The sequence below is a fragment of the Ursus americanus genome, chromosome 1, assembly GCF_024610735.1.
Source record: "Ursus americanus isolate L20-20 chromosome 1, mUrsAme1.1.p, whole genome shotgun sequence".
NCBI classification, from domain to species: Eukaryota; Metazoa; Chordata; class Mammalia; order Carnivora; family Ursidae; genus Ursus; species Ursus americanus.
Window position 1 is genome coordinate 63,035,038 of NC_142127.1, and position 1,062,628 is coordinate 64,097,665.

The window sequence follows — 1,062,628 nt, forward strand, 5'->3', positions numbered from 1 at the left end:
AATAGATGGACCTATTGTACAGCTTAACCATTTTTTATTTTTATTTTTTATTTTTTATTTATTCGACAGAGATAGAGACAGTCAGCGAGAGAGGGAGCACAAGCAGGGGGAGTGGGAGAGGAAGAAGCAGGCTCATAGCGGAGGAGCCTGATGTGGGGCTCGATCCCGTAACACCGGGATCACGCCCCGAGCCGAAGGCAGACGCTTAACCGCTGTGCCACCCAGGCGCCCCAGCTTAACCATTTTTTAGAGAGTTTGTTCAGTTTTTAAAAAATAAATCTGTCACATAATATAACTGACTCAGTAACTATTTCAGAGATATGATAGAGAGAAAACATTTGGTTCAAGATAAAAAATTCACAAGCACTATTTTCATGGGGGTATATTAAAAGGAATGTAAATATGCTTTGTCTAAAAACTACAGAACATCACACTAATAAGTAAAATTATATAACTTGTTTAATCTTGTTTCATATATAATCTTGTTTCAGATAAAAAATGAAGTGCAATGGGAAATTAATATGACCAGGAACTCTTAGAGAAGTGTAAGCTTTCAATATTAGAGGCAAACTCTCATCATTTAATGGAGTAAAGTTAGCTTGTTTGTTTTTTCCATAAATGTTTTTCATTTATGAATAACTTGCAGCATACATAGATATCTGTAACAATTCTTAAGAAAATATATTCTTCATAATGGTGCTATCATTTCCCTCTCCAAATTAATTCTAAGACGCAGTATCTTAAGAGTAAAACACAATATGGTCAGGAACACACAGCTCAGATGATAAACCTATTGACCTATACCCTATTTACACTATTTGCATCTACTTACTCTACCTGCCATAATATCTCGTATTTTTCTAAGTTTTTAAAAAATATTTAGAACCTTATGAATACACTTAAAAGTTTTGTAAATCACAATACAGTGTATTGTGTATGCTGTAAATCACAGTGTAATTTACACTGTAAATCAGATGTAAATCACAATACAGTCAATAATGTTTAATTGAAAATTCATGTTATACAAAAGAATATAATATTATTCATTTACAGTTTTGTCCACATTAAGAGACTGAAATCCCCTCAGACAGGTATAAACATGAGTAGTCTTGTACTGTCCTGATGGGATGTCCTTTGTTTGTGGTATTACTCAAGTTGTTGCTGGTTCCTTTTTGTCGTATGTTGTTCTTTACACATGCTGATTTGAGTTGCAATGCCTCTTTTACATGAATCATTGTTTTCAGCAGAAAGTTCTTACCATAAGTTTATGTGATATCTCTCTATTTTTAAAAAGAATGTTGGTTAGTCTATTGTTTCAATATATTGTATAAAGTGTCTACTACAAATTATATGTTATACTATATATATATATATATATATATATATATATATATATATAACATAAATATATGTAAAACAAGTTGTGTTTCTACTGGTGAAGTACTGCACTTTGTGGGTTTGTCTCTCTGCCCTGGTTTCCCTGTTCCTGCATTTACATTCTGCTTGCTGATTTTTTGGTGACCTGAATCTCCTCTATCTTCAGCATGTTCTACTCTTAGGGTGAAATGAAAATAGATAGTCAGAGTTCCTACAGGAAACAAATAGCTCACATACATTTAGATAATTCAAAGAGTTTATTCCCAAAAGTACTAATTACAAATTTTGGGGGGGGAACACAAGAATAATGTGGGATCTAGGCCTAACAGCAACTTACTATCAGTACCCCTATGCCTAAAGTGGCAAAAGGAGGGAGGAAACTAGAATCCAGAAGAAGAAAAAAAAGTCATGATACAGCAGACCACCTTGAGAGGAGCCACTTTGTTGATGGGACCTTTATGTGAAGGACATTGACAGTTCAAGGGAATTTCGCAAAGAGAGAACCATGGGGATACATACTTTGATATGTCTCTCCTCTCCTCTCTCTCCTTGTCTCTCTCTTAGTCTCTCTCTATATTTCTGTCTCTGTCTCTCTGTCTCCTTTTCACTTCTCGCCAGGACTCCCCAAAGACTGACTTGAACCGCAAACTAGTGTAAATGGTGATCTTATTGATGTGTTCTATAGGGATCAGCCTCCTGAAGAAACAGGGCATAGTAGAGAAAGGAGGTGAATTGAATCTGAAAGAGCAAATATACTTAGGCCAGTCTACTCTTTTTGCCCTTCAGTGTCCACTCTTGTTTTCTTTCTGAAGTTTTTCTCTCCATTAGAAAGCATGAAGTCTGATCAGCTACCTTATCATCAAAGGGTGCCATTAATGAGTTCTTATTCTCACCTAAAATCTAAAACTAGTACTCTTGTGTTCTCCACATAAAGTGGTAGAGAAAAAAAAGGGATGTTGTAGAAAATAACTTATTACGTACATAAAAATATAGCTACTATAGTCCCTTTCTCTGTCATCATCAATGAGGCTAAAGTTGACAGTTACAGCTGATTTCTGCCACTCTTCAATGATTCTCTTACCCCTTGCCTCTACCAAATGAGACCATTTACCAGTGGATAAGCCAAACTTTCATTTCTGCTGAAACTGAGTCCTAACTGGTCTTACATCTACTGTGTTCTTAGAGTTTCCTAAGAAGGAACACTACTGGGCAGGGAAACACTAAAAGGCACGTAAGCCAAGGGCATCTCACAAACATAGTCCTCATTGGCCCCATTGAGTAGGAGCAACCCAGTTTCCCCCTCGTCATCAGCATCAAGCACCATGCACAGTATAGTGACCTTTTCTCTTCTGATTGGTTCAATGGCATAGAAGATCAAAATGGCCAGGGGTAGTCTCAATTTCTGTTTTTAGGAACCATGACCAAGACCAGGGAAATACTCTTTCGTTGGGAAATGGTACCTCTAAATCTATGGAACCAGAGGTCCTGTCGATGGAAGATGTATAAATTATAGTAGTGTATCAGAGAAGGTCATTGCTTTGGAATCACAGAGCTGTGCATACTGCCAATGGAGAATTTGGCACAATATGTTGGCCACTTGGTTATGGCATATTTAGCAATCTGTAGGATAGATCCTGGCAACACAGGGTTTAATCACTCAGGAATCATTTTAATTGAGTTTTCGGCTTACCATTCTGTATCAAGCATGTTGCTCCTGGGATATGTGACATATGGCAAGCCCAGTGAATTTTATGGGTATGAGCTCATTGCTACACCTCCTTTGTCAAAAAATATGCCCCTGGTCTGTGAAGATTTTGTGTAGCATAACATAATCGTCAACAAAGAATTCTATAAATCAACCAAGGGGTGGGGCTTGCAGAAGCACTGGTGTTCACGAAGGCAAATCCATACCCACGTAGGTGTCAATCCACAGGAAGATACAAAAAAGAGAAAACAGAAGATATCTGGCATTAGTTACTCTGAGAAGGGTTTTAAGATACATACATAGTCCTTTAACCAAAAATATATGTCATACTAATTTCTTTGTAATACTGGTTCTTGTATTTTTAGATTTTTATCATCAAGTAACATTTTATTCAGAAAATAGGTGCTTTACAGAGAATACTAATTTTTAATTTTTCTAAGGCAACTGATAGATAACTCTTCCACTTACTTTACCCATAGGAAAGAAGGAATATTTTAACATCTACAAAGAAGGAAAAACATAATATTGGAATAAAAGGTGATTATTTGAAAGAAATAATGAAAAACTTAGTTTTCTTATTTTTCTGTGATGATTTTTAAAAATCACAGACCAATACCTGACTGAGATATTAGAACCACTAATCTGTAACAGTATTTAAGATCATTATGTTGTCCTAACATCCCATCACAACTCCAGCATGGCATAAGGTAAAACCAGTGAATTCCATGGGCATGAGTTCATTGCTATACTTCCTTTCTCATCAGAGTGACTTCTTGGGAACTAACAGTTCAAGGCTGTTACTGATTAACATTATGCCTGTACATATAGCCGATATTCGTATTGAGTGATGTGAGAGAAAAAAGATTTAAAGGGTTACTAAACCTCTTAAAGAATCTCAAGTGTTATAGCTACTGTTTCATATCAATCTAATTGTTGGATAATTGATAAATTCTAAAATCTCCATTTATCTGATGTACACCCTGATGGTATAAGAATATAAAGCAACACCAGACTGCTATCATGCCTTCCTCTAGCCTGTCAATTTACATAAAATTTTAAATGCCTGTACACACCATGAGAAATAAGTTTAGTGGACATATTCATATTTCCCACCAACTTTATTCTGGTCTCAACATTATATCAAGATACATCAGGCAAAAATTCACTTTTTCATTTACGTTCTTAAGGAGAGAGCCATCAATTTACTTAATTTACATATGTAATACTATGCAAGGGGAAAGATGGTTCTATGGAGAGTTACAGTAATGAAGCAATTTCTTAAATTTAAAGTTAGAACAAAGCTTATCTATATCTCCGAAGAATAGAATATTTATATTATGGTGGATTTTTTATTTATTTTTTATTTTTTTTAAGATTTTTTAAAAATTTTATTATTTATGTGACAGAGAGATAGCCAGCGAGAGAGGGAACACAGCAGGGGGAGTGGGAGAGGAAGAAGCAGGCTCCCAGAGGAGGAGCCCTTTGTGGGACTTGATCCCGGAATGCCGGGGTCACGCCCTGAGCCAAAGGCAGACGCTTAACGACTGCGCTACCCAGGCACCCTATGGTGGATTTTTTATTTAGAACTTGGAAAGCCTTAGGATAAAAATATGGAATTTTTTTGTTTAGAAATTTCAAATGCTCTATGGCGTAATAGATGTCTGGTATATGTGAAACTGTGTTGCAAATAAGAAATATAGTGATACCTAATATAAAACATATCAAAGTAACCTCTGCTTATGTGCCCTCAGAAGATAGCCATTCATCTTTGAAATTAGCCTTATTTCCTTCAGGGTCTAGGCTAACTCTTATTCTTTTGATTCTTTGATCAAAAGCAATGAAAATCTGAAAAAAAAATTCAATATCCTGTGCTGGAATTCTTCATGAGTTGGCATCAAAAGCTTAGCGTAGAAAGTATGAACTTTAGAATTTGACAGATCTGGGTTTTAATCTTGCCTCTGCCACTCAGTAATTCTGGGACCTCTGGCAAGTTACATAAACTCATTGAGATTGAGATTTCTCATCTGTGAAATGAAAGCACAATACCAGCTTTGATGTCTATCTCTAACATTCACCAGCTGCGTGACTTTGGTTGCACTATCTCAACACTTCGTGGCTCATGTTTCTTATCTGAAAAATTATTATAATAATAGTAACTCCTTCCAGAGACAGACTAACCAAATGGCTAATAAAGAATCCTTCCAAAATCCTGTACCTAATTATATATTCATAATTTTATATTATTTGTAACCTCTCATATTGAAATCTTCTGGCCCCAGAATATCTGTATCCTCTTCTGCCCACTTCCTTGGGAAGTTTTGATATTATTATTTTTCATAATCATCATCATTTCCCAGGATTAGATGGCATTATGGATTGTGTTTGGATCAAAATAGGTGTTCATGTAGACATAGGTTTAATAATAATATTAGCAGCATTATCATTGTTATTCTAAAAAGGCAAAGTGATCTCATTCACCTTGATTGTACAATATTTGCATGTGTAATTTATAATACTTAAATTGTTTAACTAAAGGAAATTCCTAGTCCAGTTAATTATCATTTGCAAAAATATCCATTTGTGTATATTTTGTTAATTAAATAATAATGGTTATTTTTACTGTCATTAAATTTAACTAGCACTTACTGAATGCTTGCTTGGTGCCAAGTACTCTGTAAGTGTAACCTATAACAATGGTAGATAATACAGTAATAGTAATTAGTCCTGACTAATTAGTTGACTACATTTGGAATTATATAGTTTTTTAATCTTCATGATGACTTCTATGGAATTAGTGACAGAGTGCAATAAGGCACAAATAAATTATGAGATGTGCCAAAGTTTTACAACTTGAAATGGTAGAGCTAGGATGTGAGGCACATCTGCCTGACTCTAGGGATTATATTATTAAAATACTCATGTATAATGGCACTTCATATTTATGGAGAACCTAAAAGTATAACCATGTCAGACAGAAGCATTGATTTACTTTAATTATGGAATGTCCATTTTTTGCTAATGTGGCTGTTCAGCAGTCATTTCCCCCTTCCTTGGTGACTCTAATTTCCTTTTCAGGTGTTACTTCATTCTCACTTTGGACTGTCTTAGTGGAATGTCGATCAATGTGTTTTGTTCTCTTCTAGGATCCATGTTAGTACCTAGGAAGGCAGAAGGAACTTTCTCATGGGAAGGACTCTGTATCTGATTGAGTCTAAACCCTGTTCTTTAGCTTCTAGTGAGCGGCTTTGCTGTATTTTCAAACCCAGGACTGATTGGATATTTGACAATCAAAAAGCAAGTCTTTATAACAGCTTTCAATGTGGGTGAATAATAATAATTATAAAAGACAAGCTGTAAACCTAAATTATCCATGGTGGTAAAGGTAGTGCAAAGTGAGACTCATATGACAACTATTTCTGTTAAAATATTATTGCTTTAAAAAGTAATAATCAAACAAAAAAGTATACTCTTTCTTGGATGAATGAAAAATATCATGGCTTTCCGTTACAGTAAAAAAAATTATAAAACTGAGACTCTAGAATAATTTCTAACCAGAAGGGAAAAGCCATCTCATACTGAAGTGAAGGCTGTCTTCTATGATGCCACATAGTTCATTACATCATTCCTAACCATCGCCGTGTTTAGGAATATCTAAGTTCCTTTATGTCCTCATATTGTCAATATAGTACACAATCCCCAAACTATGTAATACTCTGACAGATTGCATAATCCATTGGATACATTTAGAATAAAAATTAAAATTCCTCTGAACAATCATAGAGAATTCCTGTGTCATGTCTGGAGGCTGTTAATGAGCAGTGAAAGGAACTTTAATGAAACTGTATGATGTGTGAGCTTGGTAATTGCTGTGGCCAAATTCTTTAAATTACAGCAAGGCTTCTAAAGGGAGATCCAAATACTCTTGATTAAAGGAGGCATGCTTCAGCAGATCTGCAGGGAACATTCAGCTGTGTGGCATCCTATAACCACTCGTGAGTTAGCTTACAGCACGTTGTATAAAAAATGTAGACAGAATTTCTTTTAATGAAGGGTATTTTATTTGGTAGCATACAGTATTGACTTGTGGAAAGACAGCACTTTTCACCCTTTTTTTAGCCTTCCACAATATGAATTTATGCAATAATTATCTGCAGAGTCTGTGAAGCAGAGAAAATTTATTATTTTTTTGTTCATGTTCAACAACCAGAATGCTCCACTACACCATGTTCTACTGGCTTTTAATGACCTGAAGAATGCTCAGAAGGGACTGCCAAGCAAACTGCTTTTGGTAGTCACACCAATGGCCAATACGCCTGATGGAATAGATCTAACAGGCAAGTGGTAATCTCTTAACGATGGCTCTTAAGGGGAAGAATAAAATCTATCTCATGTGTAGCCTTAAACATTTCCTGGGACTCGAGAGATTACTCTCCAGTAAATGGCATTTTAGAAACAGTATTGGGGTATGAGGCACAACAGGCAAGATGAAAATCAAGTGCAAAATCAGAGAGCATTAAAAAGGTTTTATTTTAAAATTTGTCTAAAATAAGCTGTAATTTGTTATATTTATATTTGTTCACCTTATTTGTGCCTTTTCTCTGTAATATATGAGTATATGAGTCATGTACCTAAATGGGCATATAATTAATTTTGATTTGTGTAATAAATTAATGGATCCAATTTGCAGATTATCCATGTTAGTATATTTTTGAACATGACATGATCATAACTGATATGAAAATATGAATTCCCTAAAGAAACACTATGGATTTCTCTATCAAATAGATGTATTAATATCAATATCTATATGATGATCAATATTGTATTAATATTTCTCTAAAAACATTATAACAAAAAAGAATCAGTGTTTGCAATTTGAAAATAATATTTTGTTTTTAGTAATTTCTTAGATAAGGATTTGTGAACCATAGTATGTACTACTTCAAGACACATCTTTTTGTCTATATTATATTCCCGGTCTCCCCAGTTGCTCTGGTGTCCTGCATGGACGACAGCACTTAGATTTATGGATGAACTCTATACCTCTGTTTGTCACAGATCCTCGAAGAACTCTTTCTTCTATGGAACTTGTGTCAGAATTAAGCATTCTCAGTACATAAATGGTGTAGTAGAAAGAAAATAAAGAAAATCTTGTAACTCTCAGAGGCTAAATATAGCCTGAATGGAACATTATAAAAGAGAAGATTAAGTTGTTTTCTGGAAATCACAGGTAGGAACTGAGAGGACTAAATTATAAATTGTGTTAGAGATTTTTTTTTTTCATCTAGTCAGTAAATTCTGGCCAAATGGTCCCTGCAAGTTATATGATTCAGGGTTTAATTCTTTAATAGTACAGACAACTTTAGGGTGACAAAAAAGGTTAAATAAAACAAAGGCTATTTACACAGACAGACAACCAATTTAATACTTTAATTGTCTGAAAGAAACCTGGTATATTTATATCTTGCTAGCTAGTAAGCTATCGATATCTCAAAAAAAGGATTTAAAAAAACGACTAGGTGTATTTTATGAGTAATTGTTATACCAAAGTGAGAGCTGAAGTTTCTGAATGTTATTAGCGACAGCAGTCAGAAGCTGAAAGGTTTCATGTAATATCCGCAGCATTTAATCTGAGAGTAAGAACTCTTTTATCAGTCAGAACTCTGTAGCTTCTTGATGCAAATTCCCAGATTAGGTGAATTATCTCCTGGTTTTGAATTGTGGTAAACACAAATGCAGTATCATATCAGTAAGAATAATGACTGTTAGGAGGGTAATAATACCGGTCAATGAAGTATTTGTCAGAATGAAAGAGTCAAGAGTACCTCTTATGTTAATACCAAATGTTTATTACTTCCATTTTTCTTCTTCTTTGTCGGGTATTCCTAATTTAGGACATTTTTTCTTTCTTTCCAAACACATAAAAGTGTAATTTAGGAAATTACTTCCATGTCTCTTTGGGAATTATCTTTACTTTAAAATGGCAAAAATCTTGATTTTCAGTATTAGCAGGTGTTTTGAAACAGCTAACAACACATCTTACTCGGGAAAAAGTGAACTTTAAGACTATGTAGATAAGTTGATGAATTATTTGGTTGCTCTGTGACTTTTTATACCTGAGTTCATCTGATGAGACTACTTTTAGGGATTTGTAAGGATGTGATGTCATGGAGTCTAGAGACTGTTTTCTCTCCTAATTGCTTCCTCAGCATTTTACATAATCACCCAGCACGCAGTATGGCACACAGTGAGCATTTAGTTTGTTGTTTTGTCATTATTTTGTCATTATTCCCCACAAATATAAAAATCATAAACAATTTCCATAACTTTCTAATTACTTTTATATGGTAATATTTTATCCCTCTTCAACCTCTAGAACTTTTGGATGCTCTTAGAAACACCAAAGAAGACGATAAGTTATTTTTATATTTCCCATTTAATTTACTTTTTCCTTGAATTGCTGGGCAAACTCAAGGAATATGAGTTGTTATTCTCAGCAGACAATCTCCAAAATGACCAAAGCTAGCCTGAATTTGTAACCTAGGGACAGGTTTTCAGGATACTCGGAAATATGGCCTCACAACTCTGACTGTATGCACCAGAATAAAAAGAAAAATGTATTGTTTGAGGGAGAGAGTCTTTTTTTGTCCGAACAGTGAAATTATTGTCTTTGAAGTTCAGTTGAAAACACATACTATCGAATAATGTATTTCTATAGTGACAACCTCTGGGAATGCCATATTGTACAAAAATTGCTGAGACAAAATTAAAATTTCTATATTGTAATATTTGTGATTTGGGAGCCCCTGCTAAAAAATTTATGATGTGGTCAGGGGACTACAACACATGGAAATTTAATAAAAGCAAAACTTTAACAAGTTGAAGAAGTAATTGGCTACACAATTTTTCTTTTTTCTTTTTTTAGTTTAGGTATTTATTGATTATTGCTTAATCAATGACTAATATTCCATCATATATTGATATATTCTGTTATCTAATGAAGAGTTCACTTTGCCATTAAAAATGTTTGAGGAGGCCTACACTGTTCTGTGTTCAAGATCATAATCATTTATTATAAGGGCCAATTTTTGATGTATGGATTCTTTTCTTTCTAGGTCCCCATATTACTCTTTATTGGAATATTAAGTGAAGTAGACTATGTTGACTAAATCAGAAAGGATAGCTGCTTGAAGCAAAGACTGCCTTGCCAAAGTAAATAGCTGTTAACCAAGCATAACAAAGATAATGGAACAGTCCAAGTGATAAGAACACCAAAAATAAAAGCAATAAAGTGTGAAATTAAAAGTTAAACTGAGGAGTAAAATGGGCAGAAATGGACTTCTTTTTAAATCAGAGTAAACCCAATTAAGGCCATCTGTTTGCTAACAATACACACTTTTGCATACTGCTGGTGATGTATTTGACTCTCTCCTTAAAACCTGATGGTACAAATGTGATATATTTTTTTAAGATTTTATATATTTATTTGACATAGAGAGAGAGCACACAAGCAGGGGGAGCGGTAGGCAGAGGGAGAGGGAGAAGCAGGATCCCCGCTGAGCAGGGAGCCTGGCATGGGGCTCAATCCCACGACCCTGAGATCATGACCTGAGCCAAAGACAGACACTTAACAGACGGAGCCACCCAGGCACCCCCCGCCTCCCTCAACTGTGATATTTTTGCATCTCTTCCTGGAGCAAATATACAGAGCAGAGGTTTTACAATATAAAGTAAACTATAGTTTCCCCATTTTAAAGCAAAATAGACTCTCACAAAGTTGCCACAGAATCTCCAAGGCAGGGAGGGAGAAGAGTGGGCACCTGTCCCTCTGTGCTTAGTTATATTGGAGTTAAACACTCATGGTTCCAGGAAGGCAGGTTTGGAAGAGCAAGTGATATGAACATAGCATGAACATGTTAGAATAGGTATAGTGAGTGGCCCACTTCCTGAGAGACTTCTGCCATTGAGGCATGATAGTCTGCTTCCTGTGGGAATTCTGTCATTCATGCTGCAAGGCCTCCCAATGGCACTGTTTTTCCGATTCTGAAATGACAGTGATGGAGATCATTAGTTGACTTTACATAAACCACTATTGACTAAAGGACTCAGTTGAGCATGGTGGTTATAAGCACAATAGCTAGATGGGTTTCCTTATTAATTACTTTTCTGACTCTCATTTTCCCTCTTTCAGAATGGAGGTCCCAATACAGGGTTCTGTGCGGGTTAAACAAAATGAAATAACAAATGTAATATCCTTTTGCTAGTGTCTGGAATTTGAAGGCCTTTGTTAAAGTACGCAGATACCTGGGGTCCATAAGACCTATCTGTGTTGTGGGTTGACTATTCATATGGATTTTGAAAGAAGAACCTGGGAGCTGTTGAGTATAAGCATAATGAAAAAAAGCATTTAGGAGTGAGGGTCACAAAGATAAACTCTTTTCACATGTCCTTTAGAAGGTAGTTATTAGGACTTTCACAGATCAAAGAGAAACATTGATTTTGATCATTGAGCCTTTATATCTGAAACTGTTTCATTTCCTTGTCGGCTGCTGCTGGCGCAGCGATCCTGGCTGTGGCAATGCTGTGCACTAGTCTGAATTGTCCGTCCATCAGTGTGTTGGCTATTGGTCTGTAACCATTGGCCATTTTGCCATTTCCTACTTTTCGTCTTGATGGTCATTCTTTTTGTGTCCTTTAGCATTCATCTGATAGAAGAATGTATTTGAAAATATCTTTCCACAAATTAATGAGTTCTACATCTCCTAATTAATGACCAACAGGAATATCTGGATCTGGAAAGCATTCTAAATTTATGCATGATGAGTAAGTAAATACTTCTTAAATATCACAATATTTTTAAAGAAGTAGGATTATGGAATATATTATATTTTTAGATGCATCATAATCAAAAGTATTCCTAGAAACAGCCTAAAGAAATGTTAGAGAAAATTAAGACATCAGTTTTTAAGAGATTGTGTGGTATGGTTTAGTTTTATGGCTCTCTAGTTCTACTGACTAAAATATGAGGAGCTATGTAGTTCATTAGTGATACTTGGTGACTATGAACATTATAAATTTCTCTTAAAACTGTTGCTTTTAAAGTGCTCCTGGGTGGCTCAGTCTGTTAAACATTTGACTCTGAATTTTGGCTCAGGTCATGATCTCAGGAGGCTGGGAGGCAGCCCCATGCTGGGCTCCCTACTCAGCTTGTCTCCCTCTCCCTCTGCCCCTCCCCTGCTCACTTGCATGCACACGCTCTCTCTCTCTCAAATAAATAAATAAATCATTTAAAAAATGTTACTTTTAGATAATGGTTAACAATATGATAAATAGGGAGGCAGTGGAAGACATAGCATGTAAGAACAGTAATGAAGACTGAGTACCTTAGTGAGGAACATGCTCAAAAACAAAAATTACATAGAATAAACCTAATAGAAGATGTGCAACTGGAAACAACAAAATGATGCTGAGAGAAATTTTAAAGACCTAAGTAAATGGACAGATACTTCGAGTTCATGGATTAGAAGAAGTCTCAATATTATTAAGATCTTAATTCTTCCCAAATTGATGTATAGACTCAATGCAATTCCACAAAAAATTCCATCAGGCTTCTGTATACAGATTTATAAACGAATTTTAAGATTTTTATGGAAAAGCGAAGAACCTAGAATAGCCAAAACAGCTTTGAAAAATAACAAGGCTGGAGATCTTACTCTACAACATATAAGACTTACTAAAAGTTACAGTAATCAAGACTGCTAGGTACTGGCAAGGATAAATGAAAGGAAGAGAATAGAGACTCTAGAAACAGACACATATGTATATTATCAGTGGATAAACAATGAAGGTGCTAAGAAAGTTTAATGGAAAAAAGAAAACTCCTTTCAACAAGTGATGTGAAGATATAATAGCACCTGCCTTTCAGAGTTGTTGTGGATGTATTATCTATTATTGCTTAACAAATTACTCTAAAATCCAGCAGCTTTTATACAAAAACATATTATCTTGCACAGCTGCTAAGGGTTAGGGGTTCAGGAGAGGCTTAGCTGGGTCCCCTAGCTCAGGGTCACTCCAAAAGCTACAGTCAGGGTTACAATGATCTCATGGATCGAGCAGGGCTGGAGGACCACTTCCAATATAACTCACATGATTGTTGACAGGTCCCCGCCTCTCTGGCTTTGACTGGAGGTCTTAGTTCTTTTCCATAAAGCCTTTCCATAGGAGCACTCACAACACTGAAACTTGCTTACTCATAGGGAGTGGTAAGAGAGAGAAAGAGAGAGCACCCAGAATGGAAACTTTGCCTTTTAATAATCTAATCATATAAATGGCATACCATCATTTTCTCTGCATGCTATTGGTGAAATAGAACAAACCCAGTGCAATGTGGGAGGGCACTGAACAAAGGTATGAATACCAGGGATATGGGCATCACTGATGACCATCTTGAAGGCTGCTACCACATGGGAATAAAGGAAATTTAATACATAAAGCACTCAGAATAGGGCCTGACACAGCAGAAGCACTAAACAAACATTACCTTTTCCTACGGCGACTACAAATTATTTTGATTATTTAGTGACAAAAATAGAACATTACCTTTAGGGTATTATTTTTTAATAAGATTTATTTATTTATTTGAGAGAGAATGTGTACGCAAGTGTGGGAGAGGGGCAGAACAAGGGGGAGAGATTTTCAAGCAGACTCCCCACTGAGCTGGGAGTCTGACTGGCTCGTTCCCAGGACCCTGAGATCATGACCTGAGCTGAGATCGAGAGTCAGGTGCTTAACCAACTGAGCCACCCAGATGCCCTTACATTTGGGGTATTATTATTGTGCTTATGACATATTTATAATTATGACTTTCTTTTTACACCAATTGAAGGATAATTAGTAGTTAGATGTTGCTCCCAAATTTTAAGTTCATTAAACTGATGTTAATGCAGAGAAATTATTTTAATATTTACTGTAAGTTCTCAGAGTGTGGTTGTTGCATGACTATAGGGACTGTAATTTCAGCACCAATGAGAATTCTGAAAATTGTCTTCATAACTACAGGCTGACCCTGATTATATTGCATTCTATGTTGAACCTTTATCCTTCTAGACTTTGATAGATAATGCCAAGTGGCAGTTTTCGGTTTGTGTCAGCAAGTAGAGTCAATGTGCCAGCTACAGCTGAGATGGTGTTTCGGTACAAAACAATTTGGATGCCAGGGTTAGTGCCTTGCTTCCTCTGGGTCAGCTCTTCTTTCTGACTGAGCTGTTACTGGCTCAGTGCTCTCATGATATGAGGTCATAATAAATGGAAGTCATCGTGGTCAATTCTTGCTGCACACATATCTTCATGCAAAGAGCTGTTCATTTTATTGCCACTTAATATCTTCAGAGTCAGAATCATGACCTCTTGGAATTTTCAAAAGTCAAATGAGTGGATTTACGGTATCTCTGGATGTAATAGATCTACTATAAAAGTGAGGAATCCTAAGTCTTTAGATTTGAAATAAATTGGTCCAAAGTTAAGTGAAGTGTTTCTCAAATGGTACTTCTAGAGGATGTAAATAGCTGTTACATGATGTCATAGGCATTTGTAATTTCTTGACCATCTGCAAATCATGTTCCTTTCACAATAAGTTCTTAAATTCTTTTCAGTAAATTACTTTTCTCTTAGGGTACATTAGCCTAAGCTACCTAGAAAACAGGGCCTGAGCAAACTTTCATGCTAATGTTTTATTGGTGAATGTTATTCAAATGAAGAAAATTTAGGAGAAAAGGAAATGAGGTAGAGAAGGAGGAAAATAAGCACAAGCATTTCCAACTCCCAAGAAAACTCAGATGTTGGCTCAGTCATGAAGAATACCTCCAGAGAGGCACTCTAAAACCACTGTTCACTGACTAGCACTATTTCCTGTCTCCCCTGAGATAAAGTCATCCTCTAGTGTTATGTGCTCCACACTTCTGAGTTGTGCTTTCTATCTCCTTGACAGCATCTGGAGGAAGACAAGCCTCCATTGGTTTTGTTTCCTTGATGGAGTTTCTGGACTCGCTCAGTGATGCTTTTAACGGAGGTCCTGGGAAACTGTTTCTCACCCCAGCACAGGCTGAGCCAATGTTATGTGTTAATAAGACTGTATCTTTATGACTGTGTGAACTATGAGAACTGCCATGTGAGGCTACTGGCTGGGAAATAGGTCAATGAGAAGAAGCCCTAAAGGCAGGTGGTGCTGAGCTATTCTGTAGTAGGCATAAACCAGGTCCGTATACAAGATATGTTTTTGGCAGGAGGGGGAGGGAATTTCTACCGAAGTCAAAGGACCAATCAATCATTCCATCTCCTTGTTCAGGCAGAAATAGTAAAATGAAGTACTTGTCTACGTATCAGGATTTGCAAGAGTTTCAAAAATTGTGTTTGCAGCCCTTGGTCCCTTGGCCACTTGAGGTTATAAAAGCAAAGTTGAAAGGATTTTCAAGGTAAAGTTGTAAATTTGTTATGAGGAGATCATGCCTTCCCTTTACCTCAGACATAATAAAGACTTAAATAAGACTACTTGGAGAATTTGATAGATTGCTGAAGTTTAGAAGTTTAGGGGACAAATGAACTCCTATTTCCTTCCTAGGAAAAACAAGAGTTTGTGACAGCAAAGTAGCAGTCTGGGGTAATTTGGGAAAAGAAATCCCACTAATGACTGGTCAAATGGCTGGGTCTATCATGGACTATTAGAGAAAGAGAGAAAATGAGAACGAGAAGGGCCCAATTAAGAGAGTTTATTTGGACCAGAAGCTGACAGGGGAAGTCATAAGTATACAGGTAGGTCTTAAATTTCCTTTACAGTGGAACTAATAGATTAGAGAATTTCATTTAAGAAAGACCCCATTATCATTTACATCTTCTCCCACATATCTCTCCAACCCTGGAGTTGTCAGATGGGGTAGGAGAAGCTGGTCTGCTTAGGATATGGAAGATTTTTAGCTTTGAATTTGAGAGTTTTATTACACCTGTTTGTGTACATTAATTATAGACTGAGGCTGTTTCAGCACTAAAACAGTCAGGGTGGTTTTGTTAACAAAGAGTGACTAGCAATGGGGCTGCCCAGATTTAATTCTGGACAGAGATGAAAAGGTCTCATGTAGTGAGTTTTCAGGGGCAGTCTTAAGAAAAAAAACAAAGATTGTTTTATATTGTTTTATAATTGTGCCCTAGGACTCTTGTTCTCTCAATTTGCTGAGTAACGTAATACTCATTTTCTTCTGTCCTATTTGTAGAAATGAGTTAAGGAGACTTCTTTATTGTTAACTTTTAATAGTGAATTATTATTCCCACCATGGGCTACTTTTTTATGCTTTTTTGCTCCATTATTTCCATTAAAATATTTTTTAAAATATTTATTTTTTATTACAAAATTTAGTCATTGTAAAGGAAGCTTAAAAATACAGAAAGTCAGGGGCACCTGGGTGGCACAGTTGCTTAAGCTTCCAACTCTTGGTTTCAGCTCAGGTCGTGATCTCAGGCCCATGAGAATGAGTCCCGCGTCAGGTTCTGCGCTTAGCATGGACTCTGCTTAAGAATCTCTCTCCCTCTGCCCCTCCCACTCATGCTCACTCGCTTTCTCTCAAATAAATAAATAAATCTTTAAAAAAAATACAGAAAGTCTATGAAAAGTATGTAAAAAATTACTCACAAATGCTCATCCAGGGAGAATAGCTGTTATCATCTTGTTTTATCTTTCAATAGATATGTTTATATGTACACTAAATGAATATTTTATACACGCTATCTTTTTAAACACCACTTGTGGTCATTTCCCCCATCAATTTTAAATGTTCTATTGTATTTCACTGTAGGAACATCTAAGTTTATTTAATATTTCTGTATTTGGGGGCATCTTAATTGCTTCCATTTTTATTTTTTATTTTTTTGAAGATTTTATTTATTTGTTTGACAGAGAGAGAGACAGCCAGCGAGAGAGGGAACACAGGCAGGGGGAGTGGGAGAGGAAGAAGCAGGCTCCCAGCGGAGGAGCCTGATGTGGGGCTCGATCCCAGAACGCTGGGATCACACCCTGAGCCAAAGGCAGACGCTTAATGACTGAGCTACCCAAGCACCCCAATTGCTTCCATTTTTCAAAGTAACACTGACACAAATATTCTCAAAGACAAGATTTACTTTGATTTATGCAGTAATACTTTTCCAAAATTCATAGATATTTATTTACTTTTTGTATTTGATGCTCATATTTTTTGTTTTTTCTTTTGTTCATATCCTATGGCATATTCCTTGACTTCACCATTAGTTCAATATTTTTTTTTCTTACTCATTCTTGGATAAGGAGAATTCTATCAGATGTGGGTAGAACTGTGCTGGGCACTATAAACCATTTACTTGAACACTTGGGAATCATTTTATGTCTTAAGCTTTAGGTTCTGCTCTTTTTCCAGTGATCCAGCAATAGTTTCAAGGAAAAAGCTGGAGCTGGTGTATTCCTAAAAGGAAAACTTGATCTATTTTTTGTCTCTAAACTTTAGTATTATGGGCAAAAGTTATATAACTTGGACTTGCCTCTCCTCAATGTACATATTTTGGCCTCTTTCTTATTCTACTATTAATAACAAGAACTAAATCAATTCAAGGGCAGCTGGCAACTCAGTTAAGCATCCAACTTTTGATCTCAGCTCAGGTTATGATCTCAGGGTCGTGAGCTGAAGCCCTGTGTTGGGCTCCACACTGGGCATGGAGCCTACTTTAAAAAATTAAATAAAAGGAAAGGAAAAAAGGCACAACTAATTCAATTCAATATTCTAGCAATCTATCCAGAAGTAACAATGGGAGTGTCAAATAGTGATTCAGTTGTTTGTTGCCTGATGGCAAACTTTGGAATATTTAGAGATAACATTTTAAGATTTTTTAAATTTTTCCCTTCTTGTGAATGCATATTATTTCCAAACATCCTATTTTAACTGGCAATCTATTCTTAAGCTAATAAAATACCTTAAATAATTTTGACAAATGCCTCTTATATTAGAAAAAACAATGATGGAATTACTCATATTAACTGCATCATAAATCTGGCTTTGTTTCTCATTTCTAACTTTCCTGAAGGTAATTCATTACTAATACATTGTAAGTTATACAGTTGTCCTTCAGAATCTTAATAACCATATCATTCTGGATTAAGATGCTTGCCAGTCATTGATCTCAAATTCACATCTAATGTCTGAATTCAGTTTACCATGATTCATGATTAAGTTTATTCATGATTTTTATTAAAATTAAGTTTATTCATGATTAAGAAGCAAATTGCTTCTTGATAGGGCCCATTTTGATCTCCCTACTTCATACACAAATGTGGCATGATTCATAGACAAAATCTGGCTTAAATTAATCATTCCTATTATATTTATAACATAAATTTATATTACAAATATAATATATTTAATCAATATTTTCCAAAATGAGGCTTTGTTGAAAGCATAAATAACAAATTTTAACAACTTGTTTAGATAAGAGCAAATGAAAATGTATCAAATAAATGCATTAGGATAAAACATTATTGTTAACTTAGGGGTCACATATAAAGACATATTCCTTACTGGACTTCTACAGACCTACAATTTAATAATTTGTCTTATAAGGTGTCACTGGTATTATCATCTGAACAGTTCACATGATAAAAAACTAATTAATACATTTTAAGTATAAATCATGTTCTTGTAATTTGTATCGCTTCCTGATGGAAGGCAGAAGGAATTCTAACCCTGAGAAAAATTAATATTCAAGAATAAAGTTTAGTTATATTTTAATACAGAAATTCATAGAGATCTTTCAGAGAGTTTCAGCAACAGAAATTTTATCTTTAATAAATAGAGGATATAGACAAAACATAGATGGCTTCACTGAAGCAAATGTTAGATGACTTAAAGGGATATAATAAGCTAAATATACCATAATGATGCAATTTTTTTTAAAAAATATGATTATCCAGATTTTGGAAAAATATAGAATTCTGTCTTTGCAATGAATTGATTATATAAAGTAGCAATGTATAATGTAACATGGAAACAATATGGAAAACATATATAGAGCTAAAATAGAACAAGTCAATAGTATACTTATTTATTGAAGTATGTGTTAATTTTAAATGGTGTTTAACTTTGATTTGTAGATAAGCAGAGTTGATACTTGAGCTAAACTATTCATATAGCAAAATTTGTGTTTTGCCATTTTTATGATGTTACAAGCTTTTTTTTTGCATACTATATAGGATATCTTTGTCATTAATGAAGCATACCTTTCAAAAGCCAGGAAATTCACCATTTATGTTGCAAGGCATCAGTGTATAATAAACTGTGATTCAGAAGATTTGGGTTTTATTGATGATTTTATGACTAATTCACTAGGTAAAAAAAAAAAAAGAGGAAGAAAAACAACAACAAAAAACCTAAGCAATTCATTTTTTTTTTCCTTAAAAGACTTTATTTATTTGAGAGAGAAAGGGAGAGAAAGCACAAGCAGGGGGGAGGGGTAGAGGGAGAAACAGACTCCCCACCAAGCAGGGAGCCTGACATGGCACTCGATCCCAGGACCCTGGGATCATGACCGGAGCAGAAGACAGATGCCTAACCGACTGAGCCACCCAGGCACCCCTAAGCAATTCATTTAACCACTCTACTTTGAGGGCCCAAATATATAAAATTACATAGTTTAGCCTCAATAAGTTTTTAGTGATCTGAGTTGTTTATAGTAATCTGTTTTTAGTAATCTGAGTTGAAAAATGGGAGAAGGAAAACTAGCTCATTATATAAAGTGTACATCACTTGATCAGATGAAACCGATGCAGCTGGGAAGAATTTTAGGATAGATCTTTACTACAGAAGCAGAACATGAAGAACAACAAAGTAAGGTATAATTCTGACTCTTGCTTACTGCTAATCTGTTAGGTTATTGAAAACAAGTCTATCCAGTTATTTAAAATATGCCTCTTTCTTCTTGATTTTAATTTATATTATAATTCATTTTCATTTTTCATATATACATATACAACACATTAATTTAAATATGGAATATTTGTTATGCAAAAATTGTATAAGCTGTATTTTCTAGATGAGAAAATACATTTAATAATCTTGGAAATAATTCAATAATAAATTGTAAGACATCTAGTTTAAAAATCTAATGTTGAAGTAGACTTCTCAAAAAAGTTTTTTTTCTGCAAAGAAATATTTAGCAATACTGTCATTATGTTCTGATGAATTGACTCTGTTGAAGGAAATGCTTATTCCCCAAACCTCATTTTTCATATGGGAAAGAAAACTTGCTGCTGCAAAGTAGAAAATGTTGGAGAGTATGATGACTATCTCCATCCTATTTCTCCACATCCTCACCCTTACTCCTCATAAGTCATGTCTTCATTGGAGTAGTGATCCTGGCTTAATATTGGGCATTGAGAAATTAACCCTTCTGGGTTTTTTTTTTTTCTTTAGGAAACCCCTATTTTTAGATGCACTTGTTCTGTGCTCATATATGTGAAATATGGTCCTGAACAAGCTCTATTCCTGCAGGGTGGGGGCACAATGTCAGGGTTTATTTGGGAAGAAGAGTATTTGCAAGCCCATTTGGCCTGGGAATAACACTTCTGTCACCAATCAGCTCTCTGCATTTTTATCTCTGATTATCTGACCTCCTACTTCCATACTTCAGATGGTGCCAAACCTTTAAATATCATTGACTACAACAAATATACTTGAATGTTTTATACCTTCTTGTGGTATCATGAAATCTCTTGTGTTAACACCTGCCTATAAAATTGTTCGTACTTCTGGCTCTTGGGAAAACAGACTCTGAATGGGGAATAATTTAAGGAAATTTGGGTAAGGAACTTAACATCAAGAACTTGGTTCTTCTCTTCCCTAGCCCCTAACTGAATAGTTTGCCCTTATTCCCTGCTCCAAAGCACATACCCACCCAACACCCTGGGACTTTTGTAATGTGTTTCCCCCCTATACTTAATCCTTGCAATATCCCCCCCCCACACACACACTGTTTAGCATCTTTGTCTCTGTAAGCTGGGTTTTTGTCACCTATCATAAAAGTTCTCTAGGGGCGCTTGACTGGCTCAGATGGTAGAATGTACAACTCTTGATCTCAAGGTCGTGAGTTCAAGCCCCATGTTGGGGATAGAGCTTACTTAAAAAACAAAAAACAAAACATTTTCTTTTAAAAAGAGTTCTCTATTTCTGATGTCCTATTATCTACCTATTTGTACTATTATAATATGTGTATTGTAAACATGATAATACTGGTATTGATTATCATAAATATGTGAGATAGGTTACAGATGAATTGGAAACACTAATTTTGGGGATTCCTGGATGTTTGATCTTTGATTCTTTGCTAAAGTAAGGGTAGTAGGATTTATGATGATTTATTTAAATTTCTAAACTTCTCCTAGAAATCCTCTAAACTTAGTTTCTTTACTGAAGGTTTGCAACCAATCTAACCAGTTAAGTCAGTCTGGCAGATTATGTAGCCAGAGAGGCATGAAAGCCATGCTTGGGACTTCTTGTTTGAGGTCTCCCAAGCTAAGATTGTACAGATCTTGGTGGTCTAAGCTGTAGACAGAGCAAGGTCAGGGTGTGTAAATAAAGGAGTCCTGGGAAGCTTGCTCATGGGATGTTTCTTAGAACCCCATGCTTGCCTGTATTCTCTCTTTCATTTGTCATTTATTTTTAAGTAAGCCCTATGCCCAATGTGGGATTTGAACTCATGACCTCAACATCAGGTGCTTACCAGTTGAGCCAGTCAGGTACCCCATCTCTTTCATTTGTCTTTAAATAAAAGCCAACATAAGTGTGCTATGTGGAATAGAGGGAGTCTTTTCTAATATCTTTTCTAATATCTGGATTTACAATTAAAACCCCCTCAGGATATTATTCTTATGGGGGACAATTGGCCTGAAGAAGTCTTGGACTTGATTAATGGTAGATTGACTGTTTTCTTAACCATTCAGTAGACGTATACATTAAGTAGAGAAAGCTCTATGATTAGGGAGGTGAAAAATTATATTTAGTACAAAAATAGGATAAAGTTCATGCTGCTATTATTAGATGGTGTAGCTGTCTGTTTAATTCCATACCAGACCCAAACATTTGGGTATTACAAATACCCATAATAATAGTTTTAATTATCTATATAATTTCTTACTATATAATGTTATAAGGCAAGTACTATTGACAAGCTAAGAATTTTGAGCATTTGTCCTAAGGAGGCCTTGACTATCAGTTGGTAGGTCGACTGTGTTGGGAGAATTTAAGGAGGCCTGGGATTAGCCTTAGCTCTCCTGCTGAAATAAGAAATACACATTTATGACACTGCTCTGGTCACAATATGAAACATATTGATTAACGGTGTTGCTTTGTGACCATGAGTCTGAGGAGATCTGTGGGTGTTTGTACTAGCTTGTTATCATCGTTTATTGATTACAGTGAGACTGATGATTTGAATTGGGTCATAGTGAGATCCCTGGAGGGCTCTGTTCTTGAGACTGGAATAGCCTACAGAATGAGCACTTGCCAAGTATATATCAGGTTTCCTGGTTTTGAGACATTTTATGCATATCTGCTTTCTATTGTCTGGTGATGGTTGCCTTTGGCTGTTACGCTCTATCATACATCTATCATCTATTACAGTGCTTTCTTCATGCCCAGTTCCTACCCACTTAGATCCCTTTATGTTGCCTTTTCTAAACACGTGGATTCATTTAATCTTGAGATCTTAACTTTTACTAGGACAACTGTACTAGGTTCATTCTTTGGAGAATAAAATCATGTATCTTATAAACCTAATTGGAAAAAAATAACTAGGGGCGCCTGGGTGGCTCAGTCATTAAGCGTCTGCCTTCGGCTCAGGGCGTGATCCCAGCGTTATGGGATCGAGCCCCACATCAGGCTCCTCCGCTGGGAGCCTGCTTCTTCCTCTCCCACTCCCCCTGCTTGTGTTTCCTCTCTTGCTGGCTGTCTCTCTCTCTGTCAAATAAAAAAATACAATCTTTAAAATAAAAAAATAATAACTAAACAAAAAATTTTGCTCTTTTAAATCCATTACTATACAACACAGGCCCCTTAAAGGGACCTAGAATTAATCACTTTTGTTATTCTAAGGCATCTATATTAATATCCGAAACCAAAATGTATAGATTTCTGATTGGAGAACTATGTTAATTTGGAATTTTGGATCACAAAACTTAAAACTGGAAGAGAGTTGTATTGATGATTCCTAAAATAACTCCTATAGTGAATTAATTTAGGATATATCTATGAAGTCAATCTGAAAGTTTGTACCTTTGAATTGCCTCTTGACAAGAAAAGAGGGACTTCACAAAACTTTATCAAGCTCTAATTGTTTGGTGTATTAATAAATTCAATTGGGAACATATTTTGTGCTATAAAATTGGTTGAAATCTGCTAAATTTAACTTTGGTCTAAATTTGTATTTATATTTAATTTAAATAGGTCTGTGCGAACTTGTATATATTGTCACTTCATGTGAAAAAATCCTAAAATCGTTTTCATGTCTTCAAAATATATTACATTTAAATTAATCGATTTAAATTTAAGTTGATTCATGATCAATTAAGGTGATCATGAATATATGAGAGTAAGAATATCTAAAAATAATTTTGGGAGTAAATTAGTGTAAATTTGTTCAGAACAAAGAACAGATGTTTAAATCATTGCAAACATTCTTAAACAGAATAAAATAAGAGAAATATGTCCAACGTTGAGCAGTTAATTTAAAACATACTTAAAATTCACCCACAAATGGTTTATTTCCTTTGAAATCATTTTCCCTCTATACTAGCTAAAACTTTCATTATTTTGATTAAAAAAAACAAATTAATCAATCATATTTTTTTAAATTGCATAATCTAAAATGCATTTTCTTTGGCCAAATCTAGAGATTCCTATCAAATATAAAAGGCTCTTACGGAGATTGTCAAAGGGAATTTACTCAGGGAATGAGATTAAAAATGGTTTAGCTTTATTTCATGTCGTTCTTAAGAACTGAATTATCTTTTTGCAATGTCCATGTTTTCCTACATTCCTCAGGCTATTTTAGTTTCTAAATTCTTAGTAAAACAAGCCTTCTTAGGACAAATATTTTTACAGTTCTGTGAACTTTTCTTAGAAACTTACTTCAAAGCATATAAATCATGGTTTCCTAATTGCTATTCCAAACTACTGCATAAACAAAGCACATAACGTACTTTTTAATGAAACAGAAGAAGAAATGGAAAAAAACCCAAGTAAACATACGTAAAACTTAAATCATAAGAGAATTTTTCAAATTATAGATGACAATATAGGCAATTCCATTTTAAAATAGCAGAATTCTACTATATTTGAATGACAAATGTATTTCTCCTAAAATTCCAAATTTATTTCTCCTACAGAACCCAATTAGTCTGAATTTCATGTTGTACAAACAAGACCAAGAATCTTCTAAAAAAAAAAAAAAGGCAATCTTTTTTCCTTTCTTGGCCACAACCTGAGCACTGTGGATTGAACTTCTATTTGGTTCCTTCAGAAAGAGTGACCCAGACTAGCTTGGTCCTGATAACACAAACTAAAGGGAGATCCACTCACCCTTCACAAACAGAATCCTGAGAAACAATAAACGCATTCCTGTTTTTCCTGCTGCTAACGTGTTTGAGAGAGGAATAACTACATTTATCTCCTCCTCTTTTTACTTTTTGTTGTTATTAGATACAATTAACCATAATTTGACATTATACTTATTATTACTGCATTAAATAAATTCTGACCAAAAATCCATGGTGATTCACAAATTAAAGAACTTGTCTTTACCTTACTTTATCTGTTAGAAAATTTTGGAGCTACCAAATCACCATTAAAGAATTAAACTTCAGTCATCTGATGCTCCATGTTGAAAAAGACTTGAGGGTTATAGGTAAACAATGGGCACTTCATCTATATGACAAGGAATAGAACCTTTCAGTAAATATTTTAGATTTTGTTGATTATGTGGTCTCTGTCCTGACAACTAAACTTTGCTGTTGTAATGCAAAGCAGCCATGGAGTCTACATAAATGAGTAAGTGTGTTTTTTTATGTAAAGTATTTACATAAATAGGTGATGGGCCAGATTTGTCTCTTAAATCCATTTACTTTTTTACCATTTCTATCACTACCAATCTAGTCCAATCCTCTCCCTTCTATATCACTACAATAAGTATCTTTCTTCCTTATGTAATGATGAACTCTCTTTTGAAATACAGTAAGTGTTTTATTTTTGAATGTCCCTGCATTCAACCTCTGTTTGGTTAACTAATATCAAACACATGCTATATATAGGGTAGAAACAGAATTAAGTAGAGAGAATTAAAACTTATAAAATGAGAAGAGCGAAAAAAAAAAAGTCAGTGTTTAGCTTTTATGACCAATGAAAAAACTTATAAAAAATTCCCTAGTAATATAATAATGTCAAGTTGGAAGTTTTCCCTAAATTCATTAACCTCATATTAACAAATTATGAGCCAGGACTAGTGCCCTTGAATATTAGGGCAAGAGATAAAGAGAACTCAGACTATCATGGAAGTGGGGTGGTTTGGGCAGAATCCTGTCCTTATTAGAAGGTGAAGGACAAAGGATCCAACATGAATTCCTTACTATCTCCACTATGTGAGGAAAGTCAAGGATGATGTGTGCATGTTTGTGGTTCTGGTGGATGGATATGATGGTATTTCTGGAGATACAGTAGAAACTTCTAGAAGGGTAAGAGGAAACATAAGAACACTGGAACTAGTGACTCAGTTCCCTAGATGAAATCCATGAAAGTGCCCATTTGGCCTTGTGCTATATCCTACAATTGTAAATATGGGTGATGGCAGTGGGTAAGAGAAGAATGTAGGTGACACGAGTGATCCCACATGAGTTACACATGTTCCACAGAGCATTGGATGCATTCTCATTTCCTAGTTAGCAATGGTGGGGGGATTGCTGAGGGATGGAACAGAAATGCTGAGAATATTTGTGGATCTAAAGAATGTTAGAATTAAAATAGGGAGCCACAATGTTCAGGTATAGCCAGAGTTGGATGAGAAGTTTACAGCAGAATAGAACCATTTATACTTCAGTAGCTATGAGCCTATGAGGAAGACCATTCTGCCACAGAGACCAGTGGGGACTCAAAGAGCAATATGAATGCTTGACCCCAGAAACCCTCTGGAGAGAAGCAGAGGAAGGAAAAAAGAAAACCAGAGTGAGCATTTAATCAGAAGAAACTGTTTTAACTCTTTCATGTTTCTAAAATACAAAGAAGTGGTAGTATTGTGTTACTTAAATTATTATCCTTTTTACTACATTCTTTCTGGTATCTTTTTAATAATTGCTTGCTTTAAGGCATGCAATCACGTCATATTACAAACCTACACATGTCATCTTTCCACTGAAAATACATAAGGTTTTCCCATTGCTCTTGTAAGTACACAAATTCTTCCCATGGCCTACATAGTGACACAGAGTCCAATCCCTACTTCTATGTCTAATCATATATTTCACCCTGCTATGTACCTCCATTTCAGCCCTACTGGCTTTCTCTCTTGTCTATGCCTGACATGAGGCATTTGCCCTTAATGAACCTTCACATAGAATGAAATGTTCTTCCTTCTTTGCCTGGTTACTCTTTCATCGAATCTTAATCTTGATCATCTTAATCTCTCATACTCAAATTTCATTCATTCTGGAGCTATCATCTTAATATTTGACTTGACCATCTACTACTTGTTTTGTTATATCTGTTGAACACCTTTATTATTTCTTATTTAAAATATGCCTTTTAAATTAAATTTCAATAAGCCATAAAAACCAGTTATTAAACAAAAGAAAATTCACTTTCCATAAATAGATATTTAAAAAATATTTTTAAAAATACTACCTGGACATAAAACACTATAGGAAAGTCATGGAATAGGATGAGAAGAAAGTAGCATCAACAATCCTCCCATAGATTTAGAAACAAAACCCAAGTAAGTTGCCCTAGTTCCCTGGCCCACAAATTTATTCAAGGCCCTATATCTCCTTTGTGGTCTATCTCTTATCTGATGTTAGCCAATTATCTTTGCTTCACCCTTATGAGAATTATCATATGTAAACTGCATTAATTTTAAGTTGTTTCCCCTATTTTATTATACAGTATGAATCCAATGTGACACTACTTTCTATCTCATGCAGTGGTGAATAACTGTAGATAGATAACAGATATTTAAGTATTTTAAGTTAAAAAATTAAAATTAAAATTACTTTTAGTTTCAGGTCTTTTGAAGGAAGAAGGATAGAAATTTTTAGGATCATAGGAACATATTCGTATCTTACTGAATTCCACTCCAGAAACCAATATTGCACTGTATGTTAACTAACAAAATTAAAAAAAAAAAAGAACATACTTATATCTTAACTGCAACTTTATTTCAACCTAAATACCCTCCATGTATCATGTGTGGAAAATAATAAGCATTTGATAAAGACATCCTTAATGAATTAATGGAAATGATTTCTCATTTAAATATGAAATTTTTGCAATGATTGTTAAGATTACCAAAACAATTTCATGATAAACATAAGTCATGTCATTCACACAAAGCACATATTAAAAGGAGAAATGATATTTTGTGGAAGTAATTATCATGGTGACAATACTGATCCTACTGATCAAAGTTCAGCTTAGTTTATTAATCTTAATGGCATTATTACTCCAGTGAAAAATTAGCTTCTATTTCACATAGTATATGCACAATTTCATGATCAGGCAAAATGCTTTATAATACAATAAATATATAGCTAGAAAATGATTTGGGAAAATTTCACTGTAGATTGCTTTGTGAAAATTAATGGTCTGTCTGTAAATCTGATACATATAAATACATTTCTTATCAGAAAAATACCAAAGCATTTTAGTAATATGCAGTGTAGTTCACTCACTTTTCTACTCAATTTTAGCCAAAAAAAACAAAGTAAAATAAAATCCACCCTTCAAATCGTAAATCATATCAAATGTAGCTCTTTCAAACCCACAAACAGGGGTGCTTGGGTGGCTCAATCAGTTGTCTGCCTTCAGCTCAGGTCATGATCTCAGGGTCCCGGGATTGAGCCTCACACTGGGCTCCTTGCTCAGTGGGGAGTCTGCTTCTCACTCTCCCTCTGCTGCTCCCCCTGCTTGTGCTCTCTTTATCTTTCCCAAATAAAAAAATAATAATATCTTTCTAAAAACCCCACAAACACAGTTGAAGTGGAAATGTTGGGGTTCGGAGCAAATGGTCAAGAAAGAATTATTGAGACATCTTCGGTGCAATAAGTGCTTTTATTAAAGCACGGGGAAAGCACAGGAACTGTGGGCAGAAAGAGCTACAACGGAGTTGTGACAAATGGCTGATGATATACTTTCAAGTTGGAAGGGACAGCACAAGCCTCCAAGGCATTTAGGAAACAAGGTTTCCAGGACCTTGAAGGGGCTAGCTATTGTTAGGAAAAGGTCATGTATTACTATTTAGTAAAACCTCAGCCATGAGACCCTTCAAATGTGTATCAGTGGGCCATATGCTTGGGGGATGACTGCCAACATATATCTGGGGGGAGCGGGTAGAGACAAAGGAAATTTCCAAAGGAATTTCCATAAGGTTAAAGTAGATTCACAGGATCCTGGGGTGTCAGGACAATGTTAAGCCAAGACTGCCTTTTGCTCTTAGCAAAGCGTCCACACTGAGGCAGCTGAGCTCCCAGAGGAAGGTCACTCTGCCTATTTCAAGGACTTGTCAATGGACTGTAAGTAGCAAGGAAATTTAATTTTTTTCTTTTGCCTTTCGTTCCCACATCAATAGTCATTAAATCAGCATCCATCTTCAGAAACAGAATTTCTGAATAGACAGCATAGTCTTTCAGGCACTGTTTATATTTTTCTCTTGCACCATATCAAGTTATATTATTATACCAATACAGATTTATATGTATATTTTATAAATGTAACGAATTTTTAGAACATCAAGCAAAAGACCAAAAATATATATTCATGTTTAGTAATTATATTGAAAGTACAATTAAAATGTAAACACCCATTATTTCATTTATGCCTGAAAAAGAGCTGATTCTGAAACACTGATTTCACCCAGTTGTAACTCTGGAAAGGATCATCTATGTAGACTCTGATTCCTTTAAAAAAAAAAAAAGCCAAATTTGAAATCAATAAGTTATTTAAATGATTAAAAAGGTAAAATGACATTACCCATGTAGGTTTCCCCTATAAGCTCTAGGATTTAAAAAAAATGATCTCAATCGTACAGAAAATTTGCACAGGCAGTACAAAAGACTTTTCTTCTCCTTTAACCACTTGAGACTAGTCAGCCTGGAATATTTTCTTGCAAACAAGGACATTCTCATAAATAACCATATTACAACCATCAGAAGCAGGGAATTAATGTTGATATATCACCATGACCTAAAAATCATCCCATCTGGTTTTCACCAAATGTCACAATAATGCCTTTTATAGTAAAAAGTCCAGTTCAGAATCACAAATTGATTTTAGTTGTCACATCTCAATAATCTTTCTTGGTCTCTTTGCTCTTCAGTCTTTCCTTGACTCCTTTTGTTGCAGCGTGGCAGGGTTCTTGTCTTGCAGACTTGAAGAATGAATCTCTCCTTTTTTTTTTTTTTTTTTGACACAAAAGGGTGAAGTGATAGTTTATTAAGTGAGTTGAGAACAGAAAGAAAGCTCTCTAGCGTGAGAGGGGTTCCTTCATGGTCACCAAATAATGTAGTTTTGGAATGTTGGTGAGGTCCGGAGCTGATGGCCAAGAAAGAATTCTTGAGACGTCTTTGGTGCAAAAAGGTAGTTTTATTAAAGCATGGGACAGGACCTGTGGGCAGAAAAAGCTGCACTGGGGTCATGAGGAGTGGCTCATTATATACTTTCAAGTTGGGAGGGAGTTAGGGTTAGTGTAAGTCTCTAAGGTATTTTTCCAGGATTGAGGGGACTAGCAATTTTGGGATAGGCTGGTGATGGGTAGTAAGGACGGCATGTATTGCATGGTGTACTGGGTGTTATACGCAACTAATGAATCATTGAACTTTACATAAAAAACCAGGGATGTACTGTATGGTGACTAACATAATATAATAAAAAAACATTAAAAAAAAAAGAAAAGGTCATTTTTATTGTCTAATAAAACCTTAGTCATGAGACTCTTCAGATATATATTGGTGAGTCGTATGCTTGGGGGATGATTATCAACATGTATCATCGGGGGAGGGGGTGTAGAGATAAAGGAAGTTTCCAAAGGAATTTTTATATGTTAAAGTAGACATACAGGATCCTGGGGATTGGCTAAGATTGACTTTTGCCCTTGGCAAAGTATTAACATCTAGGCAGTTGAGTCCCTAGAGGAATGTCACTCTGCCTGTTTCAAGGACTTGTCAATGGGCTGTAAGTAGTAAGGAAATTTAATAAGTTTTCTTCTGCCTTTGTTTCCCACATCACTTTGACCTTGACACATTTTAAGATTACAAGGTATTTCCTTTATAGAAGATCCCTCTGTTGGTGTTTGTCTGATGTATCCTCAGATTAGATTAGATTCTTTATCTTGGCAGGATTGTTACAGAAATAATCCTATGTTCTCATTACAGTCTATCAGTTTGCACATGATTTTAATTTTCCTGTTATTAATGAGTCTGTTTTGATAAAAGCAGGCATTCTTGCTTATTCCCAAATTTACATGAAAAGTTTTCATCATTATTGATGGTATGTGCTCTAGGATATGTGGACATAATTTAATACCTTTGTAAAACTATACAATTTTCATTCAATTTATAGCATGCTAAGCATGAAAGGATATCAGATTTTTTAAATACTTATTTTGCATGTATTGAGTTCATTATATGATTTTTCTCCTTCATTCTGTTAACATGGTGAATAATATTGATGGTCTTCAAATTCTTAACTACATTTATATTATAAAGGGTATGATCCATTGTCCTCATTTATGTATTACTGGATTCAGGGCTAATATTTTGTTTAGAATTTTTCATTATCTATATTTGTGAGACAGATTGGCCCAATTTTTCTTTTAATCTCCTTGTCAGGTTTTGATGTCAAGGTTATGCTCACTTTATATAATGAGTTTGGAAGTTTTCCCTCTTTTCCTATTCTGTGGGAGATTTTGTATATGATTAGTAGCTTCTCTTAGGAAACCATATGGCCTGGAGTTTGTTGTGAGAGGTTTTTAGTTACAGATCCAAATTACTTGAAACTATATGGGACTGTCTTTCCCTGTGTTGGAGGAAAAAAAAAAAAAAAAAGCAGATCCTGAGACACAGATTAGATGAAGGTAATTTAATTAGTACCCCATAAAACAGGAGTGAGGGAATTAAGAAAGAGGAAGAGGAAAGTCAATGTAGATTTGCATAACCAAGCTGTTAAATACTCAGAGTACCTGAGGTATGATTTCGTGGAACCTGGTAAGTAGGTATGAAAAATGCACCTCAGAATTGTCTGCCTTAGTCCTGGAGATGAGATATGTTCCTTCATTAGCTCTTATGCCACTTTGGTTAAGGGTTGTCAAATGGAATGTTAACTTCCTCAAACTTATACACCTGAGTTGTATATACTTGGGAACCTAGAAAAACTCAACCACATGGAGGTGAGGCAGGACAAAAGTAGTTAAACATTTTTCAAATTTTCTGTTTTATCTTGTGTCAGTTTTACTATAGTTTAACCAAAAAACCCCCCAACTTTTGGTATTGTTAATTTTCTCCATTGGACATTTATTTGGCATTTCACAAATTTTGGTTTTTGTTTTTATTATTGCCTCCCTTCTATTTCATAGTGTTTAATTTTTGTTTTTCTCAGTGTTTGATGTAGATAATTAGATCTGATTTTCAGTTCTCTTCATCTCATGTAGTCAGTAAAGACTGTGCAATTGCCATTAATCCTATATCAGTGCTGACCCTTTTGTTTAATGGGTTCCATTTAACAGTCATTCTTTTCAAAATACTTTTTACTTTCCAATACGATTTCCTTGTTACCCATGGCTTTTTATTTTGAAGTAAGTAATTTAATTACAAACTTTTGGGTATTTTCTGTTATATTTTGTTTCTGAGTTCAAGCTTAATACCATTCTGATAAGAAGATACTATGCTGTGTGTAATTTAACATCTGTGGAGGGTTATAATCTAGCTCAGCATTTGGTCTATTTTGGTAAATATTCCAGTGCTCCCGAAAGGAGTATGCATTCTGAAATTTCTTGGTATAATGTTCTATATATGTCAATTAGGTCAACATGATTAATTTTGTTTCTCAAATCTTTTATATCCTTAATAAATTTTTTGTCTGTTTGCTCCCTCAATTCCAAAAATATAAAGCGCTAATTTTTCCAGTATGATTGTTGTTTTGTCTCTTTCTCCTTGTAAATTATGTTAATTTGTCTCCATTATACATTTAAGACGGTGTTATTAGCACATGAAATTTTAAGAGCTTTCACCATTACTGCATATCCCTCTTTATCACTATTTTTTGTTGTTGTTGTTTAAAGCCTATTTTTATCTGATACTAATGTAACTATGATGCGGAAAACAAAGGCAAAAGAAAAATTAAATTTCCTTACTACTTACAGCCCATTGACAAGTCCTTGAAACAGGCAGACATTCCTCTAGAACTCAGCTACATCAATGTTAATACTTTGCTAAGAGCAAAAGTCAATCTTAGCCAATCCCCGGGATCCTATAAGTCTACTTTAACACATAAAAATTCCTTTGGAACATCCCTTATCTCTACATCCCCCCCCCCCCCCCCCGCGATGTTGACGATCATCCCCCAAGCATATGACCCACCAATATACATCTGAAGAGTCTCATGACTAAGATTTGATTAGACAGTAATAGATGACTTTACCCAACAATAGCTAGCCCCCTCAAGGTCCTGGGAACCTTGCTTCCAAATTCCTTAGAGACTGACACTATCCTTAACTCCCTCCCAACTTGAAAGTATATAATGAGCCACTCCTCATGACCCCAGTGCTGCTCTTTCTGCCCACGGGTCCTGTCCCCATGCTTTAATAAAACCACTTTTTTGCACTACAGACGTCTCAAGAATTCTTTCTTGGCCGTTGGCTTCGAACCCTAATGTCTTTCCTTCATCAACTATATCATCTTCCTTTTGGTTGAATTTGCATGCATTTTAAATGCTTACTCTCAATATTCATGTATTTTTGTATTTAAGGTATGTCTATTATAAGCAGCATATGACTGATTTTTTTTAATCTGATGTTTCTTTCATTTGGAATACAGTTGACCTTTGAACAACATGAGAATTAGAGGCACTGACCCTTGCACAGTTGCAAATCTGCATATAACAGTTGACTTCCTAAAAATTTAACTACAAATAGACTATTGACCAGAAGTCTTAACACAAATAGTCAATTAACACATATAACACATATTTTGTATGTGTGTTATATACTGTATTCATACAATAAACTAAGCTACAGAAAGGAAAATGTTATTAAGAAAATCATAAGGAAGAGAAAATACATTTACACTACTGTAAAAAAATCCATACATAAGTAGACCCGTGCAGTTCAAACCCGTGTTGTTCAAGGGTCAAGTATATTTGGTTCAATTGCATTTATTGTAGTTATTGGTACATTTTGTTTAAATCTAACATTCTGCTATATTTTTGCTGTTTGACCCATCTGATTTGTATTCCATTTTACATCCTTTAATATTTTTTGCTTTAAGTAACCATAGACTTTAGTTTTTTTTCCTATTATCTTGATTTTTTAACAACCTTTAACAATTTTTAATGATTATACTACAGATTCCGCGTCATATCCCTGATTCATTCCTATTTAATGTATAAATTAGTACTTTTATCAATTCTCAGAGACAGCAAAGACACTGGAACATTTTACTTCCACTTATCCTTTACCCTATTAAAAATTATTTTGTGTATTTTAACTTTTTAATATTCACGAAGGAGCAGAAATAAGATATACCCAGTTTCCTTTACTTGAGTTTCTGAATCTCAAAATTGTGATATAATAAAATATTTTTGAGTTTTGTTTTATAACTGCAGCAATAGCTAACTGGCAGAAATTTTGATACCAAAAGCAGTATGATTCCATAGTAGAAATCTGAAACATAATACAATGAGTTTGAGACTCAGCAATAAGGAAAAGCTAGAAGGGCTGCCAGGAGACTTAGTAAATTCTGGAACATCCTCAATGTATTTCTTGGTGAATTTGAATGCACTGTAGAAACTGTTATCACTGATATGATATATGGGCTTATGACTAAAATCCCCACACGGTTTGTTCTATTGGGCTCTACAAGGATTATTTAATAAACTGATCCATATAAAACTGAACTCACTTTCAGTATTAAATCGTAATGTATATTAGGCCTTGATCAGCATGAAAAAAACATAACCCTAAATTGTCCATTAGCCCTATAGCATAGTTTCAAGTTCATCAATAGTCTTTTTGAACTCATAATTATTAACATTATATCTTATCCACATTTCTACCTTTTTAGTTTTCCTTTAAATAATTGAGGCCAAATAATGTTATGCAATTAATAAGACAATGAAAGAGGTTATTCAAATAAATGACCCTTTAAAATCACTTCTATATATATTTTATACATTAGGCATGTGAATTCTTACAAAGTAGAAACTGAAGCTCCTCTTAAACTAGATAAAATCATTTAAAATCATTCTTTTGCAAGCACAGTGTGAAAACTTTTCAACTTTTTTTACTGACATTAGTTTCTTTTAAAGAACTGAACAGATTCAGGTATACACATTAATAAGACAAAAATAGACAGTTGTTATACGGACTCATTTATAGTGAAAACCTAGTGTCTTGATAATCATAAAATAAAACTAAACAAAATTATAAAAGCAATAGCATTATTTTAAAAGAGTGAAGAAGAAAGTATTGCTTCAAAAGATAAAGAATATCACAAAATTTTAAATGGGGTCTATTAAAATTTTAGAGGAAAGATGTATCATTTAGGAAAGAAATTATGTTTTAAAAAATCAGTTATTTTCAACTATCTGAACAAATTGTATATTGTTCTGTGTTGAATAATTGAGTGTTATGGCAAATCTTCGACCTCTTTCCACTCCTTAAGTTTCTCTTGTTTAGTGACAGTGAAGCAGAAATTCTAATTAATCAAAAGGCAGTTTGGGATGATGAATTTTGTTTACAGAAAACCTAGTGAAGCTGCACTGGTCAGAAAATGAGTCATTATCTAGTAAAAAAATTAGTCAATAGGACAAGTGTCTCTGTCAACGATATGCACATCTTTTAATAATTAAAGTTTCTTCCTTCAATTTCTGCAGATTTTACATTTCTGCCATCTGTTTGAAGTAGTCATAGTGTTGATGTCTAAACAGCTCATGCACAGCATTTTTCACGTATAGATTTTCCTGAGTCATAAAGTGTCTTTAGCAGACAGCTAAATGGTACACTCATGTTCAAGCACTAGGCTTTAGGAGGAGTTCTCAGAAGAGAATATAGTGACTTGTGATAGTCAAAATTGCTGTTAGCCAAATCGTCCCATTTTCCTCCACCTCACTACCTTTCAGACTCATAGTAGGATTGCACTCCTATCTCATGTTTGGAAATAGTTTGGTGCCTCGTTTTGGTCAATGAGTCATAAGTATTTAATTGCTGAAGACAGCACTCGGTATTTACTTGCAACAGCAGGAACTCTTAGAGCCTTCCCCCTTTGTCTGACACTGAGGCCAAAATCCCAGTGCAACTGCAGCTCCTCCGTCATCCCGAGTCCCTGAGTGATTGCAATAAGTAGAGATCCATGATGGACATGGAGCATAAACAAGAAGTAAATCTTTATTGTTTTATGCCTCTCAGATACTAGAGTTGTTTGCTACAGCAGCAATCCTCAGCTGTAGCCCGCATCACCCATGATTTTCAAACTGGGTTTCTATCCCTCAGAGAGTTAGAAACTTTGTTTTGCATAGACACAGGAACATATTGTTTTGATGGAGTGATATTTTGTGTCAAGGGCTCCAATATCAGGTGAATTTACTGTCCCTAAAGCACCTATGTATCTTTTTTTTTTTCCACATTAGTTCAGCTTCTTGTTTCTTTGTACCAAGAAAAAGTTAAATTTTTGAATAATAGGCTTAGTGCAGTCTTGCTTTAAGTGTGGTCTATCATCAACAGCACCATGATTAGTGAGTTTGCTTATTAAAATGTAAATTCCCCCAAACCTCATGCCAAAACTATTGAATTTGAATCACAAGAGTTGAGATTGTACAGAAAATCATCATTTTAAACATGTTCTTCAGCTGTTTCTAGTATATATCAATGCTTGAGAATCACAGCATTATGGAATATTTTTATATGAAAAATGATCACATTAGAGGACTAAAGTATCAGCCAACTTGTGTAATTTTTAGAATTAAGAGGACTGATGATTGATAAACTTATAAAACTGGGTCAATAAACAGTATTTTATATGCCAAATGGGCTATCTTTCTTTTCGTAGCCCTGAAAACTTGTAACAGTTTTGTCTAGTTTAATTTTTTGCCTACACACTAATTATTAAATTTTTTCTGTGTCTTTCTGTATCCAAAGAATTCAAAATGGTGACATGTTGAATTTACATAAAAATATAATCAGATCTGTTGTAGAGTCACGATTCAGGTTTTTTTCACTTATCAGTTGTCAAATTCTTAAGACAATCCTATCATTTTCATTGTATAAGATGTAATAAGTTGCTCCTCATCCTTCCATTCTCAGAATAGTTTAGGGACTACAGTATGATGTCATCATCCAAATTGATGTTGCTCTACCATGGCAAAGTCTGAAAAGTTATTTTGTTTCTTATATAAAACATTATGATTTTATCATAATTGTACTACACATTTGCAAGTAAAATCTACATTATTTACACCTTTGATGTCTATTGGTCTCAAAGACATCATTTTCAACCAGCATGAGATTGATTAGTGAAATTTTATTGGTGGAGAAAACAAATGTTCATGCAGATATATTTTTGCAGTTTGGTTAGGATGTTGTGATAAAGACAGATATAGTCTATTTACATATGTTACAAATTGCCATTCTAAGGTATTTTAAAGGGAAGTAATCAATAACTAAGTGAATCTATTTAAGTGAATCTGAGAAAAAAAAATCCTCATCAAGGTGCCTCTATAAATATCCCTCAGATAGGGGCGCCTGGGTGGCACAGCGGTTAAGCGTCTGCCTTCGGCTCAGGGCGTGATCCCGGCGTTCTGGGATTGAGCCCCACATCAGGCTCCTCTGCTGGGAGCCTGCTTCTTCCTCTCCCATTCCCCCTGCTTGTGTTCCCTCTCTCGTTGGCTGTCTCTCTCTCTCTGTCAAATAAATAAATAAAATCTGAAAAAAAAAAAATCCCTCAAATAAGCATCCAGATGAAGTTGTCATCCTTCCTTGTGTTACAACATAATAGTTAACACTACTTTTAAAATTCCTTTATGTAAGTTATCTCACATATTTTTCATGATGACTCTATGAAATGTGTACTATTTCTATCTCTGTTTTATACATGGGGAAACTGAGGCTCAGAGACATTAAGTAAATGTGTAAATTGGTTTGTTTTTTTCACCGTTCAGATTAGTGAATGACTTTTCCCTAATCAGATTATGAAGTGATAGAAGAATTATTCTATAATGATCACTGATGATTTGTATTGGCAATTTTAATGTTACATTAAATACATAGAAGTTACACACTTTTTCTACACAAGAAAATTGTACAAATATATACCAGATAAAAGTAAGTAAAAAAATGTCTTTCTGGTCATGTTTTACAGGAACACTGATCATACAGTATGAATTTGTTTTTTCATGATTTACTGATTGATTTTTCTGAACATGTAATAAATACATATAAAGAATTCCTGGCATGTACCAATGTTTTATGTGTTAGATATACGTCAATGAACAAAACAACAGTCTTTCCCTCAAGGATTTTGTATTCTAAAGAGGCAGTGATCAGTGAAGGCAGACATTAATGATACACATAATTAATTATATCTATTGCATGTTACAAAATTATAAAAACTATAAAAAGGAAGAAAAGCACAGCAGGGCATACTGAATTAGGAATACTGTGGGTGGGAGGTGAGATTGAAATTTTAAATTAGAGTGCTCCAGAAGGTGCCACTGATGGTAAACACTGAGCAAAAACTTGAAACAGGCTTGGAGAAACAGGTTCTATGAAAATGTTAAATGTCTGGTCCTATCAAAACTAATAAAGCATATTTAAAGATATTTAAATACTACTGTCTCTCTATTTCATAAATTCTCATATGCATTGCCTCTCACAATTTAACCTCTCTAAAATAAGAATACATGTTACCAAAGTTTGTGGTTTATAAGATTACAATTCCTAATTGGATTAGGGGCTGACATAACATGGTTGTGTGAAAAATTCTGTTGATTGTGGTAAAAATAAGAAAGAGCCAGGGCCACCTGGGTGACTAGTCCGTTAAGCATCTGCCTTCCATTCACGTCATGATCCCAGGGTCCTGGGATGGAGCCACATCAGGCTCCTTGCTCTGGGGGAAGCCTAAGCCTGCTTTCTCTGCCTGCCACTCCCCCTGCTTGTGTGCGCGTACGCTCTCTCTCTCTCTCTCTGTCAAATAAATAAATAAAATCTTAAAAAAAAAAAAAAAGAGCCAGCATGAGAATATCTTAGATTCCCTAAAATATGGGTATATCAATCCAATATATGTGAGTTGATGCCATAGCTCAGCAGTTCAGTAAAGAAGCTTTGGGGCTAGATTTAAGGGTTTGTACTCTGACTTAGCCATTTATTCGTTGTATGATTACTGCCAAGTTATTTAACCTCTCTCTACTTATCTCCTTATTACTTAAAAGAGTTAATGATGGTATTTATGTCACAAGGTTGTTATGAAGACTATAATACATGTAAATTCAAAGCCCTTTAAAGTCTCTGGCACATAGTAAGTGCTTTACATTTGCTAACTGTACTCACCTTCTCCCACAACCTGAAAAATAAAATCTTGCATCCAGCAGATTAGAATTATGATCTTCCTCAGAATATTTTCACTTCAATGGAAGCATCATTTCATATGATTATCTTTTTTCTACTTGGGGAAATTTATAGAGAGACTTTTTATTTTCTTAATTGTTTTGTAATTTTGTTTGTATTATAATATGCCTTTAGTACTTTATTTTAAAGTTTTATGTTCATGAACATAGTCTTAAATTGATTGTTTTTTGTGGAGAAGATTGGGTCTGTCTCATCTATGGCCTGAAGGATGCAAAATTTTTAATGATGGTAGTATTTATGGGAGTAAAATATTTCATGATTGGAAAACAAATAGCTTGCTGAAAATAAGCTGACATTAAAATGACTACAAAATAAGGTATCTGAGACAAGATACTAAGATAAGTTAGCTACTGAACTTTTTCCCATGATCTAAATGCTAACATATTTCTTTTAAATAATTCAATCCAAATTATATAAAGCAATTAAAATAAATAAAAGAGGCTTCTTCATTTCTTATTCACTTAAGTATCTTTCCTCTGATTCTAAAAATGCATGAATCACTTGATCAATGTTGACAGATATTCCATTCAGAAGTCTCAGTATTCATGATAGGTATTTATATCTAAATTTAAAAAACCTATGACAAGAAAAGTATTATTTCCATTAGAACATGACTATTTAATAAATCACTTTTTGATTTTATATAATTATTTATTTGGAGAGGGAGACTCAGAGAAATTGAGAAATGACTTAGTCACATTAAAGGAAATCAAGTATTTCTATCAAGGAAATTTATAAACTTCATATAATAATACCATATTACAAAATTATGCCATACTTTATTATAATATAATATTCTATTTCAAATGAATGTAACTTCATTTATAATATCAAGTGAAGAACAGTGTCTAGAACAAAAAATGGTTACTTTTAATCTTAAGTATTTTTTTACAAGATTTTATTTTTATTTATTTGACAGAGACAGAGATAGTGAGAGAGATAGCTAGAGAGAGCATGAGCAGGGAGGAGAGGGAGAAGCTGGCTCCCTGCTGAGCAGGGAGCCCCATATGGGACTTGATCCCAGAACCCTGGGATCATGGCCTGAGCTGTAGGCAGACTTAACCAACTGAGCCACCCAGGCGCCCCTAATCTTAAGTATTAATATGTATTCTTGATTAATGGTAAAAGTATTGCTTTTATTTCTCTAACATTTAGGGTAGGAATTTCTAGTCAGAAAATAAAAATAAAAGGCAATCAGTAGCAAGAATCAGCAGTGAGTACAAAATGTTTACAATTGCTTTTGCTTTTTAAATATTTCCAGGAAACTGGGGTACCTGGGTGGCTCAGCCCATTAAGCGCTTGCCTTCGGCTCAGGTCATGATCCCAGATTCCTGGGATGGAGCTCTGCACCGGGCTTCCTGCTCCGTGTGAAGACCGCTTCTCTATCTCCCTCTGTCCACCACGCTGCCTACTTGTGTTCTCCCTCTCTCACTCTCTGTCAAACAAACAAACAAATAAAATAATCTTAAAAAAATATATATATATATATTTCCAGGAAATCATGCTGCCAACATGACTTAAACGATAATGGACAACTGTAATCATCAGGATGGCTTGCATTATTTCTTAAAATAATCAGAGTGTGATTTCTCTGACAACTCATAAAATAGAGTAAAAAGTAAAAGTCTCGAGACGCCTGGGTGGCACAGCGGTTAAACGTCTGCCTTCGGCTCAGGGCGTGATCCCGTCATTGTGGGATCGAGCCCCACATCAGGCTCTTCTGCTATGAGCCTGCTTCTTCCTCTCCCACTCCCCTGCTTGTGTTCCCTCTCTCGCTGGCTGTCTCTATATCTGTCAAATAAATAAATAAATAAAATCTTAAAAAAAAAAGTAAAAGTCTCATAGAGAGGTGTTTGTACTACTTGTAGTGATTTGTGTCTCCTTCCTTATATCGTTTTCTCCAAATGAACAAGGAAACGGGTAGAATTTTGTTGCCCGCATAAAATGCCATGGATTATATTCATAAAACAACGCAAGTTCTGTGTTTATAATCAGTCTGTCTCAGTTTATGAAAATCCGATCTTAAAATTATCAACTTGCAAACTGAGATATATTTAACTTTTTAAAGGATCCTCACAGTGTTTCTTTAGACAATTCTCTTTCAACATTCACATTAGAACTCATTTTCTCTCACTTCTGACCCCACCTCAGTCATTTTTCATGTAAATGTTCACAGACATATTGGATTTTAGCAAACAATATAGATTCCAGCAGCTAATACAAGCAGACCTAAATTAAAGACTTGAGTTGATTGTATGTGGTGCACCTCACTAATAACAACAACAAAACGAACACTGACCAACACGCAAATTCAGAACGAGGTTTGACATGTGAATCAGACAGACGACGTTGAATATGCGGCTCTGACGGCGTCAGACGCGCGGGTCTAACAGTCGTAAGTGCGGGTTGGATCGATGACGTAAGACGCGCGGATCTAACAAACAATGTCGTAAGTGCGGGTCTGACCTACGACGTCAGAAGCGCGGCTCGAGAACATACAGCATTGTCGGTGCGGATGTGACTGACGGAAGACGTGGACTGGGCGCATCCAGGAGGTGACCTGCGGAAAGTCAGTCTGAGAGAAAACACATGGAGGGCAGAGCAAAGACCGCCCTGGCAGAGCACGCACTATGCGAAGAACGCCATGACCTAAGGAGCTAACCTCATGGACCCCTGTCTGGAATAAGGTGAGGGTACTTGATGGGGTGCGGGAGCCACCGAAAGTTGTCTGAGTCACAGAGTGGCAGAGAAGGGGGCTATGGAAGGAAACACGAAGAGCTCCCTTTTTGGCAACCAGGTGCCTGTGAATGTGTCTTAGAAGAGGTGCCCCTGGAAGCTACTAGCTATTTTAGGTTTGAGGGCTGAAAAGGGTTGAAGTATGAGCCACACGGAGAGGGATGAATAAAGGGAGGGAAAAAGGAAGCGGGGATGGGAGGGTGAGTGGTGGAGGGAGGGAAGATTGGGGGGGAGAGGGAGACAGGGAAGGAAGATCTATTGTAAACAAAAGGAGGATGAAGAGTACACAGCAGAATAATGTTGCCGTGGGTGAGAGGAAACTCATGCCATTCAGTTGTCTATGGGCTTAACGTACTGAATGATGCACAGCCTCTATGCATAATGATCTTATGGAAGAGACACAGGTTCAAGGGTGAAATAAGACAATAAAAGATGAAAAATGAGTGGTGCTCAAGAAAGAGGAGGAAGAAAAACATTAAAACAGAAAAAGTGAGGTCAGGGGTGCCTAGGTGGCTCAGGTTGGTTAAGCATGTGTCTCCATCTCAGCTCAGGTCTTGATCTCAGGGTAGTGGATTCTCTGCTGGGTGTGGAGCCTACTTAAAAAAAAAAGAAAAAAGAAAAAATGAGCTCATATTTACTACAGGAAGAGGGGGAAGGATATATATGAAAACAAAGCAACAGGGAGAATGTGTTTGAAAAGTTGATTTTCAACTTTATTTTAAGAAGAATAAAAATAATTTTAAGTAGAATAAAATAAAATAAATTGATGTGGAAGCAAAAGGAGATACAAGATATTAACAGTTTGTGTCGTTAAAGAAGAGGAAAAAATCATGAAGAAAATACCCCAAGAGATAACTTAAGAGAGCTTTCCTGAAGTCAAGGAAGTGTGGATCCACATATTGAAAGGTTGTAGTATATTCTAGAGATAGTCAATATGGATTTAACAATCCCAAGAGCTGTCCTAATTTTATGAGACTTTGAAGAAAAAGAAACAGTCCTCTAAATTTCAGGTAATAATAACAGGAAAAATAACAACAGCAAATATTAAGGGGAAAATTCAAATGCTTTAAGACTTTGCCAAACAAAATGAAACGTTTGAAATGTAGCCATTGTGTCTGAATGGAAGTAAGTGCAGGAAAGAGAGGGTGATGTGGAGTGAATTCAGAGGCGAGCAGGGTCCAGATCATATTGAGATTTTAAGTTGTAATATGAGATTTAGATTTTCATTCTAAGTGCAGTGAGAAGGATTTGGGAGATACTGTTGCAGTGGTCTAGGCAAGAGGTGGTAGTGATGGGAACTAGGGTGAAAGCAAGAGCTATGGGGAGAAATGGATGGATTCAGGACATGTTTTTTGAAAGTAGTGGCGACAGGACTTGGTTACTGTGTGTGTGACAACATGGAGAGCAGGGTAAGAGGAAGCATGGGAGTGAGCAGGTTTTTGAATTGAGCAGCTAGGTTGTCATAATGCCATTTAATTGAGATGCAGAGTCTGGAGAAGGAACAGTGTTAAGGGTAAAGAGTTTGATTTGGACATGTTAAACTTGAGAAGTTAGGAGTTAGGATAATTAACAGCTGATATTCTCCTAGGAACCTGTTAATGAGAAGGGACATTTTTCTAAACAGAGCAGATATGATTTAGTATACATAACCAAGATGGAGTTTCCTACTAGAAATCATGGTTTTATATTGAGTAGGCCCTATTTTATATGAGTGGGAAATTCAGGAAAGAGCCCAATCTGAAACAAAACAAATGAATGAATTGTTGGAAGGAAACCATTGCTTTGACAGCATGGTGGTCCCTGATGACTTTGACAAGGGTAGTTTCAGTAGTGAAGTGGACATTTGGCTGAAGAAGGTAAAGGGGAGCACAGGAGATCAGGATGAATAGGTAGTCATCATAGACAATTTGATCAACAGAGATAAGCGGGGTGGTAACTAGAGAGAGATGAGGAATCAAAGAGTTTTATCATTTTTTAAGATGGTGCATATTGAGGCATATTTATATACTAGTAGGACTGATTCAGTGTAGAAGGAGAAGCTGATAGTGTAATAGAGGAAAGAGTTACTAGAGAAGGGCTTTTGAGTAAGCAGGAAGAGGTGAGATGCAGAGTACAAGTGAGGGGTTGGATTCTGATGGGGGAAGGGACACATCAAACATTGTACCAAGAGGCAAAGGACATGGGTGCACAGATGGTAGGTTGAAGATTTGGTGGTAAGAAGCTGAGGAAACTTGTCTAATGCTTCCATTCTCCATAAAATATGAGTCCAGTTTGTGAGCTGAGAATGGGAGAAGGGAGAGGATGTGAGAAGCTTGAAGAGTGAAGCAAAAGTGTGAAATCTTTGTTTCTGAGAACAGAAATGAAGTTTACTTGGGAAGCTTAGTGGTACAACTTGAGATCTGAAGACTTGAATTTACACTGAGACCAGTCAGCACAATATGTGCTTTTCCTGTAGGTTCACACAGCTCTGGGGGCAGGTGCAGGTTAAATGGAGAGTTGGGTTTAAATTTAGTTGATTTTGCCTAGTGAATACAATGGAAAGGAAGCTGGGGAGTTAATGATGGCTGAATAGCTTTGAATTTCAAGATGAGCCAGGAGGAGTGAGGACACAAGAGAAATGATGGACACTGAGAATATGGTAGACCTGATGTTTTCACAGGGACAAGGTCAAAGAAATTTTGAACAAAGATTACTAAATCATATGTGGATGGTCAGAAAGTAGAATAATTGCAAACAAGACGTTGGAGGTGGAGTAGTTATTAAAGATGGCAAGATCTCAGGAGGTAGAGTGAGGGTAAATGTTACTGGAGAAGATGATGTCAAGGAATGAAAACCAAGGAATAGAAAGGACCATCCATGTTTCACTTGCAATATGTTCCCAAGCAGACAAAACTTAGGTGTGGTATTAGATGTCAAGATAGTGGTTATTTGGGAGAAGAAGGAAGGACAGTGACTGGGAGGGGCATATGGGGAGTTTTCTGGGAACAGGTGTTCTGTGTCTTGATCCAGGTCCTGGTTGTGTTCACTTTGTGAAAATTCATTAAGCTGTTACTTTATGATTTATGTACTTTCTTCTATATTTATTATAATTCAGTATAGAATTAAAAATATAAACAACAAAAAAATGAACAAAGATTATAATAAATTAAGTTTCATTAAAGAAGCAGAGTGCCTTCAATAGAAACTGTTGTTTTCTTTCCTTGCATTTTTGGATAAAGTGCTAATATAAACTAAAAACACTTACTAAAAAATTAAATTAGCTAAAAATGTTTAAGATGAATAAAATAAATGAAATATTAGAGGGGTACTTAAAAAAAACTTCAAGGGAGAAGCTTTTATAAAAAGAAGGTTAAACTGTATATAATGTTGAGTCTTATTGACTTTTCTGTAGACCGGTAGTATGTTTAAGCAGTAGACTAAAGTTCTTAAGAAACATCTGAAGGAACTGAAAAGGATATGTGAAAACTCACAGAGAATTATCACATGCCTTGAAATAAGAACCTATGAGGAAAAATTACCTATTTCGATTATGCCAGATAGACTATCTGGGAGGTAAATTCTGAATACATATACAATAAAAAGACATGATAGAAAGATACAACAGTAATGATAATTCTTCTGTTTTTCTGTTGGGAATTTAGTTCTGATGCAATAGGATTCTTATGAAAAATAATTTTGGCATCTTATGTGTAAGGATATAAGAGGTATGATTTATATACTGAAAGAATCAGCTAAGAAATGAATTCTCTGGCAGTTTAAGGGTGATTTCATATCACTGTAATCTTGGGATGCAAGCACATACCATAATCTGCAGTTGAATATATTTTCTGTGGCCAATAATTCTTCTAGATCTTGACCCAGAGTCCACTTCTGAACAAGGCTGGAACAAATCTATATATTACACCTTTCTTTCTTGCCAGCTCTGCAAGAGTTAGATATTGAAAACATATGTAACATTTCTGAGATGTCACTCCAAGAATGTTCCTGGATACCTAATGAAATCATATTATGTGTGTGCACACACAAAAACTCACAGGCAATATTATTTGGAGATTGTCTTTAGTTAATAAATGAGCATATCACTATACTGAACCTGAATAAAATATCAGAGAAATAGAAAGTATGCCTCTGGTACAAAAACTTTAGAGAGAACACACACACACACACACACACACACACACACACGGAAAAATAAAAAACAAAAGATAATAATAGATATAAAATGTACAAACACTGAGATTTTCAGAATAAGAAAGTCTGTGTACTATAAGAAAGAAGCATTATTGGAGCATTGGCTTCTTGAAATATAAACAAAATTTGGAATAGAGGAATTTTTAGAGAGAGGCCTGTATTCTATGTTCAGTGGGAAGGAATAATCAAGATTTCAATATTAGGTGTTAAGGAAATCGGTTGGCAGGGGCAGTTAAGATAAATAATAAATGGAGATCTAGTTAAAAATATGTATTATATGCTATGACGAATGAAATGTTTTTTTTTTCCCTAATATCTTTTAAATAGCCACATGTAGGTGATTTTGATGATGGTGGTGGTAACAGTGGAATGATGTATTAATGGAATTTGCAATTCAAGTTTGGGATTGAGAAGTGATACATATTGTTTGGAATCTAAAGTATTAATAGTTTGTAAGTTAGAAAAATTAAGAGAATACTGCAGTGTTGCAAGAACTAGCATAATCTACTCCATATGATTCTCTCTTCACATGTAAAACCACTTTTTATTTGCAGCTTCTAATGTAAGTCTTAGTATTTCCAATACCATTTAAATTGCATTTTAATAATATATATTACATATCTTTATATTTGTAAATACTTATTAATTCTAGATAAAATTACCACCAGATGACAAAATAAAACGTACAATTTCTCATGAGCCAGAAATTGGAAAAATTCCATATATGTAACTAAAAACAAGAAGCTATAATCTAAGAAGAACTTTTAAGCTAAATAAATTAATATAGTGAATTATATTCAGTATATAGTGAATTAATACAGTATTCTAGGTTCTTAAGTTCTGAAAGATATTCAAAATCACAGCAAATATGGCTGAAATCACTTAATTTGTTATTTATTTTAAAACAAAAAATATAGTTATATATCATCAAGTCTTATTCTCTAATATTATTTCTTATATCTGTAGAACTCATTTCTGTATTGATTTTCAGCCAGGGTAATAGTACTTCTGATTTTTCTGCCACCAACCCGTAATGTGTGGTCAAAGCCAGTAAGGTTTAGGCTGTGGCTACTTTCCTGGCAGTGAAACTGTGATCGCCCTACCTCAGTAAGTTACTTTTTCTGTGTTCCTTTTATTTTCACTGAATAATTAAAGGTAGCAATTTGGCAGCAGACACTGTTCTAGGAACCAGGGCTGTGCACTCTATTATGCTGTGCACTTTAAACTTCTACACTTTCAAAAATTAAGTAATAAATATTGAATATTGATTAAAATGATATACAAAATGGGTTTGTATTTGGAATGATCACTAATGTTTAGTTTATTAAAATATGTTATATAAGGGCACCTGGGTGGCACAGTGTTTGGGCGTCTGCCTTCGGCTCAGGGTGTGATCCCGGTGATCTGGGATTGAGCCCCACATCAGGCTCTTCTGCTATGAGCCTGCTTCTTCCTCTCCCACTCCCCCTGCTTGTGTTCCCTCTCTCTCTGGCTGTCTCTATCTCTGTCGAATAAATAAATAAAATCTTAAAAAAAAAAATAAAGAAATAAAATAAAATAAAAATAAAATATGTTATATAATCCTAACTGTTTTTGGCCTAGTTACTTTCTATTGAACTAATAATTGGAAAATACTTTCAATAATTTTTGATAAAAATATTTTTTAATTAATGCTAAGAAAAATATTAACTTATTTTATAGTTTGAGGTAAATGTGTTTCTTTAAAAAAAAAAGGGGGGGGGGCGCCTGGATGGCTCAGTCCTTAAGCGTCTGCCTTCGACTCAGGGCCTGATCCTGGGATCGAGCCCTGCGTCGGGCTCCCTGCTCCCCTGGGAAGCCTGCTTCTTCCTCTCCCACTCCCCCCTGCTTGTGTTCCCTTTCTTGCTGGCTGTCTCTCTCTCTCTGTCAAATAAATAAATAAAATCTTAAAAAAAAAATAAAGTAAATGTGTTTATTGAAGTTGTAGGGAAATGTTAGAGACATGTCCAATTTGCATTAAAGCTACAGTATTCAAATCATCTACAGCATGCCCAACAGACATCCAGATATGTGCAAGGTCTTCCTGCAGTATGAATGCTCACATTTTTATTATGTCTTCTATTGCCTATGGGTTTTAAGGCTATTTGAATAATGTCATCTAATCTTAGCTACTTAACCGAGTAAATGAAATGTCAGATTTCAATTTAAATTTAGATCCATCTTCCATGAGAAAAAAAGACTATTATAAATAATTCTAGGATTAAATTCCAGGAGTAAAATTATCAAAATATCTATCATACAGAATCATTGTAGATGTACTTTTAAAAAGGCTAATGAAGTATAGCTTCCTTTTTCTACCATCGTCTGGGAATGAAAATTTAAAGCTAACTATTTTTTTTAATTAAAATTTATAGCAATTTCTTTATTGTAACTCACTAGGGAGCAAGTTAAAATCTTGAGATAAATATCAAAATGTAATCAATTTCTTGGCTTTATACCTACTAAATATGTCATATTTGCATTGTTCTCTTCATTCCAAAGTCATTACTAAATTTTTAGACTAGTCATATTAATAAAAAGTAAATATGCTATTATGAACAATAATATTCAAAATCACAAGAAACATAAATATGACTGGAATTGCTTAATTTTTCCTATTTACTTTAAAACTAATAGTTATATACTGTCAAGTCTGATTCTCTGACATGATCTCTTATATCTGTAGAGCTCAACATTTTATTGAGTTTCACCCGGTGGGTCATGGTACTTCTGATTTTTCTGTGTGTGGTCACAGCCAATAAGGTTTAAGCCTGTTAGTGAACAAGGTGATCCCTCTACTTCAGCAAGTCACCTTTTTCATGTTCTTTTTATTTATTCAGTGTACATTTAATGGCATCAACTCATGCAATACACAGTGGAAATACCTTATATATAGGAATACAGATAGAAAATGAATGAGTGAACAACTGCATGAGATAATTTCACATTGTGATGACTGCTGTTAGGATAGTTACCTCTCTTTGATAAGACTATGGGGTATTGTGCTACAGATTGAATGATCTATTGAACTATATCAGATGAGATGGTGGTAAATATATGGTTTAAAACCTGAATATTGGAAAGAGAATGGGTAAGTGAAGAACAAGAGAGTAGGAGCTTTTCAGGAGAGACAACAGATAAGAAGACCCCAAAGCAGGAAAGAACTTTGGGGATATAATATTCAAATGGCTTTGAGGCTGGTCCTTAGGATAACCTTTAGAGCTGTATAAATCTTGTACCGTAGGGAGAGCGATTACCTGCTTGAGCATACCATTCCCTGAAATACGGTGAACTTGCTGGGCCAGTGATGGACAAGCAATCGTTAAACCGATTACCTATTGGTATCTTTCTGCTCTTCAGTATTTCACTCCCATGTGTGCCTGTTCTATTTACTTCTATTTCCCTTAATTACTATCTTCTCCCTCTTCCAGATGGAACACTTGAAATGTGCAGCAGAACATCGAAGAGCCTTGTTGGTCAACCTGCCTGTCATACAGCGTATTCTGTGAGAACAGTGAGATACTGAATGGAACAGGTGAGTCAAATTATGTCTGTTACAAAATTTGCCTGAGAGATGTGCCACTTATTTATATTTTTATTTGTCCCATGAGGTATTAGAGGAAATACAAAGGTCATTTTCCTGATCGTCTGATTGCCCAGGGTCACATAGCTGATTTTAGGCTTCCACTAAAGGGTTGATAGAGGCAGAAAGATGATGGGCATTTCAAATTTTTACACAAACTTGTTAGAGTCTCTATTAAAAGGTTAGATTGGGAAGGAGAGTTGAGTTATTTGCATAATGAAACATTAAGAATTTATTTTTAGATTCAAACAGATTATGCTATTTTTGACCCCAATTAACGTGACTAATCAAGAGTGGACTGCATTTCTTGTACATGTCGCATTTTACTGATAGTGCTTGTAAGTGGTTGGTGGACATTAGTTACTGGCAGTAATACTGCCTTTAACAGATCTATGACTATTTTTTTTTACTGTGTGGTGAGTCCCATGAATTAGAATTGTGCTATTAAACATGGATAAATCTACTGTTGCAATGGTATTGGTGAGGGAGGCCGAGAGTGATCAGGTTATTGGCATCTTTGTGAAATCTGTTTCTTAAATTTCTTAAAGAGACGATTAAAGGCTTCACATAAGCTAAACATTAAAGAGATTGAACTTATTAGCTAAAATCCAGTGCATTCAATCATGATGAGGAAAATACAATTTGAGGTATGAAAGTATTTTTCTCCTCTATTTAGGACTTTTTATGGTGTCAGGTCCCATGTTTGACTGAGGAACAAAGACTCAGAAGCAAAGAGTTTTGAAATTGTTTAATTATTTCATCTGAATGTGACAGCACTCAGAGAAATATTCATTTGCTTTTATCATGTCTATCTTTGTAGTAACAGGACACGTGTATTAATCAGTGCCCATCATACTTAGGCTATCCTGGACTAAACCTGAAAAAAACATATAAACATGTGTGCAAAAGAGTCAGATTACATCTTCCATCATCTATAATCCTTTTCCTTAATACAATTAAATTGTATATTTAACGTATAGAAGGTCACTGTATAATTTTATTTTCACTCATTACTACATAGTAAAAATATTAAGTATTTATCAAGGATTAAAATACATAAACTACTTAAATTCTTTATATTTTATCATATATTTAAACATATACATATATTACCAGTAATAAGTCTTACATATTGAAAATGTAAATATATTTATAATATTAACCCCTGCATCTAATTCTAATGATAGAAAAATTAATGGAGAAATATCAGAGAATATCAATGTCATAATTTAGAAGCTTCTGTAGTGTATTTATGATGGTGTATATATACACAAATGCATGTGTAACATATGGAATTATGAATCCAGGAAACAGAATATATAATGTACAGATTATTTTCAAATATATTTGAAATATTTTAGTATTTAACGTATAGGAGTCAGCAAAAATGAATCTTAATACATTAAAAATATGTTATTTTTCTGGAAAAAGGCAATAAAAAGAGATGAACTAGATACAGCTTATTTTCTATTGCAAGTGAAAAAATACATTTGTACATATATCTTCCGTTAAAGAGGAAATAAGAGAAATAATAAGCTATTTAAATTGAATCGTAATGTAGTAGATAACAAAATGTATATAATGGGCCAATACAGTGCTCAGAGAATAATATATATTCTTAAATTTAAGAAGCTCAAAAACAATAACCAGAATTAAAAAACAAACTCAAAATAGAAGGAAGATAATAAAAAAGATAAAGGTAACTGATAAAAATTAGGAAGCTTTGGTTGGTTTACAAAACTAAATGATTGGCAACATTGTATAAACTGTCATAGACCATACAAAATTTTGTATAATACATTACCTTTTAGAAGGTTAGTATTCTCTGATATCAAAAACAGACAAGCACACAAGAGAAATGTACACTGTTTTATTTTTGAAAATAGAGACAAAAATCATATGTGATTTAATAACTCTTCCTGTATTACTTGTCCTCATTCTCCTTGGGCTATCAGGTTAGGGAGGGCATGTTCCTCTCACAGCAGAAGCAGAGCACATGAGGGCAAATGAAAACAATAAGTCTTATGGTTTAGGGTCCAAAAGGGTACAGACTAATTTCCACCTACTGGCTATTGGTAAAAACTGTCAAAACAAAAACAGATATAAGCAAACAAACAAAAACAAACAAAAAAACCCAAGTGGCATGCCTAGCCCAAAGTCAGAAGGTAGGGAAATAAATTTCTCTATAATGAGGCCATGGAAAGAGTGTGGATGTATGGCGAATTGAACGATCATGCCAATTAATTCCTTTAGCTACAGAGCCTCATCATTAGAAAATAACCTACATTAATAGATGAGAATAGAAAAGCATATAACCAACTAAATGTTCAAAAAGCATTTGCTAACATTTAACATACATTTATAACAAATTACTAACATATTAAGAGTGTCTTAATTTCAAAATAGTGCCTACCAGAAATCTACCATGGATAGCCAACTTAATGTTGACACATTAGAAACATTCCTATTAAAATAAGAGAAAAGGCAAGGATATTGGCTATCACAGCTTTAACATTTTACCAGAAAAAAAAAAAAAGAGTTTGAGGACAATATAATAATGGTGTAGAGCAATGCCTTATCCTAGGTCAGTTCCTTCCTGGGGTGGCAGAGATCCAGTGGTTGATGCTGACACCAAACAACTTTGACAGGTCATTTTAGCATCAGCTCTCCCCCATGGGGTTGGAGGTGACTTTTGGACCTACATTGCAACTTTGCTTCTTTCTCTGGCCAGTTCTGCTTCCTTCCTTTTAAACTTTACATGTGTTAGTTCCTGATAAACATTCTGTACACAAACCTTTGCCTCAGAGTATGTTTTCTAGAAAATAAAACCTGCCACATACCATAGACCAAATTTATACCATATCAGGGATATTTTCTTACCTTGACGACAAGAGAAATAGGGTACAAAAGGCTTGGGAAATGGCTTGGCCGTTTAACCCCATCTTTCATAAGATAAATAAGATGACTGACTGTGAAACCTGATTCAAAAGTCCTGGTGGTCAATTCTTTGTTCTCCTAAAAGCCTACCCCATTCTTAACTGTTTCATAAAAATGTCCTTGATGGACAGAACTAATAGAAAACTATATTTGGATATATGTATTTTACTTATATCAAAAGTTTTAGTTAGAATAATTTACGTTAAATAATAATCTGAATACTTTTTTTGGCAAAGTCAACTTAGAAAATGGAGAACTAATTAAAACTTTAAGTATGGAATAGCTATACTTGAGATATTATTTTTGTTTCCTTTTTAGGGAGAAAGGGCTTCAACTTTTTGGTTTGGTTTACAATTAAAATATGCTTCCAGTGATCTGATTTATAATTTTCTTCTATACATTCCTCCTCCATTTTAATAATAAGGAATAAAAATAAAAAAATCATTCAATAGAGTGCTTTTTCATTAGGCTGAAGAATGTGTCACTGGGTGTACTGATTACTCTAGGTTTAGAGCTTTTAACAGGCTTCTTCTAAGTCTCATTAATCTGAGAAGTGGAACATCAGAATAACCTACTATCTCCTAGAGTAGTTTTCCCCAGTCACTAAACTATCTAATAATCTGGTATGCATTCCTTTTATCAGTAATATGTCCAGAATGACAGCCCAGCACTAAGCTAATTCAATCTTGAAGAATTTTATTACTGTTAATTTCAAGACACTACTGCTTTATATCAAGCTTCTCTATGAAATAGCTCTGGATTTGGAATTAGGCCACCTGAGTCTATGTCCTGGTTCTTTCCTTTACTAGACAATGTGATCTTTGATAACTCATGGAATCTATGCTTTACTTATTTAAATCTGCCTGGTTATAAAGAGTATTTTCAGTGGGCTTACAAAAATAATATAGAGTATATAAATATAGTTTTTTTTAAAGATTTTATTTATTTATTGGACAGAGAGAGACACAGCGAGAGAGGAAACACCAGCAGGGGGAGTGGGAGAGGGAGAAGTAGGCTTCCCGCTGAGCAGGGCCGATGTGGGGCTCGATCCCAGGACCCTGGGATCATGACCTGAGCCGAAGGCAGACGCTTAACGACTGAGCCATCCAGGTGCCCCTAATTATAGTTATTATATATAAACATATAAAATAACAAGGTAAACAAACTTTTTAATGGTTATGATAATTATGTGAATTACCTTGGAAAAATTACCAAATGTATAAAATGTTAATTTTATCAGTACCCATATCATTGAACTATGGCAGGGATTAAATGGAAAACACAAATAACAACATTACATTACATCAGTGCTCAGTAAGAGTTACCTATCATTAGTATAAAGTTGTAAGGAGTAGGGGAGAGTCTATCTTAAAGAATGAGTAAATGACTCCATTTCAGTTGTCCATAACCATCAGCTCCCCTCCCGCCCCAGAATAAGGGTTAAGACAAAATAAATGTAGAAGAGTAAATGTGATGCAAGGAAATTTAATACATAAGAAATAATTTTATTCAGAACTATTTTGTAAATGAATATGTACAGTCTTGTCATTGAATCTTTCTGTGACTTTGTTTTAGTTCATTCAGACAACTATAACAAAATAGTACAGACTGGGTGGCTTATAAGTAGAAATTCATTGCTCACAGTTCTGTAGGCTGACAGTCCAAAATCAGAGTGCCAGTATGGTTGGGTGAGGGCCAACTTCCAGGTCACAAACTTACTGTTGTGTCCTCATGTGGTGGAATGGATTAGGGAGCTCTGTGAGATCTTTTTTAAAAGAGTACTAATCATATTCATGAGAGTTCTACTCTTAAGAACTAATCACCTCCCAAAGGCCCCGCCTACTAATACCATTACCTTTGAGAGTTAGGATTTCAACGTATGAATTGGGGGGGGGGGCAAAAATTCAGGCCATGGCAGACTACTTCTGTAAATTTAAAAAACTAGAAAGGGTGATTTCTGTGATTTCTTCTAAAATTCCTTGATATGTACAAACACACGCTATTCCATTTTCTCTAGGAGGATATGAAAGAAAGTGTTAGATAAAGAAGCAGATGCATGATTCTTAAGATTAAATATAAAAGAGCCAGAACAGGAAAGTTACTGATTTATTTCACAAAAATAGATGTAATTTTTACTTGTATTATATTTGTGTATTTTCTTTTTCTAAAGATTCATTTATTTTAGAAAGAGAGAGAGCGTGCACATGTGTGCACATGCCGGTGGAGGGGCAGAGGGAGAGAGAGGGAGGATCTCCAACAGACTCTGTGCTGAGTGCGGAGCCTGACACAGAGATTTGATACCACAACCCTGAGATCATGACCAGAGGAGAAATCAAGAGTCGGACGCCTAACTGACTGAGCCACATAAGTGCCCCTATTTATATATTTTCAGTAACAATAAATAAGCTATTGGAATAAAAGTAAATGATGCTTTTTGTTTGCATCCTAGCAGAAACTGAGCTCTATTTAGCTTAATAAAAATGAACTGTATTACCCTTTTAACTAGGAAAGTCATAGATGGCAATAGCAATTGAAATAAGCTTTTATTCACTATTAAGACTTACCTGGTCTCTCATCTTTGCTCTCCTTTACCTGTTGGCTTCTTCATTGGAGATGTGGCCACAGACAACTTTGAATTAACATCCTGAATCCCTTGTCAGAGAAGAAAGGGACTTTTATTACCAGCTCTAGTATGAAAAAATTGTGAGTTGGATTCTAATGTTTCAGCAAGGGTCTTTGTGACCAAGGATCTTTTACCACAGGATGGAAGTAATGGCAGTAATGGCTATTTAGGGAGCTATTGAACAGTCTCTTCTGTTATATATTTATGGTAGCTGAATAGAATATTTTTAGGTACGAGGAAGTGAATGAGTAGCATGTCTATGTACATTTTGTTAAACTGGGACACTACTAAGAATGAAAATATTGATACTGAGAATGAAATGTGAGAAGTTTAAAACAGGACTATACTAGGCCCATAGGGAATACAGTCATCTTTTGTGTGACTAAAAGAGGCTGATAATTGTGGAGAACTCGAAAAACATTTTCCGTTCACTCCAAACCAGCAATGTTGGTTCCTATTGTTAGATCTAATTTATTAAGAAAAGCTGGAAATGTACATTTTATGTGAATTCCAGACTTTTCTATCATTCTCAGTTGATTCTTTTTTTTTTCATTAACACTGCTGTGTTGACAAATCTGCATTCAGTTTGTGAGAAAGAAGTTTGCTGCTCTTGGTCTAATAAAGCAGACAAAATTATTTTCACTCTTTTACTGCCTTACCTGCAAAAATATTTAATATTTCAAGTATTCTTGTACATCTCTATCCTACATACATTTTAACCTGAATAATAATGTGCACATAAACTTAATTCATAAAGATTTATCTTGTTGTACTGTATTATGGTCTAAAATGTAGTTTGCTGACATGTCTTTCATGAAGCAAATTATCCCCTCAGGCAAGCAGTGCTAGATACATATTTTCAAATACATGGAGCTAAGTAAATGTGTACATGGTGTGGGTTGAAAAATGGGTGAGGTCCAAAGGGAAATGAGGTGGCCTTTGATAACAGAGTGAGTCCAAGGTTTCTGATCTTGTGCTCTGCTCTCATCCAGCTCTGCTGATATCATAACTGGAAAAGTGTGAGTGGACTATTCAATAAAACAGAAGTGACCTCAAAATATTTACAGCCTTCTAAAAATTATTTTGACTTTGGCACCTTTTAAATAGCAAAGCCTTGGGACAGAGCTCTTTTTGTTCTATCCACCATGACTCCTAGAGTAGAGCATTTTACACTTCAGTTAACTCTCACAATTTATTATCCCCAAGTACTATGTCTAACTGACATATCATCAAATATTTTTGAAGGAGAAAGCTAAAGGTCTATGGATGGATGATGGAGGGAATTGGAAGCCAGGTAAACCACATACATGGATCATTTCATGAATGTTAGAGATAATAGCTAGGACTCTGAGGCCGGGGACCCGTGATAGAAGGATGAGAGTGGGAGTGAAGTGCTAAGGCTGAAAATGTGACTGTTGAATGACAAGTTGTTCAGCATACGGGGGGAAATATCACCCATGTATTAGCTTTTAAATTGCATCCTTCCTATATTTTTTGATGTCCTCTATATATTTTTCAGGGGAATAATTGTTGTCAGTTACAAAGGCTGTTGGTAGTCATTATTATTATTTTTTTTTTTTGAGAGAGAGAGAGAGAAGATGTGTACATGCACGAGCAGGGGGGAGGGGCAAAGGGAGAGTGAGACTTAAGCAGGTTCCATGCTGGGCAGGGCTAGATCTCATGACCCTGAGATCATGACCTGAGCCAAAACCAAGAGTTGGATACCTAATGGACTGAGCCACCCAGGCACCCAGTGTTTTTGTATTTTTTGGGTAGTACCCAGTAGTACAATTACTGGATAACGACACCACAATAAAAGAGAACTATAGGTCAGTATCTCTCATGAATATATATGTAAAAATCCTCAACAAAATATTAGCAACCTGAATCCAACAATACATTTAAAAAGTCATAAACCACAGTCAAGTGGGATTTATTCCTGAGTTGCAAGGGTGGCTCAATATTTGGAAAACAGTCAACATGATACTTCACATCAATAAGAGAAAGGATAAGAACCATATGATCATTTCAGTAGAGGCAGAAAAAGCGTTCGACAAAGTACAACATCCATTCATTATAAAAAACCCTCTACAAAATAGGTCTAGAGGGAACATACCTCAAATAAAGGCCTTATATGAGATACCCATAGCCAACATCATATTCAATGGTGAAAAACTGAGAGTTTTTTCCCTAAGGTCAGGAACATGACAAGGATGTCCATTCTCACCACTTTTATTCAACATAGTACTGGAAGTACTAACCACAGCAGTTGAACAACATTAAGAAATAAAAGACATCCAGATTGGAAAGGAAGAAGTAAAACTCCATTCGTAGTTGACATGATACTGTATGGAGAAAACCATAAAGACTCCACCAAAAAGCTACTAGAACTAACAAATGAACTCAGTAAATTCACAGGATATAAAATCATATAGAAATCTGTAGCATTTCTATACACTAATAATGAAGCAGCAGACAGTGAAATTAAGAAATCCCATTTACAGTTGCACCAGAAACAATAAAATATCTAGGAATAAATTTAACCAAAGAGGTGAAAAACCCGCACTCTGAAAACAATAAAACACTGATGAAACAAATTCAAGACTATACAAAGAAATGGAAAGACATTCCGTATGCATGCTTTGGAAGAACAAATATTATTAAAATGTCTATACTCCCCAAAGCAATCTACACATTTAATGCAATCCCTATCAAAATACCAACAACATTTTTCACAGAACTGGAACAAACAATCCTAAAATTTGTGTGGAACCACGAAAGACCTTGAATAGCCAAAGCAGTCTTGCAAAAGCAAAATAAAAGTGGAGATAATCACAATTCCAGCTTTCAAGTTATATACAGAGCAGTTGTAATTAAAACAGCATAGTACTGGCATAAAAACAGACACAGAGATCAATGGAATAGAATAAAAAACCCAGAAATAGATGCACAATTATATGGTCAATTAATCTTCAACAAAGGAAGAGTAAATATATAATAGAAATAAGATAATCTCTTAACAGATGGTGCTGGGAAAACTGGACAGGTACATGCAAAAGAATAAAAGTAGACCACTTTCTCTCACTATACACAAAAATAAACTCAGATTGGATTAAAGACCTAAATGTGAGACCTAAAACCATAAAAATCCTCAATGAGCTCATAGGCAGCAATTTCTCTGACATCTGACATTTGTCTTCTGAGGCAAAGGAATCGGAAGCAAAACTAAACTGTTGGGACTACTTCAAAATAAAAAACTTCTGTACAGTGAAGGAAACAATCAACAAAACTAAAAGGTAATCTATTTAATGGGAGAAGATATTTGCAAATGATATATCTGGTAAAGGGTTAATCTCCAAAATATATAAAGAACTGATACAACTCAACACCCAAGAGACAAACAATTCAGTTAAAACATGGGCTGAAGACGTGAACAGACATTTTTCCAAAAAAGACATACAGATGGCCAACAGACACATGAAAAACTGCGCAACATCAGTCATCATCAGGGAAATGCAAATCAAAACTACAATGAGATATCACCTCACACCTGTCAGAATGGCTAAAATCAAAAACACAAGAAACAATTGTTGACAATGATATGGACTAAAAGGAAACCCTCGTGTACTCTTGGTGGGAATGCAAATGGGTGCAGCCACTCTGGATAACAGTGTGGACGTTCCTCACACTGTTTTAAAATAAAATAAAAAAATTAAAAATATTATTCATTTTTATGGATGTGTATTTTTAGTAACTAGTTTTTATAATTTATTACATTTTATCTTTATATTTTTTCATTTTGCTCTATATTCACATTAAATATAAGTATTTACAACTTAGTTTCTATTAATTTTTCAAAGATATATGCTCTTGTTAGCTTCTTTAATTTAATATTTAAATGTATAATTTTGTTTCCATTAAAAAAGTATTCAGCTACACATAGGGTTTTATAAATTGCATCTTGTTCATGAAAGAATTTGGATAAAAGTAAATCGTGTACATAATGGAGACTTGGTAAGCATCACACTGTTTTGCTCTAATATTAATTAGAAAAAGGAAGATGATGACTGATGTACTTAGAGATGCTCAGCAACTATCCCCAGAGTTCTCAGCTTCAGCAAAAATCTCTGTGCCCAAATTGGATGTAGAAACAACTGGACAGCTGGGCCTCAGAGATGAATTGATGAAGGCTGGACCAATGGGCATTTCAGAGGCAAGAGGTAAAGGAAGGGATGAACTGGATGGATGTTCCTGGCTTTTGATGTGATGCAAACTCCAAGAACTTCTTCATAGTCATAGCCATAAGTGTTATAGGAATCCTCATTGTGACAGAGGTGGAATGGAATTTTAGGGTTAGAAATTAATTTGCTTAAAGGATGTAAAGTAATGTGACATTTTTGCCTAAGTTAAGGGCTTAAACATAATGTCTATTAGAATTTCAGGTACATCTTTCCCTTAAAGTATCTAACTTTTTTTTTTCATTGTTTCTTACTTGACTTACAAAAAGTATAGGGAATTTTTCTTTCATATTCCCAAGCAGTAACCCAAGTCTTAGAAATGCTCTGAGTTAAAAAGATATATATACGACAGAATTCATGGATCAAGTAAGGTGCTCAAAAGAAAATTTTTTCTCACAATTTTTTTCATGGATACGTCATAATTTTACTTATTGTGTGGAGTTTTTTTTGTTTTGTTTTTTTTAGCCAAAATCATCTCTGCAAAGTCTCTTCAAAGAATTACTAGAACAGGTCTCTGAAGCAGGTCTCTGCAAAGAATTGACTAGAACAGGGATGATAACCTTGGAGTCATCATTAGCATTCTCAAGTTTTATTACTAACCATCCGGTGTATTGTGTGTTCCTTACTCAAGGTCAGTTGTATGCATCATTGTAGTACCATCCGTTACACATTTTTCGAATTGCATTTAAAAATGTCAGTAAGCTGAAGTAAGCTTTGTTTCTAGATAGATGGATAAATAGATGAATTCATTACCATTAATTTGAAGAGTCCGCTTGGTTATGCATTGGATAATGAGATGCACTGTAGTTTTAAACAATTTAAAAGAAATTAGAGAAAGCCTGACTGTGGACCTTAGGAGCTAGCGGGGAGGGAAAAACCAGAAAACAAGGAATAAGCAATATGCAAAGGAAGAAAGGCTATTGCAAATACTTATTCCCTTTTTAGGATCATTATCTGAAGCAGTTAAAGGATGCACACTTCTACAGCATTCATTTACACTTTACAGATGTTTTAGTACATTAAGCAAGAAAAATAAATAAAAGTCATGTAAAAGGAAGAAAGAGAGTTTTATTATTCCTCTTTTCAGATAACATGATTATTGAAAATCTGTAGAATCTATAAATACAAAACAAGTAAAAGTAATAACTGATGTAATCAAAAGTAAGTTATTACCTAAAATTATCAAAAAATAATCAAAAGTAAATTATTATTAAAAATTCTCAAAAATATTAATTAAAAAATTATCAAAAAATAAGAAGTCCCGGGTGCCTGGGTGGCTCAGTCGGTTAAGCATCTGCCTTCAACTCAGGTCATGATCCCAGGGTCCTGGGATCGAGCCCTGCATTTGTGTCCTTGCTCAGCAGGGAGCCTGCTTCTCCCTCTCCCTCTGCCTACTGCTCCCCCTGCTTGTGCTCCCTCTCTCTCTGTCAAATAAATAAAATCTTTAAAAAAAAATTAAAATAAAAAAAAATAAAAAGTCTCAGTATATAAAGTCAATGATATCAATTGTATTTCCATATTAAACAATAAGTAATTGAAAATTTAAAATAATATTTCTAATGTACAAATTTACACTGTACATTTGTAAAAAGTACAAATGTAACATATAATATGTAAAATTTACACACTGAAAGCAGAAAACAATGCTGAAATTGTAAAAGACCTAAATAAATAGAGAGATATATTATGTTCCTTAAGTGTAATACTCAATATTGTTAACTTGTCCATTCTCCATAAGTTCATCAATAGATTCAATACAACCTCGATCAAAAGTACAAGATCTAAAAAAAAAAAAAAATAGTACAAGATCTACTTTAGAGATGGACGGGGTGATTCCAAATTTTTGTGAAAATGCAAAGGTCCTAAAAAAGCTAAAGTCATCTTGAAAAAGAACAAAGCTAGAGAACTGATGCCATTTGATTTTAAGATTTACTATAATGGCACAGTAATTAAAAGTACAGTAATTCAAGCAGTGTATTATAGATATGAAGATAGACACATAATGATAGAGCAAAATGTGGAGTCCAGAAATAGAATGATCCATGTTTGGCCAACTCATATGTAACAAAGGCACCAAAAAATTTTGATGGGAAAAACTCAAAGATAAATAGTGAATAAGTAAATATCATATGAGGAAAAAAATAAACCTCCAAAGCTACTTCACATGATACACAAAAAACTATTTTGAGATACATCATAGACCTAAATGTTAAATCTGAAACTATAAAAAATTTGGAAAAAAATATAGGAGACTATCTTTGTAGCCTGGAGTAGGCAAAATTCTCTTAGAAAGGAAAGGAAAATCTCTAAGCATATTAAAAATTGATAAGTTGAACTTCATCAAATTAGACTACTCTTCAGAAGACAACCTTGAGAAAATGAAGACATTGGAATAAAATGTTATATATACCAAACAATTTGTATCTAAAATGTATAATGAATTGTTACAACTGAAAAAAATAACACCCAATAAGAATATACAAAAAATTGAACACACATGTCACAAAGATATACAAATTTCCAATAAGTACATGAAATAATGCTCAATATTATTAGTCATCAGTGAAATGAAAATATAAACCACTTTGACCTAAACCCTAAATGTCTGCCAGAATGACTACATTTAAAAGGCACTCATTTAAAAATGTTAACAAAAATATGGAGCAAGGGGAAGTCTCAAACGTTGCTGGTGGGGTTGTAAATGTTACAACCATTTTTTTTAGAAGTTTGTCAGTTTCTTGTGAAGTTTGACATATATTTACCCTGTGACCCAGCAAGTCCCCTCCTAACCAAGAAAAATGAAAATGTACATATATACAAAAGGACTTATGAATAATTTTCATAGTAGTTTAAATTATAATAAGCAAAAATTGGAAACATCCCAAATGGCCATTAAGAGTAGACTAGATAAACAAATTGTGGTATATTCATACAACTGAATATGACTCAGCAATAAAAATTTAAAAAATTCTGATATACATAACAACACGGATGATTGGCTGAAACATTATTTTGAGTGAAATAAAAAACAGACGTAAAAGAATACATACTGTGTGATTGTACTTATAAAAATTTCTAAAAGAGGTCAAGTTGTTAATGGTGATTTTAATTATACCAGTGTTTTCCTCTGGAGAGGGATGGTGTGGGGTCAGAGATTAGAAAGTGGCATGAGGGAAGTTTCTGCAGATGGGAAATAGCCAGTTTTGAAAGAAGTGTAAGTTAGAGGACTGTATGCATTTTCCCGAAAGATACGTATATTTTATTATATGTGCACTGTAATTCAATAAAAATATTAAATAATATAGTGGAAGCAAGATTCAGTATTTATAGGTAATAGCCAATCAGAAGTGCATGTTACTAACCAAAAAAAAACAAAACAAACCACACACAATTTTGTTAGAGTTTCCTATCATATATCAAAATAATTTCTATATAAATAAAATTTACATTTTATCTCATTAAAATCAAAGGCAGCATATATGAGAAATCTCTGTATACAATATATCTTCACTGTAATTCCTATCCACAACAACATCTGCTCACTTTGACAATGTGGTCTTATTTTTTAAAGATTTTATTTTTTTGAGAGCCTTCTAAAAAATATACTACTAAATTGTATTTAATCTTTGTTGCCTTGATCCTTTTGCATAATGTATTTAGTATCCTTACCCCAATTATAGTATTGTTTTAATTGGAAAAACTATATTAAAATCATATATGTGATTATAACAGCTTTGAAAGTAGAGAAAATTAAGAAAATATTCAATCATGAGTGATTTTTTTATGAATTAGCTATGTAGTTGGCTTGTATTTATGTCTAAGAATACGTATATTAAAGTTAATAATTATATATTAATTAAAATTAAGTATAGTGATTGTACCAGAATATTACATTAATTTTGAAGCAATAACTGTCTTTGAGACAGTCAAGTGAGCCAATATATTTCTTTTGTATCAATAATTAAGAAATTTTCATTTTTTCAAATGTCATAGTGATAATTAGTAAGCATGAATTAATATAAATTTATTATATACTCTTCCTTTTTTTAAAAAAAAGATTTTATTTATTTATTTGCCAGAGAGAGAGCACAAGCAGGGGGAGCAGGAGGCAGAGGGAGAAGCAGACTCCCTGCTGAGCAAGAAGCCCAATGCGGGGACTTGATCCCAGGACCCTGGGATCATGACCTGAGCTGAAGGCGGATGCTTAACTCTCTGAGCCACCCAGGCACCCCTTATATACTCTTCCTACAGAACTTGCATCTTTTTATTCTACTGAGTGTTAGTATATATATTCACAGCAAAGGAATATTCATTTTTAAAAATATATGTTTTTCTGTTTTTAACTATAAGCTCATAATAGCAGTAATACAACAAGATGATATTCTTTTACTATAGTGATAAATGTATATATTCATATATGTGTATATATATCTTAAAATATCATATATCTCATATATATAAAATCTTATAAAAATACTGCTTTTTAAAAAAATGCAAGGTATGACATCCAGTGAACTATAATACAAAGGAAAGAAGTTATAATATTGGAATATGCTGGTTCTAGTTCATGCTCTGCCTCATGTATATCTAAATCTATCATAAACTTTCTGAGCCCTGATAATTTGATGTTAATAATATCTATCTCACATGGATGTTGGATGATTGCGTATTTTGCATATTTTGGGGATCATATGTTAGAAAGATTACACTGGAAAGACCCTTGTAAACTTTAGAATTCTGTGAAGATATTGGGAATTGTTATGTTTTATTATATTATACTATATTACATTAATATATATGTTATATATAATGTTTGTATGTGGTCATGGAGCAAGGCATGCTGTTTTATCATTATACTTTTTACTAGAATGAAGAAATTACAATTCTAAATTATTGACTATAAATAAAAAAATAAGTATTATCAAATACATGTTATTTTCCAGGCACTACTCTAAATAGCTATTTTTATTAAGTAATTCTGACTTAAGAGAGGATACTTATTTTATCCAGTTACACATCTGTAACTGTGTTCTAACCACAACAGTATGCACTGTGTTGTATACTATAAATCTTTTATACATATTAATTGCATTGATTCAAAAAAAGATCATTGAACAGAGACCATTAAGTAGTCATTTTTAATATTTAGAATAAAATACCACATTGCTTTTTCTTTTCATTTATTGAAGGAAATTATTCTTGTATATCCTTTCTCCTGTGTTTAGGGAAAGTTTACATAAGTTATTAGTTTATCTATTTCCTTTGACACATCAAAATGTATTCAATTTTGAGGAGATAAACCAAATAGTTACTTACATGCATTTATAGGAGAATATTTTTTGTCTCTTTCAAAACAAACTTGATTTTTAGAGTTTAATTTCACACAAGCAAAAGAAATCAGAAAATCTAAAACCAACAGCAGTGAAGAAATAAATTGGGAAACTTCCACATTGAAGATATGATGGAATAACATACACTAGGTTTACCTTACCACCTTAAACAACCGGAAAACTAGGCAAATATATGGCATGGAGGGTGGTAATGGTGGTAGTGAAGCTTTTCAGATATTGGACAGTAGGTAGCACAGAGCAGTGATTTCCAGACATACTAAGGCTGAGAGAATTCATTAACAGTGAGCCAATACTACCATATACATTTTTAAAAAAGATTAGTTATTTATTTGAGAGAGAGAGAGAGAGAGAGAGCACACGCATACTCGAGGGGGAAGGGAGGGAAGGTGCAGAGGGAGAGGGACAGGCTAACTCTGTTGAGCATGGAGCCAGATGTGGGGCTCCATCCCAGAACCCTAAGATCATGATCTGAGCTGAAATCAAGAATCAGACACTTAACTGACTGAGCCATCCAGGAGCCCTAATACTACCATATATGTTAAGGAAATCTTTCAGGAAGATGGTATACAAATGAGATGAGCCCTATGACTGCCCAGCTGACTGGCTATGGGAAATTTCCAGTACGCAACATTAAGATTGGGAGCCCAGATAGAGAGAGGCAGTCTTCCTGAATTTAGGAGATAGAAATTGGAGCTTGGGAAGGCCAAAAGAGCTAGAATTTGTGGGGAAGAGTACTACAGAAGAGAGATAAAGATGCTTCAGGGAGGTGGGGGGAGAGAGAGAGATTGAAAGAGAGAGAGAGAGAGGAAAGAGTAGAAGGGGGAGGGAGGAAGGGGAGAGAAGAGGAGATAAACTAGAGGATAGTGAAGAATCAGGCAAGTGATTCTATCATATCTGGTGTTGTTGCGAGTATAAATTAATCACTTTAAACAGCAATTTGGCATATAATTTCACTTGTACACACAGCCCAACTCAGTATTTAAATTTTTAGTTCCCAGAGTGAGTGGCAAAGTTGCATGAGGAAAGATGCATAAGGTTGTTTTTTTCAAGAGAGAAAGCAGCTTACTTGAGATCTGCGGAGTATTCATTTTGTCTTTGGCTGGGCATTGACTGACACACGGTTGAGAGAAAGCTACTCCTCTTTCATTTGTGATATTAGTAATTTGTATTCTCTTTCTTTTTCATCTTCATCAGCCTGGCTAAAAGCTCATTGATTTTATTGGTCTTTTCAAAGAACCAGTTTTTTGTTTCATTTATTTTCTCTATTGATTTCCTATTTTCAATTTCATTGATATCTACTCTCATGAGAGCTGATTGGAGTTGAGTATTTCCATTCCCTTAGTTAGATTGGGCTCTAGTAATACTTCAGCCTGTTAGGCTCTGGTTAACTAGTTTCTTCTGAGGGCAGGCCTTGTTAAAAATGGAGTGTTCTTTCTAAAAAAAATTTTTTGCCACGTTGTGCCTTTCCCTCTGGAATTGTAAGTTGAACACAACGCTAGGACCTGTTTACACTGTGAAGTGGGAATTTTTACAGAGAACATACTGGAGCCTTTCTCACTGTTAAGCAAATAATGCCCTTGTGAATGTATGATCTTTGGAGAAACTCCTGTAGTTTTACCTGCTGATGCTGTCTGTCTTGTTGGAGAATAAATTTTGGATGCTAAAAAAAAAAAAAAAGAATGGCGTGTTCTAGAGTATTTCAAAATGATTTCTTTCCCTCGTTTCTGCAGGAAGCACAGGGGATTTTTTCTCTGATATTTACTGTAAGAACCTGGACAATCTAGAGATAAATCTACAAAATTGTGGAGGCTTCCCTTTGACTGGGTACGCTTGAATTTTTAGCTCAGAGTTCTTCACATTGAGCCTTCAGCAATTACTGAACTACGGTTGAGATTTTTCTATTCTGGCATGGATTCTTGTTGCAATTTCCACTTGTGAATCTCTACTCTGGGAATCCATGACTTGCTATTTTCATTTGTCTTGTTTCTCCAGTTTTGGGCAATTATACCTCTTAATCCCCTTTACCTATTTTTGTCCATCCCCTCACCCTCCTCCCCTCTGGGGAGCCATCAGTTTGTTTTATCTATTTATGAGTCTGTTTCTGTTTTGTTTTGTTTGTTTGCTTTGTGTTTTAGATTCCACATGTAAGTGAAATCATACGGTATTTGTCTTTCTCTGTCTGACTTACATTTCACTTAGTATAATACCCTCTAGGTCCATCCACGTTGTCACAAATGGCAAGATCTCATTCTCTTTTATGGCTGAGTAATATTCCATTGGATATATGTATACTACATCTTCTTTATCCATTCACCTGTTAATGGATTAATTTAGTATTCTTCCTTATAGTTGAGAATTTCTAGAAAGTAAACAAATGCTTTTCTGTAGCATATCTCCTTTATTCATAATAGGGATTACTGTGCTGTACTGATTTCATGAAGCATTTCTTCAAGCATTTATACTTACAAATTAAATTTCAGAATGCCCTTAGACATCATGGTGCAACAAAGGAAATTAATTAGTGACATGCAGATTGACTGATGAGACTAATAGAAAGTTAAGCAACCAGTAGGTTTTGCTCAGCGTTATTTCCAGGAGGAAACATTTAGAGAGATGAATTGCAGTAATAGAATTTTGATTTTTAACAGATGTATTCATTCATAATATGCATAGTCATATTATTTGTAATAATATATATGTGTATATATGTACACATTTATTTATGCATATCATACCTATTACGTTTTATTTAGAATAATATTGTGTGTATATATGTGCATGTACATATTTGTATTTATATATGCACACAAACATACACACACCTACATTTATAGATGTACTACTTAGTGTTCTGCAGCATATTTCATAGTTACTCAAATGTTGGTGAAGTGTATACTAGTATCTTTTCTAGAGAAGAGAAGGAAGAAGTTCACTAGAGAGTCTTAGTTCCTTTTTCAGAGAGTTTATATCCTTGAGGACACTTCCTTTGGTAGTTTGCATGTCTCTCGTCAATAGTAATGGTTTATCTTTCATGCTCCAGTGGGCACCCCCATACCTTATCACCCAGTACTCTTTTTAGTCAGCTTTAGAAAAATTGTAAATAGGTCAGTCTTCCAAGAAGTACTTTGTGTGAAAAAATATTCTTGGATTATTGGTTCTGTTGATACTTTTCTTCAACTGGTCTTAATACCTATCAACATCCCAAGTTTATAAGTACTCCCACATACTCCTAATTCTTTCTTTATCTACATATTTTAATTGATTAATATATCTCATTCCAATCCTTATTATAATAACTATTTACCATGGATCCACAGCTCTGTTAGACAAGAAGTTACCAGTTGTATCCAGATGTCTAGAAACACAGAAACAGGGAGATAGGGCACGATATTCCCTGATGTTCACGTTTCACTAAGATGGCTCCAAGGACCCCAAGAAAGATTCCTGAGATGCAAAACTAGCAAGAGTCTTAATTAATATGTTACAAAGAGACAGAGAAAGAATTTATAATTACAAGTTTAAATTACAAGGAAGTGCTATAAGAAAATGGAGAGGGAAAGTGTTCTTTTTCACATTTGGTGCTAGGGAAATTTAAATTTTTAAAAGATTCATTATTACTCCTAACTCTTGTCACAGTTTGTAATATTAGCTTAATTTCCTGGCAATTCCTTATACCTCCCTGAAGCATATTGTGTTTGTACTAGGCTCCACCATACCTTGATACTTCCATGATTTTACCAATGTAATTTTTTCCTTCATAAAATGTCCTTCCTTTCTTTGTCTTTCTGGAAAACATATAGGGATTTTTCAAGGATCAGGCCAAATGGTACTTTCTTTATACATTTGCAAAGATCAAAACTGTTGTATCTTGTGGGAAATATATATAAAAAAGTAAAATCATACTGTTTACCAAGCAAAGATATATCACAACATACCAATAGTATATTTCTTATGAAAGAGATGAGTTTGATAGATTTATATAGAATAATACTAGACATATGATGATCAAATAGGACAAATGGGAATAGGTCCATAAGAAATCTATAAATTTTAATGCTTTTTTTATTTGGACCTAACCAAGCAGGAAGTGAATATACAGAATGGGAGAATAATGCACATATAGGTTACTGCAAAATCTCCATAACTGGAGGAGGGAAGAGAGTCATGATTCTGTATATCAGCTATGAACGTAAGACCACAAGCAGCTGCTTCTGATCTCTATGTTGCCCTTCAACTTTCCTACTTCAGGGGCTTCATAAACACAGTAAGATGAGTGGGGTAGGGATTTGAAGTTTCCCAATTTTTAGTGAGTCATTATAAAACTGGCCTCTGCAACGTATTTATAAATTATGATAAATATGCTGGCAATTCACTTTGCAGTATAATCAGCCACATTTCAGCTGAGAGGTGTATGTGAGCCTATATATCTTTGACTTTTCTGAGTTTTTATTAGAAAGTGATTAGTCATTCTGTTCTTCAGCTTTAACTAACATCATGTCTAAAGCAGGAAATTACGAAGCCTTACGTTTATTTTCCTAAGAATAAGATTTCATTGCTTTGATTATATATTTAAGTTTGCAACAGTCTACAAGAGCCTTAAATGGTTAGTTTTTATCTCTATGGATATTTTTAAGCATTGGTTGTCGAATATCAGCTACCATATGTACTGCTAAGTATTTTCTTTTCTGACAAACAAAATAAATACTTTGTCTTAAAAAGCTTTTTTTAGAACATTGAAACAACTGAAAATACATTGAAACAACTGAAAATATGATAGTGAAAATTGATAATATTTCAATGATAGAAAACAGAATGGCCACATTGGAATGAATTACAGAAAATCATAAACCATTTTCTAGTGGTTTGAGATTGTGACCCGACAGCACATGGAAGGGAGAAATAGATAATGTGAAATCTAGACACAAAGACCTGGGTATCTGAAGAGATGTTATGGGGGTGTAAGAAGGGTATTCAGTCCTGATTCTAAATAAGGCTCCAGCACTGATGAGCTGTTTGTCATTGAGTGGGTTGAATTTCATTCTTGGTGCATATACACTTTCCCATCTGAGAAAAATTTGTCTCCAAGAGTTGTAGAGAACTGAAATGAGACCATATGTAGTAAATGGCATCTGAAATGTCTTAAGATCTTAACCAAATATACTTCTGTTTTCCCCCTTTTCTGAACCTTCTGCTAGGAATATACCTAATGTTTTGTGCCCTAGCAACAGTGCAAGGGGGATTTATTCATGAAAAGAACAAGTAACTTGAGGCACCAGGCTGGCTCCATTGGTGGAGTATCTGACTCTTGATCTTAGGGTCATGAGTTCAAAGCCCACTTTGGGTATAGAGAGTACTTAAAAATTAAGACGAAAGAAAAGAACAAATAACTAATATGGATGATCCGTATCTTGTTAATTAGCAAAGCTCCACTTAACTTTATTTATGATGTATTTTTTTTTAAATTTAGCTCTGACACTGGTGAAGTCATATTACATCTATACAATTAAGAGTAAAATATAAAGAAGATAATAGTACCTACCTTATAGAGTTACTGTGAAGATCAAATGAGCTTATATGTTAAAAAAGAGAGAGAGAACAAAAGCCTAAAACATAGTAGGTACTCTTTTTTTTTTTTTTTAAGATTTTTTATTTATTTATTTGACAGAGATAGCCAGCGAGAGAGGGAACACAGGCAGGGGGAGTGGGAGAGGAAGAAGCAGGCTCCCAGCGGAGGAGCCCGATGTGCGACTCGATCCCGGAACGTCGGGATCACGCCCTGAGCTGAAGGCACACGCCTAATGACTGTGCTACCCAGACGTCCCAACATAGAGGTACTCTTAAGTGATATTTTTGATTGGGCTGCTCATACGGTTGATCATGACAAAATTAATGATGATGATGATAATGATGAAGTTATCTCTATATTTTAACACTGAATAGAATATATTTCAAGCTTATTTTTTAATGTGTTTATTCTTATAAGGGTGAAAAAGCAATTGATGATATAAACCATACATTTATTAAAATATTCAATAGTTTGTCACTGGATTCTATCTTCCTTACGTGAATATAAACAATCACCCTTTAAGCAAGTAGATCTTAGCTTGGTAGAGTTAGTCTGAATACTGGAACTTAGGAGCAAACATCTCAATTATAACATTAAATGATGATAAAAACCAAGTGTATATATTCAGTGCCAGTTTTATGCTGTTGGCAAAATTGCTCATGTTTAACTGACTGTTGAGAGAATGCTGTTTATGCAGTTGCACTAATGATGATCCCACTGGAATCAAATGAGTCTTTGTGTCAACCCTTCTGATGGAAACCCTGCACTACTTCACTTCTCTCCTTCTTTCTCATGTACCTTTCATCATATCATTAAATGTGTCTCCATAGAAACAAAAAGCATTTTTCTTAAAAGACAAGAGGTGAATGATTCCTGCCTAATCCTATTATTATTCTTAAGAGACTTTTATTTCAAGTGAAAAAGCTTTCAGAAGCAGTCTGTACTCTGCAATTAAGAACAGGGCAGTTTAATCCTTGCAATAAGGCCAAACCAAGAGCAGTTAAGAACTATTTTATTAACTTCGTAGAGGATTTATGGCTATATAACATTAAAGGGTGCCTCATAGTGAACTGAGTTCCAGGAAAAAAATAGTCTATTTCAACCACATATGAAAGGTCAGAAAACCCCCTGAGGAGTGTATGAGATATTTGGTCTTCTTAAGTACCTATCAACAAAACGACACCATGTAATATCTGTGTTTACCACAGGCTGACAGTCTATACCAATTCTTACTTGTTTAAGATTGACTTTTAAGATTAATAAAAATGCTGATAATGATTTACAGTTTCTGGTTACTTAGTGCCGAAACTGTATGAATCAGGGGCCATCTCCCCTCAAATCCATGAAGCTTTTGCATATTTTTGTTTTCATTATTGTTTTCATGTATTTATATGGTTTATAATCATAATGTAAAAATATTACATTGATTCATCTATATCCTTTCAAAAGCATCATACAAAAATCACCAATGATCTCTCATATACTGTACCCCAATATTTAGGGCTTTCTGTTTTTCATAAGCAGCTGCCTGTTTCCTGCTTTCCTTTATTGCCACTTAAAAATGTATGGATAGGTGTGTGGCATCTGTATTTTGCAGATGAGAAGTTTATAGAGTGCAGTGAGAAGTTTAAAACACACTATTAGAAACAAGTCTACAAAAATAATAACAACACTTCATGCAGATGGTTATCAAAAACTTCACAAATTGGTACATTAGATTATTGGAGTTTTGAGAAGATTGTAAATGCCTTTAGGAGTAGAGAAGTCATAGGGGTGTGTATGTGTATAGCATGCATGTATGTATATATGCTGTGTGTGTATGTGATGTAGTTGATTAATTTAAGATATTTCTCTGGGTTTATGCAGCATGTTTGATTTCAGTCAAAATTACAAGGAAAATACAAAAGGAAAGTTTTCGGTTTCTTCCAGTGTAATTGTTATCTTATTACATTTTCTTTGGTAAAGTGGGTTGTGTTGGAGTGGGGTAATCAGGTGTATACTTCCTTTTATTTTTTTAAGAGTCTCAGAAGTGTAGTGAATTCATTTTTTTTTTAATTAAAGGTTGAAAACTAGAAATGATGCAAAAGAATAAACGGCTGTAAGCAGGTGAAAAGACAGAAGCTGTTGCAATCTCCCTTTCTTTGTTTAGCAGTGGAGCCTTAAGTTTTAGCTGGATGCTGGACCACTAGAATGTAGACTTTATTACAGCAGGATGAAGACATGTGACTAATTCTGACTAATGTAGTGCTGATTGAAGCAACGGATGCATGACCTTGAAATGAGGGGATGTACCCTCACTGTCTTTTTCCTCTTCTCACTGGCTCAAACACAGCTTTGGTTGTGATTCCTTGTGGACTAGGTGAATTTGAGTAATGCCATAAAGTGGCTGAGCAGTAAGTTAGAAGGAAATTGAATCCCTGACATATTGATATTCGTTATATCTCAGGTCACTGTTATTCTGATTCTTTGTTGCAGCAGCTAAACTTGTGTTCTCATTAATGTAGAACACTTTATATTTAAGTGCAAATATTCATTCACTCAATTAACCAGTACTTACTGAGAGTTAACTATATGCCAACAGCTGATTCTTTCATGGTAATTGCATTCTTCTGTGATAGGCAGATAATAAAAACAATTTAAATAAGTGTGGAAGTAAAAGCAGGTTGTAATAAAGAGGGGCTTTTCATTTAGACAGTTTTGTAATTTGAAACACTGGAAAATTAGAGTTTGGAGATGGTGCCAGTGTTTTTAGGAGTAGAAAATGATAACAATACCCAACTTATAAACTAGATAATAATGTAATATTTGAAGGGAATAAAGTATTGAAGGTATGATATTGTCAGAAAAGCAACAAGTTCAGAATGACTAAAGGACACTTAAAAGCCATAAATTGGTGGGGCGCCTGGGTGGCACAGCGGTTAAGCGTCTGCCTTCGGCTCAGGGCGTGATCCTGGCGTTATGGGATCAAGCCCCACATCGGGCTCCTCTGCTGTGAGCCTGCTTCTTCCTCTCCCACTCCTCCTGCTTGTGTTCCCTCTCTCGCTGGCTGTCTCTATAAAAAAAAAAAAAAAAGCCATAAATTGGTGATAAGTTTCTTGTGGCATGGGAGATATTTATAAATTGGTATACATTTTTATAAATGTATATGAATACATGAATAAATATAAAAGTTATAATATGATGCAAATAATACATAATATCAAGGCAATTTAAATGTTATCTTAAAACATAATATTTAAAAATTATAGGGGCGCCTGAGTGGCACAGTGATTAAGCATCTGCCTTCGGCTTAGGGCGTGGTCCCGGCGTTGTGGGATCGAGCCCCACATCAGGCTCCTCTGCTGTGAGCCTGCTTCTTCCTCTCCCACTCTCCCTGCTTGTGTTCCCTCTCTCACTGGCTGTCTCTATCTCTGTCGAATAAATAAATAAAATCTTTAAAAAAAATTATAAAACCATCAAAAAATGCAAAATAAACTCCTTAATGAAGGGATGGAAATTCAAGCTAATTGGATAAGGGTAGACAAATATAACTTATGTTTTTAGCTGTAAAATTTAAAATCTAAAGAAGAAATAGAGCTTCACAAAAAATTTAATATGCGATTCTAGGAAGACATTTGCATACATCTCTTTTAAAGTAATACGTATTTATTTAATATTCTATTAAACTCGGTCAATATTTATAATGTATTTTTATGAAAATAATCCTTTGATGATGTAGCTTAAAATTAATCTATTTTCTGTTATGTTATTTAAAAAATAACAGTTTTTACTCTTATGTCATGAAGAGATGCCTGAATATTTAATTGACCAATTCATAGCATGCACTAAATGAAGATAAAATATTAAGCTCTTTTCAAAAAGCAAAAATACCTTGAAGAATAATTCTGACTCATTAAGAAATCAGGCATTGAAAATCATATCATGATTGTCTCCAGAGTGAGTGCCTTAAAAAAACCCAGTAATTTTTAGTCCATGCTTTTAAGTTTTTTAATTTAAAAAACCATTTTTGCAAGTTCTTCTCACTCTTGTTACAAATTGAATCTTTTATTTCGTTGAGTAGTCTAGTCAAAAGCTTAAAGCAATTATACACAGATGTGAAATCTAACGACCTCTAATTAGCCTCATTTCAAGCCATGCCCTTGACAAAGAGCAGCATCTACTCAGGAAAAGAATTAAAGGATAAGCAGATGCTCAGTAAGTATTTGTTGAATGAGTCATTTTAATACCTGTGTCATGTCTCAACACTGAACACAGTTTAATTATACTCAACTGAATGTTACATTATTCAGATGGATCTTGTTGCTATCTTTATAAGGAATTGAACAAAATATTTTATACATAGTTATTAATTTACATTTAATTAGAAATATGTTTGAATATATAGAGGCCAAATTCAAGACTTCTGGTGTGTACACAATTATAAAATACATCCTATTAAATTGATGTTATCTAAAGCCAGTCCCTCTGCTTGGTCACTACATCTTATCCTTTCTTCCACTCAAGAATTTTGATCCTACAATTATTTTCTCTCATGTCATAAATTTCCCCTTCTCTACTGGATTATCCCCAGCAATATATAAAAAAGATATTATTCATTCCATCTTTTAAAAAAACAGTAAACAAACAAACTTTTGTTGCATTTTGTTGCTTCTCTTTGCAGCAAGGCTCCTTAAAAGAATTTTTGGAGCACTTGACTGACTCATTCGGTCCAGCATGTGACTCTTGATCTTGGAGTCATGAGTTTGAGCCCCACGTTGGGAGTAGAGATTACTTAAAATTAAAAAAAAAATAATCCTCTACATTGTCAGTGTCTGAGAACTCTTCTCTCACTTCTCTCTCCAACCACCCAAAAAAGTATTTTCCCACCCCAACTCCAATGAAACTACTCTTGAACCCTGTATTGCAAATGATTGATTCTTTCAACTCATTAATCTACTGTGTGCCTTATCTTGTTATGGTTTCTTCACTTGGCTCCTGAAATGAACATTTCATTGCTTTTATTCCTACTTCACTGTGAGGCACTTTTTTTTTTTTTCACTTGTGTTTAATGATTCTTTCTCTTTCCCTAGAACTCTTAAGGTTGGAGTGATCCACCCCTCAGTCTTTGGCCCTTTTCTGTGCTACCTACACTCTTCCTTTGCTGATTTCATTTTGTCTCCTGATATTGTAGAAACATTTGTATGTCGACTATTTTTACATTTATATCTTTAGGACATTTTCTCTAGCTCCAGTCTCATGTATCAACTGCCTTTCTTGATAAAGCCGATAGGCATAGGAAACACAACATGCCTGAAGCCAAACACTTCTGATATTTTTTTCCTAAGCCTATTCCTACCACAGACTGCCTCCATCTCAGTGATGACATCTTTATCCTATATATGTCTTTTTTTTTTTTTTTAAGATTTTATTTATTTGACAGAGAGAGAATGAGAGCACAAGCCAGGAGACAGAGGGAGAGGGAGAAGCAGGTTACCCTCTGAGCAGGAAGCCCGTTGTGGGGCTGGATCCCAGGATCATGACCTGAGCTGAAGGCAGCCGCTTAACCCACTGAGCCACTTAGGTGCCCCTATCTTATATGTATCTTACGACAAAAACCTAATGTCATTCTTGAATCTATTTTTTCTCTCATATCACAGTTTGTCATGAAATCATATTTGCTTTTCCTTCAAAATATACCTATCATCAGACCCCTTTTCACCATCTTCGCTTTGTTCAAGCTACCCATCATCTCTTCTTTGAATTAGTTTATTAGCTTCTTCATTGGTCTCGCTGCTTTCCAATTTGCCTCCCTACTTTGTATTATCAACATAACACTCTAAAGTGTGATTTTGATAAAATGCGTCACATGATGGTACTTCCTCTGCTTGAAAGTCTTCTGAAGGCTCCCCATTTCACTTGCTGCAGATTTTGAAGTGCTGCAAAGCCCTTATGAGTTGATCTCTCTTGTTTCCTCTCTCACTCCATCTCTTTTTACTCCCTTTCTTGTCCACTCCTCCAGAAGTAGTGGCCTTTTTCTTTAGATGTACTAAGACAATAGGTACACTTCTAAGCCCCCTTCCTGCAGTAGTTTCCTCTGAGTGGAACTCCCTTCTTTGGACATCCGTATGATTTACTATCTCATATTGAAGTCATTGTTCAAACATCACCTTCTCATTCCTGCTTACCCTGGCCATGCTATATAAAGTTGGTACCCAGCACCCCTCTAGCACTGCCAGTTTGCTTTCTTTTTTCAATAGAACTTATTACCACCCAATGTACTTTATTTATCTTGTTTACAAAGTTAAAGCCAGGCATTCCTGGGGCATCTGGGTGACACAGTCAGTTAAGCGTGACCAGCTCTTGGTTTCGGCTCAGGTCATGATCAGGGTCATGGGATCGAGTCCTGTGTTAGTCTCCTCACTCAGCATGGAGTCTGCTGGAGATTCTCTCTCCCTCTCCCTCTCACTGTGTCCCTCCCCCTGTGTATGCACTCTCTCTTTCTCTCTCCCTCTCTCTCTAGAATAAGTAAATAAATCTTAAAAAAAAAAAAAAGTCAGTCATTCCTAGCTAACAAGTTAATTCTAAAAAAGCAGGAATGTGTATCTGTTTTGTTCATTCTTGAATCCTAAGTACCTGGAACAGTGCCTGACACATAGCGTACACTCAATAAATAGTTGTTGACTAGACAAATACTGTTATGTTAAATCACTTCACTTTATATTGTATAGAAGAAAAAAAAATTATCACATGCATTCAGTGATTAGTTAATATTATTCAAATATTGCCAAATGGCTGTCCAGTGGTGCATCATAATAAATGTACTTTTACTTAGCCTGCAGTACTCTCTCTTGTTTACATTGTTGTCATGGAAATAGAAAAACTTAAAATACTTGAAATTTCTGCTTGATACCACTTATAAACAGATTATAGCAAATCTAATAACTATAATCAGCTCCTTTAGCACTTGAGGAAACCTCTAGCTTCCAGTTATAGAGACTTAGGTGATCAAGATTCCAGCCCTGGGTCATATACAGGATAACTGTATAACTTTGGGCAAAGTAATTTGGAGTGCACATCTTTCACTTTTGAAGTAGAGGAAATACTTGCTGTATAATATTTATAAGGTGGTTAGAAATATCAAGATTATGTAAAGAAAAAACTATAAACAAATATAAATGCCCTATGGTATAATAAATTTTATTACAAAAACTATATATTTCAGTTTTTGACACTTCATACTGATATATTTGACAGGCTTCTCTAAACTAGTATGAGACAGTAATGAACTATGAAGACTTTAATGGTTTAGAAATGTTTAGGAACATTTTCAAGTATACCGTATATATTTTTAAATCCCATTGTAACTTTCTTAATAATTGTGTAATTTGAAAATTCCGTTCTCAATTGAGAATTACCCAAAACTAGAAGTGAAACAAATATATCTTCATATTTATTCCAAATGTGTTTATAATACAAAATGAAACAAGTTTCCTTTACTGATACTATAGTAATGGAAAGAACAAACTTCAATGCAGATTAGTTTCTAGTAGATTATCAGACGTTTAGATTATCAGATTAGAATGCCAAGGTTTATAATATATTATTAAATAAATAATATCTACATAGTAATATTTATAGTTATATATTTTATAGTATGTATTTATATTTAAATATAGTTATATTTAGAATCATAAATAATCTTTAATTTATTCAAAGTTCAAGATTTAATTTCAGTATACTTTCCTCTAACAGTAATTAAGGTCCTTACAATTTATAAAACCTTCATATATTTTATCTTCTTACAGTCTCACAACTGCTGATAAAAAAAAGTATATTAATCCTGTTTTATGGAAGAATATTTTAGTGACGTCTGACAATAGCCACATTTACTATATCTTTATATACTGTATCAATATCATGGTTCAATATTCTTTGCATCCTTTCTTATTTTATAAGATTTATATGTGTTTTTGTCTGTATATATCTTGAAAATCTTGAAGTCTTGAAAATCTTGAAAATCTTATTTTATAAGATTTATATGTGTTTTTGTCTGTATATATCTGTGATTTAGAAAACTTAAGTATGCATAGCAAATACACAAAAATAATTGATAATTACCATAGTAGGCGTTTAAGAGGGTATACCATGTCTCACTTACTGATCCTTTTTTTTCAGTTTTATTGAGAGATAATTGACATACATCACTATATAAGTTTAAAGTGTATAGCATGATGGCTTGATTTATTTATGTTGTGAAATGATTACCACAATAGGTTTAGTTTGTATCTTTCATCCTGTATAGATACAATAAAAAGAAAATTCTTCCTTGTGATGAGAATTATTTGAATGAACAACAACTAATTCTTTTTATATAAAAATAGATCCCAGAAATTACCAAAGAAAGACTGATTCATCCCTGTGGATCAGCTACCTCATCTTCAACAATGTTTCTAAACAACATTATGGCAATATTATATTTCCTATATGCATTATGTATACCACTTCTACCTCTAGAAGGGAACTGAGGTTGATTACCTTTATAAATCTATTATACGTTGGAAGGAGGCAAGAGACAAAACCTTAGTGATTTGATTTTATAAAATATAAGAAAGTCAGACATAATAATAGGATCTCTTTCTTTAATATATGATGCCTAAAATTATTTCTAAAACAAAAAAATATATATGTGAAATTATTTTTATATGACTTCATTAATTCAGAAATTTCATTTGCCTAGAAAACTTGTTGCATATAATGTGTTGTTAAAACCGTAATAAAAACTATTTTTCACATCATGAACCATCTTGCTGGTGTTTTCATTAATATGAAAGCTATACATTTTAATCCTTCTGTAAAACCAATGGAGTACTTAATATATAAAACCCAGATGATCTTTGTATATATTATAAAATAACATTTAGTAAGGAAATGGTTAAAATGCAGACTGTGAAATCTTTATCCCTTTTTCTCCATTTACTATTTGCCAATTCCTTATTCCTTTTAATCCAGTTTTCTCACATGTAAGATCATATTAATAATACTTGCCTTATATGAGAGACCTTAGCCTGATACTTGGCACAGAACAACATTTTAATCCACCCTTCCTTCCCTCCCCCTTTCCTTTCCTCCCTCCTGCCCTCATTTGTAAAGTAGAGGTTTTGATACCTACATCCAAGATTATTGTTGAGGATGAAATTTTATAATACATGTAATAGCATTTGTCAACTATGAATTAGTACATTTTAGGAATTAGAATTTTTAAAACTTCAAATGTTTAATTAATAAAAACCAACAATCATTGATTATTCATTATGTGCCAGGGACTTTTGAATATTTTGCATGCATTATCTTATATAAATCTCAGAGAAACCTACTAGAAGAAGTACTATCGTTAGCTAACTTTTACAGTAAGTACTGTGGTGCAAACTGCTATTTAACTTGCCCAAAGTCATCGACCTAGTAAAGCAGTAAACTCCATACAGGCGTATCTTGGAGATAGTACAGGTTCAGTTTCAGACCACTGCAATAAAGGGAATATTGCAATAAAGTGAGTCAAATGAGTTTGTTCGTTTCTCAGATCATATAAAAGTTACGTTTAGGGGCGCCTGGGTGGTTCAGTTGGTTAGGCATCCGACTCTTGATTTTGGCTCAGGTTATGATCTCAGGGTTGTAAGATTGGGCCCCGTGTCCGGCTCCATGCTCAGTGCAGAGTCTGCTTGAGATTCTCTCTGCTCCTCTCCCCACCCCACTCATGCTTGCTCTTTCTCTCTCAAATATATAAAATCTTCTTTTAAAAAAGTTATGTTTATACTATACTGTAGTCTATTAATTGTACAATAGCATAATGTCTAAAAAACAGTGTAAATACCTTAATTTAAAAATACTTTATTGCTAAAAAATATTAAACACCATCTGTGCTTTTTGCTGGTGGAGGGTCTTGCTTCAGTGTTGATGGCTGCTGACTGATCAGGGTGGTGGTTGCTGGAGTTTGGGGGTGGCTGTGGCAATTAAAATAGACAACAGTGAAGTTTGCCATAGGCACTGACTCTTCCTTTCATATATAGTTTTTCTATAGGATGTGATGCTGTTTGACAGCATCATGCCCACAGTAAAACTTCTTTCAAAATTGGAGTCAATCCCCTCAAACCCAGCCATTGCTTTAATAACTATGTTTATATAGTATTCTAAATCCCTTCAGCAGCCATTTCAACAGTCTTCACAATGTCTTCACCAGCAGTAGATTCCATCTCAAAAAACCACTTTCTTTGCTCATCCATAAGAAGCAACTCCTCATCTGCTACAAGTTTTATCGTGATATTGCAGCAATTCAGTCCCATCTTCAGGCTTCACTTCTAATTCTTGTTCTCTACCTATTTCCACCATATCTGCAGTTACTTCCTCCACTGAAGTGTGAATCCCTCAAAGCCATCCATGACGGTTGGAATCAACTTCTTTTAAACCCATATTAATGTTGATATTTTGACTTCTATGAATCACACATATTCTTAATGACATCTAGAATGACAAATTCTTTCCAGAAGGTTTTCAACTTACTTTGCGCAGATCCGTCAAAGGAATCATTACCTATGGCAGCCATAGTCTTATAAAATATATTTCTTAAATAATAAGACTTGAAAGTTGAAATTACTCCTTCATCCATGGGCTACAGAATGAATGTTGGCATGAAAACAACATTAATCTTATACATCTCCATCAGAGCTCCTGGGCGACCAGGTGCATTGTCAATGAGCAGTAATATTTTGAAAGGAATCATTTTTTTCTGAGCAGTAGGTTCAACAGTGGGCTTAAAATATTCAGTAAATTATGTTGTAAACAGAGGTATCTTCATCCAGGCTATGTTGTTCCTATTATACAGCATAGGCAGAGTAGATTTAATATAATTCTTAAGGGTCCTAGGATATTTGGAATGGTAAATGAGCATTGGCTTCAACTTAGTCACCAGCTGCATTAGCCTCTAACAAGAGAGTCACCCTGTTCATTGAAATTTTGAAGTCAGGCATCAACTTTTCCTATTTATGAAAGTCCTAGATGGCATCTTCTGCCAATATAAAGCTGTTTAATTGCATTTACATGGAAAATCTGTTGCTTAATGTAACCACCTTCATTAATTGTCTTAGATCTGGATAACTTGCTGCAGCATCTATATCAGCTCTTGCTGCTTCCCCTTGCACTTTTATCTTACAGAGACAGCTTCTTTCCTTAAACCTCATGAACCAACCTCTGCTAGCTTCAGACTTCTTATTCAGCTTCTTTACCCCTCTCAGCCTTTAGAGAATTAGAGTTAGGGCCTTGCTTTGGATTAGGCTTTGGCTCAAAGGAATCTTATGGCTATTTTGATCTTCTATTGAGACCACTACAACTTTTGTCCCTATAAGCAATAGTATGTTTCACTTTCTTATCATTTGTGTATTCACTGGAATAGCACTTTTAGTTTCCTTTGAGAACTTTTCCTTTGCATTCACAACTTGGCTGACTCATAGAAGAGGCCTAACTTTTGACCTGTCTTGGCTTTCGACATGCCTTCTTCACTAGCCTTAATCATTTCTAGCTTTTGATTTAAAGTGAGAGATGTACAACTATTCCTTTCACTTGAACACTTAAAGGCCATTGTAGGGTTTTCAGTTGGCCTGATTTCAATATTGTTGTGTCTTGGGGAATAGGAAGGCCTTAAGAGAGAGCGAGAGTTGGGGGAATGGCTGGTCAGTGGGGCAGTCAGAATACATACATTTATTGGTTAAGTTCACAGTCTAATACGGGTGCAGTTCCTGATACCCTAAAACAACTACTATAGTAACATCAAAATCACTGATCACAGATCATTACAACAAATATAATAATAATGAAAAAGTTTAAAATATTGTGAGAATTACCTAAGTGTGAAACATAAAGTGACCAAATGCTTTTGGAAAAATGATTCCAATAGATTTGCTTAGTGTAGGGCAAACCATCAATTAGTGATAAATGCAATATCTGAGAAGTACAGTAAAATGAAGCATAATAAAATGAGGTATACTTATATTAAAATTCAGGTACTATGACTGCAGAGCTTATCCTAACAAGTGTGTCATGCTACCTAAATAATCACTGCATCTGCCGTCATATCATTATTACTGTGATAATGGTCACTTCCTGTTACTCCAAGAGCTTAGGCAACAGGTATATGTACATAACAGCATATAGGTAAGGCAGTATTCAATTATACATTTCAGTGAAATTCTTACGTAAAAAATTAGAATGAAAATATATTTTATTATGTATATTGGAAATGCTGTATAATTGAAATTGGTGGTCTATAATAGTTCTAAGAAAGATTCTCATTTCATATTATTAAATAATTTGAAATATAATAGCATGAATAAAATCCATGTAGCTAGTTGTGGCTAAAAAAAGGAAACAAATGAACTTACTCTGAATAACTTTGGTTAAGATATATCTTTATAAATTTTATTTTGTGGGGTGCCTCAGTGGTTCAATTAAGCATCTGCCTTCGGCTCAGGTCATGATCCCAGGGTCTGGGATCGAGCCCTGTGTTGGGCTCCCTGTTCTGTAGGAAGCCCACTTCTCCTTCTCCTACTCCCCCTGCTTGTGTTCCCTCTCTTGCTGTGTCTCTTTCTGTCAAATAAATGAATAAATAAATAAAATCTTTAAAAAAAAGTTTTATTTTGCTACTTCCACATTTTATTGAATTAGAAAATTTTTATTACACTTAATACTGAAAACAAATATTCAGTGATTATTAAATCATTAAACAAATAGACATATTCTGTACATAAGTGAAAAGTGAGCCTTTTTACTTTGAAATACAATTCTCTCACATTGCTTAACTAACATGAACTACAAAGGGAAAAAAGTATATACCAGTGAAGTAATTTTCACAACTATCAAAAATTTAAATGAACAGCTTCAAAGGCTATTTAATTTTATTTTAATGTGTTTACAAAGGTTTTCTTTCTTAATTGCACTTAACTTTCCTGCTTTAATAAATCTGTACTTTTTTTTCCTTTTGAACAGGCAAATTCTGCTGCACTTCCATACTGCATTCCTTTTCATATTATATTTAAAAAAATTTTTTAAATCAACCTCACATTTTTTCAAAAACCTTAATTATGCTGCATTAGTAAAGGTCCTTGACAAAAATTTGTGTCCAATCAAGATATATAGGAAGAAAGCAGGTTTGATATAGTAGACTACAGCCCAGTTGAAGACTGGCTCTAATCATAAGTTATAGATGCCTAATTTATATACATTTAATGCATAGACCTATTTGGGATGGTCAGCAAACATTTTTTTCTAGTGGTTTTCCAGATAATTACATTACATATCAATTAGTAACCAGGCTACTGATTACTACCAAACTTGGGTAAATGACTAAATAAACTAATGATTCTTTTCCCTGGAATTTTTGGACTTATGACTAGGTGATACAGCCATCTCTCTCTCAAGCCTGAAGGTTTTATGCTCAAAGGCTTTTTAAAACCATGTTTACTACCATTTCATCTAAAAAGTCAGAAAAAAGCTGGTTTTCTGAATATAAAAGAAGAGGGAATCAAAAGTTCACAGCTAGAGACTGGTGAAACAAGGTTTCTCAAGACCAGTTTCTACTTTTTCCTAAGGCCTAGCAATGTTCCCTTTTGATTCATGAAGATTCCAGTGTCCTTGTAATGATTCCTGTTCATGCCTAACTGGTTTACATTATGATTTTGGAAAGCACATGCAAAAAAGAGTACACATATATTGTGGGCCATCACGTTTGTGTGGATTAGGCAGTTTAAATTTGTAAGAAACACACATCAGGTTACTTCAGTTAATGAGGAGTTATTTTAAGGAGAGACCAGATAATAAGGAAAATAAGAAACACTCCCAGCACTGCAGAGCTAGACATGGAGAAGTGGTGCCCCATTCATCCACTTTCAGGTTATGATTCAGAGAATAGCTCTGGTGATCTGTTGATAATCTAAGTAGTGAATTCAGACAAATTGCTCTGCCTCTCTAGAAGTTTCTTCTATTTCTCAAGCAACTCTCAGTAACATGGAAATAAAGACTAGCAGTGTATTTATGGAACTTCAGTGACTTGTGGGTATAATGCAAAAACTAGTTTTATCAGAATGAAACTACTGATAAGGAGCTGTGGATATGCCAGACATTTTGAATCTGCTAGAAATGGATGTTGAAGGTGAGGAAGAGGTGATATAACCAGTAGATTCTTAGAAGACCTGTCTAGTAGTCTTCTTTTTAAATGCTAATGCACACTTGGGTTTTTACTCAATTTATTTACTTTATCTGGATGATCATAAGCAATTAAATAGCTTATATTACCATTTCTGAAAATTCTGGCAATTTTGAAATCTGTACCTTCAGATCCGATTTTGACAGAGCTGTCGAGTTATATACAAAATATCTTACTGAATTTCTGTGCCTGGATATTTCAGCATCTCAAATTTAGCACGTTTAATCTTGAACAAATTATTTTTCAAACCAAACTCTTAGTCCTCTTTTATACTTGCTATCCGTGTAATCACCACAGCTTGAAAACTGAGGACCATCACAGAAATCTCTCTTTTATTTGGGATTAATCAATAAATCCTTATCAGTTGAATGTTTCTGACTTCCAGTCTCTTCATACCATTGCTATCATCATAAGTGAGCCCTAGATCATCTTTCATTTACATTTTTTAGGGTAAATGAATAGAGTTCTTAAGAGCATGAGTTATAGGGATACACACCTGGGTTCTATTTACAACTATACTACTTATTTACTCTATAATCTTCATGTCTCTGTGCCTTAGTTTCCTAGACTAAAATAGAAAAAAAAATGTAGTACCTATTTCAGGTTTCCTGTGAGGAGTAGATGTGAATACATGTATTGTTTAGAATTTTGCCTGACAGTTGAGTAAGGGCTTCATTAATTTGACTTTTATTTTGCATTCCTCTTCCTGTGATTCCATCTCCAGTCTTTTCAGTTCTTCCACATTGCTGCTCTAATTATCAATCCAAAAGTACAACTTGACCTTCTCAAAACCTTTAACTGATTTTCACTGCATACATAATAATATCCTGAGCCTATCGTATGGCACACAATGTCCTTCATGGTTTGTCCCAGCCCGCTAATCCAGCATTGTCCGTCCAGAACCGACACTTTAGTATAATGATCTAACAGGGCTTTCCTGGGCATATACTAGGTCCTGCCTGGTGCTTTTCCTTGCATATATTCCACTTCCTTCCCTCACCTCTCTGTTGAATTTCCTCAATCTTTCTAGTAAATCATATTGATTTATTCACTAAGGCTTCAACTATACTTTTTTCATTTCTTCCTTTGATCTTGTGATATATTTTTCCTGATTCTTGCCTAAAAACGTCCATATTCAAGATTTCCGGATTAATTTATTTTTTACTTAATCCTTTAATTATGGTTCTGTATTAAGACAGAGATCTGTGAATTGGACAGTTTTTTGGTGGTTTCTTGCTTTTTTCATTTTGCTGTCATCAGTGGGAAGTTATTGAGGGATGTAGAGCAGCAGAGAATCATATTGAAATGATACTTTAAGAAATGTATCCTTGAGGAAAAAGTAGGATAGAATAGAGCAGAGAGCCCCAAACTGTCTCAGTTCCAGGTCCCTACACATCTCAGTAATTTTTAAAGGCCCTCCCAGACCAAAAAAAAAAAAAAAAAAAAAACCTAATGGTTCTGTTTATTAAGAAGTTATGTCCAAGCCACAGAATAGTAATAGTTCACATGGCCTCTAACAAATGTTATCATATTTCCCTTGAAAATTTAAAATATCCTGGGGTGTCCCAGTGAGTTCATTGTGGTACCCAATGCACCTCAGGTCATAATTTTTAACCACAAGATCAGAAGTATGTAAACAGGAAGACTGGAGACAGGAAGACCAGTTGAAATAGGGTTGACAAACTAGGACCCATGGGTCCAGTCTGACTCACTGCCTGTTTTTATAATTAAGTTTTGCTGAAATAGAGCTGTGCTCATTTGTTTTTGTATGATTTTCATGCTAGAACAACAGAGTTGAGTATTTGAGAAGAGACCATATGGCCCACAAAGCTGAAAATAATATTATCTGACCCTTTACATACAAGGCTTGCCAGTCCCTAAATTAGGAGGTTAGTCCAATATCAAATTATGATGTCCTAAAAGTCTGAACCAAAGAGAGAGACTTAGAAATTCAATTTTATTGTATTTAATTCACACACCTTTGACTATGATATGTTAGACACCCTGGGGAAGTTATGAGAGATTTGTCATTAAGTTTATGTTCTGTAGATTAAAATTTGAAATCATGGCAATTTTAGGTATTTAATATTTTTTTCTTAAGCTCTCTTAGTAAGTGTCTCAGGAAATTATATTTCTGCCAAAGGTCAATTTGTTAATCATAACCATCCTTTTTATAGTTGGCGGGCAATTAAGATAATTTTGAAACCAGTTTCTTTCACAGCAAAGCTGATGTGCTGACATCTTCAGGAAATTCAGACTGCACCCTCTGTTCACTAATGTTATCAATATAATTTTAAGTAGCAGATATAGAAAGCCAGCTCAAAACATTTTCTGATAGACTTATTCCCTGAACGGCCTGTGATGATGTATCAACTTAGGAGAAATTTTCTCTTTTTTCTCTAGAAAGCATGCTTATTTAATACTTTCAGGCACAATTGAAAATATCCCTTTTCTCTTCTAAAAATAATTTTAGAGACTGCATATAATATAGTCATCCCATAAAGCTGTCATTGGTTCTTACCCAAAAAGCTGTGTCATTTATTACTCGCTTCTGGGTTTCAAAGGTACTCTGCAAATAATGCATCCAAATTTACAGATAGAATCTTAGGGGTTTGTTTGCAGTATTTTTGTAGGATTGGCATGATACCTAAGCCAGGTATAAATATAAATTATTTGACTTTAGAGATAAAATTCAACTTTGAATCTTACTCTGTCTCCTATGGGAAGAGTCTACTTTTGATTGTGTATGTGTGTTTCTGTGAATGACAGAGATTAGATGCAGATAGTTTATAGCACTTTACTATGAAAGTAAATAGAGTAACAAAATTTGTATTTGTTGCTGCAAATAAAATTAAAATTATATCTCAGAAGATAAATAATATACATTAAGAAGTCAATGACAGTTGTCTAACAGTGTGTTTAGCAAGGTATGCATTAGTAGTTTTTATGGAGTTGCTTATTGCTTGAAGGATTTTCTTTGCTTGTTTAATGTAGGAATATTTTTAGGGAAAAAAGCTTAAACTCTTTCATATTTCATAGATAAAACAGTATTTTTATTTCTAACATTTATTAATGAGCACTGTAATATCACTAGTAGGATTGTAGACAAATGTGGATGGATGATAGACTTGTTGGAAATTCCAGTACCACTGGAAAAATGATGAATGGAAAAATTCTAGGTTCTGGTTCTTTGGAGTATCTGTTAGCTCATACTGCTGCATAAGTCACTTCCTGTTCTGTAACTTTCACTTCTCTAGTCTCCCATCCTCCCAGTACACTTTCATTTCTTCTTGCTGAGCAATCCTGCATCTTCTCTTCCAGTTGCCAGCACTGAGTCCTCAAAGTTATCTTTCTTGCCATTTATTTATCTTCTCTCTCCAGACACTGAGATATTCTGGGCAAATTGTGCCTTAGAACACTATTTATCTGTTAGATGCAATTGCTTTTTCACCCCTGCCAGCAATCAGCATTGTCATTTGCAGTGTGTTTTCAGCATCCTTGCAGCCCTCTCAGCTCTCAGCCACCCTTGCTAGAACTTCAACTACCACATCCTTTCTGTCCTCCACCAGTGCCCCCACATCTGATTAATACAGCGAGAAAGACCAGTTAATCCTCTTTGCCCAGATCATATTGGTTTCAGACATTATGCACTGATCTTTTTTTCAACTTAGAAGATATTTTTAGAAAGATATTATAGTCCCTGAGTTCAAGAAATCAGTGTTTTTTTTTTAAAACTCTTTATATGATAGGCCATTTTTAAAGCACAACCTGAGGACCCACCATATTTGGTGCCAAATGGTGAATTATATACTCAAAATTGTGAAGTGCCTTTACGATTAATTTTCCATTACCACAAACTACATTATTTCATTTTTATAAAACAGAATAGCAAATACCAAAAACTCACTTAATCAAAGAACAGAGTACCTTTTCAAAATCATTGTAAACATTAATTTTAAGACTCGAACTAGTGAGTAATCTTGGGTTTACATTTTACATTTGAAAATATACCCAAATATATTTTCAGATGGATTTTATGACTATAAGTCAGAGAATCTAGTCATATAATCAAGGTTTCTATAATATATGCCAAAGTAGAAGCATAATTTAACTAAAAATAATTTACAAAATTATCTTTCATCTTCAATTATACTAAATCTGTGTTTAAGTATGGCTTATAATCAGTGTCTCTTTAGGTGTCTTTAATGTGGATCTAAATAAGACATTAATAAATTAAACATTAAATTTTTTTTCTTGAAGAGAAACAACTATCACTTTATGTCCTTTGAAAACATTACAATTCCAGTTTTCAATTAAATTCTAAGACAAATGTACAAGAGTGACTGACTTTTTATCAGTAACTTTACTTGTGGCAGTAGATTCATCTATAAAACTTTTCAGCCTCAACTTAGAAATCGGGGTATCACAGCCTCTCTTTTGGGAGAAGTCTTCTGAATCTGTATTTGAATAGAAGAATACATGTAGTTTTACTCAACTGGTTTTGACAAAAATCACACTGGATGCCTGTTTTAGGATAAATCCTTTGATTTTTTTTTCTTTTTTCTGTTTCCTTTATTCTCTCTGTTGTTGTCCTACTTTTAGTTCTAATCCATTTCCTGCTGCAGTCATATGTTTAACAGGTGTTCAGCTGTATGTTTAGCACAAATGCATGCACGCAAACACACACACACACACACACACACACACGCACTACTTGCTCTTTTCAAACTTTTCAGCCTTTGGCTCTCCTGGTTCTCGGGCCTTTGGACTTAGAGTGGAACTATACCATCAACTCTTTTTGGTCTCCAACTTGCTGACTGCAGAAGTTGGAACTTTTCAGCCTCCATGATTATGTAAACCAATTCTTGGTTCTGTTTCTCTGGAGGACCCTGAATAATAGAGGATAAATTAATAGAGGATAAATAGGAAATTAGGAATCAGAAGGCTAAAAAATAGATTGGGTCAGCTCATGGAAGGCCTTTAATGTCATATTAATGGACTTAATGTACTTCTGTTAGGTAATATGAAGACATCAGAAGTTTCTTAGAAGGGGTGTTACATTAAAACACACACACACACACACACACACGCACATACACACACAATGTTTTAGAAAAATCCTTTAGGCAAGAGTGGACTGAGGTATGGTGATAATGAGAATGCTACCACAAAAGACTTAGTAAAAACTTAAATGAGGTCAACAGACCTGGACAAACCATGGGCTAGAGAAGATCAGAAAAATAATTCCAGTCATTGATTTTAATCTTAGGTGGGAGTGGAGATGCAAATGCTATTCACTGAGCTCACAGGACTAAGGAGAATCTCAGCATAAAAAGGCAATGAGCAAATACTTGCATATAGGTTGCAAAGAAACCTATAAACCAAACCTAGCCCATTATTTTTTTTTTAAATTTGCCTGACAGGTTTTTAAATTTTTAATTTTTTGACTAACTCAAAAACTGACCATTATTGCAAAAATTTTTTCTGTTTTGGACATTTTAACATGAAAATGAATGAATTGCTTTCTTGCAGTTTAGCAAATAAGTGGAGCTGAGTATCAGCCCCCTCTGTCAAACAAGGCATGGTCATGACTCTTTCACAGACCCCTTTCCTAGACTCTCTCTGAGACCCAGGCAGAATCAGGAGACACCTTGTAATTTTCATACATCACATAAATATCCCAACCACAGTTGTGGATTGAGCATCTACCTTTGATTGTAAGTAATCTGAGGTAAGGGACCACTCTATATACACCCTAAGTGTTTAAGGCAGAGCCAGGATCTTGCCCGCACCATAACTGAATTCGTTATTTGGTTGAACTAAAGCTTTAATGACCATAAAATGGAAAGATTGATTACAGCCTGGCCTTATTGACTTCTTCTTCTTTTTTTTTTTTTTAAAGATTTTATTTATTTATTTGACAGAGATAGAGACAGCCAGCGAGAGAGGGAACACAAGCAGGGGGAGTGGGAGAGGAAGAAGCAGGCTCATAGCAGAGGAGCCTGATGTGGGGCTCGATCCCATAATGCCAGGATCACGCCCTGAGCCGAAGGCAGACGCTTAACCGCTGTGCCACCCAGGCGCCCCTGGCCTTATTGACTTCTAATCCCAGGTTGTTTAGCGAGTGTCTTATTTTTTGAGTCTCAGTTTCTACATGGTGAAATGAGGATATTAATAGTACCAGCTCAGAGGGTGGTTATGAGGAGTTTATGAGCTATCCATGTAAGATGTGCTCAATACCTTGTTTCAAACAATGACTAAGAACGTTTAGCCATAATATAAGATGAAGTCAAATGTAACCTCTAACTACCTTGTGAAAAAAAAAAATGAAAAGGGCAAAATTATAGTCTTCTAAATTGTAAGTCTTTCAGCTTTACTTCTTGGGCAAATTTTCTATTGTCCATAAACACGAGCAAAAATAATTTTACTTTCCTAAGGGTGTAATCAAATAGTTTTCCTATATTTAACCCATCAAAACCTTCACCATATAATGAAGTATGACAATTTTGAAAAGTATACCATGCATTAGTTTGGAAAATTTTGTCACAAGAGCAGTTGGCTGGCTTTATATCCACTTATATATATTTATGGTGAGTGCCAGGGGCTTGTTGCTTATTATTTTATTTTGTTTGCATAGTGTGAATGCAATTTAAAAATTCATACTGTATTTTCAGCAAATGAATAACAGATGTTGAAATTCAGATGAATGCATTATAGGCAATAAATAGTTCTCATTTATATAGCAAATATATTATATCATTATATGTATAATTAGAACATTTGAAAAAAAAAGTATCCACATCACAAAGAAGAATAAAGTTACTACAATCTAATATATATTGAAATACTATTTTAATATTTGGATAAAATAATTGTCTAATGAGAATATTGCAATGGGTAGAACATCTCAGAAACTTGAAAAAAAATTTCTTCTTTTATTTTTTTTTTTTAAGATTTTATTTATTTACCTGAGAGAGAGCAAGAGAGAAAGCGAGAGAGAAAGGGATGGGGGAGGGAGAAGCAGACACCCCTCTGAGTAAGGAGCCCTATGTGGTGCTCAATCCCAGGACCCTGAGATCATGACCTGAGCCAAAGGCAGATGGTTAACCAACTGAGCCACCCAGGCGCCCCTCTAATGTACTTTAATTTCATGAGCACCCCTTTAACGTTCTAAGCCCTCTTGCTCTTTTTTATTTAATATTTATGTATTTATTTTAGAGAGAGACAGAGAGTGCTCTCCTGCGAGCAGGTGAGAGAATGGGGGGAGGGGCAGAGGGAGAGAATCTTCAAGCAGACTCCTTGCTGAGCTTCAGGAGTCTGACATGACTCATGAGGTCATGACCTGAGCCGAAACCAAGAGTCCATGGCTTAACCAACTGAGCCACCCAGGTGCCCCCTTCTTCCTCATTTTTAAATGAAGTAAAATGAAGTGAGAACATATTTGATTTTGTTCTTTTCTCTAATTTGTTCCCTTCTCTTGATTACCAGATAAAATTTAGATTCTCTATAACGAAATGAAAATCCATTGTTTGCAGACTCTCTTAATTTCAAACTTAACTATAGCAAAGCACTTAAAGAGATTCTTTTTAAAAGGTGCTGACACTGAATCGGAAGGTGATCTCATCTCAGTAGAGGCAGCAGAATTAGACCCATTAACTTCAATTGGAATTGAACAGCCACCGTGGGAAAGCTTGTCTAAGTGAAAATGAGTTTAGTCAAATTTAAGGCAAGGTGTATGAGAACATCTGAAAGTGTAATGTGATGCAAAGTATTTCAGTGTGGCCTATTAGTCACACCTAGAAGCCTGTTTTAAAAGTCTAGACAGACAATAAAAATAGCTACCAGAGAAAAATAAAGAAACATTCTAGATGCCCATGGGATTTTCCATTAGTGGGTAAACGATTTAAACTAGCCATAAACCACCCCTCCACTATCAAATAGCTTTAAGATGGTTAATTTTAGTACAGAAGTCACATTTATATATTTTCTTAAAATGTGGCCATATTATTCCTCAGAGCCTTATGGCTTTTCTTTAGACAAGAAACATTAAAAGACAAAAAAAAAAAAAAAAAAAAACACAAAAAAAACCCCTAAGCACCACATTTAAAAACTTTGGGGGAACGTGTCATTTAAAGAGATTTCTTTTCCCAGTCTTGGAAACAAATAATCGATCTCTCATTGTACTTTTGCAAATTCAGAACTTTATGTGTATATATTGCTATTTTTTCTACTTGTTGGAAGAGGTGTTACTTACATGTAGATTATATAACCATCCACCTCTGTAGGCACACGTGCATGTTCCTATTGATATACCCATCTATATATATTTGGGAGCCAATTCTTAGAAAAGGTTATGTTAAAAGGTAAACTAAGGGACCAAATTTTCAGGAGTTTATTTGAGTGTATGTCCCTTTGAATCAGGCAGTGCCAAACCAAAGGTAGTTAGGAGAATTCCACTGACAGTAGCAGGAGCTGGGTGTTGGGGGGTGGGAGGGAGATGCGTAGGAGGATTTATACAGAAGACGAAGCAGCAAAGCAAGGAAATTGATTAACCATGGTTTAAGCAGTTGCTTATTTGGGGAAATTGGCTGTTTGCGATTGGTTGTTCTTGTTTGATTTTCTCAGGTTTGAATGCATTGACTCTGGCTTAGGTTTTGGTTTGCTTACATCAGTTACCAAGGCATTATAACTATCTCAGTCTAATGGCCTCCCTGTTTAAATACTTCAACAATTAGAAGACTGGAAGCAGTGTTTCTGTGCCTATAACCTCTTTCCATTTTCCTGCCATGTGGGGATTAGGGCACACCTGGTTCCCCTGCAGAGTACAAGAGACTCCTTTAGCACTGATTTATTTAACTTCCTCATTTCTACTAAACACAATCATCCCCAGGATCAATGGAAGAAGGAATTTGAATCTTACAAAAGCACAAATTTGATCTGCATGAGCTATAATGCTAGGCAATGGAGCAAACCATGAAACTGTTGAGAGAGTTTAGCCAACTCTTGATTTGGCCTCTTTACCTAACTTGCTATGTTCCATACTTGTGTTTGCAAAAAATTGTCATTCCATGAAGATGAAACTCCAGAGAAAGCTGAAAGAGATTAATTTGTGAGATCAGACTAGGAACATAAAACCTGCAAACCTGGAAAAATGATTCAAGGTAAATGCAAAAATTCATTTAGAAAGCGTTTAGACAGTGCAACTGCAGAAGTCAAGATTATATTTTTATTCTTTAGAATTAAAGAAATCAAAGACAGATTTGGTTATGATAATAATTACAGTAGTATCAGTGTTTTGACCAGAGATATTGCCCATGATTTGAAGGACATTTCGTAAGAAAAGCATCAGTCACCTTATAGTATGGCAGCACCTGACAACCAAAATATATATTATAGCACTTTTCATATTTATCAGAAAACATAAAAATAGACTCTAATGAGGCTTATGTAGTTCTCTGTGTAGCCAGTCATCAGCCACTTTTAATTTTTTTTGGAATTTACTAATATTTCTTAAAATCATATGTTAAAAATACAAATACAGGAAAAGTAAAATCGATGAATTTACCTCAAAGATATTTATGTTTAAAAGAGGGAGTAAAAGCAAAAGAACTACTTTAGGTAATTATATTTATTTATCACACATTTATTTTTACTTTACCATCCAGCTATAGAGAACTCCATTAGAAATACAAATTAAGAAGAGAAAGGCTGATCAGAAAAATGAATTTGTGTTGAAATCAAATGCTTATTTTTAGAATACTTTTAAAATGTCAATATTATCAAATTAGTTAATATACATGTTTTAAAAATAAAGTTGATCTATGTGACTAGTAATAAAAACAGTGCCCCTTTTATTATCCCTTATCACTCCTATTTCTGCTCCCCAGAGACAACTGTATTGACCATTGAACTTGTCTATCTACCTCCAGATTGCTAAATAATACATTTACACTGACATTTTGTGGTTTTTCAATATTAGTTCTTATCCATGGCCTCTTACTACAGAAGATGGGTGTTCTTTCCCTTGTCTTTACACTCCCTAAATATTCTCATTTCCATCTTCTCCAGATATATCACATGTGTTTTAGGAAGCTAATATTTATTGCTTAAATGGTTTCTAATGGAGATGTCACAGTGAATACTCTGTGTAATGTGTTTTTCCTTGAGTTAGCGTTTGTCCCCCTCATTGGCTTAATTGCTACTAATAAATTCCAAAAATGTCCTATAAAATTCCTCTCAAATATAATCAAACATGTATGGTAAACTATTATTTTTATTTTTTCCGTATATTTTATTATTTTGCATAAAAAATTTCCCATAACATTTTCCAATGTTTTATTACTATCTTGCTCCAATTTGGACCCTTTAAGACCTGTTGAATACCCAGACTTTATTTCTTCTAAATTTTCTTTGCCTCATTTAGTAATAATAGCCACCCTTTCAGGGTTCCTCTAGGATGTGGGAGGTTTCAGGCAAAGTACTATGTTGCAAGCTTCCTCTTTATATAAACAATTCCATTAAAAATATATATAACAGAGTGCATGGACTCCTTTGAATTATATTAACTTATTGATGAAAATTTAAGATGATTAGTAGATAGAATTATTACTCATTACTCATGAAACTCTAGCACCCATTGTGTTGCTTGTGAATACTGGTTTTCAAAGACTCTCTCATAGGTTGGTATTGTGCTTAACTGATGACTACAAAAACACATCTTAGGGAATTAAGGAAAACAGGAATGTTAATTAGTTTTCTTGTCATGTTGAATTTATCATTCAACAAGTATAGTGTAGTGTAAATGCAAAACAACACATCTTCCAACCCTATCTCTTGAAGTCTAACGGGAACTGTTTCATCCCTAGAATCCCTAGATCTCCCACAATGTTGACCACATCCCTGTCTTTCATCATATTGGGTGGATGCTTATGGGGGGTGGATGCTTATGGGAGACAAGACAGGGAAAATACATCCTCCTTTCGGCAGGGTTTAAAATCTACCTGGGAGAATACATCATCAATACAGTGATTGAGGCAAGAAAGGACATCAATTACAAAGGCCTGTTAAAGGGGCACCTCAGTGGCTTAGTCGGTTAAGAATCTGCCTTCACCTCAGGTCATGATCCTAGGGTCCCGGGATTGAGCCCCATGTTAGGTTCTCTGCAGGGAGACTGCTTCTCCCTCTCCCTTTCCCTCTGTACCTCCACCCTTCTCGTGTTCTCCCTCACACGCTCTCTCTCAAATAAATAAGTAAAATCTTTTTAAAAAAAGGAAGGAAGTAAGGAAAAGAAAGGCCCATTGATATTATAGAGCAGTGTGGCCTTGCACCCTCAGAAGAAATAGGGCACAGACACTCGTGGAAAAATACTTGATGTGTGTCACAGAGCATGGACAAAGGGTTGGGTTAATGTCCTACCTGCTAGCACCTGAAGACATACAAGGTAAAGGATTCCTGTTCCCACCTCTGGTACCTGTAGGTGCTCTGACAAAAGGTAGCATCACTCTTAACACATTGATCAAATGGGAGCCAGAGTAGGGCCCACTAACTAACACAGTTCTTGTCCAAAGGCCAACCATGGACAGTTGGTAGTTCAAAGTACTGAACTTATTTTGTCCCCAGTGTAAGAGTCCTGCAAAGTCCATCTCCACAAGCTGGAAGCCCAAATTAAGGAAAAATATCAAGGTGTTAAGTTTACTCATGTGTTGATTGCTTTTTCTTCTTTCTTAAAGCACATATGTACAGAGAAATGAAAATGCAGAAAAAACATGGTGGATAATGGCTGCATGAAGGTATATGGTAGGTTAGTAGATGGAATCAAGGTCAAAAGTGATGGGTTGGCCTTGATATAAGTGGAATGTCTTCCACTGTAACAAAAAGGGAAGCAAAGAATATAGGAATGAATTTGGAATATGTTAGGACAATGAGGTAGCACTTATTTGATTGCACCTGTTTTTTCAGTGAAATATAAGAGACATCATCAGATGTGAGAATGTGTTGTAGGCTTTGATGTGAGGAGTCTGAGGAGAGAGAAGGAAGTATGCATATCCTCTTTAAAGACTATTAAGTAAGGAAAGGTGTGTTTAAGTCCTTATTGTTATTATTAAATTAAATACACAGTGTTTTGGGGCAGCTGGGTGGCTCAGTCAATGAAGCAGCTGCCTTTGGCTGGGGTCATGATCCCAGGGTCCTGGGGTCAAGCAAGCTCCTTGCTCAGCGGGGAGCCTGCTTCTCTCTCTGCCTGCCGCTCCCCTCTGCTTGTGCACTCTCTCTCTCTGACAAATAAATAATTAAAAATCTTAAAATAAAATACATAATGTTTTAAAGAATATCTTTAGTTATAGTGAAAAGATAGGAGGGATGGGTTATGAACCATTGAAAATGGCATTGGTCTGGTCATTGTCATCTATCTTCTTATATTAGTCACTTGTAAGATAATCCAAACCCTAATGAATCCCAATTATTTACTCATTAGTAGAAGTAGGCATCAGGCCAAATCACTCTGTTTCTTTTAAATTCTCTTTCTTACTCAATAAGGTTTTTGATTCTGGGTAACATAAAGCTTTGTTTCAGATGATGGGGAAGATAAATTATTCAATACAAGGGCAAATTTAAGTATATAAGTAAAGTCATAGAGAAAGGAATACATATGAAATTTTCAGAGGAAAGTGAATGGATCAATAGTAATAAAGGCTTTACTGTCTGGAAACTCATAGTTCCAAAGCATGGGTGAATTTATAATAAATTCTTTATTAGCCTGATGATTATTTGGCATAATGGCATGGCGTTAAAGGTAAAAATCTAGAAATAATTCCTTCTTTGTGATCATTTTAGGTAGGCACTGTGAACGTATCTTGCACGCAAAAGGGAATGAATTATTCCTTTACTCTCCCTGTAAGTGCTTAATCTTTAAAAGCTTAAATCAAAAATATGCAGATATAACACAGATCGAAACAACTATAAGGTTTATTGACTATATCTCTTTGTTGCAGTATTTCAAAGCACAGTAGTGCTTATAGAGATCACATTTATTTATACAACTCAAAATAACACCTTTGCAAACTATAAACATTAGTGCCCACTTCCATAGAGCACTAGCAAACTATAAACATTAGTGCCCATTTCTTTCCAAAAAACATGCAGCCATAAGATATCTAGGTCTCTGCCCAAGAAGTGGTATCCAGTGTCTCATTATGAATTAATATATCATCTTCAAAGAGCGAGGTAGAATTGTTTCTTATCAAGAGAATCACTCATGTCTTCCAGGCCCTCTGTAATATTAGTGAAAAATATCAAAAACATATATATAAACTAAGCCTCGTAGAAGGAGTAATACATATAGAGGAATAAATAAATGAAAAATCATTTCAGTATTAGCAACTGAAATACTAACATACTTCCTAAATAATATTTAGGAAATAAACATTATTATTTTTTTCCAGAAATGGAGCTTTATTTCTTTTTTATATATAATAAAATATTTGCTACAGATTGACCTGAATATATTACTTTAAAATAATTGTTTCAGTTATATTATTTCACATTATACTCTCACTACAATGTTATTTTTAAGTCCTTGAATAACATACAATTATGTATACAGCATCTTCTATGAAAATGCAATTTGAAATATAGTCCAAATGTTGCATATTTTTTAAGTAAAGAAAAGGATAGGAGCATTGTTTGTTTTTAGACTTCTTATGCTTGGAACTTGCAAACAATATTATTTGGGAAAGACATGGGTGATGATATTGTAGTAGTAATTTTGATTGCATCATACCATGCACTGATTTGTATCTGTGTAGAAACTAGTGAGGGAATTTAAAATGACTTACTGTGGAAGAAAGCTGACGCACTCCAGGAGAAGATGTCCTTAATAGAAAATATTATATTTTTATTTGGAAAACTGTATCTGGAAATACTCAAAGCAGCCAGCTGTGAAAGCTTTCTTCAGAAGAGCACATATGAAATTTTCTTTTCAAATGATTTGAAAAGAAGGTACATTCTGAATACTTATATATCAAAGAGACCAGAAGCTTTAGAAATGTCTAAAATATACATGTTCTATAAAGTTATCCTCAGATATTTGTATCTGAGAAAAATCAAAAGTACATATAGGTTTTTTTCAAAAGTTTGTCTTCTGTACATCTCTTTTTGATATGTAAGTTGATTTGAAAATATTTTTTGGAGATGCTCTCTAACAGACCCTGTAATAATTTGACTTGGAATACCTACGAAATTTTTATTTTGAATACTTTTTAAAGGCAGTGACTCTATTAAATATATTTAGGCATTACCCAGCTTTCAAATTTGTTTCTCTCTCATCAAGAATAAGACATAAATGTGAGGGTTGTATTTTTAGTAGCAGCTGCATAATTTCATTACAGATCGGTCTTTGCTTTTCCCTTTTATTTAAAATAGAAGAGAATGTTTTCTTTTCAAGCTATGAATACAGTTATTTTATAATGTTATTTTTCTCCATATTATGAAAATATAACGATGTGGGGAACAAAGGCAAAAGAAATGTAGATAAAATTAAATGTCTTTATAATCTGCAGCCCACTGACAAATACTTGAGGCAGGCAGAGTATAACATTCCTCCAGGAACTCGCAATCTTAACCTTAATGCCCTGGTAGAGGAAAAAACAACCTTAGCTTGACAATAACCAGGCCTCCAGTATCCTGTGAGTCTTCTTTAGCATATGAAAGTCCTATTGGAAACTTCCCTTTGTCTTGACCTCCCCCAACTCCAAAGTGTATAATCAACTGCTCCTTACAACCCCAGTGCACCTCTTTCTGCCCACGGGTCCTGTCCCTGTGCTATAATAAAAACCACCTTTTTTGCATCGAAAATGTCTCAGGAATTCTTTCTTGGCCTTCAGCTCTGATCCCAACATTTCCACATCATATAATAGAAGAACATACTTGATATTCACCCTGTATAACTCATTGACTTTATCTTAACTTTTAGTATAAAAATTTTATTGAAGTATAGTTGACACGTAATGAAATGCTCAGATCTTAAATGTATCATGTAATTAACTTATACAGATTTGTTACAAATGCATACTTTCGTGTAACCTACACCCCACCTACATACAGAAATTTTCTCCATCCAGAAAGTTCTCTTGTACTTCTCAGTCCCTTTACTGATACAGTTATTTGAATAATGTCAAGATTAAAATAGGACATTTCTCAGTTTCATATCATATTGCCATAGTATAACATTACTAATAGTGATTTACAAGACAAAACTGAATAACTGATATTCTAAAACAAGTATAATGCAAACAATAACATGAGACAAAGCACTAGATTGTGATGTGGTGTGTGAGCCAAATGAAATATGTGGATCAAACTCCCAATTCACTATTGTATGGAAATAAATTATCCTTGTTAACTGTAGCATCATTTAGATGAGATGAGTGTATTGGGTCAAAGCTTTGTTTTATGTGTTTTTGTTTTGTCTTGGGATGTCGTTTCTCTTGACTGCATAATGGTGTGTTACATGGGCAACAGAGGGTTTGAGCTCAATAATTTTACAATGTAATTGATAAAAGTCAGCTTTGTGGATTAACTGCTAGAGGTCCATTAAACTGTTGATCAAATTGTGTTGATCAACTCTAAATTTTGCATTGGGTCCCCTACAAAACCACCTGAGGGCACTCTTTGTCTTGTTAATTTGTGAAACATGGATACTTTGTATTACAGAGTCAATGAATGATGGCCTCTCTTTCTTGTTGGACACAAGTTTTTCCATGTCAAATCTTCAGCCTCATCCTGGAAGAACTCCACTTTCTATAAAAGCTATACATTATGTAAATGTATCTTTGTAAATGACAAACATTTTTACTTTGTATAACAATGTACATTTTAGGACAACTGTGACATGATACAATTTAAAAATTAACATGTAGGAAGAGTTTTAAAACAACAGAAAACAAAGCAACAAACATTCAAAAGTCCGTTGGTTTTAACTTCTATGATGAGACTTCAAAACAGATTCTAACTCAAAGATGTTCTCTCTCAAAATTGTTAAACCCTCCCTGGAAACTCTTTCTGTTTGTGCTCAGCTTTATCTGCACAACCTACTTATAACCCTTTTCTTCCTTTAGTTCCTTTCCCCAACTTTGGAAATATGGTACCATTTTTTCAGGAAAAAATAATTGTATTACAAAACTGTTAGATAAGAAAGCAGATCTACAGAAGCTGAAATCTTAATTTGGTTTAAAACAGAGTTAGAGATTTTAATTAAGAATTCTTTCAGAGGTAGAGTGACAGAAATATGCAAGAGAACTCTAAATTTTGCTAGTATTTATTTTCCTTAACAGCCAGATCTCCAACAACTACTTTGCCTAATTTTTAACTTATTAGGAAAAATGGTTAATATCAGCAGGAGGGGAAAAAGAAGATTGATTTAAATAACTCTTTAAAACTTTTAGAATTACCCTGAGAAGGAAAGAAAAGTAGGAAGTAAACTGCATAAGTTCTCTTTTAAAAGTCTTTTCTTAATGGTAGACATGAAGATAGAATAAAAATTGTAACAAAGTAAAGATAAACATACAGGAGACTTCAGGGGCTCTGTTGGTTAAGTGTCTGCCTTTGGCTCGAGTAATGATCTCAGGGTGTTACAGGATTTTGTGTCCCCTTAGTGCCTGAGATTCTTGGTCACGCTGAATGAGTGGTGGGCAGCAAAGCAAAATTTATTGAGCAAGAGTACAAAGCTCCTGGAGAGGGAGGAGAACCTGGGTGGGTTGCCCCTGAATTTTCTGAGTTTAGGGGTTTTTATTAGCTCTTTTGAGGAACTATCTTAAGCAATCAGGGTGTGTTGAGTCGTGCCAATCAGGGCTTTGGTCTCATATCTGTCTACCTATTAGGTTAACATCCACGTGCTAATGGTCTTTTTATTTTTTTCTCACATCTGGGGGCTTAGGTCTTAACTGACCCTTGCCCATGATATTGACAAATGCTTTTTGTGGTGAACTGTTTTATATTAGGAGGTTTGGCAGAAGTCTTTTCTGCAAAGGCTACAAAGGAGAATGTCAGAGCAGTCCTGTCTAAGCTGCAAAACAGGATGTCATAGCTATTTTATTTTTAGCTGTCCTGACTACATATCTTCTTGTTGGGTCCCCAGCCCTGACTATGTAACTGTCCAACTAACTCCTAATAGGAGTCCTGAAATTGAGCCCTGCGTTGGGCTCCCTGCTCAGTGGGGAGTCTGCTTGTCCCTCTCCCTCTGCCCCTCCCCCAACCCATGTGTGCACATGCTCTCTCTCAAATAAAATCTTTAAAAATAAGTAAATAAACAGGAGACTTCAAAATTACATTTCAGGAAATTTTCAAGCACTATTTAGGAGTAGAGCCGTGAACTGAAATGTAAAAAGAGCCTCATCTACTTTTTTAATAGATTCAAACTAGAATTAGGGAGGTTGGGCAGAAAAAAAAAATTAAACCGTGAAATAGCCAAAATAGAAAATAGGCAATATATAGTTCAAATGTTTACAACATATTCCAGCTGTCTTTCTATTACTGACTTTTAGTTTAATCTTACTGTGATCTGAGAACATATTTGATATGATTTCTATTCTTTCTTCTTTTCTTTTCTTTTCTTTTCTTTTCTTTTCTTTTCTTTTCTTTTCTTTTCTTTAGATTTTATTTATTTATTTGACAGAGAAAAAGACAGCCAGTGAGAGAGGGAACACAAGCAGGGGAAGTGGGAGAGGAAGAAGCAGGCTCCCAGTGGAGCAGGGAGCCCAGTGCGGGGCTCGATCCCAGGACCCTGGGATCACGCCCTGAGCCGAAGGCAGATGCTTAACGACTGAGCCACCCAGGTGCCCCTGATTTCTATTCTTTTAAATTTGTTAAAGTCCAGAATGTGGTCTGTTAGAATATCAATTAGATGAAATTGACTTCTTTATATAGCTGCACTGAATTTAATTGACATTATAAAAAACTTGACTCAGAATAAAACACATTTTTGTGAAGCTTACGTGGAAAATTCACCAAATAGACTGCATTCCAGATAGCTGAAAAATCCCCAAATATTGAAAATTAAAAAAAAAAATACACTTCTAAATAACCAATATGTCAATGAAATCTTCAGAGAAACTGGAATATTTGAACTAAATGGAAATGAAAATAATACTTACCAAGGACACCCTGGTGGCTCAGTCTGTTAAGCACCCACCTCTTGATCTCAGCTCAGGTCTAGATCTCAGAGTTCAAGGCCTGCATTGGGCTTCATGCTGGGTGTAGAGCCTAGTTAAAAAAAAATACTTATCAAAATCTGTGGAATATGGTGAAAGCAGTGCTTAGATGAAAATTTATAGCACTAAATGCATATGTTAGAAAAAAAGAAATGTCTAAAATCAAAAACCTAAGCTTGTACCTTAGGAAAATAGAACAATTTAAAACCTAAAAAAAAAAAAAAAAGCAGAAGAAAAGAAATAGTAAAAGAGCAGATGTTAATAACATTGAAAGCAGGCAAATAGTAAATTTAAAAATCAAAAGCTATTTCCATGAAAAGATAATTAAATTAATAAACCTTGAGCAAGGCTAATCAAGAAAAAAGAAGACACAAATCATTAGTATAAAAAAGAAAAAAATGAAAGAGGCCATTTCATGGAAATTCAAAGGGTAATAAAGGAATATTTGTATGCCCACAAATTTGATAACTTACGTAAGATGAACAAATTCCTTGAAATATACAAACTACCAAAACCCACAAAAAGAGAAATAAATCATTTTAATAAGTCTGTATTCATTTTAAATATTGAATCAATAATCAAAACCTTCCAAAAAAGACATCACCAGGCCATGATGGTTTCTCTAGTAAATTATACCAAACATTAAAGAAAGAAATGATATAGATTCTCCATAATCTATTCCAGAAAATAAAAGCAGAGGGATATTTTCTAATTCATTATATGATGCCGGTATTATTACCCTAATATTAATTATGTCAGATTGATTGACAGTGCTGTTCAGGTCATCTATATCCTTGCTGATTTTCTGTCTGCTTGATCCGTTAGTTACTTGATGTAGGAAAGATGGGTTCCAGAGCCTACAGCCAAGAAAGAGTTCTTGAGACGTCTTTGGTGCAAATAGGTGGTTTTATTAAAGCACAGGGACAGGACCCATGGGCAGAAAGAGCTGCTTTGGGGTTGTGAGGGGTAGCAATTATATACCTACAAATTGGGAGGCGGTTAGGGATAGCATAAGTCTCTAAGGAGTTTCAGAAACAAGGTTTCCAGGACCTTGAGGGGCTAGCTATTGTTAGGAAGAGGTCATCTATTACTGTCTACTACAACCTTAGTCAAGAGACCCTTTAGATGTAGATCTGTGGGTCATATGCTTGGGGCATGATTGCTAACATGTATTTTGGAGGGTTTAGAGATAAAGGAAATTTCCAAAGGAATTTTTATATGTTAAAGTAGATTTACAGGATCCTGGGGATTGGCTAAGATTGATTTTTACCCTTAGTGAAGTATTAACATCCAGGTAGCTGAGTTTCTAGGGGAATGTCTGCCTGTTTCAAGGACTTGTGAATGGGCTGAGAGTAGTAAGGAAATTTAATTTTTCTTTTGCCTTTGTTTCCCACATCATTAGTGACAGAAGGATGTTAACATCTCCAACTGTATTGCTCAGTTTGTGTATTTCTCTTAAATTCTTAAATGTTTTCCTCATATATTTTGACATATTTAGGATATATCATTGTGTAATGCCCTGCTGATCTTATCTGTGATACAACTCACCATTTTTAATGGTCAGCTTTGTCTCAAATTAATAGTTACTCTAGGGTTTTGGTGTTTTTGTGTTTGTTTGTTTTTGTTTTTTTGTTTTAGCATTGAATATCTTCATCCCTTTACCCTTAACCAATCTGTGTCTTTATATTTAAAGTGCTCATCTTGTAGATAGCAAATTGTTGGGTCTTGTGTTTTATTTACCCAGACATTCTTTGTCTTTTCATTGGTGCATTTATACTATTTCCATTTAAATTATTATTTATATATTTTGATTTAATACTCACTGTTTGTAATTGTTTTTTATGCATTGCATTTATTCTGGTTTTTTTTTTTTCCTCTTCTTTTTCTGACTTCTTTGGTATATAATTTCATTCTCCTTTTTTTTATCAAAATAATTACACTCCGATTTTTCAAAAAAACAATTGCCTTCAAATTTACAGTATGCAGTTTTAGCTAATCTAAACCTACTTTCAAATAACACTATACTAATTCATGAGTATTAAGGTATTCCCAATTCCATTCTGTCATCTTGTAACATTGCTATCATTTATTTTACTTAGCCCTATGCTATATGCTGTATTTGTGCAGTAAGTTGTTACTATTATTGCTTTAAAGTTATCTTTTAAATCAATTAAGTATAAGCAAAATAATGTTTTATTTTTATTATTCTTTCTCCAACCCTCTTTATTTATGTAGGTCTATCTTTATATAGAACTTTTTTTTTTTTTTTTATGTAGAATTTCTTTCAACATCTCTTTCGCAGCTGGTCTGTTGGAGATGAATTCCCTCAGTTCTTATTTTTCAGAGAAATTATTCCTCTTTCAATTTTGAAAGATGATTTTGTTAGACAGAATTCTAGACTGGTGATGTTTTTTTCTTTCAACACTCAAAATATTTAGATCCATTCTCCTCTTCCATGCATGGTTTCTGATCTTAAAGGAGTCTACTGTAATCCTTACCCTTGTTCCTCTTCAGGTTAGCTGTTTTATTCTTTAGGATCTTTCAAGATTTTCTTTTTCTTCTCTTTCTCCATTTTGGATATAACGTCTTTGAAAGTGTGTGTGTGTGTATTGACATTTTTCCTGCTTCATGTTCTCTGGGCTTTGTAGAATTAAGGTTTGGAGTCTGTCCTTAACTTGTAAAAAGTTTTCAGCTATCATTACTACAAATATTTCTTCTGTTCCATTATTTCTTTCTCTTTCTGGTGTGCTGATTATGTACTATTTTATACAGTTTGCTATTTTTCATAGTTCTTGACTGTATTGTTTTCATTTTTTTCTGTTTGCATTTCATTTTGGGAAGATTCTGTTGGCCAACTTCAAGCTCACTGATTCTTTACTCAGCAATTTCAAGTCTACTGATGATCCTGGTGAAGGCATTGATCATTTCTGCTACTATAAGTTTAATTTCTATAATTTCCTTTTGATTATTTTTTAGAGTTTCCATCTTTCTGCTTATACTTTAATGTCTTTTTTCCATTTAAATCATTAATGTATGAATTACAGTTATTTTAAATTCTCTGTCTGATAATTCCAATATCTATTAAATCTGGTTCTGATATTTGCTATACCTGTTCAGCCTATTTTTTCTTGCCTTTATCATGATTTCTGAATTTTTTATTAAAAGACATATTTTATCAGATATTAGGGACTGAGGCAAATAGGCCTTTAATGTGAGGATTCATGTTAATTTTTGGTAGTAGTTGTACTCTGTTTAATATTTCTTAAATTGTAAACACTAGAAGCTTCGCACTCCTGTAGTGTTCTTGTTTTTTATCTCCTCTGATTTTGAGCTTCCCTTTGTCCTGCCTCAGAGAATTTTTGTGTCTTGCAGTTCTTTCAGCATTAATCTACTGTTATTATTTTTTAAAATTATTCATTTATTTATTTGAGAGAGAGAGAGAGCATGAGTGGGAGGGACAGAGGGAGTGGGAAAGCAAATCTCAAGCAGACGCCACTCTGAGTGTGAAGCCTGACATGGGGCTCAATCTCATGACCCTGAGATCACAGCCAGAGATGAAACCAGGAGTCGGACACTTAACTAACTGTACCACCCAGGTGCCCCTTAGTCTACTATCATTATACTCTTTTTTTTAATTAATGTAAAAGTTATACAGAAGTCTGTCTTGAAGACTGTTTTGGAAGTTTATAGTTTATATTCTTTTTATTGGAGTATAAATAACATAGAGTGTTATATTAGTTTCACATGTACCATATGATTCAACAGTTCTGTACATTACTCAGTGCTCCTCACAATAAGTGTACTCTTAATCCTTTTTATCTATTTCAGCGATCTCCCCACCCTACCTCCTTTCTGACAATCACCAGTTTGGTCTCTGTATTTAAGAGTCTGGGTTTTTTATTTCTTTTTTTTTGTTTGTTCACTTGTTTTGTTTCTGAAATTCTGCAAGTGAGTGAAATCATATTGTCTTTCTCTGACTTGTTTTGCTTAGCATAATTCACTCTAGCTCCATCCATGTCAGGGCAAATGGCAAGTTTCTTTCTTTTTGATGGCTCAGTAGTATTTCATTGTGTATATATATCACATTTTCTTTATCCATTCATCAGTTGATGGACATTTGGGCTCTTTCTATAGTTTGGCTATTGTTGGTAATGCTGCCATAAACATCAGGGTGTGTGCCCCTTCATATCAGTATTTTTGTATTTGGTAGTATTGCTGTGTTGTAAAGTAGTTCTGTTTTTAACTTCTTTTTTTTTTTTTTTTTTATTCGACAGAGATAGAGACAGCCAGCGAGAGAGGGAACACAAGCAGGGGGAGTGGGAGAGGAAGAAGCAGGCTCCTAGTGGAGGAGCCTGATGTGGGGCTCGATCCCATAACGCTGGGATCACGCCCTGAGCCGAAGGCAGACGCTTAACTGCTGTGCCACCCAGGCGCCCCTGTTTTTAACTTTTTGAGGAACCCCTATACTCTTCTCCAGAGTGGTTTTACCAGTTGTGTTCCCACTAGCAGCATAGGAGGGTTCCCCTTTTTCCGCATCCTCGCCAACACCATTGTTTCCTGTGATAATTTTAGCCATTCTGACAAGTGTGAGGTGATATCTCATTGTAGTTTTGATTTGCATTTCCCTGATGATGGGTGACATTGAGCACCTTTTCATGTGTCTGTTAGCCATCTGCATGTCTTCTTTGGAAAAATATTTATTCACGTCTTCTGTATGGCTGAGTAATATTCCATTGTGTGTGTGTATGTGAGTGTATGTGTGAGTGTGAGTGTGTAAACCACATGTTCTTTAGCCATTCATCTATGGATGAACACCTGGGTTGCTTTAGTATCTTGGCTATTATAAATAATGCTACAATAAACATAAGGGTGCATATCTCTTTTCAAATTAATGTTTTTGCTTTTATTGTGTAAATATCCAGTGGTGGAATTATTGGATCATGTGATAATTCTATTTTTAATTTTCTAAGGGACCTCTATAGTGTTTCTCACAGTGGCTGTACCAGTTTGCATTCCTAAGAACAATGCATGAGGGTTCCTTTTTCTCATCCTCACTAACACTTCTTATTTCTTGTCTTTTTGATTCTAGCCATCCTGATGGTTGAAAAGTGCTATCATTGTGGTTTTAACTTGTATTTCCTTGATGATGTTGAGCATCTTTTCATGCACCTGTTGGCCATTTGTATGTCTTCTTTGGAAAAATGTCCATTCAGATCCTCTGCCCATCTTTAATAAGATTATTTATTGTTTTGGTATTGAATTGTATAAGTTCTTTGTATATTTTGGATATTAATCCCTTATCAGATATATCAGTGGCAGATATCTTCTCCCATTTAGTAGGTTGCCTTATTGTTTTACTGATGCCCTCCTTCACTGTGCAAAAGCTTGTTTCCCTTGCCTCAGGAGACCTAGGTAGAGGCTAATGTCAAAGTAATTACTTCCTGTGTTTTTTCTAGGAGTTTTCTGGTTTCAGGCCTTACATTTAGGTCTTTAATTCATTTTGAGTTTATTTTTGTGTATGGTATAAGAAAGTGGCCCAGTTTCTTTTTTTCTTTTTTTTGCCTATAGCTGTCCAGTTTTCCCAGACTATTTGTTGAAGAGAATGTCTTTTCCCCATTGTATATTCTTGCTCCTTTGTTATAGATTAATTGACCATATAATTTTGGGTTTATTTTTGGGCTCTCTGTTCTGTTCTGTTGATTTTTGAGTCTGTTTTTGTGCCAGTATCATACTGTCTTGATTACTACAACTTTGTAGTGTATCTTGAAATTTGGTATTGTAGTAACTCCTGTTTTGTTTTTCTTTTTTAAGATTGCTCTGGCTATTTGGGGTCTTTTTTGGCCCCATACATTTTAGTATTCTTTGTTTAAGTTCTGTGAAAAATGTTGGTATTTTGTTAAGGATTGCATTAAATCTGTAGATTGCTTGGAGTAGTATGGGCATTTTAATAATCCAATATTAAACGTTCTTCCAATCCATGAGCATGGGATATCTTTCCATTTGTTTGGGCTATCTTCAGTTTCTTCCAACAGTTTTTGAAGTATAGGTCTTTTCTCCTTGGTTAAGTTTATTCCTAGGTATTTTATTATTTTTGGTGCAATTTTAAATGGGATTGTTTTCTTAGTTTCTCTTTCTGCTACTTTCTTGTTAGTGTATAGAAATGTAACAGATTTCTCCATATTGACTTTATATCCTGCAACTTTACTGAATTCATTAATCAGTCTAGTAGTTTTTTGATGGAGCATCTAAATACATAAAGCAACTATTAACAGACATAAAGGAAGAAATTAACAGTAATACAATACTAGTAGGGGACTTTAACACCCCGTTTACATCAATGGATAGATTGCCCACACAGAAAGTCAACAAGGAAACAGTGGAATTGAATGACACATTAGACCAGATGGACCTAACAGATATATTCAGAACATTCCATCCAAAATCAGTGGATTAGACATTCTTTTCAAGTGTACACGAAACATTCCACAGAGTAGATCATGTGTTAGGCCTAAAACAAGTCTCAATAAATTCAAAATGATTGAAATCATATCATGTATCTTTTCTAACCACAGTGGTATGAAACTAGAAATGAATCACAGGAAATATCTGAAAAGAACCTAAATACATGGAGGCTAAACAATATGTCACTAAAGAATGAATGAATCTAGGGGCACCTGGGTGTCTCAGTTGGTTAAGTGTCTGCCTTTGGCTCAGGTCATGATCCCATGGTCCTGGGATGGAGCCCCACGTTGGGCTCCTTGCTCAGTGGAGAGTCTACTTTTCCCTCTCCCTCTGCTCCTCCCCCCTGCTCATGTGCATGCTCTCTCTCTCTCTCAAATAAATAAATAAAATCTTTTTAAAAAATGAGTGAATCTAACCAAGAAATCAAAGAGGAAATTAAAAAATACATGGAGAAAAGTGAAAATGAAAACACATTGGTCAAAATCTTTGGGATGCAGCAAAAGTGGTTTTAAGGGGAGGCTGTAGCCATACAGACTTACCTCAAGAAACAAGAAAAATCTCAAGTAAACATCCTAACCTTACACCTGAAGGAGCTAGAGAGAGAAAAAAACAAAGCCCAAAGTCAGTAAATGCCCAAAACCATGGCAAAGATTAGAGCAGATATCAGTGAAAAAGAGACTAAAAATACCCAATAGAATAGAACAATGAAACCAGGAGCTTGTTCTTGAAAAGATAAGCAAAATTAATAAACTTTTAGACAAACACATAAAGAAGAAAGAGAGGGGACTCAGATAAAACCAGAAATGAAGGAGAAATAACAACTTACACTACACAAATACAAAGGATTATAAGAAAATATTATGAAAAATTATATGCCAAGTAATTGGACAACCTAGAAGAAATGGATCAATTCCTAGAAACATATAACTTTCCAAAGCCGAATCAGGAAGAAATAGAAAATTTGAACGACCAATTGCTAGCAATGAAATTGAATCAGTAATCAAAAAATTCCCAATAAATGAGCCCAGGACCAGATGGTCTCACAGTTAAATTCTACCAAACATTTAAAAAAGAGCTAATACCGTTTTTCTCAAACTACTACAAAATATAGAAGAGGAAGGAAAGCTTTCAGATTGCTTCTACAAGGTCAGCATTACCTTGATAACCAAACCAGACAGAGACACTACAAAGATACTGCATGCCAGTATTTCTGATGAACATAGATGCAAAAAATTCTCAACAAATTCCTTTTCCAGTTATTGCAGCTCCAGTTACCACAGCCAACAAAGGTGGCATTCTCTAATAAGGTGGTGCAAGAAGTCCTGCATAGGAACTAGTGCATGGGCTGGAAGTTTTTGGAGATGGTTGAACTGAAGATTGGCTAGAAGTACTATGATCCTCAAAAGGACAAACTCTCCTCAGGAATCGTCAAGCTTAATTCCTCTCCCCACCCCAATTCTCCATGTGTTCTGGGGACCTGCAGCACTGTGATGAGGCCAAGAATGTGGCTTGGCTCATGTGGCCTATGTGGATAATGTCCCACATGGATATAGAGGTGCTGAGGAAACTCAACAAGAGTAAGAAATTGGTCAAGAAGCTGGCCAAGAAGTATGATGCCTTCTCGGCTTCAGAATCTCTAATCAAGCAGACCCAATGTATACTGGGCCCCGGCCTGGCAAATTCCTTCCTTGCTGACCCACAATGAGAACACGATGGCCAAAGTCAAAGCAAAGTCCACAGTCAAATTCCAGATGAAGAAGATGCTGTGTTTGGCAGTGGCCATTGGCTATGTGAAGATGATAGATGATGACCTTATGTACAATATCCACTTAGCTGTCAATTTCTTGGTGTCATTGCTCAAGAATTGGCAGAGTGCCCTGGCTTTATGCATTAAGAACACCATGGGTGATCCTCTTTACTAAGGCACAGCTTAATAAATCCTAATGCTACCGTTAAAAAAAAATCCTCAACAAAATAATATCAAACCAAATCCAACAATACATTAAAAAAATCATTCACCATGATCAAGTGGGATTTATTTCAGGGATGCATGGGTGGTTCAGTATTTGCAAGTCAATCAGCATGGTACATCACATTAACGAAAGACAGGATAAAAAAACATATGATTATCTCAATAGATGCAGAAGAATCATTTGACAAAGTGCAACATCTATAAAAACTCTTAACAAAGCAGGCTTAGAGAGAACATACCTCAACATAATAAAGGCCAAATAAGAAAAATCCACAGCTAACGTTATACTCAATAGTGAAAACCTGAGAGCTTTTCCTTTAAGATCAGGAACAAGACAAGGATGTCCACTGTCACCACTTTACTCAACATAGTACTAGAAGTCCTAGCCACAACAATCAGACATGAAAAAAAAAGGCATCCAATTGGTATATAAGAAGTAAAACTTTAACTATTTACAAATGAAATTCTATATATTAAGTTATTTTGGTGTGATGTTGTGTTATGTGGAAGAGAAGGAGGATTGTATAAGCTTCTCATTAAATCTTAGTCTTTTGGTGGGCCTGTGCCTTTGGGAGGTGACCTTCGCAAGTGTTTCTCAACTGGTATAGGTTTTTCCTTCCAGGCTCCAGTTCTTTTCCCTGGCTGCAGAGTTCTAATCAGTTTACTTGAAGTCCTCACTCCTGCTGTGATTTTTTCCCCTTCTTAGGTAGGACGAGAAGGCTGGAGGGCTTAGAGTCAGAGGAATTCCATTCCCTCAATTGGGGTAAGGCTCTAAATTTCTAGAAGGCTTCTCTTTTCTCTCTGTCAGAGCTGTGAAGAGATCTTTGAGATCTCCTTCACTGTGAGAACCTGATGGGGTTCTGGGAGGGGCAGACCAGAAATGTGTGTGTTTTCCCCCAAGACTGTTGCCTTTAAAAATTTGTCATTCACACTAGTCCTCATTAGGCTACTGAAGTTAATTAAAATTAGGATTTAACCGTTCCTAGAAATTTCTGCTCCAAGTAAGTAGGTCTTGGTTATTCCTCTCTGTATTTAACTGCCTTTCCAGATTTAAAGTGACAGTTTGCTCTATGATCTCAGTTTTCTGATGGATCCAAGAAAAGTCATTGATTTTTTAGTTTTTCAGCTTTTTCTTATTGCAAGTAACAGCTTCTAAGTACTTTACATTTCAAAGTTGAAAACAGAAGTAATCCCATTTATTTATAAACTTTTCACTGTTATACTTTTATACTAGTTAATGCCATCTTGTTCTTTGCAACTTCTTTATCTTTTTTTAAGGATTTATTTATTTATTTGAAAGAGAGAGTGAGCAATAGAGAGAACATGAGCAGGGGGGAGGAGCAGCAAGAGAGGGAGAAGCACACTCCCCATTGAGCAGGGAGCCCCATGCAGGGCTTGATCCGAGGACTCCAGGATCATGACCTGAGCCCAAGGCAGACGCTTAATTGACTGAGCCACCCAGGTGCATCTGTGACTTCTTGGTTTTAATTCATATTACTAATATCCTTCCTAATTACTAAATCTTCCCCTTCATTGAGAGTGGTTATTATTCTTGAGCTCTCTCTTCTATTTACTCACTTTTTTTACAATATGCAAATTTCTGTTTATTGTCACATTCCATAGCAGTGATACAAAACAGATGTGTAGTATTTTTGTCCAGGAGCTTATTCTCCCCTTTGCTCTATCACTTAAGATGAAGCTGGGTAGGTTTCTCAGGAGAGAATGCTGCCCAGACCATGATTTGTACCCTGCCTTTGAGAAAAGTTGAAGAATGGGGGAAGAATACTGTAGATAATGAAATACACACATTACTACCACCCTAACTTGCAATTTCATCCTTCAGAGAAATCTGCAATTCCACTCTCAGAGTACTCTCTTAAACTTTAAAAAGTTTAGGCCTTGAATGTAGTTTATAGTAATCCTAGTTGATAATCTCCTTTAACTTGAATCTACCAGTCCTAGGAATATAAGGATGGAGGGAAGAAGGGAGGGATTTTCAGGTTTATCTGGTCTACCTGTAACCTTTTCCCTCCCTGGCCAGGTTTTGGTGCTGTCTTGATGTTACTCCAACGAAACCTGGGTGGCCTTGGCTATGATAACTGGTTTTTGTTATATAGTGGGAAAAGGTCAAACAGTAATACACCCAAGGTAATGTGGGGAGAAAAAATGAAAAATGCACAAAAACTGCATCCAATATATCTCCTGACTGTAATGTCCCTGCTTTAGACTGTACTTTCTTCCTTGCCAGAATGGTTTCTCAGAGTTTAGTATTAGTTTTTTAGAATGCTTCTCTGTCTTTTTCTTTTGTATGATTTCCAGAGTTAAGCTTGGGGCAGAAAGCCAACAACATGGACTATTTTCACATTTATTCCATGTGCCAATATAAATTTATTAAAATGTAAACTAAATACTTTGCTTAGACTGCTTCAAAATGGAATTTTGCCTTTTACCAGTACGAATTGCTTATTAGAACTTTGCTACCTAAACAAAATTTGTCTTAAATAAGACAATTGTGTATTAAGGAGAAATTGGCTTATTGAAATAGTCATTTTCTGAAATGGTAAGTAGTCTACTGTTCAAGGCTTTATCAAATATTATCTATTGGCATTTTTTCAATAATTCTAGGAAATGAATGAAGACAATATAAAAAGGTAATACTCATTTTAAAAATCACTGTCCGAGAATCTTGCCTTCACTGTAATGTGGAATTTTAAATCTAAATTTCTTCTGTTCCATTGATCTATGTGTCTGTTTTTATGCCGGTATCATACTTTCTTGATTACTACAGCTTTGTAATATAACTTGAAGTCTGGAATTGTGATGCCTTCAACTTTGCTTTTCTTTTTCAAGATTGCCTTGGGTATTTGGGGTCTTTTGTGGTCCCATACAAATTATAGGATTGTTTGTTCTAGTTTTGTGAAAAAAGCTGGTCGTATTTTGATGGGGATTGTATTCAGTGTGTACATTGCTTTGGGTAGTATAGACATTTTAAGAATATTTTTTCCTAATCCATGAGCATGGAATATTTTTCCATTTCTTTCTGTTATCTTCAATTTCTTTCATAAGTGTTCTATAGTTTTCAGAGTACAGATCTTTTACCTCTTTGGTTAGGTTTATTCCTAGGTATCTTACAGTTTTTGGTGCAATTGTAAATGGGATCAATTCCTTGATTTCTCTTTCTGCTGCTTCATTATTGGAGTGTAGAAATGCAATAGATTTCTGTATGTTGATTTTGTATCCTGTGACCTTACTGAATAGAAAACCCAGAAATGGACCTACAACTATATGGTCAGCTAATCTTTGAGAAAGCAGGAAAGAATATCCAATGGAAAAAAGACAGTCTCTTCAACAAATGATGTTGAGAAAACTGGACAACAACATGTAAAAGGATGAAACTGGACCACTTCCTTATACCATACACAAAAATAAATTCAAAATGGATGAAAGACCTAAATGTCAGATAGGAAACAATCAAAATTCTAGAGGAGAACACAGGCAGAAACCTTTTTGACATTGGCCATAGCAACTTCTTACTAGATACATCTCCTGAGGCAAGAGAAACAAAAGTGGAAGTAAACTATTAGGACTTCATCAACATAAAAAGCTTCTGCACAGCAAAGGAAACAGTCAACAAAACTAAAAGGCAACCTTCGGAATGGAAGGATATATTTGCAAATGACATATCTGATAAAGGGTTCATATCCAAAATCTGTAAAGAACTCATCAAACTCAACACCCAAAAACCAAATAATCCAATTAAGAAATGGACAGAAGACATGAACAGACATTTTTCCAAAGAAGTCATCCAGGTGGTAAAGGACACGTGAAAAGATGTTCAGCGTCACTTATCATCTGGGAAATATAAATCAAAACCATAATGACATACCACCTCACACCTGTCAGAATGGCTTAAATTAACAACGCAGGAAACAACAGGTGTTGGCAAGAATGCAAAGAAAGGGTAACTCTCTGACACTGTTGGTGGGAATGCAAACTGGTGCAGCCACTCTGAAAACAGTATGGAGTTTCCTCAGAAAGTTAAAAATAGAACTGTCCTATGACCCAGCAATCGCACTACTAGGTATTTACTCAGAGGACACAAAAATACTGATTTGAAGGGGTACAGGCACCCCGATGTTTACAGCAGCATTGTCAACAAGAGCCAAATTATGGAAAGAGCCCACATGTCCATTGACTGATGAACGGATAAAGAAGTTGTGGTATATAATATATATATATATATATATATACCACTATATATATATATATCACTATGTATATATGAATATTAGTCATCAAAAAGAATGAAATCTTGCCATTTGCAGTGACGTGGATGAAGCTAGAGTGTATTATGCTAAGCGAAATAAGTCAGGGAAAGACAAATACCATATGATCTCAATCATATGTGGAATTGAGAAACAAAACAGATGAACGTAGGGGGAAAAATAGGCAAACCAAGAAACAGACTCTCAACTATAGAGAGCAAACGGAGGATGGGATAAATGGGTGAGGGGCACTTTTTGTGATGAGCCCTGGGTGTTGTATGTAAATGATGAATCACTAAATCCTACACCTGAAACTAATATAACACTGTATGGTAACTAACTGGAATTTAAATAAAAACCTAAAACTAAAAAAAAAAAGTTTAAGTTTAAACAATTTATATGCACTGTGTTCTGATTTATTGTGCAAATGACACTGAAAACAATTTTTTGAAGCATTTAAAACATAGCTAATTAAATTCTTCCAGTCATCAATATCAAGAATCCATTAAAACACCACTTATAATGCATTAAGGTTGTAATAATGTACCAAAATATTTTTCACAACAAAAATCAGAACAGCCTTTTTTAAAAATCTCTCAAAAATCTTAGACACCCATACTTTTTTTAACTGTATAAATTCATAGATTATAATTAAATATTCTGTTATTAATAAATATAAAAACAACAGTTTTAATAGAAGCAAGCATACAAGCTTGCATGTATTTGTAGTGTATTATTGCTTACCAGAAGAGATGGCTCTGTGATCTTATTTCTGATAAACTTTACATTTTTTTCCTCTCTTGTTTTTCATGTTTGCTGTTGGTCAGAAAACGCAAGTGTTCCAATTAACGGGGGGGAGAGTATCAAAACAAATCTGTGAATTTAATAATGCTTGAAAGATCCAGGATTTTTAAAAATGTGTATTACAATATCTTAAGATTATAGCTTTATCATAATTTACAAAGGTCTCTCATTTGTTTCTCAGAGAGAGCAACTTCAGAAAATAAATCCACTGCTAATTTTCCCTAACGACTCTCTGGCAGACTCACTACTGTAAATCAGTATATTCAGTCACATCTCTTTTAGATGATCTTATAAAGTCAAAGACTTGTGGAAGACTGGACCATTACCTAACATTTTTGGGACACTTTTAACAGTTAATTTTCATAATTCAAAAAAAGATGAATACTGAGGAGAAAAGAATAATACCAGTTTATTAGCAAATTTTTTTTTTTTTTTTTTTTTTTTGGTAATCTCTACACCCAGTGTAGGGCTCAAACTCATTATCCCAAGATCAAGAGTCACATGCTCTACTGCCTGAGCCAGCCAGTCACTCCTATCAGCAAATGTTTTAAACTACCAGCAAATGATTTTATATAGCTTAATTTTGCATCAATATAAAATAGTTTAACCAAAAAGAAGGCTACAAAATTCCATATACAAAAGAGATAGTGTGGGTTTAGACTCATTTTCTTTATCTGTGGAATTCAGTTAGCTATGGCTTTGTGATTTAATGGTAAAATGCACATTGCTTATGATCTTCATTCATTTCTTTTTTTTTGTCTTCCCCATAAACAGATATTTATTGATCTTTTACTATATCTCAGATAAAGCCTGGGAACTTAAAACTGTGAATAAGGCAAAGAACTTGAAGTCTACTGATAGAGGCAAATAAATAAATAAATAATATTTAAATATATAAAAATTAGATGAAAATTTGGCCTTGCTATTAATCACGCTATGCAATAGATACTGCTAAGGTTAACAGGAAACAGTGTTTCTCCCAAGTCTATATTGTAACATTTAAAGTCTCATAATTATCCTCTTTATTTGAGTGACTGTTTTCTTGCCTCCAACTCTCTTTGGTTCTCAATCGAGATTGCTGGAAACTCATTATTAAGTTGTTCTTGCTTCATGACAACAACAAATCCAGACCTGATCTGTGCAAATGTTAACCCGTCCTCAGAAACATTTATGGCCATTCCTGCCTTTATGAAAACTCTTTCCTACTACCTCTTACCCGGATGGCCATGGTTTCTCTGGTGAGCAATCTCCCTTGTTGCAGCAACTTAACAAACCTAACTTTCTGGATTACATATTGTCCCTGATAGTTTTTATTAGGTGAGTTTTACTAATACTGAAATGAAAATGCTTATAAAATGCTAGATTTTTTTAAAGCTATTTAATAACATGGTTTCTGTTTTATATTTCTTTCCTTTGTAATTTTTTTGTATTAAAATGAGCAAATAGTAAGGACACAAGCAACACTTTGATTATTTTAAACTCAACTAAAGGGTCAAAAAGCACATAAATGTTAGAAAAGGGAGATTTCTTGAAATTGTCAAAAATGATGATAGATAAGGCAAATAACATACTAATCAGGAAATCAAAACATCCTCTGTAGTTTTTAATTCAAATACAAAGTAATTTAAAATATAAGTAACAAGTTCAATGTCAAATATATGACTTTGTCATATAAGTAAAATTTCACCATAAGCAAAAATGCTATTTGCTAATAAAAATATTTTATTAAATATTTAATGTTTCTCTACTTAACCAAATTTTATGAAATTGTTGAGTTTCAGATAAACCTGTCTTTTACATAGTTGAGAAAGAAAAAAATGGTATTAGATATAGATATAACAGTAGATTTGCAAATGTTTAGAATAAAAATTGTTTTTTTTCACAAAATTCCTATCATTTTGTGCATTTATGTCCATGGTCATTCATTTTTTTCAGTAGTTTTAAGCACTTATTATAGGTCAAGTACCATGACAGATATTGATGATACTGAAGCAGGAGAGCAAGGTTCTTGCTCACGTAGTCGAAGAATGAATATTGCAGACAGGGGAGAGTGAGCCAGGTGTTAGAATTTCATTAAGCAGGGGCGCCTGGGTGGATCAGTCGTTAAGCGTCTGCCTTTGGCTCAGGGTGTGATCCCAGAGTCCTGGGATCGAGCCCCACATCGGGCTCCTCTGCTGGGAGCCTGCTTCTTCCTCTCCCACTCCACCTGCTTGTGTTCCCTCTCTCGCTGGCTGTCTTTCTCTCTGTCAAGTAAATAAATAAAATCTTAAAAAAAAAAAAAAAAAGAATTTCATTAAGCAAGGATACAGAAAAAGCTCTCAACAGTGAGAGGGGTCCCAACCGGGTTGCCAATGTGTGCCTCCACTGACAGTCTTTTATTTGGAACTGACTGGGGAGCTTGTGGCCTTACCACTCTTGTGATATGTTGGTTTGAGTAAGGACTGGCGATAACATCTTTAATGACTTACTTCATTTTTGGGGTCTGGTTATTCTTTGTTGGTCACAGTGTGACTGCCATATAAAAAGACCCCACCTCCGATGCCCAGGGCAGGGTGGGCTGGTTTGTTCCCTTATCTCTGATTTCCTTACGCCTCAGCATTTCTGGGAATTTGGGTGAGCCTGATCACCTAGTCTCCTACCCAACTCTCCCTACCTTGCCCTGCTGTCCCTTACTCAGTGAGACCCTTCAGATGTATATCGGTGCATCATGTACTTGGGGGATGATTGCCAACATGTATCTTGGGGGGGGGGGTAGAGATAAAGGAAGTTTCCAAAGGAATTTTTATATGTTAAAGTAGACTTACAGGATCCTTGGGGTTGGGATTGCCTTTTGCCCTTGACACTAGCAAAGTGTCAACATCCAGGCAGTTGAGTCCCTGGAGAAATGTCACTTTGCCTATTTCAAGGACTTGTCAGTGGACTGTAAGTAATAAGGAAATTTAATAATTTTTCTTCTGCTTTTGTTTCCCACATCAATACAAATATGAACAACCATTTGATGAGCATTATATTACTTTTATAAAACACTATGTATGCACAGGTGACTGAGGAAATTTTCTAAGGCTTTGGAGAAAGGTTTTACTATTGGGTGATATGTGACAGTTCTAGCTATACTACCTAAAAGAATGGAAATATTGACAGTACCAGTACTAAAAATTTCCATGTATCAAATGTTTACTCTGTGGTCTGCACTATGTTAATATAAAGAGAATTTATATGCATTGCATCACTTAATCCTCATAAGTACACTGAGGTAGTTACTATTATGATGGCCTTTTTAAAAATGAAGGAGATAATATTTTTATATATTTTTAAATATTTGTTCAAGGTTATAAAAGAGACCTGGAGTCAGGACATGCTGCTTTTGAAAGAATGTGCTAATAGTTGTAAAAGAAGTCAACTGCTCTGCATTTCCTCCTGATCAAGGGGTTAAAATCTAAAATGAGAAAAGGATTTTCTGCTTGGTGCCAAAAGATAAAAACAAGAGCACCCTGACATAAGGCCTGGATAAGAGATGGCACAGGGAGCATGGGGGATAATGAATGTGTGTGTGTGTGTTACTGGAGGGTTTCTTACACTCTCCAGAGTGAATTATCAAACAAAAAAGAATAAGCTTTGTTAATTTAAAGGAATTATTTTTCTAGGGCAGCATTTCTGCATTTGGTTTCCCAGAATATTCATTCACTGAGATAATGATTGGGGGTATGGGAAGAAAAAGAAAGTGAATATTTTTCTGGCCGAATGCATTTGGAAAATATGATGCATTGTTCGATATTCACAAATTCCATTAGCATATTAAAGATCCCAAGAATTTCAGTAGTATGAAAACCTACTTAACTCAGTATTTATCATCCATTCAATAATTTTTCAAAGAGTTAGTGGTATTAATTTGCTGCAAAACATGCTTTGGGAAATGTTGGTTTATGGATACATGAATATGTTTAGGAATAAGAAACAAATACAAATTCAAATTATTTTTTTACATAAGGAAAAGTTTTAACTTATTTGCAGTTTCTTAATAAGTGCAAGTTTTAGAGAGTATGCTTGAATTTTACATATTTCTCCTAATGTGCACATTAGGTGATAAATGCCTCTGGTGACAGTAAGAGGTCTAATAAAAATACATCAGTTTTAGAATAAACAAGGGATCAATTAGTAAATGTGCTGTGTTCTCTCCTGCTGAGAATAGAAGTCTGGCTGACAATAATCTACACATATACTTGATTTATGGCTCTGTGCATTGTTATGCCATTTTGTAATAAAGTTTGGTAAATTTTATGACAAGTAAACCCGTTCTAACTATATATTAATCCTTTACAAAAATTGAGAAATTCTCATTGATATGGATTTTGGGTTCCAGTGGATACGGACATTATATGGTGATTATCTTCATTAGGAACTCCTGTGGGAAGTTAACGAGATTTTTCTTAAAATGTGCTTCAGGAAAATTTTACTTTCTTCTCACGGCAGTTCACAAATGAAATGATAGTTAGATGCCTTAAAGTAAGGGAGCAAAAAAAAAAAAAAAAAAAAACATATAAAAGAATTATTTTCAATAGTTTGAATTCAAATTAAGCTAAACCTTAAGTGAGTAGGCCTTTGTAGTATACCCTTATTTTCCCCTAACTGATAAATATGCATCATAAAACTCAGGTAGAAGATAATGATTTTAAAAAGATGGTGATTATATAAAGTCTTGGACTATTATTATTTTTTTTCTTTAGACTTTAGGAACTGTCAGTGGTTTTCTTTTCAACCATGAAAATGACTTGGCAGGATTTCTGGTGCCAAATAGCTATTCAGATACTATTTTATACTATGTAAAAATTTGGCCAACAACATAATTTCCTTCTGAATTTATATATGGGGCACAGAGAAAGCATTTTAGAATATAACTTTACTTAATCAAAATTACTTATTTTGTAGTTACTTAGAGGGAGTTTCTCTCTGTGCATGCACACATACACACACTTTATGTTATATCATATGTATTCTCTATATTTTTATTTTTTTTCAAGATTTATTTATTTCAGAAGGAGAGAGAGAGAGAGCATGAGTGGGAGGGGCAGAGGGAGGGGGAGAGAGACCCTGAGTACATGACCTGAGCTGAAATCAAGAATTGGATGCTTATCAAACTGTACCACCCAGGCACCCCATGTATTCTATATATTACATATATAGTATATGTATATATTATATAATATATATGTAAAATATACGTATTTGTATGTATATACATATATGCAAATATATGTATGTGTATGAACAAATGCATACATATGTACATATGTTAGTTTAATGTTGTTTTTGTTAACACAGAACTATATTTTGTCCATATCATGGTGCTCAAGTACACTGTGATGATGAACAATCTTATTTTATCATCAAACTTGTATCAGGGGTGTGCAATTAAAAATTAACAGTAAAAATTCTCTCTACACTAATTCAATAAAAATGAGACCAAATGTAAACTTACTGCATAGTTATCATAAATGCCATTTTTATTGACGAATATTGACTCAAATAAAATCAAGAATACATGTTTTATAATGTACCTCCATTTGATTTTACATTTAATTTCGCATTATTTGGGATCATGTTACTACTTAGTTGAAAACAAAATGAAACATTTTCCAGTGCCTGGGTGGTACCATTGGTTAAGCTTCTGACTTTTGGTTTTGGCTCACGTCGTGATTTCAGGGATGTGAGATCGAACCCCACTGAGCCCAGAGTCTGCTTAAGTTTCTCCTTCTTCCCCTCCCCCTAGCACTCTTTCTCTCAAATAGGTAAATAAATAAATAAATCTTAAAAAAAAAAAAATCCAACATTTTCAATAATTTCTAAAGTAAAGGTTATTTTTCTGGAATTTTATAAAGCAAAAAGTTCATTAAAGAATATGTAGATTTCAATAGAACAAATTAAATTTTCTACATTATATTTTCTGTTAAAAGTAATATGTTACATACTGAAGGGGTAAGGAAGATAAGTAATTCATTAATATCTTTGATCAAAGATTTCATTGACTAGCAGTGAAATAAGTTTATGTACAAACAAGGAAAACATGCATAATGAAACTCTCACTAAAAATTCATAATACCCAAAATATGTAGGATGTAATAAAAATTATTTCATATTTCAATTGTATACCTGTTTTATTTTATATATATTTTGTATACATCATGTATATAATATTATATATCATATATGTATTTTTAAAATATCAAGAATCAGGAAAAACAACTTGAATGAGAAAAGATCAACTAATACCAATACTATAATTAATTAAGATTTTAGAATTATTTGTCAAGATTTTTAAAGTATCCCTGAGTCTCTGTTTATTTATAATTATTTATTGCTTCAACAAACAGTTACAAATTCTCTTGAAACAAATGAAAAAAAGAAAATCTCAACAACAACAAAAAGGAAATTATATAAAAGAATCCTAATGGAAACTGTATAACTGAAAAGCAAAATAATAAGAAAAAAACCACTGCTGGTGGGCTTAACAGTAGAGTAGAGACAGCAGAGGATAGAGTAAGTGTACCTGAGGACAGATGAGTAGTTTACTTAATCTGAACAACAGAGAGAAAAATGTTTTGGAAGAAATGAACAGAGCTTCTGGGACTTGTAAGATAATAATAGTAGATTGACATTTTTATTATCAGAATCCCTGAAGGAGGAGTAAGAGAGTGGGGCTGAACACATATTCAAAGAAATAACAACTGAGCACTTTACCAAATCTAGAAAAAGACATAAACTTATAGATTCAAGAAATCCAGAGAAATTTAAATAGGATAAATCCAAAGAAATACCCATGAAGATGTATCCTATTTAACTTATGAATACTAAAGACAAAACATTTTAAAAACAGCCAGGGAAAAATGACACATGTGTAGAGGAATATAAATTTAAATAGGAGTATATTTCTTTTTTTTTTTTTTTAAGATTTTATTTATTTATTTGAAGAGATAGAGACAGCCAGCGAGAGAAGGAACACAAGCAGGGGGAGTGGGAGAGGAAGAAACAGGCTTCCAGCGAAGGAGCCTGATGTGGGGCTCGATCCCGTAATGCTGGGATCATGCTCTGAGCCGAAGGCAGATGCTTAACGACTGAGCCACCCAGGCGCCCCAGGAGTATATTTCTTATTTGAAATTATAGAGGCCAGAAAGAAGTGACACAACATTTTAAGTGCTGAAAGAAAAGAACTGGCAAAATTGCATCATCTATCCAGAGAATAGTCTATACAAGACCATGTAGAAGCAGGGAAAACAAGGAGAAGGCTGTTACGATAATGCAGGAGATAAATGATGGTAAACCTAGAAGTCAGGGTTCTTATTTTTTTTGACTACTGTTGTTTTTACTCTGAATCAAGTTTTGTATATTAGTTTGTTAGAATTCATCAGGGAATAGGCATGAATTTGTGTTTATTATTAATGTTTCAACTTTAAACACATAATTAAGGAAAACAGAGTAGAAATAGTGACAAAAATGTGACAGATTTTTTAAAAATAAAGAACATAAGATTAAAAGGATTTTCCTAGAAGCCTAAAAAATGGCACAGGAAAAAAGTCGTTAGAGGTTATTCAACCAAAAGTAGGATTTAACAAATCATGTTAAAATTGGAGCTAATAGGAAAATACTCTGTATCTCTTATATTTAAGAAAGGCAGTGCTACAATTGGGATTTTTCCTAAGCAATGTTAAAATTTTTTTTTGAATTAGCAATCACTTTTTAATTTCACTTATGAGGAGATATGTATTGATGTTTAGTGCTCCCATGATTAAAATGAATTAAAGCCTGAATTTATGAATCAGTTTTTTCTTCTGTAAATTAATAGAGAAACATAAGCTCCATGTGTATACAACAATCTAAAATGTCAGGATTGTGTATGATTTATTTTAAAGATGAAAAAGGAATAATTGTATTAAATTTTTTCAATTAGTAAGACACATTTGCATTTTATGTGATTAAGCTAATTTTGCAGAGAATCACTGCTTTATTTTTATTTTTTAAAAGATTTTATTTATTTATTTGACAGAGAGAGCAAGTATAAGTAGGGGGGAACAGCAGAGGGAAGGGGAGAAGCAGACACCCCCCCCAATGTGGGATTTGATTCCAGGACTCTGGGATCATGACCTGAGCTGAAGGCAGACACTTAACCAACTGAGCCACCCAGGCATCTGAGAACATCCTGCTTGAATTCATCAGTTTAAGCTCTTAGTCAATCTCTGTCTTTGACTTTTCTCAGGAAATATACACGTATTCTTAGTTTTTTAAAATTGGAGAATTATAATAACTAGAAGAAGAATTACATATGTAGATTACAGAATTATATAGTATTCTGATGCGTAGGAGTGTGTTGACCCATTGAGACTAAATCTTCGTTTACAGAGATGTCAACAAAGAATGGAAATTGTCTAGACCATTTCCCTAGACTTTGAGGGATGCATTTTTGCAAGGGTATTTATGATGGAAAGTTTCTAGAAGCTCATTATCAAGATAATTGATAAAAAGAATAATTAAATGTCAATAAGCCTTTGTGTCTCGTGTTATAACTCAGTAACAAGTATATATCATCATTTCTTTTAATATATAACCATCTCAAAAAAGTTTATATAGGGGCGCCTGAGTGGCTCAGTTGGTTAGGCATCTGCCTTCAGCTCAGGTCATGATCCCAGAGTTTTGGGATTGAGCCCTGCGTAGGGCTCCTTGCTCAGTGAGGTTCATGCTTCTCCCTCTCCCTCTGCCCCTCCTCCTCCTCCTCCTCCTCCTCCTCCTCCTCCTTCTTGTCCTGCTGTGTTCTGTCTCTCTCTCCCTCTTTCTCTCTCTCTCAAATAAATAAAATCTTAAAAACAAAAAAGTTTGTGTAATTTGTTAAAGTTTGCCATATTAAATTATCTTTATAGCATATTGATGGACTTTAGATTAAAATATTTTTTAAAATAATTGAAGTGCTTTGTAAGTAATTGAAGTAGTCAATGATATATATACTAGATGGAAACCATCTATTTACTAAATATTTTACCACCTTTGATCAAATTAAAGAAGGATCAAATACCAGGTCAGAGCTCTAATGAGACATAAGTTTATTGTGCTTTATTCACATGGTTATTTCCTTCAGTGATTTGATTTTTTCTTTCTTGCTTTCCTGGATTCTGAAAATCTTTAATGGGACCTTCACATTGATATATGAGTTACGAGTTATCTCTATGGTCAAAGTCTTGAAATCATTGATTACACAAAGAGTTTAGCGCTAATAAAGAACAACCATTTTCAGGTCTTTTTTTGCTTTCTTTTATTGCTGTAAAACACCAAGTTTCTATTCAAATGAATACCTTTTAAAAGTTGCTTTGCATTTATACATTTGAAATCATATATATATATACATATATATATATGATATATATATGTATATATATATGATATATATATGCACACACACACACACACACATATATATATATATATATATATATATATATATACACACATATATATTACTTACCATGTACACATTTTGGAAGTATATGTAGAAATATTTAGTTATATGTGCAATTCATTAAGCTTCTATGAAATTTGAATAAAGCCCCGCATTAATATACTTTATGATAGTCCATATTTGTTGTAATAGGATTCTCTTTTGGCTTTTGGCCTTTATCAGTTCAGTACTCAAATGGGGACAGCCTAGAATGGGTGGGGATTAGGGAATAGTGTCCTGATAACTCAGTTGTGTAAATGTGTCACTGTCTTTACTTTTTGCTTCTCCTGAGAGTATATACTGAATGAAAAATAAGTTTTTCATTAATATGACTTTATGTTTCATGCAGTGCAATAGTTATCACGTTTTAGTTCTTTTAGTGCTTCTTTTAAAAAAATATTTTATTTATTTTAGAGAGAGAGAGAGAGGGCACCCACAAGTGGGGAGAGGGGGAGAAGGGAAAAGAGGGAAGGAGAGAGAATCTGAAGCAGACTCTGTGCTGTACTGAGCACAGAGCCTGAGGTGGGCCTCGATCTCACAACCCTGAGATCACTACCTGAGCCTAAACAAAGAGTCGGATGCTTAACTGACTGCGCCACCCAGGCGCCTCCTTTTAGTGCTTTTTATATAACTCTATTTTCTATGAGGAAAAAAAGTACTTTATAAACTGTTTTTTTTTAATTATTGGTTATCTTATATAAAAACTGAGTCCCAGAGTCCCAAAATACTAAAATAAAGAAATAATATTCTAGACTTATTTTAAAAATGTTCACTGATACTTGTTTCAGTTAATTATATTTGTTATATGTGGAAGGAAGAGCATGTCAATGTGATCTTACCATGTTTATAATTCAGTATCTCATTTTTTCATTCCATAAGAAAGAGAAAAATAAGACACAAGTTAGTTAGAAGGGTTCGAGGCTAATATCATGTACTATATTTAATTTTGTAGATTAATGATAAATTTGGCACTAATATGGTCCTGATGTCTAGATTTTTGTTTTGTTATTAGCAATCTTGAATAAATTATTTCCTAAATCCCATATAATTTCCCCAAAAGTAACATGCAAGCATTTGAAATGCTATCTATATCTTTCCTAACCTTAAGAAATAAAAAGAAAGTTATATTATGCTAGCTTTTAAAATAATATTCAAGAAGAATCAAGTCTACTCACTTTACATTACAATGGCCTCAGACACATATAAAAGTGACATATTTTTATGCTAATAGATACTAAAGTTTTTTTCCTATTAATTTGCGGTACTGTGCAGAAAATACAGTCACAATGTTGCAACTGTACTTTTTACCTAGTAACAGGAAGCACAATGCAAATTAAAGGCAAACTCTATTAAATTTATTCTCAGAAATCAGAACACATTCTACCTTAGTTCTAGACATTTATAAGCTGAAGTTCTAGGCACCAAGGTGGTGGCATAAGCATGTTGTCCCTCAACATTAGTGTTTTTCAACATTGGTAAAGCATTTTTCTTTGTTTCCTTTTCAAACTTTTTTATGGCAAGAGAATGACTTATAGCTTTAAGTAATACACTCCAGAATGAAATGGTGTACTTTCATTTCTATTATTGACTTTGGGATATATATATCTCTAAAATATTATCAGATACTAAAATATCAATTTGCTTCCTATATTCTATGAGGGGACAAAGTAAGTATTAAGTCTCGTTTTACTTAGTAATTAAATATAGTCCATTGATAAATATGATGCAAAACTGCACGTTAAAAGTAGAGAATGATCAGGTCTAATACTTACTCAAATTCTAGATATTTTGAATGTTTTCCTCACTCAGGTGAAAGCAGAACATCAATAGAGGTAAAAGAAAACATTAAAAATAAGATGGTAACGGCCAAAGATAGAAAAAAAGAAACAATTTTTCTATTATCATTAATTACAATTGAAAAAATAAAATCATTCTTTGTATTTTTAAAAATTCTGTTCTTAATAAAAAAATTGGGTCATTAAATTCCCATTAAATTACCATTACACCAATTATTTGATCAGTTTCAGTATGAATCTATTCATATACAAGGTTACTTATGCAAATATGCTTATTTTAAATATGAAGGCATCTAACAATCTAGTGAAGACCAAAGAATTAAAATTAGTTATTTTAAATAATTTAATTATTTAAAATATTTGTTATATTGCTCACATTTTTGAGTTTAGAGTATTGTGTTCTTATATGTGAATTTCTACTTTTACAGACAATATTAGTTTCCTGTTGCTTCTGTAACAGATTACCAAAAATTCATTTGCTTAAAACAACATAAATATATTGTCTTGCTGTCAAGTCAGAAGTCCAACACGAGTCTCAACAACATAGCATCTCTGTGACCACGTTTCCGTAATCATATATTTTTTCTTACTCTTCTGCCTCCCTCTTCATATGCATATGTTATGATTTAGTAATTCCACATATGGAATGTATCTGATAAGAAATCTGTTCATTTTCATAGAACCACTGTAATAATACTCAAAACATAAAAATTTCCAAAATTCCTTTTAATAGCTATAATGGATAACCAAATTGTGATGTGTCCTATCAATGAAATTATAGCAACTTCACACCACAATATGGCTTGATTTTCTAAACACAGTGTTGATCGTTAAGCTTGCAAAGAATTCACAAGTTTCTCATAAAAGAAAGGCTGAATAAATAGGTATGTAGCCATTTTGGAGAACAATCTGGAAATACATGAAAATAAATGTCTTACTTGGTATATATTCCATATTAACTCTGCCATAAGAACTCCAGAAAATGTATTATATGGGTGTTCCTTGTATATCTGTATGTAGGAGCAGAAAGATGGAGAAATAGAGGAATTTATCACTAGGGATGTGAAAAAATACATAGTAAAATTTTGCAGTAGATATAAATCTCAAAGCATAATTTAAATAAAAGTAAGAAAAATGAGACATATATAAGGTCATCTAGGTACATTTTTCATATATACTTTTAAATGTACATAAACATGTAGAAGATGAACTGAGTACATGTAATTTAGCAAAGAGTGAATAGTAGAACATGATTAGGGTACTGGGACAAACAAAATATTAACGATAATGATAAGTAAAATAAAAGTACATAAATATAAAGCATTGCTATATTTTAGATTTATTATAATAGCATTCAATAAACGAACAAATAGAAAAAATTAAAACGAGAACATGTGGAGAAAGACAATTATCGTATGATCTCACTGATATGTAGAATCTGAGAAACAAGGGAGAGGATCATAGGGGAAGAGAGAAAAAAATGAAACAAGACGAAACCAGAGAGGGAGACAAACCATAAGAGACTCTTAATCTCAGGAAACAAACTGAGGCTTGATGGAGTGGAGAGGGGTGGGAGGGCTGGGGTGGCTGGGTGATGGACATTGGGGAAGGGTGTGTGTTGTAGTGAGTGCTGTGTATTATATAAGACTGATGAATCACAGACCTGTACCCCTGAAACAAATAATACATTATATGTTAATAATAAAAAAATAAGAAAAAAAAGGAGAACATAGAGAAAGTGATATTTTAAACATGATTATATGTCTTAGTTAAAACAGTATTAATGGTATCAGATAAAATAAATGCCTTTATAGGATTGACTCTTGAGGATTGCAGTTTTTAAAGTACATTTCATCTATCAATATGGCGAAGCATTATTTCAAAGGTTGGCAAGTTTCCCAGTGTGTTCTGCATACCTCTTATTGGATTGATGCTTGTTAGATGCTTGGACATAGATACGTGGCTGTGAATCAAACCTCAGCCTTGCCTGGATATGTATATCTGAGAAAGGGATTTGTGAAGGACCTAAGTAAGCTACATGCAAGGGCAAAGACAAACTGTGAAAATTGAACAGAAAAATAATTCTAACACTATATAAAATCATTACTGCAGCAGAAGTATAGATTCTTCAAACCATCTCTAAAGACCCAGACAACACTGAATTTTGAAAAGTATTTATTTTGAGAAAGAAAAAGAAAAGGAATAGGGCTGTTATCATTATCTGGCCTCTGTTAGAAAAGATCCATAATAAAAGAACAAAGCAAAGAGATTCAGATGCTTTCAATGTAGAACTTAGACTGAAAATCTCTGAAATTATAGCTACAGAACGTTATTTGACATGACAGTGTTGATATACTAATTTTTCTAACAAAAGTTGCATGAGGGAATCTTAGCCATAGCAAGATGATATATTCAGTTTAGGAGAATTCACAAAGGGCTTCATAATGGGAATATAGCCAAAAAACCTGGGAAAAACATTGAGTCTTAAATGTCTAGATAATTTTTTTCAAAATTAAAATAATAAATTTAGCTACTTAAGTAATTTCTGAGTTCTGTTTTGTAATTGAAAACAAGGGACTTAGCATGAATTGATGCTTGGAAGTATAAAAGCTTAAACCATTCATGCTACTTTTACTGAACATCTAATATGGAAATGTACCGTGATAGGTTCCTGGACACAAATGTTAATCCGTAAAAAAAGGAGAGGTTTCTCTTTTGGTTGTCCTATGTTGGCAGGATAGAGACTGTATGAGAATTTTTCTCAAGGTCTATTTTTACCTGTTATTGGTCAGGAGACAATAATTCACTTCATGTAGAGTAAACTTTTCAAAGTGTGGAGGGAATAATATAGTTTCCTGTACTTTTGAAAATAATATTTGAAACTCCAAAAATTAGTCTATAACATATTTCACTTTCACACATTGAAATGTATGTATATGTATATTTGAATAAGGAAAAAGAACATTTGTGTGAGGTGACATTCTTTAGTGCTTTTCTACAGACTAAATAAAGGCTAGAGATGCAATAAATGCTGAGAAAAAATTGGTAGAAGCCAGCAAGTCTCTAGATGCACAACGGACTATTTTTACTACCATGACATGGTGACTGGAAAATCTGTCATATGTAACACTGTTCCAGACTTTTTCCTTTTTATTTTTTTCCAACATTTTATTTGGAAATAATTTCAGACTTACAGGAAAAGATACAAAACTACTCAAAGAATTTCTGTAGACCCTTCACAGAAGGTTATATTAACCTAATATTGTTTATCAACCCCAGAATTTAGTACCTTAAAACAGCAAACATTTATTTTCTCACACAGTTTCTGAGTGTCAGGATCTGGAAGCACTTTAGCTGAGTGTTTCTGGTTTAGAATTTTTCATGAGATTGTAGTCAAGTTGTTGACTGGGGCTGAAGTCATCAGAAGGTGTTGGAGAATCTGCTTTCAAGTACTCATGACTGCTAATAAGACAATTTAGTTCCTTGACTCACTCAGTATGTGGGCTTCTCTATCCAGATGCTCATACAGCAGGGCAGCTGGCTTTCCAGAGGGGAGGAGGGGGGGGAGAAAGGGAATGTGAGGTTGAGGGAGAGAGAGAAAAATGAGTTTAATGACGTAATCTCAGATTTCTCCTCCACCATTTCTTTCACTTTGATTTTGATAGAAGTATGTCAATAAATCCAACCCAAAATCAAAGGAAGAGGAATTGCCCTTTACTTCTTAAAGGAAGAAGTATCAAAATGTCCACAAATATTTAAAGCCTCCAGCCCAGATTACTGAAGTGTTAATATTTTATCCCATTTGTTTTATCATTCTACCTCTCTTATTATTTACATTTTTGGGGGGGAAACTTTTCAGAGTAAGTTATAGACATGATGCCCCATTACTCCTAAAAACTTCAGTGTATATTTATTAAAAACAAATGTATTTCTCTACATAACTGTTGTATAAGTTTCAAAATAAGGATATTAACATTGGTACAATATTATTATCTAATATTCAGACCTTATTCAAGTTTTCCATTTGTCCCACCAATGTCCTATGTTACAAGAAAAAAAAAAAAAGTCTGCTCTTGGATCAGTCCAGGATTACTCATTGCATTTAATGGTCATAGTTTTTTCCCCCCTCTTTTCTCTTTTCCTTTTATTTTTTTTCTTCCCCTCCACCTCCCTCCCTCCCTCTCTCTCTTTCTTTCTTTTCTTTCTGTCATTCTTTCTCTCTCTTTCTTTCCCCCCTCCCTCCCTTCCTTCATTCCTATTTTTTCATTTTATCATTATCTTTTTGCTATCATTTAAAACAGTACCTTAGGCTTTCTTGTTTTCCATGCCCTTAACTCTGAAAAGTAAAGAACATTTATTTTGTGCGTTGTTGTTCAATTTTGGTTTGTCTGAATATTCCTCATGATTTGATTTTGGTGATATGTATTGGCAGAAATACCATGTATATGAATTTTGGTGCTCCCCAGAGCATTATATTAGAAGGTATGTGTCTATCTCTCTTGTTATTAGTGACCTCAATTTTGATCACTTGGTTAAAGTAATGTATACCAGATTTCTCTACATTAATGTTACTATTTTTCTCTGTGTAGGTAGTAAGTATCTTACAGCAGATACTTTGAGATTATGTAAATATACAGTTGCCCATCAAAATTTGATTTCTGTGTGATGATTTTTTAATTGAAAATATTATTACTATGATCATTGTCAAGTAGTATTTGCCCATATAACCTTAGGCTAAATATCTACAGAAGTATAGACAATATTGAACTCTAGTTAGCTGGTTTGTTTCCACAGTAGTATGAATAAGCAATTTTGAAACTGTGAGTGTTCTAGGATTGAGAAAACAAGTAAAGATATAATCTGTAATAGGTTCCATACTTCTTTCAGAGAATTACAGATGCAGAAAGGGAAGAAAATCAAATGTATCCTGTGTGTGTGTGTGTGCACGCACACATGTATACATGTATTTCTTGATTCATTTCTCTTAGAGGGTCTCAAATCAGTGACATCCCATAGCAAGGTTTATATTTAGTACTCAGAACCCATATTTGATTTCTAAACCAACCAAAAATAAGCAGATTACTTGGCAAAATTGCTGATTTCAGGGCTGATGCTTGGAAAGAGTTTGAAATATCTTGCTATGCCAGAAATAGGGAAATGCTCAAAGAATGCTGAAAGCATGGCAAAAGGACACAGTAGCCAGCTTTATGGGTCTTCCAATGACCAACTGATGAGTACTTTGAGTGTCAAAATATGTAATAATAGTTAACAGATTATAGCACATAAAATAAGTTAAAAATTCTTGAATAATTAAATGCAAAGAAGGGAAAGCTCTCTCACAATAAACAGAACTAATAAATGTAGAAGTAGTGAGGGAATTAGAAAACCCTTTCATATTTTAATAAACCCCACAAAATGCTCTTGGTAGGTTAAGCAATAAAACAATTTGTGTTCAATTCATCTGCTAATGATGAATTACTCTGGGATCTGGTTCTTACTTGGATAAAATTAGGGACAGATATTGTACAATTCCCAGCTTGCTAGTTTTCTCCCACAATTATTAACCATATATGAACATCAGTAAAACTGATATATGATTAAAGGGATAATCTTTAGTCACTATAAATTATTTTATTGTATATAACTCACACTTATACATAAATAACATAAATAATACATCATTTATACGAATATTAATCTATACTAAATAACACTGTCATCAATTACATATTGCTTAAAAACACCTTGTATTCGTGTCCTCATACTATATATAAGATCCTCAATCTAGATGAGTGCTACAATTCATGTTCCACTTACAATAGAAAATCTGATAAATGTTGCTGTTACTTTGCTGACAATTTTATCTCTGAAGAGTGAGCAAGAGTTAAGGGAACCGGTCCTATGAACAATTACCACAAAAAAAGAAGTGCGGGTTGGTGATGTGAAAGTGATGGAAACCGAGATACTAATCATATCATTAAGTGCCTGAAATAGTTGTGAAAGGTAGTATTCATCATTGTCAGGATTGTACAATAAAGTTGAGGAAGGAACATTGTAAGATTTTAAGAAAAATTTTCAGATTTATCCCATTACAGAAAAACATTTCTAAAAACATGAATTTATGACATTTTGCCTTAAAATTTGTCAGATTTCCCATTACCTGCAAGATAGTCTGAAGCTCTTGGCCAGAGCTTCAGGCATTTAATGGTATAGTCTTACCTAATATTTTACTTGTATCTCTCAATTACCACAATGCCCCATTCAATTTCTATAAACGCATGTACACACCACACCAACACCACCACCCCGCTACACATATACCTATACACCCATACACAAAATTTATACATCTATGTCCTTGCATTGTGTATCCTCAATTTTCTAAACACACTCTGCTCTGTGAAATCTCTGTTCCTTTGGAAATTTCTTCTGCCTGGCATGTTTTCCCACTCCAACTTATCTGTTTGTCAAATCCAATGTTTTTTTCAAGATTTCTAATATTTTTGTCTCTATGTAGTCTAAACGTCTTCTAGGTTCCAATTAGTCTCTGCATCTTCCTGGTTCTCATTAGTTTCTGTAGCTTTCTTAATACATATCAAAGAATTTAAAAGAACTCTGTGTAGTCTCTCTTAGATGTTATATTATGAGCTTCTTAACATTAGAAGCTGTGACTTTCCTCTCCTTTGACTTCACAATGACATTCACACTGTATAGATCAGACTCCATAAGTATTGTTTATGAGAATCAAAATTTATTTTCTGCCCATATAGTCACTAAAATGTAAGGTGCATTAAGACAGAGTAGTACATGGCCTTTAGTGATTGATTGGTAAACATTATTTCAATAAGTATAGTTGAATATATACAGATGTTATCAGTAATGGAAAAGAGAGGTAAACGTCAGTATAGACCATTACTCTTATGCATGGTATGTTCTGGAGAGCTTGGATTTTAAAAAGTTAAGTCAGAAGATGTAAAGGCAGAAGCCGACTGGGCTGAAAAGTATGATTACATCAAATTGTATGAATTTTCAACGGAGCACCATTAACATTGATAGATTATTTCTCAAACTAAACTGTGGAAACCAAAACTAGAATAAGTGCTTCAAATGGGGAAATAAAATAACTTTCACCATAGACTTCTACATAGAACAAAAATTACCCTTCATAAATTATGGCAAAATAGAGACTGTTTTAGGCAAACAAAAATTTAAGAAAAATTATTACCAGTGAACCCACATTAAAAGAAGGCTAACGGACAATTGCAGACACAATATTTACAGATGAAAACACGGTTTTAGAAAGGAATAAAGGAATGGATTTAAAAAGTAAATTCAAATAGCATGTCATATGTAGTTTAAAATATATAAAGAGCTAAGATATAGGAAAATAATAGCATGAAGTATAGGAAGGTATTAAATGGAGTTGAAGAGTTTTAATATCCTCTGTACAAGATGCAGACAAAGTAGTAATATATATTAGACTTGATGAATCAAGGCTGCATGTGGCTGTAAAAATAGTTTAGAAAGAGAGGGAAAATAGGGGCGCTTAGTTGGTCAAGTGTCTGCCCTGGGCTCAGGTCAGGATCCTGGGGTCCTGGGATCCAGCCTGCATTGGGTTCCCTGCTCAGTGGGGAGCCTGCTTCTTCCTCTGCCCCTTCCTGGCTTGTGCTCGCACTCTCTCTCTCTCTCAAATAAATAAATAAATGAATAAATAAAATCTTTAAAAAAAAGAGAGGGAAAATAAAATAGTGCATTAAAAATACATAAATGGCAAGAAAAGAGAAATACTGGAAGAACAGTTGGGGAAAATAGAAAACAAATAGTAAGATAACAGAAGTACACCTATTTGCATTAGTAATTAAATAAAATGTAAATTAAACTAAAATATTCCCATTAAAAATAAATGTTAAAGTTTGACCTGACCTAAATATATGTTCTTTATAAAAACACAAATAAATTGAAAATAAAAGTGTAGAAAAAATATATTATGCAAAGATTAATCAAAAGAAACTGTCCAAAAAATAAATTTTTAAAAATATTATTTTAGTAATAAAAGTAAATGCACTGTTACATACAACAGCATGGGTGAATCTCAGAAATAAAATATTGAATTATATAATCTATAGGTCCATTCGTATGCTCTTCAAAAATAGGCATAGTTAACAAGATGGTGGTTGAATGTGAAGATGAAGATGATAGGGATTGAAAAGGAGAAAATGGGGCATTTGTATTGCCGGTGATGTTTTACTTCTCATCCTGAATGGTAATTCCACAGATACGTTCCCATTGTGTTAATTCATTATGTTACACGTTTATGAATTGTATTTCTTCATATGTGTCCTATTTCCACAAAATGTTTATTTTAAAAAGTAAGTTGGTGTGAAATTCATAAAGAGTTTTAAAAAGGTTGATTTATTAAAGGTAATGTAAGGCCAGAAGTAATGCATCACACAAAATGCATGTTTTAGGGGTCTCTATATTTGTGGAAGAGATAGGTGGCAAAAATTGGCTTAAAACTTTTTAGGAACCAAAATTAAAATGCAAAATTAAAAACACAGATTGTACAGTGTTCATGAATAGAAGACAAACTGTGGATTAGGGTAATACAAATATTCCTGATACCGAGACCACAGAGGAAATTCTTATTCATCCTCAAAAAATAAAAAGAAAAATGTACAATCTACTGAATATTATCTCTAACAATGATGAGTTTCAGAAAATTCTGAGTTTAATTCATTAAAATAAAAAAAAACAATATGGAAGGGATTTGGGGGAGTTGGTTTGAAGCAAAATCCTATGATAAAATTTTTTAAATAGGCTTATTTGGTTTATCTAGAGTGAAATTCAATATCTCACTAAAAAGAATTGGGCACAATATTTCTTTTAACTCTACTTTTATCAATCCACTCTGTGAAGGTCACATTCGCTAACAAGTACTTGGAACGCTGCTCTTCTGTGCTGCCCGTTTGTGCTGGGCCATATGCTGCAACAATCAGTGGAACAGAAGGTGAGATTAACATCCCCTATGAAATGTGAGGGGCCCAACAAGCGCAGGTGCCTGACCAGAAGGCCAGGCATATTCACACAGAGGTGGACCAGGATAGTTCCTGGTAAGTTTCTCCCCATAAAATAAAAGCTTAGGGTGTCTTCCAGCATATATATGAGTAGATAATAATGTCCACAAAGTTCTGTGGAATCCAGGATGATAGCAAAAGTTTGATCTGGAAATGTTTCTGTAAATGAAACATCTCCAGTATTACCTCTTTCTCCCCTTCTTCTACCACCATCACACTATCAGTAGCCCCTAAGAAACATTTACTGTATTATTTGCCTTGCTAAATTCACCATGATTGAAAGCTTACATATATTATCCACTTGGTACCTTAAATACTCCAATAGTAATGGCAATGGTAATAGTTACCAAATAATAAAGACTCACTGTGTTCCAGACACAGTATTAAGATCTGTACATAATTATCTAATTTCATCTTCCCAACACTCTAAGAGTTACCTTACTAGTATTATTTCTGTTATATATATGAAAAGAATTAGAATATGGAAAGGTTAATAATCATACAGAAATAAAGTTCAAGAGTTAAGGTACAAACCCAGGTGCATATGATTAAATTTGTCATTTAAACTGAAGGTATTGCTGTTATATTTTAATTATTGAGAACACTGAAGTTTAAAAAGGTGGCATAAATAGGCCAAAGTCATGTACATTAAAAAACATGTAGGGGAGAATTAAATTCAGTTCTATTTGACTTGCAAAGATTGACATCAAGGACATATTTATTTGATTATAATAAACCAAATGTTTTCATACTAAGCCTAATGTATATATTACATTACTGACGGTTCTTCTCTGTCACTGACAGTGCAATATTTATGATGTTTCAGGATCTCTTCTGTATTGTATGATAAGTCTCTGCATATATTCTTCTATTTATGGCATCCATAGGAGGTATATTTTCTCTTTATTACCATTTTACAGATAAGAATATTGAGGCTTAGAGAAATTAAGTAACTTGACCATGATCACGAGGCTAGAGATTCAGGTCTGAAGAATCCAGGATAAAAGATAATTGGCAAAATTAAACAACCTCATTGAAAAGAAATAATATATGATCAGGTAGGAAACACAAGAATAATTATAAATGTTCCAGCAAATACATTTCAAAAAGTGATTCATAATAATCAAATAAATGTAAATTAAATATCACTTATTGCTTTTCAACTCTCAGTTTGGTAGAGATGCAGAAGATTTATTGTTTCCAGTGTGGCACATGGTATGGAAATGGAGACATCTTTATGCTGCCACAGACAATCTGACAACGTATATACAATTCTAGGGGCGCCAGAGTGGCTCAGTCAGTTGAGCTTCCAACTCTTGGTTTCTTCTCAGGTCATGAGACTGGGCTCTGTGGAAGTCTGCTTGGGATTCTCTCCCTCTCCTTCTTCCACTCCCCTCACTCTTGTGTGTGCTTGCTCTCACTCTTCTGTCTCAAATAAGTAAATAAGTCTTTAAAAAATATATATATATAATTCTATAATAATATGCAGTTTCTTTGATTTAGTAATTATTCTAAGAAATTGACTAAGGTATGTATATGAGAATTTCCATGAGTGTATTAATCATTATAACAGTCATAATAAAACAGACAACGGAATTTGGCTTTCAAGTAGGTACTGATTAAAGAGAGCCCAAATAACTTAGTTATTATTAAAGTTGCTTGTATAAATTTTTGAAGAAATAGAAAAGGCAGACCAATATATTAACAATATTTATTTTGTATCACAGCACTGTATTCATTTCCTAGGGCTACTGTAAAAAATTACTACAAAATGGGTTGTTTAAAAAACAAAAATTCATTCTTTCATGGTCCTAGAGGCTAGAAATCTAAAATTAAGGTGTTGGCAAGGCCATACTTTCTTTTAAGACTAGAGGGAAGAATCCTTCCTTGCCTCTTCTTAGAGTTAGGTGGTTGCCAACAATATACTCGCTATTCCTTAGTTATAGATGCATCCCTCCAGTCTCTGGCTCCGTTGTCACATGGCATTCTTCTGGTGTTTCTTTGTGTCACTGAATGCCTCTTCATAAGGATACCGCCACTGGATTTAGGGCTCACCCTAATCCGGTATGACTTCATCTTACCTGATTATTTCTACAAAGAAATTTTTTCCAAATAGGGTCACATTTACAGGTACCTGGGGTTAGGATTTCAGTGTATCTTTTTTGGAGGAAATAATTCAACCCAAATAGGCAATTTAGTAATTAAATATTAGAAATCAGAAAATTTACTTTTCTTTAAGGAATTTACTTTAAACGGGGTGCACAAATAGTAATAATAATATTAATAATAATATCTGGAAATTAAGTTTTATGAATTAGTTTTTTCACCCAAAATATATTACTTCAGCCAAAATGGTGGTTTGGAATGGATCCTGCATTTATGAGGCACTAGGACATTTTGATACATTTTCCTGTGGAGATTGAGATATGTATTCTAGTAACAGTTTCTAAATCAACTAGTATATGACAAAAGGACTTTGTCAGTCACTTAGCTAAATTGGTCAACATGAGCTTCCTAATAAACGTTGTCCTTATTTGATGATCCCTTAGAGACTATCAAAGGAATTTTTTAAAGAACTAAAAATACTCATGAAAAGAACTCTGATAATTCAACTCAGTTTTTCCCCCCAATGAAAAGAAATAGTAGGAACAAGGACTTCAGTGTTTCCTTTACACACCCACAAATAATTTACACTGCTCTCCCTAATTTTTTAAATATCATTATGCCTTTTTTCCAGTTTTATTGGGATATAATTGACACATAACGCTGCACGTATTTAAGGTGTGCAACATGATCATTTGATACACATATTATGAAATGACTACCACAGTAGGGTTGGTTAACAATACCTCATATAATTATCTTTTTTGTGTGTGTGGTGAGAACTTTTAAGATCTAGTTTCTTGGGGTGCCTGGGTGGCTCAGTCTTTTAAGCGTCTGCCTTTTGCTCAGGTCATGATCCCAGAGTCCTGAGATCAAGCCCCTCATCAAGCCCTGCATCCAGCTCCCTGCTCAGTGGGGAGTCTGCTTCTCCCTCTGCCTCCCCCTGCTTGGGCTTATGCGCTCTCTCTCTCTCTCTCAAAGAGATAAACAAAATCTTAAGAAAAAAAAAAAAGATCTAGTTTCTTAGGAAATTTAACTATAACGAAAAAGCCAAAGAAATTGAAATGCCACCTCAAAAACCTGTGTTATTCATCTATAAAATTATGACTGGGGATTTTGAATAACCTGCCTTCTTTCAACTCAGTTCTATTAGTGCAGTTGCATAGATGATTTCTCAAGTGATTATAACCTTTACCCAACACTCAAACACTATGTTCCAGTGTTTGATATGCAAAGTATCCCAGGTGGTATGTGATAAATAAAAGATTACTGTCCTTGGCTGTTGCCACCTTTACAAGCATGCTGCCCACAAATACCAAAACCTACCATAAAATTATGTGTGTTACTGACAATTAAAGTCCAACAAATATTCCCTTTCATTATGCTCTATGCATTTGGGAACTTTGAGAAATTTTAATGCTATCAGTAAATAGTATCTATTTTAGGAGGGAAAATAAGCTGCTTAGTAAAATTAAAGTTTTCTCTCAGCAAAGTATGATATATTAATTACTGGATTAGGCTCTGGATGTAGGCAGGTGAGAATGCATGGTCTCTGCCCTTACAGAGCTCACATCATGATGAAGAGAGCAGAAATATGTGTAAGTATAGTATATATGCTTATTGACCATGTGAAAGATAAATAAAATATGTTGGGAGATCACAAAGTGAAGAGGGATAAATCCTGTTTGAGGCATGCAGAGATTCTTAAAAAAACCAAAAACCAGGAGACTTTTGCTCTGAACTTTGAATGATACATAAAATATCTTCTGATATGGTAATAGGAAGAATATCCTGGTGGAGCTAACTGTGATCAAGAATCTGAAGGTACAGAAGTGCAGGGATGCTCTGGAAGCAGTGGTTAGTTTGCTTTAATGACCTTTTGAAGAAAGGGCTATAACCGAAGGGGCAGGTCACGGTGGTCAGCTCATAAAAAGCTTTATTTGTGGTTAAGGAATTTGCATTTTGTCTTTCAGGCAATGGAGAACCATTGGAGATTTACTACTATTCTTAGATAGCTATTTATTGAACACCTATCACTGTACTAAGATACAGTGATATATTCAGGAACCAGAGTGAAAATATACTGTTAATCTTATATTATTGAGGAATAAACAGAAAATTAACAAGAAAAGAAACAAATGAGATGATTACAGGCTGAGATGCGTACCATGGGTAATGCAATAGAAAATAACTGTGGGAGGTCTTTGAGTGCACATTGTCATTGCCATGCTGGGCACCAGTATGGTGGCAAAAGTGATGTGGTCCTTTACTAATGGATTGAATGTAAACTCAGTGAGGTAGCCAGAAAGTAGACAATTAATATGACAGCTTCAGAAGATTTTGTAGTAATGCGGCCGTCCTCACAAACAGAAAGGAACAAGAGCTGGGAAGTTTGTATTGTAAATCTTCAGATGACTCTGATTACCCAGGCATGATGTGTTATTCTCAGATTACCCATACATTAAATGATGCCCCAGACCAATAAGTTGTTTTCTCTCTAAGGTTCATGAAACTTCAAACTACCAAACACTTAGAAGTTTCTTTTTTAAATCTTTAGATGAATTAAAGAGATAGGTAACATATTATTTTACCAAAAGTCTAGGCTTATTTTTTTCTTTTTTAAATCTAGGCTAATGCATGCATTTAAATCAATAAAATAGGGTGCCTGGGTGGCTCAGTCAGTTAAGCACCTGATTTTGGCTCAGGTCATGATCCCAGGGTCCTGGGATCGAACCCCACATCCTGGATTCGAGTCCCAAGTTGGGCTCCCTGCTCAGCGGGGAGTCTGCTTCTCCCCCTCTCTCTGCCCCTCCTCCTGTTTGTGCTCTCTCTCTCTCACATAAATAAATCTTTTAAAAATTTAATAAAATAATATGATCATAAATATGAAATACACCCAGTCAAAATTGATACAGAAATATAACTTACAGCTTGTTTGATATTTTTCTAATTTTAATTTTAGAAAAACATTCATTGTTATATTTAGGAATAAAATTTAATTTGTCCTTGGAGAAAGATTCAGTGTCTTTTTCTTGGTGAGGTAATAGGAAGAGAGCCTGTATCAACTTTTTGATTAAAGAATCACATTAGTTATCATAGGTAGCTCTAGAGTCACCATTGCTCTTACATGTTTTCCATAGCAAACTTTGAAGTGATGAAAATCATTTTCACTAATGTCCTTAAATAAGAATTTATTATGTCTTAATTTAAAGACATAATTTTTATTCCTCATGATGTCTCTTAGCAAGTTTTTCTACAGTAATGGAAGTTTAAAAGCAAATTGATATCTGATATCAAGTCTATTTAAACTGTACCTACGTTTATGCACTGTGCTATATGTGCCAAGTTTATGTTAATGTAGGTTTATTTAATCATAAGAAAGTCACATTTTTCAAGAAGTATAAATGAATAAAAATTTTCTTTTTACATATGAAAGTATCCAATAAATATGAGAACTTTCTTGCAGATTTGGTTGATTACTCTTCAAATTTCTGCCTCAACCTATAAGCCAGAAACTATATTTTGTAATCTAACTGATATAGTCCAAGGTAAATAGGGAACATGAGTGAAAAACACATAATTTATTCAGCCACTTTAATGATGAAGTATCTCAAAAAATCTTATCTTAGAAAATGTATTAATGAGTAATATTTTTTGAAAGTTCTTACACAACATTGGTTAATCAATGTTGGTTAACCAAATCATACAATTGCGCATGTGCATATACCATCAGAACAGCCTCTAAAGCCTGATTTTTTTTTAAATTGAGGCAGAATTGACATAACATATTAGTTTCAGGTATACAACATAATGGTTCAATATTTATATATACTGCAAAATGACCACCATGAAGGCTGATGCTTCTGTTACAGTGTCATTAGATCTTACAGAATGATGCTTTCTTTTAAAGTGTCATGGATTTTAGAAATAAGAGAATAAAGTGATGGTAAATAGAAGGGAAGTGGGTGGGGGGATGGGTTAAATGGGTGATGGGGATTAAGGAGTGCACTTGTGACGAGCACTGGGCGATGATATGGAAGTGTTGAATCACTATATTGTACACCTGAAACTAATATTACACTGTATGTTAACTCACTGGAATTTAAATAAAAACTTAAAAAAACATGCTATAGATATTGTAGATAAAAATTCATATTCTATTTGCTTATTTAAATATTCTTCAAATAGAAATCTGATTAAGAAAAAGCTTAATCAGTCTTTAGTTTTTATTTATTAGCTTAATTGATTTTTAAAGCTGATTAGATACATCAGAATTATTCAGATTTCGTTGTTTTGGTGAGCAAATGTGGTTCCAGTAAAATTTTCTGACTTTTTTTTTCTTCCAGTCTTTTATTTCCCCCATTAATACACACACACATAACTATATATATTTAATATTTTTGCATCCATAGTTCCTGTAAATTTTAAGTACTATTTTTTATTAACTTGACATGATATCAAAAGATATTTTCTGACATTTTAATAGGAGGGGTTTCACCTATTTTATAAAACACAGTGATATGAACAGATAAAATATCTGAGTAGAAACTGTCAGGCAGGGATGCCTGGGTGGCTCAGTCGGTTAAATGGCTGCCTTGGGCTCAGGTCATGATCCCTGGGACCTGGGATTGAGTCCCACATCAAGGTCTCGTTTAGCAAGGAGCCTGCTTCCCACTCTGCCTGCCATCCCCCCTGCTTGTGCTCTCTCTCCTTTCTCTCTCTGTCAAATAAATAAATAAATAAATAAAATCTTAAAAAAAAAAACAGGCAAGAGGAGTAATACAGGGAACTCATATATCCCATTTAGATTCATAATTTGTTGACATTTTGCCCCATTTCCTTATATGCATACAAATAAATAGATGGGAATTTTTCCTAATTTTTGAGAAAAGGTTGGAGATACTGTGTTCTTTGCTACTGAATGTTTTAGTATGTATTGTTTTATGGGCAAAGGAAGTAATTCTCTCACATGACTACAGTATAATGATCAAAATCAGAGAATTTTAGTAACATATGTCCGTATTATAAGCCATATTCCGTATTCAGATGTTATCAGTTGTCTCAGTGACATCTTTTATAAATTATTTTTTCCCTGATTCAAGAACCAACCTAGGACTGCACAATTTATTTAGTTGTCTTATTTGTCTAGCCTTCTTTAATATGAAATAATATCTAGATTTTCTTGATCTTCTTGCCTTTACCAATTTTCGAAGAGTGGAAAACAAGTATTTTATAGATTTTTATTCAACTGGGATTTGTCTTGTGAGATTCAAGTTATGCATTTTTGGAAGGAATACCAGTGGCGTGATGTTGTTTCCTTCTCAATGCGTCATATTAGAGGCACATGATGTTGGCATGTCCGAGTATTGATGATGTAGTGGTATACTCTCAAAATCTCTTCCTTGTTCAGAGTTGAAATTGGGTGGAAAGCTGATGGTCAGCTTCTCTCACAGTATCTTTTCAAGGATTACAGGCCTCAGATAGGACTTTTAAAAGAAAAACATGTGAAATGGTTTTTCATAAAGTAAGATAGTTTCATAAGTTCTGCCTATCCAGTACAGGACTTGAGGCATAATGATACTAGTTTTGGGGGTCTGAATCCTTTCTTAATAGGCTTCTAGTGAACAGTGGTTTTGCTGAACAAAAGTGAATAACATTAACATTTTTTATAACATTTTGTAACACCTGTTCCTTCTGCAAATTTCAGTGTCATCATACATTGGTTTTCAGTGTATTTCTGAGGTTGTAGTAGTTTCATCCACAATCAATTTTTGGGTTACTATTACTCTTTTATACTCCCCAACAATTAGTGATCATTTATGTCATTTCCTGTGCAGGACACTCATGCTAACAGCATAACAGCTTATGTATTTCCCCTGCTAGAGAACTAGCTTAATCCTGGACCTGTCCCTTTTCTTTAATCACTAACTGTAGTTTCACATTTTCCCACTGATCTTTACATCCGTCTTTCTCTGCCATCTGGTTTCCAGTATAAAATAATATCTATCTTAGCTTTTTTGCTGATGACCTCATATCTTTGTTTTCTTCTCTTTTGCCCAAATTAATTGAAAAGTATAGAGTTTCCCAGAGCATATTGAAAACTCTGGAGAAACCTGAATTTAGTCATAATGTGCGTTTACATGGCTTCTCCCAGAAAACTCTCATCCTTGTCTAAATCTACTCACTTCTCTAATGTTTTACCTCAGTAAACAATGAAGTCTCAATACCTAACTCATTCTGCTTCTAGGCTAGAGAAATGGTGTCATTTCTTCTTTAAGTGTTTGGGAGAACTCACCAGTGAAATCATTTAGGCCTGACATCTTCCTTTTTGGAATGTTATAGTAATTTCTTTTATAGATATAGTCCTATGCAGATTATCTCTTTTTCCTTTTATGAACTTTTTGAGTTTGTGCCTTTCAATGAATGGGTCCATTTCATCTAAATTATCAAATTTGTGGCTAATGGAGTTCATAATATTTTTTTAATGTTATTCATCAGTAGTGATGACCCCTCTTTCATTTCTGATATTAGTAACTTGTGTGTTCTCTCTTTGTTTCTTGGTTAATATGGCCAGAGGTTAACAAATTTATTGATCTTTTCAAAAAACCAGCTTTTGGTTTCACTGATTTTCTCTTTTGAGAATGAGAAACTTGTAGTGTTTCACTCTGAGAACCATTGTGGCTCCAGAGGCTTCTGCTCCATGCAAGCTGAGTCTCTAGACTGCGAATCTCTGTATTCACTTGTATGTAGATTTTGGGATGGGGTTTGGCTTGCAAACTCAATTCACTGATGTTTCCAAGAAAAATTATTTCCGTTTGATCAGATATTTTCCAGTTGTAAGGAAGGAAGTGACAACTTTTAAGCAAGCTCTTTAAATGTCAGAGCTGAAACTGTGAGTCTCTGAAGTGTCCTTTGATCTATAGTTTAATTTCCCTAGTGGCCGTAATGCTGTACTCACATCTGTTTATACCATGCTGGACTGCACCTGAGAGGGTATTTCTAACTTGAGGTCTGCCCCTAGTTCTACTCATGTCTTTGCACCATTCTGTCTTTAGGGCAGATAGCTTGGTGTTTTGGTCCTGCTTTAGTGCAAATGTGATTCGTGCAAAGTCAGACATCACATCACAGGTCAATAAATGTGGTAAGTAATTCCCTTCAAATGTAACTCCTTGTATTTTCTTGCATTTTCTAGATACAGTGCACTGTCTAGACATTTAGAAAGACATACCACTTTAGACGATTGTGAACTCCCAATGTGTTAGAAGGACAGTGCAAAATAATCCCCTCACTCTTTTCACGAGTTATCTGTCATACCACACTGAGGCTAGCCCAGATAGTGTTTAAAACGCTTCTTCTAGATTCCAGTCTACTCCTTTGTTATCTTTTCTCAATCATCCCTTCAGTCTTTTACTCTCTCGGCTTTGCTCTTTGGGTTCCCAGCTCCATCCTAGATGTGCTCATATTCTGGGTCTCCCTTTTGACTCTATCATCCAGTAGCAGTAGCTGTTCCATACTGGGGAGTATATTAGGTCTTTAAACTTTCCAGACAAGAGAATCTACAAGAAACACAGAATTGATTGCCTCTAATAGAATGATGTTGACACTAGAATAAAATACACAGCCCATGCTGTGATCTATAATACCTTATGCAATCTAGACCCAACCTAACCCTCTTTTCTGCCCTGTTTCTTAATCACCCTGACCTCCTTACTGTTCCTCAAACACACTACAAAAACTCCATCTCAGGAACTTTGTGCTTCCCTGCCTACAATGTACTTCCTCTTGGCTTCCTCCCTCACTTCATTCTTGTCTCTGCTAAGTGTCACTTCATCCTAAAGTTCTCCTTTTAATAATTTGTACAATTAGCTGCTTCTCCTGAGCACACCCACACCAATTATTTTCTATCCCCTCATGTATTCTTTGGTTGAACAAATGAACATATTATGCCATTATTTTTTTCTTTATTGTGTTATACTAAAAAATCCTTCCTTGCTAGAAGAGAAAATAAGAAGTAAAATCCCACCTAGTGTATTTTTTTTTTTTTAAAGATTTTATTTATTCGACAGGACAGAGACAGCCAGCGAGAGAGGGAACACAAGCAGGGGGAGTGGGAGAGGAAGAAGCAGGCTCACAGCGGAGGAGCCTGATGTGGGACTCGATCCCATAACGCCGGGATCACTCCCTGAGCCGAAGGCAGACGCTTAACCGCTGTGCCACCCAGGCGCCCCCCACCTAGTGTATTTAATAACGTATTGCAAAAAGTAATAGCAAGAAAAGGAACAGGTGTTCTCAGAGGAAGTAATAGAGGATATGATACTAGTTTGGGTTGCCAGAAAGGTTTTTTAGAAGAAATTTAATATGAGATTTAAAAAATGAGCAGAAGCCAATTATGTGAAAATTGGAGTGATAAAGATTTTCAGGTAAAACAAATATCCCTTGGTGGGAAAGCACACAGCATGTTAAGTACCTAAGAGACCCTTAAGGATGAAACAATCAGTAGGGAGAAACATATCATGAGACGAGTTTGGGGAGCAAGGTAGGGGTCAGAACATAAAATGCCTAGTAGGTATATATATAATATAATTTTTAAGCGGATAAGAAAGCCATTGGACAGTTCTAGGCAAGAGTAACAAAGCAATTTGTGTTTTAAAATTATCACCTTAGCTGCTTTGTGGAAAATGAAATGGAAAGTGACAAGATAATTAGAGATGAGACTAGTCAGGAGATTATTGCAGTACTCCAGATGAAAAACGATAGTGATCTGAACCAGAACTGAAGAGAAAGGGATGATGTATATTTTTGCAAAATAGAATCAAAATGCCTTGGGTTGGACAGATTAGATGCCTGGGAAAGAAAAAGAGGTGTCAAAAGTACCCCAGCGCTAACTTGTATGGGAGGTTGATGAAGGCCAGTTACTAATTTGGAAAAGTTTGTAGAATAAAAGCTCTTAAAAAGAGGCATGGGGGAAGGGAACAAATCAACAGTTCAGCATAGTTGTATTAACTATGAAATATCTTAGAAACAGCCAAGTAGAGGTTTGAAAAGTTAGTTAGATACACAAGTATAGAGCTTGCAAGAAGAGTTTTAGCTAATGAGAGATAATTGGGGGGGTAGTTTTTCTTATACTATCTTACATATTTCTAAACAATTTACTTTCCAAATATGATATAGCATAATATATCAATAATTCCAGCTCTTTCCAACAGGGTGCCTTATTTTGAGTATAGTGTAGAACTGGAAGAAAAGGACTAATAGTTATTGCATGTAGACTACTTGCAAAACATTGATAGATGTTTTATTCTTTTCTCAATAATGCTATGTGTTTAATTATTTACATTTCACACATGGAATAACTAGGACTTAAACAGGTCAATTAAATTGCCCTAAAATCACTCATAGTATAAGTGGCAGAACCAGGATTCAAGCTCAGGTTTTTGTTATTAAAACCATTCTATTTCTATACCCCCGCAGTATAAATACATACTTTTTTCTTCCTTAATGAAAGTTAACAATAATAGTAAATGTTTCCAGAATGAAAGCAAATACAGTGATGATGCTATAAGAATGTGCATAATTAGAGCTAGTGAAATAACCTTCCTTCTTAGAGACTATGACTGCTTTGAAGTACAGCTTATAAATGTTTTATCAGAGCAGTTGATGAAATGGTGATATGAGTTAAGCAGCATTTTCATTTACTTCCAAACATGAGAATGTATTTTTTTCATCACTACTTTTTTAAAGTTTGTTTGCCTACAATTTCAAAGAATCTAGAAAGTAAGTTTGATTATCTTAAAAACCACACACATAAGAACTGTGTCTTAGTAGCCTTTACTTATTTTCAACAAAGACACTTGGTATTTTAGGGGATTAAATTATTCCTCAAGATAAGAATTAACTACTTGATCAAAATTCTGGTACTGTTTATTGTTACAATTACCTGGAGGGCTGGTATTTGCTATTCTTGCTATTTTTGAGGGGGGACAGGGGCAATGAGAAACATTGTCTCCTAAGAGGATTTTTCCAGAATGTGATCATGCATTTTTTACAACATGAGGAATTCTATTCTGTTAGCTTACATAATTCCATCTCATTTGGGATATGAAGTGATATTCTCTATCTTTCTCCAATGAGTTTGGAGGAAACAAAATTATAGTATGAACAGACTAGAGATACCCCTTTGTGTTCTTGCTCACATACGAAAATAATTTATTTTATTATCTTTCTGAAAATATTACAATAAAATTAAAACATTCTCTTTGACATATCTTCTACCTTGTGTAACTGGAAGAAGTTGTTCTGTTTCATCTGTACATTTCATTCTGTCCTTTCATATTTCAATGGAGCATCTAAAATAGTAAGAATAATACTGAAGACATTTTTAAATACTGAAATTCTTTTTGAAATGAAATTTTATTATTTTTATTTTTTATTGCTCTATTAGAAAATCATTTTAGAATACTAAAATTTTAGAATTAAAAATCATATAATAGGGAATATAGTCTATAATATTGTAATAATGTTATATGGTGACAGATAGTGACTACAGTTATCATGGTGAACACTGAGTAATGTATAGAATTGTTGAATCAGTAAGTTGTACACTTGAAACTGATGTAACACTGGGGGTTTTTTGTTTTTGTTTCAGGTTTTTACGTAAATTCCAGTTAACATAAAGTGTAATGTTATTTTCAGGAGTGTAACATTGTTAATTATACTTTAAACAACAAAGAAATAATTTGGTGTAAAAAAAAAAAAAGAATAATACCTATGCTCCACCCACAGAAATTCACATTTAATTGGTCTGAGAGAGGAAAAAAAAAACCAATCATATGAAATGGGTTTTTTGTTTTTGTTTTTTTACTTTGAAAGAAGGAGAAAAGAAAAAAGGAGGATGAGGAGGTATCAGTTGTTGAGAGTTTATAATATATGCCTCTGAGAGATGACATGTGATTTTTTTTTTAAGATTTTATTTGACACACAGAGAGAGAGAGAGTGCACCAGCGGGGGAGCTGGCAGGCAGAATCAGAGGGAGAAGCAGACTCCCCGCTGAGCATAGAGTCTGACCTGGAGCTCCATCCCAGAACCCTGATACCATGACCTGAGTTGAAGGCAGACGCTTAAATGACTGAGCCGCCCAGGCGCCCCAACATGGACATGTGTCATTTTAATGCCTTGCAATTTAGGAATTTTTTTCCTGTTATAAAGGTAATTAAAGTTAGGCTCAAAAAAATTAAATAGTTAGCCCCAGTTGACACAATTAGTAAGAAAAATGGTTGTGCAAATTTCACATTGTACTCTGAAATGAAGCAGTTGTCTTAACATATTCATGAATCACTGATATTGAATAGATTCCACTCTTTGCTCTTAGTATGTGCTTAGAGATATGTGGAAATCCCCAAATCTACATTGTGGAAGTGGAGAAAATAAAGTCTGTAAAATAAAAGAATTAGTGCCAAGGTCATTTGACAAACAAACAGAGAATCAGCTGTTCTTACCCTGATTCTTTATTCATACAAACTTCAACTTGACAAATATTGTATTGCCCAGTGAACACTGTGTAGATAGACTGTTCTTTGTTCATCCATTCATGTCTATTGGTCTTTTATTGGTGTTTAATATTGTTACAGAAACATCCTTTTTTGGCTCATATTTATCTGATATATCTTTTTGCATTACTGTTTTTAACTACTTTGTATTCATTTGTTTGAAATATTTCTTTACTACATAAACTATTGCAATTTCTTTGTTTTGCTAAGTCTTAGAGATTCAGTCTTTTGAATGGTGGGTATTAGTCCAGGTTCTTTTGAGGCAGAACCTGACGTGAAATTATTGAAGAAATGGTCTTAGAAGAATCCTATTAAGGAAGTGAGGGAAGCAGGATAGAACTGGGTCAAGGAGCTAATCAAAGGTGTATTTAAGTTCATTCTACTCTAACATTGATCAAATGAGAAGCTCTGAATCATAGAATTGCCCAAACTTGAGACAAGAGGCACAACTCTTTGTACTCCATATCAAAGTCATTATCTGTGGGCTACTTCCTAGCTAAAGGGCATAAGTTTCCATGCCTTTCTTGGTAAAGTGATTTTGGACATGAGCAGTTTTCAGAGAACAGTAAAGCTATGAGCCATCAGATGCTGATGTTCACAACAGCTAGGATATGGCTGCGCTGGTGATAAAGGGTTTGTGTGGGTAGAGCCCCAACGACGTCTATGATAGTCTACCGCACATTGCTCGAGGCATCTTACTTCTCACATTAGTTCATTCCATCTGGCACAGTTTCTCTAAGATTCTTCAGACACAATACCTGAGGAAATTTTTAAATTAAGTATTTAGGAATATATAATATCCCTGATTTTAAATAAGGCTGTTACTGATATTCATTCTGTCTCTACTACAAATTCTAGATTTCCATTCCTTCAAGGAAAATTTCTCTTGGTTTGGGTGCCTTGTCTGATGGAGTGAACCAGACGCTCATACCTGAGGTGATTGAATCCCCAATTATCATGCCCGTATAGAGCCAGTTTTGGTGTTCCTGTCCATGTAAAGACAAAACTGTGAAATAGAATGTAAAGTGATATCCTGGTTTATCACTTAGTTATTCATTGTTTTTCTTTTTGCCCTCATTATATAGTAACAGATCTACCTCTTCTGATGATGAAAATCTCTTTTCTTTGCCTGCTAATTAACGGTTACAAGGAGCCCAAGGTAAAGAGGAGGCTATTATAGCTTTAAATTTAGTGGGGTTATTACTGAGTCCCCTGATGGAACTATTCAGTCAACCAAATCTTCTAGAAGCACAGAACCTATTATTATAGAGAAAAGAAGCACAAATTCCCCAGGTACATTAACAGGAGTGTTGGAGAGCAAGGTCACTCCTATTTCTACCCCTTGTTTTCTATACGTAGGTAGTCTATGTATTAGGAAACAGAACTATGTAATGAATATTGGTTTAAGGTATGTACCAACACAGAAGGACAGTGCACAATCTTTGCAGGGTATCACAGTCAAGCAGATACTCAGATGTATTTCAAGAAAGTGTTCCAATACTATAAAGCCAACGGGAGAGTTGTATGTGTTAGAACCCATGAATACCATAATTATCTGCCCATGATTACATCCCTTGCCCTAGAGTGGATCCCTTGGCCCAAGGTGATGTTATGTGGGATCCCACACTGGTGGTGTGCATGCTCTATGAACTCTTGGATAGTGGTGCTGGCTGAGGCACTGCTGATTAGAAAGGGAAGCTTATAGCCAGAATATATCCCATACAGAGTGACATTGCCCTTTTCAGAGAGGAAGAGATTCAATGTAACCAGCCTTCCAGCACGTGGCTTGTTGATCTCCTCATGGAATGGTATGGCATGGAAGGTTCAAAGTTTATTATTTCTGTTTCTTCCTCTGCCCACTTGGTAAATTTGTTTATTTAAATTATTTATTTAATTTAATTTATAAAAATTTACTGGAATAAAGATGTTCGTAATATTCTCTTACTACCTTTTAATAGCTAGGGTATCTGTAGTGATATCTTTTATTTTGTATTTCCTAAAATTTCGTTTTATTATTTCCTTTCTTATATATTCTTGTATATTCTCTAGGTTTATTTTCTTTTGTGAATGACAAATTAAGCTTCTTGTGACAATGTTAGATTGTTTATATTTTAAGCTACTTCTGATACAGTGGAGTGGGTGGGTTGTGGCTCAGATATTACACACCACTGAGATTTAGACAATATATTTGAATGGACATTTCTACATTTGCTATATGCCCTTAGGACAATTTACAGAGACTTTAAATTATGGTTTTTTATAATTTTATCTAGTTAAAGTGCTTATTAGAGAGATTCTACTGCACTCCTCACTCCTCTATTCTAAAAGTTGTTTCTGTTTACAGACTTTTTAAACTGGATATAAGTTTAGACATACATATTCATTTAGAAAGGAAGGAATTTACCTCTAAGTGACTTATCCAGGGACACAGAGTTAATTTAAGACAAAGGCAGCACTAACCTCTCCTTTTTGAGAGTGGCACATCCAAAACATTTCCCATTCCTCAGTCCCGTGCAGGTTGAATCTTTTCCTTGCAGCCTGTTTGATTCTCAGAATTTCCCTCATTTGCCAGTGGCTGCTTGCTCAGGCTGGCTCCTCTATCCTTTTGATATGTCTCCATCATTCGAATATCCTTTTACTTTCCAGCACAAAAAAAGATATTTTATATCCATGTACTTTCTCCACCTCAGCCCTGGAATCAAGCATTTCTCCTGGGGGTCCTGGTTCCTTTCTAGAGCAATTTTAAAAGGATAAGTATAATCCAAATGCCGAGAACTATAATGAAACTTTCTTTCTCTTTTTTCTTACTAAAATATTTTGGTAAATTTGTTTCCTACAGCCCACTCCAAATTTTTCTGAATCAGAATAGGCTTAGATAAATTTATCTGAGTTTGACTACAGATTATTTTCCTATTGAATCGAGACTTGCTGTCCTGCATTTCAACCAAGTTCTAACTAAAATAACCCATTAACTTGTATCTTCTTTGGGATGCCAGTTTTCAAAGCTATAACATTGTCATTTACTTCTAGGACTAAGTTATCAAATTTAAGAGGAGGAGAATAGAAGCTAAAGCTTAAAAATATGCAAGTCTATTCATTTCAGGAAAAAAGTATGTTCTACAACTGCAGAAATTCAGTCTATAACATTTCTTTTACATGTTTTAGCTTTGTGAAAGATGATGCATAAATGCATTTACTTAAGTCATAAAATCAGAAAGTATAAACAAAATAGACTTGAAAGGGAGAGGGAATTTGTCAATATAGTTTCTAAATTTTATCATAAATATGAAAAGATAATAATCTTTAATAATTTAAAATTATTACAATAAAGAAGAATTTTTACATCTTTATAATTTATGACTTTAAAAATTGTTTCTTAAAATGAATGAAATTACATTGGGATGTATTTCAAGGCTCCTTAAGTTTAACCTGTCAATCTAATATTGAAAATTCATTTATTTTGGTTTATTTGATTCATTACTAAATTTTATTTTAGATTTTGTCTTCATGGTACTCGTTTCAGACAGATAGTTTTATTTCTTCATGACACATTTTTTTTTATGTTGGAATGAATGCTCTTTTCTATTATTTACTAATTAACTGTCTTTTTGTAAAATAATTTTATGGCTTGTCCTCACCTCCACTTGATAAGTTTTATTTATTGAATTTGAAGCTCTAATGACAACCTCCATAAGTATATAATCTGCTTCTGAGATTCTGTGTTATAAAATTCTAATCTATCAGGTTTTTAAAAATAATTTTCTCTCATTTACTACCAAAATGCCAAAGCCATAGTCACTGAATTTCTTTGCAAATATGAAAACTAATAAAAACCATCAGTAATCTTTCCTAGATGCAGAAACAGATAGAAATATGGCCATAATTTATCAAATCATAATATTTAAATTTAGAAGACGATTTTCTTCTACCACTTGATATTTAGCTAAAATCTTTCTACCACTTGATATTACTTCATTCATTCATGATCTTAAATCTTTCTACCACTTGATATTACTTCATTCATTCATGATCTTAAAGGCTGAAATTAAAAGAATTTGTGGTTTGGAATCCCAAAGACATAAATCCTGCATTTAAATACTTAATGTATAACATTGGGAAATCATTTAGCAAGCTTTATCCTTTTGCAACTGAAAAATAGGATAATCACACATACTTTCCAGAGTTGTAATAATTAGATTATTATGGTAATGTAATAAATATGAAATATACTGCCTACATTTGCTTGTACATTTAAGTTATTATTTTATTCTATTTTTGGGTTACTTTTTAAGTTTATATTTATTTTTTAGTAATCTCTACACCCAGTGTGGGGCTTAAACTCACAACCGTGAGATTAATGTGGTGCCCCCATATTTATTTTTATTAATGAGTGTCCATTATATGCTTAGAGATATTTTCTTGTATAAGCATTTGTTTTTCTTTTAATATTTACTTATATAACAAAATTTACCTGTAATAATAATAATAGTTCTCCACCTTGTTCTCTTACTTTTGAACATTATAAGGTAACACTGGTTACCTCACATACTCTTGAAGAAATGACAAATCACATTAAAAAAAATACATACTCTTGAAGAAATGAAAAATCACATTTAAAAAAATACATAATCTCAACTGCATTTTTAGAGCTTATCGTTTGTAATTACTTTCTACTTTGTATGTCTTTTGTGAGGTTCCTGCTTTCTAAAACAGTGCTCACATAGCTGTCAAAACTAAACTATGCAAAGGAAAGGTCAGACTTCAGTGGATAATTCCTGTTTCCATGGAAACTGACTTGATTTAGGAAAGATCTGTGAGTGCTTATAAATAATCATGGTATCCAGAACTTCATTGCTTTCCTTTGACAGGTGTAGTGATCTCACCTGAGAAAGAGCTAGTTCTTAGATTATTCCTAAATGAGAATTTCAAATATTGGTACTAATTTATCTTTAATTGGCATCTATATATTCTATGCAGTATCACACTCCTCCAATAAAAAAGTCACCATTAAAGTGAATCAGATAGTTTCATTGAAGCAAACTACCTGATTTTATACGTGCTTTTTCACCAGTGGTCACATTTTTATGTCTTCCTGGAAGATTTTATGCTTCTAGGAAGATTAAGCAAGATACTGAATGGTTTAACCTTATATCCGTTGGATGTTTCTTTGTTTTATTGTTAAGGAAATCTATGTTAGGGATGCTAGTTCTTTCTGTATTTTAGACAATAACATAGTGAAATATCAATTACGCTAAAGCCATGTAGAGCCAAGAGAAAGCCATTTGAATAGGATCAATCATGAATTAGAAAATATTGTGGGGTACATTATTTTAGAGACCATCAGTAGCAAACAAGGTGGAATTGGGTTGGCACCATTTTCATCCAGCAGTTGATATCTGGAGAAAATTATTCATATCTGAATTTGCCTGTTTCCACAGTAATATTTTGATTATTAAACCCACGCTGATAACAAGCCACTTGGAAAAAGGTGTGGATGGAAATGCTAGTTACTTTATTCCTATTTTCCCCCCTCTCTCTTTCTTTTTCAAATTATTTTGTTGTTGATGTTTGTTCTGTTATTTCCTTTATTCTTTCTTAAATTAGCCAAATTGTGGGCACCTGGAAGGCTCAGTCCATTGAGCATGGGACTCTTGATTTTGGCTGGGGTCATGATCTCAGGGTTGTGGGATCAGGTCCCAAGTTAGTCTCCGTGATGGGCATGGAGCCTGCTTGGGATTCTCTCTCTGTCTCACCCTCTCTTAAAAGAAATTAAGAGTTTTATGTGAATAAATATAATTAATGAGAGAAGTCATAAGAATTCTATAAAAATTACTCAGGAATCTTCATGTAGATATGATGTTGCTTTCAGATGGCATCAAGGCATTTTGCTTTATCTTCCTTTTTCTAAATATTCATTAAAATTCCTTTGAATGAATCTTAACAAACTTGAGATGGAAATAACTTTGAAAATATAAAATTTGTGTCAATCATTTTTAAGAGTCTAGGAGGAATGTCTACTAAAAATAATTGACTTGGAGCTCAAATGGAAATTATAATTAGTTGTTTTACAGCTGGAAATAGTTTAGGAAAAACTCTATAATGTAGAAGGAGAAGAACAAATTCTTCCCCATGACTACCCCTTGTTTCAGATCCAGTTTTGTAGAAAGCACCAAAAAAAAGAGTAATTTCCTATCTTATTCTTTTGTTCTGCTTATATTAGAAATTGAGTTAGTTTTAATTGATGATCCCATTAAGAGATGTGGCCTGATGTAGAAATGTTCAGTCACTTGATCAAAACCATCAGTAAGCAGTAGAGCCTCCATTGGAACTCCATGCTCCTTCACAGTTCAAGACTCTTTCTTATGTACAACTCAAGGAATTAATTATACTAGGACTTGCAAGTAACAAAAACTGAATCCACTCTAAAGAACTAATTCTGAGAAACTGATTCTTTAGCTGGGAAAAGAAGGTGAGGAAGAGAAATGTTGTATTTGAATAGTGGTCTTTAGGTTTGTATGGAGCAATACTCCGAGAATGATAACCATTTTCTTAGAAGCTCTTTGGAAAGTAAAACAAGGGGGCTGAGCTTCTTGTGGACATTTAATTTTGGGGTAGTATACTTTCCTGATAGACTTTGTAAAGACAATGTATTATCTGTTTGGATTTAACAATCAGTCAATCAAGTTTTGAATGCCTAATGCTGTATTAAGAAGAATAATTAAAGTGAAATTCATATTCTCTCATGTTTTAAAAGGACTTAGAAATGTACTTGTAGAAATAAAATAAACATATTCAAAACAACAAAAGAAATGTGGCCTGTTATAACAATTACCCCTCTGTGGTAACAGCGTATTGTAAACTCTTTCAGCAGGGCTGATACTGATTTTGAGATGCACAAATCAGAGGACTGCTTAGTATTTACAATGTTATAGTAGTATTCTAAATGATAGATCACAAGCACCTGGACTGAGAGAAGAGGGGGATAAAAAAACTGGTATGAGAGATGCTATGACAGAATTCTCTAACTTTCTTCTTTCCTTTGCATGACCAGATCCTACTCATCCTTTAAGATGCAGTTCAAAATGAAAATTCCAGCTGAATTTGAAAGAATGATTGCTGTCTTTTCTCTTTCAAATTACTTTGTTCAAATTGCCAGTATATTACTTATCAGAATGTAGAGTTAGGGCCTACCATATTCAACTCTGTAGCCTTAGAGTTTGCTATTGTACCTGTCAAAAAGTCGTCATTCAATACATGTTTGCTGAATTGAATCATATGGTTCAGTTCTTTTTTTTTCCCTTAAATCCAGTATTTGCGATTTGAAAATGAAATCTATAAAGATTAAAGAAATTGAGGTTAGTTACGGTCTGACTTTGCAACGGTCTTTCAAATAGAAAGGGTCTATTAACAGAGAAGCCTGTGACCAGATGTTCTTTATGCCAACCAAAGTCACAATAAAATAGGTTTAAACGATAAATAATAGCTTCAGACACTGAAAATGTGACTTTGAAAAAAATTGTCCAACCATGTTTTGAGGAGTTTTCTAAAAAATATATGATGCATTCTCATCCATGGGCACAATACTCTTTTAAAACTGTGCAGAAGCAATGTGCTGTCTTCTTGTACAAACTAATCTTTTAGAAGGTTTGTATGTTTGTTGGCTTAGTATTCTTCAACATAGCTACTCAAACTGTGATCAGTTCTTATCACTACTATTATTTTACCATTGTAAGTGTTACAAAGATGATATGTATTTGTGTGTGATGTCAAGTCGATATGGATATATGTGTGTTTCTTAGCACTATTAAATTGTCAAGTATACCTGCAGCTTTCACTTTAGATTGTAAGGTAGCCTTAACTGAGCAAGATAGATAGGAAGGGGAAATGTTATCTAAAGAAGCATGCCTAAAATGAGGCTTTTTCATTTTAACTTCTTGTACTTGAAACTTTGACTCTCAACTACAAATTATACTTTAAAAAGCATTATAAGCCAGTGTTTCTTTTTGTGGAAAAAACAACAAAAATATTAGGGTTAGAACTTAAATCATGTAAAGCCCCTAAAAATCAATCAGCTTTGGTGTCTGTAATATGTGTTAGAGACATATTCAGCCTCACGGAAAAATAAAATTTAAATTTACTAGTCAGTTTTAGAATCCATAGAAATAATTGCTTGCAGTATTATAAATTAAAAATTAATCAGTGTTTTCTTTGCTAATTCAAACATGAATTTTACAAATTTGATCCTCATGAAATTCATGATATCTCAATAGTATTCCAGCTTGTTCTAGAAGCTTTTAAAAGTCTTTCCAAAATTAGTAAGAGATATGGACACATTCTGTCATATTCCTGTACATGTAAATAGGCCAACATCACTGTTATTTCATTTACAGAGAGAATATGTAATCCATTTAGGACCACCTATCAAACTTTTACCATTGCACTATTGTTCAAGGCGATTATATGTAAGAGCAACAATTTCTATGATTCTGTTTCTAGTGCCAGATATTATTTGCAAGATACAAAAGGAGAGACACAAACCAGAGATATATTCAGGAACTCATCAGTTGTAATGGAGCATATCCCAATATTATCCCAAACAATATCCCAAATTGTTAGTTATCAGGAAAAAGGATGACATTGAGAAAGGAGAAAACAAAGTGAGAAATATTCACACAGAGAGAAAATAGATGGTATTTGGAAAATGAAAATAATTTATACAATTTTCTATTTTTAATTTTTTAAGGAAGGAATATATTAGTATTCAAAACTTCATATATATGCATGGATATTATATTTGTATATTCAACATACATATATTTATTATATATATATTTATAATATGTATATAATCTGTCCTGCTGATTATGTATACAGAACCCACTACTCACTTCTCTTTCTCTTCTACTTAAAAATGTATTTTGAGGGTGCCTGTGTTGCTCAGTTCGTTAAGCATCCGACCCTTGATTTTAACTCACGTCATGATCTCAGGGTTGTGAGATCAAGCCCTGTGTTGGGCTCCACACTGGGCATGGAGCCTGCTTAAGATTCTCTCTCTCTCCCTCTCACTCTGCCCACCCCTCTCTTAAAAAATGTATTTTGGGTCCTTTTAACATATCTCCAGTATATGAACAACTTAGAAGTTGTCTTTCCAGTCCATATGCAAAAAAACAAATCAAAACAAAAACCCATAGACACAGACCTTACAGTTACAAATAACTCTAAAAGTATCATAGATCTAAAATGCAACACTGTAAAACTTCTTAGGAAACATAGGAGATAATTTATGTGACTTTCAGTTTGGTGGTGAGTCTTTAGATACAGGAATGGTCCGTGAAAGAAAAACATTGATAACTTGGACTTTATTAAAATTAAAACCTCTGCCCTCTGAAAGACCTTTTTGAGGGAATCAAAAGACAAGCCAGAGACATGGAGAAAATATTTCGAGCACATATCTGATAAAGGACTTGTATCCAAAATATACAAAAAGCTCTTTAAATTCAACAATAAGGGAAAAAATGAAAAATCGTTAAAAGATCTGAACAGTTACCTCATCAGACAAGATAAACAAATGGCAAATAAGTATATGAAAAGATGTTTAATATTATTTGCCATTAAAGAATTACAAGTTAAAACAAAAAGGAGATACCAGTATATCCCATTAGAATGACCAAAAAAAAAAAAAAAAAAAAAATTCCTTAAGAACCTGACAGTACCAATTGTTAGGAAGATGCAGAGAAATAGAAACCCTCATTCATTGCCAGTACAGACACAAATTGGTTTCATCTGTTTTGAAGACAGTTTTGTCCAACATATTTGAAAACATCCATACAACACCTGCATGCAAAAGTTTATAGCAGCTTTATTGCTAAATATGAAGTATTGGAAGTAACTAATTGTCCTTCAGTAAGTGAATGGATAAACCAACTGTGGAATATCCACATTATGGAATATTATTCAGCAATAAAAAGAAATGAGCTATGAAGTCACAAAAAGACAGAAACCTTAAATGCATATTGTTATATGGAAGCAACCAATATGAAAAGGCTACATACTGTAGGATTCTGATTTTTGACATACTGGGATTGGAAAAAAGTATAGCGATGATAAAAAGATCAGTTGTTGCCAGGGTCTCAGGGGACTTTAAGAGAGCTGAATACATGAAGCACAAGGGATTGTTTAGGGCAGTGAAACTATTCTGTATATTACTCTACCGGTTGACAGATGACATGCATTTGTCAAAACCCACAGAACTTTATAACAGGAAAAGTGAACTTTAATCTACACAAATTAAAAAAATATATTTTTGGATGTCAAAGGATCCCAGGGTGGAATGCAGAATGTGATAAAATAATTGAACTGTCTAATAAATTTATGAAACCACCTCATAATGAAAGGAATGAGGAAAGGATGCTGGCTTAAGTAACTCTGAAATTTAGTAGAATATGTAAAAATAAAGGCAAAAGAAACTATACACTATATTATGTATTCTGTGTTAGGAATTGCACCACTACTCTACATTTATACTGGGGTTGAACAGTTAAGTGAACGGATAGTGGATAATGGGAGCCACATTTCTCACTGTTGTAGTAGGAGGTTCAGATAAATGAGGGAAGGAGGCAAGAATAATCCTAAAACAGCAGAACTTGGGGGAAAAGTTCCTCTGAACAATTTTGATTGGGACTCATAAATTTTACTAAAACAAGTTTTTATATAAAAATACCATAACAAATTAGTTTGGGTCACTTTTCTAATACTCAAACCTAATTCTTTTATTCCTTTTACTAAATACTCAAACCTTAATTCCTTTTCTTACTAAAGTTCCCTTTGAAAATGCACAAATACTGCCTCCCTTTGGGGCACTTCAGAATCTAAATTAATTATGCTAATTATCTCATGCAGGTCGTGACCCAATTAAATTTAATTAGTTGGTCTTGTTAAATCTAAACATCATCCTCTGGGAGATTTAAACTTTTGGGTCAACTTAGGTGGTGAATTCAAGTACTTATCCTAACATATTTAAGCAGTGATAATATCACATATACTTGTTCAAATGTAGTGTGTGTAGTCATCTAACAATTGGTTTTTCCCTTTATCCACTGATTTTGTTAAAATGTAGGTTTCTGGTGGAAATTTACTAGGGTAAATGTCAAGGTTTTAAATAGTAATTAAATCCTTCTCTTTAGATTATAGTCACAAAAAATGTAAAGCCAGGATAAATAATGTGACTAAAACTCTAACTGCCTAACAGAATTTTTTTACATGCTTATTAATTTTCCCATTATTCCTGGAATGTTGTTATGTGTACTGTTGAGTCATTCTTAGCTTTTGTGACACTTCCATTCCCTGGTTTTCTTACTTTTTGCTCTCTTGCTGTTCCATTTCATGGGGCATTATTTTCTCAGCTGAGCATAATTAGTACTTTAAGGGTTCTGCCCTGGTTTCATTGTTCTCTCTCTAATGCTCTCCCAGAGAGATTTTATTTACTCTACAGATGACTGTAATTACTACATAGGGCTGGAAAATGCTAGATTTTTACATCTTGAACTTCACTTTGTACTTCAGACATGTATCCAACAACCTGCTAACATATCAACATCGGCTACACATAGTCATCAAAACTCAACAGGTTCAGCACTCTGTTCATCTACTCTGCCTACTCTCATTGTCGTATTCTGGGCCTAATCATTTCTCATTTGGACTATTTCAGTAACCTTCTTGTCTCAACTCTTAACTCCCCACCCACCCCCATTTCATTGTCTCCTCTAACAGCTCCAAATAATTATCTAGTTTACTCAGTGTGCAGTTTCAACTTGTTAGTGTCATTTCCTTCCCTTTACCTGGAATGCAGAAATCACTCTCCATCACCTACAAAACAGAGTCTAAGCAACTCAGCAAGAATTCCCATCTAGTCTTCCATCTCCTAGCAGGACTCCATTTTGAAATAAATTCCCTAATGCTACCAGGACAGACTCCCTGACATAGCTGTTACAGTTTTGAACTTCTCTTGAGTGTGTGTATACCGCCCTCTATGCCTCACATGTTCTCTTCAACTTTTTAATGGTTTTTATATGCAGATAGCATTGTATTAGATGCTAAGAATAAGAAAAAAATGGTGTAAGCAAGGCAGATATGAAGAGAGAAAACCAGAAAATCCCCCTAAACCTTTGTCTTTGTCCTATGCCATTCTGTTTCCACTAGCAATCACTAGTGTAAAAAAAAATACATCATATCTTCCAGACTTTATTATTATACATGCACACATTCATACTCGTACACACACATTTTAGCAATTTGAAACTTTTAACAATATGTATTTGCTTATTTCATGCCAATACTACATGTTTTTTTCTTTAACATTATGGAGTAAACCTTATAGTACATGCAATACAATTTTATTATTTCTCTATTAACAGACATTTGATGTTTTTCTTCTAATTTATTGTTATTATAATGCATGAGTAGTATTATCTTTCTACTAATCAAATCTACTCTAGTAAAAAAAAATCCATTCTGATAACATGCCTTCTATAAATATCCATTGCTTACATGTTTGATATATTTCTATATATAGCATTTTCTATTAAAAAAACTCTTTAAATAGCTTTTTGTAAATTAATTTCTCCCATATTATTAGAAATAAACTTGACACTAATTAGAGAACTGGTGAGCAATTGCATGCACATTTGCTAGATGTATACTCTTAAATTATTTTTTCTAGGTTTCAAGTTTGTCTAATTTTTGAAAAAGATTTGAATTAAACAACAAAAATGTGATAATTATTTAATGCTAGTTAGATTAGTTAGATTATCATAGGAATATTATAATTATATATGATATATAATACTACAAGTAAATGATATGTAAGATCTGCTATATATTAAATATGTTTGATAATTATTAGGTGTTGAACACAACAAGAAGGAAAAGAAAAACAGGTCTTTGTATGTAAAGGAAAGAAAATTAATCTTTATTAATTTCATTAGCTCTGTTGGTGTACATCAAAGCACCATGAGTTTTAGAACATACATGTTATGTTCTCAGTTGGCCAGATTGTAAGTTTTACTGGTGTTTGTTTAAAAAATAAACTGGAACTTCATCAGAATAAAAACCTTCTGCACAGTGAAGGAAACAACCAACAAAACTAAAAGGCAACCTACTGAGTGGGAGAAGATATTTGCAAAAGACATATCTGATAAAAGGTTAGTATCCGAACTCTATAAAGAATTTATCAAACTCAACACCCACAAAATTTTAAAAATGGGCAGAAAATATGAATAGACAGTTTTCCAGAGAAAACATACAGATGGTCAGCAGGCACATGAAAAGATGTTCAACATCACTGATCATCAGGGAAATACAAATCAAAACTACAAAGAAATATCACCTTACACCTGTCAGGATGGCTAAAATCAACAATACAAGAAACAACAGGTGCTGGCAAGGTTGTGGAGAAAAGGGAACCTTTTGCACTGTTGGTGGGAATGCAAACTAGTGCAGCCACTCTGGAAAACAGTATGGAGTTTCCTCAAAAAGTTGGAAATAGAACTACCCTAACATCCAGCAACTGCACTGTTAGGTATTTACCCAAATACAAAAGTACAAATTCAAAGAGATACATGTACCCCGATGTTTACAGCAACATTATTTACAGTAGCCAAATTATGGAAAGAGCACAAATGTCCCTCACTGATGAAGGTATAAAGAAGATGTGGGGGCACCTGGATGGCTCAGGTTCAGGTCATGATCCGAAGGTCCTGGGATCGAGCCCTGCATCTGGCTCCCAGCTCCGTGGGCAGCCTGCTTCTCCCTCTCCCACTCCCCCTGCTTGTGTTCCCTCTCTCTCTATCTCTCTCTCTGTCAAATAAATAAAATCTTTAAGAAAAAAAAAGATGTGTATGCGTATACACACACACACACACACACACACACACACACACACAGGAATATTACTCAGCCATAAAAAAGAATGAACTTTTGCCATTTGCAATGACATGGTTGAAGCTAGAGAGTAGAATGTGAAGCAAAATAAGTCGGTCAGAGAAAGACAAATACCATATGATTTCACTCATATGTGGAATTTAAAAAACAAAACAAATGAACAAAGGGGAAAAAAGGAGAGAGAGAGAGAGGCAAATGAAGAAACAGACTCTTAACTATAGAGAACAAATTGATGGTTATGAGAGGGGAGGTGAGCGAGGGGGATGGGTTTAATAAGTGATCGGGATTAAGGAGTGCACTTGTGATGAGCACTGGGTGTTGTATGGAAGTGTTAAATCATTATATTATATACACCTGATACATTACACTGTATTTAACTGGAATTTAAATAAAAACTTTAAAAAAGAAGCAGAATTAAAACATGTATTACCACAATTTTAAGGATCAGTAAACAGAGGCAAATACTGCAAAAAATAAACAAATAAAAATTTTAAAAAATGAAAAGGTGAGAGTAAACATCTGAAAAAGGTATATTGGAAGAACAGACAAGTTTGACGATATGGATAATCACAGATTTTCAAATAAACAAAGCCCTCCTATGTTTACTACAGAAAATCTAAATTTAACTAAAAATTAATAAACTTTGAATAACTAAATATCTTTTTAGTGTTATATGGATGTGAAGATGTTTCAACTTACCAGTATTGTTGGAACAATAGTAGTGATATTGATGGTTTGCATTTTGTTTGGTGAGGTGGGGAGAGTTCTTCCCTTCGGACTGTTTACACAGCAATACTGTGCCGACAGAAACAGAAGAGTATAAAAAGCCCCAGCCAATATGGCAGATTGTGCTTTCTGGTTCCAAGGTCTTTTGTGCAGACATAGGCAATTCCTGATCATAGTGAGAAAGAGCATCTGCTATGACCCTACAGAGGGAAGTAAATCTCTGTTCAACCTTTTGAGGTATTAACATGAGGCACCCTTTGGCTGGAATGCATATCCCTACTTTAATACTGTTTCTATATTGTATTCTTCCTTGAACTAAACCAAAGATTCATAAACATTCATAAGTCATATTGATGCCTGTGAATTTTCTTTAGCAATTGAATCCCATCTGAAACTTTTAATTAATTTATCTAACCACTCTTGTGGAAAGTGATGTTTGAATTTTATCACTGATAGTAAATGGTTCCTCTACTTTTCTGAATAGTGATAGCACTTAGATATTACTTAGTTATGATATTAAACATCACCTAATGCTATTGAAAAAAATATGAAATTTTTATTCATTTTGAACCTTTAATTTTATGGAATACAGAGAACATGCCACATATTTTTGGTTGGTTTTGCAAGATTTTTTTCATAATCAAAATATTATATTAACAATTGAAAGAAACATTTAAGAGTTTCTTAATAATTATGTCAATAACAATGGTAATATTTTTCTTAAAGAGTTAAATATGATACAGTTATAGAAACAGATCACTTATTATTAAGTTAATGCTTATTTTCTCTGAAATATATTGACCAGTAATCATTAGTTTGCCATTGGCTATAAGTCTTTCCCATGAAAAATTCTTTCGCTAACCTAATATGAGGGCTCTACTATTAAACTACTTTATCAACATCATATATGTAATATTTGGAAATATCTTTAAAAATCATGCCAACGTCTGCATTCAGGTGGGATAAAGTAGTTAGCTGAGAATAAACTGAAAAGCCAAATAAATATTTAAAAAACATATATATGTATATATATATATATATATCTCCATATATATGTGAAAACATACATATATATATACACATACATTTGTACATACAGATGGAGATCTACAACTGTTATCAATACAAAGTAAAATTCTAGAGAGTCTTTCATAGTTGATCTGGATCTCTTCTACCGTCCCTGGTTACATTTATTAATCCTTTGCCTTGCCTAGAAGCTAAAATTCTGGAGTCTGCTACTGAGGGAGAGAGAAAACCAATTGGAGCTTTTTATAGGTACAGGGGGCTGGGTGGCGATGTTGGCAGGGGGAGACAAGAAAACAAACAAAATACCCTCAATGCTCCATGCTGCATAATACTGCCTAGAAGAGACATCTTAAAGATAAGGACACAAATAACATTGAAAATAAAGAGATGAATGAAGATATACTAGTAAAATTGAGGCAAGGAAGCAAACATGAGGGTAGCTTTACTAATATTGGAAAAAGTGGGCTTCAGGTAAGGGAGAATTTCTGGAGATGAAGAATTTTGCATGATGGTAAACAAGTCAATGGAAAAAGACAAATAACAGTTCTAAATTTGCTTGCATTCAATAATGTGGTTTCAAAATATATACAAAATATATACAAAAATAAAAAATACAAGTTATATACAAAATATATACAAAAATCAATGGAATTAAAAGGAAAAATGGACAAATTTATAATCAAAGTAGAAGACCTAATAAACTTCACTGAATACCTGGTAACAATAAGGAGACAAATACTAAATTATCAATCTTCTATGCTATAGGAGATTAGAAGAGCTAACAAACATTAGCACATTGCTGTGTGTATATATATGTACTGTCCCCAGTAGCCTCAGAATTCACATTATTTTCAAATTCTCAAAGATCATTTACCAAAATTGGCCAAATGGTGACATATGAAGAAAACTTCAACAAATTTTATTTTTTTATTTATTTTTAAGATTTTATTTATTTGACAGAGAGAGAGAGAGCACAAGCTGAGGAAGCCAAAGAGGGAGAAGCAGGCTCCCCGCTGAGCAGGCAGCCCAATGCAGGACTTGATCCCAGCACCCTGGGATGACCTGAGCTGAAGGCAGATGTTTAACCGACTGAGCCACCCAGACGCCCCATCCTCAACAGATTTTAAAAGACTGAAATCATTTACGGTATGTACTCTGAATAGAGTGGAATTAGGGAAAATTTAGTAACGAAATAACTAGAATACCCCCAACTGCCAAGAAACTAATCAATGTGTTATAAATTATCCATGGCCACAGAAAAAAAATCACAATGAAAATTTAAAAATACTTTAATCTCAAGACAAGATATATCAAACTTGTTGAACGCAGCTAGCACAGTACTCTGAAGGAAATTTGTATTTTCAAATGTATAAATGAGGAAAAAAAAACAGTTTTCTAAATTTCTAACTCAAGAAGGTAGGTAAAGAACAGAAAATTACACCTAATGTAATTACGGAAAAAAATTAAAAGCTAAGAGTATAAATTATTGGAAACAAAGTATGAAAAAAATTTGAAAGTTAAGCTTCAGCCCTCTTTTAGCCAAAATAGCTGAAATTTCTAGAAATGCTCATTAAGGAAAAAAAAAAAAGCCAAAACCTGGCAAGGATACTACAAGAAGAAGCCTAAATTAGAGTAATCTCTCTCATGAATATAGATGCAAAAATCTCATGAATATAGAAGCAAAATATTAGAGAATTAAATCCATTGATATATGAAAACAATGATTTAAGCACTTAACTCCAGAAGCTAGAGATATAACAGAAAATGAAACTTGAAAGGAATGTAGAAGAATGAAAATACCAATGAAGTGTGATTTAATTCAGCAATGCAAAGGAGGATTCAGTTTCTAAAATCAGTCTACATAACCAACATTAATCAACATTAACTAAAAATCATTAACCCAAAAAAAAAGAAAAATCATTTGAACATCTCAATATATGTAGAAAAGCATTTGGTAAAATTCAACAACCATTTATTCAAGGAAAAAAAACAAAAACAAAACTAAACTAAAGTTTCTCAGTAAATGAGAATAAATTTGATCAATAAGCTGACAGAGAATATCTCCAAATTATCTCCAGCAACTATCATGTGTAAAGCTACACACTAGCTATGGAGACCTGTAATAATCTATAATAATTAAAACAGTGGGCTATCGATGCAATGATATTAAAAAAAAAAAAAACAACTAAGAGAACTGAGAGTTCAGAACCTGACTCCTATATATATTGTCACATGATATGTGATGATACTACTATGCAGTGGACAAAGAATGGTCATATTTATTTTTTTTTTAATAGAATTTATTTTTAAGAGGACACCTGGGTGGCTTAATCGTTAAGCCGCTGCCTTTGGCTCAGGTCATGATACCAGGGTGGTGGGATCAAGTCCCACATCGAGCTCCCTGCTCAAGCCTGCTTCTCCTCCCACTACCCCTGCTTGTGTTCTCTCTCTCACTGTCTCTCTCTCTGTCAAACAAATAAATAAAAATTTTTTTAAAAATTATTCTTGAGAGACACCTGTGTGGCTCAGTTGGTTAAGTGTCTGAGTCTTGATTTCAGCTCAGATCATGATCTCAGGGTCCTGAGATTGAGCCCCTTGTCAGGCTCTGTGTTCAGTGGGGAATCTGCTTGAGGTTTTCCCTCTCCCTGTCCATCCGCCCCTCCTACCTCTCTAAGATACGTAAATAAATCTTTAAAAAAGAAGAACTCATTTTTGAGAGTAGTTTCAGGTTCACAGCAAATTGATTGGAAAGTATAGAGTTCCCATATATCCACTTTATCCCACATACAACTTCTACTATCAACAGCCTGTACCACGCTGGTACATTTGTTATAATCAATGAACCTTCACTGACACATCAGTATCACCCAAAGTCCACAGTTTAGACTTCATTCTTGGAGTCATATATTTTCTGTGGATCAGGACAAATGTATGATGACATATATCCATATTGTAGTATCATACAAAATAGTTTCTCTGCCCTAGAAATCCTCTTTGCTTATTCATCCCTTCCTCTCCTCTAGCCCCTGGCAATTACTGATCTTTCTACTGTCTTCATAGTTTTTCCTTTTCCAGAATGTCATATAGCTGGAATCATACAGTATGTAGCCTGGCAAGGATATGGAACAGCAGGAACTTTCCTTCATTGCTGGTGGGAATGCAATATGGTACAGCCACTTTGGAAGATAGAGTTTCTTACAAAACTAAACATACGCTTACTATATGATTCATCCATCACGCTACTTGGTATTATACCAAAATGCATTGGAAACTTAAAAAAACCTGTGCACAATTCCCTAATAATACAAGTGTTTTAAAGTGTTTTAAAATGTTAAAGTTTTCTATGAATTTGCCCATTTCATTTCAATCTTCAAAAAACCCTGCACACAGATGTTTTAGCAGCTTCATTTAAATTGGCAAAATTTGGAAGCAGCAAAGATGTCCTTCAGTAGGTGAATGAATGAATAAACTGCATTATATTTAGACAGTGGCACATTAGTGCTGGAAAAAAATGAGCTGTCAAGCCATGAAAAGACATGTAGGAACATTAAATGCATATTACCAAGTGAAAAAAGTCAGCCTGAAAAGAATGGTCTTTTCAATGAATGGCATTGAATGGGCAAGGGGGTTCTTAAATGGGACGCAAATTTATTAAACATAAAAGAAAGAATAATAAATTGAACTTGATTAAAACTTCTGTTAATCAAAGGAAACCATTAGAAGCATGAAATGTCAGGACATAGAATGAGAAAGTGATATTGGCTATATACATGTATCTTTAAATGGAGAGTGAGATAGAATCCCAAATATGATAAGGCTCCAAATATGTAAAAATCAAAATGAAAATGACAAAAAATATAGATCATGGGCAAATGACATTTTGAAAAAATTCAGAATGGCTAAAATAAAATGAGTGACCCTATCGGATTTCATAGCTCTGTTATGTGTCAGCTTGTCTAGGCTGAAACTCATCTCCCAGAGTTCACCTTCGTGTTTGTTTCTGAATAAGGTGGGCCATAAAAGAGCTTCTTGAGTGAGATTATGGGGTTGATTATAAAGCGATAGCCATGTCATAGCTTACACGTCACTGATCTGCTGATTCACCTTGACATCATAAACAGCGACTTGACCTGCAAATGCTCCACCTTTCATTTGATTCTCCTCTAATTTTTATGACTCCTAGGACAGATATGTGTCTTTACTTTAATGATCAAGGCCCTTGGTTCTGCAGGACAGCCCACCACCAAGCTTCCTATTCCTAGGGCTTCTAACTTGTCCACCAAGTGTTTGTGAAGATGTGCAGAACCGGAACACCTGTGCATTGCTGATGGGATTATGAACTGAAACAACTACTAACCAGCATGCCCAGTTTGTTGTGACCCAGAAGTTTTACTTCTTGCTATAACCCATCAGAACTGCATTTGTATATTCACCAAAACACATGTATGAAATATTCATAGTCACAGTATTCATATTAAACAGTAACTGGATCTACCTAAATGTCCATCAACTCTAGAACTGATAAATAATTTGAGGTATTTTAATAAAGTTACATTCTGTATAGAGATGAGAATAAACAGATTACAATTTTATGGAACAGAAACATAATGTTGAGTAAAATAAATCAGTAAAGGTTACAATACTGTTTTATTCCATTTTAATCAAGTTCTGAAACAGGCACAGTTTATAGAGTTAGGAATAACAATCGTAGTTACTTTTGAAAAGGTAGCCATGATTATAGTGACACAGAGGGAATCTTTTCTGAAACAAATAATATTCTCAAATCTTGTGCTAGTTTGCCTAAGTGTGTTTATGTAGTTTGTGAAAATTTCTGTATCTGCACACTTAAAATTTGTGAACTTTTGTATCTTTATCTATAAAAATACTTCCATACAAAGTTTGCAAAGAATAAAGGAAAAACCTGGTGGATGGTTGTGTGTGTGTGTGTGTGACGATCCTCACCGAGTCTTGATGCATATACAGCCTCGAAGGGATCAGTGCAGCCTTTTCAGAAATGAGGAGCTTGCCTGATCCTTGGGTCTGAGGAAAAACAAGACTGACTTGCTGTTTTTTGTAGCAAGAAGCTGGGGGCAGGGCCAAAGGAGGACACCAATGCTCTTTTTTTTTTTTTTTTTTTCTTTTTAAGATTTTTATTTATTTGTCAGAGAGAGAGTGAGCACAAGGAGGGGAGTGGCAGGTAGAGGGAGAAGCAGGCTCCCTGCTGAGCAGGGAGGCCCAAGGCTGAGGCTGCAAGACCCTGGGATCATGACCTGAGCCGAAGGCAGACGCTCAACCGACGGAGCCATCCAGGCATCCCAAGGACACTAATGTTCTAATATCAAGAAAGAAAATGCTTTGCTGTGCCATGAGTGAATGAATGACCAAATAACAAATAAAAATGAAATAAAAATAAAGGCAGCATGGACTGAATGGAAGCTGGAAAAGTTCTAGTTTCCTCACTGCTGTGTAGGAGGTATAGACAGAGAAATTCCTCCACCGTAGGCTGGAGAAATGGTAGCCTGTAATTGTTTCACATCCTTCTTAGAGCTGGAGAGACAGTTGTGACCTCCAATAAGGCAGTCTCTTTGGAGAGTTTTGGAGTCTGTTGTAATCCATCTGTGCCCTCTTGGCAATTTGCATTACCTTCCTCTAGGGGTGGAGGAAGCAATGGAGAGGTAATTTCACTTAAAAAAAAACAACCAACCAACCTATTTTCTGCACTGTTATATGTTTTACAGAAATCTGATTACGTTTGAAAATTAATAGGTCATCTTTTCTTTTGTCACCCATTCCACCATTTATTTCCCTTGAAAACATTAATTTAATGGAAATTCCATTTTTAGCCCTCATGAATATTCTGAGGGATTAAAATAAGTTGATTGGTAAATATTAGAAATTTGCATGCCTCTGACAAAAGAATTTTAGCATGATTAAGATATGTTCCTTTAATATTCACCAAGACTGAGGAAAATAAATACATGTAATTTGTCCTTAAATGCCTTTTTGAAAATATTGTAGGAACCAGAAAAACTTACAAGTAATTTTAAGTCTGATTTTAATCAGTTGTGTGGCCTTGGGCAACTTATTTCCTTTCTGTACCAGCCTTCTCCAAATTGTTTTTGCTCAAAACCAAGGGGAAATGTGACTCCTTGTTCAAATAAACTTTTTTTAAAAACAAAATTTTAAAAATGAAATTTAAAAAAAATATTATATTAAATAAATTAGGATTCATTGTGGGAAAATTTCAGAATTTTTAGCACATTATTTTGCAATATGAACTTCTGCCAGAGGAATTTAGGATGCAACTTCTCCCAGAGGAATTTAGGATGCAACTTCTCCCAAACTTTTTAAACATAAATTCCATTTTTCATGGAACACATATAATTTAGGTTTTCTTTTGCAGGAAGAAGTTAAAAACATTGTTTTAGTACAAACTGTGTGTTGTTATATAAAATCATTATAAAAATATTTTCTAAAAATGATTAAAAAGCCCAAGAAAACTAGGTTTCATTGGCAGATTAGTCAACTAAATAAAGAATAAGAAATGGCTTTGTTTATTTTGCCATTTCAACTGAATGTTAAATTTTATCCAATAGAGCAACCACATCTGGTTAAAGTACAATTGCTTGTCAATGGCATCATTGTATCATGATAATCAAAGACTACTTATGAGAGAAACTACCAGTCAGTTAATCAACACTGAATTATTAGTGAAGAAATTGACAAGATATTCATTCATATCAAGAGCTAAGGAGATTTGTCTATATATCATGCATGAGTTTAGTGGATTTATTGTCAAAGTGTTGTGAGTGTATTGATCACCTGTTCCAAGTTATATTTTCTTAGATTATTTATAAGATTAATTATCTCTGCCGTTGTTCATATTAAAGTGAAGATTTCACATAGTGTTTGTAGACTTCATTTTTTTTAATTTTTAAAAAATTTTTAAAGATTATTTATTGAGAGAGAGAGTGCGAGCATGTATGCATGAGCAGTGGGGAGGGATAGAGGGAGAGGGAGAAGCAGACTCCCCACTGAGCAGGGAGCCTAGGGAGCCCAAGGCAGGGCTAGATTTCAGGACCCCTAGATCATGACTTGAGCTGAAAGCAGATGCTTAACTGACTGAGCCACCTAGGCACCTCTTTACAGTGTTTATAGACTCTAAAGGAATATGTTTTAACAGTGACAAATTGATTTAGTGAACAGTGACTTCTAATTGATTTAGAAGTTTTTAAAAATATATTTTGTTTTTTATTTTTTAATAGGTTCTCATACAGAGGACAATGATGCTGAATATTTCTTGTTTTTAAATTCAGTGAATACTATTGCTATTATTCCCTATGATTGCATAGTGGATGGTATAAGTTGTAAATACAAATTAACAGCCTGCAAAACAAATTCATCTCCTAGATGGGTCTTCTCTGGCCTTCATCTTGTTCAGCTTTTATTTATTTTATTTATGTGAAAATACACATAAAAATCCTGGATAAAATATTATACAGCATGATTGAGTGAGATTAATTCTAGGAATGTAAGACTGATTCAGTATTTAAATATTCATCAGTGTTAATCTGTCATATTAACAAAATAAAGACAAATTACTTGGAAGTTCATTTTTGGCCTGGTAAACAATACTCACTTATTAAAAGTCAAACAAAGTTGTGAAATGACTGAGAAAGTAATTAGTTTTATTTACATACTGGACAGATTTGGCAATTATGATTTTAATTTTTTTTTCACAAATCAAGCTAGTCTGGAGAAAATAGGACATAATTTTAATATTGTCACTAAGAAAAGCATAAAACACATTAAATAACTTGTTTTGTTCTTTTTCTTAATTTACTGCTTATGTACTGTATGGAAAAATTAAGAGTATTATACATAATACAGATATACTATCTTGCAAATTTATACATAAGCATTTCTATCTGGAATATATTTGCATGATAGCAAAATAGATAATATTTTTACCCAATTAATACACAGGTACTAAATCTGTATTCTGCCTTTCATAAGAAATGCTTCCATTTGACAACTATTATTATGTTTTTGACTTGCTGACTTTAAAATAGTCTAGTGAGGGGTGCCTGGCTATCTCAGTCAGCAGAGTATGCCACTCTTGATCTCGGGGTTGTGAGTTCAAGCCCTACGTTGGGTGTAAAGCTTACTTAAAAAAAAAAAAAAAGGTTGAAATGTTCTAGTGAATCTTAGCAAACTATCTTCCCAACTCTAAATAGAAGCCACATTCTGGGGTGCTGGGGTGGCTCAGTTGGTTAAGCATCTACAGTCCGTCAGCTCAGGTCATGATCTCAGGGCTCTGGGATCCAGCCCTGCATCCAGCTCCCTGCTCAGCAGGGAGTTTGCCTGTCTCTCTGCCCCTCCCCTTGCTTGTGTTCTCTTTCTCAAATAAATAAATAAAATCTAAAATTAAAAAAATAATAGAAGCCACATTCCATACATTTATCTGGGATATGTAAGTATTTGCAAAATTGCTTTTTTCTGTGTGTTTAAGGTCATTGTTAAATATTATTATTTCTAAATCATTATTCTAAATTAACTTTATCATTAATATTTGAGGAAAATATTGGCAAGACATAAATTTTTCACTGTATGATAAATGCCATACTGTTAAGACTAAAATATATATATAAGAACAAAGGAAATGTGACCAATGAAGACATAAAAAATGAAAGTCTGAAGAAATATGTGCTAGTGTATTATTTTCTACATGTTAGTCTATAGACCTTTGATACCTGCCTATTGAATAATCCAGCATTCTAATATTCAGTGATTTCCCTATAATTTCCAGCTGCAAAAATATGTTAAGTTTTTTGAAATGTGAAAATGAATCACACATTCTGAAAGATAAAGTGGTTGTATAGGTCAGCCAGTAAACTAGCCTACAGACCCACCATCTTCTCGTTTTGAATATAAGGAAGACTGTAGATCTCTGACGAATATATATTCATTATGCAAATAAATATACAAAAATGCGTATTCCCTGAGTATGCCAAAGCACAGATCTATCATGAAGCTTAGACAATTTTAGAGCAAGCCCAGGTCAGCTCTTCAAGCCCCATCATTATGCTATTGAAGAAACTAAAGTCCAAGGAGAGTTCAATTTTTAGTCTCTTCAGAAGAATCACAGAGATACTTCCAAGGAACAGATAATGCAGCCAGACTCTTTCATGTATCCTCACATTGAACCATAAATTCCTTTTTAATGTTTGCTTGTATATGCTGGGGATTCTCTACAAGACCAGCTTTGGAGTCATTTTAGCAAAGTGACCTTTGGCTTTAAAAGCAGGATGTGGGATAATTACAAAAGAAATAAGTTGGAAACCATAATAATGAAACCTGTGTGAGACAAGAAAAGGCATTTCAAAAAGAGATTGGACAGGGGTTATTTGAATAGCCTGACTACTAGATACACAGTGTGCAAAGGGAGGTTGAGAGAGACTCTGAAAGCAAAGCTTAAAGACAGACATGTCTATAAGTGGTTTAGTTGTTGATTTACATGAAGACATATGAGGACTTTTAGTATTACCATCCAGAATCTCTTTGATCAATGTGATTTTGGAGAAAGAACATGTATTAGCAAATGATAGGAAAACTCTTGTCATGATGCATGATTTTACATAAATCAAAGGCTGAATAGGAGAAAAGCCTTATGAATCTTGTTATACATTTATAATCAAATGACTTCGAATGCTGATTTATTATAAGTGAAGGTAAATTGGAACAAAAAAGGTATTATCAATATGCTAAGTGTCACAGGAAATCAATGTGGAGGAGTGAAACAAAGAATTTTATCATGGTGTCTGGGGGTAAAAGATTTTTCATCATTCAATCAGATGGAGAAATGAGCATGAATTACTACAGTACTAGATGGACCCTGGTCTCAAGTAATTATGTATTTGTAAGTACGTCACTGTTTCCATAGGGATTTTCTTTTTAAAGCTGAAAAGAAATATGATGAAATCCAGGATTTCATCTTCCAAACACTTGCTTGTAGAGACATTCCAGGTAATACTAGTCTTCCTACTTACACTAGGGCTGTACTGCTCCCTTCTGGAGAAAAGGAAACTCCTCTAAGAAACTTCAATCCTCCCTCTTTAGATAATACAATGTTACCATGCTATTCAGTAAAATATAAATATATGATATGATCTGTTTATATTGGACATATTAAATGATAAAAACCAAACCAAATCAGGAATCAAATTAAAAGACCAGATCCCATGACCCGTTAACTGGCCATCAGAGTATAAGGTCAGTACTGTATTCCCATTACCAAGAATAATACCTACAGTGGAGTGAAACTCAAAACAAATAACATCTCAAAAAAATCATATCCTGTTTTAGAATTTTTTTGTGTCTTCACATCGTGATATAATTCCAACTCCTTGGTATGGCATTAAAATTTCCCCATAATTTGATCTTAACCTGTCTTTCAGTCATAACATCTGGTTATGCCCATCATCCAGGCTTTGCTTCAGTCTAGCTGCTAGTATGTTTCCAACCACATGCTTTCTGTTCTTATGTCTTCTCACAAATGGTTCTCATTCCCTAGAATACATTCTTTCTCTCCTCTATATCCACTAGTCAAAATCCTTCTCATCTTTTAAAATCGAATCCACAGACTAATTCATCTGTGAAGTCTTTATCAGTATTCCATATCAAAACTTGTCTGTTCCTTCATACTATTTTAATTTCTTTTAAAATACAGCAATTTACGTTACCACCCTTATGTTATATTTACATTATCTGCCCCTCAGTTTCTTCTTGTTCATCTTTGACAGAGATCCCTTCTTATTTATCTTTGTACCTTTATCCCCCTGTCATTCAGTAGAATAAATGTTGAGTATATTATTTCACAAAATCATAACAATATTTTGTATTCAAATTGAGTTAGCTGAGTTGAAATTATTTAGCAGTGCAGATGGATTACAATATCAGGTTGAATAAGGTTTATAACACAGGGGAAAGCATTAACAGTTTTCACTAATTACAGTTCAGGCAGCTAATGGTAGTCATTGATCATAAAATCAGTCTATAAAAATGTCAAATTCTGAAGCATGTTCTCTGATGTGTGTGTCTGTGGTAGATTGAATAATGACTCCTCAAATGTTCGTGCCCGAATCTTTGGAACCTGTAAATATATTACCTTACATGTAAAAAAAACATTTTGTAGGTGTGATTAAGAATTTTAAGAAGGGGAGAGATTATCCTGGATTATCCAAATAGGTCCCATGTAATTTTAAGGGCTCTTGTATAAGGGAGGCAAGAAGATCAGTTGGAAAAAAAGGAGATGTGATGATGGAAGCTGAGGTTGGAAGCATTTTGAAGATGAAGAAAGGCACTGTGATCCAAGGAATACAGGCTGGGCTCTAAAAGCCAGAAAAGGCAAGGAAATGAATTCTCCCCTGGAGTGTTAGGAGGTAACATAGCCCTTCAAGGACACTATTTTTTTCAGCTAGATAAGACCTGCTTTGACTTTTGAATTCCAGAGCTATAAGATAATAAATTTGTGTTGTTTCAAGCCACAAAATTTGTGATGATATGCAATAGGAAACTAATACAAGGTGTTTCTCAAGTGTTACGATGTAGCTTTTATGCATATCAGGCCTATTCATGTAACTACAGTTGGATAAGCATGTAAATTGTGACACATATCTTAGGTCTTTCAGATTGAATGTTATCATTGAGTTATTATAAATGTTAGGTCATTAAAGATATTTAAACTTGATATGGAGTATTTGGCCTCTGGAGTTGTGATACTGACTTTTAAGGTAAAACAATGGTTCTTTTTTTTTTTATTATGATATGTTAGTCAGCATACAGTACATCATTAGTTTTTGATGTAGTGTTCCATGATTCATTGTTTGCATATAACACCCAGTGTTCCATGCGATACGTGCCCTCCTTAATACCCATCACCGGGCTAGCCCATCCCCCCACCTCCCTCCCATCTAAAACCCTCAGTTTGTTTCCCGGAGTCCATAGTCTCTTGTGGTTCATTTCCCCCTACATTTACCCCCTTTCATTATTCCCTTCCTTCTCCTAACAATCTCCCTGCTATTTCTTATGATTTTTGAAAAGCTTATAGAACAATTAATTTGTGTCTCTGTATTTATCCATGACAAATAATTGGTTTTCACTTGTTTTATTATTAGGCAGATTATTAGAAATTTGCCTATAAATACATAAAGGTATAGCCCTTAACTTGAATTTAAATGACTCGTTAATGCGTTTTCGATCAAGTTACAGCTTTTCCTATAGATCTCAGATATCAAGTAGCCAATTGGAATATTCACTTACTGTTGAACAAAGAATTAACTCAAATATTTTTGCAAGCTTACAGTTTGCTTAGAGTACAGAATACATCTTAAGGGACCACCATATTTTATAGTTATTTGTAATTTTACTACTTAAACTTTAGTTTGTGCATGTGTGTGATATTTCATATGGTATTAGAAATTTGTAAGCACACTATTTTCTCTAAATCTGTACTTTAAAATTTGAAACACATTTTATGTTTTTATTGCTACAGGAGCAAAGCTTTAACAAGTACAATATCTTTAAATATATAATTTGAGTCAAGCAAAAATGGCATTTTATGTATAGACTTTGGCTTTAAAAGCATTTGGGGGACTTCCCTTTAAATATTTTGGAAACAGCGGTGCCTGGGTGGCTCAGTCAGTTAAGCGTTTGACTCTTGATTTTGGCTCAGGTCATGATCTCAGAGTTGTGGGATTGAACCCTGCACTGGGCTCCGCGCTGTGCATGGAGCCTGCTTAAGATTCTCTCTTTCTCTCCTTCTGCCTCTCTAAAAAACAAAATAGGTATTTCAGAAACATAACCTGGAACACTAAGTCATAGGTGATATACCACTGTAAATAGTGTATATATTTAGTATAAATAAATAATCTCCTCTTCATATCAGAGGTAGAGAATGAACCACTTCCAGCTACTGCCAAGGTACCTTTCCGGTAAAAGAGGCTGGTCCTCTTTTTCAAAGAGATGAGGTGATCTCTCTAGGGAGGAGTGAGGACTGTTATTCAGAAAATCGTGAAAAGAATGAAAGGAAGATAATATCCTTTCATAGAATGTGGGTGGATCCAAGGATGACAGCATAGAGGTTGCAGCCTTCACAGAAATAACTCTCAACTCAGCCCTTGTTAAAGAGCTTAATTTCTTTGAAATAAATTTAATACACTAGTTATATTTGCTACTTCCAAAATCACATTTATGTATCTAACTTTTCACCAATAATTTTCCATCATTCTAATTTACCTACTCAAAATACTCATAAGAAATATTTTTTTCACTTTGCCGAAACTTCTAGTCAGTTCATTTTACCACCTTTTTGTTAATCAGTATATCCATTCTGTAATTACTTTTCTTCCTTTTCATCTTAGGTTCCATCATTTCTGTTCTTTATTTGTTTGCCCATTTCTCTCCTTTCTTGCCTGAAGAAAAATCCAGTCCAGTTATTTTTGCACATATAAAGCTGAGCATTGATTAAGAAAATTATACAACCAAGAAGACTAGCATTTTTGTGTAATTATAATCCTGAAACTCAGTGATGTCCTACAGTCCTTTCATCTTTTTGCATGTGTTATTTGGAAGATTAAAATAATCATGAGGGAAATCTCTCGACTTTTCTATGGCTCATTCTGAAAATAAAGCTATTTTCTGCACCCACCTACTCCTTTCTTCATGTGTTCATGGAGAAAGTATGCCACCTCTTCCCAAAGCCCAGTACTTCTACATTTACTTGTAATTTTTTCCTCTTCCGTTTTTAGGGGTTTTGTTGCTTTGCAATGATTTCCTCTCTATATTGCATTATCAGTTCTCCCTATCTTCTACTTCATCATGCATTAGAAAAAAATCCCCTAGTTCACCTGTTTTAAACAAACAAACTTGGATCCTGTGTGGGGAAACAAACAAAACTAAATCAGCAAACAAAACCTTCTTATTGGCTCTGACTGTACTTTGACTACAATCCCAATACTTTATCTTGACCTATAGGCACTACATGTTCTTGGACCCTGCTTATATCTCTAATCTTGACTAATGTTGTTTTGTTCCTTGCTCAGTACATATTTGCCACACAGCTTTTATGTTCTTCAAACACTGGAATATTTCCACTGATGAATATTCCTGAGAGTTCCACTTGCTATGCGCATCATGGCCATTCCGAAGTAAACTGGACAGCCAAGCATTCCTGCCTTAGAGTCTTTCTTCTTCCTCTTATTACTTGCTAAGGTAGGATTCCTTTGTGGTAGGAGTAGCTAGCAGTAGCTCTCCACTCCAGATTTTGCCTTTGGACCATAGTATGGCAGGGTGTTCCTCACATGATACCTCAAAACTAACTTAGGTCTAGTGAGAAAAAAAAAAAAAAAAAAAGGAACATCAGATCATTTATCAATGTCATAATCCGTGAGGCACTGGTTCTTTAATAATGTCAGTCAGACGTTTTGTTACAGAAGCTGGGATTATTTATAATCTCATTTCCAATCTAATTAGTCATAAACAGAATGTAGGGTTTGGAGAGAGTAGCTAGAACTGTCCTGTGGTAAAAGGGGTACAGAAAGAAGGGATATAAGCCAAGTTAAGGTAAAAGAAGAGAAATCCTGAGCTTCCGGGACATAGAGTGATAGCCAGGGAATGCAGAAGTAGTAGCTTCAAGAGGTCAGTCTGCCCCATTTCTTCTTCCAAGCTACTTGTGAGCATAATGAGTACCAAGAGGGGTGAGCTTATTGCTCCCAGGTTCAGATGGATTTTAGCATCAGTGCAACCAAAAGACAAAGCTGTGGATGAGGAGAAGACATCTAGTGAAGTTCAAAATGGGACATCAGATGGTTATCTGAAGTGACCTCTTTCTCTTTTGGAGCCAGTTCCCTATATGAGTGCACAATTTAGGAAGTATCAAGCAATCAAAGGCAAATGACCAATTACACACAAAAGAGTGCTAGAAGAGTAATGTTCACTAGAAAAAACTCACCAAGAAAAAATGACATTAAGTATTTTCATTGCATTTTAGGACAGTTCATAAAGAATTAATAGGACTGGACATCAGACTTTGGGAAAAGAAGCCAGATCCTTGAACTATGGGCTACATGATTAGGTGAAGCACCAGCCACTCCCTCGTTGGGATCAGTTACTGGAATCCAGCAGCAGTAAGACATGTCAAACACTTGGTGCCAGCCCTACTGTACATGTCAGCTTTAATGAATGGAGGAACACCAGTCTCTATCCCCTCATTTGATCATGAGGCTGGTGCAAAAGCCTTAGCTATAACGAGTTTCTATGGAGATTTTCAGGAGGCCTGTACTTTTTAGGGAGAGTTCAACCTAGAGGAATTATTCCTGGACAAGTTCATCTTTACCTTTCCACAGATTATTGTGTCCCATACATATAAAACCTTAAAGGAACATGTAAAATATACAGGTCTAGAAGGATGATAACCAGATATCTGCAGATAGAAATACTGTGAATGAGTAAAAATACATTGCGAGAACATGGCCCTCCTAGGAAATGGAAGAGAGGTGAGGTAGTGAGTTTGCAGAGTGACTGACGAGGCAACGCTGTGTTCATGGAAATGACCCATTGAAAGCTCTATGGGCAGAGTTGACAGTACCAACCTGTTATGTGAAGTGGCCAGTGAAAATGGAAATCATAGCAGCAATTTGTAAGCATATTTTTGAGCTGTTAAAATACAGACAGCAGAGTAATTGCTTACCTAGATTACCTACAAGTCAATTATAAAGGAAATTCATTTATGAGGCAGAAGTTATAGTGAAACCTCAAAGAACTAATCAGTACTTTAAACTTGCAAGGTCAAATGTGTGTTCACCAAAATGAAGAACGTCCAGTTAGCCTTCTGGACTTTTTAGACAAACTTCCTTACCAAGACGTTGAGGTAGCTTCATGGTTTCCAATAACTAGGACATGGAGGTCATGATCTCATGCTGCCCTAGACATGATTCTAATATTGAAATATGTAATCTCTAACTAAAAAATGCTTAACAAATGAGGGATTATTATTATTATCATCACAGGTACCATGAACTCTGGAGGTGGTTAGTTGCAGTTAATTTAGTGGTTCAATGAGTTCCAGAAAAGTTCCAGTTTTTTCATCTTTCTACCTTGCTATTCTCAATATGTTGGTTTTAATCTTTAAGCTTGTACTCTCCTGTAAAATAAATGCCTATAATGTTTCCAGGCATCTCAGTGTCACATATTAAATGCCCAAAAGTCAGAAAGGGAAAAGAAAACACATTCCTTCATTGTGAGCCTTTCTTAAATTAAGAAAATGCTTTAGGATCTACCAGTATACATTGTCTCAGTTTTTATCAGTCAGAATTAAGTTACACACTTGTCCTCAAAGCAAACAGGAAGGAAATTATGGAAATTTAAATTTTGCCATGCAGGTGTCTTTCCTGGCTGTCAAATACTTTAATACAAAAGAGATTCTTTTTAAAAAGAAGAAGTGCAGAGGAGTGAGACAAAGAAGAAATAGATGGGCTAGATCAGGTATCCCATGTTTCTACAGACTGTTTCCATGGTAAATCAGTAGCACTTTCTGCATTTTTTAAGGCATTAATATTTGGCTTTATAATCTGATTATTTAATTTTTGTCCTTTTACTAAACAGTAACTATCTTGGCAGTGAGGCTGTCTTATATCCTTGAAATGATTACACTATCTAACATAATGCTATGCAGAGGGTAATTCCTTAATAAGCTTGTGTTTAGTATTTCTTTTATTATTTTTACAATTTTATTTAAATTCAATTAATTAACATATAGTGTATTATTAGTTTCAGAGGTAGAGTTCGGTGAATCATCAGTTGCATATAACTCCCAGTGTTCATTACATCCTGTGTTCTCCTTAATGCCCATCCCCCAGTTACCCCATCCCCCACCCACCTCCCCTCCAGCAACCCTCAGTTTGTTTCCTATAGTTAAGAGTCTCTTATAGTTTTTCTCCCTCTCTGATTTCATATTCCATTTTCCCCTCCCTTCCCCTATGATCCTGTTCTGTTTCTTAAATTCCACCTGTGAGTGAAATTATGTAATTGTCTTTCTTTGATTGATTTATTTTGCTTAGTGTAATACCCTCTAGTTCCATCCATGTTGTTGCAGATGTTAAGATTTCATTTTTTGTTGGCTGAGTAATATTCCAGTGTGTGTGTGTGTATGCATATATATATCTCACATATTCTTTATCCATTCATCTGTTGATGGACATAGGGGCTCTTTCCATAGTTTGGGTATTATGGACTTGCTGCTATAAACATTGGGGTGCAAGTGCCCCTTTGGATCACTATGTATGTATCCTTTGGGTAAATACCTAGTAGTGCAATTGCTGGGTCGTACGGTAGCTCTGTTTTTAACTTCTTGAGGAACCTCCATACAGTTTTCCAGAGTAGCTGTACCGGCTTGCATTCCCACCCACAGTGTGAGAGGGTTCCCCTTTCTCTGCATCCTTACCAACATCTGTCATTTCCTGAGTTGTTAATTTTAGCCATTCTGACTGGTGTGAGGTGGTAACTCATTGAGGTTTCATTTGTATTTTCCTGATGCCCAGTGATGTTGAGCATTTTTTTGTGTATCTGTTGGCCATTTGGATGTCTTTGGAGAAATGTCTGTTCTTGTCTTCTGCCCATCTGTTGACTGGATTACTTTTTTTGGGGGGGTGTTGTATCTTTTGAAATGATATACAGGTGTGGCTCGTTTTGTACAAAATAAAGTTCTTCAAAGTTGTGAGCAAATTAGTGCTTTTAAGTCAAATCTTTATATCCCCCATATGTTTTATTGTAATTAATAAAGCCTGTTCCACGTTAATATTCAGTTGGCAGTGTCTAATATTTTAAATGTGATCCAGTTTTCTTCAGATAAATCTGTCCAGTAATTAATGATCTGGAAATACCTGGATATATGAGGAAAGTTTAGGAATTAATGGAATTTTGGCTCAGTTGTTAAGCGTCTGCCTTCGGCTCAGGGCGTGATCCAGGCGTTCTGGGATCGAGCCCCGCATCAGGCTCCTCTGCTGGGAGCCTGCTTCTTCCTCTCCCACTCCCCCTGCTTGTGTTCCCTTTCTCACTGGCTGTCTCTCTGTCAAATAAATAAATAAAAATCTTTTTTAAAAAAGGAATTAATGGAATTTTGAATTTTTTGTAAAATAAAAATCATTTTGTATCATGAAGAATTGTACTGAAAGCAGAGCTTACTTGAATAAAAAGGAGGTTTCAAATTTGTCTTTAAATCAACACACTTATATTAAAATATCCGAATTATGTTTCCAAATATTTATAGAATTTTATTTTAATGTAAGGACTTATAAAGGGAGATTTCAAACTAGGGAGGTAGAATTACTATACTATTGGGTAATTTTAAAATCCACAATAAAGACAGAAAAATATAAAAGACACTTTCTTTCTTTTCCTTGAATGTTGCTATACTCACACCACATCAGTATTCTTCTGTTAGGGGACTCAAATTTCAGAACTGAAATAGATGGTAGCAATCCTTTAGTCAAACCCAATATATCATTACAAACTTTAATGTCACACATACATGAATATCACATAAATAATAGTATCACATAGACATTATTATCACACATAATAGTATCACATAGATACTATTTAATAGGAATAAAATCAAAGTCACCATAGTAAAAAAAAAAAAAGGGTAATCATATCACAAAGTATACTGATTTTATTTTATTTTTTTCCGGCATAATGAATTGTTTTTTATTTATTTTTATTTTTTAAAAAATATTGAAGTATAGTTGACACACATTGTTAACATTAGTTTCAGGTTTACAGCATGGTGATTTGACAAGTCTATATGTTATGCTGTGCTCACTGCGAGTGTAGCTACCATGTGTCACCATGCAGTGCTATTACAGAACCATTGACTATATTTCCCCACACTGTGCCTTTCATCTCCATGACTTATTCATTGCATAACTGGAAGCCTGTACTTCCTGCTCCACCTTCACCCATTTTGCCCATCCAGCCCCTGCCCCCTGGCAACCACCAGTTTGTTCTCTGTATTTAGGGGTCTGTTTCTGCTTTTTTTTGTTTGTTTTTTAGATTCCACTTGAAATCATATGGTATTTGTTTTTCTCTGTCTGATGTATTTCACTTAGCATTATACTCTCCAAGTCTATCCCTGTTGTCACAAAAGGCAAGATCTCATTCTTTTTATTGCTGAGTAATTTTCCATTTTATATGTATATATACCACATCTTTATCCATTCATCATTTTTTTCCATCTGCAGATTTTATTTAATTTAATTTATTTAATTTTTTTTAAATTTAATTTAATTAAATTTAATTTTTTTAATTTAATTTAATTTATTTAATTAATGACAAACTTTTTTTTACCACTTTTAAAATTCAAATATAATTAACAGTGTTATATTAGTTGCAGGTGTACAATATAGTGATTCAACAATTCTATACATTACTCAGTATTCACCACAATAAGTATATAAGTGTACCCTTAATCCCCTTCATCTATTTAAGCCATTCTCCCACCCACCTCCTTATTTGTTCTTGATATTTAAAAATTAAGGTTTTTTTCTCTTTTTTCTTTGTTTGTTTTTTAAATTCTGCACATGAGTGAAATCAAATGGTGTTTGTCTTCTTTGACTTTTTTCACTTAGCATGATATCCTCTAGATCCATCCATGTTGTTACAAGTGGCAGGATTTAATTCCTTTTTATGGCTGAGTAGTATTCCATTGTATGTGTGTACCACATCTTTAACCATTTATCTCCTGATGGACAATTCAGTTGCTTCCATAATTTGGCTATTGTAAATAATGCTGCAAAAACAAAAATGCATGTATTTTTTCAAAGTAGTGTTGTTGTCTCCTTTGTTTAAAAAAAGATTTTATTTATTTATTTGACAGAGAGAAAGGGAGAGAAAGTACAAGTAGGGGAAACAGGAGAGGGAGAAATAGGCTCCCCACTGATCAAGCCCCGGATAGGTCAGGACCCTTGGATCATGACCTGAGCCAAAGGCAGACAATTAACCTCCTGAGCCACCCAGGCGCCCCAAGTGTTTTTGTTTTCTTTGGGTAAATACCCAATTGTGGAATTACTGAATCATGTTATTTCCATTTTTAATTTTTTAAGGAATCTTTATACTGTTTTCAATAGTGGCTGCACCAATTTACATTCCCACTAACAGTACATGAGGTTTCCTTTTCTCCACATCCTCACCAATACTTGTTATTTCTTGTCTTTTTGATATTAGCCATTCTGATAGGTGTAAGGTAATATCTCATTGTGGTGTTGATTTGCATTTCCCTGATGATTAGTGATGTTGAGCATCTTTCCATGTGTCTGTTGTCCATCAGTATGTCTTATTTAGAAAAATGTCTATTCAGGTCATCTGCCCATTTTTAAATCAGATTATTTTTTTGGTGTTGAGTTGTATAAGTTATTTATTTATTTATTGAGTTGTATAAGTTCTTTAATTATTTTGAATATTAATCCTTTATCAAATATATCACCTACAAATATCTGCTCCCATAAGTAGGTTGCCTTGTCATTTTGTTGATGGTTTCTTTCATTGTGCAAAAGCTTTTTTTTTCTGGTGTAGTTTCAGTAGCTTATTTTTGCTTTTGTTTTTCTTGCCTGAGGGAGGCATACCTAGAAAAAATGTTGTTAAGGCTGACGTCAAAGAGTTTACTGTTTATGTTTTCTTGTAGGATTTTTATGGTTTCAGGTGTCATACTTAGGTCCTTAATCAATTTTGTGGTTTTTTTGTTGTTTGTTTGTTTTTTTGTCTGTGGTGTAAGAAAATGGTCCAGTTTCATTCTTTTGCATGTAGCTTTGTAATATATGTTGAAATCTAGGCTTGTGATACCTCCAGCTTTGTTCTTCTTTCTCAGATAGTTTTTGCTACTCAGGGTCTTTTGTGATTCCATACAGATTTCAGGATTATTTGTTTTAGTTCTGTGAAAAGTAGTACTATCAATATTTTGATAGTGTCACTATTTGCAAGTCACATGATACTATACAAGAAAACCCTACAGACTCCACTAGAAACTATTAGAAGTAATAAATGATTTCTGTAAAGTTGTGGGATACAAAACTAACATGCAGAAATATGTTGCATTTCTATACAGTAATAATAAAGTAGCTGAAAGAGAAATTAAGAAAATAATTTCATTTATAATTGCACAAAAATAAAACCTAGTAATAAACTTAACCAAGAAAGTGAAAAACATGTACACCGAAAATTATAAAACATTGATGAAAGAAATTGAGGATGTCGAACAGAAAGGTATGTCATGCTCATGGATTGGAAGAATGTTAAAATATTCATATTACCCAATGCAATTTATAGGTTCAATGCTATCCTTAACAAGGTATACTGACTTTAAGTAAAAGTAGTTTTTTTTTCTCATAAAACCACAATTATTTTATAAATGTAATATTACGTACTTGCAAGTTGTAGTTTCTCAACAGCAGCATGTTATAGTTTATGGACTTTAAATACTAATAAGAAAGTTTCTTAAAGAATATTACCAGGATAGAAATATGTTATTTGTGTTTATGATTCAGGATGGAAAAGAAAAGAAAAGAAAAGAAAAGAAAAGAAAAGAAAAGAAAGAAAGAAAGAAAGAAAGAAAGAAAGAAAGAAAGAAAGAAAGAAAGAAAGAAAATGTAAATATTATGAAAACCATGTGTAAAAGTTTTAGAAGAAAGAATGCATCTTTCTGAAAACCTTGGAACTGAGTTATCATGTTGTGACAGTTTTGGCTTTTTCACTGAAATCCCTTGCTGTCTTTTTCCTGTTTGTAAAAGTAATTTTTAAAAACCACCTAAAAAATGGCTAGTGGCCACTCAAGCTGTTCTATTTAAGGAGATGATTTAAGGAAGTTGCCAACAAGAAAATAAAACTTTGTTTTTAATTTTTATTTTTAATTTGTAGTCAGTAGTTAAATAAAATACACTTTACTTCCAAATCATATTTATTACCCAGAGCTGACAAGATTCTGTCCAAACAGATGTATGATTTTAGAATCTAGCCAAATGAGCGTGCTACATTCCACCCTTCTATGGGGCTGAGGATTGGTGGGGGTGGAATTGGAGGGGTATGCCAGTGAGAGAGCATGTAAGGACATGTTACATTTGAAAAAACAAATTTACTGCAATATCAAACTTCACCTTCCATGAAGGGAAGTCATACTGGCATTTTCAGAAAGTGTAGAAAGAATGCAAAGAGGTGTCACCTTGTTTCCTAGAGAGAACATTCACTCACATTAGAGTCACCTAGGAAAACCTACAAAGTGCCAGTATCCAGGACCTATCCTTAGATTTTCTGATTAATGTTTCCATGGTGGGGTCTGATCATACATAATTTTAAAAAGCTGTGCCTGTGCTAGTATTTATAATCTGCATTCAGGATTGAATAAAACAATCCACCCCATCCCCACTATGATAGTTAATTTTATGTATCAACTTGATTGGGCTGAAGGATACCCAGATAGCTGGTAAAACATTATTTCTGTATATGTCTGTGAGGGTGTTTCTGGAAGAGATTCACATTTGAATCCATAGACTGAGTGAAGAATAATGTCCTCACTAATGAGAGTAGATTTTATCTAATTCATTCAAAGCCTAAATAGAACAAAAATGTGGAGTAAGGGCAAATTTGCTCTCTCTGCTTGAGACAAGACATCTACTATCTTCTGCCCTCAGACACTGACTCTCCTGGTTCTCAGGCTTCCAGACTCAAACCAGGACTCACACCCTTGTCACCTTAATTCTTAGGTCTTTAAACTGGAACTGAATTACACCACTGGCTTTTCTTGTACTCCAACTTATATATGCTAGCTTAACATTTAATTTATCAGTTCCATTTCTCTAGAGAACCGAAACTCTTACGCTGTCCCCACAGAAAGAACTACTGTAGGGAGAGTTACTTGGGTTTTATCTGTATCTGTATTATATATTTGACATATTACATTTACTCCTACCACCTCCAGGTTTTCCAAACCATTCCTCAATGGCCTATAGCAACTCAAATTAAGAAGTCAACTCTACCACACACATTCTTCACAGTTGTGTGGAATGTAGAACATAACTCAAAAGACACTAATATACTAGAGAAATAACCTCACCATGATGAATAAAAATATTAGATGAATAAAAACATTATATGGGAATTTAGTAATACAGTGATTCCTCCATCCTGCTTCACTCCTTTAATTAATTGGTTTGTGTCTACTTGAGTTCCAGAGTATCACCTGTACATACCACTATTTTGATAATTTCATGCTACACCTAAAACAGGTGTCATTGCTCTTCATCTCAAAAGACTGCATATTGTTATCATTTGAGAGTGGCCTCCAATTTCATATTGTCTTTTTCAAATCCCAGCTCCAGGATTATTTCTAATTATTTCTAATCTTCCCCAAGAGATTGTTCCTCAAGAGGAGGGAAAGGTGGAACTTGGGCATTTTACCTCCATGCCTTATCCCTGTGTTTAATTCCAATTCCCGAGATTCTTGAGGCTAGAAGGGATTTCCAACTTTCTCTCATATGTTCTGAGTTCTCTCTACTGTATGGGTTAAAGATTAAATCCATTATGATTGGCTGTTAATATTAAGAGGAGCTCAAACAATTGACTTCAAAAATTTCCTTTGCAACAATGTCTTTCAAAATATTCCCTGGCCAAAGTCTCACACATACATTTCTAGATGTCGGACATCAAATATTGACTCTGATTCTTTGTATTTGTGCTCTGTCAATCCTAAAGCTTCCTGAGGTAAGTGGATAAGAAAAATCATGAATGGTTGGGTTTTGTTTTGTTTTGGTTTGGTTTTTTTTTGACTATTTAATAAAGGTAGCTTTGGCCACTTCTTAGTAAAAAGAAGTAATAATTTCACTACAGCCCTAAAATTTCTAGGAATGGATTAGATTAATCTCAAAAGGATTTGATTGCTAAAATTTTGTCATTTTAACAGCCTCAGTGTTTAATAAAAAGCCACTATCGGAACTAACTTCATCCTATATGTCCAAGACACAGGAGACAAAAAAAGTGGGGAAGAGAAGGCTTATTTTTAACCTGAGAGAGAGAGGAAAAAAATAGAGTCAAAGTTCTATTTCTAGCTCAGCTACTGATCATCTGGGCAATTTCCTAAGATCACTTTCTGTATGAAAATGATGATAAGAATACCTCATAATTGAGATTTTTTGGAGTGAAATGAAATACTGAATTCAATGTACTTGTCACAGTGGTTTGTACATTGTGAGTGCTCAGTAACTGGTAGCAATAAGAACAATATTATAATAATTATTAATATTAATACATTCATTATTATTAGGAGGGGATTATAATCACCTACATGAAAGGAAACACTGTAATTTACACTTCCCACCTAATTCAGCATTTCCCACCTAATTTAGTGAACTAATGTTTCACTAAACATTAGTTGCTCTTATTCTTAGAATACAGTGCCTTTCATGTATTTGATTGTTTTTCTCTGTTGATTATCAAAGAACCTTAAGACTTTTAGTTGTACTTGATATTTTAATGTATCATAAATCAGGGAAATTGTTGACATCAGACATTAATTATCCTTAGATCATTATACTCTTCGACAAACCAATGGTATCTATGGACTTTATCTCCAGGGCTATATAAATGTATATGAAAGTGTTATAAAAGATTTGCAGAGTTTCTGAAGCATATTTATGCATACAATAGCAGTCTACAATCCAGAAACCTAGAAGTCCCACCTTCATAAATAGAAATATTTCACAAAAAAAATTTTTTAAATTATTGTTTCTAATTCTCAGTATTATGTAATTATGCAACTAAGTTATGACCTTAATTCAGAAAAAGTCTGAAAGTCAGCTTAAGAAAAAGTCACAAAACTGTGTCAGAGATGTGTATGTTAAGTGTGTGTGTGTGTGTATGTATGTGTGAGAGAGACAACAACAGAGACAGAAAGGGAGAGAGATGGGGAGATTTCATATAAAGTTGTTTTTCTCCAAAGTGATACATAATTTTTAAATTACTGCATTTATTAAGGTGATTTTTAGTCTACTTTAAAGAATAGTTATGGACTAATCATAAAATTGTTGAGAATGGTAGAATATGGGTTGACCCTCCAAACTGAACATTATACTGTAAAACTACAGAGGGATACTCACTGAAGAATATACAAATATGTCAAATGAGTAAAAGGGCAAATAAACAATTCTATGTATTTGGGGATTTAAAAAATGGGCCATTTTAAAGTACTAGGGAAAATGGAGCTAATGATACAATTAGCTAATGGAAAAAAATAAGTTGGATACCTACCACACATCATTTGCCGAAGTTAATAAGAGATGAGCTAAACACTATCAGTGTAAGATTAAAGCAGAACAGGGGCACCTGGGTGGCTCAGTCATTAGGCGTCTGCCTTAGGCTTTGGTCATGATCCCAGCGTTCTGGGATCAAGCCCCGCATCTGTCTCCCTGCTCGGCGGGAAGCCTGCTTCTCCCTCTCCCACTCCCCCTGCTTGTGTTCCCTTTCTCGCTGCCTCTCTCTCTGTCAAATAAATAAATAAATCTTTTAAAAAAAGATTAAAGCAGAACAAAACATAGGTGAATATATAATCTTGGATCAAGTATTACTTTCAGAGCAAGATCTTAGAGATAGATACCAAAAGTCACAAGTTAGTGGCAGTCAAGGCAGCATCAGTCTACAGATCATTTTTGTTTACAATTCCAGGATGTTTTTAAAAAGTATACAATATTGGGGCATCTGGGTGACTCAGTTAGTTAAGCATCCAACTCTTGGTTTTGGCTCAGGTCATGATCTCAGGTTGTGGGATTGAGCTCCACCTCCCGCTCTGCTCTCAGTAGGGAGTCTGCTTGAAGATTCTCTCCCTCAACCCCTTCCCCACTCTTTCTCTCTCTGTCTCAAATAAATAAATCTTTTAAAAGTGTACAGTATTTAAACATTATAAAATTTTGAATACAAATATAATTAACTGCTTTTTTTTTGTAAAAATAAAAAGACTAACTGGCAAAACTGGACTAATATTTCTGTAGTGCACCCATAACGCAGAGCTGAGTTCAGGGTTCCCTTCTAGAAAGAGGCAGGAGTTATCCTGTAAGATGTATCACTGACATGCTTTGCTTCACTCTTTTTCCTTCCAGCCTGAACTCTGGGCTTTTAAAATTGAGATCTTGGTAGAGATCATATTTGAACAAAATATTATAAGTCAAACTAAAATAAAAGCAAAATGAAAAAAAAAATTCAAGATATATGATAGCTTAATATTTTTTTAAAGACAAATCTCGGATGAATTAGAAAATAAGTATTTCATTACAAAAGTAATTCAATGTAGAATCTACCCTAGTGTAATTTTAATTATGTTAGGTTTAAGTTATATATACGTTTCACATTAAAAAATTATATTGTAGTTTTTGAAAATGTAATTTTGCAGTGTAGCAGATGTTATGGGCTGATAAGTTATAAAAACATTATGATTAATCTTCTATGCCATGTTTAAAAAAAAAAGAAAGAAAAAATATTTAGAAGTATGTTTGCAGGGTTGTGTATGTTAGCAAAGAAGTCAGGCATCTGACCTAACACTGACATTTCCCATATTTCTACTATAATTAAGAAAACTTTTACATTAATGTAAACTCTATAAATTAAGAATAGTTCCTTATGAATTAAAGATATTCTCTAGTTTTTACTGTATATGTGCCTTGAACTGACCTATTTCCTGTATTTTTTGAGCCCAGTTCCTGAGTGTTCCCTTTCTTTACATGAATTTTCCTATGTCCTTGCAATAAATGACTTCATCTTTGTTACTCAAAAAAAGTTCCCATTGTGAATTATGTCTTCTTTGTATTAAATAATTTCATACACACTCTGCCAGAAAATAAGCTGTTGAGTATGCCTTCTATTTTTTTTAGATTAACATGCATTTTTATCTTAAACCGTTTCACAGTTGATTTTATTTCCAAAGATTCTTTTGACCAGATTCTGTCTTGTGTAGATAATGCTATCCTCCTTTCTTTCCTCACAGATACGTAAATTAATTTTTTAAAGATTTATCTATTTATTTGAGAGAGAGAGAGAGAGAATAGGGGGAGGGAGAATAAGCAGGCTCTGCACTGAGCATGGAGCTTGACACAGGGCTTGATTCCAGGACCCCAAGATCATGACCTGAGCTGAAACCAAGAGTCAGATACCTAACCGACTGAGCCACCCAGGTGCCCCTAGATATGTAAAACATTTTTAAGCACTTGTTGGGCAGAGCCATAACAACAACAACAAAAAAAAAGCAAAAATTCATAGCATTTTTTGATCCTTTCAGACTTATAACAAAATCAGTAATTTATAATTATATGGAATTAAGTGTAAATCTCTCTATATATTTATTTACATTATAATCTCTTGAACTAAATAAAAAGTTAAAAGTAAATTCAAATATAATTTTTTTTTTTGTTTCCCATTTCCAACGCTGGGCTAAAAACATCAGAAAATGTTTTCCCTGTGGGGCGCCTGGGTGGCTCAGTTATTAAGCGTCTGCCTTTGGCCCAGGGTGTGATCCCAGGGTCCTGGGATTGAGCCCCACATCAGGCTCCCTGCTCCTCTGGGAGCCTGCTTCTTCCTCTCCCGCTCCCCCTGCTTGTGTTCTCTCTCTCGCTGGCTCTCCCTCTCTCTCAAATAAATAAAATAAAATCTTAAAAAAAAAAAATGTTTTCCCTAAATTTTAATCAGTAGTTTTTCCATGTTTCAATAAAGACTCAAAGTATATGAACATTGAATTTCAAGAGAGTAGTTTCAATAAAATAATGTATTAAAATTTTAGGTAAAATATTTTAAAAATATGTAGTGTTACAAACTTCGCTTTCAAGTTTAGAATGTTAAACATGTATTAGAGTGACAGGTTGAAATATACACGTACTTTATGGATATGCAAACACACACACACATATTTAACTGAAGTCTGAGACTATGAGTTTTCTGTAATATTTATTCTGACCCATAGCAATTAGCCATATTTCCATGATTCTGATGTTAATTGAATAAATAGATTCAAAATCTATCTGGCTTTATTCAAATAACCTTTGAAATGAACTTAGAATAAGATTTTTTTAAAAAGGAATATTGTGAAAGCTATTTGTGATTTTTACATTTCTCTTTCCTGACAAGTGATTTTTTTTTTTTTTTTGGTAATACTCTATTGCAGTTTAACCTTTTTCTGATCTGTTCAGCCTTAGAGAAAGATGTTTATTCACCAAGCCAACATACACCTAGTAATCATCTGCTACATTCCAGGAACTGTTTAAGGCACCAGGTGTACAACTGTGGACAACACAGTTTTTCCCCTTTAAGGATTATATTATAGCTGTGGGAGGCATGCAACAAACTAATCAGTGCATATGTAGTAATTTAGATCACAGTAAGAGTCATGGTGAAAAATAAAACTGTGTCTTAAATGGGGGTGGTGAAAGGGGTGGGGAGAGTAATGTTACAGATGGAATGGTCAGAGAAGATTTCATTGATGGCATTTGAGGAAAGATCTACAGGAAATAAAAGAGACTTGTGAATTTTGGGGGAAAGAGTGTTCTGTGTTGCACCAATTTTGGTCACAAGCATCATCATTAAGACTTGTCATTTCCACTATCCATAAAATCAGGGGGCAAAACTTCTGATTGGCTCTAACACTTCATACTACCTGTCTGCTACCTCCTTCACATGAAATATCATCTATAACTTAAAATAATTTGAAATATATAAAAGATAGAAAAATAAAAAAGGAAGAGGAAGAGAAGAAAGGAGAATTGAGAGAATGGATTATTGCATAATACATGTGTTCTCAGAAATAAGAGTAGAGAAGTAATGGAAAAATGCATTTTTTGGTTTTGCATGGTACCCTATAAGGCTTGTATACTGTTAGGCTCAGTAAATTCCAGCAGTTTGAATCTTTACCGATGTGGAAAAAAAAAAAAAAAAGAAGATGTTTAGCTAAGAAAAAGAGGGAGTTTTGGGAAGTATACCAACACCAAGTTTGCTCCCATGTTGTGTGCTGTCGTACTCTATCAATAAAACAGTCAAATGTGGAAGTGAGTTACATGTTCATATTTCATAATGCTGAGACATGGTGAGAAAGATGAATTGACGACATCTATCTTACCCAGATAGATGAAAATATTACATAACTTTACTCTTAATGAAGTGCTTCTTATTTTCTTCAAAGCAAACCTTGTGACTCTCCTTAAACTACTATTTATGTTTGAGATGAAGGAAACCAATTGCTTTATCCCTTCATAAGCTAAACACTTGTAAATCTGCTGCTCTGAGTTTTGACAATATTTGAATACTTATTGATCCTAACATAGCACACAAACCTCCAAATGTTTGCCAGTAGATAAAGGTTTGCGAAGATTACAAACTTCAATTAATATTCTAAAGAAAATATGCACTTTTCATAGCCTTGTTCCTCCTAGTTTACTTCTTATATAATCACATCATTTAACTTTTTATTTTGGAATGGAGGTCACAGCTTTGTTGCATATCTTCATGTCTTTTTTATTGGGTAGTTTTTATTGGGTAGTTCTTTCTGTTCTTATTGTGTATTCCATTATCTAAAAATAATGACTCTGTGCCTACTATGTACGCAGCTCTGAGGCTATGGTTGTGTGTAAGGTAGATATGGTTCACACTGTTACACAGCTCACAGAGTAGTGAAGAAAATCCTCAAGTCAACAGCAGTACAATGATTGCTGTGATGGAGTTAGTATAGCTTATCATGGGAGCTCCTATGTGTAACACTTACCTGTAACTTCAAAGGGAAATGGGCAAGGAAGATTTCTTGGAAAAAGGGACATCCAGGCTATGACCTAAATACAAGTAGGTAATTGCCAGGAGAAGCAGCAGACATAGCATGTTCAAAGACTAAGAGAGATAAAAGATAGCGCATTCAGAAAAATATAAATTGTAGAGGAGGGCTGGATAATACAGTGCTGAGAGGTGTGGTGGAAAGCAGAGCCAAATTCTGTGGAAGATCATGAACCAATTTAAAGATTTTAGGTTGAATCCTGATGGGAACCACTGAAGTTATTGAGGGAAGAGGGAAGGGGTAATGTTTAAATGCATTAAATAGGTTGGAGGACGTTAAAGTATTCTTGCAACAATCCAGGAGACAGATGCTGAATGACAACTAAAAAGTTGGTGATGTTTAAAAGGTAGAACTGATATGTTTTAAGTGATGGATTAAAATGTTCAAATAAAGAAAAATGGACCCTAGGTTTCTAACTCAAGCAAGTAGGTAAATTATGACGTTTCTCCCTAAAATAAGAAACAAATTCATCTTGAGACATGTTGAATTTGAGGGGTATGTGAGATGGAGTTGCCAACTTACTTTTAGATAAATAAGACAGATTCAGGAGATATGCAGGCTAAACTATATTGATTTAGGAAAATAAATGGTAACTGAAAGAGTGAGATGGTCTCATACAGGGTAGTACCTTGAGGAATTGAAGTTTTTTGTGGGAGAAGGAAAGATAGAGGGAGAGAAAGAAGGAAAGAGAAAGACTGAAGATACAGAAGATAAACTCAGGAATTAAGTTCTTTGAAAAGGCTGCACAAAGTGAAATCCAGGTCACAAGTAGATGAAGCAGCCTTGATGTTAGAAGAATACTTCTCCCATTGTCATGGGCAGGAAGGAAAAAGGGATGATTATACATGTTTGTGAGGTGATGTCAGGAAGTGGAGAAAGTCCTATTTTCTTTGTTCTGTAGAAACCTTTGGCTGAATATTTTAAGGAAAGAGAGGTAAAGATTTGAAGAGAGTGGAGAAAGTTTGAAATGTTCACTGAGGAGAAAGGGGAGAAGATCTCACCAAGAAAACAGGGAGGATTCCAAGAAAGAGTTGAAGGATGGATTAAATTTGGAGGAGATTATTTTATATTTCTATAATTGTGCATGTTTACTTGATTTTTCTCCAACATATACATCACTTTGGGCGCACGTTTGCACATGCACACACACACGCACACACGCACTCACACACACGACATGTTGCCAGATGGAGGTAATGAAAAAAGAAATTGAGAGAATTAGAAAAAAAATCTAAATATTTGTCAGTGGAATCTGAACAGAGTAGGGAAGAAAATGAAGAGAGAAGTGGGCTGTGGGAGATAAAGGGAATAAAAGAACAGAGGCAAAATGAAGTTGAAGGACACATATCCTGGGAAAAACTAAGATGTTTGAAAAGATAGGTAGTTGTAGACACAGAACATTTTCTGGGCTTAAATGTTCAGTTATGGTGGAGATATGTCAAGTAATGAGAATTTCAGGGGTGTCACTGTGAGAGTGAATTTCTGGAGAGGCCTAGAGTTGTAGGTTACTGGTGATGAACCCATGCATGAACTGACAACAATGGCATCGAAGGATTCATCCATGTATTTTTAAATCCTCCATAATTATGATGGAATGAAGAGAAGAAAAAGAATGCAAGATAGACATTTAGCCTGAAGGGAATAAAAGGATGTGATCAGGGAGCATATAAATGTCAACAAAATGAAGAGAGAGAATGAGGCAAGAAACTGGCAGTTAACTCTCAGAAATAGAGCTTTTAAAAGTATCTTTATGTATTTTTACAAAATTTCTGATGCTAGTGATTTCTCAAAACACTCTTGTTTTTATTAGCCTAGAACAGTGACTGTAGCTTAAATAACCATTTTCCTTCCTTCCTTCCTTTTCTCTCTCTGTCATTATTATTCCTGCTCTGGAAGTAAGAACTCTTGATAGAGTTCATTTCATACTGAACACTATTTTTTTTTCCTAAGGGACAGCTGTGTCTTACATTATTGCGGATAGGGCATTCCTGTATAGAAGACTCTAAGACAGAGTTTAGGGTGCAAGTGATTACTAGGGAAGACCCTTGTAGTAAACACCTGTGACAGGGAGGCAAAGGCAGCTGGATTAGGTAGAGGGAGAAACTTGAGTTGACATGGAGGGTAGAGGACAGTCTTGGCAGACCCCATGGCAGATCTCTGAGGCTAAAATGGCCCGTTAGAGTTGCTCTCCATGGGCCTTTTTATTCGTGTTGATATCAGTTACTTGATGTGAGCCATCCTGAAAGGGGTACAACCTTGGGCCAGCAGATCTCTGCCTCTGAGACAATCCTTGAAGGTGCTGGTGACTGACAGCTTGTCTCCCCATACTCTTCCGGAAGATCAGGCAAAATGTTCCTCCTTGAAGAGGGATCATTCAGTGCAGAAGGACCTGTCTACCATGTGTCATCTCATGTTTCATTGAATAGGAATCATCAAAATGAATGATGTAATGTGCTTTGTACATAAAGCAGTTTAGTTATTGATATACTTTATCGTAAGTCGATAGAATCATTCATTTGCTAAGAAATGAATACATTATATTAAATGTCACAAAAATACTAGTGTTATGCTTTGAAGTAAAAATTTAAAGGCTTATATTTTATGCCATACACCTAATGAGTTGAAATTGACTTGAGATTTATGATTTGTAGCAAATATACCTTACAGTATGAGTAAAGATGCAACATATACTCAGTGAGTACTATGGACTGAATGAACATGGGAGACTGATATACACTGTCCTATGGGGGGATGATAAACTCCAAGAAGAGTTGTAATTATGTTGTTTTTCATTTGTGTAATCAAAATTCCTGTATTTAATTTTTTTATCTTTCCTACTTTTTAAAATATAAGCCTTTTAATCTTCCAGTTAAGATATTCCAAGTGACTAGGCAAAGAAGTAATTACTGAGAGGCAAAAAAAAAAAAAAAAAAAAAAGATTAAGAAATAGAGTATGTTTTGTAAATTGCCTTGTAAAAGGTTTATTTTCAATATGCATTATTTCTTTTGTGAACATGTAAATAGATACTGATGATTAAAAGTCATACTGATAATATTTATAATAATTTTGTAAATAAAAATGCCAAATAAGACTTATTTCCTTGAAAGCTTGAGTATTTAAAACATTTTATAGTTGATTACGCTGGAAAGGTTAATTTCTAATATAAATGAATGAATCATACTATACATATACCAAATGTATTGAAAGTCAGTTTGCTATGGAAAAGAAATTTTGAAATTATGATCTGAATTTCTTTTTTTTAATAATAATTTTTTATTATGTTATGTTAGTCACCATACAGTATATCCTTAGTTTTTGATGTAATGTTCCATGATTCATTATTTGCGTATAACACCCATGCAATATGTGCCCTCCTTAATACCCATCACCGGCCTAGCCCAGTCCCCCACCCCTCTGAAGCCCTCAGTTTGTTTCCCAGAGTCCATAGTCTCTCATGGTTCATTCCCCCTTCTGTTTACCCCCCCTTCATTCTTCCCTTCCTTCTCCTACCGATCTTCCTATTTCTTATGTTCCATAAATGAGTGAAACCATATGATAATTGTCTTTCTCTGCTTCGCAGAGAAATACAATTATAATCTGAATTTCTAATGCAATTGATTTATACACACATTCAAGCCTTGATGTTGGCAAATATAGGGAGCCATACTTGTCCATTTTTCCTGACCTGAAATCACTCTTAGCGTCAAATAATCTTGGAATGGTGCTTCTGAAAGCACCATTAGCTGAACTTCACATTTGTTTTCATCATCACTTCCACCGCAAGACTGATGTTTACAAGTGAGTCTGGTGGTGCAGATGGACAAAAGCCTGAAGAAACTTTCTGTCACAACTCCCTACCTCTACTTTTCCCTATCTCCATTCTTGACTCAGCTTACAGTCGTTTCAGTTTATTAATTTATTCCCTTATTCAGTCATTCGTGGAACACTCTTTGTGTACGTGCACAGAGTGTCAGCTATTCTAGAACTACACAGCCCAATTACAGTAGCCCTATGTAGCTCTTTAAATTTAAATAAATAAAATAAGAAATTTGGTTCTGTAGCCACACTAGCCACATCCCAAGTGTTCAGTAACTATATGTGGCTAGGAGGCTATTGTATTGGCAAGCACAGATATGGAACATTTCTATTATCATAAAAAGTTTTATTAGACAGCCCTTTTTCTAGTGCCTAGGAATGAAGAGATAAAATTTGAAATCTCTGCCATGAATGAGTTCACAGACTGTTAGAAGAAAATTCAATACAGAAAACTTCAAAGTACTCTTAGATAACAAAGAATAATCACCTAAATGAATCTGGAGAGGGATAGAGAATCAATGAAATGAATCCTGAGTTGAAGCTGGGGGTTGAGGAAAGGTGTTTCAGGCACAGGGCGTACCTTATGCAGTGCTCTCGTGGATGAGAACCAAACGAAAAACAAAACAAAACAGAAGTGCAACACTTCAGGCACAGGCAAATAATTTGAAATGGTTAGAGTGTAAAGTGATCTTGGATGAGGTTCTCCAAACAGGTTTGTGTGTGTTTCTGTGTTTTTCCTCTATAAATGGGAATAGAAATACTCTAAAGGTTGATGTTAAAATTTATTTTTAATATGTGAAGCACTTAGTTTCTGGCACTAGCAAGAATTTATAAATATTAACAACTGGTAGTATTAGCATTATTATATTTTCATTAAGATTTTAAAAAATTGGAAGTATGATCTGGAACTTACTCCAGAATCAGAAACAGAGGTATACTTCTGATTAGAATACCACACTTAGTGATATCTAGGAAGAGTATAAAACTGAAAATGTTCTGGCCTTTCTCTTTCCTTTTTTAGGTGCAAGTGGTGGGAAAAGCAGAGCACTAGAAATGCTGGTGGAGGGTGGAAGAACACAAATAATAAAGGAGAAATGAAATCTAGCTTAGTGTAGATTGAGCCAAGTATTCTATTTTTTGCATGTGTGCCTCTGCTTTTATTTTATTTTTAAAAGTAATCTCTATGCTCAACATGGGGTTGGAACTTACAACCCTGAAATCAAGACTTGCATGCTCTATTCACTGAGCCCGCCAGGTACCTCTGTGCTTTTAACTTGAAAAAAAAAATTTTTTTTTGAACTTGGTAAGAAAAAACATATCAGAATCATAAATTTAAAAGAAACTGTGCTTGGACTTCGACTTTTTTTTTTCCTGGCCTTACAGAATCGAGGTTTAAAAGTGCCAAGAATATCCTAAGACAGACTGTTCTTATAAGAATTCCAGTCGACTTTTTCAGACTTGAAAGGTTTGGGTGGTTTGGCTAAGAGTCAACCAAGAATCAAACATCTTAAATGTTTATTCAGACTGAACTTTTGAACCATTTCATGTTGTTCTTTTTCTACTACACACCAATGATAGAAACCAATACTTTTTTTTCTTCTTTTTTTTTTTTTTAGCTAAGGTAAATATCATGATGTAGCTCAGTTTTTAAAATGAATTTCCTTCTCCTACATTACATGAGAGTATCGTGATTCTCAGATCATTCTGTACTAGTTTTAAAGTGACCAATTTAGTTCATTAAGCTATTTTGCCTGGTGATAGAACTTCAATAACATGTAAAGTATTTTTCTCTCCTCAAGAAGCATATAATATAAATTTGTGGAATTTTTTTTTGTAATTGATTGCAGTGAAGTCATTGGTTCTATTTGTAATTCATTGAAAATATGAGGGTTCTGATTTTATATGCAAACTAATTTTAGGGGGTACAAAAAACCTTGGAATTTTCCATTTGCTTAAATCGTTGGTAATTATTTAATATGCCATACTATAGTTGAGGCTACCTTATCAATTATTTCAATCACAATCCCCCAGGTCACAGTCCAGAATTTATAAATCAAAATCTGCAGGAGATGGAACCTGGTCCTGAGCATTTTTAAAAGTATCACAAGAAACTGATGGACACTCTTATAGAACAATAGTTTTTAACCCCAAGAGACTGATTTCACTTTGGTTTGTAGAGGAAGCACTAAAAACTATTTTTGTAAATATATAAGATAAAATTGAAAACAAAATACTTATTTATGCCCTAATCTTAATGCAATTTATATAATATAATAATATGTATTTCAAAATACAAATCTTGGGTAGTATTTCATTAGGTGACATATTACATTAGTAAAATGCTTTGCACTTTTATATATTTGGATTTGAGAAAAACAAGATAATATTCAACTGAAGAGTGTTGGCTTTTAAAAATTCTTAACATTTCAAAATCAATAATAAATAAGTATAAACAAAAAGCAATTGTGAATTTAAAACTTTAAAATAGAGACTGATACAGGTTCATGTTATATTGATTCCAATCATGCAGAACAGCGTTGATTTAATTTCCAAAACAATGAAATTTAGTAAAGTTTTTAACACAATAAATAACAAACTACTCTCAATATATAGAGTAATTGTATTTCTGGAAAATTGAAAAATATTAAAAACACTTCGTGTTTGCATCTAAATTGAGTTACAGAATTATGTTCTCTGATTACTATAAACATATTTCATCTACATGGATAGGAGCATTTCCTGTGGAAATGAGAAAATTTTGTGGGAATATCTTGAGCATTAAAACTTTATCATGGTACCAAATCACTAAATGACAGGGTTATTCCTTATATCAAGTGTGTTACCTGAAAATACCCCACAAATTCCCAAAATGTCCCATGGAGCCGGTACCATCCACTTTGAGTACTCTACTTCTTCAAAGGTAATCTGGATTGCCACATACATTTTTTTTTTCTTTCCTGTGTTCAACACTAAAGTCAGTGTTTTCTTCTGGGGTTCTTAGGAAGCTCTGCTAATTTGGGAAGTGTCAAACCAGATGACTGACCTCCAGACTGCAAATTGCCCAGACTTGACGCTACTGCTATAGTAGATGCTGTTGGGGCCCCATTCATATGCACTTGAGACTCATGATTTGTCAGTGATGTCTTTCTTTCTGCCTGAGAGCTTTCTCCAGACCCACCCACTTTACAGGCTGAAAATGACCTACATTAGGCCTTTAGTGATCATCTCTCATTCAATGACAGAAGTGAATTGAAAGATAAATGTCTTAGCTTTCTTGAATCTTGGATCAGACAACCAGCAGGTAGCATAGTTTTCCCTCAAAATTTCAATAGAAACCTATCTAATTAAAGCACCTTTTACTATTTTATTTCCTTCCTTATTTTACTTCCCACTCCTCTACAGATCCTTCTTGCAGTTAATTTGCAATCAAATATTTTTCTTGGAGCATGCATCTAGGGAACTTCTAAAACAGGTGGTGAAAGATAAGATTCTGGAATTGGACCACTTGCTATCCAGATGTCAACAAGAATCCCCTTGCTGATGGTAACTAGGATGATAATAATCCATGGCATCCTGTACAATGCAATTGCTGGCATGGATTAGTAGAGAACACAGGTGGAATGCTAGCAATGGTGTATGTAATAGCGCTAGTGCTTGAAAGAATGAATGTGATGCTTATTATATGGATTGTTTTCTTGGTGATTATTAACATCACAGACATCACAAGATAGTCACAGACATAGATTAGCAAATCAAATAATTTAGAATATAGTATGAAATGCAGAAAGTATCCTTGGCAGCACTTTAGAAAGCCCTTATGTGGGGCGCCTGGGTAGCGCAGTCGTTGGGCGTCTGCCTTCGGCTCAGGGTGTGATCCCGGCGTTCTGGGATCAAGCCCCACATCGGGCCCCTCCGCTGGGAGCCTGCTTCTTCCTCTCCTACTCCCCTGCTGTGTTCCCTCTCTCGCTGGCTATCTCTCTGTCACATAAATAAATAAAGTCTTAAAAAAAATAATAAAACCCTTGTCTTCTGTAGTTAGAGGTAAGAGTGTGTTGAAAACTAGGGTCTTAGTTGTAAGAGATGCTCACCACAAAAGAAAATTTTAGCCATAAGCAGCCTCTCATGTTGAAGCCTGAGCCCTGATAAGGAAGGAACAAGACCCTGAAGCCAGGATATCTGGGTAGAGATGACAGAGATCTTTATACTCCTAGATGTTTCTGGATAGTCTCAGCAGGATGGAAGGTGCCATCTTCCTTGCTAAGGAAGAGTAACCCATGATACCTGGAGATGATGAAAAGATCTCACTGAAGTTAATGCCTTGAAAAATGATTCTTTGCCTCTTTTGATGTGTCTCTATCTCCACTCACTGCTTCTAGACTAATAGATAGGGTCAAGTCTCAACAGAACTCCAGTGGAAAAGTATAGTTCTTGCTATGGAAAGAAGATTCTGTACCAAAGGTCCTGGCTCATATGTACCAGAAGGAATCTGAAGAACATGCTAGGGAATGGATTTTGAGGGGGCTGGACCAGGGAAGGTGAATAAAGGCTGATAGGAAATTTGTTTGTTCATATAGGGACAGTCACTCATCATTTCGAATTTAGTAATGCATTAGGAATACTGGAGATAGGCTTAATATGTTTCGAGAAATTGTTCCTTGAAGCATAGAAACACCAAGTAAATGAGGCAGAGATGTCAGAATTGTTTAAGCAGAATTGAGAAAACTGGCAGATGCTCAGAAAAGTGAGCGTGGTAAAATAGACGTATTAAAGAAGATCGGAAAAACCACCATCTGACAATGTACTGGGAAGACACAGGAAACAGTCTCTTCCTAAGAAAAATAAGAATTAAGTTAGTAGAGTGACATCATTTTTATAAAGTCAATAGCAGCTGTTCTTTGTACCCTCTTTATTTTAAAAACTGTATTAATGGACATACAATCAGGAATTAATCAATTTGTTGAGGTAACAATGGAAATTAATGAACAGGATGGCTATTATTTAAAAATAAAGTATTAAAATGTCAGAAGTGTTCTTGAAATGATGAAGCAGTTTGTCCAATATCATATAGCTGGCTCGTGACTAAACTGGGAGTTTAATTTATATAATCTGACTTCAGCATCAGCACATTTAATGATTATTGTGGTTATAAAAGTACATATTCAGTGTGATAATGTCTGTGTATGTATTATACTTTCTAAATCACTGAAGTATAAAAATATTCAGACAATGAAGTCATATGGCTTATATGCTAGAGTTTCCAATTTATGTCTCAGATCACATAAAGCTTGACTTCCAGATGGTAACAAACCAATCAAACAACTGACAGGGGCCAAGAGGACTAGTGGCACCACCACTGAGTCTTCTTTTTCCTACAGGCTCATAATGAAAATGCCGTAGACCCTTCCCTTTCTCTTTTTGCTTTTCCATTTCTCAATCCTCATTAAAATAACTGCATTTGGGGCTTTATTACCTCTTACCTGGTTGGTTTAACAAACTCCTACCATTTTTTCTTGCATCAATCAATCATAACTATTAGAGCTGAAGTTGAAAAAGCACCACTATCCCTTGCCAGTCCTATGCTTGGAAAACCCATGAGCTTCTGGAACAAGTTCCCACTTCTCCGCCTGCCATGTGGACCTTGAGATCTCCCTCACTCCAGGTCCCACCATGTCCCAGCACGCTCTCCGCCAGGGCACTGGATGTCTGCTCCTTGCATCTGCCATGGGTTTGCTCAAAGAATTTTTCCACCTGGAGTGTGCCCATCTTCTCTTGATGTATTCAAATTTTACCTTTTCTTCGGACCTTGATTTAGCCTCTCACCACAAAGATTCATCATTTCATGTTAAGCTACAGTTTTTTTTTTCTGTTAATTATGCTTATCATATTTTATTTGGATTATTTTTTCAACCAGATGATTATCGATTGTTAGAAATGGAAGAAACAAGAGATTCTTTAATTCCACATGTTTAAGACGAGAGAACTAAGGTCCTCAGTGTAGCAATACTTAGGTTTATATTTTATTTTTCTTACTTTTTATTTATTTTTAAAATTTATTTATTTATTTTAGAGCGAGCACGTGCAGGCAGGGGTGGGGTTTGGGGAGGGAAGAGAGAGAATCTCAAGCTGACTCTGGTGAGTGCGAGCCCAACAAGGAGCTGAATCTCAGGACCCTGAGATCATGACCTGAGCTGAAATCAAGAGTCAGATGCTTAACTGACTGAGCCACCCAGGCATCTCTTAGGTTTATATTTTACTACATTGTTTTCATTTCCAGATATATACTTTTTATTTTTCTTTTTACTCTATGGCATATAATAGTTACCAAATAGTTACTGATTGAGCAGTGTTTGTTGAACATAAACTTGCATTTTTTCCTAGGCTAGTGTATATCAGAATCATAATGGAGAGCTTGTTAGATTAGTTTGCTAGGCCTCATTCCCAGAATTTCTGTAGGTTTGGTGTGGAGTTTGAGAATTTGTCTTTCAAACAAGTTCTCCCATTTGCATTGAAGCTGCTGACCCAGGGACCATGCTTTGAGAACAACTGGCCTAGGCTATTAGCTGATAAATATAACAGTTGTGAAAAGCATAACACCTCTGTCCTAGAAATTTCTTTCCCTCTTTATTTATTTTTAAATTTAATATAATTGGTATAAAATCAGAAGAAAAAATTAAAACACACTTGCTCTTTGTTATTTTTTTTTCTTATTTTTTTCCATTGTAAAAAGTGGAAAGCATAGTTGAGTATAGTTGACAATGTTACATTAGTTTCAGGTGTAGAACATAGAGATACAACTTCTCTGTACGTTATGCTTTGCTCACCGCAAGTGTAGCTGCCATCTGTCACTATACAGTGCTATTACAATATCATTATGTCTATTCCCTATGCTGTGCCTTTTATCCCATGACTTACTCATTCCATAACTAGAAGCCTGTATCTCCTGCTCCCCTTCACTTATTTTGCCCATACTAAATCCTCTGCACTCTGGCAACCATCAGTTTGTTCCCTGTATTCATAGGTCTGATTTTGCTTTTTGCGTGCTTGTTTTATTCATTTGTTTTGTTTTTTAGATTCCACATGTAAGTGAAATCATGTGGTATTTGTCTTTCTCAGTCTCACTTATTTCACTTAGCATAATACCCTTTAGGTCCATCTATGTTGTGCAAATGGCGTGAGCTCATCCTTTTTTTGTGGCTGCAGAATATTTGTGTGTGTGTGTTTGTGTGTGTTTGTGTATACCACATTTTCCTAATCCATTCATTAGTCCAGTGGACACTTAGTCCTATACCTTCGCTGTTGTAAATAATGCAGTAAACATAGGGGTGCATATATCTTTCTGAATTAGTGTTTTCATTTACTTTGGGTAAATATCCACTAGTGAAATTACTGTGTCATATAGTATTTCCATTTTTAATTATTTGAGGAACCTCCATATTGTTTTCCACAGTGGCTGTACCAATTTATATGCCCACCAACAGTGCAAGAGGGTTCCTTTTTCTCTACATCCTCACCAACACTCATTATTTATTGTCTTTTTGACTTTAGCCATTCTGACAGGTATAAGGTGATATCTCACTGTTGCTTCAATTTGCATTTCCTTGATGGATTCATGGTGTTGAGCGTCTTTACACATGTTTGTTTGACATCAGTATGTCTTCTTTAGAAAAATGTCTGTTCAGGTCCTCTGCCCATTTTTTAATCAGATTGTTTTTTTGGTGTTGAGTTGTATAAATTCTTTATATATTTTGGATATTAACTACCTTATTGCATGTATCTTTTGCAGATGTCTTCTCCCATTCAGTAGGTTTTCTTGTTATGTTGTTGATAGTTTTCTTTGTTATGCAAAAGCTCCTTATTTTGTTGTAGTCCAAATAGTTTAATTTTGCTTTTGTTTCCCTTGCCTGAGGAGACATATCTAGAAAAATGTTGTTCTGACTGATGTCAGAGAAATGACTGCCCTTCTTCTTTTCTAGGATTTTTATGATTTCAAGTCTCACATTTAGGTCTTTAATTCATTTTGAGTTTGTTTTTCTGTGTATGGTATTAGAAAGTGGTCCAGTTTCATTTTTTTGCATGTGGCTGTGTTTTTCCTAGCACCATTTATTGAAGAGAGTGGTGTTTTGTTGTTTTTTGTTGTTGTTGTTGTTGTTTTTTACTAGTATGAAATCCCTATCAAAACCCCAGTGACATTTTTATTGAAATATATTAACATACAGTTTTATATGTTTTATATTAGTTTCAAGTGTGGACTATAATGATTCAACAATTCTATACTGTCTTTTCCCCATTGTATATTCATTGCTCTGTGTTCTTTTGATTTTAGATTACCTGACTCATTATGTATAAAACATTGTATTCTTTGCTTTTTGTAAATTTTTGTAAATTACAAACAAATTTACATGCACTATTTTGACAATTATGATAATTGAGGTGTTCTTTTTCGTTACATTAGCAATGAAAAAATGCTGTATTCAATTTTAATTAAATATTTCCCTTCCTAGGTTAAAAAAAATAATGTCTAGGTTAAAGTCATTTATTATAACTGTTTACAAATTGGTTCTTTATTCCTCACCACTGAGAGAAGTCTACTGATAGGCTGGAATGTCATACCTCTTAGGACTTTCTCAGAGTTACAAAGGCCAGTTACAGCAATGCATAAATGAACAGCCTACAGAAATGACCTCAGGTCATATGAAGAGAATGACCTGCCTCTGGAATTTTTCATGGCTAATGTACCAAATTCAAAACACTCTCTGTCATCTATTCTTAGGAAAATTATTAAATAGAAATTGTCCCTGTAAATCTCTAAAGAAAATCATGCATCTATAAACAGCAAAGCTATTAGGCAGGTGACAAATACATGTTTTCTAACACTATTCCTAGAAAGGCTGTATCTGACATCTGTTATTTATGTTTATTTTTATCTTATACATATGTTCAGATTGCTTTAGATATGCCACCATAAATATAACCAAAGGTTTTTATCTCAGTAGCACCTCCTGGAGCAAATAAAGTTTGCCAAGGAAGCTGGCAAAATCAGAACCTGCATCTACACAAACACTGGAGATCTGAGATTCATTTATCTATACATCTTATACCTGACCCATGCTTAATCGCAGGATAGGAAGAAAACATTTTAAAGAAAACGTAGTAAGTTTATATATAGTATATTCCTCAGTTTTGTTATGAAGCATATTCAGCATGTTCATCTTTTATACAAAGGTCTGTTGAATGCCGACTCCCAAAATATCAACAAAACAACCTATTGAAAAGATGCAACTGAGATTTTTGCTTACTGTAGCAAAGGAGAATACTACCTTAACAGAATCTTAGGATCATTTCAGAGAAAAGAATACAAAGATTAGATACTGAGATTTTGAAGTCCCTTGTAAGGCAGGTCTTTCAATGTGAAGACTTGGTTAAGATTGAGTAAAGATCATGATATAAAGTTGAACCTTGAATAATGTGGACATTAGGGCTCCTAGCCTCTGCACAGTCAAAAATCCATGTACAACTCATGATTCCCCAAAAATGTGGCTACTAATAGCCAACTGTTGACCAAAACCCTCACCAATAATATAAACACTTGATTAACACATATTTTGTGTTTTATGTATTATATACCATATTCTTACAATAAAATAAGTTAGAAGAACATGTTTTAAAAAATCATAAGGAAGAAAAAATATATTTACAGTACTGTATTTATGGACATGATAAGTTTATGTCATCTTCACAAGATGAATCATCAGTCAGTACCTACATCAATATTGTCTTCTATGAATCAAAACACTGTAGACATTATATATATTACTAACACTAGACATCAAAAATGAATAATGTAAAAAAAGTTCATTATTATTTATGGGTGTAGTGACCCATGCATTGATAATGAAGAAACAGAAATACGGTTGTTTTATGGTATAGTGTAACCAGTATGATTGCTTTGTGGTAGCTCAGCCACACAATAATGAAGGAATTGTTACAAAACTTTTCTAGCATATAGTATTACAGTCATTTTCATCATCAGTATTGACAATATTGCTACTGTTTTTTAAAATCGCTTACCTCTGATGATAGGCTGATATGCTGTCTCTCCAATTATAAGAGAGAGAAGCAGGCATACTGTACAGTAATGTAATTCTTGGAAAGCAAAGTTATAAAATAGTAAGTAAATGAACACATTATTAATTTTATGTTAAGTATCATTCACCTTATGCTTACATAAAGATAGGCTGTCCACTTCTCTACACATCGTGCACATGATGTTCCAAATGACGACTACTTAGGCGATGATGATGACACAAAGCTTTACACAGTTCTTGCTACACAGCTATTAGGTTTTCACACAAAGACACATACATACACAACAGATAACTGTATGGCATGATGATTATTTACTATTCATTGAGTGGAAATGGATCATCAGAAAGGTCTTCATCCTGATCATTTCCATATGGAGTAGACTGAAGAGGAAGAGGAAAGGTTGGTCTTACTATCTTGGGTAGCAGAAGCAGAAAAGATGGAGGAAGTGGAAGCAGAGGTGAGAGAGGCAGGCACACTTAGTGTAATTTTGCAGAAATACATCATAATTTCTCTTTGACATTTTTTTTTTTGCTTTTTCTTTTCTCTAAAAATGTTTCTATATCTTGCTAATACTTCTTCCACCACCTGCTTTCATTTCAGTGTCCATATCATAGAAGGATCCATGTCATAAAAGAAGTCAAACACATAGTCAGAAGCCTTCAGTCAGATTGTCTAATGTCAGTTTGTTTTCTGGCACGGTTTGGAAGCACTCATCTCCATCAAGCCATATTCTGTTAATTAGCTCTTGAATTTGTCCAAGAGCCGTATCTTGAAACAGTTCACCCCCCCTTTTTTTTCCATATCTGCACTCTCTTTTGTGATTTCTTTGATTGACTCTGTTGTAAATCCCATGAAGTGATGCATAACATCTGGACATGGTTTTCTCCAGTAGGAATTTATTGTTTTGGACTTGATGATTTTCATAGCTTTTTCTATAATAATGATGGCATCTTCAGTGGTGTAACCCTTCTGGACTTTCATGATGTTCTCTTTATTGGGGTTCTCTTCCATAGCATTGACAATCCTTTCCTTAGAGTACAATACATAATGAGCCTTAAAGGTCCCTATGACCACTTAACCTAGAGCCTGAATTACAGACATTACATTTGGGGGCAAGTAGGCCACTTTGATGCCTTTGGTATTGAACTCATGGGTCTGGGTGGCCAAGGACATTTTCCAATATCAAAAGAACTTTAAAAGACAGTCCCTTATTGGTAAGGTACGTCTTGACGTCGGAGACAAAGCATCAGTAGAGTCAATCCAGAAAAAGAGTTCTTGTCCAGGCCTTCTTGTTGCAGAACCAAAAAGACTGGTGTCTGTCTTCTCCCCTCAAGGCTCAGGGATTAGCAGCTTTATAGATAAAGGCAGTCCTGATCATAAACCCAACTGCATTTGCACAAAACAGTAGAGTTAATCTCTCCCTTCCTGCCTTAAATCCTGGTGCTTGTTTCCCTTCCTTACTAGTAAATGTCTTTTGTGGCATTTTTTTTTTCTCCAGAACAGGGCACTTTTGTCTGTATTAAAAACCTGTTCAGGCAGATACCCTTTCTCCTCCATGATTTTCCTAATAGTATCTGGAAACTTTCCTGTCTCTTGGCCGGCAGAATCTGCTTCTCCTGTTATCTTGACATTTTTAAAGCCAAACCTCTTTCTAAAATTATCAAACTATCCTTTGCTGGCATTAAATTATTCAGCTTTAGATCCTTTACCTTCTTTTTGCTCTAAGTTGTCATGTAATGACTTCGCTTTTTCTTGGATCATATTAAAGTCTATAGGTATGCCTTTCTTACAGCAGTCATGCACCCACATAAAAGCTGCATTTTCAATACAAGATAAAAAGCTATTTCACAAAAAGTGCAAGGGTTTTTTGCCTGCTGGCATAGCTGCAGTGATGGCTTCATGAATTTCCTTTTCTTTTTTTACAATGGTCCTTATGCTGGATTCATTTATCTTGAAATGATCAGCAACTACGGTCCATATCAATCAATTCACCTTTTTCTTGTAATGTCATGACTTTTCTCTGCTTCTTGGGAGTACTTCTAGCATTACTGGTGACACTTCATATGGGTCCTATGGTGTTATTCAGGTTTTACAGTATTGCACTAAAATGATATGCAAGGATGACGAGAGATCACTTGTCACTGCAAAATGTAACTTATTAGAGAGAGGTAAGATGATTAGCTCACACAGAGATGACTAGTGTCACGTGGCATTTTAAGTGGATACTCACAACACTTGAGCTCACTGCAATAGCAATGGGAAATGGCTACAGAATTATTATGGTAGTACAGTATGCACTACAGTTAATTTTATGCAGTTATAACTTAATACTACATTTTTACAATTGTTTACGTTTCTCTGAACTACAAATGGCACAGTGTATGGTCTGTAAGTGTTTGTGTGTGTAAGTTTTGATAAATTTTAACTATTTTTAATTGATTTATATATATTTTATGGTAGTAAATGATAAAATGGACTTGCATATATATACATTTTATGCATTCATGACATTCCTAACATTTTCTTAAATTTTTTTCAATATTTCTAGGATACGTGATTTGTCTGCAAGTTTTTTCATATTATGGTAAATCTCCAGAAAGTTTTTCAATGTATTCATTGAAAAAAATCTGCATTTAAGAGGACCCACATAGTTCAAACCAGTATTGCTCAAAGGTCAACTGTAATAGTTCAGCGTCAGTGGACACCGCAGGGTGAAGATATTGAGGTAAGGAATCTAAAGAGTCTTGAAGTGTTAAATGTTGCTTGATGCTTTTCTATTGAAGAGTTTGATGGCTCTTCTAGGAAATTACTTGAATAAACAGTAAAGCAATTCTCCATATTTATCTTCCTGGGCAGGTGTTTTCTGGAATTACAAAGTGAAATTGATGAACATAGTGGAATGCCAAAGTCATGTTAATGTATAGTAAGCTGTGTAGTTGTTTTGATTCTCAGATCACTGCTAAATGAAGGATGACTCTCCTTCCTCACAGAATATTGTCTCTGATCTGGCACTCAGCTCTACCTTCTATGAGTCTGTCTGCCTCTGGTACAGAATATGATATTAATAGTAAATCTTATGGGCCCATTCCTACAGTGCCTTTTTTTTTTTTTTTTTTGTAAAATAGGTCCTTTGGTCAAATGATATTTCATATGCAATTCCACATTTGTGGATCAGGCATTTTGTAATCTACAGATAATAGTGCTCGCTGACATGTTGTGGATGGGGGGAGGGGGGCAAATCCATATTGGGAAGATTAACTATTCTTATTAGGACAAACCACTGACCCTTGCAAGATGGAAGGAGACTAATTTAGTTGCTTTACACTCAAGTGACCAAGAGTCTACTTGCACCCAAGTGACCTCCTCAGGGAATGGTGCCAGATCTGGGGCTTAATGTTGGTTTCTGTTGCTGAAAGATTAGACGTTCAGAGACCATCTTTTGAAAGTAGGATTCCATGCTGGTAGGCCCATGTGTAGCATCAATCTCCATCAGTGTGATCAGTCTGTTCATGTGCCCATTGTCGCAGTCCCATGGTGACCAATGGATGAGGCTGGCTAACAACAACTGGCCAAGCCATTTAGTTATTTGGTTGTTCAGTGCCTCTGTCGTGGTGAATATATTCTGGTAAATGTTATTGTATGATGCAGATATTTTCACATTCTCTACTTACAGCCAGATATCTATTCACATGCCTCTACCCCAGAATTCCTTATGCCAAATTTTCCATTCCCTTTCCTTCCAGACCACTCACAAAATAGCCAGGCCATTGATGACTGCCCAGAAATCTATATATATTCTCATCTCTGGTCACTTCTTGTATACTAAATGGGTGACCAGTTACACTATAACTCTTTTCATTGTCCATCAAAGTCACTCATGTGACTATAGTGCAGCTGCCATCCATTTGGCTTGCATCCATATATCTAGCTAACATATCTGTAAACCAAGTTTGGGACCTTTCTACTCCTTTAGCTGGTTGTACAGAACCCTCTTCTGACTACATGTAGTAGCAAAGGGAAGGACTCGGTGCAACTATGGTGGGTGATTTGGGAATTCTGACACCTACACATGCAGTTTATTTGTGCCTTCTGATCCTACTGAGATTAGATCTTGGATGTCCATTTCCATTTCACAATACACTGCTGTTGGGCCTGCCGAATTTTTTGACTCGAAGGATAAAACAAAACACATCTCACAAAGGGCATTCAGTATACATGGTAAAGTGTTTATCTCTAGTAAGGCCTAGTAACAGGCCAGGGACTATTTCTCAGGAAGCATATAATTCCCTACTATGGATGATATAATCTTGCTCTAAATCTCCAGGGCACTACATTGTAATTTTTCCAGTGATGCATTCCATCAAAAACATAGCATCTTTTCCCACCGCTGACATACCTAATACCTCAGGTCTGGTATCATATGGCCCTAGCACCAGCACTGCTATCATGGAAGCTTTCACCTGCTACTGAGACCTTTTCTACTCCAGGCTTAACTCAAGGCTAGCAGGTTTATATTTCATCCAGCATTTTTAGGTGTGGGATGTGATGCCTTCACAACAAAAAGAGGCTTATCAGGTACTATGGGTTTTTTTGTTTTGTTTTGTTTTTAGTGGTAAATGGTACAACACAATTCTCAAATTTTGGACATTGCAAATGGCTAAAGAACATCATCCATGGCATGGGGAATTATGAGTTTTTCAACTTCTGTAAGAGCAGAGATCTGCAAAAAATGGAGGAAGACCATCCTATACCTGAGTTCAGGACCAACAGTTCCAGAATTTCTGAAATGTTTTATTTGTGGGTACATTTGGTGCCACTTACCATGCCCAGTGTATTGGGGTGCAGTCTGATATGAGATCTAATTCCTCAGGTCTAATACCAGGAATGTGTGAAACACACACACATACACACACACACACACACACACACACACACACACACACTTTTAGAGGAAAATAGTGTGTATTTTATAAAGAAGATGATAGTGCTTTGGACGTTAGAGAATAAGGACAAAATCCCACTCAGAAGACATGGTTTAGTCTTGTCTTTTGTTGCTCATGATTTTCTTCTTTCATCCCCTGCCTCTCCCTAGCCACATTTCCCCCTAACACTGGGCCACTAAAACTCTTAAATGTAGCAAAAGTATAGCTATCACATCAATTTCCTGATCCTCTTGAGCATTGGAGCAAAACATGGCATGGAAATAAGCCATTGCCATAGGAAGTAAACAGACTCAGCCTCTTCCAGACGTAGCATAGATTGATCTGGTTATATACCGGTGTAGTCATTTCCTATTGCCACTTCAACAAATTGTTACAAACTTAGTGGCTAAAAAAACACATATTTAATCTGTTACTCTAGAAGTCAGAATTCCAAGTCAATCTACCTACTCTGAAGTCCAGGTCTGAGCAGGGTGATTTGTCTTGGAGGCTCTAGAGGTCAATTCATTTCCTTACCTTTGCCAGCTACCTATTATCCTTGGTTTATGGCCCCTTCCTCTATCTTCAAAGATGGCAGCATAGCATCTTCAAACTTCTCTCCTTCTCTTCTAATGCCTCCATAATCACATTACCTTGTACTTTCCTTGTAGCCAAATCTTCCTTTGCTTCTAATAAGGGCACTGTGATTATATTTAGGGCCCATGCAGAAAATCCAGGATAATTTCTCATCTCAAATTCTCAATTTAATTACATTTGCAAAGTCCTTTCTGCCATATAAGGTAACATTCACAGATCCCAGGAATTAACGTATAGATATATTTGGGAGACACTATTCAGCCTACTACAACCAGTTATAAGCAGAGTTGTCCAGTGGGCTCCTTCAATTATATCTAGTCCAGCTTCTCCTTTATAAAATTTGATTCATCTGTAACCAGCTCTTCAAATTGGAAGAAATGCCCTCTAACCAAACACAAACTCAGTAAAGCAAAGAAAAGAAACATATGCAAACTGTTGGATATGTATCCAATGTTGGATGTATGGATAGAAGACTATTTCAAAGGTTTCATCCTTAGTTACCTTTGTAGTTCATTGACTTCAAGAAAGTTTTATAAAGAAAGGAAATACAGTGAATAGTTTGGAGTTATTTTCCTCAAACCACGACATATATTCCATTTATTGTGAACATCTAAATTAGTAGCTAAAGATAAAATTATCAATATCCTCTTTCTATTCTTAGTAATCAGTTTTCTGACTGTAATTATAATTTTATTTATCCTTAATAATGTTCTCTAATAGTATGTGAAAGTGTTGTATATTGTGCTAAGTACAGAAAGACTCTATACTAGTATAAAATACAGGTAAGACTGACAATCTAAGAAGATAACATTAGCATATTAAATTCTTTCAAGATTTGAAACAGCATTAAATTTATATTCATTATATTACTGAAGTGAGAAGATACCTTTAAAAAGTTCCTGTCAATTATATACCAATGGAACATATGTTCATAAAGAGTTTCCAACTAAAGGCCATTATATACATAACTTACTAGTGAGTATCGTCATTGAATATCTCACTATTCTAAAGATACAACAGAAATGAGTGAGAAAGGAAACATACAGGAAAAAAAAACATGTTTTCTTGCATAAAGAAATTTATATTATATTTTAAGCCTGCAGAACTATAATACTTTTTCATATATACCTTTAATGATTCCAAGATTACTAAGACATGGTCTATTATTAGAAACAAAGTGGTAAAAAAAACACATAAAAAAGACAAACTATGAAAGCTAGTTATTATGGTATACTGAATGAGTAAATGAGTGAATGGATAGCAGTGCAAAAGAGTTTCCTACTTTCATGTGAACAAAAGGAAAGATAGTCTTTATTTACTTATTTATTTTCTTATTTGGAATTGTAGCTTGCATAATTAAGAAGCATTGCTTCACAATACTGGCAAACATTAATAGTTTAAACTTCACAGAATGCATCATTTGATTTCATAGTGACCTAGTATTATTCTGTAATATACCATGGGAGAGATTGCTAGCTGGTTACCAGATCCATTTCTTTTTTAATTCATGAACAAAGTTGAACTATTTTTCCTAACTTTTTTTTTTTGTTAGATGAAGTCATATGACTTTTTTCTATCCAATGGAATATGAGCGAGGTATACCACTTCCAAGACTTCTACTTGGGATTCTTTTTGCCCTTTCCTTTTTAGTTGGCTTAATATAGGTGGGCGAAATGATCTTGGAAGCCATATGTTGATGATGGTAGAGCAGCAAAATGGGAAATATGTGTCCTGTCTTAGAGAAGCACCGTCCACTGATCAGGACTTGAGGAACGTAGAAAATAAGCTACTGTCTTGTTTATTAAGCCATCATACATTTATTTGTCACTGCAAGTATTACACTAAACAGAATAATTTGCAGTTGTTTGATTGAAAAAAAAATTCCGCAAGTAAGCACATATTCTATCTTAAAGAAATTAGGCTGAATCAGTAGGTTATGTGGCAGGGTTTCAGGGTTCTTGTCTCACAGAGTCAAAAGAATGAATCTCGAGGACACAAAAGGGTGAAGTGTAGTGAAAGTTTATTAAGCGAAGGTGAGAACAGAAAGGAAAGAAAAAAGCTCTCTAGAATGAGAGGGGTCCTGAATGGGTTGCCATGGAGGGCTTTTAAGAGGGCTTTTTTAGTTGGTCTTTTATAGAAAACTGACCAGGGAACTTGGTAACTATCTTGTCTATAACATTTGAGACAAACAAGCTGAATTTGTAAATATCGTGAACTGTCCCGTCTATATTTAGAACAAACAAGGTGGATTTGTTATGTTCCCTTTTCTCTGCTAAAGATCTCGTCTATAACATTTCTCCACATCTGGGATTTCTGTGAGCCTGGTCACATAGCCCCCTGCCTGGGCATAGTCAGGGGAGTCAGGGGCCTCCTGTCTCTCCCTGCCTGTACTTTAACCCTTTCCATACTCAGTTATAAATTATGCCTCCGTCTTGAAAGAAATATGAAAGGATATTTCCTTTGTTTTTATAAAATTGGTTGAGGTAACAGAAATTAATAACTTTCTGAGATCAAAAATATTTAAAGTAACTTTGGGCAAAACAAAACAAAGAAAAATGGAGCAGGATGAAGACAAACAAAATGTAAAAACTAAAGAACTTCTTACAAGCTGCCAGATGTTTCTAATTCTTTATTAAAACTATAAACCTGCCTCATTATTCCTGTAGACTATTTGCATACAAAGTCCTAATAGTGCTAGCCTGGGGTTGTTAATTTATAAAATCCACCACTCTGAGCTCGTCCTATTGCAAGTTAATATTCCCAGAGTGCACTGGGCAGAGACACATTCTTCTAATGTGTAGTAGAGGTGGACTACGTTAGCAGCCTTATTTTTTTATTAACCTGACTTTCTAACCAGTGAGATAAGGGCTCCTTGGCTTAATCTCAAGTGTCTTTGAAATGTTAGAAAGCATTTATATAAGAAGACATTTTCAGGAAAAACACCACAGGAAGTAAATTTCTTAGTATATGCTGAAAATAACTTCAAAAAAATCACAGCTATGAATCAATGGAGATTAATGAAAGTATCAGGCAATGTAAACATGCAAACCCAGAAAAGGCATGTACAGTGTGTCTCCTATTCTTCAAAATGCTTCAGTTTGGGTAAAGCTTTTGTAAAAACTTGACTTAAAGCAATACCAATTCTCTTGGGCTATTTCTAAGAGGAAGAAACATATTATGACCGTTGCTTTCAGTTGCTCAAGTGGAAAAAAATGTTACAGTGTCTAGTGGAGCTGCCATTTATCATCATAGATGTTAGAACAAATGAATAGAAATAAACAAGCAACAAGGAAAAAAGCTAACATAATATATACCTAAAGAAAGAAGTTAATACGGTCTTCACACATGATTTCTTAAAGATTTTACAAAGTACTGATTTAGTCTTTTGAAAGTTGCCATTAACAACTTCGCTAGCGATATGCTAATCCCACTGCCTGGCAGATGGAATGCTAATGCTTTGGCAACTGGCAGGGAAGGATCCTCAACAAATTGCTTGTTACTTCATTGTGATTTTGAAACATCCTCTGGAGGATAACTGTCATTATACTCCTTAATGTTACATTATAACTCATAGATTCTGACATTGTTATTTAGCTGAAGCAGGGGGTTATTAGCTAAACTGCTGTGAGTGTTTTATCTCTTGGAGAATTCCAAAAAGCAAATTGATTAAGTAAGTAAGCTACAGCATGAGGACAGATCAAATTCCTCTAGTGATGATTAACTCTTAGACAAACTATTTTTTGCTTGTTTGTTTTTGATCAAGATCAAGTCAGTCTGTTGACCTGTGTGTACATAATAAGTTGTATATTTACCCAAATGGTGGCTTCAAGACATACTTTTTTAAACCATCTTTTGGCAAAGTATCAATATCCAATGAACTGGTTATTCAGGAGAAGCAGCTGTTTCAATCATCAGCAGCTCTAATTAGTTGATATGTGTGACTGCTCTGGCTTCACACAATAATAGCACATCCTGGTTGCTCAATAATTATTAAAATCAATTATGAATACTGGAAATAGCAAAATGAAGAGGGCATTATTGGAGCAGCTGATGATTTGAGGACATATTTTAGGCAAATTCCAAACTAATCATAATATGCAATATAGAAAGGGAGGAAGGAAAGGACAAGGAAACTTCCTCATTAAGGGAGCTAGTCAGTAGCATACTGGAGCCAGTTTCTACCAGCTTACAAGAGCTAATTGTTAAATTTCTAGGAGTTATAATTATGAGTCAGTTATTAAACACAATCATTATTTAAAAATAAATTACATAAATTTACAATGAAATTAACTATACTAAAGTTGTAAGAGTTTAAAGTCATCATTTCCTAATTGTTTTACTACGTTTAACTTTTTTTATTCTCCTTGACTTATTTATACCTATTATATCTATAAAGGGGAGATACTGTATAATGGTGTTCAACTGCATGTACATCTCTTCCCAGTTCTGCACTCAGTAATGATTCATAAATATCGAAATTGGCCATAGCGGGTGGGCTCATGAAACCATGGAAATAAGCAAATGCTGCCGTTTGATATTTAGATATTTGCAGATATTCATCATTCTGTTGCAAATATACAGGTCTATTTCAGATCCCTGTAAGCAAACATAGAATCTATATGCTAAATTCTGAGTTGGCAAATACCTGGAAAATCTTAAATGTCACAAGAGTTACAACTTATAACAGTCACCAGTTTTATTACTGAATTTACTTGATAAATTATTTTGAAGTACATTCAGATAAGCACATTTGAATGCATATCTTAGAAATCTTCAACGAAAATTTTTTTGTAATAAATATTGTAAAATAAGAGCAAGTCTAATAAAAGGTTGAAAGTTGTTCTTGATAGATAAAACCAACTGAATTTCTCAAATCATAGTAACACCAACCTTGTTTTGTAATGACATAATGTTCATGAAAATGTAACAAGCTAACCGAAATAGCGAAAACTGATAATGTAGAAGTCCCATCTGAAGCAATACTTCTCTAATAGACACAGATGAAAATTCTTCAGACTTCACCACTAAGCTGTTATTATTGTTATTTAACCCCCCCCCTTTTCCAAGTTTTTATTTAAATTCCAATTAGCTAACCTACAGTGTAATATCAGCTTCAGGTGCAGGATCCAGTGATTCATCACCTACATATAACAGCCAGTGCTTATCACAAGTGTCCTCCTTAATACCCATCACCATTAATCCCATCCTCCACCCACCTGCCTCCATCAACCCTCAGTTTGTCCTCTATGGTTAAGAATCCATTTCTTGGTTTTCTTCTCTTTTTCCCTTTGCTTGTTTGTTTTGTTTCTTAAATTCCACGTCCAAGTAAAATCATATGGTATTTGTCTTCTTTCAGATCAATTTATTTTGCTTAGCATAACACTCTCTAGCTCTATCCACATCATTGCAAATGGCAAGATTTCATTCTTTTTTATGACTTAGCAATATTCCATTGTGTATATATACACATCTTCTTTATACATTGATCAGTCAGTGGACACTTGGGCTGTTTCCATAATTTGGCTATTGTAGATAATGCTGCTATAAATATCAGGGTGCATATATCCCTTTGAATTAATATTTTTGTATTCTTTGGGTAAATACCTAGTGGTGCAATTGCTGGATCATAGGGTATTTCTATTTTTAACTTTCTGAGGAACCTCCATACTGCTTTCCAGAGTGGCTGCACCAGTTTGCATTCCACCAGCAGTGCAAAAGGGTTGCCTTTCTCCCTATCCCTGCCAGCACCTGTTGTTTCTTGTATTGTTGATTTTCGCCATTATGACAGGGGTGAGATGATATCTCATTGTAGTCTTGATTTACATTTCCTTGATGATCATTGATGTTGAACGTCTTTTCATGTGTCTGTTGGCCATCTGTATGTCTTCTTTGGAAAAATGTCTATTCATGTCTTCTACCCATTCTTAAATTGGGTATTTGTTTTTTGGATGTTGAATTGTATTTTTCCTTCTTCAATAATCCTATAATTGATTTTAAATTTTAAATTATGTGCACTGAACCTGTACAAAAATCTAAATTTCTTCACAATTCTCTTTGAATATTGTTCTAAAAAGTCTGATTTATTTAGTATTGTTCTGATTGTAAGCCTCTTAGTCATCATCTCCTGTCTGTAGTTTGGGAAAGAGAGAACTATATTTGTGATTTGTTCAGTTTAATTATCAAACCTACTAGATAAAATTGCACTCACTGCCCTTCCCTTGAAGTGTAAAAGTCCTTTGTTAGGTTAGCTTATTGTACAACTCCAAGGAATACTGTCACTTGCTCTATTCCCCTGCTTTGCTCTTCTTACAACAGAGTGCTTGATGTTTCCTTAGCAACACTTGCTGCTCTACTCTGTTTGATTTTCTTCAATTTCAAAATTAATCCTCAACTAAATTGGCCAAAACTATGATGTTTATTTTCTGCAAGATAATTTGCACTTCAATCAAAGATAACCAATCAAGTGGTGGCATAAAAAGCTGTTCTCTCTGTCCTTTTTCCTTCGGTCACTAACAGAATTTTTACATTGTTCAAATTATTTGCCTAAACTTTATTGTTTGAAGTAATTGGTACAGACTAGAATCAATTTTGAAAATTTTTTAAGGGGTTCAGGTTTAAATGTAGAAAAGTAAGAACGTATAGTAGCCAGTTTTCAAACATTGAAAATAAGTGTTGTCCTCCAAAAGGTCTTTAAGAAATTGAATTTAAAAATACAATTATTGTTTGTCCTTTTGAAGTAATCATAACAATGTTGGATATTAATAATAAATGAATTTACTCTAATTCAATCCATTGAAAATGGAATCCTACTATCTGATTCCCCTCCCCTCTTTTTGTTCCAACTTTACTCCCTATCACAGAGGCTCCCTTTGCTGAAGGCTGCATTGTTTCAGTGCACTGTTTTTCTGGGGGTTTTTTGAAACCAGAGATAGGAATGCAAAACAAGTCTATTTAGGATGGATTGTCAAAACAACATCTGGGTTTGACAGATTTTGCTTAAATTGCTGATTGTTCAGCATTTGAAAATACTTTTAGTCTTTTTTTTAAACAAACATGAACTTTGCTACTAAGACATCATAGATAAATAAAATCCATTCTGTTCTTGCCTTTTCAAATGTGAATTAATCCAAAGACCCTTAAACAGAAAAAAAAGAACTCTAAACCATACACTCACTGCATAAGGATCTAAACTGTCTGGGTTCTAAATTTGGAAATCTGATCTTTTTTCCAGTGGATAAATCTAGTTAAGAAGTGTGTGTACATGTGTATGTGTGTGTTCATTATTTTATGTGCATATTAATTTTAATTTATTGAAATAGAAAGTCAGATAGATACTGTTATGTTTGCATACTATAGTTTTCCATTCAACATGCAAATAAAATATAGTTGCTCGCTGAAAATATGCTATGATCATTTAGTGAGTATGAAATTGTAAGCCTTAATTCTCTGAGCCCGTAAATACATGGAGTAACTCAGTAGTGTTTTAGGTTTTTTTACTCATAGACAATAATATGAATATAAATACAGCAAAGATCTAACTTTTTTTCTACCTGGAATTAACTCATTCATCTGAATTTGAAGGTTAGTCAATAGAAGCTTCACAAACTGGAATGCAAAGAGAAAAATAATTTTAGAAAATAACAGAGTATACAAAAATCTGTGAGACAATTTCAGAAAGTGTAATATATGTGTAATTGCAATACCAGGAAAAATGAGAGAGAATTGAGAAGAAATATTTGAAATAGTAATGACCAAGAATGTCTTAAAATTAATGGAGGACACCAAACCACAGCTGTAGAAAGCAGTATAAAGACCAAATTCCACACAGGTGAGCATATCATATTCAAACTGCAGAAAACTGAAGAAAAATAAATTCTTGTAAGAAGCCAAAGAAAAAATATATTTTACCTAGAGAGAGGAACAAGAATAAGAATCACAATAGACTTCTATGCTATAATTAAAAAAAATATATATATATATATATATATATATATATATATATATATATATATATATATTTAAAGATTTTATTTATTTATTTGACAGAGAGAGATAGCCAGTGAGACAGGGAACACAAGCAGGGGGAGTGGGAGAGGAAGAAGCAGGCTCCCAGCAGAGGAGCCTGACATGGGGCTCGATCCCAGAACGCCGGGATCACGCCCTGAGCTGAAGGCAGATGCTTAACGACTGCGCCACCCAGGCGCCCCATAAAAAAAATATTTTTGATCTTTGTCTCTAGTTCCTGGCACACAACTCCTAAAACCTTTGAATTGTTCTCAGTGTTAGGAGTGTCTTATTCAGGCTAATGAGGTGACATATATATTCTAGACATGTACACACATCTATGTGTATATATATATCTTATACATGTATACATATGTGTATATTTGTGTATGTATATACATATATATATTTAAGCCAACCTTTCCCTTTGTTAATTAAGCACCGTTTATTCACATCTACTGCTTGTAACCTTGAAGTTCATGCATATAACAAATGACAAATATTAGTGAGAGTGAATTATTTAGTTTCCCAAATAAGAATACTTATATCTGTGGGGCGCCTGGGTGGCACAGCGGTTAAGCGTCTGCCTTCGGCACAGGGCGTGATCCCGGCGTTCTGGGATCGAGCCCCACATCAGGCTCCTCTGCTATGAGCCTGCTTCTTCCTCTCCCACTCCCCCTGCTTGTGTTCCCTCTCTCGCTGGCTGTCTCTACCTCTGTCAAATAAATAAATAAAATAAAATAAAATAAAAAGAATACTTATATCTGAATAAACATTGTCCTTTTAAATGATGTACTTGGGGGTTTATACATTTCTTCATCACTCAAATGTTTTGAGACTCTTCTTTTGCAAATTGCAAATAACTTACAATCAACACAGGAAATCAGACTGATTACATAACAGAACAGTCCATACAATAAATTACATATTAGTTTTTCAGCTAAAGACTACATACCTTACACTGATAACCCAGTGGACTCAAATGACAAGTTCAAATAACATTAAATATGCTGTCTAAAAAGTGAATTGTACCCTGCAAGATTTACCTGCATTGGACACATTTAAAGAAATGGACCATAAGTTTTTAAGATTAGTTCCAAAAGTAATTCTTAAGAGCAGTTATATTAAAATATAAATAGGACACACTTTGGCAGTGTCTGCCAGTTATCTTCTCTGCTACATGCCTCTTTCATCCTCTCCTGGAGCCACCAACATGTTTGCACTATATGATACCACCCATTTATAGGAAGTGAAGATCATTGGGACAAATAGATACATACCCATGCTGGGAATTTTGAGGTGGTTACATTGTACCATGAGAAAGAGAAGCTGAGAAAGTTAATCAGGAAAAGCAACAACAACAAATGGTGAGAGAGAAAAAAATTATGTATTTCTGGTTAACAGAATTTTCCAGTTCATTTTTCTAGACCTTACCTTGAACTTCGCCATATCCCTAGAAATTTCTGTGAGTGCTATAGACTATTTGTGATCTCCTCAAATTCAGGTTAAACCCTAATGCCAGAAGTAATTTTATTTGGAGGTGGGTCTTTGGAAGGTGATTAGGTCATGAGGGTGGAGTGTTCATAGATGAAATTAGTGCCTTTATAAAAGAGACCTCAGAGAACTCCCTTACCTTTTCCATCATATGAATTTGTAGTGAAAAGGTGTCCATTAATGAACCAGGAAGTGGGTTTTCACCAGACACTGAATCTGACAATATGTTGATCTTGGACTTTCCAGCTTCTAGAACAGTGAGAAATAATTTTCTGTTGTTTATAAGCCTGTTGGTCTGTGATAAAACACTTCAAATGGACTAAGACAATGATACATCCCAGCATGACATAATAAATCCTTCTTTTATTGCATTAAGTAGTTCATATTATCAAGTTGTTGCCAAAGTGTCTTGATTAATCCTATCTTCATACTGTAGGATTGCTACTCAAAATGTGGCCCATGGACAGATACTCATACGTGAAGTATTTGTTATTGTCAATAATAACTTAAGGAGCATGCACCGGATTATAAACCAATTACTTCATTAGGCACACTGTTTATGGTTCAGCCGACTTTTACAAAAACATTTATAGCAAAAATTTTTTAAAGAAGGAAGCAATTAATTGATTTATATTCTGGCACAATTCTGTCATCACTTTGCAGGTCTATAGATAAAGAAATCACATAAAGAAATTGAATTAGTAATTTAAAACAGCCCACAAAGAAAAGCCCATACCTAGTTGATTCCCTGATGAAGTCTGTCAAAAAATTTAAGAGGAAATACCAGTACTTTATAAATTCTTACAGAAAAGTGAGGAAGAGGGAATACTTCCCAACTTATTCTAAGAGGACAGCATTATTCCAATACAGAAGGCAAACTAAGATGTTACGAGAAAATAAAACTAGAGATCATCTTCATTAATATAGATGCAAAAAATCTCAATGAAATATTAGCAAACCAAATCCAGCAAAACATGAAAAGGACTATAGCATGACCACGTGGGATTTCTTCAAGGTATGCAAAGTCAGTTTGAAACTTGAAAATTCATGTTACATATCATATTGATAGAATAAAGGATAAAAACCACACAATCATTTTAAACAGGCATGGGAGAAGTATTTGACAAAAGCCAATACCCATTCATGATAAACTCTCACAGAAAACTAGAAATAGAAGAGAATTTCCTCATCCTGATAAAGGGCAAAATGTGAAGTTATGAATCTTTAATGGTAAAAGACTGCTTTCCCTTAGTGTCGGGAACAAGGTTGGGATGTCCTTGTCAACACTGAATGGGAGTTTTTAGTCATTATAATCAGGCAAGAAAAAGAAATAAAATGCATCCAGATTGGAAAGGAAGAAGTCAAGCTGCCTTTATTTATAAATGACATGATTAAAAAAAAATTAATTCCAGCATTGTCAACATACAGTGTTTTATTAGTCTCAGGTGTATAATATAGTGTGATTCAACAATTCTGTACATTACTCAGTGCTCATCAGGATGAGTGTACTCTTAATTCCTTCATCTAGTTCACCCATCCACCCACCCATCTCCCCTCTGGTAACCATCAGTTTGTTCTCTATAGTTAAGAATCTTTTTCTTGGTTCGTTTCTTTTTTCTGTGTTCATGCTTTTTTTTATCTTAAATTCCACATATGGGTGAAATCATATGGCATTTGTCTTTCTCTGACTGACTTATTTCACTTAGTATTACACTGTCTGGATCCATCCATGTTGTAGCAAATGGCAAGATTTCATTCTTTTATGGCTGAGTAATATTTCATTGTATATACACCACTTCTTCTTTATCCATTCATCTATCGATGGACACTTGGGCTGCCTCCGTAATTTGGCTATTGTACATAATGCTGCAATAAACATAGGGGTATATATGTCTTTTCTTTTTTGTATTCTTTGGGTAATGGAATTACCTAGCAGTGGAATTACTGGATTGTGTGAGTTATATTTTTAATTTTTTGAGGAAGCTCCATACTATTTTCCACAGTGGCTGCACCAGTTTGCATTCCCATCAGCAGTGCCTGAGGGTTCTTGTTTGTTTCTTCACATCCACACCAACACTTGTTGTTTGTTGTGTTTTTAGTTTTAGCCATTCTGACAGGTATGAGGTGATACCTCATTGTGGTTTTGATTCTCATTTCCCTGATGATTAGTGATGTTGAACATGTTTTCATGTGTCTGTTGGCCATCTGTATGTCTTTGGAGAAATGTCTGTTTAGATCTTCTGCCCTTTTGTAAATTGGATTATTTATATTTTTGGTGTTAGTAAGTTTCTTATATGTTTGGGATACCAGCTCTTTATTGGTTATGTCCTTTGCAAATACCTCCTCCCATTCAGTAGGTTGTCTTTAAGTTTTGTTGATTGTTTCCTTTGCTGTGCAGAAGCTTTTTATTTTGATGTAATCCCAATAATTTGTTTTTGCTTTTGTTTCTCTCGGCTCAGGAGACATACCTAGAAAAACGTTGTTACTACTGACTTCAGGAAATTACTGCCTGTGCTGTCTTCTACGATTCCTATGGTTACAGTCTACATTTAGGTTCTTAATCCCTTTTGAGTTTATTTTTGTGTATGGAATAAGAAAGAGGTCCAGTTTAATTCTTTTGCATATAGCTGTCCAGTTGTCCCAACACCGTTTGTTGAAGAGACTGGGTTTGTTTTTTTTTCCCCCATTGCATATTCTTGACTCCTTTGTCTAAGATTAATTGACCACGTAATTGTGGGTTTATTTCTGGGCTCTCTATTCTGTTCCATTGATCTATGTGTCTGTTTTTGTGTCGATACCATATTGTTTTGATTACTACAGCTTTGTAGTATATATCTTGAAATCTGGGATTGTGATACCTCCAGTTTTGTTCTTCTTTTTCAAGATTGCTTTTGCTATTCAGAGTCTTTTGCAGTTCTATACAAATTGAAGGATTCCTTGTTCTAGTTCTGTGAAAAGTGCTATTGGTATTCTGATAGGGATTGCATTCATGCCATCAGCTTAACCCATTTTCTATTTTACATATTTTAATTTCTTTTCCTTTTTTTCTGTTATTTTTGTCCCTTTGTGGCATCCATTAAATGAATTTTGAAATCTGTAAAATTATCCATGTTACCTGACATTTTCCCAGATTTTTCATCTTGTACTTTTCTATGTATCTTCAAAGAATCCCTCAGTTTATTCTTAGAGACCATTAAATAATTTTTCATAATGAGGAGGATTAATAACCCAAGTTAGAAATCATCAATAAATGTGAGTTCCCCATCTTTAAAATTATAATTTTCATTGTAGTGTTCTTGGTCACAGTCGCAAAATATACTTTCACTGCAAAAGGGGTTGGGATATAGTGATATATTAATGATCCTCACATACTTTGTAAGAAAGTATGATTTCTCACTAAATTTATACATGTCCCTTTTTTCCTCCTCCAAAGGCCCAACATTTTAAAAATCATCTATTTTTCACAATTACGAAATTCATTAGGAATATCACACATTTTTTGGATTTTCTTTTTGCATGCTAAGGAATGTGATTTTTTTTTTATTTAACATTTTCTCAAAATGTAGATATTTTTCCTCTGAAACATTAAATATCTTTGAAATGAAATATAGTCCACTGGAAAACTTACCTTACCCAAAGCTAATAAACCTTAAAGACCATGCAAAATCAATTAAATTGTCTATGTCCTATGAAATAAATACATTATAAATGCAAATGAGAAGCTACTTCCATTAATGATAAGCACAATAAATACAACAATGAAACTCATTGAACAATAATTATAATACATCTTAGACTGAGAACTTGCTGTAATGAAGTAGAATGTCAGAGGAAAATTAAACCTTTATTTGAGAAAAAAATTGTATATTCCGGACCCAACACTTCTATGACTCTAGGAAGTCCCAAGTGTTTTTCTGAATTAAGAGTAGAACCAATTAAAACATTTCCAGAACAGCATAGCATTTTTGTATGGGCTGTGATATTTGCGTGTTTTTCATACAATCAAGAGGTACATGTGTAAGCCATGCAACAGGTGAATCTTTGCAACCTTTAGCAAGGTGAATTAACTGTTTCACCTCCCTGAAACAGGATAGAATTATTTTAAAAAGCTATTAAGTAAAACCGTCCTGAATAAGGAGAGTCCTGTTCAGGTTCCAACTGCAATGGCAATTTACTTATTCTAGTCTACATCATGTCTCACCAACGTCTTCAGTACTAGCATCCATTAAAGACACATGGTAGGAGTAACATTATCAATATCGAAAAGTCTTTATCAAGATATAAGTCTTCATAAGGATATAAGGATAATTAACACATTAGACATAGAATATAAGAAAAAGAGAAGACTAACATAGGGCTCCAAGATTTTTCTTTTTACCTGAGCATCTAGAAGTGTTGGTTTGCCATTTATTGAGATTAAGTAGTCTATAGAGGGCAAGGTTTCCTGGCAAGATGGCCATAGTTGGATTCAGGAATGCTGCATATTAAGTAGCTTTATTATTCTTTACTGCAAACTCCCTCCTATCAACTTCTGTGCAGACGTTAGCTATGTAGCCTTTGGGATGCATCTCTTGTGGGAGAGGTTTAACAGATCTTCCTAAGAAAACTGGAGATGAAAGTAATCCAAAATGTCTGCCTGGGCAACTGGTCCCCATTAGTAATTACCACTCACCTATATGACAATTTTCTGTTTTCCATGATTAAGGGTTCTTAATTCATTTTTATACCAGTTGCAGTAATGAAGGTGCTAAATTGTTTGAAATTAATTAGGACTTCTCGGTTTTTCTGTTAAATATTTACTGCATAGGTAGTTCACGTTAAGGCCATCATAGCAGTGGGGAAAATTACTCTTATACAACTTCCCCAAGCACATTTTACTTATTAAGAGAAAAATTATTGTTTTACATGTCAATAGAAGAAAAAACTGAGCTTCCAGTATATTTAATAAAAAGTATATTATTTTATTGCTTTCTTTTATCATTTAAAGACCTTACAAATTTAATGTCACTCAATATAATTTCGATATTACACCAGGAAATAAGAAACAAAATCAAACTGTATTTACTCTATTCATTTATACTGGGTTTTTTATTTGTTTGTTTGTTTATGAACATAACTGTATGAATGAAAAGTGAGCAGAAAATCCAATTAAAATGAATAAGTCATTTGTTTAATAGTAGTGGAAGTCTGCTGAGGTAGTGAAAATTAGGGCTGAGAGTCCAGGGAATAAAAGATCTGAGAGAAAAATTTTGGATGTCAGAGTATAATGTAATAAAAGGCTCACTTTCAAATGCTCAAAGAAAATAGAAGCCCACTGAAAACTCTGTACACAGTGAAATATCACTCCAAAATGAAGGTAAATGAAGATGATTTCAGAACAACAGAAACTGAGGGAATACCTTTCCAGCAAAACTCCCCTTAAAAAAATTCTAGAGAGAGATTGTCAGGAAGAAGGAAAATGATCTTAACAGGAAACACTAAATCTGTGTAAGAAAAAGAAAGTTACATATATGGGTTAATATAAAAGACTAATGACTATGCAAAACAAGAAAATGATATGTTATCTGGTTTGAAATATATAGAAATTAACATATGACAATATAAAAGGTAAGGGGATAAATGGAGTTAAAGTTTTCTAAAGATTCTAACATTAACAGGATGTTGGCAAAACAATTGTATTTTACTGAATTAAAAATGTTATATGCTTTTAGCAATAATAGGAAATTGGTTAGAAAAATTAATTCTAATAGACTGTAATAGACACATAAAAGGAGCTGTATCAGTCAGAGTCTAATCAGGACAGAACCCACACCACTTATTTTAATGCAGGTGATTTATTAAAAATTTAATAAAAGAACAGGTATATCTCAATGTGTATTAATCAGAATTCTCCAGAAAAACAGAACTAGTGTTCATATATGCATCTTCTTCAGATGTATGTTCTTATATATATCTTCATATATCCACATAGTATACATATACAAAGCATATGTATGCATATATAATTATATATATGTGTGTACATATATGTGTGGGAGAGAGAGATTCATTATAAGGAATTGGCTCACATGATTATGGAATGCTGAGAAGCCCCTAAGATCTGCCTTCTGCAAGCCAAACACCCAAGAGAGCTATTGGTATAGTTCCAGTGCAAGTGTAAAGGTCTGAAAACCAGGAGAAGTTTCTTTCATTGGTTTAAGTTTCAGTCAAGCACAGGAAAAGACCAGTGTCCCAGCTTGAAAAGAGTCAGGCAGAAAGCTTCTCCCCTTATCCTACCTTCTGTTTTACTCGGGATAGTAATAGGTTACTTGAAGCCTGTCCATACTGAGGAGGGCAATCTTTTCGTAGTCTACCAATTCAAATGTTAATCTCATTCAGAAACACCCTCACAGACATACTCAGAATAATATCTAATCAAATATTATCTGGGTACCCATAGTCAAGTCAAGTTGGCACATAAAATTAACCATAGCATGAAGAGTATTCTCATACCTCTATTATAACTTTCATGAGAGATCAACTAATTGTAAATGCCAGACAGACATTTACATACCTATAGTCTTCATAAATTGATCTGTACCTGTGCTTATCAAACTAGTTGTTTGATAAGTATTCTCAAAAAATTAATGACTATTATTTTGCTCACAGATTAATACTGAGAAGTTTTAATACAAGGGCTTCTAAACCATTGAAAATAAATGAACTATAAGGCCTCTGTCATGTTTCCCTGGCTTTGGGATCCTCTAGAAATCTTATCAACAGATGTTAGCTTTGAATATTTGATAAATGACTCTTTGGGGACAACTTAATGGAAAATAAAGAATTTAAATTTAATCAAAAGATTAATTTCTACAAATTTACTTTTCAGTAAAACTGTTAAAATATTTTTTCCAAAGTTCTGAAACTCTTCAGTTACAGTTGTATCTTTCTTATAACACAGGCAAATTGTGTTCTTATTTTATAATGTCATTATTTTCTTCACAACAAAATAAGTGGCTTCAACAAAGCATAAACTTAAAAAGAATTCTACAAGAATTTTTGGGGAAAATACAGTAGTAAAGAATTAAAGAAAGTGTACTGTAATGACCTTAGGCCTGTCACACCTTACAGTACTCACTTTTTCTACCAACTAAATAGGAGCTGTTTACAATGGTTTTTACCTGCAAATGGAATATTAAAATAAATCACATGCTATGAAAAGTGTCCATGAAATCTGTTTGAGTATCAGGATACTTAAATGTATTTTACTTAAAACTAACTTACTGGGGCGCCTGGGTGGCACAGCGGTTAAGCGTCTGCCTTCGGCTCAGGGCGTGATCCTGGCGTTATGGGATCGAGCCCCACATCAGGCTCCTCCGCTGTGAGCCTGCTTCTTCCTCTCCCACTCTCCCTGCTTGTGTTCCTTCTCTCGCTGGCTGTCTCTATCTCTGTCAAGTAAATAAATACAATCTTTAAAAAAAAAAACTAATTTATTTATAATCGAAAATGAAACAAATTATTCTGTTGTCCTTGAACACCTACAATAAAATGCATGTTTTCGTAGTTAAGCATTAAAGTCTCATTAGCTATCATTAAATGCACCAGACATCACACCACTAAGCAAATGTCAAGTATAATGGAATAGTTGTGTTTCTGCCAAAACAATTTTTTTGCCATTATTGTTAATAATCCACATTTTGTTTAGTAGACTGTTACCTTTGTAGGACAGTAACCATTTCAGATACATTTCTCAAGGTTCCATAAAGATGAAAAAAGAAGGCATAAAATAATAATTTCTATTATACTCTTCAGGGGCATTGAATAGCTGAGATGAGCAGGAACTTCTAGCAGAGTCTTCTCCTAACTAAGATAACCGTTTTCTTATTCATTTCTTTGCCTTAATCATGCAAGGCTGGCGTATTTCTTTTTCTATATATTACAGTCTTGGGCTACGTTGTATTTTCCATGACTTTAAGACTGAATAGAGAGAACACAAAAAATAAGCTTACCTTTTGCAAACATCTGAAAAAAAAAGTAGAGATTTAATTTAGCATCTTAAAAAAATGACTTCTGGACAATGTCTGCTACAGTGAGGAAAACCTATCCTGATCTGCAGCTAGAAATACCTTCCCAGTCAGCTTACAGGTGTTTAATGTTCTGACTAAAATTGAATAATAATAAAAGCTAGAAAGTGACATTCTATAGGGTAATAATGGTATATATTTAAATGTCAAACTCTAACCATTTAATTGTAAAACAGAATAAATCTGGAATGCAGAAAAGGATTTAGCTATTCTGTCTGGAGCTGAGCTGGAATGGAACATGAGTGAGGTGAACATATGTCCTTTTTTCCTGGGGCATTTTAAGTTAATTCTGATGCTCCGGTGTAAATATTAATAGTATCCTCTCTTACAAAAGTATCCCAGCTTGTATGATAAAATATATTCGTGGACCATGCTAAGGACACAGACCTGTTTGTCCTGTCTCTCCTTTCTGTATGTCTCATGGCATTTTCAGTCAACACTCCTGGGAAATGTTCTCTTCCGATACATTAAAAATAATCTCCTCATAAAGATTTGGGACATCAAACATGTATGATGCTCCCATAGCAACTAGCACTCCCTTCTAATTTATTAACAGAAGATTGTAATAGCCTCTTTACCTACCTTTCTCCTACAAAAAAGTCTGAATCCCCTGGTGGCATCAGGGGTATTATTAAATATTGTATCACAAGGATCTGGCACAATGGCTGGTAGAATAAGATCTCCGTGAATGTTTGCTGAAACTGTGAATGAGGTAGATTGTATTTGGGGTTAAACATATAATTGTCTTTTACCTCATTTTTATACAGGTTAACAAGCCATTATCTTGTTGGCTAGATACTGATTTGCATCAGGTAAATCTTTGCCTCATGCTCAAAAAGAGTCAATTGACTTTGAAGTATTTGTACTCTTTGTTTATTTAGTATTGTTAGATAAAGCTGTTGAGGTCTCTTTGAAGTATTGACTTTCAAAGCAGGTTTCTAAATATGCACAAATTTTTAACTAGTCATTCTCCATTTCTTCAAAATATTCAGCTTTTTAAATAACTCTTACCTTAGAATGGGGGAAGGAAACTGCTTAGGAATATTCACTTGTTATGGCCAATTGTCAAAGGTGATAATGCAATGTACCTATGAAATTAGATTTATCCTATCTGCATTTAAAAGAAAACTACACTTACTACTATTTGTCACACAATTACGAACTCTGTTTATATCAGAGGAAAGTGTGACATAGGCAGAATTCACCCAGAAGTTGATATTACTATAAAACAACCAAAAATTTATATGGAAAGTAAGTCTTCAAAACACATTCAAGAATATGAGACTTTATAGACTAAGACAAATACCATATGATTTTACTCATAGGTGGAATATAAAAAAAACCCCACAAATTAATAAACAAACAAACAGAAATATAAATATAGAGAACAAACTGATTGAAGGTTGCTAGAAAGGAGAGGAGTAGAGGGATGGGCAAAATGAGTGCAGGGGAGTGGGAGATAAAGGCTTCCGGTCACAGAATAAAAGGCACAGTGTAGGGAATACAGTCAGTGGTACCGTAATAGCACTGTGTGGTGACAGGTGGTGACTACACTTGTGGTGACCATAGCACAATGTACAGAGAATTTGAATCACTATGTTGTACACCTGAAACTAATGCGTGTCAACTATACTCCCAAAAAAGAAAGGATGTAAGAGACTTCAGTTTGATGCTATCATAAGACAAAATTGGAAACAGAAAATAGCATCTTATTGGATAAAAAAAATTCACATGTATATGATTTAAGAATTAAAGTGAACTATTTTCCTTTTTATCTTTGTTTTATTAGCTTGAAAACCCTTCAAAATATTTTGGGACATTATGTGAACATCATAGGCTCTAGATTTCCTCTAGGGCTATAAAACAAGTACTAACCAGTTTTGAAATAAAGCTTTTATGCTACATGATTCACTTTTCAACCTCTCAAGTCAGTGAATCTTTTACATGATATTTCATCATTTGTTACACAAAAGCACTTGAGCTGTGGTATGTTTTGTTTTTGTTTTGTTTTGTTATTCACGCTTTGTTTCATAACAGGGCTTTCTGAGCTCTCTCAACTTAGGTGAGGTTTCTGTGGCAGAACTCAAATCTGAAGCAGGTTGGAGAAAATCTTGACTATAAGTCTGTACTGAAATTTAAAAGCTTTGGGCTGAGGGTGACTTGCTGGTTATTTATTTTACTTTTAAAGGTGATTTCTTTGTGCTGCTAATATTTAAATATAAGGAGACTCCCCATACCAAAAAAAAAAAAAAAAAAAAAAAAAAAATCTGGACTTGCATTTCAGAAAATCCAGCAATGCTAAGCCAGTCTCACAGGATGTACCTGGCTAGAGCTGAACTTCAGCAGCCAGTTAGCTAGTAATAGTTTCCCTCCTGGGCCTACTTCAGCCCTGTATGTTACATTATGGAATCTGTAGGCATTTGAGGTTGCCAACCTTGGCCTTGGTTGAAAGTATTTGTTCTGTTCCACTGAAACGAGTGTTTACCGTGGAGGAACATGCAGACATAGAGAGGGCAGAGTTTTTCCCCAAGCCCAGGAAAAAGCATACTTGATTTCACCAGGGCTTTGTACCACTCATTAATTGTGTCTCAGATGGGGTTGCCAGACTTAGCAAATAAAAATACAGGACATTCAATTACATTTGAATTTCTAATAAATAATACATATATCTTAAGTATATACTATCCAATATTTTCAGTATATTTTTTAAAAATGTGCTCTTTATCCAAAATACAAATTGAACTTGGCATCCTGTATTTTTCTTGATAGACCTAAGTAAGCCCTAGGAGATTGCCAAGTCCTCAGAGGAAAATGGTCAAGTTAATGCGCCTAGGGGGCTTTGACTTCAGTTACTGAAATTTTGCCCACAATGACAGAAGTTCTTATCCCAGAGTGGACCGAATCATGTGTCTTTAAAGGACCACATAAACTTGGCAGAGAAGGTTCTTATCAGTGACTGCGATGGTTTGAATGAAGGAACGTTCTACATTTTCCAGGTGCTTCTCTAGAAGATCCTCTAAGTCTAAGATAAGGATTGAATTTCCGGCCCGGAAGGGTGTGTCTTAATGAAATTTAATTTGATGGAAAAAAATAAACAGACATTTCTTGTACACTTGATTGTGTATATCAGGAGTTACTTCTGAAGCATAGAAATTGTATCTTTTCTGAGAAATTATCACAGCATAGCTACACTATCAATTTGCTGTATTCCAAACAGGTATTATTCAACGTACTATTTCAGATTTGATTGTGATACTACCTAAAGCGAATACTCAAACCAGTGACTACTTTACATCATATCCTTTCAGTGAGTCACACAGGAACACTAATTCTGCCACTTAAAAAAATCGTACTGACAGTAAACCTGTATGCTTATTCAAAATCAAACTTACCAGGTTGGATAAATGAAATATAAAGCAAATGAAATATATAGCAGATATATAAAATAAAATATAAAACAAATGAAAATATATAAAAAATAAACAAATACGTTGAACTAGAGCAAAGACATGCTATTAAGTCATGCTGCATCACAGCTTAAAGTAATACCAAGCTAGCAATCTTTACTCGTTTATCAGTGATAGAAAAAACATCTATAACATTGTCTGGTGAGATGACACATACACACCATGCATCCTCTGTATCGACAGACACATCTTCATTATAGGTGGTGTGTACCCATAAGGAATTATACATACTCAAGATACATTTTGAATATCCATATAATGGAATTTCATATATAAGCAAAATGTTGACATGTCTCTGGAAAGATGCATTGATGGGTTTTGCAAAATGGGTAATGCATCTGAATGTAATGCCCTAGGGCATAAATAGCTGGCAAATTTCAGCCTTGCTTTGTAGAGTAAGTATGTTCTTGGGGCAAATAATGTAAGTGGATTTTATGATCTGTAAATGGAGCGTTTTACATTAAATTAAAAAATATATATATATGTATTTAGCTTATATATATATGTATATATATACAAAAGGAACACAATATTTAAAGGGGTCTACAAAGCCTTTGATCAATCTTTTAAAAATAATTACCCCTGATTTGTTATATAATATTCCCTCAATTCTAAGTTGTACTTTTTTTCACATTTAGCATTTCTGTAATCAGGATAGTCTTATTTTTTGGTGGGTGTATTGAATTTAGTGCTTAATTTCACTCCCAAGAATCTATTAAATTGATGATATGTATTTAGTAATAAATGAGTATTGTATATAGAGGGTAGGAAATTTATGTTTATCTAAAACAAGTTGGCTTAAAAAAAATCACAAAACTATTGAGCCTTTGGTGTGGTCTATTGATCTTCAAAGTCTTGAAAAACTTAAAGCCTTTTGAAAGTTTTCTATTACAAAACAGTTCTGATATAATACATTTCTGTATCTGATCAGATTTTACTATTATCTCCTAATGAAATGGATCATTCATTAAGTGAGTCTCTGCCTCAGATTGATTTGACAGCCAAAATGCTAACATAGCATCTGTCTATCATGTAGAGAACACAAAATGTGAAGCCTAAATTAAATCATCTTAAGGGAAGTAGGAAAAAGTAAAGTCTACATTCTGATTCCGTTTTTCACTTGTGCTCTTTTTTCCCTACCTAAGGTTGCCAAATGTGTATCTATTTTCCCACATAACCTACCAAGAAATGACTAGGAGAAGTCAGCCCAATATGACCTATAAAATCCCTAAAATTAACTGGAGCTAACGTTTTTGAAGATTTATTAATCTTACATTATGGGCTGCTATTATTCCATGACTAGCTGTAAACTTAGAATTTAGGTACTCTTGAAATGGTCCATGATAAATATTACCAGCAATATTTCTCCTAGGAATATTTCAGGACTAGGTTGGGGTGCTAAAACACTTCCACATGTTGTAGGGCATATTGTAATCACCACAAATGTTGTTGAAATTTTAATGAAAAAGAGGTCATTTTCTTTGATGCCCAAATGCCATCTCAATAACTTAAATAGAAAAAGCAAATTAGTAGTCGACAATAATGTTAAGTGTATTTAAAAATTTTTGATTGATTAAGAAAAAGGACAAGGAAGTGACATTTGGAGATAGTGGTGTTAATATATGCTAAGAGAACTATGGATGTTGTTACGGGTGTAAGTAGGAGGCGTGAACCATAAGCAAGCACTGTCAGTGTGGTATTATGTATATGCTTTCTCTGAAAACAGAAGAGGAATTGAAGCTAGGCTGAAATCAGCATGAACTAAAGAATTCTCCTTGCAGCTTGCTCAGAGAGAGTTCACTTGTGTTCCTGTTTAATGTAATCAGTAGCCCCTTCTTTGTAAATTAAAAATAAATCCCCTTTGCATACTAATGTTAAAAAGAAGAGAAAGAACACCCTATCTTTCTCAAATGTAATTAGGCTTTCAGTATGTTTCTTTCAACATCTTGTCCCTAGAAACATGGAAATGAAGGGGGAAAGCTGTCATACTCCGTTGGTCCAATTGGTAACAATTTGAAAGTAAGTTCTTAGCTAATTGAATTGGCCCCCAGCACCAAGTAAATTTACAACTGTGAAATTCCTCTACTAATTCAAGTCCTTTTAAATTTTACAGCTCCAGAGAAGTTTTAAAAAGTTAAAAAAGAGTGAAAAATTTTGAAGGATCATTATTTCACATTGGGATATATTTAAAAATTCAATTATTAATACAGAAGAGGTACTGAAATAAAAATTGGGAGAGTAGTTTTGTACACCCCAAATTTATACAATTCAGAGAGCTTGAGAAATGTAACTCTGAATGGAAATTTCCATAAGACTATTTCTGAGAACAGTATTCCTTCATAATATTCCTCATTGGGAAAAATCACATGGTCAAAATGTTTTGGGCACTACTGTATACTTTATCCATCTGACAGTAAGGAAACCTGTTAATAACCTGTTCTACATGACTTTTCCAAACACTTTTAATCTATATGTTGGTGATTCTATATATAATAATAATTCTAAGCATTAGTAGACTTAATCAGCCCCTTCTTTTTGGAAAAATATTTTTTCTTGGTGTCAAGGACACAGCTCTTTCTGGTTTTCCTTCTCCCTCAGAACAGACCCTTTTCAGTCTCATTAACTGGATCATCCTCCATTTCCTGAAGTATAAAAATGGGTCACTCTTGGGGTGCCTGGGTGGCACAGCGGTTAAACGTCTGCCTTCGGCTCAGGGCGTGATCCCGGCGTTATGGGATCGAGCCCCACATCAGGCTCCTCCGCTGTGAGCCTGCTTCTTCCTCTCCCACTCCCCCTGCTTGTGTTCCCTCTCTCGCTGGCTGTCTCTATCTCTGTCGAATAAATAAATAAAATCTTTTAAAAAAAAAATGGGTCGCTCTTCCTCACTACTTGCACTTAAGCCTCAGGTGATCTCAAAGAGTTCTACACATTAAGTAGCATCTATTAAAAATATGAGACCAGTATTTATATATCCAGGGTAAAGAATCTTCTATGGTCAAGACTGGAATGTTTAATAGACACCTCAGTCATATTATAACTAAACTGAAATATCGTCATCTCCAAAATCTGCTTTTTCCCCAATTTCCACAATATATTTTTTATTAAGTTAATTAGCCAACATAGAGTACATCATTACTTTTTGATGTAGTGTTCAGTGGTTCATTAGTTGTGTATAACACCCAGTGCTCATCACCACATGTACCCTTCTTAATGCCCATCACCCAGTTACCCCATCCCCCCACCACCCTCCCTTCTGCAACCCTCAATTTGTTTCCCGGAGTCCAGAGTCTCACAGTTTGTCTCCCTCTCTGACGTCTTCCCATTTAGTTTTCACTCCCTTCCCCTATGATCCTATGCCCTATTCCTTATATTCCACATATTAGTGAAACCATATAATAATTGTCTTTCTCTGCCTGATTTATTTCACTTAGCATAATCCCCTCCAGTTCCATCCATGTTGTTGCAAATGGTAGGTATTCATCCTTTCTGATGGCTGAGTAATATTCCATTGCATTTGTGAACCACATCTTTATCTATTCATCTGTTGAAGGACATCTCATCTCCTTCCACAGTTTGGCTGTTGTGGACATTGCTGCTATGAACATTGGGGTGCATGTGCCCCTTCTTTTCACTACATCTGTATCTTTGGGGTAAATACCCAGTAGTGCAATTGCTGGATCGTAAGGTAGCTTTGTTTTTAACATCTTGTTAATTTACACCTAACTGGTATAAGGTGGTATCTCACTGTGGTTTTGGTTTGTATTCCCTGATGCCAAGTGATGTTGAGCATTTTTTCATGTGTCTGTTGGCCGTTTGTATATCTTCTTTGGAGAAGTGTCTGTTCATGTCTTCTGCCCATTTCTTGACTGGATTATTTGTTTTTTGGGTATTGAGTTTGAGAAGTATTTTTTTAAAGATTTATTTACTTATTTTAAAGAGAGAGAGTGGCGACGGAGGCAGAGGGAGAGGGAAAGAAAAGAGAGTCTCAAGAAGGCTCCATGCTCAGCAGGGCTTGATTTCACGATCCTGAAATCACGACCTGAGCTGAAGCCAAGAGTCAGATGCTTAACTGACTGCACCACCTGGGTGCCACCCACAATTTTCTTAACCATAGTTTCTTCCATCACTCTCCATTAAAATGTTAGGGTTAAAATAAAACATCTGAGTTCAGAAAACTAATTTCAGCTCTACAGTCAAAACACATCCTATATCTGTTGACTTCTAAAGAAGTTCTTTGCTATTACCTCATCCAGTCACTACCTGCCTGAATTATTGCAGCTGACTCCCAGCTAGTCATTTTGCTTTCAGTTTTACCCCAGTGCAATCTATGTAGAAGAGACAGCGTACATCTTTTAATATGTAAATTGTTTATTACTCTCCTAACTCAACTATTTGAAGGTGCTATAGAGTAATCAAAGTAGGCAGAAAATCAGATATCAATTCTTCAAAGAAGAAAACTACATTAGATCAGTCACGTGTATGTGGCTTTTTGCCTGAAGGTGCTCCCTTTAGTGGAAGGTAGTTAGAAACGAAAGCTTCAGTGCTGAAAAGGAGATTTATACCTTTACTTATATTAGAAAAAAAAAGTTTTAAGTATAGGATTGAACTTAAGTTGCACACTGAGAAGTTTGAAAAAGATGACCAGGTAAACCCAAAATAAGTAAAAGGAAGAATATAATTATATAGATCTGTTAAATAGGAAATGGATAATTAATAGAAAAAATAATAAAATTAGTAGTTTACCCTTTAAAACTAACAAACCAGTAGCAAAACATATCAAGAAAGGGGAGGGGGAACAATTACTGATAACAGAAATGAAAGAGAAATAACACTATAGATCCTGAAAACACCAGAAGAGTTATAATAAAACATTTTAAACAACTCTAAGATAACATATTCAGTGACTTAAATAAAAAGGTTGCTATTTTTTAAAAGTATAGATTATAAAATCTGACAAAAGTAGAATTGAAAATGTGAAAACTCTGTATCTATTGAAGAAATGGATATATTTTTTAAAAATGTTCCCATAGTAAATTCCAATCCCAAAATATTTTCCAAGTGAAATGTATCAAGCATTTATTTAAGAAAAAATGCCAGTCCTACATAATCTTACCTCGTTTCTGAAAATAAAGGAGTAAACATTTCCTTATCATTTAATGAGGGCAGTATATCTCAGACTCAAACCAGAGAAAAACATTTGCAGAAAAGAAAAATTGTAGAAAAACATTCCTTATGATCACAGATATAAAAATCTATAACAAAACATTGTCAGATTGACTTCAATAATATGGTAAAAGGAAAAGTCATTATGACCACGTCTGTTTGTTCCAAGAATGTAAGGTTGGCTTAACATTTGAAATATCAATCAGTATAATAAATAGTATTAACAAATTAAAAGAGAGAAAACATATTGTCATTTCAGTAAGTGCAGAAAAAAGCATTTGATAAAATACGATGCCTATTTAGGGTAAAACATTTCAGAAAACTGGAAATAGAAGGAAACTTCCCCATCCTGATTGAAAGATAATATGGTTGATAAGTATAAATGACTGAACACTTTACTTTCCTCCTCAGGATGAGAACATGGCAGGGAAGTCCATTTTTACCACTTCTGCTCAACATTTTTCTTAAGTCCTAAATAGTGCAATAAGAAAATAAGATAAAATAATAAAGATTGTGAAGGAAAAGATAAAAGTGCCTTTATTTGTAGAAACCATAATTATTTATGCAGAGAATCCTGAGGAATCTACAAAACAGTACAACAGCAATTAAGTGAATTTACCAAGTTTCAAGGTGTAAAGTCAATGTGCAAAACTCAACTGTGTTTTTTTATCCTATCAGCAAATATATGAAAACTAAAAATAGTCATTTAAAATAGGATAGAGAAAAAAAAATTTTTTTAAATATGATAGAAAATCATAAAGTACTCAGAAAAAGTTTAAACAAAGTTGCCGACTTCAAAACATAGCTAAATGAAATATAGGCCATATTCAAGAATTAGAGATTCGATATTGCCAAGATACTAATTTCCAAAAAGTACATAGAAATATAATGAAATTCTAGTCATGATCCCAGTGGACTCTTTCCTTTTTTTTTTTTTTTTTCTTTAAAGGAAATTGGAATGAGGTTTCAAAAATATATAAGAAAATGAAAAAACAAAAACAAAAAGCTAAAATAGCCAAAGCAATTATGAAAAGTAGAAAAACATTGGAAGACTTACATAACTAAATTTCAAGAATTACTGTAAAGCTTCAGTAATCAAGACAGTGTGTTTTTGGCATAAAGATAGAAAAATGGATCAATGAAACAAAATAGAAAAGGCCTAGAAGCAAAGACAAATCACTAGCAAAGGACATAACCTAGAGCAAAGGTGAGTAATCAGAAGCCCATAGGCCAACTCAGGTCCACTGGTGGTTTTTATATGGCCTATGAGCTAAGTAAGGTTCTTAATTTTAAAATGGTTGATAGGATGCCTGGGTGGCTTAGTCAGTTAAGCTTCCAACTCTTGATTTTGGCTAAGGTCATAATCTCAAGGTTGTGAAATGGAGCTCCATTCTGGGTGGGGATCCTGCTTAAGATTCTTTTTCTGCCCTTCCCCCCCCCCCAAATAACAGATAATAAATAAGGAAAAGAAAGAAAGTGGTTGAAATATATGAAAAGGAGAATATTTTGTTACACAAGAAAAAAAAGAAATAAAGCTATTTTTTTTTTCAAAATTTTTAACCCATGCAAAATGGTTCATCTACAACATACATCTTTATGGTTGATATTATGAAATTAATTGGAACTGTTGTTCCTGAATAGAGAACAATGGTTAAATATGAGAAGATAATTATTGCCAGCAATACAAACTGGCTTTTATTTTCATAAGGCAAGACATTTATTTTGAAATCCAGGAGCCTTTCAAAGAAAAACAGCACAGCAGAACTAATGATTTCTGGGAATACCACCTAATTTTAAAGATATTCATATAAATCTCTGGACATTTCATGGTTTTAGAGGGGACCATTCCAGGATAATGAGCTATGAAATGGCAAACATTAATCTCTACCTAATCTTTCAGATAGAAAATTATTTCCCTTAGGCATTTGATACAGCTAGATCGCAACTGACTATCCCTGAAGTAAGTAATATTTTGGATTTTTTTTTTTTTTTGGAAAAAGCCTATAACTTAGTGATTTCAATTTTAAAATATGGCATAGAGCCACAAGACCAGAGAGGAAAGATCAAGGTCTTTTAAAGTATGGAATTTTCACATTTGCATTTGAAATCCACAGAAAGCACACAAAACCTAGCAAAGCAAAAACAAAATCAACATCACTATCTTAAGCACCGTGCCTGAAAAATGATCGTATTAGGCTAAAGTATTTTAATTAAACATTTATTCTTACATTTTTTATTCATTTCTTATGAATGCATTGTTTAAATCTCCTCTCAAAAGTAGGAAATTGAAACTACCTTTTATTTACTGCCATTACTTAGCTTCCATTTGCTGTTCACTAATCTCAGATTCTATATTTTGATGTGATTAGATGTCTATTGATGTTTGGGGAGATGCTTGTTTTGAGAATTAAGTACTTGGGTGCACATTATTAAGAATAAAATAGTAATCCTCTAGACATACGTTAGTCATGATAAAGAAATCTGTCTTCCCATTGATCCCCAGGCAATTAGTTTTCAGTGGCTTGTTCATCTGTCTATACTGATTCTCCTTCATCTCTGCTGCACAGTTTTGTGTGCTTCACCCCTAAACCTGAAAACTTTGTTGTAAAAAGAATAATAGTAATAAACTTAAAATTTTTTTAAAGTATTTTTTTCTTTTCTCCTCCTTCTACGCTTCCACTTCCTCTTTCTCCTCTTCAGGTTCACAAAATTGAGTTAATTCCATCAAAATGTTTTCATCAATGCATTCAGGACTCTGGCTTTTTATGATGTTTTACCATCATAGTGTATCCCCCTGTTTATCTCCATCCTCCCTTAGATACACACTAACATATCTGATAATAGCACATAAGAATACATAGTGTTTAAGATTGTGAAATCTGGAGCCAGATAGTCAAAGTTTGAACCTTGGCTTCAACATACACTAGCTATGTTAATGACCTTGCACAAACATTTGACCTTTCGTGTTATTTATTTTCCATACCAGTTTCTTCTTCCGCAGCATGGGTGTTTTATACCTTCTTCTTAGGTTGTTCTGAGGCTTAAGCGGTTTACATTTTAATACATACATACATAGATACAACTAAACGTTTGCGTATGTGTGTATATATAAAATATATAACACATGTATATGCCCATATATATTTATACTTGCGACATATACTTTAGCTGAAACTCTGTTCTTTTATATGTGCTTCCCTAAAAATTATTTCCATGAACCAGTATTTTATGCAGTTTCTTACAATTTTCCCTTGTTCTATGTAAATTCATTGACTGCTTCTAAGTGCCGAATAGTAATCCCACTGTATGAGTCCCCTATATATGACATTTTCATTAAGATGGAGATAGACAGAAACAGCTGAATTAAGCACTTATTCATCCATGTGTCCATACTGACCGATATGAGAATGTAGTACATACCCAATGTGTTTCTGATAAGACATAAAGCACATCACACTTTGTTTCAATAGTACAATTAGATTAGATTCTGTAATGGATGTAGCGATTTACTCCCAGAAGAGTGAGAGGGTGTTGCCCCCACAGTTTGGCCAAAACTTTGTATTATTAGATGTTTTGCCATTCAGAGATGTGGTTACTTAAGCCGTCACTTAGAATGTATTTATATACATGATTTCATGAAAGCGTTCAAGTTTATATTTCTCCATTAAATGAACCCTTCCCCCTAACAATTTCCCCGGTGATTTGTCCTTAACAGCTTTGTTATATATTAAATTGCTATAGTATTATAATTAGATTTGTGGGGAATGCATTGACTTTATAGATCTATTGTGGAGAAATTTATAGGTTAAAAAGTTATGCTATTCAGAAATTTGTTATTTTTTCCACTTATTCAGAGCTTTATTATATCATTTGGTAAAAATATAAAATTTCTGTATAAATATCTTTTGCATTCTATGCTAAGTAAAATCAAGATTTTTTTATGGATTTTGTTGCCAGGCAAGGGATATCTTATTTACTTTATTTTTTTAATGACATATTTGAAACTTGCAGATAGGGAGTAATATAATTAAGATTCAGATACTTATAACTTAGTTTTGCTAATTTAAACATTTAATTATATTTACTTAATTATTTTAAGCAATAAAATGTTAGTTGGAATACTCTTGGGATTCCTCTCAATCCCTCATTATTTTTCCTTTTTTTCCTAGAGTTAAGAATCTGAATTAGGTAGTTGTCATTGCTATGTATACTTTTTATACTTTTGCTGTACATGTATTTTTAAGGTTTTTATTTATTTTTTATTATTTTTTATTTTTTATTTTGTTTAAAGATTTGAGACAGCCAGAGAGAGAGGGAACACAAGCAGGGGGAGTGGGAGAGGAAGAAGCAGGCTCCCAGTAGAGCAAGGAACCTGATGTGGGGCTCGATCCCAGGACCCTGGGATCACGCCCTGAGCCGAACGCAGACACTTGAGGACTAAGCCACCCAGGCACCCCTTTTTAAAGTTTTTAAAACACAAAATAAATAATCTACTGCATTAAAACTTTATTGTTAAACAGAAAGAAACAGGGAAAAGGGAAAAATAAACTAATGTGTTCACTCAGAGTTTATTTACATCACAAGAGAATAGTAGCAGGTAAAGTTTGTGAGTGATCATTTTCTCCCAAACTGGGCATGTGTTTTGACTTCATTCAAATATTAAAAATATATTTCATAAACCACAAGTCCACCCAAATATAATGTTTGGTATTTCTAATATTTAAAATTGATGTAGGCAGCATTTAGACAGGTGTCAGGAAGCTCTTATTTTCTTGGATCATAAAGATCTAGGACATTAGAAGGAGTGCAAGTCCATGGGGGAAAAAAAGCATAGAAAAATGCCACACAATCCAAGTTTGTATTTTGATCTTCACCTAATATTTTAGCAGATGAGTATTACATACCACAAACTATTTTTTTCACCACAAGTTATTATAAATATTCTGAGGCCACAATTTAATGCACTGCACTGAGACTGAAAAAAAATAAAAGCTTAAATATGTTGCTTCTTAATTTTTATTTTATTGTCACTGAGAACTTTATGAAGGGAGATATAGAATTTCTGATTTTTAATTTATTTTTTCAATATATGGCTTATATTTTCTGCTCGTGTACAATTTTCCCTGCTTTATTGGATGTTTTATTTATTTTTTTTCACACCCTCCAAGTCATCAAATATACTGTCCTGCATTTGGTAGTGGTCCAAATGATGTTTTTGCTTATTGACTAGTTAATTATGAAACTCGATCCTCCCCTAGAGAGCCAGAAATCAGGTAAAGTTTGGTTTTCTTGATGATGCTTTTCTCAGTATATCTCAGTATTTCCTTTTTTCCCCCCTTTCTCTATCAAGATTTTGTCTTTCTGGTTTTTATTTTTCCTTCTCGTTCCCTCAACCCCCACTTTTTATGAAACTGCTGTTTTCTTTCCTTTCTTCTCTAAGTTTCCAAAGAAAATGTAAACTTGTGGTCAAGGTCTACATGTTTCATTTAAACTACTGTCATTTTCAAATTAGTATTTGCAATTTTTATACCCTCATGGATGAGAAACACGACTTTTAACCAAAATATCTTCTAGAAATGTGTGTGTGAGTTTATTTGTGACAAGAAAAGAGAATATTAACATGTGAAGAAGCCTTTGAAGAAGCTCGCTTTGGCTCAGACATTTTTCTTCCTTTCAGTTAAATATTTCTATTAGAGATAGAGATGTGCCTCTCAGTAAGTAAGCAAGGTGAAGATGATTATAATTAGAAGTGACTATGTAATCATACTCAAATGAATGTTCTATCATTTGGTACAGTGAAATTCAGTCTTAACTGGTATTTAAAGAGCCATACTAAAGTCTAACCCAGAGAAATGAGCTATCTCCCATTTGTTTTTACTAAAGCCTTTGTGAGGAAGAAAAAGAAAAAGAAAAGGACATTTCCTAATATATTGAAACTTTAATCCTAGGTTATAAGGGATTTGGAGATTACATGGTCTGGTTCTTGACTAAATCTAAGAACAGACCTATGTCCAGTAATAGGTCACTGCAATTGAGAACTACTAATTACTGACACTTTCTATGATATAGCAGAATGTGAAGTAATAATTAATTTTAGTTATTTTTTCTTATTAGTTACTAAATTAATTTTTATCTTGGGGACAAATAACGTGGTTTTCAAGATTTCTAGCTTGGGAAATTTGAGACTTTCCTTTACCCCTCAAATGAATCAATATTTAAAATATTGTATGCCTGTTTGAACAGCAACAAGAACTTAAATTTTTTGTTTCTGGGTAAGAATTTACATATATATACGATTATGTGTATATGTACATACACATTCACACACATATAAAACACACACACAACATATTTGTCTATGTATGTATGTACCTACATAAATAGATAAATTATTCACATCCCCAAAATCTTTGGATCGTTTTTTTCCAGTGATTTGATCCACCCACCTCCCCTCTGGTAACCATCAGTTTTTTCTCTATAGTTAAGTCTGTTTCTTGGTTTGTTTCTCTCTCTCTCTTGTGTTTCATTTGTTCAGTAAGCCATTTTTTTCAGAAAGGATCTATCCCCAACAGACTTTGAGCTCTTGAATATCTAAAATTAACTTTATTATGCTTTCATATGTGAATGCTCATATAATAAGCTACAAAGGTCTAGATATAACATCACTTTTCCATCTTAACTTTGAAGCCTTTGCTTGATTGATTTTAAATATTTCTCTGCTGAAGCTTGATGTTCTTGTGATTCTTTCCTATGCATATAACATTTTTTTTAAAAGATTTTATTTATTTATTCGACAGAGATAGAGACAGCCAGTGAGAGAGGGAACACAAGCAGGGGGAGTGGGAGAGGAAGAAGCAGGCTCATAGCAGAGGAGCCTGATGTGGGGCTGGATCCCATAACGCTGGGATCACGCCCTGAGCTGAAGGCAGCCGCTTAACCGCTGTGCCACCCAGGCGCCCCCCTATGCATATAACATTTTGCTCTCTGACAATAGTAACAATTCTATCTTAACTGCACAGTTCTTAAATATCACTAGGGCATATCTGGTTTTTACTCTTATTTTTATTCATCTAGTTCAGGTCTCAGCTGTTCATTTCAAAATTTAGACTTTTTTATTTGATTTTCTATTCTACTTACCTCTGTCCTTTTTTGGCTGGAACCCAGTACCCCTACTGATTTCTTTTTTTTTTTTTTAAAGATTTTATTTATTTATTCGACAGAGAGAGACAGCCAGTGAGAGAGGGAACACAAGCAGGGGGAGTGGGAGAGGAAGAAGCAGGCTCATAGCGGAGTGATGTGGGGCTCGATCCCATAACGCCGGGATCACGCCCTGAGCCGAAGGCAGACGATTAACCGCTGTGCCACCCAGGCGCCCTCCCTACTGATTTTTATTAGCATTTCTGGATGTAATATATATTTGTATTACATTATATATAATATATACACATTATATGTATCAACATACATGTATATAAGGGACTCTTTAGAATTCTCTCACTTTTATTCATTTTTTTCTCTGATTTCTGGGAAATTTTTCTTTCTCAGTCTTCTAGTGTACCACCTTCAGCAGTGTCCATTCTTTTTGTAACATAGATACACAAATATGTCTTTTCTTAAATATCAAGAATTTGGGGTATTTATATTTTAACTTCCACATTTTCTAAAATTCATTCTTTTCTTATTCCATAAGTGTAATACTAAAATTATTGTATTAAATTATATTGTTTCCCCCTATTAACTCTATTTCTTCATGATTTCATTCTGTTAATTAACTTCAATGTCTCCATTCCATGGTCTGGATTTAACACAATATCTAATTTGTAGTTTTCTATGTGTCTTGTAGAGGTCTTATAGGAACAGTGTATTTTCTTCCTCCATTTGTGAAAACTAATATTAATCATAGGAGACTTGTTTCAGGCTTCCCAGAGAAAGGTTGAGCTGTGTGGCTGTGTGGATATGATGAGCTTATGTTATGGGGGTTACCATCTCCATCCCTGTCTGGAACAATTCTTGCACCCACTTTGGATATCTCTTGGATGCAATCTTCTTCTGTACAGAACTGTAGGTACAGCTTTATCCTGGATATACTTACAAAAAATGATATTTTTTTCCACCTTCATTTTCTCCTTTACTGTTTTTGTTAAGATATGAGCTTTCATAATCTCTAATCCACTTCTCATTTTTTTTGAGTATTGAGGCTAAGCACTGTCACTGGGCACATCAGTCACATTCTTTAGAAAGTAGTGCCTGAGAATTAGTCAAGGACAAAATTCTTCTGATACAGAGGACAGGTCCTCTGATATAAGTGTTCTAAAGACCACGTTTACATTACTTGGATGGCAACCCCACTCTTCACCTTGTTGACTTTCTTTCCACGTGAAACTACTCTTTCCTTTGCTGGCCATTCTTTTTTTGTTTTTTTTTTTTTTTTGAGCTGAGGTTTTCTCTTTTCTAGTCCATACCACTGGTCCAATTCTGTCCTCTTTCTGTCTTAAAGATTCCATAATTTCCAATCTACTGGATGGGAGGAGATATGTGTTCTATCCACTAACATGACTCACATTCCCCAAGTGCAGGAGTTCCTTACATAGCACTTATGTCCCTACCTTAAAAGATAGGCTCTTTCATTTTTGAAGAGCTCCAATCATTAGAAATTACCATGAAAAGAATAGCGATTCTAGGATACTGAAACACTGGGGCAGAAGTCTACCAATAACTTTCATTTTATCCCTACACCTTTTCATTTAGAAGCATTCTCTTTGATCCTTAACAAGTATAGATGCTTTGAAGACTCTTGCCTTTTCTTTATAGATCAGAGAAAAACACTTCAACTTGAGAGAAGTTATAATGAAAGGTTAGCCCTTTTTCCTTTATTTTTTCTTGTTATATTTAGAAGAGGCCACCTTGTATGAGAAAATGTGCAGTGAAAATTAAGTATCATCACAGAATGAAGAATAAAACTACTCTTTTATGGGCTCATGCACATTTGAAACCAGCTGGCAGCCCGAATTCATAATTTCTAGCAATCCACTTATGTAGAAATTTATATGACTTGGAGGTCAATCCCAGAGTATGCCTTCAGTGAGTGAATAACTTTCAGACATTTGCAAATACAATACAATGACAGTTCCCTCTTTAAAGAGCGGATGCATATCACTCTATGCAAATTTATACAGTGTCATGGAACCCCGACTTTCTATGCCAGTAACTTGCTAAATAAGCAAGCATATGCTAACACAGAACTCTCACAACCAGGTAAAGGGTGCCTTAAAAAAAAAAAAAAAAAGGCTAGACAGCACAGAAATCCTGTTTCCTAGTCTCCATCACTCTTTCAGTGGATGTTAGTGGGGCTGGTAAGATACATTTATCAGATAACCTTAAGGAGGGGAGGCATAGGCATCTGCATAGGCATCTGTGGTTTTTGTAAAGCTTTTTGGGTTATTCTTGCTGTTTTTCCTACTTCCTAACCTACCCTGTAGAGATGTGGACTGTGTCTGTTATTCTTAATTCTGTCTTTTTCCTATTTCTTTATTGCTTAAGAAATAAATTCAGTAACTATTTCATTGAGGCTTTTTTCTCAAAATCTGGGCACGTTTACAGGACAGCCTTCTGCTATTATTCACATTAAAATAATAAATATATGACTCATCCGTACATGTAATTACTGATCCACATTCACCCAGTGAACTTTGAGCACTTTAATTTTTCAGTAATGCTACTTGAGCATACTCATTTCAAAGCTTGTGAGTATGAAATAACTAACCCTTAACGTCTTTGAATAATTGCTCCTGGGGTTGAGCATGAGGCATTACAATGAAATGTCAGACCTTCAGCACTTCTTTCCATCAGAAGGAGAAGAAAAGATCACTTTCAAGGGAACTACAAAGCTGGGGAAACAGATAGCAAAGACACCTGACAGCAATTTATAGTTCATTCTTAGGCTAACGAAAGGTAGTAGAATGACAGTTTATTTTTTAAAGAGTTTTTCTTAATGAACATTGGTTGTACATATTTCTCTGAAGGAAACTGCAAGCCCAAAGTCTAAATAATTTGTTGTTTGAAAATATTAATTAAATAATACTAGAACAAAGTTTAAGGATTATCATATAGAATTTTCCTTATAGAATAGCTATCAAACTAAAATTTAATAATAATCTTATAGTATTTTTGTTTGTATTTTTAATTCTACTGTCCAAAAGATCACATTATAGGCTAATGATTATAGGCTAATGAAATATTATTGCTGTATTTTCTTGTATTTATTTAAATAATACTTAACCATCTTTGACAGATTAAGAATGCCTCCCTGTTTTACAAAAGCAATTTAAAGAAATTCACCAAAGGCTTTTGTTATTCATTGTAACAACTATTCTGTTCCCCCCCCAGCCCCACCCCCACAACCAACTGAAGAGTTGAGTTACTCTCTGCTGATCAGAAGTCTGAAGTGGGGCATATTAGGAAAATTACCAATTACTATAGACTGTACAAGGGGGAAAACTACATTGTTCAGCTAAAATAAATTACACTGCATAAAGTATTTAAAAAACATGAAGTGTTTAACTGACCACACCTTCTACGATTTCATTACAAGTATTCTGATAACTATTTACACATAATTATATTTAGCCACAGTCATGTTTTTCTCATTAAAACAACTCAGTACTTTTAGAGATCATGTTTTCATAATAATAATTAATACATATTTCAGGCCCCTGATTTTTATCTAGTTCTATATATAACATAAAAAGCTGAGTGTCTTCTATTTTTTTATCATGTTTACTTTACCATATTCTCAGCATTTAACATAGCTCAGAGCATTAAATGTTCATAATTTTAAGTGTGATTTATGGAATTAATGAATATATTCTATATTTAAAGCTGTTTGATATCTAGCTACACAGCTCATTAAACAGTAAAATAAAAGTAAACTAACAGTGTGAACTAAATCTCAGGAAGAAGCTTGAGTATAAGCAGAACAGTAGGTTTAATACTTTTAATAAAATATGCTCCCCATTCGTTCACTAGAAATATATGATATATATAAGTGTGTGTGTATATTTCAGAACTAAATTAAACTCCAATAATGTAGTCTTTGTAAATATAAAAAATTCAAACTGAAAAATAAAATCATTTTAATTCAAAGAAATATGAAATGAGAAATAACCCAAAATGTCGTCAGTTATTTTTAAATACTTGCAGTATGCTGTCAATATGGGCAAAGGTGCACTAACAAATTAACATAACTTAATCGAAGACCAGGCTCTTAGAAGAACACGACATATTAAAAAAATTTTTTGAATGAAGTCTTAAATGAGTGCCGTGTTCTTTGGAGTAAACCAAAATTTGTTTTTGGAATATTTGTCAAGGTATCATAGATGAAGTGAGAATCTAAGGCAACAACCACTTTTCAACATGGCCAGTTACATCTCTTTAATGTCATTAAGGTTGATGTGTTTGGATTCCCCATTGACTACAGCAGTATTTTTTAAAATTGTGAGAATGCTGGATGACCACAGGAACATGATTTGAGGAACTGGTACTAAAGGAGAAGGAAATCTTAAATGATCACAGATAAAGGCAATAGTATCTTACAATTCTTTCAGAAACAGCAGGCTTAAGCACTTCGGGAGCATATTTGCAATTTCTTAAATTCCCTGAAATATCAAATATTTGAATTATCAGATACAAATATCAAACCTTTATTAGCTGATATGTGAGTTAGCTGCCAACATACAATAAAAGTAATTGGTATAATGAAGAGCCCAGATGTCCATCGACGGATGAATGGAAAAAGAAGATGTGGTGTGTGTGTGTGTGTGTGTGTGTGTGTATATATATATATATACAATGGAATATTACTCAGCCATCAAAAAATGAAATCTTGCCATTTGCAACTATGTGGATGGAACTAGAGAGTATTATGCTACATGAAATACGTCAATCAGAGAAAGATAATTATCATATGATCTCACAGATATGTGGAATTTAAGAAACAAAACAGAGGATCATAGGGGAAGAGAGGAAAAAATAAACAAAACAAAACCAGAGAGGGAGACAAACCATAAGAGACTCTTAATAATAGGAAACAAACTGAGGGTTGCTGGAGGGGAAGGAGGTGGAGGAATGGGGGAACTGGGTGATGGACATTAAGAAAGGCATGTGATTTATTGAGCACTGGGTATTATAGAATCCCTGAACTCTTCCTCTGAAACCAATAATACATTATATGTTAATTAATTGAATTTAAATTAAAAAAATAAATCATTCAAAAAGTATTTGGGGAGTCCATTACGTGCTCAGTGCTAAGGAAGAAAAACAGATACCGTGCACAACATATACCATGGTTTCTACCCTCAAGCAAATTGAAGTCAAATAAAAATTTTTTAAAAATCATGAAATGGAGAACAAAATCTTATGGTCAGAAGACAGAGATACAGCAACTGCCAAAACAAAAAAATTAATTAAAGAAAGAAAGAGAGAGAGATTCAAAGCTGGTGATTGTCTTGTAAAAGAGACAACTTTATGTAAATTGTTTAAAAAAAAAGCAACATGTCAAAACTCATTATCTTTATCCAGTAATTCCACTTCTAAGAATTTATTTCAAGGAAATTATCAGATGTGCAGGCAGTGATTTATGCTGTAAGAGATTTCCTATAGTTTTATGTCTGATTTAAACCTAAAACAGTGAATTAGTTAAATATAGGTAATCTTAAATGAAATATTATGCAACTGTTAACACTGTGTTTGAAAATGAATCATCATTCCTCAGCATTCTGGCGTTCCCTCCTCTCTTCCCTTCACAGCTTCTTCCCCACAGATTGCTATTAATTATACAGTTCCCTTAGGAAATAATTATAGCTTCCAGAGCGCACACTCCCACTAATGAATTCTTTACATGTGGCCTCAAGATTTCCTCGTATTTTCTACTTTTGGCTTCTTCTACCAAAATTGATAATAGTAACTCAGCAAAAGTGAGGAGGGGTCTCCCTAGTCTCCTCACGTAGGCCATGGTAGTTATGGGTTTTGCTTGTCTGGGGTGAGGTCTTTATAGGTTGCGGCAGATCTTTATGTTTCAAAACTTTAATATTATTGCCTATGTATTAACGAAATGCCTTTAAGAAACCATATCATCTGAATCTACTTCTGTGTTCTGAGTGTAATCTTTTGCTACATTATCAGTGCTATAATGGTATATTGATAAAAATTTATAACATCTGAGTTTCACGGCTTATGCAATATGATTGCAACTATGCAGCATCCATTAAACAAGATATGTTGGTTGCTCCTCTGGTGCAAGGCTTAGATGGGATGAGCACAGCAGGTCTGGCTCCGATCTACCATACTGGAAAAATAACAGGAATGGGTAATGAAATTGATGAGTGTACTCAGCAGGTAGAAGGGGTATGTATCAGTGTACTGAACGAAGGGCTGAGAATCAAGACATCTTGATTCTGGATCTTACAAAAAGATAGAGAGTTCATGTTTACCCTGTGATTCTTTTAGTAGAAAAGATAGCGCTAAAGTAATGTGTTAAAAAATTAAAATAAACATTTTCTTGTGAATTCTGTACTATGGAGGAGTGTGTATGTGTATGTGTGTGTGTATAAGAGAGAGAAATAGAAGGAGAGACAAAGAGGAATTGAATTAAATGAACTATAGCACTTGGAGACACTGGGCCATTTTACTGTTAAACACTAGAGAAAAAGAAAGATTTCCATTTATGCACAAGAAGCCATCATGGCCTGAAAAAATTAATAGAGATTTATATTGGAGTAATTACAGCAATGGTTAATTAAGCACAAGAAGATTTAAGGAATGATGTGGCCTGTGAAAGTGAGTGTTTCAACACAGCTAATTGTGCCATCTGGCATGGTAAGCCTTGTGCAGCTTGCACCTGTCTGTGTGACATAAGCCTCAGATTGCCAGCCGCTGATGCCACAAGGCCACCAGCTCCGCGCTGCCATCAGAAGCAGGGGGTTTATTTCCTTAGAACTTCCAGGGTGCTGGGCCTTGACAGCCATAGGAAGGAAGGAAAATGCTGCCTTATACCACAGCTGGGTACCCAAGTAAATTTCCTTTGGAGTCCTCCTCCACTTCACAACCCAGGACAACACAAGAAACAGCCACACCTCCTATTTTGGAGTGGTCGCTGCGCTGGGCACAGCAGCAAGAGTTCAGGCCCTGAGTTAGGAAGTGCTGACCTCAGGCTTTACTCAGCTATCTGAGGCTTCAAAGGGCTCTCACTAGTGCTAATGCCAGTGGGGATGGAGCCCAGCACCAAAGGACCTACCTACCTATCATCCAGCAAAAGCCAAAGACTCTAAGAAGGTTTCGTGAATACACGTACGTGCACCTTGGAAATCTTGTGCATAGGAATAATAGAGAACCGTAGAGAAAGACAGAATAACCTGCTGAAATCGCAGGCAGGGATCTGAACTTTATAATCTGAGATGACTGACTTTGTCCCCTTAGGCATCTGATGCCTGCCCCATGCTAATCGCATACATAATTACTTATCTGGCCCACTAGATAGTGACTCCATGAGGAGGATTAATAAGCCGTATTCATATTTGTACCCTCAGTGTCTCATTGTATTTATAAACACATAATAGATATTCAGTGCTGCTTTGTTTAAAGAGTAGATTTTCAGTGAGTTAGAGCACAGGCCCAGAAATGAAAGGCATTCAGGAGGCAGGTAGATAACATAAATGTGTGAATCCATGTTGTGTAATAAAAATGGATGGCGGGAAACTAGTGTCAACTTCAAGTGGGCATGCCATATCTATTACTATATAACAAACCATCCCAACACTTAGTAGGTTAAATAATTACTTTAATAAATCATAGTTCTGCAGGTTGTCAATTTGGTCTGGGCTCATCTGGGTGGTTCTTCTGCTGACATGTCCGGTGCTCACACATGCACTACTCCTGAAGGAAGTTGGAAGCTGATTGTCCTCAGATGGCCTCACGCAATGTCTGGTGTTCACCATGGCAAACACAGGTTATGTTTCTTCATCAAGTATTAGGCAAGTCACAGCTTCTTCATGTGGGCTTCAAAAGCAGCCTCAGGCCTGCTAATGTCCCATTGCCTAAAACAAGTAAATCTTGATGGAAAGAACTAAAATTTTGTAACCATTTTTTCATTTTACCATGAAAGACATTCAAATTTTGAAATGTTCTAGAAATTAAAATACCCTTCTGTCCACATATATAATCATACTCAACTTCTAGCTTCTGCTAGAAGAGCTTTACACCTCTTCTCTAAATAACCATAATTTTTTAAACTGAGAAATTTTTGTCTTGGTATAATTTGAATTTCTCTTGCTATGCACTGAATTGTAAATCACCCTTTTTCATGGACTTTTAGTATTTCAGTCTCTAAGCCCCTTCAAATGGCACCTGACATGCTCATATCTTACTGTGAATTCTACTTTGCAAGGGATGTCAGTAGAGAAGGGTTCTCTTCACAGTGTCTTGTGCACAATGGTGCCAAAGTATGTGACTCTGTACTTCTACATACAGTTATTCTCCAGTACCATCTGCTGCTTTATAAAAATGCAAAAGTGAAACTTTTCTGAATCATCATAATTACAGTTAATAACTTACTTTTTTGCCAACCAGAAAAAACCCTTGTTTGGTCATGAACAGTAGCACACCTGGTAAAATGAATGACAAATCAAATAATTGGGTATCATCCTGTAACCTATATATTAAAAGATACTGCATTTAGGATACATTCCAAGTTTCATCTGTTTTTTTAATCTGTTTGCAATTCCATGGAACAGTACCAAATATTCGAACATGATTTAACAGATCCTATGAACTCTCATTTTCATTGACTATTCATCTCATCTCATACCTTCCTTATGAAACTATCATGGCATTTCAAAACCCACATCAAGAGAGGGCTACAAAAGAAAACAAATCATTGGTTAAGCTATATTTTCTTTTTAAATAACAATCTGTTATTTTTCATTATTGAATATGTTCTTCTGCAGCATACTATTTCAATTTAAGATTCAATTAAAATCGACACAATGAAGCTATGTGATAGATTGTCAAATAGAAGCATCAAGTTTCAAATCTTTGGCATATGTATTGTAACCTATGTTTTCTTAACATTCAAGATATGTAGACTCTGGAGAAAACACCTGTGAATTTTTTGTAGTCCATAAATCGCAGTATTTGAAACATTGTAGTATGTCATAAATAAGAAAGTATATGCAATAAATGAAAAATCACACTGCATTAAATGAGGGCTCTCATTTTGACAAGGACTCATACCAAAAGAATGATCTGACAATTAAGAAAAAATATTTAACTTAAGCCTCAGGGTAACTGAGTTAAGAGGGGCTAGAAATTTTAGGAATGTTTTATATTGCCTTAAATGGAGTTAAGGGCTAACTCAACTGAATAGAAACAGTCCCTGAATGTGTATAGCCCTCTAAGGAAGGCTGCCTACTACAATGAAAATGCTGAGAACCAGCATGGTGATTATTAAGTAAGCTATATCTTCATATAGTTATTGACTTTTATGACTCAATAAAATCACTTCTCCTTTACAAAACTTAAGGTGGGCTTATTTATTTATTTATTTATTTATTTATTTATTTATTTATTTATTTGAGAGAGAGTGAGCGCGGGCAGAGGGAGAAGGAGAAGCAGGTTCCCCATTGAGCAGAGAGCCCTACATGGGGTTCGATGTAAGAACCCTGAGATCGATGTAAGAACCCTGAGCCCTACATGGGGTTCGATGTAAGAACTCAAAATTTTTTGTAAAAAATATTTGAAAGGTGGAGAAAATTTTACACTCCTTCTAAAGAATGATTTATACATACTCATAAAAAAGAAAGAAAAGAAGTTATTAAAAAGACCACTGTAAATGTGGTATAATGCAAACTGACTTTCATAATACTTCTGTCCTTGCACTAATTTTCATTTTCTTTTCTCCTCATGATTCTGTTATTCCTCTTTGCTGTATACATGCTCATCCATGAATCCTTATCTCTTTGCATTAGTCTTGATACTATACACCACGGAATTCTCAGGATCATTGTCTTCAGTAATTCACAAATCACCCTTAATAGGTCAGAGAGTTTCTAACTCAAATACGATTTAACTGATGTGTGTTCAGCCATGTGCATAGGGAGCACTGTGTACTCCGCACAGTGACAGAATTATTATTTGGTTTTACTCTTTGCCAAAACCAAGGCATGTTGTCTGTGAAATGCTTACTGCAAAATGTTGCCTATTGCTTCAGTTTGGGGAAAAGGGCATTTATAGACCTTTCTGGCTTTGACGTAGAAAAATAGTATCTATATCTGCCTGTTGCCCAGAAAGTTTTCTACATTACTCATTACTTTCTGCTATCACCTTCCGTTTTCAGATATCTTCCATCTGAGCTACAAATGTAAATGTAAATGTATTTATTCTCCAACTAGGGAGGCTTTGCTGAGGTTTTGCTATATAATGGCTTTAGGTCCATTACATATTAATTATACACACACCAAACACATATAAACCCAAATTCTTAAAATACTTCTAAAACATCTTTTATTCCTCCATTTTCTGCTTTGAAAGAAATGTTGAGGGAGGGATGTATATACACTTGTAATGAGTCTTAAGATACACCACTGGCCAGTTAATAGGTAGACAATAGGTAGACATCGAAAATGGATTCTGATTAAAACAGAATGCCCTTCATAATGTGGGTGGATCTCATGTATTCAGCCGAAGGACTAAATAGGAAGAAAAGGCCGACTCCCTCCAAGTAAGAGGAAACTTCTCCTGCCTGACTTGTATTTGAGCTGCTTTGCCTTTGGACTTGAACTGAAACATCAGTTCTTCTTTGGTCTTAAGCCTGCTGGATTTTGGACTAGAACTACACATCAGCTCTCCTGGTTTCCAGTTTGCGTACTGCAGTTCTTGGGACTTAGCCTCCATAATTGTGTGAGCCAAGCCCTTATAATAAATCGCTTTCACACTGGTATGGAGGCTGACAAGTCCCAATCTATATATCCTATTCTATATATTTATATATCTCAACCTGTATATGGATATCCATCCTAAACAGATATGCAGATATCCATCCTGTTGCTTCTGTTTCTCTGGAGAACCCTGAAACGTGTTCTAATAAATTATTTGCATAAAAAGAATACTTGCCTTCTGATTGGTAGAGGGTAAATGTATTCCATTTTACATTTACATTTTGCCCTGGTCACGCCTCACTTTTCTTACACTAATATTTTAGTAACCCAGAGATTTTACTCTTTTTTTAAACAATTTTATTTATTCATTTGAGAGACAGAGCACAAGCTGGGGGACAGGCAGAGGGAGAGGGAGAAGCAAACTCCCTGCCTAGCAGGGAGCCTGATGTGTGGGGCTCGATCCCAGGACACAGAGATCATGACCTGAGCTGAAGGCAGATCCTTAACCATCTGAGCCAGCCAGGAGCCCCCCAGGGATTTTATTCTTAATAAAACAAACTAATTACATGCAGAGAGCATTTGTTGGTAGTGAGTATTCCAACTGAGAATACTGTGTCTGGGTCTTAAATAGCAAAAATATGTGTGTACATATTATTATAGAGAAAGGGAGATAGAGAAAAGGAAAGGAGAGAGAGAATAGGTACGTACCTACCTTGGGTGGGTACACATGTTGATCTGTCTATAAGCAGTATGTCCTTTAAATCATTAATGCTAAAATGTTCTAATGCTTTTTGAGTGGTTAAAAAAATAAAACATGTTAACATGATCTAACACTTTTTTTGGTAGCTAAACCCTACACGATCTAACACTTTGTTTCTTTTTCATGTATACCTACTTCTTGATTCCTCTTAGGTTGCTCCCCCCCACCCCACCTCCTCTCTTTTTCTCCCCTAAATCTGTTACTTAACAGCATTTCAGAGTTCACCCAGTTAATTAATAATGAGTATCAATTTCCCAAGTGATGTTGTTCAAATATCTCTTCTGTAAAGTTCCATATGTGTCTTCTTTTACAATATGTATACTCCAGGGTGTCACAAACTTTGCCATGCAATCATCAATTTTTCCAGTGCCTCTTGAGGAATTCAATTTGATGAACAGCTTGTCTGCATCATTATCATATTCTGCCCAAGAGGGATTTATTTCATCAACTCTCTTGTGTGGAAAATGGGGATAATATAAAAGTAATGGTACCATAACGGTAAGGGAAAAAATTAGCAAGAACAAAAATTAATTTTGAGTAGTAAATTAATTAGGTACAAATTTCTCTCTCTTTTTTTTTTAACTCATTACCAGTCTGCAAATTTATCATTCTGATGGTCTAAGTTGAAATAAAAATGACATTACTGATTTGCTGAACAAAAGAAGGACATGGAAAATCTGACAGCATGCTAAAAAAAGAAAAAAGAATTATTGCCTTTTAATATTAATAGAGTTAGAGTAAATTTTTAAATTGCATTTTATTTACTGATTACTGTCCTGACATAGTGCTTCCCATAAAGCATCATATATTTTATCTCATTTGATCATAAAAATTACCCTGTGAGGTAAATTTTATTGTCTTTATTTTAAAATGAGGAAACCAGGGCTCTAAGACGTTAAGTGATTTGAGGTCACAGAGTAATGATCAGGGAAACTTCATTTTTAAAGCCCTTTAAAAAATCTTCAGCTACTCAAATGCAAGACAAACCACAGTCGTGAAAGGAGAATATCTGCTTAGATTAAATAGGAAGTAAGGTAGTACTTGGAAAACGAATGGAATCTAAATGTTGAACACCCTGGTAAGGCAGTGGGCTGGGTATTTCATATTTGTATTTTACAATAGAAGAGAGAGTAAATAATGTTAACTTTGGTAACAGTATTACTACTTTTACTTCCTGTTTCCTTTCAGAAACATTAATTTTGAAAATAAAAGAAATGAAAATTAGCTATAATGTCTTGAATAAATAGAGCTATTGACTATCTTTACTTTTTCCTAAACTCATTCTATCCAATTGTGAGCCTACATGGAAATAAGTATGTGTATGCATTTAACAAACTTCTACTTTTTTCTTCTGTTTTGCAAATGTGTCTCTAATTTTATGGTATTTTAACATTAAGAAGGATTATTTTCTTTAAAGATTTATTGATTTTAGGGAGAGAGAGCTCCTGCATGCATGAAAGGGGGGAGGGGCAGAGGGAGAGAATCTTCAGGCAGACACCCCACTGAGCACAGAGCAGGACCCAGGAGATCATAGCCTGAGCAGAAACCAAGAGTCAAAGCTTAACTGACTGAGCCACCCAGGTGCCGTGACATTAAGAAGGATTATTAAAAAGTTAGGTTAAAAATAGAAGCAGTGGATATCACCATTAAAATAAAGTTTTTTACAGAGCTAAGCAATTTAATGAATTAAGAAGAGAAAATACAAGATGGAGTTAAAACATATTTTTTCAGAATGTGGTTGTTTTACTACAAAATTATATGTACATTAAATGAAAAACTTAAAAAATTATGTAAAAAATAAGAAAATTGCCAGAGGTGAAGAGAGTGGGGGAAGGGGTAAAATAAGTAAGGGGGATAAAGAGGTACGCAAACTTCCAGTTATAAAATAAATAAATCACGAGGATCTGAAGGACAGCATAGGGAATATAGTCAATACTGCTGTAATAATTATATATGGTGACAAGTGGTAACTAACCATGGTGATCATTTCATAATGTATTTATATAAATGTCAAGTCACTATGTCATATACCTGAAACTGATATATTATTGTATGTCAAATATACTTCAGTGAAAAATAAAAAAAAAATAACAGGTGTTGTGGATTTAATTGTGTCTCCTTAAAATATGTTAAATTCCTGGAGCAACTGCATGGCTCAGTTGGTTAGGCATCAACTCTTGGTCTTGATCTCAGGGTCATTAATTCAAGCCCTGTGTTGGGCTCCATGCTGGGCGTGGAGCCTACCTGGAAAAAAAAAAAAAAAGTTAAACTCCTAATACTTAGTACCTACAGATGTGACCTTCTTTGGAAATAGGGTCTTTGCAGACCCTTTGCAGGCTATCTGGTGGGCAGCAATTAATGAACATGGATACCACCCCTGTGTGGCCATGTCTGTTTTGTCTAGCTGATACAGAACCCCTGAAAGATCTATTAATATAAAAGGGCTTGTCACAGACCACACCATAGTGTGGTATAATTTATATAAAATATAGATATATGAGCATACATGTCTATGCAAATATGAAAAGAGGGAACAAAGAAGTCATAGTAAATTGTTAACAGAGGTTACCACTGGTGAATAGTATGTGAACGAAGGAGATGTAAAAAGGGAGCAATAGAAATTAGAAAGGTCTTCTCATTCTTTCATCTATATGAAGTTTCTTTTTAAACAATATTAACATATTCACAAAATAATTTGGTAGTATGCAAGCTATAAACTTGAAGTTATAATTCTGACTTTCTACTTTCCCAGCTCTTATAACTGACATATTTCTTTTGGAAACATTGTTTGGCCTGCTGACTTAATGCTGACTTAATCTTATGCTTTTTTATTGGTAGTTGACATTGTCACAGTAAAATCTGTAGTGAAACTTGAAATAAATTTATTATTGAAATATTTATTATAGTCTGTTTACTTCATTAGTGTAAATTTCTAAATATTCACTATCTAGTCTTATTACAAACAGTGGATCCATAGAAAATGACATGGTAGTTAAATGTTAAGAAATTTATTTGTAGCATGAGAGTGAAAAAAGAGAACTTATTTGTACTGATTTAAAACTATCTTACAAAATATTTATTTAGGAATGAAATATTTTGGTCTCATGCCAATTACCTACAAGTACCAAATGTTTGAAAGTTCCCTGTAGTTTGACTCAACCTGAAGTCACATTAAGGAATACCAGTCAGAAAGCAAACATATTTGAAAAGCAAGTTAAATTTTTATAGAGAATTCTCAAAGAATGCATAAAGGGGATATGAATAGTCATAATTACAGTAAACTTTTGTTGTAACTATCTTTTTCTTGAAAGTTATTCTTAATTTTTCTTATCATCTTTCTCTTTTTTTCTAAAAACTTGAAAATCTTCCTCCAGTCCAGTCTGTGTGGGGCTTCTGTGGTTTCAGCCTACAATTACTTTCATTTCAATGCTAATCTTTTTCCTAAGTGAAGTAATTCTCATTTGTTTTGCTTTTGTACCCAACAGCTAGGATGAATGCATAAAACCAGAAGACAGATCAATACCACTCCTTTCTCAGAAACCCACTTTGTAGTTTTGGCTCCCTGACTTCTGAAATTCTTCTCTTTACTCACTCAGTTACTACATAAAAGGTGTGAACTGAAAAATCCATAGACATAACAATAAAAATGAGATTAGCCTGATGATCAGCAGATCAAGTTTGATACATTTCATAAAATGCAAGTAAAATGCCTTCGCCAAGAAGTGATTGGTCAAAAATCCAAAATTTTAAGCTTATGCAGTGATAATATTCTGTTTTACTTTCAGTTTGATAAGAGTACTGGTTGGCCAAAATAAGAATTACTGTAGCTATTGTGTAAAACAAGTCTTCAGTAAATAAATGAAGTAGGCCAATTGTAATGATAGTATTGAAAATTCTAGTATAACTACAGTGAATAAACAGGGTTGATGGGTATTAAGGAGGGCACTTGTTATGATGAGCACTGGGTGTTATATTAAGTGATGAACCGCTAAATTCAACTCCTGAAAAACCAGTATTACACTATATGTTAACTAACTAGAATTTAAGTAAAAATTTGAAACAAATTCGAATGTTTCTTTTTTTTATTTAAATTCAATTTCAAGTGTAAGTTTCTTAATATATATTTACTCTATGTTTTATTTTTTATGTGTTTAAATGAGTCATATAAATATATATTTTTTATTTGAATTATTAAGATGCATTTAATTAGGTTTATAGCCAATGTTTAATCTTTTAATAAGAATCAGATTTCTTAGTCTTGCTTACTAGTTGTGTAAATTTAGTAAGTTAGATATGAAACGAAGTACAAGTATCAGTGAGTGTTATGCACCAAGTATCTGACACAAATTTTAGTGCAAATATTTTCACACTTTACATGAATCATTAACCTTTTCAAGATCTTAAGAAGTCTTGAAAAGAATAAGGCTGTCAAAGTAACTAATTCAAGTAAGGAACAGCATGTTGTGCCAAGACTCCTTACCTGTATGATTATCACTGCATTTGTCCAGATAAAACTGTATATATCTAAACTTTACTGGTGAACAAAGTTTAAACTTAAGCTGGACTCCCTACTTCATTTGTTTTTTTAAAGATTTTATTTATTTGTCACAGAGAAAGAGAACACAAGCAGGGGAAGTGGCAGAGGGAAAGGAAGAAGCAGGCTTCCTGGGAGGAAAGAATCAGGGAGCCTGATGCCGGGCTCCATCCCAGGACCCTGGGATCAAGACCTGAACCAAAGGCAGACGCTTAACTGACTGAGCCACGCAGGCACCCCGTCCCCATGTCAAATAATTAAACTAGCAACAGTGCATAGGATGGATTAGAAGGAGAATTATTGAAACTGACAATTGAACAACAATAGTTCTTCTCAAATACTTACTGAAAGAAATGGGTATAAAATATAAATAAGATTGGCTGTATATTGGAAGTGGTGGTAGAGAGCTTAAGGTAGAAATCAAGATTTTGAGACAATGACCTGAGATAACTATACTGCCCATAGTAGTTTTTACAAACTTTTCTTAGAAGATTCTTTTTTTTTTTTTTTAAAGATTTTATTTATTTATTCGACAGAGATAGAGACAGCCAGCGAGAGAGGGAACACAAGCAGGGGGAGTGGGAGAGGAAGAAGCAGGCTCATAGCAGAGGAGCCTGATGTGGGGCTCGATCCCATAACGCCGGGATCACGCCCTGAGCCGAAGGCAGACGCTTAACCGCTGTGCCACCCAGGCGCCCCTTCTTAGAAGATTCTTAAGAACTATGGTGGATAGGATCATGGTGTTGAGTAGTAGTATGGCTTAGACAAATAAAGATCTCTTTAAACTCTAAGATTCCCCCCAAGAAATTAAAAAAAAAAAAAGAAAACATAAACTCTAAGATCCAGATACTGTGTTTGTTTCTGATAGTATCTTTCATCTCCATCAAATTGTAGTCACCTTTTGTACATTTTTTCTGCACCTGCCTTCCTCTTCTTAACATTTATTGTTTCTATTTTATACCTATAACCTAATACTTCTAACAAATTATCTTTTATTATACATCTCTGTTCATATATCTATTTCCCTATTTGACTTTTAATATTATGATTCTAGTGATCATGTTCTGTTCACTTTTGTACCCCTAATGTTACCTATGGACACCTTTGAGTTATACATTCTCACCATATATTTGAAAAACTGGCAAACTGTCTGAACATCAGTATTCTTGTCAAGTTGATTTTCTTTCATGTAGAAAGTTTTATTTGACTTTGCTCCAAGTTTCAGACAAACAGGAATAAAGCAAAAAAGGAAAGACCCATATACTAATTTCAACCTCTTTTATTTTGACTTAAATGCACTCATTCCAAAAACATTTTATTACTAGTAGTAAACTATTAGTAACAGGATACTCTGGGAATATTCTCATAGTATAATTTAAAACTCAAATGGTAATTTAAACCTTTAGGAATCAAATCTTAGAATATTTTATAGTGGAATAATCTTGAAACAGTTCAACTAAGTGATGTAATTAAATCTTTTGTAAATTCTACATTTAAAAATTTAAATAAAAAAATTATTAAAATTAAAGAAAAAATAATTCAAACCGCTAGCCTGGCAAAAGTTCACAAAAATAGTAATCTTTGTCACATTAGCAACTTCTTTATGAGTGGCAGAGAGACATTTAGTGAATTTCAACTGTGTCATAAAATGTTCTCATAATATTTTTCCAGGCAACCTGCCTTCGACAGAGGCCTCCAGTTGTGAAATACAACACAGTGATATGTAATGGAAAGAGTAGTGAGCCTGTCCATCCTGTGGCACCAGCCCTGTCATGAAGTAACTAGGATACTGGGCCTCCACTTCTATCTGGGATAAGATTAGAATGGAGGGGCGCCTGGGTGGCACAGCGGTTAGGCATCTGCCTTCGGCTCAGGGCGTGATCCCGGCGTTATGGGATCGAGCCCCACATCACTCCGCTATGAGCCTGCTTCTTCCTCTCCCACTCCCCCTGCTTGTGTTCCCTCTCTCACTGGCTGTCTCTATCTCTGTCAAATAAATAAATAAAATCTTTAAAAAAAAAAAAGATTAGAATGGAATACTTAGTCTTTCCAAATCAATTATAATTAATTATAATCAGATTCTTTTTTATACAAATGTGATTTCCATAGATCAAAATAGGCAAGATGATTTTTATAATGTTCTTAGTTACTTAGGTAATTGAATTTATATCAGAAATAATTAACACTTTGGCACACTTTAAAATGCCTCTTCTTTAAAATAAATTATATGAACTCTTAATCAGTGAGGAACAATAGCTGAGCCTGATTTGATCAGTGAGAAGAGTACATGCTTTATTATTTTATATTTTGAGGGAAATCTGTGACACATGTTTAAGTCATACTATTTCTTTGAGGTCATTATGACAATTAAATTGATTTTTTCTAAAAAATAAATAAGAAAGTTAAAAGCAGTAGCTCTTACACCAGGACAATATTTTGATCAAAACTATTGTTACTTCCCATTCATATTATCTTAAAATGGATTTGTCTTTATAGTGTCATTTAACTTACCATGTGTAAATTGTCATAGTTGAGATAACAATCCTGGAATTTCTTAAAATTTTTAAAGAGAAGCTAAAAGTTTATTAGTTAATTAATTATAGATATTAATGAGAAGTGGACTAAACTCAAGGACCTAAATATAAAAACTCTTCAGAATATTATACAAAAATTATTTTATAAATAAAATTCTTAATACTTTTAAGACTTAAAAATGAGTCTAAACAATAACAGTAGCAACAAAACAGCCAAAAAAAGAAAAAAAAAAAAAAAAGAAAAGAAAAAGAGCAATCCTCTTATGGACACAATTTAGGCAATAACATAGAAATTCATGATCTTTAGACTATACAATATAGTACAAGGCAGTGAGTGCGCCCAGTTTTCTCACCAGTAAAGTGAGGAGCTGTATTACTTAATGACTTCTGTATTTTTGGCTCTACCTTTTATGTTTTTTCAAAAATTAAAGTAGAAGAAAATAGAAAAGAAAGAGAAAAAGATTAGTCCTTTTTCTATGTGTTGGGTAACATCGATAGCAATTATATGATAAATTTATACTTTAATCTAAAATTGATACAGACTATTTTCATGTTCTTAGTCCAAATCATAAACTTCTCTGTCAATATAACATTTCCCTAACATACTGATAGCAAGAAGGTTTAGCTAACATTTTAGAGTGAGAATCAAATTCCATTCAAAAATTTAAGCTATTTGTTTTGACCTTTCCCTAATACTTTTATGAACACTAGCCAAAAGGGCATATATTTTCCCTAATTCGAAAATTTTGCTCCTACCATGTTATTTGTACTGCTCTCTACTAAGATATTTACTGGAGGTTTTGAAGTTCAAATGGATTTCTGGGGAACATTCTAAGTTTGTACTTTCCAGATCACTTGGAATCTTATTGACCATCTTAGTAAATAGCTTTTTCATGGCACTTTTAATGTCTTTTAGCACTTTAAAAACACCTCTAGGGATTTACAGTAAGGTATTGAAACTCCCCTCCATATCCACTCTGGTAGTAAGGCACTAGACTAGAGAGCTCCTCTGTTCGCTAGCCCATATATCTACAGTTCAAATAATCTCAAAGAATTTGTGTACCTCAAGTATGCCTCTTTGTCTTTGAGGGTTTTGTTCACTTTTTCTTGCATCTAAAGAAGCAGTGCTTGGAAAGACTCCTTGACTTCATAAGGAGAATGGTTATTATTTCGGTAGATTTAGTACCCTTTCATTATCTCAGGCAGCAGTGAAAGTCAATGCCCTACCCAGATAGTTCAAGAGTTATTCTTACCCCAGTTTTTCCTGAATTCTCCTTAGGAGATGGGAGCACATAAAACAATTAGATTTCATAGCAATGACACAAAAAAGGGTCACCACACTCATCCTGATTACATGGGGGTATGGACCAAGGTCAGTCTAAGTAAAATAATCCCTGAAAATTACTGATCTAAGGAATTCCAGGGGTTGACACTTAAGATGTGTTCTCTGAACTAATCCAGTGATCCAATGATAAAGTTTTAAAAATCAGCTTTAAGGGTTTTGTGAACAGGTAAAAAATTTATTCTTTCTGACTAAAAGGAAAAGAAATCAATTAAGAAATATCAAAACCCAGCCATTGTGTTAACTTGGAAGAATATTTAAATTACGGAAATTATCCTTAACAAGTTATGATACTATGTATCTTAACCAAAACATTATCTGTGAAGTTTAAATGTAATTTAATTCATCATATGTATTATTCTGTCTTGATTGTATCTTATTAACTACTTTTTACTAAAAAGCAAGACTTTTAGGAAATGTGTATCAAAGTATTTATACCAGCAGATGCTTTTTTACATATTGCCACTGTTTTAAGAGATAAAAAGCATTAGAATTATATAAGGATAACATGTTCCCCAGAAATGAATGGAAACAAATTTAACACATTTAGATTTGAAGATTATTTCTAAAGCTGAATGATTGGTATGGCAGTTTTGTTTTATTTTTTTTTTTAAGATTTTATTTATTTATTTGACAGAGATAGAGACAGCCAGCGAGAGAGGGAACACAAGCAGGGGGAGTGGGAGAGGAAGAAGCAGGCTCATAGCAGAAGCTGATGTGGGGCTCGATCCCATAACGCCAGGATCACGCCCTGAGCCAAAGGCAGACGCTTAACCGCTATGCCACCCAGGCGCCCCGGCAGTTTTGTTTTAAAACACAGATTGGTTGGTTGCTTCACTCATTTTTAAGAGCCAAACTGGTGCCTGTTGGGGTTTTATGAAATGTAATGCTTTATGTTGAACTGATCATTAAAGATAAAATTGTGGATTTCTGTTCTTCCCGAACGACCTTAGAAATAGTACCTTAAATACTGTGGGCAGGCAATGGATATGAAGTAAATTTATGATATATACAAGAAAGTTTTCCAGAGTAATACTCTTCCACATTGGTATGCTATTTTTCTTGATAATTTTGTTTGGGAAAAAAGGAGGAGAAATCAATCACATTACTGTAGGAAAAGAGTATTAATCATGACAAGCCTCTTATCCATCTTGTACTTATGTAATTGAGAGCAGTTTAAAAAGCCTTCCAAATATCTTCCAAGTTTATGTTTCAAGAAACTGTGCCAAAGTTCAGAAAAGGGTGCATAATACAGTGATTCCTAAATTCCTGACTTGGGATTGTATGGCCCCATGAGTCTACTGGCCTGAATCCCACAGAGTTCTATTATTTCTTCAAAAACAAACTCCTACTTCAAGTTTGTATGGCTATCCACATTAAAAACGTTACTGAGTGTATTACAAGCTTCAAAAATTTCTCACGACATCTATAGTAAAACTAAACAAGGGCTCATATCAAAATTAATTCCAACTTGAAGGCAAATCTCCATTTCTAAAACAATGTATTTCCTTATGAAAGATAACGGGAACTGCCATTTAGCATTTCAGCAAGATTTGTCAAAGGCACTGCTATATTTCAGAAATTTTAATTGAAACCAATAACTCACTTTATTTAATATTTAGTCCACACTTTTACATTATTTCCCAAACAATTAAACAAAATGTTTTCTGAGTTATTGTTGCTTAATTTAAGAATGGCTCAATTAACAGGGGAAGTATAGAATACATTACAAAATATATTTATTATGGCTAATAAAAGGTAGAACATATTTTATTTAATTAAAAGCTATAACTCTTACATATTAGAATATTTTCCATCCGTAGAAATCATAGAGAAGGAGAAGGAAGAAAAAGGAAGATAAGAGTTTTTTTCTTATCCATCCTTAGAAATCATGGAGAAGTAAAGGAAGAAAAAGGAAGGTAAGAATTTTCTACTAAAAATGATTCCCAAAATAGCAATTATATTTCATTCTACGTTCCAACTAGGACTTCCCAAAGCATTATGTTGAGAAAGGATCTAAGGCCATAACTGGAGTCAATGGAAAAGAAAACACTGATTTTATTAGCAGTGTCTGTCCTGAAAAGAAGGGGGTGAAACGGAAGCACAGAACCCTATTCCTTCAGACAATTACTTGGTGAAGTACTAGGGTTGAATCTCTGAATGCTCTACCTGATTCTGAGTTTTATATGAAAATTCCAGTTACTCTGAATGAGAAAATTGTTAACTCAAATGCAAATGAAAACAGAAAAAAAAAGGAAAGGAAAGAAAAATGAACAAACCAACAACGTCTCAAATTTGCCCAAGAAAGAACTTATATCCGTGGTTAAAACCTGGGAAGAGCAACAAAGAATGTGTGGATTTTTTTAAAACTTTAAAGTTACACTAATTTCTTCACAAAAATCGTTTGTGTTTCTGGGCAAGTCAAACATCATGTATCTGAATTAGCTCAGCTTAACATAATAAAATACAGACATTTCCATATGTAGTATTTTCTAACAGCATTTATTAAGCGTGAGTGAAGAACATTGATTTTATAGGAAGTTAAAAAATATGTGAAAATATATGCTTCCTTTTCAGAAAAGTCTCAGGCACTGCTGCACGTTCTCTTAGTTCCACTTATTATCCCAGTCTTTACTGCCATGACTACCTATGAACAGACTTCATCCAGCTTTATTTAGCTGTACTTAAATAGTACTTTGACCTGACCCCATATAGTGGACTGCTCACTTCCCTACATAAGACTTCACCAATGCCATAAGTATAGAGGAGTTAATGTCCACAGAGCCATCACTGGACAATGGCAAATGGGAGCCCCCCATCCCCACCAGGAAAATAGATACAATTTATAAGGCTCCTCAGAATGTCCTGTTGTGACCGAGCACTAGTCTCCTTTGATACCTTTGCATTTATTTTCTTTTTCCACTTGCTCCACTCCCTGTATCTCCAGTCTTTTTTTTTTTTTTTTTTTTTGTCTCAAGATTTCCCTTCAGAGAGATTTTGGTTAAACTAGTTAGATGTAATGGGTTAAAAACTGAAACCCTAGGATGGAATTTTGGAGCTAGATCACTGATAGGTCATTAGGTGATAAGGATCCCATTTCTGGTGTAGACCCATGATTTTAACCCCTGATGAGCACTAGCATGACAATTGCTAAGCTTCTCCCTGAAGGTGTGATAAAGTGCCTATGCAATATAAAGTGGTAGGATATACACTATCTTTGAAATATAAACAGGATGGAGACAATGGTAATTCAAACTTTTTAATTGCTTTACAATTTTGAAAAAAAAAAAGGCAGGTGCAGATCAGTAACTATCAATGCAAGAAGCATTGTGAAGGACAAAGTTTCTATAGTGATAGTGGGATATATGGAGAGACTCTTATGTCATAGGTCAGACTATGCTGAAAATCGGGCCTAGATCTAAGTTGAGGGGAGGAGGTGCTACAAAGGATATGGCATTTATTTTTTCAGTAGGTTTCCAATTTCCAAGTCAATGTCTTCTTAGGAAAAGAGTAAGACCTTGAAATCTGGGGTGGAAACTTCAGGTGGATAATTCTGAGAAACTCAAAACTGTGTATTTCATGGAACCCCAAACTTGATGGGCTGTCAGAAGCAGCTTCTTCCTCTACAAGCAGAGAACAGTCTTCCTTGTTTGGAAGCACTGTGGATACCCCATCTTAAGCAGATTTCTCACAAATTGTTGCCTATCCTCCCCAATTTTTGTCTCTCCACATCATAGATTGTTTGTACATCATTAAACAATCTGAACAAAAAGATGTGTGTCCAAGTCCAGAAGTAAATAGCAAACTCTCCAAAGGAACTGTAGAATCTAGCTAACGTGTACAGGCAAGAGCTAGAACAAATACATTTGACTAGAAGATGAAGAGTAAGACTGGAAAGGGTATTATTCAATAACTTGGGAATATTCATTCTTGATTCAATATTCAGTAAAGGGACACCTAGAACCAATTATAATACTGTGCTGGGTTAATCCTCTTAAAGTCTGTACACAATGATAGCCTAGAGTAAATAAGGTGACTATTCAAGAGCTGCCTTGCTAGAATATTGAGGAAGAAGTCAGAAGGCCCAGAGAGGTGAAAAAGTTAAGATGGATTTATTATGGAAAATCAGAAAACCCATCACCTAACTATCTACTTCTTTTCTTCAGGAGCATGACAAAATGTTCCCTTTTAAGTCAGTACAGAATGCTTTGAAGGTGTTGGGGGTAGGGTAGAAGAGATGCACAGGCATCTTTATGAAGCTCAGTAGTGGATTTCTGTGCGGTGGTATGAGCAGATAGAACTCGGCATCCCTTTCACAGAAGTTTGGAATGTCAGAGGCCAGGTGGCAGTACTTAACCACCAAAGGCAAGTTAGATGTAATTACTATAATGGGCAGCAAGGTCAGAGTAGCACTGGGGGTGCCTTGACCCTCAGGGATCTGTGGGATGATTGAGAGATCATGCTGTTCCAAGCACAGCTGATAGGGTGTTATGTAACTTGCATAACAAGAAAAAAAAGTGTTGGCAAGCAGAAGGCTGATGTCACCCACCAAAATGGAAAGTTACAGGTTTTTTTGGATCCAGATATTAGTCACTGCCTAGATCCAATATCCATTGATTGAAGAGAATGGTGGGTCCCCTTGAGGAAGGACACAGTAATATCTCTATTAGTATATAAAATAAGCATCCCCGTTGTCTTTACCCAAAGAGATCCATGACCATTTCCCGTCTACTGAAGAAGGGAGATTATCCATACTTTTTGATGGCTTATTGGATATAGAATCCAAGATGACACTAGTAACAGGGAATCCAGAATGTTACCTTAGAACACTGTTTGAGTGGGAGTAATAGAAGCCAGTTGATAAATGATTTCCTGACCCAGGATCATCTCACACTAAAATGCACAAAGTCTTCAGATTTCCCCAGTTATCATTTCCCTGGTCTCTGAATTCATACAACACAGCAGCTGGCACAAGAGCTTTCTTCACATTGCCACATTCTCTGACTTAAGGAAGAAAAGCTGTTAAGGTAGTAAAGGCTAAGCAAAAGTACTTAGAACTGCTCCATCTCCCCTGGAGACCAATATCATTAAAATGAAACAATACTGTATCCCAGATGGAATGAAAGAAACTTTGATGGCTTATTGGATATAGAATCCAAGATGACACTAGTAACAGGGAATCCAGAATGTTACCTTAGAATGCTGTTTGAGTGGGAGTAATAGAAGCCAGTTGATAAATGATTTCCTGACCCAAGATCATCTGAGACTTAATACAAAACTACAGTAATCAAAACAATGTGGTATGGTATAATGACCAAAAGATAGATAAATGAGACTGAACAGGAAACCAGAAATAGGACCATGTGGTTATTTGATTGTCAACAAAGTGCCAAAATGTTTCAATGGAAAAATGAAATTCTAGTCAACTAATTATGGTAGACATCCACATAGAAAAAAAAATGAATCTTGACCCACATCTTACAAAATACACAAAAAGTAAATTAGGAAATGTATATCACTATTTAAAATATAAAGCTGTTAGGAGAAAACATAATAGATTATTTTCACAATTTGGATCCCAGAAAGTAATAACCATAAAGGAAAAAAATGCATTAGACTTTACCAAGATTAGAATAATCTCCTCAAAAGACATCATTAAGAAAATGAATAGACAAACCATAGATGAAAGAGGATACATGTAATGCATATATTTAAGAAAAAAACTGGTAATCTTGAGACACCAAGAACACCCACAATCAATGATAAAAAGTTAAACACTCCACTAAAAATGGGTAAATGATATGAACAAACACTTCACAAAATCATGTCAGCACATAGCCCCTACGTACATAAAAAGTACTTCATTAGGCTTTGGGAACGTAGATTTTTCATCCAAAATATGACACTATTATGCAAACACCAGACTTAATTGAGAGGTCTGTAGACTTTAGTAATGAGAAATGGGGACAGTAATGAGGATGATCTTGGCCTGAAAGAGGAAGGGCTTTTTCTTCAAAAATAGGAGGAAGAGCAGTCTAGAAAGAATTGTGAGGAGCTAGATGATTTCAACCACCTTAACCACATTTCCAGATCCTGAGTTACATGGAAAGTGAGAGATGAAATAGGTGCAAGTTGAAAATATAGAGGAATTTGCGGATCATTGAACGGTGGTTTTAGAGAGTATTAAGAAAAGAATTTGGTAGTGATTTTAGAGTTAAGAGGCTGAGAATACAGAGCACCATGGGTATAATATTAATATAATATAATATAATATAATATAATATAATATAATATAATATAATATAATATAATATAATATATATAATAATATAATAATATACAGGTGAATAAATGACCAGAAGGGTCTTGGGTGAGAGATACGGAAAGTTAGGGTTAGTTCTAAGACTGTGTGCATGGTCTGGTGGTGCCATCACCCTGCGAGCAGGTAGGATTCTAGAGAGACCCAGTCATGGCAATGAAGTTCTCAAAAATCAACACAAATTACTTTTACATATGCATTGTTGAGTCACAAAATGATTGGACTAATCATTAAACATTTAAAAACAAAATTTTAAAGAAAAGAAAAATTTGGAAAATCGATCAACAAAAACAGACTAAGTTGGCAATCATAAAATGCACCTAATTTTGAAGATTAATTTTAAAATTTAGTAATCATATTTTACTATATTTCAAGTACAAATACAGTGTTTGCACTGTATGTATTATTAAACATTTTTCTATTTTTCCCTTAGTCGAGTAGAATATTTTGGTCTCAATATGAATACATTAAGTAAAATGTGGTAACATGTCAAAACATGGAATTTATAAAATAATTGCAAGAACTAACAAAAATTACTATAGTATCTCCACAGATTTTGACTTTAAAATAATGATCCATAGAAAATTACGTTTAGCTTAATTATACTTAAATCAAAATCAAGGAATACATTTCTTGTATTTCTCAGTGCTCCAACATTATTTACTATTTCCCTAAGGCATTAAATTTATTCAGATGCTTTTTGCATTATTAATGTTAATAGTGAGATGTATTGCTCTCTTTTGTAAGAAATTGAATAACTGATGATTTATTTTCTAGTAAGGCAAACTGGTGTTACCACAAAATTATTTTACCATTAATTGCAGTAGTCCCTTTGAGTCTGAAGGTATTCCTTTACATATTTAAATTAATAATTTTTAAAAGCAAACGTAAAATTAATATTAGGGTGAACACATGATACGATGAACACTGGGTCTTATACGCAACTGATGAATTATTGAACTCTACATCTGAAACTAATGATGTACTGTATGTTGGCTAATTGAATTTAAATAAAAATTAGGGTGAACGTATGTCCTAGTTTGCTTTAGACAGTCCTGGATTATGCCTATTTCCCCAGTGTTCTTTGTGGTTAGTACCTCTTTTTACTCTGCAAGTGTCCAAGTTTGTGTGATAAATTATTATCTTACATAAAATACTAAGGAAATCTAAGCTTCATAAGAGATATCAAGAGATGGGATGCCTGGGTGGCTCATTTGGTTAAGTGTCTGCCTTCAGCTCAGGTCATGGTCCCAGGGTCCTGGAATTGAGCCCCCCCATCGGGCTTCCTGCTCAGCAAAGAGTCTGCTTCTCCCTCTCCCTCTGCTGCTTCCCTGGCTTGTGCTCTCTCTCTCTTGAATAAATAAATAAAATCTTAGAGAGAGAGAGAGAGAGATACCAAGAGATGTGTTTGAACTTCTGAAAGTGGGAAGCCTTTTCTAAGGATGTTCCTATTTTTTTCCTCTCATGTTTCTGCCTCAAACATGCACACGCGTTCAAACTGCTTCATGGTCGTAATCATGAAAGGCTGTCCTCCCTGGGAGGAGAAGAGACAGAAAACCTCTTGGGAAAATGATATGATAGGAAGTGCAGGTGTCTGAGTGAGATCCCAAGGAAGAGGGGCAAAAGTACTCAGCAGAAGAGAAACAGAAGCAAAAATGCTACATGCATCAGAGAGGTGGGCAAAATAAGTGCCACCACGTAGTGGGATGGTAAACACACTTGCAGCCCATTCTTTTTTCCTCTAGGAAAGGATGGAAATCATTTTAACTTCTTGCAATTGGACTCCAGTTTCTTCTTAAAAAGGTATGGTGATTATTGTACCAAAAGAAAGGATAACGTCTGCGTAACAATCATTGACCTCTATGCAAATAATATTTTTACCTCAAGATTTCGAGCAAAGCCTCATTCCTAAGATTTAATTAAAACATGTAATGTCTCTAAAATGTATATTTTAAGGACTCATCATTTAGTAGTAACTGCATTCAGATTAACCTACTCAGACATAAAAATATTTTTATTTACCACCATGATTCTTTAACTGAGTAAATTCTGTAACTATTCTAGAGAAAAAAGAAATTATCTTTGAAAAGATATTTGAATTACTCACATCTATAACCATAATATTGTTCAATATGAATATATTACCCCGAGTCTAAAAAGATCTCAAGCATTTCATTTATTTACCATTATTCCATATAAAATAAGAATTATATATATATTTAAATAAGATTTATATGTAATATATATAACAGGTCCAATTACAAAAGTATCTCTATTTTCAAAATGAGTGAAATAAGCTTTAAATATATTATTCTGATGATTACATATGCATCTTCTCTGAGGTGTCTCCCATCTATGTCAGCTGAGAGCTGACACTATGCAGAGTGTATTTTTCTGCTTTGTCCTACCATTGAGCTTAATTATGGAAATTGGTTTTGTCCTTTTTCCTTTAAACTTGTCTCTTCATACATTTTGAAAGGACCTTAGTATAACTGGAATATTCTGTCAGAAACACCTAAGTATTAGCCATCCACCACTCCTAGCTCAGGTATGTTTACACTAAGATGGAGAAGTCCATTTGCAAAATGACTGGTCAAAAAATGATGCGCTCACGTTACAATTTGTGTTCCTAATTCTCCTCTAAAATCTCTGCTATTGTATTACCTTTTGTTCTCAATAAAATGTGTGTTTTCATCATTTTTAGAAAGTCAAAAATACAAATACAGGACTGGAGGTTTGGGTTGCACGTGGGCATTTGTCCACAGCAGTGTTCACACTGGTGTCAAGCTGAGGTGTTGCGTGTGCATCATCACATTTGGTTCTCAGCACAGTGATTGGCAGGGTGTTCCCCATGTATGCAAGCAAGAAAACGGAGGTGTCAAAAGACTAAATGACTCACCCAAAGTCATATATCTAGGGAATGACAAAACTGACATTCAAACTGGTACTTACTTTTATATCAGTCTGTTCTTTGTGGCATTTTAGGGGGGCTATTGGGGTGATGGTGGGAAACTAGAAACAACTTCAATTACACTAAGGGGCTGGTTAAGTAAATTACTATATAGTCTTAATAGAATGAAGGGCTGTAGAGATGTTAAAATGAAAGAATGACCAAAAAAATTATGACAGGAATGCAATCCATAAGCTGATCGCATTGGTTATTTCTAGGAAGTGTTTTGGGTCAACCTGAGAATGACAGGAAAAAAGGAATGTGTGTGTATGTGTATATGCGTATGTGTGTTTATGTATCTATTATTCTTATAATGTGCTATTTTTATTATGATACATATATTCTTTTATAATACATGTCATTTTTATGTTTTAGTTTTAAAAGGGGGAAAGAAAAGTCCTACACATTCAAAATTGCTGGCTCCACAACCTTTCCTCTTCCCATTAAAACACAATTCATCTAAATGCTGTCCTTCTTGGTGAGCTATAAACAGTTCATACAAGAAGAGAAAAATGGTTCTGCTAATTTACCCTGACAGCTGGCTCTAAGTATGACAGCACTCAGGCTGCCCGGTGGACTTTCCTGACAACACGTTAGCAAATGGAAATTGGTTCTTTTGCGGTACAGGTGACTCATTCTTTTAACTTAGTCCTAGTGTCACTTGTGATTGAACGACCCTAATAAAAGGAGCGTATGTTTTCTTCTCACTCAATGTTAGTGACTCCAAATAATTAAAAGCTGTGAAATTAAAAATTGATCATTATGATTTCTATGATATTGTCTATTTCTTGTTAGTTGATGTAGTTATGATAAATAGCCCCTTATCTCTAGTGAGAAAGGTTTAAGCTGCATAGGCAGTTCACCTCACTTTAGACTCTACACACAGTTAAACTACTGACAGCCAACTGCATTGCATCCTGTTTCAATTCCAATACTCAATGCTGTGACATAATAATTGTGTCACCAGTTCAACTTGCTTTGAAGTTGATCTGATATTTGGTTCAGAGAAGGTCAATTCAGGCACAAACTGAAGAAACCTTCTAAGCGCAGAAGAGACAAATTACATCAGAGAAGAAATTTAACATGAATGGAAAAAATAATATAGCTCTTAGGTATTGCATAGACTTGCTGGTGATTTTCCAAAATGACCTTGCTCTAATTACAGAAAGGCAAAGTAATACATACACGTATAATTTAGATGTAGGACATTAGTATTCAAAATAACATCTTACGAATTGCATTGTGCTAGTTGTGATCAGACCAGGAATTAGACTTCCTGCTGATTTCCTACCCACATTAAATCCATAAACCAGCTTGCTTAAAGTCCCTGGGAAGAGGGCAAGCAAGTGCCCCAGAAATGCACTTTTCACATATCTGTTCTCCCACTTTAAAAGACTCTGGGCTACATAATAACATAAAGAGCCATTTTTCTCTCCAAACCTTTTGATTGTAGTAGTTCCAACCAAAAGAAAGTTTTCTTTTTCTTTCCCCTCACCCCAGTGCACACATACATACATCAGGTATATATCATACCACTATAACCACTGGAGAAGGAAAGAGAGAGTACAAGACAAAAAAAGAGTTTTGACTTTTTATTATTTCTCTAACACCTTTAGTTGTTACAATTCTGAATTGTAAACTCAGACATAATCAATGGTAATAGGTGTCTTGAGTGCAAGAATAAATGCATGATGCAAGAAAATATTCACTCCTGGTATTAGAGTTACACATTTGGGTGATTGTTAAATTTCAGTTCATTATAACTTTAGGGAGATAGCATCAACATCAACAACTTTATTTATTTATTTGTTTATTTATTTATTTATTTCTATTTTATTGAGATATAATTGACATACAACATTCTTTATCGATAACAAGGTTAACCTGAGCCCCCTTGTAACACCAATTATATGTCAAGTGAGTGTACTGAGGATTTTACCTAATTATCTCATTTATTCCTCAACCGTGTCTATATAAGTAGGAACTACTTATCCTCGGTTCAACAAAAGATACTTCAGTAGAGTAGATAAAGTGATAAGAGGAAAGGTATGCCAGGCAAAACGCAAAGGGACACTAAATGGTAATATGAAACTGAAGAGTTCCAAAAATGTAACTAAGATACAAATCAAAGTTTTCATTGCATTTAGTGACAAAAGTACTTAAATAATTCTGTTTTAGTGCAGTGGTCAATAAAAGCAGGTGGTAATAGCATATGAAAGGAGTTGGACAAAAAGTAAATATAGTTAAGTTCCATAAGTCTTTTAAGAAGTCAAGAAATTGGTCTTAAAAAGAAGAATATAGACAGGTCCATATGTGGAGAAAATGGGAAAGAGCCAGAAGAGAAGTTGAGAATTCAGGGAAGGAAGAGATGATTGAGAAAGCGCAGATCCTAAAGACAGAAGGGAAAGTGATCCAAAGAACAGATGGTGGTGTTGGTTCACTGCTGTAACAAGAAGGAAAATGGATGGGTGCCTGTGCAACTGTGTGAGTAGGGATGATAAAAAGAAACTGAGAGATTTCTTAAAGTCTTTTTTTTTTCCTATAAAGTAAGAGGCAAGAGTTTCTGCTGACTTCTAGGAGATGCAGGAGGATCAGAGATTGGAGGGTTATTGAGAATGCTTGACACTGCCTTCATGAAGACAAGGAGAGTCCTAAGGAGATGTTGTAAAATTCTCAGCTAGTATTGAGAATTCAGACCAGATTATTGATCATAAATCTTCAGTGGTGGCAATGTACAAGGTCATATTATTTGCTACATCTTTGCTTCATTACCTGGAGGTGGGTCCTGAGGAGATGAAGAGTTGGATTCCACGAGAATGTGGTTGAATGAAGACAGGAATCCATCAAAATCCTTGAGAACACAGGCAGCAACCTCTTCGACCTCGGCTGCAGCAACTTCTTCCTAGACACCCTTGCCAAAAGCAAGGGAAGCGAGGGCGAAAATGAACTATTGGGACTTAAAAAAGATAAAAAGCCTTTGCACAACAAAGGAAACAGTCAACAAAACCAAAAGACAACCAACAGAATGAGAGAAGATATTTGCAAATGACATATCAGATAAAGGGCTACTGTCCAAAATCTATTAAGAACTTATCAAACTCAACTCTGAAAGAACAACTAATCCAATCAAGAAATGGGCAGAAGACATGAACAGACTTTTCTGCAAAGAAGACATCCAAATGGCCAACAGACAAATGAAAAAATGCTCAACGTCACTCGGCATCAGGGAAATACAAATCAAAACCACTATGAGATACCACCTCACACCAGTCAGAATGGCTAAAATTAGCAAGTCAGGAAACGACAGATGTTGGTGAGCATGCGGAGAAAGGGGAACACTCCTACACTGTTGGCAGGAATGCAAGCTGGTGCAGTCACTCTGGAAAACAGTATGGAGGTTCCTCAAAAAGTTAAAAATAGAGTTACCGTATGACCCAGCAAAATTGCACTACTGGGTATTTAACCCAAGATATACAACTGTAGTAATCTAGGGGCACCTGGGTGGCTCAGTCGTTAAGCGTCTGCCTTCGGTTCGGGGCATAATCCCGGCATTCTGGGATCGAGCCCCACATCAGGCTCCTCCACTGGAAGCCTGCTTCTTCCTCTCCCACTCCCCCTGCTTGTGTTCCCTCTCTCGCTGGCTGTCTCTATCTCTGTCAAATAAATAAATAAAATCTTTAAAAAAAAACAAAAACAAAAAACAAATGTAGTAATCTGAAGGGGCACCTGCACCCCAATGTTTATAGCAGCAGTGTCCACAATAGCCAAACTATGGAAAGAGCCCAGATGTCCATTGACAGATGAATGGATAAAGAAGATGTGGTATATATACCCAATGGAATATTATGCAGCCATCAAAAAATAAAATCTTGCCATTTGCAATGACGTGGATAGAACTAGAGAGTATTACACTAAGTGAAATAAGTCAATCAGAGAAAGACAATTATCATATCTCACTGATATGTGAAATTTGAGAAATAAAGCAGAGGATCATAGGGGAAGAGAGGAATAAATGAAACCAGATGAAACCAGAGAGGGAGACAAACCATAAGAGAATCTTAATCTCAGGAAACAAACTGAAGGTTGCTGGAGTGGGGGGGGGGTGGAAGGGATGGGGTGGCTGGGTGATGAACACTGGGGAGGGTATTTGTTGTGGTGAGTGCTATGTATTGTATAAGACTGATGAATCACAGACCTGTACCCCTGAAACAAATGATAGAAAGAAAGAAAGAAAGAAAGAAAGAAAGAAAGAAAGAAAGAAAGAAAGAAAGAAAGAAAGAAACTCTTAACTACAGAGAACAAATTAATGGTTACCAGAAGGGAAGGGAGTGACAGGATGGGTGAAGTGGAGAAGTGGATGATGGGGATTGGGAAGGGCACTTATTCTGATGAGTACTACTCAATGTGTGAAATTGCTGAATCACTATATTGTATACAGGAAACTAATATAATACAGTATGTTAACTGGAATTAAAATAAAAACTTAAAATTTTAAAAAAAGAAAAAAAACCCAATGTGGTTGAATGTTAAATCCCAGTTCTAACCTAGAGAGGAAAGGGCATAAGCAGAGACTGACTTAAAGCTAATGAATTTTAAGCTACAGGTCCCCTCTCTTGTACAGGTCAATTTGAATGTCTGCAAACAACCCTGGCAATTTTGTACTTGTGATTTATATTTTTATACTATTTTAATTTTTTAAGGTATTTATTTATTTATTTATTTATTTATTTATTTATTTATTTATTTAGAGGGTGCACAAGCAGGGGAAGGGGCAGAAGGAGAGACTCTCAAGCAGACTCTGTTCTGAGTGTGGAGCCCAACTCAGGGCTTGATCTCATGACCCTGAGATTATGGCTTGAGCCAAAATTAAAAGAGTCAGAAGCTTAACCAACTGAGCCACCCAGGCACCCTATATTTTTATACTATTTTTAAAAGGGTTCCTGCAAATAGTTCAAAAGCACAAAACCCCCAGAATGGAATGAAGCCCCAGAAAATGAAAACGGTAGGAATGACAATAGGGAGGGAAAAAAAGTAAGGGAGTCTATGAATTGGATTTTCTGATGAGAATAAAGTGAAAGTGGTGGGACTGAAAATACAAAAGAGCTAGGGGAATAGAATTGTGTCCTTGAGAAGTAGAATGAATGAAATCATGATTTCACATGAATTACTTATGACAAACTGTGAATTTGTGTTCTCTGTTCTATTCCCCTGGGATTCTTTTCAGTTTATTACAATAAATATATGGAATCTATTTTTGTAATTTCTTAAATAAATAAATAAATGCTTTATGGAGAACACTCAGTGACCTGTATATGAAAACCCAATTGAGAAATCCTTTTATAGATTTTTAACATTTTTTAAAGTAAGCTCTATGCCCCAAATGGAGCTCAACTCATGACCTCAAGATCAAAAGTCGCATGCTCTACTGACTGAGCCAGTCAGGCACCCCAGAGAAATCCCTTTAAGATTTACTTATAAGAAGATATTTATATCTAGTGAAGAATAGGATGCTCACTCTTTTACAGTAATAGGAGTGATATAAGTACTGTGTTCCCCTTTCTGGACCTAAAGTTTAAAGCTAAACACAAAACCCAATCAAAGCAATAATCTTAAAACACAAACATGCATTGTTCATACTGCCTTAATTCTTTATTTTCTAGTACTGGTAATTACCTTTGTGAGAGGACTTACATCATTATTAGATCAAAAGAATAAGTTATAAATGAACATGTGAAGGAATAATTGTCAAGAAGAAATTATCACAGCCTTTTAATTCATATAAACTAATTATGTTGTTTCTAAATTTAAGTTGAATTTTACAAAGCTGAACAATTACTTCAATAAATGTTAATATTTTTGACAGCTGAACAGAATAAAATGCTTTTACAGCATTTGAGGGAAAGGTACCCTAGTTAGGAACACTCCTTACTTGATACTAATGCATACATAATATGTATTATTAGTGCTCCTACTGTTTTGACTTCTTGGCTGACAAAAGCTATTATTCTGAGTAGGCATATTTCAGTTAAGCCATCGTTGCATAGATCAACATCAACAAGAAGCAGGAGAAAGGAGATGAAACATCATTAATGGAACCCATTGTTCACTTTCTGTTTAACCTTCTGAGAATTTAATCAAGTTATGCATTAGTGACATATATTTCTTTACTCAAAATTTTAGTTCAGAGTTCCCTTCCTTCCCTTCCTCCCCCTTCCTTCCTTCCTTCCTTCCTTCCTTCCTTCCTTCCTTCCTTCCTTCCTTCCTTCCCTCCCTTCTTTTTCTTTCTCTTTCTTTCTTTCTTTCTTTCTTTCTTTCTTTCTTTCTTTCTTTCTTTCTTTCTTTCTTTTTCTTTTTCTTCCTTCCTTCCTTCCTTCCTTCCTTTCTTTCTCTCTCTCTTTCTTTCTTTTTCCTTCCTTCCTTCCTTCCTTCCTTCCTTCCTTCCTTCCTTCCTTCCTCTCTTTCTTCTTTCTTTCTTTCTTTCTTTCTTTCTTTCTTTCTTTCTTTCTTTCTTTCTTTTTCCTTCCTTCCTTCCTTCCTTCCTTCCTTCCTTCCTTCCTTCCTTCCTTTCTTCTTTCTTTCTTTCTTTCTTTCTTTCTTTCTTTCTTTCTTTCTTTCTTTCTTCCTTCCTTCCTTCCTTCCTTCCTTCCTTCCTTCCTTCCTTCCTTCCTTTTTTCTACCTCAGAAATACAAAGAATGCTCAGTGATAATTTTCTTAAGTCTACTTTAAATGCCACATATGACAAAAATTTCAGAAGATTTTTGTCCAGGACAAAATTCTGTCATATATCATTGGATTTGAATGCTGAGTATATAAAAGTTTTGTCATGAAAACTGATTGGATTCAGTGTTTAAGAGTGAAAATTTGGGGCGCCCGAGTAGCGCAGTCATTAAGCGTCTGCCTTTGGCTCAGGGCATGATCCCGGCATTCTGGGATCGAGCCCCACATCAGGCTCCACCGCTGGGAGCCTGCTTCTTCCTCTCCCACTCCCCCTGCTTGTGTTCCCTCTCTTGCTGGCTGTCTCTCTCTGTCAAATAAATAAATAAATAAAATCTTTAAAAAAAATGAAAATTCATCATTTTTTTCAAGATTATTTATATTAGACCTGTCTTTTCCTATGAATCAATACTATGCAAACACAATATTTTCTACATTAGGTTTTGGCAGACTTACAGTAATTTTTGCCTAGCAAGTGTTCCAGGAATGTCCTGTAATAGTCTGCCTATTGAATTCAACGAAATCTTTCTTAGAGTTTACTTAAAATTAGCAACTGTAAATATACAGCCTATTTTCATTATTCACAGATTCCATATTTGTGAATTTGCCTTCTTGCTAAAATTTATTTATAATACCAAAATCAATTTTTGCAGTGCTTTTGCAGCCATTCAGGTACATGTGCAGAGCAGCAATATGCACATTCCCAGCTGAGGTCAAACAAGGTAAAGCTCTGCTTTCTTTTTTAGCTCTCATATAATAAATGAGTGCAGTTTAATCGTGCCATGTTTTTTATTTCTGTGCTTTTGTTAGTAATTTTGTTACTTAAAGTACCCCTCAAGCATAATTCTGAAGTTCTGTCTAGTACTTCTAAAAACAAGAAAGCTCTGATGTACCTTACAGAGAAAATGTGTGTGTTAGATAAGCTTTGTTCAGGCGTGAGTTGTAGTGCTGTTGGCTGTGAGTTCAATATTAATAAACCAACAATATATGTTAAATAAGGTATCTTCAAACAGAAAGACATATAAAACAAGGTAATGAATTGATTGGTTGATATGACCAGAGGCTTCAGGAACCTAACTCTATATTTCCCCTGGGAGCAATGGTTCAGTGTTCACTAATTCCATGTTCACAGCAACTTTTTTTTTTTTTTTAAGATTTTATTTACTTATTTGACATAGAGACAGCCAGCAAGAGAGGGAACACAAGCAGGGGGAGTGGGAGAGGAAGAAGCAGGCTCCCAGCGAAGAAGCCCAGTGTGGGGCTTGATCCCAGAACGCCAGGATCATGCTCACAGCAACTTTTTAGAGCATAACAATTGCAACTAATGAGAATCAACTGTATAACTAAAACAACCAAATCTTGCTGAATAAATTTTCTACCTCTTAATTTTCCTATCATGTTTTGTCAATAAGGTATCTACAACTTGATTTTTATCCCTTAAGAGAAAGGTTTAAGGAATGCTCCAAGCATTGTGAAGAATTTTATTGGCAGATACTTGCATGCTTTTTGGGAAATGCAAAGCAAATATTGTTTTCTCTCATCTAAAATGTCTCAGTGACCTTCCATGCCTTAAAAGATGCAGTGTGGGTTCCTTGGCATGCCTTAAAAATCCCCATCACAGGCTAGGCTAATCCCTTTCTAACTCCCAAGCACTTTTCCTGTTCATTCTCCCTTTTACAGCTTCTGCACACTCTGAATTTCCTTTTTTTGAAGCCCACCAAGCAATGTCAAATTCCCCAGCCTCAGCACAAGCTGTCCCTACTGCCCGTAAATGACCTACCTGATGCTTGTCTGTCTGTTGAACTGCAAAAGTTCATCAGAATTCCAACTCCAAAGTCACTGCCTCTGGGACAGCTTTTCTAACTTGCCAGAGCAGAGGTTATCATTTCTTTTGTGCTCCCACAGCATCCTGTAGTTTCCTTTTTCATGCTCATCTTCCTCATTTGCATTTGGAGGTGCTGCAGTATGGTGCAGTCACATGTTAGACATATGTAACTCTGGGAGATGCATTTAAAATATAGTGTAAGTGTAAATTCAAACCTACTTTCAAACTTAATCCTCATGAAACAACAACAGGAACCTATGCATTTATATTAAGATAACAGATTTGGCATTCAACAGAATGGAGTAAACTCTTGAGAAGACATTACTCCAGTATCGAACACTCATTATTTGACCCCCTTTCTAAGAGCTCTATGGTAGACTTGTGGGGAATTATTCTCCCACCACAGTGCATGGGGCTTAGCAGGAAGGACATTACCACCATGCATCTTCTACCACAGGCATCATTTGGAAATTAAATTTGAAATTAATCTCATGAGTCAAGGACATTAGGGCAGAATTGAATAATTGCAGAAACAACAGTATCGATGTTGGGGTATTAGCAGGAATAGTAGGAGTAGCCTCTATTGTGATGTTAGGTTTGGATGGTCAGGGTGATTCTACAACATTTGATAGGAAATAACTGAGGGGGTGCCTGGGTGGCTCAGTCGTTAAGTGTCTGCCTTTGGCTCAGGGCGTGATCCTGGACTCCTGGGATGGAGCCCCGCATCAGGCTCCTCCACTGGGAGCCTGCTTCTTCCTCTCCCACTCCCCCTGCTTGTATTCCCTCTCTTGCTGACTGTCTCTCTCTCTGTCAAATAAATAAATAAAATCTTAAAAAAAAAAGCTTAAAAAAAGGAAATAACTGAGAAATTGATAACTATAAAGTGATTGTAATCATGAGGATAGTTTAATGGTAGAAATCCTTGTGAAATACATAATCTCAGCCACATATAAATAATAAAAGCTAAGACTTAATGAAAAGCTGAAAGAGATAATAAATATATGGTCCAGTCCATTCTTGGAAAATGTGTGAGACATGAATTCTAGGGAAATAATATAATTTGCCCAACATCACATGGTCACTGGAAAAGCTAGGCTAAAAGCCAGGTTTTTGAGGTTTTATTCATTTATTTTTTTTTAAATTAACATATAATGTATTATTTGTTTCAGGGGTACAAGTCTGTGATTCATCAGTCTTACACAACACGTAGTACTTTTAAGGATTTTATTTATTTGAGAGAGAGAGATGCACACAAGTGGGGGGTGTAGGGGCAGAGGGAGAGGAAGAAGCAGACTCTCACTGAGCAGGGAGACTGACATGGGGCTCAATGCCAGGACCCCAAGATCATGACCTGAGCCAAAGGCAGATGCTTAACCGACTGAGCCACCTAGGTGCCCCTTGAGGTATAATTTAGTACCATATTTTATGATGCTGTGATACTTTTCAAGTAATTTCTTACCCATTTTTATTTCCAGCATGATTTGAGGGTCTTCAGTTTTTTATTTCCCCACTTAAAAAGAATGCCCTATTATGTGTCACCATTTTTTAGAATGAAGTAGAGACATTTTAAGAGTTCCATAGATGTCATATATGAATCTCAAAGATAATCACATTCTAGTTTTAATATTTAAATAAGAAGTACAGAATGTGTAATATAATATACACCCATATTAAAATTAGATTGCAATTAGAACTGTAATTCAAAAATTTTGATAATAGATTGTCCTACATACTACTTTTATATATTCACTCATTCTATGGAGTATTCTTTTTTCAAATATCTCTATTAATTTCATGTACATTTGGTGTTTTTAAGAGAAACATTTGGTCACTTTATAACAATGGCATCGGATCAACTTGATAAAAAACAGCTCGAAGTAAAACTTAATTCATGACATTTATTTGGGGCCAAAATTTTTAGGCAAGTTCTGAAAGTTCAAAATTCATGAGGCAGTGTAATTTACAGATCTTATTCTTTTAAAAACCCAATCTGGACTTAATGCCAACATTTTCCCTATCTCTATATATTATTTTATATTCCGGATCCATTAAAAGAATTTTGACAGAAATTTTTTTCAACCAAAACCATGGTCACAGAGGGAAATTAAAACTCCCTGAGAGTGGAGTTATTGCAAACCTCCCTGCTTCCCAGTATACACAGGTCCAATCCACCAGCTGCTCGGTTCTAACAGGCAGACATTGCATAACATACTGAATTACCTATAACATATTTGTTTCTAGAATTTGAGTAGGTGGTTTTTTTTTAAACCTTTCTTAGTTTGTTCTTGCTTACCATAAAGTTTGAAATATCTTACATCATAAGAAGTAACGACTATGAAAGTTTCAGCTATAGCAAAATAGGCAAAAATATTGAATTATTTGAGTTTGTTCAATTGACTAAAGGCTAAAACCAAAGGACAGTTTGATTTCAGAGGATGTCATAAGTATATGAATATGTGGTTCCCCAACCAAATTATTACTTAAATGTACAGATGCCCCTGTGTAGACCTCTGCTAAATGCAAAGATCTGCTCAAACCATTGTTTGATAGTCAATTTCTCTGGGAAAAATGAAATCAGTAATGTGAAACCAAATGCAAACTATTATCAAAGTAGAAGTATGAAAAAGGGAGTAAGTAGAAAAGATTTAAGATCATCAGAATTAAAGTATGTCCTTCCACAAAACCTACTCAGGGAACCAAACAATGTATAATACTAACATATTGTATATGTGGTAGGATTGTTCCGGAAGTACATCTAACCTTCCCCCCCAAAGAGATTTTTCTCCTAGGTAAAAGAGTACCAAAAATGTATTTGGCAATGCTTGAGTCAATGTTTGTCTAAATAGAACCTTTCTCTTGATTAATACTTTGCCTTATTCACCCATTTTTCTCCAAATAACTGCAGATAAAGGAGTGTTCTTCTGTATAAGTTAGGATACTTTTGTGCTGCCAAAATAGAAGCTCCTTATCAACCACTTTAAACAGTATAAAATTTTAAAAATATATATTGTCTCTTTAAACAAGAAAACCAGAAAGAGAAGCTTCTCCAGAGATGGTTGGTTAGCAGCTTAGTGATGTCATCACAAGTCAGGTGTCTCTCTGCCTAGTTTCAGTGTGACATTCCAGCAAGCCCAGAAATGACCTCAGTTGCTTTACTGAAATAAGAATTGTACCTGCATGAGAATGAACTTTGGTCAAGACATGAAACATACTGATTAAGACTGTAGCTTTGTAATCATAATTTTAGATTGTTTGTACCAGCTTGTAGGCATTGTTTATAGATAACAGTGAGATCGACAATGTGTATCTGGTCTTGAGACTGATGTTCCCCAAGACTCCTGGAAGGTTCTCCCCACTGTGCCAGTTACAGAGCAAGGATATGCTTAGGTGATCAGCAGAGTATAACAATTACCCGATCGGAACTATTTGGGGCACCCTGCTTTTGAGGGGGTTCCAGGCACATGTCAGGTGGTTCTTGATGCAAGAGAGAAAGCATTATCAGTTAAGGCCCTTGCAGAGGGAGGAGAATTTAAGTTTGACCTTTGCCTCCTTGGAGCCTGGCTGTGAGGAAGCCTTTGGTTGTGATGAAGGTCTTCAATACTGTTGTTGTATTGTGTCTTTTTTCTGCGATAAAATGTAATTTGTAAGCATTGTCATTTGGGGTCCTGTGAGTCAGGACCTGAACTGTGGAGTATCTCCTGTTTTGGGTATCAGGTGGCTCACTTGCTTTACTCTAGTCCCAGCCTTGTGAATCTTCTTCTCAGTCAGCCCTTTCTGTTACCACCAGTGAACTCAACTTCATGCTCAGTCTAGTTTACTACTGTCACAAATGCCTACCAGTGGTAGTGGAAGTTCCATGCTTTCTTGTTTGTATGTAGCAGGAGAGAAAAAGTCAATTCCAACAGTGAACTAACAATCCTTCCCCTAATTTTCTTAATTTGGTAAATAACACCCTGTTCACCAGGACAATGCACGGCCTCAGACGGTTTACTAATTAGGGTGACTCTATAGAGCAGGTGTGAGGGCAGATATCTGGAAAGGAAACATAAAATAACAACAGTGTTTTGTGAAGAAGAGGAGGTCTATTGTAACTTGGGCATCCCAAAGTGTCCACTATACCTTCCTACTGGCAGAAACACTTGAGTTTAAAAGGAGATGGATAAGTGCAGCTTATAAGTCAAATACCAAATACTTCTAACTAAAGTTAATATTCTCCCACGTTTCATTTTCATGATTCAATTTACAGGCTTAATTAAATAGTTTAAGTTTTTCCAAGAAAACCTTTCTATATTAATGATTAATATAATACCATTCACATAATAAAAGATTAGTATCAAGATGTAGTAACTAATAACATAGTCTAAGGCAAAGAATTTTGACTAATGACAACAGTGCTCACTAAAATGGCAGGTGTAATTATCATTTTTTTCTACTGATTTGTGTAAATCAGATAATTGAAAATTACTAATAATTTCTTACTTCAGGTAAGTTATTTTACATGACTCAAAAAATGTACTTAAAATTAACCTAAAGGCTTATTAAAGATCCAATTACCCCACACTAAAATCTTACTCATTTGAGTTCAAACCATTTAAAATCCAAATCACGTATGGTAAGGGTACCGTTTAAATTGTTCATGATATACTTCACCGACAACTACTCAGTTCAATGATTATTCATTTTATATTGCACTGTATACCTGGAGGATTATGAAAAATGCCACTTTTAGCCTATAATCAATATAGAAAATAAAGAAAATGAGAGTATTTTTATAGTTAACACTAAGGGGCAGGATATTAGATGTATGGAGTGCAGTAAGAAAAGTAAAAAGATATAGGAACAAACTGGAGCGAGAATGACTACCAAAAATAATGAGTCTAACAAAGAAATTATTTACATAACTTAGATATTTATTGTTAAAAATCTTCAAATTGATATATAATATTTTACTTTACATTCCCATGACTTATTTTATTTTATTTTTAAATTTTTTATTATTTTATTTTTTAAAAGATTTTATTCATTTATTTGAGAGAGTGAGCGAGAGAGAGAAATATGAGCAGGGGGAGAGAGAAGGAGAAGCAGGCTCCCAGAGTGGGCTCCCGGCAATGCGAGGCTCAATCCCCAATGTGAAGGTCCCCAGGACCCTGGGATTATGACCTCAGCCAAAGGCAGACGCTTAACTAACTGAGCCACCCAGGTGCCCCCCCCCATGACTTATTTTGTAATTTGCACATCTTGACTAACCCTTTCATTTGTTTTGCCCATCCTCCCGAATACCCTCCCCTCTAACCACCACTGTTCTGTTCTCTGTATCTATGAGTTTTGTTTTGTTTTGTTTGTTCATTTGTTTCCTTTTTAGATTCCACAAATAAGTAAAATGACATTGTATTTGTCTTTTTCTCTCTGCCTTATTTCACTTAGCATAATATCTTCAAGGTACATCTGTGTTGTTGCAAATGTCAAGATTTTTTTTTCTTTTTCACAGCTGAGTAGCATTCCACTATATATATATATATATATATATATATTTATATTTATATTTATATTTATATACATATATACCATTTCTTCTTCATCCATTCATTCATTGGTGGTATTTATGTTGTTTCCTTGTCTTGGCTCTTGTTAAGAATGCTGCAGTGAACATTGGAGTACATGTATCTCTTTGAATTGATGTTTGTTTTCTTTGGGTAAATACCCAGAAGTGGAATTGTTGCCTCATATGATAGTTCTATTTTTAATTTTTTGAGGAACTTCCATTACTGTTTTCCATAGTGGCTGCATCAATTTATATTCCCACCAACTGTGCACAAGAGTCCCCTCTTCTCCATATCTTCAGTAATACTTGTTATTTCTTGTCTTTTTTATAATAACCATTCTAATAGGTGTGAGGTGGTATCTCATTGTGATTTGGATTTGCTATTGCCCTGATGATTAGTGATGTTGAGGGCCTTTTCATATGCCTGTTGCCCATATGCCTGTTTTCTTTGGAAAAATGTCTGTTCAGATTTTCTGCTTTGTATTAATTGGATTGTTTGTGGGGTTTTCTGTTGTTGTTTTTGAAGTGTATGAGTTCTTTATATATTTTGGATATTAACCCCTTATTGGATAAATGATTTGCAAATATTTTCTCCCATTCAGTAGGTTGTCTTTTCATTTTGTTGATGGTTTCTTTTGCTGTGCAGAAACTTCTTAATTTGATGTAGTCCCAGTTGTTTTTGCTTTTTTTTTTAATCTTTGTTTTTGAAGTCATATCCTAAAAATCATTGTCAAGATTGATGTTAAGATGTTCACCACTAGTGTTTCTCCTGGGAGTTTTATGGTTTCAGGTCCTATATTCAAGCCTTTAATCCATTCTGAGTTATTTTATATGTATGGTGTAGGATAGTAGTCTAGTTTTTTTTTTTTTTCTTTTGCATGTGGTCGTTTAGTTTTCCCAACACCATTTATTGAAGTGACTGTCCTTTATCCATTGTATATTCTTGCCTCCTTTGTCATAAGTTAATTAACCATTAATTAACATTTTACAATATTAGTTCTTCCAATCCATGAACATGGAATATCTTTATTTATTTGTGTCTTCTTCAGTGTTTTTCATCAGTGTTTTCAGTGTACAGGTCTTTCACTTCCTTGGTTAAATTGTTCATAGGTATTTTATTCTTTTTGATGCAATTATAAATGGAATTGTTTTCTCAATTTATCTCTCAGGATATTTCATGATTAGTTTATACAAATAAAACAGATTTTTGGATACTAATTTTGTACCCTCAGACTACCAAATTCATTTATTGGTACTTACAGTTTTTCAGTGGAGTTTTGAGGGTTTTCTATATATACAAGCATGTTTTCCTTTGCTGCCATCTTGGGCCATCCCAAATTAATACTTTTTGGATCTTTAGGTGTGAATAAATTAATGAACACAATAACCAATTAAATAATACATAGAACGTCAGGATATAGAAAATAAATTACCTCATTCCTTATCAGTCCTATTCCTACTTTGTAAAGACTTTTAGCCATTTGTTAATATTTTTGATAGTTATATCAAAACTCTAAGTTATATACATATTATTCTACTTGGTTGGTTTCAGAAGACATGACTTGTCTTTTTATGAAGAACACTTCAATCCCTTACATTAGACCTCTACTTGCCACATATTCTCAACTCTGTAGAGATTTTATAACTATTTTAGATTTATATTTATTATTTAAAAAATTTTATATGTTCTTCTCAAACCTCTGTTGTTACTCAGCTTCTCATATTATCATATCAGGATAGAATAATTTCTCTTCTTTGTCCCACCTTTTGTCTGTATCCTGTTACTTCTACATTCTGTCCCATTGTATCTATGCCTTAACAATAACTTATAGGTTGAAAACCAATAAATAACATCTGTAAGACATTTTTATATAAATATGTAAATGTTCACCACCTGGCCCAGTTTTACTCTAGGATTGCATTTTCTTCTCTGGGAGTCTGATGTCACACAAAACTTGATGTCACCTAAAAGTGAATATCTCTAACATCAAGGCTGAGTCGTCTTTCTCTTTTACAAAGTCAGTTGCTTAAAATCGTGCCACATCTCACTACTTTATATTTGAACTATGAGTTCCTTATAAAGAGCTTTGCTCTTCTTTAAGTCTCTGTTGTTTTGTTTTGTTTGCTTTATGTGGACTTTACAAAGCGCCTGGTTTTCAGCTGTTTTTACTACGTTATCTATTTTATAGATTCTCCTACTTTTTCTCAGTGGCCTGCTGATCTGATCTGCATGGGTCACTCCTGATGCCTCAGTCTAGCCTCCCTTTCCTGCCTTCTTTGAGCTACTGTTTCCTGGAGCCCATTAACTTCATTATTCAAGATATTCATAGAAACAGCATGTGGAAGATTTACTCGCTAAATCTTTCATGTCTGAAATCATTTTTATTTTGCTATCATACTTCACTGAGTTTGGTTGGGTAAAAATTCTAAGTTCTAATTTAATTTTCCTCAGAAATACGAATTATCTTCTAGCATCCGATCTTAATGAAAAGATGCCTAAGAACATTTTAGTTCTTGTCCTTTTGAAAGCGATATTTTCTTTTTTCCTCTCTGGAAACTCTTAAGTTTTCTTCTCTTTGTCTCTAGTATTCTGAAGTTTCAAGATGATGTGCTCAAGTAGAGATAGATGACATTTTACTCATCGAACTGGATATTTAGCAGGTCTTTTCAGTGTGAAGACTCATAATTCCTTCATAAATAGGAAATTATATTATCTTTTGATAGTTTCCTGCCCTCTATCGCTTTAGTCCTCTTTTTCTATGATTTCTAGTAGTCTCATAGTAAATTTCCTGGACATTTAAATTTTTGCCATTTTTTAAAAACTCAGGTGAAACTTTTTTTGTTTCTCTATTCTACGTTGTGAGATGTCCACTTAACTCATTTTGTATTCCTCCAGTGTTTATTTTCAATATCACTGCTCTTATTTTTAAACCTGAAATCTCTTTGTTATTTCTTTGTTGTTCCTTTTTTCTAGTTGCCATAGTTCACACTGTGTATGTGCCACATTCCCTCATGTCTCGGGGGATAACCATCACTCTTTTCCTTGAATTATGTTTGTTTTATGATCAGTTGATTTGTGGTGTCCATTATCTTTTTTTTTTCTAGTTGAAGTATTCTTTTTTAAAAATAACTTTTTGAAATATCTTTTTTTTTTAAGATTTTATTTTTTTATTTGACAGAGAGAGACAGTGAGAGAGGGAACACAAGCAAGGGGAGTGGGAGAGGGAGAAGCAGGCTTCCCGCCAAGCACGGAGCCCAATACAGGGTTCAATCCCAGGACCCTGGGATCATGACCTGAGCCAAAGGCAGACGCTTAATGGCTGAGCCACTCAGGCGCCCCTATTGAAATATCTTTGACATATAAAAATTATATATATTTAAGATAAAACTTAGTGTTTTGATATATATATATATACATATGTATTATATGTGATGTAACACTATATCTGATGTGTGTATGTGTGTATTGAAAGATCATCAGAATCAAGGTAGCTAACATCCATCACCTCTACATGGTTACCAGTGTGTGTGTATGTGGGAGGGTGGGATTTATGATCTCTTCTCTTAACAAGTTTCAAGCATATAATACAGTATTGTTTAACTACAGTCACCATGCTGTATTCTGGCTCTCTGGGACTCATTTATCTCAGATAACTGAAACTCTGTACCCTTTGACCAACATCTCCTCATAATTCCATCCCTCTCACTCTAAGTAACCATTGCTCCACTCTCTGTTTCTATGCGTTTGACTATTTTAGATTGGGTGGCCCTTGTCTTGTCCTTCATATTACGGATCTGCACATACCTCCAGTGATTCTTGATGGTCTGGTTTAAATTTCAGAAAGAACTGGGTACCTGTTGTGGATTTCTTCTGTCTTTGTATTAATTGGTTTTTGTTTTTGTTTTTGTTTACATCATTCATCTCTCTGAGGACTTTTCCCTACTGCATCTCTGCAGTGAGAGACAAAGAAGGCAAGGGGTGGGAAGTAGTCCTCTAACTAAAAGCTGGTATGATTCAAATTCTTTTCAGGAGAGACCCCAGTTTCTGCTCTTCAAGTACTAATTGCCTGCTGGCACTCTGTGGGTTAGCCATGTAGGGGTACACTGACGAATAGAGTGGTGCTTCACACAGCCCCCAAATTAATTTTCCTGTTTAAAGCCGCACTTTCCACTCCCATCTTACTCAACAGTCTCTGAGCCCAGAGCTGCTGATTTTCCCTCCACTGCAGGTTCTTCATAACGTGTTTTGGGACGCAGGCATCTAGGTAAACTTCATCTTCCACCAGACCTCATTAGCATTCTCTCTTCCGTAATGCCTTTGCAATCCCTCCTCCTTTGTTGATCATCCTCCCCAGTCGTTTTGGTACACAAGCTTATTCAGTTTTGTCTGTTTCTACCTGTACTCCAGGATAAGAGGCAAAAAAAAAAAAAAATGTTAGCCATTTTGACTTTCCAAGACTAGGTTAAATTATATTCTTTAATAACTGTTTCTCAGATTATTTCTTAAAGTAATTTGTTATCTAAAACAAATTTATATTAGATCCAGCTTAGATATACTAAGGATATAAATTTTAAATGCTGATTTTATAATGTGTTTCTTCCATTGTGGGAAAAGCACTTTTTCCTTTACAGTATGGTAAAATCAATCCCTTCCTCAAAATAAGTAGAAAATCTACCCTGTCCCTGAATCTGCTGAAGATATAATATACACAATTGTAATTATTTCACCAAAATGGAAAGAAATATACAAAGTCCTAAAGCTCAGAAAACTGAGCTGGAGTTGTTGAAGAGCCTTTAATAGGCAAAAGAAGGCCTTTTTCTGAGATTAACAGAAAATATGTTATAATGTCCTTTGATTTAAAAAAAAATCACATAAAAAATTACATACTGCAGCTATATAGGAAACTATAAGATTGGTCTTTGAATCCATAAGAATAAGAACTGTGGTTTAGTCAAGCCTTAGAGTCTTGAAACCAAATTAAGTGATGCAAAGCCTTGAAGTTTGAGGAAAAACAGGTCATCTCTTTATTTAGATACACCAAGTCTATGGAATAAATAAGCATGATATAATTTCAGTAATTACAGTTACCACTTTGTGAGAGTTATTATCTATGAGATGTTGTTTTAAGCACTATGCTTAACTCTTTGAGGCAGATATTATTATTCTAGTTTAACAGATGAGGTAGTTAAAACCAAAAATATTAACTAATTTGTGCAGGTGGCATATGTAGTAAATAGAGTAGAAACTACAATATAATTGTTTTCTATTCTGGCTACATTTTAGAATTCCACCTGAGAAGCTTTAAAAGGGAAAAAGAAGGAATGAATGGCTAGACAGATGGCAGGAGGAGGAGAGGGAAGGAGGGAAGGAAGGAAGGCAGGGAGGGAGGGACGGAGGAAGGGAGAGAAAGAAGGAAAGGTCCTACCATTTTCCAAGACTCTGATTTAAGTGGTTTGGAAAACATTCAAGGCATTGGCATTAATTTTGGAGAGATTTTTGGTGCATTCTAATGTGCAGCCAGTGTTCAGAACCACTGTCCTAATCAGTACTTCTTGAGCTTAATATCTATATGAATCCCAGGGGGAAGCTATTAAAATGTAACTTTTCACTTAGTAGAGGATGTTGAAGCTATGAGCCTACACCAAAATGAATCGGACCATAAGCAAAGTCACCTTTAAAGTATTTTGTATACGATACTTCACTGAGGCACCACACCTAGGAAGATCTTTTGTTAGTAAGAAAAAGACTTACGGTAAATAGTGAAGAGATTTTGTGCTCAAGGTGAGGCAGAAGGAAATTAAGGTAGGAAATAAACTTTAGATAATAATTGTTGGTATTGAGTAGTAAACAAGTATTTAAATTATAATTCCCAAAGATCCCTTGAAGATGTTAAAAAAATTACTTTGATGATTGTTAAAGACAGGAAGCAGACTATTCAAGAGGACTACTACAATGGGGTTTTGTTGTAGGGAAAAGGGATTCAGCTCAACTACAAATACAAGGACTGTAGAGATTTGTAGCCAAGGAGAAGGGTGGGGATCAGTGGATGGAAAATTACTAAGAGGAAACATCAAGGCCATGGGCATTCTCGGAAGCTCAACAGGATTCTTGCTGAATGTAGAACAGGGTGATAAGACAGTGAGGGTGGGAATGAGGAATAAGAGCAGGAAGATATCAAGGATGGAGGATTATCAATAAACTGACCTAACAGGACTCTTCCTAAAAATGGAGTAATTGGGACAACAAAGCCCAAGGTCAGGGTCTAGTCAGAAAGAGGACTCAGAGGAGCCTGACTCATGTTTGGTCAAAGAGAGAATCTTTGTCAAAAGGCAAAATAAGTCGTAATAGAGACCCTTGTAGTTAATTGTATTGATATGTTTTATTTATTGGACTCTCAGAACACTTTTAAATAAATCAATGGAATGTAATTAGGGAAACCCCATAAGACTAATTTTAAAAAGAGGTAAGTCTTAATAATTAAAATCTGACACAGTTCCTGTAAAAAATCCAAATACTTATTAAAGTCTTTATTGGAAGAAGGCAAGTAATTTTATTGCCAAAGATACAATAGGAAGGAGTTTGTGGGCTGCCTTAGAAACAATGTTCACATTGCAATTACTTTATGAGTGACAGCCCCAGAAATGATGCATGCATCTCAGCAAATTTGTTTTTCAGAAAAGAAAAAACTAATTAGTGTGAAATGATATAAATGTCAATAAAATATAAAAAATTGATATGACTCAGTATCTTAAAAGAATTTGAAAAATGTTCCATTCCTGGATAAGTAGCAATTAGTAAATAACAGACCAAAGCAATCATTAGTTTTCTATTCTTTCCATCTTGTAAAATATAAAAAGTAAGAAATAATTATAAATTGAAAGAAACTAAAAAAGAAAAAGTTCAACATATTACATAATGAGACCTTCGTTAAAATAATTTGAAGATTGGTTATGTCCTAAAGGAGTGATTAAAATTATCTTGCTTTCTTTAATCACAGTTTAAGGTATCTCTCTGAGGACTTGGCACAAATTTTAGACACTACTGAACAGGAAACCAAGATAAAATAGAAGCAATCTGGAACTGAGCCCTGAGAATTATAGAGATCTTGGTAGATTTCTTCGTTTGATTAATTTCCAGTATCTTTCTACAACACCTGGCTTAAACAATTACCATTATTCATTCAGTATCATAAATACTAAATACATTCCTTGAAAAGAAAGCCCATTTTCTGAAACTAAAGTAAACCTCAGAATAAATAAATAAAATTTAAAATGTTAAACATTTAACACAATGTAATCTGTAATTACTTGGAATTTTTATAGACTGTCATTAGCATACCACTTAGTTATAATAAGATTTCAAAATATTGAGGGGAGAATAGAATAATATTTTGGCATGTATAATTACCAAATGGATTGGATAAACTGTTGAGTATATATCAGTAAAAACAGAACTATACACAGTAAAGATCCTGATTCTATTGAGATTATTAGGCAGTTATTATACCTCTCCCCACAAATATAAAAACATTTCTACTGTGTTTGGATAACCTACTCTATGTTGCTAGAGGATATCTACAAGGTGACATCTTTTAACTTAGTCGAATGTTTCCATTAGTAGACATATTTTTTACATTACCGTAAAATAATTTTAATTTTTCTCCCTCTAGGAGAATCTTTCTAAATATCGCCATGTTCTCACTGCCATTTCTCAATATTGTGTTGTGATACCATTTCTGATTTTTAAAGTTCTTTTCCCATGGCTACTGAGAGAGAAGCCATGTCTTTGTTTCCATTGTTCTTTAGTATAATCTGGCTGAGAATAGGCTCTAACAAGACACTTAAACCTGCTGTTTAAATTAAGCACTTATAAATTGTTGGCTCCAATGTTTAAAACTTTACCCTCTTATTGTAATGAATATCAAGAAACCATGTGGTTTCTCAAATTTCACATTTGTTGTGTTCCTTTCCCTAGCAGTCCCTCTATCATTAATTATGGGACATGCTTATGTGTAATCTACTAGGCTGAAAAGCCACCTCTTCTTTGTACTTGAGAATGTTATATATAGCCTAGACTCATCTATATAACATAAATAATAATAGAACTTACCTCTAAGAGTTTGGGGAGATTAAAAGACAATACTTAGAAAACAAAACAGTTTTTGGAAGATTGAAAGTAGCCAATATATAAAATATCTTTATGATCATTACCATAATAGAAGGCTCTTAAATATTTCAAATCTATTATAATTATCCTTATTTAATCACTGATTATTTCAATTAAGCTCTTTCTTTTATGGTGACTTTATCATACACAGGCTCAGTTTCCTTCATTAGAGGACACCACCCCATTTTCCCCATTTGTTAGACTTTGTCAGATGGCGAAGATCAGAGCGATGATGAGGTTACCCTCAGGTGACAGATTTGCAAAGATTCAAGAGAAAGTAAGGGAATGAGAAACAGTTATGGCAGACCTTGAAGAACTAGAACACACACACCTACGTTCAGAGGTGGGGTATAGGAAGACCGAAGTCTGAGGCCTGAGCAGCGAAATAAGCAATCATTTTTTTTCAGCCATAATCAGAGTTATCACTTACTTGCAAGAACCTCTTCCCTCGGATCCGCTACCTCAAAGGCATTGTGATCATTTTTGTCATTGTTAAATGTTTGTGCCTTTTTTCTTTCTACTTTCAAGCCACTAATTCCTATATTCTTTTCTTTGATCATTTCTTTCTCCCTCCCCTTCTGATCTAAGAATGTCTGAGCCATTCTAATGTATATTTTTATGCTGCTTTGATATATCCCCTCGAGTAACTATAGAAAATTTATCTTCTTCCTTGTACAACATTTCTAATTCATTTGAAGCTTTTCTAGGTTTTTGACCTGCTAGCAGAGATTGTTTTGCTGTATTATTAGCTACATCATTTGTTGTGCTGAGATGGTCTTCTTACTGTGATATTTTTCATCCTTTTTTACTATACTTCCTTTAAAAATATAGAACAACAGATAGATACAGAGATAGATCCTTGCAATAACTCTTCATCAGAGGCAAAATAAAATATTTTTGTTCCAGAATGACTACATCTGTTGTTTCATATTACATTTTCTAACAATCGTGGTACAGTATCATACAAATTATTTATTGTTTAAAACATCTTAGCTCGGTAGTGCCAGTTCTTATTAAGAATATTTTTTGGTAATGGGTAGTATCTCAGACAGACTTTTTTTCATAAATTTAAATGATAGAACTTAATGAAGCCCACAATTCTGAAGTATCTACAACATGATTTCTTGATGACTCCTTTGTTGTCATAGGACCATATTACTTTTTAACTAGCTATATTGGATTTAGAATTTTTTTGTTGATTAGGTCTGTGTCAGTAGACATGACAACACAGAGGCAATCTTACTTAAGCAAAATGAAATTTGTTGCTAATAATAGCATGCCATTTGAGAACTTATTATGTACTGGATACCGTTCTAAGTGTTTTCCATGAAGTAATAATCATTAATTTACTTATTCATTCAAAAAATATTTTTTGAATGTCCAACGGTTAGAGGAAGGGCTCTTGCTAGTGCTAATTTCATGTGCTTGGAATGCAGCAGTGAACAAGATAGATAAACTTTGCACTTTCATTGAGTTTACATTCTATTCAGTGAAACTGACCAAAAGATAAATATGATGGATTAGATATTTTAAAATGCTATCAAGAAAATTAGTGCTGGCAACAAGAATAGGAAATTCTGGAGTGGGATGAGCGGTATAATCTTATATAAGGTGGGTAGTGAAAAGTTGATATTTGAGCGAAGACCTGAAGGAGATGAGAGAGTGTGAGATAATGAGTGAACGGCCTGCCACTCAATGGTACCATGTTTGGTATATTCAAAGAAGATTGTGTAACTGGAGCTGAGCAGAGGAAGTGAGGGAGGGAGAAGCAGAAATTGATGCAAAAGAGATAACAAGGAGTGAAGATTGGACAAATTGAGATCATACAAGGCAACAGTCCTCGACCCTGTCATATTCAACACCCCTTTCTTTATAATAGCTACAGATGCAAACCAAATTGTTTTAGGAGCTAAGATACTACAGTGATGTGAGTTTCTAAAGTTGTGGACATCACTTGTTAAATTATCAAACAGAACTAAGTATAATCTTCCCTAAGTAGTCTAATCATGGTATTCTTGGAAAATTCGGTGTATGAAAACTATTAGAAAATACTTCGGTTATATGTAAAATAGAACTAGTTTCTAAGCTCAGAAACATAAACAAGTTTTTCATTTTTATGAAGTTATTATTCCATTTGAAAGCTGTGGAAGGGGACAGGGCTGTTCAGGACTACCGTACATCTAGTAGGATTTCTGGGATCCTTAGATTTGGCTCAATAAATGTCAGTGGAAGTACCCTATCCTTCTTTATTGTGATAATAAAATTTACCCATACTTTTCCAGAACTCCTCTTCAAGAGCAGTGCCAAAGGCATAGGGCCTTGATAGAACATTTGTATTTTAGTCTGATCTGACATATCTTAAAAGAATTGCTGTGGCTACTGTGTTGAGAAAAGTAAGACAAGAAAGGAGCCAGGAAGACCAGTTCTGAGTCTACTGCAGTGATCCAAGCAAAATGTAATGATGGCTTGGATCAGGCTTGTAAAAGTAGAGGAGCTGAGAAGTAACTGGAATTTAGATGTATATTAAACAGAGTTGAACAGAGTTACTGTTGAATTGCATGTGAAGAATGAAAGAGAAAAGTCAAATGTGAGTTTAAGTATTTCAATTCTTTGTGTTGCCCTATAATAACTAAAAGGATAGAATTATAATTTACTTAAATTTAGTTTTCAAAGGGACACCTTACAGGGAGGAAATCAGAGTTTGATTTGTGCTAGGTTATATGATTTTCTCGACAGTCCAAAGAGATAACTATTATTATTCCTATTCTACAGATGCTGAACTGAGACATAGTATCTATAACCATTAAATGGCAGAGTCCAGGACACAAATTTATTAGATTTTGGCACATAATCTTAAGCCCTAACTGAAAAAAGTCCAGTGTAGGAAAAGTCTTTAGACATGGTTGAATTGAGAGGGTCAAATGATATCATAAAATATGGTCTTATTCTCCCCTTTTCTCAGCTTTCTTTTCTAGCAATTCCATTTTCAGGTAGTCTCCTTTCATGGTACCAAAAGGGCTGCCAGAACTCTAGGTTTACATTTATTCTTTGTGACAACTCAACCCTCTTGACTCTGAGACTAGGTTTGAATGAAGTGTTCAACCTGTGGCCCAAAGAGATGTGATGGTTTAATGGTCACTTATCTACCCCCACCAAAACACATTGGCTAATCATGTATGGTAAGAAATTGTCTAGGAAAAATATGTTGCTTTTTTCCAAAGGTGGAATGATGATGATGATAGATGATAGACAGACAGACAAACAGGTAGATAGATACAAACAACAGATACCACTGAAGACATCGTGAAAAAATAAGTACATAGATATATCCATGATATGTTGTCAAAATCCCTATTTAGTCCCATTCAGCACTCTATCTCTATAATAATAATTCTGTTTCTAATATAAACTGTCAAGAATTAATCGACTAAATATTAACACTTGTATTGACATACAATATATCCAACATTAAAAGTTATGAAAAGCAAGCACACATACACAGTTTGTATCCCAGCAACTGACACAATAGGGATTAAAAAGAATGTCTGCTGTATTAATAATTAATAATTAATGGGTAAAGGAAGCCCTCCTTTTTTTCTTAACACTTTATGGAACTTACTTTCACAATATTCTTCTCAAAGAATCCAAGGTTTTAGACATTTGAGGACTTTATAGCACAATAAAATTAATGATGTATACCGTTGATTCTAGGCAGAAGGTACTCCTGAGAGACACTGAGAATCCAAATAGATTGTATAGTCACAGTGAGGGAACTCTATAAAAAAGGTCAACAATGAAAGTGGTAAGGCATGGAATTTCAGAGTCTGTGCATTTTTAGCTTCTAAAAATGGGCATGGTTTTGTTTTTTACTGTTTTGGTTGATAATGTAATGTTTAATAATAATGTTCTCATATAAGGACAGTTGCATCTGGTAGTTGTTTTAGGATTACATAACATGGTCTAAGTCTTCCGTAGATTTTCATGTAAAGCAGTTCTCTTTGTTTAAATAATGAGGATAAAATATAAGTTTTTTTAACCTCAACCTAGGTATCTCATTTCTGATGCTCATAAGCAAAATTTAGCAGTTGCCTCTAGAAGTTTTTGTTGGAGATATATTAGACCATCTGTTCTGTTTGCTCCCTATACTTGGAGATAAGTAACCCCTGGCATCAGTGGCAGCTACAACAGCTGCGATTTTGCTTGAAGTATGCTAGTTGTACTATGAAGATTCCAAAATCCTAGGGTATCATAATTTCTTCCAAGGTCAAATCCATTTACACCAAGGTCAGTAGATGATTCTCTGAAAATAGGGCAAAATAATAGTTTAGGTCCTAATAATCTAGTTATGATGATCATCAACCTTAGATATTAAAATTTATTTTACAGTTTAAGTAGAAATTCCCATACTAGTAATGTAGGCACAAGTCAATTTAATAGATGTGGATAATCAAAATAAATCAGATGTTTTACAAAAATCTCTCTGTACCTTTGTGAGGGGTATGTAGCACACATGAAATTCGTCTGTTAAACTCTTTATTTCTCTTGGGGCAGCTGGCTGGTTCAGTTGGGGGAGCATGCAACTCGATCTTGGGATCGTAAGTTCAAGTCCCACACTGGGTGTAGAGATTACTAAAAAACAAAACAAAACAAAACAAAACCATTAAAAAAAAAAAACAAACTTTGTTTTTCTACATCTCAACACCTCAATGTCATTGCCTATTGGACAGTTAGTAAATTCAAGTCAAAATCACATTTCATAGGGTTGTCTCTTCTACTGGGTTTTCAGTAATCTAGAATATGTGGTGTTGGGTTCACAGGAACACCACTTCTCAAAGCCACATAACTTCTTGAAATCAGGTGTTTCTGTTGCTCCTATGCCACACCAGAGCACAGAGATGCTTTGCTGGGCTCTTAATACTTTCAGTGTTCTGGCCTGCATACTCCCCTCTGTTTTTTCCATTGCAGCCCCCATTCTCATGCAGTCTATTTGGAGGGTCTGACATCTAAGACTTTGTGGTGCAGGTACTTCTGCCACAGGTAGACAGTTTGATCAGTGCTCACGCCTTTCCTTCCACACTTCTTTCAAACCTGTGTGAATAGCCTCTGTCCTTGAACAACTTGAATCTATTCTTTTCTAGAACAAAAGTCTGATGGAAGTTCTTTCTGGAAGTAGTGTGACAGTTTTGTTTTGTTTTTCAAATTCCTAAGTCAAAATAACGGAGTATATTCTGGAGATAGAAAAGTTTGCCACTACTTTTCATCCCCTTGCAGTGAAGCAAATACAAAAATAAACTACCTTTTTGCTTGTAGATGTACTCACAATACGGGGGGAAAGTACAAAATATTTTATAAAACCTTTTATTTAAAAATATTTCTCTTTTGCTAAGAGGCATTTTATATCCTAAATTCTCCTGAATGAGTTCCTTATGGGTAGGTTGGATGATGAATTATGTGGTCATCTTATCTATGAGTCATTTAAATTCCCCTTTGTGCTGTGAATTCTTTAATGGTAAAACCATTAACATTAAGAATCAAAACTATTTTGTATTCAAGTGAGAAATGGAGTTTGGGTTGAGCCACCTTAATACTTTAACTGACAGTGTGAATAGAGTCTTCTAGATCTTTATATTTTTGTATTGATGAACAAACTTGAAGAATCTCACTAAGTATTGTTCATCATATTGTAAGAATCTCTCACATAATGGGTAAAAGTATGATTAACTATTTTGCCCTACATACAAGCAAACAACTTACAAATTTTCAGAATTTATTTCTACCCAAGGATAAGGACAGGCTTTGAAATACTGCATTACTAGGTAAGACTTCAATAGATATTCCTATAAATACAATCAGAACCTTGCCTGAAAAACAAGCTGTTGACACTTTCTAATCCTACAAGGAGGACTGAGTAGTAAAGCTCACCTCTCATTCATTGTCTCTTTTGGGAAAGAGGTTTGGCAAATAACTGATGAATATTAAATGACAGAAATCAGTATTAATTCAGTCTAATTATTTTAATGGATGGCCAGTGGAGTGAACATTATACAGACTTAGGTGTCTATTGACGATACAAGCTTGATTTAGAGAGCGGGCACTTTTTTTTTTTAAGATTTTATTTACTTATTCCAGATAGAGAGCAATTGAGAGAGCAGGAGCAAGGGAGCAGAGGGAGAGGGAGAAGCATGCTCCCTGCTGAGCAGGGAGCCCAATGCAGGGCCCCATGTAGGCCTCCATCCCAGGACCTTGGGATTATGACCTAAGCCGAAGGCAGACGCTTAACCAACTGAGCCACCCAGGCGCCCCGAGAGGGGGAACTTTATTTCAAATCAGTCTGCATGTGGGCAAAGTGAATTGCAGAAAACATTCTGGAAATTCACAGGTCTCAGTCCCCTGTTGAAGACTGTTTTTTTCATTAGCCTCTCACGTAGATGTAACAGTTTTCGAAGATTATATATAGGTTTATAATTGAAGTACTATCCCATATTTAATTCTTCTGGACCAGAATTCTGGAAGCTAAAACATCATTGAATACTTCACTAAGTTTATTGTGTTTACTTCTTCCTTACTCATTACCCCATTTAATAAAGAACAACATGTAACTTCTTTATATTACTTGTGTTGGCATGGTATTTTTTACATGTTAATCTGTCAGAGCATAAAAATAAATTCAGCTTCATTCTCATAACAGCAGACAGAGGAAATTGCTAAAGGCCACATGTACAAAAATATTCATTATTTTTTTTTAGTCTCCCCACAGCATCCTGCAGATTCTCTTTGGTGTCACTTGGATTTATTTTAGTTCACACTGTTCAAGGATAATGGTTGAAGCCTAACAATGAATTCTGTAGTGAAGTGAGAAGATGGTGTGACTTTCAAAAATACAACAGCTTTTGTTTCTTCAATTAAAAGGCCCCCCCTTCATTGCAGGGATTTTTGGCATGCCTATATTTCTATGCTTTTGTTTATTGGTCACACAAATGGGAATATATTATTTAAGCAACAAGCAGAGAATGGGGTGAAATAAAAGCATGACACATGGCTCCTGGTTATAAGTGCCCTTACAAGCTAATTGGGGAGATCAGACATTTATACATTTATACAAATACCTCATTCAAGTTGCTCTGTGTGTGTGTGTGTGTTATAGAAACATATATAGGAGGAATTACACAATTCTGCTTTCAAGATCAGAGAAAGTATCTCAGAGAAAGAACATACTAGCTGGACTTTGAAACGTTGAACTTTGAATCTGAAAAATTGGTGATCAAGGGTAAGGGCAACTAACTGTCCCAATTTGCCTCAAGACTAGGGGATATATATATTTTTTTCAGCATGTGTGACTTTCAGCACTAAAACCGGAACAAACTGGGATGATTGTTTATCCTTACTTAAAATATGTTTCTTTCTAGCTTTTATCTTCTTTTCAATATGATTCCCATTTTTATGTCATGCCTTTCTAAACTCAGTCTGTTTGAAATATTAATCTAACAGCCCATTAAACTCAGTCAAAATCAGTTGAAGGCCTTTTCCCCTTCTGTGTGATCTGGAAATGCTTAATCTTCACTCTCTTCATGGGGTGGGGTGGAGAGATACTACGTTCAGTCTCCCTAGTGAGTCGAAGAAAACACAGCAAGGTAATAATGTTAAGAATAATAATAGCTAACACAAATTGAGTTGTTGTTAATTATTGTATGCACATTTATGCATTTCGTACTTAAAACAACCATTCAGGAGATGGGGATATCTGTGAAATGGGGATAATGAGGAAACCCAGGCATTCAAATATTAAGTAAGTAGCCCAAATGCTAAAGCTGGAAGTGAAAACTAAAACAATATGGCTCCAGACTCAACATTCATCATTATGCTATTGCATTTCCATATTAAATGCCAGAATTGTATATCCTGCCTTACTTGGAAGAAAATCCAAGGTCAAAAGAGGGCTGTTGTTATTGTTTCTGTGGTTGTTTAACTTTGTATTCTTTCTTTCTTTTTTTAAGATTGAAAGAATTAAGAGCATTTAAGATTGTGAAAATGGTTAAAGTCCAGAAAGCAGAAGGGATGCTGATAGAAGTTACAAGAGAGAATTAGCCGGGGGGGGGGGGGGGGGGGGGGGGATTGGCCTTGAAGATTCTTCTTTCAATGGAGGGAGGGAGGGAAGTTTAGTACTGTTATTTACCAGACTTTGTAGGATAAAGAAATGGATGAAAGACAAAATACAGAGAATGTATAAATAAGAATAATCTCAGTTAAAGGGAAATGCTGTGATTTTCCATATCCAAAATTTCTTCTTGTTTTATTTGCGAAGGAAGGAGGGAATGAAAAGGATAGATTAGGTTGATATATAAGGCTTTCTAGGATGAAATGCTTTTAGTCAAGCTCCTTGCTCCCTCTGGAGCATTTTTAACTACCTTTTCAATTTCAATTGACAGTATCTTCAATTATTAGTGAAACTCCTCTTAACATCCAGGACACAATCTGTTTTTCCTTCTACTTCTATGAACTTACTTCCCTAGTATATTCCTGAGATCTTTCTCTTTCTGTCAAGTGGGGGTGTGTCCTAAAGATGTATTCTTGTAATTTTACCATTCATTCATACACAAACTCTTTCCCCTCATCATGTGGTAATGTCAACTCATATTTTTGCTTCTCATTAACTATTTGTTCAGCTAAATTAATAATTACAGAACTATAAATCTCTGATTTGTCAAAATTTGATGAGATAATTTTATAGCAGATTCTATTGCCGTAGTTTTTACCTAGAAAAATAATTGAGGGGCGCCTTGGTGGTTAAGCGGCTGCCTTCGGCTCAGGTCATGATCCCAGCATCCTGGGATCAAGCCCCACGTCGGGCTCCCTGCTCAGTGGAGAGCCTGCTTCTCCCTCTCCCTCCGTCTGCTGCTCTGCCTACTTGTGCTCTCTCTCTATCAAATAAATAAATAAAATCATAAAAAAAGAAAAATAATTGATGGTTACTGAAAATTACTATTTTTCTCCTTCTTGGCGGACTATAAACAATCCATTGTTAATTGGTTCTGTAGCCGTTATCTATATGTAATTAGACATTTAAACATCTGAAATATCCTGCCTTCTTGAAATTTATAGTTTTAGTAACTTTTTTGTTTATTTAAAAATTTCAGTGTTCTTATTCACATTTGTAGTGGCAAGCACAGCCCAAATATTTTTTCTAGATCCAAATCTACATTACCCACTTGAAAATGAATTTGAGTTGCCTGTACAAATCCTAGAAAATAATTAATATTACACTATCAAAGGAAAAAGAAACTTGTTTTAAAGGAACAAACACTCCAGTGACTAGAGCACTTTTCTCTAATGATTTGTAAAAACAAGGTCTAAACCCTGGACAATTTGCTGCAAAGACTGATCATGGTTTTGTGGTTAAAAGCACAGACTCTGGGCCTACATGACCTGGGTTCACATATGTTATTAGAGAAATGACTTTTAGAAATTTACTCAACCTCTGTAGCTCATCTAAAACGGGGATAATAAAACTATTTCACAGTAAGCATTAAGATATAATGAATTATAATAGTACTGACAAATAACAAGCACTCAGCTATCACTCTTACCTGAGCAGTCAATCAGCCATTACTCCTTTATAAATAGTTTATTTTTTACTTTTCATAAGTGAATATAAATAAAGCAGAATTTCAGTTTCCATTTGAACCTTCTAAGATGTAGTGTTTCTGGGGCACCTGAGTGGCTCAGTTAAGTGTCTGCCTTTGGCTTATGTCATGACCCCAGGGTCCTGGGACCAAGCTGTGTGTGGGGCTCTCTGCTTCTGCTTCTCCCTCTCCTCCCTGCTTGTGTTCTCTCTCGCTATCTTTGTCTCTCTTTCTCAAATAAATAAATAAAATCTTAAGAAAAATAAAAATAAAAAAATAAAATGTAGTGTTTCTATACTCATCTGTCTTTAATTCTCAAGAGGCGAATAAAATATTGTACCTAATGTATGTATATTTAAATGTCAGGATATAGATATTTAATCAAATAGCAAAAACTGCTGTGAAGATTCTGTTCTACATACACACACTTACTTTTATGGCACAGCTAATATCAGGAGCAGCAATCTGGTATGATGAAAGAACTGGGTCTTTCCTAGGACCAAGGATTAAGTCTTTTTTTCTGCCATTTACTCTTTGATCTTGATTAAATAGTTGAACTTCACAAAACCTCAACTATTTCATCTTTAAAGTAGAGAAAATAAAATCTATATTGCAGTATTGTTAGAAATAAAAGAACACAGACTTTATTAGTTTGCTAGGGTTACCATAGCAAATACCATGGACTGGGTGGCTGTCACAGAAATTTATTTCCTCACAGCTGTGAAAGTCAGAAGTCCAAGATAAGGTGACAGCAGGACTGGTTTCATTATGAAGCCTCTCTCTGACTCACAGATGGCTATCTTCTCCCTCTGTTTTCACATGGTTGTCTCTCTGTGTGAGCATACATGTCTGATGTCTTTCTCTCTGTCCAGATTTCCTTTCTTACAGGGGTACCAGTCATTGGACTAGGACCCATCCTAAAGACCTCATATGAACTTAATCACATTTTTAATGCCCTTGTCTCCAAATACGGTTACGTTTTGAGGCACTAGGGATTAGAACTTCAACATAAATTTGAGGGGAAATATTCAGCCCATAATACTCTTCCTTCTGAATCCCCGAAATTCACGACCTTCTCACACAAAAAATACACTCATTCCCACTTCAACAGCCCAAAAGTCTTAACCCATTACAGCTTCAACTCTTAAGTCCAAGATCTGTAAATGTTACCTAAATCAATTGTGGACGTGATCAAAGTAAGATTCATCTTAAGGTACGTTTTTCCTCTGGCTGTGAACCTATGAAACCAGATAAGTTATCTGCTTCTAGAAGGTAATGGTGGTACAGATATAGGGTACATATTCTTATTCCAGAAGGGAGAAATCAGAAAAAAGAAAGGGGTCACTAGCCCCAAGCAAGACTGACAACTAGCAAGGCAGATTTTATTAGATAGTAAGGTTCATTAGGATGACTCTTTCGCTTGACATGCTGTTCTCAAGGCCAACCAGGGGAGCAGCCCCTGTCTCTGCACCTGGACAACAGCTCCATTTCGTAGGCCCTGAGCAGTAGCTCAGGCCAGTGGAACCAAGAAAACACATCCAGCCCTCAGGCCTGTGTGTGTTCCGAGGTACTAGGGGTTAGGACTTCAATATATGAATTTGGGGGAGACACAGTTCAGCCCATTACATGCACTATTTTCTTTTTAAAGTGCTATACAATTAAAAAAATTTAACATGTGAGCATCTTTGTTACTTTAAAGAGACAAAAAAGGAGACCAAGCAGTTAAGTGAATAATTTAGGATACACTGATAGTTAGAAGCACAGCCAAGCTTAGACTTTTTTTCCCTATTTTTCTGGCCATCTTTCATAATGTACCTTTGTAGATTTCTTTTCTCATGTGGTTCCCTTAATCTTTAGATTAAACTTATCTTTCTCATTCTCATATTCTCCTGGAACAATTCCCTTCACTGCCATGGCTTCAAATATGACAACTATACTTCTGCTCAGGATTCTGCCCTCCATCTCCATCCCAGTTCTGTCACTGAGTTCCAAATCCCCATATCCAAATGACCACTGGACCTCTCCTCTTGGATGCCCCAGACTCCTCAAGTCCAGTAACTTTAACCCTTAAAGTATTGTCTTTTCAATTCCTATGTCCCCATACTCCTTTGTTCAAATAAACATTCAGCCCATAATACTCTACCTTCTGAATCCCCCAAATTCACGACCTTCTCACACAAAAAATACACTCATTCCCACTTCAACAGCCCAAAAGTCTTAACCCATTACAGCTTCAACTCTTAAGTCCAAGATCTGTAAATGTTACCTAAATCAATTGTGGACGTGATCAAAGTAAGATTCATCTTAAGGTACGTTTTTCCTCTGCTGTGAACCTATGAAACCAGATAAGTTATCTGCTTCTAGAAGGTAATGGTGGTACAGATATAGGGTACATATTCTTATTCCAGAAGGGAGAAATCAGAAAAAAGAAAGGGGTCTCAGTAACTAGGCCGTATGTTACCTTATCTAAGCTAGAAATGCTGATAGGATTCTTAATTCCTTCCTGTCCTTTACTCCTCATATACAATTAATCACCATGCCTCATTTCTTCCAGCTTCTTAGAAATCTTAAATATGTCCACTCCTTTTCATCAACTCTTCTTCAGGTTTTAAAATTCTTTGTTTTGCCTTCTGGCTTTTTCCCATGATATTCTTCTGAATAGGAAAATATATAACCAACTTTACAGGTAACTAATCTAATATCATAATGTTTTGATATACACTTAGAAATAATGCCTAGGGAAACTTTGATAATTACACTGGGTTAGTTTCCTCTCCACACGCTCTATTCCCACCTCACTTTAGCTATCATGGCACTTACTGCCCTGAATTATTAGAGCTTGTTTACTCATCAGATCTCCACCCACTCTACCATTAGACGGCATCTTTCTGATTTGTTAACCAGTGTTTCTACAGCAGTACTTTATTGAGAGATAATAATCACTTAAAGGCTACATGTGAAGAATGAATCCTGGCCCACAAGATTTTAATGCAATATTCATTGTGTTTTGTTAGGTTGTCACATCTTGGGCTAAAATTTTTGAAACCACAAGGAAGAAAATGTATATAAAAACAGATTTTATTTTTAGTAGTACAGTAGAGGTAACAGGTAGGAAACAATGTTATTTTCAAATTAGGAAGTAGGATATAGTATATAGAGGTGTATCATTATTAATTTTGTGTCTCGGTTTTTTTTTTTCCTTTTGCCTGGAAAGCAAATTGAGGGATATAACCTATAAAAGTGTCTCAGTTCATTTTGCCTGCCCTGTCACTTTTACATTTATCTGAGGTTTTGAAAAACTGATGCTTGAAAAATGTAGACATTGAGCAACATTAGTGTTCAGTTACAAAAAAAAATTGTGAGCAATAGGAATAGTAGCGCAAGGTAAATGTGAGGACCATAAAGCATTTTAAAAATTCATATAGGAAATAATGATGGGATGAAAGTGACATAACCAGCCTGAAAAGTGGTTGCCAGTAGGCAATATTTAAATATATTAGCAATTCTGACAGGGCAAATGGGCGAAGAGTTATGCATGAAGTTGTCTTTTGCAGAGTAAGCTGCAATCTGATTACTGGTAGGTAGAACTACAAGGAGACCTCAGAAAACTCAGGTCAAACTTTTTGTGAGTTATCTTAGCAATGACAGTATTCAACTCTAAGACGAATGCATGGAATAAAATATATATAGCGTATATGTATATATATCGTGTGTATACACACGGACACACAGAGACACATACACACTATCCTAGGGTGTTTCAGAAATTAGGGAGATGAGAAAGTTTATTAAAATATATTCTATTTAAATATTTTATCAATGTCATAATATGTTAATATTTTATATTAAGGGTTTTATATTTTGATTTGAAAAAAATGGGATGCTCATTCTACTAGCTGAAGGCATCTGCAAAGAGCTGGGTGCAGGCATAAAGATGTCTGAATCTTATAATAGGGTAGAAAATCAGGTGGGAGTAAGCATCAGTATCTGGCTTTGTTCTTTATTTCATATTCTGTGCTGACCCTTGTTTGTAAGGCAGCACTGAAAGATGCTAAAATGAAGGTGATAGGCAGTGTCCAGACAGTGAGGCATTTGTCATTGATTTTCATACCAAATAAAAGACATGCTACTAGTATTAAAGTGTATCTCAAATGCCTGAGTAGGGGTGGTGCACTTTCTAGAAGTTAAAAAAAAATTAACAATACATAGAAAAACTGTAACAATAATAATAATAAATCCTTCACTCAATTTTCTCAAATTTGAGAAAATATGAATATGTCATTGTATCATTGGTTCAGATTCCTACCAGAAACCTGATCAGCCTATTTCACTGGATGATTGTCATTACCAAGATGCTGTCTGGAGTGTAATAAAGGAGGTCTTTTTCTCATTGATGTATAATTGACATAACATTATATTAGTTTCAGGTGTACTACATAGGAATTCAATATTTGTATATATCATCAGATTACCACCACAGTAAGTCTGGTTTACATCCCTCACCGTACATGGTTACAATTTTTTTCTTGTGATGAGAATTTTTAAGATGTACTCTCTTAGCAACTTTCAAATATGCAACACAGTATTATTAACTATAATCACCATGCTGTACGTTACATCCCCCATAACTTACTTATTTTATAACTGGAAGTTTGTATCTTTTAAAGGAGGTCATACTGAAAGAGAGAGTACACGTGCCATCATAACATACCTCTCTTCCTTAAGTAGTAAATCTCTCCAATGCCACTTTTGACTTCAAGATGATCAGGATAATTCAGAAGACCACTAAATAATCTTCCGTCTTAAACAACTTTATCTCCCAGTCCACCCTTATCTTGACAAAAGTCCTTTCGGATGTTCTTTCCTTGGATCCCTGTTTGCCCCATCCCAGTAACCTTAAAGCCTAACTCTTGATTAGGCGAGGTTTCTGGAACGGTGTGGAGGCACCCGTTCTTATTAATTCCTCAGTCACGTATACTAAAAATAACTACCCTATGACCCTATGAGACGGAGTGATTTGTGTGTTTGTTGGACAAGGGGGTGAGAAAGGAGGTTCTGTATGAATTCTGGGAAGGTCACTAATCACAATCACCGTTCTAACAAGCTGAAGTTGTATTTTCTTCATATCAGCAATTGAAAAGCCTCTTACAAATTGATTGGCCTACAGAATGTTGTACATACAGTATATAATTTGTTTATAGATACTCAAATTTATATCATAAATACCATGTTGTTAAGCTCTTATTATTTTGGGGGGAGACTAATCTCTAGAAAGATATTCTCGCATTTTAGATCGTCATTCCTAACAATGAGCTTGCGTGTATGTGTTTCTGCGTGTGTATGTAGGTGTGGGTATATACCTATATATTCATATATTATAAACAGATATATATATGTGTGTATATATATATGTATATATATATATATATGCAATAGATCATAATAGAGGCCATAAATAGTTTTAAATTTAGTGAAAATCTATAAAGGTATTCATTAGGCCTTCTCTGAACCTTATGACTTCCACATTCACTGCCTTAAAGTGAATTGATACCTTTTCTGAAATTTCCAGGACCAGTATATTAACTTTGTCTAATTTAATCCCTAGGAATATAGTAAAATGAAGCATAGTAAAATGACCGAAGTCATTAATTTCTTTCATTTATCAAGAATTGGCTAAAAAAAATCTAAATTCTGAAAAAAGGTGAATAAAGAGTATAAAAATCATAGAAGCAGTGCCCAAGATTCCAGTATTTGATTTAAAAATATCCTGTACGATAAGCTCCTGCCCATGCCACCAGATTCCAGCCTCCATATAATATCCATGTCCACGCTCCCTGCTTACATTCTGAGGAGGATGTGGGTGAATGAAGGAATTTATATCCTTAGGTTATAGGAGAAAAGCCTTCCTCTCACATAAAGGACTTTGAAATAAGTGTAAATAAGTGTATCTGGGTTGTTCTTTGAAAGATAACTTATAAATCAACACATAGCTTCTAGATGTTCAAGGTAGCAAGATTGCAAGTATTATAACTAAAGGAAAAGTATATCAATCACAATAAGATAACAATGGAAGCCTTGAAAAAGGTGAGTTATCAGAGCCTTGCAAACTCCATCAACATTAATTAAATATCCTGTCCTATGGCAGGTTTATCCCTTTTATGGAAATAGATGTATTAGGATATTGGATCATAAAGCTATTACACATTAACATCATGTAATTCATTGTTCTTGCTCTCAAACCAAATTTACCAAGCCCTTGTCTGATAACTTAAGCACATCATTTTCTTAAGTCTAGGGCAAATAAGTAGCTTCCTTAAGTCAGGCTGAGCTAGCCTTCATAGACACTAAATCTGTTGATGTCACATTTCTCATTTTAATTTAATGCATGAGTCCTGATTTATATAGTTCACCATGTATGGTTGAATCTTCCTTAGTCATTCAGTTTAAGTACGCTGGCAAAATAACTTTTCTGGACTTGCCTCCATGAGGTAAGGATCAGGTAAATACCATTTTACTCAGTCTCCTGAAATCTAAAATTTTCCAATTCTGATCCCTGAACTCACTGTCCACCTATCTTTAAAATGTCAAAAATGCCTACTTTGTTGGTTTGTAATGGGTTTTCAATGAAATTACATACAAAACAAGGCTGGCGCCATGCATTTTACATATGGCTCATGTACTTTTACTTCTCTTTCTGAACTTAAAAGCTCACTCAACAACCACTTTAATATTGTAGCCCTCTGGTGCTGTTATTATCACAATTGGAAAAAATTCAAAGCGCTAAGCTAAAGCTATATGGTATGCCAGTCTGTTGTTGTTTCAATAGAATATGCTTTTTTCAATTATAAAAATAAAATGCATATTTAATTCACACACATAGAAAGCTATAAAAAGGGAAATTAAAATCACTCAGACAGTAGTGCACTGATAAATATTTAACAGGCTCTTTGAAATGCATGCATTGATACTTAAGTTTCTGTAAATTTTAGTGATATACAAATAACACTCAAGTACACAATAGTCTTTATTGTCAGTTCTTTCTAAACTATTAATTTTCACAGAATGTTTTCATGGATTTTTACCAAACTCCTTTATCTGTAGGAAAACTATGGTTGTGGGGCACTGGATGGCCCCGTTGATTATCTGACTCTTGATTTCGGCTCAGGTCATGATCTCAGTGTTGTGAGATCACGTCCCGCATTGGGCTTCCTGCTCAGCAGTGGGTTGGCTTGAGATTCTCTCCCTCTGCCCCTCCCCATGCTTGCGTGTACTCTCTCTCTCTTTCTCTCTGTCTCTCTCTAAAATAAATAAATAAATCTTAAAAAAATATGGTTGTAATCCAACCATAATTCAACAAATGGAGTTATAGCCTAAACATCTAGTCCTTTTCCCAATAAATGAATTGTCGTTAAATCTTATTTGTGATCTGCTGTTAGACTCTTTCTTACCTTTTGCAAATTATATTCATTAACGTGAAACATCTTTCAGCTTCAGCGCTAGACATGGCACATTTCAATCTGCACTATTAACATGATCTCCATCATTTTCTTAAGTCTAGGGCAAATAATAAAATATTGAATCAAGGCCTGATTTGTAACATTTGCTCATCAAGCTATCTGAATGGCATCACTAGATGTAAAGTTAGGGAAGTATGCCCAGACGCACACCATTATACGTTATTTCAAACAAATAAATAAAGGGGGCACAAGTAACCTCAAGAGCATAAATAATAATTTCCCTTAAATGCATTTTTTTTTCTGAAGTACATCTGAAGTGGGTTTTTTTCCCTGGGTTTTGTGGGTGGTAGATTCTCTGTCCATTATTTTGCTGTAGTAAGAATAAGATTCTATTAAGAGTAAGAACAAGATTCCTATAGGAATCGAGGTTCATCATGTCCACCCATAAATTCATTATTGCTCTATTGATTTCTTACCACATCACTCCATTGTTTTCTTGTGACTGAGAAGTCCAATATTAGGGATTTTTGTTCTTTTGTCAGGAACTGCTTTTAGTCAGAAAAATTTAGGATTTTTGTGAGCTTTTAATTTATAATTTTTTTTTGTTTTGAGAATGTATAGTGTGTTTCATTTTTATCTAAATGTGTAAGCTCTGCTTTATCATTTTCTCTTGGCTTTCAGGGTTATTTTTTAATGTTGGAAAAATTATCTTCAGTTATGTTTTTCATTGTTTTCCTCTCTATCCTTTCCTTCTTATATTCCTATTAAACAAATTTTAGAGCTACTCAACCCACCACTTCAGATAAACTCTTGGGCATACCTCTCCACTTTTGGTGTTTGTGCTATTTGAGGATATAGTCTTTTTTTTTTTTTTTTTACTTTTGAAGGAGTTTGGGGAGCATTTTGTATAGTGGCTAAAAAAACATCTTTGAAAGAAAGGCCTTGGTCTCTGATATTCTCAAAGACTACAATTCTAGGTGTTACTTAATACCTAAATTCTCTCATTTTCCCTGGATCCATTTTTTGGCAATATTGTTGTTTCCAGGTACTCGATTTGTGTTCTTAGATTGCTCCTTTATTGTAATATCATTATTGCAGTATTATTGTTCCTAATATTGCACATAGCAATCTGTTATTATTTCTCAGTGCAGTATTTTCTTAATCATACATCTCTGAGAATTCAATTAAATGATTTTAAAGTGATAGTCAAGTAAAAACTATTTACTTCTGGGGCCAGTTATTTCATTTTCCATCTTATTTTTATCATTCATACTTTTGTATTTCCTTGATTTAGTAGTGCTAGGCTATTTCTTCATATTTATAAATGATGAGTCAGACTGATTAACACACATATGGAAACCTCCACAGTTGTGTGTGTAATATACATATTACCCAGTTGATTTTGCCCATGCGTGCTTTTGCTCTGCTGGGTCTGTGGATATAATGAAGCATGCTCTTTGGTTAGCAAACTTTCCATTAGATCATACAAAAAAGAAGGCAGCTACCAAAAACGTATAACTCTTTACCCTGGGAATGGAGCATTTAGTTTATTTCACTCCAGCGTGGAACCAGTTTTCCTTTTTTTTTTTTTTTTCCTTTCTTGCTCTCATTTTTGTGGGTATCTAGACTTACAGAGGATCTGCTAGAGATATTTATATCTTCTGTGTAGTAAAATTCTTCAGTCTATGTCTGTTAATTTTGGGCATTTATTCTACCTTTGACAGGTATTTCCCACCTCCATATTTCTTCTAGTTCTTTTAGAAATATAGTTTTACATTCCTACATGCTCTATATGCATTTTATTTTGGAGTAATAAACAAAGAATAACAATATTATTTTTTTCTCTAAGTGATTAGGCAGTTACTTTAGCACATATATTAAATAGGTCTCTTTTTTCACTAATTTGAAATGCCACTTTGATAATAGCTTTGCAAGATGCTACTATTAGAGGAAACTGGGTAAAGGAAACAAGGGATCTCCCCATATTATTTCTTAGAATTGCATATAAATCTACAATGATCTCAAAATAAAAGTTTAATTTTGAAAAATAAGATGTTCCTCTGAATATTAAGTATTTAACTACATGTGTAGATTTGGGGAAAATTTTATTTTCTTATTAATTTTTGTATTGATTTAATTTTATGTCTAATTTTATATTAGCTTCAGACTCAGTAGGTTTGGGTTTTTTTTTTTTGCTTTTAGAAAAAAACAGACAAAAATATAGAAAAATATAGTATAAATATAGAGAACACATAAATTATGAAAAATGTCAATAAATTATAAATTTCATATGGTACTAGATAGGGTAGTATTTATACACACGTTTGAAAAGATAGAGATATAAGGTAAATATCATAAAGATTTTCTACAAAGGGCTAAAGTAACCTTTCTAAAAGAAGGCCATGCTTAAAATACATGCAAAAAATTTTCCTTCAAGCAGGGAAACTTGGGAACACCTCTCAAATTTCTTTGTAAGTTAAACATTGCAACTTAATTGCAAAAGAATTTAGGAGCTCTTCCAGGGAAAAGGGTAAGTGATTATCATATGGATTTGGAAATTGAACATGAGAAGTTACATGGAAAATTTCTGTAACTCTATGGGAGCAATGAGAAAGCTAATCCTCCTGGGTCTCCTTGGAGGATCCAGTAAACCAGTAAATGTGCGCGTGCGCGCGCGCACACACACACACACACACACACACACACACACATTACACATCATTGAATAGCAGAGGCTGATGAAGGTAAATGGGGAATCCCAGTAACACCCACATTATAGGTATAAATAAGCCCATGAAATGGAGATCCCCAATTTCAATGTAAAATTTAGTAGAGATGAATCACTGAGGAGCAGAGGAAAGAGGTTTATAAAATGAACAGGCTACAGTATCCTTTGACATTCTCTTTTGGACGTGCAACTTAAGGCAGAGATTTTCAGTTTCAAGTGAAGGAAATCCAATCAACATAGTTAAAGCTAAACCTGGGGTGGACTGGAAGGATATAGAATATCTCCTAGAATTAAATGAAGGACTATAGGAACAGTGCATCTCAGAAACTTTATAGATTGGACCTGAGGGTTTGATCCTCTAAGACTCATTCCACTCCACATAAGCTTCCTGGGTTCTCTCACATGGTAAAAGACTTGGTACCAAGGAAATTCTTGGAAATACACTTAGTACTTGATGCTCATAGAGAAGAGAGAATTCTTCTTGCTAGTCCTGCTTAGAAAAATCCCACAGAGAGACTCTACTTGCCCTAACTTGGATCATATAATTATTCCTATACTAACATTTGGCCAGATTGATAAGTACTATTATTGGCCCCACCTACATCTGTAAGCAGAGACTGACCCCACCAAACTGTAAGTAGAGGGGAATGTTTGGGGACGATCAAACTGATATACACTACAGGGACAAAGTTAACAAACAAAATCATAGAATAGTGCTGCAACATATTCTGATGACAAAAAGAGTGAGAAAATAGAAAATCTTTCTTTCCTCTTTGCTTTTTTTTTTTTTCTATGCTTTTCTTCTTTACTTACTTTAATAGATAGTCCTCTTTTCTTTTCTAAAAGACTGGTATTGAGAATTCAGTATAATGGCTCAAATGTGTTAGTTGGGGAAAACTTCAGTAGACTCCTTATACACCTTATACTTACGCTTAACTACAGCAAATATAGAAGCTAATTGTAATATTTTTTCAATACTGAAAACCAATAGTGCACACTAAATAACATAGTCTTTGTTAATAAGTCGTGAAAAAATTAAAGTACTGCTCTGGAACTCTTGATTAAATGATGGACATGCATTTGTTTTTCTTCTGGCATCAGTAATCACTCACTACAAGTATGAGAATATTTGTATTATTCAGTGTACTTGAAAATAACTTATCAAATGTTTTACATTTTATATACTGTTACCATCTGTAATTGAATAGATACAATGTGGAGATTATTAATTAGGCAGTGATTTGGGGCTAATTTATGTGCAGCCAGTGGAATATGCTAGCTGGAAAGAAAACCAAGAAGACCACATTGAAATTTTAATTTATAGCTCTAATACTACCTACATGCAGAGATTTACCTCCATACTATACCATACTTATATTATACCCCTCTATGCCTTCCAAATTATGGAATACAATGAAATACTAAACACAGAAACCATTTTCTGTCAGAGAATGGAAGTTGGGGATGTCTTTTGGAAACTCTCAAATCTATCAGAAGTGCTTCATTTGGAAAACTTTTTTTTTTTTTTTAATTGGGAAAATGACTTTATTTTCTTTGGGGGTGTGGGCAGATGCCTTGTCTCAGAACTTCTGGAATCACTTCTTGGTGCCAGCGTCCTTCATGACTTTGAGAACATTGAAGTACAGTCTTGCTCAAGGGCCAGCACTTGCCACTGTGGCAATCCCTGAAGCAATCTGGACATCCCTGAAGCAGGGAGCACATGCATTGACATGTTCTTGTGGTGTTTCTCAAAGTGGTTGTACTTTCAGATATAGTGGAAGTAGTCTCCATGGATGACAGTGGTCTTCTGCATCTTCATCTTGGTCACCACACCAGACAGAATCCGCCCTCAGATGGAGACATTACCAGTAAAGGGGGATTTCTTGTTAATATGGGTGCCCTCCATGGCCTCCTTGAGCATCTTCAAGCCCAGACCAATGTTTTGTAGTATCACAGGAGCTTCTTGCCAGTTTCTCCAAGCAGGACCCTTCTCTTATTTTGAAAGATGGTTGGCTGTTCTCGGTAGACACACTCAGTCTCAATGCCCACCATCTTACCAGCTGCCTGAAAAAAAAAAAAAAAAGCAGAAAACATTTTAACTACAAAAACAAAACAAAAAAAAACAGTGTTTCCTTTTTTTCCCTTCTAAGAATCACTGTGTTATTTATTCATTGTATTTCTTTAACGAATTAACTTTGGTAAACTTTTAATATTTTCTTAGTGGCAATAAACTTCAAGAAGAAATCTTTATATCCCTTGCTGTGGGCTATTGTGATTTTGGTATTAGTATCTAGAAACCTATTTTCACCCTTCTTAAAGGTGTTAAAAATAAATCTTCTAGTCAGGGAAAAAGCCTCTTGGTTAAATGAATTAAACTGTCCTCTGTACCTAGCAGGCACCATAAATAATCCATTAAGAGTTTGGGAAACTTCATTCCCACATACATTATATTATCTAATGCACAGCTGGTTTACTACATCACCCCGGGTTCTAAAAGACACAAAAACTTCAAGGTCTGTGTCTATGCCAATCCTGTAAGAGATTCAGCAAAAGTTAATTAGTTCAGGCATATAACTAAGAGTTACAATTGTTCATCATTACATTCAATATACTAATGTATTTTTTGAGATAAAAAAAATGTGCTTTCTGTTTGGAAAACTCAGACTATAGTTCAATATGTAAGAAAAATTCCATAGGTAGAAGTATTACTTAAAATGACAACAGAAGAGAGAAAACAAAAACAAAAACTTGTAAAATACCTACTGAAATCTTCATAAATACAAGAGAGTCATATAAGAAAACTAAGGTACAAGTATTATTTTAAAAAAATGATTCATTGAGGGCATTATCGGTATTTATTTTTATTTATTTTATTTATTTTTTAAAAAAATTTATTTATTCATTTGAGAGAGAGAGAGACAGAGAGAGCACAAGCAAGGGGAGAAGCAGAGGGAGAAACAGACTCCCCGCTGAGCTGGGAGCCAGACATGGGGCTCGATCTCAGGACCTGGAGATCATGACCTGAGCTGAAGGCAGATGCTTAACCATCTGAGCCACCCAGGCGCCCCAGTATTTATTTTTAGAACAACAGTTCTTAAATGTATTTATGTTTAGAACAACAGTTTTTATAAACTACAATAATATTCTGAAAAGCAGGAAAAGATAAGTTTTGGAAAGTCAAAACCAAAGTTCATGTAAGGAAAATGTAAGGAAATTCATGAACAGAAATGTTTTCAGAGTCCCAAGTACCTGTGTTCTTCTACTGCTCTAGAGAGATGTATTGTTTTATATGTACTTTTAAAATTTCCCTGATTTTCACGTGCTTTCCTCTAATAGCTGTATGAGGTGATTAGATAGAATAGTCATTATCACACCCATTTTTAAACTTAATTTTGGTTTCATTCTTCTTTTTTAATTGGGGTATAACTGACATAACGTTATATTGGTTTCAGTAGCACAATGTAATGATTGGATTTTGTATATATTGTGGAATGACCACCACAATAAGTCCAGTTAACATCCATCACCATATATTTTAACAAGTTTTTTTCTCACAAGGAGAACTTTCAAGATCTACTCTCCTAGCTACTTTCAAATATTTAATATAATTATTAACTACAGTCACCATTCTGTGTATTACATTCCCATGATTTATTCATTTTATAACTGGAAATGTGTACCTTTTGACCCTTTTACCCATTTTGCACACCCCCAACCCCACCTCAGGTGACCACCAGTCTTTTTCTGTTCTCTGTATACATGAGCTCAGCTTTATTTTATTGTTTGTTTAAGATTCCACATGTAAATGAGATCATATGTATTTCTCTTTTTTCTGTCTGATTTATTTCACTTAGCATAATGCCTTCAGGGTTCATCCATCTTGTCATAAATGGCAAGATTTCATTCTTTTTTATGGCTGAATAACATCCCTGCATCTCTGTCTCTGTGTGTGTGTGCACACGCACGCACACACACCATATACCACATCTTTATCCATTCAGCCACTGATTCATGTTTAGATTGCTTCCGTGTTTTGGCCGTGCCGTGCTGCAGTGAACATGGGGGTACATCTATCTTATTGAGTTAGTGTTTTTGTTTTCTTTGTAAATTGTATATTCTTCTGGAATTATTGGATCATATGATAATTCTATTTTTAATTTTTAAAGGAATTTCCATACTGTTTTCCATAGTGGATATACCAACTTACATTTTTACCAGTGGTGCACAAGAGTTCCCTTTTCTTCTCTTCCTTACCAACACTTGTTTTTTTTTTTTTTTTTTTTTTTTTACTTTTTGGTAATAGCTATTCTAACAGGTGTGAGGTGATATTTCATTGTAGTTTTGACTTGCATTTTCCTGATGATTAGTGATGTTGAACACCCTTTCTTGTAGTTGCTAGCCCTCTGTTTGTTTGAAAAAATGTCCATGCAGATTCTCTGCTCATTTTTTAAATCAGATTGTTTGGTTTATTGCTATTGAGTTATATGAGTTATCTATTTTGAATATTAACTTCTTATCAGATATATGATTTGAAAATATTTTCTCCCATTCAGTAAGTTGCCTTTTCATTTTGTTGATGGTCTCCTTTTCTGTGCAGAAGCTTTTTAGTTTGATGTAGTCTCACTTGTTCATTTTTGTTTTTATTGCCTTTACTTTTGGTGTTAACACACCCATCTTAAATGAGAGGAAACTAAGAAGTTTGTCGCTAAAATATTGGGCCTGGAACCCAGTATTTTTATTCTAAAGCTAATATGCCTTATAGCTTAACGTGCTCTCAAATTTTTAGATACAGATACAATAGTATGAGACAACATCAGTAACATTGAGGAAGCTTAAATTTCCTCAGTCTGTGTTAATATATTCCTAACAAAATCTGCTTTATCTGGTTCTTTCTTTTTTATCAGCCCCAGAAGCATCTCTCATTTATGAAGCCCTTCCTTTGTAATGGGTGATACATAAATTTGTAAAACATAAAATATCATTAACAATGATTTTAAATAATAGTTATTTACTTCCTGGTTGATTTACTTCACGAATTTTTCTTTTGGATAATAAGTTCCATATTGCTAAGGTCATAATCTCATTACCTCCTAATTAAAACATGCACAATTAAGTTGACACAGACCTTCAAAACATGGGCATACCCAGAATCAGAAATGATATGGATTCATCAAATTTCAGAGCTGATTTCATATGAGGATGCTAAAAATCTTATCTAAGTCAATAGCAAAAAAATGATTTTTTAAAATGTATTAGTGATTTTAAGATAGGAATTTCAATTACATTCACACAAATCAACTTAGATATGGCTAAAATAGGAATAGTTCATTAAAGGTGTGAGATTTTACTCATAACAATAGTATTTGCTCAATTCCATGCAGTTTAATAGGCATTGAAAAGATGTGTATCAGATCTTGCTTTAAGAATGCTTACTTTATTAATTTATTTTTTAAAGATTTTGTTTATTAATTTGTCAGAGAGAGAGCACAAGCAGGGAGAGTGGCAGGCAGAGGGAGAAGCAGGCTCCCCACTGAGCAAGCATCCTGATGAGGGACTCAATCCCAAGACTGTGGGATCATGACCTGACCCGAAGGCAGATGCTTAACTGACTGAGCCACCCAGGTGTCCCTAGAATGCTTACTTAAAAAACAAAAAAACAAAAAAAACAAAAACTGATTTAATATTAACCTGTTGAACTTTTTAGTTTGTTTTTATATTCTCCAAGACCCAAACATTGTATTTCATTTGCAAGAGGGATGAAGATAGTAGCATTTGTTGCTTACCTAAGTGCCCAACCACTTTATAAATTTTCATCATCTTTTATTACAGTTAAACTTTCCAGTGATACCTGTCCCTCCTCCTTAAAAGTGTTTCTTAATATATTATGGATCAACGTACCAAAAGAGTCGAGAGTCTACACTGGGAAACCATTTCATTCTTCAGGTAGCTGAAGTAAGATCACCACATTAAACCTTGTGCCTGCCTCAAATCCTGAACAAAATTGCAACAATACTGAGAATATAGATAACATATATAAAACATTTCTAGAAAGTGAGAGAGAGAGAAAGAGAGAGAGAGAAATCACCTTTCAGTATGTGAGCAGTGAGTATTGACGTTTATTATTCACTTTCATTGTTTGCCATCCAATTGCCAATTTCCGCAGGTGGAGGAGTTGGTGGGTAGGCACACAGGAATGCTTGTGAAGTGACAGCGGGCTGCTGTTAACTGCTCTGTGTCAGTTAGCGGTTTTCCTCAATTGAATGGAACTAATACACGATGAATTTATCTGCTTAAGAAAGTGTGACATTCTATTCTAGATAGATTTTAAAAACAAACAAGTGCTATCAGAAATATTTATTCAGTTGAAAATATTGTGCCTAAAGGATAAAAAAGATGAGGGAAAAATAATGTAATTTCTGTTGTACTAAAATAACTTTCTATTAGTCACAAATAGTCATTCTTTTATTCTGGATAATCTATATTAAGTAAAAATTAAATAAGTAGTCCCTCATGTAGGAAGCATCCAAAAATGATACATACTCATTTTATGACTTCTTTGAATGTACTTTTTTTTTTAAAAGAAGAGGCCAAGATTGTTGTCTTTTTGGTACATAATTGGAAAAGTGTATCTTGAAAAGGGGAACTGAAATTCTGACAACCTAGACCTGAACAAGAGTGAAGGAAAGAAAGAAAGAAAAAAAAAAGAAACTCTTGTGTTTATTTCTTTATTCAGTCAACTAACATTTACTGAGCACATTGAGTACCACTAGATATTGGACATGGCTTAAAATGATGCATCAAAACCCAACCCACGAGAATGTCACAGCAAATGAACAAACAACTCCAATACAATATAAACAAATAAAGAATGTGCTGAGGAAGCAAAAAGGAATGATCAGTTAATTCTGTTGGTGTGGGTGTTGATGAATGTTTTACATTAGAGGTGATACAGTGCTGAATCCTTTAGAACATTTGCCAGGATAAACAAGGAGGGAAGAGAATTGTGAGCAATCATCATGACATTTATAACAACACCATGAAGAGAGAGCAAATACCATTAAGAAAACTATTAGAAAAAAACTTGTTTTTAGAAGTATTCATATAATCCACTGATTCTGACTTCCTCAGATATTAAGGGTCATCCTTTTTTCAGCACAAATAGGAATACTTAAGGTGGGTTAATCATGTTTATAGCCACAGAGATGAAAAGGATACCCTCTGTGTGAGATTTCCTAGAATGAATTGATGGACCACTATAAGGATCCAAACAATACTACTGAGAAGCCTCTCCACTCAGTTGATATCAGACATCCATATCCATCTACTAAAACCCAGTGTTAATTTGTTGCAAGTTAACTCTCAAGTTGCCCTTGACACACACTTCCTCTTTTGCCTGCCAAACACATCCTTATATACATAGGACCAAACACACAGAATGGGGAAAAAAGAGACCCACATCTAGAATGCTGCTTTCTTTACTAATATCATCAGCTCTAAGGTGGTTTAGTGTGGAATATTCTTTTTCCTTGGGACACCTAAATGGGTTTTCATAGGTCAAACCTCAGAAATATCCCAATTAAAAGAGTCTTTTTGCTCGAAATTTAGACTGTCAACCTAATGGAGTTAGGCTCCTTCTTCTCATTTTACATGCCTAATCACCCACGATGTCAGGTCTCATTAACACATTGAATAACCATTTTCACCTCTTTGTGTCATCAGTCTTTAGAGAACACTGCCTTTATTATCCCTTAGTATATGGAAAAGAGATTTGTAGTCACATATGTTTAGGGAACTCTAGATGCAACACCATTAAATAGATTCCTTTACCACAGAAGTCTCAGGACATTTACTGTACTAATATGCTAGTACAAATTATGAATCTTTGTGAGGAGATGACATATAGTAGACCATGGTTCCCCCTTTGGCAGAGAAAGTAAGTAGGCTAACTTTTTAGGAACAGACATGGGAACAGTTTCACTGAGATCCTCTTCGCTTTCTTCCAATTAGCACATCCACTGGCTTCACAGAAATTAGCATCACATCACAGTCTGATTAACAATCTTCCCACTGTATCTATTTATCTTCAACTATGGATGGTAATAGTATATGAAATGGAAAACATTTGATAAGTTGTTTTCAAGTACACTGAATAAAGGTAGAACAAAATTCCTGTTTTCAGATTTTATAATAAATGGGCCCCTCCTAGTAAATGATCTCTATCCTCACACTGTTAAAGTCCCATTAGTTCACCTGAGTGAAGGTCTCTGAGGCAAAAACAATAAATGGCCATTTTCTCATTCAGTCACATGAGGCTGACCTTCAATAAATATGATACCTGAGTAATTGATAGTTATTGCTGATAAAAGTAAAAAGTAGTGGTGACTAATTTCTTCTGAGGGTGCATGCATGCAAAATATTTTTGATTTATTAAAAATACACAATCAAACAGAATAAAATGTTAGTATATATAATTCCTAATAAACTTTGGTTTGAGGAAAAATTGGCAAATATTCACTTTATGCTCTAAAAATTATATCCTTGATAGATTAAATTTGTATTTAATTAAGAACAATTAAATTCTCATGAAATTCAAGTGCTTTTTTGTTCCACAAATTGAGACAACCTTACAACCATGACATTATATATATCCATTTCCCTCTAAATAAGTCATTTATATGTGTTTTACCCTTGTCTAAACTTTCTTAATCTCCTATAAAACTGCTTTGTCTTGACCAGTATTCATATCTCACATCATTTTCTCTTGAAGTTCACGCAGAATAATTTCATTCTACTCTCTTCTGCAGTCTTCATTGTGTATCACCTAATAATCAATGAGAAAGTTGACATTTGGGAAAAAAAGAAGCAGCGTTGAATGAGGTCCCCTTTTGTACATCTCTTCACCTGAAAACAAGCACCAGTCACTGCTGACTGGCGTGGCTAAAATTTAGAGAGGGAATCCACAGTGCTTCTAGCAGAAAAAAACAGAGAATGGAATTTTTAGGGTGACCACAACAGTTGGAAAGAAAAGGAAGAAATAAAGAAAAGGAGAGAAACAGAGAGGGAAAGTCCCATGTTCTGGATATAAACTCTGCCCAAATCTCTGACTGACCCCCTAAACTATGCATGTGTGGGCCAGTCTACCAGGAGCCCAGCCAAGCTAAAAAAAAAAGCTGAACAGATTTCAGTGCTATTCATCAAAAGGAAGCAGGGTTAGAGATAGGGTTCAGTGAAGTTAATTGCCTGCTAGAAACAAAAACAAGCAAATAAAAAAATCAATAATCTTTTGAGAAACACAAGAGAATCTATTGTCTCTATCACATCCAATGTATAAGGGTTCCGGATACAACTGAAAATTATTGAACACTCAAAGAAACAGGAAAATGTGGCCAATATGCAAGAGAAAATACGATGAAAAAATGCCAGTCCCTGAGTGTCTCAGATGTAGTAACAGGCAGAAATTCTAAAGCCATTGTTATAACTGTGCTCCGGAAATATACTTGTTGTGAAGGAACAAATACAAATCCCAGCAGAAAAATGGAAGCTATAAAAAAAGAACAAAATGGAAATTCTAGAATTAAGAATTACAATTACTGAAATATAAAAATTATTCAGAGGGCTTATGAGCAGATCAGAGATGATAAACTATGAGTCATAAGTCTGACAATAGAGCAATAATATTGATTCACTCTAAAGAACAGGGAGGAAAAACATTAGAAAACAATTCAGAAGGTCTCAGGGACATGTATAAGAATATCAAGAGTTCTATTCTGCATATACCAGGAGAGAAAAGAAAGAACCTGGAACAGAAAAAGTATTTGAAAAAAATTATGGCCAAAATATTTCCGAATTTATTTTTAAAAATTACAAATTGAGTCTTAGCAAACCAAAGAAAGGTATATCTGAGAGGCTTTCCAGTTCCACAGGTAAAGAGCTTGGAAGTCACCACTTTGTCCCAACAATAAGTAAAAAGCTGAAAAGACTGAAAATCAACAACTCTTCTCAAATATTTAAGAGAGGAAAGGACACAGGGAAAACCACTGCCCAGAGATTAGAAAGAAAGATGCAAATACAGGGAGTCATGGCTCCCAGACTGAAACAGGCACTCAGGACCTGAAACTACCCAGGAAATGGTGCCAGGGTAAGAACACCCAAACACTTAACTGATGAATGGCTGAAGGCCCAGCGTGGGCAACTCTGAGAGTTGAGAGACTCAAGAGGACCCCGTCAAAGGGAGAACCCCACAATCCTATGAGATTCACCCTGAGCTGCTCAACCAGTTCCCACAGTAAATATCAGAGAATAATCCGCTCCTGCTTCCAGCCGGGGTAGAGAACAAGAATCATTTTGAAATACATCAGAGCCCTCTTGTTCTTAAGAAAGCCTGCCCTCAAGGGGAACTAGTTAACCAGAGCCTGATATTTGGTGTATTATCAGAGCTTAACTGACCTGGGGAAGGGAAATTCTTTCATAAAAAGTGACATAGTCTCCTGTCATTAAAGTTAGGTAGCAAGTGAATAAAAATTCACATGGAAAGATGATTTTAAAAAAATAAGTTGGAAGCACCTGAGTGGCTCAGTGGGTTAAGTGTCTGACTTGATTTCGGCTTAGGTGGTGATCTCAGGGTCGTGAGATCCCAGCCTGGAGCCTACTTAAGATGCTCTCCCACTCTCTCTTTGCCCCCACCCCCTGCTCTTACGCACGTACACATGCGATCTCTCTCTCTTGCTCTCAAAAAATTAAAAATTAAAAAAAAATGAAAAAGCAAGTTAAAATATTATTTCATTTTTATGAAAAAGTGCCAAATGAGTGTATATGTAAAAAAATTAGAAAATTATTCAGTGCTTTCAGTTGTTTATCTCTAAGCAATAAGATTATGGGCTCATTTTGTTTTTAAAAAGATAATTTTTTATTTTGCTTTTTTTGGGGGGAGGAGGGGCAGAGGGAGAGGGAGAGAGAATCTTAAGCAGGCTCCATGCCATGGAGTCTGAGGCCAGGATCCATCCCACGACTCTGAGATCATGACCTGAACCGAAATGAAGAGTTGAATGCTTAACCGACTAAACCACCCAGGTGCCCCTTTATTTCCTATTTTTAATGAATTGTTATTAATGTACTTATTTTATAAGAGAAATAAGTGAAACAAAATCATTGTTCTTTTTTTAAAAGCAAACTCATATCCACAGAACCAGATATAAGACTGAGAAGATTTATTGAGTTTACAGATTAATCTTGGGAAAAACTCCTAAAAATTTCTACTTCAAACAGTTAACATCTGATATGCCCTAGCCCAATTAATTAAAAGTATTTTTCCAATAATTAAGCTTAGCTCAACCTAGGCTTTCGATTATCCATTTGGAAACATGCATAATTAGGAATTGATTAGATATATTATATGTAACATACATATAAGTACATATGATATATAATAGATGTATACTATGAGTCATATATTGTTTATATATACAACATAACATATGCATGTATATACATATTTTTGTATGTGTGTAGTTTACCAAAAATTTCAACAAATAATGATATTTAAATCTGCTTATAAAAATAATACTATATCGGGGCACCTGGGTAGCTCAGTCGTTAAGTGTCTGCCTTCCGCCCAGGGCATGATCCCAGGATCCTGGGATCGAGCCCCACATCAGGCTCACTGCTCCACTGGGAGCCTGCTTCTTCCTCTCCCACTCCCCCTGCTTGTGTTCTCACTGGCTGTCTCTCTCTCAGATTATTTCCTTATTTATAATTTCAAACGCTCCTGTCAGGCCCATGTAGAAGTAAGTAAATTTATTCTTGGTTCATTGATTTCCCTCAAAGTGAAACAACTACTATTGTTTCATGGCTCAGAACAAGGTAACTCATGGGAAATTCCATGTAATCAACTAGTAAGTAGCACTTACTCTGAATTAGATCCTAGGGAATTAACTAGTGACCAATCAAGTAAATTTTACTGTACCCAAATTGCCAGGATTGATTTGTTCCAATTTCATACATGAGGTAAAACACCACCACCTCCTCAAACAGAGCTCTAGAGCCAGCAGTTCATTATTAGGTATTACATAGAATCATCACCAACCTCAAAAACAACAGGAAAAGGCCTCTTCAGAAATGACTGCTACCAAGATTCCCATAGTGTCTGCAAGACAGACTTGATGGTTGCTCATTTCCATTCTGGTGTCAGTTACGAAAACAAGAGCAACAGTATAAGAATATATTCTTTCTCCATTAATACTTTTAATATGTAGTCATGAACAGAATGTTGGTAGGAATATCAACTTTAAAGGCACTCCTGGTAAGGGCTCAGAAAGAAATTAGGAAAAAGGGTCATTTAAAACTGGAGGAGAGGTATCTTTGTTATATAGTCACAGACAACCTGGCTGAGCGTGCCTTACTGTTGTATAGAAAGCAGAACTTGTAAGTGATGAACTTGGATATTTAGCTGAGGGGAATTTCAAGGGACATGTTGAAGGTGTGGCCTGGATTCTTCTTGTTGCAAATAGTAAATATAAGAACAAGATAAATTGAGAAATGAAATGTTAAGCAAAAAGGAACCAGCTTTTGATAATTTGGAAAATTCTCAGTCTATCCAAATTACAGAAGACACTGATATTAAATTCACTGGTAGGATAGTATACTCTGGAGAGAAGGCCAAGCATGTGTCTGGACAAGCATTTAATGAAGAAATTAGATGTGTGACTCTGTACATCCACCGAACCATCTCAGCAAAAGCCAGGAATAATGATAGGGTAATCCAAGAGGGATCTGTGCAGGATAGAGATGGGGTAATTTAAGAAATATCTGTGGAAGACCTTTTTGTCTAATGCTGTGAATCCCCATGACATATACAGAATACCCACAAGGTTTTAGAGAATGTTGTATCAGTAGAAGGACTTCTAACTTGGGCCGAAAGGGACAGGGACAGAACAAATGAAAGGACACAATGTGGCCGGACTTCCAAAATTGTATAGTAGGAGACAGTCTGATATTGCTACTCAGGTACAAACGTGCCGGGAATGGCCGGCAATCCCTGTACCGACAGATGAAAGATTAAACTATGCTGTGAAAGAAAGGAGAAGTCAAGGGGGTCAAGGCTTACAGACAAAGACCCTTTGCCTTTCTTTGTTCCCGCTCTTATTGGTCCTTCAGGATAATTACAAATCTTTATCACTGTTTCTCAAGCACGTGATGTGTGACAAGGGGTCTTACTGGAACTAGGAGGATCTGTTTACAGGAAAGATACAATATGCTAATCTGCACGGTCTACCAGTTCTGCTAAACATAGCCTAGGGGACAATGCATGCATCTCTTCGATCACAGGGCTGCTGTTTGGGCTAAGAAAGCTTTGGGGAAGGCATTGCTATGGCAGAGTGGTCACGCAGGCCTCAGCATTCCAAAGGCCTACGCCCTTCTCCAAACCTTCCCTGCCCCCAGTGGCCTCTGTGTTACATTTTAGCAAGCCAGATATTATGGCTGATTTCATGCTCTACATTAACCCCAACACAAACATGTACTATCCTTCAAGAAAAATGAAGAATGGCATAGAAGAATGAGCCTCAGGTATAGTGGCCCACAGAGACATGAGCACAAAGGCCTGTAGAGCTACAACTCCAAAGCAAAAGTCAGAAGCTTGTGTATAGATACAGAGGTTGGAGGCATGGACATACAAGAAGTAGAGACCTACTGAGCCCCCAGAGGCTTATGAAGCTGCTGTGGGGACAGAGACTGTGGAGCTGTCTGAGTGCAAGGGCTATGGAGCTGCAATAGATCTAGATAACAGAGCTGGGGGTGTAGAGTGCAGACCTCTGAACCGCAAGGCATTATTCCCAGTCCTAGAAATCTAATTTGTCTGTTGGGTTTTGGATTTGCTTGGGACCGGTGATGCCTTTATTCCTTCTATGTTCTCCATTTTGGAATAAGAATGTTTAGGGGCACCTGGGTGGCAGAGCGGTTAAAGCGTCTGCCTTCGGCTCAGGGCGTGGTCCTGGCATTACGGGATCGAGCCCCACATCAGGCTCTTCTGCTATGAGCCTGCTTCTTTCTCTCCCGCTCCCCCTGCTTGTGTTCCCTCTCTCGCTGGCTGTCTCTATCTCTGTCGAATAAATAAATAAAATCTTTAAAAAAAAAAAAAAGAATGTTTATAACTGTTATCACATCCCTATCCCATCATTGTATCTTAGAAGTAGCTAGCTTGTTTTCTAGTTTCACAGGTCCACAGATGGAGAGGACTTTTGCTCCAGGATGAATCATATCTAGTGTATCACTCATACCCAATTTTGATATTTTAGAGGATGACATTTGGGAATTTTGAACTGATGATATTTAAATGAGATTTTGGACTTAGAGTTAATGCTGTATTATGTTGAAACTTTGGGGAGTGTTGGGATAGAATGAATGTATTTTGTGTGGGGATCAGTTGTAAATTTGGGAGGACTAGAGGGTGGACTGTAATGGACTGAGTGGTGACTCCAGAAGATATTTTCACATCCTTATCCCGAGACCCTATAAATTTACTTCATTTGGAAAAGGGGTCTTTGCAGATGTAATTAAATTAAGGATCATGGGATAAAAAACTCATCTAGATTATCTGAATGAGCCTTAAATCCAATGACAAGTATCCACATAAGTAATGCACCAAGGAGGAAACCCTGTGACCATTGAAACTGAGATAGGAGAGATGTAGCCACAAGTCAAGGAGCAACTGGAGCCACCAGGTGGAAGAAGCAAGGAATGGGTTCCTCTCCTAGAGCGTTCAGGGTTCGTGTAACTTTGTTGACATCTTGATTTTGACTCCGGATTGAGAGATTGCATTTCTGTTATTTTAAGCCACCAAGTTTGTGGTAATTTATTGCAGCAGGCCTAGGAAACTAATACAACACTATAGTCCTTGACTGGGAGCTAGGAGAAAGGAAGTCTTTTTTTAGTCATACACTCCTTCAGTGGAGCTTCCATCACGCTGAGTGTAGGAGTTGGTGGCAGCACAGATCATACTTGTGTCTGTAGTGGACACAGGTGCCACATACTTGGACTGCTCTTACTGAATTTTTGTAGACTCTCTTGAATAAATATTTATTTTTGTTGTCCTTAGGACAATTTCCAGATACTTTAAATGGTGATCCAGAAGTGGATCTCCCCAAGCTTTGTGTTTGTTTCTCCCTAATACAGACTAAAACACAAATAAGTGAAATAGAGAAGTTCAGTTAAAATGATCATTTGCTCTGTCAGTATATGGTCTTATTTACTCACGTATATTTTAAAAAATTAAATGCCATACTAGTCTGTTTAGTTGAAAATATGTAATTTTCTTTTACAAACTCATCTGGCAAGAACATAAAAATGCAATTTACTTGAAATGAAGTAATTTTCAGCAGCCTTATATTTTTTTTATTCCCAATGGTATGTTCACAATAGTGCGATCTACCTCTCACAGTCTTCCAAACTAGAGCCCTCTTAGTCTTTGAGTATAGGCAAAACTGGTGTGTTTTTCTTTTTTTCCCAGAAAGAAAATAATCCTAGGTCTGCCTTTTTATAGTTTTTATAAGCATAGAATCTGGATAATATTCCATCAGGGCTAAAATATGTCAGGCTTTAAAATTTTTATAATCCCAATCAAAAAGATTAAAAAAATCTATTTTGCCATCTGCTTGATTTTATCTAAATAATGCACATATCATTTCAGTCAGCCACCCAGAGTTCTTGCATTTTAGGAACTCTTAGGAGTATTAATATTTTATTGTCTTTTTCCAAGTCTTGCACAGAGTGCTATAGAAATGATTGCTATTCCAGAGAACTATGCTGAGATATGCTATTTATCTAGTATCTCAAAAATCAGAACTCTGCTTTCAAATCAACTCAGATCCTGAAAAAATTACAGGCATAAAATATATTTTACTTACAAAGATGTTAGACATATTCTATTTTTAATTATTCCAATGATAAGAAACAAACACCTAGTGAATGTCTTTACATTTTTGATAATATGCATTCAAAAAAAGTACATTGTGCAATGTTTCTTTTTCACTGCTATAACACCTCATCATCATGTAATAGTAAATTTCCATAGATTCCCAGAAAATAAGTGGTTCACGAGCCTTCTTAATCATACTCCTCGGTGTTTAATTACATCATAGAGCTGTTAAGATTTATTAATAGTTGAAAATCATTTTGAACTTGAAGAGTGTCACAACAGTCTGATCATTAATTTATATGGAGAAATGAAGACACTATAAACAAAAATTGAACTCTTTCCAAGACCAGGTGCATTTTAAAAGTGTAAATACAGATATGCAGATAAAGTCTATGTTATTCTAACCCATAAAAATTATGTTTTTATAAAATTATGATTTATTACTTTAAAAACTAAATTAGAATAATTAGCAGGTATATATTTGTTCAGTACAAGACTCAATGTATAAATTTTGGGCATTCTTAGGTTTTGGTGGTTGATATGAAGGAATAGCTTCAGAATCAAAATTTCTTCCTTGTATAATAAATTCTAACAACCTATTTCACAAACACAGGAGAAAAAATAAGCGAATGAGTAGTTGTGTCATGCTATTCATTTTGATATTTTTTTGGAAATTTATTCTGTTTATCAAAAGAAATAAAACAACAAAAATAATACATTAATACTAAATCAAAAATTTGAGACATAATTCATTCTGGCCTCTGAGAATCCAATTTGAACTAAATCTTCAGTTGAATGATGAAGAGCTTTGACCTCATGACCGACTAACAATGTGATAGAAATACCAGTATGTAAAAAATCCAAGTGTATGCAGAAGTGTGTCACACATGATCAGTATTACATGTTTTCATGCATGTATATATTGTGGGTGTGTATTTTCTTTCTATATTACTAAATAACCCAAGTTCAAGATTATTTTTTCCTTCACTAATCAAAAATTCTCAAACATATGTTTCTTAAAAGCCTGTATCATAACCAAACACTAATAGTACTAAAAAAATACATCTGGAGATTAACAAGAATTTGGTCAAAATTTTAGTTAGTATTGCAATTATTAATACAGAAGTGAAGGTTTCATTTATGGGAAGAAAAGGCAATTATGGGGCCCATAATGCATAACAACAGATGTAAACTATTAGAAAATGCTACGGTACTACATCCATATTTACAGGGATTTCATTCTATTAAACTCAACTGAATGCTTAGCTCATTGTTCACTTCTAGGCTTTCCCTTTAGATTGGTTTTGAAATTAATTCCAATGTATATTCTGATCAATATAAATGGATCTGAAATAATGTTTTCATAATGTTTAGTCAGAATTTTATCAGTCACAAATGCAGAATGAATGTTCAATAGAGGTAATTGGCATAAATTTCAACTGTGAATTCTCTATATTAAGTAGGGTCAATTGTAACAAAATTCGTCTCTGAACAATATAAGTTAGTAAGAGATAGAAAAGTCATGTAACTTGGGGGGCAACTTAGATTTTTTAGGGGGGAGGTATTCTCACACGATGTATTTCTAACTTAATTTTGTGTGCATGATTGTGTATAGCAATGTGTATGCACGTGAAAATTTGAGAATCACCAAACTACTACAGTAAAAGGAAAAAATTGAAAGTCTCTATCCGGGTACCAGAACTTCCAAATGATCCTACCTTTAAGATAACTATTTAATCCATAATGAATAATGGAAGGAGACTATGTAGATGACTAGAATAGGGTTCCTGCTAGCTTGATTTTAACATCCAACCTCTGTATCATGCAGATGCCAGAGCTTAAATAGCTCTCATGTTTCTAGAGTAAGTACAGAATGGGTACTGAATTCTAAGAGCTTGGGCTTTCTCAGTGGATTTACTCTGTTATGATATCTTAATTATTATTCCTCTTTCATCCTCATAAATGTTCGTACATTTTTTAGAGCCACCACTCTGATGTTACTTGAACACACAAGGCTTTTTTTTTTCTTATTATGTTCAGTTAGCCAACATATAGCACACCATTAGTTTTTTTTTTTTTTTTAAAGATTTCATTTATTTATGTGACAGAGAGACAGCCAGCGAGAGAGGGAACACAGCAGGGGGAGTGGGAGAGGAAGAAGCAGGCCCACAGCGGAGGAGCCTGATGTGGGACTCGATCCCGGAATGCCGGGATCACGCCCTGAGCCGAAGGCAGACGCTTTAACGACTGCGCTACCCAGGCGCCCCAGCACACCATTAGTTTTTGATGTAGTGTTCAGTGATTCATTAGTTGCATATAACACCCAGTGCTCATCACAACACATGCCCGCTTTAATACTTTATTCACTTCATGGACTTGCTGTTTCCTCCTCCTCCTGAAATATTCTTATCCATTAATCCGCATGGTTCAATTTTTCTTCTTCAGCTCAAATACTATCAAAAGACCTTCCAATACCAGTCTACATAGAATAGCCCTCCCCCAGCACTACCTATTTATGTTCTTCATTTTATTTTCTAATAGCACTTGTTATTATCTGATGTTTACTTTTTAGTTTGCAGTTTATATCTCATACTATAATTTAAGCTCCGGGTGTTCATGGATTGGCTACTTGTTTGCTGCACATTCCTAGACCACAGTAGGTGCCAGGGCCTTAGTTTTCCATAAATAATTGCAGGATGAAAGAATAAATGCAAAATTAAAAATTGAATGTGGATTAAATAAGACCAAAGTGTTGTAATCTATAGTAAGTTAAGTGCATGCATTAGCAACTCCACTCCCATGCGTTCTCCTGTGTGTTTGTGTATACATACATGATCCTTATTGCATACTTCATTTGAGAACATGAAACATTTGACTCACACCCTCAAATTCTTGTGCATTAGTCTTTTTAGTATCAAAGAACCATTACATACATATAAACGACTGTATAAAGAACAAAAGAATAGAGAAAATCAATGAAAGCTTTCTTTGAAAAGATAAAATTGACAAATTTCTAGTCAGGCTAATTTTTAAAAAAAGGAAAGAAGACACAAATTACAATATCAGATAGGAAAGGGTGGTCATGACTACCAAGGACATAGACATTAAAAACATAGTAAAGAAATACTACCGATAGCTCTATGACTACAAATTCAATAACTTAGATGAAAGGGGCCAAATCTCTAGAAGATACAAACTAGCAAATATACATAAATTCAACTAAAAATCATAACACTTTATTAAATCTATATGTAATATGGACCATCTAAGTTTCACAACTGATCATTAGAGTCTCAGTCTATAAGGGTGGGTGAATAAATCTTGTTACAAATTGGATGCAGCCATCAAGTATATGTTCTGTTTTCAGGCATAAAACTGACAGAAATAGGAGGCAGAAATTATTTGCAGTGCTGGAAAAAACCTAATGCTTAAACAATTTCTCATACAAACCTACCTAAATGGCTAAAATTTCACCTGTAGATGTACATTTTGTGACTGTGCTAAAACATGTGCATTTCCAGGAGATACAACTATGCAGTAATTGGTACTTGGAGAAATAACACATTAGCCATTTCCAGTCAATACTACTGTGGTGTAGATTAGGTTATCGGATCGTGGAAGAGGAATGAGACAGAGGATACAATTTTTGGCAAAGATGAATTAAGTAAAATAAATACAAAAGCAAAAATATGTATAGTAATTTTTCAAGTAAATTCCCTCAATGGACATTATTGCCTTCAGTCCTCCATATTTAGCTCCTATAAACATCTCATTTTGATATTTCCTAAGACTTTTCAAATGTACTTTTCCCTTCAGTTCCCTGAATGATTTACAAACCCTTTTAAGAAGCATGGCCTCTTACCCTGCCATGTATTTGCACAATATGTCCTGAAATGACCTTTCACCACTTCACCAAACTAAATAGACTCCATTCAAGTATCCCCTGAAGATTTCTGAATTCATTTCTTCCAAACATGTCATCCTATGTTTGCTTCTAGAACCCTATCATATAGAATACAAATTAACTAAGACTGAGACACCTTTATGATTAGGGACAATATTTTGTTTTGTTTTGTTTTTGTGTTAAGACATGATCACCAAACCCAGGATCAGAATAAAGAAGGAGCTCAAAAACTGCCAAAGAAAAAGTGAATGATCTGAGAGGGCATGAGCTTTAAAAACCAGATGTGGATATTTTCTAATTCGGGGGAAAATGGTGTGTTATAGAAAAGACAAATAGGTCTGTCATCAGAGCATGTTGACAACTAGTAAGACTAATTTCTGCTAATATATAAAGGCACACAGCTTCATGGATAGCATGGCCCTAACTTTGAGTTTAACGTTGATTAGAAATGGAAAAGCTGCACACAAGATTAAAATAGTTCAGTAGAGAGGGTAGAGCTTCCAGAACTAGAGCCATGAATGCTTTCAGAAGGGCAAATTAGAAGACATATAGGTCAGGGGAAATTTGAAGAGACTTCATTCTTCATCCAGAAACTGGCAAAGGCAGGATCTAAGAGTTTTGAGAAATTTACAAGGTAGAAATTCATCAGTTCCAGAGCAAAAAGTAAAAGAAAAAAAAAAAGAAGAATGAGTTGGTAGAAATGGTTGGGAAGGGGAAAAGGATAATATCACAATAGAAATCTAAGCACGTTCTGGAGAAGATTGAAGATTGCATAAATCTTGGCATAACTTTCATGGAGATCCTCTTTTGGACTGAAGGATGATCGGTTTCAGTCATCAGTCAAATCAGTTATCAACGTAAGATTGTGCTAAACATTGACAACATGAAAAGAACTAAAACATTCTCAAATAGCATTTAGGAAGGGAGCATAGAGAGAATCCCAGGCCCAGTTCACTATTGAGAAAAGTCCAGGAATATCAATGGTTATCATTAGTTTCCAGTTATCTAGTAATAATTTATATGTGTTTCAGAGAAATAAAAATTAGGGTATTTTAGAAGGTGCTCCCCTTTCTGTAGAAAAGCCAGAAGGAATGAACTATATGCAAGCTAAATACTTAAGTGATGCTGGAGAAAAGAAGGAATGAAAAAAAAGCTTACCTGAGATTGAGACTTGGATCCAGGGACTGAAAAAACAGAAATGTATTGTGAGTAATGAATAAATAACTGAAAGAATGAAAAATGAAAATGCATCAAATGTCATTTAGTCACCAGACTTCACATCAGACATTTGCACAAGTGTAATCTCAGTTACTCCTCTCAAAAATTGTATGGACTAAGAATTTTGTAGATAAGATCATTCAAGCTCAAATGACTTGGCTAAGATCATCTAGTCAGGAAGTGACACATCTGTGTCAGAAAAGCCAGATCTTCTGATTACAAGTGTCATTCTGTTCCCTCCATTCCTTCCTGCATTTTCCTTTCTATTGTGTTCTACTGAAGGGCAAATGGGTATTTGAAATCTCTGAGACGGCTGAGAAAAAAGTAATAAAGAATAATTTTACTTGCATCTCAATTTAGCTGGGAACAAAATCTCAATCAAAAATGTCATCAGAATGTTTCTTGGAATTATTTAGCTTCTGTATTTTTTAGAATAAACTTGTTGATTGTTTCTCATTTAAAGCCATTAATATTCGATTGTCAAATGATAAAATTGTTATTATTTGAGGAAGCATTTAATTCATCGTTTCCATTAATTGTTATGAATATACCTCTTTAAGAAACTCAATATATATGCTTAAGGGAGATAAAATAAATTATGTAAATTGAAATATAAGTTTTATTTATAATTTGTTAATTTGAGGGCTCTGAAAACCTATTAGATATTTACAGTGTGGAAATATAGTCATTTTGCATTTGAGAGGACATTCAGCAATGCTCTTTTACAGCTTTTTCTCTTTAGTACTTGGAAGTAGACCTAGAAGCAAGTATATCGGAGATAATCATGAAATAGATGACATAAATGATTTAATCAAAAATCACACACAGGATGTATATTATTAGTCTTAGAACATTAACCACAAAGAAAAATCTTTATTATCTTCAGCCAAAACATTGAGATATTAAAACACTCTCTGAGTGGGGGCGCCTGGGTGGCTCAGTCATTAAGCGTCTGCCTTCGGCTCAGGGCATGATCCCGGCGTTATGGGATCGAGCCCCACATCAGGCTCCTCTGCTGGGAGCCTGCTTCTTCCTCTCCCACTCCCCCTGCTTGTGTTCCCTCTCTCTGGCTGTCTCTTTGTCAAACAAATAAAATCTTTAAAAAAAAAAAAACACTCTCTGAGTGAAAGTAATTATCTCTATTGTATGAAAATAAAAACTGGAAGTTCAAAAGTTAAAACATAATAGAACGAGAAAATAACATTCAACACGTTCTAAGGAAAAACAAAAATTTATTTTTATAATACTATAGTGGTTTATATCATTTTAATGAGGCTATATATATTTTGATTTTTGTACTTATAAATATATTAATCGGAATCATGGATTCAAAAGCATAGAAATTCAGGATTCTTTAAATATAATCAGCTCGTTTTTCCAAGTGGTATTATCAAAAATTTGTATATAGATGTCTATGAATTTTCAAAATTCTAGAAGAATTATTTATGAATCAAAACAAACTGATAGACTTTTACTTATTACTTACTGTTCTATTTTATAAATGCTGTAATTTAGACAAAACAGTAATAGAGCTAGTTGACAATTGCAATTGGAAGCAAATAACAAATTAATAAAGCAATTAAGACTAATTAAGTATTTAAATAATTAAATATGTATGAAGAAAAATATGACAATATGTTTATAGTTTATCATTTTCTTCCTGTCCTCTTACATAGCAATTTATTTTCACTCCTCTTTAACCCTTTTATTGGATATTTAAATTTTGAAGGCTATATTTTTATGTATTCTTAAGAGACTGAAATGTAAGACATTTTAAAGGAAGAAAATATATACAGTCTAATTAAGCAGGCATTACATACATTTAATTAAAAAATAACTTTGGCATGGGTCTTTCTGTCCTGTAAGAAAATAGAATATTTTTCTGTTCCCTTTTCAAATCATACTTCTCTGAACTGCCTTCAGGATTTAGGATATATACCTGTTCTTTTATGTAATAGTAAACCTGAATACAGACAAATATAAAGTTCTCTTTGACAAGCAGCTTTGCTTTTATCAAACCCACATTACACTGATTTCTAGGGTCAGTCAAATGTGATGACATTAATGTAAATACCCTCTCCATGAAAGTGTTTGAACGTGGATTATTTAGAATTTTACTTACTAGCAACAGCAGGTTTTTGGATTTGTAGGGATTAGTTTCCATCTCTCCTAAAATGTTCCTCTTTGTATCTACAGGCTTGTTTTGGTAGGCCAGCTGGATGTCAGTCAGGTTCTTTACATCTCTAAGTTTATCATATAGACTTTCCCTGTCTAAAATGTCATCATTTTAAACATTTCAGAGTACATTGGATATTATCATAAGGTAACTCTATCTCAGGGAAAATCATTTTACAGCACATATGTAATTTGGATTTGTTAAATCAAAGTTGAATTCCAAGTAAGTTGTAGTTTCAGTAAAGAAAATGGAAAAGTCATATTTAACTTCACTGCCTTTTTTTCTGGTAACATCTTCTTGCATTCTGAAACAGTCTTATTTCTAAAAATGAGTCATTTTCTTTGTATAAGTTTTTGTAACAACCTACATGTAACCTTGAGAAACTCAAGTGTAGTTAGTTCATCCTTTTCTAGGCACCTTAGGGATTCTTCAAAGATCATCAAACATTTTAAGGAAATAATGGTGAGATTCAGTCTCTATGTGTGTGTTACCATCCCCTTCTCCACTATGCCCAATCCCAAATTATTTTCTGCATATCATGCCAAATAATTTGTTTTGATCAGTTGTCTTCCTCCTGTGTTTATATGTGTCCTGACATTAAAATAACAAAGTCGTTGAGCCTTTCATTTTTGGTGATTTCTGGGTAATGCTGGTATTAGTGTTATAATTGTTCTTATTTTCATTATTTGAATTCTAGGAAATTCTTGGAAAACTAGCCATAATATTCACAATATTAAAATCAAACTAGCATGAAAGGCTAAATACAGAAATAGACAAGGGCCAAACCATACATGACGATAGAACTATGACCCACAACTTCTGCAGCAATCAGCTCACAAAACAAATCCACATCTCTGCAGCAATCAGCCCAGAGTGGTCAGGATTTGGTCAATAACTGTCAGCTCCTCTAATTTTTGCTCTTGCTTCCACAGAGAAAGCCAAATATGCTCCCAAGCCAATTATGTAGGATGTTCTGCTCATACTTAACCCACTTCTAGCTTTCTTGTGCCAATAACCTCTAATCAGGGCATACCTGAAGCCTTTCCCTTTTTCCACTATAAAACTTTTCAGTACTTCTGCCTTTTGAGTTTCTGCCAAATGCAGGTGACGCTGGCTGCTTCTCATGCTATAACAAGCTCTGAATAAACAGCCTCTGTCTATTCTCATTTGGGTGATCTTCATTTATTTCCACAAAGAGTGTCTCAATACAAAGTGCAACAGTTAATCCATGGGCAAGTCAGACAGATTGTTAATACTCACGGATACAACGCACTAAAGTTTTACCCTGAAATTGTATCACTTGGAGTGATCCAACAAAGGATGATCCATTATTGTAAAATGCAAATCATAATGGCTAACAACAGTGGCCAGAGGTAAAAACAGCAACTATGAAAGGCAGATAGTCTATGCTGTCTTCATTTAAGACTAAAAACAGGTGTTTTGTTTTGTTTTGTTTCTTTCTTTCAGTCCCTATTTTTTGGGGTTGGCTTTCAGTTTGGTATTTTCTCCCTAACTTCCTCACCTGAAAAATGGGATTTTTCATCCTAGGGCAGTATCTCTAGGATGAGGGACTTTTAATGCTAAATGACATTTTTACTCCTAAGGAGGTATTACCAGGATGAGGGACCATCAAATCTGGAAAACTGGTTACTCTATTTTTTTGTTGTTGTTTATCATGTTATCATCCAACCAGTATTACAAGTTAGAAAAATCTGTCGGTCTTCCATGATTCCTGTTTGTTTCATCCTTCATATCCAACCAGTTTCCAGACGTGGGTTCTATCCTCCTGAGGCAGGTTCATCATAAATGTAGTATAAACTTTGCGGCCTCTTGCGTGCATGGACCCCTTCCAACACTCTGAGACGGGCTCTACCAATGTGCTCATTATCATATGTTATAATTTTTCAAAAGTAATCATCACCGTCAGTTAAGATGGCTGCCTCCACAGTGATTTTCCCTCTATCACACTTCCCTTCACGTGGAGTAGTGCCAGGGTGACCACAAAGCATGTTTAGAATCCAGCTAAGAGGCAATTCAGTTGGCAGTACTTCAGTGTTGTTTTATTGGAATATATCAGTGTGGTTTATAGTCACTTCTGTGAATGGTTATATAATTGCTAGCATTCCTGTTGTAGGAATGGCTTCCAGAAGTACTCCTTCCACCCACTATGCTGACACACCCAACATATGTCACAGCAGGAAGGCGAAAAGCCTTATATAAATGTATTACTGTGTGAAGGTGCCTTCTGGCATGGGCCACTGAGGCTGTGAGAATGGAGGCCAGTGTGGCTTAACATGTACAGAACCAGAAGCTAATATATGGGAAATTCTTCTGATTTTCAAACATAATTTTAAAAGAATATTTGGTTCCCATAAATGCCTAATCAAAACAAAAGTTATTTGTGGTTAGAACTATGATTCATAAGGGAGCATGCACAATTACTATAAGGCTGCCATATTTTTTTCTTCCTTTTTTTGATTAAAAAAATGCTTGAAGTAACATTTATCAGAATTCCTGTGTTTTGAGGGCATAGTCCGCAGCAGAACTATCAGCAGCAGACACAAGTATCAATTTAAAATATCAATCATCTGGAAAAGAAAAATTCTTAATTTCCTCCAAATCTTTCCACAGAAAATACTATGAAAAATTACTGTCATATGAAGATATTAAAGACTATACATCCATAAGTTTATATATCTATTATATCACAGATATATAATATATGTATTACATATCTGCATTAGAGCTGTCTCAGGAGAGTAATTCATAGAAATATTTGGTTATTTTTCTGGATTTTATGAAATTTGTAATATTTGTCAGCCTTTCAAAGTTAGTCATCTACTATGATTCTTTTCTCCTTATAAATAAATGTTTGCTTTCATATATAATTTTATATTTGTCATTTTTCTTAGAGAGAGCTCTCAAATTCAAGCCTCAAGCCTCACAAAGCTGGGTCTAGACATCTCTAGGATGTGTCTCTTCCCCTTCACACTATTTGCTGTGGTTCAGGAATTCATTCTTTCGCATACAAGCTAGGCACCAAACAAAATGTCTAACTAGAAGCTCTGCTTACTTCAGTCTGTCCTCCCTGCTACCATGAGGGTTAATGTTCTAAAATACAAATTTATTTATCACCATGGAATGCAAAACCATGTCTTTCACATGGTGCCAAGAACATTCCACCATCACCACTTACTGAACCAAGCTCCCCTCACCCATGCTACTTGAACTGTCTCCTCACAGGGGACTACTCGCATTCTCTCACCTTCGTGTTTGAGTATGATGCTCCCTGTCTCCGTGAGGGAAGATTTGATTAGTCCTTCAGGGTCAACCTCAAATATTACCTGCTCAGTGAAGATTTGCTCAGCTTATCCACTACTTATATGCTCTCAAAACATCTTGTATATTTTTTACTTCACATCTTTCACTTCGTATGGCATTTTCTTACTGATATGTATGTATCTCCTATTAATTAGTAAGTTTTTTGAAAGCAGGGTCTTTAATATATCACCATATCATGAGTGGAACATGATGCTTGCTTGACTTAGCATTCATTCATTCATTTCTTCATTCATTAATCATATGTATCTCTTATCTTACCTGCCATATGTATCACACATTGGTCTGGTTACTAGAGATGAAACTTGTAGTAAACTCACAGTAGAATGAATAAATGAATAACTATCTTCTGATTTTATCATAAAGATAAACGTATTGCATGTTTACTTCAGGTCCCTTCATGTCATGTCATAGAACTGACAGAGAATATTTCCTCTTGTGTTCAAAGTAGTGGCTGTGATATAAAAATAGAACTGAACTAGGATTGAAAGACCTGGATTTGAGGTTCTGGGGTATACTTAATGTCTGGGGATCTTGAATAAGTCCTGTGAATATCTCTGGTAACAATTTTCTTCTTTTTAAAATGAAGAAAATATTTTATATCTCACTGACACAAAGAATTAAGTGATATAATAGATGTGGAAGTGCTTTGTTAACAATTGTTTTACGCTAATGTTAAGGTCCTATTGCTTTCAGATGAAAGGTGTTACTGCTCTTCTGCATCTGGCAATATCTCTCATTTACACTTTCAACAGCAAATCACTGCATTTGTCATTTACTGCCCACCTAGAATGAAAACCACCAAATATCACTTGCTCAATCAAACTTCAGTAACACTCTATTCTCAGAGATAGTGAAATTGAACTGAATCTAAATGGGAATATGTTTTGCTAAATCATAGTCACAGTCCTAAATGTGAATGTCAAAATGGAACTATAACTCTTGGTAGAGTCAAGTTCAGTATTTATCAGACAAAAGGTAGCATTTTACCTCACAATTTTTGTAAGTGTAAAATATGTTTAATATTTTTTCTCTTTTTCTCTTTAGAATTGTTGGGGTCCACGTTAGAAGAACAGGACCTGGGAAAATACATATTCACCCTGCTTGATACTTCTGTTCACCCTAGGTAAGATTACATGTGTTTCTATTATCATCTTTTAACACAGCTGTACTCTTTGTAGTTAACAACCAGCTAACAACAGAGGATTTCTCTAAGTCAGCCAGAGAAAGACAAATACTATATGACTTCACTCATACGTGGAATTTAAAAAACAAAATAAACAAATGATCATGGTAGAAAAAAGAGAAAGGCAAACCAAGAAACAGGGTTTTACCTAAGGAGAATAAACTGATGGTTACCAGAGGGGAGGTAGGTGGGAAAATGGGTTGAGTGGGTGATGGGGATTAAGGAGTGCCCTTGTGATGATGAGCACTGAGTATTGTATGCAAGTGTTGAATCGCTAAATTCTGCACCTGAAATTAATATTATGCTGTGTTAACTAACAGGAATTTAAATAAAAACTATAAAAAAGGGGAAGAGAGGATTATCTCTTGAAATTTGAAATAATCTATGAACTTCTTAAAAGAATGTCAAGCTATACCACAGAAAGTTATTGTGTAGGGGTACCTGGGTGACTCAATTGATTAAGTGTCCTACTTTTGGTTTCTGCTTGGGCCATGATCTTGGGGTCATGAGATCGAACCCTGTGTTAGGCTCTGGGCTCAGAGCAGAGTCTACTTGAGGTTCTCTCTCCCTCTCCCTCTGCCTTTCCCCCCCACTCACGCGTGCACATGTGCTCTCTCTAAAAACATAAGTAAATCTTAAAAAGTTATTGCATAACATTTTTAAGCTTAGAAAAGTAAATAAATAGAACCTTGTATGGTAGAATAATATGTATCCTATCAGTACTTTTTCCCTATTCTGCTAAGAAATCCCCTACTCTGGGACTCCTAGGCGGCTTAGTCCATTAAGCATCCGACACTTGATTTTGGTTCAGGTCATGATCTCAGGGTTGTGAAATTGAGCCCTGAGTTGGGCTCCATGCTGGGCATGGAGCCTTCTTAAGATTCTCTCTCTCCCTTTCCTTCTGCCCCTCCCCCAATAAATAAATAAATAAATCTCAAAAAAAAAAAAAAAAAAAGAAAGCCCCTATTCTTTTTTTTAGGGAAATGGTTGAACATTCGCTCACACACATTTCACAGTGGAATTAATCTAACTACTCATGTTTTCTGAGGTGAGCATGTGAACTAGACAATGTCAACAGTCTTTCTCTAGGATATTTGAAATAGAGAATTAAAAAAATAAAAGAGTTGTGTCGTTTTCCACTGGTGAAGCTGAAAAGATGTGAATCTTGGAGCTATTAGAGGCCATAATTGCAACTTAATTAAGAAAACCATACAGAAAGGTTTAAGGTAACAAATACACAGAGACAAAGAGACAAAATACTACAAAACCTGGGAGATACAAGAAATCAAACTCTCTTAGCTAGACAGAAAGCAAATTTCGGAATGAACTACAATCAGATGCTAAAACTACAAGAAGAGAGGATATGTCTGAGTAATAAGTCAACAGAAATAAGAGACTAAAGTTAAAGAGATTAGTTTAAATAGTTGTTGGACCAGAAGATAGGCCCAATGAGATAAAGCATATTCCAGAAGATGTGCCAATTTAGCATATTCTTGTAATGCAAACTGCATTGAATATTCAAGGACACTACGTTTATTTAATTCAGCTGTTCTTACAATCAGTTTACACTGAATCAACCACGTGACCGTATCCTCTCTATCTCCAGTGGTATTCTGAGCTTTGGTTCTATTCAAAAACAAGCAACTTGTAGTCTCTTCTCTCTTACAATGGATACAGTGATTAAAGACACAACAGTCATTTTCAGACCAAGAGGATGGCAGGAACATGCTAAATATGGTAAAGCAGGAAGATAGGAGATTGAGCCCACCCCTAGATGGTCTCCTTGAGCTCTCCTTGAGCAGTTGTGCCACCCCTAGATGATTTATCTTTGGAGATTTTGTTATGTTAAATGAATAATCTCCTAAGTGTCTAATCCCCTACAAATCTGGTGTTTTGTCTGCTGTTGCTTACAGTTAAATGCACTCCAGTTATAACAACAAGGGTTTATTTCCCAGCCAGATTCCTGGAGCCATATGAGTCTCCCTTCTTCAGCATCAGCAGATATTCCTACAAAACTCCCAAGAGTAGCCCTCTCTCTTACAAGATCCACGGTCTTTCTCCTAATATTTTAGGTGGCAGGTGAAAGTAAGATAATTATGCCTGACTATAGTCAGTTTTCCCTCCTTTGGAGTAGCAGTGTTCATAATATGCCATCAGTTAGTGAAATATTAAGAAACCAATACATGATTTCGATGGACTCATTTGATTGCTATGACATACTGAAGTGATTGTAAGTCATTTCATCACACTACAGAGGAATTTAATTTTCCACATCTTTAATCTTAATACCTTGGTTTATTTAAAATCAGATAACTCAACTATTTCAAAATTAATTTTATTATATAAGTCCATGTAGTTTGAAAGCAATTCTTAAAAGTTGATTTGGTCTTCCTTCTATTATAATTGATCTAATATCAAATGTGATTAGAGTCTAAAATTGGCATGACATTTTCAAAAATAAATAATAATTTCTTTTTAAAGGGAAATAGTTGCTAAGTCATTTAGAAATTAAATAAATATTCTTTCATTTTTAATTTTAAAAAACAAAACCATATTTCATCAAGAATCATTATTATCATATTTTCTCTCTCTGGTCTTTTGAAAAATGGTCATGTCACCTCAGAGTCATTCTGTTAGAGTGATTGTAACATTAATTAAGTGCCATGACTTTCTTTAACTCTCTTTTCTTTTTCCGTATTCATTTATACTAGTAAGCATTGCATTATATAGGTACTATACTGATATTTAATTTTATCAGCTCTGTATTTCCCTTTTATATTAAAACTGACTAAATATTATGTTCCTCCCCCCCCAAAAAAAATTCATGTATTGAAATCCTAATTTCCTGTGTGATGACATTAGGAGGTGGGGTTTTGGGAGATTAGATCATGAGGGTGGAACCCTTATGAGTGGGAATAGAGCCCTTACAAAAGAGACCCCAGAGAGCATTTTAACACATTTTCTACCCATGTGAGTTTACAGTGAGAAGTCTACAGTCTGTAACTCAGTAGAGGGAGCTCACCAGAACTAACCATGTTGGCACCCCCATCTCAATGGACTTTCAGGCCCCAGAGCTGTGAGAAATAAATTTCTGTTGTTTGTAAGCTACTCAGTCTATGGTACCTTGTTACAGCAGTCTGAACTATGACAGCACTCTGAACTATAAAGTTGAAATGACTAGTAATGAGCTCCTTACTTATAACCATTTTCAAAATAGGAGCACATGACTATCCCATAGTAAGAAAATTACGTGACTTTCTCCCACCTTTCTCTCATGGCTTGAATTCACATAGTTCACCTTCCTCCGTGACTGACCTTGCCAGCTGAAATACTGCTCCACACAACCAAATCACAGTACATTTTCCCTCATTTCTCCTATTCCTTATCCTTTCCCTTTTCCCACATCTAACAATTATATCTCTATATAAGCTTCATTGGTCATGTGAATTTGGAGATTTCTTGTATGAAAATTTGTATTTTTGTTCTTTGTCTCATTTCCCAAATAGTCTATCAAATTCCTGCCTAACTTCTAAAAACCAATTCAATTATCACAAGGTAGCATTAATGTACCTATATGAAAAGAGAAATAGTTTTTGTTTCAGTGAGCTTTTAAAACATTTCATAATATATTATTTACCCATTTGTAATGGGATCATGTGTTTGAGTGTCTGTTTCCCAACTAGATTATGATATTTATCCCTAACTCAGAAATGTCTCTGGTACACAGAAGGTTTTGATATATTTTGACTGAATTTGATTGTAATAGACTTGAGATCTGGACTAAGTCTTCTACTTCCTTTGTAGCTCTTAAGGAGAGTTAATAGCACTCAGAATATATTTAGCAAATGCTGAAAAACAGAATATGAGGCTAGATTGAATATCTGGCCTTAAAATTGACTAACCATTGGTCTTTCCATTCTAGAGAAAGAGTTAGTACATTCTCCTTTATTCTTCCTACTAATTAACAACTAAAAATCCTGGACAAAATTAATAAATATCAGAGAAATAGAAAAGCAAAGAAAAGAAGGCAAAGTAGGAATTTTATGATTTGAGGAATGTCCTGAAGTGAATTCTGTTTTTTGTTTGTTTTGCCTCTTGTATATCCTAGGTGGATTAATAGAGAAACACATAAACTAGAAATGCCAATGCAAAAAGATTTTTCTTTAAAGCCCCAGGAAAGAATATCTTCTTTACACAAACGCAGGGAAAAGGGTGACCCTGTAAGATATAACTCTTTTGACTCCCCTCCAGGTGTGGAATAATAAGATAAAAGCTGTGCTGTGCCTCACTGTTTCCCCACAGGGTGCCATAGAGACTTTGGACAGAATGCTGTATTCCATCCCTGCCCTACACTAAGTAGGCAGCATTCCTACCTCTTCCCGCCATGCGTTGTGGAAATTGTGTGTCAGAGCCCTAATAACAATCCCAGACTGCACTAACATGAGCAAAGGTGCATTCCCCTCCCTCCACACTGAGCATTGTGGCTGCAGATACTGGAATTCAACTATGTGGATAATCCCAATCTTAAATTAAGTGAACATCAGCAAAGAAATAGCACCCATTCATCTCTCTGCCATGTACTGCGGAGACTGTGAAATGGGAGTCTTGTTGACTATTTTAAATGAATGACCATAAAGATGAAGCACCCAATTTCCACCCAACTAGAAAGTGAAAGTCATGCATAGGGAAAGGAAGGGAGCTGCAGAAAGGGATTCTGTGTATGAAATTCTGGCAGATTTCAGAGTGACCTGTGCATGAAACCAATTAGAATCATAAAGCAAAATATTTGAAAACCAATCCATGGTGCAGAATATTACCAAGGTTTCAAATTGGTCACTCAGTGAAAAGCACAGAAGCAGAGCAGACCAGAATGGCACTGCAAAGGTTTTGAAATCTCAATTAGCATTTAAACCACAGCCCACAAAAGTGGGCCAGGATATGAGCCTGAACTTCAGCAGGTAGATTATGTACTGAAATAGAAGATATAAATAGAAATAGTCTTATAATATGACTGAAAATTTCCAGAATATATTCCAAAATTATTCACCATATTGACAATCAGAAGCATCAATTGGAATGAGAAAAGAAAATCGACAGCAAATACAAGATATATCAAATGTTGTAATCATAAAAGGTATCATAAAATACAAAACTATGACAAGTTAGGAACACTCTGGAATCAAATAAAAACAGAAATTTTGGCAAAGAAATAAAAGATAGAAAGGAAAAAAACAAATAAAATTTTAGATTGCAAAATATTCTTTAGAGTGCCAGAACAGTTTTCTATCCTGATTTTAGTGGAAGTTACACAAATCTATACATGTGATAAAATTTTATAGAATTATACACAGCAAAATGCAAAAAGAAAAAAAGAAGTGCATGTGAAAACTGGTGAAATCTTAATAAAGTCTGTAGTTTAGTTTATAATTTTGTAGCAATTTCAATTTCCTGATTTTGATAGTTGCACTATGGTTATGTAAAACGCTATCATTATGGGAACCTAGCTGAAAGGTACACAGGAACTCTGTACTGTTCTTGCAACTTTATTTGAAACTAAAATTATTTCAAAATAAAAGTTTAAATTGACTCAGTATAGAATTTGGGATGGTATTTGGTGTGAATTCTTTACTTTAAAGTCTTTTTCCTCATCTTACCCTATGTCATCTGTTGCCTAACAACCTCCTTTCTCATTGAGAGGCATTACAAATGGAAAAGTGCCACTAACTTACTTCCCACTGACTGTAAAACAATCATATTATTGCTTGGCAACTAGCCCAGGGTTGGACAAGCAGTTAACTGAAAAAACAAAACAAAACAAAACAAAAAACTCAAGTGTAGTTTTTATTTGAAATTTCCCCTGAACCAGAAGGATGTTCATCACCTCAGGATGGGACGATACATAGTTTGATAGAATATAAGCATGGGTATAATTTTCCCATACTAATATAGGAGATTTCTTGTCAAGAAATCTGTGTTAAAACAAAGCGTTTGGAAAAAGAAAAAGTGTTAGAACAAGATACTCTGAAACATTTGATTTACATACAATCAATATCGTGGAAACAGGTCAAATTTAAACAAGCACTATAAAAATTATTCCCTAAGCAAGCTATTGTTCCATTTCAACCAAGGAACCGATTCTATTTGGTGGCAGTATATTCTCATCATGACTAGTGAAACTCTGAATTTTAACTATATAAATAAAGCAAATGAAAGACATAAAATGACAAATTTACTAAAGTAAACATAAACATAAAGCAGATGGCCTCATATTCCTGCAAATTCTAGATAAAACTAAACGTGTTCCCATCAAATTAACTTATCAATGTGTCTTTACTCAAAAATTTCCAAAATTCAAGTTATGACTCAGTTTTGTAAAATAAGCAGCACCTGGGAAGTAGTGACGAAAATAAGTTTATTTCAAGTTTATTACAAGCTCACATGTAAAAAATTAATAATGGTAAACTTTACCTGAGCCCTATTTCCCCAGAAAAGTTGCTTGTAGGAAATCCCCTTACGCTTAGGTTTTTTGAGATCTTCCCTTCCCAGCATTTTGTGTTCCAGGAAACAATTTACCATAAAGAACCACATTTTTCCGTAAGACTTAGGTAAGACTCACTGTCTGCTCTTTCATTGACTCCCATAAGACCTGGAGACAAGTTTCTGAAATATGAATAATAAATACTAAACATGGACCCTCTGGATTCTTAGTCTAAAGAATGACTAGCTGTGATGAGAACTGTGTGTCTCTCTGAAAAGAGCTAGACACAGAGATAAGCATTTCGCATTCAGGTAACTGATGGTGACTTCCCCTGATTGCCAAACCATCAGAACTCTAAATCGCCCTATTCACAATAGTCTACTCTTCAGATCTGGAGTACTTTCCCTACTGCAACCAACCGAAATGTGTCTCTTTAATTTTGTCTTTGACAACATAAAATGCAATGAGATGTTTTGATTTTTGTTGTATAATATAGTGTTTTGTATAGTAAATGATTCTTGTGATAGTAAATTTTAATGTGTCAACTTAGGCCACTGGGATGTCTAAATTAAATATTATTTCTGGTTCTGTCTGTGAAGGTGTTTCCAGATGATATGAGTATTTGAATCAGCGGTCTCAGCACGTAAATTGGCCAGTATCCAATCTATCGAGGGCCTGAATAAAACAAAAAGCAAAGGAACGGGTCTTTGTTCCTTTACTGCTTGTCCAGCGTGAGCTGAGATATCAGTCTTCTTCTGCCCTTGCACCAGGATTGACACCGACAGCTTTCCTGGCTCTCCAGCCTTTGGACTCAGACTGGAATTATCCCACCAGCTTTCCTAGGTCTCCACCTTGCAGACAGCATATTGTGGGTCTTCTCAGCCTCCATAATTATTATGGGAGCCAATCCCTCATAATAAATATAAAGGGTTTTTTTTTTTTCCTTTGGAGAACCCTAATGCAATTCCAATGCATGATTTAAATTTTAATAAATTCTAAACTGGTAGCACAGATTCTTATTAATATACTTTAGAAAGATTGCAAGATAGAACCTAAGCTGTATAAGATGACTTGCCACTTCAAAAGCAATCATGAAAACAACTTTAAAACTAATTTAGATCTTAAGAAGCCATTCTCAGGCACTCAGAATATGTCCTCAGAGAATAATATCATAGGTCAGGCAAACAAGAAGGAGATTTTCCTGTCAATTTGAGCCTATACCATTAATAAATAAAAGAGAGCTTTCTTATTTAGAATTTGTAATTCTGCAGTAATTATTCTGAGTATATTTGGGGTTAAAGTAAGTCCATCTTTTTAAGAAAGCAGAATTGGGAAGAGACAAAGAAACTCTTTTAGTCTTCCTCCTCTTTTTTTTTTTTTTTTTTTAAAGATTTTATTTATTTATTCGACAGAGCTAGAGACAGCCAGCGAGAGAGGGAACACAAGCAGGGGGAGTGGGAGAGGAAGAAGCAGGCTCATAGCGGAAGAGCCTGATGTGGGGCTCGATCCCAGAACTCCGGGATCACGCCCTGAGCCAAAGGCAGACACTTAACCGCTGTGCCACCCAGGCGCCCCTAGTCTTCCTCCTCTATGTGCAGTGAAGATATGAAAGATTTTGATACTGAAATCTTTTTTTTTTTAATTTTCCAAAGACAAAACAAATAAATAAACAAAATGGAGTGGGCATTGGAGTTTACTGAAAAGAATCAAGTGCTGTGTTGTGCCTAATAGAGAGAGAGAGAGAGAGAGAGAGAGAAATTTCATTCATTTTTGAGGGGAAAATCTGTAAGTGGCAAAAGATATTTGGTGGAAAGCGTGGGCATAAAAAAGGGAGTCTACTGAAAGTGGGAAAAGGGAAGTGTTGATTGAAAACAGTGGATTTTCCATCATCCATTCATCAAGGATTGTTGGGGTTAATGTAGAGCATGAAATCATCAGTAATACCTGGCTTGCTAATGTGTAACATGGAGGCCACTGGGGGCAGGGAAGGTTTGGAGAAGGGCGTAGGCCTTTGGAATGCCAAGGCCTGCGTGACCACTCTGTCATAGGAGTGCCTTCCCCAAAGCTTTCTTAGCCCAAACAGCAGCCCTGTGATCCAAGAAATGTATGCATTGTCCCTTAGGCTATGTTTAGCAGAACTCGTAGAACATGCAGACCCCTTGTCACACGTCCCATGCTTGAGAAACAGTGATAAAGATTTATGATTATCCTGAAAGACTGATAAAAGCAGGAGCAAAGAAGGGCAAAGGGTCTTATTCTCTAAACGTTGACCCCCCTGCCTTCTCCTCTCTTTCACAACAAAAGTTTGGAGTAATCTTTCATCTGACGGTACATGGATTGCTGGCCATTCCCAGCGAAGGATGAAAAGATAATATTTTCATCGGAAACTGATGCTGATTTTGTGACTCTTACTCTTCATCACTCTATAATGGTGGCTAAAGCCTATAGGTTACATGCTTCAATATCTACTAAGTCTACCTCCTCTCCATTTGCATTGTAACTCCCACAGTCCAGCTCACCATTATTTCTCACTTAAATCATTGCCACAAATCTCCTCAGATCCACTCTAGCTCCTACTCTCAACCAAATCTCTCTTTTTTTTTCATTATGGTTAGAATTTTTTTTAATTTCAAATGTGATTTTCTTTTCTTACATACTAAATACCTAAATGTCTCACATTGTTTTTTGATTTAAAGTCTAACTTTATTAACATGTCCTATCTAATGTTAAAATTCTTCCTGCTTCTCCCAAGATCATTTCTAGCCATTTCCATCACTGAATACAAATTAGTCACTCTATGCTTTTGTTTCTATAACTGCTATTCCACAAGGTCATGGCACATATTATTCCCTCTGCCCTCGAATGGTTCTTTTCTCACTTCCTTTTTTTCCACCCTAGATTATTCTTAGTTATCTTCACTCCTCCACAGAAGCTTTCCCTGATCATTCCTCATCTCAAAAATTAGATTCAGTTTATATAACTCACATAGCAATGTTTACATTCATGGCATTCATCAAATTATAAATAAATACCCATATTTTTGTTAAAGTGTGATATCAAGGCAAACTGGCAGAAGTCTTGTTTGCATGACAATTTCTTTAGAATTCACCTGTTAAATAGTGAAGACCTTGAGTACTAGGATACCAAGATTAAGACCTTTCATTAAATTCATAGGAGATTGTCAAAAGACAACCGCTTGATGGAGGGATACTAAGAATGAAGGAAGTGTCTGAATGACCAGTCAAAAGTGCTTTGACTCAGCCCAGGGATATTGTTCCATATTATTAAGTGGATAAAAGAGGGTTATAGAAAATCTAAAAGGACAAATTACCCTTTGCAGAGCAAAATGAAATAGCTGTAAATGTTGGCTGAGTGAGACACATTCTTTGGCAGCATTAGAGAAAAGATCAGCATTTCAGAAAAAAATTTGTAATTCAGAAAAGCAGTAAATTGTAGAGCAAAACTAGCAACAGAAGTCAGAAGGATTTGACAACTATTTCTGGGAGCCGTTGTTGACCATTCTGGAGTGTTTTAGGAAATCTGGAAACAGTTATGTGAGCCATTAAATTCTTTTTCTTTTCTTAAAAATTTAATTAGCTTTGTGTTGGAATCCTGTGAAATGTAATATGAAATGTTACTAAATAAAAGAATTACTCAGATAATTAAAGAAAATTGATTTTTGTTTCCAGTGCAGCACGTGTACCTAGGGTTTTATCAGTGTAGAAAAGTATATAGCCCTTGTTGGAAAACTTAGCTGGGGGGATGGAAGTAAAGGGGACTCCTAGGATGGGAGGGGAACAACCCTGATCTGAGCTTGAATTAGTAAGTGTGGGAGAAAGGTAGGTTTTTCCTAAGGAACATTCCAAATATGATTGCCTAAAGGAAGAGGAGAGAGGTAAACCAGAGAGTCTACTGTGTTGAGCCAGGGAGTCTGAAAAGGGGAATAAGACTGGTATCTCAAATTCTTGATATTCCCTGGCCAAAAAAAAAAAAAAGGGGTGGGGGGAGAGGGGAGAAAAGAAAAAAAACAAATCTCTTGATAAAAGCATCTTCAGTTCAGGCCCCAGTGTTCACACATGTTAAGATCAATCAAATATGAGCTTTTATCGAAAATAGTCAAATTTATAAAAATAATCTTTTTGAGGGAAAGATTGCCAGTAATTTTATATACATAAAATATTCAAAGAATTAAAAGATGCAATCATACATTTGTGAAATATTTAAAGAATCAAGAAATGCAATGACAAAAAAGAAAAAAGAAAAAAAAGATAATCCAAAATGACCAGATAAATTTGAAAATAGACCAAATAGAAGTTTTAGAAATAAAAATAAATTTATACATAACTCTCGCCAAAATAAAAAAACTCAATGAGAAAAAAACAAATTACATTGGCCTAAAGGAGCTGGAATGTATATCTAAAGTGATAAACTAGAAACTATACCTGAAACATTACCCAAGAGGCAGCACAGAAAAGTAAAACTTTATAAAAATATAAAAGAGAATTCAGAAGAATAAGGAAGAAAGAATGAAATTGTCCAATGTATGCCCACTTGAAGGCCCAGATGTAAAAACTAGAGCAAATGATACAGATCTAAACTTTGAATAAATAATAGCTGAGAATTGTTCAAACATGGTAAAGGACATAAGTCCACATATTTGGAGGCATTATGTGAACAGTATAGATAACAAAAAATCCATACGTAGACATGCTGTAGTGAAATTGCAGAATGTAAGAGAAAATGAGATGACAGTAAAAAAGAAGATAGAGTAAAATGTCTGCTTAACTACAAAAGAATGACAACATACAGAATTCTCAATAACAAAAAAAATGAGAGCCAGAAGTATCTTTTAAGGACTGAGTAGAAATAACTGGCAACCTAAAATTGAATACTATCTAAAAATATCTTTCAAGAACATGAGTAAAATAAACTCATTTTCAAAAAAATTGAAAGAATTTACTACCAACAGATGAATGTTAAATTTACTTCTAAAGGGCATACTTCAGAAAGATTGAAAAGTATCCATCTTGGGATGAGAAATCCATGCTTCTTGGCTGAAAAGTAGCTAAATAAGATATAATAGTGGTCCTTGGGAAAGATCTTAGGCAACTTGGTAGGCAACATTGGAACTTTAGAGTACATTGACTTCTCCTTTCAATTTTATTTAAGGTATTCCAACTCTGCATTTAAGACTAGCATAATAAAGACCATCTATGTAAAACCCAAGCAGACATCATCCTCAATGGTTAAAAACTGAGAGCTTTCCCTCTAAGGTCAGGAAAACAAAAGGCTGTCCACTCTTGCCACTTTTGTTTGGCATAATACTGGAAGTCCTAGCCACAGCAATCAGACAAGAAAAAAAAAAAATAAGAGGCATCCATATCGGTAAAGAAGAAGTTAAAATGTCACTTCTTGCAGATGATATGATACTATACATATAAAATACTGAAGATTCCACTAAAAAACTACTAGCAGTAATAAACAAATTCAGCAAAGTGTCAGGATACAAAATGGGTACCCAGAAATTGGTAGCATTTCTATACACTAACAATGAAGAGAAATTTTTAAAGAGAAATTTAAAGAGAAATTGTCTTTTAAAGATAAATTAGGGGCGCCTGGGTGGCACAGCGGTTAAGCGTCTGCCTTCGGCTCAGGGCGTGATCCCAGCGTTATGGGATCGAGCCCCACATCAGGCTCCTCCGCTATGAGCCTGCTTCTTCCTCTCCCATTCCCCCTGCTTGTGTTCCCTCTCTCGCTGTCTGTCTCTATCTCTGTCAAATAAATAAATAAAATCTTAAAAAAAAAAAAAAAGATAAATTAAAAAAAAAAAAAACACCATTTACAGTTGCACCAAAAAAAAATAAAATAAAATACCTAGGAATAAACTTAACCAAAGAGGTGAAAGACCTGTCCTCTAGAAACTATAAAACACTGATGAAAGTAATTGAAGATGACACAAACAAATGGAAAGATATTCCATGCTTATGAATTAGAAGAATTAATATTGTCAAAATGTCTGTATTACCCAAAGCAATCTAAAGATTCAATGCAATCCTTTTCAAAATACCATTAGCAATTTTTGCAAAACTAGAATAAATAATACTAAAATTTGTATGGAGTCACAGAAAATGCCAAATAGCCAAAGCAATCCAGAGAAAGAAGAACAAAGCTGGAGGTATCACAATCCCAGATTTCAAGATATACTACAAAGCTGTGGTAATCAAAACAGTATGACACTGACACAAAAAGAGACACATAGATCAATAGAACAGGATAGAAACCCCAGAAATAAATCCACATATTTATGGTCAATTAACCTAGACAAAGGAGGCAAAAATATGGGAAAAGACAGTCTTTTCAATAAATGGTGCTGGTAAAGTTGGACAGCTACATATAAAAGAATGAAACTAGACTACTTTCTAACACCATACACAGAAATAAACTCAAAATGGATTAAAGACCCAAACATAAGACCTGAAACCATAAGAATCCCAAAAAAGAGAATACAGGCAGTAATTTCTCTGATATCAGCCAGAGCGACATTTTTCTAGATATGTTTCCTAAGGCAAGGGAAACAAAAGCAAAAATAAACTATTGAGACTATATCAAAATAAAAAGCTTTTGCATGCCAAAGAAAACAATCGAGAAAACAAAAAGCCTACTGAATGGGAGAACATATTTGCAAATGATGTATCTGATAAGGGGTTAATATCCAAAATATATAAAGAACTCATACAACTCAACACCAAAAAAAAATCCAATTAGAAAATAGGCAGAGGACCTGAATAGAGATCTTCCCAAAGAAGACATGCAGATTGCCAACAGATACATCAAATGATGCTAACATCACTAATCATCAGGGAAATCAAAACCACAATTAGATGTTACCTCACCCCTGTTAGAATGGCTAAAATCAAGAAGACAAGAAACAAGTCTTGGCAAGGAGAAAAAGGAATCCTCATGCACTGTTGGTGGGAATATAAATTGGTACAACCATTGTGGAAAACAGTATGGATGTTCCTCAAAAGATTAAAAATAGAAATACCATATGATCCAAATATTCCACTGCTGGGTATTTACCCAGGGAAGATGAAAACACTAATTTGGAAAGATATATGCACCTCTGTGTTTATTGCAGCATTATTTATAATAGCCAGGATATGGAAGCAACCTAAGTGTCCATCAACAGACAAATAGATAAGGAAAATGTGATATATATATATATATATTATAAATATTACACAGCCATAGAAAAGGATGAGCTCCTGCTATTTGAGACAACATGGATGGACCTCCAGGGTATTATGGTAGGTGAAAGAAGTTAGACTGAGAAAGACAAATACCATATGACTCCACTCATAAATGGGATCTAAAAAATGAGTAAACAAAGAAGCATGATCAGAGCTGTAAATACAGAGAACTGATGATTGCTAGAGGGGAGCAGGGTGAGAGGTTGGGCAAAATGGATGAAAGGGAGAGGGAAACACAGGCCTCCGGTTATGTAGTAAGTCATGAGAATAAAGAGCAGAGTATAAGGAACACAGTCAGTGATATCATAATAGTGATGTAATTGGACAGATGGTAGCTATACTTGTGGTGAACACTGCATAATGTATAAACTTGCCAAATCACTAAGTTGTACATCTGAAACTAATGTAACATTGTGTGTCAAATGTACTGAAATTTTAAAATAAATAAATACATAAATTAAAAAAAAAAAGGTCTAGGCTCACAATGGGAAGCATCACAGGTGTCCCGCTGAGGATGGTAGGGAGTGAATTTGGAAATGTTAAGAAAGACTTTAGGAATTAGGGTTCCTCCAAATTCTTCAGTACCTCCTAAATAACCTATCTCAATAAGCAGAATTCTATTTTTTTGCTTTTTTTATTTGATTGATTTAAACATAGTCCAGAGTTTCTTTAGAAAAAAAAAAAGACATTAAGCTCTTTTTTTCAGAATGAGACCACTGAACTCCAAGTATAGAAATTAAACATGCATTGGGGAATTTCAGTAGTTGAGTTACCTCTGCAGATAGTAGGTTGAAAAGAGTATCAAACTGAAGGACAAATATATTGTTATGTCACATGTTTAAAATTTCTTCAGAATATTTTAAATGTGGAATGCCACACTACAACACAAGCAAAACAATTGTATTTCATATTAGTGCCATGAAACCAGAGATCTGGTTGTTGAACCCCAGTGGTGTCCAGTGCTTTGCTGAAAGAGAAGTAAAGGATCATTTTTAGGAATATGGCTTGTAAAATAAAATAATGTTCTGAAGACTGACAATAGAAAGAACTGAGATTAATCTCTTCAAATTGAAGAAACAATATATATATACACACGCAAATGTATATAATGGTTATTTTCCTCCTGATTAGACATTTTCCTTTAAGAATGCTGAAAACATTTCTTTTCTCATTATTATCTTGCTCCTAAAACTGAGCACAAAGGTGTGCTTAACATGACCAGTATTTCGAACATTTCTATTGGTCAGTTTGGCTTACTGATGATGGATTATTTTAGTTCTCCCCAAATGAAACCAAGAGATGCTGATAGTTAGTTTCCTATAAGTAAAGGACCTGCGTGGCTTACTCAGTGAAGCGTCTGACCCTTGATTTCGGCTCAGGTCATGATCTCAGGGGTGTGAGATGGAGCCTGCTTGCCCATCTTGCTCTGCTCTCCCCCCCCCCCACCTCTCTCTGTCTCTCTGTCTCTCTCTCTCAAATGTAAATAAATAAATAATAAATTAATAAATACACTCTTTTTTTAAAAAGAAGTAAAGGAAATAACTGAAGCTGCTCAGATATTGTAGACTCATAAACCACTATGAAAGTGAGTATCTCAATTCTCTAAAACATAGTTGAAGCATCTATGAAGACAGTGAGGTAAGGGAATTTAAAAAAAAAATCTTAAAATTATCTTCAGAGCAATCACCAAAGGGGTAAAAATTTAATGTTATTCAAGAAATGATTTTATTCAAGAAAATCAATTACCCTGATAAATTAGCTTGCTTTAAAGTAGTTTGGTTCCCTAAAATACAACTAAAGTAAAAATGTCCTACTTGCAATATTTTGGATTTATTATTTGATAATGAACATGCGCTTAACTATGTGAAAAGCAGCGCAAGTTCGCAAACAATAAAGTAAAATCATTAAGATTTGTGGCAAAAAATATTTTTGAAGATCATGTGCATATGACAAGGAATCAGGATTCTATTCAGCAAACATGTAATGATTATCTGATATTTGAAGGGATAGAAAAAATGAAGTGTCAAGTCCTCGACTTCAGCAAGCAAGAAAAGACATGCTGACAACATTAAGAAATAATAACAGATCAAGTGGCATAAAGGAAGTACAAGTGAGTCTGGATGAGTTTGAGTGATGCGTTAGGTTAGGCCTTTATCATAATTATCTCTTGAACATAAAATTGAATAATTTGTGATAGCATATGGCAAGAAACTTGAATGAAGTCAAAGAGGAAGAAAAGAAAATGTATGGAGCTAGGAAAGCAGAAAGTATGTTCTGTGATCTTGCAATAGTCTACTTAGGTAGAGGTCGACGCGGTGAGAAGTTGTAAATAATTAGGCTGGAAATGTAGGTTAGAACTAGATCATCCACTGAAAAAGAGCAAACAAGAAATAAAACAGAAATAAGAAAAAAAATGAATAAATATATAGTATGAAGTTAGGTAGTTATAACTACTACAAAGAAAAAATAAGGCAGGGTCAGAGGATAAAGAGAGAAGAGGGGTGCTATTTTAAGTTGAACAAGAAGAGATCTAAATTGTGTAACAGGTGATTCTGCCGCTGGTGGTGAGAGCACTGAAACAAAGGGACTCCTGGCTAAGGACCAAGTTTTTGACAGATGGTTGATTGAGTACAGTTACGTCTGGTTCATAACAGCTGGAGGGACTCTAACTCGAGCCCTCGGGGTGCAGCGGTGATGAAGAGTGCACAGCCTCTGGAGACGAGCTGCTTGGTTCAAATCACGCTGCACGGCTTTTCGGCTCTGTCAGGACTGGCTAGATAACAGGGGACTTCTGATGGCTGAATGAACTGCTGTAAAGCTGAGAAAGCATTGTTTATAAAATAATAACAATGCAACAAATGTTAATTGAGAACAAACCAAAATGGTAATATCATGTAAGGTGACTAAAGAATTAACTTTAGCACAGGCATAACATTTTTAATTTATATAAAGCCCACTTCATCTTCACTTAAATCTCAACTCTTGGTAACTCTAAGCTTGCTGTTGTTTAAATCGGCCTCTCTGTTGGTTCCATCCTTGCCTTCACCTGGTAATTATTTCTGCTTATGCCTATTTCCCTAGAGGTGTGCTGGCCACAGGGGTAACTCACACATCCTTTGAATTCACTTGTTTAAGATTTTCTATTTTAACCTCTGCCCTTGATAAGTTTCTGTTCTGGTAAGTTTTGGTTTGTTTTGCTTGTATATCTAGACATGCTTTCCCACTTGACTGAATGAGAAACTTCTAGGTTTAAGCAATAGAACACGGCTCTTCTTCACCTTTTACTTGGATCTTAGAGCACACTGTGAATTTGTTCTAGATTTCATTTTCCTCTAGGGGAGAGCTTATCTATTCTCCCTTCCTTTTCTGCTCTTTGCATATACTTCTTAAGGAACTGCTTGCCTCCAAAAACAGTTTTCAGGGCTTACAATGGAATGAGGACACCTTTTGTGGAAGGGAACCTTTAAAATGACACCCCAGTGATTTGCTGCCGCCTACTATTCATGGCTTTATATAATCCTCTCCCGTTGAGTGAGGGCTGGATTTAGTGACTCACTTCTAGTGAATAGAATATGGCAAAAGGGATGTCACTTTTTAAGATTTTATTTATTTATTTGAGAGAGAGTGTGTGTGAGGAGAGAGAGCACGAATCAGGGGAGAGGCAGAGGGAGAAGCAGACTCCCCACAGAGCAGGGAGCTCAACACTGGGCTCTATCCCAGAACCCTGGAATCATGACCTGAGCCAAAGGCACATGCTTAACTGACTGAACCCCCCAGGCACCCCTGGGATGTCACTTTTGACATTAGATTATGAAAGAACTGTGGTGTCTACCTGGCATCTACCATGAACATTGTTTCTCACACTCTCTTGATCTCTTGTTCTCTCTAGACCCTCAGTCAGGGAAAAACAAGCTGACATGTGAATGGTCCTGTGAAGAGGCCCAAGTGGCAAGGACCATAGTCTTCAGCCAAGAGCCAGGAGGATTTGAAGCCTGTTAATAATGATGTGAGTAAACTCAGAAAGGTATAGATGACTGCAGTCCCAATTGACACCTTAACTATGTTCTTATTAGAATTTCTGACTCAGCTAAAATAAAACCTACTCTAGTCCATTAATTTAACTGGATAACATAGGCTTTATTGTAAGTGTGAAAAATTGGAGAGAGTCTAGGTTATGTAAATAAGTGGAAGGTCCTGTCTCCAGCCAATTGCTGATGTGTAGAAACACGGGCCCTTCTGCCGGTGCTTCTGACTTTCTCAAGAAGAGTCAGATATACTTAGTTTAATTTTTTATGTGAAATTTTTCAATGTTGACAACCAGTGATATGTCCTAAAAGACCCTATCTATAGTCTAACCACAACACAAGTTGTGGTTATGCCAGCCAGTTTTCAGCCTCTATCTAAATGAATATTACTCTCTGAGCTTATTTAACCATTTTACTCAATTTTATTTTAGTTTTATTTAAAAAAAAAAAATTACTTTCCAGGCAAGGTTTTAGCTCTCCTGGGGTAAGCATGTAAAGGGAAAAGCCTAATTGGTTAAGAGGACAACTACACTGAGGTAAACTTGACTGTGACATAAATAAAAAGAAACCCAAAGGAGAAGAGACACTCAAGAAGAGAGTTATATCATTCATCCATCCATGTACCAGAAGATTCTACTTTTAAATGTCAGCCTATGAAGTCTTGGGTTTTAAATTATGAAGAAAAGCTGGCTGTTTCCACATGTAGCTATTGAGATGTCAGTTCCATTGAGGACATACTGTTCCTGGGCTTTCCGATTTTTATTTCTTTAATTTTATTACCGTTTTTAAAATATTTTCTGGAAAATATACTGGCCAACTGTCACACTGATCAGTTAAGAGTTATGGACAGTATTATATTTATTTTGTCTTACATTCTTTGAGTATTTTTTAAACCTTGGAACACAATGATTTTTCTGTTTTCTCCTAGCTTTCTCAGCTATTCTTTCCTACCCAAATCTAACCATGTCCTTGTCTGGTCATTTTCTTTTTCCCACTCAAAAATATTTTTATTTTCAAACAGTTCCAAAAATAAAATAGTCATGAAATTGTTGCTATAATTTAAAGTACTACCGCCTCAAAAGAAAAGGCTATTTCAATACTTAAAATATTTTTAATTTTTTTCTAACTCAATACTTTAATGTATGGGCAACATATGGGTTGTTTATTAAACAAAAAAACTCCTTACTACCACTTTCCAAATTATCAATTATATGAGGAAACAAATTATCCTTACCTTATTTGTTTTTTTAAAAGGTTGTAACAGTGAAAATATGCCTCTAAAAACAAACCTCTGCCAGCATGTCCTAGTTTGATAGGAATGAGAGTGGACATTATATTTAATACTTTCTGAGCTTTCAATCAGTCAATCATAAGTGTTCAACCATATATTAACAAAAAGAGTCCACAAAAACTTTTTTCTGTAGAATAAATATAAAGAAAAATTCTATTTCTCATGCAAGCATACAAAATTTCAAGAGCTAAACGTTACCGCATTCTAGTTTATTCATGTCTTAGCAAAATAACTTCAGGACAAATATTTTATCATATGATCTACAATATTTTATCCCAAATCAGTTGTGACTCTCCAAGTTCTTCTTTTTATTTACTTACTATTTCAATGGCATGGCCTAGATTATAATACTTTCCTAGGGAATTTGTATTTTCAGGAAATGGGTTAGGTAAAAAATAAGAAGAAATATAGTGCCTTTTTATTGCAATGAAGCAAGCTGAAATAAAATTCAATTTAATCATTTAAGCAACATTTTAATACTTTTTATAGACATGACTATGCAGAATATAAATATCAGTCCCTGTTAGATCAGCAGGTTAGAAATTACATTATAACATTAAATTCTTTTTAAGAGAAACTGGATTTACATGATGCCAAAATAACTGAGGAAAGGGAAATTTGGGGTTGGTCATCTGTGTTTGGACTCTTCATGTGTCATGTGTTAGTGTCCTTTTGTTCCTCCAGAAGTTCTACATATCATACAGGTATAAATTAGAGCATTGATAGCTCCTGTTCAGTAATGGGACAGTATCAATTAAACACAAGTGTTTGGTGGTCTTGGTCATAGAACAAGAAGTAGGTGTGGTGATTAGTCCTGGGATAAATTTTGTTTACGATTTTAAAATAATTATAAACTTAAAGGTGGAGGTACCCAATAAAACAATTAAGTATGAAAGCTATGTGATGAGAGAGGGATAATTACTGTATTTTAAATTGTGATTTTAATAGATTTCCACTACTGGAAGAGGTGATCAGATTTTTAAAAATAGAGTAAAGTTAAAACTAAATGCAAATGCACTGAAGCTTTGGGGATGCAGTCTCAGATACATCTCATTTAGTGCTTTTGACCTTCCTACGGGCATAGGATTATATTCATATTTTAGTGATAGGACACTGAGCCCTAGGTCAGTTAATAAGTGGACGATGCAAAATTCTGAATTAGCTTTTTTCACCCAGGACTGTGTGTGCTTTACCTCACATATGAGAAGGGAAACAGTACAAAATTAAATGGCAGTATCAGACAGAATATGACTACATACCCGCCCCAAACAATTGCTGAATAATATGAGGAAATGATTAACTTTACGTGTCAACTTTACTAAGCTCAGAGATGCCCAGGTAGCTGGTAAAACATTATTTCTGTAAGGTTATTTCTGGAAGAGATTAACATTTGAATCGGGAAAACCAGTAAAGGTCTTCCTCACCAAATCAGGTGGGCATCATCCAATACTTTGAAGGCCTGACTAAGACAAAAAAGGTAGAGGAAAACTGAATTTGCTCTTTACTTGAGTTGGGACATGCATGTTCCTCCTGCTGTTTACATGAGTGCTCCTGCTTCTCAGGCCTTTAGACGCGGACTAAGTTTCATCCTGAGCTTTCCTGGTTCTCCAGCTTGCAGATGGCAGATAATGGGAACTCTCCACCTCCATAATCACATGGGAACTCTCCACCTCCACAATTCCCATGACATCTCTCTCCCTCTCTCTCTCTCTGGCCCCCAATCTCCTATTGATTCTGTTTCTCTGGAGAACCCTAATACATATGAGTAATAAATATTCTGTATAAATATTGAATATGTGGTATAAACTGCTAAAAGTTAGGCTAGATCCCCCTGGAAAATAAGCCCAAAACTTAAATCAATGATATTTCATGCAAAGAAACTAGAAAAATAGAAAAATTGAGGAAATAAAATTGAAGTAAGTGGATAAGAATAGAATCAATGAAGTAGAAAACAGAAATCAGTAGAGAACATACATGAAACCATGGTCTGGTTCTTTGGAAAGATAAAATTGATAAACCTCTAACCAAACATCAGGAGAAAAAGACAGAAGAAATAAATTACCAATGTAAGGTATGAAAGAAGTGATATCACTACAGATGTGTAAGTTATTAAAATGATAATAATAAATATTATGTACAATGCTATGTCAGTAAATTTGAAACTTTGGTGAAATGGCAAATGTATTGAAAGACACAAACTACCAAAACTGATTCAAAAAAGACTTATTAGATAATCTGAATAGTTTTATATTTCTTTTAAAAATTGAATTTGTAACTAGAAACATTTACCCAAAGGCAGTGTTAGGCCCAGATGGCTTTATGAGGAAATTGAATGAGTTATTTAACAGAGAAATAATACCAAAACCAGAAAATAGAAAAGTAGGAAGTACTTCCCAACTTATAATATGAGGCTAGCATTGATTTTACTCTAATACCTGGAGAGTAAATAAAAATCCTTCATAAACATAGATGGAAAGATCTTTTAACAACAATTTAGCAACTCAAATCCAACAATATCTAAAAGGGATAATACATCATGACTAAGTGAGGTTTAACCAAGTAATGCAAGTTCAGTTTAATATTAGAAAACCTATCAGTGTAATTCATCACATTAATAAACTAAAACAGACAAGCCAAATGGACATCTCAATAAATGCTGAAAAAACATTTAACAAAATCCAACAATCCTGATGAAAAGCTCTTAGTTAACTGGTAATTGAAGGAAACATTCTTACCTGATTTTTAAAAAAATCTATAAAAATATTAATTAACATTATACCTAATGGTAAAAGATGAATGCCTCTGTGGGGGGTTGGGTAAAATAGTCTATGGGGATTAAGGAGAGCACTTGTGATGAGCATTGGGTGCTGTGTGGAATTGCTGATTCACTATGTTGTACATCTGAAACTAATATAACACTGTATTTAACTATACTCAATTTAAAAAAAAAGACGAATGTCTTCCCCTAATATCAAGAACAAAGTAAAGATGTCACCTCTCATGTCTTTATTCAACAATGTATTGAAGGTTCTAATCAGTAGAGTTAGGGCAAGGAAAAGGAATAAAATCATGCTAGTGGGAAAGAAAGAAAAAAACAGTTTTTACTCCCAAATGACATGCTCATCTATGTAGAAAATCCTATGGAATCTACAAAAAGAAAAAGCCACTAGAACTAAATACATGTGGTAGCCAATTTGTAGGATATAAGATCAATATCTAAAGATCAGGCATGTAGGGGCTCCTGGGTGGCTCAGTCAGTTAAGCGTCTCCCTTGGGCTCAAGTCATGATCCCAGGGTCCTGGGATCAAGCCCCACATTGAGCTCCTTCCTCAGTGGGGAGCCTGCTTCTCCTCTCCCTCAGCGTGCTGCTCCTCCTGCTTGTGCTCTCTATCGAATAAATAAATAAAATCTTTTTAAAAAATCAGGCATATAGCTACACAGCAGCAACTAAAATGAGATACAGCAATAAAAAAAAACCTATTTATATAGCGTCAAAAATATGAAATAATTAGGAATAAATCTAGCAAAAAAATGTGTGAGACCTGTACATTTAATACTACTTAACATTGCTGATAAAAATAAAAGATTGCTTATATAAAGATCCACTGTGGTCAGGAATCAGAAGAATCAATATTGTTAGAAAGTTAATCCTCCCCAAATTGATCTAGGAAATCCCAGCAGACTTTAAAAAATGGAAACTGAGAAGCTGATTATAAAATTCAAATGGAAAAAAAAAAAAAAAAAAAAAAAAAAAAAAAGAAAATCAAAACAAAAAACAGGACAAAAACAAAAAATCCCTAGAAAAACTAAAAGTACTTTGAAAAAGAAAAAAATTAGAAGACTCATATGGCCTGACTTTAAGACATACTCTGTAGTTACAGTAATTAGACACCACGGTTTGGTTTCAGGATAGACAAATGGATGGAACAGAATTGAGTTCATAAATGTACTCGTAGAACAAAATGTTTGTGACCTTGATTTGGCAAAGATTACTAAGTACCACACAAAAATTTTATGCATAAAGAAAAACATTGATAGATTGAACTTCGAAATTACAAACTTCTGTTCTTCAAAAGACATTACTAATAAATTGAAAATACAAGTGACAGATTCAGAGAAAGTATCTGAAAATCTGGTTCTGATAAAGAACTTATATCCACAATATATAAAGAACTTCCACGACACAGTAGTAAAGGGGGGGTAGGGAATTACTGAATTTTTTAAATGGGTAAAACATCTAAATATATATTTTACCGAAGAAGATATACAGATGACAAATAAGCACATGAAAAGATGCTAAATATCGTTATACATTACGTATATGCAAAACAAAAAGCACAATGAGCTACTACTCACCTGTAAGTATCTAAAGTTTAAAAGACTGATCATTCCTAATGTTGTCAAGGATATAGTATAACTAGAATTCTCAAACCATGTTGATGGGGATGTAAAACAGTACAACTATTTTATGTTGGTTTCTCTCTTTTTAGTGCTTTCAATTGTAATTGAGTGTTTTATATGATTCAATTTTATCCTCTTTCTTGATGTACCATGTATAATCTGTTGGGGTTAATGTACAGCATGAAATCAGCCATAAGACCTGGCTTGCTAAAATGTAACACAGAGGCTACTGGGGGCAGGGAAGGTTTGGAGAAGGGCGTAGGCCTTTGGAATGCTGAGGCCTGCGTGACCACTCTGCCACGGGAATGCCGTGGGAGATGCCTTCCCCGAAGCTTTCTTGCTTTCTTAGTCCAAACAGCTGCCCTGTGATCGAAGAGATGTATGCATTGTCCCCTAGGCTATGTTTAGCAGACTGGTAGACCGTGCAGATTAGCATATTGTATCTTTCCTGTAAACAGATCCTCCTAGTTCCAGTAAGACCCCTTGTCACATACCATGTGCTTGAGAAACAGTGATAAAGATTTGTGATTATCCTGAAGGACCAATAAAAGCAGGAGCAAAGAAGGGCAAAGTGTCTTCCTCTCTGAACATTGACCCCCTTGCCTTCTCCTCTCTATTTTACAGCAAAAGTTTGGAGTAATCTTTTATCTGTCGTCAGTACAGGGATTGCTGGCCATTCCCGGAATAATCCTTTTAAGAAATACTTTTTGTAGTTGCCCTAGGGTTTATGCATTTTTACATGGTTTGAGTCCACCTTCAAATAATGCTATACTACTTACTGTGTAGTCTAGGAACTTTATACCAGTATTTTCAGTCCTCCCTCTCATCCCTGTGGCATTTCTCTCCTGCATTTCACTTATCCATGTACTATAATTACCCAATAAATTGCTACTGTTACTGCTTTTAACAAACAGCTGTCTTTTTTTTTTTTTTAAGTTTTTATTTAAATTTTAGTTAGTTAGGGGTACCTGGGTGGCTCAGTCAGTTCAGTGTCCACCTGTTGGTTTCGGCTCAGGTCATGATCTCAGAGTCATGAGATTGAGCCCTGCATTGGGCTCCATACTCAGTGGGGAGTCTGCTTGAGATTCTCTCTCCCTCTCTCTCTCTGCCCCTCCCGCTCATGCTCTCTCTCTTTTTAAAAAAAATAAAATGATCTTTTATAAAAATTTTAGTTAGTTAACATATAGTGTAATATTGGTTGCAGCAGAGTTTAGTGTTTCATCACTTACATATAACACCCAGCACAAATGCCCTTCTTATACCCATCACCCATCTAGTCCATCTCCCACCCACCTCCCCTCCAGTAACCCTCAGTTTGTTCTCTGTAGTTAAGAGTCTCTTATGGTTTGCCTCCCTCTCTTTTTTTTTTTCCATTCCCTAAGTTTCGTCAGACAGCTGTTTTTTAGATCAATATATATTGAGGAAAAAAAATTAACAATTTTAATTTATCTTTATTTTCTGATGCTCTCCCTTTCTTTATGTAGATCCAGCTGTGTGACCTGTATTTTTTTTTTTTTTCTGCCTAATAAACATCTTTTAACATTTCTTTCAGGGAAGATCTGCTGGCGATATATTCCCTCAGTCTTTCTGTGTCTGGGAAAATCTTTATTTCTCCTTCGCTTTTTTTTTTTTTTTTGGTAAAGATTTTATTTATTTGAGAGAGAGAGAGAGAAAGCGTGAGCAATGGGAGGAGTAGAGGTAGAAGCAGGCTCCCCACTGAGCAGGGAGCCTGACATGGGGCTTGATCCCAGGACCCTTGGATCATGACCTGAGCCAAAGGCAGATGCTTAACAGACTGAGCCACCCAGGTGCCCTTTCTCCTTCACTTTTGGAGGATACTTTCATTGGACATAGAATTAATGTTGGCAAGGTTATTTTTTCTTCTAACATTTTATAAAGATTTTACCCTACTCTCTTCTTGTGTGCTCCAATTCTGATGAGAAGTCTAGTGTAATTATAATTTTTGTTCTTCTGTGGGTGAGATGCTTTTCTTTAAGACTTTTTCTTTGCCTTCAGTTTTTGCAGTTTCAGTGTAATATCCCTAACTGTGAGGGGGTTTTGTTTGATTTGGTTTGGTATTTACCATACTTGGTTTTCTCTGAATTCCTTAGATCTGTAGTTTGGGGTCTACCATTAATTTTTAAATTTTCTCAGCCATTATTACTTTAAATATCTCTTCTCATCTGTTCTTTCTTCTCTATTTGACATTCCAGTTATATATATATTATAACTTTTGAAATTACCCCACAGTTCTTAGATGCTCTGGGTTTTTTGTCTGTTTAATTTTTTTCTTCCTTGTTTCAGTTTTGGAAGTTTCTATTAAGGTATCTTGAAGTTCATTAATCATTTTCTCAGCTGCAGCAAGTCTACTGATAAGTATATTCAAAGGTATTCATTTCTTTTACTGTGTTTTTTTATTTCTGTCATTTCCCTTTGATTTTTTTTAAGATTTCCATCTCTGTGCTGTCATTATCCATCTGATCATAAATGTTTTCAACATTTTCCATTAGAGTCCTAATTATATTAAACATAGTTATTTTAAATTCCTTGTCTGATTAATCTAATATATGTGTTATATCTGAATCTGGTTCTGATGATTGTAGTGACTCTTCAGACTTCACTTTACTTCACTTTCTTGACTTGCCTGGTATTTTTTGTTTCTGGTGTTAAAAGTAGGATATGTTGTATTGGGTGATAGGTAATGGAGTAAATAAGCCTTTAATGTTAATCTGGATAGGAGATGTGTTGTGCTTAATATTTGTTACAGCTATAGATAACTGAACTTTTCAAATTCTTAAAGTGTGCTCAGTTTTGTCTTGGCTTTGACTTTGGGGTTTACCTTTGTGCTATTCCTCAGGTAAAATCTGCATCTTTCAGCTCTTTCCACTGTTATACTGAAGGCATTTTAGAGTGGCGATGAGAGGGGGTGTTCTATAATCTTCTTTTTAAATTTCAATATTTTAATAAGCCTATATCTCAGAGTAAAGTCTTTCTGGGAGTTTTTGTTCCTATTCTAGGGATATAGCTTCCCCCCCCCTTTCCCATAATCCTTTTCCTAGTGCAGCATTCTCAATCTATTTCCTTGAAACCCTCTTCCCTATTCATTATCTTCCCCCCTGCCCCAGGTGGGACAGAAGGCTAAAGAAGGTTGAAGTGGGTGGAATTTTGTTCAACCAGTTGGGATGAGATTTAGAAAAATTTTGTGGAAAGCTTTCTGGTAACATTCTTCCCTCTAGAAAAAGGCCTTTGTTAAATAGAAGGATCTAGGTGGTTTTACAATGGCTGTTCTTCCCCTCCCCTTTCCAGGGCCAGGATAATTGCCCCAGTTCCTCACCATGAGAACACTCTGGACTTCCTGGACAGAAAGTTCATGAAAGTGTGGGGAATTCCTATGACTACAGCCTTCAAGATTTTCCCTTTCTCACAGTTGTCTGTATTCAGTCTCCAGCAATTTATCAAAATTACTAGTTAAGTAAGTGGTTCTACCAAGGTATAGTGTTGAGGATCTTCTGCCCCATGTAAACAAATCTTGGATAATATATTTCTCTGAATTCATCTCTGTCTCTAGATTTCAGATTGATGGCTTTCTCTGCAACCTCTGTTCTCTGATGGATAGGTCCAAATATGGTTGATTCCCCCCCCCCCCCAGTATTTTCATATAAGGAAGGGAGGGACAACTTTCAAGCTCTTTACCTATCAGAGCTAGAAACGGAAGTGGCACAACTGCTTTGGAAAACAGTTCGTCACCTTTTTAAAAAGTTAAATATAGATTTACCATATGATCTAGCCATTCCACTCCTAGGTTATTTCTCCATGAGAAATTATAACATATGTCCATACAAAGACTTGTACATAAATGTTCATAGTAGAACTGTTCATAATATCCAAAAACATTAAACCAATGCAAGTGTTCATCAGTTGGTGAATGGATATATAAGTTGTGGTATATCCAACCAATGGAATACTACTCAGCAATAAAAATAATCAAGTGTTGATACATGTAATGGCATGGGGCAATCTCAAAATAGTTACGCTGAGTGAAACAAGTCAGACAAAACAAAACACCTATTGAGTAATTTCATTTTTATGAAGTTCTAGAGATGGCAGATTAATCCATATGACAGAAAGCAGATTAATATCTACATATAAAGGGTGAGGATGGTTAGGTGGGAGGAATTACAAAGAGCACAACGAAACTTTCAGGGCTTATAGCTATGTTTTCATGTTCACCATAGTGATAGTTTCATAGATATACACATATGTTAAGAGCTATCAAATTACACTTCAACATACACATTTTATTTTTTTTTTTGCCCTAACGCAGGACTGCTGACAAAAAAAAAAAAAAAAAAAAAAAAAGCTGAAGTCCATAAATTCTTATACTTCTCCCATCAGAGCAGAATCTAAGTTTCCACTCCTAGATTACAGTTGACCTTAATTCATTACTTCCAACCAAAAGAATGTGGGAGATTTGTACTTCCATGTCTTTTAATGTTAGCTTAGAAAGGTGATACAGTTTATGGCTCATTATGTTCTTCCTTGGACCCCAGTCACCATTTGTAAGCATGGAAAGACAACATGTAAATGTTTTAGCCAAGAGTCCAGATAAAGTACTGATAAACAGCAGCATCAGTTCCCAGTTGTATGAGTAAATATCCCCCAATGACCCTCGTCCTCAGCCTTCAAGCTGCCTCAAGTGACACTAAATGGAGTAGCAGTGGGATTTTCTTATAGAACCTGCTCAAATTGAAGATTCATGAATAAAATAAATATTTTTTGGTATTAGCCACTACATTTCAGACAGGTTTGCTACCCAGCAAATGATAATTGGAGCAGTTATTTATTGACTTCATTTGTCCTTTCTTCATTCCCTGTTAATATTAACAGGTAATTAATGACTTCTGGTAAGTGTGAGTATGTATGTGTGAGAAAGGATGTTGACTATTTAAAATGTAGCAAAAAATGTATCATTATATGACCTAATTTTAATATGACAATTTCATGCAAGCAATCTTTTGGGCTTTTATTCCAAACACCTGTATTTTCTTTGGAGGAAATCCTATTGATTACACTGAACTTAATGAAAATCAAGCCTTCCTTCTAAATCTTCTAGGGTTAAAATAAATTTAAACCACTCTTTTGGAATTTCATATATATATGCTTGTTTGTGGGGGAGAAAAGGTACTTATTTATACATACAAAATCCTAAAGGAAATTAATATATTTCCTACTTTCATTTTTGAGACCCAGTATTTGTAATTCTTATGACAAAGTGATTAGACTATTTTGAGGTGGTTTGCATTTTTAGGTCTTGATTTATTACATATTTATTACATCCATCTAATCCCTTTATCTAATAAATTAAGTCTAATCTGAAGTCACATCTCTCCATATTATCTAGAATTATCTAGAACATCTGAACCAAACTATAACCAACCACATGTTGTGCAACCACCAGCAACACCTAAGCTCAGTCTCTGTCTGATCTTATTAGATTTTAAGTTTCTTGGAGGTTTGGTACTTCTCACTGTTAAACTATGTTATGTTTATATCAGGATAATCTGGGGAAATTTCATATAAGTTATGACATTATTGTGGATTTTAAAGTGGGGATAAACTTTTAATAGGTATTTTATTGAATCATATAAAACCATAGAGCATTTTGTAGATCAAAATAAATACATAATGCTAATTTTATATCATTCTACCTTATTACATAGAATGACAAAAGCCTCACTAGTGACACTAAAGGCTTAAGAAAAAGTAAGTACAGAGTGAGGAAGCATTTGTGTCTTAGAAATAAGAGAAACATATTATATTGCACACTGTCATAGAAATACTTTTGATTTAGTGAACAGAATTTTAAAAGATTATGTCAGACTGACTTGTTCCAATAGGAATCAAAGGGTATCCAAGCAATTGAAGCTATGAAAGTTACTGTCATTTCTCAAATAATTATATCCCACCATAAACAAATTCAAAAACCTGAACTAGAATGTATGCAACTAAACCATTTCTATTCAGAGTATAAAATTGTACTGATTCAATTAATACAGAAATATAGATGTCCATATAGTAATTTATGAAGTTCTGGTATGTATAAAGTTTATCTACCTTATTTTTGTTTATTAAAATGGTAACATTGGTGATGACTCCCTTTCAGTAGACAATTCAGGCTTTCCCAGGTACTTGACACAGGTATCCAAGATGATAGATGCAGATAGATTCATCGGCAGTCAGATACATAGATAGAGGTTGGTAGTTAGGTAAGTTGGTAGGTAGGCAGGTACCTACATAAAATGCATTTTACACACACTTGCAAACATAAGATACAGCAATTCTGAGTCACTACTATTCAAATATATGCAAACATGAAGCTCACCTTATTCTGGTTGTCTCTAAATATCTATCCCTCTTTGATAAAGAGGAAACTAAAGTTAGTTCTATTAAACAGACAGAGTCCAGTCCAAAAATATTTTAGTGGAGAGGTTAGAATTTCAGTGATGATCCAGTTTCAGTCTTCAGTTCAGGTTTCACTTCTCTTGTTATAATCCCTTCATCTTCTCCATGGTCCTACATTTAATTTCACAGAATTCACCTGTGTTATTTTGGAATAGCGTTGTAAGGAAGAAGAGTTAAAACCTGTTTAGGAAAATTCATAGTTGTGTGGCTGGCTCAGTGTGACTGCTCTGCCGGTAGAAAATGCTGGTGTCTTGAATTGTCTTATTACTGGATATTCCAAAGGATTGCCTCTAATGGACAGTGTATTCAAGATTTTTAGGCTGGCTACTGAACATCGTTTGCGCAGCCTCAGATGTCAGAAACGTTGACATGGGCATGGGCTAGGGGGTTCTTGGACTTCCTGAGCATGCTGTTTAATGGAGAGAGAGCTTCCTGTCAAAGATAATCCAGGCCCCAGCTACCTTCCAGAGTTTAAGCTAAATTCACAAGAAACGTACCAGTCCCTGCAGGGATGTGAATCTAAAGTCTACCACTGCTTGTCTGGCCCCAGGCAGGTGACTTGTCCTTGCTGTGCCCCAATTCTGGCACTAAGCACAATTGAGAGCTAAAGAAGCTTTCAGTAGTATTTTCTTTTTTTTTGTTAATTTTTATTTATTTATTTGACAGAGATAGAGACAGCCAGCGAGAGAGGGAACACAAGCAGGGGAAGTGGGAGAGGAAGAAGCAGGCTCACAGCAGAAGAGCCTGATGTGGGGCTCGATCCCATAACGCCGGGATTACGCCCTGAGCCGAAGGCAAACACTTAACCGCTGTGCCACCCAGGCGCCCCTCAGTAGTGTTTTCAACTGTGACCTTTCCCCAGAATAATCTAACACTTTCCCATTAATCCTTAGCAATGAGCACATCAGAAGGAAGGTATGAGTATTTTACATACCTCTATTAAAAATGGAGAGCATTAGGAATAGCCTGGCAAAGTCAGTCAGCATAACAGGATTTTGAGTATTTTTTGGGATAGATGAAGTATGTCAGTCTCAACTGCACTAGCATAAGATTACGGAGATTATTCTAGTATGCACCACCAGAGTTTAGAGGTAAAAAGCATGGGTTCTGAGCATGCCTAGAACTGAATGCTTGCAGCAGCCCCTGGCCAAGAGCTTATGCTAAGGATATAATAGGAAAACATGTCTGTGACCCTGCGGGATTTAGCATAAACGTCAGAGCATGAGCAGTTGGGAACGCCCAGCTTGCTCAGGGTGGAACACCGCCTCAACCGAAACCTGATTGCTCTTGACAGTAGCCCGCGGGGTCCATAGAAACATGTTTAAGAATAGGCCTCACTTGCTGAATGTTACATCATCTAATCTCGTGACCTTCCTCGTGATGTACTACTATTCACTAGGATCACGAGACTCCCCTTGATTGTATTTGATTGTTTACTGCCAATAAATACGCGAGGTTGCAGCTGTTTGGGGCAATCGCACTCTTGGCGGTCGCACTCTTTGTGGTTGCCCCCTGCACCCACATTTTCTTTGGCAGCTAACCTGTCCGTGCCTCGTCCTTCTCCCGAATCATGCTGTGGCTCCACAGGCAGTGTCTTGGCAAATGCTGTTCCACTAGTTGCTGTGTGCCCTTAGGCAAATAAGTTAACTTCTCCATGATTTAGTTTCCCCATCTATATAATGGGGTTATTAATGGGGCTTCTTCATCAGGTTGTCGTGATGATTTAAATATTTAATTTATGTAAAATGCTTACAAGAATACCTGACACGTAGGAAATATTAAATAACTGCTTTTTTGACATTAAAAAAAAATTTAGGCAATGAAATATCTTCACGGAATACACTGAACATATTAACAATGATCTCATGGACAAATTAAAAACATAATTTATGATAATTATGGAACAATTTGAGAGTAGGCTGTGACCTCTATCTGTCATTGAGTTTCACACCAAAAAAAGTTCTATTTCTTAAGCCTAATACCCAGTTTTTCCAGTGCAGTGTCCAAAAGGACTGTTAATATTATTGGTTGAAAATACATTATGAATTATGTAGAGCTAAGCATATTACTAATTACATATTTTTGCTAATTATGACCAATTGCTAATTATTACTAATACTCCATTTACTCTAAGTAGTTGTCCCTTGGATTACATATCGAATGTAACACGTGATCTAAATATACATTTGAACTTGAGAAGAATCAAACTCATATATAAGATAAAAAGCTTAGCTTTTCAACTAAGCAGATTTGGTTTTTTAAAAGTAGTGTATAAAACACTGCCTTAAATGAACTATGAGAATTTTTAATTATAGAGAAATCTGATCTTCTACAAATATTTTTTTAAAAGAAAAAGAATACTGAGGAATAGAACATTTTTCCTTAAACTCTTATTTATTAAAATCTCTAAGGCAGTAGTAGAATTACTTATTGGCTGCAAGATATGATTATATACAATTATATTATTTGCACCCGTTCAACCCTTATTAATCATTTCTGTGGAATTGACATTTGGTTACCAATCCATTAGATTTAGCCCAGGCTGAACTCTCCACTATTCTTTTTTGTGCAGATTTAAAAGGACAGGCATAAAATTCCATCTGAGTCTATTCATGAGACAACACTGACCAAATATAGACCAGTTCCTCACAGTTTATCCTGGAAAGGATTGTGTCAAAATTTCTTCCTAATCTCCTGATGCTAAAAAATGAGAGACAAATAGCAGTGTACTTTTTTTGGAATGGGGAGCCAAAAATATTGAGAATATATTGAACTCCCAATTATCATTTTATATTATCCAAATTTTGGATTGTAAAAGCATAGCTTACCCATTATTTTCACATTAAACACATATTCAACCAATCAATTTTTAGTATTCACCACAGGGAGTTGGTTAAATATCTCAAACCTGAAGATTCAGTCTTCAGATCTGGAATTGTTGACATCCTGAAAACATTTCCTGAAGTTAATAGTGATATTGATATTAGTAGATATAGCACAACATAAATTAAAATACAAATTTTATTATATGTGAAGAAGATCTCATTTTTAATCTCCCTACCAAAAAGATTTCAAGATATTTTTCTTCACAGGACATATGTTATTTTCAATACATTTTAACACATTCTGAAACAGAGACGTCAAACAACTCTACACAGCATTAACCTTGTGATACTGGCTAGGGGAAGCTAATTCAATTACAGGGATGAGCAAGTAACCTTAATGAATGAAGAAGACAGTTGTTCGGGAAAACAAGGTGATTCCTTCCCTTTGAGCAAAGCAGCAGCTTCTCAGCTTCAAATAATTGCTGAGTGGGGTTGTTGGAATTTTGGAATGTGGAATGTAGGTAAATCTTCACTTTTTCACAGGAAACTGGAAGCCCATAATTTCCCTGATTTTAATGTTGGCAACAATTCTAGAGAATTTTAATTATGATACAGGACAAACAAAACATCTTTGCAGGCCAAATTAAGCCAGCTGGCCACCAGTTGGTGAGTCCACAGCAACACTCATATTTTCCTGCCTCTGCAGGTTTGCTCATAACATTCCCTCAGCTGAGAATGCACTTTCCACTTAGATTTCTGCATGTAAATCTCCCAGCTAAATGTCTACCATCTGCATGAGCTCTATCTTCTGTTTGTTCGCTTTTTAAAGATTTTCTTTATTTGAGAGAACGCAAGAGGGCTGGAGAGGTGGGGGGAGGGGCAGAGAGAGAGGGAGAAGCAGGCTCCGCACCAAGCAGGACGCCCAGCATGGTGCTTGGTTCCAGGACCCAGGATCATGACCTGAGCTGAAGGCACACGCTTAACCGACTGGGCCACCCAGGTGCCCTTTCCGTCTAAGGATGGAAATAATGTGTTCTCCCTCAGTGTTTGTCAAACACTTCCTCAGTACTTACCTACCACTCATTTCACATATCTTGAAAATGATTGTCTCATATCTGTGCCCGATTTTAAAACCATTAACCATAAAAGCATGAATGATTTCTTATGAAACTTAGTATCTACATTCATTTAGTACAATACCTTTTACATAATAGAGTTTAAGTACACAATGAATGAATAAATTCCAGCATTAGTGTCTTTGAAGTAAGCTAATGTAGGGTGGTGGGAACAAAAATTTCTGTTTTAAAATAACTTCATACTACTAAAGATTTATACTTTAACTTCTTCTGAATTCATTGGGATAGGTGTTGAGGCAATGGGGAATATGTGATTATACACAAATGGACATTTAGGCTTAAACCATTTTAACAGCTGACAATAGCAATTCTAAAAATAATCCTTTAAATTAGTAGAATGAAATATGTTTAATGCCCAGAAAGATCAAAAAGCAATATTTTTCTAAAATTAATATTTGCAATAACAGAATTATCTTATGATTTAATACAAATGGTATAGCTTTATCAAACTAGATAATTTGTATTTGAATAGCAATCTAAGATGGCTCATTACCTTCCCTTGAATTATTTCAGATTGACCTTCAGTTAGACAATGACATTGATTCCGTTCTTGAGCTCTGAGTTATGGAAAAACCTTTATTGAACACATATCCCTCCTCTATCCTTTCCCACTCTGCTAATATTTCAAACCTAACAGAAAGAACAAAGCAATCAAGGTGCAAGATTAGGTACAAAAATTTCCTGTAAAGAGGAGATATAGAGCCTACTTTTCAAGAGTACTTTAATAATTATAAATATATGAAATAAGACTAACAGCAACATAATAAATTTAGTAACCTACATGTGGAGTTCATTTATGGAAGCAAGTATCTCCAAGAACTTATAGGCAATAAAACCTTGACAAGCTCTAAATATTAATGCAGCAAGCTCTTAAAAAGATCCATTTCAGGACAATTGTTAGACCAGACATGGCAAAAAAACCTAATGTTTAGAACAATACTTTTTATTTTATATAACATTACCTACTTCACAAAATATTTCTTATGTGTTATCTCTTTTTATGAATACAACTCTGCCAAGGAGATAAAGGTAAAATCTGATATCGGTTTTAGAATGAGAAACCAATGATTAGAAAAATTAGGTGACTTGCAGGGTTTTAACTATTAGCAAGTAATGGAAGCAAAGCTGGGCCCCAGTTCTCCTAATAACATCTCTAGGGTTCTTTCTACTCCATCCTCTAGCTAATCACAGATTTAGAGTATAATCATGGAGCATATCAATATACTTTTGTGGCAAGAGGGGGGATTAGTTTTTCTTTTTTTAATTTAATTTAGTTAGAAATTGCTAAAATTACCAAAGATAAAAATTTATTTCTTCATCAAAGGACCTGGATGGAGCATTTGTTAGTACTTTCTAGGCATCTACTCAACACTTCTCCAATGGCTCCAGATTTTTCTTTGATGAAGGTGTGCTTCTAGGGAAACTGAATCTGCTCAGCTCCATTTTTAGAACAAGTGTCCTGAGTTAAGCTAATCAGCACTTCTTTTCCTGTTTCTAGTGATTGGTTCAGTTGAGGCATCTGACCTACGCTGCTGCAATCAGACTGAAACCAAAAGATTTTCTGTGAATGGTGGAGAAATTCACTCTTTCTTCCATCCTGAATATACTGAAGAAAAATGGAAATCTTGGAAGGCTGGGATCACCAGGTAAGATAAACTACAGAGATAGAAAGTGAGCCCTTGGTGATACTAAGTCTTGCATGACCTGCTTCACTTACATGAACCAGTAAATTATTTAGGCAAGTTCAGATCAGGTTTTTAGTCATTGGCTACTGAAAACATCCTGATTATTGATGAATTCATTAGTTCTGAACCGAAAGTAGTTCTAGTCATTCTCAGTAATCTATTCTTATGTTTAAAAGAAACTGCTCTCAGAGATACGATCAAATTCCCTAGACGGTGAGTAGTATATTACGACAATTACTGACTTTTATTGTATACAGATGCTTAAACAAAGCTTGACTTCTTGTTGAATTCTCAGTGAAGTAATATGACTGGCTATCAGGAATCTTTGTAGAAGGAATCTTTGTTTACTTCTTAATTCATACTGTAGTCTCAGTTCCTCCAACGAAATAGTGTGAATTCCTTACGTTTTTTAGTAAGACTTATCTTCAAGACTTTACTTATGGGTCTACTGTATTATCTCCTTAATGAATCCACATAGTTAGTGAACCCTGAAAATGGATGAACTACAAATCTTGAACTCTGTGAAACATTGTGGGACAAAATAAATTGAGAAAATCTGTACATTTTCAAGAATAGATCCATCTAACGCTGAAATTTGCTTTTCTAATATCATATATCTGAAATAAAGCTTCTCTGTATTTATTGCATAGAATAATTCTCACTAATAGTTTTTGTGTAAAATAATGATTGGTTCTTAAATGACAAGATATAACAGATTCTTTGGGTATTATTTCTTTTTTCATTTTTTAAGTCTTCCCCTCATATTTTGCACAATGCATTCCTTAATAGATACCAAATAAGCATTCTTAATGAATCACCTAATGTTCTTAATGGACATCAATCTCATTATTATAGAATAAGCAAAGCAAGATTTTTGAGAAATAATATGTGATTGGAAAATATTTGGTGATATTGATTCATGATGTATCAGTGAGTACCTATCATTTTCCCTAACATCTAAGTCAGTAATAAACATAATAGCAACAACTTATTGGGGACTTATGATGAGCCAGGCACTGTTTTACCTATATTAACAGTTCATTTAACACTTATAATTATGCTATAAAACACATTACTATTTGGTCCATTTCATAGATAAGGAAACTAAATGTCTGAAGTTTCTATATAGAATTATTTAAAATTCTTGACAAAGGATTACGTAACTAGTGAGTGACCAGGCCAGGTTTCAAACCCTGGCAGTCTAACAAATGCCATAAAATCTGGGAGCATATGCCACTGGCATCTTACAGGAAGCATAGAGGGTTCCCAAGAAAGGGATGTGGAATTCAGGCTTAAATAAGAGCCTGTATCCTGAAACCAATATTGCGCTATACGTTAACTAACTAGAATTTAAATAAAAATTTGAAGGCAAAAAGTGTCTATAAAACTCATCCTGTACTGTACTGTCTGCCTCCTCTCCATGTCTATTCTCCATTAATTCCCTTAGTCCAACAGCACTTGCTTCTCTTGCTTCGCCCCCACCCCCCCCCCCCACAAAATGTGTCTATATCATCTATAGTTTTGGATGTTTCTGGTTTGTAATCTATCTTTTGTGTCCACATTTGTGGTTTTTTTTTTCCTCTTTCTGGGTCAGCACAAATAACATGGATTGTATTGTAATCTAATATACTTGAAAACCCTGGTAGTCTGGCACTCCCATCCTCCTGCTTTGTTACTCTGATTCTTTCACAAGGAATTTTGTAAAAGTAACACCACCAGTCACCTGAGTGGCCTCCACATTCCAAACTACAAGACTCTGGGTTAGGTCCAGTTTTCAGGGCTCTTGGTTTATAGGGTTTGAAATTTACCCTGTGGGTATTAACTTTTTATAAAAGTCCCAGAGGGTGATAATTTAAGATAGCTCTTCTCTCCCTTTCCAGAGCTAATCAGAATCTTTGGAATAAGGAAAGTGGTGATAGATGGGGAAAATGCTTATTACTTGAAAGGAATTAGGCATTTTTCTCTTTGAAGTGCAGAATAGTCTGACCATTTGGGGGTAATCTGGAACATCAGCAGGAGAGGCTAGTTCACAGCTTTGCCCAGTTCGTCACAGGACTTTCTAGAGTTACCCCAGTATTTTTAATTGAGGGCTTGGAATGCAGAGAGTTTGCAACCAAAGCATATCTCAAGTCTGGTCTTAACTAACAAACAGATCCCAGCTATAAACCATGAGTACCAGCCCCTCCCCAGAGGATTGGAGTTACAGTGCATCTGTTAAAGCAGCAATTTGAAAGCGAACAGAAAAGTTAAAGTTTACAGTCTACCTTTTTAAAAATTCAATATAATTATGCTTTGTTACAGTTTCTACAAATAGATTTTTACTGAATTGTTTCAGGAATGTTCTGACTGACTATAATTGTATGGCTGTGTTGTAATGTCATTCAGCTACTTGGCTTCGGACTCTGGAATGACTGAACAGGAAAACAAATGACCTAACTGAGTGCAGAATTTAGTTTGTTTGGGTGATAATCAGGGCCTTACATTTTTATGGCTGTTGGAATTCCCTTGTCAATATATTTATCTGAGAGCTGTGCTTTTAACATCTGGAACGTATATGATCATGAGCGTGTCTTTAAAAGGACAAACTCTATTAAGATTACCATTAACATGACTATCAACTTTTAAAATGATTGATGTTTAGTTAATGCCTCAATGCTGTGTCTTAGAACTTCTAAAAATATAACATGACTAGATCCTTAATACTAGACTATAGCTTCACGGCTGTTGCCATGTGGAATGATAATCAGAGTCGGTCAAAAAATGATCTATTATTGTACTAAGTAAAATACAACCAGGGAGCCAACTTGGCACACTAGCAAACAAAAAATAAATAAATAACTGAGACAAACTTTTGGTTTAAAAACATCAGATAAGGAATTCTATTTGCTCAAATGTTTCCTTTGAATTTATAATTGCTATTATTAACATATTTTTTTAAAAAAGTCAAGAATTTTTTTCCTTCCTACATAATTTCACCCACACTTCTTTGATTATATGTTCTAAGATAATAATCATAGTTGCCAGTAGAGGCTTAGGAATTTTATAAACATCAATCAATGTCACAGCTAGAAGTTGATGAATCAAAGAATACAGCCATAAATTCCAAAGTGCCTTCCCTATGACACTACTCAGTCATTGCATTAAGAATCATTTTAGATTAAAGTAAAAGGCACTGCGTCTTTATCAGGGCCGACAGGGTTATATTATTATCTGGTGTAAAAGAAGAAGATGAGGAAAGGAAGGACAAAGTTCCTCCAATATCTCATTTGAAAAGAGATTTAGTTATAACCCTTATTCGGCTTCTTCACCCTCAGGCAAAACCAGCACAGCTCTTGGGCTACAGAAATTCTGGTGAAGTGAAATAGAAATACAGAGTGAGGGGTCTTCGGGCCTGTAGATTAGAAGCAAGGGGGGTGATTTGCTCTGTAATCTGCTAATCTCAGGTCTCACTTTAATTCCCACATGTTCTAATGTGTGGGGTGAAGTGGAGGATAGGGGCGCCTGGGTTCATCCCCTCTTGAAGAAGGCTTATTTAGTGCAGGAGCCATACGACATGGAAAAGTAGCCAAACAAATTAGAAGCTGCGGTTTCAAAAGATACAGTCCATAGAGGGTTCCAGGGAGGACAGTATGCTTTTAAATTATTTGTCCCTCACAGTCCAAGTCAGAAACTCTAAAACATTGCCAAGTTGTATCCTTTACTCACAACAGAACTGAAGTAAGAAATTGAGCTCTCTGTGGTGGTTAAAGTATGTTATTAAAGTTTCGTACACCTAGAGCTGAAGCACTGAGCCTGGAGAACATAGATGTTTCTTCTTCAAAACTGCAAACATTCTGTAGTTTCTGGCAGTAAAACAGTATTACTTGTGGAGTCTAGATTACCTTAAATGTCCCACATCAACTCCTGTATATCTTGGAATCTATGCAGCTCAGGGTTAATTCCTACTAACTGCCTTGAAAGGAAAACTCATGAAAAGACCTGATGGGCTATCTCTAGATTCTCAAAAACATATTAGTTTTAAACTTTCAATAGTTGATTGAAGAAAGCAAGCCAGTGTCTCACTACAGGGCGTTGTTTACCTAGCTCACACAAACGACCGGTTTACAAACTCTTAGCTCAGTGTAGCCTTTCATAGTCAACCGGGTCTTATGTAAAATATTCTTAATATCATCTTTGCCTAAAACAGAGGTTGTCATGGAGACATCATCATTTTCTACTGGCCGTAGTTGAAATGTGTGAAGTCCTTGGTAAAACTAACAAATTCTTCTCACACATCCTGTCTTTCTAACAAGGCAAATTTATGTCACATGGCGTAAATCATCTAGAAGCAGTCAACTCAGAGATTAAAAACTATACAGTATATTTCTGTTACCTGGGCACTGATTGCTCTTTTACTCTGGGGGAGACAGCATCCTTCAGTAAATTAACTGAAGAACTCACATTTACCCAGGATAGTGTTGACTTAGATGCTTCGACATGACACAGTTAATTCCCAGATGTATCCATGTTTTCCTGAATTTCATTTTGCTTAACCCTCTGTGAAATAAAATGTAAATATCAGGAAGAAAAGAAAATATTATGAAACTGAATATGGCGATTTAAAAATAATTGTTAGAATTTTTGTGAGTGAGCAATTCAAAATAAAACAAATTCTATCATAACAGATTTCAAAGAGAGTCTTTGGATTCAGTTTCCAGGGCCAGTAAACTGCTGCGTTTGTGATATTTCATTCAAATTGATAGTTTTGGGAATATCTCTCTGAAATCATTATAGTTCTGATATTCCTATATTGCATCTACTATAAAGTGCATAATCTCCTTAGACCGAAAAAGCCAAATCAGGTAATTCTTGCCATTATAATTGTTTTTTTTTTTTTTTTTTTTTTTATCTTTTCCTGAAAGACTAATTCAGTTGTCCTAAACTATTTATTCTGGAAACTTTTAAGATAATCTCAAAATGTAGTCTAATTTATTTCCATGAAAATAAGACCTTATTCCCCTAGGTTATAAATACTTTTACATGTTGAATATCACCTTAATATCATATTTGGCTTCTTTCTCAAAAAGAATGAATCACTCAGTTGAATATTTTTCATAAGAAGCATGCAGATTTTAGACACAATTATGCCACTACTGTGTCTAAGCTCTCTCTCTCATCAAGAAAATGGCTCAAAATAGAATAAGCTCTTCACTATGCTCATTGATCTCGCCTTGATTCCACAAAGAGATTCTGTGTTCTAGCATGTACAGTCTTAAAACAGATCCTGTGCTATTAATGCGTCAACAGAGCCTGTATCATAGGACTTTAAGACCCAAACTCAGAAGGTTCTGACAAATAAAATTCCTTTATTATATGCCATAGTGCATGAATTAGCTCCACCCTTGCTTTTACAGTATCTGAATAATTTACAGACTATTTTAGATTAATACCCTATATCAGGTAGACAAAGCTAGTGTCCACTTGTATGTTGGTGGTTTGATTTATGATAGAAAACCAAGACTCAGTATAAAAAACAAATTAAACACTTGGCTAATTATTACCAGAAAAAACAATTTAGGCGGAATGAAATGAAAATTAAATCATATGTTTTGAAAGAATTTGTCAAAGTTTAAATTAATATTAAAATACTCCTTCTGACAGGTTAACTAATGCTACCATTTTGGGATATTTTGCTGTTATTCATCCTAAAAGTTTCACTAAGATACACTCTACCCCAAAAAAAAAAAAAAAAAAAAAAAAAAGAAAGAAAGAAAGAAAAAGGAAAATGGGGGAGGGGAGTTCAAATATTTGTGGATGTTTATGAACAACAAGGTGATAAAATAGTAATGGCATATCTTTAAAAAAATTATGTCAAAACCAGCGCTTCCACTTTTAATGTTGCAATACATTGAAAATCTGCCCAAGGAACTTGGCAGTGAAAATGCTCTCTTAATTTTAAAAATAAAAATGGCCCTTCCCACAAGTTCTGCTATAACTCAATTCTCTTTGGAAATAAGATGGTCTTTTACCATGTAGTTTTCATTCTTTGTAGTTACTTTTACCTCATCTGTATTATTAATATAACCTATTTTTTGAAGAAATTTATTTTGCTCCTTTTAAATATTAGTAACCCTCCAGTTCTTGTGGTGCTGGATTATCACTTTTTAATTTTACTTTATTTTTTATGTATTTATAAGTATGTTTGTATATATTTATTTATTTAGTCTCATGCTATTTATTAAAAGACTATAACCTGCCCAGGACTATGTTGTGGACAGAAAAGAGCACACTTAAAAAGCTTTCCCTAACTGATTTGTGAATTGTGACACCCAGCATCCCCTAGCTTGAGCTCCCAGACCAGACACCTTCTGTATCCCAACGGGGTTCCTGCAGTCCTGTGTTCCTCAGACGCAGATGCTTTTTTCTCAGTTGTGGGACAGTCCAGTTTTAGTCTGAGGAAATAAACCAATAGACGTGCCAGTTTGCCATTTTGTCAGCTCCTGTCATTTTTGTAATTTAGTATTGTGAGTCACTTTAAATCCATTTTGAAATTAGTCATGGTGTAATTGTGTTTTCTTCCAAATGACAAAAATTACAGTTAATGTCTTTTCCCAGTCCCTTCATATTATACCATTTTTGGATACCTGTGAGTAATGTCAGCCACCATCTCCCTTCTCCTACAATCTGTCCATACCTAAACAAGAGCAGCATCCCTGACTCTTCAGCACGTCAATTGACCGTGTACTAAAAACAACTCCATTCCCCTTTATGATACCTGACCCTTTTGCTCACAGTAAAATTCCTACTTCAGCTTCAGGTCAACTCTAAGTCAAAGGACCATAATGATAACATTAAATTATGGCCAAAGTAAAATAGATTCCTTTCCAGGCTAATATGACAGGGAAGGAGAAAAAGACTTATTATACATAAATCACAGCAATAATTAGAACTTATCTTATTTAGCTGTTTCCCCAGGTACTATCATAATATGAAAATGTCCTAATTTTGGTAAAATTTTAAGATTATTTATATTGCATAACTAATATGATTTAAGTTATCATTTGGGTTGAATTATGTTCTCAAAACTTCTCTATTGGATTTATTTTTATAAACAGCCGCTGTTTACACTGTGTTAATTCCTAACGAGCTTGCTTATTAGGTGGAATTAAACAGTTTCTCATTTGCTTATAGCTTGTAGTAAAAGATACACAGATTATTGAACTAACTTTTGAAAAACATATGTGCTGAGATTGCTCTCCAACATATCTTTTAAAATTAATTGTATTTTTAGTAATCATCGTTAATTCAGTCTAAAATAATTTGTCGCACTTTTAAAACATGTAAACATTTCCAAGGACATTTGGAGTACATTATATCTAAGAAAAGCCCCAAAAAAGTAAAATTTTTTCATGCATAATGTTTTATAGTACATCTCAAATTTTTGTATTTGTGTTTTCTTTTTACCCACTGCAGTCTTTCTAGTAGTCAGTTATACACTGTGTAGGGAGAATTTTTAATATTTAGTCATTGTTTTACTCTGCAAACATATACTGAATTCTAACCATATACTATGAAATATGCTAGTCACAAAGAATACTGAAACGGAAGAAAGGAAACACATTGAGCATATGTATAAAGTAGGTATTGTAAGGTATTATAAATTATATTACAAGCCTCTTATATTTACTATATCATATTATTGGATTCCTTATATATTATAAAGCATTATTTTATACCATATTTTATACCACAGTACTGCATAAGGTTTTGTAAAATACTCCAAGTGGGAAATATGATATGCGGAATGATGTAACAAATATCTATGTAGCCATTGCTCAGCTTTAGATAATTTAATGTTTTCATGTCTTTGCTTCATATTTTTTTAAATGAGTGAAGCATTACAGATAAAATTGAAGCTCTCTGCACAACTCTCTTGGATTCTCTCTCCTCCTCCTTTCCCCAGAAGTATTCACTAACTTGAATTTCTGTTTCAGTATTGTAAGTCATGATTTTATACTTTTAATACATAGGTATTCTAAAACAATACTTGGCATTAATTTGCATATTTTTTATACTTCAGTAAATGGCATTCAACTTTATGTAACTTAATTCTTTTCCCACATCAATATTACGCATTTGAGATTTACCTACATCAAATTAATTCTAATAATTTCCAGGTGAAACCATTGATTTGTGAGAAATTTTATGTGTTTCCGTATTAGTATGTGGGAAGCCTTTCTCTAGGGTGTATTCTTGGAAATGGAATTGCTTGGTAGGGTATAAGGTAAATTTAATCTGTAACCTTTCCAGAGCAGCGATACCAATTTATTCTTCTCTCAACATTGTATAGAAGTTTATGTTTCTTTCCATCCTTGCCAACTGTTGTGTTTTCAGAACTTTATATTTCTTGCCAAACTGATGAGCATGAAGCAGTAAGTTGTCGTTTTGATTAGTGGAGAAATGGATTGCTTTTCACAGGTTTATCAGCTTCTTGATTTTCCTCTCATGTATATATTTTCTGTTCATATTCATAGACCAGTTTTCTATAGGCTGTTGAGGGTTTTTTTTTGTTTTTTGGGTTTTTTTTTTTTTTTTTGCATTTTAAATACCAAAGGTCTAAAAACAAAGGTGCCCATAGATAACCAGCTAAAGCACCATAATAATTTATAGAAGCTTTTAAAGTCCTTAAGGTTGTCATGAAAACTAAATCAGCTAAAGTATATAAAGCATTTATCAAGCCTGGCACGTGATATGCACACAATGACATTCACCACAACCATCATCATCTTCATTCTATTGTCTTATTATATATAAAATTACCATAAATATGGGTATCTATTTCCAGACTCCATACTTAACCACCAATTCTCTTTGGTTATTAGGTAACTGGTATCTATTTTCTATTCCTTTAATTTTATATTTTTGTATGATTTTGTTTTACATGTGTGCTTTGTAACAAGCATATTACATGACTTTAGTTTTTCAAATACACTTATTTCTAACTTTATATGTACATGAAACATAGTTATACTCAAGTGATTACTAATATATGTAGGCTTAATTATCTTAACCTTATTTTATAATTTGTTTGATTTCATCCTCTTCTTTTAATTATTTTTTCTACTTTCTTGTCTACTATTGAACTGATAATAGTTTTCTGTATCTTCCTTTTCCCCTGTGATATTTGGAAGCCATTCTTTCTATAGTTGCTTTTATGTTTTTGACATACATTCTTAACTATAAATTTTTCTGTCAAGGTCTAAAGTAATCATTTTTATTCTCCTCCTGAACACTGCAAGTTCAGCATGCTCTAATTACTCATCATGTGGCTCTTCAATCTTGATATTTTTGTCTGTAGTTTCATATTTTGATTAACATAAAAAATGTAATTCAGTTTTTCAGTAGAAATAAATTGTATTTTGTTTTCTTTCCCACCCTCACTCTACATTTCTTTTTGCATAGTGAGTAGTTTTTCTGAACTGTCTCTAATCATCCCTGGGGCACTGTAGTTCGCAACCAGATCTAGTGAGTATGCTTTATGGGTTCCTGCCCCACAGGGATATTAGAGATACTGTGGGTTCAGTCTTCAGGGTGGCGCTTAGCTCAAGTTACGGACTCAGGGCTGAATGCTCCCTTCTCAGTCTATCACACTAGCCAGCAGAATCGCAGACAGAAGATAAAATGACAAGCATGTTGGGGCTCTTGGCTGGCTCCATCAGTAGAGCATGCAAGGGGCTGTGGGTTTGAGCCCCATGTTGGGTATAGGGATTACTTTAAAATCTTAAACAAAAACAAATGACTAGCATGTTTTTGCAGCCTTATTTTATAAGTGGCATACTGCCAGCTACCTTATACCTAAGCTATAAAGCAGTGTGCCTGGTTTTGATCACTCTCAATTCTCATGTTTTGTTAAATATTTTAATACCCATTATCCCAAAGGGGCCAAACCATGATATACTTCTGCTGGTTTCCAGATCCCGACCCTTCAGCCTCACTTACTCCTTTGCATTTCTTTTTTTTTTTTTTTTTTGTTCTGGCATTTATTTATTTATTTATTAAACAATTTTTAAATTTATTTATTTTTTTTAATAATGATTTTTTATTATATTATGTTAGTCACCATACAGTACATCCCCGGTTTCCGATGTAAGGCTCGATAATTCATTAGTTGTGTATAACACCCAGTGCACCATGCAATACGTGCCCTCCTTACTACCCATCACCGGCCTATCCCATTCCCCCACCCTCTCCCCTCTGTAGCCCTCAGTTTGTTTCTAACCCTAACTCCTTTGCATTTCTGGTTCTATTACTGGCTCACAGAGATACCTATCTTATTTTTGAGGCTCGTATGTCTTTTAGATGGGCTCAGGTTTTATTTATTTATGTTTGCCTTTGGGTGTGCAACAGAGAAGAAGCATCAAACCAAGAACATCCTGTGCCATTGTTAGCCTAAGTCTTGAATCGGTTCTTCTAATTCCGGATATGCTTAAAGTCCAAATTTCGTATTGACGAAAAGAACTATGACTTATACTTTATTTTACACAGTCCTTCATGAAACCGTGGGGTGCTTAACCATGGGGTGCTTAACAATGAGGATGATTCAAAATAAATGACCAGTTGATTAGTTAACTGTATGGATATTATCAAGGTGGTTACTTTTTGTGAGGGAGCAGTCTCTATCATATTACCTGAAGTATATTAATGAAATTTTATGATGGCTATGAGTATGCACTTATATAAAGGCAAAAATAGATCCTCTTTTTTTTCTGTATCAAATTAAAAAAAATCACACAGTTTGTTAAGTAGAATACTTGACTTGTATTAACTTACCATAGACATATAGTTGTTCAACAATCGCAGTATATTAGAAGATGTAGCAATGGTTAGATGAAAAAGGAAAAAAAAGAGTCTATGCTGTTCTAGTTAAAATTATAATTACTACTTTGATTATGTAACAAGATTTAATTTTAGGTAAGATCACATATTTACATTTATTTTTTCTTGTTTCCAAAATCAGGTATAAAATTTTCTAAACTCCTCCTGTCATACACTGACCAATTTAAACTTATTCAGCTTCCTTTAAATATAGACTTACTTTCATCACTTGTTGGAGGCAACAAGTCTACTACTTGTTAATAATGGGCTGTTTTATCACTTTTTTGTGTTTTTATGTAATTTCTATGCTATTAGCTATGTCCATTTCCCACTATTACATTATATACTTGGCAGCAATTATCTTGATTGATTTAGTTATAGATAGGTACTGCTGCTGAATACAAAAGTTATTAAAATAAAACCTTACATGTTTCACCCCTTGTTTAGAACTTTAACATATATTAGCTCATTGAGTTCTCAAACCAACAATATGAGAAAAACAGTCTAAGCATTCTCCCTGCACTTTATAAATGAAATACAGTGACCTCAGATAATAATCTGTCTACCTACCCACAGCAACATTGGAAAATAACATCCCGATAATTTGGTTCAAAACCGTTTTCCTTCAGACATTGCAAAAATATTGAAGTAAAAGACAAATGATAACGGTAAGATACAACTGACTCTAAATTACAATGAAGATCATGAATTACTTGGGTTTTGTTTTTTTTTCAGATTTTAATTTTAATGAGACTTTCTGTACATAGATAACCATTCTTTCTTTCCCCCTCTAATGGTTTCTGGCCCGGTCAGTTCCGCCAGAGGTGGTCCAAGAAATGTATGCTTTTCCAGTGACACCTCTTGGTAGGAGTCTTCCAAGGACTCAGGCCTGAACTGTTCTCAGCAAGGGTTCAGTAATTTTAAAAAAGAAGGGAGGGTTCCAATAATGAAAAATTGTAAATGTTAGAAAACTAGAACAATAGGGGTGCCTGGGTGACTCAGTCGTTGGGCGTCTGCCTTCGGCTCAGGACATGATCCCGGCGTTATGGGATCGAGCCCCACGTCGGGCTCCTACGCTGGGAGCCTGCTTCCTCCTCTCCCACTCCCCCTGCTTGTGTTCTCTCTCTCTGTGAAATAAATAAATAAAATCTTAAAAAAAAAAGAAAACTAGAAAAATAATTGTATTACTTGTAAAGAAAGGGTGTATGTAGTTCTCTACTGAGAACATTGGAAATTACTTTCGGGCAAGAAAATAGATGGGTTTTCCAATGTTTTTTGATAGGGAAGAGTTATATAAACAGAAAAAGATTTACTCACTTGAATTTTTTTAGCAGCAGTAAAGACATGGGTCAGATTGTATATTACATAAATGATCATATACATACAGATATATATTATAGTATTAAACTTTGTGTGAAGTAAAAATGGATACACCTTTGACATCTAGGATGAATATATGCATGTATAAATATAGGTATTCTTCATCATACTGAAAAAAAGTATCACATATATGTCATACATACATTTTCAGAGTGCATGATACTTGGGGAAAAAAAAAGGAAGCCAAACCAACTAGCCCCTGCTCATGTTAATGATTGTGTAAGAATGGCAAGGAGCAGGATAAATTTGAAAATTTATCATACAATACAGAGGTTTCCAGTGTGTCTTTCACAATATTATTAACTAGTTCATACTAAATTATGTAATACAGGTTTAAAAAATAATTACCTTTCCATATATTTTGAGGCAGTATAAAATAAGTTAAATTTAACTGCCTGTGAATAATTTCTAGCTAAAATGATTCAGATTGACTATATTTTCATAACCTCTCATTCCTAATTTTCCTTATGGACTCATACTTAATGTTGAAGGTCATATATTTGTCTTTTAGTCTTTATTGTTTTCCATTTGCATTATTATGGCAATTAAATGAAAACAGTGTCAGGCAATAAGATGTATTAAGTACAGTATGCCTGAGGATATAATATTAAACACAGATTCTGCTGTTACTATCAAAGTGGATATTAAAATAACAGTGCTACTTTGAGGGTAATGCTACTTTGGAGAATATTTTCTAATAAGCTCACCATAAAATGACGGATAATTATACTGACCTCATAAGGTTTCTGTGGAATATACTTAATAAGCTATTGGAAACTCTATTCAGATATAAAGTTTTTCAAGACTATATCATAATCATGATTATTGTCAAAAACCACCAAAAATGAATATGATTTCTTGACAAAATTAAATCTAGCAATGAGAAAAATAGACAATCTAACTACACATTATTTGGTTTTTCAAATAATGACCTTGCTTACTTGATAATAAATGCTCCAATCACATTCCCTCTAAGAGGTTGGGCATACATAGATTTAATGTCAGAGTCTAGGTCAACGAAAACAACTGCAGTAATTATCATTATTTCACCATCATCACAGTTGAAACACTTTGAAAAATTAAACATTAAAAATAGTAGACATTTAGAATACCAGAAAGTTCTGTGACTGAAAATGTCCCATTGGCCTTAAAAAAAAATGTAATTAGCATGTCTCATGCCTACCTCAAGAGCCTTGTCATCATCTTATTTTGTTCATTAAGCTGCAGAATAAGAATGCGAAGATCATTAATCAAATTGATATCATGTATATGTATATATAAATGACAAATGGATGTGCAGGTAAGATTTAGATGACAAATGTGGAGAAAGCCCTAACGCAATATTGAAAGTTTTAGAGCTTTAAAAATTCAAAGGATGACCTTTAAAAAGATACTCCCCGTATGGTTTTTAGAAGCCATAAATAAACATTAGAATCTAATCATATTAGTACTCATAAAACAAAACTATAGGTATCAGACATGATTGTCTTCAAAATACAGGTAGAAAATTCATGCAACCTGTTAAATAAACAACATCATCATGCCCTTAAATTTGTGACATTTTCATTTTCTTCAAAATTTTTGTCTTAGAAAATCATGACTCTGAAATTAAAATATTTTTATTTCAGTTCTTCTGAATATCCGCATCTTGTGAAATCAGTCATCCATGCCTTCTTACCACCCTGAACAGTGTGGGACAACCACCATGTCCCTTTTTCAGCTATACCCAAGCCCACTATCAGTAAAACAGAAGCAACTGGTCATTAGGCAGCTCTAGAATTTTGCCTGGCCTTCATCTTACTGAAATTCACCCCCAGTGACACCTTGTTTTATTTTGATTTGTTTTTCACGTTACCCCTTTGAATGTGCTTTTGGTTTGTGGAGCTTACTTTACTTGGGAAACCTAGGCTAACATCATGGCTACAGTAAAATATAGCTCATTACATTTTCCTCATCATGCTCTATTATTACCTCCAAAATGTGTGCTTTTCCACTGCCAACCACTTCCAAAAACTAGATTCTACATTTATTATTCAGAATAATGACCATCCCCTATACCTCAGGGTCAAATTACCTTTATTAGACTGGATGCTTAAAGAAATATGCACATATACAGTAGTGAGTGCATGGATGTGTGTGTATGTGTGAAATGTGAACATTAGCAAAGGAAGCAATGAGGGATAACTCCTAATTTACAAGGCTTAAAGTACATTTAAATACAGTGAATAACCCAAATTATCATTGTCCCTGTGAAAGTTATGAGTGAAGCAATCAAGCTCCAGTGTCATGGCTTTATAGGTCATCTTGGCCCTGAGAACAGTGGGGACCTCTTTTAAATTCTGAGCAACTGAATTTATTTTGAACTATAAGGAGTGCTACCTGTGCCGTATAATTTTGGGAATACCACACGATGACCTACTCCCAATGACTATCATGGTGATACTGTAAGAAATGTCCATCACAGAGAAAATAATATTTATTCACCCCCAATTTATAAAGCATGAAATATATATTTGGGAAAATACATAATCTTTAGAAGATTCAGAAGATCTTTAGGAACAATACATGTTACTCTAGGATAGGGAAAAGTCCTGGCAAATGTCTGTAGTCTCTTCCATTATGGCAATATTTCCCAAAGTGTTTTCTGCAATATGTTAATGAATTATATAAATAAGATTCATTATCAAATAATTTTGGAGAAATAAATTAAGTTTCATTGGAGCTTTTTTTTGTGTGTTTTTCTATGTTAATGTGCATCTTGCAAAGGTATGTAACATTTTCCAAACTCATTTAAAAACGATTACTTTTGAGACCCACATCATTCTTTGATACTGGAAAGTTAAGACACTTTTGAAACGTAAGAACTGTTAAAGGGAAACGTAAGAACTATTAAAGGGAAACTGTTAAAGTGTTGTTTTCTGGTGAAATAAGATTTCATCTCTATTAATCTCTTTGGTTTCTGTTAAGTCCAGTCTTTCTTCCAGGAGCCAAAAACATCACATTATCCCTTTTTTGCTCCCCACTTTCATTCCGTTTGGACACTCCCACCTAAATGGTGAGATGAGACAGCCAGGGCTATGGTCCTGCTTTGGAGGTACCCTAGACTGAGAAGGGTTGGCACAAGAGGCTCTTGGTGTTGGAGAAAATTATCTGGCTTCTTGTTCCAGTCCTCATGCTCATTTGCTTTTCTGCCAACTAAACTGCTTTTCTCATTAGGGGATAGGATTAATGGACATGAGGCCAAAATGGTCATTTACCTGCTTGAACTTGGGCTTGCCTTTAGGCTTGCCATGGAGTCCTCCATTTGACCCTGTATAGCTAATATAGGCCTTCCAAAGGTATTTTGTATCTCAGCCTAATAATAATAATAATGTTTATTAACCAGGCCTCCAAATCTGTGCATACATCTCCCTTAGGTGTCTCATAGGGCAACAGAAGACAAATTAAAGATAGATTATTAGTGCTCCAGGCTATCTCAACCAATTTCTACAATAGATTCTTAGAAAATAGTTGTTGATGAATCAGTCTTGTATCATCTCTGTATGTTTTGCTATCAGTGCCATACTCATAGCCACCAAATTTCAACATCTCTGACCTTTCTGTCCCATACCTTAACCTGTAATTCAGTGCCATTTCTTTTAAAAAGTTCCCCAGATTTTCTTAGTTTGGGTATGTTGCTTTTATGAATAATCTGTTTACACATTTTCACTAGATGATGAGCTTATTGAGGCAAAGAACTGAGTTGTTCACCTTGGTGTTCACAGAAACCATTATAATAGTAAATGTATGTTGACAAAGAAGGACAGAAACAAATGTGGAAATGAGTGAATAAATAAATTAACATATGAAAGAGTTCAAGTTTTTCTTTATAATTTTCCGATCCAGTCTTAATGACACTACACTTTTACCTCAACTATAACCATTATCTTCTATAATGAGTATCTTGTTCTTTGTTTTTCCCTTTTCAATCCGTTACATCCCCTGCTGTCTTACTTATTATAATACTTCATCTGTCTGATCATTTCACCCTTTTGTATGAAAATTCTCAGTGATGCCCAAATGATATAATCAGTGATAAAATCCAAACAGAAACAGACACATACTCAACCTCTATCTTGTATAATAAGAATACATGTTACCTGGAATGGGATAAACCATTCTCTCTCTCTTTCATGATGTCACTAGCTCTCTCACGGGTCTACTGTCTTCTCTGAACTCTTTTTCTGTCCATCAGATTCCTGAGCCCATTTTTATTTTCTAGCCATAGCCATCATGGCCCCTTTAGATTCTTTTCCAGATCATGACAGTTGTGCTTTAATCTCCACCACTCACTGGCCTATTCTTACTGTATTTCTTAACTCAAACTCACTGGCCTGGCTTGATCATTTGCACAAAATATGTTAATATTTGCACAAAATATTTGTTCTCTGAGAGCATGGAAGGGAAGCAGCGTCTTGTGATTAAGAAACAGGACCTGTAAAACCCACCTTAGCAGAGCTGTGGGCAGAGCAGGTGATCTAAGAATAAAATGCGGAATGAAAAGCACTAGTGCTAGATTCAGTTGACATGGCTAGCTGTCACAAGCTCTCTGTCCTTGGGCAAGTTTCTTAATCTTTGTTACCTTGATATCTTCATTTGTATACTGGTGATTCTCATAAGATCAGCCTGGAATATGAGAGTGCTCTGGCTGCGATATCTGCCACCCCACTGATTGCCAGGGTTGATTCATCTGATCTGGATGGCTAGGCAGATGTCCCCTTCTTTCCTCACGGCTCCATGTGCATCCCTCTAGAACATGTGTGCTCGGTGGGAGAGGACGACCTTCCCTGGTAGGAGAGGATGGTTGTTGGGTCAAGTGTATGTGAGAAGTATATAGCACTCCTCTGCTAGGACCTCCAAACTTGTTCTCTAATACGACCAACTTCATAGGATTAGTATAAGCATTAAATGACCGCACATAGTGCATAGAAAATAACAAACCAGGGGCACCTGGGTGGCTCAGTCGTTAAGCGTCTGCCTTCAGCTCAGGGCGTGATCCTGGACTCCTGGGATCGAGTCCCACATCGGGCTTCTCCGCTGGGAGCCTGCTTTTTCCTCTCCCACTCCCCCTGCTTGTGTTCCCTCTCTCGCTGGCTGTCTCTATCTGTCGAATAAATAAATAAAATCTTCAAAAAAAAATAATGAAATGCAGATTCTGATTCAGTAAGTTGGGTAGGAACTGATATTTGTTTTTATAAACAATTTTTTTTAAAGTAAATAAAATCTTTAAAAAAAAAGAAAGAAAAGAAAAGAACAAACCATAATATGCACTATAAAGTGTTAAAGCGTCAATTATTTTCTAATCCTATCAAGGCTTAGGTGAAATAAAACTTCCAATCCAAACTTATCTGCAGCCCCCACTCACTACCATTCCTGGGACAACTGAAGTACAACTATTATTTCTCCTCTGGGATTGTCCTCCCTCTAATATATTACCAGTTCAGGCTTTCTCTCTCATCCATGTCCTTTGCGCCTCCTACCTGGGGATAGCGCGTATCAAATATTTGTTTAATTTAACTCTATTCAAGTGGAAATCCCAGTTTTGAATTATGAATTTTTGGCAAGTACAGTACTTTCACTATTTGCAAGAGATATGTTTAATATTGAAGAGTATGATTAAATCTTTGCAATCCTTTTTTTTCCCAACTTGGAAATTGCTGATCTGATAATGGAAATTTAACACCTCATCTGGTCATTAGCCTCTCTCTGTTAAGAGCTTAAATGTTCTCCCTTATTTATTAGATGAAGATAGAGTTAATGTGTACGACTAATACTGGCAAATTCTGATATTCCAACTCATCAGGCTCCCGTTACGAATAACCATCTTATAGAAGACTTGCAGTTGTTTAAACTAGAATGAATAATTGGAATAAAATGTCCAACTTACTAGTTAAAAAGATCAATTACTTGAACATAGTTAAAGAAGAGTACTTACTCTAATGTAGTTGAAGTTGTATAAATGCTCGTTAAGCTTTACGTGTAATGGTATTCAAGTCTCTTATCTCAGGAAATATTTGTTTATAACAAATTCTTAGTTTCCAATGCCATCCATCTTCTATGTTTTTAAGTTTTTATATAAATTCCAGTTAACATACAGTGTAATATACTTTCAAGTGTAACTATCCATCTTTTAAAAGGAGGAAATAAAATAGTCAAGATATATTAAAAACAAAAATTGCAAGGTGTCCTAATGGTTAAAAATATTCTTTATTGCATAACTAATCCTAGTAGTGGTCAACATGTAGATTCTGACCACTCCTTCTTTTAGAATACAAAATATATTTCTGGTACTTCTTGAACAAAAAATTAACCTCTTATTTAGATAACGAAAATACAGTGAAGGCATTTCATTGTCCACAGACCCGCTAGACTTTTTATCTATCACAGGTATAGAATCCAAACTCATCTTCACATCCAATGAAAGACTCCGTTGGTTGATTTTAAAAAATGATTTCTTATACGACAAAAACAGGAATGAATAAAATCTTGAAAGACTGAATAATAGTGGCCTATAGGAGAAAAATCACCCATCTGGCACAGGATACCAGTTATTTAAAAGTGAAAATGTCATTATCAGTTAATCTAAAAAGACAACACACTCTGACTCCAGTTAACCTAAACAGAAGAGTGAGAATGGCATAGGGAAACTGAGACAATTGAATGCAAGCCTGGAATACAAGGCCATAGCAGGAGCCAAGTCACAGATTATGCAGGATTTGACCATTTTCCAGATGTATGCCCGCTGCTACCACCACTGGCACTAAGAACATCTGAACTCTACTAGCACATAGCTAGACCCTCACTGTCCCCACCACCACACTCTCCAGTCTGCTGTGTCTGACTGGCCCCACTTCAAACGATTCTCAATTGAAATATATTCACCACAGATTTCTACATATTACAGGTTGTATTTTACTTGTTAAAAGTTAAATATTTTACTATACTGAGTGACTCACAAATCATTCCTATAGACTATTGTGGATTTTTCAATAATTATTACATTTAGAAAGACCATTCAGTGTGTGTGTGTGTGTGTGTGTGTGTGTGTGTGTGTGTTTGTAGTTTTTTTTTTTTCTTTTTAATATTTTCCCAACTCTCGTATTCCATAGCTAGCTAGAGAACCTAAAGATGATCTGGAGGGGATAAAAACACAATTATATTTAATTGGAATTTGTATCTCAATAGCAAACACAGTCACAATAATTCAATAAAGAAGACGGTCAATAGTCATATACGTAAAAACTTATGACTCAATAATGGCCAACAGAACTGGGGAAGAGACAGCTTTTAAAGTACGTGAATCATCTGTATATCAGTATATATCTATTCAGATAGATATATAGATTAGGTATAAAAGAACAGATACATTTGATATACACAAAGGCTTAAAAAGGAAACAATGAGTTTAATTCTAGAGCAGTGATTTTGGAATAAAAAGCTATTTGTATCAATGAAGCATACATTCTGTGTTATTTTTTTGAGGAAAGATAAAGAACTGTGGTTAATATCTCCTTATGTGATCAGGAGGAAACACGTCAGCCATGACATGTCTGTAGCTGGGAGGTCATCCCGTAGCAGCAAAACAGACTGGACCACATAACTGTGGAACCGACAGTCTTGCTCTCTATCACAGTGTCCTGGCCCGGTGAACTCAGCTCTTAAATATACAGGCAGTGGTATGCTGCTAAAAGATTTAACAATTAAGCTTTCTAAGTGCAGTTCCAATGCAAGTGTTGGTTGGTATATGTGTAACAAAGGTGTATACCAAAATTTTAGTTGTTTGTCAATAATGTGAATAGCTACTTTGCTTAATTAGGCCAATAATGTTTGAATACTAAAGACTGTGTCCTCCATATTTTTTTCTATTGACATTGTGAAATCTACAGAATCCACACCCTCCAAAATTGACACTTCATTATTAGCATTTTAACTTATTACATCTAATTTGAGAATTTGTTCGGTTTATAACTTATCAAGATATTTCTACTGGATGTATATATCTAGTTTATACATGTGTTAAGATGGTGATTCCATTTTTACTTCATCTTTCACCAAATAAGTTTAAAGAAGATTAATGAATACGGTAATTATTTATAGAGATAGTACTTTATATGTTTATATACAAATACAAAATATTTTTCAATAACTGGTTGACTTAATACTTTGTTAAAACTTATTTTAGTAAGTAGTAAGAAACAAATATAAAATAAGTCACTAAAGTGTGATTCTGGGTCTCTTTCTCACCAGGGTCCCTTTGAGAATGTAAAGAACATATAAATATACATGCAACATTTGGAATTAAATAGTTGAGGATGCAATAATCCCAATATTTTAAAAATTCACATACACATATGTATGCACTGTTTCCATCTGACGCAAGCATTTATTTATTTTACTGAAAAACAAAGACATGCTAAGTTCCTTTTCCATAGCCCAAATGGATTTATACTTCAAATGAATAAAAAGCACAGTGTAAATAACTAATACAATTTAACACTTCCTATCTTTTCCCAGAAAATTAAACCAAAGTGTCTAATCAGTCCAATGTGTTTAAATGGACAAAACCTGATTTAATTATGTGGTTTCTTTCTTTTTAAAGTGTGACTTGGTACAAGATGTGACTCATTAAAAGTTGTGATATACCCTGCCAATAAAATCGAGCAGATTGCACATTAAAACCGGGTAATTTAAGTTAACATACAAGACATAAACTCACACATTTCATTTTGAGCTTCTAATCAATCAGACATCAAAGGGAAGACAAATATTTGAAGCCAAATGCTTCAAATCAGCATACACACGATATGTTTTAAAAAGCAGACTTACTTCATTATTTTAGCACATGCAACACTGTTAAATGCTAAATCACAGAGGAAATTTTTCTCTTACCTTGTAAAAGGAGGCATCCATACTGAAGCAAGAGTCATATTCTTAGCATTGTTCAAAAACATAAAATCATGCCTAGAAACCAGGATGACAGCATATAAAAATAATACAGGGGCGCCTGGGTGGCACAGCGGTTAAGCGTCTGCCTTCGGCTCAGGGCGTGATCCCGGTGTGGGATCGAGCCCCACATCGGGCTCTTCTGCTATGAGCCTGCTTCTTCCTCTCCCACTCCCCCTGCTTGTGTTCCCTCTCTCGCTGGCTGTCTCTCTCTCTTTAAAAAAAAATAAAAATAAAAATAAAAATAATACAAATGTGTTTCCTATTCCTTAAGCTACAATCTAAAATAGTGACAAAAATACAGAAAGCTACTGTAATGGATGTATGTCTGGATTTTTAACTACCAATTTTTGAACATTCTTCTAAATTGGGAGGAATATGTTTTGAATTCCAAAACAGAAAACCAAGCGGTCACGTAGTATCTGTATTTAGCCCCATGTGACTGAAGTTATACTCAATTATACAGAATCAGGTAATTGGTGCTTATACTAGGAGTCTTAGTGGCAAGGTGAAGGTTTGGGCTAAGTCTAGAAGCAATTCAGTGGAGTCAGGGAGAGTCCACTTGCCACATCCTCCTGTGGCTGTCTAGTTATTCTGACCAAGCATGTATTGGGTTATAAAGGTAGCTGTGTCTTCTGCTGTCCCACCCTTCGTAGCTGCCAGTATCCCATTTCTGATTGTCCAGCTGTGTTGTTGTTTCCAAGAATCACTCCATATCCATCAAAAATTTCATTTGGGACTTAATTTAGGAGTGTTTTCTGTTGCTTAAAACTGAACAGTCTTACTGATACGTATTTACAGAATAAGGAGAGTAAAACTATGTGGCCATCATATGAAAAAGGTCAATAAAAGTGCATTATATCAAAATATAACACGTTTCAAGAATGGATGGTAAATATAAATAAATGGGAAAAGATGGGAGAAATAGCCTTATAAAATGTCCTTAGCCCATAATAAACTAAGTAAAGTTATTAACTCCTTTATGATCAATCCAGAAAGATTTTCTGAAGTAAGTGAAATCATGTTAGACATTATTTAAGGGAAAGAGAAAAGGAGAGAGAAAGTCAGAAATTTTGGTAATCTTTAATGGAAAATAATTCTAGGCATGTGACATTACATTGAGAGAAGAAAGAAAATCAAAGATGGGAATAAAGAAAAAACATGACATTAGGCTTCCTGGGAAGAAGTTCAGAAAATTGTTTGGATTTTTAAAAAGAAAGAAAAGGAGAGGAATGCTTATTTAGTAGGAGGGTTTGATGTATAGAATAAGGACCTGGGACTTGATCTATAGTGAAACAGAAAGACAGAAATAAACTTCCAGGAGCTAGGAGTGGGTGTGATATGTTCAAAATAACCTGTACCAGAACACCTGTGGCAGTAGAAACAAAGGTAGATTGCTAGGGCAGAGGCTCAGGGGATGAGACGAGAAGAGTATTATAAGAATCTCTTGTGAAATGACCATTTCAGAAATTTTTCTAGAAGAAATGACATCTAGGACAGTGCTGAGGATGGCAAAGGTAGGGGGTCTGGGGGAACTAAATGAAGAAGCAGCAGGATATTACAGTCAAATGTATATGACGATCAAAGGGAGATGCGCTGAAAATCACTTTATGTCCTCACCTGAGCTGTCAGCAAAATGATACCTTTTTATCCAGTTAGTCAGGTGTTATACAAGTAGGAAAAAGCCAGGAAAAAATGTGAGGGGAATTGATCTTTATCTTATGTAGGTGAAGTTAACAAAAGATCACCCAGTCAAAATCAAAGTGCAAACAGATGCTTAGAGAACTGGACACAAAACATGAGTGTGAGGTCGAAGAAGTAGGATAAAAGTTATCTCTAAATCAGGAGACTTGAACTTTATGGATATGATGATCTGTGGTTGCTCAGGCTTCAAGATACATCCCCGCTTCTGGCTCCTGCATTGGGCATAGTCTTTCTTCTCACATAGAAGTAAGGGAGAAAACAGTGGTCACAAAACTTGAAATCGGAAGAATAAGACTTCTTAGGCTGACCACTGGAAGTATAAGGATGTTCTTATTATTAAAATCTGTTAACTGTGGATCAATCTGAAAGCTACGAAAGTAATTACTTCCTTCTGCTTTTGGTGATATAACTCTGTCAAGCCAAAACCTTATTTCGTTTTTAAGCATTAAGCTTAATATGTAAAATCCCTGACAAAAAGTTCACTGTGTCCCCTGATTGAAAGTTTTATCTTAATATTTAAGTACACAAAGGTCACCTTGAATAATATGCCAAAAGCATCTATTATTTTCAATGATCAAAATTTTAACCAAGTTCCAGCAAAAAGGGGAAAGAATTTCAGTCTATAATACCAAGAAGCTCTTACTCTTAGTTAAAATAGATAAGCTGGGGGCGCCTGGGTGGCACAGCGGTTAAGCGTCTGCCTTCGGCTCAGGGCGTGATCCCGGCGTTGTGGGATCTAGCCCCACATCAGACTCCTCCGCTATGAGCCTGCTTCTTCCTCTCCCACTCCCCCTGCTTGTGTTCCCTCTCTCGCTGGCTGTCTCTATCTCTCTCGAATAAATTTAAAAAATCTTAAAAAAAAAGTAAAAAAAAAAATAAAATAGATAAGCTGATAATGTGAGGGCACCATCTTCAGAGTGTAAGATGAAAATCTCTAAAAGAAAATGTGCACCTTTTCATCTGCATTTGTTGTGTGTAATTGAATGTGAAAATCCACATTTGGAAGTGTAGAAGAAAATATCCAGGAAGATGCCAGAGTAGTGTGAATAGACCAAAAAGAAAAATGTTTTATATTGGTATGTCAGGGAAGTTTTCTTCCAAAATATTGCAATAAGCTGTGTCCTAAAGAATAGTTAGAATCTGGCCAAGTAAACAGTGGCCAAAAGAACATTAAAGATAAACCAAATTATATGTGTAAACACATCAAAGAAAAAAAGACCTGGAGGCCAGCAGAAAATTTAGAGGGGACTGGAGTGTAATGAGTAAAGAGAAAAAAGTGGCTTCAGGTAAGTAGTTACAGGTAAAGCCAGGTAGAACATGTGAAGGATTTGAATTATTTTTTGAATTATTAAATTATTGAATTATTAAATTGAATTATTAAATTGAATTATTAAAATAAGGGGGATATAAAGTTGAGGTTATCTATGGAAAGTGGTAGAGAAGAGTGAAAACAGAAGCAGGGAAACCAGGAAACATATTGCTATTCCAAGACAGATCATGGCAACTTGGATTGGTAGTGGAAGTGAAGAATAAGAGGAGGATCGATTAAAGTAAAAGGATTTATTGAGGGATTTCAAGTCAGAGTTCAGAAGGGAGAAAAAAGTGGAGGACGATACCAGGATTTATGGCCTGAGCAACTAAGTGGGGTAGGAGTGGTGGTAGTAAATGGATAGCAGAAATTCAGTACTGAATGTGGAAAATTAGATGAGTTTGTAGGTTATACATGTGATAATGTAAGTGAACAGCTGGCTATAGCAGACTGAAAATGAAGAAATATCTTCCCGAGAAAAATGAATTTGGAAGCAAACATATGAAGGGCTTTGAGAGCTTATCAGAGTGGATAAAGGTGAAAAGTAAAATGCAAAGATAAGTATGCATAGGATTGAGCCCCAGCATCATAGGAGAGGATTAAGAAAGGTCAGACAGGTAAGAGGAACACCAGGAGAATGTGCTACCTCTTTTCATAAATAGAATGTTTCTAGAATAGATTCTTAGGCTAGGGAAAATCTCAATAAGTAATAAAATTTAGAACATGTTTTTAGTAAACTGATATAAAAATATAAATTAATATCAAAATCTCAAAAACATGATCCAAAAAGAAAAAAAAATGATAAATTGGACATTTATTCAAATTTAAACGTTCTGTATGTAGAAGCCATTGTTAAGAGAAAGGAAAAAAACATAGATTGGGGGTAGATATTTACAAAACATACATATATGTGTTAGGATGCAAAGTAACAGAAACTCATTCGTTGTTGGTTGGAATGCAAAATGGTGCAGCCTCTTTCAGAGACAGTTTGGGTGTTTCTTACAAAACCAGATATAATTTTATAATACTATTCAGTAATTGTGCTCCTAGGTATTTGCCAAACTGGTCTGAAACTTTGTGTCTCCACAGCAATCTCCACATGAATGTTTATATAGCAGCCTTATTCCTGATTGCCGACAACAGGAGGCAAGCAAGCTGTCCTTCAATAGGTGAGTGGATAAATTGTGGTACATTCCTACAATGGAATGTTATTCAGCAGTAAAAAGAAATGAGCTATCAAGTCACAGAAAGATATGGATAAATCCTAAATGAATATTGCTAAGTAAAGAAGCCAGATTATAGGCTAGCTTGACGGCCAAGTATCTGATGTTCTGGAAAAGACAAAACACAGAGACAGTAAAGAGATCAGTGGTTGCCAGGAGATCAAATGGCAAGAAGAAGGATAATGAATAGAGAAGCACAGAAGATTTTTACGGCAGTAAATCTGCTGTGTATGACACTTTTGCAGTGTTCATGTGATACTATCCATTTTTCAAAACCCATATAACTTTATAGCACAGAGTGAATCTTTATGCAAATTTAAAAAATCATTAGGAGATTAGGGGATCCTAGAATAGAATATAGAACATAACCAGACAATCTAGCCATATTAAAACTATACAAAACAACCTCACTGAAGGAGGTAGAGATGAAAAGTAGTAACTTTGTAATGAGTGGACTCTGCAAGGCTAAAGGCAAAAGAAACAGTAGTTAAGAATTGTAGTCTAGTTGATAAGGTTGATCCTCATGGGGGTTGGCTTAACAATTCTGATGCTATTATACATGTATACAAGATTTGAAAAATTAAGTAAGGGAATGGTATATGGTGTGACCTGGGTTTATTACTTTTAGAATGGGAGATTACAGATAAACAAGTGGAAGAGGGTAAAATTATCCATGTGGTAATGGATTAGAGTTGGAGACATTAGCACAAACTCACGTTTAACTTAATATAAAGATAGTTACAGATAGAAATACTTATAGATATGTGTATATACAGAAATAAATATAATACACACATGTAATTCTTTGCTCTGTCATCTGAGAGGGCCTAGAAGCAATGATACCCCAGTAGCAATGAGCACACCTAGTGCCTAGATCTTGGTTTCTAATATCATCCTTTAGTAAAGGAAACCAGGATCTTTGGAGAAATGGCTTATTCTAGAAAGGGGGCAGGAAATATAGAGATGAGCCTGTAGCAACTTACAGTGTCAGAAAATAATTGCTTAAAAAAGAAAAAAAAAAAAAAGCCCACAATGAGGGAGTTATGCCAAAGGAACTCAGAAGCTAGTTGAAAGAGCTACCAGTGGCCAAAGCTGAGACAATTTGAGCAAGAAAATAAATGAAGTGGTATATTATAAGCCACTGTATTAAATAAATATTCATGAATCCCTACTGATTTAAATACATGATTGAACAGATTTTTAAGATGAGAAAGAATAGAAATCTCCATTGCAGAATTCCAAATAATTAATGTATATACTGTGCCCTCAAAGAGATCGAGAATAACTGTCACTTCTTAAGTGTGGGTCATGTATAGTGACTTCTTTCCAAAGTGTAGAGCATGCAGAAAGGGAAACAAAGAAAAGCTTTGTAGTAGAGAAACTTGGCAAACACTATCTCACGAGGTGACCAAGGCAAGTCACATTAGTAGTATGTACCTTTGCTATGCTCTGATGAAAAATGGCATTTTACTTCTCTGGTCTTCCTTCCTTCCTTCCTTCCTTCCTTCCTTCCTTCCTTCCTTCCTTCCTTCCTTCCTTCCTTCCTTCCTCCCCTCCTTCCCTCCTTCCTCCTTTCCTTCCTTCCACCTACAACCTCAATCTAACCATAAGAAAACATCAGATAAATACCAGTTTAAGAACATTTTATAAAATACCTATCAGTACTCTTCAAAAATGTTAAAGTGTTCAAAAACAAGAAAAGTATGAGAAATTTTCACAGGCAGGTGATACTTAAGGGGGCATGACAACTAAATGTAATGTGGTATCCTGAGTGGGATTCTGGAACCGAAAAAGGACATTGTGTTAAAAACTAAGGAAATCTGAATAAAATATAGGCTTTAGTTAATAATGTATTGATATCATTAGTTGTAGCAAATGTAGCATACTAATATAAAATGATAACAAGTGGATAAATAGTATAGGGCTTAGGAAATCTCTGTACTAACATCACAAATTTCTGTAAATCAAAAATGGTTCTACAATATAAAGTTTATTTGAAGAACAGTACTTAAAAGAGGAAATTATATACTCTGAAGGTGAAATATTTTATCCTCAAAAAATTTGGAAGGAAAAAATATGTATTTTGGAAAGGATACTGCAATTGTATATACGTGGTATTAAGGCTGGTGTGTGATATTTAAGTACAGCCTAAAGCTAACTCCTTGGCTGCAAATTCTTTCATCCTCCAAATATATTACATATACAGCCTTTTGAAAAGATGTGTCAGCAACTTCTGCTGTTTATGGATTATTCCCCAAAACAATGAACGTCTTTGAACTTTTCCTCTGCTGCTGGTTCTTTTTGCCTTTTTAATGAAGATCTTGTGTGTCATTGCTTTTACCTATGCCATTATTTTTCAAAACAATGTGTTTATTATACTTTCCAAATAAATCAGAAAATTATTCCTACTTCAGTAAGAAAATGCCACCACATAATGAATTCACTTTATTTAATTATTTTCACAAAGTATTTTTTATCTGAAACCAAAATAATGTATTTTGCTTTTAAAAAATGATGTACAGATCTTACCCACTGGTATATATTGTCTTAAATATATATGAGTGATAGATTATCTTATTCATGAAAACATAAGAAAATGCATTTGTTCCAAGCTCTTAGTTTTAAAATGATGCCAATCAGGGCACCTGGGTGGCACAGCGGTTAAGCGTCTGCCTTCAGCTCAGGGCGTGATCCCGGCGTTATGGGATCGAGCCCCACCCACATCAGGCTCCTCCGCTATGAGCCTGCTTCTTCCTCTCCCACTCCCCCTTCTGTGTTCCCTCTCTTGCTGGCTGTCTCTCTCTGTCAAATAAATAAATAAAATCTTTAAAATGATGCCAATCATGAAAGCCAAAAGATTGCACAAAATGAAAAAGCTGTCTTCATGATTAAATATTACTATGTTTTGGATATACATAATTAAAAATCCAATAAGCTATAATTTTTAAAACTGAATATTTTGGTAAGGTTAAGAATGTCTGACTAGTTGCTGATTATTTGAATTGCATTGATCCCATTTTTTTTCCTTGTTCACCTTGTGAAGTTCTTTAACCAAAGAAAATAATACAGTGATTAAGTGAAGCCTAGTGAAAATCAAGCCTTAACAAAATTGTTAAGATGGTGCATATTAAAGCATCTGAGGGGTGCCTGGGTGGCTCAGTCAACTGAGCATCCAACTCTTGATTTCAGCCCAGGCCATGATCTCAGGGTCATGAGATTGTGCCCCACATAGGGCTCTGTGTGCAGCATGGAGTCTGCTTGAGATTCTCTCTCTCTCTTTCTCTCTCCCTCTCTCCCTCTTTCCCTCTCCCTCTCTCCTCCCTCCACTCACCTCTCTCTCTGATAAATAAATAAATAAATAAATAAATAAATAAATAAAATCTTTAAAAATTAATAAAGCATTTGATAAACTGTGAAGTGGCATGCAAACAGTAATGTTTAATTATATTTTCATCCCTCTGAGAATAGGAGTTAGAGAGGTGGGAAACCAACAGATCATTAAAACTGCTAAGGACATTTTAGGTCAACTTTTACAATGCCAGAATTAAAATGAAAATAAAGCCCTCAAAAAAAAAAATAACAGGATGCTTTCCATCTTGTAGCTTCTAGCTGTAAACTTTAAGGGAAGTTCTAACATCATGTTCTTTCACAGAGTGACCTGGAAAGACTCAAGAGAGCCTTTATAAGTAATCTCTGCCTTAACATTTCATTGAACTACCTGAATCCCGGAGTACTCACTTCTATTTTTAAAACTTTTTTCCTCCCTCATGATAAGGTAAAACCAAATTAGATTAGATTATCATATCTTCCAGTTTCCCATTGTGGATGTTTTCATGGAGGTTGTGATTGTGAAAAGTTTCACAGTCAAGCACCATTTGCCCAATAAAGCTCATACACACAGCTCCAATTTTCTTTAAAGACTGACTTATAAAACTGCGTAAAATGTAGAAGTGGGGCAGAAATAGGACTAAAAGTAAAATGACACTTAATAACATTTAAGAATACTTGAACTTTTTGTTTTAAAATAAACCCTATTGAGGATTTTTGTTTTATTTTCAATGTCCTTGTCCTCCCTTCAACTTTTTCAAGGAGTAGTAATAACATTTATAGTAATAACAAAAATAACAGTAATATCTTACCTTATGTTATAACTCAGCTTAAAAATCCTATAATGTTATCAGAAGTCCAAACTTCTTAACGTGACTCATGCTTATTATTCTAGACTCATCACTTTGGGGACCTTGTTGCACTCTGTACTTGAGCCATTCCTAATTGGTCATAATTCTGGACATATGGAATGTTGTCTTTAGCCTCTGGCCATTTTTGTGTTTTTTTCTCTACCTTTCCTTCTTGTTAACTCTTATTAATTCTGCAAATCTTGGCTAGAAAATAGCTTTTCTTGACCCTTAAATTTGGATTAGATGACCTTCTTTGGGTCTGGCCTTCATAAAACCCAGTACTTCCACTCTCAGGGTACATACAATGTTGCAAAATTGCCTTTGTATTTATCTGTATTTATTTATGTACAAGAACCTTGAGTGACCCTTGTCTCCAGTGTGTACCTATTACATTATGTCATGCCTGATGCACAGGAGATGATCAATAAATACCTATGAATCAATGAACGGATAGATGGATGGAGGAATGGAGGGATGAAATAGTCATGGTATGTTACTTTTCAGGACTAGTTGACTTGCTTAGCCTTCACCATTCAATTATACAAGTGTTGGTACGTAACTATTATTGGCGTAATAGTGCTGCGTGATACATCCGTGAACATAGTGCTTGTAATGCCAAGGTTACATCAGGGCTTCTGAACCTTGTCACTACTGACATTTGGGGCCAGAAAATTCTTTGTTGAGGGGGAAGCCTCCATTCTGTGCATTAAAGGATGTTTAGCAGCATCCCTGTTCTCTACCTGCTACATGCCAATAGCTTCTCAGTTACGACAACCAAGAAATTCTCCAGACATTGCCACATGTCCTCCAGGGGTCAAAACTACTCTTGGTTGAGAACCATTGGGTTACAGTGTATTGGTTTATACAGATACTAAGCTGGTATTTATGATAAAGTTGTAGTGTTAGATGTACAAGATGATAAAGGAGATACAAGGAGCACATGAATCAGCTTAGGGCACTAAGGAGAAGAGAAACTCTTCAAAGTGCTAGAGAACAAATAAGACTTGGCTCCTGCCCACAAGAAGGATATGATGTAGTGATTACGGGAAGAGGGCAAATAGGCCATTAAAATGGAATGTGATAAAAGCAGTCACAGAAGCAGAGAATGATACAAACACGGAAGGTTCTGTAATTACAATGTCATGCCTCCACCCCCGAAGAGTTACATGAATAAGGGAGAAGAGTTACAAGAGGGCAAGGATTATATTTATTAGCGGTGAGTATTTACAAAGCACTCGCTGTGAGTTTTGGAGTCCAGAGATGCTGTAGAGGGCATGACAAAAAACACACAACTTGGTTTCTGCTGTCAAAAAATAGTAAATAATTGTTGAAGGATATAATACTTAGAAAAACTGTTAGAAAATAATGGAACTCTAGGGGTGCCTGGGTGGCACAGCAGTTAAGCGTCTGCCTTCAGCTCAGGGCGTGATCCTGGTGTTATGGGATCGAGCTCCACATCAGGCTCTTCCGCTATGAGCCTGCTTCTTCCTCTCCCACTCCCCCTGCTTGTGTTCCCTCTCTCGCTGGCTGTCTCTATCTCTGTCGAATAAATAAAATCTTTAAAAAAAAAATAATGGAACTCTAATCCTCGTAATGCCATATATAGAGATAGCAGTTCAGGAAAGGGGACAATGCATGTGGGCTGCAGTAATGCAGCTTAATGGACAATATGGGATTTGCCAGAGGGTTTAAGAAAAGAAAGGCAAATGGGGGTGGTAGACGTGTCCAGGTAATGAGGAGATGAAAACACAAAAGAAAATCCTTCATGATGAGAATAAGCAGGATGCTGGAGCTGGGAATATGATACTAAGTAATAGTGAAGGGTTAAAGTATGTAAGACAAGGCTTTGAAGGCAGGGAAGCTGTTGCAGTAGACAGGTTAGAATCAATGCTGGTTCTTGAGTAGTACGACAGTAGAGGTAAAGGTGGACTTGAGTATAGTCAAATAGGAATCTGAAATATTGATTCATAACAGAAAGAAGGAGACAAAATGATAGTTACAGTAATCCAGGGTGAAGTGGCTAAGCCTGGGCAAGGCTAGTGAGAGCGGGTCTGAATAGGAAGGGTTAAATCAAGAATTGGAAACAATAGAACTCAGTAAACTGAATTGTTCACTCCTTGGTTTTCTTGCTTAAAAATTCTGCGAAGTTTGGCTTTGAAGAAAATATTGTGACTACAGAAAATGAAACAATTGGAAAAGAGAGGTGATAAAGGTCAAGAAAAATTCAACTAAAATAAAGGATCCTTTGTCAGGACCAGTGATTCTCAAATCTGACTGTATTTCTGAGGCCTCGGGAGATTTTAAAAGATACTTATGCTCAAGGACCAACCCGCAGAAGCTGATTTATTGGCCAACAAGAGGCTCTCTATTAGATGGTTTTAAAACTTCCACAGGTGATTCTTATGTACATTTAGGGCCAAGAACTTAAGGGTCTGGACTTGCCTGTTGACGTCTTCATCTGTCAGTGGTCACTGCCACTCAGCTTTCCGTTAGGTACACAGTTTGTCAGTAGGTATTCACAAATGGTGAGCATTGGCCCTACTGCCTTTCCTCTTTTGTATTATGCACCAACCAATGACTTCTTTAAGCCTCCTTTTTCTACAGAAAGTTAATATAACCTTAAACCTCATAATGAAATAATCAACAGACTGGCAATATCCCAATAGTAAGCATTCCCAGCTATTGGTAATGGTTCTCACAAATTTAACCCACACAAAATGTTTCAGAATGAGATTATGTTTTTTCAGTGGAAATCTGTTTTCCCTTTTCCTTATGAATGCAGAGGAAATGGAGTGTGAAGAGAAAGAATACAAGGAAGAGCTGCTCTTTTTTCGTCTCACTCCATTGATACATTTTTCAATGTTCAACAAAGACTTCTTTAAAGAAGAAAAAGTTAGTCATTGGGTCATGGTGTATTCATGCCCGTTCATGCCTCTGTGCCCCTCCAGCAGTACAACATGTTCTCCTGATGAGTTTAAATTTTCAATGTTGGCATAACATGACTAGAAAAATATATGAGGACAAGATCCCAAACCAAAGCTCTGAAATTCATTATGGGAAATGTGCAAAAGCATCCCACTCAGCAATGCAGTACCAAACATAGATGGCATTGTACTTAAATTAGAAATTCTTTCATGACACTTGGAATGTACTTATAATTATGCAAATTTACAAGGACACATTTATTCACATTGTTCTGGAATGTTAAAAATTAAGATTCATTTTGAACCAGTAATGACAGAAATGATCTGTTTTAACCAATACCTTCCTTTACTCTAATATGATGGGGTTGTTTGAATCAAATCATTTTGGTCAAATTCTCTTTTTAGCTACTTGGTGGAAAAACACATTTTCAAGGATAAATAAATGATGGTTTAAAAAATGCAAATATGGGGGGCGCCTGGGTGGCACAGCAGTTAAGCGCCTGCCTTCGGCTCAGGGCGTGATCCCGGCGTTACGGCGTTACAGGATCGAGTCCCACATCAGGCTCTTCCGCTATGAGCCTGCTTCTTCCTCTCCCACTCCCCCTGCTTGTGTTCCCTCTCTCGCTGGCTGTCTCTCTGTCGAATAAATAAATAAAATATTTAAAAAATAAAAAATAAATAAATAAAATAAAAAATGCAAATATGATCAGGTTGTTCCCTTACTTAAAAACATTTTGTGTCTTTGCATTGCTTTTGGTCTAAATTCCAGTAATCTTAAACTGACCTGTGAAGTTTCCTATCTCTCTCGTTTTATTGTGTGCCACTTTTTCTTTTGTCTTCTAGATTTTAGCTCTTCTTTCACTTCTTCAGTTGTCAGTGTCCCCACCAGCCTCAAAGCTTGAGCCTGCCAGGTTCTACCCGGGACTGCCTCACAGTCTCAGTGAGCTTATCCTAACTAACTACATTCTTTTTAGGGAAGAGCTCACTGTCCTGACAGACTAGGGCAGATATCAGTTGTTTATCATCTTGAGATCTTTCCCTTATAATGTGTGATAGTATGTAATTACTTGATTTGAGACTTGGCATCCTGATAGCAGGGGTCTGATGTGCTTATTACATTCCCAGTATTAGCCCGGGGCCTGGCACATGGAAAGCACAGAAATATTTACTGAATGAACTAATGATTTGAGGGTTAAGCATGGGAGCAACTGGATGGGAGGTCTTGTCCCAGAGGCTCCAATTTCAGAGCACAAAAAGTAACACTGATATATGTTAGCATTCATTGTAGTTTGTTGCCATCCAGAGATTAATAGATACTTAAAGGGCCATTAAAGTGGTAGGGACTCTCAAGCTCCATTATTTTGAAAGCCCAAGGAGAATCATACTCTTATACTGAAAAATGCTGCATAAAATGATCAAAATACTGAATCTTTTTGATTGTACCATATGATGTCATATCAGTACTCTAGCTTATGCTCATCAGGATCTCTGATTAGCTCTTGTGTACGTTTGATTAATGCCACATGGGGGAAAGCATTATTTAAGGAAAGCCATTTAGAAGACAAAATCCTTTACCACAAGATCCCCAAAGGAGAAAAAAAATAGAAGTATCTCTGGAGATAATCTGGAGGTTTGGGCAATAAGGCAGAGAGGTAGGGACATCAGCTCCCACATCTCAGCTGAGCCAATCCCAGCTATGTAAATTTGGACAAGTTTCTAAAAGTAACTGAGCCTCAGTTCCTAATCTATAAAATAGGAATAGTGATCTACACTGTGTATATGTAAAGTACCTAACACAGTGCCATGCCAGAGAAGTTACTGTCAATAATGAGTGCTAATGAGGATAGCGATAGCAGAATTAATAACTCCAGGGGTCATGGTTAACCAAGAAGCCCCTTTTACTAAGGTGTCTTCAATGGGATCTAGAAACAGTATTTTTGTCTTGCATACTTTTCATAAGTTTAAACTAAGCAGATAGCAAATATAGTTCAGGGAGGGAATTTTTACTATCTTAATTGACCATCTCATGTTTCAGTAAAAATTATATGAACTACCTGAAATCTAATTTTTACCACTTTTTTTTACATTTAAGTTACTTTTATCCTGTGAATTTCTGGCCATTATAAAAATAAATCTAATCCAGTTTACATATTTCACGTACATTTTTTATTGAGCTATTTTAATTTGGTAAGTTTGTAACTGCTATTTTTCTAGTCTGAATGATAATGGCACAATTTTAATAACTGCTCAAAATTACAAAATATTTCTCAATCAATTTGTATCTCATAAACAATAATATTTTCAAGTGGATATATCTATAAATTCAATTATAAATTATATATATATAAATTATGTATCTATAAACTCAATTATATTGATTAGGTAAAAGGAAAGACAAAGATACATTTTAATTTATTAGAAGAAAGTTTTATTGAGCCACCATAATAAAAAGAAAGACAATGGTTTTAACATTCACATAAGGCAAAAATGATTCCCTTTATGTTTTTGAAAAGGAAGATTTCCATGTCTCACAAATGCACTAATATTTATTTTTACCCTGTATTCAGTTATAAGTCATTATGAAGATTTTATTTTCAGGTTCTCAAAGGTGACACCAGAGCCCTAGGATGCAACAAAAGATATTCACTGAGTAAGAATTGTGTGTTTTTACTCCAGATACCAGTATGAACATTAAGAAAGGGGTTTCAGAGTGTCTATAAATTCTCTGAAAACTATATCCCAATGGTGGTGCATGTTTGCATTTTCTAATAATACATCAGAAAATTAAAGGAGTCTCTGTCCCTGGTTATTTGAAGTGAAGGCCACTTTATAAGAGGCACTGTCCTAGCCTAGAAGACACATTTTCTGCACTCATGACTCTTACATCCTAGAGCAGACTGACCAAAAAACTGTAAGTAAACCAGTGTATTAGTATGCTTCATTTATAATGTAAAACGTAGCAGCATCTACTTTACATTCATTCATTCATACATTCATTAAACATCTATCGAACATACAAGATACCAGGCTCTTTTCCAGGCCCTGGAGATAAAGTTATGGAAAAAATATAAATAAATAAAAACTCTCATTGCAGTTATATCCTAGAAGTGGAAACAGACAATAAACAAGACCTGTTTATATATATATATATATATATATATATATATATATATATATATATATATGTATGTATATATATATATATATATATATATATATATGTATGTATATATATATATATACACATGTATATATATATACACACACAAATATAAATACATACATATACATACATATAAATACATACATATATATATATATATGTATACATATATATATGTATTTCCACATATTCAAAACCAATTAAAGAGACAAAGCAGAAAAACAACCTAGAGACTGTGGTGGCCGTGGAAGAGGTTGCACCTTTAGACACAATGGCCAAGGAAGGACTCACTGAGGGGATGATATTTGAAAATGAATTGAAGAAATTGTTTTGAAACGAATTATTGCCTATCTGGAAGGAGAGCATTTCAGGCAGATGGAATAGCAAATACAAATTGAAATAAGGAATGCAAAGGCGGAAGCTTGCCTGGCTTATTCGAGAAGCAGCAGGAAGACCTATATACATGGAGTGAAGTAAGAAAGGGGCAAATTTGTAAAAGATCAAGTCAAAGAGGTAGGAAGGCATTATTGGTTCTTGTAAGAACTGTGTTTCTTTCTTTTTTTTTTTTCAGATTTGATACTTTTATTATTTTTTTTATTTATTTTTTTTAGTGTTATTATATTTTAATGATTTTTTATTATATTATGTTAGTCACCATACAGTACATCCCCGGTTTCCGATGTAAGGCTCGATGATTCATTAGTTGTGTATAACACCCAGTGCACCATGCAATATGTGCCCTCCTTACTACCCATCACCGGTCTATCCCATTCCCCCACCCCCCTCCCCTCTGAAGTCCTCAGTTTGTTTCTCATAGTCCGTAGTCTCTCATGTTTCATTCCCCCTTCTGATTACCCCCCCTTTTTTTATCCGTTTCTTCCCCTACCGATCATCCTAGTTCTTATGTTCCATAGATGAGAGAAATCATATGATAGTTGTCTTTCTCTGCTTGACTTATTTCACTTAGCATTATCTCCTCCAGTGCCGTCCATGTTGTAGCAAATGTTGAGAACTCGAAGGACTGTGTTTCTTATCTGACAGATTGAATGACTTTGGAAGGTTTTGAAGAAAGGAGTAACATGAATTGACATTATTCAAGTCTCACTCTGATTTCTGAGCTGAAAATATACTCTAGGAGGACAGACATAAAATCAGAGTGACAGGCTAGTTAATAGGACATTGCCATCATCAAGGCAACTTATGATCATTACTCGGGCAAAGTAATAACAATGGAAATGGTAAGAGGTAGTAAACTCTGGATAGATTTTGAAGGCAGGGCTAACAAGATATGATAATACATCAGATGTGGCATATCAAAGAAAGGAGTAAAATGACTACAAGGTCTTTATCCTGAGTAAACTGAAGATAGAGTTGTCATTGACTACTATGAGGAAGCCTGGGATACAAGCAGGTTTGGGAAGTGTGTCATTCTAGAACCTTGATTTTTGACCTATTGAGTTGGAGGTAGCTACTAAACATCTAAGTACAGTTGTCCAGTTGACAGTTTGATATATAATTTTAGAGTTCAGGGGAAAGGTTTTGGCTAGAGCTGTAAGTTTGGGAGTCATCAGTATACACTGGGTATTTAAAGCCCTGGATTTATAGGTATTCACAGAAATAATGGATAAAAATTAGAGAAGAGTTCTAAGGACTAAGCTCTGAAGCAATCCAAAATTTAGAGATTAGGGAAACAAGAAGAACCAGCAAATTTGGCCAGTGAGCTAGAGAAAAAGGAACTAAACATGAAACCCTGAAAGTTAAGTGAAAAAAATGTGTATTAACTTTGTTACATACAGCTGAAAGTTTAAGTTAAATGGGACTGAGAATTGACAGCTAGATTTAACAACATGGAGGTCATTGGTAACCTTGACAAGATCATGCTCAGACCTTAGGAGGGGTGAAACTTAATAGAGAATTGTAGGAAATAAATTTATATAACAAGTAACTTCCTTTTCAACGATTATTTCTGTAAAAAGAATAGAAAAGAGGCAAGGTCTGCAAGAGAAATAGAGTCATGAAAGGGCTGTTCTGTAGGAAGGCCCTGTTTCATATGGTTGGCTATATTTATTTTGTTCTTCATGCCCCCTAAAAATGAAACAAATAGGTTTTAATTGAGCTGGAGTCAAAGCGTTAGTGGCAAAAAACATTGGTAAAGACTTTTCTAAATATAAAGTGACCATTTGAAGGATTTTTGATTCTAGAAGCACGTTTTGGTAGCCATTCTCTTGAAAACATAATGCCAAGCACTAATACATTATGTTTTTCTTCTGTCCCTCTCAGTTGTAATTCACATCTCATAATGACACTGAAAGAGAAGTAAACACTACATTTTCCTTAAAGAAACCAGTGCCTATTCATGCATCATGTCATCTCTTCCTTTCTCCACAAGATAAACATCGAACACTGACGACCTCATTCAATCTTAGTGATTGGCACTATCTATCTAGAGGGCAGAATTAATACTAGGAATGCTATATATTTCACTAATTCACTCCCAGTTAGGGATAAAGTAGATCAATAAAAGTTTTAGTGGAATTGTACAGCTTTTGAATTTATGTAGAAGTCTCTTCTAAGTCAAATCTACAAATGTTCTATATACAAATTACTATAATTAAGCCTAAGAGATAATTTGGTAGCTAAGTAAATGTATTTTTTTCCTCTTATATGACTTCACACTTAACCTGTGATTATGACTGGGTGTATTTTCATTTAAAAAAGGACTTTGACCTTACATTTGAAGATTTTGCTTCCAACAGTAGGAGTCTCTAGTGAGCTATTTGTTGTGGTGCGATTTTTAAAACAAATAGCTATACATTTAATACTTACTCTCAGTACTTTGTAGTATATTCATTCCTTTTTATAATTTAGATAAAATATTTAGATTAGTTTTCTAATTTGGCATCAAGAGATAACAATAATTACCGCATATTAATAAATATACTTACACACATGAGCTTTGCAAGGTCAAGAACTTACTGAATTTTCTAACACTAGGGCTTAAAACAGAATATGATTTTTCTGGAATGATCATTCAGAATGCAGCAGAAAGGTGAATGCTGAGAGAATTCTTGACATATAGGGACTAGGTTCAACTTTTGGTATATTTCTACCATTATTGGGACTGTAGTGGTAGAAATCTCTACCCAGGAAACTATCCCTAAGAGTCAAAACAGCAACAAGAAGTTGTTGTTTTTTATGCCTTCTTTATATCTATATTCAGACTAATCTCTGTGTCTTCCCCTTTACCCATGCCTCTAATGAAGTTCAGAGTTCTCTAGCTGTTATTTCTCTAGGTAATCTACTGATACTTCTACCCAGTACCTTATTATTTGCCCCACAGCATCATAATGTGGTTTGTAATAGAATTTAGAATATATTTTTGCTACTGAAAGTTAGCTTAGAGACAATCTAGGCCCCTCTGTTTTGTTTCAAAAACACTAAAACCTAGAGAATTGGGGGGATTTGTTCAAGTTGAGACTTTGGAAAGAGGCAAAAGCAGGAATTGGCCTAATGTCCACTTAAAGGTATTTGGAAGTTATTACGTTCCAGTTACTCAAATAGCACTTATTCCAATGCCTGCTTTTAAATCAACATAATCAATTTTAAAGCATGCCAAAGAATAGCAGGAAAACACAAAATGCATTCTAAACTCAAGCAAGGCTCCACTATGGCAGATATGCAGACCACGTGCCTAGAGTAAATATGAATAAAATGAGAACATTGTCAATATGACACATATGACTCATAAAACCTGTGCGCTGAAAATAAGGTATATCTAGAACTCTGACAAATTGAAGAGTGAAATCACGAATAATAGCTACCAAATGTAATGAACCACTGTGGCAATGACCCACCCTAAAGTGCAGAGAGAGAATAGGTGAAGAAAAAGCAGTCAACAGAGAGACTATGGCAGTCTCCATTATCACCATTTTTTCACCTAATCATAATAATAAATGATTCTGTAGCTTAATCAATTCTAGAAATGGATAGAGTTTATCATACACATAATCAGTAGTACTCAACCTGTCTGAAGAAAAAAAAAATATGTCAATGTAAGGAGATTTATTAGAATGGCGGTCTTTGTTTCTACAAAACTCATTTATTTGGCTTCCCTCCTTTCCATACAGACTTCTTTATTAACATACCTGTCAACTTCTTTGAGAGCACAGTCTCCTGGAGAATAAGGATCCAATATTAATTAGGATATGGGATCAGAGATTGGAGAATCTGTCCGTTTTTACCCTGTGTACATAAGAAGCTCTATCTAAATCTGAAGATCGTAATCCTTCTGGAATTAAAGGAAATCTTTCTATTCTGAGGCAGAAGCAATATATGAGATTTCTTTTTTGCCTAGATAAATTTACCTTACAACTAATCGCCTCTCTGCTCCCTTTCCGTATTCATTGTATGAATTTGTGTCATGGCCAGTTTGGTCTCTAGGATGCTCAGTTATTGGGGGAACAGTGATTTGGAGGTGAGGGAGCATGGAGTAATCTGGTGGCCCATGGTGAGCTACTAGGCACCCTGTCTTAAATATTTTGAGCTTTTAAATGTTAATAACTCCCTCTCTCAGCCCTCTCAATATTCTAGACTTACAAAGCTGAGGTACAGTTCATAAAATTTATTTATTCCACTCTGCATATCCTCACATGTGAAGCACTAGCTTTCTTGTGTCCTTTCAACTTTTCATAAATCCTACCATAAAGCTGACGCAGATTTTTCTTCAAATGTGAAAGTTGTGAAGTAAACATGAAATACTAAAACATGAGAAGAAAACAGCATAAAAAACAAAACAGAAAAAAAAGCTGGCTCTACTTATTTGTTTCTCCTAAATGCTCTCAAAAAAACCTCTCTCCTTTGGCTTCACTCTCACTGTACAGTCTCCTTTAACATACTCACCACCTTCTTTGAGAGGGTAGTGTCCTGGGAAATAAGGGTTCATTATTATTCTCTTGTTTTCCTAGAATCTGGCACAATGCCTGCTATACAATAGTAAATAAATGTATAATAATGAAAAAATGAAGGAATGAATTTAATATCCGACAGAAAGATACAATCCATTCTTTCTTATGTAGCTCAGGATGCTGATAGGATCTGGGTGAAGTCATTATCAATAACGAAGAGCATTGATCAAGCACCTATTTAGAGAATATAATCCTATTTAAATAATGAGCAAGCGTACTCTCTGTTTCTGAACCAGAAGCCTCCTTCGATAGAAAGTATTGAAGATCAAAATAGTATTCAAGGTAATTTGTTATAAGTACATTAAAGGAGGAAGACACATAAATGAAGAAGATATGGGAAACTGTAAAGAAAGAAAATCCAGATCAGTTTCTTATATTGGATTCCTTTAGAGTTCTGACTCAAAACATAAAGGTCATAAATTTTTTTGAAGATTTTATTTATTTATTTGAGAGAGAATGGGAGTGAGAGAGATCACAGAGGGAAAGGAAGAGAGATAAGCAGACTCCCCGCTGAGCAGGGAGCCCAAGGAAAGGGGCTCCATCCCAGGACCCTGGGATCATGACCCCAGTGGAAGGAAGACGCTTAACTGACTGAGCCCACCCAGGCACCTGTAAAAGTCATAAATTCAATGTTTGCCTTGTATGTTGATCAGAAAAATCTTAAAATTTTAAACAGTTTACTTTATAATTCAGTGTTAGGAAATATTGACTGTCTTTGCTTCCATTACTCTTGGACATTAGACAATTTGAATCAATGTTAATCATTTATTCCAACATCTGTGTGACTGTAAAAGGAAAGACATCACTCTTTGACATGATAGTACTGCATTGTGATACCATTAAAACTGCAGACAATTGAAAGAGAGCAGGTGTTTTCCCAGTGAATGTTTGTGATTAGCAAAAAAATCACTTCTCTTATATTCAAGTATGCCATTGCAATGATTAGGCAGATGGTAGTTTGGAAAATCATAAAACCTCCGTTTAGTCAACGTGTGTCCTTCACTGTGAAATCTGTAAGCACTTTTTAATGGGCTCTGTTGAATGGCTGAGTGTGTGTTATCTCTGGTTCTCACAGATTTCATTGACTTCATTAGGACATTTCCATGGCACAGGCTGCTATTTGTCTTTTTTTTTTTTAAATCTTAAAGGTATCATCATCACCAAACTATTGTAAGTGCCATGTCTCCAGCCTCTTTTTAAATACTACAGAAGGTCTAAATGTTTTAAAAAGTAAAAATTAGGGGAAAATTCTGAGGAAAACAATCATTTCACTTTCCAAGCTTCTAATCATAGCTTAGGACCAGCACCCATCCCCCCCCACCCCCGCCAAGAAGCCCACCAAGAGTAACCCCATTAGAACAGAACTCCAGGAAATGCCAAGGGATTTAGGAACTCAGGGTGACACACTCCTACCTCTCAGGAAATTACAAAGATCTTGGGAGCTTTGTGTCAGGAACCAGAGAACCATATATATTATATATGTATATATAATATATATTATGTGTATAATATATTAATAATATATTGTATTATTACATATTATTAATATATTAAATATTATATTAAATATTATTTTATATTATATTTATATTATTTTATATATCTATATATAAATATATGTAATATGTATATTTATATATAATTATATATTTATATTATTAATATATTAAATATTATATTATATTTTATCGTATTAATATACACATACATTTAATATACATAATATTTCTTGTTATTTCAGTTCGTTAAAAGCAGAATATGCTAAACTACAATGGAGATTCAAGAAAGCAATAAGTGATCGTAACTGCTGATTTGGCATGTGTAAAGCTTTATGAGTGAGGTGGCATTTTAAAGAATGGTGGAAGTCGAGATATCAAGAAAAAGTAAAAAGAGTAGGGAGAGGTACAGAAGCAAGAACACATAGTGTGTTCAGGAAACATGCAGGTGTTCAGATTGACTATAGCAGAGCATCCATGAAGAAGAAGAAGAAGAGATGAATCTGGAGAAGCAGGTGGAAGTCAGATCACTGAGTGCCTTAAAATACAACCTGACAGGTTTGAACGGTAGGCAGTGAGGAGTTATTGGCAGTTATTTCTCTATTGTTTGTTTCTAACAAATAAGTGAAATCATTAGAGTTCTGTTGTAGAAAGGCTACACTTGCAGTCCTGTGCAGTATGGAATAAATGGAAGTAGAAAGAAAACAGGAGACCATTACTCTATCCTGTGCAGAAACAAGCCCTGAATCAAAATGATGATAGTAAAAACAGAAAGAAGGGAACTAATGTGGGTGAAATTATTTCCCTTTCTGAGATCTTGAAAGAAAATCTTCCCACATTTATATTTACAGCTATTATCTTGCCACATTTACCAATGAAAGTATGTCATTAACATTTTCTGCAATCATTTATCTTTCTAAATACTAAAATCATTTGCTTGCAATATGAAATTTTATTTTCTATGCAGTCTTTGTATATGGGAAAATGTTGTGAGGGTTGGAAAAATAAGGGAAGTTAAAAAAACATTTGGTGGTCAAACGTAATTATATTCAAAGTTTTGTATTTGTTGTCTCTCAAAGATGTTTTTAAGGATCAGCTTTGGGCTCCAAACTGGTAGCTAAAAGAATATAATAATAGCTTTTGGACCATATACATGTAGAGTAGACAGCCTGTGAAAGAAAAGAAATTCAATACATAGTGACAAAGCTAATTTCAGTAATGAACCAGAATGCTGCAATAAATTGTTGGGAAATTAAAGAATAAAAACAAAGGCTAGCCATCTGAGAGTATAGAACTCAATGAAACGAGATAGAGAGAAGTGCCTTTCTTCATTCATTTATTCATGATCTCATGAATTAGCCATGGCCTAGACAATACAGTTAGCAGAAAAGTGAATTTAGTGTATTTCTAATCAGAATTATCAATTGTTTAGTATGAAAAACAATTTTGAAATGTTTTCTTAATATTAAAGTATTTGTAAAGCATAAGAAAATTACCAAGATTCAAAACAATATTCCAAATAATTATTTTCTTTAATAAATCTATACCATAAATAAAATGTATGAGCAATGGTGTTCCTTAGAGCACTCCTTCAAGTGGTTAAAATTTGGATACCATGTAAATTCTAATTATTTTGGTTATATACATGTTGCTATTTACATATTAATTACACCTTTGAAAATCATTTTATAGTGGTCTGTTTATCGATATGAGAACATATTAAGTAATATTAAATTTTTAAAGGTAAGCTAAAATTTGCATAATTTTTATTCTCTCTAGAGAATATATATGTGTATATATATTATAAAATTTGTAAAGATATCTTTTAGGATCTTATTTATATCTGAATGAGGGATTAAGAATGATTTTTACTTACTTATATATATTTTCTTAATATAATTTTGTAATTGGAAAGAAAACTATATATTTTAATTCTGTCAATTTAAATTAAGTATATTTCTATTTTAAGGGGTATTTGAATATGTAAAATTTTCAAGTAAAATAATGTGGGCATTCTTGGGGTGCCTGGGTGGCTCGGTTGGTTAGGTCGCTGCCTTAGGCTCAAGTCGTGATCTCTGGGTCCTGGGCTTGAGCTCTGTGTCGGGCTCCCTGCTCAGTAGGGAGTCTGCTTCTCCCTCTCCCTTTGCCCCTAAACCTCCCCAACTCGTGCTCTCTCTCTCTCTCCCTCTCTCTCTGTCTCAAATAAATAAATACAATCTTAAAAAAATAATAATGTGGGTATTCTTTTAGACCAGTTTAAATTGTGGTGAAGAATGAAAGGAAGCACACAAAATTTATTCTAACTCAGGCTTGGTCTACAGTGGAAGAAATGTACATCACATGAATAGAATATAAATGAAATGACACCATTGATATATGTAACTGTCATGAAACCCATTGCTGTCAAAGCACAAAGAGGAAAGTGAGGCACCCCCAGAACTTTAACAAGATGAAAAATGAAATCTAGTAATGATAGCAGTCAAATATAGTAAGATACCTGTGGGGATAACCAACTTTAAGAAGTAGAGGGTAAATGGATGAATAAAACACGGGTTTCGCCAGATTTATCAGAGAGATTACAGTAGACTTAAAAAAAAAATCATCTCCAGCTAATCTAATCCTAATAATGGGTAAGGAAGTATCATAGTCCATTCTAGAAACAGATGAAGCTTCCTATCGCATAACAGAATTTGTCTTATACAAAATATTTTCTTAATATAATCTTCTCTTAAACGACCCTTTAACTAAACTCATAAAGAAAAAAAATAAACCCATACTTGATCTCATCTTTTACAAATGAATTGTTAACCGTACCTTTTATTACTTTTTTAAAACTTCTTCTTTTAAGATAATTGTAAATTTACATTTAATTGTAAGAAATAACTCAGAAGATACCCAATGCTGTTTCCTCAGTTTCCCCCCATGGTAAGATCTTGCATAACTATAGTACTATAATGCAACCAGGAAATTAACATTGAGGAAATCCATTGAACTTACTCAGATTTCAGTAGTTTTATGTGCTATCGTTTGTGTGTATGTGTATATATTTAGTTCTACCTGATTTTGTCACATGTGTAGATTTGTTTCAGTAGTTTTATGTGCTATCATTTGTGTGTATGTGCATATATTTAGTTCTATCTGATTTTGTGACGTGTAGATTTGTGTGACCACCATCATGGTCAAGATACGGAATGGTTCCATCATAAAAATTTCTTCAACTGTGCTTTTAATGCCACAGCTTTTTTCTTCCTCCCCTGATTCTGACTCTTGCCAGCCACTAATCTGTTCCCCATTTCTATAATTGAGATTTCAAGAATACCATATCAGTGGAATCATAGATGTTATCTTTTGAGATTAACTATTTTCACTCAGCATAATTCCCTTGAAATCCATCTGAGGTGTTAGAAGGATCAGTAGTTTCTTTTTTGCTGAATAGTATTCAGTGATATCAGATAGAGTGATTTCTCCCACTTTATTATCTTTTTTCAAAATTGTTATTGACTATTCTAGTTTGTTTGCCTTTCCTATACATTTCAGATAATTTTATCTATACCTAAAAGAAAGAAAACTTGCTAGAATTTTGGTAAGAATTATACGAAACTTATAGATCAATTTTGGGAGAAGTGGCATCTTTACTATATTGAGAATTCCAAACCATGAATATATTACGTCTCTCCATTTATTTAGGACTTTTAAAAAAACTACTTTCATCAGTATTTTGTAATTGTCAGTATAAGGATACCATACGTATTTTATTATGTTTATACCTAAGCATTTCATTTTTATTGGCACAATTGTAAGTGTTCCACATACATGCAATACTAGCATATAGAAATGGATTGATTTTTGTGTGTTGGTCTTATGTCTGGCAACCTTGCCCAAACTCATTTATTTGTTCTAGGAGGTTGTTTATTGTTGGTCTGTTATTTTTGTTTTTGTAGCTTTCTGGGGATTTTTTGATGTAGACCATCACATCATCTACAAATAGTAAATTTCTTCCTTTCCAATCTGTATGCCTTTTTTTTTTTAGTTTTATTACCTTTAAAGTGTGATATTATGGATAGATAAGTAAGGATACCAAATTTCTAACAATATATAAATATACATATATATATATAAAATTTGATTTCTTATTTAAAAAGATAGTTAAATAAAATGAATTATGGAAAGATAACAACAGTGTAAACGTTCTCTCAATTGTTTTATTTTATAGTCACTTGAAGTCTATACCAAAAAAATAACATTAATAACATTGGCAACGAAGTTCAGTTAGCAAGTTTTGCTTAACTGTAACAAGTATGTTGTTAAAAAAAAAACAAAACCTTTTTCTTCTCTCAGTAGCAACTAATTTCTTAGAAGCAAATCAGAATAAACAGATTTATATCTAATACTTGAATCTATTATGGTTTATAATTTTAATCAAGAGATTTTCATTTAATCAGTTCAAATAGAAATGAGTAATCTTATTACCGCAAATTAATTATAATTGAGAGTTTGCATCTCATATGAAATTAAAGCTCTACAAATTCTTGTCTGTAAATGTCTAAATGAGAGAAATAAAGTAATATTAAAAAGGATTCCATATTCTCTTATAGAAATACCTCCAAAAATAAAATTCCATGCCATCTTAGCTTTGCTTTTGCCTTTATTCCAGGAACTCTTGCTTCGCCAAATAAAAGGAATCGGGGTATCATAGAGTACACTTATTATTAACAGGTCTAGGAGAGCACACCCCAAAGTATGGTACATAAAATATCGGCTAAGAGAGAGATTATAGGACAGAGGTTTTCACTGATTAGTTTAGTTTGGAATAAAATGTAAATCCCTTTTTGAGATTATTATCTATTAGCTTATTAAATTATCTGTGAAGTCCTACAGTGCTGAAACCTATTTGACTGTTTACTTCATTGTTTTTCTAATTTATTCAACCATTAAAGACTACTCTGGAAGAATAAACATAGTTTATTAGAACTCATGCTAGGAAATGCTAACATAAATGCTGGCCTCACTCATTGAGTAAGTACTTCGTTCTCAAGGGTTTGGAAGGAATTTCTGCAGTATTTTTGGGATTCCCTTCCCTTCGTCTCAATCACTGCTTCTTTGGATATAACTTCACCATCTTGTACCGTAACATGGTCTCTGACTGGAAGACTACTAAACTATCTGAAAACCGTGTGTGTTAGTATATTGCTGAACAAATTTTACTGTGTAAATGCTTCATGGCTAACATAGTCAACAACTAGGAGCTCTGATACACATAGCACAGTGTTCAACAAATGTTCGTTTTCCCCTATACTCATTACCTCTGTCTCCAGTACTTAGACCCAACCAGATTATAACTGCAAGCACCTCAGGAGTTGTGACAGCCTTAAAAAGCTTTCAGGACCCAGCAAACATTCAGCTTCCCAAATATCATACCACTTGAATGACCAGTCACTCTATGAAGAATAAAGACTGTCTGTTCAAACAAATGACATTAAATTCTAACTGTTTTAGTCAGTTTTAAAGAAATACTAAGATTAGGTTAATTTGAAACTATCTCTCAATTTTGTTATAGATATAGCAGCAATATACCATCTCATACGCTTCCAAACTCCAGCAGTCTGATACAGTGAATTAATGTAAAAATTTCATATCACTGCGGGGCGCCTGGGTAGCGCAGTCATTAAGCGTCTGCCTTCGGCTCAGGGCGTGATCCTGGCATTCTGGAATCGAGTCCCACATCCAGCTCCTCCGCTGGGAGCCTGCTTCTTCCTCTCCCACTCCCCTGCTGTGTTCCCTCTCTCACTGGCTGTCTCTCTGTCACATAAATAAATAAAATCTTAAAAAAAAATTTCATATCACTGAGAACTGTTGATTGTGTTTCTATCAACTTATTTGCCCAATATATTATTTTAAAGTAAACCACAACATGAAGGAATTACTTTTAAATTACTTTATCAGCTTCCTCTAATCATTCTAATCATTATTGTATTTGTCAGCCTTTCAAAAATCAAATTCCTCTTAATGAAACATTTGCTGCACTTTATTCTCTGTTTATATTAATGAAAAATTAGTGAATATATCTCTCTTCTAAACACTATCACACCAAAATCCAAACTCTTCATGTGAAACTGTCCACTTCATTATCTTAGTAATAACCATTAAGTCAGCTAAGTCCTCTTTCATTGAAAATTTGTCAAAAACATTGACTCAATTTAAAACAACCCTGGCTTATATTGTGTGTTTTTGTTTTTTTTAATAGTGTTGTAGTTACATAGCCATTTCTAGGTTTCCTAACTCTGGATGACATTTTTTCTGGTTCACCCTTTATAAGTAGCCAAACCAACATTTGACATTTGAAAATCTAACAAATAATAAAAGGAAAGTGAATTTTTCTTCTATACATATGTTTGACCCTTAGATTATCTTTCCTAAGGTTTATAAAACTTCACTTTTTGCTTACATTACTCTCAAAAAAGGATTAATAGTTTGAGGCATTGAAGAGACGTTTTAATGCGATAATGAAGTAAGAAATATCACTAACATTATTATGAAGCAAAAATATTTAGCCTGATCTTATGTTCTTCAGATACAGAAAGGAAACTCCTTTAATCATGCTGGTGCATTTCATGTTTTATTTTCAGATCGCATAAAATGTTTTCCCTATTAGCTAAGGAAGTGTTTGTGTTTACATCTCAAAAAATATCTGGGCCTCATAGTACATCCAGAACTGGAGCAGATCATTCCAATAATATTCAAGAGCAAGCTTGGTAGGATTTTCAAGAATCCAAGTGTTGGGCCCTACTAATTAAAATGGGTATTTTGTAAAAATGTGCTCAGGGAATTAAGGGTTATGAAATAAAAGATTATTAGAGCTATAGGGACGCTTGTAGATAATTCTCTCATTCTGTCATTCTAAGAAAAAGACTGTAATATCTGCCTCATTATTGTACATTCTAACAAATGAAAGTAACTCTTCAACAAACCTGTTTCATGGCAAAATTATCCAGACATATTAGCCTCATATTCAGCTACCACACTTGGAACCAAGTATTGAGACACTCTTAATATGTTCTGGAACTCTTGGGTTATCCGGTTGAAAATGTATGGACGATGAATTTGGACATTGAGGCTATAGGCTGGAGAAGCTCTGGGTTGCGTAGTTCCTTAACAAGTATAAAGAAGTATTTTTACCAACATGTAATACTTCAGATTTAAAGCATAGGGTATTTTGACTCTTTCGCCTACAAAGAACAAAAACTTGACCTTTAACATTGGGGTCACTCCCACAGTCCTTGTTCCGTTGTGTAACTGCCTCCGTAGGTATCGGCAATAGGGTACCAAAATAAAACAAAACAAAAAACAGCTGAGCTAATCAAATGTTTTCCCTAAAAATTAGTAATTTTAAACTAAATCGTATAGATACTGAGTTCAAGGGAGTTGAGTTACATCAATGGCAGGGTGTTAGGGGAATTTTCATAAAATCTTGTTTTTTCCGTATCTCGTTGCCCAGTATTTTTGGGATTCCCTTCCCTTCGTCTCAATCACTGCTTCTTTGGATATAACTTATAATATTATATAATATATTATATTATAATATTATATTCCATTGGATTGGAATCAGTGATAGACCCAAGTATCCACAATAGATTCATATTCTTACATATGTTATTTGTAACTAAAAGAATCTTACCTCTCACATAGAAATGTACAATTTAATCAAACACTGAACAATCAAAGCTGAACAATGTGGACTGAGAAAACTAGAAACCTGGATAAATTGGGGAACTATGGTGATGTTTAAAAGTTTTACTCTATAGCACATTATTGAAGAGGCTTCACTAAACTTTGTAGTCCTTCTTTAGGTTGTTTTTGGACAATATTTCTCAATCTCCACTATATATATATATTTTTTCTCTGCCTAATAGCATCTGCTGAAACAGAATTTCCACTTGCTTGGGACCTTGACTTATTATAACCCCCCATAGTTCTATCAACTTTATGGCTTTTTCTTAGCTTCCATTCTCATTAATAACTATGTTTTTATTTTCATAATTTTAGTTAAATTTGCAATAAGGAAAATTACCTTTTTTTGCCTAGGTTGCCATAGACTGTTAGACAGTCAGTAGAATGACTACCCTTAAGTTAGCTGATAACCCTTTGTTGATCTAACTGTGAGATCTCAGAATTTATATAGTTCACCCATTTTACCATTTCAGGCCCATCTAGTACAATAACAAAGGATTACTAAGTTCAGAAGCCTTTGAATTAGAGAGAGTTGAACTTAAAGGAAATTAATCCAAAGCTAAAAGATAATTTTGTTTTAAAATACATGGGCAAGAGGTGTGCCTGAGTGACTCACTTGGTTAAGTGTCTGCCTTTGGCTCAAGTCATGATCCCAGGGTCCTGGGATTGAGTACCACACCAGGCTCCTCCGCTAGGAGCCTGCTTCTTCCTCTCCCACTCCCCTGCTTGTGTTCCCTCTCTCGCTGGCTCTCTCTGTCAAGTAAATAAATAAAATCTTAAAAGAAAAGAAAAGAAAAGAAAAGAAAAGAAAAGAAAAGAAAAGAAAAGAAAAGAAAAGAAAAGAAAAAAAATGGAGGATTCTAGATTAGAAGGCAAATTAGTCAATAGACAAGTGGAGTGAAAAATGAGGAGCATGGTCTAGTTATGGCTGTATTTCTTATTTAAAAATATCTAGATTCAGAAAAAATATTTGGGCGGTTTTCAGCTGCACTAAAGATATGATAAGCTGAAAATGTATATATCAAAGTAGTTGAAAACCCATAATAAAAGTCTTTTGTAATACATACGAATAAAGAAAGTTTCTTGGCAGTCATATATTTATTGTTAGATGTTTGTTTTACCTAACTTGAGAAATACATTTAAAATGAAGAAATACCAAAAAAATAAATAAATACAATGAAGAAATATCAAAGGGTGTCATAGAATAATGAAACAATAAACTGCGATCCAAATATGAATTAATTCAATTAAATGTTCATGGTTTGTACAAATCACTTAATCCATTATTTCAGAAGGCAGAACTCTTCATCTACACACCTCTTGTAATGACTATTCCATTGACCAAAATATGGAACTACTCTTTTTAAATTGTTTGATATGCAAATGAGTAACTCCAATGTCAGCAGCCATGTCATGTTCCCTTCCTTGGATCCTGCTGTACAAAAATATTAGTAAGCAGTGTGTAATTTATTGATAATTTGATAATTTTGTATTGATTGCTGATAAAATATATCAAAAGTCCACAGCCAGCTCCCTGAAATCCTTTGTAGGATTTCTTTTTCTCCAAATTTCCCTCTGTAGCCATGCTACCACAAACAAGTCTAGCCTAGCTTACTTCACTTTTACTCATGAAGGATATAGCCTTTCTTTTTCCTGTTTTCTTCGTCCTTAACCTTTTTTTTTTTTTTTAGGAGTCCTGTATTACGAAAAGTTCTCCCCCATTTATTATAAAGAGTTGTTCTCTAGCTCCTACCTATTAGTTACATGCCCACACCCATCACATTGCTATGGGAAGCCTCTCCCATTAATAGTGTCCATTCTTCTTAGAAAGCAAGAAGTAGGGGCGCCTGGGTAGTGCAGTTGTTAAAGCGTCTGCCTTCGGCTCAGGGCGTGATCCCGGCGTTCCGGGATCGAGTCCCACATCGGGCTCCTCTGCTGGGAGCCTGCTTCTTCCTCTCTCACTCGCCTGCTGTGTTCCCTCTCTCGCTGGCTGTCTCTCTGTCACATAAATAAAATCTTTATTAAAAAAAAAAAAAGAAAGAAAGCAAGAAGTAATAAAGAGAAGTTTCATTTGCTATGCTAGAAAATTTATTTTATAATTTCTCTTTAACAATTTTTGCTTTCTCAAACTGTTTTCTCTTGTTATATCTTGGCTATGCCTCTATTTTGTCATTCATCACAAAGACAAGTTAGGAGAACATGTAGGTTGAAAACAGTAATTAAATTTTCAGTGAGATCATGAAGAGATAAGAGAATACAAGCCAATATTATCAGGTAAATGCAAGAATAAAATGCATTTATCTTTGCAGAGAATGTATTTGGGAATAGACTCAATGATATCAGCTAATGCGTGTCCTAGAAATATTTTGTACTAAATGAAAACACAATTTATCAAAATTTATAGGATGCAGCAAAATCAGGGAAACTTACAGCATTGAATGCGTATATTAGAAAAGAAGAAACATCAGAAAATCAATAATCTGAGTTTCCTCCTTAGAAAGCTTGAAACAGAAGAACGAAGTCCAAAGTAAGCAGAAGAAAAGAAATAATAAAAATTAGAGCATAAATCAATGACATAGGAAATAGGAAATTAATCGATAAATTAAACCAAAATCTGATTATTTGAAATGATCAGTAAAATTGATAAACTTCTAGCCAGGCTAATCAAGGAAAAAAGAGAGATGGCATGATTACTAATATCAGAAACAAAAAAGGGGTCATTGCAACTGATCCCATGACATTAAAGAATAATAATGAAATACTGTGAACAACTCTGTGTCCACTTGGATGAAATGGACCAATTCTTTGAAAGACACAATCTATAAAACTCAAAAAAGAAGAAAGACAACCTAAGTTGGTCTAAACTATTAAAGAACTTGAAATTTTATTTAATAAACTTCTAAAACAGAAAACACCAGTGCCAGATGGTTTCACTGGGTGAATTCTACCAAACATTTAGGGAAAAAAATTACATCAATTTTGATAGTTTTATTCACTTTTTACATTTATTTAAACATGTTCTCTATTTTACCAAAAAAAAATTTTCAAGTAAATGAGAATTGTGTTTTGTTGGTTTTTTTCCTCAATTTTTTAAATTTCCTACAGTTTTTTGAAAATATATATAATCATTATATATGAACTAAAGAAATATATTAATAAAAACTTGTATATATAAAAAAGAAAAGTGAATTTCATATATATATCTTAGAAATAAGATATATTTCATCAGAATACCTCTCTCTTCAAGGTTTTGGGACAGTAATACATATAATGCATAAAAACAATGAGAGAAATTATGACTAAATCAAACATTTCTGACTTTTAAAACAATTTTGAAAGATGTAGATGTTACAAAGAAAACTAAATTCACTAATGTCTTGCTAAGTCACAATAGAAACTGAAGAACTTCTCTATGGCTACATTTTTTAAAAACTCTGTTACAATAAATACGGATTTTTGTAATACTTTATATTTTATTTTTCTCAAAGCTAATTATGTAAATAAATCAATGTACAACATTTCTTAACAATGACAATGTGATGAAATTGCATGTATATTATTATACTCCCTGGAAGTTCTACAAAATTCAAAATAATTAAAATTACTTTGATTTATTTAAGTTAATATATTTATTTTTGAAAAAATAATGAGAAGCTGAAAGTTTTGCTAATTATTACCTTCTAGTAGAAGTTATTAAAACTTTGGGGTATGGTGCTCAGCTTTCTATATTATACCTCATTTTTCAAAGAGAAAGTGACAATTATTCTTAGAATGACTTTGGTTCCTCCAAGAAGTGTTGTAAATAAACCAAAAATGTTTTCTCTTTCCTTATTAATTTTTAATTTTCATTATAAGCTTCTGGAGAATGCTATAATCATTTCTGTTTGTGTTTAATTACTATCAGAATATTTCCTTTTTTATGCCTAATGTAGCTGGGAACTAATTTATCAGTAGTGCAGTTGTTAAAGCATCTGCCTTCGGCTCGGGGCGTGATCCCGGCGTTGTGGGATCGAGCCCCACATCAGGCTCCTCCGCTATGAGCCTGCTTCTTCCTCTCCCACTCCCCCTGCTTGTGTTCCCTCTCTCGCTGGCTGTCTCTCTCTGTCAAATAAATAAATAAATAAAATCTTAAAAAAAATAAAAATAAAAATAAATAAAAGAAGTTAATTTCCTGATCAACCACGATCAGTAGTGAAACAGACTTTAAACCTCACTATAACAAAGACATTGTTTCTTTGATTTACTTAACTGTGGTGAAGATTTAATATCTATGTCCTCTTTCAACTCTATTTTTCTATTTGTTAACATGTATAATGGTAGCTCTCAAGTAATTTTTTTTCTGCTGTGTGGTACACAAGTTATAAGTTTCAAGGAGAAGATCCCTTCCATCTAATTTTAGCTTTACTAAATATAACAAAACCCTTTCTTCCCTACTCATAAAGCATCTGAATGTCACTGAAAGTGACATTATTGAAGGAATAATTTGAGTCCACTTAAACTTATTTGAGATATAACTTATTCAGAATTCTTAATACCTTTTTTCTTTTTTTTTGAGAGAGAGAATCACTGTCAACATGCCTCACAATTGATTAGAATAAAGCTTTAAGTGAATAATTTGTAACAATATGGCACTATTTAAAGTGATATTCACTATTACATTATGAATAAAAGTGAGCCCAAATAAAGCATATCATTTTTTAAGACATGTATGAATTGTACAGATAAGATAAATAAAAAACTACATTAACACCAACTCATATATATTTTATCACATTTATCACTCAAATTCTTGTATAAAATCCCCCCAGAATTATTTCTTCATTCTCCTTATAAATTTCAAATTCCTATCAACTATGGGACATTGATATTTGATTATCACCTTCTTAGAGACAAAGATAATAAAGACATGCTGTGGTTAGAAAAAATAAGGAGCATGTAGTTAATTCAATAGAGAAAGGTAGGAAAACAAAAATGTTAGTAACTGAAGATATCAAAGTACCAAAGACATGCCGCATTCTGTGACCAAATTGGTGCTTTATATAATTCACTCCTGTTTCTCAGGAGTGCCGGAAAAAAGTTCTGCAAACTGAGTGGCTTAATGCAATAGATCTTTATAATCTAACCGTTCTGAAGTTTAGAAATCCAAAATCATGGTGTCATTGGTAAGGCCATGCTCCCTCCAGTACTTCCAAGGACAGATCTTTCCTTGCCCCTTCCAGCTTCAAGTGGCCACAGGCATTCCTTGGCTTGTGGAAGCAGAATTCAACTCCCTGCTTCCATCTACACGTGGCTGTCTTCTCCCTATCTGAGAACATATCCTGGGTTTCCCAGAAAAAAAACCTGCAAGTAGGGCTGGAAGGGCTTTCCGCATACCCCAACTACAGGCACTGTATAGACATTAATACCTAGCCTGCCATCTATCTCTGAAGAGAATGCAAAGTCCTAAATGAGACAGGAGAATTAAGGAGAATTCAAGTAAGGGTATGCCCTCAAAGTATTCAAACATACTAATGGCGGGGGGGGGGGGGGCGGGGGCAAAGACAGAGAAAGACAGAAAGCTGCATATAGCTTAGAAAAGACAGAAGAAAACAATTTAAGAAAGAGGGAAAAGTAGGGGCATATGGGTGGCACAGTCGGTTAAGCATCTGACTCTTGGTATTGGCCCAAGTTGTGATCCCAGGGGTCGTGAGATCTAGCCCAGAGTCGGGCTTCACATCAGCATGGAGTCTGCTTTAGACTCTCTCTTCCTCTCTTTCTGCCCCTCCTCCCTCTCCAATAAATAAATATTTTTTTTAAAAAAAGGAACAGGGAAAACTAAATAATAAAGAGGTAGATGATAGAGAAATATATAAATAGATAAGCTAATGTCAGGAAAACATTGTCAAGCATGAATAAATTTGGGAACTGTAACAGCCATGAGCATTTCTTAAAGAACTAAAAATCCAAGCAATTAACAAATGAAAATAAATTATTTGAATTAGAGAATTTATAGAATTTGTGGTAAAAAGACTGACTGTGAGCATTGAATCTATTTAAATATAAGATGAAAACTAAAATCTATTACAACTAAAATGTGTCATGATTATGGCAATGGATGGTATTTAAGAAAGAAAACTACCTTTGACCTTGATACTAGGAATATGCCATTTTATATACCACCTGAATCATTGGGATGTTGAAGATGTAGAGAAGAAAATGTAACCAGCACATGACTACTAGGTTTTGTGAAGATCCATATATATTTAGATTAATGTTATTAATGTGGTTAATGGATTCCTCAACTTTTAGAGTCAACCTATTTACAATATATTGGAAAGTTAATTCTCTTATAGGTTGCAGTATAAATGTTACAATTTAGTCTGTTGTCCTTATTGGCAAGAAGAATAAGTGGAAAAGGAAGTAAAGGGATCAGAATGTCTCCCAAACCTCAGAAATACGAAATACAAAAACACAAAAACAAGAAATACAGGCAAAAATTGATAGAAAAAGAAATAGTAGAGTGAGCATATTTAAATTTCAAGTGTAACCAATTGTTTAAAAGGCTAATAACAACTATCATATTTGGGAGGGGGAAAGGGAGGTGAAGATGTAAATAGTTCAATCTTTATATATTTTATTAGGAGATTACTGGGTTGTAAATTGTTAATGAATTATGGAAAAGAGTCATAAGAATTGTACTGAGGTATGGAGGCAACTGGGAAAGGAACTAAAATAAAAATTGTTTAAAAGTGTTACCCTTGGGGCGTCTGGGTGGCACATCGGTTAAAGCGTCTGCCTTCGGCTCAGGGCGTGGTCCTGGCATTACGGGATCGAGCCCCACATCAGGCTTCTCCGCTATGAGCCTGCTTCTTCCTCTCCCACTCCCCCTGCTTGTGTTCCCTCTCTCGCTGGCTGTCTCTATCTCTGTCAAATAAATAAATAAAATCTTTAAAAAAAAAAAAAGTGTTACCCTCTGCAGCACAGTGCTGAGGTGGAGAAAGAAGAAAAAGTCATTGCTTCCTATTATAACCATTTAATCAATGTTAATCATTTATACATATTATCCTGATAATTTTAAAAGAGAATTTATCCATTTCATAGTTCAGTGACCAGTTGCAAGCCAGGGAATTTAAGGTGGGACAAAAAATTTAAGCTAACTTTTCTCTAAGCAATAGGCATATTTTGGCTTTACAGTAATATAAGAGGAATTTTACTGTTACTCTTTGAATAAAAATCTGATAAAGGGTGAGTTTCTAATGCACTTCTATTGGTGTATGGGATTCTAAATTTCCAAAATGCTCCCAAGTGGTACTAATACTGTTGGTCTGGGAGCCAAACTTTAGGGAATACTATGCTAGAAAATGTAGGAGATGGGGTGTCTATGTGGCTCAGTTGGTTAAGCCTTCGACTCTTGATTTCAGCTGGGATCATGATCTCAGGTGGTGAGATCAAGGCCCGTGTCAGGCTCTGAGCTGCTTGTAGAGCCTGCTTAAGATTCTCTGTCTCCCTTTGCCTCCCCTGGGCCCTACTCTCTCTCTCTCTTTAAAAAGAAAAAAAAGAAAAAAAGGAAAATGTAGGAGGGTGTGGGTGCAAGGGACCAAGAGTAAATGTGTTCACCCCAGCAAGGAAGAGACATTCCAGTTTACACAGACAGGTATATAGATGGAAGAAGACAGAGAAACTTCAGAAGGCAAAAAGTGATATTAGAGTATTCTTACTGGATATTCTCAGTTCCCCCAATAAATAGGTGAAATATTACTTAAATATTAAAAAAAAAATAAATGGAGTGAGACCAAGACTTGCACACAGAGGACGTGTTTTGGAACAGCTGCCATTGGAGAAGACCATTGGGCCGTGGTTCGCAAGTTAGACTGTCCTATAAAATGCCCTGGAAATGTTTCAAAAATTCCACTGCTCAAACCACACACCAGACAAATTAATTGGAATCTCTTGGGTATGTCCCAGGTATCAACATATTTTTAGAGCTTCCAAGAATGAGAATCACTGTTAAAATGACCCCAAGTCAATGTGGCAGCTGTCAACAATTTGAGGCAGGTGGGAGTTACGATTCTCCTCCTCTAGACCCTCACTACAAGGTGGTGTGTTACCATGACAATCTCAGATGGAAATTTTCCATGGTTACAAGAAGGTGCAAAAATAGTTAAAGCCACATTAATGAAATATAGATGAAGCCTCAGCTTTCTATCCTTTTTAAGCACACCAGCTAGCATCTTGATGAAAAGTTCAATTAAGGCAAATTTAACAAATATTTGCTGGCAAAATATGATCATCTCATATGATTCTGTCTAGTTAGATGAAGAGAAAAACAGCTAGCCAAGTTAAAGGGGACAAGTCTTCACGGAGCCTTAGCGCAAGGGTGCTAGTCCAAAGCTCTCTGCTTGCTGAGCTCCCCAGATTTTGATACGCTGTCAGTGGGTGCTTATGCGTTATTTTTGACCAATCACATGCTTCATACAACACTCATTTTACCAATGAAAATTTATTTTTACCATTCCTTATGTTAACTAACAAATTCTCTAGTGCAGACTTAAATAACAGTAATTGGATGCCTTGCTAGACTGGTGGCTGAAGTGTGGGCCTTTGATTAAAATCTTTCAAATGCTAATTACCCACAGTTGAATTGAAAACAACTGATTCTGGTAATTAAAATTTAAATAACACTTTCTAAAATATTAATATTAGCAAACATCATCCTGTCCCTATCTATGTGAGAGTGGGGGCTATTTGGGATTATTTGGTTGTTACGACCACATAACTGATGGGTACTTAGAGAATGGGGGCCAGAGTTGCTACAGACACAGCAAGACACAGAGTAGTTTCTTAGAAAAATGAATTGGATTGAGTTCTGCACAATTTCAAATTACCTGCCAGATAGTCCAGTAAATGGATATCTTATTTCTATATATTTGAGCCCAGACTTCATCTCTGCTTTCCATAAAAACATAACATATTTCTGCAACTTCTTAATTTTCCCGCAGTGAAAGTAACATGTGAGTCAGGGGCAATACTTGCTTTGTTCAAACCTCTATGAAGAATTTCTTGTAATGACAAAAAATGATGTCACCAATGGTTGAGTCACCAATCCAACACATATGTATCACCCTGCATTTGTGACTGTTGGCGATCACAATGATATTAAACATTAGTGGGAAAATCTGGCCATTTCAGTATGCCTGTCAGTATAAGTTGTCACTAATGCATTTAGTTGTATTATAACTTTCTTTTTATTTCTCTTTTATGTCACAGCTATGTTTCATTTATGTTACAGTCTTCCGATTTTTAAAAATTCTATATGTAAGTTGGTAATACTATTTATGAATCTCATTTCATAATACTAAAGAGAGAGTTAAAAATACTAAGTCATTGTGCTACACTATAGATAATGTAACAGTTTTTGAACAGAGCTGTAGAATAAAGTTGTACACACAGTGAGAACTCAACAGAAAATAGAGAGCATGCTTTCAAAATGGCCTTAATCACATTGTTTTGTGATTTTTTTCCATCAATGCTCATTAGTTGATCTATAAGCATAATGGTTCCTGAAGATTACGGCAGGAAAAAAGGGATGAGAATCATTTTGTCTAAGCACTTTAACTCATCTAGCAAGATGAAAAGCATGTTAGATGTAATGCATGTATGGATAATCACAGGGAGCAGTAAAGATTTTGTTCTCTGTCAAAGCAAAAATTGTACAAGACAAAGTTAAACAGGTAAGGAAGAATGTATTCAAGGCTGTTGCAGTAGAAGAGAGAGAAGAGAATGCAGTATGAACTCAACTCCATTTAAACAAGAGACCAGGAGAGTTTTTGAAAAGCTGGGGTAGAGTATCGTGGTCATTTGTGTATGTTAATTGGCCTTACCCGGAGGAAAAGTGTGCCCCTCTCATATGTTCATGACAGGCGGTAGTTTTATAACTTACAGCAAGATACCCACCTCAGTTAGGCCTCTACCTCCCATAGAAACTAGGAAATAGGGATGCTACATCCCTTGATGTTTACATTTCAAAGAGATAGCAACCAGGTTCTTGAGAAGAATATTCCTGGGTTGTGAAACTTTAGGGAGAAAGAAATAATATACAATTGCAGGTTTCTAAACAAAATGCTCTAGGAAAAGGGAGGTCCATGCCTAGAGTCAGAAAGGAGCCCATCTAAAGTTTAGTCAAGCTGAGGGAGACATTAAGGCCATCTGGGTCACCTGCAGATAACCACTCCAAGAACCATTAAGCTTATTCCAGTGATACTGCAGTTAGCTCCAAGGTATTTAGAACTCTTTTGGATGAGGCCATGGCTACATTTTGAATCATTGATTTAGGTTTCTTGGTCTAACTCCTCTACTTACTAAAATTTTGTGAATAAGACAAAGACCAGTTTCCACAAAGGTTCTATCAGCTGTAAAGATAATACTACAGCTGATAATAATGTACACACGGATGATAAGTTCAGCTATGCCTATTAAAAATTGTTATTGTGCTATATTTATATCTTAACACACAGGGTGAGTATTACACTTATTGGTATGCAAGTATTGCCCCAAATGCTATAATTTTATCATGATTTACCCTGTTAACATTAACAATATAAATAATTTTTTAGATGACTGAGCAATAACATCAATTTCCCTTTATAAAATTAAGCTTCAAGAGAGAGCATGCACATTTTATATACTCTTTAAAGCTGTTATATTTCTTCTATACTTCCATTTAAAATAGATTTTTAATATAATACTTTATTGGTAGACCACTGAGAATTTACTTCAGAAAGGTGCATTGCATTTTTAAAGTACAAAAAAATACAAAAAGAAAACAGAAAAACCTCTCATTATTATCTCCACTTGAAAATATCTGTTTATGAAAGGCATGAAGTTGAACAAAAAGTTTTCTTATGAAACTATTGGGCAAGGATTCATTTATCCCTAAGGATAGAAATACTTGTATCTGTGTAGACCTGGCTTTATAATAGGTGTAATATTTCTAAATTTGCCAATAAGTTCCATTAGAGTTTTCCCCAGGTATATCCCCAGACACCAATAGTAAGCATTTGAAAAGGAACCGTTATGTTTTTCTTCCTCCCTCTCTTTCTTATTACTTATGTGCATCATCTGTGCTTCATATTTGTCCCTACGCACTTGGTTTAAACACAGTTCTTATAATACAGCATTTGGGAGCCAGGGTGTATTTTCTGAGTCAAGGAACAAAACAAAACAACAAAAAAAAAATTGCAATGTGCACTTTTCCCTTCCAAATTCTTATTGCTAATCTTTCTTATTTAGCCTCTTGAGTAGATGTAACTCTGTAGGTTGCAATGCACTCTAGAGCCTGATACAAATTAAAAATTATAAAGAACATAAATAAGGTGATAATGTTTACATTACAAGTGAATGTTATGAAAAGCAAAATCACCCAGTGCATTTGCAATTGAATTTGATCATTATTTTTTTAATTTTTTTTAAAGATTTTATTTTTATTTATTTATATGACAGAGAGAGCGAGAGAGCACAAGCAGGGGGAACAGCAGGGGGTGAGGGAGAAAAAGGCTCCCCGCTGAGCAGGGAGCCCGATGGGGGGCTCGATCCCAGAACCCTGGGATCATGACCTGAGCCGAAGGCAGACGCTTAACCATCTGAGCCAACCAGGTGCCCCTGATCATTCTTTAAAATTCAATTGATGGGGCACCTGGCTGGCTTAGTTGGTTAAGCATCTGACTCTGCTCAGGTCGTGACCTCAGGGTAGTGAGACTGAGCCCCAGGTCCGGCTCCACGCTCAGCATAGAGTCTGCTTGAGATTCTCTCCCTCTCCATCTGTTCCCACCACCCCACTGCTTGGCACATGTGTGTGCTCTTTCTCTCTCTCTCTCTCAAATAAATAAATAAATAAAATCTTTTTTAAAAATTTCAATTTATTTATCCTCAACTTCTCAGGAATAATAAAACAAACATCGTGTAAAGTGCGGCTGGCCACCTGTGTGGGAAATGGAGGTCTGAATAGCTGTGAGGGAATGAAAGTGGCTCTTGCCTAACTCTGAGGCGGCCCATTGGAATGGCCGAAGCAGTAGGTTTATTTACAGGCCGGCGGACATGGATCTGAACCCCAGACATATCATCTCTTGGTGGGGATCTACGTATTTGTTTCATATTGGAAACAAAGAATGACTGTTAGTCTCTTGTCTACATTCAAACATTAGGATGTGATTGTTTTTAAACTGTTCTTCCCCGTAATGTTATTTACATCAGGAGTTTGCATTACTTAACCATCTTTATTCTTTTACAATCATTTGATAAGTCTGTCTCTCTCTTTTTAAGTTTCTTATATTCTTCTTTAGTTTTGCAGTTCACGCTAAAAAAGGAGTAGTGTACATAAAACTCGTCAGTCAGAAATGCATGATCCACTGGGCCACCTTGAAACATATGGTTTAGTGGCAACTACGTGGTTCTGATGTCTCCCTTGACCCAAATCTTTTTCTCCATAAAACCGTCCAAAGATTCTACCTGTAGGAAAACAGATGGCTTTTTCCTTCCCTCTGTTTTTTTTTTTTTCTATTTTCCAATTTTTCCATATGTAATTGTCTCAAGTCAGCAGCTTCACTGTGTTTAGATGCCACTAACCCAGGGGTAATAATAGAATCATATTAACATTAAAAAAAAAAAAAAAAACGTTTCTTCTTTGTTTTGATTCTCTCCTCTCTGCAAGAACTCCAGCTCCCCTAAATTCCTCCCTGATAGTTTTCATTTTCTTTGGGATAGTGTCTTTTAAGTGCTTACTGAATATTGATCTTGGTTGTCTCCTGCTGCATCGGTGGGTTTTGACACTGTTGCTGTATTTCCACGTGGTATGTACTGCCAGAGCCATCAAGACTTACACCAAAGGCATTACCATTCATGTCGAAGGCACCGAGACCTGATGCCCAGTTCTTAACCTAAGTGTCAGCTGGAATGGACATTGTGCACTGTACCTTCAGTCCAAACATTGCTCCTCTGCTTTAAAAGACACCAGAGGTGTTTTCAGCATCTGTTGTAAAGTATAAAAGCCACTAGAGTTTTTCTTTCATTGCAACTTTCTCTCCTTGGACTGTAGACGTAAGTCCGTGGATGTGGGGCACAGGATAATCTCATGAGAGCCTACAGCATTACCTCAAATCAGTCTTCTGATACTGAGGCAGTGCCTTTAAAGCAAACTTGTACTTCTTCACTCTTGTATTTTAAGCTGATTTTTTTCTCCAAGTAATTTCTTTGTTCTCGAGTAGATAGACGTCCAGGGAGATTAATTTTCCTAGTGCCACTTACCCCAACACAGGCCCTTCCACAATAGGTTTAATAAAGAGCCGGGTCCAAGTTCTATTCCGAGCTGCTTTGGGGTTTGTATAGCACCGTTCAGTGAAAGGACTTCTTAAGCTCCATATAGTACGGTGGTTTTTTGTTGGTTGGCTCGCTTCATTTCATTTGGTTTTCCCACAGGTAGACGTAATAGTAGTTAACAGAGGGAAAAAAAACAGTAGTTATTTCCTGATCACTGGGAGTTCTTGGTCTGAGGTAGACTAAAGGGAATACCAGGTTCCCTGTGGTGCACTGGAAACAGAAAAGACTAAAGAAGCTCAGCCTCAGGGAAGCAAGAGACACGTCTCCCAAGGGGCCACTAGCAAATTAAACAGCTTAACCCCCAAACAGCAAAGATAATTTACGTTCACGCTGTAGGGCTTTATTTCATATTTCAATTATATCTGTAAGTGTGATCAATTCTATACTTAATTACCATCTTTTTCATTTTCTTATATTGTTAGATATGAACATAATGTACGAGTTGGCATAAATAATGAGAATTGTTAGATTTAGTGAGTTACATAAACTGTTTTAAGTTAGCAATAGGAAAAAGCTTTGCTTCGTGGATAAATACATCATGGATCCGATCAAATTCGTTACATGGAACTGATCGCATATTACTCCGTTAGGCAGCAGGTGAAGGCCATTCTGTGTACCAAAATTTCAAAACTATCCTACCAATTATGAAAGAAAAAAATTAGCCTAATGGGTGATTTTGTGGAAGGACAACTTACTTTTCAGTGAGCATATTCTGCAGCTTTCAACAGGTACTCTCCTTCACATTTTGAAAGTAGTCATTCATGAAAGAAAAAGTAATAATTATTACATATATATAATTATTACATATATATATATATTTCATTTATTTTATACACACGTACACACATACATGCTGGGTGACCTTTAACTTGGGCCCCATCAGTAGGAATTGCTTTGGTAAAGCTGTGTGTCCTTCACATGTTTGTCACTGCAGCACTAAACATCACTGAGGAGTATGGCCTTTTATTTTGCCAGCTATTCCTAACTGGCAGAATTGTTCATCATTTCCATTGCTGATATGTTAATAATACATAGCGATTCTAAAAATTAGACACTTTTCAACATCAGCATATTTGCAACATTGAAATGAGAATTCTTGTGCTCGGCTTCCCTGCTAAGAGTCTCTGATACTTGGGTCAAGGCTTTATTTAGTACCTCAGTGTTTCATATATGTTTGTTTTACGTCTGCGCGGTATTGTGAGCCTCAAATTATAGAGCAAATGGAAAAGTGCTTTAAAGCTGTAAACTACTAGGTGGTGAATCGATGATACCACTGCAATTATTTCTGTCCTGTATATTTCATTGAAGTGTATGTTTCTAACTTCAAAGTTTAGGGAACTGTAAGGCATTTTGGAATGCAATACTTCGAACTTACTGCTTATCAAGTGTTATATAAGTGGAGAATATCATTGTAACTTCCATTATTTTGCAAGTATTTTGAAGAGCAGCTTCACTGAAGGGATCTTTTAAGACATATTTTAGGTATTATTAGACTGACGATAACTTCAGCACTCTGTGAATCTTAGAAAAATGACAAAATTATTCTTTTTCATTGAAAGATATTATATTTGGGGATCTCTTTGGCTAATTCCTGATAAAAGATCCCCCAACATTATGTATATATTATCATATCATAGATCATAGTATCGTATATATTATCATATATATCAGACTCATAGAAACAGACTGGAAAGATGGTTACGAGGGACTGAAAGGTGAGGGAAATGGGGGGATATAGGGCCAAAGGGTTCAGACTTCCAGGTATAAGATGAATAATTTCTGAGGATCTAATGTACAGCATGGTGACTATGGTTTGTATTGTATGCTTGAAAGTTGGTTTAATATTCTCATCAAAATAACAACAGGAATAAAATAGTAATTATATGAGGCGAAGGATGTGTTAACTAACCTTATTGTGGTAAACATTTTATAATATATACATGTATCAAATCGTCACATTGTACACCTTAAATTTACACAGTGTTATAGGTCAATTATATCTCAATGAAGCTGGAAAAAAAAAATTCCCAAATAAGGTAACATTCTGCTCTACTAGGGGTTAGGATTTCAACATGTCTTTTGGGGGGGGGAGTGGGGACACAATTCAACCCATAACATCTACATTATTATTGAAATTATATATGGCAAGATAATGGTAACAAAGGTGGTAAATCCTAAGTCTATGAATTTGCAATAAATTAAATGCTAATGAATATATTTATAACTCATAATTTCCTTTTTTTAATATTTATTTATTTGAAGGGGGTTAGGACAGAGGGAGAGGGACAGAGGGAATTAAGCAGACTCTGTGCTGAGCACAGAGCCTGACCTCGAGATCTCACAACCTTGAGATCATGACCTGAGCTGAAATCAAGTCAGACACTTAACCCACTGAGCCCACCCAGGTGCTCCTCATAATTTCTTATAAGGAAGTGAACTGTGCCATTCCATAAGCTGGAACTTTTAATGCAATTGTTATTGGAATTGTATCATCTTATGGAATTAATTTGAAAGAATTGACATCTTTATGCTATTAAATATCCCATTCACGAACACAGTATTACTTTTATACACTCAAATATTATTTTTATGTTTTTGAATTAATATTATCTTTCACAATGGTCTTGATCATTCTTGTTTGATTAATTTCTAGAAAATTTGTACTTCCACTGATGTAAATTGGTAGTGAAGCCTTTAAATTTATAGAAATTAATAACGTGTGCCCATAAACACCTCTTACTCCCCACACATACACATGTACATACATACACATCGACATATTTTGAAGACGTTACAGACTATATTATGACAGGGGTGGGAATCGGAGTAAGGGTGGATATTAAGGAACAAATAATAAAAGAAGAAAATGACTTTGCATGGCTTTTAATGTTGGTTTGCCAGGAAATGAAGAGGGTGATTAATTGAGCCTTCTGCACTAAAGGGAAAATAATTTAATTGCTAAATCAGTTGTCTCTTTATGATTTTGACAACTTTGAGATGCAAGGGAAATTTTTACATCCAATGTGGTAACAAATATAGTGAGAGAATAAGTTTCCTCTGACTAATTAGTCACATTGCGATAGTCTTTTAAGATGATACCATCAAAGAATAATAGCAGCTCTACAACTGAAAAGAAAAAATGTTCTTTGTTGAAGGAGCAGGAGGAGAAAATGGAAAAAAGATTTTCCTACTTTGGCTTTGCTATGCTCACTAGGGGGTCTTCTTAGTTTCAAGTCACATTCAGACCCGTCTGGTCACACTTAATAGCAGTCTAGTCAGAATAGTTTAGGTCAGAAACCACACCTTCCAGAAAGGCAGCACCAGCCCTTTCCATGGGAGTTGACCTCACATGGTCTCTGCAGCAGTCCATCCACAAGCTCTCTCTTTTTGTCCCCAGATGATAGCACAGGTGGAAGGGAGAGACCTTCTCATGAGGTAGACGTGGAGGCTGCTTTGGCTTCAAAGCCTAAGGAGCCGATGCCTCTTGTAGTATCTCCAAAGGCACAGCTTCCAGATGTTCACAAGCAATAGGCCCAGTTTCAGAAATCATTGTAATTGGATCAGTGTCAGATGACATAATCTCTTAACAGATTACCAAGGGAAACAAAAATAGAGCGTATATTCTAACACATGGAGGAGAAAATATTTGACAATCCTTCAAAGGACAGTACAAAGTAAAAAAAAAAAGAAGAAAAAGAAGAAAAAAACAAGCAGCAAATGTTGCATTCAGCCTGAGGGTAAGATTTCTAATTTGCTCTGTTCTCCTTCTTCCTTCTTAGTACCCTCTCTTCTTATTGAGCCTTCACCTTTAAGTCTTAGGTCCTATTTACCCACATCAGACCATGAGAGTCATCATGCTTCCCCCAGTTTGGCAGCAATCACCTTAATGATAACTATGAGAACTGATGTAATTAAGTCTCACTACATAAAGCAATCTAATAATTAACTAAAGACGTAAGAGGAATCTACTGGAAGTTCATTTGAATAACTCTTTACGCTGAAAAAGAAATACCATACAGTTTAACTCAGTCCTGCTGTGTTCATCCTTGAATCAGAGCATGGCTCTCTCAATACTTTCATATTTCCCAAAAGCCAGCGTGCTCCTCAATTCCCACTTCACTGTCAGCCCTCTCTCAGTGTCCCCTAGATCTGATATTATCGTTGATTGCTCTCCTCCCTGCATTCTCTGCCTTTACTCGGTCACCACACCGTTCATTCATACCTCACATATTCTTGCATTTCCTCCCTTTCTTTTCCAATCTCTCATTTCTCATTAGCAAAAGCTAATGTACAGATTGTTTTCAGTCTCAAGAAAAAATGTGGCGTGAAGAAGGCTTCTGGCCCGTGATGTGGGCATTTTAAAAGGGGAAGGAGAGAATCAGTCCAGTTTGATCCTGTGGAAAAAACAAACTGCCAATTGCTGACTTTCAATGAGGTGCTGAAGTTCCGGTCACTGTGTTCCCTCTGTGCTGTCCTTCAGCCTCGGGGTCAGCAAAACGGGCACTCTGGGATTCTTTGCAGAACCAAAAGGGTAAATTACAATAAATCATTGATATTCTGTTTCCTGTCTTACATTGTGACCCCTTTAAGAGAATGTTAGTGTAGCTTAGGGATGAGACTCTGGCACTCAAACTCATGACCACTATAGTATCAATAAGGCCTTACAAATGATGCCGTCTCTGTAGTTTGGGAAAGATAATTAACTAATGTTAGAGCGGGACCTTGCATCTTATGAGTCATCTACATACTATAATATTTTATCTGGGGGCTTGGATTCTTCAGTGGTGAATTAGGTATGAATTATAATTGAAAATAAGAGAAATAGAGGGTGCCTGGGTGGCTCAGTCGGTTAAGCGTCTACCTTCAGCTCCCATCGCCACCCCAGGACCCTGGGATCAAGCCCCATATTGGGCTCCCTGATCAGCGGGGAGCCTGTTTTCTCCCTCTCTCTCTGCCGGCTGCTCCGCCTGCTTGTGCGGTCTCTCTCTCTCTCTTTCTCTGTCAAATAAATAAAAAATATTTAAAAAAATTATTTTAAACAAAAAAAAAGAAAATAAGAAAAACAAGAAAGAAAAAGTTCTTCTTGAAACTTAACACTAAAAGCCCAGCCTAGGTTATGCTCATGGGTGTACATGATTTCACTCATGGATGAACACGATTTTTAAGCTTCTGAATTATAGATCATTGTTAATTTGTAATATGCTTATTCTTAGAAGAAAAGCAAAATGGGGCACCTGGGTGGCTCAGTTGATTAAGCTTCTGCCTTCAGTTCAGGTCTTGATTCCAGGGGCCTGGGATGGAGCCCCCATTGAGTCCTGCAGCAGGCTCCCTCTCCCTCTGCCTGCCACTCCCTCTGCTTGTGCGCTCGCTCTCTCTCTCTGTCAAATAAAAAAATAAAATCTTAAAAAAAAAAATAGCAAAAGAAGATGGTGGAAGTCAAATAACTATTTATGAATTTTTCTATTAAAAGAGTAAGATTTTGCCCCCAGAAATAATGTGCTGTCTTTAACTCTTTAGTGAACTCTTCCAGTTATTTTCCTTGATTGTTTTCTGTTGGTATTAAGAGCTTAAGTTACTTCATTTCATTTATATTTTCCATTAATATATTCAGTCAACACCCTTTAAACTATAGAAATTCAGCTCCATTTGTTCAGTAATTTTTCTAACTTGCCATCTCCATTTCTTTGTGTTGCATTTTTCCCCCAAAGCTGATAATTTTTCTCTTCTTATATAAAGCAACTTTTATTTGCTGATTCTTCTGTTCCTAGAGCAGTTAATTTTCTATTCATAAGGTTTCTCACTATGTTTTTTAGTAACCATTTATTTTTTCCATAAATCTTGCAGTCTGTTGCTTTGCTTTTTAAAAATCTTCTAAAAAATATTATAATGGGGGTGCCTGGGTGGCTTAGTTGGTTAAGTGTCTGACTCTTAATCTCAGCTCAGCTCTTGATCTCAGGGTCGTTAGTTCAAGCCCTGCATTGAAGCCTACTTAAAACAAAATGAATTAAATAAAATAAAAAATATTATAATAAAATTGATAATCTCTATGCACAAAAACTAAAAAAATAAGCAGTTAAGAGGTTTACTTTGCTAGGAACTCAGAGACCTCCATTTTTGTACTGAAGAGTGCTATATAATAAATTCATTTTATAAAATCATGACTTCACAGAAAATGCAATGCATTTCCACATGTTCCAGTAACCCTGGATGCCTTTGGCCCAGTAGAGGTAGTAACAGGTTCTGCTTGGATTCATTCTGGAAAACAACAAGGCAGAGATCACAATTCTTCCACTCACAGCAAGTGTCTCACTATGGGACCAATACATGCTGATGCTACAGATGTTAGTGGACAGCGAGTGAGCATTTATGTGCAGAGATCCCAGAGAATGGCCTTGGACTTGCCATTCTTGGTGTTCAACCCTGTGATGTTCAGAGCACAGGATGGAAGACTAGCCAGAGGGAAGGCCGCTCTCTCAGCAACCAGGAAATGACTAGAGAAAACTTATTTTATGAAAACTGCCACATTTTTTTTTTTTTAAGAATAAATGTAAGCACCCACCTGATATTCTGGGCCCTCGGAAAACAATGAAGCTCTGTTTACAGCATCAAGTTGGGTTCGCTTGCTGTTTATCCTTGAATTGAATTTTTAAAGCATAGATATCATCTGGAAAACATCCCTTCATTTTAAGGAAAAACAAAAGAGAAACCCAGGGAGTTTAATTTATCAGCTCCAGATTACCCAGCTAGTTGAAGTCAGAATAGAAATAGAAATAGAGCAGACTTCCTGACTCTAAGCTCTTTCCGTTCCATGTTACTCTCTAAAAATGGGAAAATGGGGTTAATTTTGCTCTAGATTGAATCACTGTCTTTGTGAAGGGCAAATCCCTGACCAACAACTTAAAATGGATCCTGGGTCCTCATTATGTTGACCCAAGAGATAATAAACTCATACTGGTCATAGTTACCCTCTTTCCCCTGTTTTGAACAGCTCATGTAGTCATTAACCCCATGACATCTGATTCTCTGTTTCTCTGTAACTTCACTTAAAAAAATCCTCCTTTGCGCCTACAACAAAATCTTGCAGTCCCTTGAACACACCACACCAGGCATGATCATACCTCACTTAATCTCCTCTAAGTGGGTAATATTATTCCTCCAGATACTTGGATGGCTCACTTCCTCACTACCTTCAAGTTTTTGCACAAATGTCACCTTATCTATGAGGACTTTCTTAATCACACTATATAAAGTAGGCCCACCCCAACTCTAAGATTCCTTATCTCTCTTCTGTGCTTTGTTTTTCTCCATAGCCCTTATCTTATTTGATATACTGTTTTACATATTTATTTGTTAATTGTCCTATCCACTAGAAATATAACTTCTTTGACGGAAGACTTTTGCTCATTATATATATTGCTATGTGCCCAGAACGTAGAACAGTGCCTGATACAGTATGTGCTCAATAAACATTTATTGAATGAATGAATTAATACACAATGCTTTTCCCCCAGATACACATTTCTCCATTTTCCTTCACCACTCAACATATACCACCACTATTTTTCATTTAGGACTTTAAGGCCTTCCAACAATAAAGAAATAGAAAAAACTTGAGATTAGCTGAACCACTATGGAGTAATTACATCAGCAAAAAGACAACAATGTATTAGGTCTTTGTTGGATATGTATACATTATAGGAAATGAAACAGAGATGTCAAATGTAGTTTCTCTCTACCTTGCTCCCAATGGCATAAAGTTAGATCTTTTCTCAGAACTCCCTTAAGTTAAATAAACATCCATCTTGCCATTTATTATACCATGCTTTATATGTTTTTAAATGTTGGTCTCTGCAACCTGAATATGAGTTTCTTAAGGTCAAAGATGGTGCTACATTTTTGTTTCTCTCGGGATAGTGACTTATACATAGGAGATACTAGTAAATGTTTGCTTAGTTGACTGAGTTGAACATTACAGTGAACGTAGGACAAGAACTCCATAAAGCCTTGTATCTCTAGAGTTTCAGTGCTTGGAGGAATGTCTGCAAAAAGGAGGAGGCCAATAAATGTGGAATTAATAAAATAATAAGGAAACAGAGTCGAAAAAAGACAAAAATATAGAGTAACCAGAAGATTGGCAAGTGATCCATGCCAAAAATGAGGGAAAAAAAATAAAGCCTTAGACAGAAACAGAGAGGCTTATCCAGAAAAGACTAAAAAAATAGATACATTATTATCTCCTCCTGTAATTTTTTATGGACTTGCTACATTTATAACAATCCACTTCTCATCATTAATGGTCTTCCCCTTGTCACTGTCTACCATGCAATTCTGCCCAAAAGGTTTCACTCTTCTTTATTCATAGAAAAAATATACCATGAGCCAAAACATACTCCAAACCTTATTTGAACTATTTAATCCCTAAACACTCTCACTGAGATTTTACTTTACAATTAACTCCAAAGGGCCCCAATTCCCTATGTTATTATTAATATTTCAAGCAACAATATCAATACTCTTGCTTCAAATAATATTCACCTAAAAGAATTTTCCATGAAATTTTTAAGCTAAACACTCTTAATTTATTGAACATGTCATAATAATTAATTTTTATCAAATTCCCTCTGAATAGAAGCTTCAGGTCTCACAGATCTATCGTTTAAAAACATTAACAAATATCTATAGAGTGACCCTTGGAAATCTATTATTCTATCAGGTACTTGTTAACCACAGCAAAGGAAGTGTGTATAGGCTCTGAAATAAGGACTTACCTGAGAACCCAAATCCTATAAACCCAGCTAAATTAACTTTACTCAAACCAATTTGATCAGGGAATCATCTGGCATCAGAGGCATTTGCCTCTACTAGCAAAAATAGTATCCTAGACTGTTGTTGGGTTTAACCAAAAACAGCAGTAGGATACAAAGGAGAGTATCAACAATGAATATCCTGGTGCTTCTAAAGGAATATATGCTGACTTTATTTGAGCTGTTATATGTATAATCGTAAAATAGCACTGACCAATAAGAAATCAATGGCAAACTCAAAATCATTTAATAAGTACACATACAACTTGGGTGTTAGGAGGTTTTTTGTTTGGGTATATATATATATATATATGTCATATATATCAATAGCAAGTCACTATTATTTCCCAAAAGAGCTAAAGAAATAGGCACAGCATAGCTAAGGTAGAACTTTTGCACACAACGCATTTATAGTTTAAAAAGTTACGTTGATGCACTTAAGTTAGAAAAACTTCAAGCTTTGAGAAATTAATATATGTTTGATGGATAACAGAGAAAGAAAAAAAATGTTTGAGGCAACGAGAACAATATAATCATAATTAAAAACTACTGGAATATATAGAGGGAAACAGAAAACTTTCCAGAAATACCTTCATCACATAAAGCTCTTTTCTTCATTAGGTCACTTATTTCTTTTATTTACAAAACTACTCAGTAAAATACATGTGGGGTGTTTAAAATCCCCAACTCTTGTATCTCTATTCAAAATCCTTAATTACTCAATCCTCCTTATGCACATCTTTTGATTATAGTAGTTTACAGTCTTTCTTAGTTATGAGTTAATAATAAAATTATTTTTTTCACTCAGTAAACTATTTTTAAATTATGAGTCTTTTTTTTGTTCCTATAACCTTTCAGTTTCATGAATGTAGTAAAGAAATAAGCAAGTTCTTTAAGCAGTTTTAAAACACACCTTTTTACAGAGGGAAGAATATTTACTTACAAACTTCGTTAAAGAAAAACATTTTCATATGCTAAGAGATTCTCTCCACTGGACATAGAGGTAAAATAACCAAAAAAGGAAAATAGACTTTTGTTCAAGGATTGATAGTTGTTTGAAAAGCTTATTGTACCTCCTTGGTTATCTTACCTATTTCAAAGGAACATAATCTGCCCCTTAAAAAAAATATTGTATGTTCCACACAGATTCCAAAGCTCAAATCCTGTGGGGTGGCTGATGCTTCTCCTTGAGAACTAAGGAGTCTATTCTCCTGTACAGCAAGATTATCGTTCCCTTAGGAGCTTAATTATCCTGATTTGCCCATCTATTGAGACTCCTGTGTTTCTGCACTAAGAAGGGGTTCTAGAAAGTAATTCAGTTTACTGCACAATTGACAAAGGATATTTTTGGATTTTTCATAACAATCTCTTCATTAATTTCTCCTTGAAAACCTGTTTGCTAGTCTCCTCATGCCCAAGACCAATAAAAGCTCTGCTTACACTGAAATGTCAGTGTCACGTAATATTTCAAAGTCAGCTGTTTTTTCCATGCCTCACATCTCCTTAATCCTGTTTGTGTGCCCCACTGATAATTTCCTTCACTACATATACTTTAGAGTTTGCCCTCTTCTCTTCTCTGACTTTTCCAAGTCTTATCTTTTCTAAAAACATTTTCTAGTCTCTCTGGAAACCACATTCCATGTTTACTAAGCTCTCTTCTGAACTCAAAACTTTTCACAAAATCCTCCCTTTGTCTCCACTCTTTGGCCTCAACTAAAACATACATCTTCCCTTGGAATGATCCTTACACTGGAGCCCTTTCTGGAGAAGCTATTCCTACATTCCACATTCCATAAGCCATTTGGCAGTATGAATCACTACTTCATTCCCTAGTGCTACCATTAACCTACATCCTTATCAGGCTCATAAGGTCACTGGAAACTTCTCGCCTGAGAAATGAAATTTCTGTAACCCTAAATTCCAGTATTATTCTCCAATGTTGACTGTTTAAGACCTCAATACCATTGAACTGAGCTTTCATTCCCTTAAACCATCTACATTTGCAGCCCTATCTTCTTTCTCATCAGTACCCAGAACCACTTGAGTTCATCTTTATTCTTTTATAACTTCCTGGTAACATTCTCTCTGTTCTCTGAACATGCCAAGTTTATTCTCACCACTGTGTTTTTGTGCAAGTCATCTCAGCTGCAAGTGGCAGAAAAAAAGAAAGTCTATTAAGCAATAGAACATATAATGGTTTATATAAATGGAAGTCAGAGGGAGATCAAATTTGAGGAGTGTTCAATCCAAAGGTAAACACTGTAATCAAGTTCATGAATTCTATACACCTTTTTATTCAATCATCCTTCATGCTAGCGCCATTCTAAATCTAGTCCTTATATTCCAAGGACATCTGCCAGTTGGAATCATGATGAGATGCTTTCTCATTAACATCCAGAATTGGATTTTCATCACCCTCCAGGAGAGCTATAAACTCCCTTTCTAGAAACTTTTATTAAGCCCTCTTTTCATTCATTCCATTACACAGAATCATATACCTGTTCTTAAGTCAATAACTGTAGCATGGCAGATGGTATTACTTTGATCAGCAGTAATTAAGACCCAAGCCTGACGCCAGAAATGAGCATTTGGGGAGGCATATCTATCTATCTGTCTGATCTATCTATCTATCTATCTATCTATCTATCTATCTATCTATCATCTATCTATTATCTATCTATCTATCAGCTATCTATGCTAAAGGAATGTTCTTATGTTAGGTATTCATCCAGTGTGATTCAGGAATAGAGTTGAAAGAATCTGTGGAAAAAGATGATACATATGTACCTTAGAACAGTGATTTACAAACCTCATTTTTGAGGGGGTGGGGAATATGTTCTCCAAATGAATGTTTGTACATGGGCTATTTGAAAGATCTCAAAGGAGACTCCTTTTTTTTTTTTTTTTTTTTTTTTTTAACAGAGGGTAGGGATTAGTAATGGTTCCTCATCCACCTAAGAAACCTCTTAAGGTTAGCTTGAAAATGCTCTGGAGAAACCCTGGTGCCTCATAGGGTGCAATTTGAAAACCACTGTCTTAGATTGTTTCTTGAATGATGTTTAATTATCTCACCGAGATTACTAAGAGCAGCTGCTTATTAACTAATATGAGAATAATGTCTAAAGTTGAACTAGTCACTGTTATTGATTGGGAAAAAAAAGTCTGTATATTCTAAATACCAGGCATGTTGTTATCATAGTTGATATTTAATTATGAAAATTAAGAAAATCACTGTGAATCTACTTCAAATGCAGAACTTTCCGATCCCTGCATAATGGTAAATATCAAGACTGCCCAGAGATAGAGCCGGTACTTTCTCATGACTCATAGGATTAACTCTATCTCATCAAAATCCAACTGGAGTTAATTTATCTATCCTAACCAGAGGAAATTCTCCATTGGGCCACCTTGTTGTCTAGCCCTCACTAGACTGTGTTTAGGACCAGAATTTTTGTTTTGTTTTGTTTTTGTTTACATCACTAAATACTTGACCATATTGAGCCTAAAAGACTCATTTACATTTGGAGGTATTTACATTTTGAGTACTTGACATTTTGATTCAAAGTTTAAAGACCAAACCTGTAGCACCTACATTTCCCTGCCCCATGCATTTCCACCATTCATTTATTATTGAAGAGATAATAAAATGTCACATATCTTTAGTAATCGGTCCAGACTTTCTACAAGGACATTGCTTTCCTGGAAGAATAGTCAGAGATCAGTCTCATGGGAAAGTTAATAAAATGTATTAAACTCAGATGTCTAAATTGTTTTTTTTTTTAAGAGCTAGCAAGTCTTGATACTGCCCATCAACCTTTTATCAGAGACAACCACTGTGATTTAAGAATAAAGTGAGCAGTAGAATTATCCACTTGAAAACGCCTGATTTCTGCTTCTTAGACTTTAAAAACTGTACAGAACTTTTGTCTGCCCAAGTCACCCCAGTGTCTCTGAATAGAAATGAAGCCAGGATTACATTCTAGTGATGTAATTCTAGCCCTCAGTTTAGTTGTTATTATACAGGTTCATTTGTTTGCTTATATGAAACAAAGTCAGGAAAGAAGATGATGAGATACAGGGCCTGCGTTCCACGTTTCTCAACTTTTGGTTCATAGCAGGCATAATTAATCAGAGATGCCCCCTCCTGATACAACCTATTTGCCATTTCTGATTTAATACATTAAAAATAAAAAGTGAGATGTTTTGGAAGATATAACACCTATGACAAAAAAAAAAAAATCCTATAAACCAAACCGAACGAGGGACGGTGGGTTTCTATAAGGAAATAATCACTTAAAACTAGAGAAAGCTGACGTAAGAAAAGAACAGGAGAGAAGTACAAAGGTTCACAAGTATATGAAAATGTTACTTTAAAAAAATATTTAGATTTAAACAGTAAATATATAAAACAAAAAAAATTAATGTGGAGAAAATGGAAAAAGTTAAGAATGGGTATTAAGAGAAAAAGTAGAAAGACCTAATTACTTGGCATGTCTTAGAGACATCGCAAATTAATAAATCCAGAACTTAACTTCTGATCTTCATCTGCAAACTTAACTTTTTTCTCTTGTTTCCAGTCTCTGATACTCATGCGTCATCCGCTAACCTTGGAGTCATGTTGGACCCCTCCCAGCTCCTCACATTCTTACTTTCCCTGTATCTGGTCCCTTCTGTTGACTGTGCCTTACAAATGTGTCAGCAATTTCTATCTCCCTGCTTCCACTCTGGTTTATCCTCTCTCACCTGACCGGTTCCAGCATCCTGAGCAGGATCTACAAGGTCCTGCATAATACAGTGCTCTGCGCTTCTCAGTCTTTTAACAGGACACTCTCCCCATTCTCTCATTGCCGGCTCTCCTGGGCTTCCCTCATTTGGCCACACCTATTGGACTGTTTGTCCTCTCAAAGCTTTTGCCTGCACTTCCTTCCGCCTACAGCATTCTTCTTTGCCTAGGGAAGTGCTGCTTTCTTTCATGGCTTAGCATTACTTCCTAAGGGAAGCACTTCCTGAATGCCCGGGCTTGGCGGAGTTACCCTCGTATATGCTGCTGTGATCAACTGAAAATCTAGTTTTAAATTATATAGTTATAATCATCTATTTTTTTTTTATTTACTTGAAGCAATTGCTTATTCATTTTCATAAACAGAGTGGCAGGAACATGTCTGTTTTGTTCCAAGCCAGCACTTGGGATCAGGTATAGTTCCTTGTACGAAGAAACTACAGGTACTCAGTGAAAACTTTTGACTTCTGATTTTGAAAACAATGAACAATAGATGGAAAAGTTGAAAAAGGGAATTTTTTTAAAAGTAGGTAGTTTAACTGGGGCTTAAGAGTTATTGTTAAACTGATATTCTGTACTGCTCTCATTCCCCACCTTATTTAGTAAACTGAGCCATAGGGGTTTATTCATTTGAGAATATGATACAACAAACTATTTTTAAATTTCTCTTCTAGTAAAATAGCTAATGAGAACTTTGCCATCAAAATGACAGTGAATGACACGAAAAGACGCTCAACATCACTCATCATCAGGGAAATATAAATCAAAGCTACAATGAGATACACATCGTACCTATCCAAATGGGTAAAATTAATAACAGAGGAAACAACAGGTGTTGGCAAGGATGTGGGGAAAGGAGAACCCTCCTACACTGTTGGTGGGAATGCAAGCTGGTGCAGCCACTCTGGAAAACAGTATGGAGTTTCCTCGAAAAGTTAAAAATAGAACTACCCTATGACCCAGCAATTGCATTACTAGGTATTTACCCAAAGAATACAAAATACTGATGTGAAGGGATACCTGCACCCCAATGTTTATAGCAGCATTATCAACAATAGCTAAACCATGGAAAGAGCCCAAATGTCCATCAGGTGATGAATGGATAAAAGATGTGGTATGTGTGTGTGTATATATGTATATGTGTGTATATATATATATACATATATATATGTGTGTGTGTGTGGCATAAATATACATTTATGATGGAATACTACTCAGCCATCAAAAAAAATGAAATCCTGCCATTTGCAATGACATGGATGGAGTTAGCATTATGCTAAGCGAAAGATAAATACCATATGATTTCACTCATATGTGGAATTTAAGAAACAAAACAGAGGATCATAGGGGAAGGGGCAGAAAAAGAGAGAAAGGGGGAAGCAAACCATAAGAGACTCTGAACTATAGAGAACAAACAGGATTGATGGAGGGAGGTGGGTGGTGGATGGGCTAAATGGGTGATGGGTATTAAGGAGGGCAACTTGGTATGATGAGCACTGGGTGTTATATGTAAGTGATCAATCACTAAATGAAAAAAAAGGGCAGTGAATGAGTAATGAGTAAGTAAGAATCAAAAAGACTAGAGGGGAAAGAATGCAGTAAAGAGAAATCTAAGACCAGCAATTGCTCTTTCGGGGAGCTCAGTCTTCCTGCAATCACTCAATTAGGCAAGGCAAGTAAGCCCAGTGTGGTTTTTTTTTCTCACAGATTTCTCCAGGTTAGCAAGTAAGACTAATAGTTGTTTGTTGTTTTTGTTCTTGTTTTTTTATCTCACCCACTTTCAACAACTGGATACCCAGGATCAATGCCAAACTCAGAAATTAAAATGGCTATTAGGTGACTTTAATATTCATCATTCTCTACCCAACAATTTTTAGTATATTTGTATCATCTAATCAATACCAAAAAAGTCCCATTATATTCTTATTGAGCTCCCCGCTTCTCCTTATCTAACTGCTTTGTGATGAATAGTTAAGACATATTCTTATTTGACAATAACCCTTTTCACCTTTTTTTTATTAAAAGACTATCTGCTCAAATATTTGATAAGAATCCTTCAAACAGAAACTTCATCACCATGGTTCCCAACAATTAAGTTTTTATGTGTGTGTATTGGAATATATTTAACTTAATTAATTTAACTTAAATACGCAACAATTTCTAAAGTTATTAAAAATCACATTAAAATCTAAAATATCATAGGAAAATTTCCTTTTAAACGAAGAAAGATGACTCTGAAGGTATAGCCAAGGTAATTTAATGTATTTTGTCATCTAAGAAGAGAACCTTTGTGGATCTCACAATAAAAGTTACAACTGTTCCATCTGATCAATAGCTAAACATCATAGTTTATTCTGTAACTGAAAAGAGAGCCCAATTCTTCAGAGAAAGCAGCACAAAACGACTAGATAAAACAAATGTGTGACAACTCATCCTTTGGGGATTACGTAAGTGATGGGCAGAGAGTAGACAAGAGGGCTTGTTGAGAAACTACACACACACACATACACACACGCACACACACACTCACACACTCACAGATAGGATTATCCACATTTATCCGACTGTGCTATTACATAGATTGACAGTTGAAGTTGGAGTAGTGCAACAAAGAATTCTAAACCGAAGTAAATGTTAATTGAGTTTGAAGAATAAATGCTCTTCCTTATTCTCTAATCCAGGTTTAATCTTGAGAGGTGTAGAGAAAAGGAAACAAAAGACAATTCAGTCATTTGACCTTCAGAACAACGTCTTCACTTTAAGAATTTACTACTTCTATGCACTGGCTTTTCTATTTCAAACTATTTAGATTTGTTTGGGTTTGCCAAATATTAAATGGTGTATTAGATAAACTCACAGGGAAGCAAAGCTTTCTAAAATGTCTATTAGCAAAAAAACAAGCCATGCTCAAGTGTGAAAGTAACTGCAGGAAATGTAACCAAGTGAAAGGTAATCAAATTTGCATTACTCTCCCCTGAGTTTCACTCAGGAGCCTACTAGACCCGAGAAGACTGTACCCTCCAGCCAATTCAACCCTACCAATTAAAAAAATATCCTTACATACAGCTAACGATCCAAGATAATGCTAAATGTCAGGGTCAGCTTAAATGTATGAAACCCAAACTCATTTTAGAAAATAGCTTCATTTTTCTTCCCATCCGTACATCTTCTTAACTGAGATGTCAGCAAATACAAATTAACTTACATAAGCTTCGTGGCCTACAGCTCTCTCTAAGCACCCTGGATTGAGTGATATTAAGAAAAAATTTCAGATTAATTAAACTCCTGTCTGAGCCCATCCAAAGGTAAATGTAGCAAAAGGAAAACTAATTTACTTTAATAAGGCAAAAAGAACAATTTGTGGGCTTCCTCTCTCCATCTAGGAAACGGAAATGCTCACAACTGTTCCCTACGCCATAAAATGCAACTCAAGGGGCTGCTGGCTGGCTCAGTGGGTAGAGCATTTGACTCTTGATCTCAGGGGTTGTAAATTCAAATCCCACATTGGGTGTACTTAAAAATAAAATCTTTTAAAAAAATAAAAATAAAAAATATAAATGCAGCTAGATGGATCAAAAGAGTGAATGGATGCAGAAATCTTTACAAACATAAAGGACTGTGCAAAAGCTAAGTGATGGTATTGTTCTTCTGTTTATAGACGTCATCCAAGTCTAAGCAACATGTAAAATAATAGGATAGAAAATTTGCCGTTGTTTTTACCTATATGAACATTTCACCCAGCACAACCTCTTTTATCAAAACTTCTTCACAGAAGTGATGGTTTTAATCATTTCAATAAGATTTCAATTTAATAGCTACAGTATTCATAATATTACCATACCTAATTCATACTGCAATTGACCCTTGAATAACACAGGTTTGAACTGCGTGGGTCCTCTTATACATGGCTTTCTTTTTAGATAAATACAGTACAATACTGTAAATGTATATTCTCTTCCTTATGATTTTGTCAATACCTTCTTCTCTTTAGTTTACTTTATTGTAAGAATACAACATATACACGTGACATACAAAATATGTGTTAATCAACTATTTATGTAACTGGTAAGGCTCTGATCAACAGTAGGCTATTAGTATTTAAGTTTTGGGGGAGTCAAGTTTTACAGGAATTTTTTACTGTGAAGGGGGTCAGTGCCGCTAAACCATTGTTCAAGGATCAACTGTATTTCCTTGTAACTAGTTTGGTAAATGGATTCTGATTCTGAATAATTTATCCTAAAGAAATCAGTTGTAGGGGTGCATTACTCAAGGTGAAACATTCCTCCACCCATAGTTGTCAATTTTGTTCAACTTTTTTTAAGGTTCATTTTAAAATGTACTGTTTCTAGTATTTTTGGCTGCCCAGCATGTGAACTCCTTTTGAGAGTTTTCTCAAAATTCTCCACCTTTAAGTCTTGATGGGAAGTAGAGCCTACACCCCACTATTGAACCTGAAATACTAGAAACCTGCTTTTCTAGCCACTCTGACAGCTCAGACACTCCGATGCATGGAAAACAAAATCTAGAGATACAAACATAACTTGAAGAGATTTCTTTAGAGAGGAGTGCCACCAAAATATAATTACCATGGGTACGTGGCAACAATGGCAAATATGTTGTCATTATCCTATATCAACAGTACCAAAGATAAAAGCTATGAAAACAAGTGTTCAATGGTGGTGTCATCAGAGTCCTCCTTGCCTTGTTCTGTCATGATTTTAACTGTGACCCTGATTGTATGATTCCCATATCACTCTTCCTTTTTTTCCAGGAAGCTCTACAGTCATTCTTCATTCTGTTAGCAACCCAATATTATTTTAATAAATTTCTAAGTCAACCAAACTTAATTGGTATTGATACATGAACAAAGATGACTATATCATATATTTATATATAATATATATAACTACACTATATTTAATATAGTTTAATATATAACTAAATTACATTTATATAACTAAACATTTTTTTCTAAATTTCCTATTTAGTAGAGTGTATAGAAAACAAAAGAAATAAGGTGAAGAAAACATATAATGGTATAAAAATAACAAATCAGCAGTAACTAGCTGGCTAGAGAATAACATGGAGAGATAATAATCATATTTATTTATGGAAAACTTGGTGTCAGATGCTATGCCAAGCACTGTACTAACATCTCATCTAATCCTCAAGGTATTATTAATATTGTGGATGTGGATGAGAAACTGAGGCTTATGACGGTCAGTTAATTGTTTTATTCACACGATGAATATAAAGATCATATGTGAACCTGATTCCAAAAATGAGCTCTTAACCATCATAACAGTCCCACTATGTTGTACTTACAGTTAATTTGTTAGTCACCAAGAGTGTATATAGAATGATCGCTTTCACACTTATCAACAGTAATTATAAAGGCAAAGCAAATATTGGAAATGACAGATTTAATGCAAATTCTGCTTAGGATCCTGAATTTAAATTATGCCGTAGCAAGAAATCTTTTCCAGTTCTCCAGTCAGTCATTTTGATTTGCCCATTAGTAGCTCTTTATAAAAGCCATACAGTATAGCGTATTTAAAAAGAGTAAGTTGTAAGTTTTCACTGAATAGATTTATGATGCAATAAAAAAGCAATTGAGTAAATTATTTTTATTCTCCAGCTTAATACATATGTTTATTTGTTTTATAGAAATGCATAAAATCTCAGTCAATCAGAAGAAAATCTAAAAGTGGTCCATTTTTGCCTTGTCTATGTGGTACTTTTTCCATATTGATATATATCCATGCCCCAGCTCAGCAAAATGGAAACATAGAGCTACTTCACCGAGTTTCTGACACCACTCAACCTGATCCCTGGAAGTAGTCAGGAATGTCACACCTAAGACAAGGCCAGAGTTAGAATTGTAGAATTTACCTCTGCTCTCCTAGCCTCCGTAACCATTTTGTCAATTCATTTATATATGTAAATCATTTACAGGTAGAATCATTCTTACTAACACTGTTAATAAGTTTTGTTAATAATGACCACAGAACAGAGCCATGCCTCCTTAGAAAATCATAGCAGTTCTGGGGTGAGAAAGCCCCCTCACTCATAAGGGAACACACATGCAAATATTTGAGGAATTCATTCCAATTAATCTTTATTACTGTAAGAATTTTAAACTCATTATGTTGGGGAGAGGCCTTGGGGAATGCAGCAGTGCACGGCCCTCACAGGGCCGCCACAATGACTGAGGGCAGAGGATCAGGCTCCCCGGAGAGACCGAGACCTGCGTGGAAAGGGTTCAGAGCCAGCTAACCCCAGGGGACAAATGGTCGGTATTCGCTGACCCTTGAAAGTTGTATTTGGCATTCCCACTACATACAAATGAGATAATCAGGCATAGCACTCAAAAAATTCTTCTGTAAGAGAAAGATGAATGAATGCTACCACACCAAATTATGGAGGTTTCCCAAAATGTAATTTTTGAAAACATTTTTTTCTGAAGAAAATTTGTCACAATTTCTCAGAATATTACTTTACTTTGTTCATATGCTTCGTAGAAAATAATCAGTATTTGGATGTGGAAAGTAATTACCTTATTGCTGACTCTTATCCGAAATGGTTAGACTTAAGATTAACCACATCAATGACCAAAAAAAAGAAGTGTTTTTTTCTTTATTATAATCAGATCTTTTTAATTTTGCAACTTAATCATGAGCCTTATTCAACAGACAAAGATCTTAATGATATAAATTGTTTAAAAAATCAAATTTATCTTTAAAGCACAAAGTTTTGCCACCACTAAGGCTAGTAAATAAAAAGTATTCTAGATTGCAAAGACAGATCCACAGTCAACACCAGAAAAACAATCTTTGGGTCCACAGTTTTTGTTCATCTACATTTGAAGACTATTTCGTGTGCTGGAATGGTTGGAGTTGAAAACACATGGATCTAGAAATTATGCTAAACGGTATGCATAAGAAATGTACCATGAAGATGAAAATAGACAGAATGACCATTAATATTCCTGACTCCAAAGGAAAACCAGTGCCATCTATCATATTGTAATGAGTTTACATAACCCAGGAGTTTTTCAAATAAGCCTTGGAATGAAAGGAATCCTCTAGGAGAAGACTTTGTTTTCCATGTTCTCAGAAATCTGTCATCTGCACTTGGTAAACTTCACATTTACTGCTTAGTTGTTACAAATTAATTTGGCTTCTTGTCATTTCAGATGTTTTTTTCCTCGCCTGCATTTGAAGCATCTAGTGTTGAATTTTCAAGTCAAATGGTCACTCATATAAACCTTGTTATTCTAAGTCTCAAGTCTTTATATTCTATATTGAATATAAATGTGTGTAAATGTGTGCGTGTGTGTGTGTGTGTGATACGGAGACAGAGAAAATGATTCACATTTTATGTGATAAGTATAAACTTCTAAAGGAAAAATATTCTAATGCATAAAATTTATTCTAATACATAAAAAATATTCTAATTTATCAGCATCACACATTTTATTTATTTTTATTATGCCTTTCTGAATCTATAAAACTATTCTTAAAAACTATTAAGTACTTTTTCAAGAGAATGTTACTTTTCTTTGTTGCAGTAATAACTTAAACCACTCCAAGCATGGTTTTCCTGTGATTCTGTTTCTTTAGGCCTGGGGCTTGGGTGGTGGTTCCTTGTATTGTGGATAATTTTCTAAGAGCAGAAGGTGAAAATTTTTTGTGTAATCCAGTCTGAAATCAAGGAATCTAAGGGGGACTAGACTTCGGAGATTGTTGTAATACATTTCTTATAAGGCCAAATTCCAGTATCGGAGGTCATATTACATTTGAGTAGTCCAATTTACTGGGGATTTTTTTCTTCATATTGAGTTGAATCAGTGTTGCATTGGAGATACATAATTTTTATTTTTTTTCCAAGATAAAAGACCCTCCTCAGTTTTTCTGCAGTTCTTCATGTGAAATCAGGCGACGTACTACCCTGAGCAACTTCCCTGCTATCTCCTTTCCATCTCACATTTTAGACTGAAATAGAGGCTTCCTCCTCTATGCAGTTCTAGGTCTCTATTCATATTTCCATCATAGTATGTAGGCATTTTATAACTATCTATGTGCAGATGTCGTCCTTTCCAGACTGTGAAATCGGAGAACCTGTCTTATTCAGCATTTAACCTTAGTATCTTGCATTACGACCACCACTTGGCAGATACACATTCAATAGTTACTTAATTAAATTGATTATCTGCCACATTGCCACACTGAGAAATACCATAGTACAAACAGGGGAAGATTTATTGAATACTTGGTATGTGGCCAGGCACTGTCTAAGTATCAAGAACTACAAATGATCTGAGATTGTTTTCCTACTTACAAACTAACAAGTTAGCTTACCACAGTTTCAAAGGTAATAGCAGAGGGGTGCCTGGGTGGTTCAGTCAGTCGAGTGTCAGACTTGATTTCCACTTGGGGTGTGATCTCAGGGTCATGGGATCAAGCCCCAAATGGGGCTTTTCAGTCAGTGGGGAGTCTGCTTGAGATCCTCTCTCTTCCTCTGCCTCTCCCCCTGCTCACACACACTCTCTCTCTCTAAAAAATAAATAAATAAGTATTTTTAAAAAAGGCGGCAGAAAAGAATAGACTTCAGGGTCACAGACAAAGGACTTTTATTACTCATGGCACAGCAAGCAACATAAGCTTTAGATTTGCATCTGTTTTCCTTACTTCCCAGGACCCACGGGAGCTATATGTGGACTCATGAGGATGCCGCCCACACAATGGGTTTAAGTCACAGCTGAGGAATCCCAAGTTTAAGAAGTCCCTAATTTTTAAAGAGTGTTGTTGCAAACCTGCCTAACCTTTGTTAGGCAGAGATATTATCTTTAAAAGATAATAATCCGGACCCTGCCCTCATGGGAGACATCTCTCTCTCTCAAGGCTGTTTCCTCTACAAACATCCTTGAAAAGACAGTCCAGAACAAAAGTTAATACAAGACACACAGAAGACATATGGAGAGTTATTTCCCAACAAGAGGCGTTTTACATCCATCAACTCACTTATGCTTTACTTCAACTTCATTTTATCCCCCTTTATAGATAAGCACACGACCAAAATTGCCGTGCCATATGTAAAGAGAGTGATGACGGTGATTGGATGGCTTTTCTTTGCCTGCTGCTTATTATAGGATTTCAGAAAACCTTATATCTCACCATTTTGATTTAATGAGTGTTTATTATGTGCCAGGAATTATTTCATGGGATTTTATTCTCTTTAAAACAACTCTAGCATTTAGGTATGATCGGAATAAAAACTGTGCCTACTTCACTAATATGGTGTAACTAGCAATTGAGTTAGTATCTGAAAGCACTTTTCTTAGTACCTGGCACCTAAGTGCTCAATAAATCATACATATCATTTCATAGAGTGTAAGAAGAGGCATGGAAAGATTAGATGCTCATGCAAAATTATAAAATTATAAGTAGCAAAGCTGACATTGAAATACAATGTCAGTGAACAGACATTTCTCCAAAGAAGACATACAGATGGCCAATAGGCACATGAATAAATGCTCAACATGACTCAGCATCAGGGAGTAGAAATCAAAACCATAATGAGATACCACCTCACACTGGTCAGAATGGCTAAAATTAACCACTAAGGAAATGACAGATGTTGGCAAGGATGCAGAGAAAGGGGCAGCCTCTTATACTGCTGGTGAGAATGCAAGCTGGTGCAGCCAATCTGGAAAACAGTATGGAGGTTCCTCAAAAAGTTGAAAATAGAGCTACCCTATGACCCGGCAATTATACTACTGGGTATTTACCCCAAAGATACAAATATAGTGATCTGAAGGGGCACCCGCACCCCGTTGTTTATAGCAGCAACGCCCACAACAGCCAAACTATAGAAAGAGCCCAGATGTCCATTGACAGATGAATGGATAAAGAAGAGTGGTGTATACACACACACACACACACACACACACACACACACAATGGAATACTACTCAGCCATCAAAAAAATGAAATCTTGACATTTGCAATGATGTGGATGGAACTAGAGGGTATTATGCTAAACGCAATAAGTCAGAGAAAGACAATTATCATATGATCTCACTCATATTTGGAATTTGAGAAACAAAACAGAGGGTCATAGGGGAAGAGAGGAAAAAATAAAACAAGATGAAATCAGAGAGGGGGACAAACCATAAGAGACTCTTAATCTCAGAAAACAAACTGAGGGTTGCTGGAGGGGAGGTGGGTGGGGATGGGGTAACTGGGTGATGCGCATTAAGGAGGGATCGTAATGTAATGAGCACCGGGTGTTATATAAGACTGATGAATCACAGATCTGTACCCCTGAAACTAGTAATACATTATATGTTAATTAATTGAATTTAAATTTAAAAATTAAAAAAAAAAAAAGAAATACAGTGTTTGACTCCAGGGTCAGTTCTCCTGAACAGCACAATATAATGGTGTCACTCATACCTGCTTCTCTGCCTTTATGTCGCACACCATCTCTTCTGTAAGACACTTCACTTTTCTAACATCCCTCCAATTCTAGTTCTGATTTCTTTACATTCTTGACACTTCACACAGCCATGTGAATCCCAGAATAATGAATGATGCTTCTCTAGAAGTTAGATTCTCAGTCCTCCCTGACCTTCTCACGTCCTTTGGGCATCTCTCCAGATACAGCACACCACATGTTGGGCATTGAAACACTTTTCCTAGTCCTCATGTCCCTAAAAGAAGGCTCTGCAGTGCAGTGACTCTCAAACTGCTGGAGGTAGCCTCAGTGTGGTAGGAAATAAATCTAATATGTCCGAAACAGCATCTTAATGAAATAGACTGAAACAGAATAGAACAAAAAAAATAGAAAATATTAGAGTGCATCACACTTGAGAAAGGTAAAGAATGTGTGTGTGAGCGTGTGTGAGTCTCAGTGTAAACTGTCAAAGGTTTGAAAGCCACTTCTTCACTAGAATTGTGTATGTAGAAATCCACTTACTGATAAATCAAACCTCTTTACCCTGGAATCTAAACGTCTGGTACTAATCTTTAAAAAAAAAAAAAAAAAAAAAAAAACACGACCCTTTTCAAACCTGTTAAGCGAGGATAGCAACTTATCATCATATTGCTACAAACTATTTACCAAAACCTATTTTTTTTTCAGTATCATTTCCCAGTGGCATATTTTCCAGTAAGCCGAAAGCCTGTTTTATAGCATTTTGAAAGTCATTCATTCACCTTTTGCCATCTTCCTACAACATCAAGGAGCTTCTGTTCAGGCAGTAACACAACTAATCTGACTCAGGCATTTTGACACGGTCTTATTCAGACTGCGAAAGACCTTAGTATTAACAATAATAAATCTGGGGCGCCTGGGTGGCACAGCGGTTAAGCGTCTGCCTTTGGCTCAGGGCATGATCCCGGTGTTATGGGATCGAGCCCCACATCAGGCTCCTCCACTATGAGCCTGCTTCTTCCTCTCCACTCCCCCTGCTTGTGTTCCCTCTCTCGCTGGCTGTCTCTACCTCCGTCAAATAAATAAATAAAATCTTTAAAAATAATAATAATAAATCTATTCCTTTTACTAGGTATAAAAGCATAAAAGTTTCATGCTAATAAAAAATTCTTCTCGTAGGTGACCATTTGTCTTTACGTTGCTCACACACAGTATGCTTCTTAACTAATTACCTTGCAATTTCTTCACATACTGAGATCCATCCTTCAAGGAAGTTTTCCTAATTTTCATTAGTGATCAATTAGGAATCATCAATTATTCTATCATTTATCTGATTCTTTCAATACCAGCATTCCCTTTGATGGAATATTCAGATCCTCCAAATGTATAGGAGACATAGAGATTATTAATTTAAATATGAGGAAAGAGCAGCTCGGGGACTTGAAATGACTCACACAGCTTTCTCAGTTAAAAGTGTCGGTAGTCTTCTCTACTTCTTTGAATTCCTGTGTGTATTAGTTTCCTACGGCTGCTGTAACAATTACTACAGATATAATAGTTTAAAACAACACAAATTTATTATTTTACAGTTCTGGAGGTCAGAACTCTGAAATGGATCTCACTAAGGTTGTAAAGTATGAGCAGGGCTGCATTCCTTCTGGAGGCCTGCATTAGAATCTGTTTCCTTGTATTTATCAACTTCTAGAGGTCACCGACATCTTTAACTTATGACTCCACTCATCTGTTTTCAGAGTCAGCAACCCTGGGCCAATTCTGTCTCATGCTGCCATCTGTCTGTTTCTCTTCTGTACCTCTCTTCTGTTTATAAAGATCCTTGTGATTATATTGAGCCCATTAAGATAATCCAAGATAACTGCCCAATGTCAAAGTCAATTGATTAGGAAACACAATCCCATCTTCAACCTTAATTTCTTTTTTTTTTAAGATTTTATTTATTTATTTGACAGAGAGTACAAGCAGGGGGAGTGGCAGGGAGAGGGAGAAACAGGCTGTCTACTGAGCAGGGAGCCCGATGTGGGCTTGATCCCAGGACCTGGGATCATGACCTGAGCTAAAGGCAGACGCTTAACTGACTGAGCCACCCAGGGGTCCCTCAACCTTAATTTCTCATTGCCACATAAACTAACATATTCACATATTCTCATTGCCACATAAACTAACATATTCACTGGGCATCTTTAGGTGGCCATTATTCTGACCACCACACCAGGCATGAGATAGACTAACTATTAATACACATACTGTTATATGTAGGGTACTATGAGGAAGGTACCTTATGAGGAAAAAAGCCCTAAAGATAGAAAGAAAAGGATAATGAATAATGAGATAGAAATAAGGATAGGTATGGATGTAACACATGATCCCATTCACTCACCTTGGGTACAAGTAAAATCATTTTCCTTCCTAAAAATTTCAGCCTCCTAAATGCCAAAATTAACAAGAAGTTCGAAAATTCTTTTTCATTTTACCTCTCTGCCCAGAATTATTCAAGAACTTTAAGGGTTTACTCAGTTTCAGTTTAAAAGGAATATTCTTTCTTCCAGCATTCTGGAGGTAAAGGATTGGAAAATTAAATCAGGGGAGAGAAGCCTTCATTTTAGTTGCCCTTGTTTGAGTGATTGCCAACACAATGGAAAGAAGGTACAAACTAAATTAAAAGATATGAAAGCTAAAGAGAAATTTATCCATTAATGAAATTTAAGAAATATTAAAACTCTACCTAGTACCAAGATAAACGAAAATACCAGGTCTAGTGAGTTCAGGCAAATCATATCCCAATCTGCAACTAAATGTTAAAGAGTACAAAAAAAGAAGGAATGGCCCCCAACTCATTTTATGAGATGACAACTACCTTAATACCAGAATTTAACTAAGAAAATATAAAAATCCAATTCATCTATAAACATGGTTTACATTTTTAAAAATAAATTATTAGCAATCAAAATCAAGCAATGGAAAAAAAAAACTAAATGGTCAAGTTTTGTTTAATCTCCAAGATGCAAGAAGATATGAATTTCAGAAAATATATTAATATACTATTTTGGGGGACACATGGGGGGCCCCTGGGTGGCTCAGTTGGTTAAGCATCTGCCTTTGGCTCAGGTCATGATCTCAGGATCCTGGGATGGAGCCCCACATGGAGCTCTCTGCTCAGCGGGGAGCCTGCTTCTCCCTCCGCCTGCCACTCCCTCTGCTTGTGCTCTCTCTTTGTCTGTCAAATAAATAAATAAATAAATAAATAAATAAATAAATAAATAAATAAATTTTTGAATATATATGCTTTTTTTTACTTAGGAATTAAGGGAGAAAAATCATGTTATGGGTCAGAATAAATGAGTTAGATTAAAATTTTAATAAACTCAAGAAACATGTTTCTTTTCTAAAAGAAACAAGTAAAAAATTTGCTAGCAAAAAGGGAATAGGACTTCTTTAATACTACTATAAAGGACTTTACAGAAAGCTACAGCAAATGGGAAATTTAATGGAGATTTTTTTTTATTCTCTTTAAATCAAGAGTAAGAAAGGGGTATCCACTATAGCAATTACTTTTTGAAATAAAATGAAGGACAAGGGGAAACAAGTATTAGGATTAGGCACAGAGAAAGAGAGAAAGTAAATTAATTCTCTTACAGATATTTTTCTTTTATTAAGACTTTATATTTTGGGGGAAGTTTAAAATTCACAGCAAAATCGAAAGGAACTTAGAGATTTCCCATATACCCCCTGCCTCCACATTTGTTAAAATTGATGCACCTACATTGACACATCACAAACACCCAAAGTCCATAGTTTAAGTTACAATATACTCCTGGTTTTGTACATTCTAGAGGTTTGGACAAATGTCTAATGACATGTATCCATCATTGTGGCATCATACAGAGCATTTTCATTGCCCTAAAATGCTCATGGTCCATCTATTCATCCTTCCCCCCACTTTAACTCTTGGCAACCACTGGTCTTTACTTTTTCTATAGTTCTGCCTTTCCAGAATGTCATGTAGTTGGAATTACACAGTATATAGCCTTTTCAAATTAGATCGTTTCACTTAGTAATATTCATTTAAGATTCCTCCATGTCTTTTCTTGGTTTGATGGCTCAGTTTTTTAGGGCTAAAAAATATTCCATTGTCTGGACATACTACAGTCTATTTATCCATTCACCTATTAAAGGACATCTTAGTTGCTTCCCAGTTTTAGCAATTATGAATAAAGCTGCTATAAACATCCATGTGCAGGTTTTGGTGTGAACATAAGTTTTTAATTCTCTTAGGTAAATACCAAGAAGCACTATTGCTGGATCACATAGTAAGATATGTTTAGTTTTGTAAGAAACCACCAAATTGTCTTTGCATTCCCACAACAATGTATGAGAGCTGCTGTTGCTCCACATCCTCATGTTGGATGTTGTGAGTGTTCCAGATTTGGGCTATTCTAACAGAATGTAGTGGTATCTTATTATTGTTTTAATTTGCATTCCCCAGTGACACATGATGTGTGGCATCTTTTCATATGCTTATTTACCATCTGTAAATCTTCTTTGGTAATGTGTCTGTTAAGATCTTTGGCCCATATTTTAATCAGGTTGTTTGTTTTTCTTATTATAGAGTTGTAAGAGTTCTTGGTATATTTTGGATAACAATCAGATGTGTATTTAGCAAATATGTTTTCCCAGTCTGTGTCATATCATTCTCTTGACATTGTCTTTCACAAAGCAGAAGATTTAACTGTGGTGAAGTCCCTCTTATCAATTATTTCTTCATAGACCATGTCTTTCTAAAAAGTCGTCACCATACTTAAAGTCATGTAAGGTTTTCTCCTATGTTACCTTCTAGTTTTATAGTTTTGCATTTTATACTTAGGTCTATGATCCATTTGGGGTTAATTTTTGTGAAAACTGTGAGGTCTGTTTTATTTCCTCTTCTTCTTCTTCTTCTTCTTCTTCTTCTTCTTCTTCTTCTTCTTCTTCTGCTTCTTCTCCTTCTCCTTCTCCTTTTTGCATGTAGATGTCCAGTTGTTCCAGCACCATTTGCTGAAAAGACTATATTTGCTTCATTGTATTACCTTTGCTCCTTTGTCAAAGAACAGTTAATCATATTTATGGGGGTCCATTTCTGGCCTATTTTGTACCATTGCTCTATTTTCCAGTACCACACTATCCTCATAGAATGAGTTGAGAAGTATACTCTCTGCTTCTAATTTCTGGTAGAAATCAAAAAGAACCGGTATTATTTCTTCCTTAATGTTTTAAATTCTCAGCCTGATAATTCCAAAATTCCTCCCATGTCTGGTCTGATGCTTGCACTGTCTTCAGATTGTGTTTTTTTGCCTTTTGGTAGACCTTGTAATTTTGTCTTGATAGGAGGTCATGGTGTACTGGATAAAGGGAACTGCTGTAAATAGGCCTTTAGTAATATGGTCAAGTGTGGGAGGAGAAGCATTCTATAGTGCTATGCTTAGGTCTTGGTCTTTCAATGAGCCTATGCGTCTGCACTGTGAACTTCACAAGAGTTTCTCAGTTTCCCCTCACCTCCACGTCTTAAGGTGGGAGATGGTGGCTAGACTGGGCTGCAGTCAGGCATGTCCCCTCCTGTAGGTCCGTTAGATTCCGATAATAGCCCAGCAGTTTAGGCTCTGGTTAAGTAGTTTTTCCTGAGGACATACTGTTAAGAACAGAATACCCCAGTTATTTTAAAATGGTTCTTCTCCCATTCCCCTGCAGTACCCAGGAAGGGATTTCTGTCTGGTATTTACTGTGGAAACCTGGCTGAGATTCTGGTGGTAAATCTCACGATATTGTGACCACCCTTCTCCATGACTGGGTCCCCCTGGAGCTTTTCTTTCTCAAATTTGTCCATACTGAGCCATCGGAAATTCATCACAGTTCAGGTTTTCATCTCCTGTCATTGATCTCTGTGGTAGCTTTGGCTGGTGAGTCTCAGGCCTGGTAAGCTGGGATGGCCTGTCGGCCTCTCCAGTCCTGGGGTTTGTCCTGGATCCTTCCTGCTATTACAGATCCAGAAAGAGTTGCTGATTTTTCAAACTGTTCAGCTTTTTACTTGCTGTTAGAACAGAGTGGTAACTTCCAAGCTTCTTACATGCTGAACCAGAACAGAGATTCATTACAAAGAAAATTCAAGAAAAAGTAAAAAGTATTAAAATGACTCTATGGTAACCTTAATAATAAAGCCTTCCTGGACCAATCCTAGCCCCCCATAACACACACATAGTCACACTTCACATCATCATTTTTTGTCTTGCTCTGTTTTGTCTTTGGCATGTATCACTACTTAATGTTCTATATGTTTTATTCATGTATTTTGTTTCTTACAACCACTAAAATATTAAGCTCCATAAAGGCAGTGGTTTTTCCCTGATTTTTCCCACGCTGTACTCCCATTATCTGTAACACTGCCTGAAGCAGAGTGGGTATTCCACATGGATTTGTTGAGTGAATGAATAAAAAAACGAAAGAATGCAGAGAATGGTTCAACAAGGTTACTATAAAAATGAATTGTGTTCTGTGTGCCACTAACAAACATTTAGGGGTGCAATTTTTGAAAATATATTATTTACACTAGCCACAAACATGGTGAGATACTTAGGAGTATGTTAAACAAAAAATAAGACCCAAATAACTGTCTTTTTATTTATATGTTAATTAGGGACTGTTAACAAGAAAACCACAGGCCAAAAGGGGGAAAAAAAGTATACTTTAGGTTAAGGCCCCAAGTCAGTAAACTAAGACTGAACAACTAATCTACTGAAGTTTAAAGCCTGCAGGAATGTAACCTGTAACCAATCAACATAGAATTTCTGGTCAATAGTAGAAATTTTCTGATAGATCCCTTTTGCTCCCCTTCGGAGAGCAACCTTGCCTTAACAATGCATTTCTTATAAATCTCTGTTGTCTTTTTTTCTTTTTTTCTTTTTCTTTTTCTTTCTTTCTTTTCTTTTTTTTTTTTTTTTTTTTTTTTTTGCCTTCCCTCTGCCTTTCAAAGCATTTCTTTTGCTCAGAAGAGAAACTTCTGTGGAGTGGAGCTCAAAGTGGAGCTTTGCGATGATTATGAATCATTTGATATGAATCAAATGATTGTGAATCATTTAATAAAGTCAATTGGATCTTCAAACATACTTGGTTCACATTTGTTTTTTAACAAGACTAATCAGTGTCATATAGGTATCCACTCAACTCAAATGAATCCATAAATTTAGTGTATTTCTAACCAACATCTCAACAGGGCTTTCAATAAGGAGTGATTTAAAACAAATGGTGAAGAGCAAAAATCCATAAAAAGCAAAGAAAAAATTTAAGAAGAACAAAAAGTGGAAGAATTAACCCAACCAGAAAATAAGGTTATTTTTAACCTTAGTATTTGAGATTGTATGGTTATTATTGCAGAGTGAGACAAATAATGAAACAGAATACAGATATTTGATAAACAGAATTTCAGTTAAAGTAAAAAGATGGATAATTTTATAAACAGTGCTAGAAAAATTGGTAATCTGTATGGGACAAAATAATGCTATATTTCTATATCATCCCATATAATAAACACTCACATTTCAGCTAAGTAAATACCTTAAGATAAAGAACAATTTGGATCATGTCTAGAAGTAAGGGTAATACCCTGTATTTATGACCCAGGTAAAAATGAATTTATTAAACAGACATGAAATGTACAATCTCCAGAAAAATTGATAATTTGATCTACACTGAAATTTAAAATGTTAGTACTATAAATAATTTCATAAAATGTGAAAAGTCTAGCCATTATTAATATTTGGAAATATTAAGGTCACCTACAAATCAATAAGATAAAGAAAAGCACTCTAATTAAAACTAAAGCAACAACAATAATGGCTAGGAACAGGCAAGCCACAAAAGGAGAAACCCAAATAGTCAATAAACAGATGAAAAGCTGTTCATCTCTCTAGTAATTAAGGAATTGAAAAATAAGACCACAATAAATTGTCATTTCACAGTCAACAATTGGGAAACATTTTCTAAATGCCTAGTATTGGAGAGGAAGTAGAGATAAAGGAATTCTCACACATTGCTGAGGCAAGTAATAAATTTGTAAAATTTCTTCTGGAAAGCAGTTTTGCAGGAGGGATCTTGTAAAGTTAGCAGTATATTGTAAAATGGGAGGTTTATGTGGTCTAAGACCGAGTATTTTCACTCCTAGGGATATATCCTAGAGAAACTTAGTCGTTTATATACAAGACACCTGCATAAGAAAGATTTTTAAAATCATTTTATAATAATAGGTAACATTATTATGCAGCATCTTATTCTACTAAATATTTTACCTATTTTAACTCTTTTTAGGTTTCACAAAAACCTTCTGAGGTAGATGCTAATCGTATTCCCTTTTATAGTTGATGAACTTGAGACATACAAAGAGTAAGCAATTCACCAAGTTTATATAGCTGATAAGTGGTGGAATAAGGATTTTTAAAGAGCCAGTCTAGCCCCGGAGTCCGTCATCCTGACCTATACGTTATACTCTCTTGAAAGCCTAAAGGGAAATATTTAGAAACAACCTAATGTCCATCAACAAGAGAATAAATAAGTATAGTCATAAAATAGAAAATTTTGCATTAGCTTCATCTATTAATACGGATGTAAGTTAAATCATAATCATGAACTAAAAAGTTACAAATGAATATGTCAATTCATTATCACTTATATGCCAGTATACAATATATAAAACACATTATATTTTTGTGGGTATGTAAGTGTAACAAAGGTAATATATACACAAGAATAATAAACATCCAATTTCTAGATAACAGTTTAGGAAGGAAATGGAGTCAGGGAAGACTACACAGGAGATTTCACATTTATCTTAAGGTTAAAAAGAAAAAATCCAAAGCAAGTCTGGCATAACATTAAAATTATGAAGTGGGTCCTCAAATGTTTCTTGTATTGTTTTGTAAAATGTTTTGTGTGAATTTTTCATAAAAATAAGAAAAGAAACTCATCTTGCCACAGTCTGTGCTACTTTTATTTTTGTTGTCTTCTTGATTTGTGAAACATGTTGAAATGGTATTTGCAGGAAGGTAAACCCATCTACCCCCAACCCTATTATCTTATTCAGGGCTAAGGATCCTTTACATATGGTACTCCTAAGGTTGTGACTTACCACATCGTGAGCTCCGCTCCCACTGATTGCTAAATCAGAAGCGGAAGCAATCTTGGTCATGTGCGGTGTTGAACCAGCTCTCCCCACCATCCATCATTCTGGGCCCTGATTCCTACTCCAGCCGTCCCAGTGAGTTTCCTTAGGGAACATCTAGTATCCTTTGACTTCAAAAGACCTAAGTAAGGAACAGCTTCAATCTTAAGAGTGTTTATAATAATCTCTTCTGTAAAAGAGTAGGATTCCTCTACCCTTTGTCCTGAAAGCCTCTGCAGGTGTTATGCAAATTTTTCCTTCTCCTTCTGGGAGACTGACCTCTTTCTACCAAGAATAGGAAGGCAACAGTCTTTATAAGGAAACAATGGCAAGAGAAGCAGCAACAAAGTTCTCATTAACCCTAAATTCCTACCATTAAGATGAGTCACTTAAATGATTCGAAACAAACCCCATCTACTCCAAGATGACCCACTGTCTACCCCAAAACTGACTGCGAAGCTGTTGACAACTTTTAAATGGCGGCATTGATTGCTCAGTTTCTGGATAATCAGGTTCCCACCAATATGATTCATCCATATTTAAATTCTCTCTTTAAGAAAATCTGAGTGTGGTTATGATGATATTCTGTCTCAACCTTTCAAGTCATCTGCAATTTATAAGAGGTGATTTTTATTGTGGTAAAAAAACACATTTTAACAGGAATTTGAAACTTTAAGTGGAATGAATTCTGCTTCTGCCGCTCAATTTCAGGCATCAGTGAGCAGGTGGGAGATTTGCCCCCTTCCTCTCAAGGCTTTGACTTTGCTTATGTCTAAATCGAAAGACATTCTTTTACTAATGTATTTTGTTTTGTGTAATTAATTAAAATTTCTTCACCTCAACATATATCATTTCTGCCTAAATAACATTTATTTTTATATAGGAAATAAGTATCCAATATTTATCTGTTGTAATAATTTTTAAAAATGTATTCACCTCTTTTTACAATACTGTTTAAAACGCAAAATAGTAATGATTTAATATGCACTTATACAATTTCATAGAAAACTATTCTTTTTCTCCCTTTTTGTATTTCGATAGGATGTCAAGATGTAAAATAATATCGTTTACCATTAAGATCATGTTATCATGAAATATAATTTATTTTTAAAGCAAATACCATTTCAGATGTGTCTCTATCTTAAATGATATAGGCTTACTCGTAAGCCTATATAATTAAATCTACAGTAATTAATCCTACAAGAAAATAAAGTGTGCACATTTATTTTTGAGAAGGCAAAAGGGATCCTCATCTTTTGAGGATGACTATAAATGATATGCCCTCCACAGTATAGTGTCTACCCACAAATACTTCAAATTTCATTGTGACTCTGACACCCTTCATTTTACTGATGGAAGAGTTAGGGAGGACAAACCCTCTATCCATTTCTTTTCGATCTTAAGAATCATATAGACATTTGGGCAGAAGTCAAAACCGTATTATTCTCCAGACAAACTCTTCAGGAGCTTCTTTAATGATTCTGATTTGGCTCTGCTACATGCCTGTCATGGAAAGATGTGTTTGGCAGATGATATCAGGTTGTAATCTGAGTGCATAGCTATTCATGTTAGAAATATTTATACCTAAGAATCGTATGGTTTTATTATAGGAACATCAGTATTTGGCAAGCTCTAGATATAACTGTGATTTAATAACATTTATCTTCAATTCATTCAGTAAACAGTGTCAAATGCCTACTATACATGGGGCACTAATTAGGTGTTGAGGAAACAGTCTGATAAAATTAGTTTGACTAGAGGAATCTTAGTTTCAGGAGGGAACAAATGTAAATAAACAAGTATAAAAAATAAAATATTACGTGAAATAGTTTAATGAAGTGGATAAAACTTTGCCATAATGCTCTATGGTAGAATGTATAATTATGCATAAACACTCACTGTCCTTTCAAGTTAGAGAATGGAAGTCCTAATTTCCCTAACCAATTAATGTCACATGTGGCCATATGAGTTGACTCAGCAGTGGAATGTGAGCTTAAGCGATAAGACATCACACAGGGACGGAAAGTTTAAAAACCAGTGTGTAGTTTATCATGTTCTTTTTCTTTCTGCCACTTTATTGATGTTTCTACCGGAGGGACAATATCATGGATCCTAAAGTAAAACCACTGAAGGAGAGTGATAGCTGACCCGGAATGAACATGTAATGTGATGAGGAATAAACCTTTGTTAGTAAGCCCCTGGGACTTGGAGGTATTTCGTTCCTGCAGTATAAACTGTCCTGTCCAGATCAACAGAGTCCTATAGAGTTGCACAGCATGCGTGGTAAGGAAAAAGGAGAATGAGCAGAAAATCACAAAGATGAGTAGTACTACAGATAATTTTTAGGTGCAGACAACTCTTCAAGATGGCTCAGAGGTTTAAGTCGTTTCAGATATTCCAAAAGAGCTAGGTAGACAGTGGGAAGGTGTTAGGGAATCGTGCAGGTGGTATTTCTCAGTTTGAAGTCAGTAATTTGGAGTTTAAGCTTCAACTTTCCTTTTCCCACCCCTTATAAGGTTTTCTAACCAAGAATAATTAGCAGATTATAGCTCTTTACTGGGAGATAAATGAACAGAAGGGGGATACAGCTGCAAAACCAGGATGAACAACACTTCCCAGAGTTTGTGTGCACAAATCACCTGGGGATTTTGCGAAAATGCACATTCTGAGTCAATAGGTCTGGGGCCAGGCCTGAGATTCTGCATTTCTAACAAGCTCCCACCTGATACCTGTGGAGCCAATCTTGCATCACACTTTTGTGTAGTTCTATTGTAATGATGTTTTGTCTGTGACTTACTCATTACCTTAGTCAATTGGCGATTTACTATACCTTTTCCTGCACTAGCAAACTTTCTTTATAGGTGATAAAGCAATGAAAATAATATAAATCTCCTTATTTATGTTACTTAATCTATCATTTCAGTTAAATGGAGTGAGAGCTAGAAAATGAAATGGAGTGGAAAAAGGTATTTTCTCAAATAACCACTTCAGAAAAATTAGGCAAGCAGAAAGAAAGAAAATGAACACCCCTTTATCCAAATGATGGTTTGTTCTTTATTAGGCCACAAAACATTTTCATTTAAAATGTCTAGAATAATTTATGTAATAATAAGGCAGTGTGGTCCTAACTGGCTAGTTGGCTTGGAGTAATAGGATGAAATTTTCATGTCTCCATCTGTAAAATGAATACATTGGATAGAATCAGTTATTGCCCCAAAATTCTGAAATTGTACAGGAATTTTTATACCTTTACCCAACATTAACATAAAACAAATATTGGTCAATGGATCTAATAAAAGTTGAATTCCAAATCCCAAATTATCAAAAGCAAAGGAATATAGAATTCCGATATCTTAATGAGGGAGAGTAGTAGGATGCAGGTTTGAATACTAGCTCTGCTACTTCCTGACTGAGGAAGATTCTGTTTTGCTTTAGTTTCTCATTTAATATAAAGTATAAATTATTTATAAAATATAAAGTAAAAATTTACCTCTGAGGATTGCTTTGAAGACTAGATGTTTCCTTGTATGTCAAAACCATGCCTGCAGTTTAGCAAGCTACTTATTAATCATCAAAAGTTAGAAAGTAAATGAAATCTGAGAGGAACCTGAACAGAAACACTAACAAAAAAGAATAGCAGTTTCCAGGGGCGCCTGGCTGCAGTTTAGCAAGCTCCTTATTAACCATCAAAAGTTAGAAAGTAAATGAAATCTGAGAGGAACCTGAACAGAAACACTAACAAAAAAGAATAGCAGTTTCCAGGGGCTCCTGGCTGCCTCAGTCTGTGGAACATGCCACCCTTGTTCTCCCAGTTGTGAGTTCGAGCCCCACGTTGGGTGTAAAGACTACTTAAAAATAAAATCTTAAAAAAAAAAAAAAGAAAAAAAGAATAGTGTTTTCCAACTATAATCATTAAAATACCCTGCAAGTTTCATTGATTGTAAATGTGACCTGAGACTGATTAGATACTTTAAATTGTTGTTGACCGTACAAGGCTGAAAGTGAGACGCATTGCAACACAGGTTTTCTACTTTTTTTTTTTTCTTTACATCTCTAACAGAAGCATGAAAGTAAAAGCAAAAACTCCAAAATCCAATGCCATTTGTAAATGAATCCTGACCAACGATAAAGGGTAAACAAGAACTCTGACGCTTTATATCACCAAAGTCAACAATAATGATCTCCTAAAAAGGAAGGAGATGTTCTTAACAGAAGCATGAATTTTGAAGTTTTTAGCGGAATGTGTGTTTTGTTTTGTGCTTTCTTGAACAATTTAGTAGTATTGTTTGAAATTTACCTTTGGAATTGGAAGCATTCAATAAAAATCAGATGCAGTAACCACACTTCAGCTTTTAGCTAAAATGAAGTGACCTGAACAAAATGTACCCTCTTTACTGAAAAGAAAACTTTAAAAATCATTTAAAAATTAGTTTTTAAGGACATTGGAAATCTAGCAACTAAGGACAGTGATCTCTGAAAGGACACAACTAAGATAAAGCTTATAATTGCCTACCTTCCTACCTGGAAAGACTTGATGGACCTTGATGCCAGGAGCGGAAACTCTGGGAGGACTTAATGATTTCCCTGGTGTGAGCAGAACTGAGTTGGAAGTCCAGGGAGGTAGAGGTGGCTGGAGATCTTAGGGCTGGGAATGGAAGGAGCAATCTTCCCAGAGAGAGCTTCAGAGTCTTGTAGAATCACCCACTTCAGTTTCAGATGAGTACTGATCAGCACATGTCCGTGAGAAAATTATCTAAGGCCAATGCAACAATCTAAAAAAATTGGAAGGAATAATCCCTGGCAGCTCACACAAAGCCAGTAATAGTTCCTTTTCCCAAGCCACAATGGAAGAAACCTCACAATCCCTGGTAAAATGGCTACAGCACTCAGAAGGGTTCTATCTCATTGGCAGAGCAAAATGTTGCTTTGTAAAGGCTAGCAGTACTTAAAAACAAGACTCAAGTGATCAAATAGTTTCTAAACCGTCCCAGAACAAGGTTCAAGAATACTTATAAGGAACAAATAAATATCTACCACCCAAGAAGGTAAGATGCATGTTGGGCATCCAATCTGGCATGCAGCAAGACATGAAAATCTAACCCAGAATGAAAAGAACAAATCAATCAATGGAAACTGACCCAGAAATGATGGATGATGGAATTAGCAGTCAAGTACCTGAAAATAATTATTATAACTGTACTCCATATGTACAAGAAGCTAAGGGAAAGAGTGAACATGTTAAGTAGAGCTAGGAATATCAAAAAGATAAAAATTGGAACATATAAAGGACATTCAAAATTTAATAATGAGAAAACAAACCACCTCATAAAAATAATGAGCAAAACATTTGAGCAGTTTGCCAAAGAAGATATATGGATGGAAATTAAGACTATGGAAAGGCTCAATATCATTAGTCATTAAGAAAATGCAAATTAAAACCTCAGTGATATGTAACTACAACCCAATAAGAAGTTCAAATTAGAGACTGAGCATACCAAGTGTTAGCAAGAAAGTGGAACAACCAGAACCCTCATATGCGGCGAATAAAAATGTAAAATGCTGCAACCACTTTACAAAACATTTGGCAGGTTCTTAAAAAGGTAATATTCACATACCATATGACCCAGCCATTCCATCCCTAGGTATTCAGCCATGAAAAAAGAAAGTGTGTATCCATACAAAAACTAATGCATAGATGTTCATAACAGCTTTATTTAGTAGCCAAAAGATGAAAAATAAATATTCTACCAGTAGTTGAATGAATAATCAAATTGTGATATATCTAAACCATGGGATACTAGTTGGCTATTAAAAGGAATGGCCCATTGGTATTCATAACAACACAAACAAATTTCAAATTAAGTAGGCTGAGTTAAAGAAGCTAGAAGAAAAGGATAACATATGATATCATTTATTTAACATTCTAGAAAATGAAACTAATCAATAGTGACAGAAAACAACCCAGTAGTTCCTTGAAGATGGGGAAAGACCGTGAGAAATAGGAGAGATTTAAAAGGCTTATAAACAGACTTCTGTGGATGATGGATATGTTTATTATCTTGAAGATGTTGATGATTTTTCAATTGTATACATGTCATAAACTTATCAGTTTATATACTTTATGCCATTTATTTTATGTCAATTATGCCTCGAAAATCTGTTTTTTAAAAAAAAGTACCAAGACAAAATCACATGTAATTCCTGCAATAGAAAAGATAACATATATATATGTTATTAATACATAATATGTTATATTAATAATAATATATAATGTAAAATGTGATTTATGGTGAAAAAGTTCTCTTCTGGAAGAATTGAAGACAAGATTTTTAAATTTTAAATTAAGGACAGTCTTTTCACAAGTAACAAATATTAACACATTTTTTAATTGCTATGTGTTAATATTTGTTACTTGTGAAAAGTACTTTGTGAAAGTAATTTACTGTACTTTCAGGCTGCTGGTGAAGTCTTTCATGAGACAAATTAGTACTATTAATGATAAATCTTGCCACAGCATCGGGATTCTGTTCTATACTGATTCTAGTGACTACGTAAAGAGAATGATGGAGAGAGACTCTCAAAAGGCAAAGGACTGAGAAGATTTCTTCCAATAATTCTTCTGCACACACATTTTTAAAGGGCAAGATAATGAATGTTCCCCAGCCAAGGAGGAGGGACAGGAATTAAGGACTTTAAAATATTATAAATAAAAGGAAAGTCCCTGTCTTCCTTACCCCAATTGTGGGATTAATCTTCAATAGGACAGGAACTCAACTGCTCACAGGAGAAACTATCTTTCTTAGACCTGTCTTGCCCAGGTTCAATATTTTCCAGACAGTGATTTTCCATTTAGAAGGGATGTTTATGGGAAAATAAAAATTAACAAACAAACAACATATAAGCTTGGAGCCAGACAGACTTGGATTTGAATCTTGGATGTTCCACTCATTAGCTGAGCCTTAGATTTTTAATCTGTGTATACTAGGATCGTTGTAAAGATTAGAGAAAATGTGTACAAAGCATGAAAAATCAGAAGCTCTAGGAAGATAGCAGCCTGAAATTATCTAAGCTTCTCTATATTCATTTATTGATTCATGCATTTATTCATAGGGGTCACTACTTATTTTAACCTAAACTGTAAATCAGATGTCAGATACTCTTGTCAATAAATGAGTGGCATCAGTGAAAAAAATAAATCTTCCTAACCTTGTTAACTTACAGCATGGGAGAATCACAATTAAAACAACTATGGTAAAATAATAAAGCAAGTTAAGGGAGATCACTGGTGAAAGGATGAGGCATTGGCATTTGCCAAACACAAAGTCATGCCTTTGCTTCAGAGCAGCTTTTCCCCAATTACTAATCAATGCAAAAGTACAAGAGATCCAGCTCTCTTACCCCCACTCAGAATGGGCTATCTCAACTCCAAAGTTTTTGGCCTGAAACAGAAGCCTTTGTTGGGACTGTAATAGTAGCTCCACTTTTCCTCTAGCCAATTCTGCTTCCTTTCCCTTTCTTCATTGGGTGTTGATCTGAAGAGCACTTCATGGTAAAGGTCCTGTACACAAATTCCCCTTCCAGGGAAGCCTTGTCAATAATGGTATACCCTGGCAATGGTAGCTGAAATAGAGTGAGAAGACCAAATGCAACCACTGACCTGTGGCGTGCAGTACAAAGAAGAGCAGCAAAACATGGGGTGGACTCCTTTATTGCAACACAACCTTGGAGGAAGAAACTCTAAGGATGCATGTATATGCAAAACAATTTCTGGAAATAATGTATAACCTTGCACTAAAAATATCTGCAGATAAATTGGAGTACAGGCACTGTCTAGGGGAAGAGACATCTCATGACGAAACACAGAAACACTAACAAATGGAAAATGTGAGTGAGGATAAGAGACTTCAAGGACAGTAGAGGCAGCTTATATAGCATTTAAAAAGTAACAGTTGCAGGAGAGAAAAAAATACAGAGAGAAAAGGCAATGATTAAACAAATAGTAAAATAAATTTTCTCCTAGCTAAATAAACATTTAAGCTTGTTGATTAAAATGCTTCATCAAGTTCCAAGTAGTATTGATAACAAAAGATTTATATCATGTTATATCCTAGTAAATATTGTTGAACTAAAAAAATTATGAAAAAAATTCTACAAGCTCTTAGATAAAAAGAACAATTCACTTACAGAGAATCATATGTATCCAACTTCTCATCTGCTAGAAAACATTGCGTTAATACTCAGACTACTGAGAAAAAAGTGTGATAGCCTGAGAAGAGCAGGTATCATTCTCCTGGTGAAGAGAAAGATAGTTGTGGATATCCAAGGATTCAGAGAGTTTATCATCCACATTCATCATCTGAGAAAAATAGTTAAGAAAAATAGAAAAATATTATAATTAAGGCACAGAATTCAAGATAAGAAAAATAAAAAGGAAGCAAGGGTTAGTAATAACACTATATATGGATAATGATAGAGTATCTAGGAATATGGAATATAAGTTTTTAATTTAAAAAAATCTTAAGCACCTGGGTGGCTCAGTTGGTTAAGCTTCATCATGATCTCAGGGTCGTGAGATGGAGCCTTGTCAGGCTTTGCACTCAGTGTGGAGTCTGCTTAAGACTGTGTCTACCTCTTCCTCTGCCCCTCCCTCACACCGTTTCTCTTTCTCTCTCAAATTTATTTATTTGAGAGAGAGAGAGAGAGCACAAGCAGGAGGGTGGGGCAGAGGGAGAAGGAGAAGCAGGCTCCCTGCTGAGCAGGGAGCCTGAGGAGGGGCTCTATCCCAGGACCCCGGATCATGACCTGAGCTGAAGGCAGATGCTTAACTGACTGAGCCACCCAGGTGCCCCTAAATAAAATAAATCTTAAAAAAAAAAAAAAAAAAAATTCTTTCTCTCCCTCTGCCCCTTCCCCCCATCTTTGCGCATGCATGCTTTTTCTTTCAATCTCTGTTTAAAAAAACAAAACAAAACAACAACAAAAAAAAAAGCTTAAGACAGAAAGGATGTGTTCCAAGAGAAACTATACAACTTGTGAAAACTAAAATATCTGACTGCCTTAATAAAATCTAGGAGTAGAATTAGAAGCAGAGAAGGAAAGGGCAAAGTGGTTCTGAATGTCCAAACAGATTAGGGGGATGGGGTGGAAGAGAGATTCCAAGCACTATATTATTAGACTGGAGAGTACAGGGCAAGGTGGGCAAAATAGGTTGTCACAGAAGAAATGAGTTTGTATCTGTTTTTTTTTTTTAATATTATGTAGATTGCTGCTTATCTATGAGAACCAGTTAAGGAATTTTAGCCACTAAGAAGATGGAAATCCAAAATAATGAGGTAGCAGGGATAAATAAATAATAATGAAATTACATTAGAAGGAATGAAATTTTTAAAATCAAACAAAAACCCAAAGCTTTATATATGTGTATAAATGCATATATAAGGAGAAAGATGTACAAAGACATATGGTAGGAATATTAAGTGTCTCACCTAGAAACCATTCAAATTATTGGTGGAATCATTGTAGGAATAGTAGTACTAGTAGTAATAGCAAAATAACAAATGGAGTGTTTTGTGACAAGATAGAGATCTCTAATATAGTAAATATAATATAAATGATATAACACATAAGATATAAAACTATGTAATATAATAACTTTATGCTTTGTCAGCTTGGTTGGGCTATGGTCCCCCATTATTCCATCAAACTATAATCTGGATGTTGTTGTGAAGGGATTTTATAGACGCAAAGTTTCTAACCAATCAACTTTAGGTAAGGGAGGTTATCCTCAGTAGGCCTGACTTAATCAGTTAGATGGCCAGGAAAAGCAGGCTGAGACTTTCCCCAGGGAGAGAAGAGATTCCTGCCTGTGAACAAGAGCTTCAGCCTGTGCCTGTGGGGTCCCAGGCTGCTCATGACCTTCTTTCCGGAAGGCCTGCCCTGCAGACTTTGTACTTGCTTCATCAGCCCCTACAGCTGCATATGCAATTTCTTGTAATGAATCCATATACATCCTACTGATTTTGATTTGTGGTTGAACTCATATATAAAATAATATATTATATACAATACAATATATTAACTCACAGATATATAGATAGACATTTGTTAGAATTTTATAAGTGGAAATATATCATAAATGGTTTTCTTAAAAAGTGAGTCTGTTTAAACTTCACAGATATGCATAGTCTAATATTTTCTAGAATGGGACCTATCATGACTTAGTAATGCATTGTTCTAAAGTGATAAACATTACTATTAAGAAAGAGAAACATTTCTTTTTCATCAAACTACAAAAAAAAATCTTAATTATTGAATTTTAGGGGCACCCGGGTGGCTCAGTTAAATGTCCGACTCTTGATTTTGGCTCAGGTCATGATCTCAGGGTCATGAGATCAGGCTCAGCACTGGGCATGGAGCCTGCTTAAGATTCTCTCTCCCTCCCCTTTTGCCCCTCTCCCCACGCTTGCCCATACTCTTTCTCTCTTCCTCACTCTCAAAAAAATTATTGAATTTTATATGGTTTCTTGTTAAAGCCAATTACTCAAAAATTTGAACATAAATACACAAGTCTATTTTTTAAAGATAGATTTTATATTTGAATCAGTTAAAACCACAAAGATTATTAACATTTCTGTTTGTATTATCATCAATTCAGGTAAATAGGTATATTTATTATTATAATAAAACATCAACTCTCAGTTTTTTAAAATGCTATATATTTGATATTGGATTAAGTAAAATCGTATGTCCGACCATATGAAGCAGTAGTAGCTAGTTTGTTCAAGACCAGAGTCATGGTGCTCTCCCTACCTTTAATAGACAACAGCTTTTTGAAAGAACCAGTTTATTCTTGGAATCTCCATTTTGAGGTACTTCTTTTTCAGAATTTCTTTTGTCCTTCTTTACCAATGTTCTCTACATAAAATGAGTTCAGGTTTTTTTACAGTCATTAAAGCACTAAAAAAGAAAATGTGTAATATATGCAAATTAAAGCATTTTTCCAAGGTTTTTCATTGTGCCATGTCTGTGAATGGGAAGATGTATACATGCAAAATCACCAATTTAGCTTATAAAAAAATGTTTTAGAAGCATTGTCTACTGTTCTAGATTTTTTCTTTCTTCCTAAATATGGATAAAATAATATAGAAGAAGAAGAGTGGTTTTTTCCCACTAAAACTTCTTAGCCAAAACCATAATATACTGGAGAAACATACTGGAGGAAGATATTTGCAAAATGACCAACCAAAGATTAGAATCTAGATACATAAACTTCCATAAAGCAATACACAGTTGCTTTATTATGCACAATTTAAATGGAAAAATGAACAAGTTTTAAACATATCATAATGGATATATATCTAAACATGTTAAAGGAAAAAAGCAAATTCTAAAGGTTTATTCATACCTGGTATAATTTATGTAAATTTAAGATCAGAATAAATAATAGTATAAACATATGTAAATGGAATACCTGACTCCAGAAAGGCAGACACAGGGATTGGTTGGGGAAATGGGCCCATTGTTTGTTTGTTTCTTTCTTTCTCTTTCTTTCTTTCTTTCTTTCTTTCTTTCTTTCTTTCTTTCTTTCTTTCTTTCTTTCTTTCATGACAAATCTGAAACAAATGTGACAAAAAATGAACATGTTTAAAATCTAGAAGATAGAAGTACCTACTTCAGGTTAATTAAAATATTTTCACTATATTTAAATGTTAAATCATATGGCTTTTGTGCCATGAAACACTATTTATGTTGCTTTGAGTTATTCTAAGCAGCAAGCAAAAATAGATTATTACTGAAAAAAATGTAGTACCTGACACCATTTTTGTCTTTCAAACACTGGATTTGTAATTTTGTCTTTAATAAAAAGTATATCAATGCTCCAAAGAGTTAGTTTTTACATTTTATGAGAATATTTTTAAATGAAATCTGACAAAATGTAGTATCTGATTCTGTCTTTAAATGGAATATGTCAATATAAAGAATTAAATACAAACATTATTCTATTTAAAATCATAGTGCATACCACTTGCCTGTTCTCGGTTCCTCTTTTCCTTTCCTCCTTCTGTTCTGTGTCAGAGGAAACTACATTTCCTAGAACCCCTTGCCCACTGACTTTAGCTAGTGTGTAGTATCAGCCAGAGCATGGAAGACAAGATGAAGTGAGAATTCAGGGTATTTTACCCTGCAATCCCTTTCCATAAGTGATTACCTTTCCTGACATCTCCAGCAGTGGCTGAGTTTTCACTGTGGCCATTACCCACCAAACAATCCCATATGGCATGGATTGAGGTCTTGCTCTACTTCAGCTTCTACTAGCCCTCCGCACTCCCAGCTTCCAGTAGGTGGCTCGGGCTTCTTGCTTTGTCCTTCCAGCCTACTGATGACGACAATTTCTTGTGTTCCAAATTCCTGGATTGTCTCATCATCTTTTATTTGGCTTTGCACTTCTTTCACCTTGGAAGCATTGTCTGCTAAGTTGTCTCTGAAATCCAAAAGTGGTTTCTGTTTTACTGATTTGATTCTGTCTGATAACATCAGTATTGTCAAAAACAAAAACACCAAATTGCATTGCTATTATTAAAGCTGCTACAAACAACAAGTATAAAATATATGGAAAATGTGAGATAGAACTCTTTCTTTGGGAGTTCTTACTCAACTCAAGGCAGGAAGGAACTTTCCCAGTTCATTATCTGCATTCATACATCATATTTATCTGCACTTGTACATCATTGTGAAGTTCATTAATTTTTTTCTTCACTCATCTATTCATTCAGCAGAATATTTGTTGAGCATCTTCCTTGTCCATAAATTATGGCAGGTGCTGAAGATACAGAAGTGAACAAAACAAAGTTGTCACTTTCAGGGGACTTATAGTATAACTCTTCCAAAGTGCTATAAAAAATGAAATAAGATAATTCTTATTTGTTGTAAAATTTGTTGTAAAATTAATGAAATAAAATTATCAGTAGCTATCTGTTATAGACTAAACAGTTCTTGTGTCCCTTCAAAATTCTTATGTTGAAGCCCTGCCCCCGCCATGGGATAGTATTTGGAGATTGACCTTTGCAAGATAATTAGGGTTAGATTAGGCCACAAGGATAGTAGTCTCATGATGGGATTAGTAGCGTTATAAGAAGGGGGGGAAGACCTCTCTCTCTCCCCCCTCCCTCTTCTCTCTTTGTTTGCATGCAAGCACCAGGACACGGCTGTGAGTAAATAGCAAGAAGGTGGTCTGCAAACCAGAAGAGAGCTCTCACCGGGAACTGAGTGGGATGGCATCTTGATCTTAGACTTCCCAGCCATCAGAATTAGAGGAAATAAATTTCTGCTGTTTAAGGCACCCAGTCTATGGTATTTTATCATGGCAACTATCCCCTCCTAGTAATAGTTCTATCCCATTGGAGGTTAGCAAAAATATGTGTATTTTATGAGGATTTCAAATTCAGCCTACCATTTCCTAATTGAAGTAAAATAGCTAGAATTTTTCATTTCCATTAAGAAATTCTCACTTAATATATTTCGGTAGATGACCAAAAAGTTGTTTCACTGAAAGTACAGTTTAAATTCCCACACTTGTTGGCTTAGGAGAGAGTTCCAGATTACTCATAAGGATTCCAACCTTCTGATATCATGACCCAAGTACAACAGCATTCTTGTTCCTTTATTAGAATAAGCCCTAGTCCATTCATTTAGTAGGTAGCCTAAGACCTCAAAGCCAGATTCTCAGGTCAATTTAAAGCTGTTAGAGTAAACCAAAGATAATCACATATATGTATCCAAAAAAGTTGATTTTTTTTATTCATTATATTTGTTTGTTTGAGGGTTATTGGGTTTTGTTGTTGTGATTATATTCCGTGGCATATTGACTATTATGGCCAGGCTGCAGACTGCTTCACTCAGTTGGATTTTAAACAAAGTTCGCAGTTTTCAGCTTTTGACTATAGTCTATTTGATTATTTGTTTATGACAATGTTATTGTGTATTTTTCCCCACTGTATATTCACTTCATTTTTTGATCCTCTTGTGTAACTTTCAAAAGAGAAATAATGTGATAGCTTAGAATAGATATTTGACAAAGCATGCATTTTATTTTAATACCCTATTGCAATAAAGAAAATTTTTGATGTGGGAATTCTTTAGAGTGCCTCTAAATTTTCAGATTTCATTATATACAATCTGATGAGGGAAAACCCAAAACAATAAAAAAAAGTAGTCCCTCAAGACATAGTTATTTACTGGTGAAAATACTTTTGGAGTAGTTATGCCCAATGCATTGCTGTGTTCAGTTTATTTTTCTTCCTTTCTGATATTTTTATGCATTCAATATATATTTTACTTTCACTGTATTAGGTACTGGTAGATACAAAAGTGAATCAGAATTACAACCTCAAGAAGTCCTCAATCATGGGAATGACTGGATATTAAGAAATAATTCCAATGTAGTATTATATATGTAAAGATGGCGTGAGAAAGGCAAAGTGTTGGTACAGAAAGAAGTGATGAAGTTTGCATGCAGGAGATAAGGAGATAGAAATATATGTCATCATTGAAACCTCCAGAGAAAACATAACTATGATCTTTTTTTTATAATTTTTATTTTGTTATATTAGTCACCATACAGTACATCCCCAGTTTCTGATGCAATGTTCCGTGATTCATTATTTGCGTATAACACCCAGTGCACCATGCAATATGTGTCTGCCTTAATACCCATCACCAGCCTATCCCAATCCCAGCCCCCTCCCCTCTGAAGCCCTCAGTTTGTTTTCCAGAGTCCACAGTCTCTCATGGTTCATTCCCCCTTCTGTTTACCCCCCCTTCATTTTTCCCTTCCTTCTCCTAGTGATCTTCCTATTTCTTATGTTCCATAAATGAGTGAAACCATATGATAATTGTCTTTCTCTACTTGACTTATTTCACTTGACATAATCTCCTCCAGTCCCGTCCATGCTGCTGCAAATGTTGTGTAATTGTTCTTTCTGATGGCTGAGTAATATTCCATTGTATATATGGACCACATCTTCTTAATCCAGTCATCTGTCAAAGAGGATCTCGGTTCCTTCCACAATTTAGCTATTGTGGATGCTGCTGCTATGAACATTGGGGTGCATATGGCCCTTCTCTTCACTACGTCTGTATCTTTGGGGTAAATACCCAGTAGTGCAATTGCTGGATCATAGGGTAGCTCAATTTTTAACTTTTTAGGGTACCTCCACACTGTTTTCCAAAGTGGCTGTACCAACTTGCATTCCCACCAACAGTGTAAGAGGGATCCCCTTTCTCCACATCCTCTCCAACATTTGTTGTCTCTTGCCTTGTCAATTTTTGCCATTCTAACTGGTGTAAGGTGGTATCTCAAGGTGCTTTTGATTTGAATTTCTCTGATGGCTAATGATTTTTAACATTTGTTCATGTGTCTGTTAGCCATTTGTATGTCTTCGTTGGAAAAGTGTCTGTTCATATCTTCTGCCCATTTTTTGATTTGATTATTTGTTTCATGGTATTGAGTTTGAGAAGTTCTTTGTAGATCTTGGATACTAGTCTTTTATCTGTAGTGTCATTTGCAAATACCTTCTCCCATTCCGTGGGCTGCCTCTTAGTTTTTTTGACTGTTTCCTTGGCTGTGCAGAAGCTTTTTATCTTGATGAAGTCCCACAAGTTCATTTTTTCTTTTGTTTTTCTTGCCTTTGGAGATGTGTCATGAAAAAAGTTGCTGTGGCCGATGTCAAAGAGGTTACAGCCTATGTTCTCCTCTAGGATTTTGATGGATTCCTGTCTCATGTCGAGGTCTTTCATCCATTTGGAGTTTATCTTTCATAACTATGATCTTTATGCTGATCTTGACATAATATTTTACTACTAGAAAAGGTATAAATATGTGAAGCATCCAAACAGCATATGTCTGGGCAATGCAAGTGATTTTCTATTTCTAAACAAAAACAGAGGAAAGGATGATAAGGCAGAAGAAGTTCAAGAAGGAAGGTCTTTGAATTCCTGTACCATCATTACTGTCTTTTTGCATCAGGATTCTTCTGGTATCAAGCAACAGAAACTCTCAACGTAAGCTCAATATAAAAAGGAAATTCATTTTTTTTTTTTTATGTCTCAGAAATATCCAGAGCTAGCATCAGAAAAAGAATCTGGATACTAGATCCAGGTGACATTTATTAAAAGCAGTATTTAGCAATCATAAAATGCTAGAGATTCGGGGCACCTGGATGGCTCAGTTGGTTGGGCATCTGCCTTCGGCTCAGGTCATGATCCTATGGTCCTATGATGGAGCCCTGAGTTGGGCTCACTGCTCACTGTGGGGTCTGCTTCTCCCTCCGTCTGCCACTCCCCCTGCTTGTACACTCTTTCTCTCTCTCTCAAATGAATGAATGAATGAATGAATGAATGAATAAATAAATAAATAAATAAATAAAATCTTTAACAAAATTGCTGGAGATTCAGGGTGATGTGCTAAGATATTTGAGAGGATTGGTCAGCTGCCCCTATGGCTTCCAGTGACCACATAGGACTTGCAGACCATGAAGATACAATTGCCTTGGCAAGAGCACTGTCACTAGTGAGGAAACCAGGGAGACTTGTGAAGCCATGCTCTCTGAATAGCCACCAATCTGATTTCTTACATTATCCTTTGCTGTGTTTACACTCTTTGAGCCTATAAATATAAAATCTAACTTCTGAAAAAGCTGGAGTATTAATTGAAGTGCTCATTTTCACAATGTGTCAAAGCCAGTGCTCTATGGGATTAATTTATTTCTTACGAAAATTTGGGGTGTCATTCCCAGAAGGACAGAGTGTTAGGTAGGCAAAAAACACAAATCCACTCAAGTCTAACTGCTTAATGTGTGTAGGAAACTGTAAATACCTTAAGGACAGGGAAAATACACAAAAACTTCCTAATTTTCTAGATCACTCAGAAGAAAGCTGAATTAGAATGCATAAAATTGTTAAGATTTTATTAAGACCAACTAACTTGTTTCCTCCTTTCGTACAGTATTTTTCCCTGAATCTCAAAGGACTTATTTTCTATTTTACATATTTTATTACTGACATTTAGAGCCTAAAAATATGCTAAACAATTTAATGTGCAAAAGTCTTACCATCTTAATTCAGTTATAACCACTCAGAAGATAGGCTATGTTTTCTATTCTTTTCCATCTCTAGCCTCTACTACAGTCATTAATTAACTTAATCATATATTTATCAAATAGAGAATAATACTATGCATTAGGCAATGTGCTGCTAGATATACAAAGATGAATATGACAATATCCCTTACCACAGATTTCAAATTAACTGTTTTACACTATTGCTTACCACAAGTTCATCCTATAGGAAGAGTCAGATTATAACAAATGAAAACCCTGCAAACAAAGAAATACTCATTAGTGTATAAAAAATGAGATCACAGAGAATGAAATAAACGTTATCCTATTATAGATGAAGAAATTCTTAGAGCAACCTCACAGATGAGAAGATTGTCTAGACTTAACTCACAGATTCGAAGTTTATTAGACTAAGTCATATAATATAAACTGGGTTTACTTAAGAAAGGAGGAAAAACTATTTCGGTATGTATGTATGTATTGTGGGTCTGCTGATGAGAATTTCTTTTGTATTCTCTTTTTCTAGGAAAAAACTATTTTTCCTTAAATTTTGGAAGACTTTTTTATGGGTATAGGATTCTAGGTTGGGCTTTTTATTTATTTATTTATTTATTTTTTCCTGGGCCTTATTAAAATGTCATTCCATTCCATGCTGGTTTTCATAATTTCTGTTACAAAGTCATCTGTAAGTCTTTCCATCACGCTTTTAAAGGTTATGTGCCTTCTTTTCTAATTAGTTTTAAGATTTGTCTTGGTTTGGTTTTCATTAATGTTAATACAATTGTCTAAATGTGTTTTCTTTGCATTTATTCTGAATTAGTTCAGCAAGCTTCTCAAATCAGTTTTAGAAAAGTATCAGCCATTATTGCTTCAAACATTGCCTTCTCACTCCTCTTCTAAAGTCCCAGTGCTAGTAAATAGTAGAGGTAGAATTTGATCACCACCAAGAAAAGATGACTTTGTTAACTATGTTTTTAACCTCTATGCTATAATATGTGTTTTAGCTAAAAATACAAGATGACCTTTTCTATTTCCAACTTTGTTCAAAAGAATCAATTTTGCGAGAATTTCCTCAAACAGCATTTTCTTTTCTTTTCTTTTTTAAAATTTATTTTTTTATTCGACAGAGAGAGAACACAAGCAGGTGGAGCAGCAGGCAGAGGGTGAGGGAGAAGCAGGCTCCCCACTGAGCAGGGAGTCCCCCGTGGGGCTCAATCCCAGAACCCTGGGATCATGACCTGAGCCGAAGGCAGATGCCCAACCAAGCCACCCAGGCACGCCATAAGAGGGCATTTCTAACAACGTTAGTTCTAATGGTTTGATTCAGGCTTATAATAGGCTCAGAATTTCTATCATATATTGTTTAAGAAAATGATTTTAAATCTATAACAATGGGGAAAGATTTTTACTTATACCACAATTTAGGAAACATTATATAATAATATTAATAAAGAACAACTATTTACCCCAAGAAATATCATAACCAAGAAGAAAATGAACAAGTGTTAGAGCAGTATTTGAATTAACAAAGAATTTACTAATAATCTCTGTGTACTTTACACTAATATATCTACAAAAAATAAATTCATTTCCAAAATATTTTCAAATTTTCAGATATCCTCTAAGTAATAATATCATTTTTCTGAAGGATGTTGCATATTTTTCATGTGTTTAGTCTCACATTTCTTAATTTGGGATTAATATAACAGGAAAATTTATTGTCACGTTTAAAAAACGTGTTAAATTGAAGCCACAGGGAAACATATAGTAGGAGGAATGAAAACATGAATTTAAATATTTTGATAATTGCAAGTATGTGTTTTCTTATCAAAACAAAATTGCAATGTTTATTTTCATTTGGAAAAGAGTAAATTATCTTACATTATTATTGTAATTGCCTGAATTCCCATTAGCAGTCTCTAATGTTGATGTCTACTTACCTATTTTATCGTACATACAGAGCTAGCATATATACCAAGATGTTAGGTATTTCAAGTATAGATGGCCCTTGAAGTAGTAAAATCTTTGTCAAATTATTTATGAAAACAGTTTGTAGCTTTATTTATTTATTTATATGAGAGTGAGAGAAGGGTGGGGACGGGGAGAGGGAGAGGGAAAAAGAATCTCAAGCAGGCTCCCTGCTGAATACAGAGCCTGATGCAGGGCTTGATCTCATGGCCCTGAGTACATGACCTGAGCCGAAATCAAGAGTTGGATGCTTAACTCACTGAGCCACCCAGGTGCCCCAAAATTTGTAAGAAACTTTTGACCTGCACCTGGCTAATAGAAACTAATATTTTAAATGATACAAAATATTCTGAAAAAAAACCCACCAAATTTGCAAAAATAATTTAAGACTTTATTTTTAAGTGTGTATTTAAATATTGTCTTGTTTTAAAGATCTGTGAAAAAAAAGAATTTTTTTCTTACTAGTTGAAATAATAAATTATAATACTCTTGACTTAACTAAAATTGTGACCTACTTGCACTTTTAAACATTATTTGAAGTAGATGATGAGACATTATTGTTTCAATTATTCATGGGAAAATTCAAGTATTGTGCTAACAGACACACACACAAAAATAGATTCCCTCATGATATACTTTGCTTGAAGAAGAAATTTTAAGTGTTAGTGTCATAAAAACACATTATGCTTTGCCTAAAGGCATTTAAGTAGTTTCTGATGTTTGGGCATTATGTAAATGATTTTTCTAAATATCTTTGAGGATTTTCATATTTATTTTAATATCAAATTGGATTTCATGATGCCCACTAGGCAACAGAAGTTTTTAAGCTTATAAACTATATCCATTTTGTATTTTATTTCATTCTTCCATCACATAAAGTTGACATATACAAACACTTCCTCAAGTACGTGTGTGATTTTCTATATTTTCTCATGTTCCTTCTGTTTCCAGTGACTGTAAAATGTATTTGGAAATGATAAAGAATATTCTACATGCTAAGTTCTATGCTGTCCTGAATTTAATAAATCCGAAACCAAAAATACTCATACAGATTAAAACTTCTCTATCATTAGAGTTACATTCAAATAAAGTCCAGTGTAAATAAAGATAAATCTTTCTTACATCTTATAAAATATTAGTTTAAATGTCTTGAATAGGGCGCCTGAGTGGCTCAGTTGGTTAAGTGTCTGCCTTTGGCCCAGGTCATGATCCCAGGGTCCTAGGATCAAGTCCCACATTAGGCTTCTTGCTCAGCAGGGAGTTTGCTTCTTCTTCTCCCTTTGCCCCTCTCCTGGCTTGTTCTCTCTCTCTTTCTGCCAAGTAAATAAGTAAAATATTTTACAAAAATAAAAAATAAATAAATTTCCAGAATATCTTCATTTTAACCCTCCAGATTTACTCTCCATCTTTTTATCCTGCTCTGCTCCTTAGAAGACTGACATTTCAGGGCTGCATCCAGTTGCTCCATTGCCTTCAGCAGGGCAATGGGAAGCACCAGCAGATGGGAATGTGGGAGGAAAGTGATACTGGCCCATTTATTCCTCCTGTTCTCTTCCTGCCCAGTTTCCATTTGGCTGTTCCCCTTTACTGAAGGTCACAACTTCTATTAGGCATTGTCTGCATATAGTTATCCTCTCTAGTTTCTAGTAACCATTCCCTTTCCTTCCTCTTACCTCTTTAGGTCTATGGGTAGTAATGGCTTCCCAAAGTATTCCCAAAGTATATGAGGGAAATCCTTTCTTTCTTCAAAGCTTCCTTCCTTTCTTTCTCCCTCCCTTCCTTCCTTTCTTCCTCCCTCCCTCCCTCCCTTCCTCTCTCTTTCTCTTTCTTTCTTTCTTTCTTTCTTTCTTTCTTTCTTTCTTTCTTTCTTTCTTTCTTTCTTTCTTTCTTTCTTTCTCCTTTCTTTCTCTTTCTGAAGATTTTATTTTTAAGTAATCTCTCTACCCATTGTGGGACTTGAACTCACAACCCCAAGATCAAGAGCTGCATGCTCCATCAACTAAGCCAGCCAGGCACCCCAAGGGTAATTCTTTCTTAAACTCTGTCCACACCTTTATAGTCTGTTTATTAAACTTTTCTCAAATTATCTGGTTTGAATGAGCTATTTATTTCCTTCCAGGACTCTGACTAATACATACAGCTTCTCATAGAACTTTCTAAAATATTTATACAGGCTAATATTTTTGGTACTCATGGAATCTTTATGTAAACTCAAAGTCAACCCATTGCTAGTTTGTCATACAGCATGTAGTCTAAATTGCCATTAACTATGCATTTCTCTTTAATATCTCATCAGCTTCTATTGTATTATCTAGAGTCAATGTTGTTCAGTAATAACTAGAATGTTCCTTTACTGTTTACCTTCCCTCATGAGTTTCTTACTCTTATCCTTTTCTGAAATTCTTTCACTTGGCTTTATTCCAATGACTTTGAATTTTCTCAATAGCTGAGCTCAAATATGAACTTAAAATAATTAAAATAATAACTAAAATAATTAAAAGGTAACTTTAGGAATACAGATTAAATAGGTCCCTAGGATGTGAGGGTGATCTGGCTGTGACATTTGTCACCTCATTGATCACTAGGGTTCATTTGGCTGATCTGGCTGGCTAGGCAGGTGTCCCCTTCCTCCCTCACTGCTCCCTCCTGAAGGGTGTCCCTTCCGAAGCTGTGCACTGGGTCCAAGAGAACAACCTTCTGGGATAGAGGAGAACCATTCTTCTGTCAAGGGTATAGGAGTAACTGTGCTTCCTTGCTAGATCTTTTTTTTTTTTTTAAGATTTTATTTATTTATTTGATAGAGAGAGAGACAGCCAGCGAGAGAGGGAACACAAGCAGGGGGAGTGGGAGAGGAAGAAGCAGTCTCCCAGCAGAGGAGCCTGACGTGGGGCTCGATCCCAGAACGCCGGGATCACACCCTGAGCCGAAGGCAAACGCTTAACGACTGCGCCACCCAGGCGCCCGTCCTTGCTAGAACTTCTAAACAAGCTCTTAAGGTCCATTTGTAGGAGATCGTGGGGTAGTCAGGCTTCCAAGACTCCAGACACATCCAAATGAGGTGCTGCATGTGGCCGTCTGTGTTTCTAAAATAAATAAATACATATAAATAAATAAATCCCTGGAGGTACCGACATAATTTTAATTTCCTGCATACTATCAGAGATTTACTGAGATAAAGCAAAGCTGTAAGACCCTATAACAGGTAACTTTTCTCTGCAGGAATGCAATAAAGAATTACATCACTCTAAAATTCGTCATTTCTATACCCTCTTGTATTTAGCTGCTCAGATACCCAATAACATTAAGCTCGATATAAAGGGAACCCGAGTCCCTTAATTGATCTCCCTACTTCCAATTTCACACAGCTTCAGTATCTTCTCTAAACGGTCACCATAGTACAGTTTTTAAAACAAAATCATCTAAGACTTCGATAGCTCCCATTACAAAGATTTACAAGATAAGTTCAGGACCCTCACTGAATACTCACCAACACAATAAGCTCTTTACACTGCTCCGTATTTATCTATTTCAATCTTCTCAGCCTTTGATCATGACATTCTCTCTGCCAGAAATGCCTTTCTCCATCTTGCCTGCCTGCTGCACACACAATCACCCTCCAAAACTCAGCTCAAATTGTGACAACATGCCTGGTTTCTAAATTATTAGCACATCCTGTCCCCAACACTAAGGACTATATTTTTATTTTAGGGCTTAACCTGCATTTATTTATTATCCTCTGCTGGGCTCTGAGTTCCTTAGGGCGAAGACTGTGCTTATTCATTGTCATTTCCCCTGTACCAGCTCAGTGACTGGCATTAGAGGTACTCTGAATAGTGTATGAATGATGATGGGGCTCTCAGAGCAGGTCCGATCTCCATCATTCCCGCTCCCTAGCAGTATCCTTACTCTGGTTCTTTGAGCAGACGGCATTTTAAGATTCAAACTAAACTCAGTTAAAAGGTGATGTTAGGTGAGGCAGAAGAAATGCCCTGCCTTATAAAAGAATCCCAATTAATAACTGTAAAAATTGTGAGGGCAAGAGAAAAATCACTATTAGAGCATGACAGTATAATTACTGCAGGTAAGATCTATCAGTGCAGTTTAAAAGGATTGGGCAGAAGTCTAGGGAAAATAGGATATGCGTATAGTCTCAAAGTATCTTTTTCCAAATATTTATAAATTACAAAAAGAAAAATGGTAGCTTTAAAGTGGGAAAACCTGGCAGATATCACCTAAACCAAATTAACATCACCAGTAGGAACTCATGTCAGTATGTGCCTCCAATATGATACAGTGAGGAAACTCTACCTCTGTGGTCTCTGTTCCAATACGGCATGACCCCAGTATAATCATGACAAAACAACAGACAAACTTGATTTGAGGGCCATTCTACAAAATATTCAACATTCACTCTTCAAAATAGTCAATCTTATGAAGGCTAAGGAAAGACCAAGGAACTGTCACAGATAAGAGGAGACAAAGGAGATATAAACGTTATGTGGAATTCTGGAACAGAAAAAATACATTGATAGAAAAAACTGACAATATCTGAATAAATTCTATAGATTAGTTAAGAGATAAAGATAAATACATAACTGGAAGTTGGTACTTTTTGACCCATGGTTTAAACTTCTAGTTATAGGGGTGCCTGGATGGCTCAGTCAGTTAGGCGTCTGTCTTCAGCTGGGTTCATGATCCGGGGGTGCTGGGATGGAGCCCTGCTCAGCCCAGAGTTTGCTTCTCCCTCTCCCTCTGCCCCTCCTCGTCCCTCCCCGTGCCACCCCCACCACGTTGTGCTCTCTTGCGCACACAGTCTCTCTCAAATAAATAAATAAAATCCTTAGAAGGAAAAATATATAAACTTCCAGTTATAAAATAAATAAGTATTGGGGATATAATGTACAGTATTATTGACTGTAGTTAATAACTCTGTGTTGTATATGTGAAAGTTGCTATGAGCATAGATCTTGAACGTTGTGCCATCAAAAGTGAAAGAACTTAACACTACGTGTGGTGATGGCTGTTAATGAGACTTATTTCAGGGATCATTTATCATATATCATATGTCATATTTACACATATCATTATGTTGCACACCTGAAACTAATGTAATGTTGTATCTCAATTTTATATAAGTAAAAACATTTAAAAATAGATAAATAAAATCCTTTTTTCTCTTGACAAAAAAATGCCAGAAATATATTTCACTTCTCCAAAGGAAAATCCACACTTCTAGTTTGATTTTTAGCCAAAGCTATTGTTTTCCTTTTATTTTGGCCCGCATTGATTCAGTTTCAAGACAAGCCCTCATTAATATATCAAAAGTTTGAAGAGTTTTACCCGTTTACTTGGACAACCATTATTTGTTTTAAAGTTATTTGCCGCACTATGCTAAATAACTAATTTACTAACTCTAGTAATTTTGACAACTCTGTTTCAGAAGTAAGGAAACTTTTATTAAAGGAGGGGAATTTACTTGCCCAGGATTCCACAACTGATAAGTGGCAGAGCACAAATTTGAACCCATTATTTTATGACTCCAAGTCCATGTTTTAAAACTCTATGCTGTGCTTCTTCCTTCAAAAATCAATAGTCCAAAACTCACATTTATAAAAAATATCTAAAACTGAATTCAGTAAATAAAAATTTAAGCCATGACAGCTTTCTCTAAACTTCTAAGAACTATCTATGCAATCACTCACTAACCCTTCATTAATTCTCCCCCCAAACTCATGGCACAGAACAATTTTTAATGAAAACAATTTAATTTTATTAATTAGATACTTTATTATATTCTTCACTTGTACACTGTATAGATTTTCAAACAGACATTGTATAGGTAGTGGTGTTCATTTAAAAGTCTTTAGCAATTTATTTTTATGTGGAAAATGGATGAGCTTTGCCTGGACTATCAGTGTATGTGAAAGATTTGTGTAATTTCGAAATTGCTTCTAGAGGGTTTCATTTTTGAAATTGAACAATGGGCTTATGCAGTCATACCCTTTGAAAACCAGCCAATTTCCATTGAACTGATAGCACTTTATCTGTGTATATTCTCAGGTTGTCGGGTTAGAGAGTGTTGACGCAGAACCAACATGACAAGTCTCTGTTCTAGCAATTCCTGCCATAGATTGCCTTTTGCAGAAAAGCCACTGTTAGAATTATTTTACCCATGTAATGAAAAAGAGACTCAGTGAGAGAAAGTCTTTTGTTGTTAGATTGTGATAGGAACCAATGTCCCCTTTGCATTTTAAAGCGTGATGACGTTTCCCCAAATCACATTATGTCAGACCTAAGAATATAGGTGCCTTTCTTTGCTTTGTTCTGCTTTTCTGTCAGTCTCTGTCATCAGGTCTGGGTAAATTCTGATACAGGATTTTGAAGGGAACTTAAGAAAATATTCTAGTGAAAGATGGCAAATCATAATTTTCAAATAAAGTTTTCTTTTGCCAGAAAATATTTTTTAGACAACCTAGAATGTATCATTTGTTTCCAATCTTATTGAGAAAAAAAAATAACGTTCTTCTATTTGCAATAAAATTCTGTTTATTTTTGTATTTTAAGTATGAGTCTTCAAGTGGGCAAAATATTTTCTGAACTCAGCAGTTTTTTGTGCAAATAAAACGGCTTTGAGCAAACTCTCCAGGCCTGCAAACACTGGGGCAGGAGAGCACATCTCAGGAGACTACTCCTGGTCATTAGGCTACACCTTTCCAATAAAGCACGTCCAAGGTTTGCTCTCTTGGTCATGACTGGCTTTCACCTACCACTCATTACGGTCTCGAGTGCTTATGAACTAGAACACTGGAAGTGGAGACCTGATCTGGATTGAAGTCTGTGTTTTCCCTCATTTCTACTGTAAAGTAGGGCTGTTGCATTCTAAGTGTTATTTGTATTCGGTGGTTCTTGTGGAATAGTGATTCTTTCACTCTTAGCAGTAACCAGGGAACCTAACAAGGGGCAGTGTAATGTGTTGGAGGGTAAAGATAGAACATGAATGGGTGCAGAAGTCTTTTTAGGTTGGAAGTGCATCTTCTGTTTCAGGATCAGAAGAAAAAATTTGAATAGAGAAGTGATTCAAGTAAATGGATATATATATTTAAAGTAATTCTAACAGAAAAGTGTTGGGGTCAAAAGTAGGAAACAAACAGCTGATGAAAAAATTTAACAGAATGTTTCCAAAGTTCATGTGGGAAAATAAACTTGAGAAAATACTGATAAAATTTTTAAAGGGAAAATAATGAAGAAGAACTTGCCTAACAGACATTTTGTAACAATTATAGGCTGAGGTCATTGATCCTGATTTATTACAGGAATATACCAAGAGGTAAAAGGGAAAGGGCTGCTACTAGCCTATATGGTGTCTTTGTGTCAATTAAAGAAGCCCCCTGCTGCCTTCCAAGGAAGCTGTGCAGGTGCTTGGTTAGAACCTGAGGATGTCTCTGTAGTTAGAAAAGACGCCCCTTTCCTAGGCTCATGGGCTGCACGGGCTTGGCTGGCATAGGAGCTTGGCTTGCTTTCAGTCTGCACTGTGCCTTTTTGGGCTCTTACTGCATTGTGCATACTGTCTGATTACACCTGGAAGTTCTTCATGAACAGACACTGTTTCATATTTCAATTAATGTATGATAAGGATTACTTCTAAAATCACTGGAGAAAGAATGACTCAATCACCTAGGTAATTATCCTGGGGTGAGGGTGAGGGAGAACAAAAGCCTTATCTTAGATTTCATATGAAACTAAATTGGGGGGGGGGGGAGTAAAAAATAAAACTACAAAATACTAGAAGAAAATTAGGTGATTAGTTTGGGTGGAAGGTCTTTATAAGCATTACCAAAAAACCCCCAGAAACCATACAAGACTACATTTAAAGAAATTCTATATAGTCCAAAGGAATCAACAAAATGATTTAATTTTTTAAATTAAGTTTAAGGAAACACCTTATTTTTTGCTAGAGATTAATACATACATTAAAGAACACTTAAAAATCTATAAGAAAAAGAAAAATATACAAATCCACCCGGAAAAGAGAAAAATGAATAAAATATACAAACAGCCAGTTCATAAAAGAAACTACAGATGCTTACTAACTCTATGGAAACATATTCAGCTTTATTAACAGTGAAAGTTAAACAATAAAACAATAAGAATTCAAACAATAATTGAGCTAAATTTTCATGTAGATTGTTTGAAAACTTAAAGGTGTTTGGAGAAAAAAGTAACAACCAAGATGGGGTAGTTTACACAGTAGAATTTAGATACATTAAAAAGCATAAAAAAATGAGTATTTTGCAAGAAACATAAAATTTTTAAAAGATCCATATTAAAGCACATTAGAATGAATGCTGGTGTTGGGTTAGGGAATGGGAGAAAATGGAGATAACAGCTCCTCATGAAATGAAATCAGGAGGGGACTGTGGGAACTTGCAGGATGATGATGTATCAAGAACACTGAGAAGCATGCTTCACACAGCCACCAGTACCTGTTTCCTTACTAACTAGGTAGCGCAGGTAGTCAAGAAAATACAAGTGCTGCATGCTGAAGAAACGGCACTCACTTTCATACTGCTCCTAAGAGTGTACATTTTTATTAACTTTTCAGAATTCGCTTGGCAATATGAATTCCACCTGTGAGGAGTGGCCAAGTGAGGTGAACATCTGCACTGAGACTGAGATAGCGGGATTGCAGTGGCCCAGAGAGGGGTCAGGAAGCCCAAGTGCGGTGAAGAGGGTGACCTTGTGGAGGAGTGGCCTCGTGTAACAAGTCGGAACCCAGCAAGATGCAGAAGAAATCACACAGAAGGCAGCCTGGCCATGTGCTGGAGTCCTAGGGGCCTGAGGATACAGAGTCTGTCTGAGTTGTTGCCCCTAGCAAGATGGTGAAGATATTCCTGAGGAGAGGTGGCCTGGCCACACAGGGGAAGGACTGTGACAGCCCTGGGAAATTGGTTATAGACCAGGCTACTGACTAAATAAGAAAATATAACTAGATTTTCACTGGAGGAGAAGGGAGTTGCAAATACGAAATTTGGAATTAGAGGTAAGGGTATGAGCTCAAGATTTTCAAAATGAAAGATACAGAGAGAGAGGCAAAAGAATATATACATGTATACATGTGTTCCCTGGTTTTGGCTACTGAAAGGGACTAAGTAAAGCAAAAAGCCCAATAGTAATGACACAGCACCTGGAGCTCAGATTGTAAATACCATCCTTCAGTGAAGGGGACTGGTTTCTTTGGAGCAATGGCTGATTCCAGAGCTGGGCTGGGAAAACGTAAAGTGAGACTTTTTGTGCCCCGAAGTGAGGAAGTGCTCCTGGACGACGGAAACATGGCCATGGGACACACCAGTCAGCTTGAAAGGACTCACTCTGGCCAAATCTGACAATTTGAATCCCAAAATAAACCATGAAAATAACAGAATATAATCATTTGAATAAAATAGCAAACAATGGCCTATACTAACATAAATAAATAAATGAATGAATTGAAAGTTTGATGAGGAATGAAGTAGTTACATAATTTCAAAGTATCTCTTCAGAAAATATCTACCAATTATAAAGGGAAAGAGATGATTGTTATAGAGGAGATGCCTGACAGGGACCATCAGCTTAAGTGAGGATAATCCATAATGGGACCCATCAAAATTGGATGCCATATGATAGAACTATAAAATAGAACAAAGTATTACACTTCATGTTTTACCCAAAGATTCATACCCTGAGTCTAACATAAATATACATCCAGATGGCCATAGTTTGATTATAATGGCAAAAAAATATATTAATAAATTCAGGTAGGGGACAAACCTACGATATATTGTTAAATTATTACTAAATGGTAAGTATGTACCATTTACTTTCCTGTGAGAAAAAGAAAAGAAGCGGCTATAGGTACTATAGGCTATAGGTAATGCCTTGATTTCCTTGCTAAAATATTTTTCCTGGGTCTTTACTCATTTGCTCTTGGAGCGGTATTGCAGGGTATTTGAGAAATACATTTAGGAATAAACTTGGAAAGAATTACTGGGTGTGCAGGGTTCAGCTACACCCTTATCTCTCTCTCTCTCTCTCTCTCTCTTTCTCTCTATCTCTGCCTTTGCCTTTGTATCTTTCCCTTAATCTCTTTCTCTCTCTCATAGATCTCAGGAAACGGAATTTAACTCCTTTTTCAAAGACATCTCCTTCTCAGTAGGGAGACCAAGAACCATGTGACTGAAACTACTATTTTGACTGCTCATTTTTAGATCTACCAATTCAAAGCAAGTCTCTGTCAATAATACAGGCAATATTTTTGCTTCCGTTTTAAACTTTTGTTTTATTTCTCAATTTTTCCCAGCCCAGGAGTTGAGAAGGGATGTTATTTATTACAGAGTCTCTCAGGGACCTCAATAATACTTGGAGGGCACAGAGCTAATGTTAGCAATGTGTACTCTTGGTGGTGAAATATTTCTTTTTTGTATTGGCCTTATTATTATTATTATTATTTTAATTTTTGCAATGAGTTTCATATTCTTAATCAAGAGGACAAAAACAGAATAAGAGATAAGAGGATGGAAATGAGAAAGTAAATGTAACACATTAATTTTGGAACCCAGATCCCCTAGGAACTCAATGAATAAAATTTGGCTGTTGTTTCACATAACGAAAAGATATATGCTCTCTTTTCAATTCACACAACTAAGATTTTGAATTACATCTTGGTTTTTATTTTCTTTGAAAAAAATTGTCAGATACTCTAAATGGTGGGTTTGCAGTAATATAGAGCTAAACAACCAGCATGTTTTTGTGTATTTTTAAAAAAATATTTATTTATTTTAGAGAGAGAGAGAGAGAAGAGCGCAAATGGGGGGGAGGGGCAGCAGGAGAGGGAGAGAGAATCTGAAGTAGACTCCATGCTGAGTGCGGAGCTGACACGGGACTTGATCTCAGGACACTGAGGTCAGGACCTGAGCAAAAACCAAGACTTGGATACTTAACCGACTGTGCCACCCAGGCACCCCGTTTTTTGTGTATTTTTGTAATAATCAACAATAAAATTGTTATTCTCAACATAAAAAAAAATGTCGTTTTTTTTTTCCTTGTCAAGGTTCTTTCAGCTCAATAAGAGAAACTTCAGACTGGCTTGAGCCAAGAAAGTAATTTAAAAAATATTGTAAAGGTGCTAAATCTGTATGCACAGTGATTAATGTGAAGAATTTTCAGATAGAAATCTGAGTATTTGCAATGGGCAGAATTCGGCATATTGTAATGGTAGTGGCCTGCCTGGGCCTCGGAAGCCCTCCATGCAATTGCTTTTCTTTAACAGAACTGATTTAAAGTCTTGTTCTATTTGGTTGTAGTGTTTTTGAAAACTTGGTTCTGGCATCCTTGAGATTTTTATACCTCTAAGCCGTTCCATAAAACAGTTCATATCAAAAGTTGGGCTACAAAAATTACAAAGCAATAGCAAGTTTAGAGAATATAAACATTGGGAGAAAATATAAAAATGAGTAACTTTTAGCACTGTATGCAATGATTGAAACAAGACAGTTATGGGGATTCATGCATCCCCATTCACCCATCCGTGATGGATGCACTTGACAGTTATAATCTTTTTCTCTTTTTTTGGCAACTTCCACCTCTCATGGAAAGGGAGCATAGAGAAGGCTATAAAAGGTCTTCTAGATATTATTTTAGTGGCTAATTTAGGGGGAAGCTGGAGTAGTAGAGAATCCCCACTCAGAAAGAGAATATAGAGTCTTATCTCTGAGAGTTGTGTAAAAGTCCACGTGACTTTTGATACTAAGATGAGAAAGGGTTTGGAAAACTTCTCTTTAGAGCCATCAGGAGCAAATGACCAAGAAGTACATATTATGACATTTTTCATTAATTCATAGGATAGTGCTTGTAATATTTGATCTCTGCAGTCTGATTTGTTCCTATGCCCTGCACTTGTTCAAGTGTAGCTGGAATATATTGAAGGCTGATCTAGTGCCCCAAACAGGGGCAGCGAATTCTAATGGTTTGTATTCTTGTATTCTTGTGAATCTAGAGTTCTCCATCAGAGTTTTATAATACTGTGTTAAGAGAAAAGATCCGTATATTTATAATGACATGATATAAGTATGGATTTGGATAGGTAGTCAAACTACTTATTCCTAAATCCTGGGCTAGCATTTGATTTATTTTCATAATATTTATTGTTTATAGTAGTTATAAATTAATTGTTTACTTACAATTATTTAGAAATAAATTAATTGTGTAAGGTTATTTACAGAAAAAGCAATTAGCATTGTCCTTAGACTGTTTTTAATAAAATTATTTTACTGTGTGCTTGACCGTTGTGATAAAAAGGGAAAACATAGTTAAAAGAGGACCCGACCAAGTATGAGGAGGCCTGATTTTTGGTCCTAGCTATAGCACTTCCTAATCATGAGATTTGGGGTAAGTCAATTAAGATACTAGGACTTTAGTAACCTTGTATTTAAAATGAGAGAGTCTGACACGAGCTAGGTGATCCCTAAATTTAGTTTCCATTTCAATATCTTTTTTAATGGAAAAAGCATTGGGAAGAAGAAAACTGATTCAGTTAACAAGGTCTTTGGGGGAAATTTCCGGTACCATCTTTTCCTAATTATAGTTAAATACAGTGGGATGTAAGAACCAAATATTTATTGAGTGCCTTCTCTGTGCCTGACACTACACTATTTTAACTCCTGTAAATATGACCGTGACTCTGTGAGTTTGATTATATAATTCCTTTTGGCAGTTGTAATTGTGTTGAGTGTCCTAGGGCACAGAATGAGTAAGTATGGAGTCTGGAAGGGAATCTGGCTGATTCTAAGCCCTGGATTCCACTGTAACACATATGTATTTGTTAGCCTTACAAAATGCTTTTTTTTTCTTTATCCATCTATTTTCACATTCAAATGAAAATCTAGCAAACTAAATTCTGAGCAGCGTCTGGAAAAATGTTAAGGTCCTCACATCCTTTAAGAATTGTTTATATGAGGATTTAGATGAGGATATATATGTTATATGAGGATACTTCCCCTCCTTATCCTTCCTCCCACACAAAAGGTTTACCAGTGTCAGTAAGAATGGTTTGTTGTGTTTTCCCTCAAACCCTATACATAAGTTCTGAATTCTGATGTGCACATATGAATGAAGCGAGTGAGCATGATCTGGTGGTTGAAGCAGTCTTCTTTTTCTTTTATAAGGCATAGTAAAGCGTGGAGATTCAGACGGAGTTAAAAAATTAGGAAAAATGAAAAATGTCTGTGCAGGTACGGTCAGGACAGCAGCAACAACTGTGTCAATGCTTTGCTGATAAAGATTGTAACGAAAGCACGTTCTACTCCTGTGTGTGTGTGTGTGTGTGTGCTTCTTTTGACACTTTTTTCTTATTAAGCCTCAGAAGTGTTTTAAAATTGTGTTAGGAAACACAGATTAGGGAAGGCAAACAGTCCCCATCTCGAGCTTTAGGGAGGAGGTTCAAAAGGAAACTTGGCGGGGGACGAGGCTGGGGGTGGGGGAACTGTTATTGCTTCTGTCCCAGCTAAGCACGGGGTAAGGTAAGGCCTCTCCTCCTACAGTCGGGTTTCTGTCACGTTTCACTTTCTCCCTTGGGTCCCGCCTGCAAACGCCTGACAGCCCAGTGGGCCCATAGGAAACGACCATCAGAACCTGAAGCAAGTCAGAGAGCTCGAACACAGGCGTCCCGTTAGGAAGTGTCCAAGGAGACCGCCAGAAGTGCGCCAGCCGGAGTCTGAGCGTTCCCTTCTGGCCGAGAGGGGGAGCCCCACGTTCCCAGCCGGGAGCGACCCTGAGTCCCGAGCCTCGAGCCCCAGCCGCCGCCAGTTTTAGCTTCAGCCGGTTAGGAAGAGGAGGGAGGGGGCAGAGAGCGCGAAGAGGGAGGGGACCCGGGCCGAAGGGTCCCGAGTCCCGCACCGTGCTGACGTCGAAAAACTTTCCCTCTCGGCCGCAGAAACGGCGCCCCAGCCGTGTAGGAGCGGAGACCGCCCGGCTCCGAGGACGCGGCAGCTCTCCACGCCCCTGCCCGAAGCCTGACCGACTGCATTGGTCCGTAAGGTATGGAGAGACTGCGATTTATCTGGGGTCTTCCCCGGCTGCAAGCCCAGCCTCCCCGTCAGGTAGCGTGCAGTCTCTCTTAAGCTGACATCCCGAGAGGAGGCGGGCGGTGGTCAGCACCCGCCGCGGGTGCCTGGGAAGGAGGGCGCGGGGCTGCGCGTTGCCGCTGCCGCCGGCGGGCAGGTTGCAAAAATTAGGGCAGTGAAAGGCGCTGGGAGTCTTCCAGCCTGAAAGGAGGCGAAGACCTGTTGACGACTGCCATGGCAGTGCTAGAGGGATGACGAGGAAGCCTAACGAGGTCGGGGACGCATCGGGCTCGCGGCTCCCGGATCCTCTTCCTAGCCCTTTGTGGTAACTTTGGGCCGGGTGGCCAGGGCCGGTGGGCAGGAGCTGGCGGGGGTGGGGGGGCGAGTGGATCAGCACCGCTGAGGGCGCGCGAACCCGACGGGACTGAGCCGGCAAGTCATCGCCGGGTCACAACGAGGCGACCCAGGAGCGAAACTTCTTGCAGCGTAACCTCCCTTTTGTTGGCTCCAGGAGAGAGTGTGGGCATGGGGGCGGGGAGGCGCGAAGCTGCTAGGCCGGCTCAGGATTCTTTAAAGCCGGGGCTGGGAGGGCCCCGGCTCAGGGGCGGCGCCCGCACCGTTAACCTTTGGCTGGGTGGGTCAAGTAGTTCCCTGTGGCGGGAGCTGCGTTCAGAGGGGAGCACGGCGCGGCGTGGTGATGAGACCGTGGGCTCTCGATCCCGCTGCCAGGCTCGCTCGCCCGGGTCCACCTCCCCGTGGGCTGGCTCACTACACCGAGCAGAACCCAGCGCAGTCGGATCTTCCCTGTGGCTCCTGGGGCGCCGCGCCGACTTCCCTGTGTGCGGGAGGGAACTCTGGGCAGGCTGGTTTTCTTGGAATGTGTTTACGATGTTGAATGGGACTTGAACAGGAAGCCGGACGCTGCAGTTGGAACTAGCGTGCGGGGGTAGAGTAAGGAAGGCGTAGCTGGTGTTGGACTTGGAGAGTCCGCTTAGCATTTGGGCAAACCCCTCATAGGTGCAGGATGTCAGTCAGGGTGCATCTTCCTGGGTCCCAACAGTTTTTCTCAATTGAGCTCGCTTTACTTTCACGTACAATCAGGCATTTTACATGTACTATTTCAGTCTGCAAGTTTGATGAAGTATAATGCAATCCATTAGGAAGTATTTAATTGAGGTCACTTTCGGACCTGCTTTTTTAGAAAAGCAGTGTTGTAGCAACACAAGAATAAAAGTTTCTGGGGAGTGTTCTGGTCATGGTTTCGCTTGTTAATTTCTAGGAGTGGTAGGAGACCACAATACTGACGATTTTGTGTCTGTGATACCAAATGGATAATAAAGTGCTAAAGGAGGGCGGTAATGAGAGTGAATGTTCGCGGGTAGGAAAGTCTGAGAGGACTTGGAATATTTTCAGATTTGCAAATCTCCCCCTTTCTCTGCCAGTCTTTCCCTCCTTCCCCCACATAAACAAGTAGCCTTGCTAGAAAACCCACCAATTGGGAGAGCCCAGTCGCTGGCGACTCCAAGCCTTGCTGGAAACAGCAGACAGGCTAAGGTACTGCCCCATTGCATAATTAAAAGGTCTCCTTGAGCTGTCCAGGAGTGTTTTCCAAGTTTTTACGACTGACAAGGAAAGAAGAGAGGAACCTGGCCGGCAGCCAAACCAGACTGGGCTCAGTAGCCAGGCATGAAAGAGACTGGGGAACTTGCAGGGGATAATTGGAAAGGAGCTGTTGGGTACTTGGGTTTAAACAAGGGGTTTCTTTTGCAATGAGAATTTTTAGGTGACTAAGATCAGTCTTCTTGGCAAAAAAAACAAACTAAGCACAGAGTGCAGTCGGATGTGACAAAAGAGGGTGAAAGAAGTGCTCCAGGAGGAAAGTTTGACCCTCAGCCAGTGTTGCAGTGGAATTGCTGGGGGCCTGCTGCTGCTTGTGCTGGCCATACTTGTTCATGTTCACATTTGGTTGCCATTTGTCTTCTCAACTTGGACTAGGCTTGCTGCAACTTCAGTCCCTTGACCTTCTTTGTTTTCAGAGCCAGTAAGAATCGAAGACTTGGGCTTTGAGCAGATGGTTTTCCACCTAAATTGAATAATTCAATTAGCTATTCTCAAATGGCACCGATTTGGGTCATGGAGTTAAAGTGGAAAACGTGTTTAGCATGTCTTCCTTGTGTTTGTCTGAAGTGACCCCCATAAGTAGATCTTGCCCTTTCTCCTGAAGGAGTAGAAGTTGGGGTGATCTCACTATTTCACACAGTATTTACCCAATTCTTAAGGCCCTGCTGCTTCCAAGTTCCAGATTAGCCAAAAACTCAGAGCCTTGTCTGCAATTCAGACCCTTCTTTTATGTCTTAAATTTGTGTCCCCATCCCTCCTTCCTTCCCTACTTTCTTTCCTTCCTTTTCAGGGAAGTTGGTTTACTGTTGTGAGTTTGGGGGTTGAATGGTAGAAAACGCTAATATGGATTGTATTTACACTGGATTGGTGAGTTTGAGATTGTGAATATCAGTATGCCCTCTGAGACTGACTTTATGAATCACCCTTGGCAAAGTGTTTTCCCTATGATTTCAGTTTTTCCACTTGCAAAGTAAAGAAACTTTTCTTTACATAATTGCAAGTTTACTGTGAGCATTAAAGAGATGAAACTATGTTAATAGGTTTTTAGAAATACAAAGGTCATAGAGTTTCTTACTCAGTTGATTCAATTGAGATTATAGGGGTAAAATAGTAATATTTATATCTAGTATACACGTTATAGTGACATATCTGTATTTAATACAAAACAGTCACTGCTTTTGCATGTGAACCATAGCTTTAGTTTAATCAAATTTTAGTCTTTCAGAATATTGGGTGAGATTATGTTATGGTTAAAGCTGAGTCATTCTCTCAGAAAAATACAATCAGCAAATTAATTTATTTTTCTTTTGTTTATATTTACAGTCAGGACCAGTTATTTTTTAAGTCCAGCTCAATTTTGCCTTTATGAGAAGTTACCAAATATATTTGCAGAATTTGGCTCCCTTCTCGGAAATAACACTTGAGGGACTAAAATTACATTTATGGTGTACAAATAAACTTTCTTTTCCCAAAGGCCACAACAGTTTCCTTTTAAGAGTTTGGAGGGTAGATTTAGGGGCCTTTCATTAATTGATTCAACCAATATTTGTGGCATATTTTTATGTCTAAGGAAACAGCAGGCTTGGATCAAATCCTAGCTCTGAATTAGCACTGCGATTTTGTTCATGTTATTTTACTTTTTACCAACGTTTTACTGACATATAGTTTATTGTCCACTTGCTATGTATAATGTATGAACTTGTTTCACACATGATAATTGGGAATATTTCACTTTTAGTTTGACATGTCAATTAGCAACATAAACTACCTATTTTTATAGCTTAATGTAGTATATTATATGCATGGATGTTTATTTTTCAGGTGAACTGGTCAATGTATTAGAGAAAGAAAATAATAAGTATGGCTAAGTTGTTTAAATAAAATCTTTGGTAAAATACTTGATCGTAAATTATTTAAAAAAAATTTTTTTTTAAAGATTTTATTTATTTATTCGACAGAGATAGAGACAGCCAGCGAGAGAGGGAACACAAGCAGGGGGAGTGGGAGAGGAAGAAGCAGGCTCATAGCGGAGGAGCCTGATGTGGGGCCCGATCCCATGACGCCGGGATCACGCCCTGAGCCAAAGGCAGATGCTTAACCGCTGTGCCACCCAGGCGCCCCTTTAAAAAAATTTTTAAGAGATCTTATTTATTTATTTTATTTGAGAGAGAGCACGGGCAGGTGTGCATATATTGGGGGGAGGGGCAGTGGGAGAGGGAGAGAGAAAGAATCTTAAGCAGACTCCACACTGAACATGGAGCTGTCTCACAACCCTGAGATCATGACTTGAGCCAAAACCAAGAGTCTGAGGCTTAACCGAATGAGTCACCCGGGCACCCCATTAGACTATCTTACTAATAGTGAATGTATAAAAAGTAGGAGTATATGGGTGATAATAGTTGAATTTATGGTTATATTAACAAAATGGGCACTTTTTTTATTAATCAAAGAACAAGTGAATGTTCAAGGATATATTAGGGTAGTAATTTTACTGTAGAATATCCAGTTTTGCTTTTGAATTTAAGTTAAAAATCTTGAAAATCTTTAATCTCTATTGCTGATATTAGATAATTTTTCACTTAGCAGAGCATTTTGTTTGTGAATCGTCCTGTAAAATTGCGGTTTGTTTTCTAAAACCTCTAATGGGCCAAAAAAAAGTTATTTTATTTGAATATAATAATAAATTCAAAAGTAGTTATTACAGGAGTCAACAGTATGGTTACCTGAGCCCTGGTACCTTAATGTGTCAGAGGCTGGTGGATCTAATTGTGCTTGCCTTGACACATTTAGAGATCAAGAAACTTAAACTTGTTCCTATGGGAGCTTAAATATGTTCAGATTGGAAGAGGAAAATGGTATAAATTTTGATTAGAGAAATCTCTTTGCTTTCAAGCAGTGGAAATATGAAATTGAAATCAGGCCTTTATTTTAAAGATAATGGCTTAAAGTCATTGTTCCAGTCATTGTTTTAGGCTTAGAAGGTACTTAAAACTGTTTTTAGGCTCTTGTTTGCAGTTTTGTATTTGTTTTATACTGAGGAAATGTTTTCAGGCACTCTAATGATACTTACAGTTCATGATTATTTTCTCCAGAAGTCAGTTAATCGACACAAATATTGTACAAAGGAATAAATGCCAATTTTCTACTTTCATTGAAATGGTATAGTTATGGAAAATTTGGAATTTGTTTCATCCTCCAATATTGTATACTTAAAGATAGTGTTGGAAAGGCAGATCACATAGTATGAATAAATTAATTTATGTAACAATTATATTTCAAAGATTTAATACTACTTTTTAGAAAAGTTTTGAATAACACTATATATTTTCTAGGGAACACCTAAGGGAGCATATCTAGATACTAATAGCTGCTTTTATTTCATGTTTGTATTTTGCTATTCACATTGTATAAATATATCTACATATTGTTTTCATCATATACCTTCTGAAGAGGAAGTTCAGAACATATCCTAGAAATTTCCAAGACTTAGGTGACTAATGCCTCTCTCTGTCTGTATATATAGATTTACCTCTATATAGTATTTATATCTCTATAAAGTATTTATATGTACATATAATTATGACACATACATGTTCTTTGATGTTTATGCTAGATATATTTTTATAGAGAAAGTAACTTTAATTAATTGATATTTCTAGGCCAATTTTAACCATTAATTTAAAATCTTTTTAAGATAACTGTTGCTAGAGATTTTTTATTTTTATTTTTTTTTCCCCAAATTCTAAAGGAGCTTTCAGGCTTTTATTTATGCCTGTACACATAGAGAAAAGTAGTGGGAAAGATCTGCTACCCACAGTCTGGGTTAATGGCTCTGATGGTAGCATAATCATGGAGGCCTTTTCCACTTTTTTAAAAGTAGAACGCAGACAAATGTGCAGTTAAGTACTGGAAGAAGGCGAATTCACCGCTGGGAAGGTTTCTAAGTTATGGTGAGGTGAGAAGTGGGTGTTACGTGTGCTGTTTTCCTGGGATTGTATAGCTTTCTTTTAGAATTATCAGATGTTACAGTTGACTTGCTTCCTGAAACTTCAACCAGAAGTCCTCTAAGAATTTCAGGGAACTTCGTAAACTGCCAGAGCTACTAACAAAGAGCAGGTTGAATGATCGGGTGCAGTCTTCAGTCCACTCTCCTGTAGAAATGGTGATAGTTACTTAAATGGCTGAAACCAGCTTGTTGAGAGGTTTGGTAGAAGAAACAACAGAGCATAAATTACCTACTAACTGAATCATTAAGGATTTGGCTGTATAACATTGTCACATAGTTATATAATATTTCATGAAATGATTACTAAGCTCTCTTTCTCAGTTTGTAAATGAGGTAATATTGATCTTACACAGCACTTCAGCTAAGAGCAAACAGAACCATCTCTGCTGTGGTAGCAAATCTCCAAATTTGAAGTAATTAAAATTTGATGTAAGAGAATGAACTTGATTTTTGCCTCTCGATTTCTCTCATCGTTTACAACCATTAAGAGAGTGCTGTGTTTTAAAGTAAAAATGTAAAAGCAAATAGGTTAATTTACCCAGATTTCCACTTGGCGTGAGTTAAAACATAGGGTGGTAAGTATTGAAAAGAGTTTTATTTAAGAAGAGTACTTTGTAACATATTTTTAAAGGTCAATATGAATTCTCTGTAATCTATTTAATTTTTTTTGTCTTTGTGCAACTCTCTAGTAAATACTCTCTAGTAAATTTGGTTAATGGTGGAACTCTCCTAATAACCTCTTTGAGGATGTGCACTATTATAACCATAAACATGTCCTCCAACATAAATACTGATCATTGCTGGTAGCAAAAATACAAAATTTGGCTTATTGTAAAGAACAGTTGTATAACTGAATTAATTTCTAAGTGATTTAACTCTATGCTGTATTTAGTAATGGATTATAATTACTCAGAGGACACTGCTTTTGAACTCAAGTCTAGCAAAACACAGTTTGAGAGAATTGTTAAAGAGTCATATTTGAGTAAATGAGTTGTATTTGAAATTGTCTAATGACATCTGAAATGGTAAAAGTCTATTTCAGATCTACAAAGTAGCATTTCTTTATAAGAGTAGATATTGTTTTGAAATTTTGTGAATTGTTATTTCTGTTTTAATGCATCATTGTGCCTCATGTATAGGAGAAGGGCTTTTAAAATTCTTAATGGCAACCTAGTAAGAACTCTCATATTGCCAATATTGTCTTTAATCTTTTGAAGGAAGAACCATCACTAAGTTTATAACATCTGAGTTATCATGAGCTTCATTGCTTAGATTAAGTGGACTAGGAAATTTATGATTAACCTGGAAAAAGGAAATTTCCTAGAGTAGTGCAGAGAAGGCTTTAAAGAACAGTTTTGTGACTTGATATAATAAATGTTTATTTGGGACTTCCTTATTCAGTGAGGTACTGATTTTCTTTTAAGTTGTCATAAAAATTTGCAACCTTTTTATCCCCCTCTTCTCATTCTGGAAAATGTGACTGTTTAAATTATGAGTTGACAAATAAAGGGATTCTGATATGATCCAGTTGAATTTTTTTTAAAGATTTTATTTATTAGAGAGAGAGAACGAGCGGGGGAAGGGGCAGAAGGAGAGGGAGAACCAGGCTCCCCGCTGAGCCGGAAGCTCAGTGGGACTTGATCCCAGGACCGCGGGATCATGACCTAAGCCAAAGGCAGACCTTAAGTGACTGAGCCACCCAGGCACCCCAATCCAGTTGAATTTAATAAATAGTTATTGAACACCACTTTTTAAAATTTTCTGTTGTTCTCTCCTAATTTTTAGTAGTGACAGTGAGGTATCTCAAGCTAATTTAAATAGGCTTATATAGAACTTGTTATTTCCCTAAATTCTGTGCTATAGTGGAAAGGATATTGAAGGAGTAGGGGATGGAGTTCTTCATCAGCATTAGGCACAGTAGATCTGGAAACAGTGTGGAGATGATTGTTGGGCAAAGGATGAAGATGAGTTGCCAGGCAAAGAAGGAGGGGCAGGCAGTTCCAGACAGACCAAGTGGCAAAGGCAGGAGATTTAGGACCATGTAAGTGGTTTAATAGAGTAACTTGTGGATTTTGGAACTGTAGAGATGTTTTTCCTTTCTGTCTTCATGTGGATGAACTTAATCATTAGTAGTTACATATGGAAGTTTAAGAACTTTAACTGGATGAATTATCTTAAAAAACTGTTATCTTACTTTTATTTCTTTTTCCATATCTCCAGATCTAACTAATATGTAATTGGAGTCAGTAAGGAGCTGAGTATCCTCTCCCATTTCACACTCTAGGGTGTCCATGAACTTGGATAGGAAACAACAACATCATTACTCTCATGAACACCTAACACACACACACACGCATGCACACGCACACACACACATCTTAACAGTACCTGTAGCTTTCCAGAAGTTGCAGCTATTTATTATCATGTCTAATTGCTTTGGCTGCACATATTTTGAAATATTATTATGTTTATGGCTAGTTTGAAATTACGATAATAATTACATCTGCTTCTAGGGATTATTTTTTCCTATGTGGGTATATCTATAGACATGTAGCTATAAAACAATTAAACAATTTGTTTTGATATATTTTAATAACTGTATTTTAAGTCTGTTTCTTTTACATAATTTATATTTTACTTTATGCATTTAAAAGTGCTTTTTGAGAAGGAGTTCATAGACTTCACTAGGCTGCCATGGATTTATGGCACAAGACAGACTAAGAACCCCTGGATATCTGTACTGATTTTTAAAGAGGTGCCAGGTGGTTTTGCTGTCATTTAATGAGGTTAAAAGAAATTAAATAAATTATTTAACTTAGTTTTATGTGTTAGTTATACAGAGATATTCTAAATATTTTTGAAAGTAAATTTTTAATAAATAATGTTTATTTTCTAGATTATGTGCTTTATTCATGAAGCATGTGTGCAGTTTTTGGTTATCTTGCTTAGTGACAGTTCAACAAAGAAGGATTTATATTTCATTTCAGAACATGTAAATTTTAAAAACAGATTTATCTTTTTCACTTTATAGCATTAACTATATTTGGAACGGTTATGATTTAGCTGGGAATTTTGCCTTGTGGTGCTGGTTTATTTTTCATATATAAATGTTTGTCTCTTCTACTACACTTTAAGTTCCAGAAGAGAATTAGGTATGTTTTACAAGAGAGAATAGGTATATGGGGAGCATGGGTGGCTCAGTCAGTTAAGTGGCTGCCTTAGGCTCAGGTCATGATCCTGGAGTCCTGAGATCTAGCCCTGTGTAGGGCTCCCTGCCCAGCGGGGAGTCGGCTTCTCCCTCCCCCTCTGCCATCCTCCCTGCTTGTGCTCTCTGGCTCTTTCTATTTCTCTGTCAAATAAATAAATAAATAAATAAATAAATAAAATCTTTAAAAAAAGGAGAGAGAATAGATATGTTAAACAGTTCTTTGTATCTTCTGCTTGGTAACAACTTTGCCAGTATTAGCAGTTTCCTGTGAATACTAAGGAAAAAATTAATTTATATATATATGGAAGTGATTTTTTTCATGCATCATGGAGTTACTTAACATGTATTTGGTTATATGATATGTATCATTCATGACCACTTTTGGTGAAAAATTTAAATGCACACCAGTGATTTTTAGAAAATAAGAATGTAGAATACATAAAAGTATAGCAAATTCCTGTATTATGAAGGGAAACTGTAATTGAAGCATATATGATGTAATTTATTACACTATAATTCCTTTCTTCTTGCTTGGCTTGACATTTCTCTGAGATACCTCCATTTATAAAATTAGTCTCTTATTGATATTTATTTGAAACTGATGATTCATTTTTTTTGAAATAAATAATAAAAGCAGTCTCTATAAACTTATTAATTTGAGATAATTACTATATAGAGCTTCACGTTCATAAGTCAATTTTAGTAGGTGTGGATCACCTTAAAATTTCAAGGAGTGGGTGCAATGTAAATGTTTTGTATTTGAAAACTGACAGTAATTTCAAGATCACAGTGCAAGTTGACTGTCTTTCAGTCTGTTTCTTGTTTTTGGCTCTACTTTGTGTCTTCTCTAATGGTAAGCGTCAAGTTATCATTGTCACTTCTTTATGTCACTCCCATGCTGAGATCTTCGGGTTCTCTTGGAATGACACTGATTAGTTTAAGCCATGTGTGATCCTTGACCTGAAGTTAATTCTCCTTTCCATTTCCTGCACATTGATTCATGAGTGTATTTTCACTTCGGAGAGTCCTATCCTCTTCCTTGCTGGGGCAGACAATATTGGTTGGTCGCTGAAATGATTTACTTATTCCGTTTTGTTCATAGAAATCTGGTAGTAATTCAGATGTCTACTCTACCCCACATGACTCCAGGGAAGGCAGTTCATTCCTAAAAAAGTGAAATTTTAATAGCCTAAGTTAATAATCATGGTGCTTCTGTTCCCTTTGTTAGTGATTCATTATTGAGGGGACCCTTTTTCCTTATCCCAGTCTTTCTCAATTACATGAAATAATAGGACTGAGGAGAAGTGTCTTTATACTTAGCAAGGGAATATTGGATAAGAAGGTAGTGGCAGCTCTTGATACTGGTTCTTTCTGGAATAGATGTTTGAAATTGCTACAGAGGGTCATCCTTTGTCCACTAGGCAATCTAGCTTGAAGGCAAAACAAATGCATTAATGATAGCAGAAAAAAAATGTAAAGAATGCAGGTGTTTGATGGCATTATTGGGTCCATAAATCAACCTACCCTATTTCTGGATTTACTATTGTGTGAGATAATGAAGTGCTTAATTTTTCAGGTGAATTTGAACTAGAATTTTCAGTTACTTAAAAGAGAAAATATCTTAATTAGAACAGTTATTAAGTGGTATCTTAATTTGAAATGAACATTTTAGAAGTAATAATTTAGGTAATTAAAGAAAATGTGTAGACCACTTGAACTTTGTAAACATTGGATGTGATTATTGCTTTTACTCTATAAAAAGTGTTTTATTACTTAAATCACCAAATGTTATTATGTCTTTAATATAGTTGATAGATTAATCAGCTCAAGTAAATTTATTCTGAGATGAGTAAATTCTACATACATCTCAGAAATACCTTATTCAACAAAATAAATTTGAAATAGAAACTTACAATCTTAACTTACAATGTCATTTTATAACATTACAGCACTTTATTTGATTTGTGACTTCAGAGTATTAGAAACATTAAATGTACATTAAGAATCATTGAAAGAATCTTAGCGCCTCATCTGAATAATTTAAAGCTTGGAGTCTTGTTAAAACTAACATAAGTATTCGAGTATAAAAAAATAAAGCTGATAGGAGTAAAATTAAAGAAAATTGTGAAGTGCAGATCCATTCACGGAGGTATAAAAAATGCAGACGTATAATACACTTTTAAGTAGGAACTAGTTTTATAAAACTCTAGTTCACTGACACCATTAACAATTTATTTTCTGCCACCATGTTCTTGAGTTAGTTTTTTTGATGATTTAACATTATGCATATTGGTTTTTGTAATGTGCTGTATCAAGGTATGGGAGATACATCTGAGTCTTTGCCCTTTTGCTTTAATGATGGTAGGAATTACCCAAAGCTGAGAATTGACAAAACCATAGTGTAATATATTTTAGAGCACTAATGCTGCCCTTAGCGAAAATGATTGTTAACCAGTGGTTTAAGCAGGAGTTGGAGGCAGCAAAACCAGGAATAATCGAACAGTGTCAGAGACTAAGCAAGTGTCACCATGGGCATTTTAGTTGGGGTGAAGGGGTGTGAGAAACAGAACGTAAAGGTTATGCAGACAGTGCAGGTGAAGAAGAGCAGTTGGTGAACCTGCAGGTAGAAATGTTTCATTTGTTGAAAGCCTACGGTAAAGCAGAGTGGCACTTGGGTCATTGGTTCAAGAAAGAACAGGCTGTTGTATTAGAACCCTCTAATGTGGATGTTGAAAGCATGGAGAAAGCATTGGGTTAGAGAGGAACATAGACAGCAAGTAACTTGAATACCAAAGGAAAATAAGGGAGACCTCAGAAGAATAGTTACGGATGTTGATAGCTAAAGTAACAAGACCTACATTACTGTAATTGAGATGTGCATATTAGTTTTTTGCATAAAAATGCAGTAAACATGCTTGAGATGCTTCCTGTGTGAGATCAAGACCTTCATTCAAAGCTAGGCCTGAGAGCCCAGATCCTACAAAGTGCTGCGATTCTCAGAGGATTATTGTTCTTAAAGAAGCTGTTGTTCAGGGATTTCCCTGGGGGCATCCCTTTGCCCTTAGGGACTAAGAGTGCCCTCTGACCTTTTCCTGGCTTAAAAGGGCACCACATTCTTGTGTCTTTTTGAATATGAATAAATTATTCTTGGTATGGCAATGAATACAAAGGGACTCTGCTTATTTACTTTGGGAATTTTGGTAGAAAATTTAATTTGGTTTACAGCAGATATAAAATGAGGAAGAGGATAAGTATCCAGATAATTCAGATACCAGCTTCCATTTGTAAAATAATCAGATAAGTGAAAATAGTTTTCCACCCCTTAAATTGTCTCTGTCCAGTAGGATCTTTGTGGAACCTGCACTCTTTTCTTAACCTATTATACCTATGACTCAACACCAAAAGTGATTTTTTTTTTTTTTTAATGAGAGAAATGATAAGAATATAACAGGGCTCAGGGTATGCTACCTCAAAATACGGCACCTTGACGTATCAGATATTTCAAGCTGAAGGAATTTGAGAAGTGGCATGTGAAGGAAGGACTCTCTGACCTTCCTCTGAAGCAGGTATCTCTGTATCCTAGGAGGAAAGAACATTCTTATCTCTGAAAGCAAAGGGACACTGGGAGGAATCTGAATGATCTTGCTAAGCTTCCCCAAGTTTACTGTATATACACTTAGCTCATAATCTTTCTTCTATCATATCTTTCCAAGACTGTAACTCTTCTTCAGACTTAGCATAAAAACGGTCACATACAGGTTTAACCATTTCTTTAGGTCTTCATTTTCTTAAGAAGGCCCCATGTCATGCAAAATTTACAGTAAATAGATTTATATGTTTTTCTCTTATAAATCTCTCTTTCGTTACAGGGAGTCCCAGTCAAGAGCTTAGAAAGGTAAAGGAAAAAGATATTTCTCCTCCTCTACAAATAACATTTATAGAGTGCTTACTATGGCCTAAGCATTGTGCTATGTTTTTTATAATTTATACATGATTACAAAACTTGTTTAAGTTTCCACAGCTGGCACACAGCGGACCAGGAAGACAGTTGGAGGGGAAGTAACGTATGTAATTACCGTACCAGCTGAGGGAGTGTGCAGTTGATGCGCAGCAGTCGTCCCGGAGGATTAGGCCAGCCCCGGTAGTTCTCTTCACTGGTGTGAGCGCAGTGCCTTGAAATAACCTGACCGCCTAGACGCCTCGATGATGCTTGAGTCCCCTCATGTTTGCCCAGCTTGATGAGCTGCTCGTCTCCCACTCTCAGACATGGCAACTTGGAACTCCTATGTGACAAGATGTTTGTTCATTTTATCCTACTTAGTTAGATAAAGCGTAAAAATTAACCCGTTGCCTAAATTGTGTCTGCTTGTTGCTTTGGCTTTTGCTTGATTTGATTTGTCTGGAGGGTTAACATATTGAGTGTGAAAATCTGACATTTTCTTAATCCCATTTTCCCCTGGTTTTGTCAAAATGATAAGGTTTGAGTAAATAAAGCCTAAGACGTAAAATCATTAATATTAATAGTTTCTAATAGCACGACAAATACTTTTCACTTAGGTATTTGACAACATTTTCCTTCACTGAGAGGGGGAACTAGATGACCTCAAAGAACATTTCAGCCCTTAAGGTAGCCTAAGTTTTATTTTTAAATAGTTTAAAAAAAAAACAAAAACAAAATTTCCTTTTTTTTAAAAGATTTTATTTATTTTGGAGAGAGAGCGAGCGAGAGAGCGGTGTGCAGTCACATGAGCAGGGGGAGGGGCCGAGGGAGAGAGAGAGAGAATCTTAAGCTGACTCCCCACTGAGTAAGGAGCCTGATGTGGGGCTTGATCCCAGAACCTTGAGATCATAACCTGAGCCAAAACCAAGAGTCAGACACTTAACCACTGATCCACCCAGGCATCCCCCTCCAAAATTTCTAAATCAAAATATCATATTCCAAGTTTTCCTAGTTTTAATATTTGATTTTTTTTTTTTTTTGGTCTTTTTTTGGTGAAATAAACTGTTAGGCCTTTGACCCCTTGTGGTATTTTATAGTGTGGATATTATTAGAAGGTTCTCTTGAATACTTGGAGTCACACACAGGAACTTTGACATATACATGTTAGGGGAAAGACATCTCTGTAGGAAGCAGTGAGAACAGAGAGAGTGTTTCAAGCATGTAGGAAATCTTAGATAAGGAGTAAGTATATGATTCAGCCATGGAACTAGAAGCCTTAAAATAGAGCTAGAGAATAGAGTGGAAGGGAAAGAAGGACTAGAATTGCTGGAGATGAAGCCAGGGAGTCAGAGATCAGATCTTATGGAGCTTTCTAATCCAAACTTTGTGCTTCATTCAAAGAACAATTAAAAATCCTGAAAGATTTTAACAGTATGGTGACAAGATGTCATCTACATTTTATATTTGAATAGATGCTCTGCCAATAAGCCTAGGCAAGAGAAGAAGGTAGCCGGTGATGAGAAATGAGTTTATAAGAGAGTTATTGAAGAGAAAAAATCGGTACATTTTGATGATTCGTCAGTGATTGTGGGGAGTAGGCAAGAGGATGGTGTAAATGTTGATTCTGTAGGAGAGTAAAATTATTTTATTTCTACCTTTCTAGGTTCCTGTGTGAGACTGAGTAATGAGAAAAAAAGATTACCAAGAGAAAAACAAAAGTTTAATAACAAGTATGCCTCCTGTATACGTGGGAGATACCCGGAAAAACTGAATAACTCCCTCAAATGGTCCAAGGCATCACCTTAAATACCATCTCCATCTAAAGAAAAGATGTTGGGAGGATAGGGATCCAGTTACAGGAAGTTTCCAGGAAAAGCACAGTAAACAAGTGTATGGCTATTACACAGATTTAGGTCAATGTCTTCTCTGTTGATAAGAGTTTCTAGAGATTTGATCATCCTTCTCTTCCTGCTGTGAGAAGGCGACACCTTTTTTCCTAATGGAGAATGTCCTTATAAATGTAAATGTCCCTTACAAAAGAATAACTTCTACTTGGTTTTCAGAGCTCTCCCACATCTGCTGTTTCTTAAAAATAGCCAGCTCAAGATAATCCTTATGCCAAAGGCATATTTTGGGGTGGCAAATTCTGCTCCCCTTCAATTCTTAAGATTTCTGGTTTTGGCAACCTGGGTGTTTAACTTTTTCAACAGAATAAATGTAGAATTATTGAAGGAAAATAATGATTTCCATTTTGGACACATTTTGATGTGTCTGAACCATCTTGTTATAGATGTCCAGTAGTCATACAGTAACACACACACACACACGCATCTGTAGCAGGGAAGTTTTGTGTGGGCTGGTGATACAGGTGTATATGTGGTATTTGTGTGCCTTTTGTTGAGGCCACCCCAGGATGGCCACTTTTGCATGAAAACTACTCTGAGCTGAAGGCAGCTGAGACTCTATGGGCTCAAGAGAAATTTTGCTCCTCTCTTAAATACATAGAAGAATCTAAATTGAGGATCTTTCCTAGAATATAGATTGTTAGCAAAGATAAGTTTTGTCTGAATGACCCACGTCTATAGAAGGATAAACATCTAACTATCAAACATCTGCTCCTCTTGCCCTTCCTTTGAAGTCCTAGATCCCTACTCGCTTCTCCTTAGTTTGGGATGACCTAGATACCTCATTCTACCCGATTGTCTTTGGGCTTTACATGTCTGTGTGGATTCCCCCTGTATGTGCTATTAAATTTGATTTTCTCTTGTTAATCATCTTATGTCAGTTTGATTTTAATTAATTTATTTTTATTTATTTATTTATTTTAAGATTTTATTTATTTATTTGACAGAGATAGAGACAGCCAGCGAGAGAGGGAACACAAGCAGGGGTAGTGGGAGAGGAAGAAGCAGGCTCATAGCAGAAGAGCCTGATGTGGGGCTCGATCTCATAATGCCGGGATCACGCCCTGAGCCGAAGGCAGACGCTTAACCGCTGTGCCACCCAGGCGCCCCAGTTTGATTTTTGTTTTTAGTCCAGCTAGAAGGATCTCTGAAGGGGACAGGAATTCCCACTCCTTGACAGTATGTATGTGTGTATACACACACACGCACACACACACACACACACATAAATTTTCAGATTTCAGATTACAAATATGAGTTTTTAGCTTACAAAGGGTCATCAAAACAAAAGATTATATAGTGGGAAGAAAGTTTATGACATGGCTCAGAGAAACATTAATATTTTAACCAGGGTAGAAAAAGCAAAGCCTACAAACAACACTAAGAAGGAATTATCAGGGAGAAGGAAGAAAGCCCAGGAGACTGTGATGTTGTTATAAAAGCCAAGATTAAAAACAAAAATGATTTTGAGGAAGGGTTGATCAACAGTGTTAAATAGTATAGAAAGTCAATAAAAAAGACACAGATTAAGTGTGTTGTGTGTCCAGTGTACTTGACATAAAGGTCATTGGTGATTGTGGTGAGAACCATTTTGATGGAATTATGTGTGTGGTAAGTTAGTTGTGGAGTATTTAAAACAGCACCTGAAGATAATTCTTTCATGGCATAAGTCTGTGTGTGCTGTAGGAGAGGAAAATTTCTTTACCCTTTTTGGTTCTTTTGGGCAGTCTATTAATTAAATTGACATAAGACAGATTAACAGGAGAAAAACAAATTTAATTATGTAAGTACAGGAGCCCCATAAAAAATATGAGACCTAAGGACATGTCAGTCAGTTGAGGTTTATATGCCATACTGAGCTAAAGAGTAGGATGGGAACCTGGGGCGTCACAAGGGAGGAAGGTAATCCACAGGATAATAAGAACAACAGATGTTTGGCAATTAGATGCTCACAGATATTTGACATTAGATGCTCACTCTGCCATACAGAAAGGTCTTTCAGATAAAAAGTTATCTCTGGTAATAGCCCTGTTTTGGGGCCAGACCCCCTTATAAATTCTTTTAGGTAGTTAAGGGAGAAGTAAAAATTTGTCCTGAGTCTGCTGGGTCTTCATTGCTTTCAGCTTGAAATAATCCACATGCCAAAGTGGCATATTGGGGGGTCATATATTTTGTTCCTTGTCAGTAGAATAGGAGAGATAGTATATAAACTGAAAAGGGACTTGGGTTCCACTACAGAAAGGGTTTCTTTAAAATGGGAAGGACTTCATTATACTTAAAAGAAAAAAAATTTTTTTGAATTTATTTAAATTTAAAAAACAAGAACAGCTTGCCAGCTTCTCCACTGCAGCCACCCCCCCACCCCCCCACCTCTGGTAATCACCAATCTATTCTCTGTATCTATGAGCTTGGTTATTTATTTGTTTATTTTTAGAGTCTACATATAAGAGAGATCATATGGTATTTGTCCTTCTCTGTCTGACTTGTTTCACTTAGCAAAGTGCCATTGAAGTCCATCTTCATTGTCACAATGGCAAGATTCCATTCTATTTTTATGGCTAAACAGTATCCTATTGAATATATGTAACACCTTTATCTATCAATGGACACTTAGGTTTTTTCCATGGCTCAGCTGTTGTAAATAATGCTGCAGTGAACATGGGGGTGCCTGTTATCTTTTCAAGTTAGTGTTTTTGTTTTCTTTGTATGAAGACGGATTCCTGGATCATATGGTATTTCTATTTTTAATTTTTCGAGGAACCTCCATACTGCTTTCCACAGTGGCACACCAATTTACATTCCCACTAATAGTGCATAAGAGTTTCCTTTTCTCCATATCCTCACCAACACTTGTTATTTCTTGTCTTTTTGATAATAGCCATTCTGACAGGTGCGAGGCTGTCAGTGTGTCTTGAATTTGTGTTTACCTGATGATTAGTCATATAGAGCATCTTTTCATGTATCTGTTGCCCATCTGTATGTCTTCTTTAAGAAAAAATGTCTATATTCAGATTTTCTGCTCATTTTTCTTAACTGGATTTTTTTTTATTTTTTGCTATAGTCTTACGAGTTTTTTTAAATATATTTTTGCCACTAGCCCCTTATCAGATATATGATTTGCAAATATTTTCTTCTGTTTAGTAGGTTACCTTTTCATTTTGTTGATGGTTTCTTTTGCTGTGCTGAAGCTCTCCTCATTGTGTATTAATTGGCATTTTTGTTGTACATTAATTGACCATATATGTGTGGATTTATTTCTGGGCTCTCTGTTCTATTCCATTGATCTGTATGTCTGTTTTTATACCAGTACCATACTATTTTAATTACTACAGATTTGTAACAGAGTTTGAAATCAGGGAGTATGATGCCTCCAGCTTTGTTCTTTCTTAAGACTGCTTTGGCTGTTTGGGATTTTTTATGGTTCATACAAATTGTAGGCTTGTCTGTTGTTCTTCTGTGGAAAATATCATTGCTTTTTGTTTGTTTGTTTTTTAAAGAAAGAGAGTAGGGAGTGGGAGAAGGAGAATTAGACTCCCCGCTGAGCAGGGAGCCCGATGCAGGACTCAATCCCAGGAACCCGAGACCATGACCCAAGCCAAAGGCAGACGCCCAACCAGCTAAGCCACCTAGGCACCCCTCATTGGTGTTTTGATAGGGCTTGCACTGAACCTATAAGTTGCTTTGGGAAGTATGGATATTTTAATGATATTAATTCTTCCAAGAGAGATTTTTATTATACTTAAAGCAGTTTTGGCAAATAGTGTCTATAGAGACCAACAAGTGTATGATGAAGTCATGCTGGGTGGTTGGTACTCTGGTGAACTAAAGAGCACATAACCTCTGAAGGGGGTAGTCCCTCCTCAGCTGTTTCCAGCTGTAAGTATGTGAGAACGTAGACTTCCTTGTCACATCTGTCACTGTGGAGAATTCGAAAACATGCAAACTAGAATAGTATGTTAGAATTCCAGGAAGTACTGAGGACCACTTGAGATTTACTGTAGTTGTGTTTATTATAGCTTTATGATTTTTTCCCCTTTAGTACTCTTCTTAAATTATAGGTAAGTATAAGAAAGACAATTGATTTTTTCCTAAGTGTACAATGGAAGGTTAATGTAGTAACAGAGTTTTTAGTCGTGTGCTAGAAGGGTTAAAAAAATGGACCAAGCACTGAACTATTAGAAGAGAAGGGACATGAGGGTGGGAAGGGACAGATTGATAGGGGAAAGGTGAGGGGCCAAGAAATGGAGAAAGGTCTTTGCATTATAGAAGACTGTGGTCAGATTATTTGATGTCAGTTTTAATAGTTCTAAGTGCTAAGGCCAGTGGAATGCTTGCCTGAAGAAGTAAGGAGAGAAGATGATTGGGTATGAAGAATTAAGAAACTGAGAGGCCCGTACATTGGATGAGGGAGGGAAGGAAGAAAAGAGGGGTGGGAGAGGGTGGAGGAGCCCTCTAGGAAGAGTGCTTGTGCTCTAGTGTCTATCTTATGAGGGCACTAATCCTATCGTGAGGGCCTCCCCCTCATGACTCTAAACTTAATTATGCCCCAAAGGTCCCATCTTCAGATAGCATCACACTGGGAGTTAGGGCTTCAACATAGGAATCTTGGGGATAGGGATACAATTCAGTTAATATTACCCAGAAATACATTGGGTTTACTCTGAGAGAGTGATGAGACTTTATTGCTCAGGTGGGTTAAGTGAGAGCAGATATTTTTATTCCAATCATGTGCTATAAGCCTGCTTTTATTTACTATATACTCTAAATTTAGCACTTCACATTTTAGAGTATTTGATACTTTAAACACATATACACCACTATTCATCATAGTTTTGCATGGTCAGTATAATGCATTATTGAAATTTCTGTATTATAGATAAAGCCTGAGCTTTGACTGCTTCGGAGATAGGATTTGATATTTACAGTCTGGATGCTCTTCAGCAGACAAATTAATTGCATAAGGCTTCTCTTTCTTAACCTGTAAGATGGTACATATAGTAATTTCACATAGTTTCTTGAGAGGATTAAACACATAACTGTTTCATGTAGTACACTGGCTGGCATTTTGTAGGTGGTCAGTAAATAGCAGCTAGCATTATTATGCTGATAAGTAATTTTTGTGCTGCTGTATTTAACTGAATGATAAAATATAGGCTATTTTCTTTCTGATTAACAGATATGCTATTTTATGTAAATGAATGTATCTTAAACTATAAGTACAAATGGAATAATTTCAATGTAGTATGTTATTTGAGACTTAGATAAAAAACTAGAAGGGTATAGAAAGTGTCTGATTTTGTCTACGTCTCTATCAAAAAGTTATGTATTTTCCGTAAAAAGAAAGAAAGAGAAATGACATTAGTTTGAAACATTCTGTAATTTGAACTGAGATCATCTTCTCTTTGTAGAATAATTTTTGTTCTTTTTTTTGGTACACAAATGAAATACCGTGGCAGAAAATTTGTAATATAAAATATTAATGTGAACCACATAAGAAATCCTTAATCCTAAAATTACGCAGGAGAAAACTCTTTTTACCATTTTTAGCATGTATAGATCAACACTTACGCAATTAGTACATGCTATCAAAACACGTTTAAGAATGCTGATGAGTAGTAAGAAAGAATAATGATCGGGCCATTTTAATGACATTTTTCTTAATTTTTAAAATACAGTTGGGTCACTTACAGCATACTGGTTTGTAATTTGACTTTTTTCATACAATATGCAGATGTCCAGTAACTGATTTAGGTGATGTACTAGGATGGAGGCAGGAAGAACTTGAGGAGGAGAATCGTGAGATATAATTTCATCATTTCAAATCATGTTAGTATTAAAGATAAGTATGGAATGCTGCGGATTGTTGACATCTGAACAGAAAATCAGTAATCAGAGAAACATAAAGCAATTGGCAGTGGTTTCTGGCAGAGTCACCCTTTTTCTCCAGGAGACAGATGACTGAGAAAGGATGAGTGCATTATAAACTGATTGGCACCCATCTGTGCCCCTTTGCTTCATCTTTCTTAGCACTCTCAAGATTTGGTTGATTTTGATCGATTAAATGTGTCAACGGTGACTAGAGGCCTACAAGTTGGATCATTTAGGTCATTATTTTCTGCATTATTTTCTGGATACATATTAGCACCCACATGTGCCTGGATTCAACTTATTTTGGGTCTGAGAAAAGGCCGTGTCTCTGAGGCTCTTCTTGCTGTCTACACAGGCATTAAAGTCACTTGGATCTCAAGGATGGAATTTATTTTTCAGGGCTGGTGTTTAAAATGCATCATTTCCATCAAGGGCTAAGAGCATGCTATGTTTTGTTTTGTAACCTTGCACGTGAAACCAATTATCACAAAAGTCTTTCAGAGATGAATTCTGCTCTTTAAGGTATTAAAATGAAAACTTTACACAAATCAGCTTTTGACCATTTTTCCCCCAATCCTTTTTAAAGGAAATGTCTCCTGGTTAAAATTTTGAAAACAAAGAACTATACAAGGAAAAAAAACAAACCCACAAAGCAAAAATGTACAGGGGCTTTGTTTTGCCTTTATTTATGTACCCACCCCCCTCAGTACATCTCAAGTATTGAATTTTTGCAAGAAAAGATAAAGCGAAGTGTGAAGTTTGTGGGATGATATGGAGGAGGACCTCAGATGAGTTATTGAAGACTTCCCGAAATACAGGTAAACCTGGCCTCTTACCGTATATTTTCCTGTCGTGTATAGTCTTGCCTGTGGATCCATCATTAGGGATCCTGGGGAGATTATTTTCTTGACTATAAAATGAAGATAATAATATAAACCTCATATGCGTCCCTGAGAAGTATAAAAGCCAAAATCTTTAGTGACACCAGCAGATTTTCCCATAGCTCTCTCCTGCGCCTCCGCCTGTCCCTCCAAGATTTTGAATTCACCCTGTGTGTGGGATTTGGAGAGCAAGGCAGCACTGGATTTCCTTAGTCTCCTTCTTAACAGGTCACCAGAAGGATTCTGAGAATCAAATAAATAGTTAAAGTTCCTATCGTTACATTGTTACTTCTGAAATTGTTCCTTTCCACAGTTTGAATCCAGCGGCATTTTTTTTTTTTTTTCATTCTTGTATTTTGTGAGATGTAATGTCATGTGTAGTCTCTGTGTTAGGGAGAAATTAAGTTATGTTAGCTTTGGATTCCAACCCAGTGTAAGAAAGAAGCTTCTGAAATGGATCTAACTTGTTGATTCACTAGTGATGTTTTGTTACTGAACCTGTTTGGAGAAAGGCCGAATAGCGGTGAGTCAGGGCTACTGCAGAAAAATACGCTGTAGCTTGTTTGTAGCTTGAGGCATTGCACCCTAGATTCCCAAGGTCCAACCATGATAATAATTGAAATTTCAATGGGGTGATCAGTCTCCTGGAATAGTATTTGTAAAATAAGGGAGAGCCAGTAGTTTTGTGCTAAGTGGTTTAAAGCTAAGGATTTCTCCATTCAGTTGTGCAGACCTTCATTCATTCAAAACAGTTTTCAAACTAGTGTTATGTGCCAGCTGCTGTGCTAGATTCCTCCGAAGCACCCCAGTGTCAGAGAAGCATTGACTAAAGCCTAATCTGCCTGTTGCAAGTGGACTTTCTTGCAAGTCTCAAATTCATTTGAATCCGATCTTACTCCATAAACTTTGTGTCACAGTAAAACTAATGTATTTTAATTACAATGAGGCAATACGAATCCTCCAGGATTGTGGGGTCTTAATCCTGTGACTTTGTTTACCCCTTGGCTCGATATATTTCGCTGAGTATATTCATGCCTCTGTCAAAGTGCTGTCACTGTGAAGTGTGTGGAGTCCTTCAGGGTTTTCAAACAGAACAGAATAAAGAAGAAGGAGGTAAGGAACATGATAAACTTTGCACTTACGAAACCTCAGCTTTTGGGCAAGATGGAATGAAGATGTGCGAAATAGCAATAGAAGCTAACTTAAGAAATGTTAAAATAGTCTAGATGAGAGCTGATGAGGGCCCAAATGTAGGAGATAACAGTGGGATCGGAGAAGAATGAATTGGAGTGATGTTTCATTTATAGAATGTTGGCTGCTAGGTGTGGGCATTTCAGGAAGAAGGAATAAAGAGAATCATGTGCAGACTTTGAACGACTAGATGCTGCTACTTTTCACCAAGACAAGGACATACGGAACAAAGAATGTGATTGGAGGAAAAGACTGAGCATTCCAGTTTGGATTTTCTGAGTTTGAAGTGTTTGGGAACGATTATGGGGGAAATGCACTACAGTAAATTGGATATGCTATTTGGAAATAAAGATACATCCTGGGGTGTAGGTACATATTTGAAAGTCGTTGGCAAGGGTGATTGTTAGCGCCATTAGATCAGACCTTGGAGAGCACTGGTAGTTAGGGGAATCAGAAAATGAAAGGCAGCAAAACAGACTGAGAAGAACCCAAATATGAACCCAAAGTCTCCATTCCAAACTTAAATCTTCCCTGCCCAGGAGGTAGATAATAGAGATCTCAACTAAGTAGATAATAGGGATCTAAATCATTATACAGGGGATGGAAAAGAAAGGACTGACTTGCCAAATATTTTAAAAGAACTATTCTGTGTTGTTAAAGACCAAAAAGACCAAATTGCACCTAATCTAAGACAGGCATTTCTAGAATCGGCCAGTTTCGCTGACCAGGACTTTCATGTTCATATGGCTTCATCTTAGAAACTGAATAAGGATTTCATAGGTTTGGCAAAGTGAACCTCAGTCCTTGGTCAAAAGAAGATATTACAGACCTCCCTAGGTTATCCCGAATTCTCCAAGGACTACCTCTGCAGTTTGTTTCCACAAACCCATTCTTAAATGTAACCACAATTGTATTGTGGAGTTACTTATTGTTTGTGACTTCAGTTTGGGCTTTTCTGAGTGTCGCACCATCTTGAATTTGACCAATCATTGAAGTAGGAGTACCTAGAAGTAAATATCAGTAAATGGAACCAATTTTGACGAAATGAATTTTCTTACATTAATGAAAACTAGTTACTAGGCAGTTATATTAATATTATTAGAAAAGCATTTCATGACAAACATTATAAACCTGCATCTATATATTGAATATAGTTATATTATTAAACATTTTTATTTTCTTAAATCAGACTTGATTTTTATAAACTAATTTTACCAGAAAAATAAAGAATTGAGAAAAAGAGCATTGAAGGAGACTTCAAACCCTACTTCTATTTTGGTCTTTTTAGTTTCATCAATGTAATTCGAAAACAGCATACCTATAGTTGTTACTCTCTTTATATTGTAAGTGTTTATTTCACCAGAACTGTAAAAGATACCTGAAGGCTTTTTATTTTTCTTCTTTTTCTTTCAAAAAATTTGTCATAAAAGAGAAAATAAAAAAGATAAAATTTATATAAAAGGATCTTTATAAATTAACATGGTAAGACACTGTTCTCGGATATAGTACTGAAATGGAGTCTTGTAGTGCTTTCTGTAGAGTCATTTTTAGCGTGTTTTTACTTGTAGACTCTTGAATTTTCTACTAGATTCTTGGTACTAATTGGATGACCTTCATCAGGTTACTTAGTCTCTGTGAATGGGAGGGGATGCATGAGAAATAATTGTGTATTTAAGTTACTTTTATGCTTGTAATCCTGTCTCATTGCAATGGAAGCCCTACAAGAACAGGAATTGCTGTGTACTTGCTTGTTCCCAGGGACCCAGAATCTACCTGAGTGTCTGGCGTAGTTGTCATTCAAATATTTGATGAGTGAATGGAGAAACAAGGAATTCAAGATCTAGTTTCCTTAAGAGAAAGTGTGCTTCATCCAACATGTGTATACTAAAGTAATGCCTTGGAAAGAGCTGTTAGAAAGATGCGAATGTTGGTTAATGAATGGGGCAGGAACACACCTGGGCACTGACGCTTAGCCTATTACTTGAGGGCTAGGAGTAAGTTTTTATTTCAGAGACGATAGCAGAAACAATCCAATCTGTACTGTGAACCATGTAGCTCTGTAAAATTTTGCCTTGGCCATCTCACTGCCTCCTCACACTGCATGTAAAGGAATGACCAGATTTTCCATGGCCTACTTTTTCTAATTATTTAGGATTCTAAACATGATTTACCCACATGAGGACTTTAGTCCTCAAGAAAACGTTTCTTTTCAGGTTGAATGGGAATATTCTGAGATTGAATGAAATAGAATTTGTACTTTTAAAAAGTACTCTGAAAGCAAAATGTAGTTGATACTATCCAGTCAACTAGTATTTCAAGGAGCGATTTAGGAAACAAATTCTTAGAAGCAGGGATAACTAGAGAGAAATATATTTAGCATAATTTAATAGTAACTTGGTTTGCATGTGTTTGTTGAAGTAATTACATGGATTTATTTTTATATCTTTTACGCTATTTCAAGTTTATTTCTGCATATTTGGGTGCAAACTATCAAAATGTTTATGTATTGAAAAGTGCCCCTTACTAATAAAGTTTAAGAAATAAGGACTATGGTTTTGATTTATTAGTTGATGTCATATTAATGGATAACTCTACTTGAAAAGTGAGGACATGGATTTTATTTAGAACTTATAATAATAAACCAAATCATATAAGCATATGACTAAAGCATACAGTATGTTTTTATAAAGACATAGTTATATTTTAAAATATGCTATAAACTATTAGCAGAAGTGTTATTATTTTTGTATTGTGGTGTGATATCACTTAGAAAATGATATTAGATGGAACAAGAAATATTTTTCTGTAAGTGAAATTATAGTTCCATAAGGAGATTGATTTTGTGATCACAGTGTTTTCATTTCCACTTTTCCATTGTTAATTTTTTACACATTGGCAAGCTAATCTTCAACATCGGCCAAAATGTCACTTGTCTATTTGTTAGTAAATTACCCTAATTGATGAGTGAGAAAAGTTAATGATATCTGCCAAATTTTTAGGGGTGAAATAACTGATTACCTCCTAATTCATACTTTGTCCCTAAAATGGTATGTTAATAAATGAGAAAAACCAGTCATAAAATAGAAAGTGCAGTTGTTCCTGCTCATGATTAAATAAAGCAGGATAGAGAAAATTCAAAGTATTTCTTTAACTGTTTATTGACTGTTGCTCTATATACTATTATAATGAAGCAGAGTAACCCTCATAAAAGTTGCAAAACAAGTTTGGAATCCATTTCAAAGGTGGTAAACATTTTTTTAAAGAATTATTTACTTATTTTGGGGGGCAGAGAGGGAGAGAGAGAGAATCCCAAGCATACTCTCCACAGAGCACTAATGCGGGGCTCTGTCTCAGGACCCTGAGATCGTGACCTGAGCCGAAATCAAGAGTCGGATGCTTAGCCGACTGAACCACCTGGGCGCCCCAGTAATTTTTTTTTTTTTAATAACTATAAGGAGAATCTCTAAGTTCCTTAAAATGTGCTAATGGTATCTGTTGGTTAATTTCCAGACAGGTATCAACATAAAAGTGTCAATTTAAATTCCCAATAGTAAAGATGGTGCGCTGATGGCTTCAGCTGTTCTTTTCCATATGGAGTAAACTCCATATATGGAAATTTAACTCAATACATCACTTAATTTACGAGTGATATTTGTTTTCTAAAAAGGTTTTAAACCTATGAAATAAACTCTAGGAGTTTATAGGGGTACGATTAAAGCTGTTGCTACAACTTTTAAACAGTTTGTATCTCACATAAAGCAACGTTTTTTATTAAATATTTGCAGACTATAGAAGAATTTTTGCATTTTGCTTTTGGGGAAATTCATTCTTTAAAAAGTAGTAATTATACATGAATTCATTCCCGTTTTAAAAGATTCAAATACTCCCAAGACCTAGAGAGCAAAATATGACTATTTACCTTCCTGCCCCCCTTATATCCATGGCCCTCCAAGGTAAAAACTGCTAATAGTTTAGTATGCATCATTACCACATCAATTCTATTTACAAACACCTTGTTAAAAAATAAAAAAATGGGATCATAATATATATTCTTTTAACTTGTGTTGGAAGAGATTAACATCTTTGGAAGTAAAGAGATTTGATTTGTGAGTTCAAGGTCACTTTTATTTGGACAATCTATCCAGGTAGCACTGCTGCCCATATGAGTCTCTCCCCCAGTACTCTAGCATTTTCTTGGCATGGCATCTATGAGGAATGGGAAACATGTTCACTAGAGAGTAAAATAATTGTGTGAAAGTCAGTTCATTCATCAACAAGCCAGAAATGTAGCTTAAAAAAATAGGCATCCTTTTTTCTTTTATAAATGCTTGTCAAGAGCTCCTGGGTGGCTCAGTCAGTTAAGCTCAGGCCATGATCTCAGGGTCCTGGGATTGAGCCCCTGGTGCAGGCTCTGTGCTCAGCTGGGGAGACTGCTTCTCCTTCTGCCCCTCCCCTCCTTGTGCCCCCGTGCTCTCTCTCTCTCTCTCTCTCTCAAATAAATAAATAAATAAATAAATCTTTAAAAAAATAAATGCTTGTCAAGTTTGCTCACATTGTTTTTGTATGTTTGTGATCGTTACTAGTTTGGCCCCATATTTGCATTTCTCATATTAGTCATACAGTAAATGTTAAAAAATACATATTTTTCTTTAATTGATTCTGATCTTTCTTTTATATTTTATCTTCTTTCCTATTTGACCTTCTGTGCTTTTCCTGTCTTCTCCCGTTTTTGACCCTAACATTTTAGGAAAGCATGTTTTGTGGTGATGTGTTTAGGACAGAATTTCTCAACCTTGGTAGTTTTGACACGTAGGGCCAGATCATGCGTTGTTGTCCAGTGGGGGAAGAGGCTCTTCTGTGTATTGTAGGATGTTTACCATCATCCCTGGTCTCTGTCTAACCCCAAACCAGTCCGAAACATGTTTTGAAGTCATTAAAGTTGCGATAAGTACCACACTATTAAACCTTCACTCCATGTATGTATAATTGACTTTAACTCGCTTAATGGTAGATATATGTGTTGCATATTAGGTAGAAATAATGTGAAAGTATTTGCTGCTGAAAAGCTCTCTCTAGCTTGAAAGAAATGCCCTCACTTACCTATGAAATCAGAAACCTGAAATCAGACCTTTCTTATGTCTTGACAAAAGTTCATTTAGCACTTTACTTCTTTGGACTTTAAAAAGAAATGCATTTGGGCTACTGCAATTCCACATATAAACATGTTTCCAGAGGTGGTAAATGAAACAAAACAGCCTTCCAGAATAGACACTGCATCATTAGATCTAAATACGTATGGATTTTTCTCATATAAAACCCCTCAACGTTTATCTTCAAATATGTGAACATAATATTCAATTTAAATGGAAATAACATAAACTAAGATTTTAACAGTTTATCTAAAATTTGCAAAGCTCAGTGAAACTGTTTTAATAATGAAAATCCCATCCCATGTAATATCTAGGATTGTTTTCAGACACCTTTATCTTTGAAACTTAACATTTTGGTACCTCTCCCAAAAATGGGCCAAGAACAAAAAAAACTGACCTTCACAATGCAATTTAGGCTACTTCAAACAGTGTTTCCTGTATCTTTAGACCTAAGGGTCTTATTTCCGCCCTTGGTATATATTCTCGTTTAATTAATTTCCTGTTGATTTTAAAACAAATTTGTACTATAGGCTATTTTAAAAGAATTATTTATTTCCAGCTTTTCCCAACATGTGTTTAACTCACTTCCTTTACAGAAACAATACTTAACCTTTTTTGAAGTTAAAATTTGAATATGAAATCCAGCACTGTATTAATTTTAATGTATCAACTTAGTTTGCTATTTTCAATACATCTATTACAGAAATCTGTAATATCTGATTCTGCTTTTATAATTTCTGTTTTTCCTAATCCAGCTTTAAATATTTGAAAATGGCAGATCCAATAGAAAGATGAAGTATTTTCTTTGTTTTCAAACTAATATAAATCACATTCTAGATACCAATATTATATTTAATACTAGTTCTGACTAAAGTAATAGACTTGATTCTCCATAAACTTGAGATCAAGTAAAAATTATTAAAAAGTAATACTCTGATAAAAATATGCCACTAAGTTTATTGGATATTAAAATCTGACTGTGCAGTTTCCTGCTAAAACAGTTATTTTATGTTTGTCTTTATTTTATCACTGGAAATATTTGAGTATCGTTTGTGTAGCTTTTAATATTTTTTTCAAATAAGCCTTTTTTTTTTTTTTTAAGATTTTATTTATTTATTTGACAGAGACAGAGACAACCAGCAAGAGAGGGAACACAAGCAGGGGGAGTGGGAGAGGAAGAAGCAGGCTTCCTACCGGAGCAGGGAGCCCGATGTGGGGCTTGATCCCAAGACCCTGGAATCACAACCTGAGCAGAAGGCAGGCACGTAACGACTGAGCCACCCAGGCATCCCTCAAATAAACCTTTTTTGGAAACTTAAATGTACTTAAGAGGAAAGTATCCTGTTGTGGTCTGTAGTGTATATTAAATAGTAAGACAAAAAGGGTTACAGAAAAGGTTACTCAGGAATCACTTAAAGTCATCTGTTATATCACCTACCACATTTTGGGAAACACTGATTTGAAGGAAATAATTTGTGAATCATAAAACTTACCCTTTGATTTACAGAGTCTTCAGATTATAAGTAGGAATTTTCTAGAACATGACCAGTAATTCTTCTGCCTCATTATTTAAATTTTTTTTACATAGTGATCGCCATAAAATGCTAGCATATAATTGAGTTTAATATATTTATGTCTTGGAAATGTTCTTTGGGGAGGTGGTTGATGTTGGCTGTTAGGTGGAATTGCAAAGGAAGTAACAGTATGGCTTCACTGTTCTGTTTTCATGACATAAATACGTTAGTAATACCTTAGAGTAAAGGAGAGAGTTGAACTTGATTCTAGCTTGTTTGATTCTAAATTTCCACAGGAATAACATGAAAGACAGTTTATAGTATGTGGCTGGGTATAATATTCGTGGTGGATAATTAGGCTCCAAATTTGTAGCTATTCTTTTACCAGGCTATTCTTTCTCTGTTCTGGTTCCTCACAACACTGCGGATCTTCCCCCACCTTTGTTATTTCAGCTGTTTCACGGAGGTTTATCTTGGAAATGTATATTGACTAAAGTTTCTTCTGCCATCCTCACTTAGCTCTTTGTAGTAGAGGTCACGTTTATTTAAAATGTAGACTTTATGGCTGAGAGGTACCTTAGAGCTGCCAATCTCCATTCCCACTCCCTCTCTGACCCTAATTCTGGCCTTCACTGCTTCTTGCTGCGCTGCTCGAAACTCCTTCTCAACTTTTCTCTTAGCCGTTGCTGTTTTCTCTCTCTAGTTCATTGCAGCTCTGATCTTGTTTCTTCCTGGTCCAGAGGCTTCGGAGTCTCCCTCTTTGCAAAGACTGCTTTCTCTCTCCTTTCTGTTTCCACCACCATCTGCCTCAGTCCACAGACATTCCCGATTACTCTTGTATTCTATACTGACTGGACAATCAATGAATGCTTCGGAGATCTTATCTTTGCTTTTGTTGTCCTTTCTTCTCGTTCACTTACTGTTTTTGAAAACCAGAATAAATGCACTTGTCTATTAATATCTCTACTCCTTTCCAGGTTCAGTCACATTTTTACCTCTCACCTTAGACATTTTGGATTCCCCTTTAACCCTGCACAAACAAGACGTGATACTTGTTTTCTCTGTGAATTGCCATTGTACTACTTCTTTCCTCCTCCTTCGTTTTAATAGTTAGATGCAATCTCATTGTAGAGGAAAGGCATGGATTTGATTTTATTTTTTATTTATTTTTTGGAAAGGCACGAATTTTAGAGTCAGACACTGATCTGTTCCCTGTGTAACTGCCCTGAGCAGGGACTGTGTTGGGATATTATTCTTCTACATTTTAGGGACTCCATTCATTGCACACAAAATTGCAATTGGCAATAAATGTTTGAAGGATGAATAACCACTTATTTATGAGGAAATGTTATTTTAATATTGATTCAAACAGTATCCTGAAGAATCTTAATGTTTTTGCCACCCACAGAGAAATACTTTCCTTCTCCAGTAAAGTGCACGGTTAAGGAGTTTGTGTGTGGGAATCAAGTGAAAATGCACCATTGAGGTGATATTTGAAGATTGTTTGTGTGGGGGGAGGCGGGGGGAAGATAGGGAAAGAGACGTTTTATTGCCATTGCTTTCCTGCTGTTTTCAAATCTGTACGTACCCATTAAATGTAGTTCACTCCACTGGCTTTTAGAGTCCTCTGTGGTCACTTAAGATTCCTGATGCCAGTTTCCAGTTGTTGTAAGGGGGAAATTGCTATGGCATGGCATCCAGAGATGATGGGACATCCCAATCTCGTGCCCGTCTGTGGTTTACCTTCTGTGCACCAAGTTGCCATCCAGGAAAAAACCTAGCATGTTTGCCAATAGATACCAAGTGATTTATTAATTTGACAATAATCTAATAATTGAGTTAAATGGTTAGACTCCTGAATATAATAATATGTAATAATTTGCTTTTATATTTTCTTATATCTTCAGTGGAACCTTGTTATCGCAATATGTATGACACAGTAAAATTTAGTACCATGTATGTTTGTCTTAAACTTAGTCTAAAGGGCTAATGACAAAACTAGGAAAAGGGATTTAATTATAAGACATCCTAATCTCTAAACAAGTCTGAACCCTCGGGCTGCCTGTGTGGCTCAATCCGCTAAGCGTCTGCCTTCTGCTCAGGTCATGGTCCCAGGGTCCTGGGATCGAGCCCCAAGTCGGGCTCCCTGCTCTGCAGGGAGCCTGCTTCTTTCTCTCCTCCCTGCTCGTGTGCTCTTTCTTGCTATCTCTGTCTCTCTCAAATAAATAAATAAATAAATAAAATCTTAGGAAAAGAAGAAAGAAAGACGCCTGGACCCCCAAGCTGTTGATGCACAAAGGTGTCTGTGATGACTCTGAACACTTTCTTGTATTGACACAGGACTAAATGAGTAAATGACTGTATGTCAGTGTTATTAATTAAATTTGTCGAAGAGGTTCTGATGCCCCTGAATCATTTTCTGGGGAACATTCTGGAATTAAACCTGTAACAATAATTGCTTAGTGAACATACAAAGTACCAACAAACTTTTCAATGCTGTTCCTTCAAGAAGAATAATATTCAAAGGAATCTCTTTCCAATGATACGTGAGGACTTTTTTCTACCTCCTTAGATGCCTGTTTATTTTTATTAGAACTTTTAAGACACTGAATATTGCAACTTAGGATCCTTTAAGTTTATACCTCAGCCTAATTACTTAACCAATTAAAAAACTGATTTCTTTTAGAAGCTTTGTCTCATTTCTGATCTAAAATCAATGGCAAGTGTATTGGTTGGTGCTAAATAAAGCTATTGCATACTGAAACTTTTATTATTAATATGTATTTTCTATAACTTAGTGTAGTGGTATCTATGTGCATATCCTTAAAGTGGACTATACCAAATTGTGTTGATATTCCGTACCTTGGGAGATTCTGGAGCACCAACATTTGCCAGAAATACAGAAGTCCATGACTATAGTGGGTGGACTCCTTAGGGAATGTGGTATAATTCCTGATTATAGTTCAGACTGGTAGCTTTGAGTATGATGAGATATTATAAGGAAAACAAATAAAATATTTAAGTAATGGCTGTTGTTATTTTACGCCTTGTACATTCTCATGTCTGGTCAAATATAATTATTTTAAGTTTTATTTTCTTTTGTTATTTCTGCCAGAGATTCATATTTATACTTAGGAGAATTATGTCAGAAAAAAACCCCATGGTTTTCTGTACTGAACCAGTATATTCATCATTGACTGTCACTCTCCTAAGTTTTTGAGTGTTCCTTTAGATAATGGTAATGATGCTATTAGTCTTTCTTGGATTTTAAGAGGAAGAAATAAGTAGTTTGAAATTTCACTTTCATTTTATTTTATGGTGAATTTTTTTTGTGCTAGCTTTCTTTTTATAATTCTTTATTTGGAAATAATTTCAAACCTAGAAGAAATTTGCAAGAATAGTCGAAGGGATTTCCTTTACCTGTGTTAATATCTTATTTCATTTATTTTATCATTCGTGCTCTCTCCATGTTTTTGTGAATGTATGTAATATATTTACATTCCTTTGGGAATGTATGTAATATATTTGTGTAGTATATACACATATGTATATGCGATTTTTCTCAACCATTTGAGGATGAGGGTTTTTTGTTGTTTCTCAGTAAGCTTTTTTCTCTCCTTTGTCTTTGAATATCCATGTTGGTGATTTAAGTAAGACATATTAGTTCTGATTTCGGTGGTAATAATCAAACAGCGCATTCTGATAAATTTGCGTTTCCATTATTAGTAATTTTTATTCTTGTTAAAATTTTTTTATGCTCAATTTATAGGACCACTAGGGAATTTGTAGAACAATGGAGCCAGTATGTGCTTTTTCTCCTATCTACCTTTGAGGTATTTTGGCTAATAGTCACGGAGCAGGGGATAAAGGGAGGAGTGGTACCTGGAGAGGATGGTAATAACTCTCCATAGGGATAGCGTCGACTGTTTGGAATCGAACAACTAGCTGACCTTGTCACTTAGCATGTAGTCATTACTTTCATTTTAAAGGTAGACTTCAGTCTGAAAGTTATATACTGAGTACGAATATTTCTCAGCTCTTACTCTTCAGAGATCCTCGATGTTTGAGTGTTTAGAATAATGCTCTGTTTTGCCACTCATTTCATTATTATTCTTGTATACATTGCTCCAAATGACAGAATATGTAAGTCCTCTATATCTATCTTCTGTATCCTTAAAATACAGTTCCATAAGGACTGTGCTAATACTTTCTCTGCAGTTTCTTACTGTGCTAGAGTAGGCTTTTAATACATGCTGACTGATTTAAATGATGATGTGCCCCACACAGCTGCTCTGTTTTTGTTAGCTTATGCCTTAAATCTGTGGAATCAGCAAGGTGGTGTCCCAGATGACCGGATGGGATATTTGACGTTTTCTGTACTTACGTTATACATGTTGAGTCTAGAGCTAATATTTTAGTGTGCATATGTAGACATATACACACATATATATAATCTGTAAAAACTCTAAGAGTTTAATATTTTAGTAACAGATATGTTATTTGTACATCTGCTGAATGCTCAATACTTTTACGTATATTATCTTTAATTTTTACTAAAATCTTACAAAGTTTTACAGAATAGAAAAATGAAGCTTAGAGTCAGAGTTTGCCTTTTAGATAATAATACCTCCCTTCTTGGGGAAATGGAAGAATTAAGACAGCACGTCTGGAGATGCTCACACAGACTCGGCACAGAGTAGCCCCTCAGTGAATGACCGTTTCATTTCTCTCATCAGTGCCAGTGTCTCAGCTCGTGGCATAGCCGAGGGTCTGCCTGATCTGGACCTACAGACTGTATCGATTATCTTTGCTACCTTCTGAAATACAAATGGAGTGACATAGTTTTATATTTCTGTATTCTCAATTGTTGCAGAGAAGCCAGGTGTTAATGACCTGGAATGTTTCCATCATTGGCTTTAACTTCCCAAGCAGCCCTTTTATTATGAGGGTTGACACTGTGCTTCATGCTGACGACACTGTTCCTCGAAGCTCTGCAACAGATGGTGGCTGGTGTATAGATTCAGCACGGTCCCTGGACTGCACCACCGGCTCAGGAGACGCCTGCACTTCCACACTCTGCTTGTACAAGGCGTCAGCCTGTGGTGGAGAGCCGTAACTTGTAACACCACACACACGCACACACATACACACACACACACACACACACACACACACACACACACACACACAAAGAGTCTTGTTACAGTGGGTTGAGGACTTGGGCTGAACTCTGTTCTCTGTGTGGCATTTGTATCATATTTAAAAAGCATATGGCCAGAGAGCTATTTCACCATCAGGCCAGGGAGCAAATAGCCGGGTGTCAGATTCCAGATAAACCACAAGTTTACATTTTGCATTGAGAGCATTTTTATCAGAGAGTGTTATGTTTTACAAGTGCTCACATGAGGGCAAGATGCCTGGTGCACAGAACATGAGTTTGGTGAGTGCCCCAGGGAATAATGGTAGGGAGAGGAGAGTCCTGTGCCAACAAAGGACTTTTTGTTTCACAGAAATTTTTATCATTTTGGACAGGATTATTTGAATCCACTAATGGATGTACAAGGCCTGCTCTGCTTGTGCCTATAAATTGGGAATCCTTTCTATGTGACATGTGGGAACTATTTCTTTGAGAGAAAAGAGAAGCATGTTTGCTTTTCTGATGTGCCTTGTAGGTTTCCCTGGGACTGCTCAGATGACAAAGCTTTCAGGGATAGAATTGGGATTGCAGAGGTGATTTACTGTGAAGTTAATGGACCTTCGGCTTCAGGGCCCCCTTATTTTCCCAGGCTCTGTCCAAAATCCTGGGCCTTACTCACATGTTCGCATGTGAAATTCACAATTGATTTAAACTAGTCAGCTAAGATTGGGGTCTTTTGTACTCCCCTGCCCCTCTGTCATATTTTCCCTAGTGCAAAGTGTGTCAGAGTGGCCACTGGCAATTTTGGAATCTGGCTAACAGGATGCTGAGCTGGAAGTACATTTATTTTGGGCGTAGTGGGATATTGGGATATATTCGTGTGACCCGTATGAAAGTGTCATTTTTGGAGGTGGAAGAGGATTGAACATTGGCAATTTCATATGGTCATATGCGGCCTATACACATATACTCAGTGTATAATTAAGTTTTTTCCACTGTCCTGGTAAAGGAATGTCTTTCAGGAATCTTCCAACTGCTCACTGAGTCTATGTACGCACTGTGATGAGTGAAACTACGTGGCCAGAGGTCATTTTGTGATATGCATGTGTCCTAGAGCATCTGGCACAGGAAATGTGGGTAGGAACGAAACAATGACAAAACTTTGGTTGAACCTAATAGAGGAAAGATTGAATTATCTTTCTAGTCTCTCCTTGGAGAATATGAAAAGATCTGTGAAATATGAAGAGGCAAACAAAATGTATGAGTCAAAGCAAAACAAAATAAGTATAAAAAGTATACAAGAAAGTATGCCAAAGCATATCTAGTAATTATTTGAGAACATAGGCAATTTTTCTGGATTTTATTATTTTTGTAATAGCTGTCAAATTATTTATTTGCAGTATTTTGAAATTTATTTATCTATTTACTTATTTATTGAGAGAGAGAGGAATCTCAGGTGGGCTGGATGCTTAGCACGGAGCCCCATGAGGGGCTTGATCCCATGACCTTGAGATCATGGCCTGAGCCCAAATCAAGAGTCAGATGCTTAACAAACTGAGCCACCCAGGTGCCTTGAAATTTATTTTCTCAAAGGGTTCCCTTACCCCCATTGTATAAGCTTCAAAGTTTATAATACATGGATCTGCCCCTGAAAGGGAAGCATATGGAATGGGGGCCCAATAGCAAACAGGTTTTCCCTAGGAACCCAAAGATCCTTTTCAGAGATTATTTTTATAACTTCTTAAAGTAGAGATCGATTATAGTAACATAACCGATTTCCTTTCAGGAGAAAAAGGGATATCATAGGATGAAAATAGATTTTAAGAGTGATACTCGGGTATGTAAGATTATGTTTCTAGGGTTAGGACTAGAGTACATTTCAGAAACCATAGCAACCCAATCTATTTCTATTTTCCATCAACCTTGTTTAGCACCATCTTTCCTTTCAGGAAAATGAAGACAGATAGGAGTCATCAGTGAATGAGGTTCTTCTTTTAATGAAACTGGGAGCAGGTATGAAAGATCTTTTTTAAGGGTATCTTCTTGTATTTTTCACTCTGTTTCTCCTAATGATATGTGACTCTGATTGTTTTTTGTTTTTTGTTTTTTTTTTATCCTTTTCTTTGGGGGTGGCCTGGGAGGTGCTACTGGAATCAGCAAATATACTACTTGTTAATAAATTCTCCACCAACATGAATTCTTCAATTTTTAGATGTAAAACAGATGTTGCTCTGTCCCATTGCTTTATCTTATCCTCTAATTGCACCATCTTTGGGGAGTCTGGGAAACTCTAACAAAAGAAGTAATGCTTTTCTTATTATTGCACACAAGTGCCCAGATGTCACAAATAATTTAGAAGACCAGGGAGTCAGAGGTTCTACTAATGTTTGTTCCTCAAAGAGCTTTTCTTTAATGAACCCCTGCCAGGGGGATGAAATGTCTCATGAGAAGCATTGCTTGATTTATTCATGGTGGATACCAGTATGTAGGATGGATATTTAAACATTTAATACTCTCTTACCTTTCAGAATATAGCATATGTATGGCTTCTTGTTCCATCGTTTCTTTTATTAGAAACATCTGAGATATACATCAAACATGAATCAACTCATCATAAATCAGCTGTAAGGCATTAAGATGTCGGGAGAGGGGACCCTCAGTGCAATGCCACTTAGGATCTTACCTTTTTTCTTTTATATTTCCCTGTCTCGGTGAGTGTGATAAATACCCGGATCTGAGGCGGGCAGGATGCCTCCCAATTTACTCACCGTATCAAGTTCTTGAAAGCCTCCTTAGTCTCTGCTTTGGGATGACCTTAGTGTCTGCTGACTCTTCTGACTTACAACGAGAGGTGTTTTTTGTTTTGTTCTGTTTTAAGGAAATACAGTTTGTATAGCATCTTTACAGCCACATTCAATGGTCAGTTGCCCTTGCATCATACTAATTCATTCAACAAATATTTGAGTGCTGGGGAGAAGTGGAATGAAGTGGTAGTTTGGCGTCTGTTTTCTGCCCATCTCCATCTTGCTCTCTGTCCTGGGAGACAAGTTAATATAGACCATATTAATGGGCCCCCTGGAAAGAATGCTGAGGGAGGGAGAGTGTGAGTTCACCTCATTTATTCTTTTAGCTCTTTAGTGTGGTACGCATTTCCTTCTAGGATCCTGGCTGATAAAGATGCTAGTCAAGAAATACCTCTGTGATGCTTTGACATTTTCAGTGACATATGAAAGATGTGAGGAAAATGTGTAGAAAAACTGTGTAGAAAAACTCTTTTCTCGGAATGTTGAATGGGCAGCAGAGTGGACTCGGTGGTTGGAATGAAGTAAGCAAGTGGGAGAATAATAGGAAATTAAGTCAGAGAGATAGTAGAATGATGTGGGAAGACCATAGAGTGCTTTATTGGGCCTATTTTCATTGTAAGATTGGAAGTCATTGGAGGTGATGAAAGGCTTATAATGTGTCACTCTGGCTACTGTTTGGAGAATAAACTGTATGGGGGCAAATGTAGAAGCAGACAGACTGGAGACTACTGAGAAAGCCAACGGTGATGGTAGTGGCAAATGTAGTGAAAAATGCTGGGATTCTGGATGGGTTTTGGAATACAAGGACAGGATTTGGTGATTCACGTAGGATGGTAAAAGAGCAATTCATACTCATACCAAAGTTTAGCAACTGGATGGATGGACCTAACATTTCTTTGTTTTAAATGTTTTTTTTTTCCTAAATTTTTATTTTTAAAGTAAACTCTACACCCAACGTGGGGCTTGAACTCACATCCCCAAGATCAAGAGTTGCATACTCTACTGACTGAGACAGCCAGGTGCCCCCCACCCTTTTTTTAGAAATTGTTTTTATGGACCTATCATTTCTGATATGAGGATGCCCATTTGAGGAAGAGTTAGAGAGGAAGATTAGGAATTTGATTTTGGATCTGTTAAGTTTGAGATGCATCAAAGTAGACGTATTGACATATAGATGGTATTTATAGTTGAGACTTACTAAAATTACCTGGACTGTTGATTCTCAAATTCCTTAGTTGGGTATTTGTAAATACAATTTTCATTGTAAATATATAATGCTTGGGTCAGCCTGGTTAACCTTTAAAAACAACATTATATTTTCTTCTTTCAAATTTTTATTTAAATTCTATTTAGATAATATACAGTGCAATATTGGTTTCAGGAGTAGAGTTCAGTGATTAATCACTTACTTGTAACACCCACTGCTCATCATATCAAATGCCCTCCTTCACGCCCATCCCCCATCTAGCCCATCCCCTACCCACCTCCCTCCATCACCCCTTTGTTCTGTCTTTAAGAATCTCTTATGGTTTATTTCCTTCTCTCTTTTTTCTTTTTTCCCCCCTCCCATATGTTCATCGGTAAAAGCAATATTATTAAGATTAGAAATGATATTTTATAAAAAATAAAGAATGTATATATTCTATAATTAAGGTATATATGACATAATCACCTATAAATGTGCGTAACCACTAAAATACTGATGTGTGTATGTAAACTCATAGGTAGACATATAAAGTGTGTATGACACAAAGACTATGTTTGAAAATATTATTTGTCTTTTTGGAAGGCGTTTTTTTTTTTAATGTCAGAAAGTGAGAGTAATCACTGATTTTCCTGCCAAGCGGGGAATTAAATTATAACTCTGAAAAGAGAACATAAGGAATGTTACTGCAGCTATCCTTGAAATGTCAATCTACTTTTAAAATGCAATGATTTTAGGCCATTTGTTTACAATATGGCATCTCTATATGTAAAAATTTCAAACACTTGGCCGTCTGTGATTTATCTCTAACTTTTTAGGATTTTGAATACAAGGCATTTGTAGTAGTAAAGAAATCTTTGCTATCCAAAACACTAGAGCAGGAGTCAGAAGTGTGGTTTTCCAGGGTAGTTACTTTGTCACCAACTAGCTACGTTGATTTACAGCACTTAACCACTCTCTGGGTTTAACTTTTATAGACTTAACTTCTGTAGGTTTTTTGCTTGAAAATGACAAGGTTAAATTAGATTACTGGTATTACTGTAGTTCCAGAGAACCCCTCCAGACTGGTAACAATGGGCCAGGTATACCTAAGACGCCTTGGTCCTTCACCGTTTCTTTTTCTTTTTAAGGTTTTCTTATTGTTACTATTTTGATGTGAGCTCCAATATGGGACTTGAACTCATGACCCCAAGATCAAGAGTCACATGTTCTACTGACTGAGCCAGCCAGGTGCCCCAGTCCTTTACTTTTTCGATCAGGGCCTTTAGCTTTTACTTTCTCTGCGTTAGTGTTACCAAGGAAGACATTTTTGAGCTGCAGGAGCACCGGTTTAAAAGTCTTTAAAAAGCAGTTAGTTGTTAATTTTTTCTAGAAAAAAAAATTTCAAGTAGTGACGTTCAGAGTTGTTCTCAGCAGTGAGAGCTGTCTTACCTCTAAACCACTGCCCAAAAAACATACCCAGCCAGTTTTGTAACTGTCTTCCCAGGTAACTATTCTTTTTTTTTTTTGCCTCTGAAGTATAATTTAGCCTTAACATTCTTTAATTACAGTGTTAGGATCTTACAGTTGAGACCGACCTTAGAAATTATCTCTTTCAACCTCTTTCCTGATACAGAATGACCACCACATCCCTGAGGCTAGTTATTCAGAATCTATTTGCAGAGCGCCGTGGGCTCATCCACTGGGATGGTAACCCATTCCATTTTGTAGCAGCTCATATTCTTTCTTATGTGCTGCCAAGATAAATACCTTTGAAGCCTTCATTTTTTGGTCATTTTACCATAGTGATTTGAAAACACTATCTGTGGTTAGTGGCTCTCAAAGTATGCTGTACATAAGAATCACTCAGAGGGTTAAGATGAATAGTGCAGGATTCTCTATACAAAGATTGTTTCAGCAGATGAAGAGAAGAAGCCCAGCGATCCACATTTTCAATAATCATTTTGTGTGATTGCAGTTCTAGATTATTGTTATAATTCAACAAAGAATGTGATGAAATGGTAAATTCAGTTATAAAATAGTTTGTATAATATGATTCTATTTTTGCATGCAATATAATCTTGGTGTAAAAAAATCAGTTTAGGGGCTCCTGGGTGGCTCAGTCGGTTAAGCTGTTGACTCTTGATTTTGGCTCAGGTCGTGATCTCAGGGTCCTGGGATTGCGCCCGTGTTGGGCTCCATGCTCAATGGGGTGTCTGCTTCAGGATTCTCTCTCCCTCTGTCCCTCCCCCTGTTCCCTCTCTTAAGTGAATGAATAAATCTTTAAAAAAAAAAAAATCAATTTGGGCAGATATCCTGAAAATGGTATCAATGGTTGATTATTTGTGCTTGTTGGGATTGTGGCCAATTTATACTTTTACTTGTCTTGACAGTCTAATATTTGATTGCGTAGTACTTTTATCATTAAAAATAGGAAATTTTAGGGGCACCTGGGTGATGCAGTCAGTTAAGCATCCAGATTTTGGTTTCGGCTCAGTTTGTGATCTCATGGTCGTGAGATTGAGCCCCGAGTTGGGCTCCGTGCTCAGCAGAGTCTGCTTGAAATTTCTCTTCCCTCTGCCCCTCTTCCTGCTTGTGCTCTCTCTCTCTCAAATAAAGGTTTTAAATAAAGAGTGAGCTATTGCATGAGTGCCACCCAGGCACCCCCCCCAATGATAGTAAATTTTAATGAGTAATTATCACCCCCTCTTCTTATCATAAAGGTGATTTTTATAGAACATGGAGAAATGCAAGGATGAAAGAGACCTTCCTAGCCTGGCAACATTCTTATTGCTCCTGGTTCTTTCAGGGCACATTAGAGTAAAGGTCCTTTGTAAAACATACTGGCTTTTCTGATCTTGAAACAGAGGATGGTGGTCAGCATTGGTAGTCCTATCATTATTCAGTCCAGATTTCATCAGTCATTCATCTGTTCTTTCTACCAACATTGGTGTTCTAGGTTCTGTGCCACTCACCAAGGCTATAAAGCGAAACTTCTGCACCAAATTCCTACTATAGCAGAGGAAGCAAAGGTTGCATATAAAAGAACTGCCTCTCTTTGGGAAGTGGAGGGAGCTGGCTTCACTTAAGCGTTGTTGAATGAAGTGAGCCTTGAGAAGTGAGGAACAGTCTTATCTAAGCAGATGGAGTGAGGGGTGGGTGGAGATTTTTCCTTGAGGAGCATATGCAAAGCCAGAGAAATGTGAGCTTGTGCTTTATAAATGGGGAACTCTAAGTAATTTGATATGGCTAGAGGACTGGCTGCCCCTGAGAGGATTCCAAGAAGTAATTTGGACAGGTAAGCAGGAGTCCAATCTTGCAGTATCTTATATGCCATTTTAAAGAATTTGGGAATTTAGGCAAGTAACTTGATTAGCTTTATACTGGTGGTAGCCGTGTGGCAGCTAGATTGGAGGGGGTGGCTGGAGGTGGTGAGACCAATTGAAAGCTATTCTGGTACTAAGAAAAAGTGTTAGAGGCAAAAATTGTTAAGGGGTTGGAATACCAGGACATCCTGACTGACTGAGTCCGGGGATAACTAAGAGGGAGGAAGCTGGCATGACCCCTAGTATTTCAAGGAAGGTAGCTGGGTGGATTGGATTCTAGCACCATTTTTGCAGGGTAGAAGATAGGGGGATATCAGCCCTAAGGGTTGTTTTCTTAATTTCCTCCTCCTCCTCCTCCTTCTTTTCTTCCTTCCTTCCTTCCTTCCTTCCTTCCTTCCTTCCTCCCTCCCTCCCTCCCTCCCTCCCTCCCTCCCTCCCTCCCTCTCCTCCTCCTCCTCCTCCTCCTCCTCCTCCTCCTCCTCCTCCTCCTCCTCCTCCTCCTCCTCCTTCTTCTTCTTCTTCTTCTTCTTCTTCTTTTAAAGGAGATAGAAGTTGATTGAATACACTGCAAAGGAGTGGCAGGCAGGACAGCCAAGGAGAGACTTCTAAAGGTTGTTTTCAGTTTAGAATATTACTGCTCTCTCACAGTATAGAAGGAGCAAAAAGTACATGGCATGTATAGAAGACAATAAAATATCTGAATTCACCATCTGGACACTTGTTTTCCGTGTGCCCATCTCTATATTTAATTTCAACATTTCTAGGTCTCAGAAGATTGCTGTGCCCTGGAAAGTCTTTAGTGTATGTGGTTTCATAAGTTTTCATTTGGATGCTACTTCCCCCTTTGTCTATGTAAATCTAGAGATAACTGTGAGGGAGATAATGCCTTTAGAAAAATCAGAAAGTCATGCCAAGAAGGAACCATTTGGAAAGGGGAGGGATGTCAGAGAGCAAGGATAAGTTTCAGGAAATGTTGGCTATTCAGTGATGACAGATAATTTAAATTTAAATGGCAATGTCTAGTCAGCTGTTGTATTTGAATGGCTAGGATCTGTGCATATTTACCAAACAAGAGCAGAATATGCCTATGATCTCTGTGGTACATTCTGCAATTCACAATTTGATTTAGATAATTTTACATAAAGAAATAGACTCTAAATGAGCTTAAATGATTTTTCCATGTGTTAGTGGTAGCTGCTAATGCAATGTATCTACTCTGTTGATTTGCAAAAGTAATTTTTTTTGTACCTAGACTAAAAAACAGATTGCTGACAGATGCCCTGTATCTTTCAAGCAGCTTTATTGTATATTTCTAAAAGTAACATATGCTTTTATAAAAAAAAGATTAAGGTGTGGAAATGGAAGTAAAATGTAAAAGTCTACTTACTTTCCTTTACTCCAAGTTGATGAGTATCCTTCCATATTTATATGTGTCTGTATAAATTATTTCTCAGTATTTCTTAACATATAGTATTCAAAGGTTTTGAGAAAAGATTATAGAGGTAACAGCCATGGAAAATATCCTGTAATTTAAATCTTGATAGTCAAAAGTAGTCCAGCTCTTCAAGCAGGTGACAATATTTGGGGCAACGATGCTTATCTGTTACTAAATAATTAGCAACGGGTTTAGGTCAAGCCAGAATTAATTCTCTTTGTAATTTTTTTTTTCCTAACTCAAAGGGAATAGTAATCTGATATGGCATCTCTTAATCTGTAAACTCTATCTGCAGATTCTTTTCTAATCATCCCAGGAACCTACTAACCGAAGTTTAGTCCAATAAAAACAACTGGTTGAGGAATAAAAAGAAGAGATAACTCTTTAACCTTGGGCATCTGTTACAAGTAGACTTACTTTTGTACTCCTCAAGAGTGGAGAAGGTTGTGTGTTACAAGCCAGTGTACATGACCTGCGGTTAACAACTACTAGCGTCCTCTTGCTTGGACTTAACACACCCATGCTGTCACTCTGAATTCTGTTAGGCGCTTGGCCCTCTAGCCGATAAACAGCAGTTTGAAACCAGATGATTCTCTGAGATCTCTCCTTAAGACCAGCTGCAGTTTGGAATGACCACTCATTGTCCTGGAACAAGCAGCTTAGACCCAACTAGCCACCCGACGGACTCTCCCCATACAAAGATGTTTCTGTCCCACACAGGCAAGGACTCCCTGTTCTCCAGGCTCAGCTGTGGGGTCTGCTGAATTAATCAAAGCACACTTAGACCACATTCCCCCAAGACCAGCGGATTTCTACAGCGACTCCACCCTAACGCTGTGAACTCTTGCCCTTTTACATGTTCTTCTGATAGCTGGGGATCTGAGAGCAGTCTGACCCTCGCAAGACAGTTAGTAAGAATGTTCTCCAAGGCTTACTGATGAGAAATGAGGATTTACGTGTCCTTTTGCCTGTCGGAATTGTATCTAACCTTTTTAAGCACCAAGAATTTCGTAAGCGCTGAATTTGATGCTGACTCTCACTGTTTCATTTAGCCCCAATATCATCCGTATCAAACACTCAGAATTATTTCTGTTTTACAGAGAAGGAAAGGGAGAGCGTGGTAGGATAGGAGTGTGTGATGGCCTGGGAGGGCAAGTGGTTTTCCACCACGGCTGCAGCTTGAAATCACTTGACAAGCTTTTTTGCAATACAGATTCCCGGGTTTATGCAGATGAATTAGAGTAGAACAGCTGGGGTTGGGCTTTGGCATTGGCATTTTAAAACAAAAAACTTTCTCTCAAGTGATTTCCCCTTTGCAACTAGGATTGCGAATCTTTGTCCTAATTTGTCTGACACTCATACCTTATCAAATCATGGTCCCTGGGCCAGCAGCATTTTCATGAGGTGGAAGCTTGTTAGAAATCCAGAATATCAGGATTTTCCCAGACCTACTGTACAGAATCTGAATTTTAAAAAGATCCCTAGGGAACTCTTTGTACCGCCTTTGCAACTTTTCGATAGAGCTAAAGCTCTTCTAAAATTAAAAATGTTTATTAGAAAAAAAAAGATCATGTTTGGGATACAGAGATCAAAACCTTCCCTCCAGAAGCTCAGTCTTGCAAGAGAGAAACTTATTAAAAGGCAATTTGCTAACAGCTATAATGGAAGTAATGTAGAAAGTGCTGTCACTTTATGGGAGGAAATGAAAAATGCTGCTTACAGGAATTAAGTGAAAATTGCAAAAGGAAGGTGATTTGAAGGCATTCCAGGCCGTAAAGGACAATAGCTTTAAGAAAAGTTGCTAATAAAGGAAATTAAAAAAAAAAAAAAGAAAGAAAGAAAGAAAGAAAAACATGAAACTGAGCTTTGATGAATATATACTCTTTGGTACACATGCATATATTTTTTTAAATATTATAAATCCTAATCCAAGACTAAGGATTAGTGCCAGACTAAGGAGATACCACAATAATGGATAGGTTCTTTCTCTTTCCTGAGAAAAGCAAAGTAATTAAGGGAAACTAATCGTTTGTAGCGTTAGCACTTTTGAAGGGGGGTGGCGGATAGACCCTGTTTTGAAATTCTCTGTTCTTGGGACTGTTGAAACCGTACTCTACCTTAACTTTTCAGTTTCTTAGAGGTGCCATGCTTCATTTCTCCGTAGGAATTTTTAGGGTGCTGTTTTCTCTGCTGGGCATGTCTGACCCTTTCTTCTACTCCTGGTGAATTTCTCCTCATCCTTTAGCTAGGATTCTGCTCAGAATCACTTCTTCTAAAGAGCCTTTTCTAATTTACATGGTGAGTTACCATTCTTCTGGATTTTTACAGCATCCTGTGTTCATGTTCTTGCTAATTTTCTTTTTGTCTGTGTCTCCCATGAAACAGTACTTTGAAGGCAAGGGTTATTTTTCAATAATGTTTGATTCAGTAAACGCTTTGAAATTAATGAAAGACATGGAAACAATAGCCTCTTTTTGCCCTTAGTTTACAGTGACAAGATAATATTTGGAGATGGCAATCAGAGATTGAAGTGCTCGTAGCATTAATAGGTAGGAAGAAATTTAGAGACTTCCACCTGTGCATAACTTGTGCCTGGCAAGTAGCAGATTGCCAGTGCATTTTAGTCGCTTGAAAGAATGAACATTCTCATTTTATACATGAGGACTCTGATTTAGATTATGTTAAGGATACGTCTCTTTTAGCATATTATTAAGATAATGTGAACTCAGACATGGATCATTACACATATAAATGAACAATAATTTTTATAACTTCTAATTTTTAAATGCCTCTATATGTCAGGTGTTACAGAAATAACATATATGTGTAATATACATATGTGGTCACATTTCATTCTCTGAAAAACTTAAAAGGCCTATATTAGATTTGGAGAACAGATTTGGACTCAGAAATACATGATTCTAGAGCTCATGCTCTTTTCCTAATCAGTGTTCTTTTTGCTCTTCCCTGCTGCCTCCCTTTCTTTATGAAGCAGCTCCCACCTTTGTCTTGGTGGAAATTGTAAGGCTGGGAATCAAAGATTTGGCCTTTGATCACTGAGTTGCTGTGTGATCATATATAAATCACTGAACTTCTCTTCTGCAGTCTCCACATTTATAAAGTAGACCTGTTAAACTATATCAGGGATTCATTCATTATGCAAAAAGATTTGGAAGGCTTATGTGTGCCAGACACTGTTCTGAGTGCTGAAGATACAGCAGCAAAAAGAACAGACAAGACCCATAGTTCTGGGGCACCTGGTGGCTCAGTTAGTTAAGCTTCCAACTCTTGATTTCAGCTCAGGTCATGATCTCAGAGTCCTGAGATTGAGCCCCGTGTAGGCTCTGCACTCAGCGCAGTCTGCTTGTCCCTCTCCCTTTCTTGCTTGCTCTCTCTCATTCTCTCTCATACATACATACATACGTACAGTCTTAGAAAAAAGAGATCCACAGTCCCATAGAGCTTACATTATGGTGATTGAGGCTGAAAATAAATAAGTAAAGCAAAATCCAGTAGTGATCAGTGCCATGAAGCAAATAGAACAGGGTGGTGAGGAAGAATGTGGCTGGAGTGGGGTGTGAGGCCATCCATGGAGAGGGTGGTCTGAGGAAGTAACATTTCCTCAGGAAGTAACATTTAAGTTGAGAACTGAAAGCAGGAATCGGCCATGAATACATTTGGGCGAGAGAGTGCTGGGCAGAGGGAGGCTCTGGGCCAGAGAACCCAAAGTTGCAAAAGCTCTGCATGTTGGGAGCACCACCAAGACCAGCGTGGCTGCTGGGAAGAGTGGGAGGCTGGCAGGTCTAGATCATGAAGTTAGAGTAAATGGTAGACACTGTACCTCCAATGCCAGTGTACAGATACTCCACGGAGATCCATGATGGTCTCAAATCTTTGATGCCCTTGACATCTTTGATGTTGCCTTCCAGCATTTGCCACTTTTCATGTATTTGGGAAAGTCCTTCCTTGTTAGTAATGTCCCCGAATGGAGGCCAGAGACCCGTTTCTCCATCCTCTTGCATCAAGGACACGTGCAGAGGAGCCGGCTCTGTCGCATCCACCCAGGCCAGACTTCGAATTGGAACCTAGTGCCAAGAAACCTGCACCATGGAATCTGTTCTAGCAGTGATGGTGGCTGATACATTTCATCTGCAGGGGCAGCTACAGCAGAGTTTCTAGCATGGCAGCTGGTGCCCAGATCCTGGTTAGCCAAAGGGACTTCGGCAGCAGTGCCTGGTGCTGGTGGCCGTGTCGAGCACACCGAACCAGCCCTGTGCTGTTACTGTAGTGCTGTTACTGACTGCATAGCCATCTCTGGCCATCGTGGAGTTTCTGTGGATCTCTAATATCCTTCTAGATGTTTCTTTTTATTTAATTTAACTAGAGCACATTTCAGTTGTTTGCAGTTAAGAACCCTGGGTCAGTGCCCTGAACTTGAAAGTAAGGGTCAAGGAGATTTACTACCTATGTCTGAGAAGCATTAGATCAATGAGATTCATTCCAACTCTAAATTCTTGGGCTAATTAGTGGCAGAAATGACCTGGAGGTATAAACACTGCTTATTTCAAAACCCTGTTTTCCATATTTTTATTTGTAAAATTAGTATCTGTAAACTTGTCTCTGTTATAGAAGCCTACTATTTTATTCTATGCACTCATGGGAAGTTGGACTCATTATTCCATTATATTCTTCTGGAAACCTCTTATGGGTCCCTCCTTAACTTCAAGAGCAGGACCTAGTACAAAGATACTCCCTTCTTCTTCTTCTTCCTCTTCTTCTTTTTTTTAAGATTTTATTTATTTGTCAGAGAGAGAGAGAGCACAAGCAGGGGGAAGGAGAAGCAGGCTCCCTGCTGACCGAGGAGCCTGAAGTGCGACTCGATCCCAGAACCCTGGGATCTTGACCTGAGCTGCAGGCAGACACTTAACCAACTGAGCCACCCAGGCATCCCCAAAGATACTACCTTCTTGACTAGACTTTGGATCTCTCCAGGCTCCCGGATACATCACTGATAAGGATTACATTGCCCTGGACAACAACTCTCTCACCGAGAGCCCCGTTGTCAGTAAAGCCAAACAAGTATTTAATTATTAACCACAGTCCTAAACATACATGCTTTGTAGTGTCTGTTCAGTAGTTATTCTTTCAGTAAAACATGTAGCTAGCCATTTATGAGGTCTACTGTGCTGCATTTGAGAAAGGGCTTCTAAATTTTAAATGGTTCTTAATTGCCATACAAAAGTAAGGTGAAAATATGCTTACAATTACCACCGCCCCCATCCGCTCTATACGCATGCCAAGCTGGTCTTGGAAGAGTTGTTAAAATGTAGCTACTTCTCTAAAAGGGCTTTCCGTTTTCTGCCTCCCTGGCCATCTCTCCACTCAGTACTGAAGTTCTGAATCTTTACTAACTCCTGCCAGTTTTATTTGTTAGAAGCTATTCTTATATTTATAACTGAATCTGTTTTCTTTTTTTATTGACATGTTGGTTGGATGCAGTGCTCTTCATAAGGACTGCTAGCAAAGAAAGTCCCTCTTCCAGCTTGTTTGTAGGTAAAAATGGTGATTGATCCTTGGAAATATTTCACTTGTTTACTTTAATGGAAATTGTTCATTGTTATGCAGAGGAGAGAATGAGGCACCCCATTTTTTCTTATTTAAAGATCTTACCTCCTGTGATACCAGTAGACACTTTTAAGAGTAGTTTACTTTGAATATCAATTGAAAAGTAGATTTTTGACTCAAAATTGTCTTTCTGTCAGATATAACCATTAGGCTTATGCATATTTAGGCTTCACTTTTGCCAGTGAATTTTCAGAGATTTCCTATTTAGTTCATGCTTTGTCAGTACATTTTTGGTGACACATTTCCGGTAACTTGAGTGTTATCACCTAGGGATATATGTTTGTCTTTATGGTTTAGAAACAGAATGCTTTGGGTGAAAGATTCTCATTATGGAACATCTTTTCTGATTGTTACTTCTTCCTCTTCTTTCTTAAGATATGACGCACATTTTAAGTTATATATTATGACTGGAGATATCATTTGTTGCCTCATTAGGGACATTATTAGAAATTGAAAGTAAATCTTCTAAAGAAACATTTTAGCCAGGTAACGGGTACATGATAGTTTATTGTGTTATTCTGTTTACTTTATACATGTTTGATTTTGTTTATAACGAAAAGCTAAAAAACCACCATTGTATATTGGATTAATATAACACTATGACTTAGGCAATTCACTAGGCTTCTCTGAACTTAAGATTCCTTATTTGTAAAAGGTATACATAAATAAAAGACTAAATGCTTCATTTGTAGGATTAGGGTTTGATCTGGAAATGAATGCTCTAGTGTTCCAGTGTGGACTGTACTCTGAAATACTGTTCACATGTTGAGTATTAATTACAGAAGGATTTTTTGCAAGTGTCACTCAATATTGCTTAACCTAGAAAGAACTGAACAGATTTGCATAATTGCTTTTTGTATCAGGAACATGTAGGGTCATGGAGGCCAAGAGAGAAGATGGGTTGCCTTAGAAAGTAGTCAGTCCCTTGGGAAATTGTGGAACAAAATCAGAGTTTACTGTATGCCTAGAAATGTGCAAAATTTTTATCATAAATTATCATATTTCTTGCTTACAACTACATAATAAAAGAGTACCATTATCTTTTGTTATACAGATGAGGTAGGTCATTTGGCTCAGAGGTTAAATATCTTGGCTAAGTTCACATGACTAAAAAAATGATAGAACTAAGAATAGAAATTGCCTTTCTAACTCTAGGACCTCAGCAATTATTTCAAGTCAGGCTTTTTTTTTTTAACTTTTTTTTTGTTTTCATACTTCTTTCTGTATGCAGCTTTATTCAGCTATATGAGCAATTATACATGAGGTGTTTATTGTAATAGTCCAAAAAAGTCCAGTTTTGGAAGTGGAAAGGATTTAAATGAAAATCTGTAAATGGATATAAATAATCATATATTGTGTTTCCCAGGGCTGCCGTAACAAATACCATATACTCGGTGGCTTAGAACAACAGAAATGTATTTTCTCATACTTCTTGGGGCCAGAAGTCCAAAATCAATGTGTTGGCAGGGTGGATTCCTTCTAGAAGCTCTGAGGGGAAATGATTTCATGTTTCTTTCCAAACTTCTGGTGGCAGCTGGCCATCCTTGGCCTATAGTCTGTGTCTCACCTTTGCATGGCTCTCTCCCTGTGTCCCTCTGTATATCAAATCTCCTCTCCTTTCTTTGATAAGGATGTTGGTCATTGGCTTTAGAGCCCACCCTAAATCCAGGATGATCTCATCTGAGATTTTTAACTAAACTAATTATATCTGTAGAGACTCTGTTAATAATCACATTCACAGGTCCTAGAGGTTAGGATTTGGACATATCTTTTTGGGGCCACTATTTGACCTGCTCTACATTTTGAACATTTGTATTAAAGAAACAGGTAAAATAGTACAAGACCAGTACAAACTTTGGTTTCATTCCATTTTAGTTCACAGATTACTTTGTTTTAAGTATATTTTATATATGAATGTTATTTTATATATATATCTAAAATAAAAGATTTCTCACCAAGATATTTAGACTTAAATTTCATTTTCTTTTTGCTGGCTCACTAGTAAAAATATATGCTGATCATCATCTTTCAGTTATTCCCAGGATATACTAGTGCATACGCACATTTAGTTACTCATTACTTGAAACTTTGATATTTGAAATTACTTCTAAGAGATTCTAGATGCTAAAAAGATATTTAATATTTCAATGAGATCCCCTGATTCTCATCCTGAAGCTCTTACCATCATGACCAGATGTTAGCACTAGATTCAGTGAGGAGATAACGAATTCAGAAGATTGACACGGCAAAGAAGATATAATGATATTTGATGATTGACCAAAATCAGGGGCATCTAAGAGAGAAAAGCCAAAGATATACACTAAACCGGGCATTAAGAAATCTGGATTCCATTCTTAGCATTTTATATGTTCTGCACCTCTGCAGAGTAGAACAGGAAAAAAAGAACAATTCTAGAGAAACGGAGATGACCACTGTGTGCAGACTCTTATGAGCCCAGCGGGGGAGGGGGGTGCTTTGTGAAGATATGTGGACATCAAATATTGAGCAAACTTGCAGAGATAAGAACAGAGGGAATCAAGGATGAGAGGTGATCTGTGCACTTCTAAGGCAATCAGTATGTATTTGTGACAGGAGCTTAGAAATAATAGATTCGTTCTGAAGCCGTTCATTGGCATATTAAGGAGGAGACGCTAACTGGACAAGAAGCATTGTTGGTAAGGGATCAGGCTAAAGGAGCCCAATTACAAAGAAGATGCATATGCACTGAAACTGTCCTAACCGAAGGCTTACACAAATGTATTGATTCGTCAAACTTTTCACGGAAGCCTTTCCTTTGAGTGTCAGTCTGCTCATTGGAATTCTACAAAGACTTTCTTTTGTAAATCATACCCATTACAGGTCACCCCAATGATTACTTTATCAAAGGGGAGGGAGAATGTAGGGACACCTAGGTGCCACTTAGGTGCAGTTTTTTTTTCCAAACTGATAATTTCACCTCAGTCTTTTACAACCTTGTTGTCAACCTATTATGTGACCGTGGGAAGTGACTACTTGACTAACCTGTGGTTTTATTAGGAAGGAAGAATGAGGAATGGGTGCTTGTTTGTTTAGGTAGCCAACAGCTTTCATTCCAGGGAGCACACAAGAGAATTGGGGGGAACAGAACTGCTTAAAAATACATGTGGGGCAGGCTCTAGTAGCTGTAGGCTCTCCGTTAGCTATGGACACCAGTCCGTGTGGTTTACGCTTTAATGGGACTGTCAGTCCATCTGGTGAGTAGCGAACTGGTTAAGTAGAACTCTGTTTCGAAAACCCCTGTTTGTCGACTGGAGCTTTAAAAGTGCTGCAAAGGCTCACATAAGATTGAAGGGGAAAGGATTTACAGAGAAAATTAAACATGAGACACCTTTGAAGGACGCAATAGTTGAAGGGTTCATGATAAAGTGAGCGCCTGTTTGTTTTGTAGGGTTGAGAAATTGTTGAGCCCCGGCATTTGTATATCCCATGCCGAGAGATGGGGGGAGAGAAATTTCCAGCCTCGATTTCAGGTTGTGAGAGATCATTTCTGTGACTGGGTCATATCACTGTGTAGCTGTTCTTGGGTGGTCTATTCCTGGGTGGCCGTCCGCATCTCGCTGGAACATGGTGAGTCAGAGCTGCAACGTCGGTGTGACATTCTTGGATGGTTTAAAGCGGTGCTTATTGCATGATATCATTTATATTTGTATATATGCACACGTGTAGTTTAAGGTCAGTTTTTTTGAATAGATACAGCTTGCAGAATTAGGTTAGATACGTTTTTAAGAAAGTATAACTTTGTCATTATAAAAACAATGAGGATCTTATTTTCATGAATAATAAACTTTATGCCAAAACTCTGAGCGATGCTTATAAATACCTGCTTTCTTAAAAACCTCAGATTATGCACTTTAGGCTCTGCCCCAGATTCACTCTTGGCTTACCAAGTAGGGTGTTGAGAAATTGTCTTCTTCGTTGTTCTCATGACCTGTTTGTAGTGCTGGCTGTGAAGCAGATGTACCTTCTCCTTTCCATTCAGTTATGCAAGACGGTTTTCCTCAACCGTTAGCATCACACCGGTCTCCTGAGCAGTTTGCACTATTTGCCAGTTGCCCCTGCTGTCACAACAGAATGCTGTAAAATGGTTTTCAAGATCCTTTTTATTTCACTGATGTTCTCAAATCCCTCCAAGAAACTTCACCACATTGCAGCCGATTCATTTGATCTCATAGGAGATGGGGAGAGGGTGAACTAGCTCAAGACAAAAGCAGCAGGATAGAACGACGGAGGTAAACCGGACCGCTGTGCTTTCCGCAGTGTGTGGGAAGTGAGGAAATCCGGCTATTGTAGGTGGACCACTCCTTCAAGAAGGTTAGCTGTGGATGGAAAGGGATTGGGTGGCCGTAAGATTTTATATACAATGAAAGAGAAAGAAGCCAATAAGGGAGGGTAGAAGTTATAGAAGAAGACAGAAAATTGGTCTGTCTTCGTCCCGTTCCCTCTTCCTGAACAGTGTTCCTCCTTATTCTTTCAAACTCTTTATTAATAGCAATACCCTTCATATTACTTGAATGTATTGACTGTGTCACGTGTCTGATGTTGTATGAAGACAGCTATGAGGTCTTATTCTTGCTCTTTGAAATTTATGGTCTAAAGCCATAGAGCACATGATGTGAATAAGGTTCATTCCTACTTTGAGCATGTTCCTTAGAGTTTTAACGTGGCCTATTTTTTTGAGAGTCATGATTTAATACACCTATCTATGTGAATCACGTAGAGCGGAACTTCTTTTTAACCTTGGCCCCAAAAACAGAAATAACCCCTGTGTAATAGGCCCTAGTGCTAGTGGTGTTTTATCAGGTTTCTGTTGTTTAAGATGATATGGCTCTGTCTGGGGTAGAGTTAAATCCATGTAATGATTGGTTGTGTTAAAATGGGATGGTTGGCTTGAGCCCAGAAAGAACTTTCAAAGGCATTGCAGAAATCTCCAGGTTAAAGGGACTTCCTGATAAATCAGTTAATGCCTCCAAAAGCTTATCAAAATAGTCATTTAGTGGCTGTTAGACTTGAGTATATATAAAATTCTAATGAGGTCAATTATTAGAGTCTAAAAAAAAACCCGAACAAGAACAGGTTTGTAGAGGTTTTTTTTTTTTTTTTTAAAACAATAAGTTTCATATTCCATAGTGAGTGAGTGATCAATCATAATATTAAAGACTGTTTTACATTTGTGGAGAGCGTGTTCTTTACAGTTTATAAAATGAATAGGTGTTATTGCTCTTGATTCACAGTAAAACTGATCCATAGGCAGAGGAGGTATTGTTATTGGGATATTGGGATATAAATAAGGAAACTGAGGCTCAGAAAAGTTCGTAAGAATAGCTGACATATTGAGGGCTTATTATGAACCAGATGCAGAATTAAGAAATTTACATTTAGTTTTTTTAAAAAGTTTATCTCTACTGCTATCCTATACTGTAAAGGTTACTTTTACCCAAAGTTTGTGGTTGATAAAATTGAAAAGAGGTTAAGTAACTTATACAAGTGAACAGGACTGGTAAGTGACAAGAGTCCCAGCTCAAACCCAGGTGGATTGATCCAAGGACAGTCTGAGCCTCTGTGTAATGCTATATGGCTTTGTTAGGCTCTGTACACATGAGTTTTCTTTTTTTTTTCTTCTGCGGCTCTTACAGCCTCTAACACAAGAAATTGTCATGTTAAAAGGTAAACTGAGGCATATTTAAAAAATTAAGACTTTATTTGAGCAAAAATTGATTCTAATCAAGCAGCAGCAAGCCAGAAGTGATTGGAGGGCACCCAGGTGGCTGAGTTGGTTGAGCATCTGACTCTTGGTTTCGGCCCAGGTCATGATCTCGTGGGTGGTGAGATCCAGCCCTAAGATGGCTCCAGGCGCCACAGGGAGTCTGCTTGAAGATTCCCTCCCTCTACCCCTCCCCCCCATAAATAAATAAATCTTTTTTAAAAAATTGATTAGGAGCACTCCATCGGGAGCTGGGAAGACACTTTTATAGAAAAAAGGCAGAAACAAAGTAAGGCAATGACTGATTACTGATTGGCTATAGCTTAAAACCCTCCTGGCTGTTTCTGATTGGTTGTCCTTAGCCTTCTGATTTCCTTATGTTGAGGCATTTATAGGCCTGGATTTTGGTCTGCTTAGGTAGGCTGTCATAGCATTAGAGCTACTGTAGTCTAATAGCCTTCTTTTTAAATTCACAATTTAATTTCACAATCAGAAACAATGCATTACATTATATGGTTGTCTAAATACCCTCAAAAAGGTTAGTGGACTAATGTAATATGTTCATTTTTAAAATTGGCACATGTGTAACTTCAGTGTCTGGTCAGGAATTGGTTCTCACAGAGTTTATGTTTGTTTAATTAGAGAATGGAAACAGATATTATCTACTGTTTATTCGACATTATCTACTGAAGTGAATTTTGGAACTTACCATCAACTGGAGCCAGTATGTTTTTCCTTTGGAAATATTCTAGATGTAATAAGTATCAAAGGAAGTAAAGTTCAATATAGAAGTGGTGTATCATGAAACGTTTGACTAATGCATGATGAATTTATAGAATAATTGACAAACTTGTTCTTCAGGATACTTACTTTTGAAATTATTCATTGATATGAGATCTATCAATGTCATATAACTGTTTCTCCATTATTTTAAGATATGTCTAAGAAAAGTGCTAACCACAATATCAGGCGGTAATCTGCTTTTAATACTTAATGTATTATACCCACAAAGCAACAAAGTTATCTGACTAAGCGTGTAATTCTTTTTTTTTTTTTTAAGATTTTATTTTTAAGTAATCTCTATACCCAACGTGGGGCTCAAACTTAATCCCGAGATCGAGTTGCATGCTCCACCCACTGAGCCAACCTGGTGCCCTAAACGTGTAACTCTTGACTTGCAGCAAGCACTAGGTCGAGTGCTGCCTTTATCAGCTAACGGCCCCCAGGGAAACATGGAATCCATTCAGTGATTGCTGGATGTGCCGTGCCTCTTGCTTCATGATTTGAATGTAGTGTGCTGCTGGTATTATCCAATGGTTAATGTTGGTTAAACATTCCTTTTTGTAAGCATCAATTCTCGACCCATTACCGTTGTAAAAGGAGGAAGTTTTAGATAAAAGCCTAGTCTTGAGTTTCTTTTTCACCCATATCTGAACCGAGCAAGCAGAACATCAGAATACTTAATAGTGATAAAGAGGAGTTATGATTTTTTTCCCAAAATTTTATTTTGAAAATACTTATAGAGTCATAAGAGTTGTAAAAATAGAGAGAAGTACCCTGTATTCATCACCCAGCTTCCTCAATGGTAATGTAACAGTAAATAATCTAAAGCAACAGTTGCTTAAGTATGAACCACTTTTGCAAGTACTGAAAATTAATACATTTTTCTCAATAGTAGATGAAAATTACCAAAGCTTTCTGATAAACCAAAAAGACAAGTTTTAAAATCTACTAAAAAAGAAAACTTATTCACGTTTCATCTTAAAAAGTAAATTAATGCAGAATGAATTCCAAATTTTGTGTTTTTTTGTAACTTCCACATTCGAAAGAAATGAGGGCTCTGCATATGCATCGTTCTAATGTGACACAATCCGTTTGTGCATTTGTCGGTCGATGAGCATTTAGGTTGTTTCCATTTGTCTATTTTGAATAACGCTGCTGTGAACATTTTGTACAAACTTTTTTGTGGACCTATGTTTTAAATTCGGGGGGGTACAGCCCTCAGAGTGGAATTACCAGGTCACATGGTAACTGCATGTTTCATATTTTGAAGACTTGACAAACTGTTTCCCAAAGTTTCTGCACCAATTTACAGCCATTTATGGGGTTCCAGTTTCTCTTCGTGTTTGCCAACACTTCTTAATGTCTGTTTTGTTTATTTTACCCATCCTAGTGGGTGTGAGGAGGTGTCTCTTTGAGGCTTTGATTTGCATTTCTCTGATGGCTAATGATATTGAGCATCTTTTCAAGTGTTTATTGATCATTTGTAGATCTTCTTTGGAGAAATGTCTGTTCAGAGCCTTTGCCCAGTTGTTAATTGAGTTGTTGTTTTTTTTTTATTGTTGAGTTGTTCTCTTATCATGTATTATTTGCAAATATTTCTTGCCATTTTGTAGGTTGTCTTTTCACTTTCTTCATGTTGTCCTTTGAAGCCTAAGAGTTTTTAGTTTTGATGAAAACCTTTATATATATATATATATATATATATATATATATATATATATATGGTTTAATTAGTTTAATTGTTTAATTAATATATATGTATTTTTCACTTTTGATGTCATATCTAAGAGTTTTTAGTTTTGATGAAAACCTAATATATATATATATAGTTTAATTAGTTTAATTGTTTAATTAGTTTGTTTAATTAATATATATATTTTTCACTTTTGATGTCATATCTAAGAAACCATTGTCTAAATTAAGTTCACAAAAATTTACTTCTGTGTTTTCTTCTAATGGTTTTATAGTTTTAGGTGTTAGTGTTTTCTTCTAATTCTTTTATAGTTTTAGGTGTTACATTAAAATCTATAATCTATTCTTTTGCATTAGAGATAGCCAGTTTTACTAGCCCTATTTGTTGAAAAGACTATTCTTTCCCCATTTATTTGTTTTGGCACCCTTGCAGAAAATCAGTTGACTGTAAATATAAGGATTTATTTCTGCACTTTGTTTTACTCCGTGATCTGTATGTCTAGCCTCATGTCAGCACCACACTGTCTTAATTTTGTAGCTTTGTGGTAAATTTCAAAATTGGAAAGTGTGAGTCTTCTTAACTTTTTTTCTTTTGCAAAATGGTTTTGGCTCTTCTGGGCTTCTTATCTTTCTGTATGAATTTTGGTATCAGCTTCTCAATTTCTATAAAAAAGGCAGCTGGAATTTCATTAAATTTATAGATCATTTTGGGAGATTCCAATAGAGAAGCATGGCATATCTTTCCATTAGATCTTCTGACTAATTGATTTTTGTATATTTACCTTTATGAAACTGCTTATTAGTTCTCAAAGGTTTTTGGTTGTTTCTGTTGGATTTTCTATATATAAGATCTTGTCATCTGTGTATAGAGATAGTTATACTTCTTCCTTTCTGTATTAGTCTCCTCAAGCCACTATATCAAAGTACCACAGATTGGGTGGCTTAAACAACAGATATTTATTTTTCATAGTTTTGGAAGCTGGAAAATCCGAGATCAAGGTGTTAGCAGATTTGGTCTCTGGAGCGAGCTCTCTTCTTGGGTTGCTTGTGGCTGCCTCTTTGCTGTGTCTTCACATGGTGGAGCAAGATCTGGTCTCTTCTTATAAAGACATTAGTGTCATCATGAGTCTTACCCTTATGACCTCACCTAAACCCAGTTACCTCCCAAAGGCCCCACCTCCTAATGCCAGTACCGTGGGGGTTAGGGCTTCAGCATATGAATTTGGGGGGTATACAAACATTTGATGCCTTTTACTTCTTTTCCTTTCCTTTTGAAAATGTTATCTTTAACGTATAATACATTTAATAATACTTAATTGGAGCAAGTTTTAAAAATCACAATAATATACATTTGGACATCTGCTTCAGTCTATGTTTTCAGTACAACGGTGGGTGAACTGGAAAGCAAACTGTCCTCATTTTGTTGATATGGTTGTCAGCAAACATGTATTGAATGTAACATCATTCCCAGGAATGTACTAGGCATTGTGAAGGTCATAAAAAAATGAGCTCTGTGTATAAACTTAATTTCATAGAGAAGCCAAGTTTCAGTATGCTTGAAATACCTCCAAAGAAAATGTAATACTCACTATGAATTCCATGGAAAGTAGTAAAATGCAGCTTGTACTGCATAGTGAGGTATGTAACAAGACTGTGCAATGATAGAACACAACTCATTCTTTGAAAGAATGGTTGGGATTTAACAAGGACAGTGAATCAAGGGGAAGTTTTACATAGAGACTGGTATGGGTAAGGTCAGAATGTGGAGACAATTTTTGGAAAAGTTATATTTAACTCTGAAAAAACAAATAATGAGGATGACGGACTATAGTTTGAGGAGGACTGAGAACAAAGACTAATAAGATGTATTTCCCAGTAAGACAGATACAAGGTGAAAAAGGTGATTTTAATAAAAATAGGAAAGGAAGGTGATGAGGAGAGAACTTCCAAGGGACCAAAAGTAAGACTTAGTAAAAGATTGATTATGACAGGATGAAGGGGAGGGAATGGTAAAAATTACTGGTATTTCCAGCTAAAAGTATGAGAAGAGGGCCTGTGAACTGCTCAAGGTCCCAAAGCCACGAAGGGCAGAGCTAGAATTTAAAACACAAACCTTTTGGGGCACCTGTGTGGCTCAGTCGTTAAGCGTCTTCGTCTGCCTTCAGCTCAGGTCATGATCCCAGGGTCCTGGGGTTGAGCCTTGCCTCGGGCTCCCTGCTTGGCAGGAAGCCTGCTTCTCCCTCTCCCACTACCTCTCTCTCTGTCCAATAAATAAAATCTTTAAAAAAAAATAAAAATAAACTAAAACACAAAACTTTTGACCCCCAAACTCTGTATTCTTTATACCATGCTGCATTTTAGGAATAACTATGGAGGGTTGTAGGTTTTATTACATTCCCCAAATCTCCATTAGCATAATCCACACCACACGTTTTTTAGTGAAGTGTACCTTATAATAGAGGAGTATGAGCTAACTCTGAAGGTGCTCATGATTAGCAGGAAAAAAAAAGATCAAACATTTATATTAAAAATGTCCATGAATGTATTCTAATTCATGATAGGCAACCTCTGTTTTTGTTAGTATCCTGTGACCGTGTCACACCAGTTTCCACTCCCAAGGGTAATCACACTGCAGGAGCAAAGTATCACTGATGCAGGCACATCATACTTCCTCAGTGTCTAACGGGAGAATTCCTGTACATACTTCATGTATTCATTTCTTTATTTATTCAACAAATACTTCGTGTGGACTGCCTTTCAAGCTGCGTGGGGAGAAATTAAGGGTTTGCGAAAAGAAGAAGGCAGCTTGCTTTTTCTACTAGCTAGAGTTTTCTTTACTACCCCCACCCTTTCAGTTGGGATCACATTGCATCCCCACTGACCATAGATAATCTGAGTTTGTACCAGTTGTCTTGGTACTTTATCTAGTTAGCTCTCTTCACTCTCAAAGTGTCCCAATTTCAATAGTAAATTACATGGTCACAGTACATGTAATACATTCAAATTCATGTTTCAGTAAAATTTCAATTTGAATGCATATCTTCCATCTTCAGCTTCACTGTTGAGGAACTGAAATAGGAAAATGTGAAGTATCTGAGTGCCAGAATTCTACAGTAATTATAGATTGAATTTCCAAGAAAACAATCCAAAATAGAGGTGAAGAAATTTGGTAATCCACAAAGGAGAACACTGATGTAGCACGTACGGCATATATTTCTACTTTAAATAAAACCAGTTAAATAAAACCTTTTATCCCCCTTTCAATTGATGGCTGAGGTTTTAGTAGAAACATGAGACAAGTAACTTTTGTGTGTTAACTTGGCAAAGTCGATGAGGTGATAAATGAGTAAGAGCGTAGCATGAAACATTGCTTGTTTATTAGGTGGAGATGCTTTATTAGGTCATTTACCGGAATTGTTTTAGGAAAAAACTTGGTAGGGATGAGAAAAACTGTGGTAAGTGATAGCAAATACTAAATAAAAAATGAAAGCTAACATTTAATTCACTGAGCACTCACCATATGTCAGGTGCTCTTCTAAGGTGATTGCTTGTACTAACTGCTATGATGTTCTTGTTGTACTTTACAAATGAAGGAAATGAGATACGGAGGTTGGTTAACTTGGCAAGGCCACTCAACTGGCATTTAAGGCAAACGCTGTAGCTACCTAGTGCTACAATTTTTTTTGAAAGATTTATTTATTTTAGAGAGATACTGGGGGGGGGGCAGAGGGAGAGAGAATCTCAGACTCTGTGCTGAGCGGGGAGCCTGACGTGGGGCTCGATCTTACAACCCTGAGATCATGACCTGTGCTGAAATTGAGAGTCAGCTTCTCAACCGACTGAGCCACCCAGGTGCCCCCCTAGTGCTACACTTTTAAAGACTGCCTGATACTGTCTTGTGTGTTTTTAAGTGCCCATTTACCAATATATTTATGCTACTCACATTTCCAGAACATATTGTGGTTAACAAAGTCTCTGACTACATATTCTGTCATGTTTTCTCTCTCTCTCCCTCTGTCACACATGCACGCATGCACACAGACCCCGTGAAGCAGACCACATGAAGATATCCTCACTTTATGGGTAGGATATATTTATGTGGTTTGTCCAAAGTTGCTCATTTAGGAAGCAGTGGAACTGAGATTGGCCCCAGCTTAGGTCTGCGTAGTCTGTGAGCAGCTCATTCTACAATGCAGAGATCCCAGTCACATGCTGATGTCATTATCACGTTGGACCCTAGGAAGAATCCTTCTTGGCAATATAAAATTAGAAACTAGCATGTTTACCAGCCTTTTATCTTTAAATATTTTCCAAAGTTAAGGTGATTCTTTAAACTTCTATGCTGATACAATGAACCCATCAAAAGTAGGCTGATAGTTCACTTTAATTTCCCATCTGTGAAATGGCAGTAATATTAGTACTTATTCATATACTTGTTGTCAGAAATAAAATAAATAATACATTTGTAAAGCTCACAAAACAGTGTCTCGCATTCTTTTGTTCTCTCATGTTATTAATAAGGACTAGGTTTTGAAAAATGTGGGCAGGTTGTGTGAAATCATTCTCATTACTGGAAATAGCTCGCAGTGTACAGGTGTCATTGATGTCCGGAAAACCAAGTAATGTCTTTGTGCTAATTCTGAGGAGATATTATCAATGACCAACACATATTTTAGGAAGGAGTACTTTACTTTGTGTGACAGCAAAAATCTTATCAGTTAACTAACAGTCCTGAGAAAACCAAGCCAAAAACAAAGCACAGGCCATCTTTTGCAGAATCAGGTTTGACCAGGGATTTTGACAAGAAAGAAAGGAAGAGAGAGGGAAGGAGGAAAGAGTACTTTGAAGAAATATAAAATATATTTTAGGAAATTCATTTCCTCATTGAGTTCATACTTTCCCATCTATTAAAAATACACTATTTTTGTGAAGGCCTGCCAAGTTGGGGAGGGGATTAGCAATGGGGAGTTGATATCTACTAGAGTATAGAGTTTCAGTTTTGTAAGATGAAAAGAGTTCAGGAGATTGGTTGCACAACAGTGTGTGTGAGCGCACTTACTACTGAACTAAGTGCTTAAAAATCGCTTAAGATGGTAAATTTTTTTAAGATGGTAAATTTTATGAGATTATATATATGCATATATACACACACACACACACACACACACACACACACATATAAATTTTACTACAACAAGAAACTTTAAAAAAGAAAAAACACATTATTTTAGTCTTAAGAAATCTTACTCTGGGGTGCCTGGGTGGCTCAGTAGGTGAAGTGTCTGACTCTTGATTTTGGTTAAGGCCCTGTGATCAAGCCCCACATTGGACTCATGCTGGGTGTGGAGCCTGCTTCAGATTCTCTCTGTCCTTCCCCTGCACCTTGCTTGGGTGTGCACTCTCTCTCTCTCTCTCTCAAAAAAATAATAATAAAATAAAAATAGGTTTTATTTTTATATTGCTATTTACACAGATAAAAAGTAGTGTTTCCTTTCCTTTTTTTTTTTTTTTCTTCTCTTTTCCTTTCCTCTTCCTCCCTTTCTCCGTCCCTCTCTCTTCCTTTCTTCTTTCTTTGTCAAAATCCCTGGTCAAACTTGATTCTGCAAAAGATGGCCTGTGCTTTGTTTTTGGCTTGGTTTTCTCAAAATTGTTAGGTAACTGATAAGATTTTTGCAGTCACACAAAGTAAGGAGTCTCGGACTTAGTAAGCATTAACATGGCCCCTTACTGTGGCAGGCCAAGTTAGCAAATGAGGGTATTCCCTAAAAAGTTATTGTCTGGAGGGCTCTTTTTTTTCTTTTCTTTCTTTCTTTCTTTCTTTCTTTCTTTCTTTCTTTCTTTCTTTCTTTACTTCTTTTTTCTTTTTACTTTAGTATGCTATTTTTATCACTGTGCTTGACAGTTCATTTGCATATATTTATTTATCTATGTTAGATCAGAAACTAAGTGAAATATTTTTAAGGTCTTTTGACCCATGTTGCTAGTTTTGTGTGTGCGTGTTTTAATTTTTAATGCCAAAAAGACTCAAACTATTGGGCTTATAGTTCATAGATGATTCCATGAGAAACTCAGCCTGCAGCTTAGGGGAGTGAAACCAAGACATGTTAGATAAACTTTGGATAAAACAAGCCCTTGGGAAGAAGTTCATCTGGATACAATAAGTTTATAGTGAGTGCAGAATATAAAAAAGGGGTGTGTGTGTGTGTGTTTAGGCCACTCACAAATTCATAGCTTGTGCACTGAAGAAGCAATAAATGCTAAGTGGCAATTCTTAACATATTGGGGTCACAGGCCCTTTTGAGGATATCACCAAAGATATGTATAGACATTTAATATTGCATATAATTTAAGGCAACCTGGGGACTTCTTGGAATACATCTATATGGCCTGTGAACCACTCGGATACCAAAAAACATGAAGTTGAAAACTAAACTATCCCCAAATTTGCCTTATTGCCTAATAATTTTCCACTGAAAACTAAATTTAGGGTTAATGAATATTAGTATTTTTTGAGATGATTGAAAAAATGATAGAAATAACATGTTTATCTTCAACAATAATCATAGAATACTAAAAAAAATAGGGGAGAAAAGCTATAAAACTGCAAATAAATAAAAATAATGTGTATATGTGTTTCATGGTTATTTTTTCCAGTATTTTCTTATTTGCTTAAAAAGTGTGGTAAAAATAAAAGACTAATTTTAAGGAGGCATATTTAATGATGTCAGAATAGAATTTGTACGTTATGAAATTTAAGACTGCCTAATTTTTGCATAGTGTTTTATATATTAAGAAAATTAAAGAAAAATAAGCTCACTTCAAATACCAGTTATGTTTGAGACCATCCTTTGTGATAGTGATTAGTTTAAAAGCACAAATTAAAAGCACAAATATTCACCATCCATTTCTAGTCAGAAAAAATTAAGTAATTGACACATTAAAAAATATGTAATCAGTCTAGCATCTTAATTATATAGTGGGTAACGGAGTCAACTGTATTCTTTTAGTTTCTAGATTCTTTTTATTTTGAGAAGAAAACCAGCAATTCCTTTTGATTTTTTTTTAAAAAATGCCAAGATACTTAGAAGACAATTATATGAAAGTATTGAAAGTTTTATCAGTTGTAATTTTCTTCATAGATAAATTTAGTATTTTAAATTGGATTTAGATGACAAAGAAATACATGAAATTATGAGATATGTATTTCAAAGTATCAGTAAACTGGTATGCCACTATCCTGCTCTCACTTCCTTACCTAGTTTTAACATTAATTTATTTCTTTAACAGATAGTTTTGAGTTACAGTTTTACGTCAGGCACTGTACCAAATGTTGGAGATACAGCAGTGACCAAAACAGATAAAGTCCTGATAACTCATTTGGCTCTAGAGTGGTACATGCTATGAAAGAGAAATGAATTGTGCTATGATTGTGTTGTACAGCCCTTAAAATGAGAGTAAGAACGCTGAAATAAGCTATTACGTACTAACTCAAAGTATCTATGTTACTAAAGCAAACTTTTGGAATGCTTTTTTCCTCTAGTAGGTTAATAAATGCATTTCCTTTTTTCATGTTTCCTTCATGCTTCTACAGCCTGCAAAATCAAAGCCTTTAATTGGGTTGGGATCAGATTCGTCTCATGGAAGAAGGTGTGTTATTGTAATTTTTTTTTTTTTGAGTAAAAATGGTCACTTCATCGTTATCAGATGTAAGAGTAGGATGAATTAAAAAAATGATGTTTATTTACCATTAACTTCTAACTTTCCTGCAGAGAAGAGAGGTGACCTACAAGAGTCAACTGTTCTTTTTTTTTTTTTTTGAAACAAAATTGATTTTTATTATATTATGTTAGTCACCATACAGTACATCCCGGTTTCTGATGTAGGGCTCGATGATTCATTAGTTGTGTATAACACCCAGTGCACCATGCAATACGTGCCCTCCCTACTATCCATCACCGGCCTATCCCATTCCCCCACCCCCCTCCCCTCTGAGGCCCTCAGTTTGTTTCTCATAGTCCATAGTCTCTCATGTTTCATTCCCCCTTCTGATTACCCCCCCTTTCTTTATCCCTTTCTTCCCCTACCGATCATCCTAGTTCTTATGTTCCATAGATGAGAGAAATCATATGATAGTTGTCTTTCTCTGCTTGACTTATTTCACTTAGCATTATCTCCTCCAGTGCCGTCCATGTTGTAGCAAATGTTGAGAACTCGTTCTTTCTGATAGCTGAGTAATATTCCATTGTATATATGGACCACAACTTCTTAATCCAGTCATCTGTTGAAGGGCATCTCGGCTCCTTCCACGATTTAGCTATTGTGGACATTGCTGCTATGAACATTGGGGTGCATATGGCCCTTCTCTTTACTACGTCTGTATCTTTGGGGTAAACACCCAGTAGTGCAATGGCTGGATCATAGGGTAGCTCAATTTTTAACTTTTTAAGGGACCTCCACACTGTTTTCCAGAGTGGCTGTACCAACTTGCATTCCCACCAACAATGTAGGAGGGATCCCCTTTCTCCACATCCTCTCCAACAATTGTTGTTTCTTGCCTTGTCTATTTTTGCCATTCTAACTGGCGTAAGGTGGTATCTCAGTGTGGTTTTGATTTGAATTTCCTTGATGGCTAATGATTTTGAACATTTTTTCATGTGTCTGTTAGCCATTTGTATGTCATCATTGGAAAAGTGTCTGTTCATATCTTCTGCCCATTTTTTGATTTGTTTATTTGTTTCTCGTGTATTGAGTTTGAGAAGTTCTTTGTAGATCTTGGATACCAGTCCTTTATCTGTAGTGTCATTTGCAAATATATTCTCCCATTCCGTGGGCTGCCTCTTAGTTTTTCTGACTGTTTCCTTGGCTGTGCAGAAACTTTTAATCTTGATGAAGTCCCACATGTTCATTTTATCTTTTGTTTCTCTTGCCTTTGGGGATGTCTCATGAAAAAGGTTGCTGTGGCCGATGTCGTAGAGGTTGCTGCCTATGTTCTCCTCTAGAATTTTGATGGATTCCTGTCTCACATTGAGGTCTTTCATCCATTTGGAGTTTATTTTTGTGTATGGTGTGAGATAGTGGTCAAGTTTCATTCTTTTGCATGTAGCTGTCCAATTTCCCAGCACCATTTATTGAAGAGACTGTCTTTTTCCCACCGGATGTTTTTTCCTGCTTTATCAAATATTAGTTGCCCAGAGAGCCGAGGGTCCATTTCTGGGCTCTCTATTCTGTTCCATTGGTCTATGTGTCTGTTTTTGTGCCAGTACCATGCTGTCTTTGTGATCACAGCTTTGTAGTACAGCTCGAAATCCGGCATTTGTGATGCCCCCAGCTTTGTTTTTCCTTTTCAACAGTTCCTTGGAGATTCGGGGCCTTTTCTGTTTCCATACAAATTTAAGGACTATTTGTTCCAGTTCTTTGAAAAATGTCCTCGGTATTTTGATCGGGATAGCATTGAAAGTGTAGATTGCTCTGGGTAGCATGGACATTTTAACTATGTTAATTCTTCCGATCCATGAGCATGGAATATCTTTCCATCTTTTTATGTCTTTCTCAATGTCTTTCAAGAATGATTTATAGTTTGTAGAATATAGGCCCTTTACGTCTCTGGTTAAGTTAATTCCAAGGTAACGTATGGTTTTTGGTGCTATTGTAAATGGGACGGATTCCCTAATTTCTCTTTCTTCGGTCTCGTTATTCGTGTACAGAAATGCAACTGATTTCTGAGCAGTGATTTTGTATCCCGCCACGTTACTGAATTGCTCTATAACATTTAATAGTTTGGGAGTGGCTTCTTAAAAGTCAACTGTTCTTTTTCCTGCGATTTTAAAAGGAGACCGTTTCGGTTTTCCGCGTGACCTTAACAACACTATGGGACTTAGAAAAGTGAACTCAATTTTCACTGTTGCTTACACAACGGTAAACTTTAGGAATTGTACAAGGTGATATGTCAGAGTCATTATCACAGAGAGGAAAAAATAAGTAAATAGGGAAAAAAGTTGGAGGCGAGCTACGCTTAGAGGCTTTCACTGTTTATTTTGTGATTGTTCCATATTTTATGACTATAGTTGCTTTACAAACACCGTAATTATCAAGACTTGTTGACATTTTGTAATGAGAATGTGAACTGCTCGATGTGGGGAATGTCGTTTCCCCACTGGCGTTCTTCTCTGCTGCCTCTTGATCTCCGATTCTCTTTGACTGACATCCCGTAGTCAGTGCCTCACTGGTGCACTTTGATGATTTTACCCAGTTCATTCTCAGGTTCTCTGGTGATGATCTTATAAACAGCGTGACTCATGACTAAAAGGAATGTATCCTGGCCAAAATACTCTGAACTGTGAATAATTTTCAAGCAGAAGGATCTTCAATCACAACCTAAAAAGCCTGTGTTTACTTAGCATAGCTTTTAAAGTATCTTGATTGAGTATCATGGACAACTCCATGCCTTCCTTTTACACTGATTTTCAAGCACTGACAATTTCCTCTACTAGCTGAAAACTACTAGAAGCATTCCAAGGTTTTTATCACTTTTTTCTGGCACCAAATCTTGCATGTCTGAAGTAGTGGAAAGCCCTTTGGCAGTAAGAGCTGCTTCCACCTGAGAAGCCTTTATTCTGATTTCTTAAGAGGAAGAATGATTTAATTATTAATGTTGACTGAAGTCAGTGGTGAGCCTTTTGTTTTTTGGTTATGTTGGGATGTGTACCGCGTTTGATCCCGGTACCCTTGACAGTGCTCTTACCTGATGAGATGCTGGAGGAGGACATTAAAGAGAAGCTATTTGGCTACTGTTTTTGGAAGGATAGGAAAGCATGACATGCTTACTTTAATGCAGGGCAATAAACCACAAACTGCCTTCTAGAAATTCTGTTGTCGAAGTTGATATTTCATTTTATTATCTGATTATAAAAATTGAAAGGTAAGTAGCTCAAATAACAGTTTTGGATTTAATATATCACCAGTAGTTTAATTACCATACAACTGAAGACCATTATCATTCAACACAGTCTCAGAACATAGCTCCTCTTCTGTGGTGGCATGAACCTGAAAACTGAATTATCTCCCCCCCAGATTAGCAACTGAAAGTGTTCTAAAGTGTCACTGCACTGTGAAATATTAAACAGATGACGTTTACCGATTCTGTGGCCATTAGATATTAATGGGTAAATACTATATGCAGCGCTCCAAGTATGTTGAGCTCTGTAAACGTATTCGATGGAAGTAGGTGTCTTCATCCATGTAAATCATTCACTCATCTGTTTGCCTATTGTGTCGCAGACATCTGTCTATCTAGTTATTTTCAGGAGACATTGATGCCTATGCCTGATCTTAGGCCATTGAAATTAGAAGTGCATAGCATCCAGGCGTTTGTGCATTTTAAAAGCTCGTAGGGTGTTTCTAATATACAAGTAGATTTGAAAATCATGTTTTTTAGTAGTAAGGAAGAAAGATAAGACCACATTTCTTATTTAGTGAAGGAAACAGTAAAAAATGATGAAAATTTAAACTACTGATAATTGCTAGAAAGGAAAATAAAACAGGGTAAGGGAAGGGGGCATGGCAATGTGGAATTATTATAGAACAGTAGTCAAGGGATGAATGCCTCTTAGATGTGGTGACATTTGAGCAGAAGGTGCTGGAGCTATGTGCTGGTGTAGAAAAGGGGCTCAAGTAAAGACTAAGATAGGAATGATTATGGCTTGTTTGAGGCAGAGCAAGAAGACTTATATGGATGGAATATAGGAGGAAGGAAGGAGGAAGGGGAAGATAGATGATAGAGACAGAGAGAGAGAGAGCGAGGGAGAGAGAGAGGGAGAGAAAGCATGGGCTAGCCCATGTAGGGCTTGTGTAAGTCTGTGTGAGCAGAAGCCATCAAAGGATTTGATCTTATTTGCGTTTTGAGAAGATCGTTGTGACTTTATCATTAATATCATTACAGAAAAAAAATAGGATATTCTTGGACATTATGCATTTGATATTTGTTATGATTTGTCAGATGTTCACACCTAATGCAAATCGATGTAATTCTTTTTTGCAGATTAATTGTATGAGAAGAAAAATTTAGTGGGGGAAATTGATGCTAATCCATGCAGCTTTTAATGACTTGGTTTAGAAAGCAACTTGGTGCTTATCATGCCTTTGATGTATGTATATGGTGATAATTATCCTGTTCTAATGGGAAGGAGGCACATTTTTTTAAGGAAAATGTACATGTCATTTATGTTCAATAAAATTTTTTCTTAATTCAGAGGGACTTTGAACAAAACCTAGTTGCCATCATGATTGCCCGCCTTTCCAAATATAATTCTGTTTCCTTCTTAATGACAGAATGTTCTTTATGAACCCAATTTTATAAGCTCATGTCTTGAATATCAGATCCTTCTGCATTTCAGTTAATAATTTAGTTGTAATAATTGACTCATTTTCTGGAAATAAAATTGTTAATCATGAAACCATCTCTGTCTCCTCATTTTTCGAGAGTATTATGAATAAAACTCTGGAGATACCCCATGAGAAAGTGTTTTCTTGATGAAATAAAGAATCGTAATATACTTCGGGAGCTTCAAAATATGTAATAATATATTAAAAACATGAGAAATGCCACAGTAAAAACATTGTTTAAATGTATTTATCCAGATATTTTCCAAACATATTTGACTATAGAAACTTTGTGTGTGTGTGTGTGTGTGTGTGTGTGTGTAAAACTTCATATTTCATAGACCTGGTGTTTCTCAGAATTCGTTTTGAGAAACACGGTTCCCACATATATAGCTGACTTTTATTTTTGCAAATGTTATTATTGATGTTGCTTTACTCACCCGCACATGTTTATAAACAAAACAAAACAGTGGAAGACTTATGATTCTTTTTGACACTGAACAGATGTGAAGTTTATTTCCTTATTAGTGCCCACAGGACTTACAAATAAACCTGTTAATTGTTTGTTGCTTGTTCTTCTAAAGTCTTAAATTTAATTCATAGATGACTTCAGGCTCTTCACAAAAAGCGTAACTTCAGTTCTCCTAGCCATGTGTCAAGAAGATATTAAATGGTTGTATTTCTTCCATAAGCCCCTGAACATTAAGGAGCATGGATCTTTTTGCTCTGTTTCTTCCTCCATTTTCTTTTTCTTTCTTTTTTTTTTTTTTTTTTAAGATTTTATTTATTTATTCGACAGAGATAGAGACAGCCAGCGAGAGAGGGAACACAAGCAAGGGGAGTGGGAGAGGAAGAAGCAGGCTCATAGCGGAGGAGCCTGATGTGGGGCTCGATCCCATAACGCCGGGATCACGCCCTGAGCTGAAGGCAGACGCTTAACTGCTGTGCCACCCAGGCGCCCCTCTTCCTCCGTTTTCTGATTTAGAAGGCCTGTAGTTAATACTGGCCAAGAGTTTATGATCATTCTTTGCCCAGTGGCTTTTCCCACCAAATACATAAAACTTGAAGCATGTGGAGAACCATCACCAGTTACTTCTAACTGGTTAGAAGTTGAAGGGAATAGAATTCAGAAAAAGAAACCAATGCTTAGGAGAAGAAGGGTTCTGTCTAATAATATTTAAAAAAAACATGGCTGGTAAAGACAGATGACCATATTGCTGTCTTAAGTTATTGGAAAGCCCTTCCCACTCTTAATTTCCCAGGTGCTGTAGAAGCATTACATTTTGAAAAACTATCCCCTTCCCATTTCTCAATATCTCTTCTATTAATATCATTGCCTGCTTTTTTCTTCTAGAAAACATTGTTTTTGTCAATTTTGTTCGTAAGAATTCAGAATCATAACATTTATTGCCTTTGGTACTTTCAAGCGTTCATTGTTACACCTTTGCACAATGATAGCATGTCTGTGTGTGACACTTCTGGCCTATGAAAGATACGCAGTGAACTGTGGATTTGTAGGGGCTGTGCAATAACTTTGTGGTCACTTGGGGAATTGAGTCCAGTGGACAGGAACTATCAAAAGCAGTGGGTACACATCAGGAAATGGTTGACCTAGAGCTGAGTTTAGGGTGTTTGCAGGGACTGAATTACGGAGGAGTATAAAACTTACTCTGAAAATTTCAAGGAAGCATTGACAGATGGTTAACAGGGGGGTGGCAGAATCAAGATTAGCATTTCTGAACTAGTGTTGCCGGAGGGTAGAGCAAGGAGTAGGAGAAACAGTGTAAGTAAGGAGAGTTAGTCTGGTTGTCAGGGCTAAGGGTATTAGTGTCTGGCAGGGGGAGGGAGAAGATGGAAACGATTCTAGAGTGCTTTTAAAAGGGAAATACCCAAGATGTGATAACAGGGTGTAAAGAGTAAAGGGAAGAAGTGTGATGTAAGTTGAAGAGTTGTTAGCATTTTCCTAGGTGAGAAATTTGGTAGCAGAGCAGCTTTGGGAGTCATGAAGATAAGGGCTTATTTAGACATGCTTAATTTGTGACACTTTTGGGTGTTGACCAGTGGCAATGTCTTGCCAGTCTTACTTCATATGCTTGTGTTATATTGAATTTTATAGATTGTGTCCTATTAAACATATCAAATCTAATATTGCAGTTTTTCAAAAGGTATACTAAAATCTTCAATTTACATGCAGTGGGCTTAATGTATGCTATTACTACTTTATCATATCTCATTTAGAACTAACTGACCTCCCTCTAGGTTGCTCAGGAAAATTATTTACTATAGTTAAATAAGTAAATCCTTGTTTCCTATCCAGTCATCCTGCTCACAGTGCTCAAGTAATAGGAAGCCCCTTTGCAATTCAGTGCTTGCAAATCCCAGGGAAAGCCTTTTTGATTTTCCATGTGGGGGTTCAAGTTTTTGTTATATGGAGGGAACCATGGTTACCCTGCGAACACTGGGTTTCTCAGCACCCACTGAGAAGGGCCCACTGAGACCACTTCCTGATCCCCAGGATTACCTGGTTACTTACTAGGACAGAAATATCTATGGAGAGAATTCACAGTGGACGCTAAGGATTTTACATTCCAAGTAGCATGTTTGGAGTACTGGATTCATTGTACTAGGCGCTCAGCGTCGGCATTTGTGTTCTAAGGAAGCCCAACTAATGTGAACGTTCTATCTAGGAAGTATAATAATAGATCACATGTTTTTATTTGTTGTAGTAACAAATGGACAATGGTTTTACCTTTATTTGTAATTATAAATTTTAGTTTATTTGTGCAGATAAATAGAACACAGATTCCTTAAAGGGGGAGAATCTGTCTTGTTCATTGTTGTATCATTACAGTCTGCATGTATCCCTAACACTCAATATGTATTGGTTACATGAATGGATTGCAGTTACTGGAACAATATTTCCAGTTTTTCTGTTAGCATTTGTCCGTGTCTGTGTGGATGGGCTAGGATGGATAGAGGAGAGGGCAGGTGCGGGGAAGTTGCCTCAGCTGTAGGTCAGACAGTTGAGCTCCACTGGGCAGATAGAAGCATAGAGTCCAAGGTTACTTTAGACTACCTCCAGGCACTTCTGAGGAAATACATTCACTCCAGGATTCAGGATGAAGCATCAGGGAGCTTTAGCTTGTGGGTATGGCCTAGGCGTGGAGAAGCAGATGGCATTTAATATGTAGACACCTGGGGCTTTCACAGGCGTTCTTTTGCAGTCTGGGCCTACCCATGCCAGTGAGTGGGATTTATTTGTCAAGTTTCCGTTATGGAGGGAAAGTGTAACAAAAGTACAGTATTATCCTAGAAACTCAGAAACAGGCACCAAGATAGTAACGGGTATGTACTGAAGCCCACAGGAAGGATTCACAATTAGAAACGTGGGCATCTACATCCTTCTACCAGAATAGTGGATTGAGGAGGGAGGAGCCCAGGAAGAAGAGTGACCTAGATCACTGAATGAAAAAATGGAAAAGCCTAGGCGCTTTGGCTGTAGGGTGGGTGGGGATCCAGTGTGAAGCCTGGGAATAAGGATGTGGTGATGTTCCACGGGTGCACCTATAACTATTAGTCCTCCTTCTCCTCTCTCCTTCTCAGTGTAGCCTTGCCAGGACTTTCCTTGCCTTTCCATCCTTTCTATAGCCTATCCCTTCCTCTTTTCTCTTTCAACCTTCTCTTTCCCTTTTTGTCACTCTCCTTCCTCCCAGCTATAGGGTGTGATTTTGTAAGTATGGTAAAAATTCCGTACCTAATATTTTATAACGTAGGAAAATGAAATCTAATATAACTGAGAATAATCTAGGAAGAACGTCTGGGCTTTTTTGGTGTTGAGGGATCCATAAAATTGAAAAGTGTATTTTTTCTGCTCTATTGATAGAGTCTATGAATACATTTACCTTAGCCTCAAGTGAAAAAAAAACACACATACAAAATGTTTTAAGCACAATGAAGAAAACACAGAAGCTGTAGATACGTAATGTGTGCTTTATTGTTCCTGTGAAGAAATAGAAACATCATAGTACAGGTTGGTTGGTTGGTTGGTTTTTGCTTTTGAATTAACTGTAGGGGAACAGATATCTACAATTGAAGAGCATTTTTGGAGAGTATGCTTTTTTCAGTGACTTGAGATGCCTAACAGATTTGTGTGGCCTTTCTTTTCTTTTCATTGGGTTAGTATGATTTTTTGAGTGTATTAATTTGATAGGGTAAAAAATATTTTTACAGTGTTGTATGTGATGTTTTGTTCATCTGCAGTTTTAAAACTGGTACCATAGGTGGCTTTTGAGACCTGACAGAAGAGATGGTGTTAGGTTCTTTTGATGCAGGGAAGAAGACTCACTTGAGTTACCTCAGTAAGGTTGAGTAATGAAGAAGACAGGAATCCCAGCCACACTTCTGGCCTTTAAGGGAACCCAGGGAGAATGGACTGCTATTCAGAAATGGGAAGTAACCAGGGCAGCTGAGCCAATTCCTTCTTTGCCCCCTACTTGTAAGAGTTGGTTCTCTGCCATTGGGATGATGTGGCTCCCTTCTGTCTTTGCTTTATCTGCTGTTCCCAATATTCTCTCTATTCTATATGGTATTTCTTTATCTTCTTCTGACTCAGTTTCTGATCATCCGTAATCATTATTCTTCATGACTTCTGCTGCCTGATAACATCTGTAAAGCATCTTCTCCCTCTGTGGCTTGTTTTCTGCCCCAGTTATGAATAGTCTGTCTTCCATGTCCGAATTCAGAATGTAGAGCGTGTTCTTGGTCTGGGTAATGCACTGTTGCTTTGTTTAGCTGGAGCTTTTGCACCAGGTCCCCGCTTAAGCCTTAGATGATCTAGTCTTAGCTCAGGCGCTCAGTCCAGTCTCCTTAGAGGGAAAGGGTTATGCTGAGTGCCCTGAGGTAAGTTACTCTTCCAGCAGGAGGATGAGGGCAAGACCTTTACCGATGGGATTTATAGGCACGGCAGGCATTGGGGAGCAATAGATGGCTAGTTTGAGTATAGTGAGAAATTACTTTGGCACAAGGAGCATAGCAGTTGGAGGACCCCCTGCTGCTCAGAGTTGGCCTTCCATGTATTTTTGCCTTGATAAAGCAATGAATGAATGAGAAATACTTGTTTCTCGCTTAATTTCCTTGGATCTCATTGCATATTTTATTTGTCACCTGCCTCATTTACTTCACAGATTTTCCTTTCAATTGAATTTTCATTTATTATTTTATGGGTTCTTTTGATCTATAGGTCGTTCTTGAAAATATATAAATAACTTGTGCAAGGAGTTAAACTTACTTGATAATGGTGATGACATCTATAAGTATGTAAGGCTCTTTCAGTTTTAAAAAGTGATAAAGATTGCATCTCAGAATATTGTTGCTGTCTTGAATGTGTTACTTCTCTGCAAAGTTCCAAAGTAGGTACTCAAAGACTATACAGGTAACACGGACAAAAAAGCAGAGTTAGAGATTTTAAAATGTGAGACATAGTGCCTTTAAATGTATGTACTGCTTCTGTGAAACTGTTTGTGGTGTATGTGTTATTATTGTTGTTTTTGTTTGTTTGATTTTTGGCAAGGTAGAGCTTGACGACCTATTAAGAGTTCTCCCTCCTCTAGCGCTCCTTTGCCTTTCCCCCACCAACTCCTTCCCAAATATCTCTTGAGCATTTACTATGTACCAGGCACAAAGAAAGTGATGCAATTTTTATCTCATTCAGATATACAGTGAGCCTGTGATTGCTGTACTTATAATTCAGCTGGTAAGATGTAAGTAGGTTGAATAGAATGGTTTCCTTGATTAGGCAGCAATTTTCATTGGTGTACAAGCATCTGATATATTTTTCAGACTTCACACTGTGTCTGTTTTATTCTGTAGTAGGTGTTCTTGGCAGGTACTAATAGAAAAGATAAACTTCATTATTTCATTTGGCAACAAGAAATTCATGGTGTAGAATCGTTTTCTCACACGAGCTTGCTTTAGCCATAATAGGTGAGGATTTTTCTTTAACGGTTTTATCAATAGACATAGTTTGGAAAAAAAGAGTGAAATAAAATGAAAAGGGTACACAGGATTTTAGCACGCAAACTAGAGTGTTGTCCTCTAGTAGTGAAAAGGAAATAAAAAGGGTCAGAATTCCTGAGTTGTGGTCTTGGCTCTGATGCTTGTAACTCATCTCTCAGTATTGATTTTTGTTTTGGTAAAAGAAGGACCCTACATCTGGGACAGGGTTGTTTTGAAAATAAGATGTCATAACAGTGAAAACATTTTGAAAAGTTAAACTTGCACGTTCATCAGCAGCAGCACGGAACTAGTTTGAATAGATTATTTAGACATTAAGAATTAAGTTACAGGCAGGTGCTTAATAGGATGACATCTATTTTAGCATTTATAATAGCAGGTTGTAGTTCATATGCATGCCTGACTCCTCTGCTAGATGAGAAGCTTCACGGCTTCGTCGGTATCCCCACTGTACAACACTGAGCAGGTGTTCAGTAGTGTCATTGGGTGAGTAAAACTGGGCAGAGATGAGGAAGGAGCATATTCATATATTACTATTATTATAAACTAGTGCACTAGCTTTCGGTTACATTTTAGAGAGAGAGGTAAGTCTATCCCACAGGTACCTAGGTCATTGTTTCCCTTTGCTTTAGTCTATGAGATTGGAAGGCTTTTGTTGCTTTCATTTTGCTTTTTTTGCTGTCGATGGTTACAGCAAAACAGATAGAGGATGTGCGCTTGGTAATATGATCTTAAGTGACTGAATGAAATGAAGTCTTCATTGTCTGAAAGAATGTACTGTACTGATTCAATTTTAAGTGTTTTCGTGCATAGCAAAGAGATAAAAACTGGTTTGCCTAGTGTCACCTAGTCAAGAGTTTCCAGAGGAGGGACCTGCTATGGCTAACATTAGTACTTTCCACTTATTCATAGATTTAGAGCATTTGGAAGACTGCTTTTTGGTTATTTGCTTCTTTTAACTACTCAGAGCTTGGAAATCAAATATACCTGGTATATTACATGATCTTCTTTTCTCTGTGGCTCAGTGTTGAATTCTTATGTCATGTCTTTGCAGAAACTTTACTTGCAAGTGTGGACTCTGACATCACTTGTTGGAAAAGGGAAATTTGGTTGTAAATTTTACAGTTTTAGCACAAGTTATAACTTCTCCTGGAATGTATCCTTTTAGACTAGTAACATGGTCTCATATTTGTATAGTACTTTACACTTCTGAAAGGGCTTTTATAGATAGGTAACTCCTTTGAAAATACCCCCGGGAGAGAGGAAGCATAGGTGTTACTATCATCATGTGGCAAGTGCTCTCTCGGTTACTTTGACCTAACTTACATGTAAAATATTTGTCCAGTGAAATTAGATTTGACCTAATTATGATGACATTTCCACATTTTTTACTCTTTTGATAAATCTATGAACAAAAAAAAGGCCTGCTGCATCTATTCTGGAACTTGGGGAGATTAGGTTCAAATGAGATGATTGAAATCTTCTTTGCTCACAGATAGGAAACCATCTTCATTTATCACAAAGTAACTCAATTACAACTGAAAAACTAGCGATCTCTTTGATGTTTTGTCAGGATAGAAATAACTCCCTACTGATGAGGAAAATGTGTAACAGAGGAGGCTGAAGAGAAGTTCATAGCTTGGGTAAATATAATGCTTGTTCATTATAAGTATTTTATATATTCATTTGATAGCATAGACTCTATCCTGTGGGGTTGGGAGAAGGAATGATTCAAACATATAGTTATAATCTATGACCTCTTTCTTCAGTGATTATAGTTTATTGAATTCTCTGAGATGGAGCTCAAGCCTAAAAGAGAGGGGAAAAACGGAGAAGAAATTCTAGGGAAGGATCAGGTATCTTTGGAGAACAATGTTTATTTAGATAGGATATTACATTTGAATTTATTTAAGAAAAAAGGAAAATGGGGGCGTCTGGGTGGCTCAGTCGTTAAGCATCTGCCTTCGGCTCAGGGCTTGATCCCAGGGTCCTGGGATCGAGCCCCACATTGGGCTCCCTGCTCTGCTGGGAGCCTGCTTCTTCCTCTCCCTCTTCCCCTGCTTCTGTTCCCTCTCTCGTTGGCTGTCTCTCTATCAAATAAATAAATAAAATCTTAAAAAAAAAAAAAAAGAAAAAGAAAAAAGGAAAATGGTCATAATTTTTTTCTTTTTTTGAAACAAGGAAACAATGAAGAAAAATGAGCTTCACTAAGCTAAACTTTTCTTTCTTTATAGCTGACATTTATTTGGGAGAACTTCTCAATGCCTTATGATGTTTTGTGCACTGAGTCTTTAAAAATAAATTATGAAATTGTAAACCCAGGTATCTGATATATCCTTATTAAGTCTATTATAAGATAAAGTTGGGTTTATTTTTACAGCTTTGTAAACACTGATAGTATAAGTCTTTATTTTTGATAGGCCATTCAGATACTACATAGTAGATATCAAATCCTTATCAGATAGGGGAGAGCTATTAAAGGTTCAGGTGTCAACATAAATAATTGCCCTAGAAACTTCTGTGACCAGTTAGTAAGGCACAATGTTTACTTAGGTGGTGTCTTTGTGAGAAGCTCCAAAGAAATACGAAAGTACCTTATTAGAGTGGAATCAGGTAGGAATAATTCTGTTCATCTGCCAATCAGGTCTTTATTTGCTTTTATGTAAAACATAACATTAATTCATCAGGAATGAAGAGATATTATTCATCTTGTATAATTTTTGAATTATTTTATGTTCCACATCACCTATTGCATATCAGATTTATAAAGTTATTCATATCCATCCTGAATCTGTTTACCAGTTGTATAAATCAATCACATTTATGCTCTCTTCAGTAGAAGTTAAGATGTGATTAATGTAAGGCTGCAGTCTAAATTTCATGAAAGTCTATATTGTATCATTTTTTTTAACATTTTGTTTATTTATTAGAGAGAGAGCAAGCGAGCACAAGCAGGGGGAGGGGCAGAGGAAGAGGGAGAAGCAGAAGCAGGCTCCGCACAGAGCAGGGAGCCCGATGTGGGGCTCCATCCCAGGACCCCGGCATCATGACCCAAGCCAAAGGCAGATGCTTAACCGTCTCAGCCACCCAGTGCCCCTATATTATATCATTTCTCAAGAAAACACAAACATTTTCAAAAATAAAAACAAAAACAAAACAAAATTTAAAAAAAGCAGACATTTTAAACTATGTAAGTTCTGCCCTCTCAATTCTTTTCTTTTCCTTTCTTTTCTTTAATATTTATGGAGTGTTTGGGTGGCTCAGTTGGTTAGGCATCTGCGTTTGGCTCTGGTCATGAACCCAGGGTCCAAGGATCCAGCCCTGCTTTGGCTCCAGGCTCAACAGAGAGCTTGTTTCTCCCTCTCCCTTTGCCCCTCCCCTCCACTTGTGCTCTCTCTCGCTATCTCTGTCTCTTTCTCTCAAATAAATAAAATCTTAAGGCAAATAAAATAATAATAAAAAATATTTATTTATTTGAGAGGTTAGGGGCAAAGGGGCAGAGGAAGAGGGAGAGAGAATCTTAAGCAGATTCTCTGCTAAGCACAGAGCCCCGGGCTGAGTTTGATTTCAGGACCCTGAGGTTCCAATCTGAGCTGAAATCAAGAGTTGGTAGCTTAACGGACTGAGCCACCCAGGTGCCCCTCTCCCCTTTTAATTCTTAAAAATCTGTTGAAGACTCATCTGACCTTCCGTATCCTTTTCAGCTTCTAATGGCAGCAGATATCTTCAAAACACCAAAACATTAGCTGAATAACAATTTTGTAGAAAATTTTATTTTTTTTCAATGTATCTTTCAATTATTTGGCCCATTTGATACTGTTAGCTCAATTTGGAGGAAGGCAAATGAAAATTCAGTGAAATATATAGTATACATTAGTAAATAGCATATATTCCCAGAGTGATTATTTGGTTGAAATAGACAGAAAACCAATTAAAATTCAGTTAAAACAAAATATATATTGGTTATTATAATTTAAAGTTCTAGAGTGATGCTTCGGGCAAGGCTGAATCCAGGCACTCAGATAGTTGTTTCGCTCTCATAACTGGTTTTCACGGAGTTGAATTTGTTTGAAGGTAGGAAACCTGAGGACAAAATAGCCATCAGTCTTTTAATCATCAGTTTAATCAACTCAAATGGAAAGAGATTGCTTCCTTCTAAATAGTTTTAGAAAAAAGTGCTGATATGATTTTCCTTCTTTTAAGAACATAGTGCACATTTCCATTCCTGAGTAACCAGTTATGACTAGGGTCCTGGTATTCTCACTGGCCAGTCTTGGAACTAGCACTAGAGACACCCTCACTCAGTCAAACATAACTACTGGGAAGAAGGGGAGAGTGTAGGTCTGCAAAGAAAACCCAGGGTGAAGTTTTGAGAATGTGATATTGTTTGCTTGTTTGTTTTTCCAGGGAAGTGGTGGCAGGAGGCACAATGTTTGTATATACTAAATTAAATGAAGAGAGAAATGTGTGCTGTTAGGTGAAAATACCATCGAGCAAAAGAACAGCAGGTTAAAATGGCACACTAATATTTCATAGTAGGTCAGCATAAAGGATGATTGCAAAATCTTGATGCTGAAAATGTTTGATTGCTGAAGAAAGGCCTTGAAACATACCCAGTCAACATATAAAATACTTGTGATGATAGCATCTCAAAAGACTATTTCCTTGTCTGTAAGATAATAATTAATTAATAGTAGATGCATTTATATACTTTTTATGTGGGGAATTATGTTGATACAGAAGGTTTTCTAGATTTTATTGAGCAGTGTTTGTATAATTTAATTATATCCAGTTGTTATGATATTGCGATTAATTTAGAGTAGACACAAAGATGAATAAAACTTCTCCCCAACCCCCACTATAATTGTGGGGAACTGGAACACTGAATTACATACAGCTCCCTGAAATTTGCCTTTAAACACATTACATACTTCATAGATATTAACATGAATAAAATTAAACTCCACAGGACTGGAAAAATTAAACTAATGACTCTTTATGTAACCCAAGTAAATGAATGTTTTCCGCCCCAATTTTTTATTAAGGAATCAACCACAGTTTCTTGATTTCCTTATTTTGAACAGTCTCTGTTTTGTGGCTATTTACAAAAATGCTTAATAAGAGCCTTTATTGAATAGGTGCTTCATTTCCACAAACACTGAAATATATTTATATAGTTTTACAACTTTTTTAATAATAAAGTTTTTTGAAAATTAAGGGTGGTTTTTAGCATTGGTGTTTTATAAATATTTTTTTAGTCTCCTGAACATGTTTTAATATATTAAAATACTAAAGTGAAGAGTAGTGACTCATGATTTTGTTTTCTGAGATGAAAGAAGGAAAGAAGAGTGAAGAGAAAGTAAGAAGGAAGAGGGAGGAAGGAAGGAAGGACAGAAGGAAGGAGCTTAAAATATGGAGAATATTTGGAAAAAGTTCCATTTTTAAAGAACATGGTGTTGAAATCCTTATTTTCAGTGTATTAGAAATAATCCTAGTATTAGGACTAAATAAGATGATTAATTAAAAAAATTAAAACTAATTAAATTTATAAAATACATTAGACAAATGTAACCATTAAATAAAATTCTTTGACACCTTTGATAATGATTTAGCTGCTTTAAAGCTTTCATATCAGCTCATAGCTAAGATTTTAAAGTAAGGACTAGCAACTTACATCATTTTGTAGGTAAATGTATAACTGACATTCAGGGAAACTGAAAACCAGCCTTTCCTTATCTAATGAAGGAATTGAGTGATGAATGTACTTACCTGGGAGAAGACAATGAAGGCAGAGGAAATAAGAAGGCCCTGAGGCATATATTTGTATCAAAATCTCAAAAAAACCTCATTAAAATATAAAAACAGTATACCAAAAGGAAAATAAAAATTATAAAAAAGTATTTAATAAATTAAAACACATAAAAGTCGTACCTCACTTGCAGTTAAAGAAATAACACATTTTAGAAAAAGATAAATTTTTGAACAACCAAATTGTTAAAAGATTAAGAAAAAAATTGTTGCTTGCCAGGATGGTTGAAATTAGCAATATCATCTGCTATTGGTGGAAGCCTTTGTTGGTACATCTTTCTAGAAAACAACTTGGTGATATGTATGAAAGTACCTGAAAGATCAAGTACTTTTTGAACTAGTAATTTCACCTCTAGGAAGCCATAATAAAGCAATAATTTGTACAGAGCTATGTATTGCAGTTTTCTTCGTAATATGAAAGTATGGAGCTACAGCAGAAGTAATAAAATGATTGTGAATTACTAAGTCCTATTTTTAATGTGCCAGGCACAATGATTACTGCTGTGTATGGAATATCTCATTTCTCTTTCTAAATTCATATGATATATAGTTAGTGTTTGTTAATTTCCCTACCACTGGGTTTATAATAGGCTAGATTTCCTTGGTGGGAGCACCTTTATCCTGTGTAGTAGCCATGTGATTTGGGAGAACTGACTATACTTGTATCTCCAGGAATGCACCCTGGTTGGCCTGAGTGAATCAGTGACTCCGCATTCCCAGTCATCGGTTGGGGATGTGCATGTCACCTTCCCGGCTCAAACAGTGTAAATAAATCCCAGAACTTCTGATGACTGAAGGAGAATAGCTTTCTCTCCCGTTGCTCTCTTGCTCTTCTATTTTACTCATTCCTCCAAACATTTCTAAGATTTACATCCCTTTCCCTAGTCAAATTTATTTTATTCTTCGAATGCCTATTGCATTGAAAAAGTTTCTCTACGTTACTATGAATTTCACTCTGTCCTACATCATTCATTAACTCAAGTCATGAATTTTTAACCTGCGACCTGTTGTCAGCATTACGATTCACCTCATTGCCTGGGCTGTGTTTTTTTCCATAAAAGGTTCTTAATATTTGAGAGACCAGAGTTTGTGGAGAGTTAATGTTGAAAAAGAACACAGGCCTACCTTAACCTAGGTAGGCTGAAAAATATAGTAACCAAAAGTTACACAGAAAGTGACTTGTGTTTTTCACTGATTTCACCAGAAAGGGTGAATGATGTGATAATCGTTCTCCTACTTCTTCTAATTAGGAAAATTTCCTACTGGTGACAGCTTTGAAGCACCTCTAAAAGTTTCATGTCAAATGCAGAGGAAAGAACTAGGTTGAATTTGTTTTTTAAATTGGCGTATTTAAAATTGTTATTAATTCTGAAATAGTTTGTCATGTGTCATCCTCTGTCACTTATTTCTTTCCATAATGAGAGCTGAGGAAAGGGAACTTAAAATGCACTTGGAATGACAACAGATGATATGAATTCTTGGTCCAGACTGACATCTCTGAGAATAGGAAAGCCCAGGGCCAGAGTTGTCTTGGTCTTGCTCTATTCCTACAGAAGCTAAATTCCAACCACCATTCCAGGTTTACATCTTACAAATATGAATGTCTAGAGTCTGTTTCTATTTTGCATTACCGTTTAACAAATATGCATAGATTTCTAAGGAGCAGTTTGCTTGTCTCACCTTCTCTCTTTCATGGCCTCCTGAGAGCCACATTCGCCACATTCGCCACATGATCCTCCTAAAATACATATCTTACTGCACCACTTCCCTGTTTTATCATACTCCTGGAGTCTTTAGGGTAAAATCCAAATTTCACAGTATGGCGTTCAAGAGCCTTTCTGATATGCGGGCACCTGGGTGGCTCAGATGGTTAAATATCTGCCTTTGGCTCAGGTCATGATCTCCAGGTCCTGGGATGGAGCCCCACGTCCGGCTCCCAGCTCAAGCAGGGAGTCTGCTTCTCCCTCTGCCTCTCCCCCTGCTCATGCTCTCTCTCTCTCTCTGTCTCTGTCTCAAATGAATAAATAAAATCTTAAAAAAAAAAAAAAAAAGCCTTCCTGCTATGGCCTTACCTTACTGCTGAAATCTCTTATAAAACAATTCCTTAAGCATTCTCTTTTCAAATCACATATACCTAACCACTTGCCTATCCTTGATGGTGGCACATTGTTTCTTGTTCCTGTGCTTTTGCTTATGATGTTCCTTCTGCCACCTGTGGCCTTTCCCAGTTTCTTCGTTGGATAACTTCTAAACTGAAGATTCACAGGTTCCATCTTTTTTAGCAGGATTTTCCTAAACATTCTCTACATTTCTTTAGTGCTTGACCTTGCTGTTAACATCGTCCTTATCAGTTGACAAATGCAGAGGAGAACATGGACTTATTTTCTTCTCCCTAATGACTGATACAATTGTGTATTCAGTATATGCTCAATGAATATTTGTCTAATGAACTAAATTAATTTTCCGACTTTACATTCCTTAGAGCATAGGAGTATAGTTATGCATATATATATGCCACTGCCTCAGTGAGAAGACTAAAATGAACAGGAAATTATTGCCCCAAGCCACTATGACAGTTTATACCCTTTTCCTGGGGCATTCGAGTGAAAACATTTGAGGAGACATCATTAAGGAAAGATTCTAAGGCATTTGGACTAATACGCTAATGCATGTTAAGACATTTGGACTTTGTCCAGAGGGTGATATGATCAGATTACTTGTTAGACTGATCATGGCTGACTGCTGAAGGGTTGGTGAGGACATAAACTGGGAGAAGAAACAAAATGGGGTCTTTTGTATTAAGAGGAATTGAATTTATTCTGATTTAACTTTATGACGATAAACTAAAGAAAGTGAAGGATTGAAAGTAAAGAAAGTGAGGGATTAATAGTGCCAGGTTTCTGCTTGAACGAAAATTGTAGTACTTAATTAAAATCACAGGACAAAGGGAAAAAAAAGGAAAAGGAAAATCACAGGCCAAGGATCTGATTTTGTATATTTTGAATTTAGATACCCAGAGGGAATAAAAGATGAATATCTAGGAAAACTCTTTTTGCAACATTTTGTAAATTAGCTTGAGACATTGCTAATCAATTTTTGGGGCTAGCTATAAAAAGAAAAATAAGGAGCAAAATGATTTTGAAAAAGTTTTAAGATTATGATAATGCTGGTTTCTATTTCATTTGATGACAAGTAGAAATATGTCATAGCTTGGCTTGTTTGTTTTAGTTGGTTTTACTGTGTATGAAATATTTAAAGATGCCATGTTGCATTGACAGATTGAAGCATCTAGTCATATTGCAGTGCTAATAATGTTAGTTTCTTAAACTAATACTGTTGGGAAAAATCAAAGTTCTGGTAAAGAAATGATTGGCCTCACTTAATTTCATATACATCTTCAAATTTCATGTCAATATATAATAAATGGTGGCAAAATAAGATGAAGTTGAGTATACTATGTTCATAATAAAATTTTAAGAATCATTCTTGGAAACAAGATTTTATATTTTAAAATAAAAATATATTCAAAAAGACAACCCAAAGCATATCTCATTTTTTGCAAGAATATTTGCCAATGCTCTTTATGTGCAGAAATTTAATCATATCAGACATGGAACAATAGAACCACTTAAGAGTGTATGTCATTTTCTTACAAGAAGAAAGATAGAAGTAGGCACTAGTTCATTCTTGTTTTTTGATGTGGGTATTTTAGTGCTCTTCTCTCTTCTGTCACATTGCATAAAATATTCCAGGCTGAAAACATTTCCTCAGTAAGACTGGATTTCAGTCAATCTGAGATAGAAATACAGACTGCGGATGTTAAATTGAGTTAACTGCTTTAATTTACTTTAAGGAAAATATTTACTTTCCTATAATATTTAGGAATGGGATTTTTTGGAATAATCTGGTTACTTAAGTTACCTTGGGTTATTTCTTTCTTATTTATTTTCGTAAGACCAATATTTGCACAAAATAGAAAAGTTATCCTTAATGCTAAAAAAGAACTAATTTTTTCTCCCCTTTTCTCAGTTGTCCCCAACACAAAAGAGAAAAATGATCTAGTTAGTCATTTTGGAAATCATGACATAGTTTCACGGTTACCTTTTAGCTGTGTCATGTTTGATTTCTAAAGCTGGAGGGATGTGGTAATGGAGCCTTTACATTTTGAGGAAAGAGAAAATGAATTGTATCCTATATAAACCCTAAGATGCAGTAAACACTAAGAGAGTACCATGTGATTTAATAAATAATGGCATCACTGGGTAAATAAACTTTTTTACCTGAAATTATAAAATACCCATATATGGCTTTAAAATAAACCATGCTCCTATTTTAATCCAGATTTTACAGTAATCTGTTGTGGTAGGTGTTGTTGATGATCTGTCTACAAACCCTTGCCTTTAGCATCTCCCAAACAAACTTATTTACCTGAATTATTACCTCAAGAGTTTGCCTCTGGGGCCACCTAAACGAAGATCATTCTTTTCTTTCTAAAGTTTTGTTAGAACAGGAATAGCATGAACAAGTAGGCAAACAGACTTCTAAAGAAAATTGTGGCTGAGAGGGAAAAACGTAGTGTTCAGAATATTCAGCTGGCTTCGATACAGAGAGGCAGAAAGAAAATATTTAAGATCTGTCTTTAGTCTATAATTTGAGAAAGTCAAAAATAGAGATCTGGCTTTACCAACGGTCTGTATCAACGTTATGGAGGGAAACAGAACAAAAGAGTAAGATACATTTTTGTATTTTTGCCAAAACAAAACAGAAAAAACAGTTGTTTTGGCAAGAAGACATACTATACTGTGAATATTTTTGCTAGTATTTGAAATTTATATCAGAGGTACATTTGAAGTGACCAAATTAAGGGAAGGCATAATTTGTGTTGCATCTGGAAAAGCTTTCTCCTTTCGTCTGTTGGAATAAAAAAATGTAAAAATCTTAATCAGCCACTATGTCTGTTCTCATATAGCATGAGAATGAATAGAAGGATAAGTTACCTAAACGCTTCTCCATAGCAGTGGAAGTGAAATGAAAGTTAAAATAGGTCAGTGCTTTCTAAAATTCTGTTTCATCTTCTTAACAGGGACAGAGTATGCACTTGGTTGGTTTAATTAGCTGATAACTGAAGGAGATAGCTGGGGCTAGCTGTGCAGCCCGCAGGGGGAAGGGGTGTATTGTCAACCAGCCATCACTGTGCTTGCATGGTAACAGATCCATGAGCTAAAACACTTAACTTATTATCTAGCAATTTTGGTATTTGACCTTATCTAGCAATCTGTTAATCTATCTTTTCAAAAAAACTGCACGCTTTACCACTGTTTTTTTATTAGATAACTTCTCGAACTTTCACAAGAAACATACTTAGAATTTTAGAATATGTACCATAAGCTCTGAATTAAAATACACATAAATGTAATTATTGGTTACTTCTGCTCAGTCCAATTTTAATTTTATTTTTAGTTACGTGTGATTCCCTCTGATATACATAGGAGAGAAAGTGATTGAAGAACTCAGATGGCAACTGTATGATTGAAGCTATTCATTCAAAGTCAAGCGTCTGCATATTCTTTCAACTGTATTCGAGCCTGTCCAGGTAAGAATAAGTGATTGTTTATATTATACACCACCATTTTCAAAAAGGTTTGAAACTATAAACAATGTTTTTATTTTGTACCGAATATTAAGATAGTTTTATTGCAGAATATGGTGAAATACATAAAAGCAAAATAAAATTAAAATCACAAATGAGCCTGTTTTTCTAAAAAATGACCTCCTGGGATGGCTGTGTGGCTCAGTTGATTAAGTGTCTGACTCTTGATATCAGCCCAGGTCTTGATCTCAGGGTCGTGAGTTCAAGCCCCCAGTTGGGCTGGAGCCTACTTAAGCAAAAATAAAAACAAAAAGTTCTGTTATCATTTTATTCTATATCATTTAATGTTTGTTGATTTCCCCCTTTAAACAAAGTTGAGATATGTATTCTTTGTTGAATTTATTATTTTTGTAACAAATCTATTTTTGTTCTGAGAATATGAATTGTTTCATATTTTTCTTTGTTAATATAAACAAATGATTTTAAAATATTTTTTAGATTGTGTTTATTATTCAGACAGTATCTTTATAGATAGATTGGTATGTACGTCACTCATTTTGCATTGGTAGTTACTAAAATTAGCATCAGTCGCTCAATGGCTATGATATTTCAAAGGCTTTTTTATTATTTCTGAATTTACCTCCAGAAAGTAGTAATGAGTTACAGTTTTCATTACCATTTTTGAAAATGTTGGTCCATGACTTAAAATGTTGTCATTCAAAGAAATTCCCAAACAAAACCTAGTTTGTGTTGAAGGAAAAATTCAAAATTAAGTTAATATTCTAAAATTTACTTGTAAGTAGTATTCTCTACTCACATATATTCAGCCAATATATCCCTTATATAACTAAGTGTAAAAGAAAAGTGTATATATTCATCATCTTTCTATACTGTCTAAAAATACATTATTTATAAATGATAAATATATTTTATTCAACTAGTATTTAGTGAAAATTTATTATTGTACTAAGCCTAAGCATAATGATTATTTGATTATTGTTGATGGTGGTGGTGATGGTAGACATAAAGGACAGGAAGATATAAAAGTATTTTCTTACCTCTTTTAATTTGCAATAAAATATGGCAAGATAAGAAGCATATTTCAGTTCCTTAGGTAAAAGTAGAATGTGCTAGGTGCCAGGGACACTTCACAAATGAGAAACCAGTTGAGTTGTGCTTTTTAGAGTAGGTAGAACTTTGAACGGGCGAACATTTAAATGGAGGGCCAAGTTGGAGCAAAGATGCACAGCTGAGAAAGAAAGGGGTGTATTCAGGAAATAGGGAAGATAAGGTAGATATATAGCAGGGTGATGGGAAGTATGTTTTGTATCTGGATTTCTATACTTAGACATTTATATTTCATTCTTATACATTGAAGGAACAATTGCAAGGGAATGAGATGGTCCGTGCAGTCCTTTAAGATGCTTAATATAGAAGTGATATGTGTGTTAGACTAAGGAAGGGAGAGCAAACCCAAAAGAAGGGAGAACAATTTGTAGACTTTTCCTTTGATTTTCATTAGCATTTGTTAAATACTTGCTGTTTGCCAGGTACTTGAAAAATTTAAGGAACCATAGAAAAAAAGATGATGACAATCTTCATTCCTGAGGAGCTTGTAGTGTAGGGGATGAGACATGCATGACCAACAAAAGAATATAATACACCGTGACAGCATACCAATGGAATCACATTTTTTTAAAAGATATTTTATTTATTTATTTTAAAGAGAGAGAGAGCGAGAGCATGTGTGTGCCCATGAGTAGGGGGAGAGGGGGACAAGAGGAGAGGGAGAAGCAAACTCTGCGCTGAGCAGGGAGCCTATTGCAGGGCTCGATCCCATGACCCTGGGATCATGACCTGAGCTGAAGGCAGAAGCTTAATCAACTGAGCCACCCAGGCGCCCCCAATTGAATCATATTTTTAGACAGACTAGTCAGTAGCTAATTATGTTGAGATGCAGGTACTAGGTTATCAACTGGTAGGGTTTTCCTAGAAACGTCGAGTCTGATCAAGGTTACCCAGGAAGCAATGTTTCTAAATGCTGGAAGAATTCAAACAAGAAGCAATGGAAATTTTATCTAGGGTGAGAGTAATGTAAATAAAAACCAAGACCATGGTGTAAGTGCTAGGAGGGTCTTTTACATTAGGCAAGAGGGGCGTGTTGATGGAATTAACAAAATGGGGAAAATACAGCAAAAGTGAGATTTTTTTGTTGGTTAAAATTGTAGGTTTGGTTTTGAACACAGGATTTTCCTGTCCCCTCTCACTGTGTTTTCTTTATAGCTTTCATTGCAGCTCCTTATATATAAATGAATATATTCATTTATTTATTATTAAAAGTGATTTGAGTTTCCTTAAAACGAAAGTAAAAGTACAATAAGGGTAAAAACAAGTTACGCCAAGCAAAGCATGAAATATGAAGTAAAGATTAATATCCACTGTATATATAATTTAGCTTTAGCCTTTTCAGCAGCAGCAGAAGTGCATATACGTTCTTGCCCTAAAAGCTTAGATAAATTTATTATAGGAGTCTTAGTGTAATGGACAGGAAAAGTGTCCTTACTACTTAGAGGTATCTTAAATTTTGCGTTGTTGAAATGAAGGGAACTTTGATAATATATAGTTATAGGTAGGTCAGTTTGTGGAAGTTGAGAATTTAACTTCTCCAGGAAGTCTTTTCTGACTTTTGGAACCTGGACCAGATCCTTCTTCTGTGTGCTATGTACCTTAACCCAGTTTACATTCCTCGGTCATACCATGCATTGTGTCTTGTCTATCATTCCCTGAGACTCAGATTCTTGAGGATTGGCTCATCATTTATCATTACAGATAGAAACTTAGATCTAAATAAAACCCACCACAATGTTAGTTTTATAGAGGATACTCTATAAATATTTCTTAAACGCTAAAGTGAATCATTTCCATGGCTTGTCTTAATTATTGTTGACCTAGCCTTGACATCTTTTTGAGCTCCATATTCGTTTTCTACTGCTGTATGGTAAATCACTTCAACACTTAGCAGCTTCGAACAGTGCTTATGTAGTATCTTATAGTTTCTGGACACAGTTTAGCTGGTGCCTCTGACTCCAGGTCTCTCATGGTGCTGCTGTCACGCTGTCAGCTGGAGCACAGTAATTTCAGAGCTCACCTGGGGCTGAAGAGTCCACTTCCAGACTCAGCCATGGGGAGCCTCTCTCGGTAGGGCTGCCTCAGGTTATGGAAGCTAGTTTTCCCTGGGACAAGCAATCCAAGAGGGCGCAGAAGTGAGCACGACTATGGAAACAGCATTCCTTTACAACCAAATGTAGGAAGTGTCATTCCATGTGTAGTGAATTGAGTGATGGCCCCCAAAAACATATGTTCAAGTCCTACCCTGTGGTATTTGTGAATATGACATTTGGAAAGAGTCTTTGAACAGGTAATTCAACTCAGGATCTTGAGAGCAAACATCCTGGATTAACTAGGTGAGCCCGAATACTCCAGTGACTTGTGTCCTTATGGGAGGAGAGGACCCTGTGAAGACAGAGGCAAGGACTCATGTGATGCCACCACAAGTCAGGGACCATCTGGAGCCGCCAGAAACTGGAAGAGGCAGGGAACGAAATCTCCCTGTGAGCCTTTAGAGGCAGTGTAGCCTTCCTGACACCTTGATTTCAGTTCTGGCCTCCACAACAATGACAGAATAAATTTCTGTTGTTTTAAGTCCTTTGGTAGGACAGCCAAAGGAAAATAAGATACCACCACTTCTGCAGTCAGTACTTTAGAAGTGAGTTGTAGGTCCAGCCCACATTCAAGGGCAGGGGATCGTGAAAGGGCACCAATATCAGGAGGCAGAGATTATTGGAAGCCATCTTAGAGGCTGCCTATTCCATCAGATTTCTAGATACCTCCATTTGTTTGGTGTATCTATGCAGATGGACCCAACTCAACAGGTCAGATTACACTATCTCCCATTCTTTAAAGTATCCTACCTCTCTGATTAGAATTACTAGCCATTTGGATAGTCAAATTGGGAAACTTAGAGTCAGCTTGAATTCCTTTTTTATTAATGCGCATAACCTGTAATTGGTTAACCAGTCTTTTTCATTCTATTCCTTAAATTTTCTTGCTTATCTCTCTTTGTAATCTCTCTTCTACAGATTACCGGCTTCTATTATTTCTTCAAAACTAGCCAAATAGCTGCTAAGCTGTCAGACTGTTTCTGAGCTTTTCCCCTTCAAACCTTTCCCTGCAAAGAGGCTTTTGAAAACCCAAATCGGCTTATGCTGCTCCCTTTATGTAACGTTCTCAGGAAATAGAAGACCCTTGCGGTCTGGATCTTAACTTTATAAAATTCAAGCTTCATCTTTAATCATTCCTTAATGTAGATCAATGAAATTATATAAAATTGTCCAAATATATTGTGTTCTTTCATTTTTGCTTGCTTTTGTCTGGGGTTCTCTTCCTCCAGTAATCAAACAGGTGTTTGTTTTTGCAATGAGCAGAATGTCTGGTATCATGACCAGGACAGAATAGGTTTTCATCTGTGTAGACTAATGTTACAGAAGAAAGAGTTGAAGACAGAAGAAGCCTAATACCAATAAAATGGCTAACCTTACAGATTAGCCTCAGATGGAAACAAATGAAAGAAAAGAAAATGATGAACTCATCATGCGCAAGACTGGGAACTTTAGGGGTCAGTGAGGGCAAATGCCTGTTCAGAGTAAATCTGCAGAAGTAGAAAGTCAAGAATGTGTGACAGAAAGGGAAAGTTTAGTTTTTGAGATCATAAATGAACCTTAGATTCAACTGTAAGTATAATGTGGTTTTAAGCTTTTAGGCGTATTAAGAGATACATCCCCATGGACATTACAATCTATTAGGCAGAAAGTGTGAGAAATAGAATGTAGTGTTTCAAGACAGTGAGGAGTAGAATAAAGATGACAGAAATATAATGCAATGTTAAGAAAGTATCAGAAAAGAACTAGAAGTATAATTTCTTCTGCCCGTTTCTGTTGTAATAAGACTAAAGCACTCTTGTCTGAAGAGAGTCTCTAGGGAGATCCTTCAGTGGAGAGCTAATTCAAATCCTGTTCAGGAGATGTATTCTGCTTTATCAGAACTCAAATACAAAAGAAAATAACCTTTAAGCCATTGACGAAATTGAAGAAAACCATTTTGCTGCCACTGACCTTTGGCTGTACATTTAAAATTTATGTTCAGTATATCTATATATGCAAGTGATACTTCTCTAATAATTAATGATGTTCACATTAATCTTTATCCATATAATAACATTAGTTTTCATTTAATGAAGAGATTTAAAGGAAGAAATGTTCTGTACATTTATGTAATACTTAATTGGAAGAAATGTTCTGTACATTTATGTAATACGTAATTATAATGAATGACCTCTTTATAAATTAATTGCTATTTGAATGAAATAGTGAAACCTAGCAAAGTGGTTGTTTATCAGATACGTTGGTCTCTATGTTGCAAAGTGGTGAACTATGGGCCTTTTAATGTAAACTAATAATTCCTGTTTTAAGGGCATCATATATTACACCAAAGCCTTTACTTGTTTAGGGGTTAGTATTTTTTATAAAATGTTTTAATTTGCTTTTTATTATTTATTTATTTTTAAAGTTTTATTTATTTATTCGACAGAGATAGAGACAGCCAGCGAGAGAGGGAACACAAGCAGGGGGAGTGGAAGAGGAAGAAGCAGGCTCATAGTGGAGGAGCCTGATATGGGGCTTGATCCCATAACGCTGGGATCACGCCCTGAGCCGAAGGCAGATGCTTAACCGCTGTGCCACCCAGGCGCCCCTTAATTTGCTTTTTAGAGCATGATTTACATTGAGAAAATCTAGTTCAGTGAAAAATAAAAATTTTTAAAAGGATAATTTTTATACATAAAGATAGAAATAAGTGAGGGAGAAGAATAGGCTTTATATTAATATGAGCAAAGCTTGAAGAAGTGGAAATGGCTATCCCAGAGAAGGAAATTGGCAAATCACGAATTATAAATTGCACGGTTAAGTCAGTGAGGTGGCTCGGCAATCTAGACTGGAACCTTTTTGATCAGGTGACCATCCGTGAAAGAACAGCTATTCATCCAAGCAATCTGTACTTCGTAGTAATCACATCTGCATTTGAAGAGTCTCTCTCTGGCAATTACTGTTCTTAGATGGCAAGTAACAGAAAACTAGTTCTGGGTACTTTAAACAAAAAAGGCGGTCTGCTGAAAGGATAGGAGTTAGTTCGGAGAATCAGGAGGTAATCAGCCAAAGCAGTTTTCAGCAAAGAGAGGAGTCACGACTGCTCCAGGGGGCCTAGAAAGCAGGAGGTGGGGGGAGACCCAAGGGGACTGCCATGCAGCGAAATCTGGACCAATCGTGTGTTGCAGTGCTGTTCCTCCCACATTCACAAAGGGAGTCTGCATGGCTGAGTTTGAATTATTTGCCCTCTGCCAGCAAGGAGGGCACTTGATTAACAATTCTTTAGAGACTGTGTACTCATGGAGAGGATGGGTTCCCAAAAGGAGCTTCAAAGTTTTGAGACCAGGATGGGGAATAGATATGGGGCAGTAAAGGCAATAGATGTTTGCTAAAACCCTTCTTCAGAGCTGCCATTTGAAAGCCAGCAAACTCCAATGGCAATAATACCTCAAATAATAAAGATTTTGCAAGGAAAATTAACATAGATTAAAGAATAGTGTTACTCAGGTTTCAGTAGATATCTACTATTATGAGAAATTTATTTATTCTTTCTTTCATGCATATGTTTATTAGTTGCTTGTCATATGTCAGTTGCTGTACTTAGCAGTGAACATGAAACTGTGGAAGAATTAGTCCTTGCTTTGCATCGAGTTTAGGGTCTGGAGAGAATTAAAATACAACGATTCATGTATTGCAGTAATTTTAAGATAAGAGGTGGGTGAGTTTCCTGGGGCTACTGTAACAAAGAACCACGAACTGGGCAGCTTAAAACAACAAAAATTCTAGAGACTAGAAGTCTGAGATCAAGGTGTCAGTAGGGTCACGTTCCCTCCAAAGAATCTCGAGGAGGATCCTTCTTTGTTTCTTCTAGCTTCTGATGGCCCCTGGTGTTCCTGGACTCGTGGCAGCATAAATAAATTCTAGCTCCATCTTCTTCACATGGCCTTCCTCGCTGTGTGTCTCTAGGTGGGTCCGCTCCTCTCCTCTTCTTATAAATGTACCAGTCATTGGATTTAGGGTCCATCCTAAATCCAGAATGATTTTATCTCTGATTACACCTGTAAAGATCCTATTTCCAAATAAGGTCAATGCTGAAGTTCAGCGTGAACATGAATTTTGTAGACATGCTATTTTACCCAGTATCAGAAGGCACAGGGTGCCGTTCCTGGCAGAGTCCCTGAGCCTGTCTATACTTGGGGTATGCTGGACAGGGCTACTTAAAGGAAATAACAATGTCTCAACTAAGGCTGGATGTTGAGTCTCAAGGATGGGGGTGTTTGGTGGGCCCTGCAAACGTTTATGAAGAAGCATAGTTCATCAGGGGAACTGAAGGCAGTTCAGTACAGCTGGAGCAAAAACTACTCAGGGCTGGAGGAGGTGTGGAGAGGAGAGACGATGGTGAGGAGGTTAATGAGACACTTGGAAAGGGAGCATGTAGGGACTCTGACATTATCCTGAATGTTAGTGGGGTACCACCAGAGGGAATGAAGCAGGTGAACGGCCACATGAGGTTTCTGTTACACGGACACTCTTTGGGGTACAGTGTAGAGATGAGAAATGTTTGAGCAGTGCTGAAGAAAGAAAAGCTAGCTAGGCAGCTGCAGTAATCTTGGTTTGAAATACCAGAGGCTTGGTGAAGGAGATGCTGGTGGAAATGAAGGAAAATAAATGTAATTCTGGTATGTTGAGAAGTGGGATTGATTTCTTGTGAGTTATAGACAAAGGATGATAAGAGGAATCAACTATGATGGCCCAGGGTGTTAGCTTCTGAGACTATGGATGATGGTTGTAGGTGCTGAGATTGGAAATGAGAGAGAGAGAGACAGGGGGACAGAGATGGATGGACACAGAGACAGAGACTTGGGAACAAAATAGTGGATTCAGTTTGTATATTTTTACTTTTGATTGCTGTGGTGCTTCTAAATGAGAATGTTCAAGAAGCAATTTTCTATATGGGACAGGTGCTGTTGAGTAAGGAAATAGGAGCATATAAATGGTACCTGAAATTGTTGAGTATATCTGAAAAGAATTTTTTATGTTATTACTATATCCAACTGAAGAATATTATACAGAGTGAAAGAATGATATTTAGAAATAATATTTATTTGGTATTTGTGGCAACATGGATGGACCTGGAGAGCATTATGTTAAGTGAAATAAGACAGAGAAAGACAAATACCTTACGATTTCACTTGTATGTGGAACCTTAAAAGCAAAACAAATGAACAAATAGAACAGAAACAGATGCATAAACACAGAGAACAAACTGGTGGTTGCTAGAGGGGAGCGGAATATGGGTCGTGGGCAAAATAAGTGAAGGGGATTAAGAAGCACAAACTTCAAATCACAAGGATATAAGGACAGAATGGGGAATATAGTCAATAGTACTATAATAACTTTGTATGGTGACAGATGGTAACTATGCTTATTATCATGCTGAGCTTTTCATAATGTATATAAATGTCAAATCACTATGTTGTACATCTGAAAGTAATATAGTATTGAGTTATACTTCCATTAAAAAAAGAATATTTAATGGCATAGGGAAAAACCATTATAAAATGCAAACAGAACAAAATGAAAAGGACAAAATTGGGACACACAGCTGTATCTATAGTAAGATCTCAACACTATGTCTCTGGCTATCTTTAATATGAAGTACTCAAAGCAGATGGGTTTCAGTGTTAGCAGTGGCTCTTTCTGGGTGACTTTAATTTTTTTTTAATTTTAAACTTATTTTTAACACATAGTGTGCTTAATGAACATATACTGCTTTTATAATCAGGAAAAAAATCTGTTTTTTAGGTAAATTTTAGCACATAAAATATACCCGAAATATAATTTTTATAGGATAGTATTTCTAAAAATAAGTAATTGATTTTAAGGATTGGGTATCTTTTGACTTAGGAGGAAAAAGAGTGGTGAGTGAGTAAAGCATTATACTACCTGAACCAGGTATTCCATAAAATACCTTGAAATATATATGGGGATATGGATTCTATATACTCAGCTTGGTTAAGTAGCCATTTGATAAATTGGGGGAGAAATTACTACTTTTGAACAAAAAGTAGACAAAAAATGCACATTGAGAACATTTTTCACTTGATTTTGAAAACCATATGAGTGAAGAGCAATTTAATAAAACATAGAAATAGATCCTTTTATGTAAGTTGTCAGGTTACCTTATGTAAGATGATTAGACAACATTTCTGTGCAGATTTTACTAATTTCTCTAAGAGTGAAGTGGTATTTAGATTTCTGGAATGCAAAGTTAGAGCTTTAATATTAAATCCACTTTATTATATCCGAAGGTCGTGCTGTGAGAATGGAACATATTTGCGTGTTCTTTTTTTTCCCCACCCAGTTTCAGAATATTAAACAACTATTCCATTAACACACCCTGGATGATATGAAGATGCAATTAAAACTCTCAAGCCATCTTTAGGCTATTTACTTTTTTGGAGTTACCAAGAGAGAAGACAGGGTAATTAATGTCGTATAATAATTTTAATAAAAGGCTGAATGCTGGCTAGTACCTGCAAAAAGGAAAATTATTTTGACATTTACGTGGGAAGTGTTCTTTTCTTTCAAATTTTGATAATTGCTTAAATAGCATTGTTTGCCTTGACTCATCAATACAATTATTTGCTAATTCTAACCTGGGATGAAATAGAAAAATTTTGCTCTTTAAGGACTGTTCAAAATTCAATTACACTTTGACTTGTTAATGACTAGAAATTAAGCAGACCCTCTTTCTTTAAAAATAGTTGTGAAGCGAAGTAAGTCAATCAGAGAAAGACAATTTCCTATGATCTCACTGGTATGTGGAATTTGAGAAACAAGGCAGAGGATCATAGGGGAAGAGAGGGAAAAATGAAACGAGACTAAACCAGAGAGGGAGACAAACCATAAGAGACTCTTAATCTCAGGAAACAAATTGAGGGTTGCTGGAGTGGAGGGGGGTGGGAGAAATGGGGTGTCTGGGTGATGGACATTGGGGGGTATGTGTTGTGGAGAGCGCTGTGTATTGTGTAAGACTGATGAATCACGGACCTGTACCCCTGAAACAAATAATACATTATATGTTAATAATAAAAAAATAAATTAAAAAAAACAACAAAAAAATAAAAATAGTTCTGAATATACTTCATAATAGATATACTATTATCTTGTATATAGATAATAGATATACTATATCTATTCTTGTATATAGATACAGATATACTATTATCTGAGTTTGTAAGTTTCTTGGTTAATTATTTTATAAGAAAATATAACAATAATTATAATGGAAAAGGGATATAAACTACGTTTTATTCATTTCAGTGGGATTTTGACTTTTTCAAAGCAAGTTAATATCTTTTATATTATTTAGTTAGATTATCCCAAGAATATTTTAGATGATATGTCCTATGAAAAATTTGACTCAGTTAATAGTATAGGCCTGGAATTCTACTAGACAGCATGTCTGCTTGGAATTTATAGGCCTTTTCCCCCTCCTTCTTAAGTGGAGTTTTCTAAACTCCTGAGTTATCAAAAATCTGCCACAGGATTCTTAGCAACATTAATACTAATAATAAAGGGGAACACGTAGATATTATATAGTCTGTGTCAGGCACTATTATAAGCTGTCTATACAACTGAACACATTTAATCCTCATACGGCAATTTTTAGGTAAAGAACTCAGTGTGCAGATTGGAAAGCTTAGGCACAAAGATATAAAGTAAACTCGCCCAAGGTCAAAGATGGGATTACAACCCAAGTAGAATCTTGTTTTACCCACTCTACTCTACTCAAGAAAAAGACATGTATTAACGTAAGAGATAATCCAAAAATATCAAACCACCTAGTCAGTATTCCCTTGTTATCTTGTGAGACAGTCTGACATTCAGCTCTATGCTAGACATGGTACATATTTCATCTTCTCCCACACTTTTGTATCTCCCACCCTCCTTATAATTCATTCATTTCAAATCCCTTAACTCTATTCTTCTACCTAATACTCAGTTTTATGGTTTTATTTACATGTTTTCTAGTATGTATCATTATAAAAAGGTTCCCAAATAGACCTATTATTTTGTTTAATTAGAAAGTATGAAAATAGCATTTTGAGATAGTTTTTGCCGTAAGTTGACACTAATGCAAATGGCAATGGTAAGTTTTCAGGGTGATGAGATTGTTAAAAGAGCTTTTGATACCCCCTTTTATCATTTAAACCTATGCTTGACATTAAATTATATTTTGAGGAGAAAATTATAGATTTCGTATTCCTATGATAAACCAAGCACGCATAGTAATATCCCACTTACAACCTCAAATTCCTGGATAGAACAGAAAATGAATATATATAATTCAGTTCAGAACTATGCTGGAAAATAGTCAGAGAACCCTCAGTAAGCCAAAAAGTATGAGAAATTTAGAAGAGGATACAGTGTCAGATTCGATATATCAGATTTGAAAACAGCAGCTCAAGCTCTGCACAATGGAGGACTGCTGACCCGAGGTGGGTGTGACACCAGAAATGCTCCATCCTCAGAAATGGCAGGTTCCAGATTCTTGCAGAAGCCAAGAGTCCAGGGATAAGTAACTGGTTGCTTTGTTGGGATATAGCAGAGGACCCATCAGGTATTCACACATGCAGACCCCCTGGTATCTCCTGTGGCCCAGACAGTGAGGATGTGAGTGCGAATTGGAGAAAACCCGTGAAGTGGTCAGGTGATGAGCAGATGAGCATGGGGGAACTCAGCTGTCAGAGCTGCCTTTTCCTCAATGTGGGGCACCATCCCCCCACTCTCACTGAAGACGGACTGTAGCACTGACCTCACAGTACGGGAAGCAGAGTGCGATTAATACAAAACAGCAGAGGGGTGGGAGAAATACTGCTTGAACGGAGGAAAGTCAAGCAGAAATCAAGTGAATGAAAAACTTTGATCATAGTCCTTTAACATTTCAATTAGGCCAAAACATAAATGAGAACTATTTCAACCTAAAATTCTACTGTATATTTAAAACGTGAGATACAATGTTCATGATCAGGAATGAAGATGGAGAACAAAGGTCATTATATAGTTTTAAAACAAAACGAGTTACTTTTTGAGAATGCTTTTCTGTATTTTATTTTGTGTGATTCTTTCCAAAATTACTATGTTTAATTTTTATATTATAACGTGGCCAAATATTTCGATGGTAAAATTGTAGGAAAGGTTGAAATGTCAAACGGTGTAATAACCAAAGTTTTAGTAAGTTATTATCTGGTAAGTGTTAATAGCAGGGAGGAAAGGTTTTTGCCTGTATAGAACTTGAGTGCATCCCAATTTATTCTCACTTCTGAGAGATAATGTAAACAATTTTGAAGAAAATAAGCTCTGATAAAAAAAGTAAAGAATTTGTATATACCTTAAAATTATGTTACTTGTCAAGTATATCTCAAATATGGGTTAAAAAAGTGTTTGAATGCTAAGGAGTAAAGAATGTACCTTTTTATTTATAGCCCATTCCTCATTTCAGAAATAAACTGAATCCAGTTTAAAAAGTAGCTTTTATAAGGACCAGATATTTATTATGGAAATAGAGAGCTGTATGCATGTGTCTGTCTATGTAGTAGGGCATAATGACTTTTTCTACCTCCTGAGCTTTCAAAGTTTCCAAATAGTAGCACTGATATCATTCCAAGATTGAATTATAGATTCTTCGTTTTTTTTGACACTGACTTGTTTCTTTCAGGTGCCAAACCTAGATACAGTGTTATTTGGCTATTTAACATATTCTTCCCAACTGGTCAGACGCTTAGTATTTCATTGCAAACAAACCCTTTAAGTCTGTGTTGAGGAGGTGTTAGGCAGTTTTTTCCCCTCTACGATACTGAGGAAACACAATCTTTTGGATTCCTTTATTCTTTCCAGTTTGCAGAATTGTTAGTTCATCCGTGTTTTTGGCAGTACAGAATCAAGCTGCTTCAGCGGCAAGCAGGTATGATGGATTGGTATGATATGCGTTACTTAACATGGATTTTAAAACTTCACTTACTTCGTGCCTGCTGTGTCACTGGTACTGGTGTAATTGGTGCTTTCGTGTGTTGTATCCAGTAACTCATTTTCTTCTTAAAAATAACTCACTATATAAGAAACTTAATCATTCTTCTCATTGTGCAGATGAAGAAACTGAGGTCCAGAATAATTCAGTGGCTTGCTCCCAGGCATTCAGCAAACGTAGCACTGAAGACAGTGTTCTCCTCAGGGACTTCTGACTTAATGTTGGTCATTTTTGCCATGTATTCATTTTTTCACAGTACTTCTTCATAAACATTATTAATAATGCATATGGCTGGTATTTTCAGGAGTAATATGAGATGCCTAAGAATGCAGTTGATGATCTGGCTTCTTACACTTGGCCTTGATTCTCCTGCTTCAAGCCCTTAAGTAGACTGTAGATGTGTTATTCCAGCCTCCCTCGGCGGGTCCGACGAGTGGCGGGCATTGCTGGTTTCCCTGTGCACCTGTGCCGCCTAGTCCTGCTCTGAGATTACGTCCATTTGTTGGTTCGCTCCTCCATTCTGCAAACACTGAGCAACCACCATGTGCCTGGCAATGTGAGTTCTGAGGGACTGTGAGTTCAGTAGGAAACAAAATAGAGAAAACCCAGTGCCTCTCTGGGGCTTCTTTCCAGTGTGAGGGCATTTATTTACTGCCTCTTCCTCCTCAGTTTCCATGACCTAGAATTAAGGAGCTTCTTTAAAATAGAACCTTCGAGGTCAGTTTTTTGCATTTTTTTAAAAAAGATTCTATTTATTTATTACAAAAGAGGGAGAGAGAGCACATGTGGATAGAGGGGCCGAAGCAGAGGGAGAGAGAGAATCTCAAGCCGACTCCACACTGAGCGCGGAGCCCAAAATGGGGTTCGATCTTAACTATGCATGGGATCACAACCTGAGCCGAAATGAAGAGTTGGACAGTTAACAGACTGAGCCACCCAGGCAGTGGGTGGCTAAATATGCAAAAAAATATTTTAAAAATAAAATCATAGTGGAAAATGAAATGAAATCATGAAGTAACTGTGCAATTACTGTTCTCAGGAAAATCTGAACGACCTGTAGAAATTGTTGGCTTTCAGGCAGTGCTGCCATCTTATAGCTTGAAATTCCCATTCAAGTACGGAAGAATGTGTTCAGGACAAGACCCACAGAGGTGTCCTTGGACAATGTTTGGAAGCATCCTCCTCTAACTGTGCTGTGGGTTTAACAATCAGTACCTTCTCACTTCCACCCGCAGAAAGGGCAGCTAGGCCATCTTCTCTGTCTGGGTTGGTGGTCAACTCCATCCATTACTTCAGATGCTTACTCATCTTCCTGTATGCCTCAGAGTTTCACACGTCACCATTCCTGCTCATTGTGGGTTGGTCATCTCATGTTGCCAGAACACTTAAAATTAAGGATGTCTACTAAATTTGAGCAGATATATCTGCTTTTTAGTGCCTTTTAGAGTTCACCTTGATTATCATTTATCTTTCCTCTGCATTGATTCTGTATTGTTGGAACAGGGTTTATGTAAGTTTTATAAGAAAATGATGATTTGGCAAAACCTAATTAAACATTACATTATTCCTTTTCATCTTTAATAATATTTTGTAACAGTTCCCTGTTTTTACTGATGATTAATACAGTTCTACATTTAAATTTAAAAGCATTGCTTCTTTCACCCTTCATTTGAAATCTTTGGATAGGTTTCCAATCATCTGTCAGTTTTTAGGAAAGGCTTGGGCTCCTTGAACAGTAACTTTGATTTAATAGTCTCAAACTATATCAAGTCAGGTAAGGCATCTCTTCTTTGTTGGAAGACCTATATTTGTTTCCTAGAACTCTCTCCATTCTTCCAGATCCACGTGGGCATCACACTGCTGCTAAAACCATAATTCTGCTATTATTTTGCCTGCCTTCCCACCCCCTTACTTTCAGACATCAAATTTTGTCCATTAAACCTTTTAAATATAATGTATTCACTTCCCTTCATTCTCAGAGACAAGCTTTATTTCCCTATCATTGTCTTTTGCCTGCACTATATGCAGTAACAGCTTTTTAACTCTTTTTCTAGTATCCACCTCAAAACTATGCATATATTAATACATCAGTTTACATGCAGATTTACTGTGTCCCAGCCAATTTTAGTTGCTCTCCATTGCAAGGCTTACCTTGCCCAATAGGTTTCTTCATGCTCTCATCTCTTCTTCAGTTGTATCTATTGTCCCTCCTTCTGTTTTTCTCTACTTTTCATTCTTACTGGTCTATTTTCAGTTCTTCAAATGCCATGTATTCATACCTTCAAGTCTTTATACACCATGTTTCTTCTTCTCGGTAAACTGCCTGTATTTTTCAAGTTGTAGCTTAAACATTATTTCCTTAGAAAAGGTCCCCCCTTTTTTACACTAGTTAAGGTTCTCTTACAACATGCCACCATAGCACTCTTTTTAAAAGTTTCTCCTTCTAGAGGTGCTTGGGTGGCTCAGTGGGTTAAGTGGCTGCCTTCAGCTCAGGTCATGATCCCAGCGACCTGCGATCAAGCCCCACATTGGGTTCCCTGCTCAGTGGGGAGTCTCTCTTTCTCCCTCTCCTCCCCCTGCTCATGCTCTCTCTCTCTCAAATAAATAAAATCTTCAAAAAAAATTTCTCATTATAAGTACAGTTATATTTTCCCCAATATCTGTCTTTCCTGACAGTGTGTAAGCAACATCAGGGCACAAGTTACTGCTGTCTTGTTCACTCATACTGTATAATATCATCTGCAGTATAAATTTTCAGTAAATATATTTTTCTAAGATTTGTTTATTTTAGAGAGAGAGCGTGAGGGGGGGTGCAGAAGGAGACAGAGAGAAGCAGACTCTCTTCTGAGCGTGGAGCCCTTCTCTGGACTTGATCTCACAACCCTGAGATCATGACCCTAAGGTCATAATCTAGGGTCATGATCTCAGCTGAAAGCAAGAGACGGACACTTAACTGAGCCTCCCAGGCACCCTAGTAAATATTGTTTAAATAAGGAACTGAATGAAAGATACCTTGGGGCACCTGAGTGACTCAGTCTGTTAAATATCAGGTCCTGATCTCAGCTCAGGTCTTGATCTCAGGGTCTTGAGTTTAAGCCCCATGTTAGGCTCCATGCTAGGCATGAAGCCTACTTAAAAAAGAAGGAAAGAAAGAAACCTTGTTACTACTTTTAAAGTAGGTTATTTTTTGAGAGAAACAAGTTTATCCCTCTTATGTATGTTTTGGACTTTGAAATTCTCTGACATTATCTCTAAATAAAAGAAATGCATAATTTAAAAATCTATACCTTCACCATATGCACTAATTATGACTAAGTGTTAAAATAACTCTGGGAGGGGTAAATGGTTTATACAAATGGGTTATTGTATTTGTTGAGAGATGTTCCCATTTCAATTTGCTTATAAAACATGAAATTTATTTTAATGCATTATATACATTATATAAACACTGTGTTAGTGTTGTTTTCTAAGAAAACCGAGTTATTCATTGATTTTTTTATATGCTTCTGGTTGGTGACCAGCTTTTGTTACATCTACTAAAATCTTTGTTATTTCCTTTGCAGAGAAGCTGCATGAATGTATATTTTTAATTGAAATATTGACTGCGGCTATGTCACCATTAGACAAATCACTTTTATGACTTATTAATATGACTCTAGCCAGTAGGCACTTATTCTAAATTATGACACTTCAGCAGTCTTCAATGGAAAAATAATAATTTGTGTGTTTTTTAGAGCTCAATTTAGCAAGAACTACGTGAAGGATTTGAAAGATAAGATGCTTGCCCTCCCAGAGCGTTCAAAAGAATGCTGAAGTTTGAAAGGCTAAATATGTCAGTAGCTTGGCAATTCCTCTGAGAACTCAACACTATTAATCATTAAAGGGAGTTTTTATAATATGTCAGGGACTTCTAATTTTGTTCTATTCTAAAATAATATTTGTGAGAGGAAGGTGATTTTGATTTCTGTGTTATTGAATATCTGTAAATTTTTTAATCACACAATGACAGTAATAGTTCTGGTCTTTTCAAAAAAACAAACTTTATATAATTAGAGTAATTTATAATTTCTTAAGTGGAATTAATTTGCATGACTGTTTTTATAATTATGAACAGGATTAACAGTGAATGGGTGGTGTTTTAGGGCCTCCTTCAACTCCTTTGTAACAAACTATAATTTTTGGTTTTATGGGATAATACTGTATCCAGAGTAAATATGTTACCAGGTGGGATAAGTCTTCAGATGTTCAATTACAATGTTTAAGGATGACTTTTAACAGTACTTAAGAACTTAGACAAACTTCCCTTGTTTCATGTTGCAGTCCCAGAATTACTTTACAAGTACCTAAAATTCCTTGCTGTAGGTGAATATGATCCTGAGAATTTTCTCCATGTAGTCCTCTGGAGCCTTTGATAGAATAAACAGTAAATCTAAGGAAATCAAGAGTACAGGGCACATTTGGGGGACTTTTTTTTTTTTTTTTTTTTAAGACTCTAGCGTGGAGGCTACTAAGGTTTCTCTATCTCAGGGCTAGCTAGAATGATGTTTCATAAAATCTATTGCATCTAAGTAATAAAGCAACTTTATCTCAGAAGACGATAGGAGATAGATAGATAGATAGATAGATAGATAGATAGATAGATAGATAGATAGATAGATAGATATCTGCCTGTGAAATGTAGTCCAGATACTGAAAAGTTTAATAATTCCTGAGAGTTGGCTTTTTTGAAGAGTCCCATGATAATTTGTAGAATGTGACACTTACGCTGCTGTCCTAACAAATTTCAAAGAGAAGTTTGGATGAAATGTTGACATCTGTCCAAATCCTTTGTCAGTTTAGGACAAGTCAGAGAAGAAGGTGTGTGCATTTGGAGAAGGCAAGAGTGGAAGAATGTGGAACAGGCCCTTAGAAGAGATGGCGATGCATATGGGTGAATTAAAGTGGCAGGCGATTCCAGCTTTCTGATTGCCAGTCCAGCTCTTCTTTCACAAGAGACTAACCCCTCTCGGTTAAAAGTCATTACTGTGGTTTTGCAGAGTGAGAAAACTAAACCAAGATGCCCCAGTGCTGTTACAGGAACATTTTTGATTTACAGACCCCCCCCCTTTTAAGGAATCTTTTATCCATTCTGTAACTAGTTAATAACTAATAATAGTTAATAATAAAAAAGGAAGGAGAGTATAATCATTTAGAATAATGTGGGAAATATACTTTAAAATTTGTTTGCAGGGGAGCCTCGGTGGCTCCGTCAGGCAACCGACTCTTGATTTCAGCTCAGGTTATCACCTCCGCATTGTGAGGTTGAGCCCTGTGTGGGATTCATGCTCAGCATAGGGTCTGCTTGGGATTCTCTCCCTCTCCCTCTGCCCTTCCTCCTGCATGCGCTCACTATCTCTCTCTCTCTCTCAAATAACTAAATAAATAAAATTTGTATTGCATGTATCTTTCCAGCATTTTGTTTTGTTTTGTTTTGCAAGCACTGTTTTCTTCTTTAAGATGAAACTCTTCCTGTGCAGCTTTCTTCCCTTCATCCTTCCCTTCTCCTCCTCCTTCTCCTTTCCCTCTCTTTCTCTCCTTCTGTTTTTCCTTTGGGTGGGGGTAATAAGAGTCCTCCTTTTCGGGTGATGAAAATGTTCTACAATTAGATTATGATAATGGTTGTGCAACTTTGTAAGTATTCTAGAAAACATTGACTGGCATGTTTTAATATGAGTGAACTCTGTGGTATTTAAATTGTACATCAAGTAGGCTGTTTTTTAAAAAAATGCCAACCGGAGGTTAACTAAGGTGACTGAATAAGTACAAGGACAGTAGCCTAGTCTTAGATTGATTACAACAAATCACAAGGCTAGACACTCTCAGGACTCAATTGGTATATCCTTTCAGTTCTTAACAATCTTGCACTTTTTAGTCTTGTGATGGAAGGGATGGACTGACAATCAGAAAATTGGCATCAGTCGCAGCTTTAGTTCACCTACATCAATTGGTGGGCTTTGTTTCCTACATCCTGAGAAGGGAGCCTGGCCGTGATAATTCAGAGACAGGATTTGCCCTTTATGAAGACAAGCCACAGGATAGCAAGCACTTGAATATACCGTATTCAATTGAAAAGTGAATAAAAAAGCACACAAAACACTTACTGCATTTAATCAGAGATAGTTGGGTAAATATATTTGAACATTTGTTTTTAAAGTCTGGTAGGCTTTATTCATTCTTAAGTAAATGCCAGATCACAATGGCGAAGATTGGGCTTTTGAAAAAATATAATTTCTGTTTTTGAGAAAGTTTTGGGTGCTTGAAAAATAGTCTTTGTCTACATCAGGAAACTTCAAGATCCTTAACAGTTAAACTCCATTGTAAAACCAGGACAGTGAGAATCCATGCAATCAGATTGCATGTAGTGTTATACAAATGCAATGTTGTTTTATGGGTTTTTTTTTTTAAGTTTTAATTTAAATTCCAGTTGGTTAACATACTGTGTAATATTAGTTTCAGGTGTACAATATACTAATTCAACACTTCCATACAACACCTGGCGCTCATCATAAGTGCACTCCTCAGTCCCCATCACCTATTTAACCCATCCCCCCACCAACCCTCTCTCTGGCTGGTAACCATCAGTTTGTTGTCCATAGTTAAGAGTGTATTTTGAGGTTTGCCTCTGTCTTTTCCGCCATTGCAAGGTTGTTCTGTTTTTATTGTTTTGTTAAGGCAGTGTCAGTTTATTTGTTTTTGCTGTCTCATCTCACTCATTATGACAGGACACTATTTTTCCCATATCTCTTATGGCATAAAGGGTTGCTTTTTAATTGACTGTGAATGTTTCACAGGGAACACTGGAAATTTTAAAGCATGGATCAGTGGAATATGAAGAATTTTTGTTTTGTTACATTTTTGTTCAAACTGGTGCTATTTGCTAGAATTACCCAGTAGTTTTTTTGTCACTTACTTCCTATGTCAGAAGTTTTCTGCACACTCTAGAATATTGGAATAGCTCAGGTGATCTTTCTTAGCAGGAAAGATGATATATTTTAAGCTTTTTTCCACTGGTAACTATACAGTAGCTAAAAATAGCAAAAAATACATCACTATAATATCTAGTAAGTTGGTTCATATTTATTCAATTTTGCTATCATTTAAAAAATATTTTTGCTTCATTTAAAAACTATATTCTCTTGTAAAAGATAAGTGAATCCAATCTTAATGAAAGTTTGGTGTAATGGAAGTTTGGCTTTATGGAAACAGTTGCTTAAAATAATAATTCAAAAAAATCCCTACTGATTATCTAGTTTCACCTCCTTATTGACAAAGAGAAGATTTGTTCCTTGAAAGAGGAGCTTCTATTTCCCCAATCTGTAGATTTTGAATTAGTCAGTAATAAATTTAAATCAATGCTACTCCTGTAAAAATTATGAAATTTTAAATATGTGGAGTCCAAACTAATGGAGCTTATATTTTAACTTGGAATGTGTGTATGTGTGTGTGTGTGTGTGTGTATGTGTGTGTTGTGGAGGGTTGTAGGAATTAATACAATGATAGAATGTCAATATACCAAAATAGATTTCTTTGCTTTAAAACATTTTTTACTAAAATTTCAGATGAAAAAAATGAAGGGTTGGGGCACCAGTCAGTTAATCATCTGCCTCCTGCTCAGGTCATGATCTCAGGGTCCTGGGACTGAGCCCCATATCAGGCTCCCTGCTCATTGGGGAGGCTGCTTTTCCCTCTCTCTCTGCTGCTCACCCTGCTTGTGCTCTCTCATACTCTCTCTCTCATAAATCAATCAATCAATCAATCTTAAAAAAAATGAAGGGTTATCGTTGCTAACCTTATTGTTGATACTTCCATCATTCATCAGTCAAGTAAGTGTTTTTTGAGTATCTAATATGTGTCACATTTGGGGTTAAAATCACATATTAGGCACAGTTTTTTGCATTTGAGAATCTTCTGGTTTAGTAGATGAAAGCATGTATAAATGAATAATTTCAAATAGTGTTATGGAGAATATATAGAGACTTATACATCAGACAGTGACCATTTTTGTGAGAGTGGAACACTTAAATGCATGCTTAATATGGGAGAAAGCTTTCAGGGCAGAGGGACAGACAGCACCAAGGAATGGAAATATGAACTCAAAGTAAGAGAATGGAAAATCATATATTCACTTTTAGAAATATAATCCTAGGTCCTTTTTGCTTTCATACGGAAAAACACTGTAAGTATAGCTAAGTAGCTGTTCTTTATTTTTATTCAAAAGAAAAGTGAACTTCCTTCTTTATATTTTTTATATTTCTTCTGTGTCAAGAAATTCAAAATGTTAAATAATTTTTTCACAACATAGATAAAGGGTGAATAACCTCTGGATACATTGTTATTTTCTTTACCTTTTTGTTTCTTTTTGAGCTTACTTTTTTTATCTATTGTGTGCTATATCCTTTAAGTATTGTATTTCTTCCTCTCAAAATTCTCCAAATTCCTTTAACACTTCAGTACAGAATTTGTCAAGTTTTATTTAAAGTGCTAATTAGTGATCATTATAACTAGGAATTAGTTCTTATCAGTGGCCTTTTAAAACTTAATAAACTTAGGGATAGTGATTGGTTAATTTCTAAGAATAAATTCAGTTGTTATACTTGTACAAATTCATATGTCTATATGTACACATATGCACATATATAATACATGCACACACCACACACACCACACACACATACAGTTTACATTCATAAACTCATTTCATTCTTGGAACCAAATGATAGTCCTTCCCTTTAATCTCCTCCTATATTAAAATTGTCTTAGTCAATTTGATGTGTTATTTATTAATTGGGAAGCATGAAATTTAGTAATAGAAATTTATTTTCAAATTGCTTTTCATTTTATGTTATGAAAGTGATATATTTATTAATTTAGTTGAAATATGTGTACATCTATTAAAAAATTACTGAAACTAAGTTGGTTCCTTAAAAAAATAAACAAAAATTGACCAACCTTTAGCTGGACTTACCAAGAAGAAAACAGAGAGGACTCAAATAAATAAAATAAAAAATGAGAAATATTATAATAGATACTACAGAAACACAAAGGATTGTAAGAGGCTACTATGAACAATTACATGCAACAAATTGGGCAGCCTAGAAGAAATGGTTACATTCTTAGAAACTTGTGACCAGCCAAGGCTGAATCATGAAGAAATAGGAAATCTGAGCAGGCTGATTTCTTGTTTTTTTTAATTTTTTTTTTTAAGATTTTGTTTCTTTTTTAGAGAGAAAGAGAGAGAGCAAACGAGCACAGGTAGAGGGAGCAGAAGGCAGAGGGAGAATCAGGTTCTTGCTGAACAAAGAGCCAGATGCAGGACTCCATTCCAGGACCCTGGGATCATGACCTGAGCTGAAGGCAGATGCTTAGCTGACTGAACCACCCAGGTGTCCCGAACAGACTGATTTCTAGTAAGGACATTGAATCAGTAATCAAAAGCCACTTAACAAACAAACATCCAGGACCAGATGGCTTCACTGGTGATTCTACCACACATTCAAAGAATTAATGCTAATTTTTCTTAAACTCTACCAAAAAAAAAAAAAGAAAGAAAGAAAAAGAAAAAGAAAAGGAGGAAACTTTCCAAACTAATTTCATGAGGTCAGCATTACCCTGATTCCCAAACCAGAAAGGGTTATCACAGGAAAAGAAATTTATAGGCCAATATCCCCGATGAGCTTAGATGCAACAATCTTCAACAAAATATTAGCTAACCAAATTCAAAAATACATTAAAAGGATCATGCACCATAATCAAGTGATACTTATTCCAGGAATGCAAAGATAGTTCAACATTCATAAATTAGTCAATGTGATATACCAGGTTAACAAAATGAAGGATACAAATTATATGATTATCTCAATAGATATGGAAAAAGCATTTGATAAAATTCAACATCCACTTATGATAAAAACTCTCAACAAAGCAAGTATAGAGAGAACATACCTCAATAAAATAAAGGCCATATATGAAAAGTCCACAGCTAACATACTCAATGGTGAAAAGCTGAAAGCTTTTCCTCTAAGATCAGGAAGAAGACAAAGATGCCCCCTCTTGTCACTTTTATTCAATATAGTATTGGAAATCCTAGCCAGAGCAATTAGGGGGGGAAAAGCATCCATATTGGAAAGGAAGAAGTAAAACTGTCACTATTTGCGGATGACATGATATCATAGATAGAGAACCCGAAAGCCCTCACCAAAAAACTGTTAGAAATAATAAACTCAGTAAAGTTGCAGGACACAAAATCATACACAAAAATCTATTGCATTTCTATGTAGCAATAATGAACTATCAGAGAAATTAAGGAAATGATTGCATTTACAGTTTCCTCAAAAAGAATAAAATATTAGGAATAAATTTAATGATGGATGTGAAAGACGTATATTGAAAATTACAAGACATTAATGAAAGAAATTGAAGACAGAAATAAATGGGAAGGTATTTCATGCTCATGGATTGGAAGAATTAATATTGTCAAAATGCCCATACTACCCAAAGAAATATAGATTCAGTGGAGTCCCTGTCAAAATTCCAATGGTGTTCTTCACAGAAGTAAAACAATTTTAAAATTTGTTAAAAAAAAAAAAAAAAAAAAGACCCTGATTAGCCAAAGCAGTCTTGAGACTGAAAACAAAGCTGGAAGCATCATGCTCTCTGATTTCAAGCTATATTACCAAGCTATAGTAATTACAACAATATGGTATTGGCCTAAAAAGAGACATATAAATCAGTGAAACAGGATAGAGAGCTCAGAAATAAACCCACACAAATATGGTCAATTAATTTATGACAGAGGAGCCAAGAATATGCAGTGGGGAAAGGACAGTCTTTTCAACAAATGGTGATGGAAAAACTGGACAGTCACATGCAAAAGAATGAAACTGAACCATACACAAAAATTTACTCAAAATGGATTAAACTGACTTGAACATAAGACCATAAAATTTTTAGACGAAAACATAGGCAACAAACTCCTTGACATCGATCTTGGTGATGATTTTTGAATCTGACATCAAATCCAAAGGCAGCATAAGCAAAAATAAGCAAGTGGGACTATAGCAAAGTAAAAAGTTTCTGCACAACAAAGGAAACCAACAAAATGAAAAGCCAACCTACTGAATGGGAGAAAAAATTTCAAATCATATATCTGATATATAATTATATACCTGTTAATGTCCAAAATATATAAAGAACTTACAGAACTCAATAACAAAAAAACCATCTGACTAAAAGTTGGGCAGAAGATCTGATTAGACATTTTTCCGAAGAAGACATACAAATGGCCAACAGGTACATGAAAAGATGGTCTGCATCATTAATCATTAGGGAAATGCAAATCAAAACCATAATGAAATATCACTTCCTATGTGTTAGAATAGCTACTATCAAAAATAACACATGTTGGTGAGGATGTGGAGAAAAGGGAACTCTTGTGCACTATTGATGGGAATGTAAATGGGTACAACCTCTGTGGAAAGCAGTATGGAGGAGCGCCTGGGTGGCGCAGTCGTTAAGCATCTGCCTTTGGCTCAGGGCATGATCCCGGCATTCTGGGATTGAGCCCCACATCAGGCTCCTCCGCTAGGAGCCTGCTTCTTCCTCTCCCACTCCCCCTGCCTGTGTTCCCTCTCTCACTGGCTGTCTCTGTCAAATAAATAAATAAAATCTTAAAAAAAAAAAAGAAAACAGTATGGAGGTTCCTCAAAAAATTAAAAATGGAACTACCATATGATCCAGCAATTCCACTTCTGGGTATTTATCCAAAGAAAATAAATCACTAACTTGAAAAAACATGTGCACCCCCATGTTCATTGCAGCATTATTTATAATAGCCAAGGTATAGAAGCAACCTAAGTGTCCATTGATGGATGAATGGATAAAGAAGATATGGTATATATACACAATGGAATATTATTCAACCATAAAAAGGAATGGAATTTTGCCATTTATGACAACATGAGTGGACCTCAAAAGCATTATACTGATTGAAATAAGTCAGAGAAAAATGCCATTTGATCTCTTTTATATATTTGGAATGTTAAATAATTTTTTTTTTTTAAAAAGCCAAGCTTATAGGTAGAGAGATCAGACTGGTAGTTGCCTAAGGCAGGTGCTGGGGTGTGGGAGAAATGGGTGAAGTGGGTCAAAAGGAAAATGAAAAAGAAATATAAATAAATAAATCACACTCAAATAATTTCAATAAAATATGTATCAATATTGAACTTCAAGTAGGAATTTCGATTTAAAAAGAATTCATGTAGCACTTTAATAAGAAGTGTTCTCAACTATTACTGAAAGTACCTCTTTCTTTCTTAAGTGTTTTCTAGGACACACAGGTTACAGGACATAATAAAACTCTCTTTCGTACTTTGTGGCCGTATGTAAGTGGTGGGGATTCTGTGCCTGTGCTAATTAGAAGCACTGACCCTATATAGCACAATTTATTTCTCTGCTGCTTCATCTTCCAGATTTCTGGGCTTCTCAAATATCTCTTTGACCTCCTTTCTGAGAACTATTACCTAGAAGATGAGTTGCTCACAAATCAGGTAGATATCGAGGTTAATCTTTAGAACTAAATAGTCTGCTCTCCAAAAGTCAGCCAAGGGTAGTTTCTTTTCCTTGGCCATTTCTGGTTCATTCACTGCTCCTGAGGATAAAGGAGGAGTCAGGTTCTACCAGCAGACGGTGAATTTTTGGGAATCTGTGTTTGCTAATAAATGTACCCAGCTTTTCTATAGCACTTTACTCAAAGAGCCCAGTAAAGTATCGATAGTATTCATCCCGTTTTAAAGGTGAGGAAGTATCTTTTATTCATTTGAAATAATTGAAAATGTTTGTAGAAACAGTTCATTCCCCATTTATGGTACTAATGAAAGAAATTACATTCCAGACAATACATGATTTTCTGTAGGCCTCATAGATAATGATAGTGAGAGTTAGAATTTTTATCTATTCTTAAGGTAGGATTTTTTCTGCCACAAAATACTGTTATACACATCTTCCTTCTTCGTCACTTTTAAATAAAACAGTAGATTCTTCCAAATATTCCGTGATTATGACCTGATTGCATTTTAAGAATACTGTATCCTTTGAAACATAGTCTTTTAGAGATGCCAAGAAAACATGACTTTATATTTTAAAAATGTGATGTAAAAAAATTTCTGTGCTCATCAGTATTTTCCAGCTTCTTAAAATTTTAATAAGTTATAAGTTAAAGGTTTTATTGTGAAAATTAACACAATCATTTTCCGATAAGTTAACAGAAATATGAATGTTCATAATTAGCATTTCAGAATGGATAGAGTTGAGTAGAAAAGAGCACTTTTTTTCTTTTTACCCTATTTTCAGGCTTTCATTGTTTCTATTTTTAAAAATGTTTGTGTATATGTATATATATATATATATGTGCATATGTGTGTGTATGTGTGTGTGTGTGTACTTGAGTTTTGCTCCTAAAATAAACCTTTAAAATCAAGTGTACCTTTGCCTCACGTCAGAAACCTGTGCTATTTCATTTACTATAGGCATTAAAATAATTGTATCTTAAATGTGCAGCTATTGAAGGAATCATTCCCTGGGCCTGTGATAAAGACCTTACAGTTAAGTTAGAATGTCAAGTGTAAAACTGAGCAGCTGAGGATGGTATTTGAATTGATGACAAAGGAAACTACTGAGTAGTGTGACACATGGCCTGTACCTTTCCAAAAACTGCAGCGCTTCTAGTCTGCTGATATTTTTGCATAATGTATGTAAAATTTTACAATACAAAAACACTGTCCAATTACTAAGATCAGTTAAATTGAGTTCATTATAATAGTTGTAAATTGCTTTTAAATTTATTATAATAAATGCCTAACATGTGCAGAGGTTCACGGAGTAGTGTAATGAATCCTCACGTCTCCATCATCCACCTCAGTGGTCTGGATGCATGGCCGTTCTGTTCATCCATATGCTCCTTCCTTAGCTCACTTCTAATGTTGTTTTGATGCCGATGCCGGCATCCTATTCATTTCATCCATAAATATTTCTGTGTGAATCTCCAAAAGAGAAAACTATGCTAAATGCAATTACTATGCCATTATCACATTCAGGTAATTAATAATAATTCTTTAATAGCATCAGTAGGTAGCCAAATTCAAATTTCCAGTGGTCTCGTAAACATCATAGTGTTTTCAGTTTGCTTGTATTAAATAGAACCTATATTCCCCAATGGGGCCATAATTTGCAGTTTTTCATATGTCTTTAATCTATTTTAACCAATAATATTCTTCTTTCTCTCTTTTTTCCTGTGTAACGAATCAGTGTTGTCGAAGGCTGACCCTTGGTGCTGCAGTTTCCCGCAGTCTGCATTCTAACGATAGCATTCCTGGGGAGTAGTTTAACGTGTTCCTCAGTTTTCTGAATTTCCTGTGAAATAGTAATTCAACATAGAGGTTTAATCAATATCAGATATGATTTCATTTTGGCAAGTCTATTTTATAGTGGTGTAGTGTTCTTACATCCGGAGTTAATGTTATTTTCGCTTGTATCTCTCTTTTTTTTTTTTTTGATAATTTTTATTTTGTTATATTAGTTCACTTGTATCTCTTGCTCGATGTTAGTAGCCATTGATGCTCATTGCCTCTATTAACTTATTAGGGATTGATAATGAATGTTCCTATTCTATCATTACTTTTACATTTATTAGCACAATACTTCTAAGGGAAAAACTGCCCTTCAGCTAATGTTGGGTTAACTAGTGAAACCATTTATATAGGAAAGTCTAGATAAATGGTTGATTTTTTACCCTTTATTTTCTGGTTCTCAAAATCATGAATTTGTTTTCTAGCCTTTTTCAGTGTTGAGTGATGAGTTGTTGTTGTTGTTATTAGCGCAGAGAATTAGACATGTTTCAATCCACAGCAGTTATTATTCTAATCAATGGTGATTTTTTTCTATTTTAATCACTAGGACCCCTCAACCTTCTCCTTAGCCTCCGTATAATTCCTGTCCCAGATCTTCACCCGGCCATTTGTCCAAAGAACTTTATTTCCTTTAGTGGGAAATAGTATTTTCAGTCCAAAACTTGGGGGCTAGGATGCCCATTGCTATTGGAGCTAGTTGTTTCCATAGACCGTGTTTTTGTTATTAAGATAAAGCTGTGTCACCAGTTTATATTCATTGTTCCAGTTCAGAATCAGACTGCAGTGTTTTTACTTAATGATTTCTCCCCCCTCACGCACATTAAGAATCGCAGTTCTCAACACCAAAGATAACGGAATTAGAATACCACGTTATTCATTGTTATGCCAGTTCACACACAAAGAGATTCAGAATAGCGATTCTGTCCCCACCTGTAAGATTGCTGGAAGGGTACTAACCCACCTATCTATATGATTACTGAAATGAGTTTAAAATTTGTTTGTATTTCCTTTTGTCCTTATGAAATATCCCTTCAGAGATATCAGGTCAAATTATTCTCTTTTAGAATCACATGAAATAGCTCATGTCTTGTGGTTATAGTACCAGTGGATTCATGTTTAGGATATTTCTCTTATTTTCAGAAATCGCCCTTTTTAAATTTAGTTTTTCTTTATAATTTAGTAAAAAATTTCCCTCTTTTCAAGATTCATCTATAAAACAGTATATACCTAAAGAAGACCGGCCTCAGTCCTTGTCCTCTCCTGCCTGTATCCTCTTTTCATTATAGGTAAATAGTGGAGTCCAGGAATTATGGTATAATCTTCCTTTTTTTCCAAAAAAAAATAGGAAGTTAAGTTTCTATTGTACAGAAGTGTTTCAAGAATAGTATGAACTCCATCTAATCTTCATCTGGCTTTTCATTTGTTGAAATTTTACTACATTAGGCTATCATTTCTTCTCTTTTCCTCCCTCCCTCCCTCCTCTCTCTCTCTCTGTCTACACATACAGTGTGTGTGTCTTTGTGTATAGTATACACATATGCATACATATATACATATATACACATTTATACATGCACTATATAATATGCAATAACACATTCATACAAAAGTTTTTTTCTGAACCATTAGAGATTAAATAGCAGATGTGATGGTCCCATTACCCCTTATTACGTCAGTGACTTTCTCCTAAAAACAAGGACATTCTTCTTTATAACCACAGTATGGCCATCATTGAATTCCATCATCTAGCCCACGGATTCTATTATGTTCTGCTGATCGTCTCAATAATATTCTTCATGAGTACAGGATACAGTTAATCTCTCAGTTTGGAAAGTTTCCCAGTTTTCCCTTTTCTCTAATGACCTTGACATTTTTAAAGAATATGGCGACTGTGTAGACTGTCTCTCAGTATGGGTTTGTCTGATGTTTCCTCAAGGTTAGATATTAAGGTTATTATTATTATTATTATTATTATTATTATTATTATTTTTTTTTTTTTTTAAGCTTGAATACACAGAACTCATGCTGTGTTCTCAGTCAATCAGGAGCTACATGTCCCAGTACTGGTGATCATTTTCTTAACTCGCTTAAGTTTAGATTTTTTTATTGAGGTGAAATTTACAACATAAAATTCACCATTTTAATGTTTACAATACAGTGGTATTTAGTGCATTAGTAGTATTTTTCAACCATCATCTCTGTCTCATTCCAAAATATTTTCATCACCGTAAGAAGAAACCCCATACCTATTAAACATTCAGCCCTCATTCCCACCCCCACCTAATACCTGGCAACCACCAACTTGTTTTGTGTCTTTATGGATTTACTTTTTCTAGATATTTTATTTAAATAAAATATATCATCTAGCCTTTTGTGTCTGATTTATTTCACTTAGCACAATGTTTTCAAAGTTCAACCATGTTATAGCTAGCATATATCAGTACTTCATTCCTTTTAATGGCTAAATAATATTCTATTGTGTATTTATACCATATTTTGTTTAATTATTCAGCCATTGATGGACATTGGGTTGTTTCTACCTTTTGGCTGTTGTAAGTAATGCTGCTAGAAGCATTTGTGTCCAAGTATTTGAATGCCTGCTTTCAATTCTTTTATTTCAGTCACAAGGTCATGGGGTTATTGTACGTTTAATTTTTGAGGAAACATTTTCCCCAGTACCATTGTACATTCTCACCAGTTTCTCTACCCTCACCAACACTTACCTGTTTTTTAAATTATTATTTTAGTGATTCTAATGAGTGTGAGAAGTGGGTATCTCTACATGGTTTTGATTTCCCTGATGATTAGTGATGCTGACCATCTTTTCGTGTGCTTGTTGGCTATTTGTCTATCTTTGGAGAAATGTCTATTCAAGTCATTTGACTTTTTTTTTTTTTTTAAGAGAGGGAAGAGGAGTGGGAGAGAGAGAATCTCAAGCAGGCTCCATGCCCAGCTTAGAGTCCGATGAGGGGCTTAATCTCACAACACTGAGATCATGACCTGAGCTGAAATCAAGAATGGGACACTTAACTGACTGAGCCACCCAGGCACCCCATTGACCATTTTTTATTTAGGTTGTCTTTTTGTTGTTGAGTCTTTATATAGTGAAGATACGTTTAATGTTCACTACAAGCCTTCTGTCATTGTTTCTCCAGTTAGTTTGTCTGCCTGAAAGTGATACGTAGGAAGAGCTGGCTAGAATGTTTCCATAGTTCTCACATATGGACACCAATTGTTGGATGTACTTTAATATTTCAAAATTATTTGGTTGATTTAAAACCATTAGTTCCCATTTTATTTTCTCTGATTGTCTTCTGCCATAGAGTGTTGTTGTCAAGGGCTGCCTGAGTGGCCCAGTTGTTTAAGTGTCCAGCTGTTGATTTTGGCTCAGGTCCTGATCTTAAGGTTCTAAGATCAAGCCCCATGTGGGGCTTGGTGCTGGTCGTGGAGCCTGCTTAAAATTCTCTTTCTCCTTCTGCTCCTCCCCTCCTTCTCTCTGTCAGAAAATAAATGTTGTTGCTAAACTTTGATTTCAATCTGACTTTTTTGTCTTTTTCAAGTGCCTTGGAGTTTTAGCCTAGATTCCCAAGGTGTTTTTTTTTTTTTCTTTTCACTTTAAATTTTACTAGAATTTGACCAGAATATGTGTTCTTGTTGATCAGTTTGGAGACTTTGTCCAGGTATACAATGTATTATTCATATCTCTGCCAGGGCTGTGTAAAATCCTTTTAAGGGTGGTTTCTTCTTAGGGCCCCTCTCCCTGCCTGCCTGCCTTCCAACTATCCTTCATCACAGGCACCCTTTCTCTTTTCTTTTTCTTCTTTTGTGTGTGTATGTATGTGTGTGTTTTTCCAAGACAGTGTCCCTTTATTTTTTAACTTAAAAATGCCTCCTATTTTTATTTTTCACTTCTTTATAGCATTACCCAGGTGTTTGTATTTTTTTTGGTTTATTTTTCCTTTCTGAAATGACTTACTTCATTTATTTCTAAGTTTCCTGAGTTCTGTCACCCAATCTCTTGAGTTTTTCTAATTCTTAATGATGTTGTAATTTTCATATCATCAATTATTTTCTTGATTTCTTTTGGCTCATTTTGAAAAATTACGCTAGAGTTTTAATCTAATTTGTTGGCAAGGCTTTTTGGCATACTTTCCTTGCTTCTAAGGGTGCTAATTCTTTCCTCATTTTCTTTTATTTTTTTATTACAACTTTACATGAGATTCAAACACAATTCCTTTCCCATTTTTAATTTTTGTCATGAGGTTAGGTTTGCTGAAATTTTGAACAAAAGTAGTCACTTACAATATCTTTTCTAGCTTCACAGCTCTAAAACTCTTTGTTCTGTGGTTTCCCTGAAGAGGCAAAGAATAGCTTCATACTTTCAGGTTTATCCTGGCCCTGTTTTCTCCCCTAAATTTTCCTGGACTTTCTCTTTAAAATCACTATTAATTCCCATTTATCTCAATTTGTTTCTGTTTCCAGAAGTTATCTTTAATGGGAGACTTCAATGTGTAGTTTTTGGAAATTTTTAGGGCCTGAATTGCTCTGACACTTTGGACCTTAACATAAACCTCTTGATCATTTGAGTGAGTTGGAATAGAAAATGCCCTCGGTTACTGTGGCTGTCACTGAGAACCTCTTGACTATTTTGGGTGTGTTAAATGGGCTTTTGATTTTCTTTCTTACCTCCCTCACTGATGCTGATACCGTGACTGTCTCTGGCTGTCAGTGGTTTACACTCACTTAAATGCATTGTGGAATCCTTGGAGATATTTTGTGTATTAGTATTTTATTCTTTGTAACAAATACTAAAACATTTGACTTTTTTTTTTTTTTTAAGATTTATTTTAGAGAGAGCTCACAAGCAGGGGGAAGGGCAGAGGGAGAAAGAGAATCTCAAGCAGACTCTCTGCTGAGTGTGGAGCCCAACCGGGGTTCCATCTCAGGACCCTGAGATCATGACCTGAGCCGAAATCAAGAGTCAGACGCCCAGGCGCCCCCACGTGACTTCTTAAAACTACAGCCATTAATTACCTCGCAATTTTTGTGTCAAAAATTCTGTTTAGGGCATCACAAGGCTGAAATTAAGATGTGGGCTGTGTTACCAGTGGGAAAGTTTGCCTTGTGTGAATGAAGGTCTCCGGTCCTTGGATTCCTCAAGGGAAGATTATGTGGGGATCCGTGCTGGAATAAAAACCGCCAGAAGGAAAGTAGCAAGCACAGAGCAGTTTATTAAGGCGAAGTGTACTCTCAAGGTGGGAGAGAAGGGCAGGTTCAGTGGGGTGGAAGCAGCCCTAGCTTGTTTTGGGATTTGATATTTGTTGAGTCTCTCTGGGCTAGGAGGAGCTATGATGCATGGTTGGATGGTCTCTGATGAAGACTGCTTCCAGTCATTTGGGGAACTCCTCCCACAGGTTGGGAGGGGGAGTTTTTGACCCTACAAAGTCTGTATCAGAATGCTCATGGCAGCCTTTCTCTCTCTGGTGGGGCTGTTCCCACCATGCAAGTGCATTATAATGAGCCTAGGGGTTACCCTGGGGCAGAGGTGAAAGAGGAGAGCACTTCATCTGCACAGTGGCTCTTGATCCGTCAGCCCCAAGGTCTGGCAAGCCACAAGGTCATGATGTTGTATCCGTGGGCTTTTAATGTGTAGTTTATTTATCACCATCCTTGCCTCCGGCTCCTGTCCCTATCATTCCCCTTCAAGGACTTGGGACTCTGCCTTGGGGCGTTCCTTCCACGGCTTTTGTCTAGCTTCGACCTAACAGCTGGACTGCATTCTCATCTGTAGGTTGTACTAGAAAAGCATCTGCTTCCAAGAATCCCTCAGGTTGTTGTCAGAATTCATTTCATTGCAGTTGTACAATTCATGGCAAGCCAGCAAAGAAGAGACAGAGTCTGTTCTTCCTGGAGCCTTTACTTTTAGGAAAAGCCTGGGTTCTCTTCATAGGCCGTGCAGAACATGACTTTTTGCTTCTTCAAGGCCCAAAGGAGAGGGTCTCTCTCTTCAGAAAGGGCCCAGTCCCTTTTTAAAGGGCTCTCACTTGATTAAACCAGGTCCACCCAGGATCATTTCCCTTTTGGTTAACTCAAAAGTCAACTGTTTGGGGACCTTAATTGTATTTGCAAAATTCTTCTGTCCTTACTCTATTACTTAATGTCATCCTGAGAGTGATATTCCGTTGTGGTCACATTTCATGCCCACACTTAGAGATTGCATAGAGTGTGTACTCTAGCCGGGAAGAATCTTGGGGCTATCATAAAATTGAGCCCCAAATCACATCTTGTTACCTAGTTTTGTTGAAGATCTTGTTCCTGGATTTTTAATTTTTAATTTTTGCTCCTGGATTTTAATTTCTAGTCTTTTTTTTTATGGAGGAATTCACAAACTAGGCAACCATTATCATGTTTTCCAGAAATGCTATGATTATTTTTTTTTATGTTAACAAAATTTAACAGGAGATATGATAGTACCAAGAGACACCATAACATCATAGGTGTGATCTTTCTATTTTATCAGACTGTAGGCCCTTAGGCCCTCATCATTTTATTTTTTTGGGATTACCTTTCTTACCGGTGTAGATGCTTCTCTCAAGCTCCCATCATAAAACATGTTCATGTCTCTATCACAACAATCGGTACATTTTACTGTCTGTTTGCTTTTACCCGTGATTTCCAAAGTAGGACACGTCAATCTCTATAGAGAATTCAAGGGGAAAAGAAATATTGAAATTTTTATTCAGGATCAACCTTTATTTCATACCTTTTGCTTTGTATTTTTAGGTATTTTTAATAATATATATATACTTAATATTAAGAAAGTATCTGTATTTTAAATTAAATATAATGTGTTCTATACATGCATTAGTAATTTGTATATGTGTTTGGTCACATATTCACACATTTTCTATATATATAGTCTTAATAAAGGAAACATCTGGAACCACATTTCTTTTTTTAAGATTTTATTTATTTATTTGACAAAGATAGAGACAGCCAGTGAGAGAGGAAACACAAGCAGGGGGAGTGGGAGAGGAAGAAGCAGGCTCATAGCAGAGGAGCCTGATGTGGGGCTCGATCCCATAATGCCAGGATCACGCCCTGAGCCGAAGGCAGACGCTTAACCGCTGTGCCACCCAGGCGCCCCTGGAACCACATTTTTGATAATGAGCTACTTTAAGAGAGACTATGTATTTCTATCTCTATATCCTTACACTTGGCATGTAGGTAGGAATAAAATCTGGCTGTTCTGCAGTAAAACTAATGTGTCTTACTACTTACCTGGACCACAGCATTACTCATCATAAATGTACCTTTTTTCAGATTTACCATACCAGTTTTGTTAGGATGACTTTCCTGAGAGGCCCTCGTTGTTAGTATGTGAAAACCATCAAATTATATTTTTCATGTTATGCATTAGTATCTGTTAGCTGACAGGATGAGTATTATGAGACAATGTCCCTGAATCTTTTATAGAAATATGCTTTCCAGGTTACGTTTTGTTCTCCAGGAATGAAGAGCGTTAAGAATTAAATTTATTGAGTCCTTTTGAGAATATTCTTCAGTCCTCTTTAAAATTCAGAGCTCACACAATCTAATTGGCAGTTGCACATGTCAAGTCGAAGTTAGAATTGATTATACATTGGTATCATCTGTTTGTTCTATTTAGAGGTAAAACATTTATTTTTCTACTTTGGCTTCAATAGTCTGGCAGTCAGAGTGCTTGGAGTTGTAAGTTACATCAGCATAAAAGGAGACTCTCTAAGGAGATTTTTTTTTTTTTTAATTAACGCCTCAAAATAATCTCTAGCAGTTCTGAGATCGAACCAATATCGGTTACTAGTTATGTTAAAGCACAGCATCCAAACACAGATATTAATTCCCCAGAGGTACACACACTATGTATATAGATCAGGTGTGAAATATATATACTTTCTGGCTGTCAAGAAATTTTTTGTCGTGTTTTTGGCCCCACCAAGTGAAGGATTTGAAATTAAACATCAATTTATATGGATATTTTTGATGATTTTCTTTAGCATTATTTAGAGGCATTATATTTAATCCACTTTAAATAAGAACATTTTACTAGTTAAAGAAAATAAAATAATTCTAATTAGGAACAAAAAGATTACAGATTGATGCTGGAAGCTAGGATTTACATATTAACAATCTGCACTGTCAATTGATGAATGTAAAAAAAATATGGAAAGTAAGAAACTAAAATCTCAGCAATTTAAACATCAAACACTACAGAAGGATATGTTAGGCCATCAGTAAATTAGGTCTTATTAACCCCATGATAGCTGAATGCCACATAATCCAATCAATCATATAATCTTTCTGACTTTAATATTCGCTTGAATATTTTTTTAAACATTAAAATGATTGTACTGCACAGTGCTTATCATAGACCAGGTCAGGCAGGGATCAAACCAACATGACAAGTAAGCAGAATACATTTTTAAGATGTTACACTGTCTGGTTTTTGTGGTTCGAGAAAAGTAGGACTTGAGCTGCATGGTTACCCAGCTTTTTCTTTTGTTGTAATTGGAACCAGCCTCAGGCATGAAGAAAAGAACAGATATGGGGGCTTTTGCTTTACTATTATTTTTTAAGTGTCTTTTTTACATCATTAATAATATTAACACAGAACTGTAAAATATAATTGCTTAGAAAGTGTCCAAACGAGAAACTTTGACGATTGATGCCCAAGTTTGCTTCTCATTCTGTTCCCTTAAGGACCCACAGATCACTGATCTCTTACCATCTCTCGAGTCTCCTCTACCCCACAGTCCGTCCATAAGTAAGAACTTTTGGATCCACCCTCCAAATACATGCAGTTTGGCCAATTTTCCCTTCTGTGTGGCCAACACCTTAGAACGGACTGCCTTTGCTTACTGTTTCCACCAGGCCCCCTACTCAGCCTTCCTGCTTTCACTCTTACACCCACATCCCCTCCCTCCAGTGGTCTATTTTTCATTTATTGCCAGGGTGATCCTTTTTAATAAAAAGGCAGGTTATAGCACCTTTCAGCTAAGTATTTCCCGTGTCTTCCTATTACACTTCAAACAGAATCTGTACCTTGTTGCTGTGTTTATGAAGCCCTACAGCATCTGGGCCCTTCTGACCTCTGCTTCTCCACTTTCCTCCTTACTTGCAGCCCCTGCACACCGATTATTTTTTAAAATGCCGGGTTTTTTCCCCCCTTTTGCGCTTGTCGGAGATCTTGACTTACTGTTTCACTGACTCCGGTCTGTGCCTTCCCTATCCAAACCTCCATTCTAAAATTGTGCCCCATCATATCACTTTCTACTTCTTTTTTTATAGTACTTTTCACTGCCTAAAATTGTTATATTATATCCTTCCCGCCCTCCTACCCCACCCTCCCCAGAATATCATGAGGGTAGGGCATTTGTCTTCTTCAGTAACGCTTTCCCAGCCCTCAGTTCAATGCTGCAAAACCAAGCAAGTGCTCAGTAAATATCTATGAAAGGGAAGGAGGAGGAAGGAAAAGGAGGGAGGGAAAGAGGGAAGAGGAAGTCATTTCTTCAAGGCCCACTTTCAGTGTTCTCCTAAAAGGAAAAAATGAAACCAAAACTGTTTCCTTCTGCTCACAACTCATCTGACGACTGATGTGTGAGGTTTTCCACACTAAGCAATTCTCCAGTTCTTGGTGGACATCAACTGGATGTCCTCCAGTGTAACGAAATGAAGACAGTGTCTACCCAGAGTTAGCACAGACCTCCCAGGGTGAGGGCTTGTCCCACAAGAGTGCCTCTACTTCAGACACCAGTCAGTCCCAGGTTATGTCACCTTTACTTCTGACCAACACACTGTAAATCAGGTTCCCACAACCCCCCCCCCCCATCAGTTTCAGAAACTTGCTAAAATGGCTCATAGAAGCCAGGGAAACAGTTTACTTACTATTACCAACTTCTCACAATGGATATTTTAAAGGATTCAAATGAATCGCCAGAGAAGGAGAGACATACAGCGAGGTCTACATGGGAGTCCCCGTGGAGTTTGGGGTTTACCACCCTCCCGGCACATGGATGTGTCTTCTGTGGCAACCCAGAAGCTCTTCCCCTTTTTTTGTTTTAAGAGGCAAGATAAATTAAATCATTAACCATCAGTGGTGAGTTCAATCTCCAGCCCCTCTTTCTTCCCCAGAGGTCCTAGCATAGGTTCCCAAAGTTCCTACCTTCTAACCTAATCCCATGGCAACCAGCCCCAGAACTCCAGGAGTCACCTCATTAGCATAAACTCAGGTAGAGTGGCTAAGGGCTCATTTAAATAACAAAAGACACTCCTCTCATTCCCTGTTAGGAAATTCCAAAAATTTTAAGAGTTCTGTACCAGGAACCAGGACCAAGACCAAATGTGTATTTCTTATTGTATCAAAATATCATGCCCTCTTAGCTGAAATGATCTCTTCTCTCATATGACTTTATTCACCTGTCTCTCTTGATACTTTCACTCTCTATTACTTATGTGTATGCACATATTAAATCTTCTTGGTAGCCTGTCCTCTCTGAAAGCCAAGTTCTGCTCTCTTTGATTTCCTAAAGTTCAGAGTATCATAGGACCTTAATAAGTAATTGTTTAATGACCCGGTGACACAACTCAGCCATGCCTGAGTGAGTTTTTGGTATGAGGGTATGGGTGTTCCAAAAGTGAGAATGAATTTTGCTGTTATTATTCTTCCTACCTTTCTGCTCAGTTTCTTCCAATGATTTTTACTTATACTAAGTTCAAATAAGCTAATTGGGCACAAACTATTTGAGTGACTCTGGGTAAATATCAGTAATCTAATATGGCCTGACCCTCCCTCTATTTCATATTGACAGAAATGTATTGTAGATATCCAAAAAGTGTTTAAGGGCATAGCCACATTCTAAAGAAAGAAACAAATGTCAAGCTGGGATAGAAGATGCGGCCTTGGGCTTGCTTAAAACAAGGTAGCTGACGTCCAGCTGCATACATAAAACTTGAGTGCTGATCCCAGTATGACAGCGAGATTAAAAACAAAAACAAAAGCAAAACCAAAAAACCTGTCAGTATCCAGGCAAGTAGTTTGGACACTTTTGTCTGTATAAAGTCTTTGATAGGAGAAAAATCATCATCAAGTAGTTGAAATTCCAGGCTTAAAAATGCAGTGAGGGGAGTTTTAATATATACTACCAGTGTGGTACAAGAAATCCAGTCCAAAATTAGTATAAAATCTTATCCGGGACAAACAAGATTTCAAAAGCAACTGTGCAAGTACATTTCAGGCCCCTGATTATGGTTCATCTTTTTTTTCCTTTCATTTATTTATTTGAAAGAGAGCAGAGAGAGAGAGCACAGATGAACAGGGGGTGGGGGAGAGGGAGAAGCAGATTCCCCACTGAGCAGGGAGCCTGATGTGGGGCTCGATCCCAGGACCCTGGGATCATGACCTGAGCTGAAGGCAGATGTTTAACCAACCGAGCCACCTGGGCGCCCCTACATTTCATCTTTAAACAGTCCATTATCTGCCTTCGGCTCAGGGCGTTATCCCGGCGTTATGGGATCGAGCCCCACATCAGGCTCCTCCACTATGAGCCTGCTTCTTCCTCTCCCACTCCCCCTGCTTGTGTTCCCTCTCTCGCTGGCTGTCTCTCTCTCTGTCAAATAAATAAAAACTCTTAAAAAACTAAAAAAAATAAACTTTAAAAAAATATATAAATATAAATAAATAAATAAACAGTCCATTGACTAATGTGAATAACATGCCCAAGCCCAAAGCCAGCCATGATGAGGTCATGGCAAGGATGTGTATATATAATACTATAAAGAGAGAGAGAGAAGAATTGGGGACAGTAATTCATTCAACTGTACTGACATTCCAATAAGAAGTAGGAAAGGACAGAGAGAGGGAACAAAAAAGGTATAGTAAAGATTAGATAAACACAAAATAAATTTGCATGAACAAATCCAAATACATCAATAGTCACAATAAATGCAAATAGATAAGCTTGGTTAGGGACATGTTATTTGATTGGAATAAATGTAAGTTCAGCTATATGCTGTCTAGTGAAGACATACCTAAGTTTGCACAGTGTTTAAAATTAATATCATTGCTTTAAGTGGTTTTATGCCATTACAATAAGTCTTGTTACATATATATATAAAGAATCTAATACAAAATGCTTCCATTTATAGATAGATCTATTCCACAAATGCTGAGAAATCAAACTGTATTTAAAAGTTCAGGGGAGATGCCTTTTTTAAAAAAATTCTCTGTAAATTATCTCCTCAAATTAGGAATACAATTAAATTATCATTTAAAAAATTACACTATTCTTTAAAAACCGTATCCCAATCCTTTCCATATCCCCGGGGGTGGGGGATAGATTTCTCACCAGTTATTGGTGTTTGATAAATGTTTGGAAGTCAGAGGGAGCTGATAATCTCAACATTTCAGAGGATAAGTAAATTCAGGAAAAGTTAAACTGTCTGTAGTTGGGAAGGGATAGATTTCATGGATGAGAATCTAAAACTCATGGATTTTACTAGTGGAAAAATCCTTAGCCCTTCACTTAAAGCACGTTTATAATTTTATCTGACATTCTGGTTAGCTTGATTCTCTTAAGTTTCTGTCTGGAAGCAAATTAGGACCATTAAATTAAAATTAGAAGGGGAAAAAGAATTTATTCTAGAGAAATGCTTAAGCCGACAAAGACATACATATAGGCATGTCTTTACATCATTCTCTCTATATACCCAAACCAGAAAATATCTATTAATTGAAGTTTGGTTAAATAAATTTTAGTGAATCTATACTGTGGAATGGTAATTGACACCCCATCTTTACTGAGGTAGAATTGACAAATAAAAATTGCGAATGTTTAGTGTGTACAGCTTGATGATTTAGTACACATATACATTGAAATGATTGTGAAATTAATTAACACATTCATCACCTCACATAGTAACCACTTTTTTTGTGTGGCAAGAGCAAATAAGATTTACTCTCTTAGCACATTTCAAATTTACAATACAATATTATTAACTGTTTACTATACTGTGCATTAGACTCTAAGAACTTATTCATATCCTGTGACATATCTCCTCATTTCCCTCACCCCCAAGTCTTGGTAACCAGTATTTTACTTTCTGTTTCTGTGGATTTGACTTTTTTATATTCCACATATAGGCGAGATCATGTAGTATTTGTCTTTCTGTGTCTGGCTTATTTTACTTAGCATAACGTCCTCTGTTTTCATCCATGTTGTTACAAATGGCGTGGTTTCTTTCTTTTTTATGGCTGAGTAATATTCCATTGTAGATACACACCTCATTTTCTCTATCCGTTCATTTGTTATCCATTAATTGGGACACTTAGTGGTTTCTACAGTTTGGCCATCATGAATAATGTAGCAATGAACTTTGAGAGGACAGATAACTCATTGAAACCCTGATTTAATTCTTTTTGGATGTACACTCAGAAGTGGGATTGCTGGATAATATGGTAGTTCTATTCTTACTTTTTCGAGAAACCTCCATACTTTATTTCATAATGGCTGCTCTAATTTACATTCTTTGATTCTTTTTTAAAAAGTTCTCTTTTTTTCACACCCTCCCTCAATACTTACCTCTTGTCTTTTTGATAATAGCCATCCTAACAGGTGTGAAGTGATATTTTATTGTGGTTTTGATTTGTATTTCCTTGATTATTAGTGATGTGGAGCACCTTCTCATATACCTGTTGGCCGTTTGTATCTCTTTGAAAAAAATGCCTATTCAGGTCCTTTGCCCATTTTTTTTATTGGTTGATTGATTGCTATTGAGTTGTATGAGCTCTTTATATATTTTGGATCTTAATCTCTTATCAGATATATTGTTTGCAAATAATTTCTGCCAACCCATAGGTTGTCTTTACATTTTGTTCATTATTATCTTGCTGTAAAGAAGTTTTTTGGGGCACCTGGGTGGCATAGTAGGTTAAGCATCTGACTCTTGGTTTCAGCTCAGGTCATCATCTCAGGGTTGTAAGATCAAGCCCTGTGTGGACTCTGCCCTCAGCAAGGAGTCTGCTTGATTTTCTCTGCCTCTCCCTTTGCCCCTCCCCACTAAGAAATAAACAAATAAATCTTAAAAAAAAAAAAAAAAGAAGCAGCTTTTTAGTTTGATGTAGTCCCACTTGTTTAATTTTTGTTGCCTTTGCTTTTGCTGTCATATGCATACATCCTTGACCAGTGTCAAGCATCTTTTTCCCTATGTCCTAGGGCTTTTATGGTTTCAGGTCTTTGAGTTAATTTCTGTGAGTGGTGTAAGGTAAGTGTCTAACTTCAGTTCTTTTTCATGTGGATATCCAGTTTCCCCTGCATTGTTTATTGAAGAGACTATCTTTTCCAAATTTTTGGTTTTGGTACCCTTGTACAAAGATTAGATGATAGTATATGGGTGGGTTTATTTCTGGTGCTCTATTCTGCTCCTTTGCCTATGTGTCTGTTTTTATGCCAGTACCACACTATTTTTTATATTTTATATTATAATACAGGCTTATAATATAGTTTGAGCTCAGAAGTGTGACGCCTCCAACTTTGTTCTTCTTTCTTAGGTTGCTTTGACTATTTCTGTTCTTTTTTGGTTTCATACAGCTTTTAGGATCTTTTTTCTATTTCTGTTAAAAGTGCCATTGGAATTTTCATAAGGATTGTATTGAATCTATAGATTGCTTTGGGCAGTATGGGCATTTTAACAATATTAATTCTTCCAATCTATGAACATGGGATATCTTTCCATTTATTTGTGTCTTCTTTAATACCTTTTATTTTGTCTGTTATTGACTCTAGTTTCATACGATTGTGGTCAGAAAAGATACTTCATATGATTTCAATCTTCAATTTCTTAAGACTTGTTTTGTGGCTCAACATGTGATCTATACTGGGGGAATGTTCTTTGTGTGCTTGAGAAGAACATGTATCCTGCTGCTGTTGGATGTAATGTTCTGTATATGGCTGTTAGATACAGTTGGTCAACAGCGTTATTCAGACCTCTGGTTCTTACTGATTTCTGTCTGGATGATCTATCCATTGTGAAAATGGGTTATTGAAGTCTCCTACCATAATTGTCTATTTATCCCTTCAGGTTGTAAATATTTATCTTACAATTTAAGTGCTCCAATGTTGGGTACATAAGTATATTACTATTCTTATATTTTCTTAATGAGTTGACCTCTTTATCATTATGTAGGGACCTTCTTTGTCTTTTGACAGATTTTGACAGAAAGTCTGTTTATCTAATATATAGATAGCCACCAACACTCTCTTTTGGTTTCCATTTCCATGGAATATTTTTTTCTATCCTTTCACTTTCATCTTATGTGTGTCCTTAAAGAGACTCTCTTGTAGGCAGCATATAGGTTTTGTTTTTTAATCCATTTAGTCATCCTGTAACATTTGGAGAATTTAATCCTTTACATTTAATCTAATTATTTATAGGTAAGTACTTGCTATTGCCATTTTGTGAATAGTTTTCTGACTCATCTATAGTTAATTTGTTCCTTTTTTCCTCTCTGTCTTTGTGATTTGTTGATAGGGGCTGGAACCAAGTTACAGGGCTGCTTTTGGGGCACAGATGGACATTCTTCCTGTCAGGTTCCTGGGCGGGCAAGAGGTCCCACAGATTGGGGCAGAACAGGGCAGGAGCAAGGTTACAGGGTTGCTTCAAGATCTGACTTGGACCAAAGTCCTTGGGAGCATAGTTGGTCTTGTCTCCCTCTATTTCCCCAGGAAGGCAGAACCACTCCTGTAAGGTGGCTGAAAGGGAGCTAGAGCCAGATTAAAGGACTGCTTCAAGATCCGTAGACAGACTGAGGGGGTGGGCCTACTTCTGGGGGCACGCATGGATGTGTCTGCCAGCAGGTCCCTGGGTGGCTAGGACTGTCTTTGGCCCATAGCTGAGAGGGGCTGACTTACAGGGCCATTTCAGGTTCTGGGATAAGACTGAGGTTGGCTGACTTGCCTCAGGGCACAGTAGGTGTGTCTCCTGCCCAGTTTCTGGGTGTCAGGACCATTCCTGGACAATGGCTGAGAGAGGCAAGACCCAAGTTACAGTCCTTTACAGAATCTGTAGTAGGACTGAGGTTGGTGGGCCGACCTCCAGGGGCTCAGACAGGTATAAATCCTAGCAGTTGCCTAGGAGAAGAGGACTGCTCCTGGCCTGCGACTAGATCCCAGTTCTCACAAAAGCACTTTGGTCTATGGATGGCCGCCCAGTTATTGTTGCTGAGGGGGATGATTCTGCCATCTTATTGACGTTAGGGCAATAATTGACATTTAAAGATGTGACAAGTAAAACAGTATATAAATACACACACGCACATGTCTGCACACACGGATGCTCCGTGCATGTGTGTATGCTGGAACATTCTACACCAACTTGTTTTCAGTGGTCAGTGTGATCTTTCGGGAATGGTTCCAGAAGGAAGGGACAACTGGAGGAAGAGACAGAGGGAATAATAGGTCACTGGGGAGATGAGGCTTTATGTTTCTCTTTCCTAACTCTGCATTTTTCAAAATCTGGTAACAGATATGCCCTTTCTTGTGAAAAACTCAATGAAGAAAAAGTAGAATCTAAAATACTAAAAACAGGCTATATTGAGCAATATTTATGAGGAAGGTGATGCAGGAAAACTGTAACGAAATAAGACTGCCTTGCATCAAGCAGTTTTAGCTGATAAGAAGGGGAAATCATTTATACCTTATCACGTATGCACTTCCTGGATTTTTCCAAAAATGAAGGGTACAACCAGGACATCTAAGAGAATTCAAAAGTGAAGAAATGACATAGAAGGGGTCAACAAGTTAAAAAACAAGTAAAAATAAGGTGAACTGGTATAGGACATGCATGTGTTCTAAGATTCCTAAAAGCCAGAACAGATAAAGAAACATAATTCACAGTGTCTGTTACGTAGAAGTATATCTGTTGCTGGGAAGCTATAGAAATCATTTTGCATTGAGCTAAGGGCAGAGTGAATAACTGCCAAAGCTTCTTTTTAAGTCTCACTCAGTTACCAAACTTAACTGAAGTTATGGTAAAACTGAAATTAAGATAAAAGCTAGGTTGTCCAAATATAAACATAAACTATCTGAAAAATTACTGATGTGCAGTACCTCAGTCCTCAAGGATAAATGGGCCGTTAATGTATGTTGTGCAGAGTCACACAGACAAGAAGTTCTTCTGATATAGTATTTCAACTTTGTAATAACTCTTGTCTGCAATTTATTACTTTACATTGTATGTTATGCCTACAAACTTTGATTTAACGGTAGTGTTCACTAACCTTTTAGCATTATTTTTGCAAGAATTAGAAGCTATTCAAAACATCCAGGCTTAATAGTTTGCTGTCAGCTTGAAAGTGGAACCATAAATAATTTTGTACTTTGTTACTCAGTACTTTACTGTCAGGATTATTTTTGGTAGAAAACAAGATGAGATCCCATTTATACCATCATTGGGAATTTTCATTTCTAATAATGGCAAGATGATAGAATTAATTCCTATTCTATCCCTATTCTGTGTGTTTGGACTCTGTGCTCGGCATGGTGTTAGGAACTGTAGGCGGAGGGGTGGGAAGGGGAGATGTAAGAAGATGTAAGAAGAATGGTTTGCTTACAAGAGAGCAAATGAGTTCAAATAGATTGAAAGCCCTGTTGGGACAAGTGGAACACTGTCTTGGCATTCCGCAGATCAAAGTTTGGAGATGAATAGAGTATAACTGACATCTACACAGCACTTTAATGTTTACAAATACTTGCCCAAATGTTTGATCCTCCCGAATCCATGTATTTAGGAGAAACCATAAGATTTCCCTTATTTAAAGTTTCCTAGCACATAGAATAAATGATAACTAAGGCTCATACCCTCTATAAGCCTTCTACATGCTCTTTCATTGAATCCTTGTTGTAAAGTAAGTGGTTTTTGATGACCTTTGAAGTTGGGGAAGCTGAGGCTGAGGAGCGTTGATATTTAGCTTAAATCACCCTAAATTTTGTCTCAAGCTCTGCTTTCCTCCAAATCTGTGAGTGCTTCTGCCAGCATTCCATAGTGCATGGAATCCTCCGTGCTCTTGTTCAGACTTGGGCCCCTTACCCGGCTTCTGGGAACCTCTGCCATGGGTGTTTGCATTCAGGCTCAATGATCCACCCATAATGAATCTGCTAGAAAGGTATCTAAAAGGGGAAACCTGAAAGGCCCTTTTATGTCTGTTAAAGTGAAGCCAAATGATGGAGAGGAGAGAGGCCTGACACTCTGTGGTACCTTGAGCCCAGGCTGTCCACCACTGTGTTTCCATCTCCTGTGGTTTGGTTAAATAAGTCAATAAAGTTCCTCCCTTTCTTGTTTAAGCTAGAATTGATTTTTCTTTCTTTGGATTTTAAAGAGCCCTGACCAACAGAGCTTTTTGAGTTTAAAATAATGCAACAGATCTAATATGGCTTCTGTTTACTGAATAAGCAAACATTTTGAATTAGACTTTACAATGATGGGTTGACAGTTGAAGATCACTGGTTTTCAAAAACATGAAAAATAGCCTTTTAGAAAGCTAGGTGAAAATGTCAAATGTCAACCAATAAAAATGTTCTTTTAATTTTAGAATGCCAGTAAAATTATTCTTTTAATAATTACAGAGGCTAAATTCTTTGCATGCAAAATAAAATAACAGACACATTTGGAATTAAAACAGTGGTTGGTAGCATTTAAAATTTATAAGGAAATGCCAAAATTAATTTTCTTTGATGTTTTTGACTAAAACATAGAGACTTTGTGCACAAATACAGTTTTCTTTTTTTTTTTTAAGATTTTATTTATTTATTTATTTGACAGAGAGAGAGAGAGCCAGTGAGAGAGGGAACACAAGCAGGGGGAGTGGGAGAGGAAGAAGCAGGCTCCCAGAGGAGGATCCTGATGTGGGGCTCGATCCCATAACGCCGGGATCACGCCCTGAGCCGAAGGCAGACGCTTAACAACTGAGCCACCCATGCGCCCCCACAAGTACAATTTTCTGTCCATAAAGTAATGGGGCTACTTTTCATTGTTATTTTGGTCTTTGCTTATAATTTTTAGTTACACTTGGTAAATGGAGGTGAAGCACTTGAATCCTTAGGTCATAGAGAAAGTCATTTACATTAATTATTAGTTACATCCTGGACATTTTATATAGAGCAAAGGAATTAATAAAGTTGCAATGGTGTATGATCAATTTCTAAATAAAAATACATGTAGATGGCAAATAAAAGACATGTAGATGTTATATTTGCAAAAATAATACATAAAACACTTGTAAGAAAGTTTTATTTTCAGTGAAAGTATATAAAGTATCTGAAATGCTTTTTGTTTCGGTGTAATGTCTAGGTAAGTGCTGAGATGCTTTTGGGAAAATAAGATAGACCAGACAGGCTGAATCTGAATCTCCCACTTAACTATTTGAATGACTGTGGACGAGTTTCTCACTCTCTTTCCTCGTGGGTAGTAGAACCTGCATGACAGCATTGTTCTGAGAGCTACTGAAGATACTACTTATCAAGTATATGGAACAGTGCTTGGCTTCTTGGCTTATAGTAAAATCTAGTAGCTGGTAACTAGTCTTATGATACGATGAGGTGAATCAAAGTAGCTTTTATGTGCTTTGCTAATTAAATAATGAGACTGTACAACTCATTATTTTTAAGTTCCAAATTTCATTTGAAGGATTAGATTCTAATCCCCCCCTCCCCATGTCAGTCTCTGGAAAGCAGTCTGTTTTCAATTTTATATCAGGGGAAGAGTTATTGAGGAAACAAAATCCATAGATGAGTTAACGGTCTGAAGAGGACTGAAAGTCTGGGTGCCCTGTAAAGAGAACAGCAACAAATTAAGTAGTCATAGCTTTAACTATTAAAACTATTCATGTTGTGACATCTCCTGGATTTGTGTAAATGGTCTTGGAGGGAAGACACACCAGGGAAATAAGAATTAGCAAGTGTCCAGAGAGGTGAAATAAAGAATTAGCGAAAGCAAGAAGTCCATCCTGTCCTGACTTCCCTGTTAGGACAGGGGTTGCAAACTGTCTTCATACTGGATGTGTGCTCCCAGCTCTCCCGAGCCCCACTGCGTCCTGCTGTGGCCCTGCTGTGGCCGTGCTGTGGCTGTGCTGTGGCCCTGCTGTGGCCGTGCTGTGGCCATGCTGTGGCTGGCACCATTCACCTGCTTCTTCTACTTCCTGGTTCTTGAAGGCCTCTGAATGCTCAACATCTGCTCTAAAACCACGCATGTCAGCCACACTGTAGAAGTTTAAGTGGTTTTTTAATCAATGTTAAACACAGTAGCTACCATTTTACCATAAGAAAAAAAGGTTTGTGGTGGTTTCAACTCTAGAACCTAAGGAGTAAAGCAAATAAAGAATTACAGTGGAGTATTTCTCACTGAGAGTGGGATTTTACCCAGTTATATTATTAAAAATTTAGATTACTAACCTGGATACAGTTCTTTGAAAGTCTCTTTTGTTAAAAAATGATTTCATAAAATAGCATTTCTGAGAATTTCTAATTCTCATTATAGCTGAGAATGAAATTCAAAGTATATCAGTAATCATTCTAATCATATTTACTTTTTCTCAGAAAGGAAAAGTCATTGAATGTTTTTTTTCTGAGAGATACTTCTAGAAAGATGTTAAAAAATCAACTGTGGCATTTGATTTCCTCTCCTCATGTGCACAGGCAGTTTGTGACATCTTCACCCATTTTCTAGGTCTGCTTTGGCCTTTACTACCTCTGGCCCAGACTATTGCTGTACACCCTGAGTTGATCTCCCTGCCTTGTGAACTCTGTTTATTCAAATGATCCTGTTCTCTGCCTCCAAATTAATACGGTAAAACACATTTTCTTTGATCGATCCGAATACCAGTATCTGTCAAAGTACTGTTTCCGGGGCGCTGGGGTGGCGCAGTCATTAAGCGTCTGCCTTTGGCTCAGGGCGTGATCCCGGCGTTCTGGGATCAAGCCCCACGTCAGGCTCCTCTGCTAGGAGCCTACTTCTTCCTCTCCCACTCCCCGTGCTTGTGTTCCCTCCCTTGCTGGCTGGCTGTCAAATAAATAAAATAAAATCGTAAAAAAAAAAAAAGTACTTTTTCCACCCTAAATTTAATTGGAAAAGCTGGCTGCTCCGTAAAGCTAACCGAGAGTGATTTCTGCCTTTCTTGAACTCCTGGTTCAGTCCCGTCTCGTAGGCACAATGCAGTTATCCATAACCGCACTGCATCACAGTAACTTGTGTATTTGCCATCTTCCTTTCCGTCATTAGCACAACAAGCACATAACTGACGTGTGCTGGCAAATGCCAAACTCAGTGCTTGTTTAATCATAAGCAGTCAATACATTTTTATTGAAATTGTAAGGTTGTGCATTCCAGGTTGGCAAATGTTCCCCCTGTTGCCTGCTAGGACGGAGACAGATTCTGCAAAAATATTCCGTACCTTTTTACCTAAAACTGACATTATCTTACAAAAGATTTCTTTTAAGAATCTTATCTAATGAATAGGGGATTTTGAATTACAGAAATTTAAGAATATAAAAGAATTTCAAAGCCGACTCTAAGTCACCTGCTATTTTTCTAATGTTAACAGTCTCATTGTTTTGTCAAATTTGTAGTAAAATACAACTTTCTCATTGTCAGGGAGGGCGGGATTTCTGCTTCATGCAGAGTTATGACTTTGAGTCTCTTAATATTCCTAGTTTATGGATCCCAGCGCCTACCTTGTTTCTTGCTTTGGCTGGTGCGCAAACCTTGATGTGCATTCTGTTCTACCTTCAGTTTTCTGTTCCTTTCTCAGACTTCGCTGTCGTGACATCTGTGCAGGTCCCTCAGTAGATAAAAATTAAAAACAAAAACAACAATAACAAAAAAACCCTGAACTCAGAATTGTTTTAGAAGGTCATTAAAAGCAGACAAGGAAGACAGACAGAGGTGTGGAGCATGTGTTTCATTGTGAATAACTGAGAGAGTGAATCAGTGATGATAAATGTGAGGGGACTCGAGAGAGGTTCAATTTATGAGTGGCGAAAGCAAGGGCTCTGTTTCTCCAGTCTACTAAAAATATGATTGTGTGCCGAATGCTGTAGCCATCATTACTTTGATAAAAAAAAGCAAATACTATATTTGTGAAAGACAGAGGATTAGCAATTTAAAAAGGCATCTTTTAGGCTTCTGCATAATTCTTTTAACTTCCTACAAGAGACTTCTTTCCAAGTCTGTATTAGCACAACTACCATTTTTAATAGAAGTCTCTCAGTTTTAAGACAGTTAGGCTGGTATGATTTGGCATTACCAAGGATATTTTCATTTTATTTCTGCTCTATTCTTTCACTTTTTTTTTTTCCCCTCCTCATTCCACATCATTACTAATCTTGGAAGTTGAAATGAGTCTTTTAACTTCCTGATGAATTTTATAGGTGGGTGGAGAAAGGTAGTAAAGCAAAACTAAACTTGTCAGGTATTTAAGATTTGACCTCAGCCTCTCTTGCAAAGAGTGGTCATTTAAGATCTTTAAACTTGTTTATGATGACAGGTTTTCGTGTCGTAAATCTGCATATCCTGCAGCCATTCTCCTACCTCTCCTTACCAGTGAGCCCCTTAACAAGCTAAAATGTCTCATATTCACTTTCCTGTGCTCAGTTTCAGTCATGGTCTAACCTTAGGACCTTTTCCCCTTCAGAGCTTCTAGAAAGTTTTGTGGGTTTTTTTCTTTTCTTTTGTAAAATGAAATACTCTTTTAGCTACATTTGTATGTGTTTAGGTAAGTGTGGATAGCCATTTTGTGACTGTGAGGAACGTCTTAAAGACAAAAGCCAGCATGCTGTGAGGATAGGAGAGCAGAAGAAATGAAAGCACTGGGGTCCCTGATGACAGCTAGGTGTTGTATTTACCAGCCTGGAAACTATTTGCCCTCATTTTTCTACTGTGAGATGATAAGTCTCTATTATGCAAGCCACTTTTTTTTTTTTTAAAGATTTTATTTATTTATGAGAGAAAGATCACGAGCAGGGGGAAGGGGTAGAGGCAGAAGCAGGCTCCCCGCTGAGCCTGATGTGGGGCTCAATCCCAGGACCCTGGGACCATGACCAGAGTTGAAGGCAGACACCTAACCAACTGAGCCACACAGGTGCCCTGTGCAAGCCACTTTTAATCAGTCTGTAGCATCCCCAAAGCATCCGCAGCAAGAGGAGCTGAGTCCAAGTTTGGCCGCTCTCCGATGGCAGCATCCATGTGCATAGGACATAGCACTTCTAACTTCGTAGATTTTGAGTTCTGTCCTGCTTACTGGATTTTTGTGTTTGGATTCTGCTTTTCTGAGTGGGTGTCTGTTACTTGTCTGTCCTCTGCCATAAGCAATTTGTCTGGTCTAAATTGCTTCAGTTTTATATGTGTTACATCCTCTAGAATCCTCTCGTCGCACTACATGATAACCAGACAAGACTGTAAAACATTAAATTTCAATTTATATACGAAGAAAGTCTTTTTTTCAACTTGTATGCACGAAACATGATTTTAATTAATGATGTGTTGGTATTTCTTGCTAGATGTTTAACAGATTTGAGAATAAGATGGAACTTTTACTGTACCTAGTGGTGTTTTAGAAGGAATTTGCTTTATAATAATGAATCCAAGATGAGCCAGGCCAATATAGTAGGAAGTTTTTAAATGTCCGTTAGAATCATATCAACTCACAATAAAATTGTGACTCTGCCACTTGATTGATACATAGATTTGGGTCTATCATTTTGCTACATTAGCCCAAATGTGGCCGTATTGATCCTCCCACCCCATTTTCCCTGGCCTTGCAGAGAGCCGGAGTATTTGACTGGCAAAAATATGTTAGTCCTATAGTAGCTGTATTTGTTTTGTTATGTGGTAAAGCTAACCTCAGAGGTAGGAAATTTGTTTCACTATCTTTCCTTCTTCCTTCATGCATAACTTCTTTGTATTCCTCTCCTCCCCCAATTGAGTCTCTCTCTCTGATTCTCAGCTTTGGCTTGCATCCCCCATACGTCTATGTATTTTTCTTACTGAAGGAATTGTATAAAATGAATATTAATTGGATGGTAAATATACTTCTAATAACAATAGTATGGAACTCAACATATAATAGTATCAGAATACAGACTGCATGAGCTTTGTGAGTTAGCATTGCTTCCATGGGTTGATGAGTACGGCATAGGGCATGCAGCACGATGATAAAGCTGGAAAATTGAAATAGATATTTCTGCTGTAGATTTTCCAAATGAGAATACATTTCTGCTAATGCAAAGTAGTGCAAAGCAATTCCCATCGCTTTTCTAGGATTCAGAGTCTTGGAATCATGCCTGGAAATAATGTATTGGAAGGATTGTAGGAGACGATGACCAAAAATGAATTATTGCCACATTATTGGCAAATTCAGTGAGAGATTGGTTTTGCTTGAACTTTGAAGAAAGTAGAGGGTAGGAGTAGTTTAAATGGACTCTATAGAATTTATTTATTTTTTTTGTTCATTCAGATTTTAATCATTCTGATTGTTTTTTGTTTTTCTCCTTTTTGAATAGTATATCTTCAGATTTCAGTTAATTCAGTTTCTATAAATCTAACCAGTGTTGCAATATGCATGGCTTACATGTTAATATATATAAATTGATGATCACCCAAAACATTATAATATATAAATAAATATGTAATAATAATGTAATGATACAAGAAAATGCCAAAAATATGTATTACATTATAATCATCAGTACCATTTAGAATGACATTTTAGTGATCCTGCCCCGTATTTCTGCACTGTATTATACTAGGTGATTTATGATTTATAGAATAGGACAAAAATAATTGTTTCAGTAGACAAAGTCCCTACTTTCTCTCAGATTCACATTTATTTCTTGTCTAATTACTATTTTTATCTTAAGATTTAAAATATTTAATAATTTCTTGGTTTATGATGAGCAGTATTGAAATATTAAATTGTATGGTACAGTTAATTTATACACACACACAGAGTTGTATTTTTGAACCATTTCTAGTCAATATTTTGAGTCAGAGGAATAATAGTAACCTGGAATACCCAGCTGGAGAAGACTAGTTGGCTGCATGAGTAGTGACTGCTTTAGTATTAAACAGTAGTGTTTTTATAATCACCATATAAATGTATACATATTATATATGTGTGTAGATGCAATTTCAGGTTTCCTCAAGTGCTAAAATTAGTACATCCCTTAGACCAAGATGAATGACACCATTTTCTTTAATTCTCTTTAGTTTAGAATGTTTTATTTAATACAGAAGAAATAGAAGACATTAGGACATAAAATTTGTTTTGTAAGCCAAAGATGTTTTCTGTTTAGTAGGGATATTTGGACTTACTAAATTTTCAGTAAGGAGTTGTTCTGTAGCCCAAAGGAGGGAACCCAGCAGAAGCAAGAGCAGCATTCCTCCATGTTTCAGGAGCCCTGACTTCACTATTCAAAAGGTTTTCAATTCAGTCTGAGGCACCATCTGTCTCACAGCTGAAAATCATTAAGCTTTCAGCAGCCTTTCCCCCTCCCAGTTCCTGTTTTTTTCTATAAGCAAGTAAGAGCTTTTACCTTTACCTGGTAGGAACTGACTCGGTTGTAAATGAGTGTATGTACTCATCTAACTGCAAATTTCAATGACTAGTTTTAGCTTAAAGCAGTGCTGGTGTCTAAACTGTTAACATTGTATTTTGATTAATGGTCTCAATTTGAATTTTCTAAAGAGGTAGTTCTCTATTAAATTTTTCTTATAATTTATGATCTAAAAACATGATATATTTCATAGGAAAGTCACAGTGTTGTTTTACTTTAGCTGGCCACCATTGGTATAGAAATGATCAAAGACGTGCACAACAATTTGGTATTTTTTTGGAGTGCTGAGCGAGCACATTTGTGTAATGTTAAAGGAATGAGCCAGGCTGCATATTGTCACATACGGTTTGCATTATGAGAACAGAATGTTAATAGGAAAAAAAAAAAAAAAAAAGCATTGGGAAACATGAGGAAACTCCAAATTTGCTTCTCTTTAAAAGAAAGTTTTGATTTCACCTCCACCAAGAAAGGATTTCTTTGTAATGGTGGGAATGCTGCATATTTATCACTAAATAATGATTATCTGCTTGTGATTCTGTTAAATAAGTTAAGTGAATAGTTTCCAGCACTTAAAACGTATTTATACTTTGCCAATATTCCCATAATTTAAAAAAATGCTTATTTGAACTTAGGCTTCTTGTCATTATTATTTTCAATATTAATACCGTGACTGAAACAATGTTTATAAAGTGTTCTTTGCACCTTGTAAAGGAGGTCACTGGGACGTTTCCGTCTTATCTCTTCGCAGTTTAGTCTTCACTCTGATAGCGCTGCTAGGGTGTGCTAGGAGAGAGAGGAATGCATTTTAACTTTCATCGATGCATTCAAATACATTGAAGCACTTGATTTCTACACATACAGAAATGCATTTGTCATACAATCAAGTTTAATCTAAAAGCAGAGATAGATATACCTCAATTTATGATAGTAAATAATGTGTTCAAAATACAATTTTCTCTCATTCAGAAAAAACAAATGAAATACAATATTTCTCTAATAGATGAGGTTAAATTTAAAAAATAAAGTGGTGTGGAGTTAGGATGAGATGTATTGTCATTATTTGAGTATTTTTATAGTTTTGGGTCATTAAAAGTAAGTGTATACCCTACAGTATTAATATGTTCTAATATGTACAATTACTTCTAAATAAAAGAAGGAGAGGGACCCACCAGTCTTGTTATTCCTTGTTGTTCTGGTTGTCACGAAATCTGAAGCTCAGGCGTTTGTGACTCCTCGTTTTATATGTTAAGAATAATGAGAGGAAGGCAAGCAAGAGATCCAACAGCAAGTGTGTGTTTCGGCAGAGAAATTACAGAATGAGGAGGCTTTTTCACCTGCAGGTCACTGGCCAGAGAGCAGAGCCAGCCTACACAGATTGTGCCTAATGGCAGTTTTAAAATATGAAAATACAAAATGAGATGGACACACATTACATGGTGCAAGTCTCCTTGTTAAATATTAAAAATGCCAAAAATTATAAGGAGACTATGTTTTCCCCCAACCTATTTATGAACTTTTCAAACCCACATTACTTAAAAGTATTTTTCTCACTTTCTCTTCTGCAGTTCTCACCAACCAAGATTTTCTAGAGCTTCTTTCTTGAATTTTCTGTTGTGAACATATCGTACTGTTTACATGTTTTTCAGAACAACAAAAGCTAGGTTCCCCGTCCCACCCCCACTGCTGACTTTGTGACATGTGCCCTGCTTTGTACACGAGAGTTGCTCCCCACCTGAGAATTGCTAGTCCAAAGTAATTCACATTGTTATTTTTCGTATTGCTTTTATTTCTATAGATAGAATGTTAATATTTTACTAATGTAACGGTATGGTTTATTTCAAAAGTAGTAAATAAATCTTTAAGAATATTAAAGATGACAGAATTAAATGCTAAGTAACACAATGGAAATATCAAATATACCTTTGTGGAGGATTACCTGTAAAAAAGTAAAGTTGAATGGTCACATTTATTCAAAGATGTGCCCACTTTTATTTTCAAGATGTAATTACCACTTCTATCTTCCATTTATTTATCATAATAAATTGTATGTGTTAAAATTAGACAACTCACAAAATATTGACTTTTTAAAAATTCTGTGTATATATGACACTAATAAAATGGGGGGAGTTCAAGAATATTGATATATTTGGAAATGTAAATTCTTATAAGTATTAAAAATTATTGCTCTAAAAATTATTTCACCCTAAAAAGTTTTTTGCTGACTTTGGCCCTTCTAGGAAATGTTTACAAGAATATTTTTATATTATTAGATATATGCTGTTAGAGGAATCAGCATCTATATAGATTGGTAGATATGACTCAAATTCCGTCTTTTAACATTTTGAAAACAAAAACAGAGCTGAGCAAAGATACAAATATTCGTCACAAATCTGAGGGTACTGGGAGCTCTTATTGTCCTTTTTGCTTTGCAATTAGCCAAAGGCTGATTAATAACAGTTATTGGCATATTTGAAGACACAGAGTAAGAGCTTTATGTGGTGTGGATTGTGGTCTTTTTCTTTGAATAACTTGCTCAAAAGCAAAGATCACCCTTAGTTAATCCGATGGCACTCCATTTGATGTCTAGTCCAAGGGGAAAAAGGAAATTACTCCATTAGTGGGATGGAAGCCAGAAATATGAAAAGAGATAAGTCAGTGTTGCAAGATTTCTAGTAGGAAAAGATCTTCTAGGTTAGAAATATGGGGCTTGCTAGTTATAGGTACAAATGCCCAAGTGCCCTTGGCCTTTCTCTCTTTGCCCTCAGCTGCATGTGCCCCTGGACTCCAGCTTACCAGCCCAACCTGCTCACTCTTTCTGGTAGATCAGAGTCAAAAAGGTCTAACTGAAATTGAGCAAGAGGACTTACCTGTGAAAAGGGTGGGGAAGTCACAGCGCTAATGATAAAGATATCAGTAAGGTTAGTCACTGATCCACCTTTGTGTTGAATCCACATTGAGCCCTGAGATACTGAAATTTATTTACCTGTGCTACCTTGTAAGAAAATCTCTAAGAAAGACTTCTTGGGTGTAAATGTGTTAGTACAGCAAACAGAATGTGTAAGAGTGTATATATGTGTATATTTTCCCCTTTGGTTACTAAATTGTGGACAAGTTTTTACACTATGGTAATTTAAAAATATTTCTAAGTAGCAAATTATACTTGAATATTCATGTTAATGACAAGAAAGGGATATGATAAGAAGAGGAAATAATTGTTTGACGTAGTTTCTAAGACTGGACCAATTTCAAAGACAAGTCTTGTTTTAGTAATTTACCAAGACACTTTTGCCTCTTTTTTTTGTCTCGCTTGCCTGGAAAAATCCTAACTCCTGTTGATGACTATGTATTCTACACATAAGTAGGTAACGTGGCCGGAACGAACACACATGCATATACCCATGAACTCAGATGACCGTGCCAATGAGCCTTACTTTATGTTTAGATTGCAGTCCTCATCAGGTCATTAAAATTATCCAGAAAATCAACTGCCTTGCATCTTCCATTTGCTCTTGTATTCAAGATGACTATTTTCAGTCCTCAGTCTGATCTCCTCTTTTCCTCCTCCTCTTTTCTTCTTTTCTCTAATCCTTACATCCCTTCATCTTTCTCATTCGGAGCTGATGACCTACTTCTTATTTAAAAGATAAAATACATGGAGGAAAAAGTCCGTATTATTCATCACTGAATCTATAGATCTATTAAGTATTTTTAAGTGTTCCAATGACTCAGCCTTCCCTTCTGTTACAAGGAGCAAACTGCCTCTTTTTAATCTAAGGATAGTCACTTCCTTTGTGGATTTGACCGTACCTCTTCATGCTTGTTCAGGGAATTTGTTCCTGCATTTATCCTCTCTCTTTTCTGTATCATCAGTTTTTTCCTGTTGATTTTCCCATCTGTATCAAGTATGTGTAATAGTACCCACAAAATGTCTCTCCCTTCAGTCTGTGTCCCCTTTCAGTCCTGCCCTATTGCTTGCTTCCATTTATAGAAAAATTCCTTGAGTGTTTCTACTTCCCGTCTCTACTGCCTTATTTCTTATTTGCTCATGAACCAACACTAGCCAAGCTGTCTTAGCCCCTTCGCCCCTGAAACTACATTGCAAAAGTCACTGATAATCTCCATTTTGTGAAACTAATAGGCATCTCTCAGGCTTTCCCTTTGTAGACATTTCAGGATCGTTTAGTCTTCTCTTAATGAAGACATCCGTCATTTGGATGCCAAAATTTCACACTTCTTCTTTTTCATTTGACTTTAGTGACTGTTCCTTAACTACCTCATAGTTGACCTTCTTATTCTGTAGTTTATAAAATTGGGCGTGCCTTTGGACTCAGTAATCATTTCTCTGCAGATACCCGCTTCCTAGCAGACCTCATCATCTACAAACTGGCTACTTCACAAATTCTCTCTCTTCCTACCCTACCTTCCAGTCCTAGATTCCCGTATCCAGCCATTCACTCAGTACCACTTCTTAGCTGTCTGATAGGTATCTCAGAACTAGCATAGCTAAAAAAGAAGTCTTTTGGCTTTGCCCAAGTGTCCCCTTCTCAATAAATGTCACTGTGATTTACTCAGTTAAAAAGAAAAAAAAAATAGCCATTGTCCTTGAGTTCTCATTCTTACTCTCAAAATCCATCCATCAATTAGACTGGTCATCTCTCCATTTGAAATATAAATTAAATGATACTGCAAAGAGTCTGAGGGACATGACACAGTGGAAAAGGTGGGCAATCACCATTTGCCCAACTGACTGGTGGGGATAAGAAAAAAATGAGGATATGTGAAAGGGCTGACATCAATCATTTCAGTAACACAGGAGGCAAGATTTTCTCCTTAGGATATGCCTTGACAAGAGTAGAAAATATTTGAACAGCTGCTGTGAGGTATCAAAGAACAAGAAATAAAAGGAACACAGTAGCCAGGAGGGGCCATCTAGATGTCTCACTTGTGTGGAAAGTGTGGTTTTTCCAATCACAAATGAGCTTCTGCTTTCATAAATGCACCACAAGATTCCATGTGCTAATTAGAGAAGAATGGCAAGAGAGTACCAGCCTTGTACCAAGATTTATGTATCGATTGTGGGTACAAAGTATGGAAATAATCGTACTCTTTGGGGCAGTTCAAAGCCACTGTCATTCCTCTGTTTTATTCCCTCTTATGCCATTCCTTATCCCTTTTCCACTCTTCACGACAGTGAGTAGTTTAACGTAGTTATTTTTTGTTCGTATTTTTAAAATTTTAATTCCGGTATAGTGAACATCCAGTGTTCTTTCAGTTTCAGGTGCACAGTCTAGTGATTCAAGAATTCTAGGGATTACTCAGTGCTCATCATGATAAGTGTGCTCTTAATCCCCTTCACCTATTTCACCCATGCCCTCCCCAATGTTTAAAATTGGTATTGTTTTGTGTATAAGCATTGTTTGATTTAGGGGTTATATGGCTCGCCTTATTTGTTGCAGTCAGCGTTGTCTCTAAGATCCATCCATGTTGTTACGTGCATATTTAATCATTTTCAGATGGTCATTCTGCATCATGCTGCATGGCGTACATCTGCCACATTTTGCCTGTCGCCTCTGTTGGTGATCGACAACAAGATTACCTGCAAATCCTGCCACCGCAAACAATAAAGGGATTTCTTACAGAAGTACTTTGTAGATCTGTGAGAATTCCTTTGGGATGAATACTCAGGAATGGAGTTTCTGAGTTATGGGGTATATGAACATTCAATTTGTTAATAAGCATTATTTTTTTCAAATTTTTTCAAATTATTTTTTTCAATATATCGTCACCAGTAGTGTATGAAGAGTAACCATGCTTTTTCCCCAACTCTGTTTGCACATTAGAATTACGTGAAGAGTTCTTAAAAAATACTAAAGCCAGGACCCTTTTTCCTGATTTAAAAGACTGAGTGAATCTTTGACATTTGATAGTTTTATTTTCTCCCAGGTGATTCCAATGAGTATGTAAAGGTGAGAACGGTTGTTATATCCTCACGTCATCACTAGTATTTGGCCTCATACAATTTTCCGACTTTTTCAGTCAAATTAGTATAAAGTTTATATGGTTTAAATTTGTGTTTTGCTGATTCCTAATAAGTTTGAGCATTTGTTTATGTGCTTATTAGCCTTTCGGCCAGTCTGTTCTATAAATTGACAGTTACCGTTTGTCCGTTTTCCTTCAGGGTTACCGACTTTTCTTACTACTTACTTTTCTTACTGCTCTTTAGGAAAATCTTTGTATATTTTAGATATTACTTCTTTATCAGATTTAGAGAGAGAAACTATTTTTTCTCAGATTTGTCGTTTGTCTATTATCTTTTCCATGGTGACCTTTTCTGAAATGAAATCTTTAATTTTAATGTGATAAAATTGATTTTTAGTTTTGTATATTTTTCAAAAAGTTCTTCCTTTGGTCTAAGTCAAAATAATATTTTATTATCTCTTATATCTTCTTATATTTTATAACCTTTGTTTCTTATTCATAAAGATATTAATTTGGATCCCAAAGCCAAATGTAAAATGGGGTCGACTTGTATTTTTCCATCTTATTGCATATTTTCTATTTCGTGTGCTTTGTTTTAAATTTTTTTTCATTTCCTACTGTCAGTTAAAATTTTTTTAAAGTGTATATGTTGTAGTTAATGGTAGTTGTCCTTAAGACACATTTCCATTCTTATGTTACCCCATTAATTCCTTAAATTTCAACATCTGTAACTTCTAACAATAAGTCAGTACTAAACTACATTTCATGTCTCTGTTTTTTTTCTCTGTGCTCAATTATGTGTGTGGCAAATGTTTATTTAGATTTTCAGTTCTGGATTGTTATGGCTGTGTGTGTGTGTGTGTCTGTGTGTGTGTGTGTGTGTCTTTCTTTATACTTATATATCCGTGTATCTTTCTATGCATCTATCTGTTTTCCTTTTTTTTTTCCTTTTTTAGTCCTACATTAGCTATTATTGTTTTTATGATAAAATACCTTAGTAAAATAGTGCTTCTATCCTTTACAAAAGAAGCTGGATTTTGTTTCTCTTATTTTAATGCTACCTAGATTATCTCAGTTTTTTTGGGTTTTGGTTTTGGGTTTGCGTTTTTTTTTTTTGCTTTGTTTTTTTACCTTTTCAGTATGAAAAAGTAAAAGTACTTTATTTTTTCAGTGGTAAGAATTCTGAGGCATTGTAGTCAACATGAGGCTTGAACTTACAAACCAGAGATATAGAGTCACATGCTTTACCAACCAAGTGGCCCAAGCTTTGTTTGTCTTATTACTCCCTCACATTATACTATGGTTACTTCATACAACTTCATACAACATTCACGGTTCAAAGTTCTTTTCTTTTAGAATACCTAGAGAATATTGCTTACTGTTTTTTTTGCATACTGTGTTACTATGTGACTTTTATTGTTAATTTGGTTCTTGTTGCTATTTAGGCCATCTTTTTCTGCCTGGAAGTGTTGCATATTTTCATTTTGCATTTAATGTTCTTAATTTTAACATGCCTGGATTTGAAACTTTCAGTTTGACATTTTTCATAACTTATTTTAATTCTGTGAAAATTCTCTTCATAATTTTTTTTTATTTTTTATTATTTTTTTTTTAATTTTTAAAGATTTTATTTATTTATTCGACAGAGATAGAGACAGCCAGTGAGAGAGGGAACACAAGCAGGGCGAGTGGGAGAGAAAGAAGCAGGCTCATAGCGGAAGAGCCTGATGTGGGGCTCGATCCCGTAACGCCGGGATCACGCCCTGAGCCGAAGGCAGACGCTTAACCGCTGTGCCACCCAGGCGCCCCAATTTTTTTTTTTTTAAACTCTGCCCCGCTCTCTCTTTTAATTTTTTCTTTCTTTATGGTATTCCCAGGATCTAGATTTTGGCACTTTTATTTCTATCTTTTATCCTCTTGGTATTTCTTTGATACATCTTTTTTTCTGTAGCCACCTAGGAGAGTCTCCCCACTTGATCTTCAAAATCAGTAATTCATATACGAGTTATACCATTCTATAATTTAGTGCCATTCATTGTGGGGTGTTTTTTTTGTTTTGTTTTTACAATTTTAGCCATTATAGTGTTGTGCCATTACCCATTGATCTATCATAGCCACTAACTTCGAAAATGAATGGTAAGCTTCAGCACACTGTGGTGGTCAGCTGCTCCGGCCCAGGGAATCCCAAGGGGTCTGGACAAATCAAAAACATAGCTCCTGGCTGGGTTTGCCGGCACTGTTGCTGAACAAACTTGGGCCAGTAACTCAAGAAATGAGGGTTTGGAAAAGAGAAAGGGAGAAATTTATTTCAGAAGGTAGCACCCAGGGGAGGTGGCTGGTTCAGGCCCTAACAGCTGACCTCCCCGCCTACAAGATGGTCACCTAGTGTTTTACAGAGAGAGGCTCATACAAGAGGCATACATACAAGAGAGCATGCAAGGAGCATGTGATCAGGGGTGGGAGTTGGTATGTGTTCAGCCCATGATAATAGGCAGGGAAGGGGATGCGTGGGGTGTTGTGGTCTAGGCATTCCCTTGCTATCTGGCCTTTTCTGGTTTATCGGTTACAGTGTTGCAGTCTTGGCAGAACACCTTTGTCAATGCCTCAAGAAAGTACAATAAGAAATAAGCACAGTGGGTTTTAGAGTATGAGTTAAGTGGTCTTGTCAACTTCTAGTTTTAACTGTTGGGATCTATAGTTGAGCAAGCAGGCTCCAGGACAGCACTAATATTTTCCTTTTGGTTCACCTATTAATGATCTCTTATTCTTTTCTCATTTACAAATATTTCTTCCTTTGTCCTTAGTGAAATACTATCTTCATTCCCTTCTGTTCTTCAAATTTTGCTGCTTTGAAAAGTTTAATACCGATTCTTTATAGGAGTAAATGTTTTCTTCATTGTTGGCATTGGAACGATTACTGTGTTTACTTGACTTTAGTGGAACTTTTGTCTGAAAATATGCATGACTTTATCAAATTGTTCATTAACTTATATTGTTTCAACACATATATTGTTTCAATAGATCTTTTCTGTCCAACAAAGAAATATTTCTGTCAGAAAATGATCATGGTCTTTATCATTATTGGCTTGTTTAAAATGTTTTCTTTGATGAAAAGGTGCATTGTCTTTATTTTTACAATTTATCATAATTGTGTGCAATATGTGTAAGAAGGTAAGTGTATAGTTTTGTTAATCGATTACTGAACAACTTTAGAAAGTTTCCGAATTCTGAAAATATCTTCAAATTAAGATATTTTACTTGTGTATGATTGAACAGATTTTGGGAGCTAAGATATATGTTTCTATTATAATAAGATCCATATTGTTTTAGAAAACTTTATTTGTTAATTTGCTTTGTAATTCAGCAGTGTTTTACTCTGGATAGGAACTAGGTGCTAGGGATGCAAGGATAACAATTTTTAAAACTCATATTCATTTACTTTTCTAGGACATTCTTGTAATTCCTTTTATGCTGAAATGAAAGCATTCATTAGTGCAAGAGAATGAGAGGTCTAGCTCCATTTGAGTAGATATGTTGAAAGGAAAAATTTCCAAATTAGTTCAGTTAGTTCAGTGAACTAGGTTGCGGTTAGTTGCCAGAAATCTTTCTAATCTGATCAAATGGAGCATCAAATAAAAAGCAAATCTGGACTTTTATGTAAGGAGACCTAATTTGAAAAGATTACTGCAATAAGAGGAGGGAGGGAAATTGTAATGGGGGGAATTTGCCAACGTACATCTGTAGGCATCTCAAAGGCTAGGCAGAAAAGGACTTTTCTATTATAAGGAAGAATAAACAAGGCTAGAGAGAATGGGATGTGGGAAGGTAGGGTGAGTGAGAGTGGCGTGATAAGGGGCAGCAGACCAGAGAATGTTTTCCCCTGGGGTCAGCCTATTTTTAGGAAAGATTATGAAGGAAGGGTTGAGTCTGTGAAACTCAGGGTAGGTCAAAGTTAAAGATCCTGGAGGAAAGAGAGAAGTTTAGCTAAAAGATCTGGTCTAATCAAGTAGCAGGTATTTTGTCCAGATTGGTCAGTGGCACAAATAGTTCAGCTAATCATGTATGAAGCCAAGAATGGGAATTTGGAGGGTCTTTGTCTGGCCTTGTCTTGAGTAAACATGGGGAGTGCCCTGAATCTTATCTAAATCATATGGGGAAGGGTGGTTCTTTGCAGTGAGCCATTTCCAAAACACAGAGGGGTGGGGGATTTCCTTTACCTTTGTTATTTTCTAGGATCACAGGGCTGGAGTAAAGTTCAACATTGTCAGGATGGTGATAAAGAGACTTCTGAGGATAAGTGTTTTGGCGGCTATATGTGAAAAGACTGGTAGAAACCCGGAGGAAGGACAGAGAATTTAAGAATACCCTGGTCCCACTAAAGTTAAAAATAGGATATGTATGATTATAGTGACGGAGGCAGAATGTTATTTTTAGCTGTGGCCAAGCAGTATTGTGTGTGGGTAGTGGTACTATCCAGCACTGGCTCGAACAGTAAGGAAAGCACGATTTCCCAATGTAAATATTTGGAAGCTCTGTTTTCAAAAATTAGGTTTCCTGTCCATCAGTTCTCTCCCAGTGAAACCACTAACATTGTGAGGTGCTGTAGATACCAAGTACAAAGACAGGAGATTTCTTTCGAGCTCTGCTTTAAAAGCTGGTAAAAGAAATGATCTCTCTCTGACTTTCTTAAAACTCCCTTACAAAAATCTGTAAAATGATGAAAATGGTTAGTCTATGCACATTTATAATTAGTTTGTTAGAATTTAATGTAAAGATAAAAATTGTGCTTACTGTAAAAATACCGATCTAAAAACTGCTGACATTAAAGCAAAAGACTTAAATGAAAAAATCCTTTCGGGTTCTTAAAAAAAAAAATTCTACTGGGGCAAATGTAAAGATCGAACTGGCTTTATTCAAGAATTCATGAATTAGGCAGCATCCCGTCTAGCAAATAGAAGGGAGCTCTGAGGAACTGTACAAAATAGAAGGATTTTATAGACAGCAGTGGGGCAGGACAAGGAGGTTATTAGCAAAAGAAAAGAAAGAATAGTTTCAGGCAAGGTCACCTTCCTTGAGGAGGGAAGGGTAGGGGGTCTTATCATGCAGATTACCTCACTAATGCTGGTCAGGAAATTCCAGACTGATTGGTTTAAAATTCCACTCCTGGAAGAGACTGAAATTGCAATTAGTTTAGGTATTAAGTCTTGGTGGGGCTTAGCAAAAGTGACTCCATTTGGGGCCTGTTTCTTTTCAACAACGTGAAATATTGTAATAAAAGGCAGAAAATTTGAAACTGAAATAAAAATTTTTGTATTGTTGCTCTGTTTGTAGAGATCAACTGAATCTTTAAATAGTACATACTTTACAAATTCTAGTCTTAAAATCCATAAAGTTTTGAGTCTTAGACTCTGATAGCATTAACTGAGTAGTCAAGCTGTTTTATCTAGTCTTTCAAAGGAATTCCTATAGTTTTGCCAAAGATAATGTTACCTCAGTAATTGGATCCCACAAGTTCCCTCTCACAGTTAGGATATGGATATCAAAGTGTTTGGTGAAATGACCAGAACAGCAGGTCTAAAAGGATAAAGTTCTTATGTGTACAATCAAAATAAAAAGGAAAGAAAGTATATAGTTATGATAAAAAAAATGGAGAAAAAAACGAGTAAGACTTCCATAATTTACTTCAAAATCTAGTATTCAAAGGGAAACTAAACCCAGGACACTTTTTGTCTACATATAGAAGAGTCATATGTATTATAAATGATGTTTGTTTCAGTATTGCAGAACTTTATTTGTCTAAAGAAATATTTCTCCTAGCATAATTTATTTGCTGTGTGATTATCTCATTTTAGAGTGAGGTAGCTGAGCTCGCATTAAGGACAAAAGATAATGAAGAAAACCCAGTGAGAGGAATAGTTAATTGATCATTGAAGGAAGTTTTAATGAAAATTCTCAGTATCTAATTATTGCAACAGACTGCTAGAAGCCTGCCGAAGTGCAGCTCAGAATCGGACGGGCGCTTACATTGGGATACTCATCATGCCCATGCAAAAGAGGGTGCTAGGCAGTTTGGGGATTCCAGTACCTCTCCTCCCTTGGAGCTTTCGTTCTTTTGGTCCTAAGAGCACCCAGGGATACCCTGATTCCAGAGGTGCTGAGTGGTGGTGCCACCTCCAAATACAAAAGCGTATCTCTGCAGTCCCCAGTCCCTGGATGGGATTTTGTGATATCGCAACATTGCCATAATTGTTGCCCAGATACTTACTGCACAATACTTAGAGGGGTTCAGAGCTGTGGAAATGACTTCTGAATATACCTCATCCAAATTCTCTTAAAGCAGAAAGTGTTATTATCAGAATAAAATGGTTAAAATTTGGTAGCTTTCATTGTCAGAAAAGATAGGCTTTACATGTCCATTTTTCTTTTTGATTCATTGTAAGCTTTATTTTGACTTCACTTTTGGCATTAAAGGAAATTCAGATTTAATTTTATTCCCCCAGACCTGTATTCTGGATCTTTTATATTAAGGTTTTCTTGCATATAAGCCATTTTGAAGAGTTGGCCACATTACCGGGTGCCCAGATGTTCCCCTTAGGGCGTCCCCTGCTCCCAGTCAAGGCTGTTGCAGAATAGCCTAGATGAGAGCCCGGAAGGGCCAGTGATGCTCTCTGAGGCTATTAGCAGTGTGGCAAGGAGACCTATGCCCTTAATCAACATGTACTGCACATGTTGTGCCCTTCTGCCCAAAACCTTCTTTCTTGTCTTACCTTTGACCTTTGCTCATTTGGGAGATGACTGTTCATCTGCACTCTGAAACTTTCCCCTTGCACGAGACAGTCCTTTGTGCTTCATCCTCTAATTCTCAAGCGCGTCTATCTCTTTCATAGGGCTTGTCCCTATCCCCAGAATCCCATGCCCATTCTCCCCTATCTCTCAAGATGAAAAGTTCTTTGAAAGCAAGGATAGTGTCATACTTATTTTCCCTTCTCCACTTCTGTAATGCTTGTCACATAAAGTGGTTTCAAAATACATCTATTGAAAGAGTAAAGAATTTTTAATGAATGTTATGAGATATGAGTCGATATTGTAAAATAAGGAAAAAATAATGATAAGCATTTATATCCCAAGTCAGGGAATTTCAGAAAACACTAATGTTGCTATTTCTTAGCAAATTATAAATATATATCCTCTTTAACACATCATGTGGCTTCTCCTCCTAGTGATGGGAAATTTCTCATTTGTCTACTGGTTAGTTTTCTTGGCTACACTTAGGTGGTATTTTTTGATCTACAAAAGCAAGGCCTTTGCAAATTACAGTAAAAAAATACAATAAAGAAGAACATTGTAAGATGTCTTAAAATTTGGAGATTTAAGCAGAGAACCTTTATAACAGTCGATACTAATTAGATCAAGAAGAGTCAAAAATGAGCTGAATTCTCTGAGTAGGATTTTGGAAGCTACATGAACTATTGCAAGAAGTTCCAAGAGTTACAGGACTTAGCAACCTGCCGGGGGTTAAGGCAGGATCTAAAATTGCTTGACATTCTCTCATGGTTGCCTTCCTGATTTACGTATTCAAAAAAAGCGCACAAAATGAGAGTAAAAAAAACAGTTGCAGGAGAGGCAACTATTGGTTTTTGTTTGTTTTTTAACTTTACCTAGTTTCCCTTCCTAGAACTAAACCTAATGATTAGACTTCATTATTTTAGATCATTTCTGATCTCATGGTGAGCAACAGGATTTTAGAGATTTATGATTTATGTTAATATGAACTATGTTCTAATCAGTTTTCAGGGGCTTTAAAATTTTAACCTTGAACGAATTCCAGGAAAATTTGATTTCAGAACTAGCAGTTTTGTAGGTTTTAATATTACACCATATATAGTTTCTTTAGTCGTAACAGTATTGTTTATTTATTTATTAAATAAGAACTTGAGCAGCAGGTTGCAAAGCAGGAAACTGCCATTCACTGAAAAGTCACTCTTAACTTCTTCTGAGCTAGTTTATAAATATCAGTGGGTTTACTTTGGTAAAATCAGTTTCAAACCTGAATATGCTGGATTTATTTAAAGAAATGATTGTTGGCTCCAAACTTTTTTTTTTTTTTAAATAGGCTTACAAAAGGTTAAAGTTACAGAGTAAATTAATACCAAGTGACCTCACAGTGTTTGATCGATGTGGTTACTGATTTTGAAATAAAATCTGAGATTAAAACAGTTCATCTAATTACATCTACATTTCTGGATCAGTTTTGATTGATTTTTTCCCATTATGGATTGTATTTTTTTTACTTCTTTGCATGCCTGATTTCTTTTTTTAATTGGATGCATGTCACCATGTTGGGTGTTGAGTATTTTTATATTCCTAAAAATATTTTTGAACATAGCTTTAGGATATAGTGACGTTACTTGGAAATGGGTTAATTCTTTTGGGTCTTGTTTTTAAAATTAGTTAAGTGGGGCCAAAGCAGCATTTATTCTAGCTTGAATTTTCCTTGCTGTTAGCTCTAGTGTGAGCTACAGGCACGGCTCTCTCTGACCTTTGTGGGTGACTTAGTGTCTGGAAGTAGTCATTGCTGAGTTAAATTGTAAGGCTTTTTGCAAGTATCTTTAGTTATTTCTGTGGAGCTCTCCCATCTCCAGTGCTCTGCTCTGTAACCACTAATCACCTTCATTTCACCACATTCTCAAGAATAATCTCCTCAATTTAGGAACGTTGCTGGAGTCTGACTGGTTCCACCTCCCTGCACCATCTCCTACATTTTGTCTCATTTTTTAGGTGTTTCAGATGGTAAGATAAATATAACCTGTTACTCCGTCTTGATTAGAAGTAGAAGCGTCTAAATAGGTCTGTATAGCTTTATTAAATATGAGAGGTGGCAGCATACATTTCTGAGGAAGGTTTGGCTTAGTCAGTGAATGATAATGACTCTTTGTATGTACCATTCAGGAAATTAGTGCAAGTGCTCCTATCATACCATATAGTGCTATTAATCCCAAAGAATTTCATGTAGATATGAAAGAAGGATTATACTCAGTATAGCACAGACAGACACACGCAGGGACACACTCTTCAGTATTCAGTCCCAGAGAGTAAAGTTAAATGAGGTTTCTCACACATAACTGATAGCCATGTAAATTGTTCCAGCCTTTGTTTTTGTTTTGTTTTTTAAATTGAACAACTGTTTTGTGTATAATTAAAAAAAAAAAAAGAAAATCTTAATAGTAATACTTTAGACCTCATATGATTTTTACTCTGGGATGCTATTTTGTGGAAAAATTAGTAAAAGATATTTATGTCAATTATTCTCTCTATGTATTTTGTAGCTAGAATTTAGGAATAATTTTTTACTGATAAGGAAATAATACATCCATGTATAAGTAGCCATTAAAACAATGTTTATCAAAAGTTTATCCAAAAAGAAAGATTTATATAATACTGTAAGTTGAAAAAAGTAAGTTTATGCAGAACTTACATTTCTTATACTTAACATACAATAAGTTGATAACAATATATATCTTACTACCTCAGCTATAAAGTATGTTAAAACATATGTTATTAATACATTAAACCTGTAAGCAGTATATTGAATGCCAGCTTAGCTGTATGCACTACATTCTACACACGGGCATAGGGAGCAAAGCCAGTATCTGCTTCTTTTGTAGTGGGGAATTAAGATCTGTTTTGCAAAGAAGAGTAGAGTGTCGTAGGATCAAATAAATATGCTACAAACTAGTGTTTGGAAAGTGAAATTACAGTTTTTATTTATATGGTAGGAACAGCTTATCCGATATCCACTGACATTTGTATCTATGTGTTTTGTAAGCAGGTGAAAATCCTTCTGGTGTTTTAGAGTCATAATTATAGTGTCATTTCATACTCTCTTTATTGGGCCTACTGAACTTTATACAGTTATGTTAAGTTTTTTTTTTTTCTTTCTGTCTCTATGCCCCAAAAGAGTTTATATTATGTTCTTGATTTAAAATATACACAATTTCATGAAATTTAAAATTATGTGGTATTAAACTCAATCTTTATATTTCACAATCTACTATTGTTGAAAATGTCTACCTGAGACATACTGAATTTGCTCTGCCAATTAATAGGCTTCATGGTAATTTTGTTTATTTTTCCAGAGAAATTGGACCTTACATTTGGATACATTATGTTTCTTTTCTGCTAGTTTTTTATCTTCACTTATTCCTCCAGGATATGATCAGTCAATAACCATGTCTGTCAGGTTCTAGATGAAAAGTAATTTTTGGGAAGACACAGAATATATTTTGTCCATCTTGTATTCCCTTGCATTCCTTGCAGAGTGGCTGGCACTGGTGATTAAAAAATGATTTCTGAATGAATGAATACATTATTTGTAGTTACTTCTATAATAATATCTTTTATATTATAGAGAAGAAGCCATACTATGTCATTAGTATAAATGACATAATCATTTTGGTTTTTAATTTTTAAAATATATTCTCTACCTGTCTTGTGTTAATGGCTATCATGAGAAGCTGAATAAAGTATGAGGTCAGTAAAAGATGATATTATTGTATTATTATCTAAGTCTATAAAACAGTACCTAGTAATAATATTTTATAATTCTTTTTTTAAAAAAAAAAAGATTTTATTTATTTATTTGAGGGAGAGAGACAGAGCACAAGTTTTAATTCTTAACTGTTTTAATTCTTATTTGGAAACAGAAATGCCAGAACAGAAATACTGGTAATTTCACTGTAAAAATAACTTTACTATAAAGATTAATTTCTCTACTGTGTTTTATTGCCATATAGATTTATGGTGAATACTATGGACTAAATGTTGGTATACCCCCAAAATTCACGTGTTGAAACCCTAACCCCTAAAGTGGTATTTGGAGCTGGGGGTCTTTGGAAGGTAATTAGGTTTAGATGAGGTCATCAGGGGGAGGCTCCCGTGATGGGATTGATGTCTTTATAAAAGGAGGAAAAACAAGAGCTCCTCCCTCTCTGCCATGTGAGGACGCAGCCGGAAGGTGTGTTCTACAAGCCACGAAGAGGGCCCTCACTAGAACCTCACCTTGCCGGCACCCTGATCTCAAACCTCCAGCCTCCAACATTGCAAGTTAAAAATTTCCATAGTTTAAGTCATGCAGTTATGGTATTTTATTATGGCAGTCCAAGCTGACTAAGACAGAAGTGGGGTGCCGCTGTAACAAAACCCAAAAATGTGGAAGCAGCTTTGGAAGTGGGTGATGGGTAGAAGCTGGAAGAGTTTCGAGGTGCATGCTAGAAGAAGCTGAGATGCTGTGAAGGGGCTGCTCAAGGCAGTTCTGGTGAGGGCTCCGAAAGAAAAGAGGAGAGCTGGAAAGCCTCCATCTTCTTAGAGAATACATCAGTAATCATGAGCAGAATGTTGGTAGATACATGGATGGTAACGGCCATTCTGATGAGGTCCCAGATAGAAACATAGATCGTGTTATTGAAGATTGGAGGAAAGGTGATTCTTGTTATAAGGTGGGCAAAGAACTTGGCTGAATCGTATTTGTGTTCTAGTATTTTATGGAGGGTAGAACTTGCAATTGATGAAATTGGATATTTAGCTGAGAAAATTTCTAAGCAAAGTGTGGAAAAAGTATCTCAGTTCCTTCTAACTGATTATAGTAAAATGTGAGAATAAAAAAAGAATTTAAAAAAAGAGAGAGAGGGAGAGAGAGAGAGAGATGGGTGCTTGGGTGGCTCAGTCGGTTAAGCATCTGCCTTTGGCTCAGATCACGATCCCAGGGTCCTAGGATTGAGTCCCGCATCTGGTTCCCTGCTCAGTGGGGAGTCTGCTTCTCCCTCTGCCCCTCCCCCTCACTTCTGCTCTCCCCGCCTCACAAAAATAAATAAGTAAAATCTTAAAAAAATAGAAAAAAGGTAGTACTTAAAGATTTGGAAAATTCTCAGCCTATTCATATAGCAGAGAATACTAAGGATGTGCCCAAACAACCCTTTGCCAGTTTCAACTGAAGGGGATGGAGATGGCATGAAACGAAGGAAGGCTTTTGGATTTCTTAGATCCGATAGGACTGGAACATAGTTATTTTGCTGTGAGCATGCATTATTCTTCAAGAGGTGGGATAAATGATTCCAAAGGCAAATTCAGAGATCATCGGGACTGCCTCCTTGGTTTCGAAGTGGGATAGGATGCCATCATCTCAGTTTGAACAGATCAGGCAGAAGCTTCCCAGAGCATCATGGGGCATAGGGCTGCCTGGCAGAGCCTTGTTGGAGAGGGACATCACTGCCACTGTCATAATCAAAACCTCTCTTTATTTACTGCTGTTGATCATAACCCAAAACTGGACCACATGTCTTACCTATTAGCTAGAAGTATTCATCTTCTTTCCTCTTAAATTTGCAGATCAATATAATTAATGATAGATGTATAATAGGGAAAAGACAAGAAGATTAATGAACTTCGGAGGAAATTTATTTGAGATATTGTTCTTACCTGTTGTGCCATTCGTAATATTGAGTACTCCGGTTTATTCTTACCCAGTGTCTTTTGGGGCATTTCAGAATATACTTTATAAATATTGAAAACAAATTTAAAAAGGCTTAGTGATTAAAATGCTTTGCATAAAAGAGGTTGGTCAACATTTCTTTATTTATGCTTTAATATTTTGTTATTTCTATAGGATATAGAGTGTGATTGAACTGAACGTCTATTTGGCTGATCATTATGAACCGTGCTTTTAGCAGGAAGAAAGGTGAGTGTGCCTGTTTAAAGGACCGGGGGGTCAATTCAAGATCTCTGTGAAAATCAGGCAGAGATGTTAAGGACTCAGTTTTTCCTGTTAACAAACCACATGGTTCAAAAAGAAGTTAGAAAAGAGCAGCACAGATCCGCACACGTTGCTAATTAACCTCTTTGGTTATCATCCTAATGAGAGTGGAGTTATTTAATACACGTAGTTCAGAATACATTTATGACATATAATACTATATGTCATGTATAAATGGCATAAATACCATATAATACTAAACTCCTGGGCTTATATAAGTTTATCATGATTTAAATTCATGTTTGTATATGTGTGCACATGCTTCACTTTTTATTGAATAATATGTGAGGATTGATGGTGGGTAAATTGATAGCAATGAGGCCAAAATAACTTTGTGATTAATTTTGAGGTAAAATAAATATAAATGTAATATATCATAATTATCAGCATAGGAATGAAAGAAACAGCTAGTTAAATGTTATTTTTTAAGGGGCAGTAAAAACATGGCATTTGACAAATATTTCATGATACACTCGTAGGAAAGATTGAAAAATTTGATAGTTTTATGTAGTTCAGTGAAGTTAAAATAATGTATCCTTGTCTTTCTGTAAGAAATTGTTTAGTGATGGACACAGGGCTCTGTCCTGTTTAACATGCTATCAGTGAAGTGGGGAGAATAATTAAACAATGCTACTCAATTTCATTAGTGATTGAAAGCAAGAAGAGAGAAACTGAGTAGAATTAACAGATATGTGGGGGAGAAATGACTAGTTAGGTCATGTTCCACACTATAAATTTAACAAGATACTGTAAATTGATGAACATGAGTCCGGAAAATCTAGCACTTTTGTTCTGATTTATATACTGTTATCATTTGGAAGGTGCACCTTAAGTGCTATGTGGGTAAAAAATGGCTGAAGAATTAAGCCAACAGTGTGGTTCATAGGTTCTAGTTAATTTTCTAATATATGAATAATGAACAGTCCAGAACCACAAAATAGATTGCTCTGCTCTATTCCATGAAGTCCAGCATAGTGTGTGCTCCCTTTAAAGGATTGGTTGACACATTGTAACACGCCCAGATGAGAGAGGCTCAGGTGACTTCAGGACTTTCAACCTGAAACAGAAATGATGGCTGAGAACCTGAGAACTCTTGATGTGGTCTCTCAGTGTTACGTGGTCGTGGGACTAAGTTTAGTAAAAGGTCAAATAGGTATAAATTACAAAGTCGTTGATTTAATGCACGACAAAATTCCAATTGGGAGCTGTAATTGTACCCCTAGAGAATATGTAATTCAGTCATGTTTCCAATAACTAGTATCAGCATACATTCCATATTCTACTCTAAACAAAGCAAGATGGTCTTCAATCAGTAAAAGCTTATCTTTTCTTTCATAAGTGTCCAATTTACTTGGTTATCACATGCAATCTTACTAGCTCGTCCTGAACCTCAGAAGCCTAAGGCAAAGAGATTGTTACCTTAAACTCAAACATATATATATATATATATATTTTTTTTTTTTTTTCTTTTTATCAGCCCTTCCAGTTAGTATTTTGTCTGGTATTCTTTGATTGAATTAGCTAGTGACTTCACTGATTTTCTTTGCAAATGCTCTTAATGCGGCAGATTCTAAAAAAGACTGAATGTATTAGAATTGCATTATTTGGACTATTTTGAAGAGATCTGTAAAAATTAGTCTAATCTCATAATCATCAAGTAAACTTTAATGAATGTATTTGTTCTATAGCTCCTTTTCTTTTTTTGAATTACTTTTTATTTTTTATTTTTAATTTTTTAATATAAATTCAATTAATTAACATCTCGTGTATTAGTAGTTTCAGAGGTAGAGTTCAGTGATTCGTCAGTCTTATATAATATCCAGTGTATAGCTCCTTTTTTATGTCAGCCTTCTCTTGGAATTTTTAAAATCCTATATTCTATTCATTACATCAAAACTGAATAATTGAGTAAAAAAGCATAAGATTTTGAATGTGAGTAAATGTGATTAAATAATTCAACTAATTAGACTTTATTTTAACTTACCAGTTGACATACTGATGAGTAGATATAATCGCATTGCATAGCACTTCAAATTCAGTATTTAAATATTATTTCCCTTTTTATAATACATTCGTGTGCATGAATTCACCCAACAACACTTAGTTTTAAATTTGATTTACTCAAAGAAGATGCTTTAAATATGCTAATGGTGACACAATAATAATGAAGTTACTGCACTGTTCTTGATGAGCTCTTAACCTAACTGCATTTTGAACACTTAGATTTATTCACCCAGCAGTCAGAGTGGTTTGACACTTGCCAAATATTTTTAAATGTTTACATGACTGCCTACTCTTGAGTTAGTGATTACAGTTTAATTTCAAGGAAGGGGACATATTCCAGAATGTCTGTGTTCCTGTTTCTGTACCATTTCCATATATCTGATTGCTTTTGTGGGCATAGGTAGTGACCAAAGATCGTTGTCTATACTCACTCCTCACGGTCGGGCATATCTACTGGAGTTACTATAAAGAGTTTTATTCTGTCAGTTTTTCTTTTGCCAGAGTATAAATTAGGATGAGAGTAAGCGTGTTTTAGAGATCTTTCCGGTTTTATAAGTGTACTCCCCGAACTAGAGGTATGTCATGAACACACGAACACATCATCACTCGGTCATGTGGGCGTAGATTTTTCTGTCATTGTACAGCTGCAGCTCATTCACTGGTCGTTTACCGTTGTGATGATTTTCGTCGTCATCAGTACCTGCTGGATATAACTACCCTCTTTCTAGGTCACTGCAGTACAAGACTATAACAGAGGTAGTATCGTCAGCTTTCAAATAATAGTGGCTTATAGGAGAAAGCAATTATCCCTCTTCCTCAGGGCTGGAATGAACCATTATATTCAGAGTTAGACTTTATATCCTTCTGAGCAGTGTTGTGTGTCTTGGAAAAGGAGACATGAGAAGAATTGAGTTAAGGCGTTAAAAAAAGAGATTGAATTTTTTTTTTTTAGATTTCCTAAAGGCAGATCTTTGTTTTTATTGTTTTGATGTTTTTATTGTTCTGGTGTATAGCATTGTGATTTATTTCTTTTAATATACAAGGGCAAGACTAGATCCTAAATCTAAGTACAAATTCTTTTTTTTTTAAAAGATTTTATTTATTTATTCATTTGACAGAGATAGAGACAGCCAGCGAGAGAGGGAACACAAGCAGGGGGAGTGGGAGAGGAAGAAGCAGGCTTCCAGCGGAGGAGCCTGATGTGGGGCTCGATCTCAGAACGCCGGGATCACGCCCTGAGCTGAAGGCAGACGCTGAACGACTGAGCCACCCAGGCGCCCCTAAGTACAAATTATTCTTGAATTAGTCATATCACTATTAAGTAGCAGTCATAAAGAGAAAACTGTAATTAAAATAAAAATCCTTACAGGAAATAAAAATTTCACACATTAATGTCAATGGCAATATGTCAATATTGCTTTTTGAAGCTTAGAATGTATTGCTTCTCAAAATACATCACCTAAGTTCAACCATCACATATCCACTTTAGTAGTCAGAAATAGCCCTAAAATGCACCATGAGCTTGCGATTTTTATCAATCCCTCATGTTTTGTCTTAGAAATTCTTATGGGGACCCCTGAGTGTCTCAATAGGTTAAGCATCTGCCTTTGGCTCAGGTCATGAGTCCTGGGATCCAGTCCCACATGGGGCTTCTTGCTCAGCAGGGAGCCTACTTCTGCCTCTGCCTGCGGCTCCCACTGCTTGTGCTCTCTCCCTATGTCTCTCCCTCTCTCTCTGACAAATAAATAAATAAATAATCTTAAAAAAAAGAAATTCTTACGAATATTGCATTGTATCGCAGAAACATACTTAATATAAATATAGTGCATTATTTTCCAAATGGTATAATTGACATTCCAGAAATATAGGCCTTTTTCTTTTTGTCTTCACAATTCCCCGTTTGAGAACATATTCATGATATCAAACTAGTTTCTGTTAACACCATTTTCAAATGTTCTGAATTGAATGTTGAAAACACTTTGTTAGTAATCTACTTCCTTTCAGTATGTACTTATTTACTACTTTTCAGAATTTTACTGCAACAAATACAGTTTGCAAAAAATGGTCGAATTTGTTTAGTTTAATGTGTTTTTTTTTTTTTTTTGCTTTTTCCCCACTTACACAGTTCACAAAATCTTTTGGAAGATGTGTAGAGTGTATAAATAAAATTCAAACTTGAATGAAAAATATTTTTTCTATTTCTAGCAATAGTATACAATTCAAACTGTTTTCAGTATCTTCTATCCTTTTAGTCACATTTATTTTTAATATTCTCTAACACTAATCTAAGGAATATGTTAAAGATTTAAGAGTTATTGATTCAGGAATTTAAAAAAACCCTGTGAATCATGAGAGTATAAATGGAAAGAAAAGAGATGTCACATAATCACATAATTGTCTTCCACTGAGTTGTTACTTTTTAATATTCTTTAGAAACTTAGTATCGCTTTATTATTTGAATACTTTTTAAAGGAAATTTAAAGGATAAGCTAGGGACTTTTTTATCAAGGAAAGAATCTTATAAAGCACTTTCCAGCTATGCTGTTCTCCTATCTGACTAGTTATTCTTTCTCAATTTAGCAAAAGAATCACAATTTAGAAATGCTCCCATCCATATCAGTCTCCTTATAATGAATGAATATGACCTCCCCCAGCACGTATAATTTAATTTAACCTTGTGTATTTTTCATTGCAGATAAAACATGGATGCATACGCCTGAGGCTTTATCAAAACATTACATTCCCTATAATGCAAAGGTAAAATGGTTTATATGATATTTATTTAATTTATTTTGTTATGGTATTATTATTAAATTCATGGCTAATCTAAGAAAGATTGCTTATGCATTGGCGTTTCCTAGTAGATGATTCCTAAAAAAAAGTTTGCTTAAGTAATTTTGTAATATAGAGTATGGGAAGTGTTTTTTCTCTCTGAATAAGTAATTTTTTTTCCTTGTCACTCCAAATAAGCGATTATTTTATTTAATTATTAAGAGTATTCTTTATAATTTCTGTCTGTCATGTATATATTTTCTTCAAAAAATTTGGCTATCATTAAAATTATTTGCAATATCATGGCCTGTAGGAAATAAAACAACCAACAAATAAGCTTCCTTTAAAAGCATTTAAATGTTGCATTGCATAGACAAGTGTACACACTAACCTGATCACGAAAGAAATGAGTTACAATTTTAATAAATGCAGTTTTCATTCAAAAAACGAGACAAACTAAAACTATTAAGAAAACATAGGAAAAAGCACGTTTTTTTAATCTTGTGTTCAGTTTTCTTCATTTTAATAGAGAAATAGAAGCAGTCTATGCCCATATCTTCAAAGAAAAGGTCTTTGAAGAAAGGTGTTACTGTATAACTAGGGAGCACAAAACCTGAAATAGATTTCAGAGAAATCTGAGTCTCAACTTGGAAGACACAGAAGAGAAAGTTATGTTGAGGAACATGTGAGTGGGTCAGGTTTAAGTAACTGACCTTTGGACACAGCATGGGGAAAACAGAAAATGATAAAATTATTATTATTTTTTTAAAGATTTATTCATTTGACCGAGATAGAGACAGCCAGAGAGAGAGGGAACAGAAGCAGGGGGAGTGGGAGAGGAAGAAGCAGGCTCCCAGCGGAGGAGCCTGATGTGGGGCTTGATCCCAGAATGCTGGGATCACACCCTGAGCTGAAGGCAGACGCTTAACGACTGCGCCACCCAGGCGCCCCAATAAAATTATTTTTATAAAGAGAACTTAAGGGTTTATGAATTAGCAAACTCTATACTGGGATATAATGAGATGAGGGATAAGGAATGATTTCAGGAAAAATTTAAAAAAACATGTTTTGAACAGACAGTCAATGCTGTTTAATAGAGAACCTCTTGAGTGCTAGAAGAAGCATTTAAAAGACCATCTAGAGATTTGTCCAGAGCTGTTGCTCAGCAGTGAGATTTGTAGAGTATGGCAACTCCATTTTTTCTTGCTGACTTTGTAGCAAAGAAATACTCTTAAAATATTTTTGGTATAAAGCTATTAGCTTAGAATCACTGCAATGCTTAGGACTCTCCCTCTAAATTTAACATGAGGTTTGATTATCATGATTTAGCGTGAGAAGGTTAGTTAGCTGAATGAGAAAAATTGAGTTAATATTATCTTATCTCTTCCACAAATATTCTTCGTATTAGCTATTGAGAAACTATATGAAAACTGTTTAGAAAAAATTAATCTTGAAAACCAGTATTATTTTAAAGGGCTTGCTCAGTTTTTGGTAATATTATCGACCATACTAGAATCATATCTTTTAAGTGAAACCACCACATATTATTTACTTTTATATATGATTGCAATGTCTCATTTTGAAAAATTGGTTTATAAAGGATTGAAAGATTCTGCTTAGAACTATCCTTAACTTTAACTCTGTGGATTGGATGTGAGCAATGGAGATCTGCTTGTCTACATGGAAAAGTTGCCTGTGCTAATTTACAGGTGCATAATTGCTGGAAGACCTTGTACATGAAGTAGAGGGCACAAAAACATCTTCTCAGACTGGGGTCAGTAAGTTACAGAAGAGCAGGTTGATTTTGTCCATTCTAATACGGCCTCCTGAGCAATAAGATATGTCACGTATACCACGTAGTGTTGAAACTGTTTGAAGAACATTATTTTTTTTTCTGAATTCCCTTTTTTTGTGGGACAATTAAAACTCATCATTAGTAGTTATTTTTGAAAAATTTCCTTATCCCTATAGAGTACGTGCCACTTGAAAACTAAATCAATGTTCATAGGCTGTACCTTAGCACAACAACAACAAAAATATAGACTTGGGGTGCCTGGCTGCCTCAGTCCATAGAGCAGCATGTGTGTATGTGACTCTTGATCCTCGGGATCATGAGTTCAAGCCCCTTGTTGGGTGTAAAATCTACTTAAAAAAAATCCACAATAAAAAATAGTAGTAAGAAAAAAAAAGGAGCAAGGAAAAATAAATACAAAACGTTAATAAATAGATGAAAAAGATCCTCCACTTATAATCAGATAATACTTAAAAAAATACCGACTCTATGTATTTGATGAATTAATACATAATACCATTTCCAAAATAATTACAAAGTAGTTACATTTCAGTGGGCCCTAATACATGCCACGTACATGATCTCATTTATTATTTGCAATGACTCAGTATGGTGATGATTAATCTTTACATAAGAGAAGACTTTATACCTTACATAAGAGAAAAACTAAGGCTGAAACGTTAAGTGACCTGCCTATTGTCACAAAGCTTGTAAGACAGAGACAGAGGAAGAAAACTGAAGTCTATGTGACTTCAAAGAATTGCTGTTTTTGTATGTATGTAATAACACTTGATTATTCATTCGTCCTTACATTGCTGATACGTATAGGATGCTATTACCGAAACGTCACTGAATATTGGTGAAGCTTCAGAGCTACAGGACACATGCCATATTCTCATGGATCTTATTGTCATAAGGAACTATCATATAAAAATAAGCAACATAAAAGTCAGATTATATTCTGTGTCATTCAAATGTCATTTAAGAGAAAGCTATGGAGATGCAGATAATGGTGTGACTCCTGTTTTATGAAAGTGGGAGTGAGGTAGGATTTCCAAGGATCAAAACAAGGGAGGAGTGACTGTTTCATGCAGAGATTTCTGAAGGACGATGAGTAGAGTCCATAAGGTCTCAGGCACAAACTGAATATAAGAGTTGGGCTAAGGCATAAAGTACTAATGATGGTAAAGTAGTTTATCAGTCAAGGTTGCATCTGAGAAACAGAACTACTAGGATGTGTATACACACACACACACACGCACACACACACACACATTTATCTCAAGGAATGGGTTATACAATTTTGGCACTGGCTAGACAAGTCTGAAAAGCATATGGCCGGCCATCAGGAAGGGAAGGCTGGAAGTTCTTGGGCAGGAGCTGACCACAGGTAAAATTTCTTCAGGGACATAGCGGATCTGTTCTCACGGCCTTTAAATTGATTGTGTCAAGCCCACCCATATTATCCAGGATGTTCTTTTTTTACCTAAAGTCAACTGATTATAGATGTTAATCATATCTATAAAATAACTTCATGGCCGCACTTAGATTAGTATTTGATTAAATAACTGGATAGTATAAGCTGGCCAAGTTGACACATAGCACTGACCATCACCAGTACTGATGATGGGCCAGGCTAAAAAGATAAGTTGGGAAGGCTTTGCATGGCAGAGAAGGAGTTTGAGTAATGAACTAATCAAGTAGGATTTTAGGAAGATAAATCTTTAGTGATCTGAAAATTGATTTGTATCGAGAGAGGATGACATTCAGCCCTTAGGAAGTTAACTTTAATGGTCCAAGTGTGTGGTCCTACGTTTATATAGGGGTAATAGAGAGACATATAGCGGACAATAAAGTGCTAAATATTGCAAGGAAAGAATTGATTCAATACAGGAATAATTTGTATGTGGGGAAAAGAAAAATATCTATTTTCATCCTGGCTAAAAGAGGGAATGATCATACCATTAAAAGATTTCCACCACTTCATGCACTTTTGGGATCCACTGGTTACAAATTAACCTGGTAAATTTACCAGAGCTGTTCAAGAATTGTGATTGTCCTTGGGGAAGCATGTAATAACGTTTACATTTAGGTGTTTTCAGTTTTAAAGTAATAGTTATCTGCTCTCATGTTATAATTTCTTTAATTTTTTTAAGAACAGCTTTTAGTTCCACATTCTTTCATTTTATAAAGAATTCTATTTCAAAAATTCACATTTAATATTCAGAGTATGCTTATTTCAGATCATATGTGGATATAAAATAACGGTTGCTTTCAAAAGGATTATTCTGGAAAGGGTTCATTAGTTTTTGCTTTTTTTGTTTTATTTGTTTTTTTAATGAGCAGTGACAGCTTTGTTTAGTTCATTGGGAATTCTGCATGTTGTCCTGTGTACTCTGCAGTGATGTTTTCAAACGGCAGGTTATGCTCCATCAAAAAAATTGGGTCTTGAAATTAATGCAGTGGGCCACGGGAGGCATGTATTTAAAGATGAAATAGAACAGAAGAGAAAAAGAAAAGACATTTTTATTTATTTACTTATTTACTTTTATTTTTAAAAATTTTTTTTAGAAAAGACATTTTTAGAATGCATATGGCAAACATCAATTTGTTCCATAAAATTGTGGCTCATAGCCATGAGTGTGAAAGCCACTGCCTTTAAACGGTAACCTGCCTTTAGATATCACCAGAGACTTCACCAGATTTAACCAATTCAAATCATAAAATAATAATAGGGGGAGCTCCTTAAAAGAGCCATTAAATTTTTAATAGAAGAGATGATCCACATGTAAGTTTAACCACAGTTCCTCATTGAGTATAGCATCTTAAAATCATTTCTGAAATATGCACGTAAGCATGGTAGGAATGATAGAGAAGTAAAGTAAAATGTAAATGTAGGTTCACTTGTGCACTCATTCATTCACACATGTGCTTATCCATTTGAATGGAGTTCCTAATATATGCAAGGTCCTGATCTAGAAAAATGGGAATTGATTAGTAAACGAAATAGGTAAAATCCTGCCCTCCTGGGTTTTACATATAATAAGCAAAATAATATTACTTTTTCTGAGAAATACCTGATAAGAATATAAGAAAATGATATTTTTATATGTTAATACTTCTATTATTGCATTGATTTGTATTATTTATGTTACTGATATACAGTGTTAATATTATTTATATATTATATGGTATACATGTATATTAGTATATATAATATTAACACGATATTTATCAATACAGTATTCCGGGCTGTGCTAATTGCAATGCAGAGAAGGCAGGTTATTGGGGATTGGGAAAAGTGGGAAAGAGGGTGCTGCTCTGTTACACGCAGTGGTCAGGGAAGATCTTTGAGGAGGGCAGAGGCCTAAAGAAAATGAGGGAGTGAGATACGTGACTGCATGAGTAGTCCAGATCTGGCTAGCATGAGCAAGGTGGGACCAAACTTGCCTAGTTGAGAACTAGTAGTCAGGGCTGGGTGGCTGAACGGCTGGAATGCTGTAGAACCCAGTGGAATGTAGGGAAGTTCCAAAGACATAGGTCGAGTAGAGCAGGTGGGACAACTGGTGTCTTGTAGTTCTTATAGGGCCTTGTAGACCACTATAAAATTTGAAAACCTTTCAATTTAGAGAGTTCTGAGAGAAAGAATGACAATATCTGAGACATGTTTTTAACATGATTAAATTAGCTTAAGGAGACAAGGGAGTACTTACATCAGGAGTGCGGTGCAGGAATCCAGGCCAGGCAAGTGACTGTGGCTTGAGTCTGAGGAGGAGCTGAAGAAGAATGGTCGTGGGCCTCTGGGTAGATTTTGAAGATAATGCTGATAGAGCCTGTAGATGGATTGTGTATTAGCTTTCTATTTCTGCTATATTTAGAACATTAAGCAGAATTTTTTTTTTTTAAGATTTTATTTATTCATTTGAGAGAGAGAGAGACAGCCAGCGAGAGAGGGAACACAAGCTGGGGAGAGAAAGAAGCAGGCTCCCAGCAGAGGAGCCTGATGCGGGGCTCGATCCCATAACGCCGGGATCACGCCCCGAGCCGAAGGCAAACGCTTAACGACTGAGCCACCCAGGCGCCCCTAAGCAGAAATTTAAAAAAAAATTTTTTGATCACCCTTAAGGAAGGACATAGAATTTTCCATTCCTTCCAACTTTTGAAGAGCTGCTGAACCATCTTTTCTATAAAGGTGAAATACTGGAAAACTTTTACTTTAACAAACTTATTATTCTGTTGGTGTGAAAATGTGATTTTTCAAATGAAGAATTATGATGTTTCATAAAAAAACACTTACTTTTAAATGTTTTATTCTAAAATGTATCACTATCCCAAAAAAAGCTTTCTGTACTTACCTTATGAAATACCTAGCTTTACTAAGATATCCAAGAATGCAGTGCTAACGAGATTACCATACAATTTTGCACTCTTCTTCTGTAGTAAAGAGAGTCAGCATTCCTTGATTTAATCTGTTTACTGTGTTCCAAGTTTTAAAAGTGGGGGAATCAAAACAAATGGGAACATGGACCTTGACCTTAACAACTAATGACTTCCCTTGGGGAGAAAGAACAGGCACCAGAAACAAAGAATTTTGGAAGAAAATTAAATAGATTATGACCAAAAAGATAAAATATGAATGTCAAGGAGACGTTTAAAAAGAAAGATTACATTTCAAGGATTTCTAGAGGTATCAGAGTTTCATATGTGAAACATGCAGTTTCCCAGGAGGTGTGTTTGATGAAGGAGAAGGCTTGACTGAGTTGCAACCCTCGCTATCTTCCTGACGGAGTCAGTCGTGTGGTTTCCTGCCAGCCTTTCTCAACCTCACAACATAATTGTCCTCAATATTGATAGCCTATAAGCTCTTATTCAGCTTCCAAAAACAAACAAAAAACAACAAAGAACAACAACAAAACCCCCATGAAAAACAGGTACAATCTGAAATATGAGAGTAAGTGGTTAGCACTTGAGGATTCTACCCTTTGTGTTTGAAATCCTCATCTTAGCCACTTTGGAACTTCTAGAAAATCTGCTTAATAGTCATTGATACAGAGAAATCAGAACCCAGATGCACCCCACAATAGCAAGGTTGTACCCCAACCACTCCACTGATGTTACCAGAATTTTATCGGAATCACTACATAGTTCCTACATCCTATTTCAGGGATTGGAGCAGCCCCCCTTCTCAGACAAACTATCTGTTCAGCTCTCTCAGTTAATATCTGAATTAGGTGACTTTTCCATTCTTGAGTTTTCTCACTTGTCCAATGAGGTTAATAATTGTACCTACTTCACTGTACTGCTAGGAGGTTTAAGGGAGTTAATATATTAAAAACCTCTTCAATCAATCTTGTTATTAATATCTTTATTGTTGCCAGTGTTCTGTCAACTCTGGAGTTGCCCTAGTTATTATCTCTAGAGAATAATTTAGCATTTGCATTATTCTCTGAAAAACAGAACAAAGGTCTTAGAATACTTGTCAGGTGTTGTATCCTTTCCATTTACATCAGAAACCGTGAGATCAGCCAATGTCCCTGCAATGGCCAGCTTGAGAATTTCAATGGGGAAGGAATGGGTTTTCCTGCGAGCATGACAGGAGACCCAGTAGTGCCGAAGTTGTAGGCTTATATACAAGAGAAGGTTTTGATTGTTAAAGAAAAATACCATTGTAATAATACTTTCCTGTTACCTTGAGTTTTCAACAGCTGCATTCCAGAACAGGATGTTAATCCAAAGATCATCTTGGTCTTAGAGTCAAATATAGAAAGATGAGAAAGTCCATGCAAACCTTATAAAACTATCATGGAGTTTTACAAGTAAAAAGTTAATGAAGAGAGAAAATTGCAACATTATGTGGCCTAATGAGTCATGGTAAAAAAGGTTTGAATGTAACTAAATCATTTTACTAATGATTATTTTTGGTGAATATATGATAAATTACCCTTCAGTGATATGTTAATATTGGTTTATGACTTAACAGAAGAAAATTTGGGTCTCAGAAATAAATACCTACTACAGTGTCCAAACAAAGGGAAATTAGCAGAGAAAAAATTCAAATTGAACACAGTGGAAATCATTGAAACTTGGGCAAAAGATACGTCCTTATAATTGGTGAGAGGTATTGCTTAGACATCCAGAATGGTTTAGGATTCCAAATTCAGACGATTCTGTAGAGCAGCTTTAGTGTAGCAGCAAACATAAGCATTTGCCAATTGTGCTGGTTGTAGATACCACGGGAATGTAAACAAAACAAAAACAAAAGCAAAAGCCATAGAGCTTAACTGCATTCCATGTGATTCATTTCATTTGTTCAAAAATGAATTTTAGTTAATCTCAAAACATAGGGACCATTTCAAAAAAAATTTTTATGGAGTCTTTTTAAAAAAGTTTTCTTAGACATTGGAACTGGTTTTTAATAATGCTAATATGTGTGTAACATATTCATTCCAAACATTTTAAAATTTAGTGTAAGCATACATTAACTGTCATTCTTTCCTATTAAAAAAGCGACATAGGGGTGCCTGGGTGGCTCAGTCGTTAAGCGTCTGCCTTCGGCTCAGGGTGTGATCCCGGCGTTATGGGATCGAGCCCCACATCAGGCTCCTCCACTGGGAGCCTGCTTCTTCCTCTCCCACTCCCCCTGCCTGTGTTCCCTCTCTCACTGGCTGTCTCTCTTTGTCAGATAAATATATAAAATCTTCGGGAAAAAAAAGTGCGATATATGCTTATCATTTATATTGGTAATAATTCTGCATCTGTACTCTTTGGAAATGTTCCTTTATGTACCACAGCAACATTGACACATATTTAAAAAGGAAAATAGACAGCTATAGTATGTTATTTTTCCATTGCTTTCTTTAGAATGGAAAGCTATAACTCTTTCATGCTAAACAATTTGAAAACAAAATAGTAATAATGGGAAATTTGTTGAATTATGACTTTATAGTTGGAATGTGCTTATGAAATACAAGAATAAATAGAAAAAGAGAAATGACAGTAAGCACCTAACATCACCTAATTTCTCAATTCTGGAGATGAACTTATAAAACTAATTTAATTTCTGAAAAGCATATGCTTGTTTTAAAAGATGCTTGTATTTTTCCCCCTAAGTTTTCTCAGGTAACTGAAATAGTTATTTTTAAAAATTTTTATTTACTCATTATTACTTTTTTAAAAATTGAGGTATATTGACATATGCAACATTATATTACTTTCAGATATACAACAAAATGATTAGATATTTGTGTATATTGTAAAATGGTCACCACGGTAAGTCTAATTAACATAATTTTGAAGGTGATCATCATTGTAAACTTACTTTACATAGGAGAATTCTCTTAAAAAGTATTATATAGCTGTTAGAAATGATTGAATAGCAATTAAAAACTCCATATTAATTATTCCTTATAACATTTCACTATGGACTACATTGTCTTTTAAAAAAAAAAGACATTCTATGTGTTACGGATTCATAGACTTTTAGTGTTGAAAAGGACTTCGAGAATCTTCCAATTCCATCTCTTTCTTGATAAAATAAATCGAGGCTCAAGCTTACACAACAAGATAGTAGCAAAATTCAGTCTAGAAATCAAGTCTTCTATGGCCATTTTTCTTTCCATTGCAATATACTATTCCCAGTTTTAAAGAGAAAACCTACTTAACAAGCAGATGAATGAATCCAAAGACAGAATATGTATACATGTCTTCCCTTTATATACATTGATTGTGAAATTGGTTTGTCTATGTAGCCCTGTCTGTTAATTGATCCCTTGGATATCATTTACAACTAGCCAAGAGTTTGTCAGAGATGTAAGCTAAAGGAGACTAAGTAAAGTCTGTGTATTTACCTCCCTACCAGCAAGGCCACAAAGTCTAAGCTTTTATTTGTCTTATTCTGCTTTGCTTAATGATATTAATATTAATATAATCCCAGATGAAAAATGCCTATGGTGTTATTTATCTTTAAATACTTCTTCAGCTGGAGAGCACCTAGTTATAAAATATGGGGAATTCTCTGAATGTTAGATACATTTGTCATTTATTTCATATTTCTACATGGATTTGTTTGGCACTATGTGAAATAACAAGGAAGTTTGTTCATAGCTGAAGAATGTTTGTAAAAAAGGAAAAGTCTGATTTGGTCTCAAAGGGGTCAAGGAGTAGCATTCTGAAGCCTGGAATATGAAATTTAGGGATCTGGGCCAAAAGCACAGCTAGAGAATAGTGTAGTTTTGGGGAAAAACTATTTGAAAATGTAAAAAAAAAATTAATGTTTTTATCAAATTGATTTCAATAGCAATTTTGGTGAGTAACTAAAATAAGCATAAGCTAAATATAAGAAAATTAGGAAAGAAGTGACCATTCTTGAACAAAGGACCTATGAGAAATGAGAAATGGGAATGAAGAAGGGATTATTATGGGAGATAAAATACAGCAGGAAATACCAGGGTTTTCAAATTAGTTAGATTTAAACATTGAATCAGCATTCTTAGTAGATATATGGTTGCATTTCAAATATCGATTGGAAGGATGTTAGGTAGAACAAAGTTGCCTCCAGAATTCATTTGATTCGGGTATTATGAAATAAGAGAAACAGTCCGTTCACTTCAGAGACAGAGTCTCTTCTAACAAAACCAGGATCCCAGCTGACTGTGTTCTTACATTTTAGGAGATGTTTGGAAGAAGTAATCTTTCATCTCTTAAGAAATATGTACATACATATATTTAAATCAACTAAAGTCATTTTTGTCTTTCTTCTAATCTTACAAACTATGGGAAACTTCATCTCCATAGCAATTATGCATATTTTTACATTTAAGAGTGATCTCCTGTTGTGTGCCTGTTTCTTCAGTTTCCAAGAAAGTGTTTATTATCTTCTCTTTTTTTCTTCCTGCTGGAATAAGCAGTTCCTTTTTCTGAACCTTTAAAAATCATGTTCAAAAAAGTACAAGTCAAGTCCAGTCTCAATCTTTGTAGCAGATAGTATCAGAGCATCTCCTTTCTCTGTAACTTGCATAGTTGTGATAACAGAGCAGTAACAATAAAGGCCATGGGGAGCTCAAGATCTGATGTAATTATGCAACCATAGTCTGAAAGAAGATGCATCTCAAAGTATAGAGAACACAGATAAAACATGGAAGAAGCAGTTGTTCACATTTGAGGTCTACACTGTATTGTTTGCTAAGAATGATAACTTCATTATTTTGTAAACATGATAAATGCTAATTATTAGAAGTTAAGCAGTGTAGAAAAGCACAGAAGTATAGAAATCAACCCAATCAAAATCATCTCAGACAGAAATAACCCAGTGTTAACTTTTGGTTACCAGAAGTAACTTGGACTCTCTCTCTGAATAAATACAAATACAAGAATAGATATATACATTAAAAAAAATAACATTCAACACTATATAAACAACTCTATACCAATAACTTTCTGTGCATTTCACATCTGTCATCTCATTTAATCTTCACAAATGTCCGATGAGATGAAGGCTATTAATATCCCCCATTAAACAGCAAAATTGTAACATTAAACTGCAAATAGTTGAATAGTTAAGGAGAATGAGGCTGGGAATGAATAGATAGTTTGGAAGAATCAGCTTTATAAGAAGGAAATTATAATATGCACGCTATTTTACAATAAAAAGCATTGGACTTTACTTGAATTTAACAAAAGAAAAGACGGAATTGAAGTGAATTAAAGGAGTTACTAAATAACAGAAATGTGTATCTTTGCCACAAGGGATATTAATTCCTGAAAGATTGCTCTAACGTTAAAGGAAGACATTTATGAAGATCATTAAATGTTTGGCATCCTTATGCTTTTCCTGAACAGCACATTTCAGTTTTTGACAGTGTGTATATGTGAATGATGAGGCGGATAGCCCACTTACATTCCCCCTTCTAGCATGCTCCACTCCCCGGATTTTGTTGCTCATTTCAATTCTACTTGCCAGGATTTGCAACATTTACATTTTGTTCTGAAACTCTAATTCCCCTAGTAGTTTAGTTCTAATTATATATTGAAATGGATTCAGATCACCAGCACTCCTTCCACCATTTCTTTTCTATTCCTGAGCTCTTGATGTGATTTTGGTTGTCCTCTTCTAAAAGTTTTTCAAAAAAGACTCAGTAACTTCAGTATTTCATGAGATATTTCATATTTGAGAATGTCTGCCTATGATGTTAAATCTTCCTTTCCCTCAGAACACTAGTCCCCGGTGCAGTCTGCCCTCATTCTCCTGCTGAGTAAATATCTGAATCCACCTCACTTTCCCCCTTGAAGTTGTCTTCCTTGTTTTGTATAGATGCCTAAGACTTCATTCTTTATCATTACATTTTAATGACATAGCATATGGGCCAAACTTAAGTCTCAGTGTGAACATCTCTAATGCCTCGCAACCAAGGAATGAGGTCCTCAGCTCTGTTGCAAAGGCCACGCAGGAGGAGAAGTGAATGGGAAATGAGGCCTCTGTTCCTCAAAATACAACCACAAAGTCACTTACTCAAAGAAATAGATATGGGGTGACTAAGGGCTATTATTCATACAACAGAACCAACAGTTTTGGATCTGGGAGGGCCGTGTGCTATCATCAAAAGAGCACTGGACTTTGGAGTCTCAGAACTGAGTGGAAAGCAGCCTCCACGACTAGATGGCAAGCCTGGCGTTTCACTGCTTTCATATCTGTGAAGTGCAAACAATACTTTCCTTACGAAGCGTTTATGCCAGTTCAACAAGATAACGTCTGTACATTGCCTGGCACGTGGTTGGTGCTCACTAAATGTCAGCTCACGTGTCTCTCTCTCAGTTCCACCAGACTCAATAAAGATTTGGTATAACGTTGTTAGGGGAAAAAGCCTCCACACTTTCAGACAACCAGCTGACGGATTGGAGTCTTTAAAATGCAGCCCATTCATTAGTAGACGAGTCCCCGATTCTTTGCATATTTGGATAGCTCACTGTTCCAAGAGTCAGTGTTAGGAAACCGTAGAACCAAGTTGCACAATCTTCCCCTCTACCTGCACCCTGTCTCTCAGGCAGATTTTATCTGTGATAGAGTAACTCAGGAACGGTGATGGACAAGGCAGCGATGGGTAATTACTTCCTAGGAGATTTAGAGTCTGCATAAATCACTCTATCCCGGACTCCGTGCAGGTTCAGATAAGAAGTGGTATCCTGGGCAGCAAGCAAGCAGTGAAGGGCCTTGATCTGCCTTCACTTGATCCCCAGTTGGAATCCTAACTAATTAAAGGTAGATCTCTAGCTCCATCAGGTTTTGCATTTATTTCTGAGGATTACCACACCACACCGCTTACTTGGTTACGTGTCTGTTTTTATTGCTCATTAGAATGGTATTGCTCCAGACTTGCTCACACAAACATTTGCTGAGGGGACGGAATAAAAACAAAGTAAGTCTTGCAAGCAGAGAGCTATTTTCATTTGCAAAAATTCAGACCCGGTAGTATGCTGCAGGAGCTGCTGGGGAAAAACAAGTGAGATTGAATGTGGCCAAGCATTGTCAGGAGAAACGTGTCAGGAAGTTTAATTTTTAAAATGTATGTAGAAAGAGTGAGGAGACAACACCTAGATAATTTAAGAAACTAGAATTCTACAGATGATTTTCTATGTTTGCATGTGAGCATGGCAATAGCAGGTTAAAGTAGGAAATGGGGTATTATAATCAATGAATTATCCATTCTTTTTGCAAAAGTATATGACAGAAAAATTTTAGAGTAGAGATATACACAAATCTGTGAGCATTGTGTAAATGATTACTTGTACAACTTTAGCTCAGACTTTGATAATGAATTAATGAGTGAATGTTACTTTTTTACATTTATTTAGTAAATTTCATAAGTAATATCATTCTACATGTTTTCCAGTGTAGTAGAAGTTGCAGGGGCGCCTGGGTGGCTCACTCGTTAAGCGTCTGCCTTTGGCTCAGGGCGTGATCCCAGAGTCCTGGGATCAAGCCCCGCATCAGGCTCCTCTGCTGGGAGCCTGCTTCTTCCTCTCCCACTCCCCCACTTCCCTCTCTCTCTCTGGCTGTGCCTCTCTCTGTCAAATAAATAAATAAAATCTTTAAAAAAAAAAAAACTTGCAAAGAATGGAAACACATGACATTACAGTGAATGATCCAAACAACAGGGCATTCATTAACCAAGTGAGTACAGTAGCTTATTCAATGGCCACCAACATAAAATGGAAATCTTCATAATTAAAAAAAAATAGTTAATGGACTATTACAGATTAAATGATTTTGTTGTTAGTTTCACCATGAATCACCTCATGATGAGACGATGTGTAGAACTGTATGCACAGTGAGTTTGATTTTAGGGCATAAATTAACAATCTTTTAACCTAGTTCCAAGAGGCAAGTTTGTAATTTCAGAAAACTGATCCGCAAAAGACATGAATGGCTTACTTTACAGTTGTTTATGGACTGGTTCAGCCTCCTTCTTTTTAGCATGTGCGAGGTGCCAGACTCCAGGTCTTGTAGAAGAGTCTCCAGGGATTACACAGTGTTGGATGATTAGAAGCACACGCATGACATCTTGGGTCTCATGCATGTCTTCACTCATGTAAGGCTGTAACAAAGGCAGTGAAAATGTTACAGCAAGACAAAGTATACAGACAAAAGCATCAGGAGCCCAAGAAGCTTCCAGCACAGCTCTCTAGGACCCTTGATTGGTCACACAGGACTCATTTACAGATTATGAACCACCAACATTATGTGGAAGGAATTTTGGCTTCAAAAGACCTTGTTCTTACCTTGGCCAAAAATAAATATCATTTTTCTGTATATTCCAGAGATACGCATAGAGCTGGCTCACTAGTGTACACACTGTGGCACCTTGAATTACACCGAGGATCACCCCTGGGAAGGGTAAAGAAAGATTTGCTAATGGACATCAAGAATCAGTGGAAATGGTTTTAGTGATTACAGTGAGGTGGCTGTTACAGTCACACATGCACAACGTCTCAGAGACATCCCAGAAAATGGCACATTTTACAAAGTCTAAGGGTTCAGTGTGGCTGGAGTGTAGAGTATATATAAGTAAACTAGATGAAGAATCATGAGGGTATTTCCTCATTTGCATTCCTAGGTGACAGGCATGTTGTGATGGACTTGAATTTGACACGGGGATAATGAGGTACCAAGTTAGGAATACCTCATTTGGAGATATCCAAGAAATAATTAAAAGCCCAGAATACAGAGCACGGTATTTTGAGACCACTCAGTAAGCACTAAACAACTGAAGAGTAATGCTGTGATCTTGCATATTAAGAGTTCTCGTAATTCCTGTCAGAAACCTGTTATAAATAGGACAACAAACAAACAAAATATTGTTTTGAAGTCTGTCTCATGCTGTGAACTTATGTTAGAACAAACTACTGTTTTCAAATCACAACACCTTCAAAGGAAAGTGTTTCTCAGTTAACAGAAGACCAGGTGAAAGCTGATTTCCTGTGGAGAAGTTTGCCTTACCAGTTTCATTATGGCTTCTTTCCACCGAATGGATTCAAAGGAGACATCCCCTTCTTTCTGTTCCATTTTCTCTTTTATCCGAGGGTTTTATTTTACTTCTAAAGTAACAGTTAATTGAAGTTAAGTTTATGTGTGTACATGTGTGGACACAAATATACATAATTTATAAGCATGTATAAAACACACATAAATGCATACACATGTAAGAACTCTGAATTTACTACATCTAACAGATCAAATGACAAATGGTACCAACTACTCAATCTGGCTATTTTCATGTTGGCATAGTGCCTTTAAAATAAACAATTTCTTGAAACCTGAAAAAGCACAAAACTGCATTTTTTTTCTTTTGAGTGATGAGTGAGTTCCTTTCAAGTACTGCTAATAGAAAGAATCATTCATGTATTTTTTAAAGGTTTGTTTATTTATTTGAGAGAGAGAGAGAGAGCAGGAGGAAGGGGCAGAGGCAGAGGGAAAAGGAATCTCAAGCAGACTCCACGCTGAACATGGAGCCCGACATGGGGCTCGATCTCATGACCCTGAGATCATGACCTGAGCTGAAACCAAGAGTTGGAGGCTTAACTGACCAAGCCACCCAGGCCCCCCAGATCACCAGTATTATATTGTATGTGTACCTCATCCTGCTTCTGGATAAAATTTCTAAAAAGTAATCACAAGCAAAAAGCTTTCCCGTGAACTGCAGATACACATGTCACTTAGAATAGTGGCTTCTGTGCCTTTGCAAATTGCCATGGCTCTGCCGAATGTTACTACGTTACTACCTTACGTTTGTGCTTTTACATTCCAGTGAGATAGTCAGAGCTAATAGTATATTTTACAAACAGGAATAAGCACAACCTCAGAGTGCTTAAATTGCTTGTTTAAGGTCACACCATGTAAAGAGTGAAACCTGGTCTTCTGTGCAGATAATGTTCTTTTAGGTTCTAACCTGTTTGAATTATGTTTCTTTTCCTCTCACGCTGCCTGATCTCTATTTTCAGAAAAGTAAGAGTAAGGGAATATATTGTCCAATTACTCATGCATTTTTAAACAGATAATGTTTTGTTACATTAACAACTTTTATTTTGAATTTTACATTCAAGCAACCTTCTGCATAGACGTATATAAAAAAGGCAAAGCTGCTTTTGAGAGTGGTGGGCTCTTAATCTATGGAAATACTGCTCCTTGGTACCTTATGGCCCCATTCTTTTTTTTTTTTTTTTAAACCTGACACTTCTTTTCTGCACCGTCCTAATGCAAATAGACATTTTAGTAAGTTGGGCAGGCATATCCTTGGTCAGAGTCTAAGAGCTACCATAATAATTTGTGGCACAAAGAAGCATCCTCACTGAATATGCAGAATTGATCTTATTTGGGCTTAATTAGAATGGATCAATCTTTCCTAAATGGGTGTGTTTGTTAAAAATGCAGATTCCCTGTCCATTTATTGGGATTCGGTTAATCTAGACTGAGCCCAGAAACCTGCATTTGTACTTGAGAAGCATGGGAAAGATAGGGTATTTTCTTTGTATCGGAGGAGACAAATAGCAAAACAAATGAAATACACAGATAAAGTCTGTTTTAGTTAATAGTGTCCACCATGCTCCCTACCAGTCTTTATAGGAAGGTAATAATAAGTAGCAAAATTGAGTGGCTTTAGTTTCAGTTCTCTGCTCTTGCACACCAGCTGTGACAGAGTTAATAAGCATCAAAATCATCCAAAGGTGATGATTTCGGAGACTAAAAAGAAAATTGCAGTATCTGAGTAATCTATTATACTGGTGATACCTGGATAAATAAATCTTTGGGGAAGAAATAAATTGTGCTACCGTAAGCAGTAACTTTTCAGTGCAGTGGAAATACTTCTCTTAAGCTGTTCTTGGATGTTTGCCTGGTAGAGACCTATTAGCATCAAGATTTTCTGAATGTCCATCTATGATTAGCAAGATCTGATGGAGTCAAAATTATACAGTAGTTTGCCTTAGAAATTCCTTGTTTTCCTCCATTTTCTTTTCCACACTCCCTCAAGGGGGATATCTGTTTTTCCCAACTTCCCTTTTCTTAAATTCATATCTTTTAACTGCTGTTTTCTGTCAGTTTGGGTAAGTGTTAGTGACTGGTCATTGGTGTGCACTGACTGCTCAACCCATTATACCTAGCAGTAAGAGTAACCCTACTAGCTTTGTTCACTGCTTGTTGGGCACACGTCCTGTCTGTCCTTACGGCAATCCTCTGAGCCAGGTAATGGAGTTCAAACCTCTTGTGTACTTACCTACTTTGGTCATTAAGATGACCCACATTTTACAAATAAGGAGATTAAGGTTCAGAGACATTTAATACGTTTCCCAGGGTTACACAGTTATTAATCAGTAGAGTTCTCAAGTTCAGACAGTGTGATTTTAGAGCATGAGCTTTTAATCACTGCAGCATGCAACCAGGTATTAGAACTTTAAGCTCTTTGTCTTCATGGAAGTAGAGAAAGTCTCCTGTTAAAGACCTTTCTATGTCTTATTTTGTTCTGTTAGAAAAAGGATGGTCCTGTGTCTTTTCACTTAATAGTCTCCTGCTCTTCTGATAAGTAGCTTCTAGCGTTTTATTTCTGGGAAATTGCCAGAACCAAAAAAGGACAAGTGTCCCATTGTCACTGCCTTCTTCCAGAACATATCTGCCAGTAGGCTGTTTCTACTCTTCTTCTAGGCTGCCATTTCCAACCTTGAACATTCTCTGTGTCCCCACCTCTTGTGTACCAGGTTTCCCAGAGCTATATTTTCTATCTTCTATCCCTCAACTTACAAACTTCATTTTGTTCAGAAAGTACATTTGTTACTCATTTGCCCCAATTTCATAGACAGCCTACTCATGCTTTGTTAGAATTCTAGTACTTAGGAGAGCCCTGGTGGTAAGACAATTGTGGGAGGCTTTGGTTGGAAAGGATGCTAGAAGGGGGGAATGGATTTCTATGCCTGGGCCAGTTCCAGTGAAAAGAGGGAGAGAGAGAGGAGAGAGCTGCATTTGATGGCCATGGAAGGAGGTGTTCAGTTAGAGATTTAATTTGTTATGACTGCTCCGTGGCTGGCAAGGCAATTCTTAAGGAAAGATTATCTGTACATTTTAGAACATTTGTCAGAATGCATTCTTGAACGTAGACTCAGTTTTAATAAAGATACTACTGCATATTTGTTATTGTTGCTAAATGAATATGCTAGAGGAAATTATTAATTATATCTGTAAGGTAATGTCTATAATTTTAATTTATATAGAAATGGATATTAATTATCTAAAGTTAAAAATTGTCTTTAATCTACAAACTTATAAAACATTTCCTGATATCTCTGTAACTCTTAAATGAGATATATTTGAAAATAATTTTTATGGTACGTGACACGTAGTAGAAGGCTGATACATGTTAGAAATTGTTCTCTGCGCTTTCTAGCCATCTGCAAGAATTTCATTTAATCTCTGAGTATTTCAGAATGCCAGTAGAGCATAACTTGAAGAAGCTTTTAAGGGGTGCTCTAATGGAGTTTTCCTAGAAAGTCTCCTTTTCATGTAAATGTAACTAGACATGAACACAACTGCCATGGGCTTTGAATGTAATACTATTCACTGAATCCTTTCTACAAGTGACTGAGAGCACAGTTACCCAGCTAATGCCTTATGAATCCCTGAATTAGTAATGCTATTATCATGTTTATTTTGACAATATTGTATAAAGTCTAAGTAATACATATACGCATTTACATTAATTCTCAGAAATCATATGTACCTGTACCGTAACTCTCTGGATTTAATTTTATGTTAACATATACTTATTAAAATAAGGTCTCAACAAGGCTTCTAAAAATGTTTATCATAATTTCCTCCACATTTTTTTGTCCTGGTAATTACCACCCTTGATTCAGTACCGTGGAATATCTGAAAAGTAATGCTAACAACGATTCTTAAGAGAGCTCAGTAGCAGAAATAATTTAGCTGTCTCTACCCTGTAGTGACTGTAGAAGAGAATGTTACAACTTTTCACTTCCAGCGTTAACAATGTGGAGATAAGGACAGCTCTCAAAAGAATGCATTGTCTGAAAAATAAAACTGATAAGATGTCATGACACGTATATTCTCAATTTGAAAACCTTGACTGTCGAAACTCATTGGGACTTTTAAAGGCTTGGTGGATGTCCTGGAGGTGGGAACTATACTGAGGAGAATCATTTTTAGAGACGGGTTTGAGTTGCTTGAATGTTATATACACCCTACAGTGCCTTGAAGTGCGTTTCACACCCAAGAATTATTTCATGGTTCAGTAAATTAAATGTTGACATAACAATTATAAAGAAAGTTATTGAGACAGGCGGCTGTGTAGGACTTCAGAATGTAAAGGGAAACAGTGTTTTATCCCATTTTGGTTGAAAGCGATAGGTATTTCTCCAAAGTACTTGAAAATAACAAAGTATATGATGGCTTGAAATAAAGTTAATAATAACTGTGAAGCTGGTTTTCATATTTATAGTGTCTGTAAAAATAAAACAAATATCTAGTGGGCTATTTCTAATTTAATGAACTGTCCAACATTTCAGCCAGTGAAATCCTATTAACCCAGTTGCATATCAAAGTCCCGTCATATATATGAAACACTTTTACTTTATCTTGTCAACTGTGAATCATGTAGTTAACAGGTTGTGTTTCCTTGTGCTGCTGCTGCAGAACTTGTAGTTTATGATCTACCCGTAGCAAATTTATAGGATTACTTAGCTTTTGACTAAAAACCTATTTCTAGTCTGTATTCTTGTTTTATTTTCTCTTTGCTTCATTTTTCTGTTATATTTTACCTTCCTCTATTTTATGACGCTTGATAAGCCACTTTAAATACATTTGGGGACAGGAATGATTTCTTAAATCAGTGAAATGAAAAAAATGGTGGTTTTTTTGTTTTTTTTGGTTTTTTTGTTGTTAAGAAGAAGCTGTGCCCTGGTCCGTAGGAACCCAAGATCAGTCAACACCAAAATCCTCTTGGTCTTTTCCACCTCTCTTCTGAAACTTGCTGTTTCTTTCTCCAAGGAAAGCCAGCTCTTTTCTGAAGACACTGAATCCTGTTGCCCTTCCCATCCTTGAACACTTTCTGCAGATGGTGGATGTTTTCTCCACACAAATCTCCCCAGAACACCTGGCCTGTCAGATGAATTGATTAGCCTTCTCGTTCATTCTCCCTGTAACCTCCTAGCTTTGAGTCTCATGTTATCAAACTGTGCCAGTTATCTTCTCCTAATTGAAGTCATCTACAATCCCTAGGTCACTCCTCCATTCCTTCAGTATTCTAGCTCCTGCTTCATTGTCATTGTCCCCAGAACTCCATAAGAGAAAGAATATTATAATTTACGGAATGGTCACATAGGAGCAGATGCTCTTGTGAGGTGGTGATCTCCCTGTCAATAAATATTCTCAAACAAATGGACATAGTGTGCCACACCTGTGGATATGGCCTATACCTGATTCACCCATTGCATGCAGATGTGCTATTCTAGACTAGCAGTGGAATTAGTGCACAGTTCTATTAACACAGAAAATCATAACCAGTAGGTTAAATATTTGGCCCCAAATCAATATATCTATGTATATATTGAACTTAGAACATATAAATTATAGACATTGAGATCATTTATATGAAATATATCCTGAATGCTGTGTCTCGACCTTCATAAACTGGATCATTTAACAGGGTAGGTTTCAGACTTTAACCAATTTATAGTCACTCAACCCGTATGCTTCTGAGGTGACCTCAGATTAACTTTTGTTGTACTATATGGTTGACCAGCTGCATGACCTCATTAATGAGATCACCACACACCTACATAGTATATACATAGTGTACTTAATTTAACAGCAAATATAACTATAGTAACTTATAAAATTGTTCACTTTATTAAATTTAGAAAAGAAGTTTCTGAGGAAAGGTCATATGCAATATACTTAGCACCTAATGAAGTTTTGATGCAATGTTTCCTACAAATTTTAATCTCTAACATTTGATAAATAGTACCCTATTTATCCACGCCTTTCCTTTTGTCTTTATTTTAAGTATAGTGTTATGGGTATAATTGCTAATATACATATACATTTCACAGTCCCTTTTTAATTTCAGATTCCCACTTACTAAATGCCTAGAATTTATAATGGAACATTAAAATCATTGCAGGAACTAGCATGACAAATACCACTTCCTTTTCACTTGTATTTATATGATTTCAAAGTAGAAGAAAAAGCCAGAAACTGATTATTCTTATTTTCTGTAATATAGTTGGATCGTATGAAACAGTTTAATTTCAAGGAGACTCTTTGGCTTTTATTATAAAATAGTTTTAGTTCTCCTGTTTGATTAATATTAATTTATAAATAACAATCACTGTGCTAACCAGTATTGTCTCGTTATCTTAAGCAGTCCTCAGAATGACTTCATATAGAAATGTCACTGCCACTTTGTTTTATGAAGAGTAACAGATTAGGGGATGTAAAGTACATTGACCAAAACAACTTAGTAACAGCAGAGCCCAGATACAATCTGAATCTCCATAAACGCGTAGACTTCTTAAGCGCTTTATCACTGTGCAGAATAAAGTTTGATCTTGTCATTCAGTAAACAGCTGATCTTTGAGGACAGTATGACTTATCAAAAATAAAGCCTCTCGACTTCAGTGTTGACATGAGGATCTGTATTTTACAAATTGTGTATACGCTAAGTTGCGAAGTTTGCTGTCCTGATAACAAACTGAACATTCCGTCCAAGTGGAGAAGAGCCATGGACAACCTCAACTTCTTTCTTCGGGGAAGTGTTCTCAGAGCCCAACGTACCTCTGCGGAGAGGCTAACAAGACTGTTGCGAGAGTAAGAGTTACTTGCCCTTCTCCTGACATTTTTTGTACCATCCACCCACTTTGCATTCCTTCCTGCGGGCTGCTGGCAGGTTTTCTAAAGGCAAAGCTTGACAAACGGGATTCTAGTGACTGAAGCCTCTCACTCCGGTGAGACGCCATCAGGGACTCAAAAAAGTCCCTTCCCCGAGCTGTCTGCTGCATGAAATGCTGTCTACCTTTAGATAAAGAATTAACCATGTTAAAGTGGCAGTAATTCTCAGAATCTTTAGTGAAATTCCGCTGTGGAGTGTACTGGGGCTTTATAGAGTGAGGCTCCCTGGGTTTGTACAGCTGTTTCAACTTGAATACTCGGTAACAGAATGTAAATTTTGAAACAGAGAGAGAATGCCATTTGTGTCCCAACTCCTACTTGTAGTAGCATCCATAATTTCTCTGGACATCTGTCATATTGAAATTGGTACTTGATTAGCCCTGAAATGAGAGGCAGGTAAGTGTCATGATTCTAATGATACCATGTCCTTGCCCATACTTCACTTACTTGTGCCTTTTGATAGCGTATATTGCTTTTAAATGGAAACACATTAATCATAGGACCGAGTCAGTATATGTATTTTATATTAAGCCTGATGGGCAAGGAATTGAAGTGGCATGTCACAAAATGCTTAAAAATCTGTTAAAAATAAGTAGGTTACTTTAAACTTTATTCATATTAATGAAATGCATGTGGAGTAGAGGTTCATCTGAAATACCAGTTCTGCAGTCTAAAAATAGCAAATTTAAGTATTTGATGTGTTAATCAAATATATCATGGGAATAGGAATGTATCATTCTTTTTGATAAAAGTAATATAGTGCAATATAATTCTGTATATGTAAAGGGAAGTTTTTTAAAATGTAATTTGGGATTGTAGTCACTAATCAGGTTATTAAATTTTTAGAAGTAGTCCAATAAAGACATGAAGGTCTGTGTTAATACCAGGATTAGAACTTTCAAAGGGCAGCTGAAAAATGCTCTCAAAAGCTGCCCAGGAATATGCGATGACTGATTTCTTTAAAAAGGCCAAGGAAAATCAAATAAAATCAACAGATAGCAGAGTTCAAGCAAAGTCATTTAAGCATTACACTGAAGACTAAGTGGTGCTAATTAGTGATAATTGATTTCAAGTATCAAGAAAAAATCTAAATAAAGCTGTTTTTAAAAAGAAAAAGGAAAACATGGACTTAAAAAATAAACAAAATTATCAAATGAAAGCTGGGAGTACACAGGATTGGCCTAACGGTAACAAGAGCGTGGGATGAGTTGCAGTGGTGGTAGTTTATTTTTACAATCAGTAAGGAGAGAGTGAGGCTGTTAGCAAATGCCCTGAAACTGCGTGTGTCCTCCTACCAGCATCTGACTGTAAGGCCTAAGGCCGACTTGGTACTGTCAGTGGGCTCCTTGGTACTGTCGGTGGGCTCCTGGGCTCCGCTGGTTGCACCAAATGGCAGTGCTGCGCTACCTCCCCTGCTTCCTCCCCTGCTCCCCTGTAGGGCTCGCCAGGACCCTGCCATTGTTGGATGCTTGCTGCCTCTGCATTCTCCATCCTTCGCTTGATTAGGCAGAGTCCCCAGTTTCCCAGCAGATCTCTTTAAGCCCTATTAATGGAATGATGTTGAATCTATAAAATTTGGGAAAAAAAAAATCCTGACCCTGTTGAAAAGAATCCAAGTCACAGGGGCGGCTGGGGGCTCAGTTGGTTAAGCGTCTGCCTCCAGTTCGGGTCATGATCTCAGGGTCCAGGGATCAAGCCCCATATCTTAAAAAAAGAATCCAAGTCACAATTTCTGTTTTTCTGGCATTATTCTAGGGTCTAGAACCAAATAATCAACACCTGTTCCTCACTTAGGAGCATTTATTGAATGGAAGCAAATATTTTTTGAGTGTCCACTGTGTGTCAGGACATTGACCCATGTAATTTTTGCTCACAACCTACTTACAAGTCTAGGGATGTTTATCTACATTTCACAAAAAAAGAAGCTGCTGCTCAGAGATGTTAAGACTCATAGACCTATCAGGTGGCAGAGTCAGAGTTCAAATCTGTGCTCCCGACTCTAAAACCCTTTAGCACGGTTCCACTGAGCCACTTTCACAGAGATCTTTGCCTTTCTGCTCCAAGAACCTGAAACAGTGCCTGGCACATAGGTCTTCAATAAACAGCTGTTGAATAAAAGGAGTTTCCCTCTCACTAGTGCTTCCGGGGGGATCTGATGGAAATGAGAACAGTACATTCATAGTCACTGACATTAAGCTTGTTTCAGTCTGTTCCAGATCTCTCGGTTTTGTTTGTCGTTGGTTTGATTGATTGATTGATTGATTGATTTAGTCAGTCTTTCCTCGCGTGTGTTCGACTCTTAAACTCTAGGAGAGAAAACCCCAAGGGGCAGGATCCAGTCTTCTTTGCTTGCACCCTTATAGCGCACTAAGAAAGTTCTGCATGCCGCAGTGCCTCACGAAATTAATCAGGCCATATTAATCATTGACAGAAAGTCTGTAAATACATCTGCATTCGGGAGTGTTGTTAGCCCACACTCATTTTTCATGCAGAAGAGCTATGCACAACCGATCAAGATCTGAAAAGTAGATTTTCTTCCCTTTTTAAAGAAATAGGACAGCAGTTTGAGTCGAACAATCTCTTAATGTGATCAGTCATTTTCTGTGATACTCAAGTGTGAAGGAGATGTTCTGCTCACAGCTTGGGATGAGTCTTCTCCAAAATGGTTTAAGATTTTAAAACAAACTGGTCGCTTAAAGCCAGAACACTTTATTGTGACGGTTACCAAATTTTCGGAAGATTTCTTGTGGCAATCTGTTTTGACTGTACTCAAATATTTGAGGGTCTAGGAAGAGTGGAAAGAACCTTTGGGAAAACAAAGGCACCCTCTCTGGTCATTGTGGATAAAGGGAGAGCCTACACCAGCATTAGGAGGTCAGGGATTTTGGTCTGTTTTGTTCGCTGCTAGACTCCTGGTCTAGAACAGTACTTGACATTAGATGATGTACAACAAAGATTTTTGAAATGGATTAGGATGTAGAAATTAATAATAATAATAATAATAATAATAATAATAATAATAATACAGTTTCTCAGAAAGGAAGTACCAGGAACAGTATTCCCTGAAGGAGAAGGGGTACTAGAGCTTTTAAAGAATGATTTTTCCAAAAGGGAGAGAAAGAGATAAATTTAGCTCAGGAAAGAGGTGAGGATGCTTGAAATAGTAGGGGCTTCTCCAGAGAAATATCTTCTTTTTGGAAAGAGTTCAGGAACACAAGCAGATTTGGGGCAATTTGTCAAAGTTTAAACCTGAAGTAGAATAATAAGCAGTATAATGTATTGCCAGAAGCTGTAGGAAGTTCCATGAAAATGAAGAATAAGAAATGAATACTTACTACCACTGTTATTCCTTATTGTTTTATAAGCAAAGAAAAAGATGTAATTGGTAACAATATTGGGAAAGAAAAGGAAATATATTTCTCTTTATTGATAATTACATTCCAATAGACTCAAATTTTAAAAAATAAATAAAACTACTGTGCTTGAGAAGATAATTTGGTAAGCTGACTGGATACAGGGTATTTCCTATAGTAGCAGTAACTTGTTGTAAATAGAATTTTTAAAAAACCTTATTTAAACCCCAAACTATAAAGCACCAAGGAAGAAAAATACTCAGCCTTCCTGAAAACAGATAAAGCATCCACAAACAGGCATATCATGTATAGATATGCTAAAAATTTCACTTGTCTCAAGTTTTATAGAATTGATTAGATTGCAGTGAGAATTATAATTAAATTACAGTGAGAATTAAGAAAAATAAGTGTTTGAAAATAACCAATAAAATGTAGGGAAAAACAAATACACCCGTTTATGTGCTGCTAAGAATTGTAGCAGCTTTAGGAGCTAAAATCCAAATACTAGTGGCTTAAAATAAGTTTTTTCTTCTTTACTTCACAGCCACTGTGGGTGGGTTGACTCTTTTTATTTGCTTGTTGTGGCCATTTTGTTATCTTCCTTTAACCTCTAAGCCTCAGTTCAGTGAATATTCACTCTGTGTCACTCACTGGTTGCATTTTCTCATTTAATTCTCACATAAACACTATGAATTTATCCCCATTTAATGAATGATGAAATTGAGTCTCTGGGAGTCTCAGGAAATAAATGGTATTTGGAAATTCAGGTTATCTCATTGTAAAGCCAACCAAATATTCTTTTGACACCTTTAGATTTTAAGCATATTTCACAGTAGAAAGAACATACAACATAAATTTTAATTAGCCAAATGGATGTGGCACAGATGAGTAATATATGCCCAGTGTACTATATTATCTTTCATACCGTTTCTGTTTTATTTAAGGTAAGTAAAGAGCGTGTGTCTGAAAGTTAGGAGTGCTGGAATCCTAGCCCTGTCTCTGCTACTAACAAGCTTCCTGACCTTGAGAAGACACTTGAACTTCCTGGTCCTCAGTTTCGCATCCCTAAAATAATGGGAGCTGAATGAGAGTATCTCCACAGCCCACAACCACACACGGTCCGCGGTCCTCGTTAGAGTGGTTCTCTAATAAGTAAATGGATTGTGAAGTCCTCTGGCTCCAAAGCCCATGGGTTTGGTTCTCTGTATAGATTGGTTTATTTTTGTAATACTTTTTATAATAATACAAGTGAATGCCCTGTCCTTCACTTTCCCTGTCTCACTTCTCAGAGGTGAAGGAAGTTTGACCGTGGAGCTGCTTCGGGGACAGGACGAAAGCTTGATGCTGCTTGTTGTGCCCATGGGATTCAGAGCTCCATTTGGGAGGCCCCTGAGCACTACACTTTCTTATGGTAGCCAGTACGTTTGTTTTGGCTTAAACTCAGAACTCTCATTTTAAAAGCAAGAGCCTATGAAAATGATAGACTCAATATCCGTGTAGAAGAGGGACAGAAATAATTTAATAGAAAGTTGCCATCATAAAATGAGAAACCTAATATCAAATCAAATATAAAATGTAGATTTTTTTTAATACTGAGCCCCATATTTTTTTTATTCTCCATCAAAATTTCCTGGCCCTCCTTTAAAGGATAACCTTCAGAGTATTTAGTTTAAAGTATAACCTTTCTGGGGCGCCTGGGTGGTGCAGTCGTTAAGCGTCTGCCTTCACGCTCAGGGCGTGATCCCGGCGTTATGGGATCGAGCCCCACATCAGGCTCCTCCACTGGGAGCCTGCTTCTTCCTCTCCCACTCCCCCTGCTGTGTTCCCTCTCTTGCTGGCTGTCTCTCTCTGTCAAATAAATAAATAAAATATTTAAAAAAAAATAAAGTATAACCTTTCTTTTTGGTGGATCTATTTTAAATTTTTTTTTCAGGATTATGGTTTGGTGATTAAGTAATAGGTTTAAATCTGATTGATTCTGACCCTTTGTTAGTAATTGAGTGTTATGATGTGCCTTTTAAAAATGTTTTTTTTTCCTGCATTGCTTGGCATAGTGACATGGCAAGTCAGCCAAATAAAGACTATAAAATTAAATTGGCTTACTCCTATATGGCTTATCTCCTAGGTGCAGTTGAGTAGCTAGAAGGTTTAAATGCTTTTTTTTTTTTTTTTAAACACATATGCAGTGAAGTTAATGCCAAGAAAATTAGCCCTATCCTATTTGAGGCTCTGCAACCTTGGTTACAAAGATAGAGACATGCCCATTTATTTTATTCTATATTTAGAATATCCATTGGTCATTATCTGCCAGTTATTTATTCAACCTTAATGTCAGAAAAATCTTTTATATTGTGAAAAGTAGAAATTATTTTCCCTTAGTATTTTAAAATAATTATATAAAGAACATCTTCTCTACATAAAATTGGCATATTTTGAATTTGATATAAGTAAAGTATGTATTTCATATATTTCTGTCATAAACTAGCTTTCATATGTTAAATAGTGTCAAATTTCATAGCAATTAGACTTATAACTCTTTAGTTATTTATTTTAATTGTTATTTATCTGGCATTAAAAAAAAACCCCACGTTATTCATAGAGTGATCATAAAAACATTTAAGGAAGCAAGTAAAGCAGGGATTGGAAGTGAATCCATGTGATGTGCGACACTGCCCTCTACTGGCAAAGAAGCAAGTCCGAAAACTGCAGCTTTTCATGTGAAAAGAAATCCATCTCAAGTCATATTTTAAAATGAAGATGGAGTCCTCAAACTTTCACACATTTTTGCAAAATGCTTATTGTAGGTATGGTGGAATACAGTGAATGAACTGGAAGAAACGAATACAGGCATTACTTGAGATTAGTTTAGAAGAGAAGTCTTAGTTTAATTAATTAAAAAATTAGTTGTGGAAGTTTTGGAAAATATTAAGCCAAATGTGAAATATCTTAATAGCACTTTAATTTGAGAAGTCTATATAGTTGATAACATTTTCGTTCTTAATTTCAACAGACTGTAGCCTCTGAAATACCTGTTGTGAGTGTGTCTGCCGAGTGTTCAAATGCATTGAGCAGGGAGATATGTAGGTTATAAAGGAATACAATAATTAGCTTTCTGCTATCAAAAATTCTCTCCGTATTTGTCGAAGTATTTATAGAAGATTTTTAAAATATATTTTATAGTGGCATACCTTTCAATATGTAGACTAAGAATACACAAACCATTTTTAGATGGTCTGACTTTCTACAGTCTGATATATTCTAAATGCCCCCCCTTTTTATGTCTTTCTCATCTGTCCATATTGTGTAGGAGTCACATTTAATGTTTTCATCTCAACTCTTACTAATTCGGCTGGTAGTAAAAATTTAAATACACATGCACACATGATAATGCCCAGTAAATAAATAAATCAGTCATATATAGTAATTGAAGAGGTTTTGTTTGTTTTCATAAGTTTGTCCAATATTGTCATCAGCTGATTACTTTTATTGTAACATAAATTTAAAAGATAATATTTTCAACAATAGCTACCTCTTGGTTATGAGATAAAAGCTGATGCTTATTTTCATTGATACATTTTTCTGTAGTTTCTAAATTTCCAGTAGTGAATGTGCATTACCATTAAAATATCAATATTTATTCATGATAAAATGGAAACATTTTGTTGTAGCGTTTCAGAGCACAAGCACACAATTTTGAGAGACTGGTACTTCTACTTATGTGAGGTCTAATTCCTGATCTTTCTTTTAAAAAAAAATATATGTACTGAAATGAATGTTGCCCATTTGTGACTATGAAGAAAAATAATTGATGAAACTTTAAATAAAGTTAGAAAAAATGCCACCAACCATTACAACTTGCCACAGAACACATAACCTTTCTCTTGCTCTTTGCCACACTGAGAAATGATGCTCTGAATCTACAAGTATAAAGCAAAAACAGTCTGGTACTACACTCTCTTCTCATCATTGTTTTTTTCTGCCACATGGAGGAGCTAAGACCTAAAGTTGCTAAATCATAAAAGCAATTATTTTTACTCAGTTTAAAATGTTAAACATGCCAATGTCCCATTTTTTAAGAGAATGCTAAAAAGAATCCTGTGTTTTTCACTTAAATACCTAACAAAAAACTTTTTGAGATTTTTTTCATTCAGCATAATTCCCTTGAGATCTGTGCACAGTTGCAGTGTGTATCAATAATTCATTGGTTTTTATTGCTTAGTAGTATTACATGGTATAAATGTATCACTGAAGGACATCTGGGTTGTTTCCAATGTTCGGCTATTAGAAATAGATCTACTTTGAACATTAGTGCACACAATATTTACGTAAATGTAAGTTTCCATTTCTTGGGGATAAGTACCGTTGCTAATCTGACAACCCTAATCAATAATATTAATGATCAAAATTTTCTGATTCCCTTTGGCATTTCCCTGACCACTTACCTTCTTCCCATTGGCAGCGTTATTCTCTTCACCTCCCTCTGAACCGTGGCGGCTGCCTGGGGCCCCGTGATTCTGGAACTCAACTCAAATCTCTCAGTTCCTGTGAGACCTCAGTGCCTGAGTCAACCCAGTTTACACCTTCTCCCCAGAATTCTGCTTCCCCAAGCTCCACTCTGTGTACCCAGCCATTGAGTGGGCTTCTTTAGCTGACACATCAGAGACACTTCAAACTCAGTATGTTTGAGTGCGTGTTTCATTTCATCCTTTCATTCACGTCTCTATTAAAATGTCACCTTTTTAGACAGGACATTCCTCATCACTCAGTCTTAAATATTACTCTCTCTCTGCCGGGTCTGTCTGCTATTATTTGTGTTATCTTCACTTATGTCATCTAAAATATATTGTAAATCTGTGATCTAGACATAAACATAGAAATTAGACAGACACAAATCACACACACACACACACACACACACACACACACACATTTACTAGAATGTAAACTCTTTTAGAACAGGGATGTTTTTCCCTTCTTTTATTCCCAGCATTTAGTAAATGCTTGATTAATAGTAAATACTCAGCTATATTTTTTAGAGGAATGAATGAATATGTGGAACATTAACATTTGGGTGCTTAATTTAATTTTATTTCATCAAAGTTATCTGTATCCATTTTAAACAGTTGAGTTTTGTCCAACGTTATGATGAAGAAAGCAAAATGTTTCCCAGCTCTTCTCCAAGGTCTCATTCACTCTAGTGACCACTTTCAACTCTTCTGTGTTTCTCTTGTTACTTTCTTCTCTTTTCTTCTGGATAACCTGCTATGTGGCTGTGCCTTGATTTGGAATATCTGTAGTGGTTATCGACACCTTGTGTCACCCCACTCCTGTTTCCTGGGTTCCATTTCTTCCTTGTTTTATTTTATTCCCTTCCTTTCTTGTTGAGAACTGGGGCATGGATGGGAAAGTTTTTGGTCCCTTCCACATCTCACTATATATTTTTCTCTCTCAGAACCTGGAAACTTGGCTCTAAATTTTTACTTAGAATTTGAAGTTATTTTTCTTCGTTCAATTATGGATGATGTGAAGTCTAACGTCATTCATATTCCTGATCCTGGAGGTTTTTTTGTTATTGTGTGTCCCCCTGGGATCTTTTATGGTCTTTATTTCTAGTGTATCGATGATGAGTCTGATGTATTGTGCTTGTATGTGTTTTCACTCATTACAGTGTTGTAATCTTGAGTCCTTTAGTCTGGAAATTCATACCTTTGTTTCTGGGAAAGTGTTTGATAATTTTTTTCCTTCAGGTTTTCCTGTTCTCTATTTCTAAAACTCTATCTACTTTGATTTTGGGTCTCCTAGAACAGCGGTTTTCACATTTAAGCATGCATCAGAATCACTGAAGGAAATATTAGATGCTGGACCCATCGCACAGTTTCCAATTCAGTAGAATTTGCATTTATAACAACTTCTTAGATAATGTTGATACTACTTTTCCAAGGAAAAACAGTCCTAGGCTAATTCTCTAATAGTTCTATTTTCTAAAATCTTCTTTTAAAATATCTGGCTTTGGGGGTGCTTGGGTGGCTCAGTTCGTTAAGCGTCTGACTCTTGGTTTCAGCTCAGATCATGATCTCAGGGTCCTGAGATGGAGCCCAGCGTCAGGCTCCCTGCTCAGTGTGGAGTCTGCTGGTCTGTCTCCCTGTGCTCTTGCCCCTGCTCATGTGAGTGTGCGTGCCTTCCCTCCCTCAAATATAAATAAAATAAATAAATAAACAAACAAATAAATAAATAAAATCTTAAAAAAAAATATCTGGCTTTTATGCTTTCTGTTCTCTTGGACTGGCCCGATTTCCCCATGGATGGGTCACTCCCTTTTCGATTGGTTACACTTCAACTAATCAGTGAGGGATCCTCCAAGCCTCTTTAAAATGGTACAACATACGGACACATTCACACTTTGTACTTCTGCCCCTGCATCCTTGCTCTCTCTCCACTTGCACTTTGCACTTCTAAGACCCGTTATAATTTGCTTGCATATATTATTTATGTTCGGCTCTCTCCACTAGAGTTTGGGATTCGTAAGAGTGGGAAATTTGCTTTGCTTTCCTGTCTGCCGTATCCCCAGTTCCTCAAATAGTACTTGATAAGTAGCAAGCACCCAATAATTACTTCTTGATGAATTTTCTCAACTTTCTCTTCTAATCTTACTACTTTTTAAATTGCTTCCATTGTGTTTTTAATTTCCATAGGCTCTTTTTTGTTCCGTAAGTGTTGCTTTATATACCATCCTGTTTTTATGTTGGATGCAGCATACTTACATGGACTTCAGATTTTTAGTCCTCTCTTTTTTGTTCTTGCTTTCTTTCTGATTTTTCCCCATTCTCTTTTGTTCCTGTTTCGTTGTTTTTCTCCTGGTTTTCATGTGAGTGGTTTTCCTTCAATATACGCACTACTTGGTATGTTTTGATATTGAGGGCTCAGGCCCTGGAAAACTGACTGGCAGTTCTGTGTATATGGGCAGGGCTTGTCAACTGGTGATTGATCAGGTGGCCCATCTGTTTCATGCAGAAATCCCAATAGTCAGCAAGATTCTCTCCCCCCCACCCCCTTGGGCCACACTCCCTAGGGAAGACTCCTCCTACCTGGAAGCTTGTAAGACTAGCAGCCAGGCTCCTGGGAGACGAGATGGGAAAGGGGTCTAGTGGACTTTAAATTCCTCATGTGGACTTTGGCTTAGTTTCTTTGTTTCGGTGAGATGTCTCCCCTCTGTTCTCAGCCTGCCTGAACATTTTGCAGTCCAGAGCTCCAATGGCCCCCCCTTTTTTTCTCCAGCTAGTTAGCAACTCAGTTGATATGGGATGGATTAATCTCTTGGCCGTGACTTGATTGAGTTCCGTTTTTTCTTTTACCTTTCAGGCACCAGGCAGAGTAGAAAAAAATGAAATCCTACTTCTGATTTGCATACAAGCCTTTTGATAGCACTTATAACAAGAGTTTTTATCATTTCTGAGTTTGTGTGCTAGACTGTATGTTTCTAAATGTAAGCCGTTAAATTTTAATAGAGTCTTAGGTCAGTTTCTCCCAGAATTAGAGCCTGAGACAAAGATTTGGGTGCAAGTCATTTATTAAGCGATGCTTCCAGGAGCAAAGTGAGAGTGCAGGAAAGCAGGGCAGACAAGGGGAAGAAATCAAGGATGAGTACAGCATCAGGTCTGACTCTGAGGGAAGCTTGGCATGGTATCATTACCTCCTAGAGTTTACCCTGTGTCCAAGCAGAGGAGCTGGGCCTTTGTATTTCATATTAGTCATTGGCTAAAAAATGTGGTGATGTGGGGCAGGGGGAGTCTGAAGACCTGGAGTGTGAGCTCTTACCAGCAAAGTGTGCAAAAGGTAGAGGTTGGGTTTTAGTGCCGATAAAGTGGATCCATTGAAGGAGAGCTGAGCAGGTCCCAGCAGTATCCACTAAATTCTAGTGTCTTCCTCATATATACAGTCATTAAATAAAGAAATGGAATAATATCACTATCCTGATTTTTCAAAATAAATCAGAGATTAAGTGACTTTTCTAACATCTTCAGATTCTAAGCCTGGAGTTTATTCCAACATGCTGCATCGTATTTAAGGGTTTTATAAATATTTTATGTAGACATATGGAATCCATATCAATATGATTTATTTAACCTGAGTATAAGTAGCATGATGACTTTTAGAACTTAAAAAGTACAGGAACTATTACAACGAATGATGTACTTTTCATTTCTCAGATTATTTCCATTTAGGTTATCTAACACTACATAGAAAAATTGGGTTAAGTGGCAGGATCCATATTAGATGTCTGCACAGTTTAATCCCTACCGTCATTCAAGGCTACTCTCTGTGTTTCATTCTTCAGATGATTTAATTAAAGCCAGTGTGAAAAGAAAAAAACCATATTAAAAGGTTCGTGGAGCACTGCAAGAGGTTAACTCATTTAGAATGTACTTGGAGTTCTTCCATAATTTTCCCATGTGGGCCTATTTACATATAATACTTATGACTCATGGCATTTCTGCTGAAGAATGAATATTCTTCCATAAATATTTCCAGTAACTCTTACAGTCTGTTACTGACACATCACACGCTTCCTTCTAGTTCGAGAATCACTAGCAGCAATAAAGAGTCTTCCTTTATTTCCCTATTTTTGCAAACTCTAGACCACGCACTAATGGAAAATCTCTCAGTGATACGATAAATTCAGAGAGAAGGAGACAGGAATTTATCCCATGGATTAATACAGAACTAAATAGCTCCTATTGTGTTAACTTTCCTCCTGTGGCTTGAACCCTTCCTCCCTTCTGGAGAATCTAAAACGGTGCTTTTCAGACCTGGTGACACATTAAAATCACCTGGGGAGCTTTAAAATGCACAGATGCCCTGGCTCTGCCCCAGACCAATTAAACCAGACTTGTAGGCACTGGTCTGTTGAAAGCCCCCACCTGATGTGTTCACGCAGCCAAGGTTGAATGCTCTGACCTAAATGGAAGCAACGTGACAGGTCCATTGGTGTCAAGAATAGATTTGACTGTGTCCCACATCTTAGAAGCAGGTTTTCAGTTCCTTTTAAGCTGAGAATTTCTCCGTTTATTTTGGTCTTTTGTGAAGGCCTGGTTGACCAACTTGAGGTCAGGCCTGGGCAAACCAAAGTGCCTGATGATGCCGTATGCAGGCCGTCGTCGCGGTTGTTTGGGATAGTTGGAGCACGTAAGAAAAAGGAACTGTTGTACCTTAGAGAATCTGAGAACTGAAACCTTTTTTGCCCTAGTGCTTCTGAGCCTCACTCTCTTTCCTCCATGAGCTCACGAGAAAGCAGACCAGCAGTTCGTTCCTGTGTTTTCAGGTCACCTTTTGTATCTTCCCTCCGCTGTCCCCTGACCTGTTACTGTTTTCTTACTCTGTTTCTTAGACTTCCATACAAGGAATCATCTGTGATGCTTTTAGAAGTATAATTTCCTTAACCCTACCTTAGAGATGCTGATTTTTTGACCAGGGAGTCTGCCTTGTTATATTTTAACCTGCTCCCAGGGTAATTCTCATGCTGGTAATACAGAGCCCATTCTGAAAAAACAAAACTCTGATTTCTTTAGTCGTTATTGTTATTTTTCCAAGAATGAAGGAAGGAATAAAATGGGATGTAAGAAGGTACTCTGACATTACTATTTTGCTCCTTTCCATTCTGTGAGTTAACATAAAAAGAGTCTACTTACTTACTTGATACAAAGTGTACACACACACACACACACACACACACACGTGTTTTTATATAAGAAGTGATGAGTTCATAACTCACTTGGGTGTTATAATTGGTATGTGACAGGAAAGTCTGGGTAATTATATACACTTATTGCATTTAATGATTATTTGCTATTTATATAGAAATATTTTATAGAATAAAATATCCATTCTTCGGTTCTAATTGGTCGTACATATTGCATGAGATTGGACTTCTGCTTGGGAGGTCCTATATCTCTCCAGGATAGAGATTCTGTTACAGCATGGTAATTATTAGGAAACTTTTTCTCTTTTTTGAGGGGGTGTTGGTGGATAGGTCAGGTATTAGCTAAAAACCTTCAGGGATATTTTAAAATCTAGTAAAATCATAGATCATGTAAGTTTTATTTTTAAATGTAGTTTAGCTTATAGCTCTGATAGATGGGGTAATTAGTTTTAAAAAAGTTTGTATTTTAAAAGCTTACATACTATATGAGTGTCATAATTGGAAAACAAAGAAAATGCTTGTTTGAAATTATGAACTGTATTAAATCATATTAATATCTTAAAATACTCCATGACATTTAAATCAAGTAACAATTAAAAGGCATTTATATGCTTTAAATTTACAGATAAATTAATTAACAATTTATAAATTATTAATATATTTGAAATCTTAAATTTTGAGGTCAACTTTATTCCTTTCCTTCTAACGTAATGAAAGTAGCTTTAGTTTTCAATCTTCAAATACAATATTTAGGGGGTGCCTGGGTGGCTTAGTCAGTTGGTGGTCTGTCTTTGGCTCAGGTTATGATATCGGGGTTCTGGGATTGAGCCCAGTGTCAAGCTCCCTGCTCAGTGGGGAGTCTGCTTCTCTCTCTCCCTCTGCCCCCCCCACCCGCTCATGCTCTCTCTCTTTTTCTCTCTCAGATGAGTAAATAAAATCTTTAAAAATAAATAAACGAATATAATATTTAGGAAAAATATCTTTTTAAAAAATCTTTGAATAATAGGAATTGTATGTGGTTAATATATTTACATTTTCATATAATATAAAATAATATAAATTAATAATTCCTCTGCTTAATTAGGATTTAGGTTTGCATTACTACCATCCCATGTGTATACTGTTGTTGTTGTTTTAAAGATTTTATTTGTTTATTTGAGCGAGAGAGAGCAAGCATGGGGGGAATGGGGAGGGAGGGGCCGAAAGAGGATCCCCTCTGAGTAGGGAACTCCATGCTGGACTCCATCCCAGGACCCTGAGATCATAACCTGAGCCGGAGGCAGATGCTAAATGGACTGAGCCACCCAAGTGCCCCCCATGTATATACTGTTACACCATGTTACAGTTCAAAATTATTTGAGATGTGCGGTGTGGTAAAGCCTGTATCTGACAAATGGCCGTTTCTAGTTTCTTGGCAGCACAGAAGTGGAGCAGCCTAAAGGAACAGAAGTTGTGAGAGATGCTGTCAGGAAACTCAAGGTAGGGAAAGCCCTCCAAATTAATGTCTAGTGCCTTGATCCTGTCTTACATCATCAGGAGATTGATACGTATTCAATAGCTTTGTCCTGTTCCAAATGAGTAAATATCACCAGCTTAGGGAAACATACTGAACAATAAATATGAATCTACAGTTATTTTTCTGAATGTGGCACATTCTTCATATTTGTCCGTAATTTCTCATGCTCAACAACAACACAAAATGGCAGTATTCCCTATGTGTTGACATTCAGTAGCTTGCCTTTACTTTGCTTGGACAATGTGGACTCAGAAACTAGTAATGGCATACTAATTAGCTCCACTAGGAGATCCCATCCGCCAGTGGAAAGTGTAGAGTTAGAATTGATTCCCAAAGAGAATTTTGCAGTGACACCGTATGTTAAAGATGTCCTAATGCACCAATCCCAGAGTATGTGGCTATGTCCCTGAGCAGACGTGGGGAACTGGTGAGACCAAGAGAGCAGAAGACACATTAAATAAGCAACTCCATACTCACAATCACATCTCCTGAGAAAATTTTCTGTAAGATGCCACATATCTTAGCATGTTTTTCTAAGTGCACCCCATTCCAAAAGACATTGTTCTCACTGAGATAGTAAGATGTGAAAAATTCCTTCAATAGAATTCTCATCTTTATCTCATTAAGAAAAACTAACAAACCACTACTTTTTTTTTACACAATTCATTGTTATTCTCTGTAGTTATTCTCACAATTTTTTTCAAAAATAACCCTTTTCTAACTTTGTTTAGTTTAGAGATAATCCAGTTATTTTAGGTCTTTGTGCTTGGCAAAGTCCTAGAAATGAAAAAGTAGCTTTCTGCTTTGAGAATGTCCTATCAGATGGACTCTATTGAGTGTTTAAATTGAAGAGTTGAAGTGGGATGGTGTGTATTCTGGGGGAAGAAAGTAAAATGGATAATATGTTTATCTACCCATTTTACATGTAAATAATTTACTACTGCTTTCAAGTAAATACTCTAAAAGTTTCCAAGATGGTATCTCTCCCATTTGGGAAAAAAATGGACTAGGCAATCATTTCTTTCCACAGCTCATTAGGTAATAATTCAGACTTGCCCTTGTTTGGTCAGTACTTTTAAGCACTAACAGAGGCCTCACAGTTTATGAACAACATTTAGAATAAGATTCTCTTTAAATGTTCAAAATATTGCAAACTCGACATGAGTCCAACTTCACTACAATCAGAATTTTCTAGAGAAGAATAATGGTATTTATACTTAATGTGTCTTTATGTCTAGGAGGTTCTTTATTCAGTCGACTCAGATCCCAAACCAAAAGGATTAAATTACATTATGACCAGGTAAAATGTAGCGGTATTTGAAATGAAATGCTTTTAAACCGTGGCTAGTTTTCATACATTTTCTGGAGTTCCTATGTCATTTTATATTCAGAAATGTACTCCATTAATAAAGGAATGTGATTTATATTAAGTATGCAGTATAGTTTAAAAATGCACATTCACTTGATAATTTTTGTTTTTCAAGTGCCTTCCAGAACAAATGTTTATCTAATAAGCGATATTTATGCTGCTGATTGCAAAAATTTTGTAGATCAGGAAAGTATATTTAAGGGTAATGATTTATAAACAAATTAAAATAAATAAAACAATGTTTTTAATCTAATTTTATTTTATATGTATATATTTCTTGGTGTCAGAGGTCAGAGGCTACAGTTTAAAGCCTTCAGTAGTATTTGCATTAATTTTAGAAATGTAGACCCTGGCTCTTCTTTAATTCTGTTGTCATGTAGAAATGGCCAGAAGGTGGTGCTATGGTTCTACCAAAAATTAACTATATTTTGTGTACACATCCCCCATTTTAATTTCCTGCTTTTTTTTCTTAAGCATATGTATTCTGACTGCCTTTTTATTCATTGTAGTTCAGTATTTGATTTTACTTGCCACATAAGTTAATATTTTATTTGTATTTACTCATTTGTCACAATTTTGCAATATTTTATGTACTGGTTTCTGGCAAGAATTTAAAATTTAGGATTAATATAAGATGATGGGATACTTAGAATATTCAATATTGTATTTTTTCATGCTTCTAATGATGCCTGATTATTTTTCAAGAAGAATTTTTAAATTTTGATTTTATTACATATACCTTTTTATCATTTTGTAGAGAATTTATACTTTATCAATTTTTCTTAAATAAAATAATTTTTATATGTGTTAAAATTTTTACTTTTCAGATTTCGTATTTGCCATAACAACATATTTTCTTTTTCTCAATCATGTTCAACCATTTCTATTTCTTAATCATGTTTTAGCCCAAGATTTGAAGAAAATACCAAATTTTCCAAAATGTAATAATTTAAAAACCCTTTCAACTTCTATATATTTAATAGTATTATTGTAATGAATTTCATTTTTAATAGTGTTTTATTTACTTTTATTAATACAACTAGTACAAATGTCAGAGGACACAATATATTTTGTAAACCGTCTGCTTGTGATGTTTAAATGTGGATGAATATTGTTACATAGATCCAAAACTTCTTAGTTTCCCTGGGAGATAAGCAGGGGAGCAGCATTCCTGGACCCCAATTTTAGAGGAGGGGTCCCTTACCCCAATACAGCTAAATTAAAATTGCATGAAGCTCCCTCAGCTAAGGAGACCTTAGGAATTGCTGCTGAGTTTGTTAATCTGGGCCTTTTTCCATTCGACCTCACTGTCTCTATGTAGCATAACACTGTTTTTGCCTTCATAACCAGTTATTTACTTAATAAAGTGTTTAGAGCTTAATCTAATTATGTACATACATACATAGCTGATTCCTTGTAGGATTATTAGGAATATGCTTAATTAAGTTAACAATTGATGAGAGCCACAAAGAGGAAGAGTAGTTCTGAATATTTGACTCGTAGTAATAAATCCATCAGTTTTCTTTCCTAATAATGTATATTCCCTTAGTAGTGTAGTTAGATTTCATCTTTTTAAAATCCTCTGAGAAATAAATAGAAATTGTGTGATGATGCTATTGAAACCCAGTAGTGCTCCCTGTAAGAAATTTTCTTTAGCTGTTCTACTCACTAGTGACATATACTTAACTAACTGTGAATTTCAAGTAACACTTTGTTTTCCCCCCACCTTTTTACGGTGGTCAAGGCTTGTTTCTATTATTTGTTTGTTGTATCCGGATATCCTCCAGGATGCTTAGGCTCTACCCCCTCTGAATATATGTTATTGGGTTATTATATACAAATTTTGATGGTAGATCACTATCTAGACAACCATGAAATGAATCCACTGAAGCAAAAATGGAAAGAAATTCGCAAAAGGCTCTTCAAGTGTTAACGTTCAAGTAGTAAATAGGGAGACAAAAGAATGTAATACAAATAAGAACGATGAGGAGCATGTGAATTAGAAGTATCTTGGAGCACAGTTAAGAGGTCTGTCAGACCTTGAGTTAGCAAAACAAACTTTGAGTTAGAGGGGGCACGCAAACTACAATGCAGTAATCTTCGATTTCAGGAAAAAAAATGGACAGGAGTGAGAATATTCTGTTTCAAATACAGAGTGAGCAAAGATAACCTTAGGCACCATTGTTTGCAACAGCTGTGCAGCAGTTGAAGCTAATAACTATTATAAGCCTCGATATACATGAAAGACAAACTGGGAACTTTTTATTTTTTTTTTTTAATGTAGAAAATGTGTTGTGCAAAAGAAAAGAGTTATTTAGTGGGTAGCTGCAAAACTAGATTCTCAGCCTGACTGCTGCAAGCCCATTGCATGACCGAGGGATTGGATTGGATGACCTATAAATCTGTTTTGAGCACAATTACTTCATTTTGATAAGAAGCAGAGAAAAAAATCTCAGAAGCCTTAGATGGATATTTTGTTCCTTTTTCTTTATCTCATTCTTTTGTTTTCTTTTTCCTCCCTCCTTCCTCTTCTATTCGTGTGTTTTGTTTTGTTTTTTCCTCTCTACCTATAGCCCTCACTTTTTCCTTTTTTTCATTTCCTACATGATTTCTTCTTTTCTTTTTCCTGGCAGAAAAGAAGTCACTCAGTGAGGTTTAATATCAGTGGTTGTTCTGTGATAGACTTTAGGAAACTAAAGGAGGTCGCAGGAATGGTTGTGTCCAGATCTGCAAAAGGCCACAAGAGCCACTTCTCTGTGTCTTGTTTCTGGAAAGGAGCGGCATCCAGGAGGCCAGCTTAGCCTGCTGCTGCAGCCCGAGATGGGAGTGGCTTTGCTCAGATGCATTTGCAGAGATAGAAGCTGCTGATTTATTTTGTAAGGCTTCATATGTGAAAACCCCCAAATTGTTTTCATTATGCCAATACAGGAAGGAGCTTATGAAGGGAAAATAAACAAACTGAATCTGCTTTCCTTGGGAGAGAGCTGGAATAATTTTTAAAGATCTGAAACAAAGCATGCTTCTTGAAGACATACAAAAAATTTTCTGGCACAAATTCGTCCAGTTCATGTGCAGAATGTAAGACTTCTGGATGCAAAATGAGAGAACATGACCGATAGCAAGCTAAAAAATTATACCTCCCAAAATGAAAAAACAAATGGTACCCCCCTACCTCGTGATAGCAAGGCAGACACTTCAAGGCATTCACGTATGCATTAATTACATTTTTCGGATGGTAGGGCAAAGCCGTGGAAAGACAAAAGGGCTTTTAACCACTCTGTGCTTTAGGACTGAACTATACCATGTGTACGCACATCTGTCCTAAATTAGAGAGAAATGCACAATGCAGATAAATATGACAAAAGAGGACTGAAACCCCACCCTGCCTTACATGTAATCTATTTGGAGTCAAGTGAGGATGATCCATGCACTGAAAAAATGTTATAATAGTAGGGAATAACATTTTGAGGCCCTAGAAGAGTAGTAAAAAATCCTATTTTTTCCATAGTTCCCCACCCCTGCCCTGTTTTTTATAAAAGAAAGGTAGGAGGAGGGTAGAAAGAAGGAAAGTAGGGGCAGAGCATTATTGCCAGTAGCATTGCCAAATTCAGGACACTCAGTCAACTTTGAACTTCAGATAAACAATGAATAATATTTTAGTGTAAGTATGTGTCCCAAGTATTGCATGGGACATACTTACAGTAAGTAGCATGTATGCATGTACACATATATGTGGGGTGTAGATGTGCATTCTAAAATAAAAGGTTTTTCTTTAAGTCATCATTTAATATTCAAATTTAACTGGGCTCCTGTAATTTTTTCCACCACTAAATCTGGCAATGACGGGAAAGAGACAGAAATTCCATTTACAAAGTGCATGAATGTTTGGATTTTCTTTTTTATTTTATAACAAAACCTAACAAGCATTTGCATACACTTCCCAATTCTGTAAGAAGTTACAATAAATATTACTATGAAAGCATTGGGAAAATGTTTAGGTTTTTAAGATACTCGTAATTCTAGACTGAGTCTAGTTCTTAGTCTGTTAGTTGGGATAATTACTTCGGTTCTTAACTTCAATTTTAATATGGTAATCTGTCTCTTTTCATTCATTGGTTTGATTAGGGTAGGATGGTGTACCAAGTGAGGTAAGTATCTAGAAATGACAAAGATGGTGTATCCAGCACTGGTGAACTGTAAGTTCTCTAAAGGTATTAAAAACAAAAGATCCACAGAAAAATAAAGTGATCTTTGCTTATCTTCCCACAAAGTTTTCATTTTCTTAACTAATTATTATGAATATAATTGTTTAAATATAATGAAAGAAGTATTACAAATTTTTTTAAAGATTATTGAATATCTGAATTTAATGATAGTGATGGTAGACTACTATGATTACTAAATATTTTGAAGCTATTCGGGGTTTATAAAATACTTTATAATGGGTAATTATTTAATGGAAGTCCAGCACTGAATACAAACTCCAAATATATATTATATATATATGTATACACACACACACACACACACACACACCTAATTGTATATGTGTGTGTGTATGTATATGTTTGTGTTAATTTTCCATGGAAACAGTTATAGTTTTCTGAATAACTTTCATTTGTAGTTTGCAAGACATATCAAGAAATCTGAAGGCCAGAAAATTCCTAAAGTTGAGCTGCAAATATCAATATATGGAGTAAAAATTCTAGAACCGAAGACAAAGGTAAGTCTTCTTTTTGAATGTCAGAAGCCCTGTAATCCTTCATTAATTGAGGTTATGTTCCTATTTCAGTAAATAAGATTGGTTACCAACTGGAACTGGTTAGTTCTCAGTTAATGACAATTTAAAATTCAGTACAATTTTTAGAAGGAAAAATAACTTTTGGGAGTGCTTCCAAAGTAGCCTGTTCTTCAGCCTGTTTGCAATGGAAGTGTATTTAATAGTGTTTGGTCATGTTTTCAGGAATTTTTCTTTGTTTGCTGTGAAAGAAATGCATGAAGTGTGGTTCCCCAAGTATGAGAGGAGACAAAAGCTGTGTGTTGTTTATTAAAATGTTCTGGGCTGCCTCTTACTGCCTGTAGACATAATCAGTGTGTATTGGTTTATTAAGGCTGCCATGATAAAACACCACAGACATGGTGGCTCAAAGAACAGACATTTGTTTTCTCACAGTCCCGGAGGCTGGAAATCTAAGACTATGCTGACAGCGGTGTTGGTTTCCTCTGAGGCCTCTCTCCTTGGCTTGCAGATGGCGGCCCTCTTGCTGTGTCTTCACATTGTTGTCTGTGCACACACACCCCTGGTATCTCTGTGTGTGTCCAATTTCCTTTTCTTGTTAGGACACCAGTCAGATTGGATAAGGGACCATCCTAATGGGCTCACTTTAATGTAATCACCACTTTCAAACCTTATTTTCAAATACAGTCACATTCTGAGGTATGGGAGGGGGTTAAGGCTTCAGCATATGAATTTTGGGGGAACATAATTCAGACCATTATACATCGTGAACTTAAAGTTCTTGTATTTAAGAGCCCTTTCCCCTACAAATCCAATGAAAAAAAAATTAAATATAACACATTCTGGCTTCACATTCATTAATATGGATTTGTTATGGACTTCATTGTTTTTACCCAAAATTCCCATGTTGAAGCCCTAAGCCCCAGTGTGACTGTACTTGCAGATAGAGCTTTTAAGGTCATTATGGTTATAAGTGGTCTTAATGAGGACTTCATCTACCAGAACTGGTATCCTGATAAAGGAAGAAAGGGACATCAGGGATGTGCAGGCACAGAGGAGAGGCCCTGTGAGGACATAGTGAGAAGGCAGCCATTGGCAACTCACACGGAAATACGACTAAACGCCGTGTATGGAGAGAACTTCTTTAGTGTTTAGAAATACTGTTCAATAATGGCAGGTCCTTAGAAGAGCATAAAATATAAAGACTTAAAAATTCTATGAGATGACCAACACTGATATGTGGGGTGTGTGCGTGTGTGTGTGTGTGTGTGTGTGTGTGTAAAAAAGAGACAGAGGGATGGATCATGGGAATGCAAATATAGCTCAATGTTATCAGTTGGTGATTCTGAAGTCCCCCATAGTAAGTCTTCCGTAATAGTGAGTTGCCCATTGACAGCTGTCAGGCATATCACTCTGTTCTCTAAACTTTGGCTGTCAGATGTAACTTCCTCCTGCACCCTAAATCCCATTTACAAAACATCCGTGAGGTGGGATTCAACTCAGTATAATTTGCCAGTTGAGTTTTGAGTATTATATTTTGCCTTACCCAAATCAGTAACACAAAAGCTTTTTCCTCCCTATCCCACAGTCTCAAATTCCTAGACTTAATAGCTAATTTTCAAGAGGCCCAATTGAATTTTTCCCTAAAAAGATAAGTTTCCCAAGCTTTTAAATAGGGGGGAAAATCTCTTTTTTAATCCCTACCAAATCGAAGAACAATCTTGGAGTTTAAAAATCTTTGAAATGTCTTATAAACTCAATTATATTGCATTTGAATAGAGAGCAACTGACTCTTTACCCATATATTACATATGAACATAGTGTATCTGAACTCTTCATCCATACATAGAATGTACCATTTTTTGGATCCACTAAAAAAAAAAATAACCTAAAGAAGTTTTTACTGGCTCTGCTGAGCATCGGGACCCCTAGGAGGTCCTGGGAATGCTGATTGCTGGAGTCCACTCAGGACTTTCAGATTCAGAATCTGCCGAACAAGACTTAGCATCTATATCTTAAAAAACAAAGCCAAAAACACCTCCCTGTGTGACTCTGATACAGCCTGTTCACAGATGTGCATTTATGAACCACTATTTGGGGAGACCTAAGTGAATCAGAACAAGATCTGTCATTCATTTTATTTTGGTTTATTTTATTTAGTTGTAATGAAAAAAAAATACTATGCTCTTAAAATTATTTATAGTAAAACGTACTTGCCGAAACACCTGAGTGGCTCAGTCGGTTGGTTAAGTGTTTGCGTTGGGCTGCGGTCATGATTCCAGGGGCCTGTCGGGCTCCTTCTTGGCAGGGAGCCTGCTTCTCCCTCTCCTGCTTGTGCTTGCAGGCGCTCTCTGTCTCACAAATAAACAAAGAAAATCTTTTTTAAAAAAAGTGAGAATTAAAAATATATATACATGTATGAGGCAGGATTTAAAAATTCATTATTAATCTAACATGGACTTCATAGAAAATAGAGTATTTTTCTATGCCATTTGGATGGATGAAAACAGAAGTGAAAAGCAATCTCATTTGGCTCCAATATTTTTCTTTCTGTGTTTCCCTTTCTTCTTTTCTCACTTGTCCTTCAAACGAAGATTATGCAGTGGTGGAGAGAGGTGGTATAGGTGAATTGGGGATTTATTTATTCTTTGTTCCAACTCCAATAAAATATGGCCAGTGTTAAAGTATAATCGTGTTTTCACTGTGCTTAATTGTGTTCTCAAGTCTATCCTGTCTCATCAAAAATTAGGGCTACATTTAAAAATCACAAAGATTTATCTCAAGAATAAAAAATTCACAAAAATAATAAAATCACAAGTTTTAGCTTCCTAGTCTTCTTTTGTAGGAAGATACCTCTGCTAATCTAAACAAAAATTAAGATGATTCCCAACTGTCATTACCAAAGGCTCTCTGTGATCATACTGGTTGGTGAGTGAACGAGGGCCTGTGTACATTTTGCCACCAGCCTCTGTAAATGGTATGTTTTCGTGTTACTTGTAGTTTCGCCTACAAATGGAAAAAAATGAATCATTTTTCTATATTATATAGTAATGATATTTCCTCTATATGTCATTAACATGATTATGCAGTTAATAAACTGGTGTCTACCTGCTGTATTTGGGAGCTACAGTGTGGCCGAACGGTATTGTTTGATTGACTGTATTAACATTAAAACAAAAAAATATGTCAGCAAGAAAAAGACTGGTCAATCAGGCAAAGTATAGGAGAAGGATAGTCTCAGACAAATGTGGCCATTGTCCATGTTAGCGCGAACCACAGGAAAAGGAAGATGTCCTCACCAGATGCCTCAGTAAGTTGAGCGCCTCGTTTTGTAATTGTTCCTTCCTGCTGTTGAAATGGGTGGATCAAGCGATCTAGTAATGACAAAAACGTTACAGTCATGTAGCATACTTCCTCATTCTAATTTGCACGCTTGCCTTCGATGACTTACCATTTGGTTTGTATGCAGGGAAAGAATACAGTGCTATAAACAAATTCTCTTAACATTTATCTGTATATCTTACATGGTCATTTTCAGTCTGGTGAGCAATAATGTGAAATCAGAGTGATCAGATCTCATCAAACTGACACATCAAACCCTGAACTTAGAAAGATGTAGTAACAGGTGCCATAGTTACAGAATATATATTGTAATATATATATGTATATATAATATATATGTACATATATGAAAAATAAAACTGAAACTATATGTATCTATCTCTCTCTCTCTCTCTCTATCTAGTTGCAGTACTTATCTTTCTGATTAGTAGGATTGATTCGGTAATTTAAATGCTTGATATGTAGACCTTCCTCATGAAGACATGTAAAATACAATATAAAAACGAAGGTTGAAAGCGTATATGTTTCATAGGAAATCGTGTGCAGATGAAGTTATGTTTTAAACTGAAATGCTAGTGAGTAGAAGTAAGATAAAATGAAAACGTTCCGGTAAAAAAGGATTCTGCTGATACTATAACCTCGTGAAAGTATCTTAATTCTCTGGGTCTCGATGTTCTTCTAAGTAAAATTTCAGGGTTTAAAATAATTGTCTCTTAAGATCCCTTGCAAGTCAGAAAGTCCATGCACCTCTGATCCTTTTGTATTTTGCTTGTGTTCCTCTAAGTCCTATTGAGATGACTACCTTAGTTTAATCTGAGTCAGGCGGTCCATCTCCATTACGTATTTGTTTAAGTTCGGGTGTACGTAATTATAAACTGAAGTTTGACAGATGATTGTTTCACTTTTAAAGTCATAAGTTGTATGTTATTAACACAAGCTGGTATTTCAGAAAATGGACAAAAATCTCTTTAAGTGTTTATTTCCATTTGTGTTCACAGGAAGTCCAACACAATTGCCAGCTTCATAGAATATCATTTTGTGCAGATGACAAAACTGACAAGAGGATATTCACTTTCATATGCAAAGATTCTGAGTCAAATAAACATTTGTGCTATGTATTTGACAGCGAAAAGTGTGTAAGTATGCCAGATGTTTTAGGGTGGTTTGTTCTGTTTTACAAGCCAGGAATTGTCTTGTTTCCGGCATTAGTAAAGTATTTGGAAATGAATAAGGTCTGCAAATACTTAACGACACTAATAGATTCATCCTGTCATGAGAATGTACTTCAGGATTTCATCCCTAACTGAATTCTCATGTTCATGGGCAGAAGCTTGCATGCGAATTTCTTTCTTTAGAACGTCATGCCTGCTTATGTTATGCATTTATTTCTTTTATAATCATATATTTGTAATTTTGATCTCAAATATGACTTAGTAATAGGCACATAATGCAAAGAGTAACAGTGAGCGGAGTATTTCTTTTTTTCTAGAATGCGATGGATATGATAAAAATAAATATTTTAAACTCCAGGAAATAAAATCTGTATGGCTCCTTTAAAAAAATCTCCAATACTTTGAAAATCTGATTCTTGATTTTCATTATTCAGAAAACTCAATATAATGAAAGGCAATAGAATTGTATGTGCATGAGTGTTGCCTGCATGCATGTGTGTTAGCTTGCAAATGTAGTCTAAAGTTCTCAGCAAGTGAGGTCAATTAGGGAATTCTAAATTTAAGTACTGTAGTGGTTCTTTTAATCATCTGGAATCTTCAGAAAATCCTACATCTTGATTATAAGCATTGGCTAATGTTAATGATAATCTAGTCTGACGTCCTATTATAAAACATAAGATAGGAATTCCAAGCACACATTGCAGCCATTAATGGCTTTAATGAAGGAAGAGTATCTAACAACAACATTATTGACTTAGACAGGAAAAAAGAACTTAATTCATTTACTTGCTTATTTTTCTGCTATTAAAAATAGCAAAGGATTAATATTATTATCACTCTTACATAATTTATTCCTTTGGTTCCAGTATGTGAGCTTCTTTTTTTTTTAAAAAAATAAAGATTTATTTATTTATTTTAGAGAGAGGGTGCATGAGCAGGGGGAGGGGCAGAGAAAGAAGGAGAGGGAGAGAAGCAGACTCCGCGCTTAGCACGGAGTCTGATATGGGGCTTGATCTCATGACCCTGAGACCATGACCTGAGCCCAAACCAAGAGTTGGACACTTAACTAACTGACTGAGACACCCAGGTGCCCCAGTACATGAGCTTCTTGAAAGCAAATACCTTTTTATTTGTCCATGTAACTCCTACATTAGGTGGACAATAGATGCTCAATGAATTTTTCCTTATAGAAAAAACGACCATATAGAAAAATTTACAAAAAGTAGAGTAAGTTATTATATGTATCTTTTAAGCTATAATGCTCTAAAAATGCAAACTACTGAGCTAGGTTCTTGGCATCATAGTACTTTTTTGAGGTTTTGATGATCATTATGGAACATCTCATCAGAAAAATATGCTCACCCATATGACAATATTATATGTACAAAAAGGCATTTTATTTATTTGTTTTTTAAAGATTTTGTGTATTTGAAACAGAGTCAGTGAGCGATAGAGCAGGAGCGGGGGAAGGGCAAAAGGAGAGGGAGAAGCAGACTCCCCACTGAACAGGAAGCCCAGATGCAGGGCTCGATGCCAGGACCCTGGGATCATGACCTGAGCCAAGGGCGACACTTAACTGACTGAGCCACCCAGGTGCCCACATAAGGCATTTTATATAAAGTTCAGGTTGTTTTTGAAACTTATCCTGTTGAGTGAATGCATTATATTTAATATTCTGTTTCTTAACCATGATCATTTGCAGATGTTTTTCTCTATGTGATTGAGAAGATGAAAGTTGATATTTGTTGAGTATCGTCTGCGTGTAAGATATAATAACCTTTACCACTTATACCAGGCAGTAAACTCTGTTGTCCTTCATTCTTGCTTTACACATAGAAATAAATGGCCTTAGGGTCCTTTGAAATACTCATAATTAGAATTCATTATAAATATTAGCCTTCTTACAGTTTTGTGTCACATGTTTTTATTTAATCTCCATCCAAATTTATTGGATTATTTAAAACATAAGCTTACCAGAGTCCCTGCATAGTTATAGTATTTCAAAAGTATAAACTCTGTTTCACCCTAATCATAATTGTTTGTAATTCATTTCAAGAATTTAAATTCCTTGACCCATTATTCTCTTTGGTATAGCATATTAGCTTTTTTCCTTGAGTGTTAAAAATAATTTCTTGAAGCCTAAAGCAGTGGCTCACAACTATTAGCAAATATAATATTCATAAAGAGGGCTCTTTAGTTTTCACTTAAAAAAAAGTTCCTATAGATTGGGTCTTGATCTCAGGAAATCTGTATTTAACAAGTTCACCAAGTGATTCTGCTGCAGGTAGATGGAAATCTGGGCTTTGAAAAGAGGTCCAGGTTACTTCTTCAGCTATAAGCATGCATGACTTTTGTGAACTCAAAGAGGCTATGTTTCCTCAAAATTTCATTATATCATTTCACCTCAAGGTTTATTTGCTCTGATCATAATAAGGACTATATTTATAAAATTGATTTGATACATATGTAGAACTTTTGACATGCCATCCTCTTTAATTCTCATTTTAAATAGCTAATCATGGAGGATTAAAACAGGAAAATAAATAATGGCCCAATTGGCAAAACTCTTTCCTCTTTACACAACCAAGGCCAGAGAAGTTGAATGGCTTTACCAATTTACAAAGCTAGGTAGTAACGGAATCGGGATTAAAATTTAAGACCTTAGATTAACCATTGTAGCATTGGTTCCATCATGCTATATTACTTTTATAACTGTGACCTGTTCCAGAGCCCATCCACTCTTATTGGGGCCTTTGTCTTATCTACTCATTGTATCTTTTTTAGTACTTCTGTAAAGTTGTTGAAAGTTTGAAAGATAGGTAAACTGTAGTATGTCACAAAACTAGAATTCACTACTTTGTAAACTTTCATGTTGTATTAATGAGTCTCCCTCCCTCCATGGTAACAGTCCTCCCCATGAGGATCACACGGGGAGCTGGAGTACCCAGCCCTGCCAAGCAGCAATGAAGAGAGGCCAAATGCGGAAGCTGAACCTCTGCCCCACCAGGCAGTAATGAAGTAGTGCTGTCCATTGCCATTCCCCTACTGGAACGGTGTCAGAGTAAGCCACTAAAACACAAAGCTAAAGTAATTTCTAGAGTCTTATAATATCTAAAATACCCAAGAGTTGGTTGAAAATCACTCACTATATCAAGAAACAGGAAGATGTTAAACTAAATGAAAAAAGATGACCAGTAGATTCCAACACCGAGATGAGAGGGATACTAGAATTACCAAAGATTTTTAAACAACCATCTTAAAAATGGTAAAATAAACAATTACAAGCACTCTTGAGGCAAATTAAAAAGTACAGAATTTTATCAAAGAAATAGAAAATCTAAACAAGGAAATAGAAGGTAGAAGAAAAACCCACTAGGAATCTTAGAATTGAAAAACTAAAATAATCAAATGATAAACTCAGTGTCTGGGCTCAGTAGCAGAATGAAGAGGACAGAGGAAAGAATTTGTGACCTGGAAAAAGGAGATATTACAAAGTGCCCAATTTAAACAACATAGAGATAATAGACAAATGTATGCACACACATGTATACAAACAACACACACTGCAGGCACACACACACACGAAATAATATAAAAAGAAAACAGGACTTCAGGCATCTCTGAGCCTATAACAAAATAGGTAACATTTATGTGTCATCAGAGTCCTGGAAAAATAGAAAAAAGAAGAAAAAGAAGACAGCCTTGAAGAAATAATAGTTGCAACCTTCCCAATTTTGGCAAAAGGCATAAACCTATAGATTCAAGAAATAAGTGAACTCCAAACAGAATAAACCCAAACAATTCCATGCCAAGATACATCATAGACATTGAAAACTAGACAAAGAAAAATCTTGAAGACACAAGACATAAACAAGTCCTATAACAGAAATTGATAAAGAAGAAGTGGTGTGTGTGTGTGTATGTGTGTGTGTGTGTGTGTGTGTGTATAGAATATATATGAATATTACTCAGCCATAAAAAAGAATGAAGTCTTGCCATTTGCAATGACAGGGATGGAGTTACAGAGTATTATACTAAGCAAAATAAGTCAGCCAGAGAAAAAGAGGAAGACAAATACCATATGATTTCACTCATATATGGAATTTAAAAAAAATAAATGAGCAAAGGGAGAAAAAAAGAGAAAGAGAGGCAAACCAAAAACAGACTCTTAACTGTAGAGAACTGATAGTTACCAGAAGGTAGGGGGAGTATGGGTTAAAAAAAAAAAAAAGTAAATAATACTTTCTGATGTGATTCTAAATGTATATATAGGAAATATGTAAGGTGATTATATTATAAACAGGACAGTTGAAGGGATGTGAAACTTTTCTATATCTCACTTGAACTGGAAAAATGACAACACTATTAGACTGTGATAAGTTATATAAATATAATATGCATCCTAGAGCAATCATTTAAAAAGCTGTACAGTGAGATACATATAAAGTGCTTTAGGCTAATCAAAATTTTATTATAAAAATTTCAAAAACATGCAACAATACAGTGAAAAGAAAATAGGTGACAGAAAAGAAAAATTTAAATGGCAAACTTAACTTACATTGGAAACCGGGGATATACTGTATGGTGACTAACATAATATAATAAAAAATCATTAAAAAAAATAAAAAAATAAATGGCAAACTTAAGCCTTAGTGTATCAAAGATCACATTAAATGTAAATGGTCTAAATAAAAGAGATGGTCAGAGTGAATTAAAAAACCTAATACAGACATAACATTTTCTACAAGAAACTTTTTGCAAATACAGTGATATGGATGATACAGGAAGATTGAAAAGAAAAGAATAGAAGAATATATATCATGCAAACATTACTTAAATAAAGCAACAGTATAGTACTATAATATAAAGTTGACTTCAAAATAAAAAAAATTATGAGGGACAGAGAAGGGCATTATATAAAGAAAAAAGGGTCATACCACCAAGAAAGCCATCTAAACATGTATAATCAAACAATAAAGCTATAAGGTAAGTGAAATAAAAACTGATAGAACTGAAAGGAAACACAAGATAACACTCAACAACAGCAGAATGCATATGGTCTTCCAGTGCCAAAGGAACATGTACCAAAATAAACCATTCCCTGGGCTGTAAAATAAATCTCAAACATTTTATAGAATTGAAACAACAACAAAGAAATCAATTTAAAAATTAATAACAAGATTCTTCAAAAATTGGAGATGAAACTTACAATTTTTCCATATGTCAAAGAGGATTTCTCAAAGGCAACTTTTAAAATACAGTGAACTGTATATAAATGAAATAGAATGTTATCAACATTTGAGTGATACCGCTAAAACAGTGCTGAGAAATAGTTATGACAACTAAATTAACACATGAAAGAAAAGGTCGTCTCAAATCAATGATCTAAGCTCCTACTTCAAGTACCTAGAAAACAAGACATCAAAATAAGCTTGAAGAAAATAACAATGATAAAGGAGAATTTAACAACATGGAAAACAAAAACAATAGAGAAAACTAATGAAACAAAGAGCTGGTTCTTTGAAAATCATAAAAGGATCAAAATTTTAGTGAGATTGGCAAAATAAAAAAGAAAAAAGACACAAGTTACCAATGTCAGGAATGAAACAGGAGATTTCACTGCAGACCCTCCAGATAGCAAAAGAATAAGAGGATACTATAGATAACGGAATATGAAAAAAATGGACAATATAGATGAATTGAATCAATTTCTTAAGAAATACTATCATAAATCACCCAATATTAAATACATAATTTGAATAACCCTGTAACTATAAAAGAAATTGAATTTATAATTTAAAACTTATTAAAAGAAAACTCTTAATGCCTAGATGGTTTCACTGGAGGAATCTGTAAAATGCTTAAAGAAGAATTAACATTATTCTACACAACCTATTCCAAAAAACAGAAGAGGTAAGAGCATCCCTCAATTCATTTTATGAAACTAATGTTTCCCTAATACCAAGCCAGAGAAAGACTAAAAAACAAAGTACAGACCAAGCTATATCCTCCAGGAATATAGATGCAAAAATTTCTAAGAAATTATTAGCAAATATAATTCTGCAAAATATATAAAGGAATTATACACCAAGACCAAGTGGAATTTGCTTCAGGGATATATATCTTGTTCAACATTTAAAAATCCAACTATGTAATCAACCATATTAACAGGCTGTAGAAGAAAAAAACATATGATCATACCAATCAGTGCTTTAAAAATATTTGAAAAAAAATCAACACCCATTCAGGGCTAGAAACTCTCAGAAAAATAGGAATATAAGGAAACTTTTTCAATTCAATAAAGAACATTTAGAACTATAGATAAAATTTTACTTAATGGTGAAAGAGCTGAATGTTTTCCTCATGAAATTGAGAACTAGGCAAGGATTTCTGCTCTAACCACTCTTACTAAATGCAGTCCTGGAAGTTCTAAACTTTGCAGTAAGGCAAAATAAGAAAATCAAAAACATGCAGATAGTAGAGGAAGAAATATTACTTATTTGTAGGTATCATCATTGTCTATGTAGAAAATTCAAAGGACTTTACAAAAAAATACTTGGATCTAATAAATGAGTTCAGCAAGGTGACAGAATACATGATAAATATACAGAAATTAATTGTATTGCTATATACTAGCAGTGAGCACATGGATACAAAAATTTACAATTATATTAAAAAAAAACAGAATACATAGGTGCAAATGTAACCTAAGATGTAAAACTTGTAGAGTACTTGTATGCTGAAAATTACAAATTGCTGATGAAAGAAATAAAATAGATGTAGATAAATGGAGAGATATGCCATCTTCATGGATTGAGAGACTCAATCTAGTATATGTCAGTTCTTTCCAAATTAATGTACAGCTTTAACAGAATTCCTGTCAAAGTCAAAGCAAGGTTTTTTTGTAGATACAAGAGGATTCTAAAATTTATATAAAAAGGCAAAGGAACTAGAATTGTTAAAACATACTTATGGTAATCGGGACTGTAGTTTTGGTGAAGGGATGGATAAATAGATTAATGGAACAGAATGGAGAATACAGAAATCAACTCAAAATATACCCCACTGATTTTTGACAAAGGTACTAAGGCAACACAACACATGCAAAATGCAAAAGATGCCCTTTCCAATAAATGGTGCTTGTGAAATTAGATCTCTATAGACAAATAAAGTGCATATTGACTTAGATCTCATATGTTATGCAAAAATTAATTGAAAATGCATCATGGACTTAAATGTAAAATGCACAACTATAAAACATTTAAAGAAAGAGACAGGGAGAACATTCAGGGTGTAGGGATAGGCAGAGTTCTTAGACTTGACACGCAAGACAGGATCCATAAATGAAAAGGGGCAAATTGAGCTTTATCAAAAATAAACATTTTTTTCTGTGAAAGAACTTATGAAGGAGATAAGACTACCCAGAACTGAGAGAAAATATTTGCAAACTTGTATCAAAGAACTTTAAAAGCTCAACAGCATAAAAATAATCAAATTGGAAAGTGGGCAAAAGATATGAGGATCATTTCATTGAAGAGGATAGTCAGATGGCAAATAGCACATGAAAAGATGTTAACATTGGTATCCATTAAATTAAATGAGGTATTAAGTTGAGGTATCACTATACAACTATCAGAAAAACTACAATAAAAAAAGGTGGCAATAGGGGCACCTGGGCGGCTCAGTCACCAGCATATTTTCCTTTATGTGAAGTGAGATGTAAATAAGGCAAAGTTTAAAACCTCTCTCATTAACTAATTGTCAAAAAGGGTTCATGTGTCAAAAGAATCATATATTACTATTACTAGAAGGAATCATTACACCTAGTCTTTTCACAGGCTTTATTTGTAAGCTATTTATTATATATTCTTATTATATTTCATGTTTGCCTTGTAATAATTTTTTGAAATAATTTTTTTTGAATTTAACAAATATTCTTGCTCTTTATATTTCATTAAATGATCGGGGGGGGGAAGTAATCTTAGCTTAGTCATTCATGGAACTGGGCTAATGTAATTATTCACCAGGGAAATTCAAATTAAAAACACATTGAGATAGCATCACTCATCCAGTAAGGTGACCAATTAAAAAGACTGTCCATATATGATATTGGTAAGAACGAGGGGCAACTAGAACTCTCTTACTTCTGGTGGGAATGTAAAATGGTACAATTACTTTGCAAAATAGTTTGGCAGTTTCTTGCAATGTTAAAATAGAGCTGTTCTATGATTTAGCGTTTCTATTGTAGATATTTATCCAGATGTTTGAAAACACATGTCCACAAAAAGATTTTATTTTATTATTTTTTCATTTTATTTTTGTAAATATTTCATTTATTCATTTGAGAGAGAGAGAGGGGGCTCTTGAGCGTGGAGAGTTGCAGAGGGAGAGGGAGAAGCAGGCTCCCCACTGAGCAGAGAGCCCAATGCAGGACTCCATCCCAGGACCCTGAGATCATGACCTGAGCTGAAGGCAGATGTTCAACTGACAAAGCCACCCAGGCATCCCCACAAAAAGATTTTAGAAGAATGTTTGTAGCAGTTTAATTTATAACTAAGAATTGAAAACAATGCAAGTTTCCTTAATAGGCAAATAGATACATCAATGTGGTTTATTCATTAGATGGAACACTAATCAGCAATAAAACAAACGATACATACAACATCTGAGAAGCTCCAAAAGAAGCCAGACAGAAAAGAATACACACACACACACACACACACACACACACACACACACTATATGGCTCATTTTTATGGACACAAGGACAGACAAAACTAATTTTTGGTGATGGAATTCTAGCAATGGTTACCCATAAGAAATGTGATTTGACCGTAAGGAGGCATGGGAGAACTTTCTGGGATGATAGAAATATTCTGTATCTTTAATGATATGGTGGTTATATAGGTATATGCATTTATCAAAACACATCTGATTGTGCAGATATGATCTGTACATTTTATTGTTTATAAAAATGTGTGAGAGCTTGTAAAGTCAGTTATTCTGGATTTGAATCCAGTTTCTCCCCTCACAAATTGAGACCTCACAGACTTGAAGCTGCATATGTATTGTGGGGATAATAATAATCCCTACCTCATAGATTCATTATGAGAGTCAAGTGAGGTAATGTGTGCAAAATATTTTCTGGAGAGCTAAATGCTGTTTTAATAAAAAGATGTCTTATCAAAAAGATATGTCTTATCATAAAAAGAATATGATTTTTAAAAGTTATTTAAAAAAATAATTATAATGAAGTCAAATGTGATTAATGATAAACCAACCTTGCTACCACTGAAACGATTCTCTGTAATGTACACCTTGAGTGTTTGAGGGTAACATACTGTCATAGTAGGAGGACACACTGAACCCATAATTAAGAAGGTAGAAAAAACAACCATGGTTGACAAATATGTCTTATTATTGTAAAACAAATGCTAACACATTACCTTAAGTTTTGAAGTTAGAGATTTAAAAAAAATTGATGGTCCCACAATCTCTTATAACCACATTTACTGTGTTTTAATATTAAATGTGATCCCAACAACCATAGCAACTTATATTTTTATATGTATACTTTTTCATTAGTTTGAATCATTGAGCACACATAGTTTGGTATCTGGCATTTTCATTTCTGTAATATTCCTTAATGCAGCTTCTCTTTTTCCCTTTTTTTCTACTTTTTTGTAAGACAGATAATACTTATATATAATTTTAGGCATATATTTTGTGTTTTTTATTTAATGGGGTTAAACTATATTTTTTTATGACTAAAAGCCTTCCTTAAATAGTGTACTACAAAAATGACAATGTCTTAATTAAATCCGTGTAATTCATAAAAGAGACTCTTAACTAGAGAGAACAAACTAAAGGTTGCTGGAGGGGAGGTGGGCGTGGGGTTGAGCTATTTGGGTGATGGGGATTAAGGAGGGCACTTTTTTGTGATGAGCACTGGGTGTTGTATGTAAGTGGTGAGTCACTAAATTCCATTCCTGAAACCAATGTTACACTATTATGTTAACTACCCAGAATTCAAATAAAAACTTGAAACATTAAAAAAATCTGTTATTAAACAGCATATTTTCAATTTAGATTGTTCATAGCATATCACAAAGCTTTAGGATTTGCAGTAAATTAAAGCATGGCATTTACAAGATTTAATATTACCACCAGTTTTTATGTTGTCTGGAAATCTTTTAATTAAATATGACATATTCGTGATGCATTAAAGCAATTAATGCCTTTACTAATCTTTTTTAATACTACATTAATAAAATAATACATTTTTAGTTAGTGTTTACATTGTGCAAGACACTGATACCAGTCAAGATATGAATGAGGAAGGAATGAGCTGGTGGACTTAGGACATTTGTGGCAGTTTCTGGTTGATCAATCAGAAACTGTAAATTTTTTTTGAGGCCAAATTCAGATGACAGATATATTTTGATCAATAGGCACTTGTTTTACGATAATATGGTTGACCATCACATACAATTGGGAGCTTTCATAGAAAAATTCAGATTTCTGACCTCATGTCCCATATTTAAAATCTGACAACCCTGGGGTGGAATTGTTCATTTCCACAAGCCAACAATCAACTGGAACTGAGTATTCCACTCTGAGAGGGCATACCTCAAGTTTTCCACGACACCACCCAGTCAGCCTCATTCGAGTTACCTGCCAGGTTTACCCAACCCTCCTCGTTAGGAAGAGGAAATAAGTAGCAAAGCAACAAGAGAACTGCAGTTGGCACCGTGCTTTCATTTAATAGGCACCAAATAGTTGAGGAAAGAAGGAAAAGAAACTAGGAAAAAATGCTATGATAAAATAGATGAGAAGGTGGTTAGAACTCTTGCTTCCAACTTCAACCATTTAATTACCAAAACTTTTTTTTTTATTTTGTGTATGGCCAGGCATTGAATTATTATGTTAGCATAGACGACTTGATTCATTGACCACATCTCTACCTGCAGCCATTGCCTCTTTGAAGTACCTTATGTGAATGGTTTCCTTGATTCATAAAACAGTCTGACATATCAAATCTTTGATTTTTACAAAGGCTGAAGAAATAACTTTAACAATTGGCCAAGCTTTTGACCTGGCATACAGGAAATTTCTAGAATCTGGAGGAAAAGATGTTGAAACAAGAAAACAGATTGCAGGATTACAGAAAAGAGTGAGTAAACTAAACTTTTTGTTTCACATTTATGTGATGTAAGTACAGGGAAACTTGCATATCATCAAACAAATTTAGAAGGCCTGCCATTAAATTTCCCCCACACTGATTGGAACTGCTTTCACTGTGTTCCTATAATTTTTCATTCCTGATCCCCTGCACAGTTTTTAACCATTTTATATTGAATTCCCACAAGAACTTAGTGTTCTCATGTGACTTTGCTTCACTTCCTGATGCTTCTCATGGGGATCAGAGCAGCAGAAGCAGCAGATGCTGGGTAAGTGGTTTCCCATGCAGATCAGATTCCTTTGTAATTAAATTACACCCTTTCTCCACTGTCTTCAAAATCATCATAAGCAAGTTTCACTGTCTTGCGGTTATACTCCAAGATTATGGGTAACAGACTGCACAGTGCAACAAGAAAACACAGAGAGGAGGTATTAGAAACGTGGAATTTGCACACATGTAAAAACATTTTAAATTTAATAAAATGTCTTTACCGTGATCTAGAATTTCCTGATAATCCCCAACCTTTATCAAATAATTTTCTTCCCTGTGCAAAAGAGTACATTAACATTTTAAATAATATAAAATCCTATTCATTAATGCCAATATGATAGCCAGTATTTTCCAAGAATAAATTTCTGAAGGTTATTCAATAATCATTGCTTTTTAGATTCAAGACTTAGAAACCGAAAATATGGAACTTAAAAACAAAGTACAAGATTTGGAAAGCCAGTTAAGAATAGCCCAAGTATCAACATCTCCAGTAAGTATATAGACTATGTGCATATTTTTCTTAGAAATGAGACTTCATGGTGGTAAAGCGTCTCTGAATCATTGGGTCTGTGATGTTTATAATACTCTGGGATCAATAATTTAAAACATGGGTAGAGATGAAAGATGCTAATTAAAGAGTTAAAGTTACCTAGGTAGCTCAGACAGGAGTTGTTTTTCCATGTTGCTCTTTTCCCTCACGTTTTGTTGAATGATCCATCCCTAGGTTTGTTCTTTCTCTCTTTGTGACATATTCTTTCTTTCATTCATGTTGATTACTATTTACTGAGCTTAGGTTTAATGACCTAAGCCAATCCATCCCTGGAATACTGACCTTCGTTATAGGTATTGAACTGTTAACAAGACTGACTTTGGTTTCTTAATTATATAGCAAGGGTTTCCACTGGGGGTGACACGGTTGCATTTCAGACACTAAAATGAGTGGTAGTCTCTGCAGACAACTCAAATATTTATAGTTAAATTAATTGCTTTTGGTTTATCATAGATTTGAAATTCTTTTCTCAATACCATGTATGATGCCATGATTTTGGCTAAGGGAATCTTTTGGAGGAGGAAGTTGTGATTTAAAACAATATTTTTTCTGGCAAAATATATTTAGAAAACTTTTTTTCTTCTTGAATTATCTGTGCTACTGGTATTCTCTAGTAAAGTATATATTTTGTTTTGCCTTTTAAAAATATTTAATATATGACTTATAGCATGATGCTATAAACTGAAACACAATCAATGCATTTGCAAACTTTTAAAAAGACTTTTTGTTTCTAAGTTTTATTTGCAAGTTCCTGTTTGTTCAATCTCTAGGCTAACTCAATGAAAATTATCTATCTATCTATCTATCTATCTATCTATCTATCTATCATCTATCATCTATCTACCTACCTACCTATAGAGAGAGATGGATAGATAGATATAGATATATAGATAGATTGCTTGCTATGCAATCTAGGAAACCAAAGTCAGTCTTGTTAACAGTCCAATATCTATAATGAAGGTCAGTACTCTAGGAATGAATTGGCTTAGATCATATATATATGTATGTATACGGCTATCTAGTGCTAAAATATTTCACTCGTTCATGACCATAAGGAATGCTGCTATAAGAAATTGCATTTAAGTTTTCAAATCTGGGGCGCCTGGGTGATGCAGTCGTTAAGCATCTGCCTTTGGCTTAGGGTGTGATCCCGGGGTCCTGGGATCGAGCCCCACATCAGGCTTCTCCGCTAGGAGCCTGCTTCTTCCTGTCCCACTCCCCCTGTTTGTGTTCCCTCTCTCGCTGGCTGTCTCTCTCTGTCAAATAAATAAATAAAATCTTAGGAAAAAAATAAGATTTCAAATTTGGTGTGCCCTGGAAACGGGTCAAAGAACTTTCTTTTAAACTCACACTTTTCCATCTTTCTCATTGAAGCAGTTGGTATTTCCCTTGCTTGGCATATAGTGTATAATAGTGGGGCTGATACGGCCAAGATAAGAGAGGTTGGGAGTGAGGTTCGTATGTTCCCATGTACCTTTGTTATGGACAGTGAAGCTGGCTTTATTAGAATATCCTTCCGGTTTTTTTCTCTTCACTACCATCACTGTTTGCTTCTCATCAAGATTATGATATTTTTCTTTCCTCCCTGGTCCCAAGGAACAGAGCATCAGCTCAAATTCCTTCTTTAAACTTTGGTCCCAAAATGGAAGAACACCCTCCTGGGTCTTGTTGAAGGCTTACTAAAAACCATCCTGTGAAACAAACTAGGAGTGTAAACATAAATGAAGGGGAGTTATGTTTTCAAGCCGTCCTAATAAAGTATTGTTTCTGGAATCCATAGGATGTGAGTAATAGCTTTACTTTAGTGTTTGTGTTCACAAAGGAATAAAATAAGATCCATTACCGTTTGGATGCAAACCCAAAGCTCCATCTCTAGATGGAGAACTAAGATATCATGTTGAGGAGCAAGGTAGATTTGGGAGGAGCAGAAGGGTCTGGGGCAAGTTGATGATGAAACAGCCCTCCCCTCTTTTATCTCCTGAAAGCAGGCATTGATTGCTCTGGACTGGCACTGGGGCAACTAAGAAGAAGGTGGGTCAGGTTGGGGGTTATGCATGTGCATTGGTGATCTGAAATGGTCACCAAGCCAGGTTCAGAAATGGCAAGGGTCAGGAGGAATGAAGTGATGACACTTGCCTTAGTTCCCGTGATCCTCTGGCTGAGATAGCCATCACGAGGAATGAGCATGACAGTTGGCATGTAAATAAAACACAGTCTGTCTGTATGTTCGTTATTCAGCAAGTCTCATTGGTAGAGTCAATTATACAAAAAAACAATAAAATTGTTCAAATACGAAGTTATTAAAAAGAATTAGCTCTCCAGAAGATGTCATTTAATAATTATTATAAGCATTGTGTTCATCTCAGTACTGATTGTGTCTCAACAGAGTGCTTCAGAGACTATAACTAAAAGGCTTAATTAAAAAAAGAGAAATCATTTTCTCTAAACCACTTTTTTGAACTTAATACATACGTGTAGAAAAATTTTTGCTTCATTGATCATTATGCAGATAACTCAAATTAGAACTTCAAATTATATTCTTTTGTCATAGTAATATCTTAGTGTTTTTTCTTTATTTTAACTTCAAAAATTACTTGTCTTATGATTTTTCCATTTCTAAAGGCTTATATGATTTTTGAAATTTCTGATATACTGGAGGATGTACATCTTTAAGATAAAAAATAGAAATTATTTGATTTTTATTGGAAAGAGACTCAACATTTTTAAGTTGCTTAAAAATATCTGATGTTTTAAAAAGTTTTTGAAGAGATTATGAACAAATGCTTTTGCTTTTCATTTTCGATTTTAGTTATGTAGCTGTGGAATAAATTAATAAACACTAAGCGCTCTATTTCACATTTCTTAAAATCATCTCCCAATTTTCTGATATTAAAAATTAACTGAATCAAATTAAATTATCACAGTTATTTAGTGTGAAATATTGCCATGCTTATAAATATCCACTCTCTTGAAGGTTTGTTAATAATTCAAACTATTAAAATCGAATTTGGAAAACAAGACAATTGTAGATAATTAAAATCTAAATTTAAAGTATAGGTAACTTGTTTAATAGCTTGCAGTGGGTCTACAGTAAAGCAAGTTTCTGTTAAAGTAGAACTTTGTTATGAAATTTGACCACCAGTTTTATAGGATAGAGCCAGGACACAAAATACGTCGTAGAGTGCCACCATGTGTAGCAAAATTAATGCACAGTAAATGCCTATTGGGCTTGTGAATCTGGAAATGAGACTCAATAGCTTTTCTTTCTTTGTTTGTTTCCTTTGCTCTCAGAAGATTGAAGGATAGAATGCTCCAAAAATGCTAAAGTTCTCAGCAGTTTAAGGCATTAGAGACAGCAATTAATGCATGAATTGAAGAAATGGTGAAGTGAATTATGAATCCCATTATGCACATCAAAATTAAAATATAGGTGGGTTTGGTATAAAAATTAATTTGGCATCAGGTTCTCCCCAAGCTTTCAGTGCGTTATTGAGAGGAAGCCCCAAGACAGAAGACTCTTCTCAAATGACCAGCGCAAGATGGGTCTTGATCCTATTGGGAGCCAAATTTTCTGAAGTCACACAGAAGTAACTCTTTTGCCATATAAAACAGTCTAATTCAGAAATGGTTCTCTGTAAATGATTTAACACTATAATTTGGTTCATAAAAATAAGCGTATGAACAATTTCCTGAAATATCAGGATTTGCTAGTCAAACACAATATAGTCCAAATCAAGCAAGTCTTAGTCAAAGTAAAAGAAAAGATTTATCTCTAATCTAAGCTTTAAAATAGTCTCTTTGGGAAGAGGGAGAGAAGAGAACAAAAGTAGGAATAGAATTATGGAGGGATTGTGAAATTCAAAGTAATGTAGAAAATGAAAATAATTCAAATTGCTGGTTTGGATGCTGTTCTTATCAGTGTGTGATGAAATAGCAGATAAAGTCAATTATGGGAAGCATCAGAAAAATAAGAAACATTTTTGATTAGATAACTAAAAGATTGCAAGCTATTTTTCCTAGCAAGAGGTCCAAAGTTGTAGTTGAATTTCTGTAACACAGAACAATGGTTCAGAGGAATCAGATCTTCTCATAAGAAATTTCAATTTTAGAAACGTTAATTTTTTATTCTATATTAAGTCATAAATGAAAAATGTGAGGCCGTGTTGAGTAGAATGTACCAGACTGAGAACCTTTGTACTTTAAGGAGTCACCATGTGGGTGAGAACATAGACACATTTCTCTGCATTCCCCAAAGGCACCCTAGAGAAAGGTTGCTGTTTCTGAGACGGTGGCCGGCCATGCACATATGTGTTATATACACCATTGTGAAGTGGTCATTCTGATTTGTTTTGAGGATGCAAACTAAATAATATTGGTTCAAACTTCTAATGAAAATCTTCAGCAATTCTAAAAAGTCCTTTCAAGGTTTCACTGTGTCAATTGTAGTTTTGTTTTTATTTTTCCCAGTCCTACCAAGTCATCGCTCCTTTTTTGAAATAGTATCTTAGTGACATGTCTTATGTATTACAGTGCATATCACTTTGATTTTTATTTTCTCACATTTGCCAGTTGCACACATTAGATACAGTTGTGATCTGTTATGGCAGCTTATAAAATATTTATTGAATATCAAATACGGTTATATGATATTCTAGGCTGTTGGGTTTTAGCAGTCTGTGAATTTCAGCTGTTATGGGGAACAGAGAGGGAGGTGGGTAATCAACCCATAGGTAAATGAATAAATAAACTTAAAAATTCAGATCTGATATATGCTATGAACAAAATGAAATACAGCAGAATAGGAGAGAATGGGGCTCTTAGAGACAGTGATCAGGGAAGCCCTTTCTGCGAAGGTAGCATTTGAATTGAGAACTGAAGTTGGTCAATGCAAAGGGCTGGAAACAGTGACAAGAACTTTGTGCCTAGAGCATAGTGACCAAGAGCCAAAAAAAGTTGGAGATGACATTGGAGAGAGAGTCAGGGGCTAGATTTTGTAGGGCCCTGTGGAGTTTTTTGGTTATTTTTTTTTCTTTTTTAATTGCACTGAGAACTTACTCGTAGGTTTTAAACAGGGGATTTGGGAATCATCTGGCTGACCTATGCACCATGGTCTGTAAAGAGGCCAAAATGAGGTCCCAAAAACTGTCCAGAAGACTATTTCAATAACCTAGGAGAGATAGAAGAGTAAATTGGTCTAGAATTCTGTCATTTCAGATGGTGCATATAACTTGATACATTTTTTAACATTTTATTTATTCATCTGAAAGAGAGAGAAAGCGTGGGAGCACGAGTGGGGGGAGGGGCAGAAGGGAGGGAGAGGAAGAAGCAGACGCCCCGGCTGAGCAGAGAGCTGGTTGTGGGGCTCCGTCCCAGGACCCTGAGATCATGACCTGAGCCGAAGTCAGACACTGACTGAGCCACCCAGGCGCCCCTAACTTTATACATTTTGGAAGTAGAGTTTGCAGGATTTACTGATGGATTGGTTGGGGCTGTAGAATAAAAGAGGGGTCAGATGTCCCTTAGGGTTTTATCCTGCCCGTCGGGTTGGTGATGCCATTTTTCAAAATAGACATGACTTGGGGAAGGTGCATGACAAAGATTTAATATTTCACTTTCGCTTGTGCCAGTTCTGCCTCCTGCACAGCCACCTGGAGATGCTTATCAGGTGGCTGGATATGCAAATCTGAAATTGAAGGAGGAGGCCTGGGCTCACGATTACGGTACTTGAATGAAGAGAGTTTGCTCTTTTTCTGTCACCATTTGGACTATTGATTATTGTCTGAGTTAATACACCCAGCATAAATTTGCCCAGTGTGAGGTCCTGGAGTAGTTTAGCTCTAGCTAAGGAAAACTAAATAGAGACTTATTTTTTTCTCAGTATTAAAATTAACAGACATTTCTAACTACAAACCAATGTATATGTTCAGTATATATCCAAACCAGTTTTTACTTAAAACCAATTCCTCATATGCATGATGAATGAAGGACACACCTACTTTTAATTTTCTCGGGGATAATTGACATACTATTTTTGAACTTGTTCTTAACAAACAGAATGCTTACATGTCTCCTAAATACCACTCTGTTGTTCAATCATAGGTTCCTTTTCTAAGGCAAATGAAATAGCCTTTGATAGTAGCCATATTACATACCTCTGTATCACACTGAAATTGTGGAAATCTTTTCATTGGTTTTAGAAATTGGGTCCTCATTTTATACAGTGATTTAGATACACTGAGAAATTTCCGTTACTTGACCGTGCTGTTTGCTTTTTGCTGTGTTCTAGTGGTTTGGCAATAGATTAGAGGTTGGGTTTCCACCATTTGGTACTAATTATCTAGGAACAATCTGATTTCCATTTATTACATTCACATGGCAGTGCTGCCTATATTTATATCAGAAAAAAAGGGTTTATTCTGCCCTCCTAGCCTCATGAATGCCCCCAGAAGATTGTTCCATTATAAGATGTGGGCATAGCAAGTTAAATCAGATTGTTCCTCTTGATTCTTATGTCTGGATGCTTACATTTTACTTTTCTGGCTATAGATGCTTTTAACCAAATCAGACTATTGCCAGGAAGTTAAATGAATAAAATTGTAGTCCTTAGAAGTACTGGACTTTCTATTGCTAAGTAAAATAAATGTCTCCCTTTCAATTAAACCAAGTGTTTGTTACTGGATAAAATTCTACCTTTACATAATCAACTGTGTGGCCACTGATTAGACTTGATAGGACAATTATAACCTAAAATGTGTATTTCATTGTGGGTAAACAAAAGTGCCTATTTATCTTCCTCTAGCGTTTTCTCGACTGTTATTGAAGTCAAGATGGGTAAGAGCAGATTGTGAAAACTCTCAGTTACACAACAAGCCAAATGTGAATCTTTAAACAAAGGCATAAATTTTAAACATGACATTGATTTGAGAACATTTGCTGCCCACAAAAAATGATTACGGGTTCACGGCTTCATTTTCATAATTGTTACTTGCAAAAAGACAATTGTAAAGAAGTAAACTCTATCTAATGGGAAGAAAAATGTATTCTGTTCCAATTCTGACCATGAGTACCTGATCAAATCATTTAATTTCGTGTTGCAGTTTTCCTCTTTGGGATATGCAGACAATCCTATCCATTTAACTTGTGGCATTCTTGAAAGAACAAATAACATAATAGGTCTTACAAGTAAAAGACCAATATAACCAAACTGTGAATCTAGAAACCTGAAAAAATGCATTCATGATGCTGTAAATTCTAAACTCTGGAAGTTATTTTTAAAATTTACTTAAAAAGTGATGTCGAGAATGTAACATAATAGTGAACTTTGAGAATGTGAATCAACATGGCAGCATAGAAAGATTTCCCAGAATATTTTGCATCACCATTGTATTTCCTCATCTATAGTTTTATTTATAATCTACCATTTTTCCAACTAGAAAAATTTGTACAACATATTTCAAATATAAATTTAAATAACTTAAATAATTTACTTTGTAAATTTAATTCTAAGTAGAGTTATTTTAATAATTATGATAAATCATATTTTAAGCTTAAAGTTGTTTGTTTTACATTGTAAAAGGGTACATTTGGATATTTATATTACCCAAACAATTAACAGCATAAAATAAAATTTTGATATCATTCTAATATTTCTGTGGCTATTACCAAAGAACTGTATAATGCAATTTTTTTGTTGTTGCTTAAATGTATTCGACATTTTCTGAGAATTTAAACCCTTTTATGACACTTCATCAATGCTGTCATATTTAGACAAGACTAAGGTTGAAATATTCACCATGGCCTGAATGCACCAAGCCACTGCTTCCTGAAAGAGCAAGCTACAAAACTATTAGACAGTGAATCTCAAATAAGAGCACTCATTTTTTTTTAAGAGAGAGAGAGAGAGAGAGAGAATCCCAAGCAGGCTCCACGCCCACACCGGGCTTGATCTCACAACCCTGAGATCATGACCTGAGATGAAATTAAGAGTCAGACGCTTAACGACTGAGCCACCCAGGTCATCCCTGGGCACTCATTTTTAATAGGCCTTAAGAACCTAGCAATGTCTGCAAAATTAACATGTGGTGGTTGAGCGTAGAGCTCCTCATTCCCTTAGAATGGGATCAGATCCTGTGTACCTTCATAAAGATTAAAGCACTTGGAATTATGAGCATAAAAGACTAAACAGTGGTGCCATGAGTTTCTGTAAGAGAGTCCACAAATTCTGGTTTCTAGCCATTTGTCAAAATACTGAAGAAGACACAAAATAAAAATATCAAGCTGTCTTCATCTAAACTATGTATTTAATTTCTTAAAAAAATAAATATCCTGAACCAGTTAAAAATGGCAGCTTAAAAAACGGCTAGCTCCTGACCCTCTAAATTTAGAAACACCACTCAAAATATTTAACAGATGTAATGTTTAATTCCTTGATTTGAATCGTTTCTAGGTTAGGAATCACAAACTCAGACATCGACAGAGCTCAGGCTGTGACATAAATATGTAGTGGGCATATGGTGGTGGTGATGAATTGGAGAGCATATACCCAACTTAAAAGGCACAGCAGTTCCTACCAGTCAGTTATTTTCGTGTAGGTCTGTGGGCCTACTTTCTAGATTTTGTAACTTCTCAACAAAAGCTCTAGGTATTAATGTGCAATCTCTTAACATTACCTGTAAGCAACCAATACAATGTATTAAAAGATCTGTGTGACCCAAGCAACAAATGCCAGTTGACCAGATCTCCATTACTGATGGCCCAAAGGAAACCTGTGATGGTTAGTGTTAGAATCTTAAACTTTAGATACTGCAACTATTTATAGATATCTAAGTTTTACCATTTTGGATATGAAAATACTTCTTGAGTAGGGTATTTAAAAATCTGATTATTTTCATATTATATACATTCCTCATCTGTATAAGTATTCATTCTCAGAGTAAGTAGAAGGCATAATATTAACACTATCACAAAATACTAGAGCACCTAAAAGTTAGGTTATTTTGGCCTAAGAACAACTTCCACTTAATATCATATTATATTTCAGCCACTATAAACATTCTTATCAATTTATAGTTTAAGTTTAAAAGTTGCTCTAGTATAAATTAGACAATAAATATACATTGACAATTTATTACATGTCTACTATTTTGAGGTGCTATATAGCTTTTAGAAAATATGTCTTTTATATAAAGTTTAGAAAAATCGTGTCCACAAGGAGCTTACAGTTGTCACTTAAAATTAAGTAAAATGTGGCCACCAATCACAAAATTACACAGTTAACTGCGTAGACTATAAAATAGATTTTAAAATTATATATATAAATGAATACATGTACACATATCTATAGATAGATCCCTATGGAGAGCAATAGGGGAAACAGTAATTATGTAACTGTATATATATATTAATAGAATGATAAATTATATAACTCAGATCATCAGAGATTTTGCTACCACACTGAACCCTTCCCTCAACTTAAATCTCTCACTTTACACTGACTTTTTTCCCCCTCAGCTTTGAGAAATGCGTGGAGAGGTGACTCTTAGCTTAAAAACTTCCTTCACATTTGTGGGTTCTCCTATCATTTTGGTTATAACCTTTCACTATGAGGTTATCAAAAGCCATATTGTGTTGGCTTCCTCAAAATCCTGTTAGTGTTAAAAAATCTCTGAAGTGTGACCTGTAGCTGAGAAGTCCCGCCCCAGCACAATCCTGTCAGGCTCTGTCACAGGCAATTACAAAAGCTTCACCTGGCAAGCCTCCCGGGGGAACTGCCCTCCCCGCACCAGGTACAGTGCACGGTGTGGAGGAGTTGTAGTCAGGGACTCAGGCCTCAGGAACTCAGGCCTCAGGAACTCAGGCCTCATGGACTCAGGCCTCAGCCCCTGGGCCTGCTGTGTTCTTCCGCGTAGCCTGTCTGCATTCCCAGCCCTGGTGCCTCTATTCAGAGGCCTCCTTTGTAGAGGCTCTTGGCCATGACCTTTTTAACACGCCGCTGTCAAGGCCACCTTATGAGGGCCTTGAAGACTCCTTTCCACTCTGATTCAGTATTCAGTACTTTTCCGCTTCAGCCCTTTCTCCTTTCCCTCTACCTGGCTTGTCCCCTTCTCTTAAAACAAAACAAACAAACGCAACACAACACAACACACCCATCAGGACCTTTAGTTCAGGGCTCCCTCAGCAGAGAGACAGTGACTTGCTTCTGCACTGATACTTCTGACCTTAGCCCAGCGCCATTTTCCGGGAAAAAAGGGACATTGATGAAGCCAGCACCATCTTTCTGGCCTCTCGCTTATACTATAGCAGTAAGTGAATAAAGGCTGAATTACTACTTTCATTTTGGCTGTCGTTTTAATTGACCACTCTGACAGCTCAGTTCTACAAGCTCAGCTTTTGACAGTAGCTTTCCTTACTATAATGTAAATAACTTATAAAAGCGATCCAAAAACTGATGTGCAGATCCAGTATAGTGTACCGTTTCCTGATTATCTGATTATTTACCATCTCATTTATTTGAGATGCTTGATATCGCACCCCTGCTTGCCCATCCCTGAGAAGTCTTACCATTTGGAACTCACAACCTACAGAAAGGTCCTGATGACTGGAGTCAGATTACTTTAAATTTAGGCTCAGCTTCTTACCTCATAGAAGAATAAATCACAATTTATGGGCCTTGATTCTCATATCTTTATTACAAGAAAGACATAACATTACTAATACAAATATCTCAAAAAATGTTTTGAGGATTAAATTTAAAATGATTGTTGTGGGGCGCCTGGGTGGCTCAGTCGTTAAGCGTCTGCCTTCGGCTCAGGGCGTGATCCCGGCGGTATAGGATTGAGCCCCACATCAGGCTCCTCTGCTGGGAGCCTGCTTCTTCCTCTCCCACTCCCCCTGCTTGTGTTCCCTCTCTCGCTGGCTGTCTCTCTCTGTCAAATAAATAAAATCTTAAAAAAAAATGGTTGTAGTAACCCTTTTTGAAAATTCTACAAAGTCATTAGTTTTTACAAAACTTTACTTCAGTGACTGTTTTTTTCTTATTATTATGATTCCTTTTCCCATGTCATTATCCCGAAGCTCTCCTTGAAATAAATCATTAAGCTTTCCTCTTTATTGTCTTTCTCTCAAGTCCTAATGATGCAGCATTTTATTTAAATATTGAAAAATGTAATATTCCCCTGAAAAATGGTCAAATTAAACATTCTGGAATCTAAGGACTGTTGCAATAAGAAAATACACTCAAGCTTTTTAAAAAAAAAATGTAGTAAAGTTATTTTGAAATTATTCTTTGCACAAAATATCATTTTACAAATAAATTTTCATATATACCTTTTCCTTTTTCCTCCATGTCTTCTTTCTTCTCCTTAGTGTATTTCTCTGTCATTCCTTTACAGCTGCTGCACAAAATGTCTGACCATGAGCAACATGGGTTTCAGAGATGCTCATCTTCTTTCTGGCGTAGTAGTGATGATTCATCTTCCTGTCTAAATATTTCTTCCATTACTGTCACTCCTGTCAACTCGCCTGATTCCAGACTGTCATTGGGACTGTTAATACCACCACCTTCTAAGTGTGGCCTTCCCAAGCCAATCAGTGAGAGCAGCCTCCCAAGACCTCATGTAATTTGCTAAGCAGAAAATTCTCTTTTTATTATCCCACATACTTTTTTGTAAACTCCACTAAAATGTGCCATTTATATCATAGTGAAAAACATCAGGTATGTCTTGAATTAATGTGATGGGACCTGGCAACTTTGTGTGCCATTTTTGCTTCCTTTGGGTACCTGATATCAGAGTTTCAAGTAGAGAGTAGTGATGGTGTACAAATCCACAGAAAGGCGAATTAGGACAGGTCACTTCAAAGGACCCTCAGATATGGCAACTGGGAAATTAGGTCATTGGTGATATTGGTAAAAGCAGTTGTAGTGGCGTATGGTAAAAAAAAGAGCAATATCTCAATTGATATGAGTTAGTACCTCTTCCAAGGAAGTTAACCTTGAGGGAAAGAGTAAGAGATGGGAGGATAGAGAAGTAAAGACATTTTTGGTTGTTGTGTTTTGTTTTCAAGAACAGTCAAGATTTGAGTATCTTTATATCCTGAGAAAAAGGAGAGACAGGGAAGCCAGGACAGACAGAAGGATGGGTTGATCAGGAAAACAATATTCCTGAGTTGGAGGAAGTGGCTAAGGGATAAAGTTGCCTCAAAGTCTTTAGACAGTATTTTTGGCTGATAAAGTGAGCATGTTGTTAAAGAAAAGGAGATGACACCAATTTTCCTGCATGAAGAATGTACCAACAGTCATATTAGCTGAATAGCAAACCTGTCACTCTTTACAAACAATCAGCCTTAATTTTCTTCCATTACTTTAATTACCTGTGAGTCAGAAAAATAAATATATTCTGAAAAGTCTAATTTTACTGTGAAACATGCAAAATAATCTCTGTTCATGTTCTTTGAGGAAAAACAAGTTTTTTCTTACTATTCCTCTCCAAAATGGTAACTCTCTTTCTTTTCTAGAATTGTATGATTGCACGTGTGTGTGTGTGTATTTTTTCCCCCTGAATGACAATCCAAGTGATGATTGTTTCATTCCTGGGTTACATCCTGGTCCAGACCAACCCAGATAACGATGATTTTGGTGGTATATTTACTGATTATTAATTTATTTTGCAAGATAGCTATTTATCATAGAAAACTTAATGAACTCTTACCCAGGAATAAAAGGCACTGCAGTGAACATAATAGTTGGCTGTCACTGTAGTTAAAAATACAAATTAACTTATACTCTTCAAAAATTTTTTAAGTTGCTATCAATTGCATTTGAATGGTGATATTTAAGAAGGTGCCTTACTTATGTTCAATTATTTGTTTCCAACTTATGGAATATATATTACTGATACCATGTTTTTATATAGTTTCTAATATTTTCAATTTTCTGATACAAATGGGAATTGTTTCTAGATATACCAAAAAATTCAATATCTTTTATATCTATCTAGAGTAGTGTTGTCACCATTTTTGCCATCATCTTTGAGGTCATTGTTGCAGGACTTTTCTGTTGCTTTCTTGCCAATAAACATTTGCTATGACTGGTTAAATCATATGGATTGCCAACGTTTATCTAGAAAATGGCAAGTTCATATAATTCAACTGAATTTGTTGTTCATATATGTTCTCTATGCATATGGAATATTTAGCATTGTAGTGTGTCTACCTGAAATACTGCCTTAATTCACATTATTTTCATTGCAGGCGGGCAGTGTGACACCTAAGTCACCTTCCACTGACATCTTTGATATGATACCATTTTCTCCAATATCACACCCATCTTCGACACCTACTCGCAACGGCACACAGCCTCCTCCAATACCTAGTAGATCTACTGAGATTAGTAAGCTTTCTAAACAAATCAATATTCTTTGCTATATTTGTGTACATTTTAAATGTGTAATTGATACTTTATGGAAAATTACATATTTTAAGTTCACTAAAAGTGTTAATTACCAAAGAATTATGTTTATTTGTGTCAAATCAGCTAATCATATTTAAGTTTATAATTCAGAGTATACTACTAAAGACATCGCTGTTGCATTTGAAACTACTTTATGAAAAATGATATTTTGGTATAGGGGTATTTCTATCAATACAAAGCATTTAAGTGTATTTTATTATATTAGGGGTTATACTTCTAATGTTTTAATGGTTAAAAACAACTTGGCAGTAATTATTTTATATTTTTGACATGTTTAGTAGAGCTCAGTGTAAATTTTTTGTTACCATAGAGTATATGAATATTCTTAGTTAAAGAAATATATAAATATATGAATTCATGATTTGTTTATTTATTAACCGTATATAGGTGTTCTCTCTTGATATCTAAAATACTCTGCATGCATCGATTTTCTGATTTATCTTCTATACATTTGGAAGGAACATTAGAGTCTCTTAATGATGAATTAGAAAGCATCCAACAGATGCTCATTTTCAATGTTGTGATTGTATTTTGATCTGTGCCCTGTCACAGAAACGTAAAGAATAGTCCAATGGCCATGCTCAGTCATTTTGTCCAAAGGGAAGCTGAAGAAAAGAGTTTTACATATTATGCTTTATTGCATCCTCTCTGATTCACATTAAGACATTTTCAGTATAACTCTGAAGTTTTAGCTTGGGCTTAAAGTATGTCTATGGGCTTAAAGTATGTCTTGGGCTTAAAGTATGCTTTAATTTATTGGTTTCCCCCTGTTGAACTTACCAAAATATATTACACGTTAGATATTCAATAAATTTTAGAGAATTAATTTGTAAATGCAAAGTAATATCATTAGAAACTTTAAAAATCAGTTTACAAAAATATGTCAGTACTTTTACATAAATGAAATATATATTTAAATTCCTTCGAATATATTTTGTGCCAATGCAAAATATTTTTTCAGGAAATAATCCATAATATATATGCCATACTGTGTTTTTAGCAAATGTTGCCAATATCCTGATATCATAATAGGGTATTTTTTTTGTCTTTATGAGTGTCCCAGATCTCTTCCTTTACTGTTTTTTAATTCCTTGGACTTAACCACTGGTTTACTCATTCATTTATTTAGTCCAATAGGCATTTGTATAGCATATATGCTAGACTTCGGTTATAAACTGGAATTTGAAATATAAATTAGCTATGTATCTACAAAAGAAGATTTTAATCCAAGTCAAAATATAAATTGAGAAGAAGAAATAGATTTGAAAATATTTAGAAGGAATAATCTATCACGTTGGTAATTGAGAGTTCATAATCAATTATGGTTCAGGATTTTAGACTGATTTTGTTAACAGGGAAAACTAGAGATAGGAAAGGTGGAAAATGCATTCCATTTTAGACAATTGATAAATTCGATATGCCTTTGAAAAATCTAGGCAAAGATGCGTAAATGGTTTTAGGGAATTTTTTAATGAGAAACTGAAGTAACACCTTGCTACATTTTTTAATATCTGATGATCCTGAGTGCCAAAGTTCAGTAAGTACAATGAACTACCTATCTGTCTAGATAGGTAGATAGATAGATAGATAGATAGATAGATAGATAGATAGAATTCTAGATACCTCTATACTATATCTATCTATCTTAATAGCAAATGCTGTTGGAAAAATGGTACAGACAGACTTACTTGATACAGAATTTCCACAAACCTTTTCAATTTGTAAAAAACCACAGTATCTGTGAAGCATTATAAAGCAAAGCACAATAAAATGAGATATGCCTCTAATGAAAATCTCCATTCCTCTTGATCAGCTCTTCTTCCTTTTCATTAATTCATTTCTTTTCACAAACATCTATCATGTGTAAAGCATTGTTGGGCGGGCTTGTGGTATAGTGGTAACCAAGGCAGTCCTCCAAAGCTCCTTTGTTCTCCAAGTTCTGATTTATTACCTAAGCAACATCAGACTGAGGAAAATAACAACAGTAATAATAACACCCCTCCCCATATAGAATGCCTATGTATAGTATATCATATATATGTAATATTCATATAGGAATTGATTCAGAAGAAAGAAATTTCATAATTTAAAAATTTTTAAACAACAGGCCATAGTTTTATCAATTATAAACATCAATTTTAACTTTGACACTTCTTTAGTGGTTAAAAAATGCATACTTTAGAATATATGTTACAGAGAGCTTTTTGATATTCCATTATTGCTATTTTTAAAAAGAAATTTGTTTCTGGGGCGCCTGGGTGGCACAGCGGTTAAGCGTCTGCCTTTGGCTCAGGGCGGGATCCCGGTGTTATGGGATCGAGCCCCACATCAGGCTCCTCCGCTATGAGCCTGCTTCTTCCTCTCCCACTCCCTTTGCTTGTGTTCCCTCTCTCGCTGGCTGTTTCTATCTCTGTCGAATAAATAAAAATAAAATCTTAAAAAAAATAAAAATAAAAAAAAATAAAAAGAAATTTGTTTCTGGGATAGGAGACATTTTTAAAGAACCTGTCCCATTGTGTTTATTTAGGAAGGTGACATAATTTCATTGTACCTGAGATAATGTGCCTTCAACTCTCTCTAAGTAAATATGAGATTAAGTTATAATGAGCTATGCGTAAAACTATTCACCAGTCTACCTCAGTCCCTCGTCTTGCTTCACTATCTATTGTGTTACAAAGGCATCAGTAAATGGAATAGGGAAGTCTCAATAAGTAATATATTAATTGTAGTAAATTAAAATTGCTTCAGTAAAAATACAGGTATTGTAATATAGTAATTTCACATGTTTGGTGAATTTGATATTGAGAAGTCTTAATTAAACACACAGAAGCCTCTCTGGATAATAATTCCTTATAACCAGTTTTTAATATTGTCATAAAATGGATCTTTGCTTCTTTGTTGGTGTTTAACTAGTCTAAGCTCAGGAAAGCCCAGCATTAAAGTGTGTGTGGGTAGGCACTCATTTGGCCATGTGAGTAGTTCTTTATATATTCCTGCCTTTGAAACCTAACTCACCCCAACTTACTTCTTGTCATTTCATTTACTAAATTATTTCCTTCCTTTTAGAACGGGACCTGTTTGGAGCAGAACCTTTTGACCCATTTAACTGCGGAGCAGGGGATTTCCCTCCAGATATTCAGTCAAAATTAGATGAGATGCAGGTAACTGTTATAACAGATTGGCCTATAAATGGTTTATTTCTTTTTAATATGGGACACAGAGAATGTTATATACCAAAACTACCCTTTCCTTGAATTATTATCACTATAAAAACTTACTTGAAACAATTTCTTTCAAATATTAATATCCATTTAGTCCTAAAAATATTCCTACACATGATAAGGATAAGTTTTTATTTTGTTTTGTTTTGTTTTTAATAGTGCAATTTACAATGGCAATAAGGTGGTTCTTTTTTTACACAAAATTACATGGATTCTAATGGTTCATTACTTTGAAATCCAAAAATTACAACGTAATTGTACTAGGTTTACAAGATTTCATCTCAGTTTTACCAATTATGAAATTCAAATTGTGAATGGGTAGATGAAGGAAAATCTTAGTGAGAGTAAACTCAGTCTCTCTTAAAAGAGGCATTGTAGCATTGCAGCCATGGTTCTAACTTCTGGACCCTTACTGGACAAGCCTGTACCAGTGACAACTTCTTCAGTAATGTAGTCCGGTTGGGTTTTCACTTCTCTCTCCCTCTTTTATTTTTCAATTTTTAGTTGTACTAGAAGTGTGAAGATACTGGTTTTAAAAAACTTTTTACAGTGGGCCATGATTAAGAAATAGTGTTAAGGGGCGCCTGGGTGGCACAGTCGTTGAGCGTCTGCCTTCGGCTTAGGGCGTGATCCCGGCGATCTGGGATCGAGCCCCACATCAGTATCCTCCACTGGGAGCCTGCTTCTTCCTCTCCCACTCCCCCTGCTTGTGTTCCCTCTCTCACTGGCTGTCTCTCTCTGTCAGATAAATAAATAAAATCTTTAAAAAAAGAAAAAAAAAAAGAAAAGAAATAGTGTTAAAAGCACCAGAAAAAAAAAATCTTCTCTTTATATTTGCCCTTACATTTTAGTGAAGTTATTATATCTTATTATTTATCAAAAAGACTATTTATATGGTAGAACATAGGCAAAGACCAATTACATGAAGCTGATGGAGAAGAGGCAGTGAAGAGAAGGAGTCATTCCCATTTACTAGGTGATTTATTCTCTGTGCTTCATTTCCTGGACAAAACAATTAACGGTGGATTCTGATCTTCTAACACTGGTGAAACACCCCTTCCTAGAAAGATAATATAAATATCCTTCCACCCATTTTGGACTACAGCTATGAAGCAGTCATCTTCTTTTCTAGGTTTTATGTGAATTTCCTTATTGTTCTGGATATAATAATGCCTGCATCTTGACACTTGGATTATTTAACACATGCCTTGAGATTTTCAAAGAATATGTTAAAAGAGAATTTCTTAAGTTGGGTGATGGATAATTTTGTTTTACATGAAAAAATGATTTTAAATCCTTTATATTGGCTTAAATTGTAACATTTCTTAAATATTTACCAAAAAACTTACAAATAACTTATCCTTACAACTCCTATACAACTATTAATTCAAAAATTATAAATTAATTAGAAGCAAAATTACAATACCTAATAAAATTCAAGTTAAGAACTTCAACAGGAAAGGTGATGTTCTTTGGCCGAAACCAAAACTACCGATGGCAAACTTCTATTGTTGTCAGCAATATGGTGTTTGGTGGTACAATTTCTCTCCCTCTTTTCTATATTTCAGATACTATGAAACTTTCACTCAAATGGTGCGTGATTATTTAGCAAGAATATTTTATTTATTTCATATGGAAGCAGTCCCTTTCCTTTTTCATAGTTTCAATGGTTAGGTTTGTGCCGCTTGGGACTAATGCTTTTGTAAGAACAAACACAAACATGGGCTCTGAGGTGGGGGTATTTGTTCTCAAGCATTATGCAAATCACAAAGACTACTTTTCTATCAATGTGTTTTTCATTTTCACAAGACTGAAAAAAATTCTGTAGATTTTTAAAAGTAAACCTACATTTGCAGAGTTTTGTAGGAACTAACTTTGAGAGACACTGTATTGGAATGATGTAGTGATGTGTTAGTTAAATAATGTTAAGCTGTGGTATTTTTGCTCCTGGTTTTGTTTTTGCCATTTCTAATATTTTCTTAATGTCTTTTTTATTCTTTTCTGCTTTCATGGTGGGTAGCGCCAGAGATGGTTGGTATATTATTTTCATAATTTTAAACAACTTACCACTTCTTAAAGCTAAAACCTTAATATTTGCATGCTTAACTTAATATTCAAACAGCAGTTTCACACGGATGTTTCTGATTGTTGTGTTTAAAGAGGTTTTACAATCCGTATTTTTATTTTTTTCAATGATATAGTCTCTCTTGCATTGTCCACTTCATTGCTTGTCTGGTTTTTTGTTTTGGTTTGGTTTGGTTTGGTTTTTCTTAGTTCAAGATTTACTTGCAAGGTCACTTTAACGAAAATAAAATAATATTTTCTTCATCTAAAGTCTGTGACAACTTTTGTTATTAATCTTGTTAGCCTAATTAAGCTAATGCGCACATTGGCTACTATTTTGATCTTTGTATATAATGTAAAAACGGTACAGTGCAGTGGGTTGTATACATAATATTGTGCTAATAAGCCTAATGAGATATTTGAGGTTTCTCTTTTACTTACAGAGGAAATCAGAAAAGTATCTTGTGTGTGTCAGAATTTAAGCAGAAATGTGAAGTCATATTTTATTATAAATTGTTAGAAAATTAAGTATTTATTTGAAATCAATATTGCCATTATTTAATTTGACATAATTTAAACTTCCTGGTACGTGTCACTGAGAGGCAAATCAGTTAAGTAGTATTGATAGCCTGAAGTGTACCCTCTAAGTTATAATAATTTAATACATTAAAAAAGAAGCTTGGCAAAAAGGATGAAAGAATTTTGCATGAAGGGTGTTAAGTCAGCTGGTTAATAATTCGGTAGAAGATCCGTGCACAGCTGTAACTTACAATAAATAGCCAAGTAAATTTCAGAAAGATTAGTCAGTTTAAAATGCTTGAAATGCAGTAGAATATTTATAAGACTTTTGAATTGGAAAGAAATTTTTATAAGGAAAAGAAAAATATGCCGTTTTATAGTTTCTATAGGTTTTTGTAAATTTTTTCCTTTCTCTTTAAAAATATATAAATATATCACATAAACATAATTAAGGTAAGTAAACAAATAATTAGAAAATTAACAACCAAATAAATAAGAACCCAGCAGTTCACAAAAGACCACAAGTGGCTAATAACGCACGTAGACGTGTTCAATCTAGCCAAAGAAAATCTATAAATTAAATAAAGAATGAGAAATGCTATTTTAATCAACCAAATCAAACATTTTATTTCCTTGCTAATAATCAGTACAAGCGAAATTGTGATGAGACAAGATTTCTAACTCATTGCTGGGCCACGGTCAGTTTATAGCATCCCTTTGGAGAGTAATTTGTTAGTAACACTAATATTTTTATTTGAGATCAGAAACTTTAATGCAATCTCTTCTGAGAAGAAAAGGACTATAAATGTGGAAAGCTTCTAGTTAATTTTATTCATAATTATGAAATACTGGAAACAGTTAAATTACATTAAAAATAATACATTGGTGGTTGCTAGAAGGAAGAGAAGTGAAGAGACAGGGTAAAAAGGTAGAGACTTCTGGTTATAAAGTAAATAAATCACAGGGATGAAAAATACAGGGAATATAGTCAATAATATTATAACTTTTCATGGTGACAAATGGTAACTGCACGTATTGTGGTGACATTTCATAATGTATATAAATATTGAATCACTCTATTATACACCTGAAACCAATATAATATTATTATCAACTATACTTGAATTTTAAAAAAATTAATAGAACATTATATAATCATTAAATTAGTTTTACAGGGACCCAATAGGGAATGTTTGTTCCACTAAGTTTTAAAAAGAATATAGGAAATTATATATATGTGATACATTAAAATAAATAAGAAAGTTATGTATAATATATGTTTTTTATATTATTATTAAAACTGTTTTTAAAAATGTAGAGATAGGAAAAAAGGAGACTCAAAGGACATACCTCAATGTATGAACAATTCTTGCAGAAGACTGGCTTTTCCTTCCTTGACATGCTTTTCTCCCTATTTCAAAATAAGAAAATGCAACGGGGCAAAATATTTCATTAAAAAAGTATATTATTAGTAATATGTTAATAATAAAGTTACCTTTTGCGTGATACGAGTTTACGATAATTTCTATCACTACATAAGTTAAATAAAGCTTTGTTTTCATCCAGAGTTTTAAAATTCAAAAGGGTATGGAAACCTAAGATTCAGTGATCATCAAATCATGATACACTAAATGAGACCTGGGAGGAAAGGTCAGAAACTGTGAGAAATTTTATGTTAGGAGTAAAGAAAACCAAGGAGAGAGATAATATTATGTGTCTGTTAGTAGGGCTAATTAAATGAAACAAAGGGGACTCCAAAGGGATCTTTATAAAATCACTATGGAGATATTCTTGTAAATATATACATTTTTTTTATTACTGAAATAGTGACCGATCCCTGTATTACTATGATTGCTATTCTGCCGTTCAAACACAAACACATTGATAAATAGTATTTTCAGGGTAGTTGAAATGATAGTGGTTTCATTTCAGAATGAACTGAGAAAATTTTTAAAACACTGTATAGTATCAAACCTTTCCAAGTTAATATAAATCCACTCTATCTATCTTATCTATCTATATCTATCTGTCATCTATCTATCTATCTATCTATCTATCTATCTATCTATCTATCATCTATCTATCTATCTATCTATCATCTATCTATCTATCTATCATCTATCTATCTATCTATCTATCATCTATCTATCTATCATCTATCTATCTATCTATCTATCTCTATGCCAGAAGACATAGTACACAGATCCTCACATATCCAAATAAAATACTTACACAAACCAGTTAATTTACACTATCTTTAGCTTTAAGTATCGACGTCTCTAAGTATTTGGCAGCATAGATATAACAAAATATTTCTTCTTGTGATAAAAAGAGGCTTTAAAAAAACAATGGTAAGTACTCTGACTTTTACTCAGCTGACTAATTTGTATTCTGAGTGCTGGGAAGAAGTTTTGCAAAACCTTTGCGGTGGTGGCATTGCCCCGTGGTCTTTCTTCTGTAGATACAATGAAGAGCATTCTGAACGTTAAGAACGAATGAAGTGTGGCTTGCAGGTTTATGAATTTCTCCCTCTCTCTGGGCATGCGTACACTGGATTTGTAATAAGGACGTTAGATACCTGTTGCGAATGAAAGTAGTTTGGGGGAAGGCAAAGAGATACACCATTGGCTAACGCACAAGTAGATGCAGTCTAATGAAATAAAATGTGAAGGGGAACAGAGGACAAAAGCCTTCTGTCTGAGAGACATTTTATTTTCTGCGGGAATAGGCTGTTTACATTTCACTCACCAGTAATGTGTCATGTGGTCACCCCTGACTACACATTACCTCCCTGAACAAAATTCCAGTTCTGTCAGTAAGAGAGGAAGGTAAAGTATATATATATATAGGAACTGCCACACTGCTTCTACGAGGACATCTAAAATGTGGCCCCCAATTCCCGTGATTAATGTGAGTCCACGCTTTTGACCTCTTCTTTGCTCGCCGGCGTGCACAGATTACCGGCAAGGGTGGGGAGGGAGGAGGTGCTAAAATTGAAGATAGCCCATTACTTTATGCAAAAAAGAAGAGAGCTCGGAGTAGAGGACAAACTTTTTTGCCACTAACTTTTAACTCGAAATGTTAGGGCACTTGTGACGAGCACTGGGTGTTGTATCCCCGTGATGAGTCACGAAATCCTCCATGTGAAATGAATACCCTGGACGTTCACTCACTGGAATTTAAACAAAAACTTGGAAGAAAAAAAAATCTTAGGAGGAAAAGATTGTGTACTTGCTCTCAATAAGTCAGGGGCAACTTAACTTCCAGAAACATCTAAACCTTGCTAGGGAGAGGGGGACTCAAAGCAAAACTTAAAACTACAAGCAACAGCAGGACCAGTAGTAGAGGAAGCTTGCTCCGTGGCAAAGTGGCCAGCAGTTCTGTGTTCCCCATAGGATATGGCATTGCGTTTACTATTAAGTATTTTACCCAGGCCCTGGACAGTGGTAACCAGGGAGAAAAGGTGAAAACTATCAGGCTATCTCGAACTTTTCATCAAATTTGAGGTCTAGCTATCTTACTTATATTTAAATGAATAGTGATCCCGAAAGCCAACGGAGGAGATTTAAGTTGCAGTAGAATGACGTAGTAGACTTTACTGACAAAGAACATTTAAGTCTTAAAACGACTTAATTTCGTATATTTCTGTTTTCTTTTGTCTTTCGTGCATGCTAACCTCACATGTATTTAAAACATTTAGAATGCTAATGGGCCTGAGATACACCAATATAAAAATCTGACAAGGCAGCATTTGCCATATTATTCCTTAGCTGATCAAAGCATGAAGATTTCAACTTCTGTTCAGAGTCTTTTTATTTCATGATTATCATCATTATTATCATATTATTATTATTATTGCCATGAGCGTTTCTTATTTTAATGATTTTACTCTGTTTTACAGGAGGGGTTCAAAATGGGACTAACTCTTGAAGGCACAGTATTTTGTCTCGACCCATTAGACAGCAGGTGCTGATGTCAAGAACAAGAGATCCAGATTTGTGTTAAATTTGTTTATATGCATATACATCATTCCTTATTACTTTATGACAGGTAGTATGTGTGTGCCAATATATTTTTTAAGATCTTAACGTTTTGCAAATTATTTTAGTAAAATGTCCTTCGTTATTGATCTAGAACGTTTATTTTAAAAACAACTCACTGTAAAGTAAATCATACTTTTATGTTCCTTTCTGTTTCTCTTGTAGATGAATTTATAATCAGAAAACAAATTATCCAAGTATCTGTCTTGTGTCTGAGTTCTGAATAATTAGCATCTTGAAATTTGTGTTCATTTTCCAGGCGGCTAGTTTATTATTAATTCCCAAAAGCCATACCTTGATGATACCTTTCTAAGTCTTGAGGAGATATACCAATGCCAGACTAAATATGTTCTGTATTCAAACCAATAAGCATGTTACCATGCATTAGACAGGTGGCATTTTATGTATTAAATGTTGTTCATATCATTGGCAAAATGTAAACTTTGAATATAATGCCAGCAGGTCATTTTAAGCAGGTACAATAGCAAAAATATAATTTCCAATAATAATTAAAGCAAATAATTAGAGTATTTATTAGTAAAAGCAAAGTAATAATGTTAGCTATTATTCTCAGTTATACACTAAATCTTTTATTTCATAAATAAGGATAATGGAAAAAAGCAAAAATATGCTCATTACAAAACACTTAAAATTTAATTTCTAATGAGATAAGTTATATTGCTAGACATCTAAACATCATCTGATCTAATATTTTCTTTAAAAAAACATTTGGGATATGTGCTGTCTATGGTTGCAATGTCTGTTACCCACATTTACTTTACCAAATATATTTTTTTCTCACTAAATAATATTATTCTCATATTTTCTCCTTTGATAAACATTTTCTCACCAAATTTTATTTTGTGATGCCCCATTAGTTTTGATACTTTAAAATAAGTAACAGTTATTCTTCATCAATATTATTTAGCAGTTTTAATTTGTCTTTGTTTTTGTTGAAGTCAGAATCTCATTTTTTATAAAGATCAAGTGACTTCTCAGTTTGGAATACATGAACAATAAAATTTTCTTGTACTTAATTCATAATGTGCTGATAAACTCCAACCTTTAAAAATGTTTATTTTATATATACCTTTACCCATTATATAACAGTTTAATTTGTACTCAGTGCAAGAAGAATTAATGATTAAAATTTATAATTTGGTTCATTGCATCATAAGAAAAATAGATTAAATTAATGAAAATGTGAGCTTAGACTAGGGGTAGAACTCAAAAACAGATTTTTCTTTTACTCATGGGAATTTTTATCAATTGCTAAAGGTACATATTCACTAGGAAAAGAAATCAAATATGCTTATGCAATATTATATTTGTATGTATCTTCATAATGTTCTATGGTATATATAAGCCTTCTTATTTGTTTTCTGTTATCTGCTAAGTTGTACCTTAATTAGAGGTTAGTATATGTTTCATAAAGAAGAATCTTTATAATTTTGTTTGTCATATAGTATTTTGGAATTTGTATAATGAGGATGTTTAGAAGCCGTATCAATGGCTTTTTTTTAACAGATAGAATTTGTATTTTTATTGTACTTTAAAAGCTTTATGTAATAGGTATATATTTAGTGGCCATTTATTACCAATGGTAACACAATAGAGTACTATGATGGTATTTGCACACTTAAGATATGTTACTTTACCAATTTTTAATGGTAATCAATTCTGCTACTGGCATGACTAAATAGTACATAATTGGTCATTAATTATGAACATTTATTTCACCAGTGCATTTTTATGAAGATCCAGTTGAAAATTGTATTTCTATGTAAACTCGATGATGTTTGATTTTGCTGAGAATAAATGCTTTTAAATAAATAATTGTATATTTACTCATTAAATAATCTCTGGTTAAGTTAGAAACATTCTGAAGCTAATTACATGACAAAGTTTCCAGGTCAAAAAATGAAGCCCAAGAGTGGAAGGAAGGAAGGGAGGGAGCAAGGAAGGAAGGAAGGCAGGGAGGGAGGGAGGAAGGAAAGGAGTGAGGAAGGGAGGAAGGGAAGGAAAAGAATTAATGAACTTTACCTTTAACTTCATTTCTTACAGCCCACACACATTTTAGCTTTATAAGCAAATATCATTCAGTTGTGAAAACAGTGGACTTGATCCTGCTGGTGAGAGAGGTCATAATTTGGTTCCTTTCACTAGAAGCGTCTGGTGCAATAACTGTGTTATGTAAGTATCTCTTTTCAAAATTGAGAGCCTTTTTAGCCTAGTAATAATACAAAGGGTTTCTTGGTAGGTAGTCTTTAAAAAGTGGGCTTGATAAAAAGATTTGAGTGGTGGCTTATTGGAGTATCATGAACCTTAAAAACAAAATATTAAGTATTTTTAAGATTCACAGGACTTACATGTATGTTCTTTGCACACCAATGAACAATTCATTTATTACTCACTTTATGTGATAACATATAGTATGTGGATAAGAGAACATCTAGTAAGTTTGCTTAATAGATTTAACTTTGTTTACTTAACATTGTTAAATTGAAGATGACCGGGTTCCTGACTTCGGTTAGTTTATTATCATAAAGGAAAAGTAAGGCAATATACGAATTAATAGGTGAAAACCAATATGTTCTAAAGTACCATGTGAACCAAAAACTTCCCAGAAGACATTTATATTTAACTATGTTTAAATGTGGGTACCTAGCATTGGCTAGTGTCTACAATGTTAGATATCCACTGTGAGACTGTCAAGACAGTCCAATGGCAGTAATTTTCTCTTCTTATTTCTTTTATTTGGGATTTGGATTTTTTTTTTTTTCAAAAAATTTTGGTCACATTATGGGAATTTATTTTTCAGATAGAATTTCTGATAGATTTTGCATTGTTGCATTTCTGAATGTTTTTTTTTACTCTTTTTGATGTTACTTAACCATGAAAAAAAACTAGCTGCTAATATTTTTCTGTTCCAGTGTTTCCATATATAGTTCCAAATTCAATATTTATTCATGATTTTGGATTTCAACCTCTGTTAAATTAGTTGGAGAATCTTGGACTCAATTTTGACAACTAAATCTCAGACTCCACCTAAACTACACCCTTTCGAGTTGTCTGGCGCACTACTGAGATCGGCATGGCGGGTATTGCCTCAGATCCCCATATCTCATGCAGGAAAGGCCTAACTTGTGTCCTCTCCTTCCTAGATAAGCTCAGATACATTTCTCAAGAACTTCCTCCTTCAATGTCCATCTCATAAATGGGACAAAACCTTAATTCTTATATACTTGTTCCATGTCTTGATCTTATATTGTTAAGGACCAACTGTAACCCACTTCTAGAAATTCCTCAGGTAAAACTTATTTTCTCTGGATTCATCCAAAGTGACTTTCCTTACTCTTATAAGGAGACCACCTAAAATAATTTATGGTCTTCTATGTCCTTCCTTTTGAGTAAACTTTTATGAAATATGGATATTATTTAAATAGTAGAAGACATTACATTTCTCTGGATTCATTTCCTTCCACTTTGGTTCATGGATTCTAAGACAGTACTTCCTAAATCATCATTAAATAATATGCAAAATATGGCATACCTAAGGAGTTGAGTTTAAAGTCTCATTTCGAATTTTGCTGACATTACATGATAAATTGAAATAGCAGAATTTCTATGTCATTAACAGTGGGTTCTGTGTCACTTAATAGTCCACCATAACTGTATAACTAAAAATTTGGAAAAATTTACTTTATTTCCCTTTCCTGCATTTTTGGCGTTCATTCAGTTGCATACTCAAAATTCATCAGGTCAGACTTTTCCAGTTTACATACAAGTCTATAGGCACTTCTCAATATGCATTTAAGCCTTTTAAATATTGCTGTTTTCATTAAAGAAAACTTGGCCAGAAGCTGTAGGAGTTACCTTCTTAAAAGGGATGCTCCAGTACTCAATACCTAATTAAGTTCTTTATTAGAGGACATTCTGATATCCCATAGCATTTTCTTGGTAATTTGTCCTTTATTGAATTATCATTAATATATTTTGCAAAAATATATAAAATACTGTCTTGGAAAATCTTTTAAAAATATTTTAATAACGTTTTTTTTTAACTTTTCTATTTATTCTCCAAAAATCTTGAAGTTTGCTTTGACATTTTTATATCCTATGGTGCCAAGCACATTTGTCCATAAGCATTCAGTAAAAGTTGAATGCTTCTTCAGCATGCTTCTTGCTAATGATGTGAGCTAAAATTTCTTACGCTCTCTGTGAGAGAAAAGAACAACATGCCTTCCAAGTGAATATTAGAAGATAATCACTTTGTTCTCGCTGATGAAATCTTTACCATGATTTCAACTTTTATCTCACTGCAGCAATAATTTGCTAAATAAAGATCTTGACAATTCTCTAAGAGCATCTACAACCACTATAGAATCATAGACTAAGGAAATTTGGCCCAACTGAGGGAGGGAAAACGAATGGTTACTGGGTTTTCAAAGGGGCTGTGAAGATTTAAAGATGAATATTACATAATTAAGAGACATTGCTTATATTGAAAGGAATGGAGAACTGTATTTGTTGAGCATGTGTATTAACTCCTACTGTATCTTTCCTTGAATCCCATATTGTGGTCACACAGTTCTCATTGGTTTTAAATATTTTTAAGCTCATTTATTTGTCCTTAATTTTTATTGTCTCTTACTTCAAATGACATTTCACAAGAACATGTTGGGGCCCTTCCCAGTTGACTACTCCCTCCTCTCTGTCTGGCCAGGCTGCTGTGTTCTAGTCTGTTCCAAAGGTCACTTGTTCCAGTTGAAATAGCTGTCTGGATGGCCTGGAAATAATCCAGAGACTGGTTCTTTCCTGCAAAGAAAGCAAAGAAAGATGTTTGTTTCTTGGCTACATTTTGAAAGGAAAAAAATAAAAGAATTTTGTGACTAAGTCTACTAAGCTGAGAAAAAATTAATATAACTCTGGGACAGCTTTAAAATTGTTATTTTTCAATGCTTTGTATCATTTTGCCTTTTTATATAATTTTTAAAATCACTTTACTATCAAAGTCATTAAATAATTGGTATTAGGAAGCTAAGTATATATAAGAAGTGTGGGCTGAGGAATTTTGGCCAAGATTCAGCATATACTGATTTCTCTCACAAATGCAAAGACACACTCATGCTTCATTTAGCTATTCAGTTCTTCATTTATTTTATTCTTGGTATCTGCTTTAATTGAAAAAAAAAAGCAGCTTAGGTTGTGCTAGACAGTACAGGGAACGGGAGGAGACAGGTAATGAAGGGATAGTCATAAATATTCAGAGATATCAGCTAACCCACACTTGGCCAAGTGGCTGTGCACAGATATTTCACCTGTTCATTTTTCAGACAATTTGGACCATTTTCAGGCTAGAGAGTGATAAGTATGATGCAATTATGCAACAAGCTGTTTCTACAGTGATTCCTCTTTAATTTCCTTTAATTCTCTGGTAATGCCTGCAGTTTTCATCTTTTCGACATAAAAGGAATTAAAGGAAAATACCTGAAAATAAGCTGACCAATTGTTTCATTACTTCCTGCCATCTGTGGCAATTGGAAAAATAAATATTACTTAGAATCACTTGAGTTTGAAAATTTCTAAACCATAGCTTATTTGAATGTTTGAGTAGTTTTTAATAAGATTACTTAAACTACTTGCTCTAGAACATCTCAATCTGATCTCTGATCACTGAACTAGGATTTTAAACTTAATACTGTGATGTTACAGTTATGGTTATAGCTCTGATCGGAGCTGTGACTTCGGGAGGGTCATTTAATGGGGTTCATGAAGTTCATGAACATTAGCTATTCTTGGCATAAAAAAGGAACAAAGTCCTCCAAACTAACCAAAAAATGTCACAGAAACCACATATTTCATCTTTTATTTACATACTAGTCTTAATAAATATTGAACCAATGTCTCCTAGGTAAATAGTGCATCTGGCTGGCAACAGTGTCATAAAAGGGGACAACAGAGACCACAGAACTGTCCCAGCCTTTGTATCTGTTTATAATCTCTAAATTCGTATATAGAATTCTGTCCTTTTAATAAAGTTGGGTGCAAGGCAAAAGCATGATTCTAAGATTCTCTACTTTCTCAACCTTTCTTACTCCTAGGGACACACTGAAAGATCTCAGCACGTAGTTGCACTGGAGAAATAGGCCTATGGTTCTCTTCAAAAATATTAATGGCTTGCCAAATTTTCAGGGTAACTTCAAGATAAATGATGCATGTCTCAAAGGAATTCGGGGACTCTCTTCTTTCCAAGTAAACATTAAACTTTGAAAACACCAGCAAAGAAATGTTGAAATGTATATAAGATACTACTATACTGAAATATCAAAACACAGGTATTTTAAATATGTTTACATGAAGAGAAACATTTAAATTCACAGAGAATTTGTTATCCTTCTGGATTTTATAGGAATTGCTTGTATGTGCTTAGGTTTTATAATGAAGATTTATATGTGAGAATGTGAATATTAGAATACTTTCTTGACATACATTCAAGTAAAACTTGCCTTTGACATATGAACTATACTCTTTTATGTAGTTTTTTGGTGAAGTTTTTTTTTCTTTTTTTCCTGTACCTATGAAGAAAAGAAAATGCAAAAAAAGTAAAAATCCCTAGCGTGCCTGTTAAATCTTCCAAAGGTAGCAATTGTATTTCTCATCACTCCGAATCCTTCCTTAAGCCTTAATCATAGAGCTGAAACGAGAGAAAACAGCTGTCCTTGAAAACCACAAGGGGCTCGAGTATTTCTTCCTGCTATGCAAATTGATCAAATCTGTACAACCGTTGGAAGATAATCTACTGAAAATTCTAATGCAGGACCTCCTTCTTAGCAAACAGTCGATTTTTTTCAGAAAGAAGCAATCGAGAATGTCTATCTGATCAAATAAAATTAATTAGAAAGCTTGTAGACCTAAAACAAAGTCAGTGAGACCATGGAAAGCGCATGAGTCATACGACCTAGTTGAGTTTATTTAGAACACACACACACTCACAGAACTTTGGGATTCCATCAAAACCAGATTGTTTCCCGCACTGTTCCCCAACTAAAAATGAGAAGGTCAAAGCAAAATTAGACAAAAATGTCCCCAAAAGCAATGCATGAATATTGCCTAACAACTAACAAAACGAAATACATGGAAAAGTAAAGGGAACACCATGTTTTATCATTATGAATTTTACATGTTCAAGTGTTTTTTTTTAATCTCACATAATATTTAATATTGACTTGCATGTAACACCACTTATCTATTTCTTCAACAACTATGAGGAAACTTGCTATATAGCTAGTTCATTTTTCGGACATAAAATGAGACCATGTAACTAAGACTTAAAGGACACAGAGAACTATTTTGGAATGTGCTTGCTCTTGAGAAAGGCCAAGCGAGATTAAAATAAATGCGTTAATTGATTATTGTTCTGCAGGAGAATGAGCGATTTCAAGCAGAGAGAAACTTCGTTCTGTTTCAAAAGGTCAGCTGTGATGGTATTTAAGAGGAAAACTGAAGTCACATTTTTAATACTTAAGACAGATGCTTTATGTTAAAAGGCCTCTCTGATGAGGTCCTTTAGTGCTGACTGGAGTCTATTCTCCTGGGTGGATATAGATTGGAAGAAAAAAAAAAAGTTATTGTCCTTCACTGATCCTTTCATGGCCCATAACTGCACATAGTCTGAAGGAACAATTGAAATTTCTGCCCCCAACTTTTATCTTCCCTCTCTGCTTCCTTTCCAGCAAGAGAGATACATCCACATAGACATACAGAGCTGAAGTTTCTAGAAATGTGATCCTGAATTTGGTTTAAGGCAATTATTAAAGTAGGTTAGGGTACTCGATGAAAATTTTAGAGGTGTTTTAGAGATATAGTTCTTTTTCTTTCATTTCCTAAAAGCTAAAACATCAAAAGAAAATGGTATAAATAATGAATATATATTGGCAAGAATAATGTTTACTTGTGACTGCCAAAATTTCAGATTACTGATACAAATTGTGGTATGTCTATGTGGCCAGAAAGATTATTGTGAGATGCACAGTCTTTTCCATCCAGCACTCATCATAGAATATTTTTTGGTATATGTGAAACCACAAGTACATCAGTGGGAACTTACTTGTATGGAAACACTGTAGTCAAACCACTAATCATGGCAGCCAGATTTCCCAGAATAAAGCAGTTGCTTTAGAAATTATGCCAACTACTTGGGTTAAAAATACGGTTTCAAAAATTGCAGATCAGCATAATATGGAGAAGTTATTAGCAAACTGCAGAAATGTGGTTCTAAAGCAGACAGTGTTGAACAGCAATTTCATAATGAGTTTTATTTTTCTTACAGTTAGGGTCTTAAACAAAGAACAGTTGCAAACCCTGTCTGGCATACCTTCAGTCAAGCTGGGGTTTGCCTCTAAATAGCTCTATTCTGCCTAAATGAGTTTTAGTCACAGAATATGTCTTTTTCCTATAGGACATAGGGCACCATGTTAACATTTTTTTCTCATTTAAACTACATAATTATTCAGATGTTTTTATAAGTTATTTTTGGCTTTACTACCTGACACTTCGTACTAGTTGTGAATTAATATGAATTAGAGCCAGGGCAATTATAAATATAAAACAATGTGATTTCCATTAATATTCCAATATTCGAGACAGACTCAGGATGAAAGGCAGACAGGCCCACTATGGTTAAGCTTTTGTAAGAACTTCAAATTTCAAAACAACAACCACAAAGAATACAATGAAGCTATATACATTCGTAAAACATGCTTGCTGTTTGCCGAGTTTATAAAACAAATTCACAAAATGAGTTTCTATTTCTTAATTTTCATGTATATTTCTTAATGCTGCAAAATGCCAATTTGTTATACATAAAATTCTTTCAATTAGCTTGCCTATACAAATGATGACCCTCTATAATTTCGCTCTCTATATGGTACTATTGAGAAAAAACTTTATCCAGTATTTTCCATCGAGTTAATTCTCTAGAGCAGAAATCATCTACCAGTTCTGTGATAAAAGGATCAGTCACAATCAACTGTTCTAGCTTAGGGTTTTCACAGCGTACATGAAATGGTACGGATAATTGATGGAAGTTTCTGATTACTATTTCCCAACTCTGTTCCAATAGATGTGAAAGTGTCACAAAATAAGTGGGTTTCTATATGAAGACTGTAAAATCCAAAGGTGGTAGATATTCTCCCATTGAAATAGTTCAAATATCAAATCATGTAATATATTTTGGATTATGTAGTGTTATATTTTTAATTTTTTTTGACTTATTGACACCATGTCTTAAAGAATATTCCTCTGGTTGCTAGTTGCAACTTTGGTTCTAACTTCTTTTTATAGAAAAAATTACATTTAAGCATAAAGATAATATTAATGGTGTGTTGAGTTTCCCAAAATAACTGTTGTTAAAGTATTCAGAAGTGGACTTTGAAACATCTTAGGATTAATGATTCTCAGAAAAAAAATAGTACATAAAGCTAAAGATTCGGCTATTCGTGATGATATCTGCCTCTTCCTAACTAGAATTTCCATATTAAATAAAACTTGGTTAAAATCCAAAATACTGAAAATACCAATTGCAGGCAAGGATGTAGCACAGCAGGAACTCTCATCCATTGCTGGTGAGACTATAAAATAGTGCAGCAACTTTGGAAGATGGTTTTCAGTTTCTTGCAAAACAAAATATAGTCTTACCATTGAATTCAGCAACTACTCTCATAAATATTTATCCGACTGATTTGAAAACATGTCTACACAAAAACCTGTATGTGTATGTTTATTGCAACTTTATTCACTATTGCTAAAAACTAGAAGCAACCAAAATATCCTTCAGTGGGATCCTGAAACAGGAAAAAAAGACACTGGGTAAAAACTAAGGAAATCTGAAAAATCTGTGGCCTTTAGTTAATAATAATGCATCAGTATTATTTCCTTAATTGTAACAAATCCAAAATACGTTAATCATGGGGCCACTGGTGTGCAGTAAGCGGGAATTCCCTGTTCTGTATTTGTGATTTTTCTGTAGATCTTAAAACTGTTCTGAATTTAAAAGTTTACTTAAAAAAATATTAAGAGCTCCTTGAGATATGTGGTAACCGATATGTTTGCTGGCTAAGTTTTTATCAATATAACACTCGAAATGTTAAAAAAGCAAAATATAGATATAAGAAGAAATTAACTGTAGAAGTGCCAGTTTTTTCTAGACCTAGCAACAAAAAGAAAGGCCTGTTAAGCCTAAAAAAGGCTAGAATGCATCAGAAATAAAAGAAGTGATGATACTCAAACCAGCATTGGGTGTGCATTAATGTTACAGGAACTCAATAGAAACACTAGATTTTTTTTTTTTGAGTTGTAGAAATGTCACAAATGACATTTTCCAATGCCATTTCAAAGACCCTGTTTAATTCTTTTTAAGGGCTGGTGTCTGTCAAAGGTAAATAAAGACCCTTGGGGGGATGAAAAAATAGTAAGGTATTTAATATACTTAAGTCCATGCAGAAGGAAAGACCTAGACATGGTTGTATGGCCATAGATTAAAATGCAAATAAACAAACAAAAAAACCTCCACAAAACAATGAAAATAAATGAATATAATCTCATTCATTCACAGCAAATACCACGTACATACCTTGAGTAGAACAATTATTTTGATGAAAAAAATATGAAAGTGCAAACTTAATGCATTATATTAACCTTTAGAAAGATTTTAATCCAGTGGGAGATACGAGCTGTTCATGGTGAACAACTCAAAGGGAATGAATGTAATAGTCATAGAAAGGGTGTTGAGTCAGGTCACAGCGACTTCTGTTCGTAGATGGTACCGAGTAAAGCGACGCCGGCCAAGATGTGCTGTGCCGACAAGTGACCCCCACGTTATCAGGGCTGAACAAAGTTTATTTCTCACTCACACTGCATGTCATTACAAAATGCGGCAGTTCTGTTCCAAGGCGGATCTCTTCCAGGCTAAAGAGGCTGTCCCTAACTGCAGCACTACCGATCTTGTGGTAAAGAGAAAAGAGGCATGACGAGTCATTTGCTGACTCAACACTTCTGCCGGCAGCGGCACACATCGCTTATGCTCAGAAGTGAATACATATTACTTCACTGGCCAAGCAAGTACATGACTCCTCCCGAGCTCCTCAGGAGAGAAACGACTAGGAGGGAAACAAAAGTTTACAAGCATCAATATAATCCATGATACTTATTAAATGTCTCTAATGTTTATTGATTTTGTGACCTAGGAAAACAAATAACAATATCTTTAAACCTCAGTCTGCTCACCTATAAAATATGAATTGTATTTAGTCATGGAGTTAAGAATGAAATGAATATGCTAAGCATCTAAATTAGATAGGAGCTTAAATGACAGCTGCTATTATAAATGCCCCATGAATGTGGAAGTACTATTAGGGCAATGAGAGTCTTATGCTTCCAATAAGTCTTAGGTAAAAAAAAACAAGAATAAGAATAAAGCATGAAGGAAATTAATATAAAAGGGCTTAACCTTGTATTTCTTTAACTTTTTTATATATCATCAAATGACTTAATAACAAAAATTGTTTTGATATATCGTTTCAGAATAATTTCCTTGTGACTGCCTCATAAAATGTTCTGCAATTTTGAGCCGCCTGTTTGCTCCATACTATATCTTTAGCGAAAGTGAGATTCAATCTTTCCAGGATTGGACGTCCAGAACTAAATAAATCATAACAAGACCTATGTAATTGAAAACAGGAATGTTGGTCTATTGGAGGGCTTACCCCTGCAATAGTGGCCATTGGCATGGCTTTTGCAGTGGGTCTGTGTCTGCCAGAAGCCTTTGCGCTGTGCATGGCTACAGAACCAAGAGTCCCACAAAGTATAATCCAGTTTGCTTTACTGGGAAGCCAAAAAACTATGTGCTTTTTCTATGGTTTGAAATTTATCCCAAGGAAAAATTCAAACCAAAACCAAAATTGGCTAAAATTCTTAGGAAATATGAGTACTTGGGCAACACAGATATGCTGAATTGTAAATGGCTGCTGACAAAGTGTCTGTCCAACTCTGCTTCATTCAACATGGTAGACATGGAGTAGGAAGTAATTATATATTGCTTAAACGCAATGTCCTTATCTTTCTTCCTCTTAAAAATTTGAATACACGGTTTCCATGACTCTAAACTCTTCTAATAGTTTCTTTTTTCACAAGTACCAATTCTTGCTCTTTCACTAATAAATCTCTTCTCACATTTTGATAGTTTCACTTCTACTTGGATGTTGTTAAATCCTTACATTTAGTATTCTTTTATGTGGTATCTTCTGCCTTTCCATCTAACCATTAAGTGCTTGCTAACAGCTACTATAAAGTATGCTTTTTAATGACCTTCGACTATAAATAGAATGTATTAATAAGCATGTGTTTTGCTAATGAACTCTCTCATCTGCCTGTTCATTATTTTTCTTTGTTTTACTGCTCATATCTACAAAATTACATTTTTTTCTCAAAAGATATTATGGTCTGAGAGTTGCCTCAGAAATATTTGATCAATTTTAAACAAGGAAATAAGACCATTTAAAAATATTTCGAAGTCAGTTGATGTGGGACCTTGCTAATAAAGGCACAATTTAAATTTGTATTTGTCCTACGTAATTCTCTAAAAATGTGTATTTGAGATACTCCCAGGGTTGAAACCACTGAGTTGCTCTCCTTGCATGAAGTCAGAATAGGGTTCAGACACTTCTAGTGAAAATGTGGAATTTGGGTAAGGAAGAATTCTCAAGAGGAAACTTGAGAGTTACTAATGGATGGATTACCCAGAATGAAAGATCTGGGGTAAACAATTCCAAACTGGGCTTCAGATCAGAGAAATACAAGAGGATGAATACAGGAGAGGCTGCTGAATTTGGGAAGCTTGAGCTGTAACTTAACAGGGATCTCATGAGCATTCACAGCAGGAGAGAAGATAAGCAGGGTAGTAGCTTTTTTACATGTGGATGAGACTACCGTGGAAAGATCCCATTTTTCCACAGTCCTAGGAAGAAAGTATGGTCCAAGGCTTATGTCAGTTCCAAGAATCAGCACCTAGGGAAAGACCTATAGTTTGGAAAGTAAGACATTGGGAGGTGAGAGTCAGATTGACAAGGGAAATTTTGCTTTATCTTTTAAATATGTGCTAAAGTAATTAAGATATAATAATGTCCTAAGACGTGTTCCCTAGGAAAAACACTCTGAGATGGATATTTGCAGACGGGTGGCTCACTAGGAATTGCTCTTGGTGATGACACCCATCCAGGAGTGAGAGAAGCCTGACAGGGCAGAAGGCCATGTTGAACTGTGATGCACAATGGCTTCAGCTATCCAGCAGGGAGCTCTGGGGCTAAATGACCCTTCAGAGAAACTCCGAATTAAGAAATGGGTGCTGTACCCTCTCGTGGATTAGTAATTAGATGCAGTTTACTTCAGAGAATTGCAGTTACTTTGGGTGAGGCCTCACCCTTTGGCCAAAAGTGATTCCTGGGGAAGGACTCAGCTATGAGCCATTAGAAAGCAATGATTCTGGCCATTGGGAACAATAGTGCCTTGGGTACATCCTAACAGAGGGATGTGGGTATCTCATTTGGAAATAGTTCCTCCATGATTTTGGTCAGTCTTTGTTTCATAAAAAAAAAAAAAAAAAAGTACAGGAGAAAGATTAGTGGAAAAAAGAAAAAAGAAAAAACCTAGAGTTCCCACCACTGCAGCTATTTAGGAAGCAAATGATGGTTGTTAACATGCAATACGAAAATCTTCACATGCTCAAGCCCATAGCTCTATCCAAATGCCATAAACCCAGATATCCTTACTCCTGATTTGCTGTCTCTGACCAACCAACCAATTCACTCACTACTGCTTATGAATTTGTTTATATTAATTACTACAGGACAGCTCCCTTCATAAAGTGGATGACTAAGTGCATTATCAACCATCTGCCCATTTTGAGGATTTTCCATCATGACTGTCTTGCTGGGCAGTAGAATGGAAAAGCATCTATTCTGCACACCGAAACATATACCATTTAACTGGGTCTCGGTTAGTCTTTTCTAGCACAGCACCTCCGATAAAGACTATTCTTTGATTCAATTTAGTGTAGGACCATCGATCCTGCATCTGTTGGCTCATTAAGGACAGAACTAATTGCTGCTATTCCCACCCTTCATTCACTTGGAATTTAATATTTATTGTTTTTGATTTACTATTTTGCCTAGAGAAAAGGAGGGTATAGTTTAAATGGGTTCCATTTCATTTACTCCACTGTAATATCTCTGACCCTACAGACCAAGGAATAAATTGGGGTTTTTTTGTCTAATAATAAGCACATTCATTCAAATTCTAAATTTATGTACCAGAGAACTGACCAAAAACCCAATTGACCTATTGCAAGTTGAACTTTGGCCAGGAATTCATTAATCAACAAGCTCCAAACACTCTCACCCTGATCGAGGGTCTATGATGATGTCTTGTGTCCAGCTGTATTCAAAACATTTCCCTTCCTCAGTGTACAATTGCTCAAATAATTGGCCATAGATTCTTTGGAGGAAAGTCTAGGCATATCATTACCATATACATTTGATGTACTGTTGCAGGGAGAATCCTTATTCCTGCAGATTTGATCTCTCCTTCCATCAATGGGTTCTGGCTCTCAAAACTTGCTCAATTCCCATATTTGACAAAGGATTGTGGAATTTTATTGGGAAATCTGGCCTTGGTCTTCTGATGATCCATTCTTGATTTTTTGTTATTACATAGTTAGAGCAGCATTACATATCTAGAAATATAGGCTGAGTCGTATTTTTCTTAGCTGACCACAGACCATATATCTATAGATTGAATTACTCTTATCTGAACATCTACAATGCCCATAAGGATGCCATATTCTGTTACCATCTCTGTTGCTTCTTACAGGCCAAGGACCTCTGCCTGTCAGACCAAACTTGTTGCTTATTACAATAATTGCAGTACTTTTCTTCTGATTGTTAGATGCCTCCACTTGAACTCTATTTGGAATCTTTCCATCCCCATTGCTATCTATAAGGCAAGTTCTATATGAACACCATCTATCTTCAACCTGAAGAGTTCAGCCACTGTTGATCTTGGCAGCAGTGCTGGTGCTCCTCTCACAAGTATAGTACCTATCACTCTGATAAATGGAGCTTACTTTGGGTGATTTGGAAAGATGTAGCTGGTGGCTTTTCTAGCTTTATGTAGAGTATCTATTCTAGCAGTACTTCTCTGAGTCTTTTTTAAAAACTTATTTCACCATCTTCTGCAGAAGATGTTTTGTCATTTTCATTTCAGAAACCAGCTCCTCAGTATATTTGAACTGTCTTTCCAGGCTACAAAATCCTATAGCAAAGGAGAATGCTCCCACATCAATAAATTATCACTTATCCAAATTTGTAATTTCTTTCCTTTGGTTCCAAAATGGTCTAATTTCTGCTGATACACAGTTTCTGAAGCATCTTGGGGGTGTAATTTCCTTCCTTCCTAGGAGGCTCAGAACTTCCTTTGCCAAATTATGTTGTGACTTTACTCTAGTTTTGGGTCTGGTGGCCCAGGGGATAGATGGGTGTAGATTCCCAAGAAGGGATATATATTGTCTTGCTGGTTTAAGACTCCTGTGGCTTCTAAAAACAAATGAAGAGTACAAACCCCTAACAGGGAAAATGGGGACTTTTTTTGAAGGGTTCAAGGTGACCTGATCACTCAAGTTGGGGAATGCATTTATTCATGTGTTCAATTCCATGTTTCCTATCTCCATTTCTTCCCAATCTTAGAGCCCTAATTCTGGGTAATAGGCTTCCAGATTTGAGCACCCAATCTTTTCTGGAGCCAGCCTCCCCTTTGCAACCTGAATCTTATACTCAGTGTTTTTTTTTTTTTTTTCTTCCCTCCAGAATGAGATGAGTCTCTTCACATCGTGCTAACACATTCTGGCTTTCAGAGTTTGTCTTTAATTGTCGACTAATCACCTTTAGTCAACCATGTTTTTCTTTTGTCTTTTTCCTATTCTATCCAATGCCCAACCAACAGCCATCCAATTCCATAGTCTTTATAAATATTACATTCTCTAAACCCTTAAATACCTGCATTGTTGCATCTAACAGTGTATTCCTTTCCACGGGTATCCTTTCCATTTGATCACTTTCATCAATTGTACTGCTGCTCTGTTCAAGGCTACATCAGTATTCAACCCATCAGCAGCAATTGGTCCTGACTGTCAGTTTGCCAGAAGTGATCTTGCTCCAAATTATCATGTTAAAGTTTGCCTTTTAGGATCATACTCTGTATTAACTATCATAGGTCACTTTCATGAAGAAATAGACTCTGTGTTGGAAATCTGCAATAACAATATCTGTAAAGGAATGAGGGAAGTAGGATTAGGCAGAGGTAGAAATTGCAATGCAATACAGTTGTAACAAAGACCTCAGATAATCCCACAGGGAACTCTGTAGCTGGAATAGCTTTTCAGAAATGTCTAAATAAATTTGAGAGAATCTGTACTTCCTGTTTAGATTCACCATTGGATATAGACTTCCCTGAGGATAAAGTGTAATCTTAGGTGAGGTAGTGCCCGGGCAGAAAGTGATTCCTAGGCTGTGACCCCTCAGGGGGGACAACACTACCAACATTTGTGAGAACGAATACCCCAAATCCCATGGTGTTATCTGAGAGGGAAGGGAACACCATCCAGCATTAATCTCAAACACTTCATGATGGTATGCCTCTCTATGCTTGATTTGTGTAACAAAAATTATCTCACACAGCTATAAACTTTTAACGATATCCTATTATAATATAATGTTTCCAATGTCCAGTTCTGGTAGGCAGATTTTTAAAAGGGTCCCCAATATTTCCAATCTTTAGTGCACATGCCCTGTATAATACCCTCCCCTTGATTTGGGCAGGGCCAGTGGATATAATGGGGTATCACTCCCTTGATTACATTACTATTCAATTGACTTTGAGTTAACCAAAAGGAAGAGATTATCTCAGGTGGGTCTAGCATAGTCAGGTGAGCCCAATAAAAGAAAACGAAGCTTTGGAGAGATACTCTGCTACTGACCACTAAGAAGCAGCAAACTCCCAAGCTGTTCGGGGGCGACCGGTAATGGAAGGCTTCTAGTTGGTAGAGAATCCTGACTGACAGCTAACAAGAAACTGGGACAACAATCATACAACCACAAGGTAATGCATTCTCCCAACACCTGAATAAGATTGAGAGGACCTTGAGTCCCAGATAAGGTAGCAGTTCCAGCTAACAGTTTGACTTCAGCCTTGTAGACACTAAGCCATGCCTGGACTTCTGACCTACAGAAACGCTGAGATAAGAAGTAGGTGTCATTTCGAGTCTCTAGGTTTGTGGTACTTTCCTATGCAAGCCCTGATAACTAATAACCAACATTTGAGAAACTCTACAACTTGACCTCGACTTATCTATCCAGTGGTATTTCTCAAGATAAGCCAAAATGAAAACATTGTATAAGTATCTTCCAGCTTCCCTCATTTTGCCCCTAAACATATGGTTCTCATTTCTGCATCTGTATTTGTTCCCATGATGTTGTCTTCTATGTGGAATTCTCTCCTCATTCACTCTGCTTATCTAAATCCTACACATTCTTCAACACCCAAGGGCTACATCTTCTATACGGCATTTAATCTGCATTTTATCTTTTAAGGTACATATAGGCTCTAATTCATTATATGGCGAATACATACATCCAAGTAAACCCAGTCTGCCTTCTAAGTCTATTTCAAAATGTGACCAAAGTTTGGAGAGAGGAAGATTCTGTGTCCTCCTTTCCCCAACTACCCTGTTGATCCCAGTTCAACTTTGACACTTTAAGGACAAGGTGACTACTGAAATGGATGGATATACTCTCTAGAATGGGGTTCAAAGGAAGAACTGGCTTTGGGGGACTGGAAAGGCTTTATAAATTATTTATTCTAAAAATTCCATTATACAGACAATGAAAGTGAAGCACGAGGAATTTAAGGGCACAATGTCTCAAAGCTGAATTAGAATAGAGAACTAATATCTCCCAGTTTCCAATTTAGTACATTTATCACCAGCAAAAAAGCTAGGAGTTTTAAAAAAAAGAAAAAAACCACTCGATCCGTGGTTTTCTAGCTCATAATGATTAACTTGATCTATCATGGGTGATGGTATAATATTATATTATAGTAGGATATAATTAATAGGATCATATCACAGGCAGTGGGCTCTAAGAATCTAAATCTTGAGTTTGAACCCTGTCTCCGCCACTGGTGAGCTGTATGATATAGGGGATTTATTTAAACTCTCTGTGCCTCAGTTTTATATCTAATCTAGTCATAATAAAACTTATTACTTCCTAGGGGCTCTGTCATGATAAAAATTGGTTCAATTACTTTTATTTTTATTTTTACTATCTTGAAAAAAATAAGTATTGTTGCACTAAAACTTGTCCTGAAAATATATTGGAAGTATTGTGCCACAGTTTTAGATTGAGGAAGAAGCTCTGTTCCAGATGTCTAAGAGACATAAGAGACTTCAGTCCTCAAGTGGGGAATAAACAGTAAAACAGAGAGACAGACATTCACAGAATGGGAACAAATTAGAATAACTGGTAAACGTGCTGGAGAGAGTGCTAGTTATGCTGACGGTTCCATTCTTATTCATAGTATTTTTGCAGATTCTTCCCAATTGTCCCTTATAGTGCTTCAGAATTACTTCTAGATTTTACCTTTTTAATCAGGTTTCCACCTCTGAGTTTTTTTTAAATCAAATTATATGAATTTCAAAAAAAACAGAACTTGAGAGTCCTTAGTTGTAACCCACTGATCCTTGATATTCTACCATTGGCAATTCATTTCTTTCTCTAGAATTCATTATTTTAAGTAAAATAATTCTGTTCTACAAATAAAAATGCAATTCTCAGCACCTAATTTGAGTGAATTTACTTGGTCACTCTCCCAGTGAAAGAAACAATATTAAATGAGAAAGAAGGAGGGAAAGATTTGGAAAAAAAGATATGACATATGAAGAAGAGAGAACGGGGTTTGTTGACAAACTCATAAAATTTTGTAAATGTCGAGCAGTGTTGTATTAGTCACTGTACTGCAGGTTTATAGTTTTAAAGTAGTCAATATTTTTAGTGTATCTAAAAATATTTAACTGAGATACCAGTGTTACTGTAAACACATGGAACAAGATGAACAGAAATTCTTTGGCTTGACTCTAGATTTGTATGTTGTGTCCAAGCACTATAGAGGAACAGCGAGTTTCTCAATGAAACTTGTAAACATTTTCAATTTTGATTTGGGTAGAAATTATTGATGCACTTTGTACAATTCAATAAAGAATGTTCTAGGAAGTTCTGGGTAATTTAATAGATCAGGCAACCCCAGATCCCCTATATTTACCTGATAAAGAATGTACGTGACTAGTTTACAAATTTTCCTCAGGGGTCTGGTTAAGGAGATAGTCTTCTGGTCATAACTCCCACATCAGTTTGATGTGACAGTTTGGGAAAGTTACTCAACCTCTTCATGCCTTTCATTTTCTTAAAAAAAAAAAAGGATGGTAAATCTCTGCTTATTTAGTTGAGAGAGAAGATGATGATGAGTTGGAAGTAGAATAATGGATGAATAATGGATGACAAAGCACTCAAAGTGTAAAGAACTATAAAATACAAGGAATTGCCTTTGGTTACAAAAGAATCAAGAAGACTCAAACAGAATGTTTCATTAATAAACATGGACCTGATCTTTATGAACACTAAATTTTGCTTCAAGTAAAATGAAAATCTGTATGGAAATTTTTAAAATGTACACAATAATATAATTGTCACTCATTGGAAGAAGAGCAATGATTTTGCCTTTTTGGTGGGAACAGATAAAATGTGCTTATTATCAAAACAGTCCTTTAGGTTTTCTGTGGTTATCTGGAGAAACTAGAGAGTGCATTGCTTTCCTTCCAGCCGACTTCACACATTTAATCATTACCAATACTTGCTGGCCTGACGTGAAACTGGACACTCTCATATCAAAAGATGAGATTTGAGAAGGAAGGAGAAAAGAAAAACAAGTCTCTAAATAACTCGTTGCCTATAATATATTCAACAGCTGGGTTTTCTTATTCTGGTAATTTCTCTCTAATCACATGGATCACAATTTGAAGATAGTGTATGGATCACAATGTGATGGTAATTTCTTATAAGGAGAAGTACAGGGTTGTTGTGTTTTTTTAATCAGGACAATTTATTTTTTCTACTCTTTCCTTGCGTGACGTGACCACAGACTGAACCTGTCACTGAAATTGTGCTGTTTCCACTTTGGCTTATTCCCTGATGTGAAATGATATCATGTTTCCGTTGTTTCTGGATAAACTCAAACACAAGCTAAACCTCAACATGTCTTGTGGCTTTGATCTAAGCCTCTGTCTATGGTTTATAAGCCTCGGAAAGTGCTATTGTAAAATATCTGCAAACTGTCTATTTCTTACAAAACTGTTGAGTTTTATTGGAGTGAATCTGGGGATTTTCGTGCCTCAATCAATCTCTGCTTTTCCAGATGCCTGACATGAAAGAGAGATAGGCTGCCTAACATATAAATGAAAAAACCTTTCGTTATGAAATAGATTTTCCCTTACGACCTCTAATTTAATATTTTCTTTCCTGGAAGTAATGCCCTGTGGGCCTGTAGTTGTTATGATTTTTGTTTGTTCTTCCTCTATCTCAACATCACTGACACTTGTTCAAACGGCTTAACAGCTGATTTTTTAAATCTAATTGATCAAAAATTAAACAACAAGAAAAAATAACCACAGGTTCAAATTTAATCAAATCACTTGTTTTATATAGTCCTTATCTGATATTAAAGTTAAATAGGTTGACGGAGTGCTTGGGTGGCTCAACCGGTTAAGCATCTGACTTTTGGTTTTGTCTCAGGTCATGACCTCAGGGTGGTGAGGTTGAGCCCCACATTGGGCCCTTTGCTCAGCACATGCCTGAGATTCCCTGTCTCCCTCTCCCTCAGCCCCTCTCCTGCCAAATAAATAAATAAACCTCTTTCTTTTAAGTTAAATAGGTTGAAACGAATTCCAAAAAGCAGATTTAATCAACTGTGTGTAGTGGACATGCAATTTTCTGAGAACAGATTTTCTGTTAAGAAAGAGTTAACATGAGTGGTCACTCAATTCTACTTCCTTTCTGCCCCTAGTCAGCTCTGGGCCATATTACAGAGAGCAACTCAAATCCCAAGAGACACGACAAATATTACCCGTCAAGTCTTTCAGAAAGTCTTCCCTACTTGTGTGCTCCCTCCTTATCTCCACCCCAGTTACTCCCTCTGCGATGCTAGTCATACGTAATAACTAGTTCTCATGTATCATTTATATAGAAATATGTTTGCATTTTTCCTGTCTTGTCTTCACCCAGCCTAATAGACACCCAAACACTACAGGGCTATGTGCTACTTGGAACAGGCCCTACCTTTTAGTCTTGTATCTCAGTGATGAATAAACAGATATGTGAAGGGATTTTTGTTAACAGTACAGGTAACAGCCCCTTAAGTTTTCAGTAAAAGCTAAAGTTGAACAAAAGTTCTAAGCAATTAAAATATTAAAAAGTGTTATGGAAAGTATTTCTTGTGACCTAATCATCTTCTCCTCTTCCTTACCGAGAAGATTTTTGTTCAAACAACATACCCAACTGAAATTACGTCCTCATACTCCTTTGCAACTATTATATGACATTTGCGGTCAAATCTATATTATTCCTTGATGTAAAGGGAAAGAGTCAGTTGGATAATCTTCTTGCCTTTCCCTCTTCTCCACCTTGGAATGCAGGCATGATGTCTAGATGTGCAACAGCTGGTTTTCACTGCACAAATTAAAACGGCATACTAAGGAAAACAGAGAAAACATATCAGACCCACTTTTACGACATGGTGTCCCCCTCATACCGATCCTGAAATATTTACCTCTGAATTTCTTATTATAGAAGGAAAAATAATTAAACAGTAGATTCAACTTTCTGATGCATAGAACCAAACCTACTTCTAAATAACAAAAATGTATATTTAAAAAAAAACTAAACTGTACGGTCTTAAAATGACAGCCCTATAACTTGCATTTCTGTCTCTTCATATATCATTACTTGAATTATCCTCCCTGGAAGGAAAAGAATAAAATCTTTTTTTTTTTTTTCGGTTAGCAGAGCTCCTGGCAAGCAAGTTTAAGAACACAAATGAAAAATTAGCTTCTTTCTTTTTATAAAATGAGTGTAGAGAATAATCGAACTATCCGTGTAAAAAAGCTGCTTACTAAGCAGTTATTCGCACTTGCATTTTCTGTGTCGAGTTTACTTTGATGTGAAGTTTCTTAACAAAGCTACCTGAATTTGTCCAGTGAAAAGTCTCACATCTCTTGGAAAACCAATGCTGAGTGGCTGAGATTTAGAAACCAACCAAGAATCACATAAAATTGTCCTTTGTATTTTAAATGTAAATATTTTTCTCTTTGATTAAAAGAAAATTTCCTGTCAGGTACCTCGGTGGCTCAGTCGGTTAACTGTCAGACTCCTGATAGCAGCTCAGGTCTTGATCTCAGGGTTGTGAGTTCGAACCCTATGTTGGGCTCCACGCTGGGCGGGAGCCTACTTTAAAAAAAAAAAATCCTGTAATTGCTGAACAGTTAAAAACTTTAAAGCAGTTAATGAATTTATAGGAAAAAAGTTAGCTACTTTGCACAAATTTTGCAATTTTATAAATTATATTTCTTCTTATTAACAAGGGTTTATAGTCTCTTAGATAAAATTGGAATGGATTTTGGATTAAAATGGATTCATAATGTCATTGAATGTATTTATCCCCTTGGTGTTTCTTTTCTTCAGAGAAATTAGAAACACTTTGTCTATAACCAAACATTAGTTTTCCAGGTTAGCTCTGATTTCAATAATACTTAGAGGTCATGTACCCTGATTTCTTTTTTTAATCATTAAATTCTTTGCTCCAAAACTCTCCCTGTGGGCTGTTGTTATTTTGAAATAAAATATAAAGTCTCTCAGGTTTCACTCAATAAAACAAATACCGCTCAATAAAACACTCTTCTATATTCTAAATTTTATTTTTGGCTGCATTTGAATTTGTCCCTGAATCTGGAAGCTTTGCTCTCTTCTCCTTCACAGAATTGCTCAAACCGTCCATACCCTCAGCTGCAATCTCTGTCTGGCTCTCAGTGCCTTCTAAAACATTGTGCCAGCCAACCTCTCAAACATGTCTCCTCCTACATTCCTGTGCAAGAGAAGACTGGACCTTTAGGAGATTAAATTGGATTATTTGTAATGGTTCATTTTTGAGGTGACTCTGAGTCCATAATTTTCACGAAGCCCCTTAGCGGCATAGCTAAGGATTTGGTTAAAAAAAAAAAAAAAGTGAGCATCCTTTGGGATTTATGTGATCAAGACAGAGATCTGGTTTCATTGCCAGATTATGGAGCTAAGGTTCATGGAGAGTGAGACACATCTCAAAGTTGTACCAGTGTGGTGGAAATAGCACAAATCACCTCCAGCTGATTGGTCTCCAACTTATTTAGTTCAGTCCTCCAAACCCAATGCCAATGCACTGTCATACTAGATATAGTGTTGATGCATAAGGATGCCACGGGATTTCGTGGGATTATCTGTATTGAGTCAACAAAGTTTTGTGGCACAGACAGGTGTTACTTCTGCTAAGCCATTGATTGGGAGTTAGGGACTTGTTAGTGAAGGTGAGATGATCAGCTCTGATAACCTCTAGATGCATGTAGCTGTGTGTTCTCTCCTGGAGTGGAGGCTAGACAGTCAGTAAAAGGAGACTCCAGCTCAATTAAGACCAAGTATTACAACATGTCCCTTGAAGGAATTTTTTACTTGGTCCCGCATTTGACATTTTGTCTTGGCTGCAATTTCTATACTTTCCTAGATACCATGATTGGGGTTGAATATACAGGCTTCTCTTTCCTCCTTTTCAGATTCCTGTTGACATGCCTTTCCCCTTCTTCTTTGTCCCTCCAATGCCTATACCCACTTCAAATAAGAAATCATATATATATATATATATATATATATAATCTTGTCCTGTTATTTTGTAGTAGAACTTTAAGTCTCTACTACAAAGGCAGAGTCATTTACAAAAGAACACTCTCCAGTTCCCCAAGGAAACAAAGAATCTTAGTCATACAAACCTCTCAGTAGATGCACACTAACTGTAATTCAAATTTAAGCTACGTAATCTCTACTGCCTCTTGAGGGCCCTAACAGAAAAGATAAGGGAGGGTGGGGCCATTTATCTTAGGGACATCCATTTTGGAGGCTGGAAATTCCAGGGCTAAGAAGCCTGAAAATGTTCCTGATGTGGGAAATCCCCCAGCTTTAGCCTACCGCTGCAGAGTAAGCCAGAAGCCTGGGGAAATATGAGAAAGAAGAATGAATACTGCAGAGGCATGCAATGTTTCTTTTGTGGTTGGCATCGTAGAACATCAGGAACAAGAGACAGAGCACACAAGCAATGGTGAAGACACCCAAAGCCCCAAACTTGGGCCATTACCCGTCCTCTGACTTTATGCAATTCAGGATTTAAATGTCTCTCATTCCCTGTTTCCACAGTGTAATCCTTGTAATTGGAGCCCATGACCTGGCAGTTGGTCCCGCTCTGTTTACAGATCCGTTATTCCATCCCTGGCCTCAGGGATGTGAACAGTTCTGCAAGAGAGAACACTGTGAGTGGTTCAAAGTTACTGCTGGCCAACATTTCCATCAAGCGCTAGGTGCCTTCAGCCAAAGGCAAAGTAATGGAAGAGAGGGCCTCCGAAGAGGTCCAGTCTGAGGAACCAAGAATTCATTCTCTGGAGCAACTGCTGGTTAATCACCTGGCACAGGATTGGGAAGGGACACCTGGGAGGTGGGGTCCTGGAATGATGCCCATTTATACCGCTCTCCACAACTTGTAACATCTGGGTATAGGAAAGCAGGGTGTGGATGAAAAATGTTAGAGAAAATACAGGATGCTCTTTTTCTTTTGAATGTTTTAGATACTTTCCTTGAGAATGCTGCACTGGGAGAGCCAAGCCAGGCCAGTGAACTGGAGGATAGAATTTACTGTTTCTTTGTTCATTGTGTCTCATGAGGTGCGACCCTCTTGACATCTGGCACGAGCTCTGGCCTATAAGGCCTTGCTCTGATCAGAGGGATTTGCTCTAAAGTGAAAAGTGGTATAGAGGGTTGAGGGTTGAGCTCAGTGAGTTGATATAATTTTCACAGTCCTTTGTGTAACTCCTGGCCAGAAAATCCCCTGGAGGAAGGGCATGGATCTGAAGGGAATGGGCTTTACAGAGAACCAAACGCATTGCTGTTCCTTCTGACTTGCTGTGGGCATTGGAGCTGGCAGCCAAGCTCCTGGAGGTCCAGGAAGAGACACATGCTCATACAGCTCTGTTTCTCCTGAATCTGACTCAAAAAAAGAAGAGAAAAGAGAAAAGAAAGAAAAAATAAAAAGAAAAGAAAGTCTGACATTCAGACTGTGTAAACTTTTTCTCAGCCTCGAAGCGGCAGAGGGAAGGAGGCTCCATGTCAGCGTACATTCCATTCCTGAATCTGAGAACATCTTTAGAATCTGTTGAGAGCAAGCACGAATGGACCTTAAAGGTCTCATACTTCAGCAGTCTGATGTTGACATAAAGGCAGCCAATTTTCTGATAGTTTTACAGATGGCTCTTGGCCAAGATTCCGACTCAAATTCCTAGGCACTGTTCTAGACCAGGCAGACTGGGCAAGGGACTGTGGAATGAGAAGACAGGCAGGAAGCTCTAGGCTTCCAGGCCCCAGCTCTGCTGTAGAACTTTGGGGGGGGGGGCACGAGAGCCCTTCGAAACAGTGTCTTCCATTATATTTAATTTCCATTGTTATGTTTCAGTATATAGAATGTTGTGTGAAAGTTTTAATGTATAATTATGGAAAATACCTTAGTAAAAAGTATATAATCCAGGGGTGAATAGTTGGCACTTAAAAAACTCTAATTATGAATCCACACACTAGCAGGAGTTGACAGAAAGGAGCTTTAAATAATTCTATTTTAATCTGCCTTCAAGAGTTGATTCTTTTTTTCATAAGGGATGGTAGAAATCCGTTTGGTTGGGCTAGAAATAACAGACAGGCCTCTCAGCCCTTGCATGAATAGAAAGAACTGGTGGGTGATACCTTAGGCTAAGCATTTTGCTTGTCTTATGCAAAGCCACATACAGATGAGTCTGCCCTGACTCTGATTAGATTAGCAAAATCCTGTCCCTGAAATAATGCTGAAAATTCCTCAGAGAACTTTTCATGCAAGGCACTTTCTGGAATGTCTAAACCTCAGAACTCACTGAGTTCATAGAGCAGATTATATGACTGCTTTTGCTTGCTTGCAGATAAATGTATGTATGGCAGAATTTGGTCTAAGATTGCTTTCATTATAGTTTATCATTTGTCATTTACAAAGCCAGGACAGGGGTATAAATGGAGGCACACATACCATAAGTTTAAATATTTAAAGTTATAAATCAAGTTGACAAAATTTTAAGTAAATTATTTTCTATTCTTCTACCTTGACAACACTGAAACATTATTGTTGATACAAGCCCAGAGGAAGAATTTAATTAATTAATTTGCCCCTTGCATATGTCTACTGTTTGAATTCATAATACCTGACTTAATTTATACATCTAAGAGTTTGTATAAATGTTGTAGTCCTAACCAAAATTTCTTACAGAAAGTTTTCAGTAACCAAGTATAATATGCTTTTAGAAAATGGGATAATGTAATGCCTATTATTTTGTAGGATCATTTTTAATGCAATTACACACATTTAGATAATTTATTTAGAGACTAAATAGGCAATGTAACTAATAAGTAGTAATGAATTCTAATGTGAGTAATTAAATGTACATTTGTATCTTATATGTACATAGCAAAAACGTGTTTTGTATTAAATTGAAATTTCTAGACATGTAATACTTTTTTGTTTATTCCACAAATATTTAAATTTGCTTATTTATTTCTTAATTTTGCTTAAAACATGCTTGGGATAATTTGCAAATTGTTAGAAAAATTCTTTCTAATATTTTTTAAAAACAAAGTTCAGTTTTAAATCAAACATCTTGGTTTATTATATTGTCTTCTCTGAAACATTTGTGTCATTGGAACTTATTTCCTGTAATGTAAGCTTTTTTCATTCCAGGAGATAACCATGCAAGGGGCAAATGCAAATGCAGAAAAGTAAAATCCTCAGGAATAAACCTAATAATTACCTTGGTTAGACAAATAGCACTCATTCTGAATGTTGAACCTCAAAAACTGTAGGAGAATAAATGCATATTGTTTTAAGACACTACATTTTTTATAGTCACAATAGGAGATTAATACAAGAATTAGAGGGGGAAAAAAGGGTGAATTCCTCTATAACCTGGATATAGAAAAGGACTTTTTAGCTGTGAGTCACGTGTTAGGCAAAGAATGGCTTCCAAGAATGTCCGCCCTGGGGGCGCCTGGGTGGCACAGCGGTTGAGCGTCTGCCTTCAGCTCAGGGCGTGATCCTGGCATTTTGGGATCGAGCCCCACATCAGGCTCCTCCTCTGTGAGACTGCTCGTTCCTCTCCCACTCCCCCTGCTTGTGTTCCCTCTCTCGCTGGCTGTCTCTATCTCTGTCGAATAAATAAATAAAATATTAAAAAAAAAAAAAGAATGTCTGCCCTTAATTCCTGAAATTTTTGAATATGTTACCTCACATGGCAAAAGGGGATTTGCAGATGTGATTAGGAAAAGGACTTTGAGGTAGAGAGATTTTCCTGGATTATCTGGTAATCTTAAAAGCAGAGAACTTTTCCCAATTTGATCAGACAGATATACCAATGGAAGAAGAAGATGTGATAGGAATTTTACCTGACATTTTGGCTTTGCAGATGGAGGACGGGGCCATTGCCAAAGAATATGAGCAACATGTAGAAGCTGGGAATGGAATAGAGTCTCCAGAAAGTAATGCTGTCCTGTTGACCCCTTGATTTTACTCAGAGGTAAGAGGATCTATGTCTGACCGCTGACTTACAGAACTGTGAAGTAGTAAATTTGTATTATGGTAATTTGTTATGGCAGTGAGAGAAAACATCTACAACTCACAATCCAGTTGAAATGAAAGATTAACACATTTGCATACATAAGAATTTTAAAAAATAAGCTTGCCTCACATAACTACCAAATTCAATAAACATAAAAAACTGGAAGAGAATATTTTAATATGTATCAGACATAAAGGGTCAAAATCCTTTATATGTAATGAATCCTTATAGGCTGAGGAAAATACAAAAGTCCAGTTATCAAAGTGGACAAGAGACATGAACCAAGAAGATAACAAGACAAAATCCTAGTTCTCAAAGTGGGTAAAAAGTTCACAAAAAAATACAATAAAGGCCCTTAAATATTATAAGATAAAGGTCAATTAAAACTACACTGAGAAAAGTTTCTGCTTCCAGGAAGTTAGAATAGAAGTATTTTACCAAATTTGCCTCACTAAATACAACTAAACACTCTGGATTATTATATATAAAATAAATACATGACTCAGAAAGGTTGAAAGAAGAAGGTTGTCCAGACCCAAGGAAGGACACAGTGGTGAATTCCTTTGGGTTTTTTTTGTTTTTGTTTTTGTTTTTTGTTTTTTGACTAATATATCCCAGACTCAAAGCTCAAGAGGCTGGTAAGCCAGAAAACCAAATGCACACAGACAAAAGAAGCCCCAACAAAAGCCTGCTCTCTAGAACCAAAGTACCAGGAAAGGTGTAGCCTGGCCAAACAGCCACTCTACTCCAAGCAAACATCACAGAAGAACCTGTGGCCAGGCCTTTTTCAAAATAATGAATGTTGAAAGGGAAGGCTCAATTTCCACCCTCCCCAGGTGAGCCTAAACCTTCCACCTTCCACTTGCTGCCATGAAGCATCCCAACCCCAGTATCGGAATGGTGTCAGAGGCCTAGTAGAGAGACGGGATGTTCATCACCACTGGATGCAAAGAAGCTCCTGATCTCACCGCGTGTCAACCAACTTGGACACCGACCTCCACCTGGCAATAATGAGGGCCCCCAGCACTCCTCATAAGGTAATGTCAGACAAGGCCTAGTGGAGAGTCAGGACTTTCACCACTGTCCACTGGGAATGAGGCTACACTCCTCTCTGGTTTCAGTGAAGGCCATGTGAAGAGCAATAATGGGGCACCCCTCTCTCTTACAGCCTAGGAGATATCAGTGGTGGCCTCACTGGAACCCAGAGCTCCCACCCTTGCTCAACAGTAACAAGGAACATCTGACTCAAGTGTCAACAGAACTGGGGTGGAGAAGCTAGACTTCTACTCCCACATGCAGTAACAAGACAGCACCATTCTTTCTCCTGCTGGAACAATGTCAGAAGAAGCTTAGCTAGAACAGAAGGTCTAGAGTCTCAGAACATAATACCCAAACTTTCCAGCTTTCAAAAAAACTTGTCATACTAAGAACCAGGAAGATCTTAACCTACAGAAAAAGACAACTGAGACAACAAAGATAGTAAAATTATTGGACAAACATTCTAAAAAAGCCATCATAAGAATGCTTCAGTGAACTATAACAAACACACTTGAAACAACCAAAAATTAGAAAGTTTCAGCACACCAATATAACTTTTACAGAACACTCTCCAGCAACAGCAGAAAACACATTCTTTTCCAGTGCCACAGAAGATATTCCAAGATAGAACACATCCATGGCCATAAAATAATCCTCAACAAATTTAAAAGAATTAATATTGTGCAAATTGATCACCAACTACAATGGAATTAAACCAGAAAACAATAATAGATGGATAAGAGAAAAAGCTCCAAATGCTTGGAAACCAAATAACAAATTTCCAAATAATCTTTTTGCTAGAGAAAAATCTAATAACATTGAGAAATAACAAAATACTTTGAATGGAAATGAAAATACCACATATCAAAATTTGTGAGACACAGCAGAGCACTAACTATATATGTTAGAAAAGTAGAAAAGTCTCAAATCAGTAATCTCAGTCCCCACCTCAGGAACCCAGAAAATAGCAAAATGAACTCAATGCATGCAGAAAGAAGAAAATGATAAAGATAAGAGAAATAAAATTTAAAAAAACATATACATCAGAAAAGAATAAATAAAGTTGACCATATTTGCATATGACATGATGGTCTAAGTAGGAAATATGAAGGGATGCATAAAAATATACTTACAATGTATGAATTTAGCATATTCACAAGATGTTAGGTAAACTTGCAAAAACAATGGTATTTCTATGTGCTTTCAATTAACAAGTGGACATCAAAATTAAAATTCCAATGCTATTTGTGATTGCCCAAAAAATGAAATACTGAGTTGTAAATCTAACAAAACGTATATGTCATATATACTGAAAACTAGAAGACTCTGATGAAAGAAAACAAAGAAAATCTAAATGAATGGAGAGACATACTTTGTTTATTGATTGGAAGACTCAACAGAGTAAAGATATCAATTCTCCCAATAATAATATACAGATTTCATGCAATATGAAGCAAAATTCCAGAAAGACGTTTTTATAGATATAGACAAGATTATTCTAAAATGTGTTGGAAAATGCAAAGGAATTTGAATTGCTAAAACAACTTTGAAAAGAAAGAAAAAAGTAGGAGGAACGCAACTTTTAAGACTTAGACTATAGTCTTGACTACAAAACCATGTGATATTGGCAGAGGGAGAGATCAGTGCGATAGAACAGAGAGCCAAGAAAGAGACCCACACTGATATGCACAACTGATTTTGGACACACATTGCAAAAGCATTCAATGGAGAGAAGATAACCATTTCGTGAAATGGTGCTAGAGCAATTAGGCAACCATAAGCAAAAGAGAAAAAAAAGAAAGAAAGAAAGAAAGAAAGAAAGAAAGAAAGAAAGAAAGAAAGAAAGAAAGAAGAAAGAAAGAAGAAAGAGAAGAAAGAAAGAAAGAAAGAAAGAAAGAAAGAAAGAAAGAAAGAAAGAAGAGTAGAAAGAAAGAAGAAAGAAAAAGAAAAAAAGGAAGGGGAAAGAAAAGAGAAAAAAAGAGAAAAGAGGAGAGGAGAAGAGAAGAGAAAGAAGAGAAGAGGAGAGAAGACGAGAGAAGACAAAGAAGACAAGAGAAAAAACTTGTCCCTCATCTTGTAAGGTCAAAAAATAACTCCTTCCATTCCTCATTCCTCCTCTTTCTTCTTCCTTTCCTTCTTCCCTTCCTTGCTTCCTTCTTCTCTCCCTCCTTTTCTTGCTCCATCCCTTTTCCCCCCTTTCTTTTCTCCTTTCACTTCCTTTTCTCCTATATCCCCTCTCCCTCTTTGTTTTGTTATTTTCTCTTTTCCTCTCTTATTTTCCCGATTACCTCCAGAATTATTTTGAGACACTTTTAAGGTTAAATATAATGCAAAATAAAAGTATTAGGGATATAAAACAATAGAAATTAAAGGAAGTAATAAAATTAAATTATATTTGTCACTTCTTTCAAAATTGATACATATGATAGTATTTAAAAATGTCTCAAGTTTCTGAGTGACTATAAGAAGAAAAGTTATATTAAAGTATATAGTTTTTATTATCTAAAAAGATTAAAACATATCTTAGTGTGTGCAAACACTTTTCCCCTGAAATTAAACTTACTAGAATATTTTTGCATTGGTTTGGGTTTGAAAAACATACAATGAAATAGACTCTACTTTTTTTTTTTTTAAGAATTTTTGGATGGAGCTATCCTCTAGACAAAGATGTGCTTTATCACTAGCATTAATTCTAACATTTATCACTGCCATATTTTAGGATCATCCCTAGGTTACTCATTTCTTTAGCCTCAACTGTGTGGAATGCACTGTACTGAGAATACATTCAAGTTGACTGCAGCTGCCTTGGCAGACACTTTGCAATTCCCAGTATCAATGAACTTTCCAAGTGTTTTCTATTCACGGTGCTGTGGGAAGCTTATTGCAAATGACCTTCCAAACTCTTTACTTTTAGGATCTTGCTATAGTCTGACTACTCCAAGGGTGGTCTGAAACCCAGCACCAAGCATCATACAAACTTGGTAAAAATGGAGTCTTGGGTGCCACCTGAGATTGACTTCTCCACAATCTACATTTTAACAAGATCCCCAGGTGATTCACATGCACATTCAGAGTTTTTTGCACGTGTGTGGGGGCTCCTAATTAGGAGCAGACCCACTTGTTACCAGGCTGGTACTAGGAGATTTCCACTTTCCTAGACTTTTGTTAAGACAGAACCAAGCATTGCTTTATGTAAACCCATATACAAGAGTAAAGAAACAATTTTCCAGTACAAACATCATATATAACTTTGCAATGAATTAAAAGTTACTTTTGGAGCTAACAGACAATGTGAAATTATATCTGTTGTCATACTTAATTATACAAATCTACCTGTCAATTTTCTGCATTTAGAATGAAATTAGAGTCCCAGGATATTATATACCCTAAAAAGTCCACATACGACTCTTCAAAAATATTTTCTGGTAGAGCTGTATCCTAGGCAAGGGGAGCGTTTTATCACTAGCATAGGTACTCCCATTTATCGCTGACATATATTTTAAGGTCTTTCTTGAATTATTCATTCCTTTACTTTCAAACCTTTACTGTGTGGAAATACTTTGCAGTTTGCCTTTCTTTGGCCATATCAGAGAGCAAATTTAGCTTAGCATTCTAATCATCATTTTAGAGTATAGAATAGTACACAAGAACTATACGCTTAGTGATGCTTGAAGGGAGGATTTATAAAATAACATTGTCCAATGCTATGAAACCTGTGGTCTCATCCAGTATCTCTTCTCCAGTTTTTCACATGCTTCTTGGTACAAAGAGTAGAAAGAGGACTGGACTCAGAAAAACAAGGTCCTACTTTTATTAACAATTATTTGCTAGGTAGTCTCAGAAGGAACTTAACCTTGATTCTGACCCTTTATTTCCTCATTTGAATAATGAGATAATTATGAAGACTCAAATTAATGAGTTGATTTTATAACAACAAATATTATAATACACCATGTACACATTAGTGCTGCTTTCATTTGATTGGAAATCCAAGATTTTATGGTATGTTTTTGCTTTTGTGGGATGATATGTTAAGTGGCAAGGATTCATGATTATAAAAATTGACTACTTCATTTAAAAGTCATGTATTAAAACCATATGTATATATTAAATATATATAGTGCACACAAATATATGTTATAATACATATTTAATATATAATACATGTATTATATATTATATACATATTATATATATATATATTTTTCCTGATGTTTAATCTTAGGGAATTACAGTACAAGCTGTAAGTTTGCAATTTTGCAGCTGTGTTCATTGGGATAATTTTGGATTGTCTTGACAAAAAAATATTGCTTCCAGGAAGTCCATTACTAAAGATTTTAAGTTTCAATAAAGCTGCTAGTACTGGATTTCTCAAACAATCCAATTACAGTAATAACAAAAAATCTTTCATTACACTACATTTTAGAAAATAAAAAAAAAACCTGACAAACCTTGATAAATGTTACAGTGGAAACAGTTCACTTCTAGTGTTTGAACATCAGTATGTCTTTTGGTTCAAATGGCTAAATTGGGCAGTTTCAGCAAAGGCTGAAGAGAGTTTTGGAGATCAGGTTTAAGAAACGTTGCCAAGTAAGCTGAAGCAGAGCAGATTGTTAGCATTATCTTGCAGACAGGAGCACACTGTAACTGACATCAACATTCATTTCCTCTTTGCTCTTTACTCATCTATGACTTACTTTAAGAGATTGCTTTCTGAAACAACATAGCTGGTACAGGCGCTGATCATAGACTTTGAGGATGGAGACAGGAGTCTGGCATCAAAGGGATAGCATGGTATTGGTAATAGAGAAGGAGCTGCCGGTTTCTGAGAAGAGATGAGACTTCTGGAGTTTTTAGGGCTATCAGAATCTTCATATCTTCATGGAAAGATAACTATGTGGTTTGTTGATATAGAAACATCAATACAGCATTAAGGAGGGCATGTGATGTAATGAGCACTGGGTATTATATAAGACTGATGAATCATTGACCTCTACCTCTGAAACCAATAATACATTTTATGTTAGTTAATTGAATTTAAATAAAAAAATAAATAAAATCTTTCTTAGCAAAAAAAAAAATTAATACTTTGCATCTTTTACTGACTCTTCTGAAAAAGATCCAATAGGTCCAAATGGCATTGAGAGGGAGAAGTTGTGAGTTCTTGAGAAGGACCTCTGGAGTTGGACTAACAGCATGTAAGTGATGATCTGTATGATCAGAGGAGCAGGACGTCTTCTACCTACTTTCCTGTATGCTGGGGACTCATTACCAGGTGGGCTCCAACCTGTTCAAATAATATATTGATACTAGATGGTTCTACGTCATAAGGAGTGCAGGAATAAACCAAGATTTAATGTGATCAAAAATAAATGAACATTCTATGGCAAGAAGCAATACACTAGATTCTGATGCTAATATATTATGCAAAATTATGTTACATATTTAAAATAATTTACTATGAAAATAAAAAATATGTAGTGGAAGGATTAACTTCATCCCATCAAGGAAAATCCAATTTTTCATTAATAGATGTCCTCTATTCTATTCATATAAATAAAGTTCTATTAAAATTACTTGAAGAAACCATTGCAAATTGAGACAAAAGAAAATTAGTTTGGAAAACCATGCGTATGTCAAGAAGCAAAGTGTGTATTTATTAACTGTAATTGAGTTTTTGGAAAAAGTGACTGATATGAAATTTGAAGAGTTTATAATGCTATGAGGTTGTTTTTAAAACTTGGATTTATAAAAATGCTATGTGATTTGTTTGAGAAAAGCAATGGAAGGAATTTGTTGCCAGCAAATTTATGTGATAAGTAAGCTTAACAAACAAATTAGAAAAATAAATTTGCTCGAAAGATCTCAAATTCTGGACAAATGGTGGGGTAGAGAAATGATCTAAAAAATCTATTTGCAAGAGAAAACTTTTAGTGTGCAAGAAAATAAAGTAAAATAACCAAGAAAATTATCAAGTGGCCTTCTGGGAATACATAAAAGGAGTAGTCAATGCATCAATCAATCTGGTTTTATAGGGAAATAAACATATTTTAAGGGGAAATGATTACAGAAAATTTAACATAGTTAACTATAAAATAAAAATTTTAAACAAATAGGTTAGAATAGGTTCAAGTCAGTGGAAAATCACAATTGTCATTGTCACCATATTTATGAGGATGTTCTGACCAACTATAGCAAATAGATATTGTAAAATAGGCATGGACTCAATCTCACGGAGGATAACTATATAACCCAAGTAATTCAGTGTTAACAGGCACTAAAAACATGTACAGAATCAGTAAGACTTAAAAGTTTTGAGTAATGAGTTGAATAAATTTCAGGGTATTATTTTCCCATTTGTTAATTGAAAAGTAAATCTCCTTCAGCAATATCTCTTCCTGTCAGGTTCTCCAGCAGATGTACTGCTTTCTTAGGCAGAGTTTCTCAAAATGACAACTTGTGCACTGAAGGGGCGAATAAATGAATAAGATAACTCTGTTAGCATTATGAAAACTCAAGTAAGCAAAAGGATATCGCTCAATAATAAATACAATCTTTACTATAGGGGTAGTGTGTTTGAACAACATAAGAGCAAGGGGACCTTCTGAAATTTTATGAATAAGGAATTGATCTAAGTGACATTTGGAAGATTATGCAAAGAGAATATTTGGTAGTTGAGGATGTCATAAAAGTATTGAGTAAACTTGATAGAAGTGGCAATAGCAGATATATTTGATTATGAAGGATTAGTGAATAAGGTAAATTGTGAAAATCTGAAAACAAATTGAAGACGTTTCTTATATTGCTCTGAACTACAAAATTAAGTTAAATTATTCTAGTCTGTAATGGTCAAGTCTTAGACCTCTTAGGTCAAGCGTGTCACCTCACACCTGAACCATATCACCCAGCTTCCAACTGCATCCCATGATCCATCAGTGATGGTCATGACCAGACTAATTTTATTTAAACTTTGGTTCACCATATTTTGTTTTGTCATCTTTCCCTGGAACACTCAATGACTCTCGCTCTCTACTAAATTAAGGTCAAATTCCTTAGTCTGATGTTCACAGTCCTCTACATCTGATTACAAATAACTGCTCTGCAGCTTTATCTTCTCTTGCAGTGGAACACAGAGCCTCTATCTTACTCATCCTAAGCTTTTTGTACTTTTCCTAAACATGCATTAGACTTTTCTGTTTTTAATGACCCTACTGCCTGTGTTTGCAACACAGCTCCACCATCTTTGTCTAACAAATGTACTCATTTCCAGGCCCATTTCACATGCCAGTGATTTCTCAAGTAGACATAAATTCAGATTTTTCACCAAAGAGTGTATTTTATATCTGTCGTCACGTGATGATCATTAATAAGATTGCTTCAATTCTCAAAAATACTCTATCAGTTAGTCATGAATTTAGTCACCTCAGGGATTTCTACTACTTCAGCAGAAAGATAATCTTCTGAGGCATTAAGGCTTACCAATTATAGGAAGTAAAAAATGTTTAAAAATGAATGAAGGAGGGAAGGATAGAATGGAGGGAATAATACAGGAGGGGTACGGAGTAGTATGAAGATTAATCTAGATGAAGAAAGACCATTGTCTGAAATAACTCTGGAATGACAGAAAACAAAAAAAATAAGTTAACAAAATAATAACGTATGGGAACATATCTATTACAAGTATGAAAGCATGTGTAGTTTAAAATATTGTTCACATTGTTATTTAATGATGCTATGTTTTCTTGCTCATATGATGTGGTTGTAAATGACTTAAATTGAAAAATTCTATTTTTTTAAAATGTGAAACAAATACAAAAACTATAGCAGGAATAGACAGTAGAAGGTAATGATTCAGAGTCGGAATCTTTCCTCTTCTCCTCGTTAACTGGATCATCTTGACAGGTTTCCTGATCTCTTAGTACCTCGGTTTCCTCATTGTGTAAAGGAGAATATATATCAGTAGTCTGGATATAACCCTCAATCTGAAAATTTCCCTGTCTACCCACAGTATATTATTTAAAAATAGTTTTAAAATGAATTCTGTGTGTGTGTTTCAAGTAGTTTAATCTTTTCCAGCTTTGCTACGTGGGTGATCCTGTGCCTAGGCATTTTTAAGTGTAATATAGTTTGTGAATCTCTTAAGACCTCTTCAGGAGGGGAAACTATCATATTTAGTACAACACAGTCTTCAGTTTCTGGCTTCCTCATGATGTTAATATTAGATTTTTGGCTCTTTTCCAAATATAACATGCTGTGCTAGCGTTTTCTTATAGAGCCTAAAGAAAATGGAAAAGAACTCTTTGTTTTCCCCTGAAATGACTGAAGAAGACTGTTCTGATCACTAAAGACCTAGAAACAGGCTAACAGACAGGAATTATAGTGTGAGGAATATTTACTACATTTCCTTTTAAGGCCTGGTAACATCTTCTATCCCATAATTAATTCAATGTGTTGTGACCCAAGAGGGTTGCAGTTCAGATCCTCTTCCTGAGGATAATACTAAGCTATAGAAAGATAGGTGACTGTTATGGTGGTTTGAGTTTCATGTCAGCATCCTTTGATACCTAAGGCATCTCCTCTGGTATATTTTTACTCCTTATTGGCATCCACAGGAATACTTACCAATTCCCTGGTTAGATACCTAGTCTGCATCTCCTTACCCAGATTCTGAAGCCTCACTTTTCCAGAGATGACCACTTCCTTCTGCAGGGAAAAGGGAGAGCAGGAGACATTTAGATATTTAAATGCTTTTCTGTACACTGCTGTGAGGAGAGGGTGTTGGTTTGGTCCTTTTAATGCCTGGAAATAGAATGCTGGCTTCTCTTCCTTTAGCAATCATACAGTGTTGTTACAGGAGATTATTGAATGAGACTTGACATCTTCCTAGACCCTGTCTGAAAATGACCTACACAGGTCATCTTTCATCTTTGACCTTCTAAATTTAAAGAGGGTTTCCTCATTTACCACCCCTTTTTCATGGAATCAGCCTAAGGCAGGACAATAAAATGGTGAGAGACTTTCATTTATATCCAACCCTTATTTTTTTCCAACAAGTTTTCTCCAACATTTCCTATCGCCTTGTCCAGGTTAGAGGCTCTTATCCTTCCAAGCACCGTAATCATTTCGCTACTGCCAAAACCATGCATGTCACAAACCAACTGTAACTCAGCAGCATACAACGATGTATTTATTTATTTATTTATTTTTAAAGATTTTATTTTTTTAATTAATCTCTACACCAAAGGAAGGACTTGAACTTATAACCCTGAGATCAAGAGTCACATGTTCTACCAGCTGATCCAGCCAGGCCCCCACAACAATATGCTTAAATGATTCTGGATTGGTGGAGGCTTAGCTTACCAATGATGGGTTCAGTTGGGCTTGACTCCAAGTTCAGATTGGGTCTAGGTCTCCTCCACCTTGGATCAGTGGCTACCCAAGGCATTTTCTCATAATGAAAAAGCAGAGATGAAGGACAGAAAACACATCCTAAGTCTCTGTTCACATCATGTCAATAACATACCATTAGCTAAAGTAAGTCACAGGCCAAGCCCAAATTCCAGAGACTGGGAAGTATGTGCTATCCATCATGAGACCATTGCAAGGAGATGGATGTACAATACTACTACAGGGATGTGAAGAATTAAGACCAATAATTCAAACTATCAGAGAGAAAATTTCACTCAGCTATCAGTTTCCCTAATTTAATTAAAATATCATATTTTCTTTCTCTTTGCATCTTTTTAAAAAAGATTTTATTTATTTATTTGACAGAGGGAGAGTGAGAGAGCACAAGTGCACAAGCAGGGGGAGCGGCAGGCAGAGGGAGAGGGAGAAGCAGGCTCCCCTCAGAGCAAGGAGCCCGATGCGGGACTTGATCCCAGGACCCTGGGATCATGACCTGAGCCGAAGGCAGATGTGTAATCAACTGAGCCACACAAGCGTCCCTGCGTCTCTTTTCTGGTGCAAAAGAGACTAAAATAAAGTCTAGTCTGAACAGTGAGAAGAGTGATGGAATAAGTGAAGATATTTCAGGGAAAATGCAGTTCAGCAATTTCACCATATATTTGAGTATTCTTTGGCTCCTCTGGAACCCTCTCTTTCTTTTTCACTGCTTGGATTAGTAATATTTGGAAGTAATATTGTTTAACCTTCTCTCTCTCCCTCCAGAAAAAAAAAAAAAAAAAAAGGAGGTCCTGATGTTCTAACTTGGCGTGAAGACCCTAGGAGGAGAGCTGATTTCAAGATGGAGCCATGTGAGGCTCAGTCCATGTAAAAAGTCTGGGAAGCAAGCCCAAGGCGTTAAGTCCAAGGGGCAGATGGAGAACAAGAACTAGATAAGAGATGAAAAATCAATAGGGAAATATTGAACCAGAACTACACTTTAGACCAGATGCACCTAACAGACACATACAGAATATTCTATTCAGCAACGACAGAGTACCCATCCTTCTCAAGTGCACATGGATCATTCTCCAGGAAAGATCATGTGACAGGTCACAAAACAAGTCTTAGCAAATTTAAGAAGGTTAAAACCATGACTTTTATGACTACTATGGCATGACACTAGAAATTAATACTAGAAAGGAAGCCAGAAAATTCACAAATAAGTGGAAATTAAACAACTCCTAAAGGACCAATAGGTCAAAGCTGTTTTTTTTTTTTTTAGAAAAGATAAACCAAACTGACAAATCTTTAGTTAGACAAAGAAAAAAAAGAGGAAACCGAGAAAAATAAAACCAAAATGGAAGAGGAGACTTTACAACTGTTAGCACAGAGGTACTAAGGATTATTAGTGACTACTATGAACAATATGCCAACAAACTGGATAATCTAGAAGAAATGGATAAATTCCTAGAAACATACAACATATCAAGACTGGTTCACAAAGACATAGAAAAATCTTAACAGACCAATAACAAGTAAGACATTTAAATCAGTCATCAAAATCTCCTAACAAAGAAAAGCCCAGGACCAGATGGTTTCCCTGGTGAATTCTATTAAACATTTAAGAATTAAGGCCAATCCTTCTCAAACTCTTCAAAAATTTTGAAGAAAAGAGAACACTTCCAAACTCTTTTTATGAGGCCAGTATTATTGTGATACCAAAGCCAGACAAGGGCTTTGAAGAAGAGGACTTAATAAGAGGAAAAAAACTATAGGCCAGAATCCCTAATGAATACAGATGCAAAAATTCTCAACAAAATATTAGCAACTGACTCCAACAGCACATTAAAAGGATCATGCAGCATGATCAAGGGGGATTTATTCCAGGGATGCAAGTACTGTTCAATACATGCAGATCAATAAATGTGATACGTCACTTTAGTAGAATAAAAAATAAAAACCATATGGTCATCCTAAGAAATGCAGAAAAAAAAAACATTTGATGAAGCACAGCATCCTCATGATAAAAAATTTCAACAAATTGAGTATAGAAGGAACATACCTCAACATAATAAAGGCCATATATGACAAGCCCACAGCTAACACTAAAATCAATGGTGAAAGTATTAAAGTTTTCCCTCTAAGATTAGGTATAATACAAGGGTGCCCATTCTCACCACTCTTATTCAACATAGTACTGGAAGTCTTAGTCAGAAATCTTAAGCAAGAAAAAAAAAATACAAGACATCCAAGTTGGAATGGAAGAAGTAAAATTGTCTTTGTTTGCAGATGACATGATTTTCTATATAGAAAATCCTAAAGACTCTACAAAAAATCTTTTAGAACTCAGCAACAAATTCAGCAAAGCTGCAGGGCACAAAATCAACATACACAAATTAGTTGTGTTTCTGCAAACTAACAACAAAATATCTGAAAAAGAAATAAAGAAAATAATCCCATTCACAATAGCATAAAGAATAATACAAATACTTAAGAATAAATTTAAACAGGGAGGTGAAATATCTGTACACAGAAAACTGTAAGACTTTGATCAAAGAAATTAAAGATGATGCAAATAAATGGAAAGATATCCTGAGGTGATGGATTGAAAGAATTAAGATGGTTGAAATGTCTTTAGTACCCAAAATCATCAGCAGATTCAATGAAATCTCTATCAAAATTCCAATGGGATTTTTCACACAAATAGAAAAAACAAACCTGAAATTCGTATTGAACCACAAGAGACACTGAAAGTCAAAGCAATATTGAGAAAGAAGAACAAAGCTAGAGACAACATCCTTCCTGATTTCAAACTATATTACAAAGCAATCATAACTAAAACAGCATGGTATTGCCATAAAACAAACACATAAATCAGTAAAACATTATAGAGAGCCCTGAAATAAACCTGTGAATGTATGGTCAGTTAATTTATGATGAAGGAGCCAAGAATATACAATGGAGAAAGGATAGTCTCTTCAGTATATGGTATTGGGAGAGAAAACTGGAAAGCCACATGTAAAAGGATGAAACTGGACCACTATCGTACACCATATACAAAAATTAACTCAAAAACGGATTAAAGACTTGACTATAAGACCTGAAAGAAAACACAGGCAGCAATCTCCCTGACATTTGTCTTGGTGATGATTTTTTGGATTTGAAACCAAAAGCAAAAGTGACAAAAGCAAAAAAGAAACAAGTGGGACTACATCAAACTTAAAGTTTCTGAACAGTAAAGGAAACCATCCACAAAACGAAAAGGCACTCTATGGAAAGGGAGAAAATATTTGCAAGTCATATTCCTGATAAAAGGTGGTATCCAAAATATCTAAAGAACTCATACAAGTCAATAGAAAAAACAATCAGAACCAGAAATGGACAGGTGAACTGAATAGACATTTTCCCAAAGACATACAAACGGCCAACAGGTGCATGAAAATGTGCTCAAAGTCACTAACCATGTGGGAAATGCAAATCAAAACTACAATGAGATGTCACCTCACATCTTTTGGAATGGTTTTCACCAAAACAATAAAAAACAAAACAAAATAAAACAAAAACCCTAAGAGATAACAAGTGTTTGTGAAGATGTGGAGAAAAGGCAACCTTGTGTCCTGCTGAGGGGGAATGTAAATTAGTACAAATACTATGGAAAGCAGTATGGGGTTTCCTCAAAAAAAAAATAAACAATAGAACCACCATATGATCTAGCAATCTGCTGGGTACATCTCCTAAGGAAATGAAAACTGGAATCTTGAAGAGATATCTGTACTCTCATGTTCACAGCAGAATTATTTACAATAACCAAACAATGGAAAAAACTGAAATGTCCATCCATGGACGCATGGATACAGAAGTGATTCCATTGTATATATGCAAGGGAATATTATTCATCCATGAGAAAGAAGGAAATCCTGTCATTTGCTACCACATGGATGGACCTTGAGGGCATTATGCTAAGTGAAATGAGTCAGACAAGAAAACGCAAATAATGTCTATCACCTACACGTGCAGTCTAAAAAAGCTGATTTCTAGAAACAGGTAATCAAATGACCATTTCCAGGGACTGGGGGCTAGGGGAAATGGGAAGATGTTGGTCAAAGTGTACAAACTCCCAGTTATAAGATAAATAAGGTCTGGGGATCTAATGTGTAACATTGTCATTGTAGTTAATAATATTGAATTATATATTTGAAAGTTGCTAAGAGAGTAAATCTTAAATGTTTAAGAAATGGTAATTGAGTGAAACGATAGAGGTGTTAACTAATGCTACTGTGGTAATTGTTTCACAGTATGTAGTGTATTAAATCAACACATTGTATACCTTACTCTTACACAATATTATATGTCAATTGTATCCCAATAAGGTGGGAAATAGTAAATAAATAAGACAGAACAAGCAAACGTTAGGAGAGTTTTTAATGCTGCTTTAATTTGGGCTATCATTATTTTTTTAGTGCTTCAACTTTTTTATATATGCAATTGCCATTTTGAAGAAAGGGAAAACAGGGTTATGACTAGGTTTGAATGACAAAGCTACTTTGTGACAAGCTGGGAGGTGAACTTAGGTCTATGTGATTCCAGTCTGGATGTTTACTTATCTACCACGCTACACAGTATCCTCAGCTGAGTGATCAGTTTTCCCATACAGAGAAGAAATCATGCCTTATATATATATATAACTGACTGGACTCATTTTGTGGTTTTTGATAAGACTCATCTGTTTGATTGTCAGGAGCAAATAACAGCTGAATAGCTTCATGCCAGACTTAAATACATAATGCTTTTAGGAAATAATTCCACTTGGCTTTTTGAAATGTTAGTGAAGGAGTGCACTTTGCACTGCGTTTCAGGGACAATTAAACAAGTAGCCTGGCTTTGCATTTGCTTTGTTTAAATTTTAAAAAAGTAATTTAATTTTATATGTTCTCTGTTTAAGATTATTAAATATTTTTAAAGCTGTTCTTAAAAGTCACATGCTGACATGCAAAGATCAAAAAGTTATATATATGTAAGTTATATATATACATATATATGTAACTAAAGGTATTTGGGCATCAGTTATTTTTAAATCTGATTTATGGAAATCATAATGATTTGGGCATGTTTTAAAAGCAGACACCATGGATGCCAAGTTATATTTTCATGTGAGAGTACCATAGGAACAAAAATATATCCTTTTAAAAATGTTTTTGGACATCATAAACACATAGCGGTTATATGGAATGGGCCTTTTAAAAACTGCATGTTGTTTGATGTGAATGGGGAATGAATTATCAGTATGAAATTTAACTGTTTACCAAACGAAGTGGAGAAATGTTTGTTTTTCAAACTTGGACTGTTATCTATATTGAACTACAGAGACATAGTTTCTTTATCAATTAAGGCATTCTATATTCTGTTCTTGTGACTTGCTAAATTTTTCCAAATATCAAAACAAATTTACAATTCCCAAAACAAGGTTAATTAAATTTGTTTTAATAAGTATGATATGTTTTAACCAGACTGACTTTATTCTAAAGAGATTATCTTCTAAAAATACAGTCAAGGGCCTAAAACTTGAATAATTAAGGAATCAAAGTTGAAGAGATTTCAGAATCAATAATTTTTTTTAAAGTTCAATAGGTAAGTGCAAGTGATACTACTGAAAATAATAGAAAGTAGGCAAATATGTATTTTTGAATATTACAGATTTTTTAATACCTGGGAAACATAATTACGTTTCATAAATGCCACTTCATCAGATTTATGTGTACATACTTGAGGGTCACAGGATTATGTGGGAGAACAACTGTAAACTTTGTTTTATTAAGGAAAATAATTCCAGAAAAATTCAATTTTTCTTTATGCTTAGAGGACAAAGAGGGATAGAGTCACTCTATTCAAAATATTTTTCTTTTTCTTGATGCAAGTTATTTAGTTTTGTTGTGCTTCATTCATTCAGAAGTCTTCTTCTAAAGTTGTTTATAGATTTTTATCATTTTACAGATTGGCACATAGAATGTTCCCAGTTTTAAGTAACAGGAATGGGCTTTGTTTAGTCAGCTAACAGTGAGTTTATGCTAAGAATATAAGGAGCAGCAAAGGAGAGCAGGAAGCATTTGCACAATCACTAATATAGATAAACTTTTTGACCAAAAATAAAAGAGAAAACACAAATCCTCTGTTAAGATATGAAGGAGAGAATATTGTTACTGACCCCACAGACATTGGAAAGAATAATTATACTACAAACCACTGTATATGCATAAATTTGGCAACTTAGATGAAATAGACCAATTCTTTGAAGACACAAGCTAACAAAGAGATAATCTGAACAATCATATTTTTAATTAATCGAATGTCTACTAAGCAAATCTTCCAAAACAAAGAAAACTTTAGGCCCAAGATGGTTTCATGGGCTAATTCTAACAAAGACTTAAGGAGAAATCATCCCAATTCTACACAATCTCTCCCAGAAAATGGAGGAGCATGGACTTCTTCCTAAAACATTTTGGGGAACTTGAAATACCCTGAATTCAAAATCAAAATTATCACCAGAAAAGAAAACTGTAGACAAATGCTTCTTAAGAGGATTTGGGGTGGGTTTTTTGTTTTGTTTTGTTTTGTTTTTGTTTTGTTTTGTTTTTTGTTTTTTGTGTTTTTTTTTTTTTGGTTTTGGTTTTTGTTCTTGTTTTTTCAAAATGAGAGTAAAATTAAAAAAAAAACAAACAAACATGTACGTCCAAAATACTGTAATCCGAATGCTTATATTTCCTCTAAATTTAAGTATCTTTATAGATACTTTGTTTAAACGAAAGACAACAATTAATAATATAAAACACAAAAGCATAAAGAATTTTAGGGGTTGCTTTTTCATTTTGCTTATTTTTCCACATGATACTAGAGTTTTCCACTCATAAATGACTAACCAGCTAAAGTTGAAGACATTATTTTAAGAGATTAGTTTTGACATTGTGGTCCAAAATATTAACTACTTTGTTCTAATCCTTAACAAGCTTTAATCCCTGAATGGAGTGCAAAGTATAAGATTAAGAAGCTGAGATGAGCTCCTAGCTAGAGGGTTATGGGGGTGACAGTAGGATAGCAGAGAATAGGAAATGCTGGTATCCCAGGTCCTCATATACTTTACTACACTGTCCACTGGTCAGATTGTCCCATAGGATTCAGCCAGCGTTTCTGAAGTAGATGACTGAGTTGGAAGGAGTTTCACTAATTTTACCATATCTGTTAACTAACTAGAATTTAAATAGAAACTTGAAGGAAAAAAAAAAGAAGTTTTAATGCATGTGAAAGTCTAACCCTGTTTGTGTCCCAGTTCTTGCACTGAGATTACCACGCCCTGGGCCTGCATCCTTAGCAGACTCCTCTTGAATCTGTCAAATTTCTTAAGATAGTATTTCCCATTCTGTGTCCCCCATCTCACCACACCCTACACCCAAATACCAGTCTACTGTGGAAAACTGGAACTTAACATCTTTTAATGTGTAGAAACTGAGAGTATGCCACGTATAAACTCTAAAAATCCAGAGCTATGAATGTGATTAGAATTTACTAGATACGTGCATGTCGAAGATAATACAAGGTCTGCTCTTTGAAGAATTCAAACACATGCATATTTGAAATACCAAAACGGTTTACATTCCAGAATCTCTCTGCTTCTTTTCCCAAAATCCCTTGCTTGGCATTTCAAGTTTTTTAATGTTCTCAGGGAAAGGAACCTTCGTTTCAAGTTGACATAGACATAGACATCTTCACTGTTGTTTCCAAATCAGATTCTGGGTTTACTGCCATAATTTAGACACAGGGTAACAGCATAATATTTTACTAATGTGTGGAAGACCCTGGATGTATAAATTAAATTTGCTGTACAATTTTCAGAAGCAATACTTAGAATATATCCAAAGGAAAAGAAAACACAAACTCAAAAGGAGAGCCACAGCCCCGCGTCCACAGCAGCATTACGTACAATAGCCAAGACGTGGAAACAACCTCCGTGTCCACTGACGGATGAATGGATAAAGACGTGTTATGTCTACATAGTGCAATATTCTTCAACCATACAAAATGAGAAATTCCTGCCATTTCTGACAACATGGAGGACCTCGAGGGCATTATGTTACGTAAAACAAGTCAGACAGATAAAGACAAATACTGTGTGGTGTCATTTAGATGTAGAATCTAAAACAAACAAACAACAAACAAACAACCCAGAAAACCAAAGTCATAGGAAAGTAGATAAGATTTGTGGTTACCAGAGGTGGGGGGGTAGGGAAAGGGGAATTGGAAGAAGGTGGCCAAAAGGTACAAACTTCCAGTTATAAGATAAATAAGTACTAGGGATAGTGATAATTTCACAATATATGTAAGCCAAACATTTATGCTAAGTATTGGAAACTCATACAGTGGACGTATGTGTAATTATATTTCAATAAAACTGGAAAAAATAAAATAAAACCACAGTGATCTCCACATGACAAAAAAACTACAAAATGTGTGAGATAAATCTGAATTTCCAAACTTTGGTATTAAGTATTTTTTTCTCCTTTTTGGCCTGATATTGAACTGGTCAGATATAATTTTTTTAAAAGGACATTCTTGCCCTTATCTTTTATATTGTGGTAATGAGTTCTAATATTTGGAAAACTTAGCAAATAGTTTTCTTGAGATATTAAAATTTATCTTACTTCAGTGGGTATGCACACACGCTTTTACCTATCAGAAACGACCAACACAAATACGTTAGTTCATATAATTGGATTATAAACAGTGTTAAGCAAATTGATGCTTCAAATTCAGGTTCTGTCTACATTGAGAAAGAGCAATTAAAGAGTGGGTACACCTCCCCCCATTTAACTATATAGCTTAAACTCCACACCATGACACTGGTAGGTCCTAAAGAGCTTATCTTGAAAGGTCTGCATCGATGCCCATGGAGAGGCTTTTGGGTCTTTACTGTCAGCCTTTTCCTGTCCATAGAATCTTTTCAGTAAACAAAGTCCGTAGAATGAGCAGCTGCACTGATGGTTCTAACAGTTTCAGAAAGAAGATATCTTCTATAATGCAAGGTCAAATTTTGCTTTGCCTGATAAATGAGGAAACAAGCATTAAATAGCCTTTAGAGATATTTTTATTTGACAACACATCTGGAGCCCATAAAGATAATTTTGCCTTCATACCCTGGGAAAAAGATACCATTAAACAATGTCCTGAAACCTAGTTATTCAACATGAGATAGTTATAATCACACTCCTCTCTAAACTTTCTGTTTGTTTGCCTGATTACCACATGTGGAATTATAGGAAACCTAATAGAAACAAATTTTGACTTGTCCTCGATTTTATAAATAAATACTTCAAAAAAGAACACGAAGATGGACAAAGGGATTAGTAATAGATTACACAAAAGATAAGCAGTTCAGAGTAAGTAGCAAATAACAAATGAGGCTTTATTAAAATGGGGAGTGCACAAAAATGATAATAAATACAAATACGGGTCGTTGGTGATATCACAGATTAAAATATGTTTTGAACATATACTTATTTATGTGTTTTGATGCTTATTGAGTTTTCCTTTGTGGAAGAATATAGCTGAGAAATTATATGCCACTTTGTCATTGAGCAACTTTTTTTTTTTTAAGATTTTTTATTTATGTATTTGACAGAGAGAGACAGCCAGCGAGAGAGGGAACATAAGCAGGGGGAGCGGGAGAGGAAGAAGCAGGCTCATAGCGGAGGAGCCTGATGTGGGGCTCGATCCCATAGCGCCGGGATCATGCCCTGAGCCGAAGGCAGACGCTTAACCGCTGTGCCACCCAGGCGCCCCTGTCATTGAGCAACTTATCAATGACTTAGAGTGAGGCGAAAAGTCAGGTATCTTTTTTGGTTTCTTTTTCCCAGAGTACGTAACAGTATTTACATTAAGTCACTTTCAAAATAAACGATAATACATAATCTAAACTCTTTGGGACATGAAGATTTTAAATAAAACACACTAAAGATTTCACAATATATCAGAGAAAAAATATTTAACAAGTTGTACTGTCGTTTAGCTATTATCCTTCAGCGGCTTACAGGATGAAGGGGTCTGAGAAACTCATTATACATATGTTCCCATATGTTCCCTTTCAATCAACCCTTCCTTGGAATTCTTCATTTTATGCCTATAGAATATATGGGGGTCATATTTTACTTCTGTTTTTTTTTTTCCAAAACACACAGAGGTTGAACATTTCTTTTTATGATTTTAGTCTTTAATTAGGTGTTGACTTGAGATGTGTGCATGTCTACAGCCCAGTAACTAAACGCAGCTGCTTCCTTGGGAATTATGACATATTCTTGTTGTTAGGAGCCAAGGGGAGTGGCAGCAAAATAACTGGGTGGCTTCAGGGAGAGAACGTGAAAGACGGAGCCTTTCTTCTGAAGACTGAAGAAAGAAATGTCCAAATTCTTGGCCAGGTTTCACTTTTCTTTGAGCCAATTTGCCACATCACAGGTCCCCACTTCACAGAATGAAGCATGATGATAAAGAAAATCGAGTCTCTTAAGTGGCATGACTCCCCATATTTTTCCATATTGTGGATACAAATTGGTAAAACTGAAGCACTTTCAAGTACAATACAAACTACAAAGACTCAAGATATTCTTTCACTGCAACTTCTCATTATTGGAATTGAGTCTGTCCTTGTTTTTCTAGTGTCTTCGGAGAAGTGCTACTCTAAATAAAAGGATTTTCCAAGTCACCAAAAAGTGTACTCCTTCAAGCACAAAAGGTTTTCATCACTTTTAGATATCTTGGATCCTGGAAGTCTTTGTAAAATCGCTGTGCCTTGTTTTATAAAACAGCAAACGCAGAAGATAATGAGGTATGGTTTTCTAAATTGTGTTTTTTTTTTTTAAATATTTTATTTATTTATTTGACAGGATAGAGACAGCCAGCGAGAGAGGGAACACAAGCAGGGGGAGTGGGAGAGGAAGAAGCAGGCTCACAGCAGAGGAGCCCGATGTGGGACTCGATCCCGTAACGCCGGGATCACGCCCTGAGCCGAAGGCAGACGCTTAACCGCTGTGCCACCCAGGCGCCCCTAAATTGTGTTTTTAACCATATTTAGCAATGCAGCAATAATAATTAAAGCTATCACGGAATGAGGCCTTCTTTATGCCAGGGGTTCTGCTAAGCACTTTACAGGGATCATGTCTCTGAAACCTTAGGCTATGTCTAAGAGGAGATCCTGCCTCAGGTCATATTGTTAGAGGAGGACCCAGATGTGAACCCAGGACAACCTGGGTGTGCCTCCCCTAGGGCTTGCCTTGCTGACCGCTGAAGATTAATGGTTTTTTTGTGTTTTTTTTTTTTCTTCTGGTGTAGTTTTCCTTTCTCTTTTTTTCCCTGGCAATTATTCATTGCCTCCCTCTCAGTTACCGTGTCTGCAGTTCTGCGGTCCCCTTATTCTGCCTGTAGTTGTAGTGTTTCTTCGAAGACGTAGACAAGACGAAGGAGCACCGTGAAGAGTTACTGTGGCTGTCATCTGGAGTCTCAAATTAGTTCATCATCTTTAGGTTGCTAGCCCTTGTGATAACAACTTCCCTTGTCATTACATATTATATTCATTTTTTTCAATATTTTTTCAGAAAACTGTTCTGAAGCCAAAAACTGAATAAGTCGCATATTATCATACTGGAGATATTTCTTCATTTCGAAGTTATGTAACACAGGGGTTGCATGAGGAGGTTTTTTTTCTTCTTCAAGTAAATTAGAATTCAGCAATGCATGACAGTTATTCATCCGAAAGTTCCGGTTTCTATATGAGGCTGCTGTTGAGTGAAAATGAGAAAAAAGAGACATATCACCGTCCTCATGGAGCTTACTGTTGAGTAGGAAGAAAGGCAATAATGATTTTGCACTTATTTACAGATCAGAAACTCTCGGATCTCAGCAGCTGGTGTCAAGCTTACCTCACAAATGAGCAGCGGATGCATTTCTATCGGCCAGGAACTGCAGCTGTCCTAGCCTCCTCCAGTTCTGCTTCCTTCTTTCTCTTCATTCTTGCTCCTTCCTGCCTGACTTTTTTTCTGTTTTAAAGAATTTATTTATTTATTTGACAGAGACAGCCAGCGAGAGAGGGACCACAAGCAGGGGAGTGGGAGAGGAAGAAGCAGGCTCCCAGCGGAGGCCTGCCTGAGTTTTTTTTTTTTTTGCCTTTCTTTCTTCCTTCATCTTTTGCTTTTACGGGAATGAAAGACTAAAATGTATATTTTTTGACAATAGGTACGAGAAACTGGTAGCGACGTCATCGTCATTATACTAGTAAAAATAGTTCCTGTTTATTAAGCACTCGGTTTATTTCAGGCACTGCTGCAAGCATTTTACATTTTCTTTCTTACTTAGTTCTCACAATTCTACGAGGTGTCCACTACTATTTTCGGTACAGTCTTACTGATGAGGAGACCAACAATGGGAGACGTTACATAAACCATTTAGAATGTGCCATTTAGAATGTAGATGATGGCCATCGCTCAGTCAAATCTAGATGTTTGAGAGGCCTATGTGGTGCTCTTCAGATATATTTTCTTTGGTGACTCTTAGGGTCCTCTAAAGTAATTTCTTTATCTTTGTATTATATATTTAATATCAGATGAAAAATTGCATTTCTACATGTTTACTACAGTTCATTGACTCTAAGACTACAATGATGGCATTTTAGGTACCAGTCAGAAAGAGAAAAAGCTACCAAGTAAACAATGACCCACCATTGATTTTAAGACACATCCCAATTATATGAATGTTACAATGTACACACAGGCATCCCAGAATCCATGAAAAATAAATGAATACATAAAATCAAAGAGGACAACATGTGCGCAATCAACAGTTCACGGGGGAAGAGGGAAGGGTGAAGCCAGGGTTAGCTGGAACCACTGAAGAGGTGTTTTCAAAAATAGGGAAAAAAAGGTTTTTAACCCAAACTTGTTTAACTAAAACAGTAAATAAAATTCCAATCACATATTGCAAGTTTGAAATAATTTATTCACAAAGAGTAAAACATAAATTTTTTGGAAATTATACATAGCAAAGGTGTTGAGTTCTTTTCCAGCAAGTAGTTAGTCGAACTTCTGGAAAATGACCTTGACTCTGTGCAAACTTGTTTTTAGACTTTGCTGGGTTAATCTGTTCCAGGTTTGCCCTTGCCTGTCCTGTCAGGCACGGCCCTTACTGCTAGGGCATGGTTCTAAGAGAAAGAATGTGCCTTTTTTGCCTCAATTGAATGCTTAGAATGTTCAGCTAAGTCTCTTCATTCTGGCCATGCCGTTTCCAAGGTCTTTCCTGCATCATGCAACTTCTAAATTTTCTGTTCCGCTCTCAGCTTTCCAGTAGCTGTTCCAGTCTGGTCGTTCAGGGTCACCCCCTATGAATTTGCTGCTCAGGAGTTAGCCAAGAACCAGAAGGGAAATTTTATGCAGATTCTATGGCTCCTTCTCTATGCATCCTTCCTCTCTACTACTACACCCAAATCCCAGTATTTTTCTCAGTTTACTCCTCCTAGAAAGGACTCCCCTTCGCTTGGACTCCCTTTCTCTGGCCTGTGATTTTGAAAACTACCTCAAGGATATTGTATGGCATCAGGAATCATGGACCCCCTGGCTTAGAATTTCTATTTTAAAAAACAAGCTGTAAATGGAAAATCTAAACTTTTTTTTAAACCAAAACATTTTATTTTTTAAAATATTTATTTATTTATTTATTTGAGAGACAGAGTGTGTCTGTGTGTGTGGGAGGGAGGCCAAGAGCGAGAGAGAGAACCTCAAGCAGACTCCCCGCTGAGCATGGAGCCAAACTCTGAACATGGGGCTTAATCCCACAACCTTGAGGTCATGACCTGAGCCGAAACCAAGAGTCAGAGCTCAACCCACTGAGCCACCCAGGCACTTCTAAACCAAAATGCTTTAAATCAAAAAGTTGAGAATATGAAGCAATATACATGACATAAACATTTAGATTTTAGGCATGAAATTTAATAATTTTGGCTATTTTATCACAGAAAATTTAACAGACTGAATTCATCTATTATGAACCTAGACCATTTTGTCTATGATAAACTGAAATAAAACATGTGGATATTAAAATTTTTTAAGGTACAAAGAAAGAGGAAACGATATAAAATCGAAATGCTTGAACTCATGAATACTTCATCAGTTCTTATGCTGAGATTATTTTCTTAAATATTTTTTCAAGATGATTGACATATAGATAGGGGAGTTAAAGTGATTTGATTCCATTCTGTTTCTTTCTAGTATGCACCTGTGACTACTGGTCTGAGCACTAGTCTTAGTTGCCTGACCAAGTGTTTGGAGGATTCGAGAAAATATTAGCTTTATACAGATGTTATATTCATGCACGACTTCATATGGGGAATAACTTAGGAAAATAATATAACCTCTTACATTGGATGATTTCTGTTAATAGTATTCTGAATGAATACAAATAAAAGTGCTAATTGATGTTTCACAATTTATTTTTACTGTTTATGCAGTTTATATAACAGAGATAAATTTTGCCCTTAGTGTTTTAATATCATTTGAAACATACTTATAGTTATAACTTACGAATTATAAGGTGATAAGTTATGTTGATTTTTACTCTCAAATTAAAAAACTCTTAAGCTTTTCTTTTGCTAAAGATAGATACCATGAGATAATAAGCATTAAAAGTACTTAGGAATAATTGTATCTTTATAAAGAGTACATTTAACAATTTTCATGGAAACAATTTTAGTCACTTTGAACCTGGAAGTGAAAAGATGCTCTGTTTTTCTCTTCCTTATTTTCTTCATTTCAGCAACAGCAGGGATATTAGAGTTTGGGCAGTATGCAGCAAATTTTAGTTCGGTTAAAAATGTGGTGGAGAATCTATGTAATTGGGAAATGAGAAACAGAGAGTATTTTCAACGTATTTTATCAAACACATTTTAATAAAGTAGTTATTAATTATTAGTTGTTTAACCTAAAAGAATATATAGGTAAAATACATATTATGAACACATCTGTGTTATTATTTATAAGTTAATGAAATTTTAAGTAGGTTTAAGTAACCCAATAGCAAATAGTTGTAAGATGCAAAATGTTGAAGCTAAGATTCAAAATGGAAACTATTACAGCATAGTGAGTGGAACTAAGTTTCAAAAGACTGGAGGTCTGCCAAGGCTCTCTTGAAAATGCTCAAGTCCACATACCCACAGCTCCCACTTGCAACAGTCTCACAGGAAAAAAGAGAAAGAGGTTCAGTGAATACCACATGTAGAAATGAGCTTCCTCACAAAAAGCAAAACTGAAGAAAAAAGTGGATCACAACATTATTCTTCATTTAAGCACACAGTAAAGAGGGAGGCCAATGATTTCTATTTCCTAAACAAATCTAAAATGTCATAAACATTCTAGTTCATCTTGGTTAGAGCCACATTAAGTAAATTTTTTAAAGTTTATATATATGATTGTTGATTTTTTGTCATTGGAAAAGGTTAATCTTTGACTATAGACTGGCCTATTCCGGCAACCTGTTATTTGAACATGACAAACATAAATGGAGGGGCAGGTGACATAATTCTCTTGATTCCTGGTGCATCTCAGAACTCAAACATGGTCTCTACGTATAGTGGGGACTCAGTAATATTGTTATTGGTATTCATTCCATTTTATATAAGTTTTGCCATCATATAATAATGATAAATAATCTGTTTAATACAATGATAATTAGTACACAATCTATTGTCAGTTAATTTGTGCTTTGTAGAAAACTATCCCAAAACGCAGTGACTTAAAACAGTTATTTAGCTTAGGTTCTGTAGGTCACCGATTTTAGTGGTGATGACCAGTTGTGTTGACCTGGGTCAGGCCTTGCTGACCTCGGCTAAGATTTCTCATGTCTATGGTGAGTTGCTAGGTTAGCGAGTGGCTGACTGGTCGAAAATGCTTAGATACTACAAAGGATGGCTTGGGGAACAATAATTCATGGCCTTTCCTTGCTACCAACCAAAATACATTTTTGAAAATCATAAATTTAACCAATGGTTTCCAATTTTTTTTTTCATCCACCCTACCTTCTAATATCAAGTTGATTGACTTTCAGATCTTTAGCCCTTTTGAAGACTTGTTGTGATGCCTATAGATATTCAGCTTGGATAATCCTCTAATTCAGGGAGTGACATCTATAGCACACAGGCCAAATCTGACCCATCATCTGCTTTTATAAATGAAGTTTTACTGAAACATAATCACACTCATTTGTTTCTATATTGCCTCATTACTTTCACACTACAATGGTAGAATTGACTAATTGTGGTAGAAAACATATGTTTTACAAAACCTAAACATTTACTATCTGGTTCCCATTCTATCTGATTTCTCTCCTGAATGATGATGAATACTGGCACATACTTTTAGGGCTTTCAATATTTTATTATTGTAAATAATAACAGTAATAATAAAGATAATTGATACTAATTTTAGAGCACTTCCTTTATGCAGGGTACTATTTTAAGTTTACTTATTCCAACTAGTTTAATCTTCATGAAAAACTTATGATGTACAGCTATTATCACCACTTTACAACTTAATAAACTGAAATGCAGAAAAGTTATATTCACTCACTGAATTGAGAATGTAATTAAATCTAGGTTCCATGGCCTAGAAAGCATAATGTGTCTTCCATATTATTGTCCCTACTTCATGTGATGCCAATAATTTTTCTCAACAGTCTTAGCTATACTATTTTTGAATTCCTAAAATATGCTGCACTCATAACTTCTTTATGAACTTGACATATGGAATTTGCTCCATTTTGAATACATTAATATTGTTAGACCTGGCTTGTCATTATTTATATCACAGTTCAAATGTCAGTTTCCCCAAGTAGTCTTCCTTAACAATTCATCTAAGGAAACAATTTTCACCTATCTTGTTATTTACTCCATAAACATACTATTTTTCATCATAACACTTACCAAAACTTGCAATATTCCATTTTTCGCTTGTACATCTGCTTATTACCTGTCTTTCTCAGTCTAACCCCATGAAGGCATGTCTACTTTATTCACCATTTCTAACAAAGTGCCTGGCACATAGTAGGTGTTCAATAAATGTTCACTGAATAATGAAGAAACAAATTGCACGATGAGATTTCAAAAACTATTGTTTACATATCAACAAAAGAATAGGGCTTTTCTACTGTTTAGACATGTCACATTCACCAAAAGCTACCTTTCAGCATGTCTGTGTGTACGCATAACATATAATATGTGATGTATATGATATGTATTATATATATAGTATTTCACTGCTCCTTAAATGCTCTTCTGAGTATGAAATTACCTCTCCAAACATCAACCATCCATCCATCCATCCATCCATCCATCCATCCAAACTCATCTATTAGTCCTTTCACTATTGTAATTTGTCAAGCCAACTATTTTCCAATTTGAAATCTAACCATTACAGGAAAGTTTCCCAAATCTCTGATAATTTTAAAAGCTAGAATATTTTAATAGCTTCTCTGCATTTAAAATCAAGTCTAGAATCTCTTGCATGTCATTTTTTTAAAAGATTTTATTTACTTCTATGTCAGAGAGAGAGAAACAGAGGGCGATCACAAGCGGGGGCATTGGCAGGCAGAGGGAGAAGCAGGCTCCCTGCTGAGCAAGGAGCCCATTGCAGGACTCAATCCCAGGACCCTGGGATCACGACCTGAGCTGAAGGCAGATGCTTAACAGACTGAGCCACCCAGGCGTCCCACTAGCATGTCATTTTAGTTCAACCTAACTTCAGGTTCCATCAGACACCAAATCCTATATGCATCTTGTTTTTAACTACATTATATTCATAAAACTTCTCAGCATGATTCCCACCATTAAATTAATATAATTTATTATTAATATTAATGCAATTAACATATCTTGTCTCAAGTGTCCATTGTAAACAGTTCTACCCATACATGTCCTAGTGGGAATTATTTGTTAATTAACAGCATTTGTTGTCAAACCTATGTTAAGAATTATACATAATTATATGTATTATTAATTCAGAACAGGTACATTTTCCTTAATATAGCATAACGGTGACATTTTTAATATATGCCTTACATATCTTATTGCAGAACAGATTTGACAGATAGTCTTAAGTTAGCTCTATGTGTGTTAATTTCTAAGGTCAGTTTAGAAATAAATTGAATATGTGGGTAGATGTATTTCTAGGGAAAAAAAAAGGCTACAGAGTTATTTCAAGTATTTGATTTGTTTAGTGTCTCAGTGCAAGCGATGCCCTTTTTGGGATAAGTGGGTGAAAATCTTGGAGAAGTTTCAATGGGTGTCACATCATTCGTTCACATTCTTTTCATGTCATAAATCCAAGGGATTAATTCGATCACTTGTAACTATTTTTAAACCTGCACTTTTATGGTTAATTCTCAAAGGGTATGAATTAAAACTTCATAGTAAAAGCAAAACTTCCCGAGATAAACTCACAATCACAATGCATGTAAAATAGATGCAAATGTTTTAGCATAAACAATATGTGAGAATCCCCAGGCCCACATCTGACATTTGGGGCTCTTACAGGACTTGTCTTGTTTTAGGCTGTGCTCTGTCTGCAATACACACAAGAGATTTTGAAAGGAGATCTGGATCTTCAATGCTCCATTTTCTTCCTAGTGGAAAGGGCTCCAATGTTTCAGGACACTTACTGAATACCTTGAAGAAAGATATTAATTATCAGTCATCATATTCTTTACAAATAGCTGACCACTGAATTGTGTAGATAGTAATATCTAGATGACAGATTGCATTTGCTACCGATCATCAGACGTGACCGTATGATGAGAATGACCTCAGGATTTGAAAGATAAATAAGTGATTAAAAGGAGATGGCTAAGTTTACGGTTTCCATCTGAGTTGCTATGAATGCATCTAAAGTCACTTTTTAACTTAGTCTCTGGTGAAAAATCCTCTTTTAGTTTCAAGAGAAGCAGAAAGAATGTCTACATCGAGACTCCATTAGCTGTGAAAAATAAAAGTATCTGTTAAGTAAGAGTTTCCATATGAACCTCAGTGCATACAGTTGGTGTAATAATAAATCATATCGCTTACAAAAGAGTTCATTGTTTGTTGAATGAACAAACAAGTTGTGGAACATATATAATAATGACTAGTAAGATTATAATGGTTGGGTGGAAAAGAAAATTAAAGTGGAAAATTGGACACAATCATAATTATAGACCAGCAACTAGAACAATGATGTGTATAGCTAGTTCACAATAATTTAATAAATAAAAAATTAATTACAAGGTAAAAAAAATCTGATAGTTTAATTGGGGGCTTCAGGCCATTTTTAGGCAAAATGATGAAAATATTCCTGAAAGTTTGTGCTTTGAAATTTCTAATAAGTCACTTTCCGACGGATATGTTTTTCTGCCCTATCAACTAAACCTAAGGGTCCATCCAGTAATTTATTAACATTAATTGAACATCTACAGAGATTCCGTATATGTTAGGTACTATAGAAAGAAAGACGAAGAGGACACCATGTTCAGGAATTCATTTAGTAGCTCAGACAGCCGTGTAATTGTGGCTTCCCTCAATTTTACCTGGTTGGCCTTTTTATATCATTCAGGTTTCTATGCAGTGAACTCTTCAGAATAAGGTAGTTTCCTTGTATGTGTATGCAGCTTTATCTGTAGCTAAACACACTGATTAACCAGCTTTTAAGTTGTTGGAAAACAGCACGGTGGTTTATTTAGAAGTATATATGATAGAATCAGAAAAATATACTTTTCTCTACAGGCCTTTAGGGTAAATAGCCATGAACTAGGTTCTTATCATCTTCTGACAATTAATACTTTGTTTATACCCTTCCAGACTATATGCTTATTCAGTTTGAAAATAACTGAAATGAGACATTAAATTTTAAAGCCTTGTTATCATTTAGTGATATGTCTTAGAGATCCTTCCATATTGAGACCTACAGAATAGGCCATAGTATATGGTCGTCTAGGTTCTGCATTGTCCCAGGGTGCTACCTCTAAGGATGGAGGTGTGCAGATAAATTTGAAAATTTTCAGTAGTTCGTTACACTTTTTTGACTCTGAAGATAAAAATGCATAACTGATCACACTGATGTTGTAGGGAATAGAGACTCTGAGAAAAATGTTATGCCATTCTATGCATAATATAATTTATTCAGATTTTGGTAAGGTAATACCTGGACTATAGAACATCTGCCCCAAATACTTTGAAATTATGAAAATCAGAATTTCTTCACATGATAGGAACCATAGCAAAATCAAATAATTTTATAAAACAGAACCCATGAAGAATGCAAACATCAGCAGGAAATAATATAATTTAGGAGGTAATACCAAATAAAAAAATTACTGCATTGCCATAAATAAAATAATTTTGAATAAGATGAATTTGCCAAATGTAAATTGCTATTTTAAATGTAAGTCCAAAAGCAAGCCCCATAGAAAAGATAATTATAATTTTAGACAACTGCATTTCCAAAGTAATATAGTTACTCTATGTATACTGATGTCATTGAGCTCTTAAAAACTTAATTGGAGGAAAAATGCAAAGCAAAGCACTGTTATCAATTGTTGAAAATATTAAAAATATTTTTAAATATCTATGTTTATGTTTATTTTATGAGTACTAGCCAGGTTATATTGAATAAAAATATTTTTTAAAGATTTATTTATTTATCTGAGAGAGAGAGGGAGAGCATGAACAGGGGGAGGGACAAAGGCAGAGGGAGAAGCAGACTCCCCACCGGGCAGGGAGCCTGACTCTGGGCTGGATCCCAAGGCCTCAGGATCATGACCAGAGCAGAAGGCAGATGCTTAACCAACTGAGCCACCCAGGCGCCCCTGAATAAAAGTAATTTTATAAGCAAAATAATGTAATAATCAAGATTCCATGTACATGATGTTCTGGAAAGCATAGAATGTATATAGACCTTTTTAGAAAAACAATATTATTTATTAAAATATTTGGCATCAGGGGCACCTGGGTGGCTCAGTTGGTTAAGCATCTGCCTTTGGCTCAGGTCATGATCCCTGGGTCCTGGGATCGAGCCCCATATCAGGCGCCCTGCTCAGCGGGGAGACTGCTTCTCCCTCTCCCACTCCCCCTGCTTATGCTCACTTTCTTTCTCTCTCTCTCTCTTACTCTTTCTGTCAAATAAATTTTAAAAATCTAAAAATATATACATTATTGGCATCAAACCAATAGCAGAGTCCTTGGATGTTGACAATTTTTTTCACACAAAAAATACTCGGAAAAAGTAAAAGAAAACTAATTTCTGTTATGAATCTCACCATCAGCCCATCTAGGATCTCCATCTTAGAAAGAAAGACCATATAATGGTCACTTTAGTATACCAGATAGCATATGAATGAACTGCAACTACTTAAAATTTGCAATTGAAGTTGATTATGAACAGAAAAACAAAATTTGTTATTTTCTTTTCTATAATCTAGTTTGAGTTCTGGTAAAATGTTACAAGATTTGTATAGTAGTAATTTACATCATACATTTCCATACACTTTTGTGGTTCTTGCGGTATATTGAATTTTGTCATTATCACCAAAATTAAAATTTATTTTAATTAAAAGCTATATAAATTCTAAAATATCACAGAAAAGATTCTCAAATCAAGTAATTATATCTATAATAAATTGAATCAAGTGAGCCCTGAAACAATCCTGAAGAACTGTATTTTCATTAGAGTAAAACGTTTAACTTTTAAAACAGATATTTCATTCTAGAGATTTTGAACTGCAAAGTATTATAGTTAAGCGCTCTAATTTTCTATTCTTTTTATGTTTTAATTTGTATTATTTGTCTAGATATACCTTAGGATTGTTATTATGAGAAATAGCTAGTAGGCTTCCTTAAGTGACCCCCACTAGAGTTAAAATGCCATTTTTTAAGCTGCTTCATTGTGTCACTCAATACGAATGTATTGTAATTTATTTAACCATTCCATCCTGATTGATTGTGACCACATTTTCATGTTAGAAATATTAGTGCCCTTAATTTTCATGTCATATCTTTACACTTACAAACATTTCTAAAGTTTATATACTTAGGAATAACATCAGAGTATACACAGTTTAAAATGATAGAAATTGCCAAAGTACTCTTTTAAAGGATGTTACAAATTTTTACTCCCCTCAAAGTTGAATGAGGATATTTCTTTCCCCACAGTTCAAGAATACCATTATAAAGTTATTTTACATGGAATTTCAATGTATTTATATTGCTATTAAATGCTTGCATTGAGCACCTTTCAATATGGTTATTGACAAGTGATTATCATTTGTGAATTTCTTGTTCTTTACTGAGCCCATTTTCCTATTTAATTATCTTTTGGGGGGTATTAATTTGTAGGAGCAAATTATACAAAAATGAATGTTAATTTTTTGACTTTTTTTCATGGTGAAAGTATTTCTCTCAGTCTGTCTTAGAGTTTTTGACTTAATTTATCAAGTTTATTACCAAAAGAAAATATACATGTGGTCAAAGATGACAATCATTTATTTGGTGTCTTCTAAGAAAGAGCTTATATATATGAATTATAAGTATCTATATATAGAGAGACACACATATACACCAATATATATGTGTATGTATATATATGATATTTCCTTCTGATATTTTAGAGTTATTTACTCTTTAATATCTCAATCCTACAAAGGTCCAAGATTTTTTACTTTCTGCCTCCCCCGGCCTTCAATCTTTATTGCTATCAAGCCAAATCACATCTGAGATGTCTCTGTTTTGTAGAAACTTATTAAATGCAGCCAATGGCACCACAGCAGGCAACCAATAACTGTTTCCCTCTGGGCCAAAGGCACAGGCTCAGTCAGTACATGATCTGCTTTCAAAATGACAGCTGATGACAGTTTTAAATATGTATTACCACTGCATACCATCACTGCTCTTCTAATCTTCACGGTTTTCTCACTGTCCATTGGCTGCTCATGAGGCGTCACACATATAAAGTTTTCTGCTTTGGCAACACCCAGTTCATGTATCAATCAGGAAACACAGAATTATGTCGGCAGCAATAAAAGTCCACCAAATCCCTTAGGACATAGTGATGCAAAAATGTTTATTTTCTCACATTGTGTATGGCAGGAATGATGAGAAATCTGTTATTAGATTCTGGAATACTATACAGTGGCAAAATATTTGCTGAAGTAGTAAGTCCGTCTGGTTTTCATTCTAGCACTTAAGCTAAGAAACAGTCTCTAGACCATTGCAGGTCTTGTGTCAGAAGGATAATAATAAATAATAATAATAATAATAATAATAATAATAGAATTTAAAGCTTCTGTTCAGGAGTGCTATTCATTACTTCCACAAGCAGATAATTCACTATAGCAAGTCACCTGCAAATCCTGGTTTAAAAAGGCAAAAATGTATAACGCCATGAGAGGGAGAGAAGAAATACTAGTGACAATTATAAAAGCAATCCTCCAATTTCCTTAAAATTCACCCTTCTCCATTCTCTCTATTCTCTCTCTGGAATTCTTTATTGGTCTTAAGTCATTTTGCTATCTGTTCTAGGATTATTTCTTTGAATTTATCTTTCATATGACTAATTTAATCTGCAACAGTGTTTATTATTTTATTCTACTATCTAGTTTTAAGCATTGTAATTAATTTCAAAGTATTTGCTTTTGTTTTCTGGACTGCTCCAGTTTATAGCTATCCAGTCTTATTTTATGGAAGTTATAGTCCCTTGACTCTATTATGGATATACACTTATATTAGAATTTTTTAAAATTTCTTAAATTATCTTTATTTTTTGATCAGTTTCTTTTTCTTGCTTGCTCTTATCTTAAATATTTGGCGATATTGGGTTATTCACTTATATTTATTAATGAAGGCTCTGTTGACCATACAGGTAAATGATGTAGGCTTTCTCTGCAGGCTGTCTCTGGATAAGATCTCTAAGCTGAATTTGATAAATCCATGCAAATGTGCAGGGCATATTGATGGGCAAGATTCACTTTAAGTACGAGGAAGAAGCATACAGGCTACTCTTTCTCAATTGTTACAATAAGGAGAAATTTACTCAGGGGAGAGAACACTCTCATGTATTTTTTTTTTTTAATTCCTGGCATCTTCAGATAAGACATTTTCCAAAATTTTGTGGATTCCCCCAATCTCTACTTAACAAAGGAATAGAAAAATTAAAACTTTTTAAGGAAGAAATAAGCCTGAGATATGAATGAAGGTCTCTGTGTTTTAGCTTGGAAAGCTCAACCCACCAATATTTGGATGATAATATTAAAACTCCCTGGCTCCTTCACTTATACTATACAATTAAATGGCTAAACAAGGACTGTTACTCATTCTCCCAGAAAAAAACATGCTAATTTATGGGGATAGATGAAAAATCTGAGTCACTCTGTCATTGTTGGGATAGATAATTCCACCAGGGCCTGAGCCCAGTAATTTAGATGTATAGTGGTAAATAAATGATGGCTTCTTAACTCTTGTTGACCAAGAATCATTTATGTATTTATCTCTCTCTCTTTGTGTTTGGTATTTACATATCAAATTCCTGTACTTACATCAATGGCTTTGTGAGTAAACAGTTATCAGCGAGTGGCTGTTGGAAAGGGTAGAAAGGGGAAGTAAGAATTCAATTTCTTACAGCAACTGGGATAGAGAAAAACTAATGTTCAGACAAGTAAAAATATCTTTGATGTGTGGCTATGGTTTTGCCTTAGATGGATAATTTCTGTAGCTCTGACTCAGACTCATGTGCTTCTCAAAGTCCCTTTTCAAAGGAAATTATCCCAGCTTTTATTGTTACATGCCAGATTACTTTTTCTACCAATGATCTGTTTCAGCAGTCATTGGCTCCATTCCACTGCCGGGTTATGTTTCAATGTTTCTTCAAAACATTCTCCTCTTCTATGATGCTATGACAGTGTTCTGTTTTCTTCAGTGCTGCATACTCATATGCCTGGAGCATGGTAGGCATTTAATGCATTTCACTGAGTGAATAAAAAATGCATAAATCAGGCAGCTAGTCGTATATCTGGTGATAAGTATTCCCCTAAGTGTGCATTGTTCAGAAGAGTCAAATCATAATTAAAACCACCTCAAGATCAGTGGCCAAAGTCTTTGATGATGAAGCCATTCTGTCATGCCATTTTAGTCATAGTTATTCTGATCAAACTGCCCTAGAAATTTGACGCCAAGATTTTGATAGATTCATGTCTTGCTGACAACTTGGCTATTGGATTTCACCTTTCTGGGCTTTTTTTTTTTTTTTTTTTACCTTGAATTTGCTATATTTTGTCATATTTTATATTTGAGACTTTTGCTTCCATTGTTTGTAATTATCAGGTAAACAAATCTTAATTAACATTGTGATTTTAAGGCGGTTAGTGCCTTGAATGGTCATTACATTAACATTTTTTATGTGAAAATTGTCATTTATAGGGCATTTGACAGTTAAAATTACTCTTACACCCTTATTATCTACCTAACTTGCAAAGATATCATTTGCTAAATTAATAATAAAGTTAGAGCGGCTAAGATAAAGGCATAATTTAATTTTCATTTACTTTTAAATTTCTATTTAAATGACTCATGACTTCTTTGGTCATGAAAAACATAAAAATCTAAAATTATCTGATTATTTGCTTAATTAGTCCACCAGTAGAGAAAAATATGCAACCAGTTGTTAAACACAGGTGTGTATTGCGTAGCTAATAACATGCCATGATTTCCCAATAGAAATCTCCAAGTATGGTTTTTGCCTAAATCATAATCCATTGTAATTCAAACTCAAGACTCTATTAAAATCATAACTCAGAATACAATTAAAACTCTCCTTTATTTACCTCTTTTATCTGTTCAGTTCCCCAATACGTGTAGTATATGTATTCAGTCAAAAACTTTGATGGGCAGAGCCCAGAGAAAGAAGGGGAAAAGATGATTGGGTTGAATTTTATGGCCTAGGGATACAAAGATGCATAATACATGATGGCAAAGACTATTCATTGCTCTCTGAAGCCAGTCCACCTGGGTCTAAATCTTAGCTCAATTACTCCTAAGTGTGAGATTGGGCAAGTCACTTAACTTCTCTTTTCCCTAGTTAACTTATCTGTGTTAATGGAAATAAAAATAACACCTAAGTAATAGGTGATTGGGAAGATTAAATGAGTTAATATGTGTTGCTCAGAAGAGTGATTAGCACAAAGGAAGCAGTGTTAGAAATTACTTTTATTGCCACAACCTTCTAGTTGCTATAGTGAAGATGAAGGTGACACATGGCGGAGGAAAGAGCTAAGAGAATAGAGCCCCTAGACTTGTTCAGTTATGAGATGGAAGATAATTTTTTTGTTGTTCAAACCTATTTTTTATTTTCTGTTTGTTGCAACGAAAAGTGTCATAACAGATGCACACACACACATTCACACAATCTGTACATTTATGTTTCAGAAGAAAATTTGTGGTTCCTTTCATGTGATGGCAAATAACAGAGAACTGAAGCTAAAAGAAGCCGGTTACACCACAAATATCATTCAGATCATACACTTGGAAGTTAGAGGTATGGTGTGCTATGGGTCTGGCTTAATTCAGAGGAATCAACTCAATTTCTTTCTGATTCTCTAGGGTCTGCTTTTCTGTGTGTGTTCCTATCTCCAGGCTGGTGGTAATATGGCTGGCAGAGTTCCACACCTTACATTCATATACTGTGATATCCAGGGTAAGAATAATGCCTTTCTTTCAAATGAAGGAAAATTTTTCACTTAGTGGTGCTCAGTGAATTTCCATTTATGTTTTATTAGTCTGAGTGGGATCATAGTTTCACCTCCTGGAGTATGGTAATTTACTTAAGCTTTAACCAGTTTTTGACAAGGAGAGTGGATAGCCATGATTGGCTTAGACTATAAACCAAAGTAAAACCTCAAGGCAAATGCTGAAAAAGTCACAGGATCTTCTTAACTACCACCAACTTAAAAGTTAATAAAGCTGATATTTATTGAGTATGTAACATTTTCAGACAGTATTGTAAGGATTTTACATTTATGATGCAATTTATTTCTCACAGAAAACCTACAGTTTAAATGCTATGTCTCCATTTTACAAAAAAGAAAAACAAGACAAAGAAATATCAAATAATTTGACCAGGCCACACAGTTTGCAAGTGTCATGACACATACCCGTATTCCTATCCAACTTCAAAGACCATACTTTTAATTACCATGTTTGTTTCTATTAGTCATCGTACTAGAAGGAAACTAAGATGCAGAACATAATGAATGAGAGTTAATTCTTGGAACTTATCACTTACTGTAAATCCATTTGCTAGAAATCAACAAACGTTAGCACAGTACAAGTACAGCTGGAAGAATTCACAGAAAGAAGGGAATACGTTCTTTATAATTTGGAGAACAGAGCTGTCAGGACTTGGCTATTGCCTATGGGGGAAACTATTCACTACAGAGAATATTCTGGAGCTTCTCTCTGATGGAGATGTCTTCATTTTGAGAATTTTGCTTCCATTTTTATGAAGTATTAAGAGGATGGTGTATTTTTAAAAATAAATATGAAATAAACGTCAGAGATATTTAAGTATATAAAAGTACAGAATAAGTAGTGATATTGGCAAGATGTCTATGAGAAAGCTTTCGTTTGATAAAAAAATGTATTTAATTATTAGTTAATGATGAAAACATGTAAAATAGGCAGTATAAGATGAAAGTAGAATACTAAAAGGTAAAATTACTTCTGTGACTATGAAACATGCAATCCAGCCATATATCAAAATTTATGTGAAACCTCACCTTCTCCAAACAAACATACCATAAATACAGTGTTGAAGCTGTGCTCCCTTTCCTATAGACATTGTGTGTGTGAATGTGTCTATGTCTTTGATTAACTAGGAAAAAGGGTGTCCCTCTTCATAATACTAAATTGGGCCCTAAACATAATTTTAAATATTCGTTTTCCATGTTTTTATTTTAAACCACTATTACTTTAAATGAAAAATTGGCTGACATGTATCAGTGTATTCCAAATGTAAAATTGCAACTTCCTCATTTCTAGGATTATCTGTTGGTTTCACATCTGTAATCTGAAGCTATGTAAACTCGGTATAAACTTAAGTAAATAAGGCTAGTTGATTTTTTAATGTAATAATAAGATTTCATATATATCAAAACAGTTTCCAGTGTTAATAATTATTGAGCCCCTATGTTTCATAATTGTTCCATCTACTGCCTGAGAAAGGAGGATTCCTTGCATTGAGTCTCCTTGCCTTTCATTTCCTCTTGGCTTGTCAATGGTAGCTGTGGCAGACATTTATAAAGATGTGCCACTCAGATCTCCCTTCAAGATGGGAATATAGTTAGTTGAGGGTCTTCAGCTGTGACGTAAATATTTTCATGATCTTGAGATTTCAAGCTGAAGTCACGCTTTTCCCAGAAAGCACACAGACAATGTAAGAAAGACAATGACAGAGTATGATGGGAGTACCAGGGTCTGGCCATTTCTACACATTCTTTGCCCCAAAGTTCCTCATTTGAATGGCCAGTGCTTTCTCAGAGCTTCATTGAAGTCTGAGCCTCTTCCTACCCAATCTTCTTTCCTTACTCCTCTCATTTCACAGGTTTCAGACCCATATCATGGCCTGAAGGTCTTCCTGAATACTCCTGATCCTTTCACAGGCAATGCCCCCAATAATGCTCTTGCACTCTTAAACCTGTCTTGGCAATCTGCTTCTTGAAGAATCCAACTGACGCATAGCAAATGTGAGATTCTTTTCTTTTCTTTCTTTCTTTCTTCTCTTTCTTTCTTTCTTTCTTTCTTTCTTTCTTTCTTCTTTCTTTCTTTCTTTCTTTCTTTCTTTCTTTCTTTCTTCTTTCTTTCTTTCTTTCTTTCTTTCTTTCTTTCTTTCTTCTTCTTTCTTTCTCTTCTTTTTCCTTCTTTCCTTTCTTTTTTTTAAATATGAGACACAGAGAGAGAGAGAGAGCAAGTGAGGAGGAGGGTCAGAGAGAGAGGGAGAAGCAGACTTTCCACAGAGCAGGGAGCCTGATGCAGGGCTTGATCCCAGGACCCTGAGAACATGACCTGTGCTGAAGGCAGATGCTTAACTGACTGAGCCACCTAGCACCCGTCTTATCTTACTTTCTATTCTCTTTGTGCAGGTATTCTCACAAAAAGCCAGGGAAATCCTTGCCAGTGAGTATCTTTACTACCAAAACAAAATTATTTTTTGAGAGAAGATATTATTAATGAATTCAAATATATTTGAGAGCTTACTATGCTCCACACTGTCCTATGAATTTGGAATATATCACTGAACACAAGTGATCTAATTAATCATAAGTTAACAGAGAAAAGGTATATTCAGGTAAGGTGCCAAAATTTTGGCTATTTAACAAAAAAGTACTTTTAGATTATCAGCTCACAGTATATTCCAAAATGATTACCAAATTCCATTTTTTTTCAAATTTTAATTTAAATTCTAGTTAGTTAACATTAGTGTAATATTGGTTTCAAGTGTAGAATTTAGTGCTGTGCTCATCACAACAAGTGACCTCCTTGATGCCCATCACCCATTTAGCCCATCCCCCACCAACCTCCCATCCATCAATCCTCAGTTTGTTCTCTATAATTAAGAGTCTCTTGTGGTTTGCTTCCTTGTCTCCCCCAGTGTTCTGCTATGGTCATCTGTTTCCTTTCTTAAATTCCACATATGAGTGAAATCATATGGTATTTGTCTTTCTCTGACTGAATTGTTTTGGTTAGCATAATACACTCTAGCTCTATCCATGTTGTTGCAAATAGCAAGATTTCATTCTCTTTGATGACTGAGTAATATTCCATGTATGCATGTATATATATGTATGTATATATCTATATATCTGTATATATATATGTATATATCTGTATATATGTATATATCTGTATACCACATCTTCTTTATCCAAAACAAGTACTAAATTTCCTAACCAATAAGTGTTATATAAGAATAAAAATAACCCCCCAAAAATAAAACTGAAAATATAAAAGGGCTAGAAGAAAATAGTTGCATATATGAATCTGTTCTCTATCTGGGAAAGGTGTTTTCCTAAACATAAAAATAATTTAATTCATCACAAAAATATACCATTATTAAGCTACGAAGATTTCTCTACTTTGGAAATATGCCATGATTTCTTTTTCTTTTTTCTTTTTTAAAGATTTTATTTATTTATTTGACAGAGAGACAGTCAGTGAGAGAGAACACAAGCAGGGGGAGTGGGAGAGGGAGAAGCAGGCTCCCAGTGGAGGAGCTTGATGTGGGGCTCAATCCCAGAATGCTGGGATTACACCCTGAGCCGAAAGCACACACTTAAGGACTGCAACACCCAGGCGCCCTGGCCATGATTTCTAACTCAAATGGTGAGTATCATATTAACATCTTTAGATATAGAACCACCATTTTCTTCCCAATTGCATTAGAGACATGGGAAATAGTAAAACCCTTAAGAACAAAGGAGTCTTACAGAAAGATGAATAACTAAATTTAAAGGAATTAAGAAAAAACGCTCATAGTCTACCCAATTGTATATTTTGCAAAGATACCAAGTTATAAAAAGTACTAAGCTGAAATGATTCTCAGCTTCCCTGGAGACCCATCTCTTCACAACCATCACTCTCTGCTACTGGGATCTCTATTTATGTTCACTTTCTCCATATCAGGAGATCTTTACCTGACTTACCTTAGATCGCCAAAGCCACCGTTGATGCCTTTGACAATCTAAGGAAAACTATAGCCTATGTCCCAGAATAATTGATTTTCAATTCAGAGAATAAAATATAATACCTAAGATATCAAGGGAAACCAATTACATTGAAATGTATTTATTAAATATTTTTTAAATTGGGTGGTACAAAAATAATGTACTTTTTATTAATGCTATAAATAAAATTATTAGCAGAAAGTTTATTGCCTACTATTATTTCTAAATAGTGTCTGGAATAAACTTTATTTTGAAATATGTACAACATCTGATATATCACAGGAATATATCTCTAACTTCTATTGGTGGCAAGGTACAGGTACTCTATTACTGCTGTGTCTAAAAGCTATGTTTATAATTGAAGCAAGTGCTGCATTTTAGTTGGAAGCTAGTGAAAATAAAAATGTAGTTTATTTGCTTACAAATCCATAAACCCTGAGAATTCTTTCTGGAAATAGAGTTCAAACCTTGAAATGACCTGAAAGAAATAGGATTGACCTGACAACAGTATGACGCTTTTTGAGATGCATAGTTTGCATGAGAAAAGCACTATGGACAAGACAAAATCAAGGCAAAATCTGATGGGAAAGGGTCCTTGTAAGTGATATATTTCGTACCTCTCAACCTCAAGTATCAGAAAACTGAGGAACAGAGAGTAGTGGGAAAATGGCTCTATGATACAAAAGAAGTCACCTCAGCAAAACTATGATGGCAAAGTAAACTGGCCTAGGAACAACACATATAAATATTCTTGAAATACAAGGGCAAAGAGAATGTTCTTTCAGTACCAAACAAGACAAAACAAAACAACACACACACACTTCGCTGGTTACTTGCAAAGAGGCTAGACTTAGGCTGTGTCACACAAATTAGGAAAAAATATGGAGTACCATCTAACAGTGTGTAGGCAAATTTGTCACAGAAGATGTGACTATCTTGACAGATTTTCTTTCATAAGTGAAAGCAACAGAAAGACAAAAACTGATTTGAATGTATAATTAAAAAAATAAGGATCATTATAAAATTAATAAATAATACAACAAAGGAAAAATGGTAAAATTAAAAAAACTGAAGTCAAACAAGATAAAGAATTATTTATAACCACTTATAATAATTTATATTTATATCATATTTATAATATAATAAAATTGCAGATATTTTAAACATGAACATGTCAAAAAACTTTAAAACTTCTATATTATTTTTTAAAACGCCAGTGATAATCTAGATCTAAAATGCCAAATTAAATTAACTAAACTAACTTAATTAACTAAACAAGTATTTATACTGAGAATTGGGAGGGAAAAGAAGAGAGAAAGTCAATGTTGGCTCCACTCTCCATATTAAAGAGGAGGTATCCAAAATGCTAGAAATCTGAAATTGATAAAATCAGGAACAAAGTAGAACAGAAAAGTATTATGGAAAAGATGCGTGACTTGTAAAAACAGGAGATTCAATATTAAAATGTCAGTAGATAAGTCAGTCAGAGAAAGACAAATACCATATGATCTCACTCACATGTGGAATTTAAGAAACAAAACAGATGACCATAGGGGAAGAAAAAAAAAAAGAGAGAGAGGCAAACCATGAGAATCTTTTAACTAGAGAGAACAAACAGGGTTGCTGGAGGGAGGTGGGTGAGGTTTGAGCTAGGTGGGTGATGGGCATTAAGGAGGGCACTTGTGATGAGCACTGGGTGTTGTATGTAAGTGATGAATCAGTAAATTCTACTCCTGAAACCAATGTTGCCTATTTGCTAACTAACTAGAATTTAAATAAAAACTCGAAATAGGGGCTCCTGGGTGGCACAGCGGTTAAGCGTCTGCCTTCGGCTCAGGGCGTGATCCCGGCGTTATGGGATCGAGCCCCACGTCAGGCTCCTCCGCTATGAGCCTGCTTCTTCCTCTCCCACTCCCCCTGCTTGTGTTTCCTCTCGCTGGCTGTCTCTATCTCTGTCGAATAAATAAAATCTTTAAAAAAAAAATTAAAAAAAAACCCAAAAAACTCAAAATAAAAAAAAAGTGTCAGTAGAGAAATCAAAGCAAGTCTCATTCAACAGGACACCACTAGCAGAATACTGATTAAAGGTCTGTTCATGATGAAAAAATGATTGCGTATTTGTACATCATAACAGAACAAAGCATGCTAAAACTGAGAGGAAAAAGAAAACCTCACTTGCTTCACTCCTCCTTTCAAGCTTATTGAAAACAACAAAAAGCAATAATAATAAAAAAAAGAGTGGGGGAATACCTCATCAGTGATATAAAAAGACAGCCATAACCTCAAGCCACAAACCAGGGGGCATACTTGCCAAAACTGCAAAGCAGGACTGAGACGAGGAACGCTGAGAGTTCACATCCGTTGCCTTTAAACTTGAGCAAAGAGCATACTCTCCAAAAGAACCACCGTCCCGGAAGGCATCCACAACTGGAGTGTGATTCAAGGGATTCGCTCCAGCTCAGGGTTCACAGGTTTTATGTGGAATGTCCAGAAAGAAGCCCAGTTCCAATGACTGGGCAGGGAGGCTAAGAAAAATCAAGCTGATAAGTAATTTATTTTATTTAGGATTTGGTTTCCTCGCTCCAGGAAACTGTGGAGGGTGGAAGTTGAGTAAAAGAAGAAGAGCCAGACCACAAGATCCAGGACCTGAGCCTGAATAGCAGTTGCTGTGAGGCCCATGAGTCTCTTGGACACAGCTTGAGGGGAGTTGTGTCCCTAGAATAAAGAATGTGGTCAGAGACAAAGAAAATAGAAGGGTGTGTGTTCTGGAAAATAAGTGCTTTCTGCTCCTTATTCCCAACTGCATCTCCTTACACTATATTATGCTGGCAGCCAATGACTATTCAAAGGTGAGTTTTGATTGGAAATAAACCAATAAAGTCCCTATACATAAAAACTGCCATCATAAAGGAATAGGTACATAATAAAAAGATTAATATCATGGACCTCAAGAGGAACCATTCCATCCAAATATAGGAGGATATTAGAAATTTCTTTTAAAATCTCAAGATAATGAAAGGTAACATTATACTTTATAAAGAAGTGAAGGAATGAGAGAGAAGTTTTAAGACATCAGAAGATCATAGATCAGTGCAGATGAAAAGCTTGAGAAAAAAAGCGTGGGAAAGAAGTGGAAGTGAATTAAAAATACAAAAGGTAATATAGAAAGAGAAAAGATAGAATAAAATGACTGAAAAAATGTCAGCAATATGTGGATAGATTTGAGTTAAAACTCATAACAAAAGAAAAATGACAACTAATTTAAAAAGATTATAAAAAATTAAAATTACGGTAACAAAGGACATCTGGGCCACACATGACTAGTGGTTTTCAAGAGAAAAGAATGCATTAAATACAAAATCTATTCAAATGTATCAGGGGAGAGAATTTTGAAACAAAGGGACTGGAATCTGTAGATTTATAAAGCATGCTATTTACCAGGGGAAATGGATAGAGAACAATAAACATTAGACATTATCTTGAGGGTCTAATGTCGCTAATAATTGGCATCTAGATGGAAAGGAGCAGCCTCTTATACAAGAAGGCAGTACGGTCTAACCAATAAATGATGTCCAAAAATTTTAAGAGAAAAGAAATGTGACCCTAGATTTTCCTTAGGTAAATTTTCATTAAGTATAACAGCAGCAGATAGAGGGTCACAAGTGTCTAAGAATTTCAGCCAATTCAACACCAGACAAACAAACAAAATAATTCCATGACAACCAATATAAAGAGCTGAAGACTATAGAAAGTACCTGAAAGTGGTGGAAAGAGAAGGGAGTAATGAATCCTTTAGAATATAAAATTGAAATCAGCCGTAGCTGTTATTAGCTTAACATGGAAGTATGAGCATAACTACAATAACACAAATCAAGGAAGTAAGAAAAATAAGAGACATATTATATCTTTACTAGTAGGGAGTAAATAGTAACTACTAATGAAGCATTATTTGAAAAAACTCTAGACAATGTCAATAATTCTAATAATCTATATCAAGGGTATATGGGCGTCTTCATTTCATTATTCTTGGATATTATCTGTGAGTTTCAAAATTTTCAAAAGAACAAGTTCTAAAACCATTTGAAAAATCATTTGTTGCCTAAGTAAAACTCAGTAACTTCAAGTTTTCATTATCTTTTTTTTAATCTTAATTTTAGAGGGATATATTAAGAAATAATATCACTTTTGGTAAAAGTGGTAAAGAAACTATTGCCTGAATTTTAGCAACTCTACCAGTTTTATGGCAATTTAGGGGTTATATTCATCTAAATAATAAAGTTATTAACACTTGAATTTTATTAACCCTAGAACACATCTCTAAATTAAATCTATATTTCTTTTTTTTCTTGCTGGAGAATTATCTGAAATAATGCTGGTCAAATGTTATGGATGTTTCTAATAATTAGAATTTAGGTGATTTAAAGAAAAAAACCAACCCTACCCTTCTCACATTCTTGAAAATCATTTTTTAAATTAAATAATTAGTAAATAAAAGACTCTATATATTTTTTTTCTGAAACATACTAGTAGTGAGAGGATATATCTTTTAGACTTTGAAAAGCATATATGTGATTTGGAAAGTAGCTCTATTGTTACATATTCAATCACTATAGAATATACCTTCTTTTCAATTAGCCAAAAAGTTATTGCAGAAAATACCTTTTGTCAAAAAGTAATGAAAATAAAAAACATCAGATTTAATATGACCACAAAAATTTCAGAAAAATTGTCACAAATATGGCAGGAAATTAGTTTCCTTAACATTTAAAAGTTTCATCATATGGGGGACCCCGTGTGGCAGAGTTGGTTGACTCTTGGTTTCTGCTTGGGTCTTGATCTCAGGGCTGTGGGATCGAGCAGGGGGCAGGCTCCACGTTCACCCCAGAGTGTGCTTAAGACTCTCTCTCCCTTTGCCCACCCCCCCTCACACTCTCCATCTTAAATAACTAAATAAACCTTTTTAAAAAAGTTTCATCATATTATAAAGAATATATGTATTTGCTGAATAAGAACCTAGGGCATGAATAGAAAGTGTTAGAATAGGTAAATAAGAGAATAATCATTAAATATTTTATAAACTCTATAGTACTTAAAAAATTGAAGATAAAAATATTGACACAACACCTTTGCCTTTCAAATTTGGGCTATTTATTTTTAAACATTTGTTTATTTATTTGAGAGAGAGAGAAAGCGAGAGTGCATGAGGTGGGGGGAGGGACAGAGGGAGAGGGAAAGAGAATCCTCAGAAGCCACACTGAGCAGAAGCCCAGTGCACAGATTGATCCCAGGACCCTGAGATCATGACCTGAGTGGAAACAAAGAGCAGACGCTTAACCGACTGAGCTACCCAAGCACCCTAAGTTTGGGCTGTTTTAAAGTGAGAATTCGCAAGTTTTAAGACTGAGGTTAGAAAGACAATCCTCGCTGCTTTCTTAGAGGTTTGAATGTTGGAACAATGTTACGGAAAAATTTTTTCCAGTATAATCAATTCTTTTAAAAAATATTATTTCTTACAATGTGTTCCAAAAATTTGACTTCTAGGAATTTATCCTAAGGAAAAAAAAATTCCTAAGGAAAAAGATATTCTGGCAACAGTACTGAAACTGTTGGTGGTATGGTATGACATAGTGGTGAAGAGACAGGCTCCAGAGAGAGACTGCCTGAGTTTGAATCTCAGTACTGCCACTTACAAGCTGTATGACCTTAACCTCTCTATGCCTCAGCAGCTCATCTGCAAAATAAGGATTATTTTGCCACAGGGTTGTTATAAAGATTAAATGAGTCCATATAAAATGTGATCAGAATAGCTATTGTAAACTGTTATTTTATGTAAATATCCCATAATAGTGGCATTCGTAACAGCAAACACTATGACAAACTAAAATGTCTGAAAATAATGGAATGATGAAATAAATCATAATCCACATATAGAATTATGAAACCACTATAAGATTTTTCTTGACACGAGTAAACGTCCATTTATAGGTAACACTAAGGGATTAAGGCAGATTATAAAATTTATCAAAAACAAGGCTTCAATTAGTCCTAAGATTAGGTAAATATTCCTAAGGTAACTATTCCAAAATGTTTATGGGAACCTAATGAATTATGCCTACTTTGTTCCCCATGTTAATTGCATTTTACAAGTTTATACATGCATCAAATTTTATGTTGAACATGTATTGATTTAATAATCAAAAATTAATAATTAAAGAGAACCCGAGTCACTCATGAAATACACAGTAGCTCCTTCCTAATCTAAAATGTATTTTTCTGGAATTTAATGATTCATGACTAATTAAATATTGGATACATTTTAATTTTAGAATCTAATCATGTAACAAATACATCCTGGAATATTTAGGCTAATAGATTTATTTTTCTTTTTAAGTGTCGAGCAAATTTATTAGCAGAACAAATGTGGAAGGTTGATAGGATTATCAGGCATGATTCTCTATGGTTTCTTACAGGCTTGCTACCTTCTTTACCACATGCTCTGAATATACTTATAGAAAGGAAAAATACAAATTATACTGAAAGAGACTTTCTAATTCTATACCTGTGAGGAGAGAATCAGCATGAGACAGAATCTAAACAATATGCAATCTGTGGCCAGAAAACAAACAGTTAAGAAGAAATTTCAAGTATTTCCTCTCGGTTTGTTATGTCAGGTGCAAAACAACAGGGGCCATCAATTTTAATTGAGAAGTGAAAACTGCTCTTACTTTCATGTTGAGAACATACCTAATATAATATATCAAGACAACATTAAGAGAGGGGAAAAGAAAAAATACAGATAAATAGGGAGTATTTACTTCATGTATGATAATATAATTTTTAGATGAGAAAAATGATAGCTAATTGCAGATCAGCTGCAATTAATATCAATATTATAAAGTCCTACACCTTTTTATTTTAAAGTTTGTATCATATCTGTAAAATATCTGCAGATTAGCTGCAATTAAATCAATGTCATAACATGCTACACCTCGTTATTTTAAAGTTTGTATCATATCTGTAAAAACCTAGCAAGGATACTCCAGCGTGCTTTGGACAGATTGAGGTCAACAATCTACATTTCTTTCTACTCACAGACTAGGCCAGAAGCTTTATTAAAACAATTTCCTTATTGTTTTATAACTCTGATAATCTGTTATGAATACAAATCTGTTCACACATTTTTACAGAAGTCATAAAGTAGTACTTCTATTTCAAATGGCATCTAGTGACCACCCCCTGAAAAAGTCTCCCTTGAACTTTGCGCTGAAATAGCATAATGAAGTTCTGTCTTCAAAACAATGACTTACAGACAAGCAAATTGCAGATTATGGGGGAGATACCATTTAAAATATAAGGGAAGTTGCTTGGAATGGTTTTAATGTCTGACTGGGCTTTACTTCATGACAAATTAAAACCTTACAAAGACATGAAAGAGGCAGCTTAAGGAGAGACAAGACACAGGTACGATTTTCTCTACATTGACTCAAGACAGAGCTTTGTAGCGATGAAAATATTTTTTCTGCTTCTCTACCATAAGAGAATTCCTCTTATGTATGTTGACATTTCACACTCTCTCTTCACCTGAAGCAGTAAATAGGCAGAATAGTGATAGCGCTATTTAATAAACTTTTGATAGTCTATGGAAGGAGAAGATAACTGCTTTAAAATGATCTTTTTATCTTTTAGATAAAAGTCTGAAAAATATAAATTTTATCTTTGTACTTTTAGATAAAAATGATATATCTACCAAGCAAGAACAAAATGCTCTCAAACATGGTAATAAGAACAACAAAAAAGAAGTCCACGGATGTTACTACTAGAAGAGAAAAAATAGCTTGGTAAGAGAGTTGGAGTACAAAATTGAGGACACCTCCTAGAAAGTAGAGGAAATTAATAAATTAATAAAAACTAAGAGAAACAACACAAGAGCATGTTCACAGGTACAGGTCCATAGGTCCAACATCCAAAAAGCAGGAGTTTAGGTAAAAGAGGAGGAACACCATTCACACATTCAACATTTCCAGTCACAGAGACATAAATTTGAGGAGGCCAGAGTAATTCCATACACAATGAATTAAAAATTGACCCAAAGTAAGCTACGCTATTATACAACTTCAGAGGCGTAGTGAAAAAGAAAAGAACCTGCAACTAGCTGCTATAACATGAATGTTTGTGTCCTTCCAAAATTCATATGTTGAAAACCTAATGTCCACAGTAACGGTACTAGGAAGTGAGACCTTTGGGAGGTAATTAGGTCACGAGGGGAGAGTCTCAGAGTTGAGATTCATGCCTTATGAGAAAGACCCCACGATGTCCCCCCATGCCTTCTGCCATGTGAGGATACAACACAGAAGTCTGCAACTCAGAAGAGGGTCCTCACTCGACAGTGCTGGCACCCCAGTATCAGATGTTCAGCCTCCAGGACGGTAATAAATAAATTTTTATTATTTATAAGCTACCCACTCTGTGGTATTTTGTTATAGAAGCCCAAGAAGGACTGAGATACTTCTGGAAGGACAGGAGGTTTTTATGGTGACATCCAAATTCTCTTTGTCTCACGGAAAAAGTCTCAGGGATGAAGATTACAGAATAGAATATTCAACCACACATTGGAAGCTGAAAGACAATGTATTTTGTCTTCTGGATCCTGAGGGAGAGGAAGTTTTTCAACCTAGAACCTAAAATTAGCTGAATGACCAGTCATGTTAGAAAGTAAAGTCCATATAACTACTGACCTAAGGGTACTCTAAACATTTATCTTTCATATAACCATTCTCAAAAGCTTTCAGAAGATATGCACACAGGGGCGCCTGGGTGGCACAGTGGTTAAGCGTCTGCCTTCGGCTCAGGGCGTGATCCCGGCGTTGTGGGATCGAGCCCCACATCAGGCTCCTCTGCTATGAGCCTGCTTCTTCCTCTCCCACTCCCCCTGCTTGTGTTCCCTCTCTCGCTGGCTGTCTCTATCTCTGTAAAATAAATAAATAAAATCTTTAAAATAAAAAAAAAGTAGATATGCACACAAACGTGATAAGTAGAACAAGAAAGAGACTAACATAAGATGTAGGGCTCAGACACACCCACAGATGTACCGTTGCTGACCTTATTTCACTACGGCAAAATATTCATGATCATTCCTATAATATACTCAGGTTGGAAATTGAGAAACAACTGAAAATATGTCTAGTTCTTTAACAATGATTTTTAATTTCTTCTAATCACAAGCCTATTATTTGATTTATCCAATACTTAACTGTATGACTTTACAAATTATTTTTTATTTAGAAATCTTTGGAAGAGTACACAGTATTTTTATGTTTTAAGTTCTTTTGATGTTGAAATTAGATTTGCTTTTCAAGAGTCTGGCCATATTTGAAAAAAATAATTCTAAGCCATCTTGCACATTCTATAAACTGCTAAATTACTAAAGAAAATTCTCGTTTATGAAGTTTTGAGTCCAGCTGTTTTCCATTGTCATGTTTCATGTACAGACTTGCTTACAAGGCACTAAAATAGAATTTTGTGACTCATAGGGAAGTGTTTTTTCATATTTTGAAGATGGTTTGAACATAATCATTGAACAAGGCCAACCTATTTTCTTAGACAAGGAAGACAAATTGATGAAGTTATCCAGCTTACGTGAACTTTTGATGGAGTGCACTTTTAGAAACAAGGCTTTAAGACATGTAAAAGCTCAATACACTTCAGCATCAACTTCTTTCCTGCAGTCTAAAATGGCCAATGTTTCTTGAGTTAATCTGAGCACTGATTATTTGTTGCTCTGTCATTTCCAAGAACTGTTGAACTCCTATATAGCTCCATCACTTCTGTGTGAATATGTTAGTGTCACAGTACTCTCAAGAAAAAACCTTCCTAGCCAGTTGCAAGGAGGGCAGTTAGCTGACAGCCATCCAGCTGTTAGTATCTTGAGGCTTTGTCTCAACTTTTGAGCCAAGGCCAAGTACTTTCAGAGCAGCCCTCGCCAATGACTGAGCACAGTAAGGGTAGAAGCACCTGGCAATTTCTGCAGTGAGATTTATCTGCCTCACCATCTTTGCTCCAGAACTCCCCTTTGAGTCGGTGAAGTATTTGTCATAAATGTATGATAGTCTGAAACTCCTCCTGCTCAATCCTTCTCCCTCTGATCTCAGGGGTTACCTTTCAAGAAATCTGTTACATATCTAACTCCATTTCAGCATGGGATCAGGGATTATTATAGACTCCGTATATCCAACACCAAAACTGCACTTCTGAACCTAATTTGCACATCTGCACATTTGATGATGTGAGAGGAAAGAACTCTGGACTTAGAGCCAGAGGATATGGGTTTAAGTCTTGTTTCCTACATTTTTTAAGTTTATGACTGGTGAAATTATTTAATGTGTCTAATGATTAGTGTCCTCAACTGTAAAACAAACATTTCAATCTCCCCATGCTCAGACGATAGCTTGAGGCTAAAATGAAAGCATGTGTGTGATGGGGTCTGAGAAATTCTCTAATTCATGGGCTTATTAAATTAAGTAAATGATCATCAAACTATAACTTTGTGTTTTAAAATCTCACTGTCATCCCATCCTCTACCAATATCACTCTCCTTAAGGTGTTAGAAAAAAGGTCAAGTTCACATGACTGTATCTGAAAGAAAACATTAACACTCACTGATCTGCACAGAGAATATTATCTTCTATCTCCAGTCTTTTAAAACATAATGGATGTATCTCATGTCATCGTTTGTGCAAAAATATCTATGCAGAGTGACTAAGTGCTGTGAAAGCATATGAAGAACATGAGACTTCTGTACTTGCATTTCTCCGAGTCTCGTGAAGAAGTCTGCAATGTAAACAGTCATAGCAAAAATGTGAGAACTGTGGACATAGAAGCTACCATGACAGCACAGGGAAGGGTTGATAATTAACTATCTTTCAGGGAGCAAGGGTGATTATTTAATGAAGATGGTAGTTAATCTTAATGGGAAAGCTAAATAGACATTCACCAGCCCAACAAAACTGGAGCAAAACTGGAAAACACATTCCAGGTAGATGACCGGGCATTTGCGAGGCCTGGGGGTACAACAGAGCAAAGTGATTTTAGTAATGTAATTGGTTATATTTGTAAAGTTGGCATATATGGTGTTTATGTAGGACAGAGAGATGTGAGAACCTGGGAGACACAGGAGTGAGAAAAAGCAGTCAGGTCGTGAGGGGTCTTGTATTTTACACTAAGAGCTTTGAGTTCAGTGAAGTGGGAGGCAGAGAGCAGTAATTTTAGAAGAAAGAGACAACATCGGCTTCTTCACAGGGAAGAAATTTTACTCTGACAGTAGCATATAGACTGGGTATAAGTGGAGGATAAGGAGGTTCAGATTATTATAATGGCTCAGGTGTGAAGTGAAATACTGGTAGTGGTGGTCATTCCATGCACAACAGACACATGTAGGTGACAGCAAAGACATGTATTAGTTACTAACTGGATGGTGGGTGTAGCGAGGGGAATACCGAAGAAAAGGATCCTGAAGTGCCTCTCGGATTCTAGCTCAGGGGAGTAGGTTGTAAACATGCAGAAAAGAAGAGATAGATTTACTTTCATTTTTAAGAGAAGTATAGTTCAGTTCTAGATGTAAGGAGTCTGAGTTGTCCCTAAGATATTCTGAGATGCTCAGTGAGATTTATTTCTAATTTTTTCAGGAGTTTTTCTGGGCACCAGCCTAGGTTGGGACCTCTGAGAGACGTGGGAGTCAACAATAAGGAAGAGCTAAGGAAAGCCATCGGAGCTATCAATTTGCCTGGGGAGCGGGGGAGAATGGGGATAAACAGAGAATTTGGATGTCTCCATAAAAGGAGAATTAAAGGAAAAAGATCTATTTGTAACCCAAATTGAAAGAAACTCCACAGTTTGTTTGTTTTTTCCCACACAACAAAACTCATTTGAGAGTTTATTTCTGCCCTTTCACTCAATGTGAAAATTCAATTACGTGAGTAGGAAGTAAGGTCCTTACTTAATAATACATTTCCTTGAACTCACTGTTTCCTTCCACCATGAATTTTGACACAAAAAATGAGTTTAAGTAATCCTATTTTCCCCAGTTTAAGGTTTAAATATAAACTTCTGGTGACCATAGCCTCAAGCTCAGCCCTAGAGGAAACTTCTGGCTGCTAATTGATAGTGGCCTTCAGTCTTCAGGATGGAACCATGGACACCTCCAGCTTTGCCACTAAGGTGTGCTCCCAAGGAAGCAGTCTGGAACCCAATGGAAGCATGAGTCCCTGTGTCACCAGTACTGACAGACAGATGCTTCCCTTTCCTCTTTGTCTTGCAATGAAAACAAGAAGAGAAAACAATATCGCTCTTCTCCTTTGTAAGCAAACTTCTGTTTGGGAGAAGGTGAATCCTTTTGGAAATAAAACAATTAAAACACAATTATCTGTACCTCTACAACTTTCTTTGGGCCTTATAGGTTAATTGTCTTCATATCACCTGAGCGTGTGGTATCTTAACTGCATTTACTTTGAACTTTGTTACGGCGAACATCAGAGATTAGCTGTATTATGTCTTACAACTGATGAGATCACTAACACATTCTCCAAACTTTTAGTTACTAGCATTTATCATTAGCTTGCATTTAAAGCCATCATTTAAATGGATTCAAAGTGAAGATGTTACTACAATAAACTCTTTCAATATATGTTAGATATCTATCTCCATTTAACTAATAGTAGGAAACACTGAGCTTCTCTGAACATCACCTATTTGCTAAGCGCTTCTAAAACATAAAACTATACATTTTATATCTTTTGTTTCTGCTAAAGTGCCAACATTATTTTAAAATTGATTTGTTCTATCACTTACTTTTTTGTGTTTAACTTATAGACAAAGTCATGTATCTTGGCCTGCTGGCAAGGATTCCTGCCTACGGTCTTGAAGTGTTCCACTGCCGGAGAGAAATTAGGATGAAATAAGATAAATTATTCTACTCAGATCCAGAGAAATGTAATTTGTGTTAAATTATCTTTTGCGTTGACTTCACAGTAACAGCGAAAGATGAGCAGATCTTAACATACCAGCTAAAAATATGCTGATTTAAAAAGAAGTATCCTATTAGTGTTGGTATGTGACATTTCTGTGTTTTGAGGTTCTTTTTTTAATAAACATTTTGGAATCATGTGAAGAAAAATAAAGATACTTTTGGGAGTGGGAGGGATGCTTTGAACATCATCACATTTAAATTCTCAATATCTCTTCGAGTGTGACCTACAACATTTATGAACAGAATACTATAAAGAAGAAAAAAATCTGTTTGATCACTGAGGTCAGCCTTTCAAGCATCTGTAGGAAGCACAGTGGCCTTGGCCAACACATCTTACTCATAGTAAATAAATAAACAGGGATGTATACCAGATAACTTATCTTTTCCTATTTCTGCCTTGGTTTCAACCTAATCAAAACACACATCAGCATAAAAATGTCAAATTAACCATTTAGAAAGTCTGATTAATTTACTTTTCAGTAAGATTCCCACATGTATGACTCACGAGAAAAAAACTCGATTGCATGAGAACATTCAGGGAGGAGACATAATTACTATAGTTTTGTTCAAGTATCAAGTCAGTTGTAAAACACTTTGTAATCCAAAGGTTAGATACTTAGGGAAATCTTATCAGGTGAAATATTAGTTTTAAGGGGACTTTGAGGTAAACGTCCTATAAATACACATCTTTAAGAGGCCATCTGAACATTTATTAACCTGTTAATTACCAAGATATACTTTAAACTATACTTTAAAGGTCAAATCATGTTTGGTCATTGAAAAATGACTTAAAATATAAACAAATGTAAAAATAAAGCAAAATAAATAAAGCATTTAAATTATATTCTTTTATTTTTATGTTTCCAAAGAGTTAGATAAACCCAACTCTTTATCTCTCCCCCTCCTTCAAAGATGTCATATTAACTGAGGAGAAGGACTAAAACATCAAATATCAATGCGAGACTATATATTTCTGTGCTGGAAGAAATAGAATCAACAAGAATGATGGCCAGACTGTATGGAATCAATTATACCTGGCAATAAAACTAAAAGGATAGTGTTTCTTTTGTGAAATATTTTCCACATTGGTTCCAGCCATTTCTGCATCATTAGTAACATCTGTGACCAAAAAAAAAAAAAAAAAGATAGTTAAAGCAAGGAAGGAGAGAGAGAAGGAGAGAGAGAGAGAGAGAAAAGCTGTGACTAATCCATTTTCTTACTTCATCTCCAGTTTGCCCTGTGGTGTTTTCCACTCACATGAAATCATAAAGGAAGCTGGGGGAGTCTAGATAAGTAAGAATTTTCTGTATTTTATATGCAATTTATCTGCAAAAAATTCTGCAATTAATGTACTAAGTACAATTATATTTTCAACCCCTTTACAGGATGGGGAGGGTTAGCTGTTCTTTGGGTGATTTGCTCCCTTGCAGGAGGCTAAGGGAACATGACCACTTAACTCCTCACTCCTGTCTGGCGAGCTTCGTGGAACAGCTACTCCTGCTGAGAAACCGCACCACGGTCAGCAGATATAAATTATGTTTTACTGCAACATTGCTATTAAGATAATATTCTCAGAGTTTACGTTACTTACATAGGCAATTAGTTCTTCATGGGAAGTAAATGTTATGACTTGTCTACAAGTAAGAGGTATTTTCTTTTCCTTTGAGGCAAGGAGAATGAATCTTAGTTGGTCGCCCACCCCGTGAGCCTGGGTTTTGGTGCAGTCATGTGGACAAAGAAGTTCAGTGAGAGTCCCACCGGACTGACAGAGAGTATTTGGGCCCACGCTAAATGGCTGGATGTTTTCTTTCAAAACATTATTTCAACTGTAACCTTTCAAGGTACCAGCACTAACGCTTCAAGGAAGCATATCTTTCTCCAAGGATTTCACAAAAAAGAACAACGCAAAGCATGTTTGATGTAATTTATTTATCATGATTTCAGTTCCTACTATATGTGCCAGGCAGAGTGTTCAATGCAGACGTCAAAAAGATAAAGAAAACAAAGTTTTAATAAAGAACCCAAAATACAAAATAAACTTCCATCTGGAACAAAATAAGAAACACCCAAGAGTGTGCCTGTCTTTATGCTTAGCAGTCTGTACTCATCATGTAAACCATGTTGCTAAAATTAATACCCTAATTTTGAGGTGAACAGTTCTTTGTTCTGGAATATTTCAAGCAGTTCAGAGTAAGCTAAAGTGGTTTTAGAGGCTAAAGATTTCATATCTTAAGGAATCAGTCTTTTCAAAGGTTAACTTGGGATCAAGCCGGGATTTGTGGGTTTTGCACCATCTATCCGGGTTACTTCCTGGCAATGGGACCTAGAAAGACTTCTTACCTGAAGACTTACAATGTTGGGGGACGACTGTGGCAATCAGATTGAACTGATGGCTTAGGGCTGGTGCTGCAGCAGCCCTCTGAATATTGTGAGAAGTAACTCATCCTGGTTCTCCCGGTGGAAACATGGCGATATTCACGAGACACCTGGGTACAGACATAAGGACTCAGCGACTTCTCATTCTCATTGACTCTTCGTCTATGTGCAGCCTATCAGACAGATTGGAGGAAAGTTACATAAAAAACCTTCTAACTGTTGGAAGATGTAAATCTATATTCTTTAACGAATTCTATCATTTCATTTCTGAGTAAGAGTGACGATTGTAGACTGGTGTGAGGCTAGGATAAAAAGCAGTCATTTCAGAATTCCATTTTTGCAGAAATCATATTCTAACTGCCTACTAGAACCTTCTTGAATTATTTGATAAAAACTAGAAAACCTAGTAAATATCTTGATTTCTTAAATGTCAGAACATGAACGTTAATAGAATATGCAGGTGGTAAGTCTAAAGGAAACGTTATCTCGAGTAATGATCAGTATGCAATGGCTGAACGTGAATAATTTGAGACAAAGCATGTATGTACCGGCCAGAAACATTAAAATTTAAGAGATCAGCAAACACTATGCTAGTTGAAAGATATCTTGAGGCTTTCCACTTACAGAAATCTCACCTCGCACCATATAAACAATATTTTTCTTAAATCTGCCTTCTGTGGTTAAGTACCTTCTTCTGATACTTCAAATATGCAAGCACGATAACCTGCCAAATAGTATAAGAAACCACAGATAATTTCAACCGACCTAACCAATACACATTAAAATTCATTCTCATTTCTCATTTTCTAATTCATTCTCAGTTTCATAGAACACTGTTTTTCTCCTCTATTAAAATTAAACAATAGTCTTTCCATTTCCCTTCCTTAGACATGCTAAGAACGGTGGATCCATTCTCAAGAAATGAAAAGGAAATCCTAGCTTCTCAGAGCCCAACACCTGAAGTAAACATTGTAATAAATGTTATCTATTAATTAGAATTGTTTCATTTTAAAATATCTGTGTATTGGTATATTTAAATATTTCCCCTCTGTTTTATCCAAACACAGTGATGCTTTGAAATATAGATATGGAGCGTACATTTTTTAATATGCCAGTGTGATTTTAGAATAAAAAATTCCAAGACTTACTACATTTAGAACTTAAACTTTCAAAATTTTACTATAATATGTAACTGTTATTCCGAGTTTTTAATGACAGTAACACCAAAAGCCTTCTGCATATTAGCTCTAGAGTTTGAAATACTGACACCACAGATCTTAACGTAATCATCACACACACAGAGGACAGACTTCCTTTTTTTATTTTTTTATTCTAGAGAATATGGACTTTCCCTCTGCACAGGCATGATAGGAATTTATGCCTTTCTTTTCCCTAAATGGACATGCCAGGGGACAGATCATAGAGGGAAAATGCCTGGGTGTTTTGATTTGGTATTGGGTGACAAACATTTGGTGGAAGGACTGAAGAAAATGGTGAGCTATTGTACAGCTCAAAGAAATAAAGATATACCTGCTCTGTTTTCTTTTCTTTTCTTCTTCCTCCCTCCCTCCCTCCCTCTCTCTCTTCTCGTTCTTGCTCTCCTTCTCTCTTTCCTTTCTTTCCTTTCCTTTTCCCCTCCCTCTCTCCCTTCCTTCCTTCCTTCCTTCCTTCCTTCCTTCCTTCCTTCCTTCCCTCTTTCTTTCTTTTTCTCTTTCATTCCTGAGCACCAGAAATGAAGACTTAGTTGCTAGAGGCTATCCCTTGTACCAAGTGGGGGCAATAGGACAGATAAACTAGAGTCATAACTTGTTTGTCTAATGGCTGCATTAGTACCAGCGCTCAGGCCGACTCACTCAATCTCTCATTCTGTGCCTAGGCACCATTTGCACCATCCCTTTTTATCCATCCAACCACGATTTATTGCACAAGTAGTATGTGTACCCTGTTACTGGAGATATCAAGAAGAAAAAGCACAGGTACTTTAACTTAATTGGCTTACGTTTAGGGGGAGATGATAGTTTATAAATAAACCAGTACAGTCGTAGAGCCCACGTGGAAAGCTGGTATTTCATCTGCCACTAATTAGAGGCTGAACCCAACACACCACCATGTACCAGTCCTTTCACTGTCGTCACCAGAGCAACGGCAACTTTGGAAGTACTTCGGTATGTACGCAATGCATTTTTTTCTTCTATATCTAGAATCATTTCTTTAAAATCTGAGAGTTCTGTTTTATTTCTAGGCTCATTTCTGTACTTTTCTTTGTCTGCTCACTCCATTCTCTCCCTTCCTCCTCTCCAATATCTTTTATGGTCTCAGGCAATTTTGCACTGGCTCTCCACTTGCATACGCCATTCAACAAAAGTTAAAAAGTAGCCTGGCTGCTATCTGTCTTGAGGAATATTTCTTCAGCTTAGGAGCACCTCAGGCTATAACTCCAGCAACTTATAAGAAAGCACTCTCTCTTTTAGGGACAGGGCTGAATTCTCTTGCAAAGAAAATCATACTTTTCGTGCTAGTAACACAAGATATTAGCTTTTCTAGAAATCTGTGTAGAATTAAAACAAATCATGCTTAGTCACGCCTGACACAATCAGGGGGGACTTCACAAAGGAGGCAGCAATTGCATTGAGATTTAAAGGGCAAGTCATGGGGCGCCTGGGTGGCACAGCGGTTAAGCGTCTGCCTTCGGCTCAGGGCGTGATCCCGGTGTTACGGGATCGAGCCCCACATCAGGCTCCTCCGCTATGAGCCTGCTTCTTCCTCTCCCACTCCCCCTGCTTGTGTTCCCTCTCTCACTGGCTATCTCTATCTCTGTTGAATAAATAAATAAAATCTTTAAAAATAAATAAAGAAATAAATAAAGGGCAAGTCATGGGTTCACTGAGCAGAAAGGCAGTGGGAGGGCTCTGCAGGCAGAGATCTTTAATTCCTCCACTTTCTTACCTCTCATAGATGCCAGAAAACTAGCCTATTGTTGCTGTCCTTTTTTTCTTTCCTTGATGCCACTTTCTACCATGATACTGTCCTGCTTCTCCTTTTCTCCCTCAGGTAGGGGATTGTTCTGTCCCTTCTCAAACAGGCAACTTAAAGCCTCCTGGCCCAGATTTTTTTTCCTGACTCAAATAGGAAACAGGAAACAAAACTCAACATTTCCTCAAGTGAGCACGGTGATACGGTGTCTGTGGCGGGGGAGCGGGGGGAGTGGTGTATATACATTTCGAAAAGCAGCAGGGGAGAACTTAAAAATGGCAAAATAGAAGGATGTAAGGGGGCCTGGGACATTTTGAAGGGTTGGAAAGGTGCAGAGGACTTGCACAGTTAAATGAAATTTTTGTCTTTCTCAGGTGTCGGTGACTTAGGCATAAAGAAGATTTATCAACAAAACAGGGAAAGTTGTCAACAAATGTAAATAACAAAAAAGATCCATAAAAATCATAACAATTCAGGGTGCCTGGGTGGCATAGTTGGTTAAGCATCAGGATCTTGATTTTGGCTCAGGTCATGATCTAAATTATGAGATCGAGCCCCACATCAGGCTCCACACTCAAAGCCAAGTCTCCTTGGGACTCTCTCTCCTCGCCTTTCTCTCTCTCTCACACAAATAAAGAAATAAATCTTTAGAGAAAAATAATGGTAGTTCATCCTTTATGTACACTTTTAATTTTTCATAGTTAATATAATGCCTATGCAAAATACTAAATGTCATAATAATTTTTACAAGTTTTCTTTAATTTTAAAAGTGAGTCTTTAAGTTTCTCATCAAAACCTTCAGTAATATCACTCAAAGTCAAATTGATTAATATATCGGCATGTGTGCCCATCTTAATTTCGTTCTCTAATATTCGGGAATCTGGATTTCTAGAAAAGAATAACAGAGAACAATTATTCACCTCATCATGGAGTCACTCAAGAATTCCATTACATCATAAGCTCCTCTAGAGATTTACAAAATTTCTAGTTACTTGAAACATCTTAAGGAAAGCATTTGCCAAAAAAGAAATCATAAGCTTTTACAGACAATAAATATTTAAGTACCAATCTCATGTAATGTGCATAAGATAGCCACTGCTCAGTGAAATTTTTTCAGCCCACCAGGGTTGGAATTAGTGTTCTTCTTCCTTCCCTCCGCTGAACTTAGCACCGTATCTGGCACATGGTAGGCACTCATTAAACGCTACTTACAATTTTATGAATATGGAATGTTGACATAGATGTTTATCATTAATGTAAGATACAGTGTTTATTTTTGTCCTTTTCTATACTTCTCTAATTCCTAGTAAATAAGACAGTCTTACAGAAATAAAAATCTTTTAAGAGGCCTCCTAGAAAACATAATACATGCAAATTATAAATTTTGGAAATATACTTAGATGTTCCCGTAGTTGTAAAAGTGGCTTGACACTATAAGAAAACCACAACTAATTAAAAAATTAAGAAAAATTCACTTAAAAAATGTGAAATCACATATATGTTCAATCAAGGAATTCCAAAACCATACAATTTATTTTACATATGTACTATGTTTCAGAATCAGGGTGTAGCACACATACACCCCATGATTTTATTTCAGGCCTAAATATACGCAAGTGATATCCTCTTTTACTGAAAGGCAAATTAATATGTATTCACTGAATGATTAAAGTGGTTCAATGTGTCTTTCCCTAACATGAATTTTAAAAACTGTAGTAAAATGTAATTTTCAAAGAGAGATACATATACCTTTCCTACGGACTCATGTAAAAAGCAGTCATCTGAGTTGGGATATATGCTAATTGCTGCAGTGAGTCAGAACAGAAACTGGTCAGATTTTTAGTAAGGAAACTTGACTAAAAAATATATGTTGAGAACATGAATTACCTAGATTGTAAATTGCTTGATTTGAGAGTCTAGATCTTGAATCTCTTGGTCATTATCTGCAGCTGGTATTGTTTTACACACACAGAATGGATTAAATTATTAACTCATTTATTCAATTATTTACCTGCACTTCTGGATTGAATTATTACTCAAAAAACATGTTCCCTTAGTCCATTTGGATGGCAACGAAAATGTTATTCTGAATAATATGGCATATTGATAGCTATCCTTGTGATTTTCTTCTTACTAAAGCAAGATAGAAACATTTGAAATATATATGCTGATTTACTTAGAAATCAACTCCAAAAAACAAAAATCTAGTTTAAATCATTCCTAAAATAACTGTTGAAACAGCTGCAGTTATAATGTATTCTTTTTTTCCTATCTACACTCCTTCAATTTGTGTGTCTAAATTCCAATATGTACCTTTATCAGCCCCATGTTTGTATCAGGAAGTATTTATTATACATTTAGTATGTGTTATATACTTTGCTATGGATTTTAGAGAAAGAAAAAATAAATATGATTGAGTTAATCCACAAAAAACTGGTTGGAGATGCAGACATACAGACAACAAACAAGGATACCGACAAAAGTGTTAGACACTGTAAGAGTTTACCTTACATTCTTGACACATTTTTCATTTCCGTGATTGACACAAATTTATGGAAATTATAGGCAGCTGGATAGCACACGATAAAAAAAATGGTAACCTTTTGAACTTACATTCTTAATATTCCTAATTACAAAATATTCTTTTGTTTCTAAGAATACAGTCAATGCAGTTATTGTTTTTTTTAACGTGGTTGTTAATTTTATAAAATATTTTCCAAATTCTCTTACAGTAAATAATAAAAAGGCTCTCTGTCTATTTGTGTAAGTTTGAAGTCAGATAGGGCTTCTTGCCAGTGACACAAAATAGAATGTCATTATGTTAACAACATGCAGCCCATTATTCTAGGAAGAATATAAATGGATCAGAAACCCTAATGGATGAAAAATGCTAAATATCATCTTGTATATTAATGACTGTTCAAAATCCGATTTTAAAACCCATATAATCTAAGCGTGGCAATGGTGAATTTGCTCAAGAATTAACTAAAAAACATGCCATCTGAAGCAAGTAATTTTCTCTCTGTCCAAATCATTTATTCTATAATTTGAGCAGATTCATATAAAGCTGCTGCCTTGGGAGAAAAACAATTATAATTATTATTTTTAAAATTATTTATTACTTATTACTTTGATATGTGTTGAACTGTCTAACACTGAAAACTCATCTTACTTTTGTCCTTTGAAATATTTCAGGTCATATCAAAGCTTCAAACTTCTAAATTACATTCTGTGAAAATACTTCCCTTCTTAGCCAACAGATTGTTCTCTGATTTAGAAACAATGGATTCAAAGGACTGCAGTAGGTGAAGTAGGTTGAGGCCAGGAAGGAGACAGAAAGGAAGCATATTGAAAAACAAAAAAGGTAACATATCCTTTAAGAATTATTGTAATTATTTATCACACTTCTGGGTTTAGTTTTACTATATTTCAAAAAAATATTTAGCAGTAATATCTGGATATTCAAAGCATCCTTTTATATCAAAGTTAGGATTTTGTAAATATGACCTGCAGACTTAGACCTTAGGAATAATGATAAATGAAGACACAAGTGTTAATTTGGACATGGTTTTTGATGTTTAAAGTATAACCCAAATATGAATAATATTAATTCTATAATTTTTTGAGATAATAATATTTATCCTACAAAGTATCAAGGAAAGTTGGATTATGTATTATGCAAAATTCTTCAAATTTTAAATTAAAAAAATACAAAGCATTCCCTCAAAAAGGTATTTTCCAGGTTATTAGGAAATGTTGTTATAATAGTGGACTTATTCAACAATATAAAAATACCAGTGTTAAAATTATACATAGAGAAGAGAGATCTAATATTAAGGATCAGATTCTTCACAGTAAGAAGCTAGAAACAGAACAGAAAATTAAATTTAAAGTAAGGATAAGAAAGGAAATTATAGAAGGAACTAGAAATATGGCAAATAATAGGAAGAAATAATAAAGCTGAAAGTCAAATTGTTGAAAACTTTAATAAAATTTTAAACACCTATCTAGACTGAACAAGGGGGGAAAATGGAAACATTCCGTGTAAAAAATGAAAAATTAGAATACTTCCTAACTCATTTTATGAGCCTAATCCTAACGAAAAGTCTGATAAAAATGTCATTAAAAAAGGAAATTACAGAGTAATATTTTTCATGAAGATGCACATATCCTCAATAAAATATCAGTAAATTTAATCAGAAATATTTTTAATATACAGCACTTTGTAGTCAAGAGAATTTTAATTTTAATTAATTAATTTTAATTAATTGCATTAATTTTAATTAATTAAATTAATTTTAATTATAGCAATCTTTATCTGTTGTATATATTGAATGCTATGTAAGATTTAGTGGGTTTTTTTTAAAGTTCTTAATTTTAAAATGTTGGAACTTTGCTGGGATGAAATTTCTCTTAAATATCTCAAATTTGTGTTAGTGATAGTAAACACTAAGTAGTTATACATAGAACCTCTAGAGAGAAACAAATCTGGCAAGAATCTATATGTCAATTTTATCTCGTACTATTTAAAAATATTTAGTTTTTTAACCTCTGTAGCAATAAAGAAACCTTTTTTATTTCAAAATGTAATATTTCTGAAATTTGTATACGTCTTGCCTTTGCAAGTGGGGTGACTTGTGATATACTTTTTTTTTTTTTAACGAACATAATAATGAATAAAATACATATACACCTGATAGTCACCACATCTATTTACTTTCATAGATATTCTCCACTTACTCTAATGGAAGGTACTGATGTCACACAGCAAAGTGTGCTTCTGTATAATTCCACAAGGAGCAGTGATGAGCAGAGAACAATAATCCATTGTCATACTATCCAGCTCCCAAAAGATTATTTCCCTTAAGTAAAGTAAGGCTGCTACCTAAAAGCAACTCTTTCATATCAATCATTGAAATAATAATTTTGAGGGGTGTCTGAGTGGCTCGATGGCTTAAGTGTCTGCCTTTGTCTCAGATCATGATCCCAGGGTCCTGGGATCGAGCCCTAAATCGGTCTCCCTGCTCAGCGGGAGCCTGCTTCTCCCTCTCTTCCCTGCTCATGCTCTCTTCTCGTTATCTCCGTCTCTGTCTCTGTCTCTCTCAAATAAGTAAATAAAATCTTTAAAATAATAATAATTAATAATAATAGTTTTGACACTTTTTAACATAATGTGGCATTTGAACTACAAGTACAAGAACTGGTTCTCATCTGTGAGACCTGGGGATCTGCAAAGAAATAATGACAAAGAATGAGTGAAATAAACTCTCCTATTAAGGATTAAATTAAAATTCCAATATATGTGAATAAACAAACAAAATCAACATTTTTTAAAGTTTACTCCAAATAACGTAATAATAAAAGAATCTAAGCCAATTTCACGAGAATATATTTGTGATTCTTAAAAGGATGGATAACAGCAATGTACAGAGAATGAAAATTACAAAAACAGGCAGAACTGATGCAAGAAGCAATTGGGTGACCTGAAAATGAAATCTACAACCACTGAAAGTAACCACAAGACTAAGGAGTAACTGCAGAATAGTCCTGCGGAACTCCCACCCCCCTTTGCCCCCCACAGGGTAAGACGTAAAGACATTAAACATATGACAACAGACTAAGAGATGGTGGGTAAGTTTGGATGTATCAACATAGATCTGAGAGGAGTTCCAGAAGGATATAGTAGGGGAAAGGACAGAAAATAAATGTTTGAAAAGAAAATGGTTGAGATATTTCTATAGAACTGAAGACATGTAACTTCAGGCTGAAAGTGATCATTGAAAGAGAAAAGCAAGGGGCACTTGGGTGGCTCAGTCAGTTAAGCATCTGCCTTTGGCTCAGGTCATGACCCAAGGAGCCTGGGGTAGAACCCCTGCATGGAGCCCCACATGGAGCCTGTCTCTCCCTCTGCCATTCCCCCTGCTTGTGCTCTCTGGCTCTCTCTATCTCTATGTCAAATAAATAAATAAATCTTTAAAAAAAGAAAGAAAGAGCGAGCAAAGCAAGTTATAAATGATAAAGAAGTAAATATCAATAGGTAAATTCTTTGTGAAGCAAAACATCAGAGATAATGAGAGAAGAAAGATAACAGCAAAAAACATATTATCCACAAAAGAACCATTAACCTGGAATCTGATATTCAATTAATCTATGACCTAAAAAAAGTAGGTCAAGTAAAGATATTTTCTTTTTTTCCCCCAAGGATTGCTATAGAGTTTATTGATCCTCATATATCAGAAACATATATTAAGCTCTATCTAAATACATAGTTTCATCACTTTATCTTCACAAGAGCTCGAAGGGTATATCAGAACATAAGGCGAAATAGCAAAAAATTCCTAACAGACATTTCCAGATATACAAAGATGAGGAGAGCTTTACGACCCACAGCCTGTACTGTAAGAATATTGTAGAAACATGCCATATGACCACAAACAATTTCATATCACTTAAGAAATTACAAGTGACTCAACATTCGCTATTTTATTCAAATTCTCAACAATCAGAACCAGTGTTATTTATATCATCTTCAGCAAATAATAAAATTGAAGTTGCAGGATGATAAATAACATGCTCAAATTCATACAACAGTACTGGCACTCTAACACAGCATTTGTGAATTCAATTCTCACCCATTTACAATATATTTAAAGAAAAAAATAACCCGTCACAGAAGATTTGACCTACCAGATAAAATGAATGACTGGAATTGTAATCCGTTGCTAAGAACAAGTTCTGCAAATATAAGTAGCTATATATCATCTGGTGTCAAAGGAATGAGTAGCTAATATTTTCCTTAGCTATTTGTCTAGAGAACTCTAAGAAATTTGCAATTTGATGAATATTGTTTTCTGAGGATTTGACGAGGCTGTGTGTATGCATAACTATTATTGTATTTACTTATTATTTATTTTCTTTAGTTCATTGGGTTCATTATTAATTGCACAACTGCAATGATCATTGGAGAGTTTTATTTGCCTTGCTGATAGAGTCATCACTCAGCTCACATCTTATTCCAGGTAACTGATAAAGGATTTACGTATTATTTCAAAAATATAAAAATAGAAATCAGAGAATTCTTTATTGGGACAATAAGACTATAGGCGTTTAAGTCTTTTAAGACGATGAAACAGAGATTAATTTTCACAGTTCTGCATAAACTCACACATTTCTCTTCTAGGTATTTATTTCTGGACAATGGGAAATTTACATAATTGGCCACATGCTTTAAAATAATCAGTTGCTCAGACCTCATGCTATGGATATGGAATGTGGTTAGTTGATGCCAGTCATTGTTATTATAAAATATAAATCTAGTCCCCCAAAGTACAAAGGAATTTACCACTGGTTGTTTTAGGGTGGGGTATGAATTAGTAATATTTTTGGCTTTGATTATACCTTTGAGAGAAGTGTACCAAAAATTTGAACTGTTACCATAGCTGGTACGAGTTACTCAGAGTACATGTAGTAACTGAGGATTGTCTCATCATGGAGAGGAAAACTAATTATTTCCAGTGCCCTCACTCAAATTTAAGTGTGTGCTAAAATATACCTGCTAGATTTTATTAGGGCTGGTGTTTACAAAGCTCTCTGTGGTTATGTGGTCATGTCTATAAAAGAATATAAAATTTATTGAAGTTGGTTAAGTTACTAACCTGCAAAATGAAAGAGAGTCAATGACCTCAACACTGACGTATTTCAGAGGCTGTTTCCAACTAATGAAAATGGAATATGTGATTCCTAAATGTCAATACACATTTGAGAGGCAGAATGATTGTAATTGGTAATAGCCTACAGGTTCCTACAGGTCAAGGCTGTGGAATCAGGTATGTCTACAGTCAGGGGACAAATACCAACAGAATTCAGGGGTGAGTGTGGAGACTTAATCCAGAGAAGTCTCTAAATTTCTAGAATGAAGGTAAGGAATCGGAGAGCCAGAGAGATACTGGCGAAGTGAAGAAGACTGAAACTGACTCAGGACAAAATTGAGAGAAAGCAGTCTTGATCCTGGCAAAACTCTTATTTGTCCTCTATGGTATGACTCATGGAAAGGCCTCAAGATGTAATAATAATCAGAACAATAAGAGCAATAATTAACAACTAATGACCTTACCAGGTCCTAGGCACATATCTCATGTAATTCTCCTAACCTAACGATTAAGAGGCTATGATTAAACCCTTTTTTATACTGTCCTCTTTACTTCACCATGCATTATGCCACCTTCTGTGCCTGAAATCGTCTCCTACTGTATGTCCATTCTCCTCTGTTTCTATGAAGATTGACTTCTCTTTTGATTAGTGTTAGCATGGTAAATTTTCCTCCATCCATTTAATTTAGTTTTAATCTATGTGTCTTTACTTAAGGTGGATTTCTTACAGATCACACATAACTGGGTCATGTCTTTTGATCCACTCTGACAATCTCTGTCTTTTGACTGGCGCATTTAGACCATCAACCTCAAAGTGATTATTGACATCGTTGGAGTAAGAGCTACTATATTTGTTACTGTTTTCTATTTGTTGCTCTTGTTCTTTGTTCTTTTCATCTTCCAACTTTTTCTACTTGCTGTGGTTTTAATTGAACATTTTATATGATTCTATTTTCTCTCCTTTCTTGGATATTGATTTTATTTCTCTTTTTATGTTTTTTCAGTGGTTACCATAGGGTTTGCAATATTCACCTACAGCTGATCCAAGTCCACTTTCAAAGGACGCTATATCACTTCATGATATTTTATAATAAATAAATATTTTATAATAAATAAATATTTTATAATAAATAAATAAATATTTTATAATAAATAAATAAATAATGAATATTTTATAATAAAAATAATCTTAATTCCTCCCTTTCATCAGTTGGTTCATTTCTGTAACTAATTTCATTTATATATAAACATATATATAATATATATGCATAAACATAAATAATCAAATACATTGTTGGTATCATTATTTTGAACAAAATGTTATCTGTTAGATGAAAGCAAGAAAAATTTTTTATTTTACCTTCACTTATTCCTTCTTTGATGCTCTTCCTTACTTTATATAGACCCAAGTTTCTGGCCTGTATTATTTTTTTTCTTTCTAAATAATTCTTTTAATATTTTCTAGAAGACATATCTACTGACAATAAATTCCCCCAATTTTTGTTTGTCTGAGAAATTCTTTATTTCCATTTCACTTTAGAGGATAATTATCTAGGCTACAGAATTCTAGGGTAGTGGGGTTTTTTTCCTCAAAATTTTAGTTATTTGACCTCATTCACCTCTTGCTTGCATCATCTCTGAGAAATTGAATATAATTGTTATCTTTGTTCTTCTATAGGTGTGGTGTTTTTCCTCTGGCATCTTTCAGAATTTTTTCTTTACCTTTGATTTTCTGTAATTTGAAAATAATATGCCTGGGTGTAAGGTTTTTTTGGGGGGGCGGGGGCATTATTTATCCTGTTTGATGTTCTCAGCACTTTCTGGATCGCTGATTTGGTTTCTGATATTAGTTTGGGGAAATTCTCAGTCAGTGTTTCAAATATTTCTTCTCTTCCTTTCTCTCTTTCTTTTCCTTTGGTATTCCCATTATGCATGTGTTACACCTTTTGCAATTGTCCCACAGTCCTTGGATATTCTATTCTTTTTTTTCCCCAAGTCTTTTCTCTCTTTGCTTTTTAATTTTCAAGGATTCTATTAATATCTTCTCTAGTTTAGAGATTATTTTCTTAGCCATGCCAACCTGCTAATAAATCCATCAAGGCATTTTTCATTTCTATGACAGTGTTTCTTTTTTTTTTAATCTGAAAGATTTATTTTTTGTTCTTTCTTAAAATTTCCATCTTTCTGCTTATATTACCCATCTGTTCTTGAATGCTGTCTACTTTATCCATTAGAACCCTTAGTAGATTAAAGTTGTTTTCAATTTCTGGACTGAAAATTCCAATATCCCTGCCATGGCTGGTTCTGATGCTTTCTCCTGTGTCTTTAAATTGTGTTTTGTTTTGTTTTTGTCTTTTAGTATGCTTTATAATTTTTTCTTGCTACCTGGACATGATGTACCGGGTAAAGGGAACTGTTGTGAAGCGGCCTTAGTAGTGTGGTGGTAAGGTGTGGAGGGAGAAGAAATGTTCCATAATCCTATGATTAGGTCATTTCTTGAGACTTTTAGTGAGCCTATGCCTCTGGGCTGTGGACTTCACAAGAGTTTCTCAGTCTCGTTTGTTTGTTTGTTTGTTTTTCTCCTCATTAGGTGGGACAGAATGGTTAGAGTGGGCTAAAGTTGGGTAATCCCTTCCTGAATGTCAGTTAGGTGCTGATAGTAACCCAGCAAGTTAGGGGACTGATTAATTAGTTTCCCCTGATGGCAAAACTTGCTGAGAAGATGGTGTATTTCAAACTAGTTCTTTTTTTCCTCCTCTTGCTAGAATATGAAGGAACTTTTCTCAGATTCTATTGTGGGAACCTGGTCAAGCTCCTGGAGGTAAATCTCACAACCCTGGGGGGGTCCCCTGTGACTGGGTCCCCCTGGAGTTTTTAACACTTAGACTCATCCACATTAAGCCTCCAGCAATTCATCAATTCCAGTTTAGGTTTTCCTACCCCTGGTTCCTGGGGCAGTTTGTGGTCATGGGTCTCTGCTCTGATAAGCCGTGACTCCGTTTTCATCTGTCTCTCCAATGTTGAGGGCAGTGGTTTGCCCTGTGTCCTCTGCTCTATTATGAGTCCAAGAAGGATGTTGGTTTTTCAGTCTGTTCAGCTTTCTATTTGTTGTTAGGAAAGAGCGGTGACTTCCAAGCTCCTTACACGTGGTACCCAAAACCTTCTCAAGATAGATTTTTCTTACAGTTTATGATTTGCTATTTTGCTGACCATTTCTATATAATAAAATAGCATCTTTCTTTATTTTGTCAAACAACGCTTTCCTCTAAGTTTGGACAAAGTGTCAATATATAAAACTTGGCTGGAGATAATGCTAAGTAAAATAAGTCAAGCAGAGAAAGACAATTATCATATGATTTCTCTCATCTATGGAACATAAGAACTAGGAGGATCGGTAGGGGAAGAAAGGGATAAAGAAAGGGGAGGTAATCAGAAGGGGGAATGAAGCATGAGAGACTATGGACTCTGAGAAACAAACTGAGGGCTTCAGAGGGGAGGGGTAGGGGAATGGGATAGATTGGTGATGGGTAGTAAGGAGGGCACGTATTGCATGGTGCACTGGGTGTTATACACAACTAATGAATCATTGAACTTTACATCAGAAACCAGAGATGTACTGTGTGGTGACTAACATAATATAATAAAAAAATTAAAAAAAAAAACTTGGCTGATTTGTTCTATCTAGCCTTAACGTTGGGAGCATTGTGTCCTTTTAAATGTTTATCATTAAGGGATTTAGTCAGGATAAACAATTTTTAACTTTGAGAAAATTTTATTTTAAATAAAATTCTCTTCATATACATATATCATTTCTTTCTTTTGCTATCAGTTTCTGAAAGTATCCCATATGTTCTGTTGAGTTCAGTAAACATCAGTAGATTAAATGTTTTATTATTTTTGCTTAACGCACTGTTACTTTCCAGTTTACAGTTTTAAAGACGGAATCACTCAGAGCAATGCATGTCTCCCATTTGTGACCTATTCCTGCAACTCCATGTCTCTCTAATCCTTGCCTTACTCTCTATGTTTAAGCCACATAGCTCCCCAATAACAATGAGCTATTTCATGCCATTATGCCTTTGTTCATGTGTTAAGTCATCCCACTTTCTCTACTCCAGTAGTGACTGGTTCTTTCAGACAACCTCAGAGGTTGCATTGATTGTCTCTCTTCTACAAATATCCTATTCATACTTATGCATGTGCGCACACATGTGCACTCACACACACAGATGATATTTTAGCAAAATCATCTACTTCTGTGCCAGTTTCTTCCCTAGTCACTGTAATTCTTTGAAAGGGCATGGAACCATAGAATATCTTTTTTCTTTTTAAAGAGTTTATTTATTTATTTGACAGAGAGAGAGAGAGCACAAGCAGGGGGAGAGGCAGGCGGAGGGAGAGGGAGAAGCAGGCTCCCTGCTGAGCAAGGAGCTCAATGCGGGGCTCAAACCCAGGACCCCAGGATCAGGACCTGAGCTGAATGCAGATGCTTAACCGACTGAGCCACCCAGGTGCCCCCAATAGAATATCTTTAGTCAACGATTACTAAGCTAATAAATCCATTAATTTTGTGAATTAAAAAAATTATATAGAAACAAATGTCAGCTTTTTGCTCCTACATGGTTTCTGCTAATTTAAAAAAAATTCTCTGTGAAGATGGTTAATAGTAGGCTAATATCTATGATTAAGAAGGAAGTATTCATTGCTTATTCCTCTATTGTTAAATAGAGTCTCTTTTATATATAAAAAAAACTCCTATTCTTCTATAACCTTAATCTTGATTTTTTTAAAAAAATCCTTTGAATCTTAGTCTCTGGTAAAAAGTGAAAGACTTGTAAATTCAAATATCTCTTATTTATATGATTTGTGACACATTCTGCAAATTGCTTCTCTAACATACATTTCTGCAGATTTTATTGGATGTGGAAAAGTGTCCAGCTAAAGATACAAATTTCCCCACCTCTCTTGCTGCTGGAGATAGCCTTATTTCTTGCCCCAAAGGGAAAACAATGAAGGTTTCTGAGTTAGGTTTTGCTTTCCTGTTACAGGTGTTATACATGATTTGCTTCTTTTTCGTACTGGAATGTGGGCATGAGATAGAGGTGAAGGGGTCATATTGAGATATTGATCAAAACTACGTGTAAGGGGTGGATGGTCAGAAGATTCTGATCCTAATGACAACCTTGAGTAGCTATACCAGTCTTGACCTATCTAGTGTAGATTCCTTTTTTCTTTTAATTTAAAAAAGTTTTACTAGATAATTTACATGCCATGCAATTACTCATTTAAAGTATACAAGTCAATGATTTTTAGCGTATTAAATATGTATAATCATTACCACCACTATCAGTCAATTTCAGAACATTTTCATGAACTCAGAAGAAACCATGTGCCCCTTACCTATTACTCTCTCATCCACCAGCCCTAAGCAACCACTATAGATTTTGCTGCTCTGGACTTTCATAGGAATGGAATCATATGATATTTCATCTTTTGTTACTGACTTCTTTCAGTTAGCAACAAGTTTTCAAGGTTGCTCCATGTTTTATCATGTATCAGAATTTTGTTCCTTTTTTATGGCCGAATAATATTCCATTGTATGGATATACTATATTTTGTTTTTTTCCTTTTCAGTTCATAGTGATTGTGTTGTTTCCATCTTTTGGCTTTTGTAAAAGACGCTACTATAAACATTGGTGTACAAGATTTTTTTGTGTGGATATGTGTTTTCATCTCTCTTGGGTATATATCTAGGAGTGGAATTGCTGAGTTATATGGTAATTCTATGTTTAATTATAAAAGAACTGCCAGATTATGTCCTGAAATTAGCTAAATTACTAAGAAGAAAGTTTCATAAATTTATAACATTTTGAGAAAAGGCTTACTTTATGTTCCCTTCGATTTATGTTTAGGAAATTCTATCAAATCTTTGCTCACTGTAACCTATATAATAAAATGTTACAGATTTGCAACATCAGTCAACATTAATGAGATGAAAAATTCACATCATGTTATTTCATCATACTACATTTAAAAAAAATCCATTAGATAACAATTTAAAAACTAAGAAAGAAAAAATCAGGCATTATAATTTAAAACTTTGAAAGATTTACTCCTGAATTTCCTTAAAGACAAATTTTTTTCAAACTTTAGTTCAGAAACTAAATTAAAAATCTTTTAGTAAACACTTTTTTTTCAGAAAAATTTTAGCTGAATGAAAAAACACATATGTACACTTATTGCCTGGTAAAATAAGATACTGAAAGGAGGGTGAGTAGAAATTGAAAGTCCAGCTTTCTGTGGGTAATCCTTGTTCAGGTGAGTCACATTTGGCTTAGAGCCATTGTGGGGACTGTTTTAGAAATGTACTCTACGTCTGTATTTTTATGGCTAGTCCTTAAGGTATAGAATATGTTCCATATTACTTATTATCATGGTGTGCCAAACTAATGAATTAAAAATAGTTAATGTTGGAACTAAAAAAAAAAAAAAACTTTGCCAAGTTGGAAGAAGTGGATTCAGACATGCCCAAGCAGTAAGGAACAGAAACATCTATCATTGATTCTGTCACTTTGCGTGCAGGATATATGGCAAGATGGGTAAAGGGCATAATTTACAACAGATGCTGACGTATAAAATATGTATTTAAATTTAACAAAAATTTTACATTTAAAGGAAATAATATTTCCTTTAATTGTAATATGTTAACAATATAAATATATTTTCTAATACTTGTATAAGAGGAATATTTTTAAAAGTAATTAATTCATGAGCAAGAGAAATTCTAATAGATATAAAAGGATATATAGCCAGGAATCTGCTTTGGAGAGCAGCACACTCATTCATAGACCAGACTGAGAACCACTAATGTACCTGAGATCTACCACTAACGTACTTACAGAGGATCTCCTGATCCTGCTGCTTCCCTACGGACCAATGAAAAATGCTGTTTGCTGTCAGACAGGCACATATAGTTCTCATTTGTATTTGGTTATTGTAAATAAGATGAATTTCCCTAAGTGAAAAGATAAAAAAGTAAAAATAAAGTCATTTATGAAACTTCGAAATTTGTAATGGATAAAATTAAAATAAATATTTGTAAATGGGAAAGAATTTGTTAGAATTTGATCACTAGGCCAGGCAGCCACTAAGCCAAAAACATGTATCATCTTCTATAATTTTTTCTAACTACTCATCTCAAATGACACCAATTGATTTTACTTCTTAATTGCATCTTGAGTTAACTACCAAAACTAAGGTACTCATTATCTTCTACCTGTTACTGAAATACCTTTAGTTATAAATTTATGTATAACATCTATTTGACAAGGAAAAGAGGTTACATGAGGTAAAATAAGTTTTTTCTCAGAATTTCCTTAAGTCCCCAGCTTCCTTCTGGAGACAAAAATGTCATTTTTGAAACTAAATTTCAAATTAAATTTCATTTAATTTTTGTTCAATTTTCTTATATGTCCTTCAAAAATATTTCATACAAATACAAACATAAATTAACTTACACATGTAAAAGCACACTGACACACAGCTTGCAGCATGTTCTCTACAATGTTCTACAATTACATATCCCACTTAACAATATATCTTAGAGATAATTCCATGGTAGTTCCTATAAAAACAATATTTGCGTTAATGGTAGCATAGTGTTCTCCAATATGAATGTACAATGACATATTTGGTACATGATACAATGTATTCTATTATATTTTGCACATACGTAATACACTGAATGTTTCTTACTAAGGGATATTTGATATATTTCCACATATCTTGGTTATAATCAGTAAACACTTCAGTGTATATTCATATTCATACAACTTTGGACACTTGAATAGTAAAATAAATTGTTGGAAGCGGTTACATGTATTTTATTCTTTGATTGATACTGGCAGAATAATGTCCAAAGATTTTATATCAGTTTACTCTCCCACCAATAATGTATGAGGGAGTTTGTTTCTCTTCCTCGTTAATTGAGCATGTAACAAATTTTTTACTCTTACCACTGTGATTTGTGAAAAATAACAATTTATATCTTAATTTTCCATTTCTTTTATTATAAGTGAGGTTATGTATGTTTTTGCGAGTTTAAAAATGATTTTTTTTTCTTTTTGTATGTACTATTCATGTCACTTTGCCCAATTTTCATTGGGCTGTTGGATTTTCTTGTTGAAAGAAAATTGTTTTAGGTGCTTCTTGTTTTAGGAGCTTTTAAATATGAATAAAATAAACTTTTTTTTCTTTCACATATGCCTGTTTGGCTTTTGGCTTTGTTTCTGGTATTTTGCCCAATCATTTTATAATTTTTGTGAATTTTTATTTATACTTCTTGATCTCTTAGGACTATGTCACTCTTCTTGACATTTGTCTCTACTTGCACCCAACACATTGCCCATCCATAGGAGACATTATATGAATATTTATTGAAAAAAACCTGTCAAAATGTAAAGTTGTATTTCTTAATTCAAAATCTAACTATTTCTATTCTGTTTCTATTAGCTTGTAAACTCTTTAAAGGGAGAATCATTTATTCAAAGTCTTATTTCCTATTTTTCCAATACAATTTAGATCTAAATTAGAATAAAACTATGAAGCAGTTTTATTCTAATTAAAATTAAATATTTTAAATAATAATGTCTATATTTTGTAAACACAGTTATTTGAATTATTTATTGTTCAGCAAAAAATAGTTGAAATTACTTCAGTATCTGACTAAAGAACTAACTAGCAATATATTATGACAATTCATGAATTTAAAACATCTTATTAGATTAATGGCTAAAAATTGAATTAAATCAAGTTTATTGCCATTAGAAAATTATTTCAAATCATTAGCATGTATTAAACACACCATTTAATATTATAATCTCAAAAAATTTAGGACTTTGAAAAGGCATTTATGTGTTCCATCAACCTCAAACCAAATCTTGCCATTAAAAAAAAATCAAACAATGATCTCATCGCTCATATACAAGTTAATGATACAAGCAGTGAATCCCACATATGAAATGGGGCCAATTATTTGCTCAATAATCCAATATTTTCTGCATCATTAATTTTCCCCTCTTTATTAACAACTCTTAGAGAGTTAAAGATAAGGAAAATTTATGTTAATTAATAATGCTTCAAAACAACTTTAAACTTTAAATTTACAAGTTACATTTAATAAATTGTCAGTGTAACACATATACTATATTTAATCTTAGATGTCATATCTTCAAAATCAATTGAGAAGGCTTTGGCTTTGCCTTAGGATGTAGAAAGTTTAAAAGAGCATTGCTTAGGATGTGGAAAGAGTGATAAGTTGGATAATTTATCAATTCATAAATTTTCTCAAACCCATAAAATACCAAGGTACAGGAAAATCAAGGAATCTCAAGTCTAAGGAAATACAGGTATCTCTACAGAGAGACAAGATGTGAGAACTGGTTAAAACATTGTTAAATACTTTAACAAATTTTTAACTATTGAGTGTTGGCTAATATAACAGTATCGAATCCTTGGAGCTACAGACATAAGGGAAGATTGTCCTTAATCTCAGGCTTTTGTCCTTTTCCATCTCTAAGGGCTTGTAAGAAAGATTTGGAGCAGGTGGGAAGATTAGAGATTGCCTCCTGCTTGATCAGGTGTTGGTGAAGAAAGAGGCATCATTATGGGAAAGACACAAAGCCCCACCTAGATCATTGTTGCCTATCATAAGCGGAGAGTTAACCTAAGACTGACAATAAAGCAGAACAAGAGAGAACCCTCTCACCCCTCAGTGCCAGGCTACCAAAGGATGGGTGATAAGCAGAATCAGTGCACTGTTGAGAGAGGGAAAGAACATGGAGAGAGACCTCTGTTGAATAAATCTACAGAAAATCTAAAACAAAAGGCAGAACAGTGGTGGAATCATTAGGACAACAAAAGCCCAAATCACATTAACCTGTAACTAGATTAACTCAAAATCTAGCATAGAAAGAGATGTGTCCATTTTCAGACATCAACAATATTTATCTCAATGTGTACTGTCTTAGACACAATGGCTAGTATTCAACAAAAATTACAAAGCAATAAAACAGAAAAACAATATACTGTTAAGATACATTGAAAGCAATTAATAGAACCATCTTCATATATAACCTAGATGTTGGAACTATCAAACAGAACATTTAAATTAACTATGATTAATGTAGTTAAAAACTCTTGTTAAAAAAGTGGAAAACATGCATGTATTATATCAGAGGGAAAAATTATAAGAACGGATTTTAAATTTTATCAGAATGATAAACTCTGTAAGAAAGAATCAAAGGGAAATGCTAGCTATAAGAAAGAGTAACTGAGGTGAGAAAAATGCCTTTGATGGGCTTATTAATAGACTGAAGAGAGTCAAGAAAGGAGAGTGAGTAAACATGAAAGTAGTTCAATAGAAATTAACCAGGATAAATTTCAATGAGTTAAAAAAAGAAAAAAGCCATCACCTTTCTACTGCTTATGAAAAGCATTATAAGGAAAACGTTGGGGTGGGGAATGGAGATACAAGAAAATCTCTGTCTCCTTGAACCATAAAATTTACCCTTCTTCAAACATGAAGATTTACTTATTTATTTACTTAAAAAAATTTTATTTGAGTATAGTTGACACAGTGTTACATTAGTTTCAGGTGTACAACATAGTGGTTCAACTTCTGTATATTTTATGCTGTGCTCACAAGTATAGCTACCATCTGCCACTGTACAACGCTATTACAGTATCATTGACTATATTCCCCGTGCTCTGCTTTTTATTCCTGTGACTTATTGATTCTGTAACTGGAAGACTATATTTCCCACTCACCCCATGGCCCATTTTACCCATCTCCACCCCCACTTCTGGCAACCATCAGTTTGTTTTCTGTATTGATAGGTCTGATTTTGTTTTTAAACGCAGATAGATTTAATTAAATCACAGTAATGATTCCCTTGCCCTCTAAAAAAAGCCTAATATGAAGTAAGATATCCTTTTGATGACATAAAAGCCAACATTTAATGACTAAAAACCTTAATACTCAAAGTTCATAATGCAGAAATAAATACTGCTTTCCAACAGTATTTGTCATTAAAATTCAAGTAAAGGTCTGTTACTAAAAAAGAATTTGGTAGCAAGGTGAAACTTCTATTCAGTACTCTCCCTAGAATTCTGCTAATAAAGAGCTAGGGGAAAGAAGGTTGAAAGCCAATAAATCTACATCAGCAAAATGTTCATGGAGTTTAATGACAAATATAATTCTGTCCCTTCCAGTTTTACTGAAGAGCTCCACAATTCTGCATCAGTTAGAGGTCAGTGCATAATTCTGACATCCAAGGTTATTGTAATCCTTGGAAAGAATGTTCTCAAGTGATAAAAATTTCTAACTTGTCAAACATTTAGTTGTTTTATTTCTCAGGCAACTTATACTGGCAAGTACATCTATGGGAGACTATTTATATATCCTTCTTGATCATTGTGGACAGGGAGTTTTCAATTAAGAAACAAAATATAAAACATATCACAAAATAGTATACTTTGCAATAACATAGAGCTTTCAAATATATCCTATCCAAGGGATAGTATGGGATCCCTTAAAAACCAGAGTATCAGCAAAGCAGGGAGGAAAATTGGACATATGCTTCTTTATACACAATAAAGGAAAATAATGGATTCTTAAATATCATTAGGATGAGAAGCGTCTTCATCCAAAAAATAGGCAATAGACAAGTTAGGGGGAAATTGGCATAGAAAATAAAACAGCAAATAAAACACTGAGTATAAAAAAATTTAGCTAATTACATGCTTTCATCTCTGCTTACCAGAGAAGTAAAGCCTAATTTTTAAAGAAATGGAAAAGTTTAGTGAATGCCAAGAGTATTTTTTCATGCATTATAGCTCTTTGGCATAGAATCTATATGCATTTATCCAGATGTTATGGATGGAAATTATGGGATTTAATGGTAACTGGAAGTGCATTTGAAGTACAGAACAGTAATAAAATGAAAATGGATGAGTATGTTTGAAATTCTATTTTATTCTTAAAGGAATTTAGGATCACACTGTGTTATAAGTGCCAAAACACATTGGAGATAAAGACATGAACACAAAACTGCCTTTTTCCTAAAATTCACACTTGAAATAAAGTTACAGTAGAGTGAAATTTCCAAAAACAGTTTTGATGTGAACTATTTAATGGTCTCTAAAAGATACATTTTAATAACATATACAGTAAAGAAAAAGACTTTCTAGCTGTGCTCTGGTGAGTATTCCTTCCACGTGAGGCTATCGTGAGGGGAGTAGGACATGGTGGGTAAGAGCATGAACTCTGGGTCCTGCAGACAGGGAATAAAACTCAGTTCTGCCATGTGTGACCTTGGACAGATGACTAACCTGGCTTGCCTCATCTGTAAAAGGTAAGAACTCCCACCTTAAAGAATTCCTGTGAGGATTAAAGTCAATTAATGCAAAATGATTGTGATTATTATTACCGTGTAATTCTGTACAGAGTTTACTCAGTTGATTTTGATTCTACTGACCATCAATACTGACCACTTCTTTTTTTTTTTTTTTTTGAAGACTATTTATTCATTTGAGAGAGGAGAGGAGCATGAGTGGGGGCAGGGTGGAGTGGGGCACAGAGGGAGAGGGAGCCCAAAGTGGGGTTTGATTCCAGGACCTGAGAATCATGACGTGGGCCCAAGGCAAATGCTTAACTATCTGAGCCACCCAGGCATGACCACTTCTAATGCCAGCTGGGTCTCTTCTTCTTGTCTCGTTAATGATATCAGCTCAGATGGTGCCTTAGGCTGTGTTAACACTGCTAAGAGACCATGAAGGTATCACCCTGGTTGCTGGGGGAAGCAGAGGCCATGGTATTAATATTTCTTTAGCACATATGGTACAAACATAATTGTCCATGTATGTTTGGATTAGAAACTTAGAAAAGGGGGGAAACTTTTTATCCTCTCAAAAATCCTATAGGAATTAAAATTTAAAAATATTTTATAAAGAAACTTAAAGTACAAATTACCTAATTCATTTTTGGAGATTAAAATTTTATTCAGAAAATGTACTTGAAGAATGACTCAATTGAATGAACTAATAAAAATGTAATAGTATTCAAATAACTTCTAAGTAATTCGTGTTTTAGAACCAAGATTTTATTTCTGTTACTTGTTTATCTCTTTGCTCTATTTAATATTAGGATAAGGAAAAAAGTCAATTAAAGTTATACAAGGATCACATTAATCCTTGATATTCTTTTACCAATTATATCATTCTGAAACAAGTTGTTCAGACTAAATGCACCAGTTCCCAGGGAGTAATCATAAAAATAAAGTTACCTTTTTGATCTTCATAGAAGGCTAAGTAATTTACCTAAAGCAAAACTCATGGTCTCATGCTCATCATTAACTCATCTAAGCACAGTTTCAAAGTTTGCAGTGATTGATGGCTGGGTTCCAGAACTTGATTATAATCCGGAGAAATAAAGAATGAAGGGGCATTTACAGATGATCTACTCTTTTCTTCACTGAAGAAGCAGAGAAAGGAAAAGTGGGTTCCAGTTAAGTAAGAAGAACTAGATTGAATGTGGAGTGACCTAGCCTCTAAGGCCCAGTTCTGTCATTATCTAATTTCCAAGAATGATGTGTGAAAACTATTTAGTTGAGAATATTTAAAAAAATAGTAATACTACTACTAATAAGAAAAATAAAAGTTTATTCCTTTGAAGTTCTTAAAGAATAAATAAATACATGTGATATAAGTCTAACTTTTGTTAAAAGGAAGTTCAGTGGTATTGTTAGCATTTCCAAAGAATCTTATCTTCTAGTTCTCATGAATATCCCCAATGGGGCCCATCATGGATTTACTTATTTTGCATAATATGACTCCCAAGTGTAATGGGAGGGAACACGCCAAGAAGAACATGTCTGGTGGCCAAGGAAGCACTTCCTTAGTACTCAGCAACAATGAACAAAACAAAGAGGAAAAAAAGCCTCCATTCTACCCAATGCAAAAGGTTGGAAAGAAATCTCTACTTGGCTGGTAATGTCATATGATAGTTGCAATTAGAACAGCACAATCAGAAATGAGAAAGAGAAAGCAATGGGAAAGAGAAAAATAGAGAATAGAAGAGAAAACATCAGTGCCACCATACAGCAAAACCCAAGTTCCTTAGTTCAATGCCCCACACTACACACAGCAGAATCTCAAGCTACATGCACACAGCATGGCATAATGATGTAAGAAAACAGTATTTATTTGGAGAATAGTTCCACCAACAAAGGTTTAAATAGAAAAATTATATTAACTTGTCTAACTTCACTTATTTTTCAGGGTTTCTATACTGCTGAGGTTTTAACTTTCTCTTTCAGTGACATAACAAATTGTTGCACTTACTATGATTCGATTTTACTCCTTTATGAAAGTTTTGATTTCTTAGAATCATTTTTTTAAAACTAGATTGATTCTTTATGGGTATATTATCCTCAAAAAGTAGTAGGTAGTAAAAAAAAAAAAAGTAGTGTGAAGTCCTCAATAATCCCTTGTTGATTTTACCTTCACTAATTCATAATAATGAAATTATATTTACTCCTACTTATACTAAACCTTTAACTCCTTCACTCACATTCTAATTTCACTAAATATTAATTTTGATGACCATTTAAAACATATTGTTAAACATAAAACACACTGCCAATGTCTACTGAATTGTTAAAAATGATTAGATTTATGCCATTTTTGTAACATTATGCATGAATATATTTGACTTCTAAATATTAATTTAATATAATTTAAGTAATGAAATTTACTGATATATTCCCAACTTAAGTGTACTGGTATTAAAATGTATTGCCAGTGTGAAGTTTTAGAAGTGTTTTGTAGTATCCCCCCAAATCTTCCTTCTTTCCATTCTTCTGTTCCATTCCTGCTGCCAGCCCATACTTCAGTTTCTGATGATTTTAAGATGATGCAGCCATTTAAGATTATGAAGTGACCTTCATGCCTACATTTTTACCCACTGTAGCTGTTCCTGTGTTTCTAAAGCATTTATTTCATGTGTCACTCTCCTATTAAGAAACTCCATTGGCTTTCCTATGGAATAAAATCCACACTTCTCATCGCATTCTTTGAAGTGTCCCACAGTCTGGTCACAGTCTAGCTGTAGCGCTGGCCAGTGTCAGCCGTACTGAACCATGAACTTCTCTAAAACCACTCACGACCTGTGAATATTTGACTCCATTGCCTCCATCTAGAATCCCTCTCCTTCCATTTGTATTTCTTTGTGCTTGAAATACGCAGCCTCAGCCATGACCTAATGACCCTTCTTACTAAGAACTGGTATTTGTGTCACACATTTTGCTTTAATCACTCTATCATAGTTTTGCAAATATGTTTCATGTCTATTTCTATTTGGTAAACTACTACCTAGCAAGGGTTATTTTGTTTTCTTTGCAATCCCCTCTCTGCTCAGCATTGTGCCTTTCTCGTAGCAGACTCATTAAATATTTAACTAAAATCATTGAACTGAAACGTCAATGTGCCTATTTACCGCTTTCATGTTTGTCAAGCTTCCATGCTCAGAACTGAATATTAAATGTTCTGAAATTAGTATGATTTAAAAAATATTTGAATGGTTTTTACTGAGGTATAATTGACATGTAATATTATTTTCAGGTGTACAACATAATGATTTGACATTTGTATACACTGCAAAATGATCACTGCAGTAAGTCTGGGTTCCCACTGTCACCATAAAAACTTACATGATATGTAATGCAATATTGTCGACTATAGTCACCATGCTGTACATTACATCCCCATGACTTATTTATTTTATGAATGGAAGCTTATATCTCCTGACCCCCTTCTTCCATTTCACCCACTCCCAGTCTCTGGCAACCACCAATCTGTTCTCTGCATCTATGAGTATTGTTTTTTGTATGTTGTTTCGTTTTTTAGATTCAACATATAAGTGAAAATATAAGTTATTTATCTGTCTCTGTCTGATTTATTTCACTTAGCATAATACCTTCATGTTTCATCTATGTTTTCACAAACAGCAAGGTTTCATTCTTTTTTATGTCCGAGTAGTATTCCGTCCATATATATATATATATATATATATATATATATATATATATATATATATATACCACATCTTCTTTATCCATTCACTATTGTTGGACACTTCACATGTTTCTATATTTGGCTATTGTGAATATTGCTGCAATGAACATAGGGACCCATATATCTTTTCAAACGAGTGTTTTTATTTTCTTCAGATAAATGCCCAAAGTGGAATTGCTGAATTACATGGCAGTTCTAGTTTTAGCTTTTTGAAGAAATTTCATACTGTTTTCCAGAGTGGTTGCACCAATCTATATTTCCAGCAACAGTATACAACAAGGCTTCCCTTTTCTCCATAACCTTGACAACACTTGTTATTTCCGGTCTTTTTGATAATAACCATTCAGACTGGTGTGAGGTGATATCTTATTGTGGTTTTTTTTAATAATAATTTTTTTAATTATATTATATTAGTCTCCATACAGTACATCCCTAGATTTTGATGTAAAGTTCCATGATTCATTACTTGCGTATAAAACCCAGTGCACCATGCAATACGTGCCCTCCTTAATACCCATCACCAGCCTATCCCAATCTCCCACTCCCCTCCCTTCTGCAGCCCTCAGTTTGTTTCCCAGAGTCCATAGTCTCTCAGGGTTCATTCCCCCTTCTCTTTACCCCCCCTTTCTTCTCCTACCGATCTTCTTACTTCTTATGTTCCATAAATGAGTGAAACCATATGATAATTGTCTTTCTCTGCTTGACTTATTTCGCTTAGCATTATCTCCTCCAGTCCCATCCATGTTGCTGCAAATGTTGTGAAATCGTTCTTTTTGATGGCTGAGTAATATTCCATTGTATATATGGACCATATCTTCTTAATCCAGTCATCTGTTGAAGGGCATCTCAGCTCCTTCCACAATTTAGCTATTGTGGACAATGTTGCTATGAACATTGGGGTGCATATGGCCCTTCTCTTCACTACATCTCTATCTTTGGGGTAAATACCCAGTAGTGCAATTGCTGGATCATAGGGTAGCTCAATTTTTAACTTTTTAAGGGACCTCCACACTGTTTTCCAAAGTAGCTGTACCAACTTGCATTCCCACCAACAATGTAGGAGGGATCCCCTTTCTCCACATCCTCTCCAACATTTGTTGTTTCTTGCCTTGTCTATTTTTGCCATTCTAGCTGGCGTAAGGTGGTATCTTAGTGTGGTTTTGATTTGCATTTCCCTGATGGCTAATGATTTTGAACATTTTTTCATGTGTCTGTTAGCCATTTGTATGTCTTCATTGGAAAAGTGTCTGTTCATATCTTCTGCCCATTTTTTTATTTGATTATTTGTTTCCCATGTATTCAGTTTGAGAAGTTCTTTGTGATCTTGGATACTAATCTTTTATCTGTAGTGTCATTTGCAAATATCTTCTCCCATTCCGTGGGCTGCCTCTTAGTTTTTTTGACTGTTTCCTTGGCTGTGCAGAAGCTTTTTATCTTGATGAAGTCCCACAAGTTCATTTTTTCTTTTGTTTCTCTTGCCTTTGGAGATGTGTCATGAAAAAAGTTGCTGTGGCCAATGTCAAAGAGGTTGCAGCCTATGTTCTCCTCTAGGATTTTGATGGATTCCTGTCTCACATCGAGGTCTCTCATCTATTTGTAGTTTATCTTTGTGTATGGTGTGAGAGAGTGGTCAAGTTTCATTCTTTTGCATGTAGCTGGCCAATTTTCCCAGCACCATTTATTGAAGAGACTTTTTTCCACTGGATGTTTTTTCCCGCTTTGTCAAAGATTAGTTGCACAAAGAGCCGAGGGTCCATTTCTGGGTTCTCTATTCTGTTCCATTGGTCTATGTGTCTGTTTTTGTGCCAGCACTATGCTGTCTTTGTGATCACAGCTTTGTAGTATAGCTTGAAATCTGGCAACATGATGCCCCCAGCATTGTTTTTCCTTTTCAACAATTCCTTGGCAATTCGGGGTCTTTTCTGGTTCCACACAAATTTAAGGGCTGTTTGTTCCAGTTCTTTGAAAAATGTCATTGGTATTTTGATCGGGATGGCATTGAAAGTGTAGATTGCTCTGGGTAGCATAGACATTTTAACTATGTTTATTCTTCTGATCCATGAGCATGGAATATTTTTCCATCTTTTTGTGTCTTCTTCAATGTCTTTCAAGAGTGATTTGTAGTTTCTAGAATATAGATCCTTTATGTCTCTGGTTAAGTTAATTCCGAGATAACGTATAATTTTTGGTGCTATTGTAAATGGAATGGATTCCCTAATTTCTCTTTCTTCAGTCTCATTGTTCGTGTATAGAAATGCAACTGATTTCTGAGCATTGATTTTGTATCCCGCCACATTACTGAATTGCTCTATAACTTCTAGTAGTTTGGGGGTGGAGTCTTTTGGGTTTTCCATATAGAATATCATGTCATCTGCGAAGAGAGACAGTTTGACCTCTTCTTTGCTGATTTGAATACCTTTTATCCCTTTTTGTTGTCTGATTGCTGTTGCAAGGATTTCTAGTACTATGTTGAATAATAGTGGCGAGAGTGGGCATCCTTGTTGTGTTCCTGATCTTAAGGGAAAAGCTCACCTCAAGAAGCTGGAGCTGGAACAGAAGAACAGGCCTAATCCACGCACGAGAAAGCAGTTGATCAAGATTAGAGCAGAGATCAACGAGTTAGAAACCAGGAGCACAGTAGAGTAGATCAACAGAACTAGAAGCTGGTTCTTTGAAAGAATAAATAAGAGCGATAAGCCACTGGCCAGACTTAAGACAAAAGACAAAAGAATAGAGAAAAGACCCAAATTAATAAAATTATGAATGAAAGGGGAGAGGTCATAACCAACATCAATGAAATAGGAAGAATAATTAGAAACTTTCATCAACAGCTTTATGCCAATAAATTAAACAACCTGGAAGAAATGGATGCCTTCCTGGAAACCTATAAACTACCAAGACTGAAACAGGAAGAAATTGATTATTTAAATAGACTGATTAATTATGAAGAGATTGAAGCAGTGATCAAAAACCTCCCCCAAAAAAGAGTCCAGGGCCTGACGGATTCCCCGGGGAATTCTACCAAACATTCAAAGAAGAAATAATACCTATTCTCCTGAAGCTGTTTCAAAAAATAGAAACAGAAGGAAAACTACCAAACTCATTCTATGAGGCCAGTATTACCTTGATCCCCAAACCAGGCAAAAACCCAATCAAAAAGGAGAATTACAGACCGATATCCCTGATGAATATGGATGCCAAAATGCTCAACAAGATACTAGCTAATAGGATCCAACAGTACATTAAAAGGATTATCCATCAAGACCAAGTGGGATTCATCCCTGGGATGCAAGGGTGGTTCAACATTTGCAAATCGATCAGTGTGATAGATCATATCAACAAGAAAAGAGTCAAGAACCATATGATCCTCTGAATTGATGCAGAAAAAGCATTTGACAAAATACAGCATCCTTTCCTGACTAAAACACTTCAGAAAGTAGGGATAGAGGGCACATTCCTCAATTTCATAAAAACCATCTATGAAAGCCTACAGCAAATACTGTGGTTTTGATTTGCATTCCCCTAATGATTAGTGATGTTGAACATGATCTTTTCCTGCGTCTTTGGCCATGAGGGCAGGATTGCAGTGGCAGGAGAGTGCAGGGCTGGGACTAACAGTGCTAACAAGGTACAGGGAAAATGCAAAATTGGTGCCTGCCAATGCCTCCATCCCTGGAGAGAGTTCTGACAGACTCTTGTCCCTCTGGCAGGTGCTTTAAGTTTAGTCAGTGAAACTCCTTCACATGTGGTGTATGTGCTTTTCAACTTGGTACTTTGGGACCTGGTCTCTGGGTAGGTAAGTCTGAACTGTCTAGCCAGAGTGAAATATAAAACCAGATATAATGACATCTTCAGCATCTTTGAGTCAGAATTTAATGATATCATGAAAGCTGATCTTTGAAAAATGTTTGGTTTGATTTGCCTAATTCATTAAGTCTCCATACATGACTTTTTTTATATATCCTACTAGCTGCTAAAACATTTGGCATTTCTTATTTGCTAAGTTTAAATAATTCAAGCAATGAGTTTTCCATTCAATGGCAATTGTTTTTGTCTAAATATCATTTTATTAGAACCAGAATTTATCCTGCATGTTGCTGTTTTACCCAGTGAGCATTTGCATAATACTAAACATTTGTTGTCCATGTTTTTTGTTCACACCCTTCAAATTCTTTTAGCCCTCTTCCCTCTTACTCATCAGTTGGCCAAGCTGAAAAGATTTAGTTCTTTTCATCTGTTTAAATAAATCAGTACCATATTTTTAACAGAAACTTTCTATTCTTCATGTACTCTTCTGTGTATTCCTATCAACTTTTAGAAGACATAGAAATACACCCAGAATAATACTCAAGGTGGTTTTAAATGAGAACGATAACAATAATTATCACAAAATCATTATTAAATGGCAAAAAATTGCTTCTAACAAGTCTTTCATTATCAAACTACATAATTAAGACAAACCTGTTCTCTATTACTTCATAGGATTTGGCAGAGGAAGACTTTGAACTGTGAACTGAAGAAGAGAGAGGAAAGAACCATGAGCAGATAGTTTACAGATGTGTTCATTAGATTGTTGCTAGTGTGCGCTGAAATCTGCAGAAAATAACTTATAATCCTTCTTTGAATGTCACGTGCTGCTTTATGTAAGCATGCAAAAGAGTCCATTGGCATAATTAATTTAACATTAAATCCCACCTTCCCACTTTTGTTTGTAAATGGAACAACCACACATATTGATCAATATTTATATTTGACTATCTAACATCTTTTTAAACAATTGAGAGTAAGCACTAGGTACACAGAATTTCATGGCAGCCTGAATAACTTACGCACTTGATGTGGTGGTTATCTCCCACTTTCCTTCCCAAATAAGTTCTACATGTTTGCAAAAAAGAGAACACGGTATGCCAAGGTTGTGCAAGCTCGCTAGCGTAAAATTTATGAAGCTTAACATATATGAGAATCTTAGGAAATATTCACCATACATTATGCAAAAAATGCCCTCCACATAATCATGTTAAGTGTTGTTTAATAATATTTAAAAATTATTTAAAACAACAAAATATGGATTTTATTATTTATAAAGCCTTTTCTAGGTGAAAAGACCCAATTAGACACAAATAGTAGCTGCTCAACTTAGAATGAATCAAAATCCACCCACTCGAGCATCTATGTCTTCACGACTCTGCAAGACCGCTGGCTTTGTTTCCTGCTTTTAAGAACATTTTGCCCTTAGAATCAGTCCTCATAATTATACAACAAGGACAGATCTTTTAATTTAGAATATCCCCGTTAAATTTTGTAATTATTACTTCAGAACAGAGGTCAAAGAGAGGCCCATCTTATTCTTTGTTAAACTTCATCATGCCGGTGAACTAAGAGCGTTCCATCTTACAGCCTAGAGAACGTACTACTAAAAACTGAGATACAACTGCCATAAATTGCTTTATTCAACAATCATTTATTACAAATCTTCTTTGTACTTGGCACTAAATTAAATGCTTAGGATACAGGGGAAAATAAGAACATAAATATGTGCACACACACACACATACACACACACACACTCCCCACTCAGTTTTTGTCCTGTGGGACTTGCAGTTTAATCAGAAATATAGGTGTGTAAATTATTATTCTAATACAGGCAGAGCCTTGTACACACATTAAAGATTTTGGACAGTATCTTTAAGAAATGCAGAGTTACAGAATGATTTAAGTTGGGGAGTTAAATGATTATATTAAAAGTGAGGAAGATAGCTTTGTAGCCCTAAAGAATATGCATTGGAGTAGGAGAAAGAAGAGACATTATTTTAATTTTAGTGTTTTTATTTCTCATCTTTATCCTTTATATCAGAAGAGAAAAAGAAAAGAAAAAGGGGGTAAAGCAGCAAGGAGAGATTTAGGGGTAGAAAGTAAGGTGGGAGGATGGCATAGGAGAGAGAACAGGAATGAAGTAACAGGTAATGGGGGAGGAGGAAGAAATGGGCATCGTGTTCTTGCTGCTGTCCATGTGTCCATGGCCAGATTAAGGGGACAGCAAGCAGGGCACCTGGGCCACCTCTCTATTAGGGATTGCTAAAACATGACATGAATGGGGCAAAACTGTGGTAGCTGCTATTTATCTAAGGTGTTTCCTTATAACTGTTAAAATATAAATTGAAATGATTTTCTCCCAAAGAAGGCAGCATTTTGATAAGAAATTAAAACTAACTAAATAAAACCCTCTTTACATTCATCAATCCTGCCCTTATTACATAATGTTAATTATATCTTTGAATAATAGAAGCTTGGTGGGACAAAAAATTATTAGTTGGTGGGACAAAAAATTATTAGCTTGTCTGTTGCACTAAATGACAAACTTGGCTGGGGAAGCCCCATGTCTCTGTGAATCCCTGAATACGCATTCAGATATTTTGTCCTTTCTACATGAACAAAGAAGGGAAAGTGGAGGTCAGAGAGGAGGAAGATGTTTGGGGAAAGAGAAACAATTGGCTTTGGTCTAACCACACGTAAATACAAATGCGTCCAATATAACTTTTTAAAAAACTGACAATCCTTATATAGTTTGGAAACTAATCCTTTATCAGATACGTCATTTGCAAATATCTTCTCCCATTCCATAGGTTCTCTTTTAGTTTTGTTGATTGTTCCCTTTGCTGTGCAGAAGCTTTTATTTTGATGTAGTCTCAATAGTTTATTTTTGCTTTTGTTTCCCATGCCTCAGGAGACATATCTAGAAAGATGCTGTTGTGGCGGGTGTCAGAGAAATTACTGCCTAGTGCTCTCTTCTAGGATTTTTATGGTTCCAAGTCTTGCATTTAGGTCCTTAATCCATCTTGAGTTTATTTTTGTGTGTGGTGTAAAAAAGTGGTCTAGTTTCACTGTTTTGTATGCACCTGTACAGTTGCATTTGTTGAAGAGACTGTCTTTTTCCCATTGCATGTTCTTGCCTCCTTTGTCAAAGATTAATTGACCATATAATTGTGGGTTCATTTCTGGGCTTTCTGTTCTGTTCCACTGACCTATGTAGAGGTTCCTCAAAGAATTAAAAATAAAACTATCACGTGATCCAGTAATCATACTACTAGGTATTTCCCCCAAAGACTATGAGAATGCTAATTTGAAAGTATATATGTACCCTTATGTTTATTGTAGCATTATTTACAATAGTCAAATTATGGAAGCAGCTCAAGTATCCACCAATAGATGACTATATAAAGAGGATGTGGTGTGTATGTGTATACACACACACACACACACAAGAATATTATTCAGCCATAAAAAAGAATGAATCTTCCCATTTGCAACAACATGGATGGGTCTAGAGGATAATGCTAAGTGAAATAATTTGGTGAGAGAAAGACAAATATCACATGATTTCACTCATATGTGGGATTTAAGAAACAAAACAAACAAGGGAAAAAAAGAGACAAACAAAAATCCAGACTCTTAACCATAGAGAACAAACAGATGGTTGCCAGAGAAGAGGTGGATGGGGGGGGTGGATGAAATAGATGAAGGGGATTAAGTGTGCACTTTTCGTGATGAGCACTGAGTAATATATGGAATTGTTGAATCACTATCTTGTACACTTGAAACTAATATAACACTCTATGTTAACTGTACTGGAATTAAAATAAAAAACTTAATAATAAAAGAAGACAGAGCAGTGTTACAGCACAGTCCCCTAGGATTCTGGAGCAAAACAATGCTTTCTCTAGCAAAGAACTACTTGATATTTTAAAAAGTAAAATATGGTTAAATATAATAAACTTTCTTACTTCTCTTGAGTTTTCTAAATTATATTTGACAACAGAAGCCAAAATTATAGCACTACCTAACATGGGTCTAAATGTATGTGGAGGAAATATTTAAGATAATTATATTATAAATAGGGATGAGTAAAGGGGCATAAGTTTTCTACACTGTATTCTAATTGCTAAAATGACATAACAGTACACTGATTTTATGGATCTATAATGTAATACCTGAAGTAACCACTAAACAGCTATATAAAAAGACATACTCATAAAAAATAGGAATCAAAACAGAATTCTAAAAAATTTCAAGGAGAAATAGGAAGGCAGGAAAAAACCAGAAATAATATCAGAATAAGCAGAAAACAAAAAATAATATAGCAGGGTGCCTGGGGGTGACTCAGTTGATTAAGCATCTTGATTTTAGCTCAATTCGTGATCTCAGGGCTTGAGCTCCATGTTGGGCTCTGAGCTCAGAGCGGTGTATGCTTGAGATTCTCTCTCTCCTTCTCCTTCTGCAACTCCCCCCACCACTCTCTTTCTCTCTCTCATTCTCTCTCTCAAATAAATAAACAAATAAAATCTTTTAAAATAATATGGCAGACTTAAACTCTTAAATATCAACTGTTACATTAAATATAAAGTGTCTAAATGAACCAATTAAAAGACAGCCCTGTGTTGGGCTCTACACCTGGCATAGAGCCTGTTTGAGATTATCTCTCTTCCTCTTCCTCTGCCCCTCCCTACCTTCCTCTGTCTCTCTCAAAAACAAAAGAAAAAATTAAAAAATGAAAGACAGAGATTGGGGAAGATGAAAAGAAAATATGATTCAAATATATCATTCCCACAAGAAACCAATTTCAAATAAAACAGTAAAATCAGATTGAAGAAAAACTCTGGAAAAGGGTCTATCAGGAAAACATCAACAAAAGAAAGTAGGAGTCACTATCCTAATATTACATAAAGTAGAATTTAGATCAAAGAAAATTATCAGAGATAGAGAGACATTACATAATGATAAAAGGGTCAATGCACCAAAAAGGTGTAATGATCCTAAATACTTACATACCATAATCAGAACAGGAAAATATGTAAAGCAAAAACTGAAAGAAGGAAATGAGAAATAGATAAATGTATAACTATTATAGTTGGAGACTTCAACATTCCTCTCACAATAATTGATAGAGCAATTAGACATAAAATCAGCAAGGATATAGTTTAATGCAACACCATTAACAAACAGGATCTAATCACAGTTTATAAAACACTCTCTTCAACAATGGCAGGATACTCATTCTTTTCAAGTACTCATGGAACATATACCAAGATGGATCATATCCTGGACCATAAAACTAAACTTAAGAGTTTTCTGAAAATGAAATTATATGGAGTATCTTCAACCACAATTAATCAAGCTAGAATTCATTAATGAAAAGATAATAGGAAAATCTTCTAACACTTGGAAACTAATCAATACACCACTGAATAATTCATAGCTCAAAGAGGAAGTCTCAAGGGAAATCAGGAAATACATCAAATTGAATGAAAATGAAAATATGATACATCAAAAATTTGGGGACATAGTTAAAGCAGTGTTGAGAGAAAAATTTATAACACTAAAAAGACAGTAGAAAAGAAGTAAAGTCGAAATCATCTATGCTCAAGAATCTAGAAAAAGAAGAGCAAATTAAACCCAAAGAAAATAGAAAGAAAGAATTAATAAAAAAAATAAGAGTAGACACTGGGACACCTGAGTGGCTCAGTTGGTAGAACACGTGACTCTTGATCTCAGGGTCATGGGTTCAAGCCCCATGTTGGGCATAGAGATTACTTAAAAAAATAAGAGTAGACATCAACGAAATGAAAACAAAAAAGAGAAAGATTGGTGAAACAAAAAGTGTATTCTTCAAAAACATCATTAATAAAATTGGTAAATTCCCAGGAAGACTGACAAAGAAATGAGAAAAGACACAAATCAGCCATATCAGGAATGAAACAGGAGGTATCAGGAATGAAACAGGAGGTATCACTCAGACCTTGTAAACATCGATAAGATAATAAGGGCATCCTATGAACAAATCTTGATTATATCTTGACTCTATTAATGTCAATATCCTGATAATGACTTGTGCTATAGTTTTGTGTTATGTTACTATTGAGGCAAACTGTATAACAGGATCACTCTGTATTATTTCTTACAACAACATATATATCCAAAATTGTCTCAATTTAAGAATTCTATTTTTAAAAACAGGCAGGTATCTGCAATGTCTTTAAAAATTAAGTTTGTGAAGATCTAATATTAAAAATGTTTATCACAAAATTTAAGTTAAAAAAATAAAAACAAGCGGGTACTGACATGCTATTGCCCCCTCATGGAACCTTTATATCTGTGGGTTATCAAGTGACTCCAGGACTATAATTGCTCATCATCCCTTTTTAAACTAAGGAAGATAAGTTATGTATATATACTTCTAGATATGATTTTATTATGTTATTGATATAGAAATACAATTGTATTGAAATACAATTTATTATTATACATAAATAATACAAAATTCATTTAATTAAAGTATACATATCAGTTGTTTTTAATATATTTAGAGTTGTGTAACTATCATTACAATCAATTTTAGAGTATTTTCATCACTCCAAAAAGAAACTTCATACCCACTAGCAGTCACTCCCCTAGCCTCACCCCTCTACCCTTAACTCCAGCATAAGCAACTACTAATATACTTTCTGTTTCTAAAGAATTGTCTATTCTGGATATTTCATAGAAATGGAAACATGCAACATGGGGTTCTTTGTCACTGGCTTCTTTCAATCATCATGATGTTTTCAAAGCGCATCCCCTAGGACGTCATTATTCTGCCCCCAAAGATGTCCACACGCAAACCCCAAAACTGTAAATATGTCAGGTTACACAGCAAGGGGGATTAAAGTTGCAGATGGAATTGAGGTTGCTAATGAGCTACCTTAAAGTATAGAAATTATCCTGAATTGTGGAGTGAAGCAAATTAACCACAAAAGTCCTTAAAAATGGAAGATGGAGGCAGAAGAGGAGGTCAAAGTGATGGAATGTGAAAAGGACAAGATCCACCATTTCTGGTTTTAAAGATGAAGAAACAGGGTCCTGAGCCAAGGAATGTGGTTCCTTCAGTGGCTGGAAAAGGAAAGAAAAATAAATTCTCTCTTACAGAGAATTCAAGGTGTCCACTGACACCTTGATTTTAGCTGGGTGAGACTTCCATCCACAGAACTGTAAGATAATTTGTGTTGATTTAATCTACTCAATTTGCGTTAAGTTGTTAACAGTAGCAATAGAAAACTATATATATTTTTAATATAGGGCTTACTGTTATAGAATTCCCTCTAAGTAATGTGTAACTCTTTTCCATAGTTTTAGTATATTTTGTCTTCATCTCAAAGTATTTTTTCATTTCCTCTCTGTTTTCTCCTTTGCTCTTAATAGTTTTTTTAGGATTGTGTTTTTTAACTTTCACATATCTGTGAATTTCCAAAATTTCTTTCTCTTGTTTATTTCTAGTTTTATTCCATTGTGATTAGAGAACATTCTTTGTATAATTTCAATCTCTTTAAATGTATTCATCGAGGCTGTTTTATGGCTTATCCTATGGTGTATTGTGGAAAATGCCCTAAGTACACTAGAAAAGCGTGTGTATCTACTGTTGTTGGGTGGATGTAATGCTCCTTAAATTCAGGGGATAAAGAATATTTATGTTTGACTCTACTTTTTAGGATCAATGTGACTATGAAGGTAAGTTGTAGATAGACCATGGGGAAATCTTGAACAGGGTAAAGAACATGGAAATATTTTTTTCTAAGTTTTAAAAAAGTAGTGGGTGGGGCCACCTGGGTGGCTCAGTTGGCTAAGCGTCTGCCTGGGTCATGATCCCGGGGTCCTGGAGTCGAGCCCCAGGTAGTTGGGCTCCCTGCTCAGTGGGGAGCCTGGTTCTCCCTCTCCCTCTACCCGCCCCAATTCCAGCTCATGCTCTCTCTTATTAACTCTCTCTCAAATAAATAAACAATCTTAAAAAAAGATAAAAGTAGTGGCTGATTTTTAAACTGGAGAACAAATGTTTATTTCCTTACTTCAGGATTGAAAACATTATGGTAGTGAGATTCACAATGTAAGTATTCCTAAAAGAGAACATATCCCTTATATCTGGACTTTAAAATGAAATTCAATTCATCAGCTTTGGAAAAATGTTCCCTTCTGGTTTCCATCTCTGGCTCCTACCCATTCGCAACTCATTCTGTGACAGAATACATCTCGCAGAATACGTCTGATTTCTTTAACCCAGCCTCCTAGAAATCATTTTGGTTGCCTGGAAATATAGAGAACTTAGTTTGCTATATATGTTATAATTGTAGCAGAACTCAAGCTGCTAGAGATTGTGAAATTTACATACTCATTACTAGTCTTTAATATTGAATAGTTTTATATTTCTTCTATTAACTGAAAGTGTAGTTTTACAGCTAAATTCTGAGATAATATTGGTTTTCCAAAAAGTTAATCTTCCCAAGAATCTTTATTTATATGTTTTCTCCATATGTTATCGTTTCCAAATAAATTTTCTAGCACAGTATGACTTTTTTTTTTTTAACCAGAAGCACCAAAGTGGAAGGATATTTTAAAGATGCGTTTAAAAAATCTCGTTGGATTCATTTCAGATTTAGAAGATCTATTTAATGATGTTTTAAAGTTGAAATACAATTTCTGATGTTATTTCTTGGGCATTAAAACTCATTAGCTGGAAGTTGAGGATTGAGTTATTATAGCAACAACGGGCACATTGCTGTTTCTCTACCATTGCACTCTGAATACAGATGAACTAAATTCTCTGGAACAGCTTTGCAGCCCTGCCGTTAAATGTTGTTATGACTTGGGTTCTGTTCTTGTCATCTCTCTGAACCTTTAGGAAATCACATTGATCTAGGAGTACATTTACATAAGTAACCATCATTTTGACATCTATAAATGAATTTTCTAGGCTGATAACAGCTTTGCCTATATGATGGTACTATTTGCAAATGAAATATACTTTTATCCCAAATTCTGATTTTAGTCCAATAATCAACACTACCAGAACACAGAACCAATTGCAAGAAATGGAGATTTATATGGTGTGCACCTCCATGGAATCCATAATATGCCTCTGGAGAATTTGGTTTAACAGAGGTCTATAGAGAGTAAATGCTGCTATTTCCGAGAGAAGTTAATCTGCCCATTATAATCAATCCACCTACAAAAATGAATAGTGGGTTAAGTCAAAGAAAAAAGATACTTTTATTAAGTCATAATTAGGTCAATCAGGATTAGATAAAAGAAAAAAAGTAGTGATGTGTTTTAGACTCATTTCCTCTTTGGTGGTCATAAAATCACAAAATAGAAAGAATATTCAGTTCAGACTATGGGCATCATTCTTACCAGAATCTGAAAATAATTTTGGAATTGATATGCCTCTTTATGATTTTAAATGGCAATCAAATTTAGTCATTTTTTTTTATAACTTAAATAGCATCACAGGGAAGAGAAACAGAGCCAAAAAGATTTTTTTGCAGCCCTAAGCACTGAAAAGATATGGTTTCCTGCTTTGGTTTAAAATCAAAAAAGAAAACAAGCCAAAATTATAAAGTAATTGTTAGAAATTGCCAAATGTTCTGATTTTCACCATGAAAGCTACTTCACAATTTTTGAAATATCAGAAATCAAGTTATTTCAAAAACATTGTTGATGTCCTACATCGCTGCATGCAATTGGTCTCCCTGTGGGTAAGACTGATGGCCGTGCCAGGAGATGTTCTGCCAATTGGGTCTGATGATCTTTAAAGTCCCAATATCATACTTTTCATTTTGTTGGGAGGATGGGCTCATGTGGTTATGAGAGTAGTATGAATGGGGCAGTGAAGAGAAAAATAGCAACCTTCTATCCCTTTGCTACCGCTATTATACTTCTAATGAGAACCACTAGCCGTTACTCCTCCGAATGAAAACTAGCCATGCAGCGGTTTAGTCACACGTTAAGTTAACACGCCTCGTTTTACAGCTCTCTACAATGTAAAATGCTAGAAATCCGTAAAGGATGTCAATTCTTAGTTTTCAAAAAATTTTTTCGAAATATGTTTATGAGCATGGGTAATATAATTTAAAAACGTATGACCATTGGATTTTAAAATCCAAAATGATTTGTTCTCTACACACACCAGGTCTAGAACATGTTTTATGGTGAATAGATACTGTAGTAAGAGCCATCTTAGAGTGAATTTGGTCGGTATTACATTACATTTCATGCTCGTTTCTTAAGAGTTTTTGGTCTTAAATTTCTTCTTTTCTGACAAATTAGACACTCTTCAAATTTTGCTAAGGAACCTATTGTTTCCCCATTGAATAGGACAGATTAGTTCATTGTGTTTTAAAATGAAAATAATTTTCCAATGGAAAATTTTGAGATTTTAAATCTCCATAGTATATATTCATGTACTTTCAAAACCCAATTCCTTGCGGCTTACAATGTGAAAATTTGCTATTTTTGTTACGCAATTTGCCTGGGCAGGAATATGCACTGAGTGATAGCTGTTATGTAGTTGATGGCATCCAGGGCCTGGGTCAGAGGATCTGAATTCAAGTCTTTTTCTGGCATGTTCAGCTGTATTAATTTGCATGGTGCCAGCCTCTTCACTTAATTTCCTTCTCGGTAAAAGATTAATAAGTGCTGAAGAAACAATAGCATGATAATGATTTAAAAGGGCATATTATGATATCATTCTGAAAAATTTGAGCATCCTAAACCTCAAGGGGAGGTAAGGAAAAATAGGTCATGATGCTGGGAATAATGGTCTAAAATTAAGAAAAAATATTGCTGTATGTTGGACTCAGCGGCTTTACTACGGAATAGTGAGTCTTCCATTAGCTGATTATATGACAAATACCTAGGGTTTCAGTTAACCACTGCTTGCCTATAAGTAAAGAGTGTGATTTAATTGCTTAAAAAATCATGAAAGCTCCTGTTGCATTGGTGGCCATATTGAAAACAAAAGAGGCCATTATCTCAAGAACTGGGATATTGCCAGAATCACTGCAGCAAACTTCTAAGTGGTTAAACGTTTCCCTGCCTTTATTAGTGCCCACCTTCCAATTTATTTTACACAAACACAAAAGGATATTTTGAAATTTTGACATGAAACTTTCCAGCTTAAAATCAGTCCACGGGGATGCCTGAGTGGCTCAGTCGTTGAGCATCTGTCTTCAGCTCAGGTCATGATCCCAGGGTCCTGGGATTGAGCCTGGGGCATCAGGCACCTTGCTCAGTGGGGAGCCTGCTTCTCCCTCTGCCTGCTGCTCCCCCTGGTCATGCTTGCCCTCTCCCTCCCTCTCTCTCTTTTTCTCTCTCTCTCTATCAAATAAATAAAATCGAAAACAACAACAACAAAAAAATCAGCCCACGGCTCTCAATTGCTTTAGGCAAAAGTGTCCAAATTCATCAACATGACATACCCATTCACCTGGGGAAGACTCCTGTTAATCTCCTGGCCTAATCTGTACCCATCCCGTCTGGCCCTCTCACCCTGGACCCAAGTCATGACAAACTATCCTGTCACACCAGGTGGTCTTCACATTTTTACCCATAGTGCACCCTCTGCCGGGATTTCTCTTTACCCTACTCCAATCCTCACTCTTGATTCAGTATCCTTGGAGTAATCCTTATTATTTTGTAAGATGCAATTTAATCCTCATGTGCTTTAAGAACTACTTTGGATTAAGTGATCACTCCTATCTTTTTTTTAAAGATGAGATTTTATTATATTTATTTTTCTGTGGTAAGAACACTTAACATGAGATTTTTCCCTCTTAACAAACTTTGAAGTACACAACACCGTATTGCTAAGTATAGGCACTCTGTTGTACAGTAGATCTCTAGAATTTGTTCATCGAGAATGACTGAAACTTTACACCCACTGAACAGCAACTCCTCACTTCCCACACCCCCAAGCCCCTGGCAACCACTATTGTATTTCTGCTTCTGTGAGTTTGACTATCTTAGATACCTCATATATGTGGATCATACTGTATTTGTCTTTCTGTTATACCCTGTCTTAGTGTTTATAGTACTTATAGATCTTTTCCTGACTACATTTTGCAAGCCCTTGTAGATGTCATATCTGTCTCATTTCTCATAACCCTAGAATCCAGCTCATTCCCAAGCACACTCATGGTGCTAAATAAATGTGTGTATGTGTTTTAAGATAAATGATGGATATCTATATATCTATAGATATAGATATAGATATATAGATATATATGTAAATATATACGGCTATATATGGATATGGATATATATGAATATATGTGAATATGTGTGTGTGTGTATCTCCTATTGAGCAAGAGTGGGCAGAACCAAAGAGTGTTATTTGGACAGAGTAAATCATGCTGTACATTTTCAAAAATAAAAAGTAAAAAGATTGGATAATCATCTAGAAGTTACATTGTAGAAGAGATTTCTTCATTGGATGAAGGAATATAAAGAATAATATCTAAATTATAATTATAATAACATAAAAGCGGTAATGACTTTATTCATATATTGCCTTCCACAACAATTGATAAGTGCTTGTTATTGCCAGGCTCTGTTAAGCATTTTACATAGCTTTTCTCATTTACCAGCCAAAATATAAAAGGAAGTTCAGGTATACAAATTGATTTGCCCTTGTTGTACCATGATTAAATGAGTGAAAAGAAATTCAAACTTAGTTTATCTGAGTTCTAAGCTTTTGCTTTCCTACTTACTTGCCTCCATATTCTTCTCTGCTTCTTGCATTCTGGGGCAGCTGAGAGGCAGGATCCTGAGACCGCAGTACATTGCCCAATGACTGTGCCATACAAAAAACACGAGGGTCAAGACCTAGGCCAGCATCAAGGCAACGTGAAAATCAAAAGGGCACCATGAAAGTAAGATAGATTCCTAGAACCCAGAGATCTTAGGGAAGGGGGACAGGAGCTGAGATTGATCTCTCTCCACCCTCTTTGAAAACAACAACGATAACAATAACAAGACCTCGTTATTTTACTTACAGATTCAGCAACATAGAGCTTTCCCTGATTCTTTCATCGCTTTGGTACCACACCCAACTCCACTCATTCTACATATACTCTCTTGTCTAAAAATTTTTGACTAGCAATAAAGCTTTTCAGCTTATATAACATATAAAGTTGGAGTTATGCCTTTGTCCCAGAGTGACCCCCAAATTTATTACATTGTTAATATCCAAATGCTTTCTTTTTGTGGAAAGTAAAATGATTGTTAGACTGCACCTCATCATTTCCTGGATATGTATATATAATATATTTGTTTTACTATCTCTAGTTTTAGCCTGGAACATAAACTGGGTCAAACTTTGAAAATTGTAAGGAGAGTCCATTAAAATCCTCATTCTTAGACCATTAGACTTAATGCAAATGAGTATTCCAGATGTCATTATTGCCACTCCAACAGTGGCAAGGAATAATATGCCTTGAGGACTGCAGAGAAAGGCTATACAATTCAGCAAAACTCAGTCAGTCCTAGATCTGCTTACACAACCCCCCTCTAGGAATTCTGTTCTTCCCTTCCCCATCAGACACTCTTTGTCATTCCCATCTCTCCTTTAAATTACACCAAGGCTTACTTTCATAATAAATTTGCATAATAAATTTCACCAAAGCAGGGCTTTTTTTTTTTTAAGATTTTATTTTTAAGTAATCTCCATTCTCAACATGGAGCTCAAACTCACAACCCTGAGATCAAGAGTTGCATGCCCTACTGACTAAGCTAGCCAGACACCCCTACCAGAACAAGGTTATATTATAAATTTGTTCTTAGTATATTCCTCAATGTTTAAAATACTTTCTTCATTTTTTATACTCCAAATTATATTGACAACAGTTCAAACTAAATTCTGACCCATTCTGAGGTGAATTAGAAAAAGAAAATGCGTCTTCTACTTCTCAATACTTTGTAAATCTTATCATGGGTAATATTTCATTTTCTGTCAAAGAACGTTTTCATTAACAAAGTGTTATGTCACCAAATATCAAAATAATTTTCTTAAAGCATTTATAACAAATTACTTACAAAATTCTGTTTAATGTGTTCTCATCATGACACCCTCATGTCAGAAATGTTATTTAATTATTTTGGTGGTGGGGTGCCTGGGTGGCTCAACTGGGTAAGGGTCAACTCTTGATTTCTGCTCAGGTCATTATCTCAGGATCGTGGGTTGGAGCCCCATGTTGGGCTCCAAGCTGGGTGTGGAGCTGCTTAAGAATCTCTCTCCCCTTCTGCCCCCCCCATCCATGCATTGCAAGGGTACTGTCTCTTAGTCAGATGTAAAAATATTCTTTGACATCTTAGAATAACCCTAGAGGTTACTAAAGATAGTAATGTTGTATATGCACCAGAAGACCTATAATCCTGTCCCCTAAAGAATTTGAACTTTTTTTTATATGGCAGGATTTAGTGCAGAATAATAGAAGCAAAAAAATCTCTTTTCTAATTTTTTAAAGATAGTTCTTAAAAGTGTATGTTATTGAAACCTGTGATTATTCAGTATATTAAATGTAAATATATACCTAAGAATGTAAATTATTTGCATTAATCAATCAAATTATAGTAATCCAAAGATCTTTTTGAATATTTTATAATACTTTAAAGGCTCTGTGTAACTCGAATATTGAGATTTTTCCTCGAATTATTTCACTTAATAAACTTATGTCAGTGTCCATTAGACATAAGGCATTCTAGACTGCCAGGAAAATAAATATATAATCACCCTCAGTGAACATATAGCCTATTCAAATCAGTTATACGAAATTGTATTAAAATAATTACTCATTTAAACTAGATCTAGAGAGATAACATAGTATTTCATCCTTTGTTTCATAGAGTTTAGTTGCTGATTGTTGCTCTTTCTTAAAGGCCAAAGATTCATATTTCCAATCTTTCCCCTGTCTCCAAGTATGTTTATCCACGAACAGTTAAAAGATATGGAAATGAATTTCAAAAATGTTGAATCCTTTAATTATACCCTTGAAGGCAGTCCAGACCGCTCACCCTTAGATGACTAAACACATGCCTGGAATAGAGGCTGACATAAACCAGCCCTCACTTTCTCCTTTGCAGCAGCATCATCTGCACCAAGTCTACCTCAAAAGAGCAACAGCCCATCTTCTCTTTTTGGTCACCTCTTTCTTCCATCCTCCAGATCCTCTCTGATTACAATGGTTTGCTTTTTAAACCACTGGAAGGATGTTATTTAAGACATAATTTATAGATACTTAGATGTTCTAATTTTATTTTCTCAACATCCTGAAATAATTTGATCACCTGTTTTGTTGTTGTTTTGTTTTGTTTTGTTTTGTTTTAGGTAATCCAAATGTCTCCAAATCCTCTGTCTTTCATCTAATGTAACTGTACGTAGCGCAGAGCCCTCTGACATAATTCGGAAGATGACCAGAACACAGATCTTTTTCTTGGTCGCTCTTGCCACCCGTTCTGATCTCCTGGCTTCCTTGAATCACCACTACCTCATTGCTCACTGTTCACGATGGCTCTGTCCTTGCCCTGCTCATGATGGCTGCTGTCCTTGCCCTGTACCAGTTGGTCCCAACTGTGGACATCAGTCACTGTGTACGACCCCATGAACACACGGCTACTGTGTGCATTAGACTGCATGGGAGCTTTGGAGATGATGGAGAAGAATCACAACACGGGATGTAAAATAATTTAAAACAATAGAGATATCATGTATCTTACATTTTTTCAGCCATTCTCATAGAAGAACTCTTTTTTGTGCTTGCCCCTCTCCTTAGGCACAGACCTCTTTCGTCTCCAGGGCTGCAGAATTTGAAAGAGGCTCACTGCTTACCGTCTTTCCTTCCCATCCCACTAACTGACAACTTATAAAATAAATCCACATGCAACAAATCAAACAAAAACAAACCATTTTCTCTCTAAGATTAACACCAGTTACTTCACTACACAGGGAATGTGTGTATTTTCTTAACCTCTCCCTATAGATGCTTTGCTTCCTATAACTGAAAAGCCTACTTAAGAAATTTCCCAGAAGTGAATTTTGTCACTATGTAAGATGTAAGGAATTATACAGGCAGTGCTTGGAGATTCATTAAACATTTTTTTTCCTCCTCCTTTCACATGACGTTGCATTTCTCTATTTGCAAAACCTCTGTCTCCCTTTCTACCCAGGAGAAATATACCCCCAAATAATATTTCTAAGAAATAATAATCCTGTGTTCTCTGGGAAAGGAAAGTAGCAAGCAAACCATCTGAAATAAAAGTGAGTCATTTGGAAGAGGCAGACTGGCCTGGCTGGGAGAAAGTACTAAAACATGATGCAAGGGAAACTCAAGCTTCATATTAGATTGAGAGTTTTGAGTCCTTGTGTTTTTTTAAACTAAGCTAACAAATATATGAATATATCTACAGGCTCATTAATCTTTTGCCTTCTAGCCAACAGTTGAAAAGAAGTCCTTGGCAATGATCTATCTGCTTCAGTCTCTGTGAGCCAACTTCACCTCCCAGCATTTCCAAGCCAAAATTATCACCAGACCAGAGGCAATATCTCCTATTCAGGTCAAAGAGCTAGAATCACTAGGAGCTACTCTAGGCTCCAGAATCCTCTCTTCTACCCCATGTGTCCACACATTCTCCCAGTGTGTGGGATACTCCCTTTTGTCTCTTTCCATTTTTCCCCATGAAAACTGTCCCTCCTCTGTTTCCTAATGCATACTCTTACATTTGGGGGAGGAAGCATGTGGGTAAAGGAGAATAAAAGAGAAGGCTGCAATGCTCATTGTCCTTTTCCTCCTAAGATGGAGATTTTTACTGTACTTTACAACATTTTCCTGGCTCTAGCAGGTTTGCTATTTTCATGACAACTTTGTAAAATTGCATTTCTAAGGCAGTTTATCACTGTTTTTTATTTTATGTTCTTGAAACTTTCCAGAACTCTTAACCAAGGAGCCTTCAGTAAATGGGGTTAACATTTGGGCCTTACAAAGAGTCAGAGACAAAAATAGCGGTAGTTACTTGGTTTGGTCAACAATATTTACACAATACTTAACCGTCTGGGTCTACAAGATAAAGGGCAGACATTTAACTGTTCATAATAGGGTCAGGAAAACTGGGCTTGTAATGGGCTTTTTGGTCTTTGCCACTTGCAGAAACACAGAGTTCTCAAAGGAGAACTCTGTATTGAATTAAACTTATTGACACACGAAGTATGCATCATGTAAATATTTAATTTCATAACTGCATAGTCCTCATAGTGAACCCTGGTCCCCATTCTTCACGTGGCCACATAATAAAAGGCAGAATTACAAGCTCTTTTTTTTTAAAGAAAGACGTTAATAAAGTAATAAAAGTGAACTGAAGAAGCCTGACTTATAGTTTGAAGATCATTGCAGAGATAACTCAATTTTTTTGAACTTTTAGAATGTAGGATTTATGCCTTTTTACTTTTCTGAAAGTTATAAACTGATTTTTTTTTCCCAGGGAGCTACGTGGCATATCTTCATCCACAGATTCACTTTTGCCCTTGGACTCTTTCTCACCCTTCCCCTCCTTAGGGAGAGAGAGAGGGGGGAAAAAAAAGTACTGTTTCAGCCAACTGGCTTTATTAAAGCTTTCTCATCTATGAGGCATGAGAATATGTTTGCAAATCTGCTTCTTTTCTGATTGGCAGTGAGAAGTACAATTGCTCTTTAATTAGAACCTTCTGAGTCCCATCATATGGTTTAACCCAGGTGTTTAACCCATCTCAAGCCAAGTGCCAGTTGAGGACATGGGTCAACTGACAATTTTTTAAAATTATCAGGCAATGCAGGATTTACACCACAGAGTTATTTTCTTTGTTGATATTAGAGCAGAGGACGGGGAAGTGATGGAGGGGACAGCAGACTTGGTCATGAAATTGAATGGCTAACCTTGATCCTGACAAAATATATCTGTATGAGTCTGAATATATCCTTTAAGATTACAAGAACTTGACTGTGTTATCTGTAAAAATTAGGAGTACTATTTCTCCAATACTTCACTGAGTAACCTAAAGTTTCTCCCCAGGTCTCAAATACTATAATTCTAATCAACACATTGAAAGAGATACACCTTATGTTACCAATAGGTTGGTTATTGCAAGATTTTATGGCTTTGAAAAACCCTTATTTACTTAACACTTTATCAGTAATATTTTGCTTTCATGACATTTTAACAAAATGTTTGCTAACATTGTCAAGGCATTTCTTAGCTGAGATATAATCAAGAGATATCTCTGAAGACTATTCTTTTCTTGTCCGAATTCCATCTCTTTGATCTTCTACAACTAACCAAAAATATCAATGCCATTGACAAATAGAAAAAAAATAGTTATATAGTTAATCACACTTCCTTGAAAATCACACCATTGCCTTCCTTCCCTAATGTTTGGCTATAAACAAAATCCAAGAACAGTATCTTTTTTTTTTCTTTGTGTTAGTTTGTGTTGGTGTACAGAGAACATCAGGCAGTGACTCACGTTACTGACACATCGCCAGCACAGCTGGATAGGCACAGAGTGCATTTCATAACAAGGACAAAGAAAGAAAGGGAGAAAAGTTTGCTTATTTAAAAAAATCTATATAGCTTACTGCTGCAAAAGCAAGATGCAAACTTTTCCAAGAAAACTTCTTAAAGGAAAAGCAAATTGTTGTGTGCTAATTAAAAATTGCTTGAATAATTTCTAATATGTAATAAATTCCTTCAAGGTAGCTATTCTCTCTGGAAACCTCATTCTCACTAAAAAGAAGCAACAACTTATGAATATCAGGAGTGAAGCTCTGGCGACAATTTAGAGGGATGAACAATAAAAGAAAAGTACTCCATGATAATCCTGGAATTCTTTCAAGAGAAAAAAAGGAGTAGTGATAGGTTTCTATGCAGGCAAAAAAAGAATGGTATTGCATAAACTCTTCAGAGATCTGATAAATGAAATCAGAAATATCTGCACTCTAGCTGTGAAAGGGTGAATTGGTTGATACAGAACAGTGTCACAGGTGGCATATTTTCACAGAATTGTCCAGGGGTAACATTTCCCTCCCTGTGCAAGTAGCTATAAATGATATTGTCACTCATTGTGTCTTCTGTCTATGCTGTGTAGAAAGTTGAATTAAATTGTTGGCTGGATATAAAAAAAGTAAAAAATAATTAAATAAGCAAAATAAATTGTTGGCTGGAGAGTTAAATTAAAAGTAAAGTTGTTAAGCAAGTTTACAACAGGTCTATTATCACTAGTAATAGAAGATCTCATAATTGCAAGAGGAAATAGCACTTCTTCAGACTGTGCTAACAGAAAAGGCTTCTCTGGGCTAACTTATGATTAAGAAACAAGTGCCTTGGCAAATGCGCCATCTTGACAGATTTTGGGTGAGCTTCTCATTCTGGCAATGAGAAACCATGCTAAAGTGCCCAGTCCAGCCATATTCACCTTCTGTTCAGAAATTCAGTAAATAGCTATGCATGTGGAGTGAGGGGTAAGATATATTAACAATTATTGCAGAATTTCTATTAATTAGGATGCTGTGTTTGTTGGAAGAAAATATCTTGGAAGGTATTTAGAAGTGGAAGTGAGAGAAAGTTGAGGGCAAGAAAAAGTCTGCCATGATCAGACATAAAGTGTAAAATGGTCCGTTCTGTCTCCCTGACTACATCATTGCACCAAAGGAGTTCAGTCGGTCTGCAATCCATTCTTTCCTTTTGCGGGAAGTAGAATAATGCTCTTGCAGCATGGTACTGGCACAAAAACAGACACATAGACCAATGGAACAGAATAGAGAGCCCAGAAATGGACCCTCGGCTCTTTGGGCAACTAATATTTGATAAAGCAGGAAAAAACATCCGGTGGGAAAAAGACAGTCTCTTCAATAAATGGTGCTGGGAAAATTGGACAGCTACATGCAGAAGAATGAAACTTGACCACTATCTCACACCATACACAAAAATAAACTCCAAATGGATGAAAGACCTCAATGTGAGACAGGAATCTATCAAAATTCTAGAGGAGAACATAGGCAACAACCTCTACGACATCGGCCAAAGCAACCTTTTTCATGACACATCCCCAAAGGCAAGAGAAACAAAAGATAAAATGAATTTATGGGACTTCATCAAGATTAAAAGTTTCTGCACAGCCAAGGAAACAGTCAGAAAAACTAAGAGGCAGCCCACGGAATGGGAGAATATATTTGCAAATGACACTACAGATAAAGGACTGGTATCCAAGATCTACAAAGAACTTCTCAAACTCAATACACGAGAAACAAATAAACAAATCAAAAAATGGGCAGAAGATATGAACAGACACTTTTCCAATGAAGACATACAAATGGCTAACAGACACATGAAAAAATGTTCAAAATCATTAGCCATCAAGGAAATTCAAATCAAAACCACACTGAGATACCACCTTACGCCAGTTAGAATGGCAAAAATAGACAAGGCAAGAAACAACAATTGTTGGAGAGGATGTGGAGAAAGGGGATCCCTCCTACATTGTTGGTGGGAATGCAAGTTGGTACAGCCACTCTGGAAAACCGTGTGGAGGTCCCTTAAAAAGTTAAAAATTGAGCTACCCTATGATCCAGCCATTGCACTACTGGGTATTTACCCCAAAGATACAGACGTAGTGAAGAGAAGGGCCATATGCACCCCAATGTTCATAGCAGCAATGTCCACAATAGCTAAATCGTGGAAGGAGCCGAGATGCCCTTCAACAGATGACTGGATTAAGAAGTTGTGGTCCATATATACAATGGAATATTACTCAGCTATCAGAAAGAACGAGTTCTCAACATTTGCTACAACATGGACGGCACTGGAGGAGATAATGCTAAGTGAAATAAGTCAAGCAGAGAAAGACAACTATCATATGATTTCTCTCATCTATGGAACATAAGAACTAGGATGATCAGTAGGGGAAGAAAGGGATAAAGAAAGGGGGGGGTAATCAGAAGGGGGAATGAAACATGAGAGACTATGGACTATGAGAAACAAACTGAGGACTTCAGAGGGGAGGGGGGTGGGGGAATGGGATAGACCGGTGATGGGTTGTAAGGAGGGCACGTATTGCATGGTGCACTGGGTGTTATACACAACTAATGAATCATCGAGCCTTACATCGGAAACCGGGGATGTACTGTATGGTGACTAACATAATATAATAAAAAATCATAAAAAAAAAAAAAAGTAGAGAAGCAAGTGCCTCAGAAGGAAATAAAATTCATTTTTTGCATAGTACAGGACCTATATTTTTTGTAAGACATAATAAACCATACTACTCTTAAAAAAAAAAAAAAAAGAATAATGCTCTTGAGGGTAAAAAGAAGACAAGTTATGCAGTGTATTGCCTTGTACATTGGACCTCTGGTAAGGTTGCTGCATTTGTTCATAGATTATCACATTATTTTAAAAGCTCAACTTCTATCCCTATCTCCTGTCAATTGGATAGCCTCAATACTGATATTCTTTCTGTATCCCAGCAGAAGGTTTTGGGCCACATTGGACACATATACCACATTCATTCAGGGCTTGGCACAACTTAATTGTCCTGAAATGTATTCTCATTTGAAAGGATAGTTAGATTGGACTTTACCATAGTAGTTATGAGAATATATGTATAATTTTATGTATCATTTATTTTATGCAGGTTATATATTCTTATTTTTTTTAATTATTTACTTATTTATTTGAAAGAAAGAGAGAGCAGGGAGAGAGTCAGAGGGAGAGGGAGAGAGAGAATCTCAAGCAAACTTCCCGCTGAGTGTGGAGCCTGACATGGGGCTTGATCTCACAACCCTGAGATCATGACCTGAGACAAAATCAAGAGTTGGATGCTTAATTGACTCAGCCACCCAGAGGCCCCTATATTTCTACATTTTTTAAAGATTTTATTTATTTATTTGAGAGAGAGGAGAGAGCAAGTGAGAGAGCACAAGCAGGGGTAGTGGCAGAGGGAGAGGGAGAAGCAGGCTCCCCACCACGCAGGAAGCCTGACACAAGGCTTGATCCCAGGATCCCAAGATCATGACTTGAGCCAAAGGCAGACGCTTAACTGACTGAGCCACCCAGACACCCCCCCCTATATTTCTATTTTTAAATGCTCTTAGATAATGACTAAAGCACAGTGGACTAGCAATAGATAGATACATAGATAGATAGACAGATGATAGAGAGATGGGCCACAAGACCCACAATAATGGGTCCCACAAGACCCACAATGACCACAAGAATAATTATCTTGGCTTTATAAAAAGACTAAAAACTAATCTAATGTGTTCCAACTTCCAATGTGCATGTTACTTATTATTTATGATTTAATATAGTTCAAGAATATTATATCTTTGCATAATTTTCCTTTCTAGCCCATGTTAAGGAGAAATGAGAGGGGATCCAATAAATAAAAGGGGATATCTAAAAATGGAAAAGAGAAAGTTCATTTGCTTCATCTTCCCCGGAGTTCTCTACAATAATTTAATTAATTCTTTAGTGTCTCTGGGGAAGTGAAGTAATCATACACATGTTTAATGTTAATTATCTAGAATATGCCATTTGATAAATGCTTATAGTCATGCATCTTCTTTTTTGGGGTGTCAGTAATACTTAAGTTTTGATTGTATAAAATGACAAAAAATAAAACAAAATAACCTAGCACATTATTTAAATCTACCGGCTATATTTTAAGACAAAAATTTTGCACTTCCTTACCATGTTCTCCTTAGTTTTAACACTCTATTTGTTTGTGCTAAGTGAGAGTTCACTGGTATTCCCAGTTAATTTCTTTCAAAAGATAGAAATTTAGTGTTAACAGGATCTTAAAAAGTCATCCACTAGCCTACTTCTTGTTTTAGTTTCCTCTGTCACTCACAATTTAGGGGGAAAGATTATTACATGTTGGCATTCTAATCTCTCCCCTGCCTTCTATGTAATTCTTATCTGGCCCACTCACATTGTTTACTACTGTATAGTGTTCCTGAACATTCTGAAGAAATGTTTTTCACCAGGTGGTTATTGTGGGCTTATTTTTATTTTTATTTTTTTAATTTCTTTTTAGTTATTGTGGTTTTAAATTCACCAAATTAATAATAGCAGTTTATACTCTCCCATTAAGAAATTAACATAATTATATTGGTCTTTTAGTAAGGGTTTATATAAGATTTTTATTTCTGTTGATTAAAAATCAACAAGAATCTCATTCACTCAGTTTTATAAGAAACAATCTTGAAATGTCACCTTAAACATGATCATTTAAAAAGTAACTAGGGTAATGAACTGGGGACTGATAATAACAGAGTTTTTAATTAATGAATTCTCTTCTTTAATTCATCCATTCAACAAAAGTTTATTCAATACAAAGTAGGCAATTCATTATATGGCAGGGAAATGCTGGAGGATTTTCATGACTAGGCTGGCTAGAGAGACATTCTATCTCTCTTTCACATAAAATATCATCCCACATCTACTACCCAAAGGATAACATCACGCTCACACCTCGTTATAAGAACATACTCAATTGGAAATTATTTCCTCATAGATGAAAAGTTATACATATGTTTATTTTCAACAAATGAATATAATATCTGCAGCATTTCTGCCAAAGGAAAGGGTGAGCTTAAGCATTAATCCGTCCATATGGTTAATACATATGGACGATTAAACCCAATGTGTGTGTGTGTTTTTAAAAAAACATGTGCTTCAGTAGATGAATGAGAACACGTGCTGTCAGTAAGTGGCGGGTGATGTCAGTATAACACAAGTTCATGTAGGTCCCTATGAAATTTTCCCTAGCACATTAGTTTGTATGCCATCATTGAATCGCAGCTGAATGCAAAGTGCACTAGAATAGTTAAATGCACCAGACCACAGAGCGCTACGGTGCTGTCCAGGAAGCCCGCTCATTCCTCAGTCTTTCTCTTGGCTCAGTTCCATGGTGTGATCAGGTTGTGAAGTGCTTCTGATTATTTGTATTTTACATTTCTCTTCATACTTCAGCAGACTAAGCCCTTCTTATACCATCTTTTATCCATCCACCATCATTTTTTAAAAAGGTGAAACTTTATATTTACAATAATTTTTCTTTCCTTATAGTAATTTAAAATCTTTAAAACTGTGCTGGTAGTTTAAGTAGAAAAGCTTAATTTTGTTAGTGATATAGATACAAATTTCAATAGGTTTTAAGTGTTTCACTTGCCTCTATTTTCCTTATAAGCCCACTTACATATGATGTTTAATATTGTGCAATGCAAGATTTTTCGGAATTACATATACTGTGTTAGTTCTGAAACATCTCTGCTGTATAATATTGTAAAAAGCTGTTATTAAATAAAATATAAAAATTTCTAGAATAATTGGATGTCAGTAATGGCAGAAACGTTAGCCAAGTAATGTTGTCTGTTTGGATGCTATACAACTTCTGGGTAAAACACTATTCCCATGAAATAAATGAAAAAATAAAGGTCTTTGGAAAGAGGTTTACATCAAAGTGGGCGAAAAAAAATTAATAGGAAATTTATATGATCTACTTCTAGATAAGTGAAAAATGACTACTCATCACACAATTGAGAATAAAACTACAGGTTGTCAAAAATAGTAACAAAATACTACCTTCACTATAGCAAAACATGCGTATATCGAGACTGTAGAATGGTCTCAAGCATGATATATGCAAAATTACAAGGATGCCGGCCATATAGTAGGTGCTCAATTAATATTTGTTGAGCAAACAAAAAGGCTAATATATATCCTCCAGTTGATTTCTTCTTTTGGAAAAATCTACTAGATTGTAAGTTCCAAGAGGACAAGCCTAACTGATCACCCCATCCCCCATGCCCAGCACATAGCAGATGCTAAATAAATGTATGTTTAATACAAGAGTTAAGACATTCCCTACCAGACTGATTCTGAGAAAGATGATTTTTAATTTTTTAAATCATTTCCTGTGCTTCCCTAGGAGATTTCTGCACATTGCCTCAGTTCCTTGACTAAAAGACATACACTACTTCAGCTATGTCATATTTCCTCCTTGGAGTAAGTTTACCCAACAAGCTGATAAAACAGGTTGTGTCCTTGCACATCTAAGAAATACCACCATCCAATTTCAATAATCTTTCAAACGTGCCCTTGAAGATAGTTGTAGCATAATGACTAATGATACCGGTTGTGGAATCACTTTCCAGATTTGAATCCTGACTCTATTCTTTGGTAATTGAGCAAAATGTTCAAGTCTCTGCAACTCAGTTCTCTTATCTATAAAACTGGAGTAAAGTCACACCTATCCCAGGGGATTTTATGTGATAAATGAGTTCATACACAAGAATTACTTAGCACTATAACACATAGTAAGTAATCAATAAATACTAGATATAATTGTTAGCTTTCTTAACAACACATCTGTCTTTGTTCTCGGTGCCATTTCCCCATTTCTTGCCAACAGGAATCTTCCTAGATATCTCTCCCACATCAACTTCTCACTACAGACACCTGTACACTTAATTCCTGCAAGTTACTGATGAAAAACAGTCATATGACCTAACAATAATGTAACACGTGATTGGTCTTAGAGTACTTACAATTTAAAAGTTAACACCTGAAGATATAATCCTCTAGCGAACTCCCATGTTCACTCATAATTAAGAATAAATAAAGAAGATATCGGTATGAAATTTCCAAAACATTGCTAATTTTCTTCAACTATTTCAATCTAGAGCGCATACCACTTTTAATTATATTCAGAAATACTGGTTCTTCTACCACACATTTTATTTAAATGATGTATCTCTCTGTAATTATAATATCTCTTCATGCATGTGCTGATCCATATCTGGCACTGACAATGAATTATTAATAAACAGTGAGTCAGGATATAAGCAGCTCCTTGGTTAGTTTTTTCATCCATGCATTTGCAGTGTGCCAGCTCACATCATTTGCAGAATATTTGTATATTCATTGGAGAGACATGAACACTGGAACTATTGGAAATATCTGGCTTTGTGTTGTACTATAGAAAATGGAAAATTCTGAGGACAGCTGTGTAATATAAACAACAGCTGGAGCAAGTATGTCTTAGAAAAATGGGAACCCCAGGCATCTGTGTTATCAACCATCTAAAATAAATACAATGCCCTTTCCCAAGTTGTGTATTTAAAGTATATTTTCATAAGACTCGGAGTAAATTTAACAGTACAGTTGACATACACGCACAACATATTTCTACTTATTTTATTATTTTCCTATACCCAACCTACTTAATGCTAAAATAGATACTAAAGGCTAGTGTTAAAAAAATGCAAAGGGAAAATGAATTTATGGGACTTCATCAAGATTAAAAGTTTCTGCACAGCCAAGGAAACAGTCAGAAAAACTAAGAGGCAGCCCACGGAATGGGAGAATATATTTGCAAATGACACTACAGATAAAGGACTGGTATCCAAGATCTACAAAGAACTTCTCAAACTCAATACACGAGAAACAAATAAACAAATCAAAAAATGGGCAGAAGATATGAACAGACACTTTTCCAATGAAGACATACAAATGGCTAACAGACACATGAAAAAATGTTCAAAATCATTAGCCATCAAGGAAATTCAAATCAAAACCACACTGAGATACCACCTTACGCCAGTTAGAATGGCAAAAATAGACAAGGCAAGAAACAACAATTGTTGGAGAGGATGTGGAGAAAGGGGATCCCTCCTACATTGTTGGTGGGAATGCAAGTTGGTACAGCCACTCTGGAAAACCGTGTGGAGGTCCCTTAAAAAGTTAAAAATTGAGCTACCCTATGATCCAGCCATTGCACTACTGGGTGTTTACCCCAAAGATACAGACGTAGTGAAGAGAAGGGCCATATGCACCCCAATGTTCATAGCAGCAATGTCCACAATAGCTAAATCGTGGAAGGAGCCGAGATGCCCTGCAACAGATGACTGGATTAAGAAGTTGTGGTCCATATATACAATGGAATATTACTCAGCAATCAGAAAGAATGAGTTCTCAACATTTGCTACAACATGGACGGCACTGGAGGAGATAATGCTTAGTGAAATAAGTCAAGCAGAGAAAGACAACTATCATATGATTTCTCTCATCTATGGAACATAAGAACTAGAATGATCAGTAGGGGAAGAAAGGGATAAAGAAAGGGGGGGTAATCAGAAGGGGGAATGAAACATGAGAGACTATGGACTATAAGAAACAAACTGAGGGCTACAGAGGGGAGGGGGGTGGGGGAATGGGATAGACCGGTGATGGGTAGTAAGGAGGGCACATATTGCATGGTGCACTGGGTGTTATACACAACTAATGAATCATCGAGCCTTACATCGAAAACCGGGGATGTACTGTATGGTGACTAACATAATATAATAAAAAATCATTATTAAAAAAAAAAAAAGAAAAAAAAATAAAGTTGTATGGCCTAGGGCAAAAAAAAAAAAAATGCAAAGGGATACTTCCAGATTGTTCTCTCTAAATACTATTTTCTACTAAAACAAACCAGGATTCTTTGAGGAAAAGGTTGACTACAAACCTGGGACAGAAAACATTGACTAATGTTTCAGGCCAATTTGAGCCTGGGATATCTCTTTACTGAATGCAAGAAAACTGTCAAATATTAGTGGAGTCATGTCTGAATTAAATGGGTGCCAACTTGAAGGGACTCTTACTGTCCAAATATGAAACAATTTAGTATCAGAAAGAATAATGATTGAAATAATTGAGGCATATCAAATACATAAAAATCTATTAATGTTTAAAAATCCTGGACATTTCTAGAGTTTGCTCCAACTCTGGCCCCAATTCATTATTATGAATGATGATCTATAAAAGAAAAGACTCAAGTATTTACTCTTTCTTTTTTGGGCTGTTATTTTAGGTGAACCAAATAGTTAATGGGGGAAAATATTCTAGAAGAGTCATAATTAATGAAAGCAAAAAAATTATAGAATTAAAAAGTTATCATTTTAAAACACCAAAGGAAATGATGGAGTTATAAACAATAATCAGTGGCTGCTAAAACCATTAGGGGATAAGTGGATGGAAAACTGTATACAGAGTTAGGCTGACTATACCTGAAACCACTGATAAATCCTAGCACCACTGAAAGTGAATATCTAGACAGTAATTTCTTCCCAACGTGAAACAACAGGAAATAAACAGCATTCCATGTGAAGTATTCTTGTCAAAAATTTGTGCTTGAATATAATTAGGCCTCTGACAGCAGTTTACAGGAACTTCAGGGAAGAGAGAATCATATTAAGTGGCTCCATAAAGAAACAATCATCCAATTTAGGAATCAGAGGCATTTTTAGAAATCAATATCCCATTTTTGACACATAGAGGGCACAAAAATTTAAGAGAGGGCTGTTATAGAATTTTAAGAAACCTAAGACACAAATCAATCAAAGCAAATGTGTCTATTCTAAGGATGGGAAAACCTGAACTATATCTGGCAAATATGTTTGCAATACAACTATTATTTTAAACTACATGTGTACGTTTGTAGGTATAGACATACATACATACATATATGTTTATAACAAAGCAAGTAAGTAGATGATCATAAAGTCTTTAGGAACAAAGATTTTCATAGTAAGAATAGAGAGATAGTAATATAAAATCACAATAATTAAGTACTGTTATGGTCTGAATGTTTGTTCTCCCTCCCCACCCCCACCCCCACCCCAATTCATATGTTGAAGTCTTAATGCTCAGCATGATGGTATTAGGAGGTGAAGTTTTGGGGAGATGATTAGGTCATGAGGGCAGAGCGAGTAAAGGAGATTAATGTCCTCATTAAAGAGATTTGCGAGAGTTCCTTTGTCCTTTCTGCCACATGAAGACATTGTGAGAAGTTGGCAGTTTGTAACCCAAAACTCAAAAGAGGTTTTTCACCAGAACCCAACCATGCTGGCACCCTGATCTTGGACTTCCAGTTTCCAGAACTGAGAGAAAGAAATTTCTGTTGTTTATAAGCCAGCCAGTCTGTGTCATTTCGTTATAGCATTCCTAACAGACTAAAACAGTGACCACCATTAATAAACTCATGATATATTTTTACTTTTCAAAAGAAATGTATTTCCTAATGCAGTCTACTAAAAAGGCCTAAAAGCAATGACCAACTCAGAAGCAGCGATACCACAAATACCTAGGTTGTGGACAAACCCTAAAAATACCCTCAGTGAAGCACACCCTTGTATAACCTCACCTTGAGTGCATGCAGAACCTGTAACTTGCTTCTAGCCAATAGGACAGATGACGACAGGATCTCACTCTCATGATTACACTACATTATATAAAACTCCACATCTGGAAACATTAATGACAGAGATTCTCCTGTGAGCTTGAAGAAGCAAGCTGCTGTGATGTGAACTACCTATGGAGAGAGTGCCATGTGTCAGAGAACGTAGGTGGCATCTAGGACTGGAATAAGAAGCTGGACCCTTAGTCACACGGCCACGAGAAAATGAATTCTACCAGCAACCTAAATGAGTTTAAAAGCAGATTCTTCCCTGCTTAAGCCTCCAGATAACAATGCAGCTCTGCTAAATCCTTGAGTTCATCCTTGTGATCCCCGAAACAGAAGAGTCAAGTAAGTCATGTCCAAATTTCTGACCTACTGTAGGATTTTGTATATACATATTTTAACATATATGTAATAAAATACAATTTATAATTTTATTTATATATTATATATTTTAATATATTATTTGTGTATATACAACTTATATATATGTATATAGTGTATATATACATATGCGTGTGTGTGTTTTAAGTCACTAGATTGCGGTAATTCGTTACACAAAAGTAGAAAACTAATACAGACCCTAAAGACTCTTCTCAATAAGAAGAACCAAGAATCTTTGAAGGAATGACTGGTTTAAGTTCTGGGCCAAGAAATATACTAGATCAGGAAAAAGAGAGTGCTCAAAGACTACGGTGACTTTCAAGCAGACCAAGCTCCCCCCAGGCACCCCAGTTTGGGGGGTGCTTAACTACACCCCAATTCCCCACCTGTTCCTCACTTTTCCCATGCTGCCAGCTTCTAACCACAATAGTGACTCTGTGCTTGTCTGTTTAGTTCTGTGTGTAAGTCGAATGTTGCCGAGATGACCCCACCTTACACTACCTGGCTCCCCTCCACTTTCCCCTGGTTGTACCACTCATGGTAGCAGGACCAGTAAGGGGCCTTCCATTATAAAAAACCACACACACAATAATAATAAAATAATAATAATAATAATAATTAATAATAATAAAGTACATAAGAATCAATTTGAAGGAGCTCCCACTGGCTAGATATGAAAAAATTTGATATAAAGAAAAATAATGGTAGCAATGCATTGAAATACATTAAATATATTATATTTTAGGAGTTTAACATGATAACTGAAAAGGCCTTCTGGGCCTTTACAAGTTATTGTGGCAACATCTCATTTTCCTGAAAACTATTAAAAAGAAAGAAAGCATCTATGTTCTCTTTACCAAATGTATTGCAAGCTAACCAAATAGTGGATACATGAAAACTCTCTGCAGGAGAATTCTAGCTTAGAAATGCAGAAGGAATGATGAAATTAGAATATAAATATTTTGTAATCCTAATGAAATAATGAATGTAGGCCATCATCATCAATAGCTACTAAAAACCAGGTGAAACTGATGGCATCTTTTGAACAACAGGATAAGGCTGACCATCTAAACCCACTTGCCAGTCTTAACATCACTTTAACAGCCAGCCAGCCAGACATAATGTCCTTGCTGGTGTGATGCAGTAGGAGGCTCAAAGCACTGCCTATGAGATGCTCTTGCCAAATTGTTGAACATGAATTTAATCAAGTCCCAAATCTGTCATTTTTTTCATATTTATTTTTTATAGAAGAAAGACTTTCAGAAAAGTTGCAAGAATACTACAAAGAATTTCCATAAGCTTTTCATCGTTTCCACAAATATGAACATTTTGCCACATTTATTTGATCTTCCTCTTTCCTACTTCTCCTCTTCCTTGTTTCTCTCTGTGTATGTGTGACTGTATGTATGAATATATATGTAGATATATTCACATATATATGTATTTTTCTGAACAATTTGAGAAATAAGTTATACATATGACACTTTACACCTAAACACTTCAGTTTTCTCTAAAAACAAGGACATTCTCTTACTTATAATGATCAAAATCAGGAGATAATGATAACATAATAATATGAACTATTTATAGACCTTATCAAATTTTGTCAATTGTCCCAAAAAATGTCATTTATAGCACAATAAAATCTCTCAGTATGCATAGCTTCTGGTTTTCATGTTCTTTAGCATTTTTAACCTGTAACCGTTCTTCATCTTTTATGATATTAGCATTTTTGAAAAGCACAGTTGAGATGTATATTGTTTTTCTAGACTATCTCTGAATTTGGGTACCTTCCATTATATGGGAAATACAGGAGGTAGAAAAACATGTTTTAAAGCACTGCAGGGGGCAATTCAGAATATGAGAAATTCCACAAGACAAAAGATTTTGTTTCTTCCACAAATAAATGACAACAGAATGGAAGGAGTGGTTATTATGGATTAAGAAAAAAACAGAAAATATATCCTAATGCAATATGTACAATTGATTTGGATTCTATTCCAACAAAGTAACTTTTTAAAATACATGTGTATAGCAGAGGGAGAAATTTGAAGTTGAATATTAAATGATATAAAGAATTAATGTTAATTTTTAGGTATGCTGATGGTATCATTATATTTTTTAAAAATGTAGTTCTTTTCCCTTGGAGATATTATATATGGTTAAAATGATAACATGTGGTATTTGTTTTAAAAAAAATTCTAGTCAGGGGTGAAAGTGGTAGGCATAGATAAATAAGAATGCCTGCATGTTAATAATTATTGAATAGCTTGAGATAGAGGTATTGGGGATTTGTTATACCATTCTTTTACTTTTCTGTATATTTGAAAGTTTCCAAAACTATATGTTAGAAACAAAGAAAAAAAACTGAATGCCTTACTACTATGAGACTATTAGGTGATCAAACTCCCTGAGCTCATGAAGTATGTATTATCTGATTCATCTACCCATAAAGTTCTGGTATGCCTATTAATGGAAGCCTAACAGATGGAACTTAGTCCAAGAAAGTTCTGGAAGCACACATAATTTGCATGAGCTGGTGACTCACATTTCTAATGGGCCTGTTCTTATTTCGATTCCATTATTCTCTCCATTTAAATCAATGTCACAAATGGCCTCCCAGAGAATTCTTACAACCAACTGACTAAAGGGAAAAATACTTTAGTCTATTTTAAAGTTTCATGCCATAAGTGTTTAGCAGGTAGAAGTTGCAATTTTGTGGTAGAACACTCTACTGAGGTGGGCTATAAAGGAAAATGGAACCAGAAAACATGCCCTTTGGCAAAATTTTGAGTGCCATATCTTTTCTATTTTGCCTGAGATGAGCTGAAGGTAAGATTTGCATTAATTCACTGACAATTGTTAATGATATGTGTGAATGGTCAGGAACAAAATTAAAGAATGAATAAAAAGAAATTTATGAAAATGTATAGATCTTCCAAAACAGGCTTAGAATTTGAAAACATTTCCTTTGTGGATGGGATTTTTAATAATCAAATGGAAATGAAGAACTGCTATGTGGATGATAACCCACATTTTCCCCTCACTTCAGTCCTAGATCCGTGGGCTAAGGGTGGCAAGGATGGGTTGTTGTTTTTTTTAACTATATGAGCTTAACTAGACATTTACCATTCTTTTTTCTTTTTCTTTTTTAAAATTTCTTAATACTCTAACCCCCTTTTTAAGTTATGTAGGAATTCCCCATCTTACAAGTCTTGTTGGCAAGTAGAATGTTCTTCTATTGTAAAATCTGAGAATGCTGCTCGCTTTATGAGACCCCTTGGAGGTAAGGTGCAAACACAAGACCTAGGTCTGCTAATAAGATATGTTCACCTCAGACTTTGAATTGAGAGCTAGTGATGCAAAGACTGGAACATATCACAGGCAGCCCTGGATAACAAGATTTAGTTCTTTGATCAGCAATTATAGAGGGTCTGATGGTAGTACCCAAACTCCAATATATTCAGAATGGGTTTGTGTGCATATTAAATGAACTTTTATGTATGATTATGTTGCACAATGTCCTGACTGATTGTGATCTTAACAACTCATTCATGCCACTGAGATATTGACACGGTATTAATAATAATTGTGGTTAATTTTTAGGCCACTCAAATCCTGTTCTGTTTCTCCCATTTGCTCTTATTGCCTCATACTTGATTTCTTTCGTTCTGCCTTTTTCTGATTGGTGATCTGGTTGGAAGGAATGTCTAGACTTGGTTTTGTCCCTGAATCACCTTTAATTCCATTTTTCATCATCTGAGGGAGTATTTCTTATTCCTTTTATTTAGCCAGCTCTCAAAATATATTAATCCAGCACAGATACAAACTCTGGGTTCCCAATTATCTATAAAAAGGAATCTAACATTGAAAGCAAAATGCTATCAAAACAATCTGGTAGATGTATTTTCTTCATCTTAATTTTCGTGTATTTACATCATCTCTTCCCAGGTATTTAAAAATCTCAAGGACATTTAAAGTTTGGTTCAGATAGCTTTCTATTTGCTATAGTTCAACTTCAATAATTTAAAAAGTTATCTTCTACTTATAGAAGAGTTATAAATTTTGCTACCAAAAGAAAAAAACTATAGCAGAGACAAAGATAAATTTCAGAATATCAAAAGGCAAATTTTATTTATGGTATATTAAAAGACAACAAAATACCAATTAGACCAATGATTAATGTGATTTTAATCAAACTTAATGTACCCTTTCTTCCTTCTTATTTTTATTTTCCCATTCATATTGAAATATAATCAATGAGCCAATCTATAATTATTCTAAATAACTGGCCTTAGATCCATTGCTATTAGATTGAGGTTGCAGACCAAACTAAGAAAGAATCAGCACTTGGATGGAAAAAGAGGCGATTAATGAGAATGAAAATAGTATAACAAGAAAAGACAAGTGACAGAGTAACATTGAAGATCACCTTTCTAACTACCCATCTCCCATGCTGTTTACCTTTACCTGGTCACGGACAAAGGGCAGCACATCAAGACCGTTGTGTGGCCTTGTACTTTGGTGGGTTAGCAGAGTGTTGTTGAGTTGGGCAAAGCAGCTCAAATTTAGTACTGTTTTATAAACTAGTGATTTCATTAAAGGACACAGCAAAACAAAAACAAGTAAGCAAAAGCTATGCCTCCACCCACTTTAATTGAACTGTTACTGTATTCTTTGCATTCCAAATTACTGAAATACACATATGCTAAATGGGATAGTAATGGAGTCCTTTTGTCATGGGCATGGTTTCTGCCACAGATACTTAAGGTATCCTTTGCAGCCCTTACAGTGAGGTTGTAGAGAATTTTCTACGAGAGAAAAGCAGTGTTAACCCAAAATGAAGGTGAAATTTTCAGTTTCATCATTTCCTAACAAGCTATAGTGAAGACCTACTGAATTAGAGGATATTTAGTGACCAATAGCTTTACTGTTGAGGGTCTGTGACTATTGAAAAAGGGTACCTCTGTTCCCTTTCTTATAAATCAAATGCAATTATTCCAACGTTTTCCTTCTCACTGAGCACAGAAGAAGATCACAGGGAGCAAACTGAGGTGAAGTACAATACTATTTATCTCTTTTTGCTCTACAATAGAAAAATATATTGATAAGCCTTTAATTTGCTTTTTAACAAAGAAACAAGTGGTGTGTTATCTTATTTATTTTTTTTTTTTTGAGATATTCTTCCTAGGAGAGTACTGAATTCTCACTAGTGCTATGTTGGTTATCTCTAATACTAGATTATATATCGTTACAAATGAAGTAAGTTATAAAAATCTTCTCATGTTAGGTTTCATGAAAACCATATGTATAAAGAAATATAACTGTTAGTGGACAGTTTTAAACCACACTGATCTGTCATAGGCAGGAAAATATTTTGATGACTAACTGTGGTTGTCATGACTAAGCATCTCTTTATTCACTTTCTAACTAGTTTCTTTAAAGATATTAAATTAACTTTGAGATCCTCTTACCATGGCAAGTAAGGGGCTAACATGTGTTTTTCCAAAACTCTGTGGGGAATTGTAATTTTCTGTGGAGGATTTTCCTAAATGTTGAAATGCCCTCCCTGGTTCCCAATGACTAAGTTCCAATTTGGCTTGAATGTTTATAGCAAGATTTTGAAAAACCATTTTTCCCAGAGAAACATTTCATATTTAAATAATGTTTCTGCAGAACTACGTAAAACAAAGTTTGCCTGAAACTGAATGCTCCCAACATTTAGGCCATATGTCTAGGTATAGTTCAGGCCAAAGTGACAGAAAACTTAGTTCTCACTCTTGGTAGTAAATTTCAGATGGATTGAACAAACCAGACACCTTCAGCTTTTCTAAGGCAGGGAGTCAGGCTAGGAATGCGTAGGTGAAGCAAGGCTTAGTCCTGACCAGAGTCTGGAAAGAGTCAGTGCAACACTGTGAACTTCTGGGGCTGGATCCAACGTTGACTTAAGACAGGAAATGTGTGCTCTGATGGCGCTTTGTCAGACCTAGTTGGGCCTAAGACGTGCAGAAATCACAAAGCGTACTTGAGGCTTTATAGCTCCAACTGGTAAATTCAGCATTAAGCCTCTCTTTCCTGCTCTCTGACCTAATAGGAATTCTCCCTTTAGTTGTGTTTAAATACTGCCTAGTGTATTTTGGCTTTTGGTAATTAGAAAAGCAGAAGTCTACAATGTGTGCCATGTCTCTGAATTTGAGACTGCAATGATATCATAACTAAGGGGAGCACCGTTAATCACATGGGGCAGGCTAGAAAAGTCAGGAGAGACTTTTTTCTATAATAAAATCCAGACTAAAATTGAAATGGTGAGGGGAAAATGCTGAAAGAAAGAAAGAAAGAAGAAAGAAAAGAGAAGAAAAAAGAAAAGGAAAGAAAAGAAAAGAAAAAAAGGAAAGGAAAAAAAGAAAAAATTAGTGTATTTTAAGACTTGAAATTATTTCAACTGGGCTATTTTAAATTGAATTATATACATATGTATCATGTACTATATATAAGGGAAATCTACAGAACATACACATATATAATAGATATATAAACAACATAATTGCCGTATTTTGTGCTTTATTGCAAGTTAGTAGTTAGCATATATATTTAAAGAAAAATATAAATAAATATTAAGTTTAGAGAAATGTAGTTTGCTTTCACTTTAAGTACTACTTATTTTTAACAATCCATTTACTTATGGGGTACTATCTTTAAAAGAGTCAACCCTATCCACTTTGTTGAGTTGCAAGTTGAAACAGAGACCACATCAAAGAAATTACAAAGAGGCAGTGATATGATAAAAGTTGAAAGTAAAAGTACTTTGATGGTAAATTCCAGACACCTTTCTCCCATAGAAAACCTAGTGTAAATCATGATGATTTGTTGTCTCTGTAATCTAAGAGAATTACTTACTAAGGATGTAATGAAGTAGAAAAGTTTACTTATGAACATGTACTTATCAGGAAAAAAATATGTTCTGTGAATGAGATAAAAAGATTGAAACAACGTGACTTTGTGTGAAGTAACTTATGAGTTTTATGTAGTTATTAAATCCTTTAGCTATTAAGAGGGTCTGTGAGTGTAAGTCAGAAAAGTGAAATGAATTAAAAACTTAGATCACAGACATAACCATCTAATTCTTCTAATAAAAAAGGATAATGCATTCAAATATGAAGTATTTGTTTTGTTTTCCATACAGCTTTGTTTATAAAATAATTACATTCCAGGTCAGGCTTCTTTCAAAGCTCGGGTTTTCAAATCGATGAAGCAGTATTACTTTTATGAGCATTTAAAATGTTTTTCAGAGATCATTATTATGGTAATTAGATCTGAAAAGTTGATTCAGTATTTTCAATTGTCTCCGCAAATTCAGTAGTCAAGTCCAAAATAGAGTTTAAAAAGTCAACCATGCATTATTCCAATTATTTCTATCATATAAGCCTGTTAAAGGAAGAGAGATCTATGGCTTCATATCTCATTTAGATAAAACTTAGCTAGTCTTGTTACAGAGTGGCCATAAAACACAAAGACCTTAATACATTTAAAAAGCGCTCGTCCACATTTCTACTTATTTAGCAAGGTACTCTACCAGGGGTTTGTGAGTAGTCTAGCTAAAATAAGCAAGACCATGTCCCGTAAAATCACAGATGTTGTGTCTTGAATGTCTAAAAGAAATTTGAAATTTACCCCAACGAGTGACATAAATTGTTAACTATTTCACCCCCATTCATTTCCTGAGATGAGATAAAGTGTGACATAGTGATGGAGATGGGCAGAAGGGTGAGGGAGGTGAGAAGAAAGGAATGAAAACATGCATAGCTAAAGGAACCCGGAGATAGGAGGCAAGAAACGTCATTGTATTTATTCGCTTACACTTGTCTGGTATGATAAATCTTTGCTTTAACATTTCTTTTACTATTGCATTTTTCATTTTAGATCTGTGAAAACTCATTCAGGAATTCTTATGTCATTTACCAGAAAAGTAGTCCTTCTATATAAACCCCCCAAAATTGAACACTGGTACTCAAACAAATACATGTACACATGTTTATAGCAGAACTATTCACAATAGCCAGAAGGTGAAAACAGTCCAATGTCCATCACTGGATAAATGGATAAACAAATTGTTGCATATATATACAATGGAATGTCATTCATCCACAAAAAGGAGTGAAGTATTGCTATATGCCCCAACATATATATACCTCAAAAATACTATGCTGAGAGAAAGAAACCAGATGCCATAGGTAACATTACGTGATTTCATTGGTATGAAATATCCAAAATAGGTAAATCCATAGGGACAAGATGCAGTTTGGGGGTCGCCAGAGGTAGAGGTGGGGGAAATAGGGAAGAACTGTTTCCTGCGTACAGGCTTTCCTTCTGAGGTGACTAAAATATTTTAGAAATGGACAGAGGTGGTGACTGCGCACACTGCAAAAGTACTAAATATCACTGGATTGTTCCCTTTAAAATGGGTAATTTATATTACCCATTAAATTTTACCTGAATGAAAACAGTTTTTACATTTTTTTTGAAAGTCATCCTTCTACTCAGTAAGATGCAAAGTAAATTGGCTATTCAAAATGAAGAGAAACACTGCCACTCACAGAAGAGAAGAAATGATAATACAATTTAGAACATTTATAGAGCGTTTAATACATGTTCCTATGAGCATACTAATTTTCTTATCTCCAAAAGTTATATCTTCAAGAAAGTTATTGTCAATAGGATTTGGGGACTTTAAGCCACCAACATATATTTCGTATTCTCAATAAAGTAATTAAATACCATTCTAATACAATGACTCCACTATATTATAACTTTTTTATATGAATACCTCCAAGATTGTCAGGTATTTAGTCTCTCTGGTACTCAATTCCTCTCACCATAAATGGAGGAAGTTGATGTGAACCAGGGGCATACAACAGAAATACTCATGTATACACTCCGTGCCAAACCTTGTGAATCAGAAGTGAGGAGACAGTGTCTTGACAGGCATGTTTTGAAAAATCTCCATCTTCTTACATTTTGAGTAATAACCATGAGATCAAATAATCTCTACTGTCCCTTACTTTTCATATTTTATACAGAGCAACGTATAATTATGGCCAAATTATCAATGATTGGTGGTCTTCTATACATTCAAAATATAATCACAAATACCTTCTCAATAATATTTTAGATTATTTTGTTTTACATGGTTAGTTATAGAAATTGCTTACAAATTTTAATTCTGCATGTATAGGTAAATTCTCGTTTTTAATTGTTGGATTTTTTTCTTATTTTAAGATACGCATATATAATATATATAAATAGACATATACTTTATATGTATACTTTTTCTGATACTCAGAAAGTGTATTAAGAATCTACTGCTTGCAGTTGTGAAATTTCTATTTTCCCAGAGATTATTCACTGAAAAAAATGTGGTGATTATTCAGAAAATTACATGAAGAAATCATATTTTTGTGGGTAGCCACAAAAATAGGCCATCAGACATTTATTCCAAAGCACTGCATCCTGAAAAATTACCCTGAACTCGAATATTGAAACCCTTTGACACACATAATATCTCTTCAATTGCAATAACTATAACTGTTTGTCCAGCTAAGTTATCTCTCTGGATGTAGATGTATCAGTTGACTCTGATTTCAGTAGCCATAAAATGCCTACCTTCTTCGCTTTTTAATTCTAGTAAATTCTAGATCATAGGGGAAGGAAGACATTGTCTAAACTCTAGAGGAGTAGCATTTAATGGCTTTGATACTGTCAAATTGTGCTGAGAAGTTCACCTCAGAAATCTTGAGACTGTACCAAGAAAATAATGTGATATATACTCACTTGCTTTCTAGTCCTTATAGGACACAGGGGTTGTGACTTCAACTTTAGTAGCAAAGTTTTAATTTGTGCAACAAATGGATGGCAATTTGGTACAGATAGAGTAGCTTAATTTTTTGTTTTATTTTCTTTTATTTTTTGCTGCAGCTAATGTTAGATGGAGCTGGCTGGATTAATACTTGAGATATAAACATCATAAAATTATTTCATATAAGAAATCTTTATCAAATGTCAGGTACGTGATAGGCTTTCTTTTTGGTTCTGAGATTAAAATAAGTGAGGACTCCTTAGAGACTTGAAGACAAGTACCATTTACTTTCAGAATCAAGAAAAGTAGTTATGACTGTACTACAATAATATCTGGGTTTTTTAAAATGATTTATTAAGCCCTTGCTATATTTCAGACCATGGGCTAAGCACCAGAGATAGAGATACTAAGAACAATAGCTCTTGTATTCCATAAATTTATCATCTACTGGAAGTGAAAGCCAGGCAGCCATACACTTACAATCCCATTTATTAAATGATGGCGGTAAGCACTGGATGCAGTGGGAGCACAAGAAGGGCCGTGTGACATAGTCAAGCTAGGGTAGAAGGAAGAGGGGAAAGAATACTGAGAAAAGTCTCAAAGAGGAAGTGATGCCTGAATTAAACCTTAGGTGGTTTGGAATCAACAGATTATGTTAAGTAATGCATAATTATACATATATTGCATAATTATATACATAATATATTATAATGCATAATTTTATATGTATTATATATATATACACAGTGTGCTAAAACTTGCCAATTAGACTTTTGGATTCTAGCTTACAGGAGGATTCAGGAAATCTTTATGGAGAAAATGTTATAAAACCTAGATCTCGAAGTATGAATGGGGTTGACCGGGATAAGATGAGGAGAAAGAACATTCCAACAAAAGTTATAAAAACTTAAGCAAAAATTCAGGTTTTGTTTGAGCTACCATGAGCATTCAGGTGTACATATACATCCTTCCTGAGGGATCTCCTAAGGATGAACTTTTATTATAAAGTGTTATATCTTCCTCTTACAGAGGAAAAGCAGTAGCTAAAACGTAAAAATTATCTTCTGGAGTAGAAAGATAATAGATGAGACGTAAAACTTAAAAACAAAAACATAAGCAGTAGACTTGTGGGCCTAATTTTGTATTATTCCATGTACCCTCTCAAAAGGAATCATATAATCATCAGGGAGGGAAAATAACACACACAGGTCAAATATGATGATACCTGGTATTTCTGATTCAAGGCGTTTTCTCCTATTCCTCAAAGCCTCCTTTGTGCTGTGAAATATAGTGGAATGGAGTGGGATGATTTTCTTCTATTTCATGTCTATTTGAGGGGGAATTTTCCTGTTTTGAGAGGACCTTCCTGTGTCAGTTCTTCTCCCTTTTACGCAGTCTATAAAAGATAATTTTGGGGGCAGAGAGGTTGCATACTTTGTTTCTCATTTGTTTTTTTCCCAGAGAACTAATTTTTCTCTTTCTTTCTCCATATGGCCAGATCGCCAAAGGATATCACCTCTTCTCCTTATGTATGAATCTTCAAGAAGTGATACTTCTCCAAAGCTGCAACCCATGGTCCCACTCGCTTTTAAAGCCCCTTTCTCCAAGCTTTCAAGTCCCAGGCTGTACTCAGTTCATTGGCACTTCGTGATGAACATTCTTATTCTGGGAGAATGTTTGTATGTCCTTCTCCTAAGTCCTCTGTACACTTTGGCTCTTTTTGGGTAAATTTCTTACATCTTACCTTCCCCTGGTTTTGCATGCATAGGCTTAGGGTAGTAGGCAGTGAGACTTTTTTGGAATTTTGTTATTTATCTCTTATCTTTCTACTCTGGAAGAACATTTCTAAGTTTTAGACATTATCTACCATTTTTCCTCTGTAAGATGACAATGTTACTCTTTTAGGTAATTTGCGGTTTGTGAAATTTGATGTCTCCTAGTAATGTAGAGAGCATGAGCTGTGTGTATTCTTATAGAGGACATGTGGGGTGATTCAAATTATAAAAAAAAAAGAAAAGAAAAAAGGGAAGGGTTGGATCCTGGATGCAGTACTGAAGGTACCAAGATTGAGCAGAGCCCAGATCACTAAGTTAGCTCCGCCCTTATGAAACTCCACAAACCCCACCCTGCTCCCAATACCTGAATGGTATTGTGTTAACATCAGTGCAACCACATTCTTAACTTCCTTTTGAATAAGGAAAGACATAAACTCTGCCCCTTTCTCCAAGCTTGACATTCATTCAGACTATGTTACATGGAAAAATTAAAACATGTACAATTTGACAGCTGTTCAATGTTAACTCAACAAGAGCCCAAATAATTTTTATTTCATGTCTCTAAAAACAAATGTTGGAAATTTATTTTAGTTTTTTCTTACATTGCCTAAAATATTTAATATTGACCTAAGCTTCATTTATCTGCCGCAAAATAACTTGGCAGTTAAATTTCGGGATTTCCAACATTGCTAGCTAGCTGTGCTGTTACAGAAATATTTGCTCAGAACTTATTTATGAACAAAAAGTTTTTCAACATTACTATTATGGAGAAGACAGACATATGAAGTGTTTGATATTCTTTAGTCTTGATAAATAAGACTGATGTAAAAATTATTTAATATCATGTCAAATATTATATTGAAAATGACTTTCAAAACATAAAACTCAAGAAAGCGTAGGTACTATACTCACTAGGTAGTTATTAATTATTAATTAAGCAGAACCATATATATATATATATATGAAACCTTGATATATATATCTGAGGGCAGTGTTTTTCTCTTACAACATGCTGGCATATTTTATATAATTTGTTAAAGACCATTACAGTAAGTCACTGTTATCAAAAATATCACAAGTGCATATTTGCTATGTATATCTATTTTGGAAGTTGAAGAGGAGGTTAGAGAAAGAATGGGAGAACCTCTCACCTATTTATTTATAATGACCATGTATGAATCCATCAAGAAAGCTAATATAACAGAGTAGAACCAAGTTGTCTTTGAAGCTTTATTCTGATACTTACTGTTTGTATGAGCTTGGGGAGGTAACTTAATCCCACTAAACCTCAGTATTCTCATTATATTATAAGGATTAAAGGATTATAAGGATTAAATGAAATTAATGTAGAGTGATATACATAGAAGGAACTTAGCACTTGTTATTCCCTGATCCTCCCATTCTGCCCCACACCAACTGTTATACAACAAAACAATTAAATATACAAAATATATTCTCTTAAATATTTGTATTTCTGTTCTGAGTATCTGTAATTTATATAGTACTTTACTATATGTGTGAGAAGTTATATGACTTTTGATATTTGATTCTTTCATGAAATAATTATGAAATCTAATGGAGAGACAAGAAAATACAAAGCATTTCATCATAAGAAGAAATAAGTTTAAATTAGTAAAAGAACGTTATATGAAGGAATTAAAATCTATATTTTAAAACTCATGCTTACAAGAATATATAAGGTAGCTTATAATAACATCCTTTTTTAACAAGGACAAGCAAAGGGTATTATGGCTAATTTTTAAATGGATGATAAAGACAATGTTCTGTATTTTCTGTCTTCTGCTTGGAACCCTCAAAGTATAAAGGTCTCCACCCTTTTTGTGCATTCATCTATACCATGCACGTAGGTCAGAGCCAAGCACCTGCTCAGTAAATGTTATGTTAAAAGTACTATTGAATGAATTTGGAAGATAATGATTCCCATGGCAAATTCGAGGAGAATACTGTAAGTGGGCTAAAACCTAAGAATGATCTTAAAAGATGGGTAGGTTTGGATAACTAGTGGGGTAGGAGGGTGATCTGAATGGAGTGACTGGCTCAGGTCCTAGTGAGCACTTTTTCTCATTCAGATACTGACACATACAAACTAGCAGGGAAGACAGGCATTAACCATGACAAATGATGCCAAAAGGTCAATTAAGGAAGAAGAATAGCCACCTGGATTTAGCAATAGGATTCCTTTTTTCTTTAAGATTACTTGCAGTGGAGTGCTAGAGATGGAGGCCAGATGGCAGATCAGTTATGAAAGGGGATAAAAGAGAGGCAGTGGGTCTTTCCAAAAGTTTGGTAGTGAAAAAATGATGTATGTACAGTAGTCAAACTCTGGGAAATTTCTTTTTAATATTGTCTTTAAAATTGGAGAAGCTTGAGGATGTTTAAATAGTAATAAAAAAGACAGAGAGGTTGAAGATATAGGTGAATCAAGGGTAATTGCTAGTATAAGGACCCCCAAAATGAAAGAAGGTATCTAATCCAGATCATAAAAGGAAGGAATAAACTTGGACAAGACTAAGATAATGTGATAAGCAGTTTAGCTATGTATCTTTTGTTTTTTAAAAGTTTTATAATAAAAATATTCAAATATTCAGAAAGTCTATAAGAATTATACGATGAACACCCATATTCTCACTACCTTGATTCCATGATAATTTGATGATATTAATGTCATATCTATTATCCATATTTCTATCCTATTCAGGCACAAATCCATCTTATCTTTTTTAATTTTTTAAGATTTTATTTATTTATTTGTCAGAGAGAGAGAATGAGAGCACAAGCAAGGGGAGCAGCAGGCAGAGGGAGAGGCAGGCTCTCTGCTGAGCAAAGAGCTCAATGAGGGACTCGATCCCAGGACTCTGGGATCATGACCTGAGCCAAAGGCAGATGCTTAACCAACTGAGCCACCCAGACGTCCCTGTATAAGATTTTAGTTGATTTTACTATTTCAGAGTCAAGTGGTTCTAAGGAATGACAAAATCCAATACATAGTTACAAGAATAGGTTGCTGAAAGGGAGGCGTATTGGAGTTAGAAATTTTCCAAAGCTGAAACTCTAGAGGTGTGGATGTCCAGGTCACCCAAGACATTGGAGGAGCTTGAAGAGAAAAGGAAGAAAGTGAGCTCAGTGACAAAATTGTCAGTGAAGGTTGGGAGTGTCCAGGTGGTCATAAGATGCACACATGATGAAAGGAAAGGTGTAGGATTTCTAGATCTTCTGAGTCTTAAGAGCAGGTGGTTTTGCACAAAAGTAGAGGAATATTGATCTAGACACAGAATTGGTACAAAACTATACAGTGAAATTTATGTGTAAGATGTTCTTCTATATAGTGTCCCTTTCCAAAAGTATTATATATAATAATTTATTAAAGTGTTTGTAATAAAGAAGTAGACATATATCATTTTCCCTATCCCAAAATTTAAGACTAGTGACCATATATTAAATTGACCAAATTGAATGGACAAAACTGTTTATATAACAAATCTCCAACAAAAGAAGCTTATCTTGGTCTGTTATATGGACGCTTGAATTTATTTTTCTCTTCCCATGTATATGATTTGATATCATACATACACAACTCAACTTGAGAAAGTACAGAGAACATGGCATGGCTATTACAGTAACGAATTTTCAATTGGTGTTTAAATTTTCTATTACGCTTCTCTAAGAACACTTGGGAATTTTTGCAGTATAAATCATTAACAAGAATGAAAGTGGTTGCAATTGGCATTTTGTCTCTAAGGATCAATTGGCAGAATGAGTTTTATGGTTAAAGCTATAAGGAAAGTAAGAATGTGACAAGTTTCTGACTGATTGAATGAAATGCTTTTTGGTGTTGCATTTATATTAGCAAGACAATGACAGCAAATGTTTATGCCTAAGTCATTCCAGCTTTCTCCAGCTGCCCAAGCTGAGTCATTACCTCTTGAGAGGATCCATTTGGTGGCAAGAAAGAGATTGGCTGTGTTCACTATGTGCTTTGTATAAAAGCCAAAGTATATTTTCCTTCTCCATGGAGCGGTCATGGAATCAGTTTCTTCTGTATTTATACCATAGAACATATTTTCAGTAAGTCTAGTGTTAGTAGACCATATCGGCCTCAAGGCTAGTTTGTTTTCCTGAGAAATCAATAAAGTCAGGTAGTGATGGAAATCCCATCTGTACAAATCTTTCAATGAAAGTCTCAAAATAGCATTAAAAATTATACAGAGTGATTTGATTTTATCTCTGAATATTATGAAGTAACAAGTACTTGGGGCATCAAATGAGGATCTAGAAGAGCTAACGTTATGGGAAACCCTAATGCTAAATGGTAATATCTGGAAAATCATTTCACAAGTCTGGGGATGACGGGGATCAAGCACGGGAAAATCTGTGGTAACTCAGATTGTAGAATCTCTTAGGATTGAAAAAACACTGTCTTCTAGAATATACAAATCCAAACTCAGTAACTAATGTAGAAAACAAAACAAAGCATGTATTTTTAATGAAATGTCTAGTGTTTATTCCTGGAATTATCAATAGCTATGATGTAATAAATCTGATTAAATACAGCCTGGTTTTAATAAGAATACAAACAAGACCTGGGGTGCCGGGGTGGCCCAGTTGGTTAAGTGTCTGACTCTTGGTTTCTGCTCAGGTCATGATCTCAGAGTTGTGGGATGGAGTCCCGAGTCAGGCTCTACACTCAGCACAGAGTCTGCTTGGGATTCTCTATCCCTGTCTGTCTCTCCCTCTCTTCCTCACTCTAAAATAAATAAATAAATCTTAAAAAAAAAAAAAAAGAATACAAACAAAACTTTATTATTATCAAACACTTACTTGAAGTATGTTTGTACAATGCATATGTAAACAAATATATTAACCACTGAATAGGTCTGAGGAGTGTATTTATTTAATAATCAAAAATAATCAGATTTCTTCCTCCTACAATTTTTAGCTATATTATGCTAAAATTATCTCTTTACTAACAAAATTACATCGGAAATCGCCATTATTAGAGTTACATTTTGAATTAAAATGTAGTCTTTTTTTAAAAAAAAAGATTTTATTTATTTACTTGAGAGAGAGAGCATGCATGCATGCACACAAGCTGGGGGAGGGACGGAAGGACAAGCATACTCCTGCTGATCCAGGGGTCCCATGAAGGGCTCAGTCCCAGGATCCTGAGATTCTGACCTGAGATCCTGAGCTGAAGTCAGACACTTAACTGCCTGAGCCACCCACATGCCCCTTAAGATGTAGTCTTAAAGTGATGTCAAAATACAGGATTTCAGAAGATTCTATCCCTCTTGTTCTCCCTCTGTCCCTCCCCCTGCTTGTGCTCTCTCTAAGTAAGTAAGTAAGTAAATAAATAAATAAATAAATAAATAAATAAATAAATAAATAAATGTATGCCCTGGAATTTGAACATTTAGATTAGTGCTGTCCAATAGAAATATCCACAATGAATAAATTTTTTATAATCTGCACTCTTCAGTATAGTAGTCACTGGCTACCTGTGGCTAATGAGAACTTGAAATGTGACTAGCATAACTAAAGAAACAAAATTTTTAAAATATATTCATTTAATTAATTTAAATTTAAACAACTAGTTACGCCCATATTGAACTATGAAGGTTTAGATGAAATGTATAAATTTCTACAAAGAAAAAAAAGTTATAAAAGAAATAGAAAATTTGAATAGCTTTATAATTATTAAAGAAATTGAATCTGTAATTAAAAGATCTTCCCCCAAAGAAATTTCCAAACCCTACTCATAAATTCTTCCTTAAAACTGAAGAAAAAAAAATAGCACTGTTCTTACACAAACTCTTCCAAAATGTATGTAATTAAAAATGTTTCTCAGCCTTTTTTATAACACCAGCATAATCTTGATATCAAAATTTATAGAGGCACTCCAAGAGGAGAAAATTAAGGTCCATCTCTCTTATGAGCAAACATGAAAAATCTAACAAAATAAAAGCAAACAAAATACAATGATATATTAGAAGGATAATACCTTACAGCTAAATGGGCTTTATTATAGAAATAAAAAACTGATTTAATTTTTGATAATTGTCATTATAACTCAAGAGTTTAAAGGAAAAGTCATGTAATCATCTATGGTTATGGAAAATTATTTACAACTATTCAAATACCTAGCAAAAATCCAAAAAAAAGATGTGCAAAATTTTTTACACAGAACACCACAACTATTATTGAGACAAATTAAAGAAAATTAAAATAAATGGAGAACTACCTCATATTCATGGATTAGAATATCCAAAAATGTAAAGATGTGATGTCTTCTTAAGTTTACTTACGGCTCATTTCAATCTCATTTAAAATTCCAAAAGGATTAAAAAGAATCTAGGCCAGGATTCTACAGACTCCAACCTGTGGCTGAATTTACATGTTTTGTAAATAAATTGTTATTGGAACATGGCCACACCCAGTCTTTTACATACTGTCTATGGTTGCTTTTGAGTTACAACAGAGATGACTAGCTATGACAGATACTGTGTGGCCCACAAAGTGGGAAATACTTACTATCTGTCCCTTTACAGAAAAACGTGGTCAGTTCTTGGTCTAGACAAACTTAAAGGAGAAGAGCAAATTTGGGGGACTTATAATACTGAATATCAAGACATTATGAAATAGTTAAGTAGTTAACTACTCTTATAACATGAGGAGTTTAGCATTATGTGATAGACACAGACAAATAAACCAACATAACAGACAATAGCGTTCAGAAACAGATACACAATTAAAAGGGCACATGATTTTAAGATCAGAGCAGTTGGAACAGCACTGTGGTTTCAATGAAGGTGCCAAGTCAACTATATAGCCTATGGAAAAAAATTAATCTTTTTTTAAAAAATATTTTATTTATTTATTTGACAGAGAGAGAGAGACAGCTAGCGAGAGAGGGAACACAGGCAGGGGGAGTGGGAGAGGAAGAAGCAGGCTCCCAGTGGAGGAGCCTGATGTGGGGCTCTATCCCAGGACTCTGGGATCATGCCCTGAGCCAAAGGCAGAGGCTTAAGGACTGAGCCACCCAGGTGCCCCGGAAAAAAATTAATCTTGACCTTATCTCATACACAAGGGCATTGTGGACCTATATTTGGAAAGTCAAACAATATAACTTAGAGATGAAATCGTGCAAGAATATCTTCATAACTTTTAGCAGTATCAGATAAGGCACAAAAATACTGCCAACAAAGATTAATTGTAGGACATTAAAATCAGAAACTTTTTTTCATCCTGAACACTATTTAAAAAATCAAATGTATAGCTACAGTGAAAAAAATATTTTAATGTACAAAGATACATATTAGAATATATAAAGAATCACCAGACACACATTGGACTTTGAGTTTCAACTCTGACATGAAAAGAGCTTGTGAATGATCACTCTTACCCTTAAAAGAAAAAGATAGACAATCTGACAATCAACAACTTTTCTTTCATCCATCAGAGAACCAAGGTTTCAGGAAAAACCACCATCTCACAATCTGGAGAGACAGGTAAACCCAGAAAGTCTAGGTCAAGATTTGATTACCTGGAGTAGAAGCTCCAAGAGCTGGAAAGAAAGAGTGCTTAAATGGCAAATGTGGTGAATTGCTGGAGGCTGAGTGTAACTAGCACGAGAACAAGAAAGGCCTGTGTGCCTCCACCCTTTGGTAGACGTACCTCCAGGAAGTCCACCAGGTTCTCATTGTGAACATCTGAGAAAATCCCCTTTTGGTCCTGGAAGAAAGAGGGGGAAAATAATCATTATGAAATACTTTCAGAGCCTTCTCTACAACAAAAGCTTATTCCAAAGGGAAAAGTATCTTTCTAAGCTTCACCCTAGCTGGGGGAAGGGAATGGCTCCCAGTCCATGACTCCCTCTAGATCTCCTGCCTCTCCAAGCAGGGATGAGACAATGAAACATAGTCGCAGGTATTAGGGCTTCTCAGGAATAGATCGAGAATCCTGCAGCAGCCAGAGAAGGGAGTAGGAAATAGAAAGGAAAAAAAATATATCACTGGAGAAAGAATTTGGGAAAGTCACAGCACTGAGACACAAACACACAAAAAGAATTAAGATTTAATTGGAAGATTATAGAACATTCCACTCACTCATACCTCACCATTTATAGACTACTCCAACGTATTTATAGAATACTCCAGCCAGCAATAGAGGAATACATTTTTCTCAAGCTCCTATAGAACCCCACTTATGTAAAACACAACCTAACACATATAAAATACTAGAAATCATACAAATTATGTTCTCTGACCACAACTGAATTAAACTAGAAATCAATAACAAAAATAGTTGAAAAAGTCCTAAATATTTGGAAATTAAACAACATACTTTTAAATAACCCATGTATCAAAGGAGTAGCAAGAGAAATTAAAGAATGTTCATAAGGAAATAAAAAGCAGGGCACCTGGATAGCTCAGTTGGTTAAGCTACCAACTCTTGATTTCAGCTCAGGTCATGATCTCAGGGTCCTGGGATCGAGCCCCACCTCGGGCTCTGTGCTGGGTGTGGTGCCTGCTTGAGATTCTCTCTCCCTCTGCCCACACCCCCCTGCACAAACATGCCCGTTCTCTCTCTCTCTCTCTCTCTCACTTAACAAAAGAAAAGAAAAGCAAAAGCAATTTGAATTTCATAAAGGAGGGAGGGGAAGACTTGAACAGGCAGTTAGTTCACAAGGACAGATTTACAAATACCTGATAAATATATGATAAATTGCTTAACAAAGTTACCAGGGAAATGTGAATTAAAATGATAAAGTTTTAAAAATGACAATTCTAGGTGATAAGGACAGGAGTCCATTGTTGAGCACCCTGATGAACATATAAAGCAGTAAAATAACTCTGGAAAATTGACAGTATCTGACCATGTGCATATGCTCTTACCCAAGACATTCTCTTGGGTAAGAGACATGCTCTTACTCAAGACATATGCCAAGGAGTAATGAACCAAAAATTTGTTTTAAGTACAAGAATCTCCACAGAATTATTCTTAATAGCCCAACCAGGATGTAATTTAAATATTCCTCCACAGTGAAAGAGCATCACTGAGTAGTGGCACAAAAATGCAATGAACAAACATGCTCTACACAACACCGTGAATGAATCTCACAAAAATCTGAAAGACTCAGCCTCCAAATAATCCAAATTTTGTGATTCCTTTCATATGAAGTTCAAAAAAAGGCAAATATAATTTTTGGTGTTAGAAGGCAGAAGAGTAGTTACCCATGGGCAGGAAGAACAGAGAGTGATGAGGGGGTAACCCTTGAAGGGTATTTCTGAGATGCCAGTAAGGTTTTATTCCTAGACTTTTTTGTTAGTCACATAGATATGTTCTTTTTGTGACAATTCACCAACCTCTACAGTTTGATTTTAAATGTTTTCCATATTATGCTTCATTTCAATAAAAAAGTTTATTTTAAAAAATTGAAGATAAAATACCAAATTTCGGGGCGCCTGGGTGGCACAGCGGTTAAGCGTCTGCCTTCGGCTCAGGGCGTGATCCCGGCGTTCTGGGATCGAGCCCCACATCAGGCTCCTCCACTGGGAGCCTGCTTCTTCCTCTCCCACTCCCCCTGCTTGTGTTCCCTCTCTCGCTGGCTGTCTCTATCTCTGTCGAATAAATAAATAAAATATTAAAAAAAAATACCAAATTTCATGGTGTAGAATACAGTCCTTATTGTTCAAACACTTAGGGCTCCATACCACCCAAGTCCTCTTAGTCTCTGCATCTAAGACATTAAGGTGGTCTTAAAATATTTAAAGAGCTGTTTTAGCAGACTCTGACTTTTCAGTAGGGAAAAATAAAGTTGTTCATTTTGAAAGTTCGACTTACATTCCAAGAAGTGATGTCATTTCCTGTGTGATAGAGGAAAGTTTCCTGTTTCAATAATAAATGACCGTTCTGTGTCCTCTACAGTATTCGAAAAACATCCTTCTGTAAAATTCTTTTTAGGTTTTCGGTTTCTTTTCAGGGTTATTGACGTTCCATTCAGTGTCAGAGGAGGAAGCTGGAATTCCTGTCCTTGGATTCCATGGTTGATTGTAAGCTGAGGGCCTGAGCCCTCAGTTGCTCGCTTAACTGCCTTTATGTTTCCGCTTACAGGTGTTCCTCATTCACCTTAACCCACTAATAGAGCTTGACTATTCTTTATCCTTGAGATGACATTCTTTTTTGTTCATAAAGCAATTAGAAAGTATAGAAGTCAATTACAATTTAATAAATGTAGCAGATCTTTGATGGGATAACTATTACAGAGGCAAGTGTACTGATTTATTTTAATTAAAGGAATTTTTTTTTAGGTAGTCACACAAAAAATTGCGTTCTTGTATTACTATAAAACCACTCGAGCTCTAATTCAAATTGTGAATTCTTTTTTTAAAGGTTCATTTATTTATTTGAGAGAGAGAGACAGAGAGAGCGAGTGAGTGCAGGGAGGGGCAGAGGGAGCGAGAGAATCCTGAAGCCGACTTCCTGCTGAGCACAGAGCCTGGAGGCGGAGCTCAATCCCAGGACCCTGAGATCAAGACCTGAGAGGAAATCAAGAGTCGGCCTCTTACCCGACTGAGCCACCCAGGTGCCCCCAAATTGTAAATTCTAACAAGAACATCTTTCATTATTTTGGGGACAGAGTAATCCAGGCTTCTTAAAATTATTTTGTCTAATTTTTTGTTAACAAATAACTGCCGAGTCCTCTTTGAAATATTAAAAGGAAGTAATATCTATATGCATAGAATGGATTGATTTATCAAGATATTTTATTCCTCTAGAAAAAAGAGTTAATAAAAAATAAATAGTCTGGAAAACATCAGTCTTATATCTTGTATTTTGAAACTAAAATGAGAGGAGGGAACTGTATTTTATGATTAAGGTATGTGGAAGGCTGACTATAAGAAATGTCTTATACAATATAGTTTTGGGACATCAGAATGAATATGGCAATTTCTAGCAGAAGATGCATTCTTTCAGGTTGCAAACTGTATCCTGAAGTATTAATTGTAGCAGTCTGTGCCAGGTTTCTTCCATTCAATCAGCCCTAAGCATGAGATAATTTACATATCGGTGAGCCAAGCACTTCATTATATAATGGTCCACACTAGCTTTTGCTTTTATTTTTTCTTCTTGTGATGTTAAAGCCATTTCTCAAATATTTATCTTCCCCTTTTCCTTTCAAATTAAAAATAACCCTGGATGACTCCTGTAAGATGGAGAAAGAGGCAGTATTGAGTAATGGAAACGTGAAAAAACTTGGAATTTGGAAGCGTGGCTTCCAGTCCTGGCATTACCCCTCAGCATTTCTTCGGGCACATCAGTCTTTGTGAGTCTCAGTTTCCTCATTTGTAAAATGTGGTTAATAACTCTTGTTCCACTTACCTCATTGGTGGTTGTGAATGACTGAGGTAAATGAAAGTTCTGTGAAAATCTGTTACATAAATGTAAGGTATTATTATTACTACCACTGTTTTTACAAATTTATCAGGACTGTATTTCTAAGGTAATGTCCCTGTGCCGGACTCAGTCACTTACACTGAATTTATTTTTTGTTGGACCTGGAAACTTCTAAAATCTATCTGATACTATAATCTGTAGAGAATACTTAAAACTTTTGAAACTAAGGAAAGCGTCTGCCCTATTTGGGTGAAAGTGGTTTGTGAAAGCTACCCAATCTCCTGTTTGGGGTAGTTGTAGAATTAGGGGGGAAAAAAAGGCAGGGGGAGTCTTCTCCTATGACATCTGAATCACTGGCAATCTCTGTGTAGTTAAATGACTTAGACAGGATCAGAGGGGCTATCCCTTGCAAATCTGCTACCAGGGGCACCCAAGGCCATTTGCTGAGAAATACTGGCTCTAGTTCAGTTACTTCTAAGCACCTTCCAGCTCTTTCTCCCCATGACCTTACAATTTGGCTCCCCTTGCTAGTCAGCACCACTCTTCAGGCTCTCCCTTTTCCAGACTGTAGCCGTGTTCCCCACCCTTCTTTGCTTGCTTCTAAATGCCAAAGCTTTGAGGTTTCCAAAACGCAAACACAGCCTGATCCTTCCCCCAGTGGCTGCTTTTGAGTGTCTCAAACCATTTGTTCCATTTACTGGACTTGGAGACACAAGAATAAAGAAAACTGATGGGAAGGCTCCTGGAGTTTTAAAGTGGGCTGACTCATGTGCCCTAGGTCACACTGACCTTTTGGAGTCCTCAACACTGTCTTGATGTACCCTCAGATCTCTCTGACCAGTTGCCGGCAGCATTATCAGAGAAATAGTAATCCATAGCTTCCGGTAGACTGGTGCTGCCCCCAAACAGTTCAGGACTATAGCCTGAGTGATGGCAGAAGCACCTTGAACCACATGTGGCTTTGTGTGGCAGGACGATACTTCGGTCCAGTTGCTCTACTGAAGGATTTCCTGTATTAGTCAAGAAGATTTATATCGTGGAATAAAACACACTGTACTCTTTTCACAATTATTTACACATTACACATTTATTATTATGCTACATTTCATATTCTTCTAAATTATATTTCAATGTTATCATCAGGTGATCCCCAACTGTGTTTCAGAGAGTAGTGCTGAAAATTGCATGTGGAATATTGGCAATAGGGAGAAAGGAGGGGTGCGGAAGATTGCCCAGAACATCACTAGTAACATGTTGGGCACGATTTTCCCTCTCCTCCTCAAGAGGGTGTGATAATCTACTCAGCCAATAGAGGAATGGCTTAATGGTACTGCAGCCAGGGATCTTGGAGAAATGCTCTCAGTTCCCCACATAGGTCTTAGCAGCAACATTTCTAAATTAACATCGATTTCCATTAGTTGACACTATTTACTGGTAGGGAAACAAAAATCTGTCAGGTTGCTCATATTAGTAGTTTTATTTGGCTCCTGAATATTTTATGATTCATCTTGTAATTTTATAATCCCTCAAAATATTATATACTTATTTATTCCAAGTTCAATATTTTCTGATTATAATATCTTTCCTTTGTATATATCCATGCTACTACAAGTTGTAAGAATTTCCAAAATGCATTTTTTTCTAAATAGTAGTTTGGCCTCCAAAATTTTTTTAGATATAATAATCTGAGAAAGTAACTTCCCCTACTCCCAGAGTCAGTGCTTAAGCCAAACACTTTCACTTTCCCCTCTGACCCCTTCCTTGTCCGGCTGATTTTTATTCACCTTTCAGACCTTAGGTGAAATAAATGTCCCTTTTTTAGGGAAACTTGCCACAAATCCTAGGACTAGTTTAGGTCCTCCAGTAATACATAGCTTCCAATACTGTAATTTCATGTCAAATTTCACTATTCCTAATAAATACCAATTTATATAATTGTTCACATTTAAAGGCTCTACTTCTGGACTTTAAGCTCCAAGAAGGCAGGATTCGTGTTCGTCTTGAACACCGCCGAATTTCCTTTGTCTAGTAGAGTGCTTGGCACTTAGTAGTAGCTAAAAAATATTTTCGTGTGAGAAAAGAATTGAAGGAAACAACATGTCTCTGGCACCTAATTCCTGGTGAACCTAAAACATGTAATCCTGATGAAACCTGGAACAAGTTCAGGACCATTTATGCCCACTAGTTGACCAGGTGTAGAAACAAAGGAGACGGGAATGTCCACTCTCTGAGTTTCGCTTCAGTTCACAAAGGTTTCGTGATGTATTAATTCTCTCAGTCCTTTCAAAGTAATTGCAAAAGCAGAGGCTGTGTAGAGAGAGTCTGTGGTTTGTCCTTCTGACACTCGGTGGACCACCTGCCAACCATAAGTCAGTTAGTTTGAAAATCTAGCCCTAAAATATGGTGATATTCACAGCATTCCTTCAGTTCGACCACCATGTAGTCGGATTCACTGTTTCTTATCTAAAGGACGCAGAGGCAGAGAACTACTGCTCCTACCTATTGCTCTTAGAAGCTGCCACTAAGTGGGCTGAAAATAAAAAAGATGCAACATTTCTTAAATTCTCTATTTCACCATTTCGATTACAGAGATGACCAGCAGCCACACTTCTTTCGGGTCCTGTCGCGCGTATAGAGGATTTGTCATTCTTTCTGATTATTCATCTATCCTGGGACAGGCATCAGTTGAGTCTACTTGCTCACCCAACATTAGGATGTGACCATTAATTACATTAAAAAAAAAAAAAGTCAAGCCAAAGACAAGGACAGCAAAGACAGCAAATCCTTTGAGCTATTTTATTAGACACTAAGCCATTTTGATGACAAAGTTCCTTTGTTTTGGTGGGAACAGACTAAAACCAAATTCTCTTTTGATTTCCCAGTGAAGAACCTACTGCTTGCTGTATACCCACCAAGATGTGTCCTGACACATCTGCTTCCACTAAGACACGATGCAAGAGGCTTAAAGGCCCCAGGGATTACCTTGCCATCTTTTAATTCTAGGTAAAATCAAAACTTTGACTTAATTTTTTTCTAAACAAATTAAACAACTGAAGGTCAGTTTGTTTATCCCAAGTGTCATTGTTATTTGTTTTGGATATGCTTTGGAAGGTGCTTTGAGCACAATATGGACATTCAACAAATGTGAACCGACAAATAATTGTGATCACCGTAGTCCTTACGCTTACTTGATTTAGAAATGTGAGGCTTGGACCTTGATTTGAAATGTTTGGTAATCTTTTGTTTCCCTTCACCATAGTGCTTGTGCTGTCAAAATGAACCCGTGGCAGAATTTTAAGGATTAATGCCAAACATATGGTATCCACAACCAGTCAGCATAACCTTTGGAATGCTAATTGCAAAGAAGAGCCAAATGAAAACGCTTAATAGCACACATATGGCCAGTTGAGGATTTCCTAATAGACTGAGTTCTCTAAGGCCTGAAACATCTTTGTCATGTAGAACAAATTTTAATGTCGCGAGAAAGATCACGATTAAACACAGTCTTTTAACAGTTTTGTGTAGTTTTTAAAATGAGGTAAAATATAATTTTCATACCTTTATTAAACCTATAAAGTGTCTTTTCCAAAACTGTACACTCTCTGGAAGTGGCTGCTAATTTCCCTACTCCTTTTTAGCCTGAGGCTAACCGAATTAAGGATGCAGTGATTTCCCTCGAACTCAATATATAATAATTCCATGAAAACAACTGCCACAGCAGCGTAAATCTAGTATCTAGTTAATGCTGCATTTATTTTAAGCACTAATCATGAAATCAAAACTTTTCAGCTCAGAAGATACTAGACTAGGTCCTGGTTTCACTGCTTCCTTTGTTTGATACATGAGGAAATTGTGATACATAGAAGTTATATGACTGGAGCACAGAGATTTTTTGGTGCCATGAAAATACTCTCTACATTATAATGATGGAATCATTATACATTTGTCCAAACCCATAGCACATACAAGACCAAGAGTGAACCCAAAGGTAAACTATGGGCTGTGGGTAGTTGTGATTGTCAGTTAAGAGAAATGTACCGCTCTGGTGGGGAGTGTTGGTAATGGGGGGGGAGGGGCTGCACATGTGTAGGACAAGGAGTATATAAGAAATCTCTGTATCTTCCTCTCAATTTTACTATGAACATAAAAACTACTATTTAAAAAGTCCTTAAAAAACAGCAGATATATTTTGTTCAGTAAGGACTAAATTTTGAGCAGTTGTGCCTGGGAAGAGAGTTAATACATTACCCTCAATCCTAACTTCCTTTATCAACCTCCCTCTGTGTCTCTTTCTACTATCATAGCCCCCCTAAGGTGTAAATATCTTTTCTTGCTGAGAATTTGTTCCTCTGTTGTTACATGCTGCCTATGTATAGGACTCTTTAGCTTATATACCAAGTAAATTTAATATTATAACAAATAAATTCAATGTCTATACCAAATCGAGCCTTAACTACTCAAGTTAACTGAAGGATCAAGTATGTCTTCCCTGAAGAAAGAGATGAGAAAGGACATTGCAGGCTGAAGGAACAATGTGAATGTATGTGTGAGTCAGGAAAATGTTGGAGTGTTCAGGAAATGGTGAGTGATCTTGTATAACCAAAGCAGGCTTCAACATACAGCTTGAAGATCAGATCTAGTTTATAACATGTTTGCTTACGCAGAGTGGTGTTTTTAAAATGTTTGAATTATTTGTCAATATTTAATAATTGGGAGATTTCACATTACACTTCAGGCTCCTGGTTTGTCTTGAAACACTGAGATGGAAACTCTGAGCTTGCTTTTCAGCATGGCAGAATGAATTAGTCAGGCCAGGCTGAATTCTGCAATAAACAACTGCAAATGTTCAGTAGCTTAGCACGATAAATATTTATTTATTCCCAAAGCAATGACTCAACAAAGGTGTTCCTGATCTGGTGCTTTTTCTGAATGGCTCTCTACCAAGTGATGTATCAAAGGCACAAACTCATTTTATTTTATGATTGCCCCCTCCTCTAGATCTTTGGAGTTCTCTCTAGTCAGCAGAGGAAGAAAAAAGAGATTCGAGAATTATGCATGGATGGGTTTCATGGTCCATGTCTAGATATGGTGTTTGTCAGTCTCATTCGTGTTTCATGAGCCAGAAGTCAGTCATATGTCTCCCCTAATGGCAATAAAGCCTGGGAAATATATTTTATTCTGTGCTCAGAAGGAAAAGAAAATGGCTTGTGAACAATTAGCCGATTTCTACTACATTACAACTAGTTGGAGGTAAGTAGTCTCCATTCCTTTATCAAGGACATGTGTCCACTTTTTCAACACAGTCTACACCCAGCCTGCTGACCTCATGTGGTTGCTTCTCTGACCGCTTTGGGCATTTGAGTGTGTAAACCTCAGGATAGAAAATGGAGAAGCGCATATCTGGAAGTACTGAAAAAGACTCTTTCTGGAAAGAGAAAGGACTTAGTAGACCTTGCGTTAAACAGAAATTCTGTTCTGCTTTTTACATTTTTTTTTTTAAGTGAGGGCATAATTCTCTCCTTAGGTCGATGGGCCATATGAAGATGTACCAGGAAAAACAATTATATGTCTTTCAGTCAGTCACTAAATATTTTGTAATTTTCAGCATTGCTTTTTGCTATACTTTTAAATGAAGTATTTCTGACATTTTAAAGGTGCCATTATTTTTTCATAGTCAGAGAACTTTGAATTATGGACTGTGATTTTTGATGACAGAAACAATTAATACATAGCCTAGTTTGCAATTTTTTCTCTAAACTTGTCAATTCCTTGATTGCTCAAATCTAGTTTATAAACGTCAGGGTAAGGCTTGCATTTTTTAAAACCTTGCTTTCACATGCAAAATTCTTTTTAAAGTTGACTCTCCTAAGCCTGGGGACATCTTAGGAGTTTCTATTGTGATCTTTTGTACACTTGCTAAACAGAAGCGAATGTGTGATAAATATTCAGATGGAATATTAGTGATAGAAAAAATTGGGAGCCACTGAATCTACTCTCCTTTCACAAAGAAGTCATCAAAGTTGCAGGAAGTAACCTGCTTTGTCCAAGGACTCAGAGTCATTTAGGTTTTGGGGAATTCCTACATTATTTTGCAAGTTTGTCCTTTCATTTACCTTTAAACTGCCAGGTTCTGCAAACACCTTTGAGTTGATGATTTAGGGGACATCCTGGCAGTATCAGCAAAGAAAGGAAAAACTTGAGGTGGGGCACAGACAGACACAGGTCAGAAAAGGTAGCATAGAAATGAGTTAGAGCGAATATTATGCTAGCCTCTTTCCCAAAATAGACTAGAGATAGATGACCACTGAAGAGACTTTGTAAGATGTCAGAGCCTCCAAATACATGGAAAACAAATGGCACTGTCTCCTACCATGGTCCCATCATTCACCAGTAGTGATGATTGTATTGAGCCATTACTGTCCTCACTGTTAGGTCCAAGTTCACCCATACTCTCTGTCACCCTGACCCCAGCAGAGAGAGTACAGATAGGCCCACTTTCAGTGTGGGATCAGAAACAGCTTCCCTGGGGTGCTGGGGCATCGTTAAGTGTCTGCCTTCTGCTCAGGTCATGATCCCAGGGTCCTGGGATGGAGCCCCGCCTCGGGCTCCCTGCTCAGCAGGAAGCCTGCTTCTCCCTCTCCCACTCCCCCTGCTTGTGTTCCCTCTCTCGCTGTCTCTCTCTGTCAAATAAATAAATAAAATCTTAAAGAAAAGAAAAGAAAAGAAAAGAAAAGAAAAGAAAAAAAGAAAAGAGCTTCCCTTGTGCTACTTTTGCTATTTTTCTACGGAAAAAAAAATACCTTTCCTGGATTCTGATTCTGAGTCCAGATTTGTTAGTCTAGTATCTGGACTCTTGATTGCCCACATCATTTTTGTTTCCCCATTTTTCTTCCCTGGGATAGCATTCTGTCCTTCTACATCTGTTTTTTTCTTCCTATTATATAGCCTAACTCCCAGCCTTAAATGTTTTTGTCCCACCTGTGCTGTCTTAATCTCACAATGATTGACTTACTTGCTCCTAATATGTACTCCCAACTGTACTAAGCAGTGTAGGCTTACACCAGAGATCTAAGATAAAAATTATTGGCCACTAAATATGTGAGTTACAGTGACTTTGGATGTATGAATAAGTACCTGGTTCAGCTAATCCTTCTAACTACGTGTTCAGTGGAGTTCCTCAAGATACCTATTAAAAGCTTTCTACCTCAAATTAATTACATTAACGAGAAGGATTGGTACTGGACTACATATAGGGCAGGGCAACATAACAATATAATAAGAGGTCTGGTATTGGTTAAATTGCCTGTGGGTTCCATTTAACCTCCAAGGATGCTTTAGAGCCTCGTACTCAGAATCGAACTATATCTGTGCTTAAAGTTTATCAACTCATTCTGACAAAAATAAAACATATTTTAGCAGGAGTTAGATAATGTAAAGAAGTTTTAGAATCGAAAATTTCACTTAAATAGGATCAGACTGTCTAATATAAGCTTTGCACAAACTGTTGCGCTTAGAAGAAATATGAAGTTACTTTCCAAAGGATAAAAACAATAAAGTTTTATTAACATTCATTGTGAATCATATTCTGGCTCTTAATATACCACAAAATCTCTCTTTCAATACTTAAATTTTGTTTCCCTAATCTCTACTTGTAAATGCACTGTTATCTTAAAGTCTCTGACTAATAATTTCAGTGTCTGGACATATACATTCCTCTTCATACAGAGTATTTGTCAGTTGCTTTAATATCAATCAAACCTATTTGGAAAATAAATTTGATTTCATGCTGCAAAGCAAATTCATTTTAAGGCAAATACGGATCAAACATATAATCACTAACAAAAAGTAAAAACGTGAACACAAACAACAACAAAAACACACCTCCTTCCAACAGTGAAGTGCATCTTTACCAAAATTATTCAGCAATATAGTCACACAATGATACAATACAATGAACTACTGGTATAGTTGAATATAAGCATTAGTCTAAGAAATTGTAGGAGGTTCATTTCTCCAAAATTTCTACTACTGTCTTATATTTCTATATTGTCTTATAAAATCCAACTCTGAAGGTAGCATGATATTTTAAATCTATATTTCTTATATATATTCATTGTATAAATCAGAGTAACAAAGACTTCTAAAATAATTATATATGTAAATGTATTTTTATATTCTAGAGTTTAAAATAATTTTCAATTGACATTAAGATATTTAACCAGCAATTAGAGCAGAGGGGTAAAATGAGAACTAATTTATACTTGACATACTATAATAGTAAAACAAAGTTACTTAACTAACAACTGAGAATCCTTTATCGTCTTTAGATGAATAGTATATGGTGGCTTCTAAATCCTTAATTCCATCCTCCCTTCTCTAATGAATTTTACAACTGGTTACCAGAACCTTTTCAGAAAGTTAATACACAGTAACTTATCATGTATCATATCAAAATCACTCAAACTTAGTACTTTCTTACTAACTCCTTTCTCCTCCTATATTTTGCTGCCATCCACCCCCCCTTTTTTTTTTTGGTCAGCTCATCTCAATTTTACCTTTTTTCATATTACATTGAAGTGGCACAGAAATTCTCCCATCCAGCCTCCATTCGATCTCTCCATGGCTGAGTTTGTACTCCTCAGTCCCTCCATAAAAGTGGAGTGCTTATGGGTGACTCAGATTGGCATGTATTCATGCTAAATAAACTCATCATCTAAAATATAGTTTTCATTTAAAAATTAAGTCCACAATAAATCATTTTACTTAAAGTATATCCAACCATAAACTTGGCAAATGTCTCACGAAGCATTCAATTATAAAACACATATAATGGGAAGTCAGTGGCCTAGCCATTCGTTCGATAGCATAAATTCATGAAGTGTAACCATGTGGGGAGTACTCTGCAAGCCAGTTTTTTCACTGACTCTTAATTGAATAGACTTACTTTCCCCATTTGTTTTTCATGCCATTTTAAAAACTATTCAATAAACAATATACAATTCATATTAGTTTTTTTTCTGGCATTTAAAAAATTATACTCTCGGGGCGCCTGGGTGGCACAGCAGTTGAGCGTCTGCCTTCGGCTCAGGGCATGATCCCGGCATTATGGGATCGAGCCCCATATCGGGCTCCTCCACTATGAGCCTGCTTCTTCCTCTCCCACTCCCCCTGCTTGTGTTCCCTCTCTCGCTGGCTGTCTCTGTCTCTGTTGAATAAATAAACAAAATCTTAAAAAAAAATAAAAATAAAAAACAAAAATTATACTCTCAGTGCATCTGGTCTCAAGGTGCGCATCACTACACATAGACATTTACTTTTCACAGGTACAAAGAATAGACTCCATCTTAGAAAAGAAACTGCCCCTAAATGCAGGCAGCTGTTTTCCAGAATTCTATGTTCTTAGAAAAGATTGAGCTGCTGTATGACATTTGAGTGTGGGTAAACTGACAAACTTCTATTTGTAAGCCTTTCAATGCAAGGGATGATATATTTAAAAACATTAATGTTTCTTTCTCTTCTCACTTTAGGGTACCTGATCTTATCCCTTGAAATGGTTAAGATTTATAGAACAAGACTATAAAGATAGTGTTTGTATGTTCTTAGATCCAAAGTAGTAATTTTGCAGCAAAACATTCTTGACAGAGAAAGGATTTTCTAAATTCCTTCCCCATCTATGCTCCCTTTGCCTTACACCTCACTCTGGAATCTCAAGAGTAAAATTTGGTTGATGAAATCAGATCTGTGCATGAGGAAGTTTCATACAGGAAAAGAAATTCCTGCTCTAAGGAATCATGGGGTAAGAATGGGGACAGGAAAAAAGAGAGCAGAGGCAAAGGTCACATTTTGTCTCTCCCTCTCTGAAGTTGACCCCAGGATTTGTGGGTGTTTAGAATATCAAGATAAATTAGAGGAAACTGAGGAAAGAATGCTTTTGCTGTGTTCCATGCAAAGGACTCTGGAGTAAAATAGCTTCCTGTGCTACTGGACACCAAGTCAAAATGAACTTGGTGGTGAGGTGTGTGTGGTTGGACAGGAAAGTCCATGATGTTTAGTCTTCCTGAATGGAGTGTATGGGAACAAGAGACAGCTGACTCCCTGGAAGGGCAGATTGCCAGAGGAAGGCTCCAGCAAGGAGGGGGACAGAAGGCATGAAGGATATCACCTGAATGAAGTCAAATGAATGTCACAGCCGGGCTTAACAAATTCTGCAGTAGAGCTGAATTAGGAAGGTCTTCGTGTCTCAAGCTAAGACAAGAGAGACCAAAACAATGTATTCCAGGTATTTCCTTCGTCAGGTAAATGTCAGGCAGACCTGCACCATTCAGAAACCAGAAGATCCAGAGGACACTGCAGATCTGAGGACCCTGTCTCATTGTTCCATAAGTCTCTTGCTCCCATGACAAAATTCTATCTTAAAGAAGAGCTGTGTTGGGGATAGAAGTATGAAGGAAACTATTTAAAATAACTAAAGGGACAGAGTTTGCCAATGGTACTAAAAATTAGATAGTCAGTTTTGTTTATTTGCCTCTTGTCTACCAACAAATGTGTAGACACATGAGGAAGACCATATCTATTATAGGCCAAATAATGATATTAAAACCTTTTTTGTATGTCTGAATATTATTGTGTGTTAATTATGTTCTCAGTATATCAATTTGGGAATATGAATTATATGATTGTACATCTTTAAATTTTGGTCTAGTGCTACATTATATTTGTTAGTTCTTTGTTCTTACATAAAATTAATAATAATAATAACAGCAAATAGAGGTGCCTGGGTGGCTCAGTTGGTTTAAGTGTTTGACTCTTGATTTTGGCTCAGTCCATGATCTGAGTGAGGGTCATGAGATCGAGCCCTGCTTTGGGGTCTGTGCTCAATGCAGAGTCTGTTTGTCCTTCTCCGTCTACAGCTGCCCCCCCATTTGCTCTCTCAAATAAATAAATAAATAAAATCTTTAAAAAATAATAATAACAACAGCAAACAGCTAACATTACTTGGTGCTAGGTATAGTCCCAAGTTATTTACATGAGCTATCTCATGTATTCTTCTCAACAATCTGGTGAATGTACTCTTATTATTCCCATTTTTTTCAGGTGAAACAAACAAACAAACAAACAAACAAACAAACAAAAAACAGAGAATGTCTAAATCATTTGCCAAAGGTGTTGAGCCAAGATTTCAACTGAGGCATTCTGACTACAAATCTTCCTTTTTAAATCACTGACTATGAGATTCTGATTTCATTACACTGTCCACTTTGATCTGAAACTTTGTCAAATAGGTTGCTTGGCACAGAGTAAGAAAAATGTCTGGATGAATAAAATAATTCTTTCCTGAGTTGAAATGTCTACATTTTAACATGGCATATACATTTTGGTTGTTTCTAATGACCTTAAAGATACATTGCGCTTGCTTAAACTACGAGTTAAAAAATACTCTCTTGGGATTTCGGTGCCTCTATAGGCCTTTTCATGTTCCATATTTTGACAAAGATGCATTCAAATCATGAGCTGGAGACTCTCTACCGTAATGAATAATGTCAGGTAGCCTGTCTCTTTATTATTCCCCTTACTCTATATAATTGCTTCTGCATTTTCCTTCTCTCTTTTTTCCCTCCTTCAACTCATTCATTTTGGTCATCTCTATTTTCCCCCATGTTTACCTCATCCTTCCCACTCAATATTCTTCAGTCAGTTCCTTTTGGAGAGAACAATTTTTCTTTGTTAATCCTCTGTCCTCATCTATCAGTATGATTAGCATAACTATGGCAGAAAGAATATTAAAGTAAGAGGTAAATTAAGTCACTTGATGTTGGGCAAGTCATTAATTTTTCCAGCTCTCAATTTTCTTACCTGTAAAATAACGGGATTAAACTGGAAAGGTCCTAAAATTTACTCTGTTCAAGAATTCTTCACGGGGCTTGTTGAGTTTGCTATTTACATTTTACATACAACATGATTCCTTTAGGATGTGTCTATACAACATCAAACATTAAGTCAATTTAATAAAGACACTTGGCCAGTCAGATGTTTTGTCTTCATGACACCAAACGTCTGGGAGAATGGCATTTTGGACTGATATGACCTGACACTTTGAGTATCACGGCATAAGCCTGGCCAAACAGTATATTAGCTGAACTTATAGTTTGTATCTAGTTCCCAATTAGTATTTCTATATGTAAATCAGGTTGTTCTAATATCTATGTTTGAACTTCAACTATTTTAGAACTTCTGAGGAGCTGGTTGACATTTGAATAAAACACCAGAAGCTTGGTGAAGCTAGTTTACAGAAAGATTTATTTTACTAAGTGATCCTATGAATATCCTCATTGAAATTAAGGACAAATGGCCAACCTGGTTTCCTATAGAAGTTTTGATTTTGATTTTGAATTACTTGGAATAATGAATTCCAATACTACACCAATAATTTAATGATTCATAAGATGATCTTCCTCATACATCTTATTCCTTAGAGCCACAGCTTGTCCATTCTTCTTCAATATGCCTTAATGAGGATAAAGCACATTTGGTCACCATCCCCCTATAAAAATAACTGAAGTACTTGCAGATGCTCTCCTCCAGGATATCATCTTCTAGATGCATTGTGGAGAGAATCTGCTTTAGTTTTCAATTTAAAACTTATTTTGCCATTATCAAAATGTGAAATATGTTTGGCTAGATGCATAGGACAAAATGAATAATTATGGTTATGTAGTCACTTTGTTTTAGGGTTATTGGAGGAAGCTTGCATGCAAATAATTAAAGATTGGAGACTGGAAATGGAAAGAAAGTTTAGTCTAGTTACAGTGAGTTGTGGTAATGAAAACTGCTATTTATTGATTATGTATTTATATTGCACACATTAAAAAAACATTTTAAAAATTTGGACAAGAATTTCAAAAGGGCTAAAAGAACTGTCCAACCAAAAAAGGAACTGTCTGCACCAGAATTCAAATTCTGGTCTGTTTCTCTTAAAAATCCATGCATTTTCTGATACAGAATATTGTCACTATACCAAAAAGTTCAAAGTGGACATTATCTCATATAAAACACACAGATTTATTTGAACCATTTTGTAAAGTTTTAAAAGATTATTTTAAAATTGGGATATTTCACATAAGATCTAGATGTTCTGGTTTCTCTAAGAGAAAAATCACCCCCCTAGCAACATTCACCCCACAATTAACAAGTTAAAAATAGTTTCTGCCTCCTTTTAAAATAGTCATATACTATCCAGTTTGCCCCAGTCTCCACCATACCCTATTACCACCCTATTGATGTGTGTGAATGTCTATTGTATGAAAATATTAAATGTTATGTCATTAGATTATCAAATTAATGCCCAGTCTAGTTAAAAGACATTGAATGAGTTGCACACACAAAAAACGTGACACAGAGGCAGTGTTGGTTTGCCATAATATCCAGATGGAACACATGATGCTAACATATAAAAATCTTTCCACTCAAAATAATGTGATCACACAGCCCGCATGTTCTTCTTCCCCTATAAGGCTATGACACATATACATCTGTCACCCAGCTGTGTAATCCAGATTTGCTAAAAATAAGAGGTGCTATTTTCAAGTAAAGAGTCTTAACAACATTAATTTTTTGGATAAATGTTTTGAGCCAGACAAATTCCATATCAGATGCCAAACCATATCCTTTCAATCCATTATGATTTTGCCATGAATCCAGAGGGTTACATGGCACCATAAATTAAGAAATGTTGTTTTACGTAGTCTTTCCCTTAATAGGCCTTATAAAAAGATAACTTGGTCTCATAAATACTTGGCAGAATTGTCTAGTTGTAGGAGGTAGTAGCACCATATAACTTTGAACTTGCAGAGTTCCAAGAAGCAAAACTGTTGGCTGGAGAACTCACACAAAAGCAAAAGGAATATCGAATGGTATTTGACATTTTATTTGTTTGTTTAACAAGTTTTACTGTGTACCTACTATGTCCTAGACACTGGCCCAGGCATGATAGATACCATGTTAAAAAAAATAGACATAGCCTTTGCTTTCATGCAGCTTGCACTGTAATGGAAGGAAAAAGCACTAATCATGGAATTACATGTAATGTTTTCTGGAAAATGCTACTTAAAAGGAGATTTGATCTGGAAAGAGGTTAGCCTCCGTGAGGAAATGAGGTTTTGCACTGAAATATGAAGGACAAGTAGGAGTTTACCATGTGAGCAAATATGGATAAACATGTTAGGCAGAGGAAATTGCATATATAAAGGGCCTGTAGTGGGATACAGCATAGTGAATATAAAGAGACTGAAAGAAGTTTTTTACGGCTGGGCAGAGAGCAGAGCTGAGTGTGAAATGAGGATGGGGATATGGAGAAGAGCCATACTATGCAATGCTTTGTTTACCATGTGAATGAGTTAGCTGACATAAATGGGAAGCTATTGAAGAGTATAAACAAATTGATTTATGTTATGAAAAGATCACTCTATCACATGAAGAAGTGATTTGAAGGAAGCTACACAAGATGTAGGTAGACAAACTAGTAGACTACTGTGGTTACTGGATATATTCGTTATTTATGGCTGTGTACTAATGCTGCTCAAACATGACTTAAAACAACAAACACCTATTATCCCACAGATTCTATGGATCAGAAATTGGGGCACAGCTTCATCAGGTTCTGTGCCTCTAGCTCTCTTATATGTGGCAAAAAAGCTGCAGTCATCTCAAGGCTCTGCTGAAAGATGATCCACTTCCAAGCCCAATCATGTAGTTGATGACAGAATTCAGTTCCTCATAGGCTCTTGGATGAGGGTCTCAGCTGGCTCTTGACCAGCCATTTTCCTCAGCTCCTTGCCACTGTAGGCTAACTCACGATATGGAATCTGGCTTGCATCAGCACATGCAAGTGAGAGAGTCAGAGAATCAGAACAAAATGGAAGCCCAAGTCATTTTGTAACCTAATCTCAGAAGAGACATTCTATCCCACTTTTGCCATATTCTATTCATTAGTCAATAGATTCAGCCCAATTCAAGGGTAGGAGAATATACAAGACATAGATACCTGGAGGCAGAGATCCTGAGGAGCCATCTCAGATGTTGTCTATCACACTGAGAAAAAGACAGTGATAGCTTGGATTACGAAGGGATGGAGATAAGTGCGTGTATTCAAGAGGTATTTATTTAGAGAAAAAATCAAATGAATTTGGTGATAGATTGTTATGGGCTGAATTGTGTCCCCACCAAAATTCATATGTTGGAGCCCTTACCCCCTAGCACCTCAGAATGTGATTACATTCAGAGATAGGGCCTTTAACGGGGGTGATTAAGTTAAAATGAAGGTATTATGGTGAGCCCTATTATACTCTCACTGGTGTCCTTATAAGGAGAGGAAATTTGAACACATAGACACCAGGAATGCACACACACAGAGAAAAGACCATGTGAGGATATAATGAGTTGATGGCGATCTGCAAGCCAAGAAGAGTTGTCTCAGGAGAAAGCAAACCTACAGACATCTTGATCTTGACCTTGGACTTCTAGCCTCCAGAACTATGAGAAAATATGTTGCTGAAGCCACCTAGTCTGTGGAATTTTGTTATGGGAGCCTTAGCAAACTAATACAATTGTCAATTCTGGAAGATGAGGGAAATGGAAATGTCAACAATTTTTGCTAGGCTATTTAACTGGAGGAATGGTGGTGCTTTACACCAATAGGAAAACCTAAAAGAGGACCAAGTTTATACAGCTCTTTGTGTGTGTGTGTGTGTGTGTGTGTGTGTGTGTGTGTGTGTGTGTGAAACAAATATTTAACTAATATGTGCTGGGTACTAGTCTATGCACCGAGGATAGAATAGAGACAAAGCAAGAGTCACTGCTTTCATCAAGCTTATGTTCCATGTAATGTGTGGGTCTGCAATTCAAGAGATCTGAGATAGAAACAGACATTTATGAACCATCTTATTAAGGTAATAATTAAAACCATAGGTGAGCATGAGATGCATAGGTGGAGAGTGGAAAGTAAACAACAACAATGAAACCCCAAGAACCTAGTAATAAGTCTTGATGCACTCCAACAATGTAGGCTAGGTACAAGGGAATGAACTTACACAAGAGATAGGAGAAAAGGAGGAGAGTAGGGGGGGGGGAAATGTTACACATAAGCCAAGGGAGGAGTGTTTCAAAGAGGAAGAAGTGGTCAACAGAGCGGAATGCTGGTGAAAGCTCAAATGAAATAAGATGAAAAATGTGTTAGATTTAGTGCCATAGAGGTCATTTGTAAACTTGGTGAAAGCTGGCTGGGTGGAGGGTCAATACTGAAGAGGTGAAAGTAAGAGGTGAGGAAATAAAGATAAGATCAGTCACCTCTTCCAAGAAAGGTGTGTGTGGATGGGCAGAGAAAAAGAAGGAGCCGAGGGAAGGAGAAGAGGGTGAATCTATACACACATACAAAGGTTAACAAATCAGGTGAGGTAGCAAGGAAGAAGAGCATAAGACCCAAAGTATATGTGATGGGAAGGATTAGCCCCAGATAGGAAGAGGGGTAGCTTCTTCACTATGAGATGTAGGTGGTTTGTAGGTTTGGTATGAGGAAGAGTCCATATGTATAGTGGTCAAAGACATAGGCTCAGATTGGAATGCTTATCATTTGAATGAGAATCTGACTCTGCCATTTGCTAGTTGTGTGACTATGGGCAAATGACTTAAACTCCCTTTGCCTCAGTTTTCTCATCTATAAAATGGTGATAAAAATAATACCTGTTCCCTAAGGTTGTTATAATTATTAAGTTAGTCAATATATGTAAAGTTTTAAAGACTAGTTCCTGACATATAGTAAGCATTAGGCATGCATTTATCACTATTATTATCTCTGTAAACTGGAGCTAAACCAATCTGCTGAGGGTAAGGATGGAAAGAGAGGGTGGGAGTTTTGGGGACAGTAGAAAGGGGTGAAGATAGGCACTGCTGATAGTGGGGAAGTAGGAGATGTAGTTGGATTGTCTGGCAATGTGAATGGCCCTTTAAGGTTGGGATTGTGAATTTGTCATAGATTCAGGCTGCTCTATTATGTGAACTTTAAGCAGTTTTTAGCTATTTGAGAGCAGCGCCAGAGAAAATAAATATTTGAATACAACCACACTGGCTTTGCCCAACAGACTGGTAAGACAGACAAAAGGCAAGGAGTTTCAGTTTATCAACAGAAAACTGTGTTTCATGGACATTAGGCTGGATAAAGAGGGACATAAAGGAATAAGATAGATGTTGGATTTGGAGAAACTAGAGAGGTCTCTTTTGCAAGAACCAAAGATAATAACAAGGGAACATCTTGCTTGTCAAGATAAATATCTTTTGGCTCTGATTTAAACTTACTTTGTATCAGATAAAATAGGACTTAATGTTATCCAAACATTACTGGTGTGAGGTGATATCACCAAAACGGTGGCATAAAAGACCCCAGCCTCTGCCTCCTCACAAAGGTCAGCAATTAGACAAGTGCCCATCAACAAAAGCAGCTCTCAGAGAGCTCTGGAGTCCACTTAAAAAGCAACGCATTGAAACAAAAAACCTGAGAATAACCATAGAAAAAGAGAAGAAAGGCAGATTCATTTTTCCTACATCATCCCATCTGACTAGCCAGCATTGCTCAGTGCTGTGAGGGAACGCCCCAACTAAAAAAAAGTTCCCTTTACAAGGAAGAAAAGAGTGGGGTGAGCAAAAAGCTTCCTCAGCCTTTGAAGGCACTGCAAAAAGGTCCTGCTTGGTTTCACCCTACGCATCAGACCAGCAAAACTGAGACATAGAGATGGCTAGGAATGAGGAAGGAAAGCAGGGGTTACCGATAGCAGCCATGCAGCAGCTGTATTCACAGTTCCCAGTAACCTGCTCTGCAACAACCCCAGCAGCTTTTGCCACTAAAGAAAGGAATAGTCAGAACAGCTGCTGCAGACCTTCTGCAGATTTTACCAGTTTTTGCCCCATAGATACTTGCATTCACTGATGACAGCTGCCTGGTCCCACCCTGGTCCTTCCCTCTGCCCACCCCCACTGGAGCCTGCGAACAGCCCCAGCAGGCCTCTCTGGCTGTGTGAGTGCAAGTCGCCAGCTTAGACTCCCACAACACCATGTTCATGCTTGGGTTAGCACCTTCAGCTGTGCCTCCACATGCCCTCAGCTGTGAAATAAACCCAACAAAGTAGTGTACACCAGCAGCCAGGACCCCAGTAGTTTCCAGTAAGCCCTCCGTTGGCCCCAGCCCTTGCTACCTACCCTGCACTCACAATTACACATGTGTTACAACTGGCCCCTCCCACTACACAGGCATCTGCAGCTGGCCTCTGCAGCCAACGATGTGCACACCACTGGCCACAGCCACCATCACTGCCTGCCCTCGTCCCTAGCCACTGAATCTGGAGGTGCCACTGAAGCACTAATAGCCTGTATGGGCATTGCAGACTTCCTATAGCACTCACAAGGACCACAATGGCCTGAACTAGAGAGACATCACACTCCCTTGGACCTAGTGCCACCACACCTTTCTGCTCTTGGTGCCCTGCATCACTAGATCCAGGGTCACAGCAAACGTCAGCATGCCACCACCCACTGAAAGTCTTCCCTTACTAAAATCAGTCCATGAAGTCTAGAAGTGACTACTTCTTCAAATATGCAGACACCTACACAAGGCTACAGAGATCTCAAAGAATCAGAGAAACATGATTCTACCAAAAGAACATAGTAAACCTCTAGTGACTGGTCCCAAAGAAACGTAAATCCAGTAATCGTCCAGCAAAGAATTCAAAATAATTGTTCTGTAGATGCTCAGATACCTATAAGAGAATATGGATAAACAATTTAATAGTACCAGAGAGGCAATACCAGAAAACAATGAGAAGTTCAACAAATAGAAAAAAAAACAAATTTTGGAGCTAAATAATACAATGATTGAACTAAAGAATTCAATAGAAAACTTCAGTGACAGACTTGGTCAAGCAGAAAAAACACTCAATGAGCTCAAAAATAGATCAACTGAAATTACCCAATCAGAGGAGAGAAAAAAAGAAAAAGAAAGAAAAAGAACAAAATGGCATGAAAAAATCTTATGGGACTTACAGACCCCATAAAAAAGACATAGGCATGCATTATTGGAATCCCTAAAGGAAAAGAGAGGGAGAAAAGGGTAGAGAAATTATTTTTAAAAATAATGGTTGAGAACTCCCCAAATCTGCGGAGAGATCTGGACACTCAAATTCATGAAGCTAATAGGTCACTCCAAAATTTCAATCTAAAACAAACTTCTCTGAGACACATAATTAAACTGTCTAAAATCAAAGACAAAGAGAATTTTTTAAAAATTGTCTTCTAAAAGGGGATCCCATATGGCTATCAGTAAATTTCTCAGTTGAGACCTTGAAGGCTGGAAAAGAATGGGATTATGTAGTCAAAGTGCTGAAAGAAAGATGCTGCCGATGAAGAATACTTTATCCAGAAAAGTTGTCCTTCAGAAATGAAGGCAAGATAAAGACTTTTCCTAACAAACAAAAACTGAGGAATATCATTACCAGTAGATCTACCTTACAAGAAATGCTGAAAGGAGTTCTTCAAGCTAAAATGAAAGTATCTTAATCAGTAACATGAAACATATGAAAATATACAATACACTGCTAAAAGTAAGTATATAGTCAGACTTAGAATAACACTGTAATATGATGATGTTAGCCAATTAACTCTAGTATAAAGGTTAAAAGAAAACCATGGCTATTTAAAAGAGCCATAGTTACAATAATTTGTTAATGAATACACAACATAAAAAGATGTAAATTGTGACATCAAAAACATAAAAAGAGAGGAGTAAATGGGTAGAATACCTTTAAAAAGTACCCATAAAAAAATGCCAGTACAGTAAATGATAACCCACAAAGAAAAGAAGCAAGAGAAGAAGAAAGGAACAAGGGAGATACAAAAGAGCCAAAAAACAATGAATAAGATGGCAGTAGTAACTCCTTACCTATGGATAACTACTCTAAATGTAAATGGATTAAATCCTCAAAAGACATATCAAAAGAGTGGTCCAATGAATAAAAAAACAAAAATCTAATATATGCTGCCTCTGAAAGATTCAAAGGACACATAAGCTCAATGGGAAGGGATTAAAAAAGATGCTCTGTGTAAATACAAACCAAAAGAGCAGGGGGTAGCTATACATGTATCAAACAGAATAGACTTTATGCCAAAATGGTAACCAGAATAGATTTTATGTCAAAAGGTCATTGCATAACATCACTTGACACATTCAACTGAGGATATGGAGTGGAAAGAAGTATAATTGTACAATTAAGCAAATGGATCTCTTGCTGGATTAAATATTTCGTGATATGTTCAGTAGGAATGTGGTGGTTTATTGGAATGAGCTGTAGCTGAAAAAGCAAGTCACCAAGTCTCATTTCAGTTCTTATGTTAACCACGGGCAAATGCTCAACCTCTCTGAGCCTCGGTTCCTCACCAGCAAGTAGTGCTTGATTTTAATTGATCTCTGACTATCTTCAGCTCTAAGATCTGTGACTGTCTTCTGGGGCTACCATTTCCTAGGTCATCTACAATATTCCATGGATTGTGCTTAATAACTTAGATGTATTCACAAGCAGAAGATCATCTGCTGTGTGCTGGAGATAGAATCCAAGAAGGGCTTAATTTCATGATTTTAAAGAGGCCCATGGAAGTGTATTTCCTCCATGTGGTTTTGGTTATAGGCAAATGTAAAGTATATCTCTGACTCAACTTGTGGGTGGTCAAATAGGGGGAAAATAAACAAAGACTGGTTCTGTAATATGTTAGGTCACTGCAGTTCTGTGTTTGTAGAAGCTGCTTGAGAAAAGATAAACAAACAAATGCTCAAATCAAGTGGAAAAAGCAAACTTTTTGTTATATGCAGCTAAAAACACATAGACTATACTGTTTCCTGAAATGGAGAAAGCTAAAGATGTCAATCTTTAATCATTTTATTATTCTCTTCCACTCCCACACAAACAGCTCTTCTTGAAAGTATCTTTGCAATATTAGTAATCTGCAAGTTAACTTCAAGTAAACCAAAATTTAATTTTATAAGTTTTCTTTGTTCCATTTTTATAATAAAAATGTAAAATACATGGAGTCTTAATATGGCAGTATATAATAGAAACTGTCAGAGCCCCATATAGAACCTATATACTTTCTTCAAAAGGAGTCACAGCACTATGGAGTTGAATTTTTTCTGAAGAGAATGTAATAAAAATTTTGGAAATATATTGTGGAAGTTTTCCTATCAGCTAAATGTTCTGATGCATTGAATTAATTATTACAGGATATATACTATAATCAACAAAAGATTCAGATAAGAATTGAGATTCACATAGATTCCATATAAAATTTGTTTATTGAGTCCCTAAATATGAATACTAATTTAATTGCTGTTTTGCTGACAAAGAAAGATCAATCAGTAAAAAAGTAAATCTCTAAGAAAATGGTCTCCTTTACATGATCTGTGTTTTTCTCATGTGGAAATGTGGTAATTCTTCATTTATAATTTTTGAAATTATTTCAAGGAACTTTTGAATGGAAATCATCAGTGCAATTTGGGATCATGCATCAAACCCCACACTTGAAAGTGTTGAAAGTGTCCCTTTTATTATAAAGATAGTTTCTGTATCTTTAATAAATACCTTCTTTCATTATCAGATGTCCCTGAAAAAAGCCAGGTGTTAAAATCATAAAAGAGGAAGATTCACAAATATTTTAAGCATTTTATTTGAATCATTTTTCTTGGCTATTTGCTCTTTGTATATACATAGTATAACCATAATCATATTGTGCATTGATGAGGGCTAAAACTAAAACAGGAATTAATATGTCAATATTCAAATCACAACTATTAGCCCATATGTAGCTTTTTTCTGTGCTGAGAATATGCAATTTAAGATTTTTAATTTTTATTTCATAGTTGAGAAAATTAACAACCTGAGTTATTTAAAAACATGAATATTTATGAATAGGGGTAAGATTCCATCAACTTTCAATCTTTTAACTAATTGGTTAATGTTCTATTTAGTTACCAAGCAAAAGGAGAACATGATTTCTACCTAATTTTAAAGACGTTTCTTTGAAATTAAGATATTTTAACTTTAAGTTTTTTAATATCAATTACCTAATCAATTCAATCCCTTATCAAAGCACAGGAAGTAGTGTCTAAGAAGTAGATTCCCAACATACCCTCTTCATGTAAAAGAGTTTCTGACACGCAGTTAACAATTACTTGAAAATATCTTCGTAATTTGCTTATTTTTAGTGCTATATCAGTGCTGGGGGTGGTTGTTTTATTTTATTTTATTCTTTTAAATTGAATATCTAAATTTCTGAGGTTTAAGAAACTCTGAAAATGAAAAAAATAAGAAGTTTTAGCATTTGGTTGCTTGCTATTCTTTCTCCTTCAGCTAAGATGATAAAATGTGGAAGGAATTGATTCATTTTTCCTGTATGACTTGGAACAATGTGTGGACTATCTTTGTGTGACTATGGATCACACAGTTTTGCAAATTGAAGGACAATGAGTCAAGTTCAAAATTCTATAAAGAAAAGTTTAATTTTTTATCTTAAACTCCTGTTATCATATGGAAATTATGTTGGCAAAACAAAGTTCTCTATACTGACTGAATTATGTATAGGTTTCATTTTGTTTGCTTTAATTTCCATTCAAGGATCCCTTAACTATGGTGGAGCATGCACTCATTTCACTTAGAAATATTTACTGACAGCCCATCTATAGCTAGTAACTATATTAACAAAATAGGGATAGGAAATTAAAACATATCTTTCTTCTCAGGGAACCATAAGTCAACGTGTGCTATTTGAAGCCATGGAAGTGGTTGAGATCATCTAGGGAAAGATTAAAGATTGAAAATATAAAGGTGGCTAATGACAAAAAGCAAGTAACACCAACATTAATGGACTAGTAGAAGATTACCTCCCAAAAGCTTGAGGAGTGGCCATAGGAGAATAGGAAAGAATGATGTCAGAAAAGAGGGGCAAAAAGGATATTGGCTAGATTTCACATTCCTGAAGGATATTGGCTATATTTCACCAAGATGTCTTTTATATTTTTTCTTTGTGTAACAAGAATAGTAATTTTAAAATAGTTCCAAACTTAGATTACTTTATTAAAAGCGAGTTTTTTTTCTCCCCCTACCTCAACTGATATTTCAGTTTCAGGAAAGTAGGTAGAGGAGATGTCAACTCAGGAATCAGAGAAAACCATGGAGAATAGCCAAACACTTCCCATCGAGGAATTGTGGCAAAACAAATGAGAGTGGAGGGATAGCTGGTCAGTGAGATATACGGATCCAAGCCTCCCCTCTCTGAAATTAGCCTGGAATGTGATGAATGTGTTAGGTAAGTTGAGGAGTATGCCAAAGAAATGAGGGTTTTGGAGAAGCAATTCATCTACAAGGTGATTTCATGCCAACGAGTCCTTGCCAGTGTATCTATGAGGAAGGCACGGTGTTGTCAATCAGAGAAAGAATCTAGTCCTCACTTTATAAAGATTATGGATGCCAAATTTAGAGCCAGCATGTCTGTCATAAGGTCTGGCATGCTGTGGCAAAGTGATTAATTTTAGAAAGCCAGAGAACACCGGAGAATGAGGCAAAGACTCAGAAAGCGTACAGCACTAGCAAGAGTCCAAGAGAAGGCAAGCTAGGAGAGAAGGAAACCCCACGTCTGAACAAACCAAGAATGAATAGGCTGCAACCTAATGAGCATCACCAACAGAATGACCTTGGACAAGTCAGGTCATTCATATTTCAAGAAAGAGCTGCAGAATGTACCCCGTCATTTGCATAAAGCCAGAAGGTTCTTTTTCTCCTGTCACCAAAAGGTCATAAATGCCTCTCCCTCACATCTCAGGGGAGGAATCAAAAAGTTCTGAGTTATTATGTCAAATAATTGAATTAAATCTAGAGACTCTTCAAATTATCATGTATTCTAAATTTTTAACTAAATTTACCTGTATTCAATTTCTTCCACCCCCCACCCCACGACTACTTAGTGAATGAGGTGATAGGGGAGATAAAGTCGGTTTTAGAATAAAAGGAAATTGTATGCTTTTTTCTGCACAAATAGTATGAAGAGAGTAACTTTTCAACCAAATAATTATGCATCATTTGTTTTTGATTCTCATTCCTCAACAGATTTATTTTTTTCAAAATTGAAAAGAAGCAAGTTGGGTGAAAAAATGAGCTCAGATCTCTTCATTATCCCAGAACTTTCTGTCCTCGAGCACACATATACTTTTTGATTACTATGCATCTAAATGATGATACCTTTTGTCAAAAGACTGCTAACAAGAGACATGAAGTTGGTAGCTGTTGGTAATTTTGTATATAATGATTATTAGGTATATGTTAATTAGTTCTAGATAAACTTGGAAAACATAGTATGTAAAAATGGAAGAAGGAGGTCTGATGTATGGGTATTCCTAGGAAAATTGAATATAGATGGAGCATAGAACTAAGAGCATACAGTTGAAGCATACAGATATTAGGCTCTTCAGATGGGAAGAAGATTCAAAGCATAGGAGAAGATATTTAAATTAAGGGCTGGGGGAGGGCACCTGGCTGGCTCAGTCAGTAGAGCATGTGGCTTTTAATCTCAGGGTTGTGAGTTCAAGCCCCACGTTGGGTGTAGAGATTACTTAAAAATAAAATCTTCAAATAACTAACTAACTAACTAACTAAATAGGCAAGGGGAACTGAAGGGTAATACCATTAACATTTATTTTTATTTAAAATATACAAATCTTTTAATCACATCTAATATACTATTGGCCCCTCGCACCAACCTCAGGATGTCTTTTTTTTTTTTTTTGTCAGTGAAAAGCCCAAGATTCTAAGTAGTAAAGTGACTTATCCAAGGTCACATTACAATAAGTGGCAGAACCAGGCCTGGAATTCATGTCTCTTGCTTCCATGTCCATTTCTTTTCTGATTACAATCACAGCAGCAACTTTTCAAACTTCATAATTTTTTATATGTCTAACTCTATGTTTTTAAACAATCAAGAACAAGTATTAATAAAATCTAAAAAAATCAACGTCCCTCCAACTTCTAGGAGTGTAAACATTTTAGCTCATGCAATCCAATCTAATCTCTTCATCTCTGTTTTTCATTAATATTTAGACTTGCTAACATGTACCTAAAATCTAGGATTAGGGTCTCTGAAATGTTTTTAGTAAAATGATTTGTTTGTCTATGTAGGGGAAAAGATGATACGGCATATGAGAGTTTCTTCTATTCTAGACTTGTCACAACCAGAAAGACAAACAAAATATAGTAAAGTATATCAATGGATAATGGGTCTTGAGAAGCACTCAACTGTATTTGCATCTGTAAAGATACACTATATAGTGCCATATTCTAGTAGTAATAGCTATTACACAATAGCGATGCTTGAGAATGACAATGATATACTTTTCTAATTACAAAATGAGATATTTTTTGCCTTCATGGTTCAAGGAAAAGAAGATTTTTATAGCCATGAAATGAGCATTTAATGGTAAATGCATTTTTGAATAAAATTAATAATAGTTAATAATAATTAATAATAATAATTAATAACATAGGTAATGATTAAACACACAGAGGATTTGCTCCAAGGAAGGAGAGGACACAGAATTAAGAAAGAAGGTAGTATATAAGAGATATTTTCATATGGCTGGTTAATGTGCTCATCACCATTTATGATAAGCTATCTTGAGAAGAGAGTTGAAGAGTTACACAGATTTCTTTTACCTAGTGCTTTTATAATATACTTTTTTATCGTCCAAATTTCAATTTTTCTGTATGCTTTGTTATAGATGTATCTCTTTAACTAGTTTTTAATTAGATTGTTTTTCATCTAGTCTGACAATCTTTGTCTTTTAATTTGAACACTTTTAGTCAACTTGTATTAAATAATTATTTTTGCTGCTGTCGCTGAAAGTGTTGAAAAGACGACTGTCTAATTGTCAATACTTTGGAGAGAATATGTCTTCTCTAGTTACACTTAAATTTCCTCTTTGTCTTTGATCTTTGTTTATCTATTCATTCATTCATTTTTCTGAAGTTAATTAAACTTTCTGAAATGGTGGATGTATGTCTGTGACATATTTTATTATATTTTCACAATTCTTTCTTCAATGCTTGAATATACCTTCGTTTACAATGGGCAGAGTATATGTCCATGTCTCATTGATAATGAGCCTGTCCATATAATGTGCTTTGATCAGTAAAATGTATGAGGGAGGGAGGGTGTGTCAGTACCCAGCCAAGGCTCTGCCAATACCTAGTGTTTCCATTTGTCCTTCTTACTCTACTGCCAACCTCCATGAGAAAGGCATGTTCAAATTAGCTGCTAGTCCCCTCATGAGAGTCATATAGAACAATATTAAATTTGATCCTCAACCAATTCAAGGAATTGCGCACAACAAAAATAAATTTGTTTTACTATAGACCACTGATATGTGGAGGTTGCTTGCTACATTATTATTGATGCAGGTTTCTAAGTAATGCAATATCTTTCATCAGGTCTTGAAAAATTCTGAGTTTTATCTCTCTCTCTCTCTCTCTCTTTTCTGACTCTCTCTCTGTCTTTCTATCTTCCAATTATACATATGCTAAACCCTTTTGCAGCTTACTCTCTTTTAGTCACATACAAAAATTTCCATATTTTGATCATTCCATGCTGTTCAAATAACTTTTCTAACCTATATTACAGATCATAAGCTCCCTCTATAACTGTTTAACTTGCTTTAAAAATACCTATGGAGGTTTTTTCCTATAATTTCAATGTGATTCTTTTTCAAACATGGTATGCCACTCTAACAGATTCCTATTTTCCGTAGGTATCTTCAAGCTTGTATTTTATTATTTTTTTCTTAATAGGATAATGACTTCTTAGTCTGCATCTAATAATTTCATCATCTAAAGTATTCCTTTTTCTCTTGTTTCTTCTGGTTCACAGTCATTTCCTTTGTGACCAAGTCTTTTTTATGACAAGTTATATTTTTAGAATTTCATATTTATGAAAGTTTCTCCTTTTGTGGCAAGATTTATATTCTTTTCTGACAGATGGTTGTGGATTCCACCTGTCCATGTCCACCTTCAACCACGCCAGTTTCAAATTCCTTGGAGAACCGAAGAGGTAGACACCTGGATTGTAATTCCATGCCAAGAACTAGTCCTCTTCTTGTTTACATTCACCCAGAGTCCAAGATAACATGAGGGTCTTCTGTTAGACTCTTGTGTACAACCTCAGCTTAAAGTTTAGTCCTCTTCAGCATAGGAAGTTTTTAAATTTCTAGGTCAACAAATGCCTAAAGTACTATCTGTGTTTGCTCGTGGACTTGATTTCTAACATTCCTTTTATTTTGCCATTGGTAATTGTTGACAATCTTGTCATTTTCTTAATGTTTTAAAGAGATTTTATTTTTTAAAAAATCTTTTATCTAAGTTTTAAGTTGCTTTCAACAGGATGATTGATCTGAACAACCTACTCCATTGTTATCAGAAACAGGAAGTGTCTCACAGTTTTTCCAGGCCTTTTTATTATACTGCTATGTTTTTCTGTTTAATTTCCTTTTCTTCCATCTGTTCTTTCCACTATCTTACATGTCTGTGCTGGAATCAATCCTGTCCCAAATTAAAGTACATTTGCAAAATCTAGAATAGCATAAAGTCGGCATTGCTGTTAGTCTGACTCTCACCTTTTGACTTTATGGAGTTGGGCACAAATCCTCAGCTTGGGCCCCAATTTGGTAGAGTCCTTTTTTTTCCCCCCCCTTTCTGTGTAAGAGATCACGTCTAGAAAGTCTGGAAATTTTTCCAGCATAGTATCAATGCCTTACTTTTCCAAATGTGTTCTGCTGCTGAATCCTGTCTCTACCCTTCAAACTTTGTGGCAATGTCATGTTTGTTTAGGAAAGACCATGTTGATGCAGACCTTGATCTCTACATGTTATTTTCTACACAAATCCTTGTTGCAGTGTTTTATTGGCCTTGTGGAAACCCCAGTGCCATTTTCTGAATCTCTTTGGTACTGTTTCAACCCACTCTCTGGATCCCAAATTCTTCCCCTTGACTCGCTTTGCCTCATCTCCTATAACCAGATACATGTATACCCATACATTGCACCCCTCTCATGGACAAAATGTCATTCTGCATGTTGACCCTTTTTTGATGATGCTATCAGCTTCATGAACTATTATTTCATAAACTTCCATATCCCCACACATGACACTTCACCACTTGCTTTTGAGTAGTGAAGAAAATAGATGAAAAATTAATCCATTGATTTAATTATCTGTTTATACACCTTACCAAAGATGTGGTATCTAAGGATGAATAAACCAAATGAGTCACCAGTATCTTTAAAAATAAAAATTCCTACTAACAATAGAAACACCCCTCCTTCAGTCTTTGAAAGTTAATTGCATTGACAGATTCTCTTTCAGTGAAATTTATTAAATGTACTTCTCCCAATATTTTGGCTTACTTTTGCAATCTAACTCATGGAGAAAGGTATCAGACACAAAATCTGAATTACAGCTGTGTTGTTTCAAAATGAATAATGTCTACTGGGTGAGACACTGAGTCAAGGGTTTAGTTTGCTGCAAAGGAAAATATTTGTGAGTGCTGCTGGAAAAGCTGACAGCCTAGCATATGCAGCCTCCCTTTTAGATAGAGAAACATGGGAATGTGAGCAATTGCTAATTTGGCTAGAAAAGCAAAAGCAACTTGTGTAACCATGTCAGTAGTATCCCGAAGAATCTCCAATGACAAGTAATCCTCATCTGTTCTTCCTTGTTTTAGAAAATAAAGTTATGAACCTTTAAAACATTAAAACAAACCTCTGGTCTTAAATTCAATAAGAAAAGATTTCCTGGAAAAAGGCAGTGAAGGCATTCTTGTTGCTCAACACAGAATGTTATCTAAAGGAGATAATAGGCTTAAAATTGAGTTCACTAGGCATTGCTTCCACAAGCATAAGCAAGTAATATGATTCTTGTGTTGCCCTCGGCAAAATGCGTATTAGTTGAGGCTATATTTTCTAACTCTTAATTCATTAATCATATAGTATTTAAACATTTCTCTGTTGAAAATATAGGTTTTTCATTTAGATAAGCTTTCCTTTTGATCTGTTTCACCAGACAGTTAATAGTAAAAGTTGGCCTTTCAGGAAGAATGAAGTTTAAAATACTAGGTTGCGTGTATTTTTTACTCATTTTTTAAACACTTGATCTAAATTAAATTTACCCAAATTAAACCACCAGCAACAAATTAGTGAGTTTTAAGTGGAATAAAAAGTTCAGTTCATTAAGTCTAAGGAGTATTCATTTGCTCTCATTCTTGAACCCAAATTTGTGCTAATAAGTGAATATATATGAATATATAACTTGGCTATTTATTTACCTTGATAGGATGGAAAGACTACTGGAGTAGTAGTTAGAGCAATATATTTCTAGGGCCATCATTAACTAGATGGATAATTCCAAGTAAAGAGCAAAACCCCCTTTTCATGTTAAAGTTCTTTGAAAGCATGAAAAAATATAATAGCACAACTAATAGGTCACTGAAAGGGCAGTCCAAACTTTTCCATAAATCCAAGTATTTTCCAGAGTTAAGTAACAAGTATATATTGCGCTACACACTTACATGACACGACCTTGCCTCAGGTAGCTCATCTTCCAGAGACAGCACTGATAGACAAGCAGCAGTTAAGATAGATAATGTGGAAGGTCATTTGCAGTTTATACTTTCTTTGACAGTTCAAGACCAACCTGGATGCTCTGCCTGCATGCACAGTAAGACTTCAGAATCAGGAACGTTGGCAAAGGGGCACAGTGCACACAGAGTTAATTGAAGGAAAATGAGCTAATGAACTCTAGGGAGGCAACCATATTGCGGTATAAAACATTTTCTTGGCTTCCAAAGTAAGAATTGATTTAATATTGCAATAAATGAAGTAATATAAAAACAGAGAGCCAATATCAGTCAAAAACTGCTAGCACGTTCATGAACATGACTTGTTTTTTAAAAAGCCATTTATGCGGGTGCCCGGGTGGCTCAGTCTGTTAAGCGGCCGACTGGTGGTTTAGCTCAGGTCGTGATCTCAGGGTCATGAGATGGGCCCCCACATGAGGCTCTGCGCTGCAGGGAAGCTGCTGGAGATTCTCTTCCTCTCCCTCTGCCCCTCCCCACCCACATGCATGTTTGGGCGCACACGCACGCACTCTCTCTCTCTCTAATAAATAAATCTTTAAAAAAAAAAATCTTTAAAGCCATTTATGTGGGCAAGTAAGTACCACCGATACAAAATAAACACAATACAGAGATATTTAAATTTAACAAGTAAATTTTAGGAACAAATTGCAATCATTATTAAGAATGATTATGCTTTTTAGATAACTTGAAACAGCCAAAAGTCATGGTTGGTCTGTTGTATGAAGACCTTAGTGGTCAGTTGTGACTATTGCTGTCAACTAGATCCATTATCATACTGCCAGTTGTTAATGAAGCTTAATGATCAAAGAAAGGAAGGTGAGGGTGTGGGGAACAGAGAAGGGAAAGGAAATAAAGTCTCTGATGATTCAACTAGAATTACTTAAATCCTCAGGGATTACCAACAAAAAGTCCTTTAGTCTTACTTAAAATAGCTGCCTTTTGAATTCAGACATACGTGAATTACATTAGAACAATGATGAAATCAGATAATATTGCTAGTAAACTTGCCCACCACCTTTCCTCACCCCCAACTCCTCTAAGGAAAAATAAAATAATGAAAAACAACTCTTTATTGTACTGTGAAAGTATGGCAAATTGGCTAAGAAATTAGAAATACATATAAATACATTCTTCCTCCTTTCCTTTACCTAAAGAAATAGAGTTTTATGATGTAAGATATCAACAATATAATTGCTTTGCAACATTGTAAATTCAAAATACTAAATTTAATCGAACTCCTTTGCTAATATGTATCATTTTGCTAGACATTATTATCACAAAACATTTCAATTAATTGTAAGTCATTAACATTACTATTTAAAAGAAAATGTGGTACAAAATAAAATTTCTGAGATACTTGAGAATCCACAAAATTAGTTTTTATATGTGTAACTAATGCAGACATGGCTGATTTTCCTCTACGTTGGTTTATTTCGGAATTAAGTTGTCCAATAAAGCAAAACCTCATGTATTTGTAAAGGAGAAGACTAGTGATACTAGAGTCAGAAAAAACCAGTCTCTGAGTCACACTGATGGTGGAACATTAGAAGGAATGACATTCAAATACCATTGTTCACATCCCCTCGCTGACATCACTACTGCTCATGTCCCTCAACCCCTCATGTTCCATTGCTTGTATCAACACACAGTACTCATGTCACCATACTCTCTGGTTTCTTCTTGGTTATTCCACTTTTACTCAAATTCCATAAAATGCCTCAATACATTTTCAATACAACTTTTGCTCAGTTTCTATAAAATGTCTCAGTACACTCCCAATAAATTCCATTTTATACTTAAACTAGAGTAGGTGCATTTCTGTTACTTGCACATTTGAAGAAAATAATATCAAGTAGCTTGTGTGCGTGTGAATACACTAATCTATATACAGTACATAATTACTAAAAATTGCTTTTCTTGATTTGAAAGAGGGAAGTTAACAAACATGAAGGAAACTGAAAAATATATATCTGAAACAGGAGAGACTCTCAGAAACTCTGACATAGAGATCTTCACATTTTCTGGGCTTCATATCATAATCTGGGTTTGGCTATGTATTTAGAACAAAACTAATTGTCATTCATTGCATACATTGGTGGAGAGAGGAAAAACCACTATATTTTTATGTAAGAATTTTTGAATGTTTAGTCTATATAAATATTGCCCAAATCTCGCAAGTAAGACAAGTAAGTACTAGTTACCATTTGAAAGCACAACATTTGCAACATCTTTTACTGTGTATTCATTATTTTTTAGAGTCAAACATATAGTACCACCAAAAAAGTTCTTCATTGTTATTCAAAGCATACGTATACTCCTTTCTCACCAATACACTTATTGAATCAAGAAATTAATTATTAAATTTTGTTTTGATTAATACTTGGTAAAATATAAATGTTCAAGTCTAATGATATAATGGAATTCTCCAGATAATAAAACAAGATATGGAAATATATAGAAAACAAAAGAACTTATACTACTGCATTGCAGAGTCATTCTCTGTGGGCACTCTACTTCCCACAGCCTCTAACAATCAGGCAGGGTAAATGGTTTTCAAGTAGGATCATGCTTAAATAAATACATTCTCAGCCATCCAAGCATCGGCTGATTTCTGGAAGTCCAGAAACATTGGTGAATGTTTTGCATTTCTGGTTCCTGACCTGGGTTGAACTGGACACACTGAAGTTATGTGAGAAAGACTGTTTTTTTGGCTAGAACTGGAAGTAATTCTGCCAGCATTCCCGTGAGCATGCCTTTTTTTTTTTTCTGTCCAGCTTTGACTGTTTGACAAATCAAGTTATGTTAGACCCAGCCCTTAATCTCAACTATAGCTAGACCATGACACTTTTTTGAGAATGATAGAAATGTCTAACCCAAATTGTTAGGGTGGAGCTTTTGGGAGGGCTGGCATTGACAAAAATCAGAAACATTTGATAAGTGAAAGAAATGAATTGTCAAAACATGTGTCAGTGGATATTTTGTCCCATCCAGGTGAGGTGACCTGAGAGTTGCTTCTCACCTAGAATGTGACCAACACCACGCCAGACAGAATTCCCTAGCAGAGGTTTTTGAGATATGTTAGTGATACCCTATCATGCACATTCAGTGAGAAGAGGAAGGTATGCCAATAGTTAAATCTCCAGTTTAGTTTTAGCATATTAAGCTCATGTATTAATAATAGGATATTTGAGATGGCATAATTGTATAATTTATAAGTACCTGCTAACTTTATTAATCTTCAAACTGATCTCCTCCCACCAAACATTATTTTTTACTTTTAGATTACACAATTTTTCAGAGAACAAAGAGTAATGACTAAGCTGAGGCTGTGTTTTATTGTTGACATTCTGATAGCTTTTTTTCCCTCATACTTATTCTTTCATCTTATTTAAACATAACTTGGTTCTCTTTTAGAATCATGAAATAGAGTTGAAAGCTCTCTTCAAAGGTCAAAACATCCTAGAAGATCCTTTTGAAAAAAGGAGTGGCACCTTATCCCCAAGTTATGCAAACATTGCATTTTGCCTAGGCCTAGGTCCACAAGATAATCACAAAGGGAGCCCATTTTTGCCTTTTCAGTCACCATGAAGGAGAACAGCTGGCTCCTCTCCTTTGTATATTCATCTTTTATATACTTAGAGAGCAGGCTCATCTCTCAGTGTTTAATCAAGACTAAACAATAAAGATCCTTCAGACTTTACTCATCACTTTTATTTCCAGTTCATTAATAATCATGTGGATGACCCCTGAAATTTTTCTCATTTTTCCCCCTCTTAAGTTGTAGAACTAGAAGCAGGAAGAGTAGCCTTGAAAGGACTTAGCCAACCCTGAAGAACATATGTTTAAAGAATTTCTTTATGGTTCTTAAAGTTTTTACACATTACCTTACTTTCTATAACAAGTATGACACATAGTCGACACATGTGATCAAACTGAGTTTGCTATTTCACCCATTTCTAGCAATGTTCTGTGAGTGTGCTCGTGGTATATATTTTCCTCTCCATGTGTGCAACATTCAGCCGCAGCTCCAGTCAAGAGGCTAAATATTTACATTTGATTTTGCTTAATAACCAATCTGATGTCTACAGTCGCCTGATGTCTATGTGCCTGTCTACATATGAGGAGTGTTAAAATATTGCCACCACCCATGACAAAGATTCCAAAAGCATCTAAATTCACTTAAATAATTAAATAGGTAGAAGGAAAAAATTTCAATAGAAAAAGCATATTCCAGAATCAAATATGCAAGGATGAATTACCCTGTAACTGATTTGCTCCGAATCAAACTGGAATTAAATTTTCCAACGGGCTCTGCTATGCAATTATCTATAACGAACACAAGCGACGAGAACCAACACTTCAAGGTTGGTGTCCAAAGTTGACTTTTGTCATTAATGGCAAATTCAAAAGCATAGTAGTTCAAAACATAATAAATAGATAGATTTCCATGTTTATTGTTTTATATAGTCTGTGTGCCTAATAGCTAAAAACAGGGTGCCTAAAACATACCCATTAATAAGGACATTGTTATTTTTTAAAAATATCTAATATTCTCTGCCAATATTCTCATCAAATACTATTATCTAAATGGTTATGTTGGTTAGGAAATCTTTAACTATAGAGAACAGAACACCTGACTGTTTAACCATAAAAATGTTTATTATTTACTTAACAAAAATTCTTTTAATGTTGGTCCAGCAGTCAGGGCTGTCATCAAGGATCCAGACTCTTTCTCACTTTCTTCTCAGCCATATTTTTATATTTCCTATTTGTCTTCTGATTGATAGTTTCTTACCATAGCTCAAGACATCCTAATGTCCATCTTCAAAGTAGGAAGAAGAGGAAAGAGAAGGTTCACGTAACGCTAGTCTCATATTTGTCTCTTTTATCCGGGAACTATTTTTTTTTTTTTCCAGAATAACCTCCTTCAGGAGAATTTCTCTCTAATCATTTGGTTACTCCCATCTGCAAGAAGTTTAGAAAAATGAGTTTCTATCAAGTGAGAATAAAGTTACATGATTGGTATAAACTAATCAACAATTCATTTCCTACTTTTAGCAGAGAGCCTTATTTCCTGGAGATCAAGACCTCTCCGTCCACCACTCAAACAGACTTGATTTAAGTTAGCAGAAAAGTAAGGTTTGGGAGTGGCTGTGTAGGGAGCCAAAACTATCTACCACAGTAGCCATCCCCTTGATCTATTATGTACTTAAACCAGTACCACTCACAACCAAACATGTCTTGGATAAGATATGTTTCAGGAAGTAACGTCAGATAGTCTTACGTAAATGTATGCAGGTATTTATAAGAACCAAAACTGTTCTGAACTAAAGAAATGCTAGAACATAGAGATCAAAAGGGCTCACTCTGTCTTTGGCCTCACATCAATGTTTTACCTGAGCAGAGGGTTACTGGGTTCTCTGGGGGGCTGGGCTGATGCTGAGAAAGCCCCTGGTATTCTTACCATTCCTTTCCCCACAGTGATCATGCTTTCCCCACAGTCAGGCTGGATTCTCTCCCTCTGGAACCCTCCTCTTCTCAAAGTAACAAGTTTCACACATGAGCAAGATTCAAGCCCTTCCAGCCTCGGGGAGACTGGGATAGAGCGCAGTGCCCTGCCAGACTCCATGCTCAGTGGGGAGTCTGCTTTTCCCTCTGCTCCTCCCCCCTGCTTATGCTCCCTCTCTCAAATAAATAAAATCTTTAAAAAAAAAAAAGAGCCAAATCAAAGTAATAGTACTACTACTATAAGAGATGTGGATTTACATATGAAGTTAATGGTAAATGGTGACTGCTTAGATATCACTGGTGAAATATTTGAGGTTCAAAGGTAAGTAGCATCAGAGACTTCTATAAAAAGATACAATAAATGTTATCTACACACACACACACACAATGAGAATCATCTCATTTTTCTCATCTCCCACATTAAATGCTGGAAGACACTAGCGTATCTACTGAGTTTTCAAGTGAAAAGTTTAGCACCCAAGACATTATTACTCATACAATACAAGCAATAGAAAGATAGTTTCAAATTGTCAAGGACTCAGGGTGTAACCACGTTGTCTTCGTGGAAAAAAAAAGTTATTCAAAATGTACTTTAATCAAGAATAGCAGCCAATGTCATCCTTTAAAAAAGTAGGTCAGATTATGTCATTATTTTGTTCAAAACCATCCAATTGCTCCCCGTTCACCTTAGGGTGAGTTGGCAAGTGTAAAAAAGACTAAGAAACTCTGGCCCCAATTACCTCATGTCCAATTACCCTCACTGTTGGTTACTTAGCTCTAGTTGCAGTAACTTCCTTGCTATTTTCAAACAAGCCAGGCATTTTCTTACCTTTGGGTCTTCTCAGATACAGCCCTCTCTGCCTGGAATGCTTATCCCACAGTTATCTGCAAGATTCTTTCATCTTCTTGCTCAACTATTCCTTCTCCCTGTGGCTTCTCATCAGTTGTCTATTTGATTATCCTTTTCCTCATTCCATTTTCTCTATCTGCACCATCTGTATTCTCTTTCTGCTGAGGTCTGATCATTTTCCTCCACTTTATTTCCAATTTTCTAATTATTCTTTTTTTAAAATTAGATCAATAGTATTTTAATTTTTTTCTGCATATTTTTTAAGAAGAATATTTTCTTGGTCTGTGATTACTCCTATTCCCTAGTATCTTATTTGTGGTTTATGAATGGTATATTCCCTCAGATATTCCTAAGGATACATACTCAAATTTTTTTATTCTCTACTATTTTGAGCATTATTTCCATATCTGTGATCTGTTGTTCTGATTGCACATCTTGGTCTTTCTTTTCCAGGCTGTTAAGTATTCCTCAGAGGTCTAAGAGTCCTTGGTTAATGATTCATATTCATAAATAGAATTTGATCTGACTTAACATAAATTGCTATCAGGCTTTTCCTTTTCAGTAGTTATGTCTGTTAACCTAAGCAGGAATGGCTGACTGAGATCTCCATGTAAGTTGATGGATCCTGTTGAAAACCAGGGTTTTCTTTATGTTACATATTTGGGAGTAGAAAGGCTAGCTCAAGGGGTGCCTGGGTGGCACAGCGGTTAAGCGTCTGACTTCAGCTCAGGGCGTGATCCCGGCGTTCTGGGATCGAGCCCCACATCAGGCTCCTCCGTTATGAGCCTGCTTCTTCCTCTCCCACTCCCCCTGCTTGTGTTCCCTCTCTCGCTGGCTGTCTCTATCTCTGTCGAATGAATAAATAAATAAAATCTTAAAAAAAAAAAAAAGAAAGGCTAGCTCAAGAACTCCACAAATATAGTAAAGTAAATGTTACTTTGGAAGTAGACATTTCCACAATATACTTCTTACAGGCACTGTCTCTTCCTATACTATTGTGCAAATATGGTGGCCTTTCAGGTTCTGCTTTACTTCCTTCACCTTACTACACAGACTATGACTGATCCCTCCTCAAATCTATTACTCACTCCGTATAGAAGGTAAATCTTGCATTTCCATCTGTGAACAAATGTTCTAGAATGTTGCTCCAATACTGCCCTAAAAGATAAGGAGCCAACTTAGACCGTATGCATTTTTGTGACTCTGCCCAATCCTGATCTTTTGTTGTCTGCCAGCTCCAAACTTGGAGTTCAGCTAGGAAGAGCTTCTGCCTCATCTGCAGCATCTTACTTCTGCATCTCTTCCAAGCCGTGACTTTTTTCACCCAGCTGCTTTCTCTATTATTATAACCCCTTCCACTTTCAGAGTTTCAAAAGTTTGTAAAATCTCTACTGTGCTAGAGGAATCCTCTCTTGTTTACAGTGTTCCCAGGGACTCATCATGTTTTATATCTTTAGTGCCATTCAGTGGGATCAATGGGCAGAGGAGAGAAGCAAGTATGTGCCCAGTTTGCCACTATAGACTGAAAAATAGGGTGAAGGGTTAACGGTACAGTGGCAAGAAACATATTTCAGATGAAGAAATTAGAATAATAGGAGTAGGAATGCAAATTAGGGGTTTTCCTAAGAGAAACCACCATGCCTATTACTCAGTTTTTAACCACTAGGAAAGGAACTTCACTGTGTTTTTATATCCTTATGACTTAGCTCTCTTTCTCAAGGCTTCTCATGAACTGTAATAGAATGGCCCACTGGAGCCAACACCTATCTCTGTAGTCTATGCATAGGGACTTCAGGAAAAGTAAATGTGGAAAGCAGCCAGAAGTCCAGGCTCTGGTTTAAGTCTCATGGCAAGGCAGCAATAAATTTCACTAAAGAAAAGAACGGCTCGGGTTCCAAACAATTATTTGAATGTGACAATAATTTTATAGAAATGGTCTATAAATTTCCATGGACAAAACTTCCCTCAATATATTTTACCATATCCTTATTCTGACTCTTCTGTCTTTGTTGATTTTTTTGATTTGGCCCTTTGATTTGTTATTTATTCTTTCCATTTCTACCTCCTCTGCAAAATCTTGTAAGAAAATAATTCAAGATGATAGACAAGGCAACATCTTAACTTCATTATGGTTTTCCATCCCTTAACAATTATCATGACTAGAGAATGACAGATGCAATTGGCCCAGGAGCCTAATACTAAAATTGAGCTTGAGAACACAAGTCAAGACATCAAAGCCAGCAGGACAAATGAGACAGGGACAAACCTCCTACATTCTCTAATTTGAAGCAAAACAATGAAATCCTTTCCATTTTAAATTGATGATTGAAATAAACTACAGCAGGAGAAAGTAGGATATGATAGGATTGTCTAGTGTGATGCAAATGTTAATTTAAATACCATTGTTTTCATATTTGCCTTAATAGCTACTGAAATGTACATATGTTGATGATGGCTGTTGCTTATGATTTGAAGTTTCATTAGATGGTGGAAAGTCTCCCTTGGAGGCTTTATAATTAGCATAGACAATCATCATCTGTTTTGGATGATTTTGGAGACAGAATTTTTAGGTCCCTTCCAGCTCTGATCCTGTGTCTGGGTCTAAACAAAATGAATCATTTCCAAACAATTTCCCAAATGCACACATCAGCACTTTCTGGTGCTGCCATGTCTCAACTACCAGTGTGAATTTGGAAATAACCGTTCACCATGCTTTATCTCAATACCACTCACCCCAAAACATACTTCTGGCTGTGGTCTTCCCAGGATGCTCCAATCCCACCTTTTCACACCCGCTCCCCTTTTCTTTCCCTACTGCACACCATACTTAAGTACACACACCTGCTTGCTCTTTCTAGCTCATCAACTAATCCCTCATTTCCCCTCCTTGTCAGGCTGCCCAGCTGCAAAGAGCATCATTAAATCATAGTTTATATGTTCTCCTTCCTGCTCTGATGTGAAGTAAATCACTGTGTCTCTGGAAAATTCTTTTCTGTTTTCAAAGAGCCAAGTTTTTACATAAATAAGTTAATTAAAAGTTTTGGTCTTGGTAGGGAAACAGGTGCTCACTTCAGCATACAATGATCCATCATTGAGCAAAATTATTTCTCAAGCTCAATATAATCTATCTTTTACATATGTTATAACATTAATCCATATCTGACATATGATAATATATATTATTATAAAAATTTCTAAATAAAGGTAGTATATCCAACAAAATTACTTTAGAGTCAAGTAGGTTTATGAATTCTATCACTCCACTGACTTTCATTATAAGATAAGAGCAGGAAAACATGGAAATAATAATAATGTTTCTTGAGTTCTTACCATTGTTCTCAACACTTCAAACTGAATAATCCATTTAAACCTCACAATATCCCCAAAGCGTGGATGTATTTCTATCCAGATTGTGTGCATAAGGAAATGAGATACAGAAATTTTATATGTCCCACCCAAGATTACTGCTACCAAGTGGCAAAGTCAGGACTCAGACCTCTACACTAAACTCATGTTCTTAATAAACGTGTTTTAATGCCACAAGATATAGTGGAATAGTGTCAATAGTCCTTGAAAAAATATTTAATGGAAAATAAAATTATAGAGCACCAAAGATGACATTGAACATTTTAATAATAGTGTAGTTTTGTCCTGGACAATTTTATCAAAACAGGTTAAAATAAATAGCTGCTTACAAGGAAGAAGAAAAACAACCGAAAAGCCTTTCTATAGCAAAATTATGCTATGCATATGCTATATTTATATATTCCCCCAAAGCTACTGTGAAATGATAGATAAGTATACAAAATGCAACATGATTAGAATTGAAGCTATGCCTGTCTATGTCACATAATTACGATTTTCCTAGTGCCTATTATATCAAGTATCCTTTGCATAATAAATGTTTGTTGAATTGGATGAATTTTATTGACAGCCCTATAAGAGGCATAAAGTATTCAAGAGCCTTCTTTGATTTAGGTTGAATTTAATTCTCTAGGATTTAAAAACTTTGGAGTAATCAGTTTTCAGAAGCCTTCAGCAACAGACAAGCAGATAAATAGTTTGTCCGCAGGCCGTGAGAATGTTAAAGCAGAGCCATTAGAAACTTTGTAGTCTAATCCTCTCATTTACAATAGAGATAAATGGGCCAAGAATGGTTCACAGACTTGTTAGTTCACCAATCATCTGGCTAATGGCAAAGTGACTAAAACCCGAGTCTCTTGATGCCTGGGTTGATTTAAGAAGTGCACATGTGAACACAAACATGCACAAATTCCATCTGCTCTACACTGTCTTCTCACCAATATGCCACAGTTCTGAAATCCTAGCTTTAAGGGATATGGTTACACATATTTGTTTTCCCCGTATTCAATGCTTCTTCCAAAACTACCATCCATGGATTTATAGAACGCCTTATCCATCATCATGATATTCCACACAGCACTGTTTCTAATCAAGGAAGTCATTTCACAGCAAAAGAAGTATTGCAATGGGCCCATGCTTATGGAATTCAGTGGTTTTATCATGTTTTTAATCACCCAGAACCAGCTGGCTTGACAGAATTGTGGAATGGGTTTTTGAAGACTTGGTCACAGCACCAGTTGAATGGAAATACCTTGCAGAGCTGGTGAAAGGTTCTTCAGAAGGCCGTACATGCTCTGATTCAGTGTCCAGTAATGGTGCTGTTTCTCCAATACCAAGATTCCTGGGTCCAGGAATCAAGGGTTGAAATGAGAGTGGCATCCTTCGCTATTATCTTTAGTGACCCATTAGCAAAATTTTGTTTCCTGTTCTCAGGACTTCATGCCCTGTTGCTTAATGGTGTTAGTTTCAGAGAGAGGGATGCTTTTGCCAGGGAACACAACAATGATCTATTGAACGGGAAGTTAAGACTGCTACTCAGACATTCTGGGTTGCTCTGAATCAGCAGACAAAGAAAGGAGTTACAGTATTGCCTGGGGTGATTGTTTCTAACTGCCAAAGGGGAAATTGGATGACTATTCCACAATGGAAGTAAGAAAGCATATGGCTGGAATATAGGAGACCCCTTGAAGTGTCTCTTAGTATTAACATGTCCTGCAACAAAGGTCAATAGAAAACTACATCAACCTAATCTAGGGAGAAATATTAATAACCCAGATTCCTTAGGAATGAAGGTTTAGGTCACCTTACCAGGTAAAGAACCATGACCAGCCTTGGTGCTTGCTGAAAGCAAAGGGAATACGGAATGGTAATGGAATAAATTGGCTCTAAATGACAGTTATGGTCATGTGACCAGTTACAGAAATGAGGACACTAATCGTCATGAGTATTTTCTTCTTATTTTGCTATCAACACATTTGTGTATGTGCATGCATATATTTTCATCCCTCTCTTATTCCTTTATTATGTAACACAAGGTATATTGATTTTATATCGTACTATTTAAGTATTGCTAATTTTACCTCACAGTATTTAAGTTACAGTGTATCAAGAAGAGTTAACATTTCTCAAGCACTTTATCTCCTCTCCTGGGGGAGCGTTAGTGTGTTTTGGGTTGATGCGGCATAGTTGTATCATGTTAGGTGGAATTACGATCTTGTTGTTGTCTTTATTTGGAGATAAGTATGGTTTAAGAATATGCATTATCCTTGTGGGTGCCAAGTAGACAAGGGGTGAATTTGTGATGGTTAATTTTATGTGTCAACTTCAGTGGGCTACAGGGTGTGCAGATAAAGCATCTTTTCTGGGTGTGTCTACGACAGTGTTTCTGGATGAGATTGGTAGTTCAATCAGTGGGCTAAATAAAGCAGATTACCCTTTCCAATGTTGTTGGGCATCCTTTAATCCATTGAAGGTCTGAAGAGAACCAAAGGCAGATGTAGGAAGACTTTAGCCCCATTTTTCTGCCGCGCTGCTGGAGGTGAGGCATCTCATTTCATACATTATTGGCTCCCCTGGTTCTCAGACCTTTGTACTCAGACTCAGTTATACCACCAACTATCCTGGGTTCCCAGCTTGCAAATGGCAGATAGTGGGACTTCTCAGCCTCTATAATTGTATGAACCAATTCCTTATAATAAATCTCCTTCTGTAGCCTATTGATTCTGTTTCTCTGGAAAATTCTGACTAATGCAGATATTATTTTTAACTGTGTAAATAAACTAAATCAGCTGTAACCCCAAGATTTTAAAAGAAAGAGAGAAAAACAATGGCCTGACTCCCTATACTTTTCATGAGTTGGTCCTGCTGTTGGTTTTTTAGTTGCCAGGCAACTGCTAATTTAATGTTTTCTGCAGTCACGTTGGTAAGCAACACTTCATGTATCTGGAGAATGATCTCAGCAGACATCTGGAATTTGTTCTTCGGTAGCATTTTTATTTTTCATCTTAACATTCTTTATCCTAAAGTGATGTAGCCACCTACCCAAACCTGAGAGAGTGCTGGCTAGGTTTATAGAGGGAAGCATACTCTGTCATCTCTTGGCTGTCTTGCCCACTTAGCAGCTCTTAGATATAAAAAAGAAAATTAGAGGATTGAATATCTAGTAATATTCATGTAAACAGAATCACCTTTTAACTCCTTAAGACCATATTTATCCATGTATTTAGTAGTATAGATGAATTATAAATATAACTGTTGTAATGACTATGATTGACCCCCCAACATCTAGTTCACCTAGCCCCAACAAGTAGTATCAATACAATTTTGTGACCAAGTTTGGACCTGATTTTTCTAAGACACTTAGGATAATCTCATCCCCTTTGCCAGTGATTGGCTTAAAGAGTCCCTTAATCAATTTGGTTTGATGACATGAGAGAAAGTATTCAAGTTTCTTCACTCTCAAAAACATGTGACAGAAAAAAGTCAGGTACCTTTCTTTTTCCCCTACTGGATAAAAATAAAGAAACACGCACCCCTTGTTGCTATGGAAGCAATTATTCAGTGAAATATCAGGGTTACTCCGACCAGATAATTCTTTATTGTGAAGTATTATAGGATGTTTAGCAGCATCCCTGGCCTCTACAAGCCAGGTGTTAGTAGAAAACCTCCAGTTGTGACAATCAAAAATGTTCTAGATATTGTCAAATGTCCCCTTGGGGGTAAAATCTCTTCCAGCTGAGAAACATTGACTTAGATGAAGCTAGAAGAATGGACAACATCAAGGAGAGACCAAAATAAATTAATTAGACTCATGATTATATCATTAAATTTCTAGGTCAACAATTTTGAAAAATTCTTCACATCTGGCCTATTATATGAACTAATAAACTTCTTTATCTCTTAGCCAGTGTGAGTCGATCTGTCACCTGTAGTGGATACTGAGAAAGACCTGGAGTGAATTGGATAGTGGTAGGAGGAGATAAAATGATACAATCTTAAAGCAAAAGCTTGAGAAGGAAAGTGAGGAATATGGGGTATTGGGCACATGATGGTTATTAACTTGGGGAAAGAAGTACCAAAGTATGTTGTTGAAGACAAGGAAAGGACCTAGGCACAAGACAGATATACTCAATTGGAAAGAATTTTAGACTAATGCTATCCCCCATTCTATTGTTCTTTGCATGAATTTGTTTCAGCAGCAAACCTAATATATTTGTGTGGTACGTTTGCTCTCCTACCCCTCCAAATGACTACTTTATATGTCCAATCTCCTCAAACCATCTTACCATATTCACTGTTAGTCAGTTGCATTTCTCCCTACTACACTGAGAAAATAAAAGAAAGCAGATGAAGTCTACTTAAATCCCACCTCCAAATCTATTTACCAACCATCGTCTATTTCCATAGACTGTACCTGGTCACTGTTGTTACAGATCAATCATTCCGATCTCTTCACTTGTACAATAAATCTCATTCCTTTTCTCCTAGTACAACTCATAACCCCATAAATTTTCTCCCTCTTTCTTTCCTGTGTCATTCCAATCAGTAGGCAAGCATGCTACAATTTCTCCCACTTTGTATTTGTCTGGGTTCTCCAGAGAAATAGAGCCAATAGGATATCTATATCTATACAATCTATATATCTATCGATGTATTATAAAGAATTGATTTATGCAGCTATGGAGGCCAAGAAGTTCCAAGATTGGCAGTTGGCAAGCTAAAGATCTAGAAGAACTGATGGTGTAAGTTCCAGTCTGAATCCAAAGGCAGGTGTAAGACCAATGTTCCAGTTCAAAGACAGGCAGACAAATCACATTATCCCTCGCTTAGCTTTTTTGGTCTATTCAAGTCTTCAATATATTGGACAAGATCTGCCCACCTTGGGGAAGGCAATCTGTTTTACTCAATATACTAAATGCAATGTTAATCTCATCCAGAAATACCCCTATAGACACACACACAATAAGATTTAGTCAAATATCTGGGCACTCCATGGCCCAGTCAAATTGACATAAAATTAACCACCATAAACTTTAAATTTAAAAAATTACCTTTTTATGACCTCACTTTCCCTGCCAGCAAAAGATCCATTCGACTACTTTCCTTTACAGAAAACTCTCAAAAATGTTACTCAACTTTCCTCCCACTATACTCTCTGAATGTCACCACAATCAAACTTCCATGCCTATTTCTCCACCAGAGCTGCCTTTAACAAGATTAGAAATGACCTTTACGTTGCTATATCCAATGGTTAATTCACAGCCCTCATTTTAAATCACTGATCAGAAGCCTCAGATAAAGCTGATCACCCTCTCCTCCTCAATATATTTTCTTCACTTGAATTCCTACCTACCTAACTGCCAACCTCAATTTATTTTACTGGGTTCTCATTTACTTCAATTCTGAGCCCTGTTCTCAGTTCTTGGTTCTATTCTTTTCTCTGTTTAAACTTACTACTTCGGTAATTTTTATCCAATCATGGTTATAAATTGGTATGCTGAGGTCTTTCAAATGTATGTTTCCAATCCAGATCTCTCTCTTGAATCTGTAACACGTATATGGTATATGCAACTATCTTGATACATTGTTAGTAATCTAATAGATATCTCACATTTAAGTTTGAAAATCTACTCTTGACCTCCTCCCACCCAAAACTGATCCACCTGAAGTCTACCCTTTCTAAATTGAAGACTAAGATATCCTTTAAGTTTTTAGAACAAAAACTTTAAAATCATTTATGATTTCTTTCTTTTCCTTACTCTCTAGATTCAAACTGTCAAGAAACCCAGTTGGGTCTATCCTCAGAATATATTTAGAATCTTACTGCTTCTCATCAGCTTCAACCTACATTCTACTATATATCTTGCCTGAATTACTGAAGTAGCTTCTTTTTTTCATTTCCTCTTTCCCGCACAACCATAATACATTCTCAATATAGAAGTCAGAGTAATACCTATACGAAAGCAATATTACTCCTCTATTCAAACCCTCTCAGTGGTTCTCCACCTGAACTTTATGAGCCAAAGTCATGTTAAAAAGACTGAAAAATCCTATATGATGTGGGTTCTTTGACTTCTACTGCATTTGCCCTTTACTCATAGCTCCAGTTGTCCATGCTTCCTCCATGTTCCACAAACATGCCAGACATGCTTTTATCATAGGGTCTTTTGTACAGACTCTCCTTTCTGTCTGGAATGCTCTATCTCAAGATATCATAGGGCTTACTCCGTTACTATAGCATATAGATATAGAGGACATAAATATGGATATTGAAGAAATATGGCCAAACCATTACCAAATATGGTAAAACACAAACATCCACAAATGCACAAAAATCCAAGAAACTCTATGAACCACATGCCATACAAATACAAAAGAAACCACACCCAGGCCCATCTTAATCAAACTGATGGTAAAGCAAAAATGAAAAAAAAAATTTAAAGTAGCTAGAAAAAAATTACACATTATATTCAGGGAAAAATCAGTGAATAAAAGTTGGCTTCCTTTTAACAAACAAAATAAAACTTGAGTTTTATCCCCATGGAATTGTATCCTTAAATTCTGAAACAAACAACAACAACAAAAATATCAATGACCACCAATACTATCCAGTAAAAATATCCTTTAAGTATGAAAGAAAAAATAAAGAAGTTTTTATATTAAAATGGAGAAAATGTATTTCTAGTAGTTCCATAATAAAAGAAAAGCTAAAAAAAATTCTTCTGGCTAAGGGGGATAGAAACCGGATAAATATTTTGTTTTATTAGAAGGAATATAGAAAACTAGAAACAGTAAATATAAGAGAATACAAAAGGGTATTTTATCATAACTTCCTTGAAAGGCATATAACTGAATGAAAATAACAGCACTGTTGTAAGATTTATACTATAAGCAAGTAGCTAGAATATATATGACAATATCAATGACCAGATAAAAGGAACTTTGCTATTACAAAGTTATTACCTTTTATATAAAGTACAATGCTAATTCTAAAATAAAGAATGCATATTGCAATCCTTAGGACAACCATTAAAAATAATGTGAATAGTTATAGCTGAAAAAGTAATAGAGGCTGAATTAGAAATTAGTAACTATGAGATCTCTAGGAACTCCCCAATTATTTTGAAATTTGACACACTACTAGGTAACTCACAGCTCAAAAACAAATTGTGAGAAAATTAGAAAATATTTCAAAGAGAATGATAATGAAAACATACCACAAAAAAATTTGCTGCATAAATTTAAAGCTGCGTTTAGGGGAAATTTGTAGTTTTAGATGTTTATATTAAAGAATAATCTAAAATCTATTCTCAACTTTTTCCCTTAAGAAGCTGGAAAAGAAGTGCCACTTAGACTTAAATAGAATAAAGAAAATAATGGGAAACATCAGTAATATAGTGTAAGAAAAAAAAACAAAATTAACAAAGTCGAAGCTTGTTTCCTTGAAAAAATTAATGAAATTGATAAGTAATGCAAGATTGATCAAGGAGAAAGAGAGAGAAAGGAAGAAAGGAGACAGATTCAGACAGAAATAATAAAGCAAGTTAGGTAGAAACATAAAACAATTATTGATTGGCTAGACTTAAGAAAATGATCGAGGAAATGTTAATAATGCAGATTAAATTTAAAAGTATGTCAGTTATGTAGCTTTTATATTTTGAATAGCACAAAAACAATGAAAGAAATACTCTTCCAGTAAAAGCAAGTAATGAGATACAGTATTAAAGAGTTGCTGGAGGCACTGACAGTCAGTGAGTGAATTTCTTTTTTTTTTTTTTAAGATTTTATTTATTTATGTGACAGAGAGACAGCCAGCGAGAGAGGGAACACAACAGGGGAGAGGGAGAGGAAGAAGCAGGCTCCCAGCCGAGGAGCCCGATGTGGGACTCGATCCCGGAACGCCGGGATCACGCCCTGAGCCGAAGGCAGACGTTTAATGACTGCGCTACCCAGGCACCCCAGTGAGTGAATTTCTGATCTGTGTCTTTATTATCTCACTTTGTTTTACTCATTAATATAAATGAAAATGTAAAACAGTGTTGATGTCAGAATTACGTTTATCTATCATTTCCAATGATAGATTGGCTATGAATACAGAGTTCAACAAAAATCCAGGAGAGTATTCTGTGAGACTTAATTGGCCATGTGGAATTGACAATAGAGTATTTTATAGTATATTGTTATTAAATTGTGTGCTACACATCTTTTGCATAAGTAAAAATTATAATGACGTTATATATATATGTGAATTTATCAATATAATTATATATGTGTGAATATATATGCGTACATTTATTTTTCAACAGAGTCAATGGTTAAACATCGGATCACATCATTAACTGTAGGCACATCCCTTAACTCTGAAAATTTCCTAGACACAGTTTCACATCTGAAAATTAATATGACTAAGAATTACCTCATAATTTCAATGTGAGAATTATTGATATAACCTCAAAACTGCCCAACCTAGTACCCAATAGAAACCGGCAACTACTGTGACAAAGATTATAATCACTGTTACTAGTATTCTTGCTACTGCTGAACGACCATGGCTGATCCCTGCTGCTCCAATTTCCTCAGGCTATTCCTCACTTTCTTCCCACATTTTAGAGAAGCTTATCCGAAATATATCTGTCCCATGTATCAACCCCTCAGGTATTTTTTCTTTCTGTTCTAGTTTGTTAACCTCAAACTAAGAAGCAAAGTCTATATTTCTTTCTAGGCTTTAATGTTGTCATCAATGAATGGGGGTGACATAATGTTGTCATCAATGAATGGGGGTGACAAATAATAGTGGCATACACATCTCTTTATGAATGACTGAATGTATCCACTGAATTTCCTAATACTGAACCACCTGTCATTCCTGAAATAGGTCTGTTTAGGCAATGAGTATTACACACTGATATATTCACTTTGTTATACACTAGTTTCTTTAAGGACTAGAACAGGTATGGCATCGGTCTATATGACCAATGTACGTAATGGGATAAACGTGAAATTTTGACTACCAGTGACCTGAAATAAAATTCTGACCTCCTGATTTAGCAGCTGTGTGACTGACACAAATTGGAATCTCTGAGTTTCAATATTCTCATCTTTATGCAGAACTCTTACAAGTTGCTGTATAGAAATTTTTAAAGAATAAAATGTGAGACGATACATAAAACCCTAGCAAGGGCATCCGGTCTCAGTAAATGTTGATTTACCTGTTCTGTGAGCTAACAACTACGAAGAGCTGCATAACACGTTCGCATGCTTTCAAGCGGATCAGGGTGGCCTTTCTCCTGAGTCGCACTGGAAAAGTCCACTTGTGTGTCCATAAATAGCAAGGGTGATATAAATATCACACTAAATAAAATATTTTTTGACTATTACTACTTAAATAACAGCAGCCACTAGTGAGTGAATCTCCTGGCTGGTGTACCTTTCCAGCACTCTGTCTTTTGCATAACAGGACTGTTTGATCCAAACATGTGTTCTTGTCAAACCTTTCCCAGGATTCCGTATTTATAACTACACCATGGCCAGTGTAGTTCCCCTTACATATAATCTCTAAAACATATTTTCAGTTGAAACTGTTATGCCATTTCCTTCTCTGAATTTCTTTCTAGGACACATGGAAAGGAGGAAAGCCACTGTTTGCATAGCCAAACATCCACCGTGTCCAGAAATTTCCTTTGGCAGTCAATGTAGTAGGTTTCTAAGTATGATGAGAATACATATTACATTGTGAATTGTGAAACAGGCTACCAGCACTATGCCTGGCACAAACCAGGTTTTAAATAAATGCTAAATAAATGAATGAATAAATGAAAGAATAAGAATTCAATTAAAAATAAAAGAAGTTATTTATTTGGAAAATAGCTTAACACTTTAGAGAATTGGGAAAAATGTTTTAAATAGAAAATACAACTCATCCATCCATCCACTCATTCATTCAATAAATATTGATTGAGGTTTGCTATTTTCCAGACACTGTGCAAGTTACTGTGAATATTGTGCTCACTATGACTTGCTGGCCCACAGTGAGATTGCAGACTGCTGAGGAAATAAATATTAAGCACAGTTCCAAAATTATTGCCAGTCATGAAGAAGTCCAGTTACACAAGTATGTAATAGGGAATAGAAACAAAAATGTCATGTATGATCTATAAAATTAATTTACATTTGTACTGTTAATGTTCAAGGACAACAATAAAATATATATATCATGATCAGGTTCTGAATGTTGGATTGATCTAAATTGTAGTTCAAGGTCCAATGCTAAATGAGCGTATTATAAATTCATCAACTACAAAATCAAGGGATCACAGGCACTATCGGAGGATAACACTGAGATTCAGTTGTTTGGAGATTGGCTGGTCTATTTTATGAGATAAATATCTCTTTCCTGCAACATAGCAGCAAAAAAATAATAATAATACTTGAAAACAGATAACTTAATCTTTCAATTATAATCTAGTATAATTCATAAAGTCCTAATCCTGACTAGACAAAATAACACAAAAGAGAAAGCAGAATATACTCCAAAAATTGAATTGAAGGCTCTAGATAGATAATTTAGAAAAGAATACTTTCAGACCAGTCTGAATCCACAAGCTGAACATGGGTGACTTTCATTTCTGGTGAGATGAAGCAAACCAATTATCATGCAGTATGCTTATCCCTGGCAGCAATTATCAAACTCTCTTGTTGTCTTGTTCCTATAATGTTCTGGCAAAAGTCATAGGACCCTGAAGATCCATCAGCTTTTATCCACACAAATCCCACCATAACTGCATGAGGAGATCTTGATAAGATCCCTAAAAGCAACATGTATCAGCCTCATGAACCTTTCCCACGCTCCTCCCACTTTGAGTATAGTAGGTATAGCCCCTCCTATCACTTCCTACCCTTATAAAATAATCCTCTCAAGGAGCACAGACGACAGGAAAAAAGATTCTGGAAGGCAGAATAAACCTCCTGAAGCAAGGGATTGCCAAGGTCCAACTCTCTCCATAGAAAAGGAAATGGAAAAGTCCAGTGAACACAAAATACATACGAATATTCCAATATACTCAGCACACTCCCCCTCTCACATGGATCCCCCAAATCAAAATTTTAAAATCCCAAAGTAACATCAACAAAAAACCAAAAATAAAAATGAAAAATCTCACCACCAGTGACAGCTACATTGCCAAATTCATCAGTCAGACTTTTTTTCCCCAAACTTATTAGTTATTGACCTGAATTTGTATTAAGAATAAACCTCAATATAAAATTCATTGCCAATTGAATTGCTCAGCTGTTTTCAGCAGTTTGTTTGGCGCTTCCTTCTTCAAACATTCCCTTTTCTTTCCCTGCATAATAACCTCTTGGCTATATTTCCTAACTCTGCTCATTTCCCAGGCCCCTCAACCCAACCTTTGCCGTTCCTCAAGGCAGTGCTGTAAGCATCCTTCTCATTCTACTCATTTAACTCGACAATTCAATTCTCAATCTAGCCAACTGCTGATCAGACGCTACTGTCTCCTAAATTTACATTTTTAGCCTCCAGATAATTTCTCTGAGTTCTAAACCTGGATACAGAACTGCTACCCAGAACTATACAGTTCCACTTGGGTATCTCAGCTGCACTTCAAACTTGTGAAACATGCCCAAAATCAAATTCCTCATTTCTCCCCACCAAAACAAAACTACACAAATGAATGAACACAGCACGTCCCTCTCCACAAAAATATCTACATGGTCTTCTTCCAGTGTTTCCTCTCTCAACGTAATGATCACCCATATTCTAGTTTAAATTAGTATAAATTCTAGTATAAACTAGAAACTAAAATAATATTTTCTTCACTCCCATATTAATCACTTCTTCAGACTTCAATTCCTACATGCCTCTTAAATCCATGTACTCTTCTGTATACCATCTTTCACAACTTTAGTATTGGCCTCCATTTTCCCAAGGCTTGATTTGTGAATTGGCTAATCATTGGTCTCTCTATGTCCACTCTTCTTCCAATCCAATCCTCTCTTCATACTGTTATCAACATTATATTTTGAAAGCTAAAATTCGCCGCTGTTTTCTTCCTTCCTTAGAAATTCCTAATGGCTTTGCAGCCTACTGAGAATAAAAACATGTACCTTCATAAACCATGCAATGCCTTCCGTGGTTTCACCCCTGCCTGCCTCTCTGGCTTTGCCTCATACCATCTACCCTTGCTCTTTGCTCCAGCTCCACCAGCATTTTCTCAGTCCCTCAAATTGTCATGCTCTCTCCTATCACAGGGCTTTTGCTAAAACTTTTCCCTCAGCCTGTAATACTCTGTTATTTTCCCAACTTTGAAAAATATCCGTCATTCAGGTCAAATTTCATTTCCTGAGGGAATAATTCCCAAACACCACAGACCAGGTCAAAGACCTCTGGTATGGACTCTGATAGCACAATTTGTCAGTACTTCATAGCATTTAGCATTGTTCTGTATCAAATAGCAATTTGTGTAACATTCCCTCTCTGTGATAGTAGGCACCATTACTATTTTTGTCACAGTTACATACCTAGAGTCTAGCACAGGACCTGTCACATAATACTGATGCTTAATACATTTTTATGATATGAAAAACCCAATTAACCAATTCTGTAGAGATGAAAATCAGTTAATTTTATTTAAAGAAATAATTAAATGTCTTTTTTTTCAATTTTATACTTTTGATCTACGTGGATACATTGTATCAAATAAAATTGACTCAAAAATGCTGATTTTCTTACCCATGTTCATCCTAATAATGTTTCTGAATGATTGTTTAGCAGCATGCAAGAGTGATGTAGAACTTCTTATGTATCATACTTCTCTATTTTCATAATGCAAAATTCTGGCTCGTATGTATCTATGACTTGAAATATGTAGTTGGCATATATATATATATACACACACACACATATAATACACACATACGATATGTATATATGTATATATATTTTTTATCATAATATATAATGATAGAGCTGGGCCCTCCCCATATCCCACTGTGAAATTTAGATTTAGGGTGGTCTATTTTAAATTTAGGAAGAGGTATTTTTGACATCTTAATACCACTACGCTCAAAAGTGATAGTACTTTATACTTGACTTAAATGTGACTAGAGAGGAAGAATGGGAATTCTCTGGGCAATGTTTGGCTGTGCCTTTGAGAAAATATCTGATTTTAATTTCAGTTGGTAAAACTTGAACACTGTTGGTGATTTACCAGCCACCATGTTGGAGACACATGCAAAAAAGGGAGACGTATCATTTTAAGTGATTTATATAATTTATGGTAGTTACTGCCACCTTTCAGCTATTTGCAAGCCCTGAAAAAATTACAGGTCGCTGATAAAGAATCTATATCTTCAAGGCTATGTAGTCAATTTACTACCATAGTCAACTCTTTGGAAATCAATATATAAATTCAATGCATATGTAATATCTATTAGGATATAAATGTGATTTTTAATTATCACACAAAATACCAACATTCATTTTACATTTTTATTTTAAAATGTTTGTTAGGTGTTCCTTAACTCTAAGATTGTTTGTTAGTCATAAAATTCTCAGCTGAATGTGTCCTATAAGGTAATAAAGGAATTATTATATGTCACCTTAATGACAGTATCATCAAATCAAAATGTGTATAAGACACTCTACTTTTAAAAAAGCTATAAAAACAATTATATGGGAAGAAACACTAAGACCAGACTCTGAATACTTTCAAATGAGAAAATAGCAAATGCACATTTAGCTTATAAACTAAAGACCTCTCTTCATTCATTCAACAAATAAATCTGCCAGATACTGCCCTGGTAGCTAAGATAGTTCCTGTGAATTAGATCTCCAGGACTTACCTATCTACTAGTTCCAAGCATGTATCTTAAACATCTCTCTTACTCCCCCACTTCTCAGCTCCTGGTAACCACCATTCCACTCGCTGTTTTTTGGAATTCATTTCTTTTTAGATTCCACATATAAGAGATACCATGTAGTACCTGTCTTTCTCTGTCTGATTTATCTCACTTAGCATAATGTTCTCAAGGTCCAACCATGCTCTTGCAAATGGCAGGATTTCCCTTTTTTCTCACGGCTGAGTGTATTCCACTGTATGCATACATACACACCACATCTTGTTTATACATTCATCCATTGGTGGACACTATGTTGTTTCCATATCTTGGCTTTTGTGAAAAATGCTGCATATTAAACTTGCTAAGAGACCAGACCTTAATTGTTCCCATCACTAGAAAAAATAATAATTGGGGTCCCTAGGTGGCTCAGTAGGTTAAGCATCCGACTCTTGATTTCAGCTCGGGTCATGATCTTATGATCGTGAGATCAAGCACTGAGACAGGCTTGAATCTGCTTGAGTTTCTCTCCTTCTCCCTCTGCCCCGTCCCCTGTTTATGCTCTGTCTCTCTAAAATAAGTAAATAAATAATATCATTTTAAAAAAAGAAATAATAATTATGTGGCACCAGAGAGGTGTTAGCTAATGGTACAATGACAGTCATACTGCAATATAAATGTATCAAAGCAGTATGTTGTACCCCTGAAATTTATATAATGTTATATGTCATTCAATTATATCTCAATGAAAAGAAAAAAACACTTGTAAAGAAGAAGTTTCTACGAGTGGTAAAAAAAAATTCTAACCTCAGAGAGCTTAATCTAGTTCTCTCTCTAAGATTAATCTCAATTTTGGTAAATCCAATCACATAGAGATTTATTTTTTACCTTCAGTCATTGAGCTTGTATTATGATTATCATTAAACCCCAAAATATTTGAGGTTCACATTAGGTATTTCATAGTATACTCACCAAATAGACAAACTAAATATTTGATTTATTCATAGTTGCTTTGTCATTTTTTCAAGTATTTTTAAAAATTAATTTCATATGTACATAAAATAAAACATAAAATAGATATTGTGCTTAAGAGAGAAGTTGTTTTTTCAATTCCTTTCAGTAGCGGAGACTTCTTATTTGAAATTACTCTAAGTCATTTAGAAAAGCAAACACTGTCCTCTGTTCCTCATAACTATTTATATACCTTCTAGATCCCACCCCACAGGTTGGCAGGAATCTGTGTTATGTTGTTGGAGAGAACTATTCATGCTGCTAAAGAGGAGCATGAATGAACAGGGTGTGTTCAGGGATCTGCAGAAGTATTTTTCCTGAGCTGTATTGACTGTTCTTTAATTCCAATTGACTCATACAAAACCACACACACTTCCAGCACAATGAGGAATTAGGGTGTCTATTCTTCACCCATGTTATTTGAATGAATTTGGAAAACCAACTGTCCTCTTCCAAGAACTGTTTCCTTTATCTCTTCATCACAAAATACCTTGCACTCAGATGAACTGTATCTGGATGTAGATAGAAATGTTCCATGCACAACAACTATTATTATTGATGAATGATATCAGTGGGCAAAATCAACCATGCATGCTTCATCTTAACACTTCTCTTGCATCTTAAAATTGTCAGTGACATGAACGCTTCTTAATCAGACCCTACCATCACAGGAATTTCCTTAAGGACAGGGAATATGTGTTACATGCATTTATATTACCAGTGTTTAGGAAATATTTGGACATCAAGGAGGCACTTTAAAAATGTTCATAACAGTAGGAACAAAATGTACCAATTCTCTATTTATGTTCTGATCAATTAATAAAAGAACTCACAAGGTACAGAAGAAAGATAACAGAATTATATCACCCATAGCTGAGATTCTTGCTGCCAACCCTGCTTACTTTGTAGATCTTGCAGTGGTTCTCAAATCTGGCTGCACAACGGAATCATCTAGGGATTGTTTTTAGAAGATCCCACTCAGATCACATCCCAGATTAAACAAACCAACATCTCAGGAAGTGAGATGCAAGCATCTGTATTTCTTAAAGCTCCCAAGTTGGTTTCAATATACAATTAAATTTGGAAAACACTTTTGTAGAGGAAGCTGAAGAATACAGTGATTTCACTGATACATCTTTAAAAGAAAAAGCTAAGCTTAATTCAAAAACTGGTAATAATGAAGATAACTAATTTAAACAGACTTGGAATTTGTTAAAGAAATTAATATTTCATTTCCTCAATCTCGATCAGTTGGAGAATATTTTTGGATGAAAAGATAAAAATATACTTGCTTGAAAAGTTGCATAATGTAATACAAAATACATCGAACCTGGGGAAGCTTCCTGGGTTTTAGAGAGCTTCATTCATAAATTAAACTATGCATCTCAGTTTTCTCACCTGTGAAGTAACCAGGTCGGGGTGGATCATCTCTGATTATCCACAGCCCCACAATTCTACAGCTGGTTTGAAGAGCTTTCTGATTAATTATTCCTAAAATGTACTTTTCATTTGAGGGCATATCCTTGACAATTTGATGAAACAGGTTTTGATGGCCATCAGAACTTTTTGTTTTATATTTAAGAGCTCTATTATTCAAGTAAAATAAGTCTAGAGTCCTACATCTTGATGAAAGGCTTTTCTTGGCTCAAATTCTTCAAGGCTGAGTCCAGATACCAAAATCCCTGCCCACCCTCCACATGAACGATTTCAACAGTGTTGGCTATTATATTCTGTAAATCAGAGTTCATGGAATAAGGTTGATTCTGACCAAGAAAGGTCTTTGCCAACTAAAGAGAAGTGCAAGAATTAATTCTAGCTGCCACCAATCTGTAGAGAAATGATATGATATGGAATATTTTATGGTTGAGAATTAGCACAATAAGCGTACAATTAAGTCTATCATTGAAAATTTCACCATGAACTTCAACATTATGTTCAATCTTCCATCTTTCCTTCATACTTTCATCATTTTTCATGGAGTTAGTTGCTTGGCATCAATAATAACACCAATCTAATATTCTACTTTGTTTCTCAGTACCTTAACATATATTTCAAAACAATTCTGTGAGTCAAAGAACATTATTTTAACTTTTTAAAGTGAGAAAACTGAGGTTATAAGAAATTCAATAACTTGTCTAAAGCCAGTCAGTGGCAGAGCCAAGGCTGTATTCTTAACTCCAAGTCCAGGGTGTTTTTGCTATGCCTTGCTGTCATAACCAGGCACATCATTAGTCAAGTTGCTCTTTTTATTTACTTTTTAAAAAATGGACTCTTAATTTTTCATTTGGATTACAGTGACTACTTCTTCAGTTCTTTTCAGGGCAGAGGAAGGGATGGAACAGATTTGCACACTCATGTTTGGAACCCACTTGAGACAACGTCAAAACAGACAATGATAGATGTCAGTGACGTCAAGTTGTAGCAGAAGAAACAAAGTTCTGGGATCAAAGACTCTCCTCTCAGTTCTGCCATCAACTGACCTTTCCTTCTTGGGCAAGGCACAATCTCTCTGAATCACAGTTTCCTTAGCAGTAAAGGGATGCAGATTGAGAATTCCTTGAACTTTCTTCTTCAATCTCAAAGTAATTATCCTAGTACCATACACTAGATGATATTCAAATTGATCAGGTTATCACTTTTAATTTTTTTCTTTCTATTTAGTACAGATTTCAGCTAATATTCTTTGTCTCTAGTGAATACTGTATAGGTCACCAAACAATTTTTCCTTGAGTAAATGTTTAATGAAATAATTACATATCTTATTGTGCTTTTCAAAATCATTAGTAAGTAATTGAAATCTTTTCTTTGTGGTCTTGATTAAATTGCTAGAATGACTACCATGTATTTGATTTCTCTATTTACATTTGTATTTCATTTCTTTACATATAATATATAGGCTAAATTATATTTCATTTCCCTTGATCTAATAATATTAAATATTGAACAACTTAAAAAAACTGTAGAAATCACATTCTAATATTCTAATTGTATAGGTATTAACAAGTCTATCTGCACCTAAAGATCTGTTAAAAAAAAAATCACTGTGGTAGACAGAATTCTAAGATGGTTCCCAAAATATCCTGTCCTAATTTTTTAAACTGTGAATAAAATAGATATTACTCCAATTATTACATTATGTTAAATGGCACAATTAATTCTAAAAAAGATTATTCAGTGACTATTCTAATCAATAGAATCCTTTAAAAGCCAAGAGTTTTCTGGGTCTTGTTACAAAAGAGGAAGTCAGAAATTCAAAACACAAGAAAGACTCACACACCATTGCTGTCTTAAAGGCAGAAGAGGCCACTTGGCACAGAATGTATGGGTGATCTCTAGGAGCTGAGAGCAGCTGTCTGCTGATAGCTAGCAAGGAATGAAGACCTCAGCCCTGCAACTTCAAGGAACAAGAAAAATGAACTTGGAAGTAATATCTCCTCTGAGCTTGCAGAGGAGAACTCAACCAGGCAATGTCTTGATTTCAGTCTTGTGATACCCTGAGCAGAGAATACAGGTACACCATACCAGACTTCTGTACTTCCAATAAAACTGAACCAATAAATGGACATTGTTTCAAGTCATTACATTTGTGGTCATTGTTACACAGAAATGGAAAACTAATACACATCACTTGGCCTCAATTTTCTTTATGTAGAGTTAATAGTTATAGATGCAGACTACATAAAACAATCATTCAAAAATAAGTCAAATATTTTTTCATGGGAGGGCTTTGGTAGAGCATTTATTCAAATTTTCTTCAGGCAAACATAGAAATCTAACTTATTTCACTAAAGGATAAACTATTCCATTTCTAAGCCATTCCGGAAAGTCCTTTTCCAATGCATTCCAGTGCTAAATAATTCACCATTAGGAAATTTGTTCTTAGTCCCCATTTCCTCCAGATAATGAAAATTAGCATAATTCATGCATATCATCCACTGCTCCTACCTAGGGATATTAGCCCTTATGTAAAAATTCATACATGCTGCTGTTAAAAAAAATAAAAATACATAAACAAACTTCTTGAAGTTGTTAGAGGTAACAGGGAAGGACTGCAATGAGACCCAGAGTGGTGGTACACACTCAGAGAATCTTACCATTCATCTTGTTTTTCTCATGAGCCAAAGGGATTTTCTCTTAATGTATTTCTCACAAGAAATTTCCTTTGATTTATCATAATTTTAGCTCAATTATATAAATGCTATGTATTTACTATATTCACTATGTATTATAATTTTTCAAGTTCTGCCTTTTTTCTAATTGGTAAATCATTTTCATGCATCTGATTCAGATTTTACAAGGGGGAATCTGGTTGGATTAGTTCACTTTATCCCACCATCCCATGTTTAAGGCCAGAAGCCAGCCTAAAGATGCCACTGGGTTGCTGAAGCAAGAGAGGGAAGTCTCGAACTCTATAACGTGGCTGTCCATGCAGGCAGGAGAGGGAGCAATCTCCCAGAACAGACTTTACCCAATGATCATCAGCTCCAGCAGAAACCTCATAACCTTCTATCTCTCTTTGTCTTTCTGATGTACAAACTAAAAAGGTAAAAATTTGCCTTATCTCCTCCTATCGAGACAAAAGGAAACCGTATTTAGTGGGCAGGAGGCCTAAGTACAAAAGAACAGTCTCTGCAATTGAGAAATAACATTGCAACTGGTCTTCCCATAGAATAATTTACTAAAAAAAAAAATGTTCTTGAACATTACTATAGCTATACTATAACCAAACATCTGTAGAAGTAAACGAGAAAGAAACAAAGGCAAAGTTAATTTGAAACCATCAGATAATCAGAACTGAGTGGAGAATGAAATTAAATTGTGTCCCTCAATCCTTCAAAAAATATCTGTCAACACACATGAATTTTGATTTCGACATAGCTTATATTAAGATGGCCATTCTTGTGCTAATGAGCCAACAGTGACAGATGATTTAGACAGTTCTAAATTTTAAGAATATATTAAATATCACAAAAACTCAAAAGGGGGATATCATCTCTTTCTAAAATAGCTGACAACAACCTGTAAAATTGATCTTGCCTTTAGATGACAAGTAATTCTTGGATATATGCAGAGGAGTTAAGAAATCCCCTGCAGAAAAGGATAATGGTTTGAGTAACAGGATGACAATGATGAAAATGAACAATACCAGCTGAGATAATATCAAGACATGGAGAAAAGCATTCATAAAGTGTTTTAGAAGTTGACTTGTACCAGGCTAAGTGGTCAATATGAAGGAAATCTGGATAGAAAGATGAAAAGAAATTGGTCATCACAATTTCATGAATACCAGACAATGCACTTGATAAAAATGATTAACACTTATCCAACCTTTACTTAACTATATGCCAGGATTCGTTCTTTATATATATTAACTCATGGAATTCTCACAAAAACCCTTTGAGGTAGATTCTCTTGTTTTTTCCATTTTAGAGTTTAAAGATCTAAGGCAAAACTGGTTAAATGACTTGCCCAAAGTCATGCAGCTAAAAGAAGAATTGGAAAACAAGAAAGCTAGTATGTACTTTTTATCACTCTACCTAATTTTTCTAGCCTGTGCTTTCTTTTCTTTTGTGTGTGTCAGGAAAATTGGTTATAGAGAAACATATGCATATGCATTTGTGAGATGTGGATGAGGTCATTTTGTGTTATTACTTTTAGTTAATGGGAAAGGAAATGGCAACAATCAAATATGGATTGGGCCAAACTCAAACTTGGTGAACTAAAAAGAATATTCATTTTTTTTGAAAATTCATTTGAAAGATTAATTTTTTGTGGGTAAATTTGCTTGTGAGCCTTTTTAAACCTTGAAATGTTTAAGGCAATAATCAATATGCCATTTATTTCAAAGAGCATATAGTTTATAACTCTGAGCTGTCATTTATTCCTACTTCCCACAGTTTATCACTGAGACCACAAACTTGAATACTCTTTTCAGAATTTAGCTGGGGTTACTTTCATCTATTTTTTAAAACTGAGCTCTATAGAAACTTCTTGTCAGTTTGTTCTTTTCAGGCCAACAATTTGTGATAGTACTAACCATGAAAGCAAAATTTAAAAGCTGATTATTGTAAAAAAACAGCAACAACAACAAAAAACTAAAACAGTACTTCATGTGGTGTTTGCCTATGATTCTTGATTGTACTGAAGTGGAAAAAGAAACATTAAGTTGATTAGTAATTAGTAATTTTTTCCCCCTGAATTTATGCTTAGCTACTAATATCATTGAACTTACTTTCTTTCTTTTTCTTTCTTTCTTTCTTTCTTTCTTTCTTTCTTTCTTTCTTTCTTTCTTTCTTTTTCTTTCTTTCTTTCTCTTTCCTTCTCTCTCTTTTAAGTAGCTCCTCTTTCTTTCTTTCTTTCTTTCTTTCTTTCTTCTTCCTCTTTCCTTCTCTCTCTCTCTTTCTTTTAAGTAGCTCCACACTGGGTGGAGCCAATATGGGGCTTGAACTCACAAACCTAAGATCAAGACCTGGGCTGAAATCAAAGGTCAGATGCTTAACCTACTGAGCCACCCAGGCACCCCAAACTTGCACTTCTTTCATTAGTCAAGTTCATGGAGCTGGGGAAGCATACTTCCCGATCACTCCATTTTTTGATGTTTCTTATTCCAATGATAGGTTTACACTCTCCACTGAAAGAAAAAAGTTTAATTAATTAGCTAATTAATTAATTAAACTCCTATACTGAATTTAACGAAGGTTGGAAAAATCCCAAGGAAGTAAGACCACTAAAGCTTGCATAAAAACTTAGAGGTCTGACCTATTTAAATGATAGTGGGTTTTGATAGTAAGTTATTTTTTAGTGTTAATCTATGTATAGGAGTAAAATTTGAATAACTCATTTGCATTTCTCAAAGGGATGTTCTTTCAACATAAAAACTTCTACAACTCAGTTGAAAGTGATGGTTTTCCTCTGACTCAGGAACCCCTCATGTGGCCTTCTCATTTTTTCACTGTTTTTAAGTTCACTTTAGAGATCTAAATGAATGAAAAAATTCAGCAACTTTAGAAGAAACCGCTGGGGTTTACATGGATCTATTAAACACTCCCCTAAAGTAATTTTGTCTCTAACGATCTTGGCGGTATACAGTCACTTTCAAAAGGCTTATTTATTTTCTTTTATCTTTCTCTGTCTTCCCAAAGATCTCACAATTTTCTAAGATAGATACCTAAGGATTAAATACAATCCAACATCTAAAATAAAAGTTGAATAGTTTAATGCTTTAGACTTTTAATATCCTGCAAGGATGGGAAGTAACTAGGTTTCTATACCATGAAATCTCTAATTTTGTATATGCAATGTTATTTTTTTTTAATATGCCACAATTTTTATTGCAACATGACCATTTTTGTGAGGGTGGGGAGTTTGATTTAAATATGCAATGTTAGTAAATATCATCTAAATGGTCTCTCATCTGGCTGGGCATATGTGAGTAACATGATACGGAATACTTACCAGCGCTCATTAAGATTTCTGGTGTTTTATAGAGAAATTCTCTTCTGAGAGCACATCTTAGGTCTTATTATTTTGTTTAGCCCAGGAAAGGTGATCAGAGGTGGCATGCCAACTACTAGTGAGAACAGGTTAATAGTTCTCCAATTCTCCATAATCTCTTCAGCGGACAAAGGTAACCTTAAAGCCTCCTGTTAATATGACAGCTGAGCTTCTATCAGTTTGATTCCCTGAGTGACCATGACCATGAGGAGCAAAACCCCTACTGATCTGCAACCACATGTAGCCATCAGCAAAAAAAAAAAAAAAAAAAGCCCGTGCTGTTTTGAGTTCCTTGTATATCCTGTATAAAAGTCTTTTATCAAATATGTGAATTGCAAATATTTTCTCCAGTCTGTGGCTTGTCTGTTCATTCTTTTGGCATCTCTCACAGAGCAAACGTTCTTAGTTTTAATGAAGTACATTTGTTTTCCTTCCATGGATGGTACTTTTGGTGTTGTATCTTAAAAGTCATAACCAAACACAAGGTCGTGCAGACAGGTTTCCTCCTAGAAGTTCTAGAGCATTGCAATTTACATTTATCTTTGGTCCATTTTGAATTGATTTTGTATAAGGTGTGAAATCTGTGTGTGTGAGTTCATGTTTTTGCATAAGGGTATCTAATTATTTCAACCCCATTTGTTGAAAAGACTATCTTATCTGCATGGAATCACCTTTGCATTTTTGTCAAAAATCAATTAACTGTATCTGTGTGGGTCTACTTTTTGGCTCTCTATTCTGTATCATTAATCTGGGTTCCATTTTTTCTCAATACCAGACTGTTCTGATTCCAGTAGCTTTATAATAAATCTTGAAATGTAATATTGAGAGTATTCTGACTTTACTCTTGTTTTTCAGAATTGTGTTGGCTATTCTAGGCCCTTTACCTTTCCATATACATTTTAAAATAATTTTTTCATAGCTCCAAAAATACTTGTGGGGATTTTAATTGGGATTATGTTTAATCCATAGATTAGGCTAGGGAGAACTGACATCCTAACAGTATTTCATTTTCCAAGCCATGAAAATATCTTTCTTATTTATTTGGATATTATTTCATTCCTTTCAACAATAATTTACAATATTCCACATACAGATTCAGTACATATTTTGTAGATTTAAAACTAATTATTTCATCTTTCTTTTTGGTGCTATTATAAGTGCTATCTTTTTTTTTTTTAATTTCACATTCTAATTGTTAATTGTTGGTAAATAGGAAAGCAACTGCCTTGTGCTTTTGTTACTCTAAATATTTGAAGTTTGGGGGTTGTTACCAATTGACTGTCTTGATGAATATGAAAATCGTACCTAAAGCATGCTGATTCCTTAACAAAAACCTAAAACATGCGTTACTGTCATCCCGTCATTGGGATCTAATAGCTGGTGGTAGGGCATCATACTGGAAACTGAAAAGAGAGAGATTGGTGCTTTACAGTATGGTGAACCATTTGCTAAGGCCTATAATAACATGAACAGCAGATCATGTTCCCAATGCATTTGTAGCTCTAAAAGAATACATTGGAAAGCAAAATGTTGGTTATGTGTTTTGGTAACCACTGGACAGTTTGGCAAGAAACAAATGAACTCAGGAAAGAACTAGCCAGTTTCCAAAGCAGAGGGGAAAGGAAATAGAATGAGTCCAGACATTACTTTTTCATCCCAAACAATGAAAGTCTTATCTTTCATTGAGAAATATTTTGTGGAACCAAAATCCACTAAAAACCTTTCAATGCATTGAATTACATTTGGGCAAGGAGCAAATTATGGGGGAAAACTCTTAAGTCCTTTCAACTAGAAAAAAATTCATTATTATTAGATCCTAAGGTATCAAAGTAACTGACACTAAGGAGAGAGATAGAGAGAAAAAGAGAAAAAAAAATGTGGAAGAGAAAACAAAGAAATGTAGCAGTTCTGGGAACTATATCTCAACAAATAGGGTTGATCTGGTTACTAGCCCAAGGAGCTGACTAAAAGCACATAGATCAGAATCTTACTGAGTATCTGAGGAGTCTGTTCCTCTCCTCCTCCAGACTTTAAATGATCTTTGGGCTCCCCACCTTATATAGGCAGAAAATGTATTAAGAAAGCAAGTACATATTCCCCAGTGACCACTTAAGATGTGGCCCAGAAATATATTGGAAAAGGAATACTCTCCCAGAGGGGGTAGCTAGTGACTTGAAAAACAACGAACAAAGGAGTTCCTCCCAGTGAATACAATCAGCACACAACCAAGGAATATTCCATACCCCCAGGGTAGGGAACCTCATAATATCTTCCCATTGGAATTTTAGAATTGCTGTGAACCAGAGTTTATAGAAAGTTCCCCGTTCTTCCTCTTTAGGAATGGGAGTGTTTATTGTTTTCCTTTCCCACCATTGGATATTGTATGTCTATCTGGTTGGGAGGGACGGTAGCACATTTTCACTGATTTTAGCTCCCTATTCTCCAGATCAAGGGAAGCCACATTAAGACCTGATGAATAAACCAATGCGCATTACTCAGAGATCCTGGATTCTAAATTCCACACCATGACTGGAATGGACTTTTGTGTTGTCTCTTTTAGGTGGTGATGGGTGTGTTCTATGTGTGGGAAGGAGAGTGAACAGAATATTTGATAATCTGCAAAGCAAACTGTGATAAATATTAAGATTGTTTCCAGAGATTTCTGATTCTCCTTGCCTTCCAGGAACACTCATTCTCTAAGTTATACACAGCTAAAAGATTTGCTTTAGCCAATGAAATGTGAATGATAGTGAAGTGTCACACCTGAGCAGAAGCGCTTAAGAAATTCAGTTCTCCATGTTCTTTGATCCTACCAAACCTAAACTCAAAGCCTCATGTTTAGATAGCAACAGAGCTTCAATCAAGGTGGTCTCCCGAGCAACTCCAGTGAGCAGGTCGCCCTTTGCCAACCTGGATTATACACTTACCATGAAGAAGAAATAGATCTCCGCTATTTTAAGCCACTAAGATGTGGGGATTCTTTGTTTTGCAGCATAAGGTAATCTATCTTGATTATTGCACAAGATAAATTACATAACAGCACTTGACACTGGGGTGGACTAAAACTCAACAACTTTGTAGATAAATAAAAATGTTGATTCTGCATGAAGTTCTTAGGAAAAAATACATAATTTTAGTCAAGTTTCTATACCCTTCTAAAATGCAGTAGTCATAATAAGCATATGAAAAGAATAAGATATACAAATCCAGATAAAGGCAACCTTGTGAAGTTTGTTTTTTGAACTCTTCTACTTTCTTTTTCTGTGGCTATTCAGTCTCCAGAGAGCCTTAATCTCCACTCACCAACCCCAACCTCTAAATACATAATTGTACACAACTCACAGCATGATAGTTTTGGAGAATATGTAAAAGTGGTGCCATTTGGAGTTAGTGCAAATTATCTCCATTATTTGGTTTGGAAAGCTCGGAGAAAATGATATGGGATGTGAAAAATAATGAACAGGTTTATACATGTCTACACTAGAAGCGATCAGTGTTCAATCATACTTTCCCTCTTCTCCCTCTTCCCCTTTTCTCTTTTTTTAATTCATCTTTTATTTTCTCCTCTTACTACGCTTTTAAAAAGGCAATTTTAAGGTAAAATGCAACAATTTGATGTGATATCAGGAAAATACACGCGATGATGTGTTCATTTAAGGTTCTTTTAAATCCATGTTTTAAGATGTCTTATTTACTTATCATGCAAGAATCACAATAAATTCCATTTTAGAACTTGAAAATTAAAATTTAGAGAAGTCCATGGGTCTGAAGATTCATGATAATAGGGAAATTCAGGCGCTCTAGTTGGTGAAAGCAAATATAACTAGATGGTAATAATGCAGGATCTCAAACATTATAAGCAGCAAGTGTGGTACTTATTATACTTACAATTTTCACTAAATGTTAAAGGAAATAACATTTTATTCTAAAATAAAGGCAGATGTTTCATGAAGTATGTCCTAGTTCTATTTCCTAAGATATTATTAAGTATTATCCAGTAAACCATTTTCTTAGGAGTTGTTTAACACATAGATAAGGCCTAAAGTTTCCAATGTCTTTTGGGTTTAAGAAATTCAGTGTTTAACACACTAATTTCCAGTGATGAAAAATCAACAAATACCTATTTGTTAACAGTATTTTTTCAATATTATTTCAACATTAAGTGGAGTGCATATTGATTTTGATAAAATATGACCAAAAAAGTATGAATTCGTAGAGCTGTAAAGTGCCCTAACACAAAATACACATGACAAAGTTAAGTGTGTGAATGTAGAAGCCATTTTCTATTCTCTCGGGAATATGTTCCCAGGATCAGACCATTCACTGAGGGCTTTTTTCCATGACTGTGATGAGACTCAGCTGGGCCTCTAACAATCCCCTCCAGGGAGCTGGCAAGACCAAAGGACATTGCTGCAACTGGTTTCCCTGCCCCCACCTTCACTCTGCTACCCTCAGTGAGACCGACTGTCTGGGAAGACAAAAGTGTTCAGACAGAGAATTCGACATCAAGTCGAAAGCAGTGCCAAAACCCACTTTATTTAATGTAGGCAGTGACTTTCCACCCACACTTCCATCTCTCTTAAGTGTTCCAGTCCTGCCGGCTCATGAACAATCTTTTCCTGTGGACAACTGCCAGTTACTTGATTATTATATTTTCCTTTCTAACTTTGAACGGAATTATCTTTCATTGGTTGAAAATTGCAGAAATATACCCCAATTAAAGTTAACTCTTTCTTTTAATCTTTCCCTTTACTTATGGAAAACTTCAAGATATGAGGCTAGCTAGCACTAAAATGAAATTAGAGCTAGAAAAGAAAAAAAAAGGAATATATTTTATTGACATGGAAAAGAATCTGATTGAGGTAGGTAAAGAGGTCGATATTTGATATATATTATTTCTTTTCAACATAGATCTCAACCTCTGATACCATACCTTTTTTTTTTTTAAGTTTTTGGATAATTTCATTTAATTTATTCTCATATTCATTAGTATAGCTACACGGAGTCTGTTTTTCTCCTATCTGATTTTATCTTAGACTTCTTGATACCTCATGGAAGCTACAACATGTAGAAGGTACTAAATGTGACTTTATATATATATAATTCAATATGACTATGTTGGTCAGAATAGAATGAGAAACTTTAGCCAAACTCATTAAAATCTTGTTACGCTGATATTTCGATCAAGTAAATATGATAATGAAGGATAAGAGAATGGTAATGAGAGGCTTTGAACACTGGATATAATTATCAAATCAAGAGAAAATACATAAATGTTCTCAAATTCTCATCCTCCTTGAAAAGTGTAATAAAAATTAGGGGCGCCTTGGTGGCTCAGTTAAGCGTCTGCCTTTGGCTCAGCTCATGATCCCAGGACACTGGGATCGAGTTCCATATTGGGCTCCTTCCTCAGTGGGGAGCCTTCTGCTCCCACTGCCTGCTGCTCCCCTGCTTGTTTGCTCTCTCTCTCTCCCCCTGACAAATAAATAAATAAATAAAATCTTTAAAAACAAAAAAGAAAAAGTGTAATAAAAAGTAATTACCAGGACTAGTTTGCCTAGACCAACTGGTTTTCTGTACAAAGTAAATTCCAAATTTTTAAGCTATATTTCTTTAGGAAAGGAATTGTTTGAAGGTTAAATCTCATGAGGAATTGGTAAATTATTGGTTTCTTTGGATGCGTCTGAACATTGATCCATATATAAAATATCCAATGAGTATGAAGACAATATAATTGTGTCCTATCTGTTACATTAAAGAATTACTGAATATGTATACTTTATATGTAACATTGTGTAAATCTAAGGTGTACAACATGTAATTTGATACAGTTACATATCACTGCCATAATGTGATTGCCATTGTAGCGATATTTAGCACTTCTATCATATTATATAACTACCCTTTTTTTAGTGATTGGTAAATTTTTTAGTGGAAAAAGGTCAAGAGACAATTCTACAAAAGTGAAGGGCATGCTTTTTTGGAATAAACAATATTTTTCAAAAAAACCCTCTTTGGCCGTCATATCCTAATGACACACACCATTTCTGGTTCCCATATAAACGCTTCCATTTCATTTGAGGACAGGTGTCATATGAGGTCAAGAATAGGGTGGTCAGAACACGTATTACACGTTGGCAGTGTTAGACATGACTTCTGGATAAAAGAATGAGAAGTTAATATATTTCCATTCAGAGTGTCAGTTAAAAACTCAGTCTTTGGTGGTGATGATGAGTGGGTGGGGAGGGCCTTGTATAGTTTTCTTTCTCTTGCTGTGGTTTTTTAGAATGTTTCAAAAATATAGACACTGTGCCAAAATAAACCACGTAGTTTTTAATAAAATAATTGGAGAATTTTATAAATTTGAATGGTACTCTTTATTTTGATATACAAAATCTGCAAAGGAAAATAGTTATAGTTTTCTATAGGTAATTGAGGCATTAAAACATTAGTGGTGATAGTAGTGGTAGCAATAATAAAAACAATAATAATAATAATAAATGTTATATTTGGCAAGGGAAGCATGTATGGAAGTTCTTAAACAAATTGCACTTACCACAGTAGCAGATCTCAGCCCATTTGGGAGGTGACAGCAAGATTTATTTTCATTAAAATCCAAGACTTTTTTCCACCTTCACTAAGCACCTGTTGACAAAATCCATCAAAACTATTAGGGAAAAGCATAAGGTACAACTCTCCTGTTTAACAAATTAAAGGATTTTTTTAAGTAATATTGACTACTTGTCTCTTTTGTCCCCTCTTTTTCTTAGCTCATAAATTTAATTTGAGGTAACTAGCTGAATCTCAACAGATACTTCACAGAAGATATTTAGTTTATTATGCAACTGGAGGAAAACTGCCTTTCCATACCTTGATTTGTGTAACATAAAGCCCAGGATGGTAATTTCCTGGAAGGCAGAGCCATAGTCTTTAATACTAATTCAAAACATAAAGATTGCATAATTGTCTATTGCTGCTGTGACAAGTGCTACACACCTAGGGGCTTAAAACCACCTAGATTTGTTATCTTACAATTCTGGAGGTCAGGAGTCCAAAACGAGTCTCACAAGCCAAAATCAAGGTGTTGGCAGGGATACATTCTTTTCTGGAGGCTCTAGAGGAGAGTTTTTCTTTGCCCTTTCTGGCTTCTGGAGGCCGCCACATTACTTGATTTGTGGCTTCCTTCCATTTTCAAAGTCAGCGATGGCTGGTTGAATCTTCTTTACATCATATTATTCTGACACTAACACTTCTCCCTCACACTTAAAAAACCTTGTGATTACCAACCGTGGGCGCATGCAGATAACCCAGGATAATCGCACTGTTTTAAAACCCACTGATTAGCCACCTGAATTCCATCTGCTTCTTCAATTTCTTTTGCATTGGAATTTAACTTATTCACAGGTTCTAGGAATTAGAGTAAACGTCTTTGATGGGTTGTTTTGCTGCCCGCGACAGAGTTATTCTTCACATACTGGTGAAATTGAGCATCTTAAGGAGGAAATTTTCTATATGAAACACGTGATTACTAATACATTTCCATGAACTTTCCCAGCAATTAAAACCATCTGCCTCTTTTCCTAAGGCCATATTCCCATTACACGTAGCATTTTCTTTTTTTGGAGAAAAAAAGATATGAAATGTCCATATTTTTAAAATGGTGTGTCTCAGCAACAGTTTCGAGGGAATAAGTAATTCTTTAATAATGACTGATTTGTAAAGAAACCTTCAAATCTATAGTTCTCTTCTTTAAAATTTTGTCTTATTGAAATATTTTCTTTTATGCATTATGAGGGGACTTTACTTAGTTAATTGCATGCAACCTTGTTTTTTTTTTAATATTGGAAATAGGGAATTTAGCATATAAGCAATTGTGTGTTTATTGTTTCATATCCCTAAAGGTGTTGTACATACTTTACCCACCCCACCATCCCAGAAAACCATTTATTTGCTTTCTGTCATTATAGATGAATTTGCATTTTAGAGTATTTCATAAAAGTAGAATCATATATTACACACTTTGTTTAGGTTTTGTTTCTTTCACTCAGCATAATCATTTTCATATGTATCAAGATTGGTGACTGACTCCATTGTTCATTGCTTTTTATAACTGAGTAGTAGTCCATTGTATACCAAATTCTACAATTTGTTATCCATTGACCTGTTGTTGGAGATAGGGATTCTTTCCAGTTTAGAGTCATTACAAATAACATTCGTGAACAAGAATAGATACGTGCTTTCATTTCTATTGAGTGAATAGCTAGAAATGAGATGACTGGGTCATATGGTAGAAGTATATTTAACTTCCTAAGGAACAAAAAAATGTTTTTCCAAGCCCTTGTATCATTTTGCATTTTGCCAGATGTAGGAGGGTTTGAGTTGTTACACATCCTCATCAACATTTTAACACCTCATCAATATTCTATTTTAGACTTACTAAAAGGTGTGCAGTGTTACCTAATTGTTCTAATCTATATTTCTCCAGTGACTAATGATGTTGACCATCTTTTCATGTACTTCTTACCATACACACACACACACACACACACACACACACACACGAATTGTTGGATAAAGTATTTATTCAAATCTTTTGTTTGCTTTTTTTTAAATATGGAATGCTTCACAAATTTGTGTGTCATCCTTCTGCAGGAACCACGCTAATCTACTCTGTATTGTTCCAATTTTACTACATGCCCCGCCAAAGCAAACACTTTTTTTTTCTTTAATTGGATTGTTTGTTGTTTCATTATTCAGTTTTGAGAGTTCTTTATGTGTTCTGAATACACATTCTGTACTAGATGTGTGGTTTGCAAATATTTTCTCCCCATATTTGGTTTCTCTTTTCATTTCTTTAATATTGTTGTTCAAAGAGCCAATGTGCTTAATTTTGTTGATGTTCCATATATCAACTACTTCTTTGATGTATGTTGTGATTTTGTTGTTATATCTAAGAAAATTTTACCCAAAATCAAAAAGATTTTCTCTCACATTTTCTTCTAGTGGTTTTATGGTTTTTGGTGCTTTGTTTAGGTCTATGAATTATCCTGAGTTTATTTTTGTATATGGAGAAAATTATGGATCAAGATTTTTTTTTTTTAAACAAATGGACACTCAATTATTCCAGCATAATGTAAGAATTCTATTTTGTCTCCATGGAATTGACTTTGCATCTTTTTTGGATATCAATTGACCATATATGTGTATGTCTACTTCTGTAATTTCTATTATGTTCCATCGTCTATTTGTTTATCCTTATACCATGATCACACTGTATTGACTACTGTAATTTATAGTAAGTCTTAATCATCCAAATTTATTCTTCTTTTTCAAGTTGTTTTTGTCTACTCTGGGTGATTTGTATTTCTTTTTTTTTTTTTTTAAGATTTATTTACTTATTTTAGAGAGAGAGAGAGCACACATGTATGTGCAAGCAGGAGGAGGAGCAGAGGAAGAGGGAGGATCTCAAGCAGGCTTCAGGCTGGACATGGAGCCTGACTTGAGGTTCAATCTCACAGCCCTGACGTCATGACCCTGAGATCAAGACCTGAGTGGAAATCAAGCCACCTAGGTGCCCGCCCCCCACCCAGGGTGATTTGTATTTCTATATGAGCTTGACAATTTCTACAAAAAAAAAAAAGAAAAAAATTCCTACTAGGATTTTGACTGAGACTGCATAAAATTTATAGTCCAATTTGACATCTTAATATAATTTTGCATTCCATTTCATAAATGAGGTATATATCTCCATTTATTTAAATTTCTTTTAAAATCTTTCATTAGAGTTTTAAAATATTTAGTGTATAGGACTTGAACATATTTTTCAGATTTGTTAAGTATTTTGTCTTTTAATTCTATTGTAAATGGTATTTCTTTAAACTTCAATTTCCAATTTTATGTTGCAAGTATACACAATAAAATTAATTTTAGTATGTTCATCTGCTATTCTGCAATGTGTTAACCTCACTTAGTAGTTCCACTTTTTTATTTTCTAATCTGGATGTCTTTCATTTATTTTTCTTGCCTCACGGACCTATCTAGAACCTCTTGTACAATGATAAATAGAAGTGGTGAGAGCCAGGGAGAAAGTTATATATACACATAGCCATGTAAGAATAAATTACATAGACCTTTGCCCCGAATATGAAAACAAAAAGATGTTCTCTTATGTAATCACAGTACAATTACCAATTTTGTAAATTTACATTGAGATAATTCTTATATCTATTCTATTTTGCATCAGTACTCCAATTTTGTCAGTTGTTCTAGTAATGTCTTTCACACCATTTCTCCCCTCTATTAGAGTATCCAGTCTAAGGCCAGATATTGTGCTATCTGCCATCTCTCCTTAGTTTCCTTTGATCTTGAACATGCCATTGACATTTTGAAGAGTAAAGACCCCTTTTTTAAGTCACATGTTCCTCTCTTATGTTTATCTGATGTTTCCTCATGAGTAGGTAGTTGTTATCTATTCTCAGCTAGAATACTGCATAGTTGTGCTGTGTCTTTCTAAGTTATCACATCTAAAGACATATCATATCCATCTATCCTTCATTGGGGATGTCGATTTTGATCAACTCATTAAAATAGTGCCGAAATCTTCACTGTATAATTATGAGTCTTTCTCCCTTGAAATTAATAATTAGTCTGTGGGGAGACACTATAAGACAATGCAAATATCCTACTCCTAATAAAAAATTATTTTTAAATTTGTCATACATTCATTATTTTGCCTAATTCTGTGTATAACATACTGTTTATCAAATGATTATTTCCCAACTGTAACATTTCCTCCACATTGATCAGTTAGTCATCTGTATTTACTGTAAGGAAGAGATCTCCTGTAATTATTCATTTCTCCATTTATTATCATATGGACTCATGAATTCCCACTCATTCATTCAATGGATTATAATTCATTAAGGTGTATAATTATTTTGGTGCTAAAATTGTCCCAGGTTTGGCCAGTAAGTTCCCCTTCAAACTGGTGGTCGTATCCTTACGACAAGCTCCCATCACTCTTTTTCTTATTACTTTCTTATTTTCCGGCATAACAAGAAGCACCAGAGCCATCTTGTACTTACTGCGTGCAGCCCTGGTGTCAGATTCTCCAAGGTGCCTTTGTTCATTTCAGGGAAGAGTGGTGACAGAGACAAAGTTATGGGCACGAGGAGGTTCATTGCTACTGGGGTGTCATTTCTTCTTGATCTTTCCTTGGACAGAACTAAAAAAATATGCATATATATGCATGCATACACATAAACTTATCTAAACTATAGATACCCACATACATACACATGCACACTCATAAACGTATTTAAGAAAACATAAGTTCACACTAGTACATCCAATTCCAATCTATCCCTATTGGGCTTATATTTGCCTTTTCCCCATTCAATATCTATTGTTTTTCCATAGTGAAACCTCTGGTTCCCAAAATCAATACATGTACCCATTTATTCAACTATTTAATGCATCTAAAATAGTTTCAGAATGTTTTGCCTACACTAGTGCAATCAACAAACCTATTAAAAATACTTCAGGATTTGTCTGTGATTCTTCACACGCTACTTTGTTCAAGATTAAGGGTATATAAATACTGTGTTCATAAATTACTTTGATTAGTTTGTTATTTCACTTACTTTCCCTATAGCGTGTTTATGGCAGTCAATGGAATTACAATTAGGACACTTGTTTCAGTATCCTTTCAGTTTTTGAGTTACCATTTATCTTAATTTATATTTAAAAATAGGTAGAATGTTACATGCTTTCAAATGTCAAAATTACATGAGAGGGTATACTGAAGAAAGTGCTACTCTCTCCTCCTTATGTCTTCTATTTAATTCTCCCCTCAAGCTTTCCTACTGTGCTTGTCTTTTCAAACTACTGTGAAACTGTGATTTACAAATCAAGCCATGACAGCATTTGAACTTGGAGAATATTCAACATTTATATATTAATTAATAATTTGACTTCTGCCTTTTCCACTGTTCTAAACTCAATTATTACGGTTTTATTTGGCAACAAAAAGCTGTAAGTACAAACATAAATACAGACACTATTGTTTGGCACTACTCAATTATAAAATTGTTGTTGTATTATCCACACTATACATATGTGTGCACGTGGGTGTGTGCTTCTTATCAAAACGAGAACACAATAATATAAAATTTCATAGGGAAATCTCTGAAAATTCATCTATTCCAAGTACGAGCAGGATGTGTTCTTTTCCAATTCTTTCTCAGAAATCATACCATAATTCAGAAGAAAAGGAAAGAAAATAAAAGTAAACGATGCAAGCTTTAATAAGTTTATGTATAAGCTGTTATATTTTTTTGCCCTGCAATAGCATATGAGGTACATAAATAAGTTATATTTTGAAAAAATAAGTAAATATATACATTATATTAAATGCAACGTGTCCATGTTCTTCATAAAGATATGACTGTGAATAAATATAAGGAAGAACCTGAACTTAACTGACAACTTTTTTTTCACATACTTTATTTGGGTATTGGTGGGAAGTGAATTCATTATACACGATTATTTATTAACCAAAGAAAGAATAGATATTCAATGATAATGATCAAATTACAGGTGTAAAATAAAATCGAATTTATGCAACTACCTGTTTTCTTACATCTCTTCCTCCTGTCTTCAATTCCACTCCTAAGCCAGTCAGCACTCTGGCTCCTACTTCACAGACTTGCTCAAATACTTTTTCCATCTCAAAATCTCACTCTAACGAGTTCCTTTTCCAAGTTATGTCATGCATTAATTTCACATTCTTTCCTCTCACTTCTCAGATTTCACTTTACCATATCAAGACTTATGGATTGCATAAGTCTAGAAATTGCATTGTAGTAAATTGGTAATTTTGTGGTGAATTAATGTCCAACATATAATCAAATCCTCTTAATGCAAAAATGACAGAAAAACATTTGCAGGATTATAGTCTAAAAGCAGCAATATAATATTAGATATTTGGCTTTAAATAATAAAATTTGATAAAATCTTATATTCTTATGTTACTACTTCATAATTTAAGTCCTGTCTCCCACATTTTACTCTTATTCAGATAGGAAATGATTGCTGTAGTCATAGATATCTTATGTAAGCAGCACTTTAAAAAAAAGTTACACTAAAATGTGAGTTGGGAGTATTTTGACTAGGACAAAAAAAATTCAAGACACAATAAAACAAATAAGGAAAAAGATATTCCTATGTAAATTTTCAAAATTTTTGTAGTTGTTTTGTTTTGTTTTGTTTTGTTTGTTAGTGTGAATATAATTTTGCCACTTCGGTATGAAAGCAAAGTTATATTGAATAATATATGGAAGCTTCTCCTCAACACACTCGTCTTAAGCGTAAAGATCAAGTTTAGTTCTCTAATGATACCAGATGCTCTACTCCCCTGCAGCATTAGCTCATGGTCTGAGGAGAATTGTAACATGTGGCAGACTCAGCAAAGAGATGGATTCCAAATCCTTAGCAGAGATTTGAAAAATGGCAATAATATTTTGGCAAGGAAAAATCAATACACACGGTTTTGGCAGCAGTCCCAAGCTCAGCCTGGTTCCACCCTATTTCTTCACCTACATTTCCAACTTTGTTTCAGAATGGTTATAGTTGAAGATCTGAGAGGAGGAACAAACAAAAAGCCTCTAAGTCGGGCTATAAATCTGTGCAGGTTCACCCAGCGTTACTTCCAGATCCAGGCAGGTGGATACTTGAAAGTCCTTGCCTCTATAACCTTGGAAGACAAGAGCAGATAACAAATTTGATCAAAGTTGGGGAAGATAAGAGGGAAGCTGATTATTGGGTGGTTTGGGGTTGTGTTGGAAATCTGGAAATACTAGGAGTATTGTGGACCCCAGAAAGCTTTGGATAGGTAGTTTTACAACAATTGAGAACATGTATTTAACACAATGACTAATGATCTGTGGAACTTGATTGCCCAGGGTTGATACTTCCTGAAGATGTAGCCGTTTTAATAGCATTTTTGAAGAAAATATAAGTAATGAACACAGCTAGTTTAGACTTACTTTATTAAAAACCCATCATATCGAGATGATCTCTGAGGTTCTCCCATTCATTTCTATCAACGGAGTCACTCTCAGTCTCATAGTGAACACTAGGCTGGGTGAACCGTGTCCTGGCCTGGAGGGCATCTTGAATGCTCTCACCAAAGTATAGTAAATTTATTGTATATTCATTCACAAAGATTACCTCTTTTCTGATGGTAAAGAAGAACAATCTTGTGAGTTATCTACCAGATATTAATTTGATATCTGCTATAACCTACGGAGCCTATTGGGTTATTAAAACAATAGAGTAGCTTAAAGATAATTATTGAAATGTTTTCCATTGGATTCTAGATGTGTTTTTATTATCCAATTAAAAAAACCTTTAAGATAAGAAAGTTTATCACCATGGGTAATCTAAGCTTGTCTTCTTTTAAATACAGAATAAAGTCTAATTCCCCCTCCATCTCACCCATTCATTCAATCTTACTCTTTCTTCAACTCTTTTATTTTCAACGAATATCAAATGCCTACTATAACCCAGTCACCATGCTCAGCTCCAGGACATGGGTGTGAGCACAATAAACAAGATGACTACCTTCATAGCACTCAGACCACAGTAGAGGACACAGAAGAATCATCAACTTAAAGAACATGTGAAGGCTGCTTTGAGAAAGTGCAAGCGCTAAGTAGGTACTTACCAGGAAAAGCTGGCCTTTCTGCATTTCAGGGAAAGCTTACCAGAGCAGGACCATCCACCACTGAAGAACGGATGGGAGTTAGTCTGATCACGTGAGTTGTGAGAAGAGTGTGTGAAGGTCTGAGGTAAAAGAGAAGGTGAGTACGAAGAACTTAGTTTCAGATGGTCGACGAAGACCAGAGTTTGGAGCTAAGACAAACTAAAGTGAGACAAGGAAAGTTAAGGTGATTCTTCTGAAAAGGAAGGTTTTTCTTCTAAGAGCAGTGGAATGCCACTGTCAAATTATACATCAGGGAATGGTGAAGTTCAACTTGGATTTTAGAATAATTTCTCAAGAAATGATATAGAGAATCAATGTAAAAAGAAGAAAGAATGGAAAGAGGACTGGAAACTAGGAAGTTTACCTAAATCCAGGCAAGAGGTGGACTGCAGTCCTCTCTGTAAGGCAGAGATGTATGGCCCTCAGAAAAGAGGTCAGAGGTGGGGGCACCTGAGTGGCTCAGTGGGGTGCCTGGGTGGCTCAGTCATTAAGCGTCTGCCTTCCACTCAGGGCGTGATCCCAGGGTCCTGGGATCGAGCCCCGCATAGGGCTCCCTGCTCCACTGGGAGCCTGCTTCTTCCTCTCCCACTCCTCCTGCTTGTGTTCCCTCTCTCGCTGGCCGTCTCTCTGACAAATAAATAAATAAAATCTTTAAAAAAAACCAAAAGAGGTCAGAGGTGAAGTAAATGGGTAGGGTTTATTTATTAATTCCCTAATTTTACAAATATTTATTGAGGATCTACCATGTCCAGGACTCAGCACTTGAGTATTAGGTGCTGGTACTGCAAGAAACAACAAAACAGACAGAAGTCCTTGACTTCACAGAACTTAGAATCTAGCTGTAACAGAAAAATAAATAAAATATATATCAGAGGATATATATTTTCTCACCACCTGATCAGAGGATCGTAAGGGGTGAGAAAAAAAATAGTGCAGGAAAAAGAAGGCAGAGGCCTTGTTGATTGTGAGATTTTAAATGAGATCATCGAAGAAGTACTCACAGGGGTAAAATTGGAGCAAAGGTCTACAGAAGACGAAGGAGCAAGCCATGAGGATGCTGGGAAGGAGTGATCCAGGTGGAGGGACCAGCAAGCGCAGAAACCTTAAGACAGGAGTACACCCTGTGTACATCAGTATGTGCTGGGGGTTAAAGCCATAGAATACATAAGGAGAAGGGGGAGGAGGAGAATGGTGATCACAGGATAAAGGATATCTAGGTTACTCTAAAAAACAGACATTTAGATAGAACTCTTTCTCAAATGCATTACAAAGTTACCCAATTTTTTTTTTTTAAAGATTTTATTTATTTATGTGACAGAGAGACAGCCAGCGAGAGAGGGAACACAGCAGGGGGAGTGGGAGAGGAAGAAGCAGGCTCCCAGCCGAGGAGCCCGATGTGGGACTCGATCCCAGAATGCCAGGATCACGCCCTGAGCCAAAGGCAGACGCTTAACGACTGCGCTACCCAGGCGCCCCTACCCAATTCCTTTAATAGAACATAATGTCTAACATCGTTCTCATACCGGTCAACATGATGGCCAATACTACGGAATGGCACTTGTTCAGGGGCCAAAGGCTTTTGTAGAGGTCTGTTTGCTCCAACTCTGCAGGCTTTGCCGATATTGGAAAATAAGAAAGAAAAATGGATCTGCCTTTTAGATTTCTTCCATCTATCCTCTTTTCTACTGTATCTCACAAACAGGTTATTGGGGTGTACAACCTGAATGAAATTCTGTTTTTTATCAAGGGAAGGGAAGAAGCAGTATGAAAGCTCTTTGATTCTCAGAATCTATCACTGTCCAATTTCACATTTGTAAGACTATTCTGGCTGGTTGAAGAAGTTAGAAATGGTACCACATTCGGTCTTTTCCAGATAGTGTGGGGGAGTGGTAGGGTAGCAAGACCATTACAGAACAGGCCAAGGTTGGGATCTAGATGTAACTGGATGAATCCCTTTGCATGAGATTGGTGGAAAATATGAGGTGTCATTGGCTACGTCACTTCCTGTGGAAAACCCATCTTGAGACCTAGAGAGGGGATCATGTGCCCTTCAAATGTTTTGGTACCACCTTTATCGTAGCATTTATCACTCTGAGTTGAAATTGCTTCTTGTCAGCCCTCCCGACCAGACTGTAGACTTCCTAAAGACATGGATCAGGTCTGTTTCATCACCAAGCCCTGTACCTAGCCTGATGCTCAGCACATAACGGGCACTCAATAAACATGTGTTTTGTATTATATAGATTTTATTTATTTATTTATTTGACAGAGAGAAACAGGGGGAAGGGCAGAGGAAGAAGGAGAAGCAGGCTTCCTGCTGAGCAAAGATCCAGACATGGGCTGAATCCCAGGACTCCGGGATCATGACCTGAGCCGAAGGCAGATGCTTAACCGACTGAGCCACCAGGAGCCCCAATAAATATATGTTTAATTCATGAATGAGGACCTGGGTCACTTCAACAGCCATATCTCTGTGGTAGGATCAACTAAAAACTACCAACTTTTTCTTTTTCCACATCAGTTCCTACTCTCCAGCCATATTTCTCTTCACTATATCCTTGTGCAATCAGTTTTTAATGGATCCTTTACATGAATCTCTTACACAACTTTATTAGGTTGATTTCAACCCATCACAATACTCTGACATTTTTATTTTAATCCTAATGCTGTCCTGCAATATGGAGATTTGTATCACATACACATTTGATAAGTATTTCTGCTATGCCTATTAGTCATTATTTTAGAGGCATATTAATTAAACTTCTTTCATACCTCCCATTTCAAGATCATCCCACGAAGATATTCACTTCCCTGAAAAAGTACAGTATGAGAGACTTTGCCAAAATTCTCTGACATGAACTCTGTAGTGTCAAGAAGAGAACCAGCATCTCTACATTATCCCCAAACAGGTAGAATTGTTTAATCCCAAGGCATTAAGAGATTTATGTCCTGTCATTTTTAAGCATTTTCACTCTCTCTACACAAATAAGGGTTACATTACTGTCAGCACTTTCTCAAGCCAGAGTGAGGCACTTGATTAGAAATGCTTGAAGAATGCATGCATGCAAAACCTTGAGCCTTCTATAGGACAATATGAATCAGACTCGATTGCTAGGATTGAAAAATAAACCAGTGTGACAGCCAGATGAAGACTATGTCTGCCATAGCTCAGCAAAGAGTCATGAATAGACTAAGCACCCCACTCTGAATCACGGAGAATAGCAGGCCTAGTATTTATTAAGTAGTTGATACTATTTTTACCAAACCTTAAATCCTTCGATGTGAATTTCTTTGATCTCTTGGTATAGGAAGCATTATGGGTGGAATGAGAAAGTAAGCTTCTTTCTTCTCTTTTCTAGGCTTTTTCACTGAACCGTACACAATGGAAAAAAGTAGATGTCGCCTACCATTAGTGCGAGATTCTAAGCTTTATTGCCTCATTCTGAAGCACCCCATTCGAAATTAAAATATTAGTTAATCAGGCTACTCAAAACAAAAGTGAACTCAAGCATAATAAATATAAATAATAACAGTATGGATTATTCTAGAGTTATGTGTAATTCTCTCTATTAAAGTACCAAAATTTCTATCATGACCGTTAAGTGAAAAACATTCATGTATCAGCTCCAGAGAGGGTTTAAATAGCTTAACAGCTGAGAAAACACTTCATGTGCTGTTTAAAACACACACACGCACATACACACACACAACATGCCAGTTGTCTCCCTTTTTTTAAAGTTTGTTTTTTATAGTAATCTCTACACCCATTGTGGGGCTTGAACTCACAACCCCAAGATCAAGAGTCACATGTTCTTCCAGCTGAGCCAGCCAGGTGCTCCAAAACCTGTTTGGTTCTCTTTACCTGTATTTTACGATAATGTGCCATAGGAAAAGGATGATGTGTTAAATCCAGAGAATAGAACTATTTCTGTGGGTGCTTTTTGGAAAATTGAAACTTGTCTATAAATATAAAATATATTACGAGAGAAAGGAGCAAATTTGAATAAATAATTGAAACTTCTTTTAAATTGGGGGGAAAAAGCATACCGTATGACTTTTTTTTTTTTAGGAAACTGTTGAATATTTAAACCAGAATAAACTTCAGTCAAATTATGTTTGACCTTATCATTTCATAAATGAATTTACGCCAAGTGCCTGAATAGTTTTTTCAATATTAGATTATAATCTCTTTGAGGCTAAGGGTTGTACATTACTTTCCTGTTTTTACCCTAACAAACTCAGTGCAGTGCCTTGCACACAATAGATATCTGAGTAGCGTAATTAATTAAGCAAATGGAAACTGCTGGAAGCACTAGTTAGATACCACTATCCACCTAGAGGCACTGAACATGAGTTGCTGGAAAGTAATTTGGAAGCAAAAATGTAGAAAATGAACAATGTCCTTGAAAATCCAAATCTAGGGGCGCCTGGGTGGCTCAGCCATTAAGCACCTGCCTTCGGCTCAGGTCATGATCCCAGGACCCTGGGATGAGGGGCTCAGGTCATGGTCCCAGGACCCTAGGACGAGCCCCGCCTCGGGCTCCCTACTCAGCGGGAAGCCTGCTTCTCCCTCTCACATTCCCCCTGCTTGTGTTCCCTCTCTCGCTTCCTTTCTGTGTCAAATAAATAAATAAGAAATCTTTAAAAAAAAAAAAAAGAAAAGAAAATCCAAATCTTTGGACTGAGAGGAAATAGCACATTTGTCAAATGATTCAAGTATAAAAATGAAATAAAATTTAAAAATGAAATAAAATAAAAATTGGACTTTGGTTAGGGACTTTAACTGTTAATCCACAGTTGTCTCCCAGTTTTACTGTTTTATGGGTTCTTCAGTTGCTTCTTGTCACTAAAAAAAACATGTACATCAAAATAAGAATTTGTCTGAAGGAAAAATTTTCTTTGAAGACACTGAAAATTAACCAAACTCTGTTTTGAAAAAATGATAAAAGAGAGAAAGTGATAAAGAGAAGGTCAAGTTGAGAAACGTTGGAAAAGTCTAGCAAATACTGTTGTAAAGAAAAAACTATGATCCTTTGGAAATATTTGTCTCAGTATGTCATTTCGGGACAGCTCCTGCCACATATGTAAGTTTTGTTGGAAACTGTGTTCATCTCTGCGCCGTCAGGATGGGATCATCTTGTACAGTTTACAACGTGGACAGGGCCTGAGGGGAGGGAAAGCCTAATTCTTCACTTTCTGGTTTTGCTTGGCTAATCCTAGCTTAATATTGACTACAAGAAAACTTGGACTGTCCTAACAGATTCTGAGAAAAGCAAAAATAGGATTAAAAATATATAATTTAGTGGAGGACTGAGGTTCTACTCACAAACAGACTCCTCATCGTACAGACCTCTGCATTCCAAAGTACATTCGCACCATCGCAATTCAAGGCACTAGATTTAAAGGACTCTTGCACTGACTTTTCAATTCCACGGAGCACTGAGATTTTTTTATCCTTTTTATTCTCTTCTTTTTACTAACACAACAGGAAGGATACATCTTTGGCTATATCCTCACAATATTTTTAAAAACCCCACACTTTTGGATCTATGCTATGGAATTGCCTTTGGAATCATTTGCAATACATGCAAGAAAATTGGACCTATTACCTTATATTCACATTTTGTTTTTGTTTTTGTTTTTTTTTTTTAAAGATTTTATTTATTTATTCGACAGAGAGAGACAGCCAGCGAGAGAGGGAACACAGCAGGGGGAGTGGGAGAGGAAGAAGCAGGCTCCCAGCGGAGGAGCCTGATGTGGGACTCGATCCCGGATCGCCAGGATCACGCCCTGAGCCGAAGGCAGACGCTTTAACGACTGCGCTACCCAGGCGCCCCACACATTTTCTTTTTTGATGTAATTTCACTCAACCTGTTTACTCCTATTCATTCATCAGAAATTGCAGCAAATTGTTTTCAGTAGTCTAAAAAATTAAAGCCTACCCTTAATGGCTCCACCAATGGAAACATTCAAAATATTTCAAACAAGTATGCAACTGAGAAAAAAAAAAACTGAGCCAATTCTAGCTACACAAAATCTTTCGTAGAAGATGAAAATGTTCATTTGAATATGAAGTTTCTGATCTGTTTAAAAGAATTTAATGCTATGAAACTCCACATAATATATGGAGATTAAAAGAATGCATTCTAGAACCAGACTTCCCAGTTTTGAATCTTGGCTCTGCCATTCACTGACCATGTGATCTTTGGCAGGTCATTGTACTCATTTGTAAAACAAGTATAAAAGTATATACACATAGGGTGGTAGTAAGGATTACTGAAATATATATATATACATATCTGTATATATAATTTTATATATTATATATTTTAAAGATATTATTTATTTATATGAGAGAGAGAGAGAGAGAACAAGTTGGGGGGAGGGGCAGAGGAAGAGGGAGAAGCAGACTCCCCGCTCAGCAGGGAGCCAGATGCGAGGCTTGATCCCAGGACCCTGAGATCGTGACCTGAGCCGAAGGCAGATGCTTAACCCACTGAGCCACCCAAGCACCCCTATATATTTTAAATGTATTATATTAAATACATATATAAGAATTGCTATTATTATTATTGGCGGTGTTGTTATTAAGAAAGGCTTTGTTTATTGTTTTAATTATGGACAATCACCCACAATTATTTTTCCGTGACAATACACTTCTTCATACTAATAAAATCAAAACCTGCAAACCCACTTCATAATTCATTCATTAAACATATATTCACTAAGCACCTTACTTGCCAGGGGCTGTGTCAGGTATTAGGTATTCAATATTTTTCGGATTTTATTATGAGATGATTGCAGCTCTCTGCCTCACACTTTTTAGGGCTGAGTGCTTAAATGCACAGTCAACAACAATTTCTGAGAATATTTTAACTGAGGGAGACTCTCCTCTTCTTCACTCAACCCCATTCCTTGTCTTTATCTATGCAAACTAGGATTTACAAGCCAATCTTTTCTTGCAAGACTTTTAAAAAAATTATCTGTTGGATAGTGATCCAAAATAAACAGTTCAAATAAGATAGGCTTTGGGAAAATGTTAATAAACTTGCCTTGGGCAAATTATTTGAGTTTCCTTGCATTTCTTTCATTTGGCAGGGATTTTACTTGGGATTAAAAAAAAGAAATGAAGGGGGCGCCTGGGTGGCACAGCGGTTAAGCGTCTGCCTTCGGCTCAGGGCGTGATCCCGGCGTTATGGGATCGAGCCCCACATCAGGCTCCTCTGCTATGAGCCTGCTTCTTCCTCTCCCACTCCCCCTGCTTGTGTTCCCTCTCTCGCTGGCTGTCTCTATCTCTGTCAAATAAATAAATAAAATCTTTAAAAAAAAAAAATAAAATAAAATAAAAAAGAAATAAAAAAAAGAAATGAAGAAAAATGTCACCAGATGGATACTTTTATTCTAAAGTGATGATATTCTTATTAAACCCACTTTCCAAGACTGACAATTGGGAGGTCTTCGATTTAAATTTAAATTATATAAATTAGACTGGAAAACAATGAAATCACCAAAAAGCTTAGAATCATTGGTATTGGACTAGATTCTTAGCATCTCATCAGCCAGCAGGTCTTTAGTGAGAGGCTGCTCTTTGAGGTCGGTGGTAGGTGATAAGTAGTAGAGAAAAGGTGACCACCAGAATAGGCACAACCTTTTCTTCTGTGGAGCTTAGCCTTGCAGGAAATTAAAATGATAACTAGGAGTGATGAAGTAAATTACCATAATAAATAAATAAATACATGCCAGATAAGAAATTAAGCAGCTTGGGCATGTGGCCATTCAAGATGGCCCGTACATGGGCACTCTTTCTCAATACATTAAAACCCTGTGTCTTACGATTTCTTTACCCCAAACTTTTGATGCCCATTTCCCCTCAGTTCTAACCGTTGAAAAGAGAAAATGCAAAGTGTTGCCTTTATCTTTTTTTAGCCAAGGAGAAGAAAATTTAACGGTATGAATGTAGTGCTAGGAAGAACAAGAAGCAGAAAAGCTAACACCGTGATGGGTACACAGAGGCACTTAAGGTGGCTGTCAAGACTGCTGTTGTTTCTTCCAGTTCACTTGTCACCCTTTCTTCTTGTGAACAGCTAGGAAGGATTTTGCTAACTAGTATTGGCTGCATCATTAACAATTTGGTGAAGTTCCAAAATCCACAGCCCCTAGAAATTTTCCTGGATCCCCTACTTGGAGAAACACTGCAAGGATCTTACAGCACACTAAAGCAGAAAGGTTGGCCTGGAAAACCATTTATGTAATTTCTCTGCTTTTGTTTTGGGGAATCTTCCAAAAGAAGTGTCTAGAGAATCAGATATAATTTTGAGCAGGGTATGCTAACGTGGCTTCGACAATGATTTTACTTTTCTTGTAATTTTGCACTCGACATCATTCTTTCCAGTGGTGTGTCATGCTGTCCCAATTGACTGTCTGGCCATATTTTGCTCTGTTGTTTGCTATAGCAAAGAGAACAGATACCAAATTACCATTTTTCAACATGATGTTAATTTCAGTGAAATCTCCCAAGAAGCACCCTCTCCCATTTTCCTCTACTGAATCTACATGATTTCAAAGAGTCCATCCGTTCTTGATTATATTTTGAATAGGAAATAATAACTCTTTGGTATTTAAAAATAATCCAAGAGTCTTATTTTAGCTATGGATTTCTTCTTAATTAGCTAATCATCATAACTAGCAAACATATTTCTTTCTTTTTTCTTCCCCAGCATAAAAGTATGTTGCTTACACCACTGCAACTTGGGAGATGAGGAGAATCACGCAATTTTCACACAATCCTACCCAGTTTGATCACATACTGCCTCCAGCTCCTAACCTTTAGCTGTTGGCTTCCCATTGACCGTCACACCCTAATTGAAGTTTTAGGAGTGACTGCTTTAGCTCACACCAGTCAAGAGTGATAGAACACTGATGCTGAATCTAGGCCAAGGAAGCCGCCCACGTTGGAGCTAACCTTGCCCCTAACAATCAAAAACTGGATACCGATTTCTATACCCAAAGGACCTCTTGAGAATGCCATTACCTGACTTCTATATATTTTTCGGCATGCTCAACTAACCAGACTGGTTTCCACACTGCTCCATGGCATTTAAACCAATAGAGCAAATAATATAAAACAAAGTATTAAACAGTTGTCTTACATTATGTGTGGAGTGTTTGTGTTTGTGGAGGGGAGGGAAATTTTAGTATTTGAGTTGATATTTTACACTTTTTTCCCTTTTTAAAATTGAAATTGCCAGGAAATTGACTCAACGGAAGTATAAGGGTTCAAACAAAAAAAGTGTGAGAACTCCTTTTTCAAGTGGTTTGTTCTCATGATACTCATTTATATGTCTTTTTTTTTTTTTTTGGTTTGTTTTTAACACCGACCCCCAATAAAACACATTAAAACTGTGTGCATTTCTAGTTCAATTATTTAAATTCATTGTGAAATGAACTTTTGGCTTTTCTGTCATTCTTGTTTACAATCCTTGGTAAATTACCTGTTTCTTTCCATTGTACAAGTCACTTTTTTTTTTTTTTTTTAGTGCTTTGTCTCTTACTTGTGATACTTGTGGTAAACACAGAGTTTGACTGCTTTCAATTTGTTTGCTAACCACTTCTATTGTTTATTTTTTCTTATTCTAGAAATAAATTCATAACATCTGGAAGTTTTAAAAATCCATTACAAATCCAAAGACTTCCTTTGCTGGAAAGAGTGACCTTTTTTCTTTCAGAGTGATAGAAATACTGGGAGTTATTAACTGATTGAAAATTATATGAATTCTAAAGAATACAAAGGAAATAGATTACTTCATATGTATTTCGAATGTTTTAAATCACATCCCACTGATATTTATTAATCACCTACTATATGCAAAGCCCTATAACAACTACTATGGAGTATAAAAAGATGAATAAACCTGAATCTTACCCTAGAGTAGCTTTCTGTTTAGTATGGGAGATCGAAAGCTATAAATCAAAAGAAACTATGAGCCATGGGAAAGGTAAGGAAAGTTAGAGGAAGAAGATTTCGACAGGGAATATCAGAGAGAGATTTCCTACATTAGGTGATCTGTGGGTTGAGTCTTAAAAATGTGGTAGAGAAAGATCATACAGAGATGCATATATAGGTAGAGGAAAGATCATTTCAGACAGAAAGGCAACACAAGAAAAGGTATGGAAACAAATAAATACAGGTTAGATATTAGAAAAAGTGAGCTATTTGATTTAAGAAGGTAGTGCCTAAATCAGGATGAATTGCATATCAGAAATTATCTAAGAGGGGTAAGCCTCTTATCGGGGAGGGGACAGGAAATGGAAAGGGTGGATGGCCAGGAAGGAATAGAAATAAAGTAAGATTAGTCTATTCAGTATCATCATCCAAAGATTAGTACTTTGCATAATCAAGATGGCCTAATTTTTACTTGGAAACTTTCTACTTGGAGTGGTTATCTTCGTTAGTCAGATGTTTTGACTTAATCACATCATGAAATGTATCTAACATCTGTAAAATGGGGAAGGGTAGAAGCGAATTCTTGCTGTGGATCCTGTAACTTTGAAGAAATAACTACATTATTAAGTACCTAACACTTTTTCCACACTTTTATTTATTTGCTTTTCAATAAGTCGACATCCTTAAGGGACGCACCGTCATACAGATTCTGTGTCCAGTAGCCTTAGCAGGAAGATTGCCTCAGAATTTGGCACGAACCATGCCCCTGTTTCCACTGGCACCTCTCCCCAGATTACTTTGGTTTTGCTTGGTTGGCCACCAGGAGTCACTGTGTGTCCTTTGTACGCCTAAGGACATTTCTTGCCCAAACAGAATTTAGCTTTATCTCAGGCATAAGCACCTTGAATTTTAAGAGGAGCTACTGTTCCTACTGGCTATGGGGACTCCACTGATGCCAGACCATGCTCTTCCAGACATACCTGCGTTTCAGAAATCCCATTCCCAGCAGGCCTCCATCAGCCCCCAGACGCAAGAAAGAGAATGCCCAATAGTTGAGCTACTCCATTCCAATCCCATAATTTTTTTTCACACTTACCAATACCTATTGCATTCAAGGGACTGTGCTTGCTCTTGTGCATGACTTTAAAAAGAGGGTCAGGTAAAAAAAAAAAAAAAGAATGACCTATAAGCAGGAATAAAATAAATAAGTAAGTATAAATATAGAGCAAAGCTATTAAAATGGACATGGCCGCATGAGAGCTAAGATGCCAGAGGGTGACACTTGGATCCTCGGAAACAAAAGGAGTCCATTTGCCATTGCCCCCTTCCACCAAGAATTTTTTTTTAAGATTTTATTTATTTATTTATTTATTTGAGGAAGAGAGAGTGAGAGCATGGGGGGGATGGGCAGAGGCAGAGGGAGAAGCAGACTCCCCGCTGAGCGCAGAGCCTGACCAGGTCCCATGCTGGGCTCAATCCCAGGACCCCAAGATCATGACCTGAGCTGAAGTCAGCCACTTAATCGACTGAGCCACCCAGGTGCTCCCACCAAGAATTTAATGTTCGTATTGTTTCATAGATCATTAAGTACCTAAATGCAGAGCTTGATTTAATGTACAAACAAAAATTACGTCTTCAGACACTTAGGACAGAATATTTTTTGCATGAAGAATAATACTAACCTGAGACGGGTTAGTTGTATAAAGTAAGTCACACTAAGTGAAAATGAAAAGGCTACATTTTCATTTATTTTGGGAGAGGGAGGCAGATGGCTCTAAATTTCTATGTCTTAAAGAATTATTTGGATTAAAAGACCCTAAATCTGGACACCCCCCCCACTGAATATCTGAATATAAAAACATGATGGGAATTAAAGTTGGTCTCCATTTGAAACGTGCAAGTCCAATGAGTTTGGCTTTGGCCTATCTAATGCTTCTATCTGTAGATGGTGATTTGGGGCTTCTTTTTATCTGCAGACAGAATTGGCTATGTTTGAAAAGCTATTGCAGCTGTGTTGGATATTGCTGAAAATTCCTAAGTATGACTCAGATGACAAATTATATTTGATATAGAGTCTAGTGGGATTTGCAGAGAAGAGCTTCAATCCTGAGAGTGATTAAGTTCACTGAAGACCCAATAGGGAACTCCTAAACTCCTACAAGATGTTGCATCCAAGCCTCTGTGTCACCTTCGTGGCAAAATTTATAAAGTAATCGCACTGTTCTGGGATGAGTCAGTGTGTTAGGTAATGAGATGAATTTCAGTTTTCTATGAATTTTCAAATATAATTACAATAATAATTATGATGGCAAGTGAATCATCACTGAAACACAAGTATATAAAGATGTCATTCAAGAGGACATACTAAGAATACTTCAGAAACTTTCACAGTTCAAACGTGTATGTTAAGGCAGTTTCCAGGAAATTGTACTTGCTCAAATTTTTGTCAATCTTTAAATCTTTTGTCAATCATATATATATATATATATATATATATATATATATATATATATATATATATACTTTTAAAGACACACACACGTATATATATTTAAAAGTATACGTATATTTAAAAGTGTGTGTATATATATACACATATTTATATATATAAACATACATACAGATACACATATAAATACACTCAAATACATATGTGAATTCTCCTACATGTCCTGAGATTGGACTCCATCATTCAGTATAAATTACTGAGTATTTACTAAAAAAAAATTCAAATTACAGCAATACCGGAAATTACGTAAAGATTAACGGTAAGCCAAAAATCAGAAGAATGGGTTTTTTTTAATTGACCATTAACTCTAAAACTTTATTCGTTCTTGTCTCTCCACCATTTCACAATCCCCCATTAGAAGACATACAAAATTGAGTGCCAAGTTTGCATTCACCCAATTCTTAAATTGCATAAAAATATCTTTACCACAATCAGTGACTAATCCAAGTGGAAAACAGCTGAAAAAAAAAATGGAAAGTGTGCTATTTAATTCCAATCCCAATGAGTAATTTGGAGAGTCATGTAACCTCTTTGAACTTGGGGTAATTTTCAGCTGAAAAATACAAGGATAGAAATGCAGAACCTCAGTAGTACCAGCAAAGAATATAAAAAGAATAGATGGGAATAAAGATATTTAGTGTTTCCAAAATGAGTACATTGTAGCACACTTCATTTTACTAAATGTCAAGGAAATGTGAGTCTTGTCCGAAAGTAAAATTTCTAGGCTAGAGAGAAGTGGTTATCGATATAGTTCTACGAAAACAAAAATAGAAAGACAATTAATTCTATCTTGTGGACTAAGAGGAAATGTAAGAAAGGAGTCTTGAAGAATTGGTCATAGCAAATCACTCACATATTTGCCTATCACAGCCACTACCAGTGTCATTGCCCCAATCTTGGATCTACCAATGGTTAGATATGCCCAAGTTCTTTAACTACAACATGACGTGTTTTCCTAGCTCAACTACACACATAGTAGTATTTGTCCAAATTCTTTTAAAGGGAACACAACTCTTCAAGTGTGTTTTCATACACGTAAACTAAGTGAATTGACCTGTTCCTCCATGAATAGCAAAGAAAATTTGCCTTGTGTTTTACAATCGTATTGTAAATTACCCTATTTCAGGCTGCAGTTCTGCTATGGATTCAAAATCTTTTTCAGTGAATCTTATCACAGATGCATATTAAAGGGGCTTACAGTGATTTGAAAGCATATAGAAAATGTCCATAAAAAATACTGCATCTCCTTGGCTTAAAAAAGAAAATCACACATGAAGCAGTAGAAAGGAGAGCAAGAGTCCTCCTTCCATGTGTTTCTCGTGATGGAGATAATTGATTTTCTTATTCCTATTGTAGAGAGCACTGCTGACATTCACTGGTCTACTGAGTTCATCACAGCTGTGCTTAAGCATCTCTCCCAAGCTGCGCTTTCCACTGAACTGGAAAAGATTGGAATTTTTGGTTGATAATTTGCCACACCCTCGTTTTGCCTCATCCTTCCAGTCACTCTCTCTGTGAAAGGAGAGCCAGATTAATCAGTGCTTTTGCTGGTGCAGGTGTTTAGATTTGTATTAAAATTCCAAATGCAATCCAGAGAACAAAATGACACGTCTATGTGAGCTGGCTAATGTCAGAGCAGCCAGGGATGTATAGAAAAGAATAACAAAACACAACAGAGATGGATACGTGCAATGCCTGAAATTAAGCATAAAAAATGTTATTTAAAAAATAATCTATCTAATTTTTCACACTGCAAAATGATTCTAATGAAGAAATTCAACAAACGTCAATTTTTATTGACCATCTAAAACAATAAGATAATAATTAGAGGTATCTGAATTTTTTATGCAAGTCAAAGGCATTGGGAGAAAAACAAATCATATTTCTGGACTAGTTTAAATGCAAGGTTTTTTTGTTTTGTTTTGTTTTGTTTTTGTTTTTGTTTTTTAGGTAAAGGATGAAGATGATTGGAAGACAGAAAGATGTATGTAACTATCTTTTTCCCCAACATCTCCACTCTGATCCTGTAAAAGAGCTTATTTTCCTGACCGTTCAATAGTTACTTTTTTTTTTTCATCAAGTGGTGACTCTCCAATCTAAAATCAGAAGACTCACAAGAGACTGGTCCAATCGATTCTCTTTTCTTGTCATCAGATGATGTCATCTACATTGGGACATCTTTGTGCTTTCTGTAACTGGGCCTGGGAAGCCAGCTAACCACTATCCATCCCTCCAGAAGAGATATATATACCTGGGCATATACACATAATGTGTGAATTAAGTAAATTGGAGTAACACAAATTGAGAGAGAGAGAAAGAGATGAAAGACAGTTTTGAACTGGGTCTTAGAGAAGTGACTTCCATGAACTGCTGTGAGGTGGAGAGAATTTTTTGTGTACAGGCATACATGGAAATGGGCACAGTTGAGTTAATGTGGAAAAAATGAAATAAAGTAACTTCGACTAGAATTGACCAGAATTGAAGAGCCCAGATAGAATATACAGATGATTGAGGGAAGTGTGGATTGATGATCAAGATGTAAAGAAATACTGTGCTTACTGGAAATATCTTGATCCTGCGGACAAGCATGTTTCTCTGGCCAAGATTTATCAAAGACTTAGAGATGGTATTTGTCCCCCTTGCAAATATGACCCAGAAATCACTCTTTAAATCCAGAACTGCATTGAAAAGCTATGTTAATGTGGCTTGGAAATAGTACATATGAACATCTGAATTTACAAATGTTTATGCTAATCTTTATACCAATCCAGATAACGTGAGAACTTCTTCTGGGGCTCTTTTGATATTCCATGTAATAGGTCCTTTCCCTTCCTGTTTATAACGAATCTAAAACATGAACAAGCTTATTTTTTCTCTCGAAAACTCTGTCCTGGCTTTTGAAAGCAACATACAAATTTGAAATCTCACAAGAAACCACACTTTGGCTGGCTAAAGAAATTTGTGAGAAATAGGAACAGCTATTGATAAGTATCTAACTTTTAAGATGCCATTCAAACATAGCTCAGATACTTAGTCTTTTGACATTTGCCTGAAATTGAACTTCTAGGGCCCAGAGTGGGTGGATAAGAAGGGACAAACAGAGGCTTTTCTTTCAGTTAATCTCTTACAGTTCCCTATTTAAATTGAGTTAGGGTGGATTCTGGCAAAATCCCAATATAAAGAACTTCTAGGAAGATAAGATTTGCAATTCGGCCGTGCCCCAAGAAAAGGGCATCAAGCAATTTCTCAAAATCGAGCAGTTGTTAATGCTGTCAGAGGAAACGAAAAATATATACATTTAATTCTTTTATTAAAATGCAAGGCAGGGCATTTTGACATATATTCTGAAGTTACGCAAACATGCATATAAGTAAAATATGTTACAAACTTATACACAAACAGATGCACGCAAACTCCAGATGTGCTATTTTTCTTACTTTGTGGGTTGTGTCTTCTATAAGGGAAAAAGACATATTAATCATTTCTTTTACTGCTAAGGGGATGGGTGCTGCTCTCATATTTCAGAAAGGGGCTGGAAAGTGAGGGAAGCCAAACTTTTTCCTATTTAAGGCCAAAGCAAAGGAACCTCAGTGGCTGAGTTTTATGACGGGCCCGGTGCTGAAGGGCAGGGAACATCTGATGGTGCTACTTTGAACTGCTTTTCTTTTCTCCTTTTTGCACAAAGAGTCTCATGTCTGATATTTAGACATGATGAGCTTTGTGCAAAAGGGGACCTGGTTACTTCTTGCTCTGCTTCATCCCACTGTTATTTTGGCACAACAGCAAGGTGAGTAGGTACTGCTTTCAAGAAACTTTCTGGGGTTTTTGTCTTTACTTCTCCTTACAAATAGCTTCGAAGGGGAAATTAGCCTCCGCAAAGTTAATTTTCTCTGTAAGCTCCCAACTGGGGAACATAGAACTAAGTGCGATGGTGCTTTTTTTTTTCTCTCTCTCTCTTTTTTAAACATTTGCTTAGAAAGAATATTGTCATTTTTGTATTTAGAAGTTTTCTGGTTGTTTAAGATAAAGATGTTCTTCTACTAACTTGTTTTCATGTTAGCGGCACTGGAAACTTTTTAAATGGCTTTTAAAAAGTTCCCCTCCCGGACTGTTAACATCTTGGAATGCTTCCCTAGGCAGTCTGGAAGTTATTGGTCTCTTGTAACACTTTTATGCTCTCTTTTGTATGCTGGATTCTTTGTAAGGATAGAATATTGAGCATTGTTTTCTCAATAAGGTAATGCATTTTAAAAACAACATGCATTAAGGGAAATACACGTTATTAGAATTATGGAATACATTTCTATAGAATGGCAACAAGCGAATGTTGTCAGTTTTAAATGGATTCTTTACATGGATTCAAACTGCTAAAAATGTTTCATCGTCCCTGTGTTTCTTCTGTTTTAAGCACTTACATGGTTGATTAATACATATTTCTAATAGTTTATTGTTAAGGGTCTAGTGTTTTCCACATGTTCTACATTTTAACTGCATTTACATTAATGAAGAGAATATTTTAAAAACGTTTTCAACAGGAATGTTTGACTTTTCTGCAAACAAGGTAAAAAGATGCTGGTACTGTTTGACTTCAGAAGGTTGATTTGTTTTGTTTTCTAATAACTGCAAACAATGGTTTTCATGCTCTAATTTCCCCCAACCCACGCTTGTTTCAGGATTTGGTTATGTGAAAATAGTTCTTTTAACTCATATGTTTCTCATAGTCATGAAAATGCCGGATGCATTGGAATACAAACTTTCATAAAAATAAATATTTAAATGTTAAATTTAAAGGTGTTAGAAGAAATCGTTACACATCAGTTTCTATTTGCACGGAATCAAAAATGTTTACATTTAAATAGAGTTTTTGCAAACATGTGTCTGAAAATAGTTATTGTTTTTCATATAAAATCTTTGATGTTCTTGAGTCATATATAAGTGGGGCGGGGGGGACAGGGTGACACCCAATGACATTGCTTCAGTTACAATCAGCCCATGGCCACGAAAGAAAAGAAACACCCATATTGCTTGTTTCTCTTATTTCCTCTCCCCCTTATTCCTCTTTTCCCCTCCTGTCCCCTCCTTCTTATCTCTCCACCCCTTTGGCTCTTTTGAAACTCCTCCCCCTTTTCATTCCTTCCCTCATCCTCCCCCCTTTCCCAGGCTAGCCCGAGTTTCCTCATCTCTCTTCTTCCTCTTCCTCTGTCACTCTCTCCCTCATCCCCAAGTGTCCTCCCTGCGCCTCCTGAGTCTCCATCTCTTCTCTTTCTTCTTGCCTTCTCCCACTTTCTTTCCCTAGATCTCTCCCCTCTCCCTTCCCATTCTGTCCCTCCCAGAACATGCTACAACTCCCAGTCCTTGGCTAGGGTACCAAATGCCTCCAACCACAGCCTCACCTCAATAAAAACATATACCTTTTTTACAGTTCTTAAGTTCTCCTGATTTTTGGGTGGGGGATGGTGGGAGGGACACAGAGTTGCCAATTATTGGAAAGACTACAAACCTTTAGTGTTTAGTTCAAAAGATTGACAAAATATTTGTTGTTGCCCAGTGGTTACAATCTTTTATTAACGCCATGGCTATTTTTCTTGATCCAACTTTAGAGGGGAAAAAATTGTTCAATACCTTCATTATTTGTACGTCACATAAGTTCTTTTAATTTTTCTTTGTCTTTAGCGATAGAAAATAATAAATAGTTATGAAATTTTGCTGATACATTTGTGTGCTTTTAAGCTCAAAGGAAGTTGAGAGGGATTTTGTTCAGCCTACTATTTTTTGTTTGTCATGAAAAAAAGTTTTAAGTATTTTAAGACAGTATTTCCTGTGTCCCCTATAAATTGTACAAGGACATTCTGTAGGTGGATTAGCTTTGAGGAGGTTACAGAAGGTGGCTGAATATATAGCACACTGAGAACAGTCAAATAGAGTTCTGGGGTCTGGGTCTCTTATACAAGCCTTGAGAATCCCAGGGAGAAATAGCACAGCCCTAAGGAATATTCATTTCTAGTCTACCCACACGAATTTTCTGGAGCTTTAAACAGGTCCTCACAAAGTATTTGGTCCTTTTACAAATTTCTGAAAGTTCTATTTAATTCATGTATTTTATTCCACCAATGGAGAGATGTGGTCTGTTTTATATTTCCTGTAGTTTATAAACATGCCAAATCTTAAGCACAAAGACTCGCCCCCTAGTGGCTGACAGAGTTACCATTACACGACCAATGCCAACCTAAATGTTACACAGCTGGGTTCCACATTTTAGAATGAGATTTAAAAATATTACATGTGTGAATTTTAAATATTAAACACTACTTACCTAAGGAAATAAGTATATTAGTGATAAAATACTGCCCAACATACACACATACACACAAACACATGGTACGTTGGAAATGAGCTTGAAAGTTATGGTCATTTTCAAAATTCCACAGGTAACTATTCCACATATAACATGTAACTATTCTTTTACTATCTGTCAAGATTTTTTTATGTAGTCCTTATTTGATGTAAGTATTCTAGCCATCACTTATTAGATAGATGGGTAAATAAATAGATCGACATTATTAGTGATACTGCTTCATTAAGGGCAAGGAGATAAACTTTATTTTAATTAAATGTGTTCTAATGTTTTTGCTTATATTTTGCTACCCTGATAATTCCACCATGATAATGAACTGCGAGACCTTAATTGCTTTAGAATTACAAAATAAATGGACTTAAGAGAATCCGTTCCCTATTACAGGTCATGAGAGTCCATTTTCCATTATGCTTAAGGAGACAATTTGAAACCCATCAGTAGCAATCAAGTTTTCTGGTTTGTGTTGCCCCCAGAATTAAACAGACCAAATGAAGAAAATATAGCATAAAATCACTGGAAACAATTGTCCCTTCAAGAGAAGAGAATTTATAATTGCCCATGTATGTCAGTGTCAGTCCCGCATGGATTCAGGGCTTTAGTTGAGATGATACAACCCGGAAGTGACAGCATTAAGACTAGGGCTGAAATTCTGTTAAATCCTAAGTAATTGGAGAACACAGAACATAGATTAAATCTAGAACATCTGGCTTTTCTTATTTTTGTAACTGTTTGTCATTGAAAGGGAATATTAAAAAATTGTCTGTTGTCCTAGAAAATATATCTGCAAATGCATTTCTCAAAGTGAGAAAGGGTAGATTTTTCTGTTTAACAGTCAACTTTTCTATTCTTTAAACAAGAGAAACAAAAGGTTCAGTTATGATTTAACCAGAAATTATCTTCAGTTCTGTAATATTATAAATTTTAAGTAAATAAAGTATTTATACAAAATTTTGTGTTCTTCATTCATGATACCTTGCATTTTTTACCACCCACAGAGTATTCAACATCAGATGATCTAAAGACCTATAGGTAAATAGTTATTCTGATTAAATTCTGGAATTAAACATCCCACTATCGTAAGCAGAGAGAGCAAAGCCACTGGAACAATTCTGGGAAAGAAGGAAAGACTGTGATCATGTGCCTTTTAACTAATTCAGATTCCTGGGTTGATGTCTGATCTACAGGCTTATATTAAAAAATCAAGAACTGTGAGTTTTCCAGGAGTAGAGCTGAGACTAACTAAAAGAAAAGCCCCTGTTCCACACCTACAGAGTCACTTGCCAGACCCTGAGTGGGTCACTCAGAGAAGAGTGCCATCTATTGAAACCTCATGGTTTTCATTGTGGATGACTCTTTGGTGCTGAGTTCCAAAGATTTTGTAGCCCGGGCTTTTATTTTGTAACATCAAATGATATCACCGCCTTGAAATCATTAAAGCGGATTGCTTAAGAGTTAAAGGTTTAAAGATGAAAGATGTTATTGCCTTTGCTGGACATGAGGAACATTTGTAAAGTTTCCAGGTCTGCAATAACTTTCTGGAAACGTCTCAGTGGACTGTTTCTTGTAAAACAGTTTTCCCTGGAAAAAAGCTCAGTCCCGTTGTTTAACACACTCAGACAAAAAAAACAAAGAAGAAGAAGAAGGGGAGGAAGGAGGTGTAGTATAAAAAAAATCCAGAGTTTTCAGAGGGGGAAACTTTGCCTGTTTCGTATCAAAATGACAACGGAAAAAATGAGATAGCTACTCTTCCACAAATCATTTGTTAACTGCAGTTTGGGGAGTTACATTAACCACTAGAATGTCTGTGCCTCATGAAAACACAGCAGAAGCGGATTCCTTTCAGATTAACTAATAAAACCCTTGTATTTTCCATGACTGAGGTCAAGCACTGTCATTTAAAATGTAAAATTAATGAACAAAATGAAGAGTTCAAAGAAGAGGGCAAAAATCAGAATGCCCAAAAGATCCAAAAATCAAAGACAAAGGGTCCAGAACCTATTAAAAGTTAAATTCGCTTTGAAAACTTGCATTGAGAAATTCCTGTTTCAGTGAATAGCATTTACTTTTCTGAAACTACGCTTTGCATAGCACTTGGTGTGGAGGATGGCAAACAGGGACTGTGTTTCTCAAGTTAATTAAAATCAGGGAAACACTCTCTGGAACTGCTGCATAGTATGTCCATAGTGTTCAAACTTAGAAGGGAAGCTTCTAAGGAAGTTAGAAGTTCATTAACATGAGTCATTTAGTAACTATAGCTATTAACTCAGTCACCACACTACATAGTTAACGATCGTTGAAAATCAGCATCTTAGTGAGACACCCTAAATATGCTTTTTTGTGTGTTGGATACCAAAGCCTTATGTCTGCTGCTGGGGCACCAGTGTGGCTGTGAGAATCAGGCTTCTCTGGATATAGTAAAATGTATGCCGAATTTCCCAATCACACATGAACCCTGTTGGTGGGCTGGATGTCATTAGGGTGGCCTTGGAGATAGGGCTCTTTTTCATAAGGTCAGGAGAAAATAAACAACAGAACTCAACTCCAGATGCTATCTTCTTGTTTTGAGACTAGAGAGAAAAAATATTCTGTAGGCGACTGTTATCCCTTAAAACAACAACAATCCAAAAAACCCCACTGTCTTTTTAGACTCCGATTTTAAGCTTGCAGGGCTTTAGAAACCCTAATGGGGCAGAGCTTTGAAGTTGGTTTTTTTAACCCTACCCTGCCCTTGAAACTACAGAAAGAAATACAATGCAGTAGTTAAAGAGAGTCAGATTTAGAGCCAGCTTTCCCAGGCTCAAATCATAGGTTTACTCTTCCCATGTAACCTTGGGAAAATTTTTCAATGCCTCTGTATCTCAGATTCCTCATCTGTAAAATGAAGATGATGATGGCTCTCACCCACAAGGAAGATGAAGTAAAATAGGTGTACAAAGCCTTCAGAAGACTGCCTACAACGTAGGAGATAAACTACCAGTTCTGCCTAGTATTACTTTTTCTGCCAGTGCAAAATAAAATTGCTGTAGGCAATGAAAGTAAGTACTTAGTGACTTAGTGATAAGGAAAGTAAGATGTGAAATTTTGGTGATCAGATGTAAAATTTGATGTTTGCCAACTCTCATGAAGCAAGTAGAATATATTTTCTTCAGTATGGCTATAATTTGTCACTAATCAGTTTATAGTATAATGCAATTGCTGCTTGTTAGATATATACACTTTTAATTCTAATTCTCTAATTATTTTTATTTTTCGCAGGACAAAATGTTAATCACCTTAAAGGAAATTTCTAATTGGAGGCATAAAAATCATAGATCTGTAAAGAATAAAACAAGGAAACATCTAGAAATGGTTCACAGAGTTTTTTGGTTTTGGGTTTTTATGGTGGGGACAAGAATAATCAGAATTCACCTTGTCCATGTAAAACAACATTTTGAAATTGAAGTTATCCACCTATATAGGTCTACAGATATTTCCTTGAAGTTCTTTTAGTCAACTCACCTAACGTATTTTAAAATATTCTGATAAATGTAAGCAGCAGAAACATAGTCAATCAAAGTGTATATTTCCAAACAGTGTCATTTAAAAGCAAAACATACTTCAGTTGGAAGCTGTATACACTCTATATACTCACACTTACAAAATATTCAACTTCCTAAAGTAACAGGAAAATAATATTATGATGAATTGCATATTACACCTGTTATTTTTAATTTTCAGATTAAAGAACACCTTTTCCCAGAAAAGGATTCAGTAAGAAGAGAAAAAAAAATGAAACCTATCACTCAGGCCAAATTAACAATTTGATTGGCTGCTTTGGGGCATATTATTTGTACTCCAAAGATGGAATTAAGACAAACATAATTTACATTATTTTTTAGTCACAACAATAAAATTCTATCAAATCAGCATAAATTAACAGTTAAAGAATGGAAACAAAAATCAATAAAACGGAAAGTTATGCATATCTAAAAATATTAGATTATGTTACTTGGTTTTATTGTTCTCTGAAGTTTCAAACCAGAGAGCTAAGAAAGAAAAGAAGCTCAGAGTGGATTATGTCATAGACAGGCTTCATTTTGTTTTATAATTTAGATCCCAGTAAGGAGACGGTTTCGTCTAATGCATTGCTAGTGTGGCCACAAATAGATTTATTTCAGGAGTGTACTTTGTAATAAGGAACAGAAACACCAAGTGACAGGAGAGGTGGGGTTTAAAACTAATTACATATTGGAACAGGGAGACTTTAAGCAATAACAATAAAGGAAGTGAATGGAAAAATCTACTTCTTGTCCAATAGTAAAAAAGAGATTATTTGCCTTTTATTTAACATTTTTGAATTTCTGAATCCCATTTTCTAAACCATTTCTAAATGCTGCAAGTGGCAAACTAGAATGTTATTCCTCTTGAGAACAAAGCACTCTTTTTCTTGACTTAGCCATGATTATCGCACAGATCATATGGCTATGGTACTAAAACTGAGGGCCAGGAGACATCTGGGGAAGAGGGTTAGCTTCCAGGAGAACATATTGCCAACCATATCTGGTCATGCACAGAGCAAGAGACTAGAGGAAACCGCCTTTCGTCCAAGGTGACTGAGATAGAGCAGCAGAAAACAGTCTCTCAACCACACGTTTCTACAGAAACTGACTTTCAGGAGCGCCAAACTTCTTTTAAATGGATGTGAAATACGTATGTATGGCAGTAAACAGCCTGCATGAATTCTTACTTTGCAAGCATTCCAACTTCCTTCTTTTCTTTAGAACAACATCACTTAAAAAAAATAAAAAGATGTACAATAAAGTGACCTGACCTTTACCCTGAGACCTCTGTGGTTTAAGAGCCATGATAAATGTGGTTTCTAATAAAATTTGGACGCGAGAGGCTAAGTAGCAATTTTCATTTATATAACATTGGGTTTCACCCAACTCTAATGAATTCATTTACAATTTAGAAAAGTAAATATTGTGCTCACTGAATACTTTATAGAGCAAATGGAAAACACTGTATTTCTAGTGATGTGGTGATACTTTCAATGAGACATAAACAGAGAGGATGAATATGCAAGGAAAAAATGTATGTTAATTGTAGGGCAGATTAAGAACAAAGAAAAAATATTTAAAATATGAAATACTTGACTCTCCCTTTTAACTGTTTTTATCATTTGTCTTTAGTAAATCATCACTATTCAATAGCTAAGTTTTGTAACATAGGTCTTTGTGTTAAATGTAGAAAGATATTCCCATTCCAGAGACAAAGAGCTGAAGGAATGATTAGTATAAATTAGTACTATATTTTCTTCTCCCCCCCCAGCTTTACTGAAGTATTATTGGCCAATAAAATCGTGTGTATTTAAGGTGTACAACATGATTTGATATACATATACATTGTGAAATGATTACCACAATCAAGTTAACTAATAGTCACCCCGCAGTCACTCTTGGGGGGGGGCGGGCGTAAATACTTAGTATCTACTGTCTTAGCAAATCTCTAGTATACGATACAGTATTATTACCTGTAATCAACGTTCTGTACACAAGTGGTATTTTCAAGAAGGCTGGGGAGCTTGAAGTCCACATTATTAACGGGGAAATCTTGAGCTAAAATAATCTGTTGGAACACTTCACATAATGTAAATTTAGAGAAAGTCTTAAAATGTTTCATTTTAAGAAGAATGCAAAGCCTGAAGAATGTATTTCATGCCATTTATTAAACTATCTTTCATCTCATTAAAACATTCAGACCTCTTCTGAAAAACAGTGAACTTAGATTCTAAATATAAAAGGTCAGTTCTGCTTAGAGAAAAATGAGTTTGGTGCCTCTCTGCCCTCATATTATTATTGTTCATTACAATGTGAAAAAGATTGGGCTTCTCTCAAGCATATCTTTCATAACACTATTTAAATAGACCTACTTCATTTGCATTAGGTAAGCATTTTGGCATTCAGTTTTTATGCTCACTAAGTAGAAAGGAATGTTCCTCTGAAAGCTTAGATAATATTTCTTTCCAATGTTCTCATATATCTGTTTCAAACATGGAGGAAGAATGAGAATAACTTTTTAAAAATAAACAGATTCTTGCTTTCTTTAAATTGCAGTAAAACAAACAGGCTTTCTTTTACTAGCTGTAGACCACTTTGGGTAATGGTCACACACAGTAAGAAGAGACCTTGAAACTTCCTGAATCGATGGAGGGTATTGCACAAGATCATGAAGGTCCTATCTGTAGACAACAATGGAGGGGACGAATGGAGGCCATGTCAGTCTATAGTTTCTGCAATCACCCCTCTTCTGTGAGCTTTTGCTAAACCAGCTAAACCTCTAAACCCAAAGTGTGTAGCATGAACCTAAATCGTTATTACTTCAGATATGAGAGGATATAGAAATGGGAACTTGTAAAGGTGAGCTTCATGGTCGTATGCAAACTCCAGATGGAAAAATTTCAGGACCTGCTCAAAGGCCCCTTGGCCACAAGGCAGCAAAAAGTATGGTTGTTAAACCACTTGCTTCCTCCCAAGCAGGCCTCTTTCAGCAGACATTTTAAAGATGCTGGCTCTGAGAAAATAAAATTTCACTGTTTCACAAAAATATAAATACTGAACAGTACATCACTTGTTGTTTGCAAAAATTTTTGCAGATGTTTAGAAACTTCTTATTTATTTACTCAATTACTGGCAAGCTATCATAGTAATCCTCAAGAACTAAAGTTGTATTTAACCACAATCCACAGCTAATGCTTTAAGAATGGAGACCAGGTTTTGTTTTGGCAACCCCTAAGCTGACTCACTGTGAATGCCTGCTGAAATTTGAGTACCTTACATATAATTAGGAAAAAAGTTTAAAATTTTGGTTGAAGCAAATTTTTGACCATGTTAAGCCACAAATACACATGGCCATGATTCATATTTTTCCCTATTATTTTTACTTATTCCTTGCCCATATTTATTTTTTAAAAACACTATTTTTAGTGATTTGGAACTCTCTTTATATCCATATGGGCTATACAATATACTATGTCATATCATGTTGACCTACTAATGCCCAGTGGAGATGGCGGTGATATTCAATACATAGAATAAGCTTTGCTAAAGCTTTCCCAGGAATCTGGAAGAGTTTTATGCTGCCAAGAATAGCTGTTTCCCCCTGAATTTCCTAATTAGCTTAATAAAATCCAGAAAGTCTTCAGAGTTAGTGACAAAATCATCATTATAGTTTAATGTTCCTATCTACCATTAAAGCAGAGGATAATAATTGCTAGAAAGGTTTGTTTTCAATTACACAATTTACAAGTAAATGTTTAAATGCTGTGTGATTTCCATTGGTGTTAAATTCTTACTATAATTGAAATTAAAACTCTTATTGGCCTTAAGGAAAATTTACTATGGTCTGCCATTTTGAGGCTAGTAAACAGATTTGGTATTTTAAGCAATCTCTTACCAGTTAGCAAATTATGTAGAAAGAATATGATGTTCTTGGTAATTTAATTTGTGGTTTTTTTTTTTTTTTTTGCATAAGCATGTTTATAAGAACATACACATTAGTATAATAAAAGGAAGAACTTATTCATTTCAAACTTTCTCCATTTTGGTTATTGGAAAGTCATGACAGCATAACAAAAATGATATTTCAGCAAAACATAAGACAACATCATACCATCTAATTTACTTTCTAGCTGTTGATGGAGGATGCTCCCATCTTGGACAGTCCTACGCGGATAGAGATGTCTGGAAGCCAGAACCTTGCCAAATATGCGTCTGTGACTCAGGATCTGTTCTCTGCGATGACATAATATGTGATGAACAAGAATTAGACTGTCCCAATCCAGAAATCCCATTCGGAGAATGTTGCGCAGTGTGCCCCCAGCCTCCATCAGCTGTGAGTTTAAAGAAAATCTGTACATCTTCAAGATTCATGTTTTAACACATGAATAGTTCCTATGCCATAGGAGCCTGAAAAGAAAAGGAAGTAATGCCTGCCAATTATGTTGGTATTACAAGTAAAACTTGGATATACTGGTTTAAAAGTAAGGATTAGATGTAATTTGGGATAAGAAATAAATATGCAAATTGGGACATACTTCATGGGAAAGTTGTTCTTATGTCTTATTTAATCTGTATCTTTTCCATTTATTAGCCTCCTCGCCCTCCTAATGGTCATGGACCTCAGGGCCCTAAGGGAGATCCAGTAAGTAAACATTCTTCAGTGGAATGAAATGAGTTCTTTAAGTAGTCTGCTTTTTTTTTTTTTCGCTTCTTCTAATAATGTTTTCATATTTGAGCCTTCATCATTCAGACATTTCCTTGACTACCACATATTTAATGACACAAAAAAACTCAAACTGAGAATCCATAATTGTACATGTGAATGTTTAAAGTCCCCCAACTTTATATGATGTCTTCATCCCCATTATCAGTTTGAGAAAGAAAATATAAGTCAATCTACAAAGAAATAAATCATGCTGAAATTAGTCACATGATTTAGATAAAAATGTATGTATCCTCAAGAAAATTTATCACTTATATCGATTCGTCATATTATAAAGCAGAGAAGCTACAATTTGATCATAATTTTGAATTACTAGGCCTTTTCACTGTCTCATGAGTTTTTATCTCTGATTCTTTTAGGGCCCCCCTGGTATTCCTGGGAGAAATGGTGATCCTGGTATTCCAGGACAACCAGGTTCCCCTGGTTCTCCTGGCCCCCCTGGAATCTGTGAATCATGCCCTACTGGTCCTCAGGTAATAAATTCCAGGACAAAAAGATCCCCTCCCCTTAAAATTACTACCTACTTCATTTTATTTTCTTTAGCCTATATGACATCTCACTTTTGTGGATTCCTTTTATCTATTCTCTGATTTTATGTATTTAACAAATCCTTCTTTAGTGCTCATAAGTTCTGGACACTATTTTAAGTGTCATAAATTTTACTTTTCCTTATAATGCCAATGCTATTGCTGTTGTATCTTGGCAACATTTCCCAACTTCTCAGCAGGCGTAGAGTCCATCACTATGTTTGAGAAATGAGCCATCAACTCCCAACAGAATTAACCTGGAGTATTTAGGAACTACGGCAACTGTCCCTTATTCTACTTATAACCCCAATGGTAGAGCCTCTGAAAGTTTGGGCAAAAAGCAGTTGAAGAGCTGTGAATACTCCTTATCAACTTCAAGTCCGCAGGATTATTCAAGCCTACGCAACTACTCTTGCCAGCCCTTCAGAGCACATCCTGCTCCTCCTAAGACGTGTGGCAGCCAACTAACTCTGCGTGTAAAACAACTAACCAAACAAATAGTGAGACAAAATTTCTGCTGCATGGGGTTAGGAGAAATTAGAAGCCACATATCTACAAATCACTCTGAGTTTTAAAAAACGCTCTTCAAAAATCAATTCAACAGAAAGCAAAGCATGCCATCTAACTTATTCTTATCCTGGTACCAAACATAACCCACTTATAGGCCTCGAATTCAACGCAAAATAATCTCCAAAGAAATCCAGGAAGCATATGAGCTTTTCTATTATTCTTGTGCTTTTTTTCTATGGGGATGACTATTTGGAGGGTAAATTTGTTAGGCATATTAGCCAGAAGCCAGGGGATACAAATTTTACTTGCATCATTAAATGTTGGTAAAGTAATTTGAATTCTTTTTTTTTTCTGCTCAAAATGAGAAGATCAGATTATAAGATTTTCAAGCTCTTTCAGCTTCAAACAGTCCATGACCTTATGTTTCTAAAGCTATGGGTATCACTTAGAAATAATATTTTGAGTAAGATCATATAGGGACAACTGATTTGGGATTAACATTGCATAGGGTTAGTTGAAAGATGTGTGTATTACATAAGCAAGTATTTCTGTAGGGTATGTACTACCTGAAGCTACAGGGAGACGGGATAAGCAAGACGAGAAAATAATACATACCACAACCTCTGGCATTCAGAAGCTTTCTATCAGTGAATAGTAGATGTTGCATGCACCTCTTCTAAATGCTTTTGGAAAAAACTATGACATATATATCAAAATGATCATATCTATTTGGTCTCTTTGCTACAGAACTATTCTCCCCAGTTTGAGTCATATGATGTCAAGGCTGGAGTAGGAGGAGGAGGAATCGCAGGCTATCCCGGGCCAGCTGTATGTACAAGAGTTTCTCAGCATTTTAGAGCATGATTTAGCTTCCAATTTGTTAATTCTTGAATGGGTGTTTTCCTAGTAATATGGTATTATTACATACTTGAACAAAATTGTTTATTATCCATTAAGGCTGGGAAAGCAAATGGTAGGATTATCCTGATCCTTCTTATCCTAACTCATTTTTTCCTCACTGCCTCTCATTTCACACCTGTTTTGCTACTCCTTCCTTCTTTATATAACCGCCCATACCAGGAGCCCACCTGCCTTCGTGCTTAGGTCTCACACCCATATACTCCCTAATTTTAACCAAATTTTGTTATTTTTCACTTCCATTTTTCATTGCTCAGAGTCTTCTTTTTATGTGTTTTCATCAATTAAGTGCTACCTTTTAGATGACCATCCGAGTGATGAATGTCCGATATTACAATCTGTCCCACCTCAAACCCTGAAATCGAATACAAAATTTCCAGAATTTATTGAGTCTTTAAGTTTTCCTATTACAAGTGACAGCTATTCACACTGTACCCAAAACGTTTCCCTTAACGTAAGTGACCTAGAGTTTTGATAGAAGAAAATAGAAAAAAATCACTGAAACCTGGGCACCTGGGCATGACGCATGGTGTCCCACATAAATGACCGTAATGGTAGACCAGGCTCTCGGGAGAAGCAATGTGGGGACGATTATCACTTCACTGCCAGTGACAGGTATGTAAATGTAAAGGAAACATGATGATGCTGGATTCTCAGGTATTATGGAAGATTGCCACCCAGGTCTTTGGACACTGTATTTGTGACTTCCAAAACTAGAGAGGACAAAATTTTAGCTGATAGATCCAAACGACCAGTTAAAGCAAGACCCTTAAAATTTATGTAAATTGTAAAAAGAGAATTTTACAAATCTCTAAAGTATGGGGGGATGTGATTTTTTTTTTTCCTTTTAAAGCCAGAAGGAGATTTATATTAACAATGTAATTATCTGGTCTTAGCTAGATTCAAATTATGAATCTTATTTTTCAATTCTATACACAGTTTTTACTAAAAAAACAAAAACTAAAAAACAAAACAAAACAAAAACCCACTACTTAATATTCCAGAAGAGAGGTTACAAGGGAACATTTAATTAAAACTGTGGTTTTATAAATTTATGAGTATTTAGCAACAGCATGCTATAAAATGGAAGATTTTCTCGTGTAACCTGTATTTCTGAGCAATGATAAATCAGTTGATTCAAATTGTAATGAATCATCCTCCCACATATACTGATTCTCATATGCACATCTAAATCTTCATGGTAACATAACTCAGTGACATAATTAAGAACTTCTGGGTTGATTTACATCATTGTTTTTAGAACTGGGATTAACAGTATGCAGATATTTTTCCACAGGAGGTTGGCTGGCAGACAAAAAATGCTTCTTCACCAGGACCAGTATCATCCTAATATTGCAGGGACTTTCATAGCATTTTGCATGGATTTTTCCAGATTTTGAATCTCTTTTTTTGGGGGGTTCAGGCTAAGATTTTATAGCATTTACCAATAATTTGTATTGATTCTGTGGGAATTCCATTTAGAGTGATGTTTTCGTAGTGAGATCTTTATTGTATATCTAATAAAATTAATCATATCTGTGAATAGTTACCATATAACGAGGCATGCTGTTCTCATTTTTTTAACATCAGTATCATTTCTGAATGATTCAGGCATCATTTGATGCCTGAAAAAAGTGTATTTCAGGTGGATTTGTTTTGTATTTATCCTTCACATTTACATTCCAGGGTCCCCCTGGCCCTCCCGGTCCCCCTGGTACATCCGGTCATCCTGGCTCCCCGGTAAGTGTAGCCATTGGTGGTGCTTTCTTTTTCATGCATTTTATATAAATCTAGTTAACACAGATCTTGCTATAATTAAGCCATTCCAGCATGCATAATCCCAGTTAAGGAGAGAAATCACACCCAAGAAACTATCATTCCTTCAAAGATGGAATTTCCTATTTAATTCCTTTCCACAAACAACTATTCATAATTAAAACCTTGGTAAAATTAAACTATAGGCTTAATTTGCATGTGACATGGCTTCAAGTTCAAAACAATTCAATTTCAATGAAATGAAGTGGATAGAATGGAATGAATTTGCTTTATTCTGATCTGAAAATTGTTGGCTTCCATGTTTATAAATTGGAATAAGAATCACTGATTGCATTCACAAATCCTGATTTCATACTGTCTTCAAGAGGTAAATGCCTAATGTGAATATTACATTACTTTTAAAATATTTGCACATTATTCTACCCACTAGGGTTCTCCAGGATACCAAGGTCCCCCCGGTGAACCTGGGCAAGCTGGTCCTGCAGTAAGTAACAATTATACTTGTATTTAATAAATTGACAATTCCATGTAGAAACCACCTTCATTTTCTAAAACATCATCATAGGTCCTATAATGTATAAATTAAATTTATGCTCAAATTTATCTTTTGGACTCTTTAGTGGTTTAGATTTTCTAGAAACCCTTGCTATTGACTCTAGGAATTCCTTGGCTAATTAGCCACCATCATAGTTCACCTCCTAGTGTGGATACAAATCCTCTTTCTCTTAAATATAGATTTAATTTTCCTGTAGTCACTCAGTTCACCTTCATATCTACTCTTCTGACATGCAATTTTTAAAACTTTACTCAATAGAAATATGCATAATCTACCAGAGTCCTCCTTAAAAACATGCTGTACAAACAAGCAAGTGAGGTGAAGTTAGTTCAATTTAATATTTCAAACTATTTGGAAATACCTATATATTAAAAAATTCAGTATCTCACAGAATGTAAAAGTGACTATGGGTTTATAAATACATGTGATATAAAATACAGACACATGGTATTTTTAATTCTTTTTAAAAAATAAGTTCATTAAACAGTGAAAACTGGATATACTGCAGGTATAATACTAACTCAGTGTGTCATTTTGTCATGAAAAATATTGAAAGTATTTTCTAAAAGGAGGTTCCTTTCAGGAAAACACATAGTATGTAACAATAAATTGTTGTAAGAGAAAAACCTATACATACATTTGTTTTTTATTTTCTTATTTTCAGGGCCCTCCAGGACCCCCTGGTGCTATAGGTCCATCTGGTCCTGCCGGAAAAGATGTAAGCCTTTAAAGATTGAATGGGGATATGGCAAAATTCAACATACTGTATGCTAGGCTCACAGAGAAACCTTGCTCAAAAAATTTTGCTATCCTAATGACATTTTAGCTCATATTAACTTTTAATGTATAGTGTTCGTATAGCTGTATATACCATTTTTTGAATTCCAAACTAACAGAATTCCTAAATGTGCTTCTTCACTGGCAAGAAAGTACATCAGGTGGATAGATCCCTTAACTGGAGGAGAAACAAGTATCTTCTTTCTTCCTCTTGTAATGAAGAGATTGATATCAATACTTCATGAACTTGAAAACTTAAAAACGCCTTTAATATTGTGTCCTTCTTCCTTTCCCATTCGATTTCCAATGCCAATTCTTCTCAGTGGATTGAGAGAGCGTCCTAATATTTCAGTGCAGAGTGATGCCTGCGTTGTTCCTAAGTTCATATTGAGACGGGAGAAGTCCTCCCCATTCCTTCCACTAGGAAAGCTGTTCTAACAGCTATATGTTTAGCCTAACCACTTTCATGAGTTGTTGACGAGAAAAATGCAAAATAATTGGTTTGCAACTAGCCACAATGTGTTTTCTCTTACACAACCACCTATGCGTTTTTTATTTCTCCACATAGGGGGAATCAGGAAGACCCGGACGACCCGGAGAGCGAGGGTTGCCTGGACCTCCAGTAAGTCTTCGGTATCCAGTGAATTACTTGGAGTAATTACGGTGATCTTAGCTAGAAAATTATTCTATAATTAAATTGAATTAAACTTAAAGATGAAAGACATTTTACTACTGGATTGTGATTCTATTTGAAAATTCATTAATATCTGTTCTATTCCTTATTTTTAGGGTATGAAAGGTCCAGCTGGCATGCCTGGATTCCCTGGTATGAAAGGACACAGAGTAAGTACAGTTTCTAAATTAACTCTAAGCTATTTCGTTTAGCTATGTTTACTTGCCTAACCAATTTTATTGGGCAATTGGAGTATGTGCCAAAAATGGTTGATTTTGACAACTAGTTAATTTGAATTTTTAAGAGTCTATCAACTTTGTTGACCAAACCAACTAGTTATTTTACAGATAGTAATTAGACTGATTTTAAATGTGTGAAAGGCTTGGGAAAGGATTATTTAATTTTCTTATCACCATTGTCAGAAGGAAATGAAAATATGTTTTGAGAGCTATGCATTATTCATTGACTTAGCTGATGTGATTTGCAATTGAATCAACAACTTTATTCTATGCAAAACATTAGGTAGATTTAACCAACTGACCCCCAAATTTGTCAACTTAATAGAAATAAAATCTGTGGAGCTGATATTTTCTATAGCGAAGGCAACTTTCTAATTGAACTAGATTGTACTTGCTAATTCAGATTTTGTACTATAAAATCAATGTCAAATGTCTTCAGTCCATTTAACAGAGTTTTCAATTATTCACATCAAGTTGAAAATAGTGCTATGTGGTAAAAACTAGTTATTGAGAATACAATGTAAAGTTTTCAACCATTCTAGATTGTTAATAGATCTTTAATATTTTTACTACTTTTATACATTTCTTAGGGCTTTGATGGACGAAATGGAGAAAAGGGTGATACAGGCGCTCCTGGATTAAAGGTAAATCAAAATAAAATTATATTTTCATAAGTAAATTCATTTAAATGTTACAGCTATATTTAAGATTAATATTTTAGGGTTAACTTTTTCTGAAATTTACTTGAATTTTGCATTTTAGGAGCTAAATAACAGTGACTAATTCAGGTGTTCTATTGAAGCTTCCATGAAAGCTGATAACTTGAACTGTCTAGATTAGAAATGATTGTGCATCCCTGAGTAACTCCTTGATTACTTCTGTTTCATCCTCAAGTTTTTAAAAAGCAAAAATTGAGAAATATGGTAAACAATGGTACCAAATATTTGATATGGCTAAAACATATCTTTTTCTTAGGTTCTATAATATTCTTCATAATGTGCTGCATTTAAAAACTATACATTCCTCTCTGTTTCACAAAATGGTAACATATTTTACATGTGTCTAGGGTGAAAATGGCCTCCCAGGTGAAAATGGAGCCCCGGGACCCATGGTAATTAAATTTCCTATGTAATTTTCAGTTTTAGCTTATTAACCCCCATCTAACTCAAAACTTGTTTTGCTCCTTCCTCAACTGTTCTTACACATGGTAAGGTTAAAGTAAGACCATTCTTTCGACTGTGTTCTGTAGGGTCCCAGAGGAGCTCCTGGTGAGAGAGGACGGCCAGGACTTCCAGGAGCCGCGGTGAGTCTTGCTACCAATACTGCACAGTTCCAGCCAGAATCACAGATAAGGGTCTCAGCCAGGTTCGCAGGCTGTGGCAATCTTCAGGAAAATTGTTCCCATGAAATAGCATTTAACGATGCCTCCATAAAATTGTAGCTATAATTGCAGGGAAACAAATATGGGTTTTATAGTTATTATCTCTTTTGAAAAAATTTTTAAATGTTAACTTTGCAAAAGTTACTAGAACCATTAATTCACATTCAGTTCTGTTAAACGTAGAACCAGTTCTACATTAGATGATTGCTGTATACACTGGAATTTTAACAATTTGACTCTAAAAATATATTCTTAGTAAACAGATTTTAATACGCTAGAGGAAAAGTCAACCCATTGGAGTCAGAATTCTAGTCAGGGGGCGCCTGGGTGGCTCGGTTGGTTAAGTGCCTGCCTTTGGCTCAGATCATGATCCCAGGGTCCTGGGATTGAGTTCTGCATCTGGCTCCTTGCTCAGCAGGGAACCTGATTTTCCCTCTCCCTTTGCCCCTCTCCCCTGCTTGTGGGTTTTTTTTTCCCTCTCTCTCAAAAAATAAATAAATAAATAAATAAATAAATAAATAAATAAATAAAATCTTTAAAAGAAAAAGAATTTTATTCAGAACATTACTCGTAAATTGGCTTTTCAAAATTAAGAAGATATTTGAGACAAACTTCTCTTTTTAGGGGGCTCGAGGTAATGATGGTGCTCGCGGAAGTGATGGACAACCGGTGAGTAATTTTTCTCTTTTTTCTTCTTTTTTTCTTTTCTTTTATTTTTTTTAATTTTTATTTTGTTATATTAGTCACCATACAGTACATCCCCAGGAGTAATTTTTTTCTAAGCCTGAGGTGCTTCAGAGTAATGAGAGATTAGGCGGTATGGAATGTTGGAATAATATGGATTATAGGCCTAAAACTCAACATTGTCCATAAGCATTTCATTCAAACTGATTCTAAGTCCATAAACAAAATCTAGAAACAATCTAGAAACACTAAATCCATAAGTGCAATTCTGATACTCCTCATTATACTTGGCCAATTACTAACATCTGTATAGTGTTCACTATGTCAGTTAATAACCAGTACTTGACATGGCAATTAAAAGGGCTCTGCAAAATAGATAATAATGTTACCTCTATTTTATAAACAAAAGTATGAGAGCCCAAGGCTATGTAAGTTGCACGAAGTCACAGGATTTGTGGCAGAAGGCAGGGGGATGCTACTTTTCTAACTTTAGATTTTACTTTCTTGTTATTTTGCCACATTGTTTCTCTGCATAATATTCATCCATGGATGAGAAATACTATTTTATCTGCATAATTGTCTTCTGTGTTGTGTAGGTGCTAAATTATTATTTACTAATTAGTGTTATGTTAGCTTCTGTTTACTTGAATAAGAGCTCTTGAAATTGTCTTTAATTTTTTTCAGGGCCCGCCTGGTCCCCCTGGAACTGCAGGATTCCCTGGTTCCCCTGGTGCTAAGGTAAACATGCATTTCTATAGAAGAATACAAAATAGATCTTGGGACAACAGAAAATCCTGGATTGTTTCTTGAATATATATATATATGTGTGTATGTATATATATATATATATATATTAATCCATCAAGTAGATTTTTCTTACCTATTTGATCTTGAAAGCCCTATTTTTGATTCCAGAAGGGGTTATCCCTGGCATTCAACTATGCCGATATCTCTTCCTCTTCGCCCAGTCTCTCTCTGAAAAGCAGATCCCATAATCCCACACATAGTTAGCATTTTTCTCCGCCTTTGTGATTCATGATTCTTTGCTTGTGATAGAGCATATCGTCATACTACTCCAGCCTTTGGGAGATGGGTTTAAACTGGCTTAGTGATTAGAAATGGCGAGAGACACTGACTACTCAGGGTTTTCCACCTTAGGGTGAAGTTGGACCTGCGGGATCTCCCGGTTCAAGCGGCTCCCCGGGACAAAGAGGAGAACCTGGACCTCAGGGCCACGCTGGTGCTCCAGGTCCTCCTGTACGTAACAAATACGGCCTTTGAGGGGTGTTGCTATACTTCTTTCATGAAAGCATATGTTTTTAATGTTGCTATCAACTAAGAAAAATTTTTTTTAAATCGTTTCTCGGTGCCCTGAAATGACTCTACTGTGATAAATACTGATTTGATTAGTACTAAAATTTGTAGGTTTTGAGGTTTACCCTCTTTTAGAACTCATAAATTTTAAGTTTGTTTGACAAAGTGAAGTAGAGGATGGATAGTTCTCTGATACTTCAAAGAATGTACCCCAACTGATCACCCATCACAAAAATTCAGAAACAGGATTAAACACCTCTTCTATTTATTATTTAATAATTTAGAGAAAATGCATATTATTATCTTTAATTTATTCAAATAATGGTAATTATTTTGCCTACATTTTATGTGTTGTTCTGTAGTTGGAGGAATCACCGAATCTCTATAAAACCCAACACCCATCAATAAATTTACTTTGCAAATGTGTATTCACTAGTTTCATTATTTTTAATACGTTCTTTTCCCCTCTAGGGCCCTCCTGGGAGCAATGGTAGTCCTGGTGGCAAAGGTGAAATGGTAAGATGTCCTCACCCCCACCCTCATTTTATCCACACACATTAATTGGCTTCCCTTGCATTTTGCATGACAATCCATTTGTGATGTCTAAGTTAGCTCTTCAGAAAAGAAAGTCCAAGTTTGACTGATGGTAGTGTTCTTGGGCTATTTTTAGGGTCCTGCTGGCATTCCTGGAGCTCCTGGACTGATGGGAGCCCGGGGTCCTCCTGGACCATCTGGTACCAACGGTGCCCCTGGACAGCGAGGTGCTGCAGTAAGTTGCCTATTTCTTCCTCAGTTGCCTGAAGGGTGTGGCTCAATTCCCACAACAGAAATATAAATAGCAGACTTTTTGTCCTTGTTCAGGTGGTTTTATGTTGGTTTCACGCTGGTTTTACCATTGGATCAGCAGTTGCTGCTGCTGATTTTTAGTTGGTACTCCCTGTGTTTAAACCAAGATTTTGTTTCCTTTAGGGTGAACCTGGTAAAAATGGTGCCAAAGGAGAGCCAGGGCCACGTGGTGAACGTGTAAGTGTTACCCCAACAGAATGGGTGATTTCTTCCTTCACTGAAAATCTTGCACTCAAAGTTATCCCTTTATTGGCATCCTCTCTAGGGCGAAGCTGGTTCTCCAGGGATTCCAGGACCTAAAGGTGAAGACGGCAAAGATGGTTCGCCTGGAGAACCTGGAGCAAATGGACTTCCAGGAGCTGCGGGAGAACGGGTACGTTTCCCACAGACATCTCCAAGGAGAGCTGCGTCACTTTCACCCACACAGAACCTGACCTTCAGGGCGAGGAAGCCGTGCTTCTTCTTAAGCTGAGTACTCAATCCCAAATACTGTTTTTGAAGCACTGTATAACATGAGAACATCTCTATTGCTACTCAGAAATTATGAAAATGTTCCCATGCTTTGGGTTGAAACATTTGCCTTTCGCTACTTCCAGGGTGCGCCTGGATTCCGAGGGCCTGCAGGAGCAAACGGCCTTCCAGGAGAAAAGGTAGGTAACTTTAATTTCTATTTTTGTAAATGCTGGTAGTACAAATAATTATATTCTTCTATACAGTCTCCCATGAAAGAAAACCTAAATATCTGAAAGAAATATATTGGAGTTTAAAAATCGTCATAATTCCCAGTATACAACAATGATTCCAGCCCCTGCTCAGCCCTTCTCCTAGCTTTGTAACTAAAGCAAGTCACTTAACTTCTATGAGAATTCTTTAACTTATCTGTCAATTGAAAATTATTTATTTCAGCATCATTGTAAGAATAAAGTCTAAGAAATGGCCGAAAGTTCCTTGAAAACTCTAAAATACTATACAAATACGGTTTTATATCATCAGAGATATTTGACTTGAGATGCACGGAAACATATTGTGATACCCACTGAATACTGCTGGCATGTGATGTTCATCAAAGTTGCCTCAAAATCCTCCCAATCTGATAATCCAAGCTAATAGATAACAGTTACTCTGCGGCACGTCCGCAGCACACCAACTCTCTGAGAGACAAAAGGAAGTTTTCTAGTTGAAACCTAAACGTGATCCACGTCTAGGTCAATGAAGCTTCTTCTACATGTTTGTTGACTTATTTCACCTTGTAGGGTCCCTCTGGGGAGCGTGGTGGTCCCGGCCCCGCAGGGCCCAGAGGAGCTCCTGGAGAACCTGGCAGAGATGGTGTCCCTGGAGGTCCAGGAATGAGGGTACCAAGAAACACTTGTTTGATTGACACTGCCGTTTAGTTAGAAGAAAGGGAAATACAGGAGAATCAAAGACAACTTAAAGCAGACGATACTTTTGTAGCCTCAAAACAAAACAAAATACTCTTAAGATAATTTAAGGTTAGACTTGATTGAAGAAAAACAGAACGCTTGACTGAGACATAGACAGGAAAATGTATGCAAATAGAAGGCTACAAATGAAAACGCAAAATTTTACAGACACATAGATATATTTAATTATCATTTTTAAATCATCTGACTGACTGACTTCTTCAACCTAGGGTATGCCCGGAAGCCCAGGAGGACCAGGCAGCGATGGGAAACCAGGGCCTCCCGTATGTACATTTTGAACATTTCATTTTATAAGCCCAGTGAATAATGGAATGCACAGTTTGGCCTAACATTGATGAATATTGTAGAGCGTTGATATAAATAATGCATATTTTGATGAGATCTTTATCAACCTCTGTTCATGTAATTGTTTTTCTCATTAGGGAAGTCAAGGAGAAAGTGGTCGACCAGGTCCTCCAGGCCCATCTGGTCCCCGAGGTCAGCCTGGTGTCATGGGTTTCCCTGGACCCAAAGGGAATGATGTGAGTTCCTTCCTTAAATTCTTCAATAAATATTTGACAGAAGGCTTTTCCTTTCCATATGGGAATTCAGAGATCGCCAAAATTTGATCTCTACTTCAAAGCACAGTAGAATATATATGAAAATCAAAATACCATGTGAGACAGGAAGTTGTTTCTTGAGGGTTTTTTTGGGGGGGGGTTGTAGAGTTCTGGGGAAAGACTGGCAAAGTGTATGGAAATCTAGTTCTAGAAAGTCATTTTTGGTTGTGGATGCATGTGTGTGGAAAAGACAAATCAAAACTATCAGAGAATAAGACACTGAATGATTTCCTTTTGAGAATTAATAAATACTGGCCACTTCTTTAGGGTGCGCCTGGCAAGAATGGAGAACGAGGTGGCCCTGGAGGTCCTGGCCCTCAGGTATGTAGCTTTCGTTAACTTATTTCCAGCTTTCTAGAGATGCATTCACTTCCACCCTATGGCTTCTGTCTATCATCTCCATTATCTCTGCTTCCCTAACGGCTTGCATTTTTTTTTTTTTTTTTTTTTAGGGTCCTGCTGGAAAGAATGGTGAAACTGGACCTCAGGGTCCCCCAGGACCTACTGTAAGTTTGCTCACATAATTTGGCTATGGAAGTGAGTGGGAGTGGGGGCACAGAAAAGATTTCATCATAGTTCACCAAAGCTGTTTTGAAGCTTGGTTACGGAGCTAGCTAAATGCTGACTAGAAGTAAAGATTATAGTGTCCATGTCTCCCTCGCATCAATTCTGTAGGCCAGACTCTGCCCTCCTTCACACCATTAAGTTTCCAATTAAGCAATGAGCCTGTTGAAATGAAAACTGTATGTACTAAAAAGGAAAGGATATTTTATGATAGAACATCTCATTATATTTTCCTACATTAGGGGCCATCTGGTGACAAAGGAGATGCAGGACCCCCTGGTCCACAAGGATTACAAGTAAGAACTTCTTATTTAAATATCATTGGGTTCCTGCTTCTACCAGACAATTCAGTATTTTCCCCTTGAGAGCTGTATTTGTCAAGCTAATTGACAGTTCAATTTTTTTGTGACACTACTAAATTATAATTCATCTTAAGATTAAAATGTGTGGGTATGTCTTCCACCTTGACATAAAATGACAGGCAATGTCAATAGACGTTTCTATTCCAGAATGAGTGCATTAGTAATTTTTTAAATTAAGTAAGCACATAAAATTTTTATGTCTATATGTATTTTTATTATAACATAAATCCACATAGCTAAATCCATTTTACCATACTCTTCGATTAATTTTTATATATAGCAACTGAAAAACTAGAGGGAGATAAACATTAAATTTGGAAGATATAATTGTCACATCTCTGTCACTGGATTTTGAGAGCCACAAATTTTCTAGCCTTAAAAAGGCCACTAAAACCAGTTTGAATACCTTGCAGAAATACACATGTAAGAAGCTTTTCTGTAAGTGTTTGAAGTGATCACATGATACAAATCTGATTCTTTGTAGGGTTTGCCTGGAACCAGTGGACCTCCAGGAGAAAATGGAAAACCTGGCGAACCAGTACGTTGCATGCCTTTTTTAAAAAACCTCAGAAATGAAAAGAATAAATAATAATCATTTATCAGTTATTTAACTGATTAAATAATCAGTTATCAGTTATTAACATTTTTTGCCATGGTTTCTGAGTTTTAACATTTAGTTTTTAAATATTCAGTAATAAAACAAAGAAAATTATTCAATCATAGGTATCATATGGGAAGTTTCAATTTTATCAGACAATAAAAGAGAGAGTACGTAGCTCGAGATTTAACAAATTGTGCAACATGCAAGCAAGTCAAACGTGTGGTTTTGCTTATGTTCCTATAACATGCATCCTGACGGAGGCCTAATAGTATAATGCCAATCTTCTAGGGTCCAAAGGGTGAATCTGGTTCACCTGGAACTCCAGGAGGCAAGGTAAATATTTCCATTTATTTTCTAGCTTCTTCAGCGTGTTATAGAGCAACTGATTAGTGATCATTTTTAGTATATCAAACCAAAATGGTCTTTCTTTAGAAGCGCAACACTGCAACTGTTTGGCGAATGCGCTTAGGGTAACTCAAGACATTTGCAGAAGATTAGATTTGCTTCATCTGGAAAATCACTTTTTCTGACATGAATAAATACTACAGAAGCAACTATGGACCTGAAATTGCAAAAGACAAATTTCTCCAGGGCATTGATTCTGCATAGGAAAACTGTGTTGGTAGAAAAACTTAAAAAAAAAAAAAAAATGCCCTCGTGAATAAAATACTAACAACAGAGTCAGAGGCAGCTCACCAGACCAGGTATCAGAGTTTCCCCTTTTACACTGACTCTTTTTCACTTTCCACTTCTCACTCCGATGATCAAATGTCTTTGATAACTACCAGCATTTCCAAATTGTTCAAAAACACAAATTCTCCCACTGGTCTGCCTCAAAAGAACACAATTTAGGGTGTTTGTGTTTTGTCTTTAGCCTGGGGTTGGCTAACAGGGGTATTCCGTATTCCTATCCCAGGGTGATTCGGGAGCCCCGGGCGAACGAGGACCTCCCGGAGCCGTGGGGCCCGTGGGACCCAGAGGTGGAGCTGGTCCCCCTGGCCCTGAAGGAGGAAAGGTAACTCCACACGATCCAGTTCACCTGGATTTTGCAAGATGCACTCCATTTCTTTCTGGCGATTTACTGTTTGTCCTTTAATTTCAGGGCGCTGCCGGTCCCCCTGGGCCACCTGGGTCTGCCGGGACTCCCGGTCTGCAAGGGATGCCTGGAGAAAGAGGAGGTCCTGGAGGCCCCGGCCCGAAGGGTGACAAGGTAGCAACTTCTGTGCTGTTAATGCTAGCATAAAACAGACTTCCCAGGTTAAAGGCAAGAAGGACTGCTGCAACGCAGCCTATGTTCAAAATTAATGTTACTGTTTCACAGGACGTGCAATTTAAGATGCGCTGCTAGAGAGCAACTATTAATGAGCACGCCTACTATCCATCGCAGGACATCCTGAGGGTTGCTCCTCTTCTGGGCAGATTTTCACCGAAGACGCTACTAATCCGATGACACTGGCTTTTATTTGACAGGGTGAACCAGGCAGCTCAGGTGCCGACGGCGCTCCAGGGAAGGACGGTCCAAGGGTGAGCATGCCCACTGGGGAAAACAGAGCTTATCTGTAGATGACGTGGAGGAGTTCCTCCTCTCAACTTTTATTCGTTCTGAAAACTCCTGATGGTTACTTAGACCACGTGCTGACACTTTCTGGCCATTAAGAAGACCCAAATGACCCGATTGTTAAAATTCCTCGTTTATATCTATCATTACCTGGTGGTTCAACAGTGACGTGAGAAGAACCTCAAAAATATGATAAAGTTTACAAACCGAAGTCATAATGAGTCACTTAAATCCAAGGTAATCAATACTGTTCGGGAAGAAATTTTTTGATTTTATAAACATCATAATTCTGTGATATAGTCACCCCACAGAGTACTATCTAGCAGTAAAAAATACATGCAACGACTTACAGAAACCTCAAGGACACCAGGCTGAGTGGAAAAAGAGTCAATCTCAAAAGGATACAAACTGCCTGATTCCATCCATGTAACATTTGTGAACTCACTAACTAGTGATTGCCAGGAGTCAAGAAGAGGGGAGAGGAAGATGAGTGTGACTAAAAGAGGGGATGCGAGGGAGTCTTACACGATAGCACATTTGAGCGTCTTGATTACGGTGGTAGTCACGCCCAGCGACACTTCACATAGGGGTCTGGAGCTTATATACACACACCGGCCCAAATGAGTGTGTGCATAACTGCTGAGACCCGAATCAGCTTTATGGGTTGTACCAATGCCAGTTTCTTGCTTTTGATAGTGTAGGATAGTTGTGTAAGATAGTAACATTGAGGGATGCTGGGAGAAAGGTGCATAGAATTTTCCCGTATGTTTTGCAACCTGCCGGGAATCTATAACTACTTCAAAATGACGCTTAAAAACAAACGAAATGAAAAATACCTTCCCATCAATTCTATTCCCCTTAGCAAACATCTTCCAGATATGACTGCAGCCAATAAGAATGACAGTTAAGTCATTACATCGATGTTACATTTATCATAGTTGCCTTAAAGAAATTCATTAAAATTTCAGTTTTGACAGATTTGATGGGTAGGCCATCATCCAATTTAAAAAAAAAAACACCTAATACCTCATTTATGTAACATAGGTAAAACTTTCATATTTGAAAATGTCAATTTGAAGATTTTAATATGTGTGTTTATATTCTGAGCAGTTAAACATTTTGGATTATCAAGCAGTTGAATAGGGCAACACACTTTAATTTTTTAAAAAGCTATTACTGTAAGACACATCATTTATCTTCTGCAATGGGAAGAAAAATGAATCGGTAAATTGCCACTGAATCTTCTAGGCCTTTAGAGGCTCTCCACAGAATCTCATATTTATTAGGGTCTGCAATATTTACACACCAAGTCAAGTCTATCATTCCCACCATAATAGAAGTCATATGAGCTAGTTTATTAGGTGAATATATACTCTATATACTCCATTTGATTAATGGGAAAGAGGATGCTTTTTATCTTTAAAATTAAAATTGTATTTCTATTTTCTTTAGGGTCCTACTGGTCCCATTGGTCCCCCTGGCCCAGCTGGTCAGCCTGGAGATAAGGTAACACTTAATACTACTTAGAAACAAAAAGAAAATATCCCTCGCTTTTTGGATACAGGGCAATATTTTTTTCCCTCTTTTTTCAGGGTGAAGGTGGTGCCCCTGGGCTTCCGGGTATAGCTGGTCCTCGTGGTGGCCCTGTAAGTGTTAAAGAGATCTTCGGTGTCTTTTTTAACCCCACCCAGGTGGCGGCTACCCTTGCTTCCCTCTTGAGCGATTCTGCCCCGGGGCCCTGAGTCTCGATGGTGGGATACAGTTTTCAGGAATCATATGACAAGCAAAGGAAGGTCAAAGTTCTTAAATCTAAAATTCACAAGAGACAGTTTTAAATCCCGCCTTCTATCTTAAACAATTCTGGAAAAAATTTTTGAAATACACCAATAATACATATATTTGTAAATAATATTTCTTAAACCTGCAGGATCTTTGCATGAAGGACCTTCTAGATCTAAAATTCTCTATCTTCAGGGTTTGCAACTCAGGACAGATACATAGTAAATGGTCTTAGTTAATTAATTGATTGATTTCGCAATTAACCCTTTTAGTATATGTTTAAATACTTACGTTTTTTAGAAGTCATATGATTGTATGTGTTAAACACTTCAAAATTCTCAGATTCTTTTTCTTGTAGATAGTATCACAATCAATGGCAGAAAGGACCAAAGGTTCTCGTATTGTCCGCTCCTGATCTTGTTGAGAAGTGGAAAAGTCTTTAGAAGTTACACCGTGTTAGTTAGCTTTTTTCTTTCCTGTTTAAAGGAAAGATAAGATGATGTGGAGGATGATATATCATTGTCCCTGTGGGAAGATGTCTTCACTGTGACCAATGAGAATGTTTTTCCCTTCAGGGTGAGAGAGGCGAACATGGGCCTCCAGGACCTGCGGGCTTCCCTGGTGCTCCTGTAAGTCTGGACACACAGCTCAGAATCACTCTCTTGCTGAAAAACAGACATTCGAGTCTGAATTCTCGACAAGTCTCAGCTGCTCATTCTCTGTAGGGTGATTTTACCCACCCCTTCCTTTTTTTGTTGTTTTGTTTTGTTTTTTACTCACTCTTTTTAAAACATGGAGATAAAAACATCTGACTTGTCTTTATGCCTCATTAATGAGGCTCACACGATACCCTAGACTTTAAAACACTCTGAAAATTTTAAAAGTTATTCCATGGTTAAGATGATACTAATTAAAAGTTGCTCTAGGCCTTATCTTTCTCCAGTGAATTTCCTGGTGCTCATTTTCAAAGCGCAATCCTCAGAGAGGCTTACTCCCTTAGGACAAATAACGCACGCTTTAACATTTTCTTGATAATTTGCTTGTATCATGGAAGCATTTCGATTGACTTTGTTTTGCCCTGTCTTCAGAGAACCTTCATTTCCAATTTTATTTCAACATCTTGCCACCTGAAGAATTCTATTTTCTGAAGAAAGAGTATGATAGGCCAAGTGTATTGGGAAGGACATCCGCTCACGGGTAGTTGTCATTTCTGAATGTAGGGACAGAATGGTGAGCCCGGTGCTAAAGGAGAAAGAGGTGCTCCTGGTGAGAAAGGTGAAGGAGGGCCCCCTGGCGTCGCAGGACCCCCTGGAGGTGCTGGGCCTGCTGTGAGTATTCGCTTTCATTCAGTTTTCAAACAGGAAGCACTTTGGTGTGGCCGCAGTCCAGAACTTCATACTGAGAGAGCTTGTCAAGGTGACAAGAGTACCTATCGTCCTCCTTGGAGTAGAGTTCTGACTTTGAAGCTTGGCTCCAATAGTCTGGATATGACCCCAATCAAGTTGTTCTGACCACTTCCTACCTAGAGTTACTGTTTTGTTGATTTTTGTTTGTTCATTTGTATATCTGTTGTAGTATTTTTTCCCCAGTTTTATTAAGATATGATTGACATATAGCATTGTACAAGTTTCAGGTGTATGACATAATTATTGGATAGTGTTGGAATTCTGATGAACCATTTCTACCTCCATTCCATATAGGGTCCCCCTGGTCCCCAGGGCGTCAAAGGTGAACGTGGCAGTCCTGGTGGTCCTGTAAGTATCCATTCTCTTAATTACTATTCTCTAAACTATGATTCAAAAGCATTAATTAATACCAATCTGTATAAAAACTGCTTTGAAAGCACTAGATCCCGAAAGAGAGTATAAAAACTATAATCCCTTAATCATATGTTATATGTAAATTCTAAAAGGAAAAAACCAAACCATAAATGATTCCAGGGTAGAATGCAGATCACATTTCTTATCCTTTATATTTATTTTTAGTGGTTTATTATTCATTCTGCTTCAGTTCTGAAATTCAAAAATATATAATCATTTCACAGGGTGCTGCTGGCTTCCCTGGTGGTCGTGGTCTTCCTGGTCCTCCTGGTAATAACGTAAGTATGTTTTTAAATATTTTTTCTTTATTTCATAAAGAATATTCATATATGCATAGGATGAAAACCTACCCATTGCTACTTTTCTTTGTATTAACTCCCACCTAAAATGCAGGTAAAGAGGGAAGAAACATTCACTTTTTCATTATAAAAATTTCAAAATTTCAAATTTCAAAAAATGTCTTTGTAGGGTAACCCAGGCCCCCCGGGCTCCAGCGGTGCTCCAGGCAAGGATGGGCCCCCCGGTCCACCTGGTAGCAATGGTGCTCCTGGCAGCCCTGGAGTGTCTGGACCTAAAGGTGATTCTGGCCAACCCGGCGAGAAGGGATCGCCTGGCCCCCAGGGCCCTCCGGTGAGTGGCTGTGTTGCTCTGTGGATTGACAATCCTGTTTTATTTTTAATTACGAATTCAACAGAGGAAAACATAATCACAGAGAGAAGAACTAAGGCTTTCTTATTTGTTCAACAGGGAGCTCCAGGTCCACTGGGAATTGCTGGTATTACTGGAGCTAGGGGTCTCGCAGGACCACCGGGCATCCCAGGTCCTAGGGGAAGCCCAGGCCCACAGGGCGTCAAGGTGAGTGTGCCCATCCTTCCCCAGACCCTTGTTTCCTTTGATAGCCTTCGGAGACAGCTTAACCGTAGCAAGCATGTCATGAACAAATTTTCTGGTAAAAGATGCAAATTCTTGATATGTTCAGATTTTCAGGAAGCATGCATATTATTAAAAGGCTGCAGAACACAGAAACAATGCACATCATTGTTCCTCAAAAAATAAGGACATCTCATAACATTGATTGCTAAGATAAAATAAGTTAAAAAAAGTTAAAAAATGTTTAAGTTAAACAAAAGGTAAAAAATTTCCTCAAAAAATAAGGACATCTCATAACATATTGATTGCTAAGATAAAATAAGTTAAAAAAAGTTCAAAAAATGTTTAAGTTAAACAAAAGGTAAAATACGTTAAGATAAAATGTCTTTTATTTCTTTGTGCACAGGGTGAAAGTGGGAAACCAGGACCTGCTGGTCACAATGGAGAACGTGGTCCTCCTGGACCCCAGGGTCTTCCTGGTCTGGCTGGTACAGCTGGTGAACCTGGAAGAGATGTAAGTACTAGTTGTTAGGAAATATCCAATTATCCGTGTAGTGTTTGGTCACTTATGAAGTAAGGGTCAAATTGTGCCTTAATGTCTAAGAGTGTAAATATTGCCACGTGCCAAAATTCTTCTTTCTTTAATAAGATATCCCTTCTATTACAACTTAGAATAATCTTAAATGTTCATGGTCATTAATATTTACTCAATGAATGATCATTAATGGAGAAGAATATGAATGCTAGCTAAATAAAGACACAAGTTGGGGGTGGGGAGGGCTCCAATTTATAGCATTCCTCCTGCATGAACATGTGCTGCATGTCCTCTGTGATTAGTCTTTTCTTAAATTGTAGATTTCCATTATCAGCTTAAATTACCATTTCTTAAGCTCTTATTTGTTATCTCTTGCCTAACGATTTTTTAGACAATTTTTCCCCCTAATCACTTCTCCCTCTCTCACCTGTGAAATTTTAGTGCCATAGGTATATGCTTATCTATTTAGGTATGACCCTTTGAAGGGCCATAGCCATTATAATATCTAAGATTTTTTAGTCCTAAGAACCAATTTTTATCCTCTTTAGGATGCTATCACTACCATTGAGAATATATGGCTTAGATCATATTTGGATGGTTCAGAAGAGTTTGATTTCTTTTCTCCTTTTTGTTTTTTTCATCAGGGAAACCCAGGGTCAGATGGTCTTCCAGGCCGAGATGGAGCTCCTGGTGGCAAAGTATGATAAACATATATACAATGGGTTTGTGTATTTCAAATGACAACTGCTGATCATATTTATGCTGAATCTGTGAACTTGTCGTCAGGGTGATCGTGGAGAAAACGGCTCTCCTGGTGCCCCTGGTGCTCCTGGCCATCCAGGCCCCCCTGGTCCCGTTGGTCCTGCTGGAAAGAATGGTGACAGAGGAGAAACGGTGAGTTTTTCTTTGCTTACCTATTTTCCTCAATAAAAGGATTAGTAGGTAGAAGATAGGATGTCAGATCTGCCCAACCAAGTGATCTACTATCGTTTCTCTTCGTTTTTATGCTTCTCGTTCCTTAGGCAACTGTGGTGAAAAAGGTATCTGGTAAGTTTCTGGCAGTCGTCAATGAAGAATTCATTACTAAATTCGAAGCAGCATTGATCAGTCTAAGCGTATATTTATTCACTGGGTAAATGCAAGGCTGACTTAGCAAGACTTTCTCAGCTTTCCTGTTTAGACCCCTCGGTAGAGATAAAAACAGAGAAAGCACTTTGAAGGAGAAAATGGCACTAACTTTCAATAATAGTGTGCCTACTATTATTCCATCAGAGTGAAATTAACTTTTAAATAAAACAAAGCTTTATCAATAAATAAACAAGTCCTTGTGTGTTTGTTTTTATTTCAGGGCCCTGCTGGTCCTTCTGGTGCTCCAGGTCCTGCTGGTTCCCGAGGTCCTGCTGTGAGTTGTTTTTTAACTCATTCCACAGTCTAAGAAATGATGTTCTCTTTTCTGTCATGTTCAGGAGAGGGGGATGGCAACATACTCCACTATGGAACAGAATTTTAACTTTCCTTTGATGACACAGAAAACAATTCAGGATCTAAAAGTTCCTGGGGCCAAGGACCTACGTAGCAATTACCAGGGTTTCATGCAATTGTCAATCCAAAATCAAAACTACAAAAACAATCTTTAGTGTTGCATGTATGCAGTGCCTGTGGGATTTCTAGCTAATAGCAGTCATCAACTGGATTTAATTGCTATAAATTCTATTTTGTTTTACCAATATATATGTGTGTTTATGACCTTAATTTGAAATGTATCTGTAAAGGGTCCCCAAGGTCCACGTGGTGACAAAGGTGAAACAGGTGAACGTGGTTCTACTGGCATCAAAGGACATCGAGGCTTCCCCGGTAACCCAGGTGCCCCAGGCTCCCCTGTAAGTGTATCTCTTTGTTAGAAAATCCCCTTTGGTGTGTGTTAACTGATGAGCTGGGCAAATCTGAGAGACCAAAAATAGAAAAAGGCTTATCTTTAAAAGTATATGCTAAAAGACATGAGAAATGGATTCGAGGGCTTGGTTGAAATAGTAGTTGGCATGAGACAATGGGGAGATTAAGCAAAGTGGCAATCATATTCCATCATGATCCCCATGTTTCTTGATTTGATCTTGAACGCACAGTTTCCTAAATCTTTGAGAAGTCTTCATTCATATTTACCCTTCTCTTCTTTTTAGGGTCCTGCTGGTCACCAAGGTGCCGTTGGTAGCCCAGGCCCCGCAGGACCCAGGGTAAGTGGCATAAAAGATATTGGAAGATCCATATTTTTCAAATATTCCAGCAGGAAGATATTCTAGCATTGTGATATCATGATATTTTTTTAGGGACCTGTTGGACCCAGTGGGCCCCCTGGCAAAGATGGAACAAGTGGACATCCAGGTCCCATTGGACCGCCAGGCCCTCGAGGTAACAGAGGTGAAAGAGGATCTGAGGTAAGACAGCACTCACAAACACGTGGGTTTAATTTGCTACAGTCTTCACATTTCAGAAACATTTTGTAAGATTTGGAAACTGAGACAGTGAGTTAAACACAATACACACACCCAACTTAATTTAGAAAATGAGCAATGACTTTAAGAGATTCTCTATTCTTTCTCCATCACACTATAACAAGAGGAAAAAAAAACACCTTTTTTTACAGTTCGATCAGAGAGCAGTCATCAGAATAAAGACAAAAGCCCAATGAACCAAATGAACTCTGCCAGCATTGATCTCGCACTGGAGATCACACAATTGTGATCATCGTAATGATTGGCAAGCATGCAACACATCTTCTCAAACAGCTTCCATGATTCCTGTTTTGCTACTAAAACCATCCTTCCCGATACCTTCCTATCCCACATCTTTGGCATAAACGGAATAAAAACCATTATCCCCACAAGTTACACATTTGGTAATTGAAACACAAATAAGTGATCAGTCCAAAGACACAAAGTTAATGACAAATCTGGGATCAGAATGTAGGTTTCCTGATCATATTCCCTCTGGCATGTCAGAGTTAGAAGTGTTTACATCATTTATTCAGAAGGAAACTTGATGGAGTAAAATTTGTACTCTAACTCCACTGATTTGTACCCAGGGAGCACAATAAATTTCATGGTAACGAATTTATTATCATTAGTTATCATTTGATCACAAAACAACTCAAGTAAACCTTTCTTAAAGTAATGATGATGATATATTGGTTGTTTTTAATGCATTGTATTGGCCCAGGAACATATTCTTTCAGCAAAGAGCGAGTACACCTCCATGATGCTTGTTCTTACCCATCCTAGGGCTCCCCAGGCCACCCAGGACAACCGGGCCCCCCTGGACCTCCTGGTGCCCCCGGTCCGTGCTGTGGCGCTGGGGCTGCTGCCCTGGGTGCTATTGGAGGAGCTGAAAAAGCTGGTGGTTTTGCCCCGTATTATGGCGATGAACCAATGGATTTCAAAATCAACACCGAGGAGATTATGACTTCACTCAAATCGGTCAATGGACAACTAGAAAGCCTCATTAGTCCTGATGGGTCTCGTAAACACCCTGCTCGCAACTGCCGAGACCTGAAATTCTGCCATCCTGAACTCCAGAGTGGTATGTGGGGGACAAGATTACAGAGAAAGCTGCTTATATGAGAATTTGGGGAACAGAAAAGCTTCGCCGTGAATAGAAAATATTTTATAACAGAAATAGTACTTAAAGAATGTGGGTTGAATTGAAACTGCTTGATATTTTCAGAAAGTATACACAGCAGGTATCCTTCAGATGGAACATAAATAACCCAAATATTCCAAATGTAAGAAAATTTCAAGACAGTTTTGTAGAAATTTTAATCTAAGTCATAGTTTGGGATGTTTCTGCATATCATCCCAAATTTGTTTGAGTGGTAAAGCAACATAGATCACTGCGTTTTCAGGATAAAATTTATATAACTTGATACAGACATAATTTGCAGTTTAACTTTTGCAATCTTTATTTAATGAGATTAATTTTTGTGATAAATCTAATTATTAGCTTTTCATATTAAGAGACAGTTAAATGAAAAGTCCCAGACCTATACAAAATTAAATCAAATATTGTAATACTGTAAGATTTTTCACATATTGGGTTAATTCTTTCTGAAAGGCAAAAATTATTTCAGGCTTTCAAATACCTTGACATGGAAATTTGCCTTTGTTAGGAGTCATTTCTGAAAGTTACTTAAGATAGAGAACCACATCAGTCACGGGGACTTTGGGTTAAACCTACTGGCATAAATCTAGATTAGACAAAAAGCTTACATTATTTAGCAAAATCACATTAAATAGATAATCATCTTAAAAAGAGGGAGAGATTAAAAGTTTCTGTATTGTACTATACTATAAAATGCAGATAGATTAGCAAGCAACATTATGAATTCTTTACCAGGTAAACAAACAAAATCATTCTGGTCCAAACTTCACTACTGGACTTTGTAACCAATTCCCATTACTCTTTTTTGTGACTATTCAGGAGAATATTGGGTTGATCCTAACCAAGGTTGCAAGTTGGACGCTATTAAAGTATTCTGCAATATGGAAACTGGGGAAACGTGCATAAATGCCAGTCCTTTGAACGTTCCACGTAAGAACTGGTGGACAGATTCTGGTGCTGAGAAGAAACATGTTTGGTTTGGAGAATCCATGGATGGTGGTTTTCAGGTAATAAAGGATATACCATTTTTTTTTCTTATTCATTGGCATTTATATTTCTGTCAACTAGATTTCTTTTTTTTTTTTATTTTAATGTTTTTTTATTATATTGTGTTAGTCACCATACAGTACATCCCTGGTTTCTGATGTAAAGTCCGATGATTCATTAGTTGCGTATAACACCCAGTGCACCATGCAATACGTGCCCTCCTTACTACCCATCACCAGCCTATCCCATTCCCCCACCCCCCCTCCCCTCTGAAGCCCTCAGTTCGTTTCTCATAGTCCATAGGATATACCATTTTATAACTAAGTCATTCCTACTTACCAGACTTTTTTAGCTCCTCCCAATTGTTCATCACAAAGCTAAATTAGTTAATAAATAGAAGAACCCAAATGGTTTTATATATTCAGGTGACTACCTTTATAACTTTTGTAACTTCTCTCCCAAAGCTAAGTTAGATTGAATTATTCGTTGTATGCAACCACCTCTCTTTCAATTCTGAACACCTTTTTTACCCTAGCATTATATGTTACACATGCAATAAGAACATAGTCATATATAAAATATTCATACATAAAACACATGAATAACCTGCGTTATAAGGACCATACTATACTGCATGAATCTCTTAGGACATATGGTTGCAACTAAGGTGTTTGATCAGTTGTGTTTGTCCCCTATCACAGTTTAGCTATGGCAATCCTGAACTTCCTGAAGATGTCCTCGATGTCCAGCTGGCATTCCTCCGACTTCTCTCCAGCCGGGCTTCTCAGAACATCACGTATCACTGCAAGAACAGCATTGCATACATGGATCATGCCAGCGGGAATGTAAAGAAAGCCTTGAGGCTGATGGGGTCAAATGAAGGTGAATTCAAGGCTGAAGGAAATAGCAAATTCACATACACAGTTCTGGAGGATGGATGCACTGTAAGTAATAACATTTTTAAAGGCATGGATCACAATGATCTCAGCATTTCCAGTTTAATCATGCTATTTTGAAAAGAAGAAAAAAAGAATGGGGGTGAACAAAAGACAATATTTCGTGGGAGTTATGTAGACTCTAATGATTCATCGCAGGGATATTAAATACCACACATGCAAAAATATGTATCTTCTCAACCTCCAGGTGAAACAAGTTGAAAAGAAATCAGTAAAAATTTAGATTCATAATATAAACTTTATCTGATAATCTGGTGGTTACTATACATTCTGCATAATAGCTATCATATGGACTCAATCTAAAATCTGCTTTCTTTTTAATTTTAAAGGTTGGCTTTAAATCTATTCTTTGCTATTTCATTTATAAACAAAAGGAGAATTCACTTCTAATATTAGCAGATTCCATTATGAGAGACTTATTCCCTTTTTAGTAAACCAACCATATACCTGGTAACAGTGACCAGACAGAACCAGGCCTCCTGAAATGGCCTGGCCAGTGGCAATCTCTAGTGGATGTACCTTAAAGCTCTATAAGGCTTTTGGTTAACAATAGGGTTTATTAGGGTGCCTGCGTGGCTCAGTTGGTTAAGCGACCAACTCCTGATTTCTGCTCAGGTCATGATCTCAGGGTTGTGAGATTAAGCCCCACGTGGGGCTCCACACCGGGGGTTAGAGCCTGCTTGAGATTCTCTCTCCCTCTCCCGCTGCCCCTGCCCCCCTCACCTCACATGCACATACTCTCTCTCAATCTCTGTAGAAGCCCAATATGGTTTATTATCTGCCATGACTATAGCTTTAAAATGGAAGAGGTCTCATATGCATGGAAGATAGCAGGGCAGGTTGGCAATGCCCTTAAGGCACACTATGTTTTAAACGTGGTCAGTCAGAGGAAGTGTCTATGTAATTGTAATGTCACGATAGCTCATATTTATTTTTTCTCTTTTTTACAGAAACACACTGGGGAATGGGGCAAAACAGTCTTCGAATACCAAACGCGCAAGGCCGTGAGACTACCTATTGTAGATATTGCACCCTATGATATTGGTGGTCCTGATCAAGAATTTGGTGTGGACATTGGCCCTGTTTGCTTTTTATAAACCAAACTCTATCTGAAACCCCAGCAAAAATTTCACACTCCATATGTGTTCCTCTCGTTCTAACCTTGTCAACCTGTACAAGTGACCAACTCAATTCCAGTTATTTATTTCCAAAAGTTTTGGAAAAAGTATAATTTGGCAAAAAAGGATACTTTTTTTTTGCTGTTACACCAAATACAGTTCAAATGCTTTTTGTTCTATTTTTTTACCAATTCCAATTTCAAAGTGTCTCGATGGTGCTATAATAAATAAACTTCAACACTCTTACAATAACACTGTGTTATATTCTTTGAATCCTAGCCCATTTGCAGAGCAATGACTAGGCTTACCATTAAAAGATAACCTTTCTTACTGAAATAGTCAACATGAAATTAGAAAAGACCTCCCTGTTTCAACTACCTCAACCTGGTCAGAAATACAGATGAATTCTATAAGTCCCAGAAGATGAAAACATTTATATAAATTAACAATAATTTCCTAAAATATTGGTAAAAAAGTATAGTACAAGAATTTAAAGAAATATTTTAAAATCTACAATTATTTTAATCTTGGATATCAACTGCTTTTAAAGGTGCTTTTCTCTTTTCTTGTCATTGCTGAAATGATCAAGATTACCGATATTTGGGAAGGCTTTAAAGACACATGTTATGGTGCTAATGTACTTTCACTTTAAAAACTCAAGGTCAGAATTGTTGCTTTGCATTCAAAACATAACTGCACACCATCTGTACATGTCTCCTGTCAAAAATTTATTGGTGTGTCACTTCAGGGGACTCTCTCCCTTGATCCTGTAAAAGTCAACAACAACAAAAAACAAATAATGGGGCTGCTTTTGTCACAGTAACACAGAGAATGTGTTGAAATTTAACTTTGTAAGCTTGTATGTGGTTGTTGATCTTTTTTTTTTTCCTACAGACACCCATAATAAAATATCATAATAAAACATTCTTGGTTTTTGTCACTTTTCATAGATATAAGAAATGCATGTGTACACTCAAGAACTCTGGTGACCTTCTTGAAAAAAACATATTGAGTTCTAATTCTCTAGCTTAATAATGCAATGGCCTCAAGAATATGAGCTAATAAGCTAAGTTCAGAAGAGAGATAATGCTCAACGGGGACTCTTGAGGATTTTTAGGTCATATTCAGTGAAACTCCTGGGGCATACTGAAAACGGAGGGCATGCTCTTTGAGTCAATCCCTGGAAGTAATAACATAGTAGATTCAGTTGTCCCCAAAGGAGGAAGAATCAGGGAGGAAGATGCCAGTAATCAGGGAGGAAGTAAGCAGGGTCTGGCAACACGATGAAAAATAATTACAAGTTGAGGCTTTTCTACCACTGCTACACACTGTCTCATTGCCCTCTTGGCCTTTTTCCATCTTCAAATTCTTATCCTTTTAGCTACTGTAAGTATGGTCTTGCACATTCGACTTTATACTTTGAAATTTGCTTACTCTATATGGTTTATAATAATAATTCTACTTCCAAAAATAAAAATTCCATCAGTCGCATGTCACTTCAAGATGTCCACTTATCCTTCATGCTAGAAGAAGCCAATGTTAACAGCTTCTTATACACCCTTCCCGAAATATTATATATATACACACACACACACGGAGATATGGAGAGACAGAGATAGAGAGACAGAGAGACAGAAAGAAAGCCAATTTGCATTATGCATTAAAATTAAATTACTTGGAGTTTTTAATTTAGGCATCTTTAAAGCCAGAAATATTTGGCCAAGTTTCTTCACATTGCATCACACTGACATTGGCTCTCCTGCCTCCCTCTTTCATTTATAAGGACCTTTATATTTACATTGGGTGCAACTGGACAATTTAGGATAATCTCCTCATCTCAAGGTCAGTTGATGACCAAGCTTAATTCTGTCTGCAAATTTATGCCCAAAATAGCACCTAGCGTCCAGTGTTATGATGGTGTTACCAGGCTGCTTTTGGGGTAGGATTTTGAATATGGCTCCAAATGTAAGCATTCTCTTCATATATGTTTATTTTATGAGCCTGGGTTCTATAGCTTTCTCTGAATTTCCCTGAACTTGAGACAAAATCTATAAATTACATTTCTACTTAAAACAGCCAGTGTTGATTTAGGTTGTTTGTAACAAAGAACCCTGACAAGGACAGCAACTGATAACTGCAGTGAGGGCAGTGAGCAGAAAATCAGGAAAATGGAAAAACTCTGGGATCGGATATTTGTACTAGTTAGGGGTAAATACAGGAAAATCCAATTTGCATGCAGAGATAAGAATTTACCAGTCTGAGGAGACAGGACTCACATCTGTGATCCCCGGGAATGATTTGCGCTGTGAAGCTAAGGCTGAAGGGGATGAGTGACCTCTGCTACACAACAGGACGTTTAAATTGCATGAGAAATTGCAGGACAGCACGCGGGTGTGTCTGCTTCATTGCTGATGCACAGGAAGAGAATGACAGGTCAGATCCCTACCTTCTTGGCTCAAGGTGCAGGAGGAAAACTATGGCCTTTCCCTGACTGTGCTAAAATAAATATATTAACATGAAAAACACATTTCAGAACTCATCTCTTTGCACAGGCTTGAGATACCAAAGAGCAAATATAAATCTTAATTTATTGCAGATCAGCAAACTCCAACATAAATCTAAATGGCTTTTCAAATTCTTTGTTTGATTGATACATACTTAGGAAATAATAGGACCCCAGGTATTTGCATGGGGTTTTTGAAAGAATTCTCTTCAAATGCTCCTCTTTCACATTGTTACTCTAACCATTTAAAATAGGACCCTTTATTTCCTGCCTGCTAATATTTCCGCCTTTCTTGAAATGCAAGATGCCTGCAAGAAAAGACTAATTCTCCTCATACTTCACTCCCACCATGGTGTATTGTCCCCAGATTTATAACTAGAGTCAGATCCCAGAATGTATTGTGTAACAATTAAGAAGTCAATCTCAGGAGGAGGTCAACACATTAAAAGAATGAAACAATTTAATTAAATCATATTTCCAAAATCTGGGCAATATGTGTGGAAGAATTGTGCAATTCAGATTAGACAAAATTTACCAATATTTGAATGTTAACAGAAAATTCTAGAAAGGCTGTATTATTAACATGGTTGGTTGACTGAACCAGGCCTTAGAGGCAGCACAAATTAAAGGAACAAAATGATTTGAGACATCACAAACGTCCTGCCAGATGGAGAATTAAAGAAGAATTAAGATAGAAATGTTGGAATGGCTTATCCTATGTGAGACATAACTTAACCTTCTAGCTATATTCTTAGGATGGAACACCAAGGTCTTAAGAAATACATAATTAAATGTTGCCAGCACCTTCGAAAACCCCCTTGTAAGCATGTCTTTAGTCTAGAGATAGAAGTAGAAAAAAAAAACCGAAATAAGCTTCTTGGTTTCAGTGGAGATGACAGGAGTGGGCAGAAGCCAAAGAGCAGCTCTAGATCACCAGAAACAAAGTGAGAATAACTATAAGAGACGACAGGGCTAGAATGGTTTTAAAAAAAAAAAGGCCTAACTCAGAAATATCATATCTTTTGTGGTGGCTAATTGATAAAGGGTCTACTATCTGGGTCCTATTAGATGGGCTGACTGTGACAGTTGTACTTAGTTTTTTTTATAAACAGTGATGACAAAAAATTCCAGTGAAGGTAGAAAGAGACCTTGGTTGAACAATCACACAGGACATGACTTTCCACCTAATTTCCTGACTATGAGCTAGTTCATGAAGCCAGTGTCCTGAGTGAAGTTCAGAGCTTTGGAGGAAGTCTCCTACAATAACAACATAACTAACGAGCCAAGCATTATTCATATGACCAAGCATTGTTCTAGTAACTTTAAACTTATTAATTAATGTACAATTCATGTCAATCCTATGAGGTACTATTACCTTCATTTTACCAAAAAAAAGAAAAAAATTATGAAAGACTAGGTAAATTTCCAAAGGTCACCTAGCTAGTAAAAGGTTAAAATTTGAGGTTAAGATTTTAACCCAAACAATCTGAATTTAGAGCTAATACTCTAAGCCATGACAACAAACAGTCTAAAAGTTACCATGGTAGTGATACATTGGGGAAAGGATAAATGCATATCTCGGGGGCAATTTCTTCTCTATCTTCTTCCTCTCACCAGTCATGAGAGTGTCACTAGTCTCTCTAATTATCTCCCCTGGACAATCTCAGCTGTGTCCAAAACTTCAGTCAGCACTTTCACTGAAGATAACTTACAAATTTACATCTGTATTTTGTAGAACAAATGAACCATGTTTTCAATGGCCTAAATGAGATCTCCACTAAAGTTTCCAAATGCGTTTCATGAAGTAAGCAACATGGAGATCTTGAAGAAGATCATACCAGACAGAGGAAAAAGCAATTGCAGAGGTCTTGAGAGAGGGATGTTCTTGGTGTGTTCAAGGAAGAACAAAGGAAGCATGATTGGAGCAGTTAGCATGTGGGAGCACGGTACAAGAAAAGACCACAGAAAGAGACAGGGAGACAGATTGTATGGAGTCTTTGAGGA

The 1,062,628-nt window shown here is 35.5% G+C and overlaps 2 protein-coding genes, 4 long non-coding RNA genes, 1 other non-coding gene and 2 pseudogenes across 21 annotated transcripts; 6 read left to right on the plus strand and 3 right to left on the minus strand.

Annotated features, from left to right (window-relative positions):
- Positions 1-11,784: 11,784 nt before the first annotated feature.
- LOC148110776 (uncharacterized) lies at positions 11,785-509,695 on the plus strand. The gene is made up of 10 exons (XR_015724380.1): positions 11,785-11,905; positions 49,606-49,709; positions 70,572-70,737; positions 212,440-212,616; positions 270,519-270,614; positions 347,613-347,691; positions 365,369-365,485; positions 383,118-383,265; positions 408,623-408,702; positions 507,464-509,695. It is a non-coding gene; the product is annotated as an uncharacterized LOC148110776 (long non-coding RNA).
- LOC123798310 (large ribosomal subunit protein uL1 pseudogene) lies at positions 110,705-111,286 on the plus strand (annotated as a pseudogene).
- LOC123798028 (small ribosomal subunit protein uS17 pseudogene) lies at positions 321,599-322,070 on the minus strand (annotated as a pseudogene).
- Positions 445,051-480,008, minus strand: LOC123798123 (uncharacterized). 2 transcript variants are annotated; one of them, XR_006781178.2, is made up of 4 exons: positions 479,747-480,008; positions 453,119-453,236; positions 451,794-451,937; positions 445,051-447,295 (listed from the first exon to the last, which is right to left on the minus strand). It is a non-coding gene; the product is annotated as an uncharacterized LOC123798123 (long non-coding RNA). The 2 variants fall into 2 exon arrangements; XR_015724339.1 differs by having other exon boundaries at positions 445,051-446,632; positions 447,255-451,937.
- A 2,773-nt stretch (positions 509,696-512,468) lies between the features above and the next one.
- GULP1 (GULP PTB domain containing engulfment adaptor 1) lies at positions 512,469-759,701 on the plus strand. Of its 14 annotated transcripts, XM_087861939.1 has the most exons (16): positions 512,475-512,931; positions 549,326-549,389; positions 589,928-589,997; positions 599,623-599,755; positions 671,704-671,775; positions 676,550-676,611; positions 713,322-713,393; positions 719,424-719,522; positions 723,878-724,015; positions 735,108-735,224; positions 735,421-735,501; positions 735,901-735,993; positions 747,444-747,668; positions 749,302-749,440; positions 752,588-752,682; positions 759,227-759,701. In XM_087861939.1, exons 5-16 carry the CDS (start codon positions 671,748-671,750, stop codon positions 759,296-759,298), a joined length of 1,221 nt encoding a protein of 406 aa, XP_087718065.1. In that variant the 5' UTR covers positions 512,475-512,931; positions 549,326-549,389; positions 589,928-589,997; positions 599,623-599,755; positions 671,704-671,747; the 3' UTR covers positions 759,299-759,701. The 14 variants fall into 14 exon arrangements, with proteins under 14 accessions (XP_087718083.1, XP_087718081.1, XP_087718065.1 ...); XM_087861951.1 differs by lacking the exons at positions 549,326-549,389; positions 589,928-589,997 and having other exon boundaries at positions 512,475-512,993; positions 599,652-599,755; XM_087861934.1 differs by lacking the exons at positions 549,326-549,389; positions 589,928-589,997.
- Positions 759,702-761,378: 1,677 nt separating this feature from the next.
- Positions 761,379-794,052, plus strand: LOC123798126 (uncharacterized). The gene is made up of 3 exons (XR_006781179.2): positions 761,379-761,558; positions 787,342-787,452; positions 793,652-794,052. It is a non-coding gene; the product is annotated as an uncharacterized LOC123798126 (long non-coding RNA).
- A 12,661-nt stretch (positions 794,053-806,713) lies between these two features.
- On the plus strand, positions 806,714-842,572 carry LOC148110777 (uncharacterized). Its single transcript, XR_015724388.1, has 3 exons — positions 806,714-808,786; positions 824,609-824,702; positions 840,408-842,572. It is a non-coding gene; the product is annotated as an uncharacterized LOC148110777 (long non-coding RNA).
- A 155,280-nt stretch (positions 842,573-997,852) lies between these two features.
- LOC123798333 (U6 spliceosomal RNA) lies at positions 997,853-997,957 on the minus strand. Its single transcript, XR_006781255.2, has one exon. It is a non-coding gene; the product is annotated as a U6 spliceosomal RNA (small nuclear RNA).
- Positions 997,958-1,020,045: 22,088 nt separating this feature from the next.
- COL3A1 (collagen type III alpha 1 chain) lies at positions 1,020,046-1,059,045 on the plus strand. The gene is made up of 51 exons (XM_045806306.2): positions 1,020,046-1,020,248; positions 1,030,486-1,030,688; positions 1,030,947-1,030,997; positions 1,031,438-1,031,551; positions 1,032,863-1,032,943; positions 1,034,720-1,034,773; positions 1,035,240-1,035,293; positions 1,036,030-1,036,083; positions 1,036,711-1,036,764; positions 1,036,932-1,036,985; positions 1,037,645-1,037,698; positions 1,038,121-1,038,165; positions 1,038,304-1,038,357; positions 1,039,060-1,039,104; positions 1,039,804-1,039,857; positions 1,040,278-1,040,376; positions 1,040,905-1,040,949; positions 1,041,104-1,041,202; positions 1,041,403-1,041,456; positions 1,041,545-1,041,652; positions 1,041,876-1,041,929; positions 1,042,533-1,042,631; positions 1,042,931-1,042,984; positions 1,043,144-1,043,242; positions 1,043,588-1,043,641; positions 1,043,773-1,043,826; positions 1,044,127-1,044,180; positions 1,044,731-1,044,784; positions 1,045,136-1,045,180; positions 1,045,764-1,045,862; positions 1,045,950-1,046,057; positions 1,046,318-1,046,371; positions 1,047,858-1,047,911; positions 1,047,998-1,048,051; positions 1,048,760-1,048,813; positions 1,049,405-1,049,512; positions 1,049,885-1,049,938; positions 1,050,229-1,050,282; positions 1,050,473-1,050,634; positions 1,050,752-1,050,859; positions 1,051,281-1,051,388; positions 1,052,054-1,052,107; positions 1,052,196-1,052,303; positions 1,052,758-1,052,811; positions 1,053,182-1,053,289; positions 1,053,587-1,053,640; positions 1,053,734-1,053,841; positions 1,054,685-1,054,982; positions 1,055,880-1,056,067; positions 1,056,749-1,056,991; positions 1,057,954-1,059,045. The coding sequence occupies exons 1-51, from the start codon at positions 1,020,170-1,020,172 to the stop codon at positions 1,058,098-1,058,100; spliced, it is 4,401 nt and encodes a 1,466-aa protein (XP_045662262.2). The 5' UTR covers positions 1,020,046-1,020,169; the 3' UTR covers positions 1,058,101-1,059,045.
- Positions 1,059,046-1,062,628: the final 3,583 nt, after the last annotated feature.

Coding starts and splice junctions, on each gene's coding strand:
- GULP1 (XM_087861955.1), top strand. CDS start 671,748: ATGAACCGTGCTTTTAGCAGGAAGAAAG. Junction 724,016..735,107: donor TATTTGACAGCGAAAAGTGT/GTAAGTATGCCA, acceptor ATTTTTACAAAG/GCTGAAGAAATAACTTTAAC. Junction 735,225..735,420: donor TTGCAGGATTACAGAAAAGA/GTGAGTAAACTA, acceptor AATTCCCACAAG/AACTTAGTGTTCTCATGTGA.
- COL3A1 (XM_045806306.2), top strand. CDS start 1,020,170: ATGATGAGCTTTGTGCAAAAGGGGACCTGGTTACTTCTTGCTCTGCTT. Junction 1,030,689..1,030,946: donor GCCCCCAGCCTCCATCAGCT/GTGAGTTTAAAG, acceptor TCCATTTATTAG/CCTCCTCGCCCTCCTAATGG. Junction 1,037,699..1,038,120: donor CAGGCGCTCCTGGATTAAAG/GTAAATCAAAAT, acceptor ACATGTGTCTAG/GGTGAAAATGGCCTCCCAGG.